Source organism: Leptonotus elevatus, chromosome 2, assembly GCF_054856555.1.
Source record: "Leptonotus elevatus isolate MCC_2025b chromosome 2, RoL_Lele_1.0, whole genome shotgun sequence".
Classification (NCBI taxonomy): Eukaryota; Metazoa; Chordata; class Actinopteri; order Syngnathiformes; family Syngnathidae; genus Leptonotus; species Leptonotus elevatus.
The window spans coordinates 28,602,206-29,755,638 of NC_141240.1; the positions used below are offsets into that span (position 1 = coordinate 28,602,206).

Below are 1,153,433 nucleotides of genomic sequence, written 5' to 3' on the forward strand. Positions count from 1 at the left end.
TAGAATTATACATTTTCTCATTTTACAGATATATTCTCAAGAATGATAGCGATATCATATTGTCACTTAATTCAGATTTAGACTTGTATTGTATTGTAATGTATTGTATGGTAGTTCAGGTAATTTTTTTATTTATTTTTTTATTTGTCGTGACAAATGTTTTCTGCTTCGGAGGGGCTTTTGATATTATTTTTGACTTATACTTGTATTGATATTTACATAACTTTTCTCCAAGCCAAAGTTTTGGTTGTACAGTATGAACAAACGAAAACGAACAAAAATCACTACACTTGTGGAGTCGACCACCAGTGCTCACTGAATTCCTGATTTGACCTCAATTTCTTCATGGCCAACTTTAGAGATGTATTTTTCCACCAAAATGGTGTTATTTTGTTCTTTGCACCGTAAGCACAAATGCTGGCTTCCATTTTGTGTGTGCGTGACAGTGTGCATACTATAAAATATGTAGCCTGTCTTGTACGTTTCATTGCTGCAAGCTGAGCAGACAAGGGGGGAGGACATAGAGGAGAAATAAGGTGCCATAATGAATCTAAAAGGCATAATTCATTCAGATCAAGCGCGCTCTGGGATGAGTCATGCACCGGTGAGCCCCCCCCCCCTCCCCCCGAAGCCCCCCACCAGACCAACCCAGAGGTCTGAAGACGGCGGCCGAGACGATGAAGGCGGGATTGACGAGCGCGCATAAATTCTAATTATTCCCAATGCATGCCATGCTGCAAATGGCCGTCCTCACAGTGGTGGCCCATGATGCCTTTCTCTAACAAACTAAACCCTCCTCTCAAAATGTCTCCTTGGACTATTTTATGAAGAAGCAGGACAGGAAGAAGGACTGGGGGGGGGGGGGGGGGAGTATCAGTAAGGGCTGGGAAAATAAGGCAGGGCGATCAATTAATCCAGCCGGTAATTGGACGAGTGTGTACATAAGGCCGTAATGTTGTAATGAAAGTCATCCATTGTGCGCGTTCCCTACTTCCCCGGCCGGTGAACCCTCCCCCCACCACCCCCCACATCATCCTCTGGATCTCAGGTGCTTAGCCATGCAAATCTGTCTGACAGCCCAGTACATCTCTGTCCGCCTAATTGGACAGTATGGAGTTGTTTATGGATATCACAGACATTTAAGGCTCAGTCGGGGGCTGCTCAAAAATCATTAGCAAGCGGCCCCCGTTACTAGCCTGTCAGCTTTGCTTCACCCACGTCAACGGCGTGCGATAAAGAATGTTTATCTCCAGCAGCGGAAAGAAGAGAACTCCTTACAGACGACACAAGATCTTGCTGAATGTTCAAACAAGAGTGTCCAGATTTTAAAAGACGTGTTGCTATCAGACAACACGGTTGCCTATATATATTATTTTGCATTAAAAAGTTGTGATGGACCACCATTGAGTCACAGAATTTGTCAGTTTTTGCAATCAAAGTCAGCAAATGCCTGATCTTTTAAACAAGAACTCTCAATGTAGCCCTAGTACTAGTAGTAGTACATGAGCTCCCTCTACTAGTACATGAAAGAATCACTGAATTAAATGTTCAAACTGTGCGTAATGTTATGGTGGCTTCAGTACAGTACATTTGCTACAGTTCAGTTATATTTAACTTTAAAGTAAATTTGTAATTTTATTTAGGTAGAGGTTTTAGATACATTTATGTCCAATTAATTTTAATTGAATCAATTTCTATATTTATGCATTTTATATATTTTTTAAACTATGCATGTTGTTACAACGGCGTATATTCTTAATAATAATAATAATGTTTTTAGGGGTAAAACTCTTTTTTGATTGACACTGCCTTGTAAACTTTTTTTTTTTTTTTTACATTGGTTAATATGGTGGTACTCGGAAAGCCAAGTATTTTTTGAGATGAGTGATTTTCCTGTTTCCATAAATAACAATAAAAATAAAATGCCAAGGATAAGAGTTTGTAACCACAATGTGGTCACCAGATAAACAGCTAGCCTATCTTATTCCCTTTCTTCTGCTTTTGCACTCATGCCTCCATTACTTAAAGCATTGAAACCACCTGTTAGATGCTAGGGAATGTTGCTCATCATTGCCATCTGTGGGCTTGTGAAGACCTTTGAGATTCTTTTGCGATTAAAAGGTTATTCAAACGAATTTGACTTGGCTATGTGTAAATATTAAGCTAGTGGATTTATGGTGTTGTTTTGAACCCAACATGTAATTATTTTAATTTTTTTTACTTTGACAGTGCATTTCAACTGGGAGTGGCACTTAACGAACCTAGCAAACTACACCCACATTCTTTATTAGAGATAGGCCAATATGCTTTTTTCATGGTCGATACCGATACTGATTAGTAGTTAAGGATGCCAATAACTGATTTTGGGAGTCGATATTTATTTTCACTAAAAGGTACAATACTGGCATGAAAATTTGAAAAAATACAAACTCCAGCTCTTAATTATTATTTTTTTAAGCATATGTTTATTGAACAACTTTTAGGGTTCGTAAAATATTGGAGCTTAAATCTAACAAAAAGTTCTGGGAGCTCCCAGGGGCAGTAGCATGTCTTCAAAAGTTAAATGAAAAGTTAAGTAAAAAGCTCCCTATTGTGTTCTAAAGTAAATAAAGTTTTCTCAAATTTCAAAATATCTGAAATATTAAAATGTTACTTTAGTTTTAACTTCAAACAAAAACAGAAGGTGCAGAGAGTTCCTTAGGTCAGCATGCAGCATCTATGAAATGTAATAATTATTTCCCTGAAGATCCATCCCCGAACACAACCTAACCCTATTCTTATATCGTACTGTATACCTATCATATATACGTACCTTATATTTTTTTGCTTGCAAAAAATAAATAAATAGTCAGAACGACAACTCACATTTTAAAAAATCTTGTAAGTCAGGTTACTTGTACCAAAAGAAACTTGAAGTGTACAGCAGGTTATGTAATTTGCAAAATCTCACTATGATCAAAATAAAATCCTAAATAAGACCGGTGTCTGCAATTTGTATTTTTTTATTTTTTTACCCAGTTAAATCACTTTTTTCTATAACAATGTCATTCTCAAGAAAGTGCATATGATAGAGAGCAAAAGGAATTGTCAAAGACAAAGCAGACAATGCCATCATCGCCATCGCGTCATCAATGGCCGCCTTTTAAAAGAGGAACTGATTGATTGGTCTCATTTTCCAGGACTTGACGCGATGCACAAAAACAGGTGACTGGACAAGGGTACGATCGTTGTATCTTTTTAGGTGGACCAATCAATGGCAAAGCGGTGTCTTTGTGTGTTCTGTGCTCGGGCCACTGGCCTCCTCCTGCACTCTACCATTATAGAAATGTTTCTTCCCATCAGTGCCTTTACTTATCACTTCCCCGGTGACATTGAACTTCCGATGCCCCCGCCGACGAGACACATCTCTGAGCTCGCACAATCACTCTTCATCCCCCACTAACAATTTAGTAATGAAGTATTGATTTCCAGATTCCCTCTCTTATGGATGATATTAGATTTTGTTTGATAAACTGTGCCCGGGCCTCTAATCTGCGCGCTCCCTTTCCCCACTGTCTGTAAAACAAAGTGCCACTGGAGGGATAATGACCGGGGAACATCGATGAACTCATTTCATCAATTTGTAACACTTGACAATGAAAAAGGGCAGGCATTTTTCAAAAGGCAATGTCAAAGTTTATTGCTCTGGGTACAGTCTTATTGGAAGCCAGACATCTTGAGCGGCGTTGGGCCCTAATTTATAGGCCCCGCTGTGCCAGTTACTTTTAAAGGAAATGTTTGGGTACTGGGAGGATATTACAGCTGCACCTGGTGCATCGGATTCCAGCTGGCTCCCCGGGAGATTTGCGTGCCATGTTAGAAAATAGGAAATCAGCAGAGGGGAGCTCGGTTACTTGCAAGGCAACACGATGTTGCTTTGAGGACATAAATCAGCACTTCATGCGTGGTAGGCGTTCGTGGCTGGCGAAAACGTGAACAACGCTTGTAGGGTGTGTCTCTATGACGAGCCATACGTTGTGCATTCAATATTATTTATAGCACGTTACAAAAGTCCACCTCTGGTTTTGTTCTTTTAATTACCTTTTTTCACAGTCATGTCAACATAGTGAAACAGTAGTTAACTGCATGACACATAAAAATACAAAACTGTGTACGGGCCATTAAAGAAGCAATTACATCTGCATATAGATAAAGTTGCAGACAGATACTTTATTTACAGGCATCATTGGAAGCAGAGAGAAAACAATTTATGGTGTTATTTCTGAGGTATGTATGAGTTTGTGAAAGCGCAAAAAAATATACTGTATGTCTTTAATGTTATTAGGAATCTATAGAAAAAGAGTGTAATGGGTTTATTGTTCATGCACTTTTATCTGCAGAATTTGAAACATGCAAATTGAGCAACTCACATGGTTACTATGAAGCTGTTTATGTCTTGTTTTTGATCTTATACAAGACGTTTACTACAGTTGGCCACCACTATTTGCCTCGTATATTAGTTTTAGGATTTTGAATTTAGGTCATTATCATTCTTTATGATTTTTACCATATAAGTTTAAGAAATGTTATTATTCAGATGACATTTGAATTAGACTGCCATGAAATTTGTGTATTTACTGTTACGGTGTGGTCACGGGGCGGCGTGGTGTCTGTCGGCGTGTGAAGTGGAGGACCCAAAATGCAGGGAGGCAGGAGAACCACAGCAGGAGTGCGGGCGAGACTGCCGTGCTTTATTTTACAGAAAACACTAACCAGGGTACAGGTTAATGCTAACTAAACAACAAACTGAAAAGATACAAAATCAAAATGACAGACAGCACTCCGGGGGGTTTGACCGTGACAAGCGACAATGATCCCACGCCGACTGATCAGCACCCGGGAACTAAATACACCCACACTAATTGGGTAACTAGCCACACCTGGGGCCAGGCAACCCGCGGAAGGGCTGGAACCCACTCAGGACCAATCGGGACCCTCAACCAAAACCAGATCTTCCCAGACATGACATTTACGTCTTTATTGCCGTTACTAATATGGTCTAAAATTTTAAACCATAATTAACTTTTGGAAAATAGGACTCCAATTGTGGCTGTTTCAATATGGGGGACAGTATGTGAGTTTTCATCCACCTATTTTTATTTAAACTTTCAAGAATTGTGAAAATAAATCCAAATGGAAATTTTAATAAAAAAAAAAAAATGTAAGTCCGAATATTTGCAAAAAAAAAAAAGATGTGGATTTTTCAGCATATTGATAAAAGGCAAATGCAAATTTTGGCTATAAAAACAGGTTTTGCGACTGAACGATGGCAGGACCGGATACCACGTCGCACGGGCGATAAAGTATATTTGTGAGGATGAACAAACTGAAATATTTCTAGAATTAATAAAAGAAGTGAACATTATTCTTTTGTTGACCGTCAACCGATCGAGTGTCTTATGGCAGATAAGCATCTCATATGACGTCATCTCATATGACGTCATCTCATGGCGCTGTCTCCTCTCCTCTCAATATCCGCAAAATAATAATAGAAGCGGGCAGAAGTCGCATGATGATTTTGCGCATTTTTACTAAATCCGCTTTAAAAAAAAATTAAACATTTGGATGGAAATGCCATGTTTACACATAAAACCAATATAACATAAAAAATTGCTCAATGTAGAAAACAAATCACAAGTGTCTTTACCGCTATTAATTAAATTATATGAAAAGGACCCATATAAATCGAATTTGAAGGATATGAGGAAAATGAGATACACTTGCTTTGGTGCAAAATGCATCTATCAATTCTTAACGCCTATTTACAGTCAGATGACCTGCAATCGAGTCGTTTGATTGACAGCGTGCAAAAAGTTCCCCTGGTGGTTAGCAGTAAAGCAACCATACCAGGTACCGGGCCGCTACCGGGTTTGCAGGCGGAGAGCTGTGGATCGAACCCGGAGAGCCTGCGGTGGCTGGGCGACTCTCTCTACGTCCTCTTTTGCAGCTGTCCCGAGGCATATCAGGGTGCGAGAATGCTGACGCTAGCATTCAGCTCAGTGCTTTTCCTCCCGAGTGCTCATAAACTGGTCCCGTTAAACCAAGGAACCGGAATCTCATTAGCCCCAGTCGGCTTCGGGAAAGGAATTAATCTCCGCCTTCACTCGCCGACTGTTAGTCTTTGTTATTCAATAAAGAAACATTGAAAAGTTTGTTTTTCCGCCTACTTGCGCTTATAGCTCCAGCAGGTAGAATGCGTCTAAAGCGATGCCTGGAAATGAAGAGTCCTCCGAGACACTACATGAAACATCAAACCTTTTTGTGCATTTGCAACTTTTCTACACACGTGCTGTTCAAGTGTTCACTCGCTCGTGAGCCTCGGGCGGTTTATCTGCTGCAAAGTCAAATCATTTATTTCCGCTCATTCATCCTGATAGAGTGAGGGACCCAAAGAACAACAGCCAATTTAGACGGAAAATCCCAGTTCGGCTGGGAGTAATCTGATTGCTTCACTCCCCTGAAATCTACATGTATAGTGCTTATCAAGTGGATTACTGGCAGGTAGGAAGAATAACCCAATTTCAGGTTACTTGTTTCTTGCTATGTACTATTCAGTGTCACAATGAATTAGCAGACAGCAGGTATTGCTTTCTCTGGGATGGATGTGTAACTTCCTTGTTCCAGTTGTAGCAGCTCATTTGCTTTTTCTTTGCTTTTCGCAGCACAGGGTGGAACAAACGATCAAATGTAAATGTTCTGCAATCAGACAATGGCTTTGAGCGAGGCATTTAAGCGGAGGATTCGAGTTTGACTGCATGTGAACATGTTTAAACGCTTAAATTTTTTCACTTTTGAAGGCGCTTTTGCAGGCATGTGGTGGCTCTGCAGGGCTGGCTATTTATTTATTTAGTTCTTTACAATGTTTTAGTTCAGTTCAATGCTGACATTTCTCAGTAAACATGAAACACAATGGCTCCATCATGCAAATTGTGCCATTTGAGATGTTCAGGATTCAATGTCAACCAATCAGGTGTGTGTCTTCTCCACCATACTAATGAGGTTGGGGTGCCACAAAATGTTGGGGTGAGGATTTGGAATAACTTTTTGAATAAAAAAATGCTTGATGGAAATGTGTCTCGCTGTCACTGCAATGCAAATATACAATCAAAATTGTATTGTTGCATGTAGTGTTAATTTTGCCAGACTTTTTTTTAATTAAGTCTTGTTTTAGTCCAGTTTCAATCACGCTTGTTAGTTTTTATCATAGTTAGTCAACCTCATCCAGTTTTTAATTTAGTCAACTTCTAGTTGACTATAATTCTAGCATTTTAGTCCAACAAAACATACTTTTTTTCATGTAGTTTTAGTCAACAAAAACTGTCAACGTATTCGTCTAATTTTAGTCAGGACAATCATTTAACCCCTGTATTTTTGTCAGCACATTATGTTTATGATCTAAAACTATTTTACATAAAATGTTTTCTCATCTTTTGATGAAAAACACACAATATTTCACACACAGTATATCAACAAGTGGCTACTATGGCTCCATGCTACGAGCTAGTAAATTAGCCAACATTAGTTAGCGGTCGGATTAACATAATTGTTGGAACCTTAAAATCGTTGGATTAATGTTACGTTATAACTATAATTGACTTCTTCTTTTTTTAATCTTTCACTAGGAATCCACTGCCTGTCTGCCCCAAGTGTTTGTGCATGTTGCACTCGCTAGCTGCAGATTTAAAAGGGGGTGTGTCACATGACAGTGTCTCAGTGACAGGTTCGCAGAGACAGGATTTGACAAAATCATAATTTTTGTCTCTCTTTGTTCATGAACTAAAACGTACATAGATTTTAGGCCAGTTTTTATTCAGTGAAGTGCATTTCCGTCTCGTATTCATTAGTTGATGAAAATGCATACTACTTAAGTCCCAGTTATTGTTTAATAATGAGGGTTTTAGTCTAGTCTAGTCTAGTCTATTTTTGTTCAGTGAAAAATATGTGTTGATGGGAAAAAAAATTTTGTATGGTTGGTTTGAAATTATGTATGGTTACAGTGTATCCAGAAAGTATTTACAGTGCTTCACTCGTCTACATTTTGTTATGCTGCACCTTTATTCCAAAATGGATCGAATAGATTTTCCCCACTCAAAGTTTAAACATAACACCCCATAATGACAATCTAAGTGTTGTTGTTGTTTTTTTTACTTTTGCAAATAAAAATTTTCAAAAAAAAGGCAAATTACATGTCCCGCACATGCATTAAATATTCACAGACTTTGCCATGAAGCTCAAAATTTATCTCACTTGCAAACATTTTCTACTTATCTTCTTTGGGGTGTTAGTCTGAGCACAAACCAAGAATGACATCAATGGAATTTGAAATTTGGAACCTTGGCTTGATTTGAAATAGTCAATTAAAACAACTTAAGCCCAGCTCAGGCTACTGTACAAACCTAAATTGTAGTTTTTGTGAATCTTGGGTAAAAGATCTCTCCCTGCCCTCCCTAATCCATGGACCATCATCAGCACAGAAGTCAATCGCCCTTGAGCAAGAGCAACACTCCTCCCAAAGGTGGTTTATGGGTGACACACCAATGTAGGCATGAGCGATACCACCCTCTGGTCCAATCACTCCTCCTCCTAGTTGTGGACAGGGAGACCTTGCTTAATGTACAAACACTGTGGCGGGACACTATTCCCTCACCTATTGAGCGACTATAAAAGAAACGGAGTGGAAACCATTAGGGATGCGAGGGACCGTGAGACTTTGTCCTCACGCGTCTCAGCCAATCATATTTTCTGATCAACTTCACAGTCATGCACAGTAAATGCATCACGTGCACAACCCTTTCTTTATGTTGTCTCATCTTGTGTTGCATCTTTACAGTAGATACATCATCTTAACGCTCTGTTAGGCACCATCGTATAGTTTGTTTACATCTAGCTGCTCTAGTCTATAGACTTAGTGATTTCGAAATTGCTGTACGAGCCATTTTTAAGGATGTTTGTGGGGTTCTTTTAAAATCAATAACTCATTCCAACAGCATTTGTTATAGCCACATAAACACATAATGAACATTTGATAATGCGGCACAGCATATTGTAATCACAAGCCAGTTGGAAACGCAGCACATGATGCATCAGATGTTTTTACACTGCATGTGCACATTGAAATCAGGTAATCACCAATGAAGCAATTTGTGAAAATGGTTTTAAATTAAATAAATAATTAATAAAAACGTTTTAAATTATTATTATTATTATTATTACCACATTGAATAAATTGTCAAAGAAATTACCATTTTCAAAATATTTCTGGAGCTTGTCCAATGATTGAGGTTAAATTGATGAAATCATAAGGATTGGCCAAAGAACAATGTGCCATGAGCCTAAAAGTTTAAATTGCGCCCGGCGTCTTTAAATTGAATATGGTTCTCAAATATCAATGAATAACATTTCTTTTAAGTTTGCTGTTTCAGGAAATTCCAACTGGTGAAATACTGGCAAAAAGCCCTACCCATTATTAGCATACTAACCACAGTATTTCTTGGTGTTCAATGGCACTGATGTTACATGGTATCAGAGAAAAAAGTATTAGGTGTGTTTGAAAGGGAAAAAAATAACATAACATGTTTTGCAAAATATTTAAAAACATGCAAGTCAAAAATTCAATGAGAGACTGTCAGCAAATTATGAATTTAAAATTGTATTCTCTGCTATTTTCTTTATTCCTTTTTTTTTAACTTCATTATTTTTTATGTACAATTAATACCTTTAAAAACGATTTTTTTCCACTTGCTGTTGGCTGAAGATGACATCACCTGTGCTGAGGAAGTAGATAACGTCCAATCATAGCTCTCCTGTTTTCTGGGTTTGGTCAGCAAACTGAGCCATGATTGGTCATTACCTACTTCCTCAGCACAGTTTGTCATCTTCAATCAATAGGAAGTGGAATAAAAAAATATATATTTTAAAGTATGAATTGTACATGGAAAATAATGAAGTTATCAAATTCATTCTGGACAAAATATGAACTTTTTACTGCTGGAAATGGCTTAATGAGTCAAGTATCCCTTTAACTGCATGTTTCACCTCTAACATAGAGCTGGCTGGACAAGGTATGGAGAGGTATGAAACCTGATGCCAAATTGAAGTAAAGTAAAAAGAGATCAAACTGAATGGGACAGGAGCTTTGAACAGCTTCCTTCCATTGATAATTATGGGAGATCTACAATCCTCAACAATCAAACTGGAGGGGGGAATGCAGTTGTTATTCAACCATCACTGCTACACTGCTAGGATGTTGTACTTGCTGTGATGTCCAGATTACAATTTCAGCATCCCAGCGCACTCATATTGTTCAGTGGAGACTCCGATCATGCTCCTCTCTCTCATCTGCTAACAACATCACAAAACATGTTGACTGTGCAACAAGAGGGAATAAAATTGGACCTCTTGTGTCCCAATGTGAAGCAGGCAGCCACAAGGACTGGGACAGTTTCATCTAAAGCATTTTTAAAGATGATATCTTAAATAATTATTCATTATTGTTATTATTACTATTATCAATTGCATTTTAGGTCTTATGTTTAATTAACAGCACTTGGTTTCAGCTGCGGTTGTTTGTATATTATAAATAAAGTTTAATTGAGAATCGTCTGCCAAAACAATTGTCTACCATGAAATCTGAAAAATAAAACTTAAGCTACTTAATTTGCTATTAAATGTATTGTAATATTCTGACAGAAGTGGGTTTTTGTTATTTCATTTTACAAGTCGACGCCTTTATCACGATTAATATTACCACTGCTTCTCCCATTTTTATAAATCTCCAAATAACAATACCACCATCGTGATCATCATCATTTTAACTCTGTGGATGGAAATGTTTGTGTTTGAGCGTCCCAGTGCAAACTGTAAAGCGTAGCAAGTCAGGAAAAACAACAGTTGCTTCTAAAAGGAGGCTCCGATGTCACCTTAGGGGGAATCTCATGGCTATCGTCCCAGAAAGCCTGCCGCATCGACGCCCTCTTACCATCTGCTCCCCATATGAGCAAAAAGGCACCTCAATCACGCTGTCATTGAACTATCACACCAAACATGTTCTCCGCCTTTGGACCGCATCTTGGTAGAATACGCAATGGTGCTATTTGGCTGCCGATTGTGCCAGAATGTGAGAACATGTCAAGTGTACATCATTGTCCCGCCCCCTTACCTCTCACTTGGCATCTAAACTGGAAGCCTTTGGACTCTTGTAAATAACCCCTCCATGCCTTTGGTTTTATCATTCCCTGACAAAATTATCCCAGGCCCCTCCAGAGTCGATGAGAAATAGCATTACTTTATGGCACGGAAAAAAGAGGAGGAGATAAAAAGAGCAGCCAGGGAGAGTAAAAGGGAGATGGGGCTAAAAAAGGTCCTTCAGGGAATGTGGTGTAAATGAAGTTTCAGGAATGACACAGGCGAGCAATGAGGCGTGGATGGAAAATATACGCTGCACATCATCAGATAGAGATGCCGGTGGAAATGGCTTCATTGAAGTGTCAACCCTCATCCATCAATCAATCATCCGCGAGAAACAATAACGCTGCAGCGGTGGCGGGTCGGCTTTTATGGGGCTTACTCATGGGTATCGGAAACAGCACTTAAGTGTAGTTCTAACACCGGGCGGGAACAGAGGCGAGCTGCGGGCCTTATTCCACATGCAGGTAGATGGGGCGCACTGGGTGAGGGGGCTAAGTACTGTATACTGGAACACATGACATGACATTATAGACACAAAGTTGATAGGCTCAATCGATAGAATGGAACATGTGGAGCAGAACAGTTTATAAATGAAAAGTGTGTATTCGGTCAAATCTTTCCCAAGCATTAATTTAATTATTAACTCTTTTATAGCCAACAACGTTTAATGACGTATAGTAAAATCCAAATGAAAGCTGCCAAAAACGTTAATTGACGTTTACATTTTTGGTTTTTTTTAATGGCCGTTGTGCAGCCTGGTCAATGGACTTGTGAAATCACAAACACCCACTAACTATGGCCAGCAGATGGAAGTATTGTATCTCTTTTCAATGGGATCCCATTAGTATGGAATTACACTGAAACATGACCAATCTGATGAAATAGAACGTTTTCAAGGATGACGTGAATGATCAAAGCCTTTGTCACATTAAATCTAATTCACAGAGCGTCACTAAACAAAAAGTCAAAGTCACTGTTGTGCAGAAAATTTATCTTTTCACAAAAAGCTTGTTTTCTCATTGTTTCAATTTTCGCTCAATGTCACTCAAATTACCTATTTACAAATGGTGATTACTAAAGAACGGAATAAGGTAGAAACATATTTTTTTTTCTAATGAAAGAATGGAACGTGATCTTTTATTTGGTAGCCACCATGTGTATGCAGTCAAAGTACACAATATTCTGTTTGCCTTGAAAGGTGAGTTAAAATGCTCGAAATCGGCTGGCACTGTCGGGGGTTGTTTTTTGGATAAGGTGTGGCAGTAAAAGAGTTAACTTGCATTTGCTTTGCCAAACGTGCACACTTTACAGTGAATTTTAGCCGGAAAAATTGTGAAATACCATCATTTCCAAGTACTGGTACGTGTGTGGAAGGGGGAGGGCAGCAAAAGTAATGTTAGGCTGTTGATAATGGCAGTGATATGTTGAAAGTTGTTTGAATGAACATTTATGACAAAGACCTGGAAGCAAGAACACTTTCCTCTCATTTGGAGTTGACTATCTGCCGGAATAGCTGCACGTTCAGGAAGAGCAGAATAAAAACAAGCCCAAGGAAAAAAACTTACTATACCAAATTACCAAGAGGGAACCACACAACATACTGTACACGGATACAAATGATTGTTTTTGTCCTTGTACATATTACTTTGATTTCATAATTATATGTACTTAGGTTTTCTAGTTATCTACATTAACAAAAAAAAACAAAAAAAAGTAAACTTTAATGTTTAATAAGCAGTAAGTTTACTGCTTATTTTTCCATTGTAATTTTTTGTTTTTGTTTTTGTTCTTCTTATAGCATGTATTGAAGCAGGTCAGCAGGTCCTGTCCTACCCGGTGTCCGTTTTGTTTTGGGGGGGTTTAGTCCTGTCAGCAACCTAATTGTTTGGATCATGTGTTTGTCAATCACACACTTGTCATAGTGATTATACTAAACCAATGAATAAGGAATTTACCGGTAACTGTTAAAATTCTTCCTTCTTTCACATTCACGTTTGTGTCATGCTCAAACTAGAACTACTTCCTGCTCCGTGTCCAAGAATTATGGGAAATGTAGTCGGACTGAACGCGAGCTGAGCGTTTCTGGCAGCGTGTTTCCAATGTTACAATGAGGGACTGCGAGGTTTGTTGTGCCAATGTAGTATCTGGATCAGGCCCGGAAAGGTATTTAATCCCGCCCGTGAGATACTCTTGTAAAGTAAAAAAAAAAAAAGAGTAATGTCAGACCAAATAATCTGACGGCCAAAATCAAAACATAAATTTGTAATTTCACAGATGAACAATGCAACTTGTACACGGAATTGACCTGGATGTCATTATTTTACACACAACCTAAAGTTACGAGAAAAAAAAGTAAAATAAAAACATAGACGAACATAAATCAAACAAACATGCTGAATGTGACACGCATTCAGCTACTAGTAACACATTTGACATGCGTTAACATGCAATGTATTCTGGGAACAATATATATGCAAAACAAGTCGGTATAACACGCCCGGAATTTATACGGGCAAAGTGTTGCTGTCTTCCTTTTTCATTCATGTTATTTTTTGGAACAATATTTACAGTTGAGCCCCGCAATTTAGGGATGGCCTGCAAACAGCAAAGATGTGTGTTTAACTGACGCCAATTGTTTTTCAGTTATGTACCATGATTTTACCAGTAAGGCCCACTTGGTAAAAAAAATGGATCACCTTGCAGAAAAAAAAGTTACATTCAACGATCAATAGCTGCGTGGAAAAACAAAATAAAGCAATTACTGCACTCACACGTGTTGCATTCAATGACCAGTCACACAAAAGGGCATCTCAAACATTCAGAAATAGTCATTCAAATTCACCAAACACTATCACTAGTATGTGAGCACATTGCAGGGGTTAGGTGGAAACATTTTGTCAGTTTTTTTGATGCACCAAAATCAGACGCATGTCAATTTAAGTTGCAGGGGATTAAAAAAAAAAAAAATCGGGGGTAACTACAATGCCACAACAACGAGACTGAGCAAAAAAGGTTCAATCATGGTGAGTGCATTGCCTTATTTGGCACTGTTGACTGTCAACCAAGATAGCACTTAGCGTTAGCAAAAGTAATAACACAACCACCGTTCAACAGATTAAATTTGTTATACAATAAATTCACACGAGGAAATATTTATATTTAATTTTCAGCAAAATTGTAGCATCCCAGTTTTTAATTTTGAAAATGTATTATTATTATTCTATTTTGGTCCCATGGAGGTTGACTATTCAAATGCACAAATGTGTGCGCACTTTTTGAGGGTTTACTATTACGGTGATGATGATTCAAAGGTCCACTGTTGTGCTAAAATGCTAACAAGCGTGTTCTGTGCAGTGTATTTTGAATCACTTACAACAACTGAGATGCCTCATAAAAAAAATTAAGACTGAAGCATACTGCTTGCTGTAAATGAGAACATTATTGAAATGTTGCAGTCCGAGTGCTTAAGCTAACATGCTATGATATAAATGCTTATAAATCTATAGTAACTACAATAATTGGGTGGATGGTGGTGCTAAAGTAAAACGGGTTTAAAAAAAATTTAAAAAAAGCAAAGTATTCCACTATAAGAAGAGCTACAGTAAATCACTTTCAAATCAATATAAAGGCAAGAGACATTGTGCTGGGCTATAAGATCAGCACTCTGACAACATAAAAATAAGCACCCAAAAAGCTTAATGGTCCAACAGTCACTTTTGCTGTATATGAGTCTTTTGAATTCCCCAAACCGAGTCTCTTGATGGCTTCTGGGCATCATGAAACATGACACATCATCCATTATTCTGTACATGTGCCCTGCTATCTCAGCTCGCTCCATATGGCCTCTGTTGTCTCCAGACACCCAAATCCCTTTCCTGAGGCCAGGGGCTGTTTTTGTGGGAACCACTACATCGCTCCTCTTCCTCAGAGGAGCAACGCTGGCTGACGATGATGAGCTATCACAGCCAGAGCCCAGATTCCGCCTCGATATACTGACAGGATGTGCAACAATCGACTCCACTGGCTTTTGTTGGCCCAATTGCTAATTCATGCAAGTTGACAATCTGGAGGCAACAATTAGGAGTGATGAAAGCGGCGGTTTGACGATCACAAGATTTGAGAGGAAGAAGACAGAACACTTCCTCGGCCTTCAAAACATATACGTACCTCCGCTGAGGCCTCACGCGCGGAATGGACGAGTGGATGCTAACGCGAGCATGAAACGTCATTTGTCTTTGGGATGGTGCACTCCGATGGGTCCAAATTCCAAAGAGACTTGAAAAGGAGCCGCGAAGACCTCAGGTGCTTCATTCCCAAGTGATGGAATTGTTTGCCAGAGGAAAGCACAGATGGCTCCAATATGTCATTTTTATGAATTACTGTACTTTCTTAAAAGTGTGGTTGTCTCTCTAATTGATGCTGTGCCCCAATTACTTTGTCATTTAAGACAAATGCGCCCTCCCTCAAATTGATGTCTGTTTTTCTGTCACAAGGAAAAGTGTAATTATCTTAGTTTACAGACATTACAATTCGCACACAGAATAGTTAACTGCTGAGCTTGTTTGAACTCTGTTGCTAACCAAAACAACAGCACGGACCAAAGCACAAAAGCAGTCTCTGAGATGAAGTAAAGTGTGGAATCTTGCCACACATTGTAATCGAATCCCCTGCAGCGTATTAAATGTGATGTCTTCAATCGTTCCTGTTGACTCTGACATCATCACTGCATTATGTTATGTGCCTTGCCTTGATTATTGCTGGTGCCCCACATTATCCATATTTTTTATTTTGTCTCCATTTCCACTTAATATAAATTGTAATATAGCAGTAGTTTTGTTTAATATTTTGTACAAATAAAGCCCCGCCTCCCATCTGCAGTTCAGTAAATAAACAGCCACTATTTGCAGAAATTACAGTAATTAAGGTTTATGATTATGATGATCATTAAAGGAAGGCCTGTCATGTTGTCTTTGTGTCTGGTCTTAAGATGGAGGTAAACATCTGGCACGGCACAATCTGCTGTTTCCTGATGTTCCAGTACTCCAGCAAACAGACTTGGGCAAAATTCAGAGTATCTTTGCCTGTTTATAGTCTGGTCCATCATTAAAAAAATAACAAAAAACATACCCTGGCGGACCCAGAGACGGAGAGTCGGCAGACGGATGTCATAAGCTTTTGTCGACTTGCGACGACCACCGCGTGTTTGTGCAGTGCGGGGGAATATGAGGGTGATGCTAAGTGAAATGCTCATTTTGTGTTCGTGATTACCGAGGCCCATGGGCAATATGCACTAATGTGAGCTAATGCAATAGATTACACAGCGCTGGCCCAGGGGAGCAGACAGCAAACAGATGTGGTCTACTCAAAGGGAAGGCGGGAGTGGCAGGGGTGCAAAAAAAAAAGCCCAAAGTTGAAAGTATTCATTGTGATGAAGATTGTCCACAGTCATTTGTTGTTTACATGTCTTAATGAAATATGTGATGAATATGATTCTGCAAAAATAGTCCTTTTTTTTTTGGGGAGTGTGCTCTTGGTCTAAGTATGACATACAGTATTCGCGAAGGGCAGTAAAGTATGACTACAGCCATGTAAAATGATTAGTGATGAGTAGACCTACGATTATGTCTATTTATTTTTTATTACATTTATGAGATACATTTTTTTTTGCATACTATTGACATAGTTTTAAAAATGAATGAATTATTAGTTCACCAGTAGATGGCGCTAGGGATCTGTACCTTTAAAGCAGGTCTATCAAACATGTGGGCCGCGGGCTGGATCAGGCCCGCAATGGGGTTTAATCCAGCCCACGAGATGATTTTGTAAAGTAAAAAAAAAAAAGAACGGCCACAATCAAAGCATATACATTTGTAATTTCACAAGCAATCCTCAGATGAGCAATGCAACTTTTACACGGAATTGCTCTGGATGTCATTATTTTACACGCAACTTAAAGTTAGTTTAAAAAATATACATAAACCAACATAAAACAAACATAAACGTGCTGAATACGACACACATTCAACTACACACATGACAAGGATTAACGTCATTGCAATTTAATTAACGGCACCACAATGTATTCTGTGAACAATATATAGGTATATGCAAAATATACTCATACGGGCAAAGTGTTGCCATGTTCCATTTGCATTCGTGGTATTTTTTTGAGGACAATATATTTATAGTTACCCCCCGCAATTTAGGGCTGGCCCGCAAATAGCGAAAATCTGCGTATAATTGGCGGCAATTGTTTTTCAATTTATACACCATGATTTTACCGCTCCGGCCCACTTGGTGATATATTTTCCTCCAACACCCCTGCTTTAAAGTATAATAATAACATGCAATCAATGTGCAAAAATATATGTATATATTCCATCACATCAACGTAAAAAATATATGTAATCGTAGGTCTAGTAATCACTAATTATGTTACACTTTACAAGAGGCTGCCATCTTCCTGCTACGGATGCCCAAAGGACAACTTCCCAAATGTAGTTAGCCCGGGTGGCGCTTCCATCTAGTTTCGGACCCAATGGGTCAACCGCCACTTACCTTCCACAGCTGGGGCCTGCAGGTGGTCGTCACTGACTTCCGTGATTCGGGCTCCTTTCGCTTGTCACCTCTGCTTTGCTCTTGTAAGCTTTTACTAGCTTGTTTTTAATAGCTTCTCCCGCTAGCCGCTCTTGTTAGCTGCTCCGGCTAAATCCGGCCGGCTCTCTCTTTCGGTGTCGCTCGCCGGGCTTCACACCATCAACCAAGTCGCCATCGCTCGCAGAGATGCTTGTTTGCTCACGCAAAATAATAATTGGTGGAAGGCTTGCGAAGTGTGGTCTCTCTGAGCCACCGTGCGTGCTTCTAAATGCATGCATTTCAGCTGCATTATATGCTATAGTGACATCTAGTGGTCACATTTGACACCCTGTGGCTTTAAGGCATGCTCTGTCCCTGTGTGTTTTGCCTTGTGTTATTTTCACATATTTAGCAGGATGAATTGAAATGTGGTGAACCTTTGCTCTGTTAGGGGGCCTCCCAGAATCAGAAAGGGAAAAAGTGTACAGCAGTCTAAAATTTTACAGATATCCTGCTTGGCAAAAAACAGGTAGAGGGAAGCCTCATAATTTCTTAGATTACAGTGACATAGGATGGCTTGTTTGTCAACTTTAAGACGAAGAAAGAAAGAAAACTTTGACAATTGTCTGTCAACGGTGAGTGTGCAATCATTCTCAAAAATATGTGCTTATTCTTGTATGCTTTTTCAATTATAAGATTTCTTATATTAGCCAATTTCCTCTTGAAAGTTGTTTTTGCTAAAATTATTTAATTGTGGTTTATAAACAAGGATCAGTTAAAAGTTGGAAAAGTAAAAATCACACTATCAAATGAGTAAATAAATATAACAGTGCATGTGATTTAGGGCTTCTAGGTAAACCTCAAAATCTGTAAAAAAAAAAAAAAAAAAATATTGCGGTACATCATGTTTATAGCTTCAACAATTGTTTGTTCACCCGCTTCATCATCTGGTCCTGCACAAACTGTCAAGAAAATGCTTGCAAAATCTTAACATTTGTATCTATCACAAATGACAATTTGATTTTCTAGTAGATTTTAGCGAGCATCATGGTAGCTTGATTTGCTTTGTGGCCCTCAGACCTTGAGTTTGACCTTTGCGGCCTACAGTAAGCCTTTGTTTACATTTGCCGCAGCCTCCATTAGAGTGGATGACGATGTCTTGTGGACTCTGTGCCCAAGGCCAATTAAACAATAACTACGATGATCATGTTAAATACATTTCCTCCACGTCTATTTTGGAATTAGTTTACTGTACCTGTTTAAATATAAAATGATGGCCAGCGTTGGTCTCCCAAGCATTTTACGCCACGTAAAAATTTGGACAGATTAATAAATTCATGCAAATGTCTGCTTTTCATTGCGCTAGGTGGAGTGCATTGTGTTACCGCGACTGGTAGACCACGATCTTGAGGTCGGCTGAGTGTCCTCTTTTTTAGAAATGAAAATATGGTCAGCCTAGTTTACTGTTCGTGCCATAGGCGACCCTTTTGCCACCCGGAAAAACTGGTGACGTCATGGTGAAACGTCTACAGTCTGGCAGTAATGAGCGGGTAGCGTTTGATGCCTGATTGTCAACACCTGGTGACACAACTCCATAGGAGGCTCCACAACAGATACACCCCATGAGGAGGCAGGGACTAAAATATGGGGTAACTGCAATTTATATGCATTAATGCAAATAAGATATCAAATAAAATCAATGGTTTGCAGTCTGTTGGAGTTGGCCTGCAGGTCCATGGCGCTTTAAACAGTACTTTGTAAATATTGCCCTCTAGTGGCAGATTTCTCAAATCACTGTTAAACTCAACAAAATACAGTACAGCCCTAAATCATAAGCCTGTATGATGCATGTATTGTGTTGATTACAGGGGGGATCCCCCATTCACATTTTCAGACAAATGTTTTTAGGATTAAAGATAAGAGGTTTAAATTAAAATGGCCTGTACTTTAATTTTAAGAAGGTATTGCACAAGGCTGTCAAAATTATGGTCCTGACTAGAGTACATTCACTACAGCCAGTAATACCAAGGTAACCAATAACTGACATGCACTTTTTTTTATTTTTTTTTTATTTAAACGTGTAATACAAACCTCAAACAATATACTTCAATTATGCAAGATGTGAAACAAAAACAAACATAACTTAATCCGAAAACATCGAAGTGGCACAATATCAATTCAATCTGACTTTGCCTGCAATTTATTCACATTGACAAATGGATTCTGCTAGCAGTTGTTATGGCTGACTGTTGTGTTTTACGGCTCTGAGAACCCAGTCACCTTTAAAGATAACAAAACCGGGATGAACAACTGCTATATGAAACTAAATACTTTCAAGAGTCTGCAAGACTCGAAAAACTGACTGAAAATGTGCCATAGAACAACAAAGTACAGCACTAATAATAATCACCAAATCTCAGGACCATTTGAAGAAAAGCACCACCCAAACTGTGCCAACACTCTTGGTCAACCAGACAACCAAGTAGCACATTGGGCTTCTAATAAAACAAAAAAAATACAAAACTCAACGTACCACTAATGAACATAGCAGCAACATTTCACAAAGCAAAGGTTTGCTAGATATTATTATTACGTGCTGAAAACACACACAAATGTTATGTGGTAAACTTAGTGTAGGTCAGACAGGAATGGACGCTTCTGGGCCTACAAATACTGGAGTGCATTTTTTTTTCAGCCCTTAAAACAACAAAATACACTTAACACCCAGCAATCTCCAAAATAAGGTAGCAGCATATGAAAATAATTTCACATTTTCAAAAGGACCATTTGTGTTAGGCCATAGGTGAACAAAAAAGATTTTGTAAGTCTTTCAGTGTGCTTTGACCTTTTTACATTGTATTATCAGAGGTCCCATAGTGTTGAGTAGGCACGGGGCCTGCTGGCTCTCTCCTGGGCAGGATGGGTGGAGTGGGTAATTTCTGTAACAGCACACTCCTGCCCCCTGAGGAAGACATCGGCCATGTTAGATCCACAACATGTGACCATACAGTTGTTTCAATCTAACGCAATTCAATTCCCCTGTTCGTATGCTTCAGTTGATCAGGTGTGAACACAGTACTCAAACCCGATTAACCAATCAATCAATCAATTAATCAAGCACTAAATATGATCTAATTAGCAAATGAATCAATCAATCTAGACAAGGCATAAGAGCACGGAGGTCAGATGAACTGTAGCGTTGCATTTTATTTTGAAACAGAACTGGGCCAAATTTACAAATCCTCAACTGAGTCAGACTACAGGACTACAATTATCGGGGTGAAAGCACCCTAGGCGAGTGCCGCCAACGCCACCCTGTAGCATCCAAACCTACGTACCTGCTCTTGGATGAGCTAGCCCCATGTGGTTTTGGCTCAGCGGGATGTCATGGTAGAGAGATGCCAGGCTGTTGGGGGTGCAGGCACCAAAGAGGTTCATCATGTTCCAGTCAGCATCCAAACCTCCTCCAATAGCCGTGCTCTTTATTGGCGCAAACATGTCCGCAGGTGGACATGACCCTTGCGACGTACCTTGAACACCACTTCCTTGGAGACGCAGCCTGATGCGTCCATCACCCGGTGGTGGTCCTCTGAAGCCAATGTCCATGCCCCCTGCAGGTAGAATTTTCTTGAATTTCTTGCTGGATGGCTCGCCAATGGGAGGCAGGCTCCTGAACTGGCTGGGCAGGAACAGGTGCGCGGCGTCAGATTGCCACATGGCTGCGCTTCTCTCAGGGAAACTCCTCTCAGCAGCTGCCACTTTGGTAAAGGTGGGCGCTTGCTCAGCTTGGTACATGCCCACCGGGCTCGACTTCCTCACCTGCTTGGTTAAGCGAGCAGACTTCTGTCCAAACTGGGACTCCCCGTTGTGCTTGTGATGCTTTCTCTTGTGGGGGCCAGCATCAGGAGATGCGCGGGTTGGCTTCGGAGCAATAGGTAGGCTGGCAGGCATCACGTCTTTGGGTTTTGTCTGTGGCGGGGACGGGGACTTGGTTCTGCGGGGGTGCCGCCTGTCAATCATAGGGAGAGGGATGACGTCTTTCCCTTCCAGCGCAGGTGGGCAGCCCGTGAGGCGTCTCTGCTTGCTGTAAGTGTTCTTTCTTGCACCACCACACTTATCTTTGTGCGTCAGCCTTTTGTGCATAATCAGAACCTCCGGGTAGAGGGTTTTGTACGTGCAGAATGAACACACAGATGGAACTAATGCATTTCTAGGTTGTGTGCTGGCAGGGACGGAGAGACACACTTTTAAGGACAGATTTAATGGGGCCTCGCCATTCCCCTCTTTTATCTCCTCCTTTTCCACCTTCAGATTAACAGCTACAGGGCACTTTATGGTCACGTTCTCAGTTGGGCTGAAAGCTCGATTAGCAATTACTTTTTCATGCTCGTCATCGTTCTGCGCAGGCACTTTGTCAAGCTCGCCATTAAGGAGTTGCAATTTATCCTGCAGTTCTCCCATCTCCACGTAAGGCTTGTCCTTGTGACGCCGTTCCATGTGATATTTCAGTGGCGTCCTCTGGGCGGCAGCATAGTCACAATAGATGCACTTGTAGGGTTTCTCACCTGACACACAAGATAGGGTAACACCAATCAACAGAGCAAAATGTATGCAGAGAAACCTCTTCAGTCATTTGACTCACAATCAAACATTAACAACAAATATCCTGAGATTGAAACAGTATTGCGCATGATTGTCATCACATGAAGTGTAGGCGATTCCTGTGATCATCTCAAGTATGCTTTGCTGACCACAGAACCAAAAATATTATTATATTATGAATAATAGTTATTTTCACTTAAAAATATGGTACCCACATCTCTGCTCTGGATGATCAGTACTATATGGCAACATTTTGAATGTCAATTATATGACAAAGGGATGTGCGTAAGCAAATGACATCGCATACATGATCAGTAATCTCTCTTTGCATTGGCACTCATAAAAGTTGGACGACAACAGATTTGTTGCATGTTTTACTGTTCTTCAGCTTTTATATTATTAAAACGTGAAATGCTGACGTCTGTAGTAGTCCTCACGCTCCAATTTTGCTTCAGTGTTTGCTTACTCAATATCAAAGATTAGAATGTGTTGTTTTTATGTTCTACCATTAAAACGTGTTGATTGGTATTTTTATAACAATTTAAGTGAAAAAAAAATCTTTATAATATTTGCCCCAACTAGTCCAAACATGGCATTCTGATTAATATTGCTTTTGTGGAATATGAATTAAGCAGCAAAATCCACCTGTTTTTATCCATCTCAGCGGGCGGCCATTGCTGTCGATTGAGAATTACATCACAGTTGCTCAGATAATGACCAATCATGGCTCAGCTTGCGAACGTCACATGACCATACTCTGACTACAGGTGAGCCGTGATTGGTGCTTACCTGAGCCCTGAGCAACTGTGATGTCACTTTCACTCGACGGCAACTGGCAAAATGGCCTCCCCCCCGAGAATAAAAATTGGTGGATTTTGCTGCTTAATTCATATTCCACAAACACAATATTAATATCACAATGCCGTGTTTAGACTAGTGTAGGTGCATAAAACATTTTATTATAAATAATTTAGACCCTTGGAACAGATGATTTGCTATGAGAAAATATTTCACATTTCCACTGTCAAAATTCAAATGGGATGAATGTACCTGTGTGAGTTCTCAGGTGCACTGTTAAGTAATAGCTTGTGCGAAATGATTTGCCGCAGTAGCTGCAGCGTTTCGATCGGTTTTTAAATTGGTAGAAGCCGTCCTCACCTGAAACAAGAGAACACAGGAACAGAAATAAATACTCAAAGAGCTCAGACTTCCAAACAGACAACAAAAACGGCAGATGTGGGCAGGGTCCTCCTTCCTAGCTTAGCAACGAGTACTGTACATTACGGGTGCACTGATCGATCGGCAAGCCGATTTATCGGCCCCGATTTCTTTAATTTTGGGGGAATCGGTGATCGGCCGATCCCTTAAAAATAAACCGATCTTTTCCACCAATCTCATCTCCCTTCTTAGAGGACTGAAATGTCAGCCACTCTCCTCTTCTGCTGACATGACTTATGGGTTTTTCATTTTTATTTGCGAGAACTACTTCATGTGCAGTTAAAACAACCCGTTTGTAATATTTCACAGATATTTGTCAATGTTTTCCCCCCAAAAAACAAGAGTAGAACACTGAAAGTGTATGTTGCTTGTTGTGAAAAAATATTGGGATCAGCAAAAATCGCGATCGGCATGCCAGACTTTTTAAAAGATCGGGGATCAGATGGAAAATTGTGATTGGTGCAATATTTTTACAGTTGTTCTGGTCTTTAAAGCGGAAGTCAACCCCAAAAAATATTCTTGACAATATGTTCTATGCAGCCCCACTAGTCTAAATATGGTATTCTGATCAATATTGCGTTAGGAATATGAGTGAAGCGGCAAAATCCAGAAGTTTTTTTTTTTTAATTAATATCAGAAGGCAGCCATTTTGCCACTTGCTGTCGATTGAAAATGACATCACAGATGCTCAGGTCTCAGGAACAACCAATCACAGCTCCGCTTAAAAAAAAAACAGGTCAGTTCTGATTGGTCGTTGCCTATGAGCAACTGTGATGTCATCTTCTGTGATGTCATCTTCATTTGACAGGAAGTGGCAAAATGGCCGTCCCCTGAGATGGATAAAAATGGCTGGATTTTGCACCATAACTCATATTTCACAAATATAACACATTATTGTCAATAAATCTTTAAGGTTGACGTCCCCTTTAAAAAAAAATTACAAACTAAAAGTTTGGGATTACCATGTTCCACTCCAACTGTTCCAATCGGCTGACAAGTCATGTCTGATTTATTTTCACATTAATATAATATAAACTCCTTGTTCTGCATCAAAATTGCACATCTATGAAAATCCTCAAATCTCGCACACAAGCAAGCGGTACAGGTAAACAAAGGAATCAATAAATACCTGTGTCAAAGCCTTCCTCAGTCCCGTCCTCGATGTCGGCCGCTGACCCTGATCTTGACAACGTTCCATAAGTGGGCAAGGTGAGGCTCTGCTCCCCGCCTGCTTCACGCTTGTGTACCCTAGAGTGAAGTACTAACTGGTGGTAGGTCTTAAAGCTTCGCTGGCATTCCTCACAAGTCGTGGGCCTATAAATGTCTTTGTTCTTTTGCATCAGGGACCGCCGCTGTGGTAGTCGCAGTTTGCTGTCCGGGATTGCTGCCACATCCTGCTGCTGAGGTCCGAGCTCTCTGCTGGGAACCTCTTTGAAATTCTTGTCCCCTTGACCATCAGACCAGGAAATGCTCATTTGCTCCTTATCAGAGGCGCAGTCCTCGTTGTCTGTGCTGGCCTCCGGGCCCAGTTCTTTCGTAGTAATAGGACCAACTGCAATCTTGCCCCTTGTGGCCAATTGCCAGGCCTGGAACGTGTTATAGGGATCCAGTTGAGGAATCCATTTTGACGTTCTTTCAGGTTGCAAAGGTTTGCCTGCAGGAGAAGGCTTGAGATTGAGATTGTGAAAAAAACTCTGTTTGGTCAGCGTTTCAGCCTTGGTGCCCTTTGACTCAGCGTCTTCTTCTTTTCCAGGCCCCACCTCTCGATTGTGTACTTTACTATGTTCTACCAAGCTGCAGTGGTCTGGGAAGAAAAACCCACAAACCATGCACATTTTGTAGGCAGTAACCACTGGCTCCGACACGGGCTCTTGGACCACACCATTGACAGTAACAGGACCCTCCTGGTCTTGCAGGGCCTTGCTCTTGGCTCCCGACTTGCCATGCATCTTCATGTGGTTCTTGAGGAACCAGGGCTCTCTGAACCGCCGCCCACACACATTACAACAAAAGCTGAAGTAGTCCTTGTGCTTCCTCAGGTGGGTCTCCAGCTCACTGGCGTCCTGTGACGCCAGGCCACACACGATACAGGTGTGGACCTCCTCTTTATCCAGCGCCAAGCTGCTTGGTTTAGCCCGGGGTCTCTGCCCAGGGATTCTGAATTCTGCTTCGATTCTGAGCACGGTCGGCTCAAAGAAAGTGGTGGGGTGCTGTGTTAGAACGTGATGCCCCACCTCATCCTGGTGATTGAACGTCTCGTCGCAGAACATGCACGACGGCGACTCATTCGCTCCGCATTGTGCCACGGTCTTTGAGAGGTAGGAGGCGTCAGGGGTCATGCTCGAGCCAGATTCCGGGATGCTGGCACTGTTGCTAATCAAACTGTCTTGGGCGAGTCCCTCCGGGCTCTCCACAAACGGCAGCAGAGACTGAGTTGGCATAGTGGGATGGAGCAACGGTGCAGTGAAGGTTACTTGGAATCTGCAAGCAAAAAGAACAGTCTCCTAAGGCTTTGGTCAAAGATGACACAAAACATTGCATGAGTAATTCTTGTCAAAAGAAAAATTGACATCCAATGTAGTGAAACAGGAAATGAAGCTTTATAGCAACCAAGTTCAAACAGAACTGATTATTACACCTCAAACTGGAGACTGCTTGCAAAACATTATTTTGTATGTATTACGTCATGCTAACCTTTTTTTCATAAATATAATATGGGGGTGTGCCAAAAAAAATAAGAATTGCGATTCTCATTTAGTATGATTCAGAATCGATTTTAAATGTTCCAAAATCTATTTTATTTAAAGTATTTTATACTGTCTTGCCTGTGTTTGTGTGTGCCTTCATTGGGAGCGCTGTTCATGTTGTACACAATTTGGCCACTTATGGGCAGTGTGGTTCTGCGCGTTCTGATACACTGTTAAATTGTAGCCACACAAGTGTAGAGGGAAAGAGTCACAATAAAGTTATTCCAATAAAAGTTGTTTATTGCAGCGTAGGAAGAGCATATGCCGGTGAGTTATGTTAACATGCTTCTTTGTATACATATCTGAAGCGTTTTGTATGAATAGCCGTTCCTTTGAGCGATAAAAGTGTTGCGAGTAGCGCGCTAATTAGTAAGTGAGACTGGAGTAGATCATGACAATTATTTGCACATCTATAAATTGAAGCAAAAATTTGTCAATCAAATTATTTTGAATCAAAAATCGATTCTGAATTGAAATACAATTCTAAATCGAATCACGGACCCACAAATCGGAATCAAATCTTGGTGAGGTGAGATGTTTATGGTAAAAAAAATACATATTTTATCAAAATACGACTTATTCATTACTTTAAGGTACTGATATGAAAACTGCTTGCAGTCAAAAAAATGGACAACCTTAAAGCAAACAATATTGATTTCTCCAATTGTAGATCTTATTTTGATTTCAATCTGCCAACTACCTTTCGTGTGAAAAGTGGAGTAACCTGACCAGCCAGTGTAAGCACTGAGCACTGTACTGTACACACAATACTTAACCACCACCTGTTACACATCACAATTAAACTTATTCATTATTTATTTAGTATCACACAAGCTTCTGTCCGTTGTCCCATTTACAGGAGGAAACTGAAGACAAAGCAGCCGCTGAAATGGCAGCTATAATAAAAAATATATATTTAAAAATAAAAAGGCTTAAAATAGAATAGAACAGACATTTGACATGAGTGTCTTGAAACAGAAGAGAAAAATAATAGAGGAAGTAAACAGAATCATATTCATAGCATCAAGACATAAATGTCATCATAAAAATCATCCCTTACTATCAAAGAATCTTTTGTTTCACTGTATTCACTGTGGCTACCTTCATTTTTCATTCATTTTCAATTCAGTGATTCTTTGGGATACCATTAGAGGAAGACCACATGCTACCAGTAGTACACATACCACACTGATGATCCATACAAAAAACCATAAAAACCGATATCATAAATTAATCAAATTAAAAAACATATCAGAAACCATGGGTATGGGGCATAATCAAGCTGCTGTAGGTATTGTTTACAAATCTGTCTACTCTACATCTGTAGTGAGCATTTCTCCTTTGTTGAGTGGTAACTGACCAATCAGCCATTGCAATCAGCAGGAGAGTTGCTGGTCACAGCAAAAATAACCACTGCCTTAGTCATGTCGCACGTCTCATAAAAAGGACTCACTGAAACATCACATTTAGTAATTGGGAAAACTAATAAAAAAAAAATATCAACTTTAAAAAAAAAAGGTAGATATTTTGTTACAGGAAAATCATCAATTAGTCAGTTAGATTGATTGGCCGTGGTTCTGTAATTTTTTTCCGTTACCACTAGCTAAATGTATACAGCCCTATGTACATTTAGTGTTTAATGTGCAGTTATGTACTCATGCAAAGTATATATATATATATATATATATATATATATATATATATATATATATATATATATATATATATATATATATATATATATATATATAGTTGTACTTAATTACATTTCAGAGAGTGAACTTTGCTTTAAGAACAGTTGAATCAGTACTTCTACTTTTTTTTTCTTCCTTTTCTTTTTTTTTACACAATTAGCTGTACTTAGTTCAACCTTAATAGAGACTGAATTATCAGCCACCTTGGTTGACTGCTGGGGGGTGGGGGAGCTCTTTAAAACAAACGCATACAAAGCATTGCAATGCACAGTACTGAATGGTACCACTTACCCAAAAAGATGTTTCAATTAAATAATGACGTAATTAAACGCTGGCAATAATTTAGTCCGTCAATAAACGTTAAAAAGCGACGACAAATCGGGCATGCTCACATAATCCATACAGTACTCATTCACATTATGTGCTGCACAAGAAACGTTCCCCCCGGAAACTTGTAAGAGCAAGAGCAAACAATTCTTATTGTTACATGCAAGTCCAAGGTGAACAACACGGCTAGTGTCACGCACAATTTTGTGTGTGCACTGTGCGCTTGCCATTATAGCCACGTTCTTATTCAGGAACCTGGCCAAAATGGTCTTCATTGCTCCGTTCGTTTTATTCGGCACTCGAGCCCAGAGTGTAAACGTTTGTTAAGAAACGTCCTATTACGTTTCTATTATCTGCCTCGTATGTACATGCTCACATGTTTTCCTGAATCAAATGCATCTCTCACATACGTTAGAAAGACAAACTTTTTTTGCAGTACGTGTACTTACTTACTTTAGGCGTATCTGTGGTGCGTTCAGGGTCCAAACAACGACTTAACTGACAACAAGTTGTTGTTTTTTTTTAGAAGAAACAATAACCGAACCTCTCTTCTCCCGTTTCCGGTTTAATAACGCTGACTTCTGTAGTGTCTTTTGTTGTTTTTGTAGGAGGGAACTTTTCAAAGTTTACTTTGATGCCGTCTGTCCTGCTCGGCTCACCTTTCCGCCCCCAACAAATTGTTCAATCATTTTGGTCAGCCGTTGGGAAGAAGATGAGGCGCGTGCACGACACCCCCCTCCACCACTTCTTCTTCTTCTTCTTCCCTTCCTCCTTTCCTAACCTAACCTCACGCGCACGCGCGTCCTCTCTGAAGAAGAGTGATGTCACGTGGTTATAAGCAACAGATGAGATAAAAGTAAAAACGATAACTGCAACTCATTTGGAACGGTGCAGTTGATTTGTATTTGTTTAAAGAACTTGCAATTTAGTTACCCGATGCTTGTTGCCATGTCGACGTAACAATATTCATCAGCTGCGAACGAGCAACTAATCACATTTGTATGCTAAAATAGTCATCATGAACGAGATGTTTAAGTGTCTTGTCACAACGTGTGCGTTAATAACTTCATTTAAAGAAGGTGGGAGCTACCTTTTAAAGCGCTGCTGCTCTTCTTCCTCTTTTTTCTTCTTTGGGCACCATGGGGCGGGTGGGGGAGGGGCAACCTCCAACTTTTTCACAGTTACATGGGGAGGGTTTTTTTTCAGAAGCAGGTTGGTTGAGTGAGTCAGCTTCCTCCTATTTCACGATTTCGAGCTTCGAGAATTTAGGTGGGAGGGGAGGTGGATCAAATCAGTTGATACAGCTAAAGTTAAATGATAATGGTGAAAATAAATGACCTGTGTGTAAATTTGAACGAATATGACACACAGGCATCGTATGTGTGACAGCTGTGACGAGGGAATAAAATCAGTAACGATGAAATTCACCGACTTTTTTTTTTCTCCTCTCTTTTTTTTTTTAATGAGATACTGTACAGTAAAGAAGGGGCAATGTGAAGAGAAGCAGCCCCTCCTCCACCCCTCAAAGCAACCAGACAGCAGGCATTGATAGCGGTTTAAAAGCCACATACATACAATGATACAATCAATGAGTATATTCACTGAACACACGACTCACGGCCTGGATGCCATTGCCTGCAGGGGAAAAAGACGAGCATTATGTGCAAGCACGCCCAGCTGAGGGACAGTATAACAAAGAGCAGTTGTGAGCACATTAGTTTAACTTCTCCAGTCCGCTGTTTGTTAGCCACCAGATTTCATTTTCAGAAGGATGAAAAAGTGGATTTGTGGAATGAGGCATGACCAAAACCATATAAATATAATGTGTATTGCAATGTACAAGTAACTGCGTAAAAGCTGTACATTGCAGTAAAACAGCTCAGTGAACACCCTAAGCACTTAAAAGAAAAGCGCTGCAATGTTGTAGTACTCAATCATTTTGCAGTCATCAAATGGGTCTTTCCAATAATAATAATAATAATAATAATAAACCATTAACGTTTTGTCTTTCTGTATATTTGATTAATGGCTTGTTAATTTTATTTACTATTTAAAACATGAATCATATATATATTTTTTTTTAATCCCAATGTTCTACAAGGGATCAAATGTGCCCAAAAGTTGTGTATATTTTCACAATTGTTTGTTGTTTATTTGTTTTAGTTCATTAATATTGAAATATATTTTATGATTTCATGAAAAATATCTCAACACTTAAAACACAATAAAAACATTGTACAGTAGTCCCAGGCCTTTCGCACACATTTTCATTTGTTTTAATTACCGCTACGAATTAGCATTCAGTACAGCAAATGGAAACAGACTCAGTGTTAGTTACCATTATCTGACAGGATTGTTGTTCTCTTTGACTTCCTAACAAGTACAAAGAGTGGAAGCAAATTTTTTACTTCCAAATAGCAACAACAAAAACAACTACAAAGTTGTAGTTATGTACAGTAATAAGAAATCAATGTATGCAAAAGACCATGTGTTTTTTGTCCTGACTTGTCAGGAGCAGCTGACTTCTTTGTTCTCCTCCAGTTTCATGACCCCCCAAGCCCAACCCCCCCCCCCCTTCTTTCATAATGGCTCCTCAAAAAGAGAGTGATAGTAGCTATAAGATCTTCCACACCCTTGTAGCCTCCCTTGTGTTCTATAGGCAACCAGCTGTTGCGTTGCCAATCACTGGAAACATTCTCATATTCGACTTTTCTGACATCTTAATGGCTTTAAATATTATCCGTTTCAAAATATGCAATTGAGAACTGTTTTGTATTTGGAATGAATATGTTCTTTTGAATTCTGAAGTCTTTCTGGATATCATTAGCTCATGTGAGCATAACGTGAAACAACTGACAATCTTACCCGATGAGAGCTTATTGTGTGAGCATGCAGTCAAATGGAAGAATGTCATCAATTAAATAATAAATTACAAACTGTCACACAAAAAGTAAGACCAAAATAAAAGCCGCATTCATTTGTTGGGTTCATTATACTTAGATTTTGTTCTATTTGTTGCTTTGAGAGATGAGTCATGTGATGGTATTGATGTGCTTCACATCACGTAAATGCTTTTTCAAGAAAAATGCATTAAAGGGTTGTTTTAAGACCAGCTCCATGAAATATCATTTTCATGGGCTTCCAAAAGCTTTTCGCCGCTATCAACTTCGGAAGCCTTTTGTTGTCACATTCAAAGAGCATCTCCATGACAATGCTCCCCAAAAATTCAGCCTGCAGGCGCTGCTATTTTGAGCCTGGCCTGCAGAAGATCGGAGTCGCAAATTTGTAATCATCTTTAGTCGGCAGCTCTTTTCATTTTTCCCTCGAATCATGCATCTCTACACCAGCAGGCAGGTTTATTAGCTGCAAGCGGCGTCGACTCGTAACGCACGTTGAGGGCCTCCGCCCAGGCCTGCCTGCCCATGAGACACATGTCCTGGGATGAACCTCAGTCATATGGTGGTCCATGCACCTGATCTAATCCTTTGCATGATTCATTCCATACACACAACCTCTACTCAAATATCAAAGCTTATTGAAAGGATATATGCTTCCACATTGTGCATGTAGAGATTTCCACTTGTTAGTGAATGCACAAACGCGGAGGAAAGAACTCGTGGATAAATGTAACAAGCAATATTGTTAACCTGTAGCACAGCTTTTTATGACGCCCCAGGAAGGGTGAACGTATAAAAAAAAATGAAGAACTATGTTAATAAAGACAATAAACTCCTCTTTAACAGAGTGCCTCAGCTTCTTCATGACTTTTTATCAACATTCTTCTGCCGTCAAGTTAGAGCAGCTGTAATATATATACGTTTTTATACATTTAATTTTCTGAGTTTGTCTTCAACATTTTTGATCCACTTCAGCGCTCTCAACCCCCCCCCCCCCCAAAAGGTTGCTATTCTAGATCTTAATGAGATGGGTGGACGTTTTTAAATCTCAGTCTTATGCTATTGGGGGATTTAAAAAAAAATGACATGGGGAAAAGGAATATTTGATTACATTTTATTACATGAAGCTTCTGTATTTTGTGAATACTTCCTCATTTGTTTGACTCAAGCTGCCTCCCACGTGTTCCGTCATAAAGCTGGGAGTGTGCAAAAGTACTCAGGCAATGTCGTCACTTTTTTCCTGTCATTGCCTGCGCAATTACATTGATGCAAAATTAAAAATGATCCACCTACGGAGAGTAACGCGAGAAGCGTGTCCTTGATAACAAAGGTGCGGTCAGTGTGAATTATGGCTGCTAGGGCCGTGACTCATCACTTAATGGCGACTCATCACTTGGCGCTTATTGAAAACAATAAAAGTGAAACGTACTATATTAGCAATTGTGTAAATCAGTGGTTCTTAACCTGGGTTTGATCGAACACCATGGGTTTGGTCTCAGGGGTTTGGGGAGGCCAAGACACACACCTGACTCATATGATTGGTGACGACGCTCCTGCTTGGCCATCATTGGCTGCAGCTGTTCAGGCTAAATGTGCGCTCAGTAGTCAATTTGTGATTGTTGTCTTTGTAAGTCATGTTGTTTCTTTATTATTGTAATCCCTTCTCATACTTGTACTATGTCGAACAAAAAAATAAAATAAAATCACATTTTCTTTTTCAATAAAAAACAGTCCAGTGAATGCACTTAGGAAACTTGTGGGGTTCAGTACTTTCAACAACATTAAAGAGGAAGTCAACCGTAAACATTTCTTGACAATAATATGTTATATGTGACCTCACTATAGTCTAAACATGACATTCTGATTAATATTACATTTGGGGAATATCAGTTATGAAGCAAAATCCAGCCGTTTTTATCCATGCCAGTGGGCGGCCATTTTGCTACTTGCTGTCGACAGAAGATGACATCACAGTTGCTCAGTGCTCAGGCAACGATCAATCACAGCTCACCTGTTTTCTGAAGCTGAGCTGTGATTGGTTGTTACCTGAGACCTGAGCAACTGTGATGCCATTTTCACTCGACAGCAAGTCTATACCACTTATCCTCACAATGTTCTCGGGTGAGCTGCCGCCTATCCTAGCTGTAGACTACACCCTGAACCGGATGCCAGCAAATCACAGGGAACATATAGACAATGAACCATTCACACTCACGTGAACACCTATGGACAATATATAATGCTTAACCCAAAAAAGCATGTTTTTGGAATGGTGGCAAAAACCAAGGCAAAATATGCAAACTTCACACAGAAAGGCCACATCCCAGATTTGAGCCCCCAACACCAGAACTGTAAGGTGTATGTGTTGTTAACCACACACCCATAACGCTGCAAATCACTTCATGGGATCTATTTTCGTACCCAGTGGAATAGTCTGTCAACATTTGAATACTGGCAGGCTAGACTGGATTTGGATATTTTAAGAGAAGCACGCGTGCTGATTGCCGCAGATAAGAACGTGCACGTTGCGGCGTTGTTGGGATGCTCACTGCCGACTTGGCACCAAATTGTTAGGCCCATTGAGCGCGTGACAAAAGAATGCTCATCATGGCGTAGAGCAGTCTGCCAAGTTCCTAAACAGGTGTAAAAAGGATTGCACAGGCACAAAAATCAGGATGCACGAGTTTATATACTCGAGTGCAGCTGTGCCATCTCGGAATTTCAAAGCCAATTTACTCAGCTAAATAAAATACCTCCTCGGGACAGTTCATGTTGTTTCCTTGCAGCTGTCAGTCAGCGATGCAAATGAATCCAACAATGACTATGAATTTACAGCAAGAGATTGATGCGTCACACTTTCTCACAAGTTCACCAAACGCGTACGCAAGATGGCCGTGTCATAATCTTAACATCGTCCAAACCCAATGACTCATTGTGGGTTGTTTAAAGCAGCGGCTGCCTTGTATGAAGTGAAAACATTTCATAATGAGCATGAAACGACAAACCTGTTTATTGTCCTCAGAAGTTACACATACATACATTAACAGAAGCAGACAAAAGCACAATGTTAATTGCACACAGGACAGCCACAACTGGACAGTTCACAAAGAGGCAACATCATATTGATATGGTGTCAGTTGCAATTTATACAAGATATTTGCACAACATTGACGATCATTTTTACCGTATATTCATTCCGACATGAATTTGTTATTTCCTAAGCTTTGTAATTACTTCCAGGCATAGTAATGATTATGATTTATCTGAAGGGTCCAATAGATGGCATCAATACCAAGAGCTCACATCAACATAACATCATCTTTAAGTGCATTCTTTTTTTGTCAAGCGCATACAAATTTAAGTTGACTGGTTTTATTTGGCACTCAAGTAGAGTGTACTAGTGGATCCTGTAAAAGGTGTTTATTAGTCCACACAAAGCTAATTCAATTTCATGTGTTGATTCTTTCATTTGACCAAAAGTTGACCTACCCCACATTGTCACTAAGCAGAGCATCTAAAAACTCCACATCTTCAGCTACCTGCACTCTCTGTTCATGTTCACTTTTGTTTTTCCACAATTGACCTTTTAACTGCTAAACAGACAAAAACAAGCATTTATTAATTTGACGGTCCTGCAAAATGAAGGTATGAGCCAGAGAGAAAAATAAAGGTCGAGAGGACTCTATACAGAAGAGCTTGAGAGTGGATTCTGTTTTCATTTGGCTGTTGGAGCCACAGTCACTGGCTCGGTCTGGACCCCAGCGTCTGTTGAGTGACGTTTCTGACCCTAAAGAGAGGAGGAATAAATAGTACAACATGGATCAAGCTTCTCTTGATGCTTGTAAGTGTTTCCTTACAAAGTGACATCGCCAACCACGGACGGCCTAGATGGACTGTCATCCATAATACACTGCTTTTGTTTTTGTAAGTTCATATGAATAGAGATCATTTTGACAACATTGTCAGTTGTGCGCATTAGCACAGTGCGGATCGCCAGCACCCGGAGCAAGACAAATATTTGCAACTAATTAATCCTTGGGTCTCTTCCACCCATCTAATATTGAGTCCGTGGGACAAAACAAACCAACCACATTTTGTTTTCCACAGTGTGCATCACTGTGATCGTCTACATACATAAAGAATGTAAACGTCAGTCGCAGAAGGAATCTGGAATCTTTCACACTTCAAAGACATTGACTGACTCTTAAATATGTACAAATTTAGTGGGGGTGGTGGCAAAGGAGAGGAGGTTGACAAAAGGCGCATTGATTAAGTCAAGATGTCAAATGCACTCTAAAATTAAAATAATTATCTACTAATTCTAATGTATGTTCTTAAAATTTCGCAAAATATAAAACAGAGTGCAAAATAGATTTCCACTCAGAGATGAGCAAAAGCTGAGACTTTAAACATGAACAAGGTGGATTTGCAGCTGGTTAAATTTGGGATATCCAGCTCAGGTCCCAATTGGTTTGATATTTGCTTGTGATCCAGCATACACATGCACATAATTAAATTCTGATATAAGATGATCTCAGTTTTTAATGTGTTGTCCAAACTGTAGAGAATGTTTTTTGTTTTACAGTTAAAGTATCAATGTATGAGTCCAGCTAAATTTAATATGAATATTTCAATAATACATATATTAAAGTAAATATAATAAAATCCAGTTCATGTAAGCAGGCAGACAAATGAAGAAACAAACAACTCTCCCCCAATCAATCCCCATGATGGTCAACACTCAAGTTGACTTTCTTTGTCACCTCGTGAACCGCTGCTGCCATCTGGTGGACACAGTGCTAGCAGCATACTGCAACGGGTTACGTTGGGCCTTTGAAAATAAACTCTTCCGGGAGCTGTGACTAACGAATTAAGGTGCTGGAGCTGTAACTAAATATTGATAGCGTATTTATTTATTTATTTATTATTTACTTACCAGATGTTTCAAGAAGAGCTGGATGGAGTTCCTCTTCTCTGACTTCCGGCCCGCATTGGCGACATTGTCGCCTGCTTTGGGGGCCACTGAGGCCGCTTTGTCGTCTACGACCACCTCGCACGACTTCACCGCCGCTTTGGGCTCCTCTTTGGCCTTTACTGCCGCGGGAGGTGCGTCTGCTGCTTTGACGGGGGCAGGGTTCGCCTCCTTGGGATCACTTGCCTGAAACAGTGAAGCACACAATGAAAATGGGGCATCGTAGTAAGATACAGTAGTGTTGGTTTGGTTCTTCAACTACAGCCAACATGATCTCTCTGTGCCCATTTTGTTACCTCCCACATTACATAGCCCTATCTATGTACTTAGGCTCTGTTAAGACTTTGAATTGTAATGGAAAATTATTTAAATGACGGGGGGTATCCACTCACATTTGATGCCAGGTACATGCATGTACCGAGCCTAATTTATCACTTAAACCTAAAGTGTCTGAAAGATTATCCTCCTGATTGATTTATCCTGTGGTTTGGCGTTTGGAATGTTTTTAGACTGATTTAACCTCCTCAATCCGCTCAGAAAAAAGTCAGCCGGCAATTTTAAATGTTAAACATGTTCATGATTTTCACTCGCAAAACCATGTGGATGGAACAAAACGATTTACAAAAAGTGGATATACAGGTTAACTAACTTTGTTTTCAAGTGGAAGAGCATTTGATTTAACCTTGTCAGCAAGATGAATTCTCACGGCATTTGTGAGTTAACAAACTCCGGAGAATACATCTTGTACCGCCCCGCTGATACGTTTGCAGCCGACCTTTTTTTTTTATTTAGGTCGGACCAATCAGGCGTTGTTTAGGCAGAACGAAAGCAATAAGCGCCGATGGCAGGGGGAAACAAACAAACCTAACAGACGAATGAATGCTGCAATTAATTATGTTCTCGCAGAATTTACTCACCGTTTCCTTGTTTAATTTGAACAGCGAGAGGCGTTTCATGCATTTTTATCTAGTAAAGATGTTCGTGCCCACCCCCAAGACGAGACGGAAGACGACATTTTCATCCGTTGCCTTGATTGGTCAAAACAAATATGCAAAGATGCAGCATCGTCCAATCAGCTCGAAGTATTGTATAGCAAGTCCCGCCTTTCCCGAACGGGTCTGCCTAGTGAAGTACCAGATTGATCACGTGAAGAACTCCCTCGAGGGAATGACAATCATCAATCTGGCTGGTGAGGTTACCTTTGATTGGCATTGATAATTGAACAAAAACATTTGGCAAAAATAACTAACATTGGATCATTTACCGCGGCACCCCAGATGACTTCTCATGGCACACTAATGTGTCACTGCACACTGGTTGAAAATCACTGACTGAAAATGAACAGATGCTTCGTCAATACTAGGTTCTTACTTTAGGCTTGAAGAAGGACAAGAATGATGACTTTGATGGATTTTTCTTCTCCTCATGAACCGGAGGTGGGGGTTCTGGCTTGGCAGTGGCCTCCAGAGTCCCAGCTTTAGAAGGATCCACCTTCTTCCATGAAAGACAAAAAATAATCATAAACATCAACAGCTATTTTATGAGGATGATGGCAAGGAGCGAATGAAAGCGGACACCTAAGAGTGAAAGACGATGTTAGCAAGAGGAACATTTTGAGACAAGAATCAAATCCCAGCAAGAATACGGAGAAAAAAAAGCATCACCCTGATTGTTCTTTTCTCTACTGAATATTGTCTTGATAATAGTGTAAATAGAAGTAGTGAAAGAAAGTGTCACCCCATAATTGTAACAAAAAGTGAAACAGATTCCTAGACCTTTATTTGTTCCATCATGACTCCACAACGTTTTATGCTAACCAGTGAAATCATTTTAGCCAACAAACCAATAAACATGCTATTAAAGTAATGACCAGAGTTGACACCTGCAAATCAAAGAGGAGGTAAGATGACAAAGGTGCAGCATTATTAATTGAGACAAGATAAGGAAAAGAATCAAAGCCCAGCAAGAATTAAAATCGACGCCTTCTTGAAAAAAATCGCCTTAAGTCATTTTCTTCAGATTTTTCAGGAAACACAATTTTTTTGTAACTATTTGCATCATGAGGAGATGATTTATGTTAATAAAAAAAGGAAAAAAAGACTTGGGCAATTATTTTAAGATGGTGACGAAATGTAAAAATCTTGATTAAACCTCGAGACCCGTCCAACCTCATTTTCTACCTCAAGCTGTGGTGGTTCTACCATCATCTATGGAAAGGAAAAGGTTGTTTTACCACAAACGATGCAACAAATAACTAGCTAACTAACTAACTAACTTGAAAATTAGTCACTATTTTTGCAATCTTAGTTTTAATCTAATACATTTTTGCCAGTTTATTGCAACCTAACCTTTAAGAACAAGGCACGTGGATGAATTTTCGGATTAGGGAAGAATTTTTTCGACATGACGTGTGAAATTAGAAATCATTTGTACGTGGGTCAGTCAGACTGTCGCCATCATAAAAAAGCAGTCATTTTTCAGATTTGAAACGGTGTCTTGGAGGTCGACAAATTTACTGCATGGCCGAGATGTTGTGCTGATGGCAATTTGAGTTTCCAGCTTGAATTTTAGCACAACTTTAGAGCTGCGGTTTCCCCCTTCCAAATTGCGCGAATTACTCATATAAGACCTCCGGGGTTTTCCACTTTAGATGTTCCTGCGTATTAAACATCATGTCGACTGCTGCTAAAGAAAGAAAATACATTTTGTGCTACTTTACCTTCTCTTCTACAATCATCTGTGTTGCCTCTTCTGCTGTCTGTTGAGGTTCTTCAGCCTCATTAGCAAATACAAATGAAAACATTTTTGTTTTATATAAAATTAGGATTACTTCTCGTAAATGACACACGTCAAATATTTACTTTCACTGAATTACCTGGACCCCCACAACAGCTTGTGGCACATCCACTGGATTATCCTGCAGGGTAAATTAATGTTTGTTGTTGTTGTCTTAAAATCTCGAGTACAAGCGTAGCATGAATAGCCTGAAATAGATTTAGAGACTTCCTAAGTGCAGCTGGGCAAGTTTACCTGTTTTTCTACAATTGGATATACTTCAGCTTCTACTGCTTGCGGTTGTGTCTCCTTGTTAGTCTGCAGCACATTGAAACAGTTCTTATCGAGAGTTAAGCATCATCATTATTGGCAAACGTCACTGGTTTGCCATCACTGCATATGCATTGCATGGATTGCATACTGTACTAAATGGCATGCATTTATGGTAATGAGACATATAGACGTCAATGCCAGAACGACACAATACAAATAACATTATCCTCAATTGATTCCATTTTTTAATCTTTCTTCTCTTTTAGCCAAAGATCAAAATAAAGTGTCATTAAAGATACATTTTGTTGCAATGAATGAAAATACACCTTTAGAGATGTATTCCACCAAACCTAAAGTGGATATAAAAAGTCTACACACACACCACTGTTCAAATGGCATGCTTTTGTGATACAAAAAAACAAGACCAAGATTAATCATTTCAAAACCGTTAGAGAGGCGACTGGTGAAGGATTATCTTGTCAACTTTTGCTCACTTCCAAGTAAAAGCAACAAACACACAGTCCAAATGATGCTCGCATGCTACCTTGATCGCCTTCCTTTTAGCATGTTTGGAAATGCTATGCCTAAATGTTAAGTGGATCCCTTTCTAACCTTGGTTCCTTGTGGCATACATACATAAACAAGTTGATGGTATTGTAATGCAGTAGTAATAATAAACACAATGTGCTGTTGTGTTCATTTACCTTTGGACGGAAGAATTTGCTTAGAACATCTTTGGTTGACTTCCCTTTGGGGGACTCCGTGCTCTTTGCCACAGCTTTTGTTTTTTCTTTGGAGGTGGCGGATTTGGCTGATTTGCCACTTGGCTCCACTTTGACGTCCACTTTTGGAAGCTCTGGAGGTGGAGGAGGCGGCGGGATCAACATTCCCTTGGAGGCTGCAGGAGGATCAGACACTTGTGCAACCTTGGGAGAGAAACTGAGTTAGAATGCTCGACTGCAAGGTAAAGTGACCACCCCGTCAGTTTCTATAGTGTTTGTTCTCATTAGAGTCACGGAAAGCTGAATCACATTCACATCTATGGGAATTTTAGAGCCACCCAAACCTGAGAAGCTTTCGATGTGGGAATAAGCCAAAGTACCCTCAGAAAACCCAAACAAACACGGGAGAACATGCATTCTCCACACATATGTTTCAATTGAGATTCAAACCATGCTGTAATAAAGCGGCCATCGCAAAATGATATAAATGTAATGTAACTTTACAAGAAACCAAGATGATTGGAATATCTATCAAACACAAACCCAGATTCCCATAAAGTAACCCAAAAGGCTTTATAAGGAAACAGACAATGTGCTCACAGTGGTGGTTGGTGCTGGCTGTTTCTCTCTCTGCTGCTGTTTGGCAACAAAAGAGGCAGCATTTTAGAGTAAGTCAGCGAAAAATGCCAGCAGTCATAAAAACATCACGTTTAGCAGCGATAAAAGGAAGGCTTGTCTGGCTGAACCAAAAGTCTGAATGAGGAGCTGAATTAGACAAACAGCATCAGTTAGTACAACTTATCCATTTTGTTGTTGCTGTCTTTTTTTAAATCTCTGAATTGATGAGTTTGGGCATAGGTGAGTTTTTACAGTATTTTAATCAAATTTCATTTATTGTGATTGTAACAGTTTTTCTTCCATTTGAATTCAGTGTCATTTTAAATTGATCACAATTATTATAACTTGATTATTTTGTTGAGTAACGTATATGCTACAGAAAGTTACTGTCAACAACTGCAAATATCACATTTTACAGAAAAATAAAAAACATTAAGTAAAAGACCTTAAGAGTTAGCTTAAGCCCCAGAAACGACCCTTTTCACGGTATATGTTTTGAAAATTCAAAGCAGACTTGTTAAGAATGTCAGCGTCTGAACAAGGACACATTTGTTAAGTAACCATTCAGGTTCCTCTCAAGTCAAAACTTGCCTTAGCCTCAAAGCATCGCTTTGATGTTTAACATTGAAATTAGCATAATGCAGAGTTTAAGGGTTACTTTATAGCCGCCAGATTTTGACCTGATTACATCAATTGGACTCTGATTAGTGAAGATAAAGTATTTTTACTGCTCATTCATTAGTCCAGGTTGCCTGCGTTTGGCTCATTAAAACAATGCAATGGCCTTGAAGAGTTTTCCCCGTCACCACTGTATAATTTATGTGCCAAGAAGGTGGGGCCTCACGAATGTGTTTAATGGACAGCTCAGCAGATCAAAAGTTTTCAACATGTCGATGATAGTCACTGCTTTTGCAATTCTAAACGGTTTTGGTGCCATGATTTTTGTTCTCTGGTCCAGCATGGAGCGAAAGGGGGTCGGAAAAGATGTTAACAACACGACACTCCCTGTTTGCACCCATGTTGTTAACAGAGCATGTCAGAAAGGACGCGCTTTGAACGACGAATAAATAAATAAATGATAAATTGATGGGAAAAAATTCAAGTCAGTCGATTAATCACCCAAACCGAATTGAACATTTAAACAGTCAAAATGATGAAGAAAAGGACTTAACAAAGTCATTATGAGACATTAGCGACATTAGATAGGCCTATATACATATTTCTGATGTTGGGTGGAATCCTTGCATCTCCAAAACCATCACTTTTCAGGCAACCAAAAATAACTAAATAAATAAACAGCATGAACCAAGAACATTGCATCGTCAAAGAGAGCAAGCCATTTTCAACACTTAAGATTGGTAAATCATTTGTAAAAGTAAAAGACCCACAAGAAGACCCAGCCCTGAATATAGATTTGAAAAAGAATATGAAAATTGGCCAAATAGGTCATAGGAGGTTTTCACCCGACAGTGACGATACAGACAGTATCATATAGGCAAACAATTGGAGGACGTCCTGTTGGATTTTTTTTGTGATCATCTCTGACCATCTATTTCTAGTTTCATTGTGTCATCATCACCTGATCCTTTGGGACTTCAGGAGTTTCCTTTTTGGATGTTTTAGAGGGAGTCATCTGCCGAACAAGGGAAGGGACACTCACCGTTAAATTCTGCCATGGAAAAAAGAAACACAAAATAGAATAATAGAATGCCCAAGCATTACGTTATTATTATTATTTTTTATTTTATTTTAATATTATTATTATTATTATTAGGGGTGTGAATTGCCAAGAACCTGGCGATTTGATCCGAATCACAATTCATAGGTCACGATTAGATTAGATTAATCCCAATACGAATCTATAAATTGATTATTGCGATTTTTTTAACAAAAATGTAGAAAATACAAATCAGTAAACTTGTACATGTACACTGTAAGATTTGTAATAAAATGTATTTATTTATCTGAAACTTCAGGCTTATAACTGAGCCACTGTATTTAACAAACAACCTGTTTGAACAACATTGAAATAAAATATTAAGGCTTAATGTTCCATTAATATAACATTCTTCCACGCTTAATGTGTGAATCCTAACCCTAAGTAAGACGTTTTGTTGAATATTAAAAAATCGATTCGGCCACATATGGAATCTTTTCGAGAATTGCGCGCTGTAAAACCGCGATAAATTGCCAAATCAATTTTTTTTAACACCCCTAATTATTATTATTATTATTATTATTAAGGAAGCAGACCGTTTATAAAAGTAAGAATAGGCCTTTAGAATCAATGAAGTGTTCACTGCTGTACGTGGCCATGTGACGCTGTCAGAGTGGCAGCCATTGTGCTGCGGAGATGGCGTAGGCCTGCCCTCGCTCTATCTTTACCAAACTGAACTTCCAGCCTCACAGGCCTCCCTTGTGAGCTCACACGATGGTTCCAACAATGGGCCGCCACATTCCCGCATGTTCCAAGCCTTGATTAGCATGGCGCGAGGTCACTGTAACTCTTTAAAACGCCACGCGTTCCGAGCGACGGCATGATGAAGAGGAAACACAATGGCTGCCTGTTGTGCGTCAGAGCATAATTTGTTATGGATAGCTTTGCTGCTACTGGCAATTTGATTGTAATGATTTATATACAATATTAGCAGCAGGAAGACTTTAAAAAAAATCATTTGGTTGAGCCGAGTGATTTCATTTGGTCTGGTGATTGAAGAGAAACAACAAACTAAATATCACAAACACACAAATCATCAAGTTTTCATGTTTACATTTAAAATGTGTCACTTACTAAATTTTTGAAGAAGTTCATAACTGGACTCTCTTCTGGGTTAGTCTCCTCTTCTGCAGGTGGACTGTTAGCGTTGTCAGTTTGGTCTGGAGTCCCGCTCTCTGGTTCTGTCAGTGCCTCTGGCTTTTGGTTAGCTGTCTCCTAAGCACCATCACACAGAGTTAGCCTTTTGAGGTTATGCTGTAGCAGAGCAGTGCAGCAGCGTCTTAATCACAGCATTGAGACGGGAGCACAATTCCAACCATGCCTCTGCCTACTCTGCACATTGTAAACAATAACCCTTTTATGAACGTGCATGTCCCACCGCCCCTCACTCATTGATATTCAAGTATGTTGGATGGTCATGTCTCAAGAATTGCGAGGAAAAAAACGTGCTGTGTCCCTATCTTTGAAGTAGCTATCCTTGGTTTTAATTTGGTAAATCTAAAGATAATGAATGCAGGAATTTGTCCCGGAACAAAACTTTTGTAAACGTCAATTTAATCTTCAGTGAACATAAGGTATGTGTTTTTACGAACATTGAAGGCAACGTAAATCTTCCACCATCTGCGTTTACATGTGTGATGTCACAAATAATTTACGATGACAGTCTTTTTTTAGGACCCTTAATAATAATTTTTTTTTTTTTAATAAACATCACAGTATGTTCTACAGAGCCCGAGACACACCCGTCGCCATGGGCGGGCCATACGGGTCCGTGCCCGCCCACCGAGATGATTTTTAAATTTAAACTTTATTATTATTATATTTTCCATAGTAGCTAATAACAGTGGTGTGATTTTTATTTTTTATTGATCTGCAACAGCCATCATAGCCTAACTGAAAATAATGTTTGGTCTGCTGGGTTATACGCGACGAATAGGCTACATCAATGTTGGTATGCCAAGAGTCATGTACATTTTTCAAAGTGAAGCTGACAGTTTTGTTTTTGTTTTGGTATTGTGTACTGTGGCAAGTCATGTCTGTATAACATGTACCTAATTGTAAATAAGGAGTTCCAAGGACACTGGCGCACACGACCAGCGTACGTACGGCAAGTGAGGAGGGACATACTCCATTGGTGTCGGCAACTAACGAGCCACTTGAAAAAAGAAACCACAGGAGCCACATATCATTTGGCCATCTAAAATGAGGTTGGGTTTTGCTTTCCTCCTTTCTTTTTAATTCTGCTGCAAACACCGTTCAAACAGGTGGTCCGTTCAAAGCGATATGTCAGCGCATCCGCCATATTGGATGTGGCAATTGTATTCGCCATTAAATCGGCAAATAATAAATAAGATTCATCAGGTGTGGCTTGATGATACATCTCCAAGGAGAAAGTGAACGAGGCATCTTTACAAATAGCTTCACTTTGCCTCATCCAATATGGCTGCGGCGTCAACGTACTCGTGACTGTATGCGTATGTAGGTACTGTAAATGTTGTCTAATGATAATTCTTGTCAGCGGGTGCCATTCAATGGATGGATGCACGGCAGTGCTACGTGAATTTATCCAAATTTATGGGACAGGTTAATGCTGTCTGTAGGGTATTCATAATAATTTTCCCCCATGCATTTCATGTACCCCACTTAAGCCTGGGCTCTGGTGACGGGTCTGGCCCTAGACATGAAATATATATATAAAAAATAATAATAATTGTGGCCACACTCTTGGTAAGACATACCAACAAAATTCTAATTTGTGGCCGTGAAGTAATTATACTGTGTATACAAAAACACAGTATAAGACAAGCAGCTGAGATCATTTAGCAACCAGCTCACTTTCTTTGCTAGCTTTTATCTGCCACACTGTGGTGGGGCCTATGCAAACTTCTGCCACTCATCTGTGGCGGTTGCCATCCATTCCACTACACTGGCTCCTTTCCAGTTTCGGTCATGGCACTGCCGTGAACATCTGTGCGTCTCCTCAAACTTGAATGGTCTTGGTGGAGCCCTCTAGACTTCTTCACCGTACCCGCTGCATTCACGTAGCCTCCTGTCAGGGAATTGTCTGCATTTCACCATGGAGGGCGCCGTTCTGTCTCTGTGGTTGGCCGCTACCATGACACCAACTCTTCACATTTAGCCCACACTTACGATTGTTTAATGTTATCAATTTTTTTGTAAAGTTTGTCTTTGAGTGTCTTTTAAAGTGATATATCAGCTTGATGTATTATTATTATTATTATTATTATAAAGCAAATGCAATCATCACAGCTGTAATATATACAGTCTGATGTTTTTGTCAATACTACGAGATAAGAGTTTTGAACCTAGCTAGCATCCTTTTTAGTAAACAATGTAGAATCTTCATGACCCTAATAAACTTTTTTAATTTTTATACATTAGTTGTTTTGACTATGAGTGGAAGTAGACCACTGAGAACATTCTCAATCACGGGAAGAAATCCACACAAAAAGACCCTGGCCCAAGATTCAAACCTGAGATCCCAGTAGGTGCTTTATGACAACACTGATTAGAAACTCACTTGTGTGTTGACATGAGGAATGTTCCAAAGAATTGTCAATATTTATTGTCAATATTACAACAATGCAAAGTGAATTAGATATTTAAAGACATAGGTGCCTTGACATCGTCCAAATGCTTTTACATCCAATTCCATGTAGTGTAGCCTATACACAGCAATGCTGTGGTGTGGACACATATAAAACACTTTTATAGTGTTACCGTAGATTTAACACTTTTAGTGTTAATCTAACACTGACGATTTTCCTGTGCATAGAACAATTAAAACATACAGAGGCAAATAAAATAATTGTTTTGGCATTTCATTGCTAATCTTCTAATGGAGCTACTCGAATGACAACCATGATCTTGTAGCCCGATGAAGATATGTCAAAATCTTCAAGTCTGTAGGGTGATTCTTCAACAATAGATGTACATGAAGACTCCAGCCTCACAAGTAAATCTTCCATGTGCTCCTGGTGTTCCAGGTTTTGGTCTGACCAACCTTCAGTAGGCCTAATTTCTGTTGTGTCGACTCTTGATTCCGCCTCTGACTTCATCCCTGGTTCTTCATCATTTGAGGTTTCAGCCTCAGCAGCCTGGATGACAGCCTTAAAGCATGTTGAAGCCGCTAAAGAAGCATCACATTTGTCTAATTCATTCATTCCTTCTTCTCTGACTCTATTTGTCTTGAGGATTGCGGCTTGATTCTCAAAAAGTCCTATACTCTCCTCTGAGGGATCACCAGAAAAGAGAGGAGCTTCTAACACTTCAATATCACTCAAGGACAGAGACTCTTCAACATCCTTTTCCTGGGTTTCGTCAGTTTGGACAACACTGTTCTCTACTGCTGGTTCATCATGGGCTGAGCTACATGAATCCAGCTCCTGTTTTGTCAATGGTTTGGCTTGCAAATCACACCATTCTGTATGTCTGATTTGACAAACTTCAAGGTTCTCCAACATCCCTTCAACAAAAGGCTCCATCACCCCTTGATCCTTGCAAGGACTTTCATTTTCTTCTTTGAGCACATCTGAGATTGCATGGTTTCCCGCGTAACTTTTAGCTCGTGCAAAAGCATGTTTAGACGATTCAGAGACTTCAACTTCAGATGATGTTTCCCCTAAATGGCTCTCATCACTGGCAGGGATGATGCTCTCCTCTACAGTTAGCTCACAGATTTTATGTAGTGTCTGGAAACTTTCATCTTCTGTTGAAGAGTCTTCAGATGTTATTTGTGCTTCATATTTCATTATTTCATGAACATTCCACAGGACTGCTCCATGTTTTAGCAGAGTAATGTCCTCAAAGTGAATCTCATCTTTAGCATCCTTTACAAGTGCTTTGCAAATTTGGTCGAGTGGTTGGGGACATTTGGCCTCTGTCACAGCTTTTAATGACGTTTCACAAGAGGATCCATCGATTGGTGTATTATCCCTTTCTACGGCAATCTCAGTTTTAATCTGTGTGGATTCCTCAGCATTATTTTGAGCAGGGGTAAAATTGTAATCCTTAGTTGCATCCGAGATTTCAGCGAGTAGTTGTGAACAGCACCCAGCTTCCGCAAATGCTTTGGTATTACGTTCAGAAGACAATTCTTTGAGAAGTGTATCTTCATCAACACCTTCGAGCACTACTTCAGTTTCCTTCTGTGTAGATTCCTCAGAGTGTAAATCTTTAATAGGGATGATGGTCTCCTCCACAGCTTGTTTTGGGACTGCAGGGATTTTGATGTGTAGTTCCGAGCGGTATGCTACAGTTTCCGCAGATGCTTCGGTGGCCCCACATTGAGAAGATGATTCTTGGACAGGTATATCTTCACCAACGCTTCCGAGGACTGCCTTGGTTCCTTTCTGTGTAGATTCTCCAGAGGTGACCTCGTCATTAGTTGCTTGTAGTTTCAGGTGGCTGTCGCTGGCAGGTGTGGCAATCCTGGATTCAGGGTTCTGCGAGAGGGGAGGAACTGCTTCCTTTTGTATTTCATTCGAAGCTATGTTCCAAGCTGCAGGAATGCCAGATTTGTTGTGAGTGTGTTTCTCTGTGCAAACCTCTGCATCCAGTGAACATTCATCAAAATAATGTTCAGGAACCTCATCAATGGTTGACAGTTCTTCGTGCCTAGCAGCATACCTTTCTAACGAGTCCTCATCACCTTGAGCAGTATTGATACCTTTTTCATTGACTGGCTGTGTTCTCTCAAGAATGACATGTTCTTCCTTCTCTGAGATTGTTTTCATCATCATAATTGGCGGCTCAACATAGACTGATGGTATGTCATTTTTGTCTTTGATATCATGCATGATGAACTGAGGCTCTGCAGTCTCACTCAGAAGTGTTTTATCTGTTGAGCCTCCTTGCCTATCCTGAAGCTGAGACACATTGATCTCTTCAGCTGTTTCAGTGATGGATTCAACTGGTTTACATTGTACCGGGATTTCAGGATCAATCTCATGAGAGTCATTAAGGCTCCTTTTTTCAGGATTTTGGATTCCAGATTCATTAGTCACCTCCACCTTCTCAGCCCTGCACACAATATCCTCATAAATGGCATCGACAGTGGTTTCTCCAATGGTGATCCCTCCCGCCTGGTTGTCGGATGATTTTTCGTGCATGTTCTCCTCAACTGCCTCCTCTGCAATTACAATATCGCTCGGTTCTTCAGCTCGATCTGTTCCAGCCATCTCTTCCACCAGGACCTTGGTGGTCAATGCTCCCTCTGTGTCATTTGCTGTTTGTGTCGAAATATCTGCTTCAAATATTTGGTCTGTCTGAGTGGACGATTCGGCTTGATGATGCAGATAATTCAACTCCTCTTTGGGTGCAGATGTGGCGACTGCATCTTCTCTGCTCGAACTGGATTCCTTTGTCATGAAAATCAAGATTCACATTTAGATTCATACTTTGGTGTTCGACTATGGGACATACAGTAGTCATATGTGTGAGCCGGGTGTATATACTGATGCATAAATCGCAACCTCAAAGGAGAAGATGCCACAGATTTATATACACTTTATGTAGGTGATTTCCAAGACAGATTATTGAAGACAAATGAGAGCATAAATTATTTCTCCTCATTACATCAAAGGTGAATTAAGGCATAGCATAGCGACGGTAATTTAGGCTAGAGGCAGGGTACACCGTGGTCGCCAGTAAATAGCAGGCAGGGCACATATAGACTAGAGCTTAAACGGTTACATTTTTAAACTCTTTTACCGCCAAAAACGTTTAATGACGTATACTAAAATCCCAATGAATGCCGCCAAAAACGTTAATTGACGTTAACTATGTTTTTTTCCTTCTAAATAGGCAGTGCAACGTCTTGTGCAGCACTAGTTTGTGAATTGGGTTTGTGAAATCCAAAAACACCCACTAACTATGGCCAGCAGATGGCAGCATTGTATTTATTTTCAGTGGGCCCCCATGTATCAAATTACATGAAAACATGGCGGATCTTAGGAAATAAAATGCTTTCAAGGATGAAGTGAATGATCAAAGCGTTTGTCACATTAAATCTAATTCTCTAAACAAAAAATATTTGTGTCAAAGTCACTGTTGTGCAGAAAATGTATATTTTCACAAAAAGCTTGTTTTCTCCTTATTTTTTCTATTTTCGCTTGATGTCACTCATATTGTCTATTTTCAAATGGTGATTACTAAAGGACGGAATAAGGTAGAAACATCCTGTTTCCAAATGAAAGAATGGAATCCAATCTTTCATATGGTATCCAGCATGTTTATGTAGTCATAGCACACAATATTCTGTTTGCCTTGAAAGATGAGTGAAAATGCTTGAAATCGTCTGGCACTGTCGGGGTTGTTTTTTGGATAACGTTTGGCATTAAAATAATTCATCAGATTAATCATATCTTAGAATTTTGATTATTCACAATTAATCACTCAATTAAAAGCTCATCAACATTTTTTTGCCATCCACATTTGAAGAGCATCTGTTACATGGTAATTATTTTAATATTTAATGAACACATTCTGAATGTCATATGCAAACATTTTATTAAATGCTTTACTTTAATGCATGTAGTTATGTTTATTGCTTAAACACAACCTGCGCTACCTTCAATGTAACCATCCTCTCTCAAGATAAAGGATAATCTGTGGTCAAAATTAATAGTGCGATTAATTAATCTGTGTTAACGCATGATTACAGCGATAATTTTTTGTGATTAATCAACTTGGACAGCACTAATATAGACAAAAATTATTTCACACCTGTGGATAATTTCGAGTTCTTCAACAAACCCAGGCATGTTGTTAATGATGAAAACTCATTATTAGGTCAAATGTTGGCTGTTTTACTTACTGTACATTTAAGATAACAATTGTTGTCCACAGAATGAGTTTTTTAAATCCCCCCCACTAAGGGATTAAATAAGGAGCGCCTTATTTCTACATAAATAACAAAAATATTGGAACACTTGCTTGATCTATATCCCTGGCCCAAACCTTTCACTCACTGACCTCAACCCTGACCCAAAAATAATCCCAATCCATTACAGCCTAACCGACATCTCCATAACCCCCCCTACCCTAACCCTAAAAGTGAAAATACTTACCAGCTGTGTGTCAGAGGCAGGAAGACTTGCAACACTTGCAATATTCTGCTGGACCTCTACTTCAGCGACTTTCTCTGCATCAACTGGTGCCTCTGGTTCTTCTTTCTTTTTGAAAATTTTATCAAAAAATTGCACTTTTTCTTTGTGTTTCTCAGGCTCTTCAGTCTGCGAGGTGACAGACGACTTTTTGGAAGCAACTATGGTTTCAACATGCTGATTGTCCGATTGCACCATCACATAGTCAGATTCTGTGGTAGAATTTAATGCAGCCTTGCCGATTTGTTGGTTTGGATTCAAACCTTTAGCTAAAAAGAAGAAAAAGAAAGTCAAATGAAAACATCCAAATCAGGGCAGGTCAACATCCATGATGTAGTCATCCATCCGTTAAGTTCCTGAACTCCTGATTTATTTGAGTTTGATGAGTTTGATTTACCTGATGTGATGTGTGGGAATTGGACATGCCTGTCCATCCTGTGTTGACAATACATTAAAAGGGCTAAAGTGTAACTCACCCCCCCAACCAGGATTTTGCTCCACACCACACTAATATTTGAAAACGGCACTTAAAGGGTTGACAGCAGCAGTGAAAACTACGATCGAGATCATTTCTATACTACGACAAGCTATGTTATAAAATGCTATGCTAATGAATGGCTGATGAAGATGTTCGCAAAATGTTACTATTCCAACTCCTTTTTAAAGGAGTGAGGCTCAGATTGAGCCAGTGGGTTGAAAAACTAATAAATCAGTTTCACGGAGATGATGTCGGTAGTGCGTGCTCGTCCAATGACAGGACAAACAGCCAAATTGTGTTAATCCTAATGTTTAGCCTGAAGATGGCGCCACACAGACGGTTTTTGCCCTAATTTTAAGCTTTCAACGGACATGCACTAAAATGTACATGTAGACAGCATTACTAGACGTACACAGTTTATCAGCTAAAAATAATAAATAAATTGATTTGATGTTGAGTTACCTTTTAACGCAGAGTTGAAAGGAGATTTGTCATGGGTAATATGGCGTGTCTCTTTTGTATGTCTGAATAATTCTTGTGTCTGATATTTCAAAAATGTTTGCCCAGGTGGAAAATATATATTTTTTAATTAATTTGTCTTTGACATACCATATGTCTTTCATGAACATAATAGACATAACAACAAAGATAATATAACATTATTGGGAATCCCAAGACTGGACCAAATTTACCTAAGGTTTGCCCTTTCAAAAACAGACACAAACTTAATTTCCACACAAATACATGTGGAAGCCGATCAACTAACCGGCACACCTAGGATCTTTGTCTACCAAACAGACAATATTGACATGCAGTTCATTTTGCGTCATTTGGGAGGAGTATATACAAATAACGCGCAGTGTGATTTATAAAACCTCTCTAAGGAACTATAATGGTAGATTTATGTCTTTAAATGCCACGTCTGAAATGCAGGTGCATACCAGCGTAGCGCAAGCAAAATGAGGTGGCATAATTTAGCGTCCACCCACTATTTTGAATCTTCGTGAAAGATCACAAGGTTTCCTGCAACTCGACCACCAATAGCGCACACAATCTTTTAGAGCACATGTGTCAAGATTTGGTCCTCAAGGTCCTGACTGAGTCCTGCATGTTTTTTTTTTGAGGTTTCTCTACTCCAGCACACCTGATTCAATGATCAGGATAATTATCAGGTTCCTGCAGAGCTTGCTGATGCTTAAATATGAATCAGCTGTGTTGAACGTGGGAAACCTCGAAAACATGCAGGACTCAGGCCCTCAAGGACCGGATTTTGACACCACTGTTTTAGAGAGAACACACAATTTAGCAACCATGCTCTTTGGAATTTTAGCAAATCAGTCCCGTTATGTTTTTGCATTTCTCCAAATGTTGTGGATTGTAAATTAGATTGATTTTAGTAAACAGTGAACTGTCACACCCTATTCTTTAAAAAATGCGGTCCAAAACTGTTTTTTTTTGTTTGTTTTTACAGATGATTAAATCAGCAATATCATTACACATACATACTGTAGCCATCCTTTGAAATGATCAATGTGGATAGTGCTCTATGAAGTAAACATGGGCTGGTCTACCTAAGAACACGAGATTAGCTTGATCACCAGTATGTCAACATCATCTCACTGAGTGATTCTATCTTCAGGGACACTAACGGCACCATGACAGATTAAATAGTCCATTTAGAGACTACGCCTATAGTTCAACAATAGTGGGTACAAGAAACAGTCACTGTTTACCCAGTATTAAAAAGTCCAAAGGACAAATTCATCCTGGACGTGGAAGGCTGAAAGATAGATAATGTGTTTTGATGTTTTGAAAAGTAAGGGGAAAAAAAGACAAATAACGTTACAATTACAAATACGGAAGAAACGTAACAGTTAAACACCCTCGACAACTCAGAATTCAGCAAAAGGTTTTTGGGGGAAATGAGTTTCATAGCCTGCACATCATGTAATAAAATGTCGTGTTGCATTTTCGTTTGACTTTTATCAAAAATAAATAACAGTCTCAAGTAAGGAGTGTGAAGGAGAATTTGAAACAGACTGTTAAAGGGATTTACCATTAGGTAAGATCACTCACATATTCTATTTACTATTAAGGATGGTTCATTTTACACGTTTGACAGTGAGGAATGTTTAAAATATGATGTGAGTTCAATTCACTTTGCATTCCACCTTCTTCATTAATGTTTTGTTTCTATGCTGGTAACCTATTTTTACATTTGTATAACAAGTAAAATATTTGAGTATTGCACTGTACATTTAATAAATAGAAAACTTTTGGTACAGTTTGACTCAGGAGTAAGTGTTTCATTTCCATTTTGTTCTATTGGAAAATCATGTTTCAAAATCCCAGCAAAAATTGTGATTAGTTCATAATCTTAATATGAAAAACTCACCATCCGTCTCTAATCCATTGGCTGTGATGTTTACTGCCAGGCCATTCGGTACTCCGTGGTTATCACAATGATTGATCTATGAACATATCATGTGGAACAATAAATAACAAAATAAAAATCTAAAAATTGCCAAGACAACAATTTTGTAAAGTTAAATATAGAGGCATATATTCCTGGGGAAGTACTAGAATATAAGACTACTATGCCTATAAATAAAACACATTATTATTATTTTACTTAATAATAGTAACCATCGTAAATAATAAATAATAATAAAGCTAATAACTTTACCATGCAATACTTCACAAGGTGAATTTTCTACATTTCTGTCATTTTACCTTGCTCGGATCTTTGTTCTTGGAATGCTCATTCCCCATACTTAAGACCGAATGATGCAGGTTTACTGGAGCAAAGGGAAATTAGAATACAAGTAATGGTTGCATTTGGTCATGTGCAACATTAATCAACTGTCTTACCCAAGCTGCACTTCAGGTCAAAGTAAATGAGATCCTCCCCTGGAAGACAACAAGTAGAGTGACACCCTGTCAAAATGGGTGGACTCGCTGCTCCGGCCCAACTGTGCTTACAGCTATTGTTGACAGGCCATTATATCTGTGCTTGCAGATGGGTGGGACTGTTTTTAACTAATCAATCGGATGGACAACAGCACATGATTAGTTCAAGCTGATTACTCTTTGAGCCCCTTTCATCTCCATAATTTTTGGGGGATTATATATATGTTGCTGTGTTTGTTGCAACCTCTACTATACTTTTTTGGGCGGGGGCCACATTTCAACAAAATTGATCTCATGCAAGGATTTTAATATGTTTTCCACGCATGTCATTCATAATCCCCAAATTAATGGGCTCTCGCGTGTACAACACCGCAGTAAAGTTGGTCCCAGACATCCGTCACAACAGCTGCTCGTTAAAGAAGTCACGATACACACTTGTACCACTATTAAGCGTTTAAGTCCATGTTTTTGGAGGATACAAATTTAGTAACTCCTCATGCACTTCAAACGCACTATCAGGGTTTATTGAGCTTCAAACTGCCGTTGGTGTACTTTTGAGATCAGTGTTGATGTGGCGTCTTTGAACAAAGTAGACAGAGGTTTGTATTCAAATTTGGAGAACTCGTCTGCTTCCTATTATACCTGAAAGACAACATTTTCTGGACCTAATTTGGTCGTTGCTTCTTGCCCTGGCCACTCTTTTGGTTTAGAAGTATTGTCTTAGGTTAGGAGGCATACTTAAATGAGCAATAAGAAACTTTTCAACCTTAATATTATATATTCATAACTTTTAGGTCAGACCAATCAGGCGTTGCTTAGGGCGGGACGAAACCAAGAAGCACTGGTGGTGGGGGGGGGGGGGGGGGGACAAACAAACCTAACATGGACGAATGGATGCTGCAATTAATTCTATTCTCGCAGAATTACTCACTTGTTGAATGTTGAACAGCGAGAGGCGCTTTGTGCATTTTTATCAGTTAAAGAGACTGCAACATGAAAAATCAACTTTTTGGATCTTTTAGCCATGTTAAAATGCTAATTCCTCACCAAAAACAAGTTGTGTTTTCCTCCATTCGCCCCTATATGAAAAATTCTAGGTTATTCTGCTCTCCAAGCACCAGCCCCTCCCAACCTGAGAAAACGAGCTGTTGGCACGGTTTGACGTCATTCTATCCAAATGAATACAAAGCAATCAAATATTCTTCACATTTGCAATGCCAAAGTGCAATGAAATGACAATTGGCTGTCTTCAAATCCATTGGCCGACACTGGTGTAAACTGCAAGTAAAACATTTGCGCTGATGAATTTAAATTAATGGATGGTGTGGTGGATAGTGCAAATCCAAGGCCGAGCTGTCTGAGAGGTCAGCTCTCAGAACCCATAATCCTCCCGGGCACGGTACTCTGCCCCTGTTGAATGGCAGCGATTCCCCATAGAGCCTCCGCTGTCTGGAAAAAGACACAAGATGCACAAAAAGCACTCAAGCAAAAAGCGAGGCATTCACCCATGTGACCTTTATTTACTAAATTTGGTGGTATTGGAAAAAAGCTTCAATCTGCTTACTTTTTTCAGTGATACAATTTAAAACCGTCACAATAAGGTTTTTTTTTTGTTACTCAGTACGCCACAGAAACCTAATGGAAATTGATGGGTAGCCAAACGTAGAAAAGCATATAGATAGATAGATAGATAGATAGATAGATAGATAGATAGATAGATAGATAGATAGATAGATAGATAGATAGATAGATAGATAGATAGATAGATAGATAGATAGATAGATAGATAGATAGATAGATAGACAGACAGACAGACAGACAGACTGCCACCTAACGGACAGATGACGCCATTGCAGCTCGTCTATTTTCTGCAGGAGTGGTCAATGGACTATATGTATATATATAAACAGCACTGATGTATAAAACCCGGAAGTCGGAAGTCCGCATCTACCCCATAGAGGGCGCTAGGGTGCCGCCTACCACACAGTCATCATGTGGAATCCTAAATCCATTTGGTTTCTGTTGAAACAGTTTTTTAATTAAGGTTTGCATCTCATCATACCTCATCTGTTGCTAGACTGCTGTCATGATTTCTGGCTTTGATTATCACTCACAGATGTGTGGACTACGTGAATGTGTGTTGTCAGTAACTATTCTGAGTTTCTTATTTTCTCACGTGGGTTCTCTTCTTATTGTACCTAAAAGTGGTTTCATGCGAAACAAAACGTCAAATCAAGCCATCTTTGACCAAAATGTATTCGATTTATTATTTTCATTCCTCTTATATTTTTTTAGTTTGAATTATCACATTTGATGATTGTTTTGTATAATTTTAAATTTAATCTCAATTAGACCATTTTATTTGTAATTTCTGCGCACTCTGCTTCCGTTCTGCCTTTTGGGCTTCATTGGCCATTTACGTCACTTCCCCACTCCATTGTGACGCGTTTTACTTTTGGTCATGTGACTAACGCTGAGAAGGCATTTGTTTGGCTCTGTAAATACGGATGATAATGTTTAGGAAGCAGGCGTGCATATGACAACTGGGAAGACAAATTGTGTCCTGATTTGTCTTCCACAGGTATGTTTTTATTTTATTGTCATTGTCAATGACATTTATATCAATGAGTCATTGTTATAATTGCCTTTACTTGTTGTATACTCTACCCAGTTCACACAGTCTCGCTTTAGCCAACAGGTGGCACTGTATTCCCATTTATGGGTTTTTGTTCCTTAGGCGGTTGAAACAAAATATAAAAATACTTTTTTTTATTTTTATTAAACTGTATAAATGAATCTTTTTATTAATTAAACTCTGTATAAATGAATCTAACATGTATAATGTAACTTTTCTTTTTGTAACAATGAATGTTCATCTTGGAAAATAAATGTGTGTGTGCACATTGTGACGCTGCTCATTGAGGGAAGCAGATGTGCAGATGACAACAGGGAGGACAAGCTGTGTCCTGTTCTGTCTTCCACTTAGTGAATAAATTCTGGAAAACAAAACATCTAAAGCATCTTTATTGAACCCCACACAAACATCCATTACACAATCTCTGCTGCTGCCTGCAATCACTGGACCTGTTGCACCTTCAAATATGAACGCATGCAATCAATCGATTGCCAAGACTTTTGTGTGCACAATTATTTATGACGTTTGGGGTTGCAGAGTCATCAGTATTGATCTTCGGTGACCATTTAGCGCGGTAAATAAATGTGTTTTCCACCTGAGTGCTTTGAAGGCCCAATAAAAGCCAAACATATTGACACAGTGATCAAAATGATCTAAGACTATAAATGAAAGCTGGGTGATGTTGATGTCTCACTCAAGGTTTTAGATTGTACAGTTGTACTGTATAACAATCTAACTTGACGAGAAAGTAAATATTACATCCAAGAATTTTGCTGTCTGTATAAAACCAATCAATAATGCTTCTGAATATGCGGTCCAGTATGTTGGCTAATATGATATAATGTCGTTACTCATTACATTCTCAAACTAAAAATATGGATATGGTGTAATATTTTTTGTGTGTGTTTTATTTGTTTTGTTTTTCCTGCCTGGCTTTCAGTGAATGCGTGTGATCACTATCAGTGTTTTGAATGGAATATTAATAAAACATGTATGCCTGTTTTGTCCTCTTTCTTATTATGTAGCATATAATGTACACAAAAAATTGACATGATTATCGGAAAAATATGCAAAACATGCGCTTGACTACATTTTACGATTTGCATTGATCCGCCAAACCTGAAATGAAGACTGCGAATCGTAGCGCAGCGTAGGAAAAACTCCGGCCAGAGGCGCGACTGTTTCTTGGCATCACACATTTTATTTCACTTTTTTTTTTCAAGTTTGCATACAGTGTGTCCCAAAAGTTACTATATACACATCCTTCAGCCGTGAGCATTTGGCAGCTTAGGCTTTGCAGTTTTTTTTCCTTATCTGATCTGTTTTGAGAAACTTACCATGGATAGTGTAAATTGTTTTTTGAGTCAGAGCAGTGTGACTTCTATAAAGCTTTTATTATTTACAGAATTATTTGCAACGCTACTTCAATGTCAATTGGTAAGCCATAGGCAAGGGAATGTGCTTACGAGAAAAACTGCAATGCGTTAAAGCTGTCAAATGCTGATGCCACACGGTTGTCCAAATGATACCTGAAACAAACATCGAATTACCCAGAGAAGGAAGCCTAAAGTGAAATGTTGCTGTTATTTCTCCAAAACCACTTGCTAAGCCTCCCCCCCCCCCCAAAAAAAAATGTAGGCTTTAAATACAGCTTTTTAGTTGTCTGCATAGACGTTTGAGTCCCTCAACAATCAACAGACACGCCTGCTCCAAGGTAAGCTTGCGGCTAAGCTAACGTGCTTAACCAGGTGGTCCTGGACTGGTTGCAATGTTTATACTGGCTTTTGAAAACGTGTAGTGTAAATAGAGAGCTAACACTGTTGTCCATGAACATGGTTTTCTCTGTCTCCATCATCAGGCGACATTTGCTCAGCAACTTAGGAGGACAGCGCGAAAGAGCGCGTGCACGCCCGCGCGAGTGGGACTGTTGATACATTTCGGGGAGATGGGTTCGTTCCCACCTTTAACTAGTTGTGTCCTCCACATGCGGGCAGTTTGAAAAAGCTTTACGGACGGGAAGAGGCAATGGCGACCGGTATTCACTGGAACGAACTCGGAGCGAAAGTTTGAGGTGAGAGTCCAGCGGCATGCTACGCGCTGTAGCTTCTTGCTAGCTAGCCCGCTAGCCTACAACCATAATGTGACTGGGATAAAAGTTTCTCTCTCTCTCTCTCTCTCTCTCTCTCTCTCTCTCTCTCTCTCTCTCTCTCTCTCTCTATATATATATATATATATCTATCTATCTATCTATTGTTGAAAGATAAGCTTTTTCTTGTCCGACACATGAAATTAACACAATTTAAAAAAGGTACTAGCGGCGTCATCGTTGCAGACGGCTGGCGCAACATTAAGCAAGGGTTGTGTGGAAAGATTGGACATTATCATCTTATCAGTAGAATAAGAAGCAAAAGCACGCAACAATGAAACATCCCTTTAGCAGTGAGAGAAGGTTGTTTAGCAGTATGTGGCATTAAAGAACTATTTGATTCATTGAAATATTTTGCAGTGGAGTAAGCATATGTGTACCACATGTTGATAGTTAAGGGATGTCCCCTGTCCATGGGGTGCCAAGGAGTTTGTGGAGAATCAATACTTCGCTTAGTACGATGTGTTGTGGTTACGTTCAAGGTTGTACTGAGGGGCTTCCAGAGATACCAGATTGGCATAAAAGTCAATATGAGAAAGAGTGTCGTGATGTAGCAGGTATATGGAGATGCGTTCCCACTTCGAAGCCATCTCGAGATGATGTTCTTGGGTTGCTGCTGGAGGGCGCTGTCAGTTTCTTCAGGACCTTAGGGTAGACTGCCTGGTCTCAGGATGAGTCACTGGGATTATTCTGCCCGTATACCATGAACTCAACCTTTAATAGAACGATGTCAGTGGGAGCCGGTTTGCTTCTCGGTTGTTGTTGGGTGATTGCCTGGTGCAGGGACAATGGCGCCAGCCGGTGTCCTTGCCGGTCGGGTGGAGGAGATGTGATACCACGTATCACCTTTTCTGTGCAGGCGAACTGCAGAAGATGTCCTCTCCGTCACCTTGTGGGGTCCAGTCCACCTGGGCTCAGACCATTTTCGTTTAATCACTTTCAACCATACATATTCAAAATCATTTATTTCTGAAGGAGCATCTGGTTGTTTTTTTGTTAGCTGGGAGAAAGTAAATGTTAGTTATTTAAGTTCTGGAGGTCCTGGAACGTGCGTCTCTTCCAATGGAGCTGTTGGAGCCGGAAATGGTCTGTTGGTGTGACATTCAAACGGAGTCCAGCCTTTGGCTGAGTTTAGTGACATTCGCACATTCATTAGTGCAACAGGAAGATCTTGTAGCCAATTCAAATTTGATGAGGCCAGTGCTTTAGCCAATTTTTCTTTAATATTTCTATTCATTCGCGCAACCTGTCCTTGGGATTGGGGATGATACACTGAACCAAATGTGTGTTTTAATCCCAATGCCTTTTCTACTGCTTGTAGATGTTTGTTTTTGAAATGGGTTCCGTTGTCTGATCAAAATTTTCTAGGAAACCCATGTGATGGTATGTAATGATTAATCAGATGTTTTACTACGATATTTGCTGTTTCTGTTTTACAGGGATATGCCTTTGGCCATCCTGAAAAGGAGTCCACTATTACCAGCAAATCTGTATCCTGACACTGGTTTTATCATGTCAGTGAAATCCATCGAAACCACCTGACCAGGAGCAGTCATGTCCGGATCATGAGTGCCCTGGGGAGGTTTAGATGTAGGCATACTGTTATACCTGCTGCAAACACTGCAGTCCTGCAGTTCACTTTTAACAATTTGTCTCATGAAAGGATGCCACCAGGAGTGGAGTCGTCTCAGTGTTTCTTCCACACCTACATGGCATGTTCCATGGGCTTCAGAAATTAGATTTTTCAATTGTTTCTGTGATGGAATATATTTACCTTCTTTTCGCCATATGCCATCCTCATCTTTTTGTCCCCCTTTGGACATCCACACACTCTTTTCTTCTGGACTTGCTTTTTCCTGCCACAACTTAACTGTTTCTACTGTCACCTCCTGTGGATTGTCACATTCAGACTCACTTACAGTTAGTTGGAGTGTAGGTCGGTACCCCGCAACCTTTTTTGCTGCTCGATCTGCTGATTTGTTTCCTGCTGATACAAAATCATTAGTTCAAGAGTAACCTTTTCATTTTATTATTGCCAGAGAGTAACCTTTACATTTTATTACTGCCACCGCTGTTGGGAGCATTACAGCATCTCGCAATTTAAGAATATCATCCTGATGTGTAATGGGTGTACCGGTTACAGTTTAGAAATCGTTTCGCTACCATTCTTTTTATGCAACATGAACTGTCACGTGTGCATACGTCGAATCTGTGTAAATATTTACTGACTAGTTTTCTACCAATCTGAGAGCTGCTGTTTTGTACTGACTGAGAGCCTAAAATTCTTTCTGCTTGGACTTCTTCAAAACCTGTATCTGTGGGTTGGGTTACTGCAAATCCAGATTATAGGCCATCGTTGCCTTTGAAGCAACATCCATCTGTGAAAAGGATCAAGTCCGGGTTGTCAATAGGTGTCGCAAATTGGGTGTCTTTGCTTGTATTTTTCCAATGGAGTTGATGCATACAGACAAACTTGTCGACTTCCTCCTTCCCCCTTCTGATAAAGGGCAGCAGAAACACTTCTGACGTTTTCAAATATGTCAAGTTAGAACATGGACTGAACAGGAATCGCAAGAGCTGCAGCAGTGGAAAGATGCTGTTTCAAGGAGATGAAGAGCAAAGACCTGGTGGCTTCAAGACAAAAAGTTTCAGATGGAGCTGCCATCAAGAGGTCATCCACATACTGCACCAGGAGAACACCAAGGGACAGTTCAAGTGGAGACAGCAACTGGCGAAGACAGTCGTTGAAGAGTCCAGGTGAAAGGACAAAGCCTTGAGGCAGGCGATTGTAGGAGTAGCAAACACCATTCCAAGTGAAAGCAAAAAAGTGCTTAATTGAAGGATGGATGCAAGTCAATGCAAGTGAAATGAGTGTGGGTTGATGTCATTTGGGACAATGCCGAGTGAGGGTTTGGGACAGACAAAGTAGGAGTTAAGACGGCCGCATTAATCGCTCGCAGGCCATTTACCATGCAAAACTTTCCAGTATCTTTCTTCTCAGCGGGTAAAATAGGCGTGTTCTAATCAGAGCCGGGAATTTCACACAACACTCCTGCTTTGAGCAAACCGTCAATTGTTACCGATATTAGTATTGGGGAACATATATTTGTCCTGGTTTCATCTGAAACACAACAGGTGAGACGTTACAGAGACCAACATCAGTGGGTCCCATGGACCACAGCGATGTGGGAAAGAAATCAAGAAGGTAACCAGCAAAATCGCTGTCGGTTGTTTCACGTCCATGGTGCCTATCCAGAAGCTGGTGGTCCAAAACGGAAGTGGGTAAAAATGTATTAAACTAAATCCAATAAGCATCAAGTAACGGAAAATAGAGCAATTGAGAGTGAAATAAATGTTGCCAATCAGTGGCCTGTGTGCATGCCAGGACAAACGGACCGAGATCCTTCGCTGTGTGCTGAGGCGAGACCATCAAGGAGACATGTGGGAGTTGTTCAGGAGTCAGGGACACCGAAAAGGCGACACCTGGTTTGCCTGCAAACAAATCACCCATGTTCAATTCCCATATGTTGTTTTCAATTTCCTGAAATGCCTCGCTATAGATCTCATCCCCTGATCTGTCATAGTACAAAGTGCAATGCATACAATCAGTTACCATATCATAAAATCTGAGATTGCGAACCCAAGGTGACCAGAGAGCTCAGAAGTGCTCAGCTTCGAGCCAACCACTGGAGTCAATATCCACTTTTGCCCTGTAGATGTCGGCAGTGGCGCATGCCACAGGGCGTTGTTCAACAAGCGGGAACTGGGAGGTGGCACTGGAGGCAGAGGAGACAGAGCAGCAGTAGGTGTTACCATCCGGAAACTCCAGGATAAGTCCATCAGGGCTGCATTTGATGAGAGGGCACCTTGACCCATGAATGAACCTGCTTGATACATCATGCACTCGTAATCGACAGAGGGAGATGAGATCACAGCAAGAATGGTTTCTTCCTTAGACTCTTTTTCTTTAGCATGTCTCTTTAAATTATGTTTAAGATGTGACAACCACCGGTCAACCTCAGCACCGGGAAGATGGCCTCCATGGCCTGTAACACAGACTTGGGAACGCCCTTCAAAATGGCGAGAATGGATGGTTTCCTTCCATCCATTCTCGCAACACTTCTCATCCACTCCCTTTTTTTCTTTTCTTTTTTTTAACTGTTCTCTCTCACCCGACCCCCCCCCCCTCCCCGGTCTCTCCCCCACATTCTCTCTCTCTCACTCTGCCCCGTTCTCTCATACATTCCTGATTTACTCACCCAGCACATTTATTCAGAATGGTTTGTTATTTGCCGCAAATTGAACCATTCACTTTCCCTATCAAACACTTTGTTTTTATTTATTTACTTACTTCCTTATTTATTTATTATTAGTATTTATTATTTATTTTAGTTACTTCATTAACGTCTTTTGTGGTACCACAGTTTCACATAGGCCTTCTCTTTTTCCTTATTCAAAGACACTTGCTTATTCCCAAACAAAAGTGTCCGAGCCTTAATTTCTCAGAAGTGGTCGAACTATTCCTCTTAATTCAAAAGCACTTGACTAGGACCAAACAAAAGGACTCGAACCCTAATTTATCAAAACCACTCAAACTTCTTATTCTCTAATTTCGCTTCACTCAGTTATTTCTTATGCGCTTATTTCTTCGTAACGTTACCCCATAAACAAGGACTTCAGTTTCTAAGATTCTAAAATAGCACGAAACAACCTCGTTTTTTTATGTCTTAGTAAAATCCAAAAACAAGGATTTCTTGTTTCTAGGATTCCATAATGGAACGAAACAACCTTGTGTTTTAGATTTACTAATATCTGTTCACTTAGATCTCATATACAATTTAGTCACAAATTAAATGACATGGAAACAGGTCTCGGAGTAGTCAACAGACAGAAAATCAACTAGGAGGATAAATGTCCTCTTACCTTTAATTACTTTGGCGCCAGATGCTGCCTGCTGACCAACACCTCAGCCCGAAATCACGTCGGAGGTCACCAATTGTTGTGGAGGAGATCTTTTCCTCCGGGTGTTCGTTTTCTTTCGGGTAGTGAGAATGTTGGTTATCTGAATACAGGCTGGAGATCGATGAACAGTTCCTTCAAAGCTTTTATTTCTACAGAATATTCCGGGCACAAGTGAGTTACAGGCAATGGCTGTAGCTTCTCACAAGTGCGAAGATTACAGAGGACTTACAATATTCTTATACTATCTTGAAGGGCGGTACCACACAGTTTCCAATAAACAGCCCAGAAAGTTAACCGGACCTACACAATAACATTCAAGGACACTATTCAGACACCGAACAAAGCCCATTTGAGGAATAGAGGTTATTCCGTCATGACTGCACCTGGCAGAAATTGCGATAACACTCACAAGGATACATCCGCAGAACAAAGCTCTACTGAGGAAATGAGGAAATTAAAACAGTTATGACTAAATCTGGGCAGAAGAATCATTTCACATACCACCACTGGGTTGGATGTTATCACAGCAATGAAATAAAGTTACACACCAACACACACATGCAGCAGATATACAGCCGATTACACCTTTTATCCACCCATCAAATGCACATCACAGGATAAATGTGCAGGAGGTCTCATAGCAGCAAGCTCTCAACATACTCAATCAGGCATGCTATGCTAATCAGTTCTGATGACTCCATGAGAAAGTTTATAAAAAAACAAATACTAAAGATTATGACAGGTATTTTCACTCTGTATTCTGCCGTAGGATGTGATGGCTCCCTGAATGGCAATTGAGATGTTGAAGGTTTTACAAGGTTCACTAGCAATACATTCTGAGTAATAGCCTACTGATTGTGTGTGGATTGGAAGCATAATGGCTAAAAACACATGGCCATTGTTCCCCACTTCACTTAGTATGCAGTGCTGGCAAACAAAAAAAGTGAAATGCCAGCATGAATATGAAATTAAATTGAGTCATGTTAAATAAGCGACATGCCCTTCAAATGCACTGAAAAACAACAGAAATAGTTCAATTATTTATAGATGTAAAAGAAAGAAATTTGACATTTAAGTAGCAATATTGGGTCATTGAATCTAAAATTGAAAGCTTTCAAAATCACTTCGATGGTACACTGACTTGTAATAATAAAAACTTTATATGCAGAAAGGTAGCTTCCGAGATATATTTGTCAGTATACAGGTGTAGATGGATCGCCCCCCCCCCCCCCCCCGCCCCTCACCCCCACAGTATTTGTAAACAAGGTGTTTGTACATGTTATAGGTCACATTAATGGTAAAAAAAAAAAAAGAAAGAAAGAAAGAAAGAAAAAAGGCTTCAAATGATTCATCTTGGCCTTATTTTTTAGATTTAAAAAATGGCATTTGAGCAGTGGTGTTTAGACTTATTTTTTTATAGACAATGTACATACTCTTAAAAGTGTGTGTGTGTGTGTGTGTGTGTGTGTGTGAGAGAGAGAGAGAGAGAGAGAGAGAGGGAGGGAGGGAGGGAGAGAGAAAGGGAGAGAGAAAGAGAGAGAGATAAAGAGAGAGAGAGAGAGAGAGAGAAAACTCCTTATGTGCAATATATGAACACTTCACAACTTCAACAGAAGTACAAGATTGCTCTATATAATACATTTGACTTTTCAAACAATACGGCCCAGTTGTTATAATTGTCAGTATAATTTCACAGCAGCCTGACATGAAGTTGTGTTCCTGCAACCATGTGTGTAATGAATTATTAAACATTATTTACATGCCGAGGGAATTCTTGAGCAGGCAAAATTAGGCTATATACTTTTGTTTGTAAATAGAAATGAAATATGCTCTGTAAATAGAACACCAATTATTGGTCCACTTTATTGTTTTATGTCAAAATGACACACTACTATTTGTGCAACTCGATAGTATGTATCGTACAGGCCATTAACACCTATGAAATCCATAAGAGACCATTCCATTCATATTCCACTCATTCCATTCTCTATACAGATTCATTCATTGCAAATATAACATGTGGTAACAAATGTGAGACAATCTAATATTGCAGTTTAATCTTTCCAATATGCTTATTGAAGGCGTATGAAATATGATTTTCTTTTTACCTGTATTCTTAATGGTCTTTGTGAAGATGAGTTATGCAATACAGTATTTTGTATATAGCTCTCTCAAAGCTTTGGATGCAATGCACACCTGCATCCTGAGCACCTGAAGGGCACTTGTAGTTGAGCAACACACAGACTTCCTCTTGGACAATAGATTATATTATCAGTACTATATACACCACACTATTTGGCTCTCTTGAGGACACTTCAAAAGATAAAGAAACCATCACCTCTTGTATCAGATGCTGTTTATCTTTGTTGAATTATAATGAACTTTAGTATGTTTTTGCATTTGAAATGACTCGCACATTTCCATTATAATACCACCAGTGTCTAATAAAGCAGATATAATTATATTAAATATACAGTGATGACAATAAAGAGTTTCAATAAAACACAAAACCAGATATTACTTAAAATGCGCAAAACAGACATATGACTTATGCCCGTTTCCATCTGTTCTTGTTTCGTGAATATTGAGAGGGGACTCAGCCGCTGTAGGTGGCGGTATACACCATTAAGAGATGTGATCCGCGAGTAATTTAAAAGAAGAAGAAGAAGACCAGGAAGCAACTGCGCTGTGCGATGACATCATATGAGTTTGCTTTTGTACCGTAATTCTTAATAAACCGTAGCGTTTCTTTGCTGTTTTCCATCTAAAATAGCATTAATATTCGCTTCTTTAATTAATGCCAAAAAGATTTCTGTTTCGTCGTCCCTCCAAACATACCTTGCTTTATCGTCTGACATTGTTTCTGGAACTACAAATGTACGTGTGATGTAATATCCGGTCAAAACGTATGACGTGTATTCGAGCTTGCCAGCGGTTATCGCAAAACCTGTTTCCGTTGCCAAAATGAGCATTTTCCTTTTTTCAATACGCTTCAAAAAATATAAAAAATTTTGCGAATGTTGGGCCCTTTTTAGAATTTCTGGCATTTCCATTCAGTTTTATTTTTGCATTTCTTTTGAATTCGAATAAAAATGGGTGGATGGAAACCCAACGGGCACAGTTAGAAAAGTGCGTTTCCACCATTGTGGGCGTGAACACAGCTGACTTGCTTCCCAGCCAATGAAAGCGGCTCATCTCATTCTCTGTAAATTCAGTTTAGGAGAGGCCCACGCAAGCTTTGACATGGCTGAAGCTCAAACAGACTCACTGGCGTAGATGTAGGAGATTAACACACGCAAAGTATGTTTATAAGAAAATACAAGAAGATCTCCACTTGTGGATGATGTTAAGTTGGCGAGTGCGATCACGGATTCCCTTTGTTAAGTGGGCACTTGAAGATTGCCTTCCACTCTAATTTTTCGTGTCTTAAAATCCATCATTTGTGTATGGGAGTAACTTAAAAATGAGAACGTGTTCCTTAACCTGAATATTGATGGCATGTATACATAATATATGTTGTCAAGTTGTCAAAGTAAATGATATAAATAAAATACAATTCATATTGGAATCTCTTTGTACTTACAAGGCAGAAGACGACAGTTGTTGTCTGCATCAAGTGTGTTTCATTTGTAATTGTAAATGCATACGAAGTCTTAATTAATTGTCATCCTCTGCTGAATTGAACCTCTTGATTGTCCTTTCTCTAACCTCCTCTTGCTCTGTTATCGGCTCGTTGCTCTCATGGGAGGAATCCTTCACCACGCTGTAATACATGGGCACGTTGTACTCCATCGGCTGCTCTTTGTGTCGACGGGTGCACTTGCAGAGCTTCTTGAACGCTGCTCTAAACTTCTGGGACATGAGGTTGTAAATGATGGGGTTGATGGCGCTGTTGGCGTAGATGCACATCCTGCAGAAGAGCAGGAACCACGTGTTGTGGTACGGGGGGTCAAAAAAGGAATTGACCACGACTAGCGTGCGGTAAGGCATCCAAAGTAGGGCGAAGAGGATGACCACGGCAGCCAGCATCTTTGTTATCTGTAGCAATATGCACAAAAGAGGAAAGGCAGAAATACATCTACAGTATATGTATAATATATTGCATGAATGTTTATGTTAAAGCAATACTTGACCCATTGAGCCATTTTCAGAAGTTAAAAGTTAATATTTTGTCCAGAACTAATGTGATGACTTTATTATTTTTTTATGAACAATTAAAACCTTTAAAATATATTTTTTTCCCACTTGAACATGAAATCACTCGTACTGAGGAAATAGGTACCGACCAACCACGGCTCACCTGTTTTCTGGGTTTGGTCCACAAACTGAGCTATGATTGGCCGTTACCTGTTTCCTCAGCACAGGTGATGTCATCTTCAGTCGACGGCAAGTGGGAAAATTAGTTTTGAAAGGTATTAATTGTTCCTAAAAAATATTGAAGTTATCACATTAATTATACACAAAATATGATCTTCTTACTGTTGAAAGTGACTCAATGAGTCAAGTATCCATTTAACATGAATGATGTCCTGACCGGAAAGCAGGATGACAGAGATTCTACTCTCCATATTCTATGCCATAATAATCGAAACCATACATTTGAGAAGATATTTACTTTCTATTCTTTGTATTTTGGTCACGTCACTTTTTTCAACTTCTGCCAATGAAAATGGCAGGAAGTAAAGTCAAGCAAAGTTGAGCTTTTAATTTGTCTGATTGAGCAGTAACGTGGACGAACGTGAACCAGGCAGCATAAACGACGATAATGTAACGGTTTCGAGTTATTTTATTACCATCGAATCCGAAAATAAATAAATAAATAAATACATGAGTAACCTTAACGGTTAAGTGTAATTTTTTTGCATTTGCTAAATCATTTTTTGCATCTACGCTTTCAGCTGGTCTGAAGTTTAGTCCACTTTCAACCACCAAATCATCACCCAGAATGGTGCAGTGCGATCTGCCAAATTCCCAATAACGCTAAGCTAGGCTTGAAACGACAAAAAAAATCAAAATGCTCCAGTTTATATGCCTATCTCTGAAAATAGACCCCATTGTTTTGGTCGTATAAGAGTCTGCGCCATCGTTAGCTCACTTTTTGTTCTTCTCAGTTCAAGCTAGCAAGCAAGTTAGTAAAAGAGGAAACCTATTTTGCATATTGTTTGTAACAGCCAGCCAATAGAGAGCGCTTGTGTTGCCCCACCACTCAGCTAAGTCTAATTTAGACAAAAATCGAATATTAAAAATGAAAAAAATATATAGATCTTAACACGGGAGCATGGTGGGGGCGGCGTTGATTTGCAGCACCTTGGAGTTCCTCTACTTTTCATGTAATATTTCCAATATTGTTCTCTACCTGCTTCCTTGCTGAGACTGCCTTGGTATTGTCGCCGGAGCGACCTCGGTGAACGGAGCCTCTGGCGTTGAGATGCGAAGGCAGAGGGCTCATGAAGAGAATCCTGGCGATGAGGCCGTACAGCACGGTGGCCACCATGAGCGGGATCACGTAGAACAAAGTGAAGTCCAGGAAGTAGATTGGCATGTAGAGGCTCCTGGAGACACGGTAGCCGCAGGTAACCACCAAGCCATTGGTGTAGACGGTTTCATCGATGTCCACCAAAAAGAACCACATAATGCAGTAGAGCGATGTGAAGACCCACACGCCGGCAATGATTCTCTTGGCTCGCGACACAGTGCATAAGAACTGAGCCTTTATGGAGTGACAAATGGCGATGTATCGCTCGATGGTAAAGGCAGTGATGGAGCAGGAGGACACGTTGATGCCAAGGTACTGCAGGTAGGTGATACACAAGCACCCCGTGTAGCCGTATATCCAAAAGGCCACCACGTCGGAGATGTTGGGCAGGCCTGCGGTCAGAAGCACGATGAGGTCAGCTACCGCCAGACTAACGAGGTAGCAATTGGTCGGGGTCACCATGTGCTTGGTCCGCAGCACAACCAACACCACCATGATGTTTCCAGCAATCCCCACGCCGCAGATGAGAAGCGTCAGGAATATCGTTACCACCTGCTCTTCTCGAGAGTTCAGAGGCATTCTGGTGATATTTGCAAGCCGGGTGACATTCTGGACATTGTCCGTGTAGTTCTCCATGTTTGAATATTGCGGCGTCACCTTCTGTTGATCTTCAGTGGCACCATCAAGAATCCTAAAGACACATTTCCGTTTGAAACAACAAAAACTTGTGTTCATACTTTGTCTTTGGCTTAGTAGTGTCTGCTATATTTAAAGACCCTGTAAAACAAAATCTTAGATTACTTTCCTTCATTCAAAACTGCTGACAATGTGCAAAGACTGAAGATTACTGTATTTAGTAATTAATTGTGAAGATATAACAGTTGCTAAGCTGTTATAAGCTGTTTATCATCATTTTTGTTTTCCTGATTTATTTTTCTTTCTTAGTGAGCCCAAAAGAGCACCCAATGACACATTTGGGCATCTGGCATGAGTCCTCCACTATATAAAAGCTTGTGTGTCGTCATTTGCCTCAATAGCAATTTACGAACACTTCTTTTAACTTGGCCGTGACAGAAAAACAAACAAAAACTAAAATTTAAATTTAAAAAACAGCATGAACAAAAAAAGAAAAAGGAGTGCTTTTTTTTCTCTTTTTTTAAAACTGAAAACTAACTAACTAACTAACTAACTAACTAACTAACTAACTAACTAACTAACTAACTAACTAACTAACTAACTAACCAATTAACTAACTAACTAACTCCTTTGTTTTCAAATTAGTCAATTTATTTCATACATGAGATTTCAAAGTTAATGTGAAATTTACAGCACTCTATACACCATAAATAAATAAAAATTTAATCTAATACTAAAACTATCCAGCCATCCATTTCCTTGATGCCACAATTTACAGAATGGCTTAGTGTCATTTGTTGAAATTCCCAAGCGAAGGGATGACGCCCCGGAAGCCTGTTAGCTGTCAAGCTAGCTGGGCTGTCGCCTTTAATCGTGGTGTACAAAGCCCAGTGACCACCCGCGGGATATATTCCAGCCAGCCGTGGCTTTAGGCGGATATATTTTCACAGCTCAAACATGTGTTGAGTTGACATAAGAAAGATGCTACACCCACGGCGTTGGATTTAATTATTTATTTTGATGGATTTTGAAGCCTCTTTTTTTCCCTTCGTATTTTGTGACTGTTTAGTTTGGTTGCTCTGCTGCCCAATTGTGATAAAGTGATGGATTTGAAGGCTTTTCTGTAGGGAGTGTGCAGTGCAAATCTCCCCTGTGCTTTTGTGGATTATCTGTGACAACTCAACCTTCCTCCAACAGTCCAAAAACATGCCAATAATGTTTGCTGAAGACTTTTTCTGTATATGTGAATGCCAATGCCTCTTTACAGTTGTGCTCATAATTTTACTGGCCGATTTGTAAGATTTGTTTAAAGAAAATTAGAAAATGAGAGATCAGGCAACACGAATATTCTATTTTTGATGGGATTCAAATTAGACTGCAAGACATTTCAGAATAGCACAATCGCTAAGCAAAAGTATACAACAGAGTGGAATGTTTGTCTCCAGTCTTTAAATGACATGTAAAATTATGATACTGTAAAATCTACTCTCAATAGAGGAAAATATGTAAGCATAGGAGCAAAAATGAGCACCTTACCATCGCTTGCAGTGGCAGCGCTCAGTGTGATGTGGTGACAGTTCTCAGGTGAAATCCAGCAAGACACACAGATGTCGTCTTGGTCCTCTCTCTGCCACTCGCTCTCTGTTTTGCCAGCGCACCCCTCCCTTGCACACTATTACATCCACTTGCACAGCTACCAATTTAACAATCAATTCCGCACTCGTTCAAGCTCAGTGTCATGGGAAACGTGTAGTCGTAGCTGTTACCATAGTTCCTTGTACTGCAATTACTAAAATAACAGAGCTGTATCCACCTGCATTTGAGATATGGGTTTTTGTTTGTTTTTCTTTCTTACTAGCAGATTTTTTAGAAGGGAAAACATGTTGGGAGAAATGTTTTGTTTTTCGAAGCAATTAAAGGTGGTGTCTTAAGTTTTGACCGTTTGTGTTTGTAAATAAATAATTCAAAACCGACTCCTTCCAGGGCTCAACACTCCACTCTTCTCGTCAACATTGCGCCTGCCTTCGGTGACACGCCCCCCCCCCCCCGCCCCCCACTCTGTGATTGGCTGAAGGAGTAAACATTAACTGTCCGCCCAGAAACGTCCCTCTTATGGCGAAACACAACAAAATGGCAAAATACAGGCTGGGGATCACCACCACACATGAACAGTGAAATGTGTATACATCCAGTGTTTCTGAAGAGTTTATTTCTGAGTGAAAACTCAAGACCCCACCTTTAAAGCTGCCAACGCAGGAAATTGAATTTTAAATCGCTACTGCCACCTGTGGCCAAAAAATGAAACTGCATACTCCCTATTCACGTACACAATGCGCACACGTCAGCACATCGGCAAACAGAGGGTGGGAAATTCGAACCCTAAGCCCGTCTGAAAACTATTGGCTGCTGCTAGAGGCTTGCAGGAGTACCCATTGTGAACAGCTAAGCTGCTAATTAGAAGACATTTGAGTCATAAATGGACAAATAAAAAGTTTATTGTAAAGATATTTTGGGGCAAATTCCTCCATAGGTCTTTAATACTTCTTTTTATCTTTTTTAACTTTAATTACAAAACACAAATTTTTCAACATGTTTACTAGTCCGGGCGTCTTTTTTCGCATACAAGATTTGGTGAACAGTGAACACAATGAAATGTTTGGATCTCATTCACTTTTTTTCAAAGCAGAGTTCCCCTTATATCCTTATTGCCAGCTGTTTTAGAGCATTTTGATGTATGGTTTAATACCTAGAGTAAGCAATTCATTTCTGTGACAACATAAGCACCACCAAATCTACCAATCCCCCACTTTGACTAGAGTGCTCACATTATGAACAGGTCCCAATACTGCAAAATGCATTGCAAAACACAGTGACCCTCACTCCCGTGGACAGCTCTTCAAAAGCTACCTTTTTTTTTCTGCATGAGGCAGAACTGTGGGAGACATATATTTACATATGAATGGATGTGAGCAAAACAGGAAATAGATCAATCGTAAGTTTTGTTGTCATCTTTATTTCAGATGCAGAATTCCAAACGTCAAACGTCAGGCTTAAAATAGATTTTTTTTTTTACAGGTTGGACATCTTAAAATAATCTTCAAAAGGGATTTTGAAGCAAAAGCACATTGTTCTTTTTGACAGCGATGGAAATAGAACAGAGTATTATTTATGCCTTCAAAAACTACAAAAGATATCACAGCAAAAAGCCCAGTGATGAATTGACGCTCACAGAGTTGATTTCAACACTTTTTCAAAGTTTATATAACTCCACACTTTCCAGAGTTAAATCAACACTAGTGAAAAATATTTAACACTGGGAGAGAGTACATTTTTAGCTCACTAAGCGGAGTTACTTAACACTACAGGAGTTGATATTTAACTCTCGTCAGACACATAAAAGTTGACTCCTAAAAGGACCTACCACGACGGGGGTCAAAGGTAGCGATCTGAATCCAGCCACAAACATTTTAGGCGTTATAAATGAATTTAATCAACTTAAAATAAACTTTGCGACCTATCGAGTGCTCGTTGAAAATAAGGAAGCGCACTTGCCGAAAGGTGGTTTATCTATAGATGATGGCCCATGTAACGACAGTTTTCAATTTCAAACCAACACCTCTTTTGAAGAGGGCATTTGAAGTAGGCTAAGTTAATGTTGACCACAGTCAGACTGAAAATGAATTCATGGCCCCAAACTCCTTTTGTCTGTCAAGACTGTCAGGGTTTCCCAGTTTTAAGCAAGGAAGAAAGGGGGATGAGGAAAATGTCGCTGACTTGTCTTTTTCAAACCGGAGACGAGCAGGTGAGAGGCGGAGCCAATCTAACACTCTGTGGAGGTGAGCTAACTCCAGGCGATCAACGCTGTAAAATAACAGCTCGACACACCATTTAACTCTGAAAACATTAAAATTACACTGAATTCCCATAAATTCAACTCTGCAATTTTAACTCTCCAATATTTGTTGTGTAGGAGGTTCGGAAGCTGTAGTGATGTATTGAATCATCCCAAAGCACCATAATGACATCTAGTGGAGCACTGAGCCCAACAAACATCAGCGGATATAATTTATTGGATTCAAGTAACAAAAAAAAAAAAAACATTTTAACCCAGTTGAAAAATCCACACAATATGGACCATTGTTTAGTGATGTATTGTTTTGTTGTTTATAAACCTAAGAATCTTTGGACCATAAAATTAAACTTTCATAGTTCTCCTGCAGTGACTTTGTGATTGAAAGTACAAAGTCAGTACAGTGAATGTCATCTGCAGACAATCAAAACAGTCTCTTCTGGCGCCTCTCTGTCCTGCTTTGCTTGGTCTTTTGCGATCCAATAAGCCGCTCTCCTCTCTTCCTGCTTTTTAAAAAAAGATGCACAGATGTTCCGACGTAACCTGGCGGCGTACACCTCGAGGAACACCAGCAGGTAGCTCATCAGCCACAAACATCCGAGCAAAGTGCTCACGCCCGCGCTGGGAGCTGAAGTTGTGGCATCACACGTCGACGCTTCAGGGGTGAAGTTCCATTTGTACTCCTTACGGAAGTCAGTCAACTGCCGCGTAATGCATGATTGCGGGATGATGCAAAACGCTGGGGGAAACCATTGGATCTGGAAAATAAAATAAAAAGCTATTATTTTTAAGCCTGACCTTCCCCCTCCCTGATTCCAATCAGCTGAAAAATGTTGTGATTTGGCATTTTGTAATAGAAAACCCAAACAAGCACATACAAATACGGTACAAGCGGCAAGATTAAAAGTCCTGCTGTTTTGTTTCCATACATTTTAAATCACACTTTGAATTCATATGTTAAGTAGAAATTAGATACCTTAAATGTAAATATAATAATCTGCATAGCTGCACTCTACAACCAATGTAATGAAGACCTATTGGATGATGTCAATCAAAATTGTGCATTTAATATCTTTGCAAAGTATAATAAATTATTATTTTTGCTCCACTAGATCTCAATATATCGGCTATTAGATAGTCTCCCTAATATATTAAATTTTTTAAAGATAGCGCAAAATCAAAATTGATGAGGTTGTTTTACAAAGTTTAAAACACAATTAATTAAAACAGTCAGGCAATGGAAAAGACAAGCCTTTAGCACATTGTTTCCGAACCATCACTAATCGTCAGGGATGGGGAATCAATCTCAAAAAAGTAAAATATCTGCCACAACTGGCAGGTAATTGAGCTTGTCTCCACCTGTTGAGTAGAAGCACCTGTGGCTAAAATACTGTTTCAGGGATTTTAGTTTTTGCCCCTTAGGCCGCGCCTCCTGGCTGATGTACATGTAGTGTTATAGAGGACCAAAATTGCCAAAATTCTAAATAAATAAATGACTAAACGTGAAAATAAAAAATATAATTCAAAAATGTAATTAAAAAAGATATATATAAATGGAAATAAAAACAACTATATCTATACATATATATATATATATATATATATATATATATATATATATATATATTCAATTTGAATTTTGGCAGTTGTAGTTCATATTGCCAGGATGAAATGTTATTCAAATGAGGGGGCGGTCCTAAGCGTGTCTTGGGTTGGACTCCACCGTTGCAAACTGCCTTTCAATGGCCGAGTACTGAGCGGGTCGGCAAACAAGGAAGTCTCGCCGGCTTGCGTTGGGGAACTCCAGCAAAGGACGACTATCTTGTCCACTGTCACCACAACTTGCAAATTGAGTTGCTCGACAACAAGTCGAGGTGACAGTGGACCAGATAGCTTTCCATTCAAGTCTGCCATTTAAGTCAACTGCACGCTTAGAAACGCCCCCCTATTTGAATAACATTTCGTCCTGGCAGTTTTGCCCAAAATTAAAAATAAATAAATAACTAAAAGTAAAAATAAAACGTATATAAAAAAATACAATTCAAAAATTAAATACAAATGTATTCAGTTTTGTATAAACTGTATATATATTTGTTGTTTTTATTGCCATTTATTTTTGGGGATTACATTTTCGAATTATATATTTTTTATATCCATTTTTATTTTCACTTTTAGTCATTGTTATTCATTTCCGGTTCGAGTTTTGTTCAGCGATTGTTTTTGCCCAGTGTCCAGACACTTATTAATTTTCCTGCTATTTTGCCTTTCAAAGTTGAGTCTTCTCTGCTTTAAAGCTGTTCCAACCAGACGCTTAATTCCGGCATTAAACACGCTAGCCGTGTCAATCTTAGGTTAGCTTAGCACTAGCATAGCTTCTCCCTTCATTAGGAGGCGATGACTACTACTTTGGCAATGATTTCAACCACAGCAGTAGCCAGACGCAGTTTGTTGCTAGCTAGCTAATTTAGCATAGGTAGCGTAGCTCAAGCCCAAGCACCAAGCTGTCTCAAACTCCAACTAACCACGGCGGGTGACGTGAAAGACGTAGCCCAGCGATGCTTTTTGGGAGGTCTCGGCAGTTGTTTCTCAGTTGTTCTGTTTAATGTGTTTGTGAATGGGAAACAAAAATTCACATGTTGCCTATTTCGAGCCTTGATGTCTTTGTTCATCTTGAGTTTGACACAACTGCAAGATGTTTTTTGTTTTTTTAATAGGGTTTGCCCATGTGTGGATTCTCACCTTATAACTGACCTTGATGCTGGCAGACATGGGTGGAAAGTCCAGGAGCCACGGCAGAACGACTTGAACTGTATGATAAACAATATAATCCAAGGCTGCTATTAATGCTATTGCGGTGAAATATAACGTCACCACCACAAGTGATATGACACTGGGGGTGGATTCCCCACAGGAGATTTGAAATCTTCTGAACATAGGTGCAAACCTTTTGCCGTTGGCGTGAGCTTCATTTTGTCGTAGCTGTTTGGAGATGGAGTTGTTATCGTATTTAACGTATGTCAGATATGACTTCAGGTAGCGGGCAGATTCCAAAACCAGCAAAGCAACAAATATGGCTGCCAGAATTCTGTTGGATAGTAGTTTGTATTGTGTTATCATGTTCCTCATATAGGAAAAGTTGATTTCTACTTGCCCGATCATCTTCGTAAACCTGCTTTTGACCTCAGACACATTCACATGTGTGAAGTGATCCAACATCCTTAAGTTGGTGACAATGCTCAGGTCCTCCTTCCTCGCTTTAATGGCTTCATCGACTATTTCCTGCCTCGCTGTGTTTAAAAGCTGCGAAGAGTTCAACAAAGTCTTGGAGAAGCCCTCAGCGGTGCACTTCAGGGTGCGCACGACTGCGCCGACATTCACGCTGATGTTTGGGATGACGTTCAACATCAGGATCATGACGGAGGCGGAGATGAGGAGCTTGCGGCCCTGCTTGGTGCAGACGGTGGGCAGGGTCATGGTCAGTACGCAACGCAGAGGGTGGCACAGGAACGTGGTCGGCAACATGGCCACGCTGTAGACTAGCGCTGTGTGAATGGATGCGTCGTGGTCATATTGAAGCGTTTGGGAGAGCCAGTGGTGGAGCAGGGTGCCGGTGACAACAGTCAGGGTCAGACAAAGAGACATAAGGGTCCACAGGTGTCGGCCTAGAGGCTTAGCTGAAGAGTAAACGTCCCACAGGTAGAACACGAAGGACTTCACTGACTCCTTGCAGCATGCTGACCTGTAATAAACACACAATACAGATGTACTGTATATTTAGCACTGTCCAGCTCTACAGGCAAGTGGCAGTTGGTCAATAGAGGGCGCTAGCGCGCTACCTCACTATGCATAATGATCACCACAGTAACTGTTCTTTCTTTGAAGACAAAATGCACATAAAGATAAAAATAATAATACATACAAATGTTTCAAAATATATTAAGATCTGGTTTTAGATGTGCTGGATAAATATTATGATAAGTAATAATTGGCCACTCTTTTTTTTTTCCCCCATTGATGGTCAATCTAACACATTATTAAATACAAACTGATAATCAGATCAAAGTCATTTGCAAGGACTTGAGGGTGAGTCACCCTAGAACATTTGAGGGGTTTCAGTTTGCTGAAGCAATATGCTTTAATGACCAATTCGAGGCAAGTTTAGGCCCATTTCCAACTCACTCAATCGGTCATTTATTTCGTAAAACAATAGAAATGACCAAGCAGTCACTACATCAAACACAGAGTAAATGAAAATAAAATGAATGTGCCACATAAACAACACAACAAGTTAAGTTATATATAACAATAATAGTGATACATTTGCTGTGTACAAGACTCTAATTTGTTTGTGTTTTTTCAGCAGGCGACTGTTGCGGGTTCTATTTCCGTGCGACCTCCAAAACTTGAATGTCATCCTGGTAAGAGCGAGAATCCTCAAAATGTCCATGGTAAGGTAAGTCCATGTCTTACGTACCTGTTATGTGCTAAGTTAGCATACTAAAATGCTAAGTTTGGGGATATGGTACATTAGCTTAGCTTAGCTTGCAATACTGTAATTTATGTCCATGCTCATATTTTTTTATTGTGTCCTTTTAAGTTGTGTCTTAAAATCTTTTATTGGTTAATGAACCTTATGGAGCTGCTGTAATATTATTAATAAATAAAACGGCATTTCTGCTTTACCATTTATTGTTTACATTGTGGACATTAGTGGAACATCTAGTTCAGGGGTGTCAAACATACGGGCCGCTGGCTAGATCAGGCCGGCGAAGGGGTTTAATTCGGTGAGATGATTTTGACAATTTTTTTTTAAATTAATCAACCGGTGACAATCAAAACATATAAATTCGTAACGTCACAAGCAGTCCTCAGATGAACTATACAACACCGAATTTGTCCTGGATGTCATTATTTTACACACAACTTAAAGTTACGGTTTAAAAATAGTGGGGGTTTTTTTTAAATCTTTAACATAAATGTGTTAAATACGACACAAATTCAATAACTGGTAACACAAATACATATGACAAGGATTAACATCCTTATAACTTCATGAACTGCGCCACACAATGCATTCTGGGAACAATATATATGCAAAACAGGTAGATTTAACACGTCAGGAACTTATACAGGCAAAGTATAATTACAGTTGAGCTCCGTAATTTAGGGATGGCCCACAAATAGCAAAAATCTGCGTATAATTGCTGACAATTGTTTTTAAGCTATATGCAATTATTTTACCGATCCGGCCCACTTGGTAATATTTTTCTCCGTGCAGCCCCTGAGCTAATATGAGTTTAACACCTCTGATCTAGTTAGTATCTATCTAGGGAAATGAATGCATGTCATTTTGACATGTACATTAAAAGGGTCGTGCATACGCCATGCGTGCCTAAACGTTTTGTTTAAAATAGTCACGTTTGGTTATAGGTGTTTTTTTGTCGAAGGGCATATTAAATAAACTTAACTTTGTATACGGCCACATGAACTTCACAATAACAGTTTTCACGATATAGTATGTCGCCGCATGCTAATCATCACCTGGTTTCAGGTTAATACGCAACAGAAATACTGTATGATAGTTGACTCTGGAATAACATGCATCCATTTTCCCTAACCGCATATCCTCACGAGGGTGGCGGGCAAGCTGGAGCTGTCAACAGGCGGTAGGCGGTGTACACCCTGAACTGGTTGCCAGCCAATCGCAGGGCACTCTGGAATAACAGTGCTTCACAAATGAAAACATTTCATATACAGCCCTTTGCTCTTAACTCTGAGGTGAACAAAAATATTATGAACTTTTGAGTGTGTATTAGAGTTGGCATCGGTTGCTATTGCTAAGATACAAGAGACACTTTCAACAACAAATTCTGATGATTCGGTGGATGCCTGTGGAAGCGCTCACACTCACAAATCTTGCTTAGAAGATATTGAATCAGATTTTCTTTACACAATAAACACAGATAATTACAGTTCTTACTTGAGAGGACCAATGACGCACTCCGTGGCAAACTTCATTGCTGCTATGACTGCTATGTTGCATCGGAATGAAAAATTGCTTGGCAAAGTGTGAAGAATAAAAGAGGAAGTGGTATGAACACAGTCACAGTCATGATGTTGTTCCCACGCGGAATCGACAACTTTAAATGGGGGAAAACTTGACATGGAATCATGTGATGTGCTCTCCAACACAATTTGACAGCTGTATTCGCAAGCTTTAGGTCAACAAAACAAAAGCAATAGGGTCGATTATTAAACTTTACAAAAGAAGATCATTATTGGCCTACAATATATGTTCATAAACACTGTCTTAAATTTGTTCATAGAAAGGTTATTAAAGGAAAAGGCAGACTGTAATGACAAAGATCGGTAATAATGGTAGAATAAAAAAAAAGATGTGTACAATCAGAAGAAGTCAGAAGCCATTTATTTTTAAGAAGAGGATTGTGAGGCCCAAATGAATAAAACACAAATAATTGAGTATTTCCGTTTCTTAAACACGCCTAATCAGTCACATAATGTAGATGATTACAATTAAAAACATACACATTCACTGAGTGAACCATGATTTGAATTTTTATTTTTTTTTCCATCTGTCTACTCCAGTTCCTGGCTGACTTGAGTGGCTCAAAGTTTTGCACTAAAAGCCTTTTGGCAGCGACCCCCGCTAACACTAAGTAACCACAGCAGCCTTGTGCAAGTTAACCATTGCTATCAGCCATGTGAGTCCAGACACTTTATAACACACCAGACACGGGGGTCCTCATGCACGCGGTCTCAACAGAGGACGGCAGGTCCAATTTGGTTGCTCGGTAACAGCAGGACTGGCTTACAGCAGAAAATATGTTGTTCATAACTTTTTTCAACTTTGGGTTGATGATGAGGACCAAAATCAATGACTTAACGTAAATATGTATATACTGTAAAAACAATGAAAAGGACATTTTATCATATGTCCCCTTTAACTTAACATAACTATTACCATATAGCACTTGTGTTGTTGCAGTGTTAAGGAGATTTAACTGCACCTGTATTATATTTATTATTATTATATTTGTTACAGAATTCTCCATGAAACTATTAATTGACAGCAATGCAAATGCTACACAAGATTAGAACATGGACACCACCCTCACTGCTGTCCACTATAGTTCTGGAAAGACACAAAAACAGAAGGCTAGCTTCACCCAATCAGCCACACTTTGCACTTTAGAAGTAAAAAAACAAAAACAAAAAAAAACCTTATGACGCCAGTATGACCCATTCATGCATTGTGGTCACGACAGAGGGCGGGTGATCAGATATTCTATATGTCATGGCTGTCGGCTGGAAACTTTGTCCAAACATGGTCCATTTCATGTTCCTTCACAAATCAATACTGCTGGTCTTTTTCTAGCTCCTCTGTTATTTTTACACATGATTCATCAATTTAAAGTACTCAGAATAGTTTGAGAATACTCTTGTGGACACTTGAAGTGTGATCAAACCTATTCTGCAGGAACCGTGCAACATTATGTCACCCCAAGCATGCAGGTCTGAATGTTTAAAAAAAATTACTTAGGTTTGACACAAGTGCAGAAGGAACTGGTTAGCCCCCAGGGTAAGTTTCAGTCATTTTCGCCTATTGAACTGCTTAGTTAGCACATTGTTCAATTGACTGCATCATTCACGGCTCTAATTAAAAAAATAATTTTGGGAAGATGATGTAAATTGTTTGCTTTTGTGAAGCATTAAAGGCCTTTTGTGTTGTTGTATGCTCAAGGCAAGCGATGGCGACGACGTGTCCGTACCATTTTAATCAATGAAAGTGTAATAAAGTAGCATTTTTTTAATCAATTAAATTTGTGATTGAACATGATTTTTGGATGGCCTTGCGTTGTTTAAATGATAACACCAACTTGAACAATGTGATGTACTGAGGTTCAATGTTTTTTTGCAATGCATATAACAGTACTGTAATATGTTACAGTAAATGAACATTATTCAATGCTCAATTTTATCTTTCACAGTTTGACATGATCTTGATTGATTGTGTCAAAATCATATTGCATTTGTTGAAAGTTCAAACGCATGCCGTGCATCCCCTGAAGAATGTGTTTTTCATACACAAAGAGTAACATAAATACTTGTGGGGGGATCCTGAGGAAAGGGATGCGTGAAAGGGTTAACTACAAAAGGTAACAGCTGATCATTAGAGGGTTTCCTTCCAAATGATTTTTTGTTGTTGTCTCTGTTTAGTGTTTAATCCAGTTGTGTGATCAGAGAGTAGCATTAGATGTGAGACTGGTTGAGAGGGCGAGCCCAGTCAGGATAGGTGTCCAGGCTAAACATGGCCTGGCCCCATGTGTTTATGGCGAGCGTGACTGAGAGGAGACCCAGGATGTTCATGACAAAGCCTGTTTTGACCTAAGATGGCACACGACAGACAATGAACAACAAGCGATAGTTATTACGTTGAAAAACAGAAGCCAGAATCTCACCATGTCTTTGACCATGAGGTGACCGGACGCAAATGCGATGGAGTTGGGTGGCGTCGCCACAGGCAGCATGAACGCGTATGAACTCCCGATTGTTGCAGGGATCATGAAGTACAGTGGGTTCACGGACACATGAAAGGCCTGCAAAAACACAGGAAAACAGGTCAAGAAAATATATTTGTATAGGGTGAGACATTTGCCAACATATTTTGTTGTGAACATATTTTACGTTTGAAGGCATGAACAGAAAATACACGATGTAATTTATAAAAACATAGAGTAATTAATTAAACACATTTGGTGGAGTTTGCATGTTCTCCCCGTGCTTGCGTGGGTTTTCTCCGGGTACTCCGGTTTCCTCCCACATTCCAAAAACATGCACGGCAGGTGAATTGGACACTCCAAATTGTCCATAGGTGTGATTGTGAGTATGATTGTTTGTCTCTGTGTGCCCTGCGATTGGCTGGCAACCAGTTCAGGGTGTACCCCGCCTACTGCCCGAAGCCAGCTGGGATAGGCTCCAGCAACCCCTGCGACCCTTGTGAGGACAAGCGGTACAGAAAATGGATGGATGGATGGATTGTCAGACTGCATCAATAACATGCTTCTCCTTCTGGTGTGCCTGCCTTGGCCACCTGGGGGCAGTATATGACCACTCGACAGGTATACAACATTCATTCATCGTAACATTATGAAACCCACTTGAATTGTGGTCAATCCTTGCCTTTTTGCAGCAGCCAATCATATTGTAGCATGGCTTGTTCCAGCTCCTTGCTAAGCTCATCAGTACGACACTAATAAAAGTCATTCTATGCAGAAGATAAAGAGTATATGACTGTGAATAGTCAACACGGCTAATTAGCATTAGCATTAAGCTCGCAGGCCTTCCAATAGGCAGTGTTTAGCTGTTAAACTGTGTAATTCTCTTTGTTTATGTTTAGTTTGACAGTTAACAGATGTACTGGAAGTAGTGCAGCCAACATGAAACGTCAAGAAAAAAAATTGCAGGGAATAATTTAATCAAATAAAAATAATTTAGCTTGTAAATGTCCATGTCATCAAAAGTCCATCACTGTATAATATAGTAACATTCTGCTAGGAGAGATTTACAAGTTTAATTGTGATTTTTTTTTTATTGCATAATGGTTGAGTAATGGAAAAGTATATTGAGCTTTACTATAAAATAAAAGAATGTAGAGAGCTATTTAATTTCAATGCCAGAAAATTATCATCAATAATAATAAAATTAGTTTATTTTATAATGTAGTTATTTAAAAATAACATATATTATTACTATGTACAAAGCTGTAAGGCAAAGGGCGCTATTTCTAATAAATTGGCATACAGTAAAACTATAATCCACTGACAACATAACTGGAATGGAACAAGACGATGCTAATCTGATCTAATCTGACACTTTTTGGGTGCCTGTACATTCGCTTTACTTTCTGTAAACAATCTTGAGCGGCCTTTTGCAAAGTACAGAGGACCCAGATAATGATTACAGACAATAGGGGTTAATAACTAACTGAGTACAAACATAATCATGTCTGTTGCAACAAAATTTAACAGCAAAAAAACAAGTGTATTTTCGTCATGAGGATCGAGTCACACAAAAACATCATTTGCTACCTCTGCTCCATCATGAAAACAGTCGGACATAATAAGTAATATGTTACGGAATTCTTCTGTAGCCGGGGATCGGACTGCCACCTTCCAGCTTGCTAACATTCCAATTCTATTTTCTTTCATTCCAATTTTAGCATTTTAGTAGGAGAATTACGTCATGTTATTCATACACGTAAACAACTGCAGTCCTTGGTGTCATACTAAAATCCTGTAGATGTCAGTAGCAATTTTTCAAACCAAATCAAGAACAAGAGAAGAGTATGCTAATGCTATTTAGAGTAGGTAATGCTAATGCTAAAAACAATGCTAACAACAAAGCCATGTTCATCTCTGTGTGGTCTCATTTCTGCCCAAGAGACACAAGCATATATTAGACATTGTTTGACAATAATTCCCTTATAAAACATGAAAAAAAAAATACAAACAAAACTTCAAAATTAAAGTTAGCAGAAGGTAAAATGGTTATGCTACGTAGCACTGTGATTTGCCAATTAATTTGCGTTTACTGGGAGTAAAAAGTTCTCACACGGTGGGGGGTGTGAGGGGGGGGAGGGGGTAAGCTTACTTTTGTTCCCTGTGTGAAGATTTTTTTCTTTAGTATGAAGGTTTGGCTAAATAAGAATACCTTTTTGATGTGTGTGACTTTTGTCCCCCTACTGTAAATGATATTTTTGGCTAGTACAGTGCTTCATATATGCATTCATGCATCATGATGAGGGTAACTTGCGACTGCAGCTGTAACTGCCTATTTCAGTATCACAACAAATAGCCCAATCAAGCACAACTTTGTGTATTAAAGATGAACTTACCAGTTCCGCAATAACAGGTAAAAATATGATAATGGTGGCGGTGTTGCTAGCAAACTCGGTAAAACAGGCCACAAAGGCTGTGATCAAAATCATGGCTGCAGCAGGCGGGACCTTGGCCAAAGGCTGGAGGTGGCCTCCGATCCAGGAGGCCAGTCCAGATTCCTGCCGGAGAGCACAAGAGGTAAAAGGTCAAATCACAACATAACAAAGCACTGTCGAGAATGAAACCAAACAATGTGGTGCAGAAGAGATGACGAGAGGATTACAAAGCAGTAGCGTAACACATTTGAATGCAGAACGTGAATTTGGGAGCACAGTTTTACCTCACATGCTTGAGCCATGGCAAAGCCGCCTCCGAGCAACAGAATGATATTCCAAGGAACAGCCTCCTGGGCTTTCTTCCATGATAGGAGAGGAACGTACGGCGCATTCGAAGCTAAGGGAACATTCAAGAACTTTGTTTTAAATGGGGAATGTTTTGTTTGCCTTCTTTCGCTTGTATCCAGCTGTTCATTTGTCCAGCTGAGCATAAAAAACAATCTGGCTCATGCACGTGTCCCAAACAGGCACAAGGCATGTGCATGTAAATGTGAGTGCCACCACAAAGAGCTTTGAGAGATTATCCTGATCGGTCAAACAGAGAAAGTATAGTCCCACCTCCAGACGGCCAAGGTACTCGCTCTCTAATCTACATTATTAACATTCCTTAACTTACTTGTGATATTTTGGAACAGCTTCAGACAGAAGCTAATTACGAAGGAACCTCGGCGGTCCAACGCAATCCATTTTGGGTTACTGGTCCGCCTCCGGTTTGTTTAGATTTAAAAGCAAGGAAATAATGTATTAATCTGTTCAAGGGTCAAACTGATGCCATGATGAAAACATTCAAGAACTGTACAGGTAACATTTTTAGCTTTCTCAATTGTCACTCAAGTTGAAAAAGAGATAGTTCACCCAAAGTGAAGGGAGAGATAGTCACGTCATGTTTGTCAGCCTGACAGTAGTACTTTTGAAAACTAATCTGTAAAAATAAATAAATATAAAACTAAATAAATAAATTGTTCCTCGTTGTCAAAATGAGCAAAATGTTGCGACGGCAATAGTTTAAGAGAAGCAAGATATTTCCCACCAATGGCCTACTTTAAGAGAATTGTTCAATGCTGTCGGCTACAACAATAATTGTTGGTGAATGCTTTAGATTGTAAATACAAAACAACAACAAAACGCAAGTTAATCAACGAATGTGAAAAAAAAATACAAGTAAGGCCTACCTTTTAGTTTGTATTCTTGGCTAATTGAGCATTTTTATAAGTAACCACATTAGCAAATCTATTGAAACACATAGTTTCTTTTGATAGCATAAAAGTTGAGCCAACTCAAGCTAGCCTTTTACTTTTGAGCTTAAGCACACGTTTGTACTTTTTTACTTTTACTCAAGTTCAGGAGTTGAATCAGTCCAGAATCAGCGTTTGTTTGTTTTTTAACACGATAAATAATGTTTTTAAGTACAGAGTAGTGAGTACTTTTGCCACTTGTGTCTGAGTGGCTCACGATCATTTTGGTGGTCACAACAGAGGAAAGCTGATCGCAAGCTGTTTTCTTTTTCTCCTGAGTCCTGATTTGAATATAGTTAACCACTCAGTATAGTAGACATTAGTTTGTCAACCCATACTTTGTCAATTTTACATGTACAGTAATTTTAGGAATAGAATAATTGTACAGAAGTCAATCTATTTTGGGCTCTTAAAATGGCTGACCAGTGGGTGGCAGTGACAGTGCGATGGGATTTCTCTCCGATTAGCACTTTAACTCTTTGACCGCCATAAACGTTATAAAACATTTAGCATAAACCTACGGAAGGGCGCCGAGGACGTTAAAAGACGTTCACTATGTTTTTTTTGTTTTTTTTGGAAACGGGTGCAGGAAAGCCTTGGGCAGCTGTGCTGAAAGTATCAGGCAGATCTGGTTAGTATGAGGACTCGTTTTGGCCCCTAGATGGCAGCGATGACTCTCTTTGCACAAGGTTGGATGGGCCGCCCACCGTGGGCGTCAGTAGAAGACGTGAGGCGGAGCTAGAGTGTTGAGGGGACAATGGCTGATGAAGCCACAATGGCTGACCAAGCAACCGGTTGCAAGCAGCTCATGCTTGAGCATTTTTTTCAAAGACGGAAAGCATCGATCAATACTACAAAGCGCATTGATGTCGACGATGATGATGACTCCGAGCTTGACGCCAAAGTTGGAAGCCTTGACGCGACCGTTATGATCACGTAGTAAGCCTCACCGGCTAAGCGCGGCTAGCGTTGCTAAGGCCGGAAAACGCGCACAATAACCGACCGGGTACTTCTACACAATCGGACATTCGATCGGGCGATGGAGAGTTGGCATCGACCAATGCAGATTGATGATGATGATGATGGTGAATCCCGAGGTTGACGCCACAGTTGGACGCCACAGTTGGACGTGGCCTTTATTCTCACGTCATAAAGCATCACCGGCTAGCTCTGCTAACGCCGGAGCTCCACATGCGGACATTTTGTCGGACAATGAAGAGTACCCCGAGTCCAATGCATATTCATCGGAGGAGCGGGTACAGTCTGATCACGGAGAAGACACTGGTTCTGGACTACGATGCCACCATGAATGGAGTGGATAAGATGGATCAGAACATCTACCACTCGGTATAGCAACTGAAGGACATGAGGAAGCCAGACGTAACACCACCGTAACGTAACCGTAGCATGATCCTGATATTAGGCTTGATGGCAACACACACTGCAGTATATACTTGCTATTCCCCGGAAAAAACGGCCTGCAAGAAAGTGGAGCTTTTGCACGCGAAGAGGCAATCTGTTGTGCAAATGCTGTTGCGTCTCCTTGCACGCAGGGGAGAAAAAACAAAAAGAAAAACTCGTTGAAACATCCACACATTTGTAAATAGTTTGCCAAATTGTTGTCAAATTGTTACACTGTTGAATGTAAATAAACGTATTTTGCTATCAAAAAATATTGTTTCACTAAAAGCTTGATTTCTCCGTATTTGAGTTCAAAACAAGCGAAATCGAGTGAAACTAACCATTTTCTATTGTTGATTACTAAAGAACGGAATAAGGTAGAAACAAACTTTTTTTTCTGATGAAAGATGAAAGTCCAATCTTTCATTTTTTCATTTGGTAGTATATGTGTTTCCATAGTCCCAACAGAACATTTTCTGTGGACCTTGAAAGATCAGTCAAAATGCTTAAATCGGCTGGCACTGACGGCATCCCTTTTCTGAAAACGTCTGGCAGTCAAAGAGTTAATTACAAAATAAAACAGCTTTTGAAACGCTTTCCATAGTAGTGAGCTTTGACATTTTGCAAAAATTTTCAAATATGTACCAAATTACACTTTGCACTCTTCTGGGATTTTGTTATATTCCATGCACGAAACTGTTAAAAATGTGAGTCCCTCAAAAAAGTTTGCCAAGATGGCCACATGGGGACTAGCACACTGACCTTTAGGGTCCAACCACCAGCTAAGAGAAGGTTTCTGCGAGGGGAAGAAAAATAATATGGACACAATGATCACACCGGTGACTGCGTCTGACACATATCTGCGGAGGAGGAAGTAGAAAGTCACATGCGATTAGTACAAAAATGGTGGTATGACGAATGTCAAAGGGTAGTTTTCTTACCCCTTTTTAAAAAACACAGACCAGCCGGTGACAAATTTCGGATCCCTTGTGAACAAGAGAACGGCGTACAAGACAAAGAGGAACGAGATGGCCCCCTCTGCAAAACTGCAATGGAGCAAAGTCTGTTGAACCCGTTGCCTTCCAAACACAAATTCCCACTTTATCAATTTAGCTTGAAGACATACATGAGTCCTCACTTTATGGGCCCAAGTTTTCTGTAATCCTCTTCAATGAGAGCCCGAGCTTGGGCCTCTTCCTCTGATCTTTGGTCCTTTTTCTTGAAGCACAAGCTGCAAAAATCAAAAGCATTCAAAGAGTTCATGAAAAACTAAGCGAGATCATTCATATGCATTCAAACAAGCTGGAACGTGAGCAAAACAGTGACATCCCTGGTTGACGTCATGGAAAAAGCTCCGTGTAGCGGCCAATAACTGGATATACGCACGTTACAGGCAGGTCACATAGCTCACGACGTGTATCAACTGTTCATCATATTTGAAAAGTGATTGTTAGAAAAAACATTTCTTCGCACTTCGTCCCTCCTTGTTGCCTCTTTCTAATATCATCGGATTACAAAACAGACGAAATAGGATATGTCTGGTGGACTCAAGTTGTGTCAAAGGGAAACATAGATGTCTGTTCATGTTTCTAGAAAAATAGACACTTCCTTGTGGCCCCCACCCTAGTTGTATTTGAACTGTCTCCTTGCATGAAAGTTTTGATTACATTGTATCCCTCATGTCTCTCAAAGAGCATGTACTGTCTTATCTATTAAGGGTTTACATTTTTCCCGTGACAGTGATTGCCTCCCGAAAGTATGTGTGAAATCAGGTCATTCAGCCAGGCCTTCAATACCCTAAAGCTTCTAAAGAGGGACGCCCGAGCTGGTTTGGCAGGAGCAGCAGGTTGACGCATAATTACTGATGAGAAGCAATGTCAATGGAAATCAAATCAAAAAAGTGTTGCAATGTTCAGTGATGTGATGTGGTACGTAAGGAAAACTCATTTACCGTGCGTTCAAGCCTCCGTGCAGGAATGCGATCCATACCCATCCCAGAAAAAGGAAGACGATCATGAGCGGGAACGCAAATGCAAACCAAGAGCCAAAATTGATGAGATCACACTCTGGAAAATAGCTGCAAAAAAATGCAACAATTAAAAAAATATCCTGTCTACTTGGAGCAAACCAAAATCAGCATTACTTTTTGAGCTGTCCAATCAGGATGAGGTTCGGCGCAGTTCCAGTCAGCGTGGCGGTTCCTCCAATACTGGCCGCATAAGGAATGCAGACGAGGAAGCCTTTCCACACTCTCATCTGATACTCCGACTCGCATCGGATCTCTTCGGCTGTCCTCATGTCATTCTGCTCTGCTGTGTCCAACCTTTAGACAGTTATCATGACAACATGCTGCATTTTTACGATTGCGCTCCCACAGGACATTGAAATCAGCAATTCAATAAAACAAAATAGTGGCATCATTTCAAGTTGGGGAAATTCAAAATGGATTCATGACGTTTTGGAAAATAGCTATTTTTGATTGAGTGTTGTGTGCAGCATTCACACTTACGCAGCTGGCACCTCAAGTAGAGAGTTGTACAACTTCAGTAAGCTAGCTCGCTAACAATAATGTTTGTATTGTACTTTGTAACACAGTATCTCCCGACCACAATAGTGTGCCATGAGAGAACATCAAGTGTGGCGCAGGAAATGAAACAATTGTACTTAATTGGTATGACAATTATTTCTAATTTACTACATGCTCAGTTGACACTGAGTGACAGTTTTGCTTGACACATTTAAACCATTCTTTGTTCATGTTACACAGTAGAGATAGACCGATATGGGGTTTTTTTCAGCTACGATACCGATGCTGATTATTAATGGTCAAGAAGGCCGACATTCATTTTCAGTAAAAAGAGGGAAAATATATCCAACCATCCATTTTTTCAACCGCTTATTCCTCACAAGGGTCACGGGGTGCTGGAGCCTATCCCAGCTGGCTTCGGGCAGTAGGTGGGTTACACCCCGAACTGGTTGCCAGCCAATGGAAAATATATTACTCTCAACATTTTTAATGCTTATTGACCAATTTTTCAAACTTTTTTTTAAAGACAATATACTTCATTTTAAATAAAAATTAAAAAAAATTCAGGAAGCTCCCAAGGTTATCAGTACGTCTTAAAAAGTTAAATGGACACTTAAAGAAGTAAATACGCATTGCTCAGTTTTTCCCTAAAAAAACAAACAAACAACTGAAATCTTAAACTTTCACATTTCTTTGTTTTAATGTGGAACAAAAACAAACACAATAGTTTCCTGATAATAAAATGGTTTTAGCTTTACCATTTATAATCCGCCAGATTTAGAAAAAAGGCCGACACCGATATTCGTCAAAATGCCCAATATCGGCGCCTGGTCGATTATCAATCTATCCCTATTACACAGAGTGATGAAAAGTAAACTTTCACCGAGTTCAAAACATAATTTGGAAGCCATGAAAGCACGAAGAGATTTGGTGCTTCAATCTCAGAAGAGGACAGTGTGATGAAGGTGAAAGCAAGAGACAATTGGATCTGCTTCAATTGTGACCAAAAAGGCTACAAAGCCGCGTATTGCGCATTTGCCAGAGAGCGGGCACAAGGACGCACTATGATATTTACAGATCACCATTCAGGAGCTATGTTCACTAATTGACACAGTCAAATCTATGGAAATATTTATAGCAAACAACAAACCCCATATTTTGTGTTCACTGGGAAGAAACTCGACATGTCCAAAATGAGAGCATTTGGTACAGAATGTTTTGCCTACAAATATGACAAGAAAATACTGTTCACTCCCATCCCACGGGACTCCCACGACAAAAAAATGTAAGCCCCTAGTTTGAGGTGAAGTCGAAAACAGTCAGGATGGAATTGGAATTGATTTTACCCAGAAAAAAAGGAGACCGTAAAAATGGATCAGAAGAGATTCATAACCAAGATTTTGGAAATATTTGACATGACTTACTACAAAGCAAGATTAACAACACCATGTCAAATGAAAATTACATTTGATCATGAGGGTCAACCTGCTGATTCAAAGAAATATCGGGAATTAATCGGCAGTTCGGTCTATGTAATGACTTCTACTCAGCCAGATTTGAGTTTCATTGTGAGTAAATTGTCACAATACTTTTCTGAACCAAAACAACATTAGGTAGCAGCTAAACGTGTGTTAAGGTAGTTAACCTTGTTGTTGTGTTACAGGAATCATGTCGGGGGGGGCGGGGGTGGGGGATCTATGTTTTTTTGGTGCGCCGTGAAAATGTTCCAAATCTAAAATATGGCCTTTGCTCAGTAAATGTGCCGGAAACAAACAGTGCAGTAACATGTAACGAAGAAAAGTATTGTTCTTCTTACCCCTCAAGTGATAATATTTGTTTCTCTGAGGCCACTGAGGACAGTGAATGCATCTTAGTAGACTGACCTGAAAGAAAGCAGAGGTGGGCATTTAGAAAAGCAAGAGTGGACACTAAACAAATGATGTGGTTTTTACATAAAGTTATTATGACTTCTTGTAAAACCAGCAATCAATTACGACTTGAATATCAACTTTGTACAAGCATCAACTGTATGACTTAAGTCCGTCTTTTTTCTTTTTCTCTTTTTTTTTTGCATACTACAATTAAGTGTAATTTCATATCCACTACTGTAGGTCACAGGCACTCTCATTCTCAGAGAGTGCGCAAGAATGCGGATGCAGATGCATACTTACAGAAATTTTATTGGCAAAAGATATTCTTTACAGTCGAGGCGGAAAGTTGGGCAGGGTGTGCAAAATATGTTCTTCCTCTTGGGGCGGCGTAATCAAAAATATTTTGCGTATGTTGCTGTGTGGTGCGGCGTAGAAATTTACGATTACCGTAATCCTGAAACAACTATTGTAAATTGTAAGCAAGCTGCAAAGCCACAATTAATCAGTAACCTATGGACTATATAATGGAACGTTAACGTTAAGATTATACCTCAAGCTACGTGATGAATGAATGGTAAACATTCTGCCTGCTTGGTTTGGCTTCTGAGAGAGTGTATCAAAACTATAGTGGAAGTCTTGTCCCTAAAACGCAAGGACACATTTCTCTATATTAAAATGGCACAAAAATGCTCCCTCCTCGTCCTAGTTTATCATTAACTCAAAGTTTGACACCAGGGCCTCGTATTTGTTATAGTATTATACTTTTTGACCTTTACTTTTCAATTAAATTTAAAAAAATAATTTCACTCTTTAAAATCAAAGAAATGAAAGTGGACAGAAAGAAGTAAAACCTTGTTATATCTGCCCTTGATAAAAAAATAAAAAATAAAAATCAACACAAAATTAATGACAGCGAGACGCTTTCAATAAATAATTCAACAGCATGTCCTTGTGCTATATATATATATATATATTTTTTTTTTCCCGGTAATTGTGTTTTTATACATTTAAAAAAAATACAGATAGACTGAGAATATTTTGTTTTATAATCCAGCTTGTTCCTCAAACTGACACCTTCAGTTGAAAAACATCTTTCCTTTTGTTTTGGTTAATATTTAGGTTTGGAAAAAATGTTTGCCCCTCTTAATTTGTACTCACTTTCCCTTTTATTTATTTATTTAATTTTATTTAATTAATTTGTATGTTGTCTGGTAAACTTACTTACTTTACTTCTTGCATTTGTATTTGATTGTTTTTATCTGTGTGATTAATTTTATCTGTGAAGCACTTTGTGACCTTTTTGTCTGTAAAAGGTACAATATAAATAAAATTGCATACTTATTTACATATTGCTGGTATCTGGCCAAATCCTTGTACCTCTTTAAAAGTCTAGACTTTTCAGGAGATTTCCAAAACTTTAAATCTGTCAATTAAATATATATATATATATACACACACACACGTGTGAGCTGACCAATAGAATAGATTTAAAAAAATAATAATAATAAAAATGAAATATCCCAAATTGTGACTGATGAGGTTTTCGGCCCGACACCAGCAAAACAAATGGCAACGTCGTCATCAATCACTCAACCAACCATTGACGACGTCGCCGTCACGATCCTCTATCGGCTTGCATTTTTGCTTGAGGCTCTCCAGATCACCGAAGAGAGTCTCCAAGATGGCGTTGGCGATGGGGAGCATCATGGCTGTCGTGGCCGTGTTGCTCAGCCACATGGACAGGAAGGACGAGGTCATCATCATGCCCAGTATGAGCCTAGAAATGTGGAAAAGACGGGGATATTTAACAACTTCCCAAAAATTAAAAAAAAGGCACATAATTACAGTCATTTTGGTGTGCTAATGTACTATGATCAAATGTAACTTTGTCAATCATTTATGCCAGCGGCATATTAAATGCTTTTCCACTACATGGTAGAAGCTTCTATTTACAGAAGAATAGCCTGAGTGATCTCTTGCGGTGCACCATTGATGGGAATCACCAGTACAGTGTAGCTAGCTCGTATCCTTGGATTTTCTTACCAGGCTGGTTTTACTCCTGCAATGGTGAGGACCTTGAGCGCTATTCTGCGATGGAGGCCCCACTCCTCAATGGATGACGCCATCAACAGGCCGCTTAAGAAGAGAAAGTTGGTTTCCAGGAAGTATTGAGGACAGAGTTTTTTGGACGAAATGATCCCCAGAGTTGGAAATAGGCAGATGGGTAGCATGGCGGTGACAGCCAGAGGGAGGGCCTCCGAGCACCAAAACATGGCCATGAGCACCACCACGTAAAGACATCTTCCTTCCTAAACACAAGAAAAGACGACTAAACTGGGGATGCATGAAAATGCTTGTTAAAAAAAAAAAACGGTCCTTTTTAAGCAAGTAGGCAAACAAATGTATTGTACTCTTCACTCACTCACCTTTTCAGGCAAGGTCACAAGTAAAGGCGAAAAGAGGAGTGGCGTGATCAGCAGCACCAGCACTTTGTGAACGCACCACAACTTGTTGGTCACAACAGATATTTTCATCTCCACGTGTTGAAGTTTGCTCCCGAGTGGAGAGAGGAAGCTGGCAGGCAGCGCTATAAAGCCTCCGCGACCGTGCAGAGAAGATTAACCACATGCTCGGCTACAGGTTAACTCCTCGTGCGGAGGTGTCAAATAGTTAAGCGAGACACTCCGGTTTCCCAAAGTAGGCCTCTCCCACTTCAAGTGGAGGAGGGCAGGTTTTGATCCCCTGACGTGCAAAAAGATTCACACTCATGCTGAGAGAGCAGCTGCGGCCGGAAATTCTACAACGTTATTAACTCACGCAGGGCTGCAAAAACAAAAAATATTTACAGTAAAATGCTTACTTTTATTGAAAGCTGATATGACCAAATTATTATTATTATTATTATTTTTTTTTAATCTATACATAGAAAAGCAGGAAAAAAATAAAAAAAATAAGAAGAAAAAATACTGGCCTTTCCCTAAAACCGCTACTGGTATTTGTATTATGACATTGTTACCTTAAAAAAAAAAAAGGCATATATGTATATATATGTATATATATATATATATATATATATATATATATATATATATATATATATATATATATATATATATATATATATATATATATATATATATATATATATATATATATATATATATATATATTAGTAACATTATCATTGCGATTGGCTGGCAACGAGTTCAGGGTGTACTGCCCAAAGCCAGCTGGGATAGGGTCCAGCGCCCCCCGCAACCCTTGTGAGGACAAGCAGTTAAGAAAATGGATGGATGGATGGTAACATTATCAAATACAAAGTAAATAATTACATAGTATTGCACCAGAATGAATTAATTACAACTTCTGGTATGTGCACAAGTGACCATTGGGGGCCATTACAATACAGTCATTCAGATACAAATGAAGAGTTTCACAACTACTGAAGTGGTTTAGTAAGTTGCAGTAATATTTGCTTTTTATGGGAGGATAAAGAAAATATGAATATTGTTATTAAGGGTGTAACAAAAACCAGTTTGAACTGAAAAATCGTGTTGTTTTTATTTTATTTTTTTGAGGGGGGGGGGGTGTTTTTTAGTGCAGCCAACTAAACTGAATCGAATCGTTCCACTTTGAAATTGAATTGACTTTTTTTGTAGGGGGGATATATTTTAGAAAGAAATGCCACATTTACACGACTGTATTGACAAGTTAATTTAAATGTATGTAAAATGACAAAATTATTGCACCATGTCCTCTCAATCCGAGCCGTACCATACTGAATCGAATCGTAATCCCCCTGAGTTTTTTTCTTTTCTTTCTTCCTGTTCTTGTTTTTCTTTTTTTACTTCAACTTATATTTTATACTTGTAATGTGTTTTGTGTTTTCTTTATGTTTATATGTTTAATAAAACCAAACCAAAAAATCGAATCATACTACTTTCGAATTGAAGTGTGCCTGAATGGCTTCACACTCCACATATTGAAAACCTACATTGAATCGTCTTGATGCTGGATGAGATGCACAACCCTGTTTGTTATATTATCGGCTTGAATTCAAATTTCTGTTGCTTAGTTTTCCAGTATAACACAAATAAATGCTATTTGTTAGCCTGTCTGTGGCATTTTGTATTTTGTTAGCATTGAGCTAAGGCAGGTTTTAAATACACCTGTTTATTTTGGTAGTAAAGGTCTAGCAATAAAAAAAAAAAAAAAAAACTATTTTTGAACAATTGTTAACAACTGCTAAACCGCTAGTTGTGAAGTGATCGTCAACTTCAAGTCAAAACTTTTTTGACTTTTTCGAGAGAGCTAATATAAATAAACGGAATAATGCCACCTTTTTAAAGTGCCTCTGATGAAACCTCAATAAATAAAGTGCAGATGTTCTTGTAGCTTTTCCTGACATTTTTGTTGCTTTCTAGCAAAAGCCTGAAGGTTTTGTCCTACCACTGACTGCTATTTGGAGTTGTACATAATTACCTCTACCCAGTTACAGCTGAAGACAAATCATGATACTGCCACCATTGTAGGTATTGGTAAGGTGTTCTTTTGATGGTGTTGTTTTTGCACCAAACATACCTTTTGGAATTATGGATAAAAAGTTCAAGCCCTTGTTTTTTAAAATTTTGCAGCAACTCACATGTAATCTCTCATTAGCATGCGGGAAAATGTGTGATTGTCCGTTGAAACAAAGGTTGAAGTTTTGGGTATGTGTAGTTCTGCTTAATTACAATGCGTGAATACTTTTGGTACATCTGCCATAAAGCATTTTTCGTTAATATCCTTTGTGTGAGAGTGGAGGGTCTATTTTTTTTTTCCTATGTGGCACAGGACAAATCCATCCATTATCTGAACTGTTTATCCTCACGAGGTTGCGGGCGTGCTGCAGCCTATCCCAGCTGTCCTCGGGCAGTACCGGTTGTCAGCCAATCGCAAAGCACATGACAAATTCAAATCTTAATTCTTGACGTTCTGATGTTGGATGTCTTTGGTGGTGTCTGAGAACTTGCCTTTTCAAATAAAGCAGGACTGCATTGAGGGAGGATTCATGGGGCCTGCAGTTGGAAAATAACCTCATGTTGAATGACTCAAAAATATATAGCCTAAACATGAGAGGGCGCTATACCATCTCACTTTGGCACAAACTTGAAACTGACAAATGAAGACCTTTTTCTGTTCCCTACTTTCCAAACAATCACATGACCATAAACTTTCACATTTTATTTTGAACATCTCCAATGATCATCTCGTTTTGTTGCACTCGTCTCCAAGATCACATACAGCAAACTTGAATGACCTGCACAAAAGGTGAAAAAAAGAAAAAAATCTAATCAGCATAACAAGAAAAAAAAAGTTGTTGAAACTGCAAAGAATCCCACCCGGCTTCTTCAGAGGCAAAGCAATGTGGAGCTATAGGCTGTTGTTACATCGATTAACGTCGATCATGATAGAGAACTGTATGTAGCTCTTAACGTGCCGACAAGCAGAATTTACTCAAATTAAATGTTTACTAAGAAGGCAGGTCTCATGGTTTAGAACAAGGGTGGGCAAAATGCCAGGATGTGGGCTATTGCAAATACAGTATACAGTATGTCCCGCAAATTCATTTTCATCACAGGCCACATTGTAAGACTGCTGCACTCTGACAGAACATGAGTGTTTCTGCCGGTGCATTTCCATATAGTAAATGCAATTCCCATGGTCACGTGACATACATTTGAAGCAAAAAAAAAAGTTTTTGCTAATGCAAACTTTTCGTGGCCATCAGCCAATTACATACTACGTCACACACACGGCAGCAGTAAAACGCAAACAGACACACACCGTGTAGAAATAAACAATAAGAGATATCATTTGTGTTCTGTGAGGATTGAGAGATGTTGGGCTGTCAACCAAATTAGCATTTAGCATAGCATTTAACTTTCCTTTTTCTGACAGAGAAGAAAAAGCAAAAACAAAACTCCTCTTGTGAACATTGCAAACGTCACGTAACCAAAACCAGAAAACTGCTTAGCAGACCCGTAGTTACGCTAGTACACAGAGTCTGCTATCCCATTTTCCTCATATGACACTCGTAATGTTCAGACGTGCCCAACATGAGTTTCCTTACCCGAATGCTTATGCATGACACAAGCACTTTGGCCAAGCCCACTGCCAAGTAGCCCAGAACACTCCACATGACTGGCAGCTCCTCTCTGTCCCAACTGGAGTTAACAGCGCTTGGAATTGTGTTGAGCTGCACATTTGTCATTGTTGGTGAGTTGGTCACACAAGCTGAAGTGAGACAAAGAAAACAGGAGCGGAAAAGGTATTAGGCTACTTCATATATACAATAGATAGATAGATAGATAGATAGATAGATAGATAGATAGATAGATAGATAGATAGATAGATAGATAGATAGATAGATAGATAGATAGATAGATAGATAGATAGATAGATAGATAGATAGATAGATAGATAGATAGATAGATAGATAGATAGATAGATAGATAGATAGATAGATAGATAGATAGATAGATAGATAGATATAAAGAAATACAGTATATTGACATAGAGTTACAGTGGCTTGAATAATATTAAATACTATATACATTTTAGGAACAGCATTTCTGTCACATTTTTAAATGCACACTTAGAACTCGTATTATACTACGGTAAAATGTTGGTGGTGATGGTGGTACTTGGAACGCTAGGTAATAGGGGTGTGCCAAAAAATTGCTTCTCACAAGAATCGCGATTCTCATTTAGTATGATTCAGAATCGATTTTAAATGTCCCAAAATCTTTTTTTTTATTATTTATCTAATTTTATTTCACTTATTGTATACTGTCTTGCCCTTGTTTGTGTGTGCCTTTATTGGGAGCACTGTTCATGTTGAACACCATTTGGCCACTTAGGGGCAGTGTGGTTCCGCTCGTTCTGTTACACTGTTAAGTTGTAGCCACATAGAAACAAAAAGTCATGATCAAGTTATTCCAATAAAAGTTGTTGTTGTTTTTTGCAGTGTAGGATGTTAAGCTGCTTCTCTGTATACATTCCTGAAGCGTTTTGTACGAATAGTCGTTCTTTTGAGTGATTAAAGTGCCACGAGTAGCGCGCTAATTAGCATTAGCGAGTCAGACTGAAGTAGATCATGACAATTCTTTGCATATCTATAAATTGAAGCAGAAATCATTGTCAATCAAATATTTTTTTAAATCTAAAATCGTTTTGAATCGATAATCGACCCAGAATCGAATCGCAGGCCCAAAAATCGGTATTGAATCGAATCGTGAGACAGTCAAAGATTCCCAGCCCGACTAGGTTAGCACTTTTCCAGGTGGTACTTGAATCATGTGTTAGGGATATTGGACATTTATATGCTTTCACTTTTCTACTGCAACTAAAAACAAATTTGCCACTTGTGACTTGGTGGAATAAAAAAAAAACACAATTATCCTGTGATGTCAGGTGAGAGGTCATCAGAAAGCTTGTGGAATATTTTTTCTAAACACTGTAAATTTGTTTGCGTTGTACCTGAACAAGTTCAATGAACGAAAGTTTGAACTCGTTCATATTTTGGGTGAACATGAACTGTACGTAGGGTATTTTTGCTTCATGAGCGTTTTTATTTATTCTGGGGCCGACGAACGGTTTTGAACGCAGTTTATTTTTGCTTAAGGTTGCCAGGTTTATCTCATTAGACTATGTAGAAAAATACACCGTAAACGAGCCTGAATTAGGCGGGAAAAGTCATTATTTTGCAACCCCAGCGGCTAACAAACACTCGCAAGGCACATATGTCGTCAAAATGCGATGTGTGCTTGCCCGATGGAAACATATCAGCGATGTACGTTGCTAATGCGGAATATATGTAATTCTGAAATCCATAAACGTCCTTTAAGATGTTTAATGACTATAGAACTAAGCGCACAATATAAAGAATTACACACATAGATTTAAACAAAACATGCTTCGTTGGTTAAACATCGTTAGCGTTAATGCTACAGTCAATGGAGTCGACAGGAAATTGGCATCGACTTTGGGATGCGTCAACACTGTGGACGCACATACACACAGACAACGCTACTCAATGGCACATTTTCCCCCAAATCTGTGAAAAACGAGTTATATTCAAATGCTCAGATGTAACTTTCTGCTATCTGATTGTGTGTATGGACGATGACACTGCCCCTAACAGGCCAAAACACACAGGAACTGTTGTATTTGTTTTTATTTTAAAATTGCTATTATTTTAGTATACAGTATACTTATTTTACGTCCTTACTAATTTAATTTCTCAATATCCTTCATCTTAAAGTTGCATTTTTAAGAGTTCAAGGAATGTTCCTTTCCTTGAAATTCAAGTTGTTTTTATTGGCATACTAACACACATTTCCACATGACGTGACAGGTTTTCAATCATTGAATAATGATTTTATAAATTGTGATTTTAATCTCAATTAAAATAATTTATGTTTTCCATAATCGTCCAGCCCTACCAGCTTGCAAAAACACATTAGGGGGAGGAGAATAAATAAATACATTTGGAAAAAAAACTATGAACTAGTTCTTTTTTTGACCCAATGAACTCAGTTTAAAAAATGTCAATTATGAACTATGAACTTAACTAGTTTATTTTAACCCCTTCGGACCCGTAGATGATTGCAGTGGACATGACATATTTGCGTGTCTAAACCAATAAAACACATCATTTGGATGATGTCAACACTTCTGGGTCATAATTGGATCCGAGCTAACCAATCACAATCGCAAGTTGTTTTGCATGATGGTCATGTTAAAAACATGAGATAACCCCCCCCCCCCCCCCCCCCCAAAAAAAAATCCATGTTGTTCTTATGTGGGAAAAGAGTCAAAATCAGCAAATTAAAGAAAAAATGCCCAGCAGAAAAAATGCGGGTCTGAGGGGGTTAAAATATGTGAGCTGAACTTTTTCTCAACACTGTAATGTAAAGTCGGCCTTGAAATGAGGTGACATCATAACAGTAATTGTTTAGGAATCACTGATCTACACGTAGCTTGTCACTACTTACCATGAACGAAAAGGTCGACCAAGCACTCTTTATTTCGACTGCCTACTTTTGCAGTGATGGCACATTTGTAGGTCCCAGAGTCCTGGGGCGTCACCGCGGGCAGATGCAGACTGTCATTCTCGCCAAATGTGGACCGTTGGGATGTCATCGCCTGCTTCACCTGGCCTTCACCAATGCCGATGATGAATCCTCTTTTCTGTCCATTCATCTTTACCTTTTGATAACTCTTGAGTTCTGAAGGGTCAAATGACATGTTGCCGAGAGGCTGAAAAGATTCACTAACCTTGGACCAAGTCAGCAACAGGAACTCCGTGCTGTCACGACATGGGCAGCTCAAGTCAACGTCTTTGTCACAGTTCACTTCCATTTTTGCCTGACTGTTGGTAACGTAAAGCACGGTAACCACCTGGTCACAATGCGTAGAGATTTTCCCAGAAGATTTACTCCTAAACACCAATTGACAGAATAGCTTGACATTGAAAAATGAACTTTAGCTCACCTGAATGAACAGTAGTATCTTGCTCATGGTTTTACTCAGCATCTGTGACTTTTATGGGCTTGTACGAAGTCTACGAAGGCTTCTTCACCTGAAAAGAGGTGATTTCCTGAAACAGAAACAGGATGTGGATGTGGGTGGGCAACCGTTTTGTACGAAATAAATAAATAAATAAAAGGGAAGCTATCTTACCAGAAAATAACAATGGCAGAAGTTAAAGTTGCCCTGTAGAATAGGCAACTACTTGTTTAAGTCTTAATTAGCTGACATTTTCTGTACAAATGTAACAAAACTCATTTTCGGACATTAATTTTAGTCAAGGGAGTGTCGAGAATTTAGTTATGATGCCATTATAATTGTATTTATTCAGTTTACTTTAGTTAAAGATTTGTGTGTTGTCTCAGAGGGAAGTTAGTCATTTATGATTAGCTGCATTTTATTTTCACGACCTGCCCCTATCGATAATTTTAGAATTGTATTTTGTAGTAACGAGAAACAAGTATTGTTAGGGAAAAACGATTGGAATAAAAATGTTAATTTTTGCATCAGGGATCAGCTCTGAGCCCCTTCCTGTTCGCTATGGTAATGGACAGAATGACAGAAGATGTTAGACATGAATCTCCATGATGTTTGCTGATGACATTGTGATCTGTAGTGAGAGCAGGGAACAGGTGGAGGAGAAGCTACAGGTATGGAGGTTTGCCCTGGAAAAGAGTGGAATGAAGGTTAGCCGAAGCAAGACGGAGTATCTGTGTGTGAGTGGGAGGGATCCAAGTGGAAGAGTGAGGTTACGGGCAGAAGTGGAGTTTAGGGGTCAACAGCCCAGAGCAATGGAGAGTGTGGAAAAGAAGTGAAAGGAAGATGCTGAGTTTCCAAATGCCAGGCAGGAGGTCAAGAGGAAGACCAAAGAGGAGGTTTATGGATGTAGTTAAAGAGGACATGAAGGTAGTTGGTGTGAAAGCGGAGGATGCAGAGGACAAGGGTTCGATGGAGGCAACTGATTCGCTGTGGCGACCCCTGAAGGGAAAAGCTAAAAGGAAAAGAAGAAGAGATATTTGGTTAATTTATTATTGTGTGTGTATGTATATACTGTACATACATACAAAGACAAACATATATATGATATACTTTATATATATTCAGAAATATATAAACCGTAAAAAAAAACATTTTACAGAATTTTTGGAAAAACTCATTTCTGGCTCATATGAGGAAAGATCACTACACAATTATAAACACTTGATACAGTCATTGGCTGTATATATTATTCTATGAGCGTTACTCAGGGTGACGTGAGCTCATTCTATTCACAACAAATTTGCTACGGTGAATGACAAGATTGTGTTTGAAATTGTACTCCCAACCGGACACAGTCTTTAAAGTAGGACACTTAACACTTAAAAGCAAATGTACTGTACTTAACTACGTACACACACACACACACACACACACACACACACACACACACACACACACACACACACACACACACACACACACACACACACACACACACACACACACACACACACACACACACAGATATGAGGCAGCCTCATCCTGTTGTTTTCAATACCAGGGAACTCCCCATTGTCCCTCATTGAGCATATTATTTGTAGGTGTCGCTCTTGTTGACAAAGGAGGTCAATATATGGTTATTAATAGTTGACAGCCTTAATGGAAAAGAGGGAAAAAATGAAGCTCTCTGTCCGCATAAAACAATACCTCATTCTGCAGCAGCTGGCACAGGGATGCAAAAATGTAGTGACGTTTGTACAAAGCGTGAGTGGAAATGAGGAGTTACTGGCCACTTCCTACTGCACGCCCAGCTGTGAGCTCTCGGAAGACAAGGCCAAATCTCAAGTGGGGCACTAAAGTTCAAATGCTAGTTCAAAGTATGACACTCGACATGCTATTTTGTAACTGTTTCTAAGTTGTTGTGGAGACGAGGCAGATGTCGGAAAAGGGATCTGGAGTAAATGCCGCGAGAGGGACATAGTTGTGCTGAAGTTCAATGGCAATTAAAGAGTCTGGAAGGGCAGTGGAGGAGCAGCAGCAGAGTTGCTGCATGTTATGTATATATATTTGTGCCAGCAGGGGGCGTCCAAATGTGCAATAAAGCTTGTGGTGGTTTGAATCTGGGAACCTCCAACTCGGTTCTTACATTCTATTCCCAAAACATGTTTCTAAGGTTATTGACGACTAAGGCTATGTCCACACAGAAACAGATCCAATCTATTACTTTTTATTTATTTTTTAAATGTTCCCGTACACATGGAATTGTTTCAGGAAATGCATGTATTGTGCCCACACAGATAGTACTGGCCGTTTCTCAAAATGGAGAATGGAGAGAACGTTTTTGGCACCGTGTGGGTGAAATGAATTATTTATTTATTTTTACTTTGCTGAAACACCTAAACCCAATTTCATGCTAATTGGGTCAAAATTGTCCTTAAGTGTGAATGTTAATACAGTCGACTGGATAAAGACTGGACCGACCTGCTAATTGCGAAAACCACATGCAAATCCTTTGCTTCCTGCACCCATGTGCATTGTAGGAGCCATATATAGTACCTTGTGTGCATGTGTGATGTGCACGCGCTTATGGTCCGCACATTCTACTACCACGATGATTGGCGGTGTCACCAGTGTGAGTGGCCTTGCTTATTAATAAGTGGGCTCACCTGTGTTAAGGTGTGTGTATGTATGGCATTGACCACCTGGTGGGGCGAGTGTGAGGAGAAAACTTTATGTTGACCGTGCAACGCAATCTTTGGAATACAGTGGAACTCAAAATGCCTGCCTGTGTTTTTCGATATGTTGGAGATTTGGTAAAATTGGTTTACAAGACGGCGCGCGTCAGCACTGTTTACATCCTCACATCTTAGCCTGCCGTGGCGTCATAACCAACTAGACGCTGCAAAATGCATTGATAAAATGTTTCATGTTGTCCATCTATTTAGTGCACGTGGTTACGATTTAGCATCCATTAAACAAAATCTCTTGGACAAATTTGTTTTTGAAAGACCAGGGAACGACTAAAATGACCCTAAAATGGCCTCTTCAAACACAATGGCAGACTTCCTGTGTCCTTTAAGCCAGGCCTTCTTGAGATATTTTTGTGGCCTTCTTATAAGAGACACTTTCCCTGTTTAAAAGAGAAATGAGCATGGGGGCTATTTTAAAAAATAATAATATTCCAGGAGCGCTACGCAGCCAATTTCTTTCTTCCTTAGTTTTTTTCCCCACTTAGACCATAATACCTGCAATGCTTAAATCTTGCAAGCCTTATCAAAGTTGTAATTCTCTGACGGCTTAATTTGTGGCGGAAATATGAACGAGTGTGCATGCACGTGCTAGATTGGGGCCGCGCTTGAAGTGTGTTGCACGCCAAAGTAAATCCCTGAGGTTGTTAGCGTGCCCAGCTGCTAGCGCAGGTCTCCATTTTTCTGTCAGTGAGGTTGTTCGCCGCACACTCTCCAGCCTCTGATTGAGGAAATCCGCTGACTGTTTGCTCCGTACGCTGACATGAAACATCCCAATGGTTCCGCTGCCTCTCCCACAGGTCCTGTGCACTCAGGCTTTCCCATGAAGGCTGTGAATGTTTACGAGGGATGACAGATTTATGGCTCTTTGATGGAGCGTACAAGTACCAACGTTGCAGCGCTGCGTAAGCCACAGAAAACACAGTGGTGCCTTGACTTATGGTTTAATTTATTGGGTGATGCTTGTATGTCAAATCAACTTTTCCCATTATGATGGATGGAAATGCCATTAATCCATTCAAGCCAGTTATGTGTGTTTGGTTGAATATACAATGTGTAATTTTCTGGGAATGAAAAATCAGCTGAGTATCTTAAAAAAACTTTTGATTTAGGTCACTCGTAAGCAGAGGTGGGTAGAGTAGCAAAAAATTGTACTCAAGTAAGAGTAGCGTTACTTAAAAAATAATATTACTCAAGTAAAAGTAAAAAGTAATAAAATAATCACTCAAGTACAAGTAAAAAAGTATTCGCTGAAAAAAATACTCAAGTACTGAGTAACTGCTAGAACTTGAAGTCTGATTTTTTTTTTTATCATCAAGAAAAAAACATAAAATTATCTACAAATGCTGGCATCTTCAAATCCTAAAAAACAAACAAACACACAAAAACAAAACATCAACAAAAAAACGTACGCCTCCTCTCTTTGGTCTCCCCCTGACTTGTGTTCTAACTTCTGCCATGGTGCTAAAGCAGGCATGCGCAGTGTCCTCTTTTTTTTTCTTTTTTGCTTGTTTCAGAGCTTAACGACCCACTTACAAGTTAATTGTTTGATTGACGCTAATATGCGAAGGTGACTCCCTCCGAAAGCGAACGGTGGCACGCGGCGGAGGGGGTGGTGGTATTAGGGACGTTGAAGAGTTGTTCAACAGTCGTCCGTTCGTGAACGTCACATCCCTCGTGTCCGCGGAAATGCTCCCAATGTCAAAATGGCAAGCGGAGCGCTTACGTGAAAATTCGGTAAATCTAATGTATGAATGGGGGGCAGCTAACGACTCTAGTGTAGCGTTACTTCTTCACACATCTACTCAAGTAAAAGTGAAAAGTATTGTGCGGTAAAACTACTCTTAGAAGTACTTTTTTCTTCTTCAAAAAAGTTACTCAAGTAAATGTAACGGAATAAATGTAACTCGTTATTACCCACCTTTGCTCATAAGTCCAGTTATCACCGTATATAAAACATGAGGCGTTTGAATGTCAACATTGGCTCCAAATTGCAGTGGTGTCTTACACACAGACACAAACACAAGCCTGTCTTATTTGATCCTCAGCCTGTGAGCGTGGACAAGCCGCCGAAGGCCGGGGCTGGATTGTCGGAGTCTGCACCAGAACAAAACAGTTACGATCATCTGTATTGTTCTGTAATTTCATCTCTGGGATTTCCTCTTACCAGCAGAGCCTCGTTGCACACGCCCCCACCCATCCGATTTGCTCGCCGTCCATCATCCCGCCGCTGTCAGAGGACGCTGCCAAATTCTTTGCTGCATGAAAACTATTGTTCCTTAATGTTTGAGGAGACTTAACCGACTCCTCAGACAGCACACCCGCCCCCTGCAACCCCCCGCTAAAGCCTTGGTTGAAAGTCGGGCAGGCTTCCTTGGCTTTATGTTCAGTGGAAATGTTGAAGCAAAGCATCTGAGGCCACAAAGTGATTCAAGGCCATGAACATCAGCTCATGAACATGTACAGGTTTGTGTTCAGGCGTTCTGGCAAGTCGACAGCACGTTCAAGGTGAGCACCCACCTGGGAATTACGACCGCTCGCAGATGATGCAGGGGAGAAAAAGTACATCCTTCCTGTTTCTGGATAATCTATTTGATTTTTGAGTCTACACGGACAGCGCCGTGATTTGTGTTGTCCTAGAGCTTTCCTCTCCACACTTCATGAACATCTTATATGAAATGTTTACTTTCTTCTTCTGCAGCCCAGCTGTTTAGAAAATGTGTGTTGGAACATCATTCAATTATCTTCGCATGAATGAGTAACTTACTTCAAAAATAGAATTTTTGGAGCCTGATTCAAGGTTCACAAGAAAATTGTGGGATATACAAAAAATCACTATATATTGTAAAGGTATTTTAAAATCCTATGTTATATTTTACAAGCGATGGAGTAGAGCAGTACAATGTTTACAAAATAAATAGCTGAAGATATCTCTTCTTAGCTAAGTAAGGTACAGGAATATTTTTTGTTCTTCCCAGAGGATAAACAAATTTGGTTGGTTAAAAATGTTCATCTAAACAGTCCTTTGGTTTTTGTCCTTTGGTCAGTTTCTGAGGAAGGCGGCAGTTGAGCCAAAACTAGTCAAGGTAAACGAAAAACATTTTTGTCTTAAAAAAGAAAAACCAAAGGACAAAACAATACGTGCCTGTTGGCAATGTGATATTGTCTGTCTGCATGTGTTGCGTTACAACTACCGCAACGAATCGCTGGCCAAAACCTCATAAGTCACAATTTTGCAAATTTCCCCTTTTTCAAAAATAAATACTTTTGGTGGCTGTCATTTTTACAAAATGTTGACATCTCTTTGATGATGCAATGTTAACGAGCATGCCGTTTTGGGGGTTTCCTGAAAAGTGTGATATGCTAGTTTAATTTTCCTGTCTATGGTGGTTTGCATTGTGTGTTAGCATCAAGCTAGAAGACCATCGTAAGGCAATGTTACGAGGTTTGGTTAAATACACAGAATGTAATTATCTTTTTTATGTGTAGTTATATTCAAGCATTAAACAGCTAGAAATACACATTCAGGGCCTTATTTTCATGCTTAGCGCAAGTCTAACGCAAAGCACAGTCTAACTGCCTGCATGGATGGAGATTTATATCTTTTAGCATTTATATCTTTCAGAGTTTGCGCTGTTGTGGACGTGAACACAGACTTGCTACCCGGTCAGTGGAAGCAACATTCCTTTCCTTCCGCTCCCTTTAAATGGAATCTCTCTTTTCATCTTGGCAGAAAATCTGTTCTGAAATACTTATTTATCTTCACTTTTACTGTTTTTTACAAGTGTTTATTTTCACGACTCACTTTTTAACGTAAATTGGCAAATTTTTGTAAAGTATACGAAAATATTTCCACTATTTTCCATGTGTTAAAAAATCAATTTGTCACTATAACGTGACCCACGGCAAAATGGATTTGAAATGAGCTAAGTGAACAACTATGCTTCCAATGGCCCCTGACCAAGTTCTGAGGGAGATGTTAGCTGATCGTGTGTCTCGCCAAAGACGTGGAGAAAAGGACAGTGAGTCAGTCAAGTCCAAACCTATTCACTTGTCAGACATCATCATCCTGCACTCGAGTGTCCATCCTACTTAGCCGCAGCTCACAATTTGAGGCTGGCCCTGAATGGACCCACCAGAGAGTTGTACATCTGGGTCCCAGCGCAGGATGATGTCAAGACTGGCGCTGACCCAAAACCCGCCGCACAGAGGGTTACTCAGAGAGGTCGGCCGCACGTTGTTTTCCCTTCCTGTGCCTCGGTGACATCTTCCTGCCGGGGGGAGCCTCGGGGAGCCATTCGAGGGGGCCCGGGCTCTGAGCATGGAGGACTTAGCGCAGCAAATTCCAGTTGGACTGAGACGGCAGAAAGGGGGAAGGTTTACTTTAGTGTTTGGACCTCCTGCATGCTACTGAAATTCACTTTCCTTTCAGCCTCCTGTGACACCTGGGAGCCTTCCTCTGTCCTTCTGTGGAGCAAATTGTCTTGCGATTTAAAGTGATGTCAAACTGCACTTGTTAAGGATGCACGAGCTGAAACTGCCAGGTAGTAAAGTAGTTGTTGTTGTTTTTTTCAAATGGAATAAACTTTGTTACTCAACAGAATTGAATGGACGTTGTAAAATGTTGCTGACCTCGATGGGCCTACCATTGGAAGAAAAAATAAGATCTTTCCAGTAGCAATTCTCAAATGAACGTCTATAAAGTAACTACAAAGTCACTCAGTTGAACGCAGACCTCTCCCAAGGCCAAACGGTCAACAAAGGTGTGTGGATGGCTGTTTTTATGCTTGTTTGTTAGCTAGCAAACTACATCCTGAGTCATAGACGATGACAAACTGACGGATACTTCCATTGTGATTCTGTAGGGCGTGCGGTTTAATGCATGCCAAAATGTACAGTGGAACTTCGGTTTTTGTAATTAATCCCTTCCACCAAGTCTGACTAAAATTGAATTGTACAAAAATTGTACAGTATGACATTTAATAATTTCCAAAAACCCCAAAATATTAATCAAAAATGAATCTCATAGAGAATAACATACAGTGTGAAAGAAATAAAAAAGTGGATAATAAAGTGGATAAATGAGCATTTACAATCACTTTTACTTGTATTAACAACTCTTGATACAGCGAGGAGGGGAGAGAGGGCAGCCATTTTTGTACTGGACTATAAAAAAATTATTGAATTATATTGTCTTTCTTGTCTTCTTTATCAAATAACCGGCACTCTGAACTTTCTGCTGTAATGTGGAAAACAAAGTTTCAACAATGCAACACGATGCGGCAACACTTGGACAGCATTGACGTAACATCCTGTCCGAAGTCAAGCTTTCAAAATAAAAGTATGCCAATATAATAACACTTCCACCACAATACAGTAGTCACGCTCAAACTAGTTTGTATTAATTGAGTGTGACTGTTAAATAAGCCACCGGGTGGCCCAAGAGAGTGTGGCAAAGCTATTATTATACTGGTTGCTTTTATTTTGAAGGCTTGACTTTTGACAGGATGTCTTACAAGGCCTCCCTTAGTGTTGCCAAGTACATAAATGGCTGAGTTAACAGAAAGAGAAAGAAAAGTCAAAAAACTATTTAGCCCAAATGTGTGCTGTTTAAAAAGTCATTAAAACAACAACGCTAGTGGAGACAACTATTTGTCCCGTTCAGGTTGAAACAAACACATTAGACAAATGAAATACAAAGGAACACTATTTTTGCATCATTTGCTTCCACTGCGAGAAACAGGCTTTCACTTTTGACCTCTGACCCCATCTCTCCCTGTCTGTCGGGCCCACGGCAGTGATTTATCCCTCTGGCATACCAACAGCTGTGTTTGGGGGTCCGACCAGAGTGCGGGCCACTATTTGCCATGACTAATCGATAGCAGGCTTCAAAAAAACACCAATCGTGAGATTGAGAAGGGAAAAAACACACACACCGGCTAATGACAGCGGAAACCTCACACTTTTACTGTGGTGAACAGAATAACAGTGCGTGAGATAATTTGCAATTAAAAAAAAAAACTCTACCATGTGCTAAAACTGAAAACAACAACCACAAGATTTAAGTAATTTTTCCTCGAGATCAAACTTTTAGGATCAGTTATTTGGATGCATGAAGATGACCTATGTAGGAAATTTCAGTATAGCCTACTTAAAGCACTTTGTACCAATTTTACAGTAGCCTTTTCATTTGACCATTTATGAATGACACATTTTTTAATTATTAGAGTGACACCTTAGCTGTGTATAATGGGAACTCCTCTAGCCAATATTTTCAGACTGGATTCGGGTTTGAATTTGTCGCCCTGTCTGCGGATGTGACGTCATGTGTGTGTTGTGTATATGAAGAACTTAAAATAAGCTTTAGGCTCCGGGTGGTGGAATGGTTACCGTCACTTTCCTTCGGTGCAGGTTGGCGTGGGTTCGCTTCCTGCCTGGGAGACCATATATACAGTATGTGTGTGAGTGCACCAAAATACAAAACAAAACTTAAGATGTAGTTTCATTTTTCAGCCACAGGTGGCAGTAGCGATTTGAAATGGAATTTTCTGCGTTCAGTAGTTTTAAGTACCGGTTTATCTTTCAAAAATCTGACTGAAATGGAGACATTTATTCTGGGTAAAGAAGCACACAGAAACAAAGTGCTAAGCACACTCGGCCATCAAGTAGTAATGTTAACTAAGTGATTGTTTAGAAAGAATTGTTCTTAATTTGTGTGATTTGTTGATTGTTCTTTATTAGTAAATATTGCGAGTAAGCCAGCAACTGACAGGATTTTAAAATTCATATGTTAAATGTTTTTTTCATTATAGTCTAACTGTAATCTTGAGATAATATTGCGGGTTTTTTTTATTTTAAAACTCAACATTTATCTCAAAAACGTCTTATTCTAGTACGATTTTGTATTTTTCCTTTACCACTTATGTATGCAGGGATTTAAAGAGTCTGAATTAGCTAGAAATAAGGCTTAATGTTTATGCAAGGTAGACATAACCTCAGGGGATGGCTCTTTATAGTTAATGAAAAATCAATAATCTCATTAAAAAAAAAACATTCTTGATAAAATAAACTTTATTACATTTGTTGTAAAACAAAGAAGGACAAACGCTCATAAGTCTCAAACAAATGCACTGCATCATTGAGGGGCTTACGCTTACATTTCTCGGTCAAGTATAAATATTGTAGCCTGGCTCCACTGTCGATTCCAGCATGTGCATGTGTGTGTGTATTTGTGAATGTGTGTGCGTGTGCAGCTCTGACTCTTCCCTGAGAAAGTCTTTTGAGGGTTTTCAGGTTGGCAATCCTTCATTGGTCAGTTCAGTCAGCGTCTCAGTCTGAGTGGGCCCAATCTGCGCATCTTCAAACACTCACTGCTGTCCTTTATTGGAGAAGAAACACATTGAGTTCAGTCACTGTCGTTGATTGCTATCGAGAGGAGACTTTTCTCAAACTTGGAGTTAGAGTCAAATGCATCAATTACACTGGTCAAAACACATTTTGGTGCCAAGAAAGTTTCAATGGTTTTAGGAAATTTTGAAGTCGCTGAATCCAAAAATGTGTGTGTCCAAATTGGCTCTAGTTCTTGATACTTTATCTTCCACCAAAAAAGTGCTAAGAATACACAAGTTATGACTTTGGGATTCACTTCATGTTACAGCTTCAATGCCTATTCAGTATTCTTTTCTTTTTTTTATGCGATATCATGACAAACAGCAGTCGTTCTTGCAGAGAGCGTTCAATATGCAAATCTTGTTGCTTGTGAAAATCAAGCAAAAATTCTTTAAATTGGGCAAGATTAGCAGCAAAGAACAAATATTCCATTTAGCAATGATTGAAATACATTTGGTAAACTGTCAAAGCACAATTATCAATCAATTGTCAAAAAATATTGATATCTCTCAAGAACTAAAGCCAATTCAAAGGAACATCATATAATTTCTGGACTTGGCAGAAAAAATGACCCAGAAACCAAATATTTTGGGTATTTAAAAAAAACAACTGTTGGCCAGTGTATCAAAATACACGTAGAATCAAATTTTTTTGTATTATTTTGAAACTTTTAGGAGAATAACAACTTAATGAATACACTCTAAACCAAATAAAATTTCAACATACTGTAGCATCTAAATGTTTCCTTGTACCTTTGCATTCATCCATCACCCATTCTTCTAAAACGAACTCTTATGCGATGGTTCTAGAGCACCAAATGGTACTTGAGTTAGAGTTCTAAAGAACTCCATCATGCTGCATGGCATCATGAGTGTCACCTTTCAAAAGAAGCAGTAATTAAGTCCAACCAAAAAAAAAAATCCAAGTGGTTTACAAAAACGCCATAGAATCAGGAGGGAAACAGAATCTCTGTGGCATATTGATAATTTTAGAATGCACATTTTACAGGACTGTTGATAGTGTAAATACTGAGTGGGGCCGGATTAAAGAAAAAAGCGTACCCTAAGTAGCCTGCAGACCATATTTGGCCCACCAATGAAAAAACGGCTTGGCACAAATACAATCAATGGAAGAAAAGAGGAGTCTGTGCGTTTTGTATTTGCGGCGTTTATGTGCTTTTTACGCGCGCAAATGAAGACGACTCCACGCGTGATAAAACCATCTCATCTTGTTAAAGTCGTCTCGGCTTTCTCGTAGTCTGCATGATGGGCAAGCAAAGGTTTTATTTACCCCTTTCCTCTGGTTGCTCAAGCAGAAAGTGCAGATGGTCCTCGGCTGCTTGCTTCCCTTGTCTCCGGCCTGCGCGTGGACCACGTCGAGGCACGGCTGTCCATCCGCGCAGCTGTCCCCGATAAGAAGCACGTTGGCCAAGTGGGAAATGTAGCTGGATGCCAGGCGCAGCGTCTCGATCTTGGAAAGCTTTCTGTCCACCGGCTCGGTGGGGATGAGGGTCCTGAGGGCCGTGAAGGCGCTGTTGACGCTCTGGGTCCGGCCACGCTCCCTGGCGTTGGCCGCGTTGCGCTGCTTCACGACAACCGGGGCGCAGGACGCGCCCTCCGCTTGTTGTTGAGCGCCGCCGCCGTCGGCGCAAAAGAGCGGCTCCGAGCCGTCGTCGCTCTCGCTGCGGTTGTCGTCGTCCTCGGACGCGATGCTCAGGTCGGAATAGAAGCGCGTGGCCACCGGGCGCAGCATAGCGAACGTCATCGTTCCACTTTGGCGGTCCCAGAAATAGATGCCTCTGCTGCAGCAACACTACATGTCAACACGCGGCTCTACATCGCGACACGTGGAAGGAAAGTTGCTTGGGATGTGTTCACTTTGGCTGCGGCTTGCGCGAGGGGTCGGGCGTGAGGCGTTGGCAGGGTTGATACTGAAATATCGATACTCTGATGTCAGAATCGATACACAGGATAAAACGATATTGATATATTTGAGCTACACTAAATAAATAAATAAATAACGCAAAAAAAAAAAAAGTGCTCACACCCAGGCTATACTTTTTAGTAAAAGTAGAAGTACATTTTGTATATAATATAATATATGTAGTAGCCTACATTGTTGGACTTATGTGTACATATACGTGAATGTATGAACTTGTGATTGGTCCGTTACCTTGATGTAGTATCATATAAAAAGGGTTGACAGTATAAGTTTTGGTTTCAGTCGACACCTTTTGTTTTTTTGTTCTTATAACAAGAAATGCATATTTCTTTTTTACTCATTGATTGTTATGACCAAATAAACTAAACTAAACTAAGTACTGAAAAGGTGCACATTTACAAAAAGTTGATAACACTTTCAATGGGTTTAATTGTTACTAAAAGGAATCCAATTGAAATTAGATGTTTGCTGTCAATTGTTGTAACTTGTTCCATTATTATTATTTTCTTTTATTTTTTTAATTATTTTATTTTTATTTATTTATTCAGTAATGGTATCAATATTGGTATCGCCAATACCAGCCCTTATTTCACTTGACATGGAACTGAAAACAAAACTTTACGTGAGCAGAAAATCAACAAAGGGCTATGTTAGCCTTCTTTTTTCTTTTTTCTTTTATTTGGCAAAAACAACATTGCCTTAAACAAACACAAACACAAACACAGATCATTCAAACCAAATGAAAACTTGTCATTACATCAACTGTGTCACCAAAATCATGATGCGGTTATTTACATTATTGTAAATTATTGCTTTACAATCTCGTCTTAGTCTGGTATGTTTATGTAAGCTTTTGTTTATGTTGGTTCAAATTACAAACACATTCTTGCCGCATCAACATTTAAATCTTTTAAAAGATTTTGAGAGTTCATCATTTAATTTTCCAGTTCCAATCATAAAGCCAAATGAAGATCTGTGCCTTTAGAGAAGATGTAAGTCTCACAGAATGAGAAAGTTAAGTGTGAGTAAACAAACAGTGAACAGATGATCCCGGAATGGCGAGGGTCTATTTACTCGCTTGCCCCAGGTGCAAAAAGAAAACAGCAAAGTGGCAAAGGGATGATTTAGTGTTGCGGTGTCTCCTCTAAGACTTGAAGAGGATTCAAACAAGCAAGTGTGCTGTGGTCAAAATGAGAACTCCAGCCTTGTGATGAGTCAGCGTCACACCATGTGCGTTTATTAGTTGTCTATACTGTAAATAAATAAATAATTTATTTATACATATACTGTAAATAAATAAATAAATGAATTATTTTACCATCAAAACGCCTTTCACTGTCTTGTTTTTGTTGTTTTCTAGTTTGAGTTCTTACAAAAGCAAAACAACAACAATAATAATAATAATAATAATAGCGTCAAAGTCAATGTTCTGCTTGTTTTCTTGTCAGCTGTTCACTTTTTCTTCCCACCTTTGGAAATGCTGGTGGGCGGAGCTTCCTTGCAGCACCCGTTGGCTATATTTGCTTACCAGCATGTCCACTCAATTTCACCGGAAGCAAGGTGCCGCATTATTGCATCAGTTTGCTTATCACCGGCGTTGCCAGAGTCGTTTATTTCTGCTCAGGTCTCTGCGTAAGAGCACCTTCAGTCAGTCCGCCTGGTCTGTGAGGGGCCAGGGAATGGAACTCACTGCCAGATCAGATTAGACAGTTAACAACATATAAGGCTAAACTAAACATTTGGAAAAAAAAGTGGCTTATTGATTCATATACTAAAAGACACTGAATCTGTTTTGCTGCTGTATTGTTTCTATTCTTAACAGCAAAGTTGTGTTGTCTTCTTAGTATGTCAGGACCTGTTTAGACTAATTGTGTGTCTGTGCTGTACTTATATTTTTGTATTTTATTTCTTTTCTATTTTTACATCATGGCCAGAGCTTGGAAAATAGCCTTCTGTGACGAATTCTTGCTTTTTTTAACTCATGAATTTCTATGTGTTTCATTAAATTGCACGGTCTCCTTTTAAATAAATCAAATCAGAAAGTACTACATTGTTATTATGTCTCCAATTTCTCTACCTTGTGTAGGCTACATTTAGTTCTTTTTTTTTCTTTTTTTCTGTGTTGGTTACAGTCTGTTTTGGTGTCATAAACCGTACTTCTGCCGTGTGCGTATAAGATTAGATCCTGCTTTGTTTTAGTGAGATTTAATTTAAATTGTATTTGGGATCCACATGACTACTGCGGATTACTAAAGGACGTACAGTATAAAGCGAGAGGGAAACTTTTTTTTCTAGTGAACAAAGAGAGTCCACTCTTTCTTTTGGTTATTTTGTGGGTCTTGAAAGATCAATCAAAATGTTCTAAAATGGCTGGCAATATGTGGAACTCTGCTTTGAAAACAACTACCAGTGAATAATAAACGAAAACTGTCAAATATGCTTCGAGTTACCCCAATAAGTTTAATTTATGATTTTTGGATCTTCAGCACATTTTCTGTCTGTTTCATCACCAATATACCCTTCAGTGAGTATAACTACATGCAGTCAAAAACCCTTTGAAATCCAAAATTGTATCCAAATATTGGCAATATTAAGGTTTTGAAGGGCGACCTAAACATGCGGAAAACTGCGAATACTGTATGCTCTTATTCCTTTACCTCTTTTCTAAACCAAATTCTTCCTCATTAAACGCATATCAAGGCACCTCGATTGAATGGGGCATTGGTTTCACTTCAATGCATTCTCTGTTCTTCCTCTTCTTCTTCTTCTTCTTCTTCTTCTTCTTCTATTCCCACTCGCTAAACAAGCCTCACTTGAATTCATTGATTTCTCCATGGTGTCTTCACATTATTTTCTGTCTCTACGGCGGTCAGCCTTTCTTTCAGATGTTCTTGATGTTGCAAATGATGTGATCGGTGAAATCTGTTGTAATAATATGTCCGGAAAAAAAAAAAACACACATTGTGTATCTATGGAAACATATATACGTGTACGGTATATAAGTCCACACTTCTGGCATGTGACCCACCAGAAATACTCAAGCAGAGGTAAACAATCATGACGACGCATCAAAGAACCACACTTTTGGAGCAAGGATTTGTGGCATGAATTTAACTCATTCACTGCCATTGACGAATTTCATCTGAACTATTTCTCGTTAGTTTTATTTTTATTTTTCCACTTTTGTTAACAAGAGTATGAAAACCTAGAAAAAAATTATTGAACATTTAGAACAGATATAAAATTTGTAATTAACCATGAGTTAACTATTGAAGTCTTGCAATTAATTACAATTAAAAAATGAATCACCTGACGCGATAAAAAAAAAGAAAAGAGAAAAGATTATTAAAAATTGGGGGCGTCAGGTGATTATTATATTTTTTTCGTAATTAATCGCATGACTTCATGAGTTAACTCACGATTAATCACAAATTGTATATCTGTTCTAAATGTACAATAAAAAAATTATAGGTTTTCATACTCTTGTTAACAAAAGTGGGAAAAAAATGTTAAACTAATAGAAATAGTTCAAATGAATTTTTTACGTTTATAGCCGTCAATGGCAGTGAATGAGTTAATGTCTTTTATTGAACATAGAAAGTTTATTTGTGTAACGACGTCCGTGTGTCACACTTTCAAAAGGGATATTTCAATTGACCTCAATGACCATGTGTATGGGAGTAACTTTTGCTGCTCATGCATGTAAACGGGTTATCCCGAATGTTTGAGCCACCAGAATTTTTTACCTCAACTCGAATATTGACTGCATGCAAACAAAGTCCGTGGTGGTGTCACAAAAGAGCTAAGGAAGATGCTTACAGAAGTAAAGTCTTACAAAATAAGATGAGATCTGTCTCACAAGATAGCGGTTGGATCACTTGGTTTTACGCAACATTAGAATAATATTTTTCCTGAAAAACTTTGGGTGAATTCCAAATAGTTTGACTTCAGTGGCGTTCAACTTTCCTCTAACTTTAAGGCAAAGTTAGTTAACATCGCATCAAGTTTCAGTCTGCAATACATGTGCCAGATTTTTATAGATTTTTAGTTTGCTCACTTCAAATTGAAGACATGAAAGTTGTAAGACTATCTTTTCTTAGGAGCTGTGAATTGCTACTGAGTTCATTCAAAGGAAGTCGATCCATTTATCTCCGTGATGAGAACGCAGCCGTTTGGGTTCGCCACCCACTGAGTCCTTATTGATGATCTGTCTGAGCCACAGAACAAAGGGGAGCATGTTCTCCAACATTTTAAATGACGTCCTACTGGCCTCACTTCTTGTTCGCGCAAAAATTTCACAGTTGGATTGAAGTGCATAGCCTGTTCGCTGGTGTTGAGCAACAATTTTTGCATTGTTTCAGCATTGCAAAGGAGCCATGTACGGGTGTTGTCTTAGCCTGGCCACTCTCATCCATTTTTCCCCTGCTGATGACACATTTGCATCATGTCATAGCCAAGGCAGCTGCTTATTATTGCAGTAGTAGCGATTTGTTATTACTGACATTTTAGCATCTAACTGCATGTCTTGCTGTAACACAAGGAATTGCAGTTAGTGAAGGGCATGACAGTTATTTTAAGTGAACTGAATCATTAGAATCAGTTCATTGAAAAGAACCGTTGAAAAGATTCGTTCTCAAACGGAAAATGGAGGTAGCACCTTCACTCACTGACTCGTTCTTCTCTTCACAAACAGGAAGCTTCCTCACTGACTCGTTCATGAACACCAATAGCGTGGCTGTGTGGCTGTATGTTAAAATCCCGCCCCCGTCTGAAGCTGGCTGCTGATTGGTTGTTAGCGAAGACGACATGAGCGTTGGTGAGCCCAAATGAACGAAACGTACGTGAACGACACAAGACTAGTGTGTTTATAAATAAGTAGGTAAAGCTGGGCACTTCCATTAATCCTTCAATTCCCGTCAATTTTGATGCCCACCTTTCACCGGGTGCTTCCGCATTTTCTGCCAATGCTTTATGATGCGAAGCTTCAGAAAAATACACGGAATGAAATGGAGCGTCTGTACTCACCCCGATCGACATATGCAAACACGCTCCAATCGGTGTTCACAGTTCGTGGACATTGTCATTGACAGGAAGTCACAAGAGCGGGAAGTGCCCAGCTCTGCAGAACTGTCTTAATACAAGGACCCACTTTCCAACTGTGTGTGGGATTCAATTTAGCTTGTAGTGTTAATTTCGTCAACGAAAACTAAACAAAAATATTTTCGTCATCAGTAACACACATTTTTCACCGGACGAAAACTAGACTAGACTAGACTAAAACCCTCATTAATAAACAATAAGTAGGACTAAATCAGTAAGCATTTTCGCCGACTAATGAAGACGAGATAAAAATGTACTTCACTTAATAAAAACTGGACTACAATGTATGGACATTTTAGTTCATGAACAAAGATAACAGGAAAATTAAATGATTTAAAAAAAGGCTGTCTCTGCTAATCTGTCACTGTGACACTGTCATGTGATACACAGTGACACACCCCCTTTCAAATCTGCAGCTAGCTAGTGCAACATACACAAATACTGGGGACAGACAGGAGGTGGATTCACGGTGAAGATTTAGAAGGGAAAAAAAGGAAATTATAGTTATAATGTAACATTAATCCAACAGCTATAACGTTCCAACAATAATGTTAATCCAACCGCTAACAACTGCTGGCTAACTTACTAGCTTGTAGCATGGAGCCATAGTAGCCACTGTAATTATATGTGAGTTGTTTTTCATCAAAAAGATGAGAGAACATTTTGTGTAATAGTTTTAGAAAAGCTCAACATTATCTGCTGACAAAAAAATATACAGGGGTAAAATGATTGTCCTGACTAAAACTAGGCTAAAACGTTAACAGTTTTTGTTGACTAAGACTAGACGAATAAAATGATGTTTTCTTGGACTAAAAATAAAGACTAAAATGCTAGATTTATAGTTGACTAAAAGTTGACTAAATAAAAACCGGATATGGTTGACTAACTGATTAAAACGAACAAGCGTGATTGGAACTGGACTAAAACTGAGACTAAATTTAAAAACGTCAGCTTGTATGCTTTCTGACCAGCTATACATCTTCACAAAGTCTATGTTTCATTGCTCTCTCCTCAAAGACATACATACACAACCTTTATAAAGATGGGCAGTTCTCTTAACATGTGTGATTGCTTGTGTGCATCCCATGCTGATTTACTACAACGGGGAACCTATAACAGAGACACTTTACAAGGTTGAAACGTGAAATGCAGCTGAATGTATATCTCACTGGCACAAACAGAGGTGAACGTTTAATGCACAATGCGCGACTGAGCAGCAGAGTCACACATCGGCAAAGCAAATCTGGCACACATTATACGCCTGCAGTCGGTTTCAGTTCCGGATAGGAAGCAGTGAGAAATCATTGTGGACTCCTGCACCTAAAACAAACCTCCCACGGTGGAACAAACCAGGGAGAAAGCATTTTGCCAATTGTGGGGGACATTTTGCGGGGAACCCGAAAAAGGGCGGAGGCGGGGGGGGGGATGAATTGACAATATGACAAGTGACAATTTCAATTAAGTATACATTGAAATGTTATACTCCAATTAAGCGTAAATGTATCTTATTTATTATCAAATGACATACAGACAGTAAACATGATATGGAGCAAGTCCTGCCATAAGTAGCGAATATACACAAATGAAGCACGCCCTCTAAAAGCTTAACATTATCCTTAAAAACAGAGGTGTGCATTCCACATATTGACGGAATGTTTTTGTTGACGATTAACGAATTATGGGAAACTTACCAACTGATCTTCTCAGTCCGTCAATGACCGACGCTTGTTTCACTAATGAAAACAAGCAAATGTACACTTAGCTAGTATGCTAACGTTGTCGCACACTATTTCTCCACGCCTTCTCTATTCTGGCTATGTCCCAAAACTGATAGCTGGTTGTGTTGCAGCACTCGGTTCACTACCGGCCGTAATGAGAATGTTTTCCTCCAGTTGTACTGTAAATTCCTCATTATTGCTATGTTTACGCAAACATTAGTTTAGTTGCTCATTTCGTTTGTTTGATATCAGGCACCTATAGGTGGCGATAATAATGATAATACAGTACTCCCTTGTTTGGCTGTTGCTACTTGCTATCTAACCTGCTTAAAGGCATTATTTCACAGCTCTGAACTTGTACTTAACTTGCACTCACTTGTTTTGCTGTCTGTACTGACACTGTAGAAGAAAATCATAAAGAGCAGATAGATATGAAAAGTTACATTTCTCAACACCCCCCTCTTACCCCCCAAAAATCTCCTTGATGCGTTTAAATCCTCAAATATAAAACACACAAAGCCACCCATGTAAACTGCTTCCTAAAAGCAACAGGTGCAATGTTTGGGTATTTCTTTTTTTTTTTTATATGCTGGTATTGCATGTCAAAAGGCCTTTGAGGATTTGGTTACTTCCAGACAGTGGGAGCCACAGGAAGGAAATCTTCTCACACGCGACACACACAAGGGAAAATGTAGAGTCCTTTTGGGTTTGGTCTCCCTTCATTTCCACAATGGCCACAAAGGGAGACCATTAAGGTTGCTGACGTATAGGAAAGTCCTCGTCTGTGCATAACAACCTGCCATGTACAGAACCTGAATACTTTTCTGAAACAGTTCCCTCCCCTGAAACAGAGGCAAGGATTTGCTCTTGCTTGTCTAAAGGCTTTATCTTCAGTGTGTATTATGTAACAGCATCATTCAACGTTGTTATGAAAATGTCACATTTCAAACGTCTTAATTAGAGTGCATTTCTATCTCTTATCAGTAAACCACTCAAGATTCATGGGGGAAGTGAGCCTGAGGTAATTATTAAATTTGAACTATAACAGATTCCTGCATATCTAATTCAACAAGTCGACATTTAATTATCAAGTAATGGATTGTGTGAATGAGCTATGGACATTGAATGTCCAAGTGACACACTCAAGCTCCATGTGTGACTATTTCATACAAATCTTGAGCATTTTGAGATATAGCCCAAAAAGACAATAGACAGACAGTATGGATGAAGTTTATTTTACACACACAGACACGCACAAATTTAAAGTTTTTTCAGAAGGAAATATTTTTTTAAGAAGGCACTATGGTATATAATATTATATTTGAGAAAAACTTTATAAAAACAGTAATAATCACACAAATACATCTAAATATACTGTTGGATATACATGGAGATTGTCACAACTAAACTCAGTAAGTCTTGTTGAAGCAAGGTGAAATCTCTACGTCCTCTCATAAGCAGCTTCAAACATCTGTATACAATTTTGGATTGGCTTTTCAATGAACTCCCCTCCACCCACAAAAGAAAAGATAGACAGACTATTAAAAGCCAAAACAAAACAAAACCTCAACTTACTGTATAATGTGGCATAAAGTCCTTCACTAGACCAGAGAGAGAGAGAGAGAGAGAGAGAGAGAGAGAGAGAGAGAGAGAGAGAGAGAGAGAGAGAGAGAGAGAGAGAGAGAGAGAGAGAGAGAGAGAGAGAGAGAGAGAGAGAGAGAGAATCTATTTGAAAAAGTATAGAATGAAACGCTTCACTGCTAAACTTCGAACGTCAAAGACCAATCTAAGCGTTAACATGCAGATATATATCGCCCCCTGATGGACAACCGTCTGCAATGCATTATCATTCTACAGGGACAAGGAGAATAAAAAATAAATAAATAAAAAGTAGTCCCCTACTACCATTTTAAAGGCTTGTGGTCACTGCAGATCAGGGGTGGAAGCCCCCAAGTATGTTCTGAGGTCCGAGATGTTTGATTTGATGATCTTAGCAGGGATAGTCTGCATATTCAACCTGTGGTAGGCGGCAAAGCGATGACAGCCTCCAAAAGAGTAGAAATAATTTCCACCTTCTCTGCCTTTTATCCAGAGCAAATCGATGGGAGGTACAACGTGGATGTCTGCGCCAGCCTTGGAAGAAAGCAAAAAAAAAAAAAAAAACGTTTAGGAGAGAATTACAACAGTACATAACCAATAAGCATCATCCTTAATTTTTAGTTAACAGGTGATAACTGTTCAAAAATGTGCATTGACTATTTCAAAAATACAGTATTGTGTACGGTCCTGTTCACACGCACACACAACTGGCACGAATTTACTGTAGCAGTCCTACTCTCACCAGTCAAAGTACTGGGGTTGTCTTCCATTAACTGCACCTTTACTGTAATATCTCAACTCAACTTTATTCATAAGGCACAACCACACCAACAGACGAACTGCTGATACTTTTAGTGTACCTTCAATGTATTGACAAGGCTCTGGACTTTCTGTTCGTCCAGAACCGGAGGAAAAGGTCTGATGATGACGTCAATCGGGACGTCGTTCACTTCCTGTAGACCTTTGGAGTGAATCGACCCACTCTCGTCCGTAACGTCACGTTTAGAAGTCATTGTCGATGAGTTTATGCCGCAGAAACCAGACTGGGTCAAATGTGTTCGATTGCCACGCAATAAACGGAACATAATACTGTAGTCCAAATTACAGTCTGCTCCTCGTTACTTCCGCGATGCGTTTTCCGGGGGCGTGCCGTGGAAATCATTGAAAGAGCTTTTTGATTGGATTGTGCCACTGTCAATCACAGTGTTGTTTCCGCCTTGCTTTAACTGCGTTTTAATGTTAAACAACTTGTTAAAACCGGTGAGCAAAATATGTTTACGATGGCAGTTTGTAGCAGAAGTTACCCGTACAATGACGTTTGGGTTTTTAAAAGATTCATGTGGTCAGTATATGAAACCAATGTTTTTTGGTGTTTTTTTTTGGTCTGTGTTTGAGATAGTTAACTTGTTTATTTCGACAACTAGAATCATTAGTATTTTTTTCTGTTGCAGCCTACAGTAACATTAAACTCGATATGATGTTTTGTTACATTTATACAGGACCCCATAACAAACCATTTACGTGAGTTGCACATTGCTGATGTTATCAAGCCACAAAAAAATAAAATAATAATCCGACAGTGGTAAACTGACAATGGAAAGGGGCATCCGTTTTGAATGATTTATTGTTTGTGCACTTGAGGAAACATCTTACAATTATATGCCTAGTGATAGGCTTGTGATGGTTGGGGGGAAATGGATTGACTGGCAACCAGTTCAGGGTGTACCCAGTCTGTTACCCTAATGAAAAAAAGAGATGGAGGTTCGAGCTGCCGTGGATGAAATTAATCAGCTAATAAAATAGTGTTGTGAATTAATTTATTGGACTGCTGTTTTGTAAACAGCCATTTTATTTTGGTATTTAGATCAGGGTGCCTCTTTGAAATCCACGCCAGCAATTAATCTGAAATAAGCCGCCACAAGCCCTCCATCCTGTAACTTCTTCTTTAATGAGGTCGAGTCGACTGTTGCATGATACAGGCGTACTGCTTCAAAGTGCTTAACTTACTGTACTGTTCTATTTTTTGCAGAGATTTCAAAGAGCTGCGCAGGTTGCTGTGGTTACAAAAACAGGACATCTGGGCTTTGCACAGGTAAATCTTCAAAAGATCTGCGGAAACAGAACCATTGTTGTCCAACACATACTGGTGGTAGCTATCATGTCTTCTAATGAGACAATTAAAAATGATTTCTTGGACAGAAGAGGCAGGTCATTAAATAGAATTATTACAAATTCTTTCACCTACATTTCGTAGGGCCTTTTATGACAATTAATTGGTCACACGGGAATCAGTTTCAACATGAAAGAGCTCTATATATAGTTGGTAATCATTAGCTGTGCTATATGTACATTATATATCTTTGTTGTATGGAACTGAGCAAAATGCATGCAGTTATACCAACAATCTTGTGATCGTTTTGATCAACTATTCAAGCTTTCTTCAATTTGAGAGAGCTGTGAGCTGACAGCGTAGTTGAAAGACAACAGTTATGCCATAAAGACAGTGGAGTGTGCAACTGGCTCCATTTGCACATATGGTAAATATGTATGATGACATCTTACCCCTCGGCATTCATTACTTTACTCAGCATCAAATTTGAGCCATTGCTTCCACGTCTGTCGAAATGTGTCATGCACCTTCCCCACCAAAATAAACAGCATCACATGAAAAAGGAGAGAAACCCTGTCAGTCAAAACGCATAAACATGTAAATCATCTGAATCCCACTACGCTCTGTTCGACCCTCTGCTGTCAAAGCGGAGATGCGTTCTTCTCGCTAACATCTCTCAATGACTTCAATTGAGTTAGTCACACAGGTGCAGCCGCAGGTCACGCAAGAACGGTTCCCACATAATGATTTGCTGTTAATATTAGATTTTCAGTCCTCGCGGGATTGTCACACTTAGAGCAGCTGGAGAAAATTACCTGCCAGAAATGAGCTATATTTATTTATACCCTCCCCCTCCCCACCCTCTTCTTTTACACGCTGACATGCTTTTAAAGTGATCATGATTCTGACGGTGACTTTCGCTTGTCATACCACACAGCTTTGGGAATGATGACTCTGTCTGAAATCACGGCAGTGTTACAACAAAAGTAGATGTTATTGTGGTCCAATGCAAGGCTGATTTGTTCAATAATGTGGATTATTTTCTAGCTCTCACTTATTAAACCTGCCCATGAAAGGATTTCCTCCCTCTGGATTGGACCTCTGCTATAATCGTACTTACCTTGAAATGAATTAACTTTAGTCTTAATCTTGCAGTATCTCCTTTTACTTGTGCTTCATTATTTCTTTAAAAACAATACAAATTACGGAGCAGTGTTTTGGCACCAGTTCAGTCGTGAATAACTTATTGTACGAGTGAGTGACGTACTAACACCTGCTGAAGTTGATGTCAAGTCCCCACAAGCTTGCGAAGGTTACGGCTCACCTGTTTTCCGCATTTGGTTAGTTGATATTCGCAGGGCGAGCCTGTGGGCACATTGACGTCAGTTTCAGTCAACAGCAGGTGGCGGTACAGAGCAAAATGGCAACCCTCTGAGATGGATACAAAACAGTGTATTATTCTGTGTTACTCTTATTTCACAAATGCAATATTATTCAGAATACATTGTTTAGATTAGACTAATGGCTGAGATAAAGATATGCCAATGTTGAAATGATAAATTCCTATCTTGCTTGTTTACGCAACAATATGTCCTGGATTATTTAGTTTATTTAAAAGTAATTAAAATATCAAATGCCACTGCCTCAAAATGTTCCTATTAACCAAGCAAATACTCAACGCTCAACTGTGTTCTTCCAAACTCTCCTAATTTCTTTCTTTGTTCTTGATGAAGGGGTAGGGATGCTATTTAAGACGTGCCCCTGTTGACTTTTGCCAGAGTGCTGATGACAAGTTGGACATCTTAGATGCATAAAAATGTGATTCTGACATCACTTCAAAAAGTGAAGCATACGGATGAGTTGGACCCTGTGCCAACAGAGAGACGGGGAAACAGATGGGTTTTCCACAAACAGCGCAAACATCAAGAACAGTGAGTTAAAGAGCTTGGCAGTCGCACTTGATGAAACACTGAGGAATGGAGGTTTTAATGAGCAGCTCTCCTGTGATGCACAATGTGCACAGACTAACTGTTCACTTCTTAAATGGCCATTTATAGCTGCTTGGATTCTGGACCCACGCAGCAAGCCACAGGATGCTTGTCAGAATTTATTTTTGTATTTTGTTGCATTTCACCTTTTCAACAAAAAAAATCCACTCTTCCTTCCTATACAATAAAACGACTGGAGCAAATGGTAAGTGTTTTTGTGCCTTGTTGTTTAAGCTGCCAGTCGTCAAGTGTTCCGCCAACAGATGGCGTCCCGCGTACACAAAGGGTCAGCGTCAGGGGCCTTTGCCACTTTAAGGAGTGTTAAATGAAGTAATGATAGTTGTTCTAATTACATGGATGATATTCTTCTACTAAAAGTAGATGGCACCAGTTGCAAGTGAGCCATTTGATGCAACCAGCCCTCATTAAATGTAATTCAATTGTCTAAAATGTGGAAAGATTCATAGTTGGTCTAAATTGTTTTACTATAACTGAATATACGTCACTGTGATACATTACTTTTTTTTTGCTACATTACTAAAAATATCTTATTTGACTTGACTTGAAATTATGTATTGTACTGTATAGACAATTATACTCAATGGTTTGGAGTCACTTTTTTAGTAGTCCACCCTCTTTTAGAAACGGTGAAATGTAAGAATTAAAAATCCGTCATTTGTACTTACTCACAATAATTAAATGATCATGACTTGTTAAAAAACGGTTTGTTACAACTGGTAACACAAGCAACCTGAAATAATATAAAATGTATTTATCATGGAGAAAAATGGCAGCATAAACAATGTTATAAAATAACTTATATTTTAGTGAACAATGAACAAAAATAGTGAGAACAGACTGGTTAGACTTCAGTTTTATTTTGGGCTGAATCTTAAACAATTTCTCCCCATTCTTATGTAAATCAAGCACCAGCTTAGTAGCTACTATAAAACTAAACTAGAGCATGTAGTTAGTGTGTAACCAGCAGCGTCCACCCTGGGGATCGAACCCACGTCGCGATCAAGTGTCCAATGTACGAGGCCAAATCACTTCGCCTGAGCTAAATTTCTGGGTTGCCTTTGCTGCCCGTGAGAGCAATTTGAATGATTGATTTCCTCGACATAATCCGCCCTACTCTGCCTCTGATTGGCTCATCAGTCATGCTAATAGTTAGCCAATCTAATCAGCAAAGGCAGGGGGTACCAGCCAATTAGAGGCAGAGGAGGGTAGGCCATGTTTGAACCATGTGCATCAGGGGGGATTTAGAAGTGGGTGTACTCAATGCTGACTGAAAAAAAAGTGGGTATAATCCGTATAGCCGTGTACACCCCAATCTTTTTTCCACCACGGACCGGTTCTTACCTGTACTAGCAGCACAAACACCATAACATGGGTAACAACAATGCTTTAATATGGTGAGGTCACTATGGTAATGCTTATGAATGATACGAGCAACACAAAAACTGAGGTATTTTGTAGATAAAACAATACATGTGAAGCCACATTTTTATGTAACTATATTAGCAGCCCCAGAGATAGATTTAAGGATGGCATGTTATGTTGGCGTTCTCAACATGCGTGGGAATCACCTGTAGCTGTAAGTCCATGCACCTTTCTTTTTCTTCTTGGTCATAGGCTCCTGTGTTGTCTCATCACTGGGCCTTTTCTCCGTTGCAAGGCAACTTTCCAAATGTGTCCGTTTTTTACTCATTTTGTTAACTTGTCGATTAGCATACGCGACTGAGATAATTAGCGTCTTGACATGTGTCAAGAGTCTTAAACAGAGAGAATCCAGGGACCACTGCCCTGGACTACAACACTAGATATACGTATATAGTCCATATGTGAAGTGTGTCAGAAAGGTTCCAGGACAAGTGTCACAACCTGTGATATACCTGTGGGCCAGACGTTCAACCTACATATCCACATATTGATTTGGTGGCGTTTGCTGTGTTCAGTGTGCGAGAAGAGGCATGCCCGCTCACAATGCCCTGAACATCAAACAGTTCCTGGCTAAGAAGAACACTAGAGAACTGGAGCAACCCCGCTTTCTCACCTAAAATCATATCATCAAGACGGCTGTGATATTGGAGCTGCTTAGGATCCCGGAAGCATCTCTCGAGAAGTGCATCGAGGCATGGCCGAGAAGGCTGTGTTAAAATCGAGGTGTATTACTTTCAACGGGAACACTTGTCATTTGGATTGATCATATCTTTTGTAGCACTAGACCAGTAACTTTTCTGACACACCATTTGTACAGGACATTATCATCCAGTCACGATTAAACTGTTCTTAATTTACAGGTATTTGTATTTTTTTTTTTTTTTTTTTTTAAAAAAGTCATCTTTTAATTAAGACCAAATGTATTAGAAATGCAGTCTAGATGTCAACATGTTCCTTTAAAAAAGAAAAGGGACATTTCTTGTCCATATGATATATTTACAATAGTGTGCTTTCATGGAAAATTAAAAATGAAATTGTCAGGGTGACCTCAAACTTTTGAAAGGTAATATATACACTACTGTATATACTGTATCTATGCATGTATACATTGTACATGGATGAACTGTACATGTATATATTTATGAATACTGTGTATGCTGTATATTTACACTTTACTCTTCCTGGTAGAAATACCAGATTTTGTGATATAACATGTGCAACTCTATTGCAGAAAAAAATTTTTTTAGAGAGGCAAAATAATGAATAAATAACTGCGATAATGTGGTTGCAAAAGTGTGCACACCCACTCATAAGTGTGTATTTGGCTGTGTGGTCAGAATTTACATTCACATTTAAATATGCTATAGGGGAGACAGCACATACCTTTAAAGTGCTTCTGATTAATCCCAAATAAATTTCACATTTTCTAGCCCTGTAAACTTTGACGGACATTTGTTGTTGTTGTTTTGCTTTCCGGCAGACGCTTGAAGGTTTGTGACAACACTGCCTGGTATTTGGAACGTCCCTCCACATGAGAGCTCCCTGTACAGCTGAAGGGTGTGTAGACTTTTTTATATTCACTGTGTACGCAGTATACAGTATATTAATAAACTGTAAACAACATAGATATGTATTGCATGGTATATGTCTTAGCTTGAGTACAATGAACTTAATTGGTGTACTGTATATTATGAAGTATCCCTTGTTTTATAAGAGACAAACAACAGCATCGAGTATCAAGGTTATGTGAGCACACTCAAGCTGTGCATAACCTTGCAGTGACCCCACTCTCTCCATCAGAAGCCAGTCATATTTTCACTCAAACGATGATGGCATCCTCAGGTCAATATCTTTGAAGTGTGAGCGTAGCACGCTCAATTTTGCAGGTCGCTTTCAATAATTGACTTGAAATGCTCAGCTCGTGTGCGGCAGCGGGCGGAGGTCTTTGTCGATGTGCTCGCAGGGCCGCGGCCTCTTCGCCTGTCTCGCTGCCGTTGATGAGCTCATAGCTGCTCCTGTGCAGGCGAACGTTGCTCACCCAAATGTGATGTAATTGGATTCCACGGGTACCCATTTTACAGTCTGTCGCTATGTAATGAAGGCAGTTATTCACCCGCATCATAAAATTTGATAAGGTGCAACATGTGGCAGGGTGAAGTCTGAGCTGTTGAAATCATCAACTTCCTATTGTTTCCGCATTTCAACAATTTAACAGTCCTTTGGCTTTAAGAGCAGGATCCAGCATGTATTTATTGATGCGGTTTGCTTGCCTTTTGTTCAACAGCCTCACTTATTTTCCACATTTAAGAGTGTGCAGCTATGTGGCTTGCCACAGCTCGGCCTGCTGTCTTGTTACACTGCAGTTGAGTTGCTGGAGGACACTGAAGGACACAAGCGATTCACTTCAAGTGTTGCACATTCCCTAGAACCCAATCAAGAAAACCCCCAGAATAATAATCCCTGTCTGCTGTCATGATTCATTTTTATTTTGTTCCGTATTTTTCGCCGGCTTTGGAGTCACTCAGAAAGAGTCGTTGCAGCATAAAATCAATGTCCCATTAAAAATTTAATGACCAAGAAGAGCTTAAAACAGATGCTTGGGCTTTTCATAATGCAGACGTCTCAGGAGCTCTTATTCAAAGCGTCATCAGGCCCTGCCTGCTACCCAAGTTTAACAATAGGTTGTTGGCATTTTTTTGCCTCACACTAGTGCGGACTTTTCAAGTAAATTGACAATAAAGCTCTTAAAACCGCTCAAACAATGGCAGAGGAGGCTCCATCTGAAGGCGCATTACTGTCATAATTAACTTACTGATTTAATGTTGACGAGGAGTTCTTGAAAAAGACACCACTTCCCCTTTCACACATAAATATAGATGTATACAGTATATATATATATATATATATATATATATAAATATATATATACCAGTCCTTCTCAAATAGGGGGGGTGTAACCCCTTGGAGTGTGATGCCAAGGGGGGATCGTATGACCACAGGAAACATGTTTATTTGTTTGTTTATATTTTGCTATACTAGTATAAAGTGTAATTACACATCGTCTCGTTGTCAGAGAGATCGCAAGGAGTAATAGATCCTCTGCACAGGTGTACTTAAAACAATTTTATAAGTGATAATATTTATAGTCAGTTTCTTCATCCTGGGGTGTGGGGGTGGGCATAACAAATAGTAAATTAAAAGCGGATGGATGGATGGATGGATGGATGGATGGATGGATGGATGGATAGATAGATAGATAGATAGATAGATAGATAGATAGATAGATAGATAGATAGATAGATAGATAGATAGATAGATAGATAGATAGATAGATAGATAGATAGATAGATAGATAGACAGACAGACAGACAGACAGACAGACATATTTTTGTCTGAACATATTTTGTCCTTGATGGAGATGTGAATAATTGGTGATAGTATTCATGCAGTGTGTTGTATACAAAGTGGCTTAAGGAAGAAGCTTATGAACCAGAATACCTTTTTAATCCTTTAAGCAGATCATTTATTGCATATACCAAAGAAATAAGAGCAGACTTGCAGATTGCTTGTGCTATTGTTTTTATTAACGTTATCGTTGCTATTGTTGTCGTCATAAATTGTAGCAGAACAAGAGAAACCAAAACATCCCTCAGCAATCATGGCTTACGTTTCTTCATTTTCAGAGAGAGAGAGAGAGAGAGAGAGCAAGAGAGAGAGAGAGAGAGAGAGAGAGAGAGAGAGAGGGAGAGGGAGAGAGCAAGAAAGTGGAAAATCTTAATCTGTTTTTTTTTCCTTTGAGGGCCATATGGAAGGTTTCAAGCAGCCAACCATATGTTGAAGGCTTTTGTCATGGAAATCATATTTATTTGGCACTTCTCGTTGCACAGCCAAGCTGGGCACATAAAAAAAAAAGAAACAGAGCGTGATCAATTCTTTGAGAATACACAGAAGTGTTGTTGCCTTGTCTTACAAATAGTTTGGAAACCAAGACACTCCCTGATTCATGTGGCCACCCGGATTGTAATTGGTACCTGTATTGTTTTTACATAAATAAATAAAAATAAGACAGCATGGATAGAAAGGGTAATTAAATGTCTACATGCATATTATTGCTGTGATGTATTTACAATTCTATGTACAAACTTGTCAAAGAGGAACAATGCTGCACTTGGTCTCAATTTGGAAGTGAAGAATCAAAATGAGCCGCCTCCCCAGTAATTAGCGTCTGTGATCTGATCTGCTGCCACTTTTACAAGTGTACAAATGCAAGTGTAGTCGGCCTGCTGCACATCCACAAATGATGTGTTTTTCCCCATCTCAATCCTTTTATCCTCCATATTAAATTGCTGTCGCCGGCTTTGCAAAAACATATTATCTTTCTCCCACTGTAAAATATAAAAGCAACGAGAGAGTAATGCAAGCAGTGATTTGTGCGTCGGTTCAAAGTTCAATAATTCAGCAATGTGCCAAATGGTGTTTTTTTTTTTTTTGCGAGTGGAGATAGGAGACAGGTGGTTTGGATGCTCTCACGCAGTGATTCAGCTGTGGTGCTGAGACAGCCGTCGACAGGATAAAGCGGATGGATAAACAGAGCGGAAACTCCTCTTTTCTTCATTTTTTTTCTTTTTCCCTGCATGTGGGGGGATTGCGTTCATTCCATCCATTTGAAATATGCAAATAGCTGACAGTGCATTTGCCTGCTGGTGCTTGACCTTCCCTTGGAGGTTGCTCACCAACTCAATTACGCTCCCTATCTGCAGTCTGTCGGCAAACACCTGTTATCCTCCCACACTCGGCCGCCCTCCGCCAATCCCACTTCAGCGCATCTCATCCTCTGCGGGGCTGTTTAGAGGCAGTTGGGATGAAGATGGCTGATGGGGTGTGAGGGAGTAGTCGGGGACAAATGACGGGGGACTTGGATGTGCATCGGAGCGTGCCGCTTCACTCAAACAAGCTTCACAACTTCCAAAACCTATTTACAGCCGCTAACTTATTTGACGTGGACGTTGGACGCAGATAAGTAGTTGAATAATTGAATAGTGTTAAATCATAAACGTCCCTCACACGGCTGCTCTGTAAAATAACAGAGACAATAACACAGGATAAAATAGCAGCCTCTCACTGCACCAGCATCATTATTGCTTTTGCACCTTTGAAACCTTGATGCAACACGATCACGCCGACATTACTTGACTCTTAATTTGATCCAACAAGAAGCAACACATCTGAGTCAAGGAGTTAGTTATTGCCTGAGTTGTTTTGTTCCAGAAGGCTAGAAAATCTCTGGTCCTGAAGAGGGACGTCATACTTTTGGAGACAAGACGGAGAAATATTTTGCCACTAAATTTGTTGTTTTCTTTTTATTGCCCTATGTGAAAACAGGACCGCTGCACTCTAAAAAGAGAATTGTTGAACCCATTTAAGATTACAAAGTGAATTGTTGACCAACAAAAAAAAAAAATCCTTTCAATTGAATATATTAAGTTAAATTAATTATTAGTTCATTAAACTTAATATAGACTTAAATTAATCAAAAATTAATCCAAAGTGAATATATTAAAGTTAAAGTATCACTAAGGATATTTTCAACCTTAATAAAATATTTTCATAACTCTTCTGATGAAACATCGACTTAAAGTAGTTGAATGGTACCTTTGCCATGGCCTGAGGGTATCTGTATCATTTGTACTGGCACTAAGCAACTTTGAGGAGGATGACAGGAACACTGCCACACAAAAAACTACAAATGTGCTGACTGCTTTATGGCATATGTCAATAGCTACCCCGGATGAAAGGATAGTCAAGGATCAACATTGGCCCAGATTCCGCTCGCTGGCGTGAGCTAAAAAAAACGACGCAATGCGCTTGTCCTCATAGGAAATGTGGTCTTCCTTCTGACATAACAATACCACTTTTGTTCATATGTCACCACTACAATCAACGTAAACAGAAAGTTCCTTAGTGTTGCTTTAATCAACTCATAAATTAATGTCAAATTAATCCAAAGTGAATATATTAAGTTTAATGATTAATTCAACTTAATATATTCACTTTGGATTAACTTAATTCAATCGTGTGCTGGTCAACAATTTAATTAGTAATCTTAAATTGGTTCAACAATTCTCTTTTTTAGAGTGTGTGATTGTTGTACATGTCACTTGCCATGTCAATAAAGTTATTGCCATGAGGAAAAGACAAAAGTAGCTTTGCGTTGGTTAGTTGGACCTCTGCTAGCAGTGACGCTGTACATTGTTCCTCTTTAAAAACTAAGTCCCGCGGACTCTCTACAGTTTTCATGCATATAAACATTTTCTTTGAAGAGCAGCAGCATCTTACAAGTTCAATGAATGTTCATTATTTGAAATAATAAATAATAAATAAATACATAGCAATTAAATCTTCAATAAATACCCCCAAAATAAATAAATAGATAAATAAAGTATTTACATGATAATTAGATGCAGCTAAACAATGGACAGAGCTTTGAGCGACATATAAAAGAGTCACTTTGTAACTGAGGGTGCGCGAGCGAGTCAGTAAAGCGTCAGCCCGCGGTCACACTGGCGGACGAGGACAACCTCAAACATCACGTGAGGGGCGCTCGTTCTCGGAAAGACGGTGCACCATAAAGGCAGCTGACACTCACTCGCCACCAAGTTGGAGGAAGAACGAGTGTTTTCTTTGTTATGTACACGGGGCACCCAAAATGGCTGACCACTTACTCAGTGTGAGACCTGTTACACAGGCCCGCTGCACATTGGAACAGCACAGCTCTGACAGATTTGAAACACGTATGACCTGTGTGGGCTTCTTTGAAATGTTTGGATTACCCGCAGTTACAAAGATGCTTTTTGATCAAGGGCTATTGAGCACAAAAAATAATTTTAGAAAAATCAAATACAAAAATAACATTGGTGTGGAAAAGGGGGTTGTTTTTTTACCTTTTAAAATGATCTCCCCTTCTTTTTTTTTGCAAATACTGTTATAGTTCACATTTTCGTAAAAAGTTGGCAGTTGCAAAAGAATTCAATTCTTAGCAAATAAAAAGCAGCATAAAAATACAAGAGGTCATTTTGTCTCTAAAAAAAAGCCAAAGAACACTGTCCCTTTTTATGTTTTTTTGTTAATTTTCTCATTACTATTTGCTATAAAATATCAGGAATCTAAATATTATTACTATTGATATTAGTATAGTCATTGATAAAAATTCACATGCCAGGCCTCATATATAATTGTGTGTGTGTGGGGGTGTGGGGGTGTCAGTGTGTGTGTGTGTGTTTGGTGTGAGCACATGTTGCTTATGTGTACAACTATCAACTACAGTTTCTATTTGGGGAAGGTTTTTGATTGTATTTGTCTGTGGACGATTAGCTACTGTGCAGGGGGAAAAAATCCAGCATCTTCTGAAATTGTCTTTGCCGTTGCCGTTAGAGCTTCTTCATAATCTCAGTGAAAATATTGCTTTCTAAAAAAAGGGAAGAAAAAAAGGCATGGAGAGCAGAGTGAACAACTGGGTCAGGGCTTGCAAACCTGAAACGGGGGTTCCAAATTCTGCGTCTTCCACACCGTTAGTTGTCTGATCCAGAGTCGTCTTCGTCTGCGGAGCCCTTGAAGCAAGCTGACTCATAGTGCTTGTTCAGGTAGGACTTGAGAGCGAAGGTCTTATTGCAGCGCTTGCATCGGTAGTGCTTGAAGGCAGAGTGTGTTTGCATGTGGGCGCGGAGGTTTGAACGGTCAGCGAAGGCTTTGCCACAGTGGGCGCAAGCGAAGGGCTTCTCCCCCGTGTGGGAGCGCATGTGACCTTGGAGGAGCCACGGCCGGCTGAAGGCCTTGCTGCACACGTCGCACTTGTGCTTGAGGTCGTGGGTGAGGATGTGCATGGCCAAGGCCGGCATGGACACGTACACTTTGGCGCAGGTGGGACACTTGCGGGCCATCTTGCTGTCCAGGCTGCGGTGCGTCTGCTTGTGTCTGCTGAGATTGGAGGAGGTGGCGTACGTCTTGCCGCACTCGTTGCAGGTGTGGCGAGCCGTGCCGGCGACGCCGCTCTCCTGCTGGCCGGCGTTGGCGCTGCTGCTTCTCGAACCCCCCTCGCGGCCCTCGTCGTCTCCCTTCCGTCTCGAGCGCCCGTCCGAGATGAAGAAGGCATCCATGGTGTAACCCTCGTCCAGGGCCTCCGATTCGCCGCTGTAGAATCCGCTGGCGGTCATGCCTGACTGGGGGCTGTCGGGGTGCTTCAGGTCGGGGTCGCAGTACTCGCCACCGCTGCTCACATGGGTGTACAGCGGGTCCGACACCAGCTTGTGCTCCATCTTCTTCTCCCCCTGGTATACAGATGGCGTGATGTAATCCTGGATGTAGCCTGAGTAAAGAGACGCACGCAAACACAGTTGGCCAGCGGTTGTGATGGATGAGGACACGGTGACATGCCGCTGATTACATGATTATCATGTTGGATGAAATAGTGGAAGAGCCGCACATAGAGATAATTGCATTTTTTCCAGATCCCACAGGTTGTACACACAATAGTGCAGTCATGCAGGAAAACCTGATGAGCTCAGCTGCGTTGAGGAAGCTGGCAACTTCCCACTGAGGGTATCTTATTAAAAATTCCCCAGTAGTTGACAGTGCAGCCTTTTTAGATGAAGGTGATTTGACCTCGTCTTATGTATGCGATTCTTTGGCTCAACTGATTGACAAATGATGGTTCGGACATCCATATTCACACAGTCTAAGCCTACCCTAAACTCATCATTTTAGCAATCTTGATATGATAAGATAGCCATAATCTCTTGCTATCTGCAATAGCAAAACTATGTTTTATGACCAATTGCACGGATGCATCTGGGTGCATGGGCCCAGATGGCACTGGGGGACGGAGGACACATGTCCCCCCTTCAATTTCATAAAGACCACTATCTGTCCCCTCCACATTGGCCTCATAAGGCGGTAAAAATCTCATGTAAAACAGAGGACTGATGTTCTTTTATTGGGACAGGCAAGGAGCCTGAACAGCGTATATTGTGCTTGTTTAAGTTACACAAAAAAGTGTTAGAATTTAGACCTCTGAATGAGAATTTTTGGATCTCCTACTCAGGCTGACAAAGAACTGACGCTATCTGCTAATTATGTAAGTATTATAGACAAGATACCTAAAGGTAATACTTGTTTATCATGTAAGTGACGTAGCCTATTTTTTGCGTATGGAGAAAAAGCCTAACGTGGCTTAATGTTACCAAAAACCAGGGACAGTTTAAAGTGATTAATGTAAATAAATAAATACAAATACTTAACGTGGCTAAATAGTAGAAAACTACGACCAATCGCGTGAATTTTGATTGGCGAATGTTGGTGGCGATTGAGCGTTATCTAACATTAAGCCATGTTAAGCTTTTTTTATATTGAGCGTTTTAGACTGTCCCTATTTATTAAACATTGCGTTTGAACTCATATGGAACTAGTAGCAAAGTCTGTGTAAGTGCAGTGGACGGTAATTATTTGGCTCGTTAATGTGATTTGAAACACGTTGTAATTCGACATGTTTGTGGCAATCTTTGTTAGTGTATGTTTGTTCGTAAAATATATGAGCAGTGATCTACTAACCCCGTAAAAAAGGAATACTTGAGTGCTGCCAGTCCTTTCACTTCCACCGTCTTCTATCTTCATTAACAGGTATTTGATAAAAAGCCAAGTTGGATTTACACCCTTGTCTATTAGTACATGCTATCGCAGAGCAAGATATGACCATTTTAGAAGCTAATCAATTAGATACAGGACTATACGCTTTACGAGTTTCAGCGGTTTTAATAGGTGCAAGTGGTTATTTTGCCGTCCAGCGTGCCGGAGTTCCACTGAGGTCTATAGGTCTATATTTATTAGGCTGGGAAGCGCTGGGAGCACACAACTCTGGCGTTAAAGTGAGTGTGCTCTAACTTCTGCCTTTAATTTGAACACACTGTCACAGTCCGCACGAGTCTTACCACGCTGTAAAAAATGAGGTGTTTGCTCAACATGAAAGATGAAAAATTGAAAAAATAATCAGTAAATGATAGTCTCCAGCTTGCCTGCGATCCACGTGAGGTTTGGAAAAACGTTTTTTCTTCTTAGCTAGACAGGTCTGAGCTGAATTGGAATGTATTTTAAAATAGATGTGGAAATAGCCAATGTTTTAAGTGGACCCGAACGCACCGGTCTAGAGCTCCGGCAGTTCTGAAAATCTCCCTTGAGCGTTCAGGTACTTCTCAACGTGCAAAGAATGTACTGTCAGCGTTCCAATATGCTTGACAATGCATGTTTTGATCCCAAAAAGCTGTTCCGGCGAGCGCCGCTCATCCACGGACTTACATATAGTATGGAAGTCATGCGCTCATCACGTCACCATGCGCGCATACGTCATTTAAGTCGTAAACATGATGCTAGCCCGAGCCTAGCCAACCCGAACGCGTGTGTACAACCATAGCAAGAAAATGAAATGAAAATGCTACCATGCTGTCCTGGCTCCAAGCTTAAAAAAAGACCACGGTGAGACTCTGAGGTGGATTCGCAGGCTGATACAGCACGGACGTAAACAATAGCCTGGACTGCTTATGCTGAAGTGAGAAGTGAAGCCGGCAGCAGCCATCTTGCATTGCCACACCTACACTAAGTTGAATACAGACCTTTCCGCTACGTATTTTTCACGTTATTTTCTTCCTCTACAGCGAAAATACCACTGTGTGTGGCCTACGGTTGTAGCAATGAGTATAAAATAAGTGTGGGACAAGCTCTAAATGCAGATTTCATCAATAAAAACGTGAATATTAAGTTTCTTTCATAAGGTATTTTTCCAAGTTCTACTCAAAGATTGGTCTGCATCATGAGAACCAGTTATCAGAAAAATCAACAATGAAATGAAAGCAACGCACACAAGAAAAACACAACCGCTGTGAAATGTAAACGTAACACGCAAACAATGAAGTTCGTTCTTTGCTATGCTCTCATTATCCCATACAGGAATCCTGGCATAAACGCCTACTGATAAGTGTTTTGAAATAGCTACATTCAAGGCCAAAAGTTTGGACACAGCTTCTCATGCAATGCATTTTCTTTATTTTCATGACTATTTACATTGTAGATTCTCACTGAAGGCATCAAAACTAGGACTGAAAACATGTTTTATATTCTAGTTTCTTCAAAATAGTCACTCTTTCCTCTGATGATTTGTTTGCACACTCTGTCTTGGCATTCCCTCGATGAGCTTCAAGAGTAGTCACCTCAAATGGCTTTCCAACAGTACTGAAGGAGGTGAGGTGCAAAGCACTAATCAGAGCAACGGGTGGCTATTTTGAAGAAACTAGGAAAAGAGGAAAATTAAGAAACCAAAAATAATCACAGGGCTTTCTCAAAAACAATGTAAGTAGACTATCACATCTGATGCCTGTTGCTGAGATGTTGCAGTTAATTGTTCTGTCTAGTCACAATAATAAAAGAGTGAGCATGTACAGACTAACGGCATTTGCGCTTACTTGAATCAAGCTAAATGTTGTAAATAAGACCTTTTTATGCTACGATACATGCACTAAAGGAAAATCCTAATAATATTATTTCTGTTATTTGAAATTTCATGTACATTTTAAGTCATTATTCTTTTAATGTAAATTTGTTGTTTCCACTTTTGAGTGCATACACAAATCACAAATGATTGATTGTTTTGCCATTATTTTAATCAATAATTTTACAATGGCTTTTCAGTGTCATACTCACACGCGCACACACACATGAAATGTTTATTATTCCTATAAACTTGGTGCCCGCATACCCCGTTTCAAAATCTCATCTCCATCTGTATCAAACTGGATGTCCCTTTTTGCAGAGCAACAAGTCTTCATAAGGGTTAAACAGGGTTAAGAGTGATGCAGCAAAGCAAGAAGAGATGTTTCAGTGCCTGAATGCTGTGAGAGATTTCCGTTGGCATCGTTCAACTCGCTCATTTCCTTCCTGGAGCAGCCGAGTGCCAGCATGCTCAAAAGGCTTACTGGTAAACTCAAATGCATCCAAAAGAGTTCAATGCATTCTCATGCTGTGACTCTAAGGAGCATTCAAAATGCATTTTAGCTTCAGGGGAACTATACCTTTTTATTCTTTAGGTTGGACATTTGAGATGGAATTTCTTCCCTGAGAAACATTCCACAGCACTGCCTGCTGCAAGCAGTGGAAATTGGTTATTGATTAATTTTTAATGGAATTCAAAGTTTGAGCTGATCAATAGGATATCCGGTGTAAAATAGTGCAGTTGTTGGGAGAGGACAAAAAACAGCAGGAGGAAGAATCAATGGGGCGCAGTGATAGTTTGCTTGAGAACTGACAATGTGAGACATGCATTGGCCTGTGAAGAGGGTCACCTGTTTAATGCAGCCAGCATGCTCAAGTGTCTTCAAGAAACCACTTGGAAATCAGATCAAGTACTCTTGGAGCACAACGTCTAAACAGCCACAGCCACGACACCCGAGCATGCTATACTGCGAGGGTCGACCCACACAGATGGTGTTTGTCTGGAAGGCATTGAAGTCCAAATATTTGTAATCATCATTTGCATTGAATAATGCTCCAGTTTGTTTTTTAATCATTTAATATTAGTTGCCACGTCAAGCATGTAAACAGTTGCGATGCAAATTAAATGATGGTCCTCGTTCGATGTTAGGTGTTAGTCTCCTTTTTATCAGAGTTGTTTACTGGTTTCAATGACTCAAGGTCAGGCGTGGAGTTCATCCTTTCGGACCCACGCTGGCTGTATCAGCCTTTACAGCCTCCTCGGCTCATTCCTCAGATGCAAAGCAAGCATGTAATTAATGGACCCTCTCAGCCAGCCCTCTTTGTTGTCGACAGACACTCAAGTCAAATGTCTCCACAATGGGGGAAGAAAATCTCCTGGCACGGCAGAAATGCTGATGCTTGATGTTTGCCGGTAATTAATCTCTGACCATTTTGTGGGCTTGACATAAAATATATATATTTTGCTTAAAGTAACAATAGTGAAGGAAAGGAATCAAAAGTACAAGCTTAGAGAATGTTCAGAATGAGATAGGACGTGTCTTTATTTGTCCAGTAAAGTGTAAATGGGGAAAAAAAGAGACAATTGATCCTCCCTTTCACAGTGATCCATCAGAAATTGTCAGCGGCCTGGTTGAATAACAGGTGGGCATTCTGGCAGCATGAAGCTGCGGGCTGTGACGCCTCCCTCGCTGTGAAGCTATCCGAACAAATGATAACAAAGAGGCACATATGGTCGTCTAAACAGGGCCACAAAATGGAAGCGGTGAGCTTAAAGCAGACTGCGAGAGTGAAGGTCGCTCTCGGCGCCGCCGAGTGCAGCTCAGGCTGTCCGAGCTGAGCGTTGGCCACCGCGCGGCTGTGCGCCTTTCTTCATGTTTACTGTACAATCCGGGTCACGTGATAAACCTCGCCGTTGCCCTAAAGCGTCTCGGTCTCCTTTTTCTCCTTCCCATCGCTCCCTGCACTTTCCCTCCAGGCCGCACTCTACAGCGTGTTGATGTCTCTTGCGGCAGCGACGGGCCTACATGGCTGAAACTCTAACCCCTGCTAGTTTTCAAATGCCCGGAAGGAAGAGAAAGATGTAGCGGAGTGATGGGGGTGGGGAGATTGTGCATGCTCCATTTGGAGGGGAAGAGGGGGGCAAGGGAGGATTGGACCATGATGGGAACTCAAGGACAATAACAGCTAAGGACAAATGTACTCATCTCTCACGTTCATCAATCTATTAGCTCGCTTTGCTGACCAAATAAAATCATCTTGTGCTCAGCATTCAGCCTCTGCTGGGCTGTTGCAGTCGTCCAAACGCACAAGTGATTAGACACACATTTTGTTGCCTATTTACATAAGCTGATCCGCGGCTGTGACCTGAATTGTGTCTGTCCTTCACTTGGAGTCAAAAAACAAAAGTCTGGGAGCAGGGTGGGGGCGGGGTGCCGGGGAGGATTATTCGGGATATTGATGCGAATAGCAGCCGGCCGTTAATTTACACACTACCAACATGTTATTGGTTGACCGTGTATACGCCGCATGCAAAAACAAAAGGAGGATGCCGTCAAGTGTGCGGATGTCAGGCATGCTGCAATCAGCAGTCTTTGACTATGTCTGGAGCGGGGCAGACCGAAGGCATGTTAACTCACCATTCTCGCTCAGACGGACGCCGAGGCTGGTCACCGAGTCTGTGATGGAGCGTGCCAAAGTGAACGAGTCGTCCAGGTGCTGATGGTGGTTGTTGGTGGCCGCATTGGATGAAGAGAAATCATCAAGTTTGATTTTCTTCACCAAAAATGAGCGGGGCATGTTTCAGTGGATGATAACACAGCGCAGCGGAAAACGCATGAGCAAAAAGAAAAAGCTTCGGAGGGAGCACACGAGCACTGCTAGCTTGACGGTAATCCTTGAGATGAAGACGGCGGCGGACAAAAACATGAGATGTTTTTTGTTGTTTTTTAAAAAGAAAGAAAACCAGTGGTGAACGGCAACGCTGTGTGGTACACTCTGGCTCCCTCAGCTTCCCCCAGAAAAAGTGAAAAATAAATAAATAAAAGTGAACCCGTTCAGCACTGGATAGCTCCTGTGATGCGGCCGGCTTAAAGGACCAGTGAGGAGGAGAAGAGAAGGAGACAGGCGCAGAGGAGGGAGAGAGAGACACTGTCAGACTAGCTGAGATCAGCAATCACGCCAGCCTTTATATGGGGCACAGGCAGTGGAAGATCAGGTGGTGCTGCGAAATGGAGCTGCTTAGCTTTAATCCATCAAATGTCCCCGGGGACACACATCAAATTACTAGTGAACCGTCTGTGCATTCGCACACAGACAGAGGAGAAAGAACACAGTCAAACCCCCGCTGCCCCCTCTTCTGCTCCCCCCACAACCCCTTTTACTCTCCCCTCCCCTGCCTCTTTCACCCCGCTTATGCTCCATGCTCGGAGGAGGAGTGAAAGAGGTGGGCAGACAATGGAGATGTGGATGAGAACACACTCGGCGTCCCGTCCCCCATTGTTTTCAGATGAAGTGGCACAGTTTATGTTTGCCTCCCTCATGCCGGCTGTGTTACCTCAAACAGCCTCACAGGTTTGTGGCCCTCTGACACACACGTAATCGCTGAGGGAGGTTATCTCTGGGACACCCGCACACCTTTTTTTCTTTTTTTTTATTATTCCCTCCCCCCCTCAAAGACGTCGTGGATTCCAGGGCTGTTGATGAGGCAGCCGCACAGCCCGGCTTCCTCCATGTTACGGCTGCACAGATGTGTGTCCTGCCATGCGTGGCAGGGAATGATCTGATTAATTAATTACATCTTTTTGGATTAGAGTGAAATCTAGAATTAGATCCACGCTCGCAAAATTGGCCACACATCTGAGCATGACTTTGTGTTTGTGTGGACTTGTTAGCTCGTTGTGTGAGTGATGGATTAGATTAGTTGTGGTGTTTTTCCTCCCAGCTCCACATTGATTCTCCCTTTAGAAGTGAGACATTCATTCAGAATGAATGTGTCTGGAAAACCAGTGAAACAAATTGTGCATCTGTTTGATCAACAGGAAACAACATGTTTGATTTGAAACGCCTCGGAGTTTCAAATAACGTAAACACATTTTGAGTTTTGTCTTCCATCATTATTCTTAAATTTTTACTTTTCATTTTCTTCACTTTTTCCTCACACTTGGATGATCAATTAATGTCTTAGTCATGCAATAATTAGTGTGTTCAGATTTAAAAAAAAAAAAATAAATAAAAATATTCCATCCGTTATAGTAAACATTAGCGCATCATCAAAAAATTTACATTGATAAAGAAACAACTGATATGTTTATAAATGAAGCGCTGTATTGTGTTATGCGTTCTGAGTAAAGGTGTCAGTTGATTACAATTTTTAATCGTAGTTAATCGCATGACTTTAATAATTAAGTCGTGATTAATCCCAAATTTGGCACATTTTATGTCTCAATTTATATCTAAATTTATAATAAAGTGTACAATATTTTTTTCAAATTTTTTCATACTCTTGTTAACATGAAAGTGGGAAGAAATTTTAACCTAATAGAGATATGGTTGTGTTTTTTAGTCATTGAATCTGTAATTTTATAACAATTCATATATTTAAAAATAATAATAAAAAATAGGTACTGTATTGTTAAAAAAACAAACGAGTATGACATAAAATGGCGACAGCTCAGTGCAATTTTCTTTTCATATTAAGAGCAAACTAATTTTTAACCTGAAGTAACTTGTGAAATTCTGCACATTTTAAAAACTGTAAAATACAACTTGACCCCAGGCCTCACAAAATATGCATTGTTATTTAATTTATTTCTGCTAAATTGTGATAGAGAGACTCCTTTGCACAAAGTTGAATGCTTTTATTTTCTTAAGCTCAATACGGATACACATTGTAAAATGACTCAACTCTAACTCTGCTTCGTCTGTCCTTCCTTCCTTTCCTCAGTCTCTCCTTTGGTCTCTTGAGGTCTCCCTGATTTGTTGGAATTTAGATGTTTCTGGGGTTGGTGAAGGACTCTGGTTGGGGGCCCGGTGGGTGGTGGGTGGTGTCTGGTCGGTGCTGGATTTCACTTTCCTTTCTTTTCTTTGGTCCTTCCTCGGGTCTCCTGACAGCCTCACGACTCTGGCTGGACTCTGAAGTGTTCGGTTTAGGTGAACGGTATGGGATTTTTTTAATAGGTTTTAGGTGAACTAATGAATACACACTCACACGCACGCACACACACACACGCACATGCACATACATATTCTCACCCACATACAAAATAAAAATAAATAAAATTGAAAAATTGAAGAAGAAGAAAAGAGAGCAATGATGATGACATGTCAAATCTGTAATATTACCGAATGAACAATACTGAGCTCTCCAGAAAATAAAATAAATAAAACAAAGAAAGAAAAAAAGTAAAATAACACAACTTTACTGGAAACGAAACATAAAAAGATATTTTCATATTAAGAGCTATCTAATTTTTAACATGAAGTAACTTGCAAACTTCTGCACATTTTTAAAATTGTAAAATACAACTTGACCCCAGTCCCTACAAATATATGCATCATTATTTAAAGCTGCATTAATCAAGTTTGAAACTTTTTTACACACGAGTGCCACCTCTGGACTAAAGTGTAAATGCAGCCTCCATGATGCTCGTGCATGAGCCACGCAGGCCTGTACGCGAACAGAAACTCCTCTGCCAAGACGCAACTATTTACAGACTAAGCAAAGATGACTTCAACTCCCGGCAGATTCCATACCCAGCAATGTAAAAGTGTCTCCGGGTGAGCACCTCTTCTACGCAATTTTAATTTGATTTTATTTTTTTAGCACTCCAGCAATACATTCAAATCACGCAAAAAATTAAAACAACGCGGAAGACTGGAGATGGGAGCGCGCATGACGTCACATTCTTAGCGCATGCGGCCCGAATGCCTCTATTTAGAAGCGTTTTATAGGCTTATCGACGCAGTTGTAAACACGTTAGGGCTTGTTCTACACATCAGGGCATTGCTTCTGCATATAGATGTGTAAAAAAACTAATTTTTTCATTTAAACTTCCTTAATGCAGCTTTAATTTATTACTGCCAAATTGTGTTATAGTGACTCCTTTGACCGACATTGAATGCTTTTATATTGTTAAATTCTCGGACGCGCATTGAGTGTAAAGTGACACCGCTTTACTGCAAGCCTGAAGCCGCAGCCGCTCTGCTGCGAGCGAGCCAAGTAAGAGCACGACTGTGTGTTGAGACACTTAAGAGTAAGAAAAATACTCGATGCATTATACGCTCGCAAATTGAGCCGTACCATATTGAATCGAGTTGTAATCCAACTGAACCGATTCGAATCATTCCATTTCAAAATTAACAGTCCTACTATCACACCCTAGTATCTATCAAGATATATTATATAGAATTCAATATCTTTTATTGGAGAGATGTTCACCGCTAATCAGTATGATATAGTGCAGTAGTACACAACTGCGAACTACACCCAGACTAATGAACATTATTACCATTGTGAAGATGTATAGTCTCTATTTGCATGTAATTTGGTCGTCACATTAGAGCCATTGTGTCACGCCTTCAGATGAACTTTTTTAACAACCTAAAATTGTAAAAGATTGTGTTATGTTTCAGTTTTGTAGAGGTGGGATTTTGTTTAATATGGGTGTGTTTGTTGTTTTTGTCTGTGGTTGGTGTTTGTCATGCGTTCCTGATTTCTCCCCTTGTCTCGTTATGTCTGAGCACGTCCACCTGTGTGTTCCTTCCCTTCCCAGTGTGTCTGACCAATCGGTGCCCTCAGCCTATTGTGTTCTCCAGGTGTGTCTCATTAGTGTTGGTGTATTAAGGCACCGTCCACACAAAAGCCAGTTTCAATGTATCCTCACAAGTTGCTTACCGATTAGGCCGTTCGTCCAACCGATGGCGCCGTTTCGGAGCTTGAAACAGATCACTTTTGTGATCCAGAGTGGAAAGATTTCAAAACGCGCCCCGTACGCGTCCGTCTGGACACCATATGCAGGATACTCCAGCAGTGATGACGTAATGGTCGCACCTCGATGACGACACATTGTTGCAGTTTGATGACGTATGTGCCAATTCTCGAGTGTCTGCGTGCGAACCGTCAGTCTGTCGACAACAATGGCGGATAGCCATGTCGTAGTCGTTTTGCGCAGCCTCCTTAACTTGCTTATGCTTTTGCAGCAAAATATTTTGCTTCTTTATTCCCACGTTCAACAAGCGCTGTTGTACTTGAATCACCCGCCATTGTCACTTCAAAGTTAGAAAAAAAAGTGTTTGTCTTCTTTGCTGATTCTTCTTCTACGCTTTCCGTTAACTCCCTGTGTCTGCGCTACAGCGCCACTCCAGACTTGGCATATACATTACAGCTGTTAAACGTCCTCAGCATCTTCTTTTGGACACACGCATGTCTTGAAATGCTGCTGCGTGTACGAGATTTGTTAGAGGAACGAAGCCGTCTGGACGGGGCCATAGTCTGTTGTGTCTTGCCAGTTCCTCGTCATGCCACTTGAGTTTGCTTCGATTTAGGACTTTGTTGTTTTTGTTGTTTCCCGTCAGCACGTTGTTCACCCCTTTTTTTCTTTTTATTTGTAAAACCCTTCTTTCTTTTTTTCTTTACCACGGCCTCCTCGCTTTGCCTCCCCACACTTGGGTCCAAAACCAAAGCCAACCGAGACAGACTGTGAGCGTATAAAAAATATGAACTTTAAATTAGCACATTTTGACAAGCTGAAAACCTCTGAATGAAGATGAACTCAATGCCCTCAGTGATTAAGCAATATGTTATTTTATTTTTTAATTTAGCAGTTGTTTTAGACATCTGTAATCTTAAAACCTCTTCAAGCTGTGTGATCGTTTTAATCGGAAAAAAGGGCTGTTAAGTATCCGAACTTGAGGCATATTTAAATGGTTCTGAGCGGACCCGTGTCCAACTTGTAAGACCACTTGTTAAGTCCTCTGCAGCAAGTGAACAATCCTTCAAGCTCGAGATGAAAAGTCTCGTTACTTCTCATTTTTCCATGTTGATGTGTTGCGCTCCAATGTCATTAAAGGTGCCACAAATTTCTCTGCCCATTTAGGGGTGTCCTCTCTGCCGCTCTATATCATCCTCACCACCAACAGCGACTCTGCGCCTCGCAAGGTGACAAATCGCTGCGGTGGGGATTTATCACACAATTATAATTGTTCATTACACGCTCACGGTACTGTCACCCCGTCCGGTGCGAATGCCAAGACAAGGACGAGAGAGGTCATGGAAAGAGGGATTGGATGAAATAATGACTAGTGTGGATAAATATTAGGGGTGTGCTAAAAAATCGATTCTCATAAGAATCGCGATTCTCATTTAGTATGATTCAGAATCGATTGTAAATGTCCCAAAATTGATTTTATTTCAATTATTTTATACTGTCTTGCCCTTGTTTGTGTGTGCCTTTATTGGGAGCACTGTTCATGTTGTACACGATTTGGCCACTTAGCGGCAGTGTGGTTCCGCTCGTTCTGATACATTTAAGTTGTAGCCATATAGAAGCAAAAAGTCATGCTCAAGTTATTTCAATAAAAGTATTTTTTATTTTGTTTGCAGTGTAGGATGTTAAGATGCTTCTCTGTATACCCCCCTGAAGCATTTTGTATGAATAGTCATTCTTTTGAGTGATAAAAGTGCCACGAGTAACGTGCTAATTAGCATTAGCGAGTCAGACTGGCGTAGATCATGACAATTCTTTGCATATCTATAAATTGAAGCAGAAATCATTGTCAATCAAATAATTTTAAATCTAAAATAATTCTGAATCGATAATCGATTCTGAATCTAATCGCAGGCCCAAAAATTGGAATCGAATCGAATAGTGAGTCAGTCAAAGATTCCCAGCCCTAATGAATGTGCTACAACATGGCATCAGTGTCTAATCGAATGTACTCATCAATGTACTGCTTTCACACAGTACTATTTTGTCCTCCCTGATCATCTGGTGTGCATTTTGACATACAGTACAGGCCAAAAGTTTGGACACACCTTCTCATTCAATACATTTGCTTTATTTTCATGACTAATGTACATTGTAGATTCTCACCGAAGGCATCAAAACTATGGCAACTAACAAACACATTTGGTGTGTATAGTTTGGGGGCTTTAACTTGTATTGAACATGTACTTTATTTTAGGTCCTGCTGAGTAATTTTTTTATTCATTATTTTCAGGCTGAGTTTCCAAAGATGTCCGCTCCCCCTTCATTGTGAAGAAAAAGGGGGAAAAAAACTAAGGATGAGTTCCACAGTATGAGGTTTAAGAAGAGCAAACCTCTCTCAATCTATCCAGCAGCAGGCAAGTCACTACCAATTGTTTCCACAACTCCTCCTCATCCGGTCCACTATGGCCCCAAGACTCCCTCTGACATGTGGTCACCGCCTCAGGACGTTACCATAGCGACCGACCCCCCTCAGGCTGGAGGGACGGTCTTCACTCGCTCGGACGCTCTGGTCGGATGGGGGTGAAGCTGTGATACAATCAGCCTCATTAACATCCTTTATGGGCCTCCAGGGTTGGGAGCCGACCTGGCCGGCCGAATTAATGAAGTCAATCTACTTGATTTGTTCCTTCGCTCTGTTCCACAAGACACACCGCCGAGAATTACCTCTCCACGGGAATGTTTATTATCTTTCTACAGCGCGATGCCTCTTTAATCACGTCAATCCCGGCTAATTCCGCCACCTGACGGCAACAGAATAGCTCGACAGAATATGGAACTTTCAGTGGATTTGCGCTGCATTAAATGTGAAGAAAAAAGTGTCATACTTGGCTCTGCTTATATGAAGTCACTTGGAGCCGGGTGAGCGAGGTGAAGAGAAGCTAAGAGTCCATTAGGCGTAGCCATCTATAATTCACTTCCCTCTTGCTTACTGGGTCACTTCAACAAGGATTTATTTATTTTTTTGCCGTCTTTGAAAAAGGGGGCGAGCTGCTCAAAAGCTGTAAAAGGAAATATCAGTTCATTCCTGACGCAACAAGTATCCAACTCCATACACATTTGGCACACGTTTGGAAAAATTCTGGCAGAGACCACGCATGCATTTCACACTTATTTTTTTTTTAAGCATATATTTGGCTCACTGAAAGCAAGATATGTAACATTTTGCTGTGGATTTCATGTCCAACATGTCGCCTGAATGGACCCAAACTGCCTCCCCAGTCATACTGTATCTAATTCCGTTTGGAAGATAGTTCAGTGTATCGCTCATGCCCTATTTGGCTTGTGTTTGTGCCTGTTGTCCTGTGTGCATCTCGTCGCGCGCGTGTGCATTTGTTGTCCATGGGCAACTGTTCAGTAAATAGGGCAATTAAGTGTGAAAAGCAGAAAGGAGCTTGCTCCTTTCTATCTCTTTGGTGGCAGAGATAATTTATGCTAATAACATCTCTACCACTCAAGCTGCCCAAAAATGATAGCAGGCCCTTTTGGCTTCACAAGAATCTTTTCATCCTCTTGGAGGGAGGAGGGAGGGGAAAAAACAGGTCTCTCAACACCTTGCAAATAAGACAGCTGCGTGGTAGTCAATGGAGCTCGCTCTCCTCCTTCTCGGCCTTTCATCTGCAGATGATCATCTTTCCTCCTTCGCTGTGTGCCATGCTGCTCGTTTGTTCTTCATTTAGCCTGTGGAATACTCCAAACCATTTTTCCCTTTGTCTCACAAGCGTGATCCATCATCATTTTTCCTTCAAGAGCCTTCACTGGTCTGTGGCATGTGCGAGCGTGTGACTGTAAATAGTATCCTATGCATGAGTGATGCTTTTTAATAACACTTAAACTGCAGCTGAGAGCGCTGTTCATGTGGCGTACATTCCTCCATCATATATAACGAGGGGTAACCGAGGCTTTGGGTGGCTGGGGGAGTGCAGGGGGCCATGCTGGCAGTTCAATGAATAATCCCAGCGAGAGTAGCAGCAATAAACCCTATGAAATCAGTGCTTCCCCCACTCTATGCTCAGTGACAATGTGTCATTTTTGTGCTCTGGGAAAAAAAAATCGATCTTAAAAACGCACATTATATTGGAGTAATTTGCGGTGTGAAAAAAGGAAATCTTGTTTTGTTATATTTGTTAAAATGGTCAGTAAAAACCCTATATTGAAAAAAAAACATTATTTTCTTGTACCTCTAATGTTATGTGTGAGAATCCAACACACCTGAAGAAGAACAACTAATCGGAGACAGAAGGCATAATCGCCAGGGTGTCAATCATCTCGCACCGACCTGTGAGCTTGACCTCTAGAAAAAAAACATGCCCGTCCTTCATTTGCTAACAATTGGACGCAAGACCAGCAAAAATAAGCAGAACAAGGGACCTCGTGAAAATTAACAACATTTCTGCTCAATGGGTAAATTTGTCGGCTCTTAAAATAAAACTTCAAACTGATCATATTTAGTGTTATAGTTACACTCTATTACAAATAAGCCATTCTACCAACATAGCAGATGAGGCTAACGTCGATTTTAATATATTATATTGTATTGCTAAGGATGCTATCTCAACAAGTGCTACAATACAATCCGTCCATATTGGTCATTTTACCATGCACGGAAATATGACCAAATAGAGCGGATTCCACGACAGCCCCCCCTAGAGGAACAAGACGTCCAATTTATACGACCATATTGGTTGTTTTATCATACACGGAAATATGACCAAATTGAACATGTTATAACCAGTATGTTTTATGACCAGGAATATGTTAATAATAATGCATCAAATTTATATAGTGCGCTCACACATTCACACTGTGGTGGCGGTAAGCTACTTAAGTAGCCACAGCTGCCCTGGGGCAGGCTGACGGAAGCCTACGGCCCCTCCGACCACCACCAAACATTCGCACCTTCCATACACCAGTGTGAGTAGCATTGTAGGCAATGTGTGTGAAGTGCCTTGCCCAAGGACACAACGACATATGACTCGGGGAGAGCGGGGATCGACCGTCTCTACACCCTGAGCCACTGCCGGCACAATATAATATATATAAGGCACACATGTCTGACAAAAGTCTATTAAGAATGTATTCATTTATTTAAATTATGTTATTGTGTGTTCTATACAAAATATGCATTTTATGACCTACTGGAAAAACTTTGTAGAAATTTCATGCGATTTTAAGGAAAACTTATATTGGGATATTTAGGTCTTTCTTTAAAATCATGTGCTGTTGGGGGTATTTTTGTCAATTGTTTGTATCAAAATTGTTAGTGGTATCAGTACTTTGTATCGGCATCTGTGACTAAGCAAGAGTTAACCACCCACACTGGCATTAGTCTGAAAAAAAGTGTTATTGAATATAAATGATCATTATATCCACACCGAGCTATTCTATCAAAACGTACCATTGTGTTCTCAGCAGAGCACATTCATTCCTAAATTGCGTCATTAAATTTGTTAAACTATTACAGTCGCCGTCATCACACCTTTCTCTGATTTATTGCGTTATAATTGTTCCGATAATCTTAGCCTAAATTAATTGGGTTAATGAATCACCAGTGCATCTTTGACCTCACTAGTCCCTCAAATAAAGTCACATTATGTTCCCTCACCAAGGTCAGAGCAGTGCGTAATAGAATGTCGTATCTCATTTGTACTTCCTCGCCAAGGAAGAGCAAATGCATACGAGAGATGCTATCTGGATGTTTCAAATTAGACAACAAATGGTCCGATTTGCATGCGTGCAGCCCGGACTGTGCAGCAAGGCAGAAAGCTTCCTAACGCAGCGTGTTGCAGCGACACATGGAAGTGACCAAAACTCATTTTTGCAGCCAAGATACGCAGTCTGACCCCACAAGATGGACCGCTTTATTGAATAAGAAAGCGGAATCTGCAACCAAAACATTATACATGGAGAGGTGCGTGTGTGTGCCCCCCCCCCCCCCTCCTACATGTCAGCTGAGGGGTGAGATCAATCTCCACAGGATTAGGCAGCCCGTGGAAAATGATTGCTTTTTCTCATACTTAGTAACAATTTTTCAATTTCCTGTGGTCTTTGTTACACTCAACATTTTTGCAAATGAGCAAAACAGAGGCAAGCGGTGTTGCTGTTCCACGAACTTCACCTTGGGACCATGCGTCATTTGCATATATATTGAGCGCATACGTTTTTGGTTTATAATAGTCACTGTTCTGGGTTGGGGGCGGGGAAGCTGGCAGGCGTTCTGTCACCTGTTATGAGGCCCTTGTCCGTGAACATCCCTGGGAGGAAGCAGGCGATAATTACGGTGCCACGCCGCTTTAACCCTGGAGAACCCAAGAATCCTTTTCTTCTTTGGAAAATTATGAATTTTGTTTTTTCAATTGTAATCCTTTTTTTTTAAACTCGCTCAGAGTTGCTAATTTATCAAAAAAATATAAATAAAACATACTCTTAGGCATTCTGCAACATGATATGAAATAGATTAACAAAAAAACAAAATTTTACCATCTGATGGTTTGCTGAGAAGATGGTTTTGTTTGGATTGATTTCCAGCTCAACAAAATTAGCATGTTGCCAGCCATCTTGTCACCACCACTCTGGCTCATGTAAGTGCAATATTCATCCAATAGATGACCCCATGCAGGGGTCAGAAGTGGCACTCTGGACTTTTGAAGTTAAATTTGTAAAAAAAAAAAGAAAAAAAGGAAGGTCTTTGTTATTTGAGTAGCAGAATTTATAGGGGCCAAATTTGACCCCGTGGGTTCTCCAGGGTTAAAAACAAGCAAACATGCGAGCAGAAAAAGTAAAACAGTGATGGCTGCGGGCCTTCTCTTTGTTCCCGAGCCGGACTGGACCAAAATCAGGTAGGAGGAAATGAATCAAGGAAAAGGCGCAGTGCTAAGTCAGTCTTTTGGTGATTACACTTGGAGGCCGACTAATAAATCAACACATTCCACTCTTTGCACTTGCAGTGTGTAAGGGCTAACTATATTCAGGCAGAACACACTGCAGATGGTCACATGACAAATGACTTTATTGCCCCGTTATGGAGATTTGAATCATAATTGAGCGTCTCCACAGCGATGCGTGCACTTGCTATGACTCACGGCGAGCCTCTCGCTAGAGGACAGATGAGCTGCGTTGCTTCCACTTCAATCTGCCGCTTCCCTCACATTTACACGCGCTCGTCATGTCGGTCAGACACGCAGCATCTTTCACGTCAATATCAAAAGAAGCAGCACGTTGAATCTCTCGACGAAAAGCGATGATTTTTCCAGCTGTCCGAAGTTGAACAACGCAAGCCAGAGCATTTGCACGCTGATGCATGTGCCGCATGCATGACTGCTTTTGTGTTGTGCTGGGCGCTTTTCAAAAGGGCATGCTTTTGTGCAGGCACAGATGATGCAGCTGGCATGAGCATGAGTATTGCTGGGAGCATGTCCACATTGGCACACTTACAGAAAGCCTTGGCTGCCGGGTCACACTTTATATAGGCTACATAAAGGCTGCGTGGAAGTCTGCCGTCTCGCCCCTTCCGTAACCGCGGCAGCGTGTTGACTTCAAAGTGCACATGTACAGTAGGATGAATGTCTGCGCTGCCAAGACGTTTCCAGTTGTTTCTCTAACCCGGAGGAGTTTTATCAGATGGCCGGTTTGGGTTCTGAGCTGCTCTTTTCCCTTTGCGTGCTATACAAATGCATTCGATTTAAGATGGTGAACGACAGATAATAAACATGAGTGAACACTAGTTGGCAGTTTAGTTTAAAAGCACAAAAAACATTGCAGAGGAAACAAGTCCAATATTTGGCCTTTGGTATCCTATGGTAATGGTATCCTAATTAGGCAAGTTTGAGTAACTGACACCGATAAAGATAAACATTTATCTCAAAAAACAATGACAGATAATTTTAAAGAAACATCTGTATATCCCAATTGAGCATTTTTCCTTAAAAGTGGGGTCTTGAGTTTTGACCATTTCGGTTTGTAAACAAACAATTCAACATGGACTCCTCCCATGGCTCAACACCCACTCTTCTCGTCAACATTGCGCCTGCCTTCAGTGACACGCCCCCCCCCCCCCCCCCGCTCTGTGATTGGCTGGAGGGGTAAACATTGACTTTCCGCCCAGAAACGTCCCTCTTATGGTAAAACACAACAAAAATGGCAAAAGACAAGCTGGGGGTGGTGGTTGATGACAAAATCATCACCACATATGAACGGAAGCCCAGAGGTGTTGATTGAGAAGGATTTCATATGTATACATCCAGTGTTTATGAAGTGTTTATGTAACGATAACGGCAATATCGTGATATCGCGATATTAAAACTGCCACAATATATCGTCGTCGTCATGTCACGATATTAAAAGCAGCATATCTGTTAAAAAAATCTTGTTGTACAGTTCTAGCAACCTCTGGTGGCTAGTTCTTTTAGTGCAGCTTAATTTAAAAGTCAGTAAGTGCCCCAATATTAAGTGTTATTAAAGATTGTAGGTGGTTTATATGTATTGCTGTTCTGTACAAAAGCACAATATTGTACTTTTTTTAGTATGATCTCTTTTTGTGTGTGACCTTTTTATAATATCGCCAACCTCCCCACAATATCGTGATAATTATCGTATTGTGACCTTCATATCGTGATAATATTGTATCGTGATGTTTGGATATCGTTACATCCCTTTTTTTCTTTTCTTTTTTTTTTTAGCACTACATCCCTAATTTCTAGTTCTTGATCGTAAAACAGCCAAAAGAGGGCGCAAGTACCGATACCTTTGATATCAGACCTGGATATTGGCCCAATACTGATACTTGCTATCGTTACTTGTCCATCCCTAATCCTAATGAAAGTTTGTGTTATCTAAAAATAAACAGTGCATTACAAGTATACCATACAAAACTGTGACCACAAAAACCAGAGCTCAATTCATCTAATTGTCTCCCTTGTATGCAAAGTGTTATGGCAAAAACAGCATTTTGGCCACTTTAACAATAACATTTATTTCTCCCTTCCCCCCCAGCATGCAGCCAATAAGATGAGTGTCCCTTCTCACGCGGCTTCACTCTCTGCATGTAAACAAACCCAACCAAGTGGAAAATGGAAAAATCAGACCAGAGCAAATGAACTGGAGACGACACAGTCAGCAGGTTTGCTATATAAAAGCTGCACTAAAAATGACCACGCTCACGAGATTTCCTCTTGTTACTCGAAAAACAAGCGTATGAAGTCACTGATTTTTATGCACACCATTTTTGAACAGATCAATCATTTTGCCATGAATTGCCTTTCTTCCATAATTACCTGCTGAATTAAGTAGCAGCGACACCTGTCAAAACAGCACGTCACCTCTGCGATTCCACTTCCCAGCAGGCTCATTTTGATGGGTTAAGTTGGTAATGACAACTCGGCAAGTCCGTCCCCTCAGGCGGAAGGATGAGAGCGCCATAGACTTCTCGTTTCTCCATCCGTCCCTATTAGAATAATGCATCAAACAGACATTTTAATTTGAAGTTCATTTTCTCCTCGAGGCTCCGTAAATGTCTGCAAGCGCGCAATGCCGCAAGAGATAACTTCTCTTTTCTCTTTTAGTTTGCAAGCTCGCGCCATTCGAAGCATGCTCTTCCTGAAATGCATGTTGCTAATTTCACGTGATGTGACTCCAAAAGAGCAAAACCATCCTCCTATGTCTGCTCCTTTATTTGCACAAAAAGCAAAGCCACAGATGACTCATTGATGTCCACAAACAATCCAAATTGCTTGGAGGTGTCAGTGCTCTGTGTGAGTCAGAGCAAACCTAATCACTCAGCAGTTATATTGCAGTGCACCAAGCGACCTCTTTTTCTATCCCAACCGCTGTGGCCGTAATGTGCGTGAAATGAGCGCCGGGGCCTGCCAGGGGTGCCTGGAACCTCGTCGGGCTCGGCACCTGCCCGCGCTCAGCTGTTCCTGCCACGCTTGGTCGCGTGTGGCTAATAAACAGACCTGTTCTTATCACTGGAACTCCATTAAAGGAGTTTGCCGTCACCTGAATCCCTCACCGGGGCCACGGCAAATTACGAGGCAAATGTAATGGCTTTTGCTATATTGCCACACACTGAGATAGTGTATTGCACCAAAGGTCCCATGTCATTACATGTCTCCGGGACGCTGGTTCTGTTTTTTATGATGACGACAGTGAAAACCAGGTCAATGCTCAAAGTGACGTGCTCTTCGCTCCACTTCTATCTATCATGTCCATTTACGGTGGGAGACAAAAGAGTGCGGACGATCATTCTCCTCACATTGTCTCATTGTGCATTCTCAGACAGCAAACGGCTCTTTGTTAGCTTCTTGATGTAACTGCAAATCACTTGATGGACAAAATAAGCAAAACCATGAATGGGATGATCCGCTCATGCCAAAATAGACTTTATTAACCCGTTTCATACATCAATTGTGACCACCTCAGGACATTTTCACAAATGTTGTTATTGTGATTAGCCTCATAGGCATGAAAAAATATATATATAAGCACATTTTTTTAAGAAGTTGGTCATGTCCACTAGGCTGGCCAGTAGTAATTGTGGTAAAATATAACCTGTGATGCACGTTGTCCAATTTAGAGGGCACATAATTATTCACAATATACACGATATTGGGCATTTTGCCGAATATTGCTATTGGCCTTTTAAAAAAATCTGACGGCTGATAAAAGGTCAATCTAAAACCTTTTTGATCTCTACTATTTACAACTATTTGTTTAAACTTTCAGTTAACTTTATAAGAGAGGCTGCTAACCCTGGGAAACTTCTGAACCTTTTGTTTTTGTTCGATATTAGAACAAAGAAATGTGCTAGTTTAAGATTGCAGCTATTTTTTTATTTTGAACTGTAGAAAACTATACTATGATGTTTTTTTACTTTTCTTACTTAAGTTTCCATTTAACTTTTGGAGATGTACTGATAACCTTGGGAGCCATCTGATCTTTTTTTTTATAAATGTTTTATAAAAGAATCAAATTAAGTCTGTTTTCGAAGATTAAAAAAAAATCTTAATTTTAATTTTAAAAAAATGTTCAATAAATATGCTGTAAGACATTCCAACAAAGTTCAAGATTGGCAATTGTATTTAAAAAAAATTCTGATGCCAATATCCCCCCCCCCCCCCTTTTTACTGAAAATTTATATCGGCTTCAAATATCGGTTATCGGCCTCCTTGACTCCTAAGAATCAGCATCGGTAACGGCCCTGAAAGAACCGCTCTATTTTTATTTATAATAAGATTATGTGACTATTATATTTCTTTTGACTTCCTTGATCTTGCCTTCTTTTTTTTACCTGCAAGAGTCTTCTACAATAAAATAAATAGACAGACAGACTAGCATCCACTGTAGTTACTGATGTCGACTTTTATATGCCAGCTCTTATTTCAAGACGCATGCCGATGCAGAAGAAGAAAACCGCTTTTGAATAGCTGTCCACTGAAGTAACCGCTATGCATGTAAGGGTTAGCTTCAAATAAACAGCCAGTCAGATACATCAGCATTTAAAATATACAGATCGTGAAGTAAATCATAACTGTGCTGAACTTTGCTGTGTATTTTAAAAAAAATTTAGTGAGCCGTCTTGACAGCTCTGACCTTTGAGGGAAGCACACTTATGAGCCCCGTTTGCATTGTCCATTTTTCGACACAACACGAATGGCATTCACATAAAATGAATGCTCAAATGTAGATTGTATAGATATTTTAGATACAGCGAACTCACAAATGTAAAACACAGTCGGTTAAGGACACTAGTTGCTAAGGTCGCTATTCGTTCTTTGTTGTTATGTCCTCATTATGGTCGCGGTCATCCGCTGGAACGTATCCCAGTTCATAGCAAGGTGGTGATGTTTTGTGCTAAAATAACAAGCAATATGATGGTAGCCTCCTTAAAGGTGTGTCAAATGACCGCTGCAAAAAAGTGAAGCTTCGTATGGGTATAAAGTGAGAAAAATGCTTGGTCTTGCCACCATCACATGCCTTCACCTCAACACTATTGAAAGTAGGGCTGCACGATATTGGAAAAACATGCGATATGCCATATAGTTGCTAAATATAGTGATACCGATATTATTGCAATATTTAACATGTACCTGAAGAAATGACATTTTTTAAAAGTGCTGTTGATAATGTTGATACCGGCAAGTACTAACAAGTAACATGCCGATACCATTATTTATTTCCGACGCTAATATAGGACTTTGGATGCAGCATCTTGTGTCTTGCTTGTTTGTGCACGACATTCACTGATGTGGGACGTGTTCACTGCACGAGCCAAGATATCTTATTGGCCATTGAATGCTCTGAACCAATGGCAGGGCAGCTTTTTCATTTTGAAAAAGAAAAAGAAAAAACAACCTAGATATCGGTCGATGCCGATTCTGCAAAATTAGGTATCAGAAACGCCGAAAAAGAATTATGCCAATTTTTACCATCATTGCAAGTCACACACAGCGTCCTGCACAGCGTCCTGTCGCCACCCGGAGATAGCGGTAAGTGTTTCCGTGTTTAAAACTGTTGGTAGCAATAGTGCTAGCATTAGCTAAAGTGTTTAGCACGGCCACCGTGATGCCGGTGAAAAAGTGATATCGTTCGAGGGGCTATTATAAAAAAAAAAAAGGGAAGGCGCTGCAGGAGAAAGAGTGGCTCACCTGTACTGCATTACACGGCAGTTCCGTCTTTTTTCCACCCGCTTAAATGTTGTACACCAACCGACGCCCCTCTCCTCCGGTGTGCGCAATGACCCCCGACTCACACGGTGAAAAGCCAGCGACAAGCGAGGCAGACACTCACCCCGCGTTCGCTGTTTAATTCAAACAGACGCTTGCTTGCAGCGTTTTTTTTTGCTTGCGTCACCACAACATCCTATTTCGGCCATATTTTTTGGCTTTAATTTTTATTTCGGTTTAATGACCAAAATGGCAAAAATAGCCATTTTCGGCCGAAATTTTTCAGTAGCCGAATATTCGATGCATCACTACTGGAAATGTAATTCTGGTCCGATAGAGTGCTTGTATGTTTGTTTGTTTTTTACGTGATCTCTATGTATTGACAGAAATATGACAGATATTAAGAGTTCGTTGTTTTTTTGTTGTTTTTCCTGAGAGAGCTCAGTATTGTTCATTCGGTAATTTTACCGATTCGACATGTCATCATCATTGCTCTCTCTTTTTTTTTCCATTTTTTTTTTCTCAACAGTTCTTTTTTTTTTTTTAACTCATGTCTGTAAAAATGATATTTGGGCACTGCTTTCCGTAGTTATTAAAACATATGTCCTTGGCGGACTGTAGAACAGGGGCCATGGAAGCAAATACATCAAATACAAAAGGGGTTTGTCTTTATAATTGAACTGTGTATGCTTTTGGTGGCCATACATCTTCCTTGTGGCTGTCTTTGCAGGCCTCCCATGGGCCCTTAAAGGCCAAGCAGCACCATGCGCTGCAGCTCTGGAGGAGCAGGCGGCAGGGACAATGTTACCTTCAGGCTCACGAGATAGCACTGGGCTATCATTGACAAATGGCTCTGTCGGCCTGTGTGAAAGAGCCAGGATTGCAGTAATTGCATATTTCCCTCTAATTGCTTTTGTCACCTGCGCTTGCTACAGACGCAGGTCTGCATGTCGCCCAAGCCAACAGCTGAACTCTCACCTGTACCGTGAGTGCGCGCAGATGCTTCCAAAGAGAGGGCAATCAATTATGCAGTGGCCCCAAAACATCCGCAGAGCGGCCCTCAAGCGGACGGACCGCTGCTGGTTGGCGACATGCCGCGGGTTGCGATGAAGCTGTTTATTAAGAACAAGTCAGGGATTTTACCAACTGGATTCCATGAGAGGTCTCACCACGGTTGTAGTTGTAGATTGCTTTATGTGTGCCAAACTCTCAAAATGTGAAGGATGTGACCGGAAGGGTTATTATTATGGTATGGATCTGTTGTTTTGGCTGAGGTGTGTGCGCGTGCGTGCATGCGTGTGTTGCAATAATAACACACAGCTCTCATCTTGGCTCCTGGTGCTTGGTGATATGCTGTCAGGCTGCTGCATTATACACAGGGCTTGTACAACTACATTTTAATCCACTCGTGTTTCTGGCCTGATAAAAGGATTCTCTCCATCTCTTTCTGTTTAATTCACACCATCATCAATCAAATGTGTCCCCCCCACCGCCACCACCACCACTACCTCCACCTCCACTTCCCCCCTCCTGGGCTTTGGGGTCTGCTGCATAGCGGTTGCGGGTCCCACCCCCCCCCCCCCAGGGGGGTTAGGAACACGACGGACCGGTCACAGATGCTATAGAAATTAAAATGCAAGCGACTGTGCAAGGTGTTACATTTCTCAGACATGCTCATTTGCGGCAATATAGGAGCAACATAAGGAGGCTTATCTCGGATCCCAAATACGACTCTCACAAGATTATGTGAATATGATTAAAAAATAAAACAGCACGCTCTGCGTCGTGGGGAAAGTGTGGAAGATTCCTTGTGTGCTGGATGCACAGGTTTTTGTCTTGCGCCATTGTCTGCACATGACAGTCGCCACAGGCTACTTAGTAATGAATGTGTGCCTGTAGCATGTGTTGTGTGCGCAGCCTATGAATAGAGTAAATAGGCACATCTCTGCACAACAGGTCAGCTTCTCAGCACACATAGACGAGAATATGATCAACCACACAATGAGCGGCTGAAAGTACAAAGGAATTATGTATAAACAAGTCCTGGGTCTGACTGAGGTGTCACGCAATGATGTCTGATATCCCAGCAAAGCTTTTTTATGTTTTTTTTTCTAAATAAGGCTGCACCTCTGTTCTTTTTTTTCTTTTTTTTTCTGCAGATCTCCACAAACCTCTGATTGCAGGCAGCTCTTTAAGTGGCACATGAAAACAGTCTCCTCCTGACAGGTAGTCCAGGTAAAAATAGCTCATTTGTCAAAAGCCTATGCAGAAATATTTAACCACATATTGTCAAAGGAACATGATCGCCACTGAAATATTGTTTATCGAATGGTGGAGCATATTGTTATGACAACAAGACACAATCATTTAGCAGATTTTGTAAGCAAAAAGAAAACAAAAACGCAACTATATTACTATAATTTTGTAGTGCGCATATGTAAATGGAATGTGTGAGTGAATGTGTATACAGTATGTGTGTATATGAATATATTTACATAGGCTATACACATACATGCATGTTTTATTTTATTCATCAAACAAGTTCATTAGTATAATTTACATTATGTCATGATAAATGTTTTATGTTGAGCTGAAAGTATCAAGACAAATTCAAATTGTCATCCGGTATCAAAGTTGTGCTTATAAATCTTATTTTAAATGGGATTCAAATTTAACTACATATAAAGCATTTCAGAATAACAAAACAAAACTACAGAAAAAAATGTGTTGTTTGGGAGATTTCCGCCCAAATTTGTCAATATTTCACAAATCCTGCCAGGGTATGTAAAATTATGAACACAACTGCAATATTATATTTTATTTTGTTACTTTTAGGCTTTGCCATGACAATCTAAAAAAATAATATTAATAAAAAAAGACTTTAAAAAAGCATACGTACATTAAATGAATTGCCATTTGGTCAAAAATAATTCAAGTGAAAAGCTTCATTGCCAGCAAAAGTAAATTTGACAGTCAAATTGTACGTGAATGTGAAAAGCAGCGATACAACCATGCTGGAAGATATTTGAGTCAATAAAGTGCAAAGCTCCCCCGAGCAGGCGAGATTCTCTATTTGTGCCGGCAGTCTCTCAACATAGCAGCTTTGTACGAAGATGAATAAGACGGTATTTGGCAGGTGGAAGCAGAGAAGAGCGATCATCTTGTCCTCCCTTCTCTTTGAGCAGGCCAATTTGAACAAAGGATTAAGTGTCCGCCATTAATCATAGGCTAATCTTTGTAGATTTAGGCAAGTGCTTCCCAAAAGTAAACTCAGCTGTAATTTAATCAGTGAGTGTCATCATGGTTGAAATGGAGAGTTTACAGATAATGCTTCGTACCACATCGCTGTGCAAAAATAGATTGTCGGTATTGTAAGATGACCAAAAAAAGAACTGACTTTTTTTTTCTCTTCTTCATAACTGAGGCTTACATGCATATTTCAGAACCTCTTTTATTCAGGCCCAAAAATGGAGATGCTAAAAAAAAACGTGCTGTAAAAAGGGACATTTTTGGGTCATTTGGTAATTTCCAACACTTATTAGACAAATATTAATTTGTAAAGTCCATTCATGAAAATGATGTATTATTAATACAGTCCAGTTCACAACATTCACAAGCCTATTTGAACTTTGGATGACAAGCACCTATTTTGCAGCTTTACCACACTGTACATTGTCCCAATTAAAAACAAAAAAAGTTTCATTCACATGCACACTGTGATGTTCTTTGTAGAGCAGCAGTCTGACTTCTCAGCTGTATTTAGTAGTTTGTGGGACAAAAGTATAAATATTTCATAGCGATTAAATAATTTACCGGCTGCCTCTGTGGCTGGCTACCAGCACTGATCCAGTCACTTTAAGACATCTTTTGTGGCTGGAGAGCCCTTCAGCCTAAATGACACTTAGCCAAATAGCACTTAAGTACATGCTCAATATTTTAACAGGTCCGTGCAAGGAAGCTGTGGAGTGGTTGAGCTGCTCTTGTAAAGCAGAACAGGTGGATTTTTTTTGTATTTCTTTTTTTGTAGAAGAGCTCTTACAAGAGGCTCCATCGTGTCTTTGCTCGGGTTTAAAGCAAATAGAACTACATCCTTTTATGATCCTCATGCATAGTAGCCTGTGACTATTATAACTGAGTAAGTTCCGGTACTAGCAACCTGTAGTCTGACGTTTGTGTACTTTTGGTAGTTCATTTTTCTCACATTGACATGATCAGTCTCATTTCTAATGCCAACAATCTCAAGCTCTTGAAAGACATTTTATTTTCCTAGGAGTCTAATTTCTTAACTGCACTGTGAACTAAGTGTTGAAATGGTCACTGTGGAAGCCCCCCAGTTGAATGCACTGTTGATTAGAAAATTAACTTATATACACTTCATTATAAAGCCAGCAAACCTCAAGGACCCAGACTTTTATGACGCCGGGACCAGATGTCATCCAGCCACAGCCCCAATTAATCTCCGAGCCTTGTTACACGCCCCCAGAAACAAAACCACAAAAAAAAAAAAAAAATGCTGATAGGGTGCGAGGGGCCGAGGCAGTGAGTGGAAAGCAAGGGTGAGAGATGCTATCCGGAGAGCAGCCGGCCCTGGCGAGCCTGCAGAGGGCGAGATAAGAAGGGAGGGGGTCTCGGAGAGGAGGCTGAGGTTATTCATTGCTCTGCTGTGAAAGCTTGAGAAGATTACCCAGAGCCTGCTGGCTGTGATACAAGGGGGGGACAGGCAGAGAGGGGGCCCACTCTCACCCCTTTGTTCCCCATCCATCTGCTTCAGTCTCACAATGGCTCATCAGGACCGAGTAGGGGTGGAGGGGCGGAGCTAGAATGAGAGGAAGTGAGGGCCGTGCAACCTGTAAGACTTTGGGAGGTAACGCGGGGCAGGGGAAGGGGAGGGAGAGCGGATGTAAACGCGAAAAAGCGAGATAGCGGCCGAGAGCTTGTTGAGATTGAATGAACGGCGCCGCAGCTGACGAGCGCGTCGCGGAAAGGAAAGGCCAGCGTGGCGCCTGTTTACATTGTCATTTTGTGGGAGGCGTCGGGCTGGCAGCGCCTCTTCACTCTGAATAAAACAGTACTTTGGTTGGACTCAGACGCCACTTGAAAGCATGATAAATGCGCCACTTCAAACCCTCGCAGGCAAAAGGACAGCGCTTGTCTCGGAAAGCCTTGACCAGCGTATTTATCTTGTTGAGGAATGATCAGATGATGGAGGGTGTTTCTTCCATTCCACAGGTACCTCTTGAAGCCGCTTTGTTGATTTTTTTTGCGTTGTTATTCTCAGCCTGAACAAGCTGCCATTTTCAAGGCTTTTCTTATTCACTCGGCAAATTGCTGGCGATCATCCTGGTGAAAAGTCTCATTTAGTAGAGTAGACCCACAAAAAAAGGAAGTCCATCATTTTAGAGTGATTCGGACAATTTGCAGGTGTTCTGTAAAGACCTGAATTTTGCTCAATTTAAACCAAATCTGCTACACCTGTGCTTCCAAACCTTTTATTGAGCCAAAGCACATATATTTTGCATTAGAAAGTTCTAATGGCTCACCACTAATCCAATCCTGCACTGAAATGATCTTGTCTCAGAATGGCAACAGGTGGCTACACAGGTTAATTGTATCTTCTGCTATTAGGTGGAAGTCTCGGTGGAAGAACATTTAATTGGTTCCGCCTGTGACTGGCATAGATAGATGATGAAATAAATATTTTGTATTAAGTAGACAGTATTCTTAGGACAAATTAAGTGAATTGGATAATTTCTCACTGCGCACCACCTAGCAAAAATTTCCCCCCAAAATATATAAAGTATACTGAAATAATTAGGGTCCGGCTGATTTAATCTAATAGTAAAAATAAATAAATAAATAAATAATAATAATAATAATAATAATAAATAAATAAATAAATAAAGGTCTAATACATTACAGCCTAAGACAATGATGATATTTACCCCACCAAAAATAGCCCCAAATTTTATTTTTTTTGCCTATTTATCTCTTTGTTGTGAAGTTCAACAAATATTGTAAAGTAGTCAAATACTCTGCCTGCAATTCATATATGTTTCGTTGTAATTATTAAAGGGACCACAAAATAAGTTATTTTATTCATTAGGCATTCTTTTAATTTGATTGACTAATTAATTGGCTCCCAGAACTGTATTCTACCAAATATCGGAATATCTGCATCGGCCTAAAAAAAAAATCCCTATTTATCAGGACCTAGAAATTTTGGATCTTGTCCGGTGAGTTGATTCATTGCCGCCATCCAGCGCAGAAAATCACACTGTAAAAAATTGCTGTAAAAATATGGGGAATTTTTAACAGTAGTGCACCGTTTTTTCATTAATACTGTTGAATACTGTAAATTCTGACGTCATGGAGGAACAAATATTTACAGCAAGCTTCTGTAAAATAATACGGTACAAAGCAGTTTCTGGCTTCTTTTTTTTTTACAGTAAGGCACTGCAATTGTACGGTATAGTATTTATTTTCATTCTACTAGGACCCTTGCAATTTGCCACTACACTGGGCAAAATTCAAAATTGAATGACATTAAAGAAAGGGTACTGGATTTAGAGATCCTTGGTGTGCAGCAGGGTTCACCAATTCCGGTCCTTGAGGTCCGGAGTCCTGCAGGTTTTTGATGTTTTTGCCTACCAACACTCCTGATACTAAAGATCAGATCATGATTATATGAGTCAGGTGTGCATGTGGGCAGAAATATCTAAAACCTGCAGGACTCTGGACCTCGAGGGCCGGAATTGGTGCACCCTGGTGTACAGCATTGTGCGGTTGTCGTTCATATCCACCTCCCCGGCGACCACTCCATGTACGCTACCTGCTCAACTGACTTCAATTACGTGCCTCGGCAAGTAACAGCCAATCAGGAACGAGCGTTTATTTAATTGGCAATGGTTTGGAGATGTTGCGCATGCATATTCAGCATAATTTCGGTATGATTTTTATTTATGCCAACGTATGCATTTTGTGACCACTGTTGATTTGTTGTTGTGTTTGAAGTGAAGGCAATAATAACACAAGTTTGGCTATAAAATAAATGTTGTGAAAAATGAGTAGCTCACTGTTGTGATTTTCTAAAAGTAGCTTGCGGTGGAAAAAAAGGTATATAATACTGTAATCGTTACTTTTGTACAGCACAGTACTGTATTATTTTTATGCAACTACTGTAGAATAACAGTATGATACTGGCGATTCTAGCTGCTAGTAGTTTACCGTAAATTAACGGTAATTTTGTTAGTGTGTAAAAAAATTGTCAAATTTGTTTTTTTACGGTAATCAACTGTTGTTTAAGATTACAGTAGTACACTGTATGATAACAGCATGCTTCCAGTCGTTTTTTTTGTACTGTGCAGCTGATCTTTGGCTTTTATCTAAAAAAAAAAAACTCACAGGTCCTCGTATCTGTACTGTCACTATTCTCTCAGATTGCCCTGTCCAGCACGCCTCCCAATATTTACATGCTCCCAACAGGTGTAGGGATATGAGTCTCAGTTCATCAACTTTCATTATTAGTTTTTGGGTTTTTTTCACAGGAGAAGCATCTGGTATGTTACGTTCATCGCAGGGGCCCTCTGTAGTATTCACAAACTGATAGTGAAATAGTGAAATCATCTGGTTTATTCCTGTTTTAACTGCGAAAATGCATCTTCTTTGCATAATGTATCTTGTCAGCGTTGCACTCTCCACTTGTTGACACCGAAATGTATTTATCTATTCAGGAGGATGACTACTCAGCGCAGCTGCATGTAACTGATGATTCACTGCATACATTTGGGACTGCTGCAGGTCTTTTTGAGAAAAAGAGGGCAGATTTTCTTATTCAAAGTGAAGCAGGTTCTATTTGTGGCGCTTTGTCAGCATGCTGATGTTCTCACTCCGTGTTGTAAATTTGTAGGCTTTTTTTTTTTTGTGATTTACATTCCCTGCATCTCTTCATTTGTACACAAAAAAAAGTACTTTAAATGTATATGAACACGGTCAAAACAGTGAACTCACTGCTTGGCAAGTCAGAGTCCGCATCCTTTTTTTGTAGCCCACTGAAGCAAATAAGATGTGTCTACTTTGCACCACTGTAATAACGGTGAAATGCGGAGGCAATGGTGTAAAAGTAATAATATGATGAGGTGATAATACATTTATATGATTTTCACAGTCATAACGGCCCTGTGAGGGAAACCAGAGCTACTAAGCGGCGCAAAATGAAAATGCATTTGACACCCTTGGCTGTTTATTAAGCCTTTTAACAAACAAAGAATAGACCAAATTTTAGCACCTTATGTTAAACCCTCTTTTGAGGGAAGCCGCTTTGTAAAATATTCAACAGGTAAGTTGACTATCTCCATATATCAACCACCCCATGCCAATTTTCTGATGATGTTGCTTTTCATTCTTCCGCCTAACTAGTTCATGTGTGACTGTATGAATAGCTACAGGCGATCCTTGCTGCAGAGTATGAATAGCAGACCAATTACTTTGGCCCAGATGGAGCTTTAGGCTCCTTTGAGAACGCCCTATCTTTGCACACACGCAGGAAATTTAAGGACCACCTACTTCAATGGATACAGTCGGCATATTCAATTGATGTTAGACAGATGAAAATATTGGACATGTTTGAGCCAAGATGTGAGAATTAGTCAACATCATCTTGATGGAACACACCACATGTATGCTATGAGGACCAAAACTGCCAAAATTCTAAATAAATTAATTAATTAATAAATGACTAAAAGTGAAAATAAAAACGGATATAAGAAATATAATTTGAAAATGAAATCCAAAAATATACATAATGGAAATAAAAACAACTATATATATATATATATATATATATATATATATATATATATATATATATATATATATATATATATTCATCATTTATTTATTTATTTATTTAGTCATTTAGTAATTTATCTATTTTGAATTTTGTCAGTTTTGGTCTATACTGCCAGGTTGAAATGTTATTAAAATGAAGGGGCGGTCCTAAGCGTGTCTTGGTTTGGATCCCGCCGTTGCAAAGTCCAACCCAAGACACGCTTACTGTCGAGACAAAAATGTTATTCAAATGAGGGGGGGCCTCATTTGAATAACATTTTTGTCTCGACAGTATGGACCAAAACTGACAAAAATTAAAAATAAATAAATGACTAAATAAATGACTAAAAGGGAAAATAAAAACGGATATAAAATATATACATTTTAAAACAAATTAATTTATGTTTATATATATATATATATATATATATATATAAAGATATTAGTCATTTCTTTATTTATCTAGACATTTATTTATTTTAAGTTTTGGCAGTTTTGGTCCATAGTATGCACGCTACAGCCGCAAGAACACAAATGAACATATATAATAACTTATATGATATGTTTATATCATGATACTATATATTAATATTGTGAATATTATTCTTTAAATTTTACAACAAACTTAACCCATTCTTTACCTGCAAAGAGGGTATCTTGAGTCGATATATCACTTCAACAAACCACTTCCTTGACACCAATTACTGTATTACTTTCCTGTATTACTTTCCTATTTTGTTTGGGGGGTATTTTAGGGCTTTTCAGAAAGAGCACAAAAATGCAAATCTGTGAATTTGTGAGGAGCGAACCACGAATATGCAATGAATTATTGTTTAATACAGCCAGCAGAACACATATAAATTTTACCTATGTTCCAATTTTCAAAAAGAAGCACGATGTGACAAAAATTACGTGACCCTCTCAATCCAACTCATGGACATGAACATATATAGCTGTATACCGCTCTGTGGTCGTCATGGTAACGCAGGGCCGTAGTCATGTCAGTACACCACGCAGTAGACTGTAGTGGGTGCTCTGAAGAGTGACCTGTGTTATTTTAAGCATGTTTGTTAAGACATGTGTGAACTGTTTTAATTTGTGAAAAAAAATGACAAAATAGATCTGAGCAGTCCAAACCTGAGTGAATGTATAAAATAGCAGTGTGTGTGTATGTGTGTGTGTGCGTGCGTGCGTGCGTGCGTGTGTCTCCTATCTCGAACGAAGCCAGGCTTCCTAGTGCTCACCCAACCAGTGGACATATGGCCAATCTCCCTTCGTCTGTTGTGTTATTTACGGCTCAGTAGCCCATCATTTGTTTTACCTCTCAAAAACCATTGCGACACCTGTTAGAATCCACCAATAAAATCATGCTTTCATTAATGCTCAATAATCTTTTCTCCCCCCCACTATGAAAGTGGAGTGCTGTATCGCTTTTTCCTGGAGCAAAGCAAGAATTTAGTTCGATGAAGGAATTAGCACATAGTTTTTCCCCCCTTTGACATATTAACTCATTTGCTCCCAAAGGCGTATAAATATGTTCTATTTAAAAAATAAGTGTCCCAAAGACATATTTATACGTTTTTTTATGTTTTTATGCTAGAGCATACAGAAGGCTTTGATGCAGCCTCCCAACTGCAAAGAACGGTTGAATAAATGATAGTTATTACAAAAACAGCCATCAGGTGGCGGCAGAGCAAAATAGATCAACCAGGGCCATGTTGGAAAAAAAGCTAATTTGCTTCGAAATAGATTTGTGAATAATGATGAAACTTATAGCTATATTCTAACGCTAATTGCTGCAAAACAGAAACAGATAGAAATATACTTTTTTTTCCTGAAATACTCTAATCTTTCTTTTGGTATGTTCCATATTTTTATAGCAAAAGAACACAATATTCTGTGGGCCTTGCAAAATCAGTAAAAATCCAGTAAAAGTGAAGGGGATTGCTTCAGTAAAAATAGCTGGAAAGTGAATGAATCTCATCAAAGGGAAACAGACCTGAGTGTAAGGTTCAAGCACATGAAGTAAGCTAACTCCCATTCAAACCAGCATCACCATTTATTTCTCCACTTGTACAATACAAACACGCATGATCGGGGATCGAAGGTATTCTCCAAGTTTCCATCCAGAGTGGCAAACTTTACATCATCCACAAGTGGAGATCTTCTTGCAGTTCCTATACTATAAATTTTTGTGCATGCCAATCCCTTGCATGGAGCCAGTGATTTCTTCGGTCATGCGGTTCGTGTGCCTCTCTCTGTTGATTTTAAATGGAATGAGCTGAGAGTCGCTTTGATTGGAGCTGACTGTGTTCCCACCCACAACGGCGCACAACCCCCTCTTCTATCTGTGCCAACCAAACCCACAGTTAGACTTGGGCCCTAAATATAAAAAAAAAAAATGTTTTATTTCATACACAATCTGTTTTGATTATTTATTTTTAAAAGTCTCTGTCTCCAAATAGTTCTCTGTTTTATTACAGAGAATTTTAAACACCAGAAGCTGTTTTGTTTTGTATTGTTTTTAAATGAAAAATTTATGTTAAGAAAGAACAAGGGTTGGGAATTGTTTTGGTTGTGTCATTGTTTTTTACATTGTGTCATCATCTGTGGTGGAAAAAAGTAGCAATCTCCCTTTTCAGTCAGGAGTATTAACTCATTCACTCCCAGCCATTTTCACTGAAGCAGCCCCCTTCACTCCCGGCTGTTTTACTGGATTTTGACTGATTTTGCAAGGCCCACAGAATATTGTGTTCTATTGCTATAAAAACATGACCTACCAAAAGAAAGACTAGAGTCTCTTCTATTATCAGGAAAATTAATTTTTATCGGTTTCCGTTTTCTAGCAATTAGCATAAGAACATAGCTAAATGTTATCATTATTCACAAATCTATTTAGAATTCTGAGTAATTGAGGGTTCATTTCCTATGCTCTGCTGCCACCTGCTGGTCATTTGTGTAATAACTACCATTTCTTCAACCGCTCTTTGCAGTTGAGAGCCTGCATCAAAGCTCTTGTATGCTCTAGCATAAAAAACATATTAATACGTCTTTGGGACACTTAAAACGTTTAACATAGAACGTATTTATACGTTTTTGGGAGCATGTAATTGTCTGTATTGTACACTTAAATAGAATTATGAAGGCAACAGCCATTTCTCTCCACTTAAACCCTTTCAGGGACAGTAGACACTACAGTGGACAGCTATTGAAGATGCTTTTTCCTACATGATTGAATCTTAAAAAAAAAAAAAATCCTACAAATCCTGACAAATGTTATCATAATTCGTGCCTAAAATGACTATTTTTATGAAGCCAATGCAAAAATAAAATGTTTCCTTCACCTTTGCTGGACTCTAAGCCAGCTCACTGCTTATTTAAAGTCACATTTAGGAGAGAGGTAAATTGCAAAGCCAGGATCGATTGAAGGGAGCAGGTGAAAATGTAATCATGTGTCATGTTCACAAGCATAAATCAACATCAGCATTTATTTCAAGTCCGTCTTCTGTTGTGCGGATGATTGTGAGTCCGATATTTAATTGGAGCTCTAATTTCCTCGCCTAACACCCGAGGGGAATCTATATTCGCCAGCTGGTCTCATAGGTCGTCAGGGAGCTCGTTCACTTCCTGCCCCGGCCTCAAAACCAACGCTGAATAGGACTGACTTTAGAAGGCAAAACTGTGGTGCAGGAGAATTGCAGTCTTTTTTGGTATATGGTTTCATTTCAGCAGCTCTCTTTGGCACATTTGAAGCCACATTTAATTTCATTGAATTTGTTGTTCTCACATTTTGTTTGTAGCTATAAAAACGGCAATCAATAATGAAATGCCTAAATAATCCTTTAGTGCTCAATTGCATGCTTAGACACATGGAAAGGATTTCCATTCAGTTATTTTATGTGAGCAATGATCTTGACTAAATGTTACTTTTTTTAACGGATAATATTCTCTCTGTGGCACTCGCTGCTTTGAGGTCTGTCCGAACCGGAGATGCATCGATCCCGTGTCGTGAGCTCCCTGAAATGAATCATCCTTTTACCTCACACTTACAAGCCTGATCAATAACAGGAAGACAGTCCTCACTTTCCATTTGGTGTGTTGGTAAAGATTCCTTTCTTCATCCATTTGACAGCACGTCTTAGTTGAGGGATCAAGGGTTGTCTTCACTGGGGAAAAAAAACAGATGTTTGCGTAGAATCCCGTGGAGCAGAGGCAGAAAATGATCAGCGCCCAGAGGGATGATGTGTCCTGGATGCCAATTCATCTTTTGTAACTGTGTTCAAATGCCGCCTTGCTCCACAAGCTATGAACATGAGAGACCATCACAGACGTGTTGCACAGATAAGAAAAGGACATGGCATTTTATGGGAAACAATTTAAAGCACTTGGGCCAATTTTACATGTACAAGTTCATTGAAACAGTGGCTCCATTTGTATTTGTATTCCAAAAAAGAAAAGCCAAAGACCCATAATTGACTGTCATTGATTGCCGTTGAGCTAGGCACCCAAATTGTGTCCGAATTTCAGCCACCTAGCTGTTAACGCATTCACTGCCATTGACGACTATAAACGTCAAAAATTCATTTGAACTATTTCTATTAGTTTAACGTTTTTTCCCCACTTTTGTTAACAAGAGTATAAAAACCTAGACTTTTTTAAAAAAAATTATTTTATTTCATTTTTAAAGAAAAGATTATTAAAAGTTAGGGGCGTCAGGCAATTAAAATTTGTAATTGTAATTAATCGCATGACTTCAATAGTTAACTCACGATTAATCACAAATTGTATATCTGTTCTAAATGTACAATCATTTTCTTCTAGGTTTTCATACTCTTGTTAACAAAAGTGAAAAAAAAAAGTTAAACTAATAGAAATAGTTCAAATGAATTTTTGTCGTCTATAGCCGTCAATGGCAGTGAATGAGTTAATTTGAAGTGAGTTTAAAGAATCTGAAGGTGTTCCTCCTCTTTCATTCCATTTACTTAGTTGGCTGATTATTAGCAAACATGAATCCATTGTGTACTTTTATATAGCCGTATTAACAGCACAAACACCAACAAGGGTAACAACAATGCTTTAATATGGTCACTATGGTAACGCTTATCATGAATGATACCATACGAGGGGTATTTTCAATACAACAACAAACGTGAAGCCAAATTTTTCATGTAACTAGTTATATTATCAGTATATTTTTACTCATTTTGCTAGCTTGTGGATTTAATATTAGCGTTAGCGACCGAGATAATTAGCATCTTGACATGCGTCAAGAGTCCATTATAAAGACTGTTGAAACAGAGAATCCGGTCACTTTTCAAAATGAAATGTTTTTAGCGTTGGATAAACCGTAAATACTGTTAGATTTTTTTATTATTTCTTTCTTTCGCCGCGACTCTGTAGTTTTAAGACCACTGTGTTTAAATGACTCCAAATGACTTGTTTGAATCGACAGCTCTTCTTCTTTGATCTTCATTTTTCCTTAGACTATTGTTCTGCATATCAACTGAGTGCTGTCAAACAAATTTCACGCTGAAGCTGGCAAAGACAACGGGGTAGCTGCAGTCAATGATCCCTAACAAGAAGTTAATAGAACCTTGGCCTTATCAACTTAGAAGGCATTCTAGAGCAAAGGTTGGCAATTTAAATTGTCAAAGAGACATTTGGACTGACTGTCTCCCACAGGAAAACCAAAACACCCTTTTGACGTATAAAGTAACGAATAACACTTCATATATCGTTTTTCTTTTTTTGTTTGTTTTGTTTCTACTTGTTTGTGTAAAAACGTTAATATTTTTGCATTTATGAAATCTGTTAATTCCTGCAGAGAACTCTAAATTGTACAGTATTTCTGCATGTAACAAAAACCCACTTGGTTGCTTGGTTAAAGCTTATTTTAAATACAATGGTCACTGTCTATTTGAGTCCTTCTTATATTTATTAAATAAATGCTAAGTCCACTTGTAGCAAACCCCAAAAAATAAAACGTCCACGTTTGTGTTCCATCAGTGCAACCAGCTGTCAACCTGACAAGAAAATTATTGGACTTAACAATGTGAAACACATTTTTTTCCTTTTTCTTTTTTTCTTTTTTCTTTTTACCGAGAGAGGTCAGTATTGTTAATTCGGTAATTGTATGTTTCTTTAATTTGATGATGTCATCATCATTGCGCTCTTTTTCTTTTTTTTTTGGGTGGGTATGTGGATGTGTGTGTGTGTGTGTGTGTGTGTGCGTGTGTGTGTGTGCGTTTGTGTGCGTGCGTGCGTGTACTCATTAGTTCACCTAAAACCTATTAAAAATCCCATACCGTTCACCTAAACCGAATATTTCAGAATCCAGCTAGAGTCGTGAGGTTGTCAGGAGACCCGAGGAAGGATCAAAGGAAAGTTAAATCCAGCACCGACCAGACATCACCTACTACCCACCGGGTTACCAACCAGAGTCTTTCACCAACCCCAGAAACATCTAAATTCCAACAAATTAGGGAGACCTCAAGAGACCAAAGGAGAGACTGAGGAAAGGAAGGAAGGACAGACGAAGCAAAGTGAGATCCACAGACATCAGCTTCCATCGATTCAACGACTAGAGGAAGAAGCAGATTGTGTTTGAATTTCGATAGATGCTGGTGTGGTGGATCTGGCATGCATGAAAACAATGTGAAACATATATTTGCATGATGGTCGGCAATTTCACCAACCAAGTTCACAGCGTCGGCACATCAGGGCAGTAAGATGTCACCTTCATCTTCTCACACGATTGGAAGCTGTCATCTGTGCGGTGTGAGAGATGTGCAATAAAGATGTTCTTTTCTTAGATGTATCCATGGTTTACGTAATGGGGTCGAATAGCTCAGTCAATCTTGGCACCAGGTTTTGCACATAATGTATGTGATAAAAGCGGTACTGTTTTATTTTCATGTTACAGCATCACCACATTATTAACTTGTTCACTGCCATTGACGGCTATAAACGTCAAAAAATCATTGGAACTATTTAAAAAATTCTACTGTTGTTAACAAGAGTATGAAAACCTATATATGTTTTATTGTACATTTAGAACAGATATCTGTTCTAATAGTGCAATAAAAAATATCTAGGTTTTCATACTCTTGTTAACAAAAGTGGAAAAAAATGTTAAACTAATAGAAATAGTTCAAATGAATTTTTGACGTCTATAGCCGTCAATGGCAGGGAATGAGTTCATATTTAGCGTCATAAAGCAAACTAAACTAAAATTACTCATTGTATATTTTACTATGACACCGAAAGCCACAACAGAAGGATGAAATAGCCACATGCGGCTCTGGAGTCACAGGTTCTCCAGCCCCGTTCTAAAACCTTCCGCACCGCTTATTAAATGAATGTGACACAAAAGTCTCTGCACTCCCCTTTTTCTGTTTCATTTCAGTTATCATTTGGACGGACGGACGTAAGGCCGTCAGCATTTGACAGCTTTTAGGCTTTGTAGTTTTTCGAAGCATATCATTTCTTTGCCCGTGGCGACGTCAGGTATGTTGATCATCATAATCTTCCACTTGAAGCCTTTGAACAACCTGAGGTCGGTACGGGTTAAGCTTTATCACTCTCGGAAGCATTCACTTTGCGTAAGAGTTCTGTTTTCATTATTGGTGGTAATAGCTGGCCTTCCACTGTGTGTTATGTCAAGAACTCATCCACACTCTAAAAACAGTTGGGTCAAAAATAACCCAAATTGGATCCAAAAGTCACCGAAAAGTTGGTTCACCAAACAACCTTAATAATAAAAAAATAAAAGACAACATTTTGGGGGAGACTGACCCAACTTTTTGGTTTGTGCATGAAAAAAAAAGATTAGGGGAAAAAAGGGACCGAACCAATGTTTTGGTTTATTTATTCAAACCAAAAAGTTGGGTCAAATGAGTAACCCACAAAACAATAAAAAATCAATTAAAAAGACTCAATATTGGGAGGACTGACCCAACTTTTTGTTTTGTGCATGAAAAACAAAAATATGGGTAAAAAAGCGATTGAAACAATGTTTTGGTTTATTTATTTAAACCAAAACGTTGGTCCAACTGAATGACCCATCAAACAATATATATATATATTTTAAAAAGACTATTTATTTATATATTTATTTATGTTTATTTATTTTGTAAACCAAAAAAATAGTTTGAATGAATAACCCACTAAACAACCTTTTTATTTTATTTTATTACTATTGTATTGGAACCTTTTTTCTTTTTTTTAGACTATCTTTTTGGGTTTGCATGTAAACCCTAAAAGTTGGGTCAAAAGAATACATTTTGGGTTGCTTTATGTGTTATTCATTTGACCCAACTTTTGGGGTTTAAATTTGCATTTTTGTCGGCGGTCCCTTTTTGACCCAAATTGGGTGAACTGCTTTTTGAGGGTCCTTTTTAGAAATTTGCCATGGATAGCATAAATTGGATCACAGGGACAGTAAGGATCTTAAACTGCCGCTAAACAGCAATCGCCAAAGCTAGTTGTTGTGTAATCATTCAAAAACAACTGTCCCAATAAATCAGCAATGTTGGTGAGTCCGTCAATCAAATGTTCGAGTGCCTTGTGAGCACATCCTGTCAGTGAAATGTTTCTTGCCAATGCTACACTGATGCATTGTTTCGGTTTTGTTTAGTGTCACCCTTCGGCCGAAGAGTGCTGAGTCGGTTGCTGACGACAAGGTCTCCTTGCGCCACTTTTCCACCCTGACAGCTGAATTATTCATTATAAAGCAGAGAAAAGCACAGAGGACCTTGTTAATTTCTCAATGGGATTGTTGGCTGTCCTCACGCGCGGCCGTCCGGCGCAAACACACAATTGGAAATGATGTGTGAACATTAGACAAATGTGCATTTATGAAACAGACGTCGGTTACTATCCACGCGATTAAATGTGCTCACTGGCTGCACAGCGGATAGATTTTGTGTTTCCTGCATTAGCCGCACGCTCAAGGACATTCAACAGTGTTGTGTGGGAGTCCGAAGCAGACCCTCGCTGATTTATTGAGTGCACTCGAACCATCCGATACATCCGGCCGCGGCTCAAGTTGTTTTAAAGGTTGGGGACTTTGCCAGTAGTCGTCGTCATCATCGGGAGGGCGTCCGTGTCCTTTCGTCGCTGGCCAACAGCCAGTCAGGCTGGCAGAGGTTAACTTAGCATATGACATTCTCAGCAGCACTGGATCCCCGTAATGGAGTCAATCGGGATAAAGTGGGAGCGAACAAGGAGAAAGGGCAGATTGTCGTTTCATCTGCTGTTATTGCACTCTGCCAGCGCCAGTCAGTGATGAGAGGGATCAATAGTCAGTATGAGATCATGATATCAATCATGGAAATGTAAAAAAAAAAAAAAATCTGCAGTGGCACGACTTGCTTTTGTACTGACAAGTCATTTTGTAGACATAGTGGCAGATTTGCCACAAATTGCAAATATGTATTTTTTAAATGGGGAAAGTAAGAGATGACAAGTGCACCAGTGACTTTCTCTCCTCGTCAATGAATTATTTAAGACTTATATATTATGTGCATCAAATATGACCAACAAATCAAAACTGGCTCAGGTTCAGAACGGTTCAATATTTACAAGGTCAAAAATCCAGTGAGCTCCATCCAAAGCAAAAATACATCTCTGAAATGTTCAGCCCAGGTGCATCATGGGCCATAACCCTCAGGAGGAGCTAATGGCAGGTATAAAAACTGTTGACTTGCATTAAAACATTTTTATTCGCATAGCTGATAAATGCTTCATCTGCGTGCAGGTTAACCTACAGTCTTCATTTTTTTTATGCCTTTGGGTGATTTGTCTAATTTAATGTGTTTACAATGTGTGTTTATTGCATAATGTACAATCTTGTAATTCAACGAACTGCAGAACAATTTTCCCTCAGATGCATTAAAATGAAGTATGGCGGGCGAGGACATGTTTTTCATACTGAATGATGCTGAGGGCTCTTTGGATGAGACGAAGTAGCATTTTTATCTCAACTTACACGTCACGTTTCTCCAGCGTGTTTTTTCCAATTGTGTTTCACAAAAATAAATGATGTTGCGCATGACCATTTGGCTTACAAACATGGGGTGCGTTCAACAGCCTCGTGCCGACTCAGCGTTATCTTATCACAATATGCTTGCAAGGCTGCAGATTTGTGTCCTTTTTACCGACTGTTTCTGCATATCTTTACATCTCGTTATAAATGGGGGAATAAGAATGTAAAGCTCTAAGTCCCACCTACCAGCAATGTTATCTGTTTGCACTAATTACGTAATCTGCATATATTTGTCACCTCTGAGCCATTTAAATCTATTATTCCATGACTAGGGATGGAACAAAGGTCTCAAACTTCAAATTACAGTTACTCCATTCCAGACACCCCAAAATATTAATAAACAGTCATACGTAGTTGTACATACAGAAAACAGTGGGAAATAAATATGAATGGCGTATTGAATACATGTACATTTAACATCACTTATTTTAGAGCTGTCAAATGATTGTATTTTTAATCGGATTAATCGCATCTTAAAATTTTGATTAATCGGGATTTATCACTTAATTACAAAGGCTTTTTATCAGCATTTTTTTTGCCCGCCAAATTTGAAGAGCATCTGTTTTACGTTAATTCTTTCAACATTAATGTTATGAGGATGTCTTCAATATTTTTTGAACCTCTCTCATCCTCTTCTTTTTCTAACCAGTTAATTACTTGCATAATTTAAAATGAAAAAGAACGAACCCAATATTTTTACATGAACACATTTCTGAATGTCATATGCAAACATTTATTAAATGCTTTAATGCATGTAGTTATTTTTATTGCTCAAACACAACCTGTGCTACCTTTAACGTAACCGCTCGCTGTCAAGCTAAACGATCTGCGGTCAAAATTAATAGTGTGATTAATCTGCGTTAATATGATTAATGCGATCATTTTTTTGTGATTAATCAATCAATGAGTTAACAAATTAACTTTGACAGCACTAATATAAATGAATTTATTTATTTTTGTTTATTAATTATTATTATTTTTTTTATTTTTTTTTGTACAAAATAATTTTGAAAATACAACAGCGTTTTAGGGCCAAATATAATTATTTTTTTAGAGGGTGGGGACAATATTCCAAGAAAAAAAACATTTATAAAGTGGCAAATTTGCCACTTTATAAAGTGGCAGATTTGAGAGGAAAAAAACCTCAGAAACTTAGCTATAGTCTACTGTGAGGATTCGTTGGTGTTTAATGGGACACTGTTTATAAATGAAATGAAAAGGCAGGATGGAGACGGATTCATTCTTAACTCATTCACTGCCATTGATGGCTAAAAACGTCAAAAATTCATTGGAACTATTTCTATTAGTTTACCTTTTTTCCCCTCTTTTGTTAATACAAGTATAAAAAAGCTAGAATTTTTTTTATTGGACATTTAGAACAGATGTGAAATTTGTGATTAATCTAGTGAAGTCATGCGATTAATTACGGTTTAAATTATAATCACCTGACGCCCCCAAATTTTAATAATCTTTTCTTTCTTTTTTTATTCATTCACTGCCATTGACCGCTATAAACGTCGAAAATTCATTTGAACTATTTCTCTTAGTTTAACATTTTTTCCCACTTTTTTTTCGGAATTTTTTTTCATTGTTCATTTAGAACATATATACAATTTGTGATTAATCGTGAGTTAACTAGTGAAGTCATACGATTAATTACAATAAAAAAAAATAATAATTGCCTGTCGCCCCTAATTTTTAATAATCTTTTTAAATGAATTTATGGAAGGGAATGAATTAATTTAAACTTTACTCGTCATACACTGCAGCGAGAGCGACAACACTGATCCCCTATCAGCTGACTAACACTAACCAATCAGAAGCTAGCATACTTTAGGGAAATGCAAGTGAATGACGAATGATGAGCAGCAGATTCGACATATCAACTTAGATATTTGTACAAACAAACAAAAACCAAAATGTATGAATGTGTAAATAATAGTTCTGGAAACATAAATGGAAGTAAATAACCATTTTAACAAGTTAACTGAAATGCTTGATCGCCGGGTGTGGACCTTCGCAAAGTGAGCGTCTTTGTTGTTGGCCAGTGGCCGCTCACAACGCTTCATAGAGCGAATGTGTTAATGCTTAAGGGTTCATCTCTGCTGAAGCAATTAGTATCTCTTTTTTTGAAAACCCGACCAAAAAGTCTTGGCACAAACATTTGAGTAGTACGCTACGTGTATTTCTCGTAAGTCTCTGAGTTTTTTTCTCGCAAACCTGCCACTTTATAAACTCGTAAATGTATTACTTTATAGAGTTTTTTTCTCTGAATACTGCCCCCGCCCTCTATTTGTACATGGCCCAAATACGCCGTCGTCGTATGAAAAACAAATGGCACAACAACAACAAAAAAGCCTAACCTACGAAAACTGAGGTTCTTGTGTACCTTTTTTCCAACCTCCCGCTCCTAAAGCATTTTCGACCTGTACACAGGGTACCTGGACTCAGCCACACAAGAGGAGCAACAGATGGGCGGCCTTGAGGCGGCGCCTGAGAGACTCAAGTGAGGGTCGAGCTGCCGTGTGATTGCTGCAATCAGGTGTGCGTTTCCACAAAGGCCCCTGCTGCTCTTTTCATGTATCAGGGTTGTTGTGGCCTCGGGATAATCGGAGATACAAAACAACAGCGGCATCTGTGGCAGGTAATGATCCCCTCTCCAAAAATCTGTCTAATGATGGCCCTCGACCGTTTGTTGCAGTTAAAATCACTGTTGCTCGTTGGCAATTTGTCCTGCAGCAACACGTGCGGCACGAGTTGTGCGAGCAGCTTGGTGGAGTTACAGCCGCGGATCAGTGGTCAACCGGGTTGACGTGACACCCATGCGGCTTTTATTTACCGCTAAGCCGGCCTGCTTCCATAAATTGGGCCGCGTGGTGCCGAAGGTCAGCTGTGAAACGGGAATGGTTGCATCAGATAATGAGCACTATAAGCTCTGGTTGCAACATACTGTAACGATCACAGAAGATAAGAACGCACAGGGACGGCAACGCAATGTTTCGCAACGAGGCCCAGAACTTTATTGCGCCATTTTAATTAATTAACTAACTCATTCACTGCCAGCAGTTCAAAGCAGAGTTCCCCACGTTGCCAACCATTTTAGAGCCGAGCTTTCAAAACACATAGCGGCGATATAAGCATCAAACCGCCCAAAAAGTGTCAACTTTTCTTATACAATCTTTAGTTATCAGTAGAGAGAGTAAAAAAAAAAGAAAAAAAAAGCGTGTCTATTGATTTGGTCACTTACATTTTGAGCGATACTAATCTACAATAATGCAGACTGGCTTATTGCCACCCCGCCATACAATACATTATATACATATTTTCTATTTTATGTATTCTTTTAACCATTATTTAACCAGGAAAATCCCATTGAGATCTCTTTTTCAAGGGAGTCCCGGCCAAGAGGCGCACTTATTATGCGAATATATGGTCTCTGTCGGCTATAGCACAGATTTTCACCTATTGCGGGCAGATATGGAACATATGTTCCAAACCAAACATTTTGAATTAGGCTTGAAGTTTTTACTTTTTCGTACACACTATATTCTTTTTTTCTTTTTTTAAGTATGGTTCATTTTTAATTTTATGTGCAATGTATTTTTTATTAAATCATTATAAAGGGATTTAAAAATAATAATTCTATGTTGCATGCAGTCACACTCGTCTCAACACGGTATTTTGATAAATATTGCATTTGTGGAATATGAATAAAGCCATAAACTCCACCTATTTTTATCCATCTCAGGGCCACTTGATGGAGACAGCTTGCGAACATCACATGACCAAACTCATAAAATAGTGAGCCGTGATTGGTCATTAGAACCCTGAGTAACTGTGATGTCATCTTCAGTCGCCAGCGAGTGGCAAAATGGCCGCCCCCAAAGATGGATAAAAACAGCTGGATTTTCCTGTTTAATTCCTATTCTACAAACAAATTCTGTTTTTAGACAACTAATGGCAAACGCAACATATTATTGTAAAGAAAATCATTTTGAGGCGGAACGACTCGTTTAAAGCATATGGCAAGTCAAGTCCCACCACGAATGACAACATGGCACTTGTTGTCCAAAAGCCCCAGTGACATGTTCAAACACAAACTGCAAGTGATCCTGTACCGCGGTGCGGACACGCAACACTTCCGACCACGGGGGCTCCCTCCCTTGATCCCGCCTCCCGTGCGCCTGCTTTAGTAAGCACGCTAAAAGCGGTGCCGTGTTGGTGTGGCCTCCATGTTAACATTGTGGCTGTCAAAGGCCATCATGGCCCTTCAAAGGATGATGGCTCTTTAAAGTGGGCTCTCTCGGTAGCAGCCATTTTCCACTTGACTGGTCCCACACACTAGGGGGACTGGTAGCCCCTAGCAGCTGGGCCCGACTGCCCACTGGGGGTGGGGAGAAGGAGATGAATGGGCTGGATGTGTCGGGAGTGGACTAATGGCGAGCATGGAAGGACGTCTATTTGCATCAAGAGGTGTTGGCAATTTGTCCTTACATGTCCCCTTCAAAAGACCTCCGATGACGCGGTTACTGCTCAGATGTTACGAAATGTAAGTGCAGCCGCTCGGTCATTAATGGCGCCACTTCGTCAATTGTGGCCGCTGGTCTCCGAGTGGAATGATTGACAAAATCTCACCAAGAACCTTTTTGTTGTTTCTCGACATGACTGATAATGTAACTATGTGTCAGCACTGGGGGTCTGCATTTTCATAAATCATTTCTTGACATCACGTCAGGGAGGCTGGCAGTCTGTAAATTGCCTCTGCATTGACAATACAAAAGAGCTCCGCTGGGATTGAAGGAGTTCAGTGTCTATTTGCGGCTGCAAAATTAGCTTGACCTTCTCCCAAACGCTGATCATGGCGGCCTGGATATGAACCCAACACAAGTCAAACGTCAACGCAAACAATATCATGAAGAGGATCCAGCGAGAGGCGCCGGAGCGCCGCCCGCCATGAACCAGACGTGGGCTCGGCACGGCGTGAAGGTAATAATTAGCTCGCTGCAGCGGGGTAACATGTTTGCACCCCGTCCTGCTGGGAAGCTCTGTAATTGGTCCCCTCATGTGGCACCATCGGGCCCTAGAACAAAGAGTTCCCTGAGGGGAGATCCATGCTGACCCGAGCTGAACCCCCTCCAACACACACACACACACACACACACAACAATGGCAGGCAGTCGCATTTACATATGCTGACAGACTTGTCTCTTCCTCTGGTGAAGTGCTCGCCACTTCATTAAAGCAACATCAATACCCGCTGATAGAAAACGAGGAGAGGGCCCTGGATGCGTCGCTGTCCGCCGAAAAATGACACCGGCCCGTCACATTCGATTTCAAATAAATGGATGTTTATCAAATGGCGAGTACGCGGCGGAGGGTTCGTGATGGCGTATTGTCCGCATGCATCAGCGACCCACAAGCTGTTCACCTGGACGTCAGCTGCCAAAACACGGGCGCCTCCGGCTTCCACTAAGCAAATTGCCTCCTACCAGAAAGCGTTATTTTTGCCATGCTCCTTTTCCTACTTTTTGTGTGTTGTTGTGCATATCAGCATTTATTCCATATTCTTAAAATCCAGCTCAAGGTCCATGTAGGCCCCTTCTCACTAATATGACAATTACTTTTTATTTTACCGTTTTTTTTCTTCTGTATTTTAAAAATATTAATTTACAAAAATAAACTCTGATTTTACATGTCAAATGTAAAATAACAGGAAATCACTGTAACTGTAAAAACACACAGAATTTCTGTAATTTTACAACAACAACAAAAACTCCATTAGAAATAGCTACATATATTGATTGTTAAATTACGTTCACAAATGTATCGTAATTTCACAAATATTTGCCTGTTATTTTATGGAATAAAATGTAAAATTCTTCTTTAAAACCCTAAAAATAAAAAAATAATTATATATACTGAGAAATTAAGAGTAAAAATATGTAATTTTTCCATAATTTGTTTGTGAATTGACTTTTTTTTAAGTGAAAAAAACTACAATTTTTGTAATGTCCTATGTAGATGGTAGCATTCATTTATTTTGAAAGGACATCTAATGAGATATACACTGTAACAATAAATATAGCTGGGGTGCCAGAAAAATACTGTAAAATAACAGAAAATTACTTTTACGTAAAAACTTATTTTCCATAATTAAAGTACAGTTTTTAACTGTAATTTTAATAAGATTGTATGTAGTATTACAGAACAATATAACAGGGGAAAGCTTGAGAGGGTGAATATTATGCAAAGCAAACAATTGGATTTGCGGATGCTGCCTCTGCTGAGGAATCAGAAATACCAAGTATACATTTCATGAGATGCAAAATTTAAAAAACACCAGTGGCAGCGTAGATCCGTTTTTTGTGTGTGTGTACTTTTAGAACAACCGTGCCTCAAGAGTGCTACTTTATTTCATTTCTGCTCACTAATAGGAGAACTTTGGCTTAATAGGGCATATATATGTTACTAGTATAGTACTAGTGAATCTCTCGATGTCAACGTGTATAATCTTCTGCCATTTGAAGTTCTATTAGCAGACAGTTGTCAACTCCTGCAAAGTTTTGCCTCATTAATAAAATGTTGTTGTCCTACAAGTGTCCCCATAGTTGTTTACTATTGTGCTGAATTGTCTTGAGTGGGGACAAAAAACATGCTAGTGCTATTGCTAATCTAGATGTCAAGAATATCAAATACATTTTCAAACGGCTTTCCATACCTTCCACTATTGTAGGACATTTCCACACACTAGTAGCACAACTACGTGGTGATAGTATGGCAAACGAGTGCACGAGTACTATTATTGAATTATAAAATAGCAGTAGTAACATCTAGCACTTCAATAATAGTAGTTAATCGGCTAACCAATTAAATCTTTGCTGATATTTGCTCTTTTAAAAAAAAAGCTGATTTGAATCTTTTTTACACAACATATGACAAAGATAATGACGTTAAAAAAAAGTTTTCAAAAATCTGCTGATTTTTTAATTTTTTTATACAACATGCGACAAAGATAATGACGTAAAATAAAATCTGTAAAAAATCTGCAGATTTTTAGCAATTTTTATCTCGGTTGTAATATCAACCAAATACCAAAGGACAAAGTATTTTATTATTTTTTAATTAATCGTCCGATGAATCAGTTGTTGGAAGTTTATTCTGCCAAATATCGGAATTGCCATTGGCCTAAAAAGAAAAAAATATCCATACAGTACTAGTAGTATGACGTAGATGTCAACTAGCGCACAGGTTTGCCAGACAAGTAACATGTAAGTTGTACTATTAGTACCAAATTGGTGCATTTTGGTGCTAGTAATAGGGTCCAGGAGGTCCAGGAAGCTACCAGTGTTTTATACAACAGCCTCATTGTGTTCAGCACAGTGGTATGTATAGTAGTTACTTCTGCCTCACAAGCAACATGGAGTTGTTCTACTAGTATGCCAAAGTTGTCCTACTAGTGAGGGAAGAGCGTAGAGTAAAACACACGTCATCGTGGGAGCTAGGTGCAGGATCCAATGTATTGCAGATTTATTTATTTATTTATTTATTTTTGTCTAATTCAAATTTGCTGTTTATTTTTGGTGTATTTCCACTGTCAGTCACTAGAGGGCGGTACACTATTGTGTTGTGTTGTACACAACCCCTACTATTCACAGGGGATAAGGACGAGGCTGCCCTGTGATTTTTTTATTTATTTTTTCACAAACCCAAAATATTCCACGCTGACAAATATTCAGTACACATTTTTCACACACAAAAATTTGTTAAATACATAGATTTAAAAAAATCCCTGAAAAAAAAGGGGGGACATTTTAAATACTGTGAACATTTTATGAATATGCGAACCTGCGGATTCTGAACCGTGAGTTTCTGGAGATCAGCTATTGCATTGAGTTGTGTTGTGCTATAAATGTGAAAGGAGTGAAAAGAGGAAGTAACTCGGCAAGCTCAGCCTCATTTTTGCTGAAAAGAAAACCTTGAATGTCTCAATCCTCGCTCATCCTGCGTTTTACGCCTATAGAAAGTAATTGCATTTTATTATGTACATCTTTTGGCATGATTATTCGATTTCTATACCACAGATTTTACCTATTGTAGTAGAGGGGGCGTTACTCTACTACTGTAATAAATTGAAAATAATGCTCATGTCGCTTTATGTAAAGCCGTTAGAGTATTAACTCTGTATCCTTGATATATCCAGCCTGAGGTCATACTGATTTTCCAAAGATGAAACGAGTATTGGAACGCATTAATAGTAAGACATAGTCAATCTACTAATGCGCTCTAGCCATTCTACTTTCTCACCAAATTTTCTTACTAGTGAGGATAAACAGCGCACTCGCGCATTGACCTTAATCTGGATATCAAGGCTACGGAATGAATGCTTAAAGGGCTTTTCCATAGACGAGGCGCAGTCGCACACAGGTGACGCATCTGTCGATTCAGCAAGGCGAGCCGCAGCGGCTTCAGGCTGGCGGCTTCAGGCTGGCGGCTTCAGGCTGGCGGCTTCAGGCTGGCGGCTTCACGCTGGCGGCTTCACGCAATCATTGCTTTGCATTCACACTGCTGCGAATTCTCTTATCCAGTTAGAGGCTAAATCCTACTTCCCGTACCGCTCATTTAACGAAGAGGCGCACTGGGGGGGGGAAGCCAGGCCGTGCGTACGCACGCCGAGGGGGTCTCCACTCTCCGGGAGGCACCCGACGTCCTGACCAGATGGACCTCTCGGTGGCGGAGCATGTTGAGCGGTCGCGCGGCAGAGAAGAGCGCAGGATCTCGCGGGGGCCAACACTCGGCATCCAGGTGGCCCCGGCCCCTCCTGACCAGCTGGAGGAGCGAAGGGACCATCTGACACTGGCGGGGGAAACGATACACTTTTTTGTTTTGTCTCCACACAAAGGCCCGCAGCTAATCAAGGAATTTGGCTCATGGAGCTTAATGGCAAAATCCTTTTGACTGCATCGACAGCGTAAATGTGTTCAAGGTCATGTTATGAACAGGAGAGTTGGGATACTATTTAGCTCTTTAATTGCATACTGCTCGTTTTCCGTGCACACATGGTGCCTCGTTTACTAAAGGTTTGCACCTGCAAAAGCAGACGCGAACTTGATTGTGCACACAGATGTAAAAGCTGAGCTAACCGGGTGCAACCAGGATTGCGCCCGTCGTGCATGCTAACTAGCAATGCGAGGAGAGTAAGAGTTTATTGCAAGCCCGATTCCATCATTCAAGTCAGCTGCATTGACATTGAAACAAGTATTGGCATTGTAAAAGGTTGTATTAAAAAATAACATACTGGCATTAAAAAATACACAAGGTTTCAAATTAGGCTTATGGTTTCAAAGTAGGGTTTGAAAGTAGTATTAGTGTTTCGACATAGGGTTCAAATTAGGGTGTAAGACTCGGGTGGAGTTTCAAAGTAGTGTTTCAAAGTAGGATTAGCATTTCAAATAAAGGTTTTCAAACTAGGGTTAGGGGTTCAAACTTGTGTTGGGTTGTTAAATTAGGGTTTTAGACTAGGGTTAGGGTTTCAAAGAACGACTTCAAACTAGGTTTATTGTTTCAAATTAGGGTTTGAAGCTAGGGTTATGTTTCAAATTAGGGTTTCAAATGAGTGTTAGGGTTTCAAATCATGTTTTCAAACTTGGGTTAAGTTTTCAAAACAGGAGTTCAAACTAAGATTCAAAGTATGGTTTCAAATTTGGGTTGTGGTTTCAAATTAAGGTTAGGGTGTCAAACTAGGGGTGGTGTTTCAAATTGGGGTTTCAAACTTGGGTTGGGGTCTCAAATTAGGATTTAAAACTAGGGTTATGGTTCCAAAGTAGTGTTTGATAAAAGTATTAGTGTTTCAACGTAGGGTTCAAATTAGGGTGTAAGACTAGGGTCTGATTTTCAAAGTAGAGTTTCAAAGTAGGATTAGCATTTCAAATAAAGGTTTTCAAACTAGGGTTTAGGGTTCAAACTTGTGTTGAAGTGTTAAATTAGTGTTTCAAACTAGGATTTTGGTTAGGGTTAGGGTTAGGTTTTTGAAAAGGGGTTAGGCTCCGGTTAGTGTCCAACACATACGGCCGCAAATCCGATGACACGACTACAAAATCGATCATCGAACTGCGGCCTAGGGTGTCCTGGCGCCAAGTGCACATATGAACACCCTTGTGCTTGAACATGGTGTTTGTTATGGTCAGTCCGTGACGAGCACAGAAGTCCAACAACAAAACACCGCTCTGGTTTTGATCGGGGGGGCCGTTCCTCCCAATCACGCCCCTCCAGGTCTCACTGTCATTACCCACGTGAGCGTTGAAGTCCCCCAGCAGAACGAGGGAGACCCCGGGGGGAGCGCTCTCCAGCACACCCTCCAAGGACTCCAGAAAGGGTGGGTACTCTGAGCTGCCTTTGGCTGCCACCCAACTCACTGCGCACCTGACCCCTTTGGGTCCTTCCACCGGTGGTGAGCCCATGGGAAGGGGGACCCACGTTGCCTTTTCGGGCTGTGCCCGGCCGGGCCCCAAGGGTGTAGGCCCGGCCACCAGACGCTCGCCTTCGAGCCCCACCTCCAGGAGTTAGGGTCTCAAATTAGGGTTTAAAACTAGGGCTAGGGTTTTATATTAGGGTTTCAAACTAGGTCTTAGGTTTCTAATTAAGGGTTCAAACTAGAGCTAGGGTCTCAAATAAGGGTCTCAAACTATGGCTAGGGTTTCATATTAGGGTTTAAAACTAGAGCTAGGGTCTCACATAAGGGTTTCAAAAAAGGGTTAGGGTTTCAAATTATGGTTACAAACTAGGGCTAGGGTTTCAAATTAGGGTTTCAAACTAGGGCTAGGGTTTCAAATTAGGGGTTAAAACTAGTGCTAGGGTTTCATATTAGGGTTTAAAACTAGGGCTAGGGTTTCAAATTAGGGTTTCAAACGAGGGCTAGGGTTTCAAATTAGGGTTTAAAACTAATGCTAGGGTTTCATATTAGGGTTTAAAACTAGAACTAGGGTTTCAAACTAGGGCTAGGGTTTCATATTAGGGTTTAAAACTCGCGCTAGGGTTTCAAATTATGGTTACAAACTCGGGCTAGGGTTTCAAATTAGGGTTTTAAACTAGGGCTAGGGTTTCAAATTAAGGTTTCAAACTAGGGCGAAGGATCAAAATGAGGGTTTTAAACTAGGGTTAGGGTTTAAAATTAGGGTTTTAAAATAGGACGAGGGTTTCAAATTAGGGATTCAAACAAGGGCTAAGGTTTCATATTAGGATTTAAAACTAGGGCTAGGGTCTCAAAATTGGGTTTCAAACTAGGGTTAGGGTTCCAAATTAGGGTTTCAACCAAGAGCTAGGTTCTCAAATTAGGGTTTAAAACTAGGGCTGGGGTTTCATATTAGGGTTTCAAATTAGGGCTAGGGTTCAAAATTAGGGTTTGAAACTATGGCTAGGGTTTAAAATTAGATTTTTAAACTAGGGTTAAGGTTTCAAATTAGGGTTAGGGTTCCAAATTAGGGTTTCAAACAAGAGCTAGGGTCTCAAAGTAGGGTTTAAAACTAGGGCTAGGCTTTCAAATTAGGGTTTAAAAATAGGGTTAGGGTTCAAAATAAGGGTTTCAACCAAATTAGGGTTTCAAACAAGGGCTTGGGTTTCATATTCGGGTTTAAAACTAGGGTGAGGGTCTCAAATTAGGGTTTCAAAATAGGGTTAGGGTTCAAAATTAGGGTTTCAAACAAGAGCTAGGGTATCAAATTAGGGTTTCAAACTAGGGCTAGGGTTTCAAATTATGGTTTCAAACTAGTGCTAGGGTTCCAAATTAGGGTTTAAAACTAGGGCTAGGGTTTCAAATAAGGTTTTCAAACTAGGGCTTGGGTTTCAAATTAGGGTTAGGGTTCCACATAAGGGTTTTAAACTAGGGCTAGGGTTTCAAATTAGGGTTTCAAACAAGGGCTAGGGTTTAATATTAGGGTTTAAAACTAGGGCTAGGGTTCCACATTAGGGTTTAAACTAGGGTTAGGGTTCCAAATTAGGGTTTCAAACAAGAGCTAGGGTCTCATATTAGGGTTTAAAACTAGGGCTAGGGTCTCAAATTAGGGTTTAAAACTAGGGCTAGGGTTTCATATTAGGGTTTCAAACTTGGTCTAAGGTTTCTAATTAGGGTTTCAAATTAGGGTTAGGGTTCCAAATTAGGGTTTCAAACAAGGGCTAGGGTCTCAAATTAGGGTTTCAAACTAGGGTAAGGGTTCAAAATTAGGGTTTCAAACTAGGGCTAGGGTCTCAAATTAGGGTTTCAAAATAGGGTAAGGGTTCAAAATTAGGGTTTCAAACTAGGGCTAGGGTCTCAAATTAGGGTTTCAAACTAGGGCTAGGGTTTCATATTAGGGTTTTAAACTAGGGCTAGGGTATCAAATTAGGGTTTAAAACTAGGGCAAGAGTTTCATATTAGGGTTTAAAACTAGGGCTAGGGTTCCAAATTAGGGTTTCAAACAATGGCTAAAGTCTCAAATTAGGGTTTCAAACTAGGGCTAAGGTTCCAAATTAGGGTTTCAAACAATGGCTAAGGTCTCAAATTAGGGTTTCAAACTAGGGCTAAGGTTTGAAAATAGATTTTTAAACTAGGGCTAGGGTTTCAAATTAGGGTTTCAAACAAAGGCTAGGGTTTCATATTAGGGTTTAAAACTAGGGCTAGGGTCTCAAATTAGGTTTTCAAACTAGGGTTAGGGTTCCAAATTAGGGTTTCAAACAAGGGCTAGGGTCTCATATTAGGGTTTGAAACTAGGGCTAGGGTTTCAAATTAAGGTTTCAAACTAGGGCTAGGGTTCAAAATTAGGGTTTGAAACTAGGGCTCGGGTTTGAAAATAGATTTTTAAACTAGGGCTAGGGTTTCAAATTAGGGTTTCAAACAAGGGCTAGGGTTTGAAAATAGATTTTTAAACTAGGGCTAGGGTTTCAAATTAGGGTTTCAAACAAGGGCTAGGGTTTCATATTAGGGTTTAAAACTACGGCTAGGGTCTCAAATTAGGGTTTCAAACTAGAGTTAGGGTTCCAAATTAGGGTTTTAAGCAAAGGCTAGGGTCTCAAATTAGGGTTTCAAACTAGGGCTAAGGTTTCAAATTAGGGTTTCAAAATGAGGTTAGGGTTCCAAATAAGGGTTTTAACAAAGAGTAAGGGTCTCAAATTAGGGGTTAAAACTAGGGCTAGGGTTTTATATTCGGGTTTCAAACTAGGTCTAAGGTTTCTAATTAGGGTTTCAAACTAGAGCTAGGGTCTCAAATAAGGGTCTCAAACTAGGGCTAGGGTTTCAAATTAGGGTTTCAAATAAGGGTTTAAAGTTCCAAATTAGGGTTTCAAACAATAGCTAGGTTCTCAATTTAGGGTTTCAAACTAGGGTTAGGGTTCCAAATTAGGGTTTCAAACAAGGGCTACGGTTTCATATTAGGGTTTAGAACTAGGGCTAGGGTTTAAAATTAGGGTTTCAAACACGGGCTAGGGTTTCATACTAGGGTTTAAAACTAGGGCAAGGGTTTCATATTAGGGTTTCAAACTAGGGTTAGGGTTCCAAATTAGGGTTTCAAACAAGGGCTAGGGTATTATATTAGGGTTTAAAACTAGGGCTAGAGTCTCAAATTAGGGTTTCAAACTAGGGTTAGGGTTCCAAATTAGGGTTTCAAACAAGAGCTAGGGTCTCAAATTAAGGTTTAAAACTTGGGCTAGGGTTTCAAACTAGGGCTAGGGTTCCAAATTAAGGTTTCAAATTAGGGCTAGGGTTCCAAATTAGGGTTTAAAACTAGGACTAGGGTTCAAAATTAGGGTTTCAAACTAGGGCTAGGGTTTCAAATTAGGGCTAGGGTCTCAAACTAGTGTTTCAAACTACGACTAGGGTTCAAAATTAGGGTTTCAAACAAGGGCTAGGGTTTCATATTAGGGTTTAAAACTAGGGCTAGGGTTCCAAATTAAGGTTTCAAACTAGGGCTAGGGTCTCAAATAAGGATCTTAAACTTGGGCTAGGGTTTCAAATTAGAGTTTAAAACTAGGGCTAGGGTTCCAAATTAAGGTTTCAAACTAGGGCTAGGGTCTCAAATAAGGATCTTAAACTAAGGCTAGGGTTTCAAATTAGTGTTAGGGTTCCACATTAGGGTTTTAAACTAGGGCTAGGGTTTCAAATAAAGGTTTCAAATTAGGGTTAGGGTTCCACATTAGGGTTTTAAACTAGGGCTAGGGTTTAAAATTAGGGTTTCAAACCAGGGTTAGGGTTTCAAATTAGGGTTTCAAACTAGGGCTAGGGTTTCAAATTAGGGTTTTAAACAAGGGCTAGGGTTTCAAATTAGGGTTTCAAACTAGGGCTAGGGTTTCAAATTAGGGTTTAAAACTAGGGCTAGGGTCCAAATTAAGGTTTCAAACTAGGGCTAGGGTCTCAAATAAGGATCTTAAACTAAGGCTAGGGTTTCAAATTAGTGTTAGGGTTCCACATTAGGGTTTTAAACTAGGGCTAGGGTTTCAAATAAAGGTTTCAAATTAGGGTTAGGGTTCCACATTAGGGTTTTAAACTAGGGCTAGGGTTTAAAATTAGGGTTTAAAACAAGGGCTAGGGTTCAAAATTAGGGTTTCAAACCAGGGTTAGGGTTTCAAATTAGGGTTTCAAACTAGGCCTAGGGTTTCAAATTAGGGTTTTAAACAAGGGCTAGGGTTTCAAATTAGGGTTTCAAACTAGGGCTAGGGTTTCAAATTAGGGTTTAAAACTAGGGCTAGGGTTTCAAATTAGGGTTTCAAACAAGGGCTAGGGTTTCATATTAGGGTTTAAAACTAGGGCTAGGGTTCCAAATTAAGGTTTCAAACTAGGGCTAGGGTCTCAAATAAGGATCTTAAACTAGGGCTAGGGTTTCAAATTAGAGTTTAAAACTAGGGCTAGGGTCTCAAATTAGGGTTTCAAACTAGGGTTAGGGTTCCAAATTAGGGTTTCAAACAAGAGCTAGGGTCTCAAAGTAGGGTTTAAAACTAGGGCTAGGGTCTCAAATTAGGGTTTAAAACTTGGGCTAGGGTTTCAAACTAGGGCTAGGGTTCCAAATTAAGGTTTCAAATTAGGGCTAGGGTTCCAAATTAGGGTTTAAAACTAGGACTAGGGTTCAAAATTAGGGTTTCAAACTAGGGCTAGGGTTTCAAATTAGGGCTAGGGTCTCAAACTAGTGTTTCAAACTACGACTAGGGTTCAAAATTAGGGTTTCAAACAAGGGCTAGGGTTTCATATTAGGGTTTAAAACTAGGGCTAGGGTTCCAAATTAAGGTTTCAAACTAGGGCTAGGGTCTCAAATAAGGATCTTAAACTAGGGCTAGGGTTTCAAATTAGAGTTTAAAACTAGGGCTAGGGTTCCAAATTAAGGTTTCAAACTAGGGCTAGGGTCTCAAATAAGGATCTTAAACTAAGGCTAGGGTTTCAAATTAGTGTTAGGGTTCCACATTAGGGTTTTAAACTAGGGCTAGGGTTTCAAATAAAGGTTTCAAATTAGGGTTAGGGTTCCACATTAGGGTTTTAAACTAGGGCTAGGGTTTAAAATTAGGGTTTAAAACTAGGGCTAGGTTTCAAAATTAGGGTTTCAAACCAGGGTTAGGGTTTCAAATTAGGGTTTCAAACTAGGGCTATGGTTTCAAATTAGGGTTTTAAACAAGGGCTAGGGTTTCAAATTAGAGTTTCAAACTAGGGCTAGGGTTTTAAATTAGGGTTTAAAACTAGGGCTAGGGTTCCAAATTAAGGTTTCAAACTAGGGCTAGGGTCTCAAAAAAGGATCTTAAACTAAGGCTAGGGTTTCAAATTAGTGTTAGGGTTCCACATTAGGGTTTTAAACTAGGGCTAGGGTTTCAAATAAAGGTTTCAAATTAGGGTTAGGGTTCCACATTAGGGTTTTAAACTAGGGCTAGGGTTTAAAATTAGGGTTTAAAACTAGGGCTAGGGTTCAAAATTAGGGTTTCAAACCAGGGTTAGGGTTTCAAATTAGGGTTTCAAACTAGGGCTAGGGTTTCAAATTAGGGTTTAAAACTAGGGCTAGGGTTTCAAATTAGGGTTTCAAACAACGGCTAGGGTTTCATATTAGGGTTTAAAACTAGGGCTAGGGTTCCAAATTAAGGTTTCAAACTAGGGCTAGGGTCTCAAATAAGGATCTTAAACTAGGGCTAGGGTTTCAAATTAGAGTTTAAAACTAGGGCTTGGGTTCCAAATTAAGGTTTCAAACTAGGGCTAGGGTCTCAAATAAGGATCTTAAACTCGGGCTAGGGTTTCAAATTAGGGTTAGAGTTCCAAATTAGGGTTTAAAACTAGGGCTTGGGTTCCAAATTAGGGTTTAAAACTAGGGCTTGAGTTCAAAATAAGGGTTTTAAACTGGGGTTAGGGTTTCAAATTAGGGTTTCAAACTAGGGTTAGGGTTCCAAATTAGGGTTTCAAACAAGAGCTAGTGTCTCAAAGTAGGGTTTAAAACTAGGGCTAGGGTCTCAAATTAGGGTTTCAAACTACAGTTAGGGTTCCAAATTAAGGTTTTAAACTAGGGTTAGGGTTCCAAATTAGGGTTTCAAACAAATGCTAGGGTCTAAAATTAGGGTTTCAAACTAGGGTTAGGGTTCCAAACTAGGGTTTCAAACAAGGGCTAGGGTTTCATATTAGGGTTTCAAACCAAGGCTAGGGTTCCAAATTAGGGTTTAAAACTATGGCTAGGGTTCAAAATTAGGATTTCAAACTAGGGTTAGGGTTTTAAATTAGGGTTTCAAACTAGGGTTAGGGTTTCAAACTAGGGCTAGGGTTTCAAATTAGGGTTTCAAACTAGGAATAGGGTTCCACATTAGGGTTTTAAACTAGGGCTAGGGTTTCAAATAAGGGTTTCAAACAAGAGCTAGGGTCTCAAATTAGGGTTTCAAACTAGGGTAAGGGTTCCAAATTAGGGTTTCAAACAAGGGCTCGGGTTTCAAAATAGGGTTAGGGGTCCAATTTAGGGTTTTAAACAAGAGCTAGGGTTTCAAATTAGGGTTTCAAACTAGGGCTAGGGTTCCACATTAGGGTTTTAAACTAGGGCTAGGGTTTCAAATAAGGGTTTCAAACAAGAGCTAGGGTCTCAAATTAGGGTTTCAAACTAGGGCTAGGGTTTCAAATTAGGGTTTCAAACTAGGGCTAGGATTCCACATTAGGGTTTCAAACTAGGGCTAGAGTTTCATATTAGGATTTCAAACTAGGGCTAGAGTTAAAAATTAAGGTTTCAAACTAGGGCTAGGGTTCCAAATTAGGGGTTCAAACTAGGGCTAGGGTTTCATATTAGGGTTTCAAACTAGTGTTAGGGTTCCAAATTAGGTTTTAAAACTAGGGCTAGGGTTTCAAATTAGGGTTAGGGTTCCACATTAGGGTTTTAAACTAGGGCTAGGGTTTCAAATAAGGGTTTCAAACTAGGGCTAAGGTTTCAAATTATGGTTTCAAACTTGGGTTATGGTTTCAAATTTGGGTTTCAAACTAGGCCTAGAGTCTCATATTAGGGTTTTAAATTAGGGCTAGGGTTCCATTTTAGGGTTTTAAACTAGGGCTAGGGTTTCAAGTAAGGGTTTAAAACTAGGGCTAGGGTTTCAAATTAGGGTTTTCAAACTAGTGCTAGTGTTCCAAATTAGGGTTTAAAACTAGGGCTAGGGTTTCAAATAAGGGTTTCAAACTAGGGTTAGGGTTTCAAATTAGTGTTAGGGTTCCACGTTAGGGTTTTAAACTAGGGGTAGGGTTCAAAATTAGGGTTTCAAGTTAGGGTTTCAAACTAGTGCTAGGGTTCCAAATTAGGGTTTAAAACTAGGGCTAGGGTTTCAAATTAGGGTTTCAAACAAGGGCTTGGGTTTCATATTAGGGTTTAAAATTAGGGCTAGGGTTCCAAATTAAGGTTTCAAACTAGGGATAGGGTCTTAAATAAGGATCTTAAACTAAGGCTAGGGTTTCAAATTTGAGTTTAAAACTAGGGCTAGGGTTCCAAATTAGGGTTTAAAACTAAGGCTTGGGTTCCAAATTAGGGTTTAAAACTAGGGCTTGGGTTCAAAATTAGGGTTTTAAACTAGGGTTTTGTTTCAAATTAGGGTTTTAAACAAGGGCTAGGGTTTCATATTAGGGTTTAAAACTAGGGCTAGGGTCTAAAATTAGGGTTTCAAACTAGGGTTAGGGTTCCAAATTAGGGTTTCAAACAAGAGCTAGTGTCTCAAAGTAGGGTTTAAAACTAGGGCTAGGGTCTAAAATTAGGGTTTCAAACTAGGGTTAGGGTTCCAAACTAGGGTTTCAAACTAGGGTTAGGGTTCCAAACTAGGGTTTCAAACTAAGGCTAGGGTTCCAAATTAGGGTTTCAAACTAGGGTTAGGGTTTCAAATTAGGGTTTCAAACTAGGGTTAGGGTTTCAAACTAGGGCTAGGGTTTCAAATTAGGGTTTCAAACTAGGGCTAGGGTTCCACATTAGGGTTTTAAACTAGGACTAGGGTTTCAAATAAGGGTTTAAAACTAGGGTAGGGTTCCAAATTAGGGGTTCAAGCAAGGGCTAGGGTTAAAAATTAAGGTTTTTAACTAGGGCTAGGGTTCCAAATTAGGTCTTAAAACTAGGGCTAGGGTTCAAAATTAGGGTTTCAAACTAGGGTTAGGGTTTCAAACTAGGGCTAGGGTTTCAAATTAGGGTTTCAAACTAGTGTTAGGGTTCCAAATTAGGTTTTAAAACTAGGGCTAGGGTTTCAAATTAGGGTTAGGGTTCCACATTAGGGTTTTAAACTAGGGCTAGGGTTTGAAATAAGGGTTTCAAACTAGGGCTAGGGTTTCAAATTTGGGTTTCAAACTAGGCCTAGAGTCTCATATTAGGGTTTTAAATTAGGGCTAGGGTTCCATTTTACGGTTTTAAACTAGGGCTAGGGTTTCAAGTAAGGGTTTCAAACTAAGGCTAGGGTTCCAAATAAGGGTTTAAAACTATGGCTAGGGTTCAAAATTAGGGTTTCAAACTAGGGTTAGGGTTTTAAATTAGGGTTTCAAAGTAGGGTTAGGGTTTCAAACTAGGGCTAGGGTTTCAAATTAGGAATTCAAACTAGGGCTAGGGTTCCACATTAGGGTTTTAAACTAGGACTAGGGTTTCAAATAAGGGTTTAAAACTAGGGTTAGGGTTCCAAATTAGGGGTTCAAACAAGGGCTAGGGTTAAAAATTAAGGTTTCAAACTAGGGCTAGGGTTCCAAATTAGGGCTTAAAACTAGGGCTAGGGTTCAAAATTAGGGTTTCAAACTAGGGTTAGGGTTTCAAACTAGGGCTAGGGTTTCAAATTAGGGTTTCAAACTAGTGTTAGGGTTCCAAATTAGGTTTTAAAACTAGGGCTAGAGTTTCAAATTAGTGTTAGGGTTCCACATTAGGGTTTTAAACTAGGGCTAGGGTTTCAAATAAGGGTTTCAAACTAGGGCTAAGGTTTCAAATTTGGGTTTCAAACTAGGCCTAGAGTCTCATATTAGGGTTTTAAATTAGAGCTAGGGTTCCATTTTAGGGTTTTAAACTAGGGCTAGGGTTTCAAGTAAGGGTTTAAAACTAGGGCTAGGGTTTCAAATTAGGGTTTTCAAACTAGTGCTAGTGTTCCAAATTAGGGTTTAAAACTAGGGCTAGGGTTTCAAATAAGGGTTTAAAACTAGGGTTAGGGTTCCAAATTAGGGGTTCAAACAAGGGCTAGGGTTAAAAATTAAGGTTTCAAACTAGGGCTAGGGTTCCAAATTAGGGCTTAAAACTAGGGCTAGTGTTCCACATTAGGGTTTTAAACTAGGACTAGGGTTTCAAATAAGGGTTTAAAACTAGGGTTAGGGTTCCAAATTAGGGGTTCAAACAAGGGCTAGGGTTAAAAATTAAGGTTTCAAACTAGGGCTAGGGTTCCAAATTAGGGCTTAAAACTAGGGCTAGGGTTCAAAATTAGGGTTTCAAACTAGGGTTAGGGTTTCAAACTAGGGCTAGGGTTTCAAATTAGGGTTTCAAACTAGTGTTAGGGTTCCAAATTAGGTTTTAAAACTAGGGCTAGAGTTTCAAATTAGTGTTAGGGTTCCACATTAGGGTTTTAAACTAGGGCTAGGGTTTCAAATAAGGGTTTCAAACTAGGGCTAAGGTTTCAAATTTGGGTTTCAAACTAGGCCTAGAGTCTCATATTAGAGTTTTAAATTAGAGCTAGGGTTCCATTTTAGGGTTTTAAACTAGGGCTAGGGTTTCAAGTAAGGGTTTAAAACTAGGGCTAGGGTTTCAAATTAGGGTTTTCAAACTAGTGCTAGTGTTCCAAATTAGGGTTTAAAACTAGGGCTAGGGTTTCAAATAAGGGTTTCAAACTAGGGTTAGGGTTTCAATTTAGTGTTTAGGGTTCCACATTAGGGTTTTAAACTAGGGCTAGGGTTCCAAATTAGGGTTTAAAACTAGGGCTAGGGTTCAAAATTAGGGTTTCAAACCAGGGTTAGGGTTTCAAATTAGGGTTTCAAACTAGGGCTAGGGTTTCAAATTAGGGTTTTAAACAAGGGCTAGGGTTTCAAATTGGGGTTTCAAACTAGGGCTAGGGTTTCAAATTAGGGTTTCAAACTAGTGCTAGGGTTCCAAATTAGGGTTTAAAACTAGGGCTAGGGTTTCAAATTAGGGTTTCAAACAAGGGCTAGGGTTATATATTAGGGTTTAAAACTAGGGCTAGGATTCCAAATTAAGGTTTCAAACTAGGGCTAGGGTCTCAAATAAGGATCTTAAACTAGGGCTAGGGTTTCAAATTAGGGTTAGGGTTCCAAATTAGGGTTTAAAACTAAGGCTTTGGTTCCAAATTAGGGTTTAAAACTAGGGCTTGTGTTCAAAATTAGGGTTTTAAACTAGGGTTAGGGTTTCAAATTAGGGTTTTAAACAAGGGCTAGGGTTTGATATTAGGGTTCAAAACTAGGACTAGGGTCTCAAATTAGGGTTTCAAACTAGGGTTAAGGTTCCAAATTAGGGTTTCAAACAAGAGCTAGTGTCTCAAAGTAGGATTTAAAACTAGGGCTAGGGTCTCAAATTAGGGTTTCAAACTACAGTTAGGGTTCCAAATTAGGGTTTCAAACAAATGCTAGGGTCTAAAATTAGGGTTTCAAACTAGGGTTAGGGTTCCAAACTAGGGTTTCAAACAAGGGCTAGGGTTTCATATTAGGGTTTCAAACTAAGGCTAGGGTTCCAAATTAAGGTTTAAAACTTTGGCTAGGGTTCAAAATTAGGGTTTCAAACTAGGGTTAGGGTTTTAAATTAGGGTTTCAAACTAGGGTTAGGGTTTCAAACTAGGGCTAGGGTTTCAAATTAGGGTTTCAAACTAGGGCTAGGGTTCCACATTAGGGTTTTAAACTAGGGCTAGGGTTTCAAATAAGGGTTTAAAACTAGGGTTAGAGTTCCAAATTAGGGGTTCAAACAAGGGCTAAGGTTAAAAATTAAGGTTTCAAACTAGGGCTAGGGTTCCAAATTAGGGCTTAAAACTAGGGTTAGGGTTCAAAATTAGGGTTTCAAACTAGGGTTAGGGTTTCAAACTAGGGCTAGGGTTTCAAATTAGGTTTTCAAACTAGTGTTAGTGTTCCAAATTAGGTTTTAAAACTAGGGCTAGGGTTTCAAATAAGGGTTTCAAACTAGTGTTAGGGTTCCAAATTAGGTTTTAAAACTAGGGCTAGAGTTTCAAATTAGTGTTAGGGTTCCACATTAGGGTTTTAAACTAGGGCTAGGGTTTCAAATAAGGGTTTCAAACTAGGGCTAAGGTTTCAAATTTGGGTTTCAAACTAGGCCTAGAGTCTCATATTAGAGTTTTAAATTAGAGCTAGGGTTCCATTTTAGGGTTTTAAACTAGGGCTAGGGTTTCAAGTAAGGGTTTAAAACTAGGGCTAGGGTTTCAAATTAGGGTTTTCAAACTAGTGCTAGTGTTCCAAATTAGGGTTTAAAACTAGGGCTAGGGTTTCAAATAAGGGTTTCAAACTAGGGTTAGGGTTTCAATTTAGTGTTTAGGGTTCCACATTAGGGTTTTAAACTAGGGCTAGGGTTCCAAATTAGGGTTTAAAACTAGGGCTAGGGTTCAAAATTAGGGTTTCAAACCAGGGTTAGGGTTTCAAATTAGGGTTTCAAACTAGGGCTAGGGTTTCAAATTAGGGTTTTAAACAAGGGCTAGGGTTTCAAATTGGGGTTTCAAACTAGGGCTAGGGTTTCAAATTAGGGTTTCAAACTAGTGCTAGGGTTCCAAATTAGGGTTTAAAACTAGGGCTAGGGTTTCAAATTAGGGTTTCAAACAAGGGCTAGGGTTATATATTAGGGTTTAAAACTAGGGCTAGGATTCCAAATTAAGGTTTCAAACTAGGGCTAGGGTCTCAAATAAGGATCTTAAACTAGGGCTAGGGTTTCAAATTAGGGTTAGGGTTCCAAATTAGGGTTTAAAACTAAGGCTTTGGTTCCAAATTAGGGTTTAAAACTAGGGCTTGTGTTCAAAATTAGGGTTTTAAACTAGGGTTAGGGTTTCAAATTAGGGTTTTAAACAAGGGCTAGGGTTTGATATTAGGGTTCAAAACTAGGACTAGGGTCTCAAATTAGGGTTTCAAACTAGGGTTAAGGTTCCAAATTAGGGTTTCAAACAAGAGCTAGTGTCTCAAAGTAGGATTTAAAACTAGGGCTAGGGTCTCAAATTAGGGTTTCAAACTACAGTTAGGGTTCCAAATTAGGGTTTCAAACAAATGCTAGGGTCTAAAATTAGGGTTTCAAACTAGGGTTAGGGTTCCAAACTAGGGTTTCAAACAAGGGCTAGGGTTTCATATTAGGGTTTCAAACTAAGGCTAGGGTTCCAAATTAAGGTTTAAAACTTTGGCTAGGGTTCAAAATTAGGGTTTCAAACTAGGGTTAGGGTTTTAAATTAGGGTTTCAAACTAGGGTTAGGGTTTCAAACTAGGGCTAGGGTTTCAAATTAGGGTTTCAAACTAGGGCTAGGGTTCCACATTAGGGTTTTAAACTAGGGCTAGGGTTTCAAATAAGGGTTTAAAACTAGGGTTAGAGTTCCAAATTAGGGGTTCAAACAAGGGCTAAGGTTAAAAATTAAGGTTTCAAACTAGGGCTAGGGTTCCAAATTAGGGCTTAAAACTAGGGTTAGGGTTCAAAATTAGGGTTTCAAACTAGGGTTAGGGTTTCAAACTAGGGCTAGGGTTTCAAATTAGGTTTTCAAACTAGTGTTAGTGTTCCAAATTAGGTTTTAAAACTAGGGCTAGGGTTTCAAATAAGGGTTTCAAACTAGGGCTAGGGTTTCAAGTAAGGGTTTAAAACTAGGGCTAGGGTTTCAAATTAGGGTTTCAAACTAGTGCTAGTGTTCCAAATTAGGGTTTAAAACTAGGGCTAGGGTTTAAAATTAGGGTTTAAAACTAGGGCTAGGGTTCAAAATTAGGGTTTCAAACCAGGGTTAGGGTTTCAAATTAGGGTTTCAAACTAGGGCTAGGGTTTCAAATTAGGGTTTTAAACAAGGGCTAGGGTTTCAAATTAGGGTTTCAAACTAGGGCTAGGGTTTCAAATTAGGGTTTAAAACTAGGGCTAGGGTTCCAAATTAAGGTTTCAAACTAGGGCTAGGGTCTCAAATAAGGATCTTAAACTAGGGCTAGGGTTTCAAATTAGAGTTTAAAACTAGGGCTAGGGTTCCAAATTAAGGTTTCAAACTAGGGCTAGGGTCTCAAATAAGGATCTTAAACTAGGGCTAGGGTTTCAAATTAGTGTTAGGGTTCCACATTAGGGTTTTAAACTAGGGCTAGGGTTTCAAATAAAGGTTTCAAATTAGGGTTAGGGTTCCACGTTAGGGTTTTAAACTAGGGCTAGGGTTTAAAATTAGGGTTTAAAACTAGGGCTAGGGTTCAAAATTAGGGTTTCAAACCAGGGTTAGGGTTTCAAATTAGGGTTTCAAACTAGGGCTAGGGTTTCAAATTAGGGTTTTAAACAAGGGCTATGATTTCAAATTAGGGTTTCAAACTAGGGCTAGGGTTTCAAATTAGGGTTTAAAACTAGGGCTAGGATTTCAAATTAGGGTTTCAAACAAGGGCTAGGGTTTCATATTAGGGTTTAAAACTAGGGCTAGGGTTCCAAATTAAGGTTTCAAACTAGGGCTAGGGTCTCAAATAAGGATCTTAAACTAGGGCTAGGGTTTCAAATTAGAGTTTAAAACTAGGGCTAGGGTTCCAAATTAAGGTTTCAAACTAGGGCTAGGGTCTCAAATAAGGATCTTAAACTAGGGCTAGGGTTTCAAATTAGGGTTAGGGTGCCAAATTAGGGTTTAAAACTAGGGCTTGGGTTCCAAATTAGGGTTTAAAACTAGGGCTTAAGTTCAAAATTAGGGTTTTAAACTAGGGTTAGGGTTTCAAATTAGGGTTTTAAACAAGGGCTGGGGTTTCATATTAGTGTTTAAAACTAAGGCTAGGGTCTCAAATTAGGGTTTCAAACTAGGGTTAGGGTTCCAAATTAGGGTTTGAAACAAGAGCTAGTGTCTCAAAGTAGGGTTTAAAACTAGGGCTAGGGTCTCAAATTAGGGTTTCAAACTACAGTTAGGGATCCAAATTAGGGTTTTAAACTAGGGTTAGGGTTCCAAATTAGGGTTTCAAACAAATGCTAGGGTCTAAAATTAGGGTTTCAAACTAGGGTTAGGGTTCCAAACTAGGGTTTCAAACAAGGGCTAGGGTTTCATATTAGGGTTTCAAACCAAGGCTAGGGTTCCAAATTAGGGTTTAAAACTATGGCTAGGGTTTAAAATTAGGGTTTCAAACTATGGTTAGGGTTTTAAATTAGGGTTTCAAACTAGGGTTAGGGTTTCAAACTAGGGCTAGGGTTTCAAATTAGGGTTTCAAACTAGGGCTAGGGTTCCACATTAGGGTTTTAAACTAGGGCTAGGGTTTCAAATAAGGGTTTAAAACTAGGGCTAGGGTTTCAAATTAGGGTTTCAAACTAGGGCTAGGGTTTCAAATTAGGGTTAGGGTTCCAAATTAGGGTTTCAAACAAGAGCTCGGGTCTCAAATTAGGGTTTCAAACTAGGGTTAGGGTTCCAAATTAGGGGTTCAAACAAGGGCTAGGGTCTCAAATAAGGATCTTAAACTAGGGCTAGGGTTTCAAATTAGGGTTAGGGTGCCAAATTAGGGTTTAAAACTAGGGCTTGGGTTCCAAATTAGGGTTTAAAACTAGGGCTTAAGTTCAAAATTAGGGTTTTAAACTAGGGTTAGGGTTTCAAATTAGGGTTTTAAACAAGGGCTGGGGTTTCATATTAGTGTTTAAAACTAAGGCTAGGGTCTCAAATTAGGGTTTCAAACTAGGGTTAGGGTTCCAAATTAGGGTTTGAAACAAGAGCTAGTGTCTCAAAGTAGGGTTTAAAACTAGGGCTAGGGTCTCAAATTAGGGTTTCAAACTACAGTTAGGGATCCAAATTAGGGTTTTAAACTAGGGTTAGGGTTCCAAATTAGGGTTTCAAACAAATGCTAGGGTCTAAAATTAGGGTTTCAAACTAGGGTTAGGGTTCCAAACTAGGGTTTCAAACAAGGGCTAGGGTTTCATATTAGGGTTTCAAACCAAGGCTAGGGTTCCAAATTAGGGTTTAAAACTATGGCTAGGGTTTAAAATTAGGGTTTCAAACTATGGTTAGGGTTTTAAATTAGGGTTTCAAACTAGGGTTAGGGTTTCAAACTAGGGCTAGGGTTTCAAATTAGGGTTTCAAACTAGGGCTAGGGTTCCACATTAGGGTTTTAAACTAGGGCTAGGGTTTCAAATAAGGGTTTAAAACTAGGGCTAGGGTTTCAAATTAGGGTTTCAAACTAGGGCTAGGGTTTCAAATTAGGGTTAGGGTTCCAAATTAGGGTTTCAAACAAGAGCTCGGGTCTCAAATTAGGGTTTCAAACTAGGGTTAGGGTTCCAAATTAGGGTTTTAAACTAGGGCTAAGTTTTCAAATAAGGGTTTCAAATTAGGGTTAGGTTCCACATTTGGGTTTTAAACTAGGGCTAGGGTTCTAAATTAGGGTTTAAAACAAGGGCTAGGGTTCAAAATTAGGGTTTCAAACCATGGTTAGGGTTTCAAATTAGGGTTTCAAACTAGGGCTAGGGTTTCAAATTAGGTTTTTAAACAACGGCTAGGGTTTCAAATTAGGGTTTCAAACTTGGGCTAGGGTTTCAAATTAGGGTTTCAAACTAGTGCTAGGGTTCCAAATTAGGGTTTAAAACTAGGGCTAGGGTTTTAAATTAGGGTTTCAAACAAGGGCTAGGGTTTCATATTAGGGTTTAAAACTAGGGCTAGGGTTCCAAATTAAGGTTTCAAACTAGGGCTAGGGTCTCAAATAAGAATCTTAAACTAGGGCTAGGGTTTCAAATTAGGGTTTAAAACTAGGGCTTGGGTTCCAAATTAAGGTTTCAAACTAGGGCTAGGGTCTCAAATAAGGATCTTAAACTAGGGTTAGGGTTTCAAATTAGGGTTTCAAACAAGGGCTAGAGTTTCAAATTAAGGTTTCAAACTAGGGCTAGGGTCTCAAATTAGGGTTTAAAATTAGGGCTAGGGTCTCATATTAGGTTTTCAAATTAGGGTTAGGGTTTCAAACAATGGTTAAGGTTTCATATTAGGGTTTCAAACTCGGGTTAGGGTTCCAAATTAGGGTTTCAAACAATGGCTAGGGTTTCATATTAGGGTTGCAAACAAGCGCTAGGGTCTCAAATTAGGGTTTAAAATTAGGGCTAGGGTCTCATATTAGGTTTTCAAACTAGCTCTCGGTTCGCAAATTAGGGTTTCAAACTAGGGCTTGGGTCTCAAATAAGGGTGGAAAACTAGGGTTAGGGATCCAAATTAGGGTTTCAAACAATGGCTAGAGTTTCAAATTATGGTTTCAAACTAGGGCTAGGGTTTCAAATTAGGGTTTCAAACTAGGGCTAGGGTTCCAAATTAAGGTTTTAAACTAGGGCTAGGGTTTCAAATAAGTGTTTCAAACTAGAGTTAGGGTTCCAAATTAGAGTTTCAAACGAGCTAGGGTTCAAAATTAGGGTTTTTTAAACTACGGCTAGGGTTTCATATTAGGGTTTTAAACTAGGGCTAGGGTTTCAAACTAGGGTTTAAAACTAGGGCTAATGTTTAAAATTAGGGTTTTAAACTAGGGCTAGTGCTTAAAATAAGGTTTTTAAACTACGGCTAGGGATTCAAACTAGGGCTAGGGTTCCAAACAATGGCTAGGGTTTCAAATTAGGGTTTCAAACTAGGGCTAGAGTTTAAAATTAGGGTTTCAAACTAGTGCTAGGGTTCCAAATAAGGGTTTAAAACTAGGGCTAGGGTTTCAAATTAGGGTTTTCAAACTAGTGCTAGTGTTCCAAATTAGGGTTTAAAACTAGGGCTAGGGTTTCAAATAAGGGTTTCAAACTAGGGTTAGGGTTTCAAATTAGTGTTAGGGTTCCACATTAGGGTTTTAAACTAGGGCTAGGGTTCAAAATTAGGGTTTCAAATTAGGGTTTCAAACTAGTGCTAGGGTTCCAAATTAGGGTTTAAAACTAGGGCTAGGGTTTCAAATTAGGGTTTCAAACAAGGGCTTGGGTTTCATATTAGGGTTTAAAATTAGGGCTAGGGTTCCAAATTAAGGTTTCAAACTAGGGCTAGGGTCTTAAATAAGGATCTTAAACTAGGGCTAGGGTTTCAAATTTGAGTTTAAAACTAGGGCTAGGGTTCCAAATTAAGGTTTCAAACTAGGGCTAGGGTCTCAAATAAGGATCTTAAACTAGGGCTAGGGTTTCAAATTAGGGCTAGGGTTCCAAATTAGGGTTTAAAACTAAGGCTTGGGTTCCAAATTAGGGTTTAAAACTAGGGCTTGGGTTTAAAATTAGGGTTTTAAACTAGGGTTTTGTTTCAAATTAGGGTTTTAAACAAGGGCTAGGGTTTCATATTAGGGTTTAAAACTAGGGCTAGGGTCTAAAATTAGGGTTTCAAACTAGGGTTAGGGTTCCAAATTAGGGTTTCAAACAAGAAATAGGGTCTCAAAGTAGGGTTTAAATCTAGGGCTGGGGTCTCAAATTAGGGTTTCAAACTAGGGTTAGGGTTCCAAATTAGGGTTTCAAACAAGAAATAGGGTCTCAAAGTAGGGTTTAAATCTAGGGCTGGGGTCTCAAATTAGGGTTTCAAACTAGAGTTAGGGTACCAAATTAGGGTTTTAAACTAGGGTTAGGGTTCCAAATTAGGGTTTCAAACAAATGCTAGGGTCTCAAAGTAGGGTTTAAAACTAGGGTTAGGTTTAGGGGTGGTTTTTCAAATTGGGGTTTCTAACTTGGGTTGGGATGTCAAATTTTGATTTCAAACTAGGGATATGGTTTTAAAGTAAGGTTTCAAATTAGGTTTATGGTTCCAAAGTAGGGTTTGAAAATAGTATTAGTGTTTCGAGGTAGGTTTTAAATTATGGTTAGGATTAGGGTTAGGTTTAGGTTCTGAGTTTCAAAGTATTGTTTCAAAAAAGGATTAGCATTTCAAATAAAGGTTTTTAAACTAGGATTAGGGGTTCAAACTTGTGTTGGAATGTTAAATTAGGGTTTAAATTGAGGATTTTGGTTTCTAAGTAGGGTTTCCAACCAGGGTTAGGGTTTCAAAGAACGACTTCAAACTAGGTTTATTTTTTCAAATTAGGGTTTGAAGCTAGGGTTATGTTTCAAATTGGGGTTTCAAATAATGTTTTCAAACTTAGATTAAGTTTTCAAAATAGAAGTTCAAACTAAGTTTCAAAGTATGGTTTCAAATTTTGGTTGGGGTCTCAAATTATGTTTTCAAATTAGGGATATGGTTTCAAAATAAGGTTTCAAATTAGAGTTATGGTTCCAAAGTAGGGTTTGAAAGTAGTACTAGTGTTTCGACGTAGGGTTCAAATTAGGGTTAGGGTTAGTGTCGGAGTTTCAAAGTAGTGTTTCAAAGTAGGATTAGCATTTCAAATAAAGGTTTTCAAACTAGGGTTAGGGGTTCAAACTTGTGTTGGGGTGTTAATTTAGGGTTTCAATGTAGGATTTTGGTTTCTAAGTAGGGTTTCAAACCAGGGTTAGGGTTTTAAAGAATGACTCCAAACTAGGTTTATTGTTTTTAAATTAGGGTTTGAAGCTAGGGTTATGTTTCAAATTAGGGTTTCAAATGAGTGTTAGGGTTTTAAATCATGTTTTCAAACTTGGGTTAAGTTTTCAAAATAGGAGTTCAAACTAACCTTTAAAGTATGGTTTCAAACTTGGGTTGGGGTTTCAAATTAAGGTTTCAAACTAGTGTTAGCTTTTCAAAGTAGAATTTCATACTAGGGTTAGTGTTAATGAAGGTCTTAAACCTGTGTTATGGTTTCAAGAGAGTGTTAATATTTGTAGCTAAGATTTTCCGCTCATGTTAGGGTTTGAAAGAGGGATTTTGAGCCAGTGTTAGGGTTTCATTGCAGGATTTTAAGGAGGTTTCTAGAGTTATGTCTTCCAAACTGAAGATTTTTAAGCAAGATTTCAACACAGCTCTGTTATTAAATCAATGAAATCGTATTTGTTGAGATTTTTTTGTATTTTGGGTTTATCCTCAGAGAAATGCAGTGAAGACTCAACAAGACATTCGAGTGAGAAAGTCCCACGTGCACTTGTCGTCCACTGATGAGGAGCCCCGGAGGCTACGCGAGCCAATCGGGGCCCTATTTGCCTTCCTTATTTTTTTGTTTGTACTCAGTCGGTCGGGGTCAGGGGATCTCCCAAGTGACCAGCGGCGGAAGCAAGAGCCACGAGTAGCAGTAATTAGAGCACAACCCCACCCCAGCCTCCTCCTCGTCTTCTTCCTCATCCTCCTTTTGCACAGGGCAGGCAGGGGGAGCACCTGATTCTCGGTAAACACAGATGGCCAGCATCTTTTCCTCCTCTTCAGAAATTGTGTAGCAGCATTTGTCACATTCAATAATATGTAACTTAAGCATACAGTAACAACATCCATTCATTACAATGTAAAGAATTAAACAATTAGTGCATCATGATTAAGTGCCACAAAAAATGGATGGATGGATGAATTCATTGCAGCTCCTTCTTGTGTTTGCTACTTGGCCACTTGAAGGCAGTGTCATGAAGCCTTGTGTACAAACAAAGAAGACTTTGACCCAACTACTAGTAATTTGCAGTAATATTAGTCATTTATACCTGTCAACATGGGGGAGTTCTAAAACAAACATAAAGGCTTGTCAAACTTTCGCCCCAAAAAATAAACCTGCATGGATTCCTAAGACTTTTGGAAGAATATTCGATAGACTGACAAGATGATAGATTAACTTTTTGGAAGGTTTGTGTCTCGATACATCTGGCGTATTTGAGATCAAGAAGACCAAACATGTAATGGTCTGGGGCTGATTTGCTCTTTCGGGAACTGGAGGACTTGCTGTGATTGATGGAACCATGAATTCTGCTTTTTACCAGAGAGAGAATATTGACTTATCTAGTTGTGACCTTGAGCTGAAGCGCACTTGGGTTCTGCAGCAGGACATCATTCCACCAAGTTAACCTCTTTAAAAATTAAATTAAATTAAAAAAAAGAGTGAAGTGAATCCGACTGAAATTATGAAATTATCTGGCATGACCTGGAAACGTCCACTCATGCTTGAAACCTTCCATTGTTGCTGAATTAAAGCAATTCTGCGAGGAAGCTCGAGTCAAAATATTTCCACAGAGATCTTGAAGGCACATTGCCCGTTAGATAGAAAACGTGTGCGTTCGGTTGACGTTGCTGATGTTGGCCCAACCAGCTATTAGCTTCAGGGGGCGCATACATCTCTTTGATGACACACACATTGTCAGAGCAGTGACATTTTCAGTGTTTTAATGGCAATGTTGATTTTTATCCTGCTCGCAAATGCATTACCTGTATGAGTGAACGGCCCAATATAAAACAAGTGTTTGAACAGCATGTTTACGTCTTTGTAGCAAAAATCGATCTTTGCTCATCAAATCCTAATCCAGTCGCCCGTTTTCTATAAACAACACACGGGTGCAGTAAGAGCCTTTATTAGTTAGGAGCTCGCTGACCTGCAGTGTCAACAATTAGAGGTGTGCTTCCGCCATCTAGTGTTCAAACAACATTCTTATGAATTGGAACTGAATTTCTGTCGCGTTAATATGTTCAAATGAATAGATGGGAAATCTTTTGAGAGAGACGACAAATGCAAGGAAGGAATTCTGGAATATGCAGTTTTATTACAATATTAAAAAAAAAAAAACATTTAAAATCGGCCATTGGCTAAAATATAACATCCAGTTATGTTAACAGTGCAGTACCGCATCCTTTATTCATTTTGCTACAAAATAAATAACCCCGTACTTTGCAAACAAGTCTTTAGATCCACATGAGAGTTGTCAGAGTGGACATTTGGTGTTGCAGAAGTCGCCGGCCTTGAAGAGCATCAGGACGTTGACCAGTGGGAACATGACGACAGAGCCCACCAGCGACCCCGCTTGTACTGCTGCTCCGCACCAAACGAGGGCGCTGCGACTGTGGTCGCGCAGGATGACACCCACCATCACTTTGACGTAAGAGAGAGTTCCGGTGAAAAGGAGCCATGAGAGGACCTGTTGAAGGCAAAATGGACAACATTGGGCTTGTACAATTTTCCATAAATTGCCTACTGTTTGTTTCAAACAACAGATATAAAGAGCAGTTATCACTTATGCTATGAGCAGAATTGCTCAACACTGATTGTTTAAGAGGCTGAACTTTGCCATTTCCTGGCTAATGCTGCCAGCAGGTATGATGTCACCCTATGTTTATGCAACATGTTTGCATGTCCCTCACAATGATAACTTCTCCCGCCACGGATGTCTGAAGTAATGGACAAGGGCTCATGGCAGCCATAGCCATGTTATAGCTGCCAAAGCCTGTCCCCAACAGCGCCAGCACGCCCAGAAACACAAGAGACCTGAAAACACAAGGAAGTGGAAAATGACTTCATTATTATTCATCACACATACTGTTAGCATTATATTATATTATATTATATTATATTATATTATATTATATTATATTATATTATATTATATTATATTATATTATATGGGCCTATATTAGGCCATCACAATGGATTAAAAAAAAAACTCAATTAAGTTACAATTTAGGAATTACAGTATAGCAGTTTTAGAGTACCAGTTTGACAGTCATATCTCGAGTTTTTATTTCATATTTCTCCAAATATTTTTGGACCTAATCAGGCACCTGAGTAAAGATTTTTTTTTTGTTTAACTGCAATGTCTTTTTTTATTGTATTAAACAGTGAACCCCTCCATAGTCTCACTTCACCATTTTCTTAAATATTTTATTTGTAGAAAAACAGTGAACACTAGGCAAGTTTTTCTACACGGGGCAAAGAAATAAAACGATATTACTTTGCCGCCATCTTGGTTTAATTCACTGATGGTGTTAGAGATGTCCTATTTTTTTTTTGGTGCTCCTCAAATGCACCATTACTGAGAACAGAAAATCTGATATTGCTTTTGAAATGAGGTTCAACCTATTTTTGTGTGTGTGTGTGTGTGTGTGTGTGTGTGTGTGTGTGCGCGCGCGCGCGCGCGCGCGCGCGCGTGTGTGTGTGTGTGTGTGTGTGTGTGTGTGTGTGTGTGTGTGTGTGTGTGTGTGTGTGTGTGTGTGTGTGTGTGTGTGTGTGTGTGTGTGTGTGTGTGTGTGTGTGTGTGTGTGTGTGTGTGTGTGTGTGTGTGTGTGTGTGTGTGTGTGTGTGTGTGAAAAACAGGCCTGTGTCGTCTAATTAGTATCAGAGGGCTCATCAAACTTGGAATTACTGGTAGTCAGTTGGCCTATTTAAAAGTTGTGACGTTGTGTGTGTACTGCACTAAATATTGACCAGAGAAAGCGAAGGAGTGCCTCATTTCAGGAGATTAAAAAGAAAATGATATAAGACCATCTCCAATCATCTTGACGTTCTTGTGACGACAGTTGCAGATATTATTCAGACATTTGAGACTGTAAAAAGGTGAGCTTAACGGCTTATACCGTTTGTGTCACATGCTTGTTTGCACATGTGTTTGCCCTAGCATATGCAAGCTAATGCTACTCATGAGCCCAATGAATGAATAATGTACCTACTATGTAACATGGGTTTATGATTGTGTACATGTTAGATGCATGCTGTTGATGCCTTGCTGATTATTCTTTGCCTTTTGAATGAATGCCAGTTTGTGCAGCCTTGCCAAACCTTGCCACTCAACGTTTGAAAACCTGGAGATATATGGAGAGTGTTCTAGCGGTACCTGTTTTGGAAGAACATTGCGATGGTGCAAGCGACCGGGTTGGCCACAGAAGCCAGAGCGGCCGACAGGTGATAGGCCAGGTTGCCATACGGCATGCAGGAGTACGTCTGCACGGAGGGCAGCACGCCGTTGGTGGCGCCATTGGCCCACACCACCAGGAAGTAGATGAAGGTCAGATGGTATACAGAGTGCGCGGGAGGCCTTGTATGGCTCCCCTCCTCATTTTGACATTTTATATCACTTCCGTCAATCTCCGCCGCGGGATTGTCCAAACCGGAGCAGACCGACTTCGCCGAGCCCTCCATCAGGTTTTCGTCAGACGACAAATGAAGTCTGTTGAGTGCGACGAAAGCAGCCAGACTTATGCACATCATGGCTGTCAGGATGAAGAAAAACACTTCCGTGGAAAAGTGGGGGGGGAGATACACAGTCTGGAGGAACCACACGCTTCCACTTGAGTGGTTTCCTTCTGTCCCCGGAGTAGAGTTAACACATTTAGCCATGCCTACACCTTGGGCCAGAGCGACAACGCCGGGAACGAAGCCGCTCAGCCCCTCCCCGATAAAATAGGTGGTGATGTACTTGGCCGGAAGCTGCATCATGAAAGGCAGGAAGGTGACGGAGGAGGTGCAGTCCACCAGCGAGAGGAAAAAGGTGATGATGAAGAAGCCGGTGCTGTGCGACGCGCCGGCCACCACGCTGGTGCGGTCCCAGAAGAAGGCGAGCAGGACGCAGGACAGCACGCCGACGCAGAGGAGGGCGTAGATGACGGTCCGCTCGTTCAGGCGGCCCGGCCTTAATTTGTGCATGAGCGTGATCAGCAAAGGTCCCAGGTTGGCCATCTGGATGATGACGGTCAGGTAGGAAGGCAGATCCCAGCCTTCGGGGAGGGTGTTGACGATGAGCGGCAGCTCCACCCACAGGCCGTTGACGGCCACCCAGGAGCCCAGGCCAAAAGCGCAGGCCAGCACGTGGACCAGAAGCGCCATCCTGGCCCGACGACGTGATTCTTCTTGTGCTGCCTGTGACACCTGGAGGACAAAAATCAGCTGTCAAATAAACTAAGAAAATTACACCTTGTGCTTTTAATAGTGATAGACTGATATGTTTTTTTTCAAGGCCTATACCGATTGTTAGCCGATAACCGATATTTCAAGCCGATATTCAGTTGCATTAAAAGAAAAAATATTAGCATAAATTTTTTTAAATATTTACTTATTTATTTTCATTTTAAACTATAATGACAGCTTTGTTTAAAAGTTAGATCAAAAATTGCAGAGAGCTTCCAGGGTCATCAGCATGTGTAAAGCTAAATTAAAAACTAAGTAAATAGTTCTACTGTAAATAAAGTTTTCCAAAATGTCAACATAATTTCTTTATTTTATTTTTATTTTATTTTTTTAAGTGTATGTGTTCCCAGTGTCAGTGTCATTTTTTTAAATTGGAAATTTAAAATAATTCATATATGAAAAGCATCCTGTATCGCACTGAGTGACAAATGCATACGAATGACGCTAATTTGGGGGGTTTCGTCAGGGTTCGTAAAAAGTTTCAAAAGATCTTCGCAGACAGTGAAAAATTGTCTGATTATGTTTGAAATGTCATTGCGACAAGTAAAAACTTTTAACCGTTAAAAGCAGAAGTCCCAAAAAATATTTGCAATATGTTCTATGTGCCCCCACTAGCCTAAAAATGGTATTCTGATTTAAATTGTCTTTATGGAATATTAATAAAGCTGAATAATCCACCCATTTTCATCCATCTCAGGGGGCGGCCATTTTGTCCTGACATCAAGATGCCTATGGGCTCAGTTTGCGAATGCGACAGCTCACCTGTTTGGTCACGCAAGGTTTTGACGTCAATTTAAGTCAACAGCAGGTGGCAGTGCAGGATTCAATCAGAACTCACGTTATCCTCTGCGAAGAAAGGATAAACACTAGGGGTGTTAAAAAATATCGATTTGGCAATATATCGTGATATTATCGTGCAATTCTCGACTCGATAATAATATTATATAAATAAATGCATTTTCATACAAATCTCACAGTGCAAGTACAAGTTTACTGATTAGTATTTTCTAAATTTGAGTTTCAAAAAATCGCAATAATCAACTTATAGATTTGTATTGGGATTAATCGAATCGAATCGCCAGGTACTAGGCAATTCACACCCCTAATAAACACTAAATCCTAATACTATATTATTGTATTTTAAAGTTTTTTTTCCACAAGTATCTATACTTCTACTTGTATTACTTTTCCATTAAATTACCCCAAATTCCCAGTGAATTCCAATAAAAAAATTCACATTTTTAATATTTCCTAAATTCTCCTAGTTACTTCTCTAATGTGCGGGGGAAACGACACTGAAGCCCAACACAATGTCAAGACAGTCAAGATGTCCGCTCAGCTGAAGCTTAAAGAATGTGAGCTCATCCACAGATCACGCCTGTCCCCTGACGATGGACACCGTCCCACTTGCATCAACACACGCCAGTGACACTCGTTGAGTAAAGCATGCAAGCTGTGCTCAAGTCCCAAAAATACTCACACGTTTGCCTGTGCTGTCCCTAAAGGCCTCAGAGACGACTTGGTGTCATCACGCTAGGACGGGAATGAGTGAGTGAGTGAGTGGGTGAGTGGGATCACATGGCTCCCGCGTGGGTCAGAGTCCAGTCTAGCTGTGAGTGTGACATAACACAAGGGCACGTCTCTCATTATTAGGTCAAGTCAGACGTTTTATATGGCTCCTTTTTTTTACAAGTCTCGAGGCATGACGATGACGTCATGTTTTTAACAATATATTTTTCGAATGGTTGTTGTCGACCTCTACACTACAGTATAGCAGCTCACAATCAATATTTATCAAAATAAAATTCTCATTACTAGGTCAAGTCAGACGTTTTATATGGCTCCTTTTTTTTACAAGTCTCGAGGCATGACGATGACGTCATGTTTTTAACAATATATTTTTCGAATGGTTGTTGTCGACCTCTACACTACAGTATAGCAGCTCACAATCAATATTTATCAAAATAAAATTCTCATTATTAGGTCAAGTCAGACGTTTTATATGGCTCCTTTTTTTACAAGTCTCGAGGCATGACGATGACGTCACGTTTTTAACAATATATGTTTCGAATGGTTGTTGTCGACATCTACACTACAGTATAGCAGCTCACAATCAATATTTATCAAAATAAAATTCTCATTACTAGGTCAAGTCAGACGTTTTATATGGCTCCTTTTTTTTTACAAGTCTCGAGGCATGACGATGACGTCATGTTTTTAAATACATTTTTCGAATGGTTGTTGTCGACCTCTACACTACAGTATAGCAGCTCACAATCAATATTTATCAAAATAAAATTCTCATTACTAGGTCAAGTCAGACGTTTTATATGGCTCCTTTTTTTTTTACAAGTCTCGAGGCATGACGATGACGTCATGTTTTTAAATACATTTTTCGAATGGTTGTTGTCGACCTCTACACTACAGTATAGCAGCTCACAATCAATATTTATCAAAGTAAATAAAACATTTATAGAATACTTTGTACTCACCAGAGATGCTGACGAAGCAGAGGCTTTGACTACGTGTGGAGGAATGAGAGTCGAATAGTTGTGTACTGTAGTGACCCAATTTATGGAAGAATTAAACTGTGTCATTTTTTGTTTTTAATGCCTGACACAGCACTCAAGTGGAGTTTCACCCACAAGACAGCTTAACTCGTGATTTATTTATTTATTTGGGGGGGGGGGGGTAGTTTAAGTAGTCACTTCTTCTTTACCTTCCCTGCCGTCGTCATGCCTTGTGTGCTCTAAAGTGTGTCTCCATTTTGAATATTATTTATGGTTGCCTGAGTCTCTGTGACAGAGCAATCTATTTTCTTGTATCAATGGTGACATGTTATCAAGAGGTTTGATAACAGTTTCCCTCTTTTAAGACGTCAGCTCACTAATAAAATATTTGTGTGCAAGAATGTGCAGCACGAATGGATAAGTAAAAATACATTGCATTTCACTTCCAACTACATCTGCGAATGTTATGTTGATTCATGCATAAAATGTCTACAAAAAATATTCACAGTCGTTAGAAAATAATTTATCACTGTAACGCAGGACCCCCCCCCCCCCCCCCCTCCCACACACACACATTTTTGTTGAATCACTGTACAGTAGTGTGCTTTGTGCTATTATTAGCATGAATGTCGTAGATTTCATGTACTGTACAGTATTTGCTAATTTTATGCTAACTCACTCATTTTACTTTTAGTTATGTTACTCAAGTCAAAATAATATTTTTTCTTTTCTTTTCATTTTTATTGAAAGACTGTAATGTACTTTGTGTCAACATGAATGCTCTGTGGCTAGAGTTCATGTACAGTAGGCTATTTGCTAAAACCCCACTCATTTTACTTTTTGTTATTACTCAAATAAGCTAAACAACTGAAAGGGGGATGCCTGGCATTATATGAATAGACATTTTGAGTAGTTCAACGTATGTATCATATTTAGAGTGGGGGGGGGAGCAGAAATATAAGTTTATTTACAGAATTACAACAAGCAAATGGCACCAATTTTTTTTTCTTTTGTACTGATAATTCATGTATACAAATAGTCACTCCAATGATAATTAATACTGGTGACTACTGCTGTCTTTTTTTTTCTTTCTTTTTTACTGAGTTATTGTGCAGCACATTTGCCTGTTGTACTTGAACAGCAGATCATTTGGGATTTAAAAACAAAACATTGTGTATATTGTGCTATATATGCTGCTGTAAAGCCTGACTTCCCCATTACTGACTTAATACATGCTCGTTCTATTCTATTCTCCATTCAGCTTGTAAAGGTTGACACCAGATTAACCAAAACATCAACCGCACCAAATTCTGCCAAGTGTGATTTAATGAAATGGAGAGGGGGAAAACAATTTACCAAGTGATTTGATTAATTTCTACTTACACTCAAAGTACATGAGATCAGTTCATAGCGGTGTCATGCGCATGGTCAAATAGGACGGCACAGACACTCATACTGTATGCACACATTACATTTCAGCTATTAAATCAACATATTTCAATGTTGCAAGAAGGCAATACACACAGAGATAGGTACACTTCATAAGATTATTTATGTTATTGTACAATCTGCCATGTTCCACAAAACATAAAAAAAAAGATGTACAGTATTCCAATGATCACAACCAAGAGATATTGGTGTTGGGAGAAGAGGAAAATCGCCTGGAATGACGTGCGTGCGTGCGTGCGTGTAATGATGACTGTGTGTCTGCATTGTTCTTCTATGCTTGAGGTTTTCAGCGCTGCCTGTGTTCTCAACCAATGGAATGTGGATGTCATGATGGAAAGTTAGCCAAGAAAGGAGGGAAAGGAAGGAGGAGGAAAAGATGGATGACAAAGGAAGCGCGAGGGCTCAGTTGGTATAGATCTGGCCCTCGGGCGGTTGAGGAAGCTTCATGTTCTCCTTGCAGGTCATGAGCCGCCTCAGCTCCAGCAGAACCGTCCTGATACTGTACGAGTTCTGCCACTTGGCCAATGCGGTCACTGCATGCATGTCCACCTGCGAAATCAAGCAGACACAGACACATGCGAAACTGAACGGCTTGTTACACAATTCTGATCAGCTGCGCCGTCAATTTTTGCTTCTCATTACAGCATCAATTACGTTCAGCGTAATGGTGAGTTGTAAAATTCATCATTTGCCTTTTATTGGTTTCTACGCCAGGTCAGCACAATTTTGAAATCAGTTAGTGGTACAGAAAAAGTTACCAAAATTTTAGGTGCACTTACAGCAAGAAGTGTATTAGGCAAAATGTATTTTTGCTAACAGTCGCGGCGGGAATGTGTGAATGTGAGAGCAAGAGACAATAGCGATGAATGAAGCGTTACGTACCACGCCGTTGGAAGTGTGCACGCCGTTCAGGTTGATCTTGGTCACAAATCTGACAAACGGCGGCGACTCTGGGTACCCTGGCCCACATTCAACCTTCAAATTGTACATCCTGTTTTCGTAGCTTGTCTGTGGAAGAGGTCGCTCGGTGAGTGTGTGTCAAAGAGCAACACGCAAAGTTTTTACAGCCCGCCGTAGCAAATGGAGAATGAAGCACATGTTGACACACTAAATCCCAAACATCATTTCACAGCTACGGGACAATTTAGAGTCTTGCATGTCTGTTTTGGGGATGTGGGAGGAAAAGCCAAGCAAGTCCAGAGCCCAGATTCAAACTCTGCACCTCAGATCTGTGAGGCAGACGTGCTATCCACCATTACACTGTGCTGCCTCAAATTTTGTTGTAAATATTAAATATTTTTTATTTAAACACAGTCAACCAAACAGTCTATGGAAAAGGTAGTGAAATTAAATGATGGTACTTAAAAATGATTACTTCAGAGAAATGCTCCCTCATTCAGTGTAACATTAAAAAATCATAAAATAAGACAGCAAATAATCACTTTTAAGGGCCATCATATATTACTTTACTACCTTCGTTTAATATGGAGTCCTATAATTAACGTTAATAACACATTCTGGTATTGTTTAAAATGTTGTAAATCAAAATAAAGCTGCCCTAATGCATACTACACAGATGAGATCAAGACAGACTCATTTAATATTTTCTGCAATATAACAGAGCATTAAATACAAAATAACAACAATCATTGGAAGGAAATCCTATAAAAATAGCAAATCCAATCTCCTCTAGCGCTCTATAAGTTCGAATCATGTCAATTTTCATTCTATTTTGGGACATTATTATGCATTTCCGTAGTGGAGAGGCTCATATTTGTTAAATGCTATGTGGGGGGAAATAAGGAAATAGGTTTCTCATTAGGACAAGAAACATTCTCATTCTAACGAACAGTTTTAGGATGAGAAAGTAGTCGACCCTATAACTACATTTTGGTTTGCATTTCTGAAATGAAAAGTGAAAATGACAGTGCAAGACCTAGTTTTGGTTATATTTTCACCTGGGACTTTATTATGAGGTCATTGATGCTTTACTTGCAAGTCGTCACCATTATGTTGCGTCTGAGAGACATTTAAAACATAGGAAGTTTTTTTTTGTAGTCTGCTAAGTAAGCTACCGCTCGCAGGTAAAGATGTTTCTCGTCCTAATGAGAAACATATTTCACTTGTGATTGTTAAGAGTTAATAAAAACGAGAAGGCTTTAAAAAAAAAAAGGCAAACTAACTGAATCTACATTTTACGTTTATGAAACTAAAACTGTAATTATAACAAAAATGTATCTAATTCATACATTATGGGCTTGATTTCACTTTTCAGCCTTACAGAAGACGAAAGGTCAAACAGTCGTTTGGGAATTGTAGTTTACTTCTTTCTTTCTTTTTACACAATAATACTTACTGTGACTTTTTTTTTCAATCTTGCACTCAAATATTCTATAAAAATAAATAAAAAATATTACTAAAATTAATATACTAAAATATTTTCAAAAAATTTAAACGAAAAAACCATCTAGAAACTAAATAAAAATAACAGAATTTAAAAAAACAAAGGCCAAAACAAAATAAACTATAATGAAAAATAAAAAAATAATTTAACCCTGGTTATATCTGCCCATATGAAAAGCAACCTCACATCTCATTGAGGGGGGGGGGGGGGAGTTCTATGTGGGTTTAAAGCGTTAACATTCAGTCAGGGTTGGTATATATTGCTCCATGTCAGAGTCCTTGTTAGTTTCAAATTGGCACTTACTCGAGGAGGGCCAAGGATGACTCCTCGCCACTTTGCTAAGGTCATGTCCTCGTCATCTTCCAGACCCCAGCTCACAGTTCCATCCCCCACACCTTTCTGACCCTCCTCCAGCTCTTCAAGTAGCCGGAAATTGCGAGGAACTTTAATTCCTGTGGGCGCACAAAACAAATGAGGTGGCAAAATAACTCACATGTTGTGCTTAAGTAATAGCGGCGTAAAGATAAATAGATAAAGAGTAGATGTAATTATCCAAATCCAATGCTTGACTAAAAGCTAAAAATGAAAATGTAAGGAAAAGGGAAAAAGTAAAACAGAATTTTCAGTCAGCAGAAACATGACATTTTCGAAAAACAGCCGTCCCTGAAAATTTTGAAATGTTAAAATCGGATGGTAGGTTCCTGAGAAATTTGGGGTTCTTGTGCGAGTGTTTTGGGAAAAATTGGCCTTTCTGATGAAGGTTTTTTGTGAGATATCGCCTATAGAAAATCTGGTCATAACGTTTCTTTAAACTGAAGTAAAACAATATAACTTCATTATTTCTCATCTCCTCAGCTTGGTTTCGTTTTGACAGCTATTCTCCGATTGGCTGACAAGTTTCGCATGCGAGTTCACACTAATAGCGATCATTTGAAAAGTGTCAAAAAAGATACAGTACAAATCCATACTCCAATTCTTCCCCATACGGAGTGTCAGATGCTCAAGGTATTGTGAGCAGGCCTGTAGTCGTGCCACAACTATGACCTCTTCACGCGCATTAAACCAAGTAGAATCTTTATTCCATTCTTCTTCCATTTTCAGTTATTTTCTGTAACATCTCATATCGTGATGGGTGGGGTGAAAGAAGCGGAGAAGCTGTGAAGAAGCTATTTAAGAAGGCATTGCCGTGCTGGGGAGTGCTGCATCATTTGGCCTCTGCGGTGAGATGTGATGGTGCAGCTGGCATGCAAACTGCAAACCAAGAGCCGGCCGGCTGATGTGAAAACACACCTGCCACTCTTCATTCTCCTCTTTTATGTCTACAAAACCGCTATTTCCACGCATTTCCATATCCACGTGCACAATCCTTATCTTAAAAAAGGCACAAACTCATGTTGATTAGTAAGTGTTTGTAGCTCAACAGCCAATTCATCAAAGAGCATTTTTCGCCGAGTGGCTAACAGCCAAGCCCTTTGCGCTAACTAACCACTACTACTTTTACGCCTCTGAATAAACGCTACTTCGAATAGGGCCTGGTTGTGTTACATGTACGTTATTCGGTAATTGTTCGGCTGGACTTAAAAAAATCATCTAAATATGTTCGCCGGGTCTTCCTAGATTGAAATCGCATGTAGCTTACTGAGCTAATGCCCTTTGCTTTCAATTCATTCTCGCTGGCGGCTCCAGCGATGTCACAGCTTTTTTTATTCAAGTATAACAGACATATTCGGCCATAGCTAACATTCCCGCGGTGAGCCGTAAATTGTTAAGTATAAACTGAACGCTCTGATAAGGGTTTGTTTTTAAACGTGGCGGTATCTAATTGTTCCGTCATATTGTATTTACCTGATCCGGCGGCGAGCGCCATGTTGATGGTGCACGACGGGAGCGCGCACGTCGCTAAGGCCGTTGTCGACGTCATGGGTGCGCGCACGTTACACCAATTTGGCCTTGATTATTCAAGATTCAGTCTGCCCGTTTCTCAGTTGCTCCAAAACAGATGGCTCGTCACGCACGACTCTGGTCTGAATGCTTGATTTATTCCATGCAAATAGGTCCCGGAGGATTCATTTATGATACAAGTATCACTTTTATTTTAGGAATGAATAACAATTGAAGTGGACTCAAATACAGTCTAGAAAGTGGTGAGGAAACATCAAAATGTTTGTTTTTTAAGTATTATTATTCAACAACTACAACATTTGAGAATACAATAAATAAATAAATACGTTTGAAACTCTAACCTGACACCCTTACATAAAACTAGTTTAAACCTCTAACCTTGACGTCAAGCAATACGAAACCCTATCCCTCTCTTAGATACCTAATTTGAAACCCAACATTTGTCTTTTAACTGTAATTTGAAACTCTTAGACACCAATCATGGCTTTTAACCCTAATTTGACACCCAAACTTTTTGAAAACCTAACTTGAAACCCAACCCCTAGCTTCCAACTCTAATTTGACACTCTAAAACCCTACTTTGAAATCCTAACCCTTGCCTAGTTTGAACAGCAAAGTCTAAGGTATGCTTGAAACCCCTAATACTGTGTTGGAACAATTTAAAACATGTTTTATTAACCTGTCACAACTAAGATTTATGTTATGACTAAACTGAACAGATTCATTTTAATTACTTTTAAGTACAACTAAAACGATAACATTTGTGTTAATTACACACATTTGATACATACAACTCATTTCTTGCAGTTTGTTAAAATGTCGTCTTATTTTGAACTTGCACAAGTATTTCTTAATCAACATGAGGTGCATTCACCCACTTGACTTGACTATGAACAATTATGTTTTAAATATTTAAATTATTTGACGAAAACTGAATATAGTGGATCCCTGTACAAATAGCAAGTTTTTGTGATATTACAAAATGAGACCAAGATAAATTGTTTCAAAACTTTCCACGTTTAATTTGACCTGCACCTTGTCTAACTTAATTTGAATTCTAAAAAAAGGTGGAAGGAAAACTTAACTGTGACCATGTGGTTGCTGTGTATACAATTAAGAATCAACTTTCCTATTTAATATTGAAAATCATGTTAAGAGGGAGTCAGCATACACATGCCACCTTGGTCTCTCTCTTTTGTTTGTTATAGCATCAAAACCTGGCATTTGAATAGGGGTGTGCAGACTTTTTATATCCACTGTAAATGATGCAAAGCATGTGGGTTTTAGCCAATAATTTGAATTGATCTAACCCATCAGATGAAGGTTTGATAGGATTGCCTACTAAAGAAATAATAAAGAAACTGGTACAAGTACGGAACTTTTATTTAGTTTACTTATAAATAAACAGTTTAATACATTATACACATTGTACATCTTCCGAATGGAAGACAACAAAAGGCATCACGGTATTTTATTGTGATATCTAAAACTTGCCTTGCCTCGCAGAAAGGGCAACATCATGTCAGTCCATGAAATGTTTTACCATTTAGCTGACAGGGTTTAGAGTAACTCAAATCGGAGAGCCGATAAGGCAATTCAATATACAAGCAACTCAACAAATGATTTGAAGAGGGTATGTCAAAATATACCGTTGGCTGACTGACTGACCCAGCGGGAGCGCCCAATTGTCACAAGTTCAAAAACAACATGCAAGCATTTTATTTTGAAACGAATTCATTCATCACTTGAGAATTAGCCTGAAACCTAACTTATAGCAGCATCAACAAATAAGCTTCCATTTTGTGGCGTGTTGTAAATTGCTAACATTTGTAGCAGCATATTTAACACAAAAGCTTCTTACGTTATCACAAAAAAGCAATACAAAATGCCTTTATGGAAACACAAAAATCTCCCATCAGCCCGAGTGTTCCCAACATCTCCAAACAAAAGCGACATCCATTGACCAGTGGGACTTTTTAACCACACACAAAGCGGCTTTTCACAATACTCTACGATAAGTGTTATAAAATCTACAGTAAATGTGTTATTTTTGCTGTTGACTTACGTTCAAGAAAAATCAAGGTTGCAGCAGCATGAATTTGACCAGAAATGGCAGACGTGTACTGTAAATATCCACTTACAAAGAACTAAAATACCAATAGAATCCTTCTGTTAATGGAAATATTTGTTTAAATACCGAGCTTCCCAACCGTTAGTTATCAAGTATTAATTCAAAATATATATTTGGTCATCTATCAGTGACATATAGCGATGGGCAGAACAATTAAAATCTTTCCAACTAAATGGCAGAAGGTACAAACAACGTCGTGACTTCTTGCTTGTCCACGTTGTTGTCAATGTAACACGCCCATATTTCACACCCAGTGAGTCCATTTGTGCGCCACGTTCATTCTCAAACTTTTTGTTGTGCCATGACATTTTACTAAAACGGGTATCTCGGTTCAGTCAAGGTTGAGAAACACTGTTTGAATAGATGTTTCCACACTAACCCTAAATTCAATATGATCAAGTATGAAGGATTCAAATGGTGGAATATTACATTGTATAAAAAGATGTCACTATCTTGAACGGACCAGAAGCGGCACAACAATCAAGCCTTTTAACCTGGTTGCTTGCCAGGATGCTCCTTGGAATGAAGACAGTTTTTGTAGGTAGTTCAATCCTGAGACCCGTTGGGTCAACGTGGTGAGGTTTTTGAACGCACCGCAAATCATGTTCCACCTTATCAGTGGCTGCGGTCAACAAATTAAATTCCATTGCTTGCATCCGCCAACATACTGTAACAAACCAAACGTTTGTTTGTGTGGTAAGTCTTCAATAATAGTACAGTATCTGTTTAGCGATGCACGTTTAAAGGCGTTTCAATTGGAGCTTCCGGAAATCACTGTAAACGCTTCAGGAAAACAAAGAAAGGCATTTGGACTAATTCCGACAAGTTAAGACATGAAGTTACACTGCATAGTCATTTGCTGTACAACACACTTACGAATGACAAATAATCACATCTGTCACTAAAGCCCTTTTAACGTCAACACAATACAGTGGAGCTTTGAGATCAGGGTGACCCGATTTAAGATTTTGGAGACACGAGTCGTCATCCGGACCATTTTTGGAGTTCTGAATTTTTTATATTCTGTTTAATTCTGTTATTACCACAGTGCTATTTTTTTTTATTACATCATGCCAACGTGTGTTTTGTTGTTGGGGAAATGGGGGATGGAACACATTAATGGCCTTTCCATTCATCTCAATAGGGAATGATAATTTGAGATACAAATCTCTCAAGGCACCACTGTACTACACAACACAGGCAGGAATGGAAATGGCTCCCACATTATACACGTGATGTCATCTCCCGTGTAGCATCTGTGTGTAACTCCAAGACAAGTTGAACAACATTAAAGTTCAGCACAAGAGCGAAGATACAAACATGTGGCGCATGTAAGGCAGCTTAAAAAAAATAAAAATATATACCACTGATCTGACATAACCTGACACACTGAGGCCACTCCATTCGGCACAATCGGATGCGACTCAACATAACCGCTTGACTTATCCTCCATAAATCAAGATTTAGTTTAAAAACTAATATTGAGTTTAATGCTTTTTTTTTTCTCAGGTTGTTTTCTCTGTGGCGATGAATTGGGCTTTTGTTTAAATTACAGGTATTCTCCTATTTAAATATAACACCTTTTTTAATATAATGCACTCCATTACAACATCAACTTATTATTAAGACAAAATAAGTTTCAAAAACGAAAAACCTATTTTTTTTATTTTATTTTTTTTAAACACTTGACAAGTGGCCAGTCAGCACTTAAAAAAGAGAAAGAAGTTTGTATTTCATGTGAGAATGCTACTCTCATTGCATTAAACGGAGAGGACGACTTGACTGATTTGGATTTCTGTTCACTCTTTTTGGTTTTTCACCTGTCGTTAAGAGTTGGTTAGGCATTATTCAACTCGTTATAGTCTCATCTTGACAAAGCCTCTTTCTTTTGTACAAGGCTGTCAAGTGGTTTCAATAAAAGATCTATAAACAGCAATTAGTATTGTTTTGATGTTAATCTGACATCATGTTATCGGCTCTGCAGCCAAAAGTGTGCAAAGGTCAAAATATGTAACAGTAATTATTTATCAATTTGTTATTTTGCTGTCAACATTGGTTAATCATCCTTGTTTCTTGCCATAATCAAAAAGACCTTTGATTGTGTGTGAGTAAATAAAGACTTTCTGATTCAGGAAGAGCCCATCAGCGCTAAATGGAATCCAAATTAACAGTGGAGGAGGGTTCCTGATTCCTCCCGCTGTGAAAATCTCCTCTCAAAGTGATCGGACGTGACTTTCTGTGCAGAAGTTTCATAAAGTGAGCAGTTATTGTTGTTAAAATATATTGCAGTTTGAAATGACGATCTCCATCGTGAATAATGAAAAAAAACATCCTCTTGAAAAATGGAAAATGTGCAAGAGTTAAAGCTATGGCATCAGAACCTGTTAGTTTGTCTTCTTATGGATTACGGCGAGGCAAGATGGGGATGTGAGGGGAGGGGGGGGGGGGGGGGTGATCATCTGAGGTAGGGTGAAGCGAGCCTGTGGTGTTACTTGACTTTATGAGCCCATTTGAGATCATCAGCCCTGGGCTTCTCTCCCGTGACTCCCTGGATAAGATCCTCCAGGTTCGTCCAGAAGCCCACCTTCTCCAGGGGGTAGTTGAGCCAACCTAAAACAAGTCAACGCTGTGACCAGACGCTCCACAGCCGTACTGGGGGCCAATTATATACAAGAAGGAAAGCCAACCTGTTGTGATGCAGAAGTACGTCTCGTGCGGGGAGACGTGATGGATCCGGTGGTGCTTGCGGGGAAGGATGATGTGGCAGTCCTGTAGGAGCACAACCCAGCGCGGAAGGCCGAAGTACGTGTGCGACCACTTGTGGATCTGGTTGGTGAGGGTCACGAAGATGCCAAGGGCAAACAGGTAGCAGTACCACGAGTAGAGATGGTAGATCTCCGCTGCAATCAAAAGCAGTAGGAAGATGATTTCATGAACGCACTCAGTCAGTGATATCTAATTCTCCATGGAGAAACATTTTGGGTTTAGTATGAAAGCACATTTCAACCAGTTAAAAAAAAATGTGCGTGTTTTTTTTAATGTAAGAAGCCCATTTCAAGACAGAGGATTAAAGATATATATTTTTTTAACTGCCCCGTTTCCACCAGTAGGAAAAAATAAAGTTTGTATTTTATTTATTTATTTATTTTGAACTGTCGCATTTCCTAGCTTCAATGTGATGGGCTATTATCACATACCAAGCCTATAAAACCACAAATCACATCATTTTAATTAGTGCTGTCAAAGTTAAAGCGTTAACTGATTCATTAATCACAAAAAAGTATTGCATTAGTCATAAATTAACGCAGATTAATCGCACTTTTAATTTTGAACATAGATTATCCTTTAGCGTGACAGCGAATGGCTATGTTTAAACTAGCACAGGTTGTAGCAATAAACATAATTACATGCATTAAAGTAAAGCATTTAATAAATGTTTGCGTATCACATTTAGAATATTTGTTCATGTCAAAATATTATGGTCATTTTTTTCCATTTTAAATTATGCAAGTAATTAACTGATTAGAAAAAGAGGAGGATGAGCGTGTGCAGTGGATCAAAAAATGTTGAAGACGTCCTCATAACATTAAATGTCAAAAGAACACATAACCTGGTGCTCTTCAAATTTGGCGGGGGAAATTTTTGATAAAAAAGCCTTTTTTTAATCAAGCAATTAATCATGATTAATATAGTATAATCAAAATTCTAAAATGTGATTAATCTGATTTAAAAAAAATAATCATTTGACAGCTCTCATTTTAATACATGTTGACAGGTACAAATATACAATACCTTCATAAAGTCAACTTTTAATTCCCGTTGAGTGACATGGACTTCATGTAACTGCTTTAAAGTTAAAAAAAAAATGCACTGGCGAAACCGGGTTTCTGACAGCAACAACAAAAAATTCCACTAGCTGAGACTAGTGTTAATTTCTTCAACGAAACAAAAATAATTGCGTCAACTTTTTCACCGGTCTAAAACTAGACTAGACTAAAACCCTCATTAATAAACAATAAGTGGGACTAACTCAGTAAGCATTTTTGTCGACTAATGAAGATGAGATGAAAATGTACTTCATTCAAAAAACAGAGTAATATCTATGGACATTTTAGTCCATGAACAAAAAACATTTTTTTTTTTGATTTAATAAAATCTTGTCTCTGCTAATCTGTCACTGTGACACAGTCAAGCGACAGACAGTGACACAGCCCCTTTCAAATCTGCAGCTAGTGAGTGCAACATGCACAAACACATGGGACAGACAGGAGGTGGATTGACAGTGAAAGGTGTAAAAAAATAAGAAAAAAAAATAAGAAAAAAAAAATAAAGTAAATTATAGTTATAACGTAACTTTAATCCAATGGCTATAGCGTTCCAACAATAATGTTAACCCGACTGCTAATTTATGATGCTAATTTACTATTTTATAGCAAGGAGCCATAGTAGCCACTTGTTTTTCATCAAAAAAGAAAAAAAGAAACATTTTTATGTGTACTAGTTTTAGTTTCAACATAATCTGATGACAAAAAAAATACAGTTAAGTGATTGTCCTGACTAAAACTAGACAACTAAAATCACGTTTTCTTGGACTTAAAGACTAAAATGCTAGATTTACAGTAGACTAAAAATGGAATTAATAAAAACGGGATGATGTTGACTAACTATGATAAAAACTAACACGCAGGCTTGAAACTGGACTAAAACTGAGACTAACTTTAAAAGATGGCGGATAAAATTAACACTTGCGGAGACGAGCTTCTGGCGGTAAACTGGCAAAAAAAATTACTAGGGGGAACGGGCTTCTGACGGTTACTTTTTTTTTCTTTTACCTTTTTATGTATTTATGTTTTTCTTTATTTTACTGGCAGGAATTGCCTTACATAGATTAAGGCTGAACTATTTTGAAAAATAATCTAACTACTTTTTTTCCCCTTCAAAATTACAATTGTGATTAAAAATTTTATTATTTTATTTTTATTTCTTCATATATACTTTTAACAATCACAAGCAATAAATTTATCTGTAGAACATAAACAATCACATTTGTCGTTTTTGTCTTTGATGTTAGGCTTACACTAAAATGAAGGAAAAACTTTCATTCAATTTACACGATTAATTACCAACTTACTCTAATTAATTCATTCTTTTTATTAAAGTCTCACCATTATTAAAAATTTAAAAAAAAAAGTTAAATATGTGTTTATATAACAGTTCCTCTGACAAATTAGTTTGTAGAATTGCATGGTGTGATGGGTCTAATGCTCTCCCGAGCCACCATGATTTAAGACCTTCGTGCAAAGGACTCACCAGGGGAGAGGGTTACGAAGTTGAAGGCCATGTTGGCAAGCGGGACGATAGTCAACATGCAGTTGTCGCCATTGGTCTCAATGAAGTCGTGACGGGTGATGGCTGTGGGGTCTATGTGGTGCTCTCTGAAGGGTCGGATAAAGGCCTGCATGTAGTGGAATGAGCAGACACAAGCACACGCAGTGTGTGAATACATGAAGAAGAAAAAAATACTCCTCACACAAACACAGTGCAATGCAGTTGAGTTGACCTTTCCGAAGATGGGTAGATTCACAGATCCCCACGTGTCAGCCCCCCAGTGAACAAGACCCGAGGCAAAGTCTGCAGTGAGGATTCCTGCCGCTACAGATTTGTTCAAATGGGCGTATGATTGGCAGAGTCATTTAGTATGATGTCACTACTGAACATCTATCTATAGCTTGAATCAGTACTTACCAATGCCCAGCAAGATGTACCACAAATGCCCCAGGTGGAAATTGGCAAGGAGGTGAATGAAATTAAAGGCCATTAAAGAGAAGCAGAGGAGGACACTAATCCACTCTTGGCATCTTTTGCCTGCAAGAAGAGCAGTTGAACAGCATCTTATGTTGGAGCACTTTTCAAATGCAATGGTGGCTTGAGATACGAGTACAATTTGATCCAAGACTGTGCTTGTTACTATGCGTAAACATTAAGATAGAAAACCTGAAAGCAAAGTTATGTGGTTGTTCTATTTCTTATAACACAACATGCCTTTGTTTTGTGTTTACAATGACAGACAAACTAACTGGGAGTTTCTTGATTTTAAGTCACTCCTATTCACCGTAGTGACCTTCTGATCTTAGGCCACAGTAGCTCAAACCATCATTTTGTCCAAATCACCATCCAAAGGTTAATAACTACTTGCAACCAACACATGATGATGATGATGATGATGCAACGTTTCCGTGACCATGTCTGCAACTTAAAACTGACAGCAAGCCAGCTTGCAAAGTGTCAAAACTGTCCAACGTGCGTTTGCGTTAATTTCCAAAGTATGCAAAATGCTTACAATGTTTGGAATAGCAAATGTTTTGGTTTAGTTTGTGGCCTTACTTCACTTTAGCAGCTTGTATTTGTCTCTATTTTTCAGTGAAAGGACAACACAACACGGACTCAAACACAAATGCAAGCGACCTCACGTGAGTACTATTGTGCAACGAGCACACTGGCCCAAACAAACACCGCAATGTCGACGTTGATGTATCTATCAACCACAGACATGCTTATTTTAGTCATTTGTTCGTGTTTATAGTATTTTAAGTGTGACTCCGAAACTCCAGTCCGTAACAACTGGTGAAATGTCACAGCCCGTATGGGTGATTGTGCCGGAAGAACAAGCCTAGCATTGAAGACGAAGTAGCGACACGGGTCGACTCACCTGGCGAATATAAATTGGCCAGTTCTCGGGCACCGGCGTGCTGGGGACCCCACCTCGCCGCGCCCCGGTCAGGTCCCTGCCTCTCGGGGTTTTGTAATTCCTCTCGACACCCGCTCTCGTCCACCATTCTCGCCATTTCTCTACTTTGGGCCCAGCCCCTTCAGTTTAGTCTGTCTGCTCCTCGTCAGGAGCCAACGGAAACGTCAACTTCTCAGCCCACAGCGAGCGTAACGTTTTTGGACCAATAGAGTGCGAGAGGCCGAAGCCGTCAGCCAATAATCACGCGTTTAAGGTGCCGGCGTGTGACCAATGGCGTTGCGAAAGGAAGAATGCACTTCCTGAGTATGCCTGTCCCCACCAGACCTGTTTCTAAACCGGCCCTCCCCCACAATATGATGCCTTAGCATAGGATGTACGGCAGATGGCGACCAAGCGCAATGCTGTTCTGAAAAGAACAAACGCAACTGTGGTCCAATAAATGCTGCGCATGATTTTCAACTGTCAAGTTCTGGTTCTAATTTGAGATTATGAATTTGAAAAATCTGGGAAGTGGGAAATTCAAAGACAACGCTTTATAAACTCAGTGAAGGTGATTTTCTTGTAAATTCAACTGTTACAAGAGCTGATTGAGAATCAAAGACAAAAGAGAAAATGACCAGATTGACGTAGTACACGTACATTGTCTAATGTTCAACATAATAGTTCCATCTACAGCACAGTTGAAGTCTACAAAGACGCAGTAAATAATAGTCATAACATTGCGTTGATGTTAATTAGCTACTATTTTGATACATTCTTCTGAAATCACAAATCTGCTCAAATTGTATTAAAATTATATTCATCAATGGAACCACTTATGTTAACGATTTATCACAGTAATTATTAACACTGGTTTAACAAGAAAATATACAAATATCAATCTCACAACACTTAATGTCTATAAAACTCTGCAAGCCTTTACAAGTAGACTTCGGATTCAACTCATTTAGTAAAAGTTAAAAGAATACATGTACACTCAGAATTATACTTCAATCAGTAGAAAAGCGTATCTTTTTTATTTCATCTACAAATGAACAGTTCAGCAACTCAATGTTCTCCCACTAGATGGCAGATGCTACAATAAACTTGTCCACCTGTTGACATTCATACAACAGAATAATTCTATTTTTGACACCCATTAAGGACATTTGTAAGCAAAATGAGATGCAATAATTATTTCAGTGTACATATTTGTTTTGTATGATGATTTGCCGTGATTTTTAAACGCTGTGAAAGTGACTTTTGCTATACAGTACTTTATTTCTTATACCACAAGATGGCAGTCAATGCTCAGTTAAAACTTTCCACAAGTTGAAGACCACCATACTGGTAAAACACGAGGTTACCTCTGTATATGAATTGCATTATATTGGGTATCATATAAGATAACAGTTATTGATCTCATAATGGGAACATTTGCAACAATGTATATAGTCATCGTGAGTATTATAATGACCAAGCAGCAATAGACAGACATTTAATTCATTATTTTTTTCATATTCAAAAGTACGTGTTATGTTAATTTATGTATTTATTTTTGCGTCTTTGACAATAATACTAGAACAATAACAAATAATATAAGCACTATACAGCTCTCGGGGGGATACGAGAGCAAAAACCAACAAAAAAACGGGAACTTTTGATCACATTTTTCAATTTCTGTAAATAAATGTGCCAAATGGCAATATTTGTATTGTATGAATTCGATATATTTTTCGGTTTTCGGTAGTTTATAGAATAAAACAAAATTTCACAAAAATGAGCATTCTTGTGAGGTACATCAACGGACATTATAATTAGAATTTCATATAGACAGGAAAACTAACAACAACAAAATCAAAACATAGTCAGGACCAAATAATAATAAAATCAGTCATACGTGTGTTGGGGGCAATCTGGAGTTTGGTCGTGTGCTAACGTCATAATTACGCAGAGTGTAAAAGACTTTTGACCGCCTCGTGAAATTTTCCATGATCGTCTTTAGAGGGCGTGATCGGACCAACTGTCAAAAAGTGTTGCGGCTCTTGTTTTTAGGAGCTGTGAACTCAAACATCCATCAAGTTTATTAATTGTGTTGATTGAGTGTTTGTGTCGCACTAGAAATGTTTAAAAATAATAATAATAGTGAAGACCATGGAGTTGTGAGCGAATGTTTTTAAAGGGTGCTCTTTGGTCACGTCATACACCTGCCGAGCTAAGCCACGCCCCTCGCCTGCAATAAAACTTCTCCCGTGACAGGAAGACCTGTCAATTCCTCTCAAATCCACAGCGAGCATAACTTGTCGGCGTTGGCGTACTGGGGCCATAGAAGTGCTTCTGCGGGCAACACACGCCAAAAAAAAACAACAACAGAAAACATTGCGACACTCGAACAATTTACCGACGTGGGCGCCTCATCAGCCCTCCACGCTGGTGCAATCCGGCGGGTGTTAAGATCCATGGAAGTGGCCGGTTTCTACGACGAGGGCGGCTTTGCTATCCACGCGAGAGACGGCATTATCAACCCCGGCGGCTCGTATTGGAGGCTCGGCGACTCGATGACGGAGTTGGGCATCGAGGAGCGGGAGAGAGCGATCGACTTCAGCCTCTACTTGGATCCGGCGGCCGTGCACTGCCCGCAGCTGGCGGCGACGCACTCGCACCCTCCGCAGGGCGACGTCTTCTCCGACTTCCTTGCCGAGAGCAAGCTGAAGAGAGCCGCCAATTTCAAGAACTACACGCTCCTCAGCGAGCTGGAGGCGGCTCAGCGAGACGGGCCGCGGGACCCCCGGGGGGCGCCGTACGGGCTCGGCTACACCGACCTCCAGGAGACGCGCGACAGCGTGCTTGCCTCCGAGCTGGTCCGCTACCGAGGCGCGGGCAGAGACGACAGCCAGGAGGACGTGAAGATGGAGAACGGCTCGTCCGCATTTGACATGCGCCCCTACCTGCAGTACCAGTCGACCGGGGGCAGCATGGGCAACATCTCCACGGCGTCCTCCACTTGCTCCAGCCCGCCCGGAACCCCCGGGCCGGCGGGTCAGGGCAGGTCTCCGAGCTCGCCGTCTCACGGCGCCAAACTCTCCAGCGGGAAGGCGAAGAAGCGCCTGGACAAGGACAGTGAGGAGTACCGGCAGAGGCGCGAGAGGAACAACCTGGCCGTGCGCAAGAGCCGCGACAAAGCCAAAATGCGCAACTTGGAGACGCAGCACAAAGTTTTGGAACTGGCGGCGGAGAACGATCGTTTACAGAAGAGAGTGGAGCAGCTGTCCAGGGAGCTGGCCACCTTGCGCAACCTGCTCTCGGCCACCGGCCAGTGTTAGACGCCCCCGACCCAGGGTGCTCCCTCCGCGAACTCGAAAAACGTTGTTCGGAGGGATGATCGAAGGGGTCGTGTGGGGGTGGCGGTACGGACTGCAAACCTGTTTACAAGGACACTTTGCATTGAGACTGAAGAAGTGGCTAGCACGGATTGCGCAACCACTCAGCATTCTATTTTTTGGGACTCTTTATCTTTCGTCTTCTCGTCTAATTGTGTGTATGCAGTATTTTGTGTGCAGGTTCGACCAAGCACGCGAGTGAATTTCGACACGAACGTGTTGAAGTGGAGCAGCGGCTGCTTGTCAAGCGAAGAGTTGCTGCAGTGAAATGATGCAACTCTTTGTAATAGTATGGGCAATGGATGAAATAAGTGGAATTATTTAATGTCGACGAGGTGAAATGCATTAATTGTACTTGATATTTTATGGAATTAAAACAATTTCTACTTTGGTCTAAACAATTTCACTGGCACGTCTTTATTTTAGGCTGCTTTTTGGGATCATGTGGACTGCTGTGAGACACCATGTCTGCCACCTTTAAAAAAAAAACTGAAAAATACAACCACCGTTTCCTAATTCTTAAAAAAAATCGTACAGCTGTCTTAATAAATGACATAAATACACAAGTGAGCTTAATGACTGCATTGTCATGTTTTGTTTTGATTTATCATGTCAACAATAAATTTGCATACAGTGATAACACACCTCTTGGCTGAATAGCTCGTGCAACATTTTTCTGGCCCGCCGCCAATTTATTACAAAACACTCTAATGCCATTATCGCAAAGAGCAGCAACGATGTGAGTTCCACTCGTGTTTACACATTGATTTGACACAAACGTCCTCAGATCTTTGCAGATTATGGCCACGGCGATAGTGCTGAGAGCAGCACATGAAAAAAACTCGGCACGCAGTGCAGAAATGTTAGCTTTATCTGCAGCACACGGCTCTGTCAATAGTCTGCCGGGTCCACTGGCCCGCAGAGGGGGTTCAAGGTTGCAGGCAAATTAATCAGCAACTAACCTCCTCACACCAGCTTGGGTCATGCTTCAGTCGCCCGACATTAAGGGCATGCATTCCCTAATCCTCTGCAAACTCGTTGAGAAAGAAACAGACCCTAAAAACATAACAGTGCTGGAAAGTGTTCGATATCCTTGCAGTTTTAAGCTTCACAAACTAGTGTGCCGCTACTAGTGCAACTTTTGGCCTAAGTTGTAAATGGACCTCAAACTGGATGCCAAGGATAGCATTTGTTCCATATCCCTGACATCCAGCTTGAGGTCAGTGTATTAAAATAAGTATATTCCAAAGTGTTACTAGCGTGTGGAAATGTTATACAGTACAGTAGTGGAAACAATATTGCAAGTAAGACAGTTAAACTAGTGTGTTTCTGAATATCAAGGCTTCAATGGCTTTATGGAAAGCCAAGCATGTCAAAATTGACACTAATAGTGCATAAAAAATAGTTACTAGTAAGACACAGTCGTTCTACTAGTGCGCCTAAGATATTCTGCTAGTTTGCTGAGGACAAAGAGCGTACTAGTAAAGCCGGATATCAAAGATCACGAATACTATATGCTCAAACGACTTTATGGAAAGCCAAGTAGGCCAAAAGTGGCACTTAGTCGTGAAAAAAAACATTACTACTAAGGCATAGTCGTTTTACTAGTGTGCTGAACATGGACCTTTAGCAGCATTTGAAGTAATTCATATACAAACGTCTTTCATGTCACGCTGCTTGAGCATTTATCCAGTTTAAGATCCTATTAGTATACGAAAAGTGGCAATTGTAGTGGAAAAAAACATTACTGGTAAGACAAAGTCATTCTACTAGTACACCCTAGTACGCCGAATTGTTAGTGAGGACAAAGAACGTACATGGACCTTAAAATGGATATATCAACAAATCCTCAAATGACTTCATGCAAAGTCAAGTATGCCAAAAGTGGCACTAGTAATGGAAAAAACATTAAAAGTATAAGAAACAGTAATTCTACCAGTGCACGAACTGTTCTACTCGTCAAGACTAGTACACGGACCTTAAGTAGGATATCAAGGAATTAATATTCAAACGTCTTTCCATCAAACTGTTTGAGGCTTTATCCAGCTTAAGATCCTACTAGTATGCTAAAAGTGGGAAAAGCATTACCAGTAGCAGTCATTCTACTAGTGCATCCTATTCATTCCACTAGTACGCAAAATTGATTTACTAGTGAGGACAAGATCGCACTAGTACATGGACCTTAAATTGAATATACCAAATAAATGCTCAAACGAATTTGAAAGTCAAGTATGCCAAAAGTGGCACTAGTAGCAGGGGTGGGGGGGGGCATTCCAAGTAAAAGCAGTCCACCAGTCAAGACTAGTACATGGACCTTAGGGGAATATCAAGGAATTCATATTCCTTAAAAACCTTTGCGTATGTATCAATCATAATCCTATTAACATGCCAAAAGTGGCACTAATAACTAGTTACAAGTAAGACACAGTCATACTACTAGTGCATGGAATAGTCTTACAGGTGAGGAGCAAGAGCGTACTAGTACGTGAAAAGAATATGGAGCATTTGTGTGATAACCTTAAGATGGATATCAAGGACATGGCTCAAGCATCTTTGTAGACGCGACTTGTAAGACACACTTAAGATGAACTTCAATTGGAGATTGAGGATCAGCTTATAATAGTAGTAGTCTTGTTGTGGAATTTTTTGCAAGGCCTCCCACGCAGCAACAAGGCCTAAACACTATCCGTCAAAAGCAAAGCCCGGACAGAAGAAAAAAGTTGCTGGCGGGGGACGCGGTGGGATGTGAAGGTGATCCGTGACAATTCCGGGTGGGGAGCGTTGACAACTTCAAACCCAGCAGAGAGGAAAAACCACCTCTGCTAGTTTTTCAGGAGAGGCCGCTTTCACCTTAAAGGACTGCAACAAGCCCGCGTTTGACTCTCCAAATAAATCAAGCAAGCGCTGCTTGTTTCTTCACGTATTGCAAGGAGAGTTTCACTCTCAGCGTTGAACAGCTCCGAGCTATTGGGCAATGTCATGTTCCGCACCCACATTTGAAGAAAGCAATTGTTACCCTGCGTGCGCTGCTTTAGGACAAAAGCCGTGATCAACATAATGTTAGTGAGAATATGTGAACGAACCATTCAAAAAAGAAATGTTGTGAAGGACAATGTTTGTCTTTGTCGTTTTGAGAATAAAACAAAAATTGTCATTTACTTGTGCCATGAGATAAGAGAGCCCCGATTTACAAGTTTTTCAACGTTGAGTTGTTGTCCGGCTAATTTTCTGCTCTGCCAGTGTATCAGCTCACTTCTCAACAAGCGGCAGTTTGGCAGAGAGTGAACAATTCTTAAAAAAAAAAAAAGACGCTTCAAGCTGTTTATTGCCACTCCCAGTTGAAGTTTACTGTCAAACTAAACATAAAGGCAATTCATCATTGTGTATTTAAAACTACTAGGAAAGTTCACTTCAAGTTTAACACTACAAACAATGCAAAATGCCGTAGACGTGCTAACCAATTGTCACAGCGTTCTGACTACGAATGACACGAATATTACTGCAAATGGCTGAAGAGTTGTGACCGTCTCCTCCGTTTCAATGATCAATGATCCACAAATTGTATTTGTTTTGGCCATTTTATTTCATTATGTTTAGGGCTTAGACTATTGAATAGTGTATTACAAAACCATATTGTCCCGATTACTGTTATTAACTAATTATCGGTTATTTGGTATTGTTACGGGATTTAAAAAAAAAAAACAACAACTAAACAACAGTTAAGCAATACCACACCAGAGGGGCTGATGTTGTACTCAACGTTTTTGAAATGGGTTCAGTTACTGGTTCGGTCATTGTTTTCCAAAGTAAAAGCAGATGTTTGCAAATGTCCTATTTTGATTCAACACAAAAGATAATCGTCCGCTTTCATGAAGGACTGCGGAATATTTGGACAATTATTAACTTTAACAATAGCTCTAAATGACTGCTCATTTATTACAATTGTTATCGATTACTGTAATCTGATCATTGATTGGAATCAATTCAATTAAAATGTTATTTCAAGTTTTTATAATGTACAGCATAATAGAGCGCTTTTTGCTTGTTAAAATTATTTTTTCGTTTTTTTTTTTTCAAGTTAGCTGGAACAGATTAATGGCATTTCCATTCATTTCAATGGGGAAAAATGATTTGCGATGCGATTGTCTGCCTATAAGTAGCTCCACCTATAAATAGCAAAATTGTAGAAACGAATCATTTTGCCTTGCTCCCTTATTTTTTTCCAGAGCTCTACAGAGCAGAGAGTGCATTTCCCCTAGAGGAGTATAATAAATCAAAATAAGTATTTGGCACTGTTGCTTTTATTTCTGTGGAAATGTATTTGTTAATTATATTTATTGATTGCCTGTTCATCGTCTCTACTTATTAATTATGTTAAGAGAATAATTACAGCCGAGCCACAGCAAAGTAAACAAAGGCTTGCAATTAAAGCAGGTTTTAAAAACCACATATTTCTGCACTGTGAGTGCTTGGCTCCAGTTCAAACATTTCAGGAATTTTTTTTTTTTTTTTTCCTATGCGATGACCCCCCACTTGTGTTCCCTCGGATCCCCAAGCTGTCTTTTCCCTGCTTCTTGCACAAATGCTGACAGGAGACAGGGAAATTCCCACACAGGATGACCTCCTTGTTTCAAAGTTAAGCCCAGCCTCCTCTCCTCAATTTACCGTCAGTGGGCAGTGTTTGTCCGTAACCTCGATGTTGCATCACAGCCCCTCACAAGCCAACTGGCCTCCAGAAAAAAACAAAAAAAAATCTTCTGAAAATGCAGTCAGTAGTGCAAACCGACAAAAGCACACCTGACACTCATGAGTGGTAAGTTATGACACGGAAGATTTTTCACTTGTATGAGCATGTTGCGCCTTATATTGTTAAATTCTTATATTGTAGTGCTTCGCTTGATCATAACAAAATATTATTCAATAGACAGATAGATAGATAGATGGATAGATAGACAGATACACAGATAGATAGATAGATAGATAGATAGATAGATAGATAGATAGATAGATAGATAGATAGATAGATAGATAGATAGATAGATAGATAGATAGATAGATAGATAGATAGATAGATAGATAGATAGATAGATAGATAGATAGATAGATAGATAGATCATTTTCTGTACAACTCAATTTGAAAAAAAAAAAGAATCCAACATAAATTTAACCAAACGACACAATATAGGTTACAAACGTCCGCTAGCTTAATGCTAACACTTATTGCAAAACAGCATCATATTATATACTCCAAGACTCGAAATGAGCGTTTTTGAATCGCAGTTTGCAAAGCAAAAATATCATTTTACGCTTCATCAAAACACATTGAATCACAAAAACGGAGACTCAATGGCCGAGACAACAGTAAAAAGAAAGTAGAAGTTAACTTAAGATTGGAATTTCCATTTATTTCAATGTAGAGCAATGTTTTGAGGTATAAAAGTATTGAGTTACGAACATGGTCATAGAACTCATCACTGCCTTAAAATAGTCATTTGATTTAAAGAGATTAAAATAGAACACAGTATGCCACATTTTTACAAATACAGCAAAGTGGGAAGTACTATTGTTGAAAGTGATATCGGACGATGAATTATAATACGCGCAACATGTACAGGGCAAAATTGTATGTACAAATAATCATAAAATGACTTTGTTTCTTTGTAGTGCTGTACACGCAATTTTTCTTGCCAAATTTATTTCTGTTTTTTTTTGTTGGGGGGGGGGCTCGCGACTGTCGGAGATGTCGTTATGTGCATGATGTGTTGTGTTGCTCACCTCGAGTATATCATTCATGCAATATAACAGCAGGAAGCGCACAGCAATTTTTTCCCCTTGTCATTCGAGGGGCCGCGCATGTTTTAAAAATCGGTTAAGATGTTCGAAATTGTCTATGTAGCCCGATACACTGGCGACAATTGTACCCCACGTCTCGCTTAAAAATGACCTGGGATGGGCTCAAGCTGTAAAGGAAGTAGATGGATAGATTTAAGGACAAATGCATTATTACATACATTTTGAGATTGAGAAAAAAATTGCGTGTGTGTGTATGTGCGTGTGTCTTAAGTGACTTCTCGTTTCGTTTTTTGCAAACAAACCAAATAAGTTCCTACAACACAGTTATTTTTAGGTTTTGACGTGTGAATAAATGTAAACAGAACTTGAGATTCTCATCTCAAACACAAAACAATGCAAATTCCTTACTGTAAAGTGCAAACGAAGACACCAAGTTGCAAAGTTGAAAAGTAAATGCTTTTTACAAAACATAGTAATCTGACTTTATGAAAACCCGTCATCTGTTTGTCCCTCTTGACTGATTTGTGTAATTTAGTTAGTAAGTCAGTCAAAGAGCCAGGCAGCCAGTTAGTTAGTTAGTTAGTTAGTTAGTTAGTTAGTTAGTTAGTTAGTTAGTTAGTTAGTCAACCATTAGAAAAGTTGATACAGTTCAGTTTGTCATACACATTGACGTTTGTACACGTTCACGTGGGAAGTATATTTTTAAGTATAATAATTATCACATGTTTGACAGTGGTATTTGATGACATATTGAAGACTACCATAACAATATAATAACAGTGTGTTCGTTATTTTCACTTTCATTCTTGAAAAATAAATGGGAGTACAATAAAGACAATCCTATCCAAGCTAGTGATACTGCAACTGTTTTTGAAATGTGAAATCTTCATTAAGATGCAGCTGTTGAATGCTAGAACCTGACCTTTATCCATGCACAGTATGGTGACTCATCAGACCTTCATTTTAGAGAACTCGCAGTGAGATGTAATTAGTTATAGAACGTTTAAGAAATGTCGTTTTGTCGACGTTACAAAGAAAGCCAATGTTGAACATCTCTCTCCAGTTCTTTTTGTACAGACAGACACCTAATGCCGAAGCCAACAGCTAATATCAAAATGTGTCCTAACATGTTTAGGACATACTGTATTTGACCAGATGAGTGATTTGTCGTGTTTGACTGCAGTTACATGCGCAAAATGAAAGGAGCACCGGACATCCTGAACATGGCTTGTAACGGGAAGCTGGAGCGCCTGAGCTACGGTAAACGGTCATGAACATGATCTGCCTTGAAGTGAACCAATGTTTCAACATCGCTATCCACTTCTGCTATTTGGCCGAAGATGACTGCGAGAACACAAAACTGAGGAGCAGAAGTGACTTGCGGTCACTACGCAGCAAGCATCTCTGCCCACTTATTGTGTAACATCAGGCCATCTTTGCAAAACGAACGTTAGTTTGAATATCAAAGAGCCGTGCTTTATTTCCTCACATGCTCAGCATGTGTATGGATTGATGCTCAATACAGTCTTGACGTCGTATTTGAAGGGAAGTACATCCTATTGAACTTTGAATATTATTACTACATCACCTTGGAATCGAAAAAGCATAAAAAAATGAGGTTCTACCATTTATATGATACATATATGATGCATATGGTTCTAAAACTGCAATTACAATGCAAGATGTTAGCATGCCAAAGGCGTTTTCCATTGTATGTTAGCATTAAGCTAACAAGGCCTTTCTTTAGACAATTGTTTGGTTGTTGTAGATACATAAAGTGTAATTTTCTTTGTTTAATGGTTATTTTGACAGCTTCAAGCCTCAGGATTTTCCAAACTGCACTTTATTGTGAAATTAATGTCACTGCCACCAGGTTAGGGCGACCATGAATTTAAAAATAAAAAATAGTGACACTACAATTTCGCTGAAAATCAATTATACAATACATTCTCACCAGGAACTATTTCTCATAAATTTGATAGTCAATCTGGTGACCGGTGGTTGTGTAATTACTTTAGTTAATGCTAAATGCTCTCTTAGTTGACAATTCAACAGCGCTAAACAGCTTGTATTGGGTCTGACTGGCAACCGCCGTATTAGGCTAGTAGGACTATATTTCCCATGATTCTTAAACACAGGAACAGGAAGTAGTTCTATTCTGGTATGACGAGAACATACCTGCTAGCGGATGAAAATAAGAACGCAAATGTGAATGTGAAAGTAAATAGCAAGGAATAAAACAGTTATATTCCTTTTTAATTGGCTTATCGCAGGGGTTTTCCTGGCTCAAATTGAGGCAGAGGTGGTATCATCCTGACTATGATGGGTGCCAATACCAGTCTTACGGTGACAGATACCATTATCAGCCGCCCTCTTGCGGCCATTTTACCATCAGGGAGAAGAAATGAGCAATTATATGAATACAAAGTTGCCATTAACTTCATGCAATTTGAAGAAAAAATAATATATTGGGTCTATAGGTCTAGAGGAAGGTGTGTTCGTAGGAAGAAAGAGAAGAGGAACACCAAGAGTCTAGGACTTAGAGTAGGGACTTTGAATGTTGGAATGATGACAGGAAAAGGTTGAGAGATGGTTAACATGATGCAGAGGAGGAAGGTGGACATACTATGTGTCCAGGAGACCAGATGGAAAGGGAGCAACGCTTGAAGTTTAGGAGCAGGGTACAAGTTGTTCTATCATGGTGTAAATAGGAAGAGAAATGGAGTAGGAGTTATCATGAAGGAGGAGTTTGCTAGGAACGTCCTGGAGGTAAAAGGAGTGTCAGATAGAGTGATGAGCCTGAAGCGAGAAATCAAAGGTGTGATGATCAATGTTCTTAGTGGGTGTGCGCCACAGGTAGGATGTGGGCTGGAGGAGAAGGAGAACTTTTGGTTGGGCCTTGAGAGGGTTGTCATTGGTGCAGACTTCAATGGACACGTTGGTGCAGGAAACAGAGGTGATGGGCAAGTTTGGTATCCAGGAGAGGAACGCAGAAGGACAGATGGTGGTTGACTTTGTAAAAAGAATGGAAATGGCTGTTGTGAATACTTTTTTTTACAGAAGAGGCAGGAACATAGGGTGACCTACAAGAATGGAGGTAGGAGTACACAGGTAGACTACATCTTGTGTAGACGGTGTAATCTGCAGGAGATCAGAGACTGCAAAGTAGTGGTAGGCGAGAGTGTAGCAAAGGCAGAGTAGAGGACGAAATGGTGGAAGCTGAAAAAGGAAGAGTGTTGTATGACTTTCAGGAAGGAGTTGAGAAGGGCTCTGGATGGTCAGGGGGTGCTTCCAGATGACTGGACAACTAAAGCAAATGTGATCAGGGAGACAGGTAGGACAGGATAATAAAGGATAGGGATGGAAGTGTGTCGACAGATGCCAGTAATGTGATGGGAAGATAGAAAGACTACTTTGAAGAGTTGATGAATGAGGAAAATGAGAGAAAACGAAGCGTCGACTGTTGTGGACAAGGAAGTAGCAAAGATTAGTAAGGATGAAGTGAGAAGGGCGTTGAAGAGGATGGAGAGTGAAAAGGCACTCGGTCCTGATGATATACCTGTGGAGGTATGGAAGTGTCGAGGAGATGTAGCGGTAGAATTGCTGACTGGGTTGTTCAACAGGATCTTAGATAGTGAGAAGATGCCTGAGGAATGGAGGAAAAAGTGTGCAGAGGAGGCAGAGATGAAGATTCTGAGGTTCTCTTTGGGAGCGACCAGGATGGATAGAGTCAGGAATGAGTACATCAGAGGGACCGCACATGTTAGAGGCTTTGGAGATAAACTCAGAGAGGCCAGACTGAGATGGTTTGGACATGTCCAGAGGAGAGATAGTGAGTATATTGGCAGAAAGATGCTGAGTTTCCAAATGTCAGGCAGGAGGTCTAGAGGAAGACATGAAGTTAGTTGGTGTGAAAGCAGAGGATGCAGAGGACAGGGTTAGATGGAGGCAACTGATTCGCTGTGGCGACTCCTGAAGGGAAAAGCCGAAAGGAAAAGAAGATCGGTATTTAGTATCAATAACATCCCTAATCCTGATCATGCGCCATGACGTGCATTTATTCTGTAAATTCAACTAACTTGCTTTCATTTTTTACAGGCAACATATAATAATTCCATGTTTCAATAATAAGAATAATAGTTTCAATAAGAATATGACTCTTATCATGTTAAAGCATTTATTCATTATTAGTCACTCAGGCTGGAGGTGGCGAGCAAATAAGGTGGAGGTGGCCGCCTCTGAATTTTGTACACAGGAAAAACCCTGGTATGGATTGCAATGACGACTGTGTGATTGACATACACATGGCCCAAACAATTGGCTCAAGTTCTCCCGCTTCGTTGTGGGCCAGATTAAGCAGCATGTGAGCAACCATGAAACCTGATGCAATTCATTTTTAGGCAAAAGTGATCTAAATCATTACGCTGGATTGGCAATTTAATTAATTAATAATTGTAAGTGTAAACAGGACAACAAAAGCTCTCAATAAGAGGTGAGACTTGAGGCAATGCACCGTCATCATTGACGTTCAACCTTTGCGTAAAAATCATTAGAATTGTGACTATTCCGGCGAGGTGTGGTTTCTTCTAATGAAGAAAACATCCCCACTCAGCACATATTATATGAGTCAACGGTGAATGCTGATTTGTCATCCGAACGCCGTGTACCTTAGGCTGACATGCAACTATTCTGACAACGACTAAAAGTTTGGACCGTTGCTTTGTTCCTCCAAGAAAACTTTCCTACATTACCAGATGCACCATGCAACAAAAGGAACATCCTGTTTTATCTTGACAAGCAGGCCTCATTGATTGTGAATATTATGGAAGTGAAAATGTGCCCCGTGTGAAAGACAGAAGGAGAAGGAGATCTTCTGCAATAGTTTGTCTTACATGTTTTTACTAGCAAGTAACTGTAAATATAATATACAGATGGCTAAATAACAGCAAAGAAGCAAATATACATGGCAAATGTGACGCATGGCTTGCCAAAGGGCACAGTGGAATCTAGGGGACGCTAAAAGTCAGGGGAAAATTCATCTTCAACACAATTATTACTATTAATGCTTAATTTCAAGTTAAAAGGAAAGAAGAGGAAATTGAAATTAATATAAATTGATAAGCAGTGAGATAAAAGTTGAATTAATTTGAAATCAGCGTTCCTGCCTAGACAGAGCGGCGGCTTATGTGTGTCACCTGCATGTGTTGAATTCACTTTTGAGTGCCTGGGTTAGTTGCTGTAAATGTCATACATTTATGATGGTGGTAGTCACACTTTAAATGGCATATTAAAATAAAATGACTTCACATTTAAGTAACAAAATGTGAAATGGTCAAATTCTTAGCCAAATATCATATTTAAGGGCATTGTAAATTGACAGCCTTATTTGTTGTAGAGAAAATTGAAACATGAGTAACATAAGGCTGTTGCACAAATTAAAAAATGTGTATATCATGTTTCTTACACTTATTTACAAAAAATATATTTTCTCGTGTTATTTGTGTAGATTTTTCTCGAAATTAAATTCAAATGCAAACTGCCAAAATTCAAAATAAATAAATGATTAGATAAATAAATAAATAAATAAATAAATGACTAAAAGTGAAAATAAAAACAGAAATTAAAAAAATACAATTTGAAAATTAAGTTTAAAAAATATATATATAAATGGAAATACATATATATATATATATATATATATATATACACACACACACATACATTTGTATTTAATATTTATTTAATATCACTATTAGTCATTTATTTATTTAGTCATTCATTTATTTTGAATTTTGTTAATATTTTTAATGGTCGAGTGAGTGGCTCTGCGAAAAAGGATGTCGCGCCGGCTTGCATTGGAGAACTCCAGCAAGGGAAAACTATCTTGTCCACTGTCACCACAACTTGTGACTTCAGTTGCTCCACAGCAAGTCAAAGTGACAGTGGACAAGATAGTTGTCCATTGCTGGAGTTCTCCAATGCAAGCCGGCGAGACTTCTTTGTTCGCCGACCCGCTTACTCGACAAAAGAAAAGAAGTTAGCAAAGACAGATGCCAATCCAAGACACGCTTAGGACCGATCCCTCATTTGAATAACATTTTGTCCTGGCAGTATGGACCAAAACACTTCATTGGCATTAACTAATGTTAAAAAATTGAACTTCTTGATGAAGTATCAAACCGCTGAATACTCAAATAAAAACAGATGGGGGGAAAAAACATTGCTTGATCATTGAATAAAATCCAGATAATATCATGTGTGGTGAATGAATCTCTTTCAAGTGCACATATTTACAATAACTTGACAACCAACCCTGAACATGGAACAGCTAACATAGATTAAAATTGAAAGCAATGCACAATTAATATTACTACAAATGATAATACCAAATACTCCCTCTTCTGGCTGATTGGTATACTGTTCGCTGTCTGTGTGAGGAGATGCAAATGTATTGATGTGCCTCCAGAGAATGTCAAAACGACCAAAACTATCCAAAGCACAAAGAAAAACAAAAAGAGGAGCGAAAACAGGAGAGAGAGAAAGAAGTTGTTGTTCCTTTAGTTTTTTTTCCAATTAGATGTCGCAACAGCAAGTCACTCGCATGATTTGTTTGACAAGAACGATACAGAAGAAAATGGTCCATTTTTTTAATATTCAATTGTGCAACATGTAAAGGCAATATTAAAAACGACGTTCTTTTCTAAGTGCATGCAAATCGTGAGGGGTGGGGGGGGGGGGGGGGTGGCTCAATACAAAATCTTGCCTCGGGCGCCACACTGGCTCGGGCCCGGCTTTGAACAAGAGAAAGCAAAAGTGAGCGTTCTGAGCAGATGTGAGGAAGCACAGTTCAAGAACCCGAGCAATACTTGTCCATAAAATTTATTTATAAGCTGATTCGTTAGTCAGCTGAGATTCCACTAAAATTGCGCCATTGTCTAAAGTGGGGAGAAGGGTGTGTGTGTATGTGTGTGCGTGTGCGCGTGCGTGCGTGTGTGTGTGCGTGTATTACAGTAACACCACGCATGCTGATGAATAGCCTACTTGTCTTAATTGGCTTATTGTAGTTTCATATGACGTAAACATTGACAGCAACTTTTTTCAAAAATATTTTAGTCAATAGGAAGTTTGCTTGAAAAAAAAAATCAATGATCTGACAAAACAATGAGTTTTTTATATAGCCTAATTTAAAGGGGACAAGATCTTGATAAACAAAATGGGTTTTATACATTTATGAAAAAAATACGGAAGCAGGGAGTTAATTTATTTTTGGTTAAGTTGCTTTAGAATATGTTGACGTATTAGTGATGTAGAAATTTGCTTTCGTGATTTACAGCAGCATAAATGAATTCAACTCAGAGGGGCTACCTCTTATCATGGGGCTTCCTACGCCACATCCCTTGGGAGAACCACAACATAACATCCTGCCTGGCAACATTCGCCCTTTGATACTGATTGACTGAAGCAAAGGCTTTCTTACTAAACTATAGAAAACTGAAAAAGTATAGTGCCCTAATACAGTGCCGTGTTAGTGGGAGCGTTAAAACATATGTCATCGCACAATCGGATGAAATTCTTATGGTGAAGAAAAATTGCACATGTGACCATTTTGATCAAAAACTCGAGTTAAGCGTACTCGCAAGTCATTCACTCAAGACAAGGCATTTTCAAATTTTATTGGTCCGAGATTTTTTTTCTCCAAGGATCCCCTCATAATCCTAACTGCAATTATACATAACTACAATATACACTCCTAAGCAGAATTATGGAAGGCAATCAGGCAAGACATGGTGGCCATTTATGTTACAAAAGTAGTGATTTATCTTCATGTTGGAAACTTTTGACCTGCGATATGTGCTTCTGAGCCACAAATATTTGCTGAGGTTGTACAATTGTACATGACAAAAGAGTGTGAGAGAGCAGCAGCATGCAGGGATGTCGGATTTATGTGATACGTCACAATCATTTCAGAGCTTTAAATTAGTCCAAAGTTATGGTAGGGAGGAGCAACTGGTATAAGTATGTTTGTTTCGTTGACGCGGCAGTCCCCATATGTATATATGTGAACTTTTTTTTAAATGACACGACATAATATATTGCAAACAATTTTGCAGACCCCCAAGTTACACAGACCAGATGTCCAATCGCTCACTTACTAGACAAGAACTCCCCCTTAAAATTCTGTGAATTCAGTAAGAAATCAAAATAATTAAGTGTGCTGTAATTCTAAATCCGTGGAGCACTGTGACAAAAAAGCATTGCACAGACATGTTACCAAGACTGTTATAAATTATATTATAACGTCTCCAACCAGAAGATACCCATTCACCAAATTGGGGGGGGGCGACTGTACTTGAAAAAAGAGATATGGATATACAGTATCCGCATTTGTTGTGCATGATTTCCTTGTGTCAGTTTGGAGGGCGTCACCTTTAAATGCACACTGCAAGCAGGCCTGCGTCTGTCTTACATTGACTTTTTACAACAGTGACTAAGTGGCAGGTCTCTGGGGGTCAATAAAATCCAACCACCTATCTATTATCTACAGCGCTTGTCATCAATACGGTCGAGGGTGTGCTGGAGCCTGTCCCGGCTGACTTGGCCGAGGGGCGGGGTACCCCATTGACTGGTCAACATTCAGTCACAGAGAGAGAGATACGACTAACATTCACACTCAGATTCACCCGTTTAGGGTAATGTATAGTCTTCACTTAACTTAAACATGCATCTTTTTGTAATGTGGGAGGAAGCCAGAGTAGCCAGAGAAAACTCACTTGAGCACAACGCTAATGTTATGCTGCTAACATAAGATAATCCTATAAAGTGATACCTTGTGATACAAGTGGCCCGATTTAGTTCCGTTTTTCAAGATACGAGCCACCATTCTGATAATTTTTTTTGTTTTGACTTGCGGATGCAAACTTATGATATGAACGGTAGCAATGAACTCAATTCACCTCACTTTCCAATAAGCAGCACTGGCAAATAGTGAGCAAATCTCCCAAATAAAAAAAAAGGCTTGAAGCTGTTTATCCATCCATCCATTTTCTTAACCGCTTGTCCTCACAAGGGTCGCTTGAGCCTATCGCAGCTGGCTACGGGCAGTAGGCGGGGTACACCCTCAACTGATTGCCAGCCAATCGCAGGGCACACAGAGACAAACAATCATCCACACTCACAATCACACCTATGGAAAACTTGGAGTGTTCAATTAACCTGCCATGCATGTCTTTGGAATGTGGGAAGAAACCGGAAAACCCACGCAAGCACGGGGAGAACATGCAAACTCCACCCAGGAAGGCCGAAGCCCGGACTCGATCCCACGTCCTCTGGACTTGGAGGTGGACGTGCTAACCAGTCATCCACCATGCCGCCCTGAAGCTGTTTAAGGCCACTTAATTTGAAATTCACTCTCAGACTACAAATAATACAATGAGAATTACACATTGTGAATTTAAAACAACCAAACAACTGCCTCAAAAAAGGACCCACTAGCTCAATGCTAACATACAATGGAAAATGTCATTGTCATGCTTGCCATGCTATAACCCAAGCTGAGAGCTAATTCTTGATTACTGATTAGTGCGAAGGGCTACCAGTTTGATATAAACTTATGAAATGACAAATGTGCTCTAATTACATTGACTCCTATGTTAATATTATAATTTGGGGAGGAGGGGGGGGGGGGGGTCGGCTAAATCAACCACAAAAATTGGTTGACAAAAATGTCTGCCTTGAAACAAGGGCAGTTAATCAATTAAAAGTAATCGCTGGAATAATCGATAAATTGATCAATTCTAAAAATATTTTTATTTTTAGTGACAGCCCTAGTTGTCATTAATCATTAATGGCATTTATTTACTGTATTCTAAAACACCGATCATGTTAATGATTTCGCGCAATAATTATGAAACAAATACTAACATACTTACTTACTTTGTTTTGAACTTTTAAAATGATCATTTTATAAAACATTCGTAGATAATCACAATGCCCCATGCCTATTTATTTTTAAACTCATGTAGTCCTTGGGGCTAACTTGTGCCCCGTTGGTGACCCCCTGCTTTAAGAATGGATATTTGAATTAAAAAAAAATTCATTACATTCATTGGCAACGTATTATTGGCATTTACATTCATTTCAATTGCATCATTCTCAAGGCACCACTGTATAACATTATAATACAATCTACTTCTCTCTTCTAACCTTTAAACATTGATCATATACGGAAGCTCAGTATTTAGTGGAATAAATGATGTGCCGTCTAGGGCAGCTTCCAAAACAAGAAGGGTGTCTCCACGATGATGACGACAACCCCTCCCACATGCACCATTGCACAGACAGACTTACACTCGCACTTGGCTAGGTGACCATGTTCGCGCTGACTTGGTCTCACCTTTCACCCCATTGCTGAATGTCAGCGAGTCGCAATGTGGGTACGCGCCTCTTTTCAATCCGCAGCGTGTAAAGTAATAGTGCTCACATCCACACGTCTGTTATGCTCCAAAATACATCACCAACAAGCCAAAAGAACACATCGGTGACATGGGCTTTGTTTACATGCGGTCCCCGCCAGCGTCATCGCACCTTGCTGCAATCTGCAAGAGGAAGGATGCGGGAACCTCGAAGCGGACGGTGGGGGGAAACACCTGCTTGAAACTCTTCGTATTGATGCGTTGACCTACATGCAGGAGTGTAATCTGCGGCAACGTAGCCGCAGATAGTCGCACCGATATCTGTGCCTGGTGGTCGGTCCTCAGCGCAGGCAAGCAGAGGTGGACAGGAACTGCTGACTTGTGAACGTCTTAACAGACGCAAGTGAGCCCTCATCGAGGTAAACAACATGCTTCTCCAGCTGCCTAGGTGAAAAACAATCAGAAAATAAAGCTTGCTTTCAGCTTGCTTAATTTAACTCATTCACTGCCATTGACGGTTATAAACGTCAAAAAAACATTTTAACTATTTCTATTAGCTTAAAAAAAAAAATCTACTTTGTTAACAAAAGTATGAAAACCTAGATTTGTTTATTGTACATTTAGAACAGATCTAAAATTTGTGATTAGTCATGAGCTAACTATTCATGCGATTAATTACGATGACGCCCCTAATTTTTAATAATCATCTCTAAGCGCATGACTTCGCTAGTTAACTCATGATTAATCACAAATTTTAGATCTGTTCTAAATGTACAATAATAATAACAATTCTAGGTTTTCATACTCTTGTTGACAAAAGTGTGTGTGTGTGTGTGGGGGGGGGGGGGTTAAACTAATAGAAATAGTTCAAATGAATTTTTTATGTTTATAGCCGTCAATGGCTGTGAATGAGATAAAGACTGTGACTTGTGAGCACAGACTTGCGACACAAACGCATATGGTGGCAGTGAATTCAACTCATCTCACTGTGCAACAAACAGCACTGCGGCAATCCCAGTTTTTCTCCATAGGTTTGGCACAATTCTTGAAACTGAAATTACATTTTCAAAACTGCAAGCTTATTTGGCCAAACAAACTTACATTTGTGCACAATCTATCAGTTCATTAGCAAAAGCATATATTTATCTCAAAACTGGTCACACATGCTTCACTCCAAGTTCCTCTCCAGACAAAGAGTCAGTATGTCACAACTGCAATTGCTTTGGCTCATCTGCAGTCACTTAGTGCTTTTGCCAAAAGTAACTTTTGCACAACACCATGGATCATCTGCAAAAGCTCATATCTCTCCCAAAACAGCTTACCTATGTGTCAAAATCTAATTTCTATGTCATACAAGTAGTCAGTGCCCCCACAATGCATCATCCCTTTGGCATTGTGTGAGCACTGCAAGTCAAAATGATAAGATGTTTTGTCACAACAGCAGAGGTGCCGCTAACAAAATACAATTAGATGTAAAACTGAGGGGGGAAAAAGCTATTTTACAAGAGCAGTTTTCAAAGTTTGTGGTTTGACATACTCCACTCACAGTCACGGAAATTGCAAGTTTTTATTCAGTTATAAATTAGAGAGAAAAAAAAAGAAGAAAGTAAGCCGAAATCTGTATATTTATGAAAAACTCACTAATAATTAGAATTATATCTAGCGCACAGCATAAATGAAGAACTAATGTAACACTTTTCCCTAGTCACTATGGGTTAGGGTTGGTAAATAACTGTAAATACTAAACACATTTTTTTAAAGGGGATTTAAACTGTTTGTTTTTTTCACTCTCAGTTGATGTTTACTACCAAATATGTTAAATGTTAATGTAAATGCTAAATATTAAAAAGAAAGAAAGAAAATAATTACACCTTGTGTATTTAAAACAACCACATAGCTTAGGCGTTCAGTCCACTAGCTTAATGCTAACGCTAATTAGCAGCTATGTGCTATAACCTTTAAAAGGTGTATTCAAGGTCCTCTTCTTGGAAGACGCAGCGACTAAAGATCCTTGAATACACCTTTAAGCAATGTCTTGATGATTCTATTGAGTTAAGGCAAAAATGTGGCAAACACTTCTCAACTCTTTGCATTCAGAAGTACAATATTATGGAGGCCAAAGGGCTATTTTTCCTCATTAAAATATACATTATGACAGTTTTTGTTGTGTGTTTTTTGGGCGGAAGGCAGGAACAGATTAAAGGCACGTACATTGTGTACAATGCTAAAAGATGATTTGAGATACAAGAGTTGCGATATAAGCATTGTCACAAAATGACTAAAACTCATATCTCAATGCACCACTATCTTAAAATAGTCATTGATTTGGCCAGTTCTTGTAACATGAAGCCTTATTGGAGCCAGAAGTAAAAACAATGAGGCCATAGCAGTAGTGCAAGGATTTTTCTACTGGTTCAAAACACTATTAGGGGCACTGACCATTACCAACAGTTACAGCCTACATTTTAACATTTGTTCCATGAAATTGTCATAACCCTTCCCACCAGTCTATTATCTTCATTTTGTAACATTTCTCTTGGCTGCACTGCTTGCGCTATAGCATTGTTTTTGTTTTTGTTTTTGTTTTTGTTTTTGTTTTTGTTTTTATTTTTATTTTTGTTTTTGTTTTTGTTTTTGTATTTTTGTCAAGTCAGATTTCAGCTTTTCTGTGTTGCCATGTCAATCAAATCTGCCCAGGGTCTGTACATGAGTAGTGCTAACCCATGTAACTTAAAGACTCTGTAAAGCAAATATACTGTAAATATCTGTCTTGTAAATTTGACATACCACAGAAGAGGTTGTTGTTAACAAGACTGAAAAATTTGAGCAGTTAAAGAAATCGCTTGAGGCTTGAAAATGGTGACAAATCAGCCTAGGTTCTCTGCTACACCATTGGGATGTCATCTGACTGCGATTTTTGCACAATCATTCGGAAAAAGATTACTTTCAAGAGACAAATCTCTGCCAGTGTCACCTCCACAATATTCCGAGAACAAGGGCCCACGGGAACCACGTTGGTGACCCCTGCTCTACATGTTCTATCAAAACAATGGTAGCTTTCACATTGTAAAATCACGTTGGAGGCTTACCTGGATTGTAATAAATAATAATAAAGTTTTCAGTGTTAAAACTGGTAGCAAGATTTGAATGTAGCCTGCTGTAACTTCACTGATCCATCTTTGACCCAAGCTACACCTGGCACTAACATGCACGAGCACAAAATTCACAGAGAACGCATTACCGGCTTTGACAAAATGGCAGCGCTAACAATACTAAGCTAGCATTAGCCATGTAAACAAGCCAACGTTTGCCGCTATGTTGGTAAGATGACTTATTTGTAAAGGAATGTTATTATAACACTTAAGTAGTCAGTTTGAAGTAACATTTTGGGGGGAAGTACCAGATTAGTAGCATATAAATATTGAAGTGGGGAGGGAAAAAAGAAAAAAGAAAAAAAAAGAATAATATTTTAACAACAACAAAAACTCCACTAGAATGTCCATAATAGTGATGCATCAACATGTTGATAACACTTGACTTACATAGCTGAGCAGGTTAAAGTTAGGCCTTATCCCCAAAGGGTCACCAGATAACAGAAGGTGATTGAGTGTTGACTAATGGCTTCTCACCCTTTTCTTTATTCCTCATGAATACTTTTAAAAAGCATATTGGTCTTATCTTTGGGGATTCAAATAGAATTTGTTGAGTTGGGTGTGGTCACTGCGGGCCTTTATCGGTCAAGGAAGTATATTTGGTAGATGAACTTTTGTTGAACACACACCCACTCAAAGAAGAAGCATAATGTCTTTGTCTAGCTTTTCTTAGGGAGATACTGAGGGACTTTTTAGAGGCGGAATCATGTCCGAGACAATGAAGAGATCCAGGACTCCTTTTACAAAAGACATACAATAAGTTTTTCCTTAGTACGAGCCGTCGTTCAGACAATATTTTTGCTTTGACTTACAAGCAAAAGTGTTTACATGCGAACACTATGTTGGCAGTGAACTCAGCTCAGCTCGCTTCACAACAAGCCCAGCAGTTTGGCATAGCAAACAAATATTCGATAAAGCGACTGAAAGCGTACCGGCAGAGGTGTCTGTCATATTCTTGGGGGGTATTGAAATTCATTCTAATTAGCGATGGTAGGCTATATTAGTTTAGCAAACAATATATATATAAATGATATAACTATAATTTAAAATCTGCAATGCAGTGAAGCCACAACCAGTAAACGGCGATATTGCGAGGGGCGATTGTATTTTGTGACATCAGTCCTGGCACTTTTCTGACACACCCTGTATGTAGCGCAGTGAAATACAAAAGCACAGAAGAAGAACGTCTCAATAGTTACTCATCAACAGTGCCTGTTGTCTTTTTGAAATGTTGAAATAAGTAGCATGGGGCATGAAGACACATGCCACACATGACAGTGGACTCACACTTCCTGGTAAAATTGTACTGTGTGCGTGTAATGACTCACACTATGCACAGTCACACTTGGAAAGGCTCCTGTTGCATACAGGAATTTCCTGATCCCGGCTTCCTACGAAAAAGTACTGAGGGCTTCATAGAGGCCGATCCCTCCCTCACAGCTGGCCAGCTATTGGGAAGTTCCAGGTTAATAACTAAACAGGCACAGCTCAGGACATACGTAGTGTGGAAGAGTCAACAGGGCAGGAGCAGGGGCGGGGGAGACATCGTTCATTATTTACTGTATGACAATCTGTACACTTTTGGTACTTTTGACTTTTTGGATGACAAAATTCAACCCCAGTGTCATTTTCTCATATCCAAGACATGTGCTACTTATTTGAGGACAAGGTGAAAAATCGAAATCTATAGTAAGGTTGAATAGCATGTCAAGCACGTTGTGGCTTTCAGATGACTTCCGGTCCCCGGTCACACCTTGATTGTAGTTTTCCTATTGCAGATAAGTTCAGCCTGTACAATCTTGCATGCTTGACGTCAGCCAAGGGGTGGCGAAGAGTGCTATTACTCACTATGTTTGACTTGCATTCCTGTACAGCACGTACCAGTGTCTGCCTCTTATTTCCCAAACAGGAAGTTGTAGATTGCCAAATCTCCTGCACCCCACAAGAGTAAAGTTGAGTAGGGCGGGGGAGGGGGGACTCGACTACAATACAGCTTCACCAATATCTTGTTTTGTCCAAGGGAAACAACTTTAATCACATTTTGTCGGGTGGTGAGTACTTACGTTGTCAGTATTAAAACGGAAAGCTTTTGTGCATTTAGTTTTTGTTTGTTTGTATTTCCTACCCCCAAATGACTGTGTTTGTGTGTGTATTACGTCAGCAAAAATAACTTAATGAGTGTAGTGCATTGTAAAGAAGCACAAAGTGGTTGAACCGTTGAACTTACCCAGGAGGCACAGCAAAGAAACAGGAAAGTGTGGGCAACGATTAAAAGCCAATGAGCGCACGGCTCAACAGCGCCACCTTCTGATTGTTAGGGAACGCATCAGCTAATCCCATTGTTTCACAATTTTGAACCAAATCACATATTTAACATTATATAGGTCTAAAATAATGTGGTAATATTTTTAAAAGATCGTCAAATCAAGTGTATTGATTATTATGAAATAGTTAAATAGGTGTCTTCAAAAAGCTATTTAGAAGAGTTTAGCTAATTTGGTTAGAGATGCTGAAAGGGCAAGATAAATGTGAAATGTAGTAAAAAAAACAAAAAAACGGGGGGGTATATTTACAGGGTTTTTTTTCAAATTTGTATGTACTGTAATCATGTCAGATATTTTATGTAATGAAACAAATGCAAGAAATAAATGCAAAAAGGGAAACATTCTGCTGTATATTTCTTTATTTGAAAAGGCAAACAAATGTAAATAAAAAAATACACATTTTAAGCTCAGGATAGAAAACAGGAGAACTTGAGGTGCTGAGGTTGAATCCTTTGATTAAGCAGAACTAAAACAGTCAGCACACTATATATATATATATATATATATATATATATATATATATATATATATATATATAGTTTATCCATAAAGAGGACAATTATACATTCTAAATAAAATGGTGTACAGCTGACTCATTTTGCTGAATGCTAGCAGCATAACTAATGTCACTTTAGAACACACCTGTTGATTCACAAATGCAGCATGCTAAAAGTCAACATAATCATTCAAAACATTTTCAGCTCAGGGTGATGCCGTCCAAGTACTACTACAGTGTATTGTTTTTCTCCCTGTGCTGGTGTTGGCTTGGTTCTTAATCCCTGGTTCCCTGAACAAAAGGAAAAGGTGACAGAATAAGACGAGTTTGTATTGCTGGCAAATAGTTTGGCTCCGTTCAGTTCTTCCGTCCATCCATCCACTGTGACGGCGACTTGACTCCAGCTAAGAGTTACAACCTTCAGACATCCCGTTTTAATAGCTAATGTCCATATTAAGGTCAAGGGTGAACTGAAGTCCATCCGTTTACTTGTAGCAAGTGGTGGGTTACCCCCTGGATTGGTCGCCAGCAAATTGCAGTGAACATTTACACCATAAAATTTTTGTTTGCCCTCCGTTGGAAATATTTGCATTGTTGGGAGAATATGCAGAGGGAATAAAGAACCATGAGGCAGCCTGGTTCACATTAGTTTTCCATTAAAGTCCCTGTAAAGTGAAAATAAACATCTTGTAAATTCAACACAGCACAGAAAAGAGTGTTGTTAACAACCCTGCCAAATTTCGATTAATAAAATTGCGTAGTATATAAAACTCGGCTTCAAAATCTTAAAAACAATAATAATATTAAAGCAGTCGAACACTGTGGGTGTGTCTGCTCAATGCGCTGAAACCATGCCCCACTCAACTGTCAATCTATTACCACTTCCGCAACCTGGAAAAATGGATGCTACTTCATCTAGCATATTTATTTTCTTTTGACTGCACGTTTTGACTGCATGACAACGAGGCACTCTAAAGTGGTCACGCTCGCAGACAATCCAAAGGGAAAGATAGATTTCCAGGGTGCCGGCATTGCGAGCTTGCAACTGCGCCAGACAACCGCTGGCACGAACAAAGACGCTCCAATTCTTATATCGCGGGGGAGTGGCAGCTCATGTCCAAACCAAAATTCTTCATTCGGCATTGTTTTAGCCATGCTTCCCTCCCCAAAATAAAAAAAAACCACAACCAAATTTTTTTTCTTCCTGATTTTCTGCAATTATCTACAATTGTAACATCTACAGAAACAAACCTCTGAATTCACTTGACAGGGTTTTTAAATGTTATATTCATATTTCGTAAGATGATCATCAGTAGAAGGCTCCAATAACTAAACACTTACACTGACACACACATGCTGTATGAAGCCATGCCACGTGTCTGCAGCAGGCCGTCACGGGCCACTGACTGGGAGAGGAGAGATAAGTCACCCCAGAAATTAGCTCTTATCTAGCGGGCACAGTGGCGCTTCCCTCCCACGTTCAACTCACTCCATTTTACGGCTGGAACTCGGTCCTCTCTGGCATAGTTTCAAGTGACGTGTCACTCAATTCTGATTGCCAGTTAATATAGATAAAGGAAATATGAGGTACAAAAGTAGGAATGATACAAGACATATGACGGAACCTAGCTGTTTGGACCATGTGGTAAATGAGCTGCTTTATAAAGCACATTTTTACCTTCGCGCTGTTGTAGTGGAATTAGCTGCTTAGATCACACGAGTACGAAATAATATCAGGGCCTCGCAAAAAGGAAAAGAGAATAAAGTTGACTTCTTCCTTGTAGTCTTTTTCCCCCGTGTGGGTTTATTAAGCCTCCTTTGTACATGATAAAGATGTTTGATCAATTTAAACAGCCAAATAGGCGATAGAACAGCCATGTACGCCATCTATGTCAAGGCACTGACCAAACCAACAGCAGAGATCTTTTCCCACACCTTTAAGTGTTTACCTTTGAATAGCGTCGAACACTATTTTCATTTTCTCATTTTAAATGCCTATCTTTCAGTTATAGCCTTATATCAATGTTTGTCCATTTCTGTGGCTATATTTAGAGGACTCTAATGTACTGCCAAGTATGCTAATTTCTCATGTGTAGCGTGAGGTTTGAAGCATTATTTTCAGTAATATTTGATGTCAAATTACCAATGCAACCCAGTTCAACTGCAAAAATTGATTACACTGTGAACTTTGCAGCTCAAATATCGCTTATTTTGTTGTTCACAAGAAATGTGTGCATAGTCCCGTAAATATAGCCTCTCACCCACTCTTGTCTCACGATTTCCAAAGCACTTTGTAGGAATGGCGCCACAATGCGTGTTTAGGTTGACCCATTAATGGGGGACGCGATACCTTGAAAAAGCCCTGAGCTTCCAAGACTAAAACAACATTTGGCCAGGCTAGTTAGTAGAGGAGGAAAAGGAGGAGGAGGGCAGACATCAGTGATAAAAGGCTCGATAGCAGACGTAAGCACTGAGCGCCAGCGCCGTGCATAGGCACACGTTGGCGAGGAGGGGAGACCAACTCTCAGGCTCAGCAGAGGTTTCCACCAACTGCCAAATAGCCTCGGCCACTTGACGCTGCTCCCTGTCGTGCTGCAGCTGGGCTTTGGCTTCAGATTTGGAGGTTGGACCTTGGACTTCCATGTGATCGTCAAGCTGACCAGCACCATTGAGAGGAGGTTGGGAGGCCACCACCGTTCTTCTTCGCAGGTCCGAGTCTTGAGAGGACCTGCGTAAGGATAGCGAAGGATTTAATAGCCCACACATTGTCAGGATGGGTGAGTATACTGGCCTTATTTCAAGCTATTGAGTACCCCCCCCCCTAAAAAAAATTGTATATTTATCTATACTGGCTGACAGGAAATACTTCCAGTACATTGTGATACATTTTTCAGCTGTATCACACAGCCATATTGTCCAACTTAACGGACTCATGCTTAAAAGTTAACAATTGAGCCTGTATTATTTTGCACTCCACTTTATTTTGGAAGTTGTCAGTTTTATTTGGCGCTTTCGTTGCTTTCTTTCCAATGAATCCTAAATCAGAGTGAGTCGTTTGTGTTTTATTTTGAACTCTTTAATGCAGTTTTGCCTTCTATCAGAAATATATGAAATGCCTTTAAAATGATCCAAGTTGACTTTTTGTAAAAACGTGCACAAAATGAGTTTTTAACTTCTTGCACTTGTTGGTTTTGCTGTTCAGCAGCTTAATGCCAACTTTGAATGAGAATTTTAATGCGAGAGCCCTTTGGACAGGTGTGGGGGGGGGGTCACAGTATATGGTTATTTTTTTCCTTCAAATTCAACGCCTTTGTAGTTGAGTACAGTAGTTTATACAGTTGATCATTATATGTATAGTATTCTGTGCATTTGTTTAATAAAAAACAGACATATGCACATATTTTGTCCCCCCCTTTTTTTTTTTAAACGGCATTTTTGTCATACATCTGGTTAGGAATTGCGCAGTCCTATGTGGCTCCCCCAAGTAGCGATGACATAAATAAATGCGGCCATCTCTATTGTTCCCTTCACTGGACTACTGCGTTTCTTGAGCTGTGAGCATGGCCGCAGGCATTTTAAGTACCTTTAAGAAAAAAAAAAAAAAAGACTAAAAACTTAGAAAGAAAAAGACTAAAAACTCCTACCAGTTTCCTGATGAGTCACATTACAACTTGTGATCCTACCCACTTCCTGTTTACAGAATCATCTGCGTTTCAGAGCAAGTTGTTTTAGAGATTTCCAATCAACCAATACGCTAAATATTTAGATTGGCTTGATAGAAATGTTAGGTTTTGTGTTTCCATCTGGTGCTGGAACAATAAGCATACATATTATTAATAAATTGAATTAAATTAGAATGATTACCCCAGAGTGTGGATTTCAATCGGACGGACAATCTCGTCATTCTTTGTAAAAAATAATGGCTCAGCAATGCCATTCTGAGGGTCTCTTGGAGGAGGCAGTGGAGGCGGAGGGGTAAATTCAGGGGGATCATCTTGCTCATTCGAGAATTCCCTCCATGATTCCTACCAGACACAAAATACAAGTAAATATTTACAGTAGTTATCAAATCAAGAGGGTTGAATGTTGCTACACAACGGTGCAAAAGCACTTGCCTGCAATGACATATCTCCTTTGAGGTATTTAGCACCTTCGATGACAGCAAGGTAGGAGAAACGAAGCTGATCTGCAGTCTGAATCAAGCCCATACGATGCCGTCTCATTTCCAGCAGAATATCCCGGATGCGAACGGAGGATGGGTCTTTGCGGATGGACATCTGACAAAAAAAAAGAAACATACATAATGCAGCAACAGAACGGATGGAAATGAAAAATTACTACTAAGACCAATGATATAAACGGTGTCTCAAGATGCAATTTTCATTTTTACATAGAACATAATGAATTATCATAATTATTTGGTTAAATGCTTCACTTTAATTCATTGTGCTGGTCCTGGTGTGCCAGCTATGGCCTCTTGTCAGGATATGGCATTATTTTTAGTTTAAATTCTGCATCGGATCAAAATACCTGAATCTACTCAGTTAGCCGTTCAGAGCGCTGCTATCATTTTGTCGGCCGCTGATTGGCTAGTGTGTTCTATAGACAGACGCATTGCGCGCAGCTCGCCTTGCTGATCACTTCTACGTTTCCCATGCTGTATACGTAATGTAATCATATCTGAGTGAGATCGTGACATGGGTCGTGATTTGTGTAGTGCCGTTCCAAAACGGCATTGATGGAGCCACACAGGCATACACACCAAGAAACGCAGCCAGCCAGTAACGGCCATAACCATGTTCAGCATAACAACAACGACAAAACAAGTCACATATGTAGAAGGGCTATGACCATGTCTGTACACAATTATACTGCAATGCCCATGCAGGCGGAACATTTTCAACGTTCAATTTCAACACATGACTAGTTTGTTTTTTATTTATTTTTTAACAAAGAAGACACCTTTATTTCGACGTTCAAACGGGATTACTGCATTACGGCAGCTTCATCATCACCATTGTCAGTTTTACTAGTTTAAGTACACATTTTTTGACATTGTATAATATGCTTGTGTTATTCATTGTTCTTGCTCTATCTTACTATATTATACATGTTTAAACGTGCTTGCATTATTTTAAAAGTGTGTTTAAAGAATGCTTCAGGTGCCGTAAATGCTATAACAACATGCCTCGGGTGTGTTTATATATTGCAGAATTCACTTATTGCAGGGATGTTTTGGAATAAAACCCCCACAGTGGAAGGGGATTTACTGTAAACCTCAACTCGGAGTGGTATTAAACAGCTTATTTGAAGGATTGTTCACTAGCTGCCAAACCGGTGCTTATGGTGGAATGAGTCAAGTTGATTTTGCTGCCACCATACAGTGTTTGTGTCTCAAGAAATAATAAAACAAATTCTAAATCGGCTGACCAACGTCTTGTTTCTGGAAAAACTCGAAGGCCGGGTCACTAATGTTTCAAGGCACCATCTTTGAAATCGCCAAAAGTTTTCCATTGATGAATTAAAAAACTACATTTTGCACTTGTATTATCTCAGTACAAAGTTCACAAACCAGTAATAGGCAGGTGTCCACCAGGCAAAAGGTTCCAGAACGTCCAATGCCAGCGCTGCAGTGCACCACCACTGGCCCCTGGTCCGAATTCATACAACCTGACTCCCGCACTTTGAACAAGAAATTAAGGAAGGAAGCTGGAGACTCTGGCACCCCAAAGTCAGGCCAGGTGGTGTAGTGAAAATGTAAAATTTCACGTGACTCTTGTGTCTGCAGAGGGGAAATTGTCACATAAACCCACAGAGTTGGCAAAAAAAAAAAAGAAGGACAAATGTCCCAACATTGGTCACGCAACACTTACAGATAGATTTTCCAGCTCTAGAAGACGGACTGTGTAGTAGGATTTGATGTCTTCGGAAACAAAGGTCAGTTTGAAGTTGGTATCCTCAAACACTGCATCCTTCTCTTCTCTGTGTGGCCAATATTGTGCGCATTTGACCTACAACCAATTGGTAAGATGACTTTTGGGCAGAAATCAGCAGTTAGGTAGGAATATGTGCAAAAAAAAAACACGTTGCTTACAGATCCTTTCTCGATCACTCTGTTCAGCATCACCACACCGCAGCTCCGCTGCTCCCACACCATCTCCCAGAAGTGACCACACGTGTTGGGTAGGGGTCCCTAAGACAGAGCGGCAGCATGAGTACATCTTTTCCCTAAGTTTTGAAGTCACACGCCTATTTCATCAGCGCCACAGGGGCCATAAACAAGCCCTAAAAAAAACCTTGCAAAGTAGTGCTATCAAAGTTAAAGCTTTAACTCGCTTTAACTCCAGAGTTAAAAACTTTGATAGCACCATGTGATGTTGATGATTTTTCAGTAAATATAAATGCATAATCTGATTACAATCAATACACGGATGGTAGGGCAGGGCTATAATGATACATTTTTTAAACCAAAACCGCCAAAATCTAATGACATAAAGCCTTTCAAGCAGCAGAACTGCTACATGCCCCTTCCAACTCTCAGAATTTGTACCTCCAATACAGATACGGGGTATGAGCTCACAATGTAAGTTGTAACTAAACTTATATCATTACTATAATGAACTTTGTAACAAATGTCTCCAAAAGCGTGTTATTCCGGAAAGATGTTTACCTGAGTAAGAATGTAGTTCCTCTGCGCCTCTTCTACGGTTATTAGGCTGGCATTAATGTAGTTGTTGGCACTCTGCTGCAGGCATATTCTACTGTGGTCAACTGGGGAGAAAAGATAAGGCTGATAAACTCCTTAATAGATGTTTTTTTACTCTAATCATGGAGTGCACTTTTCTAGCACTTTATCTACAACATATATTTTACTCAAAGTGCTAAAAACTCACAATGTCAACTTCAACAAAATAAATTCTGCAACTGAATCGAAAAAAATAAGATAAGACTCTGTAAATTACCCAAAATAAATCCAACAAAATATTCATATTTTTAAAGTGCAAAATACCAATTCAAGTTTACTTCAGTTCATTTTTACTTTCAGGAGAATTATTGGTCCACACGTGGCTCAAACACCTGTTAAGTATTTGTTCAACTCCTTGCAGGACAACAGCAAGTGCTGAAATACTGAACAGTTGGACATGTGCTTTAGAAGGTTTAGGGAAGATATAATTAAGTTAATCTGTAAAGGTTATAGTGTATCAGTCATGATCTCTTCATGAGTAGTTTTTGTACATTCGTTGGCTCAATAAAAAGCTGGGAAACACATTGTGAAGAGTTCAGATGGCCCGTGCACTACTGTGGGGTGACTTACATGGGCTAACATCTCGATAGCGGTTCCGAATCTTGTTTTCAGGTAGTTTGGCCACCTTGCAGGGCAGTTCACATGACTGCTGCCGAATTTCCTGGAAGACAATTTAACCTAGATATGATACAATCATACTTGCTATTGAGGCTGCAATTAGATGATTTAGAGCAGGTGTGGGCAAACTTGGTTCTCCAGGGCCGTCATCCTGCAGGTTTTGGATGTTTCCCTTCTACAACGCACCTGATTCAAATGATCAGCAAGCTCTGCATAAGCCTGATAATGAGCCTGTTCATTGGAATCAGCTGTGTTGGAGGAGGGGAACCTCTAAAACAGGGGTGCTCAAGTTCGGTCCTCGAGAGCCCCCATCCAGCCTGTTTTCCATGTTTCTCTCCACTAACACACCTGATTCACAATCAGGATCGTTATCAGGCTTCTGCAAAGCTTGCTGATTAGCTGATCATTAGATTCAGCTGTGCTGCAGGAGGGAAACATGGACAACAGGCTGGATAGGGGCTCTCGAGGACCGGACTTGAACACCCCTGCTCTAAAAGGACTCCGGCTCTCGAGGGCTGTGTTTGCCCACCCTTGATTTATTTTGACAATTTAAAGTTAAAAAGTGCTCTGAGCAATTTATCACGTATCAAAATAATGTTGATTGTTGTTGTTGCGCTTTTTTACCCACCTGGTAAATGGCGCTCCAAATCCTGTTGTCATCGATTTCCCGAAACTCGGCTTCCATTGCTGACAGTCCAGCTGTCGCTCGTTCTTCCCCCGCCGTGAACAACCTCACCTCGCTCTAATCGAGATGGTTTTTGGCTCCTAAAAGTGTCATAAAATTGCGGGCCAAGAACGCCGCCGCTATGGATTCGTTCTCAGTAGAGCAACATAGATGACCATAGATTAGAAATCGGCCTGCTGCTATTAGCGGAAACGAGCCGCAAGCAGGCGCCTCCTACGCGGTGTAGCTACGAGCTAGCCTTGGCGGCAAACAACGAAGAGAGGCATAAATACAAACATAAAATGACACCGCCGCCCCTCTGGATAAGACGGGCTCGTAAATGCCGAGATAGAGAACTTTGAAAGGAGAGAACAGTCAGTCACTTTACCATTTCTACGGCAGCTGTGTGTGGATAGACGAGCGGGAGCGCGCACGGAAGGCATCTCGTTGCTAGTGCTTGCCGCCTGGTGAGCGCGCACGCACTGCACGTACGCAAATCGTGGTGTGTGTTTACATCCAGCCAGTGGAGTCTCACTGCAACTACAGGACTCTGCAGCTAGACTACCAAAAAAAATAGCATTCTTTTGATATTTTCATATTTTTGAGGCGTGAGGATGTGCATATTACAATATTCCAACATGGATTGACTGTAATTTACAGAATTTCTCCAGGCTGTTTTACAGCAACAACTGGAAAAAGGGACATTGGCGCTAAAGCTAGCTAGCAAAGCAATTTAGCTTGACGCTTTGAAGCAGCTTTAACACAGCGACAGGTACTATGTACATTTCTGACCAGCTCTCCTGTATGTGTCGCTTCATGTCTTGTCTTTTTCTGGCTATCGGCTGACTATTACGGCTGTATTTCTTTAACTGTTGTGTAGCGTCGGCGTTAGCCTTCAGCTGTCGTCGGCTGCTAGCCGATGTGTAGCTATAGTTATTGCCTCCCAGTGGTGGAAAAGGTATTCAAATCTTTTAACGGTAAGTTGCATGATCCATGTTATAATGCTAAGAAAAAAAAGTTTGTTTTATTTAGGTAAACCATAGTGAATCAACATCGGTTTGTGTAATCAACAAGTCCCCTTAACGTAAAGGAAATGCACAGGCTATAGTAAAATAACAGTTACTGTGCTTTTTCTGTTGCAACGTTGCATCAATAGCACAAAAAGACTGTAAATTACACTCATCGCTATATGCTAGCCATGTGCACCACCCATTTGTGCTTGATGTTTATGCACCCTGGCAGAATATGCAAGATGTGTAAACAAAACACTTTTTTAAAAAGAATGGGATTCTAAATAAACTACAGCGCATTTAAGAATAACAGAATCATTAGAAAAAATTATGATTTATACAATTGTCACAAAAAAAAGTGGTCACACTGGTTAATGATATACACTCTGCCATCTAATGGAAGAGTATTGTTGTAAATGTATATTATTTTCCAACTAATTTAGTCAAATTGGGTAATTTCATATGTCGTGAATAAATTGTGTTAATTTTCCAACCAATTTAGTGAAGAGATTATCGGAAAATTACCCATAATATCCCGGTAATCTCTTATTCCACACAGGTTGTGAATCACCTCTGTAGACTAAATGCTGTATAAAAGTTGTTTGTGTGTGCATGTAATTTTCCTGAAGACTCCCCTCAATTTTGTACTCTCTTTCATTTAGATTCCTTGAGCGGTTTGAAAGCGCTGAGTGGTCCTCAAAGCAGCATGGCCCCCAAAGACATCATGACCAATTCCCATGCCAAATCCATCCTTAATGCCATGAATTCTCTCCGCAAGAGCAGCACACTCTGCGATATAACACTAAGGGTGGAAAATGCTGATTTTCCAGCTCACCGGATTGTCTTAGCTGCCTGCAGTGACTATTTCTGTGCCATGTTCACTAGTGAGGTAACTCTAAAGGAATTAATAATGAGTCCTGTTTGTTTGTTTTTGTTTATTAAATAAGAGGCTTCACAATTAATTTGGATTTTAAATCAAGGTGGACCTTATAAAAAAAGAAGAGTGTCAGAAATAAAAGCCCTGATAAGCTTATTATTTAGTCAAAATGCCACAAACACTGAACAAGATATTCTTAATCTACATAAAGAATTGTAAGTATCCGTTGTTTTGCGGTTTTGGAATTGATGTTAATTTATCATATGTTTTCAGGCTGGTAAAAGTTGATTTAGGTAGTTTTCCTGAATAAATAGCACAATCTGAAAGCTGTATATTGCCAAAAAATCAAGTGAACAGTCTTTTTTAGTCATATAACATTGAGGCCCTACTGCCCACTCCTTAAAGATGAGAGTCTTAAAAAGTCTTAAATATGGCCTGCGGATTCCCCGTAAACACAAAATCTAAGCATTCAAAATGCAATTTAATGTTATTCTGCTCATCCCAAACTTTGTTAGCTTGCAGAAAAGGGGAAATCCTTTGTGGACATCCAGGGGCTGACTGCATCAACTATGGAGATCTTGTTAGACTTTGTATACACGGAGACGGTGCTAGTTACAGTGGAGAATGTGCAAGAACTGCTCCCTGCAGCATGCTTGCTGCAACTTAAAGGTTGGTCTTTCTGTCAGAGGGAATCTGTCAATTGTTTGTGTGTACACTTCCACTTGTTGGAGATTGGTGCGTCTCCAATTACTTCATTCTTTTGCTCAGGTGTGAAAAGAGCATGTTGTGATTTTCTGGAGAGCCAACTTGATCCGTCCAATTGTCTGGGTATCCGTGACTTTGCCGAAACACACAATTGCCTCGACCTGATGCAAGCTGCCGAGCTCTTTTCCCAGAAGCACTTCTCTGAAGTGGTTCAGCATGAAGAGTTCATGCTGCTGAGCCAGACAGAAGTGGAAAAGCTTATAAAATGTGATGAAATCCAAGTAAGAAGACCGGCTGACTAGACGAGAACGATTATTGCTGCACATCACGGAGGATGCATGTTTCACAGCAACAGTTGCCTGAAAATATCGACAAAAGTTGCATGTGAACCTCCAAATTCTTCTTGGGGGGTGGGGGGGGTGGGGACAGAAGTTTTGCAGTTCTGTGCAGTGAGCAGTATATCACTAATGCTCTGACCATTTTTTCTTTTTAAAGATGCCAAACATTTCTGTGTCCCTAATTTTCAGGCAAAACAGCTAAAGAACCCAGAGTGTTTTTACTTCTACTAACATGAACAGTAGATATAAAAAGTATACACACCCCTTTTAAAATACCAGGTTTTTGTGGTATAAAAAGAAATGAGACCAAGATAAATAATTTTAAGAATACTGTACAGTACTTTCCATCATACACGTGAAAAAGTAGAGGGAGCTATGAAAAGTTCAAAATGGCAATCAGTAATAGCACCAAACCCCCAGGTTTCTGCTCGAAATCAAAAGAAAAACATGTCCGAAAAAGACGACTACAGCTATAAAATAGTTAAATATCATTTCATCGTCAGATCCTAATTCTCAACCAAGATTGAAGTTGAACTAACATTCATGTACATTTGATTTATCTTACGTTGTTATTCTAAATGTGCTTTGTTTGCAGGTGGACTCAGAGGAACCTGTATTTGAAGCTGTGCTAAACTGGGTCAAACACAACCGAAAAGAGAGAGAGCCTTATTTGCCGGACATGCTGGAGTTTGTCCGAATGCCGTTACTGACCCCCCGCTACATCACAGACGTCATTGATGCCGAGGTGAGGCATTATTTTTATCTGATGTCTTTGTCGCAGTGGCCGTCATAGTCACATACGTTCTGGCATGTTTTAGCCTCTAATACGTTGCAGTCTGCCCTGTCGAGACCTTGTTGATGAAGCAAAGAAATTTCACTTGAGGCCAGAGTTGAGGAGCGAGATGCAATGCCCACGCACACAAGCTAGATTAGGCAGGTGTTTTGTTTTTACCTGCACTTCGGCAACCTTGTTTGGCATCCACACTTTTAAGTCGTTCAAATTTTTGTTTTTCAGGTGCCAAAGAAGTGCTTTTGGTGATTGGCGGCTTTGGCAGCCAGCAATCACCAATTGACATAGTGGAGAAATATGACCCGAAAACTCAGGAGTGGACTTTCCTCCCAGTGAGTATTGAACCGAAGCAACAATCTTTTGAACAATCCTTAAAATGATAGTAATTATTTGATCAACATGAACAAAAGATAGCACAGGTTATACAATTGTCACCTTTCTTCTGTCACAATTTCAAGTACGAGGGCTGTTAGGGACATAAATTAGGATTACCACTCACATTTCAGTGTTTCCATAATACATTTATCAGTGGTGGGCTGCCAGAAATGAATTTTGCCGACCATTAATTGATTTTTGATTTACTTAACTTTTTGGATGAAATGTACTTGGAATAATTAGTTATAAATAAAAAAATGTTTAATGGAATTATTTTATTGTTAAAATAAATTACATTTTCACTATTTTTCTTTTAGCTTCAACTATGAATGTCCTGGCCCATCAATCTGTTTTAAAAATCAAATGTGGGCTGGCCCTTTTATTAAAATGCAAGTTAGTCCTTCCCCTGCTTTAGATTGTTAAGGGTTATTGTCAAAACAACACCACGTTTCATTTAAAAGATGTCCAATACACTATAATAGTTGCATTCAAGTCATAAATAGTATGTGTGCCATCACAATATGGCCACTTGCACTTTCTAATGGCATCCTGCTCAAGCGCTGCATTTACAAAAATGGTAAAGCTCAGTGACAAAAAAGTACTGTATTCAATTAACAGTCTATTTATGATTGTGATTGCGCTGGTGTACGACTGCACTGCATTAATCAGGGAGCTGCGTCTAATAGCACCAGACTCATGTGCTAAACGTTTGACTCATCAGCAAATGCGTTTCACAGAACATTGCGAGGAAACGACGTTACGTTGCCACAGTGTCTCTCCACGATCGAGTCTATGTGATTGGAGGTTTTGACGGACGGTCAAGGTTGAGCTCCGTGGAGTGTCTGGACTACACGGCGGACGAGGATGGCGTTTGGTACACCGTCGCTACCATGAATGTGCGCCGTGGCCTGGCTGGAGCCACAACGCTTGGAGGTGATGTGTTGTGTGTTTTTGTTCCCTATGAAAATAACACAAGTTTTATAAAAAAAATAATAAAATTAAAATGCCGCCGTAATATTATGCAGTTTGAACCTTTAATTTTGATATTCTTGTGCTTACCACTAGAGGAGCACGTATGCCACACTTTGAGAATCACTGCTGTAAATGTATTTTTTTCTCCAATGAGTCTCAGAAAAATTGTTGTACTCTTCTTGGCTCAGACATGATCTATGTTGCCGGCGGCTTTGACGGGAGCCGGCGCCACACCAGCATGGAGCGATATGACCCAAACATCGACCAGTGGAGCATGCTGGGAGATATGCAGACAGCTCGAGAAGGCGCTGGTCTGGTGGTGGCAAGTGGACTGATATACTGTCTTGGTATGGTCAGTCACGCTCTTTCTTATACACACAAGTGCTTTCAGTCAATATTTCCCTTCCTCTGTCCTTAAGGAGGCTATGATGGGCTTAATATACTGAATTCAGTGGAGCGCTACGACCCCCACACGGGCCACTGGACGAGCGTCACCCCGATGGCCACTAAACGCTCAGGTTAGCTTTCCAAGAAATATTGTGTCAAGCTGGTTTAAGTGAAGACCATTTACATCTTGCTTTTTCAGGGGCAGGTGTGGCTTTGCTCAATGACCACATCTACGTGGTCGGAGGCTTTGACGGGGTTTCCCACCTTGATTCTGTTGAGGTTTATAACATCAGAACCGACTTTTGGACCACAGTAGCTAGCATGACCACACCTCGATGTTACGTTGGGGCAACTGTCCTCAGAGGAAGACTGTATGCCATCGCTGGGTAAGGAGCATGCTGGTTCTCTGCAGCAACCTTTTCTATCATAGAACATGAATATAGAATTTTAATAGACCATTGGTTCTCAAATGGGGGTATGTGAGATTTTTAAATAAATTTAAAAAGTAGCATCTATGCAAAAATCCTGTAAAAATAATTATTTCAGAAAAATTCTTAGTTCTTAAAAGGCATCATTTTCATTGTCCCAAAAACTTTATTTAAAATGTAGTTAGTGATTTCTTTTTGAGAACAGATCTTATTATATGACCCGAAAAGAGGACAGTTAATGGTGATAATTTTCATGTGCACGGACCTTAATTTACAATAATTTATTATTTTTTTAGTTATAGCTTTTTATTTCAAAATAGTTCAAAGGAGTTCACTAAAAAGATGAAGTTCCAAAGTTTAATAATAATCAGACAATGATGGCACAACACTCTTTTTTAAGTCCTTTTTGTTCTTCAACCAAAAATGCTTTGTGCTGGTTAAAAAAATATTTCACAGCGGTTACATCACCGAAAAAAGATTGCGGACCACTGTAATTGACTATTCAAGTAGAACATAGGATGTCATTATTTGTAATTTTGGACAATTTGTAACTTTTGTCAAACTAATGAAGATAGATTGAATGGTGCGTGTAATGTCTTTATTTATATTATCACCGTTATTGCCGTTTCAGGCAATACAAAAATTCCCACTCAAGTGAGTTCCATTTGTGCTTTTAGTGCCATTTGTCTTTCCCCGTCTCTTATTGTATTTGTTCAAACGGTGTTCCTCTCTGTTTGTCTTTGCAGATATGATGGGAACTCTCTTCTCAGCAGTATTGAATGTTACGATCCGGTGATCGATTCCTGGGAGGTGGTTACCTCCATGGTGACGCAGCGGTGCGACGCAGGGGTTTGTGTTCTACGAGAAAAGTGATGTTTGCTTGAGAACTACGTGAACCACAAGCGGGACAGCGCCATGAAGAAAAAGCAGGCAGCTAGGCTTGGATACATTGCCACGAGAACAGACATTTGTTTGTTTATTTGTTCGGCAACCCAATCAAGGGAATTTCCAAAAACAAAGCTCTCATTCGCTGGACATTAAACCCTCCGTCCGCCACTTCAGAGGTAGAGCGTGGCCACGATCGAATTACGAAGATCCCATCACCACCTGCATGGCTCTCTTTCGTGGCACTTGTTACTGGTGTTAATCTGTGATATTTTTTTGTCCTCAAAGTGCAATATATTTGTACACATCATCAGAAGAGATGCTGCTAAACGCCTTATGACTCTAGCTTGCGTCGCATGGTGAACATTCATGTTGCCTCTCAGTTTAATGGGCCATTTGCTTGTTGTTAGGCATTTGCCAGGTTACGAGCAACCCTCTTAATCATTCTCTTTTGTGAGAATTACTTTTAGACTCAGATCTCTTAAATGACGTCATACACATTTAGGATGGAAAAGGACTGAATCTGTTCAAGTTAAGTTGGATTTGTTTCTGTTCGATTAATGACCATGTCATCGGTTTCCCTCAAACATTTCAATTTGAGTATGTTTGCTTCAACACTTACCGTTGCTCAGAAAGACAATAAACACGCAAGTGAAAGATTGTAATATTTTACTGTATGGATTCCTGTTCAGTGGTGCAGACACATTGTTAGCGCCTCCCAAACGTGTCAGAATTGTTGAAACAGGAGTGAGGGAGGCCGTCTAATCTACGTCTTGATTGAGAAACCTTCTATAAAGAAAGGAAGGGGCTTACAACTCCATGTCTCCCACACATAATGCTGTCCTTTTATCTCTTCCAAAGACATTCATTCACTCACTCACTGTGACGTTTTCAAAACTGAGCTCTTAAATTAGCCAGCCATTTTGAAACATTTTGACTGATCTTTCAAGACCCACAGAATATTTGATTGTTCTCTAACAACTTTCACAAAATAAGGTTTGTCTCTAGCTTTTCAGCGCTTTAGTCATCAGCAGTAGAGCATGACTTTCAAATCACCTAAAACACCGCTTTCTGACCAAATAGCGGAGTTGTAAAAAGAAACGTGTCAAGCAGAACAGCAACGTTGACTAATATTGTTTGCTTTTACTAACACATCAAACTATTAAATAAAGCTGAAAAATGGATTTTTGATGACAAAATAATTTATTTTGCAGATATACAACTATGAAACACGCCGCATGGTTCGAGTTGAACCAAACTGTGATGAAATGTTTGACTACTATAACAAATCTGTCTGGTTTGTATGGTAGTCACAGGCAAAAGGAATACAATATGCCATGGAAATTAAGCATTGTATTGAGGAAATATCAGAAATGCCTGGATGTTAGGAATTGTCAATTACAGTATCTTCAAACACACATTGTATTTAAATCTTACACATCTTATAAATTATTTCTGAGTATTTAAACTTATGAGCACAGCAGTATATTGCAATTGCAATTAATGCAGTTGGAGTGGCCTTTGACTTGGGGTTATACAGAAAAAAATGCGTGTGTAAATGAAACAAATGTAGATGAGTCGCGGACATATTTGGCTTTTAACAAACCTTTTGGCATAACAGCAGTTCTAAATTTGTAAGAAATATACTGTATTTTTTTTTTATTATTGTACACATATTTATACTTTAAATCTCGTTATCTTACAAAAGAGGTAAGTGAAAGCAAACACTGAAAGTAAAATATTGAGTTTATGAAGCTGTTAATATTATTGTTATAAAAATATGTTTTTAATTGGAGTTATGGATGCGAGTTTGACGTTATGAAACGTGCCGGCCAGATCCTCCAATGATAGCGTCTATTTAGAAAAATTAGGTCCGGCAGCCCTTAAGGTGTCACCTGAAACATATTCATCCGCCTGAGTGTAAACAACAACCCACAAAGAAGAAAATTATATGACACACTTCTGTTAATTAAAATGAGGCATTCTGAAAGTCTCTTTATTTCCATACTTGATGTAATGTCACAATACAATGTGTACAAAGTGTGCTTTTGCATCTTTAGCCCACAAATGGAAGTAAACGAAAATGCTTTGTTTTATGTGTACGCAGTTTTAAGGTGTTAAAATAGTTACAATCAAGGAATTCAATTGTCTTTTTGAGCAATAGCCTACATAAGAACAACAAAAAAGAACAACACAATTTGTGATAGTCTGGGGTCCCACATACTCCTCACATGAGTGACCAATGTGTGGAAAAGGACACAGAAGCCAACACGTTCATCAATGATTTTTGAACACTATCTATGTATTCAGTTATTGATTATGATGGTGTTTTTTTTAAGTAATTTAATAAAAAAAAATAATAATAAAAAAAAGCACTGTTATGTCCCTACTACGTTTTGTGTGCTAAGATGAGTAACAATTGGGAATGTGGATCATTTCAAGTGGTTTCAAGCGAAAGCCTTGAGGTCAAACCATGAGGGCATTGGGAGCAAATTGGTGTCTAGTTTTTTGAGCGGACGTGCTCACTGCCTTGGAACATTCTCTTCACAGTGCGTGGATGTGTGTGCGTGCGTGAGGACGCGCGTGTGTGTACGTGTGTGTGTGTGTGTGTCAGCTGCCTCATCTCGTGTTGAAGTGGACTGGCTGCCACCCGGCCTGACGGTTAATAACGGAACAAAAAACACCCTCCCTAAACACACGGATCCCCCTTTCCCGACACCGTGACCTCCCGTCCTGTCCGAAACGATGAGCCAGCCTCGACCGGACGAGTTCAAGCCGCCCCCGGAGTGCCCGGTGTTCGAGCCCAGCTGGGAAGAATTTGCAGACCCGTATGCCTTCATCAATAAAATCCGTCCCATCGCCGAGAAAACGGGCATTTGCAAAGTCCGGCCGCCTCAGGTGAGTGTGTTCGCGGATGTTTAAACGCCCCTTTGGACGCGGATGCTCGTTTCGATGAGACGCTTGTTGGGAGATGAAGCACGGAGGGATTTAAAGGGACTGCAACATGGCGGATGAACGGCTAGGTTCATTCTTTGTGCAGCCGCGTCTCGCTGCTTCGTTTTCGGCCTCGCTGGCGTCACGAGCAGTCCGCTTTTGTCCAGCTCGGACGCTTTACGCGTTCCACAAGCATGTCCCGGGTGGGATTTTGTTGTTGTTCGCCGTGTGTCAACAAAGCCTCGGCGCTCCGGTTACTGAGTCGTTGAGCTAAAAGGCTAATGCTAACTAGCAGAAGCTGTCATGATGTAGCACAGGGTGCTGTTGTCATAGGTGGATATGCGGAAAGACATCCTTGTGCGGACTACGGCAAAAATCATCATAAAGCACATCGGCTTTCGTCTAACATTTTTGCCCTAATGTTTCCGTGAATTATCTGATGTATTTGCTGAAGAGCATCGCTCTATAGTCAGCGTGGCATCCAACACTTGCCATCAATTGTCACTAAATCTTTACAACAAAGGCTATGTATAAATATTGTTCAGGCCTATGTTAATAATGGACTTTTCAAAGTGATATAATGGCAACACAAGTGCAGCAGGTTATGTAAATCATGTATTAATAAACTAAAAACAGTCGTGACTCTTAAAATTGAGGTGTATCTAGCCAGGTTACACAACATAGGCGGTGTGATTGCATTTTATTATGATTTGTGAACTGCTTGAAGACGAGCAACTGTCCATGCACGACTCGAGAGCCAGTCTTGTTGGGTGTTGTCCTCCATGTTGGATTTGTGGTAAGCTGGCCTAGTGACTGACTGAGTCTTCCATCTGGCCATTTTGTTAGCCAGTGGGGGGATGTATGCTTCTGACTTGTAACAAAAACTTGGGCCTCCCCTTTTGTGAGCAATCATTCTTGTTATTGACGCTCAGCTGTCTAAAGAAACCCTTCAAATGTTGCGTTTTTTGCTTGAGTTACAAACTGAGGAAGATCAGTGTTCCATGTCAAAAGGCCTTTTGTGTCAAATTGAGTATCTAAAATCATTTTAACAATATGTTGTTATCAAGGGTGACATGTTAAAAAGTCAACAATCCACAGAGGCCTAGTATAAGAGAAATAGACTCCCAACATAACAAGCCTCCTACTTCCAGACAAAGGCTTGTGCTGATATTGTTCTGTTTGCTCTTTAGGGTTGGCAGCCTCCATTTGCTTGCGATGTTGACAGACTTCACTTTGTTCCTCGGATCCAGAGGCTCAATGAACTGGAGGTGAGTGTTGATTGGTCATATATTAGCTTTCTTAAAGTTTAACATTTGTGCTGTTTTTAACACTCCCTCTGTTGGGTAATTGCTGTGTGTATGCGGGCATGAAATGAAAGTTGTAATAATCTTTGTTTGACAGCTAAAAATAGCAACTAAGATCATAAGATGGTGTTTAAATGTTACTTAAGATTAACAAATTAGAAAAATAATTTTTATATTTTAATGTGGATGGATGACACATTTATGAGACATATGATAGTCTTTGCAGTTAGATAGGTGTATATATATTTCTCTAAATGTTAAATTCAATGTTTAAATTGTTTCAAATGATTGTCTTTTTCATCCCAGGCTCAGACAAGAGTCAAGCTCAACTTTTTGGACCAGATTGCCAAATTCTGGGATTTGCAGGGATGTTCCCTGAAGATTCCCCATGTGGAGAGGAAGATTTTGGATCTGTACCAGCTAAACAAGGTTGGTGTCATATAACCTGGGTAATTAATAATTGTTCAAATTGCCTAACTACTTCCCATCACTGATATGTCCCCACCAGTTAGTAGCAGAGGAAGGTGGATTCGATATTGTCTGTCAGGATAGACGATGGACCAAGATTGCGATGCAGATGGGCTTCGCCCCTGGCAAAGCTGTTGGCTCACATCTGCGAGGACACTATGAGAAAACCCTTTACCCCTATAATCTTTTTCAAAGTGGCGCAAATCTGCTGGTAAGTTAAACCCTGCGTCAATATAACCACATTGTTTGTTCCTATTAGAACTCCTACAATACAGTGGTGCCATGAGTTTAATTTGTTCTGTGACCACGCTCGTAAAACTAAATGCGTATCTCAAATCATCTTTCCCAATTGAAATAAGTTGAAATGCCAATATTACGTTTCAGCCTTCCATAAAACCCAGCACCGTTTTTTTTGTCATGTGTTTTTTTTTAAAGAAAAAACACTCATATTTGATTTTCAGACATCAGATTTACTGTACATGAGAAAGTCACAATTCCTCAGGCAGCTGCAGTAATGTTAGTAGTTAGTTTTTTTCTCCCAGAAAATGAAGAATGTATGCATGTGTCTTTATGCTTAATAGGACAGTGAACGTCAACCGGGAGTAGTAATATACTGCTTGAAGTATTTTTTTTTGAAGAATTGTTCAAAATGTTCCAAACCTGCTTATTGTTAAGAGAGGCGAGTTCACTGTCAGCATACAGGGCTCGTATCTCAAAAAGTCTAAAAACAAACAGAAAATCTGTCTTTAAATCGGTACACTCATATCTCAAGGCACCACTGAATATGCAAACCAGCTACTTGTTTGATTTGAAGCCTTTTGTGTCTGCCCTAAATAGAATACCTTAACGGGACATCCATAATTGTGTTTGACAGACAACTGTGAAATGTTATGCAGTTTTATTGCGTTTCACCCATTTGACACTGTTAATTGGCACATAATCATAAAGCGCTCAGATGTTGTTGTTATTTTAAATACTGTTATGTATTACAAGAGCGCTAATCATTGGATTGGTACCGTATGACCTCTTAGTGCAGGTCGCTCTAAATACTTGAATTACATCAGCTCTCTCTTGCCTCAGACACCAGAGGCAGCTTCCAAACTGATGCGTTTGGAGGCTGATCCTGAGCTTGAAAAGGTATGTAGGCACTCCAGTGAACAAAACATCTTACAATTAACAACATGCATGTTTATTTCTTGCTCGATTATACACCGTTTTTCAAGTATTGCTTGCAGAAAGAATGTCTTTTTCTAATATTTTACCTTTTTTAACTCGTAATTTTTTTCCCTAGTGTTTATTTCAACTCAAGAGTGGATATGTATCTCAATACTACGATTTCGGTGGCAGGAAAAACATGTATTCAAAATAATGAGTCAGTCTAACATATGCATTGTCTTCTATTCCAGTGTTTCCCAACCTTTTTTGAGCCAAGGCACCTATTTTTTTTGCATTAGAAAAATGTCACAGCACACACCACCAAACAAAAATGTTACAAAATTACGAATACAAAACTAATGATCTCGTCTTAGTTGATTCACAAACTGATGTACTCTGTGTGAACTCTGCGCCTCTTTAATTGAACACAAAGCTGATATATTCACAGAAAGCCAGGCTTTATCCTGTCATGAGTGGCAACATGTAGATAGTTTCTTTGTACTTTCTACTATTTAATGGAAAAGCATGCGTTTGTTCTGCCTGTCACCATATGTCGCTGGCATAGATAGATGAACAAAGGTATATTTGTAGTTTGTAAATAGTTAATAATTTTCTGACCAATCAAGTGAAATTGACACAGCACCCTGGTTGGGAATCACTGTTCAATTTGTTTCCTTTAATCATATTGACACTGCCGCCTCATCTCAAATCTAGTCTCGACTGGGTTGGCATGTTGCTGCATTGTTTCTCTTGCACACTAACCACATCCTACTTCTGACCTTTGTCTCTCTTGACTGCTGAAGTTACATTTTATTTACACTGTTGCTGTATATCCCACAGCGTGTGAACAAATTACTATTGGTATAAGTTACTGGGGTTTTTTTTGTTGTTTTTTTTGGGGGGGGGCTTTGATCATTAATAAAGAGGTTACACAGTTGTAGTCAGCAGTTTGCAAACATTCGTCATGGCCATGGATTTCGTATTAATTTTGGGCTCATGTTTTATTCTAGCAGTTTTTTTTCCTTAAAAAAAAAAACAACCTAGAAAAAGAACGATTCATTCAAACAAACATTAAAAGCTGAAAATTAATATGACATTCATGCCATAATGAGTTGAATAATGTGAACTTCTGACCGCAACATTTGAGCAGATAGCTTCTGTGACCACACATTTATTGCAATTTGCAGCAATAAAAGCTGCGTTCTATTAAATTACGTTATTTCCACTTAAGAACCCAAATCGGTTCACTAACCTCTGAACTATAGTTTTAACATACACATTGTTTACTTCAGTGTGTTCAAAAGCCAGTCAACCCAGAGGAGAGCGAAGAAAGTATGGATCCGGTTGACACCATGGAGCCAAAACTGCTGGAACCACTTCAGAGGCAGCCTGTCCAGACGCCCGATTCTTGCCCCAGCGCTCGCAGAGGAAAACGTATGAAGTATGAGGTGGGCATTGTTCACACACACAAAAATAAGCTACACACCCATTAAAATGACACATAAGAATCAAGATAAATCATTGCAAAACTTGTTCCACCACTAGCCTAAACAAGTTGTACATCTTTTTCAGAGATGTAAAACTAACTGAAATAATGTGGTTGTACAATTGTCCACATACCCTCTTATTACAGTGATGTCTGTGGCTATGTTCCAATTTAACCCAACATTTTCAAACCCGTGCTAAATGGGAGTCAACACACTTGCCATCATTTAAAATACCCCAGATTATCCCATATACATTTCAGACCTTCGAGTAGGCTTTTCTGTCTTTATGTTTGATTTAAGGAATTTATATTCTTTTAGTGATGTGCAGTTTTTTGGGTTTGCCAAACATACCATTTGGAATTAATAGCCTGAAGGTTTAACCTTAAGAAAATGTTTTATCGTCCGATGAAACCAAGGCTGACCTTTTTAGCTATAATTACAAAGGGTGTGTTTGGTGCAAACACATGACTACGCTTAGCCAAAAAATATCATAAACCGGTGAAACATTATAGTGGCAGTATCATGCTTTAGGGCTGTCTTTCTTTAGCTGGAACTGGACCTTCAAGGTAGAGGGAATTTATGAAGAGTTCCCCGCCGCTCTCAAAAAGATTAAAATAAATAAATTAATTAAATTCACTTATATTTGTCTCATTTTTTTACAACAACAAAACTTGCCATTTGAACATGTGGGTAGACATGTTATAGCCACTGAATCAGTTGTTTCACATGACCTACATCACCTCTTCCTGTAGTCTGTATGTGTGAAGACTGAACCAGGCGAGCCAGGTGAGAATCGTCCAAACTTGAGGAGGAGGATGGGCTCTTTCGTTGCCAAGCCGGAACCAGGTTTGCCACCGCACTAGTGCATCTGCTGCAGTGGTTTGTTTTGAAACACGATAACTCATGTGCCACTCTTGGCTGTCTTGCAGAGAAAGAGATTCCCATTCAAGTAAAACAGGAGCCAGTTGAAGTCAAGGAACCTGCAATTGAGGAGGACAATTTCAAGCAACGCTACAAAAAATACATCCCACTTCTTCCTCCAAATCCAGTAAGTAAAGACTCGTCTTTGCAAATATATGAATGTTCAGTTTATCCAACAAGAAATATACATCTGCAGAATATTGTATTTTTGTCTCTTGAAGTCTTTATTGAGGACTTTCAGTGTGAATTATTGGAAACATTCAGAAGAATGAAAATAGAAATGTAATTCTATGGGTGTCAGGCGATTAAGATTTTTAATCATAATTAATCACATGACTTCCAATAGTTAACTCAAGATTAATCACAACTTTTATATCTGTTCTACATGTAGGTCTACAATAAAATATACAATAATTATTTTTAGTGCTGGGAAAAAAAAGTAGACATTTATCTAGTTTTATACTGGAGTAAATTGCGTTTTACCATTCCCGGTCTGTATTTCCAAAGGAGTCGCCATTGTAGAGCAACGTCACTTTTTAGTCTGTTGGTGAAGTCGGGGTACTTTTTTTTCCCCCTGACTCCGCAATTGGGATTTCCAAGTTCAAGGGGGCGTTCCCGTACACATTTTCTCGTTTGAAGTCAGAAAAGTTCGAATTCCCACTTTCCTTGAATGCAGCATTAGTAATAGCTAGTAGCATTATCAAGTACAAAGCTACAATAAGCGAATGAGTACTCATGATGTTTATGGATTTAAAATGGAATGGAAACAAAGAAAAACGTCAGGGTGACGGCGTAATTAAGTAGTTATTTGAAAAACCTTTCCGTGTGGTTGATATGCTTTGTGATTTGAGTTTATTTGGGGCTAATGCTAATCGCGATTGTTAACCATTTAGCAAAGGCAAATTTTGTTGGTGGTTGTGTAATATGTGCACATATGTACAGAAGATAAGGAACAATGAGAATTTATATTCACAAAATTCAACTTGCATTCAATCTTAGTGGACTAGAAAAATATATATAAATAAATAGTTGTTTTTGTGGAGGGAGGGGGATTAATCAATGACATAATCGTTTTTTAAAAAGTTGTTAGTGACAGCACTACATTTTTTCCCCTAAGTTTTCATACTCTTGTTAACATAAAAGTGAAGAAAATGTTAAACTTATAGAACTATGGCTGCATCTTTTACTCATTGATACAGTAATTTCATAATAATTCATAAAATTGAGTTAAAATTTAAAAGATGTACAATACTGAAAAAAATTAGTGATATTGATTTGTGTTGGTCATTTTTCTGCCACTAGATGGCATAATTGCATTTGTAAGCCGTTGGTGACAGCTCTTTTGTCTTTTCATACGAAGAAGTATCTAAGCTTTAACATGAAGTAACTTGTGAAATTCTGCACATTTTTTAAATTATAAAATACAACTTGACCCCAGCCTCTACAAATATATGCATTATTATTAAATGCGTTACTGCTAAATTTTGGCGTGGACATGTCTGCTGCATTGTGACTGGAATTTCCCCACTACAGGCTTTCCAAGTAAGGGGCGGTCATTAATTGTGTTTAAAAAAAAAAATTTGTGGCGTTAAAGAAACTTAAAATTAACACACAAATTTTGACACCCCTAGTATATTCATAACTCAGTTACGAACAACGAAGACTGCATATAAATAGGATTTCTACATTGTGAAATCTGAAATAATCTTTTTACCAGCAGGTAGACCTTAACAAATGATCAGGGAAGCTTTTAAAAATGTGACTGCTGCATATTGAGTAGGAACCTTTTCTTCATTCTCTAGGTGGATCTGGTCGTGTGTCTGGTTTGTGGCAGTGGAGGAGATGAAGACCGCTTGTTGCTATGTGACGGTTGTGACGACAGCTACCATACCTTCTGCCTCATCCCTCCTCTTATTGACGTCCCCAGGGGAGACTGGAGGTGCCCCAAGTGTCTGGCTCAGGTGACGATCGTTGATGTAAACAATAACACTGAATAAAACATCTCCAAATATGCTAAATACATTCTTTTCTTTTAGGAATGTAGCAAACCTCATGAAGCGTTTGGCTTTGAGCAGGCTTTCAGAGACTATTCCCTGCGCGCTTTTGGGCAAATGGCAGATGCATTCAAATCTGATTATTTTAACATGCCAGTTCATGTAAGTCAAATGCATTTTATGCATAAATAAATATGTGTTTCTACAAGCATTCTGATTGCTCCTGTTCATATATCTTCCAGATGGTACCGACAGAGCTAGTGGAAAAAGAGTTCTGGCGCTTGGTGGGAGCCATTGAGGAAGATGTTACCGTTGAATATGGAGCAGATATTGCGTCAAAGGAGTTTGGGAGCGGATTCCCTATTCCCAATGGAAAAGTTACGATTTCTCCAGATGATGAGGTATACTAGTCATCGTGTGGTGCATATCATCCAAAACAATAGGGAAAAAACATCATTAATTGGATTTAATTGCTGGGTAATATGCCTAATTCCACGTTTATTGGTCTGCATCTGTCGCCTCCTATGCAGAAATACCTCAAGTGCGGGTGGAACCTCAACAACATGGCAATGATGAATCCATCCGTCCTCACACATGTGACAGCAGACATCTGCGGAATGACATTGCCGTGGCTTTACGTTGGCATGTGCTTCTCCTCTTTCTGTTGGCACATTGAAGACCACTGGAGCTACTCTATCAACTACCTCCACTGGTATAAACCAAATCCTGCAAGGAGTGATGCTCTCTGACATTTAGCTCTCTGTGGCAAGAATAAAGATAAGTCAATTACATTGTTCATGTTTCTTTTATTCACTCCTAGGGGGGAGCCCAAAACCTGGTACGGAGCTCCTGGGTTTGCTGCAGAGCAGCTTGAGGAGGTGATGAAGAAACTGGCCCCGGAACTGTTTGATTCTCAGCCTGACCTCTTGCACCAGCTGGTCACCATCATGAACCCCAATACCCTGATGGCCCACGGTGTCCCGGTATATTTTGCACACCTTCAACACAACAGTACACAAATAACGTCGTAAAATGGATCCTTCTGTTTTTTTTGGGTTCTGCTTTAGATTTATAGAACAAACCAGTGTGCTGGTGAATTTGTGGTCACGTTTCCCAGAGCCTACCACAGTGGCTTCAATCAAGGCTTCAACTTTGCAGAGGCAGTCAACTTCTGCACTGTTGATTGGGTAACCCCTTTTTCTTTTCTTTTTTTTTTACTTGGTCCGCTATGTGGGATGTCCCAAAAGTCACTATACACTTCCTTATTTCCATTTATTTTTCAGGTATCATTCAGGCAGACGTGAGGTTGTCACTATTTGACAATTTAGGCGTTTTAAAATAAACATTTAGTACCATTTCCTTGTTCGTGGCTCGTTAATTGACATTGTAGCAGTATCACACTACTCCAACACGTAGTCGTACAATTTACACTATCCATGGCAAGTTTCTCAAAAAGAAATAAGAATCTGCAAAGCTCAATTTAGAGGATGCTTTGGAGAGTGATAAAACTTTACCTGTACTAACTTCAAATTGAAAGCATCCTAATCTTTGACTTGAAGCCTTTGAATAACCTGAAGTCAGCACTGGGAAGTTTTATCACTCGCTAAAGCATCCTCTGAATCGAGTTGTTGATGCTGAGTTCCAGTGCAGTTCTCTTGCCAGGTTTTGCGCAAATGCCGGCTCTAGGTGTTCTATGTTTTCAGACGTGGTGGTAGTAGCAGACCTTTTGCTGCTTCGTTTGTCAAGAACAGACCCTGTAACATGGATGCCGTAAATTGTTCTACTTGTTGGAGAAGTGTGACCACCATTAGGTTTCTCAAACCGGCATTGTACTGCAATCATGGGCAGATAAAATTCTTGCCAGGATACAATTTTGCAAAGCTGCTCCAAAGTCAATTGGTAATCCATTGGCAAGGAAATTATATGCTTGCAAAAACTGCAAAGCCTAAACTGTCAAATTCTGCTGGCCTCACGTTTGTCCCAATGATTCGTGAAGTGAAAAAAAAAAGCCAAGTGAATGTTTACTGACATTTGAGACAACCCTGTATTTCGTTGTAATTGCAGAACATTTGTGGCAGCATTTAAGCACAATGGGATGTTTTTGTACAACCTTCATCTTTTCTTTCTGTTACTCCAGATGTCTCTTGGTAGGCAATGTGTCAATCACTATCGCACACTACACCGATACAATGTCTTCTCCCATGACGAGATGGTGTGCAACATGGCAGCAAAAGCGGAAACACTCGATGTGGTTCTCGCATCTGCTGTCCACAAGGACATGGCCACCATGATCCTGGAAGAGCAAGAACTGAGGGGAAAAGTGACAAAAATGGTGAAGTAGTAATAATAAGTTTTCGCTGTCAAATACGTCCTTCACTCATAACCACTCACCACTGGTTTGACCTCACATTTAAAGGGGTTAGTGCAGTGGCAGGAGGCAAAATACGATAATCTCCAGGATGACGAGCGGCAGTGTATCAAGTGCCGGACCACCTGTTACCTGTCTGCCATCACCTGTCCCTGTAGCCCAGGAGTGCTGGTTTGTCTGCATCACGTCAGTGATCTGTGCTCCTGCCCGGTCACCAACTACACACTGAAGTAAGTCCCACTGATCAGAGTTCAAGCCATTGTAGGATGAACATCATTACTTGGAACTCTTAGCTTCTAATTAAATCTGTGAATAAAGTCAACCTTAAACATTTATTGACATATAATATGTTATATGTGACCTCACTAGTCTAAACATGACATTCTGTTTAGTATTACATTTGTGGAATATGAATTAAGAAGCAAAATCCAGCCATTTTTATCCATCTTAAAGCTCAGGCAATGACCAATCGCAGCTCACCTGTTATCTGAAGCTAAAATGTGATTGGTTGTTACCTGAGACCTGAGCAACTGTGATGTCATTTTCAATCAACAGCAAGTGGCAAAATGTCCGCCTTCTGATATTGATTTAAAAAACTGCTAGATGTACTGCTTAACTCGCATTCCACTAACAATATTAACCAGAATGCCAGATTTAGAACATATTGTAAAGACTTTTTGGTGGTGGGGTCCCACTTCCCCTTCAAATTTTCACACTCAATTTCCTCTTGTAGTTACAGATTCACACTGGAGGACCTGTTACCCATGATGAATGCCTCGAAGCAGCGCGCTGAACAGTATGATACATGGGCCATTTGTGTGTCAGAGACTCTTGAGGCTAAATTGGAAAAGAAGAAAGGTAAGCCAACAAGTTCAGAGAAAAAACACAAAACATTTAGCCGATCCAAATCACAGTGATAAACAAAAACAACCACGTGGACCATTTTATGTGTGAAGGTCACGAACTGGTCCTCTCTCCACAGGCTTGCCAGTTTTTCGCACTCTTCTTGCTGAATCGGAGTCCAAACGCTTCCCTGAAAACGACCTGCTGCGTCGGCTGCGTCTGGTCACCCAAGATGCAGAGAAGTGCTCCTCAGTGGCGCAGCAACTGTTGAACGGCAAAAGGCAGACCAGGTATTTTGCTAATGCATCAAATGTAAAGGTTAGCTGTATCAATTAATGGCAATGAGAGTGACTTGACCCCTTCCCAAGGTTTCAATGTGGCATTTTGAAGTCCCGGAGCCAGTTGACTGTAGAGGAGCTTAGTTCGTTTGTACGCCAGCTGTATAACCTCTCCTGCAGCCTCACTCAAGCCCCCTTGTTGAAGGTAGGATCAGGTTGACAGAATCTGAAGATATCTGTGAAGTTACATTCGTATCACAAAAAGCACAACTCGGTACGTTTTGCTGTCTCTTTGAAGGAACTCTTGAATCGCGTCGAAGACTTCCAGCAGCACAGCGAGAAGGTCCTGGCTGAGGAGGCTTCCAGTGTGGCTGAGATTCAGAGCCTGTTAAATGTCAGCTTTGATTTTGACGTGGACCTGCCTGAGCTGCCGCGTTTGAGGGAGCGGCTAGAACAGGCCCGCTGGTTGGAGGGGGTGGAGCAAGCCAGCATCCAGCCTGCAACCCTGACTTTGGAAACCATGCGAAGGCTCATCGACCAGGGCGTTGGCTTGGCACCGCACTCGTCCGTGGAGAAGGCCATGGCACGCCTGCAGGAGCTTTTGACGGTTTCAGAGCACTGGGAGGACAAAGCGAGCACTCTTCTGAAAGCCAGGTGAAGGCAGCAGATCAAAGCATGCATCATGGTGTTCACATCTATTCACAAGGGTGCAAAAACATCCAAATCATGAAGATCGATCATTGGTAGCTTCATTCTTAATTGTACTTCAAATATTTTTTGTATTAGCCATGTCTCACTTTCTGAATGGGTCTTCGCACTGATTGTATCTGAATGATTTCCTACTACATCAGTGCGCCTGATTTTGCTTCATTTTGAATTCCAGCTAGTGCAAAATGCTGTGGCTAGAATATTCAACCAGATCAACAAAAAGTGAGCATCACGTTTAGTTTTGCCCTCATTCCACTGGTGCTGTTCAGCATTTACTCTCACAAGTTGCTTTTAATGGCATGGCTGTTAGGAATGTGCATCTCTCCATCTTAATTTAGAGCCTAAACTATATTTTTCAAAAGTGATGTTCCTTTGTCATGTGTAGTTGCCATGCTTAGCTCTGAATTTTGAGTTTCATCCTGTTAGGTTGTGCAAACATATTAATTCACGAGGACAAACAGATTTCATAGAACTAGTCTTGGTTTTAATATAATGTCAGTTTGAGGTCCAAGACCTTTCAACCTGTCTTCAAACACGGCATTTCCTGTGTGGACTGAAAACAACGCAAGGACAGCTCTCATAATGAATTTTTATCTTGGAAGTCACTGTGTCCAGTCATAATACTTACAATGTATCATTGTGTACTGTTTTACCCACCAGACCACCCCACTCCATTGAGACCTTGAGTGCTGCAGCTGAGGAAGTGTCTGGCATCTCCTCTCACCTCCCTAACTGCCTCCTCCTAAAAGACACCATCAGAAAAGCTCTAGAGTGGCTTCAGGAAGCCGAGCAGCTTCTGGTCAGGACACATTTGGTATTTTAGCCGCGTGCGTTCACATTTGCGCGCATATTTAACCTACAAGCGTATTGTTTTGCAGGCTAATGACTGCATACTTATGGTGGACAACTTATCTGATATGGTGCTACGAGGACAAGCCATTCAAGTCCACTTGGAGCCATTAGACAGACTTGAGTCTTTAATGGCAGAAGTACAAGACTGGAAAGAATCTGCTGCTTCCGTTTTCCTTCACAAAGACACAGCCCATACCCTACTTGAGGTAAAAACAAATAAAATAAAAAAGAAATTAAAAAAATTAAAATTAAAACACCCATCCCCCAACGTAATCACGACTCCTCTGAAGAGAATGGCGGCCTCACTGTTGTTTCTCATCACAGGCTTTGTGTCCAAGATGTGAGGTTGGAAATGAAGGTTCTCCGAAGAGGAAGGCCAAGAAAGGGAAGGAAACACCTAAAAGTAACAAGAAGAGGCTGAACTCTGTCAGTGATGTGGAGAAAGCGCTTTCAGAGGCCAAGGATTCTGCCTCTGTTGTAAGTGCTGGTTCATTTTATACACATAATCCATATTCGCAAATAGTATCCTGCACTTTAATGGATGTGCTCCCTCAGTTCATTATTGTGCATCCTACACTTGCATAAACCTCACATAGACTAGAATGTTGGATAAGTGAATATTTGAAACGGTAAACCCTTGCAGAGAGTTATGGAAATTAAAAGAAAGTTGCATTTTTATTACTTGTTAATTTGTTGATTATTGTGAGAATTCATTAATATGATCAGTGTCTACACATCGATAAATATAATTCATTATGAATCATAACATACAACTAAAAGTCATTTGAAATAATTTGTTGCCTAAAACTGTCACAAAAATGTTGGTTACCGCTGGACTTACTAAGTCCTCCCTCTGTTTTAACTTGACAGCATTTTTAACAGCAAGTTTTTGGGCTAAAGTGAATTTGAAAAAGAAAATGTTGCGGCTAGCTGTCTAAATAGTGATTTGTCTTCGTTTTTAGAATGCAACTCTAGAGGCGCTGCTGGTCAGGGAGATGGAGGCCTTCTGTCATCTGAGAGTGGCAAACGAGTCAAAGCTCCTCCCCACCGCAGACTGCACAGACTTGAAAGTTTGCGTCTGTCAGAAGGCGCCCATGGGAGCCATGCTGCAGTGTGAACTCTGCAGGGACGCGTTCCACAGTGTGTGTGTCAGGGACCAATCAGACCTCAGCGATTCATCGCCGTGGCTGTGTCCCCAGTGTCAGAGATCCAGAAAACCGCCACTGAACAAAATTCACCCTTTGCTGGCATCCTTGAAGCGTATCAGGGTTCGACTGCCGGAGGGGGACGCACTGCACCACCTGGTTGAGAGGACAGTTAGCTGGCAGTGTCGCGCGCAGCAGATTCTGCAGTCCTGTCATTTGACAGAACTGCAGAATGGAGCCGAAACACCCCCCGTTCTGACCCGTTGTGCATCAGATTCCTCCGACACTTACAGCAACACTCAGGTCCTTCATCGTCTCCTTGTGTTACTTTTCTTTTTCTTTTTTTTCTTGCTTTCGACGAGCAAACGTAGTGATTTTCCTGTTTTCCTGCAGGCCCCTTGTTTGACTCCAGAGTGGAACAAGACAAATCATGCTCAGACTGTCTTCTATACCGAGCAGAGATGCATTCCGCTGCAAGGTCAGCTGTCATTCTCTCACATGCAAATTAGATCTACTGGAAGGAAAACATCTGATGTTCATGTATTTGTCTGACAGGCTTGAATCAGGACCTGGAGCAACTGATGGTGGCAGGGCTGCTCCTGCAGGTGTCACTGCCAGAAATCCAGACCCTGCACCATGTTTTATTAGACAGAGCCACGAGCCAGCATGCAATGTCTCCAGCAGGCGATTCCACAGACTGCGACAAACATGTACAGTTTCACTCTCAGGGAAAAACACTCAACCAGGTAAATGTCAAATGAAATGTTAGATCCCTGTTTACTCGATGTATCAACGGGCCACATGACGGGGTTTGATTTCAATTGCGTTAATTTCCATTAATTTGGTAATGAGCATTGGTAAAGATACATTAGCTTGTTAGCTGCCACGATCTATTAGCCATGAATCAACTTGGGCAATTATGTATTGTTCACAGGAACAAAGTGCAAATCACTTCAGCAACACAATTACGTTCATTCTTTTTTTTTTTTGGGAGAGAGCTCAGTATTGTTCATTCGGTAATTTTACCGATTGGACATGTCATCATCATTGCGTGTATACTCATTAATTCACATAAAACCTATTAAAAGTCCTATACCGTTCACCGAAACCGAATACTTGAAAATTCAGCTAGATTACGTTCATTCTTTGTGTCTTCTGTTCAGGCCTCGGTTGGGGGATGTGTCCTCTTAGAAACGAAAAATAAAAATATATTTTTTTTAAATAAATAATAAATAAAAATAAAAATAAAAATTATTTTTTTAAAAGAAACGAAGTAATTTTTCTAATGCTACTCATTACCAAAATTCACCAATACTGAAATAAAACTCCGTTATGAGTGAGGCATGTTCTTCAATTTTGCATTTTTGATCAAAGCCTTATATTGAATTGTGAAAATGTTTCATTTCTTCAGTACTTTTAATTTTCAATTTAAAATAAAAATATATAATTAATTAATTAATTAATTGTTTTTCTTTTGGAAAAAAAAAAGCTTGTTTCTAATGTGCTCTCTTTTTCAGGATGTTAAAGTGAGGGAAGCTCTAATGGTGTCAGAGAAGAAAGCAAAAAGGCATTTGGTTGTGAACGGGGAAAGCAGGGCAAGCGACAGAAAGCATTCTCACAAAAGACAGAAGATAGATCAAAAGGATTTACAGCGCAGACCTGCCTCAAACTTGTCCTCACCACGTTCTGATATCTCCCATTCTGACGAGTCCGATGAGGACATGGCCGTGTGTCCCGCAGAGAGATGTCAGCTCCCTGAGGGAAATGAGGTGTGAATAAAGTTTCCAAATGAATACATTAAGCAAAACCCGTACTTAGTTATATTATTATTGTCCCTTTTTTCCCTGCAGGTCAACTGGGTCCAGTGTGATGGCAGCTGCAACCAGTGGTTTCACCAAGTGTGTGTTGGCGTCGCGGCTGAGATGGCGGAGAAGGAGGACTACATTTGTGTCCGATGTGCACTGAGCAACGCGCACATGACGGACTGAAGAGACCCCCCCCCCCCCACCACCCAGGTTATTAGGCTGCCACCAGTCTCAACCTCACCTTCGGCTCATTTGTCCAACCCTTTTGTAACAATGGTGCTATCTTCTCTTTCACTTGTTGTCCAGAACTATAATTGTTTAGGGTTTTTTTTTTTGTATTTTTACATGCATATTATATATATTTACTTCTTAAGAATTGTTTGTGGCAGTCAAAATGGAAAAAAGAAAAAAAAAGCAGGATGTGACGTGTACTGCATGGGATGCCATTACACAGGCGCAAAAGAGTCTTACTTCAAACACACCCAGTAAAGGTTAAATGGTTGATCAGGGGTTAATATTCTCTTCTCTCAAGCCTCATTGCATGCGTCGCAAGATTTAATAATATTGGAGCCAAGGTTTCCTCCCTGCCCCCCTCTCATTTTTAAATCCAGTGTTTAGTACATGCATCTTAAATATAATTATTGCCATTTTTGTAGAATAGTTTTATTTATCTGAGCAATAATTTCTGTCCAAATTGACAAATGGATCTCTGGTGAATTGTTGCTGCCATAGCAATGGTGTGATGTACAGAGGTGAATGGGTGGCAGCTGCAGCAGGGGGATGAAAGAAAAGACTGCTCACATGTACAAATGGCAGCGTGTAACTTGGTATAGGTTACTCAGTGTGGACTTGGCATAGTTTATATTGTGGAATAAATTCATTTTGTTCTATGGATAAGTCTGTCTTTGATACACCATTGATCCAGGATGTGTTTTTTAAATGTCAACGATACTATGAAGATACTTTCAAAAAGCTGGAGAAGAGGATGGAACAAATAAGCAGTGGGTATGAGCGACAAATGTTGTTCAGACATGACAGATGCCACGTCACTATCAGCCAGCAGTGGGCAGTATTTCACTAAACTACAGCACGGAGGACAAGTTGCAAATATAACTATTGTAAAGAGGGGGCTCACACTTGATCCCCAATAGTCTCACCTCCACATTAAACTCCTTTGTCACATCAACAGCACACCTGACTACTGTTGCTCTCATGTTGTCATGTGCTATTCAAACATAACCTTCTTCTCTGCCACTGCAGACCTCCTCGTGCTTTGCCACAGTTCCTCTGTTTACCTTGCCATAGGCTTTCTCGAAATCAACAGCTCCATCAATAACACCCTCAAGGCAAACATACATATTGGTTATTTTCCTAGGCGTGTTGAAACCATACCGACACTCACTGCACAAATATGCACGTCTGAGTCTTATTTGCCGTTGTACGGCTTCTGAAAATATAAATACTAAAATCCAAGCACAATATTTGTCGTTTGCAAAAAAAGAAGAACTATTTATTTATTTTTAAGAACAAAGTCTGTTTTTTCCTCCCACAGCTTTACATATTTTTTGTGACATACAGTATTGATGCAAACATTATGTCTCTGATCGTGCGCTTTAACACTGCACTGTGCATTACAGTATATTATTGATAAAAGTAAGCATTCATTCCATTTGTAAGCATATACAATTATCAGACACACTAATACTAATGGTTTATATTTCATAAGTGGATGGCATCCGACGTCTTGAGCATTCATTCATTCATTGCTACTTCTTACTATACGTTGCAATACAAGTCCTGCAGGCATTATTGAAATAAACCAAAATAATGAATGGAATTTAAACAAGTGCCTGAACATGGTGCGCTGTGATTGGCTGATCTTGAGCCAATCAACGGCCGCCTGTTTTAATCCTTCCGCACATTCACATTCGCCCAGTGTGATTTAGGTTAGGGCACACTTACACACTTAACACACAGCGGAACAAGGTGAGTGTTTTTGCGAAGCTTCTGCGCAGAATTTACAGTTTGTTACATGCTTAGCCAACGTTCAACTTAAGTAGTTTGTTCAAGAGAGTTGAAGTCTCCAAGGGAGACAGAAAAAAACGAGCTCCGGCTCGCCTCGATCGCAGGCGAGCAATTCTTGCGGGGGAAGTGTATTAGCATGCAGGCTCGATGGGTTACTAACGTCAAGCTAATGATTAACTACAGTTGTTGGCGATGCAAAAAATAGCGTTTGGCAAGTGGTTCCGCGTTGTTTGTCGCCTTATTTTAGACAGAAATCCACATTCACGCCACACTATTGTCATGGATAGTACACATTGTTGCTTAGTGTTTGGATAGCTACCTCAAAACTTCTCCGGAGGTGTTGGAGCAACTTTTTTTTTTTTGTAAGGTCGTTGTGAAAACGGAGAAAAAATGTCTGTTCTGGCTCTGGAGCTCCTGTTAAATTGTTCTTTTTGTGAGAATCCAGCGTTAGTCGACACTGCTTATTTCCTTGTGCACAGTAACATCCTGTGTCGACTCGCTATAGTCGTATCTTCATTCGTCAGCGAATTGCGAGTTAGGACAGTACTGTACTCATTTTAACGGCAACACACAAAAGTTAGCGTTTTTCCTCCTCGGTGGTGTTCAAAAGTCACTTTCTGTTGTCATGCTGACTTTCTCGCTTGGAGATTTTTTTATTTTTTTTTGCGAACACTGGGCAAGTTTGTGAAACTAATAGCCACACCCTTCCTTTTGGAGAAATGCTTTCTTGAAATATGAAAAAGTACAACTTCGCTTGTGCTTTAATCAGATGTTTTTAGGACGTTGTCCGGTAGACTTAAACTTTGGACAAATCACTCATGATGTACTGACGATTTTACTCTGTTAGAATTGATTAAGATAAATAGATGTCAACTGTATGTTGACTTTGACTCCGTTAAAAGCAGTAAATTATACAACCCCCCTTTCATTTATGTTGAGTTTTAATAAATGGTCCCGGTTTTTTTTTTTTTTTAAAGAGCTCAGTATTGTTCATTCGGTAATGTCATCATCAATCAATCAATCAATGGTCCCGTTTCTGATGAAGGACTACCATCTACGAACTTTGTGGCCCTTGCGGACCCCCAGCACCTGCCGCTGTCCTCTGTGTGCCCAAGATCTCCCAGATGTAGAGGGAGTTGACATCTGCAGCTGCTGTCTACACAGTATGTTAATCTGTTCCCAACACGCATGTGTTTTTAATTTCTTGCACTTTGCAATATGGGACACATCTAAAACCACATCAAGGGAAACCTGAGCCCCAAAACAAAAGTAAGCAAAAACATCCTGACAGCACAGCAGCAACGCCTCGAGTTGGAAAATGTTCAATTCCTGAGCGGTGTCGCTGTGTTGTCAGATGGCACTTCCGATAGGAGAGGGAGTGCTAATAACAGCAGACCAGCCAGCGGGGGGAAAACACCCATGCTACTTCCTAATAGTGGATATTAAGAAGCGTAGTTCGTGAACCAAAGCAATATTTGGCCGACTAAATGATTTGAGAACTAATTTGTTAGTGAAGAGCTTCCACCTAATTGCTCCACATTTTTTTTCCATAGGAGCTGAGGAGAGCCTGACGCCAAAAATACTGTACTAAATTGAAAATACACCTATGCAATCTGATGCTTGATTATCTGAACAGCAATAACATGAACATGTTTCGTTTGCGCTTTAAATCCAACGCATTCTTGTGGACTCGGCTCACCTCTCTCGTGAATGATTTGAATGTCCCAGTGGTGCCTGCAGCCTCCGATCTCCATTTTCAGTTTGTACATGCTCTCGAGTAGTGTGATCACAATGGCCTATTGTGGAGCTGCACGTGGAGCCGTCCGTGTGGGCCTCTGGCGGCGCATCGCACGTCACTCTTCGAATTGCAAATGCTGCCTGAGGGTGACAGTGCTTTTTGTATTGTTTGTCTCCACTTTTGACAAAGGTTCCAAAGACCCAGGACTGTTAATCTGTTCAAAGAGGATCTGAAATGAGTTTGAAGTGTTTCTTTCTCTCTCTCTCTCTCTCTCTCTCTCTCTCTCTCTCTCTCTCTCTCTCTCTCTCTCTCTCTCTCACTCTCTCACTCTCTCACTCTCTCACTCTCTCACTCTCTCACTCTCTCACTCTCTCTCTCACTCTATTACTGGCATTTGCCGTAAATAATATTTATGTAATATTGCTCCTTGATTAATTAATGTGACATTCATTTTTGACCCTCGGGTGAATAATATTCTTCTTTTGTCACCCTAGCGATATTTGGGCTTTGTCAAATTACAATTTGACACTAAGTTGTAATACTAAGACTTTTTTTTTTCTTGTAAATTTACAGATTAAAAAAAACAAAACTTTATTCTTGTAAATCATTACCGTCATTTCTGGACTTTAAGCCGTTACTTTTTTCACTTGCATTCGACCCTGCGGCTAATACAACGGTGCGGGTACGGCTTATCCACCAGTGCAAAAAAAAATGACAGTACTTAATATTTTCAGTTTGGCTCTAATAGCACTGGTAGCAGCAACGTGACAAGTGGGCAACTTTGTGCATTTTTCTTAAAAACATTGAATGAGCACTTTACAATTTAAAATCCCCTTTACAAATAAACTGATGGGGAAAAGAAAAAAAAAGAAAGGACATGACCCAGACTACTGCCCACACTGCTCGTCTCATGAATAATTTTCCGTTTGCGCTATTAAAGTCAAGTTCTTAAGGCAAGAGACGTTATTGTCATTTTGACACATCGATTTGGAAAACCCCTGGGATCTCTGGCTTGTACAAGCATGTGGAAATTTTTAGCTGATCCTTGTTAATTGGCAAACGAAATGATGGGGTAAAGGAGATTTCTTGAGAGAGAATGAAGTTATACTATTTTAGTCCGTTTTAAAGGTCGTTTTTTGTAATATCACAAAAATGTTTTTGGGGGAGGAAAAAAAAGGCACAAAAAACTCAGTTTTTCCAGAAGCCGTCGTCTGATTTTCGAAATTCTTGGTGCAGGGTTCTTGGCTTTGAAATGACCATTCCAACGAGACAAGTATTTTGTCAGACTGTCATGTTTGTGGAAGTCTTGTCACGTTGCTGCATGTGTCGTGTAGTGTACATGCTGCCTGCCTTTCATGCAGACTGCATCGGTTCAAATCCTGGCCTCTTCTAAGCACGGATACAAAAAAAAATTTTTTTAAATGGGGATGGATTGTTTCTGAAAGTGAATTTGGCATAAACTACTGTGCTAAAAAAAAAAACGAATGACTTGTTGTGATGAACCCTGATGGGAAAAGACGGCATGTTACTACTGAATTATCATAAGGTGTACGTAAATTGGTTCTTTCTTTTGCAGTGTTGTCTTAACATGGTCAAGCTAACAAAGGTGATGGTAGGCGATTGTCCTCCATTTTGTAATGACAGATTTCTTGCTGTTAGCCGACAAAAGTCACACTTTTTAACTTGAACTTGCAGAGCATTTGGAGAAACTATTTTGAAGTTTCCATTAACTCCTATCTGACATGCTTTATTTTTATTTATTTATTTATTTTTATTTTTTTAAAGAGGCAACGCCCTATACCATAACGACACAAGTCCCATGGCAGTGGGTGGGAAATAGCTTGTTTTGTTAGCCAAGAATGAGATTTAAAGCATTGAAGTTCATTGTTGCATCTGCCTTGTTGACCAGTTGCTCCTTTTGCGGAAATGTCTTGTGGCTTTCAAAGAACCAAATGGTTGTCGGCTTGAAAACACGTCTTTTGGGTGGAAACTAGCATTATTAAAACAGTTTTGTTTTCACTTGTAAAAGGCAGATTTTCTTTGCGTGGACCTGAAGTGGGCTTCCTGCAGCTAAACAGGATCCATGCACCCTCTGACTGACACTCTGTCCTTTCACAGACCCTCGTGGTGTACACTGAAGTTGCCCACCATGCGCGAGTACAAGCTAGTGGTCCTGGGTTCAGGAGGCGTGGGAAAGTCTGCACTGGTGAGGGATTTACTGTATGCTGCCACATTAGTCTTATTTGACTGCTGGACTAAACTGTGATTTGTTTTTGAACAAACATTTATGAAAGAACACGAGTCCAAAGAATCTTCTTGAATAATAATTTTACTGAAACCTCTCCATGTAATTAACGTCAGTTCAACGGAAAAAACGGAGTGACTCTTCAATTGCGTTTTCAATCTAAAATGAAATATTTTATTTATATTAAATTATTTTCATCCTATTTATTATTTAATCTGTTTCTATTAGAGGGTTAACTCATTCACTGCCATTGACGGCTGTAGACGTAAAAAAAATCATTTGAACTATTCATATTAGTTTAAAACTTTTTTCCACTTTTGTTAACAAGAGTATGAAAACCTAGAAAAAATGTATAGTACATTTAGAACAGATATAAAATGTGTGATTAATCGTGAGTTAACTATTAGTCATGTGATTAATTACAATTGAAATTTTTAATCTCCTGATGCCCCTAATTTTTAATAATCTTTTTTCTTTTCTTTTTTTTATAAAAAGATTATTTAAAAAAAAAAGTCTAGGTTTTCATACTCTTGTTAACAAAAGTGTGTGTGTGGGGGGGAGTTAAACTAACAGAAATAGTTCAAATTAATTTTTTACATTTATAGGCATCAATGGCAGTGAATGAGTTAATTTCTCTTGCGAATGAATACAATAACATACACTGCAACGTTGTTTTTTGTGATACATCTGCCCCAAAAAGGCTGACTAAAACTGATTCATAGTATGAATTCATATGAAAACTAAACTAGTATTTCCCATAGGAAATTCCAGTTAATCCTTTCCAGACACACAAAAAAGACAAACAGAAATGATCATTTATCATACAAAAAATTATGTAAAAAAAATTAAGAATATAAATGGCATTAGCAAGGGATAAATAAATATTGTTAAGAGCACTGATTGTTTGGAAGGAAAATCTGCCATTTTCGTTCTTTGCTAAAAGTTCCTTCTTGTATTCTATGGTGCTTTTCCTTCCTAACTTTTAGTGGGGCTTAATTTACAGTCACACTCCATAAATAAGTACAACAAACTTTCTAAATGCTTCTGCTGAATGCGGTTGTTCTTCGCTGATGTTCACTTGGCAAGAGACCACTTAACAAAGTCTTGCATACACATGGGATGCTTGTGTAGGGTTTGATTCCGGGAAATGGCTGTCCGAGTCATATGGGTTTAGTAAGAAAACAGAGCAGATGCGCAAAAACTGGGGCAACATTTTGGTTAAAAAAAAATCTAACTTGTCACTTTCCACACTTTCCTGTCACGTCAACATCCTTGAAGAAAGAGCCACCACATCCCTCTGTTAGTCTACTAACTGCCAGGGTTATTCTAGATTTGGAATTTGCATTTTAGTTAATTTTAGTTTTAATTAGTTTTCAGGGTGGTTTTGTTAGTTTTAGTTATTTAAAAAATACTTAGTTCTAGTTTCAGTATTAGTTTTCATTTTTCGTTCATTTGTTTTTTTTAAGTGTATTACTTGTGCGCAATATTTAATAAACACCCTGATAAAATGAAAAAAGTAACACATTTCTTACCTAGCGTTGCATTTGGGCTGAGTTAAATGAAAAAGCAAGAGTCAAGCACGCAAAATTGTCGCCAAGGAGTGATGTCATCTGAAGGTGCTTTTCTATTGGCTGCTGCTAGAGGGCGTCACTTCTGTGTGACAAACTTTCAAATGTCCTTATTCCGGTTAATATTGAAATAAATATACTTAAAATCTACGACAGCTTATTAGGGCCACGTATAAATATATATTTTTTAGAGGGCGGGGGCAATATTCCGAGAGAAAACTCACAAATTTGCCACTTTATAAACTCGCAAATTCACAAGTTTTTTTTCTTGCAAATTTGCCACTTTATAAAGTGCCAATTTTGCTAGAAATACACGTAAGCGTAGCTATAGTCTAATCATGTGAGGATTCGTTGGTGGTTAATGGGACACTGTTTATGAAATGAAAAGGCAGGAAGGAGACTGATTCATTCTTAAATTTAAACGTTACTCGTCATTCACAGCAGCCAGAGCGACACCACTTCCTCATCCCCTATCAGCTGACTAACACTAACCAATCAGATGCTAGCATACCATAGGTAAATGCAAGTGAATGAAGGAGAGCAGCAGCTTCGAAACATCAACTTAGATAATTGCAAAAAAAAAAATTGTTTTTAATGTATGAACGTGTAAACAATAATTCTGGAAACATAAATGTACAAGTAAATATACATTTAAACTTAAATGCTTGATCATCCGGGTGTGGACCTTCGCAAAGTGAGGCGTCTTTGTCGCTGGCCAGTGGTCGTACACAACGCTTCAAAGAGCGAATGAATGCTTGACATCATATGGTTAATCTATGCTAAAGCAATTACGATCTCCTTGTTTGGAAACACGACTGAAAAGTATTGGCACAAACAGTCAATTAGTACGCTACGTGTATTTCTCGTAAGTTTTATACTTGCTATATAAAGTGGCAAATTTGCCACTTTATAAACTCGCAAATTTTTTCTCAGACTATTGCCCCCGCCCTCTAAAAAATACAAATATTTATACGTGGCCTTAATACGCCGTCGTAAAAATCAAGCCCAAAGGCTCATGCATTAAATTAATTACAGTACCAAAGAGTAAAACAAAGGACATTTTCACTATAAATATTGTTAGTTTTGTAAACATAAAATTTTGTTTTAGTTAGTTATCACTTTTTTTTTTTTTTTAACATTTTCGTTTTTATTTTATGTCGTTAATGAAATTGTTTTTTTAATATTTGTTTTTGTTAACTAAAATAACCATGCTAACTGCCAATACAAATCGGTGATACGTTCAAACAGGAGGCATAAATGATCAGTGTGATGCTTGTAATAGTGCAGGGGACCGTCTTTGGTCAAATGTTGACATTGTTGTAATTCTGTGATCATGACTTACCTTTGTTCATCCACTCCAGACAGTCCAGTTTGTGCAAGGAATTTTTGTGGAAAAGTACGACCCTACAATTGAAGACTCTTACAGAAAGGTAAAATCTAGATACATAATTTCTTAAAAATAGCCTTGTTATATTTCTTTATATATATATATATATATATATATATATATATATATATATATATATATATATATATATATATATATATATATATATATATATATATATCATGTATTTAAAAATAGAAAACTTTAAATGTCCCCATGTGGTCAGATTTCATGTGATTTTTTTATTCTTATTTATTTATTTTTTATATCATTTCATTTCAGCAATTTCCTAATAGTAAGAAAGGGACTCTTCAGAATGTTTAACCGTTGTTGTTTTTTTAGCCTTCTGCTGTACTGCTTTTAAAAGGTGTTGACCTAAAAAAAATTTTTTTTATAAATGACCGTTTTATTTCTGATGGTGGCGACGACTTTGTTTTTCTCCTGCAGCAAGTGGAAGTTGATGGGCAGCAATGCATGCTGGAGATCTTGGACACAGCTGGAACAGTACGTGAAGCCACACGCGTCATAAAGTCAAACCAAGCAAGTGTGTTGACGACGTGTGTGTGTGCGTGTGTTTGCCGGCGTTGTGCTCTATAGGAGCAGTTCACGGCCATGAGGGACCTTTACATGAAGAACGGCCAGGGTTTCGCTCTGGTCTACTCCATCACAGCGCAGTCCACGTTTAACGACCTGCAGGACCTCCGGGAGCAAATCCTGCGAGTGAAAGATACTGAGGACGTGAGTGGGATGCATCGAGTTGTAATTTGAACTATGGAAGCTGCTAAATTAAATAAGAATTAAAAAAAAATTTAATCGCTCAATGTAATAAATGTGAATTTTTTGATCAAGTAGATTTATCACCAAGCCATAATTATACATACACAGCATGATAACCAATTGGACTGTGTCTGCTGCTCGTATACAAGCGTGCATCTTTGTCCCCACACATTTAAGAAAAGGTTTGTGGTGGGAATCTTTGAATGTCTCACGATTCGATTCCGATTTTTGGGTGTGCGATTCGATTCAGAATCGATTTTTGAATAAGAATGATTTTTTTATTCAAAATGATTTGATTGACAATGATTTTTGCTTCAATTTATAGATATTCAAGGAACCGTAATGGTCTACTCCAGTCTGACTCGCTAATGCTAATTAGCGCGCTACTCGCGGCACTTTTATCACTCAAAAGAACATCTCCACGCTGCAAAAAAACAACTTTTATTGGAATAAGTTGATCGTGACTTTTTCTTTCTACTCTCTAATGTGGCTACAACTTAACAGTGTATTAGACCGCGTGAAACCACACTGCCTCTAAGTGGCCAAACCGGGTACAACATGACCAGCGCTCCCAATAAAGGCACACACAAACAAAGGGAAGACGGTAGCAAATGATTTAAATAATTGATTTTGGGACATTTCAAATCCATTTTGAATCGTACTAAATGAGAATCGCAATTCTTATGAGAATTGATTTTGGGGGGGCACACACCCCTGCTTATCAGCCCTTCAGTTAGGTGACCCCGTATTTTGGAAGCACAGTGAGGGGGAGGGGGGCTCCATATTCTGTGCTGACTTGCAAATGTCAGCTGCATCTCATTGTGTGTGTTCATGTTTGGCTCCAGTGAGAGGATGAACGTCTTGCTGTTAATATTTTACTAATTCATAGCAGCGCTTTTCATGCATGTGCTTGCGTGTCTCTAATTAATTCCCATTTTTTTAATCAAATCATAAAGCTAAACATTTGCCATTGGTTGAGCAGGTCCCCATGATCCTGGTGGGGAATAAGTGTGACCTGGAGGATGAGCGCGTGGTGGGCAAGGAGCAGGGTCAGAACTTGGCCCGTCAGTGGAGCAACTGTGCCTTTTTAGAGACGTCGGCGAAATCAAAGATTAACGTGAATGAAGTAAGTTAACCTGAACTGTACAGCGATACGGCAACTTTGGTCCCAGCAGTTTCATGATCTGCTCACTTCCATGCGTTTAGATTTTCTATGATCTGGTGCGACAAATCAACAGAAAAACACCAATGGAAAAGAAGCCAAAGAAGAAGAAAGGCTGCACGCTTCTCTAACCGCCCCTTCACACGCACACATTCACAAATACAGGCTCCAGGCCAGGTGAGTGGCTGTTGAAATATCATTTAGTCCAAGCAAATGCATTCCACCCCGAGTATAATCCTCTCATGCCTAGTCGTCACGACAGTGGGTAGATATTCAAAAGTCGTTTTCTTTACCTGTTATATAGTATGATTGCCTTGATGTCAAAGTTGCACATCGGATCAATTGGACCAATTTCTCATTCTATAGACTGCCACCCACTGCGCAGTCATTCCAAGTGCAGTCCATTACTTGTGTTCTGAGAGATTCTTGCAGGTGCAAGGATAATATGTTGAAATCAATCAGCATTCAGGAATTGTATAATTCTTGACCTTTTGGGTGGAGGGCAATTTAAATTTCCCTAAATTTGATGATTTAAGATACAATTGTTTTGAGTTGCAAGCATTGGTACACAACAAATTCAACTCGTATCGTACTTGGTTTTATTTGAATCTCATTGGAAACAAAATGAATATGTTTTTTTTTTAAGCTTTTCTTTGTGACTCACAAATGGCTAAAAGAAAACTTACTTTGTCTTTCATGTGAAGAACTGTTTGTAGCGGACCATGCCGACATTCCATGTCCTCTCTGAAAGATTGCAGGAGTCGCCGCCACATGTTTGGAAATCCTGTTTTTAATTTTTACTTTTTTTTCTTTTCTTTTTTGAAATCGGACTATGTTTTTTTGTTTTTTGTTTTTAATATGTTTCACAGCGTCAGCATGGATAAGAAGAGAGCAGTGTTTGGGATTTAACGTGTTGTCTTAAAGTCCATTTTATTCAATGTTGGCCTCTTACATTTATGCACTAACAGTGGCAATGACAATGCATCATTGTTTTTATCTTACTCTCCCACTTTGATAATAATATATTTCCTAAGTGACTTGGTTTTATGTTGAGCTGAAAGCCTTCCATGTTCCACTTAATATATTCAACTTCTGTTTTACATACTAAAGCGGAGGACGTTGATGTTTTATAGACTGATTGGGTGGGAAGGAGGGTTGCCTCTGTTTTGTGTCCTGGAAATGAAAATATATTGTACTAAATCACTTCAAATATTGCTTCTTGTTTCTCTTTTTTGAAATGATTAAAATTTTATTTGTGTCCTGATGTTTAAAATTGCTTGTTTGTTACCAATATAGTCAATATATTTAGCCTAGAAATGAAACTGTCAAATTTAAAGATACAACTTAACTTTAAAATGGGTAAATCTGACCCACAAAAAAAAAACAGTGCATGCAGGAAACTCAGATCATTATGTAATGTTACATAGTCATAAATCTGCGGGAATAAAGCTTACACAATGAGAAATATTATCGATGCGGGCTAATGATTAGCATCTGCGCAGCAGTATTAAAACAACTGATGTTTGAACAAATGTGGAGCAACACAAGCAGACACTGTAACAGTACAATATTCAATTATTTATCATCTGCAAAGAACAACTGCCATACTGAGAAGCTGGTACCTGGCTTATTACTACCCCCAGGTGGCCAAGGCGTGCACACCAGAATGAGCAATGTAACAATGTGCATGGTAAAATCCATTGAAGGAGAAGTGTAAAAAAATTAATGATCGTTTTAAATTCTATTTATGTTTTATGTAGTACAGTAGTACTATCAAATATAGTGTGGAATAGTATCTAAGGTCAGTGTACATATTTTTCATTGATTTAGCTGTTTTTTCCTCCACAATTGGTTAACTCCTCTTATGTTTAAGTCAAACTGACCCGTGCTTAACTTTTTATTTTTTTGTACGTGGGAAAAAAATGTCATGTTACTCTTAATTTTTGGTCCATTATGTCTTAAGTTAGAATAAAATTTATTTATACATTATTTTTAAACATATTTTGTTTTTGTTTTTTTAATGGCGAAAAATGTAGCGTCACATTGACCCATGAACACTTACCTGTACTGAACATATAGGGAAATCAGGGCTAGTTGTATCACGGGTAAGTTGTCACAATGCAATTTTCTCCTCCACCAGAGGGCGCAACGAAAAACTGGAATACTAGTTTTCTTCGTATAAATGGTCAGGGGTTATGTACTCTCTGAGAAGAGAATAGCACATTGTGAGCTGACATGAGTGCTAGTTATCCGTTTTGCACAACCCAAAGTAAAAAAAAATTAACTTCATATATTTTGAAACAGGCGTCATACATAGACAAATTCTAGCAGCAAATCATGTGGACTCGTTAGAGGATAGATTTAGGCATCTTGTCATGCCTCAGTCACTGCTCTGTTTTAAGCTAACTAAACTAGCGCAATAATTAGCCAACATGATAGTTTGGGGCAACTTGTCTCTGTCATTCTAGGGTTTGTTGTCACATATGCAAAAAAATGGGCCAATGAAAAATGCATCAACAAGAACATTTTTGTCCTTTTTTTATTAGTTGCAAAATCCAGTGTGACATCTTACCCCATTAGTGTGACAACTTACCCATTGTTGGGGCAACATGTCACATGTTCACTCCCTCTATTTGATGGCTTGTAACTCTGCATTGACACAAGGTATGAAAATGACATGAATACAAAAAAATATACCTAAGACTTTGGCCTTCCATCTGGTATACATGTTATTTATATATGATGTATTGATCCCAAGAAATACATAAAAGTATTAAGTGATACAAATAGCCCCGGTCTCCCTAGAGGAGGTAAAATAAAAAATAAAATGCTTTAGACGCAGGTACATTTGCCCTTTTTTTCCTTTTTTTTTTTTCATACCTCATCTGCGAATTGCTTGTCCCATCTGTCAGTTTTAAATTTAAATCCCCCGATCCCTCTCGTCTGAGCAGTCCCTGCATGTAGAAATGTCTCCCATCATTCGAAGCATTACACCATCTGATCGATGAGCGACGGTTACTCCTCATCTTTACTGTCCCTCCCTTCTTCTCCTCCCTCCGCACACATCTCTCCCGAAGCTGCGCGACCCCTCCTCCCTCTCCATCATTTTCCCATCCCCTACTACTCACTCTCCCCTCCGACAAACATGGCTGCGAAATCTGACGGTGCAGCCGTCTCTCCGCGAGCCCAAATCCCGGCCGACTGTCTCTCCAGGCCGGACCGGCGGCCTCCGCAGAGCCTCCACGCCGAGCAGCGCTACTCCCCGGCGGACTGCTGCTGGACCCTGGGCGCCCTTTTGGTCTTCTTCTCGGACGGGGCCTCAGACCTGTGGCTGACCGCCGACTACTACCTCCGGAAGGAGTACTGGCGCTTTGCTCTGACTCTGGTCTTTGTGATCGTACCCTCCGTGGTGGTGCAGGTGTTGAGCTTCCGATGGTTTGCCTACGATTTCTCCGATACGCCGGAGAGCGGCACGGCTGCGGCCGCCATGGTGGCGGCGTCGTCCGGGGCGGATGGGAGCGACTTGAGCGCCAAGGACGGCGGGGAGCTGGGCGCTGGCCGCACCGCCGCGGACGGGGCCGGGATGCTGCCCGGGCCGGCCGCCGGGGGACGAACCCGGGGATGCTGCAGGGTGTTCGTGTGGCTCTTCCAGGCCGTCGTTCACATCCTCCAGCTGGCACAAGTGTGGCGGTAAGGGCGGAGCAGGTGTGGTGAAACGATACACCCCGGCCAACCCTTTGTGCGCGTGTGTTTTGACTTGGGCATCAATGGAAAGCCGTTTGAGCATTTACTCCATAGCTTAAAGCCAAAGCTCTTTGTCCTTATAGTGAGACAATTCAACGCACTCGTAGAATTATGGCACGTCGTACTAGAAGGTTATTTTTGTTTTGGTTTTTCATGACTGTATGACATTTCTGCACGCTCGTAGAACAACTTTGGCGTGCTACTAGTGCTGCATGTTGGTGAGTAACAATTGTTCACCAGTTATCTACACATTACTTATTAGGCATACTAGGAAACAGCTCAATGGCTACTATTTTTTCTCTCTCCTTGGAACATTAATATGAGGACAAGTCCATCCCAGTGAATATCATCACAAATCAAACTGCACTAGTGGGCCCAACAGATTAATCTGTCAATATTACTTGTAGCTCTCAGCAGGGGTTTTTTCCCTGATTTTTGCCAACCGTCCCATTCCTGCCCATTTTCTTTCTGTTGTAAAGTTTAACAGATAGGCTACTAACATTTTGCAATCAATTCTTATCTGCAATTGCGAACATCCGGGCATTTCTGATATTTCCGCAATCCAAACGCTTCCTTTACAGTGAAAACAAATGGCATATTGTATTTTTTTTTTTGCCTGTGACTATACAAACCAGGCATTGTTATGGTCTAACAAAATTTCATCACATTTTCCAATCAAAATAATCCTCACAAGTCAAATTACAATGATCCAAAGTCCAATGCTTTCCAATGAGCGGAGAGCGTCATTTAACTGACTAAGGCCGCCATTTTGACTTGTGACGTAAATTCGGAATTGTCAATATTTCACATCTTCATTGTTGTAAGAGTTAAGGGACCAAAAAAAATGTAATTTTATTTTTACTGTCTCTCGGCTTAGTCACTGTCGGCCAGGGGTCGCCAGTGAGCAACTTGCATGATATGTTTGACAAATACTAGAATCCGCATCTGCCTAAAAAAAACAAAATCATGTCGGACTACTTTATAGCCTTTTTGTCAATACTCAATGTCACATAAAATAGGTGACTGGTAAAACAAAAAAACAAAAAAACTTGAGCCTCAGTCGATACAGCGGAGACAGTGAAGCATTCCCTTTATGCTAGCAATGGCTAGCTAGCAGGCCCAAGAAGGAGGTACCAGTCCTAGACAATAAGTGTCAACCCCACCGTAAGAGATGAAAGTCTTCCCAGGTTCCACTTCGCTACGAGAGATCGCTGGTGTTAGCATTAGTGAGGCTTTGTGGCCGAATGTTTCCCTGTCACTCGTTTCCTCAATTTGTAATATAGCTACATTTGCCAGTTCCTTGACAAGCGTGCCATGTTGTTGTTGCTGGTTCAGTAATATGGTTCGATCAGAGGACGTCGTTAATATTTGTCAACTGTGGGCATGTGAAGCCCTTCGAGAGTCTTTTGTGATTAAGGGCTATATAAATACACTATAAAGAAGACTTTTTACGGTATAAATGACGGCGACTGCGGCCGAATTAGCAGCTGCTAGGTTGCTAACGTACATAAATAACACTGCAAGACTTGTGTGAAACTGCTAACTCAGATGGCATTTTGACCACAAATAAAGGGGAAATAAATCCAGATTGTACAAACTTGTAAAGCCTTTTTGTATGATCAGATTTGAAAGCACTAAAAGGCAAAAGAGGAGGTAATTCTATGTAGCAGCACTCCTGACACTTCATCGCCAATCCAACATGTTTACCTCGCGCATATATATCAGAGAAATAGTCACGTGACGTCCGGATCTCTATAGCGCAGTTTTTCTGTTATAGTGAGTTGGTTATGTGTGTGAGGGTTAATCACATAGTGTTTGTGTGTTAATTGCCTGCTGTATTTGATTCGCTTATTACGTCAATTCTGGTTCTGGTCTTGGAATGGATTAATGACATTTCCATTCATTTGTATGTGAAACATTACCTCAGTTTGTAAACGTGAATGGAGCCAAGGAACAAATTAAAAGTTCAGAGGTTCCGCTGCTAGACTCAAAATATATATTTATTTTTTTTGTGAGAGCAATTTTGCTAATCAATGACTTCATTTGAGCAGCAACATTAACATTTTGAGGAGCTATTTTTGAGCAGCTAATTGCTAAACTAGCTCAGATTATTTTAGCAATTAGCATGGCTTTCCTCCCCACAACGGTTTTGGGACCATCTCGGGGGTTCAATTATCAGAAAGAATGTGTGATGCTCAGTTTTGCTATTCAAAGTGTTTTGACGAGGCACAAAAATGTTCATATAAACTCACTAACCGACGTGGCTATTAGTCTTATTAAGTTGGTTATGATGGTGTTGGTGTGGGAAAGATGAACGATCCAGCAGGAGATGTCAATGACTTCTCAGTTTTCCTGCCATGTCTGGGCCGTTCCCTCTTTCATACCAACGCCCTTTTTTAAGTGTCTCGAGGTGGAACTTGCTGACTCTCAGGGCCGGCGTGCGGCGAGATGAAAACAAAACGCTTCCTCCCGCACGAGGCTGCTAGTAGGTCTGTGGGTCAGCAGCCCAGTCAGATAGCAGAGGCGGTACTCAAACTCCGGGCGCCCTGATCGCTTTCGACAGGCCCGAGTTGCCGCCAGGCCGGTGGAGGGCGTTTGTGTGGCGGCAGGCTGTCAGACAACCCGGCCAGCTGGATGCTCTTTCATCCGATGATGTGTTGCATGATGAAATAAGATGCAAATCAATTGCTTGGAATGAACATAAGCAGTCCCTGTGATTCGCTCTCTGTCGAGCTTGCATCTCCGTCTACATAGACAGCCCAATATTGATCCCTACTTCCTCCGGGAGATGTGTGCGCGTGTGTGTGTGTCCAGCAACACATTAAAAAGCTGAATTACCGGTACTGCCATTAAAGCAATGGTGCGGGCTCCGTTTGTTGCAGTCCAGCACGTGTGCCCATTAAGAGGATTACCTTCCTGTTTCACCCTCAGCTGTGAACTGAAGATTGATCCATCAATCATACACAACCCAATATAGCTGAGCAATATAGCCTAAAAAAAATAGGTCGTGTACATTTTTGTGAAGTTCTCTTGATTTTGCGCAGAGAAGCAATTGTAACTTGCGGTTAGCTAGCTAGCTACAGCGCCTTGCAAAAGTATTCATCCCCCTTGAGTTTTTCACTATTTTGGCACTGCACAGCTGCAAACATAAATATATTTCATTTAAATGTCATGTGAAAGTTGAACACAATCGTGAAGTGAAAGATAGTGGATATCTTACTTCAAACTTGTTTTACAACAAAAAAACTGAATGGAGTGTGCAAAAGTATTCATCCCCCCTGAATTAATACTTTGTCGAACCCCCTTTTGCTGAAATTAGGCTACAGGTTCAAGGCTTTTGGGGTACCAGTTTTGCACATCGGGAGGCTGAAATGTTTGCCCTCCTTGCAAAACAGCTCCAGATGAGCCAGGTTCGATGGAGAGCGTTTGTGAACCGCAGACTGGCTGGTCAGGGAAAAAGTTGTGGACAGATTTAAAGCGGGAGAAGGATACAAACATATTTCAAAGGCTTTGAACATCTCACACTGTTCAATCAATCTTGACAACAACAAAAAACTTGACAGCCAGCGTGTGGACCGGGCTTCACGCTGGTGTGGCTGCTTTAGAGCGCCTCATTGTCAAGTTGTGGAAATGCACTGCAATGACCTGGTGCGATATCCTGTACCGTAGTCCAGCCACCAGAGACTTTATACTTTATTAAGTATGTAAAAAAAAAAAAAACTGAAACATGTAGCCTAATTAGGCTATGTAATGGCGCAAACGGAATAGCATCCGTTTGATTGACGGTTGAGATTTGAGCGGGGCGTGGTCTCAGTTTACCCGTTGTTTATCCCGTCAGGTCTGCGCGTGCGCATTAAGTCGGTTCCGCTCGGCAGGCTGTTGTATCGAGCTTTAGGCTGTTTCCTAAAAAAAAAAAAAAGTACCCAGCGTGTTTATATTTATTTATCCATTATTTAAAACTCATTTGATTGCAAATAAAGGACTTCGGCTCATTCATTTCATTGCCTTTGCAGCGATGGCCTCGACAAACGGGCGCTTAGCGCATGCGCAGTGATACTTTCAGCTCGCCTCGGCTAATCACCTCCACGCGGCAGTACACCGGGAATCGAAGGCCGACCATAACTCTTCCAATGCTAGAGGGTCATTTCTTACACGTAATTCAGTACTTTTCTATTGCACAAGTTGGCATTTATCATGAAAAAAACTGGCAAGGGACGATCACATTATTGTAATTGTGTGTCACGAAGCATTCCAGAGGAAGTGTACTATTCTTGACACTTAAGGCTTGAGAATGAGAACGCGTGCGTAATTGTCCGCGCTCGCCAGATTGTGGTGGTGTTTGTGTGTCTTTTACACATTTCATCCCCGAGGTGCAATTTGTGTAGCGGGAAGCAGAACAACAGAAGGAAGCAGACTCCCTCGTGGTTAAACTGAGCATGCTGGTGACATCAGGCTCTTCGGATGCGTCCGACGCCTCCACATCCAAAGGAAAAAAAAACATTTAGTTTGAATGCTGTTTGCGTAAGGCGTATTCGTGGCAGAAGGTCACCATCAAAGCGAGGGTGGGGGCGGGGCTCCATGTCAACAAGGGATTTGCACTGAGCCTAACGTTCAATCCCCAAACTAGATTGAGTGCTTTTATTTTGTTTCCTTGCTGTTTTTGCAGCCGTCCGACTCAAGCGCACAAAAGCTCCACGCGCTCCCTTCTGATGTGTGCGCTAAAATTAAAAGCTCACAGCTGCTCAGTTCACTCTCTGTAGAAATCCCAGAGGAGCCAGACGCAGCGTTTTGTCAAACACAACTGACGGCGCACACTCGAAATGTGTTCATCCTCACTTTGGGCAATCCAAACAAATGACGTCACGTGAACGATATCTCCCGCAGGTACGTCCGGGCCCTGTATTTGGGCGTGCAGAGCCGCTGGCACAGGGAGCCGGAGCGGCGGCACTACTACTGGCGTATGATGTTTGAGAGCGCCGACATCAGCATCCTCCGTCTGCTCGAGTCCTTCTTGAAGAGCGCCCCCCAGCTGGTGCTGCAGCTTTCCATCATGATCGTCACCGGTGACGTGCTGCCTCTTCAGGGTGAGCGAGCGCCTTCGCGTTACTCTGAGTTGTGCTATTACAATTGCATTCGCTAGAGTGCGCTATTAATTATTAAGATTTAAAAAAATAAACACACACGTATTGTATTGCAGTGGCGGGCCTTCTGTGGGGACTAACCCGACTTAATCAATTTTTGTATTCCATTTCTAGGGTTAGGTTTCCATTCAAACATTCACAAATGCATAAAACTTGCTCAACATGTTACAGTTTTGCTCTGACCAAATATGAGAGGATGGGAAAATGCTGATGTTGTTGTGAGCTTGCTAGCTGGCCCTGTGAGGCAAATTTGAAATCGGATTGCTTAAATAATTCCATAATATAATGATTCTGAAGGCGATGGGCAGATCAAATCTAGAGGCTAAAATCTGACGGGATTTACAGTGGAGTCTACACAGCCCTCTTCAAATGCTATTGATATAAAAAAAAGAAAAAAAGAAATGAGAACAAAATAAATAATTTCAAAACTTTCCCCACCATTAATGTGGCCTATAAACTGTAAAGGTCAATTGAAGAATTATTTGGATTTTTTGGAGTGGTTGTAAAATTTAAGAACTTCAATAATGTGGCTGCAAAAGTGTGCACACCCTCTTATCACTGGGCATGCTTAATTCCAAATAAAGTTCTGGTGTGGCATTTCATGCCATATTTCTAACTTTCTAGCAGAAGCCTGAAGTAATTAGTTAGAGTGGAAAAAAGAGGTTAAATATATTTATTCTGTTGTCATTTTTTTGTATCACCAAAACCTGTTATTTGCACAAAGGAGTGTAGACTTTTTATTTGCACCGCCCATAAACTGCAGGAACCAAATGCAGCCAACAGAAATGCATCGGCAACAGCTAACTCAAACTCAAGATCCAACCTCGCCACATCAGTTTATGTGGCCCGCTAAATCAAATACATCATGTCTACTTTGTTTATTTTTCATTTTGGCAGACCAAAATTGCAAAAAATTATTTTCAACAAATTCTGCTGCAACATAAATAGGACAATAGTTGCACAGTATACTAAAACATTGGCTTACCATTATTTTCTACGAGTTTGACATTCCTGGAAGTGTCGGAATAAATGCTGACAATTTCTCGGCGCAAATATTCTAATTATGTTGGCCCACCACTGCAGTATTGCCATATTTCAGTTAGTTTGTCTTTAGGAGTTGGTATCTACTGACTCACCCAATATGTCACCCAATAGAAGAAGTTATGAACGGTGCCCTTTTGTTCCTGTGGTTGACATTTCAGTTCATGCACACGGGACAAAAAGTGAAAATAAATTCCTCGATCTGCACCTTTATCCAGATCTCCACTGACATTAAATGGGTTCTGTGTGTCTACCCACCTCAAAGTGTCATGGAAATCAGTTAAGTAGCCTTTGTGTGATCCTGATGAAACTAACGAACTAACTAACCAACCAACCACAAAGGGTGATCATAACATAACCTCTTGCACACGCGCTTTGTACTTGGTGGTACCTCAAAGTTTTGAACAGTAAATTGTTTGACGTTCAAAGCTAAATTTTCATTATTTTGGCAATCATTTGTTCCATAGAACCAACTGGAAGGCACAAAATATCTAGTCAGCAGACTAAAAATGAACACAAGAGCCCAACCAATCTAGGTTTTTTGAGGCAAGTGTGGATTCTAATTTGTGGCAGAACCAATTAATTGGCCGATTAATTAAAAAATATACAGCAATGAATAAAATAACTTATTTTTTGGTCCCTTAATGACGTGTTACAATACCTTGCCTTTTAGTATTTGTTTAACTTTAAAACAAAGATGGTTGAATGTCATTATGTCTGTCTTATGTTGTAATGTGTAAAAAAAACACACACACACACAACGAGAAATTTTAAAAGAGCTACTAATATTGACCGATTAATTGGTCGGGCCTTAAGTAATATAGAAGAAAACACAGCTGGCTTGCCCAATAGGCAATGTACTATAGTTAGGGCCGGCTTTGGTAGAAACAATGAAACCACAGCAAACGTTTTTTTGTGGTGTGTCAAATTTAGACGACATATTTATTTTGACTTTGGTAGGGACTTTAACACTGACAGGTTTGATTTGGTGAGATCATTTATTTTGTTTCTAACTGTGGATAAGATGATGATTGGAACTTTGGGGTGCATTTTTTGCCCCACTCCAAACTTTACAACCTTTGTGGCGTTTGAACTTCGAGGTACCACTGTATCTATGGCTTGACTTTTTCCCGCCATCTCAGCATGCTCGTATGGAGGACCAAAACTGCCAAAATTCAAAATAAATAAATGACTAAATAAATAAATAAATGACTAAAAGTGAAAATAAAAACGGACATAAAAAATATTATTAGAAAATTCAGTTTAAAAAAATTAACTACCAAAAATAATATATAAATTGAAATAAAAACAACTACATATATATTATGTATATATATGAATACATCTGTCTTTACATTTTTAATTATAATTTTTATATCCGTTTTTATTCTCACTTTCATTTATTTATTTTGAATTTTGGCAGTTTTGGTCCATACTGCCAGGACGAAATGTTATTCAAATGAGGGGGTGGTCCTAGGCGTGTCTTGGGTTGAACGCCGCCATTAAAAACTGCCTTTCATTGGTCGAGTGAGCGGGTCGGCAAACAAGGAAGTCTCGCAGGCTTGCGTTGGAGAACTCCAGCAATGGACGACTATCTTGTCCACTGTCACCACAACTTGCGACTTGAGATGCTCGACAACAAGTCGAGATGACAGTGAACCAGATAGTCGTCCATTGTTGGAGCTCTCCAATGCAAGCCGAGGAGACTTCCTTGTTCGCAGACGCTCTCTCGACCAATGAAAAATAGTTTACTTTGCAACGTCGGAGTCCAACCCAGGACCACCCCCTCATTTGAATAACATTTTGAGCTGGCAGTATGGAACAAAACTGCCAAAATTAAAAATAAATAAATGACTAAATAAATAAATAAAAGTGAAAATAAAAATGAATATAAAAATATGATTCAAAAATTAAATACAAAAAAATATTTATTTATGTATATATATATATTTAAAAAATTATTTTTTCCCAATTTCCATTTATATATATTTTTTTCTTTCTTTTTTTCCGAATTATATTTTTTATATCTGTTTTTATTTTCACTTTTAGTCATTTATTTATTTAGTCATTTATTTATTTTTCATTTTGGCAGTTTTGGTCCTCCATATGCTCGCACATGTGCAGGGACGCTAATGCTGAACCTAATCTTGTGCTTCATTTATTTATTTTTGAGCGGTTTACTTTAAAATGTCAGCAGTGCTCATCATCCATTCTATTCTTACTTCTTATACCTCCTCAGGGCTTTCAGCGTCCGCCTCTCTGATGTCCCTGGCCTGGATGGTGGCCTCCTATCAGAAAGTCCTGAGGGACTCCAGAGATGATAAGCTCCCCATGAGCTATAAGGCAGTCATGGTTCAGATCCTGTGGCATCTCTTCACCATCGGGGCCCGAGCTCTCGCCTTCGCTCTCTTCGCCTCCGTGTTCCAGCTGTACTTTGGCATCTTCATCGTGGCGCACTGGTGCATCATGACCTTTTGGATCATTCAAGGCGAGACAGACTTCTGCATGTCCAAGTGGGAGGAGATCATCTACAACATGATGGTGGGCATTGTGTACGTGTTCTGCTGGTTCAGCGTGAAGGAGGGCCGCACTCGCTGCAGGATGCTCACCTACATTCTGACGGTGTTCATTGAGAATGTGGCCCTCACCACCATTTGGTATCTATACCGCGGCCCTCGTTCCTCAGACTTTTACGCCGTGGTCATGGTGTGCGTGGTGGCCAGCAGCTACGCTCTGGGCACCTTCTTCATGTTTGTTTACTACTGCCTGCTCCACCCGGACGGCCCCGTTTCGGGGTGGGGCTACGTGGTGGAGAAGCAGGCGGCCGCGGAGGCGCTGGTGTCCCCGACGTCCAGCCTCCCCCCCGACGTGGTGAGCAGCCCCCCCAGGACCTTGCAGAGAACTAAAGACAGAGAGCAGGGGTCCGGGATGGACGGGGATGTGTTCCAGGTGCGACCGCCTCGGGGACCTCGGGCACCAGTTCGCCAGCCTACGCCCAGGACAGAGGGGCCTGTCATCCGAATAGACCTGCCCAGGAAGAGTTACCCCGCCTGGGACGCGCACTACATTGACCGGAGGCTGCGCAAAACCATCCTGGTGCTGGAGAGCGCCGCTCCGGTTGCGCCACGGATTCAGTACCGATGCCTGGGCACGCCCAAAGAAGTGATGGAGTATGAGACCACGGTGTGACATGATGAGACTCTCTACAGTGACTTGAACACATTTGTTTGCTAATGCAAAGTGCTATGTCGTTGTCAGTGGTGGTGCATATTAAGGTTGACTTGGGAAGGTCATTTGACTGTCTCTAAAATTTTGAAGGCACTTGTCCAATTTTCAATGTTTCACTGACAAATTGATGTTTTCCAACAAGGAGACAAAATTCTCAACAGTCGAATACATTTTCTGGTTGATTTCACGTCTGCTGGCAACTTATGTCATTTGGGTGCAGCACAACAGCTAAATGCCGCTTCACCGTGTTTGCTTTGAACTCTGTGCGCCACTAATTGACCCGAGTCTGCAGACCTCAGCACCTAAGTTTATATTCAATTAGGACCCAAACCATTCAGTCATTTATAGACCAGTATCAGAATCTTAAAATCAATTCTACAGTTGACTGGGAGCCAGTGTAAAGCCTTTAGGACTGGAGTAATAACTTCTGATCTCTTTATTCCGGTCAAACCCGAGCCGCAGCGTTCTGAATCAGCTGCAGCTGCTTGTAGAATTGCTTTTAAACAGTCTTCTCCATCATGCTATTGACATTTTCACATCATTCAAACAGGAAGTGGCCACTGAGCATGTGATTGGTCAGGATGTGTGGCAGTGGCTGAGTGTCCACACTAAGCAGAAGAGGGAAGGGGGAGGCTCCAGATACGTAGCACAGTGAGCACACAAAGAGGAGCAAGAGATAGCATTGCGATGGATGGATAGATGGATAGATGGATGGATGGATGTACTGAAACATAGCAAAGTTGGACAAGTGTTTATTCAAAAGTTTAGAGGCAGTCAATTGAAGTAAAATCTGTAAAGATTATATTGCATTTCAAGGGGAAGTCAACGTTAAACATTTCTTGACAATAATGTCATATGTGACCTCACTAGTATAAACATGACATTCTTATTAATATTACATTTGTTGAATATGAAGCAAAATCCAGCCGTTTTCATCCATTTCGGGGCAGCCATTTTGCCACCTGCTGTCGACTGAAGATGACATCACAGTTGCTTAGGGCCCAGGCAACGACCAATCACAGCTCACCTTTTTTCCTTAAGATGAGCTGTGATTGGTTGTTACCTGAGACCTGAGCAACTGTGATGTCATTTTCACTCGACAGCAAATAGCAAAATGGCCGCCGCCTTCCGATATTGATCAAAACTGCTGGATTTTGCTTCTTAACTCACATTCCACTAACGCAATGTTAACCAGAATACCATATTTAGGTTAGCGGGGCTGCAAAGAACATATTATTGTCAAGAAAAACCTTTTGGGTTGACTTCCCCTTTCAGGTTGTGACGCGATGTGACAACAGTCTGTTCATCTCCGCAGTGACTTGACGAAGTGCATTTGCCCATGCAAAGTGCTACAAATGTTGTCAATGACGGTGCATACTACGGTTTGTACATTTCTCAGGTGAGGGCGGCATTACGCAACAAGAACAAGTGGCTTAAAGCAATGTAAAGCGCGCCTTCAACGCGTCTGATTACCAACAACGGCAGCTAGAACGGAAACATCACTGAACACCATGGCGAGACACTCCCACTGTACTGTACTTTTAAATACTGCACCAGTAGTGATCATCACCATTTTCAAAGCTGGCACTCATGTTGAAGGAATGGTCGCTTTCAAATGTGGAGGGGCGGGGCTTCAACGCAACATCAGAGTTGAATGTAAAAACAGTAGGAAACGTGTTTGTGACATGACTTGAGCGTTTCTATGCCTTTTGCGGGATAGAAAAACATTCCTGCGTCATTGTTGAGGTGAGCTAGAACGTTTCTGTAATCTCGTGTGAATATTCGGCGGCCTGGGTGAAAATAAGCACATTATTGAGGGGGTAATGTCCATGTGATGGAGAAGAGCCAACAGGTCAGATTTGCCATGTAAATGAAATGAGAACGTTAGAGCCGTCGGTGCTTGTTCTGTATCCATATTTTGTTGCGTAAATAATGTCAAGTTTTAGCTGCAGACACCGCGGTGACTTCCACAGAGAATAGCAGAAGTGATGGCTAAGGCATATTTGGTATATTTCATCAGGGTTCTTTGTTTTCGTCTCCATGCAAGGAAAAAGTGAGTTTAGGAAACCAACTTTTAAGTCCATTTCAAGTTGTGTCATTGGGATAAGGCAGTTTTATTGTAAACAACACTGTCCAGGCATTTAAATCAGTCAACAGCCCATCCAGCACCTTTAACAGCCTAACTGTCAGACTCGGTCACGTATCATCAAGCACGCCGTGTCACTTCAAATAAGCTTGGGAGGAACTGCACCTCAAATGCAAAGCAAGAATCAAAAAGCCTTAAATTGGTCGCACCGGACTGTTGCGCTAAATGAGAAGGTGAAGACAATATCATGAAGTCTGTTGCTTGAATAAAGAGCAATGTGTTTACCTGACGTGCTGCCCTCTTTTTCCGTTGGGACAAAATGCAGGAAATAGGTTTGACGTTGTCACAGAGTGCTGACTTAAATGAATCGATCACTTGGTGCTGTTTTTCTTTTTTTTTTCAATACATGCCATTGATCAGTGTGGCAGTGTTAAAACACATTAAGGAAACCATATTTGAAAACAAATGGTGCTCACTTAGAAAATATAACAATACTCACTGGTTTATCCTGTGCGGGGAAAAAGTCCTAATACCGCTGCAAATTCCTGACACTTTGTTTTTTGTCTGCATGACTAGAACATCAGAAAGATCTGCAATTAATTAATCATGATGCACAACTGTTTAATTCTCTACATTCTATTTAATTGTTAATACTAGGGATGTAAGATAAAAGTATGAATTTGAATACATAACATTTGAATTAATATCTGTCTTTTACATATGGGAAAAAAATGCACAATCATTCTGCAACAGAGACTTAAGGTCCATTTTTTCCCCCACTCACAGTCATGTATTCTTTATCCTCTGTAAGAACCTGAGAAGAGTCACGATGATCCTGCAAAGACCTCCGTCTCGAATACTGTATCTGTCTGTCTTCTGCTCCCACGTGGCCAAGGCCGGTAGCAGCTCAATGACCATTCAATTTTCCTCATTGAGCCATTTTCAAAGTAAGAATATCATATTTTGTCTATGATTAAAGTGATAACTTCATCATTTTTTTTATGAACAATTAATACCTAAAGCAAATTTTTCCACTTGCTTTTGACCGAAAATGACCAATCCTGGCCCAGTTTGCTGACTAAACCCAGAAAACAGGTGAGCCGTGATTGATCGTTACCTATTTCCTCAGCACAGGAAATGGGGGAAATACTATTTGGACAATTATGCTATTACGCTAAAAAATAATCTACACAACCAATCAACAATGAGAATATAGATGTTGTATCGTTTCGACTTTTGCATTGTCCAATCCGCAACGAGAATTGGAGGCTTTGTTTGCCAATAGCGAAGAGAGGGAGGCGGGTCTAGTGCTCTTCCCAACCTTTCTTGCTAGAAGCCAACAGACACCCATCGGAACGTTTTATTTCGAAGTAGAATGGCAACGGCAGTTTGCGGTCTTCAGTCCATTGGCAGCAGCAGTAAACCGACCAAAACGCACCGAGAGCATCGAAAGAAAACCAGAGATTCCAAAAGGAGGCAGGCGGCTGTGTTGTTTCTCAGCAATATCTCACTCGACGGACGGCCTCAGTGTCGGTTGAACCCCGACAATGCTGCTCGAAAAGCCGCCGAGGAGCCGCCACGGTCCCCGCCGACGGAGAGCCAAGGGCCGGTATCTCAGGCGGTGGAGCCCGCTCCGTCGGCCAGTAGCTCTTCGTCCAGTTTTCTGGGAGTCATCGGTCCTTCGGTCAGGTCCGCCGGGGCCAACGAGGTGTTTTTGGAGGGTGGCGGTGTAGACGAAAGCCCGGACACCCCGCTGTCCCCCTTGACCGGCGCTCAACAGCCCTGCGTCTCCCGTGGTCGCTCAACCCCCGCAGTAAGCCCTCTGCCCGCCGGACAGTCTCAGGATTCACGACCCAGGTTGGTGCCTCGTCACGAGCCAGTAGCATTTCCTGATTGAGCGGCGAAAGCTGAGATTCCTTCCTTTTGACACTTCTCCTGTCAAGGATCTTCATAGCTGCTGCCGTCTTTTGGCCTTTTTTGTCAGAGGTGGAAAAATTACTCAGTCAGTATTTTCATGTATCCTACAAGTACAGATACTTCATGTAAACAATGACTGCTAAAAGTACAAGTATTGATTCCACTCCTGTACTATAGCTAAACGGATGACGAAATGATCAACAAATGACTAAACGCAGTCATCGGATCCTCCACATCCGTGTACTGCAAAGATTTTGAATATAAATGTTTATCATCAACTAAAAGGTCTGAAAATCCTAGGCTAAAGTCCTCAAAATCCTCCTTGAGTCAAGTTCTTGGTGTTTCTGGTGCTTGAAAACTTAAGTTAATGTGATAAGTGGCGCCCATTTTGTCTCATTTCCTAAAAAGCATGAACATATCATTTCAAAAGCCTCTAAAATCTACACAACAAATGCGCAGTGGTTATTTTTGCTGTGACCGGAAACTGGTGACCTAGCATTATTTTGCCGTGAATTGCAGGCGAACTTCAAATTCCAAATTATACGCAGGTAAATGCATACCAGCTGATTTATTCCTTAGCGTCATGGGTTCAAATAGCTGTACTTTTTTTTTTTTTTACTTTTTTTTTACTATGTTTACAATTTCTTGCAGTCAAGTTTATTACACGTGTTTATTGAATTGAACAGTTGAAAAATTTCGATGAAAGCTTGTGATGAATCTGCAGACAAAATTATTGGACTGAAAACGGCCACAGTTGGAATGGACAGCTAGTTAATCTGGAAGCCAGTTGAACCGTAACACGGCAGTCTACACAAGACATCATGCTAAAATAACCTATTCACTGCCATCCTACTGTAATCTCAGTAAAGTAGGCCAACAATTCCGATTGACCAATCAGAACTGTTCACGGCAACATAACACTAGCAGTAACGTTGTCAGTCACGGCAAAATAACCACTGCCTAACACATAAATTCCCTTGAGCTCCCTCATAGACTCATCTTGTAACAACAGTTTTTTTCTTCTTGCCAACAGACATATTTGTCCATTTGGGAGAGTGTGGAACTTGATTCATGTTTTGTGTTGTTTACATTCTTCCAGTTTATTGTAACAGCTGCTTTTAAGAGTGATGCAGGAAGTCGTCGGGACGGCTATTTTTCACTGTTCAAAATACATTCACTCATAAACAACAGCACAAATCTCATCAAGGTTGTTTATTTGATCTCTTATGCAATATTGTAATCAGTCAAATGTGGTGATTGATTTTAAAGCGGAAAAAATGCTGACATTGGTAGCCATCAACGGAGCAGTTTTCTGAGAAGCACCCAAATACTTAAAAATGTATACTTCTTCATTACACCCCCCCCCCCCCCCCCCAAATGCCTTCTGTTGATGTTCAACTCATGTGGACGATCTCACAGGTTGAGGAATGTCTCCGGTTCCCCTGGACCCAAGTTGCCAAAGAAGGTCCACTTCATCAAGAGCATGAGGCAGTATGACACCAGAGGATGCAGGTGAGGCGTGCACATTTAGCGCCGCAAACCTTTTTATGCATCATCCCAACATTCGTTTTGTTTTGGCATCCCCTTATCATCCCCCACCGACATTGTTCTGATAAGCTCTGCTTATTCGAGTAAACGCTGCAAGGGAATATTAAGATGGGTGTTGCTTGAGTGAACCGAGTCACAAGAGCTGAAAGTTCAGTGAGTGCATGTCGCACCCTCTTTCAACAGTAACTTAACCCCTTGCAGCTATGAGGCCGTCTCAAAATGACATGCCGCACAAGAGTGGGGCTTATGAATTATTCTGCAGCCATATTGGTCTGTTTGTTTGATTTTTGTCGCGCCATCTCCATTGTTCACCTCGTATTTATATCATGTTTATTCCTGTTGGCGTGTATTAAGAGGCTGGATGGAGCAAGGCCATGTTGATGACCCTCAGGTCTGATGTTGTGCTTGTGTTGAAGGAAAGTTGTCAGGCAGGCTTTTCCACAATCATCAATGCTCTTTATGGAGTTGCTATTGTCGTATTTAAAGCGCCTTCCATTGGGTGGCATTGACGTGCAGTTTGAATGTCAAAATAAATGGTCAAATTGTTGATCTGAATTTAGGTTGTGGTGATTGTAGGGATGGGAATTCCAAAAATGGATTCATTCAGTGTTTCACCTCCATTTATTTTGATAGTAACTAAGGCACTTATTTTACCTTCATTCTATTTTACCACGGCACACAACCAAACAAAATGACATAAAGTAAGACTATGAAATGATTATCACAACTCGATTTACTCACATACGCTATCAAAAAAATTCTATGCTCACTGTGTGCAAATCTCAGGGGTTTGTGACAATAAAATGCAACACCATATAAAAAATAAAAATTAGCATAAAAATTCCATAATCTGTACAGCTTGATTTTTTTTTAAAATTATAAATAAATTAATTAATTAAATGCTTCCAGAGAGGGCAGTAAAAATAAACAACTGAGATAATGGTGTTGCACAAGTGTTCACACCCTCTTAAAACTAGGGTGGGGCTGTGTTAAGCATTAATTAACCTACCATAGTCAAACCCAGCATACACCTGCCACCTTTTAAAGTGGCTCAGATAAACAGCAATACATTTCACATGTTCCTGTAGGCTTTTCCCAATAAAAAAAAAAATATATATATATATTTATTTATTTATTTTTGCTTTCTTGTAAAATCTTGTAAATGCCTGAAGGCACTGACTGCTACTTGGAACTGTTGATTATTTGGTCTTGTTTTTTTCCTTCTAATACAGTGAAAACTGGTATTGGACCAGGGCTGTGAAGACTTTTTATATCTCCTGGACTGCAAAAAAATAAAGAAGGACTGAAACCTGAACCTGTTTAGTTGAAAGCAGTCATATTGTTGTATGGATGGCAAGAGGTGGTTACACAGGCTAATTGGACCTTCTGTCATCTAGTAAAGGTCTGGAAGAGCATTTAATTGTTCTACCTGTCACTATACATCACTGGCATAAATAGATGAACAGTGATACCTTGTAGTACACAAGAAAGTTTTGGACCAATGGAAATGGATAATGGCCTGATATGATCCCTGACAGCAGACAAACGGGCTGTGGCACAGAATTGAGCTCTGCATTCCTTTTCTGCAGCAAGCTAGATGGGTCTGAATTACTTGCTATCTCTGCTTGCCTCCATTTCTTCAAAACGGCAACGACGCAAATTCACAATATGAAAGAGTCAAAACGGATCCTGAAATTGATCGACACAATTCTTAATGATCAAAAGTCAATCTATTATGCCCTTTCCTAATTGATTGCAGTCAAGTTAATATTAACCATATATTTAGACCTTTTAGCCGTGTATCTGAAGACTGAGTCACCATGACAAAACGTCACGGGCTGCAGCTCGTCGACTGACGCGCCCATCTGTTGTGTGCCTGTACTTGCTGTGCCCCGCAGGATCATGCTGATTTGTGCCAGGCGGTCGTTATACGCTGCTTTCTCAGTGCTGCCCTATGGAGAGATTGCTCAGCTCAGGTACACGCCAAGCACCCCCCCCCCCCCCAAACACACACACACACACACCCCGCCGCCATCTGCCCCCGCTGCCTGTTTTTTTTTTTTTCTTTCTGTTTGTCATTGTTCACGCTGAGGGAACGCACGTTGCACAGAAAGCACGGGCGAAGAAATGACACGTGATTTTCTGTGAACAGCGACGCCAAGCTGGAGGCGCAGAGAAGGGGGTCCTCTTTGGTGGCGGCTGACCTGCTTCCTTCGCTGGAGGGCATGGAGCTGGGCGCGTGTGATAAAGTGAGTGTACGAGCATGCGGGCAGAGACAAAAAAAAATTTTATTATTTATTTTTAAAAAAATTTTTTATTCATCTTAGACAAGATATTCTTTGTACAGTTTGTCACTTTTTTACTGGCAACTGCCACGTCTGGCAGCACCCAACTGTGGAAAGCTCATGCGTGCAGTGTTGTACGCTAGCTAACACCACAGGCTAATGCTAGCACAAAGCCACATGTCCACTACTCTGCGGGGGGACGCTCATGACATCACCCTCCAACACCCCTCTGCCAAAAAAGTGTGCGCACTCTACTATAAAGGGAAGATTTTAAGTCAGGGCTCTGGTTACTCATCTGGGCATTGGTGAAGCATGTATGATGTAAAAAAAAGCTTTAATATTACTTTTTTAAACGGCACAATGCACCTTTAAAGTGAATTACCTGTAATTATTAAATAATTAAATAAATAATGAATGAAATGTTAAAAAAATGTCAGTCCAAATTTTTATGTTGACAGGAAAAGAGAGATGAAAAAAACCTAAAAATGTCCAAAATGGAACATGAAAAGCAGAAAATTTGCATAAAATGTTGATAAAATTGCCCAAAAAGTCAGAGAATTGCATTAAAAAAAAGTATAAAAGAAATCGTTTGAAAAGTTGCCATAAAATGTCCTAAAAAAGAAGAGGCAGAAAATTACCATATGTCCATAACATTGCACAAAAAAAAAAAGTCAGTCCTGCATGTTTTTGATGTCTCCCTCCTCGAACACAGCTGCAGAACGTAATTATGAGCTGATGATTTGAAACACCTGGGTTGGAGGCAGGAGACACCCAAAACATGCAGGACTGCGGCTCTCTAAAAGGCCATGTGCACACGTAGCAGGGTATTTATAAAAACTGAAATTTCCCTCCTCTGGGTGTAGAAAAAAATAGTGTCCACACCACCACGTATGTAGAAAAGAAAACATCCACAGCTAACCGCATTAATGCGTTTTTAAGTACGTTCATAACAATGCCAGACCTTAAGGTGGCAACAGTTCCCCAAATCCTATCCAATCAGAGTACACCTCCGTCTGGCAACGCCACTTCCACAAATTGGGCCTTCAATGAGATGCATGCCAAGCCTCTAGGAGGCAGTAGTTAGCCAAATACTGCTCGTCTCTTGACGTCACTTCACCATACGTCACACAAGCACGGACTGTCAGCCGCTGATCTGTATATATGCGGATTAGTGCTGTCAACGTACACAAGACTTTTTTTTTATTATTAACTCGTTCACTGACATTGACGGCTACAGACGTATTTCTATTAGTTTCAAAATGTTTCCACTTTTGTTAACGAGTTTTTTTCCCCTCTAACTCATTCACTGCCATTGACGGTTATAGACTTCAAATATTAATTTGAACTATTTCTATTAGTTTAACTTTTTTTCCCCACTTTTGTTAACAAGAGTATGAAAACCTAGATATTTTTATTGTACATTTAGAACAGATATAAAATTTGTGATTAATCGTGAGTTAACTAGTGAAGTTGTGCGATTAATTACGAAAAAAATGAATCGCCTGACGCCCCAAATTTTTTATTTAAATCTTTTCTTCGTTTTTTTAAAGTAATTTAAATTATTTTAAAAACATTTTTTAATAATCTTTTCTTTTTTTTCTTATAGAAAAGATTATAAAAAATTAGGGGCGTCAGGCGATTACATTTTTTAATCATAATTAATCGCATGACATCAATAGTTAACTCAAAATTAATCACAAATGTTATATCTGTTCTAAATGTACAATAAAAAAACTTCTAGGTTTTCATACTCTTGTTAATAAAAGTAGAAAAAAATGTTAAACTAATAGAAATAGTTCAAATAAATTTTTTACGTCTATAGCCGTTAATGGCAGCGAATGAGTTAATTTAAAAAAATACTTGTAAACAGTCAATGAGTACATCATAAACGCAGCATAGAGGAAAACAAAGAGGATAAATACAAAATCTTCAAATGCTTCACTTCTTTTTTTAACAACCTTTTTTCCCCCCCTCTCACTGCCGGAGCCGGAGAAATACGCAAATCTTCAATTTGGCCGGAGTTTTTAGAAACCTCCGTTTGTAAAGAAAAAAATCCGTGTGGATGACAGGGCAAGCCGCAGAACAATATCTCCCATTTTGCAAAAAGAACAAAAAACGGCTACGTGTATACATGGCCTATCGAACTTGCCTATCCCTGACCTAACACATCGAGATTATGTAAATATCATGAAATAAAATATAGAATTCTGTACTTTCGTTTCATGATATTCATCTTCAGTATACAACAAATCTAATACTTTTGAATGGGATTGTAGTTCATTTTCATTTTGTCATTTTGTCTTTCATATATTGAGAAAGACAATCTTTACCAATGTGCTCTCTCCTCCTTCCTGCTCAGACAATTTCATACGCTCAGTTCCTGTATCCAACCAACGCCTTGGTGAGACAGAGAAGCGGCGGCGCACCAGAAAACGGCACAGCTCAGACCCCGCCCACTCGTTTCCGTGGCAACGGGCCGAGGACCTTCCCCCCTGCGCGCCTTAATAGCACTGTGGCGCAAGAAGCATGTACGGACACCGAGCACTTGCATCACACGATGAGAACTGATGCAAGTCCTGCATCAAATATCATATATTATATATTTCCATTTTCGTTACTCCCGTATTTAATTAACATCTTTGTTGAGTTGTCAAGTGAATCTATGTGAAGGAAAGTCCATCATATATTGGTTGGGTGGAAAGTAACTCGGCGTTAGAAGACGAAGCCACACGCATTATCTTCACTTTCACTTCAGATACGGAAGAGGTGGCCGAGTACGACCCCAGCCTGCTCAGCGACCCTCAGTGGCCCTGCGGGAGACACAAGCGGGTTCTCATATTTGCATCTCACGTGGTGAGTGTTGTTGACGGTCATCACTTCAAAGTGTTCTTGTTGTAGCGACTGAAAACGACATTTGCTCAAGTAACGACCAATCACGGCTCGGCTGTTTTCTGAAGCTCAGCCGTGATTGGTCATTACCTGAACCCCCGAGCAGCTGTGATGTCTTTTTCACTCGACAGCCAGTGGCGAAATGGCCGCCCCCGCTGAGATGGATGCAAACGGGTGGATTTTGCTGCTTAATTCATATTCCACAAATGCAATAGTAACTCATTCTCTGCCATTGACGGCTATAACCGTCAAAAATTCATTTGAACTATTTCTATTAGTTAAAAAAAAAAATCCACTTTTGTTGAAAATCTAGATTTTTTTTTATTGTACATTTAGTTTTGTACATAAAATTTGTGATTAATCACGAGTTAACTAGTGAAGTTATGCGATTAATTATGATTAAAAACTTTAATCGCCGTCATGACGCCTTGAATTTTTAATAATATTTTCTTTTTCTTTTTTTTTATTCATTCACTGCCGTTGACGGCTATAAACGTCAAAAATTAATTTGAACTATTCCTATTAGTTTAACATTTTTTTCCCACTTTTGTTAACAAGAGTAGAGTACAGTAGAAAGCATATTCTTTTTATTATTGTTATCATTATTATTATTACTACATTGGAAACATTTCTCACCCCGCAGACGACGGTTATCGAGTACGTCAAACCGTCCGACCTGAAGAAGGACATGAACGAGATTTTTAAGGAGAAGTTCCCTCACATCCTGCTCACCCTCAGCAAGATCCGAAGGTACAAACGCGTCTTCCAATCTTACCAGCTCGCCTTTTTAACTCATTCACTGCCATTGACGGCTATTGACGTCAAAAATTCATTTGAACTATTTCTTTTAGTTTAACCTTTTTTTTTCGCTTTTGTTAAAAAGAGTATGAAATCCTAGAAATGTTTTTTATTGTACATTTAGAACATATCGTCATGCGATTAATTAATATTTTTTTAAAATCGCCTGATGCGATAAAAAAAGAAAAAGAAAAGATTATTAAAAATTAGGAGCGTCAGGCGATTAAAAATTGAATCGTAATTAATTGCATGACTTCATGAAATAACTCACGATTAATCACAAATTTTATATCTGTTCTAAATGTACAATACAAAAAATCTAGGTTTTCATACTCTTGTTAACAAAAGTGGTGGAAAAAAAGTTAAACTAATACAAATAATTAAAATATTTATTATAATATATAATAGTAATATTTGAAGTCTATAACCGTCAATGGCAGTGAATGAGTTAAAGAGGAAAAAAAAAAAAAGTCCCACTTTTCCGCCACATCAGCCTGAAGAGGGAGATGCGGGCCGTGAGCGAGGAGTGCAACCTCCAGCCGGTCACCACGGCGATGGCCTTTGTTTACTTTGAGAAGCTGGTGCTGCAGGGACGCCTCAACAAGCCCAACAGGAAGCTGGTGGCGGCCGCGTGCGTGCTGCTGGCTGCCAAGATCAGCAGTGACCTCAGGAAGCCCGAGGTCAAGCAGCTCATTGACGTGAGGACACTGCATCATCATCATCATCATCATCATCATCATCATCACTCTAGTTAACCAAGCAGCCAATCACATCCTTCGCTTTACCCCGACAGAAACTGGAGGAGCGTTTCCGCATCAACAGACGCGAGTTGGTTCCTCTGGAGTTCCCCGTGCTGGTTGCCTTAGAGATGGGCCTCTACCTGCCCGACAGCAAGGTCATGCCGCATTACCGCCGCCTGGTGAAGCAGGGCTAGTTGGTCGAGCTGGCTCCATGTTCCAGATGTGCTCGTCTGCTTTCTTGGGAAACTGTGTAGTAATGGGGAGGCCCTTTGGGTGTTTATTCCTTGATGTAGTACACAAATACTACTAAGATGATAAAATAAATGCTCAAATGGCTTTTCTATAATTGTGGATTTTGCACCATGATGACCTAAATAGCATTATTTTTTTTTTCTTAAACATGCCTTTTATTAAACCCACTGTGACACTGATGCAGTTTGAAGCTTTTGACTAGACATTGAACTGTAGATTGTGGCACGTGACAACTGTGGCATTCTTTAATGTATTTCATGGCAGCTCTGTGTAATGTGTTTACTGTAATGTGTGTGCGTGTTGTGCACAAGGCCCCACCAGTGTGCATCACTGGCACATGTTTGATTTCTCAGGAATTTTGCTTTGTGACATCTTTAACTGTTGTCAAAGTAAAGAAATGTCTGTGTGCGTGTGTGGATGTATTCAGCGCTCCATCAGAGGCAGCAGTGCGTGTTGTTCAGTGTAGATGTGCAAACATTTAAGTGCCTGCAAATCCAGTGGCAATGAATTTGTTAACTGTCATGCTGTAAAAATGATGTTTCAGTCCAAAGAAATGTTTGTGTTGTGAAACCTCTAAAAATGTCTACTGCTAAAAATGTTCCTGAATGTTGGTGGAAAATTGGTCAAATAAACGTTTTGTATTGTGTGAACGAATAAAATATATTTAAATTCAGTTATTTTTTAGGTGTTTTATTGTAAAGAATTCATAGTCCAAATAAATGAAAGGTTGTTTTATACTCAGATCCCTCGAACTACATTGATTTAGCATATTGGCGTTTTGTTAGCGATGTTTGAAAATGTTTTCGCTGTTTCGCAACAGTGGCCACGTGGAAGTAATCACTGAAATCAAAAGGCCATCATTTGATCTTCATCCAATCAGTTGGTGTAATGTTATGAAATAAACAGCTAATAAAACCAGATAAACGGACGAAATTATTTAAAACCATTGGACATTGTGCTCTGACAGGGATTTTTTTTTTTTATTAAACAAAATTGTAATTTTTGGTCTTAAGTTAAATGGGAGCCAAGACACACCCGCCACCATTTGAAGTGCCTCTAGTCCAGTGCTTCAGATATTTATTTTTACGTTACTTTTAAAATGCTACGCATACGTGTAAACAATTTAGTACTGACATTATGGTAAATACCACATGTCGACTAGAAAATTGCACATGAACGCCCCCTCATGTCATATTTTTCACTGGACAACTGGGAATTAATTTTGATACCCGAGTTTCCGAGCTGAGATAACTTTTCAAGTTTCAACATGGCGGAGAGCGCCGAAGAATTTATGAATGGCAAAAAATATTAACACTTATAAGGGCGTTAACGTCCGCTAGCAGGTTGTTTTAGAATCTACACATTTACGTAGCATATACAATTCAATGTCATGTCCTTTACTTAAATTATTTACCATAATTGTTCGGTTTTACGAGCAAAGTACATCAGCTGCTATGTGTATTTCTTTATTTTTGCTATAAAATGAAAGCACTACTGCCGCCTACTGTACTGAACGGGAAATTACACTCCCTCCCCAGAAAAGTTCCCACATGCGCTCCCTCTATTTGAGGTTAACCACAAATAATGTTCAGCTTTTCTAGTGCGCTTTTTCCTGACAAAATTTCAATCTTGGTTGTACTGCAAAAACACACCTGAGATCTCCTGAAAGCATGTGTTAAAATGGGCTAATCATACTACATTTTGTCTTGCTTCAGTGTGTGTGTGTGTGTGTGTGTGTGTGTGTGTGTGTGTGTGTGTGTGTGTGTACATACTACATTGCGAGGACCAAAATACGTCTTTAACCAACAGATTGAGGACATTCTTAAGACCTCTTTTTGAGGGTCAAGACTTGGTTTTAGAGTTTAGGTTTGAATTGGGTTATGCTTGAGGTTAGGGTAAGGAATGAGGAGAGGGAATAATTTTTTATGGTTGGGGTTCGGTGAAGGGGCTAGGAAATGCATTATGTGTATGGATGTCCTCACAATTGCGTAAGTACAAGTTGTGCGTGTGTGTGTACATGTGGAGAAGTTTTAAAATGCCTTCAGACTGACAGAGTTGGAAATCATTCACATCAGTAAAGAGGCACACCAATTTAATTCCAGAGTTTTATTTATAGGAAAAAATACTTTTGGTACATACAAGCTGTACATTAAATGTCTTGAGAAAATCAAGTCATCTTCTTGTGAAAAAGAAGGCCGATAAACAAACAGGTGCGACTCTTTTAGTGGCTTTATAAAACTGAGCCAGAGCTTTCCCTCCTCAATGTTTGAACCAACCTAGAAACTAACTTGAAATCAAAATAGATTTTTATATTTTATTTTTGCCCCAAAATATTTGAATTTCCGCCACTTTTCTTAACAAAAGCACAAATTTCCCAGAAGCAAAAACCCCACTGGGTGCAGGATGAACATTTGCGTGTGCAGGAGGCATTGGCAGTTTATGTCACACATTGAGCGTTCTTTTGGTTTGGGTGAGCAAGTCAGGAGCGCCGCGGCAGTCGATCCACCGTCAAGGAAGAGGCCATGTTAAACAATCACAAGTGTTCTGATTTCTTTGCATCCATTCAGCAGCTGAAATCCAAAACCTATGTACATTTTTGATGATTATTCCAGTCTGCTGTTAAAAGTCTAATGCTTTTGGACGCATTCCACTCTTCGAAACACAACTGCTACTCATGGGAGCCTTTTTTTTTTTTTTAAGCACAACAGAAATACTAATTAAGAGGTTTGTGAAATTATAAAAGGATTTCAAAGCATCCACACGCTGGCCGTTTCCCTTCACATCAAGCCTTTCTTCTATAAATCTATAAATCACACACAATCGTGGTGTTTTGCGTTATCTCTGAGATTCTTCCTTGGTCCGATCCCTCAAGTCCATTCATCCTCTCCCGCCGCATCTGCAGATGGGCCTCTTTTGCTCGCCTCTTCCTCCGTAGCTCACGTCTACGACGCCGAGGTCTTGACTTGTGATCCAGTTATTCAGTCCCGGCTGCCCGTCGGCGCTCACTCATTGAGGGACAGAATGATGTCATCCTCAAGGTCGGAGTTGTCGGAGCTGTCTGTTTGAGACACAAGGCGTTTTTTTAAAAATGTTCCTCCTCCTGGCTACGCAGTGGGCTCCTCCCACATTTCAAAAACAAGCAAATTGCCCCTAGGTGTGAATTTTAACTCATTCACTGCCAGTTGGCGACTATAAACATCAAAAATTCATTTGAACTATTTCTATTAGTTTAACATTTTTTTTCACTTTTGCCAACAAGAATATGAAAACCTAGATTTTTTTATTGTACGTTTAGAACAGATATGAAATTTGTGATTAATCGCGAGTTAACTAGTGAAGTCATGCTATTAATTATGATTAAAAACTTTAATTGCCTGACGCCCCGAATTTTTTACAATATTTTCTTTCTCTCTTTTTTATTCATTCATTGCCGTTGACGGCTATAAACGTCAACAATTCATTTTAACAGTTTATTAGTTTAACACTTTTTCCCCCCACTTTTTTTTATCAAGAGTATGAAAACCTAGATTTTTTCATTGTACATTGAGAACAGATAAAATTTGTGATTATTCGTGAGTTAACTAGTGAAGTCATGCGATTGATTACAATAAAATAAAACAAAAAAATCGCCTCTTGCCCTTAATTATTTTTTTTTTTTAATGAATTTATGGCAGGGAATGAGTTAATGATTGTCAAGTGGAAACCTCATACTGCATGTTCGAGCAGCACGTACCATTGTCCACATCCAGTTCCGCATCCTCATTGTCAGATTCGTCATCGTTGTCGTCGTCGTCGTCGTCCCCTCCATCCAAGTCCTCCTCGAGGAGGTGAGCCACTTCCTCGTCGGAGGGGGAGAACTCATCATTTCCGTCGTCGTCGTCTCCACCGTTTTCGTTCTCCAGCTCCGCGATAAGAGGATCTGTATCGACGTCGTCGTCGTCGGAGTCGTCGTCGTCGTCGTCATCTTCCTCCTGATCATCATCCTCCTGGGGCGCAAAAATGCTATTTTAGATACTATATGGACAAAATGTGCTCTCTTAACATTTTATAAGACATTTATCAATGGATGTATGAAATATAAATTACCCAATCCAACAGGTTTGAAGTCAAGAACAAAATAACCCCACATAATGTATTTTTGTCCCCCAGGACAAAAATTTTTAAATGAGCATTCAACGAAGGCACAAAACTGCTGAACAACAAACACGTTTTTTAATATTACTGAGGTCCTATGTTTGTCCTGCATATAATTTCAAATCTGCAAAAAAAAAAAAATTAGGCCTACTTTCTCGCGGGTTCGTCATTCGCAGATTTTTTACAGTGTGCTTTTTTTTTTTTTACAGCATTTTTGACATTTTTTATAGTGTATGCACGCGTTGTCCGTCGCCGCTGTCAGACAGCTCAGCGCGCCGCCTTCACCCATCTCACGGTTCACGCAGACACGCGCCGGCCACAAACGCTCGAGTGGAGTTTTGGGGGTACTGCGGCGGTGTGCATGTGTGTGTGTGTTTTTAATTACTATTTTTATTTTTTTAAATTAGGAAAACATAGAAAAAAAATGTATCGATAGTTATATTTTTGCTTCTCCAATAAATGTTTTGGATATTAGTTTAATTGTATTTTATTGTTCTTATTTTAATAATCTACAAAGGTTTGAACACAGAGTGTATAGGCCAACTGTATTTAAATAAGAGATACGGTATGTGAGAAAATGTTAACGCCTATCGAGAAAAGTGCATGTATAAAGTGTGTGGTGAGGTGTTAGCCATGAAACATATATAATAAATGAAAAAAGATATAGTATGAACAAAAAAACATTTAGAATAAACGAAAAATATACATACTGTGCTGTATAATAAATAAATAAAAACTTCTAATGGAGAAAAATGACTGTAAATGAAAAAAGAACATATGATGAATGAAAAAGCATTCATAATAAACTAAAAATCATACCAAAATGAAAAAAACATAATAAACAAAAATGATATCTAGTGGTGAATGTTGATATTACAACTTAAAACTACAGTGGATGCATATTTGCAGTTGCAAATTCATATATTTGCTGATTTTTAATTTTGTTCAATCTTCTTTTTAAATAATTAACCCCCATCCAGAGAACATACATTTAATGTTTATCGGTGTTTTTTAATACATATTTTTACGACACCGAACTATTTTTTTAATTAATCAGGGAACCCTAGAGGCAGCAGTTGCCCATCCCTGATATAAATTGTATGCACTGCAATTTCTTATGAGCAAGTCCTTTGGCGCCATCTTAGGGCTTTACGAGACAAAGCGCAAAAAAATGGAAGATTGGTGAGGATTCAGAGAAAAACACACAAATTGGTAAATGTGTGAATAGTCAACCACAAAACAATCAATTCATGGTCATCAGAAATCCATGTTAGGAATCAATGAAAATAATACAACGAATACCTGATCCTCCTCATCCTCCTCCTCTTCCTCGGCCAATCTTTGTCGGCCAACTTCGTAAAGCCGGCAGACTGTGTCCGTGTTAATGGAGTCTTGGTTCTATAGAATAAAAGCACCAACTGTTAGTATGGATCAACAAATGACAACTATTAACTCATTCACTGCCATTGACGGCTATAAATGTCCAAAATTCATTTGAACTATTTTTATTAGTTTAACTTTTTTTCCCCACTTTTGTTAACAAGAGTATGAAAACCTAGATTTTTTTATTGTACATTTAGAACAGATATAAAATTTGTGATCAATCGCGAGTTAACGACTGAAGTCATGCGATTAATTATGATTAAAAACTTTAATCGCCTGACGCCCTGAATTTTTTATATATATATATATATATATATATATATATATATATATATATATATATATGTTTTGTTTTTTACTTCATTCACTGCCATTGACGGCTATAAACGTCATAAATTCATTTGAACTATTTCTATTAGTTTAATTTTTTTCTACTTTTGTTTTCAAGAGTGTGAAAACCTAAAAAAATTTATTGAACATTTAGAACTGATATAAAATTTGTGATTAATCGTGAGTTAACTAGTGAAATCATGCGATTAATTAAAAAAAATTTTTTTTTATTGATCGCCTCTTGACCCAAATTTTTAATAATCTTTTTTTTTCTTGAATTTATGGCAGTGAATGAGTTAATCATACTCAAAATGCAACATTACAGAGCCTACCTCAATTACAGCAAGGTAGCAGTCTTTAGAGTCTGTGCACAGATCAAAAATATTCTTCTTGACGTCAATGGTGGCTGGGAGAAAGACAAACAAAAGAAAAAAATGTCAGTAAAGTAGCCAAACATAATATTCAAATGTGATTTGACAATACAGTATACAAGGACGAGGGATGACGACCGTCCTCAGCCATACCGATGGGTTTGTAGTCTGTGGCGTTGAAAGTCCGGAAGGACGAACCAAAAGGACTTTTCATCTGCATCTCCATCATGTCGTCCTCATCGTCAGCCTGTAATATCGCTGCGGATGCACAAGGGTTCAGAGTGAGTCGGTTAAAACGGAATCCAGGTGCAGAGCAAGACGACTATTTATTCACCTCCATAAATGACGGTGCCGTTATTGTTGAAGACTGTCCTGCACTGGTCCAGAGCAGGAACCGTATGAAGGAGGTGGAAGGTTCGCAGGTCCCACTAACAACTCAGATTAAGGAACAACCATATGGTGTTTGACTACATCAAGGGGTGGGAATCTTTGACTGTCCCTCGGTTCAATTTGATTCAGATTTTTGTGTCTGCGATTCAATTCAGAATCAATTCTCATTTCAAAAATGATTTTTGATTCAAAAATTGACAAGGATTTCGGCTTCAATCTATAGATATGCAAATAATCGTCTACTCCAGTCTGGTTTGCAAGACAAAATGACAAATGGTGACAGTAAAATGTATTTTTCTTTTTTTAATTAAGTTATGAATTGTGAGGAAAGACCCTTTTTCCACAACTGTACCACAACTGCTACTATATGTAGCTAGCTATAAATTGTATCGCTTTTATAGTATATATATAGTATTTATATTCATAGTTTGGCAGATAGCAATGCTATTGTTACATTATCAAGCCGTTTATTACACTCCAGTTGAGGTTAACTGTAAATATAAACACACAAAACAAAGAAAATTACACAGTGCACACCTAAATGCAAACACACTTTGTTTAGCTTGATTCCCAAACGTAGCTAGCTCAAGGCTAACGCACAATTGAAAGCGCCAATGACTCGCTAATTGCTAATTAGCTGGCTAAAAAGAACGGCTATTCACTCTAAAACGTTTCAGGAATGCATACAGACAAGCATGTTAACATTACTCACTAGAATATGCTCTTCCCACGCTGCAAAAATAAAAACTTTTATTGGCATAATTTGATCATAACTTTTTTCCTTCAACTCTTTAATGTGGCTACAACTTCACAGTGTATCAGAACGCGCGGAACCACACTGCCCCTAAGTGGCTAAATCGTGTACAACATAAAAAGTACTCCCAACAAGGGCAAGACAGTATAAAACAATTTAAATAAAATAAATTTTTGGACATTTTACATCGATTCTGAATCGTAGTAAATGATAATCGTGATTTTTTTTGGCATACCCTGATTACAAACTACAACGACATACATCTATTCATCCAACTGTTCCATAAGATTACAAAAAAAACAATATTGGCTCAGAGTGCTTCAAGGATACAATTTCCGTGTTGATGATGACCTCCAGGCCATTGGGGTGGAACACGCCACTGATGTTCATGTTGAACTTGTCAAATTTGTGGATGGCCTGAGCGGAGCGCACGTCCCACAGCACGCCGTCGTTCAGCACCAGGTCGTCTGTGGGGTTGAACGTGGCACAGTTCCGCTTGTAGTTATTAGCTAGGTCGGGGTTATTTAGAGTCAGGGTCACCTGGCCCGTCTGGATGTCATAAATCTAAAAAGAAAAAGAAAAAAAAGAGGAACCTGAGCTGTCATCCGTGAAGGTCAAGATTTTCCCTGCATTCATATTGTGTGGCATCAGTTTGAAATAGCGGCATACATACATGCGCTAGTTGTTCCTCAGTCCCAATGACGCGGTCTTGTGACAGCTTGCTGAACTCCACATAATGGTCACCCAGAAAGGAATGCCTGCAGACAACATGGGAGGAAGATTTATTTTTTAAACTGGAACAACAGTGAACATAAATCTTGTCACGGCATGTTGCTGAGTTCGGGAACACGCAGCGCAGAGTTGCATTATGTGGATGAGTGAAGTCAAATGCTCGGTGTGCCGTGAAGCGAAGCCGGCAGGCCTCGGGGTCGTCGGCGTGCATAATCAAACGACACGTCATCTTTTGAACGAGTCCTGTTTTGACAGCGGGAAAATAGCAACAAGGTGAAGGAGAAAGATGGGGGGGGGGGGGTGCTAATATTTGTTTGGTTTGCACTGTAGGTGGTGCTCGTATTAATTGATGAATGAATTATCTCGGTATCATTATTTGTCTTTATTTGAAAGAAAATATGCAGAGTGGTATTGGTGATGATAATTATGATTTTTCTGTTCTCATCTCGAGCCCCGGCATGACCCATGCTGGCACAATTGAATGAGATTCAATACAACTGCTATAATCTTTTGGATGATCTGATTCATTCCAATACAAAAGGTGGATCAAAGCAAAAAATAATAAATTGAGTAGCTGTACTTAGTGGGGAAGTCAGTAAATCAGTAATTTATATATTTATCAAAAGTTAGGAAAGTTTTCATTTTTGGCTCATGCTGACAGTTCAAGTGCGGTTATAAACACTGTAAAGAGCTAAAATATTAAATATGATTGTAGCCAAGAAATTAATATTACTAAATTGGAAAACTCCACAAGAGCCCCATGCTTCAATAGATGGCTGAATGAAATGACACAGTATGTAAAGCTGGAGCGGATTCATTTTGATAAAAATAATTTAAGAGATTCATTTGTAAAAGTGTGGGAACCCTTTTTGACACTACTCGATTGCTAATTATGAACTACCAAATATTTGATTAACTAGTCACTAGTGTTACATGCTCTGCCGCTGTCTGTATATTTATATCTACATTTACATTTTTGTTTTTAAATGTTTTTTTAATGTTTTTTTTCCATTTTATGTTTTTTTTTGTTTTGTTTTTTTCTTCTTCTTTCTTTGTTCTTTTGCATGGGAGGGAAATCTTAAATAATTTATATTTTTTTAAAGAAGTACTAATTAAATGTCAAATTAATAATAGCAATCCAACCGATTCCATTCTGAAAACATTCAAACAATTACACTTCTGACAACATCAATTAAAACTGAGCTGTTTGAAACGCAAAGCGGAGTTATAATAGTTTTTTATTATTATTTTGTATTATATAGTAAGTTTTATTTCATTTTGACTTTTTTTTTGTATTCAGTTAGTACTGTTTTAAATGCTTCGTTTTAGTTATTTTAATAACTAGCTACACTGAAAAAATTATACTCCATTTTATTTCGTGGTTGCATGAAACAAAATTATCTGGCTTCAGATATAATTTTAAACTATATGTCTATTTAAAATATGTTTCTGGATCCAGACGAATTATATGCAACCAACTTGATGAAATAAAATTTAGTAAATTCAACACACCATTTTAGTTGTAGTTTGTAGAGTCACCAAGTGCTGTGTAATTAAGTAAGGTAAACTAATTCTCAGATGACTGTTTGACCTTCCTTCCTCTACAAAGATGCACAACAATAAAAAAATTAATACATTTAAAATGAACCCTGAAAGCTCACGTATGATAGTCTTTTTATTCGTTAAGAATTTTTTTCACTTTTATTGAGTTAACTAATAACCTTGACGCAAAGACGAGCGCTATTTCATCCAATGAGCTTTTGAGATAAACGACTCACTTCATGATGAACACCGACTTCATCCCCCACAGTGCAGACGTTGGGTAACTCCAGGAGGCTGAAGTGAGAATTAAGGAGCCATCCTGAAAACACAAAATGAGACATTTAGGACAGGCTCTGAACACGAGTGTGCGTAGTCAGAGCTTGATTTTCTTACCCGAGAGGGTTCGAGGTTAGTGATGGCCGAACTGTGACAGCTGTAGCTGGCCTCCTCCTGGCCCGTGAACACATTGTAGAGTTTCAACTGGCCCGTGCAGGTGCCGAGCATCAGGAACCGTTCGCGAGCCGAGAAGGCACAACAGGTGAATCCGCTTTCATCCTCATCAGCTTCCCTGAATACGGAGATTGGGCGGAACCTGCAGAATGCAAAGAAGAGTGTAAAAACACAAAAAGATGAATAAACCGCATGGTGGGTTGTCACAGCAACCTGCTGAAGATGAGATGTCTGTCAAAGCATCCTCCATCGACTCCTCCATATTTGGGATAAATGACCCTCCTCGTGTTTCGGGACGTGAAGTTAATCGGTGCTTGCCGTCTCTGTTTGGGCTCGGGGCACTGATGTGGGGTGAAGAGAGAAAAAGGCGGGCAAGTGGCGACGGGGTTTTTACAGCGCGCGTGCTGTTCCCGTAGGTACTCCGTGATGATGCCGTCTAATGCGGGCGGGGAGGGCATGTGCCTGTCGAACTGCTTTTTCATGGCCGGCGTCTGGTTGAAGGCGCCGTGGTCCGACTTCTGCCTCAGCACGCGAGGTTTCTTGCAGCCGCTGGCGCTGCACCACGAGTGGCGCTCGCGAGAGAAAATGATTCGGCCGATCAGAGGCGAGCCGTTGCCGCAGTGAGGCGTCGACGGGAACGCGGTTGTGGAGGGCGCGGCGGGTTGCGATGTCGAGGGGCGCGCTTGCAAATGGCCGGGCGACGGAGTGGATGAATGAGAGGGATGGTTGCCGAGCCTTGACCCGACACCGTTGGCCAGCCGCGGGGTGCGGGGTAAGGTGGCGATGGCGGCGGTAGGGGGCGTGGCGGAGACAAAAGGGGACGCGGTGAGTGCCGAATGTGACACGCACGCCATGGGGAGGTCGGCCTCCTTGGTGAGGGCCGTGGCCGTGTCGTGAAGGCCTTTGGCTACGAGGTGGTTCCTGATAAGCAGCAGCAGCTCTTTCTCGGGGAAGGTGATCCTGGACTGGGCCACCACGCTCGCTCGCTGCAGCCACGCCAGGGATACGTCGGTGCCGATCAGCAAGGGTTTGCCTGATATTCGTTCCATCAGCTCAGCCGCAAACTTGCAGAACTTGACGTGCTCGCTGCGTTTGTCCTGGAGCACGGGCTCCTTCATCAGCTGCTGGATGTGCCCGCTACTGAACAAAGGCAGCTTGCTGATGATCTGCCGGACAGAAGTGGAGCGAGACAGACCAACCAGGGCCTTGCAGGACAGAGCTCGGATCTGGTCCGCGTCTGTGATTGGCATCTTCACAGTCAGAAGTGACAGCAGAACCTATGGGGTAGTTTAAAAAAAGGTCAGAAACATCAACTTCAAAAACATAAAATGCAACAAATGATTCCTAGAAAAGAAATTACCTTAATGCCATTGTTGGACTGCACCACATTCCACATCTTGGTGAGCACGTTCTCGCTGGCTTTGGTCATGTGAGGGAGCCGACGACGCGGAGTGCTGGCAATGAATTTGCCAATGCTGGACATGCGTTTGTCGGGAGCGCAGACGCAGTTAATGACAACCTGCAGGGCAGACTTCTGGATCTCGGCATCGTTCACAAACACTTCTCCCTCCGCCACCGCCAAGACAATGTTCATTCCTGCAAGAAAAAAAATAGTTAGCCATACGCACAAAGTAAGGCTGGATAAAAAATAAATAAGTTGACTAAAACTTTCTCCCTCGAAGCTCCGCCGAAGACATTATTGGGTGATGTTTTATAGACGGACTTTTTATGCAGTATTGGAATGGCGGCTGTGATCTGATCTTTATTCCTTCCCTGAGTGGGCGAATGGCATATTTTATTTGCTGCTTAAACAGTGGGTTTTAATTAAAGACAATACAGCACATTGAGCTTACCCAATACACGGGAAAGGAAGTTCTTAACGTCCTAAAAAGCACTTGGGCTGTAATTATTCCAAAATATTACTTGCCACTTGGTTTTTCAGTGTTCACTACATAACCAGTAGAGGGCAGTCATGTACCCAGAAGAAGACAGAAACAGGAAGTTATTGACCTCATGTAGCTAACTGCTAGCGCTACCCTTGTTTACTCATGGAATAATGTTGAAGCATCGTCTATAACTTTTAAGACACTATTACATATGTAATGTAGATATAATGATGTATGTGTAATCTAAATACTAGTTGGTGTTTGTTTACCTTATGTGGTATTTGCTAGCACGCTAATGCTAATCGCGAATGCTAACGTTTAGCATAAGCTAACTTTGTTGGTGTTTAATAATGCATATGTGTAGAACATAAGAAAGTATGAGTACTTGTATCCACTCAATTTAACTTATGTCCAACCTTGGTGAATTTAAAAAACACACACACAAAAGACAACAATGCACTCATTGGGATCGAACTTTTTTCCCCTCTTTTTTAAATAATGGCTCTTAGTTAATACTATACCTCTGCAAACATACCTGCACTAGAAATAGTAGACCCGTTCTCATCGACAACAGCAACAGTCTCGGATAACAGCATTTGAGTCTTTGGTACAACTGTGAGGATACTCAGGATGTCAAGAGCGTAGCGCACTGTGTCACTCCTGCAGGGAAACAAACATAACCACTGCAACACAACATACTCCATGCAGAACGGCAAAACAACTACAATCATGACGATACAAGACATTCAATACTACATCCTCCCCACCTGCCATAATAGGTCCTCCAGTCACATGCGATAGAAATGAGTTGCAGGAGGAGTTGGACACAAGAGAGTTTGTGGAACACCTCTGCCGGTTCCCAATATAAACGAAGAGGGCCGTACTCAATGAGAAACTCCATCATTTCCACCACCTGCTCGCGGCTGTAACTGACCGCCTGCAACCAATGACAGAAGCTGAAAAAGCACTGCAAAATGTCTACATCTTGAATCACAACACCTGTCATTCTTCTACCTTGTAGTAGGGCTGTGAGTGAATAAGAGCGCCTCCCTCTGTGCGCTGCAGAGACTGCTTCACCTGCTCCACCTTGATGGCCAGATGGGCCTCAAAGTACCTGCGCAGCGCCATGCAAGTGTGCTTCGCCGTCTGCCTGCTGGAGAAAATCTCGTCGTCACTCAGCAGCGCTCCCTGGTCGTCAGGGTTCAGGATCTCCAACGTGCTGATCTGGAAGATGCCAAATCGCATGCGGAATTCAGCATTCCAGTCTGGAACGTGGATTTTCAGATGGCGACGTATATGCACGGCTAAAGTGGAGCTCGTGTGAAGCGAGCTGCCGGTTGGTCCTACCAGATTGACGAGGCGTCGCAGCCCGTCCTGCTTGTCGAAGAGCTCCAGCACGGCGCGGAAAGAGAAGGAAATGGAGAAGAACATGGTGGCGTGACAGCAGCCGGATGCATGCGAGCATTCCAGCAGCCACAGTGTGTAGCCAACCACATCTGACAGGACCGAGTGGGGCAGCATACACACCTTGGGAGAAGTAGTCACACCAATGAATGCCAATAGGCTGCTACTACTTGATACACAAATAGGCGTTTTCAAGTGATGATGATTTATAAACAAAGTGTGAAAGCTCGTCATAATGTCAACAATAGCGTTCTGAAATTATTAAATTAACATTTGTAAACAAGGAATTGTGTGCGTGTGTGTGTGTGTGTGTATGCAAAATTGTGCATATATACACTGATTATAAAAAGTCTGTTTGTGTATTAGTAACATAGTATTATTATTTTTCTTAAATATACCCTTTCCATGGCGTCCTGGTTATAGGCAAGGTAGTACAAGCACAGGGACACTCCAGTGGCAGCCATAGAGGGCCTAGGGATTTCCAGCAATTTCTGAACTCCTCCGTGTGCCACAAACTCTGCAGCAAACTTCTTGTGAAGCAGCAGAGAAGCCAAATACTGTGAGAGAAATTTTACATTCAAGTAAGTAAGTTTGTATGGCGTTTTTCGGTGTGGTTCAGAATTCAGATAGACTGTAGGACTTCACCTTGAGAGCCTCAAATGTGAGCTGCACATCGTTGGTCTGCTTTAGATCCATATAATGCATAAGCAGCTCACGGGCTCCCATTTGCATGAATACTGCCAACAGCTAAAGATAGGAGGGGGAAAAAACAAAATAAAATCATGCTTTTTCATTGCATCGTAATTTCATAAGATGATGATTTCATACATTTTCAAAATAATGATAGCTAATGGAAACAAACAAACCTCCTGATATTCTCCCAGAGGAGTGAGATACTGCAAAATGAGTCTCTGCTCGATCTCAGGGGTCAGAGGGTATAAGCGGTAGCTGTTGCCAATCACCCATGGGCTCATCTCAGACCAGCTGCTGTTGGAAAGCTCGCTGATATTCCTCTCTGAATCCGGCATGGAGAAATTCAACTTGTGCTTTGCGGACCTGCCACTCTCCTTCTCTGCTTTTCTTTTTAAGTAACTACTACCATCAGAGGTGCCTAGGTGCAGAAATGACCCTGTGGCCGACATGGGCTTCATCATGGTTTTAATGGCCGAGGTGGCGCAGTTGTTAGTTTTGTGAGGGGCGCTGGGAAGAAACGGAGGCTCGTTTTCAGGCTCCAAGGCGGAAAGGTTCATTTCGCCACCCCCTTCTGGTTCTGGTTCTTCCGTTTCAGCCCCATTTCGCTCGAGCGAGAAGGGCTTATCAAAGCCTCCATCAACAGTCTCCTCATCCAAAGGTAGCAAAGGTCCACTCAGGGTTTTTCTGGGACGTTTGATTTCTTTTTTTGTCTCTGCATCTTTATCTTGAAGCTCACGTAAGCGATGCAGCATCAATGGCACCTGTTAATGAAGAGAATTAAAAACGAGTTGATCGACATTAGGATCTTGGTTTGAATATTTTTTAGATCACTACAATTCGTTTATGAGGCCTGTAAGCTAGCGCCCCCTACTGACCAACACAGAGTTCTCTTCTCGGTAGTTGGCTGCAATGTCCTGGTTCTCCATAGCGCCTGCTAACAAGCCTGTGGCATAGATTCTGAGCGGCTGCTCGGCCTCCTGAGCCCACTTGAACAACCTTTCAACTATTCCCTCCTGAAAAGTACCCAAAAAAAAAATAAAAGATTAACAAGTTACAATAAAGTCGTCTCAGATCATGTCTTAGCAAAGTCTTCTTTTTTTTTTTTTTAAGAAAATGGGGTAGTTAATTATTATTCATTCAACATGTAATTTGTTCCTACTAGATAAATGTAAAACATTGTGTAAGTGGAGCTTTCTTCAAAGCTGGACTCTGACTCTACAAACAAAAACATTTTGTGGAAAATAGCTGGCCTGGTATATTGACTCTTTAGTACTACAGACTTCACTATCAGTAGTTTTATGACCCCACATCAATCAGACGATCCCCATAGTATTCAAGTGCTTCTGCTTATATAGCACCGACTTTAGCCATTTAACAACTGAAAGCAGTGACTGATTGACCGCCCTAAGTAATTTTATTATTGTTGACTAAATGTACATTACAATGTAAATGTAATAATCTAACTAGTGTGAATGCTGAATGTTATGTTTCAGAAACCAGGAAGGAAACAAAATAATGTCATGTTCATTTCAAACGTAATGTACCTTTTCCTGAAAGACCACTGCTGTCTCCAGGCCAGGCATGATGTTCTGAAGCAAGCGACAAGCTTCTGCATTGAGGGCAAATTCCCTGCTGGCCATCACATAACTATTCACCAACTATGTGGGAGAAGAAAAGTTGTGAAGCACTTTCAAATTCACTTTCATTGTACCAACCCATTTAGCAATGGGCCAGTACTCTGTTCAGTACGCTCTGCATGGAACATTACATCCTAAAGACTCGTGTCTTTTTTCCAATTCACTTTGCATTGACGCTCTATGTGTGTGTATGCTGGCCTGTACATTCAATGTACAATTTTTGTTTCACCATTGTATAAGAGGACAACGGAGTGAAAACTTGACAATTTACTGCAAGCGTTACTAGTTGAAACTACTGTGTTACTTTTTGAAGAAACCCTAGCAATATGACCAAGCTTTTCCCGTGTTCATATTCGTGCTAGACACATGACAGTCGAGTCGAACATTAGTGACAAGTATATCTTGAAAAGTTTTTTAAACACACCTTCCACGCCATTTGGGATTAACGTAAAAAAATGACCTGTACAGTGGAATTTATTACTGATGATTTGCAGACCTTTTCTGTGGCCAAATATGTTGAGTTTGGTCACTTCACATTTCAGTGACGTTTCAATTCCCAACTCAAAATGAAAAATTCAATTAAGTGTGGGTTGATTGGTTTTGTCTGAAGTCAGACTAATGAATTGATTTGCACTTAATCCAACAGCTTCACCAGTTGTTTTTTCCCCTAAAATTTAATTTGTTATACATATTTTATACTACTAAATTGGCACATCAATCCATCCTTCTTTCTAACATGTACACATTAAGTCAAGGAATAAGAGGCAATTTTCCATTCAAAAGAGCTGTGTTTTAGACTGTAAAATAAGTTAACAAAACACTGTCTTTGTTGACAATCAAAATAAAGAGACAAATTTAAGAGAGACAGGGGGAAAAAAGGCTAATTCGGCCCAAAAGCGGAGGTCACTGCCTGGACCACCCCACCCCTAATATAAACCCATTCCAACCATCCTTACTGTGTTCATGAAGTCATCATTCTTGAACAGAATCTTGAGCAAATGCCCTAATACACATTCTGGATCAGCTCTCCCTAGTGGCAAAGGACAAACAAGACCAAACATGAGTAAATACACTACTGTATATTAACAAATAATAGCTCTTGTTCCGTTTTCTTTTTCATACCAGGATGCCGATCATCAAATGGGTCGGGGTCCGCTTTGTGGTACTCCTCAGTCTCCTTCTCGACAAGCTCAGAGATTCTGAAAGTTTGAACATAATGACCAGCTGGAATAAAATGGCTAATCTGATGAGACAAAACTACTTACTTGGTGAGAATGTTAACTAGCTCCTGTGTGCTGCCTTGTTGTTCCCTCTCCCACTGTTCCAGTAGAGCAGTCAGCTCTGCCTTGGAGTCCACACTGGCAGATGCCGACGCCATAACTCCTATGAGGAACCCCAGGAAAATCAACATTCAATTCTAAACCATAATATGTACCTTGTCTTCTATCATATCCACATAGCAGCTGTTCAATTGTGACTTACAATCAAAGAACTCGGAGTAAAACGTCTTTGAGACACATTACAAGGAAGCTGTACTTAAACTCAACGAGCCGGAACATGCTTATGATAAATTTAGTAGAAAAAGAGACAGATTAGCCGGTTGCAGGTGCAGCAATCTCCAGGGACTACAACTGTCAAGATAAAGGATTGTGAAAAAACAAGCACACTGCAAGCAAGTACTTGAAAGCAGTCATTCTGATTGAAGCAAGACCTTGTGCACTTCCTCGCATTCAGAGGATGTAAATAAGATGCGTTCTTGGGACTCGCTGTGCCTTGGCTAAACAAGGAAGCTAACTGGAGTCGGACTACTTATGACGATGTAAACGTGCTCACTTTAAAATCCAGTATTGTATTTACTTTTGACGTGCACGTCGTACTGTGTTCAATAAGTAAACACATTTCGGAACCACGGCGACCGGTCCGTATGTTAGCACCAGTGTTGGCATTAGCCACGCGCTAGCGGTGTCGTAGGTAAACTGGTTATTTAGCTAGCTAACATGCTAAATTCACCTCGCTGTTCCGCTCAGTTCTTCACTTTTCTCAGATGTTTCCAATGCTTAAATATGTCGATACGGATCCAGACCCGAGTGCCGCAAGCAAACGGTATCGGGGGAATTTTACAGCCAAACCTTACAATGTATAATGTGGCTTTTTTGTTGATGGTTTACTGTCATTATGGCGAACACGTTCTCAACGTCATCGCAGCTGCGACAGTCCACTTATTATGACGACAACACACGAAGCAAAATATTACGAAATACTATTTATTTGAATTTCTCAATTAATACAGACTGTAAGGGTGTTTATGCAAAAGCATAAGCAGTCTTAAAAATATACACAAAACATTAGTGGTAACATGTTACAAAATACATTCGTTTGAAACATTGATAAAGAAATGATATACGTGCTGATTTAGAAAAAGAAAAAAAGCATACAAGAGCAGTTCGATATAAAGGAAAGTATGATGAAATACATGCTTCATTTTAGCATTTGTAATGATATTCTTTTATTGGTAACGTGAACTTTCTCTTCATCTCATCATGATTTTTATAAAGACATAATTGTATACTGCCATATAGTAAATATAGAAAACATACAATTTAAATTATGATTTCATGCTGACTCTGAGGGAGAACAATATGGACACATCGTCATCTGCAGTTACATCACATTGCAGCAACAGGTGGCAGGGTAGTTGTCTGTACTGACTTGAAATTCATTTCCATAGACAAAGTAAACGTGTGATTTCCCTTTCCATGAGTAGGTCACTTTGGTGACAGGAATCAGTTCGATAGTTTGACGCTGGACACACAAAAGAGTAGGCATGTTACTCAAAACAACACATTCATTGCATTACTAATAGTGAAATTATGTTTTACTACATTATATTCAGCTGTAAATGAAGATGGTGCACAATTAATTACCTGTTGAAGAATGCGAGAGGTCTGGGAGAGCCTGACCTGGTGTTCGTTGATTAAGCGCTGTGCGGCATTTACCACAGTAGGGCCCGGGAATCCCATCACTGGATATACCTGAACGTTGAACAAGGTAAAATAATAATAATAATAATAATAATAATAATAATAAATAAAAAATCTGACTTGATTTGTTTTTAAGATTGCATCAATTGTACAGTGCTTGTCTCAAGAGGTCTCCACACAGTGTTTAAATTAACAGAAGAAAAATGATACTGATCAAAAGAAGTATGGTAAGTAAATAAGTAAGTCTGTAGTATGAAGTTTGCTTCTATGGTAAGCCAGCTAAGAGGTCCCCAGTTGGTTCAAAAGGTTAACTGGAACACATAAGAGGGAGCATCAAACTCAAACTCTGCCCTCCCTCCGCTGTCTGCCTGTACTCTTAAAAGTTAATTTAAATGGTTTCACCTCACCTTACCCTTCTGAGCTGATCAATCCCTACGCTCCTGACCGGTGCCTTAAGGTCAGCTGACCAGCTTCTTGTGGCGATATTGGAGTGGAATGACCTCCCAGTACACATTAAACAAGCCCACTATCCCACAAAAAAAAAAAAACTGCTTTAAAGACCTATTTTAATTCCTTGGCTTTCAACACAGAATACGATTCTGCCCTTGCTTTATGTCTTGTTGTTTTTTAAGCTATTTATTGTTTTTAAATGATAGTATATCCAGTTGTCTTATATTTTATGTTCAATTTGACACAACGCTGCTTCAGCTGAGGTTGTTTTTAAAGTGCTCCATGAATAAAACTGAGTTCCGTTGAGTAGTTTCTTAGTGTCATTTAGCCAAGATCAAGCAAAACAATATAGTCCAATTGGGACATACATACATCTTTGACAGTTCCATGTCGGAAGAATTAGGTGAAGACCCTTTTTTGGTATAGTAAACAAAAGCAAGGCCATTAAAGGATGGTTGGATGAAATCATATATATATATATTAATGGGCACAAACATCCCACAGACACACTACGTTTTGCAGAATGGGGAGTTGCAAAAAGCATAGTTGGCCAACAGTTCCTTTTCATTTCCTGCTGTTGAAATGGCCCAGTGTTACAATACATTAATCTATAGAGTGTACAACATAATAAGTACCTGCTTGAGAAAACAAGCATGGACAAAAAAAAAACTCTTACCAAGTACTGAGCGTCCCTTAAAAGCTCCTTGCCAGACACTTTGCTAAGGTTATCCAATTGAAGTCCACTGGATTGCTCCACAACATAGTCATCAGAGTTGTTGGTCCTGAAATATATCATATAGTTTTGCTTGATTGCTGTTACTATAACACCTTATTAACAGTGCAGCCAGACTATCGGACAATGAAAGAAACAATACCATTTTACAGTCAGGTTGATATAAACCAAAAGCTGCTGCTTTCCACGACATGTGGAGCATTGCTTGAATCCTTGCCCCTGGCAGCCGTGGCAGCTGTAAAACAGTGTAGGGACGATAAGCTGTAGATTTAAGGAATATATATATCTTAGAAGCAAATGTTTTGTCAATAAAGTTTGACTGACTTTTCCCGGCCTCTGCCAAAGCAATGATTGCATCGCTCATTTCCGTGGCGGAAACCAGCTCCATTGCACACCCAGCAAACTTTCTAGCAGAAGGGAAAGAAATCTAGCAGTTGGTCAGGATTACTGAAGGTCACTTCCACCAATGACCCTTACAATTACGACTTACATTGCCTGCGCCGGAACAATCTTTGCAAGGCATCCGCCCCATTCCCATGCAAGCGTGACAGCTCTGTTGATGAAATGATCCTCATTAGGGAAAAACACACTTCTTTCTCTTGTTTGAACATGCTTAGAATGACATGAGGTAATTATGAACCTTCATAGATGAAGTGTAGGGAACTTTGATGATCTGTGTACTGTCTGTAAAATAACTAGGGGTTGGTGCAGGAATATCCCAGGGCCCGGGAGGGGGTTGGGAGTATGCATCCACCGGCTGACCTGATCCAAAGAAAGCAGCATTGCAGTGAGGAGATAACCTTATTGATTTCAAAGGAAATGGTACTTTAAATAGCTGACAGGGAGCAGAACTAGACAGATAAGCGATACAAATTAAAAAATCACTCAATGTTAAGTTAAAGAAAAGTGATTAAAAGGAAAGTCACCCCCCCCCCCCCTTTGTTTTCACAATATGTTCTATGTGTTAGTGGAATATGAGTTAAGCAGCAAAATCCAGCAGTTCTTATCAATATCAGAAGGCGGCCATTTTGCCATTTCACCTGTTTTCTGAAGCTGAGCTGTGATTGGTTGTTACCTGTAACCTGAGCAATTGTGGTGTCATTTTCACTCGACAGCAAGTGACAAAATGGCCGCCCCCTAAAATTTATTTTGCTGCATAACTCATATTACACAAATGTAATATTAATCAGGATGTCATGCTTAGACTACTGAGATCACATATAGCATATTATTGTCAAGAAAAGTTTAAGGCTGACTTCCCCTTTAACTAATTATCGATGTAATTTACATTAAATGTGCTGTATCTTTCTACAGCATGTGCCTATATATACCTGTCTTACATGACCACGGTCAGATTTAATGAACAAAAGAATAAAAACAAACCATAGATGATAAATCTAACAGTTACAAAGTAGGACACGAGAGTGACATACCGATATATGGCTCATGACTCCACTCAGTCGATCTCGATTCAGTGAAGGTTTCCAGTCGGTACTAAATAAAAGTCATCCACATGACACACTTAAATTGCATGGTCATATTCAAATGTAATTGATTTATTGCGTCTTCCTTTTTACCCTGTAGGTATTGAAAGCGTCCATGCTGGTGATCACTCCATCTTTTGCTGGTGCTGAACTATAACAACATTTGCTGGAGGCCCACAGTGCAAAAGCCTCCCGCGCTGTCGTCTCACTTATTGATGGAATACTGCAATCAGCAGAGGAATTAGATGCGTGCTTGCTTATTGTCTTAGCTACACACATCCTTAGTTTTGCATTCATTGGAGTAGAAAAAAAGTGAGCATTACTTCCACTGCGGTTGTTCAGGTCCAGGTTGAGGCTGAGGAGTTGGTTGCGTCGGCATTGGAGGGGGCAGAAATCCACCTAATGCAAAGATGGAAAGTCAGCTAATTTTTGGTTGTATTGTCACACGAGGTCATAAAAACACATGGATTACAAATAATGGACCTAATGTCCTTAATGACCATTCCCAGTGACCCTATTTGCCTCAAAATGCTGCCTCACAGTATTCTTGTGTTTGTAAAATTTAAAATAAAATAAAACATACATTATGATAAATTGCACGATTACCGTTTTTATTCAAAAGAGGCATTCATTTAGGGGTGAGAATCTTTGAATGTCCGATTTTTGAGTCTGCGATTCAATTCAGAATTGATTTTTGATTAAGAATGATTTTTGCTTCAAAATGATTTGATTGACAATGATTTTTGCTTCAATCTATAGATGTGCAAGGAATCGTAATGATCTACTCCAGTCTGACTCGCTAATGCTAATTAGCGTGCTACTCGCTGCACTTTTATCACTCAAAAGAACGGCACCACACTGCAAAAAAACTATTTTTATTGGAATAACTTGATCGTGACTTTTTCCTTCTACTCTCTAATGTGGCTACAATTCAACAGTGTATCAGACCGCGTGGAACCACTCTGCCCCTAAGTGGCCAAATCGGGTACAACATGAACAGCGCTCCAAATAAAGGCACACACAGACAAAGGCAAGACAGTTTAAAATAATTTAAATGAAATACATTTTGGGACATTTAAAATTGATTCTGAATCGTAATAAATGAGAATCACGATTCTTACGAGAATAGATTTTTTGGCACACTCCTACATTCAATAATGCATGTTTATTGCAGTTGCAGTGCACCACACTGAGCTGTTATACATATTTCAAACCCATATGACTCTAGTAGCCCTACGTATATTGGTGGCCCTTGTTCTTTTCACACTGCACTTAGTACAGTGCAGTGCAGCGACAACCAACCCATTTATTGCATATGGGTTGCGCAGTGCAACAACACAACAACCGTGCCTTGGAAGCTGGTCTCGATATGGGTGCCGCGAAAACCATATGCGCTGTATTTGTTTTGGTGGGGTCAACAACAATGTGTATCAGAACCTGTCTGTCGCCACGCCAACAACACATAGAAAGTCCATAAGTGGGTCACTCAGCATTCACAACAGCTAGTCCAATTTTTAACTGTCATTTTTGGAGTGGTGTGTATCTTGCTGACACTGAAAGCTGCAAGTGCCTACATTACACGAAATGGCATGTTCGAAGCTCACTGCTAAAAGAAAAATGAACAGTGCAAATTTACAATTTAAAGAAGAGCAGACTGAAAAATTTGCATTAATTCTCCCTCCTATCAGCAAAAGACCAACATGCTTAATATGACATATTTACATATTACATATTAATAAAAAAAAGTTGTATTCCTAAAAAAGTAATATGTTTAATATGATTGTAATTCAGTCTAACATATGCACAAATTGAAAATTAATACTGCTTAAATATAGGAAATTTTAAAAAACAATGTATACAAATGTATTGCAAGTAAGTCAGATTGCACATAAATAAACTTTTGAAAACAACGTTTTAAAAGATTAAATGTGATTGTATTGTACCTAAATGTTAAATGCAATTGAACTGATATTAACAAATGTACTGTACTGCAAAAAATAAGACGTTTAAACTGCTGCAACTGTGCAGTCTGAATATTCAATTCAGTGATTCACTAGTGGGAGCCCAGTACGTGGTACTGGTGCCACACTGAGAATCACTGCCAGCTTATATAGCACAATTTGAAATGACATTATGAGATGAAGCATAGCAATTTTGAAGAGATATTTCCTCAAAATTCATGCATAAGAAAAACTAAAATAAAACAACTGAAATCATCATAGGAAGCTAAAATAAATCGGATATGTATGTGATGTGTCCGTGAATCTGCAAATTGAGTAACAGTGTTAACTTTATATTTGCCTTTAATTTAATCACACTTGAAACATGAAGCATAAACCTTTTGACTATAAGATTTTAAGATTCATATAATACCCAATCAAGGCAATCAATGTGATGTGAGTACTTGTACAGTACATCACTAAAAAAAAAGATTTTTTTGGTAATTGCCACGTACTTAACTCATTTGAAAAACATGTCCCATTGTGTTACACTTCAAGTCACATATGATATGAAGAATAGTTGTTGTTTAGTCAGTTATATGACTATACGGACCTCCTCCTCCGGCCACAGTGCCTTCGTATCCGGGCATGTTGTCAAACATGCCGGCTGGTGGAGCGCTCGGTCCTTGGTAGTCAGGCGCGGGTGGGGCAAACATCGCTGAAACAAACCAGAGGAACCAGTTCATGAAAACCTTAATATCGCTATTCAAGTGCTCGAGTAAGCAAAGTTTGAATATGATGCATAATTCAGAAACCCACAAAAACATTTTAGTTATGTCTGATTGCGCATGTCCAACTAATTTAGAGATCAGGTGAAGTTTTATGAGGATCACGTTCCTTCGCCCACGACGACGTACAGCCTACGTGAGGGTGCGAGTGTGTGACTTACCTTGACCCTCTGCGTTGTTATAATCCATTATAGAGGTTTGTGAACAACACTAAATACCGACTAGTATGTTGCAGCCCTAAAAAGAAAACACTTGTAAAGCACCCCCCGCTGTTGTCACGGGACGCTAAATTCACGGTGTGAAGACATGGTGTGACGTCACCCTATGTGTTGCACGGAAGTGTGCGATTACATCCTTTCTTAAACAGACACTCCCGGTTCAGCAACGTTTTAGGCCCCAGTGAAAACAGTCCATCATTGCACATACCAGGAGGACCGTCGGTTGCTTGTAGATAACCCGGATTGGCCACGCCATAACTTCGTCTTCCGTCGCTGGTTGGAACGGAAAACGAAAGTTAACAAGAGGCCAGAACGTAACGGGACTATCCGACACGAAATGTTACTTTACCAAACACTGATTTTCAAACACTCACTCTATTATAGGCTTATACTCCATGTTGGCGCGTTGGATGTGCTCTGAAAACAAACATGCAAACGAAGTTTTACACATCCACCGATAACATCACGTGACAAACAAAACAATAATTTACCTTCTTTTAAACGTGTCAGAAATCACAGTCAGCTAAAACGTCCTTTCTTGTTCTAACAGTCAGATATAGGTGGATTTTTCATTTTTGAGAGGTCACCATCCACTGCTGATTTCCCAACACAGCCAGCCCCCTTATAAAAAAGGTGGTGGTGGTGGGGGGCGGGGGTGCGCGCACACCCGCCCCATGAGCAGTAAACTACAGCAGTAAAGTATCACATTATTTTGATTTTTCACCTTAGGCCTACGCCCACAGAATTACATAATTACACAGAAGAATCACAACAGACCAGATGCCCGAATTTTAGTTAATTAATCAATTTACAATATAGAGAGCAAATTGAACCAATAAACATCAGTGATAGAGCTACATGGTAGCCAAGGGTCCGGTTGTTTGCCTCGCCGACGCTCTGCGTCTAATTTGTACTGTTTTGTTGCTTATAAACGTAGTTCTCACGGTGTGACCAAGAACCGCCTGTGTGGTGTTGCGAAGAGAGCGACATCCGGGTAGATCAGGTTAACAGAAGTGAAAGCGCGTGCAACGCGTGCAGATGTGTGTGTGTGGGTGTGCGCGTGTGTGGGTGTGCGTGCGTGCGTGCGTAGATATTTCTTAGAACAGCAAGCTATACAGGTTGTCTTTGAAATATCACCTTGTCTTGTATGCAAGGTTTCATTAAATTGTGTGCACATCTTTATCTTTTGTAAAAAAAACAACACAACAACTGTAACTTACTGAAGAGATTTGACAGAGTCCATGTATATCTGTGTATGTGTTATGCTAACCCCAATGGCCAAGGCATGCACACCAGAAGGAGCAGCAAAATATCCACCGTATTGAAGCAAAGGCATCACTATTCTATAAAGTACATCAAAAAAGTATAAGCCATCGAAGCCATGTGTCTTCAGAACAGATTCTAGTGATTCCCAGTTATTGGCTAGATCAGGATGTACCTCGCTTTCGCCCAAAGTCAGCTGGATAGGTTTAAACACATCCGCGACCCTAATGAGGATAAGCATTACAGAGAATGGATGGATGGATTCTAGTGATTTAGTACAGTCAAAAGAACTGTCGTTCCCATCACAGCAAATAAGTGGGCCAAAGCCAGATTGACAAGAGCACAGTACAGGCAAATTATAACGGTATTACGGCCTTTAGGGGCGCCACATAATCAATAATAATAAAAAAAACGTCACTATACTTTAATTATATACTGCAGTTAGTAGTATTTTTTCTGACAATTGAGAAACCATTCTACCCTCTACCTCGGCCGTCTATCATCCTCTACCCTGCGCCCTTTAATTTAATAATGGCCGCAGCTGTTTGATGCTCTTTTGAGGGAGTCTCAGCAGTCAGAAGATCAGTACAATAATCATATTGGAGATGAAAGCATGAGCAATTTTCTCCTGGTCTGTTTAAAGAGTTTGCTTCTTCTTTAAAAAAATAAATAATAATAATAACAAAGGCCTAGCGGCCCTAGCCTATTTATTGTACAGTTGCCTGAAGAATATTTGGAGCCAGGTTATCCATAGAAAGGAATATGAAGTAGTTGTGTTCTAGTATACTTTGGGCATCATTTGCCTTTTGAGCTCAAACCTAAAACGCAATTTACACCTTCGTGAAACTTCTTCTGGACAGAGGGGCAAAGGTGAGTATTTGTGCCTTTTAGATTTATTTAAAACTCGACCAACTGACACTTTATTATGCTGTACAATGTACAATATTTAAGGTTAATGTTTTACGTGATAGGCGCTGTAATGTGAAGTTTGTTGTTGTTGCGAACTATAGTTCCCATGAGCCTTTGCAACACTCCCGGAAATCCTTTTCTTTCCTTCCGGTGTCGGTGGTGTCCTCTTTGGATATACATCGGCGGGTGAGTTGATGGAATCTGTCATAATCCACACAAATTATTCCCTTATTACACCGTATGGGTGCTTGTCATAAATTATTTATGTCTGATATTCGTATATCTGATGAAATTAAGCTTTACAGAAGGACAGGGTTCACGTTTTGCAGCGCGATGTGCCTCCGCTAAAGCTAGCGCAAGTCTGCTATGCGTGCTTCACATCATGCCTTGTCAAAATTGAACAGAGGCCCGCTAGTATAAAATCTCCCGACAAGTACTAGAAGCACCTAAGCAGCTGTAGTTATAGAATAATTCACATTGTACATGCAATTGGCGTGTAAAACCTGGCGAGTTGGCACCATGTCTTCCTAATTGTTTCAACGTTAGCCGAGCAGCTTGCTAACAGGGTAGTCAACATGTCTGTAAAGCGCTGCCAGTAGTAATTTTAATGTCTTGAATTTCGGGGTTCGAGCTAAGGTAACAGAATGATATTTAAAATGTATCATTTGCGTTTAATAATTGACAGAATCCAGATCTTACGATGACATAAAATGTTAACATTACGTTAATACTTGTTTGTATTTTCAGTCACAATGGCAGCCCTCCGACCCCTCACAAAGCCCAAAATCGTCAAGAAGAGAACCAAGAAGTTTATTCGCCATCAATCAGACCGATATGTCAAGATTGCGGTAAGTTATGACCCTGTATGGGCTGCAACCAAAATGCACAATTGAAGTTGCACATGACTCGAAGATGAAAATACGCCATTTCTTGTCTCGGAACAGAAAAACTGGCGCAAGCCCAGAGGTATTGACAACAGGGTCCGCAGGCGGTTCAAGGGACAGATGCTGATGCCCAACATCGGTTACGGTAGCAACAAGAAGACAAAGTATATGCTGCCAACTGGCTTCAAGAAGTTCCTGGTGCACAATGTCAAGGAACTGGAAGTTCTCATGATGAGTAACAAGTAAGTTATTGTTTCAGAAGTCAAGTTGAAGATACTGCTTTGTAAACTGAACACCCTATCTGTGCCATCCACACATCCAACACAACTACTTAGATGCAAAAAAAGCATTTCCGCTGTTCTCTTTGCTTGATTGTCACTAATAGCTGGGTTTGCACTCTTATTAGTGGACCACCGATTGTGGGTTGTGTGCACCAGCAACATACTCGCCTCGTGTGTACAATAGTGGCTCTTGAGCGTCTTCACAGCATGTGCATTTTGTTCAAAATCAAATAATCTGATTCATTTTTTTAAAGTAATAATTTAAGATGAAATTGAATGATACAAAACTGTTTAAGGCTCATAGTCTATTATATGTGCGGCGTAAACTAATCTAGGCTTTTGGGGTTGGGGGTGATGAGTTCATTAAAACTTGATCAGTTAATAGCAATAATTGCATGAGGAGGTCGAAGTTGATTTGATGCACAGCGGGATCAAACAGCTGTAGCAACAGTGTATGACCCTGCGCTATCACACTCAAATGCATCTATTTAAATGAAACAATGTGACTGCAATAAAGTGACATGAGATCATCTGTATTGGCTGTTAAATGACTGAATGTTAAAATCGCATGACTTGTAATAAATCAACTCAAAAGTGTTATTCAGCATAAAACAATGTGAATCCCTTTTGACGTTGTATTAATTGTGCATCCTTTTGATTCCTTTACAGGACTCACTGTGCGGAAATCGCCCACAACGTCTCGTCAAAGAACAGAAAGGTGATCGTGGAGAGGGCAGCTCAGCTGGCCATCAAGGTCACCAACCCCAACGCCAGGCTCAGGAGCGAGGAGAACGAATAAAATGGCTGTTCATAATAAATACTTAATAGAATGTTGCTCATGCAAATTTTTTGGTGTGGGATTTCATTTGTTAATGGAAACTTGAGTTAAATGTTTGACATTGAAGCCGGTGAGGGAAACAAGTTCATTTATTTGGCTGTTTTACTTATGAAATTATGGCCATTGTGTGTGGTTTACTACCTCCCAAATAGACATTTGCTATGAAAATATGGTTTGCGTTTAGTCTTAGGAGCAAAAAGTAGAATTGTTCAAATGCACATTTTTGTAGATGAGGCTCTTCCTGTAGATATGTTTCCTTCAGATTTACAGTATTTACCAAGCCTTTGCTCATTATGTTCCTGTAGCTCTGCAGTGGTTTGCTTCAATAAGTGTCCAGATTGTGGTTTTGCATTGTTGAGAAGTCGTACCCTGCTGAGAAAGTTCCCATTGCGATATGGCAGCCGGGCTGTGCCCCTCTGTGCTTAACCGTGTGCCATCTGTCACCCCAAAAGTGCCAGCAATGCACACAAAAATATAATTTTGCCAGTCACCTGGTCAAGCGGGGATGAGGGAAGAAGCAAAACCAAGACGGATCTTTTTTTAGACTATTCAAGCAACACTTAACTGGATGCAGCTGAGAAAGCTGGAAGTTCTCCAGAGAGGGACGAGGACATCAGCCAAAGACCATGAACATGTCGGCGAGGATAGCGTTTGGAAAAGGCCACCTCACTCCCAAGCAAGTCTCTGGCTTCTCTCAACCTGATTTCCTGCGTAGAAGCGTCCACTCTGCAGGAGGAAAGGGAAGGATGTTCTCCTTTTCACTCAGATGTCGACTTGGCATTGTGCGAGGGAGGACAAAAGGTACAAACGTCAACGCGCCAGAAATTATGTACACCTGCACATTGTAATTCTAAGTTTGCTGTTATCAAAATTTATGCAGCTTAACACCCCTCCGCCCCCCGCAAATTTTAAGAAGAAATACACAAAAATACCAAAATGTTGAGTGATATATGTGACGTCAAATTTGTTTTTAAATTGCACTTGCATCTTATTACCACAAGATGGCAGTCTGGTCAGTTTGAAGGACATTTAGGGTGAGGTTAGTGCTTAAAAATTAGCCTTTTTTTTTTAAATTGTTGCTGTTGTATTTTTTCATGCATAAATATGATCGCTTTTTATTTGACGCCTCATAGTTGTCGGTGCAGTTTAGTTACTGTTGCCTTGCTTATTAGACAACAGAAATATGCGGACATTATTGTGGCCCTGTGAGGCGAATTCGAAATCTGGTTTGGTTGACGAAACAATCCCATTGCTAATATTGTTTAAAGTTAAACAGAATACGTATTCGGTTTTAACAAATAGCATCACTATCAATACTGAGCTAGCATTGGGACTATAAACAAGGTCGCATGACTTGTTCGTAATGGAGCGTTCTTATGTGTAACACAAAAATTTCTCAGCTTGGCGCGGTGGTTTCTTGCAGATCAAATTAGAGGCACAAAGATGGGGTTTAAGTGGACAGATTTTTTTTCACAGATCATTTCATCTCAAAAAGTGCTGTTTTTGGTTGAGGGGGATTGCCAACAGCACTATTTATTATGAAGGCAAAGAACATGGCAGCACACAGAGGCTGAAATCTGATTGGACAACTTGGACAAAGAAAATCATCCACACGTTACGTAGTTGTATTGATTGAAAGCAGTGAAGTCAAGAGTAACATGACAAAATGAGGAGTTTATACTGTAGGGCGTGAATTAATACAATTTGAATGGAACAAATACAGCGGCGCCTTGAGTTATGAGTAACCTGACTTATTAGTTTTTCAAGTTACGAGTCATCGTTCGAGCACAAAGGTAAGATACGAGTGCTGTATGGTGGCAGTGAACTAAACAAAAACAAAAAAACTGCAAAGAAAAATAAATTTTGTGTGTTTATAACCAATTTTGCCTGAAGAATGAAACCACTAGCATAACGCTAACGCATAATTGCAATGCCATTGACAGGGCTAAAAAAAAATTGTGGAGGCAGGAACATATTCATGGAATTTGGAAAATTATTTGACATATGATTGTTTGGAGTTATGAGCATGGTCATGGAACAAATTAAAGTCATATCTCAAGGCGCCATTCTATTATAATTTAAGTCAGTGCTTCTTAGTGTAAGACCCGCAGAGAAGGCCTTGCTGGCCCCGCTGACCCATCACTGATGTGATTTAATGTAATTTTTGTGTGAAAGGGAGTTTATTCAGTCTCTGTATTGTGTTTAAACATGAGTAATGTTTATTCTCTTCTCAGAAATGAAAAAAAAACCCAACAGATTAGTGTTTGTTTATATTACTTTTTGTCATCTATTCCCAGAGGTTTATTTGTAATCACCGCAGCGTCAATATTCCATCTCCTGATTCCCTTCATGCAGCTGGTGATTAATGGGCTATTAGAGAGAAATAAAAGGCTTCCAGAGGAAATTGCCCTCAGCGAAGTATTTTGTAACAAGTGGAACAGCTGAGTAATTAGGCCTGGTGCAGAAATGAGGAATTGTTTGTAACCTGTAGAAATGAGCCTGGCCTCACTTGAATTCTTGTTGAAGAGCCGCCACGTGTAAGTTGCTGCATGTGTGCAGGGCCGGAATGGGACTTATTTTCAGCCCTGGAGGTTCAAGGCTCCAACCAGCCCACTTTAGTTGAGTTTTAATGAAGTGTATCATTATTAAATAGCTTACCATCCCCTCCAACGTTTATCTTCACATTGTATTCATATTGTAGTCAATCAAAAATCTAAATTTAAACTGAAGAAGAAATTAGTTTTTTTTTTTACTCATTCACTGCCATTGACGTCTATAGACGTAAAAAAATTAATTTGAACTATTTCTAATAGTTTAAATTTTTTTCCCACTTTTGTTGACAAGAGTATGAAAACCTAGTAATTTTTTTATTGTACATTTAGAACAGATATAAAATTTGTGATTAATCAAGAGTTAACTAGTGAAGTCATGCGATTAATTATGATTAAAAAATGTAATCCCCTGACGCCCCTAATTTTTAATAATCTTTTCTTTTTTTTCTTTTTTCTTTTTTTTTTTAAATAATCTTTTCCTTTTTTTCTTAAAAAAATTAAATAAAGATTATTAAAAATTTGGGGCGTAATTTTTTCCGTAATAAATCGCATGATTTCACTAGTTAACTCACAATTAATCAAACATTTTATATATCTGTTCTAAATGTACAATATTTTTTTTCTAGGTTTTCACACTCTTAACAAAAGTGGGAAAAAATGCTAAACTAATTGAAATTTAAATGAATTTTTGACATCTGTAGCCGTCAATGGCAGTGAATGAGTTAATAGCTTCTCTCGCTCGCCGCTCTTGTTAGCCACTCTAGCCTATGGCTCCGACAAACTCCATCATGCATTTCCGCTGCATTCTATGCTATAGCGACATCTAGTGGTCACTTATTACTAGTGTCGTCAAAGTTAAAGCATTAACTCACTGATTAATTACAAAAAGATACAGCATTAATCATGTACTATTGCAGATTAATCACTATTAATTTTGACCGCAGATAATCCTTTAGCTTGCTAGCGGATGGTTATGCTATAGCTAGCATAGGCTGTGTTTGAGCAATAAACATAACTAAATGCATTAAAGTAAAGCATTTAATAGATGTTTGCTTATGATATTCACAATATTTGCTCGTGTCAAACTATTGGGAGTCTTTTTTTTCTCATTTTAAATTATGCAAGTAATTAGAAAAATAAGTTGATGTGAGTGCGCAATGGATCAAAAAATGTTGAAAACGTCCTCATAACATTAAACATCGAAATAATTAACACATAACAGGTGCTCTTCAAATTTGGCAGACAATTTATTTTTGATGGGGGGAAAAAAGCCTTTTTACTTAAGCGATTAATCGTGATTAATCAAAATTATAAAATGTGATTGATCTGATTAAAAAATGTTTATCGTTTGATAGCTTTACACTTATTACACACTGTGGCTCAAGATGGACAACACAACAAAAATGACTATGACTTGGGGCCATATTCAGAAATTATAATTTGTGTTGACTTATTATTGACTTTTTATGTCGGCGGATGTGATACCACTTTATACCTACTTTTGCAGCCCTCTGTATATTATAATGACCTACCCTCCACACACGTGTAAAATTGTCAATTTCAACGAGAAGTCATTTTACTTGCTGATTTAAAAACAAACCTAAGTGCCATAAATATTGAATATGTAGGACCGAATAGCCGCCAGCGGCCCACAAAGCGGCCCGACCCACCAGGAATTCTCTTCGTGCCCTATATTGGCCACTCTGGGCCTTCATGTGTGTGAGAAGCAGACACAGTTAGTGCCAGGAGCGTGCGCGTGACAAATGTTTCGACAGGTGTGGCAGCGGTTGCGCCAACAGATCTGTTACGTTCCCTGTTGAGATGGCTCGGATGTCAGACCAAATGTCCTCCTCTTCGTTGAAACCGCATGATCACACATGATTAGCTCTTTTGAAGTCCGCGTGTTCTGTTGTGTACTATAAGTGCACGTGGTGAGCAATTGATATGCAAAGTCCGCGCGAGTGGGTGGGCGTGCACGTATAATGTAGATTGTTTGATTTGGTGGGAAATGGATGAAGACTGCGCGCGTGTGTGCGAGCGCGTATGTGTGGAGGGGGAGGGGGCAGTGACAGTGGTGTGCTCCCCCGCCTCACTGAGCCCCTCTGGCAAAGAGAGAGAGAGAGAGAGAGGGTTATGTGTGAGTCTGTGAGCACATGAGAAGGGGAATGATAAATCCAGTGGAAAGAGACGAACATTTTGTAAGAGAATGGCAAGAAAAGGATGCATTCATCTCTTTGTTTTGGATTTTATGCAAAAACAGAAATTGCTAGACTCGTTTTTTTGGGCATCAAAGTAGTACTAATTATGACCTTTGGAGAATCAGGGCTCCACTTATGCAAGGATAAAGAGAGCGCTGTAAAGAGGCCCATGGACCAAAGATGGAGTTCTTCTGGTATCTGAGCAGGTGAAGCGTCCCAGTCACCAACTTGTTCCTCAGGTGGACTTAATATCAAATCCCCCCCCAAAAAGGAGCTGCAGCCATGCTGTGTGGTCTGAGGAGAGACTCCAAGAACAGCAATGGTAAGACAAAGTATTGTTTTTTAAACGTGAATGTTAGACTAAATATATTTCAGGAGATGTGAGCGCCAGCGAGCGCGTCCAGCCGGCGCCTCGTGCCCTCCTGCCGAGTGTAATGGGGACCGATATAGACGTGAACTGGGCCTGTTTGTGAACCGGGTTCGACTTATGAAAATAGCATCATGACCTCAACTCCACATTTTTGCCACACCCCCAGCCTCCTCGCCACATATTTAACCTACATCCATACTGTGTTTGGCAGGAGTTTCATTTACTCATCTTATGTTTATTCATAAAATAATCCGCAATTAGATTGTAATGACATGCAGCTCTTCTGGCAAACTCACAGAGTCACCATCGGGGCTGTTTATTAATCAGCTTGAGCGAAACATCTTGAGGGCGAGTGATGCTTCTCGTAAGCCTCGGGGACGAAGGCTACAGCGGTACAGTGGCGGCCCGTCACGTGCGGCACGTTGGGTCCTCGTAACCCACAGCGAATGTTGCCTTTTGACTGCAGTGACAGCTGCTGGGCCGTCACGGCCCCCCAGGAATCCGCGTGATATTAAGGCTTTTGCCCAAGATAACATGTTTACGGCGTGTCACTCACTCTGTGTTCGTGTGCTCGTACCTCCGGGCGAGCACGCTGGATATTTGTGCAAGGATGTGTGTAAAATGCCATGTTATGCAAATCTTTACATCACGGGAAAATAAACAAAGATATTTCTGTGGGTTAGATATGACTCACGGGGATGTGTGGGGGAAAAATCAAAAGAGTTTGCAGAGGTTTCAGGCTCTCGGTCATCTGCACGGTGGATGGAAGAGGACACAAGACAGTGAGTTTGATGCCCGCAGAGCAGTTCAGTCCTTTTGGTCCTCTCGTTGTGGTGGGTTGCTCAGTTTTGGCTGTTAGGTCTTGGCTCGCTGACCAGAAGATGGCAGGTTGAAAACGTGCTGGAGAGGTGCCAGCTCACTTCCCCAGTACAGTTGAGAAGCCCTTGAGCAAGGTACACAAAACCCCAAACTGCGTGGGCTGCCCCTCTACATTTGCTTTTGCTCTTCCTCCTTTTCTTCGAGCTAAACAAGAGAGACAGTAAAAGAGCAAGCAACCCTCAGGATGAAGCCTTGTTGTTCCACACAAGTGCCATCTACACAACAAAACACACAGTGTTGCCTTGAGATACAAGCGACTCGACAGATTTTTTGCTTTGACTTGTGCGCATAAAGTTGAGATGTATGGTGGCGGGGAACTCGACTCAGTTCACATCAAGCAGCAATTTAGTAGATATAGTAAACAATCACCACGTTATTAGTTATTTTATACTTTTAGTGGTTAGATGTCTTTTACTTTATCTATTTTATTTACTTCCACACTTTACTGTTGACTAGAAACTTAATGTCATTAGTCCTTTCTATTTCGATCCCCTGCCCAGTCAGTGGTGCTACAACATCTAAATTTCTCCAACTGAAAATCGTAAATCGGATTGTTTCCGTTTTCGGTAGTGGATACAGAGACCACACTAATCCAATATTTATACAACTTAAATGTAAAAATTTGGAGTTTAACCGCCTTAAAATAATGTATAAATCTACTTGGGTGGGTGTTCTCAGTCCTCTTACCTCATAATCAACAAGTGAGTGGCGGCAAACTAATGTTACATGCGGTATATCTTTTTCTTTTTCTTTTCTTTTTTAAATTGTTTTTATTTATTTTTTATCATTATTTTTTAAATTATTTTTATTTTTTATTTTTTTTAAACATGCGGTATATCTGGTCGCGACACTTTTTTCTTTTTTATATATACATATATATATTTTTTTATTAAATGTTCTTGAGTTACTTGGGTGGCCTGTCCAAGTATTAACATGGTGTACGAAACACTAAAAGCCCATCATGAAATTTGACCAATTAACATGCAAATCAAATTCAAAAACAGAGAAAGTGTGTACAAATTAAGAGGAACGGATAAAGAACGATGTATTTCAATTCAAGGTATCAGTTTGTGGAACAATCTGGATTATAAAACAAAATAATTTCAGTCCATTGCATTTTTACAATTTCTGGAAAAATGTAATCTACTATTTAAATATTTTGTTCAATTGTTACTCAGAAAGCGTCTTGACTGTTTGCTGTCATTTATTTTTGTGTTGACTTTTCTTTCTTTTATTTTGTGCGCGTGTTGATTAGGGACAGACAGTTTTTCTTTCACCCCCCCCCCCCCTTTCATTTCTTTCTCTTTTAAAGAATGACATTTTTTTTAAATTGAAATAAAATTGAAAATTGAATTGACTATGTCTTGGTGTTTTTGTGTCTTTGTCTACACTTGGGAACGGGATTTGGATTACTTTCTATGTATAGCATATGTGGAAAAAAATGACAATAAAGATACCTTGTGTATTTAAAACAGCTATATAACGTTGATTTAAAGTAGGCTATGTATTCTAGCTTAATGCTAACACATAGGAACGTCACAGATAAGCTAACAAATAGCATCAGTGTTGGTCTTTTTTTTTGACCCTTTAAGCAATAAAAAAACAAACAAATTCAACACAAATAGAAGAGCAACAAATTTAGGCCGATAATATAGGCTAACAATAGAATAGAATAGCGAAAGGTAATAGAGATCCTACAGGTGCCCAAGGCGCACACACCTGACTGAGGAGCACAATGTTCATTGAATTGAAGCTAAATCTGTCTCAAAAACGGGTTCATTTCATTTAATTATGTCATGTATGTTTTTTTATTAAAGTGCAATTTTATATAGTGCTACTTCCCCTTGGTACAAACATTTTTTTGTTTTGATCAATCTTTTTCTTTCACGCAGATCTCATTTTGGATCTCATTAGATTATCTTGATTGAGCCTCAAAGCAAGAATTTGGATTGTGACGACTTTGATGTTTTGATCCACTGAGGACTCAACACACGCAGCTCTTCATCACTCTTAACTTGGTGCGCTGTCAGCTGAAAGAAAATGCGCAGTGAACTCACGATGTCAAATCAGAGTCTTCACAAGCATGCTTTCTCACATGCTTGAAATATTTGGGTCTTTTAAAAAAAGTTGTTATTATTATTATTTTTTTTTTATAAAACAACACCAAAAATTGGTCTTTTTTAAAATATATATATATATAAAACAGTCCCACCAAAATTGGGTTTCAGAATGTAGTGTCAAAGTAGCAAGTCTGCCCCCCCCCCCCCCACACACACACCACAACAATATACTGTATTTATTGAGATTGAAGTCTGTCCCCTTTTTTCAGCAATACATTTATTGAGATTTGTAAATTGCGAAAATAACCATTACAAATAAATTCAACAACAACAATAAAAATATTGTACGTGTCTTGCAAGAGCTCCCGCATGTCCTTTCAGTCCAATATATTCATCCTAACGAGGGTATCATCACGTCCCAGGTTCACCTAATTGATGTGAAATGTCAGAAAACGTCACTCCTTGAAAGATATCCTGTTGACCTCTCGAGTAATTTTCTCCAAAGGCAAGCGCAGAGATAATTCCTTAAACCACTTTACAACACTTGATTTTCCAATTGATCTCTACGATAGAGCTCGGTCTGTCCCTTTACGGCTGCTTTTCGAGTGTAGCTACTTTGGGCGGCCAACAGGACCACTGCTAACGTACGCACAGTATGTTTCAGAAATGGAAGGAGCAAAACATTTCTTCCCCGCAGTGCAAATTGAGCACTCATTGTGGAAGCTTCTCCAAATGACACGGAAATGATGATTTTCTCCTCATGTAGAAAACAGTCCATTAACCACATGTTGTTGCGTCAGGAGAATCCTCAGGCTCAAGTAGCTGCATTAGAACCCTCTTGCTGAAAATACATTCTTGAGATGAGCTAATAATTCTCAAGGACTTTTTTTTTTCTTTTCTCTCCACCGTGATTATCTCTGACCTTTTCATAGGCTTGAGTAGGGCTGAGTTGGGACTGATCATTCGAGAACACTCGGCTTTATTTAAATACAAAAACAAATTAAGCTACTGACTTATTCAACTCTAACTGCCCCCCCACCCAGTCCCCACATTACCCAAGGTGCAGTTCAGGGTAATAAAAGCATGAGCATCTGTCACGAGGTGCATAATGGTTTGTTCATTTGGCCATCTGCCGCCGAGATTCTCTCCTCGTTGAGCCACAGTGCCTCCTAAAATGCCTCCTTGCTGTCTCCTCAGATGAAGGACCATACGCAAAAGGAAACAAGCAGTCCGGGGCATCTGACCAATCGCATTTCTCCCAGAGGTGCAGCCTTTCAGGTACAATTTAGTCAAACATGACTGTGCATCACTTTGCTTTCTGTCTGTGGCTTGATGCATGCGGATGCACTCACCTGCACACTCAACCGCTCAAGAGATTTAGACAGAGAGACAAAAAAATGCTCGTGTGGTATGTGTGTCAAAAAACAGAGGTGACAAAAGTCCTCACACTTTGTACTTAAGCAGAAGTGCGGATACTTGTGTGAAAAAAAGAGTCAGTTGAAAACGGTAGTTCAGATTGAACTTGTATTGACGAGCCAATGTTAGCCACCGTTGCTACGTTGGTAGCATGACTTATTTGTAATCCGCTTTAAGTTTTGAATTTTAAGTTTTGGGTTTTAAATGATGCCCTGCGATTGGCTGGCAACCAGTTCAGGGTACCTTGATGATGACACTAAATAGACACCAGATGGGAGGCTTAAATTTTTTTTTTTTTAAAGTGATTAACACAGAAAGGCTAAAAAGTGAGAAATTAAGTTTAATTGTGTCAGGCAGACGCTAACGCTCTACCCGCCTCATGATCGGTCCACAGAAGAATACCGAGGAGTGACTACAGTCGACCTAATGAAAAGGGAAGGCAGCAACCTCGGCCTCACCATCTCCGGGGGCTCTGATAAGGACGGCAAGCCAAGAGTGTCAAACCTACGGCCAGGTGGGCTGGCTGCCAGGTGAGATCTGCATACACTCGGTGATGCGGCGGAGAGCGTGTAGCCACGCCACGCTGTCCGCACCACTTACGTGCGCTTGCACAAACATGCTTATGCTGCAAAGAAACGTTTGCTCACCTGCAGGACTTTCTGTTGTGTGAAGTCAGCTGGATGCCAACAGAGATTTCCCGACAAAATGATTTGAATGGAAAGACGCAAAGAAACATAATAGGGCTTACGCATTGGACACATTGTTGGCACTCCTCTGTTAATGACAATAAAATAAAATACATAATAATACATTAACAAATATTAGGGGTGTCAGGCGATTAAATTTTTTAAGCGTAATTAATCGCATGACTTAATCGCAAATTTTATATATCTTCTAAATGTGCAATAAAATATTTTTTTCTATGTTTTCATACTCTTGTTAACATAAGATAGAAATATGGCCGCATCTTTTTTGATACAGTAATTTTATGATAATTCCTCAAATTTAGTTAAAATTAACTCTTTAATTGCCACACGTTATCCAAAAAACAACCTTCGACAGTGCCAGCCGATTTTGAGCATTTTAACTCATCTTTCAAGGCAAACAGAATATTGCGTGCCGTGACTACATAAACATGGTGGGTACCACATGAAAGATCGCGTTCCATTCTTTCACTAGAAAAAAAGTATTTTTTCTACCTTATTCCGTTCTTTAGTAATTAAAGTGACATTGAGCGAAAATTGAAAAGATAAGGAGAAAACAAGCTTTTTGTGAAAAGATACATTTTCTGCACAACAGTGACTTTGATACTAATATTTTTTTGTTTAGTGGCGCTCTGTGAATTAGATTTAATTCACGTCATCCTTGAAAATATTCTCGTTTATCAGATTCATCATGTTTCATTGCAATTCTATACTAACGGGAGCCCGTTGAAAAGAGATACAATGCTGCCATCTGCTGGCCATAGTTAGTGGGTGTTTGTCGTTTCACAAGCTCATTGAATAGGCACGTTCCACTGCCCATGGACACCCCCCCCCCCCCCCCCCCCCCCGTAGTTAACGTCAATTAATGTTTTTGGCGGCATTCATTTGGATTTTAGTATATGTCATTAAACGTTTTTGGCAGTAAAATAATTTTAAAAAGATGTACTGTACTGTAAAAAATAGCATTTGTAAGACGCTGGTGACCATTCATATCATATTAAGAGCTATCTAATCTTTAACATGAAGTAACTTGTGAAATTCTGCACATTTTTTAAAATTGTAAAATACAACTTGAACCCAGTCTCCACAAATATATGCACATTTATTACTGCAAATTTTTTATGCGTATGTGTCTGCTGTGTTGGATTTGGAATTCCCTCAGTACAGGCTTTCCAAGTAAGTGGTGGTCATTAATCAAAGCAAAAAAATAGTGGCCTTGAAGGAACTTTAACTCAAAATTAACACACTCATTTTGACACCTCTAAAATATATATATAATAAAAATTAAAGATATCACTTTTGAGTTGTTGCGCAACACAATTTATTTTAAAAAAAAAAGAAAAGAAGATATTTGTTCATAAGACTTCTCATCCCCTCTCTCTAAATGATTACACTTAAGTTACCCTGAATGAACGTCTCACTTTCTGACTATGCTTCCACCCGTTTTCCTAAAGTCAACCACCCACGCGACAGCAAAATGTTGTGGAAAAAAAAGTCACGTTTGCTGATGATTAAGCAGCGTGTGACATGCTTGGTGGATGTGTGAGCTAATTTACTGAGTGAAGAGTCATGCGGGCGGACAGGAGAGAGACTGGCGGTGACATTGTGTGATGAGAGCCGACTGGATGACAGGCCAGTCAGCTCTGCTTGTTAGAATGTCTGTACGCCTGCCTGCAGCATCCATTGGCAGCCGCCCGGAGGTGAGAAAGGAAAAAGGGGTCAAAACTATTTGATTAATTAGTCCTGCCATGAGTAGCGCGATGACTCAAGCTGTCACTTGAGAGCTGACATTCTTGAGGTTTTCATTTTTTGTACAAACGATTACAAGTTTTTAATTGCAAAAGTTGTCTTTGCTATTTTGCACTTGGCTGGGAATAAGACAATGCAAATGGAAGCCAGCATATTGAAATCGCCGTTTCATGACCCATTGCACACTTTCAAATGAAATGCTTGCATCTCGGTCGCCTCCCACCAGGAGTGACCAACTGAATGTAGGAGACCACATTAAGTCGGTCAACGGCATCAACCTGTCCAAGCTTCGTCACGATGAGATTATCAGCCTGCTGAAGAACATCGGGGAGCGAGTTGTCCTGGAGGTGGAGTACGAGTTGCCTCCGTTACGTACGTTAAGTTTGCCGACACTTGCACATACAGTGGATATCAAAAGTCGACTCACCACCAGGGCTGGACTGGCCATCTGGCATAGAGGGCAGATGCCTGGTGGACCGGCCTCTTTTAGGGCCGATGCAGTGCTTTTCAATGATCATTTTCCCACATTTTACCCCAAGAGTCTGGCCCACAATTTAGACTAGAGGGACCTGTCCGTTAATCCATTTCGAATACAGATAGCAAACTGAAACATCATGAAATACATCAGTGGCAGAACTAAATGTTAGGCAAGAGTCGGGCCAGGATTTTTAGAAAATCTATTCAAGAAGAGAAGCAAAACTGAATCACAAGTGTGCACACACTCTTATAAAAAAAATCAAAAAAAATCACAAGAATTAAGCAACCACATTCAAATTCCTGTTAAATCGGAGTCAGTACACCCCTGCCACCATTTCAACCTTGGTTTCATTGGATTAAAACAAACTCTAGCAAATGTGTGAAAATGTGTTGTGGTCTGACGAGACCAAGGTTGACGTTTTTGACCATAGGCTAATTCCAAAAGTTATGCTTGCTGCTAGTGCTCCATACCTATAGCGAAGCATGATTTGAATCTGTTTCTCTTCCGTTGGAACTGCGTTTTTAATGAGGAAATGATCATCAATTCCATACAGTAGTCAGGCTTCTGCAAGAAAGCAATTAAAATGTCATGGAAAGCCTACTAGAACATCTGAGATTTGTTTGGGAGTAATCAGAGGCACTTAAAATGGTGGAAGGTGTATGCTGACTCACATTTAGCATTCCATTGAATGTGATTGGTTAATTCTGAATGTGACGGCATTAGAGTTATACGAGGGTGTGCACACTTGTGCAACTACATTATCTTAACTTTCCCCTCAAGACAAAAACATATATATTCAAATCCACTTTATATCCACTGTATTTACTATAAATTATGTCTCGTAGATGCCGTTTCTAATTCAGTTTTATTTGTTTCTTGCTAACAGTCCAGAATCCATCAGGAGTCATAAGTAAAACCACAGAGGTGTGTTTGCTCAAAGAGGGCAACAGTTTTGGCTTTGTCATGAGAGGTACGCCACTGACCATCTTATTTATTTATTTATTTTTATGATAATTTATCTTTAATTCTTTTGATCTTTTCAAGGGGGCTTTCATGAGGACTGGCGCAGGTCTCGCCCTCTGGTGGTGACCCAGGTTAGACCGGGGGGTCCCGCTGACAGGTATGAACAATTTTATGTGTATGTTTTTGGTGCATGCTATGATAAAGTATTTGGTTAAAGAAAGATTTTAATGGAGCAATTACAAAATGTGCAATGTACAGGTTGTGTTTTTCCTAGTTGTTGGGAAAACAATTGACTATTGCTTATGAGCAACTAGTTTTGTAAGAATACAACATGCATATTGGTTGTAAATTAACATTGTTGTACCCTATTAAACATTTCAATCATTTGATCAGATTTTTTTGTATCAACTGGTCACTGTTGTATTGCGACATGTTCCGACTTTGCATATTCACAGCTAACTAACTAACTAACTAACTAACTAAACTCAGTGTTACAAAGCCATGACCAAAACGGAAGTGTTTCCTTTTTTAACCAATCCCCATCATTTATGGTTGTTTAGGTGATATGTAAAAAAAAAAATAATAATAATAATTATTATATTGTATTAGGCTTTGAAACAATGTATTTCATCATTATAGAAAATTAATAGCTTTGATGAGTAAGTCACATATTTCACATTATATAATTCTTACGGCACATCTCCGAACAAAAATACCACAAAAGGCATGTGTGTGTGTGTGTGTGTATATATATATATATATATATATATATATAAAAAAAAAAATATATATATATATATATATATATATATATATATATATATATATATATATATATATATATATATATATATATGATTATTTAATTTCAATTACATCACAAATGTTTTTTGTCTGAAACTTGACAACCTCACATCTTAATGTGTTGTATGAATGGCAACAGGTGTTGCTTACACTGGTTATTTGTATCTTCTGCCATCTAAAAGAGCATTTAATTGTTATGCTTATCACAATATGTCGCTGGCATAGATAGATGAACAAAGATGCGTGTTTTGCAATTCGTTATTTTTGAAACAGGTGAATTGATCATTTCCAACCTAATGATCTCTAGAATTGTTGGGCAACACTGACATTAACAACTGGAGGATGTCCAATGGGATGGACAGAATTATGGTGGTTGACAAGCATGTCCTTTCAAGTTGTCGTTGCTCAGCACTGCATGAAGGCAGCATACACAACCCGTGAGTTTTCACAAGAACAGAAAGGCCACTTGCTCCTCCCCAGGCGAACTCAACATCACACTTTTTCCTCAAAACATACGGTCAAACTTCAAGTTATCCCGCTCAGCCTTCGTCTCACCTCGCTCATGTGGAACCGTTTAATGATTTAGCGTGACTTGTGTCGGGACGCTCGCGTGAGCATCTTGCCACTGATGTTTTCCCTCTCTTGTCTCTCTCAAGGGAGGGCACGGTGAAGGCTGGCGACAGAGTATTGAGCATAGACGGCCTGCCTTTAAACAGAGAGAAGCATGCTGACGCGTTGACCATGCTGATGCAGAGCAGCCAGGAAGCTTTGTTCCTGATTGAGTATGACATTTCTGTCATGGGTGAGCACACACACACGGGGAATATGTGGAGGCATGGTAGGGCAGCGTTGCTCTGAGGGTAAATAATGTGGCCGTTTGGCTGCGTGGACGAGGGTTAGGCTCGGTGCCGGAGATGCCACCAGGGGAGTCACTCGGGCCCGAGAGCAACGGGGAAAGCGTGGATGGATTACCGTCATGTGTGGCGCACTCTCTCGCTTCCCCTGTGCAACCTCTGCGGGCCAGCTTTTGCTTTGCTAACAAGCATGTTTTCCCAACGTGACCTATATAAAAATGCTGGATATGAACAGTTGGCAAACATTATGTGCCTTCAAGCTCCAGTGATGCAACAGCGACAAGATGTCAAGATGCACCCGTCTGCTGACTGATACATGAGAGATACAGGACAGACGATTGATTGTACTTTATTGCTGGGTCAAAAGTAACCCAAATTGAGTTAAAAAGCTAACCCAGTGTTGTCAATTCTGGGTTGTTTTAACCCAACACATTGGGTTGGGGATTTGACCCAGCAATGGGTACAGAGTAACCCAAATTGGGTGAAAAAGCTAACCCATTGTTGTCAATTATGGATTATTTTAACCCAATACATTGGGTTGGGGATTTGACCCATTGCTGGGTCAAAAGTAACACAAATTGGGTGAAAAAGCTAACCCAGTGTTGTCAATTCTGGGTTATTTTACCCCAACACATTGGGTTGGGGATTTGACCCAGCAATGGGTCAAAAGTAACCCAGATTGGGTGAAAAAGCTAACCCAGTGTTGTCAATTCTGGGTTATTTTACCCTAACACATTGGGTTGGGGATTTGACCCATTGCTGGGTCAAACGTAACCCAAATTGGGTGAAAAAGCTAACCCAGCGTTGTCAATTCTGGGTTATTTTAACCCAACACATTTGGTTGGGGATTTGACCCAGCAATGGGTCAAAAGTAACCCAAATTGGGTGAAAAAGCTAACCCAGTGTTGTCAATTCTGGGTTATTTTTACCCAATGTATTGGATAGGGGATTTGACCCATTGCTGGGTCAAAAGTAATCCAAATTGGGTGAAAAAGCTCACCCAGTGTTGTCAATTCTGTCAACACATTGGATTCAGGATTTGACCCAATATTTTTAAGAATGGTACATAAATTCAAGTCGATTTCAGTACACAAAATTCAAAAATGGCGACCTGCTTCAGCTCTTCAACTCAATCTGCTAGGTCAAAATGATTAACCCAACCTTCAGTCAAAGTAACCCAATCTGCTCAAAATCCACAGCTACCCAACTAATAGGTTAGAAGCACAGCCCAGCATTTTTTAGTTTAAACATCAAAAATATATATTGATGTCTTGTTGACTTTAATCCTATTTTAAGTTATTTTCAAATTTAAAATTATTTGCTGGCGCTAACACTTGATTAGTTTGTATGTGTGTTGCGTTTTACAATTATTAGTCTCATCAAATACTGTGATTGTGAGTTACCACGAGATAATATGTTTTTATATATAACCCCCCATCTGTAATTTTACAAAACAAACACAATATCGTTGTTATTACCATTATCTTTCATTTCTAAGGCAACCCAATTTACGTGTTTAACAAATTAAGAATATATATAAGGACAATATAAATACTCCTACCACAAAATTATTAAAATCCTGTTAATATGGGAACATAACATAATAATAATTCATTATAAGCATCAAATTTGTTACATTTACACTACTATGCAGTAACTAAGTATAAATAAATAAATAAATAAATAAAGGCTATATAAAATACCTCCAATACATCTATATGTTAACTTATTAGTATCGTATTGAGTGTAAAACAATACTGACAGGCATACATTCTTTATTCTCTGTAAAGAATGACTAATACTGGTACTGCAGCTTACTGAGGAGTTTTGACCGGCTTCATGTATAGCCGAGCATCACACTGTACTGTACTGCCCCTCGTTGGCCAAGGCGAGTACACCGGAACGAGCAGCATCGTTAACTTCATCATGACCTTTTATTTTCAACTCCTTTCAAACAATCCCATTTCTAGCTAGATCTAAACTGAATCTGGCTAAATTGAATCTGCTAATAATTTGGGGATCGTCACCTCATTTGGACACAGGCCAATTTCTGACATGACTCAACCAGCCAGAGTGAATCAAATGTGTGTTATTTGTTGCAGAGGCAGTGCAACACGCCTCAGGTCCTCTGCTTGTGGAGATTGTGAAAGGGGCCTCCTCCAGTCTGGGCCTCAGCCTCGCCACATCCATTTACAGGAACAAGCACGTTATCATCATTGACAAGATCAAGGCGGCCAGCGTGGCCGAAAGGTGAAGCGACCTCATCTGTATTGCTCCATCCATCCATCCATCCATTTTCTGTACCGCTTGTCCTCACAAGGGTCGCGGGGTTGCTGGAGCCTATCCCAGCTGGCTTCGGGCAGTAGGCGGGGTACACCCTGTACTGGTTGCCAGCCAATCGCAGGGCACACAGAGACGAACAACCATACTCACAATCACACCTATGGACAATTTGGAGTGTCCAATTCACCTGCCATGCATGTTTTTGGAATGTGGGAGGAAACCGGAGTACCCGGAGAAAACCCACGCAAGCACGGGGAGAACATGCAAACTCCACCCAGGAAGGTCAAAGCCCGGACTTGATCTCACAACCTTTGCACTGGGAGGCGGACGTGCTAACCAGTCAGCCACCGTGCCGCTCCATCTGTATTGCTCATCTGCTAATATTCCCAGATTTCTCATTGGCTATGTCATCCTGTCAGGTGTGGAGCGCTGCACGCAGGCGACGCCCTGCTGACTATCGATGGAACCAGCACGGAACACTGCTCTCTGATGGAGGCCTTGCAGCTTCTGGGTAACGCCGCTGATGTTGTCAAACTGGAAATTCTCCCATCCAGTCAGAGCAGACTTCCTGTCCGGCCGCAAGACGCAGGTACGATTTGGAGCTCAGCTTGAAAATGCCACATCGCCAAACTCAGAGAGCAGGTGAAGCGTGATTGGTTGTTACCTGAGCAACTGTGATGTTATTTTCAGTCCACAGCAAGTGGCAAAATGGCCGCCCACTGAGATGGATGAAAATGGATGGACTTTGCTGCTTAATTCGTATTCCGCAAACGCAATGTTAATCAGAATACCGTTTTTAGGCTAGTGAGGGGGCATATTCTTCAATCCATCCATTTTCGTGACCGCTTGTCAAGAACATTGTTGGGTTGACTTCCCCTTTAAACATGCTCACACCTTAAAGCAACACTAAGGAACTGTCGGTTTACGTTGATTGTGGCCGCCATATGGACAAAGTCGATAATGTTATGACGGAAGACCACATTTCTCATGAGGACAAGCGCATTGCGCCATTTTTGAGCTCACCACATTCAAATTGACTTCCGTCTTTGTAACGAATGGGTAAAGGGAAAAGTGACGTATGCCATAAAGCAGTCAGCACATTCGTAGTTTTTTTGTGTGACGGTGTTCCGACCATCGTCCTCAAAGTTGTTTAGTGCCAGTAAAAATTATACAGGCCATGGCAAAAGTACCATTCAACTAGTTTTGGGTCGATGTTTCATTAGAAGAGTTATGAAAATATTTTATTAAGGTTGAAAAGTTCCTTAGTGCTACTTTAATGTACGGTGGATACAAAAAGTCTACACACCCCTGTTGAATTGCCAGCAAGATCAATTATTTCTAAACTTTATCCAGCAATAATATTGCCTATAACCTTTACAACTCAATTGCATTTTTAAAAATGGGAAATAATGTGGTTGCAAAAGTGTGCACACCCACTTACTAGGGCATGTGCTGTGTTAAGAATGAACTAATCACATTTAAACTCATGTTAAATTGGAGTCAGCACAAACCTTCCACCATTTAAAGTGCCTCTCATTAATTACACGTAACGTTCAGATGTTCTAGTAGGCATTTCCTAGCATTATGCTAACACTGACTGCTATTTAGAACTGTTCGTAATTCCATCCAAGAATTAATCAATCACGTCCAAACTCATGCTAAATAAAAATCACCTGTGTGCTGACTGAAGTGCCTCTTATTAAGCCAAAACAAATTTCAGCTGTTCTAGGAGGCTTTTCCTGACATTTGCTTTCTTCGTAGCAAAGACTAAAGGTTTAGCGGTAACACACTGACTTCTATTTCGAACTGTTGAGCAAGAGTGCAGTTCCAGCTGAAGAAAAACAATCCCAATGTACGTAAGAGTCCATGTTGTTATTTTGAGCAGGATTGTCCGCTCCTTTGGAATCATGGACAAAAACTTCAATCTTGGTTTTATGATGATCGTTTGTCTATATGTGTCTTTGAGATAGGCTGCAGCACACCCACAACCCTAATGCGGATATGTGGATGGACGAATGGAGCGTCTTTACAGTGACTGAACATTACAAGGGGCCGAATATATATATAGCAGACAATCTCAGTGTTATCATTACATCGTACAAATCTACCTAATGAGGTGTACAAAAGACAAAGAAGAACATTGCCTTCGCGTCGCATACATGCTCTCGGCGTCGTTCTTACGTGGAGCTGAAGTAAAACGTGGAGCTGCCTCCCAGCTGCTTCTTCCGTGTACTGCGAATCAGCCAGTGTGTGCACGTGTGCGAGCGTGTGTGTACGTGAACGACATACAGGACATAAAACCACACACGCGCTCCCTCCTCGTGTTCATGCAGCAAGAAAAGGAATTTCTCATTTCTAATTCGTTTGTCCTCGTCGTTTGTCCACTCTGCGGTCATTCGCCGTCCTTCTGCTGTTTTACAAGCTACAAAGCAGCTCGCCGGTTGGCCATTTAACTGTCTTCCCTCAACGTAACGCACATAAGCAGTCCTCTCAAGTCAAATCTCCACTCTCTAGTCATATTGCAAAAAATAAAACCACATTTTGATAGCTCATTTACTCCCAAGAAGCATGACCATAAAATGCAGTGTGCTTAATCTCCTGTGTGTGAGATTGATACAGCCACTATGAGATTAGGATTACTATTTTTTTAAAACAGTCTTGAGAAAAAAAAGAGCGTTTCTTAAAGAGTCTCCTCTAGGTGATGTTAGCATAAACTGCCAAGAGCTCCATCAGACGAAGCATTCCACGTTGCGATTTCACGCGACCGGTTCGCTCAATGAGCCCAACATATCATGCGCCCGCGTCGTCATCCGCGGTTGCAGCAAATCCGCCTCGCATGTGAGCAAGTTGTGGCAGATTAGACCCCCGCCGAGGAAGCGGCGAGGATTACTGTCACATTTAGCGTGCAGTGACACACGTCTTAATTAATCTGTGAAGGAAGCTAATTATTGAGGTGCTTCCCACACACAAAGGTCAGCTGATGTCATAAGTAAGAACGCTTCCGTTATCTGAGTCCATGTCTGCTCGTTGCCAGGAGCAGGCTGATGCGGCTTATTTTCTTATTGCAGACTGCATTGTTGTTGTCAATTCAAACAGTAAAACCACATACAATGTTTTTTTGAAATAGGAGTGACACAACTTGCAAGTTTTTTATGATGCCAGCTGATTTTTTTTTTTTGCTTTGACTTGAGAGCAAAAATGCAAGTACTGTGTGGTGACAGTGAAGTCAACAAAAGCATGTTCAACCACATAGCTTCTCTCTCTGATTTAAGCTAAATTACTCAATTTAGCTTAATGCTAACAAACAATAAAAAAATATGAATAGCCTCCATGTAGTAGTGCTATCACCGTTTAATTAGGCCCGCTGTTCTTAACCTTTTTGATCGACCCTGAGGAATTTGGAGGGGGAGTGCAAGTTAATAGAAACAGCAAAAACTGCATTTTAAAGTGCATTATGGCCTTTAGTCATTAATCTTTGAGGCAAATATAACTTTTTAGTGTGACTTTCAGAACAAAACATGTTTCATGTTAACTCATTCATTGCCATTGACGGCTAGAGACGTAAAAAAAATAATTTAAACTATTTCTATTAGTTTCACATTTTTTCCCACTTTTGTTAACAAGAGTATGAAAACCTAGATTTTTTTAATTGTATATTTAGAACAGATTAAAAATCTTGAGTTAACTAGTGAAGTCATGCGATTAATTGCGATGACAAATTTTAATCACCTGACGCCCCTAATTTTTTATAATCTTTTCTTTTTTTTCAAGAAAAATTTATAAAAAATTAGGTGCGTCAGGTGATTACATTTTTTAATCGTGATTACTAAACAAAACTCACGATTAATCACAATTTTTATATCTGTTCTAAATGTGCAATAAAAAAATTCTAGGTTTTCATACTCTTGTTAACAAAAGTGGGGAAAAAATGTTAAACTAATAGAAATAGTTAAAATTAATAGGCGTCAATGGCAGTGAATGAGTTAAAAGCATTGGATGAATGATGAATGGGGGAAACGTGAGTGTGAGTAGAACTACAAAAGAATGCAGATCTTATTGAACTTGTATTAAAAGCGTTATCGAGAAACTTTTATACTTTTTAACAATTAAAATGGGAGCGACATTTCTTATTAAAATATAATGATTTACACTTGTGAAACAGGTGGAATAAAAAAAAAATCTCGTTACCCTCAGTAGTTCAGGTCAGGGCTGAAGTCAAGTCCACCTTTATTGAGTCCAAGTCAAGTTCGAGTCACAAAAGTCCAAGTCCAGATGAAATCCAGACTAAACCTTAAGACAGAAAAATAAAATTTTCACGACCACAAAATTTGAGAAATTTCTTAATGTTCACCGGGTAGCCAATGTCAATGCTAGTCTATTGTGATCATCTGAATTAAGGAATAAAAACATCGTTTTACTCAGTTGAACCGATAAAAATATTTGCAATGGCCAAATCAGAAACAAGTCCAAGTCAAACGGCAAGGAATACGAGTCAAGTCCAAGACAACAAAAAAATGTGTCAAGTTGGACTGAGTCTGGATTCGATACAGCCCTGGTCCAGGTAGATAAAGGTCATCCTATTTCTATAAATATCATAAATATAATTTATTTTCAAAGACCCCTTTTAATTTCACCATGGACCTGGTGAAGCAACACAGACAATATACCATAACAGTACTCACAGGCATATATTCTTTATCCTCGGCATCAAATTATCAATTAATATTACTGAGGCTTATTAACAACTGTGGCCGGTACCTTCATGCAAACTCCACACGGGACCTCAGAACTGGGAGGTGGATGCGCTAACCACTCTTTGTGCCAAAATGAAACAAAAGCTTAAATCTTTTTGTTTTTAGGAAATGAACAATACAGTCAAGTGCCACACTAACTAGTTTGAGCATTATTATTATTTTTTTATATATATAAGGCTCACGTTTGCTGGCCAGAAGCAGAAATGCGCTGTGTTTGTTGATGGACTTAGCGTGTAGCTAGCATGAGGCAGTGACACTTTAAGTCCCTTACTTCACGTATTGGAAGCCAATCTATTACATAACTGCTCCTGCCACGGTTTATTCCCATTTCCATGGCAAATCTTCATCCAACGTCACGAGCGGCACATAAAACGATGCGGAGGGCCGGATCTGGCCCGCAGGCCTCGAGTTTGAGACTTTGTCCATTGCGCCTCATTAGACGTCAAGCATTCAGCTGTGGCCAATAACGACGTATGCTTCCTGCTGCAGGACAGCAGCAGCAGCATCATCATCATGCCCGGCAGTCAACTTGCGCACAGCCTTTTTGCACCTTGGGGCTTTTTAGAAAATGACATCCTGAACATGATTTCCAATTTCAACGCAGTTATTTGGAAGTTTGCCAGTAAAAGTAAGGTTCTGGATTTTCACCTTCCACCACTTACCATCCGGTGCGCGTCAAACATTCTTAACACATCAAACCAAAAAGGATTTAGTTGCGCTGCGACGAAAAGACATTAAATATCAATTACTCCGCTCCGAATAATCCCACAGGCGGTGTGTGTGTTTTTTGGTACAATTTTAGACACGTGTGATTTCACGGGTTAGGATTTAGGAAACGTGCACGACACTGGAGCGGGTCTGCCTTTTACTCACAAATGCCTTGTTTGCCGCTGCAGTCAAAGTACAGAAGAGCAGCCATCATCATCACTGGGAGCAAAGCGGCAACTTCTGCCCGCCCCCGCACGCCGGCCACGGCAAGACATGGAGCAGCCCAAGCCACCTGCACAACCAGCAGGACCTCTGCAAATGTAAGTGACCGTTCGTGACGTCATCGAAGGTGCTTAAATCTTCGCGACCTCGACAAACGCGTGCTTTGGTTTTTAATGTCACGTGCTGCGCTACGAGCGTGAATGGACGCAAGAGTGCAATTAGCCTGCTGCCATTTATACAACTTTCCGCAAATACTGGGCGATAGTTTAACCAAAAAAATCTGGTGAATAAGTGAGTGTAGTGGTAACCAAACTATGGCCCGGGAGCCATTTGACGCCCGCCGTCCATTATCTTGTGGTCCTCAGCATATATGCAAAAATAATTTTTGACTTGACCTGCAACCCCATTGATTGCGGGTGTTGACCAAGGGGGTGGGTTGTGACACACCTGACAACTACTACTAATCATATATTAGACTTGGAGAGGTTTTCTAAATATGTAAAGAAACTATTTACAGCTAATAGCAATACAGTTTCTCTTGTCTTCTTATAAATGAAGAGATGTCTGTTACAGAAGCAAAAATGACTTCTTCCACTATCAGCTGCCTTTCAAGGTCTAATATGTGATCATAAAATGATGAAGATCGTAAAGCCAACACTGCTTTAGGAATTGTAACCTTATTACCAATTACTCTTGCTTTGGATCTAAATATGGGGCAGGGGTGGATCTATTTGAGTGGGTTGCAGGGTTATGAGCCGCCACAAAATCATGAAAAATCCCAAATTGTTTGCCTTGTTGCCTTTAACAGGTGTTAAAAATAACTAAAAGAACAAAAAAAGCCTTGCTAAAATAACTCGCACATAGTTGCTTGATTGCGTGGTTTAAGTGGGTTTAATAAAATCGGTCAATGTAAAAGTGGCCCTTGCATCCTTCGATTTTTTTTCTGTATGCGGCCCCAAAAGGAAAAAGTTTGGTCAGTCCGAAAAGTTCGTTTATAAACCGATTCGGGCAGTCTAAAACGCCTAACGTAAGCTTAGCATAAAACTGCATCAGTCTTTGCCCAAATGTATGTTGACGTCTCTACTTATGCCCACTTTGACCTTTGAAAATAACACAACGATCACTACCAATGGCGTTTGGGTTTTACAGACATTAACGGGTAAGTCAACCTTCAACTTTTCTTGATAATAATATGTTATATGTGACCTCACTATAGTTTAAACATGACATTTTGATTAATACTGCATTTGTGGAAAATGAGTTATGCAGCAAAATCCAACCGTTTTTATCCATCTCGGGGGGCGGCCATTTTGCTTGCTGTCGACTGAAATGACATCACAGTTGCTCAGGGCTCAGGCAACGACCAATCACAGCTCACCTGTTTTCTGAAGCTGAGCTGTGATTGGCCGCCTTCTGATATTCAGGGACGGGGGGTTGTAAATTAGCATTTGCTAAACTCTTATTGCTCAACATCACCTGCTAGCTCTGCTTAGTGTCTATGTCTGATTGCGTTGTCCCTGTTAAATAAACTAATAAAATGAAATTAAATTGCTAAAAATAATAATTTAAAAAGGCTGGATTTTGCTGCTTCACTCATATTCACAATATTAACCAAAATACCGTATTTAGGCTAGTGGGGCTGCTTAGAACATATTGTCAAAATATAATAATAAATACAGTTGACTTCCTCTTTAAGCCTTTTCCTCTCCATTGACACTCACTATAGAGAAAAAGCTTAACGTCTGAAAAGTGCCATCAATTGTCACTCAGAAAACTGTGGATTTATGCTCACTTCAACCTCTGAAAATATTAGTCTTATCGCCCCCATATTTTGGATTTGATGGACGTCAAGTGTTTTTGTCATTCAATTGAGCACCGACAGAGGTGAAAACGCTTCATGTCCATCAAATCCAAAACATGGGGGCAGTCGTTCTAATATGTTCAGAAATAAGTAGAGATGTGCAAGTGACTTTTTGGTGATGACTGATCACAATTTTCTGACCTGAAATGAAATTAAGATTCTTTACATGAAGCATTTTACATTTACCTTACATTTTTCTAATGTAAAATATGAGCCCGGGAAAACATTGCTCTTAGCTCCCCGAGGCTGTCGATAAGTAGAATGCAATGTCTCGTGTCTGCAGCTCTGGTGAGCGGTGGCTTCTCCCCTTCCTCCACAGCCACTTCGGGCTTCAGCAGCCAGGGGAGCAGCACGCTGCCCTGCCCCATGGTGCCCACCGCACCCACCAGTCCTCGGACCTCAACCGGCAAGCGGCGGAACAGGAAGAAGGACCACAAGAGCTCTTGTATGACAAACTGCTAAGCTTGCGCTGCATTCAAGACTGCTGGGAATTAGTATTACCCATAGAAGGATATATAAAAAAAAAAAAAAGATGTTAGCAGCAAGATTTTTTTTCTTTTCTTTCTATTCAGATGCAATGAGCTTTACATTTAAAAACACTTTTGGTGTAGTTTCATCCTGCCAGTGTGCCTCCATTGTTAATCTAAAATGTGACTTGACACTTCTGAATGACTCATTTCTTTTCTGTCACCTTGCGTGAGCGGTAGACTAGTACATGCCCGTTTTTATGTCACACCAGTTCCTGATATGGCGTTTATGTGCCACGTTTCCACTAATCTCTCGCCCACGGTGTCCCCTCTCTCGCATAGTGTCGCTGGCATCCAGTTCCGTGGGCCCTGGAGGGCAAGTTTTCCACGTGGAAGTGAGCGAGGTGGTCCTGAGGGGGGATCCGCTTACAGGTTTTGGGATCCAGCTGCAGGGGGGTGTCTTTGCCACAGAAACTCTTTCTGCTCCTCCCATCATCCGCTTCATTGAACCAGACAGCCCGGCTGAGAGGTAATGCACAGACACCAAATAGGAAGCGCAAATCATATACAGTGTTGGGGGGGGACGGTCACCTTGAACATGGAGTGCTAATCATTCAGCCAGGCAATGACACATCAAGCAAGCTAATTTTAGCCTCATGAGTATTTGGTTTGAAGGCAGACACATTAGAGATGCATCACGCCGTCAGACACGAGATGTTTTTTCTCTCTCGCTTTGTTCCTCTTCCAACATTTTGCATATGCATAAAGGAGCATAAATACTTACTTTGCATGTGGATTATGCTTGGATTTGAATGTGAGCAGTTGTTTAGGTTTGACATTGTCTGTTCTTCCACTGAAGAGCAATAAAGCACTCTTAAATGTGTTTAAGGTTAGGCTATTGCTATTTTTCCAAACTGAAGCTAAATTATGGAGTTGATCGATGGCAGTGAATTAAATTCACAACAAGCAGCAATTTGCTGTAAAACAAACGGTTGGGTCAAAAGTAACCCAATTATGGATGAAAAAAAAAAGAGAAATGGGCCGATCCACTTTATGGGTCAATTTGACCCAACTTTCTGGGTTGTTTTATACAAAATGACCATATTTTTTGACCCGAGTGAAGGATCTGACCAATATGTAGGAGTTGTTTTACACTAAAAGACCCATTTCTTGACTCGGGTCAAATTGACCTAAGTAAAGGATCAGTCCATTTTTGACCCATTGTTGGGTTATTTTTGACCCTACTGTTTAAAACAACTTACTGTTTTGTGTAATGCTAACAAACAGTGTAAAATGTCATAGATGTGCTAACAAGTAGCATCAGTGCCAGTGTTTTAACACTTTTATAGACATTTGAAAAAAGGCAGGTTTTTTTTATTTAATTTTTTTTTTAAAAGGATTATTACTGCAGTTTACAAACTGTTGATGTGTGTGTACTATACTGCCCCCAAGTGGCCATGTTTTGAACATCAGAAGGAGCAGCGCTGGCAATTGAATTAAAAAATGTGGTGAAAATTCTTTCATTTATATTAATTGTGTCGCTAATTTGTTTTAATAAAGTACAATATAATAGAGTGCTAGTTCTTGTATCATAAACCACGTTATGCATATTTTATTTCTTTTTTTAGATTGTAAGTTACATTCATTTCAATGAGAAAAGATGATCTGGCACTTTTTGCTTTGTGCACACACATTTTCAAACCAACCTTTATTTATTTATATATTATTTTTAATGTCCTTGTCAACACAAATTTGTTAGTGTTTGTCCCACGTGCCTCTTTGGCCTGGCCCAGTGTGTAGTGTCCTTGTCCTTAGAGTTCATGATGGTTTTTGCCCCGGGGTCACCTCCCCTGTGTGACACCATTTAAGTCAAGCAGCAGTGGGACAGTTGTGCAGTCCACGTGAGCCTCCCACTGGGATGTTGACGCCTAAGCCTCCTTGCAAGCTTAATCTGCTGCGGGGATGTTGGCCAATTAATATTTGATGACAGGACTTTATTTTGTAGGCGTGACGTGATTTCCCAAGGGTTTTTTTTTCAGGGAATTTAGGAACAAACTACACACTCATTGACCAAAACGTTTGATACACCATGAGACGGCTTGAACGTACAGTCTGCCTTTACCAAAACATGTTTTTTGTTTTTAAAATGTTTATCGTTGTGTTTGTTGCATCTGCAGGTGTGGCTTCATACAGGTTGGAGATAGACTCTTGTCCATCAACGGCATCCCGACTGAAGATGGCACTTTGGAGGAGGCCCATCAGCTGCTCCGAGATTCTGCTCTGGCCAATAAGGTCGCAGTGGAGATTGAGTTTGATGTTGCAGGTACAATTTATTTATTTATTTATTGTGCATATCCTCACAAGGGCTGTAAAGCCATTTACATGTACATATTATTCTATTCATTAGAGTCTGTGGTTCCTAGCAGCGGTACCTTTCATGTCAAACTACCCAAGCGAAGAGGAATGGAGATGGGGATCACAATCAGTGGTGAGTGTTGCTATAAAACTGGCCAGCAGGGTACAGTATTGGGTTGATGATGCTGCGTATGAACACAATTTCCACAATATGATAACATCTACTACAGGAGGTTTGTGGGGGGCAGAGGGGCGGATCTGCTATTATTCTTAAAATAAGAAATTCAATAAAAACATATAACATTACCTGACAATATTTTGTGGTCCTATTAGCTTGCATAAAATAAATAAATAATTGTAAATATCATAAATCACAGAACAACAACAAAAGACATTGCTATTAAGTACCTAGCTACAGATCTTATTTTAGATCTCATTTAAAGTCTTCAAATATTAAATCATTTCAAGTATTAACGCACAAACGATAAGATCAAAACATTGACTCTTTTCCTGTCTTTTATGTTTTTGAATACTAGCAAGTAAGAAGCCTGGCAAGCCGCTCATCATCTCCGATATCAGAAAAGGAAGCATAGCACACAGGTATGTTATTTAATCACAAACTTGTGACATGACTGCTTCATCAACATAGCTTTATCTGTGTGTAGGATTATTCACACACACAAAATCATGACAAAGCTTTCAAATCATAATTGGATTGACCATAAAATGGAGTTCAGTAGATCAGTGGAAGTATGTTTGAGGAAGGCAAAGTGTTGATTAGGGTTGAGGGTGAGGTTGCGGTCACCCTCTATGAGCCCAATGAGTTCATAATAGGATTGACGACGTGAGTCAGGAGCAGCTCCCCAGGTTCCACCAAACAGCTTTGGCCCCTTTCGCACTTTCAGGACGGGCACGCTGGAGCCGGGAGACAGACTGCTGGCCATCGACAGCGTGCGTCTTGACGACTGCGCCATAGAGGACGCCATGCACGTCTTGGATCAGGCCGAAGACATGGTCAAGCTCCGAATACAGAAAGACGAGGACAACATTGGTAGAGATCGCAGCAAACATTTGACATCAGAAAAAATGGCTGAAAGTATAGATTCACTCATTCACCGCCATTGACGGCTATAAACGTCAACAATTCATTTGAACTATTTCTGTTAGTTTAACATTTTTTTCCCACTTTTGTTAACAAGAGTATGAAAATGTACATTTAGAACAGATATAAAATGTGTGATTAATTATGAGTTAACTAGTGAAGTCATGTGATTAATTACAATAAAAAATAATAATCACCTGACGAGATGATTATTAAAAATTAGGGGCGTCAGGCGATTCAAAATTTTACTCGTAATTAATCACATGAATTCAATTCTTAACTCACGATTAATCACAAATGTTACATCTGTTCTAAATGTACAAAAAAAAAATCTAGGTTTTCATACTCTTGTTAACAAAAGTAGGTATATTTTTTTAAAGTAATAGAAATAGTTCAAATGATTTTTTTACGTCTATAACCGTCAATGGCAGTGAATGAGTTCAAATCATGATGATCTCCTTTTGAATCGCAAATTTACTGAGTGTATAATCTGGGCCACTTTAGCTGAACACAGGAAGCCGTTTCTTTTTCTGTTGTATGCAGCGGCCATTTTAGGCATGCATCATATGTGCGTCTGCACGGGTGCCATTCAAGCAAGGCAATGGCAATACAGATTCATTATCGTCCGCCATCTTGTAGAAGAAAATGTGTTACTGGCATGGATAGATGAACAAAGATACATTATTCGGTGTAAATAATTCTAGTATGTGGCTATGTGATGGTCAACATTGACATCAGCTTTAGTTACTGAGTGAACATTTACTCTCTAGATGAACTGGAGATGTCTGGTTCCATCATCTACACTGTGGAGCTGAAGAGATATAACGGACCACTGGGGATCACCATTTCAGGCACGGAGGAGCCCTTTGACCCCATCGTCATTTCGGGTCTAACCAAGAAAGGCCTGGCCGAGAGGTGAGACGCGGGCTAGGGTGGGAGTGACAGGCGAGGGTCAAGGTAGTCGTTAAAAACGAAGGGTGACATTTGCATCAGATACAGAAGTGACGTTAATGCCCCTTGTGTAAATGTTTTCCGTTGAAAACGACTGTAAACAATGGCTGTCTCATTTCTGTTTTCTATTACAAGAAGCCCTTTTGTCCGTCTCAGTCCGATCCGTCCTGGCTGTCAGCACTGTCTGGTATCTCCGTCTCCTCCTCTCTCCAAACTCTGCAGGACCGGGGCCATTCACGTAGGGGACCGCGTGCTGGCTATCAATGGGGTCAGTCTGAAAGGCAAAACTCTGAGCGAGGCTATCCACCTCCTGCAGATGGCCGGGGAGTCGGTCACCCTCAAGATCAAGAAACAAGCAGACCGCGTGTCGGCGTCTCCTCGTTCTCATGGCAAGAAAAGCACATTTGGTCTTAAAGACCCTTCACTGTGACATCACGCGTACTTTGAGGCAGAAATTTGAGCATTTGCCTTTTTTTTTTTTCAAAGGCACTGCAAGTCAACAAATTCTTACATGTCATTTGACCAAAGTGGAGCGATTGGGGGTGGGGGGCAAAGTGAATGGCTTGAATGATCAAATTTAGCCTTCTTCTCTACCACCGTAGTTTGAATGTGTACAGTGTCAGTTAAAAAATGGCCCTCCAGTTTAATTTATATTTAAACTGGTACGTTGATTAAAGAATGGATGAGGTGGAAAATCAAACATGGTTAACATGATTGATGGACTATATTCTGATGGTATTATAACCTTTCAAAAAAGATAGGCTATCACTGTTTCACAATCTTATGGTATGAGTTACAGCTGTAAAATGTATTCTTTTAAGATGTTTGAACACTTTCATTGTTAAAAACCACAGAACATTTGTTCCAATACTAAAAATTTAACATTCAAGGTAATTTTTTTTTGATAAACACTTAACATTTAATCACAATATGTATTAAATAAGTATAAACCTACATTACAACAACAATCATAAATAATAGTTTTTCTTAAAAAAAAAAAGTGTCTATCATGAAGCAATTTTGCACATACATAACAATTGGTGGTAAACTTAAGTCCGTATCCCCCAGGGGGCAAACATTTGTGATGCTAGCATATTCGGGGTTCACTCAAGGTCGCAACAGTTTCCAAACATTCTCTAAACAGTTTTAATGGTTTTCTAAACCGTTTTACTATTTTTATTTTTCGTCCCATGTTCAAAATTTCGTTGTACCAAGAAAACACCACTGTTTAAAGAACCATTAAAACAGTTTAGAGAACGTTAAGGATCCGTTGTGACCTTGAGGAAACGCTGACAAACCCTCACATGAAATCAACATTCGCTAGCGTCGCACACGCTCGCCCCTTAGTTAGATACAGGCTTTAGATATAATGCCAGCTAAATGTAATTTGAGCACAATTGGAGAAGTACTTATTTGGTAGAAAATGAGTAGGCCTATTGACTTCTCTGCTTCGTAAAATAATGTCAGAGAGGCAACAAGCTGATGCTAGCTATGGTAGTTAACTGCTATGCTATCTTTTATGGTAGGAAGCTCGCTAACACTCATAGCTTGTTCCAAAACTTAATTTCAAGACTGTGTTCTCATTAAAAACAAACAAAGCAAAAACCACTCATACTAGAGGAACAATAATGGGAAATTTTAGTATTATTTTTTTCAAAACTGAGCTATAGCTACCTGGTGACTAGCCTAGCCTAGCCTCATGTGGTTCAACCTTTTTGGTCCTGTGGTCACTGCTTGCTTCCAGAATATGATGGTAGGCGGCTTCTGGACAGAGAAGCTGGCTTTCTGAGTGACCTTGAGGATGAACTGATGGATTCGCAGAGAATCGGTAAACACTCCGAGATGTACTCCGCCACCGTGCCCAGCATTGACTCCGCAATGAGCTCCTGGGACGGCTCGGGATGCGACGCCGGCTACGGTAGCCAAGGTGAGGTCGGGAGAGTATGTTCTTTCCAAAACGGACTCCTTCCTTCTAAGATGTTGTATTGTTCTCAGGAACTTATCTTCACAAAGATATCTTGTTAAATCCCAATGATTGGAGGAGAACAAAGTACAGGAGCCCAGTCGGGTCCAGCTCTGCAGGCCTGATGCAGCACACGGGGCTCTACGACGGGAGACTAAGTGAGGATGACTGGGACAAGATGCCTGGGTGAGAAAGCGTAGGCCTTCTGCTTCAGTTTCCCAACCCGTCGCCTCCTTTTTATGTCAGTGCAGCTGTAATTCTCTCATTGAGCTTTATTTCTGTGAGCTTCTCTGCTTTGCTTTTCTTTACGTTTGATTTCTTTGACAAAGGCAAACTGCACTGTGAGTCACACCGTAGCTAGAGATAGATGGATATTAAAGTGCCACAGCAGCGTTTGCTTGTCAATTGATGCTTTCATGTTTTGTTTGCTTGTCCAAACGGTCCTTTTTTTCTTTTTCTTTCTCAGGTATTCTCTCTCTGATCTGCTTTACTAATTGCCCACAAGCTCTTTGGTGTGTCACCTTTTTCATGCCCACACCAAAACACATCAGGACACGTCAGCCATATGTCTCCTTGTACTTTTTTATTTTTTTTTGTCACATGCTTTCATTGTTCTAGTTTTTTTGTGGGGGGGAGGGGGGGTGGAAATGACTTTTGTATTTAGTAAAAGAGAAAATATTTGTGATGGACTCTTCAGTGTTTGAGATGTGTCCAGTGTGGTTTTGAGACTTTCAAAGGGACTCTCCTTAACCCCCCCAAAAAAACCTCACTCCTACAATTTCCCACGCTGCTCTCAAAGGCAGCACGGCCTCAAGACGGCAAGACTGCTCTCATGTTGTGGTTCCTGCATTGTCGTAGATTCATCAGCCCCCCTCATTGCCATGGCAACCTGAATCAGGACGATAGCTTCTGGTCGCAGGCTCTGCAGGACCTGGAGACTTGTGGCCAGTCTGAGATCCTCAGGGAGCTGGAGGTAGGCCTTCCTTTCTCAGGCTCCTTCTCCCCGTCTGGCTTGCCGGGCTATATGGTCAAGCCAGATGAAGCTTTATGATAATCTCTTGTGTGTAATCTGCTATTAAATCAGACGGGGCAGACAGGACACCTGTTGCCATGCGAAGTGATGTTTACAAAGCACAACACATTCAAATGGCTTCAATGCATTTCCCCGTTTTGTGTGTGCGTGCGCTCTTACAGGCATCTATGACAGGTAGCGCTTTGAGTCTGTACCTTGAGGAAACCAAGACCGATGAAGACTCAATGTTTCTGTCAGAAATAAGTCCCATTAAGCAAGAGGAACCGAAAGTGGCAACTAAGAACAGGAGCAACATCAGCATGTTGACGGGATGTGGCGGAGGCTCTAATAGTTTGTCCTCGATGGCCCTGCACAAGGTAGCGTGGGCTCGTTTTTGTGAAAATCTGCAATGACTTGGTTTTAAAATTTACGTAGATCACAATAACTCATTTGCTCCCAAAAATTTATAAATGTGTTCTATTTAAGTATCCCAAAGACGTATTTATACGGTAAAAAAATAAAAAATGCTAGAGCATACAGAAGGCTTTGATGCGGCCTCTCAACTGCACAAAACGGTTGAAACACTGTTAGTTATTACAAAAACGGCCAGCAGGTGGTAGCAGAGTAGAAGAGATCAACCAGGGCCATGTTGCAAACAAGCTAATTTACCGATTTGTGAATAATGATGAAACTTAGCGAAATACTAATACTAATTGCTGCAAAACGGAAACGGATAGAAATATACTTTTTTTTTCTCGATGAAAGAGACTCTAATCTTTCTTTTGGTAGGTTCCATTTTTTTTTTTTTAAGCAATAGAACACAATATTCTGCGGGACTTGCAAAATCACATAAAATCCAGTAAAACAGCCAGGAGAGAAGGGGGTTGCTTCAGTGAAAATGGCTGCGAATGAATGAGTTAAGATGGAAAAATATCTGCTTCACTCTCACCATATGTATTTTTTTATTAGGTTGTGTTTTCCGAGTACATATCTCGATGGAGTCTATGTCCTTCACAGATGGACTTAGTGAGTCAGTGCAGTTTGGGTAATATCATATTTTGAGTTGAAACTACTCATTTGTTATCATTGGGAAGTCATCATGGCAGCAAATCAAAGCTACTGTTTGGTTATACCACAGCTGTGTGTCGTTAGTCCCAACATTTGAAAGCACATCGATGCGGTTGACTTTTTATTACTTCACTCAAAATCACAGAGTCACTTTGCTAAATGTACAATATCTGTATTGCATGCGTGCAGGTGACCATCAGAAAGGACCCCGGGAGCCGTGACTTTGGCTTCAGTGTATCTGACGGGCTTGTGGAAAAAGGAGTGTTTGTCAACATGATCCGCCCTAAAGGCCCGGCTGACCAGGCGGGCCTGAAGCCTTACGATCGTGTACTTCAGGTGACTCTTTATTTCTGTCAACTCAAACGTGGTTTCTTTTTTTTTTTTTTTTTTTTTTTTCTTTTCTTAAGAGCTCAGTATTGTTCATTCGGAAATGTCATCATCATTGCTTTTTTTTTTTTTTTTTTTAAAAAATATATATATATATATATATATACACATATATACATACATACATACATACATTTTTTTTTTTTGTGTGTGTGGGTGAGTATGTGTGTGTGCGTGCGTGCGTGTGTTTGTTAGCTCACCAGAAAACCTATTAGAAAAAAAAAAAATCTCATACCGTTCACCTAAATCGAACACCAGGAGACCCGAGGGGACCGAAGAAAACCAAGGAAGGTGAAATCCAGCACCGACCAAAATCAAACGTGGTTTCTCTCGATGTTTATGGTTATTGGGAGACAATAGAAACTAATATAAAGTTGTAACCAATAATTACCTTTTTTAGTGTGAAGGAAAATTGGAAGCGGATACATTAGCAAGAGACGACGGCCGTTTGTATTGTTTATCTTAGCATAGCTTAGCATGGAGGAAAGTAGACATAGGCAGGGGTAACGCTAATGCTAGTTTGAATGACCTGAATCCCCAAGTTCAGTTCAGTTCAGTATATTGAACCTTTTTTTATGTACCCTTCAGGGACATTGTTGCCGGTGTTTTGGTAATGCGGAAGTGCACCAAAATGAATATATGTGTATAAAGAGGATTTCCCCTTCTCGTCATGATTCGCTAGTCAAATATTTGCTGAATGCCTCGCCTATTTACTGTTAAGTGCTCTTACTGAAATGCCACTTGATGGCGCAAAATGTTTGTCTCATTGAGAAGTAGTGCTTTGTTGCTATCATGCTGAGAAGGGCAAAACATTGGTGCTTTTAAAAGCTGAGGTCACACATTGTGACAGCTGAATGTACCTCCATTTTGTCACAACTGTTTTAAGTCCTCATGACCCTGCTTGGAAGTCAAGTCCCCGTTTGTGTATCATAAATACAGTGGAATGTCTGAGTTTGAGCGTCTTGGAACTTGTACAAATCGGGCATCGACCAAAAAGTGTCTCGGAGTTTGACCTCATCCTCGGAGTTCGAACACCCAAGCAAAGCCAAACGTACCCTGAATGGGTAGCCGAGTGCTCGCGTTGAGATGACGTGCTGCTCATTTTCAGGTCAGAGCGGGTGAATACTCCCGGAGGTGCTCCGTACATTCGCGAGTGCATTTCGATTTTTTTACATACATAATTTCCAATGGGAAAAATTGTTTCGGAGGTTGAACAATTCGGACTTTGAACATTTCACAGGAACGAATTGCGTTAAAACTCCGAGGTACCACTTGTAATTCAATTCAGCTCCTTCAAGTGTGCACAATTTGGCCCTTGGGGGCAGTACAATACAGTCATGCAGACACAAAGACGTAAATTATTCTGTAAAGTTGCAGTTAAATTTGTTGTTTCACAGAGGATAAAGAATATATGCCTATGAGAATTCGCAGTTTGGTATTTGCAAAGATACATTTTTGGGAAACCTGTTTCCCATTTTTCATGGAAACGTACCCACATTCCCTTTTTTTTTTTTTTTAACCTCATCCTAGTTTATTCATGCGGTTGTTGTTTTTTCATGGTATTGATGAGTGTCAATTCACGGATTGACACAGACGTGGATAAGGTTCCACAAGTCACATGCCAAATGAAAACACCATCCAAAAGATTTGATTCGATGTCTTCTTCCAGGTGAACCGTGTGCGGACCAGAGACTTGGACTGCTGTCTCACCGTGCCCCTGATCACGGAAGCGGGGGACATCCTGGATCTGGTCATTAGCAGGAGTCCAATGGGCACGTTCGACAGCCGGGGTCTGCCCGGCGACCGCTACGACCCTTCCATTTCACTGCTCTGCTTTTCTGAGCACCGCACCAACAGCATTGCCCTGTGAGCACCAACACATAGACGGGCTGGCACCTCACACACACGCGCACACACGCATTACATCACACACACGCTCGTCAGTCACATGGCACCTGCCGGACGCTCACAGCATCCAGGGCACGACCGGTGTTAATCACTATGTTCACATGATGCTTTTCAGAGGGGGCTCCAGTTTTCCGGGTGCCCCCCTTCCCCCCGCACCTCCACCCCCAATTCCCATTGCAAGGTGTTATATAACATAGGATTATTTTCTTGGCTTACTGCCCATGTTCCCACAAAGACGGTCCAGTCTACCCCAAATAGATTTCTCAACTGCAACCAGCCAAGCATCATAAAAAGGTTTCATCGTATATGTTAATCTCATGAATGCTTGCAAAGACATGTTGGATTTTCTCGCGGACGTCCTTGGGAATGTGTTCTGCTCACGTGGCACTGTATTTTTATCCACTTCACATTCTCAAACATCACCCCATGCACGTTTTCACTTGATGGGAATTGTCGGACTTATGTTGTTGTCTTTCTTTTTGGACCACCGCCTGACCCCGTGTTGTTGGTACGAGCTCAGCAAGTGACTTATTAACTTACAGAAGCCCCCAGTGTCATGTCTTGTTTACCTCCAGGGGGGTTGTTGCGAACGTGCCCCTCCCAAATACGCCTCCAGTTCAAATGAAGCGCTGACATCCTGACCCGCACAGCGTTAGCATGTCAACTCTTGGCAGTCCAACGTCTCCAGAGGCCTATTTTTTAAAAAGCTTTGTATATATCAATCAAATGTTCAGATGTTATGATTCTATTTTGGTGTAAAGTAACTTTTTATTTCTCTTACATGCATGTAAAAATTACTTGCGTGAGTTGTTATACTGAATGTGGGGGTTTTATTTGGACTTGGTTTTTTTTTATATGTATAATAAGCTAAGATGTATTTCTTTCTTTCTTTTTTTGTAATAAAAGTTTTAAAACCCTTGACTAGTTTGCTTTTGGTTCCATGAGCGAGGAAAGGGGCTGGGGTCAAACGATAAAAAATAAATGTATAAATAAAAGATGGCACCATGTGCCGGCTAAAAAACAACTTTGCTCTCAAAGTACCAATTTAAAATGTTGCATTAAAAAAGCTAAAATATTATTCATGAATACATTTTTTGTCCAGAGGTTCTTAAAATTTAAATAATGCTTTCTACTGTCATAAAAAGTTAAAATACAAATTATTTATTTAACCCTCCTGTTATATTTTGGGTCAAATTGAAAAAATAAAATAAATTTAATTCTAGAAGAAAAAAAAAATTGGTGCAACTGTCTGCCTGCCTTTGTTTTTCTATTTTTTTTTTATTAATATTAAAAACATTGCATTGTGTTATATATTTATATATGATTAAACAATAGAACGGGTCACATTGACCCATGAACATTGTTAAGAGACAAACAACAGAAGGGTAAATTAAAAAAAGTTTTTAAACAGGCTACAAGCTTTATACCAATGTATTTGACTGTATTTCATGTTTTCAATGTACTTTTTTTTTCGCCTTTAATTTAATGTTTCTTTCACATACTAGTATCGCTGCTCTAATGGAAACGTTTCTCCTTTGACCTGAAATAGACTTGATAAGTAAGTTCATGGAGTTTAACTCTTGACTGGACAATGCTCTAATCAAACATTGAGTGTTTACATCGCGCTGTACGAGATCAAAGATCATTTGTAGTCGGCGCGTTAGGGAGCGTTTGCATCCGTGCGCACGTCTCATGCCTTACAGTTCTTGCCTAATGGATGAGGTTTGCTTTATAGTGGGTCATATACTTGGCTTGGCTTTTTAGGTCAAGTGTCAATGAGCTACAACAGAGAGTGTGATGGGCTGTACAAGTGGCAATGGGGGGGGGGGTACAAAAAGGTTCCCATAAAGATTACATAGTACTTGAAATGGGAGAGGAACTTTAAGCAGAGCCCTTTATCAGTAGACATTTTCGGTAACCTAGTTAAGTCCAGAAGTATTAGAACAATGACATAAAAATAAATAAATAAATTGCCTTGATCCACTACTACAATAATACATTTGAAGTAAAAACAAGAGTAAAATGTAGACAACGATTCATTTATTAAAAAAACTTTCACAGATATGACTCATTTTCAAATCACCTTTTCACACTGCACTTGCTCTTCCAGATGTTGCAGTCCAAGTCTGCCCATATTTGCGAAGTGGTTGCCTAAATGGCCTACCAGGAAGTAGCAACTGGGTAATATTATGGATTTGGATTCATGTGTTGGAGCGCTCCGTCCATCACTAACCCGGTTTACATGGAGCCATGTATTCCGATTAGAATGAATCCGAACGGCCAAACGCAATGAAAAAGCTCCATGCAAACGCCTCAATCAGAATGAAAAGGCTGAATCTGAATGGAATTTCATTCGGAATCACAGGGGTGGTATATTCCTTTCGTCAGTAAGGACGAATGTCATGTATACAATTCAATCGGAATGGCGAGGCTGCGTGCAGCAACACGCATGCTCTGTCTTGACGTAAATGCGTCGTGACATCGTCGTTTCCACCCACTAAAATGATGGCAGCTTGTCTGCGAGGGGAGAACTTGTTTTCAAAGTACTTTAAACATGTTTTTATCTAGATGTTGCTTCACTAAAAATGTTACCACTATCACAACTATTGTGCTAAAGGACAAATAAACTCCCATCTTCATAAATCACGCGATTGATGTCTCTCGGGGAGTTATAATAATGGTTCACTGATTCAGGTGAATGAGCTATCTTCACACCAAAACATCACTTAAGACCGACTCAGAGCAAGGTTCCAAATGATACACTAAACAAGAGTTTGCCTTTCATTGCTTTACTCCAAGTTTCTTCATTCAATTCACTTCCATCTTCATACAACATTGATGCAGGATTTCTTCCATCTTCATACAATATTTGTTCAGTATTTGTGGGCTATTGGTGTAAGGTGTGACTGTAGGTGTGTCGGGGTGTGTGGTTTGTGTGTCTGTATGTGGTTTGTGTGTCTGTATGTGGTTTCCTAAAAAAAAAGACGGAAAATAGGCCAATAAGCCAATGTATGCAACTTAGGTTAAGACACTCACATTAAACAGGGCAAATTCAACAAGCGCAGTTAAGCTAGTGACATTTAAAACAGCACCTCCGGTATGCGCTCTTATTTTGAAACTAAAAATGGTGACACTTCCTGTGTCTAGCTTAGCAGCGCAACATCAACTTAAAATTACTACGCGATAACGTGCGCATGAGGAACGTCGTCTAAACGCTCGGAACAAAAAATTGGGGTGAACAAGCTATGGCTGGTTCTGACCATGCAAGGTTCTGCCAGGTCCACTGGGAGCAAATTAGGGTTCAGTGTCTTGCTCAAGGACACTTCGACATGGCCACCAGGGGATAGGTTCGAACCCACAACCTCACAGATGGGAGACGACCACTCAAACCACTGAGCCATGCCTTTTACTATTATTTCCTCAATTTTTTGCATGTCGTTTACTGTAGAAGTCCACCAAATTTGTTTCCTGTTAGCAGTCGGAAATCACACCGCCAACCCCTTTCCGCAACTCGAGTTCCGACCAAAACAAAGAGATCACAACACTGGCTCCCAGTTAGCTATATAATAGATTTTAAAATTCTGCTACTGGTCTATAAATCACTGGATGGTTTGGGTGCTGAATATATTCAAGAAATGCTGAATGAATACAAACCCAGCGGGTTCTCTGAGATCTGCAGACTTGGGCCAACTAGTGGAACCCAGAGTTCCAAATAAACATGGTGAAGCTGCATTTAGCTGTTATGCTGCACACTCATGGAAGAAGCTGCCAACAGAAGTAAAGTCAGCCCCGAGTGTAAATGATTTTAAATCAGTGTTGAAAACTTTGCTTTTTTTCCCCCCACATACCTTTGATTTAGGTCTTTTAAACCGTTTCAAATCATGTTTTTTCCCCATTTAATTATTATTTTTAAACTTCCTTATGCTAAATTTTTTTTTAAGTTTGCTGTCTCATGTTTTAACATTGTCAATGTATGTTCTTTTGGTAAATTTTGTAACCTACTTTTGTTTTCTTTTTTTTTGCGCTGAATGCTGTTAATACTGTTTGTTTATGCTTTTATGTGTTGTCTTTCCTTGTGTAAGAAACGTGCTAAACAAATAAACTTGCCTTGCCTTTTCAATCTGACATCACAGCATAGATGCTACAGAATGTTTTTTTTTTTTCAATTTGATGCACGTTGCCACACAACGGCATTCTGGCGTCACAGCACAATGAACGGACTCATCCATGGCGCGCTGGGCTCTGCTAAGTGCAGTGTGAAAAGGCATTAACGCCATTTTCGATGGCTGTTTATGCTTCTTGTTCCATTTTGATATCAATTTGTGAATATCACACACCAGTGGGTTAAGATTAGACAGTTGAATGCAGGGGTTCAGTACTCACAAACTCGGCTATTTTCAGATTTCAAAAAAAAATAAAAATTAACATACTCAATTGTTGACTGAATGTTTATGCCAAATATTTTACTGCCTTGCCTCAGTGGAGCTGCGTAATTTCCTCTTTGCGAAATATATGTACAATTCATGTAATTAAAAATTATTAGATATTGTAAAATATTTACATATATATTTCATTTTTACAGTGAAGATGTCATACATATTTCATCAGATTGTGTACGGCACTACAAGTAATTAGGAGTGGTGAATGCATGAATAGAAAAGAACGATCAATTAAAGCATGTCCAAGGAACAGTGTTTATTTGCAGTCTATGTGGAAATGATGCAATGTGCACCTAAACGGAGACAAATGTGAGATACAAACACTTTGGTACGTTTTAGATTTTTAGTGGATGAAGCTGCGGTGAATACGCACGAGCGACTTGTTCCTTTTTTTGAATACAGTATTGCATTTTAATTCTGATTAATTCATAACATTGAACATTTTACAAGTTGCCATTCCTACATTGAATATTGCACAATGTAATTAAAACACTTCTGAGTTGCCGCTAAAGTAATCAATCATGGTGTACAAAATTGTTACAAAAGGCATATGTGATTTACAAACAATTATACAACTGGCTAAAACTAAAACCAAGAAACAAGCACATCTGTTATAACAATAGAGCTGTCAGTATGTTTGGAAAAAAAAATAATGAAAATTCCACCTGCACAATTAGTTTACAAATCATGTATGAATCAAGCTGTACTGTTTTAGATTCCTACACATTCTACAGACGAGGATTTGTCAACATTGATAAACTGGACAACATAGTCAAATATTTCCTGCTGAAATGCGTTGCATATTCTACAGCAACACATTGCAACAATAAAAATACTACAACAGTGAAACAGCAATAAAGTGCAAAGAGGTTTAAAAAAAAAAAATGCACTGGGACTGACCTGAGCAGTCACAAAAGCAGTATACAAATACTCTAAAATGTCTTCTTCAATCATATTTGTTTGTTTTTAATAACATGGAGTTTCATGTGAAATGTGCTTATCATTGGATTTAGCCAAGGCCTTCAATAAAAGCAGTGTAAATACTGTGCATTATGTACCCGAAACAGATCTAGACGAGATTCAGATGAACGCGACGAATTAGCTCAGTAACAAAAGCGGCCGCTCTCATGTCGGGTGTTCACACGTCGCCTACCTTTTTATCGTCGCGTTCAGTTTGCTGGATTTAAGAGAAGCGAGAATTTCATTCCTGCTTCTTGATCCGACACAAAAGCTCCTCATCTCTCCGGAATCAACACGAAGAAAAGGTAGTAAAACAGTGTTGTATGTCAGAAATAACTATACTGTCAGTGCCAACTACAGCGACAACAATTGAAACATTAACAATATTGATATGGTAAAAAAAAATAAGGAGCCAAAAATCACAACGATAGATTCTCCTCATAGATATCAAACCACAGGATCTCTAAGGTGAATTCGCAAAACTACCAACGTTAGCAAATACGATAAGAACATGGGAAGCACATCAATCTTATTCCTCTCACAGAGAGCGCTCACATGGTTGTTTCTACAACGGTGTGGGTGGGCTTGATCAAGCCCTTGTTCCCGTTGGGGTCCAGGGGCTGCGTCAGCTCGCTGCCTTTGGCCGTTGTGTACTCTTTGGGCCGGGAGCTCACGCCTGACTTCGCCGGGGCCGCCACAGCTTTGATCCGCTGCGGGAAAGACAAGCGTTGGAGGCATTCCACTCAAAGCGGCTTTTTAACCTTTAAGTACACGTGTTCTCCTTTATGTATGTGCAATACATTTCTAATTAATCATATACAGCAGTATACATGATCTTTTCTTCTATTTAAGAGCAAAGTTAATGTATTTTACAGGGACTTAATATTCAATATAATTAGGTGGCACTTTGAGAGCTAATTATTTGAAGTGGTACTTTGTGTAGAATGTTTGCGAAACACAAGTTTATGACATTCTATCTGTACCCATAAAACTGTTTACCACATTATAACCACTTGACCGCCTAACTCTATAACTTAAGAAGTTGAGAAGGGTGACGATAGTGACAAAACATTAGCTTAGCATACAGACAACTTCTCAGAAAACCTTCCCTTTTCATCAAAATTATTTCTACAACTGAATAACAGAATGTTAGTTTTTTTTTTTTAATGGCCTGTAAACAAATTGACTGTCTTTGAATCTATGAGGAGACTTTGAAAAACAAGGGTGGAGATAGCGACAAAGGCTTATCTTAGCATACAGCCAATAGCCTTTTTACAACTACCTTGAAAATTTCCACCTTTTAATTGAAATTATTTCTATACCTGAATAACAGGAATGTTTTTTTTAAATTATTTTTTTAAGGGCCAGTAAACCACTTGGCTGTCTTTGAATCTATGAGGGGAATAACTACAGTAAAATGAAGAAGGGTGGAAATAGCGACAAATGATTAGCTTAGCTCAACAGCCAATAGCCTTAACTTCCTAGAAAATCTCATCTAAATTATATATATATATATATATATATATATATATATATATATATATTAGGGATGCACCGAAACCGAAAATGGGAAAATGCTTGGCCGAAAACCAAAACACTGGAAAAAATAATTGTGCATATTTTATAAGTAATTAAAATTATAATATTGTTATAAAATATTTATTTAGCACTGGCATTTTAACAAAGCACAGTATAAATTGAAATGTGTCCACACCGCAGACATGTTGGCTAATGCTACATTATACACCAAACGAGGGTTTAGCATTTTCTGGCGGTGCGATTGCACTTTATAGTTCACACAGGCGGGCACGGATGCGGGAAGGTGCAGCGCATTTATAATCAGCACATATATTCACCAACGTTTAAAAATAAAGAAATACACCAGCGAAGTTTAAATTAAGAGCGGGTTTATTATAGGCATGGACGATAACCGGTTTGACGTTTTACCGTGGTTTTGAAAAAGAAAAAAATCAAGGTTTCAATAACCGCTAATACCGTCTGTCACCGGTAATGAACTCTTGCGTAAACGAGCCAATTTGAAGTGAATTGCCTTCAGTTAACTTTCTTCTCCATTTACAGCAAGTGCACATGCAGTCTTGCATGGAGATAGGTGGGGGGTGGGGATAAGGGAAGACGCTTATTGTTATTAAAATAAATAAATATAAAGTGTACATGTGTAGGTGCAAGCGTGCGACACTGTGACTTGCTAAGAAGAATGTCAACATAGCATGGTACACATTTCTCAATGTACCAAATATTCTTTATTTAGTTTAAAAATGAAATAGAATGTGTTGAATGAAAAAAAAAGCAGTTTTTATTTAAAGGAAATTTTAGAGCTGTAATCTTAATACCGTAATACCGCACTATTTTTGCTCACGGTTATCATACCGTCAAAGTCTAATATCGGCCAATGTCTAGTTTGTTAGTTTATTTATTTATTTAGAAAATGCTTTGTTTTAATTAGTTTGAGCTGATATATAGCCAGATAGCTAGACAGATACTGACGATAAGAGATTTTTTGTTAAAGTGCAAAGATTAATAAATAGGTCCCCAAGTATTGTTTAATAAACTAAATGACAATTCTGAATTCCCCAACCGCTGTTCGACCTTCTTTATTGTGTACAGCAGTACCAAAAAACAAATACATTTCAAACCGACCCTAAACCTCAAGTATGAAAAAAATATGACAGAGATGAAAGCAAAGTAAATTTTCGCTATAGTTAGTCGTATAAACCTAAAATGTAGTTTCAATTAGTCCGTTTCTTTTAAAAACACTTGTTTTGCTTTTATTTTGTGAATGAAATTTTTTTCTCTCCCAATTTTAGTTTTCATTACCACTACTTTTCATTAACTAAAATAACATGATGTCCTACTGGCATTTTTGTTTTAAACAAAACAAAGGAGGTTGGCAATACTTCCAAAATGAAGTGAGGTACGATATATCGACTTTACCACATTGCAACGACGGTTGTACTCGATGTCGGTTTAACCCTTTGTGTCGTATTTATTTATGTATTTTTAGTTTGTGTGTAGATTGTGTTTTTCCAGTCATGGTATAGCTGCAAGTCATTTCTTTCTCTTCGTTTCCTAGCTTTATTTGCCAGGAGGTAAACGTGTCAGTGTCACTCACTTCAATGAGGGGTCCCTCAGACTGCAAGATCTTGATGACCATCACCATGGGGATGCAGATCATGGAGGCCAAGGCCAAGCACCAACCCAGGCCGATGGCCCAGTCAGGGTATTTGTACTCTTTGTTGTATGTCAACGGCTTGTACTTGACCAGCGAGAAGACAAAACAGCCCTGAGGGACAAACACAATCGGGTTTGAGTTCAAGACGCAAAGTCAAAGTCAACATTGACCACGTTTGATAATAATTAACGGTACACGACTGCAGTGACCGTCTCACCATGCAGAGGACTGGTGTGATGATGGTCCAGCTCCATTTCATCCACGAGTTTGGTCTGTAGCCAATCATATCCTCAACTCCATCATAGAAATTATCAACTCCTGACAAACATGAATGGGAAAGAACACTTGTTATTGATTGGCCTTCAACATGTGTATTAACATGGAAATTCTTTACGGCTCGCGCTTGCTTATCTGTCTGTGAAAACATCATATCTTGTAACAATTATATAGCTTGTCAAGAACATAATTATGTCCCAGGTAGAACTGGTTCACGAGGTCATTTCTCTTCAACAACAGCACATAAAAGAAAAAAAAAAAAGTCCAAAAAGTCCTATAAATCAATATCAAATAGATTCCCCTTTTCTAGCCCGATAGATTCATAAAATTTTGTATTTTTTTCATTTATGAAAGACCTGACTTATTGCACTTTAAGACAATTCAGACTCTTTTTAATTTATATTTACTATTATTTAATTCAATTATGAAACTATTTTCATCTCATCTTTGCTGATGTCAATGTTTGTGTTACACTTAAGTGATTATAACACGTTACTTTCATTAATAAACTAAATCATTTGACCAGTTTACTGCCTCTGCAAAATTTACTTTGGAATTCAGTATTTGTGGCGCTTTTATCATGTCCTTGATATTTAATCTATTCCCTCCCAGCCATTTTCACTGAAGCAATCCCTTTCGCTCCCGGCTGTTTTATTGGATTTTGACAGATTTTGCAAGGCCCACAGAATATTGTGTTCCATTGCTATAAAAACATGGAAGCTACCAAAAGAAAGATTAGTCTCTTCTTTCATCAGGAAAAAAAGTATATTTTTATCTGTTTCCATTTTGTAGCAATTAGCATTAGAATATAGCTAAGGTTCATCATTATTCACAAATCTGTATAGAACTGTGGGTAAATGTTTTTTCAACATGGCCCTGGTTGATCTCTTTTGCTCTGCTGCCCCCTACTGGCCATTTTTGTAATAACTACTATTTCCTCAACCGTTCTCTGCAGTTGAAAGGCCGGATCAAAGCCTTCTGTATGCTCTAGCATAAAAAATAAAAAAAACATTTGAAAAAAAATATATACGTCTTTGGGACACTTAAAACATTTGAAATAGAATGTATTTATAAGTTTTTGGAAGCAAATGAGTTAAGAAGGAATGATATGCCATAATTGATATTGGATTCAATTCAAGTGAATCAAATCAGAAACAATCTAAATCGAATCCAACTGAATCCTTTCTTGAAATTTGATCGATTGAGGAAATTAGAATCGATACCCAGCCCTAAAAAAAAAAAAAAAACACACACACACACAAAAAAAAAAAAAAAAAAAAAATCCACATAGTCGCTGGGTTAGATTGAATCCTCCTATCTCCAAAATTACCACTTTTCAGAAGATCCCAAAAACACGTTTGGCATCCCCCATATACTGTTCTGTTAACTACAGTGGGTGCAATTAATGATTAAATGATAATAAAATATATATTTTTTACATGGATATATTGTCCACAATAGGTTATTTGATAAAACAAGTAATTTTACAGAAATTATGCATATTTTATTGTTATCATTATATTGAACATTTTGCATGTCCTTGAAACGTCCATCCTGTCGTAATGGGGTAATGGAATGTTTTCAATGATATTACGGCCAGCATTTTGCCATTCTTCAGTGTTGGCTGAAATAACAGGAAGTTGCAGAATTCATATTTATGCTTAGGTTTTTGATTTTCATCATGAGTGGCATTCAATGTAATATGTCCACCCTGTCATAGTCAAATAATGATATTTAAAATAAAAATAAAAAGTTTAGAAAATCAAAAATATTTGTTGAACACAGTCAGCTTGCCAACAGAATCGTGCCAATGAAATGCTAACAAAAAAGTCCCTCCTGTCATTTTCCACCTGTCAGCAAACTCACATATTTTGCAGTTTGTATGTACATTGTCTGCTTGCAGTTAATTTATTGAAAAAAAAGTGGGCGTTTAATACGTTCAAAGGAAAATCTCAACTTTTAGGGCATGAAACTTGGACGTCGCTCAACCACCTTATCGTGATTATTGATGTAGCTCTTTAATATACAGCTCATTGTAAATAAAGGGCCATCCAAGTAATCAATGAATGGATTGGTAATAATTTAGTTGATGTGGACTTGATTGTTGGTTAATCACGTTTTGAAGCAAGTACAGAATGGCTGGATGATGTGTGCCGTTTCACTGATTTATCTTGTTTGCCATCTGAAGAAGTACAACATGACGTCAGCTATGGGAACAGAACTTAGCTACGATTCTCATGTGGCCAGCATTATTCTGTCAACTAGCATGGAGACGGGAGTTCAGAACATTCAGAAATTCTTCCATGCTTCTTCTCCTAGCTGATCTAATGTGCAATAGATTTTGCCATTCCATGCTCGTTTCGTTACCATGGAAATATACAGTAGATGTCTGTTAGGACTATGAGGCCTTTCTTCCACTGTAACTTAATATTGTTGGAAAAAAAAAATCTACACAGCATCAGCCTAACCTTAACAAATGGTGTGAACCAAGTCACAAGGGCACTTGTTTTACCACAGAGTTCATTTGTGTTTTGCGGAATCATTACTTTGATAAAAAGCTCAGAGAAAACCAATCAAAGTCCTGTCCACTTACCATAAACCCAGGCTACAGCAATGCATTCAAAAAATGCAACCCACAAAAGGCACACACCGCTGGCTGCATAGTAGTCGAAGAGTTGGAACACGTACATGCCACCCTGGGAAGAAGAACAGCGGCATCAATCGCTCCGCCGATGCAAGTGTGTGCAATTGAAGACAGCCGCAGAGATGGAAGGCGACATTAAAAAGCGAGGGTCGGCCGGGATGTCGAACGTAAAGCGCAAGAATGTTGGCGACCGCCCATCTGGAGAAGAGTTCAACAGGTGCTGAAAGTTCATTGAAGTGCAGTTTTAAGACGACCAATTGTTCCATTCAAGGAATGCGAGAAGAGAAAACAAAGGACGCCATATTTGGTTGTAACATGAAGGCCAGCGGAAAGTTTGTGACGTTATCGCGAGTCTCTCTTGCTTCTGTAAATAGAATCCCCACAGGCTAAAACTTACCTTGGTTACCATGGCAAGTCCCAAGAGATAGCTTATGGAACACATGATGGCGATAAAGATCTCGCGCCGATACCCCTTCCTGAGGAGGGCCGGATACAGATCCACGATGGACGTGATCTGTCCTTCCACTTCAACAAACTGCAACAACAAAACCATCTGTTACTAGAATTTAGTGGCAATTACGTTACCCATTATTAACAACATATCACGCTCATTGCAGTTTTCAGTTTACTTCAGGAATTTGTACCTATTTAACTCATTCACTGCCATTGACGCCTATAAACGTCAAAAATTAATTTAAACTTTTTTTTATTAGTTTAACATTTCTTTCCCCACTTTTGTTAACAAGAGTATGAAACCTAGACTTTTTAAAAAATATATTTTTTGGGGAAAAACGAAAAGATTATTAAAAATTAGGGGCGTCAGGCGATAATTTTTTAAATTGTAATTAAGCGCATGACTTCAATAGTTAACTCACGATTAATCACAAATTTTATATCTGTTCTAAATAATATAATAAATTTGTTTCTAGGTTTTCATACTCCTGTTAACAAAAGTGGGAAACAAATGTTAAACTAATAGAAATAGTTCAAATGAATTTTTTTACGTCTATAGCCGTCAATGGCAGTGAATGAATTAAAAGCCATCAGAAGTAGCTTGGTACTAGTGTTAATTTCATCAACGAAAACTAAACAAAAATAATTCCGTCAACACATTTTTCACCAGACTAAAACTAAACTAGAACCCTAATTAATAAACAATAACTGGGACTAAATCAGTATCTAATGAAGACGAGACGAAAATGTACTTCACTAAAAACTGGACTAATTTAGTTCATGAACAAAAACGAGACAAAAATTATATGATTTTGTAAAATCTTGTCTCTGTTAATCTGTCACTGACACAATGACACACACCCTTTCAAATCTGCAGCTAGCGAGTGCAACATGCACAAACACAGGAGGTGGATTCACGGTGAAAGGTTATAAAAATAAAAATAAATAATTTAAAAAAAAAAAGGAAAAAAATAAAGTAAATTATAATTATAACGTTAGATGAACCCAACAGCCATAACGTTCCAAAAATAATGTTAATCTAACCGCTAACTAATGCTGGCTAACTTACTAGCTCAAAGCATGGAGCTATAATAGCCACTTGTTGACATACTTTGTGTGTCATGTTATTTATCATTAAAAAGATGAGGAAATGTAATGTTAAATAATTTTAGATCTGAAATGTTCAACATTATCTGTTGAAAAAAAATATATACATGGATAAAATGATTGTCCTGACTAAAACATTGACAGTTTTTGTTTACTAAAATTAGATGAATAAAATTATGTTTTCTTGGACTAAAATGCTAGATTTATAGTCAATTAAAAATGTAATAAATAAAAATAGGGATGAGGTTGACTATGATAAAAACTAACAAGCATTATTGAAACTGGACTAAAACTGAGACTAAACTTAAAATTGGCTGAAAAAATTAACACTACTTGGTACAGTGGATATAAAAAGTCTTCACACCCTTGTTCATATTCTAAGCTTTTGGGACATTTCAGTTTAATTTTTATTTCTACCCTTGTAAAAAAAAAAAAAAGTTGAGTTGACCATGTTGTAGGTCAAATAAATGTTTAGAAATTATTTATCTTGGTCTCATTTTATTATATTGCAAAAACATGGCATTTGAACATGGTTGTACAGACTGTCTGATCTACAGTAGTTTATTTTTTTATTTGTAAGTTTTTCAGGATATGCGATTTCTGTTTGATAGGGTCCATTCCCTTTGTAGTTATCTTCAAACTTCAAAGTTACATTTTTGTGTGCATAAGCAAACAAAATGCACAGTATTATGTCAGAGCTAACTGACTGGTCAAGGTGGATACACAGAATATTTGGACTTTAAAACTTGTTCGTGAACGCATTTTTTAAAAAAAATTTTGGGAGGTTCAGCATATGAACAGAGATTTGTTTTAAACAACATTGGCATGGACAAAGATGTATTTATTTATTTGTTTGTTTGTTTAGCCTGGAGTGGAGGAAACGCTAATGTTGATATGCAAGCATGAGCTTTTCATATTTTTTATTATTTTTATTTTATTTATTCATATTGGACAAAAAAAGCATGTCATATGTCATACATTGAGCACATACCTGACTGTCAAGACCAAGTAGCAGCAGCATGATAAAGAAGAGGATGGCCCAGAAAGTTGGCAGCGGCATCATGGACACTGCTTTAGGGTAAGCGATGAAGGCCAAGCCGGGACCTGGAGGGAAAACAGATTGGGGAAGGGGAGCAGAGGGGGTAAAGGACAGCGTTAACAACTCTTGTCTAATTTAAGCTCGGACGACAGAAGTCATGAAAAGGCTGAGCTAGTGAGGCTGAACATGACCTGGCCACTCCCTGCGATCTACAGGAAATGTGACCTAATTAAAAAAAAAAGAAAAAAGAAAAGTGTATTGCATGTGCAGTCACCAAGAAAGAATTTCTATAGATGCTCTTGTGTTCTGTGGGAGTTTACTTGCAGGCCAGCAATAAACGAGTCAGAATGCAAGCAATCACATTAACTCAGCCTCATTGAACTACACCGCTCATACATTAACTTCACTTTCAAATGGTCGAATAGTTCACCTGGTCACTCGTATATCTGCCATAAAATAGGCCTTCAATTCACAGAAGCGAGCTCCCTCAATAGATCCAAAAATACAACTATAAGATAGATCACCTATTAAGTATTTATTACCTTACATTTACAACTGAACAAAATGTACAGTGTGTGTGATTATGCCAATAAAGTGGAAAGTCGTTACCCACTGTCCACAGACCATTATTCACAACTCTCTTATATCAACTCATCAGCTCCACTCAATACTGTGCTGCCATTCAATGTTGGGAAAAACAAAGCAACACTGGCCATCGTAAATCATTTACAGTTATCCTAAACACTTTGCACCAGGAAACAAGATAAAACCTTCACCGAGTCCCGAAACAGAAATTCTGAGCAAGCAGTGACAACAGATAATGCATATCTAAAAACAAATACAGTGTGACAATAAGACAGGTATGACAAATATGCTCTTGAAAGTGATTGGAACAAGTGGGAGCTTAGAAAAATACAGGACCTTCGTGATACTTAAAGACCCTGTAAAGTGAATTTAGAGATTTGATTCTCCATACATTAAACAGTACATGTCTGAGAATAGCTGCCAAAAACGTGCAATAGCTGAGGACTACACAAGTACTTAAATGTGGACATATAGTGTTAACCGTGTTCCACCAATTATTGTTTTTGTGGTGTAGCTAAAACAAGGCCCCCACTACTTAAAAACTTAGTTTGCTTCGAGCTACTGTACACAGTAACATGATCGAAAGTGAAAAAAATAATTGTTGTCAAGTCTTTGCCATACACGATTACGTAACATATCAACCTGCAGCGGGGGGGAAAAACAGAAAAAAATATAATATCCAGTATTATTCTTTCGGACCACAAAAACATGGCGTGATTGTCATTGAAGCCTCAAAAGGGGAAACTGAAAGGCTGTTAGCAATGAGCGTTTGCACCATTCATTGACTGTACTTGTGCATTTCAGCATCAGAGACTGCACACTTTAATTCATCATTTACGGAAGAGGATTAGGTTCAGTGAAGAGAGAAAAAAAAGGTTGGCAGGATTCTGACTTTATTCTCAGAATTCTGACTTTATTCTCAGAATTCTGACTTTATTCTCAGAATTCTGACTTTATTCTCAGAATTCTGACTTTATTCTCAGAATTCTGACTTTAGTTAGAATCCTGCCAACCTTTTTTTTTCTCTCTTCACTGGCCCTAATCCTTTTCCGTAAATGACGATTCAAAAGTCTAGATAATTAGTCAGAACTCTGACTTTATTCTCAGAATTCTGACTTTAAAATTAGAATACTGACTTACTTAAACCTTTCAAATCCGAAACTGTCGGCAGCGACAGGACAACGCAACAATTAAAGTCAGAATTCTGACTTTAAAGTGAGAATCCTGCCAAACTTTTTTTTCCCTCTCTTCACTGGCCCTAATCCTCTTCCGTACTCATTTTGTATAAAGTATTTGATATATATATATATATATATTTTTTTTTTTTAAGTTCATTCAAACTTGTCAGGTAACAACAATTTCGTATCTAGTGTGTGTTTTCCAAGACATTCGCCTTCACTTTACAGGGACTTAAACACATTAGATTAATTGAATGGGTAGATTGTATTAATTTTACAAACATCCAAAGTATACCGCATAATTTGCTAACCATTGTAGCAGCTATACGAGTGACTGTGAACAGCGGGACAAATTAAATGGTGTAAGGAAGTGAAGTTGTCTGACGTCACATGACAGGACTCAATTGTAGTAATTTTTTTTCAGCATCATCAACATAACCTCTACTGTGTCATCTAATAAAAAATATAAATACTGTACATACACAGGAACCATCACAGTCATCCAGCCATTATTACGTCATTTGAGGAAACAGGACTGCATTGGTGTTAAAGCCAAGCAAGAGTTGATCAACTACAGCAGCGAGCATGCTGAAAGACCGCTCATCTCATCTCAAAGACCGCACGGCAATGAGAAGAAGAAAAAAAAACAGAAAAATAAAAATAAATCCAAAACAGAACGGATGTCATCCACGTCTGGCGATTTGCAGCTTGTTAACAGAACTGGGAGGAGGAAGAGGAAGAGGAGCATCGCTGGCAGTGAGGAGCTCATGGGCAATAATTGCACGCGAGGCCCAATCTTCTTAGCCGTGTCCCAGAGCTACAACAGGACACGAGCGGCTTGGATGTGGGACACGAGGGCACAAATGAGCAAGGGAAGCTGCGTCGGTGCGCTCGTTAAAGTGATGTCAACCCAATCCCTCTGGCACCTGACCTGGAGTGTGCAATTGCCGATAGCCCTACATTTCAGCATCGTTGATTTGTTTTTTTTCATTTGATTTGGATTTTTGGGGGGGGGGGGTAAATCTCCAATTGTCTTTTCTGTTTGGCAGCAGCGCCCACCATCACTGCTGCCATCACCTTGGACCCTCGTACCTGACTCTGCCACATCGGCAATGTCCACCCCTTGTTCTTGTGCCATGAAGCCCAGGACGGAAAATATTGCGAAGCCAGACACAAAGCTGGTACCGCTGTTGAGGACTCCCAGCAGCAAACAGTCCCTATGTCACACATATGTCATGGAGGTTGTTAATGAACACACACGGAACCGAAGTTCCCATTTTCTTTTTACGCAGCCGTCTCGGACACGTCACTACTTCTGACCCGCACCCGCCCCTCTCCCAGAGGAGGTGCCGCTCACCTGTAGCAGTTGTACTTGTATTTGTTGTAGCTCCCCAGTGATGTCATGGCACCCAAACAAATGGCGTAGGAGAAGAAAATCTGGGTACCCGCGTCAATCCACACCTTTGAGTTGGGACGAGAGGGGGTCACTTGGTAACTAACACATCACAAGTATTGAACGGAATGTACTCACAGTTGTCATTGTGTACGGAGCTACATTGAATTACAAATTTACAATATACTCATTAAGGCAATTAATTGGCAGGTTGATTTAACTGGTAGATAAGTCATTTTAAAGTTGGAGAAAAATTGGCCTTTTTTTGCAGACTGTTCTTTCTTTCTTTTTTTAAACAAATTAAAACATTGCGACCAAGACAACAATAATGACATTCAGACGTTCAAGTTTTTTGTTCATTTCCTCTCTGCTGAAAAATTAAATAAATAAGCACAGAGTAATGTAAAACTGTCAAATGATTTGCCTGTAATTGTTTTTATAAATGTTAAAAGGAGCACAAAAATAAAATATTTTTTTCTTTATTATTATTATTATTTTTATTTATTTATGTGTTTATTTCAGTTTTTTCCCACGTGCACATTTCCTCTCCGCTAAAAAGTTAAATACTAAGGACAGAATAATGTAAAACAGGAATTATTGTGATAAGCGTTAAGACAAAAAATATTAAAATTTTATTTTATTGTTATTATATATTATTATTAGGGGTGCGTTAATTTTGAGTTAATTTAAAGTTCCTTTAATGCCACAATTTTTTTTAACGTGTGATTAATGACCGCCCTTACTTGAAACGCCTGTACTGGGGGAATTCCAGTCGCAGCAGACACATCCATGTCAAAATTTAGCAGTAATATTTTTAATAATAATACATGGTCAAGGTGTATTTTATGATTTAAAAAATGTACAGTATTTCACAAGTTACTTCATGTTAAAGAATAGATTGCTCTTAATATGAAAAGAAAGATGCACTGAGCTGTCGCCATCTTACAAGTGCAATTATGCCATCTAGTGGCAAAAAAATTACCTCAACACAAATCAATATCACACTTGTGTGGCAAAAAATTACCAACACAAATCAATCACACTTGGGTTTTTTTTTTACAGTATAGTGCATCTTTATAATCTTAAATCAAACAGATATAAAATTTGCGATTGAGAGTTAACTATTGAAGTCTCGTGATTAATTATGATTCAAAATTTGTAATCACCTGACACCCCAATTATTAATTATCATTATTATTTATGGGTTTTTTTTCATGATTTTTGCACATTTCCTTTCAGTTGAAAAGTTAAACACTAAGGACTGAGTAATGTGATTGGCTGGCAACCATTTCAGAGTGTACCCTGCCTACTTGCCCGAAGCCAGCTGGGATAGGTTCCAGCGACCCCGGCGACCGTTGTGAGGACAAGCGGTTAAGAAAATGGATGGATGGATGAGTAATGTAAAAATGTCAAACTGTTATAAGCGTTACAGGAGCAAAAAATGAATCAGCCTAAAAAAAAAAATTCCCAGAATATAAAGAAATGAACTGGTTTTATCAAGTGTTCTTGGGCCAAAAGTTGTGCACTGCGAGCGTAATGCTTGCTAATTACAATTGTGGCTGGCAACACAATCAACATAAAAAGTGACCAAACTGAGGCACTCATAAGTCAAGGTACTAATTACTGTTTAAGCAACAAAAATAACCTGAATGTCGCCGTCTACTTCTGGATAACGCAAAAGACTCAAACATTTTAGATCATTTGTAGTGTTACCTCTGGGTCCTGCAGTCGACTCAGGTCAGGGTAAAGGTAGAACTTGATGCCCTCCGATGCCCCCGGCAGGGTCACTCCTCGCACGAGCAGCACAATCAGCATCACGAACGGGAAAGTTGCTGTTATGTACACGACCTAGATAGGACAAAGGTGTCATTACAGTCTTGCCTTCACATATATTACCACCATTACCCAACTGTCCTCAGAATACAGGAAAAGATAAGTCTCACTGTTCTTACGAACAGCTATCAAGTGAATCACCACAGCAAACCCATAAATACTTCCTAGGAGTTTATTTCCCTGCTGTCCTGCCCCAGTTTAGGGGGCAGTTTTGAGGGCAAATGACAAACAATAATAATAATAATAATAATAATAATAATCGCAGACCACATCATTCCATCTCCTTACTCACTTTCCCAGTGGACTTGACTCCCTTCCAGATGCAGAAGAAGCAAATAACCCACACTGCTAACAGACAAAGGGCCAGATCCCACTTCAGGGGCCCGATGTCTTCGATCCCAGAGGAGATGCTCAGGACGTTGCGCCTGCACAAGATGCACAATAATTGGCAGCTCTTTCTTTTTACATTTCAAAAACAGCTAAGGGATGTGACATGGTAAAAAAAATAAAAATAAAAGCACCAGTTATTTTGAAGGTCCGAGAGGTGAAAAAAAAAAAAAAAAAAGAAGAAGAAAAGAAGGTACAGATAAGATCAAGTGTGAGTTAGTAAATACTCACTCCCAGAATTCAGTCACAGGGGAGGTAAAGTTGGTAACATTGGCCGCCAGCCAAAGGGTCTGGTTCTTTCGAATGGTGTCCTCCACACAGTATTCGGTGTTCCAGGGCTGCTTGCATTTGGCCCAGGGAAGCTCAGGCTGAAAGCACTGAAATAGGTAGTACAATCCCCAGGCCAAGATGACGATGTAGTAGACATTCAGCAGGGAGACGATCACGATTGAGGCATAGCCAATACCTGCCAACGAGAAAGAGGACATTGAATGAGACCTTACATGTCTGTGTTTTTTTACGGATTCAAATGGCTCCACAGTCGCCAGATTCCAATCTAATAAAGAATCTTTCTTTAGGGAATAGGGTGTGTAAATGTTGACATGGCCACAAGCAACTGCAGGTGTGACACTATCAAATGGAGCAAAAGCTCGGCGCGATGTTTCCACAACATGCCGGAAGACCGGCAGAAGCTCTCACATCAAATGTCCGACGTGACTTTGAACATTACCATTACTAGTCACGCCGACTTGCCAGATAATGACCTCCCGTTTTAGCCCCGTCGTCACCCTCCACCTCCTCCGGAGGGAAAATTTGGCTCTTCTGCTGCGAAATTCTTCTACTGTGGCTAACTTTGTCAGCGGCAACCATAAAAACCAAACAGCTGCGTAGTGATAACTTGCTGTGGATTTGATACTATGCAGCTTAATACCTTTCACACACTTGTATTAATTTGAGCCATTGTAAGAGGGAAAGCAAATAATGATTTTGCATTAAATGTGACGTTCTCTTGCAACGTCTGCATGTGTATAAGGTCATCTGCTCCAGGGACAGGATGTTCATGGAACATGAATGCACCCATCTGTCCACCATTTCTGTTTCCACAATTTTGAGCAGATCTGTTCCTATTATTTTTTTATATTTAGTTTCTCAAAACAACACAGTAGTATGCAAGTAGGGTTTCGACGCTTATGGGAAAAATAATCACAATTATTTTGGTTGAGATTGAAATCACGATTAATAAAATGATTATTCATTGATTTTAAAACTACTAAAGCTTAACTACTCAAAACTATCATAGCCTTACGCCCATTCACGTTGAACACTTTTTATTGGTGAACTCTATTCTTTTTGTCAAGTATAACATAACCTTATAACTATCATCAATTCAATTCAATAAATTCTTCATTTTCAAACTCAAGCATTACATTACCCTCTTTATCATATTTATTTCATCTGATGTTATTTTCACAAGTCTGGGGACTTAGTGAGCTAACCTGGGACCTCAGGAATTGTACTTTGTGCTATGTCATGTGGAAATGTGTGTTGGTATGACAAAAAAAAAACCTCCTTGGATATATTTGTATCCTTTAATTTTGAGGAAAAGAAAATTCAGTGAATCCTTAAACTAAAAAAATGTAAAAATAAACAAATAAAAATACTGTAGAGTATACTAAAACAGTAATTGCAAAACAAATACTTGGTGTTCCTGTGCGTTTTGGCCTCTTAGGGGCAGTGGTGCCGTGCATCCGTGGTGTACACGCTTAAAATGAGAACAGAAGAAAGTTGTGATTGAATTAATTAAAATAACTCGTTTTTCATAAACTGGGACGAATTTGTGCCTTAGAGTAGTGTTATCTTACCTGTGCGTATGAGTTTCCACAGCATTTGTGTGTGAATATTATTTGAAGGACTATTACTCCCGAAGTTGATGCTAACTTCTTTAGCATCAGCGCTAGGCTAGCAATGTTTTAAAAACAAAGCATGCGTTGCAGCAGGAAAACCTCCGACGCCGGCCCTTGAGAACCGAGTGTGCCCACCACTGCTTTATCTTATCACTGTAGGCCAAAGGGTACTTGCATGTACAAAACAACACAAAATTAGGACTGAGAGGCCAAGATATTTGATCTCATTTTGTTTTCGCTAGGGTTTGGATTTTTTTAACAGTTGTTTGGAGCATATTTTCTTTGAAATTTCAGGACAAACTGACCATTGTTCTACCGCTGAGCCATTCAATGTTCCAAGGGTCCACAGCACAACTAGATACTGAAAAAGACGTCGGTGTAAACAAAGCGCTGTTGTTAAGCAACTCATTACTACTATCGTTATCCATTCATACAAACGAGGTCAACGAGGGGCAAGCGTCTATAATGATTTTGTGCTATTTATGGATGACTTTGGTGTGAACCTCAATACAGAATTTCCTGCTCCCTCTACACAGTATTTTTATACAAATCGTCGTTGACACCTTGTCATGCCAAATGCAAACCCATGTGCATGTGACAGGTGTAATAAAAAGTGTGATGATGTGAGCTCGGCCAGTTATCTCCAATGTACCCGATGGAGAGATTTCAAATATGCCTCAGAAAGCAGACAACAGCAGCTAGCGCTCCGGTCTCAGTGTGTCTCGTGGACATGGAGGGTGGGGGGTGGGGGGGCGTGTTAAGGGGCACACAGTACTACAGTCTACGTGTTCTGCATCACGGGCACAGACAGAACATGACTAAAACAGCATGTCGCAGTCTTCAGAAATGAAAAACAAAACAAATTGTGCAGTGGCAATAGATCCTGCAGTGCTCATTGCTAGGCAACTTGTCTTTTTTTCCTGTCGTGTCTGTTTCCATGACAACCAAGAACCCATTAATCTATTATATACACACACACACACACACACACACACACACACACACACAACCTGCAATGCATCATTGTGCCTTGGTATGTGTTCACCGGATAGTGCTTTTAAGCACATTCATTTTATTCATCTTCAATGCTGATTAATAATTGCATATTAATGACTATCTGATCGTCTGGGGCAAATTCTTATTTTGTGGTGGGGGAAATAAATTAAAGTGTAACAGGTTTTCAGATAATCAACATTAGGTTCGCCTGAGGTCCACAGAGCAATTTCCTGATTCCCGATGTCATGGCATAAATGTTTGGTTCACCACCACAAGATAATCCACCTCAACGTATTATCAGCTCCTCTTATGGCACAGTGAACTTGTACACCAATGCAAACTACAACCAAAACAATACATCTATTGTTAAATCAAAAAAATGCGAGAGACTAAATGTTGCATGCACGTCATACGTCAGTTTGCCAAACTTTAAAGAGCCAAGGAATATATTTTATAATAAAAAGATGTCACAGGAAGTCTATACAAGAAGGGCATCCCAAAAGTCACGACACCACATAGACGCGATGCCAGCAGAATTTGACATCTTTGTTAATTTGAGAAGTTTTACGGCCGTCACATTTTCTGCTCTTTACCACCACTGATGAAAACACCAAACTCTTAGAGCAGGCGTCCATGCAAAGCGAGGGAAAGTCTATCCGAAGAGCCACATCAACAAGAGCTTGATTCAGCGGATTTACCTAAACCGACCTCAGGTATTTATTAATTGTGGACTATGCGCTGCGGGGTTTGTCAAGAGCAGCTCTCGTCTCGAGAAACTCGCCACGAATAGTTGACCTTCCATTGTGGCAATGCGGGCGGCCAGAAAGCTTCACAAACCGGCGCTGAGCAGTGATGCAGAAAATGTTTGGACTGACCCGTGAAGATGGGGCAGAGTTTGGCCCAGCAGGTGATCCCTCCTTCAGAGGTGTACTGGCCCAGTGCCACTTCCAAGAAGAAGACAGGCAGGCCTCCACCAAACAGGAAGATGAAGTATGGGATGAGGAATGCACCTGGGTGATAAGAAACAGGAATCTGATCAGATGATTTTTTTTTTCTTTGACCACTTTCTTGTCCGTGCAACTCCAACCTACCTCCACCATTTTTGTAACAAAGATAAGGGAAACGCCAGACGTTTCCTAATCCGACGAAGCCCCCGGCTACGGACAAGACAAAGTCGAGCTTGCTGGACCACTTCTCCCTCTGCGGCACCTTGCCTTCGGCCTCGTCTTCGGGACGCGTGCCTGGACTCTTCCCCGGCGAGGGTTTCAACGTGTCCTTGTGGAAGTCCTTCAGGCATTGAAGCTTCTCTTTTTGGGCCATGCTGCGGAGAAGGGAGCAAGAACAGCGGGCACGTGAAGTAGACGGACGCAGGCAGCGGTGAGCATTAGCGAGATAATACCGTCTCCTGATTGCGTTACACAGTGCTGTGTAATCACTGGGTGCATGATATTCAGTGGCATGGTGCTAATCTTGCTAATCTGAGCAGTTGATGCGTGGAGGTCATTCAAGACTGGAGAAACGTTTGGGTGGACGATTTCAATCGAGATAATCAAATTAGGGAAACTAAAAAGGACGCAACCTGCGAGGCTATCAGTCGCCAATTACAGAAATTAAAATTGACCTTGCAATGTAGTAGAATGCAATTTTCAAACTGCAAAGGGTGCAAAATTATTTATTTTTTTGGGGTGGGGGGTGCTTTTTTCTGGTTAGTCGACTTTCGCCACTGATTTGTTTGTATTTATTGTTGACTTGGGTTTCTGCCACACGGAATTTTGTGAAGTTGTCGAAGTGAATGCTTAAAGGACTGAAAGTCAAAGTGTTTAGTGAACTAATTGAAGTAGATAAACTGTCTTTCATATTATTTTGATTCATTTGCCTTTATTTTAGCATGTGAAACATATTACAAAAAAAAAAAACATGGGAAGAGGACCTTGAAGAAAAAAAATCATTAATTCACAATTGCAATATTTGGGAGTTGGGGGGTCTAGGGGCACACACACAATTGGATTATTTTTCAAAATCGTTCATTCCTAAATTGCCATCAACCAATCTTAATGGTTAATGAATCAAAAGACAATTCCACAATTCTATATTGCTAGTTGGATAGTAAGAAAATCAACACAATATGCCTTTGAGATGACAAATTAGACATTTATCTTGTGCTACAACACTCATAGGTCCAAATTTAGAGCGGAAGATAACGCCTAGTCCGCTTGCACACAAGCTTACAGTAAGGTCAGTCAAGTGCTTATAAATGTTCCAGGAAAGACGGGCTTTATCGGTACATACATACTACATTCATGCATCATTTCTCAACCTGAGGGACTTCACATTGCTCATGGGTCAAAACCTATTGTGAAATATGAGGTGAATGACTGTTGCGCTAAATCAAATAAAAAGCACGACAACAACATAACAGCCAGCTTACATTTAACAAGCCTTCATCAAACTTGCAACATTCATATTGGAAACCGAGTTCTCTCACCTCAACAGCCCTCTGTCCAAGTGTGAGCACTGTGTCATCATTTTCTGGCATTTTTCTCCCCTCGTTATGCATGGCAAGTCAAACTGAGTGGCTTTCCATTCTCCAGCCTCATTACATAACTGGATCTCACCCACACCATTTCTCATCCTCTCGCTCCCTTTCCCCTCTTTTGCTCCTCTAAATGCTCCTGCACCTGCTTGCTTGCTTGACTTTTGGTGCCGGGACGCTCGATGCACGCTAGATAAGAACTTAATTCAAATTGCCTCTGGGATTGAAAACTATTCATTTTCATAAATAAATAGTTACATATTTAAAATGCATTCATTTTAAGTAGAAGTTGTAACATTTTAGAGAAGCCAACACTCTCTCTCCTGGATAATGATTGTGATTTTTTTTTTTTAACACATTTAGAAAATATACATCTAAAATTAAATTAGTCCACATAATCTTTCAACACACTCTTCATTAAAACAATTTAGAAAAACACAATGGCAAACAAGTAACCCCCCCCCCCCCTAAATATCACATTGTCTATTTAAGGTCATAAAGAAAACTTACATTTCCTTCATGGCTGCAACAATGTCAAAAGTTTGTCGTTGTCAGCTGTCACCATTCCTCTGTACTGAGTGCATTTATGCCAGCTCGGGTCACAAGAAGTGGAGCTGACAGCAGGGCCCGCCCCTCGGCTAAAGACAATTAAATCCAAAGCAGGGATTGGACGGAGCCTTGCATTGACAGACAACTCAGGTACAAACATGGGAGACTGTAAATTTCCACTTCCCACTACACCCCCCCCCCCTCTTTCTCACACACACACACATGCACACACCCCCACACACACACTTTCAATTCAAGTTGGAGATGCAGAAGACAAATCAGTGGGGGAAACAAAGGGAAGGCTTAAACCAGTTCTTTAGGAGCCCACCGGGGAGAAACCGGGCCACAGGCCATTTGGTATCCCACCGCAAAAAATAAATTATCCACCTGTGCCAGTCAAAACGCTCATGTTGCTCACGTAATGCAGTTAAAACATAAGCCTACACGCTAGCAAAAATGTGCAAACACACACACACACACACACACACACACACACACACACACACACACACACACACACACACACACACACACACACACACACACACACACACACACACACACACACACACACACACACACACACACACACACACACACACACACACACACACACACACACACACACACACACACACACACACACACACACACACACACACACACACACACACACACACACACACACACACACACACACTTGGAGAGCTTATTTGATAAGGGGAACAGCCGTACAGAAGGAGAGCCAACAACAAGAGAGAAAGAGGCATTAAGAAACAAATATCCCCAGTCCTACTTGAGGTACGCATTTATTGCTAGTTGACTCACACACATCAAACCCGCGCTACGTAATGCCGCGACAGGCTCGGAATTGAGGCAATAAAAAAAAAAAACGCCATCAAAACTGCTTGGGCACATGGAGCCCAAAAACTCAGCATACAAGGACAAGAAATAAAGATTACCCCAAAATGTGACCAACTCATTGAAAAGAAAGAATCGCAGGGCTCCCAATAAGTACAAGTACATTCAGCGCGTGACCCGACTAGCCCAAACACGACATTCTGATTAATATTGTGTTTTGGAATATGAATTAAGCAGCATAATCCACCCATTTTTATCCATCTCAGGGGGCGGCCATTTTACCTTGTACTGCCACCTCATGTCAACTGCAAATGACAAAACAGTCGACGGCAAAAGTGGCCAAATTCTATTTCATCAGCAAAACGGTGACTTTTGAACAATTTCAGTTAATGTTGCCAATTGTGATATGTAAATTAAGAACCTACTCACAATTTGTTCTTATTACAAACAGCAAGTGCATGGAAAATGACCAAACCATTTGCAAACGTGCTCTGCTGTGAGGTTAAACTTTGTTGTGGAGCTGACCTCATACACATTTATCTCTGATGAGAATTCCAGCAGTCACTAGTGAAAGATAACAAGGGCCAGGCAGAGGAAAGCAACAATAAATAAAATCACAGTGTGACCAGTGGGGGCAGCCTTCACTCTGTAGGATTCCTTCATACAAACTTAGCGGTCAACGTAACACACTTTCCGATACAGTTGAATCAAACGTAATCGAACTTCTGTAAATAATTACAGACATCGTAGCATGTGGTGCCTGTTTCTAGCGTTCGCGGCTAATGGCTAGCAGCTAGCCAAGCGGGTAGGCTTTAGCAAGACATCAGACTAGTTTTCAAAGGCAGTTTGATGAACGAAAAGGACTGCACACTTTGATGCTGACAGCCTGACACGGGTGCAGTTCTTATTGATAGATTTTTTTTTTACTCAAGTGCCGTTTTAGCCAACAAAATCACTCCTGTGGTTCTGTCACTTCGTCTCAAGTTTGCTGATATACACAGTTTTAATGTTGATTATCTAAAAATGAAAACCAAAAGGTTGCGCTCAAGCCCCAACATTTTTTTTTTTAATTATCCGAATACTCGATAATTTGAAGGATATCCGAATAACAAAATATTCAATTGACATTTCCAAACATCCGGGCATTTCTGATATTCCCATAAAGCAACGCTTCATTTTCCATGATGTATTGTATTGCTTTTGCCTGTGACGATCACCAAAGTTGAATGCTTTTCAATGAGCGGACAGCGTCCTTTCACAGGGAATAAATGCTGCATTCAATTAAAGTTGGAAGTCGGATTCTGTCAGTTCGAACTCAAAGCGTTTGAGGCAAACAAGACATATGTTCACGTGACCGGAAATGATCGGAATCAGCCATCTTTGTTGCTTGCATTTGCCTTAAACGCTTTGATGGTGGAACTGGGACAGTCCGAGTGGGATTAATCCGACGTCAAGCCTTCCCGGAAAGAAGCATAAGACCGCCATTTTGACTTGTGACGTAAGGTCGGAATTATCAATAGCTGCAGTCCTTACATACAACTTTAGATTTTGCCTAGCAACAGGTAACCGCAGCTGTGTTAGCCTGTGAATTCAACACTAATTCTATTAATTTTCAACTGACAAGCTCATCAAGGTAAAGCTATCCACAATTTGTTTTCGTTTCTCATCAATAACGCACAACAGAAGAACCGGATCTGCACGTTTGTAGAGGACACACTTGTGGAACTTACTTTTAAAATTTCAGTTAGAGGTCTGTATGGCTGTTGGTCACCAATCCCCTTCATGTTCTTCTCTAGACAAACTAGTTGAGTGGATCAACAGCGCCTCTGCTGTTTGCAGCCAAGTAGTGCTCTCATTTTTGTCTCAAATTCTATGAATCTACCAAGTCAATATGCAAACATAAGGTTCCTTGGTTGGACATGGTGAACCTTGACATTGAACTTCTGCCGGTTTTTTTTTTATATCAATTCATATTTCACTATGACGTTCAGCTTGTAAACACCTATACATGTATATATTTAATCCGCAACTTGCAACTCCCTATTGTAGAAAGAAAAATGGCTGGTAGCAGCATTTCAGGTATAAAAGCAAATTTTCAAATATGGCCATGAAAACAGAATATATCAAAAAGACTAATTTTATCAAATAACTTGTGGACAGGAAAACCCTTTAAAAAAAAAAAAGAAGTATCATTTAACTATTAATCCTCTGTACATATAGTGTATTATATACATCAAAATAAAAAAAATGAATGGAAAACATTTTAAGACACACAACATAAAACTGATGTGACTCTTGGGTTTCTCCAGTTTTATTTTGGTGAATGAATCCACTTTGCTAGACAATAATGATTTGATCCGGGAGCCACATTATGATCTATAAGCGGCTGACGTGTTGAGATTAGGGCTTGTTGAACATATGCTTTATACAACTCTTGCTGGACTTTAAATCCTATCCTCTCTCCTCTCATTTTCCATTTCACACCAAGGCATCAGAAAAATAATCAACAGCATGCTTTCGCCGAGGGTCCCTCATCACACTTTGGCAGCCAAGCATCACTATTAATGAGCATGTTGCAGCAGTTCTGGTATGCAGACCACTTTGAATCCTTGTCCTCCATTCTGCCACGACACGTGCTTTATCATCTGTGCGCTGTAAACAAGTCCAGTATGAGCCTATAACATAGCCTAATAAGGAAATATGGATGCCGTTTCTTCCAGTCAGTTTAGACGCCACTCAATGCTCCAAGAGCGAGTCCACAATGGCTGGCGTACGGCAATCAATTATAAACTAATAGGGTCCTTGACAGGATTTGCACAGTTTAACGGGGGAACAGGAATCAGTGGATGACAAGTACTATCCCACTCTCACTCCCATTCACACACTCGCTCGACCCCTCTAAGCTCTGCATGACAACATAATCCATCGCATTTTGGCCCATGTCATGCTCTATGGACTACATCTGTTATGTAACATTGTAACAGTCTGTGTAAACAAAGCACGATCATCACATTCATGTATGATTCTTTGAGAGAGACAAAAACAGCAAGGATGCTTTAATTGCTTTGATGTGAATTGGCCACCGGTGTCACTACATCATTGTAAAGGGAAAAATAGAACTAGTACTATAGTCACGGGAAGAAATTATTAGACCACCTTGTTTCCCTCAATTTCCTGTTCAATTTAATCCAAGTACCACTAAAGGTGTATCATTTGACTAACAAGCTGTAAAAAAAAATAATAATTGTGGAATGCCTAAAAGCAGCAATTTTGGCAGTATCGGTATTAGGTAAACAATGGAAAATAGCTAACGATATCAGTTCTTTAATGACATTAAATGAACTCATAAGCGATTTTTCTTATCATTTTATTTGCCCAAACAAATGTACTCGGTTGCACCTTCCATTTTTAATTAACAAGACACTGAAGAATGTGTGGTCTAATACATCAGGCCTTGCATCTGATATTTACCTTTAAATGGGTCATGTGTGACTGTACATTAGATTGTATTTGAATTGCAAGCTTCAAAATAAATACTGAGAATTTGAATAGCAAACACTCTCACAGATCACAATTTTGGATATGTTAACTTATGTCAAGGTTATTCGAGTTAATATGGCATTTCAATTCAGAGATAATTCATCCAGTCAGTCATAATTATAAAAATAAATAATCATAAATAAATGAAAAGGCACTGACAAGTGGCTATTGTAGCATTGTATTATCACAGGCATCGTTTTAACCGCAGCATATAAATGAAACATGACATCATATCGTCAAAGACAAGGAGTAAATGCATGACATCAAAATCATTTGCCATCACATTAAATGGCATCGGTACTTTTATTGCCATGCTGTGGCTTCACGTGTAAAATACACAAGAACGGATTTACCTGCCAACTGGGCGACTTGCTCCTCGTCTCGTTTGTCACGTCAAGGTTGATTGAAACAATTAAGGTAATTATCCCGCGTGACCATGACGTTCGTTGGAGCCGCTTGCCTTAATATCAGTTTGAGTGGAAAATCACCAGCTACATGTAACAACCTCTTAAAGCGACAGTCTCCACGAGCGCACCTGACTCACCGCGAGCCCCCCCGCCAAAAATCATCATCGCATTTTTTAATTTTGTTTGACACTTTTGAGTTGACGAGCGAGTATACACGCACGCTCCACTCGTCCACGTTTCCTTGCCAGCTTTGTCCAGGCGTGCTTGTGCTTTGTCAAGTAGATCCCAACGTTCATCCCAACACGTGCATCAACATAATGACTGAGAATGCAGTCTTAGGAAAAATCAGGGATATTCGATGACTAAAATGAGCATTAAAATTCACGACTTCGCCGGAGCCAGCTTTCCCAGGAACCTTGGCAACGTAAGTGAGAAAAGCAGGGCTAGCGTTTTCATCAGGACATCAAAACAATGGAGGAATGTTACCAAGGTCGATGGAACGGCAACATAATGGAAGATAACTGCTGGAATTTGATGAGAGATGTCCCTTACCCAGTTCATAGGAGAATCACTGCAAAAAGAATGTACATGTCTTAAACTGATTGCTATGTTGTACCAAGATTTATACTGCAAATCATTTAAAACAGTGTCACTTTTATATTAATATTAATGTGGTTAATAATGCTCAAAGAGGGTGTAAGCATTCTTAAAGAGATGCCTTCATTGCAAACATTCCATATATGTGTGTGCGCAAATGCAACGTACATTTTTTACATTTTGGCAAATAACACCCCCCCCCCCCCAAAAAAATAATAATCATATCTTAGAAACATAATATAATTGGCAAAAACTAACACCAGGTTAATTGCCACAAAATTACCCCGAATCAGCTGAAAAGGTCAGTGAAAGAAAAATCGTGTTAACCAGTGTTATGCTCCAAATTATTCCACACTGTTCAACAATGGGACAGCAAGAAAAAAGAATATTGAATACATGGCCAAAGTCATTTTTTTCTGATCTCTTCTTAATTTAAAACCATTTGGTCTTAACTTTGTATTTAATATGTTATAAAAGCCACGATTACAAAATTTTGTTTGGTATCATAACTACATGCTTGAAGTTTCAAACAAACCCATCTGTGTCAAAATCGGTGAAGAACTTGGTAGGTTATGATTAATTTCTTGGAGCTGAACACATCAAAAATGAAAGAGACCACCAGGGACTCCTGGTTCAAGATGGCGGCTAAGTCTGTACGTCCTCAGCCAGCCAAGGTTTCCTCCAGTGTTTTTATGTCAGTGGGAAGAGCACCGCACTTCTTCTACGCATTATTCCAATGGATCTCAGCACTGCCATCTGCTGGCAGCGGCACGGTACATTCATAGCACCAGCGGGCAATTTCAGTCGCTTTTCTGGCTGATCAGAAAGACGTCACACATATTTGACTATCTTAGACACACTGTTAAACTTCAGCATGTGCAGTGGAGATATACCGTAAAACTGTTTTACACTATTTCAGTTGTTTGTTTGTTTTTTGCCGTGGCTAAAACAGGCCCAGTGATGCTCTTGGGAATATAGCAAAAATCTGTGCAGGACTCCGCTGACAGTGATTCTCAGTGTGATGCGTATACCACTAGTGTATTGTGGGCTCCCTCTAGTGGCACCCAAGGGAATCACTTAATTAACGTTTCAAAACTCAAAAACTATTTTTTTTTTAAATCCTGTACAGTACATTTGATAACTGCAGATCAGTTAAATAGTTGTGATTTTTTTTTCATCTTTTACCGGTAGAATTGTTTGTTTTGAAACATTTATCCACGTACAATTTTTAACTTGTGCAATTACGTTTTGATTACATAAAAAAATTACAGCTTTTCTATATTTAGGCACAGTGTTAATGTTCAAAGTGCTCATGATACTGTATTTTAAAGATAGGTCATTATTGGTACTTGGAGCGCTAAGTATTTTTGAGGTGGTAGGCTACTTACTGGTATAGAAGATGAATGGATGAATCTATGGATCATTGCAACAAAATACAATAAAAATATTGTAGTGACAATTAAATAGAAAGAAGAAAGTGAGTATTCTTAAATATTGCAATTGTAATTGGTGCTCTAACTTTATATTACATGATACATTCATTGAAAGTGTCACTGTTTAAAGAAGACCAATACTTTGCTCATGCAGTCAAACCAAATGCTGTGAATGAGTGAACAAATTTACAGGGCAGTGAACGTTGTTTACTGTGGCTGCTAATTGGAGCATCATACATGCAAAAATTGAAAACATGGTGACACGTGTGCGATTACCAGGATGGTACCAGAACCACTATTCCATGGTCTTTGGCGTTTCCAAGTCCTGCAAACCCAATTCTTATATTTTCATATTTTTACACACAACATAGTCATATTGTGGAGAGGAAAAAAAAAAGGTTAAACTTTGATAGCATAACAGGAGGGTTCAATGGTGGTTCCGGTGTGCAGACTGCAGAGGTCATATCAAATGCTCACAATTTTTGTTTAAAGATCAATTTTATTACTGTTTAACCTTCCGGTGAAGATAGGTTAGATGATCTACAAATGTAACACGTGGAAATGATTCAGCAAAACAGTTTGTGACAACATTTAAAAAAAATCATTTCTTTCTTTATGGACCATGCATTACTTGCATGATTCCAAATTCAGCTTCGAAGTCTTTGAATAACTGCTGAAGCAAATAAAAAGAAAAACAGCATCAAAGCCTTCAGCTCTTTCAGGGATGTTGTCACCCTGCCAAGAAGAAAAGCTTTGTAAATGCTTTCGGGTGCCCAAAGGCAGGGAAACGGCAAAAAAATGCAAGTGTGGACTCTCACTATTTGTCGACAAAAAACAAACCTTGAATGTAAAGTAGCTGAAGTCGCATGAGAGAGAGAAAAAAAAAAAGAAAAAAAGAAAGAAAGTCAAACTTCCCAGTGGTGTTGCACGCTGAGATTCTTTTTAAATCTCACAATAATTTGCGTTTAATTTAATGGCGTGTACATTCATCATCCCTGTAAAGCACTTAATGCATTTTATTCTTAGACTCATTTGTCTTCTATTTCCATGGTAGAGGTTGTTGCCCTATCTTGTGTTAGAGTTCGGTCTCGGGTCAGAGCAGTCACATGGTGACAGTGTAATCCTTGCTCACATGCAGACGCTGTTTGTTTATGCAGAGCTGCCATGTTCTCTTGCTACTGGCAACATTCACTTCAGGTGGAGATTTATCTCACTCACAACACAAACAACGATGGACAAATGAAGATGCGTATTGAGAGATGTTTGCGAGTTCAAAATAAATTAAAATGCGTTTTTTTTCTTGATTTTTTTAAACAAAAAGAAATCCATTGCATTTGCGACATGACAGGAGGTTTAAATGGCGGTTCTGTCGCATAGACGTGAATTAAATGATTACAAATTGTGTTTAAAGATCAATTTTATGACTGTTTAACCTTGTCGCGACAACAGGTTAGATGATAGATGAATGATTCAGCAGAAAAGTTTGCCACAACATTTGTAATATGTAAATCATTTATGTGTTTCGCTACGGGCTTGTACAAGTGACCATGTGTATGACTTGCATGATGCACTTTTCTAGGCAACGTTTTTGAGTGTGATTCTCAAAAGTATTCATTTTCACAATGACGTGCGATTTTGGAAGTGCGCAGCCACGTCGTGATAAAATTACGGTCACAGAGAACGCATATCCAGCTTTGACAAATAGCAGTTCTAGCAATACTATTAGCTATGTAAACAAACCAACATTAGCCACAGGCGCTAGTTTGGTAGCATGACGTATTCGGAATGAGTATTACTTTGACACGGAATGTTATCGGTTTAGAATGTAAAATCAGTTTTAAAAAAATTTGAATGAGGTGATAAACCTACCTGTTGGTAGTTCAACGTGGTTTCTGAATCCTTTCAGCTCTTTGAGGTCCTTTGCTCTGTCTTTGTTTGCTACTATTAGTGCGCAGTTACTGGCTTTTTTTAAATTTATTTATTGCTAGCCGTCCTTTTAAAGATGAATCATCCATTTATTAACTGAGATTATTAAAAATTAGGGGCAAGAGGCGATTACAATTTTTAATTGTAATTAATCGCATGACTTCACTAGTTAACTCACAATTAATCACAAATTTTACATCTGTTCTAAATGTACAATAAAAAAAATCTAGGTTTTCATAGTATTGTTAACAAAAGTAGGGGAAAAATGTTAGACTAATAGAAAAAGTTCAAATTATTTTTTGACGTTTATAGCCGTCAATGGCAGTGAATTAATAAAAAAAAAAGAAGAAGAAAAGATTATTACAAAATTCGGGGCATCAGGCGATTAAAGTTTTTAATCGCAATTAATCACAAATTTCATATCTGTTCTAAATGTACAATTGAAAAATTCTAGGTTTTCATACTATTGTTAAGAAAAGTTGAAAAGATGTTCAACTAATAGAAATAGTTTAATTAATTGTTGACGTTTATAGCCGTCAATGGCAGTGAATGAGTTCAAGTCAAATAGGCTATTTGTTTATTTTGCAAATTGAGAATACTCTAGGCCAAAATTGGCCCAGAATTGACAATGTGTTCATGGAAATGAATGGTATGTCCAGTAATAGTTAACCAACAACGTCGCCTGCGTGTGTAAGGCTTGTTGCATGTATTAACCAGTGAGCCTGCTGTCAAAGCTGACTAATATGACCACACTGCTCACTTCTTTGTCTGTGTCCTGCCAGCTAATACTTGGAGGGCGCATGTAAGACTTAATCCCATATTACTGTGGCTATGTTAAGTGTAAGCATACTTCCAGGAGCTGCTTCCATGCAGAGCAGGAAGATAAACAGAATTCCTCCTTGATAAGATTGAGTATTCAGACGGCACTAGAACCACCTTTGCTAACATTTTTTTTTAAATGCCCCATGGTCTTTTAGTGAAAGGTCAAATGATTGTAGACTTGTAGTTTGTAACCCAAGCTGCGTTCATTTTAGAAAGAAAAAGGAATGCAAAATTTTAAATGATGTACATGTACTGATACATTAACATTTAGTGTTTGTAAAGGTTTTAGTGTGGGCATTACTTTAGATGGCAACTGTCTACCTAGCTCTTCTCCCCGCAAGACAATCCTATAAAGAGATCGTCTTGGCGTCTTTTTCCAGTGCAGTACGTGTGTGTGGTCTATACTGTGCCACTTCTTACGTAACAGCTGGCCTGGACAACACAACACTACACTGACCCGAGTCCTAAATCGCTCTAATGAAACGTAAATACAGGACTTCCTGTGTTGCTTGTTGGCTGCATCCACAAAATAAAACATTGATACATTTCATTGACGTACATTCCTCAAATTGGTATATTACCTAATAAGGACATGCTATTGTGGAAGGTAGAAAATGGAGGTGGAAGGTGGCTTTTCAGGTCAGTGTCTGGCTAAGTACGGGTTTACCTCTCTCTCTCTCTCTCTCTCTCTCTCTCTCTCTCTCTCTCTCTCTCTCTCTCTCTCTCTCTCTCTCTCTCTCTCTCTCTCTCTCTCTCTCTCTCTCTCTCTCTCTCTCTCTCTCTCTCTCTCTCTCTCTCTCTCTCTCTCTCTCTCTCTCTCTCTCTCTCTCGTACTAATCCCATGACGAAGTGACCAGGATTTTAGCAGGGACACAAGCAGCGCATGACTTTGTCCCCTGGAGAACATACTGTATCTTTACAGGATACACGGTGTAAATGTGATCTCACACCATAACAAAGAACACTTCAGGAAGGCCGATATTATTGTTTTTTTTTTTTTTTTTTTTTTCTTTTTTTTTTAGAGCTCAGTATTGTTCATTCGGAAATGTCATCATCATTGCTCTTTTTTTTTTTTTTTTTTTTTTTTTTTTTTAAATATATATATATATATATATACACATATATACATACATATATACATATATACATACATACATACATACCTTTTTTTTTTTTTTTTTTTGTGTGTGTGGGTGAGTATGTGTGTGTGCGTGCGTGCGTGCGTGTGTTTGTTAGCTCACCAGAAAACCTATTAGAAAAAAAAAATCTTATACCGTTCACCTAAATCGAACACCAGGAGACCCGAGGGGACCGAAGAAAACCAAGGAAGGTGAAATCCAGCACCGACCAGACACCCCCCACCAGAACTCCTCCCCAGCCCAAGAAACATCCAGACCCCAACAAATCCAAAAAACATAAAGTCAGGGAGGCCTCAAGAGACCAACGGAGAGACCGAGAAAAGGAAGGAAGGACAGACGAAGCCGCGTGAGATCCGAGACACCAGCCTCCACCGATTCAATAACCTGAGGAGGAAACAGATTGTGTCTGAGTTTCGGTAGATGCTGGTGTGGTGGATCTGGCATGCATGAAAATCTCCACCAAAGAGGGGAGCCATCGACCCCCGCCGGAACAGAGCAAGCGCAACACCTCAGGGCCCCCCAGGCCGCGGCAGCGCCAAAGGACGACCCCCGGGCCCCACCAGGGCCACCGGCCGGAGAGCAAACCCAGGAGCAGGAGCGCCCCCCGCCCCAACACGGCCCGCGCCCCCGGCCCAACGCAGCAGGACGGGGCACTGCAGGCCCACCAGGCACCCCACCGGCCCCCAACCCCCGCCCCCCCCCACCCCCCGCCCCCCATCCACCCCCCGCCACCCACCCCAACCCAGCCCCAGCCGCCCCCATGCCCCCAATCCCCCAGACACCCCCCACCCCCAGCACCCCCCCACCCCGCAACCCCCACCACCGCCCCCCCCCAACAAAGCCGCCCCCCCCCCCCCCGACCCCACCCCGACCAACCGGCAGCCCCCCAACCCCCGACCCCCAGCCCCCGGGGACCACCCGCACCCAGGCACCGGCGCCGAAGAGGGGCCGGACAGCGGAGCGGAGAGGGCAGCCGCGCCCACCCCACCCCCCGCCGTGTGGAAGGACGGAACACCGGTGGCAGAAGGGGGAGATGGGGGCACCGGAGGGCGGCCGACACCCCCGAACCCCAGGCCCAGCGGGGGAAGGCCCCGGTCGTCACCCCAGCGTTCTTTGTGAAAATTAACCCCTGTTACTGAGTCCGCCAGCTCGCGGACTGGCGAACTCTACCCCTAAACCGTGAATGTGACCCCACCCAGTGTATATACAAGTGTGTGTGTGTGGTGCATTAAAATTAGGAGCAGGTGAACCGGAGCCGATGGAAATGATATTCCCACGCTCCGATCCACCCGCCACCCAAGCATGTTGCTGAGTGTATGTGGTGCATTAAAAAAAAAAATAGATAGGGCGGGGGGGGGGGGGGGCGGGTGGCGACACGGACAGGGGACCGCAGCACTGCTCTATACTGCGGCCCCCAACCGATGGCACCCCCACAAGCCCCCAAGCCCCCCCCCCCACCCACAAGTTGTGTGGTGTATTAAAATTGGAGGGGAGTTGTAGGGTGAAGACGGTGTTTCCACCCTACCCCACCCCCCAAAGTGTGTTATGTGCCCTATATGTCTATAAAAGTGTATTGTGCAAACCTAGTGTAGTGAGTTAAGAGGTGTGACCAGCGGGGCCCCCCCCAACCGGGCGGGGGCAGGAGGCGCACCGGCCCACCAAGCCCCCACCCACCCCACCAGGACCCCGGCGGGCATATGGGACCCGTCCGGCGGGGCGATAGGGCTCGCCCCCCGGATACTGGGTCCCGCCCGAGGTGTCAGGACGCCCACCGGAGCGGGGCGGGCACGACACCAAACCCCAGCCACCCCCGCCGGCCCCCATAGCACCGAGACCCGGGCCATGGATGGAGCCCCCGGCCCAGGGGAGGGGAAGGAAGGCGTACCGGGGAAGGGGAAGGGAGGAGGGAAGGGGACGACAAGAAGGGCAGGGGGCAGCGGCAGGGACGCAAGGAAAGGGGGAGAGGAGGAGGAAGGGCGACGAGGGAGAGGGGACAGGGAGGCGGAGGACGGGCGGGGAGAGGCGAGGAGGGAGAGGCAGCAAGGGGGAGGAAGGGGGAGGGGAGAGGGAACCACCGGGCACCCCGGCGGCCCACAGGCCCCGAACCGCGTCGCCGGGCCCAGAGCGACGGACCGCGCCGGAACGGCGCCGCCCCCGACACCAGGGAAAGCCCCGCAACGCAGCACCCCCCAAGAGACCCAGGGAACGGCCAAGACGCAGCCGCCACCCAGCAGCCAACAGAGGGGCAGACCCGCCCACTCCCCGCCAGGGGGGACAGCACCCACAGAATTAACCCACTGGCATGCCGTGAATCCGAATATCAACCCCTGGTGCCCATCGGAGGTGAATCCGCTCGATCCCGCTGGCAGCAGCCGGGTTCCTGACTATGGAAACACAACCATTAGTTACAAATTGCCTAATACAGAAACATCAATGCCAGTTATAACGCTGCTGTGGCTCTCGCTAACAGGCAGAATTAAAATCCAAGTTTAGGTTAAAAAAATTCTATATACGTAGACCATGTTTCTTTAAATTTTGACATTTGGTTTTTATTTGAGGCAGATATTTTTTCCATTAAAATATGATTTATGAGGAGGTTAGACCATTGGTCGATATTCAAAGTTTGTTTATTTTTCCAGTTAACAAGAATTGTTTTTTTTGCGATAGTAAGGGCTACAAGTATAGATTGAAATTGTTTATGTGGTAAGTCAATTGTTGTTAAGTCACCTAGCAAACACAAGTTTGGAGAGAACGGTATCCTACAGTCCAAGACAGCGGAAAGTTTTTCTAAGACTTTAGTCCAGAAACACATAACCGGAGTACATAACCATAAAGCATGAAAATAAGTGTCTGTAGTGTTTTGTAAACACTGGAGACAAATGTCGGAGTCTGAGAGTCCCATTTTCTTCATCATATATTGAGTAATGTATGTTCTGTGAATAATTTTATATTGGATAAGTTGTAAATTTGTGTGTTTTGTCATTTTAAAAACATTTTCACAAACTTGAATCCAAAAGACAGATTCCGGAGCTATAGACAAGTCTGTTTCCCATTTTGAGATGGGTAAAGACGTTTTATCAGTATATGAAAGTAACTTATATATTTTTGAGAGTTTTTTTGTTGTTGTTGGAGAAAGCTTGGTAATATCTTTAGCTAAAACAGGCGGTTGGAGCGTACCCTGGAGTGTTGGAATTTGTTTCTTTATCATACTTTTAACTTGCAAATAATGTAAAAAGTTTCCGTTTTTTATTTTATATTTTTGGAGCAAGGATGTATATGATATAAACATATTATCTGAGAAGAGATGGTGGAGATGTGTAATTCCTTTCTGCTCCCACACATTCAAATAAAACGATTGGTTGTTAATTTGAAAGTCGGGGTTATGCCATAGGGGAGAAAGCCCGCTGGGCTCCACTTTGGCTTTTGTCATTTCTAGTGCCTTCCACCAGGCAGTCAGGGTGGCGGAAATCATTGGATTTTTAAAGCAGTTATGGCGCTTAATCGATGTTGTAATAAAGAGTAAATCTAGGAGTCTGAGGTTATTACAATCCTTCTGTTCTAGTTCCAGCCAACAGTTAGTATCTCTATTGGGTTGTGCCCATAAAATAATATATTGTAGCTGGTTGGCTATATAATAGTGCATAAAATTTGGTGCCTCTAGACCTCCTTTGGATTTATTTTTCTGAAGAGTAGATAGACTAATCTTTGCTCTTTTTTTTTTCCAGTAAAATTTTGTAACGGCTGAGTCCAACAACTGGAACCAGTTAGCCGTAGGTTTAAATGGAATCATTGAGAAAAAATAGTTTATTTTGGGTAAAACTTTCATTTTAATAGTGGCTATTCGTCCTATTAGAGAAATAGGAAGATTATTCCAGCGCTCCAAGTCACTATAAATGCTATCCAGAAGTGGAGTGAAATTTAAATGAACTAAATCAGTTAATTTAGGTGAGATTTTTATGCCTAAGTATTTTAAATTACCTATAGGAAATGAGTAGTATGGGTCCTGGCTTGCAGGGTTCCATGAATTTTCTGTAATAGGTAGAAGTGTTGATTTTGTCCAGTTAATAGAATAGTCTGATAACTGTGAGAATTTAGTTATTAAGTTAAATACTTCCCCTAATGAAATAGCAGGCTTTTCTAAATAAAGTAAAATATCATCGGCATATAGATTAATTTTATGTTCTGTTACCCCAGAGTGAATTCCTTGAATCATTCTTTCCTGGCGTATGGCTAATGCAAGCGGTTCAATAAATATTGCAAATAATAAAGGCGACAGTGGGCATCCCTGTCTTGTGCCTCTCTGTAGAGTAAAACTCTTAGATATAATCCCATTAGTAGTAACAGTAGCTTTAGGAGAATCATATAATACTGACACCCAGTGAATAAATGACTTCCCAAAGCCAAATTTATTTAAAACAGCAAAGAGGAAGGACCAGTTAACTTTATCAAAAGCTTTTTCTGCATCCAATGATATAATAACTGCCTTTTTATCATGCCGCTGTGACATACTAATAAGGTTAAAGAGCCTTCTAATATTATTAGTAGAGTGACGCTCTTTAATAAAGCCTGTTTGGTCGCTATGAATGATTGTCGGGATTACTGTTTCTAATCTAGATGTAAAAGCCTTAGTGATAATTTTAATATCAGTGTTAATTAGTGAAATCGGGCGGTAACTTGATGGAAGGGTGGGGTCTTTTTCTGGCTTTAATAAAAGTTTAATTGCTGCTGTATTCATGTGTGGGCGTATGTGACCATTAGTTTTAATTTCTGTTACTACTCTTAAGAATAGTGGAGCAAGCATTGACCAGAAGTGCTTTAGAAATATAGCCGGATAACCATCAGGGCCGGGTGCTTTGCCATTTGGCATACTATCTAGAGCACTGTACAACTCGTTTATAGTAAGTGGTGCATCTAACATATCTTTATATTCAGTAGTTACCTGAGGTATACTTAAGCTACTGAGGAATGCCTCAATATGCTCTGGGTTAGGTTTATTAGTTTCTGAGTATAAATTGTGATAATAATTATAAAAAATTTGATTAATTTCTTCTGGTGATTGTGTACATTCACCAGTTGTACCTTTAATAGCCGTTATAAGCGATTTTTCCCGATTACGTTGAAGTTGGTTTGCAAGAAATTTACCTGATTTGTTATTATATTCAAAGTTGTTGTATCTCAATTGTTGTATTATAAACTCTGTCTTTTTAGTTAACATATCGTCTAACTGTATTTTTGTATTTTGTAAGTCAGTCCATATTTGGTTATTTGGGTTTATTGCGTACTCATCCGTCAGTTGTTTAATTTTATCTTCCAAGTCTTTTTCTAATTTTTGATCCTGTTTCTTTTTATAAGATGAATATGATATAATTTTACCTCTAATTACTGCTTTCCCGGTTTCCCAGAGAAGAGCTGGAGATAGGTCTGGAGAGTCATTTATTTCCAAAAAGTCCGCCCATTCTTTTCTTATAATTTTGTCAAATTCTGCGTCGTTTAGTAGTGAGATGTTAAAACGCCATGTAGGTGGTGGTTTAAAGGTATAATCAACTTGTAGGGAAAGGGAGACTGGTGCATGGTCGCTAATAATAATAGGATGTATTTTTGTAACGGTTTTATCAGCAATAGAATTATTTGTAAGAAAAAAATCAATTCTTGAAAAGGACCGGTGCACAGCGGAAAAGAAGGTAAATTCCTTCTTATTTGGGTTTTTAAGTCTCCAGCTGTCGACGAGGCCAAAGTCATCCATATATTCCCCTATTACTTTTGTGGATTGTGATCGCCTTATACATGTTGTTTTATTAGAACGATCTATTAATGGATTTAAGGTTGTGTTAAAGTCTCCTCCAATAATAATAGTAGAGTTCGCTGCTAATTCAAACAGTTTAGAGAAAAATTCATGGAAAAAGGCCGGATCATCATTATTAGGGGCATATAAATTACCGAATGTATATATTTTATTAAATATAGTCACCTGAATAATAATGTATCGGCCCTCTGGGTCTGTTATTGTATTATTTAGAGTAAAGAGTAAAGGCCGATATTATTGTATTGTAGCCTTAATATGAAATTCCTCTCAAAATAAATGCAACCATCTGCATTATATTAGCTAACTAAGCAACAAAAATTATTTAAGTAAATATAAATCCAATCAGTCTAATTGAGATGTAGCAAAAGTACACATACTGTACAAGTACTCATATGACTCCTTTACTTTGTGTGTGTGTGTGTGTGTGTGTGGGGGGGGGGGTCTATTAACTCAATCACTGCCATTTACGGCTATAGAGACGTCAAAAATTCATTTGAACTATTTCTATTAGCTTAACATTTTTTTTCCACTTTTGCTAACAAGAGTATGAAAACTTAGAAAAAAAATATTGTACATTTAGAACAGACATAAAATTTGTGATTAATCGTGAGTTAACTAGTGAAGTCATGCAATTAATTACAAATAAAAAATGTAATCGCCTGACGCGATTTTAAAAAATAAAATAAAAGATTATTATAAATTAGGGGCGTCAGGCGATAATTTTTTTTATCGTAATTAATCGCATGACTTCACTAGTTAACTCACGATTAATATACATATAATTTGTGATTAATCGTGAGTTAACTATTGAAGTCATGCAATTAATTACAAATAAAAAATGTCATCGCCTGACGCAATTTAAAAAAAGAAAAGAAAAGATTATTATAAATTAGGGGCGTCAGGCGATAATTTTTTTTAATCGTAATTAATCGCATGACTTCACTAGTTAACTCACGATGAATCAAAAATGTTTTATGTTGTAAATGAACAATAAAAAAAATCAAGGTTTTCATACTCTTGTTAACAAAAGTGGAAAGAAATGTTAAACTAATAGAAATAGCTCCAATGAATTTTTGACGTCTATAGCCGTCAATGGCAGTGACGAGTTAACATTGATGGCAAGATTTTGATGTGACAGCATAAATAGTCACAGAGAACGCCTATCCAGCTTCATTAAAATACAAAATAGCAGCGCTAGCAAATACGGAGTTGGCATTACTGTGAATAAGTCAACGTTAGCTAAGGCTGCTACGTTGGTAGCACGACTTCATAATGTTTCTGTTTGCTAGTCTTATGTCCGATTTTTAGTAAATGAGGAATTGACTTTTTTGAGCAACGTTACTCAAGCCCATTGTAAGAAGTCCGCGCAAGGTTGTGGGTGTCTGTCGTTACCAGTTACGAGTTGCAAGTGCCCGCAAGCACACAAAAAATTATTGACACCTTGTCCAGTAAACCTTCTGTTTCTGATTAGTTGTTCTTTCTCCGGTGCAGTGGTTTCTTAAACTTCCTATTCAACAGAGGATGAGAGATGAGGTCATTTGACTCACTATCACGTTTATCCTGACAGTTTTGACAAATACGAGGAAAATGTGTTTTCATTAAAAATGCAAACGATGCATCGGTGCTTTGTTACTTAGTAAAACCCCTTGTAGACCCATTTGATATTTTGTGGATGCTCTTATGTATTCCTATATGTAAGTAGATGAAAATACAATAAAAGTGTACATAAGTCATCGCGCGGGTACATTTTCATAACAATGAAAAAAGCAAAGCGAGCGATTTTTGGCTACCTTGAAGGGCAGCACCTCCGAGGCAATTGTGTCCCTTCACACAGGCAATCGAACAGAACAAAATAAAGAGACAGTTGAGCTACATTCGTATATTGCAGAAATGAGCGCGACACATAGCTGCTCCGCATGAATTTGTGTCCTTGCAGATTCTTATATATGAGGAGACAGATGTCACTGTGAGGCCTCTGTGAGTCACGCACGCACAGGCATGAGTCAAGAGCCAAGAGATTTTATCCCCCGCTGCCCTCTTCAAGTTAGCTAGAAACACATGGAACTTGTCTTTGCTAAATATTATTCAGGACAGGAGTGGACTGGACATGCAACAGAAAGTCACGTCTTGGCAGTGGAGAAAGAGAACTAAAGCGGCTTATAAACACATTAGTGTCTTTAAAGTAAAAAGGCCTTGACTCGCGTTGTGTTTCTATGATTAATGAAGAGTTATGTCAATTCCATAAAGGAACAATGTAATTATTGGACAAAGAAGGGGCAAAGGTGCAGTGTGCGTATAGGGTTATAATCCAGCAAATGAATAGAACGGTCCTCACATGTGCAATCAAACTATATGAAGACATTGAGGTGAACAAAGAGTACAGTCACAAGTTACACAACTATGTGCTGAAGTTATTGTACAAGAGGAGGAGCTTTCTTTTGATATCGGAAATAAGGTGACAAGGACAATGTTTTCCAACCTGTGACTAAACCCATCGGTGTTGCTAAGCAACAATAAAACATTTGCACAAGAAGATTGTTGGGGTAATAACTAATTGCGCTGTTTATTCTCGTACCATGGACCTTGTTAGTGTTCAAGAGACTGACGGGGCTGAAAGCCAAAGGTTTTGTTCACTGACATTTTCAGTGGCACTGCATTTATAGCGTTAGAACAGCAACTTTGCTCAGTCAGTTGAATACAAGTTATACAAATCACAAGATGACATCAAAGTACGTAGCTTTTTCTCACCATTCTGATAACTTCAGTCTACTTTGAAAAAGAAGATAAAAGAAAATCTCAGAAATCTGTTATTTGCAGATGAAGGATATTGGTGCAACAAAGAATACTCTTTTGAGCACGACTCTTGTATAATGCACAGCTACCCAAAAGCTGAGCAATGACATCATCTGGTGGTACAAATGTGAACTACATCACTTTTACGGGGGAGCAACAACGCAACTGTGGTACTATTAAAATACCGTAATCATGCCGTGATTAAACTAAAAGCATTAGGCTACAGTTACAAGAATACCAAATGCGGTTGTAATAGATGTCTTTTTTTTTTCTTTCTTTTTTGCCAAAACCAAGAACACAAAAAATGTTGCCTTTTTATTTTTTTTAAGAAAAGATGGATTACATATTAATGTTCCACTTTTTTCTTCTTTTTTTTTAATCTCTTGCACTACCAACGATGTTTCATAACATCCAACACGAATAGAGAATGACTAAATCATATTCTTCATGGAATTGGATACTTAAATATTAAAATATTTGCAAAATGCATGAATTATAATAAGGGTTTAAAAGGCGGCAATGAAATCATCTATTTGCCTTGTTGCTGTACTATTTGGAAGCCAAATTAAAGTAAGTAATCATGTATTTAAAATAAAAAAAATAACACACGTATGGATAAACTCCTAGTTTTTTAGAGATTAAACCAAAACAAATCATTTGGAAATCTTTGCGACCATTAACTAATTTACTGCCATTGACGCCTATAACCGTCAAAATTTCATTGAAACTATTTCTATTAGTTAAAAAAAATGTCACCCACTTTTGTTAACAAGAGTATAGAAACCTAGACATTTTTAATTTTTTTTTTTTTTTATGAAAAAAGATTATTAAAAATTAGGGGCATCAGGTGATTAATTTTTTAAAATTGTAATTAATCGCATGACTTCAATAGTTAACGCACGATTAATCACAAATTTTCTATCTGTTCTAAATGTACAATATTTTTTTCTAGGTTTTCATATTCTTGTTAACAAAAGTGGAAAAAATGTTAAACTAATAGAAATAGTTCAAATACATTTTTGACGTCTATAGCCGTCAATGGCAGTGAATGAGTTAATTTGACCTACTACCCATGCAGCGTAATTGGGGGAGAGAGAGAAAAGAAACAATATTTTAAAGAAGGAAGTAAACAAATACAATAATGTGAGTGCACAAGCGTGTACACCTTCTTGTAACTGGGAATATTTTCTTCGTCCTTGAGCGTAACAAAAAATAACCGAGAAGCACTGTGTTAATCAGAATCAATTTAAATGTTGGCACTGTGGCAGGTGTGTGCTAACAGACTCCCATTTAACATGAGTTGGAAAGTGACTGATTAGTTTTAAACTCAGCCACAACCCCAGTATTGAGAGTGTGTGCACACTTATCACATGCGCATGATCTTTTGTTGCTTATTTTTGTTCCCCTCTGCAAAAGATTTATCTTAATCTTTTTTTCCCCCAAATGTAGTTGTACAAGTTGAACAAGTTACAGGACACATTAATGGTGAAAAAAGTAAAAGATTACAAACAAATTCGCATTAAAACAAGGATGTGTAGACTTTTTAAAATCTACTTTCCTTAGCCAGATGGTATGTGTAATACATGCAATACTCTCACCAATGTTTACAACTAAAAATAGGTTATGTACAATATTATTGTAACAATATACCGCAGACAAAAGAAGCCTTTAAATGCGGAAACAAACGTCCTTTCTCACGCAAATTGCAGCTCTCGAGATGTTCAAGGAGTCTTCAGCAGTCGATATCGATGCTGAACAGCAGCTCTTCCAAGGCCTCCAGCTTCTGATTGGCCTCCTCGATGGCACTGAACGTCTGCACGTTGCTGGCGATGTGGAAGCGGATGTCGTCTATCAGGGGGACGGAGTCGGTCTCGTGTCGCGTTTCCAGCAAAGCGGCATCCTCCTTGACCACCTCAGCAAATTCTTCCTTCTCCACCAGCTGTGACGGACGCGTACGACGAGCACGCAGGTGGAAGATTACAACAAGGGAAACGGAAAATGTGAATAAAACGTAACAGTGGTGATTTTTGGCTGTTGGGTTTTCCAGTAGACAATAATGCTAGCCATTCCGTGCTGTTAGTGGAGGTCAGCAGGGATGAAATAGAACTGTTGTTTGCACTTCCGCTGGATGTGGATATATGGCTATATATCTACTGTGTATTATTTCAATTCAATCGCACCAAACAGAACGATGAATTAATTATTAATAGAAAAGAAATGTAGCTTACAGCCCTGTTGAACGAGTGCTTTCTCTAATCATACTATGACAAAATAGATGGAAGCACCACTAAAACTTTCAAACGAATTAGCACACCTTCTAAGTAATTAACAAAAAAGCTTTTTTTTTGTTGCCTTTTTTGCATTTTGTCTTTGGTGATCTTTTTACACTGAAATGAGTCAGGTTGCTTCCAGGGATGAAGAGACGAAGATCTTTTTATCTCATGCTGTGCAGCTCGTTATACCAGAGGTGTCCAAACTGTGGCCTAACGCCCATTTTTTTTAGCAGCCCGCAGCAAAATAACCTTTCTTCTAGTAACTGCTGTAAAAATGAATCTGCGGCTAACTATAAATTCTTCTTGTTTTGCTTCTGAATGTGAAGATTGCCTCAGTAAAGGGAGGATATTGTATATTCTAGTGGGATAGTGTCAGCAGCCACCTCAAAATCCTGAAAAATACTCAACTTTGCCTTATTACCTTTAACATTAAGCTATGATGTAGCACTTTATCAAAAAAATATCTATACAGCGGTGCACCAGAAAATTCCATTTCGAATCGCTACTGCCACCGGTGGCCGAGAAATGAAACTACACACATCCTTCTTCACATACACAATGCACACGTCACATCCGCAGACAGTGGGCGGGAAATCTGAACCCGAATCCAAACAGCTAAGGTGTTAATCTTCTTATTAGAAGATCCAGTCATAAATGGTCAAATAAAAAAGGCTATTGTAAAGAGGGCTAAATTTTGGTTTTAAGGTTAGTCTGCATAACTTCAGTAAATTCTCATGCAAAACCTAAAAAAAAAATTAAAAAACACCCACCCGCTCAATTATTTTGGCCATGAACTCTATGCATTGATCCTCCAGCCGAGAGAGCCGGAAGAGCTTGGCCGTCTTCCACATGCACAGAACGTTGTCCTCACATATGTTCTTGGCCAGGGTCTTCCCGCACAGACGTTTCAGCCCCGGCAGCAGGTACATGTCAGCCACACACAGGATGTCAAACACGTTCTCCCGTGTCAGCTGGACATCAGGAAGAACCGATTGGTTGTCAGGCCAAATTGATTAACACTCAAGAAGCATTGCAGGTTGTTTGTTCGAGTTCACCCTCACTAAGTACAGTGGGTATTAAAGTAAGCTTGCCCTCAAAGCATGTTTTAATATTGTGTATATGATCGGATTTCAACAAAACAAAAAAAATGTCAAACCTGTGTGTCATCGCTGTAGATGTAATACATGACATGGATGAAAATCTGATGAGAAATGTTGTGCAGAGTTATCGCCGGAGTGCTAGGCTGGGACTGAAGCTGCTCTCCCTCACTGAAGTGGTCCTCCAGCAAAGCTTTAAAGTAATCGCTTCGTCCACAGAAAAACGCCTGCAGAAAAACACACAAATAATAATAATTAAAAAAAAAAAACTTAGCTGAAGTGAAAGCACGAGGCCGGTCTACAACGAGAATAAAGCGTTAAACCTTATGACACAAGAAATCGTAGCCTTCAACTCTAAAGCAGACGTCAGGATAGGTGGGCAGGTGGTCGGCCCTGTTGAAGGGAAGTACCCCGAAGCCAACCTGAGGAGAATCAAAAGCAAAATGGTGGATTTGGCCTTTACAATAAGAACTTCAGCATCACAGCTAGCTGATTAGGCAATATAGGCAGATAGATGTTAAAGTGCCGCAAAAATTGGGGGTGGGGAGGTCGGGGTGGGTCACAGTGGTGCCTTGAGATACGAGTTGAACTCATTCTTCATGCTTGCAACTCAAAACACTTGTATTTCAAATGATCTTTTCACATTGAAATGAATGGAAATGACGATCTATTCCAGAATCCCCACAAAAAAAATGTCATGCATTTTTAATGACAAAAAAATAGCACTTTAATATTAGACTTTAATAAAATACATACAGTAAAGTCATAATTAAAAATAACTTAAGCAATCAGATCAATGCACATTGTGCCTATAATTACGGTCACCTTGATGTACAAGAAAAAAAAAAGGAAGACTGAGACACTCAGCGGTATTATCAGTCATTTCTTGGCAGAGGATAAAGAATACACGACTGCGATGACTGTTATTGCCGGTTTACATGCATAGCTGGGTTATAACACTGCTACAGAGATGCTAACGCTTGCCAATGGTGTTTCCCATTATAGATTAGCATTAGCATTAAGGTAGCGGACTAAAGGCTAAGGGTTACGTAGCTTTTGGAATACACGTGTGATTCCTGATTAGTTTGACAGTAAACTTCAACTAAGAGAGGCAATAAAAATCTTGAAACCTCTTTTTCGACGAATATTTACTTATTCTGACAAACTGCTGCTTGTTCTGAAGCGAGTTGAGCCACTGCCACCATACAGTGCATGTATCTTAAATTTGCGGTCGCAAGTGCAACCAAAAATTGTATCAAAAAAAAAACTACCCATAAGCCGTGCCACTCATATCGCACGGCACCAGTGTATATTAAAACAACTTATTACAATGAATTGTTAAATTGCAAACACTAACATAGATTCAAATGTAAACAGTTGTACTGCATCAGTTATTGAGCTAAACTGATCATTTGTTACTGAGCGATTAGCCTCGACATATGCTAATCAGTAAATAATACATTTTATATTTCTGTAACTGGGCAGGATGAAAGGGTTAAAATAAAAAAATAAAACACCTCAAACCCAATTCTTACTCTGAGCTGAAGGGGCAGAGCGCAGTCTGCCAACTGGGCCATGTCTTCCTGGAGTTGGCAGCTATGAGGTTCCAGACTGAGAACCTTCACACAGATGCCTGGCTTGTGGGACACTTCCGGCCAAAAAGAAACAAGAAGAGAGTCACGCTCTGAGAAACAGATTAGCGCAGTCTGACATTTAAAAATGGCATCTTACCAAATTCATACACCTGTCTGCATTTTATCTGCAGCTCCTCAATGAGATCTGTCATTTTGCACTGCTTAGCAAGTCGTCTGCAGTCGTCCACGAGGCTCACGTCGATATCCATACGCCCTGTAACAAATTAGGGATGGGCATGATAATCAATTAATCCATCTGTGAGATTGGTTACGTTTATGATCCGGACAATAACAGTTCCGAATTACAAACCTATTTACAATCAATCAGTGTGATGAAAAACAAACCATTATTTGGGAGCAAACAAGCAGTTTATTTGTTAGATATTTCTCCTTAAACCTCCTTATCAAGCAAGCACGAAAAATGGTTCATTGACTACGACGCAGTCGATCCTTATGATTAGGAGCTGTAAATTCTCCTCACCTGTATATAAATATTGCAGAATGGCTCCAAAAGCTGCATGGTTGATCTGTAAGCGGGTACAAATATGTGCGCTTAACATCACACATGATCATCTCTTACAAAAAGTAGACAAGACATAGCAATGACTCCAGCGAGTGGACCTACCAGAGGATGTTTAAGGTGGATCAAGGTTTTGTTTTTCCATTTGGTTGCAAACATTTCTGTGAAATACTCCGACAGTGCACCGAGCACACATCGGTGAGCCGTGAACATTTGCCCATGAACCAGAAACGTGATGTCACTGTGCAGTCCCTGCTCCAGCAACCTGAAGAGAGAGCAAATGTTAGGATGACACGACCTTGGCTGTTCTTCAGGGAGAAGAGAACAGAAGAGATGGATTAGTCCTACAATGGGGACATTTATACACAGGATATAAAAAGTCTTAACACCTCTTTTCCAATGACAGTTTTTGTGATACAAAATAATTACACCTAGATCATTTAATAACATTTTCACCATTAACTCATTTGCTCCCAAAAGCATATACAAAAACGTTCTACAGTATTTTAAATATTGCCATAGTACAATGGGGAAAAGAGCTTTTTTGCAACATGGCCCTGGTTGATCTCTTATACTTTGCTGCCAACTGCTGGCCGTTTTTGTAATAACTACCATTCCGTCTTCAGGTCAAAGGCTGCGTTAAAGCCTTCTGTATGCTCTAGCATTAAAAAAAAATGTTTAAAAATGTATAGATAAGTTTTGGGGACTATGGTACGATGGCGTATTAGGGCCACGTATAAATATATTTTGGGAGGGCAGGGGCAATATTCCGATAAAAAAAAAAACTCGCAAATTTGCCACTTCATAAAGTCGCAAATCTGCCACTTTATAAAGCGGCAGATTTGCAAGAAAAAAACTCTGAAACTTACGAGAAATACACGTAGCTATTGTCTAATGTGAGGATTCGTTGGTGGTTAATGGGACACTGTTTATAAAATGAAAAGGCAGGATGGAGACGGATTCATTCTTAAATTTAAACTTTACTCGTCATTCACAACACTTCCTGATCCCCTATCAGCTGACTAACACTAACCAATCAGATGCTAGCATACCATAGGTAAATGCAAGTGAATGAAGGAGAGCAGCAGATTCGAAACATCAACTTAGATAATTGCAAAAAAATAAATTTAAAAAATGTATGAACGTGTAAACAATAATTCTGGAAACATAAATGTACAAGTAAATATACATTTTAACAAATTAACTTAGATGCTTGATCATCCGGGTGTGGACCTTCGCAAAGTGAGGCGTATTTGTCGCTGACCAGTGGTCGTACACAACGCTTCAAAGAGCAAATGAATGCTTGACATCATATGGTTAATCTCTACTAAAGCAATTACTATCTCCTTGTTTGGAAACCCGACCTAAAAGTATTGGCACAAACATCCGAGTAGTACGCTACATGTCGTTCTCGTAACTTTCTGAATTTTTTTCTCGCAAATCTGCCACTTTATAAAGTGGCAAATTTGCAAGTTTTTTTCTCGGAATATTGCCCCCGCCCTCTAAAAATATATATTTATACGTGGCCCTAATACGCCATCGTACCATAGTCCCCAAAACTTCTACCTTTTTTTATATTTTATTTTTATGCTAGAGCATACAGAAGGCTTTGACCTAAAGAGGTCGCTTAAATGGCCAGCAGTTGGCAGCAAAGTATAAGAAAAGTATAAGAAAGCAACCAGGACAATGTTGCAAAAAAGCTCTTTTCCCCATTGTTTTAAACAGATTTATGAATAATGATGAAAGTTAGCTATATTCTAATGCTAATTGCTGCTAAATGGAAACAGATAGATTTTTTTTTCCTCTATGAAAAAAGAGACGCTAATCTTTCTTTCAGTAGGTTCCATGTTTTTATAGCAATAGTAACACAATATTCTGTGGGCCTGGCAAAATCAGTCAAAATCCAGTAAAACAGCAAGGAGCGAAGGGGGTTGCTTCAGTGACAATGGCTGGGCCTGAATGAGTTAATAGGACCTACAACCTGTACAACTAATATGAAAATAAACGGATAGGGAGGCTACTAGTGTGTGACACATGCCTACTAGTTGGACGTAGTATTGTTGGTATAAGATTGAATTGCGTACAAAAAGACCAAAGGTATGTGAGCACATTTAAATCTACTGAATGCAGAAAATTCCAGTTTGAATCGCTACTGCCACCTATTGATGAAAAATGAAACTGCACACATCCTACTTTACATACATAATGCGCACATGACGCCACATCGGCAGACAGAGGGTGGGAAATTCGAACCCGCATCCAGTCTGAAAACTACTGGCCACGGGCATGCAGGAGTACCCATTGTGCACAGCTAAGGTGTTAATCTACTAATTAGAAGATGTTTCAGTCATCAATGGTCAAATAAAAAGGCTACTGTAAAGATATTTTTGGACAAATTGTTACAAAGAGCAGCTTTAAAGTCAAACTACTTAGGTCTAAACTTACAAGTGCAGGAAGTATTTAAAATCATCCCGCTTCATGGCGCGGACACTGACACACTTGTATTCTTTGAGCAGGCGTCGGATGGAGTCGTTCAGTGAGCCGTACAGGCAGCGCTCGCCATCAAACGTGTTGGCCTCACACTTGGCACCTACACGGCAAAAAAAGGAGAAAATAGGACATCTTTCTGGAATGCTGTGTCACACAAAATGACAGAGCAGTACTAGATCCCACCCCAGATAACAGTGCTAAAATCTCAACCTTACCACTTGCCAGCAGGTACTGGACAAGCTCCTCGTGGCCACAGAGACAAGCGTAATACCTAGCAGACGAGAGAGGTCACCTTAGAAATGGTAAAAGATACTCTTTCAGGTTCACCGCAAAGAACGGTACTTACAAGGGGCTGCTATCCCATTTGTCCTTTACATTGAGGTCCACGTCTCGCTGTTCAGCGAGGTATCTAAAAGACACAAAATGAATGGCTTAATAATAATAATGTAATGATTATATGATGAAGCGATATGGAGAAACTAGAAAATTTTCCGCGGAAATTTTGAATGGGCCTGCTGACTCTTTTAAATGAGCTGAACAGTTTAAAATTTAAACCATTGAAATCGCTCAAGAAATGTGGAAGTTAACCATAATCAACATCAAATAAAGTATCTTAATGTCCCTTTAAGAAACATGCACATTCACGCACACACATTTGATTTTAACCAACATTTAAATGAGCTGAACAGTTTAAAATTTAAACCATTGAAATCGGTCAAGAAATGTGGAAGTTAACCATAATCAACTAAAAGTATTACTGCCCCTTTAAGAAATATGCCTATTCACGCACACACATTTGATTTTAACTAACATTTCAATGAGCTGAACGGTTTAAAATTTAAACCATTGAAATCGCTCAAGAAATGTGGAAGTTAACCATAATCAACATCAACTAAAAGTATCTCACTGTCCCTTTAAGAAACATGCACATTCACGCACACACATTTGATTTTAACTAACATTTCAATGAGCTGAACAGTTTAAAATTCAAACCATTGAAATCGGTCAAGAAATGTGGAAGTTAACCATAATCAACATCAAATAAAAGTATCTTACTGTCCCTTTAAGAACGCATACACATTTGATTAACTTGAGTAACTTGTTGGGAGACGTCACGCACCAACATTCCATTGATTTTGTATGAGATAAGCACACCTCAAACAAAAGCCTCTCACGACTTAACGGTTGAAGATGCAGATTCCAGAAATGGCTCGTTAGAACGGCAAGGGTTTGGGGAACGCGAGCATGTTCTCAGTTTTTTAATCGGATGAAAAATGACCAAATGAGAGCAGGTTGAAAACTTATGATTTATCGAAAATGAAGAAACTAAGGCGGCGAAATTAACATGGAAGAGATAGGCGCCCAAGTCCGACTTCTCCTCGCTTAAAGTGAAAATAAAGGTACTAAATGACACCTTAGCCAAATAAAACTAGGTTTGTCAGAAAGTAGACCCTTGTCACTACAAAATGTGTGAATTTGATGTCTAGTGAGCAAAGATTGTGGCCATGGTGACGAGTTGAAGTGAAACTTTTGGAAATAGATTTTTTGGTTCCCGTCACTCAAGCCTTAATTAGTCACGCTCTAGCCGATGCAAAAAAGGCTATTTTCACCCCTTCGCTCACTGTCTTTGAGCCGCACAGGGGGGAGAGCTTTCATTCCTTAATTTTTTTTTTGACACTGAGCTAAAGATGGGAAAAATTGCAACAAAATGAGCTAAAATTCATATCAGTCGGTTAACGTATGCGCGCGCAGCGTGTCTTGGAAAAAGGTGCTTGATTTGATGTGATCACTTTCGGTTTCCCATTCATTCCTATGGGACTTTTTTGGGAATAGCGTCGCCATGGTAACTGGGAATTCTTATAAAAATAATAGCGCAGCGAGTCAGATCGAGCCGCATCGTTTGATACCTCAGCAGGCCCATAATAAGGTTCGTGCTAACCGAACACAACACAAGAACATACAGCCTCAAAAATATCAAGAGACCACTGCAAAATTATCAATTGCTCTGATTTTGCTATTTATAAGTGTGTTTGAATACAATGAATACTTTTGTTTTACTCTACAATAAACTACAGACAACATAACTCCCAAATTCCAAATGGAAATATGGCATTGTCATTTAGAACAGTCATGCAGAAAATAGCCTGTGGGTCTTGAAAAAGTCAAAATCCTCTAAATTGATGGCTGGTGGTAATAGTTTCCTAGTTTTTCACGACAAAAGGAGCATATATTCATTCTTATTTTTAGCGTTTTTATGTAAAATTGCAGCACAAATCAAACAGCTGCATTTTCTTCTGATCTCGTTGTTAAAACTCATTTTCACCACAGGCCACATTGTAATTATAGACTCACAGCCAGCCATTTGATTGTGAAAATCATAATCATGTCATAATATTGTTACATATACACAATTGCCCCTGTATTTCAACGTCATTAAATTGTGCTCGTACACAGCCAGGCAGAAATTGCAAGACAGGCAACATTGTTTAAAGAAAGCATGAGTGAACAAGCAGGCAGAAATACTTTTTTTTTTCCAGAAAAGCCTGTATTTTAGCTTAAATTGCTTGAAGGTTGTTTCTCCAGCGAACAAGCAGGCAGAAATACTTTTTTTTTTTCCAGAAAAGCCTGTATTTTAGCTTAAGTTGCTTGAAGGTTGTTTCTCCAGCGTCCACCCCCCCCCCCCCCCCCCCCCCCCCTCAGTCTTACTGGCAAAGTGGCAGTTGTGGCTTTGGCTACCCCGGATTTACCCTGGTTTTGTATCAAATCTTCATACTATTTTCATGGTTCATTAAAGTTTAACTACTTTTTCTGGCAGACACTAATGCAAACAAGTCATATACAGAAACTGCATTTAAACATTGTGTGTACTGTCAACATATATTATATTATCAGACCAAACATTCTTCAAGGTATATAAACTTTTGACAAGGCCATTTGAGCAAGTTCAGCTATTATTATGATTTTTTTTTTTAAAGGCACACACAATTAACAAATGGCTTCACCAGTGACCACTATCCCTAAGTGCATGCTCAGTCATATTTCCCTCAAATTGTAAATAATTCACAAATTCTACCAGGGGGTGTAAACATAGGAGTACTGTTGTATAAATACGCAACAAAATTATATAAATAAATGCAACATTTTTGTGTGTATCCCCATTTTTCAGATCTAAGACAATTTTCTATTCACACAAAGTGCCTTTTTCTCTCAAATAGTGTTCACAAACGTCTAAATTTGTGTTCATGAGCACCTCTCCTTTGCAAAAATAAATAAAAAATCAATCTAATATGCTGGCGTGGTATATCAAGATCCTCATTTGACAACATGATTATTGCATAGGTGTGTATTATTAGGTTGCCCATAAGAAACTTGACCACAAATGTGTAGTTCTATTGTATTTGGGAGATTCGGGAGTTTATAAAAACCAGTCAGAATCCGGTGTTATCATCATTTCGTCTGCCTGACGGATCTATTTTACTTTATTTGTATTATATTAGTTTGCAGAATGCCACACATGTCTCAGCTGTAGAGTGTAATGACGTCACATCATGCATATGATCATGCCACTAATCTACTAACTAATGTTGCATGTGCAAACTAAGCGACTGAGGTTCGGTTACAATCAAGCTCATCTTGGCTAACGATAGCAACGCTCGTTTCGTTAAGGAGTAGCTGTAGCTCTTACAGTAACGCTTTTTTTTTTCTTTTTTTTTTAAAGTACTGTATGAGGAAATCGGTCGCTTAGAAGGAGTACGCTTGTAAACAAATAATGGTTACCTGACTCTACAAATGTCGCCCTTTCTGCAACTACTAAACAAATCGTAGACGTCCATGATCCCCTCGGTATTTTCGGTCCTCTGAAATGCATTGAGTCGGCCTGTCTGCTGGACAGGTAGGCAAAAAGTGGGTGAGGTTTGAGAGTTTGTTCGCTCGGAAGTTGAGGTGCTGTGTTAAGATCGACGCTCGGTTGTTGACAAGTGCTTTCTGCTCTGTAATGTTTTGCTGGAAGGGAAGGAGCTCTGGAGTCACGTGACGTGGTGGCGTTGCCTTCGCGGCGTCAAAGAAAGGCGAATAAAAGAAAACTCTTCTATTAATTATATGTGTACACGCCAGCTGACTAGGGAATTTTTTACCACCGCATATTTTGAAATCTATCATGCTTTTAATATGACGGATTGAGTTTGACAGCAATATTATTTTAACAGTTTTTAAAAGTACTTTAAAATACGTGATATTCATGAATGCAGCTTTTTGTACGTTGGACGGTAGCCATTTTTGTAGAAAATTTGGAAATGCTGTACGTATAAAAACGGTTTAGTTATTTTATTTTGTGATTTTTTTGGGGGTGTTTTTCTTTTTATTATTTTTTTCATAGGCATTAAAATTACTTTTACCAAAACATTTTAAATAAATGTGGAACCACAGGCATAAGAAACAAGGAAAGGGGTGAACTAAATATCACCAGGAAGTCCACACATTTCGCTTCTATTGTACTTGGTTTTAAGCCTTTATACTCACTTAGAGTGTACCAGTGATTCCCAGCTCGTCACTTGTAAGTGATTATGAGGGAATCTCTTGTGAAATGATCCAATTTCACTTAATTTGTCATAAAAATACATTTAGTTTTCAATTTATAATTTGTTTCTGTCTGTACCAGTGATATGTGATAATAGGTAGAACAACTAAATGCTTTTCCACTAGATGCCAGAAGATACAACAAATCTGCGGAGCCACCTGCTGCCATTCATACAACAGAATAGTAACTCTTGACTCCCTGCGAGTATCTCAGCCTTTTGTTCAATTAAATTGGCCCAACTTTCACACTGACAGTGAGGAAATACATTTAAATAAAAACGTGATTTTTTTTTTACCTTTGGCGGTTTGCATGACATTTTTCTAAATAAAAAAAATGGGTGGGTGATTTGGCGCATTAAAGGTTGGGATTATACAACAGTAAAAATACAGAACAACATGTGTAAATATATACAATACTAAACACGTAATATATATTTATTATGCTGAAATGCAATACAATATGTTAAATGAAGCCAGTGAGTGGGAGAACAGATTTGCAAGACAGGAAATGTGAATGTTGTTTATTAATTCTAGTCATACTCAACTGAGTGAGGCAAGCTGATGTTTTAACAAGGAAATCTCAAGTTGGAGTTTTTCTCGTTCCAGATAGAGGTTTTCCTTCTGCAGTGTCAACACATCATTGCGCAAACACCCTAGGAGGTAAAAGACACACAAACACATTATGTTTCTTTACAGGTGGATATTGTGTCATAGATTTATTTGTGTCATGTTGTGTTTTATTATTGCAAGCAACGAGATCAACTTAATTAACAATTTACTCTTTACCTGTGGAAGGGTTCATTACTGTTGCATGCAGTGTGTATTCAGTGCCACCTCTCTGGGTGTGATGTGTCATCCAGAAAGGAAGGGAGCTGCTCAACTCCAGCTCAACTGGGTAGCGGTCACTCACTTTCAGTGCCTGTGGAAGTGTGCATAACACAGCATGAGATTATTTATTGTTAGTCGTGTGACATAACATAGAACTCACCAATTCGTCTGTCATTGAAAACTCTCTGTGAAAATTGAATGGTTTGGCTGACTGTGGTACAATGGCGGCCATCATGTCGTCTCCATGCACGACGATCCTTTTTTAAAAGCAATGGAAACAAGATAGAACCAAACTTTCGACTGTTTTCTCAAAAAGCAAGGAATTTCATTGAATAAATATTTTGGATGAAAACATGCCTGTCATAGGTATGTGCATTTTCTGTATTTGCAGTTGTGTCCATATCGTCACTAATGAGCCAGTGAAAATTCTTGTCATTGCGAATGCGAGGCTCTTTCATTCCTTTTTGAGTTACATATTTTCCATCTGCATTGAAGTCACCCAGGATCATTACGTTCTGGAAAAGAGAGAGAGAAGAAGGCAGATGTCTGACTTATAATTTTCTAACTTTTGTTTACAGGCAAAATCATGAATTCAATAGATGGAGCAAACCAGCATTCAACCAACGGTTTACTTAACCACTGCCATTAACTCATGTTAACGCATCCATTGCCATTGACGGCTATAGACGTCAAAAATTCATTTGAATTATTTCTATTAGTTTAAAAAAATAATCCGCTTTTGTCAACAAGAGTATGAAACCTGGAAAAATATATATATTATACATTTAGAACAGATATAAAATCGTGAGTTAACCAAGTCATGCGATTAATTACAATGACAAATTTTAATCGCCTGGCGCCCCTAATTTTGAATAATGTTTTCTTTTTTAAATCTTTTTTTTTTTTACGAAAAAAAGATTATTAAAAATTAAGGGCGTCAGGTGATTATTATTTTTTGATTGTAATTAATCGCATGACTTTACTAGTTAACTCACGATTAAAAAAGAAAAAGAAAACATTATTAAAAATTAGGGGTGTCAGGTGATTAAATTTTTTTATTGTAATTAATTGCATGACATCACTAACTCACAATAAAAAAAAAGATGATTAAAAATTAGGGGTGTGAGGTGATTAATTTTTTTATTATAATTTATCGCATGATTTTACTATTTAACTCACGATTTAAAAAAAGATGATAAAAAATTTGGGGCGTCAGGTGATAATTTTTTTTAAAAATTGTAATTAATCGCATGACTTCACTAGTTAACTCACGATTAATAACACATTTTATATATTTTCTTAATGTGCAATAAAATAAATCTAGGTTTTCATACTCTTGTTAACAAAAGTGGAAAAAAAAATGTAAACTAGACGTCTATAGGCGTCAATGGCAGTGAATGAGTTAAATTGACTTCTGCTTCGGTATACCCTGTCCAAAATGGTGATCAGCATCAGTTCCTCAGCCCACCTAAATCCAAACTTCAACCTAATATTTGATAAAAGTAACCCAATCTGTTACCCAGCATTTTATTTTTAGTGCCATGCTCATTCCAGTGGAGGCAGAACTGCAGCAGGTACCGGTGCAACTCACATCCGTTTTCCATTTCGCCTTGACCGCCAGGAAGACATCATAGAGTTCATCCAGCTCTTTCTCTGTATCCCACGATGTGGCCCGAACTGGAATCATCACTATATCCTTCAGCGCTGCAACATGAACACAGACGGATTTAACTATGTGTGTGGGAGACATAACCTGTTGCACACTGGAGACAATGATTGACTGAACTTGACAAACCTGCTAGTCCTTTCATTGTGGCTCACTACCTATGAACAACTTAACGTGTCCATAATGGACTCAGACATACTGCGGACGCTATGGCAATGTTTTTAAGGATTGGAATGCGAATGTGAAAAAACAAAAAAGGCTTGCCAGTGTTGCATGGTTTGAAATGCAGAATATAAGGTTCCCTGCAAAAGGCATCCACGTCACTGTCTTGATTGTCTTCATAATATTGATAGCGGTCAATCAGGTCGACAACGTCATCCCTTTAACATGGACAAATAAGACACTTAGAAATCTTTTGCTATGTATTTCACTACTGTATTTTTTTTTACCTGTAAAGGAAGAGGAACTGTTCCTTGTATCTGTTCCTTCCCAATCGGCTACTAAGCTGCTGAGCGTAATGATGGCTTGCGTTGACTCTGTGAGGCACACATGGCACGTACGATATTAGCTTTTTATTAGCACAAGGCTTAGCTTCATTTAGAAATAAACAAGCTCACCTATTAAGTTCCTTTACAAACAGTTCAACTGCCGCGCCACTGGCATCCACCACCTCTAGAATCAGGATGATGTCATATCGAGACACGATCTAAAGATTTTAAGTTATGACAAACGTAGAAGCATGATAAATGCTTCTGGAATGAGAAACCTAGTATTTTAATTTGTCTTGTTATAACAATTCATGTGTGTCCTACCTTAACCAGAGCTGAGAGTACATCTGGATTTGAGACTTTTGTTAGTCCAAATCTCTGGACATTGAACGCAGCAATCTTCATGTCTAACAAAAGAAGATAAAAAGGTTCAAAATCCTGCTCAAATGTAATCCTCCAAGCAGTTCTTACTAAAAGTAAAGTTTAGACGTGTGCCTCAAATATAAGCCCACATATGGCACAAGATTGCAGCAGTGACTGCTTAAGGTTTGTGTTTGTTTAGGAGAGAACAATAATTGGACAACCAATTTCAAAGGAAAAAAAGTGAGCTGAGACTGCATGACCAGTTTCTCGCAGGGAATGTCAAGCAGTTCTTTTACTTCTCTCCCATTGAAGTGGAAACATGAAAAAGCTACAAGACCGGGAATTATTCAACCCTTTCTGAACCGTGTAAATGTTATGACCTTTGGAAGTTCGTTCTATAAAGCAAGGTAATACTGTATGTATTTCTTATACTGAAATACGTCAGCAATAAATCAACTAAGCATAGGTGGAAAAATACTAGCAAGATGGAAAATTTGAAGGTTTTTGATTCTGATTTTTACAGAATGAGGCAAACTAATGCAATCAAGCAATCCTTGCCTTGTCCTTCGAGCAAACCTTATGGAGGCGGTCAGGAGAACTGTTAAGTCACATTTGGCGGTTACCAATCAGATCTGTGAGTTTCGAGAAATGTGCTGTGCCTGAAGGTCTCAATGAATAATTTTGGCCACCAGGGGCCGCCTTGAGCTGATTGGTACTTGCGTTGATGCGATCCTGCGAATCATGTGATACGTCAACGCGTCCGACTCCGCCACATTGAATGTGTCAGAAATACGTTTACCCGCTATTTTATTTAGATAGTTATCATCACAGTAACAACATTAATAGCTGTAAATACTCGTGAAACGTTATGAATTGGTGCTTAGTATCAAATAGTGAGTAAACGTTCAGAAGTATAGCTAATTAAATGCCTATTTGGGCATATTATCACGAGAAAACGAATACTAGTTCATTGTTCAGTTACGTGAAGCTTCATGGGGAGGAGAGGGGGCAAAAAATTCTGCCCCGTGTGAGGCTCGAACTCACGACCTTCAGATTATGAGACTGACGCGCTGCCTACTGCGCCAACGAGGCCTGATATTTCACTTAAAAGTATTTTCTTTATATACAAGTCAGGCTTTACCGTACGGATTGCTCTATGTTCTATTTGGGTAAATTCTCCACTGAGTCTGACCACATGATTGCCATAGGCAAAAAGACAAAAGTGGGGAAATCTGGGCCTGTTTAATTGAAAAAAAAAAAATATCTAAAATACCGTACTTGCAGGAAGCCATGACTTATTTTTCAGGCGTATGAATGGAAACGTGGGTAGAGTACACAGGATTATTTATTATACCTTATTATGCCATCTAATGGAAGATAATATAATTCTGCGTGTTCCTATAAATCATTGGCATAGATAGGTGAGTAAAGACGCATTTGTATTTAATTTTGACAGATGAAGTGAAATTGGATCGTTATCACAGCACCTCTTATGATCCGTCTCGGCACATACACAGCAACCTGTAAGGCAAAATACTTGCATGTGCACCGTTCTCCTAAAAGTGATGAATGCATGACAAATATACTCGTCTTGCGTCATCTTTGTCACCATGTCCACGAATTTACAGATAGAGGAGCTAGAAGGGCATACAATACAAACTTTATTAGTCCTGTGAAGAAAATAAAGGTAAAAGTGATGTAAAATAAACAAACTTCATAATTAATGGGCATGTGTAATAATTTAATGTCCCCATGCATACTATACAGAAAATAGTTTACATCAACATCATGACAGCATAAGAAAAGAAATTAACATACTGAATACGTGTCACAGATCACGGAAGGCTCATAAGTGGTTCAAGGTTCAGCAGATCGTGGTAGTGTTACTACATGATGAAATAAAAATAACAAAACACAAAATATACACGATATATTTTTAAATCACACAACAACAAAAAACAACAACCTTGATTTGTTAGAAAATGTTGATACATTATGTTACATCTCTACATTATCAGTCAGTCCAGCAGCGATGGGAGTGTTTGATGTTTTTTTACAACCTTAAATTTTGCTTTTATTGCATGAAACAGTTCAAGTAAGAGTTGAACATCGCCCCCTTTCCCCGACATAAATGGGGTGGAATTCGCTTATACTGTATGTGCGAAAATGCATCTCGACTTCACTTGGCCCTTTTCAAATGGCATTATCGCAGTTTTAAAAAATGAACAATGCAAAATAAAATCCTTCATAATACAAGTACTAGCGCTTCATGACATTAGTTTCGTTCAGTTTTAGCGAGATACAATCATGTTTTCTTTTATGGAAACTGAGGAAGTACATGGTTGTTCTTGTGGTTTCCATGGAAGCCCTGCTGCAACATTTAGAATTTTGGCTCATGATGGCAAGCTCACATTCGCCCGTTCATTGCAACAAAGCTCAAACACGAAAAAGAACAGAAATACAGCATTCATTTGACTGCTCTGACACTATGTGGCTCAGTGTTAGCATTTTTTTTAAGATGACTTCCTTCTGCTTCTGGCAAGTGCACTGACAAAAAACAGGCAGTCATTTGACACAAGTTGCCTTGCACTGGTTACACATCTTTGGCCCTCCCGTCCTTATTTTGCTGCCTCTCAGAACAGCACATCCTCATTGGTGATGAGCATTTCGACCACCAGCCTTTGGTAGCGGATGTCATTGAGTGCCGTCATGGCATCCAAGTCAGGCGATCTCATCAACGTGGGTCCGAAGACGATTCCAAGGTTCTCGCTGCACATGAGGTTTTCCTTCTCGTACTGGGTCACCCTGAGGGAAGAGAGGAAACCGCTCACGTTTTGGAAAAATGCTCAATTAGTCCCGTTTCCCCTCGAGCACCATGGTCTGGTTCAGCTCAGTTTAGTACAGATGCTTTTTTTCTGTTTCCACTACAAAGTGTCCCAAATTAAAGAAAAAAAATCTAAACTAATCGATAATGCAAGAAGTTTTAAGTGTACCATTAGTCCGGTCAATAGAAAAGTCAATCAATTAGCCAGTCACTCAATGATCATGTTAACTATGGCTGAGTTGTTCATTTTTGAATCAACATACTTGTGGAAATTTAAATTACAGCCAGTGTTCAGTCTCCCTTGGAAGCAATTTATTTTACGTAACATTTTTAGTGTAATGTTAGTCATTCATAGCGCTACAAAAAAAAAAAAAATGTGGCAGGCGGTACCTCTTGAGGTGCGCCATGAGGTGGCGCAACGACTCGCAGTGCGCCGGCGGAAGTAGCTTCAAGGCTTCGTGGAGGGATTCCAGGCGTTTTTCTGGGTCAGTGATCTCTACAATGAGCAAATGGAAGAACACCAATCAAGACATGAACCATGTTGTCATATGTAACGTCGGGGGGGCCTTACTTGCTGTCTCGATGAAGCGCGGGTAGGCATCGTATGTGATGAGGGGAATGGGCAGCTCTCGGAAGTAGAGCTTGAGCGCGCCAGTGATGATGTTGATGTCCTCATATACGCTTGACGAGATGTCCGCCTTCTCGCCATCTGTGGATGCAGTGCGGTGTCAGGGAAGGAGCCCGTCGCAGAGTTTACTTACGAATTGTGATCCTCACCTCTATCAAATGCCAGCTTGACATCTTCAACCAGCTCGCTGAAACCAGATATTCGATACAAACCCTCCGACTGGAGACCTGGAGAGCAGTGGGAGGCCACGGTTAAAAATAAATAGTGATCGGTGGGTCAGTTAGTCGGCTCTCGACGTCACTCGCCTCTGGCTTCAATTTCCTGGATGCACATGTCCACCACCATGGGCCTTTTGGTGTTGTGCGCTTTGACCAGTGTGGTCAGGTCGCAGCTGTACACCTTCTTGACGTGACGCAGGTCTGGCTGGCAGTCATTGGGCACGACCTTTGAGCACTGCTTGTGGACGTTCAACCCGCAGTCTGACACATATCAGGGGTTTATTTATATATATATATGTATGTATGTATGTATTAGAGCTGTCAAATTATATATATATTTTTTTTATTACATCAGATTAATCACATCGCTTGATTAAAAAGGCGTTTTAATCAAAAAAAAATTGCCCGCCAAATTTGAAGAGCACCTGTTATGTGTTTAAAAGCTAAACGTTTCCACATTTAATGTTATGAGGGCGTCTTCAACGTGTTTTGATCCACTGCACACACTCATCCTTCTCTTTTTCTAATCAGTTAATTACTTGCAGGGTTTAAAATAAAATAAAAATGACTCCAACAGTTTGACATGAACAAATATTCTGAATGTCATACGCAAACATGTATTAAATGCTTTACTTAAATGCATGTAATTTGTGCTACGTTTAACGTAACCATCCGCTGTCAAGGCAAAGGATCATCTGCGGTCAAAATTAATAGTGTGATTAATCTGCGTTAAATGATGAATGCGATATTTTTCAATCAGTCAATGAGTTAACGCTTTAACTTTGACAGCACTAATATATATGTATAGTGGGAGTCAGGCGATAATTTTTTTTCCCATCGTAATTAATCGCATGACTTCAATAGTTAACTCACGATTAATCAAAATTTCTATATCTGTTCTAAATGTGCAGTAAAATACAGTAAAGTTTTCATACTCTTGTTAACATAAAGAGGAAGAAATGTTAAACTAATAGAACTATGGCTGCATCTTTTAGTCATTGATACAGTAATAATTCATAAAATTGAGTTAAAATTGTAAAAAAAAAAAAGTGATATTGATTTGTGTTGGTCATTTTTCGGCCACTGGATGGGATAATTGCATTTGTAAGACAGTGGTGATAGCTCAGTGCATTTTTCTTTTCATATTAAGAGCTATCTAATCTTTAACATGAAGTAACTTGTGAAATTCTGCACATTTTTTTAATTGTAAAATACAACTTGACCCCAGACTGCTCAAATATATGCATTATTAATACATTTATCACTAATCAATTTTGACACGGACGTGTCTGTTGCGTTGTGACTGAAATTCCCCCCCTCCAGGCTTTCCAAGTAAGGGGCGGTCATTAATCTCATGTTAAATTTTTTTTTGTGGCGTTAAAGGAACTTTAAATGAACGCACTCATTTTGACACCCCTAGTATGTATGTATGTTGGTGTGTGTGTGCATGCATGCTTGTGTGGGCGCACCAGAGGTGGGGAGACCCGAGTCACATGATTTGAATAAGACATCATTTGTAACTTGCTTACACATCCAAGTAATGGCATCATTCGACTTCTCATACATTTAGCAGGGAATCAACTTGACTTGTTTGATTTTGCTACAGTAGCTTGGGCCTTGCTTGAAACCCGAAGGCTAACACTTGAGACTTATTTATGACTTGCATATATTCATGACTTACTCCCACCTCTGGTGTGTGCACTCGTGTGTTACCTGCGCATTTGACTCCTTGAGCAATGAGCCCCCACATGAAGTTGGCACAGTACTCACACCAGTGAGGGCCACGAAATGTATGAATCTGATGACAAAGGCAAAAAATAAATAAGCAACCAACACGCTCACGCACGCTCACACGCGAGTCTCACCTTGAAGTTGTGAACCTTCTCATATTTGGGCACCATGTCACTCTCGCGCAGCGTGGCTCGCCGCACCAGCGATGTCAGCTGTGAAAGGGCAAACGATTTTATTGGCTGCCAAAAGGCGGAGACAGGAGAAGTTGGTTTAGACGCAAGCGGGCCTTGGTTGAGCCGGGTCTCTGTCTTTACAATGGGGTCCGAGGCGCTGCCGACAACTGGCAGATGAAGAACTGAGCCGCCACCGCCGCTGCTGCCGCCATCCAAACCAAGAGCAGCAGCAAACAAAGAACTCTTTTGACGTGCGCGTTTCTGCCCTCGTCTGTCCGAATGCTTCTTACCTCTCCTAACAACGTGAGCCTCACTGTTTGGCATTATGGGATCTGTAGTTTAATTCAATTCAATTCCAAAAATGTATTTCACTCTTTGAAAGAAAAGAAATGAAAGGGGACAGAAACAAGAAAAACTTGTGATATCTGCCCCTAAACAGTTTAAGACAAAAGATCACTTTCAATAAATCATACCACAAACTGAAATAAGTTGAAGAGTCCAAAGAAAAGCTGGACCTGAAAATGACAAGCCTCTAAAGTTCAGCGAGCCCAAATTTTCTGCATCCCGATGGCGCTGTTCAACAAAAGCCAGCCAAAGAATCACAAAATCTGCTTGAGGATCTGCAAATAAATCCTAAACATCTTCCACAGCCTCTAAACTAGACCGGTGTTACATCTCTCGCTCTGCACGCTCCAATCCACATGACTGAGTGTGTGCTGATACGCTGCTACGCTGAACAAGTGAGAGAGGGAGCAGAGCGTGAGATGGATTGAACAGGTCACATTCAGAGGAGAATGAACCAATAAGAGCGCAGTGATTCTTACAGTCACTAAATGCTCCGTCTCGTTGCATGTTACATCACTATTCCGCATCATCTGTGACGCTCCACAAATACAAAAGCGCAGATGTACTAAGTGCAGTGGGAAACTGATAAGTATATACTGTAGCTGGGATCAATTCATGTTGATTGTCCTCACCCTCTCCTCGGTGTTGTGGTCATCTTTGATGGGAGCCGGGCCATCAGGAGCCTCCATACTGTGTGGCAAGTGTTTCTTCAGTGTGGGTTCCTGGTTCAGTGTAGTGTAGCCCACATGCTCATAGATAGGGTTGATGGTCATCTTGGCGATGTACTCCGCTGCCTAAACGAAAGTCGCAATTTTAAAACACTTGAAATGCTTTGGGCTGTTAGAAGGACGGGTTAAAGAATGGTGCCCACTAGGGATGTAGCGATATGTAGCTCACGATACGATAATTATCACGATACTGTGGGGAGGTTGGTGATATAAAAAAAAGGGTCACAATATTGTAAAAAAAAAAAAAAGCTCATACTAAAAAAATATACTTTTGTGCTTTTGTACATAACAGCAGTGCATATAAACAATCTCTAATAACACTTAATATTGAGGCACTTACTTGCTAACTCATTTACTGCCAGCCCAGTTAAAATCGATCTTTGACATCTATGGCCGTCATTGGCAGTGAATGAGCTAATGCACGCACACATTGAGTTCCACATATTGACTGAAGCATATTTCGTCTGACCATTAGCGTAGATTTTAAACATAGAAGGGCCAAAACATGCCTCGTAAAAATTTAACTGCACTAAAAAACTAGCCACCAGAGAGTGCTAGAACTGCACAAATGGAAATCAACCTTTTTCACAGATATGCTGCTTTTAATATCATGACCACGATGATATTGTGTCCGTTTTAATATCGCGATATCGCCGTTATCGTTACATCCCTAGTGCCCACTTAGTGTTCACCTTCGTCTCAATGTAAAGTGTGATGAGGCCATCTGTGACCAGGTCATGGATGGACTCGAACCTCTTCTCTCCGACAAAGTGTTTCCCATCATGGTAAAGACGGAAGTTTCTCGTTTGGCTCCCGAACCTGAATGGGGTGAGAGGAAAGTTATCTCAGGACCCCCACCCATTCGACAGTCGACACGTTGTGCAAGATTCTGCCACAAGATTTCACACCGCTGGTTTTTGCGGCGATTCAAAATTTGAAAACTATAGCCAATCAAAACGTCGGATTTTCAAGCATCATGCAGTGCGTGGACGCCCTTAGGCAAAATCTGCCCTCTCCTGAATAACTTTTAATAAGGCCTGGGAAAAAGTGTGACACATAAATGCAAAACTGGGACATTTTTTCTAGGCCTTAGTGGATCGACACTTTAAGACCATTAACCCAAAATCAAACCTTCCATTCACAGAGTAGTATTTATGGAAGGTAATTATAACCACGGGGGAAACATGGAAGCGGATGTGTGCAGGTGGAACACGGCTATGAATAGATCATTACAACACAAAACCAAGTGGTGCTCCACTTTGGCTCAAGCTCATTCCGATCTGTCGTGACGATTCACATTCAGCTATGGCACAACTGATGCCAACAATGACTTTTTACGTTAACGCGCGTACCTCAGCGCCAACGTATATGTGCCTGGTTGCCTCTGACTCTCTCGAATGAGGTAGCTGCCTTCGGCCTGACTCAGAAGCTGGTCGGCTTCCTCTCTGGAAATCATCCCATGGTACCTGAACACAACACAAGTCTTCTGTTCATATGAAACAATTCTCACAAGGCACAACTACAAAATTAGCCACTTACTCTCTTCCATAGTATTTGGGTCGATTGTCCACCTGCAGGAGAAATACACATTTTTCAACAATGATAAAAAGTTAAGCAGAAGAATTCCACCCAGATGCAAACTAATATTATTCGTGAGATGATTTTATTCTGGACCAGCATGTGAGTTGGCGTACGTGTGGGAGCAGAGAAAAGCGTATGAGTCAAACGAAAAGCAAAAAACAGTGTTCTGTTGTCAAACCAATACTGTACATCAGCTATGTAAAATCTGTAGGAGCTGTCCAGTGTCAGTGACTAAAGATAAATGCAAAGCATAATACTGTACTGGAAAAATAACAATGACTACATCAGCAAGTAGTCAACGTCAACTTGACTTTGATCACATTAGTGTTGATTTTAAAGAAAATTTGAAAGTTGGGCAAAGTCGAATAAGGACCAACATTCAAGCACCTCAATGCAGACACAAGAAAGAAAAAAAGAAAAAAAGAAGAGGTGTTCATAATCAGAACGTCACCTCACAAGTGCAGGTCAATCGCCGTGGGTGTGGCGCCTCCTGCTGGAGCTGATACACTGTGGCGGAAAACACAAGATAGATATCATTTTTTAGAGAGTTAAATCAGGAAATGCCATCATCACACAAACATTAACGCTAAAATAAAATCAGATTTATTACTTACAGTAGGATTTCCAGACCGGTGGCCTGTATTCATCATGATCTGAGGACACAAAAAGAATATGTTTTGTCTCTTTTACTTAAAATTGACAGTAATAAATACATAAATGCATTTTGCTTTAAGAACATTTGAGAAGAGCGCAGTATGTACAAATACACAACAAACAATACATATAAAAAAAATAATGTACTATCATCATTTTATATGTTTACTTTGACTGAATTTATAGGGCAAGGCTCATTTGATATAATTATAATTTTATTTAATAATTGAAATACGTATAACAACAATGTAAAGAGAAAAAAATTGAATCAGTTATCTTCTTAATGGATAAATATTAATAAATCTAGTAAAAATCTGTTACATAGCAGATAAATGTGAGTGCAGCATAAACGCACAACCCATCTATGGCTTGACATAATCAAAATACAAAAAAATGCCTGCATATTAAAGTTTCAGCATTTACAATTTGCCTCTTAAGTGACAAACACGTCTTGTCGCTACTTTTGCGCTCTGCCAACCCATGCCTCATATGTAAATATTGATTCAGAGAGGGATGTTTTTTCAAAAGATAATTTTAAGAATATTCCACTTTCAGGTGATAGAGACAGTTTTAACATATATTTGTTATTATTAAACTGCAACTTTCCTTTTAAAACATTGTACTATACATGTAACAAGGCTTATACCGTATTTTTTCTCAGACGCAGTACTAGTAACATCTGTATGGGTTAGTTAGTTCTTTGCTGTCGGATACAAATAACCTGGTTATTCATTTTGTTGTATACCTCAAAACCTAAAACAAAGAATAGCATAAAAAACTGTTGCCATTTATTGCCACTTTTTGATTCAAACTCTGCAGACAATCAAATTGCAATACCAGCTACAATTCTACATCAATTACAATTAGTTAATTAACAGTCTGTTTTAGAAACTGTACCATATCAGATCGATTTGACTACATTATATTATACAGTACTACGTTGTGACTTCACATGCATGTTCAAATCTCTACATCGAAGCTACTGGTTTCCTCCGAGTTCAATGTGCAATTAATGTACGCATTAATTAGGCGTGTGATGCACACAAACGACAAGACAAATTAAAGCACTCGGAATCGACAATGGTAAACCTGATTCTCCTTACCGAACACATTTAGGGCCATCGTGATTCTGTAATTAGATGACGATTATGGTGCACAGTGGTGAGAAAACACATCCAAATTCCGGTCCTCAAAACCCTGCAAGACAAAAATAATAATATAAGCACAAGTAAAAACCAGAATGAATTGCAATACACCCAGCCGGCTAAACAACATACGAGCCAGCAGCAACTTAGATTGAGCGGTAAGCTAACCTTAGCAGGTTTATTACTTCACTGTTGACATGCTAAATAGCAACTCGCTGCAATTTACAAAAACGAATTACTTAGATATTGTTGTTGCGTTAAGGGAGAATGCGACTGGTAATTGTGAAACAATAGACCGGGTGTCTCAATGTAGCGGCTAGCTAATTAAACGAAGTAGAGTACTCACACACTAGCATCAATTCCACAATGTGGTCGCCATTTTACTGGGTCACGTGAGCAGTCTCGCCCTCGCCCGCTGTCGTGGTAACTATGGCAACGGACCTTGACCATGAGCAGAAGAAATGCAATATATCCCATGATGCATTGCGCCATTTCATGAGTAGCGGCGCGAAGATCATATCGCATCGCATTACTTCTTTGTATTAATTTTGTAAAATGCAAAATGTGTTCAATATTTATCAAGGGAGACCATCAGCTGTTGATTTAGGCCTTCGCAATTTACTACAGGAATGACATAAATCGCTTCTTTTAAATAAATCATAAATCCGTAACCTTGCAAACAAGCTGAATTCTCGCGGTATTTGTTCACAAATAATTTAAAGAACTCCCTTGAGTTAATCACAATTATCAATCTGGCTATTGCCAAATAACTAAATCCTTGGCTGGAACGTGTTTACACTCCGGTAGTTGCCATAGATTCATTTTCTCCAGAAGATGGCGTAACGGAGCTACTGCTGCTGCGCTGGTGTGGCCGGGGTCCCACCGGGCGGCTTCGGGAGGCGGTGCGCTGCTACTTATTGTTCCCGAAGAAAGCTCGGATAGCTTCACACGTTTTCCAGCATTTGTCCAAATGGCTGCCACGCAGAGCCAGCGTCTCACCTGAGAGTAGAAAGCTTCACTGCGGGGAACGCGACCGACCGACCGGCCAGCTGCCGCTCGGTAGGGATATACCGACAAACCCGACGGAGCACCAGGGAGAGAGGAGCGGGGGGTGAGGTGAGGAAATCATTCTATCCGGATTATGAAGCCAGGTTACACGTAGGCTTTCGGCTGCGACTCATGTTGCACGCGTTGAGACGATTTGTGGCTAAACGAACGAGAGACCGTGTGAGATTTTTGATGACCCAGCATTTTGGAGTACAATTTGCATCTAGTCTGGTCATGAAACGAACCCGCAGAGCTCAGGGGGGTGACCAGACCAGCAGATCTTATTTCGCTGTCCTGTACAGTCAGCGAGTGTGCTTAATGGTAGCTGTGGAGTGCTTTCAAAATTTTGCATCCTTTTCTCACAACTTTGTCCTCAAAAAGATAGTAGGAGAGTTTGGTGATTTGCTTTCCATTGTTGATCTATTAGTCAAATCATCCAAAGAGGCTTGTCATTGTCAAAACGTCGGCATCAATATTGACTAACACGCAGCAATCTTTAGCCTACTGACATCTTTACTAGGGCCTAAAGAAAGGATTACTCTGCTAACCTACATCTTGGCCTTTCACTCTGCCAACCACAAGCATTAAAGACAGTGTACAGCAGGAGGGGTGTCTAAACTTTTTCCTCTGAAGGCCCCATATGGAGAAATGGAAGGATGCAAGGGCCGCTTTGGCTAATTTAAATTTTTATTCAATCAAACAATTATCTATTGTTTTTTTTTTAAATGGATATTATAATAACTGTTGTGTAAACTGCTGCATCAAAGCTGTCGTAAAGCTGATAAGGAGACAAATAGTTAGATTGTTTATTTATAATACAACCACATAATGTTGCTTACCGTTTCCTTACACACAATTGCGGCGTTATCCTTCATGTGAAACAGTTATTTTGCCTGTCTAGTGTCTACATTGTAAATAGGTTAAATCTAGCTAGTCTCACGGGTATATTTTGTTTATCCTCTGCTAATAACAACTCATATAACTGCATCAATGTGTTTTGAGTTATGAGTGTGGTCCAGGGACTGGGAATACAATTCGGGGTGACCGACCCAAAAATGGACCGGCCGTCACTCAGGGAAACTGCCGAAATTCCTGATGGCCGGTCCGCCCTTGAATGAACTAAACTCAAGTGTCTCAAGGCCCCAGTTTATTATTAATAGTATAGTAGTTGTCAGGGGCTTTGCACGCTTTTCACACACCACCACCCAACTGCTTTTTTTTTTTTTTAATAAAGTAGGGTTGCAGACTTGTGTCAAATGTTAGTTTTAGTATATGCTGACTGTGGGGCCGCTAAAATATAATGAAAAAAAAAACATGATTTAGACACCCCATGCTGGACAGACTTGTTTATTAAACATCTTATTATAAGTTTTTTAGAGTGTATGTTGTTGTTTGTTGACCCCCTCCTCCAGGGTAAGGTCAAATCACCTCTGATCTCACACCTCTTTTGCACAATGTGCCTTCTGGTCTTGCACCTTCACACCTTTGCCCTGCCAATTTGTTCATTGTACACAGCCCAAATCCTCATTTTAAGTGCATGGTCCGCAAGTGTTCAATTCTTTTATCTCGCTGTTAAAGTTAAGAGTTGTTTGTCCTGGGTGTACCTCTTTGCGGGTGTGTCGTGTGTGTGTTTTTTTTTATTGGCGTCCTTCAACTGACACAATGAAGAACGCGTGTCCTTTTGATTGTCAATATGTTTAGTGGAAATGCCGCCACTTTATCTTGTCAAGTGCAACTTTGCCCTCCACATTTAGTTTTTGTGGCTCCCATGTAGACCCCTCTCTCTCACACAATTGCATGGGAACCCCAACGCTTGGCTTTGACTCCCACAAACCCCTGGGAAATGTTCCTCTAAACACCAGTTCAAAGGCTGTGTGAGCATCCCTGCTAGTGAAAGCGTCGCTGTTAGACGCTCCCACAGTGGTTTCCTTTGTGCCCATGTGCCTAGTTTGCTCAGTATTCCCCTCTCGCCGCTGACTGCCTCCCCGTTTCCTCTTCACTCAACCCGCTGATCCGAGAAATAGGTCAAAGTAACAAGCGCGTGTCATCCTTAATATTGGTAAAAGTTGTTTTTTCTTCATTATTGCCGCCATGGAGATCCTGTCTGCATCTGAATTTGTTAACATCCAGCTTGTTAAAACTCTTAGTGTTGTAGAGGTGTCACCTGGTCAAGTGAGGCTATAAACCACTTGTGATTTGTTGTTGTAATAAGTATGTGGATAAAATTGTTGGTACCCTGAAATAACTTGAAACTGATGTGACTGGAATTTGTTGAAATATTTTAAGATAGGCGACAATTCGACTGGGACAATGTTCTTGTGACTGTGTTTTTCTTTCTTTAAAAAAAAAAAAGTGGTACCAATAAATTCACCTGTGCTTTGCATACAAACAAAAGAACACTGTACGAGGAGACTCAATTATATTCTGGTGCTGCTTTGCTAAATCCGGCACAGGGTGTCTTGAATCTATTCTGGTTACGTTGAATTCTCAAGACGATCAAGTTTCAAGACATTCAGAGGCGAAATATGCTGCCCAATGTCAGAAAGCAAGGTCGCAGTTACAAGTCATGAGTCTTTCATATAACACTCAGCCAATACAAAACACCAGACTAATATGAAAGTCCTGATATAAATTAGGGCCCGACTGATATGCTTTTTTTTTTAGGCCGATACTGATGTTTGGCAGAAAAAAATACAGATTACAGATGAATCTGCCGATTATTTAAAAATATGTATAATGCATAAAATTACCCCACCCCACTCCCCAATTCCTTTTCAATGGGTGTCACTTGGCACAAACTTTCGCTATTAAGATTCTCTACTTTGAATGACAAGTCTATAGTATGACCTTAGCAAAAAAATCATGGAGTATACAAGTTATTGTATAGATTTATGTGTCAATAATAAAAACATTCTTACTTGTTTAAAACTGCTGTAAAGCATGAACCTTTTCGTTTATATATTTTTATTTTATGTTATTTTCACAATTCTTGAGATTTAATGGACTAATCTGGGACCACGGGGATTGTATTTCGTGCCATATCATGTGGAAATGTGTGTTAAGACAAAACAAATAAATCATTGGATGTTTGCAACTTTGCATCCTTGAATTTTGAGAAAAGAAAGTCTTTGAATCCTTGAAATATCAACTTTCAATATAACTTGAAAGGACAATGACAAAATAAAACAATAAGAAAGTGAAATAAGAATAGAATAAACTCGAATAATATCAATATATTTGTTATTTGAAGGAAAAACACTCCCGAAGTCGATGCTAACTTCCTGTTAGCATTTGAATGGGATCCTTCCTTCGCTATTAGCATTAGCACTAGGCTAGCGATGTTTTAAAAACGAAGCATGTTTTGTATTTAAATATACAGTGGATGCTATTCGTAACTCCAACTGTGGTGTCATTAAACAGCTTAAAGGACGCTTAGGGACAACAGAATCACCAGAATAACATACGCTACACACTATCTAATTTCTAATGCTATGAAAGCAAACTGGTGCATTCAGGGCACTTTCACAGCGTCGGAAACTTCGATTTTCTTTAATAAAGTTTTAAGGGGAAAATAATTGGCCGATGTTTGGGGGCCAATCGTCTGATTATAATCGGCGGCCGATTAATTGGTCGGGCCCTAATATAAATACTATTGGATATTTCCGAAAGAAGCCAAAACATATAGTTTGGAGAAGGCACCATTCAAACTGGAGGTTGGCTATACAAGTGAAGCCCATTTATCATTCAGTAGATTTTTATTCATTAGCATTATTTTTGATCAATTTCAAGTTATCTTGGTGGTCATGGTGGATTTATCTTTCATCAAGAGTGTGGTACCAACAATTTTCTCTGCGTATGTAACTTGAAGGTCAAACCAGTTCCTTGTGTTCATATCCAGTGACCTTCCATGTCAGGCATAAGCAAAGGGATATCTCCAAAAGTACCAAATGTAAATATTTACAAGGGTCTGTTCATTCATACACCTGGGAACGGCTGTATAGGTTGAATACTAACACTGGAAGGGTTGCCTCTCGTGACCTTTTAATCGACATGATATGTAAATGACAAATGTACGTTCTCCCTTTACCACCACTACACATTGATTTGTCAGGTCAGTATACTAAAGTGGGGATGGTGTGGAAAAAAAAAGCTTTTTTCATTTCTTCAAAAAAATTGCGGTTAAAAGCGTTTATGTGCGTTGTCAGAATTGTCTTGTAAAACATTCCTCAGACGTGATGTCACAGACCGTCTGAGAGGATATTTATTGTCTGAGGCGGAGGTTTATCGTGTGCAGGGTAGAGGTGGGGGGGTGCTGAAAGGTTGGTGTGCTGCTTTATGAGTTGTGGGGGGTTGTGTCTTTGTGTATTCTCAGAGCGTGTCTCATTTGCCCCACTTGTGAAGCTTTGGCAAGTCTGGACTGGTCGGTTTGTAGGAAAATGCCGTAAATCCCACCTGCATGTGTCTCACCGCAGTTTTATGTACATGCCATCAGCCTAACTCATGGACAAAATCACTGTGATTAAAAAAAATATATATATATACTTTATATATATTTTTATAACTAGCAACTAATGAGATTTGTTGCACATTTTCAGTACACTAACTTTCTCTCTTTCAGCCATAGAATACAGGGTAACGATAAGGGGGTCTTTCATTATACATTTCACTCCTTCAGTTTCCAGCTTATTGTAAAACATATGTTTTTGGATGGATTCGGTACACACCCAAAAGGGCAGTAATATATAGTGCAATTTAGAGTGAGGGCCCATGTAAAAGCTTGGGTGTCTACGGAAATGCCCAAGTGGAATGTGAAGACCAGAATATAAAAATACTCAAATGGCTGACTGAAGAGGTCGCAGCCGGTTTAATTTGGAAAAACAGACACAATCTGCCAGCCATTTGGAGAAGAATCACAGCCCTTCTTCTGTTTCTCCAGCAGACGGGAACAGATTGAGAGCAGCGGCCAGCAGCCCCGCCATGGTTGAACCAGCTGACAGGCCATCCACGGCCGGCCACAGGCTGGGCGCTCCCGAAAGCTTTGGGGTGTCCACCCTGGAGCCTGGTCTTCGTCCACCTGCACAGGCACCAGGAAGAAAAGTCTCGATCAGGGTGCAGATGTTGGATGACACACAGGAAGTCTTCCAGATATCGGTGAGTAACGTCTGTGGTACTATGAGCTAGTTTAAACCTTCTTCTTCTGTTGATTTTAAGTCAGGGTTATTTCAAGGTTTAAAACATTGAATAATCGATATTGAATCGATTTTCCTTTTCTAGCCTGATATTGATTCATGAAACCATGAATTGATTATTTTAATATCTCCTTTCCCCATAAATTTATAATAGAATTATAAAGGCCAAGATTTTTGGGAGGTATTTTACTGTTCACATGAATTTAAAAGTATTTTCTTGCATTTATGAAAGACCTGACTGACTTATTGTACTTTAAGACAATTCAGAATCTTTTTATTTTATATTTACAATTATTGAATTATAATTATGAAGATATTTTCATCTCGTTCTTGCTGATGCCAATGTTTGTGTAACACTTATGTGATTATTACACTAAATAATTTAACCAGTTATTTCCTCCGCAAAATTTTATTTGGAATTTAATGTTTGTGGAGATTTTATCATGTCTTTGATATTTAAGGAGACTTGGTGTTCCATAAGTAATCAATATTGGACTGAAGTGAAGTGAAGCGATTCAATTCTTTTTTTAATTGAATCAAACTGAAGTCTTGTGAATCAAAATCGAATCAATTGAGGAAATTAGAATCGATATCCAGCCCTATTTTAAGGTCTTTAAACGTTCTAAAGAAAGACCATTAAGACTGTTTATAGAACCGTTAAAAACTGGTTAAAGAACGTTTAGCAAACATTACAACCTTGAACAAACCCTGACCTGAAATCAACATTCGTTAGCGTCGCAAACGTTCACTCTTAGTAGGCTTTAGCAATTCTTTTCCTAAGAGGCTTTAAGCTTTTTAATACTTCTCATATAAATTCAGCATAAGACGAAAAATGACACATTGTGTGTTTAATACAACCACATAGCTAAAGTAGTCACATAGTGTACCGTACCCACATAAATAACATTATTCACATCTGTTGTATTGAAAAAATCTAGTTAAAAGAAGCCAATCTTGACAGGCTTTGTTTGTTAGGATGCGAGTATCTGATGTATTGCTGTTTAGTGAAAAGGCTCCTCAGAGATCTCAGAGAGGCTGCCAGGAGGTGTAATGATGACATTTGATATTTATTCATATTCAGGAAATTCCGCCACTCAATTGCGTCGTTCATATGTGAAAGCATAGTTTTAGAGAAGGAAGACTTCAAGTTATTGTCTGCCGAGTAGAGCTGTACATTTGTGGAGGCATCAGTTATTGACTTTTCTAAGCTAGGTTGTGCCTGTGGCTAAAAGTATAGCGGGACAAAAGCGTCGCAATCACAGGAAGCAAATGAAACACTTTCACTGCTTATTATTACTGACTATGAAAACAAAGGAGCCATTGTCTCACCCAATCATGTCCTGTGCCATGTTTGTGCAGTTGTCCCACCTAACGTGTGAATGCAAAGATAAGCAGCAAACACTGATGAAGGAATCTATCTTTTCCTTTCAGCGCAGTCCAGCTTTTGGATATGCAGGCGTTCATCCCAAAAGATATTTCTGCTTTTAATAAAATCAGCTGGGAATGTGCGCTCATGAGGGAGCATGGTATTCATTATGGGAGGCACTGAAATCCTATTTAACTGTTTTGCAGTCACAGGACATTCCGGGTAATTAGGAATATTGAACATGTATTCCCATTTGCTAATTTGCAGTCACATACAACTCTGCAGACATCTGCACCATCTTCATATTCCCTGGGGAGCAGTGAAGTTTATTGCTTTGTGAAATACCCCTCCCCCCCCCCACACACACCTCACAGAGTCCCAATTGGATTAGATGATGCGTGTGTAGTTAAAACGCTCATTTAGAGCTACAACTGCTGATTCATAAAAGAAGACTGTAGTATCCTTTCCCCTCACAAGTCTCTAATTAGTCAATAATTTCTTTTCATCCGGCAATCTTACTTGACCTTAATCCTCATAAGACTGTCCAATACGTCCTCATCTTGACTGACGTCTTTGTTGGACGCCAGCGGCTTTAAAGACCGAGACGGGCGTGCGTGTTCAGGCGCAACAAGATTACTGTGTGGGGTTTTTGTTGCATGATTGGATTGTGGCTTTATGATCTGTGTGTGTGAGGTGGGCGGAGCAAAATAGATCAAACCATGATAAGTGACAGGGGAGAGTATTAAGGGAGAGAAGTGTAACAGATTCAGACGCGACATCACTTCAACGCTGTCCTCCAAGACTCAAGATATTTGAGTCTCCAGCTAATGTGCATCATGCACATATGATACACAAATCGGTCCACTACTGATACCGACTATTAGTAGTCAAGAAGACCGATAACTGAGATATCAAGCTGATATTCATATGCAGTAAAAGAGAAAAAATTTGCGTCAATTTAAAAAAAAAATTTTTTTTCTTTTAATTTTAAACCTATAAAGAATTAACAGCTTTGTTTAATTTTTTTGTTTAATCACAGGGAGCTTCCATGGTCATCAGCATGTGTCAAGCTAAATTCAAAATTAAGCATGTAAATAGCTCCCTAAAGATTTCTTTCCCTAAAATTTTTCTTTCATTTAAAAAAAATAAAAAGTGTAGGTCATTCCCAAGGTGAAATTAAAAGGTTTCAAAAGGTCTTTGCAGACAGTGAAAAATTGTCAGATGTTGTTTGAAATTTCTTTGTGACAAGCAAAAATTGTCTGAACATTACAAATCCTTAAGAAAAACCTAAATTGGCAATGTTTGCAAGCATTCACCGCTTAGTGAGGTGCCAGCTTTATCGGCCTTCAAATAAATAAAAAAAAGCCAATGCCGATATCGACACGTCTATCCCTACGGTCCAGTCCTTGTGTATTCTCTGTACATATAAAACGTTTTGCAATTCTTACTTGCAGCTGCCATTTCAAACTAAAGAATTGCCATTTTGCTTTTATTGACAAAAAAAAAAGGTTGTGCACAAGTCTTAGGTCACCATTAAATGCATTAATTTAGCAATGCTGTACCACAATGGCCTTCAGTGGCAAATTCCCATACCGATTGATCACATGGAAGCAGCATCCCACACACAAACGGTTCTGTGTTACGCAAGTCGGCATTGCCTGCCTCATTCCTGCGGTCAGTGACTTCCGTGAAAGCAGAGCACGGAATAGCAATTCTGCCTGTGACAGCATCTATTTATCCATGTGTGAGAGCCACGTGGAAGTATTGGGACGTGCTGGATTTAAAGACAGGGTAACAGAATGAGCTGTCCCCTCCAAAAGCACGGACATGGCAAGAGCGATGAATGTGAGATGAGGACTCAGGGAGCCAGAGACGGCTTCTGAGTGAAAGGGAGCAGGATGGGGCCCAGCAGAGGGGCCCGAGCTCAGTTCCGCTCACTGTCATGGAGAAATAGAAAGATTTCACTGAAATAGCGAGGGCATTCACCACACGCATCCGTCCCCCATGGAGGTGTTTCACCATGGTCCCAGCACACTCTGTCCAGTCTGCATGGCTGCAGATGGGATGCTTGTTGTTTTTGTTAATGCTGTGAATGATATCCCCCAGTGAGGAAGCACTTCAGGTCTATTTCATTTTAATTTCCGTTTCTGACATAATGGAAGCTTACATACTGAAGCTTAAAAATTTTGCACAGCTGGACTTTGAGTCAAAACAAGAAGAGAGTAGACCATGGGTGGGCAAACGCTTGAGCTCGAGGGCCACGTTGGAAATTTTTTAATTTTGACTTAATTTTTTTGAATAGACAGATGGGCCTGCAGGTCATTAGTCAGTTGAGGACGTTTAAAAACTAAAATAAAAAAAAGTTCATTTATATGGATAATTTGTTAAATTATTTATTTTAATAACAAAATAATTCATGTGTATTTTAATTGTTTTGTTCAGGAATCAATTATATTGTGTAATAAAATCAAATACAAATAAAATACTACTGTTTTTCTATTTTATGTAATATGTTTGTTTTGATAATAATGTAATTTTTTTTACATTTTGTACTTTGTAATAATTTATTTATATTAACAAATTATTTAAGCAAATAATTGTAAAGTGGTTAATTTAATTTTAAAAATGTAGTATTTTATGTAAAAAATATTAAAACAAATATTGTAATTGTATTTTATGTCATTAAACATGTTTATCCTACTAATATATTGTTCTTTATTTACATTAAATTAACAAACTATTTAATGAGATAGAAAATTAATTTAAAATGAATAATTACAAATGAAGGAACCAATTTTGGGAACAATATTGGGTGAATTAATCTTCAGTGGTCCAGATTAAAGAGCAGATTTGGCCCGATGTGGCTCGCAAGCCATACTTTTCATAACCCTGGGTTAGATCGTTGTCCAATTGTCTTTTTAGGTTTCATGAACGAAATAAAGACTGTTTGGTTAGTTGGTATCTTGATCATTTGAATTTTCAGAACAAGCCCAATGGGTCTCCCTGCCGCATCATCAATGTGTGTTTCTCTGAGAGTCGTGAAATGTATGGGGTTCATTATTATGGGAGGCGGACGACACCCCTCTGCCAACAGGCATGGGATGCTAATCGCTTTTTTTTTTTTAATGGGACAAGGGCTCTGCATGTACTTAATTTGTTTTCCTCAATTGTGCTGTGAGGCATAACAGGCACACACACACACACACCAGCTACACACCTCACTGTCATTCACCTGTAGGCATTTTCGTTATGCTGCCAGATTGATTGCCTATCATGCCTTGCTGTTAGTGCAAGCAGGTAGGTCGCCATGCTGGAGTGTGTGAGTTCTTTTTGATCTAGTTGTGTGGTAGAGGAAATGACTTTGACGTCTTGCCAGCAGGGTTAAGCCGTTTTTCTGGACTAATCTGAGCGAGAGGTTGTGATTGGTGGACAGACGAGGAAGCCCTCTCCCTGCTGCCTTGTGCTAAATGGACAAATATATTTAGTTTTTTGTTTTATTTTGTTTTGTTTTCTTGTGCCGGGGCACTGACCTGCAGTATGGTCAGTTGGACCCAGGGGATAAAGTTTGGACACCGCATCTCAGTCTACAGCGATGTAGCCAGATTGGAGCTGAGTTATGGTAAAGCTTATTCCCTTTCCTCGTCATTTCCAGTGTTTTCCCCTCTGGACTGGCCAATTAACGGTCATGTTTAAAGTCAAAGCAAAAAGCATGCTCTCTTGTGCTTGGCAAGGAGCTGCAGTGAAAATCTTCCTTTCTGAATTTGCAGAGGCTAAGGAAGAGTAGCGTCTGAGATGTTTTGCATTTTCATTCTTTAGTTCCCTTCTTCTTCAGAGGGTTCCTAACATCCCTCTTAGCCATCTGGTTTGCATCTGTGCTCGTCCCTCCGAGTTGTACATATCACGGGGCATTGCATGCTTCCAAATCTGCATTTTGAAAGGCTCAATACTTAAAGAAAAGCAACAAATCCAGACGAAAGCCGCTGGAACACCTCATGACATATTCAAAACCTTCGCTTTTCATGTTTGTGATCGTCGCAACGGACCAATTCCAGGCTGGCATCCATATTTCATAAAAACAAAAGTATGAGCACAGATGGTGAGAATATTTGACTTGGCTTGGAGGGGAAGCGTGACATGAAATACTTGAGGAAAAAGAAAATGGTTCCTGGTTGGAAATGAATCAAAGATTTTAGGAAAACATCGGGCAGGTGTGTGCTTCAGATCTCAAATGTTGTTTTAAGTTTAATGGCTGCATTTCTAAACTTCAGGTCAGTTTTTATTGGCTCACCAATTGTCAGACAGTACGCTATTTTATTAACCAGGCAGGCACACATCTGAAATGGGATTTTGTTTTGTGGTACAGTGTTAAGAGTTCTTTATCATCCGTTTAATATATGTACAGTATACTGTATGTGAAGTGTGCAATTATAGGATGTTAGTGATAGTAGTGAGTGATATTAGATAGGAGCCACATTACTAATTTGGGACAACTTGGGTTAAGCATTGCACTGACGTGTATAAGGTGTGGCAGTAAGGTTGAAGGACTTGTGTGACAAAATATGTAGTTCAAACCCAAACTACAAGTTTTGCCATGCAAAGTAATCCCCTTGGAGTCTTAACGCGCTTTCCCAGCCTTTCCCAGGATTCTCTTGGAATCCTCTGTAGCGGTGTCAACATGGCTATCTTGAGATTGTCCACGTCTAAACGGGACGGGGGGAAAAAAACGCGTCAGGCCAGGTTAGGTGCTCCGGTTTGTCTCGACCAGGAACTGCCTGATGCTCAGAACATTGTGAGAAAGAGCGTGGTTGTGGTGAAGCAGCCACAAGTTGTCCTGCCACAACCTTTCTTGCGCACTAAATGAAACAAACGTCAAAGGATCACATTGAAGACATACTTTGTAATTTGGGTTTGAAACAATGGCTTTACTGATACCAGTCATGGAACTTTTCTGACACATCTCGTATGAAACGGGTTCGATTTAGAATTGACAAGATAACCTAATTCACGGTTAAAAGAAGAAACAAAGTCTGAAATACTTGCTCTGTTGAAGCTGCCTTAAGATGCCAGGTCATTGTGACGTGTATTTTATACAGCCTCCTTGAATAGAGGAGGAGGATTACTATAATTTTTCTGCTGCTAAACCCGCATGAGTCACTAAATGAAAAGTACATAGAAATGAAATGCACCAGCTGTAAAAAGCCACTGTTGATTGGTGACTTGTGATGGAAAATGATCGTTTGAGTTCTCTTTCTACTTTGTATCTTGTACACCAGGACACTTAGAAGGAAATTCAACGTTTCAAAAGGGATAGACTGTCATATCCAAGTCTGGAAGAGCTTTTGGCTGCTAAATCTGGATTTTATTTTTTTTGTGCCAGACGTTGTATGATGGTTTCCAGGCATGTCGCCAGATTCCAACTTGGCTTGCTGATGGACAGTCGGCTGTTGAGGCCCGGGCCACTTCTCCTGCTCTCTAATTATTCTAAATGTGATGAGCTGTGGTGGTATGGTATTGATCTTGATTCTGAACAGACGGCTTGTATGAAACCTAACCCCTGCCTTGACCGCGGCTTGGCAGGTTGAGAGTCAGAATGGGGGAAATCCTGCTTCCACTGGTTAATCGTTGGTTAATCTTGGTTAATCTAGTTAATCCTCCACCCAACACAAGTATGCAATCGTGGTTAAAAATATGACAAAAATGAAGGAGCTTGTGTATTGGAGAGAGCCTGAGTGGAGTGACTGTGTGTGAGTTTGGATAAGAATTTAAAGCATTCACACCCACTTCACAGCTAGCATTAGTAGCATGCTAAATTGTATACCGTATGTATGTGCAATGTGCAGATAATACAAAATTTTAATTGTGCAATTTTTCATGATTTTTTTTACAAAATTCTGTGATTATGGGGATTTTGAACAAAACTACCATGACGACAGTTGTTTTTTATTTTTTTGGGAGGGGAGCTAAATTACACAACAGTGCACAATGATTTTGTTAATTAAAGATGCTAACGGTCTCTGGTTTAATAATAATGATAATAATAATAATAATAATGCTAATAATAATTTGGGATGCACCGAAATGACATTTTTTGGCCGAAAAAAAAAAAACGAAAATGAGAAATGCTTGGCCAAAAACCGAAACGCAGAAGGAAAATTATCTATTAAAAAAAAAAAGAAATCATCATTACATTTATTATAAAAAAATATTTAGGCCTATTTAAGATGGGCATTTTAACAAAGCACAATATAAATTGACACGCGTCTACACCACAGACATCAGAGACATGTTGGCGAATGGTACATTAAACACCAAACGCGGGGTGAGCAACTGAGCATTTTATGGCGGTGCAATTGCACTTTATAGTCAATGTACAGTAGTTCGCATTGGCGGGCACAGATGCGTGCGGTGCGGATGACGCATTTGTTGGCTATTTGGAGCGGGACAAGGTGAGGCGCACTTAAAATCGGCACATTCACCAACACAGTGTTTCCCACATCATGTTAATACTTGGGCAGGCCACCCAAGTAAACTGGCCACCACCCAAGTAGATTTCAAGAAAAAATAATTTAAAAAATATATAAAACAAACAAAATGTGTCGCGACTAGATATACCGCATGTAACATTAGTTCGCTGTCACTCACTTGTGGATCATGAGGTTAGAGGAGCAGGTAGCAGAACAAAGTACTGTAGGCTATAGTACCGTCTACACCCAATGATGCCCTTTTAAAGATGCTTTCAATGGGGTTGAGCTCAAGGGGTGAGGGCGGCCACACGTGAGTATTTCTCCCTTTATAGCCCATAGCTACTGAAGTAGGATAATGTGTTGTCTTGTATGAGAATTATTTTACTGCTGAAGGAACAGCTCTTCTTTTTATACTATGACAGAACTTTATTAACCTAATAGTTTCAGTACTAAAATGAACAACCTGTCAGTCTTCCCTTTGCAGTCATAGTATGTAACACAGAGCTTATTTTTCTGTATTACCATTTTCATTGCTGTTTCCCTTTGGAAATTGGTGAACCTTTCAAACTTGGATATTGACCAAAATAGGAGCAAATGGTTTGCTGCAAACCATTTTTTGAAATGCTTCTTGCATATATACTGCTGCACAAGGCCGGGAACTATTTTAGGGTTATTGTTTTGAAAAGGAGTCCACTGACTGACTTTTAGTGGTAACATTAAGGTTGGAGACATATTTGCTTAGCGTGTTTTGACTCTCAAAAGGGTTCACAGTTAAAGTGAAGGTCTTTAGTTTGTCCAAATGTTTATGGTGACATGATCTGTGTTGATGAAGCCCATGTTATTGATATTAAATCCCACCATTCTTCACAAATATTGCTTTCTACGCTCCAATGTGACACGTAATATATCCCTGAAGCATGCTTGAAGCTTCCTGGAAAAATCTCAGCAGTTGAGACTAAGGAGACTGTTTTCCCTTAAAAATAGGCAGTACTTTTGTGTATGTATGTGTATATAAAAAATATTTAAATGGAATATTCTTGATTGGACTAAATAAAAAAATAGTTGTTTTATAAGATGATCTTGCAGTTACAAAGTATCTGTTTTTCATGTTTTGTCTCAGCATTGTTTTGCATGCCTGGTTTGAGGTTTGAGTATGCTCCAGTCTAAACTACGGTATGCACATTTGCTCCTGCTTCCTTGTCTCTTCTTAACTGTGAGAGTCAATTCTGAGAAGATTTGTGGTTTATATTTTTCGATAATTTTTACGAGGATATTCTTGGCCCAGGTATATAATGGCCTGGAATTTACTGTGTGTGCATTGAAAATGAACAGTATGTGTCATTTTAACTTTTAAACCTCTTTTCATCCAAGATGACAGCGCTGAATGAATGAATAAAGAGTTAGTCACAGCCTTCTTGTATGGCATCTGTCTGTCTGTCATCCCAACACACAGAGGTTGTGATGTCCTAAAAAAAAAACTATTCTGACTCAGCAATAACTATTATTGTAGGTGCGTATGTCTGCCTGTCTGTCAGTGCACGTGGGCGTGTTTGTCCATTCAGGCTGACCACACACAAGCAGATGGCCGTGCACACACGGTAGCCAGATGGTGTTAGACTTGGCTCACACCTTTGCTGCACTGATTCTTTTTTTCTTCTTCTTTTTGCTTGGGATCTTAGGAGCTATTCAGTAACTGCAACGCGCGTTCAACCAAATCGAATCGAAATCAAAGCTGAACAAGTTTTCTGCAGTTCATAGTAAAACAGTTTTTACTCACAACATTTTGATGGCAACCGATAGACACACTGACATGCAGCGGAGGATTACCACATGTGATTACAGGGTGAGCCGCTTCTTGTAACGACCAAGCATAAGCTCACTTTCCGGGATGCATTCCTTTCTTTTAGCATTACTGTGGAATTCTTCACCATATTGAGCAGCAAGGACAGGAAAATGTCTACTGTGTTCCTAAAATTCAACCATTTCTTGCTCTATGGTCCTATAGTTTTCCTCGCTGGTACGTTGGTTGTGATGTTTCACAATAAAATTGATGCTCAGTGAGCTAAAACCTTGTAGGATTAGCTGACATGTCATGCACAACATTCTGGTTTAATCAAACTTCAAATTTCAGGACTTCTAGCGCACATGTATACAAATTATACTATATAGTATAGTAGCTCTCAAACTTTGTGACCAAGACAAAGACCAGATTTTTTAAAATAGTGTCTGAAAGAAATGTTAGCACTAAAATATTTATTTTTAGTTTGTCTGTGCTACTACTGGTTCACCGCCCAGCCTCAGTATAACAGTGAAAAAAATATCCTAGGTAATTTAGGGTTTGGTTCTACAGCTCTGTGTGTTTTGGCACTACTTATTTGCCAGATCACAGCTGAGCCCACTGGATGAGTAACTCGCAGCTTTTCCCTGCGGCCTATTGGTTGGTTACAAGCCTACACTTGTTGGTCTGGTTAAAGATCAGCCGCTTGTCGTTAGGAGAAAGTTGTTTGGGGTGGGGTGCGTCCACTGCCCCATTCTGCTGTGAACCATCTAATTAGACACGCATGAGATAGTTCCTAATCTCCAACATCATACTCTTGTGCCTTCAGGCCACAAGTTCAGTATAACCTAATTCCTGCATTTTGTCTCTTTTCCAGCAACGCTCCCCCGGCAAAGTGCTGTTCGACCTTATTTGTGTCCATCTCAACCTGGTGGAGGGAGACTATTTTGGGCTGGAGTACCAGGACCAACGCAAGATGACTGTGAGATGCGCAAATTTGAAATAAATTTAAAAAAAAAAACTCTTTTTGGAACTTGGACCTCAATGTTTTACTCTGACCTTCACACAGGTGTGGCTGGACCTGTTAAAGCCAACGATGAAGCAGATCCGACGTACGTTGCATAAATGAATTGTACTGTAAAGGGGAAGTCAACTCCCCCCCCCCAATTTCTTGACAATAATATGTTCTATGCAGCCCCACTAATCTAAATGCAGTGTTCTGGTTAATATTGTGTTAGTGGAATATGAAATAAGCAGGAAAATCCAGCAGTTTTTATCAATATCAGAAGGCGGCCATTTTGCCATTTGCTAAGTGAAAATAGCATCACCGTTTTTCAGGTCTCATGTAACAACCAATCACAGCTCAGCTACAGAAAACAGGTAATTGGTTATTGCCTAGCAACTGTGATGTCATCTTCAGTGTACAGCAAGTGGCAAAATTATAATGATGCGCCAAGTTTTGTATGAGATCTTTTGATAGTTGGTATTTGTCACAAAAATATAAGATGACAAAAAATATACAACATTTTCTCTTTAATAACAAGTTCCCCTTCCTCCCCATTCAAGGGCCGAAGAACACTATTCTTCGTTTCGTGGTCAAGTTCTTCCCTCCTGACCACACGCAGATCATGGAGGAGCTGACTCAGTAGGTTTTCACACACACATGCACACACTTATCTGAGGAGGTGTAATTTCTGAATCGTGTCTGTTCAAATATATTTACTGGTGGCACACAAAGCCTGGAAAGTTTGATCTCTCTGAACACTCAGACTGTTGTTATTGAGCAGGCTAGCTGACTTCAGCAACAGGCAGGAAGTGTTGCTCATTCCCCCCCCCCCCCCCCCCCCCTTTGTGTCTTTCTCACTATTGTCAGAATTTCCATTAATTAGGATCATGTTTCCCAAACTTTGAGCCAAGGTGCATATTTTGCATTAGAAAAACCATCAAACAAAAATGTCACATGAATGTACCGGTATATGTTTGTTTGAATGGCAGCAGCTGGAGACACAGATTTATTTCCCTTCTGCTATCAAAGGGAAGAACATTTCATTGTTCTGCATGTCACACTGTCACCGACATGGCTAAATGAGCAAAGAGACATTATTTGAAGTATCTTGGACCATTTTGTGTGGCACACTGGAGAATCACTGGATTAGGATACATGCAGACCAGATAGACGGAGACATAGAAGGCCGATTTCCCATCAAAGTTTAATTCGACTGAACCGGCCATGTACTTATGTTCTCATATTTATTGGAAGTATATTCTGCTTTACATGTGACAGCAATGCAATGCAATGAGCACAGCAAAAATATTTACACTGATATTCACAATTCTTGGCCAGTAACCCCCTTCCATCTGCTTCTGCTTGCCTTTAGGTATTTATTTGCTCTGCAGATCAAGCGCGACCTGGCCTGCGGTAATCTCATCTGTAACGACTCGAGCGCCGCCCTGATGGTCTCACACATTATCCAGTGTAAGAGAAAGGAGTGTCACTTACCGGTAGTTGATGTCACAGTTGGTGATGGGAATAGTGGAGGCAGGTGCATCACGAAACTCAACGGAATAGGCAGGAAGCAGCGCATAAACTACAATGAGTTTGTCACAACACAAAAGACTGAAATCATCCATCTAAATATACAACTGTGGCGATTGTGTCTGAAATTGGACATCTAAAGGTTGAATGGTACCATTTGTATTTAAAACTTATTTCACTGACCACATGAATCTATTCATGGTCTCAGCAGTGGGATGCATGCAGCGCAGCAGGCGGAAAAAAATGTATTGGTTGCTAGGGTAACTGTCATTGCTGTGCCCATACACCAGTACTGCATGGGGGGATGAATAAATGTAGAACTAGAATAGAAACCAGCTGAGCGCAGGCCTCTGCCAAGGCTGAACAATCCTGTGTGTCTGTCTTGTTTGATTGAAAAATCATGTGGAACTGTTCCATTCCAGCTTCGTTGGTGCGGCTCCATCTGCTGGAACAACTGGAGCACTGTTTCACTGAGCCCAAATGCAGACGAACTGTAGCAGTCACAAATCAAAATAAATTATTGTATTTGCAACTCTGCTCCGATTAAATGAGTTGGCCAAAATTAAATGAATTCTTGCACTGTACTTTTTCCGCACTGCTATCTCAACTCACCTAACTCCTGTACTGTATCTCCATTTGTCTCCCTTCCTGTCTTTCCCCAAATTCAGCGGAGATAGGAGACTTTGATGAGACCCAGAGCTGGCAGCATCTTCTGCACAATAAATACCTGCCAGACCAAGACGCCATCCGGGACAAGATCACTGACTGCCACCGCAAACATGTGTAAGTTCTAACACTCTATTATTGGTCTTTAAGCTTCTGGACTCTATGCTGGCCCTTTGCGTCCTCCTTGCTTCCCTTTTTTGGAACTGTTGTAGCTGTGTTAATGCAAATTTAATTAAAGGGGATGTCAACCCAAAATATGGTATTGTGGTTAATATTGCGTTAGTAGAATATGAGTTAAGCAGCAAAATCCAGCAGTTTTTATCAATATTGTACTTTTGAGTGAAAATGACATCACAGTTGCTCAGGTCTCAGCTACCAATCACAGCTCAGCTTCAGGAAACAGGTGAACTGTGATTGGCCGTAGCCTGAGCCCTGAGCAACTGTGATGTCATCTTCAGTCGACAGACAGCAAGTAGCAAAATGGCCACCCCCTCAGAAGGATAAAAATGGCTGGATTTTGCTTCATAACTCATATTCCACAAATGTAATATCAACCCGAATGTTATGTTTAGACTAGTGAGGTCACATATGACATATTATTGTCAAGAAATGTTGGTTGACTTTCACTTTAAACTTACCAAGTGTGTAGATTTTTTTTCCTGGTTTTGTAATTTAAATATATCAATAATACAGTATACTGTATGTCAAATTATACCTTTTGGCTCTGGTACAATAAAAAACAATCCTTGTTATTTACTGAATTGAATCATATAGTTGGGATAAAATGGGTTTCATTCGAGACTCATTGCTTGAAATTTTTTATTCCATTTTTCTCTACTAGATTAGATAATTTGCCAAATTTTGGACTGGGAATAAAATGAATGTACTGGTAATATTCTTAATTTCAAAAATAAGCGTTTAATGGCTAACTGCACTCCACTGGTGCAATTGAAAGATGTAATTTTGATTACAATATGCACTCCCCCTGAAAACTGTAAAAATACTATAATATTCACTGTATATGAAATAATGTAGCACCGATAAAACATATTTAAATATATTTTCACATCCTGAGTACTGTGTAAACAAATAAACAAAAATTTTAAGGGTTAAAAAAATAAAAATGATTTGATATTTTATACTAATGAGTCATGACAAGAACTAGTGTTAGTTTTTACCCCCCTAAAAAAATGCAGTAAAAGATTTTATAGGAAATCTTAAATTATTAGACACTAGATCCGTATGTGGCTAAATCTAGACCACAAACAATGAAAGGGCATTAAAAGCTCAATAAGGCCTCAGGGTTAAAGAGCTGATTGAGGTTAGGCGTGTTTGTTAAACATAAACAACACTAAGCTTCCCTAATCTGACTGGGGATCAGTTTCAGAAGGGTGTCAGGAGTCATAAACACAGACATCCACAGCAGGTCTTGCACCAGATTTCTATTTCACACACTACACACCCATCTCACAGTCTCAACCCTCCAGCAGATTTCTATCTTTCCCTCACTCTCCTATAGACACGCACAAGCAGGGCTGTGGCACCAATGAGGGGCTGAGTGTTTGAGCACCCCCACTTTTTTTGTGAGGGGAGGAGGGTGTTGTTACCAAAACACCTTAGAATAGTTGCTCCCTCTGTGCCCTACCCCTCTTGGTCCTTGAAACATGACCTTAGCTTTTATTTCATTTTACGAGTGCTGCGCTACACCAATAATATCTATGCACCACACAAGCGATCAGCAACACAAACATTTTGACGTACATCCTACCCTACCTCCCGCCCCAACTCCCCTACACTTTTACTTTACTTTACTTTGCCACAGCATGCATCCATTTATTTCCACAGTGGAGAGCGATCCACAAACATACTGTTTGACACTCCTAAAATGCACCTGGAAGAACATCCACATATTTTCTTATGCACGCCATTTCCAAGTTAAAAGTGTTGCAGATAAGCACTGAAACCCGAAGCAGCCCGTCCCTGATCTCTTTCCCTTCCCCCATCCCTCAGCCGATGCAGGAAGGAAGTGGCTAATTCAGCAGCGTATACAGGAAACAGGAAGATATTTTCCGATTTGCAGGGAAACAAAGCTTGTCACCGCCATCTGATCTCGCCCATGTATTTTAAAGCATGCTGGGGGGCGGGGGTTCAATCACCTTGATCATCATTGTGGTCTAATTAAAGGGTACTGCAAACACTGAAACATAAGAGATGCTAATTCCAAATATTGGCAAATCATTCACCTTCAGACAGTTTCAATGTTAACAGCAGACTGTTTGATAAACAAGCCATCAGCTAGATAAGCATGAGATCAACTACTGAATGATGGACCGGTCCCTCTCCTCTTCAGCGGACAGACCCCCGCAGAGTCAGACTACCAGCTGCTGGAAATCGCCCGGCGACTTGAAATGTACGGCGTTCGCCTGCACCCGGCAAAGGACCGCGAGGGTACCAAACTCAGCTTGGCTGTGGCCCACACTGGGGTGCTAGTGTTCCAGGTAACATCCATACAGCGCGTACAAAATTCATGTTTTACCACAAAATTGTGTGTAGAGAGAGAGATGGGGGTTATAACTTATGCATGATATACTGTTTAACTTCAAAATTAACGGAATCAGTACAATAATTTGAATTTAGTTCTCCGGGATGAGACTGTGGAACAGTTTAGTTGAGAGCATTTCAATCGGGACATCTTCACACTCCCCTTTGAACTATAATTAAATGATTGGTCTAACCAAAGTAAGATTTTATTTTACAGTCTGCAGTGATGGGTGGTTTTTTTTTTTCAAACATGGACCTCATTCTGTGCATATGTTTTCCTTTCAGGGGTACACAAAAATAAATGCCTTCAACTGGTCCAAGATTCGCAAACTCAGCTTCAAACGCAAACGATTTCTTATCAAGCTGAGAGCTGACCCTGCTGTAAGTTTCTCTTGCACCTTCCATTATGAGGCTGCTTTTAGCTCCATCTGTCTCTATGCCCACTTCTTCTTCTTCTTCTTCTTCCAGCAAAGTGGTCACCATGACACGCTGGAGTTTGCAATGGCCAGCAGGGACTGCTGCAAAATCTTTTGGAAGATCTGTGTCGAGTATCACGCCTTTTTTAGACTTTTCGAGGAACCCAAGGCCAAACCCAAGCCCATCCTCTTCACCAGAGGATCCTCATTCCGTTTCAGGTAGTAGCAACTTCTGGAAAGCCAGAAGCACACATTTGACTATGTCGTTAGGGATCGTTTACACACCAATAGTATTGATAGATATGATATTATACAGAACAGATAGATACAATATAGTACAGAGGTGGGCATCGAGGGCCGGACTCCTGCAGGTTTTGCATGTTGCCCTATGATCAGCTCATCAGCAAGCTCTGCATGAACCTGTTAACGATCCTGTTGATTGGAATCAGCTTGTGTTGGAAGTGAGAAACCTCCAAAACCTGCAGGACTCCGGCACTCAAAAACCGAGATTTCCCACATCTGATATAGTAGATATATATACAAAAAATGGATGGATGGATACAATAGATGCAATTGATACAATAGGTAGATCCACATATGCATATACACATACTGTATACATTTCGAAATAACACACAACAATATTCAGAACGGATTCAACTGTGGGTGAATGACAGTTTTTAGCTTAGAAAAGAAAATGGTCATGTGTGCACATTGACAAAATCATTTGCAATCAATGGCCCACCTTTGTTGGGGTATTTTGTAATATATTATGCCATATGAATTCTGACTACCGATTCTAACTTTCTAACATATCTGTTGGCGTGTACTCGTTTATTCTGAGAACAGTCATTTTTGCAGGAATCACCAGCAAAAATTCCAGTTTTAACTAGATTAAAGCCATGTATTGCACCTTTAATTTGGCTTTTATAGTCATCCCTTTGTGCCCTGTTGTTGCAGTGGTCGGACCCAGAAGCAGATCATTGATTATGTGAAAGATTCTGAGCTAAAAAAGGTTCCATTTGAAAGGTGAGACTGTTAAAACCTTTTACCAAAAATGTGCATGTGATTTGACCTCAAATGTCAACACTTCTCAGGAAGCACAGTAAGATTCTGTCCTCTAGCAGCATGCCCCACCAGTCTTCTTCCTTCAGATCGCAAGTGCCAAAAGAGGTAACACATTCATATTACAGAAAATAAAAATCAGAGGCCATTAAAAAAATCTTCTCCTCCACTGTCTTGCAGAGTGTCACATCTGTACCGATGGAAGATCGACCAGACTCGGCCGGACAAGTGGACTCTAACGGTGCACAAGAACCACCGGGGGCCATATCTGCCACCAACGGCTTCCGTGATAACAGCGCAGCTCCCGGCTCAGATGCCAGGCAGACCCACAAAGACAAGCATCTCCTCAATCCAGGTCCATCCTGCAGGGCCAACAAAGGCAGCAGTTCTTCCATTCCTTACATAGACTGCAGCGACGTAGACAGTGAATGCGATGTCACAAAGAGCAGCAAAGGCTGTAGCCAAGCCAACGGCATCAATGACGAGTCCAAAAAGCACACGGGTTGTAACGCTCCTAATGGGGGCCCAAATGGGAGTCTGTTCAGGCTTGTTAATGGCTTCTACCACACGAATCATTCGGGGTTGATGCAACAGCAGGATGTAAAAGGTCAACAGCAAGGTATGCTGGGTGATAGAAATGGTAGCGATCAGTCACAGTCCAAGGTTAATGGTAGCCACGAGCTCAACGATGATGACACTTTGTCAAATAATAACATCCGCCTGCCGCTCCATAGCACACTGCTGGACGAGATCTTTCAGGTTCGCGAGAAACGGGTGGCGGCACCGGGGCGCCCGTTTGGAATGGGCACTCAAAGCCAGTGCTCGAGCCCGGTGATGAGCAGCTTCCACCAGCGCACAAACTCGCTCGGTCATGGCGAGGTGACAAACGGTCACCCTCGATGGGATGACGCCGGGCATTATTTCAGTAAGCGTCCTGGGGGTACGCCCGTCGAGGCGCCCGTTGTCCCGACGCCCAACCACTATGGCAGCTACTCGCCCGTCAACTTCATCTCCAACCGCACGCCTGCACATTTGGCCAAACAGTGCAACAACAACATGCGTAATCGCTCCGATACTGATCCGTTCATTCTCAGCCAGCTCACGTCCACGCCCATCTACCAAACCAGCGCACGTCACACCCGGCTGCATGCTCAGACCCCGTGTTCAGCCCCACTGGAGCGAAGAATGATCATAACTAACGGTAATCATCCCGGGAACCTCCTGGCTCCGGGTCAGGCGCGTTCCAATACGGTGCAGCGCTTGTTCGGCCAGCGTGGCACGCCCGCAACTCAGAAAAACCGTAACAATCTAAACCAGCCGGTTCAAATGATCGACGGCTCCACCAGCAGCGGCAGTGACACTAGTGACACCGAGTCGGACACCGGCAGCAGCGCGTACAGCCATCCGCTGATGTTCGGCAATCCTGCCGCCGTCAGCTCCATGAATTCGGTCAACTCTAACGGCGTGTGCTCGTCTCCGCTTCCACGCTGTAAATTCTCCTTTGGGAGTCTCCAGCTGGTTGACGGTAATGATGGAGAGGTGGAGCAAGGCGGCTACAATTTCAATGAGGAAGAGAGAGGCGGTCGCGTTTTCAGCTGCTAAAAAGCTGAAAACGCCATGGCATCTTATAGTTGGTTGCATGAGGGCAGGATGTGGCTGTCAATTCTTGATTTTTTGATTATGGTGATGGACAGAAGATAAGTAAAAATGGCATAAAACAACATTCCATGTGAGCTAAGTATTGGATTTGTGTGCAACAACTAGTTTTGTACTTGGTGGAGAGGCCTTTTTGACGCTTCGAATTTTGAAGCTTCAGCTTCCTCCACAGATTTGCTATTGGGTTGAGGTCTGAAGATTGGTTTAGACCACCCCATGCACTTGAAGTTCGTAGTACGTTTGAGTCATTCTCATGTTTGAGATATAATAAATACCTCAACATGGTTTCATCTGACCACAAGCCCACTCTGTCATTGATATTCACTGGCAAACCTTAGGCGGGCCTGTAAATGTAGCTTACTTGGAGAGCGGCATCTTACGGGCACCCTAAGCTTTTAGTCCATTATGGCACAGTTTTAACTAGTTCTTTTCTCAACGACTGAGGTCCCAGCTGCCTTGAGATCAAGTTCATGTCGAAGTATTTTAGCTCTTTTTTTTTTATTAGCTTTAGTGCCCAAAGCGCTTTCCGTAGCATCACATTCACCCATTCACACACCAGTGTAACCAGGGGTGAGGATCGAACCCACAACCTCGCGGATGGACTCTACCACTGAGCAAAGTATTTGTGCTGATATTCATGACCCAATCTTGTCCCTGATATCCAAATTGCAACAGAGATTGGAAGTAAGAATTTGATTCCGAGAGCAGATTTTCTTTATCCTTGAGTTTTTGGTAATTCGTGCTTAATTGTGTGCTACTTGTGCACCAGGCAATTAATGAGAGCCAGAATTCTGACTGAGTTGTTACAATACTTGTTTCACTCAACATGTAGTAACTTTTGGCTGATATTCTACAAGTAAATTTGATTTTAAAAAAATCCCCCATTGTATATATTACTCCTGCAATGTCTGAGTTGTTTTAATTTAGCATGCATTACAGACAATGTGGTTGTTAGGGATGTTAAGGTGTGATTAGTATGGGATGCAGGTGTGCCATTCCCTGTGTGTGAGTACAACAGATTGTTTTTGGTGACTGTAATAGACTGTAGCATCACCATGAAATCTACTGACGGAATTTAGAAATAGTGATGACAATAGAAATACAAATGTTGACTTTGAATGAAGGCTTACTAGGGTTTAAGAAGGTTATGAGCTGTTGACAACGAAAGTTTGCTGGCATCACGTTTAGAGGGCGATCCTGCCAACAAGTTTTTTTTTTTTAACAATGTGCCATAATATATTTGTATTTATGTTATTTACATTAAGGACTAATGTAGCATACATAATTCGGTTTTCATCACCAAAATTTAGTGTCACCTTTTAGTCCCTATTTTGTTTGTTTTATTCTTGACATCTTTAGGCATAGAGATGAGGTTGTTCGTTTAAACTGTAACGTTGTATTTGTCGTCTTGTGCAATACATTAGTTTCATAGTTGAACCTCCATGCAGAAGTGCTGTGCAGGCATTTGTCTTTAGTGCTTTTCCTGACTGTGTCACCTGTGATTATTTTCAAGAGGGCAGCCGTTGAGAATAATCCTTCTTTTAAGAGGGACTGTTGTTGCAGGAGTAGCTGTGCTCACTGCCTTGGACCTCCTGTCGTTTTGGAGCACTTTCATACTTGCAATGTTTTTTTGTGGTGGAGACTTTTGTAGTATTTTATATTTAAAATTAGAGACACTTAACTAATGTATTTGAATAGACTAGTGGGAGTTAGGATAACCTTTATATACACATTTATGTAGCGTATTTTTGATAATTGTAGCTCTGTCACATTGGTGGCTGACGGGCCTTTTCCAGTCTTTACACTGTTACACCTTTGCACTCACAGTAATCACCAATCAAACATGAACCCATTTCCTCGTGACCATTCATGCTTGGCTTGGCTCCTGGCATGCAACCACACACACGCGCACACTATCTGTGTGTGCCCTTTCCTTGGCGTCAGCTTACCGGGCCTTCTTAATTAAGTTTCGCCACATGAATGAATTGTGTACCAACCTGCTATTTGTTTATGCGTTTCTAAAGGATGCTTCTGAATGAGAGCCGAATGTGACAATCTGACAAATGTCAGAAAATTGCTTGCTAAATTCCTACGTCTGACTGACATTTTCCCCTTGGCTTGTTCTGATACAAATGTTAACACTTCATGCTTTGTAATGTTGCTATTTTTAAGCATGTTTTCTGTTTTTCGGGGCGTCCCGCTCACCCCTCCCCAGAATGCATGTTAACTGGACAAACGCCTTTTCTGTCATTCAGCTCTGTTTTTGCTCACTTTGTCACTCACTGTTAAAGGCTTTTAAAATGGTTCCAGAATGTTTGCGTTTGGGAATCTTTGACCGTCTCACGATTCGATTCGATTTTGGGTCTGCGATTCATTTCAGAATTTCGATTTTCGATTCAGAATTTTTTTAAATTCAAAATGATTTGATTGACAATGATTTCTGCTTGAATTTATACATGTGCAAAGAATTGTCATGCTCTACTACGCGCGCCACTTTTATCACACAAAAGAACGGCTATTCATACAAAACGCTTCAGGATTGTATACAGAGAAGCATCTTAACATTACTCACTAACATATGCTCTTCCTACGCTGCAAAAAAAACAAACACAACCTTTTTTTGGCATAACTTGATTGTGACTTTTTCCTTCTACTCTCTAATGTGGCTACAACTTAACAGCGTATCCACACTGCCCCTAAGTGGCCAAATCGGGTACAACATGAACCGTGCTCCCAATGAAGACACACACAAACAAGGGCAAGACCGTATAAAATAATTCAAATAAAATAGATTTTGGGACATTTAAAATCGATTCTGAATCGTACTAAATGAGAATCGAGATTCTTATGAAAATCGATTTTTTTAGGCACACCCCTAATTACTGTCTGTTATTTCACAGCGCTGTTTGTTTCCAAACATTTAGGAACCATTTGCCATATGTTTCCGCACTGTGCACACGAGGGGCAAAACAAAGTTGCCTCGACTCCAGTGGGTGGGAGGGTGACAGACGGATACAAGTTAAGTTCAGTTTAATGCATATTGTAAGTGCAAACATATGTTTGAACCTCACTGCACGTTTTGAAGTTGTTTGTGTGGGATTTGTTTTGTTAGAGGAAGGACATACAATCATGCACGTGCTGGAGTTGAGTCCTTTTGTCTTCCCTCTCATGAAAAAGCCCATAAATGGTGGTCATTATAATAATATATGCTTGTGACATGATAGATTGTGATTTTTGTACTTTCTCGAGATAATCAGAGACAAATTTGCTCATATAAATGTTCGTATAGTTGTTTTTAGGTAATGGGATTACATTACATGACTTAGATTTAGGCTTATATTTATTTGTTTTCTCCTGAACTTGAACTAATTAGTATATTTGTAAAGGTCAATAGAACTGCTGAACGTGTATTCCTCAACATTTGACTTACACACTAAATATGTGGGCTGAAGACACTCTGGGTTTCACTCTTGTAACTCTTTTCAACACATTTATCGCCTTTTTTATTTTCACCTCAAAATGCAAATCTGCTTGTTTTACTTTTCCTTCATCTGTCTTTAACACTGTAACTTCTTTTCTTGCGCTTGCATAAATAAAAACACCCAAAAATTCTAATAAAGAAAATGTGCATGATTACGAAAAATAAAAGTTGGGAATTCTCTGTCCCTGGGTCCAACAGCCCTCGCCCTACCCTTAACTCATTCACTCCCAGCCATTTTCAGTGAAGCAACCCCCTTCGCTCCTGGCTGTTTTACTGGATTTTGACTGATTTTGCAAGGCCCACAGAATATTGTGTTCCATTGCTATAAAAACATGGAACCTACCAAAAGAAAGATTAGAGTCTCTCCTCTCATCAGAAATAAAAGTATATTTTTATCTGTTTCCGTTTTGCAGTATTAGCATTAGAATATAGCTAAGTTTCATCATTATTCACAAATTGGTAAATTAGCTTGTGCGCAACATGGCCCTGGTTGATCTCTTCTACTCTGCTGCCACCTGCTGGCCGTTTTTCTAATAACTACCATTGCTTCAACCTTTCTCTGCAGTTCAGAGGCTGCATCAAAGCCTTCTGTATGCTCTAGCATAAAAAAAAACATTGAAAAAAACTTATAATTACGTCTATGGGAGCATGGTAATATTCAAAGTAGAACAGATTTATACGTTTTGGGGAGAAAATGAGTTAAGCACCTGGACACACAAACTGAAAAGTCATCCACCCCCACAACCACAACCTATGTTTTGGTGTTGGTTGTTCTTTTTGTGCATGTGCCCTGCTCGACGGCTCCTGCACTGTTTTGACTTGCTTGTGTTTGTGTATGTTTTTGGCCACGCTGGTAAGTAATTACGGACTCAGTGGTTTTCCACCAGCATGTGGACTCCCTGGAACTTTGCACCCCGGGCAAGTATGACATCATAGTTCTGTAGTTAGCTTTTATAGTGACGTCCCGTACGACTGCAATCCTGCCTCAGCAATCAAGCATGCTCGACTTGAGATGTGTTTACTTTTAGACGCTTCAGCTTGCGACTAACCTTGTTCTCATTACTAACACATTTACTTTGTATTGATTTGTGAGGATCTTCTCTCATCTCGAAATGCATTACCAGGTTGCTTAAGTGTTGCCGTTGATGTAATTGTAGAAGCTGTCATGGATGTACACAAGTTGGCAGTGAGTTTCTAGACAGTAGTTGTACTTTGTGTTGCATCACATTCCCCCAAACTCCACGTGTGTGTCCTTCATTTACCGTCACCTCGCTCTTCTACCCTTACTGCCCCTCCATCATCTTCCTCTCCATTTATCCCTCCTCTTCCTCCCCCAGGAAGTCCTGACTCCGAGGCCTCCCCACTGAAAAGTCACCACCCGGGGGTGAACGCCAACGGCATTTTGAACGGAGACATTCCCGTCGGCGTGGTGGCCCCAAGTCAGCTGTCACCTCTCACCAGCCCTCTGCTCGGTGACGCCGGATACGTTTGGAACGATGATGAGGATGAGGCCAGGAGGAAGGTGGGCATACAAAACAATAAATGGGTTTGATCTTGATTGTTTTAACAAGGAAGTCAACCCCCAAATAGTTCTTAATATGTTCTATGCAGCCCCACTAGTCTGAATACGGTATTCTTTTATAGTGTTAGTGGAGTATGAGTTAAGATGCAAAATCCAGAAGTTTTTTATCAATACCAGAAGGCGGCCATTTTGCCATTTGCTGTTGAGTGAAAATGACATCACAGTTGCTCAGGTCTCAGGTGACAACCAATCATAGCTTAGCTTCAGAAAACAGGCAAGCTGTGATGTCATCTTTAGTCGACAGCAAGTGGCAAAATGGCCACCCCCTGAGATGGATAAAAACGTCTGGATTTTGCTTCATAACTAATATTCCACAATTGTAATATTAATCAGAGTGTCATGTTTAGACTATTGAGGTCACATATAACATATTATTGTCAAGAAATGTTTAAGGTTGACGTCCCCTTTAAATAATACATTTTGGTCAGATGATTCTGTGCCACCTTTTTGTGTCCAGAAGTTTCCCACAGACAAGGCCTATTTCATCGCAAAGGAACTGCTGACCACCGAGCGGACCTACTTCAAAGAACTGCATGTCATCACTGAGGTGAGAGGGCTAATAGATAACAAAGAGAGTAAAAACTTTATTGTCAGGGAATCGGTTCCAGATGTTTTAAAGTGTAGCCTCTCGGAAAGTTCAACAACCTGTAAATTGTTTGCTCATTAAAGCCAAACAGTTTGGATGCTGCTGTTTTAAAAAAAAATTTTTTATGGGATTGCACATTTACCCTCTGGGAATATATGCAGCTGGTCCAGTGAATAAAGACCAACCAATGAGTCAAATACAGAAGGTTCAAGACAGCGGCGCTGTAAACCTACTTAGATGAAATTACCGTAAAGTCCTGCTGACATTGGTTTGGGACGAAAATGCATCCTAATCTGATTTTTTCGCTCAGTCAGCTGTTGCTTCCCGAGGGTGGTTTCCAGCTACTTTGATGTGGGAGAAAGGCGTGTGCTGAGCGCTTTTTAAAACTCTTCAATATTTTCTTTGGCTGGCACTACTGAGCTTTCAAAATTCCTCCAAACCTCCCACCCTGTCCATTGCCCGTCTGAACTGTGTCTCACTGTAGATTCCCTCACCCTCTTTTTTTCCCCTCTTTTTGTTTGTGTCCATCCCAGTCTTTCCAACGTATTGCAGAGAAAGATGAAGACGCATTTCCAGTGACTGTTCGGAACCTGATATCAGCCAATTATGATCCAATCTACAAGTTCCACCAAAGTTTCCTCAAGGAGGTTGAGCAAAGACTGGCACAATGGTCAGTATCGACGTCAGATTACATGCGAGGTGTTGAAAGTATAGTAGAACACGATCCCATTCAGAGATGCTGGTTTGATCAGATTTGTTTGTACTAGAATCTTCTGCATAGAGGCAAACACAGGTCATATATTCTCTCTGCACAGTGTGAAACATTACTGGAGCTTTGTTGGGGACCTCCTCTGCCTCTTCTTCTTAATCTTAATTCATGCTGCATCTCTTCCGGTTGCTTGTATACTGTAAAAACATTATTAAAAAAAGAAAGTCTTAATCCACAATACACGATGGGCCATGAATTTGGACCGGAATTCACTCTATTGATATAAAATAAGACCAGAATTGTAAAAACATTTTTAGTTAGCATTAATGAAGTGTAAAAATGTGTTAGCCATTTTTAAATTTAGGATGTAAAAAAACAAATCGTCCCTCTTATTCTTGATGACGAATGACAAAAGCAGAAATGTTCTTTTCATGTTCTCTCAACAGCTCTTTTTGGGGCTGTTCCTTGAGAATCAGCATTGCATAAAATATCTCAAAGTCCAAAGAAAAGCAGAATATAGACTGCAGGGTTAATCCTTTGACACCATAATCTGATTGTAAATAAACATAATTATATTTTCTTACCGGAACATTGATTATATTTTATTTTTAAATTTGCGTTGTAAATCATCACTTCGGTTTTCGCTTTTATTTTGAAGTCACTTCCGGTTTAGTGCTTTTGTACTGAAGCTAGCTTAATAGTATTAGTATGCTAGAAAAGTTTGTTGCGCAGCGTCAAAGAATGCCTTATTTTGTATTGGTAGCCCCTCCGATGAGGGAAAAGGTCAATTTTGTTACAAATTCGTTTTCATTTATTAGTATTCATGTGTTTGTACATGTGCATAGTTTTGATTGTTGTTTGCATGGGTTGTAATATCTTTCAGCTCTTACGGTGACTTACGGTGATTAAAAAAAACAACAACAAAAAACGACAAATCATCAGTAAAGTTTCATCCTTGTTCGAGGGGCCTGCTTCACTGATGTTTGGTGTAATATGCTGACATCTCGCAGAATATCACCTGTGATGGTGGTGTGACATTAAGGCTTATTCTCAAATGTCTTGATCGCATTCGACAATGACTTGTGGGCAACAAATGTTCTGTTGTACCTAGCTGTGTTCAAGGTTTGGCCTGTGTTATTCTTTTCATCACTGAAACGTTACAGTTTCAAAATGACCATAAAGGATGTGATGTCATGTCAACTAAATTGCATTTGTGGTAACAAATGAAAAACCATTGTACAGAAATGCACTTATTTATTTATTATTATTTTCCTGGTAAATATGTTCCATTTATTTCTTTTTGGAGAAATGTGACCAAAGCTAGTCACTATTAACTCTTGACCGCCAAAAACGTTTAATGACGTATGCTAAAATCCTAATGAATGCCGCCAATAACGTCAATTGACGTCAACTTTTTTTTTCCTAATGAGCAGTGCAACGTCTTGCGCAGCACTGCCTTGTCATTGAGGTTGCAAAATCCCAAAACAGCCACTAACTATGGCCAGCAGATGGCAGCATTGTACCTCTTTTCAATGGGCTCCCGGTGTATGGAATTACAATGAAACATGACGAATCTGATGAAATAGAATGTTTTCAAGGATGACGTGAATGATCAAAGCCTTTGTCACATTGACACTAATATTTTTTGTTTAGTGACACTCTGTGAATTAGATTTGAAGTCACTGTTGTGCAGAAAATGTATCTTTTCACAAATAGCTCGTTTTCTCCTTCTCCTGTCACTCAAATTACCTATTTTCAAATGGTAATTACTAAAGAACGGAATAAGGTAGAAACATATATTTTTTTCTAATGAAAGAATGGGACGCGATTTTCCATTTGGTACCCACCATGTATATGTAGTCACACAATATTCTGTTTGCCTTGAAAGATGAGTTAAAATACTCTAAATCGGTCGGCATTGTCGGGGTTGTTTTTTTGTATTTGAAATGTAGTGGAGCACCAACGTTTATGGATGACACAAACAGAAAAATTCTGCACACTCTCTTGAATGGCATTTTAATGCAGAGTTGCCATTAGGAAGAAAAAAAAGGACTTTTGTTTTTACTTTTAGGGAGGGTCGATCCAATGCACACATCAAAGGAGACTATCAACGAATCGGTGACGTTCTACTGAAGAACATTCAGAGTCTCAGGGTAATTGAACTTTATCTACTGCTACTATAGTGCTTTCCACTGGCTTGTGTATGAAATAAACCTTTGATTCTCGACATTCTCCACGCCTCTGCTACAACTGCAGCAGCTGACGACTCATCTGCAGAAACACTCGGAGTGCCTGGTGGAGCTGGAACGAACCTGTCGGTAAGTGCGTCAACCCCTCGGAAAGAACGTTCCGCCTTATTTTAATAGTTTGTATTCAATTTAACCAGTTTTGACATTTGAGTGCAATAAAAATATTTTTTTCCCTAAAGTGACCCATAATACACAAAAGTGAGCACATTTGTCATTCTTTTGTACAGGTACTACAGAATGTGTGTACACTGAGCATGTTATGGGTATCTGGGTACCTAAAATAGATTTTACATTTACCAGTGTGTGTTTAATTTAAAAAAAAATAATACTGTATTGGTTAGCATCTTGAAACTCTACATGCCAAAAATGTGTGATCTGTAATTCTTTATTTGATATAGAGAATTATTCGGAAGATATTATCAAAATTGACCAAATCATACTGTTTTTGCATGGAAAAGAAAAGAAAAGGTCTGTCCTCTATCTGTATGTCTCAGGTCCAGTCGCAAGGCGGAGGCTCTGTGTGGAGAACTGGAGCAGCAGAGGGTGTGCTACCTCCCCTTTAACCTTTTCCTCCTACGGCCGCTCCACCGCCTGCTGCACTACAAACTCATCCTGGAGAGGCTCTGCAAGCACTACCCGCCCACCCATGAAGATTTCAGGGACTGCAGAGGTAATGAGTCCTGCCGCTGCTTTGCTGTATCGTCATGATTACATGTGTGAATGCTGAAGGAATAAATACATAAAAATTAGGGCTGGGTTTAAAATATCGAATAATCAATATCAAATCGATTTTCCTTTTCAAACCCGATATTGATTCATAAAAACAGAAATCGATTATTTTATATATTTTTTTCCCATAAATTCTTAAGAAAATAGAATTTTAAAGGCCAAATGTTTTTAATCTTAATTTTCTTGAAATTACTGTTCACATGAATTTAAACATATTTTCTTAGATTTATGAAAGACCTCCCTTTTTTCACTTTAAGACAATTCAGAATATTTTTTATTTATATTTACAATTATTAAATTTGATTATGAAAATATTTTCATCTCATCCTTGCTGATGTCAAATGGTCAATGTTTGTGCAACACTTAAGTGATTATAACACGTGCTACTTTTATTAATAAATTAAATCATTTGACCAGTTACTGCCCCCGTAAAAATGTACTTTGAAATTTAATATTTGTGGCATTTTTATCATGTACTCGATATTTAAGCAGAATTGATGTGCCATAATTAATTGATATTGGATTGAATTGAAGTGAAAAATTTGAAATTGAATCAAACTGAACTCTTGTGAATCGAAATCGAATCGATTGAGGAAATTTAGAAAATTCTGCATTCGAGGGTAGTCGGATATATCCGAGTTGGCTTTTCCCAGTTCCGAACTGAAAGCGTTTGAGGCGAAAGTAAACAACGAAAATGGCGGATTGTGATAAATTGTTTTTTATTAATTTTGACCTCCAGCAAACTTGTCTTCTCGCAATTTTGCTTCATTTATTGTTTTTATCTTTTTCCATGAGCATTTCATACAGTTTAGTAGTTCACCGTCTAATTTCATACAGGGAGATAGCGGCATACAGTCACGTACGTTGTGTTACGTGAAGTTATGTGGAATATTTATGAATGAAGAAAGTTAGCTAGTTTTATACTCGAGTAAATTGTGTTTTACCATTCACGGTCTGTGTTTCCAAAAGGGGTCGCCATTGTAGAGTGACGTCACATTATAGCCCGTCTTGAAGTCGGGGTACTTTTTTTTTCACGACCGTGGAATTTCCGAGTTCAAGGGGGCGTTCCCGTACACACTTCCTGGTTTGAATTCGGAAAAAATCCGACTTCCGACCATCCTCGAATGCAGCATTGGAATTCATACCCAGCCCTAATTAAAATATTTCTACATTCTACGCCACATTTCTCAACTGTTAAAACATCAGAATTTTACAAAATCAAGATATTGAGGAAACTTTTTTCCCAAGAAATTTCCAGTTTTCCTACAAACCTAAATTTTTTTCAAGCAAAACAAAAAATACTTTCAAGTGAATGAGACGTTTAAAAAAAACACACACACACACATTTCACATTCCAACTTCAAACGGTTAAGCTCATCCTGGGGAAATATTTTCACCTTCCCCAAATTGCCTCATTTTTATTAATAACACTAAAATTCCCAAATTGAGTTGTTTTACATATTTAAACTCTTTCTTCCACATTTCTCAACCGATTCAAACCATAAAAAATTCAAACATTGAGTTGCTTTAGCACGTACAAACGGCCTTGTTGTCACCAAAAATTCCCAAATTAAGTGAGATTTTACATATTTACGTATCTCCTCATCCTACATTTCTCGACTGATTCAAACCACTGCAACTTCAAGCTGTTGGAGTAATTATAACATTACGAAAAACTTTTTACATTACCACCCCTTCCACCATCCTACTTTTCAACCATTCAATTAATCCCACCACATTCCCGTTCAGCATCAGCTCTTCAACGTTAACATGCAATTTCTAAATAAATGGCATTTTCTACTTTTGCGTGAACTTCATCCAAATGTTATCCCCGCTTCTTGTCTGCCTGCTGCAGCGGCCCTAGCAGACATCACGGAGTTGATGCTGCAGCTGCAAGGCACCATGATGAAGATGGAGAACTTTCAAAAGCTTCTTGAGCTAAAGAAAGATCTGACCGGCATCGACAATCTGGCCATCCCTGGCAGGGTAAGACACTTTGGTTCATAGAAGATAAATGTCCTCTATTGTTCTCAATGGTAAAGCGTGTTTGTGTTGGGCTGACAGGAGTTCATCCGACTTGGATGCCTCAGTAAGCTCTCGGGGAAAGGCCTGCAACAGAGAATGTTTTTCCTGGTATGATGTCAAAATGCTTGAAAATTAGCTTTAATGCATGTGGTGGCAAAATGAATAATTCCACTTTTTTTCTGCCTTTTTGTCTCTAGTTCAGCGATTCCTTGGTGTACACTAGTCGAGGGATGAGTCCATCCAACCAGTTCAAAGTCCATGGCCAGCTACCCCTCTTTGGAATGACGGTATTCCACCCTAGGGCTGAAAATAATATTGTTGGAATGGACCTTTATTTCAAGATAGAGGCTTATCTGTTTTGATTTTTGGGCATTTCCAAATTCTGAAAAAATATCTGTTCAACGTGTTGCCGGGCGAAACCTTTTCTGTGTTTGTGCACTTGCTTGTATGTGCAGATTACAGAGAGTGAAGAGGAGTGGGGCGTCCCTCATTCTTTTACCTTGTTTGGCCAACAGCAGTCAGTGGTGGTGGCAGCCAGGTACTCTGCAACAAACATTTACACAACTTTGTTATTTATTTATTTTTAATTGTCCAATTCTACGACGGTTTATTAGGGCCACGAATTAAAACATTTTTTAAAAATTGTGGGCGGGGGCAATATTCCGAGAAAGAAACTCGCAAATTTGCCACTTTATAAAGTGGCAAATTTCTTAATGTTGCAGCCCAGACAGAAGGACCAGCCGCACGCCGGAGGTCAGGAAACGGACTGCGCATTTTAAAAACTCAAATGACCGACCACACGAAAAACAGAACTGAGTCAATCGGCTCATGTGTTTGCCGCGAAATGGGCATAACACCGCTTTCCCCACGTCCATCTTGAATCACCATGAACTCCTTATCACTTCCGGTTCTACTGGTCCGCCCTTTCCGGTTGAAAAAGTTACTTGTATATTTGTGTCGGCGTTTGTAAAAGCGTTTCACATCTTGTAAATGTGTTTTCTCAAATGTAAATTTGTTTCAGGACTTATACATTTGTTATGGCAATGCATTATCGTTTTTTGATTTGTAAAAATGTTTTTTTAAAATGTAGGCATGGGCCAATATTAGATTTTGACGGCATGACAACCGTGAGCAAAAATATTGCGGTATCGCGGTATTAACATTTACAGCTCTAAAATGTCCTTTAAAAAAATATTTGGGTAAATAAAAACAGCATTTTTTTTCATTTAACACATTCTATTTCATTTTTAAACTAAATATAAAATATTTGGTACATTAAGAAACGTGTACCATGGTAAGTTTAAATAAATGTTGTACACTTATTTTTTATTAATTAATTAATTTATTTTAATAACAATAAGCGTCTCCCCTTACCGTCACCCCCCCACCTCTTTCCATTCTTCCCTCCCCCTCTTCCTCCATGCAAGACTGCACGTGCACCCGCTGTAGAAGGAAAAGAAAGTGAATTGAAGGCAATTAACTTCAAATTGGCTCGTTTACGCAAGAGTTCATTACCGGCGACAGACAGTATTAGCAGTTATTGAAACCACGGTAAAACAACAACAAACAGGTTATCGGCCCATGCCTACTAAAATGTAAATTGTTTCCAGCTTCGTAAAAGTGTTTTGCACCTCTCGGCCACCGTACATATCAGCCGACTAAACACTAACCAATCAGAAGCTAGCATACTTTAGGTAAATGCAAGTGAATGACGGGGAGTAGCAAATTTGACACAAAAAAATACCAAAATGTATGAATGTGTAAATAATAATTCTGGAAGCATAAACGTACAAGTAAATATTTATTGATCCTCGGGGTGTGGACCTTCGCAAAGCGGAACATCTTTGTCAATAGCCGTACCCAACGCTTCAAAGAGCGAATGCTTAATGACATGGTTAATATCTGCTAAAGCAATTACTATCTCCTTATTTGAAAACCCAACTGAAAAGCATTGGCACAAACATCCGAGTAGTACGCTACGTGTATTTCTCTTTTTTTTCTCTTGCAAATCTGCCACTTTATAAACTCGTACATTTCCACGTTTTTTCAAAGTGGAAAAATGTCCACGTTTTTTTTTCTTGGAATATGGCCCCCGCCCTCTAAAAATATGTATAATATACGTGGACCTAATGCGGCGTGGTACACTCCAGTTATCAATTCTTCTGAACTGATTGACCTAACTGCAAGACTTCAATAAAGACCCCCTGACTCCTTGCTTCTTCCCAGCTGCGCAGCTGAGATGGAGCAATGGGTGGAGGACATCAGGATGGCCATTGACCTGGCCGAGCAGAGCAACGGTCCTCACATGGATCTGCTCTCCACCAGCCCCTCTGATAATAGTAAGGACGCAATGCCGCGCGCATTCAAGACTTGACTGAATTAGAAAGCTCAACGTGGCTCGTCTATCAATGCCAATTTGAATAATAATGTTTACTCATTCGTATTCCTTGTCTGTTGTTCCCCAGAGCTTCTGGAGGAAGGCGGGGCCGACCACGAATCCGAGGAGGAGGTCTGCGGCTCGCGCTCGTCTCTGGAGCGCCAAGCTCAGCGCGGTAACACCACAGTTCACGTGTGCTGGCATCGTAACACCAGCGTGTCCATGGTGGACTTCAGTATTGCTGTTGAGGTACGTGACTACTATGCTACAGCTACGCCATATTGCTTGCTGCATGTATTACACCAGTGGTTCTATACCTGGGGGTACCCTGACCACCGGGGATCGGCAATAAGTTATGATGTCATATTATTTTAAAAGATTTGTACTTAATAAATATGGAGACAGTTAACTTAACTGAGGATCATGACACTTTAATTAATTTATGATGCTGTATGTACGTACCATAAAGGCTGTGGGAAAATTAAAAATCATCAATGACTTTCAAATGCTTCAACTTTCATGTTTGATGTTTGTGCCATTGAACTTGCAAAAATATTAGGTTGAGCATCATTTCCCCCGTTACTGTTCCTTGTTAACTCATTCGCTGCCATTGACGGCTATAGACGTAAAAAAAATAGTCAAAACTATTTCTATTTAACATTTTTTTTCCCTTTTTGTTAACAAGAGTATGAAAACCTAGAATTTTTGGGGGTACATTTAGAACAGATGTAAAATTTGTGATTATTCGTGAGTTAACTAGTGAAGTCAAGCGATTGATTACGATTACACATTTTAATCGCCTGATGACCCTAATTTTTAATAATCTTTTCTAAAAAAAAAAATTAAAAAATGATTATTAAAATTATTATTTATTTATTTTAAAGAAAATATTTCAAACTCTTGTTAACAAAAGTGGGAAACAAATGTTAAACTAATAAAAATAGTTCAAATTCATTTTTGAAGTCTATAACCGTCAATGAGTTAATCTTGAGATTGATCTACATAACTGCTGCCCTTCTTCTTTCAGAACCAGCTTTCAGGGAACCTGCTAAGAAAGTTCAAGAACAGTAATGGTTGGCAGAAACTCTGGGTGGTCTTCACCAATTTCAGCCTCTTTTTCTACAAGTCACACCAGGTTTGAAAAATTAAAAAGACAAATTATTTTCAGAGTTTGTTTTTTGTTTTTTTGCTGCTGCAGGTGCCCTAAATTGCCGGTTTTAGTTTCTTGCCTCAAATTTAGTTATCACATTACACTGCAAAAAGGACTGTAGAAATTTTAAGGAAAAAATATAGTAAAATAAGAAAATTATTGCTTCAAATAAGCAAAAGTATCTGCCAACAGAACAAGAACATTTTACTTAAATCTACCTGTAAGATTTTTTTAAATAAAAAAATAATACTAGGCCCATATAAACCACTGCGGTCTTAAGAATAGTATTTTCAGACTAAAAACAATAATGTTGACTTTTTTCAAGCTGTAATAAATAGAACTACAGTAGTACCTCAGAGTTTGAACATAATTCGTTCCTGTGAAGTGTTCAAAGTCCAAATTGTTCAACCTCCGAAACATTTTTTCCTATAGGAATGCAATTAATCTGTTCCCAAGCTCAAAAAACAGAAAATTCATATTTTAATTTCTATTGATATTTTTTTAGATTTACACACTGAACAGTATTTAAACAATTAAAAATACTTAACCTTTTTTGTTGTGGTGTGATGGCATCAGTGGATGATAAATGCTATGTTAATGCTAGCTTTAGTTCAGTGCTGAGTTTGTGTATTTTACGTTGGGCATATTGTTAGACTACTAAGCGGTCCTTGCGTGCGTTGTTTAACGTCAGGCACGTTGTTGAACAGCTAAGTATTTATAGAAGTAGTCACGGTAGTTACGACTGCACGATAATCTCCTTCCTAATTCCACTGTGGTTTGTAGCACTGTATGTTTTTCTTTGTTGCCCAAAACAAAGACTGTTGTCTTTCTTTGGGCCCATGGCGAAGAAAATTGTTGCGGAAAAATCAAAATGCACTCGCAAGTATGGAGCACCTTCGGGAGTGTTCACGATCTGACTGGAAATGAGCAGTGCAACTGTTGCAACGTGAGCAACGTGAGCATTCGGCTTAGCTCGCTTTGCTTGGGTGTTCGAACTCCGAAAATGAGTTCAAACTCCGAGGCATTTTTTACTCCGATTTTTTGGGTTGAAGTCCGATTTGTATGAGTTCCGAGACGTTCAAACTCTGATGTTCTACTGTATTTTCTTAAAATTCATGAGTATTTTTTTTTACGCTTGGATAATTTAGCGTGAGTGTCAACCAGGGAAGCAACAGTTCCCATTTTCGTTGTCATGACCCAGCCAGGAATTGAACCCATAACCTCCAAGTCTGAGGGTAGGCACTCTACCACTAGACCACTAAACTGGTACTGAAACAAGGAAAAATTAGCTTAGTAAATATAATGGAATGAAGCATATTGCACTCGTCTGTTTTCATACTTGTATTTTTTCAGATTTTTATGCAAAATCTTGAAATAAGAAAACTTATGAAACCCCAGTTCAGGGCCTTTGATGTTGGTTAGTTGTCATCTTAAAATGTGTGAAATGCTTGTTTTAATCCTCACAGTACTTAAAACTGGCTGTTAACACTCAATGCCAAGACTGCTTCATCAAATAAGATAATGAAGTAATAAGTATCTTAAAATAAGCACAATGATCTTGCCTGACAATTTCATTTTAAGTAAAAACAACTTGTTAAAATCAAAATAAGCAAATGTAGGTTAAATTTAAGAAATTATATCTTACTTAAGATTTTAGTTTTTGCAGTGTAATTATAGGCAAAATATTTTCTTCTCACTGTTGAAAATGACTCAATGAGTCGAGTATCCCTTTAACCCAAGCAATGACGTGATTGGCTTGACGATTTAATAGGGACTTGAATGGCTTGCCTTTTGCCACAGCAACTTGCGACGTAGCACCTCTGGCATGCGATATCACTGAATGCATGTGACAACTGCGATCTCCTGACAGGACGACTACCCGCTGGCCAGCCTTCCTCTGCTAGGCTACGCCGTTACCATCCCGTCCGAGTCGGAGAACATCCACAAGGACTACGTCTTCAAACTTCACTTCAAGTCCCACGTCTACTATTTCAGATCGGAGAGCGAGTACACATTCGAACGGTAAACGGTCGCTTACTAATACATGTATACATACACGTGTTCAGTTGACTTTTTTTTTTAAAATAAAACACGAAACAGTTGAACGTTTGCATTCAAAAGTTAAGAAGTTTGCAGTCAGTTCCCCTTTTAACTCATTTGCTCCCAAAAAACGTATAACTATGTTCTATTTTAAATGTTTTGTGTCCCAAAGACGTATTTATAAGTTGTTATGTTTTTTTTAATGCTAGAGCATACAGAAGGCTTTGATGCAGCCTCTGATGAGCAATGGTAGTTATTAGAAAAACGGCCAGCAGGTGGCAGCAGAGTAGAAGAGATCAACCAGGGCCATGTTGCGCACAAGCTAATTTACCAATTTGTGAATAATGATGAAACTTAGCTATATTCTAATGCTAATACTGCAAAATGGAAACAGATAAAAAAAATATACTTTTATTTCTGATGAGAAGAGAGACTCTAATCTTTCTTTTGGTAGGTTCCATGTTTTTATAGCAATAGAACACAATAATCTGTGGGCCTAGCAAAATCAAGTCAAAATCCAGTAAAACAGCCCGGGGGCGAAGGGGGTTGCTTCAGTGAAAATGGCTGGGAGTGACTGAGTTAAGGTTATAGTGCTTTTTTGGTTCACATTGAAATTTCATTGTCAAAATCAACATCAACAGATATTTTGTGGCAGCGAGGCAATTACATGAAATGTTTTTCACCAGGTGGATGGAGGTGATCCGCAGTGCCACGTGCTCCGCTAGCCGTTCCCTGCCAAGCACCAGGAAAGACCTTTATTTATAACCCCCCCCAGGTGAAGATCTGGATTCTCAGCTGCTTTCAAGCAAGAAAGACTTTAAATATGCACCAAATCATGCCACTTTGCACTAATTCATATCTGCAATTTGTCTTTTCACTTCCACTTTCACCACACATTCTTGGGAGGTTCTTCACTGCCACCATTCACTTTCTGCACAGCTTGTTTATATTCATTATGATATTTTCTTGTTTTCCTCCTGGTATATATATATTTTTTTGCACGTGCACACGTGCACACTCATCACAACCCTAACTGAACTGTTTGACATCTGCCGCAAGTGTTTGCATCGTACTGGTCTGAAATCAATGATGAAAATTTATATATCAGTAAATAGTTGTTGTTTTTTCTATGACATTCTATACATGACTGCAGTGCCACTTTGAATCTCCCCCTTTTTGTACAGTACTTTGATACACTGTGAAACCATCTGCTTTGCTTGATTCTGCAATGCATTACTTTGCCACATTTTTGTGTCTCGTTTACACGGACGACCTTCCAAAGGATTTTGTTTTTGTTTTACAATCCTGACATTTTTCTATTCTAAATAAAGACAACAATCTGTTTGTATTCAAGAGAAAATGTTTTGTGTTCACTACAATACAGTACAGAAAAGAACCATAATAAGCAGAGTACAACTGTACAAAATATATATGTAATAATAATGATATAAATGTGGCTATAATCACATATGCATAATGTAAACAATGTACAATAAGCACCTTTGCTCAATCAATGAAGGTTGGGGAAACTGCAATAGTGTATAAACTCACAGCACAATGGGGACAAATGTCATCAGCTTTAGTGGCGTATGTACACAAGCCCGTGATTGCCGTGGGAGTTGTAGTCCTCGTAGTGAGGCAGCGAAGGCCAGTCCGGCTGGTACGTCGTCGTGCTGTACACAAAGGCCTCAGTGACATCCCCCGCCGCAGACCTCTCCTCGGCGGCGGCCTGCCCCAGCCACTCCTTCACCGTCAGCGTCACCAGAGTTCGCTGATACAGGGTGGGAGTTTGTTCAAAGCCATCCAGGAAATTTAGCAAGCGCTCGTCCACTCTGTACAGCTCGCCGTGAACCTTGTGACCCTGACCGGGGAGGTTGAGGAGGAAAGGGATGTTGTACTCGCCAGCGATCACTAGGGGGAACCTTTCAGTCGTGACGGCGGAGGCAAGCAACCGCGCGGCTCCAACGCTCTCGTTCAACATGCGGAAGTGATTCGGCTGCCCTCTCTTCAGAGTGCCGTAGACGAAGACTCGAGCCATGATTCGGGAAAGGCGACTTCTGAAATGACAAAACATTACACAGACACCAAAATTATTCGTATTCTGTATTGCTCTCTATAATTCAGGTAGAGGCGGCAAAAAAAAAGTACTCTATGATACAGATGCTAAAGTGGAAGTACTAATTCAACTGTTGTACTAAAGTACATTTAAGTACGTGCTTTTTTAAGAAAACGTAAAAAAAAAACACACTACTGTCTATTATGTAGAATAACCATCTATTTAATGGCACGTTTAATATATATTTCTTTAAACCAGAAGCTATAACTAGCATTGGCTAAGGTTTTAACAAAACACGTTAGATTAACTCTTTTTTGGGCTGGCATAAGACATGTTCGCCATGAATCGTTGTAACCGAAAATATTAAACAAATAAATCTCAAAGACCATAGATGGGTAATATCTTGCTTCTCCAAATCTGTTGCAGCATTGTTGCGAAAATGTCCAAATTTGGCCCAATCAAAGTGTCAGCATTTTGTGTGGCCATCATTTTTGTTCTAGCAAGGAGTTCAGAGCTTCACAGGTTGCCATTGGAATCATCTTCTACTCCCCCATGGTCATTTTCACATAGGGGTGCAATCAGTTTGGATGGCTAAGCGGTAAGTATTTCTTCCTTTTCTTTTTTAGGAAATGTACACAGGCTACATGGTAACAACGTGTCAGATCTTCAGTTTTGTCCCATGAAATAATATAATAAAATATTTATTCAAAAAAAATCTTACAGGTGTGCTCACTTTTGTTTGCAAGATACTGTTCGTGTACTGGTTTCATTGGTGATCACTGATTACTGATTAATTGTATGTCTCCTATAGGTTTGTGTTCACTGTTGTTTACTATATTTTGATAATTTTTTGTTTTGTAAAAAAAAAAATAATAATAATAATAATAATAATAATAATAATAAAACACACACACAGACAGTATTTGAAGAACTGGCGTACAGACTGTTATTGCTGACCTAGAACCAGCGCCTTATATAAAATATCTATAAATATTCATCAACAACACGTATATTGTAGTTAAACTGTAGCAGCTGTTCCATTGCAAGACGCTTAGCCAAGAACGTGAAAAGTGGATTTTATACCTCCCTCGCTTGATAGTACTTTACCTGAAATAAAGGGAAGATCGGCTTCAGCAAACGGGAACTTGCCGAACTGACCCAGTTCGAGTTCCTCCGTAGGAGACGGTTGGTTGAACGAGGTCACGTCAATCGCTTTAGCCAATCTTTCTACCCATAGAACTATAATATCGTAGTGTGCGTTGAATCGTACGTCACCTTTGCCGCCATATTGTATGTGGCATAGTTGAGCGATTGATGAAGATGTCTCATTTATTCAGTAATTTAATTGGAGCTAATACATTTTGTTGGCTGCAAATTTTCTAAACTCAAGTCGGATCTCGTAGGTTGAAGAAATAAAAATTACTTTTGATTGTCTAAGTCTGACTAAAAGCTCAGGCTACGATGGCACTACTACCCGTATACAATGTAATACATTTATTGCATATGAATCTAAAAAATGTAGTACTGTCATACAATACTGTTCCGATATGATTAAATATACACACCTTTGCGTTAATTATGAAGGGGATGCAGTGTGCTTGCTATATTTACACTGCAAATGAACAAATGGGGGGAAAAGGCTATCCCCCTCAGGTGGATGTGCCCCATATTGAAAACCACATTTGAAACCCTAAACACATCTTTAAACTCTACTTACTGCAGTTTAAAACTCTAATTTGAAACTCTATCTCATGTTTAGAATCTTAATTTGAAACTAACCCTAGTTTAAGTCCTTCTGAAACCCTAGGTTAATACGCTAAATGTAATTTGGAAACATACTCTGAAACTCTGACCCTAGTTTAAAACCTTAATTTGAAACCCTAACCCTATTTTAAAACCTTAATTTGAAACCCTAACCCTAATTTGAAACTAGTTCACTACTTTGACACTATTTGGGGTTGTGGATGGACGTTTCCCCAAGATTCTCAATCTCACTGCCTCCTTACTTTGCCAGCCAAATTGATAATTGTGATTCACTCGAGGGGGTTCTTCACATTATCATTAACTGCTTTTCCACCAACAAGCCCAGCATCTTTGAGTTCTGTGTAAAGGGAGTTCTTGGTAGTCAAAGTTCCGCAGGGAATTTATAATTTGTGTTTCCACAGCGTCTTAAGAGTTCTCGGTAATAAGCAAAGTACGCATCTCGACTGCACGGTGCATTATGGGTAGCGGCATGGTGCATTGTGGGTAAGTTAAACTACCATAAGGTCATTGAAAATGAATTTGATCCAATGGAATGGGCTGTGATTTCTAACATTTCAACCCCTGGAAAGTTGCTGTTTTTTATTTAATGTATTTTAAACATGCATAGCATGTGGTTTACTGACTTCGGGGGTTGATTTGCAAGCTTTAAGGCGTAAAGTTACGCAAAGACTGTCACCACTCTAATCTCCGCCATTCAAATTAAGGTTTGTTGGTGGCCTCGCTTTTTTTTTTTTCATGCATGCGCAAACGTAATGCGCACTTTGCTTATTAATTCAAATTAGTTGGATGACGTGTGAGTTTGATGAGCCCAGCCGATGTGAAAACAACCCCCCCCACCAATTGACCATCTAATGAGCCTTGTTCAGTGCATATGGAGGATCAAAAGTGCCAAATTTCCAAATAAATAAATGACTAAATAAATAAACAGATGACTAAAGGTGAAAATAAAAACCGATATAAAAAATATAATAAATAAATTATTATATATATATATATATATATATATATATATATATATATATATATATATATATATAAATACATGTCGAAATAAATAAAAACATAAATATACAAATATAATTAAATATCAATCAAGAAATAAAAACGCTCTGCTCTCACATTTATTTATTTCATGCTGCAGACGCTCTGCCAGGACGAAATGTTATTCAAATGAGGGGGCGGTCCTAAGCGTGTCTTGGGTTGAACTCCGCCGTTGTAAAATGCCTTTCATTGGTCGAGTGAGTGGCTCTGCGAACAAGGAAGTCTCGCCGGCTTACATGGAGAGCTCCAGCAATGGACGACTATCTTGTCCACTGTCACCACAATTAGCGATTTGAGTTGCTCGACAACAAGTCGAGGTGACAGTGGAGAAGATAGTCGTCCATTGCTGGAGCTCTCCATGGAAGCCGGTGAGACTTCCTTGTTCGCCGACCCGCTTACTCGACAAAAGAAAGGCAGTTTGCAACTGACCCAAGCCACGCTCAGGACCGCCTTCTCATTTGAATAACGTTTCGTCCTGGCAGAGCGTCTGGAGCATGAAATAAATAAATGTGAGAGCAGTGCGTTTTTATTTATTGATTGATATTTAATTATATTTGTATATATATTTTTGTATTTATTTCGACATTTATTTTTACATTTATATTTATTTTTTGAATCTCGTTTATTATTTTTGTTATTTTTACTTGTATTTATTTATTTATGCATATATGTATTTTTTGTTATTTTTATTTCCATTTGTATTTATTATTTTATTAAATTTTTGAATTATATTTTTATTTTCACTTTTAGTCATTTATTTACTTATTTAGTTATTTATTTTAAATTTTGGCAATTTTGGTCCTCCAAAAATGCAGCCCGCTACCTCAAAGTTCCAGCCTGGCTCAGCAAGACCCTGCTGCTGAGATAGTACTGGGATGCCCCCTGGGAAATGTAATTACCCCGGAGATTGTTGGTGGTGGAAAAACGCTCAAACTGAATTTTACCAAGGTAAATTGAAAAGTTCTCCAAAAAGTTCCGGCGGTGGAAAAGCCCCTAATCTGGTACTTCACTCGGCAGACCCGTTCGGGAAAGGCGGGGCTTGCTGTACAATACTTCGAGCTGATTGGACGATGCTGCATCTTTGCACATTTTGTTTTGACCAATCAAGGCAACGGATGAAAATCTCGTCTTCCGTCTCGTCTGGAGCATGAGCATCTTTACCAGATAGAAATGCAAGAAACGACTCTCGCTGTTTAAATTCAACAAGGAAACGGCGAGTAATTCTACGAGAACGTAATTAATTGCAGCACGAACCATTTGTCTGTTATGTTTGTTTCCCCCCGCCATCGGCGCTTATTAGTTTCGTCTTGCCTAAACAACGCTTGATTGGTCCGATCAAGAAAAGATCAGTTGCAAACGTATCAGCGGGAGCGGTACAAGATGTATTCTCCGGAGTTTGTCAACTCACAAATACCGCGAAAATTCATCTTGCTGGTAAGGTTAGCCCCACCGCACAGAGACGCCACAAGACGGTGGCAAAAATACTTCTTTTTTTTGTGCCTGAGCAGAAAAACAGCAAATACTGTAGGCAGGGGCGTGCAAAAGGTGGGGCCAACTGGGCGGGGGCCCCAGACATGATCCGCATGAGGAGGGGGAATCCACTCCACTCCATCGTGGACGATCATTGATGAAGAGCCATCCGTCATTGATGGGCATAAATCCCCTTAGATGGCTGCTGCATATTTTATGTCCATATCCATCCATCTATCCATTGTATAAACCGCTTATTCCTCACAAGGGTGCCGGTGTGCTAGGGTCTATTCCAGCCGGCTTCGGGCAGTAGGGGGAGGGGGGGGGGGCACCCTGAACTGGTTGCAAACCAATCACAGAGCACATTTTGTAAGTCATTTTTTGAAAATCTTCCATCGAAACCCACCCCAGTGACCCCAACCCACTGCAGTGACATTTATTTTTAAGGGGCATCAAAATGATGCACTTGGCCAGTCCTCTGCACGCCACTGACTGTAGTTGTATTAGATTTTATTAAGAGAATAACGATGATAGGTTCCAAAAACAATCCGCGACTAGTCGGGGGACCATTGTACTGTGTTAGCAGACAGCTATACATTGGGGACACTCTAATAGAAAAAAATGGTAACGTAGTTTCACCGGCACTACGTTTTCGGCGTGCGAGCCTTAAATCCGCGCTGACGAGCTAACGTCGGCGCACGCCAGACGACCTTATCAAGCGCTCCAGTTTACGTTGCAGTTAGCCAATGAGCGCCCGGCGATGCGTGCGGTGTTGAGTGGCTCAGGCTGCTGGCTGCTGGCTGGGCAGTTACGAGCGAGCCTAAGCAGCTAGTATGGCGGAGGAGGGCAGTTTGCTGGAGTTGGAGGGGCTAGAAAAACAATTACAGTCACTGTTAAGTTCTTATTCAAGTGACGACCTGTGGGTAGACAGCAAAACGTTCTGTTCGGACTATTGTAAGGTAGGTAGTCCGCGTCATTGACATATTTGTTGTCGAAGGCATTAGCATGTATGTTAGCCTACTCCCCTCCCCCAGAACTGGACGGCTAGCTTTTAGCCGCTATAATTGTGAGCGTTTGCAAGTAGCAACTAGTCGATGCCATTTAAATCACAGACATGGTTTCGTAACAAATGTTAGTCACTACAATAAAAATATAAAAGAAACGCCAATTCAAGTGTTATTCTGGCGATGTCGGTTTTGTACGGCTAGCCTGCTGCTATTACACCTGAGCAAGCGAGCACGAATTTACTAACAAACTTCGTCAAATGTTTACTCTGCTCAGGAAATGGCAGTGGTTTGCACTTGGCATTTACATATTTACTGCATCCCCAGGTCCTAGTTACAAGTCTTGGTTGTCGATACATTTTTCAAACAGTTATCAATTAGCCAAACTAAATTGTAATCCGTTTAGATAACAGATCATTCGATGTCATTTAGGGGGTGGAGATAATCCGTAGATTGATTCATTTTGCTATAAATTCTCTATAACAGTATAACTTTCTAAATGTTTATTGACTGAGCCAACACACATGTTTATATTTGAAACATCATATATGTCATATGTCATCATATACGTAATATGTCATCTGAAAAAAGTTTGGCGTTCTGTCAAACTATTCGAAGAAAATATGATGTATACATATAAAATACATACTATCAACAGTGATATTAAAAATATTAGTATTTGGTGTATTTCTGGTGGTGGGTGTTTGTTTTGGCTGAGACAAATGTTCCAAACAAAATCAAAATGTTAAAGTTGGGGGGGGGGGGGGGGGGTACGTTTTTATTATATTTACAGGTGCAGTGATTTTTTTTGGGGGGGGGAACAAATTTTTGTTACCAAATTAATTGATAATTTTTGATAATTGATGAATTATTTAGATACCTTTTTAATTTAATCTTGTCAAAGTGCTTGGAATTTCAGCTTCTTAACAGTAAATTTCCTATTTCTGTAGTCGTTCATGAAAAGTGGATTCTTTTTTAAAAAGATTTACTTTTACTTTGGAAAACAATGATCAAACTTTTTGCCTATTTTCATACATATTATTACAAACCAAACCAGTAACTGAATCATAATTAATGTTTGTCTGTGCATTGTCTGCACTGTCAATTTGAAATGGAGTAATGTGCTGGTTTTGAATAAAGGAATGGGAATTTAAACATTTTATCAAAGCAATTTACAATTAATCGACAAAATAATTGACACAATCGATTACTAAAATAATTGTTTATTGCAGCCCTATTTTTTTTAAATGTTTTTTTTACCTTTATTTTAATCCAGATAAGGCAATTGAGAACAAATTCTCATTTGCAATGCCAACATTTTTGCAGGCAGCAGAGTAAAACAAGGCCAAATAAAGGCAAATACAAATAACAGCATTTACAGAAAACAGAACACAAAATATGTACACAAAACACCAACAAAATAATAATAATGCAATCATAAATAACTAGACAAAATCTTCTCCAGTCAAAATACACCATCAACCCTTAGTTAGTACAAACCCAATTCCCAAAAAGTTGGGACAGTATACAAATTGTGAAAAAAAATGGAATGCAATTATGTGGAAGTGCCACATTTTAATATTTTGTTCAGAATAGAACATAGAGAACAGGTCAAAAGTTTAAACTGAGAAAATTTATCATTTTAAGGGAAACCTATGTTGATTTTCAATTCCACGGTGTCAACAAATCTCCCGAAAGTTGGGACAAGGTCATTTTCACCACTGTGAGGCATCCCCTCGTCTTCTTACAACAGTCTGCAAACGTCTGGGGATCAAGGAGACAAGTTTCTCAAGTTTAGAAATAGGAATGCTGTCCCATTCTTGTCTTGCGCGCGTCTTTCTAACCGTTCAACTGTCTTGGGCTTTCTTTGTTGCACCTTCCCCTTTATGATGCGCCAAATGTGCTCTCGAAGTGAAAGAAGTGGACTGCAGGCTGGCCATTTCAAGCAGCCATGATGTTGTAATTGGTGCTGCATGAAGTCTGGCATTATCGTGTTGAGAAATGCAAGATCTTCTCTGAAAGTGATTATGCCTGGACGGCAGCATATGTTGTTCTCCAATCTGTATATACCTTTCTGCATTGGCATCCAGTACGATTTTTCGGCCTTGACCCTTACACACAGAGATTGTTCAAGATTTTCTGACTCTTTGGAGGATGTTATGCACTGTAGATGATGATTACTTCAACCTTTTTGCAATTTTTCGCTGGTAAACACCTTTCTGATATTTCTCCACTATCTTTCTGCGCAACATTGGAGGAATTGGTGATTCTCTACTAGGGATGCACGATAATATCGGTGGCCGATTAAATATCAGCAATTATCGACCAATTTGACATCACACAGATAGACCCGATAATACAGAAGTTCACCAATAATAATAAACTTACCGCGTTGGTCCATCTGTTGTGGTTTTGGCTCAAGTTGTGTCCAACTCCTCAACCCCTCCCCTCTCCTATGGTAGTGTGAGTGTCGCATATTTGTGACGTCATAATGCCCACAACGGACCTTGTGTTGACAGAAGATGCATCATGGCAACATGGCAGTGTGTGGACTTTCTTTACTGTGTCTCCTTTGCTCTCTCGTGCCTCCCTAAACAGCTGTGTCGCCACCCCGTGTGTTCGATGCACCCTGGGACTCCTCCATTCTGCACTGAGGTGTCTATGTAGGTGTTCTTTAGGAGAAATCCCATCAGGCGATTGGAAACAATCTTGAAAAAGATTTTTCACTCAACGATGAGGAGTGAAATTGTCCTGAACTGCTCGATGTTGCTTGCATTCTCCTCCTTGGGAATCCAAACGCCTTCTGCGTATCTCCACTGCTGAGATACAATCCCTCTTCTCCAGATGGTTCTCAGGATCTTCCAAAGACGTTCCAGAAGCTGGGGGCAATGTTTGAAAACCTTGTATGGAACTCTACTCGGGCTTGGTGCTGATGATGTTCTGGCTCCTAAGGGACTTCAGCTCTTTACGGAGTTGGTTGATCTTGATTACCTTCGCGAGAGACTTAACAAGAGTATTTGCTAGCATACTGGCCTGAATGATGCGCTAGCACAAACTGATATGACTCAAGGGCAAACAAATACTCACAGTACACTAGTGCTTTACATTAAGTTGTTAAACTCACATTTTGGCACAGTCACAATAATAATTGTTGGGAAATTCAGGCAAATTGAAACAGCAAAGTACACTTCAAGGCTATAACATATTTTGATATATATATATATATAGATATAGATAGATAGTGTATACCACCAGAGTATAAGTCGCAGGACCAGCCAAACTTGGGGGGAAAAAAGTGTGACTTATCAGGGTTTTTCCTGGCTCAAATTAAGGCAGAGGTATTATCATCCTGACTATGATGGGTGACCACCAATACCACGTATCGGTATCGGTGCCAATACCAGTCTAATTTTAAGGTATCGGTACTCAGGGCGGTGACCAATACCATTATCGGCCTCCTGCTGCTGTTTTACTATAAGGGACTAGAAATTATACGAATTCAAAGTTGACATTAACTTCATGCATTTTTAAGGAAAAATAGTATATATGGGGATATATAGGTCTTTCTTTTGTTCTTTAAAATTATCTGTCATTTATGGGTGGGGAATTTTATTTACTAGTGGTATCGGTATTTGGTATCAGTAGCGGTGACTACTCAAGTGTTGCCTATCGGTTGGGAAAAAAGTGGTATCGAACATTCCTAATCCTGACCATGCGCCATGACGTGCATGCGTTCTGTAAATTCAACTGACTTGCTTTCATTTTTTACATGCAACATACAGTAATTCCATGTTTCAATAATATGAATAATAGTTCCAATAAGAATATCACTTATCAGGTTAAAGAATTCATTCATTATCAGTCACTCAGGCTGGAGGTGGTGAGCAAGTAAGGTGGAGGTGGCCGCCTCTGAGTTTTGTACACAGGAAAAACCCTGCTTATATTCTGAAAAATATGGTAAATGGTACTTCATTTATATAGCGCTTTTCCACCTTACAAGGCCCTCCAAAGCACTTTATATTCAACTACTCATTCACCTACTGATGACGCAGAATCAGGAGCAACTGGGGGTTCACAGTATCTTGCTCGTGGTCACAATGGAATGGGATCGAACCCACAACCTCTGGGTTGCGGGACGACCACTCTACTCGACCACAGAGCCACGCTCAAAATATGATACTTTTTAGACAAATTAAGTGAAATTGGAAAATTTCCTGCAGCATCTCTGATGAACTGTCATGCCAGATTCGGTTGCCACAGCACCATTGTTGGGAATCACTGGACTAAATCACATCTGTTTTTGTCTGTATGTTCATGCAGCTGGTGGAGGAGTACGCCTCTCGCTGGCAGACGCCACTCCCTCGGCTCAGGATCCTCGAGACGGCCCTGTGCCACTTCACTCGGACCTCATCGTCCTTCACATCAAGCTGCGATCATGTGCTCCGCACGCTCAGTAGTTTGGCCTTGTAAGTACACTCAAACACGGTGCCTTTCTTTACATATAAACTAGACTCCATTCCATTGCTTTAATGTGAACTTTGGCTTCCCAACTGAAGATGTTGCATAGAAACCTCTTGGGTGGTATACAAAAAAGGCCCGCAACCTTCATTTTTTTTCAGGTTTGCAAGAGGTTTTAGAAATAGGATTAGACCAGTGGTGTCCAAAGTTGGTCCCCAAGTGCCGGAGTCCTGCAGTTTTTGGATGTTTCTCTTCTCCAACACACCTGAAGCTCTTCAGCAAGCTCTGCACAAGCCTGATAACGATCCTGGAGCAGGGAAACATCCAAAACCTGCAGGACTCCGAACTGAGTATGGACACCACTGGATACGACTGTTTTCAGTCGGCATTGAAAAACCTTTTAACATTTTGTTTTTCATTGTTGTACAAATGTAAAAAAAAGAAAAGAAGAAAGATAAGATTAATTGTTCACCACAGATGATAAAACATTAACTTAGGTACGGCACCAGTACCTGGTACACAGGCTATTTTCCCATATTTGGTTAAATTTGTGTTGTACAACTTCAGGCGTATTCAGCTTCAGTGATTCCCCTGATTCATTTAAAACATAAACATTGTTGTGCAGAAAACATTCTTGATTGGCCCATTTTTTCTTTGGTCTTCACACAGGAGTGTTTTTGAGTTGCTGCTTTTCTTTGACGAGCAAGATTTCCACGAAGAGCCATTGAAACACTTCTCTGTTAAATTCCAGGTGAATACGATTTGCTGTATGTGGATATTTCTGACTGAAATTTGAACATACACACCATTCAAATAACCGGTTCTGTTGTTTGCTGTGGACTGAAAACATTTTGGTTTAATGAAGAGACAAACGAGACAAGCAAAAATCATTTCAGCAATTGTTTCCAAATATTTCCATCTCAATCTGCTACACGGCTGAGGAGACCGTTTGTTTGAACTTGTGATGGGTCATTAAATAATTGGTTTTTAGATTTATCTCCATGAACAGAACAGGAGCCGATCCGATTGGGAGACGATTTCTTTGTTCTCTCGTCCTTTTTTTTTTTTAAGCCGTACGTCATAGGTCCAGATGTGTGGTTTCTTTTGTGTACACATGAAGCAGAATGAGGAAATCTAAGGTTACAAACACACAACACAGTGAGCACACGAACTAGCGCAAGTGAGAGACAAGCGCGTTAAAGAGCATTGCTCTATAGGGATAGACTACACGCAGGTAAGGTACTGAAAAGAATAAGCGACAAAGTCAAACTTGAACCCATTTTAATGGAGTACATAATTTGGGGGAATGGTGCAATGCAGTCTTTGCAAAATTAAAATTTCATATGGCTCAAACAAAGACAAGTCATTGTGATCATGGGAAACAACAGCCGTTGAAGGCCACCATTTTGAGAGCTGTCAAGAAAGACCAAACTACTGTTAGTAGTACCAAGAAGCTCCGTAGAGCAGGAGTGAAAGGGATTACAATCTACTGTTTGCAACAACAAAAAACAATACGGGCAAAAGATTATCGCTGAACTCAGGCTGAAAATTAAGTCAACATTTGATCAGTTTGTTTGTTTTCACACATCAATGTTATTATTGGGTTAGTTCGTGTGTGTGTTTTTATTTATTTTTACGAATTATTGACCAAACAAAAGTGTTGAAGTGGCTTGCTCTGTTGGCAATCCAATATAAATGGTTAAAATATCGTGCTGGTTTTTGGTCCCCTAAAAAGTGATGATTTTGGAGTTACAATGATTTCGCCCGACGCTGGCAAAATATACACCACAATATGCAAACCAATCATTACCAAGAAGAATAGGAAGGCCATGCTGCAATTTGACAAAAAAAATACAAACAAAAAAAGTTCTGGGGGAAAGTTTGATAGACATGAATCAAAGATTGATTTTCAAGATAATTCAGTTGAACCGTAACTTAAGCAATGCCTGGTTTTCAGTCATTTCTTCAGTTTCAGATTCCTTCAGTTATCATTGTGGGTTTTTCTTAAATGAAAATGAAAACTGAAATGTTAATCTCATGTCTCTGATTAATCTTTTGTCAAACTCATAAATTCAGTCTACAGCAAAGAATAAAAGAATAGGCATCACGGTTCCAATACTATTGGATGGGTGTGTATACTGTTATAGACCTTTTGCACGTGACGCCACAGCCCTCATAGGAACGCCCCCTCCCGGACGGTGGACGGCAAAAGAACCACTTGCCTCGTACAGATCCATTGAATCTCATACAGTGTTTAGTCCTGTATCTAATCGATTATCTTGTAAAATGGTCGGTTGTACTAATAGACAAGAAAGGGTGTAAACCAAACGTAGCTTTTTATCGCATACCTACTGATGAAGATAAAAGACGTCGATGGTAGCAGCAAGACTCCAGGCAGCCCTCAAAAGTATTTGCGGATTTGCAGCGAGCATCTTTTACGAGGTTAGTAGATCAATGTTCATATATTTTACTAGCAAACATACACTCTGACAAAGATTGTAACAGAGGTGTCGAATTACGTGCTTCAAATCACATTAACGAGTCAGTTAGCGTCCACTCCAACTGCACGTACTAACAGCTTTGTTTAAAGTGTACCTTTTTCAAAACTAAGTGCCTTTGACTTTTTAATAATGGGGAATTTGGTCATAGTGCTTGGAGTTTTTCCAGTCTCTGGAGCTCAATACTTCGGAGTCATAATCATGAAATTACTGCATAGCTTGCCACTACAATAGTCATTTGTTCCATGCTAATCAACATAGCATAACATAACATCATCATAGTGCTTCAATATAGAATGGACAATTTAAAAATAAGTCAGTTAGCATGATAAACAAGTTTTACCTTTGCATTACGAGGTATATTGTCCCCCGTATGTGAGCGTAGCATCTCGTCCCAGAGACCGCCAGCGACAAGCTTTTAAATCCGCCCCGGTGTAAGGAGGACATACGGCATTGACTACATAATGATATAGGTTGTGCGCAGTAAAATCCAGCAAAGTCAGTGATTTGATTAACTTGGTAAAAAGAGCAGGCGACAGAAGGTAAGGGGTTGTTTTCAAATTAGCGATCTCCAACTTAAGTAAATATTGCGCTCTATGAGTCCCGACTAAATGTGTGCGACTCACAAGCAAACTTCGGTTGAAGCAATAGATTCCATGGCCCGATGGGCAATAATAACTTTTAATTAGTAAAATAACAGTCACTAAGTCGCTCCGGGTCACGTCCACTTCCATTCAACAGTCATTTCCTTCCGCCGTCCATCATAGGTAGTCACGTGATCACGTGACGTCGGTGCAAAAGCTCTATCTTACCGAAATGTGTTGTGACTGTCATCTTTTCATTTCCTTTATTTAACCAGGTAAGAAACTCATTTAGATTAATAATGTCTTTTCCAAGAGTGGCCTGGCCACAGGGGCCACAAAGACATTATCTATTTTATCTTAACACTGTACATTACTATAAACCATAGGTGTCAAACTCCGGTCCTGGAGGGCCGCAGTCCTGCAAGTTTTGGTTGTTTCCGTTCTCCAACACAGCTGATATATGATCAGCTCATCAGCAAGCTCTGCATAAGCCTAACAATCCTGCTGATTTGTTGGAAGAGGGAAACCTCCAAAACCTGCAGGACTGCGGTCCTCAAGGACCGGAGTTTGACACCCATGCTATAAACGATTAATAGATAACCCATTATTAATCTGTCTTGTTTTTGTTTTATTGTAGGAATGCCATGTTGCCCTTTTAAGGCATCAGAATGTTCACCTACTTCAGGTTGAGCCTTTGCTTCGTGCAGGAGGCGCTTGGGCCAATACAACCCTGAAGCAAATACTCAGCGATTCCAGTGTACCTCAGAATGAAGGTAGATGATATTTGTTGTTACATCATTAGCCTAGGTTGCTTTCCCCATGTTAATTGAATTCTTATTTTGCTGATACAAAATGCACACTGCAAATACTGTTGTTTTTTTTGCCACCATGCATTGTGTGGCATCTTAATCAAATAAATGTTTTGCTTTCTCTAAATATCGCTGGTGAACAAACAAAAGCCTGTTAAACACCATTACAGTTAATGAGCTCCTTTGCCCAATCGTATTCATAGCTAAGAACTGGCGTATATATAACTGGGAAACCTTGTGATTTTTCTTTTTCTCAGTGGACAGGTTCCTCAGTTCTGAGTTGCCAGTGTTCTTGGAGCTTCGGTTGCGCTACCTTCTATGCCGCGAGCGCGTCAGTGAGGCTTTAGCCCTGGCTAAGTGTTGTATTTGTCATCCGACGGCAGGGAAACACTTGTTCTTCCTCCAGGTCTACCTCACATGGCTTTACAAACAGCAATACAATCAGCTGCTTAAAGAGGTAGGTGGAAAGGAGGCGGGCAGTTGATTGTTAATGTTTCCCTGCTGTCATTAACTGTACCTGGATAATTTAACTTATAGCACTAATCTGAAATGTTTCTTTCAGGTTGCTGACCTCACTGGTAAAGATGCAGTGCACATCATCTGCAGTTTAGAATATGAAGAATCAAACGAGATGCTGTTAGCCCTCTGCCAGGTGTTCCTCTCCCAACAACTCTGCAGGGGAGACATGTACTATTTATGGTGGGTAAATTAAAATTCAGTTTTATGTTGTAATGGTGTATTAACATCCCCCCCCCCCTTGTGCCCCTGTGCAGGGAACTTGTTTTTGTGTGGAGCCAACTTCACAATCGGCTGAATACTTCCAAACAAGCTTTTCTTGAGGAAAGCCGTCAGCTAATGCTGTCTGCCACCAATGTCAACTCAGTCTTCCCGTTTGTCAGAGTTGTAATACAAGAGGTGGGAATAGTACAGATGTAAATGTATTGGTTATTTATCCAAATCACAAGTTCTGATACTCTTCTTCAAGTTCTTTGTGTTTCTGTCTTGTCAGCTGGGTGAAGACGGGGTCCAGTTTTGCGTGGAGCTTTGCACGGATGCCTTGAAATCTTGTCTCCCATGTGACATTATCACCAAGTCGCTGATCTATAAAACTATTGCTGGCCTCCTCCCCAACGATCTGGAAGTGTGTCGGGCGTGTGCGCTCCTAGTGTTCTTCTTGGAACGCACCGTGGAAGCCTACAAGATGGTGTATTTGCTCTATATGCTTCCAGACCAGGACTACTATGTCGAGCACAGTCCCATCAGAAATCAAATCCGATTTGAAACCCTGCAGGTAAACTGCACTATCGCCATATACAGTATTTATTAGGGCTTGACCGATGTGGATTTTTTGAGGCCGATGCTTTAAGTAATATTTAGAAATATTACCATCTAAACAGTTTTAGCAACAGAAGTTCGTCATTTTGTTACAGGCACCATTTTATTCAAATTTTGTGTCTGTCTTGTCTTTTCTTTTTACAAACATTCATCAAACATAAAGGTCAAGTATAACAAATACAAATAGAACAGCCATTTAAGATAAAGATGAACAAATAGAGAGGAAAGGAAAATAAAGGGGGGGGAATAAATACAAAGATTGAAAAGGTAATGCTGCATAACTATGAAAGAAGAAATAAGGTGTCATAATATCAAATGAATAGCTCAATTTCTCCATGAGTTGTAACGCTCACCCAAGCGTGCTTTCATTAAAAAAAAAAAGTATGATTTGTCAAATTGACAGAATCACCCATTGATATAAGTACACATACTGAAGAAATCAACATTATGATATAGTTTTCTGTGTAGTAATAGTTTAGATCATGATTCTATGTGTTCATCATTGTAGGGTTGTTAGGGTACATAAAGCGAAAAACAATTGTTCAACATAGGCCAAATTGCCAAGTTTTATGTTGTTGTTGATGTTAATCGTTTGGGGCCTAGTATCTGTGCAATGTATTAATGTGTCAATGTATGTTTTCTTTTTTCTTGCTGTTTGTTGGCAGGTCTTGAAGAAGGACCTTTACTTTGATCCAGAGTTTTGGAACCTTATTGCTTTGCGTGCTAATTGTTTGAAACTGATGAATGAGAAAGTGGTTGAAGAACTCATGGAGGAAACATGGGTCCCAAATTACTGTGCCAAAGAGTTTTCTTTCGTCGAAAGCACATCAACAGAAAGCACTGATAATAGAATAGCAAAAAAGCCTCATCATAATGATGGCACACATAAAGAAATTATCCCTGCGGAGGCACCCAAGAAACTCAAGTTGGGCCAAGGCAAAACAGGACTGAATGATAGTAATACTGTGAAAAAGAAGGCTAACTACAGGTCACGATTTACAAAGGAAACATCATCTCAGCCTTTGAGGCGTTCATTTTGGCAGCTTGACAGGGTACATGACATACGGTCTGGGCAGCTAAGACGAGCTACCCGACTATCTGAAAAAAATCCTCCAAAACGAAGGATTCAAAAACCTAAATGGCTACTGGAAGATTCTGGCAATCTACAAGAGTCAAGGCGGAAGAAACATAGTTTGAGACATCAAAGGGTCCATCGGTCGTCTGCCCTAAAGAGGTCTGAAAATGGGCAGCCCAAAAACAGCACCCACCACCCTAAAGTGTCTGAAAGCTTTTGCACCAAGCATGAGAGTGGATTTCCATTGAGCTCTGTTGAACCAGTTTCTGCTCCACAAATAATTCTGGAGCTGTCACTGCCAGACAATGAGCTGATGGGAAATTTCACTGAAGATTGCAACAGACAGAAAAGCTGTCCTCCGATGCTCTTCTATAAACAAACACTAAAACTTCCTGACCCCTCTCATCCTGTGAAGCTACTGAGTGGAAAAGAGGTCATCCTTAGAGCAAGGGATGCAACTATGCTTGTGCAGCTCTTACACTGTTATGCTCGCAGGCCCAAAGGAAAGGGTAACGGGTCAAATATTCATGGATCCGTATCAACAATCACACGGTCTTCTACGCATGCAAATCCCCCTAAAGAACCACAGAGAGGGCTTTGTGAAAAACCTAATGCTGAGACAAGGGTTTGTTTGAGCTCGGAGGATGCAGATGCAACTCAACATCCAAAACCACCAAGCCCAGTTATACAGTCGCAAGCAAAAGAACTCTTAGAAAACACAGAGATGAAAAAAGTGGTTTCTTCTGACAAATTAAATATATTGAAAGGAACAGAAACTCATATTTTAGGTAAAACTGCTCACTCTCCAAACACAGACAAAGTTCATACCACATCCATAGAATTGAGTGATGAACCTTCTGTTGAGATGAAGGTGACTTTTGCTTCACAAAGCCCTCCAGTGGGGAAAGTCAGACAACAGACAACCACAGCTTCCACTGAGGTTTCTCAGACCTTTCATGCACAAAGCAGTGAAATGGAAGATACTGAATACACCTCATCAGCCTCCAGCTCATTAACTATTCTAAATTCGGACTCTCCATCTCACATATCTCTTGAAGATAAACAAGCTTCTGTGAACATAGATGAAGAACAAAATAATCCAAAGACACTTCTCCCTCATTCCGAAAATGGCGAAACATGTATTGACAAGGATAAAGATGTCACGGAAGATTCACAACACGAACAATCTAACCATGTTGATGACATTTCAGCCCTAGTAACAAAAATAGTCACTCAGTTTCCTTCTGTTGAACTTCCTCAAGACATGGAGGATTGCAAGCAATCTGCAGGCACTGACTCCAAGGAATCATTGCTTCAAAATACAAGCAATGTTGTAAACGCCTTCAGTCATACAGTACCAGAACCATCAACCACTGCTAATATACAAGGAAATTATCAAGCAAGGTCAGCTGACGGTGACGGTGATGATGACTTTGAGGATGATGAAACAGTAGAAACAGAGGAATCCAGGTTGGAGTACTGCTGTACTTTTTGTCAGAAAGAGTTTAAAGGCAGACGTGTAGTAATACACGCAATGTTCCATTTCCGTAAGGATGAATGTATGTTTTGTGGGACCAAGTTCAAAGATGACCTCCTTGCTATGATGCACTTGTCTGATCATATTGAGAAGCTCAAAAGAAGCAAGGAGTTAGCCAGTAACAAAGCTCAACAAACCGGGGTGTCGGAGATCAAAGATTTCTCCCAACCCAAGACCTCTGCCAAACCTAATGTTCCCAACAGGCTGTCTGGCCATCATATTAGTATGAGGCTGAGGCGGTCCTCTGTCTGTAATAAATCTGTTAGCCATCCAGAAGCACGCTTACCATTAGAATCAAAAAATGTGCGATCAAATGACCAGCCAGTCGATAATCAATTTGTACAAACAGACAAACAAAATGAGAGCAATGACAGCAAATTTCACGACCGCAAGGTAAATGGACTTATTGGCAAAAAGAATGAGTTTGACCAAATGAAACGGACCAACTCAAAAGCTGAAGACGGGCAGACACCTCCAACGCACGGCTCTAAAGACAAAGCAGGCAACTGCCAAGTGAATCACGTGATGCCCAAATCTTGTGAGGCCTTTCCATCATTGGTTCAGAAGAGGAAACACATTGAATGTTTTAAGGATGATGTAAGCAAGGACAAGGTCATTCAAGAGAAAATGGTAGAGCGTTCAGAAAAAGTTGACTGTCCAGCAGATGGATGCACTTGGTCTATAGGCCTTTCTAAAAACCGTGTTGCTCTCCTCTACCATGCTATGGAGCATCACTACGGTGACATCAAACCTTTAGAGCTGTCCTTTAAAGTCGCAAACAACCAATGCAGTATTTGCAAGAGAGTTTTATGGAGTTTTGAGCATTTTCAGCATCATGTGGAAAGACATCTGCTCAGTCCTCGGCATCCTTGCCTTCACCTTGGTTGCACCGCCAGATTCAAAACCGGAAATGAAATGAGACGCCATGCCAGAAAACACAATCCACTACAGGCAGTGTGCTGCTTACCTGGTTGTTCTGAACGATTTATTTGTCTCTGGGCACTGAACCTTCATGAAAAAGAGCACTATGCTTCCAAACCCACCAAGCCAGTAAAGACTGTGGACATGCAGACCGACAATAAACCTAACTGCATGCAGGTAAAAGCTGTAACCTCTGCTATGAAAGGGACTTTGAGCTGTTCGCCTCGTAATTTAAGGGAACACGCATCTTATGACACAATGGCAAAATGTGTCAGTGGTCTTCCTCCCACTGTAAAATCATCCGTGGTGGAAGAAGAGCTGAAAACGAGAAATGAGTCCAAGCATTCAATTTTAAAGAATCTCTCCAACAAGGACACTACCACACAGTCCAGTAGTCATAGTTTGAGTCTGAGGTTAAGAAAAGGTCAAACATCAAAGGTTAATCTGGTGGCTACCAAAAGTCTGGAATTACCCTTCATTCAACACAAGAGCAAATTGAGGCAGAACTTCAAGAAAAAGCAGGTCAATGTCAACCAAACTGAAATGGTCCCTAAAAGAAAAAGAGGTCGTCCACGAAAGTTAAAAAGAACAACGCATGACGATAACACGACCAAGAGCCAAAACAGTCTACGTCTAAAGAGCGAAATCCCAGACGGTCCTGAGACAACAGTGTCTTCAACGGTTAGCAACAAGTTAGACATTAAAGCAACGCACAAGCAAGTCAACAATGCTGGCAGGATGACTGAAATGATACACCAGAAATCAAAGTCCCAAAAAAGTGTGAGAGTGAACACCAGGAGCAGTCGTGTTGAACGAAAGATTTCCTTGGACAGAAGCTCCCTTCTATCTATGGCATCTCGGAGTTCAATGATCCATGCACATAAATTAAGAGTTCTTAATTTGAGGAAGCGCTGTGCTTCAAAAGACAGTGTGTCTTTAGGAGCCAGTAAGGCAAAGACGAGAAGGGTTACACTAAGAAAAAGTCCCCGCACAGAGTCTCGATTGCCAGCTACTTCGAGGGAGCCTGCAAAGTCAACATTTATTGATGTAGCCCAGTGGTCTGGTGATGGAAAGGTAGCGAAAACGCATTCTTCCAAAGGTAGCCCTAATGATGGTGCTCCTGCTGTCACTCCTATGAACATGAAGAAGACTTTAACTGAAAAGAAGAAATCAGACAACACACGTCATTGCAAGGTTGGTGGTAAAAATAAATTTGATGTTACAATCTTACCCAGTTTGGAAACAGAGTCCCAGAAAGAATCTAAAAATGTGACAAGTGATAGCTCCAGTCCTACCATGTTCAATTTGAATAGAAAGACAAAGGAGGAACCTTCACATGTGACAAGTGAAGTCTCCAGTTCCACCACAGCCAATTTGAAGGGAAAGTCTAAAGAAGAACCTTCAAATTTGACTAGTGAAAGCTCCAGTTCCACCATGGTCAGTTTGAAGCAAAAGTCTGTGGATGAAACTTCATATGTGACGAGTGATGGCTCCGATTCCACCACGGTTAGTTTGGAAAGAAAATCCACAGAAGACGCTTCAAATGTGACAAGTGATGCCTCCAGTTCCACCACGGTCACTTTGAAGCTAAAGTCTGTGGATGAAACTTCAGATGTGACGAGTGATGGCTCCGGTTCCACCACGGCCAGTTTGGAAAGAAAATCAACAGAAGAAGCTTCAAATGTGACAAGTGATGGCTCCAGTTCCACCACAGCCAATTTGGAGAGAAAATCAATTGAAGAAACGTCAAATGTGACAAGTGATGGCTCCAGTTCCAGCACGACCTGTTTGAAGAGAAAATCAACAGAAGAAGCTTCAAATGTGACAAGTGATGCCTCCAGTTCCACCACGGTCACTTTGAAGCTAAAGTCTGTGGAAGACCCTTTAGATGTGATGAGTGATGGCTCCAGTTCCACCACGACCTGTTTGAAGAGAAAATCAACAGAAGAAGCTTCAAATGTGACAAGTGATGCCTCCAGTTCCACCACGGTCACTTTGAAGCTAAAGTCTGTGGAAGAACCTTCAGATGTGACGAGCAATGGCTCTAGTTCCCCCACAGCCAATTTTGAGAGTAAATCAATAGAAGAACCTACACATGTGACAAGTGATAAAATAAAGTCCAAGGAAGAACATTCAAAAGTCACTAGTGATGGCTCTAGTTCCACCACGTCCAATCTGAAGAGAAATTCCAAGAAACAATCTTCAAATGTGACAAGTGAGTGCTCCGGTTCCAACGAGTCCAATCTGAAGAGAAAGTCCAAGAAAGAACCTTCAAATGTGACTACTGATAGCTCCAGTTCTAACACGTCCAAGTTGAATAGAAAGTCAAAGGAAGATCCTATAAACGTGACGAATATTGAATCCAGCTCAACAATGTCAACTGTTCAAGATGAACACACAGCACACCAGCCTACTTCAAGGTCAAAGGATGTGCAGGTTAGGAGAAACAAAGCTGCCAAGGGAATTAAAAAAGGTGAAATAAAGACACGCAAGAAAATACCACATCCAGTCCAACGTACTGCTAAAGAAGCAACTGAGTCCAAAACTGAAGCTTCAAAGGACAGTAAAGTGAAGGCTGGAGAAAAGGTACAAGAAAACCTAACACCTGTGTGTGCAGAAGAACGTTGTGGTTACTTGCTGAAATCAGGGTTCGTAAAAGAGTATGAAAGACCCACATTTTGCATCGACACTCTGGCCGAGTATGGAAAGAAGCACATGCGTGCGCCTCCCACGGCTTACCTCGACGAGAAGTACACCGCCATGCCTAAAAAAAGGAAGGTGACGACGTCTGACTTTCGGCCTCAGGAGGCTCCCGTCATTGCTACTCCACAGAGACAACGGTGTGCCAATTGCTTCATGACGTTCAACAGTGCAAAAGAGATGCAGAGTCACCTCCATAGCCAGCGCTGCTCCAACCTCTTTGGCTTTGACTCGGATGACGAGGGTGAGTCAAGACCATTTCAGAATATTTGTAAATAATGGGTGCCAGAATACTTCCAGGTGACAACTGCTGAAATGCTGACACAAACTTGTTTGGTGTTGCGGCATTAGAAATACCCCGTTTTTATTTATTTATTTATTTATTTTTTAATTAAGGTGGAGAGGGTAAATAGAGTGCATGTTGTAAATGGTTGTACAGAAAAAAGATGACGACAGACGGACTAGATCACGTATCGACTTTCCCAATGCTCAATGGCGGTTCTAGCTTGGGGTTGTTGCACGATTTTTGTCAACATGGACGCCTTGCTGAAATCAACAGGTGGTGGGTTTGCACAGCAAGTTAGCAACGGTGCCTCAAGCATGTTGCAATATTTCAATTAATAAATAAAAGACTATAATGGTAACTAATGTACAATTGCTATACATGCCCATCTGAAAAGGCTGCTGGCGATCATCCTTAAAGAAATAGTTTGGGTTTTTGGACATGAATCTATGGCATCTTCATCTAAAGTGGTGTGCAATCAGTACTGACTTACAGCTGACAGCGTTCTCTGACCCGAGACCCGGTCCGGTTTTGGTCGAGCAGTCCGGCAAGTTGGCTGGGGTCACGGAAATAAAGCGTTTTTCTTCTAAAAACAATTTTTTGTTCAAAAGAGTGATACATTTGCATTACAAAACTGCACATTAGGGAAAACTCAGACTCCATTACCGCCGGCACTATTTTTCTGTTCGTATCACTGCGCGGCGTGTTGCATATCCAGCTGACAAACGCGCTTTCCACCATAATTATAACTTTGAAAACTCACGATAACATGTCTGACTACGACGACAATGTCTTTAGCACTGAGCCGAGGGGGTATCTTTATGAACCCGAATATACTGATGCCGATATTCGTCAGATGGAATTAGAACGGGCAGAAAGAGAGTGCGAGAGGGAGGAGCGATAGAGAAGTGGTACAATTTGATCAGCTGTAGCCTTGAGAGAGCTGATGAATCTCACTGACAAATGAGGTGCATTTGTTTAAAGTGCTCAGAAAGCGGTGAAAAGTGTGCGGAGATTCAGGGAATTTTTTATTGGTACAGCACGGGAAATCACGCGTCCGCATCATGTTTACATACAGAACAATATAATACAGTGTGACGTGTCACAAGAATGCTGCCAGCAGATGTTGTTGGTAATCTCACCTTTTTATTTGTCTTCACACAATTGGCTACTGTTGGCCGCAGCCAACGACGAACACAAGAAACTTTACTCGCAGGCCGAATTAGCACACGTTACCAACAATGAATGGATGAGTCCCTTCCCACCGCGAGACGTGCAATGCGTTCACAAACACTCGGACACAAGAATACAAAACAGATGGACACAGGAACACACAACACAACTTAGTTATACAAGCTTATAAAGTTTATACAATCGTAACGTTATTTACTAATGGCTCTTGCTCTCCATTAGCTCTCTCCCGTCAGGTAAACACTTCCAAACAACTTGGTTTGTGCACGTCTGTCAGCTGGATGCAGTGCGCCGCTCAGTGATACAAACAGAAAAATAGTGCCCGCCGGTAATGGAATCTGAATTTGTTCTTATGTGCAGTTTTGTGATGCAACTTTATCACTCTTTTGAACACAAATTGTTATTAGAAGAAAAACGCTTTATTTCTGTGACCCCAGCCAAATTGCCGGACTACTTTCGTCTCAACCAAAACCGGACCAGATCTCGTGTCACAGGACGATGTCAGCGGTAAGTCAGTGCTGATTGCGCAACACTTTAGGTGAGGATGCCATACAGACTCATGTCCAAAAACCCGAACTATCCCTTTAAATCCTCACATCGGCCATCAGCCATTCACCAAACACCTTCATGTAACATTGAAAAGATAGACAATGATGTGGCTCTGTGGCTTCTTCCTCCGTCCACTACCCCCCCCCCCCCCCCCAACCCTACTCATCCCATCAAAAATCAGACACCTTCATAATAAATTATAAAGAAAATAGATAGCTGGACCATTACAGAAAATATCACAAAACTGTCTGGTGGCATCGTAGCCACTTGTAAAGCGTCAGACTGAGAACCAAAACCTCTATCATCGGGTTTGTGGAAGGCAGTTTCACACAGTTATGGAAAAATGTTTGGTTGTGTTGTGTTTGTAATTTAGTAAAACGTCATGGCTAGCCTGATTTCTACAGTGCACTATCCATTTAGCCATCAAAAGAGCGTGCCTTGCGCCATAAATTCATGCAGCAGTAAAGTCCTTCAATGATCGTTATTTATGTCTGAATTTCCACTATGTTTAGCTTTGAATCAACTTGACTGTTGAAATGTTAATTAGCGCTACTTTTGAAAGCAATTTACCTCAGGTATCATCTTCCTTTCGACGAACACTTTTAATTAAATTACAGGCTGCGGTAGAGAAGAAGGCTGACATAATCCTTCAAGCCCTTCACCCTGTTTTCTCAATCACCCCACCTGGTTTAGATGACAGACAGGTTTTGTTAAGTATTCATTTCATCAGCGAAAGCTCAGGCTTTTGCTGCCTGGGAGTACATATGACATCATAGTGAAATATCCTGAGAACCTCTGCTATTGTGACTAAACTAGTGTCTCTATTCTTTGTGTTGCAGGGAATAGTTGAACTACCTGACTTGAATCCAAGTGAGTGGACCTTGTGGATGCAGAACTGACTGGCCTGTGAAACCTGTCGGGTTGATGAAGGTCCACAGGACCTCTTCAGGACTTAATAGATGTACAGACCAAAAGCGCCACAATGGCGATATTTGTTAATAAAGCCTGGGAGCTCGCCAGTGAGTTAAAATACCTACAGAAGCTCAGTCAGTTTGTACTGAAGTGCCTGCCCTGGATCCACACGTTTCCTGCTTCACTGGAGTCTGCACCACACTCTTAGAACATGGACAGAACTGCCGCAAGGATACTCGTTCCCCATCAGTAAGCCATAAAAAGGATGCTTTGTTTGCATTTTGCACTCTTGTCATAATCTACAAGCTCATGCTATTAACACCGGACAATGAAATGCAGTTTCAATTTGTAACAGCTGGTATAGGCTCCAGCTCTTGAATGAATGAATCTCGTATCTAATTTTGGTGCTGCCAGTAGGGGTCAGCGTGTACTAAAATTTCTGAAGTTGCTGCATTCTTTCTTGCCCTAACTTAATAAGTTAACTTCTTGTTTGCAGGTTTGCTTCGCTGCACAGGTTATTTCATTGTCATTGAACAGGCCTGTTTCTGCTATAAACATTGCCCTGTTTTCTTTCAGGCTTCCTTCAACGAATAAGACAATGCAGAACCACAGTTTTAACTGTTTGCAGGAAGCTGCAACAGGTTCTATTTATTTTATTTTTTATATTGTAAATATTAGGAGAATTTAAATTGCTTATGTCAGGGTTTACTGGAGCGGAGTTTATATTTGTTTTTGGAGAAAATAAAAGATAAGACATTCACATTATTGATTCTGGTTTTTAATCACTGCAGACTTGGATGCAATTGTCAGGGAATGTCTTTTTTAAAAAAAGTTTTTTATTGTTGTCTTTCATAGCAGTGGAAGGTTATTTAAATGAGCCTGCATGGCCAGGTGTAGCCTGAGGCTCACTCCAACTACATGTCACTGCAGGTCTGTTTGTGTTGCACACATACATGGATTTTTTTAAATTTATGTTTTAATTATTATAAACGATGTCAAGACATTTGTCAGTAGATCATTTAATTGAATGGGGGGGGGGGGTAGTACTTCAGAAAGTAAGCTGAGAACACTTCACTCTTTTTTTCTCTCTATTATGTAGTGTTGGATTTGAGCCGTAAAATATTTGGAGTCATTCTTTTAGCACTATTGGCATCAATACCAATCAAAACATTGACTTTGGGAGAATGGTTTGCCTTAAATACAGTATTTCACAACTACATATGACCAATATTTAAATACGAAGAAATAAACTATTTACATTTTAACATTGCCTCGGATCATTTAAATTAAGAGTAAAAGCTCTAGATCAGCACTGCAGCAAGAACTGTACCTTTTTGAAGCGAATGACTTAAAAAAATAAAATAAAAAAGACACCAAGTAGTGTGTAGGAATTACAAGACGGACAGTCTGTGCCCTCTGGTAGGTATGCAAACGTTTAGTTGGAAAAGATTGAATGTTGGTGTCATGTTCATACTCATGCTGCTGCGGCCTCTCTGCTCGGCTGAACGCTTCCACCTCACAGCCAGCAGCAACGTAGCCTTGAGCTTATTTCATCTTTAGTCTACTCTGTCATTATCTTCTTCCACTTTCCATTTCAAGGAAAGTGTCTGCGTGCTTGCTCCAACATGTTGCGGCGCAGGTATCAAATCTGGCCCGGAAGCAGATCGATCCAATCTGGCTTTCTTGACATTTCTCCAGGTGCGATTGGATGAGAGCCCACACACGGACACCTGTGAGTCACATATATCTCATTTCCTCTTCTGTTACGGCATCCACCCGTGGGACAAAGTATTAGTGCCTGGAATCATGATTAGGTCTGTTGTAATCCAATAGCTGTTCATTTGTTGTTTCGTTCCACATGCTGGTCTCTTTTGTAGTGTCAGGCCACAAGTTTCCCGAGGTTTTAAAGGCATCCTCGGTTTGCATCTGTTCCTCTGTGATTGGCTAATTCCACTGTGGCCTCATATAGTTGGGGATGCATTGGCAGACTTGGTGGCTGTAGTAAAAGCCGGATAGACAGGCACGTTTGGGGGTTCTGCATGGTAACCTGTAACAACTAGGGAAAGGTGGAAGAGGAGAAAACATTTCATCATCAATTACTCAATCCCAAGTTGGGTTCCCAAGAGGTGGAAAATAGCTGAAAAGTGTGTGGTAAATTTGATGGAAATTGAAAAGCTGACAAGGCAAGTGAGGTTAATTTAATGGAAAGGTATCATATTCACGCCGTTGCACCAAATTAATACCATTTGCCTTTTGGAACACACTCAAAATGTACTTCAATTTGTTTTTTAAACTAAATCTGCTAACTCACATTGAACTGCTCAAAATGTATTGCTTCATCTAGGACAATACATTTTTTCATGTTATGTTTTTATTGTGGACCGACAAACTCCCTATTTGAGTAAAAGGACTGAAGTATCAAGAGTTTACTTTTTAGCATTGAATTAGCAAATGAAAATAGCCATGTGACATTTGTAGACTGTTAACACTAAGTGCAGTGCAGTGGCAAATAAACATTAAACCCCCCAAAAATTATTTACATAGCAGGACTCTTCCCCCCATCATAGTTGAAGTGGAAGCTATTAATAATAATACTAATAAGGGACTTGCATACTTCCCATGGCCTGGAGAGGATCTGAGAAATGCAACTTTCTGTGGACCATGTGACTTGGAAAATATTCCACTTTTTTCAGAGGGGGTGATGTGTTTGGGTCAAAAGTGTGAATAAAAATGTTTTTATTTTAGATAAGGAGTAAACTACAATATTTCTAAAGGATTTAAATTAGGAAATCTGATCAATATGCAGGACACTTTGCTTAATGGTGGGGGGGAAAGTATTGTACAGTTACAGGGATTCAAATTAATTCGTTGAAATGGCCCAACACATTATTTATTCCATAAGCAGACATCCATGACAATAGACTGCTCTCCTTGCCCACATGAAAGGGCATAACAATACAGTACCTTAAGTCAAGTCATTTTTATTTATATAGCGCTTTCAAACAGCCTTAGCTGTCACAAAGTGCTTAAATGCTTTTTTAGTTTCCAAATTAACTTGAGTGTCAAAGCATGCTTTAAACACAAAGCAAAAAAATAAGCCAATAGCTTGTTACGCTCACAAGTCAAGGTATTACTCTACTTGTATAAAATTAACTTAATTTAGTCACGATTATGCTACAATATATTTTGCACAGCTCTATTTTAAGTTCCCCGTTAAGAGCCAACCTTCAATTTTTTAATTCCTGGTTTATTCACATAAATTACGTCAATTCCCAATAACAATTTCTAACCTAGAGAATTTGCAGGATTTTGCAACACCAGTCCCATGCGTAACGAAAACTACAAAGTCATGTTAAACTGTTTCTTGTCACAAATCCATCTTTTTGTGGTCCTTTCATCCCTCACAAAACGCCTGAGAATGTGCACCGTGACAAATCACTTGCACATCTGAACTTCCCCTCATGGCTCAGCTCCCGTCCCCTTGTATGTTTTTCTTTGGGTCCTGTCACTCCATCCATCTCTGCGGCTGCTCGGCGGCCTGATGGCTGCTGTGCTCTGCTCACTGTCAGCATGCTCAGTCAGGCCTCTTGGGTCAGAGGCCTCTCGCGTGCGAGCTGTGGGAACTGCAACACGCTCGCAGCTAAGAACGCGGTTGGGTGCCGAGGACGTCTTGTGTCCATAAAAGGAAGCGTCGGATCAACAGTGAATGGACAAGGTTGCAAATCGGCAATGAATGTATCGGATTTCGATTTTGCTTGCTCTTATTTATTAAGGAATAAATGATTGTCACAGAGCAACACAACCATAATATTCAGGAGTTTTTTTTTTAATATAGTTGTGTCAGGGCATGCTCTATAGGACGCAGGTCTAGAATATCTTCATTTGAAGAGACTGGACTGTGTTTGGGGACCACTGGCTTACAGGGTTATAGTGACGTAATGATAATAAGCTTTAAAGATGGCGGAGTGAAAGGCTAAGTTAAGTGGTAAATACGCAAGGTGTAATTGTATTTATTTCATCTTTAATTTAGCAGTAAACGTCAACAATGAACAGCCTGAATCCTCTTTTTTGACCTAATAAAAATATTTTTAAATATATACTTTATATAATTAGGCATGGGCGCGAGTAGCAATGCCAGCCTTATTTTAGGGTTTCATTAGTCGTGAAGGTGGCCGATACCAGTGTCGGCAGCCCTCTTGTGGCATTTTTATGATCAGGAACTAAAAATAAACAATTATAGGAATAGAAAATTGAAATTTTTATTTGATTTTTTTTTTAAGGAAAAATACTATATTTGAATAAATCAATTGTATAAAAACTGGCAAAAGAAGTACAATACTGACTGCACTACCACTATTGTGCTTAAGTACAACTAAAAGTACACTGAAATATACAGTAAATTCTGTAGAGTAAATTTGACTCTATTTAGAGTGGAACCAAATATACTCAGTTTTAGAGTAGGCTAATATTTACACTTGGAAGAGAGTAAAATAAAGAATTGACAAAAATTAATAAAAGTTACTCCAGGGTTGAGGAACTAACTTTTTTTTTTTTACACTCACTCACACAAACACGCACACATACCATAGTCACGCCAACCTGCATCGCAGGCAAGTGACGGTACCACTCCGCCACCTGGAGCCCTGAGGAACAAACTCGCGACCTTCAGCTTGGGAGACCACCTGAGATATGCCACTCCTACTGTTTTGTTTATCTCCAAGAGGAGAGTTAGGAAGATTCCAGCTGACGTGAACAAGGAGCTGCATGGCTCAGGGATTGGCTATTTCCCAAGCTAAAGGTCGTGAGTTTGTTCCTCAACCCTTGACTTTTATTTATATATTTATTTTTTAACAAATATTTATTTTACTCTTTTCCAAGTGTAAATATTACTCTAAAACTGAGTATTTGGTAATTGGTCCCACTCTATATAAATAGTCAAGTTTACTCTACAGAATTTGCTGTATATAAATGCATTTTTACTGTATTTCAATAGCCATTTTGCTAATTTGGTACAACAAAATAAACTTTTGAAAATAGTGTCCATCTTTATTAGCTAACATACTGAGAAAAAAAAATACATGTCACATGTTTAAGAGCGAGCTAGTGTTGGCTCGACTTTTGTGCTATCAAAACATGTTCCCATAGCTTCGCTAATGTCAACGCTCAGTAATAAAAACAATGCTAAATTGGCTAATGACTACAATTGGAAAATACATTTCCATGTATGTCTTTTTTCTTTAAACTGGGCTTTTTAAAAACAAAACAAGCAGGCTGGCACTAGAGATGACGCATTATAGCCATGAATCATTCTTGGAGGTGACATCAAAAAAAATTCTTGAATATCTTGAATCTGATGTATTTTAATGCTCCCTGGTTCCTTTTTCTCCATATTGTTTTCCCCTCCATGCCTTACAAGGGCTCATGATCTCAACCAATCACAGTTGACTTTACATCGCTGGAAATTAAGAACTAAAAATGCAACTCCAGCTAAACCAGCAGGTAAAAAAAATAAATAAATAAAAATCACAAATACAGATGAAATACGATCTACATCTATCTTCTTTTTTAGGCTCACCTGCAGGTATTGGGGTTGAACCTCTTGCCTTGCCTTAGACACGACTGTGGACTCTCTCTGCACTGACACAAGCAGGTGTCAGGGTTGAGGGGCTGATTCCCGGGGCACTGGGCAGCGCACACACAGCCGCACAGCTCCTCGTCCCAGCGCTGGCCGACGGGGCACCACTTGCCCTCGCCTTGACCTTCGCACTGACATTCACCTACAGGAAACAGTCTGCTAAGGTATTGATCTATTACTGCCCATCCCCAGCTAATAGCTGAAAAGTCACAGATCTGCGTGTTGTTTTTTGGGGGGGGTTGGTTTTCCCTGTAACGCCTTATGTTACCACAAGATGGCGTTGAAGCCCTGGCTAATAGGAAATTAGTGATTGATGTCAAGTAAGTATGATGAAGAGATGCACCTCAACTGAGACTATGATATGTCTACAATTGGGAGGAGTTAAGTTTAACCTCAGTTGTAAAGGGAGGTTACCGAGAGCTGCATGTATGAGTTTGCTACATTAGTACTTTGGGTGCATTTTTTCCAAGTCATCTATAAAATGAGTTTGAAGTGTTCTTGATTAATATTTTGTCGTAAAGACTCCCTTACAGTCTATTTAGTCAACGGTTGCATGCACACTATTGACTCAAAACAATGGGAGACATACATTTGTTTAGGCACTTTTTTCCCATATCTCCGGCATAGAGCCAAACCTTGACTTTCCAAAATGTATACTTTTCAGGAGTCCCCAAAAACGTTCAACCATTAACATTACATCATGAAAGAGAGGAAGTCATTTTTTGATATTTAAGCCCAGAGTTAATGCTCAAAATGTAATGCTACAGTGTCTTATACCGTGATATTAAACATACTTTTTAGGATTAAAATCTGTCTCCTTTTGATAAACGCGTAGGGCTACAAAGAGGCCATGACGGCGGCACTCGGAGAGCAAAGTATTTTTTTCTGTGGTGCTTTTGTGGAAAATGTTTGAGAACCACTGCCATGCCCGGTTATAAATATTTTTAGGGGGAGGGTCAATTTCTCACATTTTTTTAGCGTGGCAGGGCTCAGTCCCCATTTTGTGTATCTGCGTGTACTGTATTTCTGTCAACATATCTTAAAACACCCCTTACATGTGTTGTGGTCCAGTTTCCAGCCCAGACCGCAGCTGGCCTCAGTGAGCCCGTTTCGACAGACGCATTCGCAGTTGGGCTCCTTCAGAACCCTGTTGGGTCCGCAGAGAGCCAGCAGCCCCGAGTCCAAAGCCTCTGGAAGCCGCAGAGATAAAGAGAGGTTGTTGGAATAGCACCAGTGGTTAGTTGCAAAATCCAAGCCTTGTTAAGTAAATACAACTGAGCTGCTGAAGGCCTGCGCTTTATTTCTTTTCGCAAGAACGAGAGACAACTATTTCATGGAGGATGTCGTTTTCTAATGACACAATATTATGCAATATATCTGCTTCAAAATTAGGAAATGCGCTTACGGTTTGCTGTGGATTCATTCACTGCCAGCCATTTTAGAGCATTTTTCAAGACCTACAATATGGTGTTCTTTAACATTATAAGCACTCAACCTACCAAAAGAAAAAGTACAAGTATTTGGTGCTCATACTTTTCCTGCTTTTGTAACATCTAAAGCTACAACAAAAACAAGACTGAGCTTTTGATGGTAAAATAACATTTAAAGATACACCTCCAAAAGTATTGGAACGGCAAGGTCAATTCTTCAGTTTTTGTTGTATAGTGAAGATGTTTGGGTTCTAGGTCAAAAGATGAAAATGAGACAAAACTTCAGACTGTTGCAGTCTACATTTGAAATGCTTTTCTTGGTCTTCGCTGTAGCGCCTTTCAGTTCTTATTTGTTTCACCGTCAGGAGATAAAATTTACCATCTATTAGTGACTTTTAACCCCCCCCCCCCCTCCCAAGTCCATTGTTGTGTTAGCAGTCTTTTTTCGGTCATTATCTTGTTGCGTGATAAAGCGTTGAGATTAGTTTTGATGCATTATCCAGAAATGTTTTTGCAAATGTCAGAATTCATTCTGCTGTGACCATCTTGAGTTATATCGTCAATAAAGACTCGGAATGAAGAAATATACAGGCCATACCACAACATTCAAACCACTCATCCGCAAAAAGAATCTGAAGGCCAGATTGGATTTCGCAAAGAATTACAGGGATGAGCCACAAAAGTTTTGGAACAAAGTTTTATGGACTGATGAGACCAATATTAACCTCTACCAAAATGATGGAAAGGCCAAAGTATGGAGAGAGGAAAATCTGCCTATGATCTATAACACAAGCTAATCTGTGATTGGTAGCAGCAGAATTAATTCTGACATTTATTACTTACTGTGTGTAGGTAATATCTTCACTTTCCTTTTTGTCTGGCTTAGATTTAAATGTCAATGTATTCCAATTCCTCCTCCAACGCTGCTTTTGTTTTCTACATTAGCTATCAAATCAAGCGTATAGATGTTTGAACATTGCTGCTGTGGCAGCTTGTTTTTTCCTCACGGGATGAGTTAGCAGTCTAAATTGATGTCCATTCCAAAGTGAAGAGGTTCGTGATCCACAAGGAAAAAGGGTCTCACCTGTCTCTTTTTCAGAGTAATTAATGGCATCTATTGGCACACACATGCAGTTCACGGGATCCCACAAGAACGCTGTAGCACAGGGGACCGTGGGAGGGGAACAGCTATACACATAAACACACACACACACACACACACTCAGAATAAGGACATAGACCAGGAATGTCAAACAAAACAGTTCAATCCGGTAATGTTTTGTGTTAAGACTTGAATCATTTCCGATTTTTTTTTGTCAGGCCGTGATCGAGTCCTGACTTTTGATTGGATTTCACCACAAACAGTTTGGGGGAATCCTATTTTTAAAGGGGAAGTCAACTTTAACTCATTCACTGCCATTATTGGCTATAGACGTCAAAAATTCCTTTGAACTATTTCTATTAGTTTTTTTTCTCCACTTTTGTTAACAAGAGTATGAAAACCTAGGGAAAAAAACATATTGTACATTTAGAACGGATATCAAATTTGTGATTAATCGTGAGTTAACTATTGAAGTCATGCGATTAATTACAATTAAAATATTTAATCGTCTGACGCCCCTAATTTTTAATAATCGTTAGTTTCTTTTTTTAATTAGGGGCATCAGGCGATTATTTTTTTTTATTGTAATTAATCAGATGACTTCACTCGTTAACTCAAGATTAATAACATATTTTATGTCTGTTCTAAATGTACAATAATTTTTTTCTAGGTTTCCATACTCTTGTTAACAAAAGTGGAAATGCGAAACTAATAGAAATAGTTCAAATGAATTTTTGACGTCTATAGCCGTCAATGGCAGTGAATGAGTTAAGCATTTCCTGACAACATATTATATGTAACCCCACTAGTCTAAACATAACATTCTGATTAATATTACATTTGTGGAATATTAATTATGAACCAAAATCCAGCCCTTTTATCCATCTCAGGGGGCGGCCATTTTGCGCACTTGCTGTCGACCGAAGAGGACATCTGTTGCTCAGGGCTCAAGCAACAACCAATCACAGCTCACCTGTTTTCTGAAGATAGGTTTTGATTGGTTGTTATCTGAGACCTGAGCAACAGTGATGTCATTTTCACTTGACAGCAAGTGGCAAAATAGCCGCCTTCCGATATTGATGAAAACTGCTGGATTTTGCTGCTTAATTCATATGGTGCAATGCAATGCCTTTAAAAAAAATTAATGTACAGATGATAAACTAAAGCAAATTGCACATTTTTATTTTTGGAGGTTGTCCTTAATGTTGTGTAAAATGATAGTTGAATAAATGTATGCCTAATGTCTGTGCATGACACACGCCTGCTTCAATGTCACTCACAGGTGATCCGTTGCGGCTCTTCTGATGATGGAGTGAAGCGGCCGCTTAGGGAGGCACTCGCACGCCGTGTGATTGACAAAGGTTACCATGACAACGGAGCGCTCCATCCTGGGTGGCGATAGCTCCATTAGCTGGAAGGATGGAGGAGGGTGAGATTTTTGCTTTTAGTCAGTGATTCCCAACCACGACACATGTGAAATGAGCTCATTTCACTTAATTGGTGGGTAAAATAATGTATTCGCCACAAGTAATAGCTTTCTTCATCTGTCCGTGCCATCTAAATCTTGTCACGGGCAGATCAATGACTTGCAAAAGGTGGGATTAAACTGCGTATCCACCTATTGCCATTCATGCAACATAATTATTATCATCAAATGATCATTATGAGTAAACAGCCTTGATTGACTCTTTCATCTCCGAGATGGAACTGACCGGGATGTTACTCTTGTACAGGCAAGGTTTCATATTAACATGCAACTTCAATTTAATAAGGAAATGGACTACGGGGTCATTTAAAGTTAAAACACACCGAAACAGTAATGGTTAACCTTATGACGGAAAGGGTTTCCAATACATACTAGGAACTAAACTGGCAGAAAAGTACAGTAAGAAACATGTTTGTTTTTTTCCCTGAACGAGAACCGTTGACAGTTTGTTTAAAGTGCATTAAGTTTCTCACCCTTGGTCTACCACTACTACTGTTTATTTCTTCAACTTTATACTGCGTACCATACAACAGCGGGCTCTTTCGAAAGACATTCATATATGCCTAGCGGCTAGCAATTGTTTGTACCATCACGTGTAAATAAAAACGTACAGACTTTTCCAGTTTGCACTAATTATGTATCTTTTCTAATCATAAACAGTGAATTGTGAGTCCTGTAGGATACCTTAAACCTTGGAGAACAAAAAATTTACCTTTTTTTTCTGACAGTTTAATGATCTAGCAGCTAGATCATTAAACTGTCAGAAAAAAAAGGGTCAATCTAGACCTGCTAGATTCTAGCAGGTCTCGGCTCAGGGACGGCTTCTTCCCACAAGCCTTCATGACACTGAACTATTATTTTATATTTTGGCATATTTTAAAATGTTCTCCTCTGCTACTTGTACATTAATACATTATACTGCTTTGCTATCTGTTACTTATTGACTGCAATAAGAAGTAATTTTTTGTATACTTTTCTAGTTCTTAGCTTTTTCAAAATTAGATAGTTTACTGCCCGAAGCCAGCTGGGATAGGCTCCAACGACCCCCGCGACCCTTGTGAGGACAAGCGGTTAAGAAAATGAATGGATAGTTTTTTGTTTTGTTTTTTTAAATACTTGTCATTAGAATGTTGTTGTATCATCGGCACCTTGAAGTGACAATAAAGGCTAATCTATTCAAATAAAGGAATTCCGGGCGGCTGTTGTGGCGTTCGCTGACACTAAATGAAGCTCACTTGTGCCTCAATTTCTGGCTTACAACACAAAATGGACCAAGCAATGGCTCAGAAAATTAGTAAGTCAACTTAGTCAAGGTACCACTGCATATACGTTTGTTGATGTTTTTGTTTTGGTGGTGTGCTGTGTGACGCATCAAAAACGATCCAGGATTGGTGCCACAAAAGATAAGATTTCTAACAAAAGCTACAAATGTTGCCATTGAAAGTAACGCCCGCTAGAGTCTAACGCACTTTCCCAGCATTCTCTGCCCCTTTCATGCGCCCGTCCGTGCCTTGGCTTGAAAAAGGTTGTGAAATAGTGCTTGCATGAGATCATAGCGAGGCGTGCTGCGGATGTGCTAATATTCACCGTCTTGTTGACGAGCGCGTGACTCGTGTTGGTGCAGTAAAAGGCTTCGTTGGGGCAGCACCCACCGCAGCGATGCAGCGCCACACAGCGGGGGAGGTAGAACTGACTGGTGGATTCTGGGTACTCTTTGGTCACCTCAATACACACCTCCCTGGGCTGACATGAGGTGCGCTGGATCTCTTCTAGGATGACTGACCACATTTGATTGCATTAGTCGGCCATTCGGCCCAAGGGCACTTTGTGAGCGTCAAAGCACGCCGCCGCCGCGTTTACCTCCGAGAGTGCTGTCCACTTTGTAAAGCGCCTCCTTCCTCAGATGCCCCCAGAGATCGTCACGGTCCGAATGGACCGTCGGGCTGGCCGAGGAGGTGGGAAAAGAGGAGGAAGAGTCGTGCCATGACTTCTTCCTCAGGCACTGCTGAAGCAGATTGTATTCAGGATAGAGAAGCTGCAGCAGCTGATCCACGCTCACGACGCTCTGTAAACTGACCTGGTCATCTGACAACACTGGAGCCTGGAAGGAAGACAAACAAAACATTCTTATCGTAGTCCCACATCGTGGTTAGTAGTCATTCTTGCTTTCCGCGGATATGATATCATAACATGATCATCATCATAATAACAGGCGTGCGGGGTTGCGCACCAAATTGTTCTCCTCCCCCCACTTTACACCAAAAAGCTGAACTTTGTTCTCTGTGATTGGGACATAAAGTCATTGCTGTGGGACTGTGAGGTCATGATAGAGCAATGACTGGTCCAGCGCTCTGGGGTGTGTCCACTTCTAGGAATATGGAAGAATAATATTCATGGCTGTTTCATTACCCCAGCTGCAGCAGTATTCAATTACTTCAAAGGCTTTTTTCTTTTCATTCTCATGAAAGGAAAACCATCATTCTGCCGGCAAACTGACGCCAACTCTTGCACCATCATTTGAAGAACCTACAATCTGAAACTTAGATCTGCTCTGACTGCATTTTGTCACAATTTGTTGCATTTCTTATTTGTCCCAGCTATGTGACATGGTCTACCAGGGCAGCAGTGAATTTTGGTTAATTTTTTACTAACCCAAATTTTTTTTTTTATATATACATGTGACAGCTGTATAGTAGCAGTGAACTCGCATCACAACAAGCATCATTTCAGCAGATAAGCAACCAGAATCGTGCAGTAGCGATCTCGTCAATGCCCTGTGAAAAATTTGGCAGTTAACAGTTATTCTTCTTAAAAAAAAAAGGTTCTGGTTTTTTATTGCCACTCCCAGTTGAACTTTACTGTCAAAAAAAAAAAAGAGCTTAAATGTTGAGTATTCGAATGAAAACATTTTCATTAAATTCTGCTAGCCTAATGCTAACACATGGGAAATTGAAAACACCATGGACGTGCTAACGAATAGCATAAAAGACACGGTGTGATAACCTTCTAAGGATTAGATACCTGAACATAAACAATCGAGTGACGCATAAAGTCAGGTAATATAAGTGTTAAGAATTCTTCAAGTTGTTTTGTCTGCGAGGTTTACTTATCTTATTTTGAAATGTATGTTTTTATTTTGAAAGGCCGCTCCGTGTTTTCGTTTCCTGTCTGCAGTCCTCGTTCATCATTCGGCTCGCAGCGTGCAGTCGTAAATGACGAAGTGAGTGTCCATTCTGATTTGTAAATTGTTCCACTTCTAATTCATGCTGATACGTTCTTATCTGTGTTTAATAAGAAAATGTGAGTCTTTATGTATTTTATATGTTCGTTTTGGCTGATGTTTGTACTTATTAGCAGCAGTTGATAGCTAACTGATAGTGTGTGGCCGTTAGTAACTTGCTAATATGAGTGACGTAGACCTACAATACAGTAAGTTTTCATATAAAACAACCTGTAAACATTTACGTATTTAAGTTTATTTGCATTAGGAGTGTAATTTGCTTTTCAATGATAGAAGCACTCAGATAGCTGCTTTAAATGTAATTGTTTTCTTTCCTTTCTCCAGATACTGTAAATCTGCACATGCAAATAAGAATGCATTTTCAGTTGAGTAAATGGTTGAGTTGAGTTCAACTGAAAGACTTTCATTCTCTCTTACCGGAGCGCCCTCTGATGGTTAATCAATCCTAAATAGCCAGTCCAGAGGTTGAACCCTCAACAATAAGATGATATAAAAAATACTCACAGCTTCAGGCATATATTACATACCTTACTTACTGCGACTTACTCAGGAGCTGAGACCGGCTCCGTGTACAGTATAAATTATAAAATGCACACCGGAAGGACTAGCACAATGTCCATTGAAGCAAAAATGGTTGACTTTATTATGTTATTACTGTATATATTTTTTTAAATAAAGGCTAATAACATACAATGTTATTTTTCTTATTAAAAACACATTCCAAACTTTTCTTCTTTTTTTGCGAGTGCGGGAACAGATTATCGGCATCTCCATTCATTTCAATGATGAAAGATGATTAGAGATGAGAGTTTTGAGTTACGAACCGTGGTCACTCGTATCTTACATCACCACACTTTTTTTTTTTTTTAAAGAGTAGTTGAACTTAAGTCTTTTTCACTAATGTCTTTTTTGAATATTGAGTTGCTAATCCTTTGCCGCGTCAAGCTGTGACCCATTTTCTCTCATCTTCACATATCTCGGATTTTCATGTTGGTTAACTCTGAAACCAAAAGTAGACCTTAAGTGTGCTATTTTATCGTTTGGATAATCAATGTAGCACTTGGGACACTAATCACACCTTTGATTCACAGCTTCAAACATTAGCTCACAAGGGGTGCGTTCAAAGAAAAGGTGCCAAGTTGTGTATCAGTTGCAGATGTAAATACCTGGAAATCAAAGCTGAAATGGTCGTCTGTTGTCTCATTCATCTTTAAATGTCAAACCCAGGAATTAGCATTACTTTTCCAATGTTTTGGAGGGAAGTATAGGTCCAAAACTATGATTTAGCTTTTGTAAACAACCAGAATTGTTGGTGGTTGATAATTGAGTGTAGACTGTTGGCATCAATTTAAGAGGTAGCACTAAAATATGGGATTTACCATTCAGGTATAACAGACATTTTGTGTAAAATACGTCCATTTATTTTCCAAAGCTGCTTTGGACATTTGTCATAGTCGTACATTTTAATACTTGGATAAAAAGTAATTTGGTCGTCGTTCTGATACAAGTTGACCAAGTTTCAGTCCAAATAATCTTTTTTTTATATATATTCATAAGTTTGTACATTTTCACCAAGGCAATCTTTGTGTGCTATTTGCACTCAAATGAATGCTTTTTGCTATTCTGGTATGCACAGCATGGCCACTGGGGGCAATATAATACAGACATGCAGACACAATCAAAGAAGAAATTCACAAATACTTTGACTCAATAAACTACAGTAAATTAATTGATATGATTGTGACTATTGCAATACTGGATTTTGCTACTTGACTCGTTCCACAAACGCACTATAAATCACAATGCGACGTTAAGACTCTGGGGCACTACGGAAGATAATTAGTGCCAGTGAAGAGGGAAAGGGGGCTGGCAGGATTCTCACTTTATTCTCAAAATTCTGACTTTAAAGTTTGAATTCTGACTAGTGAGAATTCTGACTTTGTGACGTAGAGCTATAAATTGTGGGGGGAAGAATTCTGAGTCAGAATTCTGAGAATAAAGTCAGAATTTTGACTTTAAAGTGAGAATTCTGACTTGATTTTAAAGTTTGAATTCTGACTTGACTTTAAAGTTCGAATTCTGACTTTAATCCCAGAATTCTGACTTTGTGACGTAGAGCTATAAATTGTGGGTCAGAATTTTTACTTTAAAATCAGAATGCGGATAATAAAGTCAGAATCCTGCCAATCTCCCCCCCGCTCTTCACTGGCCCTAAACCTTTTCCGTAGGGCCACAGACACAGTGATAATAAATGGCTTTCTTGAAGTCTCCTTTTTTGAAGAGCTGTTCGTGTTCACTATCTGCTAAACTACTGTTTGTGACGTGAGTTCAGTTGAGTTCACTGCCACCATATAATGTTCGTATATATTACATTTTGCTTGCAAGTCGAAGCTAAATAAATAAATAAAATAAAAATTGGCTTAACAACATATTTTAAAAAATAATAATAATAATTGGTGTCACCAGTATCTCAAGGCGCCAAATTGTTTTTTGTAAGTGTGAATTGATCTCAAACTTTGGACATTCTCTACCTTGTACGCAGTTTTATGCAATTGTAGAACAATTATTACAGCAATATCATAGTGAAAAATCCACAACATAAAGAAAGATATGTAGCATTTTAAAATAAGCGATACAGTGAGACCTCGTATTGGCAATTCTTCAATCCGGTTTTTTTATTTTATTTATTTTATTTTTTTTTTTTACCCCTTCAAATACACAGTGGTGGTCAGGGTTGCGGAATCCAGGTCCAGAAAGTAAATACCCTGCCACAGATTGGCTTTAGCCGCAGGTGCTTCTACTTAACTGTCTGGTAAACAAGCTCGTAGAAGCACCTGTTGAGTAGAATCACCTGTGGCTAAAGTCAAACTGTTTCGGGGTTTGTTCTCTTTGTACATGGATTTCCCCAACCCTTTTTTTTTTATTTTTAGGGCATACATTTGTAATGGTGACTTTCTAGCTGTGTATTGGTTCTCCCAGGGGAAGTTTATTGTCTAACTAGAAATGAAACTACATAAGATAACTTTATTTCATAAAACTGTTCTTGCATCAAAAGTGTTATTATACTGAAGCTGATTTTGTCATCATGTAACCTGCTTGGCATGAAGACACATCGAAGCTGTCGTGTTTGGTAGAATCTCACCAAGTTGTCCTTGTGACCGCTTAAAAATGACAAGTCATAAATTAGATTATTTTAGTCCTGGTCCCAGGTTCTTAACGTATCTCAACTCTGGCAAGTCTTGTGCACCTGCGACATTGCAAACTATCTGACTGCTGTACCAATAAAAAAGTCAATTGACGACAGCGGCATAACGGCACGTGACCAGAGACGGCCAAGCACAACCAAGTGTCGGCTTTAGATGGGGCAAAGGCAGAAGGGAAAAAAACGTGAGTTTGTGTGGCGATAGTTCAAATAACACTAGAATTGTAATCAACAAAATGTCTGTGCATATATTCTCCTCGTAATTAGTTAGATTTTTGCAACGGGGTTACATAATCACGTTACATGATGTAATTCATTACTCCCCAACCCTGGTCAGAAGTAACGACGAGATCCCCGTTCGTGTAGCTCTCACCTGGGTTCCCGTGTCTTCAGCTGCGTAGTAGTCCATGTAGTCTTGTCCTGAGCACAGTTTGCTGACATTAAGAATCCATAGGAGTACAGCTGGTATCAACATAGTGAGGAGGAGAGAGTCGAGTTGAAGTGAAGGCAAGGACAGAGGAAGGTGATGAGGGAGAAAAAAGAGAGGAGGAGGGTTGTCACAAGCTCAGAGGTGTCCTTTCGTCATTCTACCCGGGGACGAAGTTGCTCTTCCGGCGCAGGTTGTACTTGGAATGTGGGAAAGCAGCTGAATCGAGCATGATGAGGAAAGTGCTCGAACTCCGGCTCAGCGTGGCTCATTCAGGATGGGCGTGTGACGTCTCGTCTCGCCGCATTCCCGCCGTTCACGTTCAGGTGGACGTCGGATGAGCAAAAAAAAAAAAACCCGCTTTTGTTTTGTTTTGTTTTGGGTTTTTTTTGTCCTCGCCGTCCTCCTCGCCCTTCACACTTGCACACCTCCTCGCCTTCTTTATCTCTATTTTTCTTTGCTCCTCACACAGCAGCTGCGCTTTTTCCCTCCCTCTGTGTCCTACTCAGATTATCCGCCTCTTGCCCAAGAAACCTTCAGGGCAAAGCTCTTAAAAACCTGACAGAAAAGCACACAGAAAAAGGAAGAGATAATTCCAAATCCTTTCAATAGTAAAAAATGGAGATGGCGACAAAGGGCGACGTGAGTTTCAGCGCTCATGTGAGCAGAAGTGTCGAGGCGCTGCAGGCAGACGTCCTGGTGGAGTAAATGCAAAAAGAATACAAGAGTGGAAAGCTTGTTGCTTGTGGGCGGAGCCAAGAATCTGAGGGATGATTTATGCATTTTCACTGGTTATACTGGCACGCTCTTTTTTCCTTTTTCCCCTCCAGGCTTTCATTTGTGCCAGCGGGCTCTTTCGGGGATATATACATTTAGTGTAAACTTTTTTTTTCTTCTTTTTTTTTTTTTTACTCCACATTCTTTTCACACATTCTCATCTTGAAGCCGTCTTATCTTTCTCCATGGCAGACTTTTATTTGCGTGCGCTCACCTCAGTCGAGCAAATGGTGATGAATGCGGCTCTTAAGTGCCTTTTTATTGGCCGCTAATACTTTCGCTGTCTGCTCACGGTTTCTGCTTTACATCATTCTGATGGTGTCCTTCCTCCGATTTAAAAAAAATAAAAAATAAAAAAATTGCTGAACTACATTTTTCTTCCTATGCTGCTTTTAGTATCCAAGGTCATACATTGCATACTTTCACAAATGCCCCAAGGCTCGGGGGCATGTGTGTCGCGGGGGGAAATGTGAAGAGCAGAAACCTGACTTTCGGAGTTATCTTCCGCCCTCCCAAGGTGACGCAAGAAAGCGAAATAACCGGGACAGACCAGACTTGGAAAAAAAAAAAAGGCGAGAAAGGGTAACTCGCTTGAAGCCAAGGGGAGTGTCTGGGAACTGCTTGGCTGGAGAAGGGGGGGGGGGGGGGGGGGGACATCCGATTTTTTTGGGCCAGTGGCTGGCAGCCTTTACAAGGATTAGAGGCGCACATGCACGCACACGGTGGCAAGTGTCTGCATGCAGATGTGCTTTATGTGTTGAAATCTGCGCAAGCCAAATTCCACATTCCAATCATTGCTGCCTCCATCTTCGTGTGAGCTCACGGCATGAAATTCAACGTGATTGATTTGTTGGATTGTTGCCAAGTATTTACAGTATTTACATTCATGTGGCTTTTGTTTAGAAAAAATGACAACTTTTCTTGCTGGTCAATTCATGTGCTGAAAACAAATGACTGTCATAAAGCGGTCTTCTCTTCTTTCCAAAACCTGTTTGGAGTCCTTTTGTCCATAATTATGGACTACACTGCCTCCTCAATTTTCACATTGTTGCAGCAATGGTAGCCTCGACTCTGCTGTTTCAAATTGTATGAACATTAATGATTGTGCAGCTGGACATAAAACTTTGATACCCCAGACTTGTTGAGTTGCGCACAAGTCAACCAAGATAGTCATAATCAGTGGTGGGAAATTAACCATGTCCAAATATGCAAATTATATCTTCTTTATCCTCTGTGAAGAATACTAAGAAGAAGACTAATATTACTGTGGTTTGTTGAGTTTTGACCGGCTCTATATTGGTATTATACTGCCCCCAGGTGGCCAAGACACGCACCAAAGGAGCAGCACACTCGGTTGAATTGAAACAACAAAGTGGCAACAACTGTTCAATTTCTTTGCAATGAGCAATCTTCTTTTTCTTGGTATGACTGTTCCTTACCATGTCTAATTATTGTTGATAAATATTGTGATGGATTATTAGTATAATCAGTCTTCATATAGATTAATATAGCCTTTTATTATTAATAGTAACATAATTAAAGGTAATTTCTAGGGCTGGGTATCGATTCTAATTTCCTCAATTGATTCGATTTCGATTCACAAGTGTTCAGTTCGATTCGGTCCCCCCCCCCCCGATTCACTTCAATTCAATCCAATATTGATTAGTTATGGAACATCAATTCTTAAATATCAAGGACACGATAAAAACACCACAAACATTAATTTTCCAATTAAATTGTGCGGAGGCAGTTATAAGTGGTTAAATGATTTAGTTTATGAATGAAAGTACGCGTTATAACTTAAGTGTTACACAAGCATTGATATCAGCAAGGATAAGATGAAAATATCTTCATAATTCTAATTCAATAATTGTGAATAAAGATTCTGAATTGTCTTAAATTGCAATAAGTCCATCAGGTCTGCTGAAAGTTCTTAATGTGCTGTGTAGTGAACATTGTTGCCAATCAGGCTATTATTTACTCATTACAAATACGTAGCCTATCTATTAATTAATTTATGCCATTGTTGTATCACATCAACATGCAAGTTTTTATAACGCCGTAGGCTTAGTACTCGCTAATTATGTTAAAATGTTTTAAATGAAGATGACCACAATTAAGCATTAAAAAAAGAGATAGAGTAATATATATTTGAAAAGCTCTCATTTATTCACTGCACTGTTGTCTTTGTGGTTCTCTGCGGTCACGGGTCAGGTCCAACTGGATTTCCTGTTTGTGTGTCAAATGTTCTGTCACAGTCCTTACTGGGGCTGCAGATTAAGCCCCATTCTCAGCTTTCGTCCGCCTCCAAGTTGATGTTGTTACCAAACTTGGCGTAGAGCTGCACCTTCAGGTCCGACAAAAGCTGCTGGATGGATGATACTCGCTCGTCGAGCTCTTTGACCTCTTGCTGCAATGCTTCCTGCTCAGAGAATAAGGCAAACAGAAGTCAACCCACCCAAAAAATTCTTGTCAATAATGTTCTATGCAGCCCCACTAGCGTAAATACTAGGGGTGGGAATCTTTGAATGTCTCACGATTTGATTCCGATTTTTGGGTGTGCGATTAAGAAAGATTTTTTGCTTCAAAATGATTTGATTGACAATGATTTTTGCTTCAATTTATAGATGTTCAAGGAATCGTAATGATCTACTCCAGACTGACTCGCTAATGCTAATTAGTGCTCTACTCGCGGCACTTTTATCACTCAAAAGAACGACTCCACGCTGCAAAAAAACAACAACTTTTATTGGAATAACTTGATCGGGACTTTTTCCTTCTACTCTCTAATGTGGCTACAACTTAACAGTGTATCAGACCGTGTGGAACCACACTGCCCCTAAGTGGCCAAATTGGGTACAACATGAACAGCGCTCCCAATAAAAAGGCACACACAAACAAAGGGAAGACAGTATAAAATAATTTAAATAAAATCGATTTTGGGACATTTAAAATCGATTCTGAATTGTACTAAATGAGAATCGATTTTTTGACACACCCAATAAATACAGTATTTTGTTGAACATTGCGTTAGTGGAATATGCAGTTTTTTTTTTTAATCAGTATCAGATAGCGGCCATTTTGCCACTTGCTGTCAAGTGAAAATTACATCACAGTTGCTCAGGTCTAAGGTAACAACCAATCACAGCTCAGCTTCAGAAACCAGGTGAGCTGTGATGTCATCTTCAGTCGACAGCAAGTGGCAAAATGGCCGCCGCAAGATGGATAAAAACGGCTGAATTTTGCTTCATAACTCATATTCCACAAATGTAATATTAATCAGTGAAGTCACACACATTATTGTGAAGAAACGTTTAAGGTTGACTTCCTCTTTAAGTCACCAAACATGGCCCTATTTTCAGATTTAGACTGAAAGACTTAACACCAAAACAACCAGACAGAAACAGTATGTTGTGACAACGAAAGAATAAAATGTAACCGGCGAATGCCAGTCATGATAAAGAGACATTAATTGGGCTCTGCTGCTTGTGTTGTCCTTGTATGAGTCTGCTAATCGATACCAGTGCCGATTTACTTTGTGTTACGATACTGCAAATAGAGTGCGTCAAATGACTCAACTATCAACCGTATTGATGTCGTGAAGTCTGTAGTGCCCATTTTGATTCAACTAACCATTTGTTATGCTGCTTTGCATGTGCAGAAAAACATAAACCCAAACACATTAAATCAGCAATCACAACTAAATTCCATCAATGGAATTGTTTTCATGATATGCATTAATTGTATGTGTCGATAGTAGATCTGCAGTGAACCTACCTTGGCAGCCTCCAGCATCTCTTGCGTCTCTTCTTGCGTGTGACTAATGAAGACGTCACCAATCTGATAGGGGATCAACAGTGAGTCGTCGTCAAACATCATTATGTCGTCGCTGGCGTCCTGCAAGTTCTGCAGTGACTTCTGCAAGGCAGGAGAGCGCATCAGTAAACAAAAAGTTGCAAAATATGACATCAACAAAAACATGATGAAGCTTATTCCCACTGCTCACCTTCTTTGACTCGATTTCTTTTTTTAGCTCCGTCATTCGATTTGTGCTCCGAGCGAACTTGTTGATCTTCTGCTGGTCTTCGAACGTGACATTGACATCCTCGACCCCCTGCAGGTGAGAAATCTGTTTACAACGCAGCACCTTGTATAAGCTACGCAATCGCTCTCTTATCGTTCACATATATTAGCCATTCATGAATTCAAACGAGATGGGAATGGTTTTACGCTCACTTTTCTGCAAAAGCCACAAAATTACAGATACCCGGATGACAATCAACCCGCCTGGATACAAAATCAAACCAGATTGAACACGACTGCTAAAAAAGGCTAACCTTAAAGACAATACAGTAAAACTCGGGCGTAACGCTTTGTCGTTTTGTTAATTCGACTATCTGTTTAAAAACGGAACAACTTCACCTAAAGTAATCAATATTAATCAAGCTCTCCAAAAAGATCAATTTGCTGAATAATATCGCAGATATGAATGGCGAGGTTGCACATGCTGCTCTGAATTAGATGAGGGTGTGACCGCGATTTAAAAACATCGGGCAGGCTGCCTTTTACCACCGACAGTTTCATAGACAAACTACACAAACTCTATACCACAGCGGAACAAAATGTGATAGACAACTAATAGTTATTTTTAAATCAATTTTACGCCACTTGCCTTTATGGTTGCAGCCATCTTCACTTCCTCGTCGATACCGTCCTGTAACAACGACTACGAACGTCAGGGTTCAACTAACAGCGCCCCGTGTGGCGCGGATGACCACAGCTCCTTTCCGTTTAGTTTTTTTTCCTTTTTTTCTCTCTTTTTTTTTGAACAATGCCTGCTTAACCCTTTGTCATGCTCATACATCAGACGCTGTGTCAACGTGAATCTTCCCATGTGGGTGTCTTGTGTAATGAAGTTGCGGATTTAATTGCTAAAAACAGTTTGGGATTTTACTGGGGGAGAGAAGGAGGGTGTTAACATTTTCAGTAAGGGCTAGCGCATTTAGCGGCAGCGGCATGTGTCGTGGCATTAGTAACGTCACTTCCGCTTATGCTGCGGCACCAGCGACGTCATTTCCGCGTATGCCGCGGCACCAGCGACTTCACTTCCGTGTATGCCGCTGATGCCGCGGCATCAGCAACTGCCTTTGCCTTTCCTCTTTATCTCGGGAGATGTCGCGACTCCATTCAACTTGGTGCCGCTCCCATTACTCATTCCACGGCATCGTGTGCGTTTATAAACGGATTATTTTTTCGTCCGTATTGTGTTTACGAACTGCGTCGTTTTTTTGTGTCAACACTTTCTTATTTTTACGGACTTGCACTGGGGGGCGGGGGCACGCAGTCATCCCCGTAATCGGGGTAATAAACACATTTTATTGCTGGCTTTTACCTTGACACGAATGTTGACATTGGTCTGGTATTTGATAGTGTTTACTTTTTGTATGTTATTAATTTAATGTTTAATTTTTTGTTTTTATATGTTTGGTTTTTACTCCATGTAGGCTACAGCAGTTTTCATGCAGCGATTAAAAAATAAAAGTGCTCTAGAAATAATTGGCGAGGCACCCTTACGTCACTTCCATTCAGCGTCCACATATGGTGTGGCATAGACAGGAAAAACACCATATTTGGACGCTATTTTTTCAGCTTTATTGAACCATAAAATAAGTACAGAAGAGTATTGACCATTTGCACCGACGTCACGTGATCACGTGACTGCCCTATGAAGGACGGCAATGATTGTTGAATGGAAGTGGACGTAACCCGGAGCGACTTAGTGACTGTTATTATACAAATTAAAAGTTATTATTGCCCTTCGAGCCATGGAATCTACTACTTCAACCATACGTCGCCTGTGAGTCGAAGTTGCACATTTAGTCGGGACTCATAGAGCGCGATATTTACTTAAATTGGAGATCGCTAGTTTGAGAACAGCCCTTTACCTTCTGTTGCCTGCTGTTTTTACTAAGTTAATCAAATCGCCGACTTTGCCGTGTTATGGCGCGACGCTGATGCGAAACCCGAAATTCCGTGGCATCTACCCCATTGGTAATGTGAACGCTTATTAAAAACAAAAACAAATCTGATTTCACCCAAAAATCGGAACTGAGCATTAAGACCTGCAGTGTGAACGTAGCCTAATTCTCTGCTTGGGTTGCTTCAATAGTTGCAATAAACAGCTTGAAGTCTTTTTTTTTTTTTAAGAATTGCTCACTACTTGTACTTCTATCTGCCAAACTGCTGCTTGTTGTGAAATGAGTTGAGTTCACTGCCACCATCTAGTGCTTGTATCCCAATTTTTTTGCTTGAAGGCCAAACTAAAAAAATGCCGATTGAATGACAGATCAGAGCTTGACAAAAGCGCTGACGTATTGGCAGTCGGACTCAATCTCGAATCTCCGCGAACAGCTGCTGCTTGGAAACTCCCCAAAAAATCCAAATTAGATTATTTTATTGTAGTGTGTAGTATGTATGTATATTTAATTAAATATAGTGCTTTTGATGAAATCATTTAAAAAGCACACACGTCAACAAACCACTTAATTCATTTTTTTAAAGGTACAAAATGGAGCAAAAAAAATGGAACATAAGTTGATTTTGTTCTGTTTAAAAAATGTTTAAAAACGAACACCAGGGCCAAGCTGAGTGTGAAATGTCAATGAATGGGCAGACTTGGCATGAGCCGCTACTCAATGTTCATCATGAAGAGGTTAAAATGGAGGCCGGAATCACAGAGGACCAAGTTGACCAATTTCGTCCGTTCTCACGAGTGGCTCTCCAGCTGCTTCAACTCGTCTCGCAGAGTCTTCGCCCTGGCCAACTTTTCCAACTGATCCTGCGTTGGCTGCTTTATTTCCCCCGAGTCCACCTTCTGCTGCAGCTCATCCACCTGACGCAGCTTCTTTCTTAAATTCTTAATCTTCTTCGCTTTTTCCGCTGCAGGGGTATCATCTACTCCCGTCGCTGCCGCCGTTGGTTTGTGCAAGTGCTCGCCACCCGCTGAGATGGTCACATTTTCAACGGCGTCGGAGAGAGACGCCACGTCAGCCTCGCTCTCCTCCGGTTCGTGCTGTTCCTGCTGTTTTCGCTTTTCTTTACGTATCAGGTTGCGTTTGGCCGACTTGGAGAGACTGGCATCGCCGTCCGGATATCCCGGAATCTTGTGCTGCTGTTTTGGGGACTCGGCGTCAGATGCACTCAGGCCTGGCGGAAGACCTGGTTTGCTTTTGAAGAACTTCACATATTTGTTTTCATATCTGAAAGACAAAAAGAGGGAATTCAAACATTAAAAAAAAAAAACACCTCTCTTCTCATGAAGCAGTTGTGACAGAGTTCACTTACACCGGGACCTCTTCTTGGGGGACATAGCCTTCTTTCACCCGCCGTGGTTTCCTCCACGTGCCGTCCGGTCGCTGTGTGGCAGCAATGTATTTTCCTGACAAACAGGAATCGCATAAAAGGGAACTGTCAAATACACATATACAATTATAAAGCTTACATTTGTCCCACCAATACAGTGGATATAAAAAACCCAGACACCCTATTCAAATGCCAGATTTTTGTGAGGTAAAACAAAAAATAAACCAAGAAAAATCATTTCAACACTGCCTCCACGACATATACAATGGAAAAAGCTTAAATCTTTTAGTAAAGTGCAATATGTTTTGTCAGTTCTGCAACAGTAACGGTTGGGAATAGTGTGAATCGCAGATTGTTGTTGTTTTGGGCTATAAAAACACCAATAATATCAGTTGTTGCAGTTGTGGACAACAATAAACATGAAGCCACGAAAAGCACAGCTTGCTTGGAAGTGTGTTGCACCTCATTCCGTTATGCTTTAGTTACTGTTAATTAAGTAGAATGGACTTCAGGAGAAATGAACATGGCAACAACAACAAAATAGCTCTGCGCAGCAATGAATCCAACCAGTGAGAGATCATCAAGTTTGCCACAGTATGTTAAACAATTTCACTAATGCGGGCTGATATATTCACTATATAAATTGATCTTTGTTGAAACTATCTATGCCTGCTACAGGTAGTGACCAGAGATTTATATGCTCTTCCATTAGATGGCAGTAGGTACAACATTAACCTGTATCAACTTTTGTGACATGTGTCAGATATTTTTTTTCCCCTTCCAAATATGCATACATCATGTAAAATATTATGGTGGCGCACGTCTCCAGTACAAATGTAACGTGATGTTCACTACTGGTAACTTTTAATCAAACATATCCCACTGCTTCTCTTCATTTGAGCAACAACAAAAAAGGGAGGTGAGGTGAAAGCAAGTTTGTCGTTCGTCTCATACGAGAGGACGCGTGATAGCATCATGCTAACTAGCAGCTAGCCTGCGAGCAACAACAGGGATACATTTGCATGGCGACCATGCAGCGTTGCGAGCACTGCAAACGTTGCAATAGTCAAACACACAGCAGCTGGTAAAATAGTAAATCTCACCAGCAACCGTTTACTAATTGATATTTGTTAATTATATTTTAATTATGTAAGTTCCACACGCGCAGGGCTTACCAGATTCATCTGTAACATAGGGGGTTGCCATTTTGAAGAGCTGATCGTTCCCCTTCGTGGGTCAACCTAAACGTCCCCCCTACCCCACGCTCTTCGTCCCAAAACAGGCAGAGACTACAAAATCGTTATCGTAGTAATCTCATTACGTTGTCCTCGAGGTGGTCGCTTTCATGACAACATCAGGCGATTAAGCGAGAACGAGAGGTAAAGCAGAGCCGGTCTTAAAAGAACACCATGAGCCTGTCTATCGGGAGGTGCAAATTGACAAAACGAGCGAACGCCCCCCCCCCGACGGAAGTGACGGTTCTTTAGGGTTGCCATGTATCGATGCAAAGCGTTTGCCTCTTCGAAGCGGTTAATAAAATAAAATTCAAGAAAGAAAGAAAGTACTGCGGAGAAAAATAGTTACTGCGACCATTCAGCTTTACCCGAAGTCCGGCATCGGGACCTTTGAAGACATTTTAATTCACCCGTATTTTATATCTCTTGACATTTTCCTGTCCATTCAATGGACATGGTCACACACAAAAATCGTTGCAGGCTTTGTAAACGCAACTGCCACATATGTCAAAGATCTTGGAGTTGAACAGTATGGACAGACAGCTGCACAGCTCCTTCAGTGACACTAGATTCCGATGCTACTTTCTGACAGCAGCTGTCAGCACTCAGCAGGCATGGCTCCAGGATGTTTTTTTATTTTTTATTTTTTTTTATTTTCTCTGCTGGGGCTAAAGCGATGCTTGACTAATTTATAGTAGGGGTGAGAAAATAATTTTTAAATAGATTTTTATTTTGTTATTTATTTTAAATAAAACTGATCTTACAGCACAAGACAAAATGGTGGTCTTACTTGGTGAATAGAAGCTCTTCGCTCATTGAAAGCATTGGACTTTGGATCGTTGTAATTTGATTTTATTGAGGATTATTTTAATTTCAAAATGTGATGAATGAGTGTCATGTGACTATCAATCTGCCTGCAGAGGCAAAAGTGCGATAAGAACAGAAATTGGACGTAATTGGTCTAATGTTAGACTTACAAACAGCCAAGAGGCAGTTGCACATTTATTACATTATTAATAATGAAATAATCAAAACCGAGTATGTATACAATTTAGTTCTTAGGTCATCTGAATTTTGTACATTATAACAATAATGTAAAAAACGTTCCATAGTGTGACATGCAAGCTATAGCTTTACATTATAATGTCAAAAGACTATCATATGGTACGATAGCTAGCACGGAGCTGTGGTGGTTTGATGTCAGGTTGAGTTAGGGCAGCCAGTCTAATACTCTAACATTCTATACAAAGATTAGGACATTTGCATCAATACTTTCAGCTGAATTCAGCGATTTGGACAATTAGACTGATGTTTTGCCTATTTGTATTTAGTTACCCCTCTCTTTCACTGCTTGTACACATTTTGTCCAATGTTCTGGGTCCATGGAAAAAAACATGGAACAATAATTTAGTTTCCATTACAATATGGTTGGAACATCAAACCAACCTCTTTTATGCCTGATTTTCTGAGAGCTTTGTATGCTAGTCACATGCAAAAGCGATACACCTTTTCATTCAATACATTTGCTTTATTTTCATGACAATGTAATGTACATAGTTGATCCTCACTGAAGGCATCAAAACTATAATGACAACCCTTGAACACATTTAGAGTCATGTACTTAAAAAAAAGAAGGTGAAAATAATAAAATAAATACATTAATAAATAGCCACCCTTTTCTCTGATTACTTTTTTGCACATACTAGGTCAAAAGGTTTTTCCAACAGTCTTTAGGGAGTTCCCAGAGGTAAGAATGCTAAGAGTATGCAAAAAAGTAACCAGAGCAAAGGATGGCTATTTTGAAGAATCTATCATATAAAACATGTTTATATATATATATATACCATTTGTTTTCACCGTGTAAGGGGCATTGCGAAAATATATCAGAAATGCCCAGATGTTCGGAATTGTCCATAGCACCTCCTATTCCTGGTGTAGCGCCATCCATGCATTGCATACCCACGGCCCTAGTGAGGATAATCTTCTTATGTCACTATTCCAAACTTTTCCCGTTTGTCAATTTTTCATTCATTCATCCATCCATCCACCCATTCATTCATTCATTCATTCATTTATTTTGTTATTTTTCAGTTCCAGCAAACAATGTTTTTTTGTACACACAAGTATTTTGTGTTTTAAAGAACATTTCATCATGCACAATCGATTTACGCTCCTAAAACACATTGAGGCTTTGTGTGAATTTTCATTATAGAAAAATTAGCTTCGACTCCCTGAAAAAAAAAAGTAAAAATCACATTAGGACTCACTTTTACTATTTTTGCTGGTATGTCAGCTTTGTCATTTAAATGTTTGCCGTGTGCCGTGAATGGCTAATAAAGGCGTGTTTGTGCGGTTCCAACCTGGCAACCCTGGAGGAACCTGAAGCGAACTACAGCAGAACACAGCGGCGGAGCAGCAGTAGAACACAGACTCTTGTCTTGTCGCTTACCTCACAAGTCTGCTGCCTTTGGGATCTGCGGTCACTCGTGCCCGAATTATTCTCTCCTTTTGCATCACCAAGTACGTAACTATTATTTACCTACTAGCATAGCATGTTCAGCGTTGTTATTATGAAGCTTCTAAGCGAGCCGCTAAAATCGGCGCAGAACGGATAAATGGGTAGCTGATAGAGCAGATTTATTTATTTAAAAAACAACAACATAATAACTGCAAGCTAGCTGCAAGCTACCGAAACCTTCATACCGATTTTCATTTTTGATGGGGGGGGGAAATAGTGTTAGCTACCGTGTTCATGTTGCAAATCATCGCCGGTGTGTTGCTGGAAATGTTACGCCAGAGGCTAATAATTGCGGTCCTTACCGCGTAGCTGTGCAAAGCTTACGCGGCGTTAGGTAACGATAGCAAAGCTAACCTTAGCTCCGGAGTTGGTCTGATGATGGGAAACGAGCGAGCAAGCAAGCTTATTGTGTGCTACATTTTACAGCCTTGTGACGGCTAGAACCTGTCTTGTCATACAGAGACAATGCATGGAATGTATAGCGGTTTGGTTGTCATAAATTGCCATTGAAATGTTCGTTTAAGTGGAGAAACGAACATTTTTCTTTTGAGGGATTTCGTGTAGTGTTCCAAAATGTGCCTGCTGAACGTTAACTTATCGACGGTCAAGTTTTCCACTAGTTTCACTTTCCAATAATATCCAGGCCAGTTTCTTGGCGTGGTCCGAGGAGCTCATTGACTTGCATACGTCACTGCGTGTGTAAATGTGTTTAGTTTTAAAGTTGAGAGTGCCTCTCACTCAACTCCCCTCCTCCTCCTCCTCCTCCTGCTCCTTCATCCTGCAGCAGGCAGCCCGAATCCTGCTGGCTCTCTTGACGACTCAAGTAACAGCAACCCACTTGATCAACAAATACAAGGATGCAGCACATACACCACTATCAAAAAGTTTGGGATCATCAGCTTTCCGGGGCAAATTTCGGGATGAACAGAAAAATCAATTTGACGTCCTATTCAGTGTTTCACGTCCTTTTTTTGTATTGAGAGTGTTTCAGTCCCTTGCTGTTTCCAAACAAGTAAGTGAACAGCAACATTCATAACAGGTGACCATTAATTAACCTATAAACTTCCTGGTTCAGTTGGAAATGCTATATAAACCAACAATCATCTTCATCAAGCAGTTTATATTTTGACATCATGAGGCTTCAAATCCGACCTTGTTTGAGGGACTTATTTTAAAATGTTCATGTTTTGTTGTTGCTGCCATTCAGCTGTTTGTTAGAGAACAACAAATTGTACAAAAATACCAAAATACATTGCAAGGTTGGACATGTTCACCCAAATGTTTAGGGATGATAAAATTAAATTTACCTTTACAGTACATTTGTTTCATTGTGGAAGTTCGCCAAATATCCTAAACTTAATGCAAGTAGTGAACGTGCTTGCTTTATACTTGTCTGCACGCCTGTCCGCACTATCGCACCGGTGACTGTCATGCGCATACACAGGTGTGGTTGAAACCGTCATCGATAAACCGAAAGGGGCAAGCGCAGCTTTTAGCTTTCCATTTCCCGAGAAGAAGCAATCAGTTTTGCTTCCTGCTTCAAAGCAAACATGGAAAAAAAATAAGTTTGAATAATGTTTGATAAATAGTATCACAGTTTCTGACACTTGGCCAAAATACTCACACTTAGTTTGTACTAGGGTTGCAGTTTTTTCTTAATACAAGTACAGATACTTGTTTGGGGGAACTCTCTTTATATAATTGACATGACATGAATGAAGTAATGCTTGGTCACGAGCCACAAGCGTGTCTCTTCCATTTGAGCTGCTTAAAAACACATTTGTGAAACAACCTTGAAAGTGCTCCAAAACAAACTCGGTCATTTCTAGGTCAACTCGACAGTGAGATTCTTACAGAAGAGCGTGTCAAAGATTAGGACTGTCTGACAAATGAAGGTTTATTTTCCATACAGGAGGCGGCAATTGATTGAAATCTGCCTTTTATATTTTTATATTTTAACTTGTTAGTGGCCATTTATATGTGCTTCTATTGAGTTTTTGCAAAAGATGAAGACGCATCTCGAAATCTATGTGAAAATGATTGTGTGATGTTGCTAGTTGTTTTTATAATAATAGTGTGGTCAGAAGAGTTGCTATATATAAGTTGCAACAATGGCTGCGTTTGTAACCTAGCACTTCTATTTGCAGCCTTGTTGTTTTTTGTGTCTTATGCTAAATTGGTGTTCGGACTATAAGAGGATCCATGGGGAAAAATTATCCTTTGTTAAGGGGTCCCTGGACGCATAAAGTTTAAATGTCACGTCAACCCAAAAATGTTGTATGTGCCCCCATTAGTCTAAACACAACATTCTGTTTAATATTGTGCTTGTGGAATATGAGCAAAGCAACAAAATCCACCTGTTTTTATCTCTCTCAGTGGGCGGCCATTTTGCCACTTGCTGTCAACTGTAAATGATATCTGCTCAGGTAACGACCAATCACGAAAACAGGTGACCCATGACTGGATGTTAGTTGAGCCCCGAGCATCTGTGATGTCATTTTCAGTGGCAGAGATGGATAAAAATGGGTGAATTTTGCTGCTTTATTCATACTGTATACTAGGGGTGGGAATCTTTGAATGTCTCTCGATTCGATTCCGATTTTTCGGTCTGCGATTTGATTCAGAATAGATTTTCGATTAAGAGCGATTTTTGCTTCAAAATTATTTGATTGACACTGATTTTTGCTTCAATCTATAGATGTGCAAGGAATTGTAATGATCTACTCCAGTCTGACTCGCTAATGCTAATTAGCGCGCTACTCGCGGCACTTTTATCACTCAAAAGAACGGCTCCACGCTAAAAAAACAAAAACTTTTATTGGAATTACTTGATTGTGACTTTTTCCTTCTTCTCTCTATTTTGGCTACAACTTAACAGTGTATTAGACTGCGTGGAACCACACTGCCTCTCAGTGGCCAAACCGGGTACAACATGAACAGCGCTCCTAATAAAGGCACACACAGACAAAGGCAAGACAGTATAAAATAATTTGAATAAAATCGATTTCGGGACATTTAAAATCTATTCTGAATCATGCTAAATGAGAATCGCGATTCTTATGAGAATTTTTTTTTTTTTGGGCACACCCCTACTGTATATCACAAGCACAATATTAATCAGAATACTGTGTTTAGACTAGTGGGGGACTCCCACCACCGCCATTTCTGTTTTAACTAGACAAAAGCAACCAAATGAACGACAACTTTTCCTCCCTACTTTCTCCTCACCAGGAAGAGAAATCGTATCTTTAGCTGAGCTGATGGTGGAGGTTTGGTCTGAATCTCCCCCTTCCGACCTTCCGGCCCAGGCGTGAGCCTCGACAACTTCCTCCGTCACAGCACAAGCTCTGAGAAAGGGAGCAACACCTTCGGATCCTTCACTTGAGAGCGATAGTGCGCGCACTTTGAAGTCATCGTCTTGAGAAAGTTGCAGACTCATCATTGTGCAACTTGTGGCTGACAACATGGCAAAGAAGAACCAAAAGGGTAAGTGTGTGTGGCTGAGATGAACACTCCCGGCGCACGCGCAAGGCTGACGCGGGGCGAGGTCGTGGCTGGGTGCGTGGCGTAACAAGTAGCAGAGTGACCTGGCCGTGTATGTTTACTGTCACTTTAACCTCTTTTCCTATCACCGGTGGATCTGTTTAACTTTGGACTTCCCTCTCGCTGTCCTACTCAGCTGTGTGCAAATTTCCCTCCTCTACATTTAAGGGGAAATATCCTGAAAGCCACTTTGTCTTGCTTGACACAAACAAGCCAGCATAGGAATTGACCAGACATTTCTTGGGAAGATTTTAAATGTAGCTCCATTAAGAATTGATGTAACATAACTCGTACACACTGATTTTGAAGCGTCTTCGCTCTCTCTCTCTTTTTTCTTTTTCTGCTCATTTCAGACACTTCGGGCGTTGTGTTTGACACGCGCTCAAAGATGGTCATGTCCCAGGGAGGACCGCCGGAGAGGATGAAGGAAAAGGTAAGACGTGTGTACGCGAGCAATGTCGAGGAGTTTGTTATAACACACACACACACACATGCTTCCCGACCATTTGTACTTTGGAGGACCATTATTGTTTGTTTAACGTTCTACACCTCACTTAACCTGAAGGCCTTTCGGGAAAGTCTGCTTTTTATGGAAATGCATCTTAAGTGTTTTTATTGCGTCAGAAGCCTGAGTATTTTTTTTAATTTTTACCGAGACAGTGTCTTTTAAAATTATGTGTATATAAACATGGTTCCAAATGCAGTGCAGCGGCCGCAGGCAATAATTTTTTTCTGCACTTTGACTTGACACTGTTGTGACTGATGTGCAAATTTAAACCCATTAAGACTCTTTTGTTGTGACTTTTGTCTTGTCCGGGGGTTGCTATAGTGCACAGCACACCAAAAAATAAAGTCTACTTCTGAGTTTCTGAAACCTGTGCATGAAACATGAGCCCATTTTGGCAGCAGGGACTCGACATGCTTCGCTTGTTAGCCACAGGCAAATATTATTGTAAAACACTACTGTTTTGGTTTAGCTTGTTGGCACTCGGCTACATTTATGGCGGATGTAAAACTGTGCTTACCTGATGTTTTGATGCAGTGCTTTATTGTAGTTAATGTTTAAACCTGTTCCAGCTGATATGTGTCACTTGTTGTATGACATCTGTTTCCATGTGTTGCAGATCAGCGCCGTCAGGGCAGTTGTCCCCAACAAAAGCAACAACGAGATTGTTCTGGTGTTGCAGCATTTTGAGAACTGCGTCGACAAGGCAGTTCAAGCATTCTTAGAAGGTATGAGGGCATCCATTGTTGACCTAGAAAGCTTCACTATAAAACATTTATTGGCTCGTGTTTGGCTTCCATAAAAGCCACAGTTCAGAAAGGCCTTTAACCCTGGAAAACCCACGGGGTCAAATTTGGCCCCTATAAATTCTGCTACTCAAATAACAAAGACCTTTTTTATTTTATTTTATTTTTTACAAATTTAACTTCAAAAGTCCAGAGTGCCACTTCTGACCCCTGCATGGGGTCATCTAGTGGAGGAATATTGCACTTACATGAGCCAGAGTGGTGGTGACAAGATGGCTGGCAACATGCTAATTTTGTTGAGCTGGAAATCAATCCAAACAAAACCATCTTCTCAGCAAACCATCAGATGGTAAAATTGTGTTTTTTTTGTTAATCTATTTCATATCATGTTGCAGAATGCCTAGGAGTTTGTTTTATATATATATTTTGATAAATAAGCAACTCTGAGCTAGTTTTTAAAAAAAAGGGTTAAAATTGAAAAAAATTATTTTGGTGTTCAGTGAACTTATAGCAGTCATTTAATGTATAATTCATAATTTTCCAAAGAAGAAAAGGGTTCTCCAGGGTTAAGGCAATGGCCATGTACGTCATATATGACAGCAGCTGCATTTAGTGGAGATTGCATTGTTTGTTTTTTGCAATTCCACCTGACTTCCAGTAAGTCAGTTGTGACGTGCTAGCTGTCATCGTAGTGGCGCTTAGATTAGTATGCCTGGGCTATATTTAGCTCAAGAAAGTCCTTTTACGTCAGACACGTCAGACTCTTTTGTTTGTTTTTTGTTTAAGTAACATCCTGACAGCACCAAGAGGCATTCAAACAATGTATTGAGTATTTTGCATTGTTTTTGGCACACCTTTTGTAGGTAGTGCAGTGGAGATCCTGAAGGAGTGGAGCGTCACGGGCAAAAAGAAGGTATGCGCACCTCATTCTCATTGATTGAAGATTATTTATTTATTTTGTGAAGCATCATGTTACTGTACAGTTGACACCTGCTATTCATTGGGGATATGTACATTTTTGTTGTTGTTTTTTTTTTTTTTTTTTACAATCCAAAAATGTCTTCATTGAGGCATATTTTAATACCTATAGGTGACGTTAGTTAACCCCGAAAACCTGAAGCTTTCCTGGAAATTCAACAATATTTTCAATGCCTACTAAATAATTGATATCTCATCTCCTGAAGCAGACAGAAACATAATTCCAAACATATTTCAAAGCTTAGACATGTGTTTATTATAAAACTTCAATATATATATATATATATAAGAAATAAACATAACTGTTGTTGCATCTGCAGGTATATTTACCTTCCAACACTGGAGCGCAGTTGTAATAACCTCGGGGATCGCGTTGTAATTATTCGTCGTCCGTTCCGTTACAAAGCCGTCGAACATTTTCAACATTCTCATTGTCTACAAACATATTTCTTAACAATATGTCCCTGTTGACTGCTTACACTGATTCAAAGTCCTCCCGCGCCGCCATCATTTATTTCATAACTCCCGCGAGCAAATCTGCGTCAGCCATGAACGCTCGAATAAAATTCCAGGACATGCTACGAGGCCCACGTCACCCTCTCGTGTATGTTCTGATGCATTTCGTCGGATAAGGGGCCAAGAATTGGTCAAAACAAAATGACGTAGCCGCTCTCTCAGCTTTAAAGGGAGAAGAGCGTGGATGCGTTCCCGGCTCTTAACGGTAGCAACGGCCTTAATGGGTTCAAAAAAGAAAGAGAGAAAATCATTCATTACAATTTTACCATTAAAATGGGGGACACATGAAGGAAAATAACTAAGTATGCGGGGGAAGGCAACATAATTGTATGATATTTATTTATACTGTATAAGAGTACAAAGGCATTTTATGGGAATTAATTGGTGGAAAACAGGAAGTCAGTTACATAGATACCCTTTGTTAAGAGTGACTTTTTTGAGACAAGCGGTCGATGGGCCGTTTATATATTCATTTATTTTATTTTATTTTAATTGCGAGCAAACTTGAAATTATCTTTTTCTGTGTATATATTTTTAAATAACTAAAGTTTCATTGAGTTTTGCGCAGGTCACATCCCACCTGTCCTATTGATACTTGACAAAAGAAAATATCAACAAAGCAGCCTGACATTGATATCTTGATCTGCAGCCCAATAAGAAAAAGAAGCCCAAGCCCCGGCCCGAGGCTGCAGCCGAACCCGGCCCGTCCGAAGCCGCACCTGTCGAGGAGGGCAAGGACAAGACCAACGGCTTCCACCCCAATGGTTCATTGGTGGAGGGGGAGTCACTTGATTCTCTAAGCGAACATTTAGACTCGGCTTCCCTGGACGCGTCGGAGCTGGACTCTGAGCTAACAACATCTGAAATCACTGGTAAACACAGACAGGACTTGCATATTGATGCTTCTTTTGTTTGTGTTGCTATTATGTGTTTTAGGGGCGTACTCACACTAGGCCATTTGAAACAGGCCAGACTTTTGTGCGATTCTGCCCCACTTTTTTGTCACCCCCTGGCATGCACGCAAATTGCAATATATGGTTTGTCTTATTAAGCTGCCATCACGTCATCATACAACACAGCTTTGCTGATTTGGTGGCTATTTTAGTTCAGCCAATTTCTATCGTGCAAGGTGACATTTATCATGGAGAGGTGTGATAAGGCATACATGACTGACTGGAATAGTTCTGGCGATTCTGTTTATTTGCATTGGGCGGGGTTATTAATGATTGTCTTGGAAAAAGCACATTGCCATCCAATAGAACGTCTGTTTTGGTATGCCACAGTTTTCAAAAGATTCGGTGATTTGATTTTGACTGATTAATTTACTGCTAGCTGCAGCATACACTTCTGACAGACTGATATTACATCAAGTAAAGATGGAAGTCATGTTTGAAGTTCGTTCATTCATTTCATTAGCAATTTAGTTTATTTCACATTGTTTTCTGAATGTTAAAATTATGGTCATTTCTGCACGTCTGGAACAGATTATTTGGATTTACATTGCTTCCTATGGGAAATACTGCTTTGGTATTCACCCAATTAGAATTTATACAGACTTTCAAAACAGATTAATAGTGAAAAACGTTTTATTGTAATTTATAGCTGCGCTTGGCTGGCAACAAGCTCAGGGTGTGCCTAGCCTACTGCCCGAAGCAAGCTGGGATAGGCTCTAGCGCCCCCCGCGACCCTTGTGAGGACTAGCGGTTAAGAAAATGGATGGATGGATGTAATTTATAGTCCTTGACCAGTCATTCTGGGCTCTTCCAAGCGTGCAAGGGAAGAAATCTTAAACATAAAGCACTTGTTCTTAAAAATCATAATAACAATAATAATAATAACTTGGCTTTTTATAGTACTGTGACCAAAAAACACTGAATATTTTACTTATTAATCAAACATACCAGATGTTAAAGTATCAGCTAGGCCTAGCATAGCACAGATTGCTTAGTGAGAATATGTCCTTACCAAAAACAAATGTGGACGCATCATCACTTGTTAGTCACCAGAGGAATTAAACAGCTGCGATGTGCGGCCCTCTCATAGGTGCAGAAGCAGAGCCGCCCTCTCAGCCGGTACAGAGTTCTCACCAGGGGTTCAGAGGCAACAAAGCACGAGATTCACAGCGTCACAATTCCTCCTTGGCACTCCCCGATGGGCAAAGTCAGCAGCGGCCGTCTGCGGGAAAAAAGATTGGTAAACTCCGTGACTCATTGCTAAAATCTGCTTAAGGTGTGGTGTTTAGTAACTGAAAATAATTGTGTAGTTTCTTCTCACGCAGACGCCAGCTCATTAGTAATACTGTGTCACGTTGCAGTTGAGTGAATGAAGAAGAAGAAGAAGAAAAAAATCATTTACTACTCAAATATAGGCCACATGACATTAATCTGTCTTGTGACAATTTGAATGTGTCCCCTCAGCTCCCAACATTGACCGCTCTGTGAAGGACTTGCAGCGATGCACCGCTTCGCTGACTCGCTACAGGATGTTGGTGAAGGAGGAGATGGAGTCATCCGTCAAGAGGATGAAGCTGACTTTTGCTGATCTCCAGACCACGTGTGTATATTTTACAGTTGTTGTTGTTTTTTTTTTTTTTTTTTTTTTTTTAAATAATGGATTTGCCCAGTATTTTGCATTGAAACAATTAGCGGTGTAATAGTTATTGCTATGACAACATGCAGCGTACACAAATAATATCTTGTGTTGCAAGCTTAACTCGTCTACTCCCCAAAATTTAGAAACACGTTCTATTTTAAATATTGCCATGATCTCTTATACGTTTTTTAAAAATCTTTTTTTATGCTAGAGCATACAAAAGGCTTTGATACAGCCTCTGACCTGAAGAGGTGGCTTAAAACAATGGTATTAAAAACGGCCAGCAGGTGACAGCAGAGTATAAGAGACCAGACAGGGCCATGTTGCAAACAAGCCACAGTTCTAAAGAGATTTATGAAAAATGATGAAACTTAGCTATATTCTAATGCTATTTGCTGCAAAACAAAAACGGATACAAATATACCTTGTATTTTTTTCCTGATGAAAGAAGACTCTAATCTTTCTTTTGGTAGGTTCCATGTTTTTATAGCAATAGAACACAATATTCTGTGGGCCTTACAAAATCATTCAAAATCCAGTAAAACGGGAGCGAAAGGGGTTGCTTCAGTGAAAATGGCTGGAAGTAAATTAGGTAATAACCGCTGTACTTAATGTTTGCTATTTGATTGTTTTATTTTTATGGCTATTAATTATTTTCATACATGTCAGTGACTTGCACTAGACCTGACTGTCATGTCCTACTGCAGAACCTTTCATCACATTATCCGAACCGTGCAGCTGTCTCTTGATTCATGTTTCTGGAATTCTTGTCTGTAATCTGATTAAAGACAATTTTATCCTCCTCTTCCTTTTCAGCCTGATGGACAGAGAAGTGACACTGCTGTCCGAAATGGACAAAGTGAAAGCAGAAGCCAGTAAGTACTGTCTTTGAGAAGTCGCAGGCAGATAGAAGCTCTCAAAGGAACTCAATCTGGCCTGACGTGTTTCTGGGAAGCTCGTAAAAAGTCTTGTTTGGGAAGAGCAAGTCTAAGTTTTTTGGGTGAGTGAGGAGCCTTCAGGGGTCCAATTATACCAGTGGTCTGCAACCTGAGGCTCTGTGGCTACCTGTGGATCTCTAAAAAAAATAAATAGTATAAATTAATATTTTTTATATATTTGTTTTTATTTTTAGATCAAAAGGCAGAAAAGAAAATGTACAAAAAACTACAAAATGTCCACACCAAAAAAAGAAATCCAGAAAGAAATAATTTAAAAAATTGGCAAGAATGTCAGATATTTGCTGGCAAAATAAGCAGGAAAAATGTCAGAAAACAAAGGCCATAAAATGTCCAAAATAGGAAGAGAGGCAGAAAATTACCAGAATATGGCCATAAAATTGCCGAAAAGTCTAAAAATATATTTTAAAAATTACACGCAAAAAAAAATCCAAACACTAAAGACAAAAGGTAGAAGAAAATGAATGTCAAAGTATTGGATGTTGCATATTTTTGTGTTGTGGTGCAACTCCAATAACTCATGAGCCCTCAATACATTAGACTAACACTAACACACTTCCTTCATCACAATCTTCAAGTGTTTTGCGGCTCCAGACACATTTGTGGTTATTTATTTGACCTAAAATAGCTTTTTTGACAGAAGAGGTTGCTGACCCCTGAAATATACCTTCAACATTCCTGTATTTGCATGTATTGAAAGTAGGGAGAAAAAAAAACCAAGTGTATCAAGACAAGACATTAGTACAAGTAGGCCATTCTGCTTCATTCTGGTCTTTGAGCGAAGAGCGTTTCTGGAAAAATGGAATGGTGTCGGGTGTCAGGGGAGTCTCGGCACTGTCTTCATGCTGGGAAGCGTGAGAAAATGTGCAGACATGAAACTCGAAAAGGAAAAAAAAACAACAACACTTTCTTCTTTTGGCTTTTCCTGTCTTTTCCGTTCAATTCCCCAGGAATTGTTAGAAAAACTCAGATGGATCATTTAGATTTTTAGGATATCGTGGTTAAAAATCAGCCGTGCTGTACAGTTCAGGTTGCAAATGACAAGTGACTGTTGTGTGCTTGCTGAGCCGAGCTGTAAATTTACACGAGAGCAATCAAACGTTTCGATGCGGAGCTCGACATACCCGAGTCCGGAACTATCTAAGTGTTTTTATTTTCTTGATGTGCTCAAACGGATTTTACAAAATGACATCCTAATTGTTAAAGACCGTGATTGGTTAGTCACCGGACGACCGTGCAATTCAGTAATTTCCGTTATTACGGCACAAAACTCACGCGCCTCAGCAACAAATACGTCATTCTTTTGACATGTACTTCCTATCTCTTCAAATCTCATATCTTAACTATTGTCGTTTCAGTGGTGAGTTTGAACGCCCGACAGAAGAGAGCCGAAGAGCTCCGCAGGCTGACGGACCAGTCGGCGTCCATGTCTGAAGAGCAGCTGACTGAACTGCGGGCCGACATCAAGGTGCTTCAACTCGCTCTCCGGCGCCGCGCTTGCTTCCGCCGCGATGCCCTGACTCTCGTCTGTCGCCGTTTTTTGCCTTTGCAGCACTTTGTGAGCGAGCGCAAATACGACGAAGATCTCAGCAAAGCTGTCAGATTTACTTTCGATCTGGAACCGCTGAAGACGAGCATCACGCAATTCGGATCTGGTAAAAGCTGTCATGGCCGCTACCGCCATATTGTTACCTTTTTAAAATAATGGCCAAAGTCATAGTGTAACAGTTTTTTAAATTTTATTTTTTGCCTTTTAATATTTCCCCTGGTCACATCTGCTACATCTTTCGTTAAACAGAACATTCAGTTTTACCCATGAAATTAAATATTAATTAATACAGTTGTGCTTGAAGGTTTACATAGTTTACATGCATTTGGGGTATGTACATTTATGCAAATGTGCAAAAATCAAAAATGCTATGAATTGTCACCAAAACGATTGCCTCAGTATTTTGTATTTTATGGGTACTAGGCAACTGTGTCACCGTCCAGTGCGCTCAGATAAAAGTGTAGAAACGGGGTTTGTGATTTCTGAATCTGCCACGTCTCCTCATTTTCTTTGCCAGTTTACCACCCTCAGACGGGTTACTCGGATCGATCCCGTTGCAGCTCCACGTCCTCCTCAGTGGCCAGCCCAAGTATTGTGGAAAGTCCTCCCCCCGCCCAGACCCAAAGCCCCCCCAGCCAATTCCGACCACCGCCGAACAAACAGGTAAACATTTTTTTAAAGGGCGGGGTGAGGTAGTAATGCAAAGTATGGCCCAGGGGCCACGTATGACGTACTCTGTTCTTGAAGTCGGTTCTGATTTGTTTCGAAGTAGATCGTATGCGAAGACTAGGAATTATTCAGTACTTATAATTGTGGTGATGTTGTGTTAAAATGTTTTTCAACTAGGCATGTCAAAATGAGTGTGTTTATTTAAAGTTCCTTTAATGCCACTACATTTTTTTTGACGCATGATTAATGACCTGTACTGGGGGAAATTCCAGTCGCAATGCAGCAGACTTGTCCACGTCACTATTAAGCTGTAATAAATTAAATAATAATATATTTGTGGAGACTAAGGTCTAGTTGTATTTTGTTTAGTTTTTTAAATGTGCAGAATTTCACAAGTTACTTCATGTTAGAAAAATTACCAACACAAATCAATATCACACTTTCTTTTCCCTTTTTTTTTCTTTTCTTTTTTTTACAGTGCATCTTTTTAATTTTAACTCAATTATATGAATTATTATGAAATTACTATCAGTGACTAAAATATGCAGTCATATTTCTAGTAAAAAAAAAAATATTGTTATTTTTTTTAACAAAGAGCGTATGAAAACGAAGTTTTTTGTACATTTAAAACAGATATGAAATTTGCGATTAATCTATTAAAGTCATGCGATTAAGATTTTTTTTTTTTACTTAATGCAATGACACCCCTATTTTAAACATTTCATCAGTACTTATAATTGTGGTGATTTAGTGTTAAAAGTTTTTCAAGTTCAATTTTCCTGATAAAAAAAATTAAATTAAAAAAAAAAATTATTTATATATATATATATATATATATATATATATATATATATATATATATATATATATATAAAAAATTTGAGCTGACCTCATTGTGCACGCATGTCACACAGAGAAAGACAGAAAAGCGATGAGAAGGGTTCAACTTGACAGTTGTGGTTTTCAAGCTCAAACGTGGCACCCTAAGGAAGACGCTGTGTCTAACTTGTGACGTGGTCCTCAGATATTCCAAGGCAACCGGCGCATGTTCCAGGGCCCAGGCTATCAGTCGGGCAACCAGCGCTACAGCAGCGGCTTCAATCACGATCGACACCCTGGACGCCCTGATCACCGCTACCGCGGCGACGGCAGCGGCCCGCCGAACAGCTCTCGAGGCGCGTCCCACGCCGCCGCCTCGTCCTCGTCCAACCAAAACCGAGCTTCTTACAACGGTCTTCCTCAAAGGCTTCCGCGGATGCCTTGCCCTTGACACTGGAATCCCTCCGCTCGCTCCAAGCCCCTTTACTTATCAACCTTGCACTCCCCGAGCCTCTTCCCGCCATCCCGAAAATAAGTTTACATATTTTCATGGTTCCATATACACCAATCCGTTCATCCTTCAAACTTGAACAGCTCTCATGCTTCGTGGCTAGAGTAGTGATGTAAGGCCCGAGTGAGGCTTCTCCTCGCCGTCTCCCGTCCACTTGTGAGCACTGCAATGGTACTTGACCGACATTTGTCCTCACCGCAACCTTTTTCGTGTCCCCCTTTCAATATCAAAGTTTAAAGGAAGTCGTATGGCACTAATGCTGAGCTGCTACAAACCAGGGAGAACTAGTGCTTTAGCTTTAGCTTGCTAATAGCTGTCCTCAGTAGTTTGTTGCTGAACTATGCTAATTTGCTAGATTGATGTTTTCCAACCTTGAATGAGTCGAGGTGCCTGTATATAAACACTAAAATAATCACGTTTCAAGGCACTCCGTTTTTTTGGTATTTTTTTTTTCAAACAGGTGGCTATGCATGTCACATAGTTAATTTTTCTGCCAGTCACTAGAGGTCGCTTGCATTTATTTTGGACAACGATGCATTACAGTGAACTCGCTGCGGCTTGGCCTTAGTTTTTTAATCTACCCTTAGTTATTAATTGCTTTTGTTGTGAAAATATTGCTTTGCCGTCATCGTGGTGCCGAGGACCGATGTGGAAGTGAGTTGAGTGTTACTGAGACACAAATTGTGCTTTGCTGCCACCTTGTGGCATGCGTAGTCAGTTATTTTATGATGGGGGACGTCCTTTATTTTTTTTTTGCGCCAGACGCTCACATTTTTTGTTATTGTAATGAATAGATAATTTTCAGACCAATAAAGTTTCAGACCCTGAAGTGCCCCCTTCCTGATCAGTTTTGTATTAGAGGGCTCTTTTTTTTTGGGGGGGGGGGGGGGGGTAGATTGTTTTGGTAGATGTTTTATTTAAAAAAAAAAAAGGTGGAAGTCCTTTTATGGTGTTTTTGCTTCTGACCAACACATCTAACTTTCTTCCTTGAGCAGTTTGTTGTGTTGCCTTTAGTTGAACACACTTTTTTACGTTTGCCTTCATCATCATTTTCAGATCATTGTAAAGAATAAAATCTGCCCACTTATTTTTTTCTCCCAATACATACTCTCGTTTTTGTACTGCATGAGTAAAGCTTCTCACTTTGTGTTGCCACCAAAACGTGAAGGAAAACAAGTTAAATACCTCATTGCGGAAGCTTCAGTGTGGCCTGTATAAAAAAAAACTGCGGGAAATATACCTTTTTAAAACCTGCATTTCTTCACCTTTATTACCCTGAAGATTTTTTCCTTTTAATTTCTTCATGTTAATTGCTTGAAAGTTGTAATATTTGCATTGAAATGGGCCAAGAATCTTTTGACTGAAAAATACTTTGGGAAAGCGTAACACTACAGCGAGTGTCTAGTTAGCTTGATACAAAAATGAGGAGCTAGCCTAGCTAACATCTTCAAAGTTCACTGATGAGGTTCTTGCTGCATAGTAGTCTTTTTTTTTTTTTTGTACGCCGACAAGACAAATATACTGTAGTGCTTTGTTTAATGTGAGCTTTAAAGGTGCTACAGCTAAGTTAGCATCATTTAGAACTAATTAGCAATGTGCGTTTCTAAACTATTCCTTCAGGTGTTCATGTTTCTGACTGATGTAATTTTTGCTGTTGAGTTGATCACAACTTGAAAACCACAATGTCTTTTTTTGGTGCAAATTGTAGAAATAGTTTATTGCCAAAGACTTGTCTTTTTCTTTTCTTAATATTTTATCCCATTGTTTTTTTGTTTTGTTTTTTAAATCTCAGTTAATCTTGCAGCCTTTTCATTTCCTCAACAAAAATCTCCATGTGAGATTATCAATCCAAATTCAATGTAGTCGTCACCTCCCTTCTCTCTCTCTCTCGGCCTGTATATATTTGCTATGTGAATATTCACATTAGGCATCATGGACATCCAGTTGCTGAGACATCCGCAAACTCAAGTGCCTTTTCTTATGGTCTCCCACTAATTGTTCCCACCCACATGCACCACAAAACAAATCACACGCAATCGAATGGACCAAAGACCTTGGCCTCACCCACCCACATTACAGTAACCCCCCCCCCCCCCTTCTTCAACCGATGGCACACTTCATTTATTACCAATAAACCCTTTGCAATATGGACTGTGTTGGTTTTGAATTATTGCTAGGAATCGTAGCAATTTTTTTGTTTTCAATTATGAGCAGTACATTTGGCGTCTGGTTAAAAGGACACATTGAGCCAGCAGAGGGCACTAGTGCTTTTTAAAACGACAAACTCCCCTCCCCCAATAACTAAAATCTAACTTTGACAAGCCTTGCGAACTATATTTTGCTTTAAAAGTCCTATTTTTGGTTAAAGTCAAAGTTTAATTAGGGAAGAAAGTAATTTTAATGAGTGAATTTTAAACACAGTAGCCTACTTACTTCCTGATATTTTCTTCTTCTTTTTTAATTCACGCAGGGATTTTTGTAACGAAACAGCACAATCGTGTCAGTTGTGGTTAATAGCTAAGGAGTATTTTTTTTCTTTGCTTCACCACATACTGTAGGTAAGCACCTTTTTAAAATACAATACACAATCTGCTCATTATTTCACAGCTCGTAGGTTGAGAATAATTGCACAAAATACAGTAGTAGCCCTTTTTGTAAGCGTTAGTGACTTGATATGAAATCTTCATTTTTCACAAACACATCATAGACGACGATAGTTACTGGTGCTCACATTCCATTTCTTTATTTACACGCACCAACAACTTTTATAAGCAAAAGAAACAAACATTTTGGGTTTTTATAAAAACGGCACTTCCTGTTCTCAGAATGATTTCCTAAGTAAAAAGTGCAAGCGATGATGAAACATGATGTGGATCTGCAGACATGATGCAGAAAAGGAAATGGTGATGACATTGGTGTTGGGTCACAGGCCGATGACAGCAGGAAACACCGCAGCGCCTGCCGGAGGAAGAAGAGTCGCGTCAGTCCATCGGCACAGTGCCGCACATTTCCTTCCCCATCATTTCGTACTTTTTGGGCTACCTCGACCGTCTCCCGCGTCCCCGTCTGGGACTTTCCAGTCCATCTGCCGGCCTTTTTCATACAGTCCCTTCAGGACCTTCCTGACTTCGTCGGAGCCGCCTCCACGACTCATTTCTAAATACTTCCTGTACAGCTGCAGGGCCGTGCGGGCGTCCTCTATGCTGTCATGGGTTTCCCCCTGGATGCTGAGGTCTGATAACAGGAGGAAAGGACATTTCATGTTTTTTTTTTTTGCATCGAGGGAAACCTAAGCCTGTCAGCAAAATGTTTATTGGATTGACTGATGTCAATCCAAAGCATTTCAATACAATAAAATAAACCTTCATTAGTAGGGTAAATGAAAATCTGCGATACAGAAAGAACATAATTTTACTGACGTCCGACGGAACCCGTGTACCTGGAAAACCATAACTTAGCATGATCCCTTCCTCTACCCACTTCATTTGCATCAGCAGTTATCTAGCTAGTTATACCTACAACCCCCCAAAAAAAACACATCTCTGGCCACTTTAGAGTGCCTCGTTGTCGGGCCTGAGTGCACGTATGCCACGCAGAGACTGTCGGAAGTGAGGAAGGGGGAACAAGTCCGAACAAAGGTTTCAGGTGAGCATGGTTACATTAGAGTGCCTCATTGTCAGCCTTGAGCACACACGTCACGCAGAGAAAGGCGGAACAAGGAAGGGGGGGGGGGATTAAAAAATAAATAAAAAATAAATTTAACTTGACAGTCAGCATGTGGACCCGGCTTTGGGCTGTCATGGCCTCTTTAGAGTGCCTCGTTCAACGAGTGCCTCTCATGCAGAGAAAGAAGCCTTTTTCTATATATGTGATTTTTTTTTTAATCATCTAAATTTGTCAGGGTTGCTAACAACACACCGTAGCGTGTAAAATTGTCCCAAAACACAAGTGTCAGGGTTCGGGTTGAGTCTGCGTGTGAGTATCTAGCATGAGCTGAGGCTGACAGAAGCTCCCGCATGCATGTACTAAATTCGTTTATGCATTTCACTGCTCACAAGGAGCAGCGGCACTGTGAGAGTGCTATAATCCCATTTCATGCCCCCCCCCCCCCATCCCTTGGCAGACTTACCAAGAAAGTACCAGGCGAGAAACCGCAGTGATATCATCCTCTTCCGAGGCAAATGAAAAAGGTGGACCGTGTCGATGACTTGGTCTTTGAGCACCTTGAAAGAAGCAATCAGTCATAACCACGCTCTACCCAACTCTTAAATGACATCCCACCGGATATCGAGTGAGTGGCGAGTGAGTACAGTATACCAATAAATTGATAACTCGGAAATCCTTCTGTAAGCCGTGGCCGACAAAGCGGACTCCCGTGTCGATAAGGAAACGCAGCTTGAGGTAGGTGGACTTGAGCGTGGTCAAATGCTTGGAGGAGATCTTCGCATCCAGGTCACCCGGTTTGATGCCGGAATACTGAGTCAAGTAGTCCACCACCTGCACGACATTCAAACGATTCCACTGATTATCCCATCACTTAATTGAGCAATCACATAAAAATCGATTTCGCATTGAACACATTTGCACGTACCCACCGGGTGCAGCTACTACTGTTGCCCACTTGGCTCACCAACATTCGACTGTCGTATCTGTGACTTTGAGTGTGTTTGGCTTTAAAAGGCAGGGCCTGATTTGGTGAGTGACGTGGGTGTCAACGAATAAAGTGTAGAGTTGATATGAGACGTTCTTACTAGTTGTTGCCCAGTTGATTTTTTTGCTTTGTTGAGAGCACAGAAAACAAAAAACAAAAAAACGTTCATGTGAAATTCAAACACTCGCCACTAGATGGCAGGAGTGAACTTCACAACCACCAGCCACTATCAATTTGCATGGTTACTAGGGGTGGGAATCTTTGAATGTCTCACCATTCGATTCCGATTTTTGGGCCTGCGATTCGATTCAGAACCGATTTTCGATTAGGGACGATTTTTGATTTAAAATGATTTGATTGACATAGATTTTTGCTTCAATCTATAGATGTGCAAGGAATTGTAATGATCTACTCCAGTCTGACTCGCTAATGCTAATTAGCGCGCCACTCATGGTACTTTTATCACTCAAAAGAACGGCTCCACGCTGGAAAAAAAAAACTTTTGTTGGAATAACTTGATCGTGACTTTTTCCTTCTACTCTCTAATGTGGCTACAACTGAACAGTGTATTAGACTGCGTGGAACCACACTGCCCCTCAGTGGCCAAACCGGGTACAACATGAACAGCGTTCCAAATAAAGGCACACACAGACAAAGGCAAGAGAGTATAAAATAATTTAAATAAAATCGATATTGGGATATTTAAAATCGATTCTGAATCGTACTAAATGAGAATCGCGATTCGTATGAGAATCGATTTTTTTGGCACACCCCTAATGGTTACCTTGCAGTCAACCAACAGTACCTGTTGTGTTGTGAAGGGTCCGACCGATTAATCCGCCGGCCAATTTATAATGGGGCAAATTAAAAAAATATTTTAAAAAGTATTGTAAAATAGTCAAATTAAGTCAGCATTATTGACCCAAAAAATGAAGTTACTTTATTCATAATATATTTTTTAAATGAATCATCATCTGCCAAATATATATATACTCCCACCCCCGCAAAATAATTTGTATGCCTTTTTTCCATTTTTTGGTGCAGGTTTGTCACTTAAAAATCAAAAAAATCAAACCAAGGGTTCTGAGACTGTGACAACAAAGTGGATGCTGTCTATTAAATAAAATCTTTAAATGACGAAAAAACGAGTGAGGTGTGTGCGTGGCCGACAAGTCGTCTTCAGACATCACCTGCTCCTGCGTAGAGATGTAGTCGTCGATGAAGGGCACGCCCTCATTGGGCCCCTGTCCCCGCACGCACGTGATCCTGGCCACGGACATCTGGCTGGGCTTGATGGTCGACTTAGTGCCGTCACTGCGTAGCTCCGCCTCTTCCTGCCGGCGCACACATCACTCATATCCCGTTTTGTTTCTTTCGTGCGGTTTCACGGGGAAACCCGCGCGACCCGCTCGCTCACCTGGTTGAGCGTAACAAACTCCGCGTCCAGGCCCACCAGGTCGCTCGCCTGCGGCATCTCGCTGACCATCAGTGGGATGAAAGTGGCGTGACTCTTCCTCTGCTTGCGAGCCAGCGAGGCCTCCGTCAGCAAAACGCTGGCGTCGATGGGGTTCTTAACTGGAGAGGCGGCAAAGAGCGAGTCGCTACGGCAAGACGTCCTTACGCGGGCGAGCGTCACGCATGAAAAGTGAAACTCACTGCGAAGGTCGTATTTGGTGTGGTAGTTTCTCTTGGCGTAATACAAGATGGCGGGCACTTTCCAGCTCATGTCGAATTGCGCAGCTTCGGTCTGTGAAGTTGAAAACAGTTTGACAACAAATCTGGTCTGGCTCTTGAATACTTTTGGCTGTCTGAGATGTCGTGAAACTTCGTCTCTTCACTCACTCTGTCGGAGCTGTGTGGCATTTTGTGGCCTCAAGACCAAAGGTTATGAACTCATTCGCTGCCATTGACGGCGATAGACGGCAAAAATTCATTTGAACTATTTCTATTAGTTTCACATTTTTTTCCACTTTTGTTAACAAGAGTATGAAAACCTAGAATTGTTTTATTGTATTAGAACAGATATAAAATGTCATGCGATTAATTACGATAAAAAAATTTAATCGCCTGGCGCCCCTAATTTTTAATAAGCCTTTCTTTTAAAAAAGAAAGAAAAGATTATTCAAAAATAAACAAATTTTTTTTTTTTTTAAAGTAAGAAAAGATGATTAAAAATTAGGGGCGTCAGGCGATTACATTTTTTAAATCATAATTAATCGCAACTAGGGAATAGTTAACTCACGATTAATCACAAATTTTATATGTTCTAAATGTACAATAAAAAAATTCTAGGTTTTCATACTCTTGTTAACAAAAGTGGGGAAAAATGTTTTAACTAATAGAAATAGTTCAAATTAATTTTTTAAAAGTCTATAGCTGTCAATGGCAGTGAATGAGTTAAAATGGTTTTGAGATTTGCAGTACAATTAATTTTGATTTCATTAGTTGATTTTCGTTTTCAGAGGTGGTTTGTTAGTTTTTTATTAGTTTTATTTGTATTTTTTATGCTTAATTTTAGTAAAAAAAAAAGTTTTGCTGTATTTCTGTATTCTACATTGCTCACGAAGAATACGTCACAGCAAACAAACAAGTGTGTCGGTCAATGGCAGCTTTTCCAGACTCACTTTCTGTATTTCAAAAAAGTGGGCGAGGCTGGCTTGCCAGGTTAGGTGCTTTATTATTGGTCGACTTTATTCCTGACGTTGATATCGTTAATGCTGTGAAAAAAAACTCTGTTTGGCTTCAGGTTAATTAAATTAAGCAAAAAACTAAACAAAATAAAAACGAGTTTAAATAATATTGTCATTTATGTTTGTTTTTAAGAAAGTGGGAAAACATTGGTTATAAGTTGGAAATCAAATTTAGGATTTTATTTTAAGATCATATCAACCAGTGCTATTTTGTACTGTCTACAGGTGTTAGTATATACACACTCAACAAAAATATAAACGCAACACTTTTGTTTTTGCTCCCATTTTCCAACTCAAAGATCTAAGACGTCTTCTACATCTGTGATGGTGAGCACTTCTCCTTTGCCGAGATAATCCATCCCACCTCACAGGTGTGCCATATCAAGATGCTGATTAGGGCACAGGTGTGCCTTAAGACTGGCCACAATAAAAGGCCACTCTGAAAGGTGCAGTTTTGTTACGTTTTCTGGGGGTCAGCACTGACTCTCTATCACAGATTTGAGATTTGAGATCTTTTGAGTTCATCCCCTAAAAAATGGGAGCAAAACCAAAGTATTTTTGTTGTGTATATGTTCCGCCCCTTCGAAACAAAACCAACTGAGTGATTGACTCGCCTTGTCGATGGGCTCAATGAGGAAATCGTTGAAAAGGTACCACTGCTGGTGCGTGACTCCCTGAAACAAACATTCCTCATGCGGTCACGCCAACAAGGAAGGACAAATCGCATTTTGCCCGTCACAGCGTCGCTCACCTCTTTTCTCTGGTGATACGTTTCTCCCACTTTGATGTGCGCCACCAAGTTCCCACCTGCGCGGGCGTCAAGGACATGCGGCACGGTCACCACCAGGTCGTAGAGGGACGCGCCATCGGCCTCCTCGGTGTCACTCAGCTAACGGCGGTGAGAACAGCGTGAGCGGCCAAAACTGACGGCGACTCCTTTTCTTGATTTCTCCCTCACCTCCTCGGCTTCTGGCCAGCTGCAGATTTCCAGTCCTTGGGTTTTGCTGATGGACATCTTCAACGTGAGCGGGATCCACATGTGTCTCAGGTCCTCCAACCGGGTGAAGCCCTCCATGTTGCAAACATCCTCGCCGCTGGAAAAAGGTCGAGCAAGGTCAGATGAAATGATGTCAGCGGCGAGTTGAAGAGAAGGGAGGCGCGGCGGGTCTTACTCCAGGCACCACTCGGTGGGCATGGGCGGGGGTTCTTTAGGCTTCGCAGGCTCCGATTCCTCTTTTTGCCTGGCCTTAGTGAAGGCGTACTATGTAGAGAATCACAACCAAATTGGGGATTGGATTGTGCACACATTTTGGTCACCTCATTCACCCGAGTGTATAAAATGATGAAATTACCTCTGCCTGGACCTTCCAAAACTCCGCCTCTTTAGCGCTGTTCACCTCACAGTTTATCACCAAAACATCGGGGAGACATCGAATGTTGCGTGTCTGGACCTGCGGAGGCGCACAGAGACAACAAGAGTGTCGCCGCACCAGGTCATCAAAGTGGGCGCCATTCCGGAACTCACTGTGGGTTGATACTTTTCACAGTTTTCACACCACGCCTGTGTGCTCTGCTCCAGACAGATGCTCTTCTTCAGGATCTCGGCAAAGTCGTACTCCTTTATCGTTTTCTCTGGCAGGTCAGATGAACAGCAGAGTGAACAAAAAAGGTCATGGTATTTGCGTCAAGCGAAGATTTCATTGCTAGTCCCAGTTGAAGTTTAACTCATTCGCTGCCATTGACGGCTATAGACGTCAAAAATTCATTTGAACTATTTCTATTAGTTTAACAATTTTTTTCCACTTTGGTTAACAAGAGTATGAAAACCTAGAATTTTTTATTGTACATTTAGAACAGATATAAAATGTGTGATTGATCATGAGTTAACTATGAAAGTCATGCGATTAATTACAATTAAAAAATTTAATCGCCTGACGCGACTTAAAGATAATAAAAAATTCGGGGAGTCAGGCGATTACAATTTTTCATTGTAATTAATCACATGACTTCACTAGTTCACTCACAATTAATCACAAATGTGATATCTGTTCTAAATCTACAATAAAAAAAAATCTAGGTTTTCATACTCTTGTTAACAAAAGTTGAAACAAATGTTAAACTAATAGAAATAGTTAAAATTAATTTCTGACGTCTATAGCCGTCAATGTCAGTGAATGAGTTAAACATAAACATAGAGATGCAACGAAAATAATTGTTTTGGGGTTTGAATTTTATTTCGGCCGAAAATGCAAATTTTTGCCATTTTTGGCCGAACATTTTCGGTGGCCGAATATTCGGTGCATCACTACATAAACACAATACAAACACGTGTGGCGCTAAGACAGCATGACTATCGGGTTCTTGGTCACATCCCTCAGCCCTCTTCCCCTGATTGCTCAGTTTTTGCCAGGTGGAGTCCAATTAAGCTATTGGAAGCGTTTAAATATGAGTGCAGTGGTTCTTAACCTTGTTGGAGGTACTAAACGCCATCAGTTAACCTATGCACAATCACCGAATGAAAAATAAAATTTTATTTTTTTCCCCTTCCAAATTCAAGACATACTGTATAATCATTTAACACAATATTGTGTGGGCATAAAAACTTTTTTTTAAATGGAGGGCAGTGAATGAGTTTAAAAAACACTTTTCAACAGTGCCATTTTGGGGCATTGTATGCATAATTTGAGGGGGGGAAAATTAATTGATTCTATTTTGGAATAATGCTGTAACATAACCAAATGTGGAAAAAGTGAGGCGCTGTCAATATCTTCCGGATGCACTATGCTACTTCTGTCTTGTTTGTGACATTACGATGCCAAAGAGGTGAGTGAGCCCGCGCTGCTCACCTTGAGTGTTCTGCTCGGGGTAGTGCATTGTGAAGAGCAAGGTGAGAGAGGAGCGAACGGTCTCCTTCCCACAGCGACACAGGCTGCTGTTCTCCACCTCGCATCCAAACAGCTTCCCAATGGCAGACTCACCGGACGAGCCCAGAGAGCTGGAAACATAAGAAGCTTCTTTTGGTTTCCTTAGTTGAGTACAATTTGGTAAGATCATTAAAGGGATACTTGACTCATTGAGCCATTTTCAGCAGCAAAGTTCATATTTTATCCAGAACGCATTTGTTAACTTTATTTTTCATGTACAATTAATACATCTGAGGAAGTAGGCAACGGTCAACCATGGCTCAGTTTGCTGACCGAACCATGATTGGTCGTTACCTACTTCCTCATCACAGGTGATGTCATCTTCAGTCAACAGCAAGTGGAAAAAATAGTTTTTAAAGTTATTAACTCATTCACTGCCATTGACGGCAAAAATTCATTTTAACTATTTCTATTAGTTAAACATATTTTTCCACTTTTGTTAACAAGAGTATACAAACCTAGAATTTTTTTTTATTGAACATTTAGAACAGATATAAAATTTGTGACTAATCGTGAGTTAACTAGTGAAGTCATGCGATTAATTGCGATTACAATTTTTAATTGCCTGACGCCCCAGATTTTTAATCATCTTCTTTTTTTAAATCGCGTCAGGCGTCTTAATTAATCGCATGACTTCAATAGTTAACTCACGTTTAATCACACATTTTATATCTGTTCTAAATGTACAATAAAAAAAAATCCTAGGTTGTCATACTCTAACTAGTGAAGTCATGCAATCAATTACAATTTAAAAAATTAAATCGCCTGATACCCCAAATTTTTTTTTTTTCCTTTTTTTTTTTTTTTTTTTTTTTATACTGATGAACAATACTGAGCTCTTAAAAAAAAAAAAAAAAAAAAAAAAAAAATAGGGGTATCAGGCGATTTAATTTTTTAAATTAGATACCCCTAATTTTTAATAATTCTTTCTTTAAAAAATTTTTTTGTTTAATTTTTAATAATCTTTGTTTTGTTGTTTTTTTTTTTAAAGAAAAGATTATTAAAAATTAGGGGCGCCAGGCAATTAAAAAATTTCATCGTAATTAATCACATGACTTCACTAGTTGACTCATGATTAATCATACATTTTATATCTGTTCTAATACAATACTAAAATTCTAGATTTTCATACTCTTGTTAACAAAAGTGGGAAAAAATGTTAAACTAATAGAAATAGTTCAAATAAATTTTTGATGTCTATAGCCGTCAATGGCAGTGAATGAGTTAATTGTACAAGAAAAAGAATGAAGTTATCAAATTAATTCTGAACAAAAGAACTTTTTACTGCTGAAAATTGCTCAGAGTCAAGTATCCCTTTAAATTGATATTTCCCCAAATACTGCAATTTGATTTACATTTCTCTATTTAAAGTTTCAGCTTTAAGCCTGTAGTAAATTATTTTAATATGACCTACAAGTTAATGTAAGTTACATTTAGTACATCTCATTCCATTCCCGGTGTTGCACAGTCAATAAACCTTTATACCGACTTTTCGGTAGCGCACAACCTATATTAGCGAGCAAATGGAAGTGTGCCAACAAGTACAGAATAATTACTTTCACCACATACCGCTAGATTACACTACATGAGCGTGCGTTGCGGATCCACTCCGCTCCGTCTTGACTGCGTGCTCCGGACACGACAATACCATGGACAAAACTCACCGGCTGCGCATAATTGCGGTCCGGCAGCTCCGTCGCCGGCAATTTCCCGCCGTGTCTCGCGTTTTTACTGAAATTAGTAATAACTTGCCGTCCACTCCCGTAGCTTCTGCTTTGATGTTCCATGCAGCATCCTTTTTATAGGTTGTCCTTATAAAAATGATGTGCCGTGTCATATATACGTTTGTGGCTTTCCACCTCCATTATAGATCTTTCCTCGTCCATGTTCGCTGATGTTTAAACCGTTAATAAGCACCTGGCCTGGCTCCGGTCATTAGCCTATGACGTTTTGCTGACATGATTGCAAAACAGGATCTGGCGAGTGTTTTATTCTAAAAAGTAACCGGGTTTTTTAATTTTAAAGCTGCGTCGGTCTTCCTGTCCCGCTCGATGTGTTCTGTGCTACTTTGCCATATGACGGATGCCGACGGCTGCGTCATCCGGCAAAAATAGAAAATAGGTCTATTCGTCACTGTGCCACAGTCGATCCGCAGCCGGTGTAATTCGAACAGGCTGATAGAATGGAAACGAATCGGCTCCGCCGCCGGAGCGGAGCGGAACCGCAACGCACACGCATGCGGTGTAATCTAGGGGTTGGGGTGCTGCTGACCTGCTGCTGGCCCCCCTGTAGGCCTGTGGCCCCTCCTGTTCTTGAGTCTCCTGATGCAGTTGTGTGAGAATGAAGCGGTTCCAGCTTTGGATTAGGCGCCCGAGTCTGGCCTTCCCCGTTTGCTCGTCAGAGTCCGCGAGGATCAGGCCCAGCGCCGACGCTTCAGGGATGGTGCGAAATGCCCGCAAGAAATTACTTGCCTTGATGAGAGGAGACAGAAGAGGATCCTGTCAAGCAACGAGTGCCTCCCGGTCTTTATAGATCTAACGCACATATGGAGGCTCTGCTCATCTCTCAGCTTTCTCAGTGCAGAAGTAATATTAGTTGCACTATACTGAAGATGTACAGTAATTTCTGGACTACAAGGCGCACCTAACTATAAGCCGCGCTCGCTACATTTGGGCAATGCTACACATATAAACTGCGCCCGACTGTAAGCCGCAGGTGTTTTTAACGTTAGCGCACCGGGTTCCCGCTACTTTATTTTCCATAATGAGGGTGCAAATGGTCTCACTCTCGTTGTGTCTCTCCTACTGTATTTAGGCTCACTTGTTTTTTTTGCTCTGCCTGACGCTCTTTGCCCTTCCTTTATAGTGCGCCCCATTGTGGTCTGATGGATAAGTCGCACCTTTGAATTAGCCGCAGGGTTGAATGCAAGTGAAAAAAGTAGCGGCTTGCAGTCCAGAAATGACTGTAATTCTCTTTTGTTTTATCTGTCAAAAAAAGAGAAGCTTAACTGACCTGACATGGATCTCCTCGCGACAAATCCAACATGTGGAAGAGGAATCCAAGCTCGCAGGCCAAACAGAACTCCTTCTGACACAAATGATTCTGCACCAGACAGCGAATTGGCTCCAGGAAATATAAAACCTAAAGTGCCAACACAAACCATAAAATATTTAGGATTTAACAAACAAATCAAAACAACCATTTTATCAAAAGGATATAGAGTAACTCTCACCTGGATCATGCAGTTACAGTATGCATTGGGGATGTGAGGCTCAAGGCCGGCGAACAAGGTTTTGTTGTAATGTTTGAAGTCAAAATCCTCCAGTCCCAGTTTGGAGTATTTAATTGTCACCTACTCAAGTACAAGAATGTCAGTCGTACATGAGGTACAAGAAACCTTCACGTAGAGAAAAATACTAACCTTTCTATATTTCTTGGGCACCATGTAGAGATGTGGCTCTTCGTCACGCCCAATTGGTGATTCTGGAACCTGGTTGTAACTGTCGTAATCCTGCTCCACGTCTTTTATTTTGTAGGGAACCTGAATAAGGAGAGAAAAAGAGATGAAACCGTGAACGCTACAAAACAAACAACACTGCTGTTATCCGCATCAGTGTTTCATATACACATCATGTTTTCAACATGCCTGGTTGCGGGGACGAGCGCGCGGGTTTGCTGCATATCCGATGAATCCAACGGTCTTTATTGTCCGCAGGATTTCTGGGTCCACAGGAGGAGCTCGTCTATGAAACAAAAAAATACAAGCTTTGGTATGTCACTTTATCAGAAGTAACTATTTTTTCTTTAAAGAAAAAAAAAGGGAAAAAAAGAAGTAACTAGTTTGACGGTAAATCAAATGAAGAGATATTCCTTCACTGTGCTGCCATCTTGGTTTTAAATTTGTTCTCAAGCTATTTTCAATACTTTAAATTGGTTAATGATGGGTACAACTAATAGATGACGTGCGGCCAGAGTAATAGTATTGATTTGTGAAATAATATGAATATAACCATAGTTGGACATGCCATAAACGGTTTCCATCCAACGGTGATGATGTGTGTGCAATGACTTCAGCCTGCTGATATCAATTTTGTGTCTCAGCAAACTTTTCTAATCTTTAAAAGGTTTTGATTTTCCAGTGAAGCACACTGCCTGGCAATATAAAGACTAGTAAAAATGGTTAAACAGCAGTGCTTTGTACCATTTTTTGCTTTGTCTACTCAAAACACTGTCACCTAATATGGAAAAAATATGATGCGGGTTTGACGTGACAGATAAAAATCAATGGTTACCCAATGTTCTTGATTAAAAGAGGGGTGGGTGGGTTGACTCAACACAACACTCACAACTGTTTGACAGTGACTGCAGATAAGAGAAGTGAGTGAACTTCCACACAGTAAACAGATCTACATGATATTTCTTTGCAGCGAGTAGTGACGCCATACATCTCCATTCTGGATGAAGTAAAAAGTCTCCACTCACTCTGACTTCCCCAGCCTGCCCGTGACTCATCCCAAAGCCTGCGAGCAGTTTCGTTTTTTACACTGGCCAATTCAAACGGGTTGCGGTCCAACAAACAGAAGTTGTGGATTTCATTCAAATTTGGTATATTGGTAAACATTTCTGGGAGAATGAATGATGTTATCCAAATGACTCACAGTAAAACGTTGACGCCTGTTACCTGGGGCTGGGTGTGGCCAGCGCGGCGGGCCAGTCTGACAACAGCGGCTCCGTGCTGGTGAGTGTCATGGGGATGAGAGAAAGCGGCAACAGGTCGTGGTTCCAATCCAGCTGAGGCAGCGTGTCCACAAGGCAGGGCAGAGCAAACTCCGTCTCCCGAGAGTAGTCATTGAACGAAACATCGGGAGTGTCCGACCACAGGTGCGCGCATCCCCCAGAGTCCCCGAAGGCTAAAGCTTGCTTGCTGGATGATACGTCAAAGCTCATCAGCAACTGGCCCACCGTGTTCACGTGAAAAATATCCGCTACGTTGGCGAGCCCGGTGGGCTCGCAGAATTGGCACTGACCTGGAAGGGAGACATTGGACAGATATTTAGCTTCAAACGGCACGAGCAAGCATCACAATTCACATTTTACACGAATGTATACCAATAGATGCACAAAGGTATATGGTTTCAAATAGCCCAAGAAGAATTACAGTACAGCACACCTCTCATATTGCTAAACAGCCCTGTTCAGAGAAGTGTCCGACTGCGGGATGTCTGGTTTTGCGTTACCATGGCGACGAGTGGGCATTTGTCTGGGAGATTTGTGGACGTGAAAAGTTTTTATATCCTTGCATTTGGCTGTCGTGACTAAAGCTGATGATGCTGTTTTTGTGTTGTACATCACTTTCCACCAGAATAAAAAGATTCTTACATGAATAGCTCGCATTACAGTGAAATGTAATTATTGTTACTTTTGTAAAGGTGCTTATTTGAGCAGGTATTCAACATGCTGCTGGGAATGTAAATTGTGACAAATTTGGTTGTAAAAAAACACTATCAATATTTTATGTCTTTATTAAATGGAATTGTAGCCAAAGTAGAGATAGACCAATATTTTTTTTTTCTGGGCCTATACTAATTATTAATTGTTGAATAATCCTAAATCCAACACTTAAGTTAATTATTAAATGTTTTTTCTTTTTATCTTAGATAATGGATATCTTTATTGTAAAATTCTAACAAAGAGTGCAGGGAGCTCCCAGCCTCAATAGCATGTCTTAATAAGTTCAATAAAAATGTAAACAATAGCTCCTTAAAGTTGTCTACATTTAAGTTTTCCAAAATGTCACTCTAACTCGGTGCTTCTCTAATAGTGGAGTGGGCCCACCTTTGACCCAGAGGAACATTGGAAGATATTTTTCTGTACTAGAATTTTAAGTAATTGCAATAATTACAGTAATTACACTACAGTAGATAGCAGCGGCACTCTTTACTTTATTTATCTTTAAAATTCGGCAAAATTGATGCTAAAGTTATTCTTGATTGTGAGTTGATTGATATTTACAGTATTTCTTTTTTCTTTTCTTGAATGTTAATAATGATAGCGCTGTACTTTTAAAACTTTCTTAGACAAATTATACTATTTATAGTTGTGGCAGAGTTGGAGCGGTGGGCACGAAATATTTAACTGAAATGTTAATGTTTAAAATATTTAATTTATGTAGCTTTATTGTAAGTGCAAACAAAATCTAAGCGTGAAGGAATTTCCAAGGCTCAGCATGAGAAGTTAACTGAACATTTAAACCAAGAAATAATTCCCTGGGCTTTACCCAATTTTAAGATGATCTCTTATCGGCCGTCAGATTTTTTTTTTCCGAAAGGCTGATGCTGATATGCATAAAAATGTAAAATATCTGCACTGATAATCAGCCCGGCCGATAATGGGTCAATCCCTAACCCAAAATTGTCAGTCAGTGTAGTCCAATTGCAACTACAGCTGTACCTGTCTGCGAGATAATGGCCAAGCGTGATGTGTACGTAGGAATGAAGCGCAAGAAGAGCGGGTCCACATGCACTTGAAGTGGCGTAACAGCTCGCATCATGCGGAGGTCGTACACCATGAGGAAGCGGTCGCAAGCCAACCCGTTCAGTCCTCGGCTGGAGAAGCCGCAGGCGGCTAAGAGGTTGCCGTGCACGTCGAAATCTGACAGGCTGCCTGAGAAGGCGTCAAACTCATGCTCCGTCTTGAACGTACGCAGGTCACGAAGTGTCACCTGGTTTTAATAGAAGGACAACATGACCACTGGAAATTGGACATCAGATTTCACTTCCTACTGGAGCCTCCTTACCTTGCCTGAAGTGTGCCCACAGAAGAAAAAGCGACTGGTTTGGCGCATGATTGCAACTCCGGGGACCTCCACGGTGAACTTTTAGGCACGTCAAAGATACCATGAGTTAAGAACTGTGTCAAGTGATACTGTGCTATATGGGAATCTCACCTTTTGAGTTTCCTGAACTGTATTCAAGTCAACTTCAACTACATAGTTTTGTAGTCCTCCCATTATCAACATATTGTTGTCAGTCATAAGGAGACTATGCATATCAGCGCCTTCCTCCATCCTAGAAAGACCGATATGTCATCAATTGATGATTGCGATACTAAATCTGTAATCAAATTAGATAAAAAGAAGGCTCTCCGTACGGATAATCAAACATGACGAGGCCCCCACGAGTACAGCATTTGAGGTTACACTTTGAGAGGAACAGCACGCCTGTCTCCAAACTCTGAATGTGTCGAATATCATCAGTTGCATGAACTTGAAAAGAAGAGTAGCGGCCCATCGTGGAGCCAAAGAATGACATAGCGTGACCCTGTATGCAAGGAGAAAAAGACATTAGACGTTGATTTGAATAAAGGAACACCGCATCACAATCGACGCTCACTCTGTGGTTTCCCGTCCAAAGCATTTCTTCCTGTAGGTCAAAATGTGTGGCTGTAACAGGGACGCCAACTTCAGAGACGACACTGTGCAGCTCAGAAAACATGCCCTCCATGAGATGCACAGGTTCAGGGACTGTCACGGTCAGACCGTCTGCATCAATCTCAACACCCTGCAGGAGGTTGTGGTTGATGTGGGGATCCAGGGAGGGCTCCAAACCAGGATCCAGAGTCCCGTGAAGGCTCGGAGAATAGTCCCCCATCCCAGAGTCCAGACCGTCATAGTTCATCATGGGTTCAGCTAAATCAACCTGGAATTAAACCACATGGTCTGCGAATGATACACGCTAATGAATGTGATTGTTGTGTTAGTCGAGTTGACAGGACATGAAACCCCTTCTTCGCGTCGGCTAACAGTTAGCTGGCTAACACTGTAATGATTCAACGAGACTTTTAAACTAGTCTCCTAAATTTTACGAGCCAATCATTAAGATAAGAGACACATTATGACGTTGTAGTGCACAACAGTAACGAGTTTACAGATCGCAGATGTTCACCGGCCGTGTACAAGTTTTAGCAGGTTAGCTTATGGCTAACAAGAAACACAGCTAAACTGCCGAACACAGTCAGTTCCATTCCAAAAATAAAAATAAATAAAAATCTTCTTTAGATTCAAAACCAGAAGCGATACATACGTTATTGCCGACTTGAGGTTGAAGTTTGATTTTCCTCCCATAATCGGAACTGAAGTCACAACAAAAACAATAACACGCGCATGCACCCTAAACACATCCGGAGCAGTGGCGGTGCGTTCAAGAGCACTTTCGTAAATTAGCCACTTCAAAACAAAACGCATTTAATTATTCATATAACTTTATTTAACTCTTTTTAATGTAATGAAATGTGTTTTATTTCCTCAAATAGATTGAAAAAGATCTTATCTTTCTAGTGTAGAATAAATACATAAATAAATAAATACATTTAAAAAAATGTGACTATCGTATTTTGATCGTTTTGGATATCTTTAGTAAATTGTTAAGGGACATCGGTGACATTTACTGATATTTTTGGGTTTCCCGGTACCAGAATAACAAGGAGATCGATTTCAGCGAGTGGTTATTAATTTAGTTGTTTATTTATTTGCTAAGCTTTGTAGAAACTGGAAGGAAAGTGCCAATTAATCTTTCTAAAACATTCTTACAAAAAAGAAGAAAAGAAAAAAAGAAATCAAAGGAAAAAGAAAATCTAATTCAAGTTGTTCTCTTTTTTTGTTATGACAAAATCGACAGGATAATGTGGAATGTGGATACACCGTTTTTCTTCATATGCTTTGGATTGTCTTTTTATTAATATTTTGTCATTTTCACTTGATATGTCTTAATGTAAGGAAATAAAGACACTGATTTGAAGTTCACCTGAGGGATGCCCATTAGGCAGGGAAATCCCTGCACTGACTCATCATCGTTGATACCTTTAAAAGAAACCCAGCGACGCTCATCATTCAATATACTGCAAGGAGAAGGGATCGGTGGACAGCATAAAAAAACGGAAAAAAACCAAAACTCAAATCGACCATGACGTTTGCTTGCAAGACTTTACTGTATATTTTCTTGCCGATGGCCGCTTCTGCTTGTTGGTGCGCTGCCGGTGAAGAGAGTGAAGATCTCTGCGTGAAGATGAGGAGCAACTCTCTGAAACTCAACCAGCTCGCAAAAAATGTCTTACTACAGGTACGTGCTTTGGAATAAGTCCTGTCAAATACACCTTGATTGAGAAGTGCATTTTATAATCACTTTAGTGAAGAAGAAAAGAAAAAAGACAGCCAACCGTTTTTGGAAATGGCTTCCGTGTAATCTATAAAGTATAGCAGTTAATGAAAGAATGACTATAGCCCAATCTAGGCCTATGTGAATGCAAATTCTACTTGAATAAATAAAAAAATAAAAACATAAATAAATATAAATAAAATATAAATAATTAATATGTTCCTGCATTGACATGCCACCGAAAATGAATGTGACACCAGGCAGCTGATTTTTTATTAACAGTGGAGTGACAATGCACGGGAAAATGTTTTACAGGCACGGAATGGATCGAACGAAATATCAAGCTTCACAGACTTCTTGCCTGACTGGATGCAAGCCGGAGATCAGTGTAATGAGACATTGAGCCGCCACACTGTAAGCAACAATACACACACCGTGACATCAGTTTGGTATGCATGCGGATAATTGGAGTTGCATTTAAAGTAATTCGGATGTTTGTTTGTTTTTTGTCCCACCTTCAGCATCCATGCATTGAGAAGATCTTCAAGGTGTTGAGCAGCTATAAATCGGCACTAAAAAAAGTCGCAGAATTCTCATGCTGTTTAAAGTTTGTCTCTCAAGTGCAGCCAGCATTGCATGGTCTGCACGAAAGCATGAGCAAATGCATGAAAGTGGTGAGTGGCCTTTATAAGTATTTACCAACTTTAGGAGTCAGGCGAGATAAGTGATTAATATGTTGGGGTCTCTGTGCAGGACAAGGCGGTGGAACAGCGTTACAGAGAGAATGATGATTGGGAAGAGGAACCGCTGTGCCACTACACCCTGGACCGACTCTTCTCCTTCTCCATTGTCACGGCTCGAGTCTTTGCAGTTGGCCATCTGGCTGGGCACTCTCAAAGCTGGGCCCACAAGTGCATGTATGAAAGAATGCACCGTGATCATACTGATCAAAATATCTACAGTCAATTGTGACTGACCCCCTTAAACCTCATCATAGGCATTGGTGTGGATTGTATTTCCAATGGAAAGTCCCCCTAAATATTTTAACGATATTTTTTCTAAATATATTTATTGTATTTATGACTATTTATTGTTTTTGTATGATCCCTATTCACCCTGTCTGAAAGTTGCACAATAAAAATATGGCTTCAAAATGTGTTGTATACAGTATGTCTTTTTTCCTTAGTTCATTAATGAACACACATTGTAGTTCCAGTTATTCATACGTTTTATTTTGCGTCTCTGAGGTCAGGCCGTGGGGGCAGCTGCGAAGCTTAAAAGACCAGATTTCTCTCCCCTAAGCCACTTTGTCCAGCTCTTACCTAGGGATCCTGAGGTGTTGTCGGACCCGCTGGGAGGCGTCTCCTCGGCGTTTCATGGGTCGCAATGTCGGATCTTCTCGTAGCACCACCACCAAGCTTTGGGAGAATTTTCCACGGACTGGCGAGGCAAACCTAGAACTTTTTGGCAAGGAGCATTAGCGCTATGTTCATAGACGCAAAAATGAATCATACCAAGAAAAGAACGCTGTCCCTAATGTGAAACACAAGGAGATTCTTATCTTATTGAATAAATGTAGAAGGAGCATTCTGTCAGGAGAAAACACCTTTCAAAATTAAACCCTTCAAACACGCATTTTTTCTGATGGAAACTTTTTTTCTTTTCTTTTTTTTTTTACTGATTTTGATTCGCGTCCCACATAAAAACAACATGGAAAAAATTGGGGTTTTCTCATGTTTTTAGTTGTTATAATAGACGACTGCAGATATATGTAACATTTTAAACATGAACATCATGCAAATCAACTTGCAATAGTGATTGGTTAGCAAGTATCCAATCGTGAACCAGAAGTGTTGACATCGTCCAAATAATGTGTTTTTATTGGTTTAGACACGCAAATATGTCATGTTCACTGTAATCATGTATGGGTCAGAAGGGATTCAGAAAACTGGAGCAGTTTGCTCATGACGAGTAGGCCAAAACTGAGAGTGCAGATGTCTTGGACCCATCAATGGCTGTACCTCTCGTTAACTGGGGTGAACCCCAACATACGGGCACCAAGCTGGAGGGCTTGGTGCTTATCACTGGGGGCAACTCCCAACTGTATAAGAGAGGCATAAAGGGCGCATAAAGCCTCGGAAAAGTTTAGCTACTTGGATCACTGGGCCACACAAATCCATCCACCGAGATAACATAGTGGCTCAGAAAGGAGAACGCCAATTGTCATAAAAATGAATGTAATATGTTGATGTAATGCCCAGTGTGAAGGAAAATACATAGCTCCCCTTTTCTCCAAAGACAGACATAATAATATGCTGACATAAGGAAGGTGTGTTTTCCCAAAAATATTTCTGCTATTTTGAGGCTACGCAACTTCCCACCTAATTCCTTCCTAGCATGATTGCTGCAGCAGATTTGCTTCCTTGAGTTGGCTCACATGCCGATGACGCAATGCTAATTCTGTAGTATTTCAAAACAAACAATGGGGGAAGATTTTTTGTTTTGTTTTTTTAGAGGAAGATGGAGAGGGGAAGTAGCCATGAGCTCAATGTGAATGAGCCATATTGCTACTTAACAAGAAAGTTTGATTTCATTCAAACCTTTATTATGTCATACAACTCTATCAATCAACAATCATTAATAGTGCCCTTAAGGCTAGTCTGTATGTGTGTGTCTGTGTGCGTGGTATTGCTTTTGTTACATAGTGGGGCCAACATTCCGGGATGTCACAGTTATGGGGCCCACCCGTCCATGTGGGGCCATTTTGGGTCAAGACTTGGTTTTAGAGTTTAGGTTTGAATACGGTTTTGGTTGAGGTCAGGGTAAAGAATAGGGGTAGGCAATCATTTTGGATGGTTGGGGTTAGGGAAAGGGGCTAGGAAATGCATTATGTCAATGAGATGACCCCACAAAGATAGTAAAACAAACCTGTGTGCGTGTGTGTGTGAAAAAATAAAGACTATGTATAAAATAAGTGCATATAAATTCAAGCAAATTCCTTGAATGTTTACTATACTTGTCTAATAAAGCTGATTCTGAAGTTGATGCAGTTTATGTCTTACAATCGTCCAGATTCATAATATGTCCTTTGGCAAGTAAAATGTTATCAGTTCATCTATGACTCTAAAGTGAATCACATCCAGTCAGCCAAAATAAATTTAAAATTTCTTATGACGTCACACTGCCCTTCGCATAAGATTTGTCATTGCATCAAATTTCCCTGATGTGTGTGATTAAAAAAAAAGCGATTAAAGTCAGTAGGGGTCATAAATCCTTTGATGTGTTATCACGTTAGCCTACTTGCTTTTACTCTACAATGACGTTCAGAGCGTGACATGGACTCGTCATTAATTGAATATTTTTGGCTTGAGAAGCGTTGGCGACGTGATGATGACTACGTGCACCGACTGAACTATATGTTTTTTATTTCGTTTTTGATCCCCTTGATAATTAATTTCAATTGTCTTCTGTTTCTGAATATGAAGCTTTGGTAAACCATTAACTCGTGAGATATATATATTTTTAAAACAATACTTGGAAAAATATCTATGACGTCATCAGCAACTAAAAAAAAAACGGGTTTGAGGTGGCGGAGTGGTATCGTCACTTGTAGTGTTGACTTTTGAAAAAGTTGTGCAAAACCTAATACATCCTATTTTATGTCATAGTAAGTTTCAAATTGATTGATGATTGATATTGTGTGCAAATTATAAATTGTGGCAAAATAAATGCTTGAGACAGCAAATTTATTTCCTCAGTGTGTCCAAAACTTTTGAGTAGTTTTTTTTGTGGTTTTAGAATGTACACCAACATCACTTCCACATTTACTTTTTTTCTCTCAGCAAAATAACTGATTTGCGTTTTTTTTTATTATGTGCATGTCATCCACTTCTCACTTTTTCCCCTTTGTTTTGACTTTTCAACTTATTTAAAAAAAAATATATATATATTTTTTTTTTGTCAACTGCAGCCAAACATTCACACTACTCCTTTTGTGATTTTCATCTTCCCACGTAGATGTTCTGTTGACAAGCAATAGAATCCTAAAGCTCGGGCTTTCTTTCTAATATGCCAAATGGTTTATTACTTTTCAGAAACAACAGCGACATCTGCTGGCATAGTGAAACCAATGCAGACTAAGAGGTCGACTGATTCAATGCTGCTCTCGTCTGAAATCACATCTGATTGGACAAACACGTCTAACTGAACATAGTTGTTCTGCAAGCCACGTAGCCCATATAAATGCAACTAAATGAATCAAATAGACAATTGGCAATAAATTCATGCATTTTTTATGGAGCAAATATTAGAGGTTGTAAAGGTAAGTGCTTCTGATCGAGTTCACAGCCCACCATTACTCTCGAAAAATTGCTCCAGGACTTCCGAGGTATTTTTCTTGGTACCTTTCACTGGCTGGATCTGTATAAAGAAAATACGAAGAGAGATCATTTCGAAGTAGGCTTATCTGCTGAAGGCAAGCTTCCTAAAACATAAGCAGAGAACTGATTTCCCTTAATTTCATGGTTAAAATCTTTCAAAAGCAATTTTGAAAGTGACTAAAAAAGCATAATAAAAGTGTTTCAATGTGATTTTGAGTGATAAGACTTACTCCAATGATGAAATGCATTCGCCTCCAAATTTCGGAAGAAACAATATGTCCAGAATCACTGCATAATTTAACAGCAATTAGGAACTTGTCAACCTTCAAAAAATATTTTCATAACTTTTCTGATGAAATATGGACTTAAAACCAGTTGAATGGTACCTTTGTCATGGCCTAAGAGGGGTTGTATTGCTTTTACTGGCACTAATGAACTTTGAGGAGGATGGGAGGAACACTGCCACACAAAAAACTACAAATGTGCTGACTGCTTTATGGCATGCGTTACTTTCTCCTTTCCTCATTCGGTACAAAGACCGAAGTCAATTTGAATGTTGACGCACAATTATTGCTTTCCTGGCAGAAGCTGCAAAGCAACTGAAAAGTTTTTTCTGAGGAGACAAAAAAGTAAAATGAAAAAGGGAAGCGACCCGGAGAAAAGGACAGTCAAGGATCAACAATGGCCCGGCTTTCAATCGCTGGCGTGCGCTTGTCCTCATGGGAAATGTGGTCTTCCTTCATACATAACATTACCTCTTTTGTCCATATGGTGCCGCCATAATCAACATAAACTGAACGTTCCTTAGTGTTGCTTTAAAGTAAAGCATTTAATGAATGTTTGCGTATATCGTTCAGAATATTTTAGTATATGTCAAACTACTGGGGTAAATTTTTTTTCATTTTAAATTATGCAAGTAAATAACTGATTGGAAAAAGTGGAGGATGAGAGTGTTCAGTGGATCAAAAAGTGATTAATTGTGATTCATCTGATTTTAAAAAATATATTGTTTGACAGCTCTAGATTGAATGGAAATGGGCACAATTTACAAGTGTATTACTTTTGGGCTCGTTACAGTTCCCTGGACTTCCTCCTCCCATTCTCAGCGTCCACCCTGTGACACCATGTCAACACCATGATGCACTTTAAGCTTCTTAGGCGCTAATGAAAGTGGGCGCACATTGTGCGGGAGACAGATGGCTCCTGTCTTGATTAAGTTCTCATTTTCCCGCCTGCAGATGCTGTCAGGCTTTGCTGGGCCAGCTTCATCCCCGAGGAGAGGAGCTCATGTGTGAAAGTGCAGCACGCGTTCTGTGCTATCCTTTCTTTTTCTTTTTTATTTCTTGATGCAACCAGAGCGTCACCTGCTAAATTTGCTGTGTTTTTGCTACACAATGATATGCAAGGTGTTAACTTGAATGGATACTACTCAAGGAAGCTCGAGAAGAAATTTGTTTTGTTACTAAGGAGCAGCGGAAAAAGTAAGTAAAAGGTCACATTTCATCTATTTAGATCATATTGTATATCATTTGTTTATGCACTGCTGGTTAATGGAGGATTATTGTATCAGTGCTGCTGTAAACGTTTAAAGCAGCTGTAAAGAAAACAGTGGTTGCCCGTCAATGAAATGCTTGCCAGATCAACTTGAAATAATGAAGGTTAAAGGGGTTAAGTTTGCCACCAAATGCACTTCTGTAGCTTGACGTTCCAGTTTAGGCGTGACTCATTCTGACTATGACTTATTTTCCGAGTCTTGTCCAATGTGTTTCCTGAGCGCGCTGATGTTTACAGCCCCAGCAGCTAATGACTCACAATTAAGTGCAAGGAGCCACTCTAATCAGGCTTTTCTTGGCATTTCCTCAGCCTCCTGATGGGAGAATCATCACCGAGCACGCCGTTGCAAACTTGCATGAGCATCAATGATCTGACATCATTTGTTATGGTCCAATGTCCCTTTTGTGTGTGCAGGCATGACCCTGGGAATTGTTTTGGCAAGGTCACTCCGTTGGGGTCTTTTCCTGTTTTGCGTGGTGAGCTTGTGCAGCCGGCAGGGGTCTGCTGGCAACCAAAGCTCTAGAGGTGAGACGGGTACGTGACAGACCCAACCTGCAGACCAACGCACGGGCCCTGGGGGCTCATTAGGGCAGCTGGTCACCTGTCTGGGTGCTTCTTTGGTTTGAGCCTCCCATTCCCTTGGCATCTGCACTGCCTGCCAATAAGTGTAGTGCTTTCATGTAGTGCTTGACTACATCCACTCATTGCACTTAAGCACCAAACTCCTTATTTATCCTTAATATTAATTATTGTTTTTAACGCTCTGCCTTGGTATCAGATTTCATTGACAAATTAACCCCTGGCCGCTAATAGTGCTGCCATATATGTTTCCAGCCAGACTCCTCAGACTTGAGTATGAAATATGCACGCAAGGGTTTTTAGCTCTCTGCTCGGCTGCACAACAATTTAAAGTCAGTTCAGCATTTATCGACGTGAATCATCTGTGGAGTCATAATAAAAATCTGCTTTTTTATTTTTCTCCTGCGAGATGATGCGCTCCCGTGTTAACGATTCTTCTGCATTATTTCTATCCGGATGCACTTTGCACATTAAATTAAGATCGACAAATATCATGTATGCATCTTTTAGTTGTCTGCACCGTGAATGACTGCTGATGCCCTTCTTCCACGTGATGGCGCTGTGGCTTTGAAAAAGTACTTTGCTTATTTGCATGAGCGCCGTAAATCAGTGTCTCCCGACCATTATTAAGCCAAGGCAATACAAACCTCACGATCACACCAGCAAACAAAAGTGTGAGAAAAAGTATAAATAACTAAATAAAGATGACCTCCAATTGCTCACAAAATGTACTTACTCAGATAAAATGGGTCTGTTTAACTGAACAAACAGCTTATTTAACTTGCAACTTAAATCTGCTGAAAGATCTGCCATTTCATGGTTCTGCCTGTCATTATATATCGCTGGCATAGATAGATGAACAAAAAACACAGTATATTCTTGTAATTGCTATATTAAAAAAAAAATATAGTCACATTTATGCCACAGCATTCTGGTTGGCACTCTCGAAAAAGACAACACTGCTTCACCTTCTACTCTCACACAATATGTGCTTAAATACTGCACTCTCCAAATTCTCCTCTTTTAAGGGTCATCGAAGGAGAGGACAGGGACTTGCGAAGTGGTTGCGGCTCATCGTTGCTGCAACAAGAACAAGATTGAAGAACGCTCTCAGACGGTCAAGTGTTCCTGTTTCCAAGGACATGTAGCAGGGACAACAAGGGCACTGCCCTCTTGCGTTGAAGGTCATTGCTAGCACTCACATTCTCGTGCTGCTCTTTAAATGATTCAAGGATTTCCTTTTTTAAGTTATCAGTGTTCTGGATACGAGATTTGAATATCACTCTTTGTCTCAAGCAATAAGTAACTATATGAAGAATAGTAAAAAAAAAAAAAAAAAAAAAGACATTCAAATTCTAAAGAAGAACTTGGCTATGTATAAACATGACAAGATTATTATATTCATCAGGTGCCACCCAAACGCATTGGTGCTTCTACAATTACTAAGATTACAATTTCTTTTTTTTAATCCTTCATGACACAGTTTACACAGTAACATTTTCATGAGAATTTGTATGAGATTTAGGGCTGTATTTTCATAGGTAGGCCTTGCCGTGTATTCGGCGTAAAAAGCATCATTATTCTCAGTGTAGTCCGTGTTTGGGACCACATTCCGCCAGTCGTGGCTGCCGCGCCCCCAGCATATCTAGCAATTTGGTGACAAAAAGTACACTCGATTTTAGACTCGCAATACAGGTCTAATTTGTGGCCCAGGTGGTGTAAGCAGAGTTTTGTGGATTTAAACAAGGCACAGGCAGACAGATTTTCAGCTCCGTGGACATGTGTGGTAGATGTCCTCTGATTTCATTCATAAATATGAAGCAGTATATAAATCAATTTACTGAACAAATTATTTTCATTATCATCTTAAAAATATTTGAATAGCACCCCAATGGTCTATGTGGGGGGTGGCGGGCGGGATCACACACGCATGATCAGGGGTGCAAGGCAGTCTATAATTGCCCACGTCACACGCACGGCCGTCTATAAACGCACTTTTAAAACGGTGTCATTAACGCTACATCCAAATTACAATAATAATAATAATAATAATAATAATAATAATAATAATAATAATACTGCCATGTGGTGGCCAAGTAACACACATCAGATGGACCCATAATGAATTAAAGGCAGTTTACCTTCATACATGTTATTACTATAATATATGTTTATATAAAGTACAATATTATAGAGTGCTATTTTCCTTATTACAAAGCACACATTTTTTGGTTGTGCTTTTTGGGAGAGGCTGGAATGGATTAATAGCATTTTCATTCATTTCAATGGTAACGATGATTTGAGAGGAGGGGGCGTGGGTGGGGGGTTGGGGTGATTAAAGATGTATTTAAAGGCACAGTTGGACTCACAAAATGCAAATGTCAGTCTGTGAAGACAACAAATTGAACAATAACTTGTTGACGTTGGCCAGCATGCAGAACACTGTCAAGTTGTCCAATACGGAAATCAGGGTAGTCTCTCAGTTACCACCTCTATTGACTGTTTTTTTTTCGATGAGTACACTACATCAACAGAATAGTACAGTCACATATTTTTGCTCATGTAGTAGAAACATTTGTGTCCCCAAAGATTATTATTTTAGGTTTAAGATACTTTCACCTACTATATTGTTTCCATGGCAACTCCACTGTCACAGAAAAGAAAGGCCAGATAGAGCTGACTGGAGAAGTTATATAGACCATGTCAGACAGACAAATCCTAAGTCCATTACAGCAAAATAGCAAGAAAAGAATAATGTATTTAGTGTACAGTATACACACAGTCACATTATGAGAACATGCCCCCCCACCACCACCACCACACCACACTATCTATCTTACACTGCTTCGTGGTCACTGCCCTCATTTAAAAAGTAGCTTTCTGTTGTTGTGTCATGTTTCCTGCAGCCTCCATCGTGCGTCACAAGTGGTGGTGTCAGATGAAGCCGTGCGCGGAAGGGGAGGAGTGCCGAGTACTTCCTGACTTGACTGGCTGGTCGTGCATCTCTGGGAACAAAGTGAAGACCACCAAGGTGAGGAAAAAGGCATCACTCTCCAAGTGAAATAACAAATCTGTGTGCTTTCCACATGCTGGAGCTCAGTGCAATGGAAAATCCCCTTTCCTTATTGCATTACTTGCAAGCTAAAGTCATCTGCAATACTTATTACACCATAAGCTCTCTTTTTGAAAGAGAAGGATCAGAGAGTAAAGCGTGGTCACTGCTCCCGGTGGCTCTCGAGCATGCAGACACACAACAACGACTTCTATAATCTGGCGAATGATGGGGCCAAGAGCACAGACATGGAGAAAAGCTGTAAACTAATACTGTGCACTAAAACCCGTGTAATTAAATCGGACGAGCTGTGGAAACGGCGCCACATTTAGAAATGTGCTTTCTCATAAATTGCCTTTTTGTTGAGCTGTCGTAGTTTGTCTGTGACACAGGGGCAAGCAAGCACATGCAGCGTGCTAGCCCTGATCAAAAGACACCCACTTGTCTTGACACTTTATATACCATCCAACAGTCGGATGGTAAAAAAAAAAAAAGAGTCAAATCTAATTGATTCTATGAATTGGTTCACAACTCTTAGTTACTGTTACTATGGTTGGTTTTTGTTATTTTATGCGCCGTCTGATTGCACAGCAGGTTTGCTACTGGAAATGTTCAATAAGTTAAAAATAAAATGTTTTTACTTTCTTACCAAGAGCCCATATTTTATAAAGCCAGAAGTTGGGCACTCCTCCCCCTCTCCTTTACATTTCCTTTCTAGCTACCATTGGTAACACAATGACTAAATTTTTTTTATTCTGGTCAAAAGCCAGTGATACACAACCAATATTAATTTCCTGTTGTTAATTTGTGGTGGCTTTAACTTCAAACACGACCTCCAAAGTTGACTGCAATCTGTGTTCAAATTTTAAAACAATGTATACCAAAAGGATCAATTGTAATGGAATACTGTAGCCTGTTTTCATGTTGCACTGGCACATGTGAAAATACATCTTTGATCACACAAGATAAAAGTAGTTTTCAGCTTTAATGCTTTACAATGTGCTCCAAATGATTGCCGGTATGCATAGAATTTATGGTCATTTGAATTTGAACATTTAGGGAGATAGTGTTGTTTGTTGTTTTGCCTTTCTAATTAAATCACCGATATTAATCTCAAACAGGTTTGACAATCAGTGTCCCAGAAAAGGCTATTTACAGGAAATTAGGTTGTTTCATATTATTACGCAAGTTACTGTTTTTATGCCTAATGGGGAAAAATAGGGTCTTTTCTACTGATGAAAATCATCAAATAGTTAAATGCCTTGAAAAAAGAATGAAAGCTGTGGGCGTTTCAAGAAAATCATTGCACTGAGAAATAATTTGTGTGTGACTCAGAGAGGAAATGGGTTCATTTTGTTCTGCATAAAGTCATACTCACAATCCAGTTTGCTGCCTCAATATGGCAACGTAGGTCAAGATGGGCCTTACCACGTCTCTTCGGTCCATGTGTTGGGATTTAGTGAAATAGCTTGGCTAACGCTTCCTCCTTGTTTCTTGTACTACGTTCAGCAAATATAGACAAAGAGATAAATGAAACAACTGGACTTGTTGTTTGTTGAAGACATTTCACCTTTAATCTAAAAGGTTTCTTCAGTTCAAAATTTTTAGGTGTACAATTGTACAAGTATACTGAAAAAAACATCAACGAGGCTACAGGGAAAATATTCACTCATTCATTCTGAATGAAGAAACTTCCTGTTGACCAAGTATTTTTTTTAAAAAAGTTTTATGTTACTGAAAATGCACTACAGCCAGAACCTTATGAAATTATTTACTTAAAGGGACAGTTAGTGATCTCTAACACCATCTAGTGGTGAACAAATAAAAAAAACACCACTATTAAGTTCAATAAAAAGAAAAAAAAAATCACATCACATCAACGTTCATAAAAAAAAAAATACAATCGTAGGTCTAGTAATCACTAATTATATTACATCGTTCGAGCCTCACCTTGCAAGAGGCTGACATGTTTCGCCGCCATCTTCCTGCTACAGATGCCCAAAGGACAACTTCGCGAGCCCTGGTCGTGCTTGCATCGAGTGTCAGACCCAATGGATCGACCGCTGCTTACCTTCCACAGCTGGGGCCTGCAGGTGGTCGGCGCTGACTACCGTGATACGGGCTCCCGTCGCGTGTCACCTTCTGCTTTGCTCTCGCAAGCATTTTTTTTTATTAGCTCCTCCCACTAGCCACTCTTGTTAGCCAATCCAACCTATGGCTCCCACTAACACTAAAAAGTGATCGGCAGTAGGCTTGCGAAATGGGGTCTCTCTGAGCCACCGTAGTGTGCGGGCTCTTGCGTGCTTTTAAATATTATTCTTCGACTACTAGATGCCGCTAAGGACTACACACTGGGGCTTTAAATGTAAACAGGCCAAGGGTATTCTTCTTCTTGAAAATGGGAGTGGCTGTTTTTTCAGTGATTCTTCACGGAGTTATGTTGCATCAAAACTACTTTCAAAAGTAACTTGAGTAAAAGTAACAGAGTAAATGTAGTGCGTTACTGCCCACCTGTGCTAACGCCATGCTCTTTGTTGCGGTACGTGCAGTTTTGCTTCCCAGCATTCATTTTGAGTTTCCCGTTGCCAAGTGACTCCTCTGCCCAAAGCAGTAACTCCTGAGCCTGTTGTATTTATTCATACATTAACGCTACTGTAGCATTGCTACGTCATCAGCAAAATCGAGGTCAGTCAGGACCCCTACACGAGGGCGCCTTTTCTATTCTTTCTTGTTGCCAGATGGCAGCTCAGTTCCTCTTCACTTTCTTCAATAGGTTCTCTTAAAGCATAGTGAAACATGATGACAAACAAGTAGGGGGCAAGAGTTTTGCTCTGCAGTACATCTGCCAGTATCACAAATGGATCCGTTTCCCCATCTTGACATATCACTTTTGCCAGGGTGTTTTCAAACATCCTTTCTACAGCATCAATTATCTGTGTGGGGATTCCACGAGCATTCAGGATTTTCAGCAATTTCCCTCAGTGGATAGTGTTGAAGGCTTTTCTGAGATCAATGAAGGTGATGATTGCGTGATGGTTGTTGGTGTTTTTGTACCGTTTGCAATCTGTGTGCCAATGAGAACGTGTCCTGCTGTTGTTCTTCCAACCATAAATCCATTTAGATTTCGTCTAAGATAATGACTAACTAATTGAAGATTTTCTTCCCACAATTGAGCTGAGACGACTGCCTCTGTGGTTAGCGGCCTGGCTGGGTTCATTCATCTCAAGCACTTGTTACAAAAGTTAAGAGTGATGTCATCAAGGTTGCAGCGTTTTAAGTCTTCAGGTGGTAATAGTGGTTTGTTATCCGCTCCGCTGCTTTTGCCCTTGACGAATCATTCTCGTTCACACACCTGTCAGCGATACCCCAAAATGAATGTCTAGATCTTCCAATAATTGTATTACTTCCTCATCCTCTATCCAGTATTTGGAGGCCTCCTCAATTCTTTTGATATGGCAGTGTCAGTTCTTCACATGCATCATCCTGTGGAGGTTCAATTTGCTCTTTTCTGGAATTGAGTGTTGGCAACACTATATGATTTATTAATGATATGTGCGAGTAGTACGTCATACTCAACCGCTATAATTACGGTCTCACTGATGGATATAAACATCTACGGAAGTGAATGAGTTAAGTTGTTTTAATATTGCTTTTCCATTGCTATTACCGAAGGATTATTGTTATATTTTTGTTTTTAGGTGTCACGGTAGCAAGGCAGCTACTTCATCCAATCAGAGCAAAGCCGTCCAACTCAAGTAACTCTGGACCCTGACCATGGAGCATCAAAGAATACACTACATGGATTAAACAGCGGGAACTTTTTATTTTTTATTTTTTTATTTTTTATTTCTTGTGTTTAGTCAGATTTAGTCATGGTAATCCTATTGTGTGGACAATCCATTAGTGAATATGCACAAAAATGGCTCCAGTGAATGTTTTTTGAATTCCCTGAGTGGTGCATTATGTTGAGCCCATGTGCATTGATTCAAAGAGAGGACGGGCCTGCTGTCAGACACTACAAAGGAGACTCTTAGGATTTTCATGAGGCTCCAACCAGTGGCCTGCAACTCCCTGCCAACCAAAAAGCAAAAAATACTGGGAAATGTATATTGTTGTCTATAACAAATAAACCATGCTATGGATTCACTTTGAGTTCTATAAAAAGAGGTCAGATCCCTCTGGACTGTGAAGATGTGTTCTCAAAAACATTGCTGCCACACACACAGGCTGTGTTTGGACTACGGATTGGACGGGCCACCGCACAAGCGCGCAGACATTCCTGCCATGCAAAACAAGGACTGTTTGAAATGCTAATCATGGAGAGAAAAGCGACGAGGAGCTTCTTCACAGGTGAGCCCATTTACATCATGCATTTGTTTATCTCGCCAAACGCAATACTCCTGCGGAGGGGACGCAGCTTATTGTAATGCTGCGAACATGGAAAGTTTTATGCCTCAGAGCAAAGTGTAGCCGCTAACAAAATGTTTTGTGTTATTACCACTTTATCTTCTTGATGAATAATGTTATTATTGCCTCTGTTGTATCTCTGGAGCTCAGGCACTGTCTTTGCAATTTACATTTTCAATGAGGAGATAACGACAATCTACAAAAACCCCAAGACACTGACGGAAAATCTTTTGCTCAATTTACACTTTTTGATGATTCGTTTTTCAAATAAATTGTGTATTTAATGCTCAATCATTTCAAATTACACTCCTCAGTGTAACTCTTTTGTTGAAGTTGATTCATCAGGTTTGGAGCGCATGTAAATATCAAGGACTGCTACAATGACGACTTATTTCACAAAGTCTGTTGGTATATCTTTCTGTTGTTGTTGTAGTTTTGAATCTACCAACCTAACGGACTTTTATGGATGTCAAGAGAAAAAATGTTAACACTTTAGTAGACAAGAGCCAGAACAAGCACTTTAAAAATAATGCGAAATACAACTTTGCTGTCAAAACTGTTCTAGTCTACAATAATATGTTTTATTCACCCCCACTAGTCTTAAACACATTCTGATTAACATCGTGTTTGTAAAATAGGAATTAAGCAGCAAAATCCACCCGTTTCTATGCATCTCAGGGGCAGCCATTTTGTCACTTGCTGTCGACTGAAAATGAAATCACAGTGTCGAAGGGCTCAGGCAACGACTGTCATGGCTCAACAGTTTTCTGGGTTTGCTTATGTGAATCTTGCAAGCTGAGCTGTTAGGCACAATGACTGTGTCCGAATGATATCCACTCAAATCCCATCTTCATTCACTGTATGGTCTCGAAATATATAGTAGCCTCATCTGTAGTTCCCTCATTCTGTTTGGCGACTCGGGCAGCCAGCAAACTACTTGTTCCTCGTTGCATATCACGTGACCATCATTTTAATTTCTTGCTGGCAATGCATTGTGATCTATATTAACACATTCACTGCCATAAATTCATAAAAGAAAACAAATATTATTAAAAATGACTGACGACAGGCCATTAAAATTATTAATTGTAATTAATTGCTTGACTTCACTAGTTAACTCACGATTAATCATACATTTTATATATTTATATAATAAAATTTCTAGGTTTTCATACTCTTAACAAAAGTGGGAAAAATGTTAAACTAATAGAAATATTTCAAATTAATTTTTGACGTTTATAGCCGTCAATGGCACTGAATGAATACAAAAAAAAGACAAGATTAGACAGACAATTAATTATTTTAATTGTAATTAATCGCATGATTTCACTAGTCAACTCACGATTAATCACACATTTTATATCTGTTCTAGATGTACAATAACAATAAAAAATCTAGGTTTTCATACTCTTGTTAACAAAAGTGGGAAAAAAATATGTTAAACTAATATAAATAGTTCAAATGCATTTTTGACATTTATAGCCGTCAATGGCAGTGAATGAGTTAACCTGTTAGTGACCATCAATGCTCACTTCTTTCTCAAGTGCATTGTGGGTAATTTTGAGTGCACTACATTTTTCTCTCTCTGAACATTCGGACACCCCTACAAAATGGTGTCACTGCTATACAGTATAATGGGAAAAGTGTGGACATTGGGACACAGTGTCATTTGATGTGTTTTCAGTCGACAACAAGTGACAAAATGGCCGCCACCTGAGATGAATGTAGCTGCTTAATTCATATTCCACAAACAATATTACACAATATTAAATATTAAAAACATAGAATTACATTTAGACTGGTGGGTGTGCATTGAACATATTATTTATTTATTTATTTTACTTTATTTTATACATAATTTTTTTTCCCGTTTAAGGACCAGACCAGCTAGCAGATGTTTTCACCACTCTTCTGAACCTCACATTGTTTTACTGCCCAAGAGGAGCACAGTGAGCTGCCTGAATGACTATCGCCCAGTTGCTCTAGCACGCGTTAAGCAGTTAACTACTTAGACCTCACTAGTGTGAAATTAACAACTTAGACCTAAATACAACCAAGATGAACCTACGCCCTGGAAATGTTCACCCTTTAGTAGCTAGACAATCATTCACAGTTATATTGACGCTGACATGTCAAATGTGTTTTACTGTTAAAGAACAATTTTTAAAGTAAGTGTATATGCACACAGAATTTGAAATTGAAGTATAAAATTAGATGAATAACTTACACCTCAGTTTCATATCCTGTCATCTGAGAACACAAGTAGTAGGGCTTCTTACTCATTAAAAAAAAAAAAGAAAAGCTATGTGACGGTGATTCATCATGCTCGGGTACCGTATATCTCACTGGTTTACTCAAATTCAAAAGGTTCCTAAAAAGCAGCACAAAGATAAAAAAAAATAAGATCCAGATAAATAATGAGGAAGTAGCTCTCTCTCTCTCTCTCTCTCTCTCTCTCTCTCTCTCTCTCTCTCTCTCTCTCTCTCTCTCTCGTCAAAGCAACAGATATGTGAGCGGTTTCGTGATACTAGTTTTCAAGTGATGTGTGACTAGCTGCTAAGGACAGAATGTGGTTGCTGTTAATAGAAAAGAAAGTCAGTGTCTCGGGGCTCGTGAAGAAGAACATAATGGAAGCCTGGCTCTCTTTCCCCTCAATGAGTTTTCCCATCTGTACCTCTCATAAAAAATGTCAACGGAAGCCACAACGTTTATCTCAGTGTGCATACCCTAAAGAGTTTGTGAGAAGTAAATTAGGGGTCTTTTTACTGCAGGCAAGTTCAGTAATAATATAAGCAAGTCGGAGCAATAAAATGAATGTAGTTTGGTCATGGCTCAAAGGCTTTGTCATTATGCACACAAGCTCAGATTGTGTTTCCTGCTTAATTAAAAGAGAGATGAACAATTAGACTTTAAGAATCAACATTAATTAGACAATATTATCCTCCTAGTGTGATGCACTCACATGCATTTGTCCCTCGTGACACCATCTTAATGAAACAAAACTCACTTATTTGAACAAAGGAAAGGGAAATCCACGTTATCAATATGTCGGTGACTTGTTGATGCAGTTATCAGATCTCAAAATTTTAAATGCAAACATGTAAAAGACTCACCTCGCTTCCTTACCTTAACAATATTTACTTCACTGTTTGTAGATGCTGTATTTTGTATAAAAAAAAAAATTAAACACGGATTTTAATTGTTGGTGGATTAACCATGCAAAAATAATTCACCCATAATAGCAATATTTTAGTGCTGATCTGGATAAAGTTTGCCAGGCAGCAACATACGTGCATGTAGCCTGCAGTGGTGTATGTGATCTGAACTGTGGAGAAAACACCGCTCAGGTGCATTCATCAAGAGCAGATTAGCACAACGTGAAGAGATAAAAATATGCAGAGATCTGACCTTATCTTGCCAGGACAGAGAGAACTGGATTTCACAAATTGAGATTCTGAAAAAAAAGAAGAAGCCCTCAGCGGGCCTTGTAAGAAGATAACACATGCTCATTTGAGATAACAGTGAACAGTTGAGCTGAGTTAAACTTTACATGCTGTAACTGTCATTAATATAAGAAAAAAATTCTCAAAGAACGTATTGACAAGGTTAGGGAACAACATTGGCTCTAGAATAAAACCCAGGGGTACCTCTTTTCAAATGTAAAGCTGGTCACATGGCCAGATAAATCAAAGTATGTCCGAAGTTGTTTATTAACTCATTCACTGCCATTGACGACTATACACGTAAAAACATTCATGTGAACTATTTCTATTAGTTTAAATTTTTTTCATTTTATTCAAATTTTTATGAAAACCTAGAATTTTTTTTAATTTTACATTTATAACAGATATAAAATGTGTGATTAATCGTGAGTCAACTATTGAAGTCATGCGATTAATTACGTTTAAAAATTGTAATCGTCTGATGGCCCTTATTTGTAAAAAAAAATTTTTATTAGGGGTGTCAGGCGATAATTTATAAAAAATGTTTTAATTAATCACACGACTTCACTATTTTATATCTGTTCTAAATTTACAATAAAAAAATTCTAGGTTGTCATACTCTTGTTAGCAAAAGCGGATTTTTTTTTTTTTAACTAATAGAAATAGTAAAAATGACTTTTTGACGTCTATAGCCGTCAATGGCAGTGAATGAGTTAACAACATTATTGGGCATTGGCGAAGGTCTGTGCTGGACTTTTTCGATAAGTATTAATTCTCACGCATGTGCAGAAGGTGAGTGCAGTTGGTGCTGGGGTCAACTTGTGGTGTGCCCGGCGTCACTTTCACCTGCATGTCATGACGCGCTGGCGGACTGCTGACATTCAGCTGACAGACGGCTACCATGGCCGACAGTTGACTTAGTGTATAGTTAGTTTTTGAAGTGCATAAATTGGAGCAGAATGACACACTGAGGAGCCATGCAGCATTTTAATACAGATTTTTACAACGTTTCAATAAAGAAAGACCTGAAACCAAACTAAAGTGTCCTCCAACTGCAGGCCATGTCTTCATCCCCTGAATAATCAGATTAGGGTAGCTGAATTTCTTAAACTATATTTAAGTGTCTCGTGTGTGTAATTGTGACTTAGTGTCAGTGTTGCTTAGAGTCAAACATGCGGCTAAGGAGCAAATGGTGAGAGAAGAAAACAACCTACAGCAAGGCTCTGCAGTCGGCCCAAGTTGCTTGCTGCTCATTTCATGTCAGATGACAGATGACGGCCACATTATGTCATCCTGCGCTCGCTTCGCTCAGCCAGCTGTGCTTCTAAAAGGACGCGAGAGACATCGAAGAGACTCAATGGCGCCTTCAGAATGTTATTATCCTAACAAGGAAACAGAGCTTTATTTATTTGTATAATAAAAGGCTGCTGACCTTCCACACTTCGTGTTTTAATTAATCATAAATATTACAAAACCCACACACAAAAAAAAAGTGTTTACTCTGTGCGGTCTTTCAAAATGTGTTTAGCTATCTAGCTTAGCTAGCTACATAGACAGATAGATAGATAGATAGATAGATAGATAGATAGATAGATAGATAGATAGATAGATAGATAGATAGATAGATAGATAGATAGATAGATAGATAGATAGATAGATAGATAGATAGATAGATAGATATTGTTTATATTCAAATTGCAGACAGTAGTTAAAGTGCAAATATGAACAGGATCTTTTTAAGCCTGCATACACATATATGGATTTAGACCAGAGTCGTCAATTAATTTATGGAGGAATTTGCCCCAAAATATCTTTACAATAGCCTTTTTATTTGACCATTTAATGACTCAAGCATCTTCTGCCAGGTTAGGCCGAAAAATGAAACTGAACGCTCTCTTTTTTTTTGAGAAGTTTTAAAACGCCACACATCCTTCTCGCGTACACAATGCACACATGACATCGCATCCGTAGACAGAGGGAGGGAAATTCAAACCCGAATCCAGTCTGAAAATTATTGGCCAGAGGCTTGCAGAAGCACCCATTGTGAGCAGCTAAGGTGCTGCTAAAATGCACTATTGTAAAGATATTTTTGGGCAAATTCTTCCACAGGGCAGCTTTATATTAACCTTGCTCTGCAAGCTGAATTCTCGCGGTATTTGTGAGTTCACAAACTCCGGAGAATACATCTTGTACTGAGCCCGTTGATTTCCACTGATTCGAACCACCAATCACAGAGCGAGCTTGTTTGGGGCGTGATATGCAGCTGTGACCAAACTAGGAAGCCAGCGCCGGAGCAAACAAACACACAAACAAACAGACAAACCTAGCTTGGACGAATGGACGCTGCAATTCATTCTGTTACTCACCGTTTTCTTGTTGAATGTTGAACAAGCGAGAGGCGCTTCATGCATTTCAGCTGGTAAAGATGTTTGTGCTTTTTTTCCCCCCCCTTCCACAAAAACGAACACGACACTTTCATCTGTGGCCGTGATTGGTCAAAACAAACGGGCATAATGCCGCATCGTGCAATCAGCTCGAAGTAATGTACAGAATGTTCCGCCTTTCCCAAGCAAATCAACGTAAAGCAGTCCCAGATTGATATTGTGGAGAACTCCCTTGAGTGAGTCACGATATCAATCTGGCTAATGCCAGGTTAGCTTTATATTCTTGTGATGTAATAAACTTTTAAGCAATGTCTAGTTGAGCATAAATATAGAGCAGCACATTATAAGTTGCGTTTCCATTACGCTCAGTTTTGCGCAAAAGGCACGTTGCGCAAAAGCAAGCTGGTAATGGAAACACATGATTTTCGAAAAAACTCTCAATTATCCCAAAAAGTTTTTACGCTCTCATGAGGTAGTTTTTGAGATGTGTCGTAATATAATATATATTTTTTCCTTTTTGGGCTTAACAAGCCACCGTAGCCAAGCATCGCGGGGGGAATATTGCCCGATAGTGAATATTGTGCTAGATTCATTTATAATCATCCGTATTCTGTTTAGCCACGGTGTTGTCAGCATGTTGTGGTGGGCACGCGGAGCACAGCTGCTCCTCCGGTTACTGCACGCAATCGACGACGCGTTCCAAAATTAGAAACAGCGTCGCTGCCAGTGACACTCGCAAATATCTGGCATCTAATAACGCCACAAGTATGCATGGCATATGCAGCACGTCGGAATTTCATGTTTTCTTCGATTTCCGGGTTTGGTTATGCGTTCAGCCCTCGTCATTTTTGTCCAATGGGAGCACAGATCGTCACGCGGTCGACGTCATGACGCAATATGGTCCACTTGCAAAAAGCACAGTGTGAATATGAACCGCACCGAACGAAAAAAAAAAAAAAAAAGAGTCCGCTAAAGGTTTGTCGCGCCCACTGAAATTCGAGAAGCTGGCTGCTTCTTTCTTTTTCTCTCCCTGCTGGCAAATGCTCCGTGGAGAGGGGAAACAATGATCAGGAAAAAGTGGTTGCTTCCTTCGTCCCAAGTCTTTGAGAAGACAGTGGATTAATTTTATTTTTGAAGGACGTGTACCGACATAATTTCTCAAAGGACTGTTATGTTAGTGAAGTTAGCCTTCCTTCCTATCTTTTCTAATAGGAGATTTGCACCTTCTACCATATTACTGATGTATTTTTAGTGCCCAAAGGGGGAGCTACATTTGTCGTGTGGAGGTTGTTTGGTTACAAGAGGTCAGATATGATAAAGCAGACGGTGGTTGGGTAATACAAAGCGGTTGCGTATTGTTTCGTCAAGATACAATCTGCGGTGGTTAATTTGCCGTGACTGGCAACTCGCCACCAAGTTGACATGACTTTGTGATGCTAACCGGCCGCTAAGTGGTCTCGACGAGACGGATTGAACCTTGCGACCGCGCAGTGGCCTAAATGTGCATATTTGTGTTATTCATAACGGCTTGTAAATGTCTACAAGCATTCGGAGACATTCACGGCAAAATAAACAATCACAAACTAATGCTAAAACATAGTCTCTGTAGTAGCGTTATGCCACTTTTTCTTATGGTAAAACGTTATGCCACTTTTCCACATATTAAAATAGTCTGTATTTTTCTTTTCTTCTGCTCCCATGGCCAGTCGTTTCCATTCACAACATTAGCACTGGCTACCATGACCGAAATCACTACCCCTTCGATTAGATAGGGGTATGGCCTAGGCGTGGCCTGGTGCAGCTATTTACATAAAAGTGACACGCCCCTAAAACAGGTTGTTTTGAACAGAGCGTTTTTTTTTTGTGCCTAATTTAGGGACAACAAAAATATTAGATTCAAAGTCAATTTTGACGAATGCATTTAGTATGTTGAAAAGTTGAATAATATAAGACCTTTAAACATCATGAGTACCTCCTACAGACCAGACGAGAATTGCACCTCAGAAGTGAATCACTGTTCACAAGTCCAAATTGTACTTGATCAAAATAGCACAATATCGCTTTTATTTTTTGCAAAAAAACTGTAATGAAAACGCAGCTTGTATTATATTGGCCCAGTTGGCCAAGGCATGCACACCAGTCTTAGTCTTATCTTAGTTTTTTGAAGAGGTTGGAATTAAACTCACCTCTCAAAGGCAGCAATCGACCTTCAAAGTTTGAAGATCACTCGATAGTGACAAAGAACCAGCCAACAAAAGATCAAATCCCAAATAGTTTTTGTAGCAATTTTTCTTCTTGAGGCAGCCCGATGTTACTGCTCAACCCCTGCCATTATGCCAAAGCTATTTTCACGCCCGTTTCGGCATCGTGCAGACTGTAGACTTTTGTACTTTACAGTTGTGTGGCGTTCACAATAAGTTAACAAAAGACAGGCAGAGCTCATCTTTAATTCAAGGCAGCCTTTGTCACACTACGATGACGCCCTCCACCCTCTTATGTAAGATAAAAAAAAAAAAAAGCGCCACCATTTCTCAGAGATTGTGTGGCCTTTACCTGTACGCGGCTCACTTGAAGAGAATAATTCAATGTTCTGCTTTTGTTCACTCCTCGCTGCGAGCGGCATTGAGTGGCACTGATCCTCTCGCCGGCGTTCCGGCATGGCCGCCGCGCACTCGTCACCTCGTCCCCTCTCAAACAATCTGTTGGAAGGTTCGCACCTGGAAGCGGAGCATTTTGCCGCATTCCGTCTTCATTATGCCTTGTGATTCTATTCTATTTCTATTTTTAGCCCCCTTATTCCATTTACACTCCCACATTTCCCAGCAATGACTCCAAATATGAGGCGAGCGCCTCTGCATCGGTCTGACTTGACATGATGCGAGGCGGTGGTGTCATTGCAAATCTGTCTACGCTTGCTTTGTGCCATCTCGTTGTTATTCCTTTGTGAGGTCCTAACTGCATGAAAGGCCCGCTGTTCTCCGCATGAATCATTTAGATGAAAGCCTGTGGTGGGGAAGGGAAGGAGCACGAGGCACCTGATGTCAACTTTAATTACAATCCATTTTGGCCTGCGTTACCTTGACTTTGAAATGTCACAGCCCCGCCTTTTCATCGGAGACGGTCGTCACAATCGGGAGCGGGAAACGACAGAACCTTTTTTGTTGACTTATTATCAGGGGACGATCAACTTTTAATTGGGTGTATGCTTTTATTTCTTCGCTGGGTCCTTTTGCTCTTTGTCTGTCGCCCACCCATGCGCTTTACTCTAAACAGCACAAATACAAAATGCTCTCTCAGACATTGATCTTTACTCAAGCAGATAATTACTAGTGTGCGGGGAGTTTACGTTCGGTTATTTCACACTCAGCGCACTTTATCATCTTAACATATCCTGTTGATTTAAGTCGCACCTTCTTATTCATAGAAAGTGAGCCTTGAATTTGGGAGCACAAGGCAAGACTTGCCTTTTTAATCATTTTGAATGAGCTCTTGTCTTCCCAAGGAACCCGTGGGGACCCTGCACTCCCAGGACGTCCCTGGTGTGTCATACAAAGAAGTCAGGCCACATCACCATCACTCGCGTCTCATTTCTCGCTGCTCCACAGCTTGAATGTAAGACATCAGAGGCCTTCAGCTTGCAGCCCGGAGAGCAACGCTGAATGAACACCGAAACTGGGACACTGCCTATTGACATATTGCACACATTAGTCCCATTTAGCAAACATCTCAAACGGAATCTCAAACTATGAGCGCCTGAAGCAAGCAAGGCAACATCTAAACACTATTTCCATCTAGCCGTAAGAACATGAACAGCGGTAACAAAAAAAAAATTGTCATTTTGCAGCACATGATGAAACATGCAGTAATTTGAGACTGACGAATCAAAGACAGTCAGAAATGATGAATAAAGCAGTCACATAAAAGTAGTGGTTTGGCTGTTGAGTATGAGTCTTGCAGCTCCTCTTCTTGTTCACCCTCCATTTAGATATTATAATTCGGTATAAGATTTTAGAGCTTACAATTACTTTTCTTCAATTACTAGCTGATACAATTTACAATATGCATCTACTACTTGCTGTCGGAGTGCGAATCTTTGAATGTCTCACAATTCGATTGGATTCCGATTTTTTTGGTGTGCGATTCGATTCAGAATCGATTTCCGGTTAAGAACGATTTTTGATTCAAAATGATTTGATTGGCAATGATTTTTGCTTCAATGTATACATGTTCAAGGAATCGTAACGATCTACTCCAGTCGGACTCGCTAATGCTAATTAGTGCTCTACTCGTGGCACTTTTATCACTCAAAAGAACGGCTCCACGCTGCAAAAAAAAAAATCAAACTTTTATTGGAATAACTTAATCGTGACTTTTTCCTTTTACTCTCTAATGTGGCTACAACTTAACAGTGTATCAGACCGCGTGGAACCACACTGCCCTTAAGTGGCCAAATGGGGTACAACATGAATAGCGCTCCCAATAAAGGCACACACAAACAAAGGGAAGACAGTATAAAATAATTGAAATAAAGTCGATTTTGGGACATTTAAAATCAATTCTGAATCGTACTAAATGAGAATCGATTTTTTGGCACACCCCTTACTTGCTATATAGAATATTTTGGATAGGGTATTCATTTTTGTAACCATCTGCATATTATTGCAATGCAGTTTTGTAATTGGATAGACTATAACGTTCTGGCTCAAATATTTATTTTTATAAGTTGTAGAGATTTCTGAATATATGCCAGTCACAAGATGCATCAGTCCTAATTACACTCTTTAAACAAGTTTCCCTCCCTTGCACTGAACTAAATCTGTGAACAAATATTTATTTTGTCATATGTCACTTTTATTACTATTGCTGCTGTTGTGTAAATAAATCTGTCTTGTAAAGCCCACATTATGGCATTTGGCTTTAACAGGTGCCTCATGAATACATTTATCAAAACAGTGAGTTTATCTCACATTAGGTAGTAAAGTAAAACCGAGAATAACCTTTGCTTTACATTGACATTCGAGAGCCATGTGTAATGCTGCATGTGATCTGGAGTGCCCCTTTGTGCCTGCAGAGTTAAAATAATTGTTTTTTTTTTAGGGCTATTGATTTCATTTTTGGGGGCCTAAATGCCATGTCATATCGATTTAAAGGAACATTTAGTCAAAAACCAGATGCCACCACTTTCCCAGCCTAATGAATCTCAGGCTATTTGAATCCTGTATGATAAGGTTACACTGTGTAGCACGTACATGAGTGCTATTTTTTCACACAAGGCAGTTCTTTTATGTACCGGTATGTTTTCCTCAGATCTCAGACAGAATGCATCGGAAATGAACTGAGTTTAGAGACTGACTGCATTTTAACTGAGTATGCACAGAAGCTAAATTTGCAATCTTTTTACGGGGAGTTTTCAGTTGAGAGAAAAAAAAATCTCATTGTTAAAAATATATTAAAAATATGTTGTTTTAAAAGGTTTTGCCCCCAGTTACACCTTGATGTTTCCATGGTTTGATGTGGAAAACAAATATTGACTTTTTAAATGAATTTTTGAGTTTAAAAAAAAGAAGTGCAATCAACCCCCTCCTTCCCAATTCACACCGATTTTTATTTTTTTTGTGCCGATTTTCACTATTCGTGGGCCGGCCTTGTCGACTGTATATGAATAAAATGATCTGTGGGGGGAAAAATAGCCCTCTCTGGTCCCATATTTGACCTTTAATAAGCTTTTTAAGAAATTACATCCACCAAACATGGAAGGCACTGATGAGTGCACTCAAAGCGGGCACACCCCCGCAACCTTGCGCTGATCTGTCACCATGAGCTTCAGAAGCTTTGTTGAAACTATGGCAAAATATCCATCTCTGAAAAAATAATAAATGGTAATAAGACAAGCAAACAGAAGCAGAGCGAAGGGACCTTAGGCTCGTGATGGGATTTTCAGCTCTTTTCGGTGGGTCTTTTTGGCTCTCAAACGGCTCTTTTAACTTGAGCTTTTCTTTCAAATATTTACGACCAATTTAGCATACGTTTTGATAAATTACTTGGTGAACTAAGTATTTCACTCTACTGACTGTAAATAGCAGCAATTACAATCAAAATAACAAAAATAATGAGTAGTAATTTAAGTGCAACAGCAACAGCGAACAAAACAAACATTATAAGCTCCTCACCAGGTCCAGGATAAAATACCTCATTTTATTTCAAATTGGCATTCAGAAAAACTAAATACTTCAACTCTCTTCTTCTCTGTGTTTTATCCTCCTCCTCTCTCTCTCTGGCACGTGCTCTCTATGCAGTACACTCACTTGAATGCCCTCCCTCCTCCCCTTTCTCTTCCCATCTCTCCCTCTTTGAGCAGCGCAGCCAAACATCGCTTCAGACACGTGAAAAAGAGAGAGCGACATAGTAAGGGAGAGAGAGAAAACGAGGGAAAACGACTGAGGGAGGGAGTCGGCTCTCATCGTTCACTTCAAACTCTTTGTACCGGCTCGTTCGCAAACGACCCATCAATACCTCAGGCGGCTTAGAGGATTCATAAGTGAGTCACAATTAGCAACATTTATCCTTGACAGGTACAATAATCACCTCTTTTTTGGAATGCCCATATATATATAAAAAAAAACTGATTACATTTAGCATTATAGTAAAACTCCATTACAAATTAGTCATGCTGTCGATGTAGAACGTTAGCTACTTTACAGTGCTAATGCTAGCTTAGCGCAAAGATGGATAGACATGATTCTCGGTGACTCGCATCTGAGAATCAATCTCCAAGGGGATGAATTAGTAAAATGATGCTACATTCAAGCTAGCAGTTGTAGAACTGTAAACGTCCCCTGTAAGTATAGGGCTTGATTAAAAACGACAACTAAAAAAACAGATGTAAGTCAGCAGATGTGGCTATTAAACTCTGCTTTGAGTACACAGTAGACAACAAAAGCAGTAGATCGTGTGCTTTAAAAAACTTTGAGAATTTAAATCCAAACAAATACGTCCAAACCCTGGATGGATGGAACAAAAAGGGATTTAAAATAGGTTGTAGGACGCAATGAGAACATTTATGAATTTCTTGACGTTAGAAATTAATACAAACAAGTTTTTGAACAGAGGGAGCAAATAGTGTCGGCAAAGATTTTCTTACTCTTGTCCATGATCCTGTCTTGCCTTTTTTCCCCTGCTTACATCTTAATGTTAAGCCGAGCAAAGCATTACCCATATCAAGCCTCTCATCTGCAGCATTTTCTGGCAAGAAAGGGAGAGAAAAAAAAAGAAGAAAAAAAAAGAAAAAAAAAAGGGTCTATCTCGGCCAAATGTCAAAACTATTTCCGTAAAGCATCAGTCCCAGCAATATACAGTATTTATGAGAAGATAATCCCATGCAAACGATACACTGGTATTCATCTACTTGAATGACTTTAATGACACTTCATCACATATTAACATATGGCTTCATATGTACAATATCATCATTTGAATGAATTGACACAAATAAGGCATTTCAAGTATTGAAAACAACCTACAGGTAATCACATATTTGGCAAGTCAAGATCATTATCGGAGTCTCTGAGACGTTACCAAGTTGGACTGGCAAAGCTGCTGAAGATGCCTACAGGGACCAGAGAAACAAATGTACAGCATCAAGACACACAGGTTTAACTTGTAGTAAGACATCTCCCCTTTCCAAACATTTGTTCAATTATTCCGATTGGGCTCTTCTCGCTTTGGCTCCACACCACCCGTAGATAAAATTCTTGTACACAATAAAAGACAAACACTTTATGTACAATTTTTTTTCTTTACACAATGTTTAAAAAAAGAGCACCCTGAGGGCTGTCAACTCATTTACCGTCTCCCCTCTGGCCCCCCCCCGGGTTTCGTAGTAGATGCCTGTCAACTGGCGTGTGAGGTAAAATGCCAGACGATCTCCTGATTTGACGTCCCATCTCAAAGTTTTGAAAAAGTGATGAAATTATATTTGTAACAAGGTTATGATGATGATGATGATGATGATGATCCCGCAGGCAGCGCAGAACATCTGTATAGCCAGCAGCCTTGAGCGGGTTGTGCATTATGTATTCTACAATTTTTTTACACTTGAATCTGAGAAGTGTTCATGTCTTTAAGCAACAGAAAGTTTGTTGTATGTGACATTAGTTCTTGGTCCTTCGGCAGTGCTGAAAGGAAGAAGAAGAACATTTTTATTGGAATGATTAACACGTCAGTGTCATTATGCAGTACATGTACCTGGTGTGCTGCCCTCTACTGGTCACCTTTCCCCACTAATCTGTATCAAAGGAAGAATTTTATTGCATGATGACGAATGATCATTTGAAAATGTGATCATGCCCCACCACACATGTAAAAAAAGAAAGAGTTCGAGAAGATTATTACATGGGTGTGTTTCAATGCTTCGCTTGTTGACATTTTACTGAAGCGTTGTAGTAGAATTAGAAAAACCGTATGATTGTTGCTTGAGAAACAAGGGTCACCAACCTTTCCGAAGCTGAGAGCTACTTCTTGGCTAATGATTAGTGGGCTACCAGTTTGGTACACACTTCTGAAATAACACATTTGCTCAAATTACATAACTTGGCTTCGCCTTAAAACGAGGGGCGGTACGATTATCCGTTTAATTGACGTAATCATCAATAGGATAATCATGATGGATACATAACAATACTGTATATTTAACACTTTCTTTATATAAATCTCTTCCATTGTTTACATTTTCAAATGATCATGTGATCAACTTTCCCAGAAAATCACAATGCCCCATCACTGATGAGCTATTTTTTGAAACAGGCTATTCATGCGGTCCTTTGCAGCCACCACGTTGTTGACCCTTGCTTTAGAATGAAAGTAAAAAACAACAACTTTTTTTAATTTTATTTTTTACTTTCATTCAATGGTGGGCCACCAATTAAATACTGTCAGTGATAACATTACTCAACTACTGTATAACTGTTGATTAATTTGGGATCGATGTATTCCTTTAATCAGCATGCATCATGGTCTGTGTTTTTGTTGACTTTGTTTTGATTTGATTTCGATGTCTTTCATGTTTTGTCAAGTTGTTTTTTTTGTCCCATCTTCAGGTCTTGCCTGTTCATTTGGTTTTTGTCTCCACCTATTCTCATCAGCCCTGTTCCTTGTACCAACCAATCAGCTCCCTCCCTTTTCAGGTATGCCTAATTGTCTCATCATTTTGTTTTTATATAGTTCCTTGGATTTGATAAGTCTGTGTCGGTTTCATGTTTCCTGTTGTGGTCAGGGTTTTGGTTCCTTGCGTTTCTTTTCTTTGAATCTTGATTTTGGGGACCCTGTTAATTTAGTTTTTAGATTTTTCCAACTGTCTTTTTATATATATATATATATATATATATATATATATATATATATATATATATATATATATATATGGTGGTGCCAGACATGAAGGTAGTTGGTGTGAGAGCAGAGGATGCAGAGGATAGGGTTAGATGGAGGCAACTGATTCGCTGTGGTGACCCCTAAAGGGAAAAGTCGAAAGGAAAAGAAAAGTAGATTGCCCAACAGTGTCACATTTTTAACTAAAACAATACTACATATAATAAAATAGCACAAATGCAGGAAAACTCAGTAACAAGAAATGGTCGTAAATGAACTTTGTTTACAAAAGAGCACAACTGTCTCACATGGCAGAGATAATGATGTCATTTTATCATGATAAGTTGTGAGCAGAATGTCGCTCATGTAACAGTCTAAAGTAGCGTCTCTCCTTCTTAAAAAGTAACAGTCAAGTAAAACGTAAGAACTATGTTGCATAAAGTACAATTTATCCCAAAAGTTACCCACCACTGGAATTATGGGACCGTATACGAATGACTGTCCATTTTACCGCTGTCATCTAAAAGGTAGTACTGTAACAATATGTTAATTATTGTGGTTGCAGTTTTCAGTGCTGTACAAATGCACAACATCCTACTGGGAGATCTTTTTTAATATTTTGTTCTATGAAACAAAATGGACTGTTTGGAATATGGTCAGTAACAATATATAATGACACAATATTGTACAAACTAAGCACAATAAATTGTTAAAGTAATACTTCTCTGACATTGTCAATTCAAGCTGAATACTGTGGTGCCTTGATATACGAGGTTCATTTCACTCACACCTCAAAACATCTGTCTATAATGTTGTACTTATATATATAAAAAAAAACATACAGTAATGACATAATTAAATACAATTATTAGTTGCTGTTTTTTCACCAAAGGGGAATAAAACATGTCTGTGAGTATTATTATATTATCTGCAGAGGTGGGCACTTGCGTCAATTCCCGTCAATGACGATGCCCACCTTTTGACGAGCACTTTCAGCGAATGCTTGATAATGAGAAGCCTCACAAAAATACACGGAATGAGAACGAGGCGCTCGGTCTATTTTGTCAAGGCTAACCGGAAGGTGGGCATCGTCAATGACGGGAATTGACGGAAGTGCCCACTTCTGAATCTGTGCACCTGTGTTGCTTTATGTTCAAATATGTGTTGGGTTATGAAACCACAACACCGATGCTATTAGTTAGCCCATCTGTGGGTTTTTGCAGTGTGTCAAAGTATGAAGCTAACTCACTTCATAGTTAAGCAAACGTATGTGTTTTGGTTAAATACTCAATGTGTAATTCTCTTTGTTTTATGCTTAGTTTGACAGTGAATTTCATCTTGGAGTGGCATTAAACAGCTTGAAGCGTGTTTGCTTGCTGTGAAGTGAGTTGAGTTTACGCCCACCACACGGCGCTTGTATCTCAAATTTTTGCTGAGCAGAATGACGGCTCAGATCTGGAAAAATATGTAAATCAGGCCACTTGTTTTTCAAAACACCGCTATAGTCTTACCTGTATAAGGGCGCATATTTTCATACTGCCCCTTCAATGTGATTTTATCAAATGGAAAAGCCAGTGAGTGTATATTCAAACTGCAATTCTTTCCATTATCAGAAATTACCTGCAATTCAAGCTTTGCACCGACGACGTTCAATTGCAAGCGTCTGGCAAAGCCTCAGTATGTAGATGACGTTGTGTATGGCTGAGTGTTCTGGGTGGGGGAAGAAAGGCCAAACAGGTGTTAGTGACAGTGACATCCGCCGGTAGTATTAAATGCTAAAGCCTTTTTTCTCGCTGCGGTACATTTTTCTGCCTTAACGTCTTGTTTCCTGCGGTCAAGCGAGGTTATCTTACCCTGGTGGTCTTGATCTTGTTGCCCGCATAGCACATCCAGCCTGAGTTGTCAGGGAGCGTCTTGCATTCTTCTCCCTCCAGGCAAGGCTCCATCTCACACCACCACTTCCCAATTACTATGGACGCTACGGGCAGCAAAGACAAGTGAGACAGTAACGTAGGTGTCTAACAAACTGCAAATCCAGCGCCTGTCAGGCATTTTAAATCGAACACGCACGCACGCACGCGCTTTGGTAACCTGGACAGAATTTTTTCTTGTACTATTTTTTTTTATACCTACTTGAATATTATTTCTTGATTAGATACAGCTTCGTTTTAAAATGAACAAAAGGGTGTGAAAGTGGTGATTTACAAGGATTGAGTGCTAGGTGTGAGTATAATGTGGCCCACGTTTATGCCAATGGGGGAGAAAATTGCCTTAAATACAGGGCAAGTAGACAGTAAATGGGTCATAATGTGCTATGGTGAGAGTCTGTCCAAGCTGAGATTGACATATTTCTGAAGGCTGCCGCCAATTTGCAGATTGCAGGTATATTTGCAAAAGGGAGTAATGATGAAAGCTGTAGATGAGAGAGGTTCTATAGTTGACAGTGTGCCCTTTTGGTGTGTGGATAGCGCAGCTGACATTTGGCAAAATAGTACAGCGGCATTCTATAACAACCCACTCATTCAATGTTTGTCACTTAATTGTTGTTTTTTTTTTTTTTTTTCTTTTGCCCGCGGTGCACTAAACATTAGCATTATGTCTGCTGTCATATGTAGGCATGGGCCGATATTAGATTCTGACGATATAATAACTGTGAGCAACAATTTCACTCTATCACGGTATGACAATTGCAGTTCTAAAATGTTCTTTAAGAAAAAAAAAGTGTTAACAATTGAACACAAGCTGCTTTATTTTTAAACAACAAACAGAACATTTTGTACATTAAGAAATTAGTCTCATGTTAAGTTTAAATAAATAAATGAATAAATAAACAAACAAACAAATGAATGTTAACATTCCTCTTCTGTCACTGTTGAGCTACTTTTAGAACGGACCCATGGGCTACTCATGTTGTCCTTGGAGCCAACTAGTACACGACGACGCCTAAACATGTACATTATTAATAACAATGCAAACAATGTCTCCGCCCCCTACCCCTCCTCCTCAATTCATAACTCTCTAGAACGAGAAACAAAAACTTAATTGGAGGCAATTCACTTCAAAGCTGTTTATTCAACTCATTTTGTGCTCTGATTAGACATCCCGTGAAAAAAAGAGAAAAGGTAGAATTATCACTGTTGTTCAATTTGGAACCCTTGAGTGTGAAGCAGACATGCTGGCCACACTGTAAAAATTATATTCTTTCTATTTTATCCCCATTTTAATCCACACTATTTTGGTCATTATAATAGCATTGCTAAAACAACACTTCTGCTGGCTGTACTACTCACCATCAACGCATGAAGGTCTGTTCCTGGTGGTTCCAGCCACCTTTCCCGGCAGGCAAGAACACTTGACGGTTTGTGAGCGCTCCTCAATACGATTCTTATTGCAGCATCGGTGAGCAGCAATTACTTCACACGTGCCCCCCTCTGATGAGGGAAAAAAACAACAGTACATTAAAATCGACATCTCAGGGGGGTGAACTAAAATAACACTCTGCTTCCCGAGAGCGCCTTTGTTTGTGTTTCCTTTTTATTTTATCCATTTAATCATATTTGTCCTCGTGTTTGGAGTTTGCATCATTCAGGTGAAAATGCTTTGTGTGAGCAATATTCATCCACAAATTCCCGTTACATGAATCATTTATAATAACTGCCTAATTTCATGGGGCGAGCGCACTACAAATATCACTGTAAACACGAATAATAAGTCTGCGCCGTACACTCTTTGAGGAGCCGAAGCCCCTGCAGCTTATTGACGTGGAGCGATGATGAAGAGATATGTGCGCGCGTACCTAAAAAAAAAAAAAGCCTTTCTATTAGTGGGAGAAGAGGTCTGCTTCAGGGTCATCATGAATATGAACACGTGCAATTATCAGCGAGCTGCGCCCCAAAGGATGGGAAGCCTGGACCGAGTGCAGTCGACCCACCTCGACCGCCGGGTCTCTCCCACCCACCGTGTTCAGGCTCTCCACTCCTGAGAGTAGTGCTGCAAAAGGACCATGTGACAATTACAGCCGCCAGCGTGACACAAGATCAAGGGGGGCTGAGAAGAGAACGAGGTGAAGGGGCCCAAAGGTGCAGCTGGTATATTGGCAATAAAGTGATGTTTGACAATGAGCTGCCGCTTTGGTGAATGTGCCCTAGTTTGCATGTATTCCCCTGCTATATTTGAATATTTCCTTTTTTGCGAGTGTGCTCAGATGCAGAAGATTTTCCTAGAAGCAGCCAACACCTTGATCAGTCATAATCTTATGTATTCATTCCGCCAGGTTGCTTCATTCATCCATTCCCTGTGGTGCTTATCCTATTCAGGGTCACATGAAAGCTGGAGTCTATCGCAGTTGATTTAGGTGTCCTTGGACTCATCACCGATCACAGGGCACAGTATATACATGATGTACATGTTATGTATATATATATATATATATATATATATATATATATATATTACAGTACGGTATCAACAACACTCTGCATGGGATGGATTTTTATGCAAAATGGGAAAGTGTACTGCGGTCTGACGAGTCCACATTTCAAATTGTTTTAGGAAATCATGAAGGCCTCCAACGAAGAAAAGGACTATCTTTCCATCTATCTATCTATCTATCTATCTATCTATCTATCTATCTATCTATCTATCTATCTATCTATCTATTTATCTATCTATCAATTCTGACCGACGACAAACGATGCATTTGTCAATAATGCAGCTCTGCTCAGCGTTTGCATTTGATATAGAAATGTTCCCAAATGGGTTTATGCGCACTTCACACATACTCCCCTAAACTCACTGGACTTGTGACTGCCACATTAATCTGTGACCTAAACAGGGGGAAAAAAAGGTTTGACCAAAATAATTTGAGCAATTTTTTGGGGTAATATTTCCAATTATATTCCATTTTTAAGGGAAAAAAAACTCTCTAATGGTAGTCTTTTACCTCAGATATTTATTCTCTAGAATATGTCCAAGCCACAAAAGCCAAGTCAGCCAAAAAGTAGCTTTAATTCCAATAGCACATAGTTCTGTGTTGACATAATGGTGCCATCATGTGAGCTCCTTTGGGGATTAGTCAACGCAGCCCCACTTGACCTGCAGGGTGGAAGTAGATCACTCGACTTTCATCCACTTGGTTCCCTCATTCGTCACACTTATCAAACCATTAGGATGAACTCCATGCCGCTAATTGTGGGAATTATTCTTCTTGGTAAGTGAACGTTTGTAAATAGACAAGATGAAGCCTTGCTATTTTCTCTACTGTAGCCTATGCTTTACTATACGTTGCTATATTGGGAGCAATGAAAGAACAGTTTCAGGTCATGTTCCTGCCAATTAGGTGTCAGCTCCAAGTTACTTTAAAAAGTAAACCAACTACGATTTTGATAGACTTTAATAGGTGCTGGCTGACGACCAGACACATTTCGTTTTTACGAATAAGCAATGAAATAACCATAAAATAATGAATTTGTGGGTTTCGGGAGAAGATGCCACTGGGTTTAATTCTTAGAGCCGGTCTGGCTGTCTGATGCATTCAACAAAAGGGCATGCATGTGCAACGTTAATCGTGATGTACCAGCGGAAGCAGTGGGGCATCATTTGAAAACAACAGCCCACAGGGGTTTGTTCTTCTTAATGCATTGCCGTAATTGCAGAAGACAGCCCCAGATTTCGGCTTTGATCTATTAAAAAACACGCGGCGCAACAGAATTAACTTGCATTGCTTGTCGGTAGCAAACAGAGCAAAGATAACTCTATATTTGGAAATCTTCACCTCCGAAGAATACATTAAAATCAAAAAGTAATGCTCATCAGCGTGGTATCTCCAGCAGGTACACCCACAACATTTAAACTAAAATGATGTTGGATGTTTGTCGTAAATGTTTCACAGGAAGACGCGTGGCGGGTGGTGGACGAGTGAGAGTTGGTGCTGTATAAGATTATAATTGTCTTCACAGTCTGTGTGTGCGCGCGCGCGTGTTTTTGTGTGTGTCCAGGAACATTTTGATTGACGGTGTCTCAGGAATTTTCATGCGGCAGGTCAGAGTTGGTGCGCAAGGTCTCAACTGGAGCCGCTCTCTTTCTGGTGCGGCCATCTTCATTACGCTGAGGCCAGAAACTGTCAGGTAACGAGGCTACCACATACAGACTGCGCCTCCGTCTCATTTATAGCTCTGAAAAAGTCATGTGTTGCAGATGTACTCCTGTTTGTTTTTCTCGGCTGATTTGCCTGGTTTCTTACAGTATATTCTGTACAATGGAGTTGAGCGACTGGAAAATATCGAAATGTGGTCAAATTGGGTTGTCAGCTTGATCTTAAGTATGATTCAGAAGAAGCAATATTTTTGTATTACCCTTATATTATATTATAAGTGTTTTTTAACTTTGTTGGAGGTACTGAACTTCAGCAGTTTCCTATGCAGATTCACTAGACCCTGGGGGGTTGAATACAATTTAAGACATAGGTATACTGCAGGGTTACATGTTATAGGTACAGGGAGAGCTGACGCTCTTCATCTTGAATTCAGAAAAACATTGTGTTCTTGTATTCCCCATCTCCATGCAGTTTAAGGAAGTGTTCCTTTACTTTTGTTAAATAGGTAGTTGTGTTGGAAAATAATTACTCAACTCGGCATTGCAAATCATGAAATTAGGATGCTGACTCCCACCTCTCAACTCTATATTTATAGAGCATTTCAAAACAACCATGGCTGTTTCCTAAGATGGAACCCAGGGGCAGCAGCCACTTCAGCAGAGGCCCTAGAATTGAACCCTGTGGAACGCCATAAGTTCCATTATACATGTGAATTTATATTGCACATATTCATTCGACCATTTTTTTGCTCGACATAGTTAATATGTTAGTAGTAGGATTACAATAACAAAGAAATCACACGACGTACAATCACTTTGCCACAAGTCGTTGCACAGATAGGCCATTAAATGTAGCGTGATCACCTGCAGTCAATGATGGCCAAGTGGGGCGTGTCTTCACGAATCATTTGAGTCAGGTGTGTCTTGAACTCCGTCAAACCCCTGAGACTGACTCACTGAAACTCTGGGGTTTGATCGAACCCAGGTTAAGAACCACTATGAATATTATTACAACATATATAAGTGACACAGGCATTGTCAGAGGAAAGAGAAGTCAAGACAAACAAAACAAACAAAATTAAAGTCCTAATAAAGTAAAAAAAAAAAATCCATCCTGCCAAATTTGCATCATTAAAAAAAGTTGCCTTCAAAATCTTGAAAAATCTAACTGTACTATGACCTGGGGAAGAAAATGCTAAATACATCTTTCAGACTGCATTTAAGCTGCAGAGATGTATTTGATCAAAGCCTATGGGGACAGGAATATATCCCACTGAGTCGTCGCAGGGCGTTTCCATGCCGTGACAACAAGGTGCTCTAAAGCGGCCGCAGAAGTGGACTATTCAAAAGCAAGATGTATTTGAGTGTAGGCATAGCTAGCTAGCTAGCAAAATGCACGTCACAATTGCAACGAACAACTGCTGATGTAAACGAACACGCTTAAGTTCTGATCTAGTGGGGGAGGGGCGGCTCATGTCACAAGTGTGCCACGGCCAGAAATTTAACTAAAATCATGAAAAACAACATGATATCACCACAAATGAGCACTACATTGTTGTCACTTTTCAGCAATCATTTTCAATCATGTATAATTTATTTATAAGCTCCACCACCTACCAGTGTCCACCCTGAGACTGGGAGGTCGTGGGTTCAATCCCCGGCCGGGTCATACCAAAGACTATAAAAATGGGACCCATGTGACTGACTCCCTGATTGACACCCAGCATCACGGGTTGGAATTGGGGGTTTCTTGTGTTCTGGTGGGTGCAGTTTCCCGGACAGCTCACGTAACGCACGTGGTGTGAAAACGCACCGCAGCCGTTCCGCAGTCAGAGTGAATTGGCCGTTAGATGAGAGTGACAATCAGTGGTACTTTAACTCATTTGCTCCCAAAAATGTATAAATACGTCCTATTATAAATGTTTTAAGTGTCCCAAAGACGTATTTATAATTTTTTTTCACGTGTTTTATACGAGAGCATACAGAAGGCTTAGATGCAGCCTCTCAACTGCAGAGAATGGTTGAGGAAAGGGTAGTTATTACAAAAACAGCCAGCAGGTGGCAGCAGAGCAAAAGAGTTCAACCAGGGCCATGTTGAAAAAAGCTAATTTACCCACACTACAGATTTGTGAATAATGATGAAATTTAGCTATATTCCAATGCTAATTGCTGCAAAACGGAAACTCTACTTTTTTCCCCAATGAAAGAAGAGACTCTAATCTTTCGTTTGGTAGGTTACATATTTGTATAGCAATAGAACACAATATTCTGTGGGCCTTGCAAAATCAATGAAAATCCAGTAAAACAGCCGGGAGCGAAGGGGATTGCTTCAGTAAAAAATGGCTGGGAGTGAATGAGTTAAGTCTTTGAATTCACTTTACGCCTGAGAAGTGCCCTGGCTGGTCCAGCATAATTATAAACCACTGACTGGGGTCACCATGGCAATGATAGAATTTCTCCCTTATTGCAAGCCAAATGCCTGAAATGATATGAATTTGAAGAGGTTGTGACAAGTCAGATTTTTACAGACTTGTTTAAAGCGGTAAACCAAGAAGCAGTTTGGGGCAATGAAGCAAATTTACACAGGCACGCACGCACACACACACAGTTCCACTAGTAATATTGTGATGCAAATGAATGTTTATTCGCCCAGTCAAGCAATTTATTGTGTGACTGCTGAGAGACAAGCATTTAAACTAATGAAAAAAGTGAATTGCACTTTCATACTTTATTTCTCAATATGTGAAGTTCCATAACTGTAACTCGATCTAATGAAAACTGTTGTGATCGAAAGAACTTGGACCAACACCGTTGCTTTTTCTTGGCTACATCTTTGCTGAGTAATTTCAGTTGTAAATGAAAGAAACGGAAGACAAATATATATATATATATAATATAAATCATGACAGGGCTTTGTAGCAAGATGCTTTTCATCTGCTGTTACTGAGGTCAAATATCAACTTTGATGCTTAAGCGCTGATGTAATTCATTTTAACATTCTTACTGCAGATGTATCTGCCTTATTTCAGAGCAGTGAGCAGATTTTTCCAACATCACAAAACTATAATTTGCACAGTTTCACATCAAAGAATTTATTACCTCCTGTGATAGTGACATGGTTTCTAAGTCCGTGCGTTTTTGTAATTTACAAATTGCTTCGGGTCTCATCACATTACATAGATCATCTAACTGAACAATAATGGGGTTGGGGGTGGGGGGGACTTGAAATAGTTCCAGGCTTATCATGATGGCGCCTTGATTCATGTCAGCCATATTTCTTGTTCTTTGTGTGTTTTACTTCATCGCAAAGTGGCAGCTTAGCTACGGCTGCACATCAAGATGTAACAGTGTCTTGACAGTTCGTGTAAAATGTGTTTTAATATGCCCTCTGGCACAATATGCAATGGTGGATATGATTTATCCCCTTAGTTCAAGTACATGAAAATCAGTCAGTCCCTTTTCTGCACACATGCTACCAAAACCCTCGTGTTGCGCCAAACTATGGCACTGCATTAAACAATGATTACAGACAATCAGCAGTGGTGTCAAAAGTAAATAAATAAATAGATATATTATTCAACTCCTGTAAAGTCTGCTGGTTTACTGCTAGCAAGATTTGAATGTAGCCTCATTTAAATAATCCCCTTCCAATCTCTTACCAAAGCCGCACCCCTCAGCAGCGAACGAACACGGATGTCAAACAAGGCCATTAATAATGGTGAAAAAGTGTGATGTCGTGATAAATAATCACAGAGAACACCTCCAGCTTGACAAAATAGCGGCGCAAACATGACTAAGCTAGCATTACTAAACTAGCATTACTAAGCTAGCATTAGCACTGTAAACAAGCTGATGTTAGCCACGGTCCTCCCTCTGCGTTAATACGTGTTTTGGGTTGGGAACGAATTAAACTTGTAACTCAAGGCCCAAGTCATCATAACAATACAAAAGTACAGCCAACTGAAGTCAACACAAAATAAATGATTTACAATCACATGTTCTATACACCTCCAAATAGTCTAAACATGGCATTCCGATTAATATTGTGTAATATTGTTTGTGAATCCACTCGTTTTCATCCATGTCAGGGGACAGTCATTTTATTTCATCGCTGTTGACTGAAAATGACATCACAGAGCTTAAGTATAACAACCGTCACGACTCGCCTGTTTTCTAGATTTGTTCATGTGATGTTTGCAAGCAGAGCCCTTTGCATTGTTATGGCGTTATCAGTCGACAGCAAGTGGCATATGTTCAATGGATGGAACGTGCTCTCCAATTCCATTGGCTCCACAGTTGCAATTCCTAATGAATGTGAAGTATGTTCTTTTGGGGCCTGTTCTTCAAACGTGACAAAACACAGCATCGTGTGAGGAAAATTGGCCAGTCTATCACAATAGAAATGCCACTATGCAATGAATTGGCGTCGAGCGTAACGAGGCCAGACTTGGGTGGTTGTTTCTGGAGGTGCTCAGTACAGCTACTATTTCAATAGCAACACTACCCTTGCAACATGAACACACTGCCTGACTAGGTTATACTTAAACATAGTACGCATTATGTATCATTGGTTAAATTTTAATATTCCCAAGGCAACCTGCTGCTCAGCCTGGGCTTTTGGTACCAGTGATTGGCAGCACTCACTACTTCATTATAAAGTCCACTAAACGGTAACAGTATAATTTAGTTGTACACGGGTCCGTTTCATTTGTACAGTGGGGCGTTGAAATACCAGTTGAAGCCATTCCGTGACCTACAATTGCCATTAATCCCTTCTTGCCCCTGTCAACACCCCCCCCCCCCAAAAACGTTTTTAATGTGTTTTTTTAATAATAAAAAATCACATCCTATAACATCATCACACACAAAAAACTGCACCAACTTTAATAATTTCAAATCATGAATAGAATTGAATGATCTGTTTAACTAAGGATGTCAGCAGAGGTGGCCTACATCATGAGGTGATGTTTAAGTTATTATTATTATTATAATTTATTTATTTAAATTTTTTGGGGGGTAGGGTAGCCAACCCATGTTTTTATTTTATGGAAACCATTTATTGGAAGTTTATAATTTAACCATAAAGCAATTGTATCACTAATCAAAGTAAAAATTGCCCTACCCCGCCCCCAAAAAATTAAAAATAAATTACAGACATATGGAATGGATATAAAGTGGTTACTTATGGTTTGGCAGCCGTGGATTTGCTTATTTAGTTTTTTTCTAATATTAAAAAATATATATATTTTACTTTTATTTTATTTTTTTAGGGGTAGGGGAACCACCCCATGTTTTTTTAAAATGGAAACCATTTATTGGAAGTTTATAATTTAACCATAAAGCAATTGTATCACTAATCAAAGTAAAAATTGCCCTACCCCGCCCCCAAAAAATACAATAAAAAAATAAATAAAAAATAAAAAATCTTGTATTGCAAGACAAAACTATATTTCCATTGTCCACAGTGGTATTTTATCTACGTGGTGGAAATGTGACTGGACTGCCCTGTTTTTGCTTCCAATTTGCTTCCGATGCATGTGGTGTCTGAATGAACAACAAGTGTTTTACGCGGATGCTGACAAAGTCAAGGCCTGCGTCACCCTGCGGTTAATTATTTTCATTTTGAAAGTCATTTAAAAAGACACCGCAGGTTCCGATCTCCGGACCAATGCGGTCTGTGTTTCTGAGCAACGTGCCTGTCACCTTTTAATGAGAAATGCATCCAAGGTGACCCATAATGGGCTCCGCTTTCTCCACAAGCCAGCAGGCGACTGGGGCTCTGCCAGCAGAAAGTCAAATTAATGCAGATGGAGGACCAAAATATGTGACTGCGTGTTGTCAAATTATTTTCTTTATATATCTTCGGTGAAAACATAAATCCCTGTAGTGCTTTTGTTATTCCGGAGTGCAAGAGGAGTGACACATTGCTCGATAAACTGTGAGACAAATTTGTTTTGAAGCCGGAAAAAAGAAAAAAATGGGACGACAAATGTTGGAGTAAACAATTAAAGGAAAGCGTTAGAGTATATTTGACAACTGAAGTTGAAGTGAAGGCTTGAGGAGAATTTCAGATTAGGAACATGTCGAAATGAGGCGCAGGATAGAAACATCAGAACAAGTTACCAGCAAAGAGAACGTTGCAATTGCTGACAATAGCACACAGTGAGGAAACAAATATACATGATATTTCTGACAACATGTCAGCCATGGGAATGGACCTCAACTAAGATCTTTAAAAATCATAGCAAGTACCAAGTATTTCTTACAAACCGATGAAGCAATAATTGTGTGTTTTTCATTCGTTTCACACGACTGAGACTAATCGAAAGGCGCAGCTCTGGCTCCCTGTGAGTGTGAGGACATTTGTGGCTGTAACATATAGCTTGCAGCAACACACACAGCACCTTTTCACGTCCATTAAACGCATATAAACAAAGAGACACGCTCTACATGATCCTCTTCAGCCAGCCACCTCTCAAGAAATGCAACATTTAAAGGCATCACTGTGTCCTCTGTCACCGCAATGTCGCTCCCTTCTAAATGTCAAGTTGCACCCGTCCTATTAAAAAGCCCCCCCCAATCTGGCACACTTCCACAACTGCTATTTCACATTTCTAGATGGCTAGCTGTGATGAAAGTTCTACATTCAAAGAGAAGAAAAGGAAGCTGTCTTTAGAGACCAGCTGCTGGCTGGTCTTAGCGTGTGTAAGCCATGTAAATGGTGTAATAATGCACAATGCAATGGTTAAATGACCTTTGACGATGGATGACATGCGCACAGAAGGGCAGCTTGTAAAAGGCTGCTAAGATGCTGCTTTACATCCTGTAAAACATTTAACGGGCCCCATTGTGTGATGGTTTACGTTTTTGTCTTGTACTACGCCTTACATGTGATCAAAAATAAGGACTGCAACACTTTATTTGGTCTTTTCCGATGCTTAAAAAAAAAAAGAAGAAGCTGATTTTTCTCAAATTTATGACAGATTTGGGAGGACTTCACCAGTCAGCATCATGTCGGGTGTGTCCTGTCACCATTGCTTTAATGTACAAAGGCAACTATAAAAGTCACTGGAAGGCAGTGATATTCAGTTCAATACAAAATAATTGCTTATTTCAAACTCAAGGTTGATAAAATATGCACAATTTAAAGGATTTAAAGGGACAGCAATGTGAAAAATCTACTTTTTGGAGCTTTTAGCCATGTTAAAATGCTAATTCCAACACCAAAGACATCACCGAAGTGGTGTTTTGTTTTCCTCTATTCGCCCCCTATGAGAAGTTCTAGGTCATTCTGCTCTACAAGCACCAGCCCCTCCCAACCTGAGAAAATGAGCTTTTGGAACTTTTTGACGTCATTAGGTGTGGCCCCAACCCCGCACCGCCTCTGCAGACTAAACACACACAAACTTTCTCTGAGACCTCCATGTAATAGTGACAAAAGTAGCCTTTATCAGTAAACATTCTGTCCAAATTAATTCAAAGCAATCAATAATCAATAAATGTGACCGGCTGATGGACGACGCCTTTTGCTGGAGGTAACAACAACACAACTTTAAATAACTTTAAAATGGCGGCATTACTGTGGGAAATTAACGAAAAAGAAGGTGCTACGGACGAGGCACTGCCGCCGTAAAGTCAAAACGACGTGGGTCGCGTGCGATGTAGCTCGGGGACTCTCCCGCACCTGCTGAAGCCGCACCCTCGCCTGCCTGCCAAAGTCAACTCGGCTGTGGATCGTTTACCCCCTGCCTGGACTTGAACCCCCTTGCTCTGCTCCTCACATCTATGTTTACTGATTAAAAGACTCACACGTGACTCTGCCTTCCTCCCGGGTCCTCCTCTCGCGCCTTTGAACCCTAGCAATAACAATTCATAAGTTGTTAGAAAGTGATGTGCTCATAAAAATGTCATCATTTATTTGTGCAAAAGAGTCATTGAGCGGACATGGCGGGCACGTGACATTAACATCCTCTTCAACTAATCACGTTTCCATTTCTTGAAGGGTAATGACAAAGTTTGATAAGTAACCATGCTGCCCATACTGTCGCGAGAACTGACAAGCTTTTTACTTGCGAGGTACAACAAAAATGGTATCTTACAATACAAATCTAGCCATTTACCTTGACAGACAGACAATCAGCAAACGTGGGTCGTAATGAGCTACTTTTACTCTATTACATTTAGTCAATTAACTTTTTGGATGCATTGTACTTTTAATGCAGCATACTTGACATTTCTTGAAATGGTACTTTTTACTCCATTGGACCGTCGGCTTTGTCAATCAGAGGCTGTAAGACACGGAACACTATAGCCTAGCGCTCAACATCAGAGAATGCCCCATTTTCAAGACCGAACTCAAAACATGGCAAAAAGCAAATCAGTCATGTAATCATTACTTGGACATTTAATCATGTTTTCAATCAATATTTCTTGCTTTGTATATTGTGCTTTTTTTCTCCTTGATATTTTGTTTATTCTGTGATCTGCCAGGGGACAACGGATGGAAATTAGCCTCTGGCTATAATCCGGTGAGGTGTGTTTACATGCATGTGTCCCGTGGGATGTTCATTAACATGCAGCGTCCTGACTAAATAAATAAATTGAAAGTGAAATTACATTCAGCTATTTTCCATTTGTTACTTGTGTTATTGTCTATGAATATTTATTATTATTTATAATACTTCACCAATCCATAATTAAACCAATAATAATAATAATAATAAATGGCCTAACAGTGATGTGACAAAAGCATTGTTCTTCTTGCAAAGTGCAGTGTTGCCACGCCTGTTAAAATAACCCCCAAAAAAATTGTGCACATTCAAATTAAGGCTAGTTTTCACCTTGCAGGGGGCGAAGCTGCTTGATCATTTGCCTGGAAAATCCTCGGCGCGCAAAACAAGAAGGTCAGAAGTGCGTGATAGAATATTTAGAAACAGGAGGAACGCAAAGTTATCATTAATTTAACAGTAGCTTTTGTTCCAACAGCAGAAATGTTGAATTAAATAGGAACAGCGCCTCCACATAAAGCCACACAGGTGCTGCATGTAGAACCTCTGCAAGTAATTACGGTGAGTCTGTACTGTGGCGGATCCTTTCATTCTTTATGCAAATACCCGTATCAACAGTGGACAAAAAAAAAAAGTCTACACACTTTTCAACAGTGGTGTGTAGAATTTGTATAACCACTGGACGTAACAAAGGAGACATTGATTCATTTCGCCTTTCATGTAAGTCAGCAACTTCTATTGAGTGACCACAAATGCAGTTACCGGTGGCTAATGTACAGGATTGTGCTATGGAACTTCCTGTCCCTGTCTAACACAATTCAGACTAATTAAAGTTTAATACTAATTACTTCTTACAGTCGCCATTACAGACGAATTAATCTAAAAAATTCATGATGTGCTGTTAACTCTGTTTAAAAGCCACTGATTCATTCTCAGCTCCTAATGTTCCGCAGGCTTCCTCAAACAATGGTGGGATGTAAGAAAACCACTTATTTAGCTTGCATACAGCCAAAATAATGGTATCGCTAATAGTTTGCTTTGCTATGCACATGGAAGCAGAGCCCTGGAGTAAGAAGGAAGGCAGTCAGCTAAGCACTATGACACATTTGGAAAAGTGCTGGCAGCCAAGAAAGTAAAAACAAATCCTGCTAATACCACGGAGAGGATGTTTCATACCTGTCAGGGAAAAAGTAGTTGGAAAATTCCTTCATTATTCTAATAGTTTATTACTTGGCTTGCAACCAAAATAGGAAATTCAAAGGGTGGGGCAGCATGGAGGTATAGGGTTATCATCCTTGGGATAAACGAGACAGTCAAATAAGTAGCAAGTTAAAGTAAATAAGAGAAAATAGAAAGTATATTTATAGTATCTATATTTTTAGCATGGAATACAGCATTTGTTAGCAGGTTAGTGAACAGCAACACAGGCATACAGAGTATGTTCGGCTTTTTTGCCCTAACCCCGAAATATGCGCTATAATTAATGAACATCAGCACGAGTATGAAGAGACGCTTGTTTATTTTAGCTCACTGTCACAGTGATGATGCTAATGTTTGAGGAACACGCCAGAGAAGATGAGAAATGATTTGATCTGAGACGATTTTGATGGCAGAAAGTCTGAACATGAGGATGCGCCTGAAGCGACTGATGAGGCGTTTTACTCAAAAACAGCCGAGGACACGGCTGTCTCAGAGGTCACGAGGATGACACATAACAGTTCGCCTCATGCTATGTACTAAATGCTGCGCTTACTTGCTATTTGTCACGAGTGCTAAATGTTCACAGCGCAATTGTGCAGTAAAGAAGGTCACTTGAAGATGAGTTCAAAGTGATGTAGAACAATACTCCCACAAATTTACCTATTTTGATTGTGAATGCTTGAGGCAATGACCTCCCACAGCCACCTTATCCCCCTATAGGCTAAATATATAACTTATAACAATTCTGTCTATAGGTTCTTCATCCGCCATGTTAGGGGTTGCGATCAGGAGGTTTAAACCCAAGACTAGTAGACCAACCCATATTTGTTTTATTTTGTTTTTTTCTTTCTAGCCCTCATCAGGTAAGATCAACTGTCATAAGTTTACAGTCTCCTTAAATGTGTTAAAATGAGGGCTACAAAAAACGGCAGTACAAATGTTTTCTTTTAAATTTTGAATGCAGAGGCGGGGTCACGACACGATGACAAAGCCGCCATGAACAACAACAATCTCAAACATCTCCCCACCTAACTGTGTGAAAAAGACAAGTGGAAATAAAACTGACTTCTAACCAACTAACTAACTTCATGAGCCGCAATAGTTGACAGCTTGGCTTACTTTAGCTAAAACAGCACTTGCTTTGCCTAACATTAGCCTAGCCGTTAGCATGATGGAAATCAGCTTCCATTCCGGTAATCAAAGGATCCTACATGGCAACAACTGAGAAATATCCAACATAAGATATATATTTGGTAAATCTGCTTTAGTTAAGAGCACTGAACATTGAAAATGAAGATGTAGCTTATGAACAGTATGTATTTGTGACATGCATTTCCAAACATTACTAAGCACTGAAGCTTACTTTCATGGCCTAAGTAATATCAGCTATGCTGATTTGTGAAAGCCACAATCTCCATTTTTTTTTCTTCTTTTTTGACAAATGTTCCGTCTTCTAACCCTAATTCAAAATAGGTGCCGGTGAACGATTGCACACCACAGTGCCATTTAAAATACAGTATTTATGAGAGCTTTAAAAAAAAATTGTTTTTCCTTAAACCAAACTGCAAAAACATTTTTTCCTCTTTAATTTTTTTTTTTTGTGAGAAATCTTTTACAATTTAAGGTCTTTGAACTTGCAGCCAAACTCATCAATGAACTTACATTTATGACAAGGAGAAGAACAAATCATGTTTCAAGTTATGAAGCCTTCTTTAATATTTGTTGCATGTTTTGTGTAGGGCAGGCACCATTTGGCAAAGAGGCTGGCTAATTAATTAAGCTGTGGGCAAGTGAAATTCATTTTTGCAAAGAAGCGTTAGCTGCTACACATTGGCTGAAAAACTTCAATTAAACATGCTGTTTAAACAAATATCCAGAAGCTTAGAGGAGCACTTTTATGAATTATTCATAAACCATAAGACGAATAAATGGCAAACACTGAAATATGCAAAAGCTATTTGTAACGATGCGCATACAATAATAATTAGGACACTGATAGTCCTTAGATTCATTTACTTTAAGAAGAAGACGAAAGATTTTTTTTGGGGGGGACAACAAAAGCAAATCTGTCTGAAATGATCTAATAACAAGAAAAGCAGACCTACAGTATATGATACAGCGCCTGCAGAAGCAGCTTCGCCTCTCCAGTAAAGTAAAGAATATCCATTTTGAAAAGGCAGTTTTACAACTTTCTTGCGCGCTACAAAAGGGTCAGTGGTCTCACATCAGAGTGGCGTGTGCAACAATGGCAAGAACAAAGCGGATATGCGTCGCTGCAGATGTGGTAAGGCCTCCGGCTGAGGAGGCACGACACTTCCCATCGGCACCACGGAAGCGGCATTGACAAAAGAGAAAGTACGGATGAGAGGAGGTCGAGTACGGATGGGGGGGTGGGGGGGGGGCTGTTGTGTGTCAAACTAATGTGCCTCCAGGATGCATTATATAAGGCTATTAAATTGTCATTGTCTAAAACAGCGCGCACAGGATATAACCTTTGTTTGTGACAGTCGAATATCCATTTTTCATGTCACTGTGAAGCAGCCAGCAGCTTCCTTTCTTCAAGCATACAAAGCAAACGGACACAAAAAAAACCAACTCAATTAAATCTCATGAAAAGATGAGAGAAGAGATTTGAATTATATTGTCAATGTAAAAATAATGAAAACATATCATTATTTTATTTTTTTTTAATGGATGAATTAGAGTAATTTGGGGTTTTGGGAAGTGTGAACAACGCCACTGATTCTATAGTGGCTCACTCATCTGACTTTGCTCGTTCAGTTACCTCTCAGGCAATGTGTGAATGTGAGTGGGAAAGGATTCTGTATTTTCCTTGTTATTGACTGGAAACTGACTGGTGCAGTCAGCTTGTCGTCCACAGTCAACTATGCTAACTGCAGCTCCCTGCAGCCCTGACCGAGATAAGCGTTAGGCTAGAAAATGGATGGAAACACAACAAAAAGAAGAAGAAATTACTTCAATTGCTTTGGATAGCAATAAAAATACCATCCTATAATATTATACTACATTAAAACATACTGTAATGACATAATTAAATACAATGTAAAGATTAAACATTTAAAATGATTAAACAGTGACATTTCTTCAATAGACATTGTGCTGCTCCTTCTGCTGTGTGTGACTTGGTCACTTGGGGGCAGTGTTAATTTTGACAAGAAATTTTAATTTAGTTTTAGTAATAGTCTTTTGACTAAAATTAAAGTTTTAGTCATAATTTAGTCACCTGATTTTATTTTAGTTTTAATCCAATTTTAGTCGATGAAAATAAAGAGCAATTTTAGTGGACTAAATTGACAATTTAGTTGCTGTCTTCCTTCAGCATACATTTAATATTTTATACAGAAAATTACAACATGCCTATTTGTAACTGTAGTTTAAGCAAGACACATTTAACACAACTGTGTCTTTATTGAACTTTGTTTCAATGAAACATATTTTGAATTGACAATAATGTCATCTTAAACCTTAGTTTTCACCTAAATAAAAAAAAAAGTGCATAATTGATTGAGATTACAGCTCTTATCTTACTGCTGCAAAATTAATGTAAATATGTCTGAATATTAGATAAATTGCAGTGAACAGTTTCTGAGTGTTTATTTTCTGCCACTCGCGTTTCATTTCTTCTTCTGATTGGATTTCGTGAATTTCCGTCACTGTGTTTGTTTTCGTTTTCATTTTAGTCATTGACGAAATTTTCTGTCAATTTTAGTTATCGTCATTGTCTCAAAGAACGGATTCTATTTTGTTTTTGGTTTCATTTTCGAAATTATCACTGAGTGGGGGCACTATAATACAGATTGACAGATACATTCCAACATTATGGATCGCTATTTTTCCCCATTAAAATACACATTATAACCTTATTTTTGGAGGATAGGACAGCTGAATGGCCTTTCCATTCATTTTAATGGTAAAAGATGATCTGCTATATGAGCGTCTTGAGTTATCAGTGTCTTACATACTGAACTCATATCTCAAATACACTAATCAAAAATACACTAAAAAGTTAGGGATATTTGGCTTTCAGGTGAAATTTCATGACGAGCCTAGAATGCATTGAAAGCTTTTCAGGTGAACTTAATGTGACCTGCTCTAAACTTTTGAATGCACATGTCCAACTGTTAAAATGTTTCAGTACTTTTCGCAAAAGTTGTTGTTCTCCAACATGGAGTTTAACAGCAAAATTCACAAACGACAATGCTCCAGCTCATGGAGGAGGGAACGGCGGTTGGAAACTGGTGTACCTCAAATGGAATAGTCTGCATTTGCTCCAAACCTGAATCCTATTGAAAACCTGTGGGATCAGCTGAGTCGCCGTGTAGAGGCTGGAAACTCTGCACCCCACAACCTCGAATACCTGAGGGCTGCCCTTCAAGAAGAGTGGGACGCCATGCCTCAGCACTGAGTCGACTTGTGAACGGCATGAGACGTCGTCGTCAAGCGGTAATTGATGCTCGAGGGCACATGACCAGTTATTGAGACGTTGACATTTTTTGTTGTGGTGTACCCACCATTTTTTGTTAACTTTTCTGTCAATGAATTGTTGGAGACGAGGAAATCACCAGTGCATCCTTTTAATTAAATGTCCTACTTTTATGATATGATATCACTGTAGCATGAACTTTTTAACATTTTCCATACATTTCTCCTGAAAGCCACTTTTTGTGAGTACTGTATTTAATTTCTCTTTAATGCCTAGTCAGGAAGGCAACAGTTTCATTGTATTTCCATTCTTCCCTGTGGTAAAAAAAAAAGTGTTGACCAGTCAATCCAGGCGTGGATTGTGGTCAAGTTTCAGTGTAAACCTTGATTTACACCAATTTTTTTGTGCCACTGACTGACGCAAAGGTGATTAAAGCTTCTTTAACAATATCACGACCTGTAAGCATTGTGAACAGAGGACAATATATTGCAGTGTAAAAGGTATCACACTGTGTGAAAGATTTATGACTTTTATCTGAATAAATGATATACATACTTACAAGTCAGTTCTTTCTGCTTGTACTCACTCACATGTTTTGCTCTGCATATCTCAACTCGTTTTTACATGGAGAGTAAGAGACAGACGGCAACCGTGGTGACTAAAGACGACCTTTCAGGTGTGTACAGCATGACGCGGCGAAGCTGACATATGGTGGGAGAGAGTTCACCACGGTGCAAGGCCACCTCAGGCAACTACGGCTACTCTTTGTCTCTCCACATAATGCGCCGGCTCACACTCAGCGTTTTGTGTGAGCAACGTCTTTTTAATTCGAGACGAGCATATTACACTCGTCCGAAGCTGTTGTTTGACTATACTTATCTGCTAATACAACTGGGATAGACTCCAGATGTAACACTTTGACCCTCACAACTTTTACACAATCCATCAATTTTACATATAAAAAAAAAGTATTATTAATAGTATTATGCAAGACTTGCAGTCAAAGGTTTTATAAAGAGCAAAACGTTTCTTGAAGTTTCTTCAAGTGACTGGATTTGACTCATAATGACTTTGCCAGGGTAATATTTTGCTGAATTGGAAAAAAAAAATCATTAATATGTTAAATGAAAGATATAAAGACAAAAGACTAAATAAATAAATAATTGACCAATTTATGCAAATTATACTCTGTTGTGCAGTTAAGGATAAAGTATTAAAACCGTCAAATGTTCTGCATATATATATATATATATATATATATATATATATATATATATCACAATAGTGATGAGCATGAAAGTTCTTTTAAGTGAACTGAATCTTTAAAATCAGTTGATTAAAAAGAACCGTTCCAAAAAAATAAAACTGGATGTTCTAATTCAAACCATAGGAATATATTTTATTAGGGCATAAAATTACTCATGCATTACTTGCATAGAAAGTAACTATGTTCAAAGAAAAAACAACAACAATGACTTTCACACATAAACACAACAATGTAATATTTAATGAGCGATCAGCAGAAGGCACATTCACAACTCACTTACAGGAGTCAGTATGTCTTTTAGTAACACAAAAGACATTACCAAGAAGTCACGTCACCAAACACACCCTTGTGAGAGTTAAAACTAAAGTAAACAGTTACAACCGAACACATGACACATACATTGTAATATTACACAATCAACAAGTATACAGCAGCAATTAACATAATTTGCTGTAGTTTTAGAGAGCGTTTGGAGAGTGATAAATTACAATAAAGTGACGCAGTTGTTTAAGTTACCAAACTCGCAGTATTTCACATATTACCGAAGATAGTTATCTTGAGAAGGAAGTTAATGCTACCATTTTTATGTGCGCAAACTACAATTGTTAAGTTTGCAAAGTGTCTCACGTACCTGTTAAAGGTGCTAAGATAGCTTAGCAAGTGCTACATTTCATATTCATTCATGTTATCAGGTCCACCTTTTAAGTTGTGTCTGATAACAGGACAGGCATGCATCCCGGTTAATGCGCCTTATACAACTGCTGAATGTAACTATTAAAGTAACTTGTAATCTAAATGAGTTACTTTTAATATTCCGCAATCAGTTACTTTACTTGTTCAAATGTGGCAACATTGAAAAGAGACAGGTTCAGGAATGTGTGACTTCTTTGAAAGTGACACGTTTTTGGGTCAAAAAATGTTGGCTCCTGCTCTTCGTTTTTTAAATTATTTTTACTAATTATATTTGGTGACACTAAATATTATGGCCAAGCAAAGCAGTATGATCAGCTGCAGATAATGATGGCTGAAAGGAGATGTTAAAAAATAAAAATAAATAAAAGAGCAAACACACACATACACCGCGCTCCCCCGAGAATGACTCATCAAACCCCTGGGGTTCGATCGAACCCACTTTAACAACCACCGTCCATAATAGTTTTTGTTAGAATAGAATGGAAGGAAGGACGGTGTGACCATTTTTTCATCACCAGTTGTAGTTGCCGCATCAGGCTGTTCATTCAAACTAACTACACCCCTTCAGCTATTTCAAGAAATATGTTGATTAGTTTATTCTATTGCCCAAATCACCACAAGTACAAATCTGTTTTTACTTTGACATGTCAATGATTTCAGCATGGAAATTTCTCCTGTGGACAACATTGTGGGGTCAAGACCCCAAAATGATCACTCCACCACAGTGTTTTACAGATGCTCACGACAAACACAATGTGTTCTCTTTTGGTGCACTACTCATGCTCTTTGCACCAAATAAATGCACACCTTATGAATCATAGGGTTGAGCGCAGTACTGCCTGTCTACCAGTGAGGCGGGAAAAAAAGCTCCACGCAATCAGAGACTGTAAGGCAGCAAAAGTAGAGCTGTGGGATATAAGAAACAGGTGATTTTCTTGTAATCATTGACCATACATATATTTTCACCGTATAAATATGGGAACATGAAACTCAACAAAGGCACTCAAGTTTATATAGTAGGGGAAAGAGAGAGTCATGCCGGACACCCAACGTGCATAACTGAGTTTTAGGCTTTCCCCATTTCACATTTGTATTATGCTATAGAAACAAACAAATGCCCGAATTCACTTTAGTGGGTCCTTATCAGGGTTATTATAGTTTTGGAATTTTTCATTTTAGTGAGTTTTTATTTCGTTTTGAGTTTTGGTTTTTGAAATTTTGTTAGTTTTAATTAGTTTTCAAGGTGGTTCTGTTAGTTTTTATTAGTTTTAGTTATTTCATAAATGCATAATTTCAGTATTAGTTTTAGTTTTTTTGTTTTTAAATGTGTATTACTTGTGCGCAATATTTAAAAAACACCATGGGAGCAACGTCATCTGAAGGTGCTTTTCTATTGGCTGCTGCTAGATGACGTCACTTTTGTGTGCCACACTTTCAAATGTCCTTATTCCGGTTAGTATCAAAATAAAGCTACTTAAAATCACATTTTAAATCATCCGCAAAGGCTCATGCATGAAATTTATTACCAAAGACTAAGGACATTTTTGCTATAATTATAGTTAGCTTTAATTAGTTTTTTTTTTTTTTTTAAGCATTTTCGTTTTTATTTTATTTCGTTAGCAAAATTGTTTATTTTATTTTAGTTTTTTCGTTAGTTTTAGTTAACTAAAATAACCAACATTACTGCGTGATAAGTTAGTAAGCTCGTCACTCCATGTTTCTTATGCGGAACAGACACAACATTTTCACAATCACTTCAAATTTCCTGTACTGATAACACTGAGGAACCCAATATTTGTTTGGTTAGAACTGACAGCTGTTTTAAACCAATTTTTGAGTGCGCAATCCAAGACTAATCTTGTTTTTTCTCTTTCATGTCAAGTTGTAGAGCTATAGGATCCCTATTTTGTTAAAAAACAAAAAATGTAATCAATGTTATGTATGTAAAGAAAACGCTAAGACTGAATAGTTAGAAGCTTTGAAAAATAAAAAATAAAAACTAATGAAATGAAATAGAACTTACTGTGTCTATGGTTACAGGTTAGAACAAAAGCCAGCACTAATCCTCTTAATTCCTACTATGCTAGCTTTTTGTTTGCAGATGTTGATAGTACTGAATTGTGACTGCACAAACAAGTTGCCACGTAGTTGTAGATAAGTCCAATCGTAATCAGCTCTTCTTACTGCAATCTTACTCCAGCCTATCAGAAGAAATGTGCTTACCTGGAGGGTAAACTGTGTCAAAATGACGTGCAATTTAGAAATCAGCATGCCAATTTTAATTTTAAATAGTATAAAAATCGAACTCATCAGATTTTTATTGATCATTAATCATCCAATAGACTGTTTTGAAATTTTTCATGTAAGGTATATTGAGGGTTCCTGAGATGCTCAAGCACTACAGAATATCCAAATATCTCCACAAACGTGTTACAGTCTATCCTCAAAGTTATGGCCGGCGCTTTTTAAACATCTCATGAATCTAAATTTCTATTGAAGTGGACAGGAGTGATCCGTCGTCCTGCCTAATCTCGATTTCCGCGAGTAATACTGGCCGTGTTGAACTTATGGCATTTGGCCGGCTTTCATGATTGGCCCAGTGGTCTCCATCCACTGGCCTTCTTGCCACCAATTGATGACCCGTCAACCCCAATCCTCACACCAATCCAACAGGCGCGCAACACAGAGCGCTGAACAAATGTCTCAGTGTCAGGATCAATCTGGACGGGCTGCCCATCCTGTGCTCATAAAACTGGCATCTCATTTATCCAAGAGTGAGCACTAGCTACATGCTAAATAGAATGGCAGCATATTTACACGTTTAGTCGTGGAGAGCCCTGGTAAATACAAATTGCGCATTTGACGTCATCGCTCCTATTTTCTCCCAAGGTTTTTTTTTTTTTTCATGATATGTAAGATGGAATGCAAAATGTGCAAAGTACTGTACTACAAAAGGAGGATGCATTCTTCCTTTAAAGATGTGACGCCTTCTTCGCCATCCAGTCCGGAGGTAGTAAATATATATTTACACACCTCCCCGATTGGCAAAAACAAAAGTTCAACTACAGTGGTTTGGTCATTTTATATTCAATTCAATTTCACAAGGTGTGCCATCGCTATTGCTGAGCAAATTGAGAGGAGGCAATGTAGCATGAATATCAGCGGCAGACTCAAGGAGGAAATTGCGAAATGTACCGAATATCTGAGGGATCCTCACTAAGGAACTGAATCCAATTAAGGTTCAATATTAATGAAGAACTAGCAAGTGGAAAATGTGTCTTCACAAACAACATCTGCACCTAGCATGCAATATTCATGAAATAAATCATTTCCGAGCATTGATTTCACACTTAAGACTTAATTCTAGATATTTCTGCATGTTTTATTCTAAGAGAAAAAAATACTGTAAAAGTCCGTGATTAACACTCATTTATTTGGCAAAAAAGAAAGAAAAAAAGATCTTTACTTGTACCTAGGCAGTATTTAGGAATTGTACCAAAAAAAAAGGCTTGACACGTTGTTATTCAAAGTGCAATGTTACAGCAGTTACAGAGTTAATAATATTTAAAAGCCAAGTAAAGATATAAAAAAATCACTTACTTAAAGAGTTTACAGTGAAAGAAAAAGATTTTCAAATACATGGTAAAAAAAAATACTTTGAAAGTCCTTAATCTATAGTATCGTTTTTAACCTGGATTTAAAAGCATTTAATCTAAATTGGTGTGTTATGAATCTTTTGTTCATTCATATTGATCACTCTGGATACCAGCAAATTGGGGGACCGTATTATAATAAGTAAGAAAAAGCTGCATTGTAATAGGGATTTTGTGGGGGCGTATTATACACGGGGGCGCGTTATTTATGGTAATTCATATCATATGCAATGATTTTTTATTTATTTTATTTTTTCTGGAGAATCATATGCAATGATTGATTCAGCTTGTCTTTACATAAATATGCTTTGAAAATCTTTAAAGTTGAAACAAACTGGAGGAGTATGTTAAGTTTCAGTCTATAGTTTCCATAACCATAGTAACCAAAACTCCAGCACTTGCCGACAGCTCACCACATCCCCCCCTCCCTGCACCACGGAAAAAAATGTGTGAAAAGAATGGTATGAGCAATAATAGCCTAGCAGGTGAGCGTTACTTGAGTGCCTCGAAAAGACAGAATTCCACAGCAGCAAGCAGGAGTTATCATAGCGTTCATATTTTCAAGAACAAATGTTATTAAAGGGTTGCTGTGAACATAAATAAAACATCAAAGCCCATCGCTAACAACTGTCAGGGAAGAAATAATCTCAAAATATGAGGTACTGTACATATGGAACCGTTCCACCATAATGGGCACGTGCGGTTTCATGCTGAGGCGCAATGAAACACATGAAAATACCAACATTGATTTGCTGCAAGGTTTAAAAAAATGTGATTTCCAATCGAGATAGCGAAATGAACTCGAAGGAAATCGAAGTCACTCTCTGCGAGCTCGCGACAATCTAATTAAACGTAAGGAGCCAAACCGGTTACAAAGGCTGCGGCTCCTTTGTTCAATAATCAAGTGAAAAGACATTTTCTGCTCCTTCGGAGGCTTTGCGGAAAACCGGAACGAGGAGGGCTCACCGATCATGTGGATGGTGGTGCGCCCGGGCCTCGTCCCATGCTGCTGCTGCTGGATGGTGTCGTAGAAGGTGGCCTGACACAGCTGAATGGCCGTCACGCTGACCCAGAGGCACAGGCAGAGCAGCCAGGACATGACAGGACACATCTGCTGAGGATCATGTTGAAAATCTGTCACGTCAGCGGACATACATAGACACACTCTCGTTTGAACAGAAATACGCTGCCATGTTTTTGCCGCGCTCATCAAGGCCAAACGCGCCTTCAACGTTTCTCAGCAATTGCTTCTTAAGCTGCAGGAGGGAGTAAATTAATTGTCTGTTATTATTTTTTACTTAAGAAGTGTCATTTAGGCTTAATATGATTGGGAAGCTGAGTTAGATGTATTTTTCCTTTTATATTGGATATTGGACAACCATTTTCGACATCATGAGAATGATGCCGTCAGTTGTTTTTTCTAACTCTGCTACAATGTTGATATTTAGGGACTTAAAAGTGTGACATTTAACTGGCCTTTAACAGACAAAACATCGATGCAAATCACTTACTCTCCAATTCCTAAGCCAAATAAAGGCTCAATATTGAAAACGTGTTTTGGGGTAGTAAGAGAGGGAGGCTAGACCTGGCATGCAAATTCCAGGTTCCAAAAACAGAATGTTTTTGTGCAAAGTTGTCTGTATGTAAAGCTTTTAAAGCAAGTAATATAAGTAAAAAATATATTGTTTGAATGTACCATCTTTCTTCCTGGTGTTTTTTTTTTTTGCCCTAAGCTACTGCCAGAAGATTTTTTTTTAAATTCCTTCAGTGACTTAAAGCAATCAATAGCAATTGTCGTTTTTTTTATTTGGTTTGTCTAGGGTTCCGTTTATTAGTGTTTGAGTAAGAATATAAGCATCTTGCCAATCAACACCTGACTAACTTAAAGGCTGAAAGAAGTGGAAGTGACATTTATGTTTGTTTCCATAGAAACATAGTCTGAAAAGTTTGGACAAGCCACCTCTGAACAGTAACCCGAGCACCAATGCTAGTAATAACACAACATTAAGTATTCGCCATATGAAAGATCATTAAAGTCTGCGGTCATCTTAGCAATAACTTAAGACACTTTTTTTTTTTAATGGCTTCATTTCTTCACATAATGCCGCTTTAATCATTCTGAGCGGCATTAAATTGGTTCTTCATGGCTTGTCTTCCTAGTTTGCCCTCTGTTCTTCCAGAGCGACGCGGCTGCAAATGTGGAGCGATCCCTGGGGAGTTTTTTTTTTTTTTGCAGCAGCAGAGATTTCCCCTGACAGACTGATTCCCATCCACTCCTCAGCAGCGTCCCTGCCTCCAAACCAAACTCCAACTTGAAAGACAGACACGATTTTACTAGCAGAAGGCTGCCGAGGCTTTTCTGTGTCTGTCAGAATAATGTGACAGTGACACAGCAGAAATATACGAATCAAAAGCTGTTGCAATACATTGTTTAGAGAAGAAATAAGAGAATATAACAACGGCGGAAGTTTTTTTTTTTTTCTGGTGAAGGGAGGACTTCATTCGAGTGACATTCAAGCTCTTACATTTTTATCCTCTCTAACAACCTGACATCATGAATTAAATCATCTACGCGCTCAAAGTTGCGTCCACAGCCTGTTCATTATAACGAAAAGAACTCCAGTATTTGCATACATGTGAAGGGATTTCAACTTTTTTGCTCATTTGAACATTTACGTTCAAACCTTTATAGTGCAATGTAACGTGAACAGAAGCTGAATTTAAGTAGATGTGTTGACGTGTAGAAGAATACACCAAAATATTTCTGCTGAACCTTGAAACATCTGTTTGAAGGAGCATCAATCACAACAATTTGCATATAAAGTGACATTTTCTCATTCTTCCTGCCATCTCAACACACATGAAGCTGCCATCACAATTACTTTACAGCCAGGAGTAAAAGAGCATCTCACCTGAGCAAGCCGTCCACGATTATATAAATAACTCAACAAAATGCTATAAATCCATCCACGATGCCGCTCATGTTGATTCCATCCGCTAACTCGACTGGAGGACAGAACTCCACTCACTCTTCCTTCGCGCTGCTCCACTCTTTTGACCGCAACAGCCCCAGTGACTCAGAAAGAAGCAGAGAGGGAGAAAAAGACGCACAGTTGTTTCAAGTCCACCTCTGAAATGCCACTGCTGCCCCTTCAGGAGTGGCTCCCGTTGAATTCATCTGCCCATTTGTCGGCACGTGCGGCGTCCTCGTTCAAGTGCAGTGGAATCTCTCCTCTCACCGTCTGCATCCTTCCAGTAAGAGTGAGAGGATCTGACTGACTCCCTCCCCCTCAGCCAGCGCCAAGACATAAATGTTCTCGTGCAGCCGGGCTGACTCTTAAGGCACTTACGCACGCTTTAAAGCTTTCAGAGCCGCCTCTGGATTAGATACCGTGGCATGGGACTGCAGCACCTGATCATATGCAAATGAGGTTGAGTGGCAGCACGCACCTTAATGTGGGGCTTCATGATTAACAACAATTTACATACTGAGGGAATCACCTGGGGCGGCATTTCTTCTTCTTCTTGCTCATACGGCTGCCCCACATAATAACAACACAACACTGTGGACGGCAAATGGCTTTTCCCTCAAGGAAAATTGAAATGAAGTATGGAAATATTAGAAATGATTTGCGGGAATGGAAAACAAAGCATCATAGTGTAGTGGTTCACTCACAATGATCCATTCACAACTAATTGTTTCCTGAGTTCCATCGTGTGTCTCCTTTTTACGCCCCGTGAGCTAATGAACATGTGACAAGACCAGGAGACGGGATCCGAGCAATCCTGTGGATTAGCCACATTTCTGAGTAAAATTTTCCAAAATGACCTTTTGGTTTCAGAGCCTTGTTACAACATGAACAATTTGAACACCCCCCCCCCCCCCCCAAAAAAATCGTCCTGTGGTTTTTCTTTTTCAAGACAAAAAATGAACAAAAATAAACAAAAGAGAGAACAACAAAAACATTTTTTTAAAAAGAACAGACAATTAATACAGGTAAATAATCACATTACCATATATTAGAGGTGTCACAGAACAAATACAGCCAGCAATGAGAAAACACAATATAGGTGACAATAATTAAGCCACGCAAAAAAAAACAAGGCATGAATTAGTGCATCCAAAGAACAGTATACATCAAGACAATAAATGCAATGTTATATATGAAATACCCTGCAAAACCTGTAATAAAGCCTATGTTGGGGGAAAAAGGAACATCTTTCAACATAAGAAAAAAAGAACACCAAAAGGAATGTAATAAACAAACAGCAACGCATTACACCAGAGCAGAAAAAGAAAGGGCTACACAAGAAAACCTAAAATCCGCCATATCAGATCACTGCAAACGAGAAAACCACATCATGGACTGGGACAAAGCAAGCATCATTGGAACAGAAGAACAAAAATACAAAAGATGGATAAAAGAAGCAATAGAGATCAGGAAACGGGGACCGGACACGCTAAATAGGGACAAAGGAACTTTTCAACTTTCCCACACATTGGATCCACTTCTTTGGAGATCATGGAGCGACGGAGAGCGTGGAGCGACAGCTCAGCCATTCCGACTACGCCTAGAAACATCAGCTGAGAAGACACGTCACAATTGTCAGTTTGACAGCTTCTGAGGAAGGCGGCAGTCGTCACCGAAATTAGTCAAGGTAAAGCACAACCTTTTTTTGTCTTAAAAAAAAAAACACAGGACGAAATGGCAGTACTGTAGTTTGTCTGGGATGTATAGTGTATTTAAAAAGTCTACACACCCCTGTTCACATGCCAAGTTTTAGTGATATCAAGCAATGAGATCAAATTCATTTCAAAACGTTTTCCATCATGAGCGCAATACAAATTTGTTATAATTAAATAAATAAAACGGAGATTTTTGCGCAAGTGTGCACACCCCCTTAAAACCCAAGCCAAACCAATCACATTCAAACTCACGTTAAATGCTATTTTGCGTTCTAGCAGAAGTCTTAAGTTTTTGTGCTATCTATTTTGAACTGTTTTCTGTCAAGCCCCAGTTCCAGCTGAAGAAAAATAGCCACAAATGATGATACTGCCACCGCCATGGTTCACTGTAGGCATGGTGTTCTTTTTAAGCGTTTAGGAGATTTTGGTATGGGTCAAATGAAACCAAGGTTTATCGGTGTTGGCACAAATCCTGCTAAAAAGCAAAACAAAGGTCAGGAAAAGCCTACTAGAGCTTTAATTGTTTAATTGGTGTTGGTGTAAAAGTTTAATTGGGGTTTATCAGAGTCACATTCAATGGTGGTAGGTGTGTGCGCACTCCCATTTAAAAGCATATTTGAATGTGGGTGGTTAATTCTGAATACAACCATACCCTAGTTTTTATTGGGGTGTGTAATTGTTGTTGTTTCTTTTTCATTCATTCATTTTTCATTTTTTCAGTTCTTTATTTGTAGTTGCCACTCAAACATTTAAAAATAAATAAATACATAAGTATGGGCTTTAGGTCAAATGGTTTATCATGGTCTAATTTTTTGATATCACAAAAAAAAAGAGGCATTTGAACAGGGGTGTGTAGACTTTATATTCACTATAATACATCTCAATTATTGGTGCATTACTCTTTACCCTCAATATAATCCCCCCCCCCCCAAATGTGATGTGGATCAACAGCTCTATCCTCTCCATTTCTCAGCATGTGATGATTTATTTTATTTTATTTTATTTTATTTTTATCTCTGTCTGGCGTGCACGAGAGGTCTGAACCCACACGCTGCCATCTCTACAGCTTAAAACATTTCATTACGATAACTTTCAGAGGCAGACAGCACATCCCCAGCTGAGGAAAGAGTGAAGTCAGCACCAAGGCACCGAAGGCAACGCAGCGTTAACCTCAGAGGCTTTCGGATGAGACACCTGGGTGCTGGAAAGATTTGACGTTGAGAGAGGGGGAAGCAAAATATTACGAATTGTTGAGTTTTTCTGAGCGGAACAGCGAGCTCCTCAGATGGGGTGGTCACGTGAGCAGAAATAGCTCCTTAGAGACGCCCTGCAGCTCGGTTTGTAGGATTATGCCCGGTATTCGAGGCATACATGATGCATTTTCCTCAACTACAAAACTGCTGGAGAAGCTCTCCACTAAGTGTTGGACATATTCGTCACCTAGTCAACTTAACTACTTCTCATCAGCATTTAAATCTTACAGTCAACTAGTTGCTAATCATGTTTTTTTTTTGTTGTTTTTTGCGTTTCGTCTTCCAATCGGCCAGCTTGCAAAGGACTTTCTTTGGAGCAGCAAAATGTCCAGCCAACAAGACGACAGTCTTCATACATCGGCGGGGGTCCGAGAGTGCTTAAATAGGTTGGCGATGGCTGAAAATAGCGGTCAGGCTCGCTATTCCGATCGCCGCTAGTCCTAAAATATTCATACCAGTGGGACTGAGGGACTGGCGGCGAGGAACAAGGGCAGCGGGCGCAAAGTGAAACTTCATCTTCATTGCCAAAATGTTATGTCCAATACCGCGCGGGCGTAACACTTGTCGTAGCATGATGCAATAATATTTGACCAGAAATTAGACCAGTAGCACGGTCACTTGCAAAATATGTAAGTCTATAAAGGAAGTAAAATAGAAACCGTGAAACAGAGACATGTTTCGTTTTGTTTTTAGCCTAAGTTGCTGCAATGCCCTATGAGTACGACACACACACAAGTGTGTGTAACACAAGATGAAACCAGCTAACTCAGTAACAATAAAAACAAACTACATTCAGCATAATGAGTTGCATCTTTATTCATTTGTCTCGGTCCATCGAAATATGCCTACGCAAAAAAACGGTCAATGGCAGAAAATAAGTATCAATGACGTCAGCAATTAATGGACTCTCAGTTGACTTACATCACGTTACATCTGATGTTGTTCAATCTCTGGTCTCTTCGGGGCCCAGTTTACATTTACAGCTGTGGATATTCATCAACACAGATTTAATGTTTATATTTTGAACAAAGGAGCTTTACTTTTGGTGCACTTCTTTTGCCTACTTTTACGGCAAAGGTCCAAATGTACTTATTGAAGTGGATTAAATAGATTTTGATGGCTTGCTTTGATTTAGCGCTTTGATTAGGTTGCGTAGGCCATTATTTTAACTGCATCCATCAATTACTTGTTTATGACGTTGTCTACACTGTATGTGAATTCTTACTTGACTAATGTCTTTCCCTGGGGTAGTGAGAGACACAGGTTGTTTGTCTGTGGTTTTGTTTGATTTATTGTCATGGTCCAACAAAATATGGCAAGTTTCAGTCCGTTTATCCATTTTCTATGCTGCTTGTCCTCATTAGGGTCACGGGTGAGCTGGATTCTTTCCCTGCTGACTCTAAACAAGATGCTCGCTACACCCTGGGCTGCTTGCCTGGGCAGTCTATTTTTATTCAGTAGGGAATAGGAAAGATCTGCTTTTAAATCACTTATTTCATAAATGCATAGGTGGATTTGCTCTGCCATACCTCATACAACATTTAATATATATTCCAAACTTTTAAACATGTTTCTTTCCATCCATATCCTTGAAATTAATGACCTGAAATGCTGTAGCGCACATAAATAAAATATATATATGTATTGCCTTGTGTGTCTGAACACGCCCCTCTCCTTCTCCTGCCTCCTGACTGCCAAGGGGGAAAATATGTTGTCCAATCCAATCATCTTTTTTTTGGTTCAGTGGGCTCTTTACATCTTTATACCATAATTACTTCTTTTTTTTCAATGCAGTAAACAGAAAACAAACAACAACAACAAAATGAAGGATGTAACTACAAATTTCCACTATAGAGGATATTAATTAAACACTATGCTGAAATAATAGAGCAACATTTCAGAATTCAGTTCAACTCATTGGATGGATTTGAATTGGCTCCACCCCACAGGATGTTGAAATGAATTTAAATTGTAATCGCAGGAAGTGGAATTGAATTCAATTCAAATTCAATTCAATGCAATTCAGAGAAACTCATACTCGAGACAGTAACGATGTCATTAGTGGGATTTAAACTAAATATCCAAAGACTTTGGAGAATTGAAGAGCTGTTCTACCATCATATCAACCAATTTCAAAGTTTTAACAATTTTACTGATCTGTACTATCCAGGGATGTCGGCCTACTGGCATGTGACGGGATGTATGCCACCTCAATTCAAATTCAAATGTCAAGACAATGGTTGAATGTGTTGTTGAAGGGACTTGTACAAAATATCGGCATATTTATTTTGTATTTTTACAATTACCTCAACAAAAAGCATTAGACACTTACTTTTCTTCTACCCCTAAAATGTGCTTACACTGGTGGACACCATTTAACTTAATGAGAAAGAGAAAGGTAGCAACGTCCTACCATTTTACATTTGGAATAATTGAAAAGCATGAGAAGTCCTTTGTAGATGGCAAAAGCAGTTCAGTCAGTAGTAAGTAGTCGGTGGAAGACATTCAGGTTTAACGACTGTTGTCAGGAGACTAGTAGGGGTAAGTGCTGTAAAAATGGGTGCATGGTTCCAATCAATTTAATCAGTTTGGTTTTCTTCTTCTTTTCTTCTTCATGTGGCCTCTCCCCATATATTTCAACATTAGCCCTGATGGAAATCAATTGAAAGTCTAGAATCCATAACATCGATGACAAAAAAATAAAAATAAAAAAAAGTTCAGCAATCTGACTCCAAGCGTCTTATCCTTCGATATGAATATACCGAGGAACTGAGAGAATCCCTGCTCAGGATAAATAAAAATTGATGATGACTTGACAAGCACTCTGATCCCACTCCTAATAGAAATGTGCCTTTTTGGCTTTCTTATAAGCTGCAATCCGGCTTGTCTTTTGTGAGGGACTGTGAACCGCCCACATAAAAATGCAAATGCCCTCCTGTCTATCATCCTTGCAGCGCAGCAAACCAATCACAAAGATTTTTCTGACCTGCAGACCACCGATTTCTGTCTGAAAGAGGTTCATGCACTGCTGATTCAATGGACCTCTCCCTGAATGCTTCTGACGGCGGCTCTCTGAAAAGCAAGCCTGGGGAAAAAAAACAACAAAAAAAACTAGCCTCTAGTGTTCACAGATGTGTCCTAATTCGTAAATGATTATTACAGATATGAGCAAGCAGCGAGCTCAGTGTTACATACGAGATTATTCGGGATGTGGACAACATCAAATCATGTTTTCCAAGTAATAATGTCAGCGCGATGGGTTCTGTCTTAACGCCTGTCTGCCTCTGTGCTTCTAAATGGCATGCCTACAAAATAAGGTGTTAGTTGCTTCTTCCAGAGGGCGGCTAAGCACAGTGAAAATGTCAATAAATCGTTCGTGTTTTGCTCAGGGTGGGAGCGCTGAAAATGTCTCAGGAAGAACTATGGGGCCGGGATGGTTCGAGTCTATTTAGCTTCCCCCTCAGCGGTGCCACAGTCGTGTCATTATGAGAATCACTTAAGGCCTTTTTTTGTAGTGCCTAAAAAAAAAAAAGACATGACATTTTAAAATGATATTCAGATTACAACAACAACAACACACCCGAGGGTCTCGGTTGAAGATCATGTCGTGCCGAAAACAAAGACAGAGCAGAAGATGTTGTGGATGGAAAACCGTAAGCAGCAAAAAACATCTTCACCCACACAAAGATGGTGAGAAAATGTTGATTATCGTGGAACTCAAACATCCTTACTGTGAGATCTATACATCACTGCCTGTAAGTTCCTCAATGAGAAGTTACGGTGCTGACTTTCTCGGGACTCATTTGCATTTTCATTGGCCGTTTTTTTGTTTTCTAAAGCCTTCCACAAAGGTCAATAGGAAACGGTTGCTGTCTACTTTATCTGCATGAGGCGACTCTCAAGTTCAGCCAAGTAAGAAATAAGATTATCTTGATTGAAGCCGCTGTGCAAATCTAGCCTTTGAATCTCTTAGTGGAGTATTAACATCTAAGTGGGTGAAATCAATACAAACAAGTCTTGAGTGGGATATTTTTCAATTTGCCGAGGCCCCACCCTGAATGTTGAATGGAAATTGAGCTTTTACGCCTTACGCGTCAGTTGATCTTAACATTTAATAGCCTTTCTTCGGGATATTAATCTGTTGCGTTTGAGCCTTGTTGCGGATAAGAAGCAAGGCAGCGAAACAACTCATTAACTTGCTGGGCACAAACCTTTCTGCACTTGAGGTGTGATGCCAGCAAATGTAGGCAAAAAGCAGAATAAGCGCAATGCGTGCTTAATTCCTGAGAATGTAATAATTACCGCATGCAAATGTTTTCCATTACATCCCGAGTCCAACGTTGACATTTAGCCAGAGCGACGCTGTTTGATCCTGAGTCAAATGTCACCGCATGCACATTAGGAAATATTCAAATTAACAAAGAACTACAGGCTTCCATGTTGAGGTTTTCTTTTCTTTTTTTTTTCCTTCAAAGTGCTGATGATAGTCAGCACAGAACGCAGATGCTTTTACCTTCTGGCTCTGGACTGCCTTGGCCGTTCCATCCCAGTAAGCATCCCAATTCCTCCTGAGATCTGCGACTGTTCAACTCTATTGGCAATCAGGTGCGAGACATGAATACAATAGCAGACGTTTATCCATGGCCTTTAAGAATGTCATCTACAGTTATCTGCGTGAATATTTGCAAGCTTGATGTGCATTTCTTGTATTCCAGATAAGGAAACATTACGCAGCGAGATAACACTGCCTTTGAAGCATTTTGGAAAGGGATGAAAATCTGGCAAGATGTCACACTATCAATCATTTCAGATGCCACCAAAGACCATCGGCTCCCTCCCAAACGTCACATGATAAAGCCAACAATTACGCTTGCTCCTGTAATTTGTTTCTCTGACGGCTGCATTCATCGCCCCCAGATGAAACCATATTTGCCCTTCAAATGTTTACAAATACAAATAACTACTAAATCAGTGTGTCTGAATTATTTTCTGTTACGCCCTCAGAGTTTTCTCAGAGTGATGTATATGCCTGGTTAGTTAATCGCCGCACTTCCTTCCTTCCGCCGTTGACAAATATGATTGAGGTACTGTCGTTTAAGTCTCTATTGGTTATGTAGAAATTATTTTTCTTCTTTTTCTTTTTCTTTTTCTTTTTCTATTTAAATTGTAGCCTGAATATGCTGCGACGAAGCATCATTTCTTGTTCTGCTGCAAACTGAGGGGAAAAAACCCACTGCAATTCACAGCACTTCTCTCCTCCTAAAGTGACACCTGAGCAAGGACGGAATAACGTATGAAAAGAAGCGAGGGGGCTCTGTGAGAAACATAATTCAGGAAGATATCATTTATATTATATGACATATGTCAAATCTTTGCTCATCTCTTCTGCAGTCAGAGAAGGATCGGGTTGAAATCTCATCCTCGCGCTCCTGACAAGGTCAGAGTGTCTCATGCAACCTTTTTTGTGGAAAGCACTCAGCACAACAAACAGAGCCTAAACTGTTTGATGCCTGCTGTTTGCAGCTCGCAAGACTTGATTGTGGACGCCAACCCTGGCACGCTTCATCCTCGACCATTTGTTCTGGGCCACTGCTGCCCGAGTGTGACTTGAACAGCTGGAGGAAATGCAACGGCAGAGGTCAGCTACAACCGCCCGAGAGGTAATGAAATCTATCGAGAAAAATCTGACATTTGATGGCTGGATATATATATATATATATATATATATATATATATATATATTAAAAAAAACTTGAAATGTGAAATGCTCTTGACCAATAGAGCCTTTCATATCTATTTAAAATACGAAGGAGTGAGTTTACCCTAAATGCTGACCGTGAATGTAATGAGAAATTCAGTTGGTACATATTTTTGTATGGGTTTGACAGAAACAAGAACATGGATGGATTACACTTCTTCAGAAAGAGGAGAAAACTGAGAAGCTGAAAGTAAAGACCCAACTAAAAGATAAGAGGTTTGGTAAGGAAACAAAACCAGGAGGAGAAAAGATAAAAGGAAAAAAACATGGAACGAAGCTTATAAAAAAACACACAAAAAAAACAGATTACATCAGTGGGGGGAAATAAAGAAACAGGTAATAATGAAAGAAAGCACCATGCTGATCTTCAACAAGCAGTAAACTAAAGCTGGGCATGGAACCTTTGAATATTGTATTTGTGAGAATATCTTGAAAACGTACCTCTTTTTTTTTTTCTCACCAATTCAGTTGTCTCAATTGGTTATTTCCTTGTCCAAGACACAAAGTAATCATTATGGTCAAAATGATAACGCAAATCAAAATAAAGTCAACGGCAGCGAGCTGAATGGCCAAATTTGATGGCCAAAGGAAACAAATTATTGGCGTGAACTTGAGCTCGCCAGTTACTTGCACGCCTCCATATGCGGGATGTGAGAATGGCTAATAGGAAAAGCGAAATTGTATTTTTCCCTGTAAAGAGGGAAGGTTGCATATCAAGTTGGCTGCTTCAAGTACCCACTGTGTACGACTCCTGGATGCAGAGAGAGGGAACATTTTTCTTCCAGCCGATGGAAGAGCGAGTCAGGTTTATGACTGTGGAGGGGGGGGGGGGGCGGTTGGGGGGTAGAGGGTGGCCTTTATTTCCCTGAGAAGAGTCATTATTATTGCCCTGCAAATTTATGGCTTACTTCTGAAGAGAACGTACCAGCTGAGTGCCTATCATTTCTCTTACCAGATGATACATTATTGATAAGTCTATGGACCTATCATCTGCTGCATGCCGGGGCCATAACTCATCAGCATACAACAACACATACAGTATTGTGTTTGTGTGTGTGTATTTGCGCGTGTGTCTATTTTGTTTTCCCTACTGTAGTTTTTCACATTACAACAAGAATGCTTGATTCCAAACAGACTACTCAGGTCGAGGTCCCTGTAGAATTATTTTTTTTATAATGTCCATGTGAAGTGGAAATACAGCAAGTCTTACATTTGACAAACTACAAAGAAGAGTGATGGCCAAGTACAGTATTTTTTGGGCTACTGTATATGTTGCTCCAGAGTATAAGTCACACCAATCAAGAAAAAAAAAAAGAAGAAAAATTAATTCCAGTCGCTCCGGAGTATAAAATGCATTTTTTTTTTAAGGGGACGGGGGGTGGCAGGGGATTTGTTTTACAAAAACTGAGACCAAATCGGTAGAGCCCGGACTGTCACCTATTCACTAATTGTGCTGATGCCAGCAAACAAATTCAACATGTATTCAAAACTTCCACTTCTAACAATGGAAATTTTTTTCTTTAAGTTTAAAATAGCTCACCTTAACTCTAGAGACTAGCATTGTGGTGAAAGGTAGAATCCTGGTGGCTTATTGTTAAAAGTGAATCCTTGTGGTGATTTCTGCATGCTAAAGAAGGTGGCGGTAAAGGTAGAAAAATTATTTGCCAACTGAAAAAGACAGTAGAAGAAGAAATTGAAGAAGAAGAAGGAAAAAGAAGAAGTAGTAGCCATGGCAACTAATGTTTGACGTATCGCTAGTTTAGCATTGTTTCCTCTTGTTTTTCTTCTTCTACTGTTGGCTGTAGGCAGATCATTTTGGTGCATTGCCACCACCTTTACTATTTACAGCACCAAAAGGCGCAATAACTAACAAGGACTCTTTCTACCTTTGACCACAGTGACGTGGGATTCTACTTAAGGTAAGCCGCTTTTCTGTAGTATGAAGTAGAAGTTCTGAATCCAAATATAACTCGTTCGCTGCCGTCAGGGGTTTTGGGTGGCAGTCCGAGTTCTAATTCTAAAGTCACTTGAGTATAAGACGCAGGAAGCAGCCAAATTATGAAAAACAGTGTGACTTATAGTCTGAAAAATACGGCATATACAGCACAATGATGTACTGAATGCATTGAAACCATGACCCTCAAAAATGTCAACTATTAATTAAATACCACACCGTACTACAAATGCAAACATCTTTCTTGTACCGATGCATTGCTGCATGTTTGAGCCTTGAAAATATATCTGCTTAAAGCCAGCGGTGGTTGGAATGTATAACACAAGGTTATTTTTCCCCACCATAACAACAAGGCGCTCACTCTGAAGTGGCCATGCGAGCGCAAATCCAAACAACGAGGCACTCTAAAGTGCATGCGCCAGTGCGAGGACACTGTCCACAGGCTGGCTGTTAACGTTAGAATTTTAACAACACATCCAACTTTCCCGGAGCGACGTGCGCGCACAGATAGCCGACAACGGGGCGCACTATAGCAGCCACACGAACGGGCAATCCAAATGCAAGATGCATTTTCAGGGTGGATGTGAAGCTATCTCGCTAACTATACATGAAGCCGCCCACAAAATCTGAAGAACAGAAACGGTCATAACCAGTTTATCGCTATATCTCCACAACTGAGTGTTACATATCTCTGGCATTGCATTTTTAGCAAAATGTAATTTATCGAGCAACACATCTCTGACTTCACTTTACACTTTTGTGAGAAATGTTTTCCTAAATTGGGCGTCATGAGCGATTTTGCATGTGTTGGGTTCACACGCAGGTTGATGAGGTGGGGGAAATGTTTGACGAAAAGGACAGATGCATGCTGAGACACAGAGAGAGAGAGACTGTGCCTGTGTTAGCCACAAGGGACAGGAGTTGCTTCTCATTTTCATAATGTAGCCAGGACATGGAAATGTGAAATCTGACAAACAGAAATGAGATGTTGGGAAGACTTTGGTAACGTAGACTGTGGAACTTGCTATAGATGGAGAGAGATTGCAAGGTTACAGTGGCCATGGGAGAAAAATGTGCCAAATGATGAATTATAGGCTTCGGTTCGTTTTCCCATGGGAGATGGTTGCTATTAGCCATATATGCATCCGTTTCCCAGGCAGATAATGACATCATTATGTTGTGAAAGGATAATAAGGATCAGGCTCTTGCAACAAAAGCTGCACCTCCTTCACCTCGCTGAATGGCTCCTGTTGCCAATGAAGGTGCAAGAAAGACGGAGACTGTTGTTCCATGAGGGCAACCCGGTGTGAGCTACACACAAGAGTCTCTGCACACTGAAAAAAGTTCATCAGCGGTGATGTTTTATATGAGGCCTCCCACACGTGCGCCCCTCGCTGAAGCACCCTTCAGCCCAGCGGCAATCATCCTATTTAGACAGCTGAGAGGGCCTACTTTTTCAAATGTGCTATTGTGTAACGTGGCCTTCATTTGCAATCACACTCTTCACGCCGCCATGATGACGCTTAATTCGGGGCTTTTGTTTATGATTTGCCTGGACAATTGTTTACATAAGCAGCTAAATGAACCCGTAGAGAAGTTTGAGCCTCGCAAAGCATTGCTTTTTTAACGTTTACACATTTGTACAATCTATGGAACAAATTATTACGTGGGACTTCTAATTTGTGACCTCGGACAAAATAGAATGTACAGTAAGACGGTATCTCAGAGACTTCATACTGTAATTTCATCTCGATTCAAAAAATATGTACCAAGTACCTCGTAACAAAATATAAAGAATGAATTTCTAAATCTTCTCACCAGAGATCTCATTGTGTCATGTCGAGGAGAAAAACAGATGAAGGACAAATGTTTGGAGAAATGAGACGTTCGCTCTTCAACATTGTCATTTCATGAAAATGTCAAGTTCAAGATGTTGTAACATAGAGGACAATAGATATGTGTCGCAAATGAATCATCTCTGTAGCAAAATGTGTACTATTATTACTTCATGCTTTACATTTTAAGTGGAATTCAGTTAAAGTCAAATGTCATCAACAGTGTTACTTTTCCCAACTTCTCTAACCCCTTGCCTCTCACTTGCAATGCATTTTGTAGAGCAAGGGTCACCGACATTGTGCAGTCCGGCACCAGGTAGCCCCAAAGGATCACATGAGTAGCCACATGGGCCTTTTCTAAAAAAATAAAATAAAAGAAGCTTACCAGTGATGTCACATTGGGATTTCTTCCCAATGTTGAAGGGATTATTTGAAAATCTAAACACTTGTAGAAATATCAAATGTAATGATCAGTGTCTTCGCATGAATAAATGTGATCATTTATCATTAAAAACATATTTAAAGGAGATTTAATCACATTTATTTTAGAAGAGTACATCAATCGGGAAGCCCTTTGCTTTATTAAGTACCCAAAAATTTGTCTCAAAAACTTCTGTTGTAGTGACTTAACTATGTGTTTTGTACAGCAGGGGTCTCAAACTCAGCATCGCTGGTGATAGTATCAAGCATTCCACCCCCCCCCCCCCCCCAAAAAAAAGGTGGTTAACGTCAACTAATCCAATCTTCTCCATCTTTAAACAGTCCAGAACATTCTTCAGAAAATGAGCAAGATTGGTGACCCGGTCCTCTCTCTCATCTCCCTGCGACTTTGCATACTCCTCAGAATCAAAATTATTCTTCATGTACAAACCACACAAGGAATTTGTCCCCGGGAGTTTGACCTACAGCAGTAACAAGCAACTATGACAAACAAAGACATCAAACAGAAGTGCAGAGAGTCTTTACTTAGTGTGAGAGTACCAATAGTGCTGTAGTACCGACCATTGACATCTGCACAAATGATGCGGAGAGTCATCAAGCACAGCTAAAGTGACCAGTAGTGTGGTAATTACTTTGTACAATAGAGCACGTCTACATGAGTAATGACATCTGATTTCTTGAGCAGCGCAACCTTCTCTGTTCATTCACGGCATGTCAGGACCTCCTGTGCTCAACAAAAAAACATTCTGTCTCCTTTTTTTTTTTTTTTTAAAGGCTATTCTCTTTGCCAAGATGTGAAGATGTGTTGCTTGTGTATTACGGGGAATGCATAACATTCAACATAACTTTATTTTCTTGATGCATTTGACAAATTGGCATCCGTATTAATGCAGACTTTGATTGCAAAGTAACCGCGAGCCAGTGTAATCAAGTCAAAAATATAACCCAAAATAAAGCAGGCTTAGCTAAATATGTATTTAAACTAAAATAATCAAGGAATGACAGTAAAAAAAGAGATTAGCTTGTTTTTCCCAAGTCCATATGGTACACTTTCAATTTTGTCACTGTCAAGCAGCTATGACTTCTTCAAAAGGATATTTGAGTTATTCCTGAATTTTAACTAGTTGAGTGGAACATCCTCAATGTTCGCTCCTCACTCCTAAATTTCATTTTAAGACAATTTAGGTGCATGGTGGCGTGAGAGCAACTTCCGGGTTGCTGTCCAAACACTGATTGTCACACCGCGGTGAGGTTGTCTTGTCATTTCCAGTTTTATTTTGAAAATTCCGACTCCTTTCGTTTCAGGTCACTTGCCCTTCCTCGTGTGGTGTCAGTGTCAACCCTGATTCCTGATTGTGTCCACCTGTTTCCCATTACCCTCATGTGTTAAATGGTCTGCGTCTCCCCTGTCTTGTGCCAAAGTGTTTTCGTCAGAGCCACTCAAGCCAGTCACAATTCTCAGCCTTGTTGTCTTGTCTTATTGTGTGAACTTTGGTTTGTAACTTTGTATACCCACAGTATAGTTTTAGTTAAGGGGTGGTTTTGTTTTGTTTGTAGTTTAGACATCCTCCCTTTTGGAGCGCCATTAGTTTAACATTTAATAGCCTTTGTTTTTTCGCTCTAAACGGAGAGGTTTTTTTTTGTTTAATAAATTTCTGCCTTGGCCTCAAACTCCTCTCTCTGCGTCTGAGTCCTAAATCTGCCACGTCGTGTCACTGATGAGCTCGGAACGTTGCGTTTAAGAGAAATGAAACACCCAAAGACTCAACGAATGTGTTTATTTGCTTCCCATTTTCTCAGCCCCAAACAATCCATCACCACTGAACGACCTTATGAATACATTAGAATAAATTACAGCTGATTGGCTGTGCAGGAGTCACTTGGTGACTTATGTTGTTTGTCATTCTATGTTTCACGAGCTGCTGCAGCCTGCAGGTGATGATGCACAGCAAAGTCAGAAGGAAGCACGGCAGCATCATGCAGCTTTTTCCGAGGAAACATTCACACGGTTGGTTTTGTTTCTTGCTTCTTTTTTTTTTTGTCTCCACATGGCAGCATATCTAATTATGACTTTAGATTTCAACAACCGCTACCGATTGACTGTGCACACATTGAGCAGAGTTAAAGACACATGGACAGATCTGACATGAGGTACACTCGGACAGAACACGTGGAACGAGAGAGCTGATTAGGAGCGGGGCTGACCATGACAGGACACAGGTGAACATAATAAAACAGGAGTAGCAGACATGAGGGATGCACACATGCTCACTCACATTACACACAAACTCTAAACTCAAAACTGAACTCTTGCTTACTTTTCTAGCTTAACCAATAAAAGAATACTCGGCAACAACTAACACTGGCAGAGAGTTCACGTTTAGTTTCACTAAAGTCTATATTGTTGTGGTAATTTGTAGTGGTGTAGAAAGAGGGATTTACAGTGTTAAAACTGCCAAATGTCCGTTCATCTATCTTCAACAAAATGGCAGCACTTGCAGAACTAAGCTAACATTAGCATTGTATGCATAAAGCCGATGTTAGCCACGGCAGCCACCTTAACTTATTCGTAATGGACTATTGTTATAGCACCGAATGTTAATGGTTTGACGCTTGATGTTTTGGAATTTAAAACCAATTAAAAATCAGAAAGAGGTGGTAAACGTATATCCGAGGTTGCGCGTCTTAAGCCAAGTTGTTGGCAAATCAGGGATGCCCGCCTCCTCCCGATGTGGACTTTCCGCCACAGTTCCTGAAGCATGACAAGAATGACATTTTTGGACCTTCATTTTTGTGTTTTGGGTCACTTAAGGAAAAGTCATCAAATTTCTATGTGAAGGAATAACATTTACTATCTCTTATGGCTGCCAAATGTCAAAGTAGGTCATTTTAACCCAATAGTACATAAACGTTAAGTACTGAAACATTTTACCCATTAAACACGTCTTTTTTGTACGTGTAGTGCATGACCCCAAAGGCAAACATCATTCTTTGAAGAACCTATTGGGCCTACCATAAAGACATTATATTGACATCCCTGTTTATATCTTTCCAAGCGGCTTCTTTCGAAAACAATTCAACCGCACACCTTTCACCGAGCAACAACCTCATCACGTCCGTCCGTCGCAGCCCGAAGAGAGGGTGCCCTTGAAGCGTCAAGAACCTCTGAAGACCTTGATTCACTCCAGTCCCATTACAAAAGGCCAGTGTAGTCACAAGATTTGTGTTCGAGACAATGACGAAAAACAGCCCATCGTCGCTATTGGGGGGAATCCTTGCGTCTTCAAAATCAACAATTTTCAGGAAATACAAAAAAACGACATCTTGCTTGAGTTGCTAAACACTACACTACATCTTTCAATTTGGTATCATATACCGTTGCACTCCAAAATCTAACACTAACCCAAAATCATGTTCAATCGCCGATTTAATATGCTAAAAAGTAGCTAATTCAAGCTAACCGCTTGACCAGAAAAAAAGACTGTGGTTACGTCTTCTTCCCAAGCTCTATTTCAAAAGTCTAGTGCCATGAATGATGCAATACAAAAAAATAAAAATGAGTTGAATCTCTTTGGTAGAAATTAATCTGCGCAGCAACTTACCTTCTTGTTAATGCATCCACCAACAAAGTATTACATTTTTAACAGAACAGGCTTACTCAAATGTATTTAACCTAACTACTTTCACTCGAAATCATCTAAATAACATCCAGACTTTCAATCTTGAGGCAACATAATGTTGCAAAGCTCCCGCAGAGTGAGGGAAGAGTTGAGCGCTCAATAGCATTAATAGATTGGTTCCCAAGCTATTGTCAAAGATTTCACGTGGATAACAATGATAAAAAATAGCACAACATGGCTACAGACCGATATTTCTCCACAAAAAATATTGAAATGGACCAAATATGGACAAATTAGGTTTTTGTTTCTGAGTAACTCTTGTGTGGAGGCATCATCACTGCTTACCCACAATTAAAGTAACGGTTGTTCAAAATGTACTTCAACTCAGCAGTAAAAAAAACACACGATTCAGGTAGTGCACGGGCAGGCATGCATGCTGTCGAGTTGCGCCATCATGTTTCACCCCGCCCTCCGTTTGGAGGCGAGGACGAGCTGATACGCCTCACTTGCTCTTATAATTATTTCTGCTCCTCTCCCCCCTTGCATGCCCAGTCCCTGTCATGCTGGCACTCTCAGCCCAAGCACGGGTGTCGAATCCCGAGGGCGCGGCGCCGGGGGGAGCTTTTTGGTGGGCATCTGCAGATGCACGGGAATAGGGAGAGATCTGGGATTGAACATTCCAAAATGGAGAGAATTAAATTAAAGGAGGTCGTTTTGGTCACTCGAGCGTGTCTGATAGACCGAGAAGACAATCCAGTTGCTTTTCATCGGCCGCATGACACACATTACTTCATGTGTGCTCGGCGTGTAAATTGTGTTAGCGGGCAGCCTTGTGGGCAGCGAGCGGATGCCATTTACTCTTCAGCCAAACGTGTTTACGCGGCGGTGTGATTCAGCGTGGCATTCAAAGGATAGATTACAATCTGCGCGTCTTCCTCCTGTAAGAGCCGCACGAGAACGCCGTCGTCTGCAGACGTACAAGTCGGCGGTTGTCTGCGTCGGCCAGATAAAGACAAACAATGGTCCTAATAGGCAGCACAGAGCCTCCGCGCTCATTCTGTCGGTGACACATTCTTTCTAACAAAGCCTAAATGTATTTTGAGTGGCAGATTAAGGATATTGGTCAGAGGGGGTTCTGCATTGTCAGCGCAGAAAAGTAGGCTAAATGTGCATATAGACGATAATTCGCACGTTTTTAGAATAGTCGGCAGACAAAAAAGCCATTTTGTTCTGCTTTTGGGGAATGCGTTTCACAGATTGTTAATTATGGCCAGCGTAATCGCATTAAGTCCTTTGGCTGTCGACTCTCAAGCATTACTCATGACGGGGAGGTTCAAGGCCTTCCCTTTTGTGTACGCTCAAATGAATCCATAGTGCAGACTTGCTGGATCATGAGAAAAAAATGAACTTCCAAATATGGTGTTCAGGCAATTCTATTTGGTCAGCTCTTCCATAAACGTTATACAATACTGAAGCGATTCCCAAACAGTCGTGTGACGTGAAGGTTGGAGACAGTTATTAACAAATATGATTGTATTTATTTATTTTAAATGTTGCCTTTTGAAGTGCGCCTTAATTTGAATTGTTATCTGATTCAGGCTGTTGCCTAGCGCAGTGTTTCTCAAACAGGTGTAAGTGTACCCCTTAGTGAGCACATTGCAGGGGGGGTGTACATTGCAACATTTAATTATTTATTTATTTGCAAGATGATCAGTAAATATTCTTAGTCATTTCATAAGCTTGTTAATAAAAAAAAAATTATGTCAGCCGCATGTCAACTCAAGTGCCTCATTAAAGCTCAGATGACTAATGAAAAGAAAAACTGCTATATGACAAAGGCAGGTTTATTATTTAGTTTTGATTTCATTTTTGTATTGTAAAAATAGACAAGCCTGAGTGGTAAATGTTCAAATTCAGGAGACGAAATAAACTCCTATTAAACTTTCATGTAATAATCAGTTGGGTTACGTTCTTCTTCTGGAGAATCATCAACACACACGAGTGAGGGGGTACTCATGGTATGACAAAAAGGTTTTGGGGTACCAAAGACAAAAAACAACAACAACAAAGCACTGCCCTAGTACTCAGCTGAAAACAAATATTCCCTTCTTATTCATCGAGCAAATATTTAGTGGCTAATGGTGAGAAGAAGAGAGAAGTATCAATTGTTTTTTAAATTTCAGTTTCACTCTTTGTAAATGTCAAGGGGAGACTAAATATTACTGTAGTCTGCAGTTTGCACGGCTTATTGATTTTCAGTGCTGGCTAAGCTTCTTTATTTTTTTTAGACACACAATTGCAATAAATGCAATGTTTCACTTGTGACAGCCGTTTTCATCATAATTGATGTTTAATAGAAGTAAAGTAAGAAGAATTTGAAAAACATTGAAATAAAAGTCGAGTATAAACATAATCTGTTAATTAATTAGGCACAATTATCTGCCAAAACTGTTTAAATACATGCAAAATACATGAACATAATCAATAAAATGATATATATATATATATATATATATATATATATATATATATATATATATATAATTTATTTTATGAAATTATTTATCCACATGTTACATTCTGGTCATTCTAGATGGGAGCCTGAGTCTAAATTGTTAACCGATTCAACCCGGCAGTTAGTATTGAGGCTTCAGACACCGATTTGGGTTAAGAAGCCCATCCATCCATCTATCCATTTACTACCGCTTATCCGCGGTCGGGTCGCAGGGGCAGCAGCTTTAGGAGGGAAGCCCAGACTTCCCTCCCCCCAGCCACTTCAACCAGCTCCTCCGGCGGGATCCCAAGGCTTTCCCAGGCCAGTCTCTCCAGCGTGTTCTGGGTCGTCTCCGGGGTGTCCCGCCGGTAGGACATGCCCGGAACACCTCTCCAGGTACGCGTCCAGGAGGCATTTGAACCAGATTCCCGAGCCACCTCAACTGGTCGAGTAGTGGCTTGAACCTGAGTCCCTCCCGGATGACCGAGCTTCTCACCCTATCTGTAAGGGAGAGCCCGGACACCCTGCGGAGGAAACTCATTTCGGCGGCTTGTATCCGGGATCATGATCTGTTAGAAATTCTGTCCATAAAAGTTATGAACAGAATTGGTGACAAAGGGTAACCTCGGCGGAGTGGTTAAGAGGCGGCCACAAAAAATAATATCGCTTTTGTGGAATAAGAATCACCTATATTACAAATAAATACACCAACTGAAAAATAATCCAAAGTGAACACACACATACACGTGCACAAAAATAATCAATGGCACACTTCATCCATGGTCACACGCCTGTGTGTGCTGTGTCCTATCTCGCCAGCTATTCACGATAACTGCTACTTGCACAATATAACAATCAAAAGAACGACTTCAGGGATTTCACAGAATGACAAAAGAGAGAGTCGGATAGTCTGAGACAAGCTTATCTTGGTACAAATAACAATTTATGGGTTCAAAATAATCCAATATTGGGTTATTTATGTAATTATTTATAGTTACTGCTTAATTGGGTTAATTGGAATTTTAAGAATGTAGTGTGAATACGCCCCTTAAACTAAATGTCGTCCACAGATGATGAGTAAAGGCTTCCATCTTCAGTTGACATGACGAGACTGCACGTTGACATAAACACGCCACAAACAGATTACCGTCGGGTTCGGAAAGAAGATTAGCAGCTCTTATTAACCACCATGTTGGATTAAATCGACAGTATCAGTCGTGTTTTACACATGAGGTAGAAAGTGAGCTGGGGGTCCAATGGCTCAATTCATTCAAACACTCCGAGCAGAGTTGCAGTTGTCACAGGAATAGCTGCCTGGATTAAATTGTGCGGTCCCAATTAAAATGAGATTTACTGACATCAGTCACAGTTCATAGCAGTGATTACACTCAAGCTGTTGAGAGAGAGGATGATATAAAGCTTATGGCCACTGCCACTGATGGCGAGTCTTGATTCTTCTTTCTTTGCCTCTCTTTAACCTCCTTTCCCATTGCTACCTGCCGAATGTCACATTTGGGTCCACGTGATCACATTGCAGCACGTGATTCTCAAAGGAATTTGATTAACGAGCCCAATCATACCTGTTAGCTTGATTGGAATGAAACGAAAAACGCGCTCACCCCACAAGCTGAAGACGCGCACACTCCATCTCATCTGCAGATAATGTTATACACACTTACAAAATAACCTATTGATTCACTCTCATAAGTAATTTCAGTCCATAAAAAAGAGCGTCGATATGCGCCTCGCAGCGACATGATAAAAATGGGGCATTTAAGCATACATTTGTAGTAATGGGAATGTTCTGTCCTTGAATGCTTCTCCGATGTGTCTTGTACTGCAGACGCTCCGGGGTATGCAGCTATAGTCCAAGCAAAAATGTACGGGGGACTATAAACTCGAGTTAATAATGTGACCTGACCAGTCAGTCCTCTTTCGGTTTTGCCGTCCCTCGCCGTCAGCAGCAATGTGAGGTTTAAGCAACGCTTTCTTACAATACGGTGGCACAAAGACCAGAACACAAAGTCAAAGGTTTCATGAAAATATGGAGGTCAAGCGACTCAAACACAACTATATTGTGACTGAAAATGTATGGGTGCAAATTTTCACCCAAGTTCTAGAGGTGGGCACTTCCGGTTCTCCCTTGTTGACGAATGCCCACATTTTCGGCGAATTCTTTAGGACGCGAAGCTTCGGAAAAATGACTGAGCACCGACCACAGACTTTCGTCCGTCGATCCGAGTCAATAGAGAGGGTCCTTCTCAGTCTGTGTATTAAATGTGGGCATCCGTCAACGGAGGGGCAGACGGAGAGATGGAAGTGCCCACCACTGGATTTTTCCTATATTGTGGTTATTTTTCTTTGGCCAAATTGAAAAGTCACCCCATAACTTCTGGGGAAAAAAGCACTACAATACGTCCCTCGTTTATCATTTATTCCAGAACTCCTCGCAAAAGGCGAAAATCTGCAAAGTAGCAACTAAATGTTTATTGTGGTATTTATAAATATTTTCAAGTTTTATGACATGCAGGTATGATTTTTGTCCACTTGGGGTCACCAAGCTCACATTCTTCACTGTTGTATCTGTGACTTTGAATGTGTGTGGCTTTGAAAGGTGGGCCCTCACCTGGTGAGAGACGTTGGAGTCAGCGAATGAGAATGCTTACAGTTCTATAAGACAGTTTTGATTTGCAGAGTTGACATAAACAAATCTGTGGCATAAAATCAAACATACATTTAAAATACAATGAGACTGCAAAAAGTGTAGGCTACTTCACTCATTCACTCACAGCCATTTTCACTGAACCAACCCCCTTCGCTCCCAGCTGTTTTACTGGATTTTGACTGATTTTGCAAGTTTCTTCTTTCATCGGGAGAAAAAAAAGTATATTTGTATCTGTTCCTGTTTTTGCAGCAATTATCATTAGAATATAGCTAGGTTTCATCATTATTCACAAACCTGTTCAAAACAATAGGGAAAAGAGCTTTTTGCAATATGGCCCTGGTTGATCTCTTATACTCAGCTGCTACCTGTGTGTCCAAACAGGTTTTTGTAATAACTACCATTGCTTCAAGCGACCTCATCAGGTCAGAGGCTGCATCGAAGCCTTCTGTGTAGTATAAAAAAAAAAAAAAAATTTTTAAAACGTATAAATATGTTTTTGGGCCCATATTTAAAATAGATCATTTTTATAAGTTTTTGGGAGCAAATGAGTTAAATGACGTGAAGCTATTATTTTATATTATTATTATTATTATTTATTAGTAATAATTAGAATAAATGTAATACAATACAAAAACTCAGTGAGAAGAACACATACCAAAGTTTGTAAGTATTCCCTACTGCACAAAAAAAAGAAATCACAAACATGTCTGTCACGTCATGGCTCAGTCCACTTCTGTGTGTTAGTGGAGTGAGTGAGCTGACCTGCAGGACAAAGCCACTAATCTGTGTTTGTGCAGGTTAACTGAAACAAAAGGCTGCGACTGACCAAAACACATTTTCAATTGTGACCAGACTACATTTTGTTTGCACTGCTGAACAGTTAACTGTGTGAATAAAATGTGTTCTGATTTTTTTCTCTAGACAACAACAATATGTAATCACAATACTATGTTTGCATAATATAACAATATTTTATTAGTTTTCCTAGAATATATAACATTGTTTTACAGTATTGTGTCATACTGTAAATGAGCCCCCCCCCCCCCCCCCCAATGTAGTCAAATAGTCACAGTCAACAGTGTTACAGAAAAACGTGATTTACACCTTTAAAAATGAGATTAACTCACACCACCTACACATACATGTACCAAAAACTGATTCGGGGAAAAATAAATAAATAGTTAAATCCCTAATGACCATTGTTATCTTGGCAAACCTACAGCTCTAGAATTATATTGTTCAATGTAAATATCAACATCACACATTCTAATTGTTGTTGTTTTTTTCTAACCACCCCCTGTTGTGCAAATGATGTGTTCAATAGAGGTGAAATCGGGTGTATAAGTGTATAGCATAACTGTTGAGAAAATAGAGTGAAAACAAGTGTATAATAGTCACAGGAAAGTAGACATCTCTGCCCTCCTTTCGTGCATTATGTCGCTTGCTGCCGAGTTAATTCAGTGCATTTCATATACCGTATAGGTGAAGGTGTTTACAAATGGAATAATAATTATAAAAAAAATAGTAATGCCTAAGAAGAAATTCCCTCCCATTTTGTAGTAAATAAATACAGCAGTGTAATTCAAATGGGTCAATTTTCATGTTGGTGTCTGCTGCCATCTAGCGGTAGTAAGTTGATTAACAAAAAGGTAAATGGGGACAAAATAAGAACACATGCTGAATACATATAATTGACATCAATAGGTTTTATCTGAGGTAGAAAATTATTATTTTTTTAACTTTATTAGCAAAATGTCTTCCCTGCAGTGAAAGTACACTACGCACACTCTAAACTCACTCTCGTCATACACATCAAATGAATTCCTGGGCTCCATCCTGGTTCACTTTCAGCTGCACTGCCTCTTCACACGTCCTCATCTCTGCAGACAGCCGCTGTCTCTGCTCCTCGTCCAGTTTCTTGTAGTTATAGTAATTCATGATGAAGAAAAATATGCCGGGCACCAGCATAAACACGCCGCATGCGTAATACATGTACTTGTAGTTCCCAAAATAATCGACGAGAAATCCTGAAAGACAAAATAAAGGTGTCAGAAATGTTGATATTTCAACTCGACACACTCGTCCAGTTGCAAACCTGAAAGCGGAGGGCCGAGAAGCACTGGGCCGCACTCGATAACGGTGACAAGTCCAACCGCGCTGGAGAAGCGATGAGCTCCCACGAGGTCCATCAACACTTCGAAGAGTAGCGAGCAGACCATCCCGAACGCCATCCCGAAAAAGACGGCATAAACCACTAGGCCCGCATATCCAGATGCCAGAGGGCACAAAAGGTGACACACTCCATTGTAGCAAACGGATAAACTAAATAAATACTGGATTCTGGGACGGATCCGTTTTGTATTGCCGATCAAGCCAGTTGCTGGTCTAACAAACATGTCCACGAGAGCAAAAATAGACAGCAAGAAGGCTGCTGAATATTCATCCACACCGAGATGTTTGGCATACGGGGCGAGAAACACCACAGGTGCAAAAAAGCCAAAAAACATCACCACGTTACCGATGAGGTAAATGAGGAATCCCCTGTGTTTGAAGAGAGACACGTCTATAAACTTGTTCACGCCGCCCTTTTTAATACTCTCATTTTGAGTTTCTACATCTTGTTGGCTATCTTTGGGGACTCCCTCTGCTCCACGACTCTCACGTGGTTCACTTTTCAGTTCAACTTGGACTTTTTTGTTGACGGGTCTCATAAGAGATCCAGCAACACAGCAGTTCATAACCAACGCTCCCAGGATCAGGAAGCTTCCTCTCCAGCCGAAAGAATCAAAGAGAAACTGATTGAGTGGAGCCAGAGTGAAGAGAATCACTGGACTTCCTGTCATGGCCAGCCCGTTGGCCAGCGGCCTCTTCGCGTGGAAGTAGGTGCCGACGATGGTCAGGGCCGGCTGCAGATTGAAGGCAAGGCCAAAACCTGGTGAAATTATACAAGGCTGCATTAGTACGTCATAAAAAGAAATACAGCAGATTGGGCTTTATGGTTTGTTTAGCAATGGGAGAAATGTCCAGATACAGCAGCACAATGCAACTAATGACATCCTTTTCTACCATTAACACCACTCTATGGTTGCATAATGGGGGTTTTATGGGCATTAGTTTTACAGTATTGTACACACAAAATAACATAGTGAAGATTTCTATTATTATGTTGCATTTTAGAGGGCACCGTAATATGGATGAAATTGTTTACGAATCATTGATGATATATTTAAACAAAAGACATATTTAAGCAGGGATTTGCAGTGAACTCATCTAATGTATTTATTTTTTTGTACAGTATAAGGCTGGGATTTTTTTGGGGTCACAACCATATTTAAGTGTTTTTTTTAGATTTTTTTTTTAGATAAGGAATTCCCTTCTTTGCACTATAGTTAGCTAACTAAAACAAATTGATAGGCCAAAGGACAAACATTTGCTACAAAATGCTGACATTATGACATATTTAGATAAGAACAACTTTTTACATAAAGCAATTAACAAGAGGTTTATGTCTATGTTATGCAATGGGAAAGCCTTTCCAGAGCTTTTTAGAAAGGATTCAGGTTAGATTATAGATTCATGCGCTAGCTACAAGTCGGCTAAAAACACACTAGCTAATGATGCACATTGTCTTGTAGCCCCTTCTCACCTGCATTTTTTTCTGCTGTGCAAATTTTATTTATTTATTGCTGATTTTGACTGTTTTCCCACATAAGAACAACATGGATTTTTTTTTTGGGGGGGGGGGGGGTACCTCATGTTTTTAGTTGTAAAAGTGGACGCCAGGATAATATGGCTGTATTGTGTCGTAAACTTACCAAGCTTATATGTAACATTTTTAACATGAACATCATGCAAATCAACTTGCAATTGTGATTGGTTAGTTAAGATCCATCATCATTCAAATGATGTGTTTTATTGATTTAGACATGTCTGAAGGGGTTTTAATCGCTTATTTTCATACACTTTTGCGCTGATGTGAAATGAAACTAGAGACCTTAAGGAGGTTATTTTTGCAGAAATTTCCAAATTAAAATTTTTGTCCACCCGATTGATTTTTGTCAGTAACGCAAAAGTAATCGCTGCAGCAGTATATACTGTACATACAAAATATTCAAAGTACAACAACACACTCCTCCTCCTAGTCCTCAAACAACCATTTCTTTAAGTGACATTTGAGATTAGTTTCGAAAGAAAGAAACCGTTTCGGTCAATTACCTCCAATTACTCCAACGCAGAGATAGAGATGGACAATAGAAGTTCCAAAAGAAGCGAGCACCATAGCCACGGAAACCATGAGCCCACCAACCATGACCACCGGTCTGCTGCCATAACGATTCACAAGAATGCTGCTCACAGGCCCTGCACAGGAGAGAGCATGCACTCACATCTCCCCTCCGGCTTCACTTCATCCAGTTCAAACGACCGCACAGAAAAGTGCAACATTGCAACGAACCTGCTGCATACATAGATGCAAGCATGACCGAGGACACCCAGGCAATTTGGCTGTAGGAAATGGAAAAGTATTCCTGAATCTCCTTGTAGTAAATGGTAAGCGACTTGGGAAAGGCGTAGGCAAATCCTATGGAGATGAAGGAGGCAAAGACGACGGCCCAGCCCCAGCCGCCGTCTGGCGGAATGTAGCCCAGATTGGTCGCTGCGTTCGCCGGCATGTTGGATTGAATGGCTGAATAGGAGACAAGCAAAACCAATCAAAGGAGTCAAAACTTCTATACATACACACCTCGCAAAGGTTAAGACTCAAAGTGCAATGGAGAAACCACACCTCTGCACAATCCTTACAAGTGTATTGGCTGGTATGTGAAGTGTGTTGTTGGGTGTGAGTGTGACTGGCTGCCTCAGGGGGTCTTGCTGGAAGGCTTCTGATCTCATCACGTGCGCTTGCACAATAAATACAAGTAACTGGGCAGGAAGGTGGTGGTGGTGGTGGGGGGGGGGGTGCAAAAAGCCCAGTTTGAGACGGTGAACTCAAGCCATTATGTCCTCTCACCCAAAGCTGCTGGAAAGGACTGAAGTTAGCTTTTTTAAATGTACCCCTCAAAACTTTCCCAAACTAAATTCTTACTGATTTTTAGTTTGGAGCCTTTGAGTGTGTAGTATGAAAGGGGACTTAATATATGTGTTCGTGGTTAGCAATAGGGGTGTTAGAAAAAATCAATTCGGCAAATATATCGCGATATTACAGCGCACAATTCTCGAATCGATTCGATATGCGGCCGAATGGATTTTTAAACATCATTTTTTTATGGGAATATTCAACAAAACGTCTTACTTAGGGTTAGGAGTCACACATTAAGCATGGAAGAATGTTATATTAATGGAACATTAAACTATAATATTTTATTTCAGGGCTGTTCAAACATGAAACGCAGTGGCTCAGTTATATAAATAAATACATTTTCATATAAATCTTACAGTGTACATGTACAAGTTTACTCATTAGTATTTTCTAAATTTGAGTAAAAAAACAATATATCGCAATAATCAATTTATAGATTCGTATCGGGATTAATCGGTATCGAATCGTGACCTATGAATCGCAATACAAATTGAATCGCCAGGTACCAGGAAATTCACACCCCTAGTTAGCAATGGTATGAAAGTTAAAAATGTTGAAAGCAAACGTTTTCTTTTTTAACCAGGAATCCCTAACATAGACTGCAAACTATTGTTTTTTCTTTCACAATGCCTGCAATACTTCGGCGCTTCCATTATATCTGTTAACATGAACCTAGACGAGGGCGTTTCATTTTTCTTCACATAGGCGGATGAAAGAAACCTTGCGGAAATATGTGCATTTTTTTTTTCAAAGGCAGGACTTAAGCATTATTGCCCCATTTCCCTCATCTCGGCGGGGTGCCTCAGCCGCCTGTCTCAGCTGTCCAAACAGAACTGATTGTGTGGAGCATTTTCACCTTCAGTGAGGTACTGCGGTTAACTTATCACATTATCAGCATGTCATATTTCATGTATGCATTCCTGCCATATTACAAATTAGTGGATGCATTCTTTCACTTTAACCCAAAATACACAAAAATGAAAATATTTGAAAATGTCAAACATTGTGCTATTTGGGGTCAAATGGGTTTTAGATTTACCAGTATGTGTAACCTGAAGGAAAATAGTGGTAATGGTGGGGATTATTAACTGTACATGCCGTAAATACAGTTTTTTTTTAGACATTGAAAATGGATGGGTGGATGGATGTTAACATGCTCGAGTAGGAGTTTGATCTGGAAACAAAGAGTCCAAGTCATGTCAATTTGTTTGTATTGAACAGTGACGACAATAGTGGTCATTAGGGAATTTGAACCAACTGCTTGTTTCCACCACATTTGCATCGTTTTTGAAGAATCATGAGTGGAATCTTGAAACAGTGAATGAGTAAAACAGCATTGAATATAGTCGTACATATGAAAGATAAAGAACAGAAGTCATGCAGAGGTCAGAAGCCGCCTTCTGCACCTGCAAAAACAAGTACCTGCAGCGTGGCCAACAGAAATCCACTGAACTATTGATTAAGAAGCAAGTCATCCATTTATTAATGTCAGACAAGCAAGGACATTTTGAAAAGATACAGAATTCATAATTTTATATAGGTGGTATATTGTAGGATATTCGGACAGTATAGTGAATGCACGTTGTCAAATGCTTCACAGCATATTAGAGTCAATCACCCATCCATCAATTTTTCTATAGCGCTTGTCGTCATTCTAGTTGCGAGTGAGCTTCGTGGGTTTACTATCCCAGCTGATTTTGGGTGAGAGGCGACGTTTTCCTGGACAGGTCGCCAGTCAAGTGCAAGGCGCATATGGACAAACATCCATTCACACTCACATTCACCTCAGGACAATTGCGTCTCAAGTGACGCGAGCATGCATACATACAAACATCACCCAAGGAAAGCTGACATTTGAACCCTAAACCTCAGATCTTTGAGGCAAAAAAAATTCCCACAGATTACTGAATTATATCAAAGTAATAAAGAAAGCAATTATAAAATTAATCTCTTTCAAATGTAAGCGCAACAATCCAAAAGAGCCTACATTTAATTAAATGTCAGCAAAGTGCTTAGCAGACATTATTCTCCTATAATCGGAAAATGCAAATGACAAGAAGCACAAAAGAGAACATATTTACACATCTCCAACTAAACCGGTTCATCGGCAGTAAACTTAATAAGGTGTTGTTTTCCTTTTCAGTTCCCTGCAGCTACAAATTATATGCACATTATTCCATTTCAATATACTGCCATCGGTTGCTTTTTAACTCTCACAAAGCATCCCATTAAAACGGCTTGCCGAACTAATTCATTAAAAGTAGTAATGAACTTATAACCTGGCTATAGCCGGATGGATATTGCGATTCACTCAAGGGAGTTCTCCACAATATCAACCTGGGACTGCTCTGCGTTGATTTGCTCTGGAAAGGCGGGACATTCTGTACAATACCTCGAGCTGATTGGACGATGCGGGTATCTTGTGCTCGTTTGTTTTGACCAATCATGGCCACGGATGAAACTGTCGTCGTAGGGGAGAGGTGAGGGGAGGGGAGGGGAGGGGAGGGGAGGGGAGGGGAGGGGAGGGGAGGGGAGGGGAGGGGAGGGGAGGGGAGGGGAGGGGAGGGGAGCAAAAGCACAAACATGGGTATGCCGGCTAGTAGCCTGCTATCAACTTTTTATTAAAAACTAATGGAGTCTAACGGGGGATTTGGACCATTTCAACTGTTGAAAAGATGTTTTTTTATTTATTCTATTTTAAACATGCAGAGCGTGTCGTTACTGATTGCTCTCTGCCGGGACACTACAGTTAATGCTTAATATTTGGCTGAATGTGTGTACTTTACCGGGAGTTGGACTGAGGAGGAACGCGATCAAGAAACGGTAGGATCTTTGTTCCCTGAGGTAGTAGAAGTAGAAGTAGGTTCTAATGACCGGCTGCGGTGTGTCCCGAGGCATCTAGCTAGCGTGGTGGTTTGCTGCAGCTGGTGGCATTGACAGCACATAACATAATGCCATGTCTTTAAGTGAACCATAGTAATATGTTGCACTGCTGAGAAACGTAGTGTTCCTGTAAATCGCTAGTTTTGTAATGCGTAGTGCAAGCATTGCCAACAAAACACAATTCATGTTGTTATGGCCACATAACACTCAGCGAATCAATTGCCAATGTGACATGTCGCAGTAATACAGTATATAAAGCCAACACAACGTGGAAACGTTTCTCTATTTAAAAAGTGACAAGTGACTGGAAATTGACTTCTGTCAAGTTGATCTTTTGCTACACGAACGTCCGCTAGCAAGCGTCGTGATGCTTCCGTCTGTTCACTTGGTTTCAAGATATTGACAAAATATATGTGTTCAAGAAATGTTCAATTTTATCCTCTTTTGAGTGAACGGAAGTTTACAAGCGTAAACTTACATCTTGTTGGAGCTTTGCAATGGTGTTTTTTTTTTTTTACTTGATTTTCAAGCATGCACAAACATAATGCACACTTCCGCTTGCCGAGCAAGGTTAATTAACCTAAGCAGAATAAGACAATTTCAACAACCTTCTTTGGTGTCCTTCACCGCTCACAACATGTACCAAAATCAATTAAAACAATTATTATCTAATGAAAGAATTTTAAAAAATCATGTGGCAAAATAAGCAAGCTCAATGTATTCTTATTTAGTTAATTGTAATTACCCTAGATAATGTTCAACTATTGGATGGTGACTCGTGTAGAAAACACATCGCTGTCACTAGTTTTTACTGCTTGTAAGGACGGTCGCCGTGACTGCACCAATATGGCGGCCGCTTTGACGTATCGAGGCACTACACAGGCGCTGCGTCATCCAGGGACACGCGTTAAACCCGGAAGTACAGCATATTGGGTTTTGACCACACCTTCTTGGCCGACTGCTGTTACGAAACACAAGGACTCTTGTGCAATTTCATTTTACAGAGTAAACTTGTGTACGTTTGTATCTAGAGCTTCAAATGTTTCCCAGCGTAAGACTACACCTCGTGTCGGCTTTAGCCAGACTGCGTGTCGATTCCAGGATAAGCGTTGCAAACGCACTGGTCTGCAGACATCAGCATCGAAACGTTGCTTCTCAGCCTGGTGTTAAGGTGGGTTTAACTGGGCAGATCACACAGAAATTGTTGGCTGTTATGTGTTGGTATGTTTAAAATATGATGTGGGATAAATGCATGTTAAACAATGGTTAACTCGCAAATCGCCCGTACAATTCATAAATAAATATCGTATATGCTATTTGCTGTAGATACATTCTGAGACGTTCTGTCATAGGTATGGAAAAAAAAGAAAAATAAGTAAAATTATATTCTTACAAGCTTAATATAGCAATTAATAATAAGAGGACCACACGCAAAGCACTCATCACACCATTATCTTAAGAGCATCACCTTGAAAGTCCTAAATCAGAATCCTCCTGGCTGGTTCAAGTTTTAGCAGCAGATTGTCCTTGCGAACTCAAGCGTCAACTTGGGCAAAGTGGACACCAGATATATTTGGCTTTAGTTTTAAATGTCAGTGATGCCACACATGTTACTAATACCGCACGTGGAGGGCCACCTGTTACTGGAGTTTTCATACTAGTGCAAACAGACAGTCAATACACAGTGCTGGTCACTTAATCTGGTACAGGCATAAGTAATGGGAAATCACATGCCTAACCAGCATTCAAGTGTCACTCTGTAAACACATATTTCGGATTACAAAGTGTTTTGAAATATTATATGTTTGCAGTGAAATGGTATCCCACATTCTGAGCAACCCCAGTCATTACGGATTTATAGGGTGTAAATCACAATGTGTGCCCTTCCAGATTCTCTTTTGCTGTTTACTTTTACTGGTAACTTTTTTTTTTTTTCATGTATCTTCTCTGCTTCAGGTCCTGTATGATGGACTTTGTCCAATATGCGTGACGGAGATTCGATTTCTTCAGTTTCTGCAGCGAAACCAGCCCGAAAAAGTGGACTTTGTCGATATCTCACTTCCTGGCTATGACGGAGCCAATTACAAAGAAGTCAGCTTTGAGGCGGCTATGGAGGAAATGCATGTGATTGATGAGAATGATGAGGTCAGTTCACATGTCTGTACGCTTATTTTCCAACAGTGCTTTTGTAGTGATTAAAGGACCGTAAAGTGATCATGTGTTTAATCCTGAATCTTAACTAAATGATTTGTGTCCCGAAGTTGATATCATATACGGTGCATTTCTGACATAGCAGCATTTATGTCTCGGTTGCCTTTTTCCGAATTTGTTCTCTCATCGGCAGGTTCGCCGGGGAGTCCCAGCATTCGCAGTCATGTACAGCGCGGTGGGCTTGGGTTGGTTGGGCCGCTTTATGATGTGGCCGTCAGTAAGGCCGTTGATGGACAAGTCCTATGCTATCTTTGCCCGGAATCGCTTAAAGTGGACCGGACGTGGGGAGGAGTGTGCCACAGGACGTTGTGAAAAGAAAACACAGTGAATTGCACATTGCACACTGTAAAGGAAAACAAAACACAGTTTTGTTCATCATGGACCTGAAGGGAAAAACACTCAGAAGTTTAATGTGGAATTATAATTATGCACTTTTATTATTGTATGTACTCCATTTCTTGAGTCACTTCTGTTGGGTAGAGTAAACCCACCTGCCCCTCCCCCAATCCATACCAAGGCATGAAAATGGCAAAGAAAGTCCTTGGAAATGTAAAGTAACTCTATGGAACAGGAAGGCAAAGGATCTCCAAGCCAAGGAAGGTATTATTACCTTCGGAATAATTTTTCAGAACAGAATATATTTATCAAGTCAGTGTTTCCCATTCATATATATTGTATATATTTATAAAATATGATGGCATGCCACAAAAAAAGTGTATATATACTGAGATTATTTCAATTGATTTTGTGTAAAACCTGTACCTCCTAAATTAAACACCAAGGCATTATGTTTATTTACATGTTGATGACATACTGTCACTGTACTTCTCTGGCATGGATAGATGGACAAAGATAGACCAGATTTTTTTTCTTTTAAGCATACACTTAGGATACAAACTCTGCATGGCGACAACACAACAAACAGCAGTTTGGCAGATAGTAAACAATTCCTCGAAGAAGAGGCTTTCAAGCTGTTTAATGCCACTCCCTGTTGATGTCTATTGTCAAAATGGCACATTGTGTATTTAAAGCAACCGCATAGGTTTGCCTTATACTATCTTAATGCTAACACAATATAAAACACCATAGACTGGCTAATGGATAGCATTGGACAAACACGGAGAAAGCAGGATGTTGTGATGACGCAAGCATGAAGCAGTGCGAAAACCAAGTCTCAGTAACCGGCTGCAACGTTGGTGCATGGCACTGCCTTGGAGCTCAGGGTAAGATTAGGTTTAGAAGAAAAAAAAGTGGAGAATATATATATATATTTTTTTTTAAAGCCAGCCGGGGCTTTTTTATGGGACTGGCTTTCTGGCAACCATAGAAGCATGTGCATCGCTGACAGGTCTGATACTGTATGTGTGAACCATTACATGAGTTTTAGTCCATGTTTAGACCTTCAAAAACAGCATAATTTTTCTTTACAAACAATGAGATAAATTCTGTAGGGCGTTTTGTTAAAATATGACCTCCATAAAAGGCCCCCCAAAAAATGTAAATTAAAACAGGGAACTTCCTGTTAGGTTTGGCATATGTCACCAAAACCTTTTTTGTACGTTGAAGGGCTGTCACATATGCCTCTAAATTTCCGTAGCTCTAGGTGAAACGTACAACCGGGAACGCTTCGATAAGAAGGAATTTTTAAACGCCAAATTTGAAGCTCCGCCCCTGTCATATGCTATGTCCCACGTGGTCCGGCCCGAGTTTGAAGTCAATCCGTTAATCGTCTATGGCAGGGGTAGGCAAGTTTGGTCCCAGAGAGCCGCAGCTGAGAGGCTCCTGCAGAACGTAATGATGAGCTGATGATTTGAAACACCTGGGTTGGAGGCAGGAGACACCGAAAACATGCAGGACTGCGGCTCGCTAGGACCGAACTTGCCTATCTATGGTCTAGGATAAATGTGTAAAAATAGGCCAAAATTGGACATTCAAATAATCACATCACACTTTCCGTTCATTTTAGAATATGTCTACCAGTCTTTTTTTGTTCATCTCACGTGCAACTCAGTTTTTGTAGCCGTGAGTTGAACATGCCGGGACAGGGTTCCGTTAAACCGCTGTATGTGACGTTTCCGACCCATTTTTTGTACTTGCGAATGGCAACTTTAAAGGGATATTTGATTCATTGGGTCATTTTCAGCAGTAAAAAGTTATTAGGCCTATTTTGTCCAGAATTAATTTGATAACCTGATTATTTTGAATGTACAATTAATACCTTTTAAAAGCAAATTTTTCTACTTTGTGTCAACTGAAGATGACGTCACTATTGCTGAGAGAATAAGTAACGACTAATCACGGCTCACCTGTTTTTATGGGTTTGGTCTTAAAACTGAGCCACGATTGGTCGTTGCCATCAGTCGACAGCAATTGGCAGAATTAGTTTTGAAGGTATTGTTTGAAAAAAATGATAATGAAGTTGTCACATTAATTATAGACAAAATATTACCTTCTTACTGTTGAAAATGGCTCAGTGAGACAAGTATCCCTTTATAATAGCATAAAATGTGTGTGCAAAGTTTGGGAACTTTTCATTCATGTTTAGGGTCTCAAAAATTCGATTGTTTGGGGAGAAAAAGAACAATAAAAATAATTCCTACAAAAACAGCGGTAGCTGCTCTGGCCCTAATAAATCATCTAGAAATAATGACTACTAGTAGAGCAGTTAAATTGTGTTATACTGCCCCCCGGTGGTTATATCTCAAGGCATCACTCTATATTACAGTACAAGTAGTAAATAAATGTGTTTTGGACCAATTAAGTGAAATTGGATAAAGGCTCACTGTGACACAGGATGCGAAATGTTGCTTGTGATTTTTCATGTCCATTAAAAAAAATAGTTATACTGAAAATGTTTTATGGTGCAAAAGTTTTTTATGGATGTAAACGTTTACATACAAAAAGAGAGTAAAATGCTATTTTTGTAGCAGATTAAAAAAAAACTCACTAGTTATGGCTTCAAATCTACATTGTTTATAAATGCTCTTAGGAATTGTGATGCATGTAATAACATAAAATAAAATAAAAGTCCAGTGGTCATGTACTGGAGTTTCACCCCCTTTTAGCAGGATGTACAAATAGCAACGTTGTAAATAATAATGGCACAGTGGTATATAAATAGTAGTCTAAGTCCCTGAAAGACAAAGGTGTTTGCAAAATGTATGTACACTAGGTTCCGTTTCAAGGTGTGTGTGCTGCCTGTGGTTTGACGCATGAGCGAGTTAACATTAGCCCACTAAGCGTTGTTTCCAGCAGCACAGGCACACCATGCATGCGCATGACCTTAAGCCTGTTTTGCTTTGACTGAACACTGGGCAAGACCACCCACCACCAACCCCCCAGCCGAGTTCATCCAATAAGGTACAATCTTGCAACTGGATTATTGCTCCGGGCACACTGACAAGTGGATTTTCATTCACAACAACAACAACAACAACAACAAATAACCTAATGGCTGAAGTATACGCATAAGGACAGAAGAAGTTGAGATATTTCAGGTAAATATTCAGCAGATGTCGCTCAAGGTTAGAGCAGATAGCAGCTATTTTGTGTCTTGACCTTCTGTGCAAGTGACAACCAACTTCATACTTTATATAACTGGTGTTAGCCTATTTCTTTTTCTAGTGGACTCGGCTCTTGTCCCACTTACAAACAAAAATACTGTATGTGCGAAGAAGCAAGGGCATACTACAGTGTTGATAGAATTACTTTGAGCTTTCATTTTGCATTCCTATACAATGCTATAGGGTAAAGTACATGGCTAGAATGTTTTAAGTGATCAACATACCATAAACAGTCATTCAGTATGTAATAAACACACATTGTATTCTTTTACTATGGATTATCTGTTTAAAATAGCGCAGTCAGCACTTGAGAAAATTGTGTTATTTTTGAAAGGTTGAAGAATGTAACTTACAATCTTCACCACTAGATGGAGCAACTACACTACGTTATTTGTGAAACATGATTTTTTTTTTGCAAATCCTAGACAAAAGTCAACTATAAAGCTATTGCAAGAATGACCCTTGCAATTTTACATCATTTTGGTTGCTACTAAATTGTACAAATATGTTCTTGTTTCCTCAGAACCATATTCAGTTGCTGCCATGGGTGCAAAAGTCAAATGTCGATTTTGACCAATTGCAGCTGATCACATCAGGCCAACAATGGGCCGTTACCTCAGCATCAACCTGTGTTCTGTGGACAGTAACTGGAGTTCATACTGTAAAATCAAATACTTCATCATTCTCCTGAGAAGGAACCCGGCCTGTGAGCCGCTCCACCTCCACAGATATTCATCAATGCCTGCTCCTCATCTCTCCAGATGTGCATGCAAAAGGTTTTTTACAAATGTAAAACTACGCAATGAAAGTCAGCAGGCATCTGCACAAAGACATTCGCTTGAGGCTAACGACGCAAAAGTTCAACAGAAAGACTCGGGTCCTGCGATTCAGGAAAACGCTGGACTGCAACTGTTCCACATTAGTTCTTTGGCAACAAGATTTGGCGAGAGCTACAATTACGTCGCCAATCACATTAACTTGGCCTTCTCACAGGGTTTTGCCAAATCGCAAGATCCAGCCAAAGTTGAAATCACAAAAGGATCCAACAGGAGACTGAAGAGGAGAAAAATACAAAGCAATCATGTCATATATTCTAAAGACATTGAAATATCGAAATCAAGCGCCGACCCGGCAACCGTGGAACTCAACCAGAATAGTAGCTGGGAGGAGGGCTATCGTTATCTCGCAAGACACATCAATAAGTACTTTGGCGCCAAGGCTACTGATGACGCCTGCAATCAGAGCCAAGCAGAATCTTCTCCACGCACCCAAAACGGCACAGCACAACACAGTCCTGAAACCGGACTTTTCCAAAGCAGCCACAACTCAACCAACTTTGGGGAGAACCATTTCCAGATGTCAAATCACATTAATCACTATTTTAAGGCTGAAAACAGGTTACACGACACTCCAAGGAATCGGAAGGAGATTAACGCGCCCACTTCGGGCAGACGGGATGCAATCTCCTTCATTGACTGCTTTCGTCACCCCAAAAGAGCCATCCCTGACCTGCTGGGGTCTTATCTGAACCGAGGGTCCACGCCACAGGACAGAGAGCCAAAAGTTGCAATGGCATCACCGGAAGCAGCCTCCAGTGAAAAGGTGAGCTCCTAGAAATGTGAACAAAATGACCGAAATTGTTTTCATGTACACAATGTATTTAGCGCTGCTCTTTATCAGCTATTTTTGAGCCGTAAGCCATCTGAGGAAGCGATCCGCGTGTTGATTGAGAACCTGAGACGGACTTCATCTGCTGAAGATGTGACGACTTGTGTGGAGATGCTGAACGAACATCTGCGACATCACCCTGCATGTAAAGCTTTGATGTGGCAGGTTGGTGTCAAGAAAATCCTTAAAAAAATAATAAAAAAAATAAAAAAAAACTTTCATTCAGTGGTGTCACTAGAGTGGACTACATGGTTTTTAGCTACCATTGCAGGTAAAAAAAAAAAAAAAGCATACATAAATCTAAGGTTTATTTGTTGACATTTCCAAGTATTGATTTTGTGATGATAGGTAACTCTGATGAGGAAAACATGACAAAAAAGGATCAAAGCTTAGTGGACATGCAACCAACTCCTTTAAAAATGAAGTTTTGTTGTTTGCAATGCCAAAGGTAACACATTTCCTGAGCAAGGCTGTCATAAGTTGCTGATATCTTCCAGGAGAAAACAGCCGTGACGTTGCTGAGACATCGGCGAGTCTATCGAGACAACCGAGCTCCCCAGACGGCCATACGAGAAGCGTTGGCTCTCATTGGCTATGTGGACCCTGTCAAAGGTCGCGGTATCAAGGTGCTCTCCATTGATGGCGGAGGTACAAGGTGAGAGTCACCAGATGGGAGACAGAGAGGGGGGGGGGGTTTGGGAGAGAGAGAGAGAGAGAGAGAGAGAGAGAGAGAGAGAGAGAGAGAGAGAGAGAGAGAGGAGGGGGAGGGAGACACACACACAGAGAGAGAGTTTTTGTTACATAGTGGGGCCAAAATTTCGGGATTTTCCCAGCAAAATGGCCCCACATGGACGAGTCGGCCCCAAGTCTAGACCTGTTTTTGAGGGTCAAGATTTGGTTTTAGAGTTTAGGTTTGGTTTGGGTTATGGTTGGGATTAGGGGAAAAGGCTAGGAAATGCATTATGTCAATGAGATGGCCCCACAAAGATAGTAAAACAAACTTGTGTGAGTGTGTGAGAGTGCGAGAGAGAAGCGACATCACTGGAAAATGAAACTAAAAGCAGTCACAGTGGACAGCATATAACTGTACATTTATTGTTCTCAAAATAAGTCTAAACACTTGGCAACAAAAGTGAGTACACCCCTAAGTGAAAAACAATTTTTTTTTCTTGTGGCATGTTCATATTTTGAATTTGTATAGTATTTTCATGTACAGCAACATATTCTAGCAAGGAGCTTTTTAACCACCTGAGTGGCCTCAACCTAAAGTGCTCGTTAAGAGCAATTCGTGACCAGCACAAAGCTCAACAAGAAAATAACGCGAAGAAGCCATTCATAGTACGCATTGTTCAAATGTCATCGCTCCACAATTTGGTGATGCAATTATACTGTTATATCCAAACAATGATCAATTATCAGAGCCGGCTTGCTCATTAGGCAATACAGCACAGGCAAATACGAAGGTTGCTGTAGCCTGACATCTTGCCTCGGGCGCCACAGTGCGCCGCCTGTTCTGTCTCAAACCGCTTTCTCTTGTTTGGCCTTCCAGAGGCGTGGTGCCTCTGCATGTGTTGAAGCTGCTGGAAGCGCAGACGGGGAAAAAGATTCACCAGCTCTTTGACTACATTTGTGGTGTCAGCACAGGTGACCAAGTCATGAAACTGAGATGTTTTGATAATACATTGATTTGGTCATAAATTCAAAATCTCAAGTGTCTCATTTGAACAGGGGCTGTGTTAGCCTTCATGCTCGGCTTGGCCCATTTTTCCCTGGAAGAGTGTGCTGACATGTATCGCCGGTTTGGCTCGGAAGTTTTCCGGCAAAACCGTTTGGTTGGCACAGTAAAAATGGGTTGGAGTCACTCTTACTATAACACAGAGACATGGGAGACCATACTAAGGTACACACACACACAATGCATTTTGGATTGTGTAGATGTAAAGTGCAATATGAAATCAAATAGATTTTTTTTTAAATTGAATTCAGAGAGAAGCTTGGGGATCGAGTGCTTATCAAAACAGCCAGAGATGAGTCGAGCCCCAAGGTAGGAACACAGAAAAAATTATACATACATCATTATTGAGTTGAGCTGTATGTATTTATGGGATGTGCTCAGGTGTCAGCTGTCAGCGCTGTGGTTAATTGGGGCAACAGTCCAAAAGCCTTCATCTTCTGCAATTACAACCACAAACCGGGATCTCTGAGCCGCTACGCTGGAGGGTCCAGCTACCCCATGTGGCAGGCGGTGCGAGCGTCATCGGCCGCTCCGGGGTACTTCCAGGAATTTCCGTTACAAAGCGACATCCACCAGGTGGGAAGGATCAGTTGTTTAACAGCTCTCTTTAACCTATATATTTATATATATATATTAGGGGTGTGCCGAAAAATCGATTCTCATAACAATCGCGATTCTCTTTTAGTACGATTTCAGAATCTATTTTAAATGTCCCCAAATCGATTTTATTTAAATTATTTTATACTGTCATGCCTTTGTGTGTGCCTTTATTTGGAGCGCTGTTCATGTTGTACCCAATTTGGCCACTGGGGGCAGTGTGGTTCCACGCGGTCTAATACACTGTTTAGTTGTAGCCACATTAGAGAGTAGAAGGAAAAAGTCACGATCAAGTTATTCCAATAAAAGTAATTTTTTTTGCAGTGTGGAGCCGTTCTTTTGAGTGATAAAAGTGCCGCGAGTAGCGCGCTAATTAGCATGAGCGAGTCAGACTGGAGTAGATCATTACAATTCCTTGCACATCTATAGATTGAAGCAAAAATCATTTTCAATCAAATCATTTTCAATCAAAAATCATTCTTAATCGAAAATCGATTCTGAATCGAATCGCAGACTCAAAAATCAGAATCGAATTGAATCGTGAGACATTCAAAGATTCCCACCCCTAATATATATATTTATATATATATGTGAATGCTACACTGTTATTATTTTGAAACATAATAATTATGAAATAGTTGTACTGACTCAGGATTAGGAATATTATTAATGTTGATTATGTTGTTTATTTATGACTGTACCACCCCTATTAGTAAATTATTATCCATGAGATAATATAATTTCTACTGAAAACAGCAATTGATCTTGTTGCACTGCTACTATTTTGAACACCACTTGTTTCATAGCGTTGACTCGTGACTTTTCATTGCAGGATGGTGGGATTATCATGAACAACCCATGTGCCTTAGCTGTGCATGAGAGCAGACTCTTGTGGCCCAAGCACGCATTCCAATGTGTGCTGTCCCTTGGCACCGGTCGCTATGACAACGCTAAGAGGGGCCCTGCCACCTCCACCAGCCTCAGAGCCAAAATAAGCAACCTGATAAGCAGCGCCACCGACACTGAGGGCGTCCACACACTTTTGGACGACCTACTCCCCCCCGATGTCTACTTCCGCTTCAACCCCATGCTGAGTGCTGAGGTGTCCCTCGACGAAAGCCGCCCAGGGGCCCTGGACCAGCTGGAGAAAGACACGCGGGTTTACCTGGAACGAAACCGGCTCAAACTGGCTCGACTCTGTTTGGTGCTCGGGGCCGAGCGTTCGGCTGTTAGCAAAACCAAGGACTGGGTCAGTGAAAGGGCCTGGGAGATGAAGCATAGATGGGTCTAGTTTCTAGAACAAATAGGAGCAATAGACCAGCGGGCTGTAGTCTTCACTTTTATTTTGGGCAATGAGCGTTTTTGAGACTACTGCAAACAAGATGTCAAAAAGCATGGGCAAAATACATATATCTTATGGCATTACCCTAAAATAAATGGCTTACGAATGATTTACTTTTGAAAAAATTCCGTTCTCAACCTGTAAAAATGGTCCAATTGCTCGTTGGCTTAAGATTTTTAACGTCCACCCAGCTGCGATGAAGATGCTCCACAAGCACAAATAAACTTACAGAAGTTCCTTCCTGACATGAAAATATCTGAAAACAGTTGAGTTGTTTTGTTTCAAAATCACTTCTTTAATTTTACTACTTTCCTAAGCCTTTGGCACCATCTTTTTGCATTGTTAGGTCGTTTAGAAAGAGTGCATATACTGCGATGAGTAGAATATAGTGAACAAGTACTGAAGGTGAGTATTGACCGTTCTACACACGGTGATCTTTACAAAAAAAAAAAAAAACGATTTAAAATAAATTCCTCAATCAAAGGAGAATTTAAAGTATATTTGTATAGACACAATATTTGATACAGATCGTGATTTCATTATAATATTAAAGTGGCCATTAAATTGTGGCTGTTGTGTGTATCTAATAAATATTAGCATGTTAGCATTGTCATTTGTAGCTTGCTAGTATTAGCTTTAGCCTTACATAGCAGCATGGCAAGATTAATGTCTCTTCCTCTTAAATTGGATTCTGTAGAATGTAGACTGTTGACTGCAAACACACTGAATGATAAAAGTTAATATGCACTTTTTTTTAATGCTTAAATGTATTTTTTTCACCATTGTACATTGCCACATTTCCTCAAGCTAGGCCATACATTTGTCAAATATTGACAAATGATATAATAGCTGATTATTGGGTGAGATATCCAATCACTGAATTTCTGGGGTTAAATCCCGCCCACATGTCTCGAGGCAGAGACACTATGTCCACAATAGGACGTCTTTATTCAAAAACAATGGTGTATTGAGTAAATGTTGCGCGGTGCCAGTCACAGTTAAGATTCAAGGTCAGTAAGAAACACTTTGCTCCACTGAAAATCAACATCACATCATAAAGGAAAAATGTGGTTGTCTTTCAGTCCGATGCAGTAAAATGGATGACGTTTTGGCTAGTCTTAATTCAACTTGCGTATATTCCAATTGTATTTAGTTGTACTCTGGCGTCACAGTGGAGATGATGATTTTGTTGCATTTCACAATGGATTTATTATCTCAAGCCTAGTGGACCAGACGAGTTTTGTTGTGCTTGATGTCTTAGCTGTCACGATCAATGACGCTGAGGATGAGAAGAAAGGAGGGCTCCGCTTTAATCCGCAACTAATACAAAAGGGAACGGAGCGACCCAAGTACTTAAAAGGTAGGACAGTCCGTTTTGTCCATAGAAACAATATGTACATGCATCTGACATACTGTGAGTGTTGGCATACGTGAAGGGATGCGTTTGTGCTCGAGACTGCTCCAAAATGACGTCACATGTGGGCTGGGTCTAGAAGTGCATTGAGAAGTCAGCAAGTGAAAAAAAAATATTGTCCCAGCTGCTCATACTAACACGTCCGTCCATTCAGTCATTCGTTCATTCATTCATTCATTCTCCGAACCGGTTAATCCTGACTAGGGCCGTTGTCATGTTGAGTTGCCTTCGTTTGCCACAAATATTACACATTATATGTTATATGTCACATTTGAGTGCCGAGAGTTTTGTGATATCACAGTGTGTTGTATATCAAGTACATATTTGTCTTTATAATAGTAAGATTTGATATCTTAGGTGCCGCTATCGTATTGAATTATTGATCATTTTAGTTCAAGCCACACATTCCCCTTCAGTTTACAGTAGGCATATCTTAATATTTACTTAACCTGAGTTACAATACCGGTTAAAATTTTACTGCCAAACAAACATAAACACAGAAAATTACACCCAAACAACCTCACAGGTAAGCCTTTCATTGTGCTAGCTTAATGCTAATGCTAAATAGTATTTTTTTTTGTTGCAGCGCTATAACTCTTTAAGCAGCGGATTGAGCGCAAACAAATATAACAATTCTTGCAGTGTTACAGTCTTTTTGTAATTTTTGTGTCGCACTGTATTTAATTTGTTTTTACCAAGACAAACGCATGAGAAAGAGCAGCACAGTAGCCACGGAATAGGCTCTTTGCACAAATCCACTACTTCCTGAACTCAATACCACTCCTTTAATTCCTGTCTTTCATGATTGGACAAGCTGAATAATCCAGGTGTGTCTGGCCATTGTCGTTGTGGTTACTGAGGTCAGGCACACCTGGATCAATCAGTTTGATGTGATGTGACAAAAACGGTTTAATTATTTTTCATTCAGGTTCATTCGGTCATGCTTGTGTGTTCTAAAAAAAAGAACAATCTTATGAACGGCTATTCTTCCTCATTAAAATGCACATTGCACGATTGATCGAATATCTAATAAATCAATAACTATTGTTTTCAAAATATATCACTGAAATAAATATGTTTTTTGAGAAAGGCTTTTTTTTTTCAGCACAGCACCATCTGCTGGACCATGTGGGCCACTGCCCAAATGTGTTGCGATGACCTAATGTGGTAGCTACAATGTTCTGCTCAAACGGACAGTCCTTAGTCCAGTCACCCCTCTCTGTGGCCAGACACAGTGACAGAGAGTGACAAAGTGTAACAGATATGGGCAGACCCCCCCCCCACCCCTTTCCTCTCCCCCACCCGCTTACCATGTGCTTTTTGGGCCGCACGCGAGCTTGGAGACAATCTTGTCGTCACTGTGCGCGGTGTGGTGCATGGCACTGATCTCCACTCGCTGCTCTCAAGTATGACGAGGACAAGCTCATTCTGACAGGCAGACCCTTTCTGCCTTGCTAGGTTATATGGCTTCTCTCCAATGATTTCTTTGGTGTCCACATCTTCCTTGAAATGACGAGTAAATATAAATCTGACGTTGTGATACAAGCTCATCTTGTGAGCGTGTGAATGCCTGTGTTTTATTCCGCGCACTTGACCTCACACAGAAAAAGCGAAGATACGCGTTCAGAAATATGCAGAAATAATGTTGAGATTTTTTTTTCCATCCCAGGATAAACAGTTTATATCTCAGATGAATGAGAAAGAGGGAGATAATAGTCGATGTATTTTCAAATAATGGGCCTGTTGCCAAAGAGTCATGGGACTTGAGGGTTGCCACATGCAAATTGTATGTGAGAGAAACAAACATGGCTTTCATACTGGGCTCCACAGTTATTCAGAGAACAATAAAGCCCACATTTAGATGTCCTCAAAAGCAGCAGGAATGCAATTTTCTCCCATGATGTGCCATTATCTGCCTTCTTATTCATTTCTGACAATCATACTTACGATAATTATATATAATATTAGTTTTCAGCTAATGATGTTACAGAACCAAGAAAAGGTCCAATTTTGTTCCCCTCAAGTCATTGAAATTGTTGTCAGTCAACTATTTAGTTTTCATGAATTGCAGTTTACAATCAAAACTGGAGATTGTATTTGAGAGAAATGTCGTCGTGATTGTGAGGGATGAACAACGAAATGCAAAGGCTGAGGTGTAGGTGGTTGACTTGTATGGCACTCATTCATTATTCATGAGCTGGGTAGGCACTGTGTAAGTGGCAGCGACGGACACAACCTCTATTACTGAGGTGCAACACTGATGATATATGGCGGATTATACATTACTGCGCACAAGGAAGAGTCCTTTGTGGAATGTTTAATTATGACGAGTTGGATGGGGAGGAGAGTCACATGAGAAAGGTAGGTACAAAATATCTGTCTTGGCTTGTAGTATACTGAAACAGATTACAGGATATTCAAAGAATTCTACCAATTTGTTTAGTAACATTTCATCTGAATCTTTCTTTCTTTTCTTTTTTAAATATATATATATACATATATATATATACATATATATATATATTTATATATATATATAGATATAGATATAGATTATTTTTTTTTAACCAATGCAGAAAGTTAGTCAAAACTCTCATACATGTTCAAACAATACCGTACTTTAACCACAACCAATTTTCCTCACAATATCAACCTAACCTTATCACTTTTGCACACACACCATGACTGTTTATTTCAGTTAATTGCAATACCCATAAACAAAAGACATTAAAAAAATAAAGAGCCAACGACCTGAATTTCAATCTTGCTGAAGCATAACTTAGACGGACGGGTGTGGCCTTCATTGCGATGAGCAATTAGCTGCCAGGTAAAGAAATGCAGGTTAGCCAAATGATGCTACTCTATACTGAAATATTCTCTCTGTGGTTAAAAAAGAAGTTCATCTCGTCTTCTAATTCACACAGTTTCTGTTTTTCTTTTTAAAGACAAAAAGGGTTTTGTTTATGAGCTGATAAGAGAACACGTCAGTGACGTCACAACTGTCAGAGGAGGCTGCAGCAGTGGATAGCGAAACTAGTAAAGGTAAACAAAACCCTTTTTGTCTTTTACTCATTCACTGCCATTGACGACTATGGACGTCAAAAATTCATTTGAACTATTTTTATTAGTTTAACATTTTTCCACTTTTGCTAACAAGAATATGAAAATCTAGAAAAAAATCATGTGATCAATTACAATTAAAAAATTTAATCGTCTCACTTCCCTTATTTTTAATAATAAAAAAATGTAATTACAATTTAAATGTACAGTAAAAAAAATTCTAGATTTTCATAAAAAATGAAATATATATATTTTTAAACTAATAGAAATAGTTTACATGAATTTTTGACGTCTATAGTCGTCAATGGCAGTGAATGAGTTAAAAATAAAACAGTGACTCTCTTGTGGTTGTTGGGCCTGTTACGTATTATTAGTGTCTACATTTGATTTTCACTCATAACAGCAAGAGCCTATTTAATTTGTTATCAGCATTTTAGAACTGCTCAAATCTGGGATTTGGTCATATAACAGAAATTGACCGTTTTTTTTTTGTAGTACTTTCTTGATCAATGAATGTACTTAAACTGTAACCATTATTTATGTGTTTCAATGAAGAGTTGGTGACAAGCAGAGGACCCCATGCACGGTAAAGATGGGCACACTGGTCCGACCAGCACTGTTGATGCTTTTATGGCAAAGTGTTTGGCCTTTGGACGTCCCTTTGGAAAGTGAGTCAACAAGCTCCTTTTTCTGCTTGGACTTTGTGATATGTATTCTAATCTTCTGGTTTAATGCCTACGCTCATTCTTTGCCTGCCTGCAGTCCGACAACCCCCAACCATCATAAAGCAGTCAATGAAGGAGCATATTGTTGACCCTAAAGACACCATGGTCATTGAGTGCGAGGCCAAGGGAAACCCTCATCCAATGTAAGCAGCAAACGCAGGCCATTGTACAGTTTGGATTCAAACTCTCTCTACAACACTTGTTTTCTTTCCCTTTCTTGTTTCACACTTTGCTCATTCACAAAGTTTCTCATGGCGACGCAACGGGAAGTATTTCAACGTGGCACGTGATTCGCAGGCAAATATGCGCAGGCGCTCGGGGACGCTGGACATTTACGCCTGGAACAATCCAGAACAGTACGAGGCAGAATATCAGTGCGTTGCCTCCAATCAGTACGGATCTGCATACTCGAATAAGATCAGACTGCAACTGTACAGTAGGTTGAGAAAGACGCTATTGTTTGTATTCAATCAGTCGTACCAAATCAGTCATTCTGTACTGTTTTATACAGACAGCCCTGTGTGAATAATGAAGGTGGGACCTATAGACAGACAGACATACTGACTGACTTAATGAATGACTTAACTCATTCACTGCCATTGACGGCTATAGACGTCAACAATTCATTTGAACTATTTCTATTAGTTTAAAAAAATGTCCACTTTCGCGAACAAGAGTATGAAAACCTAGAATTTTTTTTATTGAAAATTTAGAACAGATCTAAAATGTGTGATTAATCGTTAGTTAACTAGTGAAGTAATGTGATTAATTACAATTTTAAAAAAATTATCGCCTGACGCCCCTAATTTTTATAAATTTTTTAAATTAAAAATAAGGGGCGTCAGACGATTAAAAATTGTAATCGTAATTAATCGCATGACTTCAATAGTTGGCTCATGATTAATCACAAATTTTATATCTGTTATAAATATACAATATTTTTTTTCCTAGGTTTTCATAAAAAATGAAATTAATTGAATTTTTTTTTTTAAATATAAATAGTTTACATGAATTTTTGACGTCTATAGTCGTCAATGGCAGTGAATGAGTTAATTTTAAGTCTGAAAGTATATGGAAAGTGACACGTGTGCTTGTGCAGGAGCTCCTGTGTGGCCGAGGGAGATTGTGGAACCAGTGGTGATTAGTGCTGGCTCACCTTTGGTGCTGGCCTGTGACACTCCAGCAGGGCCGCCTAAACCTGAAACCTTCTGGATGTCTAGCTGTAAGTGTCCCTTCACATGAAGAGTTTAACCCTTTAACACTAGCCACCATAATCCAAATTTGCCTCCATCAATTTTGTTAGAAAGTCGATTAATTTTTGAACAATAATTTACGGCAAGTCAAGACCGCTTCATTTATAAAGCACACGTCATACGCAAAATAAATCAATGTGCTTCACATATACAGGCTGAACAAACAGGGGTTCAAAGAATGACCCTTGATGGATCCCACATCATTCCCATTCAATCAGATTTAAAATTGGCAATGGTCACAAAATATCTCCTTTCATCCAAGTAGGACCTGAACCATTTTAGAACTGTTCCATTTAGTCCTACCCAATTTTACAAACATGTCCAACAGTACATTATGATCTACTGTATCAAACACTACACTGAGATCCAATAAGATTAGAATTGACTCTTCTATCGTTTCAAATATATATATATAATCAAATCTGATTTGATATTTATTGAAAATATATTTTGAATTCACAAAACTGCTGAGTTGATTAAAAACCTTTTTTCTCTCAACAATCTTGCTTAAGACATGAGGTCTGTAATTTGCAGTGTTCTTTTTTTTTTTTTTAAAGAAGTGAGCAATTGATTATTTGCTATCATTTAGTACAGATTCCACAATAGTTTTGAAAAAGTCCGACGGTATTGACGCGGTTTCACTTGCAAGATCCTCAAATTGTTTGTGAGTCGTATTGCTGCAAAGCAGATTTGATTAACCGCATTTCGTTTCAGGTTCCTATGCCAGACCCTTCAACTGGCCAATTCAAACAGCGTTCCCCACCATGCACGCCGTGCGGCAGGACCGTCGGGTATCCATGGGGGTCAACGGCGATCTGTATTTCTCCTACGTCCTTTTCAACGACTCTGCCTCAGACTTCTGCTGCAGTGCCCGCTTCCCATACAAGAATGCCATCCAGCAAAAGATGCCAGTAGTCGTCAAGGTTCTCACGAGTAAGCAGGAATATAGACTGAAAGTTGATATTTATTCACTACTCATAATGTGAGAAGAGATCAGCATTCCTTCATTTGATGTACTTTTGGGATATTTTTGTCTGCTTGTGTGCGGTGACATTTTTCGGATTTGTAAAAATACAGTATAGTTACTCAGCTCGAAAACAGACGCTTCACGGTACGTTAGGGTTCAAAAATGCTTTTCTGCCTTTTAAACATTGGAGAGTCAATCTTAAACATTTCTTGATAATAATATGGTATATATGACCCTAACTAGTCTAAACATGACAATCTGATTAACATTAAATTTTTTCAATATGAGTTATGAAGCAAAATCCAGCTGTTTTTTTAATCCATCTCAGGGGGCGGCCATTTTGCCACTTGCTGTCGACTGGAGATGACATCACAGTTGCTCAGGCCACGACCGATCACAGCTCACCTGTTTTCTGAAGCTGAGCTGTGATTGGTTGTTACCTGAGCAACTGTGATGTCATTTTCACTCGACAAGCAAGTGTGAAAGGGGCCGCCTTCTGATATTGATAAAAACTCATATTATATTATATAATATTAACCACAATACCATATTTAGACTAGTGGTGCTGCGTAGAACATACTTTTGTCAAGAATTTTTCGGGGAGGGTTGACTTCCTTTTTAAAGTGTTGTCGTGAGGCAGTTCTTGATGTAGTCTGTTGCCCTTGCAGCCCGAGCCGTGGTGGAGGCCGCCCCCACCTGGTTGTCTCCTACAGGCTCATCCAGTTCTGTTCTGGTCATGCTGGGGGAGGAACTACTGCTGGAGTGTATTGCTGCCGGAGTGTGAGTGTTTCGAAATTGTCATATATGACTCGAAATCTTTCATACATAAATTATGGTAACCTCCATCAGGGAGCGTTTGTTACTCTTTAGGCAAGTTTGAGGTAATATGCTATCTATCTAGCATAACTGGATATGATGATTTACTATACTTACAAGGGGAACAACAGCGATAGAGTAAAAGTAAATTACAGAGTGGTTCTTCTCTGAGCTTCTCTTTTATACATGGCGTGTGAGGAAGTAGGTCATCCACCATCAACTATCTTCACTAAAGGGAACTATGCCCCTGACCCCAAACATGCTCAATAGTCATTATTAAGCAAGTAATTGCATTCAAATATATATGTAAGAACAGACATCCTTTAATTCATGATTTTAGACATTTTCCATTAAAGATCAAGGAGTTGACGGTATGTCCACCATGCTGGACAAAATGTGATTGAACTTTTAACTGATGACATATTTTTCACCAAACAATGATTACAATTACAAGTGAACACTGTAATGCTGTAACTAATGTTATATACAGTATATTAACACATTCCAATATTGTTAAATGCATTCCAAAAACATTGAACCTCACTACACTGGACAGCAATTCAAAAGCTGTTTCCTTCTAATCTACAGTATATGCACCAGTGAGTGACAAAGTTAGTGACCGCCTTCACTATGCAAGAAATCACTAAGATGAATGATTTACTCAAAAGACATATGATAAGATACTAGAGGTGTGAATTGCCTAGTACCTGGCGATTCGATTCATATCACGATTCATAGGTCACGATTCGATTCGATTCGATACCGATTAATCCCGATGCAAATCTATACATTGATTATTGTGATAAAAATTGTTTTACTCAAATTTAGAAAATACTAATTAGTAAACTTTTACATGTACACTGTAAGATTTGTATGAAAATGTATTTATTTATCTGAAATTTCAGGCTTATAACTGAGCCACTGCATTTAACAAACAGGTTGCAGTCTGTTTCATGTTTGAACAGCACTGAAATCAAAAATTAAGGCTTAATTTTCCATTAATATAACATTCCTCCATGCTTAATGTGTGAATCCTAACCCTAAGTAAGACGTTTTGTTGAATATTCCCATAAAAAATGTATGTTTAAAAATCGATTCGGCCACATATCGAATCGATTCGAGAATTGCGCGCTGTAATATCGCCATATATATTGCCGAATCGATTTTTTTAAACACCCCTATAAGATGCTGTACGTTAAATCGAAATTTCAATACTTTTTAAATTGTATTTATTATATCATCAAGGCCCACTCCTTATATTACCTGGACAAAGAATGGTGAGGACTTGATGGCGACCCCACGCATGAAAATTAAACACTTCAACAAAATGATTCAAATCTCAAAGGCGACTTTTGAGGACGCAGGCGAGTACGTCTGCACCGCGACCAATAAGATCAGCTACATCCAGCACACGTTAACCGTCACAGTCAAAGGTGAGAAGTGTGCAATCACAACCTGAGTTGTTTTGTGTGTGTGGGGGGGGGGGGGGGGGGGGAGAGGTTGTTCCAGCAACTGACAGGAGTGTATTTGACAGCGGCTCCATTTTGGTTAGAAAAGCCGAAACATTTAATTTTGGCCCCCGAGGAAAGCGGACGCTTGGTGTGCCGCTCCGATGGCGCTCCTCGTCCCACAATCAGCTGGTTCATCAATGGAGAACCGATTGAGAGTACGTTTTTCCAGAAGCATGCAAAGAAAAAACGTTAAAAGTGAATCCAAATGATTTCTTTTTTTCTTTTCTTTTTTTACAAGCTGCCACACCACAACCCAACAGGCAGGTGTCAGGGGATACTCTAACCCTCAGCAGCGTGACCGCCATCAACACGGCTGTCTACCAGTGCAATGCCTCCAACCCGTATGGCTACTTATTGGCCAATGCTTTTGTCAATGTACTGCGTGAGTAACCACCTTGTTTTTGTGTGCAAACCCAGAATGAAATGGAAATTGCTCCAGTTATATAGCTATTATTTATTATGTATTATTTAGGAAAGTGAACATAGAAACTATTATATTGATGGGTTAGTGATTGAAAATTAAAATGCTATGGATGACGACATGTTGGTAGATAAATATGGCGTTATACAATGTATTGTAAATTAGAATATTGTGATTAGTAATTTTTTTTTAATGTATAGATTAATATGATTGTTCTAAAATATTGAGACACATTAATAATGAAATAAATAAATAGGGGTAGGAATAGATAAGTATATACTTCCTCCTACTCATTTTTTGAACATTACCAATGCTGTATTGATTACATCTGGCACTGCTTTCACTGTGTGTTTTGTTTGAACTTTATTTCATGGGTTTAAAGTTGTTTTTTTATGTTCTTTTCACAAGTTATTTTATTATACTGTAATCTTATTACTATGCATATTCGAAATACATTTGAGAAACAAAAACTATCTTAGGTCAGATAACCTTTCAAACAGTTTTTGTTCTGACATATAATTTGTATTTTTTCTGTGGGGGACTTTTTTGTCAACCATGCACTTAATAATAATAACATATATAGTTTTTTTTTTTTTTTTGTTTCACTCTACTCTTACTCTGTTTTTATGTCTTTCAAATATAGTTGGTCAGAAGTAAACAGACTAAGAGTTTGATATAGAGGTAGCAAAGCAACTCATACTTTGTACTTAAATAGAAGTACAGATGCCAATAAAGTAGAAGTACTGATTTAATATGTAAAAGTAAAAAAGTATAGACTCTAAAATTTAGTGAAGTCCAAAAATAAAAATGTATCTTCACTCAGGCTATGTTGATGAAGGACTGTAGAAAATGTAAGAAAAAATATATAATAAAATGAGAAAATTATTACTTCAAATAAGCAGAATTATCTGCCAACAGAACTAGAAAAATTTACTTAAATTTACTTGTAAGATTTTGAAAAATAAGAAAATAATACTAACTGCGGTCTTAAAAATTGTATTTTCAGACTAAAAACAAGTAATGTTGACTTTTTTCAAGCTGTAATAAATAGAACTATTTTCTTAAAATACATGAGGGTTTTTTTTTACGCTTGGATAACTCAGCCTGAGGGTAGGCACTCTACCACTAAACCACTGAGCTGGTTCTGAAAGAAGGAAAAATGAGCTTAGTAAATATAACGAAATTAACCATATTGCACTCGTCTGTTTTCATTTTTTTCCATTTATCTTATTACTAGATTATGCAAAATCTTAAAATAAGAAAACTTATGAAACCCCAGTTCACGGCCTTTGATGTTGGTTAGTTGTCATCTTAAAATGTGGGAAATGCTTGTTTTAATCCTCACAGTACTTAAAACTGGCTGTTAAAACTCAATGCCAAGACTGCTTGATCAAATAAGGTAATTAAGTAATAAGTATCTTAAAATAAGCACAATGATCTTGCCTGACAAGTTCATTTTAAGTAAAAATAACATGTCAAATCAAAATAAGCAAATTTAGGTTAAATTTAACTCATTCACTGCCATTCACGGCTTTAGACGTCAAAAAATTCATTTGAACTATTTCTGTTAGTTTAAATTTTTTTCCACTTTTAACAAGAGTATGAAAACCTAGAAAAAAGTTGTTATTGTACATTTAAAATTTGTGATTAATCGTGAGTTGACTATTGAAGTAATGTGATTAATTACAATAAAAAATGTAATCAACTGACGACTTAATTTATAATAATATATATATATATTTTTTTTTAAATAATATTTTTTCAAAAACCAAATTTGTAATAATATTTTGTTTTCGTTTTTAAAATAATATTTTTTCCAAAAATGAAAAGATTATTAAAATTAGGGCGTCAGGCGATTAAAATTGTAATTGTAATTAATCGCATGACTTCAATAGTTAACTCATGATTAATCACAAAATGTTATATCTCGTCTAAATGTACACTTTTTTTTTCATATTCTTGTTAACAAAAGTGGAAAAAAATGTTAAACTAATATAAATAGTTATTGACGTCTATAGCCGTCAATGGCAGTGAATGAGTTCAGAATTTCTTTCTTACTTAAGATTTTAGTTTTTGCAGCGTGTCTGATCTGGGACTGGCACTGATTCGCTGTTCGTCAACTGCATTAGTGTGATGATAAGGAGAAGCCCTCGGTAAACAACATATCATTGTGCCGGGAATTAGAGCACTGTGACAAATTCTGTGTCACCTGGAGTGCAAAATTCAAATATTTTAATCAGATTCGCTCCTAATACATGCAACTAAATGATCAATTCATGGTGTTTACCAGATGCAACGCCCCGCATTCTCGGGGTGAGGAATGAACTCATGAAGGTGGTGGAGGCAGGTCGTGCCTTCTTAGACTGCCCCTACTTTGGCTCTCCAGTGCCTGACCTGCGATGGTGAGCAGATGCAGTTTGACACTTTTGCTGTGATGTGTCTATTTTATGACCGCGGGTCCACTCACACAGGTCCAAATACGGCCAGGGGACTTTGGAGGGAAATCGTTTTAAGACGCACAGCAACGGCACCTTGGAGATAAGGCGCACGCAAATCGAGGACCAAGGAACTTACGTGTGTGTGGTCAGCAACGTCGCAGGTCGAGATGAGGCTCAAGTCCGAATTGAGGTCAAAGGTAAGCAACGCAGCCACTTATTTACAATAGTGTACAACTGCAACAGTATCAGATGTTTTGGACTGTCTTATGATGTACTGAAATAATATATCACCACAATAATAATTGTTGTAGCAATTATTCTATATTAATGTATTTTTGATTTATTCTTGCAAATCATAGAGAGCAGACCAAGGTTATTTTTAGTTAATGAAAGCTGATGACATAACTAAAACTGAAAAAACATTTTCACTAGGGGTGTGAATTGCCTCGTACCTGGCGATTTGATCCGTATCACGATTCATAGGTCACGATTGGATTAGATACCAATTAATCATGATATGAATCGGTAAGTTGATTATTGCGATTTTTTTTATTTTATTAAAAATTTGGAAAATACTAATCAGTAGTGATAGACAAATGAAGCTTCATGAAACACTTGTGATCTTTTTTGACTCCTCTAGATGGCACTTTTGGTTTAAAGGTGCTAGCTAGCTAAACAGCTAACTAGACAACTAACCAAACAGACAGACGGACAAATGAAGCTTCATGAAGCACCTGTGATATTTTTTGACTCCTCTAGATGAAACTCTTGGTTTGAAAGCTAACCTTAAGTAAGATGTTTTGTTGAATATTTCCATCAAAAATTGAGGTTTAAAAATCAATTTGCCGCATATTGAATCCATACGAGAATTGTGCACGGTAATATGGCGATATATTGCCGAAATTTTTTTTTTCAACACCTCTAATTTTATCGTATGAACAGTATAAAGACTTTTCAAAGAAGGACAATTTTGTATTGGATGAGACCATTTTCACTTTTGTACCCAGAACCTACCTTGATTTTGAAAAGACCACAGGATATGAAAGTCATCCGTGGAAGTGACGTGCGTTTGGAGTGTGGCGTGCAAGCAGACGCCACCACTTCCGTCACAACTACCTGGATAAAAGACAAAAAGACACTCACACTCGGGTGGAGGTGTGCATATTCAACTTCATAAAAATTTAAATGATAACACAAGAAACATCTCACTCTTACTCGTCTTTTTCTTTTTACATAAACACATCTCAGAATATCCCTGGACGAATCAAATCTGGTCATCACCAATGTAAACAGAGGTGACGCTGGCGTCTACACGTGTGACATCCAGAATGAACTGGAACAAAAGTCTGCATCGGCTCGTGTAATGGTGATGGGTATGACATATTCGGGAAACGGGCTTGACGTCAACAAGACGGCATGTCAGGCTCTTAATGCCATTTGTGCATGTACATATGTGTTTATGTGTAGATTATCCTGATCCTCCCACTAAACTGGAGCTGTCCGATCCGTACGAACGAAGCATAAGACTCACTTGGGTCCCTGGAGACAGCAACTTTAGCCCCATTACAGGTAAGAGCTGAACCACTAAATACATTGAGGTGCAATTGAGGTGTCCAGTTTTTCTGTACTTTATACAAACAACTATTTCACCTTCTAAACATTGTGGAATGGTCCAGCTCAAAGCCCAACTCATTTTGATGCTGATCTTACAGATAAAGAGCCTGGAGCTAGAACGTACTTCCATTTTCTTTGCCTTTTGTTAAATGATCATTATTATTATTATTATAATTAACCTCCAACCCCCCCGCGTCTTCTCGGTCAGCAAAGAGGGGACGAGAGGGGCGAGGAGGGAGGAAGCAAGATTAAAATAGACTTGTAATGGATGCCATTTTGTTCTGTTAATGTGTTGTCCTAAAATAAATAAATAAATTAAATAATTGGGTACATAAATGTTGTTTTTACCCAGATATTAAAAAAAAAAAAGTTTTTAGAGCTGTAATTTTAATATTATTATACTGCAATATTTTTCTTCACTGTTTTCATTTATTATAGGCCTATGCCTAGTCTGAATTATAATGCTTTAAAAAAAAATACCTTTTTTTTCTTCTTTTTTCATGTGAGAGGCTGTTTATATGCCTCTGGGAAATGCATGTACACCCCAAGTAAGAATATTGCTGATGCATGCCTGTCAAAATAATAGTATCCAAAAATAGGCAAAACCAGGATGCATGTTAAATATTTCACTGTTCCTTTTTATATGCAAGTTGGAACACGCAAATCTACTACGAGGCCTAAATGACACGTTGACACAATGAAAAGCAGTCGGTGTGCAACTTCACATAACATAACAGTGAAACACAGCCATAAATAGGTAAACAATAAAAGCAATAAATAGCAAGTACACCCCTAAGCAATAAAAGTGAGTACACCCCTAAGGTAAAATGTCAAAATTCCGGACAGTTAGTCATTTTTCCTCCCCAAATGTTGTCTGTAACCTCTAAATATCATATGTCGGTACCATGGTAAAGCAAGGACCCTTTTACCACCTGTGCACGATCCACTTTTGAGTCCCAACGACACCAGTTGATCATCACTGGTATTAAGTATGCATTACTAATTCTCATTCATTAAAATGTAGAGGCAAAGTGTAACACAGATTTGAAAGCTCGAATCTATTTGTCTTTATCTTCAGAATACTTGGTGCAATATGATGATGATGACTGGTTACCTGGAAAGTGGAAGAACTTGTCAACATACCCTGGAAGCCTAAACTCTGTCATTCTGCACCTTTCACCTTTCACATATTATGAGTTCCGCGCCATTGCCATCAATGAAATTGGTCCGAGTCGCCCGAGTCGTCCATCCACGCGATTCCAGACCAGCGGCGCGCGTGGGTTTCATACTCCAACTTGGGAGAATGTATTTGTATTGTATTAAGTTTCAGTTGCTTTGCACATGGGCGTGTTCCATTCCCAAGAGATAGCTTTTTAATAATTTGGTCCACAGCTCCAGATGTCATCCCAAAGAATGTAAAAGGAGTTGGAACATGGAGAAACAACATGGAGATCAGCTGGGAGGTAAAACGCACGTACACATACGTTGAACCCCATAAACTTTTTTTTCTTCTTTTCTTCCAGCCTCTGACTTACAGAGAATGGAACGGGCCACACCTCAAGTATCTCGTCTGGTGGCGAAGAAAAGAATCCAGAGAGGAGTGGAAGAATGCCACCACTAAATGGCTGAAATATTACATTTACGATGCAGATACATTTACTCCTTACGAGCTCAAGGTCCAGGCCGTGAACGACTTTGGTCTGGGCCCAGAGTCTCCCATTGTCGTTGGTTACTCCGGGGAAGACCGTAAGTCTCGCAATTCACCTCAATCGTCATTGGCGCTGCCATTCTTTCATTTCTCGCTGCGACGACTGATACCAAACACGATCGACTTTCTGTCATCCCAAAGGTCCCGTTAGTGCGCCGCAAAACATGAGACTGTCAGACATTCAAAGCACCCAGGTGACTGTGCATTGGGACCCGGTGCCCCAAAGCACCATCATGGGTGAAGTGAAAGAATACAAGGTGTGTTGACCAGGAGACAAATAGCGTCAATCGAGATTGATAAGCCACAAGATCAAAGAAACATTCAGTTGTTATGATGTCATGTTTGTGATTGCTACACAGCAAAGGTTATTCTAAGGTCAGCGGATATATTCTGTCTACCGATATGAAAAGAGCCGACACATTGTTATAGGTTTGATCACACTCTGATTTATGACAAGGAATAGCAAACGTGTTTTTGCTATTCCTTGTCATAAATCGTGAAAACGTGCAAAAACTGAGAACCTTGTTTTATGGCCATGGCTAAAACGGGGCCCAGTGACACACTTGGGGCCCCAGCATGTATCGCCCCTCCCCCAATATATAAAAACGTGCTGAAAATGCACCCTCACTTTGGATCGTCCGCTGGCGTGGTCGATTTAGAGTGCCTCGTTGTTGGCTGTGAGTACACGTCACACAGAGAAAAGCAGAAGAGCGAGGAGGGGGATTTTTTTTCTTGATAGTCAGCATGTGGACAGAGGCATCATAATGGTACGACCACTTTAGAGTGCCTGGTTGTCATGGAGTGGAAAGCCCCACGAGCGCCCGGTGAGGTTTGTTCAAGGCAGGATATATTTTTTACTCCCAAACATTTTGTGGTAGTGGTATTTGACAGTTGAGTTGACAGTTTAGAGATTGGCTTCATGATTTTGAAGCACATTTTCTTTTTTTAATATAATTCACATTTGGCATGTTTGGCAATAGCCGTCTTATCTGTGGTGTGGCAAATTTAGATGACAGTTATTTTGACTTTACATTTTAAATGTCCTCTACATATGATTGTATTCGTTTTTATCCATCTACTCCTCTTTTAATGGATGTTTTAATCTCTTGTTTGTTTAATTGCAAAGCAAAGTGTTCAAGGTAAAACAATGAAATAAATACAAATCCTTTTACACGTGTGCTTGAAGCAACTGACCAACGCAACGGTTGCTGCGTGGTTCTCATTCGGCCTTGCAGATTTACTACTGGCGGGACAGCAGTCAGCTGAGGTGGCTGAGAGTCAACCGAGGGATGAGGTCCCAAGTGTTTGCAGACACGGGTCCCGAGCCGTCGGGGGTTCTCACGGACCTCAACTCCTACAGCAACTATAAGATGTACATCGTAGTGGCCAACAGTCGATACGAAGGGCCGCCTAGCAACAATGTACACTTTTCTACACCGGAGGGAGGTAGGAAATGGGGATTTGGAGTTTCATTGAAGCCACTGTTGGCTTACTTTTTGTTTTCGTCTCTAGTCCCATCTGCCCCAACATCCTTCAGGATCCAGCAGCGGCACCTTGACAGTATTTACGTGGACTGGGACCTACCAGCAGAACCCAACGGAATCATCACCGGATATTCCCTCAAGTACCAGACAGGTGATTCTTTATTCCAACTCGGGGGGTTGTCCTTTCTGCATTTCACCAACTTGGATTCCATCCTCTCGCTCCGCAGCGAATGCCACCAAAGGAGAAGAGCAGAGAGTGGAGGAGTTCCCTGCAAATGTTTCGAGTTTCTCGCTGCGCCGATACGACCGCTACACTCGCTATCGATTCTCTGTGGCCGCTCGAACTCGATTAGGTTTGGGCGAATGGCATACGGAGGAGTCGCCGCATTACACCACTGAGAGTAAGTATGGCCCAGGGTTTTTTTTTGTGTGGGAAGATGATGAGCGGGTTAGGTTGGGATGACATGTACTTTTGCACATCTGCAGTTTACGCCCAGGATCAGGTGGACCTCTCCACCAAGGGCTGGTTCATTGGGGTCATGTGTGCGGTGGCCCTCATCGTCCTCATGCTACTCATTGTGTGTTTCATCAAGAGAAGCCGAGGGGGGAAATACCCAGGTGCCCTCTCAGGCCAACAGATTTGTCCACTTATCACATGGCATCTCCTAACTGACTTTTTATTTTGTATTTTTTTTTTTTATTGCAGTACGGGAAAAGAAAGAGATTTCATTAGAACCCGTGGATGACATAGATCAAGAGGGTTCCTTTGACTATCGGTAAGGAGAAGAGCAACCATTCCAATGTTATGTCATGCTATTTACTTCTCTTTGCTGTGTAACAATGCGGAAGTAATGCTGGCAGGCAAATTACAGGAAGCGTTTGAAGTTCTCTTGTAAACAAGCTGTTGAGTCAAATTGCACGACGGTTTAAAGTAGCGAGTCGCAATGTGTCTGAAATAAATAATGCTTCACAGCTCGTCATTATTTCCTTCATTAAAATCTGTTTTTTCTTCAAACCCCCAACCCTTTTTTCTATTGACCTCTAAACAACAAGGTCTCTTGAAAGGTACGACATCATCATATTTTTTGTTTTGTTTTCTGGGAGTGGAATGAATGATACTAAACAAATGTTTTCTGTACTGTAGGATAGTCCGTGTCACGACTCTGCCCTACCCACGGTGGTATGTACTGTTTGTCCTACTCTACAAACATTGAACTATTTCCTGATTTTATCTGGGTTTAAATACTCAAACAGAATTTCTGTAAAATCTTTAAAGTTGATACAATCCCTTCCACGGTTTGCTTTTCTCCCATAAACTGCTCTCTGGTCTTCAAGGTTTGCGTAAAAGCAAATTCACTTTTCACAGGTGAAATCCAAAGCTCAAAACAAACAACAAATCTAAAAGGCAACGTCTGAGCAACTAGAAACAGCCGTCAGTCATGTGTTCCAATACTTTCACTCACTTGAAAAGTGTGTGGCTTCAAACAAAAGGTGCTCTGCCCTGAGTTGTTTAACACATTTAGTTGTAAACGCCATGAAATGAAAGCTATCATTCAAAACGTTTGTCTCATTTTTATCTTTTGACTGAAACCCAAATTTATTCGGCATTACGGCTTTCGTTCTAATATTTGCAGAGTATGATTTGGGCATGAGAGTATACATTTTGGTGAGAATGAATCATAGTTTTCGAGCGTATAGCTTTTCATCTGGCCTTTTTGGAGGCTCAGACTGGCTGCATTCACCAGCCACTGCCACTGTAAATGTTTCGAGAGATTTTTTCCTTTCTCGAAGGAAGAAAATGAAACCTGAGGTGGTTAGGAGTGTTCGCTAAATGATGGCAATTGACAACGTCTTACGGCATTTTTATTGCAAAATAGCGTTACGTTACAGTGATTGTGTGCCTGTACCAAAACTGGCTAAGATGGCACTGTGTAGGATATGTCATTATTTTGATACCTAATTGGCTTAAATGTTTTTTTTCAGGGAATTAGATGGCATTGATATTTGCATTATTAATGTTTATACACGCTGCCTATCTGAATGAAGGGATTTTCAATGGTGTGTTGCATTAAGCAACAAATAATTGCATTTCCATTCATTTCAATGGTGGGAGTTGATTTGAGATATAGGCAGAAAGGTGGAAGAAATTAAACTTGTATCTCAAGGCACTACAATACTTTTTTTTTTTTATATCTTAAGGGAGGAGGAAAGGGGACTTCAGAGAGGACCACCTTCTAAGGAGGCTGCGATGAAAAGGTCAGAGAGTGACGACAGCCTGGTGGACTACGGCGATGGAGGGGACATACCGTTCAATGAGGACGGTTCATTTATTGGCCAGTACACGGCGCAAAGGAGAGACGTGAGGGACTTGGACTTCGGCGGCAGTTTGGAGCTTCATTCGCCAATGAATGCCATCTACTCCCTGGCTTGAAACTCTTCCTCAAAGGGAAATTCTAAGCAGCTGGGAAAACACTCAACTTTTGTCACGTCAAAATGTCATGTGTATTAATCACGAAAAGACATTTACATATTTGCATGTGTGTCAAGTGACATCCTGAAAATTGAATCAATTTATCATGTTGATAAAAAAACAAAAAAAGGACAAATGCAGGACATAATAATGGTGTTTTCTTTTGTATCAGCATCAATAATGAACTCTTAAACCTTTTGAAGACATGAACGACAATTTAACAGTTGCTCATTCTCAAGATATTTCCAGTGACTAATGATTAATTTTTATGTGCAGCTCTGCCTGATAATAAATGGTGTCATAAATGTAACCCATTGTAACCTTTCACTCACATGAGACAAAAGACTAATGTTGATTGTTTAATGCTGCATACTGTATGCATCCATTACTGTATTGTAAAATATTACATTTTGGAATGGTGATGTTTACCGATCCTTTTCCAAACTTAGTCCTGTCCCTATAGCTGCAGTGAAAATAATGTCTTGTAAATTTGACGCGCCTCGGAGAAGAGTGGCAACTGTAAAAAATGAGGTTTCAAATTGTGAAAAAGCAACAGTCCTTCATCCACTGAAACTACACCAGCCAAGTTTTCAATTAAATACCGGTGCTAGTGTCTGGGAAAAATGGATGTTACTCCATCTGAGCATCTTACTTTATGCCTGTATTGTACACAACTACGTTTGAATTGAACCATGAAAATACTGTACTATATATCCTTTTAAAATCTCTGATGCCGAGAATATATCCCACCGGGTTGGACTTTGTTCTTTTTGTCTTATTTCTCCTATTCTCCTTGAGGTGCAAGCACTAGGGGCCACTAGTGAGGGACTCTAAAACAGCCACACCAACAGCAGGCCTATCTGAAGGGAATATGCCGTTTTGGGGGCTAAGCATTGCTAGCTAGCTAGCTAGCTAACACTTCGCCATCGCGCTGGATAACAACCAAAGTGAACAAAGGCACTTTAATATTATTTAGTGGGGGAGCTGAAGTGTGTCATGAGGCACCGTTTTAGCCAACTGCAGAATGCTTTATCTCCACAATTAAGTATTCAATTCTAAGTCTTTGCGTGTTTTTTCAGCAATTATCTTCAAACATGTATATTCAGAAACAATTCTAATTCACTTTGCAGGGTCGTTAAAAGAAATGTTTTTAACTACAGTAATAACCTTCAAGGAGCTGGCTTCAATTATAATTGAACTTAAATTTAACTACTTGGATTTTTGTTGCATGACGTGTTCGTTGTCTTGAAACCTTGAACCAAGCGCCCCTCTACGAGACAACTCACTGTTACATTATGCAGGTTTGTGGGAAAAAAAAGCTTCTTATCATATCGCCTCACCAGTGAGGAAGGCATTGTCAACTGATAGAAGAGATAGTTGTGTGTTTTATTGCAGTCTCACTGATTGCGGCATTGGATGGCAAAATGCTAAAGTCGACATACTGTACATGCTGGGGAGGAAGACGAAAAGACTACATACAGTACAGCTATGTGTCAACATTTGTAGAGTTCAAAAATTAAAACTGAATTTTGGACTAAAAACATTGATTATACAGAACATGCATGAACTTGTTTTAAAATAATAATTATTATTATTAAACCTTTGTTTAACCACAATAAATTTAATTGGGATTAAGAATGCTTTTTGCAAAAGTTTTCTGGACGAGACTGGCAGCAGTAAGTAACACATAAGACATTAAACCATCACTACATGTAAGACACACACTATAAATAGATAGAAGTACAAAAATGTAGGCAATCCCTTTAAAACAACTACAGACAGAAATGTGATGTCAAGTAATTCGGTAGGCCTCTAAAAGTGTTCAGTTGAGGAGCTTCTCAGTCTGAAGTGGTAAACTTAAGACACGTTCCATTAACTTTCCAGTAACGATAAAAACAAACCCTGCAATCTAATGCCCAAAAAAAAATCTCCTTTTGAGTAACAAAACCCTTGAAAAAACAAACAAGAAATACATTTATAGACAAAAGAAAGAGCGTAGTAACCTCACTGCACTGGCCTAAAAGTGCAACAAGTTTCAATTCCTTCAGTCTATCTACATTGTTTTGAATGTGTGCTAGTCGTTACAGTTGTCAAAATATATGAACATGACAAAAACAATGATATCAGAATGGAGAATTGCGAAAATAAAAGTGAAATGCGGGTAAAGATGAGGACGATATTGGATCAAGTTGAAGTTCAGAGTTCAGCATGAGGAACTGCAAATATGAGGAATATAAAATGACAGATTGCATGTGAGGAACCATATGCATCATCAGAGCATTTATCAAGATGTTCTTATCTACAGGAACAGTATTTACATAACCTTAGTTGCGTTATCCTGATTTATGTTTCAAGAAAAATAGATACCATCAAAAGTGCTCAACGAGTGGGTTGCTTTTCTCAGCGGAAATGATGCTTCTGAGAGCATCGCTCTCCCCACGGCGGCGTGCAGCCTTTGTCCCTCCCAACGGCCCTATAAAACCCACGCCTCCACGAGGAACAAACACAGCCAGATAATCGCATTACACCAGGTAAGACTGAAGATGTTTTAAGCTTCTTGCAGTGGAGTTTCTCATTTTTTTAAGAAGAATTGACATCTCTTGAGAATCTCTGTTCATAGCTGCAGGCCACAAACATGGCTCACCTAAAACTATTGGCTGGTAAGTTTATTATTTCATATTTGAATAATGAGTAGCATAACATCGATATCCATAATCATTCTGAAATGTCTTTTTCAGGACTGTCCCTCTTGATGTGCCTTCAAGTTGGTATGTCCTTTACTATTTTCATTCTATCTTTTGTACCAACAGTGGGAGCTTTTTTTTCTCCATTTCATTCCTCTTCTTTCCAACAGTGTCCTCCAGCAAACTGGTGTGTTACTTCACCAACTGGTCCCAGTACAGGCCAGGTGTCGGAAGATATACGCCAGAAAATGTGGACCCCCACCTCTGCACGCACCTGATCTACGCATTCTCCATCATCAGCCCCTCCAATGAGATGTCAACATACGAATGGAATGATGACGTTATGTATAAATCCTTCAATCAACTCAAGAACAGGTAAGTTCTGTCAGTTGATCATATGATTCTTTTGTTAGCATATTAAACAAATGCATACTGTAATTTTATTATCGTTATGGCAATGCCAATCAAACCTGAACATTGTTACTTGTGCAAGCCCGTCAAAAACATCAATTAGGGCTGGGCTTTATGGCCCAAAATTCATATCACGGTATAAACTGCATTCCTTCACGGTAACGGTATATATCGCGGCATAGAATTAAGTGGGGTTTTTTTTGTTTAGTTTTTTATCATTTGCCCACTGATTTAAATAGGCCTTTATGGAATCTATATGGATTAAAAAAAATCAATAAAAGAACAAATTTACTTTGGATAACAACATTTATTGTGCAAATCTCAAATCCAAATTAAAAGTCAGCACTCTCTGGTGCAAAATAATGCAAACAAAAAAATATTCAGGGCTCTACACTAACTTTTTCACACATTTTTTCAGTTGGTCGCACCACACAGGTTTTGACACACCTTTTTTTTTGGGGGGGGGGGATACATCTTGACCGTATTTGCTAATGTATGGTTGTCTCAATTTGCATGGCATAGTTTCAGATGACTAATGACAGCGACTCAACATATAGCTGCAAAATATTTTACTTTAGCAAGATTTGTCTGCACTAAAACAGGTCAATTATCTTACATTACTTTAAAATAAATTGGAGAATATTAGTTTGTTCAATGCAGAAGGGGGGCATCTCTTAGCATGCCTCGCACCAGTCAAATCTGGCCCTTCAACATTAAGATTAGGTCGTCCCATGCAGTGTTTCCCAACAAGGAGTATGTGAGCACACTTCAGGGGGTATACTATGGAAACTTATGGAAATAAAATAAAACTGCTATACTATGACTCAGACTGCGTATTTCCTGTTCACTGTTTTGTTTAATGCCCGTTATAAAAGGGACTATAGTAAAGATGCTCACATTTTTTTATGGTAAATGTTATGATAAGTATATCAAACAGCAGGTTTATTCTTTATTTATGATTCATTGACATGCCAACAACTCGAATGGAGGATGGAAGCCTAGTAGATGATTCGGTATTTTAAACCGAAGTGACGAGTTGGACCATTGATTGTAATTAAGTAAAAACAAACAAAAAACAAACAAACACACCCATCATTCTTCTTAATGTATGCCAGCTTTTATAGATTGATAGAAAGTTTACATTATTTAGATATTTGCAATTGTTAACGGTTAATGCATTGATGGACTTTTTTCTGTCTGAGTTTGAAATGTCTGACAGTTTTGAATGCAGCTGCGGTTTAACTCGCCGAACGCTGATATTTGTTTATGCTCCCGTTAGTGGCTATAGTCGCTAACGCCGCAGAGTTGTGTTGTTTCATATACAATGACAGATTAATTAACTTTCTTAGCGCCCTTAATTGGCAATTAAATATAATTTCGAGGTGGCGTCGTGTTGTTGGAAGTCGACAGTCGCGGGAGGACGAGTCAAGCTGGCCGCTAACTGCGAGCCGGGGCGCCATGCCGGTGTTCTGCCCGCATGGTAATAACCTTTCACGCATTGATGCCGTTTTTTACGTGGTGCCAGCCGAGGGATCGGCGTTCAAGAAAAGTCGATGTTGGAGATTTCTCCAGATACTCTGGAACCTTTGATGATTAGTATGAATCGTTGATGAAATCCCCAAATTCTTTGCAATTGCACAGTGAGAAATGTTGTTCTTAAACTGTTGGACTATTTGCGCGCGTAGATGTTTGACAAAGTGGTGAACCTAGCTCTATCCTTGCTTGGGATCTGCGGACCTTTTCAGAGGAAATGCTCCTTTTACACTCAATTGTGACACTCGCCTGTTCCCAATTAACCTGTTCCATCCAAACTAGTGTTGTTGTTGGTGTGTTTTTTTCCCCAGTCTTTTGTTGCCTCTGTCTCAGCTTTTTTTTTTTTTAAACATGTTGCAGAGACAGTATTTGCAAACAAAAACTAGTATTCATTCAACAGTATGGACATTAGTTATCTTGTCTTTATAGTGTCTTCAATTGAATATACAGTAGTTTGAAAAATCATTGTATTGCTTTTATTTACGTTTTACACATCACAACTTCATTGAAATTGCCGTCGGTACTTTCGAAATAAATCTCGCTCACTGCTACAGAGCACAAGTGGAAACACAGGTTAATGATATACAGTACACCGGGATAGGTTCCAGCTCAGGTTTAACAACAGGGGAAAGCTGCAATAGATTTCAAATGCTTAAACTAGTATAAAATGATGAGAATCATAACAAGCCAGCCAACCTCAGGGCATAAACAGACAAACACTCACAGTCACACCTGGACAATTTAGTCTTCACTTAACCTACCATGCATGTTTTTGGAATTGAACAGTTTTGCTACTGTACTTCATGTCTTCATTATTTGCTGTCAACACTTTTTAGTTAACCAAATTATTTACAAATGTGGTGGTCACACAGAAACCCGCAGCTGAAGACTTTGCTCGCTGTTGGTGGCTGGAACTTTGGAACTGCACAGTAAGTTTTCAATTCTAAAACAAGCTTGGTCTCATAAAAAAAAAAAAAGAAAGAAAGAAAAAAAGGCTATATTACAGTTTTTCACAGTTGCTTTGGTACATTCAGATTTGAAATTGTCAAAATGACTTGCGCGTTCTTCACATTGTGTCACAATGCTTTGCGACAACCATGCAAATGATTACCGGTATCTACGATTCTCTGTTGTTTCCTACATTAGCTTATTTCATGTTGATCAAAATTTATTATGAGTATATGTTGAATCGTCTCACCCCACAATTTGGCATTAGTTCATCAAAGTGGTTGAACAAGTTGTCTTGATATGTCTAGCATATCTCTATTCCTTTACATCTAAACTTCATTTAATTTATAAAGCACCCCAAAACAACCATCAAAGTGTTGTACATGGAGTAAAAATCAGTCATGCAATAAAACATTTGTTTTTAATTAATTAGTATCACAAATAGGTAAGTAAATAAAATAAATAACAGCAGGTGCCATAAAACACTGAAACAATGCCGAACAGCAAAAGAATAAAGATGTGTTTTAAAAGTGGATAGAGAAGGGAATTGCCCAATATTTAACGGAAGGTCGTTCCAAATTGAAGAATTGGCAACTGAAAAACCTTGAGCTCCTCCGAGCCTCCGCTTAGGTAGTTTGTGGTACGCTTACCTGAGTGTGTAGCGGTGGAGGTGCTCGGAGAGGTAAGGTGGGGAAAGAGCGTTTATAGATTTGAAGATATATATATATATATATATATATATATTTTTTAATCTTATTATGAACTCTCAATTTCGCAGCCAGTGAAGAGAGGCCAGTATCGGGGTTATGTGCTCCGTCTTACCAGCGCCAGTTAGGAGATGAGCAGCAGCATTTTGGACTAACTGGAGATGCATGAGAGATGACTGGCTGACTCCAAAACAAAGTGCATTACAGTAATCCATCAGAGAAAGAGCGAAGGCATGAATTACAGTTTCTAAGTGCTGTTAAGAAAGGAGAGGCTTAACCGTGGCCAGTTTCCAAAGGTGAAAAAAAGCTGGATTTGACAACAGCACCAATTTGCTGGTCCAATATAAAATCACTGTTTAATTTAAGACTCAAGTTTGCGACTGTTTGCTTTGGATAAGATGTACAAAGGACGCTGGGATCAAAGACCATAACATCTGGGCGGCGTGGTTCCATGATAGAGTGGTTGTCTCCTGTGGGTTTGATCCTCAATCCTTGTGACCATGTCAAGTGTCTTTGAGCAAGAACCCTAATTTGCTGCCAGTGGACACAGCGGTGTCCTGCATGGCCCAAAAGCCATGATCATAAGAACATAAGAATGCACCATACAGCCTTGCGCGTACAATTTTCCCTAATGACATTGCCACATGTTTACATTTATACGTTTTTTAATTTACGTTTTTTCTTTGTGCTATGCAGTGCAGCCTTTCCCTTTCTGTATCAAAATGAAATGGTTTGTCAACATTTTTTTACAGTACAATCAGTAAAAGTGACATGTGACTCTTACCTAGTCTCTTGCAGTCAATTTTCCACATACACAAAAGGTGTTACTTTCAATTTGGAATAATTGTCAAAACTTAAGTGGCAGTTTACACCAGAACATGCCTCTAGTGTAGTTATTTGAGAGCATGACTAAGCAATTTGATTGCTATCCATTCACAGTGACACAAAGACTTGTTGTTCTGATAGCAATGATATGTTCAATGGGGCAGAATTTTAGTTTTGAGAGTTGTACCAAGGATTTAGAGAAAGAAATGGGCCTGTGCACAGGAACCGTGATACTGTTTTGCAAATTTCACTTCTGAACTGGGAGATGTACCAAAGCTACCGGGAAAACCCCCCATTAAGCCTATTGTACGAGGTGTCTCACCTCATCAATCATTTTAATAGTCTGTTCCCCACTCCTGCAGATTTACAACCATGGTTTCCACTCCTGCCAACCGCCAGACATTTATTCAGTCTTCAATTAAGTTCTTGCGACAATACGGCTTCGATGGGTTGGACATGGATTGGGAGTACCCAGGTGCCCGAGGAAGCCCCCCGGTGGACAAAGAGAGGTTCACAGTGCTTTGTCAGGTCAGCTGTCAGAGCAGAAAATGAAAATGACTTGAGCTATTAGCTTGAAAATGACTGCAAATTGTTGTGCAAATACTTGTAGGAATTGATGACTGCCTTTGAAGAGGAAGCGAAACGGACAAGCCGACCGCGCCTGCTGCTAACAGCAGCAGTTGCGGCTGGAAAGGGAAACATTGACAATGGCTATGAAATTGCGAAAGTGTCAAAGTGAGTCATCTTTCATTTATTAATTCCTTTAATGCTTTTAGTCACACCAAAAATGTTTTGTGGTGTCTAACAGGTTTCTAGACTTCATCAATATTATGTCCTATGACTTCCACGGAGCGTGGGACCCGGTCACCAGTCACAACAGCCCCCTGTACCGCGCCTCTTCCGATCAAGGGGACAGCATCTACTACAATGTTGTGAGTGCCGCTTTCACTCTACAGCCTTCCTGTCTAACCTGCAAATGCAGTGAGTTTTACACAAACGTGTTTCTGCCACTTTTCTTGGAAGGATTTTGCAATGAAATACTGGCGAGATCAAGGAGCTCCTCTTGACAAGCTCAACGTTGGTTTTGCGACATACGGGCGCACATTTCGCACACTTTCAGCAGATACCGGTGTTGGCGCAGCTGCCGCCGGAGCGGCCTCAGCCGGGACCTACACGCGAGAAGCTGGATTCTGGTCCTACTATGAGGTGGGTCAACATTCACCGCACACGTTTCTTCACTATCATCAAGGTCATTTTTTTTTTCCAACCAAAACATCACTCATCCTATTCAATCAGTTTATCAATACGGCACTTTTCAAGAATGGGAAATGAAGCACTGAGTTCTGTATATAACACACACACACACACATAAACACGCACATGTTGGGTTTGCATGTCTAGTGGGGACATCTCATTGACATAATGCATTTCCGAGACGCTTACCTTAACCGTCGCAACTGACTGCCTAACCCTAACCCTAACCCTAACTCCAACCAAAACTCAATTCAAACCTAAACTCTAAAACCAAGTTTTGACTCTCAAAAAGAGGTTTGGACTTATGGGGACCACCAAAATGTCCCAACAAGGACACGTGGTCCCGACAATGATATTTAACACCCAGAAAATGCCCATGAAGTGATATAAACCTGCAAACACACACACACGTATATACAGTATATAATTTAGAGCAAAAAAAAAAAAAATATGGGAGTAATATGAGGAAGTAAAATGAGTACATAAAACAAAACAAGGAAGTACTATAAGAATCATTATCCATTTTCTTAACTGCTTATTCCTCAAAGGGGTTTCTGGAGCCTATCCCAGCTGGCTTTGGGCAGTAGGCGGGGTACACCCTTAACGGGCTGCTGGCCAATTGCAGGGCACACAGAGACGAACAACCATCCACACTCACAATCACACCTAGGGACAACTTAAGTGCTCAATTAACCGGCCATGCATGTCTTTGGAATGTGGGAGGAGACCGGTGCACCCACACAGGCACGGGGAGAACATGCAAACCCCAACCAGGAAGGCCGAAGCCCGGATTCAATCTCACGCCCTCAGCACTGGGAGGCGGATATGCTAACCAGTCGTCCACCATGCCGCCCTCGTTGTAAAATCAACCCTCGTTCTGCAGCAGAGCGCATAAATGAATGTTAGCTGTAATGTTGCCTGTTTATCGGAGAAATGCGATGTGAAGACGATGCAGACTGCCCTCGCGCTAAAATATTATTCTTGCCCTTGCTCCGGTGACAATACAGAGTCCGCTATTTGCTTCTTCTCTTACGGAGATACCCGCAAAATCCAACAATCTTTACAGTATTTAGCTGTAATCCACATATATACATGCCAAAACATAGTTGCTGTAAAATATACCGTATTTTACCGCTAATTATACAGCAAATTACTGTACTTTGTTTTTACCCGTAATGCATTGCTGTATACAGTTAAATACTGTAAAATTAAAAAACAAGAAAATGCTGTAATTTTTTACTATAGATTTTACAGAAATGTGTTACAGGGAACCTAATATTTTTGGTCTTCTCAGAAAAGTCCAAGTAAAATGTAACCTACAAAATGCATCAGAATTAATTTTTTTTAATGCAGACTGTTGAACATCAGATCTCTATTAAACAAAGCATCCATAGTTTCAGTCATAGTTGATGACTTAATGATTTAACAATGATTTAACAAAAAATCCAAATTGGGCATCACATCACGCCCTGCAGTGTGAACGTAGCCTTGATGTCTCAATTTGTCAAACATGTCATGGTGCAAATTGTTTGTTTATTTCACCTCAACAGATTTGCAATTTCCTCACTGGAGGGGGAAGTCTCCATTGGATCGAGGAGCAGAGGGTGCCGTATGCCGTTCGAGGCAATGAGTGGGTCGGCTTTGATAACAGACAAAGTTTTCAAATCAAGGTAATAAATGGCCTACTTCCATGAATGTTGAAGCTTATGTACTAATTATTATCTAAGTAGAGTAGCAATAGAACACGACACGTTATTTGTGTTTATGGAGACAAGTGCCAACTGTGGCCTCACCAAGCAAAGGAGATAAAGAGATCCAATATCAAATATTTTGCCTTTACAAAGGTAATAATCTTCACTTTTGATTGATACTATCAGACATGTTTCCATCTAAGGTTTTTCTAAGTTAAGGTTTCTCCACACACAAATGAGGGTCCAAATTATTCAATTACAAATATGAACACCAAACAAGAAACAGAAACTTATTCTGTTTTTTTTTTTCAAGTGTTAGCGCTTCAATTAGCGCTTCAAAACGCAAATATTGTCAATATTCGGGTTTCGGAAGTGTTATTGACTACATGTAAATGTAGTCCCTGTTGCAACAAAGAAATTACCTACAAAATACTAACGTCTTCACATTTTATGCTGATTATTTTCTTTCTCACTCAGTTCAAAACTCTTTTCTTGAAAGCCATTTGAAAGTTAAGCACTCGATCATGTCCCACAGACACAGTACCTGAAAGATGAAAACTTTGGTGGGGCTTTTGTCTGGGCTCTGGATCTTGATGATTTTGCTGGACAGTTCTGCGGACAAGGAAGCTATCCGCTCATCAGTTACCTGCGCTCTCTTCTGAGTTCAGGTTTGGAAATCTTCGCTAAACAATCAACAAGTCAAATAGCTTGTGATTAATCAATTCAATGATCATCTACTTTAGATTTCCCGCCACCGCCGCAGTCAACCACAAACCCACCAAAGACCACAACTGAATTAACTGAAACCACAATGGAACCAGAGATCCCAACGACGACAAAGACCACAATAGAACCAGAGATCCCGACAAAGACCACAATAGCACCAGAGATCCCAACGACGACAAAGACCACAATGGCACCAGAGATCCCAACGACGACAAAGACCACAATGGCACCAGAGATCCCAACGATGACACAAACCACAATTGCACCATCCCAAAGCACCACAGCAACTGGGACCGCACCAACCACCACAACTATCGCATCTGGAAGTGGCTTCTGTGCCAACAAGGCTGACAACCTTTATGAGAATAATCATGACAAAAACTCCTTTTATCAGTGCTTCCACGGCCGCACGTTCATTCAGAAATGCCCCGCTGGCCTTCTTTTCAACAACAAATGCAAGTGCTGTGATTGGCCGAAATAAATATGAAATCATTGCCTTGCTCAAGCAATGTAGTATATTTTAAATCCTCTATTTAAGTATTCAGTGTAACCCACAAGCACAATCCCAACACTTTTGGTTGATGGTAACAAGATAAATAAGACATCATCTGTGCTGCATCATATGTACACTACATGTGTAGCTTTTTGTATCCTGACTGTCATTAAACTATGTCAATGGTGTCATTGTGTCCTTTAGCATGTACTGTCAGTTTGTGGTTATACCATTACCACACTCACCTCACGCTTTTAATTGGGTTTCTTCTTCTTCTTTTTTATTTTGAGAAGAGAATTACCCTCCCCCTTGCTTTCTTAGACCAAAACACACGGTGAGGCTGCATTTAGCCACTACGGTTGTGGATGGCCTCGAATGCGAACAGGAGGATTTTGAATTGGATGCGAGTCTGAACCAGGCGCTAGTGTAGCTGGTGGAGGATGAGGGTGATGTGTTGGGTGGAGGCAGTTTGGGTTATGGTGTGTGAAGCTGAATTCTGGACCATTCTGGGGGAGGAGATAGATGATGAAGAGGAGGGGCCCCAGAGCAGATCCCTGGGGCACACCAGAAGTAACAGGGGAGAGGACAGATTTAATGGACTTCAGTTGAACGCGGCAGGAAAGGTAAGATGAAAACCAGTACAACGGGGTGTGGGTGATGCCAATGGAAGAAAAGTCTGTTGAGGAGGATGGTGTGACTGATGGTATCGAAGGCCGCGCTCAGGTCAAGGAGAATGAGGCTAGTGAGGAGTCCAAAACCAGCTGCAATAAGAAGGTTATCTGTAATTTTGATGAGGGCTGTTTCGGTGCTATGGACTGGGCGGAAACCAGACTGGAACTGTTCATACAGATTATTGGAGGATAAGTGGGAATGGAGTTGAGTGGCAACTGATTTTTCAAGGATTTTGGATATGAAGGGAAGGTTGGAGATAGGACGGTAGTTGTTGAAGTTGGTGGGTCAGTGCTGGGGGGTTGTCAAGATGGGAGTAACGGCAGCAGTTTTGAATGATTTTGGTACAGTTTCAGTGGTGAGGGAGGAGTGAATAATGGCAGAAATAAGGGGGACAAGGGAGGGGAGGCAGGCTTTGATAAATTGTGTGGGGAGTGGGTCCAGTTGAGTGGTGGCTGGCTTGGATTTCTGGGAGAAAGGGGAGCTGGAAGGAGGAAAATGAATGTGTGGATGGTTGAAAGTCAGCTGAGAAGGTAGATTGATGGCTCGACCCAAGGTTGTGATGGATGTCCTTAATTTTATCATGGAAAAATGACAAGATGGAGTTGTAGAAGGCGGTTGTGCATAAGTGAGGGGGGAGGGAGTCCTGGGTATGGGTGATATTGTTGAGAACAGCAAACAGGGACTTAGCATTTCCATTATTGTCACAGATTATTTTGAAATAGTAGTTAGTTTTGGTGTAAAGTACGGATGCACCACAAACATAGAAGCAGGGATTAAATTGGAACAGAATAGGTACTTGTGAACTCTTTACTAATTTTCAAGTAAATTAAATGAATAGAAAATATTTTAAAACGTATGTTGGAAGGGCTTTACCAAGGCTAGGCAGTTCTGACGGAGTTATACTTTTTTTAATCTTGTTTTTTATTTATTACATTTATTTAATAAATTAATTAATTTAAATGTAATTTATTAAAATAAATTTCTTCTTGTTGTTTTTATTTCCATTTCCATTTATATTTATTTTTTATTTCATTTTTGAATGATATATTTTATATCAGGTTTTATTTTCACTTTTAGTCATTTATTTAATCATTTATTTATTTTTTTATTCTGGCAGTTTTGGTCCTATATTATAGCACCCCCTAGCCCCAATGCTGCGCAATGCAGCTTAAATTCGCCCAGAGCGACGGCTGACCAACTAAAAGGCTTGTTGGAATACACCTACAGTACAACAAGGTTGGGTACAAAAAAAAGAGAACAAAAACACAAAGGGGATGATTTATAGTGGAAAGTGGGAAGGGTGGGAAGGTGTATCTGTTAATTAAATGAGAAATGTAGTAATGCTAGTTTACTAACCTGAAAGCCAGCTTCTGCACTCAGCCTTGGTTGTTACCAGATTCCAGATAGTTTGAACATTTGTGATGAAGAATGTCAATTTGCAGGTCTCTGTCTGATCACCGGCCGCTTGGGTAAGATTGAGTCTTGCAATGATTTGTAGATCCAATGAACACGTTTATCAAATCCCAATGTGCTGATGACCTTTTTACAGAAACACTGTAAAAGTGATTTGTTTCAATGTTTCAGGCTCTTCTAAAAAATAAAAAAAACGTTGTGTGCCAATATTCATCCAACTCAGACCAACGCGATGGGGACAGAAAATTCCACATTTCAGACATCAACACAACTCCGTGTACCCATCTGATCTTCAGCTCTGTCAGTATTGATCCAGCTTATCACATTTTACCTAGACCCGATGACGTGCCAAAAATTCCAGCCTTCACTTCCCTCAGGTCGACATTGAGCAGGCACATTTTTTGTGGAGAGATGTTGTTTTCAAGATGTCAATAATCAATAATGATTGCAGCAACAGCAATTCCCAACCGAAAACCCTTTTGGAGGTCAACTTGACAAAGCAGATATTCTCATCTACCATGGAACGTCAGCCAAAATCATCTCTTACCGTACATGTCAACTTCACAAAGATTTTCTTTTAAATAGGAATTCAGAGAGGAAATTGAAGCTGAGACACGGAAAAGTTAAACGACTGCTCACTGCTGGTGTCGCTGCTGATACAAGCCATTAGAAGGAGTTATGATGTCAAAGCTATTTCCAAGTACAGACACACACTTGAAAAAGATTGCCATAATGTGCTCCTTTCATGTTTTGCTATGCAGTAACTCTCATCTGTGTTTTATCAGTGACACGGATTTCTTGAACGTGATGACGTCAGACAAATAAATTTCCGCAAGCAAAACCAACGTTCAACATGCCAAAACGCTCGTACGAAGAGGCCCTGTAAGTCATCATAACCTTTCTGCTACGGGATCAGTCTCAGTTCATGTTTTGATGACTTGAGCGCCATGTCTGTTCTTTGGTCCCGAACTATTTTCATATAGGTCACTGCAATGGAATACCGGAAGAGTCAAAAAGCAACAAAGAGTAAGCTTAAGATGGGAATTGGAGTATTTGGATAATTTTTTTTTACTACCAACTCTGAGAGCAAAGTTGAGCCGGTCGGTGGAAGGCAGCTTGTCTGGTATACCAGCCGGTGTCTGGTCCCGTTCCGAGGTAAAATATGACGGCAGCAGCTTCCGTTATAACGGGTGAGAAGACTGGAGTACTAAAATCTGGATCTTGCTTTCAGGTGCGCTCACCTGATGTCTGGTTTGCCTTTGACAAGCAAGCAGAAATTGATCAAAAGGTAGCCAAACATCATCCAAAAATCCACCGTAGACATCGGCTTGTCACCAATGAAATGATCACTGAGATGACACATCGTATCAACAGTGACAATTTGCCATCATTAAACGTGTATTTACCCAATTAAACACATCGCACGGGCCGCCACCACCAACACAACAAACACATGAGAACTTTCGGCAATACAAACAGGTCAGCAATCAGCTCTTCAATAAGATTCCTGGAGTCACGTTTGCTTAACTTGCCAAGGTGAATGGGTTCATGATATTAAAACTGTAGGTAGTGATTAATGTAATTGGGGCCAAAATAAATTATAAAATCAGTTTTGTGTGCATTTATGACAGCGGGATCATTATGTCAATGTGGGGGCTAATCATTAAGTGTTTTTTTCCCCCCGTTTGTACCATGAAGTAGTTTTTTTCAATGATGCATTTATCAGTAGTGTGATTACATGTCGTTCACGACCTCATGACAGCTGTGCACACCAGACTGCACGCCACTGTTGTTTTTTGGTTCATCAGGTGATTGTGTGGAACAAAATTCAATAAAATGCATCTTTGACTGCAATGTGTTTACTGTATGTATTTTTGACAAGATTTTGAATGTCAGAGTGCTCTGCTGCAATGCAAAACACTGAAAAGAGTTATTTGACGAGAATAGTCATTTTTGTAACGTCCTACTTGTTCAAGAAAAACAGTTAACCAATGAAAATGACTTCTTGATGGGCAATATGGGACTTTATCAAGATGAGGAAATTCACAATTTTCAGTTGATGATAAACATGAATTCTTTTATGTGCCTCTTTCTACAGAACAGACTCACAAACACAGAAAAATACCACATTCTTGCCAGTGTGGCCACAATAGACAAAAACCACCTCTTACTCTGCAATGTTCAACCCTTTTACCATTTGACAAACATGTATTTGGGAGACCCCAAGTGGTCATATACTGAAAATAAACCCCAAAAAAGGTTCATTTTTGTATTTTACATCCAGTTACTAGACGTTAGTGTGCAAATCTAACACACCTGTGCAAAGCATCAGTGCTAAACATAGTGATGCACCAAAAACAATAATAATTAATAATAATAATTCATCAGATTTATATAGCGCTAATACTGCGAATTACTATATATTGGTGAAAGGGATACTTGATTCATTTAGCCATTTTCAGCAGTAAAAACTTCATTCATTCATTTTTGTCTATAGTTCATTTGATAACTTCATAATTTTAATAATAATAATAATGGATCGGATTTATATAGCGCTTTTCTAGACATTCAAAGAAGCTTTACAATGGCATGGATACATTATTCATGCACTCTGGTGGCAGTAAACCGCTTTAGTAGCGACAGCCGCCCATGGGGCGAGTGTGCGCGTACGGCCCCTCCGACCACCACCAAACATTCACAGCTTCCATACACCAGTGTGAGTAGCACTGGAGGCAATGTGTGTGAAGTGTCTTAATCAAGGACACATGACTTGGGGTTACTGGACGACCATCTCGCCACGGCCGCCACAATCAAATTAAACATTCAAGAATTATAATCAATTATGACACGACAGCACTTGCATAGACGGTAGTATTCACATTTCTACATTGTGGGTTGACAAAGACACGTCAGTCATGACGTGTTGACTAATAGACCTGCCTGTAACCTTGCAAAACACATCACAAACATTAAGCACGCAAATAATTACCTGCCTGATTGTAGTTTTGTTTTCAGGGAAAGGGTATGATTTTTTGTTCCATTACTTTAGAGTTCATGGGCAGAAGTGTGAGGCTCAGGAAGTTTCCGAATGTCACAGTTTTGGATCAGCCTGGAGTAGAACAGAACAAGCTCCTCGTAGTTCTTTCTGGAAATCCTTTCATTAATGCCATGAAACCTAAGAAAAAGGGGAACAATACATGAAATCTGCCAGGTCTTGGGTAAAAACAATTGTTTGTATTTAATTTACATAATTGTTCATTCTGTGCTTTTAAGTCATCGTCAACAGCTTCGTTGTGTTGCTCTTCTTTCTCCTTACCTCTGGGCATCGCCTGGCTTAAACCACAAAGGGGCAAAGCGGTAAATATTGCTGGTCAGATCTTTGAAGTGTCGACTGTCTGTGTTCCCAACACAAATACCTGCACATTCAAACATTGAAATACACAGTTAAGGAACGTTCAGTGTTCTGTTTCAATCTGACATTTACCTGGAGCGACTGCTACTGTCGGAAACATGTCCAACACAGTTTTCTTGATGATCTGGAAGCCGTAAGATTTCTCATCGGATGAACTGACAGGTAAAGGATCAAAGCCCTCAATGAGCTCTATCTTTACACGTTGGTCGCCAACTGTAACCTGGATGAGGTCCAGGACCTAGAAAGAAATAACAGAAATTTCATTTGATGCTGAAAATGTCCGATGGAACAAATTGGACTCAATACCTCTTGTAATGACTGTGCGGAGTGGATTCGTAGATTCACATACGCTTCAGCCCGGGGAGGTATTACATTAAACTGCAAAAAATAAAACATAGGGGGAAAGTTTTGAAAATCACATTAAATGACTGGAATCTAAATTCTAATACTTTACCTTTACACCTGAATTAAAGATTGTGACTGCAGTAGTAGTCCTTACAAGGGCATTGGAATCTGGTTTTTGTTCAAGAAACCTGTGCCACAAAACATATATTAATGACATATAAACATATATATATATATACAAATATATAACATATTTTTAACTCATTCACTGCCATTGACGGCTATAGACGTCAAAAGTTCATTTGAACTATTTCTATTAGTTTAACATTTTTTCCCACTTTTGTTAACAAGATTATGAAAACCTAGATTTTTTTAAATTGTACATTAAGAACAGATGTAAAATTTGTGATTCATCGTGAGTTAACTAGAGAAGTCATGCGATTAATTAAAATTTAAAAAAATAAAAAATCGCCTGACGCCCCTAATTTTTAATAATCTTTTCTTTTTTTTCTTATTGCATCAGGTGATTAACATTTTTAATTGTAACTAATCACATTACTTTAATAGTTCTAGGTTTTCATACTCTTGTTAACAAAAGTGTAAAAAATGTTAAACTAATAGAAATGGTTCAAATGAATTTCTGACGTCTATAGCCGTCAACGGCAGTGAATGAGTTAAACATATATATTATTATTGCAAAAGTACCACAAACAAAGATGAAAACATGGGAGGATGCAATTACCTGCCAACAAATGGAGAAAACAGCCACAAATTTGATAGTATGAACTTCATTGGTAGCCCAAACTACAATCGCAAAAAGAAGGTTTCATCCATATGCAACTTGACCCAAGCAGTTTATTTCAAATGTACCTTGTGGGCTAGGTGTTCAAATGTTTCACGTTCTGGTCCATAACCAAATAACATGGGCATAGGGTTGTCCTCAAGTCTGAGGAATAGCAGTCTTTAAGAAAACGATGTGCAAAGACATATCCCAAAAAAGACACAGAATTTTATTATTAAAAAAAACAAACCTTTTGACTGCTGCAGCTAAGATCCCAATGCTGCTCTCCCTGGAAGGCATTGACGCATGGCCGGGAAGAGTGGATACACTCAGCTTTACAATGGCAAGGCCCTTTTCACTTACACCAATTCTATACAAAACATGTACACACAAACACTTCATCTTTCAGGTATAGTAATAGTGACAATTTCATTTTGATGTTGCGTTCTCACAGAGCCGCAGGTCCGTTGAGACCGCTGATGACTCCATCCAGCACAGCGAGACCCTCATCCAGGACAAACGACAGTCGCACATTACGCTGCTTCAGCAGTCGTACGATGTTCATGGCTCCCTGGTGACCGCTGACCTTAAAAAGACCGAAAAGACGACAACACAATAAGCGCCGTCTACTTTCAAAGTGTGCCTACGGAAAGGTAAGTTACTTCTTCATCATGGCCGAGACCAATGTAAAACCCTCTGCGTGGTGCGTAGCCATTCATCAGCAAGTATTCCAGGGCCTGGAGAATACCCTGGAAGACACAAGGAAATAATGATGAGGATTGGTTGTGTGCAGTTTGGAAGCAAACCGCCTGCCAAAGACGCAGACGAGGGCCAAAATCAAATGGAATAGTAGCATTAATACTGTAAAGTAATGGCGAACGCACAATAAGACATTACAAAATGACTTCTATTTTTGTCGTCATTTCCGTTGAGGCCAGCACTCATTTGCTAACACCCAGATGTATCCTGGTGTTTACTGTTTACAAACATTATAGTGGAATAGCAGGTTCTCTCACCATTAAAGAGCTCTTGTCATCTATCGTCCCTCGACCGTAGATGAAACCGTCTATCTCCTGGGCAGAAAAGGGCGGAGCCACCCAGCCGTCTGACTCTGTGGCAGGCACCACATCAATATGAGCCAACAGCATGTATGGCACCAGGTCGGGCTGCGATCCTGGGACCCAGAACAGGTGACTGTAGTTGGCCACCAGTTCATGATGTACCAGGTTTGAGGTAAAAAGTGTCGGGAAGGCTGACAAGGGAAGAGAAGAACATGGAGACAAGTTACACATATATATATATATATATATATATATATATATATATATATATATATATATATATATATATATATATATATATATATATATATATATTCCTTTGTATTTTACACCTGACTGAAGATAAGCAGTACAAAGTTGTTCAGTGGCTATTAGATACGAGATGTGCCGTAAATATATTTTGTCCAATTAAATTAGAGTAATGTGCACTTAGGGGACCCAGTGACAAACTGGAAGTGTAAACACGAGTTAAATAATTTGATCTAAGCTTGCGCACACGTCCGATTGCTAATAAAGGGCTTGATATCATAGTCTGAAAAACACATTGTGTTGTAGGCAGGCGGGACATTTTTTTTTTGGTAATTTATGGCAACATTGGCGAGATTATACAATAGGATTGAAGAGATTTGCAAATATATGTCAATTTAACAAAACAACAATAGCTAGTCAGTTTGTGGCGGCTCAAGCCCTCCTTTGGACAAAGTATAAAATAGCAACTTGCCGAAATGTTTGGATACGTTGGAAATGTTGAGCTCATCAACATTTGCTATTGGCTTTTATGTAGGGTACAGCTCAGTAGTGTTGACCCCTGCTATTCACAGGGGATACCCTGTGGTCACGGTGGCCGCTGCCTTGTCCGGTATAGAAACAATGTGTGACCTTTGATACTTAGCTTTCGCATAACTGTGCTTCCAACACATTTAAAAGTGCCGTTACCTCTTCGGAGAAACGAGTTGAAATGAAGCAGTGCAGTGGTGTTGCTTTCCGTGGGTGAAAAAGACACCGTCGGGATGCGAATGGCTTCTGATGAATCAAGAAGAGAGATAGTCACAAACAAACAGGTATGGGGGATTCTACCCTGCTTCGTTGAATCAACGGCTTGTTTCGGATGGACACACGTAAAGTAATTGCGTGCCTTTAAAGTGTGTTAGAAGCTCCTCTCGCTGACGGTGGTCGATGTCAAGCAATATGTCACTCGCCGCTTCCCAGCGTGCGAGTTGAAGTCCTGCATTCACGTCCAGTGACAGCGTTCTAATTGACGCGATGGTAATCAAGATTAAAACAACGGCGAATCCAGTACCTATTATAATTTTCAGAAATTTGATCATCATGACGTTTATCTGGCGAACAACAGTATAACTCCTGAAGTCTAGTTATTCTGAAAAGTTCACAGCAGTTCACAGTTGACGGTCCCGAAGCCTAAAGCCGACACGCATGCGTAAAATAATGACGTCACTGTTAACACGGAAGCAAAGTCCCAGCTGTTTAAAGATTAAAACTACACACAAAAATAATGTGAAGCTTTATATTTGTTTTCGACAAATGTTTAAACACCTATTAAATGTCATTATTGGGTTATAATGGTTTACATTTCTTGGTGTTCATGTTTGTAATAATGACACTGAGCTACAACAATTACTTCTCCCCAAAACTGAAACTATTTTGAAAAATAAAGCTGAAACGAGGTTTTTAGGTAAAGTGCCTTTGACTAAAGCTGAATGTGTTTACAGAATTTTGCGCTTAGCTCTTCCACTTAATTTTTCTGATTCCACCTGTAAAGACATAAAATTTTGTTTGGAAAAATAATCACCATCATGTGAAAACGGAAAACACTTTCTTTCTGACTTTCCAAGCGTGGTTTTATTAACTGCAATTTAAGGACCTTAACTATAAACTTAAAGTAAAGCGGCAGCAGGGTTATTTATTTATTTATTTATTTATTTATTTATTTATTTATTTATTTATTTATTTATTAATCCAGATTCATTATGGTAGTTCATTCTTAACAATGTTGCTGAGAATGTTGGTGGTCTTCAGTTCCGTCTTGGAGTTATACTGTTTCAAGGATACATGTTAATATATTGGAACTTTATCAACTCGCCTGGAACTGTAATATTTTGCCACATTGTGGCAAGAAGGAATACATCACTCTATCTACAAAATTGGATCAACAAAATTACAATTTATCAAAAATACTTATCTTAATGGCCAACTACTCAGCTATGAAGTTTTTCTTTGGTAGAAAAAAAATCAACATTAAATCAATTTAACATGATCAAATCCATTCCCACTGGTGTATAATAGAATAAATGCAATGCTGTAAAAAAAAAAAAAAATGGGGGGGGGGGGGTGCATTGTACCACTGATTGCACCCTCTTTTTTTTTTTTTACATTGGTATTGATATGATTAGAGAATGTTTCTATAATGAGAAGAAAATACCACCACATCAGCCAGTAGTAGGGTTAGGGTTAGGTTTTTTTTGTAACACAATCTTTATTTACATTAACTACCATAAGGCACGGCTTATTCCCTTTAAGCTTTTGCCTCAAGTAAAGTCAAGAATTACATTTGAAATGTATACATAACATATAGCTATCTAACACACATCTCAATATTTCATGGCATCAAAAATACTGTAAATGTAGCTACTGTGAAAGTGACCCATTGTTTTAAGGTTGCTCATATAATAATATATTTTGGAAAGAACTTGAAAACTAATACATCTTAAAGAATTAATATTGAAAGAAAGAACATTATCTCTCATCTAATGAAAAGAAATTAGGCACCATTGTCAATTTTGATATCGCATTTGAAACATTTCACCTCCATTAGTCTCAATTTATTATTATTATTAAATTGTATTGGTAGATTATTATGTGATGCTTTGATTAACATTCATTCAGGGGTTTTCAAACAATTGTCATGGATTTGTTTCCCCTGAAAAATCATGCACATCTTGTTACTACCTTTATTATTTCTTTAGCTCCACCGCATTATTCATGATTTGAATTTTACATAGATGTACGGCTTTCAACCTTGTATGAACATAGACAATACAAAAACACAGTCACACAAAACATCATTTTTATTGAACAAGGTTGCAATACAAATTGGGCAATATCATATCATAGTACATTTAGCATATATACATAGCATGAAGCAAAACATGGCTCAAACATTACAAATGCCCACTTCAATTGGAAAAGGTAGAAATTAGTCTTATTGCTTAGTACAAACAAAGTAAAAAAATATATATATATTTTCACTCTCATTTCTCCCTCTTTGTTGTCTGTCCCATGCAATGGATTGTCCATGAGCGCCACAGGAGAACTAAATGAGTATTCTTCAACACAAATGACGAACAAGAGGACAAAATGACAAAACTAACTAACCCTACTTGGTGTTTTTGTGTATACATCCTGTGTGCAGGACTGCTTCCTGGCTTGCTCATCCACAACTAGGGACAACTCAATAAAGACACACATGACTGACTGTATTTCCCACTTCAACTCTTCAAGCGCCAGCAGTCTGAGATTTAAGTGCGACCGAACGACCGAAAACTGTCTGACCTTGCTGAACCGAGACCAATGCTCCTGCATGTTGCCAACAAGTGAGTTAAGTTTGGCGTACAATATTAAATATACTTTTTAGGAATGAAACCTCTGTCTTTGTTTGCTTTTGATGAACAGTTAAGCCCACTAAACGACGGTGTTTTAATGTTTATATTTACAATCATTGCAGGTTTACAATTTTTCTGATACACGTCCAGGTACAAAAACAAAATGCAGTACAGTGCAGCTATTTCATTTGGAAGAATAATTTTCAATGGTAAATGATAAACATTTAGGTAAATCTCCTGTTTTATCAAATTCACACCTAAACTCATAATGGTCTAATCTCTGATTTTTCTCACCCAACAACCCCCTCCAACCTGAACAGAAATCATCATCGAGAATGACCTGACGTTCAACACAACTAAACACATGAATTGATGATAAAGTACTTTATTTTTACTCTTCTTCATTTTCCTAATTACACTCCTCCCTATGCCATTCACAATGGCATGTTTATCAGCTTGGAGTCATATACAAGGACCTGCATGGAGGAGTTTAGCACAGGCAAACTTTCCACATTGTTTTTTTTTTCTTTTACAAATCCAGAGCAAATCCATTAGAAAAAAAGGAGTGTCTGTGGTATGTACAAATACAAATGTATTGATAACTGCTACAAACATGCAATGAAAACTAATTAAAAAAAACAAGCTGTCTATTGGGGAAGTAGGCCAAAGTTAGCACTAGTGTTTTACCATCCACGTCAAGTGAAAGTGGAATTTTCAAGAAAATGGACTATTATTGAGGAATGCAGAGAAATGGCTAGAATTGAAACATGCTAAACAAATAATACATCATGTAATACTGTACATCATGCAGTCAATATTAGAAAGTATGCCATCACTAAAAATCATAAAATCATTTTTAACATCATGCCGTAAGTTTCCATCCTTTCAATCATCTGACAAACCTTAATGTGCATTGCTAGGTGCTGCTGTTTTGGTCAACAATTGCCAGGTGTGAGGTCATTCTCATTTATACTTATGATAGGGAGAGATGCATTTATTTGTCTTAAATTGGATGACTAAATAGAGCTCAGGATCTAAATCTGGTACATCGGGTTATATCCGATATGTCAAGTCAGTGTTCCAGGACAAACGCAGAATGCAATGAGCCGTTACTTTTTTATCATCATTATGTGTGTGAAGTTCCAGGGCTGGTGTCTGTATTTCAAAACCCAAGTTACAAGCTTTCACCTTCATTGTGGGCCGGACGATCAGAAGCACGTCTACAAAGGGAACACGCATGTTCACATTTTTTCCCCCTCTTTCTCAGAATCAAGAGGGATCTGTTTTGAAGGCGTGGACCGTATCAAGATGGCCGTGACGACTGAGCTGCGCAGGTTCCTGGAAGAATCCTGCTCGGAGTGGAAGAAGTTTGTACTTGAAATATCTTTTGTGACACCAGTCCTGGAACTTTCCTGACACATCTTGTATAGTTCGCCAAACATTGTGTAACTGTCAGAATGAGGTGACGGAGTTCATGTGTTTTGAATACATTGAAAGTAGAAAAGTGAAGCCCAGTTAGCATTTAACATTTCAAAAACAATCCTCTTGTTGATTATCCACTGTGTGTCCAATGGCTTTAAACCCTACATGAAATGCTAAAGGGAACTCACATAGGAATAGAAAGCCATATGACACAGTCGTGCACTCATTTGGATGACAAGATGCAACGCCGCTGCAGTAAGAGCTTGGGAACAAAAAAGAGGTAAAATGAGGGGCAGGTTGCAGACAACATTCCGGATTTAAAACTCACATAAGCATGAATAATTAAACAAAAGAAACAGAGTCTTCATAAGCCCAGGGGAGCTCGCAGTCTCCTCGAAATTGTACTTTTCACAGCACACACGAAAATAAAATGACCCTTTCCCCGATGTTTGAACCTCACAGCAGCACGTTGTGGGAGTGATTTCAATCCCTAGGCAGGCTGATCTAATCTTTGGGATAAAATGCTGTATGTGAGGTGCCATTTTGATCACAGCTATTTTCCTGCTCAATCTTAAGCACGTCGAATGAACTTCTTTTTTTTTATTTTTATATCCATGCATGACTTTGGAAGGATGCATTTAAAAAATCACTATTGGGTGCAGAAAGCCTATTGAGCACCCCAATATATCTTTGCCATATTTAGAATTACTTTACCACACCCCAAGTCTCACTGCAACTGATTACTGGAGCATAAAATTCATCCAATTAGCATCATTATCAATAGAGGTGTAAAATACTATTATAATAACACTATACTGTACTGGAAGTTAGCCTCAAGAGATCAATGTGGTTTCTGGCATGAAAGCTGTTTTCTCAGCCTTAGAACTGTCCGTGTAAAAATCATTAAAGGCATTCCTGCTCTGAGAGGTACCACGATGCAATTTGCTTTTCTCTATATTCATCTGATTGGCCTATAAGTTAATTATGGAAGTGATTACGTCACAACCAAAAGAGGCTGATGTGACCAGACAATCTGAGCTGTTGGGTTTTCATTTGAGTCGTGACTCCAGCTATGAAGGCCAGATTTGCTCACTCATATGTGTACTCAGAGAACAGTAGCCGTTGTACAAACAAGAAGAAGAAAAAAAAGAAGTGCTGTGTACGGAGGGGAAGCAGGCTACTATGGAGGACAGAGGAGGCATTTATTGACATTGTATCAAGTGCAACAGAGGTATTTGAGGTGCATAGGGGCCAGGTATTTGTCAGTCTGTGATTCTTGTCTCCAATTCAAACAACAAAAGCCCCTTTGAGACCGCGTTGCTTTTTTTCCCTCAACTTCCTGTACTATGCTGCAACTTTCCAGTGCTGGGAGAACCACTTCTCTTCCACTTTGCATGCACCTGTTACAAGCAAGGCAAGAGGAAAAACTACAACACTTTCTTATTTATTTATTTTTTATTTTTTTTGCTTTTAATGATAAAATACAATTGCTTCATCCAACCTTGAAATTCAAAGTTGTTTAGTATGTGACCGTAAAAGATGTTAAGCCGACCTCAGAGAGTGAATTTGCCGCACACTGATTGAGCGAAGTTGTTTATTCATGAAAGGCCACCTCCAATGAGCCCCAGCGAGCCTGTGTCGATGCATATCTCAGCATAAATTACGAAAGCCTCCGTGACAACCTCTGTCCAGACAAGAAGGTGATTGTTAGCCACAGGGAGGATTAGCTCTAATCCCCTAACAGCATACATGGTCCCTCTCTGCTGGGAGCCAATTTAGACAATCAGTTCTGGCCAGATGTTTTGCGTCACTAATGTTGATCACGTCCACGTGTTGTATGTTTTGCGGGTATGACTGTGAAGCATGCGTGATGATGGAGTTATAAAAAAAAAAAAAGAAGGAAAAAAAAACAACAACAACACAGATACAGCGAATGACTCACACATCATCACAGGTTTCTGCCGCTGAATGTAAAGATGATTTCGTATCCTCACTCTAACACAAAAGCATCTTCCTCTGACAATCAAAAAAAAAGCCAAATACACCCTTAAGCCCATCTCTATAACTGCACACTTCTAAAAGTAAGATTCTGTTAATGCATGCTTATGACGGAAATATCCGACTCTTACCTCCTTGTATCTCTCCCGCGTCCCTGGCTGGAGCCGGAATGGCATCCCCTCAGCCTGATACTGTATGGGGAGACAATGGGTAGCAGAGGGGGGAGGAGTTACTATGCGAGCAGGAGGGAGTAAAAGGCGAATGAAAACCAGGAGTGAGGGAAAGAGGGTGAAAGGGGGCTCTGAAGGGTTCACCCACTTATAACGCTCTCAAAACGTTACGTGAATGGCAATTCCTCAGCACCCCCCCCAACCCCCCCCCCCCCCCTTCCCTGGATGTAATGTCAGAGAAAACATCAAGCAGAAATCCCTGCTTCACGTGGGAAATGTCAGGAAAAAACAAGAGACTGTGAGAGAATGCTGTTCCTGGTTTTAAACAAGTCCTTTTCTTTGGCTTTCTTTGAATGATTTCTTAAGACTCCAAGTTGGCAGAGTGCCCACTGGTCCTGGATGGATAAAAGAGGGGCTGAGGTAGGGGGGCTTTCTATTGTGTTTGTTCCCTTCCTTTCAGGCCAGCCACTCAAGTTGATCTTTGCAGCCAGTGAGAATATTCTTTAGTTATCCTTCACTGTCACCACTCCCATTTCCACTAATAATGTTTCACCCGAAATAATATTTCACCCGCTCCCCCCCCGCCCCCATCCAGGACAAAAGCAAGTTGCATTTAATGTAAAGTACTGACATGAGTTCACCCCCCACTTCCCTTCCGCCCCCCCCCCCCCAAGCCTTTTTTGTGATCTTACTTGTCGTAGCAGTCCATCAGGAATTTTCCCAGTGAATGTGGGATGAAGACAGCAGGTGTCGAGACCCCGCCTCCTCCTCGTCCATTGAATGTGATGCCATTTTTGGAGGTTTATTCAGTGACGTCATGTCGGTCAGAGGGGTTGGAAGGCTCAATGCAAGCGCAACTCTCACTTGTGCTGCATCAATGCTGCAAGAGGAGCCTTGTTTTCACTCCCAGTTGACCCCTCCTCCTCATTCCCCCACTAACCCTCCCAGTCTTCCTCTGGCTTTTCCAGCAAATAGACACAGGCCAGGCTCATTACTATTCACCAGGTTCCTCGAGGACACACATCGCTGCCCTGCGCTCTACTGCCGTATCGAACGGTGTGAGGTGAAATAGAAGAGGGGATTGGTGACAAGGGGACATCTTCTGATACAAGAAGGATTTGATCAAGTCTGTATGTTTCACGTTTGGATCTGAGCGCTGTTACCAGACAACTGCATGCATGGCTTGGTCTCTCTCTTGCTCTCTCTCCCTCTCAGTAAACAAACCATACATCTTGTTTCAGGTTTTGAGATACCAATGTGCATTTTTAGCAGTGGCAGGCGGTGCGATAGGTACCTGCGCCGGTTCAGTGTTGCCTCGAGATACGAATGACCCAGCTTGAGATTTTTTTACTTTGACTTTCGAGCGCAAATGTAATAAGATCTATGGTGGCAGTGACTCAAATGACATCACAAAAAACAGCAGTCGGTCAGATAGAATTTGTAAATATTCTTAAAAATGGTATTTAACTACTCGTAGTTCAACTTTACAGGCAAACTAAACGTGAAACAATGTGTATGTAAAGCCACATAGCTTGGCCTTTAGTCTGCTAGCTTAATGCTAATGCTAACACATTATGGGAAACCCCATAGACAGGTACAAACAATTCACATCTGTATGATGGTGTAATAGCCTTTTAAGCAATGGATATTTGTACACAAAATGTGCAACAACATGTAGGCAGACAATATAGCAGCACTTGCATGTGTTCTTTCTCCTCTGCGAAGATCAACTAATTATATTGCCGTCTCGATGTAATATCCTTAAACTGACACAGGTGGCCAATGCATGCACACCAAGAATGAACAGCACAATGTACATTGAAATGGACACGTTTGACATAAAGTTTTTCATTCTTTTAATTTGATTTAATTATATCACTATGTGGTTTTATAAAGTATATAATATATATATTTTTTTCTTTAATAGTTTTTGGGGGCAAATTAAAATGGATGGTGCACCTGGCGGCTAATTGAGGGATGGTGTCTATTAGAGGAGGGTTCACACTCCTCTACTTACTATAAGTAGCCCATTTAGCGGGAATTCTTGTATTTCGCTAGCACTGGTTGTCGTTCGTCCCAAAGGTTTTTGATTGGCCTTTTCATCTACACCAAACTCACCCAAGCATTTCTTTGTTGAACCTTGCTGTGCTCTGGAAGACAGACTTCCAGCAAATTACTTGAGAGCATAGAATTTTGAATGAATTGGATTATTTGACTCATCAATGCACCCCAAATGACAGACAAATATTAAAGGGACAGTTTGTGGAAATGTTTGTATCTAATGGTGCACTAATAGAATGCAATAACCTAAGTTTGAAACGCAAGCAAACGTCACAAGCCTACCACCAAATACTACGTTCACTATTTTTTTATACATTATTATGTATCGTCACCCTCTTAAAATAATTGCCCACGTCATTTTATTTGAAACAGAACAGCTGCAGTTTGTCTTGCGGCACAAAGAGTGTGCGTCACATCTGCTTGGCCTCACTTTGTTGTCGAGCTTGACTTATTTGTTGCTGTCTGACTTTCCCAGTAGAAATAAACATATAGTGACTTCCTGCTTCCCGTTGACGTTCACGTCTTTATTTAGCTCATTCCTGTGTTATCAAACAGCCAATAGCTTGGGACATCGACATACATACTTGCACACGAAACAAACGCATGCTTGGTTATGCAGTGTGTCATGCTCGGAATATGACTTAACCTCAGAGAAACTGTCCAAACACTCTGCTCTGACATCATCTGCGAATGTCTGAAATGGAATGATCGAAACTTGCGACACAGTAACGTTGAAAAAAGCACGTGTTAGCCTGAGTGCTAATGTAATGTGTGACCATTCAAAATGGCTCCAGCTCCACTTCAGCACATCAACCTGAATACATTGAAAAAGGTCTGGCTTATGTTTATATGCACTCATGACCTTAACATTACTGTAAGTAGACATGCAATCTAGCGAGAGTCATAACAACAGCTTTAAAGGCCATTCTTATTCACGCCTCTGAACGACTCCATTTTGTCCTACATTTGTCAATATTTGCAACTTGTACACCCGCGCCACGTGCGCTGATCTCTCTCAAATCGTGTCTGCCGAGTTATTATATGCACGCGTAGCCTCCGTACACCCGTCTGACTTATATTAGTATGAAACAAACGTTGAAGTCAAGGTAGGTTATGATGGGATTCAAAATTCTTGGAATATATTACAAAGAAATAGGCACACGGTTTTACAAAAAATCTAAACATGCATAAACACATGAGATCAAATAGAAATTTCAAAAAGACAACAATACTTCTGGCGGAGAAAATAAATTCAGACGTGAACTGTATTTTGTATTTTGTATGCACTGTATGTCTCTTGAACAGTTGTGAAAGTCAACCAAGAATCAAATGAGTACCTTTGTTGTCAAAGCTTATTATTATTTTGCACATACAGCAAACAAACATGCAATGTACCTGAATTTTAGAGGTAAAGGTATGAGTGAACAAATCCAGATTTTATTTGAAGAGTAAACCTCACAAATATTCCCAGTCATTTTGTACTGCGATCCCTTTTTTTTTCTGTATTAAACATTAACCTGAATTGTTTGACCTTGAGCTGAGGTTGATGCTAATGCTGCAGTACATTAGCGCCACCTTGTGTTGACATTTAAAACGTGCTTTTCCCTGCTGAAAAAATTAAACCTTTCTTTTCTCTATTATTGAGGCAACCAATGACAATTATTTTAGCAATTTTGACCTGATAACAATCCGACAAATGAACTGCAAAGAGTTCCACGCATCAATTTAACTTTTTTTGAAAGTGTTATTGCACATTTTGCAATTGTTTATTTTTTATGCATTTTATTTAACATAGCTTATCCATGTGAAAATGTTCAGTGTTGTTTTAAACTATGACCATAAAACTAATCCTCTATACATTTTTTATTTATCAGCAGTATTAGTCACACGCTGTCCTTTATGCCAATTGAACCCATGCAAATAAGTCCATGTCCTACTCAAGTAACCAGAGGTGGCTGTTGATTTTTAACGACACACTCAAGATTACACAAGTTGACAATTACCTGAAAGAAGTCATCCTGTGTTGTTATATCTCCAGAAGAGGAAGTGTGGGTGGGGGAATGAATGTTAATAAATGTCTTTTGTATAAACACGTTTCTTGAAGGTTTCACTCACGATCATGTCCACTTGCAAGAGATTTTAAATCTGTTACAGGAAAACCGACAGACTCTGTCAAATGTGTCATGGCACCAAGACAAATGTCAAACGGGTGGTGTGATGGCGATTCTATGGGCCGATGAGCAACAGGTGCCCCTTGGAAAATGTGACAGTGGTGCATTGAGATATGAGTAAGGCAACTTATTAGTATTTCAAAATTTCAAGAACCCTACAAGTAACGGATATTTGAACACAAACATTAGCAACACATGTAGACAGACAGTATAATACAGACTGGTGTATGTTTTTTTTTTCCATCCTCTGCGAAAAATGACTAATATGACTGCAGCTTATTGAGGAATTGTAACCGTCTCTATGTACAGTAACAGTATAACCATATTTCTGTGTATATTGCCCCCAAGTGTCTAATATTTTTAGCTCTTTTTTTTCTTTTTTGGGGTAGGTAGGGTTCTGTTTTTTTCTGTTGTTTCATGTATACATTCTAAAAACAACCACTTACCATTGACAGTACTTTAGTAGAAGTGTCAACTCAAATGTGGCAATGATTTAATTGCTGATTTTTTTTTCTACGAGCAATTATATCAAGTTTTTGCTATGTAGGGAATCACTACTTACAATCCATGAAAAAAATATTTTTAAGAATAAATTGCAGTTTTATTGCACTGATTTATGAAAGAGAAATTGACATACATTGAATTCGTGTTTTAATGTGCCATTGTGTCTAACAATGATTTATTCCATTCATTTTCAAAAAATTTAAAAGTAATGTTAAAGTTTAGCTTTGCCGGAAGCCCATATTTCCCATTTTTGGACTACGCATTGTCTTGTTCCATGCAATCATTCAAGGGATTAGGTATTAAATCCCCGTTTTACTCACACTGCTCCAAGTTAAATCACGCTGCATATTACTGTCATTCACCACACATTGTTTTCAACGCTAAGCAATATGCTTAAGAGATCACTGGATATCTAAACTTCACTGAAGCCTTGACTTGACCTGTTATGTCTTCCCAGATCGATGCTATCACTGACACATGGACAGGCGATAATCACAAAAGAGTCTCAAAGGGCTCCACAAGCACAGTTGACAAAGATTAGCAACATATTCTGATCGAAACCTCCAAAAGTGTTATAACTCTTCAGGCAAGAAATATTTGAGCAGAAATCATATAAGTAAACAGGCAATATCACAATATTCCCAGCCATATAGTCTACGAAAAACAACTAACAAAACAAATAATGATGCACAAATTGTTTCATTTTTTTCATTATATTTATGTTATTACAATCTCTTTTCCTGAAGTAAGATATTATAAAGGGCTATTTTTCTTGTAAAAAAAACAAAAAACATTTCAAATAAATATTTTGGGGTTTTTTTTGTGGGAGACTGGAACAGATTAATGGATGAATTTATTTAAATGAATTTTAAATTATTTTAGATTTAGGTCATAGAATAAATTGAACTTGCATCTCAAGGCACCACTTGGGTCATCAAGAATGACAATTTGTTGTGCCGGTAATTTAAATGTAAAGTCTAAACAGGGTATTCTGATTAATATTGCGTTTGTGGAATATAAAGTCAGCAGTTATTTCCCCAGATCACGGGGGAGACAATGCTCCAATAAATTTACTTGTTTTGCACGGGATGGCCATTTTGTTAATTGCTGTTGGAAAATGACATCACAGTGCCTAAGGGCTCAGGCAATGACCAATCATGGCTCACCTGTTTTCTTAGTTTGTTCATGTGACGTTTGCAAGCTAAGCTCTTTGGCACTGTGATGTCATTTTCAGTCGCACGTGACAAAATGGGCGCCCCCTGAGATGGATACACACACACAAAAAAAGTGGATTTTGCTGCTTAACTCATATTCCACTAATGCAATATATTATTATTAATCAGAATACTGTGTTTAAAATAGTGAGGCACACAGAACATATTGTAAAGAATATTTTTGACTTGACTTTGCCTCTGGCAGTTTTTCTTTCTTTTCTTTTTTTAACTATAAAAACCTTGTTTGGGGTCAATTCTACATAATTTTCTACTGAAAGATCATCTCGCTAGGATGATGCCATGCGGGTCTGTATTGAATATCACAGGATGATGTCACGTCGTGAAAAGAACAGGACCTTCTAAATGTGTCATTAGCCCTCGAATTTAATTTCCATCCGCCACAAAACATAAATGCACATCTTCCGGTACCATTTCACCATAGGGTCTTTTTTTTTTTTTTTTTTGCTGATAATCATTGACACCAATTGGACTGCTCCTGTTATTGTTAGAATAATGTCTGCCCCACACATTAACCAAGAGGACATCCTTGTTAGTTAAGCAATAAAACGGAGAAGGGAGTGGAACGCTTTAAAAGAGAGCAAGGTAACTCCTGACAATCCAGACAACTGCTTGTTGTCTTTTGTGCGGCCAAGATGTTTGTGGATGATCGGATAGTAACTCTGTTCAAAAGGAATGCCCACCACACGTTGACTTACTGGAGTGTTTTCTTCAGTTTTGGATTGTGCATCGCTTTTCTCGGGCCGACCATTCTGGACTTGCAGTGTCAAACTAAATCCACACTGAGCCAGATTACGTGGGTCTTTTTCTCCCAGCAATTCTGCTTGTTGATTGGCAGCTCGGTCGGCGGCGTTTTCAAGAGGACGTAAGTAAGCGAGAGGAAGAAAGTCTTGGTGGCGACGAAAGCAACGAGACGTCGTCACAGTTTTTTTTTTTTTCTGTTCTAGGTTGTTCACCGCTCTGTCTGCTTTATTTGTCTCGGCGCTTATTATCTCTGTGATATTTGCCATCATCCCTTTGTGCAACAATGTTCTGGTGTTGGCCGTCGCCATGGCCGTGTCGGGGTTGGCTATGGGAGTCATCGACACCATCGCTAACATCCAACTGGTCGCCATCTATCAGAAAGACTCGGCCGTTTTCTTGCAGGTGAAAGGGCATCTTCTCTGTGTGTACAGTGGTCGTGGTAATTAAAAGTATAACTCACATCTTTGTTGTTTTTTTTTGCCAGGCTCTTCATTTCTTTATCGGCTTCGGCGCCCTGGTGAGCCCTCTGATTGCAGATCCGTTCCTCTCGGAGCACGGCTGTGGGAATCACACTGGGAACGGGACAGAGATCATGCATCACTTCAGGAACATGCTGAGACACAGTCCCATTGCCGAGCACAACATCACTCAGAGCCACTTGCCCCACGGGGGAGCAGATGAGGGGTCCAGTGTGCACTACGCCTTCTGGATCATGGCTCTTATCAATGTAAAGACTCCAAAGGAAACACTGACTCAATGTGATGTTTTTCGAATGGAAAATGAATATGATTTTATTTTGCACCCTCAGCTGCCTGTGCCCCTCGCTGTCCTCTTCTTGATGTATCGCGAGCGTCTTATCCCATGCTGCCCTCACGGCACACCTAATCTGCTGGACAAAGATGAACTCGCCATGGATAACCAGCAGGGAGCCGAAGGCGCAGAAGTGGAGCAGGCGGCGCATGAAGCTGGAGGTATCGTAACCTGTGAATAATGCATGATTTTTTTTTTCTCTCGCCATTGTCCGGGGAGGAAGACAACAATAAAGGCCATTTTGTGTGCCGCCACGTGTCAATTGTGTGCACAGGTCACGGCGATATCTTTAGCTGCTGTCAGAATGATAACCTGCGTGGCCTGCCAGTGTCCTTCTTCATGATTCACATCCTCGGTGGGATGGTGCTTTTCATGACTGATGGCATTGTGGTGAGTGAGATGCACGCACACAGAAACACATCTAAAATAGAAACATTGTCAACATAAGCAGCGGTGACCCAAGATTTTCAGGATATCAGCCGTCATTGGGCTGATTTTTGTTGTTGTTGCTTTGAGTAAAAAATTAAGATACGAGCCATTTTGGCAGGAGTTTGGCAGATCGTGAGCAAATCTTCTTCTTCAAAAAAAAAGAAAAAAGGAGGCTTCAAGCTGTTTACATTTTCAAGTGCATTTCGTAAACTGTCAATGCAATCATATAATACAAAAATATTAGTTGATGTTTAAAAATGTTCTTCTGCAATTCATGTGTGACCACATGGACGTTATACTACCTGACAGAACATTCAATTATTTATATCCCCTTATCAATTAGTTGTCAAAAATATTGATACATCAAAAACTAGAGCCATTTCAAAGAAATATATTTTCAGACTCAGATGCCAAAAATTACCCAGAAACCATTCAAATATAGACTATTTGGCACTCAAAAAAAAAATGTTAGCCCGTGTATTCAAGTAATAGCCACTTAGTGTTGAAAAATTACTAGCCTATTATTACTGCCAATTACTATATATGGGTGAAAGGGATACTTGACTCATTTAGCCATTTTCAGCAGTAAAAAGCTCATATTTTGTTTATAGTTAATTTGACAACTTCATAATTTTTACAATATCAATAATGCATCAGATTTATATAGTGCTTTTCTAGACATTCAAAGATGCTTTACAACGGAATGGATACAATATTCATGCGCTCACACATTCACACCGTGGTGGCGGTAAGCTACTTTAGTGGCCACAGCTACCCTGGGGCAGGCTGACGGAAGCGTGGCTGCCAGCGTGCGCTTACGGCCCCTCCGACCACCACCAAGCATTCGCACCTTCCACCCACCAGTGTGAGTAGCACTGGAGGTAATGTGTGTGAAGTGCCTTGCCCAAGGACACAACGACACATACCTTGGGGAGCACGGGGATCGAACAGCCGACCTTCTGGTTACTGAGTGACCATCTCTACACCCTGAGCCCCGCCACGCCACGATTAATAACTTTAAAAACACATTTTGACACTTGCTGTCGACTGAAAATGACCACGTGTGCTTAGGGCTCAGGTAATGACCAATCATGGCTCAGTTTGCAAAACGTCACATTACCACCAGAAAACAGGGGAGCTGCGATTGGTCGTTACCTGAGGTCTGAGCACCTGTGATGTCATTTTCAGTAGACAGCAAGTGACAAAATGTATTTTTAAAGGTACATGAAAAATAATGAAGTTATTAAATTCATTAAGTATAGGTGAAATATTATATATATATTGTTTAAAATGGCTAAAGTAGTAGCCTGAATGATTGTTACTTGAAATAGTTATATTGTATTTAATTATATTATTATCTTGTGTTTTTTATATATATAATGTATAACAGTATTGAGTGCTATTTTACTTATTAAAAAAACGCATTACTATATTTTTGTACTGTTTTTTTTTTTTTTTAACCAGACGGAGACTTTACCTCGCATCTCCACGTGCCACTGTATTTCATTAATGATTCTCCAAATTCGACACAACAAAGCCCAACTTTGTTTTTCAGGGGGCCTATGCCGGTTTTGTGTACACATACGCTGTTGCACCACCCATGTCTCTTCCCCATAAAGCCGCCGGCTACTTAGCCAGCATTTTCTGGGCGGCCATCACCGCAGGTCGACTGCTGTCCATCCCTCTCTCATACCGTTTTCAAGTCATGAAACTGCTCATCGTCAACCTGGTGAATGAAACAATGAAAACACAAATGTGAGGCACACACAACTAAAGGTCAAACTCAATTTGTCCTGCCTTTTACAGGCTGGCGCTATTATCACTGTGTTGCTGCTGCTAATCTTCTACACCAGCAACACATTTTTGTATATTGGGACGTGTTTGTGTGGACTTTTCCTCAGCAGCATCTTCCCATGCATGCTTGCCTACACTGAAGACATTCTTGATTACCAAGGTATGTTTAACAGTACACATATTGTATACAGTAATGATAAATCACACATTATATAGGCTAAAAACTATATCGTGTTTGTAGGTTGTGCTACGTCGGTGCTGGTGACAAGTGCGGGAATGGGAGAGATGGTCATGCAGGTTCTGGTTGGCTCAGTAAGTCTAGTGGCCGTGAATACAAAAGGAATAATATTTGTCTCATAAACCACTCTCATAGAGATTTTGTGATGTTATTATATCCCCAGATTATACAGACCGCAGGCAGCTATAGTTTCCTTCTGTGCGGAGTGATTATGGCCTGCATCGGTTTCCTCATTTTTATGGGTCTGCTCTTCTTCCATCGGATGCACAGAAACTACCTCACAGGTACAACAGCATCCCCTATTCCGACACTGTAGGCTTGCTGCCGGGTTGTTTGCATGCATTTCACCCTTGTCATCATTCACTTGCCGCCCTCCCCTTGCATCCCGCTAGGAACGACAAAAAAGTCCGCCATGGTGGAGGAAGAAACGCCAGGAGCAAATGGATCATCCAAAGCTGAGCCAATAGAGGAGACACAGAAGAGCTGAGAGGGGCCGGCCGCTCTGTTGTTTTCCTAACATCAAATCCATTCATTTACCACAAAGACTCTTGCTACTTTTAGCATGCTGGGAGCAAAATGTTTTTTTTTGTAATTTGCAATAAGGATGGGCATAATAATAGGTTGCTTGATAAGTGTCAGTTGTGTGGATTTTATTATTCATTAATCACATTTTGATGCAATTGAGGCGAAATGAGGTCCTGAAGCATTAGCTCAATGCCACTTTGGCATTGAAACAGGAGTTCAGTACATCCAGAGAGAAGGACTCTCCCATTCCACATGAAAGAATATTAAAATAATCGAATCCAAGTCCAGTTAATCATTGATTAATTAGCTTGCCTAGTCCATCAAGGAGATGTCATTAAAATGCCCATCCCTAATTTGCAAAGAAGAAAGTGTTTTATTTTCAGAAGCATATTGAAACTCCTGGAATATGTTGATGTCGTTTTGTAACTTAATACATATTCTCAAACTGTTGCTATATTAGTAAACAAGATTTCAATTCAGATTTAGGTTGTTGTTTTTAGTTTCCCAAGTGGCCTCATACTCTGTTTTTGCATTAATCTTATGTGGTGAGGACTTCGTACTTGGCAAGATTAGAACGAGTTACACATTCCAATCAATATGTAACTCCCGATTAGATGTCATAACTCATTGGCGTTTGTTACAATAGTTTACCAGCCAGTTCATCTACATACATCCAGAAGGGGGCGATATAGATTCGATTTTAACTTCGCCGTGGCCACAAAACGTTCACATCGGGTTTGTCACAACCTGCAGTCATCATTGATCAAGTCCCAAAGTCATGGATGCTGATGGCAAAGTGTGTAAAATGAATGGACACAAATACTGCTTTCAGTTATGTGATAAACAATTTATTTTCCCAAGCGAGACAGCAGCAAACCCTAAACAAGATGAACCGAGATTCTTCGAGGAAGCTCCTATATCCTGTTTAATGTCATCAAATATTTAGCATTCATTGTAGAAGCCATTATCCGTGATTTGTAATGTGATCAGGTTTGAGTTGCTTCGCTTTTATCGTCAAGATCAACTCGGAAAGATTTATCCAAACTGACAAGAGTGCTTTACCTGAACTTATCTCACGTTCTTGTCTTGTAGATCTGAGAACGTCGCCGTAACATTCTTGCCAAGACATTAATAACGTCACACTATGAGCCCCCCAAGAAAGGGATACATACACACAGATCTAATACACATTTGATTGACCCGTCATAACTTGCACTTTGCTTGTGACTTTGTACAATAAAGCCTTCACAACTCAAAACTTTGATAGGACATTTAGGACAGGCATATTTGTGTTTTCATCAAATATGCTGCTCATGTTTCCCAGCTAATACATTTACTGCCTCTATTGAGGGGTGACATAAAACATTAGCAGCCGAATCACATAAACAGGAAGAAAAATAGCTTTGGAAAAGCTAATTAGACTTCTGATATGTGACGATAAATATGTTTGACATCACTAATCATGCAGAGAAGAGTTTAACAATGTGTCACACAGAAACACTTGCATTTCCGTGAAAAGCATTTTAAAGGGTAAATAGAGAACTACTTATCTAATCGCACAGCTTCCATTTTAATGAAACACCATCTTTATCTATAAGGGTTTAAGTTATATTGCAGCTGTCAGAAAACACCTTGGCTGAGGCCTGGAAGCAGAAGTAATAACAAATCTGGTTGCCATACCAGAATCAGACGACTGCGTGGATGAATATTCAAAAAGAGAAGTCAACCAAATGTCAGTGGCACTGAAATGGACTGTTGACGTATTTCACATGTAACCGAAACAAATTGAAGTCTCGTATGTCACAGTGCAACCTCTGAAGTCGTATGTCTTATAAGCAGAATGTTACATTAGGCCTCTTAATAACTAATCTTCAGTTTTTTGTTATTGGGGGTTCTCCCAGAACTTTTCAATTGGTGCCATGACCTAGATAGGTCACAGCAGCACAACGGCCTAGCTCAAGTCACCTATCTAATTATTAATTATTATAATTATAATTTGGATACACCCATACTGCAGTTGACACCAAATTGTACTTATAATATGTATTCTTCGTAATTAGATAGGACAGCATACTATGTCTCTCTCTTTCTCTGTGCCCTAAGGAGAAATAGGCATATTTATTTATTTATATAAAGTTGCCATCACCTTGTATTTTACCACCCTCTTTAAAATAATTGCGTATCATTTAATTTGCCAAAGTTATAATTTTGTTGCCTAAATCATCTCCTCTTGATTGCAAATGGTTACATTTTTTGTGTTTTTGAAAAATCTGAAAAAAATGATTTAGGCAATTATTTTAAGAGGGCGTCGATTTGTTGCCTTGCTCATGGGTATTGTAGTAAAAAGGGCAATCCAACTTCTGTGGATTTCAGCCCTTCAACTATTATCCTTCACAATGTGCAAGCTGAGTAGTCAACAACAACAACAGGCTAATGTCAACGTAGTGGAAGAAGAAGCATTATAAGGTATTATCGGGTAAATGTCTGAGATTTAAAAAATAAAAATGGAAAAAAAGAAAAAAGAAAAAAAAGAAAAAAGATTGCGTTTGCTCACCACTGCAAACGTCAACACCGTAGTTCTGTTTTTCTAAACTGTTGCAATGAAGTGACTTAGGTTCCCTAAAAACACAGGGAATGTGGATAAATGATGGATTTGAGGACATGAACGGTTTTGATAGTTCAAAGTGGCCATTTTAGCTTATGCAGATTGTTCATACCTTCACTTTATACGACGTTTGTGCCTGATATTATGGTATGGTGATGCCACAACTCCCACTTTGGGGGGGAAGGATGAGCCCGATTGCACAATTTGACCATCAAGGCAACATAAGAGGAAGATGTTAATATTGCCTCATTTGCTTCCACGCCACATTATTTCCTCTTTAATCATGAGAATATCTGGGTCACTGTTTGACTTCTTCAAAGGTAATAATGCTCTTTATTTTATATGGCGGCAGTCTAACGAATGCGTCGCCTCATTTAATATCTATGTTTGTGTTTTGCAGCTCCGCTCCTTTTCATTTTCTGGCTTCCAAAGCATTCGGCGGACCCAGATCAGCTGAAGGTCATAAGAGCCGCGTATGGAGAATCTCTAGTTGTGCCTTGTCACTACGATCTTCAGTTCAGAAACAGCACAAAGTACTGGTGCAGGGGTCCTATCTATGAGCTGTGCAAGATCATTGCCAAAACACCAAAGCAGCGCAAAAACGACAGATGCTCCATTGCCGATGACAAGGAGGCAGGAGTCGTCACTGTTACTATGACGGCTCTCAGGCGAAGAGATGCGGACATGTACTGGTGTGTTGTTGCCAGGCCTGGAAGGAATATCTTCACTGGCGTCAAGCTCATCGTATCCGACAAAGGTACACTTGCTAGTCAAGAGTGACAGATAGTAACCACTGCCACACAACATTTAGTTACCCTGTTTTTATATGGACTTGCCTTGACTTGCTGTTGTTAAATATTCCTGGGACAAATAGTTATATTTAATTTTGCCCTCAATATGACAAAATACCCCTCAGTAAACATTTAAATGATATAATCTGAAGTCCAAATACGCTTTTGAATATTATTTTTCCCATTCTGCACAATAGCACCGACCAGCGCAGTGCCAGCAACTACATCAGAGACAAATAAAAACAAAACACAGTGAGTTTTTACAAGGACGCTGCTATGTGTTTATATATGACTCAAAAATGAAATCAGTATGTAGCAGTATGTTTATTATTGTGCTTTTGGTTCGCAGACTGAAACGCTAGAATCACAACTAGATGTTTTGTTCTAACATTTTTGGCTCATGTTGCTAAACAATAATAGACATATTGGTCAGTGTAGAACATGTCAATCAAACTGTTAATTTTTGTACAGTTTGGTGGTTTTGTAATGGAACTCATAAAGTTTAAATTTCAGTGAGTCTAAATACTCCATTCAATTATTTGTTCTATTCCTCATGTAGGTGGTGGGAGGCTCTTCGATGGATCATTTTTTTGTCACTGGTGTTTAGCGTGGCCGCGGCACATATAGTTGCGTGGAAATTAAAGGCTGCACGCAAAATTTGGCACAGAAATGTATCTGAAAAAAACTAATCATATTTAGGGGTGAAAACCATGAAAAGAAATATGTGAAATATTATCACATCTGCCTACTTTATATACTGAATATTTCAGAAATCCTTCAGTATATATTCTAGTGATGTGGGAATGAAAGCCATCCTGTATTGAAATGTGTTGAAGTTAAATTAGTTTAGATACTTTGATGCTGCTTTTATGTGTTGATCATTGTGTATATTAAACAAACAGTAATTTTGTGCTCAGGTGTTTTCTTTTATTTATCAATAAGGGGAATTTAATGCTGTGCAATCAATCAGTCAGTCAGTCATTACATTCATCCATTTATCCATCCATCCGTCCGTGCGTCCGTCTTTCCATCCATCCATCCATTTCTATACCACAAGTATACAGATTGGAGACTATTTTAAAAAAAAATCATAGAGCACATTAATACTGTAAAACAAAAAATTTAAATAATATACAAGACTGTAAACCATGGCTAGCTTGTGCAGTGTTTTTACTGTTGGATGGTAATTTAATGGAAAAAAAAATTTATATATATATATATATATATATATAATCCAAACCAGTTATTCACACTTTAATGAGTATTTGAAGCAAAAACAACTGCATTTATGTTTGAGAAGTAGTTTGTCTCTATTTGGGCTGAGGAATACTGCGTATGAAGAGGAAGTGCACAAATTCAGCTGAGGATCCGAGGAAGGAAAGTCAGTTTTGAAGGTGACGTCATCCGAACTGTGTGCGTGGTCAAGGCTCAAGTGGAGCGCATGAACGTGCACTTTCGAAGTAAAAGTTCTACCGTAACGGTAATTCGTTCACCTACGTACTTAAAACAGAAAAAAAATCAATTGTGAGCAAATAATGTTTAATAATTCCAAAAGAACATGTAAATGTTGGCTTTGACCGGGCATCAATTGAATTTTCCCACAGCGCTCTCGATATTCGCTCGTATAATTTGTAGCTGAATAGATGAACAGGAAGCACTCGTAGTGAGCCAAGTTACGCTCTGTGCCAACGCCCGGTCTCTTAGAAGCTAAGCTAACGTTAGCCATCGGGCATCCCGAGGGCCACAGGTAAGTTGTGCTAACAATGATTTCACTATGTATCGTTATGGCGCATACTAAAGAAAAGCAGTCTTCGTTCCACTTCTGTTCATGCTAGCTGTTCGCAGGAACTCAGCCAAGGCTGCTCGGCCTTTTGCTAACCTAGCAAACCAAACATCTAACGATTCGACACTTTTTTTTGTTGTTGTCTCTCTTCTTCCATAAATTACATTTCAGAATCATGATCGACTATTACGGGACACGTTTTTAATAGTCGATTGTGATTAGCAGTGGCTCGTAACGTTTGTTGAATTTTAGATGATGTGGTGGGGCTGTGTACCAAGTAACTAGTCAAATACCTAACCCCACTTAAAAATAAATAAGTGTCAATCAGATATTTGTTTAAAGTAAAATTGAATACATTATATGCACTTTTTTGATAGGATTGTAGGCAGCCCCAACACAAGGAAGTGAGATGCAGACCATCAAATGTGTGGTGGTGGGCGATGGAGCAGTGGGAAAAACCTGTCTACTGATTTCATACACCACCAACAAATTCCCTTCGGAATATGTACCAACAGTGAGTATACGTTTGCTCTCGGGTTCTTCTTGATGACTAGTGCCCGGCGCACACCGAGTGACGTGACGACGTGGTTCTTTAACTTGTTTCCATGTTAGAATGCCACATTACACAATACAACACACACACATGTTTATTAGGTTCCAAGTGGGATCCAGCTTGCTGCCGCCTAACCATACAAATAGTAAGACGTATTATGTTGTTCAGTTTGATTTTCACAAATTTGTCTACGGCAGTGTTGGAGCAGGGACACATCCTAAACCTGCAGGACTCTGGACCCGAGGACAGAGTTTGGACACCATTAATCTACAGTATTAGAATTTTAATTCTCCGATTTTTCTGGAATGTCCTAAAATGCCACAAAATCCCACTAAAGCTCAATCTAAATTAGAAAGTGGTACAATAATTTGTCCCAAAAAGTACTTGCATGTAAATTGATTTGAACAAAACTGGGGTTCAAACCTTAATGTTATCAAACTATAGTTGTGCTAGTTATCGCAGCATACACAGGAAATCTGCAAACCCGTGTGACCCACTGACCGGGGTTGGTCATGTGACTTTCAGAACGCAAGCTTGAGAGCATTTGTGACATTTATTTCCCCTAGTGGTGGCAGATATAAGTTGTTCTACTTACAATAAAAACGGTTGGGTTCCATTCTAAGACTGAAAAACCAAGATGCATTTTTTTTTCTCAACCAGGTGTTTGACAACTATGCAGTAACTGTTATGATCGGTGGTGAACCATACACCCTTGGCTTATTTGACACAGCAGGTAAGTCAACGAGTTCAACTGTGCCGAGCGGTCACTTGACTTAATGGTGTATCTCCTCACAGGTCAGGAAGATTACGACAGGTTACGACCACTAAGCTACCCGCAGACGGACGTCTTCTTAGTCTGCTTCTCTGTGGTTTCACCATCGTCCTTTGAAAATGTAAAAGAAAAGGTGAGTGGGTTTGAGCTGGCTTACACCCCCTTTCACGCTTCATTCCATGTCCGCATTTCAAAACATAATTTACCATTGAGCTTGATATTAGAAGTACTTTGTGTAGTTCAAGCCTTTTGCATTTTTATTGTTAACAGGCATGTGATTTTTCCGCTAATTCGCGGAATTCCGCTTTTTTTATCTCCCCCCCCAAAAAAAAAATCCGATTTCGTCTCTCTACAGCATTCCGTTTTAGTGTTTCCGCAACTGAAATGAAACCGATCTTGCGATTGGCGGAAGTCTCCGTGTTGACCAATAAGAGCGCTTGTTATAAAGGCATAGGAGTATGCCATTGTTTGTTGACCAATAAACGCGCTTGTTATAAAGGCATGCCATTGTTCATTTCTCAGACGTTTTTGCCGGGTGTTTAAAGAAATGTCCGTGATCGAACGCAAAGATGCTCCGCGAGTTAAGGAAATTGACAAGATCGTAAAAAACAAGTTTCGATGGGACTGGTGAGAGAAGGATATATCTACAAATGTTGGAAAGAAGACTGTGACGAATTTGTTCAGTGACTTTATTCGGAAGATCGATCGTGCCGGGAAAGCGCTTTGCATTTGGTGCCGTGATACCGTTGACGATGGTGCGAGAGGTTTCAAAGCTCTTGAAAGTCACGCAAAGAGCAAAAAACACCTGAAAGAACTTCAGTCAAGAACAACAAATTATTCCATCGCTGGAAGTTTCGGTGCCCAAACGAAAACTCCAAAACTTTACGGCCCCCATCCCTTATTGACATCACAATCGGAAGCGGTAATAGAGAGACGTGATCCACCCCAACAACCTGCACCAGTTACTGACAGAGTCGTGAATTTTGAGGTCGGTGGTAAACGTTTCAAATTAATCGAAATCAAATTTTCGAAAATATTATAACGTAATAAAAATGGTCATAAATATTTAACATGGTTAATCATTGACACAAACTCAAATGAATGCTGCATGTTTGCACTTTTCAGGTTTCAATATGTTGACTATCTTGATGTATGCAGTTACAGAGATGATCTTAGTCAATCCGAATGCATGATTGTGTTTTTACCAGAGCTTGCTGCATGAGGTATTTTATGTTTTTGTTATGCATTATGCATTATGTATTAAATTAAGAATGATTGATTAAATGATTTATTGCATGGTAAATATATATGATGATATTCTCAGTGATAGTTTTTAAAAGCAAAGGCAGTCCAATGTTTTTGAATGTGACTGATTTTGAGTTGACTAAAACTGCAATTTTATATGGGATAGTTCAATATACATTGAAAATTTATGCTGTTGTTTTGTCTATTTCTTTGTCATCTGAGTGCATTGAAAGTACTCAAAAACACGGAAAACCCATGAGCTCTGGACCTAGCTGAGTGCCCGCGGCCCCCAGACCCCCGGCTAAATTTTCAGATAATTTCACTTTGGTCAAATCGCATGCCTGTGTTAAGCATTACACTTATTTTTCTATCCTTGGATGTTTGCATTGTTGAATCTTTGAGGAAAGGAAAATTCCATGAAATCTCAACTTTAAATATAAGTTGAAAAGACAACGATACAATAAAATGGTAAGAAAGTAAAATAAGACTGTACTAAAATAATAGCAATTGAAAAAACGAGAACTAAAATAATAGCATTTGAAAAAACGAGAACTAATACTAATACTGGCATTTCCTGTGCATTTTGGCCTCTTAGGGGCAGTGTGGTGCATCCATGGAGTACACACAATGAGAACAGAAGAAATAAGCTGCGATTGAACTCCATTAATATAACTCGTTTTTTCTCAGATTGGGAACAATGTGTGCCTTTTGAGTAGTGTCATTTTACATGTAGCTGTATGAATATGTTTTTACGACGTATTTGTGTTGATAATCGTTATGTGAAGGAATATCACTCCCGAAGGCGGTGCTAATTTCCCGCTAGCATGTCAATGGCTTCCTCTATGGACTTAAGCATTAGCGTTAGCAACGATTTAAAACGAAGCACGTTTTGTATGTATACATACAATATGTGTAATTCTTCTTGTGTTTAGTTTTACAGTAGACTCCAAGCGGGTGTGTCATTAAACGACAGAATCACATAAGCTAACCGCTTGTGACGCAAGCAAAATGGTGCATTCAGGGTACTTTCACAACGTCGGGATTCTGTAGCTGCACCACGCGGAACAATCAGCCATTTGGCCAATGTCAGAAGGGCCATAATCGGTCAATTAATCGGTCAGACCCTACTTTTGAGTTACGAGCGTAGTACCGGAATAATTTTAACTCTCAAGGCACAACTGTATTATGAATTTATCTTTGACATAAGTAGAATGTGTTAATTTTAGTCTCACATGAACTCTTACATGAAAAAATGTGATTCCAAAGGTTAGCCTTTTTTAACCTTAAAATGAACCCCGACTGTAATGACAAGTTAGCTCTATATTATTTATTTGGTTGTTACTAACATAACTATGAAAATAATTTTTCAAAAATCATTTCCAGTTTAATACATTTTGTCGAAACTTTATTTGGATGTACGCCGCCACGCATTCCGTGCGGAGTGACGTAGAATGGCGGCGACTCTCTGCCAAGCAATGTGAAGCGCTTATAAAGAAAGCAAGCCTCGTAGCGTTCCTAAAGGGGACGATCAAAACTGTTGAATGCGTGAATGACGAGAGGACAGTGTGGGAGAGGGTGACTCCCGATCACAAGTTGTTTCTTTAGGAACGCTACGTGGCTTACCTTGTTTCTTTATAGGCGTTTTACATTGCTTTTCTTTCTTTCTTTTTTTAACCACTTATAGAACATAGAAGAAAAATACAAAGATCAGTTAATCCGAATTACATACAATCACATAAAAAAACAAATAAAATAAAATAAATCGACGCTGCATCATTTTTTCCTTTTTTCATTGCTCGGCAGAGCCAGACGTTATTCTTCGTCACTACGCACGGAATGCGTTGCGACGTAAATAACAATGGCGGCTTACGTCCAAATAACATTTCTATAAAATGGAATAAACAGGATTTTTTGGGGGGGGAAATGAATCTCATGGTTATGTTAGTAACAACCAAATAAATAATATAAAGCAAGTCGGGGTTCCTTTTAATGTGTGGTCCTAAATAAAATTATTATCGGTAATCACGATTACTAACTAAAATAACTTGTACATTTCCATTTTGCACATTTTAATTAATTTACAACAAGCAATGTTACATTTCAACAATGTGAGGCAATTAAACTCATAGTAGCGGCAACACAGTGCGACAGTGGTGAGTGCCCATGCCTCACAGTTGAGGGTTTGAATCTGCTCTGACGCGAAAGGCTCATGTCGTTTTTTCCCTCCTCTCCTGTAGTGGGTTCCGGAAATCACCCACCACTGCCCCAAGACCCCCTTCCTGTTGGTGGGCACTCAGATCGACCTGCGCGACGACCCCTCCACCGTGGAGAAGTTAGCCAAGAACAAACAGAAGCCCATCACCCCGGAGACGGCCGAGAAGCTGGCTCGTGACTTGAAGGCGGTCAAGTACGTGGAGTGCTCCGCCCTCACACAGGTACGAGCTCTCGTCTTAACGGCACGCTGGTGCCGACCTTTCCTAACCGCAGCTGCCTTTTCTAATTCTGTCCAACTGTGTCCTCCTGCCTGTCTTTCCTCCTTGCTTTTCCTTAGCGGGGACTGAAGAACGTATTTGACGAGGCTATCCTAGCCGCTTTAGAGCCCCCCGAAACTCAGAGAAAGAGAAAGTGCTGTTTGTTCTGATGTCTGACTGACTCTCGCTTTTGCCTCTCAATCGTCTGCTGCTTACTTCATTGTAAAGAAAATGTCAAGCTAACTCAAGTACTCTTTGCAAACAAACGTACAAGATGAAATGTTGTCGGGGGGACATTTTGTCCCGCTGTTCAACTCGGCCTAATCACACTCACACGGGCTGCCTGATATGACAAGAGTGCCAAACTTCACTTCTACTTCCCTGCATGCATGTCTCTGTCACAGAGCTGTTTCCAGTGTCATTTGTACCCCAAGAAGCATTTACCTCCACAACATGTTCTTTTTCTACCGATTTTTTTTTCTTTCTCTGCTTCTCTTATCATGGGGGAGTCTTGTATCATGTTATTTGAATAAAGAAAAATCTGGATTTCCTCGCTACATCTCCACTCCGCTTCCTTTTCGCCTATCCGATGTTGCGTTGTCTTTCTTTGAACCAGAATGTTTTGTTTCCACAGAAAGGATTAAAGAATGTGTTTGATGAGGCAATACTGGCAGCCCTGGAGCCCCCCGAACCTAAGAAAAGACGTAAATGCGTTCTGCTCTAAGTTTGGTCTCAGCCGCACCGCTTTCTAGGTTAGCAGTACACGGACCACCACAAGTTGAAAGATCATGAAATATTTGCCTCCTGCCAGAATTAACCTAAATACATATTCAGTGTGTTGAGTATGATTAAGAATTGATGCTGTTTGTGCCGACTTCATACTTATGATATGGCCTTACCTTTTACATGATGATGAATTTTATTTCATATTTTTAGAATAAATCAATAAGGTAGAGGACGTGTAGTCGACAGCTCGTCTTATCATACATGGCATGGACGTTCTCCTGTCACGTGTGTGACATTCTCACAACAATTTTGTTTTTCTTCCGGGCTTTATGCTTAGGCAATAATTGAGGTCTTACAAAATTACAGATTTATCGTGTCTTAGGTTAGCTCTGCCACCAAAATACATATATGAGTAGTTTTCGCTTTTTCACTTCTCTTCTCGGAGATAAAGGAAAATGTGTGTGACTCACAAATAGCCAACCTAAGACACAATAAATGTCCCATCATGTCTCAATTATTGCCTAAGCTTGAAGCCCAGAAGAACAGAATCTTTGTGAGAATGTCTCAGACACACGTGATGGGAGAAAGACCCTAATCCACAAAGTAGTGGCAGTGCATTTAGTTGCTCATTTAATAAGACCGTGAAAATAAAACCCACACAATTACGTTGATCAGCCTCGAATCTGAGCTAAAGTCTGTTTTAGCAGTTTAGCTTTAGCAGTTTATTTACTTGCAGTGTGAACGCTCCATGCAGAAAGTTCTATTTGTCTTGAATTTGTAACCCAAATGCTGATGTTTCACTTTTATTGGCGCAGCGACCGAGGCCATTGTACACTTTTTTTTTCCTTTTTAAGTTGGCCGACACGCGGCTTCATTTACATCACATAGCGACGCAGTGTGACACTTCTTACAAAACTCTAATGTTTTGATTTCAGATCCTGTGAAGGTTTTTAAATGCCAGGAATAGCAGTGTTTGCATTTATCTTTGAGTATATACATTCCTAGATGTGGGCTTGATTTATTTGTACATATAGTGAGAATAATTCATAACTTATTGACTGATAAGTGTGCATTACTGAAACAAGTTAAGAGAGTTAGGTGACGACCAGAAAGTGTTGATGGGTTTCTTTTCATTTCCTCTTTTCCATTTAACATCAAGCTGTACTGTATTTTCTTTGTGATGAAATGTCACAATAAACCAGTATTATCAAGAGACTTTGAAAATGTCTTTGTCTGTTTTAATGCTTTAAAAAGTTCACCTTGCACACAATATTAGAGAATTTGAAGCAGGATTTATTGTGCAAACACGTCACATGTACAAGTTGAAGCGGTCTGAAAAGAAAGCGCATTTTTGGAATACAATAGGCAATTTATTACGCAGCTAATTAACAATAGAGGGCATAATGGCTGATGGCAAAACAAGCATTGCACATTCTATAGGTTGCCCTTAACTGGGTAAACAGACTAATACAATCAAGCCGACATCGCTATTAAAAAAAAATTGCATACCCTTTAATGACTAAAGGTCTCTACAGCTCAAGAATTTGCATCGTTCCACGCAGTTAATGTCTTTTTCTTGTTTTCAATTACGCGAGTGTTGGGTCTAAACTTTGGCTGCTGGAGGAAGAAAGCCTGTCAAAACTAGGACTTGTGTACAGTGCTAATCAGAAGGCGGCACATAAACACTAGCTTTGTACATTGTCTTTGTCAATAGACTGATTTGAAATGAGTAGCCCTGACTTCCACACTGCCTACCTGGCAAATTAGGACCCTTGTTTTGCAGATAGAACTTGCCAACGTGGGTTATTTCTGTATGGCTTTGCACCTTCAGATAATTCGATTCAGGGTGACAATTGCTTTCAACACAAACGGGCGTGGGCACTTTTATTTCTTTGCCATGTTGGAAGCTGGCATATTCATGGGTCGACTTCCACACAAGACAAGCTGGGGGACAGCAATCACGGAGCAGAATCGAAATAAGGTCAAGAACAAAAAAAAAATAACAACGTCAAAGCACGGGGATGAAAATTCAGAAAAGGTTTGAGAACTACAGGCTCAAACAATGACACCTCACTGTTCGTATTGAAGTTAGTTTTTTTCATGTAATGTTAGCCCTCACAACTAATTGTAATACAGTGGTACCTTGAGATACAAGCTGAATTTGTTCTGTAACCATGTTCGCATTTCAAAACAATCAACTCATCTTTCCTCTTTACAATGAATGGAAATGCCATTAATCTGTTCTAACCTCCCTATAAAAAAAGTTTGTTTATTTTCTTTCTTTCTTTTTTTTAAAATAAATAGCACTCTATAATATTGTACTTTATACAAGCGTATGAAATGACAATTACATAGAAAATAAAGTATTAAACAGTGTGTAAAAATTCACAGTGACTGTTGCCTTGGCCACCTAGAGTCGGTCTAATATAGATATTCAGATAGGCTATGCGTGGAGACGGTCACGAAATTAAGGGTAAGACATGGGGATGTTAGCTGGTGCTTGTCCGAGAGGGAACTCAGCCACTGCCAATCTGGCTTGATCTGGAAAAACTCGAATGTTGGGTCACTCGTATCTCAAGGCACCACAGTAGATTCATACAAAAAAAGTTGTGCTTTACTTCTTTTCTTTAGGCTTGATGACAAACAAAATAAGATGATTTACTAGTGGTGACAAAGCATTGTGATATTTGCTAAAATAGTGCAAAATGCAAAAGGCAGGCAGAACGCACATACAAAGTGTGTCGGAAAGGTTCCAGGACTGGTGTCAACAATAGATTTTGAAGGGACGACATCAAGGTGGCCATCACCATCCTGGGAAAATCCTTCTATGATTGCATGAAGGCTTATCTAGGGAATTATATTTAAATTTGAAATACATCTTCTTGTGTGACATCAGTCCTGGAACTTTTATGACACACACATTATGCGAAAACCGTAGAACTATGATTCAATTGCAGGACTTATCTCAACACAACTGTCCGTAAGGCGAATTCCGTACCATCCAGCCCAGAACTGTGTGTCCTTACCCCCGTGGACAAAGCGGATGTATCTCACTCCTGACCCGTAGTTGCGGAACACGTGTGTTATCTGAAAAAATACAACAGTTTGTTTTTCTTTGTTCCACGTACTGTATTTTCCTTGAATCATCCATCCATCGAATGATCCGGAGCCATGTGCTCAAGAGGTGTTCATACCTGCGTCCATTTACCATCGTTCCATTGCTGAAAATAAATCACCTCAGGGGAAAAGATCTTAATTGGCTTCTTCTTTCGATTCAGCAGCTCCACGTGGATCTTGTATTCACAGCCACAGTCCCATCGAGGGGCATACCTGCAGCACAACGTGCAGTACCAAAAGGGTCAGGCTGAAGTTCAGGGTGCCAAAATACGTGTGTTACTAAATATTACATTGAAAAAACACAATTGTAGACAACTACCATTTACATTTATTTCAATGGTTAATTCAAAAAGTGACACTAGATTTATTACATGGGAAAATATATTTCACAAGGCCATTTCCTACCTAATTACTACATCACACATCATGTGAATGATTTCTTATTGTGATGGTGAAGTTGAGGGTTTGTTAGCTTTAAGCTATAATCATCTAAATTGCATATATATATATATATTAGGGGTGTGAATTGCCTAGTACCTGGCGATTCGATTCGTATCACGATTCATAGGTCACGATTCGATTCGATTCGATGAATCCCAATTCGAATCTCTAAATTGATTATTGCAATATTTTTTTTTTACTCAAATTTAGAAAATACTAATCAGTAAACTTGTACATGTACACTGTAAGATCTGTATGAAAATTTATTTATTTATCTGAAACTTCAGGCTTATAACTGAGCCACTGCATTTAACAAACAGGTTGCGGTCTGTTTCATGTTTGAACAACATTGAAATAAAATATTAAGGCTTAATGTTCCATTAATATAACATTCTTCCATGCTTAATGTGTGAATCCTAACCCTAAGTAAGACGTTTTGTTGAATATTCCCATAAAAAATTGATGTTTAAAAATCGATTCGGCCGCATATCGAATCGATTCGAGAATTGCACGCTGCAATATCGCGATATATTGCCAAATCAATTTTTTCGAACACCCCTAATATATATATATATATATAAATTCAGTGTGTAGTGAAATAAAATAAAATGGGAGTTTACAGTTGAATAAACACTTTACAAGTACTTTAAATAGGTAAATAGTATTTAATTGTATTTATGCTTATATAATTGTATTTAATAAGTACAATTACTGCATTTGAGTATTTCCTCTCACCAATCCGATATTTTGATGTCTGGCTGAAAGTGATCCATAAATGATGCGTTGTAACCTTCGGACTCCAAATCAATAAGCTGGGACTTGCTGCATATGCTAGAGAAAAATCAAATGATACGGTCACATTAAGGAACATGCCATCGTTTCGCCATAATACTTACCCATATGAAGTCACAAAGTTGGTCTTGATGGTTTCATTTGGATGCGCTACCAAGACATCGTCTACTTTCCAGCGGTCGCCACTGTTCTCCAATATCTGCCAACCTCTCATTTGATCTGGAAAGACAAAAGATCACTAATGTGATGAAAGCAAACGCAGCGAAGCAACGCCGGCCTCCCTTCTTTCCCAACCTTCGGCCCGCGGGTTCTTGAGAAGATTCCGTCGCTTCTTGCACAAGAAGTAAAATAACCTCCAGTCTTGTGGTACTCTGGAATCATTGCGGAGGTGATAGCCTTCTCTCCTGCATCTGTCTCTCCATAAAGACTGGCTGTCAACAATGTCTTTCCATTGACGGCACACTAACCGACAAATCCAGACCACCTGCTCAGGGGGGAGATTCAAGAAGATCTCTTCGAGAACCTCCAGAGGAACAGAGTTCTGATAGGAAAAGAGCAACGAGATATACAGTATAATGAAAGTAGCACACCCACCGTTGTTGAAAAGCATTCCAAATACGGTTGGCCCTCATCATAGCCGCCAGTGTACTTTCTAGATAACACATAACAAACACATTCCAGAGGTGGGATCACCCTGACTATGATGGGTGACTGCCGATACGATGGTATTGGTGCCAATACCAGTCTTATTTTAAGGCATCGGTACTCGCGATGGTGACCGATACCATTATGGGCGGCTCTCCTGCGGCCATTTTACAGATCAGGGACTAGAAATGTGAATACAAAGTTGCCATTAATTTTTGCCATTGTTTAACTACGATCATTGAAAATTCATCCACTAGTACATATTAAATTGTAGGGTTGTTAGGAAAAAATTGATTCGGCAATATATCGCGATATTACAGCGCGCAATTCTCGAATCGATTCGATATGAGGCCGAATCGATTTTTAAACATACATTTTTTACGGGAATATTCAACAAAACGTCTTACTTAGGGTTAGGATTTACACATTAAGCATGGAAGAATGTTATATTAATGGAACATTAAGCCTTAATATTTTATTTCAGTGCTGTTCAAACATGAAACAGACTGCAACCTGTTTGTTAAATGCAGTGGCTCAGTTATAAGCCTGAAGTTTCAGATAAATAAATACATTTTCATACAAATCTTACAGTGTACAAGTTTACTGATGAGTATTTTCTAAATTTGAGTAAAAAAAAAAATTGCAATAATCAATTTAGATTCGCATTGGGATTAATCGGTATCGAATCGAATCGTACACCACAAAGCAGCTGCCTAATCCCGATCGAAGTGGCTACACAAGAGGCCCAATGGGAAGTTATGCTGTATGAAGTAGAAGCATCAAATCTACCTCTAACGTGGCAGGAACAGAAGACGGTCGCTGAATGGAAGTGACGGAGTCAGAGCTCTGTGTTGCACCCATTTATATCCAGCTAGTTCACGCCTCATGGACGACGTCTTCGAAGTCAACCCGAAGCTGTCTGTCTGCTGTATACCTACTTTAGTTCCACAACAAACTCGACGCGGAAGTTCAACTCGAAGTAAACGCTGTTGTTAAGGTAAAGTAAATGTAGCTACAGTATGCTATATCGTGTCGCTCTACACTCAGAAAATGCCTTTTAAATGTAGTTTCTTAAATGTGGTTTCAAACGACAGTGGTGGTGACATTCGGTGAAGATTCTTCAAGCATCAAAACGAAACCTAGAAGTCGTTCTCTGCGTTCAGTCAGTAACGTAACGTGCCATTGCTTTTAGGACCAGAGATACACGGAAGTCGGCGCCGAAAGCCTAATCCTAAACATTTGAAACGTTGCAGCTAAACTCCGCCCTCCCGGTAGACAAAGAACAGAATTTGGAGCGCACCTTTAAAATCCGCTTTTCCGGTTGTGTCATCTAGTGGGCGTTTCTGTTGGGAATGCTGGTGGGAAACAAGCGTTTCACTTTACCAGAAATCAACTGTACTGCACTGTACTATGGTCAGCCAACGAAGGGATAGTAATCTGCATAATTAAAATGTAATTATTTTTAATGAAGTCATTTTACAAATCCATTTGACACTATGGATGTGTATCCCCCTTATTTAACATGAAATGTGCTGAGTAATATGATTGTATTTATTTTTAGTGTATTTAATTATAAAACCCCTGAATGTAAACACTAAACAGCTAAACGACCTATGGAGCGCCCTACAATGTAGTAATAACCTGAAAATGTAATATTTGTATTTAACACAATCAAAAATGTAATAAAAACCCAATAATGTAATAAAAAAAAAGGATTACATTATAGGGTGCCACAAGCCCTTTTACAATAACATTATTAAAACTATGATGTAACAATGCACTTAATGTCTTTGATTGTTTCATTAAAAACAACATTAACATCCATTACCTGAACAAGCAAGGACAGTAGTTTTTGATTGACATTGACACAAAGTTAACAATGATGCTATTAGGCTAATATGGAAACTGTGCTTTTAAAATTAGAATCAGCATGACTTTGTTTTTACTGACAGAAAAAATGGTCTTGAACCATGAAGGAACAGCATGGGCGAACAAAACAATCATGTGCTTTTTACCTCCCTCAATGACAAGAGCAAAGGTCACTTGCAATAATGACCAACAGTAAGAAAAACACACCATTATCCATGACAGAGACAGATTTTAATATTATGGCAAACAAACTGGTGCAATTGTGTTTTAAATCACGTAGGCACTGCAATGTCAAAGAATTGATCACAAAAGTTGATCATAAAAGACACGCCTTAACCAGAAGTGGCAAATCCAGGAACAGAAAGTAAAAACCCTGCCACAGTTTGGCTTTAGTCTACGGCTGGGCAAAATATCGAAAAATATGTATCACGAAAAAATATCGATATCACGATATTAGCCTATGCAATATGCAAATCACAAAGACATGAAATAAGTTTCATATGGAATTGTATGCGTTTATCTGAATTTGACCAGCCAGATGCAAACTTAAATGTGCATCACCATCCAACAGTTAAACATTCTAGAGTAATTACAATTAACTAAGAATACATTGAGCTTGCTTTTTTTAACCACATGAAAAATTTTATTCTTTCATTAGATAATACAATTTTTAATTTTTTTAGGTACATGTTAAATATCGCAATAATATTGATATTGCAATATTCAACAACTATATTGCATATCCCATGTTTTTCCAATATTGTGCAGCCTTACTTCAGCCACAGGGGTTTCTACACAACCGGCAGGGATATGAGCTGATTTACCCTGCCGGTTGAGTAGAAGCACCTTTCTGGACCTGGATTTGCCACCTCTGGCCAAAGTAAATGTACACCGAGGAGGCCTTAACAAAGATCTTAAGATGGTAATAATTGATTTCCAGTATCACAATTCAATCTGCTTGTTTTACTGATCAATATAAAGACCAATGATAGAGCAGTACATTTAGGGTGACCAAGACTTTGCCCCCTGTTGTGTCCAAAAGATGAATCAGTCTTCTCTACCAGCTGAGGGATGTGGCTCTTTTTTCTTTGGGGGGGGGGGGGTGGTCAGCACAGGAACTCCTATGTGTCTGTATCTATCCTGTGAGCTGCAAAGAGGAACAAGAACAGATAGAAGTCAAAGAGGGAGGACACATCTGTGGATTGTCAAGACTTTAAATGATTCACTGCACAAAAACATACTTGTGGATTGTTGGACAGCATATGGCAGTAGCCCCAAAAAAAAAAAAATCCTTCCAAGCAGTTCAGTTCAGTTACATTCATTACCGTTGGCCAGAGCCGCTGGTGCGAGCGAGTCAAGAAAGAGCATGACTATGTGTTACACCTACGAGCTATTTTCTGGAGTTGCTGAATAAAATACGCCTCGCATCTAAACATCAAGTGGCTTGGGGTCACTCCAACTGACAAGACGGCATCCATTCTGCTCTTGGCTCTCACAGGGTTTGAGAGGACACCTCTTAGAGAGCTAGGGCAACCTAGCTCGTTGCTAACGGCTGCGTTATTTCAAAGAAAGGAACTGGCGGTAGTGCTACACAGTCCAAATGGCTCCTCCACACTAACATTCTGCCCCTTAAACATTGTGTGTAGTACAGTGCATTTCTATTGGGTAATTTGGACGTGGACATTTCTGTTGCATCATGACTGGAATTCCCTTCAGTAGAGGCTTTCCAAATAAGGGGCGGTCGTTAATCGAGCGTTTAAAAAAATGTGTGCCGTTAAAGGTACTTTAAGGTTAACGCGATCATTTTGACACCCTTAGTTCTTGGCAACCAGTGACGAAAACATCAAACTCTTAGAGCAGGCGTTGGTGCAAAGCCAGGGAAAGCAATACAGCCTCTATTACCTGTACAGACCTCAGGTTGGTGAGCATCATCATATTTCAATTGAAGCTTTTAAACAAGCTCAAGTCGGTACAGGTAACGTGAAACTTCTGCTAAATTGAGCTTGTGTTGATGCTGACTTCCAGTGCACTTTAGATAGGTTACTTTAAAAAAAAAAAAAAAAAAAAGAGTCTTTTGTTACAAATAGTGTTGTTCCGATACCGTTTTTTGGCCCCTGATACTGATTCCGATACCTAAGTTTTTTTTTTTCAACATGAAAAAGCTCTCCTGCCATTGGTTCAGAGCATTTCAGGGCCAATAGGATACGTTAGCTCGGCATGCAGTGAACATGTCACACATCAGTGAAAGTCGTGCATGAGCAAGACACAAGATGCTGCATCCAAAGTCCTACATTAGCGTCAGAATGAATGGTATCGGCATGTTACTTGTTAGTACTCACCGATACCACTGCTTTAATGCAGTACCGGTATTGGAACAACACTAGTTACAAATCCCTTATGGGAAAAGTGAACCAAATCAGAGATGGTTGTCCCAAAAGGTCTTGTGTAGAACTCAACTGAACTGGACCACTTAGTGGAAACGCATCTTAACTGGGGACTCACATTGCTTTGGTATCCTGAGTGGTTCAGAGTCTCCTGACAGGACTTGATGCATGACGCCGCGGAACTGATACAGCACCTTTAGGCTCTTTTCCTCTCCCACGCAGGGGTCATAGAAACCAGGGAGGCCTGACTAAAATGCAGATGAGAAGAAAAAAAAACAGTAAGACGTTGAAAAATCACTAAATAAATCACATTTGCTGCCTCATTGCAGTACTGTGTAAAGGTCTTAGATGCCTTTAGATTTGTTATTTGACCAATTCTTCAAAGGAGCACATATACAGTATCACTAAGTGGAGCACAGACCTCCACCAAGGCTAACTGGTAAAGGTAAATTGAAAAGGATGGCTAACTCATTCACTGACTTGAACATCACTCCAAAAAGCCAAACTCTGCCATTTAAAGCCACACACATTAAACATCAAAGTTTTGTGGCCTTGCATTTCTGCTTCAAAGTCATTGCATAGTCCTGTCGGTTTGGGAATGAAGTTGGAAATTTGGTCTTGTACCTTTGCGGCCTCGGTGAGGATGAGTTTGGAATCTTTCACCAGACACTGCAGCGGCACGCTCACATCAATCACCTTTGCCCTTTCGTGCTTTCGGCTGTTGTCCGTCACAAACTTGCCATACCAGGCATTAAGGATGATGAGACCTGGTTTTGGAGGAAGGCGTGGGTTAACAAGAACGTAAATCAAATGCATCCGTATTATTGTTCCAAGTTTGACAGCAGCTGAGTGAATGCCACAGAACATTTTTCTTCTATTGTACAGGGTGACAGTTTGAATCCATTTTGATCGTGTTTAGCAACATCAAGTAGAACATCAGCTCATTGTTTGAAAATAAAAAGAAGAAAAACATTCTAAGGGAAAAGTCTGCTGGACCACTAATGACTATAAAATACAAACCTTTACAATGACAGTTGCTGGAGTTCTACAGTGGAAAATTAAATAGCGTGCTTAAAGTATTTGACAAGTTTGCTCATCAAGGAACGTCTTAAAAGCACCAATTATTGCTAGTCAAAGGCATGGCACAGATGAAAACACCATTATTCCCCTTCTAAAAACGTTCACCTTGTTTATGACGCTGTCCATAGTGCCACAAAAATTGCAGTGAAATTTTAATTTGTTTCAGAGGAAAAGAAAAGAAGCACTGCATCTTGCACATAAAATCTTCTGAACTAAAACGTTTGGACTTTTTTGGGGGGAGTCTCAAGAGAACTGAAGCATTTCCCAAGCTTTCAAATGTTACTAATCGTACCCATTCGAGACTCCTCTGCTTCAATAATCCTCCGCACTGACTCCTGCATGAGCAAGACCTTCAGAAATGAAAAAGGCACACAGAAATACAAAATGTGAGATTAGATGGATCTCATGCATTAATGAAATCACTAAGACTTTCTCTCTCATTCCAGCTCTGCGTGGCCGTTACAGCAACCTTTAAACATTTCCTTTGCTTCTAACACAGCGTCAACTACATCTGTAATGAAGCGCTCACCGCCGCCTCTGCCTCCTGTTTCTTTTTGGCTATGTTTGAGGCTGAGCTTTCACGCTGCTTGTCCAAGTCTCTGTTAAAAAATAGATGGGAGGAAGGGAGGGGGGGGGGGGGGTCACACACCAAAAAAAACCAGCTGTAATAATGCATGTGGCGCTTCCTTGAGCAACTTTCCTTAGTTAAAATAAAGTGGGAATTTCTTACCGTTCCTTCTGGGCCAGCACGTATGGCCGGATAATGAGTTGCTGCATGGCGAGGTAGACAACCAGCGGTCCAACCGTGGCGTAAAATACAGCACTTGGCAGGAGTTGGTCAGTCAGGTGAATAGGGAAGAAATACGTCTGGCTGGCTCTGTTTAGCCTGCAGAGAGAGTCACTTTTATTATTTCTAGACAAGCAGATAAACTGTGTGATATTTCTTTTGATGACACAAGGAAGTCTATTCCTGGAACGTAACCTGGCCTGCCTAAAACAGATGTACACTGCTCAGCTAAGGTTTTATGTCTGAAAAGGAATTGAGTGGTGTCTTCTGTTAGTATCTCTCAATAAGTGTAGCAAATGTAAGAGGTGGTGAACATTTCCATTCGGGCGGTAGAGAACAAATATTTTAATTGTGAAAAGAAAAAATAATAATTTAACATACCACAGGGAATAGATTTGTTAACAAGCCTGCCAAATTTAAATGTTTAAAAAAAAAAGCAAAGTATATAAAATGAGGCTTCAACAATATGAAAAACCAAACATTGTGGGTGCATCCACGGAATACGTTGAAATCATACCCTGCTCAACTGTCAATCCTATCACCCCCCTTCTGCCTTGTCTCAGTGATATGCACACACTCATGGCCAACAACGAGACACCCTAAACAGGTCACCCTATCCTGAAATCTCGGTCCATACGCAGGCTGTCTACTTGGACTTATCTTATAAATATAAATCCTTCCCCCACTCGCTATTCTGCCTTTCTCTGCATGACATGTGCACACTTACGGCTGACCACGAGGCACTCTAAAATGGCCCAACCAGCTGAATATTCAAAGACTTTTGAGGTACAGTGTTCCCTCACTTTTTGCAGGTCTTGCACCCGCGATACGTGAATTTAAAATAAAGATAACATTTATTTTATTTTATTGGGGGGGGGGGGGGGGGGGGGTTCCTGGGGGTCGAATCAAAGAAATTAAAAAAATCTGCAAAACAATTTGTGAAAAACTGTTTAATGCTCTAATAAGTCAGTGTGACGGTCGTCTTTCAGCAATCATTTTCAAACAGGAATAATGCACTTAGAAATATGTATTACAAATTTCAAAACATGGTCTTTAAATTTTGACAATAGCGACCTCTAGACACAAACCATTCGCATGTCACAAATGAACGAATGGAAAATAAAATTGGCACTTACTTGACCTTGAGCGAGATACCCTGAGGCACCCCGACACTGACCGTGGCCCCTAAAACGCTGTGTCGGCTGATTTTCCTCTCAGCACCGTACTCCAGCACAGTCCCAAAGAAACCAGATCTGCAACACACAAACACCAACAACCACCTGTGCAAAACATCCACAATCTACAGTTGATTAACAATAATAAGGCGTTATATTCTGACAACAAACTTTATTGAGCCCTTAATCTTCGTCTGGTCTTCATCCTGGAACTTGTACTGGTAGCTCATCATCATAAAAGTGTGTGGAATGCCGAGCTGCAAAGAGTAAGCGCACACGGTGGCTCATCGCTGACTGTCGATTTAATGGTGACGCACACAAAAAAGGGATGGCAGCAGACCTGCACTGCGAAAGTAAAATGGCTGCTCTTAGTGTCCCTGACTATGCTGGTGTTCATGGAAGACTGAATCCCCCATCGCCACTGCAGGTAACCCATTGTGTTCTTGTCGAGGTGACGGGCCAGCACCGTGGTGATGCCAGGACGCACGCCTTGGGACGAAAACTGGAGTCCGCACTGCGCTGTCACAAAGCTGAGGCGGAACAGACAAAAAATACTTACATAACTGTCCATCTGTGTCGTTCATGGAACATCTTTTCTAAAACCTTACAAGCGTGGCGTCAAATTTCGGAATATCTTCATTCCAAACAGAGGTCCGTGGGTGTCCCCGGCGCCGAGCTCTATCTGTGTGCACAAACAATATGTGACATTGTTTCAACATGGCATGTATTGTAATAAACTATTCGAAACGGGCGAACACTTGTGGCATAAACTGTCACAACAACAAAAAGTGTTGCAGTTCTTCTCCATCCACCTAGCAATTAAGCAGCACATCTACTACGCACCGCAACAGAAAAACTGGGACCCTGTATTAGGTTTTGAGGTTCCACATAAGATTATAGCGTATTTATTTATTTTCATTGAACCACAAAAACTATTACCATTACCACTATTACCACAAAGAGAGGCAACGGACAAGCATAAATGAAAGAGTGAGAAGAGATACAGAGAGACTGGAAGAGTCACAGAAAGGCATACAAGAGGACATTCTGGGAAAACACCTGTTGTCAATGTTGCCATTTAGATTATTGTAGGAAAATATAAGCCTAAACTCTTATCAAATGTATTCCATGTCATATAATCTATTGTATTAATTGAAAGCAGACCTTTTTCCTCTTTCGTTCTCAGATATTGTATAATCCCTTTACTGTGAGAAAGCAAAGCGTCTGTGTTTGGGGAGGCACCAGTTGCATGACACAAATGATAACTGCCAGTCAGATTGATAATTATTGGGACACAGGGGTGGTAAAAAAAAATCCATTTGGCAATATATCGCGATATTAAAGCGCGCGATTCTTGAATCGATTCGATATGAGGCCGAATCGATTTTTTAAAAATCAATTTTTTATGGGAATATTTGACAAAACGTCTTACTTAGGGTTAGGATTCACACATTAAGCATGGAAGAATGTTATATTAATGGAACATTAATCCATAATATTTTGTTTCAGTGCTGTTCAAACATGAAACAGACTGCAACCTGTTTGCTAAATGCAGTGGTTCAGTTGTATGCCTGAATTTTCAGATAAATAAATACATTTTCAAACAAATCTTACAGTGTACATGTTTACTGATTAGTATTTTCCAAATTTGAGTAAAAAATAAATAAATCACAATAATCAATTTGCAGATTTAGATCGGGATTAATCGAATCGAATCGTGACCTATGAATCGTGATACAAATCGAATCGCCAGGTACGAGGCAATTCACACCCCTATTGGGACATGGGCACAATTCTCACTTTTTCTATGTATGGCCTTGCTCACGGAGAAATATGCAGTAACTTGCAGCATCAAGTTGTATTTGAACTGTCTTCTTGCATGAAGGCTTTATTTAAATTCTATCTTTTGTTATTCTCAACATGTGCGATAGCATTTTTCCCTTCCTGACATTCCTTGTTAAGAGAACAATTGTGCAAATAGTACTGTAATTTGAACAGCTGCAGCTGTGCATTAAAAATGTTAGGATCACCTGCAAAGTTTACAGCGCATCCTGAAACTTCCCCCGGAAGCCGAATCCCTACATTATTGTAAACAGTGCACGTGTCTAAGCGACTTACCTCCCCCCAGCCCTGAGCTGAGGTGACTCTTCTCAAGGTCAAGTTAATAGTCCCGCCTCCATTTCCATTGTGTGTAGACAAGGAGCCAGACAAGATGGCCGTGTCATTTGTGGTAAGGGGGGCCTGTAGAAGAACAAATGCAGAGTTGATAACATCCAGCACACACCCCTTAAAAATAAATCATTAACATGCAATTTGGCGTAAAGTGTCACCTCTATGGATTGTGATATGTGCATCTTGTTGATTTCGACGTTTGGGATGCCGCCTCCAACCATGTCCTCATAGTCCTCCTCATAATGATCAAAAAGGTCCGTGGCATCAATGCCCACACTAATTGTTCCCTTTGAGTAGAAAGCGGTGAGAAAAATTGCGTCAACGTAGTAGAGTGCTAACTTACGATTAGAGAGATATGTAGGAATTTTATTTGATTGCTTGAAAAGGACTTGTGTCACTCTAAACCAATTCAGTTAAAGAACAAACTTTTGCAGGAGTGATTCAAGATAAGGTCAGTTGTTGACCAGTGAGCATACGTTTGGGTTGGTCCTTTGCTGGAGTCTCCTCTCCTCTCGCTCCTTCTGAAGACGCTCGTACTCCTCTCGAATCTCTGCAGGAGTTCTTTTTCTCTCCACCACCTGGAGGAAAAACTTATTTAGGCCCAGCACACACAAAAGTTTTTTTTTTTTTTAATCTTAAAAGATTGTCTGTGACAGATCTCACACATGAAGATGAAAAGAGGCATTGAACAGTTTTGGCCGTATTGTGTGCATGGGTGAGCTCCGATAATTTCAACACAGGTAAAGATTCTGTTCCTCCAGCCAATCGAGAAACAATTTTTCTGGAGCAAAAATCACACTTCAATTACCTCCCATCCGTCAACATCAAGTCCACGCTTGCCATAGATATCATAGATAGCTCGTGTCTGTGGATCACTGAGCACTAGAAAAACACAACAACAAGTTATCCATGAATGTTGGTATTGCTATATGTTTTTACGATGTCAGTCAGCATGTAGTGCATTACCTTCATAAGCTTCATGTACGAGGTTAAAAAGCTGCTCTGCTTGTTGCTTTAGTTCTGGATCCCGATGTTTGTCTGGGTGGTATAACATGCATAACCGCCTGTACGCCGCCTTCAGCTGGTCCTGCGTTGCCTGGAGCATGAGAGTGAAGATATACATGTATTATAAGATATATGGATGTATAAATATGAGGTATGGGTGGGGGAGGTCATCAGCTATCTGTACAAAATATACCATAGTCATTAAATGTAAAATTACTGATTTTGACATGCCACCCACTCACCCATTTTCTATACTGCTTGTTGTAATTAGGATCATTGGTGAACTAAGTCTTAATTCATATGATTTAAAAAAAAAAATCGAAATTCTTAATCCATAATGATAGCTTTAAGTGTCCCTTCTCATGGAATGTACCATACAATCACCTTACTTTGCATGTGCATACTTAATTACTACTTAATTAATACAGGAACACAAACTTGGTGGTGCATTGTGCGGAAAAATGAATCAGTTATCCCACTGCAGCGGAGACAAGAAGATGAGATGAAAACAAAACCGTTTTTAAACCTCTTTTATGTTGACACCAAATGTGCAAAAACCCCAACAGTAACATGTCCTTGCCAGATGTAGTAGCACTCCTGCCACTGTGAGCAAAGGCGGGCTCATTCGAAACGGAGTGGAGAGTGACACGAGTGATGCTTTTCATCACCAAGACGTGACCATAGCTGTCAAATTGATAAACTACTGTATATTAAATGTTGATTTTTGCCCATAAATTACAATTAAAAAAGTTAAGATGGGTCAGTCACACCCTGCATATGCATATCCACATGGCACACTGTACTCTGCATTAAAAATATAATCAAATGAAAACACCCGTGAGCACTCGATCCCCTGACATCAAGGTCTAATCTAATCTGTAAGTAAATCCAGGTGTAGTCAATGCTGATAGCATTAGCAAAGTAGCACTGCCTGTGCATGGTGCAATCAATAAGTCAACTAAAAATCTAAAGTCTGTTTCGACGGCCCCTAAAAACGAGGTAGCGTGCACTAGTCCAGGGTGTTTCTCTGACCGGTTGAGTCTTGAAGTAAAATTGTCAGCCATCAACTTGTTTCGCGTCTTGGAAAAAGTTTCCAGGCAGCGACAGAAACCAATGTCGAGGGTCACAAGTTAGCCGTTTGGCTAACGTGAAACATCATGACACGCGTAACCGTAAACGAACATAGAAAGATGCCGAACTGAACGGCTTGAGGATGCTTGTATATGTTAGTACTTAAGAAGAAAAATGCATAATATACCTCTCGCCGGACATTTAATAGGGAATAGTAATCATCACTGGAGATCTCATCATCGTCTAAGGAAGACGCCATGTTTACTCCCGGTCATTTCTTGTTCGTCATGTCCTCAGAGTTGCACTTTGGCTGTCGCACTCTGGCGCCATCTTGTGTGGCGGAAGTGCAACAAAACAAAAATGTTTCACGTGTATATGTGGCTGGAAATGGTTGTTTTACATTTTAATTTTTACACAAATTATAGTTTTTCTTAAAATAATGATTTTTTTCGAGATATTATTGTTTTAATATATATTGACTGGCTGAATAAGTATTTTTTTTTACACTAACATAGCAGCTGCCTACAATTATACATACTGTACAGTATTTCAAACTAAGTATTTTATTTTCATTGTAGTGTAAATGTAACTGTGTGCCCTTTTTAATGTTACTAAATAAATGAGACAGTGTGAATTATTCGATACAAATACAATTAGCATTATTGAAATTGTTTTTCAACATTCATAATCATAACCTCACAACAAATGCTAATGGTTGCAAATGGTTGAATACTTAAGGACTTCCACGAGTTTCCAAACTCTTTCTTTTCAATGACAATGGTATTTTTTTCTTTTTTCTTTTACCGTGCAAGGACATCAGGCAGCAGAGGAGCTGTCCTTTCAGCACCACCTCATCCCGCTTTTTCAGCACTGTTGGCCCACATCCTGTTAATGTAGGACGAAGGCTATCCTTAAGTGCAGTATTTGACAAGAGTGCCAACAGCAACGTGTATCAAGCTCAATGATCTGTAATTAGATCGCTTGAAGTTATTAACGCGGCCACACTATTGTGAAGTCGAGCTGTGCCGCACGAATAGAAAGAGGGAACCTTAAAGGCACACTGGATGATATGAAAGTGTGTTTTTGCTCCTAAATTTCACCAACACAACGGCTGAAAAAGCATCATTTAGCTATTCAGTGATTCACACAATGGCAATATTGATATTGGCATACTCTGTATAATGAACTTCTTATTTACACAGTGCTGATCATGACGCAGCATTGGAGGACATGGGGTCTGAAAATTTGACAGGTGTGATGGGGCACAGGTGTGTGTAGTGGTCCACGAAAATGTCCTGGTGTGGGATCAACTGGCCCGTGATCAACAGGTGGTCAGTCCAGCGTAGGGATGTTTGGAATAAATGATTGATTGCTAAATATTCTGTCTGCCTGAATAGTGAAAGTGTTGATTAATCAATTCAGTCTCAAAGGAACTAACGTCAAAACAGAGTGCAGTGTACTACAGTAACCAGCAGAGGTGCTGTTAATTCAGTCTCAACAGGCCTCGACGAGTTAGCAGTCTAAATCCTGCCAATTAACCATAGTAACCAGAGTATTTCGAATTTCATCTGCAGAAATGCAATCAATAAATCGAGCACACAGCAAGACTATTGGGCTGTTTTGGTCTCGATTTTGCCCCTTCTTGACCAAGGATGAAAAATGCCAGATTATCTCATGTTTTATAATTATTATCATTTTTGAATGATCCTGTGGACTAAGTTGTGTAGAGTTCATTTGCCCCATATAATAGGGACCAAAACCCGCTAATCTTAAATATTAAGCCTGTTCAATGTAAGGGAACAAAAAAAAATTGGAGCGTGAGGAAAGCCAATGATTCTCAAGTCATGACCACATTAATTGACGTGAAAAGGAATGTAGCCAATTAAGAAGGGACCTGATAAGCAAGCTGTCATAAATATACAAACATGTCCCATCCATGTTACTAAAATCATAATGTAATAATTTTTAGCTAGGGATTTTTCCATGAAAATTTGTCTTAAAACCATCATCAATCTTTCAATCCTTTCTTGTGTCCTTTTCCATGTCACATCTTGTCTATCCCGGTTGTTGCCAAGTTTCTTTGATTTTATTAGATCACATTTGATCATACAATAGTTTCCTCTTTTTTTGTCTAGATTCTTGATTGGTTTTTGAACATAATCATGATTATTCCAATCAGGACTATGAAATGTCTCATTTTTATCTTCATGTGTGAAGTCTGTAACTGATTAACAATCAGATTAAAAAACAAAAACACTTTTGTGTACCTGGCCTAAAACCCCCATTATGGGCAGCGTTGCAAAACTGGAATTGAAACAAGAGATCAGAAATTCAGAGCTCCTCCCGTCTGTTAAAATAATTCAATTAATGATCATGAATTTTCCCCACAATCAAGTCAAGGAAACTGAGTTAGGGTGTAGTCCATGTTTTGCCTTATGTCAGCTGGGCTCTAGTCCAGCACCTGCCGTGACCCTGAACAGGAGGCTGGATAGAAAATGGATTTCTAGATGGAATTGTGGGACAAGAAGGATCCACCCAATAGAAAAATTCATGCTTTCTTACGGGGACACAGAAAACTCGATAAAGCCAAAATGCAAATGTTTTCGAAACAGAACTTGCACAACCCAATGAGTTCAATCCATTTACCTTCAGTTGCCACATCTCCTGTCCGGTCATGGAGTGTGTGTGTGTGTTTTATTTTATTTATTGGGGGGGGGGGGGGGGGTCAGATGGGCGATGGGCACTCGGGCAGGGTACAAGACAAGAAAAAGAAGAAGAAAGGAGTCTTGCATTTTTTTTTAAAGTGACCAATGGTGATATAGTGACTCATCTAACCAACTCTTCTGTTTACACATAAGATAAGACCCACAACTAACTTTAGTTTGCTGTTTTTAGCCTCACTTCACTAATCCCGCCCCCGAGTTTGACTAAAGCCACTCGCCTCACTACATACAACACACAAGTGCGATTCTTATTCATTGTCATTCATAATGGTATGCAATTATGAAAGTATAGCTTAGTTAGATTAGTTTAGCATAGTTGTGATAAATAGTCACAGAGGAGGTTGTCCAGAATCAACAAAATAACTAGCAATGCTAACCAAGCATTAGAACTGCAAACAAGCAGATGTTAGCCATGGCTGCTACTTAGATAGCCGACTTTGTAATAAAATGTTTTTGACAATTCCGAGTTTATGCTACAAATCCAATCAAAATGGCGGTCTTACTCTGTGATATGACCGCTCCGTCCATTGAAAACCATTGGACGCTAGATTGTTGTAATTTGATTTGTGAGGATTGTTTAAAAATGTGACGCATTGATCAAACTACATTGTGGTACTGTGAAAGAAAGTGCAATTGTGCATTTCATATGGTTGCTGTGACTGTTAGTGAACTGAAGCAATATTTGTCACAAAAAAAAATCGTAAACTGATTTGGTCTCTCTGTAGGTGTTTTCTCCGGGTACCCCAACTTTTGCCCACATTCCAAAAAAACATGCATAATTGAAGACTAAATTGTCCATGAGTGTGGGGAGGGAGCAATTCACCTGCGACTCTAATTTAAGATAAGCACGTTAGAAAATGAGATGGATGGAAATATTCACCAAGCAATTGGAAAACCCTCTGAACTGTTATTGATTATCCATTGCTTAACAACATTTATTTGATTAGGGATGAGGCTTAGGTGTCTGAACATGAAATAACATTCAGTCATTGTTTTTCTTTTGTAAGACACACAGTAGGTGAGGAGGGGGAGACGTGTATGTGCGCGTTGTCAGTCACCGCCTGGCAGCCAATAGTAAGTTGGCCTGGTTCGGACCGACTCGCCGCCCGCTCCTCCACTCCCTCCGCGTGCTGTCCTCGCCGTGCACGCGCGTGGTACCCACGGTCGTGAGGAGGAGGAGGATGTTGCGCGTGAAGGGGAAATGGCTGCCGAAAACAAGCCGGAAGGTAAGAGAAATATAATAGGATTAATTTCACTTGCAACGTGTATGAATGTGTGTGTGTGCGTGTGTGTGTATGTTTTCTCTCCCCCCCCCCCCCCCCGTCGGCGAACAGTTTGAAGTGGCGAGCAGGCGACGCGCGCGAGTGAAGTCATTTTTACCTAAAAATAAATAAATAAATTCAAAACAAAAACCCAAACAAACAAAAACACGTCTCCGATGTTTGTTGTCTCGTCGCGAGCGGGCGGCTGAAACGTGGAGACACACGCTGGCTAATATTAGCCTGCTTTTCTAGTTAGCTCCCGGTCCCATCACGAAGCTCCGAAGGGGCTCCACGGGAGCGAAGGACTCGTACGGGAAGTGGTGTGTTTATCGTGGACGCGGGCATCGAGCTAAGTTAATGACAGCTTGTCAGGCGGCGTCGAGCAACTTCTCCTCCTATTTACCCCCCGCTGTCGTCGCCTTGTGTCACTCGCTATTGTTTTGAGGATGAACCACGAGGACAATCATGTCTCGATCCAAACGTGCGTACTAGTTTGATTATTTACTCTGCTCATGTCGGAGCGTCTTTGACATCCAGCTAGCACCGTGTCAAACAAGAGTACAGGCGAACACGGTTTCCGGTGTTTTCCCTCATTTGACTTCAAGTACTTGGCCTATATTTGGGAGGGTTCTACCATGGAACGTCTCCACTCAGCGAGGCTGAATGCCATCACACCGGACGAAGGAAACGGTGAGGATGAGGCTTGCCGGCCCATTCCAACGCAAAGTGATGTCTTCACCCCACTCATTTGATTTCATACGGCTCACTAACTTGAAATGAAAGCCATTACGCAGGTGGGAAAAGCTGTTTAAATGAGGAGTTTGGCAGCAGCGATTCCCTCGTATTGGACATGATTGAGACTCTACCCTGATAATTAAGCTTTATTGAGTCACCTTAAGTATGACTCTTGTAAACCCTTTTTGTTTTTTTAGGCTGAAATATTTCCATGACAATAAATCTCTAATATAGGCCATTGCAGAAAAAAAATCTCTGTAATCTCCTTTTCCTTTCCCAGCCTTTTACGCAGACTTTGGAGTCAGCAACTCCAAACACTTGTGCTTTTAGAGGAGAGTTATCGTTTTGTGCTCAGATTTTCCTCCATGTGAGGAATTCAGCGAGCATATGCACAGTGTCCCACCAGGGGGTGGTGTTGAGCTACAGAAGCTCACTCACAATGTGAAGCGTTTGTCTGTGGCAAAAAATGAAGACGTCTGCTAGTATCCTAGTACAGTACAATAATGACTTCACCATGTGCCATCCTCACGTATTCATCCAGACATCTGAAACCTAACGAACAGGGCCTGGTTGTTCTTGCACAACCTCACAACCTTTACTTGGGAGTCCCACTGCTGAACACGGGAAGTTATTTTGAGTGTCCCTGCGAGGTGGGCTAGTGGGAAAAAGAAGGAAGACCAGCTCCATGTAAATGTGTTCAGCTTTGAGAGGCACACTGCATCCACTTTTAAAACATCACAATGGCTGTCAGGTGCCTTTTTGACCTTGGGGGTTTGCAGGTAGCGCTGATCCCTCTAAGTAGTTTGACATTCCAGACGATGACGGCCCCTAACCACCGAGGGCTGCGTGTTGTGTTAAATCCAGGGGGCCATGACCCAGTCTTACTAGTGCGGTACTGCTTACGCCCTGAGGTTTGCACTCTAGCTAACTATTTTGTCAGGACCCTAGGCAGTCATGTTGTTGTTGTTTTTTATTTTATTTTAGCACCCATAAAAAGCAACATACGGCCATTACTGAGCTCAAAGCCTGGGGGACACTGAAAACACTAGTCTTTCAGCCTTTATGAAAACGAAACAAATTGCTTGAAACGTCAGAACTGTTACCTTAAATGACGAATCGTTTATGAACATACATTTAAACTCAAGGTCAAACGACCTTGAGCCTCAACTTTGCTAGGGTACGTTGTTATCTTTCTTGAATTGTTCACTCATTTACTGCCAGCTGTTTTCAAAACGGAATATTATTATTTTGCTTTGTGACACCTCACAGTATAAACAACCAAAAAAAAGATTGAAAATGGCAAAATAACAATTTATTTAGGGATGCACAACTATTAAACGCACAGCGAGTGACGCTGACTCACCGCATAGCTTGAGTTGAAAGTCGGTGGCTTTACTCCATCTTTTCCTCACAATCGTGACATACACTTTCTACTACCGACTGTGACTCTACCTATAGTCTTTTACCATACTTAATATAAAATCTGTTTGAGTGTGAGGTGCCTAAACGTGTCCAATTTCCAACGTCGTCGACAGCAGTGAATGAGTGACTGAGTAGGTTCTCCACTAATTCTAGTCAAATATCTTTTCAAAAAAAGAGTGCAAAATTTATTTGTCAATGATAAATTGTTATTTGTTTTGAATGTTATTGTCATATGTTCTGATTTCTGTCTATCTGCATGGGGAATTTTCTCCGCCATCGCAGGATGCAAAAAGTAATTGTTTCCCCCCTTTTTTCTCTACTTTGTTTTGTCTTTGCCTCCCGAAGGACTGAAGAAAGTTCGTAATCCGGATCGAATGTACAGATCAACCGTGTGTTATGCTGGCCACGGTCCACCTAAGAGTATCAGTGATGACACAGAGACCAACAGTAAGAGTCAGTTATTAATACTGCATTGCCGCTCCGAGAGGCCACGCGCCGGCCAATCAATTATTCATTCATCGATTCATTTATTTACTCCTCAATTCCATCTCCCCCATCCCACATTCTCCCTTCCTTGTTGTGTTCTCCAACATAACACCTCCTCCAGCCGCCGTGCTGATTGAAGTATCAGCTTTGCGGGATCACACTGTCAATAGCTGAAGTGTTGTCGTTAACTAAGAGGGATTGTTCCATGCCGAGGCCGAGGGATCAGGACCTGAGTGGACCTGCTAGAAGAGAGCGAGAGAGAGAGACAGTTCATGCTGTGAGCAATCACGTTTAGCTTTTGCTCTTTTTTTTTTGCTTTTGACATCAAATCACGCCGTAACATCCTGTTGTAGCTTATTTCCCTCCAAACGGACACACGTGCTCTTTGTAGAAGCGGCACGAGCAACAAAGACAACGTCACAGTTGAGGTGTTTTTTTTTGTCTTCTCTCGGTGGGAATGATTTCAGCGCTGTCACGCGTCTGAGCCGGAGCGCTGAGAACCAAGCAAATCAGTTGGAAATGTAGGCCAAAGCCTCGCCTTTTATTTGCGGGGGATTTTCCCTTCATTCGTCTATGGAAAAAAAACACGTCCGATTGTTCCTCTGAAGAAAGCAGCCCCTTCGCTGTTAATGAATACACCAGTCTCGTTACTGTGGCTGTTGATCTAGACTAGAGATCGGCTAATTAAGTGTGTGCTCATGTATTGTCATTTCTAAATGGGGAGTCTGAAATCAGTAGCAACCCCTTGTTAGACTCCTCGCGCAATATGTGTCACTGCTGCGCGGCATGTTTATTTTATTTTTTTGGGCTGCTTCAAAAGAGACTGTTTTGAAAGATTTAAAGGCCAGACAGCACTTTTGCGGATCTCTGAAACATAGATGCAGACTGCTGTTGCACTTTTGCCCTCTCGCACACACACACACACGCACGCACGCACGCACGCGCGCGCGCGCGCACGCACGCACACACACACACACACACACACACACACACACACCCACACACACACACACGCACGCACACACACCCACCCACACACACCCCCACCCCCACCCCCCCACACACACACACCCACACACACTCTCACACACACACACACACACACACACACACACACACACACACACACACACGCACACGCACACGCACACGCACGCACACACACACACACACACACACACACACACACACACACACACCACACACACACACACACACACACACACACACACACACGTGACTGTGGCAACAGACAATAGCCCTCTTGCTATTTCCCCCCGCTTCTTCTGTTATTGTGGGCTTTTATAGTACGCAGCTTTAATGCATTCCGCCTGGAGGCTGCTTTTGGCCGGACACTCTATGGCAGGCAGATATGCCATTGATCTGAGTAATCGTCTGAGTAATTGTGGGAGCAGTTATGATACAGCGCAGCCCTTTGTTTGTGTGCATGCGTTAGCAGCGGGGAGAGAGTGAACGGGAGCGAGAGGTGTTACGTGGAAGAGAAAGGAGAGAAAGAGAGAGAGAGAGACCTCACCTCTGCTCTCCTTGAGATGGGATTTTTATGGATGGGTGAGCTTGGTGAGGGCCGAGAACACATAAAGAGTCATTTTCAGTTTGTTGCAGGCAGTTAACCGTGTGTGCATGTTTGTTGAACTTCTAGTAATAGGCTTTTTTTTTTTTTAGCTGTTTGACTTTTTGACACTCTTCCCTTATTATGCTGTGTTCCGCCACACTACAATAACCACTTAGAGCCACGTTAACACGGTAGCCAGTCAACGCTATCGAGGTATACATGCACACAGATGGGGGAAAAAAATAGCTTAGACAACGCATGTTGTAAGATTCAGTGAAATTCTTTCCAACTGAGAGGCTTTTTTGTTCCAATTCGTGAGCAGCAGGTCAAACACTCCTGCTCGACGCCGGCAAGGCGAGAGGCAGTGCAACGTTTGTCCTGCTAGATTTCGCCTTTGCTTGTGGGCGGTTTGTAATTTCACTGTATGTAAGAGTGTTGTCGAACAGGCTATAGGCCAAATGATAAAAATAATTGGTTCCCCATTTCCACACCAACACTATTTCAAGTTTTCACACCCCTATCCATCTCGTCATCGAGAGCCATCAGGCGGTGGGGCCCTAAACGGCGGCCCAATCAAAATGGACTTCATTTGAAGTAGCTGGCCAAGTGCCACCCGTCTTCCTTGTTGCTCGGACATAAAATGAATCATATGCTGCAGATAGTAAAGGTCTGTGCAAAGAAGATTTTTGATAAATTTGATGAAGTTTCAAGCCTCTTGGATTACCAATTTGTGGAGATGTGGGCTGTGAAGGAAATTACCGGTACATTCTTAAGATGTTCAACTGTGTGAGGAAAGCTAAGATGAGAGCGCGCGCACGGATATTGTCAAGATTGGTTGATGGATGTCTAGCTGTCATACAAGCTTATTGTAACTTTAAAAGATGATATCAAGGAGAGCTTGTTATCATTACCTATGTATCACTTCTGCTCTCGATGTCTTGCATTTCATGTCAAGGATCTAAAAAAAATGACTTGAAGTCAGTTGTGCCTATATAAAACGTGCCAAATCAACAACAAAGTTAGTTGTTTGGAATGGTTTGGTGAATTGTCATCTTTAACTCATTCAAATCCAAAAACGCGTAAATATATATTTTTTAATACTTTGTCCTTCACTCCCAAAAGTATCTATACGGGGTTTTTTAAAAATGTTTTTTTACTTTTATGCAAAAGCATAAAGAAGGCTTTGATGCAGCTGCTGACATAAAGTGGTGGCTTAAAGTAATGGTAGTTATTACAAAAAACGGCCAGCAGGTGGCAACAGAGTGTAAGAGATCAGCCAGGGCCATGTTGCAACAAGCTCTATTTCACAGTGTTTTCACCAGGAATGTGAATATTGATTAGCTATATTGTAATGCTAATTGCTGCAAAACGGAAATAGATAGAAATATACTTTTTTTTTCCCTGATGAAAGAAGATACTGTCATATTTATTTTGGTAGGTTCCATGTTTTTATAGCAATAGAACACAATATTCTGTGGGCCTTGCAAAATCAGTAAAACAACTGGGAGCGAAGGGGGTTGCTTCAGTGAAAATGGCTGGGAGTGAATGAGTTAATGGGAGTTCTACAACCCGCTTTGAGGACATTTAAATAGATGAGTCAAGTCCACCAGGCCAATGCTAAGAAAACAACATAGTAAGTTTTCATTGTCCAACCTTTTTTGCTGCACAGATCGGTTTCACCTAAAGCACAGGTGTCAAACTCAAGGCCCGAGGGTCAGATCTGGCCCGTGACATCGTTTTATGTGGCTCTTGAAAGAAATGATGTGCATCAACTTCACGTTTCTTGCTGAAATACAAAAATTGCAAATAGTCTACACTTTTAAAAATGTTCAGCTGTTGGAAACATTATATGTTGACAATCCTCTTTTAAAATAAATGTAATAATATATATATATATTTTTTTACTGACCTCTGATTTTTAAACTATACATCCATTTGTTATGTATATGTAATATGAGGCGATCATAGATTTATTTGGGTTTAAAGTCATAACAGCCCTCGGAAAGAAACCATATCTGCGATGTGGCCTGCGACAAAAGCAAATGATTAAATGTACAACTGGCATTATGCTGGATGTACTGTAGTCGATGTAATTCGTGTTCTTTTCTTTTTAGCATGCTGGTCTCATCTAGGCTTAAAGGGACAATGCGCATTATTTAAGGCCAGCTCGTGGTGAACTAATAATTATTTTATTATGATGATAAGTTGTATGTACGGAAGTAGGCGTGGAAAATTGGACCAATGAAGTGGTCTCAAAATTTCAATGTCTGTCCCATTGAAAATGAATGGGGGAAAAGTTGATATTTAATGTTAAATTGTGCGAATACTATAAGTAATGTGAAATCAGACAATATATACTCCGAGAGGCGTGCATTTTTGAAGCAAGTTGAAATTTGAACGGTGAAAGTATTATGTGGGCGTTGTCTTACGGTAAAAAAGTGTGGAGATTAAAAATCACACAATAACATTTTGTTTTTCCATCCTGGTTACAGATACTTTTTCTTTGCGTGAGAAAGTAAAGTAAAGCGTGAGAGCGTGAGAATGGAGTGAAATGCATGTGTCACACGTTCAATGCGTGACCATTGACACCCCTGTACATAGTGAGATTTATATCGCATTAAAAATTCATCAACGTCCTATATTTATAGAACTACAGTAACAGTATTTGCTATTCACTGTCATGTGAGCGATAAGAATCCCATTCCAGTGCTAGCGCTTTCAACGCTTGTCCACAAATGGTTGTTACGATGGTAGCAAGATGAAATAGAATCTTACAGTCCAGCAGTAGCGGCGTCAATGCTATAACCAGGATGCATGCAGGATAAACCCCTTCTTTACCTTCCCTCCTTCGTTAGATTCGCCTCACCGGTAGATTGATTGCTCCTATTTGATAGCATGTCATGAGTTAGCCACAACATGCATGGCTGACCACATTTTCAATGTCTCCCTTGATTCCTACCTGTGGGCTGAGCCTTTTCTTCCATCACCACGAAAGTCATTTGTACTCTCACACTGTCCTTACGTGACATTTTGCTTGATTGTATTTATTTTTGTTAAGATACCAATATATATATATTTGATTGGGTTCATTGGTTTTACTTTGAGGAATGCTGTTGAAACTGCATGTTGATATTGCCCTGTGATTGTTTTTGTTTTTTTTCCTCATGCATGCTGTGAACGGATGCCATTTATGTTCTCTTCAGTGGACTGTATTAAGCCTGTGTTTTTGTTGTGCTTTTTGATGCGCTTGCATTGATGGAATCAACCCTTGAAGAAGATTGCCTTTCAAATCCCCTGGCTGCTAGTGGTGCAAGTAATACACAGTTTGTGTCACACACACTGTAACTGCTTGAGTGTTTGAGTATTATTCCGTCCATTTAATAAAGGGATTAAGTGATCAAAATGGCCCCTTATCTGCAGAAGTGAGCCTCATTGTTAGTTGCAGGAGGTGCAGCAGATGACAGCACATTTCTAGTTGAAATAACACCACTTCTTTTATTGTTAAGAATTCGGTGGAAGATAGCCAATTTTATATATTCGGAATTATGCTGGTTAATCTGAATGCTCAGGTGTTGTGTTTGTGTGTGTTATTGATGGTTTCTTTGCCTAAAATATCAAAACCCTTAATACAGTGTTTTCTCAGCTTTCAGTGCAAATTCTGGTCTGACCTGTCGATTACAATTTTGTCGCTTTGCAACTCTCTTTTGAACTGTAATTGAAAACATACACTGACAAGTTGGTTATTAATATAAAAAATAATAATTGAAAACTTGCAATCAAAACATTAAAACCATCTGTACAATTTTATAACAAAACACAGCCTTGGCTATTGAGCTTGTGAAATTGGGGATGTTGAATTTTTAGTACCGTAGCTTTGAGTTTTTTAAAACATTTTAAATAATGATTGAAAAGCTTGAAATAGATCTTAGTGCCATTTTAGGTCCATGTTGCTGCCACATCTTTAGTATGATGCTTTTTGAAGACGGGATGTTCCATACAATGATAGGGTGAACTTGATCCAATTAGTCTAAATTTTATCCACGATTCCGCTTTTGTTATATGCACGTTTCATGTATAACTAACTGCAGAAGAGCAAACAATACTCCACATCCTTAAAGTGTGTTAGCTGCTGTGAAGAATATTGCCATTCAGTCTGTTACTCTAGATTTGCACCACCAGCAGTGATTTGTTGAGTGATCTATGGCCAAAACATTAGCTTGCAATTTCACCACAATGTGGGCACAGATTAAAAAGAAAAGCCGTCAGTCTCGAAGCGCGCTGAGACAGAGACAGAGGAGAGGGAGGTTGGGGGGGCTGGTGGGACCCACGCTTGCGTTCCGGGCTCAGATATTGATTACAGATTTGTTTTTGTCAGCCTTTCCAGGCTCATGACCCTCACTCTCGTCTTGAGGGTGGGGTTGGAGCTAGCTAGCATGACAGAAATCCCTCAAATACTGAATGTTTGCTTCCAAACCAAGTTCAGTCGCAATTCTAAATCAGCACACCAACATATTTGATGTCTTAATAACCTTTTATCACAATCTCTGTGTTCAGCAAACCTCTACAAACATAATTGTCATGATTTAGTGAGTTGTTAGTATTTACCAATAGGTAATTTAACACAAGATGCTGATAAAGCTCAAAACTTGATCTTTAAATTACTCGGGAAGATTGCATGGCATAGCTGCACGCTTGGTTTTGTGCATAAGATGACATGTTTGTGATTTTCATCTCCTGCCAATCAATTCAGACTAATTAACTGTCTGTGTATTCCAATTCTGGCATCCAAGTCTTGAGCTCACGAGATGGTCGACAACTCTTTTAAAGTGTTGCTGAAACCTGATTTCAGCAGAACATCTGGGCTAGCATTAATATACTGTAGATAAATAACAGCTGAGTGAACAAAGCTGTTAAGAAAGCGGCGAAGCCTCAGCATTCAACAGCGGTAATGTTGCGTTGACTTTTTTTTGTGTGACCTGGGAGCCTCGTGAGACGTATTTCCGTGTAAAACCAAACGGCTCCCAAGTAAGACAATGACTGCCAGATTAGAGAAGGCCAAGTCGGAACATCTGAGCAGCTGAGTGCCACATCTAAAACACATGCTTTATTTAATAGCACAGGGCAGTGTTTGAAACAGAAGAGGCAAGAGGAAATACTAAATAAATCTGTGACCGAGACGCATAAATCACAGCGGTTGTCTGATGTTGATGTGCAACTAGCATCTAAAATTGTCTTTGACAAACGAAACACAAACGATTTGTCTGTTAAGATGATACATTGTGGCACTGGCAATGCTTAAAAGGGAAACGAGCAAATCACTTGAGAAGTACAATACCTTGAGTGTATCAATTGATCGGATCTTTGGCTATCATGTGTCAGTTATTTCAAATCTTCCCATATTTTTTTTTAGCAAGTATTAAACTGGCAAACCAATAAATGCAGGATCAACACCCATAGCGTTTGTTGAGAGGCTTAGAGCGATTTTTATTTAGTTTATTACTCCAAAAGCAACAGCAAACACAAAGATGAGAGTCAGCACTTTAATCCATTACATGCTCATGTACAAAATGACGGCAGATGCATTATTGTTGCAGCTTTTTTTTTTCTTTATCTTAGCGTGATGCCCGTAAAAAAGATTCAAAGAGTAAATGTATTTTCCACAGAGAATGACAACTGCTGACATATTTGGCCGTCTATACATCCATCCATTTTCTGTACCGCTTATTCAGTGGCAGCTGGCCTTGAGAGGGCGCTAGCATGCCACCCTACCACTATCAAAGAACACATAAAAAAAAAATTGAAATAATAAAAGAACACAATTTCAATATATGTGTATTTTTTAGATGAACAATAAATATTATACAGATATTGATGAGATGAGAACACTGCTTAAAATGAATTAGACTCTACTTTTCCTTAATGATGTCATCACGTCACGGCGTGTAATTGCTGACCTTAAAAAAGAGCTTCATGCATGCTTGTCATATTTATTTCAGGTTTTTACCAACAGTGGGACTCACTTCAGAGTCTAAATGTTGATTCTGCAATTCACAGCCCCCAGTTGTCTTTCCTAAATGTGAATTTGGTGTTCTATTTTCTTATAATATAATTTTTGGGCTACGGTTATCGGTATGATGTTGTCTAAGTAGTCTTGTGGCAATGGTAACTTACTCGAGATTTGTCGCTTTCCTCTCCATAGATGTTTTTTTTTTTTTTTTTTGTGTGTGTGTTTTTTTTAAAGACCCCGAGTGTTTTTGTGTAGATTTGTCAAACCTATCCTGGCAAGCCACACTCACTTTCCATGGTGTGGCGTCCATAGACAGCGATGACCGATATTCTCACCCTATCTCTAAGGGAGAGCCTGGACACCCTGCGGAGGAAACTTGTTTCCAGGATTTTGTTCTTTCGGTCACGACCCACAGCTCGTGACCATAGGTGAGGGTAGGAACGTAGATTGATCGGTAAATCGAGAGCTTCGCCTTTTGGCTCAGCTCCTTTTTCACCACAACGGACCGATACAGAGTCCACATCACTGCAGACGCTCGTGAACAAAACCCCAAGATACTTGAACTCCTCCACTTAGGCAGGATCTTTTCCCCGACCGAGAGAGCACGCCACCCTTTTCCGACTGAGGACATTAGTATCAGACATAGAACCGCTTCACAGTCGGCTGCGAACCGCTCCAGTGAGAGTTGGAGATCACGGCTTGATGAAGCCAACAGCACCACATCATCTGCAAAAAGCAGAGATGCTATACTGAGGCCACCAAACCGGACCCCCTCAACGCTTTGGCTGCGCCTAGAAATTCTGTCCTTAAAAACTATGAACAGAATCGGTGACAAAGGGCAGCCTTGGCGGAGTCCAACCCTCACTGGGAACGAATCCGACTTACTGCCGGAAATGCGGACCAAACTCTGACATCGGTCGTACATGGACCGAACAAGCGGCTTGGTACCCCGTACTCCCGAAGCACCCTCCACAGGACTCCTCGAGGGACACGGTCAAACACCTTCGCCAAATCCATAAAACGTGTAGACCGGTTGGGCAAACTCCGGGACGAAAACCACACTGCTCTTCTTGAATCTGAGTTTCGACTTCCCGACGGACCCTCCTCTCCAGCACTCCTGAGTAGACCTTACCGGGGAGGCTGAGGAGTGTGATCCCTCTATAGTTGGAGCACACCCTGCGGCCCCCCTTCTTAAAAAGGGGGACCACCACCACCCCGGTCTGCCATTCCAGAGGCACTGTCCCTGATGTCCACGTGATGTTGTAGAGGCGTGTCAACCACGACAACAACACAATATCCAGAGCCTTTAGAAACTCCGGGCGGATCTCATCCACCCCCGGGGCCTCGCCACCGAGGAGCTTTCCAACCACCTCAGGGACTCCGTCCCCAGAGATAGGAGAGCTTTGAATATTGCTGTCATTTTCACACAAGCCACAACTCGTGGAGATGACTCAATGCTGATTGAGCTTATTCACTATTATATATTTTATATCTCGTGTCCATCGGCGACATTCCAACAACTTTACATCGAAAATGACGTAGTGGAAATGAATCATTAAATAAATAATAAATAAATAATAGAAACAAAAATAATGCAATAGTTGCCGTGAACAAACTTGGCGTATTTCGTAGTCCTTAGCTGCCCAACAAGGTGCCTGATGTAAAATACATGAGCAAACACAGCAATAATAGAGCATGACTCACTCTTTCTGAATTTTACTGCCTGGCATACATATATCGGATATCTTGCCTTTTCCAAATAATCTTTTTCTTCCCCCACTGGCTGTCCTCCAATATTTCAACACGTAATCTACATTTGTGTGGCACGGTGATTGAGTGGCGCATCTGCCCAACAGTTCTATGGTTTGGTATTTCAATTGGTATTTCAAGGTTCCTTCCTTCCTGTGTGGAATTTGCATGTTCTCTCTCTGTGTACTCTGTTTTACCCCTGCATTCCAAAAACATGCATGTTCATTTAATTGAAAACCCTTATATACCCACTTAAGGACAATCCTAGGGTCTTTTGCCAATATATGCCCTGCAATTAGCTGAACAGGGTGTACTGTACCGCTTGCCCAAAGTCAGTGTGGATAGGCGGTTTTGGAGATAGATGAAATTTACATTTATGTTTGTCAAAAGATAATAATAATCTTCAACAAATACAATAAAAAAAAGGCTAGAAATTACAATGAACAAAATTGTGACAAAGGCAATGCACTGTCACTTGTGTTGTTTTTAGGAATTTCTAGTAATTTAAGTGGGTGTATCATTTTTTATTTTGTGATTTTGCCGCGTCCTTAAGCGTTTTGGCCTGCTGGCAGTCACAGCAGACATGTCTGATTTGTATCTCAACTCTGCTGGTGAGAAAATCCTCAACATACTTGAGTTGAGATGTATTCCAGTGCACCTCCGTCTCGCCATGCCCGGTGTTATTGTGCCAGAGGGCAGCACTGAATCCCGAATAATCTGTTGAAAGACAGATCTGCCATATGTGTCTGCCACCACTGCTATCTGCTACAAATTCTCTGCGCGCACTTTACAGAGCGGTAGCCAAGACTGGGTCTGAGCCTTAATGTCAACCTCTGGGAATATCTGCGTGCGAATTGGTTCAATAAAGCATGACCTTCCTGACCCTACAATGATGCAGAACCACAATGTTTTTGTTTTTAAAACTCCTTGCCCACACCTCATTTCCTTCATCTCGGATCACTCATTTGCATCATGTTTTGCATTTCACACGGCACCTAAGGCATCCTGAAACACAATGCCGTATGGGATTTTTAATTGGCTGAGGCACATTTTTACACATACCTATGCATGCCATACTGAACACAACAGTTTTCAATGCGAATTATACATACAAATAAATACTCCAAATCATACAGATCTACAGACTTACTTTTTTTATTCCTTGGGGAACAATGATTTTCTACATTCTGCGCTCCAGTTCCGTCTTTATGGACTGACTCGCACGAAATTGTCCATATGGAGCTGTTTGGCCAGGGGCACCGAGATGTGCATCAAGCCACATATGCTGATCTTACATCCCCATAATCAAGAGCAGCAGCGGATTCTTTTTTTGGGCTTTAAAGTGCTGTTTTGTTTTAGTTGAAGTTTTAACTCCTTTTTTACTGGCAACTTCTCAAATCAGCCACCCGGAGAATACACAGTCAGCTGTTTTCTGTTCACATTCTCTTTGCTCTGAATATCAAACAGCCTTGTTTGTTTCTATGCTTGTAATTAGGACTATTCACTATTGAATATTTTGTATAGTGGATTATTCCATTAATTAATAGAATAAGCAGATACAATTTTATTTTTCATCAAATGGTATTATTTAGCAGGATTGATGTTGTACTCACCAGCCTTTTGAAACTGATTCAGTTACTGGTTCCGGTAATTGTTTTTCAATGTAAAAGCACATGTTTGCAAATGTCTTATTTTGTCTGTTTTCATGAAGGACTATAGAAAGGCTGAAAATTGAAATAAGAGGTTTTGGACAATTTTAAGTTAAACAACAGCTCTAAACAAATACTTGATAATTACAATTGGTGCCGATCAATTTGATAGTCAATTAGTTGCTGATTAATCCTTTTATTTTGTCACCTCGACATGTACCCATCACTGTGGGCATGAATGAATGCACTGAACCCACATCATACTTATCTGTTAGGTGTCAATCAATCACGACTACTATAACCACCTGGAAAAATGGATGCTATTTTCGTCTAGCATATTTCTTATGCCTGCCCATTACTGCATGTTTTTTTGCCTTGCCACGCCGCGCCAGCATGAATCCCACACTGGATGTCACGGGCTTGTATGCACATGTATAATGTATGCAGAAACAAATACATGATTTTACAAAGACTTTATTCTCATAAATAAATGCAATATAATTGACTTAGCTGCGGCATGTACGCTTGTGAGGTCAAATTCCACCAATATGATTGCATCCTCTCTAATTCTGCATCCAAGTGCAGTCAAAACAAGCTAAATGTGCACTCGATATCTGAGATGCTGATGTTTTTGGCTGACACTCATGCCTCATTAACCCAGTGAGACATATCCTTTTTCAAGAACCACATCAGCTGTTAACATAAGATCACTGACAGTCACTATTTTGCATTTGGCTCACAAATATGATTCATCTCGTCACCTTTTTGAACAGGACCTTGCACAATATAGTCGGTGTGCCCCTTGAGTGGTACAATGTGTGCATTTCTGCATATGTGAGCAGGAAGAAAGCGACGTAATGAAACAACCATTGAAATGCATCCATGCATGTGGGGGATGCATGAGTTTTAGATTTGCCTGTGAACTGATTGTGAAGTTCACATTATAGCTTGGATGACTTACATTACGTTATAAGCACTGGGCCTGGTCATTGTAATAATTTCCCGGAATAATACACCACCATGTGACACGCAGCAGATTCTTGCACTAAATCCCCAAACGCTACAGAATCACTCAAGGGTGTTTATTATGTCTAAATAATGTATAGACACAGCCTTTCCAAGTTGACATTGAAAATGTTGGGTCAACTCCCTAGATAGATTGCATTACACTGAAAAATAAGAGATGATAGATGTAAAATTAGATTCTTGGATTAATTTTCCAACTCCTTTGGGGTTAGTAACTTTGCCATACGAGGCCTGTGCTAATGATGCTGTTATGTCCTGCTCTTTTTGCAGATGAACATGGACATTTGAAAATATACCTGCCCAAGAAGCTGCTTGAATGTCTACCCAAATGCACCTCGCTGCCGAAGGAGAGACACCGGTGGAACACCAATGAGGTAAAAGCACAGATTTGTCTCTGGTGAAAAAACTATTATAGTCCAGACATATAATGTGTAATGTGTAATTTGCATTTCATATTTTTAGATTACAAAAACATGTCTGTGCCATAATGTTTATTTACACACACAAAATGTAATATGATGATCTAAAAACACTACTACTAACAAAAAGAAACCTGCACAATGCTTGTGCTACACAGTGATGTTTTTTAAGTTTTATGAATTTAATGTGAATGTAGTCATGCGTAAAATTGAATTTTAAGTAGAAATGATTGAAAGTGAAGCAAAAAATTTGAATGAGAATGGAGGAAAAATAAGTGCTAGGGATCCTGATTTTCTTATTTGTAAGCAATACTCAAAATTAAAATGAAATAAACAATGTGTAATTTGTAATGTGTATATGACGTGACAACTGCATACCAGTAGATACAGTCAATGATGGTAAATACAAAAGGATAGCAATACTTTGTAATTTTGTCACATCAAGTGCCCATCTGTCATTCATTTGCTCCTTGCTCCCCAGCCCAGTTATGAAAAAAATGCAAAAGCTTTGCATTTCTAATTGACTGATGCTGTTACATGTTTGCCCTCTCTGACCTGCATTGTGCTGCCGTCTAAATTAATTAACACAGCTTTGAAATTGATCTCAAACTGTAATTCTAAGCCCTTGACAGGGCTAAATGCTTTCGACTACAGTTGTTAGCATGTCAGCGCACGTATTAAAAAGCATGTTTGTTTTTAACAAAGCCGAGCCACTGTGTTTCTGGCGGCACAATCTTCTATGGAGCTGATAAGAATGTAGAAAAAAGCAAGACAAAAATATGATCCCAGTAGTGGTGTCTTATGCAAGTCAATATGTTTTAGCCTGACAGAAGAGAGCAAGGAATCATTTCCTAAAATGAAGAATGTTTCAGTGCGCAAACATCATCACTGACATGAAAGGAGAGTGAGACTCTTGATGTGACATTAACCTTTTGTGAAAATAATAATCAGTGCATCTATCTTATCATCAGGCCTAAGTGGTAAAACATAGCTATACCAATCCAAACAAGCACAACAAATACAGTAAATGGTACCATATCAACCGATATGTATTTGATATTTGTTATGTATTTGTTTTATTGGGCGTTATGCTAATTGTATAACAATCTTTAATATGAAAATGAGCAAGTATTGTTTTGGATAAAAATGAAAACCTTTTCATTGAATTGTAATCATTGAAATTTCTTATTACTATTATTATTATTGTTACAATTCAATCATTAGTATAGTAGATAGCATAGCAAGAGATGATGACAACCAGAAATAATTGGCTTGGCTCAGATTTCATATGGAAGCACCAGAGTCCACCATTGGTATGTAACCAATTTTCAAGAACTTTAATTCTGTTTAATCAAACAACAGTTACCTGTAAAGTGTTAGTGCGCCTGTGCATATGTGTTTTTAATGAAATACAGACCACAGTGCAACAGTAACACTGCAAACTGTATTACTTAGTATAATCTAACAGAATGGTGTCTTTAAAGTGGGAAGCGCTTCCTCTATGGAAGGGCTAGAAGACTGAGACCATGTATGTTTCTTGCAAACGGTAGATATTTTTCTGTGGCTTGCCCTGTCATCCACCCGTCCGCAGGGATTTACTTTTTTTTTTTTAAACAAAGGTTCCTAAAATCTCCGGCCAAAGTGAAGATTTGCGTATTTTTCCGGCTCCGTTTTACGTCGTCCCCTACACACGTCACTCAATCACATACCTCAAGTTGTTAAAAAAGAAGAAAAAGGAAGGCAGCGTGGAATCGCTTCCCCACGGGAGAGACAATGTTTCTATGTGTGTGTGGTGAGTGGGAAAAAAAAGTTGTTAAAAAAAGACAAGTGAAGCTTTTTTAATTTTATTTATTTATCCTCTTTGTTTACCTCTATGCTCCGTTTATGATGTTCTCATTGACTGTTTACAAGTATTTGTTTTTAATTAATAATAAAAAAAAAAGTCTTGTGTGCGTTGACAGCACTGATCCGCATATATACAGATCAGCGGCTGACAGTCCGTGCTTGTGTGACGTATGGGGAAGTGACGTCAAGAGACGAGCAGTATTTGGCTAACTACTGCCTCCTAGAGGCTTGGCATGCATCTCATTGTAGGCCCAATTTGTGGAAGTGGCGTTGCCAGACGGAGGTGTACTCTGATTGGATAGGATTTGGGGAACTGTTGCCACCTTAAGGTCTGGCATTGTTATGAACGTACTTAAAAACGCATTAATGCGGTGAGCTGTGGATATTTTCTTTTCTATATATGTGGTGGTGTGGACACTATTTTTTTCTACACCCAGAGGAGGGAAATATCCGTTTTTAAAAATACCCTGCTACGTGTGCACATGGCCTGAAGAAGATACATTATTAGTAGTAAGTAAATCATTTTCATACCAAATAAGTGAAATTGGACATTTGATCATCTCTCACATAAAACTGGTTGGCAATCACTGCACTAAGATGTAGGAGTATTTTGATGGGATGCTCAAGGAGTTTTAGAATTAAGTTGACACACAATTTGGAAATCCCGCTGGCATCGCCTCTTTGTGATTGGTATTGTTGTTTGTGTTAGCCACAACAGCCACCATAGATAGTAAATGTGAGAGTGGTGCTCATTGGTAACAATCCACAAGTACACCATATCCATTTTTTTTTGTTAATCAATATATTGTATTTATGTGAGTGTCATCATTGACATTTTATTTGATTGAGGTCACATGCAGCTTCCTTTTTGGAAACTTCAGGACAAAGCATGAGTGAGCGGTCACTGCTGCGATGCGGTGAACTGGCGTTAATATTCATTTGATGCTATCCTCACAATTACACCCAGGTGGACCCGTGAGAGAGATATGTGCCGGAATACATTTCAAGCATTTACTCGAAAATTAGATTAAGCAAAACTCCTTTCTTCATTTGTCTTTTCTTCGTTTACTTACCCAAATATAAGAGAGTGATGAGCAATTATATGGCTCTATGATTAAATCTTGATCAGTGTGTGTTACTCTGCCAGCTGCCTTCAAGTGATCCAACAATGTCTATTTAGAAAAAAATACCAAACTTTGCGATGACTGGAAAAGCAAACATTAGACATAGATATAACAGTCAAAGAAGTTTACCTTGCTACCATGCTGCTCAGGTACCAAAAAGGGGCAAATCCTCTCAGGGCTCCTTTTGCTTTTTGTCACCATGACACCATGACCTCTATTTTGCTAGACATTTCCGTTAAGATGGGAATCATTGGAGAGAAGGACATCTCACACAGGGACGGCTTTAGACTTATATCCCCTTCATGCTCAAACACTGTCTGCCTCTTGTTTGGTTATGCTGGTGTGAAGGTTGTAGGGCCTGAGATATCCTGGAGAATTACAATGTTCCCAGCTGCCGTATGCAATACAAAGCTCAAATTCAAACAATGCATTATTATCAGAAACAATTTGAACTTCTGTCAGGAAATGACGTGAATATATAATATATGCTTGATTCATTTGTATGCAAGTCATATCAACTCATTTGCTCCCAAAAACGTATAAAAATGGTCTAATTTAAATGTTGCCATGGTCCCCAAAACGTATTTATATGTAAAAAAAAAAAAAGAAAAAAGGTTTTATTTATTTATGCTAGAGCATACAGAAGTCTTTGATGCAGCCTCTGACTTGAAGAGGACGCTTAAAGCAAAAAGACAAGCAGGTGGCAGCAGAGTATCAACCAGGGCCATGTTGCAAAAAAGCTCTTTTGCCCAGTGTTTTAAACAGATTTGTGAATAATGATGAAACTTAGCCATAATGCTAATTGCTGCAAAACTGAAACAGATAGAAGTATATATATGTTTTCCTGATGAAAGAAGAGACTATAATCTTTCTTTTGATAGGTTCCATGTTTTTATAGCAATAGAACACAATATTCTTTAGGCCTTGCAAAATCAGTCAAAATCCAGCAAAAAAGCTGGGAGCGAAGGTGGTTGCTTCAGTGAAAATGGCTGGGAGTGAATGAGTTAATAACTAGGGACATAACGATATCCTGACATCACGATACAATAATTATCACGATATGAACCTTCACGATACAATAATTATCACAATATTGTCGAGAGGTTGGCACAATCATTAGGCTTCCATCCTCCATTCTAGTGGTTGGGATGTCAATCATTAAATATTCAATGAGATTTCATACTGCCCAAAGGTTAAATAATAAACGACAAATCTTTTGGTGCCCTAAGACTTTTGTACACTACAGTTTAACATTTTTTACCCCCCAATCCAAGCAACCCCCACCTCCATTTTTTCTAAAGTTGCTGTTTGAATTTATTCAAATAAAAAGTATTTGATGTTGTTCTGGTATTGACGTACTTTTTGCAAGTATAGTATCAAAGTCATAATTTTGGTATCATGACAGCACTGGTACATTTTGGTGTGTCAAAATATGTCTTAATGTGAAACGGGCCCATGCTAAAAAAAAAAAAAAAGTTGGGGACAGCTGGCTTAGAGAATGACTGTATCTTACGTTTACCTTTGAAATTTGTGTAGTAACTCTCCTGTGGGTGAAAATGCATGAGCGCAGTCCGTCGATGAGCAGTGCTCATTATTTTGAAGGTCTCCTCTTAGGGATAAACCGTCTTGACTTTTAACAAGCGACTCAATATTGCATCATTTTAAAGCACTGACAAACAGAATGTTGCTAAAATTCGGACAGCGACAATCTCTCCCTCACTCAGTCTTAAAAAGCAAGGGAGTGTTGCATGAAGTCTCGTTGGAGGAGTGTGCGACACCCTCAGGCTGTAATGAACGACATCGCGCTCCAAGCACTGCAAGCGCTCACTCATCTTAGCGGCGACTGCTTCTGAACTGGTGCTGAATTGCACCAGACAAGAGAGCAGCTGCTCTCGCCTCCACTGGCCTGCTCCACATTTAATGCCTATGTTGTCAGGCCTAAGCCGGTGCGCCTCGCACCGCTGCCACCACGGCGCCCACTGTACATTCAAGGTGTCGCCAGGCAGAGCGTGTAACAGATGACGAAGAAGGTGATCAAAACCCTCAACAAATACAATTAAAGGTGAGATTGGATAAACCCGAGCGCCTGTCGGTAACAATGTAAGATAGGCGCAACACTGACAAGCACGATTGGCTGCACAGCGTTGTAATCATTCAGCCCTTATCTTTGACTAACCTGCTCTTGTCAGTGTTATCTGGCATGCTGCACTTATGATTTCTCACAACAATTCTCTCATTTGAATACAATTACGGAGATGAGACCAACATGTGTTTAAATGTGTCACATTAAACAACAATGGTGCCCGTGTCTGTGTGCGGTGGAGGTACTGGCCAATAAAAGGCTCTTTCCTCTTCTCCTCAGGCCGCTCTCCTATAAAGCATCAGCTTTTATGGACACAGACAAATTAGGTTTTTGTGAGGTGTATGGCAGACCCAATACTTTGGCCCCTTTAGAATAACCTGACCTCATTAAAACATAGCATAAATGCCTTTTGTCCCTCGGAATTAATGTGACATGTTTAGAGGGGCCATCTCAGTCATTACACACACTAAAGCTGACCAATCCGTGTTGTTTTCACGGGTGTCCATGCTTGTGCTGGTCTAATCAAACATTAAACCGTGCTTGATTCACATTTTTTCCCCATCTTTAGTCGAGTTCCTGCTCCACATGCAGTGAATGCAGGCTAATTAACATGATTCCTACCAATTGCTGGTGTTTGCGGAAATGTTTATTAGCTTTTCTGATGCAGTCAGTGGAAGTTAAAGGTTTATTTATCTCTTTTTTTTTAATAATCTACATGTTTAATTTATTTCTTTTTTTCTCCGGAGTATATTGCAAACTGTCTTTTAGGGCAGAGTGCCAAAAATGCCAATAAATAATATTGATGGATTTGTATGGATATCCTGTGGGGACTTTTGAATAAAGGTTTGTTTTTCATTCATATCATCTCTTAACTGAACTGCTGTGTTAAGCCTTATGGCAAAATGCCTGTACAATTTACTTTGGCGCTTCAGAGAGCACAGTTTGTCAGGAATAGCGTTGCATTTTGACAGCTACTTCGATTTCTTTCTTTAGCACAATCACCCGGGGTAATTGATGTATTTGTGAGGAGTCAAGTGATCATATAATTTGATTTCGCTGCAGAACCTCTCCGTTGCAGTTTACTAAATACGTTTCATGCTGTGTTTTCACCTCATCACAGCATGGCATTTAAAAGTTGGACGGAATTGGCCGCTTGACTTCTCGGTAACTTCCTGAGAGCTTGATACGTTTTCTGATCATATTGCTAACTGTGAATTTGTTATAAGAACCTACCGGTCAGGTCGTTGTAGGTGTCCTGCACGCTGTCCCGCACTGCATGTACGTGCAACCCTATCCTCTGAAGGTGTGGGTATTGCGTGACCTCTGAGGTAGCAGATACAGGTCACTTCACCCCTTGTGGGAAGCCTTAAAATTGAACCCAGCTTGTGTCTTCGATTTCTTACACTCTTCTTCCTCTGGTGTCCCTCCTTTACTCACCCTCACTCTCTTTTCCTTCACGTGTTCACTGAGCTGTAAAACTATTCAGGTATAGATGTGAAGATTTCTACCTTTTCCTGTGAATTGCCCGGTCAGGCGTTTTTGAGCGCGGAAGCATTTTATACGAGAATTGGATTTCATTTGATAAATAAAGGAAAATAATGAAATCCAATTTTATTTGTATGTACGAGGCAAACATGTTTATCTTCACTACGTGGCAACTTAAACAAAACAGCCATCGTGTTATACGTTTAAACAGATGCTTGTTTGATACAAATAATGGTTATGTTACATGGTTTGGGAGGACATTCTGGAATCATATTTTTTTAATAGCTTTAAAAGTGTCCTCAGAATAGTCTTTGTTGTATTCATGGAACATTCATATTTTACCATGGAGTTTGGAGTGTGCACACACTGAGGTCACGCAGAGAGGCTGAAAAGGAAAGTGAGAGGCTGAGAAGGTGCAGATAAAAATCCATAAACAATACACAATGCACATCTTTACCAGTCAGCACCCAGTCACTGAATACTGATTTGAACTAACTTGGAATGTTAATTCTTTATAGAAAATATACATATAAATATGTCCAAAAAAATAGTGTGTGTTGTGGTGATGATACACAAGAAAAATTTCATTCAAATTGTATGATAATGCAAATTAGCCCTACATGAAAACTAAACTCAGAATGGAAGAAGTCAACTTAGCACAAAATCTTCACACAAAACATACAATGGAAGGGAGTGGAATTTAGTACTACCGAGTAGACAAAAAAAAAAACTCTGAAAGAGATTGCAAACAAAATTAATGCCAGCTTTGCTCTTGTCACTTGTACCCCGATGGAATACAAAAACAGTGTTTTAACATCCTGTCGGAAGTGTCAGGAGATTGCAGCTTACAAGAAAGCCACTGCTAAGCTATATTACTTCATTTTGAATTATGCATGTATCTTCAGATAGCATATTGCTCAGGAGAAGTGCTATATTGTTCAGCCAGTGTGCTTAATGCTTGGAGACTGTGATCAAGATTTTCAAGTTGACATCACAACTGTAGAAATGACTAGATATAAGAAAAAGAGAGAGAGAAAAAACCTGGTTTCACTCTAAATCATGTATTTGATTAATTTAAAAACAGAATGAAAGTGCTGCCTTGAGATTTGCAGAAATAGTCAAATCTTTCTGTTTGACAAAATTCAAAGTAAGCATCCTGATGGAGTACATCCATCTGAATGAGCTTTATCTCAGTTGAACTCTTTGTGGAAATTGCCAATCAAATTGTACCGGTACCTTGGCTGGACTGCGCCTTAGCACAGTTCATACCCGGAAGACTTGCCCTTTCAGTTTTATTTTGGGGTGTTTTAAAACCACTTTCTGTAGCTTGGCATTTGTTCAGCTCCGCTGGTTCTCCCATTTTGTGTTGGGCCAACAACATTTCTGGCTTGCAGAAGAACATCATGAATCTTCCTATTTCGGTTGAGGCAAGAAGTGTGGCTCCTTCTATCACGCCTCACAGGACAACAGATTTTACAGGGTCAGAGACTCATAGGAGCAAATAGTCTCCACATGTTGGCGGAGAGTTGATTTCAGATGATACTTGATGACATGGAGGAGGCTTCTCTTCTCCAGGAAATCCCTTTGACTGTTCTTTGGCGGCCGTATTGGTTCTTGCAATTCATTCAACCCTGCTGACTTCCCCTATTCACTGTCTTTGGTCCATCACACTTTATCTTTTGTCTCTCCCTTTCGGGCTTGCTGTGTGCTCATCTCTGATCTCTAAAGGTCCTTGAGATTGAGTAGCCAGCAACAACGTCAGGCTGGGATACTCTGCGGGCCTTTTTGGAACGCAGCCCATCATACTCTTTTCGATCTGATCGACGGCTCTGGGCATGGCTGAGCCTCTATCACCCTGCTGCATTAGGCCTTCAAATGATTAAAAACATTTTATGTATATATGCAACCCATCTTCAGTATTTGTTTTTGTTACACCATGGAGAAGATATTTGTAGAAGCACAATATATACCGGATGGCCATAATCTCAGAGATGTATTAATGTGAGTGTTTAATGTAAAGTTTATTATTATGCTTGTTGCTTGCAGTGATTTTACAACTGCGCTGCCTCTTAATGAGAGATGTGTCTTCACACCATGGCAAACTACAAGCACAATATATTGTGAAATGAACATCACATTGTCTGTGCAAAGGCAGCATTTGTTGATACAGCTCTTGTATTTGATAGCTAATGAAAGCGCTTATAAGTTTGTGGCTGGTTGTTTGCATTACTGCTTTGGATTTTGTTAAGTTTTCTTTTTTTTTTGGTCCTCAAATCTGCCAGTTTCATCTTCCTAGTCTCCTGTTCCATCAGGATTGCAACATTTATTTTGATAAGATGTCCTTGAGCCCTTTGGTCCCAGTGTATGAAGCCCCCTTTTCTCCTGCAAGATGTTTACACATCAATAAACTTGGCTCAGTTTGAAAAATAAAGCTGACAAGGACATAATGATCCATCCCCATAGGTCCATGATCCAGGCCTGAGAAAGTTCTTCAAAACCTTTTTTTTAGCTCCCATACAGTCGCAGAACAAGGATGCTCTCTGTGGATTTTCTTCTAACAGTTGTTTAAAGTGATAAGAAACAGGAATGACTCTTTGTGCTCATCTGCTGTTGTTCCCGGTCACCTAAATGTCGAAAACGTACCTTTGCTGCTGCAAATCTTGCCCGTGTTTAGTGTACCCAATAAAAGTTGAGCTCAAAACCGTTTTCAGTGAAGAATGAATTATACTGAGCACACACTGAAAGCAGAGTAGGGTGTTTATGTGATTGCTCTCAGCTCTCCCTGTTGATTATATTCTGCACTAGTGCATTTTCTGCCTTCCAAAAGACAGCACATTTGAAAACCTTTCTGGCAGCTGACGTTCTTGGATGTAGAATGCAAAGTACAGGAAGATTTGACATTTTGACCAAACTGTGTAAATGCAAAATCTTTATTAATTGTAGGAAATATATTGGATTTTTCTCTCCATATAATTAAATACATTTATTATTAAAATCTGGGTGAAGAAATAGCACTGCTTTGCTTTTGTCCTGTGTATCATGATAGAAGAGTGGTTAGCACACTTATGATTATAAATGCAGTCTTTAGCCATATTTAAATATGTGTTCTTGTCCGCTCTTACTCCCTTGTGATCTTGTGACACGCTTGGGGAGTAACGGAATACATGTACCGCCATTACGTAATCAGCTTGCAGTTAAAAACAAACAAACTATTCTATTACAGTTACAGGAAGAAAAGAGAGAGAGAGAGAGAGAGAGCGCAAACGAGCAAGAGAGAGAGAGCGCAAAAGAGCGCGAGCGAGCACGCCCGCGCGAGTGGAACCGTTGCTACCTGTCGGGGAGGTGGGAACGAACGAACTGACTAGTCGTGTCCTCCACACGTGGGTAGTTTAAAAAAACTTCACGGACGGGAGGAGGAAGTGCGACCGGTATTTACTGGAACTTACTCGGAGCGAAAGTTTGAGCTGAGAGTCCAGCGGCATGCTACGCGCTGTAGCTTCTTGCCAGCTAGCCCGCTAGCCTACAACCATAATGTGAGTTACACCTTCCAAACACATCTTCCTCCCACCAATTCACTATTTAAACATCATACACAACATCATACAAACTTGTGACTGGGATAAAAGTTCATTTTGCAGTTGATGTCACACATCGTCATCCTCATTGGATGTCTCTCTCTCTCTCTCTCTCTCTCTCTCTCTCTCTCTCTCTCTGTGTGAAGCTATGAGATGTGGTTGGTTTCAGTGACAGTTCGAATATGGCCTTCAATCAATCAATGCTACATGCTTTTTAATTACACTAGGATTTTTGGTATTTGTAGGCTGACCGGGTCACTATCACTCACAAATAGCAAGGGCACATTGTATAGAATATATATTGTGGTGATATTTATTTATATTTTGTCTTCATGAGCATACTCAATATTGGAGTAATCCAAAAGTAATCCCGTTATATTACTTTAATGTTATGGTACTTGGATTATGTTACTAACTATATTTTTTAGCAGGTAACTTGTAACTGTAATAGATTACATTCTAGAAGTAACCCTCCCAACCCTGTCTCGTGAAATGTTATCAATGGGTAGCCATCATATGGTCTACTGCTGCTCTTCTTACGAGGTGGGTCAAAAAGTTTCCAGGACTGGTGTCACAAAATATGTATTTCAATCCCAAACTACAAGGTTTTCCTTTCAATAGCCGGTTTACATGGAGACTTTTTAGTCATTCCGATTGAAATCATTCCGAATATGGATCTCTGGTCACCTGTTTACCGGACGCAGCCTCGCCATTCCGAATGAAGTGTATACATGACGGTCGTTCGGATTGACGAAACGAATATACTACCCCTGTGATTCCGAATGAAATTCAATTCGGATTCAGCCTTTTCATTCCGATTGAGGTGTTTATATGAAGCATTTGGCTGTGATGACAGGCCTGTAGAGGATTCTAGAAGAAATCTTCTCGGAGTGCATGAAGATGCATTAGAGAAAGCTGGGAAAGAGCCTTTGACTCCAGGGGGTTTCCTTCCAAGGGAAAAGTTTGGATTTGAAAGCTTTTGCGGCACCAGACGTTCAGTGCTGGAACTTGTCTGACACACCTCCATATAATAGCTCTAGAGAGCTGATTGCCGTTTGACTCACCTATAGACACGGTTTGGCGTAGATTTTTGGTGAAAGACAGTTTGCCTCTGGCTTCAGTCTAAGAGGTTGAGGTGCCAAAGCTCCTGTAATAACCTGTCTCCTCTCCTCGCTTCTCTACTCAGCCTGTCCTTTAGCAGAACCTTGAAGCACCATTGAAATTCCGTTCTGCCTTTTGAAATCTTGCTTGATGAGGCAACACGGACCCACAATGGCTTTTCTGTTCTCCCACCGCACCGATATTTTTCAAAGTCATATTTATATACTATAAGTAGAAAGGATAGAATGTGCTTTGATGGTATCTAAGAGCAAAAATGCTAAGAAATCCCCTTTTGGCCAGCTGTATGATGTGCTGTGTTACTCACGCATATTAACCCTTGGGTTATATTATGTGTAACCAATCGTGTGTTAATGCAAACATTTATTCATAGAGATTACAAGAGCTTACAAACACAGTTCACAAATACATTTTCTGTATCATATTTATATTGAGAAATTGTCCTCTGGATCATCCATCCAAGGAGTGATTAATGTGTATGATTTTGTACGGTGGTTCCAGACTGGCAATGTAATCAAATTTTTCGCCTGTTGGTTTGCTGTTATCTTGAGAGATAATTGGACTATTCTATAAAGTTAGCAACATACATCTTTCATGAAAATGGGTTCAGTAAGTCTTTAATTCCTTCAGTCACTGTTTTACTTTCATCAAATGTTAACACTGGAAAAGTCCTTAGACTGGCCAACTAACTGAGAAGTGTCCAATAATGTACCTGTTAATGGCACTCATCGCTCAATTCTTCAGTAAGGTGCTACAGAACATTTCAAGCTGTTATTCCTCAAGGTGTTTGTGATAAGCCTTCACATATCTGTCTTTTTTGTTGACATCTTGCTTTTCTTTGTATCCACTGACTCATTTGACCTTTAGCAAAGCCATTTTCTATATTGAGTTTCCAAGTATCATGTATAATATGTGGATTGATCAAAAGAGGAACCGATACGTTCCAGTAAGACTTTCCACAAGACTGGGGTGTGTGTCGTGCGTGTGTGTGCGTGTGTGTGTTGAGCTTTGTCTCCATTGCCATTCATGTAGTGTTGGGGTTAGGTCAATATTATATTAGCACTGCCATTGCATTTTCCACAGCCCCATGAATAATGTAAACGTTAGCTATGCCCACATATAAATACTGCCCATTATCACCCTTGTATCCTCCGTAAATGTAAGACTCTTCATAGTTTCTCCTCACAAATTTGATTAACCTTATTTTATGTGGTCTGGCCAAGTCGGTGGCCTGAAGTTGTTGCCACAAGAGATAGAGCCCTTCCGCTGGAGAAAGAGACCTTCCTGTGACCTTGTTGGAGACAATCAATGGCCTTTATCTCCCCCAATGCATAATATATCCCACAGAGGGTGGTCCACACATCCCTGTAATGTATTGACCAGCACCGCCAACATTTATCAACTGGACTTGCTGGCTAAATAATTTAGCTTTTGAGTTCAGACCATACTTAGTCAGCGGCCCTTCCCAAGTTAGATTGATGTGTTCCACAGAAAGAAAAAGCGCAAAGGATGAAACAACTTTATTCACCCTATGTTGCACAGATAGCACATTACAACTTTGTTTTCCTTTATTTATTTTACATAGGCTACAGCTCAGTAATCCCTTTGTGTGCAAGAGCCTAGTTAGAAAGGCAACCTCTTGTTAGCGACCACACAGCTAACATATATGGCTTCTGCTGGGAAAACTTCACATTGAGTCCAGAATCCAGCTGTTCACCGGATAGCCTCTAATGGGTTTGCACTTAGATATATCCTACAGCAGTCCTTCATATATTACACTCATTTTCACAGCTCTACATTTATTATTGTTCTACCCAGTTATTTACTGTTAAATTGCCACAGGGCCTGGCGTCATCGACCCTTGAATCAACAACAGCTTTAATCGCTGTTGTTGGCAGATAACATTTGCTTTCATTTACACAAGCAAGCTATAGATTGTTTTTGTTAAAACTGTTAGTGTCAGGTAAAGCACTGACAGCTCACTTTAGCTTTCACATCCGAGTAATTGAATGAAAAATACACACACATTCATTTCAAATGCTGAGTGGTTTATTTAGAATTTTTTTTCTTGTTATGTAAGTTTTGTAGCTCAGAGGCTATTCATTTGTAAGCCTCTCAGAAAGAAAAAGATCATTTTAAATTCCTTCAAAAGCATCACATTTATAAACAACAATGCAATTTTGAATTCCTTGAAGAGAGGAGAGCAGTAAATTAAAATTGGATTTTTTCTTTATTTCCACTTTTCACTCTTCACATGCCTGTTTTAGGCTTAAATCTCACCTTAAGGATATTTGCGGTCTGTATTAATAAGAAATTGATGTTGCAGATGACTTTCAGCACAGCATCACCAGATTACCATACATAGAATGAATACTAAGCAAGTGAAAAGAAATAACGCACCAGCTGCCTCTGAACCCAAGCCTCCCTAGAACCAAATCGCATTCCTTAAAGCTACTGAACGTAGAATATTCCATTTCAAATCGCTACTGCCTCCTTCTGCCGAAAAATGAAACTGCACATACTGTTCTTCACTTACACACCACACACATTACGTCACATCCGCAGAAAGAGGCGCGGGAAATTCTAACACGAATCCAGTCGGAAAACTATTGGCCAGAGGCTTGCAGGAGTACCCATTGTGAACAGCTAAGGTGTTAATATACTAATTAGGAGGCATTTCAGTCATAAATGGTCAAATAAAAAGCTTATTGTAAAGTTATTTTTGGGAAAAAAGTTCCATATTGCAACTTTAAGATAAAGAAAGAATAATGGATTGGTCAAAGCAACATATTGATAACCTCTGGGGAAGCAGACAATTAAGCATTTATTCATGCTATTTATGTCAACATATGCTTGTGTACTTTGTTACTGGTAATGGATTGGACGTAATGGTGGCCTTGGCTTTGAGGAGCAGTGTCTCTTAAGAGGTCAACTGAAAATGTACCCTTGACTTTGAAAATTGATAACTAGTTTGAATACTAATTCAGTCAATTACATTTGTTTGCTAAATGGCCAAATTTCATTGGTCATGTCTGACAAGTTGTTTCAATACTTAAAGCAGTAATTAGTCCATAAAACTTCACTTTTTGAAGACTCCTTAAAATTCTCCATCACTGGACATGATCACATTTTAACTTGAAGTGCAGTTTGGTGTGTGCTTTTTTTCGTTTTCATTTTTTTGATTAATGGATCACAAAGTGCAATCTGATCTAATCAACATCTGAATGATGTGATACATGTGTACACGTTCTGCATGCTGTAATTAATGGCATATTGATTGAACAGGCACATAAATCAAAGCAAATGCTCAAATGTGCGTGGACATACCATAATTCCCTCTGTTGGAAATGAATGATTATTTATGTCACTGTAATCAGCAGTAGTAGACACCACAAAACCCACCAAGTTTTTGAACAAGATCATTTGTAAGCAATGACTTTATCAGGATGGTGTGAAATTAATATAATGTATTTATTGATTAGAAAGACATTTCAGCCTCAGCATCAGTGAAATTAATTCATTCATTGAAGAGAGGCTCCCACAAAGTCTGTATGCATTCTCGACCACTTTGTCCGTGTTTCCCAAGATTGCCTCCACATACATAAGCAAGATATCAGACGTAGGCAAGAAAAGCTAATGCTTGCATTTGAATAAAGAAACACGGACATTCTATTGCAGATTGTCTTGGTTGTATGCAAATAAAGCATCAAAGCTGGATGTATATTGTCATTGCATAATGAACTACATTCAGCTCTTTCTACCAGACCCCTAAACCTGTTAGCACTACATGCTCTCTGCTGCCAGTATGCTGACATGATGGCTTTTCCAGTGAGTGAGCAGGCCTGCCAATAGTGTCTGCGCCAGAATGGGCTGGTGGTGTAGAAAGCAGAGGAGAGTGAGACGCTATGCAATGCTATAAATACCCTTGTCAGGCTTATATCAAATCAGTCCTGCACACTAAAAAGCCGGCGTTAGTGTTCAGGATATTTTTCACGCACACGTCTTTAGAGGTCCACAAGCAGCGGAAAGGTCAGTGTCATGCTCAATAGCACATTCACATGAGTGGCTTTGTGCACTGATGTTTATCGGGATGGGTGTCTTAGATAAAAAAAAAAAAAGATCATTAGAATTAATTATCCATAGGGTTATGAGATTCGACTGATATCGCTTCATTCAACTGCTCCTGTGTTTTGACTATATATGCACTTCTTTTACGCCCAAATCATCCACAGATGAAGAAATTACACCATACAAACATACACAATACACTGACATTTTGTCTCTTGAATAATGTATTCTTTAGGTTTTTTTTCCTTCCCATGGGTAAATATTAGGGGTCTGAATTGCCTAGTACCTGGCGATTCGATTTGTATCACGATTCATAGGTCACGATTTGATTCAATACCAATTCATCCTGATACAAATCTATAAATTGATTATTGCGAAAAAAAAATTAAACTCAAATTTAGAAAATACTAATCAGTAAACTTGTACATGTACACTGTAAGATTTGTATGAAAATGTATTTATTTATCTGAAAATTCAGGCTTATAACTGAGCTACTGTGTCAAGAGGGCAAAGTATGGGTGGAGGACCCAGTCGCAGGGAAGCAGGGCAAGGAGGCAAAGGAGATGTATAAAAAAGGACTTTAATTACTACAAAACAAAAGCGAACTCCAAATGGCAAGTGAAAACAAAACGTGGGGGGGGACAACAAGGCAAAAACTGGTAGCATGACGGGAGGAAAATGACAATGAACCGACACAGACAAAGGGGAGACAGGAGACTAAATACACACACGCTAATGACACAACAAGACACACCTGGGGCAAGACACGAGCGGCTGAGGGCACTGATTGGTTGACACGAGGAAGGGCAGGATTACACTTAATAAGACCAAGGGAGACACACAAGGAAAAACAGAACCCAAACATGACATACTGTATTTAACAAACAGGTTGCAGTCTGTTTCATGTCTGAACAGCACTGAAATAAAACATTAAGGCTTAATGTTCCATTAATATAACATTCTTCCATGCTTAATGTGTGAATCCTAACCCTAAGTAAGACGTTTTGTTGAATATTCTCATAAAAAAATTGATGTTTAAAAATCGATTCGGCCGCATATCGAATCGATTCGAGAATTGCGTGCTGTAATATCGCGATATATTGCCGAATCGATTTGTTCTAACATCCCTAGTAAATATACTCAATACATCCTGAGAACCTAGTGTTATGTTCTGATTTGTGTCCTAGCTGTCTAAAAATGTATAACTAGCTGTTCCACTATTGGGGAAGCCCTTATTTAAAACGCAAACATTCCTTGCCTGAAGCCACCTCATAGCAGCCTGCGCCGATCATAATGAAGTTTCCTGGGAACGGATGATAATCCTGACACTGCATCCTCCTAAATCAGTGAGCCATGCAGTCTAGATATGGATGTGTCGTTGGCAGATTGGGAGCTAGATTTCCCAGCTTGCACCCCCTGTGGTTGCTGGTGCCTCGGAGATGCAGCTATGTAAAAGAAAAAGTCTGTGGGTGTGAAACAATCCACAGATAACCTTCAGAAAAGACATGGATCGTTGCCTTTACATTTGTACAAATGATTAAGGTTAAGAACTTAGCAAAAAAAACTCTCCATGAGAGAACATAACATTTCAGGTAGGGAACATGCAATCATGGAGAATGTATGTTTACCGATGAGGTAAAATTTTTTTTTGACATAGCTGCAGCGGTGCCTCGACGTGGAAGTGACCAAACTTTTTGAAATTCGACCTGTTGTTTGGTCTTAAATTGCAACTCACCCCTCAACCAAACTCTTGCTCCACCCCTCACTAATATTTGAAAACAATGCTCAAAGGGGTTGCTGCCTGGAGGATCATTGGGCTTGCGAATGGGGAGAGCGTTGGGCATGGGCTGGCTGATTGACAGCAGCAGTGAAAACTGCAATCTAAATCATTTCTATATTACGAAAAGCTATGCTAAATAAACTAACCAAATGTTATGGTAATAAATCACTAACCTGAAAATCGGTATTACTAGTTACTACTCCAACTCCCATTAGAATCCGTATATGAGACTGGTGGGTGGCAGAGTGACTACGTCATATTGTGCAAGTATGTACAAGCAAGTAGTAAATCACTGTCCAATGATAGGACAAATAGCCAAATTGTGTTTATCCCAGTGTTTAACCTGAAAATAGCGCCACGTAGACAATTTTTCAAATTCAAGCTTCCCCCAAAAAAAAGATGCGCTATAATGTCAATGACATGTCATGACCAGGACATGTAGACAGAATTAGTAGACAGACGTTTACAGTTTATTAGCAAAAAAAGAAAAGAAGAAGTGTTGAGTATCCTTTTAAAAGTTGTAAACCTTACAATCCACTCATCATGCACGCCAACTTTCTCGCACCCCATTTGCCAAGCCTTCATACGTCCCATAGACCACGACTATCCATTTACTTTAAGGCTGTCTAACATAGCTTCAATTAAGTGTCGTTGAAGTTAGGATGACATTTAGAAAATCTGATTATTTTCTTCTATTATAATTAGCCTCGTTAGAAAAAGAAACCTGAAAAGTAACTCAGTGAACTGGAGAAAACGGCATAAACAACCGTGACTTGTTGTAGCCATCATGATTGTCATTGTTGCATTTTATGATCTCTATCAATCTGTTCATTTCACCACCAATGGTGCTGTACTGTAATATAAACACTTTGGATTGCAAGTTGCCATAGATATCTATTGCCTGAAGGTCAGGAATGGCTAATGCCCATCTGTCTTTGACTCTTTTCCTCCATCAAAATGTTGATGGCCAGAGTTGGAATGAGGTAAATAGAAGAGGAGGGAAAATAGAGGCTGGAATAGAGATGAGGTGTTTGGGTGTCATTGTTAAACTGAGCCGCAGGCCCGTCCCGAAGGACATTTAAACTTTAAGTCTAAACTAAGCTCAGACTGAGAAGCCAACGTTAATCCACCATCCTCAGGCAGGTATTATACAAAGGCTAAGCATATACATTGGAAGGCTGGCCATGGGAGAATGTTGGATAATTAAAGTCTACATTGAATGGAAGAAGGTGAACCTTCAGGGTGAGTCAACTGGGCTCGGTGGTATTTTGTATAAATACTATCAGGGTCATAGAAATGTGAGTCTACTTTGGATGACCGATATAACAATGTTTGTTGCTATGCTCATTTTGGGATTTAAAGAATGCATCGAGGTAAGAAGCTATACAGCTGATTTTATGTGAAGCCACAATCAAGTAACATTTGTAATTATGGTTTGGTGTTTACAACTTGTAATATATGACAGATGAGAACTTTATCGATTCACATAATTAGTGTAGTGTTGATTGATAATGGCAATAAGAGCTTGTGCTGACCCGGACAAACTGGCCATTGGGATCATTTTCCCTTTCAGTAACTTGAATCATTTTTGACAACCCAAGGTGTCTTTGTCTTTGACTGTCCTGATGCTCCTTTAGCTGAAAAAGAGCCAAAGTCAAATTGAATCCAGAAAGGAGGATTTTAAACGGAAAGATAAGGGCAGAGATATGCCTTAATCATCATTTGCTCTTGATTAGAAAATCAATGGCCTTTGATGGCAGAGTGCATGTCTGCCTTTGGAGTTAAGAGTGTGACAATGACAATGTAGACTGGAAAATTGGCCTTTTAAGCATCTGCTGTCTCTTTGTTGTTTGGAGCCCTTTTCTTAAATGCGGTGAAACGTCTCTTCTATCACAAAATGTCTGCTTGTCAAGACATTACTTTTTCTCTGGCTTTTTTGCCGAAACTTTGCAAAATAAATCCTTGCGAAGCTTCGAAAGCTCTGGGAAGTTCTTATTTGGTAGAGCCGACTTTCACAGTATTTCTTTGATTTATGGAACAGATGGGGAATCAAGTTGTCACTCAATTCTCTGTGGTGTGTGTTTTTTTTCCCTCCAAAGAGAGAAAATCTTTGATGTCTTCACTGGCTCACCTGTCATACTGTTTGAAAGTAGAGTATTACAAATTATTACACACAGCAAAACTCTTCACCTGTGACATTTTGCTCATTTTTTGTTTGTGTTGATGTGAGACAAAAATGATTCCTTGCCTTTTTTTGCATCTTTCAAAATTAAAAACAGCAAAACTAAATGGAGCAATTAATGCAATTTTTTATTGTTCATTAGACAGCACGTGCCAAATACATGTTTGGTTCGTGGTTTGGTTAAATCATTATTGACACAACATGTGGAACCCTTGTTTTTAAATTAATGTGCTGCCAAGGATGATTTCTAAACATGGCTCAGCATCTTTCCTTCAGTCTCCTGTCCTCTCCACTCTTTGCCTTTGGGGCAAGCAGTGTTGTACTTCGCTTTTTACCAGCTCTGCATATTGATCATGGCTTATCAACACCCTCCTTGCGGGGAGCCTGGGGGAAGAGGGATCATGTCTGATCAGCATTTACTGTTTTAGGATATTGACGGTGATATACATACAGTATACTGTGGATGTCTTGCATCAATTTAGATAGTGACAAATGAGAGACTTGTGATAAACATTACTGTAACTGAAATGTAAGTTTGTATGATTTACAGTTTTCATGTTGGGTTTACTTTCTCGTTAAAGCTAACACTAGTTGTGTTGTCTTGCTGCAGTGACAGTAACTTTTCTTGGTTGCACTTGAGTTGGGATCCTATCTTAAGGACATCATTCACTATATGGTATCCTGCTGGTTCAACTTTCCAAATTAAACATTCATGTTATATTTTAAAGGCCTGTTAAAGTACAACTGCAGAGTGGGGAAATTAGCATAGTAGCTCAGTGTTTCTCAACCGTGGTCCTCGGGGCACACTATCCAGCCTGTTTTCCATGTCTCCCTATTCCAACGCATGTGATACCAATAATAGCTCATCAGCAAGCTCTGGAGAAGCCTGATAAGGATCCTCACCTGCGGTGGAATAGGGAGATATGGAAAACAGACTGGATAGTGTGCTTCGAGGACCAGGGTTGAGAAACACTTTTAAGTAGCTATTAAGCTCATTCCGTAAAACATCCGAGACTCAAACTATCCCACAAATGCAAATCTGAAAGTGAATGGTTATTTTTCCAAAATGTGCCCTGCAGTTGACTAACGACCAGTCCAGGGGAGAGCCCATATCATTCTTGAAGTCACCTTTGATAAGCCCCAGGTATCCGCTGTCGGTATAGAAAAGAGACGGATGGATGTTTTATTTTAATTTTACATGTCTTGAAAAATAAAAAATCCACATGTATTTTGCTCTTAACTAAATCAAGAAATGGCAGCAACCGCATCACTCGTGACCTAGTGCAGTTCTCAACTCTTGTCACCCTGGGAGCCGTATTTTCCTATTGTTGCCAAGTCGTGACCCAGTGAAGAACAATAATACTATTAATAATAATAATAAAAACTGTATTGTTAAAAAGAAAGCCTTTTAAAATACACATATATAATATTTTTTAACTATAACTAGAAATGTTTACATGTTCAAAGTGCCTTTTAAAGCACCTCATTAGAAACTGTGAGTGATCCTTATAACTGCATGTACAAATATAAAAATCCTGGCACTGGTATCTTCATAAATATATATTTTTTGCATTAAGTTAAGTTCTGATACACATGGCATATTTCACGACTGGTGGAAATGTAACCAAAATTTGAAAGCAATTTGGAAGGCACCATCGTCTTTTGCTAAGAGTTTAAAAGTGTTCATGTGTTCCATAGGAGTAAACGAATATTACTTGTGCATCACATTTTTATGGATAATGGCAAAATCAATGCTGAGTAATTCACACTGAATAATAAAGCCACATTTCAACATGCTGTGGCGCGTACCATTTTTCTAAAGGTGCAAGTTTGGAAATATTTGAAATATAATTTTTCATTTATGTCTGCTGCTTCTGTAAAGTTTTGCCCTTGACTCGCTTGAGGTGATTTAGCACTGAATAAAAGCATCATTTTTAAGAGAATTATGTAGCCATAACAACCATCTTAGGTACTGCACATTGTGTCAGCTGCGGTTGTTGAAAGTAAAGCAGCAGCTTATTCTACCATGGGAATTGCCACATCAATCAAACATTTGTTATATGTCTTTCATTTTTACCCATAAGCACCCAGTTTCCTGTTGTTCCTTCTCGATTAGATTAGTGATTGAGCACTGACGAACGGTGGACCACCTCCATGTGAGCTACTCTGCTACCTTGACTGATTAAAGTCACTTCAGCATTTCTCAGTTTAATGTCAGGCAATAAAATGTGTGCCGTGCGTTTGACAGACCTTTTTTGCCATACATTGATTCCTTTGACCTAAATGCAAAGTTATACACAGATGTATTGGTCTTGCAGTGTATGTAGCCCAAAAGCTGTCATCTATAAATGTGGGATGTTGACAGACAAGCATATTTTTCTTACTATCCTGACCAAAGCCCAGTTTCCCTCGGACTGCATATTGGACTGTTTTCTGCAGATCAAAGGTGAAATCATGTACAGGAAAGCAATGACATAATCACCTACTGGCGCTTATTCACCATTAAATCATTTTGCTCTGATGCCATTCCTATACTACTCATACCAGCTGTGGGCATATTTGATATGTTGTCATTTCTTGTGAATTCTTCCTCTGCTATTTTCTGGTAAGAGCATTTCCCAGTATCTGCCTTTTGTTTGCATTTTTTTTTATTGAAAGCATTGCAATCAGTTTTGTGTTCTGAAAAGAAAAGACAACACTTAATTGAATTTACAGTTTGTGAGTGGTGTGGAAGTATATTAACTCATTCACTCCCAGCCATTTTCCCTGAAGCAACCCTGTTCGCTCCCGGTTGTTTTACTAGATTTTGACTGATTTTGGATATTGTGTTCTATTGCTATTTTAACATGGAACCTACCAAAAGAAAGATTAGAGTCTCTTCTTTCATCAGGAAAAAAAAGTACGTTTCTACCCGTTTCCGTTTAGCAGCAATTAGCATTAGAATATAGCTAAGTTTCATCATTATTCACAAATCTGTTTAAAACAGTGGGGGAAAAGAGCTTTTTTCAACATGGCCATGGTTGATCTCTTATACTCTGCTGTCACCTGCTGGCCGTTTTTGTAATAACTACCATTGCTTCAACCATTCCCTTCAGTTCAGAATCTGCATCAAAGCATTCTGTATGATCTAGTATAAACAAAAACATTAAAAAAACAAACTTATAAATATGTCTTTGGGAGCATGGCAATATTTAAAATAGAACGTATGTATATGTTTTCGGGAGAAAATGAGTTAAATAACAAGGCTGTAATTATGTCCTATTCATTAATGAAGATTATAGTATTTATGCAGCAACCAATCACACTGCTTTGATTTTAGTCACGATATGCAGCTTAGACACAGTGATAGGCGTATTCAATGGATTTTCCAGAGTTAGTACCGAAACGTGATATGTGAAGAATCTCTCGAAATCCATTCACAATTTGTGATAGTAACACACTTTTTAATTACAATTACTGAATATTTACGAGGTAAAAATGCGATTAGTGGCTGCTTTGTCATGACGGTATGATGTCTTCCTGTTTTGCATGCATGCAGGGAATATTTATCACCAAAAGCATATTTTTGGCGCTTGGTTAGTTAGTCTAGCCTGCATCCCTGGTTTTTGCCTTGTGGCTCTCTACTCTAATCCATGCTGCAAACTGTGCTCACAGCGTGGCAGTGTGTTCCACTCCGGCTGCCCCGCTGCGCCAAGGTAATGATTGCAGGTGTGTGTGGAAACTACTTGTTGGCATGACAAGATGCCACATAGCCATCTCACAAATTATTATTATTTTTTTTTTTAAAGATTCTTTGTCATGAGTCTTCCACACCTATGCCGTTCCGTGAACATATGTCAAAATGTTGGATAATTGAAGTATTTGGATCCGGTGACTGAGTTTTTCATTGTTCTTCTAAAGATGACATTTTCTTCATGTAAAGATTCCAACCTTCTTCACTGGATCCGCAGCCAGTTTGTATGTTTCGGAGCCTTTTGTGACACCGCTGTGTCCTGGCAGTGTTCTCTGACCAGCGAAAAGGCCGTAGTCGTCAAAACAAGGGCCTTGTCTTGCTCTGCCGTGATGTTTCTATTGCTCCTCTCGCCTGTTGCTCCCAGGGCCAAAAACAATACGCTGTAAATTGCTCTACGGCCTCTTCAGGTTAATGTGCTGCTTGCGAACGTGATGTGATTGGGTATCGATTCACACCACACCGCTAAAATTGCCTGCCTCATGGCTCCCGACACAATTGTGACAGCTTCAGTACACGGCGAGAGGAGCGCTGTAGCACAAGTGTGTGCGTCTGCCAAAGGATACGTTCGCTCTCAGCGCTCTGATCCTCGGCCTCTTCTGCCCTTAAGAAAGTAAAGGATTACAGATTAAAAGAGCAGAGCCTCCCCCCTGCCGCGTAGCATGATCATACCACTGCTAACACACATAGCAAACTAACAACCAAAATGCTTGACTGCACATTTTGCATTCATTTTGAACAGGAAATTCATGTAAATCTACCCAAGCACATTTGCACAGTTTTATAATCTGTTTAAAATGGTCAAAACTGACCTAAGATGTGTTGTGCATGTGTATGACTACATCATGAATAAAAGCAGTATCTTGTTTTAAGATGAATAATTATGTGGCAAATAGTCACTTTACTGTTTATCCCCTCCGATGCAATACACAAACAATTCATGCTTTATCTTCTTGGATATAATGCCAAGGTGAATTCAGATTCAGAATTCAGTCTTAGAATTTTTGAGACTTGTACTGATAAAGTATCACTTCCTGGAATGGCTGTTTTTTATGAAATGCATTAATACATTTTTGTTTTGCTTGGTCCACACATGAGGATTTTCCAAATCTTAAAATATTTATTTTATCTGTGACAGACCCCCCCCACACACACACACAGACAAAAAACAAAAACAAAACAGACATATAACGGTTTTGGTCTTATTGTGTGTGGTATGCTCTGATATTCTCAACAGAGAACACCACACAACCTTAAGATTCTGTCCCACCATCAATCTTGAAACAAAGACCTCCATGGCAGAAATCTCGGGTGATCACGTGATCTCCTAAAAATGAATAAACCTTGAGTGGACTAAGAATGCCGCTTACTCGCCATCACAGGAAGTGAAGTAAGCAGCTGCTAACTTGAATGCATTGATTTCCCCACAAAGTTTTCACACTATTTACTGTCTCTAATCTCTATGGTGAAAATGTCACTTTGTCACAGTGTGGGCGTACAGTTGTACAAATAAGTCTGGGAGAAACTCATGTTTCCAGAACCATCAACAATCAAATGAAAGTAAAGCCCATCAGGGAAAGAAAAATGCTGCGGAAGGTAAACCTAATCCCTGTGAGTCACGATTTACAATCCGGATATAATATAGTCTGAATAGTCCATGCAAACAGTGAAGTTCTTTCTTTAAGGGGCTCTCATTACTCCATATAGGCATCCTAGCGTAAAACTTACTCTGATAATGGAAAAACAACAGGAAATGTCAGTAAAAGTGGCAAAGTAAGATGGCTGCCCTGTGGCTCAAGCCACGGCGGGCCAATTGTTAGTCCATTTGTATATACATCTGTGACGGATGTGATCCACAGTTTCCAGAGTGTTTTCGAACAGAGCGACTAGCAGGAGCATTGTAAGATGGCGATGTTGGCAAATAAATTTGTTAGAAAATTCTTGGCGTCTTGGGAACCCACTTTATACAAAAAACAGCAATGGGTAAAAACAACATATTTTGCTTTATTGACCGCTGCTTCCTTGTTCTTCAGTCATGGCACTCTTTGATTGGTTTCAGTCCGTTCAAGTCAGAATCCAAGGAGTCAAATGATTTAGGAAGACATTGGCTTTCCCACACACATCAAGATTTTGAGTCGTAAATGTTGAATACGTTTAATATTTCTGGCCCTATTTGTTTTGGTACCAATCCATTCTTAACACACCTCAACTCTCTTAAGGATAGTCTTTATAGGCTAATCTATTAAGACGTACGGTAATTGGTCGATTAGCATCCTTGGTCGGGAAGGGGCAAAATTGGGACAGACACAGCCCAATTGTCTTTATTTGTGTATCCGGCCAAACACACGTATACGGTTGACTTCAATTTCAGTTGACTTGCATTTTTCCTAAATATACCATCCAATCACAGACAGCAAATAGTTTGGCTCATGACTCTTAATCCTAACTTGGCAAGATAAATAATTTATAATTGTGGTGCACGTCTCACAATCAGTTAATAAATATAAAATACAGGAAAATGGGTATTACGTATATGTTGTATTACATACTAAATACATATAATTGCCTGTTCTGTTTTGGCATAGAGACTAGCTGCTTTGTTCACACAGAGAAAGAACAAAGCGTGATTTAGGGAAGCGGGAGGTAGCTGTACTTGATGTATGAGTGTTTTGCTTCATAGGTGAAAAGAATGATGAATGGATGAAGTCCACAGCCACCACATAATGGTACCCCTGTGTACCATGGCAGTAGGGAAAGAGGAAGGGTATACTGGAGAGAATAAAAGTCAGCCTCTTCAATCAGTACTGCCGAAAAGATTTCTTGACAATATATCCTCGTGGTGCTTTTTTGATAAGCCACAGGCTGTGGGCAGGAGGTATGAAGTATAAGTTTGAGGAGGGGGGGGGGTCTTAAGTAATAACATCTGTTTATTTGACCTTGGGTTTAGTCGCATTGGAATTTAACATGACTCGGTTAATACACAAACCCTTTGAAATGCAGCCAAATGGCTGAATACAAATGTTGTTATTCTTTTTACATGCTGCACTGGGGCTTCCTCCAGTCCTTTATTTAGCCATACCAGGTTGATTAAACCGACGTAAATGTTAACTCTCTCTTTGAAGCAACTCCGTATACATGCATGTTTCTGTGTATTCATTCTCCCACTAAGACCGTAATGGTCCTTGACTGTACCTCTTGCTATCTCTGCTGAGCGAAACCTTATGCTATTACCAAAGTAAGTTGTTGGCTGCCTCGAGATGTCCTCACAAAGAGATTCTGGGACTTTGAGCTCAAAATGCTAAAGGATGTATTGATTTTTTTTCTAACTGTCACTTCCAAGAACAGGATCCTTCCATTTCTTTTCATCTTAAAATTGTTAAAAGTGCAATTGAGAAAATGAGACGTTGAATAAAGTGTGTAAAGGCAAGAGGTTAAGACAGAACAATGATATAAACTTTTCCTGAACCTGACCTACAGTATGTTGCTTAGTATCTCATCTTACACAAACCACAGACTTCTTCTTTTGTCACTTATGAAGGGTATAGAAGTAACCAGTTGGCCTTGGAGAGAATTCAGTTTAGTTAAATCGTATCATCAGTTTTAGGGGTCATTTGTTTAAAATAGTGCATTTGTTGTGTATTTAAAAGTCTTATTGTCTATCTCTTTGTTTGCACTTGTCCTGACAGGTCGTTTGTTGTTGGCGCTATTAATTCCACCCATTCCCCTACTCCCGTTGTGGCCTCATTTGCCAATATACTCACTCTGTCATTAGTCTATATGCCTACTCTGCACCTTGAAGAGAAATATTGACATTGTCCAAGTATTGCTCATAGCTTTTGAACAGCGGCTGCAGTTTTACATATCAGGTGTCAAAAGCAAAGGGTGAATTAATCAACATATTTGCGCCTCACTGATGTGGCCACGGTCATCCCCTTGGACTTGGATGGAGAGAAAAGGCACTTAACTGGAGAGAACACAGCGAGTAGCAAGATGTGTGAGCTGACCCAGCCTTTCTGATGCATATGTTGCACAGAAATATTGACTGGCTCTTTAGGTCTGCGACTCCCATGGGTCCAAGTAATTGTCTGTCTGTGTTTCTATTGTTTAAACTAACTGTATTTTGGCACGCCTTCTCCTCAAATCAGTGTTAGAAACCTTGGCAGAACAATGATGGCTGAGATAAACGGCGATCATTCAGCAAGTCAATTCAGATTAACAACATTAGTTATTTCTCCTCAGACGTGTGGGCTTTTTTTTTTTTTTAAGAGTAGTAACGTTTGCATTCAAGTCAAGTCATTTTTATAATATGACCTCCAGTGTTGGGAATAACCCTGTTTAAACTAACGGCGTTAGGTAACTCCGTTTTCTTTCCCTTAATGGAGTAATCTAATTATTTTTCCCGTACTTGAAATGCTGTTCTCGTCGTTATTATACGTTTAATACATTGCGTTACAATGGATTCATTAGTTTACGAGTTGACTACTGTGTAATCCTAACGCACTCTGGCTCCACAAAATGGCTGCTTGGTTGGGAAGAGTTCCCTTGTTGGTACTAGGTCACAGACTTTCATATGTAAATCCCTATACCAGATATGATCGGCCTGCAAGATTGCATCTGGGTCCTGTGTTCATTCCGATTACAACACATTACGACAGCTCCAAATGAACATTGATTGAACCACAACCATTTGTTTCTATATAAGATACAGAAAGTTTTTTTTTTAATGATTGTTTTAAACGTATGTTAATGTTTCTGAATTAAAATAATGGATTCTTTCCGCTTATGGCTCGTCAGTTCCTGCACGCTGTCGGTACCAGATATGATCATGCTGCAAGATTTAATGTATGTACTGTATATAAAGCAAAATATTTCTCTATGAAGTGTGTCCATGTTTCCCTCCGAATAACCATTAACCACAATCCAATTCCCAAAGCAACAAAACATTACCCCTTTGATCCTGGAGCGTGACGTCATCAGCAGACACCAATTTTCGTGATTAGAAGTCATGGCAGTCTATCGGAGCCAGTGTGTTTACACACAAGCCAAGGCAAACCTTTCGTTGCTAGTACAGTAAATACTCAGGTTTATGTTGAATTAGCTGGCCAGTCGACTAATTCCAAATGTCTTTTGAAAACTGCTAAAAATCAAAATCTGAGTTATTAGATATAAAGCATTTTTTTTAGTAAAAGTACATGTAGTTATTTTGGCCAGTAACTAGTTACTGTTATTACAAAGTAATTCAATTACTCCATTACTTTTTGGGCGCAAGTAATGAGTTACTATGAAGTATTACTTTTATAAAAGAACGTTCCCAACACTGAACCTGTAACCATCATTGTTCAACAACTTTTTAACTTACAACTTCAAAAGACTGCTTTAGAATTGAAAAACAGGCTCTAATTTCGCCTTCTTAACTTGAATATTTAAGTATGAATATAAAACACTTTTTCCAATTGGAGACTTACTCATAATATTCATGTTTTGCAGAAATAAAATCCCCAAGTTAGCACATAACAAAATACAAATTGAGTGTGTAGAATCTCAGTGGAAATTACATGATCAAAATCTGTCTTCAAAACACTTTGCAAAACAGTCTAATCAACAGTTTCCAAAGCAAAATAAACCTGTTTGCACTGGGAAATGCTGCTTTTCAGAGGGGCTAAATTCAGATGTTCCTATGATTTGTTTGTCTCCAGTGGGCGAGGAGGATGTGCAATTAGAGAATAGAGGAAGATTGTTGACATCACAAACAAATCCAAGAATAGTTTTACAGCAAATAAAGACAATGAATCATGTGCCCTATCACAATGATCTAAACAACACTGAGAACAATAATCTTAACAGCGGGTGCTTCTAAATACCTTTGCAGCTACTTTTACAATCAGTTTGACAATAATAAATAAAGCTGTAATATGGATTTATGTTCACACATGGAAAGAAATCAGCAAGGCAGGCAAAAGGCCCTAACGATTCAGTTTTATTTGCCTAAATTAAAATGTTTGCAGGAATTATATTTTCTGCCAAGGAAAACAAACACACGTGAACACAAATGACTTGGTGACACTGATGTTGCAGATGAACCAAACGTGTGTCTTAACATCTCCATGCAAATTCCAGGGTGAAACTAATAAGCTGCAATGAGGAGAAGGTGGCAGACTTCCCTGAATATCAAAATGGGGGGAAAAAGATGACTTTTTAGCACTGCAATATGTTTATTGACATCACGCGCACTGCACTGGACATCCTCAATTCTGCTTCCATCCACACTACTTGCATTAATGCAGAAATAATACTAATAATTGTAGTGCTGACATGGACCTTAATGTATATGCATGCTGTGCGTCTGGTTGGAGTTCATGTTTTTTTAATCCGGTATTGGTTTTAGAACCTATTCTGAAAGCAGACATTTTCAATTTGTAGATGCAAAATATTGCACTTGGGCTCTTTTGATGACTTGCATCTAATTTGGAATTAGCATATCCCAGTGAAGTGTACTGTAATTTGTCTTTGATGATTGGTGAGGCTGTAATAGATGGGGGATTGCTTACGCTCCCCACTGCCCCATCTTTCTCTCGCTCGCTCTCTTTCCACACCAATTCTTTGAAATACGCTTAGACTATTGGGTCCGTTACAGACCGCTTCTTTTTTACAGACCTGAAACCAAATGGAAAAGGTGCACAAACCCAAGGCTATCTAGATTTACTGGTGCTAATTTGTTTGTTTGTTTGTTTTATCTTTGAAAAGAGCAGACTTGGATCTAATCATCATAAAATACCAAAGCTTCGGGCTTTGAAGCTTTTCGACAATTTTGTTGCAAAGCAAGCGAGACGCGGGAACAGCATGTCTGCTTTCAGAACATCCGTGATACCCTGTCATCAGCCTCCCTCGCATCCCTCAATGTTTTTGGTTGTTTTTGTTTTTTGCTCCCAAACACATACAAATGCTAGATAATGAATAAGTAGGAGACAGAAGACTGCAGAAATAGGACCCTTTCAATTTCACTGCTGAGAGCCTCATAGAATGTTTTGTTTTTTTGTGGGCATACGTAGCACTAGAACATTGCAATTATCTGCGCAATTAGCTGTAATTATGGTATAAGAATTTATCTTGTGTGCCTAAAACTTCCAATGTGTAATCTTCAGGGATATATAGGAAGAATGAACAGATCGTTTTCTCCAGTAAGTGAAGATTGTTTGGTTGATGGCAATTAGCAGCTAATACCTGTGAGCTGTCTAGTCTGCCGGGACCTCAGACGTTCCACATTGATCAGATACAGATCACATTTATATTTTATTTTATTTTTTTGCTACAAAACACTCTCAGACCGCATTTATTTGTGTTTTTTTTATGAAGTGTTAGATGCTGTTAAAAGAGCAAGATTGGTTTCTTCTTAAGGATATATACAGTATAACATTATGTGCCACAGACTTATATAATGTTTGTAAAATTGTTTATAGCATGACATCACTGCGATACCTCATTGATGCTCCCCCAATATATATATATATATATAAATTGGGGGAGGGGGGGGGATTTCAATTAAATTGTGGTGCAGATGTGGAGAGGTTTTCACATTTTTATGTGACGCTGTAAACTTTCGTGTAAAATCTACACCACTGCAGGCTAGAGGCAGCTCAGCTTGGTTGGTGGTCCCTCGGGTTCGAGGCCATGTGGAAGTATCCTTGAGTAAGATACTGAATCCCCCACTTGGTCCTGATGCTGCTTCATCTGTGTGAATGAGCTGTTATTTTCCTAATGTGAGGATTGTCTTCTTTAGACTTTACAACGATCAGATTGGCTGGATTGGGATCAGGCGATATTTAGCATTTTTATGAAAAATTGGTGATTGGCTGTAATTTGCCCAATCATCAATCGGCTCTACAAAATAAGATATTATGTCTTATATTCAATGTTTATTAATGTTTTTGAAGAAGTTTTTTTTGTTTTAATATTTTTCCCCCATGCATTTCAATTGCCATCAATTGTGTGTGTGTGTGTGTGTGTGTGTGTGTGTGTCTTTTTGCTATGCCTGTCGATATCCCCTGCAAATGGTGGCTACTGTAGAGTAAATATAAAAGTTGTTTAAATAGATATACTACTCTATGTGCTGATCAAATCGGTGATCGGCTACCGATTTTGTTTTCAAACTGAAAAATCCTGATCCTGTAACGCCTAATATTAAATAAATCATTGTTTGAATGACTTTGTGCTTTGGCTACCTGAAGGTTAAAAAAAAATCTGTACACTGTTTAATAGAAAACGACCAATACGGGTTTTTTTCTGAGGCGATACCGGTTATTAGCAGTCAAGGACACCGATAACCAATGTATAGTCGATATTCATTTTCAGAAAAAAACAAATAAAATGCTGGCGTCAAAATGTAAGAAAATGCAAATTCCAACTGTTAACTGTTAAAATGTCTTAAAGTTTGTTTATTGAACAACTTTTCAATTTTGCAAGATGTTGGCTTTAAATATTTTTATTTATTATTATTTATTATTATTATTATTATTATTATTATTTAATTAATTAATTAATAAATTTATTTATTTATTTTAAATCCACTTACACAATAGACATCTTATTTTTTAAATTGTGACAAAAATTTCAGGGAGCTCCTAGGGTCAGTATGTCTTAAAAAGTTGAAAGTTTTGGTTGGTATAGTTGTGTACCTCCTGCATTTTCCTCAATTATTTATTTTAGTATGCAGGATTAATTCATTGTTTACCCTGCCTCTTGTCTCAAGTCAGCGGGATAGGCTCCATCTCACGATACATTTATTTTGCTTAGTTTCCTGGAAATAGGTTAAGCGCTATTGTTTCTACACAGCAAACAAACAGCAATGATAAAGTAGCGTCATTGGAAGAAGTAAAAAAATAAATAAAAATCATTTCTTAAAATAATCACTGTGAAGCATCACGTGCAAACTTCAAAAAGGGAACTTCTGCTCAGACTGCACATCCATTTGCGTTCTTTACTTCTGGCAAACAGCAAACGCCTCTGACATCTTTGCCATGCTGGAGCATCACATCGCCTTTTTTTAGGCAACTACCATCTCTTTCTCTTTTTCCACTTGTGTCTGCACCATTTGTTTTGTGTGTAAGCGTATAGGAAGAGGGGGGCGGGCATGAAACATAAAGCATGAGTGATGTTTCAGCAGTGCTTGGTGTCTTGCTAAGTCTACCTCATTTTGCTGAGAGGTTTTAGAATGAGCAAAAGCTAAATTTATGGTCTCTGTGCTGTTAAAGGATGATAAAAAGATGCCTTCTATTGTTTAAGGGTTGGCGTAAGTGTGTCTGTGATTCACTAAAGCCTGAAATAGCCCACCACCACCACCACCACTTAGTGAAACAGAGCGCCTCTGCTTGGGTCTCGGCTGTGAATCAGCGCTTACTACAGCATTGTGTTACATGAATATTTGAGTGCTACATATTATCCAGTAGATGCACTTGCACTGAAGTGTACTTACATAAACTCCTTGTTTATTTCTTCCAGAAACATCCATGCTCTCTCATTCTCTGACCCTTGACCTCCTGCATAAGCTTGGTAATCATTTCATTTATTTTTAATTTGCTACATTTGGATTCATTTGCCATTTTAATCACAATCATTGCCAGTTGCTTTTTACTACTCTTTTGTTCAACATGATGAGTTGAATTGTTTCTGTTGATTTGTGTTGTTCAGCACCTCTAGGATTTTGCAGGCTGTTCTTTACATTGCTGCGGCCCAAAAAGCCTAAACCTTGTGGGAGCTTTTATGAAAAGTTACGATGCAAGTTACAATGCTTGTAGCCTGTTTTATTTGGGCACTTAAACAGCGACAAGTATGTATTTTTAAGTAGTTGTTTTTTTCCCCCCATAGGTACTAACTCTATTCTTAATCTTTTTACTGTCAAAAGCAAAATTGGTAAAAAAAATTCTAATTATTTTGTTAACCAGCAAATATTGACTTTTGCATGATTAGTCTGTAATTTGACCAATGTTACACTTGCTGAGAAATCAAATAAAGATGTAAGTAAGGAATTATATTGTATCCCGCTAAATGACAAATGCGCTCATTTGACAAAATGGTCACGTAGAATTTGAGCGGCTTATTTGAATTCAAGAATTGGTGCAATAGCAACTTGGCAAAATCCTGGAGGAACTCGTCATATATGTTTCTTCTGTTGTCCATTATCCATATATGAGTTGTCAAAGTGTTTGCTGTTACATATATATATATATATATATATATACACACATATATATATATACACATATATATATATATATATATATATATTTTTTTTTACATATTTCTTCATTATTATGTTATACAGTGGTGCCTTGAGCTACAAGTGACTCAATCTACGAGTGTTAAAACATATTTTTTTTAGATACAAGCTGTTGTTCGGCCGAATAATGCTTGAAAAAATAAATAAAAAATAAATAAACTGATACGAGCAATGTATGGTGGCATGGCAGTGAACTCAACTCACCTCCCAAGCAGTTTGGCAGATCGTAAACTTAAAAAAGAGGCCTCATATTGTTTAATGCCACTCCCAATGAAAAGTAACTGTCAAACTAAATATTAAACAAAGATAATTACACGTTTATTTAAACAATACAACGTTTGTTTAAAGTAGATGGGATAATGAATAACAACTGTATCGCTATGTTATAACCTTTTAGCAACGGATGTTATATGGAGCAACACACTTAGACAATATAATAATACACTGGCATATATTATTCTACTAATATTACACAAGCTTTCTGAGAAGCAGAGACCTCACCATGTGTATCTGTGTTATACAACCCCAAGGTGGCCAAGGCACACACACAAGAAGGAGCAGCATTTTTTTTTTAACATACTCTTAAATTATGTCATTAGTGCTTATTTTTGTAAAGTGCAATGTTATTTTTCTTACTACACTACAAATTTGATTTTTTGTGAGGCAAGAATGGATTAATGGCATTGTCATAGTGAAACGTAATTTGCGATACAAATTCTTGAGATCCCAGCATCACAGAGTAAATGAAACTCTGATCTCTAGGCACCACTGTAATTATCTTTTCAAAGTCACATTCTTGTTTTTATACAGGGTGCAGTGGTGCACTGTAGCCCTTTATCATCACTGTTTCTGTCGCTGTATGTGGGAGGAATTTCTGACACTATTCAAGGAAACCAAAGCCAGACATAGAAAACATGGCTGTGCACTGTTTTGCTATATCTTGTCCCTTGTGGCGATTACTTTCCTGAAATGTAAATCCAACCCCTGCCGGGCCAACCATACCCTTTTTTTTTTTCACCATTACAAAAACAAAGCTACGGTTGGCAGCAGCAGCACTGGTGAGCCCGAGGAGCGTAAGGCCAGGGATAGCCGTTTGCTGAAAGCAGGAGGGAGGGGGTGGCGGTTTGAGGGGGTGGGGGTAGGGTTGTTGGAGAGAAGTCGCAAGGTTGCAGCCCAGCGCAGTAGACTTGCTTGTCTCAGCAGAGTAAACATCACCCCTCGTCTGCACACAGTAATGACTAACAGAGGAAGACGTGCGCAGAAACACTATCAGGAGCGCTACCTTGTCCCGCCAGACCTCACGCACACCCTTCCTATCATCTCCCAGCCTTTGCATTTGTAAACACAAGCAGATCCACCCAGAGCTCTGGTATTATTAAAGGTGCTGTACCAAAGCCCTTGATGTTTTGTGTCGCTTAAAGTGCTGAAAGACACCCACCGTATCCAAGATGGAGAAGAAGAACCCCTGGGCTTATTTCTGGCACAGCTAATATTGAACACTTCGACTGTTGTTTACTCTGACTCATTGGACCCCAATTGAGAGTAGTGGAATTGCAGCATGGCAACAGGAAATTATGAGTGATTGGGTGCATCTTGAGATCTGACCTCCAGTTGTTTGAATGATTTTCTTTTAATTGCTTGCCGTCTCTCACTTGACACCGTCACAGCGTTGCGCTGGAGGTGAGACAGATGAAACGCTTCTAGATTGCTATGAGCGTGATAAGAAACGTTTGTAAATGGGACCGCAATCAAGCAGCAACCGTCACATTGCCATCCTCATGTTAATGAACAAATATGCCGATTTATAATTGTTCCACACCATCCGGTCACTGATAATTTGGCTATATCATTTTTCGCCAGTGTCTTCTGTTCTTGTATTCAACTAAATGTCAGTCGTGTATCGGACAGATTCATTAGAATCAGTGGTCACCAACCTTTTTAAAGCTGAGAGCTACTTCTTGGGTACTGATAAATACGAAGGGCTACCAGTTTGATACACACTACTTAAATATCAAATTTGCTCTAATTACATTTAACAATGGTGTTATTAGGGCCCAAACAATTTAGGGCCTATAATAGCCACTTCAATAAAAAATAAAAATCTGCCATTAAAAACAAAAAACACATTACATGCTGTAACCTCAAAAGAAATAGATGAAAAAAACAAATCTTTTTGCCATTTTCTCTCCTTCCTGTGAAGTTCAACAAAGTATTGTAAAACAGTCAAATATTCTAGCTGTTTTGTATTGTTGTAAGCGTTAAGGACACAATTTTTATTATTATTATTATTATATTTCAATTTTTATTATTATTATTATTATATTTCATTATTAGAAATTAATGATGTGAAGACAGAATTTTACTGACCATGTTAATGATTTCTCATAATAATTAAAAAAAAAAAGTTCTATTTCTACAGTTATCTGTACTTGTTGGGAACATTCTTGGGAAATCACAATTTTCCCATTACTTTTTTTAGTAGCTATTTTTAGAACATGCCTGCGGGCAACTCACCTGGTCCTTGGGGGCTACGTTGATGACCCCTGCATTAGATAAATCAAGGCTAAATTAAATTGGCAGCAGTGTGCTGAAATGTTTTTCTTGAACTCTAAATGAACAGTTATAGAGAGAAGAGAGAATTCATATCACAAAGAAAAACTGGCTCTACGGGCACTAATGCACCACAAATAGCGACTATTTCCTGTCACGTGAGAAACCATCTAAGGTACTTCTAATTAGGAGCACTATTTGCAGATCTATGCATAATGGAATATACAAACATGGACACATTTTTAACTTGATTTGCATTTTATTCATCCAGCACAATTTTGTCAGAAGCATTTGTTACACGGGGACTAACGAATGCATCTTGCCCATTGTTTTGTAGTGAGGGCAAAGTAACTCCTAGAATCAGTTGTTTGTTCTAGACAGAATCCCCAATATTTTGTTTACAGTCTGCATCAAGACACAACATTATTTGCAGTGCCAGATTGTATCAAAATCTAATCCTCGACGTGTGCGTGTCAAGTTTGCAACCTAAAAGCAGGATTCATTATCGTGCCGTCACACCAGAGACTTGACAAGGCTGAGGGGCTAGTTGTGATACAAAGAGGGACTTGGCCAAGGAATTTGCATGGCAGGCAGAGGCTGACGCCGGGACCCAGCGAGGACAAGTGTTTGCTATGCCTAGTGATGTGCGAGACAGCGGGAGCAGAAGATTATTGTTAGCATACCGAGAAAAGATCATGAATTCCAATGATTCTCAAAAGCGCAGAGACAAGGCAACACTGTTGTCCCCTCTGAAGTTTAGATTGCTTTCAGCACAAATTATTCTAGGTTGAGGGAATGATTACATCCTCTGATAATAAACACAGACCACTATTTTAGTTAAATGCGTAATCCATGTTTGAGTAGAGAAATAGGAGAGGTGCAACAAGATAAAAGAAAAAATGAGATGGTGACAGAGAAAAATCTCTCCTGCAGAGGCTGTGGAATGTGTGTTACTTGTGAGTGTAACACATCAAAGAAACGCGTCATCCGCAAGATGCCTTAGTCTTAGAAAGAACGCATCATATTCAATCATGTGCTTACGCAATGATCTTGCAAAGGATAGTTCCCACCCTGTCATTTTGTTCATTAAAAGCAGACTAATCGAGGTTGACCAACATCACAGCAAAACACAGTGCAGCGTTCACAGCCGCTCGTCCTTGCCCATTGTTGACCTGTTTTGTTAACCTTCCTGCTGTATTTCTCGGCCTGATTAGATGTCACTCAATTAAAGGCACATTTCTGTGCCCAGAGCGAGCTCCCTAGTTGCCATGGATCCTGTAAAAGCTTGCAGAGAGAGATATAATGTTGGTCCCTGAGCGCCATAATGTTACGGCAGCAATTTGCTGGCAAGCCAAACTTTCACACCCAATCAATGAAAGCCGTGTGCCGGGCTTTTTTTTTTTTTTTGCGTGTTGCAAAATTAAAAAGGCTGTCTCAAGAAAGTCACGGAGGATTCGCCCATTTTATAGTCGGCTATGAGAAGCATTAGGATTAATAGACCTCCCCTAATATGCCTCGCACTGGTGGTCCCTGAACACCCTGATCAGGTGAGGCCCAGCGAAGCAAAGATCATTTATAAGTGCTTCATTATTTTACCTTCACAATCCACTGTCTGCCATTGATTTAATAAACACTGATGTATCTCCTTGTTGAAGGGAAGTGCCATTTTTCGTTTCCCAGATTTGCTATCTTTATCGCTCGGGCAGCCCAAACTCTGCCGTGCACAGGAAGTAGCTCCGATGTGCAATTTTTCTGCCACATGTATTCCTTTTAATGTTGGCTGAAAGATTCTTTAGAAGAAAATGTGTCTTCCATCTCTGTGACTGGGGCATCTTGACATAGGTCTTTTGTACACCAACAGTTTGTTGAGAAGTTATGCCCAAGTGGACTGATTATTCGTGAAAGGAGCTACAATAATTAATGATCTATCGTTGATGATGAATGTATGTTTGATGGAGCCATAAACCGTGTGAAACAGACAATGAGCGTTGCCATTGTGTATTCCCTGTGGTGAGGCAGACACACCAAGGAACACAATAAGTGCATTGAAGAAAAAAAAGTGACTATTATTAAGGTTAACTGTCAGTAAAGTCTACTGACGTGTTTTTGTCTTCTTTTTTTTGCTACGGAGAAGCTTGTTTTTCTTTCCTGATGCTTCCTCATGTGCAGGGTTAAAAGCAGTTTGTGGTCAGGCTGCGTGTGTGTGTATGGCGGGCACATCAAATCAAGATGAAATGGAATGATCAATTTGCTCTGCATTAATCCCCCCTCCCCAGCTACATTGTATTGATTTTTTGTTCAGCTTCCCTGATAACAAGAATCATTTAAAGGTCACATTTTGATGTCTGTCAAAAGGAAAACATTCTTAATGCATTGTGAGTGGCCTTTAAGGCTCGTGGTTGTCAGAAAGCACAGAGTGAATCATGAGACTACAGACAGAATATACTAAAAAACAGGCCAAATAGCAGATGATGTTCAAAAAGGAATCTTTCTCATTCTGAGCGATATAATTAGAGATTACAGTTTTCCTTCAAGGTAATAATTATGATATGTGCCAAAATTAGCTCCATCCAAGCATACATTTTTAATTCATCAGAGAACTGCAGACCTTGGAACCCCCAGTGGAGTTGCTTAAAATAGCAGGCTGGTGTGCTTTCCTGATGGACATGCAAAAATATGACTAATGAGAATTTTAGGCATATGTTGACTGTTGCTTTTGCTCACACACACCAATAGTCTCCCACTCTTTCATCTCAGACACCACACAAAGCGGGGTCTTACTTTTAGCGTTCTATTTTGCTTTCTTTATTCTGCTCTTAACGTCGGTTGCAGGTGCCCGTGCTAGGTGGCACATGCGACTGCATAAAAATAATAACATGTTTTCGGCATCCAATGGTAACCTTTACTTGATCCTGTTCCACGATATAGAGCAGTGTATCACGGGCCACTGCCTGAGGCGCACAGCAGAATGGCCTCGTCGGGGAGAGTCCGAACAAATGGGAAGCAGACACAGTTGTGAAAGTGTCTGCACTTTAGTTTGTGTATTTGTTTGAAAGATAAAGTTTATTCTTGATTCATGTAAAACAACGTTATATTAGAGCAGCGATTCTTAACCTGGGTTCGATCTAACCCCAGGGGCACGGTGAGGCTGTCTCATGGGTTTGGCGGAGGTTAAGCGACACGTCCGACTTAAATGATTCGTGATGATACGCCTCACTTGGCCATCATTGGCTGCAGGTGATCACACTAATTGCTTGGCCTATCTGTGCTGCAGGGAATTTGGTACACTCAGTAGTGGACTTGTAGCTGTTGTGATGGTCCGTCATGGAATTTCTTATTGTAATCCCTTCATACTAACTATGTCAAACATAAAAAAAAGAAAGTGGTTGGAAGAATAAGTGCAATATGAATTCACATGTATAACGGAACTTATGGTGTTCCACAGGGTTCAATTCTAGGGCTTCTGCTGTTTTCGCTGTATCTGCTGCCCCTGGGTTCCATCTTAAGAAAACAATGGTAGTTGTTTTAAAGTGCTCGATAAATAAAGAGTTGAGTTGAGTGATGGGAGTCACTTGTCAAATTCTAGTCCATCACAACTCGCTATCCATCAAAACAAAAGGAACACTTCCTTAAGATGAATGAAAATGTGGAATCAAGGTGAAGACTATACATACCTAGTAAACCCCATATATACCTATGTATTAGATTTGAAAGAAAGAAAAAACATTTGTTTTTCAATAAAGAGGGCTTCAGTGAATGTAGCTTGGTCATTGCCACACTCTAAAATAGATTTAAAAGGGAGTTTGCAATTATAAAACTGCTGTCAAGATTTGAATGTATATTCTCAAAAAGTTATTTCTTTAAAAAACACACTCACCCTTTTAATGATGATTTTCATTCAAATCATGTAAAAAATGGCATTCAGTCTGAAGTCTACATTGACCGTAAAAAGAGGAACAAAAAGGATAGTTCAGAATTAACAGATTAATGCGGTATATAACAGCAGGTCGTAAAGGAAAACTGTTCCAGCAAGTGGAGCTGGTACAAGCTTCAGTCATACCTAATCACATCAACTTCTCTCATCTCCATTAGAATCTGTTTAATGGCCCAGGAGGAGCGTCCCGACTGGCTTCTCCAGGGAGGAAAGTGTCCTTCTCTGGAGGTGTGGAATCAAAATACGGCACCTGCAATAGAATTACAAGAAAGACTGACTCATACATGCTTTCAAGGGTAGTTAATACATACATTTTTTAAAACAGTGGTACATTGATTTTGATTAAATCAAGAATGCTGAAGACTACAAAAAACTGAATGTTACACGACGATCTTCGCACGAAAGATTTAGTAAATAAATGCTTTGTACGTTAAGTCAGTTTTGTGTGCACTTTCAACAAGGTCTAATTCCTGAACATTTGTTATGAAGTAAATGTTTCACTGGTGTGTGTGTGGTTTTTTTTTGGGGGGGGGGGGGAGTCATCAGTGCAGACAAAGTGACACAATCACTCTCTGTTCTGTTGTAAGCACTACGACTTTTCCCCTTGTTGAAAAATGCTCTTTTGGGATTTTTTTTTGGTACCATGGATTGGTAGAGGAAGGATATGCAAAACATGCTCACGCAATATCGTGAAACTGCAGTATTTATGCTCAAGGTTATCATACCTTCAGAACTGATACCGTTATAGTCCGGTGAATTACATTTGATCAGTCCTGGGTGTAGCCCGTCTGGTCAGCTGGGAAAGACTTAATGTAACTCAAAAGTATCAAGGTAGAACACTGTCTCTTTTGGAGATACAAATGCGGATTAAGGAATGAATTCACTTTTCACTATTACCTTCCACTTGCATCGGGTCCAAGTAGGGCTCTTGATTCACACCACCTACAGGACTGGAGTGGAACATCCTTGCCGTTATGTCGTCATTTTTCAGATGTGTCAGACTGACAGGATTGCTCACCCTAAGCAAGTCTTGAGTATCATTCAAGTTGGGTGTCTTTTCACTCTTACTTACCTGTTCGGGGCTGTCTTGCACTGGGAGAGAGCTGACTGAAGAAGAGCAGCCAGCCCTACCACTCATTGTGCCTGGGTCAATATAAAACCTCATTACTGGGGTGTCATAGAAAATTTGTGCACTTTCTGCTCCATCTAGCAGCAATTTTGCTGGATAAGCACTCCTCTCGTTTGTTTTAAGCATTTTAACAAAAGAAAGGCTTGGAAACTGCTGCCTTTCCCTCACGGGCTGTGTAGCACTGCTTCTGTGCTCTATGTGCTGTATATGCAATGAGTGTTAATTCGTTATATTTCTAATGTATTGTAGAAGAGGCTGACAGGTCGACTGTGTTTCCTTTTCAGGGCTTTTAGAAATTAATACATGTATCTTGTTAAAGTTGACCTTTATTATATTTGTGAAGGCAGAATTGTTTATAGCACTTGTCTTTTGATAATGCATGTGCACTTCGTTCTTCCCACTTAGGGTATCGTTATCATATTCCATTTTCCACTATTTACAAGTTTGAACATGCTTTTCTAGTAGCTAGGATGTGGATGCATGTAAAGAAGCTGTTTAACCAAGTGTGTATTCCCCATAATGTTACTTTTAGGTGTGAAATTTGTCAGAAATACACTAATTAACTCACAGACAAATTTGCAATCTCGACCTCCCTCTTGTGCCTGCAGCTCCGTCTGTAATAATTGGAATATTGGGTGTAGGTGCGGGTGCATACTGAAATGCTGGCCAGTATCACTTTACGAAAGAGTTTTGAAACAACATCATGGAGAGTTTGCTAAGCAGCAGTGGACTCCACTGGGGTGTTAAATTCTGCTGATGGGTCAGTGGGGAGTAAACCGCACGGGCAACACCATTATTATAACGGAGGATGGCCACAAACTGCGACAGAAGATTTGTGCCCAGCTACCCGCTCTCACTCTTTTCACTCTCTTTCTCGCTAACTCAAGTTAGAGCTAATTATGTAGAAAATGCAGTTACATGTTGTAGTATTCACTAACTGCCTTTCACTTCTGATTAGGGGTGGGACGGTACCGTGCAGTCCAAACTTTGGCTGATGGTTCAGTACATTTTTGGTATGTGTTTTGTGCATATAGACAACTAGACATATAGGGACACTCCCTTGACTCTTTGTATTCAGGTGACAAGCCAGTAGTGTATAATATGTACAAATGTAAACTACTTGTGTAACAGTTGGATCAAGGGTGCGGATTGAAACGGTCAATGAAATGTGTACAGCAGGGCACAACATAACATGCACATCCAATTGTTTTGCACTTGGGGCGGGTTCTAGGCTTCTTTTAGTCTTGCAGTTTTAACTAAAGTTGGTCATATCATGAGTGTTCTTGTGAAGAATGATTTCGTTTTACATGGACATTGAGAGACCAAAAAATAAAATAAAACGCGGTTCATAAATGCGTACAATCTCATTCTCTTACAGTAGCTTTGTCCGTCAACCTCTTTGCTCTTTTTACTTCAGCCGTGTAAACTGTCCCAAGCATTCCAGTCTAGCGTTTAATGCCAACAAGAACCACATGTTTGACTAATACTGCATGTCCAAGCAAGCAACAAGTTGTTGTTTGGGTGGGAAACGCGGGAATGAAAGACTTACTGTGCTTTAGAAGCCTGCCGTATTGGAAAGATGTTGTTTAAAAGAACAGTGAAACACTCTTTAAAAGCATTAAAATGATAAAAATAATTGGAAGGTGGGGCGACCAAAGAATCACAGAATAAATAGTTGAATGAATTTGATGAATTTTGAGTAGCTACCTGCTGGAATACCAGTCAGCATCTGTGGAACTGAAATGCATTGAGGAGCCTTTGTGGAGTAGTGCGACAGAAACAAAGGCATTGAAGGTGGGCTTTGTTGTTATTAATACACAGCCCTGCATAGGTCAGAGCAAATTCTGGATCACGCTGCATCCCACCTGCAGAGCTACCAGCTAGCCTGTGTGAATATTTCCTGTGTTTGTGCACAGCCGACTGTACCATGCTGTTCACCTCCAGTAGTGCGTGTGTTGGTGTCCCTCTTGTTTTTGCTGGATGATCCAAGAGATCCCCCTTTGAGTCTGCAAACATGTAGCACATATCGCCTGTGGGGCAATAGAGAGGACATCTAACCATGAGATCAACAAGCTGCATTAACGACACTACCTTTTGTCGGTGTGTTAATTACTCCCATGTCATAGTTGTCTGCGCTTTGACACATCGTAGCTGCTGGCTGTGGTGCAGCTGTTCCACATAGTTTGGTATCAGGGGGACTTTTTTAAAAGGAGTTTCTCAGGATCCAGATGCCAAACCGTTCATGACCTCCAGCAGCTCTGTAATATAAATGAAAGAAAAATACAATTTGATACATTGTCCGAAGTCCATATATTGTGTAAAGTATTTCTAATTTCTTTCTTAATACATTGACTAGTTAACATTTTTGGTGGTCCACTACTTTAGACTACAGCTCTATTGGGAGTTTTTAAACTTATCCAATCAGTGGAAAATGACTCGATGGAACCTGCTTACATAACAAAATGAAGATTAGCTTGAATTGGTTTAAACTGAATTTTGTCCTTCTGGAATTAAATAGAGAGAAAAAACATGCTTGTTGTAAGTCATTTGGTGCTCTGGAACAGGTGGGTTCCCCCGACTCACCAAATCCATGAGCATTGTTCAAGGAATTTGCGCTGCTAATTGTGTGTAATACTGCACCCAATGGGGAACCATCTAATGTGAAACCACCCAGTGAATTACTTTGTGCATATTACAATGTCGTCTAATTTAGTATCTGCGTCTTGGGCTGTATTTTTTTGTGTCCTGTTGTATTGAGCACTTCATTGGCCTGTTGTGGGACGGGAGCCTCGGGACTCATTGAGTCACACGAGCGCTCCAGTCAGAGAAGGCCTGCTGGCTGACTGGCTGGAGCAGCCAAAGAGAGTAGTTGGCCCTCTCACTTAATCATAACGCCGACTCACTCTTGCCTGATTGTATTCACGGCTCCAGGGATCTGCCATAATTGGATCCTTGTAAGTGGGATGGAGGCGCTAAACAACCAGATTGCTGTTTGTTTATACCTTTTCATATATTAGTGACGTGCCGGGACTTCTCAAGCAGCCTGGGCCTCGTCTCACTGCTTGCTCCGCTAATTAGTAATTCATTCTTAACATATGCCTCGATTGTGACCCAGTACAGCAATTTGTGATTGACTCAACTTTAATTAGGGTTGCTTGTGCAGACTTTAACTCTGCATGGACGGAGATTGGGCTTTTGAGTGCCACCATTCTTCACTCTGGTAAAAGTAGCCTTGTGTAGGCGTATTTCTCAGTTGGCAAATGAGGTTTCTGATATTTTGGTAATCCAGAATGTAAAACAAATATTTCCTGAGGCTAACTAACAGCCCAGAATGTTTCAGTTAAAATAACCATTCTTTTACATTCAGGACTGTGATGCAATGTGAGACAGTAAGATACAGACGACTTTACACAATTAATCCAATTGTCTTCACACAATACTGAATGTGTGTAATTAAATGGTGACAGTTGAACGGAGTATCTACAAAATGAAGTTTGCTGAGAAACTCCTGTAGGGAAAGGGGCATTTTGTCACATAACCTCAAGTTCCCCCACTGATAAAGCTCATTTTCTTTAGCAGTGGGGTAGAAAGAGTAGAGAGCACAGCCCATTTGGTTTTAGCCCCACATGGGGCCCACAGGAGTAGCCAGCATTTTATTTAAGGTCACCAGGAGTAAATGGGATTCAGGCTGTGTCTGGCAGGTTTCAGTGGGCAGGGTCCAGACTGGGGCCTTTCCACCCCTGCTGCCCCCAGGCTCCCTCTCCATCTCCGTTTGCAGCTCTTTTCATGCCTTCCATTTCCCTGTCTGGCGCCCTGACTAACGCCTCACAACTCTCATGCTCTCTATACTAGCACTGTGTCAAAGGGTAATAGCATGTTAAAATCTCCCCCGGGTTGTTCAAAAGGGTGAGTGCGGGAAAAAAAATGGCCTGGTAAGAAATCTCTTAATTCTAGTTTGCTCCATAATGAAAAACAGAAGTGTGAGGACTGGGTCGGGTCTGCATTGTTTGGTTTAGAGTTTGTGATGCCTAAAACACAAGTATTCAGTGGTACACCACATTATATGATCCTCTGTGAAGTGACATGTCGCTCGTGCTGCTGTTATAAAAGCTGCATTAGGCTTTCAAGGCAGTGAGTGGCCCTCACAGTCAAAAGGCTTTTCTCTCTGGTGAAGGCAACAATAACTACAATAGGATCTGGCTGCCAGTCAAGCTTTATATCAGTGACTGGGCTTTTGTGGAAATATGAAGGATCGGACTGCTGTCCCATCACAGCATGATTTAGTGGGAGTCAGAGTGAAAGGGATTGTAGTCCAGGCTGGTGCCAACCTGCATCGCCGAGCTGTTTATATGCAAGTGGGCCATGTGTTGTGGTTAGAATGTCGGAAATGGCAAGGAAGAAGGCCTTGTTTGCTAAGTCATCAAAGAAAACGTACAACACCATGTCAATGAACATTTTCCGTGGGTCATTAAAAACATTAAAGGTCATTAAATTCATTTTTCTGAAATTAAGGACTTAATTGGCATTAAAAAGTATTCTATATAATCTCCATAGGTGTTACAAATTTTAATAAATTTGATGTATTATTGGTGTTCATGCTTTATTTTATATACAGCATTACGCAAAGGAGTCACTGCTATCTATCTATCAAAACAAAAGGAACACTGGTAAATTATTGTAATTTACCATGCACAAAATGGCCTGGAGTCCACAAGTTGCTTCATGTTCTAAATACCAATTACTCTGATTTTGAGAAGAAACATTTACTGTTTCTGTCACCAATGTCCAACATGAAACACTAATGCCATCTAGGGACAGAAAATTACCTTAACACAAATCCACGTCAAATAACATTATGAATCACTATAAAATTACTGTGTCAATGAACTAAAACATACAACCACATTTGTATTTGGCAACCATATTTCTACACTTTTATGTTAATTAACAAGTATGAAAAACTTAAATATACTTTATTGTACATTTAGCACAGATATTGTGCAATTAATTTGCAATTAATCACAAATTAACTACAGAAATCATTAATTCTATTCACAATCCAATTCACCATTAATTCCGATTAATAATTGTAATTAACTGACAGCTATTTATGTATCTGCGTATATATGCCGTTGCATGTGCGTGTGTGGATATATGCGACATGGGCAATACATTTGTTTTAAATTGCATTAAAAATGGCATTAAAGAGCATTACATTAGATTTGTTGATACCTGTAAAGGAGAAATGAGTCACTGTTTTAACATACACAACAACATATAGAACCATAGTTGACAGAATGCATTTTCATGATAATGTGAGATTTTATTTTTATTTATTTTTTAAACACTGATGCATTCTAACATGTTGTATTCAGGGATGGGGACTCCAGCTCCAGAAAGTAAAAATCCTGCCACAAACTGGCATTAGCCACAGGTGCTTATACTCGACTGGCAGGTAAACAAGTTTGTCTCCACCTGTTGAGTAGAAACACCCCTGGCTAAAGCGAAACTGTTTCAGGGTTTTTACTTTCTGGACCTGAATTCCCCAAGCCTGATTCTATAAGGGGCCTCCAAAGTAAATACAGGCTGGCACAGTTTACATCTAAGTGAGTTCAAATATAGAATCACCCAATGTGCTGGATTGAGTGGCCAACTGTCTTTAAAATATTTTTTTTGCGATATGCGGATAACAGTTGGGTTCAGAACAGAAGCAATGCGCAGTGTGCGGTGGCAGCAGAATCTAAAAAAGATCTCTAGATACCATAAACTGTGTCAAATTCAATCTGCTATTTGCACTAGCAACTGAATTTCATTGTCAGGAAGTGGGGGAAATTGTTGGAGACAAACTGGGTCAGTGGGGCAGCTGTGGCATGACGCTTGTTCTTGTACGACCCAAAAATATGTATGCCCTGAGTACACTGTGAGCAGGAATTTGAAAATGAAGGTACATCCAGTTGCTAGAACAGTACTGTTCGACCCAAGGGAAAAACTTTTTAAGATTGCGCAAGCAAAGGGTCACCTTGACCTCTCTTTGACCCCCTGCCTGTAGACGTGGCTAGACTCGTCGCTTCATTGAGAAAGGATTCTTGATGCAGGTTAAGGGTTCAGTCGGCCTGGTCAGATGTAATCTGAGACTTATTCAGGTTCAATGTCAATATGATTTAGGAACCCGGTTCAAGACCATCTCACCCAGATACATGGCTGTGGTGTCCTTGAGCAAGACACCAATACTCCAAACTGCTCCCCTGTAGTCTAGTGGATGCGACGAACAGTGTGTGTTCACTGTCATGAGTGAAATGCAGAGGTCAAATTTCATCTACACTTGTTAACATGACATAAAGAGAATCATCTTCATCTTCATATAAAAAATGTATAATTTACTTTGGATAGATATTTCTATAGAATATGGCATTTGCAAATGTGTCTAACTCAACAACCCACATTCAATTAGTAATTTCAAAAACAAACTAATTATTCAAATGGCGTTTGATGTGTTTAAGAGCCGTTTAGAATGAATAAGCGCCTCTACTTCTTTTTTCTTTTTTTTTAAACAACACTTTTTTGGTGGCGGGGGGCTGATTGAGTTAATAAAATAATAGTTCATTTATAATGGCTAGTTAAAGGAGGAAGAAAACTTTTTGCTTCTGGAGTGAGCAGACTAGCATTTTATAAAGTTCACATTACAGTCTAATCTCAAGATTATTGTAATACCATTTTAAACAAGCACCATTTAGAGAGCAGTTAAAACAACATGTGGTGAGTCACACCGGCAGCAGAGGGGGATGTGTAGAAAAGTAATAAAGCACAACATAGACAGGGTTCTACATTAACCCTTTTTTGGGGGATGAACCTGTCAGATTACAATGAGCCATGAACCAGCACTGGTTCTGTATATTCATGATAAACTGCAATCAGTATTTTCACTGTATAAAAAAAATAAATAAAAAATGAATAAAGGAAAATATGATTTAATTTTTTTAAAGAAAATACTTCTACTGTGGAGTTTACATTTTATTTTTATTGATTTTTTTTGCAGTAAAAAAATCTAACTGAATATTTAACTTTAATATCTTGTTAAAGCCATAAGGATTTAAGATGATGTACCAAAAAATAAAAACAAATACAAATAAATGTGCACAGCACAGTACAAAGGTCAATGATGATTTAAGGTGGATAAAACTGAAAATATAGAATTCTAAATATTTAAGATGCAAGAACGTTAGAATTTCTTCATATTTATTCATGAAATTAGTACTACACTGTTTGGGCCAATGTCACTGAACTTCGGGTGACCAGACACAGTCAGGAAGTGGTCCCGGGCCACCTGGCCATTGTTCATATCGAACCCTGATATCGGATTGCCTCTTGAGAAATGCAGTATAATTATTGTGTCATACACCAGTCAGACCACTTTTGCTAATGTTTTGTTCATTGAATGGAGTTGCTTTTAATGGTTTGCAAAGGACATTGGAAAATGATAATACCTTTTATTATCATTACAATTACGCATAATCACCGCTAAGCAGTCCGGTTTAGTCCAATTCTGTACGATACATACTTTTCAGTACCAAAATACGACTTGTACTGTCCTTTAATTCCTCGTGTGGGATGGAGCAATGGAAGAAAACAAACTGGCATTTAAAAACTAATGCGGATTACAACGGAGGGAGGAATTGGCGTTGTTTGGCTGACAGCTATCAGCGTTCCGCCTACATGCTCAGAAGCGGAGACTGATTCAGATTTACCGTTCAAAACTATACCATGACAAACCAAACTGACATGGACCGCTTGGTGGAAAACAGGATTTACCCAGCTCGCTTGCTCCTTTCACCTGATGCATTCGTGTTATCATTCTCGACGTGGAGCTCTCATTGGCAATGGAACCAAATTGGAATGATTCCTGTGAGCAGTTACGGTATTGTACATGTTGCTTTATTCAAGCTGTCCCCGTTTCTATGGAAAATAGCAATATTTATTTTGATGCCTGATATATCTTTGGACAGCTACTTGTGGCAACCACAGTCTTAGTCCCTCTTCATTGGTCCTAATTTAAAACTTGGCGCACAGTATGACGCCTTCAGGGCCCAAACACAAAGTGTGAAATAAATGTCACAACTGCAATTTTGCAGGATCGTACTTCGAGCATACCCAAACCATAATGCAAAACAACAACTGGAAAACAAACATATGCAAGGAAATTTGCTAAGAATAAGATTATGCAGACTGAGAGAGAAGCCCTACGTACTGAATGTCAGATGTCAGCAATGCATTTTTAGACCCCTTGTGGAATGGAGATGATTATCATGCAAATTATTCTGAATTTCAGCAATCTGTTTTCTGTGCCTAACATTGGGAATCACATCTGCCCAGGGATATAATTTTGGTTTGTTTGTTTGTTTGCCACCATACACAGGGAGACAGGCGAGGGAGGGAGGCAGGGTGAAGTAGCGGGGAATGTGAAATGTCTGCAATGCAACTAAGATCAACCTGGTGGAGGGAAAAAGTGTTGCACTCCGTTCTCTTTGCTCCTATACTTGGCTTCTCTTGCATTTAAAAAGATTGGGGTGGAAGTGGAGCACATATCTTTATCTCTCAGATGGGGGAGGGCCTGGTTTGAGCCCAGGCTTTTCCTCTCTCCATGGCGTCTTTGCCTCTTTTTGTTTTCCCACCACGTTCTGTTCATCCTTTTATGCACTCTGTATTTTCGGAAGCCAGGCTTGTGGTTTAATATGCATGATACATTTTATTCCTGTATTCATACCCATTATCCGTTGGAATGAGTACCCAACCTCCCAGACTCTGCTCTTCAGATAGGGAAATGTCACTATGAGATGGCCTCGTCCTCCTGGTAATTATTAACCCCGTGACTGCAGAATGACCCCGACACCTACACGTACGTCTCCGGCTCATCATAATGCTTTGCCGTCAGGTTTTGATTCTCCTCTCAGTCCTGATGTACTCGCTTGAGCATCCAGACTGCTGAGCTGCCTCATCCCCGGGCTACGTGCCTACTCGCATACACACTTCACACAACACCTTTGCAGATGCCACTCAGGTTGGTTTATGTATGATGTAATTGGGAACCATTGGGGTGTTAGCGCAAGCATCATAATGCAAGGGGCATTTTTTGATGATGAACTGCTTCTGTTTGCTACGTTTCCTTTTACACTTCCGCAATAGTCATACTTGTAATTATATTATATTATTCGTACAAAAATACGCAACACAATAATGTATGCTGATTTGACAATAGAATGTACAAGATGCAACAAGATAAAACATTGGTAGCCTAATTTAACATATGTTCAAGTGGTTTGCTTAGCTTACAACATTAGGACAAAAATATTTAGATACAGCTCTTTATTATATCATTTATCATTCAAGAGTCTGTATCTTAATTATTCCTTTTATCAAGACATTACGCGTAATTATAATGTTCCAAACTCTGTGGGAACACTTTTGGTCAAGCTTTTTTCGGTTCCAGCACGACTGTGCAAATCAAGGTAGAGAAGAACTTTAATAGAATCCTCACCTGAACAACACTTTTGGGATGAAAACAGAGAGTGTGAGATTGGGGGTGTGCAGTATATGCGGTATATGCCCGCTGTATAAATACAAATTTATACACTGTATAAATTTGATCTACAGTATAGATTTGAACTCTTACAGACCAATCACAATAACGCTTGTTAATGAAGTCATTGTATCATTGTGAAAATGGTTTCAAGCACATTGGACAGTGGAGCTGAAGGAGCTGCCAGCCATATAGGCGGCTACGTCCAGCAATCTCCCATCCTCCATTCATCCCTGGATACTCAAGAACTACGTGGGGAATGCTAGGTGTGAAGCCAACTTGTTCCACTCTAGCTATCGGCTGTGGCTGGCTAGCTTTACTTGGCTAAATGCTATCATTCCGCAAGGATGATCTTATTTTCTAAATCACAAATTCTCACCTCCAAGCTACATTTCTGACAAGTATCGTTACTAATAAAGGACAAAAGGAAAAGAAGCTAATCGCTAACCTAACATGAAATGTAGAGTAGCAAAACACCAGAATATGTAGTACAGTGCATGTTTAATAGAAGTCTGTCTTGAACCGTGTTGAAATATTTGCAATTTCAGCAATGTTATTATTAATATTATTTTGCATTATTTTGACACCATAGAGTGCTGAATTTTAAGTTTTAGTTTTGAGATTTGTTGTGTGTATTCTCAAAGTTAGATTATATCCTTGTTTTTAGGGGTGTTACAAAAAAACAATTCGGCAATATATCGCGATATTACAGCGCGCAATTCTCGAATCGATTCAATATGCGGCCGAATCGATTTTTAAACATCATTTTTTTATGGAAATATTCAACAAAACGTCTAACTTAGGGTTAGGATTTACACATTAAGCATAGAAGAATGTTATATTAATGGAACATTAAGCCTTAATATTTTATTTCAGTGCTGTTCAAACATGAAACAGACTGCAACCTGAATTTTCAGATAAATAAATATATTTTCATACAAATCTTACAGTGTACATGTACAAGTTTAGTGGTTAGTATTTTCTAAATTTGAGTTTTAAAAAATCGCAATAATCAATTCGTGATACAAATCTAATCGCCAGGTACTTATTTTTGTAACTGTTTTTAACTTTTTAATTTATATTTGTTTTAACTGCAGGTTTATATACCCTATAAGAAATACTTTCATTTTAATTTACACACATGTTTATAGCATTCATACTGTAGTATTGTCTACCTTGAAGATATTCCGTCTATACAGTGATATGACTTAGTCTCAGCCCTGATGTAACACAGCAAGCAGTCACAAATGTTTCTCGACACAAAAACAGGCACACCAAAATCTTGTAGAAAGTCTTCTCAGAAGAGTAAATCAGCAAAGCGAGGGCCACCTGGAAAAGTTTCCTAATATGTTTGTCTATCTTGTTTTTGTGTTACAGCACCGTGTTCTTTTTGTTTCATTTTGTTGGACAATGATTTTTTTTCCCTCCATGAAAATTCAATTAGCCTTAATTGGGGCCTTTAGAGATTTCACACACAAAGATGTATGAGTTGTGTTCCTCCCTTTTTCTGTTAAAGTGGAAAGCCGTTTTTGTGTGTAATTTATACAGTACCGGCAAAATGTTGCTCTCTATGCTAATCACGCAGAATGGGCTAAAAGGTCCATATCTGTGCACACTGTCTCAGCCGTGAACCCACAAAGCTTATGTTTTTGTTTGGTTAGGTTCTCTAATGCATTGAAATGAGGGCTCCTCAAGTCCTAGCGAGTTACTTATGGGCTGCATTGTCATCGAGTGTCGTTTGTGGAATGAGATCTGCAATCAGTAGATGCACTTGTCAAGCTTTTCTCTCTCTGTGTGTTGCATTGTGCCATCAGTTGTCTCTTGATGCAGGAGAAAGAATAGCTTGTCAAGGTCAGCGCTAATTAGCGTTCACTGTTGAACTGCTGGGTTGATTCCTGTGCCCTTCACCCCCGAGGTCTCATTGCATTTTTTTTAGCAGGTGTACGCCTTTCTTTGTCAGCCTCTCTTGGACAGTGCAGATGCCTATACAATACATAGCTCCACAGTCACACTCCAGACTTGAGTCAGATGGGGCAGTCAGATGTGACAAGCAGGGGAAGGATCTGGCGATAAAAGGGGCTGGGGGGAGAGTTTTGGCAGCAAGCATTTAGTATCCCACTGGACTTTGTCTGCTTGTTATAGCACAAGATCACACGGAAAGGCGAGGGCATGAGCGAGAAGGTGAAAGAAAAGAAACAAGGCATGTTACCATGGCGGCCAGTGGAAGCAGAGGGCTAAACAAAGAGGGTTCACTGGATAATGATGGCATTAATGATGGCATCGGAGAATGCAATGCCAAAGGTTCAGATATATCTCGAGGGGCACTTTAGGCACTTTACTTTAGAACTGCAATTTCCTCCAGCTCTGTCTGTGAGTGATATTGCTGTGGATTCATTAGACTAATTCATCATCCTTGACGTCTTCGTATTTCCCGCTGCCCCTTTGGGGGAAGGGTGGGGGATATATATAAAAAATGTTAATAATTGCAAACCATGGTCTCATACATAAGCTTTGCTTTGTACATTTTCTTCCATATGTTTGAGAAATGTTTTCATGGTCCAATGAAATTAAACTTTTTGGTCGTAATTCAAAACATGTGTTAGGTGCAAACATACCACTGTTCAAGTCTAAACCGTACCTATAGTGGAGCAGCTGTTTTTTTCTTGAGTTTGAACTGGAGCCGTAGACAAGGTGGAGGGAATTATGACCAGTTTCAAATAGCAGTCAGTATTGGCACAAATCCTTCAGGCACCTGCTAGAAACCAAATAAATAAATGCACAAAGTCAGGAAAGGCCTACTAACCTTGCCAGCCAGGTAGGAAAAATACATCTTGTACCGTTGCCGCTGATATGTTTGCAACCGACATTTTTTAGGTCGGACCAATCAGGTGTTGTTTAGGGCGGGACGAAACCAAGAAGTGCCGATTTTAGGTCGGACCAATCAGGTGTTGTTTAGGGCGGGACGAAACCAAGAAGTGCCGATGGCAGAGGGGAAACAAACAAACCTAACAGATGAATGGAGGCTGCAATTAATTCTGTTCTCCTCACTGTTTCCTTGTTGATTACTCACCGTTTCCTTGTTGAATGTTTAACAGAAAGAGGCTCTTCGTGCATTTTTATCTGGTAAAGATGTTGATGCTTTTTTTTGTTTTTTCTCCTAAGACGACACTGAAGACAACATTTTCATCCGTTGCCTTGATTGGTCATAACGAACATGCACAAGATGCCACATCGTCCAATCAGCTCGAAGAATTGTACAGAATGTCCCTCCTTTCCCGAACAGATCAGCCAAGTGACAAACTCTCTTGAGTGAATCACAATTATCAATCGGGCTTGTGAGGTTAAAGGCCTACTAGAACAATTGAGCTTTGGGGTTAACCAAAGGCATTTTAAATAGTGGCAGGTGTGTACTGACTCCCATTTAACATTGGTTTGAATATGATTGGTAAATTCTCAACATGGCCACATCCCCAGTTATGAGGGTGTGCATACTTGTGCAAGCACATTATTTATTATTATTTATTATCAAGTTATTGTTTTTAAAATACCACAACAGATTTGCAATTATTTATCTTAGTTTCATTTTTTTTTTAAATCTCAACTCAACTTTATTTATAAAGCTTTTAAAAACAAGCATTGCAGTATACAGAGTCCTTTACATGGAATAGAAATCAGTCATGCAGTAAAAATAAGTAAAACAAGATAATAAGTAAACAAGTAAATAAAGTTTACATCAATAAATGAATAACAAGAAGTAGGTGAGTTAATAAATAAATAAATGAATAAACATCAAATTCATAACACGAAATACAGAGACACCACAAAGCACTGAAACAATGCTAAGTAGAATGGTGAGCCAAAAGCCGGAGAGTACAGATTTTAAGACGGGTTTCAAAAGTAGATTGAGAGGGAGATATTTTGCGGAAGGTCGTTCCAAAGGGATGGACCGGCAACTGCAAAGGCTCGATCCCCTCTCAGCTTCCGCTTTGTCCTCGGTACCTCCAGTTGTGTCTGCTCTGCTGACCTAAGGCACCGGGCAGGTGCATAGGGGTGCAGGAGCTCAGCAGGGTAAGGTAAGGCAAGACCATTTAAAAATTTAAAAACTAATAAAATAGTCTTAATGGACTCTAAATTGCACGGGCAGCCAGTGAAGAGAGGCCAGGATAGAGGTTATGTGCTCCCTCTTACAGGCACCAGTTAGGAGACGAGCAGCAGCATTTTAGAGCAGCTCATTCGAAACTTTTTGTCTACATTGTACACAATTTGGTGGAAGGCCTTTGACATCTGCCATATTGTCACATGTCCAGTGTTTTGGTTTTCCTATAGGTGCATTCCTTTTATTGTGTACTCAATGTATACCACCTGTGCAAAACATTACACTAAATGCCCTGCTCTAGTTACCCAGATTTGTTTTGGATCCAAACTGGGATATAAATCTTGCTTGGCAGTAATGTTTTATATGTTGTTGTTTTATAATCACTCTCATTTTTGCAGTTAGATGTGCGATGTGTATTCTTCTCTCTGAGGCTCCTCTATGATAAGTTAAGGGTAGAGGGTAACAAGCCATCAATATGGAGTCAATCTACTGGTACCATCATGCACTGTGCAACCGCCATTAAATCTTATGTTTGTTTATGCATCGACGGTCCGTGTTGGAGATGTATTGCTATGAAAACATTTATTTTAGCGTGCATTCTCGGTCGTCCTTCCATCAACTCTTCACCTTATTTTTTGCAAGGTCTTCTTTTTTAGACCCTCTCGCTCACTCTCAATTCTTGTCCTACATTTCTTCTCCTCCTTTGGCCCTTAGTGTATTAGAGCCTGTGAATCACTAGTCATTCTAAAAATAAGTGAAGTTCATTCAGTGGTCATAGGGCATTTCCAGCTTTATCAGCCAAATCCAGGGACTTAAATAATCAGGTCTTGTAGGGCATTAAACACAGTCTTTTTGAAGTAGGCTGAATTTAAAGTCATTTTTCTTGAACTCTACTGACTTGGCTGTTGGCTGAGTCAAGTCACATAGAATCCATATCATAATTTAACACGCATGAAAGCCATTTAATTCTGTAATCATATACTTGCACATTATAATTGGCATAACACTAAAGATTTCTATTAGTACAGAACGGGATGGAAATTCCGGAGGGAGAGAATAGTCTGAAACTTTAGTCTTTTTGAACCGACGCATAACCACATCATTGGTCAGCTCTGTCAGAGATATCAAAGTGCTGCTGTAACACTAATTTCATACAACAGAGCTGTATCCTCCTAGTTAGTATGTGGTTGGAGAAGAAAATAAAAAAGTTTTGTACCTCCCAAGGGTACGTAGCAACCTAACCAGCGTCTTTTAGTACAGTCAGCAATTGCAGGGTGCTTCAGCTCAACACGCATTTTTAATCTCTTTGTTAGGTCGGGATGAAGTGTGGATCCCTTCTGCCTTGCTCATTATTTCTAGCATTTGCTTTAAGGTCTTTCTCAAGTTCAGATAATGTGCCTTGTGTAATGTGTACTGCTCGAGTCTTATGATATTGTTAGCAAGGAAAGAGCAATTTTCATGCCATACAAACAGTGAGTAAACAGTGGGCCATTTGGTAGTCACTGTATTGTATCTGAACCTTCTGAAGTTAGTTGAGTGCAATGTAAAAAAAATGCATTTAAATTAAAATAAAAATTTTAATCACACGACGACACTCCTTAAACCCATAAATATGCCATCATCACAGCGCTGGAGGGTCTGGTGTGTAGCACACATTTGTTTCAGTGTGTTACCATTATGACATCAATTAATTGACTCAGGATATTAAAAGAAATGACTGAAAAATTTAGCCTCGGTAGAAGAGATTTGCTTTTGAATGGATGGTGATTGGCTGGCCTGCTGTTTAAACAGCCTCACAGGCTTTGGGCAGGTGGAGGAAGAAAGCTCTTATCTGTCTTCATCATAATATCAAGGTCATGGATGGGTAGCTGAGCTAATCGCTTTCTTCTCATTCCTCTCGCGGAGCCAAAGAGCTGGCAGGCGTGCCGTGTATTAAGCCCTCTCCAGCCAAAGACAGAATATGATGTGTGATCCACACTGGGAAGTATGATAAACTATATCAAAACACAATTCAACTATTCAGTGGTCTCAGTATACATCTGAGATGTACTGTACACTTTATGCACTCAGACATTAGCCACTAAATCAAGTTGGCGGTAACATAGGCAGATTCATTTTCGGCACCAAAGTATTGAATGGCTGACTTCATTATGCACGAGAGACACTTATTTTTTGGTGAATGCTGCAATTTTGCATGCTATTAAATATTGTAGAATGCGTATACATAGACATCATCAGTGCACAAGGGCGTGCATGTGCGCTTAATAATGACAGACTCATGTTGACAGATGAGATTGGTTAATGGCTGAATCTTGCTGGATCTTTAAAAGAGTCAGCTCCTCCTCTGCCTCGGACAGATTTGCCCCGTGCAACGTTTTCTCCGCATTGTTCATTAGACTTCTGAAGGAATAATTAACAAGGCTTTAAAACACAGCTTTTATGGATCACCTGCTGTCCCCCAATATCATTTTTGTGATTGCTCAGCAGAATCCAGGGAGAAGCATTGACGCCAACGTCTGGCACCCAAATGCCTTGCAGGATCAGTAGCTCTCCAATTAAAGCAACATCTCTGAGTCTTTTTCCTCGCAAAAGAGCACTGAGCTCCCACCACAGGGCTTGTCCACACGCAAACACCATTTCTTTATAATGGCAACGCGGCCCCAAGATAAGAATAAATAGCCTTAATGCACTGATGTAACATAGCGTTACATTATGTTTTATCAGGCTGAACTGTGTTGTATCGGGATAAGCCAACAGCTTGGTGAAATAATGGAAGCCAAGACACTGTTCATTTAAAGGTAAAAAAAATTGGAGAAACAAGATTTTTTACTTAAATGTTTCAGTTGGGTCAAACACCATTATCGCTTATCACAAACTGGAGCTGTGAGGAGCACAATCTCCTCGCCAAGTCACAACTTCTCAAAATGCACAAATGTATTTGTCATGTCTGGGAGCAAATATTAACATCTAACAAGCAAACAAACAGTCTTTCAGGTGGTAGATAAAGGCGAGGCGTGCGGTGAAGTTAATGGGACCGGGCTATTAGCATTGTCACTCAGTCTGCCAGGTCTGACAGTGCAGCTCGGTCTGAGGGCCTCTCCTCTCCTCGTCCACCTGCTTATCACGTGGATAAATTAACTCCAGCAGGCAAGCGGGGCGTGCGGAGCAGTGGAGGTGGGGTTGCAGTTTCTCTCCCATCACGAGGCAGCAACGCCAGGCGCAGATCATTGCACTGTTGACTCTAGTTAATAGCGCGGGGCCACAGTGTGTCAGATATTTGGGGCTCCGTGAGATTGGCGTGCTGGGCAGGAGAGTAAACACTGGATAATTAAACACAACCACATGTTTGTCAGAGGTGATGACAACGTCCACAGAGCCTGGCTGCTTCGCTCCTCACTCAATTACTTAACTTTGCATGAAGATGCCATCGGTGTATGATCATTTTCTAGCATGTCATAAAAAAGATAAAAACCTATCTCTGCTTGTCCTCAGGTCAAGCTTAGGCTTTTCTTTGAAAAGGTCTCTTCCCTATGAGCCACAATTGTTGGTCCAGGCAATTACGAGAGAAACGGAAGAAAAACTGACAATCAAGAGAATCAAGGAATCATGTCTAAGAATTCCAACACCCCAAAAATGAAATAACCTTAACATTGTTGCAATGAAGACTATATATTAACTCATTCACTGCCATGGAAATGTATGTTCGTCAACTGGAATCCAACCATTTACTGCCACTAATGCCTGGACTTGTACTGAACTCGTTTTTGCATATTTGTTTACCATTTAACCACGGAATCCCAAATCTCAAATTTGAATAAGTTAGTAATTTTACTTTTGCCGAAAAATACATTGTAGTCCAAAAAGAAAAATCTAATTTGCTCATAATGGTAAATAGACTGCACTTATAATGCACTTTATCATCACTATATGTTTTCCAAAGCACTTTACCAAGCCTCATATTCACATTTTTGAACACACATCGTAGTGTGTATATGCGGCCAAGGCGCCAACACCGCGTCAATCTACGGAAATGTTTTCCGGTTTAAACTAACTTGCTTTGACCTTCAGGATCTCTTTCCGTACTGGACAACAGAAAAACCCAGGGTGTTTTTTTTCCCTTTTTACGTTTTAAACCTATCCGTGTCGTCCATCCAAGTCGTGTCTGTCCTAGCAGCTAGCTAATGCTAAGCTACCTGGGGTAGGGTTCGTCTAGCCTGCCCAGCGTCCAAGTTTGGAAGCTCCCTTGCTAGGACGGCGTCACAGGCCAATAGCGAAATAACGAGAAAGGCTTTGATACACTGCCTCGATGGGCTTTATTGACTGAATGCGTAACAGTTCAATATAATGCTCATTAGCCGGCTAATGCAGGCATTACCGGGTATTGTCACATGAAGCTGTGCACTCCCAAAATATGTACAAACATCACATGCGTTGCCATTCAATCATTCATGTGACACACGACAATATGGAATATGAAAATTCCGAATTCATTTTTAATAGCCAATTTGCATCTTAATTTGAGTCATCAACCAATCGTACACAGCCCTGACTGCAACTGTGTATATTCATCAAGTACATTTTTAATGGATATGCATAGAAGACAGTTGGCGATGTTGCATCACTTTGATTTGAGATCAGAACAACTGTTGTATAGAAGATAACAGATTGAACCTCGGCACGTCACGTTGGTTACGAGGGAAAAAAGTGCCAACATTGAGGGCACCTGTCACTGGAACAGCGTATGTATGGTATAAATAGAGTAGAAAGTTTTTGTCACAATCATGAGAAAAGATGAGTCAATTCATGGAGAAAATGAGGATCGCCTCGTTAACCTGACGTTCAACTCGGTGAGTCAGCCTCGTTCATGCCGTGTCTCTTAGTTATGTCTGGAAATTAGTTACTTTGCCAACAAAAGCCCTTTCTCAGTTTTGTTTATAATTTGAGATGTAGAACAACAACAAAATATTAGCATCAGTCAATGTTCTGTTTGACTTCTTTTCACAGCAAGCTTGTTTTTGCCGCTTTTTGGTCAGAAAAATTTGTGTTTTGGGTGAAACTAACCGATGTTCTACTCATGATTACTAAACTATGGTAAAAGCTAGAACCTGGTGAAAGAATATACTCTCCTCTTTGTTTTGGTAGGTTCTTATATTGTCACAAAATAAAATATTCTGTGTGTTTTGAAAGATCAGTTAAAATTCTGACAATACGGCAAACTTTAAAATGATAAGTGAGTAAATTAAGAGTAGCATACCTGGTCAGGTTTGGATATAAGAGTTGTTAGTGTTTTTCTCTGAAGGAGAGCACAATAAACTTTGGTTGACTCTTGAACGTTGACATTGTGGTTTGTAAATTAGAGAACATTAAGTTGAGCAAGTTGTCTGATCTTGACCTGGTGCATCTTCGAAAGGAAGTAAGGAAATAGGAAATAATTTGATCATGTGTCAGAGGATTAAGACAACATTCATTGAATTTATTATTATTATTATTTTTTTAGCACAGTGGATTGTTGAGCTAAGAATTTCAGTGGTACTTCCGGATGTGATTGTGTCGATTGGAAGGCGTTCAGCTAGTTTAAAGTTTTATGGGCCCAGTTTGCCTTGTGGGTGCTCTCTTTTTAATTGAACATTCATTAGAGAGTACACTGTTATACCCCTACAGTTTATAGTGATATTCCCCCCAAATGAAACACAATTAGGCTTAGGCAAAATGGTGGTCTGAATGGATCCAGATCTGAGCTGTAACAGTGTACACTGTACAGTTTGTGCTCTTGCTGTCTAGCCATAAAATAAATAATTTTGGGGACACTGGCTGGCACTCACAGCGTATGACTGCCACAGCAAGATTACAAGCAGTGCTAAATTGGAACAATAATGGAACTTTAGAGATCCTGATGCACATTTCACTGACCGCTATGACTAAGAGACAAGCAAAAGCTTTTTTTCTTTCTTTCTTTTTCTTTTTTTTTCCCACATTGAGGAGAATCTAAAGAGTCGAGAGAGGTGAGTCTTTGCACTCCTCAACCCCTCCCTCTGAGCTCTTAGTGCCACTCAGCAATGCTGGAGCCATTGCTGTGTTAACACTTTCTGTTCTCACGGGACCAGAGAGCCTGAACTGTCGCCCACCTTCAGTTGGCTGAGAACGGTAAAACCATTCCACCGTGGTCAGTGTGTTTCAGAGTTTAGACGATGCAGCGTTACCAACGAAGGTCTTCTCTGCTGCTGAACACGTAATGTTAAATGTGACTCATCCTGTTGTAATTTGCAATATGTAATAGCAAAGACTATTAAAAATCTCACGATTCAATTAATTTGTGCTAATGTTTAGAGCAGATGTGCAAACATGAACCAGCTCACAGAATGTGCTTTAATGACACTCTCCAAGTTTTACTATAGGATATTAGAGTACACTGGGAACCATTAAGTAGACCCCAAACAAACTGCCATATTACAGTTGTTCTATTCGTAGCTCACTTCACTAGTCTGTGCAATGAAAGGCGTGGTCCCATCTGCCAAGAAGCCTGTGCACTAAGTGCATCAGAATGAATGAAAAGAACGGTCTCGGAGAGTAATTAGAATAGATTTAACAAAAGTGGGAAGGTAGAGGGATTGAATCCATCAGTAAAGGCTGGTGTTGGATCACGGCAGTACCTCGGGTCTCATTTAGCCATTGACTAATGCTGTTTCTGCCGCTTCATTAATTAGCCTTCACCAAGTAAATCATGAAAAAAAAAAAACAACACACGGTGTTGTCTCTTCCGTTGATATATCGAGATGAAAAAAATAGTGAAGAGGAATGGAAGCAGGCAGAAAAGTGATCATTTGGTGCTAAATGGTGCTAGAAAACCTTTGACCAGCTCATTTAGCGAATCACAATAGCATATCCATGCACGTTCCATCCATGCAGTAAGAGGGAAGATTACAATCTGGTGCTGAGGGAAAGTTAATGTCGTCATCTTTGGAAAGTTTTTCCAAGAGGCAATGGATACTGGGGTGGGTGAGTGGGATGGAGGTTGTCGGGTGCTTGAACTCTCTGTGGTGCAGCCACTAAAGTGTCTTAACATTCATGGGGTAGACCATCAAAGAGCACAAGTTTAAAAGCAGGAGAGCTGGTTTTGGAGTTTTGCCTCTGTGCGGGAGACATCTAGGTATCTGCGTCGTGTATTGATGTGGAGCACCGTCCCGAGACACACTTCACCATCCTTTATTTCCTCTTGCCCTGTTGAAACTAAATGCACTGTGCTTCAAAAACAGTGCTTTATCAAAGACACCGCTTAAATTGCTCTCCCTTCTTTCTTTGACGCTCTCCTGTGCTTCTGACAAATACTGTGTCTTTCTGGCCGAAGCGCTGCAGAGGAGCCTTCCCAGAGCATTTGCTGTGGAAGAAATCCCAAAGAGAGGTTGAAAAAGGAAAGATGCTGCTTAGTATTTCTTTAGAGATGCGGTGCAGGACTGGAGTCTGTCACTTATTCAGCATCTGCTGCGTGCTTTCTTTCATGTGTCTCTCTGTGCGACCCACGGGGTCCAATGTGACATTCTGTCTTGCGACTCTGCAAATGACTTTCCTCCTCAGTCTCTTTTGTCCTTTGGAATTCTAAACTATCCCCCAAAAATATTTTTCATTAAGACTAGTGGTGGGTGACCACACATGTTTAATTATGTCGTGGGGGTATATTATACAGCGGCCTTAGTAAGAAACAAAACATTTTCATCTTGTTTAGACTAGGCACCTAGGGGTTTTAAAAAAATAGAATCACTGATTTGATGCACAACATAACTCAATATGCTTCACATACTGTAATTAAAAGTGAAACATTTAAATGTGATTACTAACAGAAGACTTAACGAGATTTAAAAGCAAAATAAGGAAATACAAAAGAGCTTACTAAAATTACTAAAATAGCGTACAGTGGAGGAACAACGTTTTCGAAAACAACTTTGAAAGACCTTAATCATAGGTATGGGACAAGACCATTGTTTTTAATCCTGGATTTAAAATCATCTACTCTTTTTTGGTATGTTTTAAGTCTTTATTTAATTACAGTGAGTCCTTGAGTTACGTATTACGAGACCTACGTCGTTTCGACTTAACGGCGCCCATTACTCGTCCGTAACACCGTCTTTTTCGTTAATTTCCCACAGTAATCACGCCATTTTAAAGTTATTTAAAGTTGTGTTGTTGTTACCTCCAGCAACGGACGTCTATCAGCAGGTCAGCTCGCCATCAGGCGCGTCACATTTCTGTGTTTATAGCTCCTTCAGCAATGAATGTCCGTGCGGAAACACAAAATATTGGTTCCGGCGTCTTCCGGATCGCACAAATATGTTTTTTATAATTACTGTACAAAGTATTTTGATGTAAATATCGACTTTAATGGTGAAATCCGACTTTGGGTTACATTGCCAGCGTAGGAACGGAACAACGCCGTAACTTGAGGACTCCCTGTATATGATTCACTCTGATAATAAAGGATACCAAAAAATCAGTGGTACGTATTACACACAAGTACAGAGGAATGAAACAGCTTTTTAAGGGTGATTTTTTTTTTAGGGATCATACACAGAGTTTTACGGTACTTCATATTTATCTTGTGATTGTTTTAATTATTGTATCGTGTCTGCAAATGAAGAACCTCCGTCGTTTCCCTTTGCGTAGCATTTTTGGGGCTGTCATCAAAACCTGCTGTCCTGTGGATTAGTGGCCAGTACGTCAAACTAAAACCGAGCGAAGGCATGTTTTGGGTCTAGCGCAGGCTGTGACAGTGGGAAAAATAAGTGTGGCTTACACACTAATTGTGACACCGAGCTTCAGATTTGCAATTATAGTGTAACAAGCAGCTCACAAAGTCCATAGTGGGATCAAAACTCCTCTGCTACTTTGATGCTATCAGATGATGTCACTATTAATTAGGCGCTGTGTTCTCTCTTCCTATCATATAGCCAAGCCGGCAAGTAAAATTTAATCGATAGTTACACAAGGACTGGCCTAGTTCCACTTGTGTTCTGTCACTAAATTTCACACTAATTGGCCACACCAGCTGAGAAACACCAAAAATACTTTTATTGAGTGTGGTTATGACTTTGCATAGTCCAAAGGGACATATGGTTTACCTGAAAGATCTACCTTTCAAACTAAGGGCCTGAGTTACTAAAGGTTTGCATGTACAAAAATGTGTCCAAACTTGACTACGCACAAAAGCAGATGCAAAAGCTGATCTACTAACAGGGTATAACCAGAATTGTGTCTGGCAAATGTGCTAAATTGCAATGCAGCTCATTTTGTTGTGGGAGGAGTATATGCAAATAGATACATTTAGTACACGCAATGTGATTTATCTGAATTTGATGAATTCTGATGTCTGATTTTGCGTCTTTCAATGGCACATCTGAAAAGCAAGTGCAAACCAGCATGCAAAGTGGTGTTAACGTTTGCTATCAAAAAATATTCTTTAGGTGTTTTCAGCAATCACTTTTTGAGCTTCTGAATGATCTAATGGCTGCACAACAAGGAGTCATGCCACATTCCTTGCATCTGGGTCATTTCAACAACGCAATTGGTGCTGGGCTCGCTCAGCGTTCAGAGTTAAATTCAACAAACAGCATTTTTGGAGCGGATTATTTCTGTACCTCACTAATATTTTTGTCTTACACTTGCACTTCCAATTCCTCTATTCTATCAGCTTTGTTTTGTGGGGGCTCTGCCTTATATTCTATGGTAAAAGTTATCAGCGCCACCTAAAACGTAAAACCGTCTTTTAAATACTGTAGTCTGCGCCACTTTTGCACCAGGATCTGTTTGCGTGAATGAGCACGCAATTTAGCGCCAAATATTTGTGATCTCAAGTCAAGCACTAAATATACCAGTGCATGTTACAGGTTTAAACAAATATGCAGTGTCCATTTTCAATGAGCCCTGCTCCAGTTATTCGGCATTCAAGCATTGATCTGCCGATGCATACATTTAGTACACACGGTCACTTAATTGCAGTATGCGATACATTGCAGACTAAACTGCCACATTTCCCAGTCAGCTGCTGCTGCTTAGCAGTTTCCTAATGTGTGAAAGTTTTTCCACAGCTGCAATGTCAATGCTTATTTGTACTGCGTTTGCCTCTTTGGTTCGGGCTGATGTAAGAAGCCCAGGGGTCCTCTAGTTTGATCTCAGAAACATCCTGTCTTTAATTCTCCCCAATGAGTTTAATACTGAACACACGGGTCCCTGTTGACAAAAGCCTTGATTGAGTGAAACATTGAAGAAAAGAGGTGGGGGCACGCTGACAACAAACAGCCTCTCAACAAATCCTAGGTTGGCTTGCAGTTGTAAATTCACTCACTGTTGCATCCAGTGATGCATACTGTGGATTGAGACGTATAATTTTAGCCTATGTCTGATAGTGTTGGTCTGACGAGCGTGCGTATCATATGAAAGTTCACTGGCCCCTATCTTGTTGGTTGGTTTATTGAGGTAAAAGATGAAAAGCTGTGGATTGAGCCCATGTTGCTCTGTCAGTGATGCAAGACCTTCCATCCTTAGATGGAGTGCATTTCTCCCGTCGCCGCCTCTTGGTGTCATATCTTTTAATGACGAGCTCAAGTCGGAATTGTCACCTCAATGCACTTCACCATGAATATATTATGTATGTCTTTGAAGAGTACACTGACTTTTTTATTCTGGTGAAGTTTTTATCCATACTGCATGTTGTTCAACCGAGGTGTTTGATTAGCTGCAAAGATGGGGAAAAAAACTTTTGGTCAAATGCTTTCCTACTGAGTGAAGGTGGGAGCAGCTTCTCATGTGATGGTTGATGAGAACGAGACTTCCTGGTGCTGACGTTGAATCTGGTCCCAAAGTGTGTTGCTGAAAAGCCAAAGTGACAGATCGGGAGATAATAGGTTTGCTGTAACGTCACGCCTGAGCGTACGTCCACACTGAGCATTTCTTGAGCCGTCCACTTTCTGACGTCCTCATGACAGGCCTCGTCCTATTTCCCCTCCCGTTGCACGGCTCTGCAGCCACAGCCCATTTTACTTGCCCACTCTCAGCATGCTCCATGGACTGCTCTGTTGCCTATTACTTTGAGTGCTGAGCTATCAAAAAGTCTGATTTGTTATTGATAAAGTAATGGTCATAAAAGTGAAACAAAGCCCATTTGTTTGTTTGCCTGGTGGGATGCAGAGCCTGCTTTTTATTCTTTTGCTGCATTGTTTTATCGCCGCAGAGTCCATGTAATCCTCAGCACTTAAATGGTATGTTAACTATGGAATTAAATAATGATTTAGTGCCCAGAATCCCATTATATTGGCCAAAACGGTTCCACATATTAGCCTCTGGGACAAAAATAAAAGCATTGTAGGCTTTCTCCACCCATCGCTGCAGCCTGTCTATTTCCCAGTCACATCATTTCTCCTTCTTTTCTCTCGACAATGACCTTGACGCTGTTCCTGTGGCGCTAATTCAAGCACACGGAACTCTCTGTTTCTTCTCATCCGCCTCCCATGCCTCTGTTTTCATTAGCCCGCTCAGTCAACCTGCCGAGGGATGGCTCAGCGCCGCGCTCACGTTACAGGCCTATTGACTACACAAGAGAGAGGAAATACTTTGGACATGATTCCCCGTGCATGAAGCACATGATAGCGGCTTTATCTGCACCTTTTTGTCAATGGAGGGAGGGAGCCGATAAATAGCAGGCCCTCTTTATCGCCCTCACTTCAGGCGTGTCAGTGATCAGATACACAGCAAAGCTAATTAATATTTGGAGATGCTTCATGCACTTGTACATTGGCACTATTACAAATGACATTCTGTTGACTCCGGCATCACAGCATCGCTCATTTTGCTGTTTAGTGCTGGAGGATCATTACTTCGGTGTTATATGCAAGGAAAACTCTTGAATGATGCTGACGTTAATGTCAAATATCAATTGTGACTTTTTGAAAATATGTCGGTACCTAGCTGCATGCCATCTCAAGCCGTGAGGAACATAAACAGGAGACGTGCGGTCTATTCTTCACAGAGCACCATAATTACAAACAGGCACTGTGAACCAGCGGCTTTGTCAGCCAGAATATGCCGGCTTTTGCTCGATAAAATCAAGACATGGCTGACCATAATTTCAAGCGTCAGAGAGGGTGGCCGACAGTTCTGACTGTAACGCACAATTCAGACACAAACACAACTCAACATTGACAATGACTGTAATGCAACTGCCATCAATCAAAATATCATGCAAACGTGTCACTCTTAACTATTTGAGGTCACTGTTGTACATGTGAGCTTTGTGCAATGATGAAGATATTGGTTGGAAGCCAAAACCCACAAACATGGATGAGTGTTTTACAGCCGCAATGAACTTCTTCGGCATTGGTTGTCTGCTCTGCTTTCCCTCTCCTCTTCCAACTCTTCCATCCTGGAGCGGTGCTGTTGGTCTGCAGCTGTGCAATCTGAGCGTTGAACTCTGCCGCTGTAGCGTCAGGCTAATCAACAATTGAATACATGATCTGCTGTACACAGAAGCACAGCCGGCCTTCTATGTGCAGTGTTTGACCTCATGTTTCGGGGATGATGAGATGGTACACCTAATTGGTTGGCAGCCTTGCGGCAATCAGTAAAATGACGGACCGACGCGCTTGGAGCGCAGCTGCACAAAGGCCCCACCCAAGAGCCAATTGTCTGACAATCAGAGGCTGCTATTTTGGGTTTCCTTCCGCGTACGCTGAACAGATTTCAGCAAATCAGTTGGCCCTCAGGCATTCTAATTATGCAAAAAGACTAAGCTGAGAAAAGTTGCTATTGTTTCGACTTTTATTTCTATCATTTGTTTGGTATAGGACTAATACTGTATAGAGAGATGCAAGCTCCTGTTGACAACCTGCATTTGGCTTGAAAGCAACCTGGCCTATATCAAGTATTCCACAAAAAAGGGGTTCAAGTATTCAAAAGTCTTAATCTTTATTAATAACAGTTCAAAACATTAACGGTTCCTCAGAACATGAACAAGATTGGTGACCCGGTCCTATCTTTCGTCTACCTGCTATTTTGTATACTCAGTATCGTTAAGTAATGAGGTATGATTTCTTGATTTCAACTTTCTTTGTGTATTCAAGACTTGTTGGGTGCTCCTTCTGTTTTGCTTTTTTGTTAGGCTGTTCTCGTCACCATCCATTCTCTACATATGCCAGGTTTCGAAAAAGACATGATTGGGACTGTCAGGATTGCTTGAATAGCTTTATCATTCCAAATTATCATTCTGCGGGCCGCTAATAACCGCCGGGCTTCAAGTTTGACAACCCTGTCATAAAGCCACTTTTTAAACATTCACTTAAAAAAAAAATCATCTGTTGTCGAACAAGTTGCCATGTCTGATTGGACTGTCGATTTAACAGAATGTTCACCCTGTAGCAATGCTGCTCACCTGCAGCCTCTCAGGCATCAGTTTGAAGGGCAGCTTGGCTTCAGGTCTGACCACATTAAGGAGACCTGTAAGCGGAAAGGGCACCGGCTGCCACTCTCTGACCGCTGCTACCCTGCTGTGAAAAACAAAAACAAAACAAAAACAAAACCGAAACAATTACAAGCCGCTGTGTGATCTTTCCCTTAGCTGTGCCTGAAAATGTTAAGACTCACACAAGCGTGCAGGTTCTCATCAGGAAGCCAAAGTTATTTAAAGTAATTTACTCAAATTAACATTTTAAAAACTTCCTGGAACCCTTTGAGGATTTCAGTTGACTGCTGTAAGCAACACAAATCCATCCAGAAGTCCAAGACATTTGCGTTAAGCCTCTGGTCAGTCTATCAATGCAAAGAGAGGGAAGTAGTTTCCAGCTGCACAGAGCACTACAGGTCCTCTTTGCACCCGTGAATGTGGAAGACTTATGTGTTAATCCTGAAGCCCCCACCTACCTAAGCCCCTGTAATAAAGCACGCTCTCAATCAGGACCTGCCCCCTCCCTGCAGGCAAGGCATCTTAGGTCCCTGCAATCACTAGCTGGTGAGCCTCAGGAAAGCTAATGAGCCCCTTGTCTAGACGTCCAGCACCTGCCTGCATAGCTCTTCTAGTTGGAATTCTCTGGGGTGTAGCAGGTGGAGATGATGGAGGTCTGTGAGAGGCCAGAGGAAAACCCCAACAGGGGGATTATGCGGTGACCAGCACTCGGCAGGTTTGCATACATAGTAGCTAAATGCACCACTGCTGCAGTCCAGATGGACTATTTGAAGCCGTACAACCTGAAGCTGAATACTCACTCAAAGGAAAGGCTTGCTGGCTTTATTGTCAACTAATTAATGACGTCTGATTCCACGCAAAGGTGTCCATGCTCAGCTTTGACTCCCTGTGCACGGTGAACCCTGTAGACTGCTGATGTGCAAAATGCAGATCGGCTTTATGTAAATGGTAACGAGCACAATGCAGATGTGCTATTTAGAGTTCGTACATCTGTTGTGCCTGAGGAGAATTTGGGATGTTAATTCACCTGCTGCGGGTGCATGGAGTCTGTTCCATCTGGATGCTGGAACCTTCTTTGTGATTCAGTCTTTTTTTGGAGCGCATTTCTATTCATTATGACACCTGTTACTAACACACATAAAACAGTCTTTTTTTTCATTTTTTTTTCTTTTTTCAGAAATCTTTCCACGGTTTCTATAAGGTTTACTATTCATCTAGCCATGATTACAGTTAAGCAGAAGGCTACCACATAGTTCAGATAAAGTGCAAATCCTGAGCTTAGTTAGAACTAACCAAATTTTGTTTTAGCGCCTCATTTGTGTCCAGGTTCCAATTAAATTCCCAACACAGGAACAAATCCGCTCTGATTAAGGAAGCAACTAAGAGAGCAGTTAGCCTGTGTCTTGGATGTTTTGAGAATTGTGTTGAAGGGAGCGGGCCACTTGTGTAAGTGTTTGTTATTCAGCTTTAATTATGTCCACGGGGCCTGGGTGTGCGTTGGCCAATCTACACTGCGTCTCTTTAGCCTCAGCCACAGTGGACTGGCTTGATGTCTTCCTCTTCTTTCCTCCGCCCTGAATAACCAATTAAAGGTCATATCAATTAGAGCATGTAGTGGTCTCCAGACTCATTTTCAAACAGCTTGCTCTGAGAAGGAAGTATATCGGCTTGCCTGTCCTTACTCAAATCTTAAAGTTTGGGTAAAATATCTGCTTCGACACTAAGTAGCCATAATGAGTTGCTTGGCTCAGACCTCAGCATGAAGTATGCGTTTTTGCACTTCAGACCATGTGTAAGCCATCATTTTATCATTAATCAGACGGACGCCAATGCAATATATGTGTGAGAGATAATGCATTATTTGCATAAAATCTCAATCTGCAACCTCAGTTGTGACCTCCCTGCTAGCAAATAATTTGTTTCATGTTCTGCGTGTCGGTTCATGTATATGCTAATGTGTCAGGCTGTAAGATACATTTAAGTCCTATGTGTAAATAAGATGTGCTGGTAAAAGGAAAATGTATAATTCAGGAATGCAAAACACTTAGTAGTGTTAGACTTTGTACCTACTCAATGGTCAGAAATATGCCTTGGAACCAGAAGCAAAATAAAATAAATTTAATCCCAATATAGAGAGTCCTTATTTCCATGATCTTCATCATTTTGTATGCAAACAATAATTCGCGCCGTGCAAAATGACGGACAGAGAATTGTTTTCTTTGACGATTCATGAATCCTAATGAAGAAGCTTGGGCAAAGAGGCATATTGCAAAAGGTTAGACGTGCTGTTGCTATAGTGAATCAAGCAGCACACTCGCCATGTTTGTGCGTGCCAAGATGTGTTTGTTTGTAAACACAAATACTGTCATAGGTTCCTTGGCAGTCTTGCGGCTGAGCAGGCAAGGAGAGGGGATTCCTGAAGTATGATTAAATGAGTTTTAATTCATTCATTTATTCATGATATTCAATAGTTCTTCTGTCTTTGAAGAGACAGCTCACCAAAGCCCTTGCTAGATTCTTCATCACGCCATTTGCAAAGGAAAACTCAATCGCTTCTCCTTTCATAGCAAATCAAAAGAAAGCAATATTACAACACTGCACAAACATGATCGTGGTTTAGCATCACTTGCCTGCGTTAATGGTGTGACACAGTTTTTATTTTGTTTTTGCTGAATGTAGGGTTTGGGCAGCTTTGACAGGTGGTATTCCGCCTGCAAGCCCATTTCACTCAGAATGACAAAATCTGGACCACTGCAAGGAATCTTATAGAATCTTATTTCACGATAAGCGGAACACGGGTGTGAGCATGACACGAATAAATCATTTTTTTTCTTTTTTTTTTCTTTTTTTTTAACCATACATGTCCATGAGGAAAATCATCTGGGAGTACTAACTCAAAAGTGACTATGCCGATGATTATAATAATAAGATTTGATTCAAAAGAGCCAACCACCAATCACTTAATTTCCTGTCAAGCTGCACATTTAGAATATACATTTATAACAATAACAGTACATCTCTTCACCATCTTTTTACAACACAAGATGACATCGGCACTAGTTGGGTTAAGTTCACATCAGTACATGTTTTTCTCTTCCAACCTCTGCTTACAAACACATTTTCAAAATACGTTAAAACAGATACAATCTATATTTGATGATGAACTTTTTTTGTTTTCCAAAACAAGCATCAGTCAAACGTGGACATCTGATTGACATGCCTACAAGTATTTGTTGGGGGTGAAGTATATTTTTCACTCAATGTATAAACAAGTCTACACAGCTTGTGGTGAACTCATGCAGTTTTAATATTTTATACAGTTTTCTACACACAGTGCTCATGTTCCTTTGGCGTTCATTCATTGAATGCAAAAACAAAGGAAATTCATAATTGTGTGTCCTTAATTTAATTTAACTTTCCCAGGTCCGTAGTTCCTTAGAATCTCTGTGAAGTGAAATTAAATACCTTGTCATGTTGACACAACAGAGAAGAGTGATGTTAACAACCCTGTCAAATTTGATGATTCAAAATATCGGCAAGAATATAACATGAGGCTTCAAAATCGTGACAAATCAAGCCATTGTCTCCGCTCTCAAATGTTGTAGTCGCGTCTGCTCAACATGCCCAAACCACTCCATGCTCTACTGCCAACTGTCACTCAAATATCACTATGTCTAGTATTGTTCTTATGCGTGCACATCCCTACATGGTTGAGATGCGAAAACATACTGTATCCACTTAAAGCCTCCGGTGAGTGGAATATATCCCACTGGGTCGTCATGAGGCTTTCCACACCCTGACAAAGAGGCGCTAGCCACCTGCTAGTTTGCAAGCGAGGCAGGCTTGCGGAGGGTCACTCGTCTATGGCGTCACCTCCCTGCTTAATGTTGTGTCCACTTAACACTTCGGAGAAAGTTAAGCATTTATTAAACACGGTGGTACACATACTTGTACCATAAATCAGCCTGTGGCTCACATTTGAGCACATACTTCCTTCTTGTTAAATACCCACTATGCTTTATGTTTCAACAGATTACGGTATCTTAAATTGATTAAATAAAATGTGTGAACAATGTAACGAATGGAAATTTAAGTAATGACACTGAGCTGTTCTGGAAATGGTGGCATCCAGAGAAGAGTCATTTTAGGGATTTATAGGCATAGCTAGCTAGCTAGCTAACTGTTTGGAAATTGGAAAAAATGGTGAAAAATTGTTTAATGCTCTATCGCCACTACATTGTTCTTAGTCTTTGCACGTTTTCAGCAATTACCATTAAAAACATGTATAATGTATTTCAAAACAATTCTGAATTCACTTTCCAGGGTCTTTAAGTCATGTTGCTCTGAACTTTGTCTATGTAATGTAATAGGCATTGCATTTTTGTTTCAAAAATGATGTGGGTTTTCTAGAAACGTGGGTGACAAATTAATGGAAAAATATGGGTGCATGCCAAAATGACAGCAGTTGAGAACCCAGACTGAAACCAATGACAAATGCCACCATTTTGTGTTTGCCTTTAGTTCTGAACTCAACATGAACTTGTGATTTGCAATGTTTATTTATTACATTTCCCACATTCAAATCGGTTTAGCTTAGAAAATCCTGCACTGTTGCCCCTGGCAGAGGAACATAGACATGCAATATGCATACATCCAAATATATCAGCTGTCTCGTGTGGGAAAGTGGGTGTCTTCATCCTGCTCGTCTCAGTAGGGACTCCCATTCGTTTTTGGGCAGAAAAACAAAAATCAAAAAGCACACTCATCTTCTTTGTCATGAGATATTTCACATCAAACAACAGCAGCATGGAGACATCTCATCAAGCGGAAGAAAAGTACAACAATTTAGCCAAAAGTGACATGTGGCAACAGACTCCCGGCTTTGGTCTTTCCCTTCATGTGCTCAACTAGAAAAGAAAATAACAGATGTGTTTCTTAGTGTCAAGCTTACATTTGCATTTTACTCTTGTCTTGTTGTTGTGAATAATAATTGTTTTTGAATCCCTTTGGAAAAGGCCCCTTTGTGGATTCCCAATGCATGCTGTACATAAAGCTAACAAACATTGTTTCTTCTTTTTCATGTCTTTGGTTCCTCCCTGGCTGCCACTGTCCACAACAGGTAAACCATATTTCTTTTTTTCTATTGTGCTACCTTTAGTGTCAAACTGTCCACCTTTTAACTGTCAGATTGCTTCCGTCAACCTCCCCTTTGCCCCTTTTGACCAATCATATTTGATGTTTGCCTCTCAGTGTCTGAAGTGGGTCTTCTGCTGTCTAAACAAGCCCCCCCATTAACCACCCCCCACCCCCACCCCAACTGTGCATGCCCTTTCCTGAGCTCAGTACTGGCGGGAAAAGGGCAAGAGAGCATCGCTCAGGCAAAACAATAGCGCTGTGCCGAGATGTCAGACCGGGGGAGATGTGAGGAGGAGGAGGAAGATGATGATATGAACTCACTGGTGTTGCTGTTTCTCACTCTGCTGAATGCTAACACACGACCCCGTGTGGCTGGGTGTCCACCCGCCGCGTGGTCAGGGCCCCAGTGTTAGCAGAATGGGGTGGGTGGGGGTGTAATGATCCCAGTCTGGAGTCTGCTGAGCCCTGATTTGTTTTGGAGGGTGTGTGTGTATGTGTGTGTGTGTGTGGATGTGCACAGGACTGGACTGGCATAAATAATCGGCCCTGGCATTTTAACTTAAGGCCGCCGCCAGCCCAATTCCTGACCACCCTTAGTTACCACGTAGCTCTACCGCTGATGTTTATTGGTTCAATTTGCTTTCTATATTTAAATGGATTAATGTTCTTCTCCCTCTAAATTGTGGGCTGGTCTTTTGGGGTAAAATGGAAGGAAACAATAATTGAATAGCACCACATTGGCCCCAAAAGACACCGGCCCACCGGGCATCTGCCCTGTATGCCAGATTGCCAGTCCAGCCCTGGATGTGCATGTGTGTTTTAGGCTGCCACCGGGGCATATTTGCAGACTGTTAGCTGCCCTCGGCCTTCTCTGAGGCGTTCATGTTGCTTTGACTGTGGCATGCCCACTGGCTACTGGGGCCTTACATTGGAAAGCAAACTGACTTCAGAGAATTTGGCTCTAGTGAGTCTGTCATGCATTTGTCTATGTCAAAGCAAGCGTGTTGTTGATTCCAAATTGCGTTTAACACAAAATTGTTCAACTAGTTTCATGTTTTTACCATCAAACTCCATCCTGCACGCTGAGGTCTCTATCTCCGTAGACAGGCGCTCGGTGTAAAAAACGGCCACATCTTGATTTTTGTGCCTTTAGTTGTTTTGGATCACATTGTACCTTGATTGGCATTCCTGTGGACGAAGCTGCCATACAACCATATGGCAATTTGGTAACAAAAAGTAGACTTGATTTTAGACTCAAAAAAAGTTGGTCTAAGTTGTGGCGCTGATGGTGTCACACGTTTGTTTTTTTGGTGGATTTAATCGAGGTGCAGGATTTGTGTGTTGGATGTCATCGTATTTCATGCAGAAACATGACAGTAATAGGGGCCAATCCCTGAATCATTGTAGAACTCAATTCACTGAACAAATTATTATAATGGAGAATACAATTTTTGTTGGTTTAAGTCTGACAGATGTTTTAAAATAATTTTTGGGGTGCAAAATCCAAAACAGATCTCAGTTCGCTCTCACACCAAGTTTTTGAGCTCTAGTATCACAGTTTACTTAAAAAAATATTGAATAAAAGTCATTCTATGCAAAAAAAAAAAAAAAAAAAACACTAAGAATGGAATACCGGTAGTTACAAGCATTGCAAACTAAACAAATATGGCATTAAACGAAATAGAACTTACAATGATATACCCATAGTTACAAAGTTAAGAGAAAAGCCATCACTAATTAATTGCTACCATGCTAGTTTTCTGTTTGCAGATATTGATGGTACTGACCTATTAGGAGCTGCACACACCTCAATCATCTCAATTGTGACTACACAAACAAGTTGCCACGCAGCGGTAGATGAGTCAAATCGTAATCAGTTCTTCTTTCTACATTCTTACTACAGCTAATCAGGGCAATTTTGCTGATCTGGATTGAAAGCTGTGGGAGTGGAAAAATGAAATATGCAAAAAAAATGTATTCCAATTTTGGAATCAGCATGCCAGCTTTAGTTTTAATCAGCATAAAAGACTAACGAAACAGATTTTTTTTCTTTCAAATTGCTCCCCAGTATCAGTATCATCTTAAAAAAAATAAAATAGCACCACTCTGACCTTGTGACAGAAATTATGAGGGCTGGGGTGACATAGATCTTGCAGTTTACCTGTGCACGCCAATCTCACGTACAGACCCCAGCAAGTAAATTTCTACTTCCGCTTTGATTGGCCGGGAGTCGACTGCGTTCCATCCCACGATGGTGAATAATAAGGCAAACACCCTCTTCTATCTGCGCTAGTCAAGCAAAATACCAAAAGAAAGGACACTCCACCCATGCGCACAGTTAGACTGAGCTTTGTGCTACTTGCACTGGGCCATAAAGTCTATTGCATTCAATAGACTAATGTTTCAATTTATACTTTACATCTCCAACTGAAGTCATGTGATAACCGTGCAGAATATATTACTGTCAAATCAGCAATTTCTTTACAACGCATGCAGTGCTGTTAAGCCCCAAATCATTCATATGCTGGCCCAATTTAGAGTTGAAAGGAATTTTCATTTGGTGATATGACACAAAAAAAGACAGTAGTTATTACGGTGGAAGTTGTTTCATTTTGAAAACGTCTCATATCCCTCGTCTTCAAACAGGAAGACAACTAGACGACTCCTCTTCACCACAAATGTTGAATTGAACTAAGGTAGCCTTTTGGATTACAGTATAGTGTTTAAGAAGTCCGGTTGCCTTCGAGTCAACTTTAGGGAATAAAGATTGACTGTTGACACCGAAAGGAAAGGCTCTGTCTGAGTAAGTAAAACAACAACAACAAAATATTGGACACGATCCAGCTGTGATATGAGGATGTAGAAATAGACTAGCATCATATCTTTCCTGTGTGCCCACAACTTGCTGTTCTTTTTTTTCTTTTTTTTTAAAGCAAGCCTGCAGGACAGCCTGCTGGCAGGCAGGGATGCAAAGAGGCTTTCTCTCGCTGTACATGAGTGAGGGAGACAGATGGAGCATGCCAGACAGTGGTTTGTGGATTTATCCAGATTTATGATGAGAGGAAGTGAAAAAGGAGAGCCGTGAACAGACGATTGTTGGAGGCTGGAAGCCACTGGATGATAGGAAGGTGTGTGTGTGTGTGTGTGTGTGTGTGTGTGTGTGTGTGTGTGTGCTCCCAGCACAGTGTCGACGCGCTTGTTGTTTTCTGACTTGATTATGTTTCATTTCCGACAACACTTCCATGTATTTGATGTTGTCTTTCAATAGTGTATCCACTGCCTTAACTTTTAACCCTGACAATACTTTGTGGGAATTTGCTAAGCATTCTTGGATTCTCTCTTTTTTTTCTCTTATGGAGACGAAGCTAGAAGAATTGGTGTAACACAGCAATTTGAATTACTATGCAATTGATGCTGGCTGCATTCATACAGAAGAAAAGCAGCTTGGCTATAGTAATCATTGTTTTCTCGTGCAGAAAATATCTCTTTCTGTTTCCATCCTCGATGGAAATCTGCTTGTAAATCCATGTACAGTTGATGTTTAAGAGTGTCAAGTTCCCCCTGCTCATCCATCATGAGCTACAAGAGGATATAATTCATTTTTTGTTTTATTGAACAGCTTGAATGCATGCTTCTCTAGTATTCTTTTTCACAGGTTAGCATATTGGTCTGATTGAAGGAAAGACTACAAACCAATTGAAAGTATATGGAGAGATTCTTTCTTTTAAAAATCTCATCCCATTTCTCATTTTAGTGGCTGCAAGTTTGAAGTGAAAAGGTGACACACACTTACTGTGGCAAGTACATGCCGAGCCTTCGCCATTTTCATAATTCCTGCTCTTGTGAGTGGACCAGTGGCTTTCTGACAAATGATACCTTTCACCCGTCATGTATTGCTTGTGAATACATGTGGTTAGTAGGATCTTTTCCAATAAATAGATTTAACCGCTACAAAATGTTGGACAAGGCTCTCTCACTAAGCCTGCTATTATTCCACTTGCACGAAGCCTGCACAATCAAGGGTGACCCTTCTCGGTCTGACGGACGTGCTTATAGCCAATCGTAGTGAGCCCACTGGATACAGCTTCCGTTTTTGTTTTCGATGCATTTCATTCTTAAGCAATAGTGGGGGAGCCACACAAGGGACTCCGCAGCAACAGTGAAACATATTTACTGTATTTTTATAAAAGGATGAAAGTGATAATGAGTTCAGGGAAGACTTGCACCAAACGCAACCTTTTATTGTACAGCGAGTGAGGTCCTTTTTCTGTGTCAACCCTACCAGCTGTATTGATATCTATTGTTGTTTGTAATTTCCTGTCTTACTTTAAAAATATTTCCTGTCATTTACTTCCATCCGTCATGGGTTTCCTGTACTTGTGATTGCCTACCTTGCCCTGTTGACTTCAACTGTTTCTCTTCGCTCCCCCTCACTGTTCTGGCCGTAGTCCTTGTGGTCTGGGATTTTCCCCAAAAAATAACACACATTGTTATTATTATCATTTTTACTAGAAAATAAATTAGTATTTTTGATATCCCCAAATGAATTATCAATCAATTATTTGAAAAAATATATATATCAATATGTCACAAACTAGAGCCAATTCAAAGAAACAGAATCACCTGTAGCTGCAAGTCCATGCACCTTTCTTTTTCTTCTTGCTCATAGGCTCCTATGTTGTCTCATCACTGGGCCTTTTCTCCATTGCAAAGAAACTTTCCAAATATGTCTGTTTTTTACTCATTTTGCTAACTTGTCGATTAGCATCAGCGCTATGCGACTGAGATAATTAGCATCTTGACATGCAACATCGTAAACAGAGAGAATCTGGTCATTTTTTTAAATAAAATATTTTTAAGCCTCAGCTAATCAATTAACCAGAAGCACAGTAAGTTTTCTTATTCTTTCAACTGTGCGGCCTAGTCCAAAGTGGCCCGGTGTTTGGGGACCACTGGTCTAGAAGGTTTAACTGCTGGTTTAGACGTGGAGTAGATAATTTGTTAATTATTTTCTGTCCCATAGTTCATGCTTACTTCCTCCATTTTTGTCATGACCTTTGCTGTACAAGACCGCCAAAATGTTTTGCTGTTAGCATTCTGGAATAACTCATCCAGCCGCTTTGCTATTGCATGTGCAGTCAGATATCACAGCACTGCTTCTCTGAAAATTTCCAATTCGAGGGGCGACCCTGTAATGACAAATGGTCACCATGCACACAAAAACAATTAATGACTTCATCGATAATGCTGCATTAATCTCTAAGAGCAGTGTGAGTGTGGGATCCAAGTCAGTTCATTCATGTAGCTAGCTAAGATATGGGCACACATTTTGGTAGCCTAAAAATTGAGCCAATTTTAGCTAGCTCTTTCTCTTCAGTATGAGCACTATGTGAGTTTAAACTATTTCCTGTGCAATTTTTTGTTGATGAGCCAAGTTATCAAAATGGATTGTATATAATATATAGTGAACAATTGTGTTATTTTGTAGCTGAAGTGCTTTTCAAATAGGAGGGCGCAGTGCGATGCCAGAGGGGCACAAGTGACCTCCAGAAACATGTTTTTTCTCTCTACTAGAATAAGATGTTATTGCACATACACTACAGTAGATGGCAGTGGCGCTCTCATTGTGAGAGAGTGTGGAAGGAGTATTAGCTCACCTGCAGTGGTATACTTAGAACAATTTTATAGACAAACAATAATATTTATAGCCATGGCGGAAAGTTGGGGTGGTGGGGGTGGCACAGCATAATTTACTTCTTTCTTGGGGGGTGGGTGTGTTTCAAAAATGATTCAGAAGCACTGTTTTCAGAGTCTTTTCTCGTTTGTACAGCGTGTGAGTCCTTTTGCTACATGCAAAGGCTGGCATCAAACTATAGGTTCTATATTTTTATTATATCAAATTATAATGACAAAGCACATTTTTGTGAGTCAATGACAAATGAATGTTCAACTTAAAGGATGGCCCATAATATAAGTCAGTCAGGCCTGGCAGGGTGTAAGATGTTTTGTTTTGTCAAAATTGTGATTAATGTACTCTCTCTCCTTTTACCTCTGCGTCACCAAACCATCGGGGAGTGCGAAAACAAAAGAACAAGAGAAAATAAATCACATCATCTTTGCTCATAACATTTGGATTCCCCAGAGTCTCACACCAAATAAATGAACCAGCAAATAAGTAAATGATTTTCATGTATGCTTGAAAATGGAAAAAGGGCCAAGGAACAATTGCAAAGAGCAGATTGCTCTGCATTTTTTGAATGCAATTTGTGTAGCCCCTCAAATTTACAGTCATTTTTGCTTTAATTGGGGCTTTGCAATAATGACACTGACGTGCTTGCAGATTGTAAAAAGAAAACTATAAATGCAAAAACAAAGAAGGTGGATTATAGGGGAGTCTTAATTGCGAGTTATGTGAATATACTCTCAAGTAGAAATATCAAAAAGGTGATAAAAGAGGGCCTGTGTGAAACTTGTACCGCCATCCATTCTTGTTACGTGAGCAAAAAGTTTTTTATGGGACCGGCTTGGATCGTTACAGTTCCATCTCCGTGAGGAAACAGCCTGTGCTCTGGAGCGGCACTCTGCTTGATGAGAAGTGTTACTGGTGAGAGCACCTTTTTATTGTCGGAGCCTTTTCTGTCACAGCACCTCCCGGTGGCCTCTGCCTGCACCCGCAGGCATGCTTGCTATGATTCCCCAGATTAGGATTATTGTATCCATGCCTCCATACAATGAATTTTCCTCTCATTCCGCTCTCCACTGCCCTCTCAGGCTGATTGGCTGTCTTCATTTTGCCTCCTTTGCAACGCCAGCCATTTTCTATTCTCCTCGTTCGTCACCAAAATACACCTTCAGTCTTTTTTCCCAACCTAAGCCCATGCCTGCGTGTCTCTCTGTGGTGGAAATGAAAGAGAGACGGGGGCAGTCTTAAAAGATAAAGATGAAAGGCAACAAAGAGAGCCCAGGCGGTAAACAAATAAGACCACTAAGTAACACTGCTTTTGCTATATTAGTGGCAGTGCCGGAAACAAGACAAGAAATTTGGCTACTGTTGTTTTCCCTGCAAATTCTGTGTGTACTCTAGTATGATACAGTATTGTGAGTATCACACTTTACAAACAAAAAAAGTGTGAAATTACCAGAGATGGACAAAGTTGCCAAAAAATTTACTAACGAAAGGGTATAGTTACAATAAAATGTATATTACTCAAATAAAAGTAAAAAAGTAGTCTTCCAAATAATTACTTCAGTAAATACTCAGATGATTTTCTTGTTGAATAGCACATGATGTAAAATAGACAAAAATACACAGCCATTTATATATTGCCCAACAACAACTTTGAAATGTTTTAGTAAAATAACCTACACTAAGGCAATTTACCTTACATAAAGGATTTTATGCATGTGAAACGGTAAAATATATACAATGTGTAATAATTACATATTTAATTGGATTATTTTGAACTAGTCGTCAATAGATGGATTCACACACATTTATCTGCAATGCTGACCTTTGTTTCATTACTCAAAAACAATTTGAGCTCTGCCAACTCACATCTTTATCTTCAGTGCCCTGCATACGCTGGATTTCTTCTCACGCGTTGTTATTGCAGGCTGAAATGCCAACATTTTTAGGCAGACACAGATGACGGCAAATTCGTTCTCAATCCATCCTTTTTGTTTTTCTGGAGTTCCCAGTGAGTTGGAGCTTACTTGTAAGGTAAACGAAGAGTTTTGCCATGTTTCATGCAAATAAGTCACTTTGAATACTTCTTCTATGTGAGGCTGTGTCATGTGACTACCTGGCTTTGTTTTGGTCAAATGGAGTCAAACGTTATTAGGTGCTGGGTTGGTGAAACTCTCTCTGATTAACCAAACTAGATTGCGACGTAATGTTTCTACTTCTAGAAATCCTCAAGTAAAAGTAAAAAGTCTGTTGTGTTAAAACTACTCTGACAAGTACAATTTATCCAAAATGCTCCTTGAATAGATGGAACAGACTAAATATGTAGCGTATCACTACCCACCTCTGGAAATACATACACTCATCTTAACAAAACTTTCTAAAGACAAATCTCTACTTTGATAGACTGCTTATATTACTTAATTTTTTATGTTCGCTTTATTTGAGCCTTGCGATTATCATCCTATGTTTTCCCGACACTACAAAGGCTAAGCAAAAAATATATAAAAAAATCAATTGTAGAATTTAAGTTTCGACTCCCCCTAAAATGTGCCTGGGGATTCTCACACCGCCGTTTGGAGCTACTTGCACTGAATATGTATGACACATATTTTCCGTGTAGCCCATAAAAGTGTTTCTCAGCAGCCAGGATGTCCTTCATGCACTGCCCAATTCTAAAGTTGACCCAAAATGACCTACAAATTACCCCAGCAACTCTTTCCTATATCCATACTATTCATGAACTTTAACTGTCTCCTGACCTGCAAAGCTGCTTTGTGCACTGAGAAGTCAATACAAATCATGTATCACAATTTGGCCTCATAGCATGCTCAAATTTCCTCGTAGATTTTCCAGTTGTCGTTTTTTTTTTACCTGTGTCCCTGCGCCCGATATATCCTCTGCTCTCTCATCACAACAGGCTGTGTTTGCAAATGGTCCTGTCAACTCTCTGTCCCTGACTGCGTGTTAAGTCCAATACAGTGCAGACAGAGAGAAATCACCACATAGAGAGGCAAAAGATTTATTATGCCGCTGTTTGTATTGTTGGTGCTTAAAAGTAAATTCTCATGCACAATCGCAGAATTATTCATTTGATCTTTAGCATCAAATAAGTTGTTGTTGGCTGTGGTTGTGACACTGGAGAATTTATTCCCTCTCAGGCTATAAAGCGTGTCATTGGCGGATAAGCGTTTCCCTTCCATGGGCCGCGTAAAGGAAGAAAACCCGGTTAAAGGAATGTCACAGGAAGTGCGCTGACTGTCATTAATAATAAATCAAAATTGTCTGAAGCTGACCTGGCACTAAGGCTGGACATAGTGGAAAACCTCAACGTGGAGGAGGGAGCACCTCCTATTTATGTCTATCACATCTTCGGGCACGGCCTTTTATCACACGTTGGAGCAATTAACCTTTCCGAAAACAGTGTCACTCAAGTGCAGACAAAAGAGCATTTTGGAGATGTTCAACAAGTCCTTAGACAAATGACTTTGATAAGGTTGCCATTTATGGTCACCTTGCAAAAATGAGAGTAAAGTTCACATTTGTTTTATGTTCTAATATCTTTCACTCACTATGAGAGGGCTTGAATCTCCACTTCCTGTCGTCATACTTCCATGTCAATGTGGATATGCGATTCAAGATTGGTCAACGCCATCGTAACATTGCAGACGTTAACAGCCAAACTGCACCTGAGCTTTCATGATCAACATCTAGCTGAGGCAGTCCTCCAATAATTATGATTACATAGGTCGTTTTGAAAAGGTGCCAAATTACGACCAAGTGTTACGTGTTTTTAGTTTAGCGACATCTATCGGCCATATTAAATAGCGCAAAAATACTAAAGTGAGACCTGGACCCGTCTCTGTCTGGTCGGAAGACAAGTGTTTATCTGACTGAGCTATTTGTCCAGTGGTTGTTTTATTGTTGACTACATGTTTTCTAACGGTCAACAATATCACAGTGCCGTTTTCCTAATCTCAGCCATTATTGTCCCATGTTAAAGACGTAACGTGTACTGTACAACATTATTGAAAGCCTCATCCTAACCCCAACCGTTAGTCAGATGAAAAATGAACACTAAGATCATTACTAAGATCATTACTGGATTGTTAGTTCAGTAAGTTAGACGTTAGTCTCCCGACCAGATGATCCGGTTCGAGTCTCAGTTTTGTATTTTTTCGCTATTTAACATGGCTGATAGAGGTCGTTAAACTACAATTTGTGACACTTGGTCACATTTTGGTGCATGGTAAAACCACCAATATGGTCGTTATTGTTGGAGGACTTGTTGATCTAGCCATAGAAATACAGCAGACATATATATATGTATATTTATATGCATAAATATCATTTGCTTTTGCGGTACCGTTTTTATAAATGTATTTTAGGTCGGTAGCACACTTGCTCTTCTATCTATGGTTGTATTGGAAGTTCTGTGTGTGTGTGTGTGGGTGTGTGGGTGTGTGTGTGTGTCAGAGAGGGAAAGAACGCCTTCCCATCAAAACAAAAACACTTTAGCTCCCTCAATTCCACGGCTCACATTTTTCTTTCAAGTCTACAATCCAAAAGTCAAAGTAAATAAATGGATCAGCAGTTTCAGTTTTATTGCATCAAAGGGAAATTCTATTATTTACTTGACAATGTTGATGATATAAAGTGATATCAAATGATCTATAAATGCCAGTTTAAAAAGAGGATTTAAAAAAAAAAAACTTTGAAATTTAACCTTTTTATGGCTTAGTGCATGCATTTCAAACTTTTTGCATCCAGAGACCCCTCAATGAAAATTTCCCGAGGACCACTCATTTATGAACATTTACATAACATTTTTATCTAAATATTACTCACATTTTAAATAGAACTTAAATAAATGAATTTAAAGATGTATCCTTTGCTGCAATTAATGAAAATGCTAGATCAATGTGATGATACATCACCACCATATCAGAGATGTTATTGAGCCCAAAGCAGTCATTTGTTTATTATGTTTGCATTATTGCTGCGCTGGTTCTCATGTATAGGTATGCAATTTTCTGAAGGATACAACATGATAAAGTAAAACTATTGCAAACAATTTTGCAGACGCCCCAGCTACAGCATGCAGATTAGTGGATAAAGGGCTCACTTTATCCACTAATTGATCTTCCAGTCCCAGTTAGACACAAATTAATTGATGAATTTGAGCTTATGAGAAACATTCCTAATTATGGTGGAACATATGATATAACAACGTTTATAAAAGCAATCCACACTCAATGTTGTTCACCGCAGTAACTAATTAAACTATGGTGATATTAACATGATGGTAATGATAAAATAAGAGTAGCTGTGGGCTTTGTGAAGCCAATATCCTATATACAGAGCTGCCAACTGTTACTTATTTGGTTATGAAACTCACTGAGCGACAGCTTCTTACAGCTGTAACAATGATTGTTCCATATGTAAAAAAACTCACGGGTCACATTGCTCAACCAAGTTGAAAACGGGCAAAAATACTTAGCACAGTAGATCTTTCAAATATTTGTTTTGACAACACGCAAATTGCAAGAGCGACGTAATTCTACCGGTCTGCTCCAGTAAAGTTGTGCTCGCACATGCGCAGTGTAAAGCTAGCGGACGAGTCTGACGTTAGCCCAAAGCTAAAGCTAATGTTTAACACCAACCGCCGTTAGCCTTATTAGATTCGTATTAGTGGCGAGGAGCAAGGGCAGCAGCATACAGTAAATACAAAAAAAAAGTTGAAATCAATGTTGTGTATATTGAAAGGGTAACTGACAGATTTGAGTAAGCATTATTTTATGATAATATCGCTTGAAAGCTTCACATATAACATCTACAATCCAAAGTCTCAAGAACAATTACAGTATAAGCAAAACAGGTATTGAATAACACATCACCTCACATTCTTTATTGCTCATTAGTTTCACCTTATCTAAGCTACTTTGCAGAGATATGGGGCAACAGCCACTGGACTTCATTACAACCTCGATCTGTGTGTATTGTACAGAAAAAAAAGTTATCAGGATAATCATGATGTTGGCTATAGGGAACATACACAGTTACTGTTTTTTTACAATCAAGGATATAATTCCAAATAATAAATAATATTTAAAGCAAAAACTAAAAAAAAGGAATTACGCAGAGCATGTTCAATTAGATGGAGGGAAAATACAAGTTAAAAGGATTGTTTTAATTCAAGTAAACAAAACTCAGAACTACAAAATAAGTTTTTGTGTATCTATATGCGGCGTGACCATATGGAAAACTATAAGACAAATTGAAGCAAATGTCAGATTTTGCTGCAATAGTTTAGGAAAATATCCACAGACGTTTATTTGGATGATCAATTGTATTACAATAATGTAAGTTGACTACTACTAGAAATTGAGTTTGATAATTGTTACTATTAATGAGGAGCCCTTTTGTGTCTGAGGAACAACTAATCTTCTTCCTTCCTCGTCTGTGTACTGTACTGCAAATGTTCCTACCTACCGTCCTGTGAGTGGCTTTCACATCCTTCGAGACTTTTAGAGTGCAGGACATCTTTAACATGTTAATCTGCTTTGGAAACATTGGTTGCATTAGCAGTTTTTGCATGTGAACATGCTGGCTTTGTGTTTGCAATCTCCCTGGAGCTTTATGGATGTTTTGGCCCCACGGTCACCTGCACTCCCTTCAAGAGGATCTATACTTTGTGGAATTAAAGCTGCCAAATCTTCTCCTGTGCTTCTCCTTTTAGAGTAATTACACAATGCTGCCTTACGGTGCAATGAATGATGGGGTTGAGAAAGGAGGTAGTACACTTAGAGGATCAACTGTAAATAATTTCACTTGATGTGGACGAGGATGAGGCAAAGTAAGACAATAGCGTGATACTGTTGAGTTTTCAAAAATAAAACAACCACCACAAATGGGAAAGGTCTTTGAGGTCAGATGCAGACATCCTGTGTGTATTTTTTTCCACTATTTAAAATAGACAGGAGAGAAAACATATTTTGGTATCTGGATGCTAAATATTTTACAAGGTAGATGATAGAGTCAAGCTATATGATGGAAATTGTGCAGAGTGCCGTTGGTATTTGTGTCTGCGTGTTATTTATAACCAGTTTTACTCCTTGCTCCATGCCACGCGCTTGTCATGAGAGCATCCTCCGCTTTTGCGATGCATAGAAGGGCCGAGGAAGCCAGTGGGCTGACGGAGGCAATTAGGTCTATTATTAGTACGACAGAGGAAGGATTGATGCTCACAATAGTCGGTGTGTAAGCAGAATGCTCGGCTACGTGAAGGAATTTTTAATGGTGAGAATTTGCGAGATTATATGGGCCTTCATTAACATTTTCACACATGGCTGCCTAACAAATGAGAAAAGGGCCCTGGCATACCATCAGATTTATCACATGCAGACACACAGCAGACTGGCTAACGCCTTCCTCAGCTCTACTGTGCAGAACATCTACTCTCACAGCAACGCTGGCCATGGGCACTTTGGCCTTTGAGGACTATGCTGTTCCATTGTACATAATATATGAAGTTACATATTGTTTATCTAGTATGGCCTCCCAGAAAACCTCGGGCTGGTTAAGGATGCTGGGCTGCAGTCTTATTGCCAACAAAGACAAAGTATGATTTTGTTTTTGTTTTTTAAATAAAATTATTCAATGTGACTGTTTCCTCTACAAAATTAAAAATATTAAGAAAAATTAATTTAACAATGGACAGAAATCAAGGAAGTCAAATGTATTTGTTAGCCCTAAATCCGGTGCTTCTCAATTATTTTTTCAATACAAACAGATCTTCAGCTCCAGAATCCATACAGCAACAGATTCAGATGCGATCGTGGCCACCTAGCCCCCTCTCCAAGCAGGAGAGGTGGGAGTAGGAGAAAGGTGAAGTGGCAGTAAAACAGGCCTACGTGTGTAGAGGATAAGCAATATACAATAACGATTTTAATTCTAATTAAATATAATTTCCTTTAATGGGTACAAAAATAATTTGTTTTGACATTCTTAAAGGGGTGTAGCTCTGGCTTTAAGATTTGGGAAAGGCGCCCAATGGGACACTATAATGTGGAGTTGCATGAATGTTCCCAGTTAAGAAGTGATGCACAGGCAAGCGTCTTGCCTGTAGGGCAAGGCCGCTTGAATTAACTGGTTCAGACTTTACATTCCTTGCTACCTGACATCTTGAGGAATGATCTCTTGGATGTGTTTCTCCCCACAGAAGTTCATTAGAATGACTAATAGCATGCTGCCATGAAGTGAAAAGCATCAACAAGGTTACAAGGCAAAGTGGGATCTGAGTGTAGCTGCATGTAGGGGAGGTGAATGAATGAGTGTCCATACATCAATGGGCTGACAATCTCATGGGACCGGCTCCTTGGATTTGAACTAACATACTGTATGTGATTGAACTGATTGGAGGCATGATATTGAAAGTTCCTGTTTGAAGAGTTGGGCCCGGCTCTCGGAGACTGCTCTAATCTCGCCGATCTTGTGGCAGGTGCCATGTCAGCAGCGGCAGCTCAGGCTGGAAGCAGAGAGGTCAAAGTCATTTTCTCCACTCTGCTTGTTTTGAGGATCGTTGCATGAATGACTTGTTGCCATAACAAAGCCAGCAGCTGAGAACGCTCTCCTCCTCTTCATCCTCTCCGGGTCGCCCTGGCTGTCTGCCAGACCGTCCCTCCGTATCAATAATGAACGTTTTAAAGAACAGCTTTGGCAAGTGCAAGCCCACCTAATGTCCGCAAGACAAAAGGAGATATTGCCATGGACGGGGGACCTAGAAATCAATTTCCCATTTGCCGCTTTAATTTCACTGAGATGTGCAGAGAGATTAGGGCCGAAGGCACCTGTAAGCTCCCTTGTTGATGAGCTTTACCTGGCCCTGCTGCGCTGGCTGGCCTGACCCCCTGGCTAATTAAAGCCCTCAAATTGATCCACAAACAACATGATACAGATCTGTCCTTTACCACCCTCAGGAACACATCTCATTGTGGAAACTATCCCATAATGGCCTCATAAAACAACAGTTTGGTTGTTTCCTGACATCAATGCCGCGATCCATTAGATTGCCTCACGTTTATGTGGTTGTGGACGCAAACATGGTGTTAAATGCTATGCAGGAGTCATTGGCGTGTTTGTGGCATGCGGTACTGCATTGACACACAAGTCAAGTTCTTCACTTAGAGCCTGATTTACAAAGATCCCATTTGCGTGTTCACTCCCTCTAACAGACACCGCACGCTGTTGGCAACAGGTGCAAAAGTGGTAGACTGCCTTATTTTATTTAGGCTTTAGGTAGTGCTGATGGTCTTCACCATGGAACATTTGGGAGAGTGCATAATGAAGTTTGAAGTGATGGAATTGGAAGTGTTAGCGGAAGACAAAAAATAAACATTGCATGGACAGTTTTGAAGGCAGCAACTGCATAAAAGCTGTGTTTTGTTTGATTTAGCTCATCCGGATTGTCCATCCTGCATAACAATATCTTTAAAACAGCATCCCCCCAAAAAAGCCACATGAGAGGCCAGTACAGTGCACTGAAATGACCCAGATGCAAATAGATGCACAGCTGAGTGCAATTTTGTCATACGTGATATGGCATGACACCTTCTTGTGATTTTCTTAGATCATTTAGAAATATACTTTTTCTTAAATTGCAAAATAAACTGTGTGGCAATTTTATGTGTTTGGCAGACACAATCCTGGTTGTGCTGGATTTGTAAATGAGTTTTTTTTTCGTGAGCAGTCAAGTGCATGTGAAAACCTTTTGTAAATCAGGTACCGAATGGCTGTCTGTCCCAATTCCATTGAATGTCACCATGTATTAAAGTTAACTTTGTGTGATCATTCTAGTGTGTAGCAAAGTTTGAGCAAAGAAGGTAAAAGTTGTTGGTGCTGCAGCTACTTCATTCCTTCTTTCAAGAGAATTCACATTTAATCTGAGCTAAATACATACAATATGCACACATGCTATTTAATTAAATCATTTAAAAATGGAGGTATAACTGTCCAAACGACAAAAAAAAAATTACAGTTTTCGAAATGTATCAATTATAATTAAATAATATATTTAAAGTACATGGCTGTGAACCGAGTTGACTGTAATAAGATACTTAAGAGACAAAAATAAAAGCAACTCTTATTACTTTGTAGACAATTCACATAATTACTTAGTTAGCAGTAGAAGTTAATGCATTTTATATTCACTGTAGGTAAAGACATTAAAGGTCTATCTAATCATCAATTTGCATCCAAAGTGCTGCTGTACTTTCAGGTGCTTTTTTTTCCCTACAGTGCTCCCTTTACTCCAGTGGCCCCCAACCTTTTTCTTGCCAGGGACAGCCTGATTCCAAAATGTGCCACATTTAAACAGACCCATAAGTGTCAGACTCACACAACATCTCTGTGTCTTGAAGTCATTTACAGATGTGTGTGTCCTGGATTAATGCAACTAGCACAGATGCAATTTGGTCTACTTTCCTAGGCGGGGAAATTACATAATGGGCCATTCCAGTAGCCATGTGCTTACATGGCTACGAGGGGTTATTTTTAGCAGCCAGCATGTTGCCCTTCCCTCTCATACAATGGTTGTCAGCCTCATTGTGGTGAATCTTTAACAAGGGGCCTTTTCCTAAGCCCCTCAGAGGAGTTAATTAAAGTGATAGAGGCTAGAGCTGATGAGCCACACCACGCTGACCTTGAGACTCTGCTTTCCCCTCCTCTTTGCAATTGTACCTGCATAATCAAGAAGCATGCATACAGTCACGCACGTACACACACACATGCACATCCTCAGCCTCATTGCCACCAGCTCCAGAGCTACTAAATCACTGGGGAACCCCAACAATCTCAGCACATACACAGATACTTTGTCACACAGCGTGGTTATGCTACTTTGTGGAGGAAATTATTTTCCATCTTAACAATCAAAGCAGGTTATTATGTTTGGTACATGCCAATGTGTCAAGGGAACAGTTTGATCAGATTTCATAATAGTTTGTTTTTCAAGACATGTTTGTAATGGCAAATCTCAATTTAAGTTAACTTCTTTACATTTCATTCATTGTCACTCAAATTCAACGCCTTCTATCTCTGGTTGGTTGTTTTTCTGCAGGCGCGCTGGATCCTTGCATATCAAATTAGAGGCCCAAGAAGGACAAGCAAATGTCAAACAAAATGACAAAAATATAGTTTTTCAAAAATTGCAAACTTGCCCTTTAACTCATGCAAATATGGACACAAATTCAAAACAAATCAATGAGGCGTTAGATTAGGTTATAATTAGACATTTTAGTTGTCTCCAAATCTTAATTCCAAAACATTTAGGATTATGCTCAGTATGAGATGTGTCCTGGTAAATACACAAATTACAATGGGGAACACATTTTTTGTTGAGTTAGGTCTAACAGCTGCTGTTTTTCAGATATAGAAACCATGTTAACTTAAAAAAACTGAGACAATTGTGTATGTATGTAAATAAAATAAATAAGATGGAACAATTACAAACTTAAAAAAAAAATACAGCATACCATGAAATAAAAAATGGTTACAAGGTTAAGAGAAAAGTCAGCTCTAATCGTCTTAATTGCTACTATGATAGCTTTGTGCAGATATGGATAGTACTGACCTATTGGGAACATACCTCGTCGTAATCAGCTCTTCTTACTACAGTCTTACTACTACTACTACTACTACGACTAGTATACAGACGCAGTATAATTTTGCTTATCTGGAAGGTATGATGTGGAGAAAAAAAAGTTGTGCTAGGGAGAAAAAAAACTGGCTATTTTGGAATCAGCATGCCAATTAAAAATTTAATCAGCATGAAAATCTAATTAAACCAAAAAAAAAATGGTTAAAACGTTCCATAGTGTTATAGACAACTTAAAGTAGGGGATGCAGTGTTGCCATGGCAATGACTGCAGCTTTTCTCCTCATTACAAGGCAGTTTGCCATTCAATTGATTTGTGCTGTCTTAACTTCAACATGTTGTTGCTTGAAATAGTCTGTTATTGAGTGGGAAGATGATGAATGGAATTTCAAAATAAAGATACTCTATATTGTATGGAAGCAGCTTTGTGGAATCATTTTCTTTTCCTAAAGCAAGGTCCTCCAAAGAGTGCTTGGATGATTGGTGGCTAATTTTTCATCTTTGTCTACACGATATGTGCAGACCAGCACTTTTGCAAATAGATGATTAAATATGATGTCCTTAGTATCAGCGTTCTGGTGAAGATGAGCAGCACAGCATTTTCAGTGTCTGTTTAATCTAAAATGTAATTTTCATGATCCTCACTTTCAAGTGCATTTGAGCCCAGTGCCGTGACTGCTATTTCAACTAAACAATTTCTGTATTTTAGTACTTGAAAGTGTTAGCATATGAGTGAGTGTTTATACAGCAGTGTTCATGGATCACCCCGCTGCACTCTCCTCACAAAAGACCCCACAGCGGATTACTTGTTGTAATGGGAAGGAAAACAGTCGTAGAATGCTGCGCTGTGCTTCGCTTAACTAATCTCACAAAATGCAGACAAAAACTTGTGTTTGTTTTTGTGATGTCACCTTTTTTCACTGCCTCCTGCTGTGTTATAATGTCTTAAGTGTGAACGTACGGCCTTGGTGAAAAACGGGATGACTTTGTATACGGTGATGTGGTGCATGCAAATGATTCCTCTGTCAAGGCCGCTTATTGTAATATGACAGCGTCGTGAGTTATCTGGGCGGCTATATTGGCAACCAGATCTGCGGCTGGCAGCTAGACGATAGGGGCTTAACTGTGTGTGTGTGCCATCAAGCAAAACCGTGTGAGACAATGAATAGATGAAGACATGCAAGAGCGTGATTCCAGCCTCGACAGATATCAAATAAGCAAGACACGAGAAGATGGCTGCGAGTGTGGGGGGAGAGAGCGTTCCTCCAGGCCTGTCTGTCCCCTTCCTCGTTCTCCAAAGCCGTTGGACTTCTCCGACGTTGGCGCTTTTTAGTTGTGCTGTCTCTTTCAAGAACGCCACAGAGACATGAGTAAAGAGAAAATGAGAAGAGGGGAAAAGAAGGGTTTGGTAAGATGGAATGTCACAGCAGATAAGCGTCACGAGCTGCTCCATATTTATTATGTGTAACAATTTGACTAACCAGAGAATTTAGATTAATAACGTCGGGGCCCGGGAAGTAATTTCCTTTTCGCCAAAGTGATTTACATGGCGCATCGCTAAGAGAACAGCTCTCGCAGGCGTTTTTTTGTTATGTCAGCTAAAAATAATGACATTTAAAGTACCAGCCAAGGTTAATAGGCTTCCTCCATGCTTGTGAACTTTTTGTGCATGCTACTCCCTCTGTTCTCCCGATGAGCTGACCTACTGCTTTCGCTGTTACCAACTGTAACCTACCTGCTCATTTTCACTGCCCCCTGGCACACCCTTGTAAAGTTATCCAGAGGTGGTGGGTAGCTACATTTACAGTTACATTTGCTTCAGTAACATCTTGGACACATTGTACTAGTCAGAGTAGTTTTAATGCAACATTAACTTTTACGTGAGTATTTTTGCTAAGAAGAAACAATACTTTTACCTGGTTTACTGAGCTACTGTCTGCTTTTATAGTTTCATCTTTTTTTTTTAATTATCTACTACTCTCTTTAGTATGTCAGAGAGACTTCCACCTCGGGCACCATCACATGATTCTGTTTCACCAATCTAACAGATCTACAATTGACATTTGATTGCATTTAACCAATTACATGGAGCCAGGGAGTCACATGACTACACACAACGCATCTGTGTAACCACAGAAAAAAGGTTTTCAAAGTGACTCATTTTCTTGAAACATGGTTAAAAACAACAGAGAAAAGAATGGTTATGTATTCATTGTCTGAATAGAATAGAACTTTATTTGTCATTGTGTAAACACAATGGAACTTATTGCAGCAGCATCCCCGCCTTCAGCACTACACTATAAAAACATCAAACATAGTTAAAAAAACAATACAAACGAAGTCTATTGTGCTGTTTCATGAGTGTAAATAAATAATTTAATTAATTCAATTTAAAATTGTTTCTTGTAGCATAATGTCCTATAATTTGTTATTTTATAAAAACAAAAAAAACATATTCTTGTTTCAGTTAAAGAGATACTGCGGGTCTGAATTTATATTTACGTCTAGTTGACGTTCATGCTGTGATTAAAAATAAATCCGAATTTGAGTAGGTTTTTTTTTCAATACATACTTGCTGTAACTATTCTAATTATTTGGAGGACTACTTTTTACTTTTACTTGACTCATATTATTCTTACTTCAGTGACTACTTTGCCCCCTTCTGCTCCCATCATCAATGTGCGAGTCAATAATTAGCATAAAGATGTTTGGACCAAACGGCTGGTTTCTACAGGCAGTTGCAAACAACATACTTTTGCGGTAAATTTGGTAGTGCACCATTAAGTGAATGTCAGTGGTCAGCTTCTGTTACTGCATATACAAAGCAGCCTCAAAATCCTTTGTGGATTTGACCATAATCCACATTCCACTGTGTTGTGATGGGGAGTGGGCAGGCAGGTGCTAAGGGGATCCTAAACCTCTTTATCTGTTGCTGCTGCTGCTGAGGCAAGACCTTCCCTTCCCCAAACCCACTCCCACATTTCAGACAGATCTATTTTTGATGCCGAGTTCCTCCTTATGCTGTCCAGGTGCTCCTAATAAGGTGCACCCTGCATTCCATGAGTCTAGAGTTATCGATAAATCATTAACGGAGGTGGAGGAGGTGTGGAGGAATTGTAGCTTACTCTGCTTCGGAGAGCTGCCTGGCTGCTAAATATTTCATGGACACACAGATGTGCTGCTGTCTGTGTAACTGCTCAAGGCTCACCAGAGCTCTACCATTACATATCAGTGAAATCCCAACACTTGGCCCCCTACACAAATCTGAAACAGGTTCGATATAAAGGAGATGATGCGCCCGCCTCGATGATGCAGTTCGCGGAACCCCTCCTACGCTTTGCTGAAGTGTATGTAAAGAGGAGCAGCAACCCACAACACAGTGGGCAGAAACGGCAAACAAATCTGTGTCATAACAGACGGCACAGCTTTGAGAATATTCCCCAACTACGGCCATGCAGCACTTCTATTGCTCCAATTCCATTAGACTTATCTCCTAAGTGGGAGACAGCGAAACAAGTGCTGAGTCAGAACGGGGATTACTTATTCACCATGTCATCTGTGCAGAGGCGTGTAGTTCGTGCACTGTCCTTATCCCCCTATTTCGTTTTTGCCACAGCTTACTCCCCTGCGACGCCATCCTCATTGCACCCATTTGTCTCAACTGTGTCCCACTGCCCCTTCCCGTATTGGAGCAGGGGCACCGGCATGTAAGGCCAAATGGTAGGAAGCGTATAGGGAAGATGAAGAATAAAAGGAGGAGCGGATTGATGGGGAAAACAGAGGAGGCAGGAGTGGGACAAGGGGAACACAGAGAAATATGGGGGAATGAGAAAAGGAGATCTCCGAGCTCACCCAGCCCTGATCAAAGAGCCGTCTCCCTAATCCTCCCGATTCAGCAGTCAGCCTGTCTCTGAGCATTTCCAGGCGCAGACAAAAAAGAAAGGAGAAGCACTTGCGGCTAAATTGCCCTGAAGTGGTGCTATTTTTATTTCATCAGAGAGGCAAAAAGTGGGACCCCCTGCTGGGGGTGTGCACAAGAGGGAAGGAGATGTTTTCTTCTGGAGCCATCTAAACAGCAGACACAAGTGCCTCAGAGTACAGTATAATCATATGCTTAAATAGCAGTCTGTGATACAATGTTTACAAACTATAGGTCCCAGTGGACATATGCATTCCTTTGTATTAATCCTAAATGCTTTCACATTTTGGTATTTGCATCTACATGTAATAAAATATCACATAGAAGCAAATCCTTTAATTAACTAATGACTTTTAAAGTCCCTGTAAAGTGAACATGAATGGCTTCTGAATTTGACACACGACAGAGTAGTGTGTTGTTAACGACCCTGCCAAATTTGAATGATTAAAAAAAAAAAAAGCTTCAAAATCATAAAACTAAGCCTTGCTTTCAATGCTGTGATCATATCCACTAAATTCGCTAAAACCATGCACCAGTCAACCATCAATCAAACCAACGTTAAGACCTTTGCCTAGCACACTGGTCTCAAACGTAAGGCCCGAGGGCCAGATTCGGACCGCCACATTATTTTATGTGGCCGGGCGAAATGAAATCATGTGTTTCATTTTTCCGTGATCATTGCTAAAATCTGTACCAAAATTTCAAATTATCATATTTAATAATAATAATGTTTAGATTTGATAAGAAATGTACCCTTTTTACAGCAGCTATCATTGACTTCTGATTTCAAAACTAGTAACCCATCAATTTGTTGTATATTTGCAGTAATATAGACAATAACCATTTGGTTCCACCGTCATAATGGCCTTCCAAGAGAACCTGTAACTACAAATAGACCCACGTCAAAAATGAGTTTGACACACTTGGTCGAGCATCTTTTGAATATCAACGCTTGTGTAGGCATGGCTATCTTAGGGTGTCCATATTTTGATTCCCAAAAAAAGAGGACACTCGGCCCAGCTTTGAGGTACTTAAATGAGACTCCATGTTTATTCTAATATGTCATTCATTATAACTATTTTAAGTATGCCTCCTCTTTATAATGTATATAGTGTATAAAATAAGACAAACAAATCATGACTCCCTCATACGTCTTACTTGACACATGAATAAATAATGACATAATATACTGCGCCCACACACTTTTTTTTAAATTAGGTGGGTAGGGGTGGTGGATTTAACCTGCACCGCGACCATGTCTTTGGTTTGGGAGCGCAGAGTGATACAAATCGTCACATTGCCGGAGACCCCAAAAACAGCATGTTTGTTCAACCAATAAAATTACATCGTCAAAGAAACCAAGCCATTTCAACGCTTTAGATCGGTCAATAATTTGTAAAAAAAAAATAAAAATGACAGCCACATGTGTGGACTGACCAAAAGTATAGATTTTTGCAAAAAATATATATGAAATTTGCCAAACTGTGACTTTTAAGGTTTTGGCCTGACGTCAGCGAATATACTTTTATCCATCCATCCATCTATTTTCTTAACTGCTTGTCCTCACAAGGGTTGCGGGGGTCGCTGGAGCCTATCCCAGCTGGCTTGGGGCAGTAGGCGGGGTACACCCTGAACTGGTTACCAGCCAATCCAGGGCAATACACTTTTATATAATTTAAAATTTATAACAATAATAAGTAACACACACACAAAACCTGGCTTTTCCCTCCCCTCTACACCCCTTGTAATCAAGCAGTCCATGGTCTACCAGTCATGGTAATAAAACGTTGGACTCCACCTTCCATTTGTCAGTCAAAGCATCAGTCAAATTCAACATACATTTAAAACTGGATATTTTCATGATTTTATAAAACCGAACAAGATGTAGAAAAGTGGACATGTCCGTTCAAAAGAGGACGTTCTAAGCTTGTTAGCTAACTGCACATCACAATTTTGCTGGATAGCCGCTGAGGCAAACAAAGTCGCTCAAGTTCTTATATAGAGGGACAGTGGTGACTTATACCGGTGCCAAGTGCATCACGGGTCCCCATTTTAGCCACGCCCTCCCCCAAAATTAGGAAAACTAAAATGATGATGATCAGTTTCATGCTTGATCTCCACAACCGATGACTAAATACTCCTGTGTCTTTCTTTCTAAATATGTGTAATGTATGAGTATTTAGACAGAAGTCTGAAGTCTCTTGGGTCTTCAATTGCAAATTACCTTCTTATTAATAAGCAGTAAAAGTGCTACACATCTTTGCCTTTGTGGTTCTCAATCCCTGCATGGTCATATCGTGTTATCTTTGCATATTAGACCATCTGTAGGCAATCTTTTTCTCATATTTAACATCTGCAGTTCTTTTTTTCACGTGCAGTTTGAGTCATATTATTGCTAATTTTGCTGTGGCTAATTCAACATCTACGTATTTGAATGCTGCTATAACTTACCTCTTTCATTAGAAAACCACAAAGGAAAAAAAAGCATTTCCCTTATCAAATACCACATGCTGTGATCTTTGAGTCCATGACTTCCATAATAGCAGTCTAAAGATGTTTAGCCCCCATATGCATGAAGGTGAATCACAGTAGCAAAGTGTGCTTAGGGGGAGAGTCGGAAAATGCCTGCTCAGATGATGCTGGGTAAAAGGCGAAGAGGTGGAGGCAAGTAATGAATGAGTCAGGGGAAAGCTGGGAGGAAACTGGCAAGCAATGGGAGGCTGTAAATCAAAGGCGGGTGTCAGGATGGAGCAAGAAGGGTGAGGTCAGTCCGATGGAGGAAAGAGAAGGAGATCTGGCCAGCAGCATGGAGAAGGAGGAGGATAAAAATGTGATGGTGAGGTAATGGCAGTGATGAATAGCCGTTGTTGCTCACGAGAAGCCGGCTTGCTGTTTGAAGATTAGATTTTAATACAGCACTTTGACTTCACTCGAGTTGGAAAATAATCACAGCGGAAAAGCAAATAAGAAATTATTTCATACAAGTGAAATTGATTGTGCCTGTTTGCCCTTGACAAGAAAAGCTTGCACAACCTGCCATGTTTGGGTTGTTCCGGGCTGAGTTATCGTCAAAGCTTGAGTCAATCATTTAAAAAGTCAGTTTAAGGCACCTTAATGTGGATTATTCCTATTAGTAGCAAAAGTATTATCATACTTGAAGTAGTACTTAACGTAAACCATAATAAGAAACACACTTTAAAACTAGAAACGCGATTAGTGTCAGAGAAGATTATATTCATATAATTATCAAACAAAAAAAAAACGTTTTTTTTCTTTTCAAATAAATCCTGGCTAAAATTCACTTACAACTTTTTAAGTTCAAATGAGCTGTTATGTTGCACTTTTGACTAAACCCTGATGTCAATAAACCACAGAATAGAGACTCACTGAAATTTTTCAGGCACAACATTGTTGTGGTACAAATACATTCAACTGAAATATGGATGGCTTTGGATCGAACCCAGCAAGCTGGATTTTGACTGATTTTGCAAAGCCCACAGAATATTCTGTTCTGTTCTATTGGTATGAAAACATGGAACATACTACCAAAAGAAAAAAAAGTATATGTGTATCTGTTTCCATTTTGCAGCAATTAGCATTAGAATATAGCTAAGTTTTATCATTATTCATAAACCTGTTGAAAACACTGGGAAAAAGAGCTTTTTGCAACATGGCCCTCTCCTGCTCTCTTATACTCTGCTGCCACCTGCTGGCCGTTTCTTGTAACAACTACTATTACATTAAGCAACCTATTTATGTCAGAAACTGTATGAAAGCCTTCTGTATGCTCTACTCTCTTCTGAACACAGCCACGTCCCCAGTTATAAGATGGTAAGCTAATTTCTTTAATTTTACTTTCATTTTTTCACATTAAAAAATCTTATCATTTGAACAAGGAGGTGTGAAGACTTTTTTTATTAACTGTATTTTGCTACTAAATGTTTTGAAAATGTTTCGTGAGCATGTTGTCCATACTAACAGATCGAAGCTTTTTTTAATTTAATGCAATCCGTGTTGACTGAAATGTATCTTTCTTTAGCAATTTGATTGCTTAGAAGCATAGGAGAATTATATTGAATGCCCGGAGCAAATAACACATGCAGGGAAATCGAGTTGGGCTGTGATCATTGGAATTATGATTATAAAAATGTTGCTTTCCAACTAAATTGCTATTTTTGTTCATTCTTCCTGAGCTACCCTGCTGACACGCCTGGAACATGAATGCATGTAGTCTAAGTATTGACTTGGAGGATAGCTAATTGAAGACATGGGGCAGGCTTGTGTGACACGCGCCGTTACGAGTGGGAACAATAGCGGCCACAAGCCCAAAGGATTGGGTTCGTCTTGCCAGCCATCACGGTGGCTCGTGGGGGGACGAAAATAGTGCTCCGTCTGTTGCCAAGGTTACAGCATTGACAACATGACGAGGCCATTCATTCTCAATACTGTATCTCCCTGGCCTTCTGTGAGAAAGTGGCGGCTAATCTTAGCCCTCAATCTGCACGGCTGTCATTGTGAAGAGGGGAAGCAGAGCAGGTAAGGAATGAGAGTAGCTGGGTCAGCTTCGTCCCATTCCGCTCATCCACTCCCCCCGCTATCTGCCAGCACCCCACATCCTCTTTCCAGGCAACGCGTGTACCCTCAGCTTGCAGATAAAACGCCAGCCCTCCCATTCCAGCCAGCGTGAGGTGTTTCAGTGCAAATCTATGTGTCCTATTGCAGGTATGTGGCTGCATGAAGAGAAAGCATGAAAGCCAGCCGGATGATATTCACAATATAACTGTAATTGAAAGATATGTTATCGTAACTATTTCAAGCAGGGGAAGTGCTATCATAGAGACAAGGGGAATAAGGGGATCTTCTTTAATTAAAAAAAAAAACAGTGCTCAAAGGGGCAACAAAAAGTTGAAACTAGAGGCATGTTTGGCATGAATAAGTTGCCTCCCTCCTTCTTTGTATGGTGACACTGACAAATAGTGCTCCGTCAGTGAAAAGGAGACTTATCTTTGATGGGTAATGAATTCAAATCACGGAGATGAGCGTGCTCTTTGAGGTTCAGGGGGCTTTAGCTGAAAGTCACATTATCGCATGCCAACAAATGGAAGGCGCTCTGTCCTGTTGTGTCATCCCCCACTCCAGGCACACTTGTTCTGCTGCCCGTTGTGATAGCACCGCGTGACTCCAACTTTCAGGTTGTGAAGTTGCTTTACAAGCAAAGCACCTTCTTCTTAGATAGTGAGTCTTAAGGAGTTTTGTGATCCACATGTTGCTATTGAGTCCAGCAATAGTGTAGCTGGTGCACTTCGGTTTTAAGCAGGGATGTTAAATACCACTTTTTTTTCAGACAGATACCAGTACAAGTACTCAACTCTCTAGTAGTCACCGATAAAGATGATTTTAAAGAAACGACTACTTATACCAACATAGCATTTTTCCTTAATTGCATGAAATGAATGACAATTTTTTTCACATACCAGTATCGGACGCTGTCGTGCGTACCAATAACCTTGAAATAAGGCTGGGTATTGGTACTCTCTCTCTCTTCCCTAGTTTCGAGTGAGCAGTCAAACTAACTGAAGGCACCTGCAGGTTTACCAGTGGTCAGCAGGGCTGTTCAAAATTCTTGAGTTGAATTGAAAATGACCCCTAAAGTCCAATTCAATTCTTGAATTTGAATTAAGGTGCCAAAGAGGAAGCAGAAATGCAATTAAAATTCAAATTGCAGGAAGTAGAATTTAAAAACCTGAAATTCAAAGAAATTCACGATGCAAAATTAAATTTTACAGTGCAGCTTTACAGTAAGTAAGCCTATTTACAGCATATATTCATGCAGAAATTATTGTAAGGACTTTACGTACACAATACATAATTTTTGTTAAAAGTAATGTATAGCATTTAAAAAAAACATTAAAAGCCTACTCAGTCAGATAAAACAGATAATTAAAATTGTGGAAACTTTGAAATTGTTTGATGCGATGGTGGAACAACACTTCAATGACAAGAATACCTTGCTTAAGCTAATGCTGCATTCGAGGAAGGTGGGAAGTCAGACTTTTCCGACTTCATACCAGGAAGTGTGCACAGGAACGCCCATTTGAACTCAGAGGTCAGAGTTGCAAAATTGGGGGAAAAAGGGACCCCGACATCACTGACTGGCTCCAATCTTACGTCACTCAACATAAGTGACTCCATAGATAGAAGGGCCATGAATGGCAAATCATAATTTACATCATTAGTTATTTAAAATAAGTAACTTCACATAACCCGATGTAATTTGGACTGAGTGTGTTAACTAGAACAACAATTTATTGTAATCAGCCATCTTTGTTGTTTACATTTACTTCGAATGCTTAGAGTTTGGAACAGGAAGAATCCAAGTGGGATATATCCGACTTCCGACCTTCCTCAAATGCAGCATAAGCCTTTAAAATGGCTGCCCAACATTTTGGACATTTTGTTTGGGCACACTAGTGACATATTGTCTCATTGTCACTGATGAGTTTCTCTGAATTGCATTGAATTAATTTCCACTTCCTGTAATTCAAATTCAATTCAACGGGTGAAGCCAATTCAAATTCATTCATGGAATTACATTTTGAAATTCCGAATTCTGCACAGTGGTGGTGACCAAGCTCGTACTGTTCATCTTTAATCAGTTATTTGTGCTGAACCATTCTGTTTTTATATCAGACACTGTTGTCCAAATGTGCACAAACCCATTTCTGCTCAATTGCTCTTAGTGGCAGCGGCAAATAGATTTAGCGGTGATAATGTGCAAGGGGAGATGAGGAACAAGCGTGAGTGAGAGAGAGGGAGAGAGACCCAGTGAACAACTACAAGATGAGAAAGAAACTGAACGTGGGGCTGGATGGGATTTTCTGCAGTTGAGCTAAGAAAAGCTTTGAATGTATTTGAATCACGGGCCTGATCTACCAGCAGCCTATTTTATTAGCTGCTTGACAGTGCAGCATATTGTTGGGATTACAACCAGCGCTTGTGTAACGCTGGGCTGCTACCATCAAAATTTGCCTTTGAGCGTTCTTAGCATGCCTCTGTCTCTGTCTAGTTTTCCTCTTTTGTATGCAGAGAGTAGAGCGTTTTAGTGTCGCGGATCACATGTCAGGAAACAAATATTGAGACAATTAGATATTCTGACCTTGTTCCTTTCTTCCCCTCATTTGTTACTTGGGATTTCTCATCCTAATATCTGGAGAGAATGGAGAAGATATTCAAATGAGTTCTTTTGTAATGAGTAATGTTATAGCCAGGCTTTGACATTCTTCAAACTATGAATTGAATAAAAATGAATCATGGCCTCTTGAGTGGTGTACAACATATCCCCTGTGCATTACTTTGTCGTTATCTATGGCTAATTTATGGCTAATTTATGCCCGCTGGAATTTGAAAACGTACACGGTGAACTGAGACGCTTAGTGCAATTGTGGATGTGCCTGAATTACAAATGGTCTTGCAGGATTAGTTTGAATTCCGCTTCATTCTTCAAATGAGTCGTAATCGCAGGAAAACCACTTTATCTCCCTTCCTTTCGCTTCCTCTGAAGAGACAAGGAGTTGAGTATTTACACCCTGGGTGAAACTTAAATATTTTACAAGAAGATGTCTTCCCTTGTTCATTGTTATTGATAGAAGATGCCTCAGGCCATTGTCTTTTAAGCATCCTTCATTAATGGCAAACCTTGTGAACACATGGGGTGGATTTGTCATAATTAAACCAAGGCGGGCTCAATAAAGGTGAGAGTTCATTTAGGATAAACATCTCCGCTGTTAGGAGATATACACAAATAACTCTAAATCTAGTTGCAGAAACATGAGGGGATAAAGTAACTCTATTAAATCTGTTGACTCTCTAAAGCTTTGATGCATTTGTTGCCGTTTCTATCATTCCAGACATCATCAGCAGCTCCACGATTGAATCAGACAGCAGCCAGATCCTCAACATTGCATTCACTGAACACTATTGAATTGCTTGGCTTGTAGATCCACAGTCCTAACTTCTTTGGACTATATTGAATTTACCATCCCAGGCAATCGATATTACTAAGTTTTGCAGGCAATATAGAAGTCCACCCTCATGCATTTACCCACTGGTTGGTTTCTCCCCAATTGCTTTGGAATTCACTGGCAGTCATGCACAAAGTAGCAGATTCGGAGTTGTTAGAAATCCATAGGAATTGTGCAGATACGGTCTATGGGGTAAGACAGAACGAAGGTTCACCTTCACCTTTGAGCGCATAGTCAGTTAACATTTGAGTCAACCCGGAGACGTTAGTTGTGATGCCGTGCAGAAGAGGAGAAGCACAAGCAGATTTCCTCTCATTTATTTTGGTAATCCAATTGACTCAAGCGCTCAATGAGACACAGTCTGGAGCATCATTCTGTCCTCTGAGCGTCCATCTACGATAACTGGGCCTAAAGGCCAACAGCAAAGTTGTGTATTGCTGCGGCTTTTACTACATTGAGATTCACCATTGGCCTCCTGGGTAATGAAAGGCCTAATAAATGATTCCATCAGAGTGTCTGTGTGTATCTGGGATGCAGTCAGGCTCAGACGTGCCCAGTCTCCGGGCACACATAGGGGAGGGATGCCAATGCTGGCAGGCCTGATGAATGGGTGGCACGCCGCACCGTGACAAAGACGAATGTGACAGTCCCGCAAAAGGGGGGAGGTGCTCAACTACCGAGGGGCCATCATGTGACACTGACCACCTCCCCTTCTCAGTCACATCCCCTACTGGTGAATTTCAAGGTTGTGACAGAACCTGAGGAAAAAAATGACAGATTATCCTACTTATGGGACTTACACTCATCCCCAAACAACATATGCGATCAGGTCCACGTGTAATTGGGCAATAACACATATTTTATGAGTTTGTCCTTATGACCTCCCAAAATGGATTTGAAATCAAACAATCGCTAGACCACTTTCTAAAACTCAAGGCTTTTACCAGAGTACCTATATTTTCAGTGGCTCATTTTCAGTCAGTGGGTTTATTATGTCTTGAAGAACCTGAAATCCTTATTAGACTTTGCCTGAAAACATAAATGTTCTTTATTAGATACTTATATTAGGGCAAAGACAGCATGTATCTGAATGAGGCAAAAATAAACATATGGAAAGGGAGAGAAATAGATCATGGTCCCAATATGGATATGCACTATATGCATATAAAGACAGACTTTATAGCATAGCTTTAATGGCTGGAATGGGCCATTGGCATTAAATGATGATGTGACTGCTGACATACCTAACAAGATGAATTATGAAGTTCATGACATTACTGTTTTCACATTCATGCAATGCTAAAGCGAACAGTTAACATATCCCTATTTTCCAATGCATTCACCCAAACTCTATAGGACACTGACAAGATTTTAGGTTACTAAAGGTAAAGGAAGCAAACAAGCATGAATGGAAGATACTGCGGTAAAGGTGTAGCAAAGCATTGCCAGGGAGAAAACTCAGAATTTGGGTACTTGTTGTCTACAAGATGTTTTCATCCAAGTAAGTGGACGGCAAATGGCCATCTGGATAATTTTCTTTCAAATCCATTGTAGTGATGTATTAAATCATCTATAGGCCCTGAAACAAATATCAAAGTATACCCAAGGCAAATTAATTAATCATTAGTTCTTCTTCGACCAGAATTAACGCAATTGTCTGTGAGAAATGGTAAATAGCGAAAGGCCTGGACCTTTATTTGGTTTTCAAAGTGATTAGAGGTGGGAGGAAATTAAAGACCGCAGATCAATAGCAATATTTGTTTTATATTATGCAGGTGTCTGCACGCCCGCAGTCTGATTTTGGTGACTGTCTTCTTCAGATAAACACAAACTGATTTATTAGGTGGATCACTCACACTTCATATAACATGCACTTGTACTTGCCCAAGTTCCTATCAGTAATCATGTATCACTTATTCTCATCCCATCCAAATGCCAAGAGGGTTTTGTGTTCTATTGGTTTCAGTTTGAAAGATTAAGATGGTTATGTCGTGCTACATGCTGGGTATTCGAGTTATTATCCACACAAATCAGTTGAGGCTGAAGTAGAGCTGCAGTTTGTCTGAAGACCTCATTTCCAAACTCCTCAATAGATGGTGACATCTATTCTGGCCAATAGGGGAGGGCCCGGTAACTATCCCATCTAAGACGGGCCCCTGATGAGTGAGGAGAAGCACCAAGGGCGGCATCAATGGGAAAGCGAGATAATTAAGAGGCTTTCGCTCTTAACAGAGAGGAGACGATTGGTTTCTACCGCGCCCTCTTCTTTTCATGGCCCAGTCCCGTGGACAGGCTGCTGCTTCCGCCCGAACAGGCGCTGTACTTGCCTATTAATAGACTATTGAGTGGTATTGATCTTTAGCTCATGTGACACTTAAGATACAATGAGCCATAGATCCCAGTATAGAGCCATGGGTTTCTTTTCACTTGACTACAATTGCATATGATTACAGGAGTTGGAGGCTCAGGCAGACCGGTCTATTTTGGTGTAACGATGACCAGAAATGGGATGTATAAGCTGACTGCAATTTGGAAACTTTTGTCATAAGCACAAAAGCCTTTGAACAAAATGACCCCGATGGAGACTTGGCTTTGCCTGCAGCAGCGACTGCCTCTTCATAATGTGATGGATTGGTTTTTATGTAAACTCGCTTAACCTGGATGTGTTTCAAAGGATGCACTTCAGCCAAGATGAGAAACCCTCCAAAATGATGCGATAAAATTACATCTGAATTAGAGGGATAATGACGAAAGGGAATGGTGGCGATATCAATAACTCCTCTAATGGTCAATTACCGCATGCTCTCCGCTGTGTGCTAGATTTAGTGTAATGGATAAGGTACCTGTTTAGCAGAGGCTTACTTGTCACCAAACGAGAAAGTGAACCTCAAATAGCCAAATTAAAAACTAAATAATAGATGAGCGATGCCAGAGTGAGAGAGAGAAGAGGAGACAGCTGTAATTTCCACACTTGGGAAGAAAAGGATGCCCTGGCATGTAATTGTGAGGAATTTATAAGGGCATTGGGGAGGAAGAGAGACAAGAGGAGACATACATCCTGCTGTGAGGATCACCTTTCCAAAAAGAAACTTAATAATGAGCCTTATATCACTTGAAGGTCTGCAAATTCTCCCAAAATGGCAAATGCTGTTGTGATGAAGGTTGACTGCTGCTCCATTAAAAAGAGAGTCTGTCTTCCATGGATGTGAACCCTTTTGTCGAACACACCGGCAGCAGCCTTGACGTGAAGTCAAGTTTGAAATTCCGCTAGAGCGACAGCGCAAGGGTTTATTGTGGCACCGGCTTGCATCACAATGTGTCAGAATATCTAACAAGGTGTTTGCACTTGGAGGCCTGAGTCTCAGTGTGCACATGAAATGTATGGCTCAGTCTCTCAGAGACATACCAAGAAGATCATCACTAAGAAGAGCTGTGATCTCTGCCATGTGTCCGAAGACGATGGCATCAACTCATTCGCTGCCAGCAATTTTTGAAAAATGTTCTAGACCCAAAGAATATTGTGTTCTGTGACAATATAAGCACCAAACATACACAAATAAAAAGTTATTTCTTATCTTACAGTAAAAATACAACCCTTTTCTGTTCTTTAGTAAAAAAAATAAAAAATATGTGTGTTGGTGGCATCAACATGCAAAAAATAATGACAAATAAGTTCCACAAAAATGGAAAACTGCAGGTACAGAACTGCAAATAGGCAGGGTTCAACTGTTGCTTTAAGTTGTAATATCACTATTCAACACTAGATGGCATTATACTACAAAGTGAGTTGGGCGGATTTGGAATGATGTGGAGAAAAAAACTAAGTACCTCCCTCAATAATATTACAATTGAGTGAGTTGATTCATGTGAATTTTTTTTTTTTTTACAAAATGATGTCTTGCACACGCTAATGGACGGCTCCACTTTCTGGGTTGTTTTTTTTACAAAATTACCCAATTTTTTGACCCAAGTAAATGATCTGGCCAATATTTATGAGTGTACACTGAAAGACACATTTTTGACCCATAGTTGTATTATTTTTGACCCAACTGTTTTTAGAGTGCACTTAAAGTTGGTTTGTTGTTAAGCAGTTGTGTGCCTTTGTTGTTGGGTTAGAATCTTTTGCATACATCGAAAATGTATTATGAAAGATCGAATATATTAAGAGCACATATTTTGTACATATGCATGTAATTCATCCATATTTAAAATAACATTTTTGTCATACATGTAGTTAGGAAGTATGTGATCCTTTGTGGGTCTCCGAGTAGCACTGATGAAAAATGCAGCATTTAAGTTGCCCGTCCCTGAAGTGGTTGTCATTTCGTTCCCTCACATGACAAACCAAAATTCGTACTTGATGAATATATGCATCGGTCACTATAAGTAGTAGAATTCCAGGTGACTAATATAAACCTTCACAGTAGTGAATGAGTTAACTGTGGAGAGGAAGCATTCAGTACATACTGGCTGGATTTATCACATAATATATTAACTGTGCACCATGCATTATTTCCCCTATTAAATACAAACATCGATGTATTTTGTTTGCATAAGAGACCAATAAGAAGGAACAATGGCATTATCTGTTACATGGTGAAATTGGCTTACACTATGAAATATACTTAGCTCTGGATGAGGCAGCTTCAGCAGACATGGTAATAACAAATGTCAGGCTCGTCTTCTGTTTTATCTTGCTAGTTCTCCGCTGAGACAATTTTGGTTTTGTTTTGTTTTCATGCTCATGCACCTGTGTGAAGTAAGATTTCTCTGTTGGCAGCTTGTGATGCAATATGAGTGGGGGCTCCTCTATGTGATCACGTAGCAGTCTCCATGGTGAAGAGACCATTGAGGGTGGATCTTCTCCAATTGCCCACTGATAGACTTTACAAAATGGGGCATGGTTTGTGTCCCATTTAAGGGTCTGGTAGAGACAAACTGAAGTATGTATAAGTACTTAAACACGACACAATGTATCAGTCTAATTAATTTCACATATATTTTAATTCTGGTTTTCAGACAATGTTTTCTTTGCATTGTGTTGCAACAGCTTGGGAAGGCCCTTTTATGTTCCCAGTGCTGTGGCATGCTTGAATGGGTTTGATGTGGAAGAACTTGACAGCCCTGACCTCAACACCATCAAACACATTTGGGATGAACTAAAATAGAGATGCTGAGGCAGCAGGCCCTCTTTCAGGTCCAACATCAGTGACTTCACAGTTGATGTTCTTCTGGATGAATGGACTAACTCAAAATTACAGACTCCGTCCAATGTCTTGTAGAAAGTAGAACATTACCTATTGACTAGATGTATTGGTGTTCATTTGACAAAATAACTGAATGCTGTTGCCGGTTATGGTGATTAACTCTTTGACTGCCAGACGTTTTCAGAAAAGGGATGCCGCCAGTGCCAGCCGATTTAAGCATTTTGACTGATTTTCAAGGTCCACAGAAAATGTTCTGTTTGGACTATGAGAAAAAAAGAGTTTGTTTCTACCTTATTCCGTTCTTTAGTAATCAACAATAGAAAATGGTTAGTTTGACCCAATTTCGCCTGTGTTGGACCAAAATACGGAGAAATCAAGCTTTTAGTGAAACGATATTATTTCATGCATTCTAGTGAATTTGACACTTCTTTTTGTCCATGAATGATGCCACAAACACCTAAATAGTGCTTTACTTCTATAAAACACTACCACCAAGAATGAAAAAGTGTTTTTTGATAGCAAAATACGTTTATTTACATTCAACAGTGTAACAATTTGACAACAATTTGGCAAACTATTTACAAATGTGTGCAACTGTGGTGCTATTTACAAATATGTGGATGTTTCAACGACAGTTTTTCTTTTTGTAACACTCTCCTGCGTGCAAAGAGACGCAACAGCATTTGCACAACAGATTGCCTCTTCGCGTGCGCCACTTTCTTGCCGGCCGTTTTTTTCCGGGGAATAGCAAGTATATACTGCAGTGTGTCATCAAGTCTAATATCAGGATCATGCTACGGTTACGTTACGGTGGTGTTACGTCTCGCTTCCCCGTGTCCTTCAGTTGCTATACCGGGTGGTAGGAGATGTTCTGATCCATTTTATCCACTCCATTCATGGTGGCATCGTAGTCCAGAAACAGTGTCTTCTCCGTGATCAGACTGTACCCGCTCCTCCGATGAATATGCATTGGACTCGGGGTACTCTTCATTGTCCGATCGAATGTCCGCTTGTGCAGCTCCGCGTTTTCCGGCCTTAGCAGCGCTAGCCGCGCTAGCCGCGCTTTGCCGGTGAGGCTTACTACTTGTTCATAACAGTCACGCCAAAGCTTCCAACTTTGGCGTAGAGCTCGGAGTCATCTTCATCATCATCATCAATCTGCATTGGTCGATGCCAACTCTCCATCGCCCGATCGAATGTCCGATTGTGTAGAAGTACCCGGCCGGCTATTGTGCGCGTTTTCCGGCCTTAGCAGCGCTAGCCGCGCTAGCCGCACTTAGCCGTGAGGCTTACTACGTGTTCATAACAGTCACGCCAAAGCTTCCAACTTTGGCGTAGAGCTCGTTGTCATCATCATCGTTGACATCAATGCGCTTTTTAGTATTGATTGATGCTTTCCGTCTTTGAAAAAAATGCTCAAGCTGAGCTGCTTGTAACCGGTTGCTTGGTCAAGCCATTGTGGCTTGGATCAGCCATTGTCTCCTCAACACTCTAGCTCCGCCTCACGTCTTCTACTGACGCCCACGGTGGGCGGCCCATCCAACCTTGTGCAAAGAGAGTCATCGCTGCCCTCTAGGGGCCAAAACGAGTCTTTGACTAATCAGATCTGCCTGATACTTTCAGCACAGCTGCCCAAGGCTTTCCTGCACCCGTTTTTGAAAAAAAAAAAAAAAAAACATAGGGGACGTCTTTTAACGTCCTCGGCGCCCTTCCCTAGGTTTATGCTAAACGTTTTATAACGTTTATGGCAGTCAAAGAGTTAAAGAGAATGAACAACACTCAGACAATGTCCCCAAAAATCTGTCAAGGTGGACACTGTATTTTACGGAAGAGGATTAGGGCCAGTGAATGGAGAGAAAAAAAAATTGGCAGGATTCTCACTTCATTCTCAGAATTCTGACTTTAAAGTGAAATTTCTGACTTTAATCGCAGGATTCTGACTTTAAAGGGAAAATTCTGAGAATAAAGTCAGAACTCTTACTTTATTAGTGCTACTATTATTCTCACTTTTAAGTAAGAATTCTGAGAATGAAGTCAGAATTCTCACTTCAAAGTGAGAACTCTTGAGTCAGAATTCTGATATTAAAGTCTTTAAAGCCTTTAAAGTGAGAATTCTGAGAATAGAGTCAGAATTCTGACTTTAAAGTGAGAACTCTTGAGTCAGAATTCTGAGATTAAAGTCAGAATTCTGAGAATAAGGTTAGTGCTACTATTATTCTCACTTTAAAATCTGAATTCTGAGAGTAAAGTCAGAATTCTGACTTTAAAGTGAGAATTCTAAGATTAAAGTGAGAATTAGATTAGATTAGATTTGATCTTTTCTTCTTCTTCTTCTCTTACCTGCCCCTAATCCTCTTCCGTAGTATCTTGTCCAATAAAGTCAGAATGATCACTTAAAAGTCAGAATTCTTATATTAAAGTCAGAATTCTCACTTTAAAGTCAGAATTCTTACTTTAAAGTGAGGATTAGATTACATTAGATCTTTTTTTCCTCTCTCTTCACTGGCCCTAATCCTCTTCTGTAGTATCTTGTCCAAAATCAGATGGGATAGTCTTTATTTTGCTAGTCTGCACAGGATAGGTAGCAAAAATTGATTGATCAATCTACCTGTTTTTTTTGTGTGTTTTTTTGGGGGGGGGGGGTTATATATGTGACACTGAAATGTGGTAAAGTAAAACCACAGGAGATGAGTCAAATGCCACAAGATTATAGCAGGGATTCTTGCAGGAGAGTAGGGGTATGCATTGAAGATGCTACAGAATGTTGGCGAAGAAGCCATGTCGGTTTGATTTTGAGACAGGCACGCATGCACGCACACAAACACTGATGAACGTTGTGTCAAGGGATTCTCACACAAACTACTCGGGGGGGGGGGGGGGTGAGGGTGCCTTCCCTCCGTGGGAGGAAATGGGACTGAACGAGAGGAGGAAGAGTGGGAGAAGGAGTTAATCGGCACACTAATGCTGTACTTCATCATCGTTTCCTAAACCCGACTGCCCCCCCCCCCCACACACACAACAAGTCACTGCTGTCTACAGAGCACCCCCTGCTTTCACTTTGAGCTGTGATATAGTCGAGCATGAGATCAAAATGAGCCGGTTTGACTGAATAGTTGTTACTCTAGTCAAGTGGCAGGCCTGTTTGTTGCGTCACACTACGCGCCATATGAAAGCTGTTGATCCTTGAAGGTGATTCAAGCGATGGGGAGAAGATTTGCACTGACCTTGGCAGTCGTGCCATGCAAAGTGTGTGTTTTGTGCATTTTCATGCATGCCTTTTCTGAATTGAACTATTTTTTTTTGTGTGTCAAGGCCCACATGTGGTGCGCTCACCCTGTGCAGTGTTTGAACACAGCTTGGTGTTACTAATGTGTGCTGGTATATTAATTCATGTGTGCACGAGTGCATGTAGGAGCCATACTGTGCACAGGGGTGGTTCTGAAGCAGTGAAGGTGAGTCTAAACAGGCTCCTCCCTCAGGCTCTCGTTCAATTCCATTTACAACTAAATGCAAGCCACCACCTAAATGCAAGTCCACACCTGGACGTTTTTCTTGCAAGAATATATCAACGCCTTTTATTGTAACAGGATCATTTTTATGTATTATAAAACGAATATTACATCCATTAGCATCCATGTGAAGATGCACATTTACTTTGTCTTAAGATTTAGTAAAGCAATCACTTGTGAGTTAAGCCTTGTATTTTATTTGCACTGAGATAGTTTTACAGTCCCAGATTTAATGAACACAATATAGCATCCTTTTAAAACATATCATTGTAATCCTAACCCAAAACGGATTTCAGGGCATTTTGGTAGTATGCATGTCTGTCTGTCTGTCTGTCTATCGTCCGTTTGTCTAGCTATCTATCTAGATAAACAATGTTCCATTTCAGAGGACATAGATAATGCCATGTCAAGTTGACACTCTTCTCACCTCTATAGCTATTGTAGTGATGTCACACCTGGACAGATGTCATTGATTCCACAATTGTTTTTGCATGCTAACTAAGAGAATATTTGCAATTTGTCAGCTTGTGGGAAAACATTTAACTCTACATGCTGAGATTAATGGCTCAAGGGACATAATTCTTTATTTTTATTTTTATTTTTTGTACCTGTCAATTTGGATTTGATTTGATAACAATAATAATACTAATAAAAGTCAGATATCCTGATATTGGAATCTGTGGTAAAAGTTGAATATGTTTTAGATATATGCTAGTACGTAAAACTGTAGGCTTAGTGTAAACACATGTACTGTATACCCACAAAAAAACATAGATGAACATATGGTACATGACATTAAATAAGGAAAACAATGTCATTCATTCAGTGAGAGGGCAACATTGCATGGCCATTGACCCAAGGTGCTGCGTCAAATCCTCCACCCAATGTGCTGGGTATAATTAATCCATCATTGGCTCTGTTTCTTTTGGACCCAGTGCTGGATTATCTTTTTTTGAGTTATCATATCCGTTTTAAGAGTGTTGGTGCTCTTAGACCTGCAGTGTAAATCCATCCATAGGGTCTTCTCTCGTACAAGTGGCATGATGGTATATTGCGTGTTTTGTTCTCTGTGTGTGTGTGCGTGTGTGTGTACAGTGTTTGAGTGATAGAGTGACAGCCACATGACACGACTTAAGCTTTGATATCAGCTCTGTTGAGGAGACATCCATGGCAATGGCTGGCTGGATGCCTGTCAGTTTGTCTTTCTGTCAGCCTTTCTTGGTCATATTGTGGCTACGCATACATATAGACGCACTCAAATGTACCTGTCTCTGTGCTTAATGGCCCACTGTCCGTCAAACGCACCCACACACACGCGCGCGCACACACGTGCAGTCAACAAACTGGCAACTTAGATGCCACGGTGCACTGATTTCAGCTTTGGTTCCACATCACCTGCGACTAATGGTGGTAATTAATTGATGAATGAGGTCAAATCGGAGATATCCAAGCATGTCTCAATTCACATACAACCCTAGCTCATCGTCGCCCAAGTTGTTTTCTTAATGTGCAGTGCACCGCATTCCCTCGGTGCTCATCTGCATAAGACCTTGGGATGAATGTTAACGATGTTTAATTAGACAAGAGGTGAGATGGATGAGAGGGTGACGCCAGCGACTCCAGGGCGGTGCTGCCCCCCGCTGGGTGGAGAGAAAACATAATGTACACAATACTGTAGATGTCTGCAGGCGTTCACGTGTACACACATTTCCTCAACTGTGAATGGCAATTAAAAGGGTTCAACATTACTTTAAATGTGATTTGTGAACCATGCTAAATGGTACTACAAATGATAAATAGTATTTCATTTATATAGCGCTTTTCCACCTTACAAGGCGCTCAAAGCACTTTTACATTCAACTACTGATGACGCAGCATCAGAAGCAACTGGGGGTTCAGTATCTTGCTCAAGGATACTTTGACAGGGTCACAATGGCTTGGGATCAAACCCACAACATCTGGGTTGGGAGACAACCACTCTACCACTGAGTCACGCCACTCCATATTAATATTATATTAACCATATTAAAATTGTGCCTTTATAAAGATGTTTAGTTTTGATTGACACCTAAAAGCATTTACAAACACATCTGCTAGCGACATTCAGTGACAAAGCAGCTAAGCAAAATTCCTAAAAGAACATACATTGACAAGATTTAAACATAAACAGTAAAAGTAAAGAAATGAAGATAGGTTTCTATAATTACTAATTACTTTTACTGCACTTCTTTATGAAATGGACTATTTGCATGTGTACGTACTGTACTTCTGGGCAGACAGCAATTTGAGCCACCCACCATTTTTTTTTTATTTAAAATTATCCCTCACTTTACATTTACTAATTTTTCTGGCAATTAAAGCATTCAAGTTCCACTGTCTGTTCTTTTTCTAACTGGAAGCTAATGTGCTGATCACTGGCAAGATCGGAAGTGCGTCATGGTGCACTATAAATACCGTAATTTAAATATAGTGAGCCTAGGATTTTCATATAGCTACCTTGGACATTCGGACGATTTTTAAACTGACCTTTGAAAGAACGTTAAGCAGTTAATCCAATGCACGTTCATCACAATGTTTCTACTGGGCTATTATTGCCCAGTTTATACTTTGCAGATGTTTCTTGTTAAGCGATTAAATGCATCCTGGCTTGGATGAGAGCTTTAGTTTTACAGCCTCAACATCTCCTCGATATTGTACCATACACTTGGTGTGTATTGTTCCGTTCTGTCTCCCAGCTTTGTGCTTATCTTGTGGTCACGGCTAGGCAGACACCTGCAAATGCTGCGGATTAGCACCCTGCCCAGGGTTAAGGCGTTTAATGTGGCATCCTAAGTAAGCTGTGCTGAAGGCAGCATGACTTGTGACGTCAAAATGCGCTAAACTGTGGATTTAGTTTAGTTCAGTGACTTGACTACGCTGACCTGGAAAGTGTTCAATCAATGTATGGCTTCAAAAGTGTGCAAACGTGCCTGTGATTGCTTTGGAGAAGCAGATTTTTTTCTTTTTTTAAGTTTCACGGAAAAACACAAGGCTGCATGTTCTCCTTTGTGTTGAATAGCCACTCTTAATTTGGAGATTGCAGAAAGGAAGCGTTTGTCACCCTGGCTCCAGCCTGTTAGTCTTACTTGTCTTTGGCTGACCTTTGATTTCACACTGCATTGCTTTGCTCACGTTATGGACAAGAGTTTTTTTTTTTTTTTTGCTGACAGTAGTAGAAGTTTTATCTTTTAAATAATTCCACAACAGATCTCTGAGTTCAACCGCAGCAAAATATTGGGCTTGCTGTAACGGCAGGAACATGGACACTCTTGGGAAAAGTCCCTCCCCTATACAATGTATGTGTTACCTTCACCCTATTCTCATTTAACATTCCCCAATGTTTGAACAATGCTCTCTCTTCTATACGACTATATGAGTACAGTTTTTTTTTCCAACATGAGAGGCAAGTCATTTGCTGTTTTTATCTTACGGTTGTGCAATAGCATTTGAATGTTTAATACATGTATTGGATTTTATCTTTGCAAGGGTTTCACGGTTTTGTGCGTGGGATGTGAATATACTGTATATAGTGTTCCATAGGGAGAAGACCTTTTCTACTACACGTTCATGTTTAACGCTACGATCTTTCAATTCACGAAACATATTGTGATTGTGATGTGGTAACCAGGGAGAAAATAACAGAAAGAAGCAAACGAAATTCCAAGTTAAAAAAGACAGAAGTTCTTCTCGTCCAGATATCAGGTGTGAAGGGTCTGTGTCTTTATGCCAGGTGGTCTGTCAAGGCATACCTCTCAATTAATACAACCACATACGTGGTCTTGGTCTTGATCACATAGGAGGACTTATTGGGTCTGTCCAAGGTATACCTCATCTCTTATCGTCAAGGTTATTTTAGTTGACTAAAACTAATGAAAAAACGAAAACAAAAATTCAAAAAACTATTTCGTTAACGAAATAAAATTAAAACGAAAAAACTAACAAACTACATTTTATGTTTACAAAACTAACTAAAACTGACTATAATTATAGCAAAAATGTCCTTCGTTTCAGTCTTTGGTAATACATTTTATGCATGAGCCTTTGGGGATGATTTTAAATGTGATTTTAAGTAATTTATTTAGATTTGAACCGGAATAAGGACATTTGTAAGTGTGTCACACAAAAGTGACGTCATCTAGCAGCAGCCAATAGAAAAGCACTTTCAGATGAAGTTGCTCCCATGGTGTTTTTTAAATATTGCGCACAAGTAATACACATTTAAAAAATACAAATAAAAATAATACTGGAACTAACTAAAACTAAACTAAAACTAAGCATTCATGAAATAACTAAAACTAATAAAAACTAACAGAAACACTTTGAAAACTAAATAAAACTAACTAAATTTAAAAAACCAAAACTCAAAATGAAATAAAAACTAACTAAAATGAAAAATTCCAAAACTATAATAACCGTGCTCATCACTCTGCACCGAAGCATTACAGATATACATTTTTGACAAAACAGTCCTACTCAAATGTATCTACCTAAATATGATTACATTTTAAAAAATAAAACATCAACATTTTCATTCGTGAGGTGAAATAATGACGCACGGCTCCCGCAGACTGAGAAAAAGTTGAATGGCACATCTCAGACAGTTTTAGTGTCCAACACAGTTAATAGATTTGTTTTCACGCTATTTTTGCCACTTTAAATTGGTCAACAATGTGTATAAAAAAATTATTGCAAAAAAAACATAGACAAAGACCACTAGCGGCAATTTGTTAAAATATATGAAATTGACCTCCAGGGTTTGACCTCCCGGTTCATCTAAGTGAACTAGAATATGATAGGAAAGTTGTATTATTTTAGCAATCATATTCCAAAAGTGAAATCATCATTCCATTATGTAAATGGTAAAATGTAAATGGACTGAACTTATATAGTGCGCTGCTTTCTACACCGTATGGTGAGAATTTTGGGTTTCCGTTAGCTGTGCCTGTAATAATACTATAATAATAATACACAATGTAACAAGTAATGATGTCATGTAATACCTTATATGAATGTCACTTTTTGCACTTAGGGGGTTTGTAATTTAGTGCATTTAACTTTTGTGACTGTATGGATGAAGATATAAAAAAAATTTACGAGCACAAACATTGATCCATAATTCTGATTTGCGTATGCCGCAGCGCAGTCTCAGTTAAATGGGAAACAGGAATAGAAGATAAAATGAAAGATTTTGGTTCAGACAATTGGAACCGCCTCGAACAATGCATGTGAATATTTTGGGAGGCAACAATTGTGAGGAGACATTTGGATTCGTACAAGTGAGGAGGATGTTGCAATTGCAAAGAAATGGATGTGCTGGCACCTGGTTGAGGCCTAATACTGGCAGTAATGTTGACGCATAGCCCTGATTTCTATTATGCAGTGGCAGCTGCTTACCACCAGATTCATATCAACAGTCTTTTGGTTATTTATCGATTTGTTTCCTCAATTTGTCAAGCGTTTCCTTGTAAACACGAGCTAATACTATTTGAATAATATCTATGTTGAGGAATGTTGTACTGAATGTGTATTCATGCTGATGCGTGATGGCAGTTTGCAAAGGTGAAGCGGCTACATTTAATTGAGGCTTTTGTTTCTACTCAAATGTCAACAGGTAGAAAAACGATAGTGTGGCAAAGGAGGACAAAACTATTTTTTGCTCCTTTTCTGAATGTCTCCTGTGAGTCTGTCTGGATAACACCTGATTCATTGGCCGCCTGTAAAGTGTAGCAAATAGAAGCCATGCCTTTAGCCCTTTGTTCAACTCTGACACGGCTGTTGGGACACCTTTTGTTCTGGGAGTCGAGGCCCATTCACAGAGTGCCCGGGGAACAAATTGAATCTGCTTGACAATTAATAGCCATGCGCCGCGTTTAATTAAGAGCATGAAGCCGGCGATCAACGCCAGGGAGATAAACAGCGAAGTGCTGCACAGAGCCAGACTGGCCTCACAAAGGAGGGTGGCCGTTGCGTCTGCTTGATCGATTTTCTGCTGTCTACGGGGAGCAGCCTTCACATGCTGCCTTTGACTCCCCTCTGAACCGAGACAAACTTTTAGATGCTGATAACGCGCACATAGCGGACGGGACTATTCATATCCCAAAGTTTAGGAAGCATTAGTTTCTGCAAACATGAATGGTGGCTAGGTGGTTGGACTTCAGGCGCCGGTCCACACGATTGTGATTGGAATATGAGCACAAAGCACACAATGACAGAAAAGCAGCCAGGGCTACACAAAAGTCTAGACAGAATGACACGCATGCACACGTGCTTGTGGGTCTGCACAATTCACAGAAACTCATTCACTTACATGCACTTTAATTATGAAAGCCCCTCTCGTGGAGTTAACATAATTCAGCAAGAACAGTAGTAGTAGCAGTTCATGAAAGGATTTGACTGATGAAGTGCACTTATATCCAGACTACACGTGTGTGCGTGCTGACACATGGACAAAGATGTAATTTGCTCCTAGAAGAATTACAGAGGTCAGTTTGATTTGTACAGACTGGACAGAAAAGGTAATGAAGAATATAGTCTAGCATGCTTTCATGCTAACAAGTTGTCAGAGCAGGGGGGAAAAAGTATTTCGGTCAGCTAATTGGCGTGGACTGGAGAGCTGACCCTCCCTTTGGTGAAACCTCGGATGTGACTCTTTTTATCGGAATCATTATTTCATTTTGAGGACACAGCCGTGTGGGCGATGTTGTTCATCCCGTTTCTCTTCACTATATTTTGTGTCACGGAAAAAAAGGCCGAACTTCTTTCACTTACTTACTCGCTCTCTCTCTTGACCTTCACTTCTGCTCCCACTGTTCTTTCATATTTGCTAGATTCTTGACAACAGTGATTCCCAACTGTAGTGTGCTGTAACTTTCTCATGGATGCTGTTGGGAATTTTATGTATTCTCTTTAACTCTCTATGCCAGCGATGTATGGTGACAGGGTAAACAATGAAATGCTCTTCCATGAAATAGCATAAGGTATGATACACATGTGCAATTGTGCATCCATGTTTGGTTCACTCGAAACGACCGCGGGAGCAAAAAGGGTTGGGCTTGGAAAGTTATGTCATTTCTCATTTCTCAAGTAAAACTTTAAAAGAGATGTTGTTTTTTTTGTCGTGAGGATAAGCGGTTCAGATGATGGATGGATAGATGTTTTATTTTCTACCCATAAATAGTCAGATAACGTGAACACTAACATATCTGGAGGCCTGGCCATGGGTCCTCTTTTTTTGGAAATCAAAATACAAACTTATCTACGAGCATTGGTTTGAAAGGAAACACCAGCAAAATAACCACACTTCTGCTGTGTCCGTATCCTAATATAAGGCTTGTTGGACACAGGACAGTCGAGCGATTGGACAAGGTAATACCAGCAAAAGAACGAGTGTCAACTGAGAATACTTTTTGAACAAACCTATTTGTCATTTAAAATAACAGCAAGAAAATAACCTGTGAAGTGTTTTTAAGTATTTAATGCTAAAGATTTGTCACCCTTTTCTTTGGTAGAACGTGTGGTTTGGTTGCTAAATTCCGTTCACATTTTAGAACTGTTTTAATTCCCAACCCAAGTATAACAGTTGGATGAAGGGTGGCTCAATTGGTCATCATGCCTGTGAAGTGGATTGCAGGCGTGAACAATCAACCTAAAGTAAATTGAGATGAGATCATCTTTATTTGAGAATTCATACATTTTTGTAACATTTTTGCCGTAAGATTTTTCTAATGTGTAATAGGTGACTGCTCAATAAAGGTTAGGAAACACTGCTCTAGAAATTGCTGTATTTTACTATTCAAGCTGAAGCGGAGATTGCAAACAGTGACAAAGATATTACATTCACAGCCCAGACACAGTTCCCTGCGCGTATGAGTGTAAGTATAAGAAACCAGTGATTCAGGAGGAAGGGTCGTGGGTGGCATCGGGTGTATCTTGGATTGAAAGTTTGAAATTGGTTTCATGCAAGGGCGCTTCAGTCATTTGGTGCTACTGAATAGCGTAATTCAGGGCTAATGTGGATATTAATTGATTCTGGAGGCTGAAATAAATACACTTTGGGGCTCACACGAGACAGACCTCAGCTCATTTGCACATGGAAGCCTGCGGAGTCACTGCTCTCCGCCCACCTTCCTCCCCTCATCGGCAATGTGCGGGAGCTGACGTGATTGATACCAGCTGAATGGTGACCTTCCAGATTCCGCTGTCATCTTATTTGTGCTGCTTTGCTATTGGGAGCATTTGAGGTGATATTTTGGAATTGAGATAATGCAGGAGATTCTCACAATGTCTCCTCTCGTATTTTGATGACACCGAATGCCCTCGCTGTGGGTTTGCATCGCAATATTTGTCTCATTCAAAGCTCCAACCATGTTTGCCCTCGATCACATTTTCAAATTAAATTAGGAAGAAATAGACCCTGCGGCTGTTGGCTGCGCAATCTGACACTTACTTTAAATATGTGATGCTTACCACAACAGCAGCACCTGTCAAAGGGAAGACATATAGTGAGGGGAGGCACAGACTGCTGCTGCCTATATAGTATGTTTGGCATTTACTGCAGGTTTTCTCCCTCCTGAACAAAAGTCAGATAGGGAGAAAAATTAAGCGCCAGATTTGGTTACCCTGGAGTCTCAACAGTGGGGCTGTTGTAAGGCTGGAAGCTCCACCACTTGCTGTTCTCCTTAGTCGGGCTACCAGCATGGGTCGAACGGGGGTGGTGAGGTGCTTCAGTGATACAAAGGAAGGTGCAGAGAAGACTTCAGAGGTCGGGCAGCCACGGGGTACCTGCACGTGAACCTAGCATCTTCCGGCCGCATCCCACAGACCTTTTCATCGCATCCATTTGTATTTGCTTCCTGTTTACTGATGGAGTGTGACATGTTTTCATGGTGCATGTTTTAAAGCAGAAGTTGGCGCCAGAATAAGAAAGAATTAAGAGGAGGGAGAGTGGCAAGAGAATTGTACATTGTACAGGACACATTCCTCAAGGGTACAGCAATAGGAGGTCCCATATGGGCTTTAGAACAGCAGGCACACACACATCCAAAGCAATAACTACAGGGTCACAATGGAGCCTAATTACACTTGACAGAGATGAATGTATTTCATCTCAGTCAACTTTACGTCCAATTCTGTGTTGCGAGCGCACACTGTTGATCTGCACTCACACAATAGCCCATTCATCAGTCCTCCAGGTTTAGCTTGTAGTTTCACACTGACATTTTGTCGAGACAAATAATTGACTAGTCGCATTGCAAACATCTCAAATATCACCCAAGGCCATGTTTTGTCAGTCTAGTGTACAACCTTTGGCCTCATATCAACAAAATGTAAATAAATTCAGTACCTTTCACATAATAAGGCGGCGTGGCTCAGTGGTAGAGTGGTCGTCTTCCAAACCAGAGTTTGTGGGTTCCCATGCCATTGTGACCATGTCAAAGAATGTGAGCAAGATACTGAACCCCCAGATGCTCCTGATGCTGTGTCGTCAGCAGGTGAATGAATAGTTAAATGTAAAGTGCTTTGAGGGCTTTGTAAGGTGGAAACGTGCTATATAAATGAAATACCATTTACCATATAACATTTGCAAAAACTCATTTGTCGCTCACAGAAGCTGGACATGATTATGACATTCATGACCATCCTTTGCCAAACAGTTCCCAAGTGCTTTTGTTATTGACAATGGCTGCATCCACTTTTTTGTTCACTCATAAATATTTGCCATTGTGTGTATATACTGTATTTCTGCGTAGCATGACATTCGGCTTCAAGAGGTCACCAGTCTTGGCCGATCAAGATGAAATCCAGCTGATTCTGGTCACTGGTCGATCGATTGCGGCCTCCCTAGAAATAAGGGACACATGGAGGCACACTGAAAATAACTGAATGCATTGCCAAGCCTGTGACATATTGTATGTAGAAAGGATTGTGTGGTGGACCAGCAACTGTGGTGAACATTGATTATGGGAGCAGAGGGGCATGCAGCTTGAAGGAATAAGCGAAAGCTTCCCAGGAGAATGCTGCACTTTTTTAAAGAGTGGTTGTACGAGCAGCATCTTAAGCAGAAGCGTGACAACATTCATTGACCAACAACTGGAAAACAGCCAGAATCAATACAAAAAGAAATTATATATATAATATATTAAAGCTTTTAACTTTTAAATATTGCATGTATTTCCAGTTCCTCCCTCTATGTGACAAAAAAGAGCCAGTGATAGAAGTTTAAATACGTTGTAATGTGAATTCAAAGATACGCTTCTAAATACATTATACATGTTTGGAAATAATTGTGAAAACGTGTAAAGACTTAGAAGTATGTACCATGTTTTTTTGGACCGTAACTTACACTTTTTTTTCATAGGCTGTTCCTGCGACTATTTACGTACTTACATATTTATCAGCTTGGACTGGCACCCAAAATCCCCATGCCCTAGTAGTCGTATTGACGGCAATGAACCATGTCTAGTTGAATTCAAACTTCTGTTTCTAACTATGGAAAAGTTGTTCTTTTTAGTTTAATGGGCTTTCCTTAACTAGAATCCCGCATTGCATTGTGGCCAAAGGTAGAATCCTGGTATTGTATTGTACCTTTTGCTGCTGTAAGTAGTAAATCATTGTTGAGTTCGAAGTCTGTAAACAATTTTTCCTGACTTTTTTGGGCTGGGCCTTGTAACGCACAATGGAGTCTGTCATGGGTCACCCCACATATAAATAGCTAACTAGCTATTTCTACACCCCAAAATTGCATCTTCCCTTTGGATAGTCTGCTGTTGTGGCCGCTTTAGAGGGCTTTGTTATTGGCCATGAGTGTGCGCAGGTCACAGTGAAAAAGGTATGGATATATAGTCTTCTGTTAACCGAACGTTGTTAGTGAGGTGAGGACTGTGATGAAAGAGGCGAAGACCACAGATGCAAGCACAGGAAGAACGGAAACTGTACACATTTGAACCCAGAGCCTCCTTGCTGTTGGTCAGCAGTACCCACCACTCATCTCTGTGCTGCCAATATAATGTACAGTATTAGCGGTGAAACGCGTGTTACGACCATACAGAAGATCTGAACTGGCAGCTCCCCCCCTTTGAGCTTGGGGATCCCTCTGAAGCCCGATAGAAGTCCTAATGAGCAGAGTATTGGGGAGGTTGGGAGGGGGGCCCATCTTTTTAAGCCAGCAAAGGGACTCATAGAACATCCTCTCAACACTTTAACAGATGCCAAGTGCAGCTGTCAACAGCCCTTAGCCTGCTCACACCCCATTGTTTTTTATTTCCATTTTCTCTGTCTCGGCTCTCTTATGTGTCTGTTTCTGTCTCAGCCCTCTGAATTCACCACCCCTTTTCCTGCTCTGACCATCCATCCCGCCACGAGATACACTGCATCCTATTAAGAGATGTGCTCAAACAATTGTAAAGGCTATAGTTGGACCTTAACATGCTTGAACTGATTCACTCACTTCTTCCACCTTCCTTAACGAATAATATTGCTCTCGGGATTACATACATAAAGTATGTGATATGTTATTGCTTGTGCATTAACAATTCATGAAGTGTAAACAAAAAGAACCACAAAATGACTCACTGGGTTTGTTTGCTCTGAACCCAAGCGTACTTTTTAATCGCCACCTTCATGCTTCTCATGGTTTCAATGCATTTATCACTGTCAAACAGGGTAGAAAAAGGAGAGAAGCGTTTTTGGTTCCTTTATTCTCCAGCTTCCTCCCCATCCCTCGTATCTTTGTGTTTGCATCTCTTCTGGGTCTAATTGCATTTAAATGTGTTTGTGACATAATCTCGTGATGGCTTTGAGCTTCAGCACCCACCCACTGGTGGATTTTTTTCATGGCCCTCGGCTGGTTAGTTTCCTGGGCTGCCTTGCAGGAAATATCAGATCACCGGGCACAAGGCGGTAAAACCCAGGTCATCAGGGAGGTTTCTTCTCACTATCTCCTTCCCTTGGTCCCCCTCCTGCACTTCCTGCTTTCAAGTACAGGACAAGGTCAAAGCTTTGAGACTGCATTCCCCAGACTTCACCGCAAGGCAGGCCACAGGCATTGTCCTCTTTTCCAAACCCATTTTGCTCATCTTATCTTTCACATCCTCTTGCTCTCATGTATTCATTTCATTAGATCAAGCTTTTACTGCAATCAATAGAGGTGTTAAAATTATGTTTTCTAATGCGGCTCACTTGCATTTCACAATTGACGAGTCGTTGCCAAAGACATTGATTCTGAGGCAGAAGTGGGTACAATGTATTTTAGCATATATACTCCGTGTGACACATGAGAAAACCAATCCACTTGCTCGTTCGTCTCGTGTTATTGTATCAGCAAGTATAATGATTGGTTTATTTGTATTGCTGTTGACATTGTAGCTTGTATTTTGGCATTAGAAAAACGTACTTTTTGACACAAATTATTTTAATATTAAAGTGACCACTGCAGGGTTGTCACCAAGGTTATTATAGTTAATGAAAACTAACAAAATAACTAAAACAAAAATTTACTAAATATTTCCATTAACAAAATAAAACAATACAAGTTTGTTGAAAAAAACTATTATGAATTGAAAATACATTTAACACTTGCAAAAAACTTGCTACCTACTTTGAAATTTTTTAAAATTGGTTTAGTAATGAGATGTGATGATGAAGTCATACTAGACCCTGCATTCCCTTTCTGCAGCACCACAGCTGAGTTTATATGGGGAATAAATGTGTGCAGACGACATATCCAATAAAATAAAACTGGGTAGAAAACACTTACTTACCTTTTTGGTCCTTTTTTCCTCAACATGGGTGGGGCAAAATTCCAACTGTTTCCCGTTTTGCACAACTTGGGTGCCGAAACGTATGTAAAATGTGCGCGCTCATGCTGGTGCTAAATTGCTAATTCTTGCAACCATGCCACTACCGGACTTTATAAACAATGAGTAACATAACATTGACCAGCTCTGTTGTGTTTATACTGTAACCAATCATATGTGTCACTTTGGAACGATTCAATTTGTATACGAGGTTTGGCCTTCGTTTGGGCTCGCCATTGGTAATTTGGTAAATAGGGAGTGCGCATGCTTTCAGTGCTATAGTTCGTATCCAGACTTATGTTCAGTGGTTTCTGGTATACATTTTTTAGTTAGCCATTGGATGCATATGAATGAAACATGAATATACATTACAGGGTTGTCTCCACTGTCGGGTTTTGTATTTACCACAATAGCTCATGGCAGGTTACACAAAACAATATCCTCACTGATGCTTTAATGTGTACAATTGGACTCTCGGAGAGTGCTTTCTATGTAATTTAAGTGCAGTACAGAAAGTATTGTGCGTGTGTCTGTCCCCCGAGCTTTATAATTTTTACTGTCAGCTCAGATATACAGTAGAGGCAGAAGGAGAGGATGATACCATGTCTAGTGTGTTGAGAGAATACCCCTATCTGTCCTTTGGAAGGAACAGTGACAGTTGTTCCAAATGATCGTCTCCGTCATCCAAATGCATGAATGTTGGTCCTCTCAGCACCTTTCTTTTTGCCAATAAATCAAAGTTGCTCGTGTGGAGGAAGAGGGAAGGGGTGGGGCTAAGCAAAATAGTTTGGCCTCAGGTCATCCCGGGACAGTGGCTCCCTCCATCATGGAATACTTCCGTCAAACATCACACTCATTTTTGGTTGCCTTTTGTGTCCTCTGAAAGGTGACAGTTGTTATCCGTTGCACAAAGCGTTGTTGTGAGCATGGTGACTGGAACTGATTGCGACAACCATATTAAAGAAAGGGTCACGTAGTGTATATTTTCTCAGAGTGCTTTTTCTGCTCCCTTTCGTGGTGCAAAGAAGTGAAATAGAATGAATAAGTTAGTGTCATCTCCAATTTCACCCAGAGAGACATTTCAAAAGCCGATCCTCTCCGGGGTGTGTGTGTGTGTGGGGGGGGGGGATGTTGAAACCCCGAGAGAAAATATCTTTTGAAATACACGACAGAACTGTAAATCTTCGTTCAAATGAAAAAAAATTTCATGGTGGACCTTTCTTTTTAAAGTTAAGTTAGAGACGTTATGTAGAGATAAATACAGAATGTAAGCTTCCTTCTCAACATAATGCTAACGGCGTGTCAGGACGAAGTAGGCGACCGTTGGTTGGATCCTCTGTTTGTCTCTCAGTGGACAGAAATCAGTTCAGATATTCCAAACCAATCTGTCGGCCAGTGTGACCGATGCCGACGTCGGCCTGACTGTGGCACGTTTTGCTGGAAAAATGACGGAAATACACACTGCAAAAAACAGACACCGACTATACCTTCTGCGCATGCGCGATAAATAATACCTGTCTTTTAATACCTCTCTTTACCATTGGTGGCGCTTGTCCTTATTCCTCACTGTTAGAAAAAGGCAACCAGAAAGCTTGAGTTTGACTTTAGGTTATTAAAAAGACAGTGTGCAGTAACATTAAGAAGATGGCTGCACCAGATTTAGCACAATGCTAGTTTCCATCTGTCGTCCCCATAAAATAAGATAACAGAGCAAGTTAAAATTACATACAAATACCAATATGCCAAATACATAGTGTGTATTATGAAATTACAAGTCTTAAAAAGTGCAGAATTATAAAATACAGCAATTTAAAAAAATCTGTAACAAGCATAAAATGCATAAGTCACTGAGGTAGCAGTTATTGTAGCATGTGGGTACCGTCTGATGGGCAGGTACCCAAGTACTAGTATTGTGAACACTTTACAAGGAGCGGGATATAAAAATGTAAACAATGCATACCGCTATCTTTTTCACTCGCGATGTGCTCCCCCGCAAAGCACACGTCAGGCTCTTCACAGAGTATCGTATAATATAAAAGTAAATCATACGTGGTATATCCATTTGCGTCTCCTTGTCTTGGCATGGTTTGGCTTTCATCACTCTATCAACAGACCCTTTTCACAGTAATGTCATACTGTGCAATGCCGGTCTCGCTTGAACCATAGTGACAAATTAATCTTCTCCATATCCTGTCCAGACAGACATTATAATTACTAATGAAATTGTAAAGGCTTTTCTGCTTGTCATTGCTGTTTTTTTTCTGCGTTCACTTGCTGTTCTTGTGTTGATTCACTAACTAACAGCCAATCAGAGTGATCAAATGTCACAACTTTCCGACACTGATTCAACATGTTGAATCTGCCCATAACTCCCACCAAACGCTCTATCGACGGCTACGTCATTACGTTGGTGATGCCCAGACACTTCTTGACATTGTTTTGGTGTATCGAGGCCTTTCGAACACTCTCTCATGCTTTTCTAACACAGAGACAAAATATGCAAATGAGACATCCATGTTCCGCTCTACTCGGACTCTCCAAGTTGGTTTGAACTGAATTTTCTTGAGCTTTCTTACCAGTAGCGTTCATCACTACTTGCACAATACCCTTCAACAGCACCTGGAGAGAAAATCTCAGCCCGGATCATGTCAGAGTGGCTGATGAGGCAAACGGGAAGGAAGTACAAACAGCCTTGCTGGACTGAAACTCTGACATGTGAGGTTGAGCGAGGCGGCGTGTGTGTATACGGTGCGCCTCCCCTCAATATTTCCCCAGTGACCGAGATCAGACCCGAGGCGTTGAGGTCAGCAGATAGTCCAAAGCCCATTGACAGCTGCCGGCTTGACTTTGATGCACCATCAGTGTTGAGTACTGCGCTCCCCCCACCCATTCTTCTTGCGCTCAGCCACAAGCGTGTTTGCTCAACCTGAACGCATGCTAGCCTCTCATTATGCCGCCCATGCAAACTTTGTCTCTTTGCAGCTGTTTAATGGCAGCACGTCTGTTTTTGTTTGTTTCCTTGCCATAAGATTATTCCACCTTTATGGTTGGTCGGGGGTTTGGTATTATCCCTGGCATCTGTTCAGAGGTAGAGGGTTGGGTGAGGATGGGGGGGGCACAAAAAGCCAGAGGTATAGCGGCTCGCCTGTGTATCTTTAATAGGAGACCATGCTTCAGCATCTCTCATAGTCTGTTAGTGTGAAATGTGGATGGATTTTTAAGGGAGGAGTGATGGAGCAAGGCTTAGTGCTAACAGGCTCTGCGGTCACCCCCCACAATCTCCCTGCTGAATAGCTTGCATTAATCTAATCAAAGCTGTGTTAGTCTAATTTACTTACAAATGCATGCATAAAAATAACGTTATCGTGACCCTTTTTCCTTGTGCTCACCGTAATTGTTATTGAAACAATTAACACATTTGCTCTGCGTGTTTGTGCTTCCACAAAACACTTGTCACTGCGGTTATTGTTGTACTTTCCTCAGCCACAGCAAAGTGAAACATTGTTGTAGAGACAGAGAGAAAACCACCCCCATCAGAATAGCAAGTTTATCGACACAACGCTGTTAGTCCCATCCTGCAGCTGGAGGCAAGGCCACCAGTTCATGCTACAGACTCCGTTAGTTGGGGCCGCTGCCTAGAAACACCCTCACATGGCTGCACCCTGCAGCATCCTTATGGGCACTCGCCAATGTGCTGTGTCTCTGTGCCAGGTCACACTTATGACAAAGTCCATATAAGTATAAATCCAAATCGACTGGAATGAGAAACTAAAGGCAGATTTTTTTTTCCCATTTTTCTTTCTTTCTTACTTATGAGCAACACTTGGTCAAGGGTAGCAGTAGAAACTTGTTCAATATTTCATTTAGAACCCAAGCCTTAGTCCTTGGTCAGAATGCCACCCAAAATCAGATTTTTAGCCCATCAGACTGAAACTGGATGGCACTTATGTAGTCTGAACAGTCACACAAAGCACATGAAATCAGATTTTTGCGAGACGGATCGAAACCTCATTCGGGAGGTTGGTTTCATATCACATTTGGACAGGGTGTGCTTCAGTCCGAACAGCTCCAAACACACCAATTGGTTTTGAATGTCTGCGACACAAGACCCAATGCTAGACCACTGAGCACGAATCGAAGTGCGGTACAGTAAAAAAAAAAAAAAACTATTATGTGACTTCAAGCACTACACGTTCTGGAGGACGCCTCTGTTTTGACGTTGTTGCTGTAGCAACCTGTCAGATACAGTAGTACGTGTGACCCAGTCTGAACAGGGCCAGATCCCATTTTGACACCAAATAGTGTGGACTAATGTTGTAGTTCTGGAGATCGGTCTTGGGTTTGAGACCGCCGCCTTCTAAGGGTTTCAGAACCAAATGCATTTTTACTTGGGCTTGTCTCTGTCTCGGACAGGGCGGACTCAGGCAAGTACTACTGTAATCAGTAAGAAATGCAAAATGCAGGTGCTCGTGCACTGCCTTTCCGGTACCACCAAGAGAGTCTCGCCAGCTGCACCCAGAGCGTGAATGAAGACGAGAGACACAGCGCCACCGAAAATGTACACAAAATGTCGACAAACTTCAGTAATGACTAATTAAGTTTGGTTTCCAAAACCATAAAAAGTTCATTTGTAAAGTGACATGTAAACGGAAACACAGCCAATGTGTCGGGCAGTAGGAGATGGAAACGGTACTAGCAAGGTGTCTCGGTCTTGACCTTGGTCTTATCTTGACTTCCAAAAGTTTTGGTTTTGTCTCTAGTCTCGATAATGTCTTGGTCTTAGTTGGTGTGGTCTTAACTTCAACACTAGTGTGGACAGTCAGCCCTAAAAATAGTATTTGAGGAGAAATCTGGTTGGAATCAGATATGGCCGCAGTCTGAACACAGCCTGAGACAACAACCAAGTCCATATTCTAACAGACCAAACAATTCATCTTGTAGAGAAGTGCACATCTTTAAATCCATATGGACATCGGCAGCAGGTCTGTCCTTGTGTCAAGTGCTTTCGGCAGTCCAAGTATGCGATAAATGTCTTGGCTGAAGAGTGAATTGCCGCCTGTCGCTGGTAATCATTGGGTTGTCAACCAGCATGTAATGTACTTTTATTTATGCCCATTAGTTTGGTAAGAAAGGTCCAGACTGACGCATTAGCAAGGCAAACACAGTCAACATGAAAGTGTGGCTCTATTCATTCCAGGGGTAGATTTAACCTTTTTTCTTTTCATCTATAGCATTGCATTCTACACAACTTGACTCCAAAGGCTCTACAGGCTTTTCTGAAACAGCAGCATCCACTATATTAGACAACTGTTGTGTAATTTTGATAAAAAAAGGTTAAAGAGGGGATTGATCCTTATAGAAGTGTCAAGGGCAGATCAAAAGGATTTGGGTGCGGATCGGACCAAAAATATTAAAAGCCGCTTGCTCTTGAAGACACAGACGTCAATCTTTCGGCGAGCACCTAAAGTGTCCTTGAGCTTGATCAAAGCGTTCGGAACAAAGATGGTCTCAGAAGATGCTCTGACCTTAACTGCCTTTCTCGTTACCTTTACTGGTCTCCATTTACCTGCTTGAGCTCCTCGCTACTGTTTTCCCTCCATTTATGCTGCTGGCTAGGCTGTCGGAATGCCAATGAAGCGGCCTGAGCGTATTACAAACACCAGAGAATGGTGATTAAAGATGACATATCGAAGCCTCACACCCCTCCTCTCTCCTCTCCGCTCTTTTTTTTTTTTTGCAGGAGATCGCCGCTTACTTGATAACGTTTGAAAAGCATGAAGAATGGCTAACAACGTCCCCTAAAACAAGGTAAGACAATTACGCCGTCATCTGTAAAAACATAACTCGTGATTCATTGTCCTTCCATTCGACAGCAACATCTTTTAAGCTCAGCACTTTCGGGCTGATATCAACAGTCTCCTTTTAGTTGTGCCAAAGACACTGAAATGAAAAGAATATGAACATACTGTATAGTAACTGCATACATACCATATATACAGTACATGCATACATACATATCCATCTTCACATTTACCTTTAAACTAATCATGTGTTTCCATGGACTGATGCATTGATGTGTTGGATAACAGCAAATGACTTTTCAATAAAATTCCATCTGCTAACCTAGACCTCTCATGCTGCACGCAAAACACTATTGGTCACAAATGTCAGTTTTGGACCACAAAATGAGTTGGCTGTTCACACAAGGCCTCCACTGCCAAGGTTGACATGTTCATGCATTTTGAATCAGTCCAATATGTTAAGTGTTTCTTATTCTTTCTCACCGGGCAACGGTTTTGCTATGCAGCTAGTTGCATGGATCCTCATGCATGTGTAAATGGGACCCTGGGCTTTTTAACATAGCTCCTATTCCTCATGCTCCTCTCACCCCGCACCTTCTCATTTCCATTGACTTGGAGAAATATTGACAAGAACTGTGCATAAAGGCACTGGTAATAAGAATACATTTACAGAAGAGCAATGTGAAAATCTATTTTTCATCAATGATTTTGCTTCCTACCTAAGAATTCTCATCCTGGTTACTACTTATTCTAGCATATAAGGGATGCAATTCTGATGAATGATGCATAGGTGAAATATAATAATTAGAGATGGGCAAGTACTAATACCAGGTATCGGTATCAGACCGATACCCAGCCTTATTTTTAGTGCAGGACTGTGCAATTAATCAAAATTCATTTACAATTTTGATTATTACCTATTACAAAATTAGCACAATCGTAAAAAAAAATAAATATATATATATATATATATATATTCTTTTTATTAAATGTTTAAATTTTAAAAAAAATTGTTGGAGTTTTGTCAACATTGTTTTATATTTTTGAGTTTACATTGTCTAATACTATATATAGAGAGCATAGTCCAATGCATTGTTTGTTTATACAAGGAAACCATACTTAAAATTTACATTTGTACTTTTTTTATTTAAAAAAAACCAACTAATTTTATAAATTTGGTTTCGTCCAAAAGGAACTTACATAGTTATAGTGTTTCAAAGAATTGTATTTGCCTTAATATTTTTTTTTAAACGTTTAAATATGTTCTTGTTTTCAATCAAAAAAAAAGTTAATTTGAATATTTGTGATTTCAATTATTACCAAAATAATCAGGATTAATATTTTTTTCATTATCAAGCAGCTCTAGAGTCAATTTCAACACTCTTTCCAGATTTATATAGCTTCACACTTGGCAGAGTTGAAATAACACTTTTTAAATAGTCAGAGTTACTCAACTTAGTTACTTAGCTTTCTTTCAGTAACTCTCTGCAGTTTTGGTTTACACTAAATAAATTAACTGTCAAATAACTCCAACACTGACCTACATTTAAACCAGACAGTGTTAAAAATACACGTGGGTTGAAATCAACTTTTAACAGCACCAATTTTTGCCGTGCACTCGCAATGGCTACGGATACTTGTATCTTTTTGCAGCTGTTTTATGATTAAAAAGTAGAAATGAGAAGGATATAACATTTCCATTACTCTAAGGCAATTTGAAGGAAAAATGCTATATTGGAATTTCTTTAAAATGATCTGTCATTGTTTTTCGGCCAACATTTTAGGTATCAAAGCACTTGGTAACAGGTTAACAAAACAAAAACAAAACAATCCAAACACGAAGCTGAAGAATGTGCCAATATTGGAAATGTCACCGCTCTGGCATGCTCCAACACGACAGGCCAACAATGACGCCCGTGCATGACTTTTGATCCATTGACTTTCTAGCCAAGCGATTCCCAGGATCCTCACGGCCAGTCTGTCACCGCTGGCTGTCACATATGTGTTGCTCTCAGTAGCCTGTGCGCTCTGGGATTTCAACCTCTCGTCATGTCTCAGTGCAGGTGCCGCAATATCAGAAAACATAACACCAGGGAGCGTCCCCCTTGTGTGTACATCTGCGAAACACCTGACGACACAAAAAACACATCCCGTGGCGTATAGTAATGGGAGAGGTTTTGTTGCTGTGCAGAATGTGTAGATCTTAACAAGAGAGACGGACAGAGAAGTGTGAAGTGTTTGTATTTTCCTAGATGTCAGTAAAAGGGCAGAGCGTAGTGATGGATGGCAGGCCAGGAAAGCTCGTCAGCAATGAAAGGGTGCTGCATATATGTGTGATTGACGGGAGCTGATTGATGGCTGGCCTCCATATGAAAAGCTTTCTGCTCAAGGTAATAGGTGAAAGGTCAAACATGGGACACCTGTGGTTCACACATCTGTGTGCGGTCTGCGTGTTTGGTTTGACCCCTGGGGGGGAATAGGCTAAGTAGGCTAATTTTCCCCACTGCTAGCTCCTGTGGACAGGGTGAGCAAGGCACGATAGGAGGAAACGATAAGCAGCTGTAGGATCACACGGCTTCCCCCCTATGCACGCAACAACTCTGACATATGCGGCTCATAAACATGGGAGTGGGCAACGGCTGCAGTTCAAGGAGCTGAAAGTAGCCAAGGTGACGTGTAGTGGAGGGCGCACACTCAAAAGAGATGGCTGCCCGTCAACGCAAGGATGATGAGGTGAACGGGAGCAACTGCAAGCGTGATTTATTTTATTACAATAATACTCCTCACAGCAGCCAGTCATGTGTCGCGGTCTAACAATACAAGCAAAGCTCTCGTTTTGGTGTTTTCTCTTTATTTACCATCTCATATTGGGCTAAAAAGTTGACCAAGTCAAATAAGTGGACTTTAAAAATAGGTGAAAGCTCCGCCAGAAGTACGTGTTTGACCTGCCGTCCATGTTTCTGCAGGAATCTTTTTTGAAGACGCACACAATGGACAGGAAGTTATTGAGCTCATTGTAGCTAATAAGTAGCTCCACTCGTTTAATCATGGACTATTGTTGAAGCATCATCTGTCAGTGACTTTTAAGATACTATTGCACGTGTGAAGTAGATACAATGATAGGAGTGAACTAAATGGCAGTAGTGTTGTTTACCTTAAATGTATTAGCTAGCATGCTAATGCTAATCACGATTGCTAACCGTTTTGTGTAGGCTCATTTTGTTGGGGTTTAGTTTTTCATCAATGATTTTGGTTTAGTTTATATATACAATTCTTTATTTATGCTGATATTTTTGTCCTTTTTGTAATAGTATATTAACTCTTTTACTGCCAAAAACGTTAAATAACGTTTAGTAAAATCCTACGGAGGGGTGCCAAAGACGTTAATATTAGAGCCGTCAAACGATTAATTTTTTAAATCAGATGAATCGCATCTTAGAATTTTGATTAATCACGATTAATTGATTAATTTAAAAAAGGCTTTTTTTATCAAACATTTTTGCCCGCCAATCATAATCAGTAAATGACTTGCATAATTTAAAATGAAAAAAAAAAAAGACAAAAATATTCTGAATGTCATATGTAATAAATGTTGACTTAAATTATTATTATTTTTTTTATGGCCATTACTACTACTCACCTATCGCGGGGTGACTGTGGAACGTAACACCCGCAAAAAGTGAGGGAACACTGCATATATATTGGAGGGACCATTACTCGATTATTCAGTTGAATAATCGATATGATAATCGATTTTAAAAGATTTGATAGTGACAGCCCTAAATTGGTGTTGCTGAATGATTGATGCGCCCGGCTCTCGTGATCCACATTCCCTTTCAGATAGGAAGTGCAACCGTGCTTAAAATCAATACCAGTGTTCTCCCACTGACTGCTTCAACAGCGCTACAGCTAATTCAGGCCGCACCTGTCAGAGCTCGGGAAATCTCTCCGCACTCTCGGGCCTTACACTTTAATTTACACCCACAGCCTTGCTAGCTTCCATTTCCATTAAAGGGAGAGCCTGGCATTATGGCTTTAATGAAGGCCATAGCCAGGCGGTGATTTAACATAGCCGCCATACCACACCTTTACTCCGCAGTAGGGAATGCATTTAAAGGGACAATTAGGAGTTTCCTCCCCTATAGATACTCTTACTCTATCTTTCCTGTCGCCAGTGACGACGTGTTAATGTGTTGCCTCAGCATTCTAGGAATCAGGGTGCCTGTGGGAGGAAAGGGCACACACAAACGAGTCACTGAAACAATGCAAATGGAGACAACTTGGGATTTGAGCGCATCTTGAGTGTGTGTTCGAGAGAGTGCAGGCCTTTTTTGTCTGCCATAAATGAGACAAACGTCTCCTCTGGGGCTTTTTCAGAGGTGTTTGTATGCTGTCAGATGTAGAAAGTATTGACCAGAGGGTGTCACACAGTGGTCTGGCCAAAGAGCTAATGGACACCTGAGTATTGTGAAAAGGTTGCTTGTTATCATGAACGTCTATAACTCTATGGAAAGGTAGGTATGAATATGAGTGTGTTTTGGGATGTTTTGTACTTTATTCATGGCGGATGCAAGTTACAAGCTGAGGCTTGCATTTTGCACCAACAATATATTTTTTTTATACCTTCATTTTGTTTATTATGACACTCAAATCTCAATTTGATTGCATGACAGACATGAACCTGTGTAATGTGTATAGTAACATGTTTTTTGACAGAGATGTTGAAAAATATTTGCTGGTATGACTGATTCATGGGAGTGATAACCGATAGTGACCAAAACTTAAAAAATACTTAAACTGCACTAATAAGTGTTATTCAGGGGACTTTACAGTCATTTTCTGTAGTACCCCCCTCTTGGCCAAAGTCAGCTGGGACAGGCTATCTCAACCAGTGGTGTATTTACAAGTTTGAAAAACACACACACATGTACTTCCGCGATACCCACAGACATTGTATATTGAAACTATTAAACAATCGGGCCCAGTCCTTGGAGGACCCTGCAATGACACTGAACCCTACTGCCCCCACATCCCAGCGCAATAGTCCTTTCTCCTCCGACAAGAACAACAGAACAACAGCAGCGGCACTCCAAAATGAAACCGAGTCCCTTTAGACAGTTTCCAAAGACAATGCTTTTATTAAAACCTACAGCAACGGTGCCACCCTTGAGGCACAGGCTCACCAACAACACAGTAAAGCAAAGCTGAGAGGCAGCCTGAAATCTACTAATGACTGTTTGTTTGCTATTGTGTATGGCGGCTGTGGATGTGTGTGCGCAAACAGTATTTCTGCAAGCTTGACGGAGCATGACTACGCATTGGAAAAAAAAAAACATATTCTAAGCATGCAGCAATTCATGAATGTACAATTGAGATGGCATTAGGGTTCCTCATTAACAGTAAATCCTTGTGAATGTGTTTTGAATAGAACACGTTCACAGTGCATTTCTGAAAGAGAGAGACTTTCCAGCCCCCCCCCCCCCCCCAAAAAAAAAAAGAGCGACAGGAAGGCGTATATAAAATGGGAGGGACACTCAGAAACAAAGGCATAAAAGATAAAGGGGTGTTAGATAAGATCACTTTCAAATGAAGACAGCGGTAATGAATCGAGTGAGTCAAAAGCCAGACCGTTAATGAAATGTGAAGTGGGCTGAGGTGAACTAGTGTAATCCCTTTCATCTCTTTACTTTGCATGTGCTCTACTGTTTTTCCTCCCAACCCATCAGAAATTACTGCTTGATGCCATCGGGTCTGATGGTGGCACGTTCTGGCTCCTACTTGGCTGCCAGACTCCATTATTTCCTGACTTCCCATTCAGAGTTTATGTAAGGAGCCATGCAATGCATTCTACTAGTGACACGTGGCTTAGCGCCGATCGTGATAAATTCTGCTCAACTTTAAGTGAAGATGTCCAAAATTGGCACTTTAAAGCGACGGGTGTGTGGGTAAGAATACAGCTTGTGACCAATGAGGTAACCTTGAGAAGAGCTTCACGTTCTTCTTGCTCCAATACGTCCTTAATGGACTGTGATGGGCTAAGTGCAGGAGTGTTAAGTCTCGGGGGGGGGGGAACACGTCTTACTCTCAATTGCTGCTATTTTAGGCTGTATTTAAACTGCAGTTCTCAAAACAAAAAATCATTTTAAGGCCTATCTTCAATTTTAAATCTTCGTCCAAGCGACCAGTGTCAGTGTTCTTACATTTCCTGACAATATGAAACAAACGTGGATATACGTACTTTGTACACAGAACGCGGCTGCAGGTAAATATCTATTCAACAAAAGCAAGTCACAACATCCTGGTTGTAAATAATCATGATAAATAGGAATTGTTTGTTCTTTAGTTTTTGCTCGGACTGGCTCTTCTACCTCACTGGTTCAAGTCAGGTAACCTTGGCATTACTCCACTCTTGTCTTCCATATTTAATGGTCTATGTGACTACAAGGTTACACTGCCAGTTAGATTTATTGTGGGTGTTTTTTTTTTTAATACTGATGTCGTGTGAGTAGAATTAAGAATAAGTTATATTGTTGAGTTCTACCACTTGCTCTTTGTATATTTTGAAGTATTTCATAGTAATGCAATAATATGACAAAAGAAAAATAGCTCAAGATATATACTGTACATACTCATATAAAAAACTGCCCTTACACATGTGTATTGCTTTGCTTTTCAACCTCTTTTTGAATGGAGGAAGTGAGTCACACCTTTTCATGTCAGTTACTTTGAATTGTTCCACAATAGAAACATGGGAGAATTTGGGGATTTTAGACACTTTAGTCTTAAAATAAAGACTCATTCTTAATCTGAAATGTTTCAACCAGATTTTCTTAAGAACCAGCAGTGTACCAAAGCCTTCCATGTCACCCACCCACAACCCCCTTTCATTTGGTCCCCGGCTTCATTTACTCTTTTGTCTCCACATTTTCATCCTTTGGTTTCACAAAATGCACTACTGTATGCAAGGTGTGTCAGAACCGTTCCAGTGCTTATGTAAAAAGAGATAAATTTCATATCCATATAAAACTTTTCCCTTTGGAAGTAATGCCCCTGGGGTCTAACGCACTTTCCCAGCCTTCCCTGCAAAACCTTTATGCACTCGTGAAAGGATTCTGCTGAGATCATCTTGATTTCTTCCACGTCTTCAAAAATGGGTCCCCCTAATCACCACCTTGAGCTTGAAAGAGGAGAAGGGGGGGGGGGGGTATTCTTCTCGGCCAGGAACTGTCAGGTGCTCAAGGCATTTTGAAGCAGCCAAGAGTTGTCCTACCACAACTTGCACCTTCCCTGACAAGCAAACACTTCATAATCTATGCTGGTTGATCATCTGGCCAACACTGAAGTGGAATAATTATAGATCGTACACTCAACAAAAATATCCACGCAGCAAACTTTTCCTACATACATTATAGGCCCTTTCCCTCAAATATTGTTAATGAATCTATCGAAATCAGTGTTAGAGTGAGCATTTCTCCCTTGTTGAATTCATGCCACCTCATGTATGGCATATACATTTTTTGCACAGTTGTGCCTTTGCACGGAGTTGATCAAGAGAACACTTCTTCAACGTACCAGATGCCATCGAATGTGAGCATTCACCCACTCAAGTCGGTTACAACGACAAGCTACAGTCAAGTTGAGACCCCGAGATGGTTTCTGACCGTGCAGAAATTCTTTGGCGCACTTGATATGATTGGAGGTTGTTATCTTTGTTATTCTTCACAATTATTTATTGATTGATTTTTTTGATGAACCTACAAGAAGTACACATTTTTCGCCATTTTGGGTACAGTCAAGCAGGCTTTGTTGGAGGGTTTGGAACTTCAGATAGAATGGAAGAGATGCAGTATCCAATGCTGGGAATAAGCATCATTGCTTGTGCCCAAAATTCTCCCTTGGGGCTTATTCAGTTGTTACAATTCCTGCAGGCTTGGATGTGTGACTTGTCAAGTTTCAAAATAAACCCCGGTGGCAGACTCTCAATCATATATTGCATCACTTGTTCAAAATGAAATCCTCTGCCTCCTGGATAGAAAACAACCTGTCACAGATTTTCACCTTGTTTGATGGGAGTTCCACAGCAACACAAAATTGAAATGACCACTAAGATTAAAGCAGACAAAAAACATAACGATGTAGCCTTCTTATCTGAGGTAAAATGATGAAAGGAAAATAACCAGTGTAGACCGGAACCAGAGTTCTGGCATGAGACTTTATATATTGTTACACAGTTACAGCATTCTCCATTCTGTCATATGCTGCTTCGTGAGCATCCCAAAACAAAGGCAGCTTAGTCCACCTGGGCCCTGCGGGTTGGGTGAAAGCCCACCTTGGGATGCAGAGAGAGAGAAGGAAAGAGGTGGACCGAGAGAGTTTGAGCTCAGAGTGATGAAAGAAACTGAAAAATGATCATCGAAAGAAGGCTGAATATGATGGAACGAGAGCAGTTTAGAAAATGGAAACATGTCGATAAGGGAAGGCAATTGATGAGATGGCGATAGGAGGATTCCTGATGGATGGGACGAGGAAGAGTGAGGGGGAGAGGATTTACACAAAGAGACGAAAGAAAGATGGAGCACGGCAAGATGGAGCTGACGGGGTGCGAGGTAGAGGGGGAAAAAGAAAACAGATTGCGTAAACAGTAGATAGAGATGGAGGGAGGTGAGAAATGGATTCAACTGACCGATGGAGAAAGGTTCTGTGGTTTTGGGGCATCGGAGGGAGAACACACACAGTCAATAGATTATTACCAGTGCAGGCCCGACTGCCTTGGATTTGGACTTAATCGTGCCTCTTGTTTGTCTGTCCTCTCAAGTAATGCCCAAGTCAAGCCCGGTGAAGCAGCCGGAGCCTGAGGCTAGTGGAAATGGCCAGGGGACGAGATGGATGTTCATTCTCATCCCAGCCACTGTTTATTACAAAGGCCAGTTTGCCCACTGGAGACTATTCAGTTGAACATACAACATTGTCTTGCTGCATTACCTTCATTCTCTCTTAACTGCTAAAAGCTGCTGAGACAAGTATTACTTCAGGATATGTAACTTTTTTTTTCTTTTTTTTAACATAGCTGTTTTGTCCTATAACAAGTGAGTCAATGGATCAGAGATCAAATAATCTATTTTAGATCAGCGCTAAATTTTACCTCGACCGATTACAAATATTTTTACTTTATGTACTGTAACCATTTAGATCAGTTGTGTACAATACAAGTCGCATTGTGTATTACACAGAATAATATACCATAACTTTGCATCCTGAAATGTATACAATTATAAGGTCATTCTATGGCCTTGTCATTCAAAGTAAAAACTTTTTTTTTTACAAGCAATGCTTAGGTGGGCAATGCAAGTTGTGCAAGGAATCAACCTGGATGCCACTATTTTACTCATAGCAAAAGGGTTTATTGGGAAAAAACAGTGCAACATACTGTAATTATGACACTGTAATACAAACACACATGACAAAGATTAATGTTCTTATAACTTATTGTATGTTCTATATGAAATATGTATTTTTGAACAAATAAAAACAAAAAAGAAAATTGACTTTTTTGTTTTTCAATTTTAAAGAAAAATGCAATATTGGGATATATATGGTAAAAAGCTATTTGCGGGGAATAGGGACCAGGTAGGTCCGCGAATAGCAACAATCCGCATATAATTGATAGTGAGGGGTTAATTCTACGTTCTGAATTATATATTTTTTTTTTTCTGCCAAAAATTGTCATCGGCCTAAAAAAAATCCATATCAGTCGGGCTCTAATATTTTCTATTACAAAATGAATTGACATATTAAGGAAAATGTACCAAAAAATATATATATTATTTTTGTATGGATTCCTGTTTTTCATGTCCTCTTCTTTTATCTGTATTAACACCAACCTAGTTTTTCCTTGGCACCAATTACACTGTTCCACAAGATAACAACAACCAGAAAAAAAAGAAGAAAAAAAAACATCACACGTCATATCCTCATTGAAATTAGTGTTACTGGGGGCTGAATCACACAGAACCAAAAATTCTGAACTCCTTGCTGAAGGTAATAAACTTTGTGGTACTGCCACAACACTGCACAAAGATGTGTTTATCTCACTGGAGGTGTGTTGTGAGGCTCGGACAGTCAAGGCAAACAGTGTGACGCTCTCTCGGCCGGCCATTGTGAACAGGCGGTGAAAGGGAGAGCAGCCAGCAGCAGGCCACAGGAGAGAGGGGATAAATAAATAGAGGGGGAAGTTGATGTCAAGCAGGTGTTCAAGGAGAAAGTGTCAGCCAAGCGGGCCGAGATGGGAAAACTGCTGCCTCTGCAGCCTGATAATAAAGACTTAATTCAATTAGCGCTTCTGCACTGGTGAGCAGCGTCCAGGTTGGCCGTCACAGAGCGGGACTCGGACCCTGCTGAGCTCACTATGAGCCACCTAGACACATGGAGACCAGAGTCGCACTCGACTGTGCTGCCTCACACAAGGTAACTGACTATTCAACCCTGACTGACTGAGCAGACTAGACATGTAACCTTGCCTCTAACACACAGTGTACCTCCTCTAAATTCCCCTTTGTGTTGTCCTGTACTGCCCTGCATTGACTACTATGCTGCAAATTACAACATCAAATCCCTATTTTCAGCTCGTCAAACTCCCATCACCCATTTGGGCGCCATTCTGTCGACATATGGTGTGTCGCATTCGGGTTCCTTAAAGAAGCTCTCGGAAGTATTTCAATCAACAAAGTGTTTTCCTCACGGCGCACCGAAACCTCTCTGGCCGCCGTGTGCCTTGGGTGTGGCCCTGGCAACGATCCCTTCTAGATCAAATCGCTCTAATGTGGTGGCCAAGGCTCAAAAGGCTGAAGAGAAGGGACAGGACACATAGCATGAGTGAGGCAGTTTGCCATTATGTAAAGAGAAAGAGAAAATAGATTGTGGATGGTTGCCAAAGAAGCGGGTGAATCACCGGCAAAGACACACACACCTTCTGTCCCAATTCTTCTCTCCAGCTAAGTTTGACAGAACAGGAAGTACAACAGAGGGGCGGTTTGTGACGTGGCACCATCTCATGTGTAATAATGGCAAATGGCACAGCTGACCCTTTGCACTTAATCAATTGAGCGACCATGAAAGAGCAGCACCCTGGCCTGCAACCACAGGTGGCTTTGTGGATTAAAGAGCAGTCAGGCAAGCAGCTCCGCTATTAGGTGACCCTTGCTCCGCAGCACTGATTGAGCTGCCTCAATACACCCTGATTTATTTTTTATTTTTTTACAAACTATCATCTTGTGATCTTTCAGCAATGACTCAGTTGCTTAATTATGGGGCCTTTCACAGGTTGTAGATATTAATCTTCCCTATAGCCTGGACTCGTACTCTAAATCTGCATTTGCATATTTGTTTAGCATTTAACCACCAAACCCTGAATCCATTTGAATTGGTTACTAAAAACATGAAATGAGGAATCCAATTTGATTATAATGGTAGTGGAAGGCACTTATATGGCGCTTTATCTACACCATATGTTGTCCAAAGCGGTTTACCAAACCTCATATATATACTTTTTTGAAAATATATCAGTGTAGCAAGACTGCAGCCGACTTGCTAACATTTCCGCATCAACCTATGAAAAGGTTTTCTTAAAGTTTAAAATCACTTGTTTTAACCTCACTTCACCATACTGGGGCCAACGGAAGAACCACATTTTTTTCCCCTTCACTTTTGGTCAATTTTTAAATCCATCCATGTCATGTCTGTCGTTTCGTACTACTAGGTAGCTAGTGCAAGCTAACCCCTGTAAGGATTTGTCTCTCCAGTCCCGTTTGAAAACTCCACAAATTTTTAGTAAATACCATCAGTTAAATGTTGGATGTGAACATATAAACACACACAAGGATTTGTTTTCGAGTGAATGATGACAGTTAGCACACAGAGTTATTGTTGGCAGATTAACGGTGTATTTGTTATGCTATTGTAATTGTAGTTTGCAATGCTACATCATATTAAGAAGTGTTTCTCAAACAAGAGCATTAAAATTGGTCATTTAGAAAAAAAAACTTTTGTGTGTGTTGTAGCCTACTTGTTCACTGGCAGAGTGTTATTGGCCAGCCAATGGTAGTACTTCCTCCTACTACCGCTGCTGCACTTCTTTCTACCTATGAACACCACCTTGACATTTCAAAAGACCCGAAATGGACCTTCCTTGAGTGAAATGTCTTCATTAGTGCAGATTTGTGTTAGATAGCTACCACAGCACTCCATTTACACGCTCCTTCCCTCACGATGTACTTTACCCCAGGCAAGACCTTGACTACTTAAACTGTTTCATTAGAGGTGGTAGGGAATGAAGTTGGGGAAAAGTGGATGAGTGCAATGTATTAATTTTATATCTCTGAATTAATCAATTCAAATAAAAGGCAATTGATAAATAATTCAAACCTTTTCTTTTTGTGTGCATTGGAGAGGAGTGTGCAGAAGGAAAGGTTAGACTCATTTCAGATTGGATAATTAATATTCATAACTTCCTTAAAAGGAAGTAAGAAAATAGCAATACATTTAATATCACTTTTTAATTAGGAGTTCTTGAGAGAGATAATTCTCTTTGATTGTACAAATCTTCACAATTAAAAGCATCGGATTTCATTTCTTGTGATGTGCGGCCCCTGTCTGCAGCCTTTTCATGTGACCCAAGTCTGCGAGATGAATAAACATTATGACGAGTTTTATCAAGCAGATTTGATTACCAAGACTCTGCAAAAATAAACCTACCACCTGCAACCAGCACTTCCATGCCACAAAGTCTTGTTGCACTCCGATTTTAGATTCTAGCTGACCCAAAACATGTCAGTGCTGCTTACACTAACACAATGGTGATATGATTGCAATGAAATGGACATTAAGGTTTTTAATAATTTACAGGCGATGTGCCAGTTGACTTGCCAATGATGGGGCTTGTAAATGACCTCCTCTGTCTAATTTAGCCTCCAGCAGAATAATGGAGTGAGCCATTTCTCTTTTACTCTTTATTTGCCTATAATAAGAAGCAGAACTACTGTACGTGATGGCCAGGGGTGGGCATGGCTACCCCACTGGCCATCCCAATAGTAGTCCAAAAAAGGTTTAATTAAACAAAAACAAGGAGGCAGCACAGCACAGGAGAAAAACAAACAAAACGACAAAGTCCTAATCAAAAACGAAGCAAGGCGTGGGGCAAAACAGGGCAAGACAAAGAGACAGCATCAGCGACAAACAAACAGCCATCAGCAAACAATGAACCAACAAGAACTGAACAAAAGACAAGAGACGAAGGCCCCCGTCCACACGAAAGCCAGTTTCAATGTATCCTCACAAGTTTCTTACAGTTCGGGCCATTCGTCCACACGATGGCACGGTTTCGGAGCTTGAAACCGATCACTTTTGAAACCGGGCTCCAGAGTGGAAAGATTTCAAAACACGGCCCGTACGCGTCCATCTGGACACCATATGCAGGATAGTCCTCCAGTGATGACGTAATAGTTGCAGCTAGATGGCGACGCGTTGTCGCAGATTGATGACGTATGCGCCAGTTTGTCGACAACAATGGCGGATAGCCGTGTCGTAGTCGTTTTGCGCATCCTCCTTAGCTTGCTTATGCTTTTGCAGCAAAATATTTTGCTTCTTTATTCCCACGTTCAACAAGCGGTGTTGTACTTGAATCACCCACCATTGTCCCTTCTCCTGTGTTCGTCTTTGTCATGTTGTTTCGATACATGCAAAGCCATGTTTATTCTGTAGATTGCAATAAAGTTAGAAAAAAAAGTGTATATACTGATTCTTCTTCTACGCTTTCCGTTAACTCCGTGTGGCTGCGCTACAGCGCCACTCCAGACTTGGCATATACATTACAGCCGTTAAACGTCTTGAAATGCTTCTGTGTGTACGAGATTTGTTTGAGGAACGAAGCCGGCTTTGCTTCCGTCTGGACGGGGCCTAAATACACTAACACTAATTGACAAGACAAGACACACCTGGGCAAGACACAAGTGGCGGGGGGCACTGATTGGTTGACACACGAGGAAGGTCAAACAGGTGGATCACATGAAGCTTGACGAGACAAGGGAAGGACACAGGGACAACAGAAACAAAACCGATGACACAGACAACAGACAAACACCAAACCATAACACCAACAATACCATTGAGCAGTCATTGTTTACCGTACCATTCACAGTCATACTTTTATGAAATAAAATACACACTAATCTTGCACACAAGCAGGAACAAATATAAATAAAAAAGCCGTTTTTAGAACTGTGAGGAAATAGCATATTTTTGTGTCATAGATTTTTTTTTACGTGATTTGAACGAATGAGCCATTGATCACAGTATGCGTCGATCATTGTTGATAAGCGGTCGCCTTGATTGGCTGTTCATTAAGGAATCAGTGAATTGGATAGAAGTAGACTATGAGATAGTACACAAAAGGAAAGGAAAATAAAATGACATTGCCGAGTAAATTAAGCTCAGCAAAATGTTAGTTGGACTTGCTGCATGATTATGAGTGTGACGGGCATTGTTCTGGATATGTGTAAATTTAATTTCATGAAACCCTGACTGTGTTGGTTTGGTATGGTATGATGAAGAATGACACATGCTTACCCATCCCTTGTCACCCCTTACTGAGGTGTTGTCACCCTGGCCACACTACTGAATAATTTCTTTAGTGTAATGCTTCAATGCAGTTCTGGCAACCTACCATCCTCAATCACCCAGTGTGCTTACCAAAACAAATGATTGTTCCAGGGACAAATACAGGGGTCCCCCATCTCCACGGGCAGCCTTCATCACCTTACAGTAGAAAGGGAGAGAGAGACAAAACCGAGTGGCAAGGAGATAGAGGGGCAAAAGGAATTTCAGATAAGAGCAAAATGTGATGTTTTGTTGTCCCCTGCCAAACAGGAAGTGACTAGGAGTGAAAGAAAGGAAGGTTTGTTGTCTAAGAGAAATGAATGTAGGTTTACAGCGCCCATAATTAGAGCATTGGAGGATTAGCGGTGACTGGGAAGCTGGTTGGAGGCTGTTTTTAATGTTATTATTAAAATTTTGTGTGTGTTTCTGATGCATTGTTGCTGAGAAACTGTGCCGTGTGTTTGTTTTTGGGTGTGCAAGCGAAGAAGCAAAAAGAAGCAGTTCATTGTGTGAGTTTGTCGTGTCTCGCTACTATCCAACTTCCCCTGTCAGCATGTAACACATCCTGAGAGCCTGTTTACTCTCCCTTCTCTTCTTTTTTTTTTTTTTTTTTTTTTTAAGAGCTCAGTATTGTTCATTCGGAAATGTCATCATCATTGCTCTTTTTTTTTTTTTTTTTTTTTTTTTAAATATATATATATATATATATACACACATATACATACATATATACATATATACATACATACATACATACTTTTTTTTTTTTTTTTGTGTGTGTGGGTGAGTATGTGTGTGTGCGTGCGTGCGTGCGTGTGTTTGTTAGCTCACCAGAAAACCTATTAGAAAAAAAAATCTTATACCGTTCACCTAAATCGAACACCAGGAGACCCGAGGGGACCGAAGAAAACCAAGGAAGGTGAAATCCAGCACCGACCAGACACCCCCCACCAGAACTCCTCCCCAGCCCAAGAAACATCCAGACCCCAACAAATCCAAAAAACATAAAGTCAGGGAGGCCTCAAGAGACCAACGGAGAGACCGAGAAAAGGAAGGAAGGACAGACGAAGCCGCGTGAGATCCGAGACACCAGCCTCCACCGATTCAATAACCTGAGGAGGAAACAGATTGTGTCTGAGTTTCGGTAGATGCTGGTGTGGTGGATCTGGCATGCATGAAAATCTCCACCAAAGAGGGGAGCCGTCGACCCCCGCCGGAACAGAGCAAGCGCAACACCTCAGGGCCCCCCAGGCCGCGGCAGCGCCAAAGGACGACCCCCGGGCCCCACCAGGGCCACCGGCCGGAGAGCAAACCCAGGAGCAGGAGCGCCCCCCGCCCCAACACGGCCCGCGCCCCCGGCCCAACGCAGCAGGACGGGGCACTGCAGGCCCACCAGGCACCCCACCGGCCCCCAACCCCCGCCCCCCACCACCCCCCGCCCCCCATCCACCCCCCGCCACCCACCCCAACCCAGCCCCAGCCGCCCCCATGCCCCCAATCCCCCAGACACCCCCCACCCCCAGCACCCCCCCACCCCGCAACCCCCACCACCGCCCCCCCCCCAACAAAGCCGCCCCCCCCCCGACCCCACCCCGACCAACCGGCAGCCCCCCAACCCCCGACCCCCAGCCCCCGGGGACCACCCGCACCCAGGCACCGGCGCCGAAGAGGGGCCGGACAGCGGAGCGGAGAGGGCAGCCGCGCCCACCCCACCCCCCGCCGTGTGGAAGGACGGAACACCGGGGGCAGAAGGGGGAGATGGGGGCACCGGAGGGCGGCCGACACCCCCGAACCCCAGGCCCAGCGGGGGAAGGCCCCGGTCGTCACCCCAGCGTTCTTTGTGAAAATTAACCCCTGTTACTGAGTCCGCCAGCTCGCGGACTGGCGAACTCTACCCCTAAACCGTGAATGTGACCCCACCCAGTGTATATACAAGTGTGTGTGTGTGGTGCATTAAAATTAGGAGCAGGTGAACCGGAGCCGATGGAAATGATATTCCCACGCTCCGATCCACCCGCCACCCAAGCCTCTCTCCCTTCTCTTCTTAATGCCTTTGCAGACGCCAAATCCCCCAACAAGCCTTAATGTCTGAGCGTCCCCATCTTTGCATCTATTTCAATTGCATTTAATTTCTTACTGACAAACGCAGTGCTCACATGGGGAGACTCAACATTAGGGTTATTATGAGTTGAAAGCACTTAAAAGCTTTTGGTCATTCTGACATTAGGAGATGCGAGGGTCCAGAGGAGCAGGGAGCCATCATGCCCCACTTTTAGAGAAAACGAAATCCCACATGTACGCACTTGAATGTTCATAAGTGTTGGTTGGTGTTCTGTATGCACATATTTATTCATAATACAGTATACACACACACAAAAAAATGACCTGGCTCACAGAGCCTGTCTGTAGCAGTCACTAATGTGACTTGTGGCAGAATATATTAGCACTGTGTTCCCCAACATTCAAACATTCAAATAATGTATCATTGAATCTCAGGCTGACTCTTCACAGTTCCCTCCCTGAGGTCACACATGGAATCTAACAGCTTTTCAGAAGCAAAGAAGTGTGACTTGCCCTGAGAATTACATCTTGCACTCTCTCTGCATCTGTCTCCCCTCCATCTCTCTTATTTATTCCCTCTCTCCGTATTTCCCCCCTCCTTAAGAGTTATGCTCAACATGCTCAGCGGTAAACCAATTTCATTGAGTCTGTTTGCACGTTTTTATCCAATCATGGCATGCTCTCAGGATTCAAAAGGCACATGACGTTTAATTGGAGCGTAATTAAGGATCTCTAATTTAATGAATGTAATGCAATACAGATCCGTCATGGGTGTGAAGCTCTGACACAGTGCAGAGGGAGATCATGTTCATGCAATTTTTCTGACTCTATAGTAAAGGGTTTTACAGGAGGGCTTGGGTCCACGCTCCACCCAATGGGAATGAGGCAGTAGCTGCTTTCACACAGCCAGTTTAGAGCAGGAATGTTGCACCATGATTAGGTGTTGCTCTTCTGGGTAAATCCAAATACATGGACGGTGCTGTAGGTGCGTTACACCTGATTACTGGAAGGGGCTGCGTGATATTTAAATCCACACAATGGGCAACATTCCTCCCGCCTCGCCAACATCTGTGCTCTGGCAGTTGCACGCTCAGTGTGAATGCGACGGGTGGCTGCGGTGCGCTGGTGTGTGTTCAGATGGTCAGGGATAATAGGCCAGACAGAGAGAGGGGCGGAGACTGGCAGGGGAGTCTGGGCCAAAGGGAGACCTTGTCAAGTTCACGGCTGGATGGGTGCCTTATCTAAACTCGTGTCTAGCCGCTGTGGACTTCAACTTGTGGACACTAACGGCATTGACAGCTGACAAGGAGAGCGGACGCTTGCTGGTCTAACACACAATCACTCACACGGGCCTCAGTCACTGACATCTATCTTTGTTTCTCGCCACACAAATGCCGCCTGAACACTAAATCATCACCCGGAATAGTTAGTTGTTTGTAAGCAAGCTTTCTTTATTTTTCCTAACCTATGCCCAGAGTTATCCTGACTCAAATTGAGGTGGTATCATCCTGACTATGATGGGTGACTACCGATCATTATCTTATTTTAAGGTTTCAGTACTGACGGCGGTCACGGATACCATTATCGGCCGCCTTCCTGAGGCTGTTTTACGATCAGGGACAAGACATTTGAATTTATATGAATACAAAGTTACCATTAACTTCATGCAATTTTAAGGATAAATTATATATTGGGATATATAGATCTTTCTTTGAAATCATCTGTCATTTATGGGTGGGGAATTTTATTTGCTAGTGGCATCGGTATTCATTCATCATCAGTCACTCAGGCTGGAGGTGGCGAGCAATTACGATGGAGGTGGCCGCCTGTTGTACACAGGAAAAACCCTGCCTATGCCAGTGGTCCTGAACCACTCACCCGTTTCCTATGCACATTCACAGAACCCTTCTTTATTAAAAAATAAAATGTTTTTTTTCCTCAAATTTAAGACAGGTATCGGGTTTTCTGGTGATCAAAATTATCAGGGAGATTAGCCTTTTCATCGAATCTGGCTCTCTTCACGTTGAAATCACCATCTCCATGCAGCATCAGGAAGTACTTCCTTTAGTTATGCTTAGGTAGCTAGTAGCTACCTGGACTAGAATTGGAATTGTCATGCAGTTAGGACTCAGACTCTCATCACGCAAATCAACTATTTATAGAGCACTTTCAAGCAACCACAAGTGTTGTTTGGAATCTATGAGTGATCAGATATTATGGAAACAGCAGAGGCCCCAGAATTGAACCCTGTGGAACACCATCCGTTCCATATATGTGTGAATTAATATTGCACATATTCGTCCGACCACTGTTTTTGCTCAACCTGGTATGAAGGGATTAAAATAATAAAGAAATCACATGACGTGCCATTACAATAGTCACAAGTTAACTATTTAGCTCACCAAATTCCATTGCATGCATGTCACCATGAATCATATGACTCGGGTTTTTGTTTCACCTACACCGAACCCAGGTTAAAAAACACTGCTCAAAGTGCGTGCTTTACTTTTGCCTGGTCACAAATTCATGCACTTCCTCTGTGGCATTGGAGACAAATGTTATGACAATGGTATGCAATGACGACTATTTGGGTGCGTCTCTCTCATTATGCCTGATACTGAAGAGAGAATTGAGGCACTTTGGCACTGTGCTTTCAAAGCGCCAGTGTTGGAATGTCATGATGAATTGTGGCTGTGCTTTCCTGCATCAACAGTGTGGCACATCCCGCTAAAGAGACTTGAGATGTGCTTTGAGCCTCCTCCATTCCTGCTTACTTTATTATCACCAAGATGTGCCACATGATCCTTTAGTATTATTGCTTTGACAAATTAACACTGTAATTACAGTCAACAAAGGTTCTCCCTCATTATGGTAATTGAACTTTTGCCTCTGTGGCACCATCTGGCCACCCCCACCCCCACCTCAACCACACCTCTGCCTGGACTGAACTGCCAGCAGGGGCATAAATGTCCTTTTATAGAGGATCTTAACTACCTTTAAGTGACTTTTTAGTTTGACATTTGCAAATGTGTCCATGAAAGCACTTTATAAGGCAGTGTTACAGGCGTTATTCTAAGGTAAGCAGTGAATTTTTTGTTCTTGGAGATTGAATGGATTCTGGCTGTTCTGGTTAATTTTGAGTTGACTCGTCCCTTCGCTTTTTGATCACCTTAAATTATATTCAGAATCGGGCTGAACAATTTTTGAGGGAATTTTCTGCAAGATATTGCAATTTTGATACAATTCACGATTTTCTTCAAATCAAGCTTCAGTACAGCCTTCACTACACATAGCATTTAAAAACATGACAGAAAATGACACCATATAATAATGAACAGACACTAAAAAGGCCGTGACCGCAGTTATCATTTTTTAAGGTTTTTAAAATGCTTCAATAAAGCAAGACCTGGTGCTTGTCATCATACATTATAAATACACAATTATATGTAATAGTGTATGTAAAAACAATTAAAAAAAATATATATATATATATTTTTTTTATTATGTTCTAAGGTTGATGTACATAAATGAAAAATTATATGTGACTATTTTTTAAACATTTTAAAGGTTAACATGCATTGCTAATAGGAACATGTTTGTGGTTATTGCGGATGAATTTCCTAAGCATAAAACGGACTTTGGTAATGTATACGGTTGGTAGTGGAATATTTATGTTTTTACTATAGTTCTTCCAGTGGAAAAGGTGGGTGTGGCTATGTCCTGTAATTAAATCCCCACAGTCCCATGTAGCGTGGAGACTAGCACATCAGCAGAAGTAGCCCATGTTAAACTTTATGTTGCCTGAAAATGGCCTGTGCTTGGAGTACGTTGGTGCCAGGGACAATTTTGTTGTAAAATGTTGAGTTTTATAGCATGGTTATCAGCATGTTATTCCTTAAAGATGCCATGCCACACACACTGTGGCATTCTCCGTCTGCAGGAGGAAGCAAAACGATCTGAACAGATCAACAGAGCTGCGCCCTTCTGGACGTCCTTGGCACCACACTTGCCCTGAAATTGATTTCTCCCATATCTCGTTCGCCAAAAAGCTCCCATTCAGAGATTTTATACTGCCACCGCTTACACATTTTGTTCAGGTTTGGGCAGGATTTAGTGCTTGAATGTCATTCATTCCTGACATTTACCTCCATACTTTTTAAAAGTAAGCTAATAGTATTGCAGCATATGAAGTGGTGCTATTTGTCACTCTTATGTATGTGTTTTTGTTGGTAGATGCATCTGTGAGATCTATTTGTGCGTGTGTGTGCAGTGCCAGGAGCAGAGAGATTGCTTTTGATTTAATGGCCATTGTGCTTGACTTTGTGTGTAGTGGTGTGTCCTTCTCTTGTCTCGGCTGTAGCGGGTAAACTCTCTCAATCCAACATTATTTCTCTCTCCCTCTCTCGCTCACACACTTTATTAAGTGGAGCTGTGTTAAACAGGAGACTGACGCCATCACTTGGCTTGTGTATACATGACGGCTTGCACACATTGTTCTTATTTTTTTTCTTCTTCATCAAACCTCCCCTTCCTGGAATCTATTGATCATTTCTGTGTTTTCAGATTGTGTGTGTGTTTGTTCTCCGAAATTCTTTGTCCAATTTGTTATTTACTACTTTTTTTGCTATGGAAACCTCAGCTTGCCTTAAATGACTGAATGTTGTCTTGTTTGTGCATGGAGTAAGTAAGCGTACACAATCTTGGGTGATCCAGTCACAAATTGACTGCTCAAAGATCATCTGCTACCGGAAGGCATTTATTGTGAATTTATTTTGTAATCGGGTTCCCATCTACTGTATTTGCTTGCAAAGAAACATGTAAATCATTATGTTTACAATTACATGGCTGTTAAAACACGTGAGCCAGTAAAAGAAATACAGAAATTGAATGTTTATCTTAGCGTGAAGGTAAACCAGTGCATGCCTCGTATTGGTGTTCATACGTCCTCATAGAATAGAGCAATTGATGTTTGACCTCCATTTCTGTATCTTTTGCTGAAATGCCAAATGACCTTGGTTTATTACTTCAAAAGGTGTTCACAGTCTTCATTCACATTCTTCCTTAGTATTATTCACTCAGGATTCCTGATCATTTCAGTGCCGCGCTGCTTAAAATGTTCTAACAAATACAAATGTTGCTTTGATATCAGAGCGCTTGTGTAAGTTTGTTTAGCAAGATTGCTAATACCAATCAGCATTTTTGTTGCTGGAATCTGTCCTTGACTACATTTACATGCAGTCTATAAACATTTTGGCCTTGCAAACACGTGAAAACCCCCGAATATGCTTTTATTCAGGTTTTTAAAAATCCAAAGACCCCTGGGTAACTCCTTTACAAACCCAAAGATTTTGTCATATAAACGGGTGTCGGGGTACTTCCTTTAAATAGAACCTTGGTCTGAATATACTTGTATGGGCGGTGGCCATCTTACATTGCCACACGAGCCAAACTTGAACACGTTGATGTCTATGTTATTTTCTGGCTTTAGAGCGCACACATATAGGCGTGTATATAAGACCATGCGTCTGTCCCACCGGAAATACACAAGTAGAGGTAAACAAAAATGGTGACACAGGACAGAACCATGCTTTTGGATCAAGGAAGAAACCTTTATTAGTGTGATGAGTGACATTAAAATTTAAAGTTAAAAGCAGCGGTAACGTCTATCTGCGTAATGATGTTGTCCGTGTGTCGCGGTTCAGATCGGAATAGGTATGAGGGAGTCACTCTGTCCGCTCATGCATGTAAACGCATTATCCCCAATGTTTCAGAAACCGGAATTTAGACCTTAACTCGAATACTTACTGCATATGAACGTGGTGCTTTTTCGGTTTTGATCAAAGCTCCTCGAGAGCGAGGATGCCAGTTATTGATAACAACCTGAATCCCAATGTGTTGTCTTAGGATGTTGTCATTGTGATTAAGTTGGATTGAATTTGATCAATAGTTAAACTTAAACGTCATGACTGCAAATGCAGCATCACACTGTGTGCTATTATAGTCGCTATTGGTTTTGTGTATCTGGCACTGCTTCAGGCTGCTCCCAGGAAAGGCGACAAGGTCAATGCTAATCACCACTTACATAATGAATTTGCTTGATCATTGCTGGGTCCATCTAAATGGCACTAGCAGAAAATCTGATGGCTTGCTTTGCTCAGAATGCCCATGCACAAATTGCCTCCCCTGTAGTGTCCTGATGCACGGCTAATGTTGTTATCATGCTGTTCAAGCCACTGGCTGACCATTTATGCCTTGTTGATAGGGACATAGACATCCCGGAAGGCACTGTTCCCATCAACATAGTCATGCGGAGAGGTAAAGGCAATTGCTGAAAATTAATAGATTATCTGAATAGAATTTGGCTCGGTGACAAGAAAATACTGGATGTGGATTTATGACAGACAGTTCCCTCCAGGTCAATGCAAAACAAAGCTAATATTATTTCCTTTACATATAAGGTGCCGGGTGTGACAATCATCTCCCAGCTTGGCCATCATGTTTGTTATGTGATAACAACACTGCTAAGACTTTTATTGCTATGGTCCCAAAGAGTTTCTGATCACCTTTCTTCTCCTACAAATGAGGAATGTTGCACAAAACAATGCATCCTTTGAATTACAAAGTCAAACTGTCACATTCGACCTGACTAGAGAAGAATCCCCTCTCTTGTATTCAAGACAGGGGAGGGAAACGCATGCCTTAAAACAAAATGATATAAATTACCGTTGTTATGGTCTATACGGTTCAATTTAATGTGCTTGTAATGATAAATTATTTTGGTTATGAATCTAAAGTGGACCTGAGTGCAGTCAGAGCAGCAGGACTGTTGAACAATTGCAGCTGTCTCCCAGGGCTGTGGCCATTAGTCAATAAATTAGAAAGTAATTAGTTTCTGCTTCTGTGGCTCTATTTGAAGCTCTCCGCACAGGTGTAATGAGAATTTATTGGAGCTGTTGATCCGGAGGAAAAAAGAAAAGTAGAGGATTTGTAACACCACATTTCCATCCGCCTTTCTCTCCTTTTGCTGATGGCGACAGGTAAGAGTTAGTTATGATGACCACCATAGAGAGATTTGGTTTCTTTGGAGGACCAATTAGCCAGAAGCTGTGAATATTTTATGTGTGGATAGTTAATAAGAAGTCTTCCCTTTTTTTGGTGAGAAATTGTGATGACTGACTTCACTTTAAAACAAGCGCTTTGATGGGAATGGACAAAGTATGTGGAATTCAAGGAGTTGTATTTCAAACAGCAGCATCTTGTCAATGAAAAAGACAGCTATCCCCTTAACTATCCGTTTTGTTCGGATTGTTTTTTTTTTTTCTACAAATGGTCAGCTTATCTACATGCATGTTTTCCTCTCACTCCAAACCCAGAAAAGGGAGAGTGTCAGACTCCAGCCATCAGATTTGCCTAATTGAACCGCTACACATTCCCCTTTCATGCCATGATGAGCGGATCAAGGCAGTCGCACAAAGCTGTTTATTGGCAGACAATATCAAAGCTATTTGTTGTGTCTGCTGGAACGCAAGGGCAACAGAAAAGAAGGTACTGAAATTGGGTAAAAGTGAGCACTACTCTGACGTTAGTGAGCACTGAGCAGCATGAAAGACAGATGAAGGGCGGCGTCCCGGAAGCACATGGAGAAAAATGAGAGGGGAGCGAGAGATAAGAAGGGGCGAGTGGGCGAGCAGATGAGGAAACAATCAGAGGCGTGAGGTTGAGAATTAAAAACGGAAGCGGGAAGACAGAGAAAGAGCGGCAAGGACATGACATGAAATGGAAGAGGAGACTGAACGGACGGACGGATGGGCGAGGCCAGCAAGGCAGATCGGTCCCAGCTCAAGCTATAGCCAATTAGAATAAAATTAGCTGGACCTTGGCAAAGGCTAGGGCACACAGTCAGGCCGGAAGAGAGAGAGAGAGAGGAGGGCGAGTGGAGGAAGAAAATCCTGGTGATTAAAACCAAATGATTAGTGGTGTGTAAGGCAGAGGGCGAGAGAGCCGGGGTCACCTGAGCCTGGAGGGAGAGAGAATAATAGTAATGAGACCAACCTTCCCTCTCCTCACTGTCACCAGCCTTCTCTCGCCGGCTCACACACGACATTATCTTTTAAGCTCGTTCGTCCTCACACACACGCATCCATCCATCACCTTCTCCAAACTTCTGCTGGGAATTTGTATGATTGTTAAAGGTCAGGCTGATCACGGTGACCTCATGTCTGTTCTATTGTGAGTGTCATTTCTCGAGAACACCTTGAATGAACTCTACATACCTTGGAATCGATGATACGCTGATTGGATTTTGGTGGTTAAAAGTCAAGGTTGTTGTGACTTTATCTAGCGTCGGTCTCATTTTTATGAATGACGTATCTCAGGAAGATCTGGAAGAAATGTGGCGACAGCGTCTGCAGGAGTTTTATTTCTGATTTGGACATGTTTTGACACACATGCTGGATACAGAAATCGAATAAGATGATGAAGTGATGACATTGTATATCCTTAAAGGTTAACATAACAATAGTTTAAAACAAGTCCCTGCCCAGGCATTGTCAGTGGAGGCACGTGATAAATACAGCTCTGTCTATCATTGTGCCTTTCCCCGTCTGCTCCTTCTGCCCTCCTTTCACAACCATATTACGATCCATTATTCTCTCTTGCCTTTGGCCAAATGTGCACTAATGCTGTTGTTCTGGCAGACAGTTTAACTTTGTGTGATAAGCAATGATTTATAAGTAGTTTGTTTATCTGCGTCAGTCAGAGGTGTAGATCTGCAGGTGTAAGCTAATAAATGGCTTGAGCGACAACAATAAACTCAACATAGGACTGGCATCTGTGTGAGTGGTGGATTTTATAGCTTCATATCAAACTCTAATCTGTATTGATGCCAAAACTTAGATGAATTCTATTAAGTTTGCCTGTCAATGTGGTAGTGACAAAAGACTGAAAACTAAAAAGTAGCAACCCATGGTTGGCAGATATTAGTTTACTGGTGGCCTCATCTATGGTTACCCAATTAGCAGTGTTGCCATAACCTGGCAATAGCTAGATTGATAATAATAATAATATATATATATATATAATAATAAAAAAAGCTAGATTTATAATAATATAATATATGTATATAATAATAATAAAATAAAAAATGAATATAAATATATACATAATAATAATAATAAAAATAAAATAAAACAAAAAGGTTGATAATTGTGATTCACTCAAGGGAGTTCTCCACAATATCAATCTGGGACTGCTCCACAGTGATTTGCTCTGGAAAGGCGGGGCATACTGTACAATACCTTGAGCTGATTGGACGATGCGACATCTTATGCACGTCTACCTAACTCGTGTTTTGACCAATTATGGCAACGGATGAAAATGTTCCCGTCAACATTTTTACCAGCTAAAACTGCATGAAACGCTCCTCGCTGTTCAACATTCAACAAGGAAACGGTGAGTAATTCTGGGAGAACAGAATTAATTGCAGCGTCCATTAGTCCATTGTTTTTTTTTCCCACAGCCTCAGCACTTTCTGGTTTCGTCACAGCTGCATATCCCGCCCCCAAACACAATACCGCTTTTTTGATTGGTCTGTACAAAAAGTGTACGTATCGCTAAAAATTAGTATTCGAGTTTCTGAACTCACAAATACCGCGAGAATTCAGCTTGCAAAGCAAGGTTAGTGTTGCCACAGTTACCTTGAAAAAGTAACTTAATTACTTTACTGATTACTTGATTTTTAAAGTAACAATGTAAGTCCAGAGTTTCACTCTCCTATATGTTCTTTAATATATAGTTACGCTGAGATATTAGACGAGTTACTGTGGTCTAATTACGTGAATTTTAAAAGTAATGCGTTATATTAGTAGGTACTCAAAAAGGTATGCATACTAATGCATTAGCGGCATCAATGCTTATTGGTCAACCTTGAAATGATGTGTGCGAATGCCATCAGCCTCTATTCACTCCGCAATAACCCCTTTCCAGACAACGTAAACAAACTCAACAAATGCTAAAAAGTGTTGGGCAGCTTTAAACACGCACTAAAAGGAGACATGTGTGATTATTTTGGCATTTTTCTTATCACTGAGGAGAGTTTTTCTCATTTGCGTGTACAGTGTAGTCGTGTTATGTCTGTCTGATCTTGCTGAGGTTCTCTGTTATGTGGCCAGATGTCATCATGTGGAGATGATGCGTGTGTGAGAATGTATACGTGTGTTAAGTATGCATAATGAGGCCTGTCAATTTGCATGTTTAACAGACCAGAAGCAGCACCTCTAATGTGCTGCATATTTCAACATCCCCGCAGTGCCTCGAAGGATAAAAGAAGGCGGTCTGTGCGTTAAGAATCCGTGCTTGTCCTGTTCTCTGCTGCTTGAGACTTTCGAGTATAACATTTTCAAAACATTTTTTATATCTTATTATGTATGCCCCATTATTTATTTGTTCTCTTTTGTTTTGTTTCTTTTTTGAACTGTAATCTTGTTCATACACTGGAGAATATTATACTATACAATGACTATACTATATATAATACACTCTAAAAACAGTTGAGTCAAAAGTAATCCAATTATGGATAAAAAATAGACCGATCCACTTTTTGGGTCAGTTTGACCCAACTTTCTGAGTTGTTTTAGAGAAATTGACCCAATTTTTTGACCCAAGTAAAGGATTTGACCAATATTTATGAGTTGTTTTACACTAAAAGACCTATTTCTTGACTCAAAGTCAAATAGACCCAAGTAAAAAAAAATTGACACATAGTTGTTTTTTTGTGTTGGTCCAATCTTTGTGTTCTTATGTGTTGCTTCAAGGGACGACGACGCCACTGCTATTTGTCGGCTCCTCTTTGGCCTCTATTGTTTGTTAGTATTAAGCTAAACAAACTGTCGTAAATCAAATTTAGGTGGTTGTTTTAAATTGACAGCATATAATATCTAAATTTTGTTTGACAGTAAACCTAAACGGGGAATGGGAAAGTGCTTGAAGGCAATTAAAAAAAAAACAAGTTTCACTAACTGCTGCTTGTTAGGAAGTGAGTTGAGTTCATTGCCACCTGACTATAAAGCGCTCGGGTATTTAATTTTTGCTCGCAAGTCAGAGAAAAAAGTAGGGCGAAAGGTAGTTAGTCAATCGAAAGACTTGTAAATTGGGTCACTCGTATCGCAGGCACCACTCTACATGAGTTTGTTTGGACTAAAGCCACTCAAACATGCCAATTTCAAAGCTGAGATAGATTCAAATATAACCATTTGGTTGTGAGACAGACAAACTTGCCACATGCTCAACCACCACAATATTCAGTGTCTGGAGTTTTCACACTTAAATAACGATTTACAAGAATGGACCCTGTTTCACTTTAAGGAGCAGCAGAGCAGTTAATTGGCTTCTCCTTGTGGCACCCACCATGAATAAGTGTTGTTTTTTCTTTAGGGGAATCTGCGTTCAATCATGTAGAATATACAGGCCTTTCATCCTGAAAGACATCTATCTCCCAGATTCTTAAATTGGTCCCAGATCACCTTAATTGGTCTGCAACTGATTTAGATTTACCCAACTTTTCCTCTGTTAGGTTATTCTGGCCTTTGTATTTGTCTTCAATATTATTTTCAACACTGATCTTCATCCTATTTCCCACAGTTATGTTGACATAACTCAGTTCTGATTTGTCTATGCAATTTTTCATCTTTCCTGCTAAGAAAAGAGCTGCCCCTCAGCCATGGAGGACAGTGCAGTAACAAGATTGTTAGAAATGTCAAAAGTATGGAGTGCCTTTCCCACACATGCCATATCAGTGATGTGCTCTTGCCCATGTAGCAAGAGCACACTGCCTTTGGTGCAGGCCACAGGTCTAGGGATATGGGAGCCTGTGACGCTTCTCACTCTAGCCAGACAGGCCTAAATAAAGACACGTACCCGTAGGGTGGATTGGTTGGTGAAAAAGAAAGCAGTTCTGTTTGTGTTCCAGCCGGCAATGGTAAGAAACACAGGAAGCAGCCTGCACAGAGGGACACACAGAGAGGAGTGACAAATACACAGCGTACAACTTGTGACCATTGTTTGAGCTGCCAAATTGCTCTGTTTTTGGCCAGTGATTATTGTTGCTACAGGACACCATGATGAGGTTTTGCTGAGGGGAAAAACGGAGAGCAAATAAAAGCCTTCACAGTTGGCCACCAGTGATGACTTAGCCAAGCCAGGTGACTTATGGCTCTACCTGACACTGAAGACCTGCGGGCTTGTATCACTTTGAAACAAGAAAAGGAGAAACTTATTCAAATTGGCAATGCTCACTTCTTAGTCCTTTATGCATTGTACTATTTTACATTGCCCCTGAATGGGCACCGGTCAGTAGGAAAGTAACGATAACAGCAATATTACAACATCACGATATTAAAATTGCCACACTATCGTCGTCATGTCATGATATTGAAAGCAGCACGTCTGTTAAAAATGTGAGGTTTTATTCCATTTGTGCAGTTCCAGCATCATGTGGTGATTAGTTTATTAGTGCAACATAATTTTAATTGTGCATGTTTTGGCCACCTAAGTTGAAGACCCACTCTCATCGCCAGATGAAGTAGAATGTAGCATGTATGAGAGCATCCACAAATTGACTCGATTCACAATTTGCATCAACAAATGCCTCGATATTAAGTGTTATTAGTTGTTGTAGGTCATTTATGTATGTCAATATAAGCATTACTGAAGTATTGTGAGCTTCTTTTTTTATATCGCCAACCTCCCACAATATTGTGAGAATTGTTGTATTGTGAGGTTGACATGATAATAATCGTGACGTTTGGATATCGTTACATCCCTTTTGGTCAGAGATGATTAGTGACACTTTTAGCCAAACCCGGCGACTGTAAAGAGGAGTGGTCAAGTAAACGACAGCGAGGGTCATAGGGTCCCAGGGGCGGAGAATTCCCACCGGGGTTGGGCAGATGGGGTCTGGAACAAGCGTGTTCTCAGACAGGTGGATGGCTGTCACCCTCATTTTACCACCGCTCGCAAGCAGGTGGCCTCTCCCCCCTCCTCGTCCCCTCAAGGGTCACCTTCACATGGCACCGCTTCCCCCCTGGGTCCCATCCCATCATATATACACTGTAGCACACGCACAAACATACCCATATAGTGACTCACACATACAGTGCTTCTCATACTGTCTGACTCTCAGTCAACTCGAGTACCTGGGGACTGATGGTGTAAACAGTCACTCTCAAGGTTGAACCCAGGTGTTTCATTTCCATTAAGACCCTCGTCACAATCACAGCCTCCTCCCTGTGACTTTGGCCCTAACATTTACCGTATAGTCATTAAATTCCAGCGTCCCTCCCTTTGCCTTTGCACATATGGTGATTCACAGGGTCTATTTGAGATGTCTAAGAAATAATTATCTCCCGACTCTCTGCCCCAGACAACTTCAAAAGTGGATGTTCCATTGATGATTTTTGCCCTACATCACAGCTTTGCTCTTGCCATGACTCTACAACCCAATATAACGTAATTAAACTAACAAAGTGACATCAATAGAGACAGAAGTGCTGTGTAATTACAGTCGGTGCTAGGACATCATAAGCAGGCAGTGTCATCACCCTAACGAAGGAAATAAATCGACGGCAGTCAGACAAAGCCTTTACGATCTTCTCCTCCGACACACAAAGCCTCCCATAAACAGGAGTACAGCCAGAGTTTAATGGCAATCTTAAAGTTGTGTAGGCCACTAGCTTTTCTTTACTGCTCCTGCCCAGCAATACAATGGGTGCCTTGACACCTTCACCACTCCCATCCTCTCCTTCATTAGTTTTTCCCTTCTCCTTCCCCTTCTATACGGTGTCTGGTCTCCTCACCCCTCTGGAGACACATGAGTGACAGGCCTCCCCTTAATAACGGTGCACTCCAATTCTGACATGCTTGCACCAAACAGAAACTCACACAAATAAATCTCGCCGAGCTACATGGGGACAGTAGCGCTAAATGTCAGGGAAAAGTTTTTTAATTTCCTTGTGCACACACCCATACATATAGCCGCTCACAGACAAGAACCCTTTGTGAGCACACACAGTATGAGAGCGTGAGGCTAAATGTCAAGGGATGATGTAAATTTGCACGATTGCTTCCAGAAGTAGTTCATCACAATGACAACGGTGGACAGATCAGTGTGCGATTGTCCTCCATGAGCGTTGCTGTAGACGGAGTGTACACTACAGTCGTGCCCGTGGGCTGCTGTTTGATCTAGGATGAAATCCTCAGTCTCTCTCAGCTCCATGTTTTATTTGGGCCAGAATAGTTTCCTTCAAAAAGGCATATCACTTGGAGAAATAATTCATTACGGTAGATCAGAACTCTGTGTTGCCCTTAGTACTTAATAGTCGCATGTTTTATCATCATAAATTAGCTGAGCTTTAGAAGAAACTCAAGCACTGTACGTCGTTAATTTGATGTTCATCCAGCACGATTAGTGGCACTCTGCCTGTGTGAACTTGGTGGAAAAAAGGGGAAGGTATATGAATAGATGCATAATATTTTCATAAGAATCATGAATAAAGTTAAAAGCCTTTGCTAGCATTTCTAAAAATGAGAAACTGTGACCATTCCAAAAAATGATGGCTCTGTTCTAGTTTTGGAATTTTCGTTTTAGTTCGTTTTTATTTCATTTTGAGTTGTGTGTTTTTTTTAGTTAGTTTTTATTAATTTTCAAAGTGGTTCTGTTATTTTAAAAAATGCTTAGTTTTAGTTTAGTTTTAGTAAGCTTCAGTATTAGTTTTGTTTTTTTAAATGTGTATTACTTGTGCACAATATTTAATAAACACCATGGTAAAATTAATAAAGTACCACATTTCATACCGAGCGTTGCGTTTTAGCTGAGTTAAATGAAAAAGCAGGTGAGCCGAGCCGTTTGAGCCAAAAGTCAAGTATGCCAATAAGAAGCGACGTCATCTGAAAGTGCTTTTGTATTGGCTGCTGCTGGATCACATCACTTCTGTGTGTCACAATTTTAAACGTCTTTATTCTGGTTAATATCAAAATAAATATACTTAAAATCACATTTAAAATCATCCCCAAAGGTTCATGTATTATATTAATTACCAAAGACTAAAACGTAGAACATTTTTGCTATAATTATAGTTAGTTTTGTAAACATAAAATGTAGTTTCAGTTAGTTTTCATTTTTATTTCATTTTGTTAACAAAATAGTTTTTTGAATTTTATTTTCATTAACTAAAATAACCTGCCTGGACAGGTTTAGATCCAAGTGCTACTCCAACTTAGATTTCAGCGACATGCCTCTTAGCATCAATGTTCTAAATACAGCGATTTGGTTGCTGCTTCTTGTCAACACAGATAATCGTACAATGTTTGCTACATTGTCAGATGTGAAGGAGATCGAAATATGTAATTCAAACTCGCCAAAAGAGTGTATGTTTAAAAGTCGGAATTAATCTGTCTATAACTTTGATATGAAAGTGTGGACAAGTCACTGTGATCAGAACCAGAGATGTTTTACTTTCGTAGAACAAAATACTCTTCACACATCCTGCCTGGTCTCTGGCTGGCAGTAGTGGATCTCCCTCTGCTCCCCTCTCCACATCATTGTTCAAAGAAAACCCAGCTGAATATATTGTTCGAAAGAAGCATGAGCAATTTATGATACAGTAGTAAGTGCGTGTACCACAGTGATGAATAAAACATAGATCCTATTCAAGAGAAGTCTCCCTTTGCCCAACCCGTATATGTGGCTCAGAAGCATACTCTTTTCCCTGCGTTGACTCTTGCTTTTACGACTACCACCACCAACCGTCAATCACCCAAATTCTCACTGCTGCAGAGGTGACTGATGAGCGGGCGTGTCAAATATAGGGGAACCAGTCAATCAGCCTCCATGTAAAAGCTGCTGGAGGGTGTGTGAAGAAGTCACGTTCTGTGCCAGACCGAGGATTTTATAGTGGTGGAAGAGGAGGGATTAACCCCTACCACCCTCTTTGCTAAGTATTGTTAGATCCTCTGTAGTGTGTGTGTGTGTGTGTGTGTGTTTCTCATCCACTCCAAGCTGCCAAGCTCTGCCAGCAAAGTTTGCGTTTGTACATATATACTGAAAGTATCTTCAAGAAATAAGAGGGAAAAGAGAACGGCCGTGGATCATTTATGGTAGCGAGTGTGTTGAAGTGATTTACTGTGCGAGCATGCCATGGTCCACTGAACTTAGAAAATGAGCAGGCAGTGGTGACCATGATTGTGCGCCTCCCTGACTACTTTATGGGGGTATTCAGATGTGCGTTTGCGCGCCATGTAGATGGCGGTGGGAATCAGTAGCTGGACAGAGGTAGATAAACAAAGCGAGACACATGCAGTCTATCATCTTCATTGTCTGTGTATAGCCTATTAATGGGTGTGTGTCTGCCCAGGAGAAGTGGACTTGACTTATGCTCACTCAAGTGTGTGTGCGTGTGAGTTGAGGTCAGAGCCCCAGCTGATAGACACAGCCGAGTGATCTCAGACAATTGCGATGGTGAGAGAGCACGATCAACCTGTTGACCCAAACTGTCTTACAGATTACCTCATTTGACGTACACACACCCCTTACGAGTTGACCATCCTGTCACTTTACACCACTCTGCTTCACACTACTACTACTACTACTTTAAGTGACTCAGTAATATGCAGTATAGTCGTGGTTTTTTTTGTCAAGGTCAACAGTTTTGTTGTGTTATCTAAAACGGTTACTGATGCTAACCGTTAGCATATTAATGGCAATTTCCATTATATGTTAACATTAAGCTAGTGAACCATTCTTAAGATGTGTGATTAATGTGTGATTCTCTTTGTTTCATGTTTAATTTGACAGCGAACTTTGACTGGGAGAGGCCTCTTTTTTTTTTATGAATTATTCACTAGGCTATCTATCAAACTGCTGCTTAAGTGATGTGATTTGAGTACACTGTCACCATACAGCGTTCATATCTCAGGTTTGAATTTGCACGTCAAAGCAACATTTTCTATTTTTTTTATCTCAAAAAAATTATCAAGGCATCAACAATCTACTATGTAAAACTAATCAAAAATAAAGTTAGAAATGCGAAAACGACATTCACTGTCCATGCACATTTTGACACTGCTACCATTATCTCTATTTTAAGTCCATCAAGAGCCAATTCATATTTATGTCATCACACAGGTCACATAGGTCACATAGGTCACATAGGTCCTGAAACATGTCTGCGTCCATTATTTCTGGTTAAATTGCTGCTATTATAGCTTCGATTGTGCCTTAAATTGAGCACAAAATGTAGTGATTGCATGAAGAGAGAAGGAAATTTAAGAAACATTTTACTTCATAAAATAAATCGAGTCTCTGTCTGCTACTCCATTTACTTGAACTTCAATGCCACACGCACACGCACGCATACACACGCACACACACACATATATACACACACGGAAAGTTTTGTGTCAACTTGTGTACATGACTAGATCAGTATGATCAAATGAGTTTCTTGTTCTTACACGTATTTATCTTTTTTTTGGGAGAGAGCTCAGTATTGTTCATTCGGTAATCTTACCGACTTGACATGTCATCATCATTGCTCTCTCTCTCTTTTTTTTTCTTCTCTTTTTCTTTTTTTGTATGTGCATGTGTGTGTGTGCATATGTGCGTGTGTTTGAGTGTGTACTCATTAATTCACCTAAAACCTAATAAAAATCCCATACCGTTCACCTAAACCGAATATTTCAGAATCCAGCTAGAGTCGTGAAGTTGTCAGGAGACCCGAGGAAGGACCAAAGAAAAGAAAGGAAAGTGAAATCCAGCACCGACCAGACATCACCTACTACCCATCGAGTTACCAACCAGAATCTTTCACCAACCCTAGAAAAATCTAAATTCCAACAAATTAGGGAGACCTCAAGAGACCAAAGGAAAGATTGAGGAAAGGAAGAAAGGATAGAGGAAGCAGAGTGATATCCACAGACATCAGCCTCCACCGATTCAATGACCAGAGGAAGAAGCAGATTGTGTTAGAATTTTGGTAGATGCTGGTGTGGTGGATCTGGCATGCATGAAAACCTCCACCAAAGAGGGGAGCCGTCGACCCCGGCCAGGACAGAGCAAGCACAACCCCACAGGGCCCCACAGGGCCCCCCAGGCCGCGGCAGCGCCAAGGCACAACCCCCGGAGAGCAATTTTCGTTGTGCTGGGCTGCAGTAGTGCTGAGTCCTCAGACTCATGGCAGGCCAGCATAATACTGTCACTGGCATAAAACTAGGTAAAGCAAGTTTATTTATTTAGCACATTTATATAAGGCAACCCAAAGTGCTCCACAGATCATGAAAATAGGATAAAACAAAGAGACAAGCGAGAACATAAAAATAATAAAATGATCAAAGTTTAGGGAAACAATAAAAACACAAGTGAGTAATCAGCAAATAATGAAAGAAAATTAGTTAAAAGCATCTCTAAATTTCCACTCCCCCGCTGATCAGCTCTTTGCTTGAGATTTTAGCCACTAGTAGTATTTCCTGCTTGGAATCAAATGACTTTCAGTTTGGTTGTGATTTTTTTTTATAGTGGATATTATTCAGATGTTGAAATGTGGAATACAACAATTCTTGTTATTCTTTAGCAAGAAACTGAAGAATATTTATTAGTGTTGTCAATAAATACGCCACAATTGGGCTGCCACTTTCTTAGCTCTGTATGTATTGCTATTGAGGGGTGGCTGTGTGTTCTTTATGTAAATTTAATACTGGGATTCTCAATTATGCAGTGCTGCAAAGATGGCTTGGGTTCCAATATGTTGAGTGTTGACATCACGTGTGTATGAGGGCTGCAATCGCCTGAAATTCAATTTTGTCTGCATGACCACCATCACTTGCGCATGTCTGGGGTCCGTCCTCAAAATCCTCCTCTACTCACTCTTTGTCGATGGGTGCTGCTGAGCCCTTGGCTCCAAGTAATCCCATGATGCCTGTCTTTGGTAGGTGTGGCGACCAGGCAGGGCGCAGAGAGATGTGATTCCCAGGTGAAAGGTGGGATAGACTTTCTGATTCGCTCCAGCACACTGATAGAGTTACAGCTCAATTCCGACGTCTGGGCCCTGCTGGTCTATCCCTCTGACTAAAATAGGACCAAGGAAGTAGGGAGGGGAGAGGAAGAATCACTTCTTCCATTCTTCTAAACTGTCGAGCTTGGTCAGCCTGTACAACATCACTTCTAACTGTGTAATTCAATCTAACCTTTAAAATTGGACTTATTGTTGACCTCATTGGTTCTTTCCACCTCTGTCTTTTCAGTTGCCCCTTCGGTTTTGTGCTTTTGGCTTGTTTTTGTGGACACGGCAGTATTTCTGAATAAATCATAAATGGTTCAATAGCTGGCCCAAGATGTGCTCTGTCACTGGGGGGATCAATGGTGGAAGGACAATGGAACAGTGATGGCACTGACTGGAGGAGAGACAGGGAGGGCCATGTCGAGGTGATCCATAAACTCAGTCTGGCATGAGGCTGAATGGGGAGGAGAAACCTGTCCTTGCCCACATCTTGTCTCTCTGGAGAGAGACTGGTGTCAGTGTGCCCTACTTTTTGCCTTCTTCACATAGACATACAACGTTGTGTTCAGATGGAGAAAAATAATCATTTCAGTTGATTTTGTTTGCTTTTCTTCCATTTTTTTTTTTTGCCTCATCTTGTGGGATGAAAGCAAGGCGGTTGTAATGAATAACTAAAAATATTTCCGGACAATAAAAAATAAACTATAAAAATCAATTCCCTACTTGCCATGCATTATTCATAGTGTAGTGAAAAGTTTTATTGAAATGTAATGCTATCTCACCTACTGTATGTCTACACATTGACAGTTGGGTCGCCATGTCCATTAACAACCATGATTTAATGCAGTGACTTGCAAAGATTTGATTTGATTGCTATCATAATGCACAAAACGGATTTTGTCTTTTATGAAAATATTGTGCTACAAAATGTCACATGCTATGGAAGATGCTGTTAAAACCAGTTCGCCAGTTCATTGGTGTAAATTCAGAAATGACGATATTTTAACAAAGCTAGTAGTTCAACGTTCTGTATTGAGTGCATTTGCGTAGCAAACTGCTAGCTTTTCACATTAACCCTAACAGAAGAAATAGCGACCGTTAGGTAGATGGGCAATTCCGTTGGACTGCAGGGAAGAGAAGAACCCAGTGGCATGCGAACGGTACGTAAGAATAAAAGAGGGACATACCCCTCTAGTAACACTGGCTCTTACACCCGTCCCGGATCACCCAGGGGGTCACTGATTACGTTGTTTGTACTCGTACTTGAACTGCGTGAGTGTGAAGGGACATATTCTGTACTATTAAATACCGCCATTCTGGCAGTCAGCATTGATGAAATAGAACTTTGTTTCAAAAAGGTTGGCAGGGCTCCAGACTGCCTCTAAATGGTGGCATTTTGTTCCTAAAATTTGAGCTGATTCAAGTACATTTGGACTGGATGAAAAACAAACTACTGTTAATGTAGTGGTCGTATTCTCAATTCAGTTGTTTGACTGGCGTCAATATAAGCCAGTTAGATGATCTCCGTTACTAGGATCAGGCCCCTCAGATGAGCCTTTTAATATTCTTGCCTAACTGATCTGCAAATTGGAATCCTGAACTTCTACATTGTCTACAAAATGGATAATAGCTTGTGAGGCTTCGAACTGCCAATGTAAGACTTTAATCATTGTCTCCTTAGTCTCACACTAAGCAGGCATTCATACTAAAGTCTGAGTAGAGCTATCCTTCACATAAATGATGCAGAATCCTTTTCAGCAACCAGTTGAAAGTCATCAGCAGTCCAACCTCGTATACAAACACGTACAACCATAGACCACATTTCAGGGCTGAATAGGAAATGCCTTCACAGCCGAAACCGTACACGCTCTTGAAATTCAAATTCTTTGTCACCTATGCGGCACTTCAAAGCTCGGAGGTGTACGTGTTGACAGAATGGAGTGGCGTAACCGGCGAACAATGTTGTTATATGTGAATTATGTCCTAGTGGCACAAGCTGAGAGCTTTACGTCTGAGCAGCGACGGCAGCTACCCTGAAATGTGCATGAAATGTGCTTACTGCTATCAGTGAAACATCATGGCCAGTCACCTGCTTCCCTTCCGCACTTCCTGCAGGGCTACTGTGGACCAGATAAGAAATATGGACATACAGTACATGTAGTAAACCAACTACCCACACCTGTGGCCCCCCACTATACAAGGTCATGTAGGGACACAGAAAAGAGACAGCTGAAGAGCTCCAACTATTGTAATTTACAGTCTCTTTAAACGTGATCCCCCCTCATTCCAATAAGTGCAAAAGAACATCTGTTTTATGCCAGAAGGCGACGGTCCGAGCTCTGCAACAATCACTGGCACTTCTCGTAGCGGGCAAAAGAGATGAGGAAACTATCATAAAAATGCACCCGCCCCAGCTCTACATTTCACTTGGATAAACAAATATTTTCCTCCATCTGGAGTATATGACACAGTTTGGCAAAGTCAGTTTCATCATTCATCTCCATCTAGTTCACGTCAAATACACTGATTTCTGTTCTCTCCTAAATATGAGCTTGACCTTTCAGCTTGTCTATAACATGAGGATTAGAGTGAAAGAGGAATAATATGATTTGAATCAAACGCGATCCGTAACGTTCAGCCGATTGATCCAGCAAAAAGTCCCCTATTCATTTGTGTGATGTGCATAATGAGCCATTTGTTGGATTAAAGTCGGAAGAACATTGTTGCAACTGCGCAAAACACAAAACAATGCCTTATTCAATCAAGTATTGCGATTGCATTTATATGACTGAATATTTGGGTTCGAAAAGTGGTCTTATTCAGTTTTTTTTTTATTGAACATGTTTGGGTTTTTATGTGTTTGTTTGTATATTGGCGATATTCGGGTTTTGAAAGGGTTATTGACTAAATGTAAACGTCGTCATTGTCAGTCAGAGAGAAACATTTGGTTTGGTGAGTGTGTGCCTGTGTGTGCGTCCGTGTGTGAGAGAGGGAGAAAAGGCTCTGACTCTAAATCCACAGGCCATGCCAGATTTACATTTAAAGTAGTTTTAGCAAACGGCCCACTTGCAGATTCATTTTTTGGCGGTGGCTGAAGGGACGGGCTTATCTGTGAGTCATCAGTTACGCGCCCTGTGTCCAGATAGAAGCTCTGAGGTAGATGATGTGCCATATCATGCGTCACTCTTGCTCAAAAGTCTAATTGCGTTACATGTGGATTCACTCGGCGCAACATGTGTGTGTCATTCCACACGTTAAGTCTTTTCACACATGGGATGTATGTTTCAGTAGTGATTGACAGGATAATTAATGGCCTGCATCGGAGTGCTATCGATGTTCAGCCATGTCCACATGGAGCAACAGGGTTACTAGCAACTTGGAGTATACAGTATGTGCGAGTGCAGGAGTACCCAAGGGCATATTTGCGCCTCATATTTACTCTTAATAGGGTCAGTGTATGTGTCACACCACTCGCAGGCGTGTAGTTGAGGAGGTGGTAGTGTTGTTGTTGACACACAAGGCTAAAGGCTGAGATTGCTGAAGGCTCCAATGGGTAATTGAGAACAGCATGTTTCCTCCCTTCCGAGCCACTTCAGGCCCAAACCAGCTCGCCCTCCGACCTCCAAAGCCTCCGCGGACCGGCTCTCCGTCCTCTTCCTCTCCTTATCCTCTCCTCTTCCTCTCCTCAAATATCACCAGCTGAGCTCTCTGTAGAGAAAATAGAATGTGTGGTATTAATCAACCCCAGGGCAACATGGGGAATGGGGCAAAGTGGGGAACGGGGGCTAGAGTTTTGCTATTTCTGCTACACAGGCTCAAAAAGAGACGCATTCGAATTGTGTGGAGCACAATTTCATAGCTATATATCCCGAAGATCTTAATCTTAATTCTTCTTATGACATATGCCTGTATGTAGTGAATGTTGATTTCACGTCAGGGTTTATTTAAGATGGCACCACTTCCTAAATGTTTTTCTAAACAGCCTTAATGGTCTTTCTTGTTGCAAGGACATTTTGAACATGTCAAAAAAAATCCTTGTAACAAGGAAGCCTAAGGCTGTTTAGAGAAACAATAAGACCATCTAGAGACAGTTAAGGAATTGCTGCAACCTTGGAAGAACCCTAACGTGAAACATTTGCAATGCTATTGAATTTTGGTTTCATGTCAGCGTTTCCTAAATATTCTCTAAATAGTCTTAATGGTTTAAACAGTCTTAATGGTTTTTCTTGTCACAATGAATTTTTGTTTAAAATTCTTGTTGCAAGGAAATTTTGAACAACAGTCGCTTAAAACAAGAAAGACCATTAAGACTGCTTAGAGAACAATTCAAACTGTTTAGAGAACCATTAAGACTGTTTAGGAACTGCTGGAACCTTGAAGGAACCCAAAGATGAAATCAACATTCGTTAGCATTGCAAATGTTCGCCACTCTGGAATATGGGCTATAACCAATGGAAAATAATACACTTGTGTACCACTTAAACGGTTGAGTAGTTTTGATTCTACTAATAGCTGTGTGATTGTGTTCTTTAGGTCCGGAGCACCTGTGCACTTAGACTTAGAGCATGTGTGTGTCAGTCGTATTGTGGAAGCCAGCACACTTGACAGGATTTTACAAAGCATTTCGGAGGATTCTGCTGTTGGTTCTCTTCGCTGATCCGTGTTGGAACACACGACTCAGACACTCACTTCACTTTTTGCTGCAAGTGTTTGAAGAAGTGCGACAGGGCTCCCTCGCTTTGGCTTTATTACACATGCTGAACGTGTCACCAGCCTCATAAAGCCAAGCTACCCCTCAACCTCTTCTGACTTTCTCAAATGAATAAATGTGATTGAGTGAATGCCATTACCTGGGTAAATGTGTGATTCCCAAAGGAGTGGACAAGGCCTAACACCACCCTGAGGGTAAAGCTTATTATCATTGCAAACTCCTAAGAGGAGAGAGGCAGCTGTGGAGCTGGTCTGAGGTCCACATTTCCATATTAATCTGGCACATTTAGGCCTCTGAGACAGAAGGCCGCCTGTCACGCTTGTATGATAACAGAGAATTTAGCCTTCCCCTCTCATGTATAAATATGTAGAATTCTGATAAGATTAATTGAATCGAAGCGGCAGGAAAGGAGTGGGAGGGATGGAGGGAAGGAAAGGAGACACGTAATGTTGCCAAAACGTTCATTTGAGACTGGGCTCTTTGTCTCACAGGGTGTCCGAGCTTGCTCATATGGCTCCAGAGTGCCATGAATTGAAAATAGCATCTACCTCACGGACCCTCAAAAATAGCTGCAAAAAAAAAAAGTTTTTGCACCCAGCCGATAAATATGGCGTGGAGCCTCTGACATCCAAGCCTCACCCCAATTTTCAGTGCTCTGGAGGAGATCAGATAGCCCTGTGTCATTTGATTTTCTGCCTTATCTCATCTGCGCCCATCTTTTTGTCCCATGCAGGGCTAACACACATTGCTTGTATCGTTTGAAGGGCAAAACTCTGAACGATATCGGAATAAACAAAACTATCCTGCTGTGTGGTACTGAGTGCTTATGTCTAATGAGTGTCCTTCATTTGACACGAAGGATGCAAATCGGAACGAGTACATGTTGTGTTTGCAGCAAACTTTATGACAACGCATCCTTAATGGAGGCATAAACTGCTTCAGAACACAATTAAGATCCCATACAGCTCTGCATCCTCTCCTCAAAATGACCAATAAAAGTCTTTTTTTTTTCTGTAAAGCATGCAGAGTGTTGAAGCAAGGAGGGTGGTGAGTGCAAAATGTAGAAAAGAAAAGCCTGGATGTGTGCTGGAGCCATGTTGTCACCCAGCTTGACATAATATAAAACCTGTAAACAAAGCAATGCAACACTACTAACTATTTCCAAACCTTTATGTAAGGGATATATTTGGGTTTACCGATCTCAATTTTCTGGCGAATCACCAATCTCCGATCTTTAAAAAGCCTGACCTCTCGATCCCAATTTTTGCAGATCACAATTTTTTTCATAAGCAACAGCATACACACCTTCAATGTTCAAATCTTGTTTTATTGTAAAATATTGAACAATACCTGCGAAAATATACAAATGGGTTGTTTAAACTGCAAGTAGTTCTCTCAAATAAAAATCAAAACTCTATTAATCATCCCACAAAAGATGACAAAGGCTGACATTTTCAGACATCTGTGGAGGGAGATAAGATCGGTGGAAAATATCTGTTTTATTTTCAGGAATGTACCTGAAATTAAGGAAATTGGCAAATATTTTTATCCTGGCCGATCTATCAGTGCACCCCTACTGACAATATACTGGATATATTTTATGTCGATCTGAGGTTATCATCATGGCCATTTAGTGAAAGAAATAATGAAATTATTAATACAACTTACATTATTAGTATGAAAGCAGAAGGGGCTGGGCAAGCATTGGCCAGTTAACCCACCTTTTCATAAAAATATTAGTTTTGACAAAATGTATAAAAAAAAAAATCAGTTTAATGTAAAACAAAAAAAAAATTCATCACGGGACCACCATGACAATTTCTAGACTTTTTTTATATATATATCTTTGAGCTCAAACAAATCTGAGCTTGTTAAAAACGGATGAATTAATCGGTTTCTTATTCTGGGAATGCAATAGTAATCAGAATATCATATTTCTACTACTAGGAGCACGAACAACGTATTGCTAAAGTCACACAACAAACCACTCAGGCTAACACAAAGCAATGTTAGGACTGCGTACCCAAGATGACAACTTGGCGTACATAACATGATGTGAATTTAACCAAAGACATACAGTAAGTGCAAAAACTGTCCAGACTTGTTTTTTGTTTTTGTTTTTTACATCTTTGGATAAGGATAAAGATGCAGTTGCTGGTCATTCGACAGACAAAAGCAAGGGAAGAGACGCTTTCCTTTGCTGGCTCGGAAGTTGACTAAAGGCAAAAATAGATATTCACACAAAAATGTGGAAAACTGTGTGAGTGGCGTCTCTCCTTAGAAAGTGTTGCCTGAGGCTTCAGAGGAGGGACTGCGGGGACCCCAACCAGCCCCTCCCCCACTCTTCTTAGTGGCCCCTGAGAACGTGCTGAGGAAGTGATTGATGAGTAATACCGAGACCGACGCGCGCCGTGGCCCCCAAAGGCATCCCTGCAAAATGATGCGCACCATTATAAATAAACATTTTGGAAATAAATAAATAAAAACCAAAACAATGCAAAACAATCGGTGGGGTTTGTTATTATGGAAATTGTTCCTTGAGACAAAAATCTACTCGGCTTTTGTTCTTTTCTTTGATGAGAATTTTTCTATTTAGGTATGCGTGTGCGTGTGTTGTGGTTATGCATGTGAGTGATGAGCTCAAAGCTAACAAGACCCAGCAGCTGACTGGATGTTTCTCTGTCTCTCTCTTTCGCTTACTCCCCGCTCATTCACAGCGAGCCGCCGTGCGCTCTCATTTGGGAGCGCTCCAAATCATCGCAGCTGTGTGAGCGCGTGCGTGGGCGTGTGCGCTAGCGAGTGCATTTGGGTGTTAAACTGATGTGCAAGTGCGGCATATGCACAGTTTTCATGATACGGGGTGCCGAGTCACAATACACAAACACGCACGCATCTCCGTCCAACTGATCGCTAATTGTTGAGTGACTTGTAAATGTTTTATGTTACACTTTCTGCTAATGTTCAACACTGAGCACTAAATGCCTCTGTTACAAATTCAAGCAGAAAGGCAGATTATCATCAAATAGTTACATTATATCATGATGAGCCTCCGGGCTGTGGTCTGGTGGAGAGAGAATGAATTATGAATTATGAATGGCGAGTGAGGGAGAAGCTTCTCTTCTCTCTTGGGATTTCAAACAGCTGAACTCATTTAGGTTGGATGAATGAGAGATAAGGAAGAACGTCTGGCTCTCGCGCATTTTTTTTTGCTCTGGGTGTTAGAGAGTCACTGAAGCCGCCCTGAGACACACACGCGCACACACTGATTGCCAAATTCATGCTGCAGGTAGCTTTATTCATTGCCAACGCTGAATAACCATAAAGAAATGGTATCATTAAAGTCAGTGGTGCATTGCCTTCAGACTGCTGTCGGGACTTTTTGTATGTTTCTGAAATGGCTGCCCGTGCAGTGCTGCACCCTTTGCCCAAACCATTCTTCAGTATTTCTCCTCTGCTCTCTGTCTTGTCTCCGTGGATGCAGGCCGCAGAATGGGTCGATGATATTGTACAACAGGAAGAAGGTCAAGTACAGAAAGGATGGCTACTGTTGGAAGAAGAGGAAAGACGGGAAGACCACACGGGAGGATCACATGAAGCTGAAAGTGCAAGGAGTTGAGGTAAGCGGCCCGACTAGAATTCCATAAATGTGGGAAGCGCCGAGGGTCTGTTTTGTAGCGTTTCCATCAAGCAGTGCAGTTTACGTTCAGGTGAATATTTCTGGTTTGATTGTCTAAAGTTAGGAAGAGGACTAAACAGCAGACATGTTTCTTGAGTCTGTCACTTCTGTTGAAAATTTTGAATGGAAAATACTAATACAAGGGCTGCTTTTAGAGATAGACCCATGTTACCGATGATTAGTAGTTCAACAATATTGGCAAAAGAAAAAAAATACAATTTCCGGCTCTTAACCTTGTCTTTAAGCATGTTTTTTGAACGACCTTTGAGATTTATCAAAATTTGAAAGAAAGCTTTATTATAACATGCTAAAGGTCAGGTTAAAACGTTAAATGAAAACGTAAGCAATTAAATAGCTCACGATAGTTTTCTACAGTAAATAAAGTTTTCCAAAATTTCAAAATAACTCAAATGTGAAACTTTCAATTAGGGATGAGCGAGTACCAATACCAGGAATTGGTATTGGACCATTACCCAATATATTTATTGGGCCTTATTTATTTTAAGGTATCCAGTCCTCATGACAGCAGCCAATACTGTGGCCGTTTTATGATCAGGAACTGGGAATTAAACATTGGAAGAATAGAAAATTGCCTTTAATTGCATGCAATTTTCAGGAAAAACGTATTGCGATATAAAGGTGTTTCTACTATCATTGTTTTTTGGGAGACATTTTTTGTATCAAAAGGACTAGTTGTATTGGTACTTGGTATCGAACATAGTCCACCGAAGTTAACCGTTTTAAATTGATCTCTTATCCGCCTTCAGATAAAAAAAATTAATTAAAAAAACCCTCCAGATATTTGTCAAAATGTCGAATATCGCTGCCATAATCAGCCCGGCCGATAATCTGTCTATCCCTAGTTGTTTCCTTTAGAATAATAAGCATTATACAAAAAAAAAAAAGAAATCATGCGGGATGTCCTCCATTATCCTCTCGATGTTCTTACGCTCCACAATTTACATCTCCCCATCTGGCCGATCCAAATTTCCCATTGCAAACCTTACCAAGGCATTGTGAACCGCACTGTACCGCTTGGTGGAAACGCGAACGTGCTCCGCTGAGACACGACCTCTTTGCCATCCTTGAGCTCTCCATGGGCTGCGACGGAGACAGTCGCATGCTGCTGTCTCCAAGGAGCCTCACCAGCAAACAATGCAGCACAACAATAGTTTTCCCGAGAAAAGCAGTGGAGTGGAGCCGATTGTTTGTACCTTATTAAGACTCGGGATGTTGCCGTTGCTCCGGAGAGCCTACATTAATCTTGCTTGCTCAAAGCAGTACTGAGCAGCAAGCGCTCCCTCACCTCACTCCAAGTCACCTCCCATACAAGCCATAAAACACCCAGTTGTATCTATTTTTGGCTCTCCCTGGCTTATTTCTGCTTGATCTGTGGCGGTGGCTTGCAATGTTGAGGCAGCGAGGCTGATTTATCAGCAATTCCACTTCAAGCCAAACTTTGCCTCCCTAGCTGTCTATAGTGCTGAAGTTTAGGTTCTGCTTTATTGCCAGCAGAACGGGGGTTGAGATGTACAGCAGATATGACATATTTATGTGTTTAGGATTTAGATTTATGTGTGCTTACAAAAAAAACACACAAACATGACACGTAGCACACACCTCAGGCGCTAGTGTTTGTGTCACACAGTGTGACATAGACACAGCTCAGGCGTTCTCCCAACAGGGGCTTTGCTCTGTGTTTGCGCTCCTCCAGATATTTGTCACTCTGAGGGAATGGCTCGGTGTCATCGCTGGTCCTGCAATGGTCTGATAACCTGCTGGGACATTACACATCAATCTGTTTGAGCTCTTACATATTTTCCACAGCATCTGATCATTCCGGTAAGGTGGAGGGTTGAGGCAGCTCACCACTACCGGTATGGATATATCAAAATATAATTACTTGAATATGAGACACTGAATTAACATGGGTACTGACATGGAAATACAAAAAAAATAATGCATTTATTGCAAAACTGCTTTGATGATTTATTTTTTAAATGGAAGTTATTGCAAACATAGTTGCTTTGAAAAGAAGGCTACATTTCATAGAAAACTTTTCAGCACAATGTCTATCGCATCTCCATCATATTTGTGGGCAGGATCAGATATGTTTTTTTAAACAGCTGTCATGATAATCCACTGACGTTAAGAACTCTTTGGCTACTAAGACGAAACGTTTCAGTATTTCATCTACAGGTAGGCCCACATAAGCGTGAATTTTATTAAGCATTGTGGTCCGACAGTCAATTGCTGTTTTCTGAGCATTACGCAGCAAAAGGGCAGTCATGTTCCTGGAAAATCCCCCCATTTGGATATACAATGTTAATTATTTTTTTCAAAAAACTTTCTTCTTTTTTTCCAACTTCTTCTGTCAAATTTACATGTTCTTTGTTTAATAATACCATATTTCTATATGTTGTGTGTTTGTTGATGGCAACAGGAAGTGTCAAATTGAAATGAGAAAAACTGGTAAGGGGCCTTATTTTTGTAGCACCTCCGATGCCTGCTAACGAAGAGATATGGGTAACGGTTTCCTTTTACACCTTTCGAGAGTAGTCCTGCACATCACATTATCTTTTGGTTCTTATGTCACTTTCAACTAACCATCTTCTTAATATGACTGTCAAACTAGCTAGAGTGCTAGATTATATCAAGCTTTTTGCTTGACATGTGTTAATAATGCACTAGTGCCTATTACAACTTTGCTTGTCCATGCATAATAATACGCAGAAATAAAAGTTAAATATAAACGCCGTTGTCAAACCATTAAACTTGCACTGTCTGTTCTTTGCACCCGCTAATAAAAATGTACCAAAGTGTAAGTCACATTAGCACAATAGCTGTTCACTGAGACGAGCAAAGACACTTGGAGGGAAGAAAAAAAAAACGGTAACTCAGTGCTTGGGTTTTTCCTCTTATCTAATTTGTTGTGTGATCAGCAGAGGCAGTTTGCAAGTGGGAAGGTGAGCACAGTTTCACTTGTCAAATAAAGTGCTCTTCAAATCAAACTGTCTGAATTGCTTTCATAATGTGATAAGAGGTTATTATTTCATTAGTCTTTCTAGTGTAACTAAAAAGAAAGTCTGTTACCCTCCCTGTACAAATCAAATTAATCTGTCTTCAAAAGAGATATAATTATGCTTAGTTGCATACTTCATCAATCTTCTTAGGTGAAAGAGAAGTGTCTCAACCAGTGACCATATTTGTGGATTTCTCTCTTACTTAATTAGGTTGACAGAAATTAAAGTAATTAAGTACATTTGAACTATGATTTTTTTTATCATTTGCGACCAATACTGTTTTACTTCAGTCCTGGTTGTAGCTATATATGCATGACTTGTACAAATTAGTTCACAACTTAATAATAAGGCGGTATGTATCCAGTTTCACAATTCTGAACTGTCTCCGTTTTTTAGTCGACTGGCCAATGCTAAACAACCTCAAACATGGCCATGACAATCCTAGTGAGGTCACATGGTGCGTGTGACAAAAATCGGATCTGATATTGTCCAGATGGGAACTAACCAAGCAGCTAGGGAAGGAAGATATAGCCTTAAAAACAGTATTTAAAAAAACAAAACAAAACTTCTAGTTACTGTGTAATCCGTTTTAAGATTTCCCCCCCTTAGATGAAAACAAAGCAAATGACAATGATTCATTATCCATTCAAATTTTGCCGTTAGGATTTTCTACCTTTTGGGATTTGCTTTATTTAGCCTGAAACCAAACACATTCTCTTTTTTTTCTTCTAAACTCTCAACTTCCACAGTCCCAAGTACTAGAGAGTTTTTGTTTTTCTTTACTGACAATGTGAAAGTAAAAGTAATAAAAGCTTTCTCATGGAGAAGATGGACCTTTAAACATGATCCTTAATATGTGATCGGTCGATTGATTGATTGATTGGTCCTTGTGGGGAAATTCATTTTCACTAGACTGTACAGAAAAAACAACAACAACTTTACATACATCACAGACAGACAGCAGACACGACAATATACATCTCATATGACAGGGTGGCGAATTTGAATTGGTCAGCGGGGCCTGCTGTTTAGGGCAACTATGGCTGGGCTATGTGTTACTAAATCATTGTGAAGGCTTCAAGGACAGTTTTTTTTAAATTGGAACAATTTGATTCAGTTTGATATGCTATGGCTCAGTTTGAGAGGGTATGATTCAGGGACTTTCTCATTGTCATTTTACAATATGTACAGTATGACTGTAAATACTGTAGGTCACCAATTGGCATTTCCTTCAAAGTTGCAAATCTCTCCAATTAAAGACGAGTTGATACATACCATGATGTATTTCGCAATGGAACGACTCTGTTCGATTCAACATGCTCACATATTTCAAATCCAAATTTCCAATTCTAATCTGTGTTTTGTTACAAGCCTAGTAACAACAGGACTGTTGATGCATCCATTCCAAACAAATTAACTCATTCACTAAAAATGAAAAGAAAATTCCTACCTACAGTATATAGCACTCCAGGTACTTGCCAAATGGGTTCTCTAGTTTTTGTTAATATTTTTCATCAGTCTTTTGGCATGCCATGCACTGAAAACACTCTTTGATGGGACACCAGTATAATGGATAGAGAGTCCTTTCTAGGCTACACGTGTAGTATTCAGTCATAGGATTTTTATTCTATCAGCAAGGATGTTTTTTGAACTACAGAAGCCACTAACAATGTTTTTTCCCCAACACTTGCGGTACAAAAAAATTGTCTTAACACAAAAGTTTGAATTAATCGATTATCTCAATCGTCCAGCCCTACAACAAACCAATGCCAATCAAAGAGGGGGGATTCTCAGGCTTCCTCCCACATTTTATACATGTCTCTTTCTTAGGTTCAATGAAACCCAAAATTGTCCTTAAATGTGATTTTGACTGGTTGTTAGTCTAAATGTGGCCTGTTAATGGCTGGGGATGAGTGCAGGAGTTTCCCTGCCTCCTCCCCAAAGTCCGCTAGCATAGTCTCCAGCTCTAGTGAGGACAGAAAAAGGATGGATGTTCTCAGGCTTGAGAGACCACATCGAAGGCGTTTCCTGGCATGGCAAGAGTCGACGTCTGGCCCGTCTGCTTTGCAGTGCTGGCTCAGCAATCCGTGTAGACCAAGGCTTCACTCTCACCCCTCCTCTTTCCATCTCTAGATTTTACTGTGTTCTGTCTCATCCGTCCCCTTTGGGTCTTTTGTTTCTCAGTCTTTTAATTCTTCACCGAATATGTCACGGCCCTGTTTTCTCCTCCACCTCTCTTTCTCCCTACTGCCCTTTCTCTCCTCCACCCTCCACTACCCTCCAAGTCCACCATCCAGACAGACAGAACCTTGAGCTGGGCGGTAATGCTCCCTGTTCCCTAAAATTGGAGCGCAGGGCATGTTGCAGAATTAGCGCTTAACAGGCCGTGAAATAGCAGCCTGCCTTCCTGACGTCTCCCCCATCACTCCAGGTGAGTTGGCCAGACGGCTGGATAAATGAGCAAGCAGCACCCGCAGCACCCAGCATGCATTTGGGGCACCTTAGGAGAGATGTCCGTCAGTGATTATCTCAGTGCAGCCCGCCAAGCCAGAGATGTTTACCCACCCCAAAATTCATGAGCGTCTTGTGCCACCACTCTTACGAGTATCCTCCAATCTCTAACAGATTCATTTTTCTGATTGGCTTTATTCACTTTGCGTCATCTCATCTCATCTCAATTCCAGGTTCTGGTAGCACAACATGCATTTAGCTTTAGCAACACCGGTGTTCTGGTGACAAATTTGCACAGACCTCTCCTCAAGTTTCTACGGCAGTGTTACTATCACTTTGCTGATTAGCTGTTAATGTGAGCTTAGAAAACTAACCCCCACCTCCCCATCCACCCCCCTCTCCACCCTATCTCCCCATTATTCCCCAGCTTTAATAAACTCCCTCAAACGAGGATCGATTTTCTCTTAAGTGAAGGTGGCAGTGCCTCTGACTTATTTCATTAGCACAGGCTAATTATACTCATTGAAATGAGCTTCTCTTCTCAAGGTATGTTGGGTTGCTACTACCATATGGACCCCTCCTCCCCACAAGAAAAAAAACCAACAACTTTACCTTCAGTGCAGTTCTTGGCCAACTCCTTAAATCCCATCTCAGCCTTGGCACTTCCCCCACAGTCCCTTCACCCCTTGCTCCGACACCTAAATAATCAGCTGCTGTGTCCTTAGCACCCGTAACTTGTCATTCCATGTTGGATCCACCCTAATGTGTGATTTCAGCTGTGCAACTGTGCAATGAAGGAAGCTAATGGAGCATGCTGGTGACTCAATCGCCTCTGTTCATTGATAATAATGAAGACAAATGTCAAAACATTAGTTGCAAAGACTGTAATGGAGTTGATGCTTGTGGCTGCACCCTGGATGCAATACTGTTTCGGCTTACAATAGTGGATGACCTTCACATTCAAATTTTCTTTTTACTAATATATTTTTTAGGTGAATCAGATTTATGATATATTTAAAATAAAATAAAACATAAAATATTATTTTATTTTATTTATTTATTTAAGACTTAAGTACAGGGTTTACTGGTGAAAGAGGGAAAGTAGCCTTTTTATCAAAACTGGCTCTCTTCACCTTCAATTCTACAATTGCTCAACTTGACATTGCATATCATGCAGTTAGGATGCTGACTCCCATCACTCAATTCTATATTTATAGAACACTTTAAAACAACCCCCCGCTGTTTTCTTAAGATGGAAACCAGGGGCAGCAGATACAATGAAAACAGCAGAGGCCCCATAACTGAACCCTGTGGAACACCATATGTTCCGTTATACATGTGAATTCATATTGCACATATTCGCCGACTGACCACTTTCTTTTTTTGTTTTTCTTGACATAGTATGAAGGGATTACAATAATAAAGAAATCACACAATGTACCATCAAGAGCCACAAGTCCACTACTGAGTGCACCGAATTCCCTGCTGCACAGGTAGGCCAAGCAAAGTAGCGTGATCATCTGCAGCCAATGATGGCCAAGCGGGGCGTGTCATCATGATTCATGAGTCAGGTGTGTTTCACGACCTGCGCTGAAACCCAGAGACTGATTCACCGTACCCCTGAGGTTCGCTCGAACTCTGGTTAAGAACCACTGCCGTAAACATTGCACAGACAGTAGATGGATCAATTGTATTGATTTATCAAAATACCAAATGTACCATATTTGGACATACAGGGTTTCCACCCAACAGCAACAATATTTTTTCTTTAATAGCGTGGAATGCGTATGGTCTAGACTGGACTTGGTGCTCTTGGGATATTAATCAACTGTGTTTGTGCAATGGAGTTGTTTTGTGGAGAGCTGTGTGTTATTTAAGGCAGCAGTGCTAGCTTTGATTTACAAATGAAGTGGACTGCCAACCAGATGTGAGAGGGCACTAAACAAAGACCAGCTTTTGAGAGGAGGTGACGCACATGCTTTCCCTGTCCCTAACCAAAACCAGCTGTGAAATTAAGATCAGGTAGCTCAGGTAGCAAATTTTTGAGATTTTCCATGTAATTATTCAAAGTTACAGAATATCCGTTGAGATAACACTCAGTAGGCCACACCATTAAGAAAGAGTCTAAGGGTCAAAGAACCTTGCTTTGTTATTCACTATTGAAGAAGCTCACGAAGCAGATGTCACTTCCCTTATGAGATACATGACTGTGGAGGAGGATGTGTAATATTTGAAAGAACGGTTACCATGGTTATAAATCTTAATCCTGTGCTCCCATGCAGAGAAATATACCGTTGAGTGAGGGAATGTTTGCTCGTTCAGGATGTTTATGGTTTGGAGCTCTCGGTTAACCAGACCAGTATGAGGTAAATGTTAATAAATGGATTGTTTGATGTGGGAAAATTTGTGAGGAATAGTCCCCTTTGCATTCATAGCAATCTCAAATAAATTCAAGCAGAAATGATCCACCTGCCACTGCAAAAGTCTACCCATTATAAGTTGAGTTTTTCTTTTTCAGGGTAAGCTGGTTGCTGATGGTGATTTATTAGGACAATATTGCACCTTGAGCTCTTTGAACATACACCGACCTGTGACCTGGTATATTGTGCTCAAGTTGAGTGATTTTGGCTGTTTGACTGTTAACAGATGATGTAACAGGGTTTAAGAGAGCAACATGCTTTTCTCTTGTAAGTTGGAATGGAAGCTTCACAGTTGCATAATGTAGAAAATCACTCTGGATATAAACTGAATTGTCATTATTATTTAGCTTTTGCATGCTGGGTTGGTAATAGAGGCATGCATTTTAGTTATCTGCACCATTTATATTCACCAGAGCCGATTAAATTGTGGTCTATCCTCAACATAATACTATAATGGTGGTTGTACTGTTTTATTAACAACTGAAACAAAGCATTCCCACAGGAATATCTACCCCCCCAACCACACAGTTTTTCCTTAAGCCCACTGTAATTAGTTTTCTTCTCTCGCTTCTTACAATTGTGAAATAACTCAGCAGCAGTTAAGCTCTCGCGCTGCCTTTCATGTTGACCTCTCTATCGCCGTTTCAATCCAGCAGCTGGACTTGAGGGGATCATTTTGGAAAGGTTGCTTTAGAGAGCACATGTATTAGGGGACTTGTCAAAAAGCAGGGCATTATCGACAGCTCCAGTAATTTAATTTGCCACTTGTTGCCAAATGTTGTGGAGTTGTCATGCTGAGGCGTCTCCACGGGGAACCCCTACTTTATTATGAAGGTGACTGAGGTAATATCCCCAAGAAAACAGCCGGGGAGATATTCTAATTTGTAGCAAAACTTGAAGACTTCCATATAGAGACTTGCAGCTTTATTGAGGTTGCCCTCTGCACCTCCCCACTTCCCTCCTCTTTTCCCCGTGAACAAGAGGGAGCTGTCAGGGAAATTACTTGACACAGAGTGAGTTTAGCTTAATTTGGGGACATTTGGATGCCAGAGATCTTCTGAGCGATACTCTGGGATATTTTGCACTATTTTGCATGTCACTCATTATATCTGTTATTACTGAACGGGTTCCAGTAATTATGGTGCCCTATGGGATGATGAGTTTGGCAAATCAAAGCAGCAGATAGGGAAAGTAGGAGAAGGGAGCCTTGACACGAGTTGAGGTAAGCATAACAATGCAATCATTGTAGGAACGGGTTTTTATTATACTTTCAATGTGAGTGTACATGCATGTCCTACAGAAGCCAATGTTTTCATGTTGTGGCAAAAATCGAAATATATTCCAAATAATGTCAATTTAATATTTGTTCACAAATTGATTCTATTTGTCTATATGTTATTTGTATGCATTATTAAGCAACTTAAAGTTTCAGCCTGACAACAAATTCTCCCTCATACATAGCTATGCAACATTTTGTTGCCCCAAGATTGAAAATTGTAATGCTTTGTAGATGACAAAATAGTTATACTATCTGAGAAAATAGTTATACTAGATACATTTGATGAAGCCTGTTCAAAATGGATCGCTGGAAGTGGTCTGCCACCAAGGGATGTGCAGATTCATTTCCAGTATTGAACGAGTTAGTCATTTTTATTATTTATTGCATCAATCATGACCATAAGACTTTTGAGAACGTGTTTGGAGAGATGATGGAACGGCTGTTGTTCTCTTTTTTGAAATATTAAAGGGTGTTTTTCTGGGATTGGGCATTAGTGGAGACTTTGATGTGACGTGACTTATTTTAATCAACAACAGCGTAATAAATCTGTTACTTTTTAGCGATTGAACGTGATTTTGAGGTGGGGTTGTGTGTTGGTGTTGGTGCACAACGGTATTTGATAACAATATAATGTTCAATACCACCTGGAACGATACGGTTTTAACTGAAAAGTGCAGATTTTGAAAATGTGAGAATTCGTCAGTATCGATATGTGAAAAACATTAAATTGACAAGAGAGTAGTATACTGAAGTAGACCTGCTATTTAGTGAGTTTAATCTAGCTTTTGGCGCATGATTTCAGTTATTTTAAGGGCGTGAAAAACAAATCTCATGACAGTTCTTTGTTTTTTGGTTTGTTTGTTTTTAACCCAATATAGTTGAGTTGAGCTGAGTTGAAAAGGTTACACAAGTGGGTTTTCCATCCATCACATCTACAATAACAAGCATTTCTTAAAAAAAGAACTAGCAAAAGCTACAGCATGCCTTCGGAACCATCTGCACCTTCAACTGTTGTGCCATTCAATTAAAAATCGAAAGTTTAAAGACTTATTTCTGGAGTTAAATAAAAAAAGTTCTGTGTGACAGTTGTTTGGAAATTTTGACTTGAGAATAGGACTAATAAAGGTTAGTGCTTTCTTTCTTTCTTTCTTTCTTTCTTTACCTTAGGATGGCCCAGTGTGAAATACAATTCAAATTTTCCCCTAGCAGCCTTCAGATACGGACAGCAGCATTGTTGTTTAAAATTCTACTCCACATGGAGGGCTTAAAATCCTACAGCGACATCATCTCCTCTTTACTCATACAACTGTGTATCTATCTCTCACTCTGCATTTCTACCTCATCTGCAAAACATGTTTTTGGCAATTTATGTTTGTGAGATGAGTTTAATTCTGACTTTCTTTTTTGCTTGGGTATTTCTTCCGCCGCCTTACTGCACATGGCCTATGTATTATTAACCAGCAACGTTGAGGTTGTGGTGTAATTTGCTTCTGTGTTGTAGCTAATAAATGCATCAAAATGTACCAATGTTCCATCGTTCTCTCTTCAAAGGAGGTGTAATGAGTGTAGCAGCAAAGTTCAAACAGAATGGTTAAGTGTTTGTATAGAATTTTTGGGTATGAGCAAGTAAGCTTTCCTTACAGTGATAGTGAAAGATTGCTTTACATGAAAGCGTCCGGGGGAGGAGTTTAAAACAGGAAGCAGGTTTAACCCTTCTGCTGAGGGAATCCACTGCATATAAAACATCTTGCAGCCGTCAGTCATGGCTTGATTGTCTTGTTGTCTTGGTTTGTTTCTATTACTTTGCCTTTCTACTTTACAGCTCTCTCTTTCAATTCCTGGCTGCTACATCAGTGTTACTGTCCATTTCACTGTGATCTAAATGGATTTGTGCATTCGCATGGATCTGTGTTTTTCTTGAAATATTGTTGCATTTGAAAGCTATGTTTGTCTTTTCGGCAGGGGACTTGTGTTTTGATGTGCGTGTACTCGATAGAGCCGGAACGAAAAGCAGATAGCGACACCAACAGACGAGCGAGGGTTTATGTTGCACATTTGCATGTAAAGAGAGAAGAAGCCATTTGTTTAAGCCCAAGGGAATGCTAAGCTTGTTCTGCTTTGTATTTTGACATTGGTCGCACATTAGTGTCACTATTTCCAGATAACCGTGCATGCCCCGTTATCATGTCTGCTGATTTAGACAGATGTAGACCTGCTGACATCCTCGCATACTCGCACACACCTTTCCCTGCATCTCTACAATTGCTTGGATACACAGAGACTCTCAGGGGAGCGAAATCCACATTATTGTGCTTATGCATGACTCAGTATTCTCCTTCATTATGCACGCAAGTAAATATATAAATACATACATTCTTATTTATAGGAGCCCCTTCTTTTATAAATGCTTGAACATTTGATACAATCAAATGCTGCCAATGTAAGGGATAAAAGGGAATGAAAAATACCATGGGAAACAAAAGAGCAAGAAAGGGTTGGGAGGTGGATGGATTGTGAGGGAGGGTGGGGTAGAGCGGAGGGGAGAAAGAAAGTCGGAATGAACGATATATAGCCTCTGGCAAACAGAAAACAATTGTTACACTGCCTCCCATAACCCACTTCAACCTTAAACAGCAGATTTTTTTCACTCAATTAATTTCTACACATTGGAGCAGGGGCCTTGGCTGAAGCTGGGCTTTTATGTGCCCCCGCCACTGCAAGGCCTAGACACATCTCTGACTGTCGCTCCCGCTCACCTCCTCTGTCTCTAGCTACCCTTTGTTTTTATTTTATCAAAAGATAAGAGGTCAACCTGAATATAAAGGGACATACTGCACTGTGTTGTAGAATAGCATGCAAACAGTACCTGCTATATTATTCAGTGGCAGCTTTGCATCATACAGGGGGACGATCCAATTGCAAAATGAATGTTTATAAATGAACTTGTGTCATAATCCTTGTAGTGCTGTTTTTGGAGTAATTGCTTTGGTCTTGGTCTTTGACTTCCTGTTTCTGCCAGATGTCTGTGCAGGGCCACAGCACCCCTAGCTTGCCATTCAAACAGCTTTGTGGGCGTGAAGGGCTTATGCCAATTTTTCCATGATTAGTCTTTTCCTCATTACTGTTATTGATGCAGCTGTTGTTCCCTCCCCCAATCCTTCTATCTTGTCTCTTTCTCGCTATCCTCTGTTCCTCTATCTTGGCTCAACTGGTCAGGGCAGATAGGATGTTTGAAGGTTTCTTCTTGCTTGTGGGCAGAGTTGGACATTCCGTCAATTTTGACGGAAAGTCCGTCAGTCCATCAATGACAGACGCCTGTTTTGTTTGTTTTCTGTATTGTATTTGAATTTTTCTATACCCATTGGATAAGAGGTTTGAAGTACAAAGAAAGGATAACACCGTAAGATTGAGTTATGCTTAGCAACAGGAAACGTATTAACATTGATTTGAAACCTAATTCTACACATAGCTTAACTGAATTTTGTGTATTACATCCTCTGGCTGAAGTCAAATGTTAATATCCCTAAAGAAGAGTTATGAATGGTAATACAATAGATTCCAATGTAATCATCTGATAAAGAACTCATTGACGGTCACCCTGGACAATGGGCTGACTTGGCTTAGACCACGGGGCAGGCCCAGACAGATGGACAGATAGATAAGGGAGAGCATGACTGAGCTGTGTCTGTGTGTGGTGAGTGAGGGCCACTCAGAACAACATGAATCATGGCTCCGGCTGAGAGCAGGGGAGATCAGATCAATACTCGCCCAGAGGGGGGGAGAGGAGCATGAGAGAGTGTGGAGAAGGATAAAGGGAGGACACGGGAGGCGTTCATCACTGGACCACACTGGCATCCCAGCAGGCTCTCCTCCTGTCACTTGTTATCATGTGTTAATAAACAGACTCAGGCACTAGCTAATAATTGTGCTGAAATCAGCCAATTTGCTTTTAACGATGATTTATTGATTATTCACCTCAATCCCAATAAAGACCTGTAAAGGATATACCACCAGACCAAAGTGTATTACCTTCTAACGAGAAGGTCAAACTTAAAAATGTTATCTCTTCAATCCAATGACAGCCTAAACATATCTTATGATTTTGTTGGTTGATTGACTGATTGCTTAACATTTTAATGCTCATTAGCATTAGCCATTCCCATACACACGCAAACATTTCCGGGTGTCGCTGTCGAAGAGCGTGGGTCACACAATGCTGTGCATTCCTAATATGCATACATACGTCACGTCACGCATGTTGCCATCCAAATAATCCTGTGACACAAGTACGCACGACATTATGCTATGATTTAATCACACGTAATCAGAAAATTCAGATTTGGCATTCGTTTTCAACGGTTAATTTGCGCCTCTATTTAAGTCACCACCGATTCGCTCACAGCCCTAAAGGTCCTTGAATCGTACCCCTGTATCAAACAGTGTTTCATGAGTTGCACACCTGGTATAAATTGGTTTGATGTTGCTAATGATTTGCCCTTTCTTTTAATTGAAATAACTTGGATATATTGTGCTTTGGAATACTTCAATTTGTTATTACACAATACTAAAACTGAAAAAAGCGACAGCTGTGCCATTTCGAACTGAGTCTTGTTGCACACAATATATATATATATATATATATATATGTGTATATATATATACATACAGTATATTCATTCATTTTTGTACGCCCGCACACGCACACACACATTGTTTGGTGGAAGGAAGGTGAAGGACATTTCATCTCTCGTTCTCCCTCCTCATGTTCTGTGCTCTGTCGCAGAGTGAAATCCCGAGATAAAACCTCAGCCGTGCTCTATGTTAAATAGAGTTTATAATCCTACAGATTTGAGATACGGAGCTGTGAGATAACTCCCATGTGCCCATCTTGACTGACAACATATTTTCATGCCACCACTTCATTCTGCATGTTGACGATCAAAATAGTGGACAGACAGAAAACAAAAAGAACAAAACTTTCCAGGAGCAAATATGGTCATTTCCCCCTCACATCTCACAGACTGTTGGTCGTTTCTTCATCTTGGAAAACCTGTTATTTTCCACCATATTTCCCTTCTGCTTGTGTTTACTTTTTACTGGTCATTGAACGTCCCTCTTGACGGAGGATTTATGAATTAAGCTGTAACACAGACAGGAGGGTGAGCCAAAGTGACGCGTTGCGGGAGTCATAACTAAAAGCTTAGTGACCACAGACAAGACTCCAGCCTCAGCATCACAGCAGGAAACATGGAGCGAGTTAAGAGGGTTTGGCAGTTTTTAGACGATTTGGAGAAGCCACTAGCTTGGGAGCATTACACCCATCAACAAGCCTCCTTAAGTGATGAGCTGACACAAACAATTTCCTCTACACCCAGCCAGTGGAAATATGTTCAATCTGAGTTCATAAAACTCCTGTCAGAGAATATGCCAGGCTCACATGAACGTTACGTTAAATTCTGTACGCCGTGAAAATCAGGGTGCTGGAGTGTCAAACGGCTTAGGATTGTTCCCTCATGCAGGCTAGCATTGGGGCATTGAAAGATGCAGCTGTAGAAAGATGTGTTTGGACTTGCTCATGATGTACTGTAGGTGTGATTGCAGGTTTTTGGCAGGTGAGGGGGCACGTTGTCCTTCCGAGCTGCACTTTTTCTGGCAGCGTCACTTCAAGGTCTCGGTCGTTTGACGTTTGAGAGCCTCAAGAACTGCCAACGCAAGCCCAGCCACCTCTGCCAAGGTGTTCTCCACTCCTCCTCTCTCTCCTTCTTTGCATAATTAGCCAGGTAATTGTGGAGTAATTGACTGCGTCACCTGCTCACTGTAAGCTCTGGCTTTGTTTAATAAACAGCTGGAATATGCACCACATGTTGTTTGAGAGTATATTAGGGCGAGCCGGGAGGGCAGGACACCGTGCAAGAACGTAGGTACAGGACAGCAAAGAGTCTGAGCACACAAACAAAGAGATTATATTCTCCAGGCAAGTCCTGAACTTGTTAGGCAAGGTGAGCTTATTATTGGTGATGCAAAGCAGAGAGGTAGAAGGTTATGAGAGTGGGAGATGGATACACTCAGACAGTAGGCGGAGATGAAGTTTTAGAGAGTGTGTCCAAGAGAGTAGAAGTTTTAGGCAGTAGTGAAGGAGATGGATGTATGGAAGGGGGGGCAAGAAAGGAGAGTGGGGTGTAGTGAAGCCTCTCAAGGCTAATGACATTAAGGAAGTCTGATGAATCGACACCCATGGAGTGTTATTGACGTCCCCTGAGCCTGCCCAAGCAGAGCCAGCTTCCTAGCCGGTGTATCGGCCAGCCCTGCTCCTCAATTAGACTGCCTGATTAGATTCCCCGGTTGTGCCCTCTCTCGGGGTGAATGCGGTGGCATGATGGATGTGATGGTCAGGATTATTAGAGAGAGGGGTGTCACCCATGCCCCGCCAGGGAGTCACCAGACGATGGGTTTGACCAGTCTCTGCAGGGATTTGGAAGCAGAGAGCAGGGGTCTCTTATTGAGGCTGTCAATCATTGCTCGCAATGCAGAAGCTGTCTCTGCAAGAGGATGCACAACAGTAATCAGCATTTCTTTCCATTACTGTTCCGTTTTCTCAAAACAGTGGATGCACATGGCAAATGTTGGCAATCTTTGAAATTGCTGTAATGCACACTAAAAACAGGGGCAACCCTTTTGGATTATTCAATTAAATGATTAACCAACAAAACAACCCAAAAAAGGGGTTGATTTGTGGGTTATTAATTTAGATGAAACTTTTTAAGTTAAATAACTCAAAAAATTGGGTCGGTTCATTTTTTAACCCAATTGAACTGGGTTATTCAATTAACCTAAAGCATCAGGTCAAATGAATAGCCCAAAAAAACTATCCAAGAATCTGAGTTGCTTTGTTCGTTTTTGATTTAATTAGACCCAATGTTTTGGGTTAAATAAAGACAAAAGTTGGGTCAGTTCATTTCTGACACAATTCAATTGGGTTATTCAACTAACCGGAAATGTTGAGTCAAATGAATAGTCCACAAAACAATTCCAAATATTGAGTTGCTTTTTGGTGTTAAACACTCCCAACCCAGTTCAATCAAGTTGTTCAATGTACCCCAAAAGTTGGGTAAACTGAATAACCCGCAGAACAACCCAAAAAACTTATTTATGGTTTATTAATTGTATTTATTTATTTTAATGTTTTTATTGATTCTGTTTGACCCAACTTTTTGGGTTAAATAACTCAAAAAGTTTGGTTGACCCAACTGTTTTTAGAGTGTGGGCATGATCTGTAACTCCCTTCGTTCATCCTTTAAATGGGATTCTCAAAATGGTATCCAGGCACTGGAGATTAGTAGCATTGATTTAACATGGAACATCCAGTTTAGTTTTACTCTGCCTGTGATACTTAAAGTTGAAGAGTTTGTGTAGGATGTGTCCTTAACCCTCTTCTCTGCACTTCCTGGTGGTGACAGTTTCTTACAACCATTCATCACCATCTTGGCTCCTGTGGTGCTAAAATGGGGCAAGTCAGGTAAGTGTCCCAATTCAGCAGTTTTGAAAGGCAGAAACTAATGATAGCCGGAGAATGGGGGCTGCTTCTGTTTCCTTGAAAACTTTGTTTCTTGTTCCGCTGCTTGTTGGCTGGCTGAGTAGCAAGCTAATGACCTGTCTCAGATGAATTAGCAGCTCTGACACCCTGCAAACACACTCCGCTAAGGTCAAAGAAGCTCACAGAGACTCAAGCAAGTCTAACACAGCCTCAAGTCAGAAAGCGGCTGTGTGCATTTCAATGGACGCAATCGGTTTGAAAAGTGGAGAAAAGCTCCGGTAATCTGACACCCTGTTGGCCTCAATGGTGACCATTTGTGCATCCCACTCACTTAAGATATTCTTGCAGTTGTTCACCTGATAAGCTTTCATTCTTGATTGAAAGCTGGCACTCAACCCACCAGTCTGTTCAAGATTCCTCTTGCACCTAATAAATAGCTTAGTGAATGTGCCTCTGCTTAAGCACCTCCATATTTCTTCACAATAGCACCAAGTTGTTTTCAAATACAGCTTGGTATAATGCGCCATTATGCAGTGTAACATATTGAATATTGCATTACATTGATTTACAGTATAACTGAGTGCAGTCGATGTGTCAGCCTTGCTGTCGAGGCGACTCTGTGGCAAAGATGCATATAAGAACAAGCGATGTGTATGAGAACAAATTGATTCCAACACGTGGCTACACAACACGTCTAAGAACTGGCTTCCACATACTTGCTGACGAAGTGAACGCACATCAGCTCATGTGCACGTCCACCCCAAATGTTGGCGTCTGCAGGGAACTGGTGAAAATGTCAAACTGTGTGCACGGTTGCCTCCTGGTGATGCCTCTCTCCTTATTTCACAGCAGCACCTGGTGGTGACAAAGAGCACAGAGGAGAGTCTCCCAAGAAGGAGAGTGGAGAGGAGGGGAGATGAGGGGAATAGGTGAGGATGAGACAAGGAGAAGTGAGGAAATGAGAGGGGGAGGCGGCGAGGTGAGCTCCTCCTCAGACAAAAGGCCCTCCTTGTCCCATCCCAGCCGTGAGCGGGCTACTTCATTTCACTATCAATTGACGATATTTGAGCCCCTGCCAAGGTTTGAGGGATTTTAAGCTCTGTATCAAAGCCAAGGAGCGTAATGAATGAAAAGCCCCCTCCCAAATTGATTTCAGGCTAAATCAAACCACGCTATTCAATTATCTGCCGGAGCTGCCTCTGAGGAACTTTAAAGTTGTGTACGCAGACGTATAGAGAAGGAGGGGAGGGGAGAGCGAAAGTGGAGAGAAGTCAAGAGATCAGTCTGAGCAGAATGCAAATGGCTCCATCCTGGTGTAGTGCTAGAACAGGTGGCCCAGTGTTGGTGCTGGTCCTGATGAATGAGCTGTTGAAGTGGAGCCCACTGCTGCCTCGAGCTGGTGGCGGCTCCAATTCTGCCCAGTTAAGCATTTGGCCCCCACTGCCAGGAAGGCTTAATTGAAGGAATCATCACAGAAAAACGGGACAGATCTGCTGTTACTGGGACCAAATTGTCTGTCTGCCTAAACAGACTGTAACATTACAATAATGTTGAATATTGTTATATTAAATAATAGTGTCCAACAAGGACTGGGATCATTTCAATTAAGTTTGCAGTCTGCGATGATAGCAGCGATTTTGTCATTGGTTTAATGGTGCTGCTTTATTGAGCTTTGCAGTCATGCAGTTATTGTCAGCATTAAGTCGGAAGGAGACATTTGAGGTGGTGGACTAACTAATGCTAGCTGGAAAACAAAGTGAAAGAAGATATTCTTCATTTTCTTGCTTTGAGGAAAGGAGGTTCGATCTCTAGATTACTATTTTAGGGACTTGGTCTCGTCTGACATGCAAAGCCATTTTTACGATGGCTTGTGTCGGTGTCGGTATCGGACAGGGTGGACTCGAATTTTTGATCAAGACCGATGGAGACCAGGCCAATAATGCTGTGATCAATGACTGTGTTTACATGCAGTCAAAACCCCAATATTAACAGTATTTGAAAGGCCATATCCTGAATACTTGTTCATATAGATGCGGTCGGAGTACTGTACCTCGATTGAATGAGGCATTGGTTTGTGTTCTGCGCATGCTCTATTCACAAGTAATCTTGGTCTTTTGAGTCTAGGGACAACTTGAACGTGCGGCGGCCATCCTATGTTACCACTCACTAAATGAGCCTAACTTAATTACATTGATTTCTTGGTGACATTTCGACATTATTTTCTGTCTCTGTGGCAAAAATGCCACAGTGACTATATATATCGCTGGAATCGGACCAAAACCTCATTTGGCGAATTTAATCTTTAAAAAAAAAAAAAAAAAATCTATATAATCATTTTTACAAATTATTGACCAATCTAACATTTCGAAAATGGCTTACTCTCTTAGATGATGCAATGTTAACGGTTGAACAATGCTAGCTGCTAGCTGCTAGGTTTTGGCTCGACGCCAGCGATTATATGTGTATTAGTCCATGCGTCTGGCATGCAACCCATTGGAAATAATTAAACAGAGGACAGCAACAAACATGACGATGTAGCAAAGAAACACACTTTTGGAGCGAGGAGGAAACTGACTACATGGCTCCCCAGCCACTTCAGCCAGCTCCTCCGACGGGATCCCAAGGCGTTCCCAAGCCAGCCGTGAGACGTAGTCTCTCCAGCGTGTCCTGGGTTGTCCCCGGGGCCTCCCGCCGGTAGGACATGCCCGGAACACCTCCCCAGGGAGGCACCCAGGAGGCATCCGAACCAGATGCCCGAGCCACCTCAACTGAAAACGTAATGAAAAAAAAGACACTGTCATTTTGTTCAGTTTTTTGGTGATTTGTCTTTGCTAGGCTGTATACATTCTTGGTCTTGTCCCAGTTTCGACTTCCCAAAGTCTTGGTCTCATCTCGGTCTAGACCTTTAGACTCTTGATACTCTCTAGTCTCGGTAATGTCTTGGTCTTTGCTGGAGTGGTCTTGTTACAACACTTTTATCCAAGGCAATTGTTTGGATTTTATCAGAGTGAGTGCTAATTATTGGTAAATCACAAAAGCTGTCCTGTCAGCGATTCCTTCCAGAAAGGGATCAAAGCCAAAGACACAACAATTGCAAACACACTTTCCCCAAATAAGAAAAAAAAACAAAAAACGAGCAGCCTTTGGCCTCCACCTGCTCACAGTGCATCAAATGTTTGACTTAACTAATGAACGACGAAACGCAATTATAACATGCTATCTCTGAAATTAGGCCTGCCATGGTGTTAATTACATAATTACTGAAGATGTCGGCTGTATACGGCGAGCAGGAGTGTGGGTGGAGCCAGCGGATCACGAGGGGAGAGAAGTTGCTTTGCTTTCCAGGAATGAACTATAGATGCTCCTTTGATTCATGATGCCGCCTTGGTGGAAAATATCACCTTTTCCAAGTAAATTTTGAAAAGGCCAGCATATTTGGGCAAAGACAATCAGCCTGACCTTTCTGTGAACAACCCCTGTTTTCACTTTATCACCTTTCTTTTTTTTCCCTTTTCCTAAATTCTTCTCCCCCCACTTATCATTGTTTCCCCCACCACATTTTCCTGGCTCTCTGCTTGCTCATCCTTGGGGGCAACATGCAAATTCAGATCACCACCGCTGTGTTCCGTGCAAGAGAAACATTTATTGGAGGCTGCCATCAATATAGACTTATCTGGGGAACAAGTGTTTATGTAGACAGACATTTGTATTCTCCTGCTTGAGTGGCTCACTAATCAAGATGGGCAGATGATTTGTTTTTGTTTGCACGTTTTTTTCCATGTTGATGACTGGAATATCGCATCTCTCGACACATACGGGCTCATGGCTTATTTGCAATTCTCAGATCACAACATTAGGTACATTTGGACAGTCTGATTGGATCAAGGTTTTGTATGTATGGAAACAGAACACCATGATGATGGAAAGTCATATGTTTGTGTCTTCATTCATTTTGTTGGGGGAAGCTAAAGCTGACAGGCCATTCTCAATAGTCACTGCACTTGCACAGATTGTGAGCATCCTCTAATAATTCCAGCAGAAAAAATAGCTCCTCCCGGAAGATGAAGAAAGCGTTCTCCCACCTGCTGTCTCGGTCGTCTGCTGTTTTCACAGGAAATTAGCCAGATGTCCCCCAGGGTAAAACCTGGTGCCTCACAAGAGATCTACCTGTCAAGGTGCTTTAAGTCGTAAGCATCCACCGCTTGGTGCTTCTCTCACTGTCTACTTCCTCGTGTCTAAGCTCCACCCTTGTAGTGCCACGATCCCATCAACCATGTTCCTCTGGGTTCATTTCTGACCACTTAATAATGAAAATTAGTTGCTGGGGTTCTTTTATTCGAGTGTACTAGATACTCAAGGTGGCTTTTTCTGTAGAACAGGACAATGGTCTTCCTGAATGTTTTGGACAATATCGCAAAGCCGACATTCCTATTGTTGTGGTCTAACTATGTAGCGTTGGATATCACATCTAATAGAGGCACAGTATCTGGCTTGAGCTGGGACAAAGCTCTCCATGGGTGCCATTTTTACCTACGACATTCTCGACCTATTCAAAAAATAATCATCCTGATTAATTTGGCTCAGGAATTCCATCTAGTTTTTGGTTCTGAGAGATTTATGAAGGTTGTGTGACAAAACATGGCATGAAAGTTGTAGACTGCACTTTTTACACAAACAATGAGATTTACAAGAACAAAATAAAATACAGGTTATCTGTATGCACACCCTGGAGGTACTGACAAATGGCAACACAAATGGTAACAGGATGAAATGGGGGGCGGGGATCTTCATTTTAAAAATAAATTGTTGATCTCCTTTATCATGAAATAGTGTTCTGCATAAAAAAAATTAACAAGAAGGAAATAAGTATTTTCTAGATGTTTTTGCATTACATTGGTGCCATTTATTTTGCCCCACAAGCTACAATTATTGTGTTACGCTACGTGCTCTTTTACTTATTCATGTTTTTTTCTTGGTAGGCTACTAGGTAGCACATTGGCCCAGCCACGCAGCTTAAAGAGAACACTGTGCGCGACTAACTTTTAAGCGAGGTTCATCTGTTAGACCACTCAGGAGATTTCACCTGACTCATTTAAACATCAGAGAAAGTCATTTTCTTAGCATTAGTGGATGTAGGTTATATACGTGTATGAAGTGCATGAACAAAATGTCTGTTAACATGAAAAACCTGAATAACTGTGAGTAAATGTCCATGTGCACTCTTTCATCAAGTAATAAAGCGATCTGTTATTTTGTCTTAAAATTTTACAGAGATCTGGTTTTCGTCCCAAAAAAAAGTTTTTTCTTGCTCTCATATATTAATTAAAAAAAAGTCAAATTACAAAAAAAAAAAAAAACGAAAGCATATAGAGAAAATCTAATGAGATTTTTGCATTCTACATCTGTAACTGCCCTAGAAAATATTGTTGGCTACTTTATTTACACTTTTTTTTCTTATGCAGAACAGTGTAATCAATCAAACATTATTTATACATCACTTTTCATAATTGGTACACATAGCAAGCATTCTATTCTTTTTTCAATTTCAAAAGATAATAAAAAACTATTTAATTGATTGGTCAGATGAACTATGAAATTAGTCTTGAATTAAAAACATGCTGGTCAATATCCAATTTTCATGTTCAAATGATATCGCGAAGTGAAATTGCAGATTTACTTGCTGATTTTTTGTGAAGTGTGACATTATTGTTGTAAAAGGTCTGAGTCATTTTGGGAATAATATAATGCTGTTAAAGTTGACCTTTTGACATAAGCACGATTATGTTCATTGTCTTGGATAGCATTAATGTGCCATAATTTATATTTCCCTTACAAATATTAAGGTCGGTTACAAAATAGCTGCAAAGGTAATTAACTTTCTAAGAAATTATGCTTCATTTTAAAGTGTAATTCAAAGACGCTATAAACAATTTGTAGTTCCGGTTGACCTCTCCTATCCTTTTAAGGACAGTGGGGTTGAAGTAGCCAAGGGGGTTTATTAAATGGGCCATTCTGGGACCCATTTTCACCCCCAGAATGAGAGAACAGAAGGTGGACGTCAGTTACAGCGGGGGGAGCCCAGGGACAAGCGTCTCCTCTTGGGAAGTGTCCCTTCTGTGAAGAATAGCTGAAGCAGAGTATTCAGTGGCCCCAGCGCCACAAAGTACTGTCCTGCTTTGGCACCCATGGGACACAGTCAGCAAAGTGCCCCTACAAGCATGCAAGACCAGAGCGGGAGATTCATTGTGTGCATCGCTTTTGTGCTCCTTGTTTTTTTCCTCTACACACTTTTACACGCCAGACAGTGAAGAATGGCACTCATGCCTGACATGTCTATTAAAGGCTCAAAAGACAAAAGGGCACGTTTGTTTTGCTGCCGAGGAAGAAGGACTTTGAAAGCTTTTTAACGTGGAGCAATCTCCAGGTGTCTGCCTCAGCTTGATGACGGGAGAATGGAAGCTAATGCGGTAGCCTAACAGGGCGCATGCTACGGCAGCTCATATGGTGTTATTTACTTTGTCAGTGGACAGGTAGATCACATTACTATGAAAAATAAGCCCTCTGTGCCACCTCTGCATCTCCTCAGTTCAAGGATACAGGCTACCATCACTAATCCAGTAAGTAGGTATGTTGGCCGCTCAGCCTTGCTCTTCAGGGGACACAGTGTTTGCGTGTGTCGCTCCATGTACATACAACACGCGATCCGAACGCACGCCATGCAAGCGACGGGTCACATCTGAGGCCTGACAGCCAGAGCAAGGGGGTCGAGGGGTGCATAGGAGTCTCCCATGGGCTTACACCTGCTTAGACTGTTGGTTGGCTGATAAAATATTAACTGTGACAGCTTCCCTACTGAATAGGATGATAGAGTGGTAAAGGTGAGGTCTGCCTCACACAGAGTTTAATGTGTGCCCCCTTAAGGCCACCACTTGTTCTGAAAAATAGGGGCTTCCCTTCTTACCATCCCTCTTGTTCCTTCATTTCGTCACTTTCTTGCTTTTTGTACAACTGTCTTTTGTAGTTTATCCTCCTCCTCTTCTGCACTAATGTTTTATTCTCTTTTGTATTCTTCTCGTCTGCTTTAAAGTGTGAAAAAGACAGAAACAAAAAGAGAGTGTGAGAGATTGCGAGCGGTGGGATTGGGTGGGTTTAATGTTATCAGATGGCCAGCGAACTGGCGGCCTGTCGTCTGTCCTCTAGCTGCGTTTCTTAGCATGTGTGGTGGAAATGGTTGTTCTTTTGCGATCTCTGTTTTATGAGGCAGAAAGGTGCTTTCTCATCTGTTCACGGTTTTATGTTTGTTTTTTTCCCCCGGCATCATCTCAAACTTTCTGTCCTACAGTAAAGCGTTAGAACAGCCCTCAGAAGGTGAGAATAACGTAAACAGACTATTGTGAATGGACTCAACAGATGCCATGCGGTTTCTTCTTTCTAATTTGGGATGAAATCTGTGCAATCCTTACATCATCAGGTATTTATCATGTTCAGGAATTAAGTCACCTGCTGATAAATAGTGTTCTTGTGTAACAATAATTAGACTCAAGCATTGTTTATGATGTGATTTCTCTAAATAATAATAGAATTTGTGAAGCATGGCCAAAATTTTCCAAACAAACAGCTCTTTGTACAGCTTTAGATTTGGCCAGATCCATCTTTCTCTTTTTATATCTATAGCTTTTTTGGTTGTTGTTTTTTAACTATCACTATCACGAGTCAGCTTGTATGCCCTCAAAGTCACTGGCCAGCAGCGCTTTGTAGTTTTCCTCCTGTTGACTTATTTTCTTACATTTCTCTGTCTGTGATATATAAAAAAAAAAATGGAGAGAAAATGTGACATTTATCTGAAATGGAGGTGGAATGGGCTACAGGGAGACAGCTGTAACGATGGAGTTTTATCCTTTTTATTCATACTGCTAAAAGAAGATTTATGACCCCACAAATATTGTCATATTTTAGCAGCTGATTTACACTCTGTGTGCTTTATATGACAGTGAGGGCTTAACTGCTTGGGCCGTTATCTGCATGTGTCGCGCTTGATTTCATCACTGTTATACAGCACGGATACATTCACAAGCAGAGAAATAAATGCACTGAAGAGCACATGATGCATCTTTGCCATGTTTGCAATATCGTGTTTAGATTAGACTTTGAGCAAAATGCACATGCTTTAATTGGTCCTGTGATGTTCACATTGTTACATGCACTTGTTACTGCTGGTTTTTAATCGGAGATGTCACAGACAGGTTCTAAAATGTATAAAAGCACCCAAAACTGTTACACTGCAAGCAGAGCTCGCTACGAGAATGTGATTCACGTACTTGTGCCAAACTAAATTTTTATTATTTTGTGATATCCACTAGCAAAGTCTTTAAAGTCCCTGTAAAGTGTAAATAAATGTCATCTCAATTTGACACGCCACAGTGTTCACAGCCTTACCAAACTGTTACTCAAAAACCACTTCTGTGACCGGAAAAATGCAAGTTGACGTAGCATCGTTCTTATGCTTCTTGCACCCCTGACCACATGTTGGCTGTCATTTTGGATCCCCCCCAACACTCTTTTGCATTACGCCACATGACGTGCACAAGTGTCGACAAAAGAGGTGTTCAAAAGCAACCATGCTGGTGCACTACCCAAAGGGAGTTGCATTTTGGGATTGTAAGTGTAACTAGCAAGCTAGCTTGCTGTGTTTAAACATTTACAGTATAATGTATTAGCACAACTTTGAATTCACTTAAAAGTGTGTTTAAATCCAACCATTGTTGGCTTTAACCATACATGTCAAGTGTGACTTTTCTCCTGACTGGTGTCACTAAGTGATACGAGCTGCTTGTTAAGCTAGGGCTATCTAGTTCATTGATTTCATTGTTTGTTTGTTTTTTCCAAAGTGCCCTTCCTTTCCAAACATTTTCCAGATGGATTTGTAAAACACTTGTCTTTTAGGAAACAAAACACCTGGCGTGTCGGGTAACAACATCTGTGCAGCCTGGAACAACACAGTAAAAGATTTTAGATTTGATGTTTGTACATATTTAAACCATTGCAGTCTCTCCAAGGGAGACCTGCACTTAATTATGTGTATGCCCTAATATAACTGCAGGAGTCTCCTTGCACCATGTTGTTTCCCAGCTTTGTTGACATGTTTCCTTGCGGTTAAGAAAATAAATTACCCTGACTATTCAACCATAGATGCCCCCGTATTTTCTTTATTTATTATACTTTTATTTTGTCTACCATGTCACTTGTTTTGATCATTTGGTTGTATTTATTGATTTTCAAAACGCACTCAGAGGAAGAGAAAAAATATAATTGTTGTCCCAAAATGTTTTACTGTAATCTCAAAAACTAAAGGAAATGACATAGGTATACATCCATCTTTCCTCCCTTATTTGCATGAGATTGGTCCGCCTTCACCACTCTCCTCTGGCGTGGTAATTGACAGGCTTCAGCAGTTTAGACCTCCAGCAGCTCTTTCTTCATTTGGAGACACTTTGTCTGTTTTAATCAGCACTTTAATTGGCAGGCTGGCAGTGGGTGATTGGCACCAGGGGCTGGGGCGTAGAGGAGACACTGACTTTCCGGGCATACTCGCCGCTCCGGCTTGTAACATGTCCTTTTCTCTATTGCCTTCTTTTCTTTTGTTCAACGTTCACATTTTTTCACATATGCATCTGTGTAAGCTCTCCGGACTTCTCTGTATAGGGTTTGAACTAGTCTGCAATGATTAGGGGTGACTCCTTTCTACTTTTAAGGAAGCTCGATTCAGTGTGTGCCTCACTCCTGCCCGCGTCGCTCCATGTGGGACTTGCCTGTGATTCGGCCTCCCGCTGAGGCGTTAACAGTGCCAAGTGGATTGAAAAAGAGTGAATAGAGGTATTGGGAGCTATGGTGAGTGATTATAGATTGGCTGGTGTGCCCCAGAATCCAGGTCAGAGTCTGTTGGTGACAGCTGAAGTTTTTGAGCCATGACATGTCTGTCATTTCGATAACATGACACTTTTGTGTGTCCCGAAGCGTGCCTCTGTGCCAACCTGTAGCACTTTGTGTGTGCCTGCATGTGTGCCAATGCAAGCAGGGGGAAATAAATAAATAAACCTTATAATCAACAAGCACCCTGTGTATTTTGCTAGGCCAATTAAGAGTCATTCATTTGCTAATGAAGGCCCTGTTGAGGTCTAAACTGCTCCTCGGGGCTCACAGACATGCAGTCAGCACACTCGCAGCCCTCAGCAAAGCTCTGCGCCACCAGCATAGTCATCAGCCGGTGCCCGCTGTTGTACACAGGCCTTTGCATTGCCCACTCAGCACATCTCACCAGCAGCAGCCCCCAAACACTAAAAAGTATAATTGAATTCATTATTTCCTGTTTTATGACTTGTTCCGGTGTGGCTTTAATTTGTCCAGTAAAAGATGAGGCCGGCCCGCATTTCCTCCGTCCCTCCCGTTCCCCTCTCCCAGGCTCCCTTGTTCTACTGCCGAGCCTGGGATTTTATGAGGCAGGGGTCTCCTGTGGCGTGGGAGCCGACTTTACCACTAATCATTTCCTCAAGGTTGCTACCTCCATGCCATGCAGGAGGAAGCAGAAAAAGATGTGCTGCCAAATTGTGTGCCGAGCTACTTCTTTAATGACCCAACTGCTTGACCTTCACAACGGCTCCATCCAAGCTGAAGAGATCACCCATCTGTGTATTGATTTAGTCATGAGATGATAATCTGAAGACATCCCGTGTCAATATTTTCTGCCTGCCTTCAGCTTCCTGAAGGATGCTCAGCACAAGGGCAAGGTTGGGAATTGCGTGTTTGCATGCAATGTTGTACTTTCGCCTAATAACTCAGTCAATGCACACCGGTCACACGGCCATTCATACATTTTCACTATGGAGTGAAAGTTGCCTGTGTTTCGCAATTGCTGAGAACAATCAAAGCTTACTTCCGTGATGTCAACACAAAATTTGAATCAGATCATAAAACATTATAGCACTTAAAGAGAGAAGAACAACGGCTGTTAATCGGCAGAGTGCACTTTTGGCTCAAGGTGGATCAATTGTGCATTTTTAGTACATCCGGCATGTATTCAGTGCATCACTTGCGTAAGAATAACAAGCGACGCACAATGAATTCACCTGTTTGGCAGAATGGTGAGACATCTTGGCATGCGACAAGGAAACACAGCAAGAAGCAGAAAATACCCCGAGTCTTATGCAACTGAAGATTTATGCGGGTAAATATAGGGCTTCTTTTGTTTCTGACATGTGTGGGTCGAGCTCTGATGATGTCATGTGTTCTTGTGTCTATAGCAGGATCCTCCGTGGGTGGTTGTGCGCGGCACAGAGGCAAAAGCGCTAGTTGATGAGCTGTGACGAAATAACCCGAAATGCAGACTGGGATCTGCACCATATCAGAGTGTGACAAACAAACAGGAATAGACATTGAAATAAGAATCCAAGTCATGTGGTTTTAACATCAGTTTCTTTTCATTAGATTTGTTAAGAAAAGCACACTGGAGGTGTTTATATCCATTACAGGGAAGGTTTTTCAAGAGTCTGGTTTTGTATAGGTATTGTGTGAGATGTAAGCACGTTCAATGTTAGTTCCTTGGACATATGAATGACAGTGACTACTTTTACATGCGGTCAATAGCCCATGCAAGGACATGTCAAATTAAAAACCCAAATCTGCTCTTATTCAGCTTTTAAAAGCCCAAATTTGACCCCAACAAACAAAGTCCAACATTTGTTCATATAAATGCGTATCGGGGTACCCCCTTTGAATGGAACTTTGGTTGTGTTCTGTGCATGCTCTATTTCTAAGGAGTCTTGGTCTGAACTACTTGTATGTGCAGCGGCCATCTTACGTTGCCACTCGCGAAATGATTCAAACTTGAATTCATTTCTCTGTTACATTTTCTCGCTATGTTCGGTCTCTAAAGTGAAAACGCCACTATTGTGCATACATAAATGTTTCCTGACACCAGAATTTTGACCTCTCCCCAATATTGACTGCATGTAAACGTAGTAGCTGTATTGAATGGGCATTGGAGTAGTTCACTGAGGACGGGGTGGTTTTTTTATTTAGTTTTTTTTTTCACATGCCTGGCACGTAGGACTCAGCTGAGCAAAAGAGCTTTGTATCCTCCTCGCCAGGGGAAATAAAGAGCAGGTGAAACAAAAAACTTTTTCACTGCCCCAGGCTACTGTTACCTGGCAGCCAGTGAGGAATTTAAAATATCATTCTGCTGCTGCATATATTCTGGAAAATCTGTGAGAGACAGCTCAGAGAATTCCCTTCTCTTTCTCTTAAGGAGTACACTACGTACAGAAGGGAGGGAGAGACTTCGCCAGAAGGTGCTAGCGCCTGTTTTGGACACCGCTCCAGTGGATGTCTTCGAATATGATGATGTTAGTTTTTCACTGTCACCCGGGCTGCTTCTTTGACTCGCAGCCATTTGCATAGGAAGCGTTATTCCAGCAGATAATATGGGGCAGCTACGAAAACTCTGAGCGGATGAAAGGAGGGTGCAAGAGAGTAAGTGATAGTGATGGACGGTGCGATAAAAATAGAAGTGGTGATGGCAGGATAATGCATCGTTCTTTTTTGCTGGGGCCGAGGTTCAGACCTGTCACTGAGACGAGGTGGAAGGGTGGGGGCGGGAGGGAGGGAAAAAAAAGGAGCGGTGGTTGTCTTTTTCAGGTCACCATGAGCTCCTAGAGGTGCATTAAAATGCTTGATTAATTATGACCATTATTGTCATCATCTAGGCAAGGAACATTAATCAAAGAATGGACAGAGAGCAGGTGGAGAGTGGGGTGGGGGCTAAAGGCTGATGGGAGGGTATGTGCGGATGGCGTGTTCGACCACTCACGTATGTGGGCGCTCACGTGCATTTGTTGGCCATCAGATTCATCTATCAAGTGTAGGTTGGCCTGTTGTCAATCGTCGCACTCGCGCTGCTTCAAAACACACAATGATCAATGGCACGCAGTTCAATATTTGAACTGCATGCCAATAAAGCCAGCCAAGTATGAATTGACTGCAGCTAACCTGACAGCCCCTCGCTTATCCTGTTTGTCAGGACATCTGTCGTTAAACTGCAACCAGTGGATATGACAAGTTGATTTACAGTTGCCAAGCTGGGATTTGCAATAAAGCTGTGTGAGGTTTGAACAACATTCTCACAAATCTTTGTCAAATACTCACACATGTTGAGGATGTGCCATAATGTGCAGCAATAAGTAAACAAAGCAATATGGGATGTCTCTCAGCCTATCCCCCCTAAATGGAGCCTTTAATTTAAATGTTGTTTAATACTGTGTTTGCCAGGGCTCAGCTTCTTCACACAGTCTAAAGCATGTTGATGGTTCATTGAAGATGTTTAATTGTCTGTGGTGTGAATGTGAGTGTGAATGGTTGTCATTTTCCATGTGTCAGTCTTGTGATTGACTGTTGACAGGTGGTACCCCGCCTCTTGACCCCTGCAACGCTGCAAAGGGACTAGCAATACATGATGGTTGGATAGATGGGTAGATCAATGAGTTGATTAATGGGTTGTTGAGTCTTTATTGAAAAAATAAAAAGTTTTTCAAAATATCATTCGGCTATTTTGTATTTTTATTTTTTTTGCTTCGACTTGCTAGCAAGTACCTAAGTAAGCTTTATTTGTATTGCGCTTTTCACACACAAAATCACAAAGCTTCTTCAACGCAAATTTGAGATACGAACAATGTGTGGCTGTGAACTCCACTCCACTCCCGTTGGAATGCAGCACTTTGATCCTTCCTCTGGTCTCCTGACAACCTCACGACTAGCTGGATTCTGAAGTATTCGGTTTTGGTGAACGGTATGGGATTTTTAATAGGTTTTAGGTGAACTAATGAGTACACACTCACACGCACGCACGCACACATACACACGCACATTCACATACAAAATAAAAATTATATAAAAAATAAAAGAGAGAGCAATGATGATGACATGTCAAATCAATAAAATTACAGAATGAACAATACTGAGCTCTCAAAAAACAAAAAAAACACACACAAAAGGGGGGGATGTAGCAGTTTGGCAAATACTGAACAATTCTTCAAGAAAAAATAAAAGCTTTGTCACTCCCAGTTTACTGTCAAACTAAACACAAAACAAAGAGAATTAGAACTTGTGAATTTAAAACAACCCCAAAAAACAACCAAACAACTTTACCTTAAGAATGCTAGCTTAATGCTAGCATATAATGTAAAACACTGTTGACGGTTAACATCAATAGTTTAAACAATGGATATTTAAATGGTGACGCAAATTGTGTTGACAGACAATATGAAAAAAAAACCTCATATAATCTTTATCCACCCCGGGGAAAAAATACTATTGCAGTTTATGGAGTTACTGAGAGTAGTAGTGACTCTTCTTCCTGTGTCTGTATGACTGTATTATACTGCCACCTGGTGGCCTAGACGGGCACACTAGAAGGAGCAGTCTAATGAATTCAATTGAAGCAATAAATCTAGATTTACAAACTATTTATTTATATTATCATAATATGTTTTCTTTATTTAAAAAACAACAACAATTTTTAAATTGTTTTTGTGGGGAATTAATTGCTGGAATTTCCTTTGCTACTTCACCGTTCGGTTAGTGTGGCTTCACTCTATTGTGGGATTTCATTTGTGACTATCATTTCACAAATTGCAGTCACTCGCTATTTTGTGGTTTTCTTGTTGTTTTTTTATGTTTTTTATTTTTTTATTTTTTTTATTTATCTATCTTTTTGTTAGTGAATGTTTATTTTACAAAACTCAAGTGCATGAACATTAGCGCTCTTGTACCTCAAATGGCTAAAATGTGATGTGGCATTCTGGTTCAGGTAAGCCATTTTAAACTAAAAAATAAAATGTTAACGTACCTATTAAGTGGACCTTTCATCGTCCTTGCATCAGGTGTGTGCCTCGTATGATGTGGGAAGTTATGAATTGTGATTGCGGTCATGAGAGGAATTAAACTTATAAATCAAGGCACCACTATATTTTGACCCAAATTAAAGGCCACTCAAAGACAAGTGAGACAATGAAAAGAATAGAAGAATGGCTGGATGAGCAGTTGGATGTTTTTATGACAAAGTGTTTTAGTCAATTTGATGACAATTTGTTGCTAATACATTTTGTGGGATTCACTGTGAAAGAAGTACAGAGTGGAAGAGTAGAAAGTGGAATTGATTCGTTGGTATGTACTGTATTAATCTGTCTTTTTCTACTCTTATCTATTTCTCATCCCCTATTTTGTCTCATGTAATAATGGACAGAAGACAGGATAAGAGCTAGTGAGGATGTATTTTACCAGTCAGCGGCTAATGCCGGTCATTCCGCACGTCTCTGTGACTTTTATGAATACGTGTACACAGCTCAAAGCGGCTGTGGATTTGTCTTTATAAGTCGGGGTGACACGTCTGCAGCAACCCTACTTCATTTATACCACTTGTGTAGATTAAGGTTGGCATTACATGTAAGGTCACAGCATGCATCAGTGTTACCTTGACACCACAGTGATGCTAAACGTGATCGGGCGTTGCCATTACTCCACCCTGGCAGGAAAACTCAGTCAATGTCTGGCTTTTGCATCTTACTCTTTCCACTAATTTCCCTTACCGTAAAGCCATGTCATTCTTTCCCCTTCATGCGGTGTTCCTGTGAGGCTATAGGACAGGTGTAAACACTCGTCCAGGAATGACTCGGAGCCTCACACAATGTGTCAGAACAGGTGGCGCTCCAGGACAGGAGGTGTGAGGCAGGTGTTAGATGAAGCCTCGGCTCACGAGTGTATCTGTCAAAATGACTGTGTTCCCCCTTCTGTGATGACATGTTAATCCCTAACACTTGCACTCTACTGGGGCCTCAACACCAGTCAGGCATATAATAAACAAGGAGTTAGGGGACGTCCTTTACTGACACTTAAAAATGAACCACACTAATAAAACTTGTTGTATTGCACCCTAAGTCAACTTTCTGGGATGTTTAATTTCTTCTTTGAAATGAATGGCACGTCCAACCAAAGGCTCTAACCCTGCTTAAGTTCCTCGTGGGAGCTGAAATTTGACTTTGTATTTGCTATATTCCTCTTAACCTTCACACAGCCTCTTTGCTCACAGCGAGTCAGGGGCAGTCATTTGTCCTTGCAGGTGGGTCCTTGTCAGGCAGAGAAGAGCTCTCAGCTATGTTGGTATTTATATTAGCGTGGTCCTTAACTCCTCGGGACTTTATACACGCTCCCTCGGCCTCTTATGACGAGAACTTGAAAAATAAGAGGAGAATCTAACCCTCTTCAGCACGATGCATAACATCTGCTGGTTTGATGTATATTTCTTGTTTCCTCCATCTGAGGTTGATTTGTCTTTGATTTTCTGGAACAGAGTACCAGCCACCAGTGTCTCTCTCTCCTTTTTTGCCGCTTTTCCATCTCCATCAAAAGCCCGGAGTTGTATTTTTTCACAGGCTGTTTAGAGGATTTACACGTCTTTTACTACATTGGTGAAACAGACTCGTAACTCATGAATGAACCCCAACGTACTGGCCTGCTTCGCTTGGAGTTCCATCCTCAACATCTTATAGATGTCAATCAGGCTAATCGGCATCTTCTCACGTAACGGCAGACGGCTTTGCCTTTTCCCATTGGCATCCAAGAATGGCAGGCCTGCCTCCAAACAGTACTCTCCCTGCTATGAATGCATAAACAATAGTGGTTCAGTCCAATCCCGGCAAAAAGGGGTCTGGAATATTCTTGTTGGAGATGCAACTCGATGAAGGAAGACGTTGGCTTTTATATGCAATATGTTTAGGCCATTCCACCAAATATGTGCAATTTCCTTGTAACTCTGTCAAAATAAATTCAAATGTTAAATTAAAATGTATATAATATATAATTAATAAATAGTTATGAAATACAGCCACATTTAACTGATGCTAATAGCATGTTGACATTAAGCACATGACCTTGAATTAACACAAAAAAATATAATTCATAAATAAATAAATAGAACCACCAAAAATAATTAGAAAAACCATCAAATATATACAAAAATAAATGAGGGCAAATACTTTTTGCTTTGCCATAGCCTGCAGGGGTTCTATCTGAATGATGCAACTTCTTGTTGTCCAGGTGACTTGTGGAATAGTCCCAATTTTTCAGAGGGTGTAAGGTGTTAGGGCAAACCCAAGGAAATGACTAAAGTGGGAATTAAAAAAAAAAAAGTTTCTTCTTTGACTCGTTGTTATTCTTCTTCTTCATCATCATCATCACAAATATGCAAGAAAGGATGTAATTTCTAATTTTAGGAAGCATGTACTGTTATTTTCCCCCATTGTTAAAGTCATTTTAAAATAATCTGTAAAATAAACATTCATTAGCATATGTTTTAGTTATACAATCAGATTAAGTGCAGGTCACTTTGCTTACTAAAACAATGTTTGTCTGTTTATTTATTTATTTATTACAGTTATTTTATTTCCTGTGGATGGACGCAAATAGTGCAGATTCGGTAGATTTGTGTCTTTTCACTTTTTAGTTACACATTTCATGTACTCAATACTATTTGAACATGTCTTCTCGCTTCCGGCCAACCTGCTAAAGCTCCTTCTCCAAGCCTCCTCTTCACAGTTCTAGCTGATACTTACCGGCTTGGACACAGTTACGCTGCTTGAAATGGTTTTCCTGTGAGTCCCCATCACACAGCTGTCAGAGGTGTCTCTTCCGTAGTTTAAAGTCTGCCAGAAATCTTCTTATCTGTTTCATCCAGTTTCCTATTTTCACCTTTTTGATGCTTCAGGAAACCATCCTTTCTCGCACCCTGGCTTTTATTGCTGTTTCTTCTTGAACACACACACACACACACACACACACACACACCCACACACACACACACACACACACACACACACACACACACACACACACACACACACACACACACACACACACACACACACACAATCATTATAGAAGTCTTTTTTTTTATGGGCTGGTTTATGTTTTTGCTAAAATAGAATACCTACATTGCTGTGTGATTATGATTTTCTTATAAAACAAGATTGTTAAATCATTTTATTTGGAAATGAACCCTGTGTAAAACTGGTTTTAATTATATACAACACACACAAACATAATTGCATTTATGTCATCAAGGCTGGTGAGCTGCAGATAGTATTTTGGAGCTGCAGACCTTGGCTCAAAATTTATACAGTTGAGGACCACCACGGTCCTCCAACCACTAATATCAGCTTCAGGGAATTATGGAGGGGAGTCCTCCAACTCAAGTGCTCTCTCGAGCGCAGCTGCCTTGGGATTCTCCATTTTTCCCGTGCCACAGGATGTCATTGAACAATATAACAGTCAAGCTCTCTTCAGACCCTTCCTCTCTTTTTAGCCCTTGCAGACCTTGGGTGAACTCACACTTTGAATGTAAATGAAATTTAATTGTTGAAATCTTCTTTATCCTGGCAAACGTATTGTATGTTATAAACAATCTAGCTTGCTACTTATTCTACAGGTCGACGTTTGGTTTACCTTCACATTGAGTTGTGTCCTGCATTTTTGAAGTTGCATCCAGATGCATCTCAATTATTTTATATACCATGGAAATCATCATTTATTTCAGTCGTTTAATTCAAATAGTGATCCTCATATATTATATCGACTCACTAACCACGAGAGATTAGAATTTTCGACTTTACTGATCCGCAATTATTTTTCGCACTTGAATCGACTTATTGCTAATCCTGTGTTTTTATGCTGCATTCAAGGAAGGTGGGAAGTTGGACTTCTCCGACTTTATATTAGGAACCGAGCAGTTTAAAATCTGATGTCACTCGACAAGGTCAAACCCCATAGAGACAAAGACCATGTATGGCAAAAGATAATTTACACGATTATAAATATGTTTATCTATTTATTTATTGTTACATTAATTTTGTTATTCGAAAAGGTAACTTTACCTAACCCTAATCAAACAACTTATTGGAATTAGCCATCTTTGTTGTATACATTCACTTTGCACGCTTTGAGGTCGGAACTGGAAGATTCCAAGTGGGACATGTCCGACTTCCCACCTTCCTCGGATGCAGCGTTAGCATCTTGTCTTTCAATCGAATACATTTATAGAGCCTAGCCTAGCTAGTTATGCACGGACAAACGGCTGTTTGCTTACGAGAACTTTATTTTTTATACAACATCACGACACTGTGTCTCTTTATATCACCGATGCTACATCTAACATAAAGTTTTAAACTTGTAACAGCTGAGTCACTGCTTGTCATTATTAACTCTTATTTTTTTTACGTAGTTTATAGTCCAACAGTACCCATTCATTGCCTCTATAGTTGGTGATCGACCACCGCTCGTCCTCTATTCGTCGTCTCAAAAGACACGACAGTACTAAACTGAAAAAATATCAATGATGTCAACAACTTTCGTCAAGTTAGCGTCTTAACAAAATATGAAGTCGTGCAACCCTGACTCCACATGGTGAAATAGTTCAACATTTTAATTCCTTATTGTTTTAACAATTAGAGCTTAAAGCTAATAAAATGAGCTCATCACCTTTTCAAAAAAGGTATTACAGGACCAATCACCATAAATGTTATAACCGATCTCCATAAATATTGCCTATAGAAGGAGGCACAATGTTCATTAGAATTTACTGGTAAACGTGTTGACTGTGGTGTTTAGTACGAAAACCAAATTGTCGCTGTTACATGGTCAAAGAAAATCTGAAGTAAATCCCAATGTAATTTGAGGATCCGAGTGCCAATGTTGAATTTTTTCAAATAACAATTTTTTCACATTTTGTAATGAGCTACTGAAATAAACTCAGTTTTCGATATTATATTTTATCAAGATTGCACCATTATACTCAGTCACTTAGTTAAAGTGACCATATATGTTCGTCTCTGGTCATGATTTGGCAGCCACTTTCATGGGGTATCACCATGTCGATTTCATCACTGTCACCTCATCGTATTGAAAAATGACTTCATCATAGAAACAACGATACTGTATTTGTAGTGACACAGACATGTTACATTAGCAAAGCGACGTATAAAGCATCAGAGGTGACCTCCACTGCTCTCATCCCAGCTCTTATCGCGCCTGCCTCACCTTTGCCAAACACCAGAGCTGTTTGTCATGGATGATTTGCTAATAAAATGAGAAAGGTGTTGAGTCAGCGACACAAGTCCCCGTTCCAGCTGGCCCCTCTGTCATCCGTATCCCATCCGGGTGTTTGCGCGCTCTCACGCACTCTCTCAAGCATCCCCACACACAATCTCTTCTTAAAATTGTATGCATCCAGCCTATATAGATGGTAAAAAAAAATGCATGAGCACACCAGGAGCGACCATAAACAGTATGCTTACTCACTCCAGTCTCCCTTTCTTATTCCGAGCAGATGTCTCTCACATAAAGTATGCCCCGAAGACATTGTGTAGTGCTGATCACAGCATTCAAGGCTTTGCTTAATATAACCAAAGGTGTATTATATTGTGTCTTCTTTGAAATGCAAAAATATGAACATTTTGATCAGTACAGCAAAATACAGTATGGTGATGCGCTCTATATTTATCACAGCTCACTTGTTTCAAATGACTCGGTGAAACCCGTAATTGGTGTAATGAAGCGTAAAAAGGAATCTGTCAGAGTCCAAATGTCCACGTGAGTCCACCCTGCCGCTAGACTGAGAGGAAAGTACGGTAATGGAGAACTTGGACTTGACGTGCTCTCAGGAGCTAAAGCTGACACAAGAGGGCTGCTTGACAGTGTTCTGCTAACTTAAATATTTATAGCGGTGAAATTCCATTGCGCATGAATGGTTTGACTGATACAGTTACTATGCATGTACTTTGTACAACATCTTCTACGACTTCTGAGATGATAGGGAATATGAAGGGTACCTTGTAGTCGTATCATTTTATAATCTTTTTATATTTAAAAGCAGTTTGGTATTTTTCACTGAGGTAATTCATGCACAGTGGCATAACAATGTTGGAGTTCAGCTGTGCAGCGGGGTATTGAGTGCCCTATGATAATTTCTGGCACCAGTGTAGTGGTTGAGCATCATACATTATGCAGACTCCATGAAATAAAGCACTGTACAATTGTAGGACACTGCGGACTTAATCACCTTCTGTTCTTCTCATACCCTTCATAGATATGCACTATAAGCAGACATACATGCATTAAAAATCACATGTATTAGCATATCGCGCTTGCTCCACTGTGCTGCTGTCTCGTCTGAGCCGTGTTGACTTTTTTTTTCTTTTTCCAAGTGCAACACAGTAAGTAAACAAGAGTTTCCAAGCAGCAGCTCCTCAGATAAATATTGAATACAGCTACAGCGTAGCCTGCCTAAGTGTTGATTTGTATGTCAGGGACAGTGTTTATGGTGCTTGGTGCGCCTCTTAGTGCAGTTAAGTTTCTACAGCACCCCCTATATGGCCATCAATTTCACTATAAGATCATCATCTAGCTTTTTTTAGCCCATCACCTCGCTTTTTGCTCGCTTCCTGTCCTCCATGCTTGGCTGCCGGTGGTTGCCTTATCCCTCGTCCGTCTGCATGGCCATCTCACCTTCCTTTCTTCCAGATGGTGCATTTCACAACCTGCTAGGCACGATCAATCAAGCCCAGATGCAGACTGGGCTATTAAGGTCAGTAATGATCGGCCTTTGAGCGTTATGGGCCCGACTCCTGTTGTAAAGCCATGCATCAAACTCTGTTCCAGCGCTCAGCTCGCCTGCCCTTAACAAGCCAGCTTAAAATATCGGCCGGAGGATACAAAATGAAAAGGGTACAACCTTATCTCTCCAAAGACAGGCCACTGTAGCTCCAAGGTGTAATAAAACTACAGAACTTGGCCGTCGCCTAGAGTCATCTCTTTTATAAGCAATATCTATCAAAGATCAGCTTAAGCGGTGGGCTATAGGTGCTCCGAACAGAGATGTAATGCATCACATTGCATTTCCTCGTGCAAGGAAAAAACTACTCTCTATTCAGGCCATCTCAGGGGACAAAAGTTCCTCCGCCTTGCTTCATTCTCCACATGGGATTTAGATGTAATAGTGTGGGAAGCCCAGGGTTTGAGGAGGATTCGAAAGGGTTCTGAACCCTGCCCCAGCAGCTTGCTCTGCTCGAGATAAAATGCATGCAGAGATGAAATGATCGTTCAGAAGGAGAAACCAAGAAGTACCGGAGGACAGCAGCTCCTCGGGCACGGGATCTGATCATGCTTTTAAATCTTTATTGAGTTACTGTTCGGTCCACGCCAGCATTATATTTACACCTGCAAAAAAGGCAGCTTCAGATTTTTCCAGTCCAAGTAATGATTTCATTGGGAGCCTCGCAATACAACTGAGACAGCAGCCAAGAAAGATAGGAGGTCGTGGGAAATGTGCTCAATGGGGGGGATGGCTGCACACCAAGGTGCAACAGACTTTGTCTTTTAGCATTTTTTTTTCTTCATCTTCACTCCCACCTGAATCACTTTGGGTTTCTACATGGGTATATTTCATGTTCTCAACTACATCAATGAAACTCAGTCGTACAGGCAGTGGATGGTTTCTGTAATTGAATCCGCTGAATGTGCCTAGCCGGCAGTTCACATAACTTAAGAGATCAAATGAAATAAAATAAATAACAAACATACTTTAGATAGTTATTTTGTTTGTTATTTTGTTACCAGTCAAAAAATAATAATACATGGACGCTATTAGTCTGATTGGATGGGCGAGGGCGTAGAGGCAGAACTTCCACCTCCCAATGCAATGGCTTTCCACTCACACGACACACTAGAAATAGATTCGTTTTCAAGCTCACCTATACACTTTTGCAGCACAGAACGATCCCAGAGTGAACGAGGTTGTGTTTGCTGTAATGTCTTATTTTGCAAATCCGATAAATGATGTAATTGATCGATCACGCAAATTATGACATAACAGTTGAACACAGATTTTGCATAAAATACAAAATATCGGCCAATCTCGATCCAGTCGTTCAGATTGGTGTAAAGTCTACTACAGGGGTTCTTAACCTTTTTTACCTTGGGGCCCAAGTTTTCCTGTAAAAAGTGGCCCGGGGCCCATTCAGAAATTATGATTATAATACAATGTGGTCATCTTCTTTTCCTTTTAGCTTTTCCCTTTAGGGGTCGCCACAGCGAATCAGTTGCTTCCATCTAACCCTGTCCTCTGCATCCTTTGCTCTCACACCAACTACCTTCATGCCCTCTTTAACTACATCCATAAACCTCCTCTTTGGTCTTCCTCTAGACCTTTTGCCTGGCATTTGGAAACTCAGCATCCTTCTGCCAATATACTGACTATCTCTCCTCTGGACATGTCCAAACCATCTCAGTCTGGCCTCTCTGACTTTATCTCAAAAGCCTCTAACATGTGCTGTCCTTCTGATGATACTCATTCCTGATTCTATCCATCCTGGTCATTCCTAAAGAGAACCTCAGCAGGGAAAAAAGCACAAACATCTTTACCAGATAAAAATGCACAAAGCGCCTCTCGCTATTCAACATTTAAAAAGGAAACGGTGAGTAAATCTGCGAGAACAGAATTAATTGCAGCGTCCATTTGTCCGCTTGTTTGGTCCGGACCAAAAGCAGACTTTATTTAAATTTTTGCTGCGGTTCACTGTGCTTTTTGCAAGCTGACTATATTGCGTAATCACGTCGACCTGCTCTCCCATTGGACAAAAATGACGAGTGCTTAACGTATAACAAAACCTGGATATATGAGAAAATTCTGACGTGCTGCATTACTTCGCTTCATATTTTTGCCATTATTAGATGCAAGATATTTGCGAGTGTTAAGAGCAGCTCATTCAACAGAGGTTCTGTGACGCTGTTTCTAATTTTGGAACAGCCTCGTCGATTGCGTACAGTAACCCGAAGGAGCCGTTGCGCTCCGCGTGCCCCGACATGCTGACAGCAGCGTGGCTAAACAGAATACGGAGGATTATGAATGAATTTAGCACAATATTACCGGGCAATATCACAGATTGTTTTTTTCTACATGGTGAGGGGGGAAATATTTGGTTTAAAAAAATACCCTGCTACATGTGTACTAAGCCTCCATTGAAAGCTGCCTGCAGCCGTCACGGCCAAAGTTACAAAACTGAAATAAATAAAAGTGCACTGACTGCTTTACAATACCTGGCTAATAATATCCTGATGCAATTGATTGCCATTTAGAGCCAATGCGGAGACAGGCCTTAGTACGTCACTGTTATGCAGCTTATTGGTGCCAACCTTTTGTATGTACAGATTGTTATAAGCCTGCTTTAGAATCTCATTGTCAGCCTTCTGTGCCCCATTTTCACAGAAACTGGATCACAAATAAAGACAGACTTTAACTCTTTTAGTGTGTCATTGAAATTCTACCGTCAATAATGAGAAAAGCATGACCTAGCTGTGGTTTTTGCTCATCAGGTACAAATCCTTTTGTGTAGTGTGGTTTTTAGGGTCCATGTTCAATTTTTTAACAATCTCTCTAACTCCTTTGCTTGCACTAAAATATCTCCTGTTTGCTTTCAGATTTGCCCTGCTCATGCTCATAACTGTACTCTTGCACTCAGATTGCCTCTGTGCACTCCAAAAATTGCTGATCTAAAACCGAAGTGCTTGCTATCATGAATGTGTGTGTGTCTGTGTCCTGCCATAATATAGAATCTAACCAATCAAAGTTTTACTGACGCACACACCATCCTGTATACAGTATTTGCGCTTCAGTAAACCGTATGGAAGAATGTGAAATGTTAGTAGTTTTACACTACGTGTCTGTAAATGGCTGCTGATTCCACGCGGCGCTTTCCCTGGTTGGCCAGTGTCCCTGATGTCATCCCAACCACAGCACACCAATGGGCCGAGAGTCAGCCAGTCAGTCTGCAACCTTTGCACAGACCTATAAAACAGAGAAGCACAGAGCAGAAAATTAAAAGCATCATGGAGGTGCTACGCCCGTGCTGGGGAGGAAGATAAAGGTCTTGGCCGGAGATAGAAGCATCTTAGCTGGAGATGCATGCTGGGGGCTGTAGGATTTAATAACCTCAGACTCCGAGTTTTAGGCCTGCGAGCATATAGTGGCAGAGCACAGTAATAGTTTATTGTTGCGTGGCTGTAAACTGCAAACCCCTTGTGATTAATAATGTGTGCCATCACATGGGAGTGGTGCTGGTTCTTTTACTGTTCTGTGTATTATAGATAGATGTCGCCAACTGTGTGTTGTCATTCACTCTATTGGAAATGGCTCTAGATGTCATGTCTGCCATCTCCCAGGATCAAAAAATCAAATCTTGTCCAGAAAGAGAAAATGTGTGTTTGTGGTTGGTCCTGTCTGACATTTGGATGAAGTCTTCCCTGATCCTGTTTGATGTATTTTTCACTTTTAGTGGACATCACTGGCCAAAGCTGTCATGAACACAATTTATTCCCAAAGCTTCTCGCCACCTTTAACATTACAGTATAACATCCGTAAATAGGATAGCGACTTTTGCCTAATATGGTTCTGGCTAAAGCTGCTATTCATTTCACATGAAATACAGCCACATTACATTTATGCTAATAGCAAATTATAAGTACATTGCAGTGAATCAACATAAAATGTTTGTTTTTTTAAAGACGTATAAAAAAAAATTTAGGTAACTGGACTGTGACATTATAACCCCCCACCCCATCATATTTTAAATATTATCAAATATACAGAACATTTTTACTTGCTGTGGTTTTTTTCAAAGAAAAACAAACACAATTATGTACAGTAAAAACAACTTTAATAAAGTATTTAAATGATTATGTTAAAGTGTAATTAGAAAGCAGGTAATCGTTTTTTTTCAGTGTTGAAGGTTGTTTAAATACATCTTTTAAATTGTATTTATTAAATATCAGATCAATGTGCAATACACGTTGCCTTTACAGTTCATGTTACCATGTATATATACGTTTTATTTCCTAGTTTCAGCTGCTTGCGTAAAGCTTCTTTTTTTTTTTTTAAATCAGTGGAAATAGACCTTCGAGCACGGGCCCCCTTCTTCTAGTCACAGATGACAAATGAGTTGTAACCTTGAGTAATATTTACCCATTATTCAGAAAGCGCCTGAGCAGATATATAAAACCCTACATATACCCTATATATAACCCTCACTATTATAAGCCTGTGTCAGAAGGTGGCTATCAAGGAACAAGCGGGCATTACATTATGGATATTGTTGCTGTTGGGTGAAATCCTTGCATCTCCAAAATAAAAATAAAATGTGGCAATCACACTCAATGTAAAAACGAAAATAAATGTACTCACTTGGGGGGGGAAATGGAGTAAAAACTGGCCTAAAAAACATAAGCCATCTTGCTTGAGTTACCAAACATCACATTGCTTAAGTTGGTGTTATACCTTATCTGCTGCTACCATATACCAATACACACTAACATCATCAACATGGCACCATCCTAACATAATGTTAAATTGCAAATTTATAGGAGATTGAGTCTTTAATAAATATTAAGTGGCTGCGGTTAAACCATCTTCACCAATCTCTTTCTCAAAGAGCCATGAATGATGCAGTAAATAAAACGATGAGCTGACTGAAAAATAAAATGAATTGTTATACAAATGCATGCATTTTTTCTCCTTCTGCATCAAAGCTTTACATTCAATTTGTAATGAAATAAGTTAACTTGAATGTATTTAACCAAATGACACTCACTTGTTATTGTCTAAAATACATCCAGATTTTCAATCTTAAGGCAACATAATGGTGCATAGCTTCAGTTCAGTTTTACAACACTTCACACAGTCCAAGAGAGTGAATACATTTGTTCTCAAGCTATTTTCAATACTTTAAATTTTGTAATAGTGTGTAAAAACAGCAGACGGCGTGGGGACAGAACAGTAGTATTGATTTGTGAAAAAGTATGGAATTGACCATATTTGGACATACTAGCAGGTTTCTGCCCGACGACAACGATGTTGCTATTTAATAGGTATATAACAAGTCAGGATGACTCTAACAAGACAGAAATACAAAAGATTCATTGTTTTCCAACTGAGAAAATGGACTGCTGTTTCATTGGCGCAACTGGATCACCTAAATTAAATGAGTAATGTTATTATGTTTGTCTGAGCTTTCACTGTTTTAATGATTCCAAGTGTGGGCTGCAAACAGAAGTGCTGCTGACTCACGGCAGGTGCAATAGATAAAATCACAACGAATAGCAGGAGGAAATAATTGTTTCTAGATTTCACTTGTAACCAAGCTGGCAGGCATGTTTACCAGCCATGTTACCCTGACATCATCACAACAGTAACATCACATTCGATGTATGTTTTTATTTATATATGCACATTTATTCGTGAGCTCAGTCTTAGAGCCACAATATCGCATCTTCTTGGACAGGCATCATCCAGAGTATCATCATGGACTTGAAAATCGGACTCCTCCTCCACTCGCCATGTCCTCCCACTCTGTCCCCTCCCCACCTTCGAGTCCACAGAGGGCCATTTGGATTCCTAAGGGCAAGAGCATGAGCGCATGGCCACACTGCCATAAGGCATGATGGGTAATAAGTGGAAATGGCAGTGATCCGGCACTCGCTGTTCTCCCTTCCCCAGTTCACAAATGCCAGTGGAGGAAGATAGATCCTTTTGCGGTGTGACCCGAGTAAGAGCTCTCGCTGCCAAAGCCTGCTTATCGCTCACTCCTGCTCTTTGACCCTAAAACATCACCTCTCCTACTTTTTTCTTATAACCTGTCCTCTCATCTCATCTTTTTCACTCCATCCACTTTTCATTTACACTTCCACATACGCCCTCTCATTTTCATTGCCATTATATGTTGCTCATTCTTTCATACGGCATATTACCTGCTACAACCTCCCTTCCTCTTTGTGCTGTCAATCTCACCTCCTGTTTTTCCTTTTACCAATGCCGCCACTGCTTTTTACTCTCACTGTTACTTTTTCTCTTACTTTCATTCTATAACCCTTCTCACCTATTTTGCTCCCTGACCTGCTACATCCTGGCATCCCTCCCTGCATCCCTCCCATCTTCCCCGGCTTTCCCTTAGCTGGCTGTGCATGCAGCTCCTGAGTGGCAAGGTGACATTGTGTGTCATATCAGCATTCAACGGCAGTCCCCTTTCTCTCCAGAGAGTAATTATTTCTTTCAGAGTGAAAGGTTCAATTTGCTATAAAAGAACAAGAGCCTCAGGTATAGAGGCGACAAGGGTGGGAGTGACGAAGGAGGGAGTGCTATGGTGGCAGAGGGAGTGGAGTGGGTGAGACAAGCGGGAAAGAAGTGAGGAAAGAGAGCCAAAACGTCCCCTCTGAGTTTTGGACACACTGTTCTCAGGGGAGAAACATAACGTGTGTGTGTGTGTGTGTGTGTGTGTGTGTGACGGTGGAGCGAGCTGGACACTCTGAGTGACGTCATTGCACTGTTAGTTCCCTTTCTCGTCCAAAATGACATTGCATTGAGTCATTGTATGCCCCTTTGGATGTATACTGTTTGGGGCAATACAATTACCCTCTTTATTTTATTTATCTTCTTTTTTGTTTAGGCCTGTGCAAGGACGTCTTATTCATGCAGTCATGTATAATGGAGCTGAAAGCAATACTTGAGTAAAATTACAAGTATTTTAACAGAAAATAAGTTAAGTCTCAATGTATCTGGCAATAAATATACTTGAGAATGATGCAGTTTAACTATTTTTTTTCATCCTACCGTTGTTTAGCTTCTTAAGAGTTTCAGTTAAAAAGATTTAAAAGCCATCCATTTTCTTAACCACTTACTTCTCACAAGGGTCGTGGGGGTGCTGGAGCCTATCCCAGCTGGCTTCAGGCAGCCAGAACTGGTTGCCAACCAATCGCAGAGATTTAATAGCTAAGTAAACAAATTAGAAACAGCTTACTATAATTAGTAAAAGAGTGTAACGTGCAAGAACGAGATTTTTGAAAACATGCTTTTAAAAATACACTTAATGACCTAAACCTGTAAACCATATAGGTATGGGAAAATAATATAAAAATTTTAAGCAGCATTTAAAAGCATTTACACTTACATTGGTAATTTAAAATCCGTATTCATTCATATTATTCACTCTGATAATAAAGGATACTAGCAAATCAGGGGACCTTATTATACACAAGTACAGAGAAGAAAACTGCTTTTAATGGGGGATTTTATTTTTCTTTTGGGGGGGGGGGGTTCACTGGACTAAATGGTGGCTTGCGGTTCAGTCATTACGGCAATAAAAAAAATTCTTCTGATCTTATTTTGTAGCAATAAGTAGCAAAGTATTTCGGGGAAATGTATCAGCGCAAAAGTATCCGTTTTATTGGGAATTGTAGTGGCGTAGAATTGCAAGTCAAAAACATAAATAAAGAAATAACATACAGTCTAAGATGAGTTAAAATCTATTGAAGTACAATCACAAAGTATTTGTACTTCTTTACAAGAATGTAATTTTGTAACCTACAGTATATCTCACCCTAGCGGCGCCTTCCCCATTACAGTCACCTGCTCTAAATTGACTGCCTGGTGTGAGCCTACCGTCTTCGTGTTGGACTCTCTCTCACCACTGGGATTAAGATGCCTCTCCAGACACACCAAGACACTTATTTAAAGCAGCAGCCCTGTCACAAGAACTATTTTAAGTGAGGACTTCAAGACAATTGCTTCCGCTTTCCTGCATGAGGTTGGCGATGAGCTTTGATGCACCATTTAAGTGGTAGGAATGGGTTAAAACTACTGGATTGTCTTTTCTTTCATTGGATAAATAGATGAATAAGATAAAATCATGGATAGATTGTGGAGACGTTATTACAAACGTTGCCATTTGTTAGTCCATGTAAATTGGTCTTTAATAGGTTTGTGTCATAATTTAATGATCTTAATGAATCTATGCTTTTCAGCCAGTATCATTCAAACCATTTGCCTCCAGGTGATTCATTGCAAACTGGCTCACTGATCATTTAATTTCACGAATTCCTGCAGAGTTGTACTGATTGGACATGCCTCAGGCTGGTAAGCTCGATACATACAAAAAGAGGGGTCGGATATGTTTTATTCTATTCATATTGACTCTTTTTCTCTCTGAAGATAAGTTAAATATGCAGAATCTTCCTCTGAGAGTCTGTAGGCTTCCTCGACAGAATATTTTTCAGGTGTATCAAGAAAGCATGTACAGAGAATCTTATCTGGTGGGGAAAGCAGGAGCAATGGTATCGCTTTTGTGTTGACAAAAGGATTTGAATGTTTCAATTGATTCATTTTATTATGGCCTTCTGACAGACATGATCTATTTTTGTCAACCACAAATACCCAGTAGACTCCGGTCATGGTGCCAACGCATCCACATATGATAGAGTTGGTTTAACATCTATTCAATAACATGTTTGTACAACCATGCCCCATTGCATGCTTGTAATTTGTGTTGGGAGTTTTGTCGTGTCCAGAAAGTGAAAGAAAATAATATGTTCTGAGAAGAACAAGGTATGTGTACCTTTTTGCCTTCTGGTTGCCTTCTGTGATTCTATAGAAGAGTCACAATGACAGAAAGGGGAGCTAAAACTAATTTACATACCCCCTCCCAGTGGTATCTATTAAAAGTAGGAAGGAGTGAAGACATAACGAAGAGAGGAAAGAGGGTAGGGGGTGGAGGGCACGAACAAAACGAGAGTGTTTACGAGAAGGCAAAGACAGAATTTGATGCCACTGGAAATAGGCTTTTGTATTTCTCTTACAGGCATTTGAGCAAACCACACCCACCGCTCTATTGCACATATACTGTACACATCCAACATCTCCAAGGTTGTGTAAATCACAGTACTCTGCTACTGAACCAGCACATCTTGCCCACCATGAACAATTACCCTGCGAGCACCCCCAACCTCTTGCTCGGATAACAAAGCATCCTATCTTAATAAGCATCCACCATAGGGAGCTAATGGTCTCGCATCTCCTTTTAATTTTATACATACCTAACTATGAGATATTAATAATGAATGCAGCATAAACAACAGTTTAAGATGCCGACCACGCCATTGTGGACTAATTGGCTCATTAAATGTAACATTAGGTGGGAGAGGGGCCCTTGATTGGGAGCTCTAGGCCCTAGTCAATGCTAACACTCAGAGATCATTGATCTTTAGCCAGCCTGCATTGCTCTGATTAAAGAGCAATAAAGATGGGGCTGCTTCCCTTTGGCTCCATAACACTGACACAATTCCCTAAAAGTGCCTGACACATTGCCAAAATGTGGGCTGATATTTTGTCTTTCATGAGCCTCCCACCCGGTGTGTTAAGACTGGAACTGGCCTTCGAGGACCACACAGGCACAGCTGTGGCTACACTGACTCTGCCCAGAGTGGCAGAGGTGCTAAGAGGTCTGAGGACGAGATCAATGAGAAACAGACTGGAATGCGTCCATCAGATCCAGAGCATCCGGCATTTTAGGTTGTGATGTATGTGCGCCATTGTCTTTATGAGTGCTTCAGCGGGCTCATCCCTCATGTTGCTGCAGGGCCCTCTAAAGTGCTTGTGGATGATGATACCTTTGTTTCCTTTTAAACATTTAGGAAGCCCAAAATAGACAGACAAACAGATGTCTGAATTTAGCCTTAGCAATTCCAGATAAGCAGAGTATGATTTGACAGTCAATTGACATGTTTGTATGCGAACCCATTTGCTTGTGATGTAGCAATAATTGAATTATCATCAGCTGTTCAGCTCTTTGTCGGTTCGATCACCATCGTTGCATGTAGAACTCAGTCGTGGTGACCTTTCAACAGACCTGGGAACCACAACAGATTTCATCCATGCATTGGGATTAATATCGGCACACAAATTGTGCAGTTGGAGATTTATGACATCATGTTATGTCAATCACATAAAAAAAGCATTCAAATTAAGTGGTGTAAAGTAACCTGCCATTGTCCATCTTTCTAGAAATGACCCTGCTCGTAGAAAGTCTATCCAGCAAAGTTTAAGCTTTTATAGCTGTTAAGGGGGAAACCAACTCCCTTGTAATACATTTGGTTTGGATCATAAAAACGGCTGTAGATGGCCCAGTACCTTTGTCCGCATAGTATGTCGTCATACAACATCATTATTTTGTAAAATCCAGTTGTTTTGGGGACTCAGTGGTTATAAAAGAGATATTTTGTGCCAGAGGGTTATACCATGTTGCTTTGTTGGCATAACTCACACATTTCCGGGATGAGTTGATGATGAAATATGGAGAATTGAGGCCAAAGGCATCTGGACTGGGTCAGCTCGAACTGAACTTGACTGCCTGTTCTGGCTTGGAGTTTTACAGCAGCACTCAGTCCTGGGCATTGAGCTCAGCTCTAATAAACATCCAATATGTTATCACAGACTCTCACACGAGACGAGATGATACTCTGTAAAAGCACAACAAGGCTGCAATAACCTTTTTTTTTATAAATGATGTGACCCTTTAAAAGCTAAACTAGACTTGATCAGTTCTTGAGGGACTACGGCTAAGTTGTTGTGGAGGAAAAAAAGCTCACATAAGACTAGGTTGTTTTCCCAAAGAGACTGCCCTATTTGTAAAATGATATTACAGTTGTCAAGTAGCTTTTTTTGCGTGAAATAAAGGAATTGGGGTTTGAAAAGACTGTTTTTACTTATATGAAATGTAGTTTGTCTCTGTCAACACAAGGTCAATATGCTGTTACCTTAAATAAGATTCATACAGGCCTTCATCTCTCAGCTGCTTGTAAAAAAATTATCTTTGCGCCTTAAATGCAGAGAGGTGACAATATCTGATTAAGAGAAAAACTCTGCAATTTCATTTTTTTTCCTCAGCACTCTTTGAAGTGAGTTTCACATTTGTAAGGCCAAGGCTTTACATGCATCACCTTGATATTCTATTCGACTTGACTACACTCTAAGTGGATTTACCCTTGGGGGCACAATTGTGGTTTTTCTTTTTCTTATTTCAGATGTTGATTTTGATAAATGGTTGTAGATTAGCGCTCTTGAAAATAAACTTATTTCTCTCTACGTGGCTAATCCCTTTGACTTGCAGTCCTCACTCCCATTTTCACACGCAACGACCATTACAATGAGTGGAGAATGTGGAGCAACACCATAGCAAGAAATCAAACCACGATAACGACTGCCTCGAGCCTGGTTTAAGGGCCGAGCTGATATCTTCAGTGCACAGCCCTCCTCCTACTTCCCATCTCGCTCCTGCACCCTCATCAGCCTCCCTCCCTGCTCCCAGCCTCCCTGTGCTTCACCTTCCTGTGCCCTCCACTGCCCCACCTTCCTGATCTCATCTGGAGACCAAGCAGGTGCAATGGCAAGATAGAGCGCGGCTGAGAGGCATCTCCTCCCAGGCTAGTGATGCCTGCTCCTTTCTTAGCGTTTTATGCTGAAACACTTTCTCAGCACAAGCAGGGTTGAAGCCAAATGTGAGCACGAAACATCACAGCTAACGATGTTCTCCAGTCGATGATGAAAAGGTTATTTGGATTGGCTGCTCACACTTCCATATGCATGATGCATCTGCCCATTGACCCTGTATCCCAACTGACTCTAGATGGACATGCACTTTGAAGCCAGTTTTAAGCCTAGTTCTAAGTCAGTTGGGTGACCTCCATCCTCTTTTGCCTGGACATGTCCACGTTTTAAAAATCCGGTGTTCAGAGGGTTTTGTAAATTCATGAAAATGTCTGGTTTTCATGGAAAATGGGAGGCGGAGTATGCCCTGTTGTTACCGTGACTGTTAGACCATGGATTGCGCCCAAGTCCATTGCAAGGGCTATAGGAAAATAGGTAATATTATTGTTATATATTTAAAAAAAAGTATTTTATTGTTTTAAATAGAAAAAAAGTAGGTCATCGTTTTACGCACCTCACTTTCTGAGCACTCAAATAAGGACTTGAGCTGAATCGGCGGCCCAGAACTTTAACTAACTGGTAGCTTTAGCTCTCTGCACTTCCAAACCGATGATGTGGTTGTTGGGACGGGTTCAATCTCTGCAGACCCTTAGGTCTGTATTTAGAACATTATGTCAGAAGAGGCATACCTTAAAATAGTTATGATGTATGGCATCTTTGAGTATCATGTAAGTATCTCGAGGTCGGAATTTGTTTGTTGGAAATCAAATCAAAATATGGTCACCCTATGAGTCAAGGGAGGCTGGCTGGGCGTCGTTAGTCATTAGGAGAAGTGCATTACTTTGTTTATCGCGTTGTTTTTGCCATTAGTATCTGTAATCCTCAAACACCTTCCCCTTTATTAAAAGTTGGCTACAGTTCGGAACCTCATTACCTACACCTAAAGGACTTAAGTGCAACTGCAGTGATCCAAACACACATTGTGAGCCGTCAGCGCCTTACAGTGTGAACACATTTCTTGTAAGCTTTGACTTTCTGTCACAGGCGATTAACACACTGTGAGTTGGAATTTAAAAGTTAACACGTGGTACACTGTATGCTCAGCTTTAGGGTGAGAGATGCCGTACAACCTTGAGTGATCGCCACTCAATCACGAGACTGAAACTTGAAAAGGCCATTCGCACCTAAAGACAATTTAGAGTATCCAATACACCTAACAAACACATTTTTTAACTGTGGCAGAGAACCTACAGGACCTGAAGAGAACCCGCTGAACAAGCAAAACATGCAGGAACTGATTCAAACCCAACCATTCTTGATGTCCTAATGGAAGGACAGTCAAAACTGAAGAATGAATCAAATAACAAAACACTCATGAATCTCTGTGCTTTTAATATTACAGATGACAGCCTCCATGCTTTTCACTCTATTTCCAATCTCTCCCATCCCGTTTCTCTTACACCAACATGCTAATGTAAAACGGCAACATTTTCCATTGACCTCTGTGTCAACAGAGTGCGATTTTCAGTAAAGGTCAGTAGCCAACAGCCATGGAGGCAGCGAGGCAGTTCAAAAGTTCAAACAACATGCATGCTAACACACATGGGTGTGCTATACACACACATACACACGCAAACACTGACAGAGACCGTAATGGGCTGTGCTGTGAATTAGAATGACCTCAGGTCAAAGGAAGTTATTGTCAAACACAGTGTGACTCATAAAAAGCAGGCACATGTGGTGCCTACATGCACACACACACTCGCTTCACGGTCGGGAGCCTTGCGGTATTATGTCTGCTTAAGTATGAAAGTCGTAAAAAGTAAGAAATCCTCGATAGACAAAAACGAGTGAAAATAGTTTAGGAAGATACATTTAAGTGGGCCTGTTCTGTTAAAAACATTTTATAGCTGATTCTTTGTTGCTGATTCTTTGTTGCAGAGAATGCAGAAATGTTACTTTCTTGGCCTGTCAGCCAAGAAAGTAACATTTCTGCTTTTTAGACAAACTATTCAGTTCATTGTTTTTTGGTAATGTGTCAGTCATGGCTCTTAGACCCTTGAAATAGATTGGAGAAAGTTAAAGTTGGGTTTTGGTTAACTGATGTATGAAAGTCATGACCGCAAATTTTCATGGGCACTGCTGGTAACATCTGTGTCCCTACCATTCTAATCAGTGATAAGCGGTTCAAAAAAATGGATGGGTAGATAATTTCCCAATTGAACATGATTTTGAGGAGGTGTTGCATTAATACGTAATATAAGGTATAATACCAACTTTAATGATATGGTGTTTGGTAACTGAAGAAATATACGGGTAGTGACTTTGGAGATGTGAGGATTCTTCCAGATGGCAACGGTATGCAGATATTTCTTTGACTCCTGTGGTTCTATGTTGAAATATGCATGATATAGTGAATGTAAAATACTTCATATTGAATTTAATGTTCTCACTGTGTGCTGAAGTTTTACAAGACTGAGTTGGACTAACTTTGCACATACTGTATGTCCCCACGTTGAGCGAGAGATTGACGGCAGTGATGGGATTAAAGGATCATTTCCTAATATCCGCCGCTAATCAGATCATCTTATACCTGATGTGAAGCCTGAATTCCAGTAGGTTTTATTAGCAGTAATTATCGCTTCCTTCCATTCCCTGCTGGTTCCTCACTTTTTAGTTTTATTCTCGCTCACTCTCATTTACACTGTCCAGAGATTTTTCTGTCCATAACTCATTTTGTCTTTATTATTTGGCCGTCATTCTTTCGAAATAGAGTGGTAAACTCCGAAATATATCCCAAGTTTTCTATTGAAGGTCACTTTGACGTTCAGACAAACACAAGCAATTACAAGAACACACTTATACAGATTTTTTTAAGTAAAAGGGCAACATCACAACCCCCCAGTATCTTTCCTTGCCTCGGTGTTCCTTGTTGCAGCTGTTCGGCAGATAAACTGGACAATTGCAGGGCCTTTCACATGTGGTGTTCCTCATTCAAGCAAGAGGGAGTGTGAAGACTACAGAAAAGGCCAAATCCTCGTGGGAAAAGCTTTTTACTCCCAGTTTGTGTTCATTTGTCCCCCGCTTCCCTCGGCTGCCTTTGGGAGCGACTCAGCACTTGTTTTATTGGCCGTTACTGTTTGTCAGGGAGCAAATCGCTTTTTACTCACAGGTGCGGGTGGAGGACATGTGTGAGTGTTCCATTACTTTTTGCATCATCTGGGACTATCTGGCTTGCACATCCCTCTCTCTCGCTTTTACTACGTGTTTCCATTTGCTCACATTAACACTGGTATACGCTTACATTTGAGTGGCTCCAAATAAGATGATGGAGCTGGTTCCCTCTGTGCTGTTTATTATCACATTTTGTGTAATTATATAATTACCGCTAATCACCCACCTGAGGTGTCGGTGCTGTGTGGCGACACTCTATTACAGAACAAACACAGCGACATCAGCACATCTTACACTCATTAACACACTCCTTCCCTCCTCATTCTCCTTTGCAATCTCTCTCTCTCTCACTCTCTCATGCACATTATAGCTTGTCTTTATTTACATTCATCAAAAATATTCCACGCTAATGTAATGAAACACAGCCGTAATGAGCATCATTTTCATTAGTAGTATACTTATAAGGAGATATCATGTTTGGCATATCGTGTTTGCTTCTAATGTGAAATGGAAACAAAAATGGATGAATAAAAACGTATCGTATGATGATGAATGTTGTACATGTGTTATACATACACACAGAAAATTGTCATCATTGTAGCCTCATGTGGATGCTACAGTGGCTTACGCTATGTAAAGGCGTTTATGTTTACACGTCAGGAATTCACTTGACTCGAACTACATGACATCCTTTTTTATCTGCCTTTTGAATGTAGAGTTCCTTTTATTTTTAAAAGAAAAGTTATTATTTTTTGTTTTGCGCACACCGCAAAACAGGCGACCCCGGCCGCCAATTTGGTATGAGGCCAATTGCTGACAATTTGGTATGAGGCCAATTGCTGAGGCCACCTCATCAGGCGAGTATCATGGAAATCGCTCCAAAGATAATTACACTTGGATTCAAGGATTATGTTTGTTTGTTTTTTAATAAAATCGAGAGAGAAAAAGACAACTGAAACAAAGCTATAAACTTTCATTTCAGCTGCCACTATGAAACTCACAAACACAGTGAAGCTCGCTTCACAGTTTAGCTCATTGATGGCTGGTCAAAACTTCATGTCACATAACTGGAAAGTATACCATTCAAAAAAAGTGTGATTCTGAATGTAATAGCATAGCTGTATACGTAGGTTTTCCTTGTGTGGGTGGATTCATTTGTGCATTACACTGCCGGCACATACTCCATATTTGATGTGGCAGATGCATCCATAAGCTAATGCAAGTAAATTGATTGAATTTAGTTAATTCCTCTCATTCACTCATTGAAATACACAGTAATTTACAGTATTTCAGAAACAGATGGGCACAGAAACCAAATTTTTTAAATCTGATTACCAGTGCATACTGCCATATACAGTATATTTGAGTATTTATCATCACAGTGTTGCATACATTGATAACTGTAAACATTCGTATGAGCGTATTAATCTAAATAAAATATGCATATTCTGTTTACATTTTATTTCATACTGATAATTTGTTTGTTTAGTAAATATTTCTAGGTGTGAAAGTACTTTTTGTGTTATCAGTAAAAAAAAAAAAAGCATTGACTTAAAACTTGCTTAAACCTGCTTTGAAATTTTGTATAGGCTTGACTTGCTTTATTCATTCATTCATTCATTCACAGTAACTTGGGACTTGCTTAAAACTTGAATGTCAATATTGAGACTTACTTGAGACTGGGACTTGCACACAGTGGCTTTAAAATATGATTTATTTCTGTCATTTTATTCTCTATTGCACGTAGGGGTAGTTTTGAATGGAGGTTGTTTGGAATTGCAAAAGACAAAAGACATATCTCAACTTTCAGAGAACATGAAATACAATATTACACTCCAGAATAGTCGCCACAGTCATTACATATGCCAGCTTTAGTAATCAGAGCTATTGTCTTCACTCCCATCTGCCTCATGGTGTCAGTTTATGTTTGTGTCTGCCAGGAAATATATTAAATGTCATTTAAGCCTTTTCCAGAAGTTTTTGTGCTGTCTGGTGCTCACAGTTTGTCATCCTTCAAATATGTTATTAATGTGCAGTTTGGCTAGCAAGTCTCACTTTCACTCCCCTGTCACCCAACTGTTTAAAGCTCCCAGCTTAATTAAATTCCACCCTCAGCAATGGACACACATTTAAAAGACACAGACAAATCCAAACAACGTATTTACAACAGTCAAGGGGACCCAATGACATTTGAATCGGAAATTCATTTTGACAACCTCTGGAATCTAATAGTGCGTGAAAAGAATACAAGACAGAGCGTAATGTACACACAACCCTTCACATACACTCACAGACACACAAACTGCAATAGCTGTACACCCACTGAGAAGCATTATGCTCGCTGACAGTGTGACAGGCTGGCACCGGGAGACCCCCCCAAACATCTCGCCCACATAATGAGATAGGGCACAGCACTGGGGGCTGTGGAAAAAGAGCTGATGGAACATTTCGGTCCGTATGTAGCGCAGGGAGACGAGACGGACACCCGCGCCTACGATGGATAAGGCAACCCGAGACAGACTGAGCTGAGATGTGGAGTGCTGGCAGGCGCGATGAAGGTATCACAAAGCGTCGACAGACAACACTTGTTCATCAGATGAAAACTGAGCTATAATTAAGGAGGCGTATGTTTTGATTAGATAGCATCACTCAGCTCGCTCAGATTAAACAGCTTGTGTAGTCTTCCATTTTTTTTCCCATACCCTCCTTTATAAAGTATACACATTCAGCGCTATACCCTCCCTAAAAATGCTGGAGCAACATTTTATGGGTCTCAGTGCAGTATATTGCTGGAGGCCTCTTTGTGGCCACAGTATAAATTGCCTCTTCAGCCTCATCCAGCATTACTTAGGGATACACCTATGGAAAGCATACTTCTGAGCAGTAATATGGCAGTTCTTTACAGCGGCTGGCAGACTGGGGGAAAATTAAGAGCAATTTAAGCAAGGATGGTTGCCTCAGTTGTTGTTCATCTGGTCATTAAACATCTTAAAGTCCATGTAAAGTAGAACAAAAATGGCTTCTAAATGGGATCAACCACAAAGAATAGTGTTATCAAGCTAAAAAAAAAATAAGTATACAAAATGTGGCTTCAAAAATCATGAAAAATTATACTTTTCTCTACGCTAACAAACACTAGTGCTGAATAGGCTGAAGTCACACCTAGCACAGCTGTCAAATCAAAAACCACAAATCTTTCTCATGCCAACCCGTCCTTTTACTGTATGTTTGGGTCATGGAAATATGTCTGCTCAAAGCTGCTGAACGCAGAAAATTTAAAAGCGCTATAATGCCACTTTTGGCCCCCCCCCAAAAAAACTGCACACACACCCTTCTTCACATACACAATATGAACAATGCAAACATAGGGTGGGAAATTTGGCGGCTGATTAATAAAAGGCTACAACAACAAACGCAATTCTAGCAGCAGCACAAACACCATAACAAGGGTAACAACAACGCTTTAATATGGTGAGGTCACTATGGTAATGCTTATGAATGATACAAGCAACACAAAAACTGGGATATTTTGTAGATATAACAATAAATGTGAAGCCACATTTTTATGCAACTATATTAGCTGTGCCCTCCTTAAATGTGTTTAAGAGATAGATCGATTTAAGGAGGGCTTGATATGTTGGCGCCGCCAACATAACAAGGCACCACAGAACAAATCTAAAGTCCATGAGTAACTCACTCACCATAACGTTAAATTAGGAGCTGCTCGCCGCAGAGCTCATCATGCGTGGGAATCACCAGTAGCTGTAAGTCCATGCACCTTTCTTTTTCTTCTTGGTCATAGGCTCCTGTGTTGCCTCATCACTGGGCCTTTTCTCCATTGCAAAGAAACTTTCCAAATATGTCTGTTTTATACTCATTTTGCTAACTTGTCGATTAGCATCAGCGCTACGCAACTGAGATAATTAGCATGTTAGACATGCGTTAAGAGTCCGTCGTAAACAGAAAGAATCCGGTCACTTTTCAAAATAAAATATTATTTAAGCCTCGGCTAATAAATTAACCGGAAGTATAGTACATTTTTTATTCTGTGCCCGCCGCACAGTCGTCCAAAGTGGCCCACGCCCCGCTACCGGTCGGCGGCCCGGTGGTCGGGGACCACTGTCCTACATATAAAAATGTGTTGGTGGGCACATGGAAAAGAGGGTCACCAAATCACATGTTGTCAGATATTGGACAGGCATTTCTTCCTTTGGAACGGGGACATACAGATCTCCATGCATAACCAATTCTGGGTCCCTTACAGAGAAACATTGCCATGTGATTCACATGACAGCTCTTAAAGTCTCGTGTGTTTATGCACATATTTTGGATCCATCACATATGTGCTAGCAATCTGGGAATATAGAGACCAATTCATGTTATATGATCCGTATATGTCACGAAGCTGATAATAATGTTAGCATATAGCTGACTTGACATCCTAGTGGCTGCGACAGCTGACAGTGGTATGTGACAAATGATGCTAAATTTCCATGTCACGCTTGTGACATTGAACAATGTCATCTCGGCAATCAAATCTGAAGCTGGTTTTCCAATCACTGACCTAAATCTTCATAATGTCACTTGGACCCACATGTTATGATTGAATGACTGTGTGATTGTGCGCCATTTGTCATAAGAAGTCATTAAACAGCTCAAATATCATAATCAGACTGCTATTTGTGAAACCATTATTCACACGCTGCGGTCTGAGGAAGACGACTTTGTTCAGTGTCTTGTGGATCTTTTTTTCCTGCTCAGCTGAGCACTGATTTTACTGTGAAATGCCAGCGGCGCATTGCCCTTTTTGCCTTTCAAAAAAACATGTGTTCTGTGACAGAAATTCTGTATTCTGGCTACTTTAGCACAATATCCTTTTTCAACATAGTGGCATGTTTAAAGTTAACATTGTGGTACATTCTGTGCAAACAACTGCATATTTCCAACAATGACAGCATCAGACATATTTCAATTAGATGTTTTTTTCAAATTCTATGTGGTCATGCTCGTGTGTTTGTAGAGAAATAAAACATTGTAAGGTGGTTACGAGATCCCTTTCATACTCATCAGTATGCATGGCTGGGCCTGCATTGCAACTCAAAACATTTTAATGATAACTGGTCCTTTTGTTTGTGAAGACGACAGCTCTATTTCCCTCTGATTTATGGCATGTGGCATTTTGGGAGATACTATACTTATTACTTGAAATGTAATATGCAATGGAAAAAAACAAAATAAAGACTGGCAGTAGGGAGAAATGTATAGTCTGAGTTGCATTATTTTTTTTTTTGTCTAGTCAGGAAGTGGAGATTTGGGTGTGTTTGCATTGTCAAGTGTCCTCCACCAACTGACCATTCACACATCCAGGGCATATTTCATAGGCCAGGCTTCCCCTTCTGAATCCTCAACAACAGCCAGAGAGAGACGCCATCTGGTGGTTGAACAGTATCACACACTCTGGTGAAAAAGTCACTTGAACAATTACACTGTGCAAAAAAAGATTAGACTTTTAAAGACAGTTTTAGTGTTAAAGATGTTTGCAGTGGAAGAATAAGGAGAGATAGATGTAATGTGGTAGAGAAAGCGGCAGGTTGTCGTTGTTTTGACGAATTCAGTTACAGTAGTCCAGAGATCAATTATTCAGCAGAGGCATGCATGGACGCAGGATTAATGGTGCATGCTGCAAATACATCAAGCACTGGACTCGATTGTCTCGGTGAGAGGGGAAAACGGTACAAGGCAAACATGGAGACGTGTTTGACGTTGGCATTTTAAATGTATCCTTCACCATTTATAACCTTGAGATTTCAGGAGAGAATGGGGACGAAGAGCCCATCCAGCTACAAATAACTCACACAGATTTGGGCAACTAATATCTAAAAATGGCCGCATTATTTTATTTTGGCTGTGAAGGACAGAAATGTTTCTCCACCCTAAGACGGTGAAAGGATATAAAAAAGAAGGCTCGTGTCGTTTCTGTTGAGAATGAAACAATGCTATAGTATATTTTACAACCTCTGGAGACCTGTCGGAACCCACACTGGGCCCACCTGAGCCATCCCTCACTCTCTTATTCACACCTTAACTTTGCCCTGTCTTCTTGTTCTTTTTTATAGTTGTCTTTGCTTTCAAACCAAATATTTAGTTCAGTGATTCTTAACCTTGTTGGAGTAACCTATGCACATTCCTGAACTCTTCTTTATTGAAAAATAAAATGTGATTTATGTATTTTTTCAAATTCAAGACCGTAATATTAGGGCTTACTGGTAAACAAAATAAAGCATGAAAGGAGCTTTTTCATTGAATCTGACTTCACCTTGAATTCAGAAAGTGTTGTGTTCTTGTATTCCCCATCTCCATTAAGCAAGCGTTCTTTTAGTTTTGCTAGATAGCTGTGCTGGACTAGAATTGCTCAACTTGGCATTGAAAATGATGCAGTTAGGACAACTCAACCCTATATTTATAGAGCACTTTAAAACAACCACCGCGGTTTTCTCAAGGTGGAACCCAGGGGCAACAGACACAATGAAATAAGCAGAGCCCCCAGAATTGAACCCTGTGGAACACCCCACATTCCGTTCTAGGCCACATGTGAATTCATATTGCACATATCCATCCGGCCACTTTTTTTTTACTCAACATAGTTAGGATGAAGGGATTACAATTGCAAAGAAATCACACGACGTGCCATCACAACAGTCACAAGCCGACTACTGAGCACACCAAATTCCCTGCAGCGCACATAGGCTAAGTGATGTAGCGTGATCATTTGCAGCCAATGATAGCCAAACGCGCCGTATCATCATGAATCATATGAGTCACAGGTATGTGTCCTGACCTCCGCTGAACCCCTTAGACTGACTCTTAGAACCCCTTGGGTTCGATCAAATCCAGGTTAAGAACCATTGATTTTGTTGGACATGATTCTTTGCTAAACTGTGATGTGGCTTGTTTGTACTGCTTGATGTGTGTAAATAGTGTTGACACTGAGCTTGCTTACTTTCTTTTTGGCAGGTTGTTTGTAATTTTAAGTCATATTTTGTGGCGCTCTTTGTTTCTTTTGACTAATCAGCAGCATTTAGCGACCGAACCGCTGCTGTTGGTATCCCAGAGGAAGTAAGTGGTATGGTACGGATCATTTATTTTGCTCTCTTCTGACAAGTTTTAACATTGGAAACTAAAAAAAAGATGAAGCACGCTCAATTCAGCTCAACTGGTAGAAAAGCTTCATTTCAGTCTGAGAGTCTTTTTTTTTTTTTTGTCTGCGTGGTATCCGCTTGTGTGTACCCACACATTCAGTTTAGCAAACAATTCTCTTCACTCGGGACCCCAACCTTCTCTGTTTGTTCCTCTCTACTTGTATCTCTATTCTTAGTCTCTTAAAATTCCATTCGGTGCTCGAGTCAAAAAAGCTTGGACGGCCTTCCTTTAAGGATGCCAAATTATATTGGTCTGTTTCCATGGTTATTCTCTATATCTTTCTGTTTTGCTGTCTGATGAATAGTTTTCAGTCAACACCCACTTGCCTTTCACATTTGAGCAGGAGTTTAGAGTACTTTAGGACTTGGAGAGACATTGTGCATTTGAGTGGTGACGACTGAGCTTGCATGGGAGGATCAAAGCAGAGGATGGCGGCACTGTGCTGTGCCGCCCTGCTCCGTGGCTGCCGTGCAAGCAGGTTCACGCCACAGGTTCCCTCAGTAAGAGGGGGAGCCAGGCGCGAGGCCAGCCGAGATGCATGAACAAGCCAGCTTACAAACATCTCATAATAACTCAGGCAGAAGAAGCCCTCCGAATTAAAGTGTCACTTTTCATTTGCTTTGCTTTCCCTCTTTTTGGCTCACTGGCTGATTTTTTTTTTTGTTGCCCTCTTTCTTCCTCTCTTGCTCCCTTGCCTGCTTCTCCCAACCACCCCCATCCCATCCCTCCCCATTCGTCGCAAGCCTGCACATAACATGGACCCTTTCACTTGCCTTCCCCACTGTCTTCATCACAGGGCCGCCCGGGGGCATTCAGGCGGCTCCATCTGCCTGCTGCTCTCCATGCCTTCACGTTAGCCTGCCACACTGTCACTCTGCTCTGCAGCCTTTCTCTCCAAATCTGTCTTTTATGTGCTTGCTCGTGTCTTCAGGCCTCTGTACCCCCCGCACGGACTCAACAATGAGCGCCGGCGTTGGCGACATTAACAAGTTCAAGTGTTTCAGCTGCTTTGGAATACAAAACGATATTGCACGCTGGTTATCTTGTAGAAACCAGGGCAGTAAACAACAAGAAAAAGTTTTGTGTGTGGTTGCCACAACTGTTTTTTTACTGACAGCTGTGGTGGCGAGTTTGAGTTCATTTGGTTTAATTAAGTTGGCATATTGTCCCCAATTCTTGGAGGCAAAATATATAGTTTGGCTAGTTTAGTGCTTAGTCGCAACTTTGTGATCATTATTGTCATCCCCTCTAATCTCTAATCTAATCTCCTCATTGGGTTTGCAAGGTGTTGCCAGATTTGAGGGTGACTCAGGACAGTGGCAAAAAAAAAGCTGATGACCGTTGTTGCCATTCTGTCTTCCCACAATATTGAGTTTAGATGGATCAGCCAGTGGTCCTTAATTGGACACTGAGGACCACAATAAAGTCATCTCACAGTATGTACAAATAGATATAGTGTGATATGGAGGATATGGAGTGTTGGTTTGGTCGATCAGTGCTGCTTCATGCAATGTGTATTGGCAGGTGTTGTTCAGCCCAATTTCATGCCTCTGTGAGCGAATGTGCACCCAAGCCGGCCGCACCATCCACCGCAATGTGGCTCACCCTCGGCTTTTATGTATAGTCAGTAATGGCGGTGCAGACGTCCTGCCACATGGTGGGTTTCCTTTCCTCTTCTAAGGTGCAAAATGAATGATGTTACTTCTGGGTATACGGGTGGTAGCATAGGGTGGGTTCCAGCAATATTGAGCCTTTTGGACCACCTTAGTTCTTACACATTTGGCAGTGGAAAAGTGAGTCTAAACATGTCAGCACACTACATGGGACATCCACTTTATTTTTATTTGTGCTACTAGTATCACTCTGGTTAGTGTAAATGGGAAAAAATGAGCATGTGATTTTAATTTGAACCTAAACATATGACCAAAAAAGTCACGATCACGTAATTTTCACCTGATCGTCTCTTTTTTTTCTTTTCTTTTTTCCTAAATTTTTAAAATAATACGGCCTACAAAGATCTTACCAACTGGATCAGCAAAAATCTTAGTTTTTTTAATTACACAATGTAACATTTCAGTATTTCACGAGTGACAGTAACAAAACAGGCTTCCACATACTATGCATACTATCATACAATGTTATCGCACATAGTTGCTGTCAGGCAGAATCCTTGCATCGACAAAATTGCTAATTTCTAAGAAATAAAATAAAAAAATCATCTTCCTGGAGCTAGTAAACACTGCATCATCCAAATTGGTATTATACCTCATATTGTGGTCATATAGAGTTGCACACCAGCACAACACCACCCCAAAATCATGTCATTAAGTCATTAATTGAATATGGTTAAAAAAAAAAAAGAGACAATTAATTACGTTGTCATTCATTCATCACCAACACCAGCCAACCCCATCAAAGTCTGTGCTCACGCTGTCCCCACCCAACCAGACTAAAAGCTTTTAATGCTTAACTGTATTCACAGTATCAGTAAGAGACACGAGTGACGCAATAAATGAAACACTGACAAGCAGTTCAATAGGTGGAAATAAATCTATCCTCAAACTTACCTTTCTGGCTGACTGTAAGCATTACAGTGATCCATGTTTAACAAAACAAGCTTACTCAGAAGCCTTACTTGGACCAAGCTTTTTCACTTTTTATCATCTAAAAAAAAGAATCCAGACTTTCAATCTTGAAGCGACATAATGTTGCACGGCTCCCGCGGAGTGAGGGAAGAGGCGGATTTGAAAACACTTATCAGAGAGAGAGAGAGAGAGAGAAAGTTTAAGTTGGTTAATAAAATAAATGGTCAATAAAAATAATAGTCAATGTTTCGTCAGACTAATAGATTTGTAAAATATATATATAGACAGATACATATAGAAATTGACCAAATTTGGGCATACAACATTAATGCCTGACCGCATCTCATGTGCAAAAAAAACACGTGACCAAGACATCCCTATTGACAACTCGCACTTCCACAAGTACTCTAGATACAACACTGTATAGAGATGACAGGTGCAAGCTTTGTTTTGATTTATTCCAGCCTGTCCATCATTATTAACCTTGTATGTGAGAGCAATTGGAGGTTAATTGTAGCATTCAGTTTGCATGTAAAGGCATGGGGTTGAGCATGTAGTTGTGATGGTTGAAGTTTAGATAACAGGCCCAGGTTCAGGATGTCAAGAATAGTCCAAATGTGTCTGTGCGTGCACGGCATAGCGAGACTGGACGTGCGGGCATCCCGTGTTAGCCGTGACGAAAATAACTTGTGATGTGTGATGTCCTGGCATCTTGTATGACCCCCTTCTTGCATTCTCTCCTGCCCCCCCCCCCCCCTTCTCTTTCATTGGTTTCCTTGGTCGCCCTCGTCAGCCCTCGTGCCCCCCCACCCCCACTCTTCCTGTGTTCTCTGTTTGTGTTGGTAAGATTAAGCTGCTCTGACAAAGCTGTGTTTACAAATATGCAGGCAGAGAAACAGGCCAAGCGACTCTGAATAGGAATAGAATACAAATTGCTTTTTTATCTCTCATAGGGCCAGGGTGAGAGAAAATGTGTTTGCGATTGTTGCTCCTCCGCCTGTGAAGGATAAAGCCTCAGTACTGGTTTTGGGCTCCCTGTTAGCATTCATTCTATCCCCCTTCCCTCTGTTCTCCCACTCCCTTTCTTCCGAACACTCTGACTCTTTCTCCCCGGCAGGAATTTTTTTCTCGCCGTCTCCTCGGTAATCGTATCTCTTTTTCTCTTCCGCTCTCTGATGTCTGCCTGTTCTGTGCTCCTCTCCCCTCTAGATGCGCCCTACTCCCTCTCCTATCACCTCATTCCCTTCTTAATTCCACCCCCCCCACCCTCCAATTTCTTTCCCCGCTTCATGTTTCCATACAGACCATGTCGCTCACTAGCGTCCTCGCATTCCATCCATCACATTTTCGCCTCTGCTCTGTGAGGCTCGTCGTGATTTACAGTCCCTCTGCGCTCTGCCATGCTCACATTGGATATATTGGAAATTTGAAGTGCCTATAGATCACAACGGGGGGGCACAGACGTGACCCTCTGCTAATCAGCCATAACAGAAGTGTTCGGCGTTACCAGTCTGAGCGCTCACTTACAATTAGGCACCGTGTCTGGCTGGTATAACCCGTGACACAGACAACTCAGCCTGTGATGTCATCTTCAGCAGCGTGTGTGTGTGTCATCTCATTAATGCCGAGGACATGCTCCCATGTTCCAAACAGTGGCACTTTTCTCCTTACCACAGCTAAGAAAATGAAAGTTTAATGGGCGCGCTTGTAGAGTAGGGTTTTATATTTATTAAGCAGCAGCAGTCTTACGTGTGATGCTTGTTTTAGATGATGCGGACTGCTAAGGAGAATGTGAGCAGGTTGCCAAGGAAAAGCTGAAATAGGTTCCACGTACTGTTTGTTATTTATTGTGGTATTGTTTAAGTTCCATCTGCCAATGTGCAACCAAGGTCTGCACTGCTAAGTACATTCAGCCTACGCACAAATTTGTAGAATGGTTTCTAAAATTGTTATGAGGAGCATAAAGTGATTTATTTTTTATTTTTTACAAGGCACCTTCTATCACTGCCTCTCAATGATCCACTCATTTATAGTTAGTTTTGGATTAGCAAGATGCTGCAATTACATATAACCACTCTGGGTGGGAAGTGGAGGCTGTGGGGCGCCAGGCAAGCACATCCTGTGCTACTGTATTGTCCATTATTGTTATAAAACAACCTCTCGAAGGTTTGGAGTTTTTTTCTTGTGCATCGACCACATTGCTAACCTGGCACTCCAGGCAAGAGTTGTTCTGAAAAGTGCTGTACAAGCAAAAGAAAGTGTTGGGAAAAGGGCAGCCACTAGTAAACTCTGTAATGTAGCGCTAGCCAATATCTTTCATTAAAGTCAGCGAGGAGAAGAGTTAAACAATCTTTTGATCAAGAATGAGAATCATTAACATCCCAACGCTGTTGGCTGCCATTGTTTTTATTCAGCATGTGTGTTAGATGGCATACCTGAATTCTTGCCAGTCCACCTGCATTACAATGTAGAATGCACCATGAATTGACAACGAGGCATGTTGTAAATTGTATAGTCAGTTGAGAGTAATAAATTGTTTTATAGCCCCGAGTGGGCACAACTAAATTACTCTCTGTCTCTGTATCGCTGTGTTGTGTTGATGCCCCATTGGCTGATCTCCATATAGGGCCCGTTTTACAGTACTAAAGGTTTGCCCATGCAAATACAGGTGTATACTTAATTGCTCAGGCAAACAGATGTGGAAGTTGATCTAATTGGTCACACCCAGGGTTAGGTCTGTGCAAAATGGTCACCTAAATCATTTTGTGCATTCTGTGGATAGTAGATTATTATATCACGTGAAATGTGATTTACTAAACCTGAGATGAATTACGCTGGTTGTTTTTACCCCCCTTGACATAGTTCATCTGAAAGATAGTTGCAAAAGTTTCTTGTAAAGCACTGCCAATGTAATTCAAGCAAAACCAGACGCAGGCGGGTAATTCTTTATGTAAACATTTTTGAAATGCCAGAAACAAAAATTATTTTGACATATCATCGCCTATTGTGCAATTTTGAAGCTTTTGAATAATTTAAGGACTGACTTGCAGCCAGTCGCGAGAAGACGACTTTCCACATCACCTATGACTCCTTTCAACATATGCCTTGTTCATCCAATTATCGGAGCGATACATTTCAGTCACTCAATATATTTGCCTGCTTCTTTTCCACTAGTACTTCAAATTCCTTCACTCCCAAACTTTTCATGGTGAAAATGATCAGCATTCAGCACTACCTTGAGCAGGTGCAACTCTCAATCTGTTGGAGTGAACATGCTATTGAGATCTAAATAAATCAAGGCCAGCCCCCCACCCCACCCTCAACACACACACACACACACACACACACACACACACACACACACACACACACACACACACACACACACACACACACACATTATGGATTGTCACCTTACACTAAGCTGTTTGCCACCATGCTAAAAAATGGCAATTCTGCAGCCTGACGTTGGACTGTGGTTCGACACTGCTGTAGCCTTTAATGAATGAATGAATAGATGTTAAGGACATTAAGTATGCAATGAGCTTGATATGAGCTTCTCGTTTGTAATGCAAACAGATCATGGCTGCCTTTATGCTTCAGATAGAACGGCTCACAGGTGAGATAGTCAAGTATGTTTTAAGTTAAATTACTGGTTTCAACCTGCTTTATGACTTTACATGCATATAATCAGCATGCGTTTACAGCCTGTCATATAATGTGGTGAATAAAATAAATGTGTGTACATTTTGGATATTGGCAGTCAAATTTATGACTTGCAGTATTAGCATGCTTTCAGGGACAACATTTATATTTTAGAGCTTGCAATTAACAATTTATTTGAAAGTTTAGTTCTGAACCCTTGACTAGACTGCATTGATTGATTGACAATATTACCAGTGTTATAATGATAAAAGCTTATGCCCTCAGAAAATTGCCTCAAAAATGATGCTGACAAGAAAAGATAAATTCATAAAATTGAGAGTACCTTACTCTCAATTTTATGAATTTATCTTAACGTTGAAAGATCCTGTTCAAGCCTCTGCTTGACTATACAGCTATTGCAGAAACGCTTTTAACGTTTGTGTACCTGACAGAAGTGCTGCAAGCTTTACGAAGATTTGCTTTGTGGACCCTCATCAATGTGTTGACTGCAGGGTCAAGGCCTCTCCCGAATCTTTATAAAGCATATAAAGCAGTGTGATACATTCACTTGTCCAGCAATCTCACCTTTCCCTTTTATTAACGTTTTCATTTTAGTCCGGCACACTCTAGTGGTGTTTATCCAGAGCAAATGGAAGGGAAAAAAATGGGACTCTGTGGAAATATAAATGAAGATGAATGCTGCAAACTTTTGCAAGTCCCTGACAACCACTAGTTACAGTATATGACAGCAGCAATGTGTAGTTGTTTACCATGAATAAAATAAAAGCTTTTATATCTTGTTGCTGCTGTATTGGCTATTAGTGTCCTTGTTATTGCCATGGCGGCCCTGGATCATGTACAGTATAACAGTCTTTCCCAAACTTTTTTATCCACGCACTCAATTCAACATCCCCGTATACTTGATACACCCTTTGACTCCAGACACACGGTAAAAAAGTCCAAACTTAAAGCTAATTTGTAGTCAGTAAAGGCTAGGGATGCACCAAAATGAAAATGAGAAACGCTTGGCCGAAAACCGAAACGCCGCCGAAAACAATTGTGCCAATTTTTACTATCATTGCATTTATTTTAATTAATTAAAATTATAATGTTGTTATAAGATATTTATTTAGCACTGGCATTCTAACAAAGCACAATATAAATTGAAATGCATCCACACCGCAGAAATGTTGGCTAATGCTCCATTAAACACCAAACGCAGAGTGAGCATTTTCTGGCGACGCGATTTCACTTCAATGTAGTTCGCACGGGCGGGCACGGATGCATGTGGTGCAGTGCGGTGTGGATGACGCGTTTGTATTTGGAGCGGGATACGGTGCGGAGCACTTAAATCCGCACATTCACATATTCATCCACGTTAAAAAATAAATAAATAACTTTCTTCGCACCGACCAATCAGCTTAGGGAACGGACTGCAAAGTCACACAGGCCTGTAGTCAACGAGAGATAGTGGTAAGTGTTTACTTGTTTAAAACTGTTGAACTGTACCAAGGTAACAATAGTGCTAGCATCAGTCAAAGTATTTAGCACGGTCACCGGAATGCCAGTGAAGAAATAGAAGCGCTCAAGGGGCTCAAATCACAGGGAAAAAAAAGTAAGGCGCTGCAGGAGAAAGAGTGGCTGACCTGTAAAACTAACACAGAGTATGTATATGTACGGTATAAACAAAGTGGTCACCATGAAAATAACAAATACATTTAAAAAACTCCAGTCTTGTGGTGAGTCACGGCTTTTCTCGTACTGTATGTCTGTACATAAATTGGTTTGTCAACAAAAGCCCTTTCTCAGGCTCATTTTTGTTGTTCTATAGCTTGAGGTGTCACAAACGCAAACAAATATTATCACCGAAGCTACTGTTCTTCTTGACATATTTCTAGCTGGTTTTGGCTGCTTTTTGGTCAGAAACCGGTGTTGTAGTTATAACCAACCCATGTTCTAGTGCAATTATTTATTACTAAAGACAAATGAGACAAAAAAAAATTCTGGTGAAAGAAGGGAGGCATCTATAGGCTCGGAGCGGTCTTGATCAAAAATCTGGAGTTTTTGTGTCTTACAAGCATTTTCAGTTCAGGACTGTCTGTGTCTGTGTGCACTATGTGCCTTGGCATGTCGCTGCTCTGCCCCCACCCCTCACCCCCAGCATCCCATTAGTCGAGCCCAGCCCCTGTCTGTCTGCTTTAACCTTGGCCAGTGGGCTGGAGGAGAGGGAGAGTAATTCTAACCTTAAAAAGCTGCTGATTAAAGCTAGTTTGGTGGAATTCAATTCCACTTAATGCCTTTGGCCGTGTGCCCAGGTGGGTAGCATTAGCATCCACAGACACAGTGTCTTTAGTCAGGCAGACAGAGGTGCGAGGGCATGTGCATGAGTTTGCCCTGGCACGTGGCAAAGGACCACTAAAAGCCCCATGATTCTCTTCTTCCATTCTGTCTCATATTATTATCTTTGCCCTCCGCCATCATTTCATGCCCAGCTATTGAACCATTATTTCCCTCGAAAGAGTCTTTCCTCTTCTTCAGTTCCTGCGTTCGATGTCAGGATGGATTCTTGGATGCCAGCATGGTGTGTGGTCAGGGTTTGCTCTCCAGCATTGCGTCATCCCTGTTATTGTTTCCACTTGAACTTGATGTATAGCTGTGTTTACCCGCTCAGCATGGCTAATTAATTTTCCTCTTCGGGGCCTGTTTATCAAGCGTTTGCTTATTTTACAATGAGTATGCTATTTTTAGAGACGGTCAATTCCATTAAACATGCATATTTCCCAGAAAATGATTTGTTTTGCTTTGGTGAGGAATTTAGATTTGTTTTAAATTTTTCCCACTCCACCTTATGTGTACAGCCTGCCAATTCATTTTGGAGGCTGACTTGCTTTGACTGATTAAAAGGCAGCAGTTTGTCCAGGAGATAAATCTAAGCCTACGTATTTTGATCTATTACCGCATGTATAATATCTCATCAACAGTGGCTTATATACATATTCCGATGCAAAGAAGAGTTACACTCTTACACCAAGGAAGAATCATTACAGAAGAAACAGTAGCTGTGATAAAGTCATTGTGCCAATAATGTATGGCCGCTGTGTATATATTCCTGCATCTGAAATGCAAGTGTATATTACCGTATATATTACGGGCATTCTGGGGATAGCGCCACCCTCTAGTGTCTCGACAGATGATATCATTCTCTCTGAATAGTTTGGAGATGCAGCGTGGCTTACTATGAAGGCAGCAGTTGAGATGCAGAGCTCGACACTTTCAATTGAAAATGAGCACATCGCACCAAGTGGAAGAGGCGCTTTTCAGTCGTAACTTATCTAATCACATTTGTATGGCGCTGGGAATCTTTGCTTGATCAATAGTCATCATGGACGCTGTCAGTGCTGTGGGTAGCTTGAACCTTGCATGGTCCATGAATCTCTACTGAGTATGGATTTGGTGGTCCTGCACGAGATCTGTTTACGCTGCCGTGCCCCGGGCTGAATGTCCTGCCCTGGGCTCCCATGTCAGTGGACATATTCAAACATGCACATCTCCTACTGTAACCTACTGTATATATACAGCACATGTATGTACTGTATGTGTATATGGGATGATTTGATACCTCTACTTAAGGAATGCATGTCCATGTGCAGCTGCAGGCATGTTATAGTAAAAAAATCACTCAATAAAGAAAGAAGAATGCAGCATCGACAGTAAATGTTGATTCATCAGAGCTGCGCATGAGTTAGTTGTGTAGCTATCTTGTTTGACTATGATAGATCTCAACTGGACATTGTTTTAATCAAGATGATTCTGCCTTTTATTTCTGCATGTGTTAGAACTGTATTAGTTGTTAAGCTCACAGGAGTTAGAGTACAAATGTGTTTTTATGAATGTCTCCCCCTCACCCAATTGGATCCAGCAGAGCGATACATTTGAGTCAGGCTATAAAATGTTTGCATCACAGCAGGATAACGGCAAATAACCAACACACTGTAAATAAGACGCCGCCCACTGATTCAGAGTCATTATAATGAGAGACTCTTCCCTCTTGCTCGCTCAATTTGGCTACGTCTGTCCGCTTAGCTTGTTTAGTTAGCATTTCCAGACTACGGATACTTCTAAATGGCATGTCGCTATCTAAGAAAACTATTTTAAAAATAAAAAAATAGGAAAGGCTGACTATGACGTTATATTTGTTATTGTAGCGGTCAGCTTGGTGCGATCCGATCTCCAAATCAAAACTCCCCAAGAACTAAATAACTGCAGGCCAATTTAATTTCCCTCCCTGGTATTGAAAAGCTTTCAAAATATCCTGAAGGAGAAAATTGTCACACTAACTTTAGACAAACTGGATCCATGACAGTTTCCTATCAAGCAGGTAAAGATGTAGAAGACTTCATTTTAGACACAACATACAAACATATCGGACAAGACTTCCATTTGCCTGTATTATCTTAGCAAGATGCAGCCGCATATTTTAATATAGGCCTTATTGATGATCTTAAACATTTTTACTAAACAAAGTGCAGCAGGTTTTTGTGAATGGACACCAATCGTCTGTCATATCCTCAGACACAGGCTCTCTCCAGGGATGTGTCCTTTCTCCCTTGCCTTTTATCCTTTACACAGACAGCTGCAGATCCTTTTAAGAAAACAGCTATCTTGTCCAATTTTCACACGACAGTTTTTCTGTCTCCTCTTCAGGGTCACCAATCAAATCATGCTTTTTGCCGGACATGCTTTTGTAAAATGCTGTGATGATAGCTTCCTCAACCTGAATTTGTTAAAAACCAAGTAAATTATTTTCTATTTAAGCAAGTCCGGTGTTGGTGAAGGGTGCAAAAAGTGCAATCATAATAAGGATTTCAGCACCGTGTTTGACTCCAATCTAAATATTCAATGAAAACACTTAACATTCCAAGCAAACCGGAGAATCCATTTGTGGAACAAATTCAGCTCTGTTGGTCTCAAACAAAATATGTTTATTTTATTGAGACTCATTCTTGTACTGTATATGCTGGTTTAGTTATCTTCCTGTGGAAAAAGTGTCATAATGACATAATCCGAATCTGCGCTAAAATGTATGGATTCAAGTTTAAGGACCTCTGCTCGTTTTCGACAATAACAGTGGTCCGGAAAGCAAGCAGAATTTTAACGGACTTGGCTGTGAATTTTCAGTCATGCCCTTAGGTCGGCGGTAATATGTGCCAGTCTGGAAAACAAACCGCTATGCAAATTACTCTATCACTTGTGCCGTTTGACTGCTAAATGCACAAAAAGTAGAATAAACTGAAAAATCATTCCATATCCTCTTCTGCTGTATGATTACTGGTTGCAGTTGTTGATGTCATGTTGTATTATTTATATTATTTATTATTTATTTCCTTTGCGTTCCTCTACTGTATTATAGATAGATATATTTTTTTCTACTATGGACAGGTTGGCTATAAAACTGAATTGCCCTTCTGGGACAAATAAAGCATTCTGAAATGGAATCTGAATCGGAATCTTGTTTGCAAAGCAGACTTTGCACTTTGCTGCCACATCGCTGCCCGTCACCTGCCAGACATGATGGATGGATAGAAGTGTGGTGTTGCCGTGGCAACAGACAGGCCAGGGTCAGCTGATGACTCCAAAGGGAGGACAGGTAGTGTTGGTGGCCCTGCCTTTGAGAAGGCTTTATTAAGGCCAAACTGTTTATCACCGAGCTGTCTTGCCTGCTTGCCCTGAGTGAACTGTGAACTTGCTTTAGTCTGGACCGCGGGAAAGTACGAAGGAGGAGTTGGAGTGTAGAGAGGTAACGTATCCTCTCGTTGGAGCAAGCCAGCTTTCAACGCTTTGGCCGCATGCTAGATTGACAACTACAATTGAATTTAGTTGTCGTACCTCCTTGTTCCCCCTGCTGTCTGCAGTGACAGCCCATGAATATATTATGGGCATGTTTCTTCTTATGTACACCTTTGTGTAGTCTTCTTTTGTGTCTTATGTACAGCACCAAAACAACAAGCGTTTCTTTTGATGTGTGCAAAAGCCCTTTAAATTTTACACCGACACGGACGTGCCTAATTGCTTTCTCTGTGATTTGCTGTCATCTGTCACAACCCAATGACAGCAAATAATAATTCCGCTGTCATCACTTTGGCGCACAGGTGCTCAACATGCATAGAGAAGCAACACCAGTAAATAATATGCGTCTTGAATTACTCATAAGCACTCCAGTTTGATGGTCTATGCGTGTAGGCGTGCTCACACTCACCAAAAAGTGTCCTGGTCTGTTGCGATTGTCTGTTCAACCGCACATAAGGGCGTGTGTGCGCAAGTGCAAAAGTATGTCTGTACTTGGGCGAATGCTTCTAAACGCGTGGGTGCCGTTTTGTCAGAACGCATTGCCAAATTCTACTCATGTGCATGTGTGGGTTGGTGGAAGTGTGGCTGGAGGCTAAAGGTGCACAAGCTTATGTGTGCATGCAAATGTGTTTGATACCGACTGCATATCGTCACCGGCAGGTGCAACAGTTGTGTTATGTTTTAAGCTGCCTGTTTTTCCTGCACGTTTCTTTATGCGCTTGAAAAATTGAGTAAACAGAGGGAAAAGACAGCAGCCTGGGGGCTAATTTATTCATTCCCCAGTCGAGTCACAGACGCCCGTAGCCCCGGCCTCCGTCAATTGTGAGGAGCATGCCACAGCCTCATCCAACTACGTGCAGGCACGCCGCAGCCCACTCTCAGTGGGCCAAGTGCTACAGGCAAAAACAGTATCAGCCGTGATGCATCAATAAACTCTCAGTATTCACAATTTCAAAAGACAGCTTTTTTTCTGAGCAGAGGCTATCCACAAAACATGCATAGAAACACCTGCAAATATCTCCCTGGGATGGCCCAGGTGCACTGTCGATGTGCTCACCTTGAAAAAGGCTATAGCCGCTAGACAGGGTGTCTGGGTTGTCACGGCCGCCCTTCACAGCCTCTATTCCCCCCTGCCCACATGTGCAAGTCTGTTGTCTGTTTCGTTATGTGGCTTTATGTGCCGTTTTTCTCCAGGTTCATACTGTGCCACCCTTTAAAGCGGCAGAATTTTAGCATTTGTTTCCCCCTCCAACTTTTTCTTTTTTTTCTATCAACAATAAGAAACTTGGGGCGCTAAAAGGCACACTGTAGCAAATTTCTGTAAAATCTACAGTAAGAAATTACAGCATTATCTTTTTTTTTTTTTTCAGCATTTAAATGTATACTGCAATGTATTATGGTAAAACAAAGTGTATTCTGTGTAAGAACAAAGTACAGTAATTTTAAAAATACAGTAATATACTGTAATAGATTTTCACAGTAATTAAATGAGATTTTAATTTTAATTTAAATTTTTGGGCCAGCTATTTCTTGTAAATTATACAATTCTACAATTCGTTACAGTGCAACCCAATAGTTTTTGGTCTATGAGATGAAGTGACGTCCCCAGTAGTGACTTTGCCAAATAAAACAGCACATTTGAGTCAGCCTGGTTTGTGGAAAAGTGATCAGTAGGAACGGCAACTGTGTAAGGCAGTCAGCATCAAACTGTGCAAAGTCATTTACGTCAATTAAACGCCCTATGAAAAGTCATCTAATGGCTCTCGCTGCAACAGGCACCGTACAATGCAATGTCAGCTTAATTAAGTATTTTTTAGTGCCCTTAATTGGTGATAGGACCAAGTTGTGTTGACGTTTCTCGCAACAGTTTGTAACAGCAATATGAACGCCCCAAACACTTTTAGAAAGTGAGCCGTTGCGGCGCGACACGCTGCTGAGAACATCTCCAAACTAAAAGCATTCCAAGGTGTGTAGTGTCTTGTAGTCACGTATTTTAGTGGTTACTTGATCTTTTTGTATTTTCATTCAGTAATTTTAGGAAATAAATATTCCTACACCTCACCCCAAAAGTGAAAATATACAACAAATATAAAACATACTAAACTCTTATGAAACTCATTAAATGCTCTCACTATGCGGTAAGTGATGGCAACGACACTAGTCTTCGTACCTCTCGAGTGGGTGTTATAACATACTGGTACTTTGAAATCCTTATGAAACAAGAGATTTTATTGTGTCACTAAACGTCAATAAGTGCATCTCGTGTCTTGAATACTTACAAAACTTCATAGCAGGGGCGTTCAAGCTGTTAGCAGATGTAATTGTGTGAAGTAATGTGACATTACAGTGGCTACGATGTGGGAGTGGGAGGACGTGTCTGCTCCTTTCCAGCTTGTAGTAATGGATGGTGGCACTGTAGGAGTGGGAGGAGGCTCACATCCTATTTGGGACAGCTTTAATGGATGAGAGGAGAGTAAAAAGTAAGCGCAGGGGGAATTCTGCGTCACACACAGTTTGGCAATTATTTGAAATCAATTCCAAATGACAAAAAAAAAGAAAGAGGAACAATGTATCCGCATGTATGTACAAAATGTTGCACATGTCTGTACAGCGTAATGTGTTGCTCACTTTGTGGCTGTGAAGTCCTACTCTAGTATAATTAATCAGGTGGTTTGATGTTGCCAAACAAGTGGTTTTGCACACTGACGTACTCTGCAGGCCTTGCTCTTCTATTCTATATTTTATTTCATTTATTTATTTTTTAGCTTCAACAAGAGGAGACAACACATTCAGCAGTGCCTATTTATCACATGCTCCTGGAAGCTTTGCTTCCCCAGCCTCCGCAGCTCCAAACACAAGGTCCAACTCATTGCTTACCTCCTACCGCTCCATATCCTCAATGTGCCCTGAAAACCTGCCTGCACTTATGTAGCATCTACTGCTGCTTAATGAGTCTCAGTGCCAGTGTGGTGTCACTACTAATTTGTGTGGGGAGAATGTGCACACATCAGTTAGAGGGGGAGTTTGCTATTTTAAAACTGCTAGCAAGATTTGAATGTAGCTTCACTTCATTAGTCCCCGCTCATCTTGACTGTGACCAAAGCCACTCCCCTCACATATGTGCACAAAATAAACTGTACATAATGTGCACAGTGAATGAGTCGACATTAGCCATGGCTGCTGCATTGGTAGCATGGCAATTTGAAAGACTTTACTACATCACAACATTATTGAAGTTTGATATTTTTGGGAAAGTACAATCAATTAAAAATCAAAGAGATCATAAACAAGTGTTGAACAGCTAGGGCTCTGAATCCTGAGATCCCGCAGCTTCTATGTTCACCCTTTTTGTGTCAGTGTTGGATAATTCTGCGAGTTTCACAAATGCTCCTGAAGCCCAAGGAAACAAGTGAGATGGGGCCAGAGACGGATGATTTGTTTTTTTCTCTCACAGATAATTTTAATAATGTACTACTGTCAGGTGTACACTGACAGTAGCAATGCATATTTTACCTTGTGTGCCCTTCATCGGTGATGAGGGCACACAGTTTGATGTGCGCATTTGGTTTTGCCGCATATTGCCATTGGCATTATCCCAGATTAATGTTTTTGGCAAGCATTTTTATGATTGTATCTAATAAGCCATTTCAGCTATTGTTTGTTGCACTTCCCGCCTAACATTTTGTCTTGGTTCTGCTGAGGCCCACTCTGCCCCACTGTTGTATGGTGTTCCACAGTGTTCAGTTTCGAGGCCCCTGCTGTTTTCATTGTATTTGTATTTGCTGCTCCTGGGTTCTATCTTAATAAAGCAAGGAATGTCCTTTCACTGCTATACGGATGACAGTCAGTTCTATGTGCCACGAGGCAAAAAGGACATTTTCTCCTTCAGGTCACTTGTCTTGTCTGGAGGAAATCTAAGCCTGGATGGCACTGAACTCCTTGAATTTCAATGAACAGAAAACAGAAGTAATGGCGTTTGGTCGTAGTGGCGCTTGTGCATCCCACCCTGTTGACTTGAGCCCCCTGTCGTCTTATTTAAAGCCAAAAGTCTCAAGCCTGGACATTGCACTTTGTATGCAGCTATGGTTGTTTGTAAAGTGCTCTATATCTAATGTTGAGTTGAGTTGTGTTTGACTTTAATCTCTGAGTAAAAGTAAAAGTTTGGACATGTGCATGTTCTCCCAAGTTGTGATTTCACACACTTTTAGCCTAAAATGAAACTCACTTCACCTTACATGTTTAATTTGTCACCTTAAGAGTTAAGCCTCCTGTTCTTTTCCTTTTAAACCCCGTATTACAGAAGACCTTTGAATGCGGTCACAAACAACCTGGTGCAGACTAGCCATCCCTCTGGGTCACCTGGGAGCCAGGGCCAAGGGTCTGCCTGAGAAAAATGGAGCACGTCATTGTTTGGGAGGAGGATAACGCCGTCTCTGCTCTGGTTTCTGGCTGTATTTGCCTCTGTTGCCTGCTGTTGAAAAATGTCTCCTGGCCCCTCTGCCAGATACGGGGAGGCGTTATCAACACTGCCAAGCTCACTCCACCATAACGAGCCCCCAGGCACAGTATTATCTGTTTACGATAAGGATATTAATAACACTGTAGTTTAGTTATGTGCTTGGGGTGCCCCGCGGGGTGACGGCGTAAGGAGGACTTTAATCATTCTGTCAGAGGCTCTCTCCAAGCAGGACAAGATACGACTGGATTGCAGGAAAGGTAGCAGTCATGGTGGGACAGTATGGAGGTGTTCCCAAGTTAACCCCATCTAGGTGCTTCCTCCGGGTCACAGACAACAATAGCTTGACCATGTGCCTTCAAGTCAGGGGTTCAAAGTGGGGCCAGCCTATTGTTTGTTTGTGTAATGCACTTCGTCCTTCTGACTCCTACTTCTGTATGTCCTTCTTTCAGTGTCTATATGGCTGCTATGTCCACTCGTCCATCATCCCCACCTTCCACCGTAGGTGCTACTGGCTGCTCCAGGTAAGAGGTCCTCTTTCCCGCACCCATCTTCGAATGAGTTGCATGTTATCAGCGTCCGCATTAACCTCACCATTTTCTTCGTCAGCGCATCAGCGTGTTACTTCCTCCCCTCACTTCATTCAATAGTCTTCATTCACTTATCTTGCCAGTCATTCTCTTCTCTGATGGCATTGCACAACACGCCATTCAGTGTGGGACGAGTCTCAGTCCGCTAAAAGCTCTGCCATCACCCTTGTCAAACTGTGTCTGTAAAATATGATGGAAGAGGTTCCCTGCACCACAGAGTTTGCTTACAGAGGGTCATTAAGTCTGCAGGCTTAGTGGTCCATCTCATCACTCTCCTCAGCCAGGCTATCAGTCTGCTAGCTTTTCCACCATATTGTTTGGATATATCTTTGCACTTCCATGTGTTGCATGCATTACTGGGGTAAAAAGGTTGTAGCATTGCCTTAAAGCATGAGTCACATCGCCAACGCACTAGAGCAAAGGCATTTTTCCAGCCAGTGTGACATGAATCAGTTTGCACTGATTGTTTCACAAACAGCAATCAGGGAAACGGTTAGAACTTGTATTTGCCAATTATGAGTCATAAGTATTGTTCAGTTAAAGCTACAATTTTACATGTACTTGCCATCGTATTCCAGTAGGGCACTAAACTCACCTCTCCTTCCTCAAACTGCTTTTTACATGACCCCCAGTCCTCTTTTCCTCCACCATTTTCTGTCACCCAACAGACATTTACAGCCAATAATTGTTTAGGTTTTTCCATGGCTGCCTGGAGCGCAAAGCTACCAAACATCTCCATCTTTCAATTCACATGCAGATGCTGCCTGACATTCAGAACCAATGTGTCAGACTGTCAGCTCTTTGCTCTGACGCTTTTCCCACCCTTCTTCGGTCTACGCCTGAACCTTGCCTCCGCGACTCCCTGTGTACCATTAGCTGTGTCCATATGTGATTTGCAGGCAGTAGTCTGTCAACAGGCGGGCAGCAAGGAGACCGGAGCTCCCAAAGCGGCGAATTGGAAAGGTCACCAGTGAGTGAAAAATGCAAATATCCAACCATCCAGCGGCCACAGTCATAGAGGCATGGGTGAAAATATATTCCATTACACAGCACAGTCTGGGAGGCAACACGGAGGACAGCGGGGGAATGCGTGTGATTGGAGTGAGATGGACACAACTTTAAAAAAGTTTAAAAATAACTGGGCAGGCTGCAGAAATGTAAAGCAATAAAGACAAACAGTGAAGCAGAGAGTGAATGTGGATGGAACAGCATGTACATGGCAGTATTTTTGGACCAAGAAACAAACAGTGAAGTTAGTGAAAGGTGTTTCAGGGATAGATCTTGTGGGTGGGTGCCTTTTTAACCACTCTTTACTGAGTGGGCCAGATAAAGATTGGGTAATGAGCCTGGGGACACAAGTGCAGAGCTGCAAGCGTAGTCTTCTCTCACTCGATGCTTTTTATTTTGTGCTTTTCACCTCCCAATTTGCTCTCACCTCTTCATGGCACCGGACACTTGGGTCTGCATTGACGACGAAGAGACATCAGTCATTCCACATTCACGAAAATGAAATCCAAAGAAATGGTCATGAATGCTGATGAAATGATTTATTTTAACCTTGGCTAAACTAGCAATTCAAATAGAAATTAGTAAATTAATAGTGCACACATTATGCCATTACTTATCTTGTCCCCTTTGCATCCATAAAAATATATTAAAAGACTTGATGAAATGAAATCCTAGCTGTTTTATCATTCAAGTATCTATTTTGGCTTTGAGAGTTGCACACAGTCTGGTGCAATTATGGCAGAAATCATTACTGAGACTGAAAATTGCTCTCATACGGACCAAAGCATGTGTTATCACGAGTGTAAAGAGAAATTGAGCACACACAAAAAAAAGAAAAAGAAACACTTAAGTCAGTTGGAACTGGAACATTTTCCAGAAAAATGAGTCTCCTTGCACTGCACTGAATTGAGGTATCATAAATATTATTGTTGTGTTTCTCCAAAGTAGCACTGCAGGTCAACTCCAATGTAAAAGCCAGTAGAAAAGACATTGAAGGCATACCTGGATGAGTTGTGATGACGCGAGCGGCCATTGACACGAGGAACCATGCCGGTGACACTGATTGATTCCCTCGCCTCATGTCCCCCTCTTTTGTTTAGAGCTAATCGAATGTAATTCCACACTTGCACCTCTCCATCAAATAAGACAGCAGCGTTTGCGCTGGCTGGCGGGGGCACAGAGGTGGGGATAATTATGATATTAATACGGAGGGGGTCTGAGGGGAAACTTCATTTGTCCTACTGCCTGCCTCTGACTCAGAGAGGGGTCAATAGCTTCTCCTGCCTTTCCCACTTTAGAGAGGGGAGAGGGATGAGATAATGAAATGACTTCCAAGGCAGGAGGGAACGCTGACGACCTTGTTTCTTCCCAGCTATCGCTTCCTCCTTCGTACCTTTCTCAGCTCAGGCCACCGTGCTCCTGTCGCTCATGAATACATTATTAATATCAGTATTCACCGCAGTTCCATTTTTCTTATGACATTATTCCCCGTGACTATAATGACTTTGGAACCACTTGAACCACTGTTATGTTGAAAAATTAGTCCTCACCGTTGTCCCTGTGATCATTACAGCACTATTAGACATTATTCGGTCTTTTAATTTATGTATTAACTCAAAGGTCACATAATTGAAAAGGAACAGGATACTGTAACTGATGGAAGCTTGACAGTGAGGACTCTACTGTAGAAGTTGTCCTTTTTGATTTATGTATTATTCCTTCACCTGGCCAGTCGAGATTATGCACCCACCAGAGTCTGATTTTACCCCTCTTTCGCGTTATCTTAAGATAACAGAAATGAGAAAAGTTTTATTGTGAGGCTCTATCATATGAACAAGAAGATAGTGACAGCTCTGGGCCCATTGCTGACATGCCTGAAGACTTAAATACAGGCAGATGTATTCTTTATATGTATGAGAATTCTGTATTCCTTCAGCTCAGTTTAGCAGCCGCCGCGCTGAGCATTGGGAGACAAGTAGTGGACCGGCTCAGGTGATGTGTGATGACAGAGAACGGCTGTCAGTTCCAGATTATTCACATCAGATATGTCCAAACGATGCAAGGCTAGATAATGAATATTTCACAGAGATAAATCATGGATGAGCACCGGGACCCGTTGAGTTGATTTCATTGAGAGGGTTGCGCGTTAGGAAAACCTGGCAAGGTGTTGACTGGCTGTCTGCAACCTCGGGGCAAACGAGCACTAGAAACATAATTGCCTTTAGCGATGCAGGCTGTTGTTTGTATCAGATGGAAATGCACTTCAACAGAGAATGAGATCAGATCTACCAAATATCAATTTGATGCCAGTACCTGACAGTCTTGTTCACTACATGATTGGCAAGGGAAAGCGAGCTGTACATGGACAAAAGTACTGGCATAATCCACCTTTATAAGATAAGTATAGAGTTAGTTGTAGTGGTGGAAAGGATCAAACACCTCACGGTTCGGATCAGATCACGGATTTAAGTCGGATTGATCGGATTGTTTTGGGGATCTGCAAAAAAAATAAAGAATAGTTTGAGTAGAACTGTGTCTTCATTTACTTTATAAAATTATCTTGCCCATTAAATAGAAACCAAACATTCAACTCAAAATGTCAGTGTCACATAAGTCAGGGATACCTTCTTATACATATGGTCCACGTATAAAATAAGTGATTGTTGATTTTTTTTCTTTTTTTTTAATGGGCAAAAGTGTTTGTTTTTTTTATAAATGAAGACAAAGCTCTATTTCTCTTGTTGTTGTTTGAACAAAGATGTGAAAGTGTAATTTAAGGCACATCCTCTTCCTTTAAACATGTAGAGTGAATTACAAACTCGCCTGTCCACATCAGTGAAAGAGAAGAAAAGAAAGAAAGCAAATCAGCCATCAGACTATTTTCTGTTGCCAGCCGGGCGCTCATTGCTAGCAGCTAGCTTACTCGTTCCTAGCAGCTAGCAAACGCAGGAGACTTGTACCCAATGGCGGAGGCACGTGGTGGCCAGTCATAAAACACTGCATCTGACTTTCAAACATTTTCCCCATCCTGATGTGACTTTTCCTCTAGTCTGCTGAGCACTCTACGGCCCAAAGCAGCAATGCCGAGGCTCCTGACCTCCAAACAAATTGAAGGTTACTCGGGTGCTTAATTAATAGCCCCCACTGGAGCCCTTTCTCCAAAAACAATGAGCGAGGGATGATCTGTTCCTCACTGCTTGCGACCTTTTCTCCACCGGCGTCGCCGAGCCCACCAGCACAGCCAATTATCACAAATCCCCAGCCGCATTTGTCTTGCCATTTCCACATTGCGACCAAAGAGGCGTGCGTTGCCCTGGTCTGCCGCTTATCAAACCAGTGTGAGCCTAGATGGGGAAGCGAAGGCCCACAACAGGTATGGGCTTCTTAAATAATTCAGTTATCCTGAAAGGTTAAAGCTCGGCCAGCGAGGCAAATTGACATTCATCTTGCTCCACAATCTCGCGGCCCACTTTCAGAGGGAGTCGCCATCGACTTGTTTACATTTTCTACCTTCCAAGACTCTTATTGACGCCAATATTTTACATGTCACTCTACCACTCCTGTTGTTATTTCAGTGGGTAGCCCAGAACATTAAATAACTGATCCCGCTGATACTGCAAGCTCTTGCTATGTAAACGTTTCCCACCAAGCGATTCAGCTTGTCACTCTACAATTTATAAACACCAATCACTGATCTTAATTATGTTTCTTATACAGAGAGAATATGCAAAATGGCTCTGTCAGATTCACAGAAATTGTGGCGTCAAATTAAGGGCAGCAGTTTTCTTGTTTCCCAATGTAAGCTATGCTTGAGAAGAGGTGCATTGTTTGTTTGTTTTATTTCATTCTTGATGTCACTCAGAATTAACGTTTCACTGCCAGATTGTCCACATAGCATGTTATACTTGCCAAGTTTGGGTTTGAAAAATGAGTCAGACATGCGCCAAATCCTATTTGTCGGGGGGGGGGTCGTCCCAACCAATATCTAGTCGGATGCATGATCCACCGACTACTAGTCGCCGTTTGTTGTCGATTAACATTTATCAAAGTTGGGGGCGGACACAGTCCTCCAATAAATATGACCACATAGGTCGTTTTGTAAAGGTGCCAAATTACGACCAAGTGTTACATATTTTAGTTTAGCGACCTCTATCATGTTAAATAGCGCAAAAATCCAAAAGTGGGACTCGAACCCGGTCCGTCTGGTCAGGAGACGAGTGTTTATCGTTTTAGTGTTGACTGCATATTTTCTTAGTGTTGACTACATGTTTTCGTTCTACAATCTCACTGTGCCTTTTCCTAATCTCAACCATTAGTGTCCCATGTAAAGACGTGTACTGTACAACATCACTGAAAACCTCATCCTAACCCCATTCATTAGTCCGATGACGAATTGACATACATATGAACACTTCAAATGAATACTAAAATCATTACTGGACTGTTAGCTCAGTAAATTAGACGTTAGTCTCCCAACCAGATGATCCTGGTACGAGTCTAAGTTTTGTATTTTTTCGCTATTTAACATGACCGATAAAGGTCGCTAAACTACAATATGTAACACTTGGTCGTATTTTGGTGCATGGTAAAACGACCAATATGATCATCTCTTTCATATCCATATCAGCCGTCCGTGTATGAACAGGAGCGCAGTCCCCTCCCCTCCAATAACCTCCAATTGCTTTTCCGGTAGAATCTTGGATGTAAAATGGGTCAAATTTGAATCAAGGTTTCTTCACTATCACTGCATTCAACATCACCGGCTGGCTGCTTACCGTGCAGGCAGGCCAAGGTTGCCAGATACTGTGTCAAATATTCCCCACAATGTAAACTGTTTACTGACATGACTGATTGGGAACTGCGCAGTTTATAAGGTTGAAATTCAGGAGTCTCCCATGTGAATCGAGAAAGTTGGCATGTATGGTATGTAAATGCATCGTTCCCAACCAGGGGTGCCGAGAGATCGTCATTGGTGCCTTGGGAAATAAACCAATTCCACTTACCGGTAATTGATCTGAAAAATCATTTTTTAATTAAAACTACAGGGAGTCCTCGAGTTACGGCCGAATTACCCGAATTTAAGTCTTAAGTCGGATTTCATTGTGAAAGTCGAGATTTACACCAAAATACAGTCATTTTGAAAAAACATATTTGTGTGATCTGGAAGAGCCGTGTTTCCGCACGTACATTCATTGCTGACGGACGACGGAGCGGAGTTAATGCAAACGTAATCACGGAAATGTGACACGCCTGATGGCGAGCCGACCTGCTCGATGGACGTCTGTCGCTCGAGGTAACAACAACACAACTTTAAAAAAAAAAAAAGACTTTAAAATGGCGTGATTACTGTTGGAAAAAGAAGGTGATACAGATGTGGCACGGGCGCCGTAAAATCGAAACCACGTAGGTCGCGTATGACGTAACATTGTTCATTTAGCTCAGCCAGTGACATATAGTGAACAGCAGAACAATTAAATGCTCTTCCATTATATGGTAGAGGGTCCAATATTTATGTGCATCCACCTGTTGCCTTCCATACAACAGAATAATTACTTTGTGTTGAGCTAAATTCCCATTCCACACTGAGTAAGTACATTTGGGAATAAATTAAAACCACATCATCATTGACATTTTTGTTTGGTATTGTGCTGTGCGATGTTTCTAACATTAAATTGGTGCCTTGGCATAATAAAGATTGGGAAACACGAACCTAAAAAGTGAAAAGGGAGCAAAAACGTGATTCTGTCAATCTAGTTATTATTGTTAGGAGCGACCAAAATAAAGACTTGGTTGTAACAATTTGTGGCCGTTCTTTGATGTTGCACTTTTATGAAATCCCGTCATGTCCTTTTAATCAAAGTAGCACACAAGCTGTGACCAGCCCAGCCTGTTTGTGTTCATTTCCTGTGTATGTGTGTGTGTGTTCCAAAGCAGAGGAGATCAGTGCTTCCAAACTTGGTTTGTGTGCTCTTCTGTGCCAATCTCTGTGGCCCCTCTCATGTCAAAGCGCAGATTGCCCGTGTCACCGTGTAAGCTCGGGCGTGATGACAGAAGCGTGCAAGCGTCGCCCCGCTTCCCCGAGAACACTGGTCACAGCTAATGACCAGAACTGTCCGATTTGTCCTGCCCTGATTGCTCCTCTGAGCTCCAATTAGCTGTGGATGAGGGCTGACAGTGTGGCACGATCACATGGATGTGTCATGGAGGGAAAGATAAGACAGCGGAGGCAGAGTGGGAGGAAAAGGGGATAGAGAGCGGCGGCGATGAGTCAGGATGGAAGCTGCCATTCATTCACTCTGCATTAAGTGTCATATCGATTTGAGTTTGCTTTTAAGCGCTAAGCATTCCTCAACATAGGAGAGATCAGCTCTGATTGCAATTTCTATAATTGGCTATTTACATTGTTGAAATCTCAGGTTGTTATCTGGTCTGATTTCTCAGTGGTGGAAGGTTGAAGGTTATAAGTTCTGTTTGTGCAAAAGATATGAAGCCAAGTCAATTTGCCGGTGGAAGAGGAGAGTGAAATCCCAGTTGACTCAGTGGTATTTAATTAAGAAAAAAAAACAATGCAATCTGTTTTCCTGTTTTTCGCAATGTGTTTGGAACGTCGTGTTTAGCCTCACATTTATTTTCACATTTTTGCTCTTCCCTCCAATCTATGCCACACTAACCCCCCATAGGATTTCATAGTAATTCCTTCATCTGCAAGTTTTTTTTTTCATCACTCTCGCTCAGCAGGGGGTAGTGAAGAAATAACTACAAGGGCACATCGAGCCTTCAGTGCCAAACCAGACATCTTTTAGACTTTTTTTCTCATCTGGTTAGATGTCATTTTGAACACACATAGCCTTCAGTTTGTTGGCTTTGCTCTTTTTTTCCACTTGGCTCCTACGGACATCTCAAAACTGAACCCAACCTCAGAAGACTCTGAGATGGGAATTGTGGAGGTGGAGCACGACGAGGCAAATGTGGAATGCCAGAAAGGGTTTGGAGGATGGGGATTAGCAGCAGAAGATGAAATAATTATCTTAAGATGAGCTAGAGCAAATGAGTGGTGCAAATCAGCAGACGTTAACGAGCTGCCTTGTAAATTCCAGCAGCCCAGAGCGTGCTTGGATATGGATGGAGCTCTGAAATGCTCAGAAAGCATAACATTATTTACTGCCACGACCAAACTTTATATAGGTTGTCTCACATTACCCCGAAAATCCAATACTGCCCCAGAACACATCAGAGTGTATTTTCTTTGAAGTAGTGGAAGTCCAGAGTCCGCTTGTACTCTCCATGGACCATTCTCACCACCATACAGTCCACAGTAAATTGAAAGGGGTTTCCTTCTTCTACACTCCAACAGGGGAGAGCTCAACTCGTATAAAAAAAAAAAAAAGTATATATAAAAAAATATGGCTACTCCCATGTTTCCAGCAGAAAATATATCCTAATGTGAAGCAAAGTAGGGCTTGGGGGTGATTAAAGTATATTAAAAAGCAAATTTTTCCGTGAATTGTGAATGAAACTATTACTCAAATTCCTTAATTGTATCCCTTTGGTCATGTGCAGCAGAGTTCGCAGCAATTGGGCCTAAAGGAAGATGCAAAAGCGTCCCAAAGAGAGAGTACTGAGATGGACACAGATTGTGATGTGGAGAGATGAGCATAAATTCCCTCTCTTCTTCTTATCCTCCATGGAGGTGCAACCAGGTGGGCAGTGGGTGGGAATACCATATTGTCTTCGCCAGAAGCCCAGCACCAGGAGAATGGGTTTTCATTGACAGGATTCTAAATATTACATGACTTCCTGATGGCAGTGTGCAGTCTGAGGCCCTGTCTTGCCCGGTATTAACCTGTCTGGATAAATCAGCCTTTTACACAACCCCCCCCCCCCCCCCCCCCCCCCCACTGGCCAAAGCACTTCTCACTCCACCCGTCTGTCTTATTATCCCTGCTTCCTTTGTTCACATGGCTCTTGTGTACACTGTAGACAGCACTGTGTGAATGTGGACCTACTCTTTGCTCCTCTGCCAAGGGCCCAAACGTCATACGCAGCCTGGCAGGTGACAAATAGTTTTTTAATTGCTTGCACCAGGAAAATCATTAGTCTCGTCCCTTTGCATGGTGGGACGAAGCGGGACGTGTGTGTAATAATAATAGCCTCGGTCCTGTTTCCTGCTTCCAGCCTGCTATTTTTAGAGAACGTATTCAAGGGTCATTCTTATTGTAGCAGTGTATATTCTAGAGGCTGGACTCGCTCCTAAAATCCAGATTTTCTAATCGTGCTGACATCAGCGAACAAATTCCGGTTTGATTCGTATTTTAATATCATGTATTTACAGGGGAAAAGAAGACGTATTTCATGGAAAATAAATACAATTTGCCCTAAATAGTAAATGGAAAAAACTTGTATAACGCTTTATCTACACCAGGAATTCTTAACCTTTTTTACCTTGGGGCCCAACTTTTCCTGTAAAAAGTGGCCCGAGGCCCATTCAGAAATTATGATTTATGTTGAGTTAGTATTGTGTGTCCCACCCTAAACAACGCCTGATTGGTCCGACCTAGAAAAGGTCGGTTGCGAACTGATCAGCAGGAGCAGTACAAAATAAATTCTCGTGGTATTTGTGAACAAATACAGTGAAAAATCAGCTTGCTGGCAAGGTTAGAGGCAGTGTGGACAGATTGTTTTTCTACACAGGGAGGGGGGGAAATAATTAATTTAAAAAAATACCTTGCTACATGTGTACACAGCCTCAATTGAAAACTGCCTGCAGCTGTTGTGGCCCACAGTTACAAAACTATAATTACTTTGCACTGCATCCCACTACACGGTGCTTGCGGGCCAACCTAATGGTTAAGAATCACAGATCGACACCATACGGTGTCCAAAATGTTCTAAAATTGTTCCAACTACGAAATCATTTCTTAATTAGTTATTTTACGTTTCACATGGCTTACCTTAACTCATTCACTCCCAGCCAAGTTCACTAAAGCAGATCCCTTCGCTCCTGGCTGTTTTACTGGATTTTGACTGATTTTGCAAGGCCCACAGAATATTGTGTTCCATTGCTATAAAAAAATGGAACCTACCAAAAGAAAGATTAAAGTAACTTCTTTCATCTGGGAAAAGTGTATTTGCATCAGTTTCAGTTTTGCAGCAATTAGCATTAAGAATATAGCTAAGTTTCATCAATATTCACATTCCTGGTGAAAACACTGTCAAAAAGCGCTTGTTGCAACATGGCCCTGGCTGATCTCTTATACTCTGCTGCCACCTGCCGGCCATTTTTAATAATACCTACCATTGCGTTAAGCCATTTCTTCATGTCAGAAGCTGCATCAAAGCCTTCTGTATGCTCTTGCATAAAAAAGACATGTAACTATGTTTTTGGGAATGAAAGACAAAGTATTGAAAACTGTGTTTGCACAGTTTTGGGTTTGAATGAGTTAAGTAGAATCTCATGTTGCATTGTGGCCAACGGTAAACTCTGGTCGGTTATTTGATGTAAAATAGTGGTTCTCGCAGAAAACGTCCTGAATGTTGGACGAGTTGGACTGCATGCCACTTGGTACACTACCTAGATACGGAGACCGTAGATATATTTGCTATGAAGCAAGCCGTGTGTTTGGCTCATCATAACTCATTGAAATATTTATTGATTTAGACGCAGTTTAGTTTGTTACAAATATCAAACTTGTAGCTATGACGCAAGCGACGTGTCATTTTATCATTGGGGCTTTAACACAGACTCAATCGAGGGACTCCTCACTCACAGTGAACAATCTATGTATAGATATCTATACCGGCAGCCGCTTGCCTGAAATGTATATCGTTTGCCTCCTTAGTAGCGTTTCAAAACTTTTGGCGCAGCTTAGAAACCTGTTGCGCTGTTGCCGCTTGAACACCTGGGAAGAAAAAAGCCCCAGGATCAACACGCGCGTGTTTGCTTTATGTCAAATCATCAGAGAAGATTTACCATGAACCGATTCAGAGCATTGCCAATAGAACATCAGGTATGATTTCATGTGTAAGGAATCCATACACATTCTCTTTTATGTCAGCTGGAGTTCCCACATGATTTAAGTCTCCTACGGTCTTAGAAAGTAAAGGACTCACATTAAACAGTGACTGTGCCATGTAATCAGAATGCAGGTTCCGGTGACGTCACACCATCCGTGGTCTGAGTCCACAAATTGTGACTCCATTTTTAATTTGTCACGAATCTCCAAATTACCACCCAAGTATATACTGTACAACATCATTTTTTTTCCCCTCATTGCGCTTGCTGTTCCCAGCTGACATGGCGTGGGATTTTTCTATATGTTTTTGTTTGGGTGTGAAACATTTGTCGTGTTTTTTACAGCAATTCACCATCAAATGAAGCCGTCCAGTACAGTATATGGAACAACCTGCAAACTCCAGCTGATTTCGGTTGGGTTTTTGCTTAGCGGTGATATATAGTATTGATTTTCTCTCCTCAGTGCCCTTGCCATCCCTGTGTAGGTATGCACCAGCAGCCATTTACAGGGAGGACAGCAAGTAGCTGGAGCGTGTAGCGTAAATGTGACGATACTGACCCCAGTCGTTCGCACAGAAAGTCACGGCAGATAGGAATTGATTTTTGTTTGTATTTGTCATCATATACACTCACCAGCCATACCACAAAATCCAACACAAGAGCTGCGGTATTCATTTGAACACTCCAGTTATTATTGTGTTTGTCGTTTACAGTGGCGTAGAACCGCACTGCATCATACTGAGAGCTCTTTCCTGTATTTTACCGCTCACAGCAAAATAAAACGCCTCTTGGGATGATGCAGTGGAGTTCTACACCCAAGTGCAACCACTCTACTTCATCTTGTTAAATTACTGCATATAATAAAACCAAACATGTTTTGTGTCTCTCGACCAATTCTGTTGTTTGTGGGATTGTGTGGTTTAATGCTTGTAATCGCGTCTTAGTGGAGAATAGAAAGCAGTCTCGTTGACACTCTTATTGTTTGTTAGCTTTTTTCAACATTTCTTATTCTCAGTCGGCCGTCGTGTCAGAGATGTTCTATAGCCATCTAGTCCCGCCCTCCCCAAATCTTCCCCCATTCCATTCTACTATTTAACCCCTTCATCCAACCCCCAACTCTGTCCTCCTTATCCTTTAACGCTACAGTAAAATTAAATGCAGAAACATCTGAGTTGCCTTGCAGCAGTTCAAGCGTTTCCAGTATTATTACACAAAATATTTCATACATATATTATATTGCTAAATAATCATATTAAGTCTTGTATGAAGACATTAGTATGCAATGCCTTTTTGTGAATTCAAGTATGACACTAATAAAATGTTCCAGCAAGGAAACTGAATTAAAACCTCCAGACTTTCAGTGTTAGTGTCAGTTTAAATGCCTGTTTTAGTAAAGAATGAACATATTCGGCAGCCACTGCGGTGATCTGTTGTTTGACTCTTTCAATGCCGGCCATTTTCAAAAAAGAAAACCATTTTATTAGTCATTTACAGCATTCTGACAGATCTTTTGAGGCTCACTGAATATTGTGTTTAATGACTATGTAAACATAATAGCTACCAAATGAAAGATTAGACTCTCTTCTTTCATCACACCAAAAAAAAAGTTTGTTCCATCAGTGTATTGCACCTCAAACATCTGAACAGTTCTTTTCCTACATACCCACAACAATAAAAATGGTATTTAGACGGCATAATAATGGATATAGATAAATAATTTACAAATATTCACCAGTGTAACAATTTTATATTTGACAAACTTTCCAAACTATTACCACACTATTAAGTAGTAGTAGTGATAGTAGTATTTGATTGTGTGTGTGTTTGTGTCAATCAATCAAGTGCTGCACATAAAACAGGAAACTAAGACAAGATAATATATCTAAAAAGAAAAACATACTTAAAAGCCACATAACACATTAAAGGAAATACTATTAACAGATTCATGCAAGTTTGCTGCTTGTAAATATCATACCAGACAAGTTACTATATGTAGAAGGCCAGAGAAAAGTAGTGTGCTTTTAGACGTGATTTAAAGACCAGGAGCGAAGAGGCCTGTCTTTTTTTTCTTCCTCTTTTTATCTGAGAGGCCTGTCTGACACTTAGCGGTAATTGATTCCACAGCTTGGGAGCAGCAGTCGCGAACGCATACAGGTATGTATGTACATTACATTGAAGCTTTTACTTTTCGATTTATATCATCTCTGTCATCATTTTTTTCGTTTGTGACACTGTAGTAGATTTAATGAGACAAACACTTTGATCAATCACAAACTCGTAACAGTCTAATTTACAGAATTCTGCCATGTGCACGCACCTCCGCATTACTTTGATACACAGTAAAGTGATCTCATTCAAGAGACCTAATGCTGCCATCTGCTGGCCATAGTTGTTGTTTTTTAACTTTCCTAGCTTAATAATCAAACCAGAGCTTATCGACACGTTTCTCCACCCAGTCCTTAAAAAAAATAAAAATAAAATAAAAACCTAGTTGACGGCAATTTCCGTCGCTGGCACCCCTTGGCAGCATTTCACGTCAGCGGTGCTCAAAGCGTCCTCAAAGAGAAAATGCTTTTCAGTTTGTTAGAGACTGACAACCCACATCAGTTGGGTCATGATACTAAGAGTTCCAAAACACCACTTGTCAATGAATGCCTGACTCCAATCAGGCCGACGCTGGCAGCGCTGATCCAGGGAAGACCTCGTCTCGTTCCAGATTGATCCCTCTAGATTTGTTCGACTAAGTAGTGCCATGGTGTTGATGTTGGAGAGGCTTGGAGTGGAAAGCGCGGCAGCGGTGTAGCGTATGCGTGGCTCACCCGAGCCAATGGGGCTTGGCACGGGGCGCTAGCATATGTTCATGGCCAGGCTTCCTCTTCCCCTCTCCCGTCTCTCTCTCTCTCTCTCTCTCTCTCTCTCTCTCTCTCTCTCTCTCTCTCTCTCTCTCTCTCTCTCTCTCTCTCTCTCTCTCTCTCTCCAACTCACACTTGATATCCTTCAATTTTCCTGCAACCTTCTTCTCCCTTTCTTTCCACTCCCTTTTCGGCCTAGGACAGAGATCAAAGTGTACCGGAGTCCTCTGAGGACAGCCCACCTTGTCTGAGAGAGACTCATGTTCACTCTCCTTAGTCATTTTGTCATACGGCATCTGGATGAGAAAATATTCAGAGCATCAGATAGTATGTTGTGGCTGTGAAGTGCTCTCAGATTAATTTTTTCTGAATTCATGTATGTCTTTTCAACATTTGGTCGCCACGCTATCACCTTGGCCTGTCCCTGCCACACATTAACTCTGGCTGGTGTGCAAACATATCCCAAATTAGAAATTTCCTGGTCTCCCGATATGCAAAGGACCCTTCTGGTGTCGAGCAAATGGTTAACTTGTGTCCCACATAGCGCCATCCAGCTGTTCTGTGGCGTTCGCACCACCTCTCTCACTGCCTGCTCTTCTTGCCTGCCTCTTGGACCAGTAAATGCACGCTCATTTGCAAGTTAGATAAATCCTTTGAATGTATTATTGATGCAAACAAATTAGCCTGTAGGCCCCAGACAATACCTAATGGAGCCTGGGCTTATGGGTGAGGTAGTTTCCAGCGAGGGCACTGTCGGTGTTCCACGATTGATGCCTGCTCCTCTGCCCTGTAATTATTTCTTCGACAAATTATTCTGCTCTTCTGATGCAGTTTGGGATTTAAAGTTAATGCTGTCTGTATGATTCCAACACAGCCACATTCATTAGTTTATTAAAGAAATAAAGGACAGGCAATTAGATAACTGGGATGAAGCCCCTGGAATGAGGGGAAGTGTCATTATTCAAGTTTATGCATGCTGTTCCTAATTCGCCAGGGTTTATGTTGGTTTTGGAGGATGTTCTGTTATCTTGCTGCACGCAGACACATGCACTCATTTTTTTCACTCGCAGTGTTTACACAAACACCAATAATGTGGTAAAGTAAAACAGTCAGAAAATAATTATTTTTGACATTTTGAACCTTTTCGACTTAAATTGGTTAATGAAGTAAATATGGGTAAAATGGGAGTTTTACCTTCTGCCATGTTTTAATTGTGGTAACTTGGATACGCTTTAAGCCAAGATAAACACATAAGAGAACATGAATCTGGGGGCCAGATATGATGACAAATGGAAATGGTGTTCAACTTGTGTCTCATCTAATCTACATCTAAACAACTTTGTGTGGATTATTTCATAAGAAACCTGTGTATATCATAATACCAACTTGGTTTTATTTAGAATAAGGTCACACTTCCTACCAGATGTATAACAAAAATGGTATTTTAAAATCGACAAAAGATTGTATGCGCTCTTACAAAGTCATCATATACTGCTAAAAAAAAAAAATTAAGGATTGTTTTCAGCAGTATTGTATATATGCTATGTATATATGTACTGCTCAAAGAAATTAAGGGAACACTTTGTTCCTTTAATTTTTCCGAACAGTGTATTTCGTTTTAGATGATACATTTGTCATGTATCATCAAGGTTTGAAGCCCTTAACAAAATAACCACATACTGGATTTTTTTTCAGTGCAAGGGCTCTCTCGCATTCAAATTACCATTCAGGAAACACTGCCAAACAGCGAACCAACATTAAGTGCAAGAACTCACGTTGTGCATTTTTTCACAAACATCCAATCAGAATTTGAGATGCTATATTTGTCATGCATATCATTCCAAATTTGCAAAAAAAAATGATTAGGCCAACTCTCCTTGTAGAATATGGCGGCATCTAAGCGCAAATAATCTTTCTGCCAGAAGTGAATAGTGACATTATGACTTAAAACGGTGCCCCCTGCATTTTCGCAGTTCAGCACTTGTGGATTCACATATTCGCAGATTTTTTTTGAAGATTTTTTTAAATATCTTGGGGGGAAGTCCCTCATTTTTTACAGGATTTCTCTCCCTACATAACCACCCTGATTGTTTTGGTAGAAAACACATTTTAAATGTTTATCAGTGTTTTTAAGAAGAAGAATTTTAAGGGCTTGGAAAAATAAAATAGTTGCACATTCTAAACAAAGGCATTCATACACTGTTGCGATGTAAGCAAGTTAGCAGGGGCGGCATATAGCTCGTAAAACCGGAAGAAATCATGCAGGAAGTAGAGATGAGAGGAAAGAGGACGACCGTTCTGCCCTCGGTGATTAGGACCCTTTATTGATCAGACATGGGAGGGGAAGGCAGGCCAAGAGGGGGAGGGCGAGGACAATTCCCAGGGGCTGAGCCTCTATCTCTTTGGTGTCTTTAACTTCTTCAACTGCAATCTGGCACGTGCTGCCATCAAATGCATCAAAGGCTTTTTTTTGTCCATACTGTAGACCTGATATGCATACACACAAAAATGTATTAATGTATGCACACACACACATTACTATGTTACAGTATGTGAAGTCATACCAAAATTGGCTTTCGGAGTGGCGCTGATGATAATTTATCCTTAGTAATTGAGGACTTCTGACATCAAAATGGAAGGATGTTACAACCAAAAGTTGCTGTACATTCGATTTTTTTTCCAACAACAGAAGGTCCATCATATTGATATGCCGCGCCAAAATTGCAACATTTTACCCTAACTTCTAATCAGTTACAAACATTTCATTGCTTTCCTCCAAAAATCCCGACCATGTGAACATTTGGTTTGAATGTAACAACAAAAACAGCCCATGCTGGCCGTCAATCATGTGCACAGTTGTTGAGAGGAGCGAACAACAAAAGGTCTGAATGAGTCATCCAAACGTCATCAAACTCTGTCACACGCCAGGCCGGCTTGAAAGATGTGCCGTTGTCGAGAAAAACGAATAAAACAAACACATTTTCTATTGACTTTCCTTACCGCTGTTTGGAATATTCATGCTGTTGTCTGTATATTTGTACTGTTATCATTATTTCATTACGCCTTGCTGTCTCGCTGCTAACCCAAAACCTCCTTCCATTTTTTCTCGATGCAGCTGGCTGAGGCAGATTGTCATCCCAGCAACCCCCCCCCCCCCACACACACACACACACACAAACAAAACACAAAATTATTGATGCTGCTTGCATTTTCACACACAATATTAATCAGCTGTTTATGATATCTGTAATGTCTTACTAGTATGCAGAGTGTGTTGAGGAATTGGTAATTACGCTACGCTTGTGTTCATGCATTCCGTCCTCTCAAACGCCTCCTCACATACACACACAGTCCTTGGGCCTTCTTTTCAGCTGACTCCAAGCTTTGTCAATCTTGTTTGCCTTTCCATCCAAAGCAATCTCCGTCCTATCTGCAGCGACTTAATCGTAAACTGCCCGTTGGCCCGACCTGATAGACACCAGGTGGCGAGGGCGTGCTGCAGTGTCGGTGTGTATTTGGACTCCGCGCTGGCGTGTTTTGGGTGCATCGCACGGTCAAACAGAGTCACCGCAAACCCACAGCTGTTCCTCCCTCACACATTTTTATACACACGCAGCCTTCCATTGTGAATCTGGTTTTGTCTTTGCGTGATGCATTATTCATGAGGAGACGCGTTCATCTCAGCGAGACACCTTCAACAATTTTGAGACGTGGTGCGCTTAACGGCTTAATGTAGTTGCCGCACTTTGCGTCTCCTCCGGCTGATTAAAACGGCACTCCAGGCCTTGTGGTGCTCTGCCTCGCAACGGATTAGGTGTTATGAAAAACATGGCTTCCAGAGGACTTGATTAATATTTCCACAAATTTACCTGACACATTCTGATTTGACCGTCTCGCAAAATATGTTTTGAGGGAGTCAAAAATGACGTGTCCCACTGTTGCCCCAAAAACAGAGCTTATCTCATTTTCTGATTCTTCATTCTTCACTTTTCCAACACAGCACGTACAACTTTAGCTGTGTGTGTGTGCGTGTGTGTGTGTGTGTGTGTGGTCTTGTTTTTGGTACATAGTGGGGCCAACATTCCGGGATTTCACTGTGTTGTGGGGCCCACCCGTCCATGTAGGGCCATTTTGCTGGGCCCCACAAGTTTAGACCTCTTTTTAAGGGGCAAGACTTGGTTTTAGAGTTTAGGTTTGAATTGGGTTATGGTTGAAGTTAGGGTAAGGAATAGGGGTAGGCAATCATTTTTGATGGTTGGGGTTTGGGGAAGGGGCTAGGAAATGCATTATGACAATAAGATGGCCCCACAAAGATGGTAAAACAGACCTGTGTGTGCGTGTGCGCGCGCGCGCTGCCAGTAGAAGAACAGCCAGCAAAGTGCCACCTCAGCACCTGGGCTTTAATGATTAATACCATATTGATGGTCTCAATTAATTTCCTATTACACTACCAGGAGGCTGCGGTCGCTCCGTCTCTGTCACAGTCCCACGCTTGTTTTGGGACTCCTCTTTGTGGCAGCTGCTGGATGGAGATAGTCTGCTTCTTTTTCCTTTTTTTTCCACCTATCACAATTTTTGCAGCGCAATGTAGCAAACATGCACTTACACACGCAAGTATCTTAAGCAAACACGCATGCATACTATTACACGCCGACTCGCTGCTTGCATTTCGTAGACTTGCTCATGGTTAAATAAAGAAAATGTAACACCATCTTCTTCTTGAATCATTTTATAGGGGACTTTGTAGCAATGATGTAAAAAAATAAAAAAAACTCAGAGCCCTTGAGATTTTGCTTGTCCTCTTTGTACAGTGCAGCAATTTTACAACCCCCCGTTCACCTGATTCTGCGCCTTTTTTTTCTTCTTTTTTTTGAAACTAGTAGAAACACAGCGTTGCATTTTATATCAAAACCTATGCTTGGCCTCTTGCGCAACCACCTGGCCTGCAGCACTGCTTCATATTTGTAATAACCGTGTCTACGCTTCTGATTTATTCCCATGATGATCTCTCTCCGAGCTGTGATTTGACAAGCTGTACCCACGACCTTAATTGTCAGCGGACCTGTTCGCTGAATCAAATGACAGTCAATACTGCCCCTAAAGAGAGATGGAGGAAATGCGCCATTTGTCAATCGCTTCATCAGATTTCTGATGGTGCCTTTTCTCTTTCTCTCGCTCTCTCAAGCTCACTCGCTCTCTTCATTATCTTTCCATAAGCTATTCATGACGTCTTATCTCTGGATCCTCGTTACTTCACCCCATAAAGCCCTCCATCTTTCTCTAATATGCATTGTTTATCGCAAACTCTCTCTTTCACAGCACATACCACATGTTGCTAGGAAACCATTTCATCGTTTTTGTTTTTTTTTTACACATGAGCTGACATTGGACACACATTTGTATGTTGTTTGTGTGTTCATGTAAGACATTTTGCAAAACTGTTTTCAAACCAGTAATAATAACGAGCTCACTGTGTCTGACAGAGCAGATAGTCTCAACAGTCCTGAGGCCAACGCTGTTGTCATATAGTGTTTGGAAGTGCGCACACATCTTCATGTATGTGCATTTATGCTTGAATGGGCGTCTTTTCGACTCAGGTTTTGTTGACGCTCACAATCTGCGGCATCTATTGTTGTTCAGTGGGCCATGGCAGAGCCAGATAATGGTCGAGTTGCACACATACCAGTCCTCACGGTGACTCCTTGTTTAGAAATGCACCGGCACATCTCTCTCTCTCTCTCTCCCCTCTGGCGGCTCCTATGAAGTCCTTACTCGCCCACAGACACAGGCGGAGGCGCATAGATAGCGCGCCTTGTCGACTGGCACGAGGAGAAAGACGCTCCGCACAAACAAATCAGACCTGTCGCTGATATGAACATGACTGAGAGCAGAAGTGATGGAGTAGAAAGGCATGCATGGCATTAGCTGTGTTTTTCAAATCGTGCCATTTCCTGAGAGGAAGAGATGGAAATGAGCGAACGGGCGATGGGGAAAAGACGAGAAGAAAACCCGGGAGGGGAGAGAGGGAGGTTATTGTGAGACTAAAACAAAAGGAAAGAAGAAAAGAAGAGGCCCGTGAAGAGAAAGCACATGGTTAAAATCCTTGCAGCGTTTGAGAGGGCTCAGTAACTCCGTTTCCTTTCTTGTGTTCCAGTGTGACTCGGTGTCACCTGGCTATCCAGTGAATATTAGGATCAGTGCCATGGGCACAGCCAAGGCCATTATGGCATCCGCGCGGGTTCCTGATGGTCTTTTCTCAGCCTGCCCCTGAGCGGCGCAGCATTTCACTTGGGACCAGCGCAACTAATGGAGAGCTTCCCCGAAAGAATAAGTAGGCTGTAAAGTGTGAGTTGAGTTGTGGCAGTTAAAGGGACTTCAATGCCTCACTGGCCGGCTTAGCGCCTGACTTAGCGCCTGCCTGCTTGGCGTCAAGCGTGCTCCTCCATATTCAGGCTGTGAACGATGGTGCCTTTTGCACTTGTATCCTAATGCATGCAGGCGCTTGGCAGAGCAACAAACTCAACTGCACAAATAAAATGTTTCAAAGTCAGGGAGGAGCCACGCACACAAATAGGGGAGCACTCTCTCGCAGACACCAAGAAAAGCAAAATGCACTCTCATACACACACAGTTTCATTGGCCCACTCAGAGTGAAGCAGTTCTGCCCCTCTAAGCTGAGTTATTTAAAGCCCCGCTCTCAACTCCATCGAAGTGATTATGTGCTCCTGAATTAAACATCACAGGCCCCAGCCCCTGGCTTCCTCTGAAACATGCTGGCCTCTTCCTGTTCCTCAAAAGTTCCAGCGTGTGCCTTTTATATCTTCTCGCCAGTACACAAGGTAGAGGAGGTTGAGAGGTGGAGTCTCACTGTCCCCTAAATCAGGATCACCTACTGTGCCATCTGCTCTGCTATTCCTCTTTGAGACACGACACAGAAGCAATTCAAGTTCAACCTGGATGGGCGCGCGCTACCTGCAACGTTTCAACAGTAGCTAGGGAAACGGAGGGAGCTGAAGCAGTACTCAAGATACCCTAATTAGGCTGAAAGAGCGGGCGGGAATCAGATTCACATTATGGATTACTCTGCTACCCAGACAAGAGCTTCAGGCTATTTGCTGTCTTGTTTGGAGGGTTTGGCATGAGGTTCTATTTACGTCTGTGTATGTGTTCATGTGCCGCGTGTGTGGCTGCACGAGGCAAGACGTTTGCCAGCCACCCCCACACTCCAAAACGCACCCGTTGGCAGGGAGCATTTAAGGTTCAAAGCGAAAGCAGGAAGTCTCATCGTGCCTCGTGGCGGCGAACCCGCAGAATCGCTGAAGCAGTTGACCTTCGAATGAGCAAGTGATGTTTGTGGACAAGCTGTGAGGGGCGCAGGGTTTAAGTGAGCAACTGTAGTGCCAGAGGCCAGAAGGCTCCCTAATGAGTGGCACCCAGTGGCATCCATCACCACGCCGCTACCGCGGCGCCTGCCCCCACATAGGGCCTTAATCATCTCCCCTGTACACTCTCGAAACAGTCGGGCTAATACCAACCCAATTTGACCGACACAAGTCCGATTGACCCAACTTTGTGGGTTGGTCCAACTTTTGGCCCAGCAATTTTAGGGCTGTGCACTCTAAAAACATTTAAAAAATAACCCATTATGAGTAAAAATTGACCGATCTACTCCCTGGGTCAATTTGACCCAATATTCTGGGTTAATTTTCACAAAACAATCCCAAAACATTGGGTTGTTTTGCTTAAAGGAGCATAACGCAAGTTGACGAGTTTTTGCAGATTTGTGACCCCTCTGATTAAAAACAGAATGGAAGCCAGCGATGCTGGCGCGCGCGAGTGCTCGAGTACGAGCAAACCGACAAGTTAATTGAACGTCAACACGCCAACCCCGGAATATTAACAATAAAAGCTCTGCTGGACACTTACAGTTTACAGCATGCAACGTCTCAGCACTCAGGCATTCACTAGGCAAAATGCTTTAGTGCGGAGAGCGGTAGTTTTATTCTGCATTGCTCATCATTAATAAACACTATCGCATTTTCGTGACAAAGTCTTACCTTTTTAGCAAAAAGTCAGCAAGATGTGGGTCCCGTTTCATCCCCAGGGTAGCTCTTAGGTCTCCCCACCTGATGAACACTGCTCCTATATTTATCTGTGTCCTCCCGCTATGCTGGTCTGAGTATTTTTTTTGCCCTTTTTGTCGCACTAGACAGAACTTTCCTCTTATTTGTCATCTTGAAGTTGCGCGAACAATCGCGAGAACCACCGGGGACAATAGCGAGACGCTGCCTGACGTCACGCTCAGGTAGAAGCCTGAAGTGTCAAAATAGGGGCAACAGCCATTGTGCCGCAATGTAGTGCCTCCTGTTCATTATCAAATATTTAAAACATGTGGGTGAAAAATATGGTTATTTTAACTCTCCAACTTGCGTCGTGCACTTTTAGAGTGTAGCATTTTTGGTGGTGGTTTTATTTATTTATTTATTTATATTAACTTTTTTGTGTGAGTTTTTCATTTTGACCCAACTTTTTGGGTTAAAGGACTAACCCAAAAAGTTGTGTTGGACCCATGGAACCATCACCCCTCCCCCCCTTGTTTTTTTACCCAACTGGCTTTAAAATGTAGTTTTACAAGTAAATGAAATAACTCACAAAACAAATAAAATAAAATAAAATAAACTTTTAAAATTGGGTTATTATGTGGGTTGTTCATTTAACCTAAAAAGTTGTCAAAATGAATAGCGCGAAATGTTGTCAGCCCGTTTTTGACTGAGTAATTTTTACCTAAGTTTTATTAGAGTGCAAGTACACAAATAAATGAAATACCCTACACAACAACCCAACAAAAAAATTTAAGTTGTTTGTGAATTTTACATTTTGACCAAACTTTTTGTTACGTGGATAACCCAAAACATTGTCTCTGTCCCTTTTTGAACCAACTATTTTTAGGGTGTAGGTTCACAAGTAAATGAGAATGAATGAATTGTTTTGTGGGCAAAAAGGGCAGACACATTTTGTATTATTCATTTTGACCAAACTTTTTGGATTAAATGAATAACCCACAAAATAAACCAATTTTGGGGGAGTTGTTTTGTGGGTTATTCATTTAACCCAAAAAGTTGGGTCAAAATGAATTTCACTATGCGTGTCTGCCATTTTTTGACCCAACTGCTTTTAGACTGAAGGTACACGAATAAATGAAACAAAAATTGGGTTGGTTTGTGGATTATTCATTTTGACCCAACTGTAAATAAACCATAAAACAACACTTTTTTAAACAGCCCAATGTTTTCGGTTGTTTATCTCAGGTTAAAATTAATAACCCCAAAAGTTGTGTTGGTCCCTTTTGAGCCGTTTTTAGTGTGTACAGTATATTCAGCTAAACCTCAGCAGGCAACATAAAGCAGCCGCACAGAGTTGACATGCCGCCGCACAAAGGCACAACCCACAAATTCTCACACGCATGAATATGCAGTCAAACTAGCTGATGCACTCACTCACTCTCCATTCATTGTGCTCGTTCTCCGCGCATATTGATGTGTGTATGCCAAGCAACGTACAGACATGTGCCTCCAGACACTCATTCACACTCGATTTATAATTCAGTGTAGGCAGCCCAAAACATAATAAAGGGACAATACATGCACAAAGAGACACGGCAACACATGCTCCTCCTCTCTGTATTATTGCCTTGATGCTGAATGTTTGTGACAAAACAATTGACTGCTCCCATTTTTTTCCTATATTTTCTTCATTGAAAAGAATATCCCTGTAGCCTCGGAGTTCAAAGCCCCTGTGTACTCTCTCGCTCCTTTCCTCCTTTGCCAGTTTTTCTCATTCCACCTTAAAGTGAAAAAGGACATGTCTGCTCTGCTGTTTCCTCCAGTTTGACAGGCTTTGAAGCCCCAATTCGTCCTCTTTGTGGGATATTTTATCAGAGAGGAACAAGGATTCCGCCAGTCCTCCCCCTTAGTTTGTCTAGGTTCCGTGAAGCGTCCCCTCTCAATTAAGATCCTTTCATGTTAATGGCCTTCTTATCACATGCGTGCACGGCTTCTCAAAGCAAAAGCCCACATACAGTCGGGTTGCAGAGTCGACGTTACAGATGGGCCATTCTTGTCTTGTCCTTTTGACTTTCAGTGCATCCCTGTCTCAAACTGCACTTGTGTCTTGCTAGATTCTCTGGCTTATTTAGCTATGGCAATTGTTGCAGTGTTGTTGGTGGTTACGTGGAGGTGCTCCAAGTGCAGATTGGCTGCTGGGGTCACAAAGGCTTAATGAGACAGCAGACACATTACTTCACCAGCTTCAGCCAACAGATTCACTCTTCTTCTCTTGTAGCTGCACCCTCGGAGTCGGTAGACCTAGAAGGTCATTTTATCCATCTCCGTCTAACTTTGTCTGCATCCTCGGCTTCATTAGCCAAACTTTCTCCTTCCTTTGCTCCTTCTTTCCCTTCTTCCTTGTCTGGTGGAGTAGAACAAGGTTTGTGACCTCAGGACAAGGCAGGCAGCAACTGAGAGATTGCAGGAGGCTGCGTGGAAGTGCGTGGGTGCCAGAAAAAAACCTGTTGCCTGGCTACAACATCACCTTCATTCACTGGTTGCGATGGCGATATCTTGCATGTGCCTACTTGCAAAGGTGCGCTTGTTGCTGCACACCAACTTAAACCGTGAATGGCGGGTATGTTCGCACGCACACACACACGTACGCGCCTTCATGTTTTAGATTTATGTGAAGGCACTAACCCGCCCACTCAGCAGGCCTCGCGCCCCCGTGACTGACTCCCCAAGACTCTGCTTGCAATTAGCTGAACATCTATCCATCTGTTCTAGGGAGGCGCAATAAATATGAACAAAAAGCACTGTCTGGAGACGTCTCGCACTCGCACGTACAGTGCATGTGTGTCAAAAAAGGATTTAATGGTTGGCACGCATGTTCACCAATCTCATCATGCTACCGTGTGTTTATTTTTAGACTTAATCCGAATCATACAAACATACGCATTAAGACGCAAAACCCCACAGGCATCTAAGCATTTCCTTCCATGGCTGAGGTGAAACAAAACGCAAAAAAAAAAAAGACCACATTATGCAATTAATCAATAACTTAATGAGATCTCATTTTCTGAGGAAAAGAGTATCCGGGGCGGGAAAAAAAGTTACCCTCAGCCTTCCGTACCCTTTTTGTCGAGGTTGTGATATTGTGTGGTGAAAAAGGAAAGCAGCCAGTAGGAAATTAAATTAAATCGCCTCATTGATAGATTTATGTGGCACTTTACATTTTCATTGTGTTGATTTCTCTTCTCTCTTCTCTCTTCTTTAATGGAGAAGCATACTTGAGTTGTGAGGGTGTTGCTCATCGCAAAAAGTGGGAAAAAAAGGAAAACAAGATTGCACGTAAAGCTTTCCAGCTGCCCTCTTGCTATATAAGATTTTTAAAGCAGTGCACGTACACACTGTACAGGGGTTTGAATGTGCGGTATTGACTATGTTTACTTGCTGTCAATAAGGCTTTGGAAAGGTCACAAAAACACGCGCAAAAACCCAAATATGCACTTATTCGGGTTTTTAAAAACCTGAGTAAGACCCGAAAATCTGGTCACACAAACGTGTATTGCGGTACCTCCTTTGAACGGAACTTTGGTTTGTGATATGCGCCTCCTCTATTCGTAAGGAATTTTGATCTTAACTACTTGTATGTGTGGCAGCCATCTTACGTTGCCACTCGCTAAACAAGCCTAACTTGAATACACTGATTTCTCTGCAGAGTTTTCATGTCATTTTCTGTTTTTACGGTAAAAACAGTTTGTGAATACTATACTATTTTCGCCAAAATGGCAGGAGAGAACCACAATTTCAGAACGAGGAGGAAACCAGACTACTTTATTCGTGTGGTGAATGCCAAGAATATGTCTTCCATTGACTGTAGAAAGTTAAGAGTCAAATGCCGTCTATTTGCGCAATAATATCCGTGCGTCACGTTTTAGACATTGATACATCTGTATGTTACATATATACGGTGGCATTTTCGCCATATAGGCAGAAAATAATGTGAAAACGCCGCGGAGAAATCAATGTATTCAAGCGAGGCGGCTTTTGTGAGTGGCAACGTAAGATGGCCGCCAGTGGCTACACTTGTCTCAACGAGCGGCATTAAACAGTTCAGTCATATAGACGTCCGTGGGTTCGGATCGGAATATGAATGCGGGCGTAACTCTGTCCCCTCACGCTTGTAAGCAGGTTATCCCGAATGTTTCAGAAACTGGACTTTGACCTTAGCCGGAATATCGACTCATTGTAAACGACTTCCTTTTAGCTGTGAACGATTGTTACCCTTACATCCTCAAACGATTACACGCATGTGTGTGTGTTGTGTACCCGTTCTGTATTCCCGAGTAAAGATGGAGGACATGGCTTCGTCGTTGGCACAGCTGGTGGTGCCATCTGGGGGCATGGCTCGCCACCCTGTGCCATCTGCATCCAAACAGGGCCGCCGCCATTGTATTGTGTCCATATCAATGACAGGAGACAAGCAAAGCAGGAAGCTAGCGCTCGGCAAAGTGCTGACGTGAGGTCAACAGAGAGGGCGGCAGTTGTTTGTATGTTTGGGCGTCTTTTTTCACAGAAGTAATTGTTTTTCTGGGCCTGCTCGCCCTCAGCAATACCCCTGTCTGATGAAAGGGGAGAAAGCGAGACGGAGCGGGGGTGTCTGGTCCCCTGATTAATGGTATACACAGCGAGAGGGCGCACAGACCTACTGTAGCCGCGCCTTGATTTATTTGCCACTTAGTACTGATGAAGCTTCAACCTGCAGTCGCACACGCATGTTGTCGTTGCATTTTTCTCTATCAGCTTCTTTTCTGTTTGTCGATTCTTGTGTCTTGTTCAGCTGCAAGTGCCTGCATGCTTCTAATTATTGATGTATTTCGTGTGTTTTTTTATTCGTTCCTACTTGTAGTCCTTCTTACGTCTGGCTGATGTAATAGTCGTTGCAGTGGAATCGTTTTATAAGAAATTACAATAATCATGTAATCTAATGTTAATCTATTTTTTTAAACTTGGCGGTCAATTTATGGAGGAAACCTCGTGAAAAAGATGCAAATGATGGTCATTTCAGGCAACGTATCAACTCACCATGTGGGAGGACTTAATCAAATGCCATAAATATGCTCCGTGAGCACACAAACACAAATACTGTACACTCATGCATGAGGACAGGTGTAGACAGACACATCGGAATACATGCCCAGGCAGAGACATATTCTGTATGAATGAGATTATTGCAGATTTGCTTTTTGTGTACTTTGTGTGCGTAACTATGTGCTGTTTCTAGTTTGACTTCTCATGAACCAGCTGGCGCCTTTCAAACTGGTGAAAGCACTCACAGCTGAGCCGCAACGTCCATGTGTCACTTGCACTCTTTTGCTGTAGCATCCTTAAGAGCATCGAGCATGTTCCCCCGTGCAGCTGACACCGCGCATAATCTCATCTCTGTTCTCCCCGCAGAATCCTGACATTGTGCTCGTCCACTATTTGAATGTGCCAGCCATCGAGGATTGCGGGAAACCATGCGGTCCAATCCTGTGTTCCATCAATACAGACAAGAAGGAGTGGGCCAAATGGACCAAGGAGGAACTGATCGGCCAGCTCAAACCCATGTGTGAGTGTTTCGCCGTCCATTCAGACAGATCTATTTATAGCTTCTAATATCAAATCCTCTTGCTCTGAAATGGTCTTTACATGCCTGAGAGAGATTTATTTGGTCTGTGGAGCCGGTGTCGGCTCTTATTAGCTGATTGCTACTATACTAAGTGCCCTCAGCACCTCAGTCAGAGAGCATCTCCGGCCACTGACTGTTGCTTCTGAGATGAGTGTGCGGTCTTCCTGGAGCCTTTTGCAAGTTGCGGGTCAAAGGGCAGCCCGTCCAATACTGCTGGCTCCGCTCAGACCAGGCCAAGAGTGTCCCTCCTTCCCGTACGTCAAGACACAGGAGGACATCACATTGGCTATCGAGTCATGTTTGCATGTTGGGAGCAAGATTGTCTGACTCACCAGAAAGTACCCCTCCCCTAGATGTGTTTTTTTATGTGTCTCTAGGCCTTCCTAAAGACTGAGGTGATGTTGTGAAAAAGGTCAGGGTCTTTCAGATGATGGTAATGGTCAAATTGGGACTTTGTACAACATGCTAAATCTTCCAGGGATCGGTATACATACCCTTTAACAACCCGCCTGTGATTTAAGGGAAGCGAGCATTGCATGGCAGCGTGATGACTTCCAACGGCCAATTATTAGCTCTGCGGCCAGGTAAAGATGAGCCTTTAAGGCGCTCGCCCCTGCTCGCTGCGCACTGACAGGTATCATCAGTGAGGTTTTGTCTACATCATTATCCTCCTCACTGCTCCGCTTCCTGTCACTTTTAGGACATAAAGCCGCCGAGCAACAATGGCCTACAGTGTTCATTACATCTGTGACTTAATGTAAAACCAAGCACCATTTGCAGTAATGCGTGAAGTCATTAACTTTGGGAGTTGTTGGGACAAAGAGGGTGTCGCCTTCTAGCTACCGGCCTGCACGAAAGGGATCCATAAAGTGCACACACAAAAAAAAAAAACCTGATGGTTCTGTCTATGTGCTTTTTATCTTTTCTCTCCTTTCTATCCTTTTTAATGGAGAGCTAGTAGTGCTTTAGTCAGCTCTGTGATGGAGCAACATTGTCATCTAGTGGTTGTCATTGGTAGCACCATTATAGTATGTTGAAATGAGGAGGGGCATGCTATATATTCCTTAAGATGTATTTGGTATACCTGTACATAATACAAGATGTGTCAAAAGTTGGGTTTAACACAATTTGGCAATTTGTTTGAGGACATATCTGTTTGGCAGCCATTTTCATACATGTCCTGGATGTATGATGTTTATGGGTTCTTCTTCCTAGAATGTGTAAGTACATTCAATTTTAAAAAATGTTTTACACTTGAAGTCATAAAAAATGCACATGCAGGCTCAGTGGCTGTAATATAGCCTAAATACGTACAGCGCATACTGTGCATGTAGGCCTATACATACATACATACTAGGGCCTTGACTGGTACCCCAAAATCTGTGATGGTTGTTCATTTACAGTTTAACCACCAACTAATTGTACTTTTGCCGAAAAACACATCATAATCCATAAAATATGAAACACCCCATTTTATCAATGTGGTAAATAAATTGGACTTTTTTGTGCTATAACTACACCATATGTTGTCTAAAGTGTTTTGCCAAGCCTTAAATGTACTCTTTTTTTTTTCAAACATATTGCATATACCGATATGCTAACAACTCAGCATCAACCTTAAGTTTAAGATACTTTAAAGATCCCTCCCCTGTACACTGTCGAACGGCAGAACCCAGGGTGTTCTTCCAACCATCCATCCATCCATTTTCTCAACCACTTATCTTTTTGGATCAACTTTAAATCCATCCGCTTGTCATACAAACTGCTAGCTAGCGCTAAGCAAACCTGTGTTTGTGTCCTCTCTGGTGTGTGGGTAGCCAGTTCCAGATTCCCTGCTCAAAGGCAGCGGGGTTTTCACATGACACATGCAATGTCACACATGGGCGGTGTGTGTGGCCAATTAGCCATTCAAACATTCCTCTGTAATAGACACGACATTGATATGACACGATGTGACTCGGATCTGGATGTACTCATTCAGCCTTCCATTTAACAGCCATTTTACTACTCAAGTTCAAGTCACCACCGATTTGTCCACAGACATAATACATACGTACATAGAATACATACATACATGTATGAGGTTTTGCCTCATGCTGCTGAAACAACATTATCATGTGTGTGAGTCCTTATTTTCTTAATTTGATTCCACTGAGGTGCTGCTGATAAACTAGCAGGCCAGATTTCCCTTCTCTTATCAGGATTGTGCCAAAAACATCAGTACACATATTCAGAAAACTTTACAGTACAGAGTGTGCATCACAATGTGTCGAACCATGAATTTACTTTTACTCTACGTGCTTATCTCAAAAATGTTGCTTTAGCACATGAACCCTTAGTTTAATGTCACAGCTACTATATTTCCCTCTAACAATGTCAGCTCTTGCCAGATAATTGCCCTCTCCTGTCTCGTTCTTCCCTGTTTCTTCAATATATTAGTACATTTACAATTTGACTGATACACAGTACAAAGGTGAAATGAGAAAATTTGTGAATAGTTTGAGCTTGTTCTGTCCAAAGGCAAGGACACTTTCCCTTACACAAAGACAGTAAGTTGAGCACTGTGGAAGGTTGGGCTTGTGTGACCTCGGCCGCCCCCACGGCCTCTGGTGTTTGATGAGGAAGATGAGAAGTCAAGAGAGTGAGGACAAGCCCAAAAGATTGGCGTCATTACTCAGTCACGCTACAGTTCTATAGACAAGGCAGCCGGCTTGATTCACTCCTCTGGTCTCATGCTATAAACACGAAGCTCCTGCTTTCTCCGCAGCTATGCCCCCTGCCTGCTGACAGATTTAACAAATACTCAGACAGACAGACAGACAGAAGGCGAAAGAGAGATCGGGTCAGGGTAGAACAAAACAAGGCAAGCTGAGCTTTGTTGCGATTGCACAGTGAGCAGTGGCAAAATGTTAGAATGCATGTTTGCTGCCGTTTTTCGTCGGGGCGGTGTGATGCTCATTACCAAATGTGCTTGTCAGGATGGGCAAGTGATTGGCTTGTGTTCGCTGTCTTTCATCTTGTTGCTATTGAGATCTAAACTACAAGCCCCTTGGCCTGTCATTTGTGTGTTTGAAACCAGAGGAGCAGCAAGTCAGATCTGATTAGGCCTGAAAGATTAATTGCATGGATGAATAACAATTTTTTTAATTGCGACATGCTGTATTTGCCAGGTGCTCACTTGACTATTACACAAACTTGAGAAAAGGAGTAATGAGTGAAAAGTAGAGCAACTATTTTTTTTAAATGTTTTTTTGCTTTGTTTTGTTTTTAACATTTTAGTGTTACATCCACAATACACATCAAAGTGGCTCCAAGAGTGGCTATCTGAATGGCTTTGGAGCCCAACAGCTAATTTTTTGAACCAATGATGTCATTGTCCCACCTCTCGACAACAAAATGTTGTGAACTACCAACCTAATTTTGTTTGTGCCATTGAAGCTAGTGATTTGTTGTGTCATCCATAGCAGATTATTCTGCACTTTTACCAACATATGGTCAGCATCCTGGACCATAATACTTACCAGAAGTACAGAAGGCTGCTAAAGGCTTTGGTGTGTCGTGTAGTTGTTAGGCAGACCTGCAAAGTGATCCATCACCATCCAACTGGAAAGAAATAACAAGTTTGCCTGTTTCGTTTTTATGTCTTTTCTATTGTTCTCATTGTGTTATATGGTCAGTGTCTGTATGAAATGCAAATACATAATATAGCCTAATGTGAACTGGAAGTGATTGAACCCTTACTGTCTAACAGGACAATTATTTTTCTAGGAATTTCATTGACATTCAGGAACTGAATGATCAAATGAATCAGATCGGGTATTTTGTCATAGATAAATGAATCCCGTTTCTTTGACCTGCCACTCAAAGGCACGTTGAGCATGTTGTATGTGAGTGCTACTGACATCTGCTGGTGAACACGTCATACTGCTGCACACATCATTATCAGTCTTTGAAATATCTTGTTCTCCTGCTGGGTTTTTTTCTAAATAATTTTGCCATAACTGCATTCTGATTTTACATCTTCACTTAATCAACTTCAAGTTCAGAAACAAACAAACATTTACATTTATAGTGGGTATAAAAAGTCTACACACACTAATCAAATTACACGTTTTTGTGATTACATTTTTTTTTCAATGGGACCAGGGTAAACCATTTTGATTGAAGTCAATAAAATGAAATATTTTAGAGAGGGGGAGTAGAAATAAGCAATGGGGTTGCACAAGTGTGCACACCCTCAAGACTGGCTGTGTTCAGAATTAACCATGCACCAATTAACCATAAATAGCTATAATACCTATAAAAAATAGATATAACTGTCCAGATGTTCTAGTCTGTCAATGCCCTAATTCCATTTGAAGAATAAACAGCTGCTACAACTATGCTCCACTGTAGCTTTGGTTTTTTGTTGATGAGTAATTTTATGATTGTGACAAGCCTGCCTTTTGGAATTATGGCCAAAGAGTTTAATCCTTGGTTTTATTTGACCAAAACACATTTTTCACATGTGTTAGGTAGATTTCACATTTGTTCTTGAAAATGCAGCCAGGCTTGTGTATTTCTTCGTAAGGTAAGGCCGACGTGGCACCTTACTACACTACCCAGACATATTTTTGGCCAGTTTTCTTCTTGTCTTCATCAATTTTGGAAGGGTGTCCAATTATTGGTAACTCCACTGCTGTGCTATATTTTCTCCACTCTGTAAAGAAAAAAAAATTGTTTTTTACCCTTTTCCTCACTGTTCCCTTTAAACAGTGACATCCCCGGCCTGCACTTTCCATACCATGGCTTCTGCTGTAACATGTGAGCACAAAAATGTCAGGAAAAGCTTACAAGAACATCTGAACTTTATTTGGGGTTTAATAAGAGGCACTTTTGACGGTGGCAGATGTGTGCCAACTCACAGTTAACACGAGTGGAATGTGATTTTTTGATCATCATCGACGGTTACGAGAGGGTGTCATCATCTCTGTTGTTTATTTTTTACTTCCTCACTCGAAAAGCTTTTAAAAATGTCAATTAAGTTGTATAGGTTGTAGTCAAATAATGATGGGAAAAGTTTGTAAATGATTTGTTTTGCTCTTTTTTTTTAATGGCATTTGAATAGGGGTGTGTAGACTTTTTGTAGCCAATACATGTACATTTTGCGGTTTTTCACACACTTAGCATCATATGTCAAATGCTGGTTTTACAGTGAGTAGAGATTATAATATCTGCCTCATAGTCAATAAGTCCCCCCATTCAAATATGGGCTCAAGCCCTTCTTCTTTGAGTTTGTATGTTCTCCCTGTGGTCCTCCCACGTTCCCCCCAAAAGAGTTCACATGTTCATTGAAGGCGCTAAATTGTCTGTAGGTGTGAAAAGAGTGAATGCTTGTTTGTTTGTCTATACAAGTATGTGCCCTGTGATTGGCTTTTTGACCTGTCCAGCATGGACTCACATCTACCCTCATGAGGCCTAGCCATATAGAAAATGGATGGATGCACGTGAAATGCTAATGTCAATAAGAATAAACAAACAAAAAAATGTATGTTTTTTATTAACTCTTTGACCGCCATAAACGTTATAAAACGTTTAGCATAAACCTACGGAAGGGCGCCGAGGACGTTAAAAGACGTTCACTATGTTTTTTTGGGGGGTTTTTTGGAAACGGATGGAGGAAAGCCTTGGGCAGCTGTGCTGAAAGTATCAGGCAGATCTGGTTAGTATAATGACTCGTTTTGGCCCCTAGATGGCAGCGATGACTCTCTTGGATGGGTTGGATGGGCCGCCCACCGTGGGCGTCAGTAGAAGACGTGAGGCGGAGCTAGAGTGTTGAGGGGACAATGGCTGATGAAGCCACAATGGCAACCGGTTGCAAGCAGCTCACGCTTGAACATTTTTTTCAAAGACGGAAAGCATCGATCAATACTAAAAAGCGCATTGATGTCGACGATGATGATGACTCCGAGCTTGACGCCAAAGTTGGAAGCCTTGACGCGACCGTTATGATCACGTAGTAAGCCTCTCCGGCTAGCGCTGCTAACGCCGGAAAACGCGCACAATAACCGACCGGGTACTCCTACACAAGCGGACATTCGATCGGGCGATGGAGAGTTGTCGAAAAGCATCGACCAATGCACATTGATGATGATGATGATGGTGAATCCCGAGGTTGACGCCACAGTTGGACGCGGCCTTTATTCTCACGTCATAAAGCAACACCGGCTAGCGCTGCTAACGCCGGAGCTGCACATGCGGACTTTCGGTCGGACAATGAAGAGTACCCCGAGTCCAATGCATATTCATCGGAGGAGCGGGTACAGTCTGATCACGGAGAAGACACTGGTTCTGGACTACGATGCCACCACGAATGGAGTGGATAAGATGGATCAGAACATCTCTTACCACCCGGTATAGCAACTGAAGGACATGAGGAAGCCAGACGTAACACCACCGTAACGTAACCGTAGCATGATCCTGATATTAGACTTGATGGCAACACACACTGCAATATATACTTGCTATTCCCCGGAAAAAACGGCCTGCAAGAAAGTGGAGCACGCGAAGAGGCAATCTGTTGTGCAAATGCTGTTGCGTCTCCTTGCACGCAGGAGAGTGTTACACAAAGAAAAACTGTCGTTGAAACATCCACATATTTGTAAATAGCACCACAGTTGCACACATTTGTAAATAGTTTGCCAAATTGTTGTCAAATTGTTACACTGTTGAATGTAAATAAACGTATTTTGCTATCAAAAAACACTTTTTCATTCTTGGTGGTAGTGTTTTATAGAAGTAAAGCACTATTTAGGTGTTTGTGGCATCATTCATGGACAAAAAGAAGTGTAAAATTCACTAGAATGCATGAAATAATATCGTTTCACTAAAAGCTTGATTTCTCCGTATTTGAGTCCAAAACAAGCGAAATCGGGTGAAACTAACCATTTTCTATTGTTGATTACTAAAGAACGGAATAAGGTAGAAACAAACTTTTTTTTCTGATGAAAGATGAAAGTTCAATCTTTCATTTGGTAGTATGTGTGTTTCCATAGTCCAAACAGAACATTTTCTGTGGACCTTGAAAGATCAGTCAAAATGCTTAAATCGGCTGGCACTGACGGCATCCCTTTTCTGAAAACGTCTGGCAGTCAAAGAGTTAATGAATACATTTTATTTATTATATATATTATATACTTTTATTTAAAAAAAATCATATAAAACAAAAACATAACCTATACACATGAAAATGATTTGTTGTTTTTATTGTTATTCTATCTGAGCATTTTCCTTACAGTGCCTCTACCTTTTTAACTTGCTGTCGTCCACCTGCTGTACTTATCTCTCCCGGGAAATATGGTGCTTGATTTAGTTTGACGATGATGAATGTGCTTCGCTTCAAGAATATTACTTTTTTTTTCCTTTCTGCAGCAGTTTAATATATAGTATCTATCTGCACCCAGATATCCATCTGATTAGACATTTAGGCTTGCTTGGCAAGTAGAGCGATGAAGTATGATTCGAGTTTAAGGATGTCTGACTGAGCTCACCAGGAGAAATTCTCTGTCTTATTTCCCGGAGAGCAGCAGCATCTTGCTGGTATTTCATCCCGGAAGCTTCCCCTGTCAGAGTCGAGAATTGGGTCAGGGTAACAGCAGCGGGTGTAAAGAGTAGGCCTGCTGTCACTTTCATCAGTTCTCACTGAGAGGACACAATAGCATGGGTGGAAAGAAAAGGCAACTTCGTCAAGGAGCGGTGCAAGGAAGCGCCAAGACACTGAAATGTTGTCCGGGATAAGGGAATTGCAGAGAAGAAGACAAAATGTTTTTCTTTGTTGTTGTCTGAGTATGATGGAAACTGTGCCAGGGAGACAAGTGACCAAAAGTACTCATTTCAGAACAGTCAGAGAGTTGTCTGTTTGTCTTCAGGCCAAAGCAGCAATCGCTGTGAGGTGTCATGTGACCAACATTAGTATTGTCAAGGTAGCGAGTCGGGGGCAGTGGGTGGGGCTGGGGGGATGGCGTGGCTGGTGGTCTGACATCTGTGTCTCCTCCTCCTCTCTCCCGGCAGTTCATGGCATCAAGTGGACTTGCAGCAACGGGAACAGCAGTTCTGGCTTCTCTGTGGAGCAGCTAGTGCAGCAGATTCTGGACAGCCACCAAACTAAGCCACCTCCCCGGACTCACAACTGCCTCTGCACGGGCACGCTGGGTAAGGGCTTTAGTGAGTGGGGCTGAGTTTGTTCTCGAGCAGCAATACAGTTCAAGGATCCTTTTCCTTTGTATATGATAGATTAGAGAATGTGGTCGTGGTTTATTGCTTTTAGATTTGGTGTCAAGTTGAGTCTTTATATTTGCGTTACTGTATGATATTTTGCATCAAAACTACACATTTTTCATTGGCGTTTTAAATATAATTTCAATTTTTTTTTTAAATGGTTGAGACACAAATCAACACGATTGTATCACCAAGAACAGGAGTGTGCAAAGTTGTTGTTTTTCCGAGGGCCATATAGAAAATAATCGAAGGATGCAAGGACCAATGTGTTGTGTTTGTTACTTAAATTTATCAAGCACACCTAATTTTGTTTGTTTTGTAAAGTTGCCCCTGAATACGGGATTCAGGAGCAGATGTATACATTCAGAACAGAAACAGGTGAAATCTGTCAAAAGCTGATCATTTTTAGGGAGTTCATTCATGTGATATGTTCACAAATTGAACCTTGACACAGTAAGAAGGTGGAGGGAACTATTTTTTCTTCTAAAAAAATAAATGATCTTTATTTACACAGTGTTATGAAGAGAAATGTCATTACTTGCTTAGAGTTGTTTTGCATCTTTGCATATTTACAAAAACTCTACAGTAGATAAAATTAATTCATTAGCAGCAAACGTCATTGCTAGTATATATGCCGCTGGCTGTTTATAAATGGACGGTGGGCCACAGTTTGGACACCATTGAGCTAGAAAGAGCTTTGTGGATATACTGTAATACCAACATACAGTATACATATGAGGTGCAGTTATTATGTTTGTCCACTTGAGGTCACCATCCTCAAATTCTCCATTGTAGTATCTGACATTGCCAGGTATTATACCTTTGAAAGGCAGACCTGGCCTTGGAAGTGAGCAAATGGGTATGTACAGTTGGCCGGCTGGTAAGTGGCTCTAGTGTTGCGTGTAGAATGACGGGGTCAGTTGAGGCTATCAGGAAACCGGCTAAGAATGTGCTTGTGTTTACTGTATTATGTTAACATTTGTTCACTAAATCAATTGAAATTGCACCATCGGTTGTTTCCATCCTCCTTTTACTCTAAGCACCTGTTTTGGATTAGTTTCTTCTAGCAAGCAGCGGTAGACTATTTTTGGTTAGCTAACGATGTTTACTGGACATGTAGTTGTGTTTCTTTTATTTTGTGAAATTACCTCAAACTTTGGACTTTCTCTGTCTTTTTACACTATTTCCATCTGGCTCGCGCTTTTTTCTATGTGAGTCTGCAATAACAGTCGGTGTGAGAAAAATAGTCTTTGCAAATTCCCTTAATATAGCGAATAATCCATGATATAAGTATTAAAAGAAATAATAATAATTTAAATAAAAAAGACGCACTGCACTAGCCCCAAAAAGTGAGGGACGAATTCACAGGAAAGAGATCATGTTTGTTACAGTTTGTCAAAGGCTAGATCAGTGACAGAAAAGGTGCCACGAAATGTAGTGATGCCGGTGGTCTTGATAGTACGTTATCGAGCCAGAACATATCTGCTTTGCTATCAGATTCATCCGTCATGCGTATGCCTCCTATTTCCCATGTATGCGACATAAAATAAAAAGCTGTTATGTCGGGATTAATGTGGGTTAGTGGTAGAGTGGTTGTCTCCCAGCCCAGTTGTGTTCGATCCCCGGCCATTGTGTGCTCGGTCCCCGGCCATTGTGTGCTCGGTCCCCGGCCATTGTGACCATGCTGAAGGTTGAGTTTGAGCAAGATACTGAACCCTAAGTTGCTCCTGATGCTGCATCATTACTATTAGGTAAAATAAGAAAAAAATGTTAAAGTGTTTTAAGTACCTAAGGTAGAAAAGTGATATTTATGTATTAACAACAGTAAAGACCTCAAACTTTCCCAGGGTGCTGAAATGGGTAGTTTTTACGCAATGCATTTAGGAAAATGTGCATATAGTAACCTTGTGGCATATTAACTCATTCGCTGCCATTGACGGCTATAGACGTCAAAAATTCATTTGAACTATTTCTATTTTCTATTTAACATGTGTTTCCACTTTTGTTAACAATAGTATGAAAACCTAGAGAGAAAAAAAATATTGTACATTTAGAACAGATATCAAATTTGCAATTAATCGCGAGTTAACTATCGAAGTTAATTAATTAATCGCCTGACACGATTAAAAAAAAAAGATTGTAAAAAAATATATTTTTTTTTTTTTATCGTTATTAATCGCATGACTTCACTAGTTAACTCACAATTAATCATACATTTTATATTTGTTCTAAATGTACAATAAAAATAAAAAATAAAGTACAGTAAACCATTTTTCAAAAGTTATTTTCCTCCCTTTTGTATGACCCCTCACCAATCCAAATCCTTTGCCTTGTTTCCTGTTACCCTCAGGCGCTGGCAGCAGCGTGCACCACAAATGCAACAGCGCCAAACACCGCATCATATCCCCCAAGGTGGACCCACGTACAGGAGCCTACAGCAGCGCTCACTCTGAAGTACAAAACAACGACGTGTCCGAGGGGAAAACTGAGCACAGCGGCCATGGTGGCACCAAAAGCTCCGGGGCAGGAGGAGGAGGAGCAGGTGGGGGCAGCGCCAGGGAGAAACGGAACGGCAAAGTCCACAAGCCCATCTTGCTGCACCAGAACAGCACCGAGGTGTCATCCACCAATCAGGTTGAGGTGCCTGACACTACCCAGAACTCGCCCGTGTCCATCAGCAGTGGCCTCAACAGTGACCCAGACATGGCTGACAGCCCTGTAGTGACCGGCATGAGTCATGTGGCCTCCGTCATGTCTGGCCTTTCCCAGAGGGTCTTCATGTCAGAAGTTGCCGGCGACCCCGTCTATAGCATGTCTCCAAATGGCGGCCCCAACACTCACCTCATGGGTGCAGATGCCACCTCCCAGGGTTTGGCGCTCTCTGTGACCTCTGACCGTCACAAGTTTGCTTTCCCCGGCGCAGCGGTGGGAGAACCTGGCAACACCGGCAACAGTCTTTCAATGTTGTCAGCAGCTGGGGTTTCGGAGGAACTGGTTCTCTCAAGCAGCCTGGACTCTGGGACCATCAAGATCCCGGAGACCAATATGAACTTTGACCCTGACTGCTTCCTGAACAACCCCAAACAAGGCCAGACATATGGAGGTAGTGCAATGAAAACTGAAGGAAACTGTGCCTCCTCCTGCAGGGTCAGTGGCAGCACCAACGGCACTCTGCAGAGCTCTCCCTCCATGACGGACAACAGCTACAGCTTCAGCTCAGCTTTAGTGAAAAACATCAAGATTGAAGACACTTCCTTTGAGCAGCAGCTGGCCAAGGAGAGTGGCTACCAGGTGGGGGCAGTAGTGAACTGTGGTAGCGGCATGTCTGTGCCACCTGGTGCCACTTCGGGTCAGAACAGCCTCACGTTGGCCCCGGCAGGATCCTTACTTACTTCTGGTGGTGGTTTAAGCCCGAGCACCACCCTGGAACAAATGGATTTCAGTGCTATCGATGCCAAACAGGACTACACGTCCGGCGCTTCTGCAGTGAGCTACGGTCAAGCTATGTCTAGTCCTCACATGCCACACCAGAACCGTTCGCCCAGTTTCTTCCTCCAGGATGCGTCTCAGTCCAGCCAGGCTCAGCAAGGGAGGGCAAGCATGGGCCAGAAAACACACCTGATGGAGCACAACACCCATGAATCTGGAGCTTACATGGGGCTGCATGTGGTGAAGACGGAATCTCCTGGTAGTAACGGTCACCTCCACCACCACCAGCAGGCCCAACATCGGGCCAACTGTAATGGAGGCTCACCAACAGACAGCACCGGCCAGACTGGATCCTTGCAGTTGCTTCAGTACCAGGGGAGCTACCCTGGGTTGGGCAATGAGCATGAGGAGGTTGTGGGTCTGGAACAGCCTGGCAGTGTGAGTTCTGGCCAGGCTGGAGCCTCTGAGAACAGAGCAGAGAATCTACTCAAGCCGGGAGATCAAATGCAGGCTTGTGTGGCAGGAAATGGAGAAGGTGCCATTGAGCACTATCTTCAGCCGTCAGATGGAGGAGGAGGAGGAAATGGTGGCGCAGGTGAAGGTATGGCACTTCACAATGGAAACGGAGATGGCAGCAGTCACACGCAACAGCAACAGCAGCTGCAGCCGCTCCTCCAGGGAGCCAGCATGGTCCAGGGACTCTACAACGCTGTTGCAGCTCACCAAGGCTTGGGGGGAGCAACCGCTAACGGAGTAGCAGGAGGGGCCGGCATGGAGATCAGCCTAGACCACTTTGACATCTCTTTCGGAAACCAGTTCTCTGACCTCATTAATGACTTCATCTCGGTGGACGGCAGCGGAACGGCCATGTCCGCCGGAGGAACCCTCTACGCTCACCAGCTCGTCACTTCACACAGCTCTGATGGTCAAAACACTGCCGCTGGGGGCCCGCAACAGGGCCAGGAGGATGCCAGGGGTTCTGGCTACAACCCGTCGGAGCTCTGCCTTCAATCATGCTGCAGCCCCCAGTCTTTGAGTGGGGGTGCGGGGGGAACCGCTGGAGAGGCAGGTTCACTGTCATACATGAATGTGGCCGACGTGGTCTCTGCAGCTGTGGCACATGGCGCTCTGGGCATGCTCCAGGCCACTGGGCGGCTCTTCATGGTCACTGACTACTCTCCTGAGTGGTCCTATCCTGAGGTGAGCGAATGTGCATGCTGTTTGACTACCTTAGATAGGGATAACATTGGTTATTAAAGATGCTACTTTTCTCCAAGAATCAAAGTGGTCATGTTTCCAGCAAGTCTTGTGATTTAGATTTACAATACAGTGTCCTCTATTGTGAATGGGAGAAATGATCAACGTGATATATTGTCTGACCACAAGATGGCAGTAAGGGCCAACATAAAGATTTCAGAACACTATTTGACTATAGATGTAATTTTCGGTTCTGTACGCTGGGTGGCAGCATACAATAGCTAAATTCAGGCTCTTTTTTACCCCCTTTTTTTTAACACTTGCAAAATACCGTACAGTGTAATGACTTAAATGAAGAGGTATATCCAATATATAGAGTATTGTGAATCCAAAATAATACTTACATAATGCTCAATTTTGAGTGTTTCTGTCACAGAGAGAAAGGTATTGATTGAACAATAAGTTTTTGTGGCTGCAGTTTGCACTGGTGTACAACTGCATTGCATCATATTGAGAGCCTAATTATCAAGTTACTCTGCTCCACTGCAAATAATCATACATACATCCAAGAATATTGCTATTCTACACTACCACAATAATACAGCACTTGTAATGGAACCATAATATTTATTAATTCATTTATTTTATTTTATTTAACCCTTATTTAACCAGGAATAGTCCCATTAAAAGACAGAATCTCTTGTGCAAAGGTGTTCTGGCCAAGACAGCAGCACAATAGTTCCAGTGTCCGCATAATAATAATAATAATAATAATACCTGGATTTATTGGCAACCAGTTCAGGGTGTACCCCGCCTACTGCCCGAAACCAACTGGGATAGGCTCCCCAATGAGGAATAAGCGGTTAAGAAAATGGATGGCTGGATTGATGGATAATAATAATAATAATAATAAGTAAAATACACATGAAGAACAAACATGACAACAGTTACAGTATGCAAATGATATACCAAAAAAACACATAATCGCCATCAGCGTTTGGTATAAGACATAATAATGCAGTGAAGGCCAGCCAACACTTTCCTATAAACTGCAGTGATGAGAATGAAAGCCTGAATACATTAAGTCTGCTATTTTTCTGAGAAGAGAGATTTGCAGCATGTACAAGATGTCTTTTTGCACCGGTAGTCCATTATCCAAACACAAGTTGCCTGTATGGAGAAAAGAAACCCAGTTCCACCTCAAGTTTCTTTGTATGTCACTCAATAGGCTGTTTAAATGACAACTAAAATTCCAAGAATGTGTAGACAAAACGCAAATCTAAAATGTTGTCATTTTAGTCTAATCGGGATTACAAAGCATAGCTGATGAACATTTTTCTGATCAAAACAAAAACAATGTCAATTATCCACACAGAAAAAGAGTTTTTGATTCAGGCCAAAGATATTTTGTGCTTCGAACGGCAGTTATTGCTGAGCTGATGAAATATGCATCTGTTTTGAAGGGTGGCGTTAAAGTGCTAATCACAGGGCCCTGGCAAGAAGCTGGCTCAAACTACAGCTGCTTATTCGACCAGATTTCCGTTCCAGCCTCTCTCATCCAACCGGGAGTGCTGCGTTGCTACTGCCCAGGTGAGATATGTAGGCTTATGCTAATTCTCTTATTTTACAAAGGTTATAGGTTACAAAAAGCCAGTCACGGTGTGATTTTTAAGCGAGAGTGTTCATATCGATTTGCGCACTATAGTCAAGATCTCCAACATATGCTCGCTCTCTCGTCAGCTCATGACACAGGTCTGGTGACACTCCAGGTGGCCATCAGTAATCAGATCATCTCCAACTCTGTGGTTTTTGAGTACAAGACTCGTGCGCTTCCTTCACTGCCCTCCTCTCAGCATGACTGGCTCTCACTCGATGGTAAGTCCACTTCACTCACCTTTTCTCAAACGTACTTTTCACATTGTTCAATATGAGTACGTTCTGTTGCTTTAGATTCGCTCTTGGTTTTCACCCAAATCATTTTTCACGTCATTCCTATTCAGACACGAGTAATAACAGATCAAACTAAAGTGCAAGTGCAACATGTTTATTCTCTGCCCACTAACATTATAATGTGATGTACCGCGGGTATGTTGATTTGAATGTTCATTTGCTCTCTGTCATTGTTAAATGTGTGTGCTGCATATACGGAATACAGTGAAGACCATAGGTGAGATATCTTGTTTCCCAGAACAACTACATAGTGTGATTATTGTGTTTTGGGTTGGATCATGCGGTCTTTGTATGGCGATGATCCTGTATTTGTCCCTTGTGAAAAGTTATCAGTTGATATCCGGTTGATTTAGCACTCTTATTTTGTCATATAGGGCTTTATTCTGTCATGTAGAAAGAGCATGGTCCAAGCTGGAGCAGGTCAAGGTTCTAAGTTAAGGTTTCTGATCTTAATCTTGTTGGAATTAACCATTTGCAAATAATACACCTAAAGGTTTTTGGTACTAATTAACTTTCATAGGAATGTTTTTATTGTGCTTTGTAAGTGTAGTTTATGTGCAGTATACTGTATATTCAATTACTACCTTATTTGAGAGATTTTACTTGTGTTGCCCTTTTTTACCAGTTGTAAGGATTTTTGTGGCGGTTGTTTTGGTCAATAATGCCAGCGTGTTGGGATTTCATATTGAGCAAACTGCAGTAAAAAGGCAACGCTGAAAAACTCTTGCATGAGACTAGTAAGGGGGGGACTTACATCCATAGTCATATCCATCACTCAGACACTGCAAGACATACATTGTTTTTTTTGTAGTATGAAGCTGTGCATGTGTGTGCGTGCGCAAAGGAAAAGCATTACTGCAGTGCCTGAGCATTGACAGGATAAAGTAGGACGTGGTGAAGTACGGGCTCCCAGGACAGCTGCATTGCAGACGGCCCTGGAGGGAGTGGGAGGGAGACGATGGCTCATACACGGCAGAACCAATGGATCCCTCCGCCATTCATAGCCGAATGCCTCAGCATCACTGGCTCATTCACAGAAGCCGCTGAGGAGGAGCTGGCTGACTCTGGGAAAAAGAGCAGCCCACCCTTTTACCTTACTTAGTTTAACTCCTTGCTTGCTATGTGTAGTAATTTGCTGTTAGCTCCTGCTTTGGTACACATTGATAATATTAATGAGAAATGTAGCTTTGTCTGTAGTGAGGCTCTACTGTACACATTGGGGACACCTACATCGTCAAAGATGCCACATCGACACTCCAGAGACATATTTATCATTGTGGCTGTTTACATTGGTGCTTAGTGAGAGCTATTGTTCATATTTCAAATACCTCATGTAAACAAAAAACAACATATTGTTCATTAAGTAATTATTATTTTTTTAAATCATTTTATCCACATTTTTGATGCATCTCTTTTATTATGATTTTACTATTTAATATTAAACTTCCACATCAGAACAGAAACACGTTTTGTGGATGTATATAAAAAAATATATATTCAGTGGCAATGGAATCTATTCAGAAAACACGAACCAGCTCTCACTTTGAATTTTGCAATCTATGGCCAAAATATGAGCATGCATCAGGACCACTGCCAGAGGGCAGATTCTTAAGCTTTATTTCCCCCTGAGCCAAGTTTGAAACCGAGCGTCTCTGCTAACTTTTCTCCCAAGTAGGGCAGACTGTGTCATTGGCGCATGTCGTCGTCATCCTCGCAGCGATCACGCAGCGCTTGTTCGCTTCCAATGCAGTGTGACTGAGTCAAAGTGCAGCCACCTGATTCCTAAAGGCGGCTGACGGACCCGTTTGTATTCAGTCCTCAGCGGTGTGCGTATGCAGCATGGCCAAGGAGGACGACTTGGTCTTGTGATAATGCTAATGGCACTGCTGCCTGCCTGCCTTGATTTGTCATAATGCAGAGTGGGGGAAGGGGCGCCTTTTTTCCCCCCCCCCCTTCCTCTGCAGCATTGCAGGTAGGGAGCCATGGGCAGGACACAGCCAGCATCGGTGCACATCTCTCCAATGAGATCCTGCGCTTCCAACCTTCTGGACCCAGGGTCCAGTGTGTGCGCGCGCGTAAATGTGTGTGCGTCTCGTTTAGCTGCAGCCGCACTACGAAGCGTGCAGACTGTTGCAAGCGGCACATTGAGCAACTGGGGTGGGCGTATTTGATTTAACTATTGCAAAGATGCATTTTAATGAGGCGGCACGGTACTCACAACGAACCTGTTTGAATGTTCCACGATTCAACCCGATGTTGTAAAGGCAGTAAACATAGAGAGGAGAGGGGGTGGGGGGGGGGGGGAAGAAGAACCCCACCACCGTCTGTTTACCGGCAGCACGTGTGCGCTAGTGTGTGTGCGTGCGTGTGAGGTGAAAGAAGTGGTGAAGAGGAGGAGGAGGAGGAGGAGGAGGAGGAGGAGGAGGAGGGAGCTCTTGGAGGAGTAGCTCACCGCGCTGCTCTCTCCCCTCACTTGTTCCATTGTTTGACTCCGTGGAGGAGGCTGATCGACGCTCGGGCCACACAACATGTACGCGGATGTGCTTTTGCTTCCTTTTGTCTGAGAGGCTGACCAAAATTTCTTAGATATTTTTTTTGTTATTTTTTTAAATTTGGAGTGGAATGCAGCCATGTCGCGACTCGCGTGGGTCAGGATACCGGTGACTGACACCTGCGCCTCCTAACAAACAAAAGGGGCGAGTTTTTGTTTTTTCAACTCGGTGTTTGGGCTGGACTCTACCCGATGGAAAATAAGATAGAAGGTTAGAAATTCAGGCTACGGTGTTGTCTTTTTTCAGGATTGTTGTGTATCGTGTGTGTGTGTGTGCGTGACAGAGAGAGAGAGAGAGTCAGAAGAAGTTGAAGTTGCATGCTGCTGTTATTGCTGTAACTGGGCTTTAAACAAAAGTCCAGTCAGTCCTCTGGTTGTAGTAGAAAAGTCTGGACTCACTAGCCTACTACTGCATGAAATCAAGCAAGCATTATCTTATTATTATAGCACCAAGATTTTCTTTTCTTTTTAATATTTCCAACCATTATTTATGCATCCCACAGACAGCCATGTCACATTTGATATTAGAAAATTCTCAAGGCACACCACAGAAGAAAATGTCACAAGAAGGATATAGCCTTCTGAAATTGAATTTTAAATTGCGATCTTGCTTTCAATTTACTTACTCAATGTTCGCCCGTTTAGTTGAACACAAAACTTGTTGGATGACTGGCAACAGGGTGATTCAAAGGTTTATTGTGCCTTCTGACATCTAGTGAAAAAGCATTTTATTGATCTTCTTGTCAATATATGTTGCTGACATAGATGAGCAAAGATACAACGTTTCTAGAAAAGCAAATCGTTTTCAGTCATACCAAAAAAGTGAAACTGAGTAACACCTGATGATCTCACAATGGTTGAGAATCACTGAATGGCCATTTTTTTTCCATCCGAAAACAAGTACCTGTACATCACAGGGCTACAATAATGTGGCAATGTTGGTGTGAGCACATTAGTACTACAGTTGTAGTACAGTACATGAGGTAATTGACTTAACAGTTTGGGAACTTGAACTATAATTGGTCCAGTTAACCTAATTTGATTAATTAGTCCAAATGTACACATGTTTGTGTTCTATTGTATTGTATTCTCTTCTAATCTAATCTATCTATCTATCTATCTATCTATCTATCTATCTATCTATCTATCTATCTATCTATCTATCTATCTATCTATCTATCTATCTATCTATCTATCTATCTATCTATCTATCTATCTACCTATCTATCTATCTATCTATCTATCTACCTATCTATCTATCTATCTATCTATCTATCTATCTATTTATCTATCTACAGCGACTTCCAACTGAATTTTTTTTGTCCTCGCTCTGCCTCTTGTGCTAAACTAAAAGCATTTAAAAAGCCCTATTATTTATTGATTGAACTATCAAGTGAATCTATTAAACAACGATGTGTGACTGTGACTGCTTGGTTAAGTGGTAGTGAGTGTGTATGCCAACAGCCAAGCAACATGGTAAACAATGCTGCTGACCAGGGTTAGCGACACAGTCGAGCATTTACAGTCTTCCGTCAGACACACCAATATGAAAATTTTTCTCATGAGTCCATGTGGGCCTATGTGTCTGCGTGGTATAATTTTATAGTGAGACACACTAATATAAAGTCGTCAGTGCCAAACTAAATGAACAGCATTATAGCTTCAATACATTTCAGAACCAGCTCATTATTGTCCTCCATTACAAGTGTGATGTGGAGTGACCTGTGGCATTGTATGGAGTCTTGTTGGAATTGTTGGGTTTTTGCGTTTCTTCTTCACAGTGGTGGCTATCATTATTTATTCATACTTTGTGGCAGAAATGTCTGAGAGGTTCCGATAAAAGCCATTTGTGGACAGTTGTATGTTGATAAGGTGCTCTTAGCAAGTTCCAAGTTGAGCTTTAGTCACATTTCATGCTGTGCACTGAAATCCTTGTCGGGTTAAATGGAAGGGGGCACCACAATGTGTAAAAAATAGAATTTCATCAAGATTGCACATCACTGGTCAGGCACTTTGTCCTGTCCAGACGTCATGCGAAAAAAATGACTCTTCTTCAAAGTTTCACATTAAATTATTTTTAGATTAGAATTTGATTCCTGCTTTGCACACATTATATGCGCTATTAATTTATGCACATTATATTATTAAGAATGTTGAAAGTCAAACTGGCCTGCTGCCCAAGACATAAAGCCAATTCTGTAGCAGTGTATTAGTGCAATGGTAGATGACAGTAAGTCCCCGTGGCACTCGCTCCTGGCATTTTACCTTTGCTGTGACAGAATCTATCTCTTCACTTTTCAGACTAGACCTGTATTGACCTATTTAGCTGGACAAATGCCAGGAGGCTAAGGGCCGCTCTCTCGTTGTTGCAGGACAAGCAACGCAATCACGCAGTGTGACCTTTGCTAACTGTTGGTTCTTGTTTCTTTATGATTCTGAATACCTCAACAGCATATGAAAAAGACAACGGAACAGGCAGAACATGGTGCAGCTTGGCAAGTATGCATCTGTTTGAAGTTGGGGTGCCGTACGTGCTGCTCACGTGAGAAACCGGCTGCAAGGAGATACAAAAATATTTTTCAAAGTATCCTATGATTGAACACATCTTCATTTGAAGATAAAATCTGCCTTAATCAAAGGTTCCATATTTGAGTTATTCAATAAATCATGGAGCTTCCTAAAGTTAATTCTCCGGTTGTGCCTTCTCAAACGCCACACAAGTTGCTTCTGAAATGTCAAAAATGTTTTTCCAACCTAACTTAGGACACTTTGTGCCCCGGCGCATCCTCTTCCCTTTGCCCTTCTCATCACCCCTTTTCTCCTCTCATCTCAGATCAACCGTATGCTGCCCTTGCATGTAATCACACACGCTGTATATCTTCCTTCTTTTCATCAGTCCTTTTAAGAGTTGCTGCCATGTCAAGAGACTGTCTGCATCATTATATACAGTCTCCTCTGCATGCAAAGTGCTTGAGTGACCTCTGAGAAAAGCAGTAGAACGTCATCACATGCTCCGATGCGGAGGCCAAGTTAGTTTCATCACGCTGCAAAAGTGTCTTTCCACATGGAGGCCGTCTGCAGGAAGCTGCCGGCTCGCAGGTCCACAGGGCCAGCGCAAGTGATTTCTTATAATGAGGATCCATGGCAAGCGATAAAATGACTCATTTGTGGTAGTGGTCGTAAATGTTCAGGCCCTTTGTCGGACAGTATTAAGTGGATTTTTCTTCATGTCCGCGCTGATAACGACCACTACATTAAAAGACTTCATTGGTGGCATTTTTCAGCGTCTTCAGGCGTTTATCTCTTGGATGGGAGACGTTTTACCCTCGAGAGGACAGGACGAGTAGTTTTGTAGTCCACTGTAAGAGTACTTAAAACGATTTATGTTGACTGTTCTCACCTTTGTTTGTATCCACTTGATTGAGAAAATTTAGAATGTGTCCAACTCCTGCAAAAAAAAAAAAAGCATGCATAAAGGAGTTAGTGTAATAATCACCATTGATCTGTGCTGTAAATAAAAACGAATAAATTGATGAATGAATGCCACAGTTTGCCCTAAATGTGGGCGAGTGAGCTCGTCTCCCATGCACCTCCGCAAACCCGAGAGTGGAAAGGCGCCGACGGTGTCACCGTGTTGATGCACTTCTGTTTGGCTGCTCACCTTCCATGTCTCCTCCCACTCGCCTCTTCCCCCATCCTCCCTCTGCAGTGGACGTGCATCGCATTCAGAGCAGCAGGCAGCAGGTGGAAATGACATCATCTGCACTGCAGCACACTGCAGCACTGGGCCTGAACAAAGACATGTCAGCGTGCGGCTAACTATCCGGTCTGCCGCGCCGTGGTTCCGTATCTGCCTTGACCTGTGTCAGCACGGGCAAGAGTGAGAGCGTAGCCTTGTATTGTGACAGGTTGCAGTGTTCTGACCTATCACAAGCCACAGCGCTCCAGATAAAGGAAAACTCAGCCTTTAGCAGAGGCTGCTAAATTGCCACTAATTACCGGCTCGATTGGTGAAGACGCTGTAAACATATGCGTCTTCTACAGCTCTGTTGATTAGACAGGTTTTCACAAAGAAGCACGAAGGAAAGCGACCTGAAGCTAATAGGCGCGGGGCAGCATGCTGTCACCAGGTGCAGCAATTTACCAGCCGCTGACATTATGTTTGCTTGTTTGACCTCCTTTACTGTGTGAGCTGACGTGAGAGTTCTTTTAAGCCACCACTGCTGTAAAACACAAATGCCACCATGTTGTGTTGTGAAAGCTCCCCACTTAGAGCCGCCAGGTCCCGTCTGATGACATCTACGCACCGAGACAAGGAGGAAGATTCATAGATTTTCGTTCCATGTTTTCCCTGTCTCCCTCTATTTTTTTGGTGTACAGTCCTTCTCCCCTTCATCAATAAGCCAATTGAAGACAGTGCATACACACACAGCCATGTTCCTGTCGCCTAGTTACCGCTCAGCAGCAGGTTTCCACAGAAACGGCCTCATAGTGGCTAAATGGGGAATGCTAATGCAGTCTCCGATACTCCCTACTGCAGTGGACGATGTGGACTCATCCCATTGCACTGAGTAGACACAACAATCATTGCATATGTGTGTTTGTGCAGTACAGGTTTAAAACTTCTAGCAAGACGTGATCCAATTCCTTCTTTTGCTAATTAGAAGTAGATATTCCTTCATGGTTTCACTTCTAGCAAAGTTCCTGAAGCCCAAGGAGCTCTGATGTGCTGATTCTCTGATTGTTTTTCCTTGAACAGTTTGTGTACAAGTTAGAACCAGAGAGGTTGTTTTTTTTTTCTCCTAATCACAGATCAATTTACGAAGGTCGTCCTTCTCAATTAGGGAGCGGAGCAGCGGGGTGCAGTGCAATGGGGGTGGGGGTACTTTAGTTTACCCCAAGTCATTTCGTACTTGATATATAGTAGCGTGCAAGATATTAGCCATCTCCTAAGCAGCATGTAAGCACTCTCAAGGCTAATGCACTTCCATCCTGATGTATGGAGCGCCTTTTTCTTCAAGGACTCTGGATATGCTTGTGATTGATTGGTAATGTCGCCTCTTATCCCTCGTATAGCGTCTGCTTATGGAAGGGGAGAGGGGAGTCAGGACTCTTTTGCTCTCATTGGTTGCATTTAATCAACTGGAGAGGCCTTCACTCGCACGCTCCCTGCAGAGTCCTGCGTGAATAGGGGGGGTGGGCTGAGGCCCAATTTAACATCATTGCTCAGCCTGTTCATCTTCTTGGGCTGCGTTGGACGAGAGCTGGAGAAAGCAGCTGTTTGGAAAGGGGAGCTCCATAATTGGTGATTGACGGATCTTGAAGGTACATTTTGGCAAAGCGTCTTGTTATGAGGAAGTTCGTGATGTATGCTATTGTTCTCACTCACTTCTCAGTCAGATTAATGATGATTATGATTTATGATGAGTTTTTAAGGGCTAGAAGAGGGACCTTGTTGTTTACTGCTTATGTCACAAATGGTTGATGGTTATGGTTCAAGGGGCTTCGGCAGCTCCACCGCTTGCTCCAAGCAACACATTTGCTGCCCACAGTGTGATTGTTCATCCTGGTCGGGATGCAATGTTGCGTGTGCGGGTACGACAGCGAACACATGCATTTGTTTTCACACTGAATCTAACCCATGGTCGTAAATGTGTTTCTCCTGTGTCCCACCACCTGGCCAGATAACCAGTTCAGAATGTCTATCCTGGAGCGCTTGGAGCAGATGGAGAGGAGGATGGCGGAGATGGCCAGCCACCAACAGCAGAGCAGTGCAGGGAGTGGTGGAGCTGGAGGAGGAACAGGAGGAACCGGTGGAGGAGGGGGGGCCGGCGGAGGGGGAGACAGCAACAGCCAGACTCAGGTAAACAGCTGTTGAGGCGACAAATAGCACACTATAAAACACTAATTGGCAAGACCATACCTTACCTTAACTGACTGTTCACCGTGCATACCACCACCCACATTCTCGGTTCCAGCAATGTCATTAAACTCATCATTCCCAAGGTTCGCACCATTTATGGTCAATTTTCCTTTCAATTTTCGGCCCCAATCGACTGGAACATCCTGTAGCATAAAATAAAACTCAAAATATCATCATTTAAAAGGTTAATGAGGGATAACGTACACGATCGCTGCCGCTATTTTTAGCCTGTTTTGGCTTTTTATTCACTCTGTGCTGTAATGTAATGTATGATGTAACTATCACACTGTACAGTGCGTTGCCTATTTATGTATGTATGATTTGCTTTTTTTTCTTGTTTTGTTTTACTGCTGTGTCTGCTGCCAAATAGGTAAAGCAAATGAGAATCTTTGTTCTCGATTGCCTTACCTGGATGGATGGATAAAATAATGTTTTTCTTCCGATGGACTTCAGTCAAAGTTGAAGCCCTCAAACACTTTTAATTCCAGACAATAGTGGCCCAGAACTGTCAGATGTCTGCTAGGAAGTTGAAGATAAAAAAAAAAATTTTGCTCTCAGCATGGCAATGAATAACCAAACATTGGAAATTAAATGGTTCGAGTTGCCCAGATCAAACTAAAGCAAATGTAAGAGGGCAGTGCAGCGATGCCCCTGCAGTTTGACACATTTGGGACACTTAGACAAGAAGAGTCCAAGTGCTATGCTGTCGTCCTGACCATAGAGACTAAATGCTGCCATGTCAATTTGTTCAGCTTTTTCTTTCTAGTGGAATTATATAGGTTAAAAATGAAATGATTTGCCATGTACACATTTTGTATCTAAAAGAAAACATTTTAACCAAGAGTGTCAAAATTAGTGCGCTAATTAAGTTCTTTTGACGCCACTAATTTATTTAAACGCGCGATTAATGACCACCCCTTACTTGGAAAGCCTGTATTGTATTCCAGTCGCAACGCAGCAGACACGTCCACGTCAAAATTTAGCAGCAATAAATGTAATTATATGCATATATTTGTGGAGACTGCGGTCAAGTTGTATTTTCCAATTTTACAAATGTGCCAATTTTTACAAGTTACTTCATGTTAAAGATTAGACAGCTCTTAATATGATGAATGAGCTGTCACCTTACAAATGCAATTATGCCATCTAGTGGCAGAAAAATGACCTCACCACAAATCAATATCACACTCGTTTTTTTTTACACTGATATACATCTTTTAATTTTAACTCAATTTTATGAAAATGCTGTATCAATGACTAAATGATGCAGCCATATTTCAATTAGTTTTAAATTCTAGTTCTACTTTTCTGTTAACAAGAGTATAAACAAATTCAGAATTTCACAAGTTACTTCATGTTTCATGCTTCACTGAGCTGTCTCCAAAGTCTTACAAATGCAATTATGCCATCTAGTGGCAGAAAAATTACTTAAACACAAATCAATATCACACTCGTTTTTTACAGTACACTACATCTTTTTTAATTTTAACTCAAGTTTATGAATTATTATGAAGTTACTCTATCAATGACTAAAATATGCAGCCATGTTTCTACTAGTTTAAAAATATTTCCACTTTTATGTTAAGAGTATGAAAACTTAAAACATATTTTACTGTACATTTTATTGTACATTTAGAACAGATGTCAATTGTGTGATTTTTTTTGAGAGTTAACTGTTGAAGATTAATTCAGATTAAAAACTGTAATCTGTAACTGTAATTTTAAAATTGGTGTTTTCACTGCCATTGTACATAGTCCTGTTTTCTAGAGATGGCATACTAAAATTCTACGTAAGCACAGTTCTTATGTGCCATTACATGACAAGACTGCATACAGATGCAATAAAGAAATAATGTAGAAGATTACTTCCATTATATATTATTACACTATTGCTTTCCTGTCTTATTATTAAAGCATCTAATTCCAATCTCTAGTTGACATTATTGGCGAACACAAAGAATAATGCACAAGCAACAGAGTAGAGTGACTGCTGTGTTTTTAGAAAGGGATGTCAAAGCACCAATAAAGCTTGAATCTTTTGTGTTTGGCAGTGTGGCTCTGGCCCAGTGCAGGCCAACAGCTCGTTCGAGAGCCGCGTCGTTGTGGTTTGCGAGAAGATGATGAGCAGAGCTTGTTGGGCCAAGTCCAAACATTTAATCCACTCTAAGACTTTCCGAGGCATGACGCTCCTTCACCTGGCTGCTGGCCAGGGCTACGCCACCCTGATCCAGACGCTCATCAAGTGGCGGTGGGAACAAAATACTGACGATACACGGCGATGTTTTTGGCATGTGGGTTTGCGTGTTATTTGATTTTTTTTGTTTTTGTTATTGTCTTCATTCCAGCACCAAGCATGCTGATAGTATTGATCTGGAGTTAGAAGTGGACCCTCTCAATGTGGATCACTTCTCCTGCACACCTCTGGTAAGAGAGCTGAGCATCTTTAGCTTGATTGATGATGATAACATGCACTTGTGCGATAAAATCCGCTCCATCTGTCTCTTTCCTGCTCTTTCGCAACTGTGCCAGATGTGGGCATGTGCGCTGGGTCACCTGGAAGCAGCTGTGGTCCTGTACAAATGGGATAGACGGGCCCTTGCGATTCCGGATTCTTTGGGCCGTCTACCTCTTTCCATTGCCCGCTCACGTGGTCATACCAAATTGGCTGAATGTCTGGAGCAACTGCAGAGGGAGGAGCAGCAGCCACCAGCTCCACTCCCCCCCACAACTCGCATGTCTTTCTCACCAGCGCCCGACACCCCCGCTACAGACAGCTGGATGCTCAGCTGGGCGAACGAGAATGTAGTAGCACCCGGTGGCAAGAGAGGAGGTCCCGCTACGACGACAACCACATCCAGTAACACCAGCCACAATCCAGGCTCGTAGATTTTTGGGTTTGCTTTCTGAGTCATTTTCTCTGCATTGCTGCAGCTAACATTAAAATTGTGTCTTGTTTTGCAGACTTGAGGAGGCCCAGGTCAGAGCCTTCAAGCTACTACAGCAGCGAGAGCCACAGAGACCTCCCGCTAGCTAAAAAGCATAAACCCAACCCACAGCAGTTTCAGACGCGGCCCGACAAGGCCATATCTGTTCCTCTCAGCCTGGAGCAGCAGCAGCTCCACAAGCTGTCCTCGAGCCCCAACAGCCAGTCATCAGAGAACCTGGACAAGACTCAGTCTATAGGAGGTAGCACGGGGACAACCAGATGGGCCACCAGGGAGAGTTTCTCCAGCAGCAACATGGCGAGGAAAGGCCTGGGGGTCGGCGGAAGCAGCAATTTGGGGAAGGAAAAGCTCGTCACCCGGTTACGCCAGCGGGAACAGCTCGGCATGCTGGTCATGGCAGACAGAAACATGGCTGACACAGAAATGTTATCCTATCGGGATGATCTTGAGAATCACGACTGTCTCACGCAGATGGATGACCTACAGGTGAGAGTAATTTCTTTACTATGTTAGGTCAGATAGAATCTCTAAATTTGACCCAAAAGACACTTGCACTGGATGTATGCTATCACACATAAAACCAGCACCAGTGGTTCTTTACCTCAGTTTGATCGGCAACCCCAGGGGTTCGGTAAGCCGGTTTCAGGGGTTAGGTTAAGGTCAAGACACACACCCAACGTGTTGGCCTGTCTTTGCTGCAGGAAATTTGGTGCGATCAGTAGTCGGCTTTTGAATGTTGTGATGCAATCTTTATTGTTTTAATCTCTTGATAATAGGCAAAGTGCCACTATTCTGATCTTGACGAGGTCCACTGGCATTCGAATCATCGCAGATCCAAACAGTCGACCTCCCTTGTCGAATACTCGATGTTCTTTCAGCATCAGCCAACAGTCGTGCATGTTTGTGTCAACAAAACAGGCAAATATGATGACTCTGGCTGAGCAGATCATTGAAGCAACGCCGGAGAGGATCAAGAGGGAGCACTTTTCTTCGACAGACTCTTTGCCAGTAGACACATCAGGGGTTAGCAACACCATGAACTGGCTGGCCAACTACCTGGGAGATGTTGAGCAGCTGCCCAGCATCTTACACTTACGGTATGGAGTGACCTTGGGTAGAGGCTAGCATGTGTGTGTGTGTATGTGTTGCTGCAAAATGCCTTCCTGGTATCAATATGATAATACTTATGATATAATGTGATATGATATGATATGATATGATATTTTTAATTAATCGCTTAGTAAAAAGGGCTTTTTTTAGCTACATTTTTTCCCTGCCAAATTTGAAGAGCACCGGTTGTGTGTTAATTCTTTTGACATTTAATGTTATGAGGACGTCTTCAACATTTTTTGGCCCACTGCACACGCTCATCCTCCTCTTTTTCTAATCAGTGAATGACTTGCATGATTTAAAATGGAGAAAAAAATGACCCCAATATTTTGACATGAACAAATATTCAAAATGTGATATGCAAACATTCATTAAATGCTTTACTTTAATGCATGAAATGATGTTTATCGCTCAAACAACCTGTGCTACCTTAAACGTAGCCATCCGCTGTCACGCTAAAGGATAATCTATGGTCAAAATGAATAGTGCGATTAATCTGCGTTAATTCATGATTAATGCGATAATTTTTTGTGATTAAATAATCAATTAACGCTTTAACTTTGACAGCACTAATATATATATATATATATAGTCCTCATCTTCTGTATCGGAAACGAACAGCTGGGCTAGTTGTCCATCAAACACGCCAGGTTCTCTCTTATCATTGTAGTATTGTCAGAATCAGCCTCGTAACCATGCGGCTCCTCCGAAATGATGCCGGCTTTTGCCAAAGCTCAAACATGCAACAATCCATTCACAAATTGTGACATAACTCGCTCTTGCAGTTCAATAAAGCAAAAGCAGAGAGCACAAAGACGTCCAACTATATCTTATACAGCTCGTCAAAAAATTAGAATATCCTCAAAAAGTTTAACATTTTGGGGGGAAAAAGTTCACATTTTTTGACATCCTGTTTTTGTGGGTTTTATGAGCTGGAAGCCCAAATAATGTAAAAAATAAACAAATAAATACTTGTAATCACTTAAGTGGTGGGCCCTAAATATATATTCTATGAAATTTGACGAGCACCTGTATCCAGGGAACCCGGCCCTGTTTGAAGACTGTCAAGCATGAGAAACCGAAAGACTTGAGTTGAGTCTTTCGGGTTCTCATGCTTGCCGGTCTTCAACCAGGGCCGGATTTCCTGTATATAAGCAATGTGTCGGCAAAAATGCTCCCACACAGACAGTCTATTGGTGCGCTTACCGAAGTAGTACAACAACGTTTACAGATTGTGGAACTCGGTGTACACAAAAGGCGCACCTCACTATTGGGCGCGCCGTCGATGTTTGAGCAAATGTAAGACTTATATAAGTGCGCCTCATATTCGTGAAAATACGGTAGGCGCAGTTCTATCTCAGGTCATGGTCAGTGACTGCACTTTGACAATGAGCATACAGAAAACAGATATAACCCCCCCTGGTGCCCTTCTTTTGACAGATCTCTGTATAATGACCCCTTGACCCCATCGTCCAACCCCAGCCTGAGTCCTGGGGGTTCGCCACTGGGAGAGGGGCCCTTGGAGAGGCCCACGCTTCAATCACCGGCAGACTGGAGTGAGTTCATCAACGCTTCCAATAGCAAGGTGGAGCGAGACCTGGCCCAGCTAACTCTGTCCGACCCAGAACAAAGAGAGCTGTACGAAGCTGCCCGTCTCGTTCAAACTGCCTTCCGCAAGTACAAGGTACAGGCCCTCCCGTTCGGATAGCTGATGTTGTGTGTGGAAACCGTGTACTTGTAGTATTCATGCAGTTTTGGAGAGACGTTGATGGGTTTGCTTTTATTTGCTCCCAAACTAGTGGGGAACTGTGACCTCTGAAGTAAAGGTCCTTTTTTTTGTGTGGGAATGCACTGTTTCTTGTCAAACTGCACACGTTCCTGTCTTATGATTTCCTTCGCTAACTCACACATGACAATATAAACAAAAATGTCACTAGGGATCTCAGCATGAGAAAATGCTTGTGCAGAGCATGTTCTTTTGCATTGTCCTCCATATTGCTACTCCTGGTAAACAGCTGTCTCTGCTGTTTGGTGAACGGAGCCTGCTGCCGCTTGTTGTCTCCCCCCGTTCTGTTCCTCACTATTTTTACTTTCTTTCATATGATCAAATGTTTGCTGTCTTTTGTCATCTATGGTGCCTGTCTTATCTACAAGCTAATACCGAGGGGGACGCTCGGCTTCCTCTCCGACTCGCGGCTTCCTACTGAGGCTCACGTGAAGACGCCAAGAGACTGGACGGAGCCACTCGTACCTAAGGTGGCAAATAACAGGTTATGATTCGGCCTCTGACCCATCCCGCTCTACTCTCCAACAGGGGCGGCCGCTTCGAGAGCAACAGGAAGTAGCTGCTGCTGTTATTCAGCGTTGTTACAAGAAATACAAACAGGTAGGATCGTTTGCGTTCAAGTTGGGTTACGCTCTACAGTGGAAAAGACAGACTCAAAATGGATTAAGCAATAAATCTCATAGGAAATCATGTAAGTCCAATTAAACCATTGCGGGCACTCAAAAATATTAATTTAGAGAAAATAGCTATAGTTTAATATATTGAACACAATGTGAAATAAATATAAATGACTCGTAAACTAACATGAGGCATGTCTTTTTCTATAGAGCTAAAGATCTTGGGTGGGAAGGGGGGGTGGGGGAATTGCCACATGTTGTGGCTCATTGAGCAGTCACACTCAATAGATGAGCTCAAAAACTTGAAATGCTTCCAATGAACACGCTCACGTTTCCCGCTCACTCAGCAACACTCACTTTTGCTTGTACGACAACATATTTGGGGGAGGGGGTAATGTGTCAAACTTGCATACAAAACGGGGTTCCACTGTGCTTGTTTCCCATTTTTTGTCACTGACTCAACATACAAGTATCTTATAACTAGGGTTGTCAGGCGATTAAAATTTATAATTGTAATTGATCGCATGACTTCAATAGTTAACTCGCGATTAATCGCAAATTTTATATCTGTTCTAAATGTACAATGAAACGTACAATGTTTTTTTCTAATAATTCTAATAGACATGTGACTGCATCTTTTAGTCACTGATGCAGTAATTTGATAATAATTCATCAAATTTTGTTAAAATTCAAAAAAGATGCACTGTAGCCTACTATAAAGACGAGCTATTTAATCTTTACCGTGAAGTAACTTTTTAAAATTGTCAAATACAACTTGACCCCAGTTTTCACAAATATATGCATTGTTATGAAATTTATAACTGCAAATTGTTGACATGTCTGCTGCATTGCGACTGGAATTCTCCCAGTAGAGGCTTTCCAAGTAAGGGGCAGTCATTAAAAAAATAAAATGGTGGTGTTTAAGGAACTTTCAATTAACTTAAAATGAATGCACAAATTTTGACACCCCTGCTTAAACTCATTGTTGCATCACCACAGTGGCTTAATTAACAGTACATATTTTTCCTTTATGCAAGCTTACATGGATAGCCTTGAAGGTAAACGTCTTCACAACCAGCACCTCAAGACGTTCCCAAAACCAGCCCAGCGTTCACTCAGCATGATGTTTTCGTCTCGTTCTTCGTTTTGCAGTATGCACTTTATAAGAAGATGACGCAGGCCGCCATCCTTATCCAGAGTAAATTCCGAAGCTACTACGAGCAGAAGAAGTTCCAGCAGAGCAGGAGGGCCGCCGTGCTCATTCAGCAATACTACCGCAGCTACAAGGAGTTTGGCAGGCTCAAGCCTCACCACCGCGGGGCGGCCGCTGCCCTGGTGCAGCACAAATTGAGGTAGAAATATCATGAATGAAATGTGGCTCCACAAGATTTGCTCAAAGTCTGCAGTTAATGGAGCTCACGAAAGGGTCAAAGAGTTTATTATAGTTTTCAATCACTCAATTTAGGCAGACTGGCTCTTGTCAAAATGTCACTGGAATATTATTTGTTATTTGTTAGTACGCTCGATAAAACCTCCCTGCGAATCAATTGCAATCGCATAGTAGCAACACCTTTGTATACAGTGTACCCCAGTGGTAAACAATCTCAGGAATCCTAACCTGGGGTTGGCAAAATCTTTTGTCTTTAATTAAGTTTCATTGTTTTAAAAAACTGTTTCAATACTTATAATAAAATATAAGTATATCGTATCGTATCGTATAAAACATACTGTAAGTAGTGCACAGGCTCCCTCTGGTGGTACGTGAAAGTATTACTCAATTAATATTGTAGTGGCTTAATATTATAGTGGCTTAAGCTTAATTTCAAATCCATCTATCCATCCAACCAAACAAATACTGAAATGTGTTAAGCTTTATGTAGTTTAAAAAATTATATTAATAATATTTTTTTGTTACATCAATATACAGTAGTACTTTTTTCTCTACACTTAAGCGCAGTGTTAATGTTCAAACTGTGTCTAAAATTACAGTGGCTTACAAAAATATGAAATATACGGTACTCTTTGGGAACAAAACCCGATGATGGTTGTTGGTGTAAAAAAGAAATTGAGAGCCAGTGTTTCTAAAGCAGCTATTTCTTGCTAATTTAGCTTTGAGCCACGTTAAAGCTCTGATCTGATGAATCTGTCATCTCTGTATGCGGAAAGTCCGATTTTTGTTTTTTAAACTCACTTTCCTCGTTTATCTTTCACCATATTATTACAATATTGGAAAAATATGACTATTTTGTAAGATTCTCAGAAAACATTACAGATTTTTTTTTTTTTGATGAAGTTTGTTATCCCATGGTGTAAAGAACTGTGTATAATTTAATTGATTATGTGTCACCTTATTGAGCTTTTCTCCACGTTGTTTGTTTTCCTCCAGAAGTAGTCTGCTCACAAAGAGGCAGGATCAAGCCGCCAGGAAGATCATGAGGTTTCTGCGTCGCTGCCGCCATAGGTAAAGTCCCAAACATGAACGTTCACGACATGTTACGTAAAACCTCCATTTTGCTAATCAGCTAAAATAGACCGCACATTTTCATGACCTTATGACGAGTCTTTTTTTTTACCGTGTGTTATTTTGGTTGGATGCGGTTCGAAGCTTCAGACCCCCCTCTCCTCTCACTGTAATTGGCCCCCCACCTGTGCTCGCACCCCTGCTGCAGAGAGCCTACTGTGTGCTAATAGCTGTCTGGTATTGTTTTGCTGTTTACGCCAAGCCCCTTGATGGACCATAGACTGTTCAAGCGGGTGAGTGCTGCCTCAGCAACTCAGTTCGTGCCTCTTTCTCTTATTTCTCTCTCTCTCTCTCTCTCTCTTGCTCGCTCTCTCTCTCTCCCTCTCTCTCTCTCCCTCTGTCTATCGCTCTTTAATAATACAACGATCTCCTCCTGCGCTCTCGGCCTTTGCATTTTCTCCCGCTCGTTTTCTCCTTTGCTCTCTGCCTCTCTCTTTCCTGCCTCTCTTCCGACCCAACGTCCTCCTCCATCACTTTTGCTTGATGCCTGCTTGCATGAGGGCTGCCAGCCGGAGCCACAGGTGTATTGAAAAGCTCCGAACAGAGCCAGCCTTTTGTCAAACTAACAGAAATGGTGCGACAGGCCTTTTTCTCTTCACCTGTCTTTCTCTCCTTAGATCTTGGTTTCATTTCAGTGGTTTACACAGAAAGACAGCCTGAGAGAGCGCGGGGGATGCTTTGTTTTAATTTTATTTTTATCACGTATTATTCTGCTGCATGTCAAGTGTTGACAACTTAAAGCCTGAAGGCATGCTATGGGCCTGTTGTCTTCTCAAGTTGTCTCTCTTTTACTGGCTGGCTGTATGTCTTGTTTCTTGCCACTTGACAGACGTAGAAAGTCTGAAACCATCCTGTTCTTGGAAGGCCACAACTGTTTAAAGTTTAAACTGTCGGGTGACAAATTAAAGGAGCAACCAAACACAATTGTTATCGGGAATATTCCCCTATCTAGCTTTCAGTATTATAAGCAGATAACACTGTCTGGAATGTTCGATAGTTTGAGTTTAGAAACACACATAGAATCATCTACATTTAGTCATGTTTTTCCATTCATGTTCCTTTAACTCGTCACCCTTCTGTTGATCTTATCTGCAGAAATAAGCAGGCAGGAATGTGCAGCATCCTGCACCAGACAATCGTCTGTGCTATATTGTCTAATAGGTCGCACGGCGAGGAAAGCATATAGGTCAGAAAGAAAAAACAATAGATTCCTCTCCCCGCTGGGAGAGCAGTAATGGATTCTTACCTCCAGGGAGTACATCAGCTCAGCATGAGAGGATGCAGCACACACACACACACACACACACACACACACACACACACCCCCACACACACACACACACACACACAAGCTACATGCAGTGGCACATGAATGTCACAGTGAAGAAGAAGCTGAAACCAAGATGGTTGATAGTTAAGGATACATTCAGAGGGGTTTGCTTATGTCAGAGTGACACATCTCTTCTCTGCAGGCCAGCAATTAAATATGGGAAATGAAAATATTGGACCCATAAAAAGTCATCCCTGACTGAATGTCTGTGTATTTATTATTTTATTAATATTAAATAGATTACTTTTTTTTTTTAAATGTATCATCACTGATCAGCAAAGTACTCAATTGCTACATTTTGCACACAGTAAGTTTATTTCAGGTGGAAAAGAAAAACATACAAAATAGGAAGGCAATAAAAGCACAGTGGTGCCTTGAGATGAGAGTGACTGCACTTAGGAATTTTTCGAGATACGGACACATTTTTTGCTTTGAGATACAAGTTTTGTATGGTGACAGTTGAACTCAACTCACTCTTGCTATAACAGATTCATTGCATTTCCATACATTTCAGTGGGCACGGATGATTTGAGATAAGAGTTTTGTTTGCAAGTGTGATCACAAAATGAATTCAACTCATTTCTCAAGGTGTGCCACTGCAATCCTAAATTAATATCAACTGAAAAGCAATTTACTATAATGAATTTGTAGATTGTAATATTAACATAAAAATGTACACGCTGTGCCAAAAATCGGATCATAAGAATGAATGAATGCAAATGCAAACCTTTTTTGCATTTCAGATGTTGAGTGTGATCTTGTGTTGTAATGACCAGCACTTTTTTTCCCCAACAGAGCTACCGTCCATCTTGCAGGTGCCGTCGGTGTTGACATTGTGAGCGAGGTTTCATTCATGTTCATTCTCTGTGTGTGTGTTGCAGGGTGAAAGAATTGAAAAGGGCCAGGGAACATGAACCCGCTCAGAAGCCCCCCCTCGCAATGTGACGTCACTCCTCGAACGCCTCCTTTTTTTGGGGGGGGGGGGGGGGACCCATGACATTTATCAGGAGTAGTGGATGAAAAATAGCATCAGTGCAAAGTGCAATGTCACTATTGTAACACAATTTTTCCCCACACACACACATTCTCACTTGGAAAGTTTCACCTTCTACTGAGGGATTATAAACTTGTGGGGGAGGGGGGGTGCTGCAGACAGCTGCTTCATGGCATTTTTTTATTTATTTTTTTTGCACCTTTTCCCGGACATGATGAAAGAAGACAACAACGGACAAGCCTGTCAAGATCTCACACCATATAAGGAGACCATGCTGGAAGACTCTTAATTGTTTTTTGATATATTTTTTTCCCCCCCTTTCAACAAAACTATCATCCACACACATAATCAAGGCATCTCAACAGCTCATCGCATCCCGGAGTGTTCCGCCCCGTCTCTCGGCCCACACAGTTGAATGTAGTGGACTCGGAGGGGGGGGGTTTAACCGTGACGCAAACGGGGGGTCAAATAGTTGCCTGTTGTTACTTGATGACTTGAATTTGTTCCATGCTGTTTGTCCCTTCATGTCTAATGTATCAGTGACCTGTATCTCCAGGTTCTGTGTTGTAGAATCCAATCCCAGAAGAAGAAAAAAAATGCATGACCTATGGCTAAGTAAAGTCTTTGCTCGTGTGTTTTATGGTCTTTCACAGCAGGCTGAGCCTTCATTGTCTTTGTTGACTCACTCTTTTTTTTTTCGTTGTTGTAACAGTCGGGGTCGTAGGTCAGGTTACGTTTGTTTTTCAATGAACTTCAGAGCCTGCCAAGGCTTTTGAGGGGAAGATCACATACATTGCCTTGACATCTTAGAGATTCTTTGACGGGTCGCTAAGATTGTCCCAAAATAGGGGTTTGACAAATCCATATTTTTGAGAATTGAGTGAACATTTCTGTATATAAAGAAGGCTGGAAGTATGTAGGAATAAAAAAAAAAAAACATTTACCCAAAGGGGATTGTATTTTAGAAATATATTATTTTATCCATTAAAAAAAATGGGCCAAAAAGAGGTATGAGACAAAAACTAATATTTGTATAGTTTTCTTTGAATGCCTAAGAAGTACAGATGTATTGTTTGTAAATAGTGTACATAACTGGGATAAAAATGAGTTATGTGCATGTAAAGTAAGAAGAGTCAAGGGTGGGAGAGGGGGACACAACAAAGCAGTAGTGGCTATGCTCTGTAAAATGAAAACAATTTCACTATTGGAGTATTTTATTTTGATTGTTTGAAGAAAAAAAAAGAACATTTTCCTAAAGCATGTGATTAATGCCATATGAAAGCTCCAACTAAACTACTGTCTGTAAAGTTAGGGAAAGTCTGTAAAAAATCACCCTAGTATGTTTACCTTCCTGTTTTTTCCTTGTATTCATGTCAGGCTACCCAGAATCCTTTGCCAATGGTGCCGAGGAACGTGAATGCTACATAGCTTAGAAAACATCATTTTTGCAAGGCAGGCAAACTCACAGGGAAATACGTATACTATCACGAGATCACGACAATAATAATAATAATAATAATAATAATAGTGCACACTTTTAACAGGGAATCATATTTAAGAAGAAAGCATTATATAACCACTATCACTCAATATCAGAGTTTTATTTTGGTTTGTTTTTACAAAAGGAATGTGATGAGTTATCATGTGGCGTTTTTTAAAGATTGTAAATGGCAGCCTTGACCAAGCGGTTTCTTTCGTCTTCATCCAAAATATTTTGAAATATGGCGTGCAGTGTTGCACAGTATTGATTAAAAAGACATCATCCAGTATTTCATTCTTGATCAAGGCTGCCAAGTCCAAAGTGAACTTAATGCTGTATTTTGTGTACAAAGGTCGATAGTTCAAGCTGAAACTCATGTAGCATACTGTGCACGGCTGCGTTTCTTTGTCAAGCAGCCTAAGGTGCTACTATTATTTGATCCAGAATTGAATATTAAAAATACACACTCAATTTGTGCACAACTATAGTCAATAAGTATATTTTGCATTTTAGTGTCTGTTTGAATGTTTAACAAAATATTTGGCAAAATAGATCTTTCTGTGTTTAACTCCCCCTCTAATTATGATTTAGTCCATGTTTATGTTGAAAGTGCCTATTCATCCAAGGTCACGCCGATCAAAAAAGACTTGTTTTTGTCCATTTGAGTTACACAGATCATCATTATGACCTTCCACTGGCCGTAGCTAGAATACGATATGGAGAATTCCGAACATCCGTGCATTGCAACACCCCTGTTATTCGGTGAAACTTCTGCCTGCTGTGACTTGCGTACAAAGCTCTCAAAAAATCAGGCCTAAAAGTTATTGTGCGATTGGATGTTCGAACCATTAAATGATGGAAAGTAAATGATCATTCCATGTTTTCTCCATTGGACCCTGAACGTGGGAAAAAATGTGTAAAAGCAGTGAAAGCGTGGAACCGGACGGTTTGAAATGGAGGCTAACCCAAGGCCACTGTGCTTTATAGTTAGCACTTACTAAGTGGTAAGAATCATTTCTGAGTGTGATCAAATGTATCATTATACTTATTATTATTTTTCTTTAACATATTTTAACCGGCTTGCATCATTATCTACAACAATGAAGTAAAGCCCCCTCCCCTCTTGTCAAAGACGCTTATGCGTTTTTCTTAACAACAGGAGGGCAAACATTAAAGTTAACTCAATAAAAATAGGCAAAACAATACACTAATTGTCCAAATCACTTAAATTATTGAAACAAATCTCCTACTCTTGGCTGGCCAGGCTAACTCAAGTAGAGATCAAACCACCACAGCTCCGTGCTAGCTAACGTGGCTTACATTTTACATTGTTAGCATAATAAACAATATTCATATATATATACCTAAATAAATACATTTGTATTTAATTTTTGAATTATATTTTTATATCCGTTTTTATTTTCACTTTTAGTCATTTATTTATTTATTTAGTCATTTATTTATGTAGTCATTTATTTTTTTTTTATTTTAGCAGTTTTGGTTCATACTGCCAGGACGCAATGTTATTCAAATGAGAAGGCGGTACTGAGCGTGTCTTGGGTTGGACTCCGCCGTTGCAAACTGCCTTTCAATGTTCGAGTGAGCAGGTCGGCGAACAAGAAAGTCTCGCCGGCTTCCATGGAGAACTCCAGCAATGGACGACTATCTCGTCCACTGTCACCTCGACTTGTTGTCGAGCAACTAAAGTTGCAAATTGTGGCGACAGTGGACCAGACCATTCCATTGCCGGAGCTCTCCATTCAAGTCAGCGGGACTTCCTTGTTCGCAGAGCCACTCACTCAAATCACATAAATGAAAAGCAGTTCGCAACGACGGAGACCAACACACGCAGGACTGCCCCCTTATTTAAATAACATTTCGTCCTGGCAATTATGGACCAAAATGAACAATAAATAAATGACTGAAAGGGAAAATAAAAACGGATATTAAAAAGATGTAATTAAAAAATTAAATACAAATATATATATATATATGTATTTATTTATATTTGTTTTATTATTTAATATTCGAATTATATATTTTTGTATATTTTCACTTTTAGTAATTTAGTCATTTATTAATTTTGAATTTTGGCAGTTTGGGTCCTCCATACAGAATTGTCCATTCCCTCGTCACAACAAGCGTCCATGCAAACCTCCAGCTTGTCAACATGCAGCTTTCTCTCTTTCTTTTTTCTTTCTTTCCTTTTTCTTTCTTTTTTCTTTTTTCCTTCTTTCTTGCTTTCTTTGTTTCTTTCTTTCTTTACCTTTTTTCTTACTTTCTTTCTTTTCTCGTTTCTTTCTTAGCTTCCTTCCTTCCTTTCTTTCCTCAAATCACATTTCGAAATGCCACTACTGGGGTTTGTTGCAATGCATATTCACCCTCAAACCTGCCGGTGTAATGCAAAGTCGCTAAAAGGAGGGGGATTTATTATGCTTGCATGGGAAAAATAGTTAGTTGATAGAAGTGCACCTGACGCATGCTTTCTTTCCTAGAATCGGTAGTCGGATGAACGTATGACCAACAGGTTCAGGTTTGACGTGCCACAGAAAAGCGAGAGGGCACGTGCTCAATATTAAACGGTAGCTACTAATGTTTTCATGGCAAAGCACGAGGACTATTTTTTTTTCAGCCAGCTTAAAATTAGCCTTTTTTTCTCTCTCTTTTAATTGATATTTTTTCATTCATTTCAATTGAGTCTATAAATGAGCTCATTGTGAAATGATACAGTAGTCACATGTCAAAGATCAGCGTTGCTCTGCTCTTTCGTCCCCCTTCTGTGTTTTACTCAGGGTGCCAAAATGGGGAGGAGGAAACAGAGCAAAGCACAGGAGGATGAATTGGAATTAACACCTATGTTCTTTTTTTGAAATCGAGAGGCTTGTCAAATTTTCGTGCCCAACAAATTAACATAAAATCCAACAGACAAGCTCTGTGGAGTAAGTCTGTTCGGACTGAATGACACTTGAGAATCGGCCTTTCCTCCTCTTCTTTTTCCCACCGCCCCCTGCCAGAGAGAGGTTCAGTAAAGACACATCAGGAATCAGGACAACAAGTAGTCTCACTACATCTTCCACTCGTCAACACAGAGCAATAAAAGAGACTTACCACTGGGCGAGCGCAAATGGTCGACAGACTCTTATGCAAGACACAGTAGTTTATGGAGAGAAATTATTATGATATGGCACCCTATACCCAACTGCACGTTTTCATCAATTTCCAAACGAGAAGAAAAAAAAAGGCCCAACTTTGATAGAAAGCTATGGGTCCTCGACACTTTGCATGTGATGAACTAGTGTTAGATCTACTTTCCTCTCCTCTATAGCGCTCTTTCTCTGTCTTCCCCTGTTATGTGACTTTTCGCCTGCCCTCAAATGTTCCAGCTGCCCTCGGTTCTCCTAATGTGTTTTTGCTTTCTTCTTGCTTTTGTTCCCCCTCTTTCCCTTATCTTGTTTGTAGCTTTCATTTTTGTAACTGTGCATGTACAAGCGTCACTGACTCGATGGATATGTAAAAAAAAAAAAAAAGTGATTTCAGCTGCTGAAGCCATGCAAAACATTTTTGAAATGCCCTTAAATATGGAAGATGTTTTCTGAATGCTTTATATTCTTTCTGCTGTAAAATAATAATAAAAAATGGAGAAAAAAAATCTTGGAACACTGTGTTAAAACGTTGCTAATCTTTCTGCCTGTGAAACGAACTTGGACTTTTGCATGCTGAATACATTTAGTCTTTAGACACACAATGACCTTTACAATTGAAACATAAAGTTTTTTACAACATAAAGTGAGGTTTACATTTACAATGCTAACAACTGCTTGTTTAGTTTTTTTATTGTCAGATGAGTTAAATCAAAGAAAATTGCAATATATTTATTTCGATAATTCAACAGCATAGAAGTAAAAAGTCTAAACAAAAATTGTATGAGTGATTTTTTTTGTTGCTGCACGATTCTGATTCTGATATTTGGCAGGGTAAAATTCAGATAATCAATTAATGAGCTAATTATATAACGAAGAAAATTGCTTCTTTTTTTTCCCCCTTAACAGGGAAATCAACCCAAAAAATTGTCTTTACAATGTTGTGTGGCTCCAATATGGGCTCAATCAAAAGTACACACGTGGGAATACATTCAGGGGATGTGTTCTACTCGCCAAGCACGGGGTAGGGCATCTCTTCACAATTCTATTGTGTAATGGGCTGGGCTAGCAGTGAACCAGAACCTACAAGAAGAAAAGGCCCAATACATCGCTGTGGACGTTCTTAAGATCATCCATAATTATTATAATTTAGATATTCATTCAGCAGTAGAACTATCCAAGCAAGTTCCATCAGCAATATACTGCTCTCCGTCTTGGAATGATCGGCCTAATAAAAGTCATATGATGGGCCCACCACACATCAAGGTCAGTTATGTTTACCAGTTCCTGTTGTATAAATGGCGCCAGGGCGTTTGTGATGTCACTCCATTAACGGAGCAGGTTGACAAACCCTTGCACGCGTAACCAAAGTGGAAACGAGTCCTCATAAACCTCGACATTATTTCTAAAGGTGCTCAATGAAAATGCAAAAATATGCGAGACCTCGCTGCCTGCAAGCCGTCTGACATTTGCAGTCGATTGAAAACAATATACTGTACACAGTATTCTAAAGGCCAAAGTATTAGTGGCCTTGCTCTGGTTAGAGGCTCAATTTATGCTTTCGTCAATACATTCTGCTTTATTAGCTGCACCAGTAAATGCAAAGCGTCACAAAAGCTTTCCGAGTAGTTTGAAAGCTGCAGGCGGCAATTTAAAAATCCTCATTCCCCACCTCTGTATGTAACTTGTATATTTATCAGAACGGCGATGTCAGTGTTCAGTCTCTTGTATCATAATGAGAACTTTGGAGCAACAGTGACATTTAATTTTATGGTTGAAAGGCCAGACGGGCTATTAAAAGCTGCAGTGTATCATGAAAAGCTATTAAGATTTATATTCTGTATTTGTCGGGTCCCGCTCAAAGCCTTATCCCACTTTTGAAATAAATGCTGTCTGCCTTCACTTGACATCAATACTGCTCTTTATGGTCTGATCTTTTAAGGCACATATGTTTTGTCCTGGGGACTATTACATAGATTTGTTGTTGTTGTAAATTTAGTGAGTAACCGACGCTGTCGGATACTTTTGGCGACGACGCCACACGAAGGTGTTCATGATGCGGACTGGTTAACTCTTCATGGATTTTGCTGATGAGCAGAACACCCATATTAGATATACAGGGATTTGAAATGAATATCACTCTGGGTATCACTGTAGGCCTACTTCAGTGCTGCAAATTGAAAATGTTATTTTTTTTTAAGGGCCCTCGCTGTCATCCTCTTGCGCGGCACCTGCTCCTTAAAGCCACATTATTACTTCATTGAAGTAGTCAGAATTGCATGGATACGTGAGTTTTTAAATTAATTCAGTACATAACACTTATAGTCATGTTTTTGTTGTTGTTGTTGTTTTTTGGGGGGGGGGGGCATATACACCACGTAGGCCTATACTGTGACTTGTCTGGGTGACACACATGCACACACACTGCAACCACACACACACTGTCATAAGTTTCTAGCTTGCTTAAGCCATTCGGCCTATTTGTTACTTGATAATATGATGTGGTACTGTAACTGTTAAGGACTAGTGTACTGCAAAAATATTGTCCTGTACTTATGTATCCACGCATAGACAAAAAAACAAACAAAAAAAACTCCATCATGGCTAGAAAGCTAGAAAGTATAATAGAACTGTTGTTTTAAATAGAAAAGCTGTAATACAGGAAGATGAATACACACTGTGTGATAGCCTATGTGGATTTACCCTATAGCTTTGCTGCTAAAATTATCATTTTAAAACGTCTGTATTTAACATTGGGTGGGGGATCAAAGACTGTGACTGGGCTGTGCTTTCAACTGTGTGTAATTGGACTGGACAACAGAATGTTTTTGCAATGCATTGTCGACAGGGGGCATATATTGTATTGTAAATGTCTGGTGGGCCCACGGACTAAATTGCCCAACTTTCACGTTTTTTCTCTCCAAAACACAAAACGCAGGATATTTATTTCAGACGATAAGCGGTCGACTGTGTAATGTGTGCTGAGATAATGCTGCATTCAAAGACGATCGGGAAAGTCTTAAGTGCACTTATCTCTACCAGAAAACCTAAAGCCTCGAATTAGTTGTTTATTGAAACAGTGGACTTTTATTCTTGAATAAATGAAGGCTAAATGTATATTATTCGCGAACGTTGCGAATACATTTCGGCAGACAGGGTTATTTTGGAGTTCCCGGAAACACGCGAACGCAGCAGCCAATATCCACCCACACCGTACCGTAGTGAGTCCACTGTGGATTGAAGGCTTCAAGTTTCAATGTGGATCGGGCTTTTGTTTCATTTGACCAATAACAATCCTGCGTCTCTCTTAAAATCCGAGGTCGACTTCACGCGTTCGGTACGAAGCTTGTTGTGTTTGTTTGTTTCGGGTTTAGTTGAAAGATACCAGAAGAAGACGAAAGTTGTCGCGTGGCTGCTGGCTGTCATGTTTGCTACTTGTTGAAAACACAGCGAGGGCAGCCGGTCGGGAAAAAAAGGTCTGTTTAAAACTTTATTGTACACGTTCGACTGACTAAAATGTGCTGCTACTTGCAATTTATTTTATATATATAGATTTTTTTTGGAACAAATTTAAGATTTTGGAATTTGGCACTTAACCATGAGCTACTTTTGGATGAGTCACACACACAGCCACTTAAATGAAACCCCGTCATTTAGTTTATGTGTCATTCAGCTCAATGCCGACGCCCATCAATGTCGCGTTATTGTCAATCTGCAAAGTTGTGTTATGTATCACCTTGATGCAGGGATGGCCCAATAATGGCAGAGCTCCAGATTGACCAGTCCAACCTCCCCCGTGTGCAGGAAGGTGAGAAAACACACACAAACAGATCCACTTCTTCTTGCCATGTGAGCAAAATGAAACATTTGTGAGTTTAATGTTTAATTAGATTGAAGTTTGTGTTGCATTAATTCTTTTTGAGTTAAAACTGGGTACAAAGCTCACTCGAAGATAAGATTTCCCACTTTGAATGGCCAACTGTCCTGATACTTTTATCCATATTCTCAGAGTCAGTTTTAATCCAATTTTTTATTTTATTTTGCTGCACTGCTAAAGTTGAATTGCATTGAATTAAAGACTTTCTTAATTAAAAGGCTTCTTCAATTCTACATTTTAGATGTGAAGGGTGGCCACTAAGGAGCCATTGGTCATACACGAGCCACGCCTGGCAACAATGACCCTATTGTGACCACCCTCAGGGGATACATCCACCAGAGACATAAATAGGAAGAGGCCACATCTAAAATTTAGAACTGAACCAGCCATTTGTATAAAGGTGAAAGGTTTTCAACTAACAACAAGAGTCCATTTGCCATGGTTCCGAATCTCCACAAACTTTATGACGTGGTTTGGGGAAACATAAATAAAATGAGGATATTCTGTCTGATACTTTTTTCCCCTCACCATACTGTAACAATATTAACTGGCACAGATTTGCAGTTTAATTTAAAGTGGCCTTCCCTAAACTCCAACTTGTAGCTAAAAACAAAGTAAAACCACGGCGACCTAAATACACACATAATTGAACTGTCTTCCTAAGTGTGTGACAACATTTCCAGGGTGCCTCTCGTTGACTCCGTTTTTGGCATGCCCACACTAATGACAGGGATGGAAATAGGTCTGCATGTCTTTCGTATCGAGCCCGATCATCGTTCAGACAAAGGACACACTGTGCAGCGTTCACGCTTTATCTCGCAGAGCTTGTACACCAACACAGCGGCTATAAACTCATTGACACGCCGGCGGTCTGCAAATCCGATGTCTTAACATGATGAATTTAGCCAGTCATACTGTTATGACGCCCTGTTTTGCTTTGGGGTGTTTCTTTAAGAGATACGGGTGCCGTGTCCCACTTTCCCTCCAAGGGAGCAGTGTTGTCTTTGTTTTGCATGCCCCCTTATCAGTTCCTGTCTTGGGTCTTGTCTAGCTGCTCCTGATATAGCTCCATGTGCCGAGGCAACACAGCTCCCTCTGGAATTCCCCCACTCGCCTTCTATTCCTAATTTCTCTCCCGAACTAGTGAGCCAAAAATACAATCTATCCATTTTCCATATTCCGTCCCTTTCTCTTTCTTCTTTCTGGCCCTCTTGGACTTAAAGAAACCTTTGCACCAAGACAAAAAACACACTCGAGTGCATGTTTTTTTTACAATTGGACCTGAACGCCTCATACCGTGTCCCTCCAAACCAGTTTAGCACCCAGTCTGCTTGCCACTCCTCTGGCTGGCTAATTTAACTGCAGTGAGCGAAGAGTTTGGAAAAACAAGTTAACCAGCAATTCTGACCCGCCCTCACGGCGCTCACGGAGAGGATTACTTCCATTTCCTTCCATCCTTTGCTGCTTACTTCCCTCCATTCTGCCGTCTCATCTGTGGATTTGCTGTCAACTTGTGATTTAAACTGTTGCTTTGTCTCACTGGACTGAATCCAAGACCTAATCCCTCCTCGCTGGCAGACTGGAAGCATAAGGCCACTTGGAAATCCATTTAGTGGGACAGTCTCTTATGGCCTGCAACAGGTGTAAGTAATAATGCATGTCTGTTTTGGAATGGATTTAAGTCGACTTCCGGAGGTCATTTGTGGTGTCAACAGACTTTTGTCCACGTCTGACCGCTGATCTCCCCAGACAGCGTTTTTCCATTTTGGGGAATTAGCGCATTGATTTCCTTCATTTGAACTCAGAACAGCCGCAGAGGTTCTTCCCTGTTTACAGCCTAAGTCTGACTGATGTTATCAACTCAGAAGAGACTCTGTAAACATTGAAATCTTAACAGTTTAATTGTGTGAGCAGGTTGTTATGAAGCTTATACATCACTTGTTGCATTACTTTGGTGAGATTAAAATAAAGCCGTGCTGTTCTGTTTGGGTTGCTTTCTGAATACAAAACATCTTTAGGATTTTAGTTTATTTATAATGTGGCTTTTTTTCCCCCGTTAAGCCAAAGAGACTAATGGCTACTGAATGTGACTGAACACAAATCACAGCATTGGCAGCTAAAGAGTAACTGCCAAGGATGTTTTAACTTTTTTTTTCTTTTTTTTTTTACTAGTTGTGCTCTTCAATCTAAAAATTACAAAATAGACAAAATCTAATACTGTGTTCATGGATCCTTAAAATACGAGGGTCATTCAATAAATAAGGTGAATTTTTCGGTATAAGGACTTCTAATACAGATAAAGGCTTAATCTGTTTTGGGGGTTTTTCAACGTAGTCTCCCAGCACTGTCACACACTTTTCCCAAGCTTTCATATTTCCTCAGCGTAAACATCTCTGGACTGATGTCGCAGCCAGTCGCTCACAACACTTTTGACTTTGTCACTTTCAAACTTTGTGCCCCTCGTGAACGCTTTTAAGGGACCAAACAGGTGAAAAGTCTGAAGGGGCAAGGTCTGGGCTGTAAGGGGGACGAGGGAGCAGCTCCCAGCCCAGCCCGCTGACGGTCTTCACCGTTTGGGCTGCTGTGTGAAGCCTTGCGTTGATTTTTTTAAAGATTTTTTACGCTGAGGGAAGACTACATTGAAAAAAAAAAAAAGAAGTAAGCTTCGATCTGTAGTAGAAGTCCTTATACAGAAAAATCTTATTTTTTGAATGATCATCTAAAATGTAAGCCTAAATGATCAAAAACAATGCTTCATCAATAATTAATGCCACGGACACAACGAACAGAGAAGAATTTGACAAATTTTTATTGCATCTGTTATCACTATGAACATGTTTAATGATTATTTTATATAGTGCATCAAAATATTATGGCAAAATGCCCTAAAATATTGTCAATAATAAGATTGAGAGCCCATATCACTCGCACATAGTTATTGCATAGTAACAGGGGTCTTACATAATCAAAGCAGCCGTTGAAAAAAAGTCTTATATTTGGCTTTTGTGAAAACATGTCCACAGGTGATAATTTAGATTTTTGTTTCAACCTTCAGGATTCCTTCATATTTTGTACCTTTTGCACGATGTTCCATCTACCTGTGGTCTAACTATCGTAAGCCATATATATATAGAAATGTCCTCTTGTCCAAAATGTTCTTATTAACTCATTCACTGCCATTGACGGTTATAGACATCAAATATTCATTTGAACTATTTCTATTAGTTTAACATTTTTTTCCCATTTTTGTTAACAAGAGTATGAAAACATAGACTTTTTAATTGTACATTTAGAACAGATATAACATGTGAGTTAATTAGTAATTACGATTACAAAATGTAATCGCCTGACGCTCCTAATTTTTAATAATCTTTTCTTTTCTTTAATCGCGTCAGGCGATTAATTTTTTAAAATTGTAATTAATCGCATGACTTCAATAGTTAACTCACGATTAATCATAATTTTTATATCTGTTCTGAATGTACAATTAAAAAATTCTAGGCTTTCATACTCTTGTTAACAAAAGTGGAAAAAATGTTAAACTAATATAAATAGTTCAAATGATTTTTTGTGACGTCAATAGCCGTCAATGGCAGCGAATGAGTTAATAGATACGCTATAATTTGTGGCTTCCTAGAATGTGTGCTTGTGGTTTGCATCTGACAGCCACAACAAATGTCATCATCAGTGTGCGTCAGTCCAGCCCAGTTGTTGAGTGCTGGGATGTAAGCGGAGCTGTGGTCTCTCCAGACGTGAGCCTGCTGAAGGGATTAGACGCGAGGACAGGTGTTTGAATTCAGACAGCCGGCCAGCATGTTGGAAGACATGGCAAAGACATTTTTTGTTTCATTTGTTATTGCAGCACAAGCATTTGGCAGATTTCAACGTACATGCACTTGGAAACATTATCTGCTGTCATGTGCGTTTTAGAGGAATAGTTGCACCTTTCTTTTTATTGAGAATACATTTAGAGTCGTTACTTATTGTGCCTTTTGCTCGGGCTCTTTTTATTCTTGAGTGTATAATTATCCCATCATTACAGTGCGTGTGGGTAAATTGATGCCAGAGGGGCGGACAGTTGCTTTTATTTTCTTTTGTGTTAAGGAATGCTCCTCTGTCGTTCTCTTGTGTAAACATCCTTCACATTCTGACCACATTTGTTTTCGTTTTGTTCATGGAAGTGTTGTTTTATTCTGCCGTTTCAGTGTGCCAGAGTTTTGCTGTTTTGGAAGATGGCGTGTTGGCACACAATCTCCAGGAGCAGGAAAGTAAGTAGAATGTCAAGCTACTGTTTGACAGGTGAAGATTGCCGACGTGTGGTGTCAATTTTGTGGTGGCCTGCTTCATCGAACCGCCATTGCGTGTTTTAGGAACCTTCTTCCCAACTTAACGCCGTGCAAAGAAAAGAAAAACTAGCTTGATGTCCAAATACAAATGACAAATATGAGCTTTTTTTTTGTGAATACAGCATTGCATTAAAGATACAAGTGATCCAACTTTAAGGGTTTTCAAGATTTCAAGGGGGAGGAGTTTCACATTTTCGAGGCATTTCCGCCACAAAATAAGCGCTTTCCTCTCTTACTCTGAATGCAATCTCACCCTGTCGTGCGTTTCCCACCCAGTCGAGCAGTACTACACCACCAACATTCAGAAGAACCAGCTGGTGCAGAATGACATCCGTGTAGCCAAGCAGCTCCAGGATGAGGAGGAGGAGCAGCGGGCCCAGCAGAGAGCCCTGCTCAGGCAAGAGTCCAGACAACTGTAGGTGAACCACTGCTGTATTCGCATCAAGCACATTTCTTGCCTACAATACAGATTTGTTGCTGTTTGTTACACAGTGTCTTGATAAGTCAACTCATATTGACCTCATTCTTTTCTCACTATCGTGCAGAGAGGAACAGGACTTTGAGTATGCTCGTGTCATCCAGGAGGAGATCCGGAGGCGGGCTGAGGAGGCCTGGAGGAGGGAACAGGATGATGAGGTGAGCGCTGGAGAGCGGAATTATTTCATATTGACTCGAGTGCAGATTTTGAACATTTGAAAAAAAAAAAAATGCAAAGGCAGAGAAGCACCCAAACTTTGTTGATCTGCTCTGTCTTGGCAAAATAAATAACTTCTCAAAATGAATGAGAAAAAAAATCTTGTCCGCAACACATATTCAAAGGATTACAACTGGCAACCAGATGGTAACCATCAATCACCCTGTTCCGCTTTACGCATACAAGCCCCGCCCCTTGAAAAATGTTGCTTTTGTCTTTTCACATGACACATATGCACATCTCAACGACTCCAAATGTATAACCACTAAAAATAGAAACAAAATGAATGACTGAATTGTTTGAAGGAAAAGAGCATCGTGGACAAAAGCTTTCTGACTGGTCCAGTGGAGCATTCTGTGTCACATGGCTGCTCCAGCATAATATTTTCCTTTTTCCTGCCGTTTCCTTTTTGAGAAGGCTGCCTTGGACCCAGCTTATAAACGTTCTTTGTTGCAGGATGTGAGTTCAAAGAGGTGTTCGTGGGGGTGGGGTGGGGGGGGGGGGTGCAGTGCGTGTTTAGGTAGGTATCTGTGCTTGGTTAAAAAGCATTTTGTAATTCTTAGCTGACCTACTACCTTGTAACTATCAGTGGAGAACACGAAATGTAAACGGCAAGTCCTGAGTGAATGTTTGTACCAAATAATGACCTATCAATGCACCTAATTCGTGTAATAGGCATCTGATCTAAGATGTTTATCAAATCTCTTCCTCCCTGTAGGTAGTGCCTTTAATTAAGGAACAGACGGCATCAGGCTTTGTGGGCTAAAATGCCAAATCCCCGGGGCACTCCACGCTTAACCTGACATAGCAAACTGCTTAATTGTCTGCTGATATTGGCAAAGCTGCCGACACACATTTTAAGTGCGTAGCAAATTATGGCATGTTAGCTTGTACTTGTAGTAGTTGTGATGCATCGCGCAGAGAATTTGTTGAGACCGTCTAAAGTCTAAACAGAGGCCTGAGACCATGATCTCATCTCTAACAAGGCCTGCCTGGCATTCCCCAGTGACAAGGTGCTACTTCTGCTGAAATGGCCTGTTGACGTGGTTGTGTCGGAGAACAGTGGCCAGTGAAGCAGATGACAATGAATGTATTACTGTATATCCATAATGAAAACATTCAAGACAACAATTTGGGTTGCTGTGGTCAGGAGCGCCCAAAATATGCAGGCATATTTGGTGCCCTCAAAACAGTTAGAGCATTTGTTTATTGAACACTTTATAACCTTGGTTGCAAAGTCCTAGGAAGTCAGTCACGTTGTTAGATTCCTTTCACATTGTACGTGCTATGTTGCCACCTGCTGGATGTAAAGGGTACAGTCTAGCAGCACAACGCTTGAATTTATACGATCGCTAATCGCTGAAATTCTTCCTACTTAGTCATTCTGGTTTGTTATAAAGACAAATGTTTGTCTGTCTGTGTAAAGGAAATGGCTAAACAGATGCAGGAGGAAGAAGAGCGGAGAACGAGGAGAGCCAGGGAGGAGGAGGAGGAGGAGCAACGTGAAGGTACACTTTCCATTCTGTCATCACATGCCACATGCCACATTATATATATATATATATATATTATATATATATATATATATATATATATATATTATATATATATTATATATATATATATATATATATATTATATATATATATATATATATATATATTATATATATATATATATATATTATATATATATATATATTATATAATATATTATATATATATTATATATTATATATATATTATATAATATATTATATATATATTATATATTATATATATATAGATATATATATATATAATATATATATATGAGGTGTGAATTTCCTAGTACCTGGTGATTCAATTCGTATCACGATTCGATTCAATACCGATTAATCCCGATACGAATCTATAAATAGATTTTTGCAAAAAAAAAAAAATATTTTTTTTTTTACTCAAATTTTGAAAATACTAATCAGTAAATTTGTACATGTACACTGTAAGATTTGTATTTATTTATCTGAAACTTATAACTGAGCCACTGCATTTAACAAACAGGTTGCACTCTGTTTCATGTTTGAACAGCACTGAAATAAAATATTACGGCTTGATGTTCCATTAATATAACATTCTTCCATGCTTAATGTGTGAATCCTAACCCTAAATAAGACATTTTGTTGAATATTTCCATAAAAAATGGATGTTTAAAAATCGATTCGACCGCATATCGAATCAATTTGAGAATTTCGTGTTGTAATATTGCGATAAATTGCAGAATCGATTTTTTTCTAACACCCCTAATATATAGATAGATTAGACTGGACTGGACTAGATTGGCAACACACAGAAGCTGAAATCTGATTGGACAAAAAAAAAATCACCTATTAGAAGCAGTGCAACCAGACAAATGCTATGCAATGAGCTTTTATGCCAGCAGAGAAGGTCTTGTAATAGCTGGTTGGTTTCCATTTGATTGTACAGTGCAGCAATAAGAATAGTCATCTTCAAATGAAGTCATTTTACGCTGTTGCTACTATGCAACACCAACAAGTCTTAGGTCGCAGTCACGCTTTCCTCCATGTCTCATCAATAAGTTGCACGTTGCCGTTCGCATTGAACCAGCATGGCATCAGCATTGTAAAAGCCTGATAACATTATTATTTTTAATCTCATCATTAGCTACTCTTGTCTCATACTCGCTAACAGCTTCACGCACCCTCCCTGCTTTTGTGTTTGCGTGTTTGGCATAAATAAAGGCAGGTCCAGCGGTTCTGCACCGCCACCACCAAACCAGCATACACTCAGCAGACGCCATCCAGACGAGGCGCAGTACTCACCTGCTACCACCAGGTGGCAGTATTATAACACTTCAAAACCTCCAGACTACAGCGGCGGGGTGGGATCTGAAACTACTACTTCAGGGTCAAGTGAAGGGCAAACGCATTCCCGTGGGCAACTCAGGAGGGAATTAGAAGAGTCACTGCATGCAGACTCTGATTTCTTTAAAGAGAGACTAAATAAAAGATGCAACACAGCGCCTCTCCATCGCAGATCATCGTTGCGCTTGCCTCGAGAGAGAGACTACAGGAGTCTTTACACTCCCAGCAGAATCACAGAGGAGCGGCAAGGCTGGCAGCAGTCTTATGACAATGAGGATCGAGAGAAGAGGATGGCACGGGTCTGGGAACAGGAACTGAACCACCAAACATGGAACGGAGCCTCTCGATCAGCGGAGGCTCAAGAACGGCGGCGCAGTCGCAGCCAATCTGTCCGGATTCACGACGGCAGCGAGGACTCGTCCGGGACGTGGAGCTGCCGAGGCAACGCCGACAAACACGTCCACTTCGCCGCAGACGCCAGCGCCTCCGGCAGGCGCCCGGACGCAAGCGCGCACGTCTGGCAGATGCTCGGCCAGGTCCTCAGAGAGCGAGGCGTTCCTGTGAGCTTGGGAGGCAGCGGGGCACCGCTGAAAATAGGTGCGAGCCCAGACAGCCGGCCGCTTCACGGGAGTGACTCCCAAACACGTCCGATACCCTTCCAAAGAGCCGCCTTCGCCAGGCACAGTTTCCACGGCGACATCAGGGAAAGGAGGAGATTATCTCACCGGGAGAACAGCGAGCGAGATTACAGAGGATCTGAAGACGGTCACGAGAACAACGTGGCGCACCACGGCGAGTTTTCTCAGAACGGTGGCGAAGACCGCCATCTGTCAAACGGACAGAGGAGAAGCAGCAGAGGATGGAGGCGCCCCGAGGATACGGTCCAGAGGACTGCTGGCGGGCGTTGGCAGGAGACCATCGAAGAACGTTTAAGTTCAGAGGAGGCGGTGGAGGGGGGAGCAGAGCGGCCCCCTCAGCGAAGCCTTGGCGGATGGCTCGGGTGGAGACGCTTGGCTGCAGGTACCGTAACGAGCGGAAGCTGACTGCAACCTGCAGGGGGAGCACTTCCAATGCTATCTGAGTGTCATTCTGCCTCATCTTCTCCAGTCGTCATAGTGGACAAACTTTAGCTGTGGTGGTGCTTTGGGGTTTCCCAGATTAACGTTGACGAATTTCCGCTTTGGTTTCTGAAAATGCTGCCTTGAACCTGACTTCATCTTCAGCGTGACTTTCACTTTCTAATTCCTGCTTACTCAGTCTTGAATGAGCCAGAGGAAATGGAAACTTGACATCCTCGCGTGATTTGTTGAGCCGGTCCTTCGATCGCCTTTTGCTCTGCTTGCGCACTTTTGGGATTCATCACTAATTTTCGTGCTTAGTTTTAATCTCGGGCGTGACCGTTCCGACGTTCTCGATAGCTGACACTGTGAAATCTTTAGGAGCATCACTGCCTAATAAGAAGAGGCAGACGAGCCTGGACCTGGGGGACCTGCAGCAGGTCCTGCATGATGAGGAGCTGGCCCGCAAGCTACACGAGCAAGAGAACAAGTTGTTGGCGAGGGTATGGAAACCGCAAAATAATTTACTACTGTTCTTAAAAGAGAATTTAACACAAAATATTTTTTTCCCGATAATATGTTCTATGCAGCCCAACAAGTCCAATCATTAACCGTCTCAGGGGACAGCCAAAAAAAAAAAGACATTACAGTTGCTCAGGTAACAACCAATCATGGCTCAGCTTGCGAACGTCACATGACCAAACTCGGAAAACAGGCGAGCTGTGATTGGTCCTTACCTTAGTAAGTTTGATGTCATTAACATTGTTTAAAAAAAAAAAAAAAACAGGCGTATTTTTTTAGGGGTACGAATCTCTGAATGTCTCGCGATTCGATTCAGAATACATTTTCGATTAAGAACGATTTTGATTCAAAATGATATGATTGACAATGATTTTTGCTTCAATCTATAGATGTGCAAGGAACTGTAATGATCTACTCCAGTCTGACTCGCTAATGCTAATTAGCGCGCTACTCGCGGCACTTTTATCACTCAAAAGAACGGCTCCACGCTGAAAAAAAAAACTTTTATTGGAATAACTTGATCGTGACTTTTTCCTTCTACTCTCTAATGTGGCTACAACTTAACAGTGTATTAGACCGCGTGGAACCACACTGCCCCTCAGTGGCCAAATCGGGTACAACGTGAACAGCGCTCCAAATAAAGGCGCACATACAGACAAGACAGTATAAAATAATTGAAATAAAATTGATTTTGGGACATTTAAAATCGATTTTGAATCGTACTAAATGAGAATCGATTTTTTTGGCACCTCCCTACTATTTTAGCTGCTTAGTTCATGTTCCACAAACACAATATTTGTCAAAATGCCTTGTTTACACTACTGGGTGCGCGTAGAACATTTTATTGAAAATGTTGGGTTGACTTTCACTTTTAACAACACTCTTCATTCACATTCTCGGTTTACAGTGACTTTTTATGATTCCCTTCATCCTTTTTTTCTTTTGTCAGACCTCACAACCTCGGCCACGTAGTCGTCACCCCGAGGGGGACTTCCGGGTAGCGCAGGTGGCCCAAGATGAGGTACGACGACGCCACAAGCCATTGTTGCCGCTCTGTTTGTCTATTGTGCCACTTCCCAAGCTTGAGGGACGGTAACGTTGTCATCGTTTCCGGCTAGGAAATCGCTCACTATATGCAAAAGCAAGAAATCAAGTCAAATCGCTTATCACGTGACTTGGAAGGGCCGGCGTCGTGGCGGGAATACCGAGCCATGACGAGTCATCACGACTGGAGAACGGCCAGAGAGAGACAGGTGGAAGACATCTTGAGTGTTTGTAGCAAAATGCCTGCTTTTGGTTCTTGATTGAACTTTTTCAAGCCTAAACCAAATCTTATCTAATTGACATGGATATTGATTGATATTATGTCTTTGGCCCGTCTCGCACCTGTCACCTCAATATTTAATTGCTGACTTTGTGGATTATTTTTGCTCATCATCATCATCAGTGATGCTGGTAATGCATTACTCCAAAATACGCCGTTGGCAAATAAATCACAATGATGTCACCGACACTTACCAAACACTGCCACGTGGTTCGTGCCGTTAGCTGCCTCTTGATTGAGCAACATTTGACAGCATGTAAATATTGATCACATATTTTTCAGTGATTGTCTTCGTATGCATGTGGAACAAAATGAGTAATTAACAAATGAGCAAATACAGAACGAGACCCCAACCCTAGACGAAGACACATAACAAACAACCAGGAAACGGACGCCGCCTCTTCACCATAATCACATTTCAACCACATGAAAAATAATGCAGGAAGAAGAGAATTTTTTGTTTTCAAGCTGGAAATCCAGGGTGTATTCAGATCTGCATTGCTTTAAGCGGACCAAAGTTCGTTTCCCACGCTGATCCGGACCTTTTGTGCGGGTTTGAGGTGGTCTCGGACCGCTTCCAAACGCACTCAATGCGGTTCGCTTCGCAGTCTGAATGCAAACCAGGGCTGATCCGCTCCAACTAGGGATGCACGATAATATCGATAATTATCGGCAATAATCGACCAATTTGACGTCAAACAGATTAACCAGATCGATAATAATCGACTTGCCACGTCTGTTGTTTGTCTCCCCAAAATGTTACCCTCACAGTTTTTTGTTGATATTTTTAAAACATGACTGTTTTGTTTTGGCAAACTCAAAATTTGTTAGTAAAATTCAGCTTCATGGTGCGTTACAATTGTTTCGATGTATTTGTACTTATAGTAGGACTCGAAAGTATGTTTGTATTCAAGTTCATTTCGCAAACACTTATCAGTTATCGACATCGGCACGTTCTAAATGATTGGTTTATTGGTATCTGTTGAAAATAGCATTATCGTGCATCTCTAGCTCCAACTGCAGGACTTATGAGCATTTTTGGCCTTAAGAAGCCACCGTAGCCAAGCATCGCTCTCAGCATGTTGCGGAGGGCAACTTCTCCCCCGGTTACTGCACGCAATCGATGGCGCGTTCCAAAGTTAGAACCTCCGTTGAATGAGCTGCCATTGATGCTCGCAAATATCTTGCATCTAACAAGTATGCAGCGCAGTAATGCACCGCGTCGGAATTTCATGTTTTCCTCTATTTCCGTGTTTGGTTATGCGTTCAGCCCTCGTCATTTCTGTCCAATGAGAGCACAGATCGTCACGCGGGTCGACGTCATTACGCAATATAGTCCACTTGCAAAAAGCACGGTGGGAATATGAATTGCACCCAACGAAAAAAAAAAATCCGCATTTGGTCCGGACCAAACAAGCGGACTAAAGGACTTTTCTGGTCTGAATACACACCCAGTCACTATTTAATTTTAGTGTGTCAGCTAAATACAATATTAACTCATTTACTGCCATTGACGGTTATAAACGTCAAAAAATAATTTGAACTATTTCTATTAGTTTAACTTTTTTTTCTCATTTTGTTAACAAGAGTATGAAAACCTAGGAATTTTTTTATTGTACATTTAGAATAGATATAAAATGTGTGATTAATCGTGAGTTAACTATTGAAGCCATGCGATTAATTACGATTACAAAATTCTAGGTTTTCATACTCTTGTTAACAAGAGGAAAAAAGTGTTAAACTAATAAAAAATAGTTAAAATAAAATGTTGACGTTTATAGCCGTCAATGGCAGTAACTTCACTAGTTAACTCACGATTAATCACAAATTTGATATCTATTCTAAATGTACAACAACAAATTCTAGGTTTTCATACTCTTGTTAACAAAAGTGTGGGGGGAAATGTTAAACTAATAGAAATAGTTCAAATGATTTTTTGACGTTTATAGCCGTCATTGGCATTGAATGAGTTAAGGTAGATTGCACACTCTGTGCTGTTAAAGTGTTATCTAGCTTCAAAAAGGGTTAGGAAAACAAAAAAACATAACATGGAGCACGTTCTGACTGAAAGAGACGAACCCAAGGAGGAGTTTGTCACCATGAAACGCGTCGCTCGACCAGACCACCCCACTTATTATTGTCTCTGTCTTTCTGTCAGGCGCAGAGAGAGAGGCTGGACTCGGAGGGGCTCCCCTCCCCCACTGACGACTGCTTCCCGGAGAACCATCCACCCAGCCCCGTCTCCACACTAACGTACTTGCCGAAGCGCAAACATGCCCTGTCTTCTTTTTCTTTTCTTTTTTTGACCCCGCGTCAAACGCTGACATGCAAATGTCGCGTTTCCAGACAATCCCAGCAGGTCAGGAACATTGCGGAGGACCTGGACCCGACCTTCCAGGCCAAGAGGCAAGGAGCAGACATCCTCCAAATGGGGCAAAGCGGTAGCGTAAATCAAACCCATATAACACTTGGCGTGGCGTTATCGTAAACAATTGCTCGACATTCACGTCCGTTTCCTCCACCGCAGGCAGTGGCTGTCAGTCACTTCCTGAGCCGCACGACTTACTCGACGAGCCCACCTTCATCCCGCCCACCAAGCGTCAGAAGGACAAAGCTGGACGCACTAAAGCCAAAGAAAAGAAGGAAAATTGTAAGCAACAATAATGATCAAATGGACCCAAGTGGTCTTTTATTTTTATTTTTTTCTTCCCCTCTCTTTTTTTACACTAAATGACACGCAACTTGTTGCCAATAGTTTTGTCAACTGCAAACATTAGCTTGGTAGCCCCACCAGCACTTTAGACCAGAAAGGTTGCGAGCCGACCCATTTTGTATTTTTCCTGTAAGCGATCAAATACAATTGTTAAAGGGAAGCCTGCCGTGCATTCTCGTCTTTTTGAATGACGCAATGTGTCATCGTTGTCTAATGAAAAGCATGTGGAGTTATGCCTTGCGATACGAGTTTAATTTGTTCCATGACTGCGCTCTTAATTCGTCCTCTTTTCCTATTGAAAGGAACGGAAATGATTTCCCCCCTGAAAACAGCAAACGGTGACATAATGTGTGTTGTGATGACGTAAAATAGCGCTCCATAATGTCATAATATATAGAATTAAAAGGTAACTAGTAAGTCAAAGCAAAAAATTGGTTTACTGATGGCTCGTATCTCAAAAATCTTGTAAGTCGGGTAACTTGTGTCTCAAAGGCACTATATACTTTATGTCCATAGTTTGGAGGATGTTTTTTTTTTTTTTACCTAAAAAGCACAAAAAATATTTTTGTCTTTTTACATTAAAAATAAATAGAACATTGCCTTGGAACTAAATGTTATTTTTGTCCTAAATGTTATTTTTGTCATATTTGTCATATTTATCCCTTGTCTATTATTTTATGAAACATTTGCTTGAATACAACAGCACGTTCATGCACAACTGGATTTGTTTTCTTTTTTCGGGGGCTGTGGGGGATTTTTACATTTTTATCTGTACTCTATTTTTTATCTTCATTAAAGGAAGTAAAACCTGTTCTATTTAGTTTGGCTCATTGGTCAACATCACTGTTGTGAATATATGACTGGATAGCCGATACACGCCCATGCAAGCCGTTGAAGTCACAGGGCGGCCATCTTGCTCCTCCCATCTCGCGAGCACACTACTGTATAAACTATACGGTATACGTACAGATGAGACATATACAGCTCGTAGGCTGTTAGTATAAGGCCGGGATGCGAGGTGGGGGTTTGTGGCGGGGTGGTCACTATTTTTTAACAAGTAAAAAATAAAAAAAATTAACAAGTGGATGGTATGTGCTGCTTTGAAGACCCCCTTTTTGTTTTATCGCTCAGTTCCTTAAACCCCAATATTAGATTTGACAGAGGCATCTTTTGTTGAATAATTATTAACTCATTCACTGCCATTGACGGCTTTAGACGTCAAATATTCATTAGTTAAGCATTTTTTCCACTTTTGGTTAACAAGAGTATAAAAACCTAGAAAAACGTTTTTTATTGTATTTCATATAAAATTTGTGATTAATCGTGATTTAACTATTGAAGTCATGTGATTAATTACAATCAAAAATTGTAATTGCCTGAAGACCTAATTTTTTATCTTTTCTTTTATTTAAATAATCTTTCTTCAAAAAAATAAAAGATTATTAAAGATTAGGGCGTCAGGCGATTTGAAATTGTAATTGTAATTAATCGCATGACTTCAATAGTTAACTCATGATTAATCACAAATTTGATATCTGGTCTAAATGTACAATATTTTTCTCCTAGGTTTTCATACTCTTGTTAACAAAAGTGGGGAAAAATGTTAAACTAATAGAAATGTTCAAATTAATTTTTGACGTCTATAGCCGTCAATGGCAGTGAATGAGTTAATAAGTATCCTCCTGTAAACATCATTAAGCATACAATTTATACATGTACTTAAGGCAAGTTGTAAAATGCCTGAAGTCCTCTTGTTAATGTTTAAAAAAATTAAAACATAAATCATGCTGTTTCTACAAAGTACCGTCTCAAATGTTCTCCAATTTCGATCCTGTAAATGTATCCGAGAAACGTTACTTGGGAGGAGCAACATGGCGGCCTCGCCACTTCAAAAGTCTTGGCCTATCGGCTATCCAGTCATATATTGAGATCACTGGTCAACATACAGTGTGGGAAAGTTTTGCTCATATTTCACAATTAGGCTCTGTTTGTCATTTATATCTATTTGCACATGGCCTTTCAATTTGATTAATGTCCCCGCTGAAAACAAGAAGTTAGCGTGAAGACAACCTTTGAACCTGATGTCAAGCTCGTCCTGTAAGCCAATTACAGTTTACAGTCAGTAATAGATGCACAACATTGAAATTAAAAAAGCCACAAACACACTTTGACCTGGGGACAAGGTTGTCATTGAATTGAAATTTAGAATGTGTTTTTATTCATCACATTTTGACAGTTGGGCTTTAATAGTCAGTGCCAATGATGGAAGTTAACATAATTCAGTGTGCTGTAACAGTTTGAGTTTAATACTTGACTCTTTATAGGTGGTCCGTTAATTCATTCACTGCCATTGCCGGCTATAAACGTCAAAAATTCATTTGGACTATTTCTATTAGTTTCTTTTGTTAACAAGAGTATGAAAACCTAGAATTTTTTGGGAGTTAACTATTGAAGTCATGCGATTAATTACAATAAAAAAATGTAATCGACCGATGCCCCTAATAAAAAAAATATAAATTAGGGGCGTCAGAGGATTAATTTTTTTAATTGCAATTAATCGCATGACTTCAATAGTTAACTTGCCATTAATCATAAATTGTATATCTGTTCTAAATGTACAATAAAAAAATTCTAGGTTTTCATACTCTTGTTAACAAAATGAGAAAAAAAGTTAAACTAATAGAAATAGTTCAAATTATTTTTTGACGTTTATAACCGTCAATGGCAGTAAATGAGTTAATATTGTATTTAGCTGACACACTCAAATTAAATAGTGACTGGGTGTGTATTCAGACCAGAAAGGTCCTTTAGTCCGCTTGTTTGGTCCGGAACCAAATGCGGACTTTTTTTTTTTCGTTTGGTGCGGTTCATATTCCCACCATGCTTTTGGCAAGTGGACTATATTGCGTAATGACGTCGACCCGCGTGACGATCTGTGCTCTCATTGGACAAAAATGACGAGGGCTGAACGCATAACCAAACACGGAAAAAGAGGAAAACATGAAATTCCGAAAAAATTAATCTAACTAGAAATAGTTCAAATGACTTTTGGACGTCTATAGCCGTCAATGGCAGTGAATGAGTTAAAAAACAATTATTTAAAATGAAAGGCTGCTCAATTAAAGCAATGGTTTATTATCTCCAAAGTAAACAAAATAAAAACATCTCTGAAGAGGAATAATATACATGTCAAAGATAAGGTGGCAGAATTCCATACAGTGTGTGTAAGATTTCATTTTTGTACCCTACACAGGCTATTTTGTAAATGTTTCATTTCTGCAAAAAAAGGGAAAAAAAACTACATAATCATACAAAGGTCAAAGGTAAGATACGTTCAAAGAAAAGTCCCCTTGCTGTGATGTACAGCAGCAACTTCCCGCTCAAATGTCAGTAGATAATAGAAGTACAGGAAGCACTCAATCGTTGGAGGGAGTTCCCGTCGCTTATCCTGTTTGACCCGCCGTTCAGCTGTGACTTGTACGCAATTGTCCAGAAGGCAGAAAACTGAGCACAGCATTTACTAGAAATCAAAACCATCTACGAACACTTGGATGCAATCTCCATCCGCCCATGTCGCCATCTTATCCTATTCAGGATCTCAGAGAAATTGAGAATAATCCTAACTGAAAACCCACATAAAAATGTTAGCAAGTTCCAGCTTGCACAAAACAGTGTGACCAAAACCCCGACACATACATGCTGTATATATATGTATATATTTATATTTATTTATTTTTTAGTTCAACCAAACATGCACAAGCATGTCGTTTATCAGGTTGGACGTCACAATAAGACAATTCATTTGAACGTGACACTGATACGCTGTCATTAAGATGTCTGAGGGACTTTCAGCTTCCCCAGAATTCCCCTGGCTCACATGGAAGACGTACTGGAAATATTTTTGTCTCACCGGGCAAAGTGCGCCGCTCACACGTTCAACAGAAGGCAGCAGCACAAACAATCAAGATATACACTTTTGTTTTCTTCCGTCTACTGTAGAAATGTCATTTCATTCACACAACAAGTTGTTCCCGGGAGTTTAAAGACGTGGAGCTGCTTTCCTGCTCTTCTTGGGCTTCGTGGAAACTGCATTCAATCGCTATTAATTGCTTGGGATCATCTAAAGAAGAGAAGAGGTATAAATCAAATACATGATCATTCGATTTGTATGGAGGAATATCTGTGACATCTGAGATTCGGTTTGAATGTCTGAATTATCATTTTTAACAGAATTTTTACCCAACAAAATAAACCGTGTAAAACAAACGTGGCTTCTCAAAACATTTCAGTGGCGACAAGAAAAACTTTTGCCCTAATGTCTTCCGTACATCTTTGCAACCATGAGACACCTTGAACGAACTTTGACACAAAAAAATACATTCGCTTCCTTTACGATAATTTGCAAAGCTTCACCGCTCAATTGATATGAGCTTTACATTAGCCATTTCGGTTGTCAACAAAAGTTTTAAAGAATGAATGGGACTGCAACAAAACACGAGGGTGAACATAGAAGCTGTTGTCATACGTGGAGGCTGCACAATTAGCAACATTTCAGCTCAATGACTAAAATAGTTGGACCAAAAATAACCCAATTATTATGGGTCAGAAAGGGACCAACCCCACTTTTGGGATATTTAATTAAAATAAAGAAAAAAGTGAAATGAATAACTCAAAATAACCCATATATATATATATATATATATATATATATATATATATATATATATATATATATATATATATATATATATATATATATATATATATATATATATATATATATATATATACATATACATATATATATTAGTGATGCATCGAATATTCGGCCACCGAAAATGGCTATTTTTGGCATTAAATTAAACAGCGAACTGGCTTTTCACCGTGTGAGTTTGCACCGGTCGGTCGCAGCAGCTCCCGGGGTCATTGCGCACCGGAGGAGAGGGGCGTCGCTTGGTGTACAACCTTTAAGCGGGTCGGAAAAGAAAGACAGAACTGCCGTGTACTGCAGTACAGGTGAGCCACTCTTTCTCCTGCAGCGCCTTCCCCCCTTTTTTTTTTTTCCATAAGAGCCCTTTGGCCTTTTTTCACCGGCATCCCGGTGGCCGTGCTAAATACTTTAGCTAATGTTAGCGCTATTGCTATCTACAGTTTTAAACACTAACCGCTATCTCAGGGTGGCAACAGACCTGTACAGGCCTGTGTGAGACTTTGCAGTCCGTTCCCGAAGCCGATTAGCTGGTGCGAACAAATGTTTTCAGTTTATTTTTAAACGTTGGTGGATATGTGAATGTGTGGATTTTAAGTGCGCCGCACCATGTCCCGCCGCACGCATCCGTGCCTGCCTGTGCAAACTACATTGACTATATCAATCGCACCGCCAGAAAATGCTCAACCCTTGTTTAATGGACCATTAGCCAACATGTCTGCGGTGTGGGCACATTTCAATTAATATAGTGCTTTGTTAAAATGTCAGTGCTAAATAAATATTTTATAATAATATTGTATTTTTAATTAATTATAATAAATGCAATGATAGTAAAAATTGGCATTAATTTTTTTTGGGCCGTTTCGGTTTTATATATATATATATATATATATTTTTTTTTTATGAAGTAGGAACGCTCTAAAAACACTTCAAAAAAAAAAAAGGGGGGGTAGCAATTTAATCCAAAAAGTTGTGCCAAATGAATAACCCACAAAACAACAACCCAAAAAAATCTGGTTGTTTGTGGGTCAATTATTTGGCCTAACATTTGGGTTAAATAAATAACCCAAAAATATGGTCCCTTTTTGACCCAAATTGGGTTATGATTGACCCAACTAACCAATCACAAATACAGTAAGTCATGCTAGCAATGTTAGCAGCCATGGCTAATGTACAGTGTTAGTGAGGGACATGTCTTAGGTTTGAGATTTGAGGTGTGGGATTAAGTGAAGAGAGGCTACATTCAAATCTTGCTAGCATCTTTACAACCACAAACTTGACATTTAAATCCAAATTCAATCTCAGATGGCACAAAATCGCATCAACCTTTATACAGTTCACCACAATACCTGACGTTTCTGTTGGCACCGGAGTGATTTTGTATTTAGTCTTCTTTTTTCTCTTGAGGTACTCCACAGCTTTGATAATAGACACGCTTAAGGCGATGAGGCACACACTGGGGAACACGGTCAAGACAAGCAGCCACGCCACGTCTTTAGAATGGGATTCTGAAAGACACAAGTGGAATGCCAACGACGCGAAAGACGTACACTTGCAATTCAGTCAAGCGCGGAAAGGAAATGACATCATACCAGGTTCTTCCTGACGGCTGTGTGAAACATTGCTGCACCTGATGTCGGCGAAGGCATCGCCATTGTCCACAATTAATTGACCCACATTGGGACACCTTGTAAAAACAGAGTTTAGCCATATTGTAAATTGAGCAGCAAATAATGATTGCTGTTTATATGAATGTGTTAATCTCACTTGGTACTCCAGGGTTTACACTTCTGATGAATTTGGTCATTGAAGGTTCCATTCGGACATGTTGTGCAAGAACCTGCCGGAGTTTGAAGGGCAAGGGTTGACATTTTAAATCATCATAAACAACATGTAAACGTCTAGTGTGAGGTCAGCTCTCATCTCACGTTTGTCGTTGGGTTCCTCGCCTCTGCCGCACTTTTTCGCACAAAAGGAGCAATGGCCGTCGCCACACACGAGTCCTTCTTTACATCCGCACTTCGTGTCTGTCGTGGCGGTACATCCCTTCACCTCAACTTGCGCACCTACATGGGGGCAGAGCACGTGGTTTGAAAACTTCCAGAAGCTCAAAAATCTGACTGTGGAAAAAAAAAAAGACGACTGACCTACACACTGAGTGCACCTGAAACACTTATAGCTGTTGGGGTCCTGGCTGTGGGTTCCGCTCTCACATGGAGTGCAAAGATCTTGAGGCTTCGCACCGCAGTCCGAGACCAGCCGGTTTCCTGCACATACAACAGAAGTACTGCAAAAAAACAACATTTTTTAACAGCACCTGCGCAATACCTAGGGGTTGTAATATATAATTAAAAACATTTTTTAATCGCAATTAATCGCATGACTTTAATAGTTAACTCACAAATAATCTGTTCTAAATGTACAATAAAATGCACACACACAAAAAAATCCCTAAATTTTCATACTTTTAACTCAAAGTGGTAACAATGTTGAACAAATAGAGATATGGCTGCATCTTTGAGTCATTATTGATTCAATAATTTTATAAAATCGAGTGTGGTATTGATTTGTGTTGAGGTCAGTGCATTTTTCTCATAGTTAAGAGCTATCTAATATTTAACATGATGTAATTTGGGAAATTTGGCACATTTTTAAAATTGTAAAATACAACTTGACCCCAGTCTCCACAAATATATGCATTATTTATTAATGTAATTATTTATTGCATTGAATTGGATTATAATTTTGACGTGGAAGTGGCTTTCCAAGTAAGATGTGGCCATTAACCGTGCATTAAAAAAATGTGTGGCGTTATAGGGACTTTAAATTAACTCAAATTAATGCGCAAATTTTAACATATATATATATATATATATAAAATCACTTATAGCACATTTCATACACAATGTTTGATTTTTCAACGTTCATTTTAGAAAACCACTATTTCAATAATATGCCATTTTTAATAATCCTAGGTCTAGTAATCGCTAATGGATGCCACAGATTTCCGGCTTCCGGGTTTTACACATCAGCGCGAAAACGGAAACAAAGTTGATGGGTGAAAACCCGGAAGTCCCGCCTCCTCCGTGGCATATAGTCCATTATATTACATAAGACTGACATGTTCGCCGCCATTTTCAGCTATGGATGGCCGTAGCCGACAAAGTTGGTAAACGTAGTAATTGGTAGTAGGCTTGCTAGGTATGATATCTCTGTGGCACTGTCGGTAATTGCATTCTATTAGTTCACCACTAGATGGCAAATATTTCTTCACACTTTCTCTTTAAAAGTACATTTAAAAGAAGTGACAGAGTAATAGAGATTTAAAAGCCAAGTAAATAAATAAAAAAAATAGCCTACTAAAAATGATTAAAAGAGCGTAAAGTACAAGATTTTCGGAAATATAATTTGAAAATACTTTGCAAGACCTTACTCATATCAGGATTTTACGGCCAAATACGAAAGTACAGTAAATACATTCAAAACAAACACTGGAATCTCATGTATGAAATGAATTGACCACAATGAAAACAAATTTAATTTTTACCATCATTAAACAAAAAATGAAAAACAACATGAACATAAAATGCAGATTTCAAGCACTCTCATTTGTATTCATTTTATGAATGAAAAATATGTTTTCAATTTTAGTTTTAGTTACTTTTTATTAACTATAAAGCACACCTTGCCTTACTATAAAAGGTTTTTGAAACTTGAGACTCAAATTGCCCTTTATGAGAGCTGAAAGGCTCCAGCATGGATGTGACCTGGAACAGCACACTGCGGATGAATGGAAAACCAAAACATACACAGTCCTGCTCAAAGTCTCTTTATTGTGCTAATAAGCTATTAAACCACAGACACTACGTTGTTTACACACACTATGGGAGGCATGTAAAGAAAGTAAGTAAAGAAAGAAAACAACAAAAACAATTGGTGAATATAAATTGCCTTTCTTGCTGAAGGTGCAATCCAGACAGCTGTCTTTTATAATGTTTTTTTTTTTATGGAATTAAAAAGCATGTCTATTTGATTGACGCATAAAAAAAGATATCAACTCACCCGAGTGGCATTCATCACAGCAAACAACTCCCGGCTGTTTCCCGAGATGCCACCTCTTGCAGCCTCTCTGCTCCAGGCTGCCGAGAGAGCCTCCAATGAGGAGCAGAAGGAGGATTGGGCGTGCCAACACAGCCATGCGCCGCCACAGATGGCACTGCCAGCGGCTGGTGGTCGATCGTGTGCTCAAGCAACTTGTGTCCGTCCGTGACTCTTAAGTTTCATTTGTGTGCGGTGGGGGAAAAGCTCAACATGTTATATGCCCTTCTGTTTTTTTTTTCCTTTCTTTTCTTCTTACCCCTCTTATTAGGGGCGGGACTTCTACTGAACTGCTGCCTACAGTCAGCGAGGTTGAGCTTATTTACATTTCATTTGAATTGCGGCCCAGACAGGGGGAAACATTTCCCAAAGGATCCCGTGTAATAAAAACCCATTTGGTGCCATGGGGATTTTTTTTAAACCCTCCTGTAATTTTTTGGGTCAAAATGTCAACATTTCAAGTTAAAGAACAAATGTTAGCTTTTCGTTCTCAAACGTGGCACCAACCAACAAACAAAACATTTTGAGATATTTGCAAGGAACATTGAGCATATACCGGGTCAAAGTGACCCAACATTCACATCAACAGACTATTTGGTTAATTTTGATGTATGTGCAATGAAAATGGTTAATAATAAACTATAACAATGTTTACCGTGTTGGTTTTGGAATATTATACATTCGGGGTCAAATTGACCCCGAATGTATAACAATTACTTTTTTTGTTTTTTTTAACCTATGACACACTTCACGACACAATTAAAATTGTTCACTTTGATATTTTCAACTCACTGTTAACAATGCAATGCTTTTGGACCATTAAACATAGCCCGGGTCAAATTGACCCATTTTTACAGAGGAAGATAAGGGGATAAGTGAGAATTCTGACTTTATTCTCAAACGTGGCACCAACAAACAAACAAACAAAACAAAACATTTTGAGATATTTACAAGGAACATTTAGCATATACCGGGTCTCCTTGTGAGAATTCTGACTTTATTAGTGCTACTATTATTCTCACTTTAAAGTCGTAATTCTGAGAATAAAGTGCCAAACTTTTTTTTCTCTCTTTTTTCGAATTCTGACTTTATTCTCAGAATTCTGACTTTACAGTGAGAAAAAAAGTAGCGCAAATAAAGTCAAATAAAGTCAAAATTCTACGGAAGAGGATTAGGGCCAGTGAACAGAGAGAAAAAAGTTTGGCAGGATTCTCACTTTAAAGTCAGAATTCTGAGAATGAAGTCAGAATTCGAAAAGAGAGAGAAAAAAAAGTTTTAAAATGTTAATAGTGCTATTATTATTCTCACTTTAAAGTCAGAATTCGAAAAATAAAGTCATCCTGCCAAACTTCTTTTTCTCGTTTCACTGGCCTTAATCCTTTTCTGTACATCAGTTTAAGATACAAAAGTTTTTCTTGTTGCTATGATACAGGGTGACACACACACAAAAAAACGGTCATCACCTAAACTTGAATAACTTAAGAAATAATTAATCAATTCATTTATTTTTCAGATTTACCAAGAAGCTTTAATGTTCTACGAGTCTACCAAATTTGACCTTTGAGATGCCATGGACTATTGAGGAAAAGACATTTATAGTTGAGGCGGGATCCCAAGGCGTTCCCGGGTCAGCCCAAGAGACCTAGTCTCTCTAGCGTGTCCTGGGTGGTCCCCAGGACTTCCTGCCGGAGGGACATGGCCGGAACACCTCTCCAGGGAGGCGTCCAGGGGGCATCCGAATCAGATGACCGAGCCACCTCAACTGGTTCCTCTCAATGCGGAGGAGTAACGGCTCGACACTGGGTCCCTCCCGGAGGGCCGAGCTTCTCACCCGATCTCAGCCGAAAATATGCCTCAACTATCAATGTATTTTCCTCAGTAGTCCATGGCATCTCAAAAGTCAAATTTGGTAGACTCTTAGAACATTAATTCTTCTTGGTAAATCTGAAAATAAAAATAATTGATTAATTATTTCTTAAGTTATTTAAGTTTAGGTGATGACCGTTTTTTTTGTGTGTCACCCTGTACTTCTCAGCAATTACAATGGTTCACTTTGACATATTTCTATTAAAATTGTTACTTATGTTTATCGGAATGCTTTTGGAACATTAAACATAGCCTGGGTCATATCGACCCATTTTAAAATGGGTAGTTTTTCCCAATTGACCTTTACTAATAGACAATTAAAATGGTTCATTTTGACATAGTTGCATTGAAAACTGTTAATCGTGAGTTATAATTCATTATCAGGGTGCACTTAATTAACATTAAACATAACCCGAGTCATTAGATTTAGATGTTTTTGTTTAGTTTTTTAACATTTGGAGTATTTGTCGAATGCAAGATAAAAATATTGTGTAAGAAAGTAAACGACAATTCGGCAACTGTTTGACCTTTTTTCTTCTGTACAAACGTATACCAAAGTAAACACATTTAAAATGAACCCCGAAAGCTCATGTATAATATAGTTACAAAAAATATGCGCCGCGTGCGCCCATACACCCGACCTAGCTCTCTCTCTCTCTCTCTCTCTCTCTCTCTCTCTCTCTCTCTCTCTCTCTCTCTCTCTCTCTCTCTCTCTCTCTCTCTCTCTCTCTCTCTCTCTCTCTCTGCCACGGTCGCGGTGGGACACACGCACGTCACACGCATCACGTCTCCTGCTCCACCCCAGCCAGGTAACTGTTATGAGTCCAGTGAAATTGTATTTTTCTTTGTCCTCTATTCCAATCATTTTGTTGGAAAGTAGCTGTCTCATACAGCACAAACAACTGAGCATCAATTAGCCGAATGGCCATATAATTAGCTCGTTTAACGCTACACGCTAAATCAATAGTGATAACATGGATGGCCAGCACAGAGTACAACTAATGACGGTAAAAGGAAGCTCTCTGTGGTCCGTGCTTTGAAAAGCATTGGACTTAAGATTATTGTAATTTGATTTGTGGGGGTTATTTTGACTTCAAAATGTGATGAACTGTCATTTGTGTCTGGTTTGTATTATGCTAATAGTCACAGGCAAAAACAATCCAATACGTCGTCGGTGGTGGAAGCATTTGCATTGAGGAAATATCATAAATGCCCGGATGTTTGAAATTGTTAATTGCCTGTGAAAAATACCCTTTTGCATTCTTGTAATGACAACAGTCAATCTTATTCATTCTCATGCACTTGGTCTGTTTGGTTGCTATTAGCCTATCTATTTACTTATTCTAGCATAATGCCTGAAAGAGAGTCATGTTAACTAGCTTTTAGCACCCTTTAAAGCTCCCATTTTAATATTGATTTGCTCCCTAAGGTACATTTTATTGAAAAATGTTAACATTTATGTGGTTTGTACTAAATCTAATACTAAATCTAAGCTAATAGCATGATGCTATTATTAGCTAAATTATTAGCTATTATTTTGTAAAAACCATAACTAAGTTATTTCTTTGCTACAAGTCTTGCAGTCATGTTGCCCTAATAGGCTGTTTTTAAGACTAGCTGTGGGTTAGTTGACAATAATAATAATTATTAAGCTATATGTGAGTGCAATGTTGATCTAGTTCTTTGAAAAACTTCTATTGACAATTCTGAACATCTGATACTTCCCCAATGCAACGCATTGCAAATGCTTCCTTTATAAGGTGAAAACAAACGGCGGATTGTAATGCTTTTGCCTGTGACTATCATACAAGCCACACCTATTGTTATAGTCGTCAAACGACATCTCGTCACATTTTGAAATCAAAATAATCTTCACACGATCCAAAGTCTTTTAAATGAGCGGATAGATTTTGTTCACCAAATTGACCGCCATCTTGACTTGTGACATCATCGGAATTTTCAATAAGATATCCCATATGCGCAAAAGTGCCTTTTTGGGGGGTAACTATTGAAATGTTTATTAATGTATGCCCTTTTGAACAACTAAAATTATGGTGAAAAATTGGTATTTGGTCACCTACAAACAAGCGAGCTGGTTTGGGGCTCCAGGCAAATCCCGTAAGGTCAAAAATTATCATGATAACGGTGAGCAAAAATCCCAGAACTACAAGGAAAGACCTGGTGAATGACCTACAGAGAGTTGGGACCCAAGTCATTTACGTAAGTAAGATTACAGCACGTTGATGGGGACTCAAAACCTGCTTAAGTCTCGGCCCATCTGAAGTTTGCCAGAGAGTATATGGAGGACCTGGGAGAGGATTGGGAGAATGCGATGTGGTCTCATGAAACAAAAAGACATTAAAAATTTTTTTTTTGTTTGTTGTTGTTGAAAAAGCTCCTCTGCCCATGTTTGGCAGAAGAAGAATGCCGAGTTACATCCCTGTATCTATCCAGACATCCATCCTTTAAATTCATTGTAATCTGTAGTGAACAGTGATTTCCCGAGCAAATGAGTCACTTGAGTTATTAATGTTACAAGTGACTCAGCGTACTTTAATGTACAAAAAAGCCTTGGGCCTGGCATTTTCCTGGTTTTGTCATCTTTGTAATTCCAAGTGTTGTTTTCGTTCCTGTTCCCACCTGCTTGGATTACACCCATGCCAAAAATGTTCTAATCAAGCAACTATTGAGCCACATATCTACTTTCCAGATGCTACAGTGGATGGAATTCAATTCCATTTGATTTGGTCTGTTTAATGTCAATGTGCCACAGTTGATGGGTAAAGGATTTCAAATGTTACTTAAAAAAAAGAAAGAAAAAGAAGAAGAGCGATGTAAGAAATGAGTCACTTGTTATTACCATGAGGTGACTTGAGTAAAGTTCAAAATTTTCCCCGCGTGATGATACTTGTTCATGCTGTTTACCTTTGGTCACGGAAGAGAGAGAGAGAGATTTGACTAAATGCCCAGCTGTGTTCAAAACATTCCATGTAGCTGACTTCCTGTTAACAAACAAATGCAGTTTCTGTTGCTTGGGTGGGTCACAATTGGTTTATGTGGGGGGGGGGGGTTGCGTGACTTTCAGCCACTTGACCTTCAAGCTCCTCTAAAGTTAGTCACAACGCAAAGATAGCATCGCGTTTACGTTTGAATGTCGTCTGCGAGTCTGATCTGCTGGTTTGCGTCACTAAGGCGACTTTGAGCCCACTTCCTTCCTGTGAGTGGTCGTGTGTGTGTTGTTAAAACTGCCAATGAAATCCGCCCACTAGGAAAGTACACGCGTGCGCCGTCAAATTAACATAAATGTCAGTTCATGTTGCTGTTGTGTTGACATCACACCTTTTGATGGTGCATCATGGGTTTGACTTGGACGGTGGTGGTGGGGGGGGGGGATTAACGTTATGATGATGACTCACATTTCAATTATACATTGTTTTCAACGCCTTCGTGTCTACTTTTTCCACTTTTTTTGATGAAAAGCAACAGAATCAGACAGAATTTCCAACATAGAGATTTTTTTTAATCATATATAATAAATTTCTATGTACAATCAACTTTTCTTTTGTAAAGAAAGACGATTCAAGAGAAAGCTCTGATTGCAAACAGTGTTTCATACCAGCGGGAGGGAGAGAGACAACTTTGAAAAGTGCTCATCAAACGTTTTGGGAGGAAAACTGAATATTCAGGTCAGGTTTGAACTTGTAGTCACATGATGGGAAGTGCCGGATAAAGTTTAAAGAAACGCACCACTCATTCAAAACTAACCAGCTGTCGTCTGTGAAATGGTTTATGTCAACTTTCCTGAAAAAAACCCTGCAATTTAAATTGATTATGATATTATATGACTTTTTAGGGATATTTTTGCATTAGCTACAGAAGCTAGCTGCCATTTTTGGACTGTCATGTGATCATCATGATGTAACGTGTGCTGCAAACAAGCAAACTCAATAAAAGATGAAAACGAAAACAACAACAAAACGGACAGCTTCCAATGACTACAATGACACTCACGAGGAATTATTGCGTCTCACGGTGGACAAAAAGGGGGCAATTCAATTACGACCCAGCAGTACAGCCACCGGGGAGTCGCCAAAGATTTGAGTCCAGCTGAAAGTTAGGGACCATCCACAAATAACATGACGTGACGTATGTGGGACAAACTATCAAGTTCGCATCTGTCGAGGAAGGACGCATCTGTACTTGCTCCTGCACTCGCTCGTGACTCCTAACTATTTTGTTGACATTGGGATTTTTAACTACATTGTTTCAATATGCCTGGCGGGGGAAAAAACGGACGAAATTGAGGAGATAAAATCTTCTCTTTCAAAATTCAAAGGAACGGTCACCGAAATACTTGAAATGAAAACGAGCATCGAGCCACTTCTGCAGGAAATTCAGCAGTTGAAGAAAGAGACACAAGAAAAAGATTGACACTTTGTCACCTTGGAACAAAAAGTGGAGGATTTGGAACAGAATCTCCGAATCAACGATGTGATAGTTAAAGGTATCCAGATTATTGGAACAAATTACTAATTAGCCCATAACTGGAGCGGTCATGATTTGAACAATGTAAATATAGCATATGATTACTTGCTGACACTGCCAAGGTTAAACTCTTGTCTATACACTGCATTGATGTATTGCTGTTCCTGTAAGAATGTAAACATTGTCTGGCTCTATTTCTGTTTGGACATTTGATGTTACATGCAAGGCTGTCGTGATAAGGTTGTATTGTGGCTGCAATGTATCTGCTGTAAATATTTACAATGGGTTGGTAAACATGGTTCTGGGATGCAGCTGGCGGGGGCTACTCCGCCGGGTGGGCTGGCCTTGGTGAGCGCTCAGGATTATCAAGATCTAAGCATCATCGGATGCCGGCAACAGTGGTGGCGGAGCTGACCAGAATGGAGTGAACATTGCTGTGGACGCACCGGGCAGAAGGATGCAAGCCGATCTACTCTTCTGGAAGCCACAACGTGTGAAAGCTGATCCAAGGCCAGCGAAGACGCTACTGGTGAACGAGCATGCGCTCGCCTTAGCTGCTCGCCTGGTTGGGTGGGCCTGTTGGTGGCGTTCGGGAACCGATTTAGCAATTCCAAATGATTGGTACAAGCTGAAACTTAAGATGAACTGAGCGAGGAGTGTGCACACTTAAGTCTGGGATTGATAACGATATGAATCAATGACTATCATAATCAATGTATGTAACTGATGCGTATAGTAAGAATCCATGGGGACGGGTTACTAATAAGCCATGGCTTCTACCCGTCAGCCCTTCTATCGGATGTCAATGTTGCAAATGATATTATGTGATCGGTGTAACCTGTAATAATGTGTCCGAAAAGAAGAAATGAATAAAACAAAACAAATCGCTCTCAAACAAACAAAAAGGTGTTTGTAGTAGCTGCAAATGGTAGACCACTGCTTACTAAAGATGAAAATGTCGTCTTATCTGTCATTGTGGAGAAACAGGAGATTTACGGGACAAAAAATAGTTGCCAATTGGCTGTTTCTCCACAATGACAGATGCCATGACATTTTCAGCTGTAGTAAGAAGTGGTCTACCATTTACAACTACCTACAAAAGTGGGGCGGGGGGGAACTTGTTTGTTTTATGGTGGTTTGTCCCACCATTTACATACATCACCTTGGAAGATGTCATTTGTGGACGGTCCCTAACCTGGACGATAAGCGAGAATATCAAACATCTAAGTTTTACTCGCACCGCCAGCGGCATTTTGGTGTGTGCATCAGCATGCATAGAAGAACATAAAACCTGACATGTTGAGGATTATGCAGATCAGAATTGGTGCTGTATTTGGCGATAGAAGATTTTTCTTGCCCGTTACGTCAGCAAAACTCGCATTCAAATGAACTGCTCGGATACGTCATAACGATCACCCGTCTGGATAATGGCGCTGCCCAGAGTATGTTATTTTGATACTTAATCGGCTTAAAAAAAATCAGGGAATAAATTGCTGTTAAATTGTCAGTGGTGTATTGCTTTAAACGAGGGGCTTATGCTTCATTAACTCATTCCCTGCCATTGACGGCTATAGACGTCAAAAATTCATTTGAACTATTTTTATTAGTTACATTATTTTCTCTCCCACCTTTTGTTAACAAGAATATGAAAACCTAAAAAAAAATGTTTTATTGTACATTTAGAACAGATATAAAATTTGTGATTAATTGTGAGTTAACTAGTGAAGTCATGCGATTAGTTATGATTACAAATGTTAATTTTTAATAATCGTTTCTTTAAAAAAAAGAAACGATTATTAGAAAATGTTTAAGAAAATAATTTAAAATACTTTTAAAAAAAGAAGAAGAAAAGACTTAAAAATTAGGGGTGTCAGGCGATTAAATGTTTTTGTAATTAATGGCATGACTTCACTAGTTAACTCACTATTAATCATACATTTTATATCTGTTCTAAGTATACAATATTTTTTTCAAAGTTTTCATACTCAAAAAAAAACTTAACAAAAAAATATTTAACTAATAGAAATAGTTTTTTTTACGTCTATAGCCATCAATGGCAGGGAATGAGTTAAGATGGCTTCCCTGGGCAAAATAGTGCCGTGTGTAACTAACCGAAATATCACAAGCGGATGCAGTCAGCTACTATTTGTGTCACCATGTACAGCGACAGTGACTAATAGATGCCAAATGCAGATTGTGAGTCATTGATCAAATGTTAAGGAACTCAGCTGACAAGCCGTGAGAAGTGCTGCTAAAATAAAATTAAATAAATAAAGATCCTTCAATCATTTGAAATCAATAGACTACCTGCCAGATTAGAAAATGTAGAACGTGGCGTCATGTTAGACGTTCTCTAGGTATCTGTTGTCCAACTGCTTCGACTGTCCACTGTTTGCAATCCGATTTGAACGTCCCGAAAGCAAAGTCAACTTTCAAGCGTCCGACGCTGACGACGATACATTCGACAAAGCACAGCGACGACGACTGTGGAAACTGGCCACTGATTGACAGACGGCTGATGCGTGATTGTCAGTCAGCCATCGTGGATGACGTATGGCACCATCAATGCAATGCGATCACATAAATAACAACACAAACATCCTCCAGTGTACGGATTGTTCCTTTAGAACGGTGGGCGGCTCGAGGCGACCCCAAATCAAGGTCACGTTTTAAAGCGGTTGAAAGTCATGCACGATGCCGCCTCGTAAACGACCAAGATGAAGGTACCCGCTGATCGCAAGCTGATCAGAGGTAGCATGTGAGCGCTTGGCAGGTAAGAGCTTGGGGGATCCCAAAAAACAAAACAGTGGTAATGCTACAGCAACAAGTTGGCGGCGACGTTGTTGACGGTCTGGGGATTGAGATCCAGGTCCGGCCATCTTTAAGGTCTTGCATGGGAGAACATCCAAAATGGAATGCAGGAACGTTCTGTTTGGCCGCTTTATAAAATCACCACATTGAACAGCACTTCACAAACTGTACACTTCAGCCACAGAACTGCCAGCGGAGGGAGCATCAGCACTTTTGAAGTTTTAAAGGCACTCTCCTGTCACATGATGTCAACAAAAAACTCGCAGGGATTGCCCATAGCGTGCTGGAAGGATTGGCGGCTGGCGGTGAGCTCGGGGGGAAAGGTGGCGAGCTCTCGCCCGGGAGGAGCTCCCGGTGGCGTGCCGCTGCTGACAGAAGCCTTCGGGGCCAGGCGGGCCAGACAATACGGCGGAGGCAAGCCGGGGGGGCCGTAGGAGGACGCGTGACTTCGCTCGCTGCGGGCGCAGGAGCCCGGCCCCGGTTGGGAGGAGGGCACGTGGCTGTAGGCGAAGGCGTGGTGGCTTCTGTGCGACTGGCTGTGACTGGACCGAGCGTGGCTGTGATGGCTCGTTTGGCTGGCGCACCTGTCGGCTCGCTTCCCTCCACGCACGCCCGGCTCCGACTCGCTGCATGTTGACTTGTGAGCCTTTTCCTGCGGGGACGAACGTCTCCCCTTGCCCGCACTGGGGTTGGATCCACTGCTACGGCTTCCTGTGGAGAAGACACAGTCGTCCTACGTCAGCAGATCCGACAAACACAACGTTTATCGAGCCGAGGGACATATTTCACATGAGAAAAATCTCAGAGCACACCAACAAACACAAATGTCACAGGATTCTACCTTTGGCCACAATGCCAATGCAAGATTCTGGTTAAGGTAAGTCATAAAAAGAAAAACGCTCCTATAGTGATGGGGAAGCGGAACAATATTGTAACGTTTCATAAATATCTGGTGTTCCCATTTGTGTGTCTAGTCTTGTATTTGCCAAAATAATTCTCCTGGTTAATTTTAATGCGTGTTGCCATGTTGGGGCGGATGTGACGTCACCACATTGACAGGCCATCACTCGCACGCATTAGTTACTATTAAGTGATTGTACAATTCTTCCATTTTAACCACTGTTTAACCCCTAACCACCAGTTCAATTCCTAATCAGCCGTTAACTAGCCGACTGTTAAATATGCGTTGTTCAAAACATGGTTAGTCACGCTGTTAATTAACGGCACCGTCAAAGTTAACCGTGCCATTTAGGTTAGCACTGATATATGTCACAATTTCTCTTTTTGTTTACTTCCGGGTCGGCGAAAGAAGTGGATACTGTCCAAACAACTCCTGGCACTCGCGAAAAAAAGAAAAAAAAAAAAAGAAGCAGGAACTTTTCTGCTGATGAAGAAAATGTCAATCAATGGTTTAAGCAAATTAGGTTTTTTTTGTGAGATCATTTATTTTGGGTTTTATTCATTATAATTAAGTTTTTTCTACTGTATGTATTTTCAGTGAATATATTGTGTAATGTTTTTGTATTTTTGCCCCAAAATATATTTTTGTCATATTTGTATTTTTGATTGATTTTAATATTTTGTGTAATATTTTGATATAATCATTTTGAATTATTTGTCTTGTTTTTGCATTAACAAACTTGTAATGTGTGTGTATTTTTCACCAATATTATACTAATATTTGTAATTACTGTTTATATATATATATATATATATATATATATATATATATATATATATATATATATATATATATATATATAAACAATATATATTAAATATTATGTTTATATTTAATTAAAATTAAATAATTAGCCACTATTCACAGTGTCGTTGTCTGTTTGATTATTGACGTGAAAGCAAACAAGAAACATCACAAGTAACCTCTCTTTGGAATCACCTCCCACTAAATATTGGGCAAGCCCCTTCTCTGTCCATTTTCAGAACTCGTCTTAAAAAAAACCCACAATTTTATTATTTGTCTTTTGATTTAGCATGAGCCTTGGCATTGTATTACTGCTTAGCGGTAGCGTGTGCGTAACAATGTCGACGTCAAGCCCTCAAGAGACTCTTTTTCTTGCGCTCAACTGCCATCAAGAAGGCAGCATTAGCCACGAACGCCATCTAGAGTTAAAGCCACGAATGCCATGTCATTCTTATTGAATCTTACTCACTGCATTTATAGATATATGATAGTTTTAGTATGTGCATTTAGGTATGATCCCGGAATTTGACACCACGCATTTACGAAACCTCTTGATCAGATCTCACTTCCACCGTGTTGAGTTTGCAGTCAAACGTTACCCCGTGCAGCCAGAAGATGGAGACAGTGGTCATTCCCTTACAGTAAACATTACAGTCAACAACAACTTCCAGCAGCTTCTAGGAAAAGCATAGAACCTAAAAAGTCAGAGTATATAATATCACAGTATCTACGGACGTTTTGAAAAATGTATTACAACCTGGCGCAGACAAGGTCATTAAAAGCCTTTTTTAATGCAAACGAATGATGATCCATTTTAAACAACTCCCTGTAAGTAGTCAAATATTGCACACCTGCCCAATAAAACGCAACAGTACTGAGTATAGAAGTTGCATCACTGAGAATGACAGCACTGCCTTCAAACGGGTTGTCCTGCATCACCACATATACCTCCCAGCACAATATGAACACATGCCCAACGGTGCAAGAGAAGAGAGAGAATGGACTATCGGAGCGGCGGCAGGATGACACACGATACGAGACATAGGACAACACATGATATCTGCGCAGGGAAAAGCTTAAAGGCCCTGTAAAGTGAAATCATAAATTTGTTTTTAAATGCATAAAACACATTTGAAGAGAATTGCTGAAAATATGTGCAAAGACTGAAAACAATGTAGCTAGGACTGATTTGTCTCATATTAAACTGATTGCCACCATTTTAGTTTTCCTGATTTAAATTTTTTTTTTCATGGCTAAAGGTGTCTTGTGATGCACTTGCCGTCTGTCATGAGTGGCCACTCCCCCACTATAGAAGAAATCAGCGCCTTTATTGGCATCAGTGGTTATCCGGTGTGATAAGACTGTTTTTTAGCTTCTATGATTTGCCTATTTCTACCCCTAGCATGCAGTTAGCTAGCTAGCTATGCTCGCAACTCGAAAATTTACATTTAAAGAACAGCTCAGTGTCATTATCTAAACTCCCCAACTGAGGAGGTGACGCCGCGGACGAGCCCATTGCTCATCCGCCGCCGGTTGAGAGGAGCCCCAGATGTCTGTTAGCTCGCGAGCTAGCTGGTGGCTAGCACTAGGCAGCTATATTTTTTCATGACTCGTCTTTCAGAGAGCGCACACAAAATCTTGATTCTTCACAATTCTGAAGCCCAATTTTAAATACTTGGCAATATTTGTAATCATTTAAATTAGGCAGGGTTGTTAACAAAACTTCTTTTGGAGTATCATTTTCACTTTATAGGGACTTGTAGTGACGGGAGCAAGAAGAACAGAAGAGGGAAAGGATGGTGGAGAGGAATTGGATGGTGGAAATTTGAGGGGGTGTTGCAGGCTTACCGGTTCCCTCAGTGTCCTGGGACTACATCCTCCTTCAGTCTATCGTTGCCCAGCAGAAACAGAGGGAACAACACAATTACACACATCTTCCCCATTAGCTACTGTGTTATACATTTACTCTATCCAATCAGCCCATAACACCCATCCAGGAAATGGCTCATGCACAAACATGACAAATGCGGAAAAGAAAGTGAAAGGTGGATTAAAGAAGTGCTACGTGAAAACAAGCAACACAGCTCCGCTTATGATGTTTATGTCTGATGGTTCAATCGATGGTCTTGTGCTGAGACATATGGAGTTTGATTTGACCATGCATCATCCAATATAAACCTGATAATAAAAACGTTTCCTTGTTTGTGCTGATGTGCCACATCAAATGTGAATGCGAATTAGCCAGCTGCTGAGCATTCAATGAACCTGTCCAGATGTACAGTCAATAAAGACCATCTTGGCAGTGGATCAATGCCTCTGTCATTACTATGCTGCTGACAGCTTTTCACTCCATTATGGCAACAAATGAAGGGAGGTAGCCAGAAGACAGTGTCTTCCCAGCTAGCTAGCAGCTGGTCTCATCAAGGAGGATGGATTTACGGCATCAACGCAGAAAAAACGAACCCAGGTTCTACCTTTGGCAACGGGTACGGCTAGGGAGCCCGGTTAAAGTAAGCTCAATTAAAAAGAATAACTTTTCTGGAGGTAAGAGCAGCCACCAAAACGTGCCAGCGTACTCTCTGCTTCAATAATACATTTCAAATAAGTGGATGTGGGGTTTTGTAAAGCGCTTTGGGCACTGTATGGTGCGGCATGGTTTCCCATTTTGATCAAATTGGATCTTTCCTTTATTGGATTATACCATCTTTGTTTCAAAAGACTACAAGGAGTAACCATTGAATTCCATTTGGAAGTCAATCGTTACTTTCAACACAATCTGCAAATCTAGATTTAGAGGATGATTTTTCATCCTTTCAAAAAAATGACTCGTGTAACCGCAGTTTATACTGTGGACCGTGAGGACAGTGCACCACCATGTATATCCATATGTCTGTAAAATACTGCCTCCCCCGGTAGCCAAGTTGAGCATACCAGAAAGAGCAACATTTCCAATGAATTTAAGCAAAAATTGTTTAACATTTTTTTTGCATTCTATTTAATTTAATCAACATATTTGTCAAGTACACTATTATACAGTGCTATTTTTATTATTATATACATTGCAAACATTTTTAACAAAAAAATTTGGGTGGGGATGGCAAGTTTCAATGGGGAAAGATGTCAGAGAACAAATTAATGCACCACTGTAACTGAATCCAGCGAGGTTATTTAAATGAGTTTAGCAAAGACAATGTACACGCTAGATTTCAATACCAACTGTAACCACAAGATCACGATGGTCCACATAAGATTGAGAGCACTTCAGTTTTTCACATCGTCTCATGACATAAAGTGCACATGACAAAGTGTTGATTCTTCAAATCTGCAGTGAGATTTGATCGTGCAGAGCCAGTACTGCAGTGCTGCATGACTCGAGATGCTTTGGAATACAGGTGGACACTCGCTTATTTGCGTTTTGCTATCCATGAAATCAATTTTGTCTTAAAAGTTGTTGTTTTTATGTTCTTTTACATCCAATTGTTTTTGTGAGTTGTAATTTTGTACAAGTGTCAGAATGCTGGATGGGTGGTTTACAAGACATGTTTACAATAGCTAACAACTACTTCATTATGGCATTTAAGCACAAACTAGGAATGTTACATTTATGTTAAAACGGATTTAAAATCAGTACACATTATTGTTGACTGAACATTTTGCACAGGAATTAATTTTGAATAAATGAAACCTTTAAATAAATGTTTGTTGGGTTTATTATATTAAAATTGATTAAAATTGTAATCGTCCTGAATGACTGAAAAATTAGAAGTTTTATTTTTTTGACCATCTCGCCCAGCTATAGTAGAACAGAACTATTAATATAGGCAATTAGTCATATTTTTTTGAGGGGCGATATACGTCTTGGCCACACAATTAGCACAAATAAATAAACAAAATAGCAAAAAAATTGGGGGGGGGGGATAATGTCAAGGGCTTACTGTTCAACAAGGAAACTGATTCAGTGTCATAGTAAACAGAGTTTCTATGACTTAAAGATCAGCTATCAATTAACGTATTTATTTTTATTTTTAGAAAAAGCGTAGGCAGTCTTAAAACAGAGTCTGACAGCCAGAGAGTCCATTTTGATTGAGGATGATGTCACTCGGTACGTTGATTTTCCTACTTGGCAGTACTCACCCTCACTGTGCTGGCTGCCTGCGCTCCCACTGTGGAAACTGTGGCACGGGTCCGAGTATCCAGGCGGGAAGCAGGGGGGCGCAGAGGGGAAGGGAGGGTAGGGGAACGGCTGCCCCCCCATGGGCCAGGGGTTGGTGGCGGGCGGGAGCGGTGCCAAAGCGTCCTGTTCCGAGCCGCCTCCACTGGATCCCTCGTTTAAATTGAGCGACGCCATGTCTTATAGAACAAGAAGCCAGTGATTGAGTTGAATCTCTGTTTGGGTAACAATATGCCACCAAATTTTACGATACTTTACTTTGGCAAAGGTCTCCAAAGGTGTAGTAGCACTGTTCTGAGAAGGTGATCTTGTTGACAGTATGTCTCAGGTAGCCATGTTTCAGCAGACTGCTCGCATACTTCCTGGCATCCCGCCGGTCTTTGAAACCCTCCACTCGGGAGTAGAGCCAGTCCACCACGTCAGCGCCTGACATCACAAGAAAAGTCACAACCAAATGTCGAAGACTGCATCACCAAGCTGAGGCTACCGTACGATATGCGAGTATACAGGAATCTATGGGAATTAATTATAACCTCAATCTTCTTTGATTTGAGAAAAGCCTGGTTAGAGGACAACCTTAACGTCTGCAACAGCTGTCAAATATTTTTTTCAGTTATACGCTACGCTATGTAAAATATCCCACTTCAGACTATAAAAATAATAAAATGTGAACATGTATAAAATAATAAATCGTTAGCTCCTCAATCTAAACAGCCTTCCATCCATTTTCTATACCACTCGTGCTCAACAAGGTCGCGGAGGAACTGGAGCCAATCCCAGCAGACTTTGGACGAGAGCCGAGTACACTCTGAACTGATTTAACCGCCAGTTGCAAGCACATTGAGACACACATCCATTCAAACTCGCATTCAAATCTATGGCCACATTATGTTCTTCAACCTGCAAAGCATATTTCTAAATTCCGAACCCAGAATCTCTTGGCTATGAGGTCAATGTGCAAATCAATAGATTACTTTGCTGCCATTACATCATTTTACAAAAACATTTGGGGCCTTATTTATATTAAAGAGCGTGTAGAACAGACTCTGAATTCGTTCGTAGGACTGAAATTTAGAGTGTGCATAAGTACAGAAAAATACGTATTTATTTAACGTGTGGTCACACTATTAAATGTGTGTTGATAAATTCCACCTGTTCTAAACTGCCACGCTTACGCACGTCTGGCCACCTCCATCCATTATTTACCGCTTAATCCGGGGTCGGGTAGCGGGGGCACCAGCTTTAGCAGGGAAGCCCAGACTTTCCTCTCCCCAGCCACTTCAACCAGCTCCTCTGGCGGGATCCCAAGGCGTTACCGGGCCAGCCGAGGGACATAGTCTCACCAGCGTGTCCTAGGTCGTCAACACACCTCTCCAGGGAGGCGTCCAGGAGGCATCCGAACCAGATGCCAGAGCCACCTCAACTGGCTCCTCTTAACGCGGAGAAGTAGTGGCTCGACACTGAGTCCCTCCCGGATGACCATCTCTAAGGGAGGATATCCGGGATCTTGTTGTTTTGGTCACAACCCACAGCTCGTGACCAAAGGTGAGGGTAGGAACGTCGATCGACCGGTAAATCGAGAGCTTTGCCTTTCGACTCAGCTCCTTCTTTACCACAACGGACCGATACAGAGTTCGGATCACTGCAGACGCTGCACCGATCCGCCTGGCGATCTCCCGCTCCATCCTACCCTCACACGTGAACAAGACTCCAAGATACTGGAACTCCTTCACTTGGGGCAGGATCTCATCCCCGACCCGGAGAGGGCATGCCACCCTTTTTTGATTGAGGACCATGGTCTCGGATTTAGAGGTACTAATCCTCATCCCAACCGCTTCACACTCGGCTGCGAACCGCTCCAGTGAGAGTTGGAGATCACGGCTTGATGAAGCCAACAGCACCACATTATCTGCAAAAAGCAGAGATGCTATACTGAGGCCACCAAACCGGACCCCCTCAACGCTTTGGCTGCGCCTAGAAATTCTGTCCTTAAAAACTATGAACAGAATCGGTGACAAAGGGTCACCTTGGCGGAATCCAACCCTCCCTGGGAACGAATCCGACTTGCTGCCGGCAATGAGGACCAAACTCTGACATCGGTCGTAGAGGGACCGAACAGCCCGTATCAGGGGGCTTGGTACCCCGTACTCCCGAAGCACCACCCACAGGACATGGTCGAACGACGCCTTCTTCAAATCCACAAAACACATGTAAACCGGTTGGGCGAACTCCCATGCACCCTCGAGGGCCCTGCCGAGGGTGTAGAGCTGGTCCACTTTTCCACAGCCGGGACGAAAACCACTGCTCCTCCTGAATCCGAGATTCGACTTCCTGACGGACCCTCCTCTTACCAGGAAGGCTGAGGAGTGTGATCCCGCTATAGTTAAAACACTCCCTGCGGTCCCCCTTGGATGTGCCGTGTCATATATCATTTTGTGGCTTTCCACCTCCATTATAAATCTCTCCTCGTCCATGTTCGCTGGTGTTTAAACAGTGAATTAAGCATGAATCATTATGACGTTTTGCTGACACAATTGCGAAATAGGATCTGGCACGACGCAGCTGCTCCGCAGTCGATCCGCAGCCCATACGCAGCCGGTGCAATTTGAACAAGCTGGTAGAATGGAAACCACAACACACACGCATGAGGTGTAATCCCGGGGTTATTCCTCCAATTAACTTTGATCACAGATTATTTGTTCATTGATAAAAAATAAATAATTTCCTGTTCACATATCTGAATGTGTTGTGTGATGGTGATATATCATTTAAATGTGGCTGCAATTATTCTCTGGCTCAACTATGGAGTTATTTTACTCACCAATGACAGCATTGGCAATAGTGATCTTTAACCACATCCTGTCCCGAATCTCCAGGCCAGAGTCTGGCAACTGCATAATCTTGACGATGGTGGCCATATCCGTTTTGCTTGTTGATAGAGGCAAATCGTCAAACTCTGAAAATATGAAAAAAAGATGCTAATCATTGCTACGTCCTAAAGTGAGGGTGGTGGTAGTGATCGGTTGTTACCATAGTGGGGATATGGCCCCGTCAGGGCAGTGGTGTGTGAAATCCAGGCGGCGGGGTCAATGGGTCTCACTGGCTCAGCTGCTCAGATTGACAAGAACACAATTTTGCTTCCCACTTCATGAAAATATACATTGTCTTTAAGATGATTCAATATTTGTCATACCACGAGGGATGGTGAAGTAGCTTCGAGGAGACGGGTCCCAACATTTGGCAACAGTAAGACTAATCGGACTGAAAAGAAGAAATCAACTCACTTCAAAAAATTTAGTAGGTTTTTGTGGTATTTGATGAAGTATGAGAATTATTTCAAAGGTTTTTCTACCTTTAATGTGAAGTGTAGTTTTGTTTTGTTTTTACCCACTGTATTTGTGATCAAAAATGGGGAGGATGCACCTTGCATTTAATAAAAGTTCTTACCCAGTTTTGGAAACGATCTCTCTCAGAATCCTCACAGCATCATCATTGCTCATGTTCTCAAAGTTGACATCATTTACCTGAACAATAAACATGTCAATACATGAATACCTTAATTAAAGCTAAGCATCGGTAATCATTAATAGCAAGGATCCTGAATCTTATACAAGAGGACTTCGATGGGTGAATGGCCAATCTATATTCTACCAAAAAGTGTAGCAATTTGTTTAAATTTGACTTGAAGATTTTTTTTTTTTACTTTATGAAAAAAAGCATAGCATAATCTTCTGAAGAATGATGATACCAGTATTTTTTCAAATATATACTTTTTTTTAAGAGGTTT

General features: G+C 40.2%; 51 protein-coding genes, 8 long non-coding RNA genes and 1 other non-coding gene across 127 annotated transcripts in view; 27 read left to right on the forward strand and 33 right to left on the reverse strand.

Annotated features, from left to right (window-relative positions):
* Positions 1 to 19,873: 19,873 nt before the first annotated feature.
* znf217 (zinc finger protein 217) lies at positions 19,874 to 29,589 on the reverse strand. Of its 4 annotated transcripts, none has more exons than XM_086070313.1 (5): positions 29,481 to 29,589; positions 24,752 to 26,103; positions 23,455 to 23,562; positions 21,141 to 22,367; positions 19,874 to 20,764 (listed from the first exon to the last, which is right to left on the reverse strand). In XM_086070313.1, exons 2-5 carry the CDS (start codon positions 26,061 to 26,063, stop codon positions 20,652 to 20,654), a joined length of 2,760 nt encoding a protein of 919 aa, XP_085926439.1. In that variant the 5' UTR covers positions 26,064 to 26,103; positions 29,481 to 29,589; the 3' UTR covers positions 19,874 to 20,651. The 4 variants fall into 4 exon arrangements, with proteins under 4 accessions (XP_085926439.1, XP_085926436.1, XP_085926437.1 ...); XM_086070310.1 differs by lacking the exon at positions 29,481 to 29,589 and adding an exon at positions 28,844 to 29,432; XM_086070311.1 differs by lacking the exon at positions 29,481 to 29,589 and adding an exon at positions 28,840 to 29,432.
* Positions 29,590 to 34,273: 4,684 nt separating this feature from the next.
* Positions 34,274 to 53,933, reverse strand: bcas1 (brain enriched myelin associated protein 1). Of its 12 annotated transcripts, none has more exons than XM_086068973.1 (15): positions 53,840 to 53,933; positions 53,702 to 53,766; positions 53,364 to 53,439; positions 50,455 to 50,759; positions 43,439 to 43,579; positions 42,227 to 42,280; positions 40,630 to 40,662; positions 40,012 to 40,233; positions 39,290 to 39,352; positions 39,135 to 39,176; positions 38,979 to 39,035; positions 38,428 to 38,466; positions 37,631 to 37,753; positions 36,224 to 36,445; positions 34,274 to 35,074 (listed from the first exon to the last, which is right to left on the reverse strand). In XM_086068973.1, the coding sequence occupies exons 2-15, from the start codon at positions 53,738 to 53,740 to the stop codon at positions 35,003 to 35,005; spliced, it is 1,488 nt and encodes a 495-aa protein (XP_085925099.1). In that variant the 5' UTR covers positions 53,741 to 53,766; positions 53,840 to 53,933; the 3' UTR covers positions 34,274 to 35,002. The 12 variants fall into 12 exon arrangements, with proteins under 12 accessions (XP_085925099.1, XP_085925096.1, XP_085925094.1 ...); XM_086068970.1 differs by having other exon boundaries at positions 40,630 to 40,665; XM_086068968.1 differs by having other exon boundaries at positions 42,227 to 42,316.
* LOC147179473 (uncharacterized) lies at positions 37,368 to 53,186 on the forward strand. Its single transcript, XR_015094095.1, has 4 exons — positions 37,368 to 37,448; positions 40,106 to 40,271; positions 44,431 to 44,571; positions 50,610 to 53,186. It is a non-coding gene; the product is annotated as an uncharacterized LOC147179473 (long non-coding RNA).
* Positions 53,934 to 65,289: 11,356 nt separating the features above from the next.
* On the reverse strand, positions 65,290 to 71,367 carry LOC147179474 (thyrotropin-releasing hormone receptor-like). 2 transcript variants are annotated; one of them, XM_086068408.1, is made up of 3 exons: positions 71,270 to 71,367; positions 68,978 to 69,788; positions 65,290 to 67,659 (listed from the first exon to the last, which is right to left on the reverse strand). In XM_086068408.1, the coding sequence occupies exons 2-3, from the start codon at positions 69,731 to 69,733 to the stop codon at positions 67,279 to 67,281; spliced, it is 1,137 nt and encodes a 378-aa protein (XP_085924534.1). In that variant the 5' UTR covers positions 69,734 to 69,788; positions 71,270 to 71,367; the 3' UTR covers positions 65,290 to 67,278. The 2 variants fall into 2 exon arrangements, with proteins under 2 accessions (XP_085924534.1, XP_085924533.1); XM_086068407.1 differs by having other exon boundaries at positions 68,978 to 69,874; positions 71,270 to 71,309.
* Positions 71,368 to 73,820: 2,453 nt separating this feature from the next.
* ocstamp (osteoclast stimulatory transmembrane protein) lies at positions 73,821 to 79,601 on the reverse strand. Its single transcript, XM_086068405.1, has 3 exons — positions 79,564 to 79,601; positions 76,323 to 77,322; positions 73,821 to 74,341 (listed from the first exon to the last, which is right to left on the reverse strand). Exons 1-3 carry the CDS (start codon positions 79,599 to 79,601, stop codon positions 73,994 to 73,996), a joined length of 1,386 nt encoding a protein of 461 aa, XP_085924531.1. The 3' UTR covers positions 73,821 to 73,993.
* Positions 79,602 to 80,132: 531 nt separating this feature from the next.
* Positions 80,133 to 101,267, reverse strand: slc13a3 (solute carrier family 13 member 3). Of its 6 annotated transcripts, none has more exons than XM_086069796.1 (16): positions 101,169 to 101,267; positions 100,953 to 101,075; positions 100,670 to 100,829; positions 97,744 to 97,907; positions 93,675 to 93,940; positions 93,230 to 93,408; positions 91,577 to 91,643; positions 89,377 to 89,556; positions 89,185 to 89,310; positions 88,372 to 88,464; positions 88,175 to 88,279; positions 87,996 to 88,093; positions 84,822 to 84,934; positions 84,499 to 84,660; positions 82,064 to 82,201; positions 80,133 to 81,989 (listed from the first exon to the last, which is right to left on the reverse strand). In XM_086069796.1, exons 1-16 carry the CDS (start codon positions 101,208 to 101,210, stop codon positions 81,855 to 81,857), a joined length of 2,151 nt encoding a protein of 716 aa, XP_085925922.1. In that variant the 5' UTR covers positions 101,211 to 101,267; the 3' UTR covers positions 80,133 to 81,854. The 6 variants fall into 6 exon arrangements, with proteins under 6 accessions (XP_085925922.1, XP_085925920.1, XP_085925919.1 ...); XM_086069794.1 differs by having other exon boundaries at positions 100,670 to 100,877; XM_086069793.1 differs by having other exon boundaries at positions 100,670 to 100,883.
* Positions 101,268 to 111,080: 9,813 nt separating this feature from the next.
* On the reverse strand, positions 111,081 to 113,211 carry tcf15 (transcription factor 15). The gene is made up of 2 exons (XM_086069249.1): positions 112,610 to 113,211; positions 111,081 to 111,308 (listed from the first exon to the last, which is right to left on the reverse strand). Exons 1-2 carry the CDS (start codon positions 113,081 to 113,083, stop codon positions 111,252 to 111,254), a joined length of 531 nt encoding a protein of 176 aa, XP_085925375.1. The 5' UTR covers positions 113,084 to 113,211; the 3' UTR covers positions 111,081 to 111,251.
* An 8,104-nt stretch (positions 113,212 to 121,315) lies between these two features.
* On the reverse strand, positions 121,316 to 122,799 carry srxn1 (sulfiredoxin 1 homolog (S. cerevisiae)). Its single transcript, XM_086069248.1, has 2 exons — positions 122,538 to 122,799; positions 121,316 to 122,211 (listed from the first exon to the last, which is right to left on the reverse strand). Exons 1-2 carry the CDS (start codon positions 122,760 to 122,762, stop codon positions 122,002 to 122,004), a joined length of 435 nt encoding a protein of 144 aa, XP_085925374.1. The 5' UTR covers positions 122,763 to 122,799; the 3' UTR covers positions 121,316 to 122,001.
* Positions 122,800 to 122,897: 98 nt separating this feature from the next.
* On the forward strand, positions 122,898 to 148,558 carry LOC147179479 (uncharacterized). Its single transcript, XR_015094165.1, has 4 exons — positions 122,898 to 123,019; positions 123,707 to 123,769; positions 128,699 to 128,775; positions 147,967 to 148,558. It is a non-coding gene; the product is annotated as an uncharacterized LOC147179479 (long non-coding RNA).
* scrt2 (scratch family zinc finger 2) lies at positions 130,781 to 142,059 on the reverse strand. Its single transcript, XM_086069381.1, has 2 exons — positions 141,387 to 142,059; positions 130,781 to 135,580 (listed from the first exon to the last, which is right to left on the reverse strand). The coding sequence occupies exons 1-2, from the start codon at positions 141,544 to 141,546 to the stop codon at positions 134,787 to 134,789; spliced, it is 954 nt and encodes a 317-aa protein (XP_085925507.1). The 5' UTR covers positions 141,547 to 142,059; the 3' UTR covers positions 130,781 to 134,786.
* A 59,850-nt stretch (positions 148,559 to 208,408) lies between the features above and the next one.
* On the reverse strand, positions 208,409 to 214,200 carry slc52a3-1 (solute carrier family 52 member 3-1). Of its 2 annotated transcripts, XM_086068627.1 has the most exons (6): positions 214,035 to 214,200; positions 213,023 to 213,152; positions 212,305 to 212,388; positions 210,473 to 211,503; positions 209,007 to 209,130; positions 208,409 to 208,783 (listed from the first exon to the last, which is right to left on the reverse strand). In XM_086068627.1, the coding sequence occupies exons 4-6, from the start codon at positions 211,459 to 211,461 to the stop codon at positions 208,571 to 208,573; spliced, it is 1,326 nt and encodes a 441-aa protein (XP_085924753.1). In that variant the 5' UTR covers positions 211,462 to 211,503; positions 212,305 to 212,388; positions 213,023 to 213,152; positions 214,035 to 214,200; the 3' UTR covers positions 208,409 to 208,570. The 2 variants fall into 2 exon arrangements, with proteins under 2 accessions (XP_085924753.1, XP_085924751.1); XM_086068625.1 differs by lacking the exon at positions 212,305 to 212,388 and having other exon boundaries at positions 214,035 to 214,199.
* Positions 214,201 to 215,585: 1,385 nt separating this feature from the next.
* LOC147179482 (ubiquitin-conjugating enzyme E2 variant 1-like) lies at positions 215,586 to 219,880 on the reverse strand. Its single transcript, XM_086069912.1, has 4 exons — positions 219,751 to 219,880; positions 218,209 to 218,357; positions 216,384 to 216,509; positions 215,586 to 216,050 (listed from the first exon to the last, which is right to left on the reverse strand). The coding sequence occupies exons 1-4, from the start codon at positions 219,824 to 219,826 to the stop codon at positions 215,904 to 215,906; spliced, it is 498 nt and encodes a 165-aa protein (XP_085926038.1). The 5' UTR covers positions 219,827 to 219,880; the 3' UTR covers positions 215,586 to 215,903.
* Positions 219,881 to 221,172: 1,292 nt separating this feature from the next.
* peds1b (plasmanylethanolamine desaturase 1b) lies at positions 221,173 to 228,860 on the reverse strand. Its single transcript, XM_086069943.1, has 6 exons — positions 228,648 to 228,860; positions 227,684 to 227,803; positions 227,499 to 227,590; positions 227,249 to 227,393; positions 224,626 to 224,838; positions 221,173 to 224,548 (listed from the first exon to the last, which is right to left on the reverse strand). The coding sequence occupies exons 1-6, from the start codon at positions 228,781 to 228,783 to the stop codon at positions 224,427 to 224,429; spliced, it is 828 nt and encodes a 275-aa protein (XP_085926069.1). The 5' UTR covers positions 228,784 to 228,860; the 3' UTR covers positions 221,173 to 224,426.
* Positions 228,861 to 230,927: 2,067 nt separating this feature from the next.
* On the forward strand, positions 230,928 to 232,621 carry cebpb (CCAAT enhancer binding protein beta). Its single transcript, XM_086069899.1, has one exon. The coding sequence runs from the start codon at positions 231,125 to 231,127 to the stop codon at positions 231,986 to 231,988; it is 864 nt and encodes a 287-aa protein (XP_085926025.1). The 5' UTR covers positions 230,928 to 231,124; the 3' UTR covers positions 231,989 to 232,621.
* A 21,446-nt stretch (positions 232,622 to 254,067) lies between these two features.
* Positions 254,068 to 262,716, reverse strand: ptpn1 (protein tyrosine phosphatase non-receptor type 1). Its single transcript, XM_086067931.1, has 9 exons — positions 262,214 to 262,716; positions 261,538 to 261,628; positions 260,893 to 260,993; positions 260,317 to 260,415; positions 260,096 to 260,233; positions 259,795 to 260,004; positions 258,338 to 258,499; positions 258,087 to 258,247; positions 254,068 to 256,950 (listed from the first exon to the last, which is right to left on the reverse strand). The coding sequence occupies exons 1-9, from the start codon at positions 262,268 to 262,270 to the stop codon at positions 256,659 to 256,661; spliced, it is 1,311 nt and encodes a 436-aa protein (XP_085924057.1). The 5' UTR covers positions 262,271 to 262,716; the 3' UTR covers positions 254,068 to 256,658.
* A 4-nt stretch (positions 262,717 to 262,720) lies between these two features.
* On the forward strand, positions 262,721 to 269,681 carry klhl12 (kelch-like family member 12). Of its 2 annotated transcripts, none has more exons than XM_086067930.1 (12): positions 262,721 to 263,021; positions 263,922 to 264,148; positions 264,652 to 264,805; positions 264,905 to 265,122; positions 265,775 to 265,924; positions 265,998 to 266,112; positions 266,195 to 266,301; positions 267,082 to 267,277; positions 267,505 to 267,663; positions 267,736 to 267,834; positions 267,903 to 268,089; positions 268,878 to 269,681. In XM_086067930.1, exons 2-12 carry the CDS (start codon positions 263,966 to 263,968, stop codon positions 269,002 to 269,004), a joined length of 1,695 nt encoding a protein of 564 aa, XP_085924056.1. In that variant the 5' UTR covers positions 262,721 to 263,021; positions 263,922 to 263,965; the 3' UTR covers positions 269,005 to 269,681. The 2 variants fall into 2 exon arrangements, with proteins under 2 accessions (XP_085924056.1, XP_085924055.1); XM_086067929.1 differs by lacking the exon at positions 262,721 to 263,021 and adding an exon at positions 263,028 to 263,226.
* Positions 269,682 to 271,564: 1,883 nt separating this feature from the next.
* Positions 271,565 to 288,175, forward strand: kdm5bb (lysine demethylase 5Bb). 2 transcript variants are annotated; one of them, XM_086068665.1, is made up of 28 exons: positions 271,565 to 271,914; positions 273,141 to 273,218; positions 273,561 to 273,683; positions 273,763 to 273,933; positions 274,803 to 274,859; positions 276,170 to 276,325; positions 277,117 to 277,210; positions 277,294 to 277,412; positions 279,088 to 279,246; positions 279,322 to 279,441; positions 279,522 to 279,680; positions 279,810 to 279,991; positions 280,100 to 280,262; positions 280,347 to 280,466; positions 281,417 to 281,611; positions 281,696 to 281,877; positions 282,381 to 282,505; positions 282,630 to 282,780; positions 282,859 to 282,973; positions 283,067 to 283,422; positions 284,137 to 284,275; positions 284,355 to 284,534; positions 284,653 to 284,805; positions 285,291 to 285,776; positions 285,867 to 285,951; positions 286,029 to 286,219; positions 286,991 to 287,242; positions 287,324 to 288,175. In XM_086068665.1, the coding sequence occupies exons 1-28, from the start codon at positions 271,762 to 271,764 to the stop codon at positions 287,459 to 287,461; spliced, it is 4,602 nt and encodes a 1,533-aa protein (XP_085924791.1). In that variant the 5' UTR covers positions 271,565 to 271,761; the 3' UTR covers positions 287,462 to 288,175. The 2 variants fall into 2 exon arrangements, with proteins under 2 accessions (XP_085924791.1, XP_085924792.1); XM_086068666.1 differs by lacking the exon at positions 274,803 to 274,859.
* Positions 288,176 to 289,188: 1,013 nt separating this feature from the next.
* Positions 289,189 to 299,438, forward strand: rap1aa (RAP1A, member of RAS oncogene family a). 2 transcript variants are annotated; one of them, XM_086067116.1, is made up of 9 exons: positions 289,189 to 289,264; positions 290,349 to 290,466; positions 293,160 to 293,247; positions 296,216 to 296,284; positions 296,689 to 296,745; positions 296,839 to 296,979; positions 298,001 to 298,144; positions 298,225 to 298,357; positions 298,885 to 299,438. In XM_086067116.1, exons 3-8 carry the CDS (start codon positions 293,191 to 293,193, stop codon positions 298,309 to 298,311), a joined length of 555 nt encoding a protein of 184 aa, XP_085923242.1. In that variant the 5' UTR covers positions 289,189 to 289,264; positions 290,349 to 290,466; positions 293,160 to 293,190; the 3' UTR covers positions 298,312 to 298,357; positions 298,885 to 299,438. The 2 variants fall into 2 exon arrangements, with proteins under 2 accessions (XP_085923242.1, XP_085923243.1); XM_086067117.1 differs by lacking the exon at positions 290,349 to 290,466 and having other exon boundaries at positions 289,200 to 289,264.
* A 1,845-nt stretch (positions 299,439 to 301,283) lies between these two features.
* Positions 301,284 to 312,302, forward strand: LOC147179489 (XK-related protein 7-like). Its single transcript, XM_086067114.1, has 3 exons — positions 301,284 to 301,870; positions 306,809 to 307,008; positions 310,346 to 312,302. Exons 1-3 carry the CDS (start codon positions 301,326 to 301,328, stop codon positions 311,293 to 311,295), a joined length of 1,695 nt encoding a protein of 564 aa, XP_085923240.1. The 5' UTR covers positions 301,284 to 301,325; the 3' UTR covers positions 311,296 to 312,302.
* A 2,416-nt stretch (positions 312,303 to 314,718) lies between these two features.
* On the forward strand, positions 314,719 to 324,522 carry cables2a (Cdk5 and Abl enzyme substrate 2a). 2 transcript variants are annotated; one of them, XM_086070016.1, is made up of 9 exons: positions 314,719 to 315,277; positions 316,757 to 316,849; positions 318,784 to 318,861; positions 319,038 to 319,134; positions 321,530 to 321,698; positions 321,926 to 322,023; positions 322,703 to 322,809; positions 323,351 to 323,555; positions 323,651 to 324,522. In XM_086070016.1, exons 1-9 carry the CDS (start codon positions 314,796 to 314,798, stop codon positions 323,789 to 323,791), a joined length of 1,470 nt encoding a protein of 489 aa, XP_085926142.1. In that variant the 5' UTR covers positions 314,719 to 314,795; the 3' UTR covers positions 323,792 to 324,522. The 2 variants fall into 2 exon arrangements, with proteins under 2 accessions (XP_085926142.1, XP_085926143.1); XM_086070017.1 differs by lacking the exon at positions 318,784 to 318,861.
* Positions 324,523 to 325,940: 1,418 nt separating this feature from the next.
* dcaf1 (ddb1 and cul4 associated factor 1) lies at positions 325,941 to 341,755 on the reverse strand. 2 transcript variants are annotated; one of them, XM_086069673.1, is made up of 25 exons: positions 341,566 to 341,755; positions 340,821 to 340,938; positions 340,678 to 340,754; positions 340,512 to 340,585; positions 339,463 to 339,576; positions 338,794 to 338,931; positions 338,092 to 338,679; positions 337,871 to 337,972; positions 337,624 to 337,782; positions 337,169 to 337,348; positions 336,836 to 337,045; positions 336,589 to 336,758; positions 336,357 to 336,481; positions 335,296 to 335,531; positions 334,149 to 335,212; positions 333,879 to 334,077; positions 333,722 to 333,804; positions 331,885 to 331,969; positions 331,542 to 331,775; positions 330,402 to 330,495; positions 330,221 to 330,325; positions 330,029 to 330,102; positions 329,286 to 329,381; positions 327,583 to 327,835; positions 325,941 to 326,907 (listed from the first exon to the last, which is right to left on the reverse strand). In XM_086069673.1, the coding sequence occupies exons 2-25, from the start codon at positions 340,931 to 340,933 to the stop codon at positions 326,852 to 326,854; spliced, it is 4,629 nt and encodes a 1,542-aa protein (XP_085925799.1). In that variant the 5' UTR covers positions 340,934 to 340,938; positions 341,566 to 341,755; the 3' UTR covers positions 325,941 to 326,851. The 2 variants fall into 2 exon arrangements, with proteins under 2 accessions (XP_085925799.1, XP_085925800.1); XM_086069674.1 differs by lacking the exon at positions 341,566 to 341,755 and adding an exon at positions 341,038 to 341,058.
* A 48-nt stretch (positions 341,756 to 341,803) lies between these two features.
* ssuh2rs1 (ssu-2 homolog, related sequence 1) lies at positions 341,804 to 348,793 on the reverse strand. Of its 2 annotated transcripts, XM_086070270.1 has the most exons (14): positions 348,641 to 348,793; positions 348,524 to 348,566; positions 348,358 to 348,422; positions 347,757 to 347,861; positions 345,527 to 345,602; positions 345,297 to 345,426; positions 345,153 to 345,213; positions 344,360 to 344,481; positions 344,210 to 344,272; positions 344,044 to 344,126; positions 343,862 to 343,954; positions 343,663 to 343,768; positions 342,480 to 342,587; positions 341,804 to 342,357 (listed from the first exon to the last, which is right to left on the reverse strand). In XM_086070270.1, the coding sequence occupies exons 2-14, from the start codon at positions 348,544 to 348,546 to the stop codon at positions 342,217 to 342,219; spliced, it is 1,176 nt and encodes a 391-aa protein (XP_085926396.1). In that variant the 5' UTR covers positions 348,547 to 348,566; positions 348,641 to 348,793; the 3' UTR covers positions 341,804 to 342,216. The 2 variants fall into 2 exon arrangements, with proteins under 2 accessions (XP_085926396.1, XP_085926397.1); XM_086070271.1 differs by lacking the exons at positions 348,358 to 348,422; positions 348,524 to 348,566; positions 348,641 to 348,793 and adding an exon at positions 348,093 to 348,334.
* Positions 348,794 to 350,440: 1,647 nt separating this feature from the next.
* On the forward strand, positions 350,441 to 352,331 carry rpl32 (ribosomal protein L32). Its single transcript, XM_086068731.1, has 4 exons — positions 350,441 to 350,507; positions 351,069 to 351,169; positions 351,266 to 351,447; positions 352,156 to 352,331. Exons 2-4 carry the CDS (start codon positions 351,074 to 351,076, stop codon positions 352,283 to 352,285), a joined length of 408 nt encoding a protein of 135 aa, XP_085924857.1. The 5' UTR covers positions 350,441 to 350,507; positions 351,069 to 351,073; the 3' UTR covers positions 352,286 to 352,331.
* A 502-nt stretch (positions 352,332 to 352,833) lies between these two features.
* On the forward strand, positions 352,834 to 389,313 carry LOC147179494 (glutamate receptor-interacting protein 2-like). 4 transcript variants are annotated; one of them, XM_086069063.1, is made up of 24 exons: positions 352,834 to 353,125; positions 361,581 to 361,661; positions 362,194 to 362,329; positions 364,479 to 364,624; positions 365,617 to 365,700; positions 365,775 to 365,850; positions 367,154 to 367,299; positions 369,454 to 369,601; positions 370,054 to 370,223; positions 375,285 to 375,416; positions 377,463 to 377,624; positions 377,989 to 378,175; positions 379,824 to 379,969; positions 380,054 to 380,134; positions 380,538 to 380,601; positions 380,907 to 381,052; positions 381,874 to 382,018; positions 382,277 to 382,443; positions 383,799 to 383,981; positions 384,050 to 384,203; positions 384,876 to 384,990; positions 385,212 to 385,406; positions 386,287 to 386,433; positions 388,154 to 389,313. In XM_086069063.1, the coding sequence occupies exons 1-24, from the start codon at positions 352,951 to 352,953 to the stop codon at positions 388,352 to 388,354; spliced, it is 3,387 nt and encodes a 1,128-aa protein (XP_085925189.1). In that variant the 5' UTR covers positions 352,834 to 352,950; the 3' UTR covers positions 388,355 to 389,313. The 4 variants fall into 4 exon arrangements, with proteins under 4 accessions (XP_085925189.1, XP_085925190.1, XP_085925192.1 ...); XM_086069064.1 differs by having other exon boundaries at positions 377,499 to 377,624; XM_086069065.1 differs by lacking the exon at positions 352,834 to 353,125 and adding an exon at positions 357,018 to 357,396.
* A 3,759-nt stretch (positions 389,314 to 393,072) lies between these two features.
* Positions 393,073 to 418,781, reverse strand: LOC147179495 (sodium- and chloride-dependent taurine transporter-like). 4 transcript variants are annotated; one of them, XM_086068735.1, is made up of 14 exons: positions 418,613 to 418,781; positions 411,868 to 412,097; positions 411,652 to 411,786; positions 408,108 to 408,342; positions 407,782 to 407,914; positions 407,370 to 407,504; positions 405,621 to 405,724; positions 405,356 to 405,480; positions 402,453 to 402,565; positions 400,299 to 400,436; positions 399,851 to 399,953; positions 397,199 to 397,299; positions 396,922 to 397,092; positions 393,073 to 394,501 (listed from the first exon to the last, which is right to left on the reverse strand). In XM_086068735.1, the coding sequence occupies exons 2-14, from the start codon at positions 412,094 to 412,096 to the stop codon at positions 394,343 to 394,345; spliced, it is 1,881 nt and encodes a 626-aa protein (XP_085924861.1). In that variant the 5' UTR covers position 412,097; positions 418,613 to 418,781; the 3' UTR covers positions 393,073 to 394,342. The 4 variants fall into 4 exon arrangements, with proteins under 4 accessions (XP_085924861.1, XP_085924862.1, XP_085924860.1 ...); XM_086068736.1 differs by lacking the exon at positions 418,613 to 418,781 and adding an exon at positions 416,450 to 416,497; XM_086068734.1 differs by lacking the exon at positions 418,613 to 418,781 and adding an exon at positions 413,820 to 413,983.
* On the forward strand, positions 418,765 to 435,203 carry LOC147179496 (uncharacterized). Its single transcript, XR_015094080.1, has 2 exons — positions 418,765 to 419,090; positions 434,889 to 435,203. It is a non-coding gene; the product is annotated as an uncharacterized LOC147179496 (long non-coding RNA).
* Positions 432,922 to 445,231, reverse strand: abtb1 (ankyrin repeat and BTB (POZ) domain containing 1). Its single transcript, XM_086068737.1, has 12 exons — positions 444,971 to 445,231; positions 441,540 to 441,602; positions 441,409 to 441,464; positions 441,149 to 441,293; positions 438,809 to 438,968; positions 438,665 to 438,710; positions 438,281 to 438,397; positions 438,085 to 438,197; positions 436,873 to 436,971; positions 436,609 to 436,776; positions 436,223 to 436,423; positions 432,922 to 435,118 (listed from the first exon to the last, which is right to left on the reverse strand). The coding sequence occupies exons 1-12, from the start codon at positions 445,024 to 445,026 to the stop codon at positions 434,912 to 434,914; spliced, it is 1,431 nt and encodes a 476-aa protein (XP_085924863.1). The 5' UTR covers positions 445,027 to 445,231; the 3' UTR covers positions 432,922 to 434,911.
* Positions 445,232 to 446,274: 1,043 nt separating this feature from the next.
* On the reverse strand, positions 446,275 to 449,264 carry LOC147179498 (deoxyribonuclease-1-like). Its single transcript, XM_086068869.1, has 9 exons — positions 449,075 to 449,264; positions 448,880 to 448,968; positions 448,712 to 448,798; positions 448,527 to 448,642; positions 448,188 to 448,300; positions 446,954 to 447,111; positions 446,757 to 446,853; positions 446,555 to 446,687; positions 446,275 to 446,421 (listed from the first exon to the last, which is right to left on the reverse strand). Exons 1-9 carry the CDS (start codon positions 449,153 to 449,155, stop codon positions 446,309 to 446,311), a joined length of 987 nt encoding a protein of 328 aa, XP_085924995.1. The 5' UTR covers positions 449,156 to 449,264; the 3' UTR covers positions 446,275 to 446,308.
* Positions 449,265 to 450,132: 868 nt separating this feature from the next.
* On the reverse strand, positions 450,133 to 450,205 carry trnam-cau (transfer RNA methionine (anticodon CAU)). Its single transcript has one exon. It is a non-coding gene; the product is annotated as a tRNA-Met (tRNA).
* Positions 450,206 to 450,775: 570 nt separating this feature from the next.
* On the reverse strand, positions 450,776 to 459,586 carry LOC147179500 (N-chimaerin). Of its 2 annotated transcripts, none has more exons than XM_086069739.1 (15): positions 459,487 to 459,586; positions 459,099 to 459,192; positions 457,956 to 457,994; positions 457,793 to 457,848; positions 457,300 to 457,331; positions 457,113 to 457,226; positions 456,453 to 456,579; positions 455,665 to 455,826; positions 454,649 to 454,726; positions 454,497 to 454,581; positions 452,871 to 453,044; positions 452,715 to 452,792; positions 452,509 to 452,646; positions 452,328 to 452,433; positions 450,776 to 451,918 (listed from the first exon to the last, which is right to left on the reverse strand). In XM_086069739.1, the coding sequence occupies exons 2-15, from the start codon at positions 459,115 to 459,117 to the stop codon at positions 451,747 to 451,749; spliced, it is 1,380 nt and encodes a 459-aa protein (XP_085925865.1). In that variant the 5' UTR covers positions 459,118 to 459,192; positions 459,487 to 459,586; the 3' UTR covers positions 450,776 to 451,746. The 2 variants fall into 2 exon arrangements, with proteins under 2 accessions (XP_085925865.1, XP_085925866.1); XM_086069740.1 differs by lacking the exon at positions 459,487 to 459,586 and adding an exon at positions 459,309 to 459,419.
* A 373-nt stretch (positions 459,587 to 459,959) lies between these two features.
* Positions 459,960 to 502,139, forward strand: LOC147179501 (FERM, ARHGEF and pleckstrin domain-containing protein 1-like). 2 transcript variants are annotated; one of them, XM_086067135.1, is made up of 28 exons: positions 459,965 to 460,256; positions 465,124 to 465,338; positions 475,861 to 475,965; positions 476,053 to 476,095; positions 476,550 to 476,628; positions 477,362 to 477,459; positions 478,188 to 478,302; positions 480,536 to 480,683; positions 481,012 to 481,107; positions 481,195 to 481,361; positions 482,103 to 482,171; positions 482,240 to 482,315; positions 482,388 to 482,562; positions 488,682 to 488,866; positions 489,384 to 489,473; positions 490,046 to 490,182; positions 492,293 to 492,374; positions 492,478 to 492,539; positions 492,965 to 493,140; positions 495,055 to 495,185; positions 495,264 to 495,332; positions 495,422 to 495,511; positions 495,680 to 495,762; positions 497,451 to 497,563; positions 497,690 to 497,850; positions 498,629 to 498,736; positions 500,622 to 500,773; positions 501,478 to 502,139. In XM_086067135.1, exons 2-28 carry the CDS (start codon positions 465,165 to 465,167, stop codon positions 501,554 to 501,556), a joined length of 3,063 nt encoding a protein of 1,020 aa, XP_085923261.1. In that variant the 5' UTR covers positions 459,965 to 460,256; positions 465,124 to 465,164; the 3' UTR covers positions 501,557 to 502,139. The 2 variants fall into 2 exon arrangements, 1 of the variants encoding a protein (XP_085923261.1); XR_015093980.1 differs by lacking the exons at positions 490,046 to 490,182; positions 492,293 to 492,374; positions 492,478 to 492,539; ... (8 more) ...; positions 500,622 to 500,773; positions 501,478 to 502,139 and having other exon boundaries at positions 459,960 to 460,256; positions 482,388 to 488,866; positions 489,387 to 489,473.
* Positions 465,029 to 467,401, reverse strand: LOC147179502 (uncharacterized). Its single transcript, XR_015093983.1, has 2 exons — positions 467,267 to 467,401; positions 465,029 to 465,261 (listed from the first exon to the last, which is right to left on the reverse strand). It is a non-coding gene; the product is annotated as an uncharacterized LOC147179502 (long non-coding RNA).
* On the reverse strand, positions 492,725 to 504,070 carry LOC147179503 (gamma-glutamylaminecyclotransferase-like). Of its 3 annotated transcripts, none has more exons than XR_015093982.1 (4): positions 503,955 to 504,070; positions 502,343 to 502,848; positions 495,724 to 495,767; positions 492,725 to 493,193 (listed from the first exon to the last, which is right to left on the reverse strand). XR_015093982.1 is itself a non-coding variant. In XM_086067137.1 (2 exons), the coding sequence occupies exon 2, from the start codon at positions 502,827 to 502,829 to the stop codon at positions 502,371 to 502,373; it is 459 nt and encodes a 152-aa protein (XP_085923263.1). In that variant the 5' UTR covers positions 502,830 to 502,848; positions 503,955 to 504,070; the 3' UTR covers positions 496,683 to 502,370. The 3 variants fall into 3 exon arrangements, 1 of the variants encoding a protein (XP_085923263.1); XR_015093981.1 differs by lacking the exon at positions 492,725 to 493,193 and adding an exon at positions 493,897 to 495,527; XM_086067137.1 differs by lacking the exons at positions 492,725 to 493,193; positions 495,724 to 495,767 and having other exon boundaries at positions 496,683 to 502,848.
* Positions 504,071 to 507,897: 3,827 nt separating this feature from the next.
* LOC147179504 (uncharacterized) lies at positions 507,898 to 527,740 on the forward strand. The gene is made up of 10 exons (XM_086067605.1): positions 507,898 to 508,081; positions 512,447 to 512,592; positions 513,254 to 513,335; positions 516,304 to 516,439; positions 516,733 to 516,932; positions 517,038 to 517,174; positions 517,249 to 517,390; positions 517,485 to 517,766; positions 518,476 to 524,287; positions 526,906 to 527,740. The coding sequence occupies exons 1-10, from the start codon at positions 507,956 to 507,958 to the stop codon at positions 526,914 to 526,916; spliced, it is 7,074 nt and encodes a 2,357-aa protein (XP_085923731.1). The 5' UTR covers positions 507,898 to 507,955; the 3' UTR covers positions 526,917 to 527,740.
* Positions 526,216 to 544,201, reverse strand: vegfc (vascular endothelial growth factor c). 3 transcript variants are annotated; one of them, XM_086067608.1, is made up of 9 exons: positions 543,448 to 544,201; positions 538,709 to 538,732; positions 538,492 to 538,633; positions 538,219 to 538,409; positions 536,426 to 536,556; positions 535,128 to 535,231; positions 533,669 to 533,803; positions 532,554 to 532,755; positions 526,216 to 529,034 (listed from the first exon to the last, which is right to left on the reverse strand). In XM_086067608.1, the coding sequence occupies exons 1-9, from the start codon at positions 543,547 to 543,549 to the stop codon at positions 528,923 to 528,925; spliced, it is 1,143 nt and encodes a 380-aa protein (XP_085923734.1). In that variant the 5' UTR covers positions 543,550 to 544,201; the 3' UTR covers positions 526,216 to 528,922. The 3 variants fall into 3 exon arrangements, with proteins under 3 accessions (XP_085923734.1, XP_085923733.1, XP_085923732.1); XM_086067607.1 differs by having other exon boundaries at positions 538,492 to 538,636; XM_086067606.1 differs by having other exon boundaries at positions 538,492 to 538,732.
* On the forward strand, positions 532,424 to 536,601 carry LOC147179506 (uncharacterized). Its single transcript, XR_015094003.1, has 3 exons — positions 532,424 to 532,477; positions 532,548 to 532,777; positions 536,428 to 536,601. It is a non-coding gene; the product is annotated as an uncharacterized LOC147179506 (long non-coding RNA).
* A 2,223-nt stretch (positions 544,202 to 546,424) lies between the features above and the next one.
* pfdn4 (prefoldin subunit 4) lies at positions 546,425 to 549,088 on the reverse strand. The gene is made up of 4 exons (XM_086067609.1): positions 548,951 to 549,088; positions 548,285 to 548,392; positions 548,056 to 548,196; positions 546,425 to 546,700 (listed from the first exon to the last, which is right to left on the reverse strand). Exons 1-4 carry the CDS (start codon positions 548,966 to 548,968, stop codon positions 546,569 to 546,571), a joined length of 399 nt encoding a protein of 132 aa, XP_085923735.1. The 5' UTR covers positions 548,969 to 549,088; the 3' UTR covers positions 546,425 to 546,568.
* Positions 549,089 to 550,715: 1,627 nt separating this feature from the next.
* On the reverse strand, positions 550,716 to 553,088 carry pym1 (PYM homolog 1, exon junction complex associated factor). Its single transcript, XM_086068784.1, has 3 exons — positions 552,816 to 553,088; positions 551,623 to 551,716; positions 550,716 to 551,537 (listed from the first exon to the last, which is right to left on the reverse strand). Exons 1-3 carry the CDS (start codon positions 552,844 to 552,846, stop codon positions 551,045 to 551,047), a joined length of 618 nt encoding a protein of 205 aa, XP_085924910.1. The 5' UTR covers positions 552,847 to 553,088; the 3' UTR covers positions 550,716 to 551,044.
* Positions 553,089 to 555,230: 2,142 nt separating this feature from the next.
* spats2 (spermatogenesis associated serine rich 2) lies at positions 555,231 to 569,606 on the forward strand. Its single transcript, XM_086069915.1, has 13 exons — positions 555,231 to 555,395; positions 558,625 to 558,879; positions 559,290 to 559,369; positions 560,061 to 560,169; positions 561,051 to 561,100; positions 562,331 to 562,553; positions 563,725 to 563,874; positions 564,099 to 564,234; positions 565,090 to 565,148; positions 566,588 to 566,697; positions 566,782 to 566,884; positions 567,296 to 567,441; positions 568,472 to 569,606. The coding sequence occupies exons 2-13, from the start codon at positions 558,858 to 558,860 to the stop codon at positions 568,715 to 568,717; spliced, it is 1,434 nt and encodes a 477-aa protein (XP_085926041.1). The 5' UTR covers positions 555,231 to 555,395; positions 558,625 to 558,857; the 3' UTR covers positions 568,718 to 569,606.
* Positions 569,607 to 571,257: 1,651 nt separating this feature from the next.
* LOC147179510 (uncharacterized) lies at positions 571,258 to 572,012 on the forward strand. The gene is made up of 2 exons (XR_015094164.1): positions 571,258 to 571,335; positions 571,659 to 572,012. It is a non-coding gene; the product is annotated as an uncharacterized LOC147179510 (long non-coding RNA).
* Positions 571,495 to 587,222, reverse strand: pan2 (poly(A) specific ribonuclease subunit PAN2). The gene is made up of 26 exons (XM_086069587.1): positions 587,124 to 587,222; positions 586,434 to 586,739; positions 586,192 to 586,361; positions 585,989 to 586,109; positions 585,839 to 585,916; positions 585,493 to 585,763; positions 583,724 to 584,069; positions 582,689 to 582,785; positions 582,464 to 582,583; positions 582,275 to 582,394; positions 582,055 to 582,183; positions 581,314 to 581,513; positions 578,965 to 579,113; positions 577,644 to 577,750; positions 577,471 to 577,569; positions 577,291 to 577,379; positions 577,077 to 577,212; positions 576,870 to 577,007; positions 576,733 to 576,792; positions 575,085 to 575,175; positions 574,846 to 575,003; positions 574,619 to 574,762; positions 573,095 to 573,274; positions 572,907 to 573,000; positions 571,808 to 572,011; positions 571,495 to 571,735 (listed from the first exon to the last, which is right to left on the reverse strand). The coding sequence occupies exons 2-26, from the start codon at positions 586,719 to 586,721 to the stop codon at positions 571,701 to 571,703; spliced, it is 3,624 nt and encodes a 1,207-aa protein (XP_085925713.1). The 5' UTR covers positions 586,722 to 586,739; positions 587,124 to 587,222; the 3' UTR covers positions 571,495 to 571,700.
* Positions 587,223 to 593,790: 6,568 nt separating this feature from the next.
* On the forward strand, positions 593,791 to 632,066 carry LOC147179512 (chemokine-like protein TAFA-4). Of its 3 annotated transcripts, XM_086067886.1 has the most exons (8): positions 593,791 to 594,054; positions 594,542 to 594,661; positions 595,735 to 595,890; positions 597,613 to 597,737; positions 601,457 to 602,108; positions 617,088 to 617,174; positions 623,355 to 623,483; positions 631,942 to 632,066. In XM_086067886.1, the coding sequence occupies exons 1-5, from the start codon at positions 593,973 to 593,975 to the stop codon at positions 601,466 to 601,468; spliced, it is 495 nt and encodes a 164-aa protein (XP_085924012.1). In that variant the 5' UTR covers positions 593,791 to 593,972; the 3' UTR covers positions 601,469 to 602,108; positions 617,088 to 617,174; positions 623,355 to 623,483; positions 631,942 to 632,066. The 3 variants fall into 3 exon arrangements, with proteins under 3 accessions (XP_085924012.1, XP_085924014.1, XP_085924013.1); XM_086067888.1 differs by lacking the exons at positions 617,088 to 617,174; positions 623,355 to 623,483; positions 631,942 to 632,066 and adding an exon at positions 611,495 to 611,713; XM_086067887.1 differs by lacking the exons at positions 617,088 to 617,174; positions 623,355 to 623,483; positions 631,942 to 632,066 and adding an exon at positions 604,042 to 604,619.
* On the reverse strand, positions 595,521 to 610,394 carry LOC147179513 (uncharacterized). Its single transcript, XR_015094027.1, has 4 exons — positions 610,179 to 610,394; positions 606,823 to 606,932; positions 599,137 to 605,619; positions 595,521 to 597,711 (listed from the first exon to the last, which is right to left on the reverse strand). It is a non-coding gene; the product is annotated as an uncharacterized LOC147179513 (long non-coding RNA).
* On the reverse strand, positions 615,389 to 646,499 carry LOC147179514 (chemokine-like protein TAFA-1). Of its 3 annotated transcripts, none has more exons than XM_086067884.1 (6): positions 646,128 to 646,499; positions 644,182 to 644,326; positions 620,649 to 620,789; positions 619,212 to 619,336; positions 618,979 to 619,068; positions 615,389 to 616,166 (listed from the first exon to the last, which is right to left on the reverse strand). In XM_086067884.1, exons 2-5 carry the CDS (start codon positions 644,324 to 644,326, stop codon positions 619,033 to 619,035), a joined length of 447 nt encoding a protein of 148 aa, XP_085924010.1. In that variant the 5' UTR covers positions 646,128 to 646,499; the 3' UTR covers positions 615,389 to 616,166; positions 618,979 to 619,032. The 3 variants fall into 3 exon arrangements, with proteins under 3 accessions (XP_085924010.1, XP_085924011.1, XP_085924009.1); XM_086067885.1 differs by having other exon boundaries at positions 644,182 to 644,329; XM_086067883.1 differs by lacking the exon at positions 646,128 to 646,499 and adding an exon at positions 616,237 to 616,276 and having other exon boundaries at positions 644,182 to 644,329.
* A 22,591-nt stretch (positions 646,500 to 669,090) lies between these two features.
* Positions 669,091 to 677,435, reverse strand: LOC147179515 (monocarboxylate transporter 2-like). Of its 3 annotated transcripts, none has more exons than XM_086070250.1 (5): positions 677,351 to 677,435; positions 672,376 to 672,606; positions 672,138 to 672,281; positions 670,018 to 670,854; positions 669,091 to 669,949 (listed from the first exon to the last, which is right to left on the reverse strand). In XM_086070250.1, exons 2-5 carry the CDS (start codon positions 672,590 to 672,592, stop codon positions 669,735 to 669,737), a joined length of 1,413 nt encoding a protein of 470 aa, XP_085926376.1. In that variant the 5' UTR covers positions 672,593 to 672,606; positions 677,351 to 677,435; the 3' UTR covers positions 669,091 to 669,734. The 3 variants fall into 3 exon arrangements, with proteins under 3 accessions (XP_085926376.1, XP_085926378.1, XP_085926377.1); XM_086070252.1 differs by lacking the exon at positions 677,351 to 677,435 and adding an exon at positions 672,723 to 672,786; XM_086070251.1 differs by lacking the exon at positions 677,351 to 677,435 and adding an exon at positions 672,706 to 672,747.
* LOC147179516 (uncharacterized) lies at positions 676,799 to 678,891 on the forward strand. The gene is made up of 3 exons (XM_086070253.1): positions 676,799 to 677,053; positions 677,839 to 678,027; positions 678,227 to 678,891. Exons 1-3 carry the CDS (start codon positions 676,922 to 676,924, stop codon positions 678,419 to 678,421), a joined length of 516 nt encoding a protein of 171 aa, XP_085926379.1. The 5' UTR covers positions 676,799 to 676,921; the 3' UTR covers positions 678,422 to 678,891.
* Positions 678,892 to 679,029: 138 nt separating this feature from the next.
* Positions 679,030 to 687,251, forward strand: LOC147179517 (calcium-independent phospholipase A2-gamma-like). Its single transcript, XM_086070249.1, has 9 exons — positions 679,030 to 681,590; positions 682,180 to 683,258; positions 683,337 to 683,489; positions 683,822 to 683,979; positions 684,874 to 684,968; positions 685,053 to 685,224; positions 685,311 to 685,368; positions 685,441 to 685,635; positions 686,489 to 687,251. The coding sequence occupies exons 2-9, from the start codon at positions 682,260 to 682,262 to the stop codon at positions 686,945 to 686,947; spliced, it is 2,289 nt and encodes a 762-aa protein (XP_085926375.1). The 5' UTR covers positions 679,030 to 681,590; positions 682,180 to 682,259; the 3' UTR covers positions 686,948 to 687,251.
* A 708-nt stretch (positions 687,252 to 687,959) lies between these two features.
* Positions 687,960 to 707,643, forward strand: nfascb (neurofascin homolog (chicken) b). Of its 7 annotated transcripts, none has more exons than XM_086070244.1 (27): positions 687,960 to 688,008; positions 688,260 to 688,358; positions 692,028 to 692,140; positions 692,235 to 692,340; positions 692,443 to 692,633; positions 693,297 to 693,419; positions 694,165 to 694,383; positions 695,086 to 695,197; positions 696,479 to 696,666; positions 696,768 to 696,899; positions 696,983 to 697,126; positions 699,456 to 699,567; positions 699,637 to 699,800; positions 700,611 to 700,758; positions 700,852 to 700,976; positions 701,071 to 701,172; positions 702,296 to 702,493; positions 702,610 to 702,963; positions 703,067 to 703,182; positions 704,161 to 704,371; positions 704,438 to 704,560; positions 704,637 to 704,810; positions 704,896 to 705,027; positions 705,116 to 705,185; positions 705,463 to 705,474; positions 705,554 to 705,589; positions 706,609 to 707,643. In XM_086070244.1, the coding sequence occupies exons 3-27, from the start codon at positions 692,065 to 692,067 to the stop codon at positions 706,838 to 706,840; spliced, it is 3,600 nt and encodes a 1,199-aa protein (XP_085926370.1). In that variant the 5' UTR covers positions 687,960 to 688,008; positions 688,260 to 688,358; positions 692,028 to 692,064; the 3' UTR covers positions 706,841 to 707,643. The 7 variants fall into 7 exon arrangements, with proteins under 7 accessions (XP_085926370.1, XP_085926369.1, XP_085926368.1 ...); XM_086070243.1 differs by adding an exon at positions 691,358 to 691,454 and having other exon boundaries at positions 687,986 to 688,358; XM_086070246.1 differs by lacking the exons at positions 687,960 to 688,008; positions 688,260 to 688,358 and adding exons at positions 690,517 to 690,773; positions 691,358 to 691,454.
* A 1,692-nt stretch (positions 707,644 to 709,335) lies between these two features.
* On the forward strand, positions 709,336 to 718,339 carry LOC147179519 (acidic mammalian chitinase-like). Its single transcript, XM_086068404.1, has 12 exons — positions 709,336 to 709,410; positions 709,500 to 709,539; positions 709,618 to 709,647; positions 709,734 to 709,938; positions 712,380 to 712,436; positions 714,350 to 714,515; positions 714,598 to 714,722; positions 714,796 to 714,919; positions 715,011 to 715,193; positions 716,792 to 716,911; positions 717,468 to 717,600; positions 717,676 to 718,339. Exons 2-12 carry the CDS (start codon positions 709,515 to 709,517, stop codon positions 718,137 to 718,139), a joined length of 1,632 nt encoding a protein of 543 aa, XP_085924530.1. The 5' UTR covers positions 709,336 to 709,410; positions 709,500 to 709,514; the 3' UTR covers positions 718,140 to 718,339.
* Positions 718,340 to 722,238: 3,899 nt separating this feature from the next.
* pm20d1.2 (peptidase M20 domain containing 1, tandem duplicate 2) lies at positions 722,239 to 727,691 on the reverse strand. Its single transcript, XM_086069913.1, has 13 exons — positions 726,971 to 727,691; positions 726,772 to 726,858; positions 725,791 to 726,026; positions 725,437 to 725,523; positions 725,227 to 725,360; positions 725,025 to 725,144; positions 724,864 to 724,939; positions 724,736 to 724,797; positions 724,103 to 724,181; positions 723,955 to 724,026; positions 723,721 to 723,886; positions 723,553 to 723,652; positions 722,239 to 723,411 (listed from the first exon to the last, which is right to left on the reverse strand). Exons 1-13 carry the CDS (start codon positions 727,164 to 727,166, stop codon positions 723,282 to 723,284), a joined length of 1,545 nt encoding a protein of 514 aa, XP_085926039.1. The 5' UTR covers positions 727,167 to 727,691; the 3' UTR covers positions 722,239 to 723,281.
* On the forward strand, positions 726,676 to 731,596 carry LOC147179521 (uncharacterized). Its single transcript, XR_015094211.1, has 3 exons — positions 726,676 to 726,896; positions 729,266 to 729,446; positions 730,723 to 731,596. It is a non-coding gene; the product is annotated as an uncharacterized LOC147179521 (long non-coding RNA).
* An 8,007-nt stretch (positions 731,597 to 739,603) lies between these two features.
* Positions 739,604 to 744,034, forward strand: slc60a1b (solute carrier family 60 member 1b). Its single transcript, XM_086068806.1, has 10 exons — positions 739,604 to 739,878; positions 739,961 to 740,159; positions 740,242 to 740,484; positions 740,566 to 740,728; positions 740,842 to 740,957; positions 742,552 to 742,725; positions 742,803 to 742,950; positions 743,032 to 743,102; positions 743,192 to 743,312; positions 743,421 to 744,034. Exons 1-10 carry the CDS (start codon positions 739,649 to 739,651, stop codon positions 743,513 to 743,515), a joined length of 1,560 nt encoding a protein of 519 aa, XP_085924932.1. The 5' UTR covers positions 739,604 to 739,648; the 3' UTR covers positions 743,516 to 744,034.
* Positions 744,035 to 746,407: 2,373 nt separating this feature from the next.
* LOC147179523 (CMRF35-like molecule 7) lies at positions 746,408 to 747,861 on the forward strand. Of its 2 annotated transcripts, XM_086069503.1 has the most exons (4): positions 746,408 to 746,478; positions 746,559 to 746,915; positions 747,147 to 747,201; positions 747,509 to 747,861. In XM_086069503.1, the coding sequence occupies exons 1-4, from the start codon at positions 746,442 to 746,444 to the stop codon at positions 747,636 to 747,638; spliced, it is 579 nt and encodes a 192-aa protein (XP_085925629.1). In that variant the 5' UTR covers positions 746,408 to 746,441; the 3' UTR covers positions 747,639 to 747,861. The 2 variants fall into 2 exon arrangements, with proteins under 2 accessions (XP_085925629.1, XP_085925630.1); XM_086069504.1 differs by lacking the exon at positions 747,509 to 747,861 and having other exon boundaries at positions 747,147 to 747,495.
* Positions 747,862 to 748,440: 579 nt separating this feature from the next.
* LOC147179524 (cell division control protein 42 homolog) lies at positions 748,441 to 755,714 on the forward strand. 2 transcript variants are annotated; one of them, XM_086069874.1, is made up of 6 exons: positions 748,441 to 748,696; positions 749,110 to 749,246; positions 749,946 to 750,018; positions 750,081 to 750,190; positions 753,540 to 753,737; positions 754,408 to 755,714. In XM_086069874.1, exons 2-6 carry the CDS (start codon positions 749,142 to 749,144, stop codon positions 754,495 to 754,497), a joined length of 576 nt encoding a protein of 191 aa, XP_085926000.1. In that variant the 5' UTR covers positions 748,441 to 748,696; positions 749,110 to 749,141; the 3' UTR covers positions 754,498 to 755,714. The 2 variants fall into 2 exon arrangements, with proteins under 2 accessions (XP_085926000.1, XP_085925999.1); XM_086069873.1 differs by having other exon boundaries at positions 748,442 to 748,696; positions 753,854 to 755,714.
* Positions 755,715 to 755,771: 57 nt separating this feature from the next.
* On the reverse strand, positions 755,772 to 760,753 carry LOC147179525 (F-box only protein 6-like). 2 transcript variants are annotated; one of them, XM_086069872.1, is made up of 6 exons: positions 760,284 to 760,753; positions 759,144 to 759,390; positions 758,954 to 759,068; positions 758,793 to 758,888; positions 757,736 to 757,829; positions 755,772 to 757,586 (listed from the first exon to the last, which is right to left on the reverse strand). In XM_086069872.1, exons 1-6 carry the CDS (start codon positions 760,353 to 760,355, stop codon positions 757,440 to 757,442), a joined length of 771 nt encoding a protein of 256 aa, XP_085925998.1. In that variant the 5' UTR covers positions 760,356 to 760,753; the 3' UTR covers positions 755,772 to 757,439. The 2 variants fall into 2 exon arrangements, with proteins under 2 accessions (XP_085925998.1, XP_085925997.1); XM_086069871.1 differs by having other exon boundaries at positions 757,694 to 757,829.
* A 1,706-nt stretch (positions 760,754 to 762,459) lies between these two features.
* Positions 762,460 to 771,365, reverse strand: dnajc11a (DnaJ (Hsp40) homolog, subfamily C, member 11a). The gene is made up of 16 exons (XM_086069939.1): positions 771,225 to 771,365; positions 769,928 to 770,057; positions 769,770 to 769,843; positions 769,438 to 769,539; positions 769,120 to 769,248; positions 768,908 to 769,030; positions 767,398 to 767,471; positions 767,130 to 767,319; positions 766,961 to 767,046; positions 766,751 to 766,867; positions 765,558 to 765,713; positions 765,357 to 765,426; positions 765,120 to 765,177; positions 764,372 to 764,514; positions 763,866 to 763,995; positions 762,460 to 762,510 (listed from the first exon to the last, which is right to left on the reverse strand). Exons 1-16 carry the CDS (start codon positions 771,294 to 771,296, stop codon positions 762,485 to 762,487), a joined length of 1,680 nt encoding a protein of 559 aa, XP_085926065.1. The 5' UTR covers positions 771,297 to 771,365; the 3' UTR covers positions 762,460 to 762,484.
* Positions 771,366 to 774,864: 3,499 nt separating this feature from the next.
* Positions 774,865 to 1,105,739, forward strand: camta1a (calmodulin binding transcription activator 1a). 11 transcript variants are annotated; one of them, XM_086068103.1, is made up of 24 exons: positions 774,865 to 774,986; positions 777,525 to 777,632; positions 789,940 to 790,043; positions 919,778 to 919,845; positions 963,787 to 963,922; positions 1,041,448 to 1,041,519; positions 1,068,966 to 1,069,119; positions 1,077,229 to 1,077,369; positions 1,079,786 to 1,082,064; positions 1,083,525 to 1,083,651; positions 1,083,802 to 1,083,936; positions 1,092,247 to 1,092,425; positions 1,094,537 to 1,094,733; positions 1,094,831 to 1,094,909; positions 1,095,015 to 1,095,363; positions 1,095,447 to 1,095,916; positions 1,096,349 to 1,096,527; positions 1,097,981 to 1,098,224; positions 1,098,855 to 1,098,926; positions 1,099,981 to 1,100,001; positions 1,100,096 to 1,100,295; positions 1,101,330 to 1,101,404; positions 1,101,667 to 1,101,697; positions 1,103,676 to 1,105,739. In XM_086068103.1, the coding sequence occupies exons 1-24, from the start codon at positions 774,962 to 774,964 to the stop codon at positions 1,103,706 to 1,103,708; spliced, it is 5,478 nt and encodes a 1,825-aa protein (XP_085924229.1). In that variant the 5' UTR covers positions 774,865 to 774,961; the 3' UTR covers positions 1,103,709 to 1,105,739. The 11 variants fall into 11 exon arrangements, with proteins under 11 accessions (XP_085924229.1, XP_085924231.1, XP_085924233.1 ...); XM_086068105.1 differs by having other exon boundaries at positions 1,101,333 to 1,101,404; XM_086068107.1 differs by having other exon boundaries at positions 777,525 to 777,626.
* Positions 1,105,740 to 1,111,619: 5,880 nt separating this feature from the next.
* ccdc187 (coiled-coil domain containing 187) lies at positions 1,111,620 to 1,126,613 on the forward strand. 4 transcript variants are annotated; one of them, XM_086069372.1, is made up of 13 exons: positions 1,111,620 to 1,111,884; positions 1,112,155 to 1,112,216; positions 1,116,491 to 1,116,553; positions 1,116,908 to 1,117,046; positions 1,117,177 to 1,117,267; positions 1,118,752 to 1,118,833; positions 1,120,063 to 1,121,205; positions 1,121,625 to 1,121,746; positions 1,122,715 to 1,122,786; positions 1,122,884 to 1,123,018; positions 1,125,248 to 1,125,342; positions 1,125,436 to 1,125,530; positions 1,125,617 to 1,126,613. In XM_086069372.1, exons 2-13 carry the CDS (start codon positions 1,112,168 to 1,112,170, stop codon positions 1,125,751 to 1,125,753), a joined length of 2,223 nt encoding a protein of 740 aa, XP_085925498.1. In that variant the 5' UTR covers positions 1,111,620 to 1,111,884; positions 1,112,155 to 1,112,167; the 3' UTR covers positions 1,125,754 to 1,126,613. The 4 variants fall into 4 exon arrangements, with proteins under 4 accessions (XP_085925498.1, XP_085925494.1, XP_085925495.1 ...); XM_086069368.1 differs by having other exon boundaries at positions 1,125,248 to 1,125,530; XM_086069369.1 differs by having other exon boundaries at positions 1,111,620 to 1,111,881; positions 1,112,153 to 1,112,216; positions 1,125,248 to 1,125,530.
* A 2,308-nt stretch (positions 1,126,614 to 1,128,921) lies between these two features.
* LOC147179529 (tumor necrosis factor receptor superfamily member 5-like) lies at positions 1,128,922 to 1,134,824 on the reverse strand. The gene is made up of 7 exons (XM_086068812.1): positions 1,134,573 to 1,134,824; positions 1,132,658 to 1,132,777; positions 1,132,439 to 1,132,576; positions 1,132,278 to 1,132,350; positions 1,132,103 to 1,132,197; positions 1,131,860 to 1,132,018; positions 1,128,922 to 1,129,922 (listed from the first exon to the last, which is right to left on the reverse strand). Exons 1-7 carry the CDS (start codon positions 1,134,706 to 1,134,708, stop codon positions 1,129,816 to 1,129,818), a joined length of 828 nt encoding a protein of 275 aa, XP_085924938.1. The 5' UTR covers positions 1,134,709 to 1,134,824; the 3' UTR covers positions 1,128,922 to 1,129,815.
* Positions 1,134,825 to 1,139,972: 5,148 nt separating this feature from the next.
* LOC147179530 (segment polarity protein dishevelled homolog DVL-1-like) overlaps positions 1,139,973 to 1,153,433 on the reverse strand; it is a 33,830-nt gene continuing 20,369 nt past the window's right edge. The window contains exons 9-15 of the mRNA XM_086068244.1: positions 1,153,094 to 1,153,170; positions 1,152,840 to 1,152,907; positions 1,152,677 to 1,152,754; positions 1,152,468 to 1,152,602; positions 1,149,905 to 1,150,072; positions 1,149,610 to 1,149,825; positions 1,139,973 to 1,144,481 (exon numbers count right to left, since the gene is read on the reverse strand). Coding sequence (XP_085924370.1) covers positions 1,144,009 to 1,144,481; positions 1,149,610 to 1,149,825; positions 1,149,905 to 1,150,072; positions 1,152,468 to 1,152,602; positions 1,152,677 to 1,152,754; positions 1,152,840 to 1,152,907; positions 1,153,094 to 1,153,170 — 1,215 coding nt within the window. The 3' untranslated portion in view covers positions 1,139,973 to 1,144,008. The remainder of the gene's footprint in view (positions 1,144,482 to 1,149,609; positions 1,149,826 to 1,149,904; positions 1,150,073 to 1,152,467; positions 1,152,603 to 1,152,676; positions 1,152,755 to 1,152,839; positions 1,152,908 to 1,153,093; positions 1,153,171 to 1,153,433) is intronic.

Excerpts from the sequence above, each read along its gene's own strand:
- znf217 (XM_086070313.1), bottom strand. The coding sequence starts at position 26,063 with ATGCCAACTCAGTCTCTGCTGCCGTTTGTGGAGAGCCCGGAGGGACTC. Across the intron at positions 23,563-24,751 it reads TGAGGAAGGCTTTGACACAG|GTGAGGACGGCTTCTACCAA; the intron begins GTATTTATTGAT and ends CTCTTGTTTCAG. Across the intron at positions 20,765-21,140 it reads GCTAGCTCATCCAAGAGCAG|GGGGCAGGAGTGTGCTGTTA; the intron begins GTACGTAGGTTT and ends TGTCTTCCTCAG.
- bcas1 (XM_086068965.1), bottom strand. The coding sequence starts at position 53,740 with ATGGGGAATGAGCATTCCAAGAACAAAGATCCGAGCAAG. Across the intron at positions 53,440-53,701 it reads AGAACAAAGATCCGAGCAAG|ATCAATCATTGTGATAACCA; the intron begins GTAAAATGACAG and ends ATATGTTCATAG. Across the intron at positions 50,760-53,363 it reads CAATGGATTAGAGACGGATG|CTAAAGGTTTGAATCCAAAC; the intron begins GTGAGTTTTTCA and ends TCTTCTTTTTAG.
- LOC147179474 (XM_086068407.1), bottom strand. The coding sequence starts at position 69,832 with ATGAACACAAGTTTTTGTTGTTTCAAACGGAAATGTGTCTTTAGGATT. Across the intron at positions 67,660-68,977 it reads CAGTCTCAGCAAGGAAGCAG|ATAACAAAGATGCTGGCTGC; the intron begins GTAGAGAACAAT and ends ATATTGCTACAG.
- ocstamp (XM_086068405.1), bottom strand. The coding sequence starts at position 79,601 with ATGAAGTTTGCCACGGAGTGCGTCATTGGTCCTCTCAA. Across the intron at positions 77,323-79,563 it reads TGCGTCATTGGTCCTCTCAA|GTCAGCATGCTGCAAGGAGT; the intron begins GTAAGAACTGTA and ends TGTTTATTACAG. Across the intron at positions 74,342-76,322 it reads GCATCAAGGTCAGTTATAAG|ATCCAATGGTTTCCCCCAGC; the intron begins GTGAGAATCCAC and ends TTTATTTTCCAG.
- slc13a3 (XM_086069791.1), bottom strand. The coding sequence starts at position 101,210 with ATGCTGAGTAAAACCATGAGCAAGATACTACTGTTCATTCAG. Across the intron at positions 101,076-101,168 it reads AGATACTACTGTTCATTCAG|GTGGTTACCGTGCTTTACGT; the intron begins GTGAGCTAAAGT and ends CATTGTGACCAG. Across the intron at positions 82,202-84,498 it reads TACCTGTTATTGCGGAACTG|GCCTTTCATGTGTCCGTGAA; the intron begins GTAAGTTCATCT and ends GTGTTTTTGCAG.
- tcf15 (XM_086069249.1), bottom strand. The coding sequence starts at position 113,083 with ATGACGTTCGCTATGCTGCGCCCGGTGGCCACGCGCTTCTATTCCGAC. Across the intron at positions 111,309-112,609 it reads TGAGCAACCAGAGGAAAGGG|GACAGCAGTGAGTGTTTGAA; the intron begins GTAAATAAAACC and ends TCTCCAATAAAG.
- srxn1 (XM_086069248.1), bottom strand. The coding sequence starts at position 122,762 with ATGTTCCGTTTATTGCGTGGCAATCGAACACATTTGACCCAGTCTGGT. Across the intron at positions 122,212-122,537 it reads GCCTTGTCAATACATTGAAG|GCTGGCGCAGACATCCACGT; the intron begins GTACACTAAAAG and ends CTTTCTTCCAAG.
- scrt2 (XM_086069381.1), bottom strand. The coding sequence starts at position 141,546 with ATGCCCCGCTCATTTTTGGTGAAGAAAATCAAACTTGATGATTTCTCT. Across the intron at positions 135,581-141,386 it reads CGTCCGTCTGAGCGAGAATG|GCTACATCCAGGATTACATC; the intron begins GTGAGTTAACAT and ends CTCTTTACTCAG.
- slc52a3-1 (XM_086068627.1), bottom strand. The coding sequence starts at position 211,461 with ATGGCGCTTCTGGTCCACGTGCTGGCCTGCGCTTTTGGCCTGGGCTCC. Across the intron at positions 209,131-210,472 it reads GCAATGTTCTTCCAAAACAG|GTCTCTTGTGTTTCTGGGCG; the intron begins GTACCGCTAGAA and ends TTGTGTTTTCAG. Across the intron at positions 208,784-209,006 it reads TGGCGGGAGAAGTTATCATT|GTCCTCTCATGGCTCCTTTT; the intron begins GTGAGGGACATG and ends TGCCTTCAACAG.
- LOC147179482 (XM_086069912.1), bottom strand. The coding sequence starts at position 219,826 with ATGACGTCGACAACGGCCTTAGCGACGTGCGCGCTCCCGTCGTGCACC. Across the intron at positions 218,358-219,750 it reads GGCGCTCGCCGCCGGATCAG|GAATTAAAGTTCCTCGCAAT; the intron begins GTAAATACAATA and ends GTGCGCCCACAG. Across the intron at positions 216,051-216,383 it reads TGCACACTTCCAACGGCGTG|GTGGACATGCATGCAGTGAC; the intron begins GTACGTAACGCT and ends TTGATTTCGCAG.
- peds1b (XM_086069943.1), bottom strand. The coding sequence starts at position 228,783 with ATGGCGAGAATGGTGGACGAGAGCGGGTGTCGAGAGGAATTACAAAAC. Across the intron at positions 227,804-228,647 it reads GGCCAATTTATATTCGCCAG|GCAAAAGATGCCAAGAGTGG; the intron begins GTGAGTCGACCC and ends CTCTTCTTGCAG. Across the intron at positions 227,394-227,498 it reads ATCTACCCATCTTCGGAAAG|GCCTTTATCCGACCCTTCAG; the intron begins GTCAACTCAACT and ends CACTACATGCAG.
- cebpb (XM_086069899.1), top strand. The coding sequence starts at position 231,125 with ATGGAAGTGGCCGGTTTCTACGACGAGGGCGGCTTTGCTATCCACGCG.
- ptpn1 (XM_086067931.1), bottom strand. The coding sequence starts at position 262,270 with ATGGAAGCCGAGTTTCGGGAAATCGATGACAACAGGATTTGGAGCGCC. Across the intron at positions 261,629-262,213 it reads TTTGGAGCGCCATTTACCAG|GAAATTCGGCAGCAGTCATG; the intron begins GTGGGTAAAAAA and ends ATTGTCTTCCAG. Across the intron at positions 260,005-260,095 it reads TAGAGCTGGAAAATCTATCT|ACACAAGAGTCACGTGAAAT; the intron begins GTAAGTGTTGCG and ends TCCCCTCTGCAG.
- klhl12 (XM_086067929.1), top strand. The coding sequence starts at position 263,169 with ATGTGTAGCTATAGTTATTGCCTCCCAGTGGTGGAAAAGGTATTCAAA. Across the intron at positions 264,806-264,904 it reads ATGCTTGCTGCAACTTAAAG|GTGTGAAAAGAGCATGTTGT; the intron begins GTTGGTCTTTCT and ends TCTTTTGCTCAG. Across the intron at positions 267,278-267,504 it reads TGGAGCCACAACGCTTGGAG|ACATGATCTATGTTGCCGGC; the intron begins GTGATGTGTTGT and ends TTCTTGGCTCAG.
- kdm5bb (XM_086068665.1), top strand. The coding sequence starts at position 271,762 with ATGAGCCAGCCTCGACCGGACGAGTTCAAGCCGCCCCCGGAGTGCCCG. Across the intron at positions 273,934-274,802 it reads AAAGTGGCGCAAATCTGCTG|ACACCAGAGGCAGCTTCCAA; the intron begins GTAAGTTAAACC and ends CTCTTGCCTCAG. Across the intron at positions 284,535-284,652 it reads CAGCCCATACCCTACTTGAG|GCTTTGTGTCCAAGATGTGA; the intron begins GTAAAAACAAAT and ends TTCTCATCACAG.
- rap1aa (XM_086067116.1), top strand. The coding sequence starts at position 293,191 with ATGCGCGAGTACAAGCTAGTGGTCCTGGGTTCAGGAGGCGTGGGAAAG. Across the intron at positions 293,248-296,215 it reads GCGTGGGAAAGTCTGCACTG|ACAGTCCAGTTTGTGCAAGG; the intron begins GTGAGGGATTTA and ends CATCCACTCCAG. Across the intron at positions 296,285-296,688 it reads TTGAAGACTCTTACAGAAAG|CAAGTGGAAGTTGATGGGCA; the intron begins GTAAAATCTAGA and ends TTTCTCCTGCAG.
- LOC147179489 (XM_086067114.1), top strand. The coding sequence starts at position 301,326 with ATGGCTGCGAAATCTGACGGTGCAGCCGTCTCTCCGCGAGCCCAAATC. Across the intron at positions 301,871-306,808 it reads CAGCTGGCACAAGTGTGGCG|GTACGTCCGGGCCCTGTATT; the intron begins GTAAGGGCGGAG and ends TATCTCCCGCAG. Across the intron at positions 307,009-310,345 it reads TGACGTGCTGCCTCTTCAGG|GGCTTTCAGCGTCCGCCTCT; the intron begins GTGAGCGAGCGC and ends ATACCTCCTCAG.
- cables2a (XM_086070016.1), top strand. The coding sequence starts at position 314,796 with ATGGCAACGGCAGTTTGCGGTCTTCAGTCCATTGGCAGCAGCAGTAAA. Across the intron at positions 322,024-322,702 it reads TCATATTTGCATCTCACGTG|ACGACGGTTATCGAGTACGT; the intron begins GTGAGTGTTGTT and ends CTCACCCCGCAG. Across the intron at positions 323,556-323,650 it reads AGGTCAAGCAGCTCATTGAC|AAACTGGAGGAGCGTTTCCG; the intron begins GTGAGGACACTG and ends TTACCCCGACAG.
- dcaf1 (XM_086069673.1), bottom strand. The coding sequence starts at position 340,933 with ATGGCGTCGGCATCTGCCAGTGTGGACTCCAAGGCAGAGCTGACTGCT. Across the intron at positions 336,759-336,835 it reads ACTCACAGCCCTACTACAAG|GCGGTCAGTTACAGCCGCGA; the intron begins GTAGAAGAATGA and ends CATTGGTTGCAG. Across the intron at positions 335,532-336,356 it reads GTCTACTATTTCTAGTGCAG|GAATGAACATTGTCTTGGCG; the intron begins GTATGTTTGCAG and ends TTTTTCTTGCAG.
- ssuh2rs1 (XM_086070270.1), bottom strand. The coding sequence starts at position 348,546 with ATGGAGTATAAGCCTATAATAGA. Across the intron at positions 345,214-345,296 it reads ACGCTTTCAATACCTACAGG|TACCGACTGGAAACCTTCAC; the intron begins GTAAAAAGGAAG and ends ACTTTTATTTAG. Across the intron at positions 344,127-344,209 it reads ATTGTTCCGGCGCAGGCAAT|AAAGTTTGCTGGGTGTGCAA; the intron begins GTAAGTCGTAAT and ends CCCTTCTGCTAG.
- rpl32 (XM_086068731.1), top strand. The coding sequence starts at position 351,074 with ATGGCAGCCCTCCGACCCCTCACAAAGCCCAAAATCGTCAAGAAGAGA. Across the intron at positions 351,170-351,265 it reads ACCGATATGTCAAGATTGCG|AAAAACTGGCGCAAGCCCAG; the intron begins GTAAGTTATGAC and ends GTCTCGGAACAG. Across the intron at positions 351,448-352,155 it reads GTTCTCATGATGAGTAACAA|GACTCACTGTGCGGAAATCG; the intron begins GTAAGTTATTGT and ends ATTCCTTTACAG.
- LOC147179494 (XM_086069063.1), top strand. The coding sequence starts at position 352,951 with ATGAACATGTCGGCGAGGATAGCGTTTGGAAAAGGCCACCTCACTCCC. Across the intron at positions 375,417-377,462 it reads CCAGCAGGACCTCTGCAAAT|CTCTGGTGAGCGGTGGCTTC; the intron begins GTAAGTGACCGT and ends TCGTGTCTGCAG. Across the intron at positions 383,982-384,049 it reads CGCCGGCTACGGTAGCCAAG|GAACTTATCTTCACAAAGAT; the intron begins GTGAGGTCGGGA and ends TATTGTTCTCAG.
- LOC147179495 (XM_086068733.1), bottom strand. The coding sequence starts at position 413,302 with ATGATGACACAGTGCTCACACTTGGACAGAGGGCTGTTGAG. Across the intron at positions 411,787-411,867 it reads TTGTTACAAAAATGGTGGAG|GTGCATTCCTCATCCCATAC; the intron begins GTAGGTTGGAGT and ends CTTATCACCCAG. Across the intron at positions 407,915-408,107 it reads CCTGTGACTGAATTCTGGGA|GCGCAACGTCCTGAGCATCT; the intron begins GTGAGTATTTAC and ends CATCTTGTGCAG.
- abtb1 (XM_086068737.1), bottom strand. The coding sequence starts at position 445,026 with ATGGACGTCTACGATTTGTTTAGTAGTTGCAGAAAGGGCGACATTTGT. Across the intron at positions 441,603-444,970 it reads GGCGACATTTGTAGAGTCAG|ATACCTCGCTGAACAGCGAG; the intron begins GTAACCATTATT and ends TGTGTCTTTTAG. Across the intron at positions 441,465-441,539 it reads AAATGGGATAGCAGCCCCTT|GTATTACGCTTGTCTCTGTG; the intron begins GTAAGTACCGTT and ends CTCGTCTGCTAG.
- LOC147179498 (XM_086068869.1), bottom strand. The coding sequence starts at position 449,155 with ATGAAGATTGCTGCGTTCAATGTCCAGAGATTTGGACTAACAAAAGTC. Across the intron at positions 447,112-448,187 it reads AGGCGAAATGGAAAACGGAT|AACGTAATGATCCTGGGTGA; the intron begins GTGAGTTGCACC and ends TCTCTTTTCCAG. Across the intron at positions 446,422-446,554 it reads AGTAATGAACCCTTCCACAG|GGTGTTTGCGCAATGATGTG; the intron begins GTAAAGAGTAAA and ends TTTACCTCCTAG.
- LOC147179500 (XM_086069739.1), bottom strand. Across the intron at positions 452,647-452,714 it reads CAAGCTGGCATTTGATAGAG|ATGGCGAGAAGGCGGACATC; the intron begins GTGAGGATCACA and ends CTGCATCCACAG. Across the intron at positions 451,919-452,327 it reads CTCATGGCGCACCTCAAGAG|GGTGACCCAGTACGAGAAGG; the intron begins GTACCGCCTGCC and ends CTCTTCCCTCAG.
- LOC147179501 (XM_086067135.1), top strand. The coding sequence starts at position 465,165 with ATGGTTGAACCAGCTGACAGGCCATCCACGGCCGGCCACAGGCTGGGC. Across the intron at positions 477,460-478,187 it reads GGTCTCACACATTATCCAGT|CGGAGATAGGAGACTTTGAT; the intron begins GTAAGAGAAAGG and ends CCCCAAATTCAG. Across the intron at positions 495,333-495,421 it reads AACAGAGAATGTTTTTCCTG|TTCAGCGATTCCTTGGTGTA; the intron begins GTATGATGTCAA and ends TTTTGTCTCTAG.
- LOC147179503 (XM_086067137.1), bottom strand. The coding sequence starts at position 502,829 with ATGGCTCGAGTCTTCGTCTACGGCACTCTGAAGAGAGGGCAGCCGAAT.
- LOC147179504 (XM_086067605.1), top strand. The coding sequence starts at position 507,956 with ATGGCGGAGGAGGGCAGTTTGCTGGAGTTGGAGGGGCTAGAAAAACAA. Across the intron at positions 516,440-516,732 it reads CAGTGTACCTCAGAATGAAG|TGGACAGGTTCCTCAGTTCT; the intron begins GTAGATGATATT and ends TCTTTTTCTCAG. Across the intron at positions 516,933-517,037 it reads ACAATCAGCTGCTTAAAGAG|GTTGCTGACCTCACTGGTAA; the intron begins GTAGGTGGAAAG and ends TGTTTCTTTCAG.
- vegfc (XM_086067606.1), bottom strand. The coding sequence starts at position 543,549 with ATGTTGATACCAGCTGTACTCCTATGGATTCTTAATGTCAGCAAACTG. Across the intron at positions 538,733-543,447 it reads CTGAAGACACGGGAACCCAG|GCTCCAGTGTTGTCAGATGA; the intron begins GTGAGAGCTACA and ends TCTTCCTTCCAG. Across the intron at positions 535,232-536,425 it reads AGAGCCGCAACGGATCACCT|CTGTTCCCCTCCCACGGTCC; the intron begins GTGAGTGACATT and ends TTATGTGTATAG.
- pfdn4 (XM_086067609.1), bottom strand. Across the intron at positions 548,197-548,284 it reads AAGAAATCGAGTCAAAGAAG|AAGTCACTGCAGAACTTGCA; the intron begins GTGAGCAGTGGG and ends CCTGCCTTGCAG. Across the intron at positions 546,701-548,055 it reads AGATGCTGGAGGCTGCCAAG|GAAGCATTGCAGCAAGAGGT; the intron begins GTAGGTTCACTG and ends TTCTCTGAGCAG.
- pym1 (XM_086068784.1), bottom strand. The coding sequence starts at position 552,846 with ATGGCAACCCCCTATGTTACAGATGAATCTG. Across the intron at positions 551,717-552,815 it reads CTATGTTACAGATGAATCTG|GAAAATACATTGCTGCCACA; the intron begins GTAAGCCCTGCG and ends CCTGTTTGTCAG. Across the intron at positions 551,538-551,622 it reads CCCCAAGAAGAGGTCCCGGT|ATATGAAAACAAATATGTGA; the intron begins GTAAGTGAACTC and ends TTTGTCTTTCAG.
- spats2 (XM_086069915.1), top strand. The coding sequence starts at position 558,858 with ATGGCAAAGAAGAACCAAAAGG. Across the intron at positions 565,149-566,587 it reads CAAAGTGAAAGCAGAAGCCA|TGGTGAGTTTGAACGCCCGA; the intron begins GTAAGTACTGTC and ends TTGTCGTTTCAG. Across the intron at positions 566,698-566,781 it reads AACTGCGGGCCGACATCAAG|CACTTTGTGAGCGAGCGCAA; the intron begins GTGCTTCAACTC and ends TTGCCTTTGCAG.
- pan2 (XM_086069587.1), bottom strand. The coding sequence starts at position 586,721 with ATGATGAACTATGACGGTCTGGACTCTGGGATGGGGGACTATTCTCCG. Across the intron at positions 585,764-585,838 it reads GTGGGCACACTTCAGGCAAG|GTGACACTTCGTGACCTGCG; the intron begins GTAAGGAGGCTC and ends TATTAAAACCAG. Across the intron at positions 582,395-582,463 it reads TGCCCAAGAAATATAGAAAG|GTGACAATTAAATACTCCAA; the intron begins GTTAGTATTTTT and ends GTACTTGAGTAG.
- LOC147179512 (XM_086067886.1), top strand. The coding sequence starts at position 593,973 with ATGCAAGGTGTTAACTTGAATGGATACTACTCAAGGAAGCTCGAGAAG. Across the intron at positions 594,055-594,541 it reads ACTAAGGAGCAGCGGAAAAA|GCATGACCCTGGGAATTGTT; the intron begins GTAAGTAAAAGG and ends TTGTGTGTGCAG. Across the intron at positions 594,662-595,734 it reads AAGCTCTAGAGGTGAGACGG|GGTCATCGAAGGAGAGGACA; the intron begins GTACGTGACAGA and ends TCCTCTTTTAAG.
- LOC147179514 (XM_086067884.1), bottom strand. The coding sequence starts at position 644,326 with ATGTGTCCTGTCATGTCCTGGCTGCTCTGCCTGTGCCTCTGGGTCAGC. Across the intron at positions 620,790-644,181 it reads CACCACCATCCACATGATCG|AGGGGGGCACGTGTGAAGTA; the intron begins GTGAGCCCTCCT and ends TTCCCTCATCAG. Across the intron at positions 619,337-620,648 it reads CAGACCTTCATGCGTTGATG|CGTCCATAGTAATTGGGAAG; the intron begins GTGAGTAGTACA and ends TGCTGCCCGTAG.
- LOC147179515 (XM_086070250.1), bottom strand. The coding sequence starts at position 672,592 with ATGCCGGCGAACGCAGCGACCAATCTGGGCTACATTCCGCCAGACGGC. Across the intron at positions 672,282-672,375 it reads TGCATCTATGTATGCAGCAG|GGCCTGTGAGCAGCATTCTT; the intron begins GTTCGTTGCAAT and ends TCTCCTGTGCAG. Across the intron at positions 669,950-670,017 it reads TCTCGGCCCTCCGCTTTCAG|GATTTCTCGTCGATTATTTT; the intron begins GTTTGCAACTGG and ends TTTGTCTTTCAG.
- LOC147179516 (XM_086070253.1), top strand. The coding sequence starts at position 676,922 with ATGTTTCCCAGCGTAAGACTACACCTCGTGTCGGCTTTAGCCAGACTG. Across the intron at positions 677,054-677,838 it reads CTTCTCAGCCTGGTGTTAAG|GTCCTGTATGATGGACTTTG; the intron begins GTGGGTTTAACT and ends TCTCTGCTTCAG. Across the intron at positions 678,028-678,226 it reads TGATTGATGAGAATGATGAG|GTTCGCCGGGGAGTCCCAGC; the intron begins GTCAGTTCACAT and ends TCTCATCGGCAG.
- LOC147179517 (XM_086070249.1), top strand. The coding sequence starts at position 682,260 with ATGGGCCGTTACCTCAGCATCAACCTGTGTTCTGTGGACAGTAACTGG. Across the intron at positions 683,259-683,336 it reads AAGCAGCCTCCAGTGAAAAG|CTATTTTTGAGCCGTAAGCC; the intron begins GTGAGCTCCTAG and ends GCTCTTTATCAG. Across the intron at positions 683,980-684,873 it reads ATTGATGGCGGAGGTACAAG|AGGCGTGGTGCCTCTGCATG; the intron begins GTGAGAGTCACC and ends TTGGCCTTCCAG.
- nfascb (XM_086070244.1), top strand. The coding sequence starts at position 692,065 with ATGGGCACACTGGTCCGACCAGCACTGTTGATGCTTTTATGGCAAAGT. Across the intron at positions 694,384-695,085 it reads AGTCGTCAAGGTTCTCACGA|CCCGAGCCGTGGTGGAGGCC; the intron begins GTAAGCAGGAAT and ends TTGCCCTTGCAG. Across the intron at positions 699,568-699,636 it reads CCAGTGCCTGACCTGCGATG|GTCCAAATACGGCCAGGGGA; the intron begins GTGAGCAGATGC and ends CCACTCACACAG.
- LOC147179519 (XM_086068404.1), top strand. The coding sequence starts at position 709,515 with ATGGCTCACCTAAAACTATTGGCTG. Across the intron at positions 709,939-712,379 it reads TTCAATCAACTCAAGAACAG|AAACCCGCAGCTGAAGACTT; the intron begins GTAAGTTCTGTC and ends GTGGTCACACAG. Across the intron at positions 715,194-716,791 it reads GATTCTGGTCCTACTATGAG|ATTTGCAATTTCCTCACTGG; the intron begins GTGGGTCAACAT and ends TCACCTCAACAG.
- pm20d1.2 (XM_086069913.1), bottom strand. The coding sequence starts at position 727,166 with ATGATGATCAAATTTCTGAAAATTATAATAGGTACTGGATTCGCCGTT. Across the intron at positions 726,859-726,970 it reads GCTTCTAACACACTTTAAAG|AAGCCATTCGCATCCCGACG; the intron begins GCACGCAATTAC and ends TTGATTCATCAG. Across the intron at positions 724,940-725,024 it reads TTAGCTGCAGCAGTCAAAAG|ACTTGAGGACAACCCTATGC; the intron begins GTTTGTTTTTTT and ends GCTATTCCTCAG.
- slc60a1b (XM_086068806.1), top strand. The coding sequence starts at position 739,649 with ATGTTTGTGGATGATCGGATAGTAACTCTGTTCAAAAGGAATGCCCAC. Across the intron at positions 740,485-740,565 it reads GGATCATGGCTCTTATCAAT|CTGCCTGTGCCCCTCGCTGT; the intron begins GTAAAGACTCCA and ends TTGCACCCTCAG. Across the intron at positions 740,729-740,841 it reads GGCGGCGCATGAAGCTGGAG|GTCACGGCGATATCTTTAGC; the intron begins GTATCGTAACCT and ends TTGTGTGCACAG.
- LOC147179523 (XM_086069503.1), top strand. The coding sequence starts at position 746,442 with ATGAGAATATCTGGGTCACTGTTTGACTTCTTCAAAG. Across the intron at positions 746,916-747,146 it reads GCTCATCGTATCCGACAAAG|CACCGACCAGCGCAGTGCCA; the intron begins GTACACTTGCTA and ends TCTGCACAATAG. Across the intron at positions 747,202-747,508 it reads ACAAATAAAAACAAAACACA|GTGGTGGGAGGCTCTTCGAT; the intron begins GTGAGTTTTTAC and ends TTCCTCATGTAG.
- LOC147179524 (XM_086069874.1), top strand. The coding sequence starts at position 749,142 with ATGCAGACCATCAAATGTGTGGTGGTGGGCGATGGAGCAGTGGGAAAA. Across the intron at positions 750,019-750,080 it reads TGGCTTATTTGACACAGCAG|GTCAGGAAGATTACGACAGG; the intron begins GTAAGTCAACGA and ends ATCTCCTCACAG. Across the intron at positions 750,191-753,539 it reads TTGAAAATGTAAAAGAAAAG|TGGGTTCCGGAAATCACCCA; the intron begins GTGAGTGGGTTT and ends CCTCTCCTGTAG.
- LOC147179525 (XM_086069871.1), bottom strand. The coding sequence starts at position 760,355 with ATGGGTGCAACACAGAGCTCTGACTCCGTCACTTCCATTCAGCGACCG. Across the intron at positions 758,889-758,953 it reads AACTTTGTGACTTCATATGG|CATATGCAGCAAGTCCCAGC; the intron begins GTAAGTATTATG and ends ATTTTTCTCTAG. Across the intron at positions 757,830-758,792 it reads GACATCAAAATATCGGATTG|GTATGCCCCTCGATGGGACT; the intron begins GTGAGAGGAAAT and ends GTTGTGCTGCAG.
- dnajc11a (XM_086069939.1), bottom strand. The coding sequence starts at position 771,296 with ATGGCGTCTTCCTTAGACGATGATGAGATCTCCAGTGATGATTACTAT. Across the intron at positions 766,868-766,960 it reads AAGATTAAGGGCTCAATAAA|ATCTGGTTTCTTTGGGACTG; the intron begins GTTTGTTGTCAG and ends TGTGTGTTGCAG. Across the intron at positions 765,427-765,557 it reads GTGCTGGCCCAGAAGGAACG|AGACTTGGACAAGCAGCGTG; the intron begins GTAAGAAATTCC and ends ATTTTTTAACAG.
- camta1a (XM_086068103.1), top strand. The coding sequence starts at position 774,962 with ATGGCTGCCGAAAACAAGCCGGAAG. Across the intron at positions 963,923-1,041,447 it reads TGAAAGTGCAAGGAGTTGAG|TGTCTATATGGCTGCTATGT; the intron begins GTAAGCGGCCCG and ends TCCTTCTTTCAG. Across the intron at positions 1,094,910-1,095,014 it reads ACTTCTCCTGCACACCTCTG|ATGTGGGCATGTGCGCTGGG; the intron begins GTAAGAGAGCTG and ends CAACTGTGCCAG.
- ccdc187 (XM_086069368.1), top strand. The coding sequence starts at position 1,112,168 with ATGGCAGAGCTCCAGATTGACCAGTCCAACCTCCCCCGTGTGCAGGAA. Across the intron at positions 1,117,047-1,117,176 it reads AGGCAAGAGTCCAGACAACT|AGAGGAACAGGACTTTGAGT; the intron begins GTAGGTGAACCA and ends ACTATCGTGCAG. Across the intron at positions 1,122,787-1,122,883 it reads CGCAGGTGGCCCAAGATGAG|GAAATCGCTCACTATATGCA; the intron begins GTACGACGACGC and ends GTTTCCGGCTAG.
- LOC147179529 (XM_086068812.1), bottom strand. The coding sequence starts at position 1,134,708 with ATGGCTGTGTTGGCACGCCCAATCCTCCTTCTGCTCCTCATTGGAGGC. Across the intron at positions 1,132,351-1,132,438 it reads CGAGGAACCCAACGACAAAC|GTTCTTGCACAACATGTCCG; the intron begins GTGAGATGAGAG and ends AAACTCCGGCAG. Across the intron at positions 1,129,923-1,131,859 it reads GGTGCCAACAGAAACGTCAG|ATGATCCCAAGCAATTAATA; the intron begins GTATTGTGGTGA and ends TCTCTTCTTTAG.